Raw genomic sequence first — 1153433 nt, forward strand, 5'->3', positions numbered from 1 at the left:
GAGTTAGCGTAGGGACCCGTGTGGACCAGAGGACCTGCGCGGTGGTACACGGGGCAATATGGCTTGATCAATTCATATACAGACACTCTGGTGTTGATTTTTAATATAGGCCTAGCGGCATTAGTATCAGCCATAGATGGGATGTGCAGCGGTTCCATTCTCTCCAGTTTGTTTATTATAGTAGTTATATTCTTGTATATAGGGGGCAGTATTATAGTAGTTATATTCTTGTACATAGGAGGCAGTATTATAGTAGTTATATTCTTGTACATAGGAGGCAGTATTATAGTGAAAATTTGTTTACTCACCTGTAATTTTACTTTCCTCGAGGCATTAGGCAGCACATATGGGTCTTCAGTACCCACTGACCCCACTCCAGGACCGCCCACCTAGATCTTAAATTAGAATAAAAAAAGGTTAGAACCCATCCTATAGGCTGGAGACAGCCTGATTACCCTTAAGTATCCACACCTAAGGAACCACAATCGTGTAATAAAATAGACAACATCAATGCAAATAAAATTTATTGGGAGGGTTAGTGTGCTGCCTAATGCCTCGAGGAAAGTAAAATTACAGGTGAGTAAACAAATTTTCACTTTCCTCTTCGGCTACGGCAGCACATATGGGATATGCAATAGACACAAAAGGGGGGGTTATCAGGTAGACATACGAGCTGCTGACAGAACTCCCGTACTGAAGGCTGGGTCCCCTGCCTGAGTGTCAAGCCGGTAATGCCTTATGAACGTAGATGACGTAGTCCAGGATGCAGCATTACAGATGTCGATCAACTGTACTTGTTGCCTTTCCGCCCAGGAGGTGGCCGTCGCTCGGGTGGAATGTGCTTTCAGCGGATGAGGAGGATCCAATCCATCAGAGGCATAGGCTTCCAGTATGGTACACTTAATCCAGCGTGCCAGTGAATCTTTGGAGGCCTTTAACCCTTTCCTAGGACCAGCAAACAAAACCAATAGGTTCTCATCCCTGCGGAACTCCTGGACCCGGGATAGATAACACTTCAGGGCTCTCTTGACATCCAGAAGCTGCAGACGTTGTTCTTCCTCAGAGGCCGGATTGGCACAGAAATCAGGCAGAAACACTTCCTTGTTTATATTGGCAGACGACGCCACCTTAGGGATGAATGATGGCATAGTCCTGAGCCGGACCCCATCCGGCATGAATTTTAGATACGGATAACGGCAGGATAAGGCCTGAAGTTCTCCTAGGCGCTTAGCGGAGGTCACCGCTAGGAGAAACAAAACTTTAAAGGACAACCACTTCAAGTCTATGGATTCTAGTGGCTCAAATGGATGTCGGGTTAATTTGTTGAGGACCAGACATAAGTCCCACGTGGCAACAGGTGAACGGACTGAAGGTCTGAGGTTTTTTAGACCTTTAAAGAACCTGGTGATGAGAGGATTATTGGCATATTCTCCGTCTGTATGTGCATTTATAGCTGTCATGTGCACTCTAAGGGTGTTGGCCTTCAAACCCTTCTCGAAACCTTCCTGCAGGAACAGTAGAATAGATGGTACAGAGATTACATGACCAGTATCTTTAAGCCAGAAGGAGAATTTCTTCCATAGCTTTGTGTAGACAGCATTAGTGGATCTCTTTCTTGAAGAAAGGAGAGTGGTCACAACTTTGTCTGATAAGCCTAAATTCTTCAGTCGGAGCCCCTCAGGAACCAAGCTGTGAGATGTAATTTGCTGAGCTGCGGGTGATGGAAGCCCTTCTGGAGGAGCAGATCCGGATAGAGGGGAAACGTCCAGTACGTGCCCTGAGACAGCTGATACAGGGCTGAAAACCATGGTCTGCGTGGCCAGAAAGGAGTCACTATGATGGTGCGTGGTTTCTCCAACAGCAGTTTTGTTAGAACCCTGGGAATGACCGGAACCGGAGGGAATATGTAAATGAACTTGTTCTTCCAGGACATTGTGAAGGCATCTAAAATGTCCGGAGAGTCCCACCTCCTGAGCGAGCAAAACCTCTTCAGTTTGCAGTTGTCCTTTGTCGCCATTAAGTCCCATTGGGGAAGGCCCCACCTGTCTGTCAGCATGCTGAAATATTTCATATTCAACTCCCATTCTCCGGGGAGCAACTTCTGTCGACTCAGAAAGTCCGCTTGATAGTTTAAAGTGCCTTTGATGTGCACTGCTGACAGTGTCGTCACCACTGGTTCTGCCCACTGCATGATCTTTGCACAAAGAGACTGCAGAGATGAACTGCGTGTACCGCCTTGTTTGTTTATATAGTATTTCGCGGTTACATTGTCTGTCTGAATGAGGACGGACTTGTTCTCTAACATCGGCTGGAAGTGGACTAATGCCAGGTAGATGGCTAACATCTCCCTGTAGTTCGACGACATCCTGGTAATGGTTTTTGGCCAAACCCCTTGCGTCCAATGTCCCAGAAGATGGGCGCCCCAACCGGTCTGGGAGGCATCCGTGGTCAGGACAAGCTGTTTCTGCCAAACAAAGCTCTTGCCGGCCAACAGGTTCCTGTCCACCGTCCACCATAGAAGGTCCTTGCGAGCAGTAGTTGATATCTGGATTCTGTGATTCAGAGCAGACAGATCCCTGTTCCAGAAGCGCAATATTTCTTTCTGTAGACTCCTCATATGGCTCTTGGCCCAGGGGACCGCCTCTATAGAAGCCGTCAGAAGGCCCAGAACGCTCATAGCCGTTCTCACAGAAACCGAGGGAGACCGGACCAGATGGAGAATGGCTCCCTTGATGCGTTGCATCTTCTCCAGGGGAAGAAAAATCTTCATTACCCTCAGATCCACCATCAGTCCCAGAAAACGAATCCTGTTTGTGGGGAGAAGTTCCGATTTCTGGAAGTTTATTATAAACCCCACCTTCTGCAAAAGAGAGATGGCAACCTGAAGATGCGCCCGGAGAGCCTGATCCGATGCGGCTATCAGAAGCCAGTCGTCCAGATATTGTACCAGCTTGATGCCCTGGAGCCTCAGAGCTGCTACCAACACGACCGTCACCTTCGTGAAGATTCTTGGTGACGGGGATAACCCGAATGGTAGGGCTTTGAATTGATAATGGAGTACACGGCTGCCAACTGCTAGCGCAAGCCTGAGAAACCTTCTGGACTTCACCTGAATCGGGATATGGAGGTACGCATCTTTCAGGTCGAGCGATGCCATGAACTCCCCTTCCTGAGCCAGACTGTAAACTGACCTGATGGTGTCCATTCTGAACTTCGTTTTGACCAGGTGTTTGTTCAGATACCTTAGGTCTATGATTAGACGCCAAGTGCCGTCCGCCTTTGGAACTGGGAATACTCGAGAGTAGACCCCCTGGAACTCTTCTCCTGCAGGAACAGGCTCGATGGCGTCTTTCCGGACAAATTCCTGAAGAAGCGACGAGATTCGGGATTCCTGAATGTTGCAAATGAATCTCTCCCTGGGCAGGTGTTGAAACTCTAGGGCATAACCCTGCTTTATGACCTTGAGGACCCAAGGATCGCTGGTAACAGCCTGCCAGGCTGCAAAGTAACCCAGAAGCCTTGCCCCAACAGCCACAGGGGGCCTGGCGTCAGAACTCCTGCTTGGGATTATCGGGCTGCTTCCTTCGGGACTTATCCTGGAATCTGCCTCGAAATCTCCGATCCGATCTGTCCTGTCCCTGGCGCCTGCGAAAGGAACCTCGGCCTCTCTGATAACGGTAATTCCGATACCTTCTGTATCTGAAGGATGTGGGCAGGGACAGAGAATTATCCTTCTTATTCCGCTGCATCACTTTGTCGAGTTTTGACCCAAACAGTTTCCCGGGCTCAAAAGGCAACGCACAGAAGTTCGACTTGGAGGCCACATCTCCTGTCCAGGGCTTGATCCAGATCGCCCTTCTTGCCGCATTGGCCAGAGCCATATTCTTTGCAGCAATCTTGACCGCATCTAAGGAGAAATCGCATAAATATTCGGCCGCCATCTTTAATGTAGCTACCTGTTCAGACAGATCTTCCCGGTGAACTCCGTCTGTGATATCCGTGGCTAGGTGACTCAGCCACACTCTCACGGCTCTAGCAACAGGGACAGAGGCTAATGAGGCCTTGCTTAGGGAGGCCAGGTTGACATGGGACCTCTTTAGGAACGTGTCTGCCTTTCTGTCCATGGCATCCTTTAACATGGAGGAGTCATCACTGGGAAAATAAGACTTTTTCGACAGGTTAGCAATGGCGTCATCCACACTACTCGGCCCCTCCCAGGCCTCAGACATAGCCGGATCGAGCTTATACACCGCCTTAAACCTAGAACCAAGGTCCAGGCGCTTATCTGGCTTTTGCCATTGTTTCTCCATAATAGTGTTCAGCAGTTGGTGACCTGGTAACACAGAAGAGCGTTTCTTTGGGAAATAAAACAGGTTATTCTTATCTTGCTCCTGCCCTTCCAACTGCTTGGATTCCATACAACCCTTCACATGGTCAATTAACTTATCTGCCTTTTCTTTCCTAAACAGATAATAATCCTCCGAAATTTTGTCAGACCCTGAACTGACATCCGACTCATAGCTGTCATCAGAATCATCATAAATATGTCTGGACTGTATTCTGGGTCTCTTAGGGGAAGAGGACCCTGCTTCCCCCATATGAGATTTGAACCATTCAAAGAATCTCCTGGCCTCAGACACCAGATCAGAAGACTCCTTAGGAGGAGCACAGCCTTTACAGATATTGTCAGGATAATCAGCAGGCAGTGTACGGAGACACAGAGTACACCTGTGGCTGGCAGGATAGTGATCTGTATGTCTGGATGAGTGTCTAGAGGAGTGCCTGGAATGAGCAGACTCTGCATACTGAGCAGTACATGGGTCACAGATATTGCTGGGTGAATCATCTGGCAGTGGTTGCTTGCATATGGAACAGATTCTGTGCCTGGATTTAGAGGCTCTCTTCCTACTAGAATGGCTTGACATCTGCATATAAACATACAAAAAAACACTAACTAACCATGCCGTCCAATAAGCTTTAAATGAAGGAAAGGACCATATGATTACCTTACTGGCAGAAGCACCCGGCTGCCTAGTACATCAGAGACCTAGTGACCCATACCAGCCAAACTAAATAACTGCCCTGATGAAAGAAAAAACAAGATACTCCACCTCCCAAACCGGAAGCTGTCTGGACGCCAATCATGTAAGCCGTAGAGCCGGCACCCTTCCCGGTGCCTGAGGACCAGCAAAACCGGTCGGAAATGCGTCATGCCGCGGAGGACCCCGGACCGGAAGCGCGTCATGACGCAGAGGACGCTGGACCGGAAGTGCGTCATGACGCGGAGGACGCCAGACCGGAAGCGCGTCATGACGCGGAGGACGCCAGACCGGAAGCGCGTCATGACGCGGAGGACGCTCGCATCCTCCACCGGATCCGCGGCGACACGTAGTGCCGCCGACTCGGCAGGCACCGGACCGACAGACCACGTGACGCCACCAAGCAGCGAAGACAGCTGACGGACCAATGATAAGTACAGTGGCTCATGTAATAACTGGAAAATCACCCTGGCATACAGGCTAGTAGAAAACAGACCCTCTGGCTGCGATATAATGCATAGCAAGAATACATACTTGCATTTAGTCTACATATTTTCATCACTGGAATCCATATAGTAATAGTGGCTGGAAAAAAATAACATACACCGGGACACCGCACCGGTATCAGCCAAACATCAGTGACCGGAAACATGCATAACCGGGACCCCGCACCGGCATTAGCATAACGTCCATAATAATGCATGACCGGGACCCCGCACCGGCATTAGCATGGCATCCGTAATTGGAACATAACCGGGACACAGCACCGGTATACAGCATAGCAACAGCCACTGGTAAAATGCATCACCGGGACCCCGCACCGGTATTAGTATTGCATATGTAATAATGCATGACCGGGACCCCGCACCGGTATTAGCATAGCGTATGTAATAATGCATGACCGGGTCCCCGCACCGGTATCAGCATAACCTAAATAATATTTGGTGGAGTTATGCCCCGCACAACCTAGAATGACTTGTACCTAAAAAGAGAGAGATATAACTTACCTGAACGGTGGAGAGGTGGGCAGCCTGGAGGTGCATAGCACCAGAAGGATCAGAGGACTGAAAAAAACACGATTGTGGTTCCTTAGGTGTGGATACTTAAGGGTAATCAGGCTGTCTCCAGCCTATAGGATGGGTTCTAACCTTTTTTTATTCTAATTTAAGATCTAGGTGGGCGGTCCTGGAGTGGGGTCAGTGGGTACTGAAGACCCATATGTGCTGCCGTAGCCGAAGAGGAAAGTAGTTATATTCTTGTATATAGGAGCAATATTATAGTAGTCATATTCTTGTACATAGGAGGCCGTATTATAGTAGTTATATTCTTGTACATTAATGTAACACAGATACTTGCAAATGTAACTAGTCTTTACCCATACACATATACACTTGTACAGCAGGTATACAGCATTCCGGCTTTTATCACTTCAGCATTCAGGCCTTATACTTTACATTTCTCTATTCCTCTCTCCGGTTTCTTATATGTAGATCATTAAAATAGTTTCCGTCACCCGCCGGGGGTCGTTTTACAAAGTCATGGAGTTTACATTTGGGTATATGAAATGGAGAAGTCAATCATCTGCGATCATGCAGAACATACCAGTGCAGATTACAGATAGTCACTGTGCATATAACCCGCAGCACAGCCCACACACAGCACACGGACTGTGGTCAGGAATTACAGTACACCCCTGGATCATTATTATTATTCTTATACAAAAATGGTGTATAACCCACTGGGAGCCTAAACTTTAAAGGCTGGGTTAGAGGTGGCCATGGTTAATGACAGATATAGGGAATGTTCACAGGCTGTGTGGTGTATCCAGAGTTTCTTTCCGTGGCCATTTTATTACAACATGTTCTTCTGTCTGTCATTGTGTATGCTTTATTATGCCACACTCTGCCTGGCGCCATGCAATGGTCCTGTTTCCATTGCAAAACTATCTTTATTTAAAATTAATTTAAATTTTTTTTAAATAGGAAACATTTTGCATACTTTTGCTTCTATAGCACTGTACCCTGTAAACTACATTTTATATTCCCCTCTCTTTCTCCAACCTGGGTAAGCTTTCCTCTAGGTCTTCTCACCCTTCTGTTCATACTCTGAGCTGGTGTGTAACCCTCTCTGCTATTCAAGAGAACTTAAGGTATATTAGACAGGGTAAGCAAGCTCCAATCAACTAGATCGGCACTCGCTTATGAAGCCTATTACATGGCTCGACAGTTGTACTACAGATAAAATACTACAGTAGCGATGTTGGTGCAGCCCTTGCTTTAAAGGGGTACTCTGGCATCAGTATATAGAAAATAATAAAGATGCTTTATGTTCACTTGCAGAGATGGGTTTGTCTGTGGTGGCGGCAGCTGTGGTCAGAAGGAGACCCAGAAACCTGGCAGGACAACACCGGGGGAGCGTGGACAGGTATACATAACTACATTTTTATTATTTTCTATATACAGAGTGGCCGGAGTGCCCCTTAATAAGCAGTCAACTGCACATCGCCTATTATTATACAGAGCGATGGACGTCTGGCGGACCATGATTTTTATTATTTTGTTGAAGGACAGCGCTATGGTAAGGTCCTTCTGATGCACTTATCTCAATTTATCTGCAGCTAAATGGTAGGAAATTTCTTATCAGAATATTCAGAAAGTTGCGTCAATTTGTATTCAATAACAATACAAAAAAATATATACTGTGGATATATTTTGCCTTTACTTTATATTACTTATATGTCTACTAAATCTTCCCTACATTAACATGGCAGCTTTCCTCCAGGAAAAGCACCACACCTATCTACTGTTTGTGTCTAGTATTGCAGCTCAGCTTCATTAAAGGAATTGTCCCATCATGAAAACTTGTGCTACATATAGGAGATATGTACTTCTGTGACAAGTAGCCTATAGTGATAGTGGGCAAGTAGTCTAAAAGGTGAGTTTGTCCTGGTCAAACCTTGTATAATGTATGTCAGTGTTTCTCAACTTGCGCCTCCCAACATACCTTAAGGCAATCCAGCTGTTAGAAAATCAATTCCAATCCAATCAATTCCGATCTATGTCTCTCCAGCTATTGCAAAACTACTACTCCCATCATGCCCTAACAACCTGTTACACATCTGCTCATTATCAGGAAATCTCGACTATTACATCAGTAGGGCCCTGTCTGTTCTATGGAGAGGGGAGGGGGGAGGAGGGAGATTAGTCGTCAGCAGAGAACACACACAACGGGACCTGTGTGAAAGCCGCTATTCAGAGGTCAGAGAGGTCAGTGCTGACTTCAGAGGAGATAGCCTGGTAATGTAGCAGTAAACTCTTTGTTGTCCTGTTTTGGTGCCTCATCTACCTCAACCCCTCCCCTCTCTATAGAGAACATTGAAGACAGGAGGGAAAGCTTCAAACAGCTTTTTCGGCTAATAAACCCAATTACGTTTCTTAAAATTGCCTGTACTATTGTTTTCTGCAAAAATAAATTTAACCGACAGTGACACTTTAAGAACGAAATTTGAGTTTCCAGGGCAGTGGTCCCTTGCAAACACTACCGCTCCATTCACAGTCTATGAGACTTCAGAATACAGCGGATTACATTGCTTGGCTATCTTTGGCAGCCCCAGTAGACAAGGAATGGAGCAGGGGCATGTACATTAAAGTGAATGAGGATATGCTGCAATACCAGGCTCAACCTGTGCACAGGGGTGGCATTGTTTTTGGAAGAAAAGTTTTGTTTTCCTAATTCTGTATAACTTAAAGGTGCAGATAGACATACCCATCTTTCAGCGTCGCACCTACATCTTTGAGGGTTGTATCTACCTGGCCAGTCTGTTCTCTCGTATCCCATTTTCTACATGGATAGATGGATAGGCATATGGACCTCCATCCATAGCGTCTCTAATGCTTCTTCTTGTTTGGCGCAGTGAATTGTATACATTTCTATATTGGTGATGGTAATAAATTCTCACTTTCACTCTCATTGTTGTTCAGTAAAGGTTATGTTTTAGTTTTCCTATAAACAATGATTTACATATGAGATAGCCTTGCTTTATATAAGTCGGCAACTGTATATGCTGTACATGTATCGGCCTCATCCTTGTTGTCATCTTTTATCAGGCAGCCTGTATGTGAATACTGTCCAGACCAAACAATTCAGAATGAGCGTAAGAACCGCAGGAAACCTTCCTAACTAAATAGTGCGGAGCTGTACTCCTTGTGTATGTCATGTATCCTGGTGCAGCTGACACGTGGGCGTCCCTGCCGCCCCGCACATCGCGGGGGCCATATATAGCCAGGCCGTAAATTCCTTCTATAAACACAGACCGCTGTTTCCAGGGAACATCATAATATTGAAGTGTCAAAAGTGCAAAATAAACAGAGTTTTGGAAACTCCACTTAACCTGTGGCGGAGCCGCCGAATGACAAGCCGGGAAATTGATCTGGGCTTAGGAAATATTCTGGGAAAAACAAGAGATCTGACCCCATACCGTGATAGTGGGAAGACATTGTGGGATGGAGGGCCATCATATCAGAGCATCTGCATATAGGCTAAAAGGGAGCTGTTTGATGGAGAGGACATCCCCAACTCATGGTTTTCTAGCTGTTGCTAAACTACAACTCCCATCATACACATAACCAGTCTTTGGCTGTTGCAAAACTACATTACCTATCATGCCCTAACAACCTGTTACACATCTGCTGCAAAACTACAACCCCCATCATGCCCTAACAACCTGTGCAACTTCCATGATGCCCTTAAGGCCTCTGATTTTGCAGCTGTTATAAATCCAACTCCTATCCTGATGTGACAGGGCAAGCTGGGAATTGTAGTTTTGCAACAGCTGGAGAGGCATTGAACTCATGCGTTTCCTGTGTAACATATTCCAGGATGACAAAACAGCTGTGTATCACTGCAGGAGAAGTAAAGCGAGGTTTTGCAGTCACCACCTGGACTTCCGCTATGGCTTCTAAGCTAATGTAACCTGTGTGATGGGGAACGTAACGGAATTTCATTTAGCCTCTAAATATTGGATAAGAACCATCACTGCCTATTACGTCGTAACGTATAAATCATTCAGTGCTTCACATGGTGCGCGCCATGATACAATAAATGCCTTCTTATTATTCACCATATAGTATGAGGTAAACTTTACAGCAAACCCGGTGCCCCTCTCACCTCTGCTCTCTTTAGCATCTCCCACTTATTCAGTATCTTCATGGCGAACACCTTATCCGTATTTTTCAATTTCACCACGGCGACCTGTAAGAAAGACAACAAAAAGTTAGTGCAACCTTCTGCTACTAAAACAGCAGATAACAGAGACTAAAAGCTTACTTTTGCCTCCTGCATGGACATAAACATGTTAAAACTGAGGGTCCATAACTAATGCATTTAAAGGGAAACTCCACAATGGCAAGGAAAAGTGTTGGTAAGAGGTCGGTCAGCTGGTGATACCCCAACGTAGTTGGATAATGGGTCACGGTATTGCCTGAAAACAGTTCTATGGCCAGCTTTGGTCTAGGAAGAAAAGGTGTAATTCCCCTTTTAGAAGGAAAACTAAACCAGATAATGGGGGAGATTTATCAAACATGGTGTAAAGTGAAACTGGCTCAGTTGCCCCTAGCAACCAATCAGATTCCACCTTTCATTTTCAAAAGAATCTGTGAGGAATGAAAGGTGGAATCTAATTGGTTGCTAGGGGCAACTGAGCCAGTTTTACTTTCCACCATGTTTGATAAATCTCCCCAAATATATTTATTTCTGGGATCTCACACAGTCCTGTAAAAGTCTCTGCTGCCCCCACATTTTTGGGTCTTTCACGTTAATTTCCACTGGTAAATCATCTCCCCATCTGCGCTGTGAACTATAGGTGACAACATGGCGGTAATGTTATGGGTCGCCACATTCCAGGGCGCCGGGCTCTTCCTGGTGATATATTTTTAGTAGAAGGAAGTGGGTCGCTGAAACTATTTTCCATTAATAAAGTTCTCGCACAGATGTGAAACTCTCCAGGATTTTTCTCTTTTTATATATAGAGCATGTAATAAATGAATGTAGACAATCGGACCGCAAATAAAAATACAAATAAGAGCAGCAAGGGTCTCAGGATGGCCACCAGACACAATGTCAGCTTTAGGGTAAATTCACACGGGCGTCTCGCATAAAAAAAAACGCAGCTAATCCGCAATACATTTATTATTCTTATTATTATTAATACGTGTATTGCGGATTAGGTGCGGATTAGCTGCGTTTTTTTTATGCGAGACGCCCGTGTGAATTTACCCTTACAGAGTCCGCATCCGGCCCTCCGGCAGCTAGAGGGTTAACCTTGTCCTAATGAGGGGCCATACTACCAGTCACGAGACGCCAACAACCTCCTCATGTGCCTCATTCACTGGATTCCCTCTACAATCATGGCAGGAACAATCAGGAACACTCTCTCCTGAAATACTCTGTGCTCCTGGGGTCACTGTTCCATCCAAAATGTATCTCATAGTGTTTTACAAACAGGCCTGTCCTCGCTGACATCACATGAAGGGAAAGGTACTGACCCCACAAAATCAACACACTCCTCTCCTGAACTACTCTGTGCTGCTGGAGGTATCTCCAGGTATTTCTCAGTCTATGACGTGACTCCATCCCCCTCCTCACATCCTGACACTGCCTGTTACATCATGGCCCTGCTAGTCACATACAGCCCCATCCTCAATGGCATCATCGCATGAAGGAACAGATCACTGACCCCACAGGATCAGCACACCCCTCTCTTAAATACTCTGTGCTACTGGGGATCCTTGTACTTGTGCTCTTGACATGTATAATTTCTCCTTTTCTTATAATGATCAAACACATGACCCTATCCTCGCTAATATTGTCATATGAGGGCACAGGTTACTGCCTCCCTCTTCTGAAATACTCTGTCCTGCTGGGGATCCTTCTCATTCCCCCTCCTCGGCTCATCATGTCGTCTCTGTCACATTCAGCCCTGGACTCCAGGACTTTGACCATGAGTGAGCGGCCATGTATGTGACATTCGGGTTCCTCTGCAGACACTCCTGAAGGTGGAGTGCCCCTTTAAGTCAGGGAGCAGAGATGACTGAGCAGAGCCAAGCGGTGCGGAAGTGACTGGAAGATCACTCATCACCCACCATCTGGATGCTGCTCCCACCAGCAGATGCAGCCAAAGCTGCAACCCAGGAATACACCACGCGGCAAATGTCACATCACATAAGAATAACCTACTTCCATAGATACCGCGTACATTATCTGCGTCACTGCCAGGGCCATCCAGACAGCCATGGTTTAACCAGCTATCGAAGTTAACCAGCTATCACCATTCTGTGTGTGGGCCACCGTTGCAGTCTGCCAACCTTTTGTTAAAGTGTCACAGTTGTTTAATTTTTATTGCAGAAGGTCTTAAATTCACAGAAGCACAAAGTATTTCAGGAGATGATGCTATTGGGGACAGGGCTGTATGTGACGGGCAGTGCCATGATGTAAGGGAGGGAAGTGGAGACAAATGGGAAATCACAAGACTGATAATAACATAGTGGAACAATTGGGTTGCCAGAAGCAGCACAGTGTATTTCAGAAGAGGCGTGTACTGATCTTATGGGGGAAGAAGGTGGGGTGTGACCTGTCTTTCATGTGACGATGTTGGCAAGGGCAGGGCTGTAAGTAATGGGGTAGGGTTAGTTGTCCCACACTGTGGAAGGAGCAGAGCCCACAGCAGCACAGAGTATTTAGGTACAAGATGTTGCTAAGAAAGTGTTACTAGGTTTACGCATAGAACATATCCTCCCCCGACCTTCTCTTGCCACAGGCAGCTACAGAGTTAAGCACAAGTGCAGATCACATGATAGCGAGAATCTGCGGCTCGGAGTAAATAAATCTTAATGAGCCTGAGAACCGTAACCGGATCCAGAGGACACAATCGCTGAGTGTAACAAATATAGTTCCTATAATGACATGATGGGGTTTCCTCATTCATCACGCCCAGGGCCGCCACTGCTCACTACAGACTGCGGCTGTGCCAGAGGATGACGCCAGGCACTACAACTACACTGCTGGCCTTAAAGCTGTGTCCCCTACCCTGTGGCTCCCCAGCTGCTGCAAAACTACAAATCCCATCATGCCCAGTTGTAGTTTTGCAAAAGCTGGAGAGTCAAAGATTGATAAGGCATGCTAGGAGTTGTAGTTTTGCAAGAGCTGGAGAATAACAGGTTATAAGAGAATGCTGGAAGTTGTAGTTTTGCAACATTTGGAGAATCACAGGTTGGAGGAGGGGGGGAGGGGTGCAGAGCCTGCAGACCTCCAGCTGCTGCAAAACTACAATTCCCATCATGCCTGTAGAGCTGGAGGGCTGCAGGTTTGCAGCACTGATCTAAAGCTAATCCTTTACTTACTATAATATATGACCCCATCATTCTAAGGCTGCTTCTATGACAATCTACCATGCTTTACCCTGCTGCTCTGCAGGAACCTGATGCACGTAGATGTGACTGCAATAAAGGGAACCATTCACCCCGTGGCCCCGGCAGAAACTGACATACAGTGACATAAAGGTCCATATACGTACCACATCGCTCCCGGTCCCGTCCCGGATCCCGTTGTTGACACAGAGAAATCGCTGATTCTTCTTCTCGCGCCCATTATGGTAATGAGCGCCGCCGGGGCCGAAGTCCAGCCTTCTTCCCGCCCCCGACACTTCATTGACGCCGGGTCCTCTTCCTCCTCGTCTTCTTTCTTCTCGCCGGATCCCGCGCAGGCGCCGTGACAGTCGTTTTCGGCGCATGCGCAGTTCACAATTGAAGCCGCTCCGCAGCTTCACTGTTTATTGCGCGTGCGCCGATTGTCTCGAACACGTATCCTGTTTACCGAGCAGGCGCAGAAGAGGTGTCGAGACCATCGCCACGGCGCCTGCGCGGGAATTCGTCAGAAGACTGAAGACGTCAATCAAGTTCCAGGAGGCGTGGATGGGCAGCGACGAGAAGAGGACCTCATGAATAAGTTGGACTCGTCCGTCGTTTCCTATGGACGTTGGACTCATCTCAGCTCATTACCATAATGGGCGGGAGAAGAAGAATCGGCGATTTCTCCGTGTCAACAACGGGATCCGGGACGGGACCGGGAGCGATGTGGTAAGTATATTGACCTTTATGTCACTGTATGTCAGTTTCTGCCGGGGGCCACGGGGTGAATGGTTCCCTATAAGTAACTGAGCTGCCAGTGATAAAATGACAATTAATGCAGGTAGATTGAGGGAAGGGGCCATCATATGGGGGAGGGGTCATAAGGGGAGGAGCCTGGAGATTCCCATTCTTCCCATTTTCATATCCATGTTTCTAGAACAATCTGACCAGGAATCTACACTTCTATGGGATTTATCACAGTCTTCCTCACCTCCCCAAAAGCGCCTCTTCCGATGACTTTCAAAATCTCAAAGTCTTCCTTATGTAGCCGCAACTGCTTCACTTTTTCGGCAAATGGTTTGGCTGCAAAAGAAAAAAAAAAGAAAAAAATGTTATTATAAGCCGATACAAATGTTATAATAGAAGGACACAGCAGTACCATATATCGCTTTATGGTGCTACAATGTACCAGCCTGGAGAGCAGACGCTTTGGCTCACAGATGGACTTTATTGATACAATTGTAACAAAACCTCTTCTGTAGAGCCATCAGAGGTATAAAAAAAATGTGTATTAGAAAGTTAAAGTTACAAAATTTTTCATCATACACACAAATCCCGAAATTCCAATTTTATTTACATATTTTATTATTTAATAATTTTATTTATTTATTTTGTTATTAATTTATTATTACTTTTGCTATAAATTTGGAAGTTTAAAATAAATCCTTGGCTTAAGTGGTAAAGCTCTACAATAGGGGGGGCAGCTGGCGAGGGGTTCTACGCGGTGCTGCACGTGGGGCTTCCTACAGGAAACATTAAGGGAGCTTCCTATATTCACACAGATGCTTACAGTATTATGGACAGTGATGGAAAACAGAACTCAGGACCCTCATCTATTAGCCAGAAGAGGGTCCATTCTCTCTGGAAGACCCTGTGCATTGCTCACAGCCCACTGGTTTCAATTAGGACTGTGTAATGCTTCAGTTCTCCTGTGGTGGCGCTGTAGGTTAGCTCAGTACTTGCTAGATCACAGTGATCACTAGGGGGGCTTTCTAAAAAAAAAAAATAAATAAAAAAAATTCCAAAGTGGAGAACCCCTTTACACCTTCCCACAATAAAGCAAAAAGTTACATTTCTGTTTTTGTTTTTAGTTCATCTGGTAATTCTGCACTTAAAATCATATATTACAAATGAGAAAAATTTCCTAGAACTGACTCATAATAAGGAACTGCAGATTGTGGTAGAACCCTGTGTTCTCTGCTGCTACTACTACTGAGACCCTAGGGTGACCTGAAAGGGGAAGTCCACCGCAACACTGTACACAGAGAGAACATGCAAGGTGTGTGACAGTGTACATACATGATAAACTCACACAGACAGGCCTGTCGGCAGAAAAAGCCCCCCTGCTCCATCTAGTCTGCCCTATTAGTATTTCACTTATTATATTAGGGCAGATATACCGTATGTTTATCCCAGGCAGGTTTACATTCACTTACTGTAGATTTACCAACCACATCTGCTGGAAGTTTGTTCCAAGCATCTACTACTCTTTCAGTAAATAATATTTTCTCATGTTTTTTCTGATCTCTCCCCCCAATAACCTCAGAACGTGCCCTCTTGTTCTTGTGTTCATGTTTCTATTTAAAACACTTCCCTCCTGAACCTTATTCAGTCCTTTAACATAGTTAAAGCGACTCTGTACCCACAATCTGACCCCCCCCCCCCCCCCAAACCACTTGTACCTTCAGATAGCTGCTTTTAATACAAGATCTGTCCTGGGGTCTGTTCGGCAGGTGATGCAGTTATTGTCCTAAAAAACAACTTTTAAACTTGCAGCCCGTGCTAAAAGGTAGTATCTGTGCCCTAACTTTGCACTACCCCTCCGTCTCTCCTCATCTTTAGGAATGCTCCAGGCAGATTGCCCCCTATTCCCCACCTGTGGCAGCCCGGCACATGGGGTGGATCGTTTAGCAGCTGTGCAGTGTTCAGCATGGAGAAAATGTTTCAGTGGCATTCCTAATGATGAAGAGGGTGGGGAGGAGGGACGATGCAAAGTTAGGGCACAGATACTCCCGTTTGGCACAGGCTGCAAGTTTAAAAGTTGTTTTTTAGGACAATAACTGCATCACCTGCCGAACGGACCCCAGGACAGATCTTGGATTAAAAGCGGCTATCTGAAGGTACAAGGGGTTTGGAGGGGTCAGATTGTGGGTACAGAGTCGCTTTAAAGGTGTCGATCATATGCCCCCTTTCTCTTCTTTCCTCCACACTATACAAATTTAGTTGTTCCTGATATGAATTTATGTCTCACATCCTCCACCATTTTTGTACCCTGTCTTTGCCCCCATATTTATTGTATCATTTTGTAGGTGAGGTCTCCAGAGTGAAGGAGGAGGAACACGAGTGAAGGAGGGGCATGGTCAGCATAGCGGGGTCTACAGCCCTGTACTCAGGACCCAGGAAGTCTCCCTCACCTTCCAAATCATAGCAGATCCACTGCAGGCTGAGGCTTGCATCAGGGGACAGGACTGTGGAGGTAATCTCTTCATAGTTGTAACCCCTCTCTCCCTGGACAGAGAGTGCTGCATGTATGTGCCCACATCTGCCCTGCTCATTCCTTCATGCTCCCTGCAGTCTCTGTCAGTTCTTGTGTTTCCCATCCTCTCCATTACTCTACAGTAACTTATAATATCACATATTCTGCTGTTTCTGAATGTTTGTCTAATCTGTTTTACATGTTATTCAGAGTAATACATTTTTGGGATGTGGAACCAATCGTCTGCATATCAGTAATTTCTTATGGGAAGTTTTGCTTTGGTTTAAGAGTGGATTTGGATTACAAGCGCGGTCCCGTAACAAAATTATGCTCGTAATCCAAGGCTCCACTATATATATATATATATATATATATATATATATATATATATATATATCTATATATCTATATCTATCTATCTATCTATCTATACACATATACACACACAGCCCCGCACATCATTTTATATATAGCCCAACACAACCATTATATTATATATACAGACCGACACACCATTATATATACAGACCAGCATATGATTAGCTTTCCCTACCTCCTGGCTGTACTGGTGACTCATTTTACACCCTTCCCTTCTGAAGTCTTTGCCAACACAGAACTTCCAATATAATACTCAGACAAAGGATTCCTCCTTCCCAAGTGCAATATTTTACATTTGAAAACGTGCGTAACATGGCTGTATCCATCATTCCTAAGACTCTTTAGAGCTGCATCCAACTTCTCCAGACACCGGGTGCCAAATGCCAAGCATTCGGGTAAGAGATATTTGCTGAACCCAAACCGTTCAGCAAGTCTGCTCAACAATACTCTGGATCAGTACAGGATTAGTAATGTAATGTATGTACACAGTGACCCCACCAGCAGAAATGTAATGTATGTACACAGTGACCCCACCAGCAGAATAGTGAGTGTAGCTCAGGAGTATAATACAGGATGTAACTCAGGATTAGTACAGGATAAGGCCCCGTTCCCACTGAGCAAAGGTAGCGGAATTCCGCGACGGAATTGTCCGCCGCGGAATGCCGTTAGCCTCCCGCTCATAATGGGAGTCTATGGGAGGCGCGCGCTCCTGCTCTGTACGCGCTGAAGAATGAACATGTTCATTCTTCAGCGCGTACAGAGCAGAAGCGCGCGCCTCCCATAGACTCCCATTATGAGCGGGAGGCTAACGGCATTCCGCGGCGGACAATTCCGTCGCGGAATTCCGCTACCTTTGCTCAGTGGGAACGGGGCCTAAGTAATATATGTACACAGTGACCCCACCAGCAGAATAGTTAAGTGCAGCTCTGGAGTATAATACAGGATGTAACTCAGGATCAGTACAGGATTAATAATGTAATGTATATACATAGTGATCCTACCAGCAGAATAGTGAGTGCAGCTCTGGAGTAGAATACCCAGAGAAGGATGGATGCTGTAACGTTACATTCGATAAATTGTTTCCATGGGTTTAAAAAAAAAATGAAATGTTAATAATCAAATAAATATAAAACCAAGATTATCCACAAATTTATTTTTTCCTTCACATTTTTACCAATTTAGAAAGATAAACATCCCCGGCATTCCTGGTGGACGGACGTATATAAAGTAACTGTGGACGATATGCGGGAACATTCCATTGGCGCTATTCCCGGGGGGCAGCCGCACTCAGTAAACACATAAACAGTCATTAGTTTGCGGAAGGTTAAGATATCATCTCTATCTATTTACAGGGCCAGCTCCCAGGCGATGGAAGACGCTGGACGGCCATCGTGGGAAATCTCCTAAGCGTCTTATGAGAAGAAGGAGGGGGCTGGGGCGGAGTGTGTCGGGGTGACGTGAGCAGATGCTGCAGAGCATCGACGACTATGAATGGAACTGAGCAGACTCATTCACCTCCATGAATGCAATGAATGAATGAAGCCAGGTCCTTCCCCCGATCATGGGAGGGGGGCCTGACAGCCTCAATATAGGGCCAGGCGGCGAATGAAGAGACGCAGTCGGGAAGCCTTATCAAAACCGCCAGGCATTGGCCACAGACAGCGTAGCCGCAGGGATGAAACGACATCTCGACATCTCCATGGCAACGACAGCCATTTTGTGGACTCATCACTAGTGAATGGGGCCTGTGGGTACGTTAGAGGGCAGAGATCTAGCTAATGTTTTTCTTTGAAGCCATTTTTAAATGGTGACGGACGATTTTGGCTATCTGCCACTCAGGACTGAAAGAAAGCTGGGTACAATCCCTTCATGAGCTATAAATCCCCACAAACATCATCAATTGCCTTTGTGTTCTTATGACAACCCTTCTCATACTCTAGCCTTGTTCATCCTCGGATGCAGCGCCCACCCACATGATGTCCTGACACTTTTTGGTGTCTGATCTAGTATGGCGGCAGCACTCGGGAATAGAGACAATACACTGTAGGTGTCAGAGAACTTCAGACTCATCAGAACATCATCCCTGTATCCCCATAAATATCAGAGAGTCCTATATATAACATTATAAATGTAAAACCATTCTATATAATTAGTAGGATATATAGGCCCGAAGCCTGAGGCTGCACCACAGAGACATTATGATGACATAACATCCCATTCTTATTCCTGTCAGGTGTTGCCTGGTCAGGAAGGCTGTGTGGATCCAAATCACCATCTGCATCAATGTCCACATAAAAGGAACACATATTGAGGTGGATGCAGATGCTTATCTATACAGTCTCCATGACAACACAACACCTGACAGGAGGCAGAAGACTGTGTCGTCAAGGAGGCCATGAGAGTATTAAATCACTATCCATATCAATGTCCACATATAGTAAGGAGAATGGTGATATTTCTCTACAGTCAATATGACGTCATGAAAGCCTGACAAGAATCAGAAGGCTGTGTCACCATGGAGACACTGTGGTCCGAATCAACATCCGTATCAATGTCCACACAGATGGGATAGATACTGAGGCATATGGTGATGCTAATCCACACTGTCTCCATGACAACAAAGCACCTGACATGAATCAGAGGAAATGATGTCAGAATCAGTAGTGCAGCCTCAGGCTTTGGGCCTGTAACGTATAGTGATTGTATCTCAGCTTAAAAGTTGGATACGAATAATTAGTTATCGCATTTTTTAGTCAAAGGGAATTCTGCACTTAACTGATCAAATTATAAAGCAGGTTACTTAATGAGCACAGAAGAAAGCCCCATCAAGCGGAAAAAGAAAGGTATCGGAGACAAATACAAACCACGTCTGAACTGAAGACAATTGTCGTGATGTGTCTGAAAGAAAGTGGTCATGTTTTTCTAATGCTGGTTAACCCCTTTAAACCGGTGATGTCGGTTTAAAATGTGTCTGGAGTTGCCCTTTAAATTAAGCTGAGCACTGTATTGGCTTTATGTTATGGGACCCTGATTACCAAAACTGACCTAAGGGTATGTTCACACATCAATACTAGATAAGTCAAGGTATTCTCTAAAGTGGAGCTAGGCTTTAAAGGGGCAGTCTGATGAGAGGTTTATTCACACATGCTGGGACTTGTAGTGTCTCAATTTTAAAATCTCGAGTGAAACTAAACAGGCCCACGTCTGCAGAGCCTCACATGCCATGCAAACAGCAAGCATGAGGAAAGTCAATTAACCCACTTGGCTGGTGAGGACAGAAGTTCACACGGAGCCAGGCGACTCGGGTATTACAACACAGGGTGACGCCATCATGCACTTGGGTTACATGTGACAAGATGAAACAAGAGGCAGCAAAAGCCCCAAAATGCTGCAAAGACCAAACTGCACATGAAGGTTCCCAAATGTTATCAGAGCTCCTCCATCCCCACTCTCCATCCCAGTCTGCACTGCGGGTCTGGCATTCTATTCCTCAGGATGAACGAATATACTGGTACTGTATTATATCTTTACAATATGAGCATTTGTTATGGGAGGGGAACCTGTGGCCCTCCAGCTGTTGCAAAACTACAATTCCCATCACGCTTGGGCAGCAAACTGGTTGTTAAGGCATGATGGGAACTGTAGTTTTGCAACAGCTGGAGAACCAAAGGTTGCCCATCCTTGTCTTATAGGTTAATTTCTACTCCTAGTCATAAGTAAAGCCCTTAAAGGGATAGTAAATCTGCATGCTTCTATGTAATGCACATTAATTCACTCTGTTGTTCTCTGTTATCAGATAGTTATGGATGGGACTTAGGGTGCGTTTACACAGAAAACTTCAAAAGTCAAAAGTTTCAGACCCTATTACGTCTTCCTCAAAGTCCTTGTTTCTAGCCAATATAGTCTTGCTGACAAACATTTCCAAGTTTTTCTTTATTCAGATCATCATCAAGAGCTGAAAAGTAATGAGTTTAATAAAGACTTGTGTGCCTGCCAGCGACCATGGCCAACCAGAATATCACCCTGGCTAGTAATATGGCTAGCAAGCGCCAAATTCTCACAAACACAGACATCCGTTGTGTCTTACTACATCCTCTGCGGAGGATTAGGGTTCATAACCAGTCCACAGGGGGCAGCAGTACCACTACAAAACTACAACTCCCATCATGCCCTGATAGTACTGCCTTTGTCTAGTTAAAAGCTATTCACAGTCACTTTTCCCCTATAGACTCCAATATGAAACTCTCTGTAAGGGTACAAACCCACACACCGTATACACAGCAGATACGCAACAAATACGCAGCAAATACGCAGCAGATTTGTTGGTACAGATTTGATGCTGTGTTCAGTTATTTAGATATAATCTGCTGCGTTTTTGCTGCGTATTTGCTGCGTGTTTGCTGCGTATCGCAGCAGTAAATACGCTGCTTATACGGTGTGTGGGTTTATACCCTAAATAGGGGACTGCGGAGATCTTCAATTACACAAGACCCTTAATAAGACGTCAGAACCCCTGGCGCAGGGAGACCATGACCTGCGACAGCTGAAAAGGGGAGAAATTATGACCCCTGTGTTTTTAAGAGTATTCTGCTCACTCAATCACTATAAGGCCAAATTCACACCTTGCAGAAACGCTGCAAATTTTTTTTGTGCCTATGCCGATACATTGTAACAAACCAGTGATCAAATTTTGCCTGCCTGCAAACCCCTCTAGGGGGCAGCCTACAATGTATTTTATTATTTTATAATAGGTATGACCTGCAAGTAAGCTACTGTATTCCTCATAGAGGGCTGCAGGTACACATATATCAATGTTAAATTTAATGATTGTTATATTTGTTATTAGATGCATTTAAAGGGGAACTCTACCTTCAACTATAAACCTGTACAGTGGCTGTTATATTATATATGGGTCTTTTGCTGTCAGCACATGCGGCATTGGGTGACAGCAGCTGTGGTGCCCTCCATGTAACCTCCGGCAGCGCGGCCCCCGACTATTAATCTACACAAATTGAAGCTCATTATAAGGTGGTAACACCTCGGCTTCTCTTAGACACCCGATAGCGGTCATTCCTAACATTACTGACAGTCCTTACACTCATTCAGGACTGTGCAGCAGATAAACTTACAGGCCATGACTATTGTCCAGGGGCGGCCATGTTTCTGACACTGGTAGTAAGTATAATGCTCCAGTGCATCTACAATAGAACCCGAGCAAAAACCCTTAATTAAAAATAGTTAATCGTTTAGGGTATACAGCTGCTATGCATACTGGGAAAATACCCACAGTGTCCGATCCTGCAGTCATCTGCCCTCTAAACCCAATTCAGCCTATGCTAATATGATATAGGAGATCAGACTACACAAGAATTGTTTGTAGTCTGTTGCCATGGAGACATACAGATCTGCACAGCACCTTTATACACAAAAGAAGATTTGCAGAGCTGAAACTCTGATCTGTGGAGGTCCAAACCACACCAATCATCAGAACAAATAGCCCCAATGGTGCTGCTAACTTTGGTACAGCAGCTCTTTGTCAGTGCGGCTGTGCAAGGTACTGCATGGGCTACTGCACCACTTATACACTGTATACAATGTCACCAGCCTGGAAATATCAGCTCCAGCAACCTCTCTGCACCTTTAGGCTTCCTATATTTTATTTTCTTTCCTTTCTAGCAGCCACCATGCACCTCCATGTGATACACCTGCTGCTTCACTATATACCACAGTCTAAGCAAACAGATCAGAATAAACACACAAGAAGGTGCACTTCGGGGAACACCCCATAACCAGAGACAACACACACACTTTCTCCAAGGAATTTACTTTGCATTATATTTAACAACAGTAAAAGAAAGTAATCTGTCATACATTCCGAGGGATCAAATATTATTCTGAATTCTGAATTGAATTCCCTGCTTGTTCGGTGGTTGTTCTAGTGAGTGCAGCTCTGGAGCATAATAAAGAATGTAACTCAGGATAAGTACAGGATAAGTAATGTAATGTGTGTACACAGTGACCCCACTAGCAGAATAGTGAGCGCAGCTCTGGAGCATAATACAGGATGTAACTCAGGATCAGTACAGTCCTGTGCTGCATTCCCACCATTTTGCTGCTCATGCACAATTTCCTGTAATACCCAAATCTCCGGCTTATAATCTAGGCAGGAACACAGACTGTTCCATGTGTTCTCCATGTGCAGATCAACCCTCAGATCAGAGAACCGTGAGAATTCCCCATCTAGAGAGGCAGAAAACATACTTAGGTTCCTTTTACATGGCCTAAGAGGGGCAAGGATGAAAATGAGCACCGATCAGCCATTGTTTGCACAGAACAATTAATTGAGTGGCTGGGCAGCACAAACAATCCTTGCATTCTTCGTGTGCCCATGAAAGCGGACAGCACAGATATGCATACTGTATATCTGTGATCTGGAAACTGACAGCAGAAGCAGTACATACTTACCTTATGCACTGCTGTGTCATCTGGCATCCTGCTCCTCTGGCTGTCAATCATTCTGGAGGAGGCGGCGGCTCACACAGCAGAGCAGAAGTACGTGTGGACTGCTTGAGTGATCTGGAAACTTACAGCATGGATCTATTATATACATATCATTGCTGTCAGCTTCCCTTTGCTATCAGCCGCACATCATCTGTTTACACAGGAAGATATACGGCCACTAACAATAAATTTAGATGCAACAGCCAAGGATCGTGGGTTTTCCCACTCCTAAACTAGTCGCTGTCACTTAAAGTGCGTTTACACGTAACGATTATCGTGCGAATTTGCGCGATAATGATCGAATTTGAACGATAATCATACGTGTATACGCAGCGAACGATCAAACGACGAACCAGAAATCGTTCATTTTGATCTTTCAACATGTTATCAAATCGCCGTTCGCAAAAAATTTGCAGATCATTCCGTGTGAACAGTCGTTCTCCGATTTAACCAATGTGTGAGAAAGGCTTAAGGATCGCAAAACGAATTTTCCGTACGATATATCGCATCGTATAAACGCTGATCGTTATAAAAAAAATATTTACTGCGACAACGTTAATCGTACGATCGGCCAATTATAGTTTCGTGTAAACGCACCATTACACGGGCCGATTATCGCTAGAAGGAGCGTTTCTTACAATGCACCTGGCTGATAATCTGCCTGTGTAAAAGGCCCTTTAGACCTCATTATTCCAGCAGGTATTTTTGATCACCGTAATTTAAGTGCGTACTTTCCTGTCCGCAATCCACAAAAATTTGTTTGTAGTGTATCCGTATTTTTTGTGGATCCCTAAAAGTGGAAAGTACTTGTAAAACAAGAGGAATAGTGAAAGTGATCACAAAGAATAGTGGATCCGTATTTTTCCCTAACGTCTGCAAAAATTTTTTACTGGTGTGTCATGATTATCTATCTATCTATCTCCTACCTACCCATCCGGTCAGCCATCTCCATATCCATCTTTGCACCTGGTGCAGACATCACATATGGTCTGGTCCTATATCAGCCGGATGAGGCGCAGGCTGGCAGCCATTGTAGTAATGCACAAAGGGAAACAGCAGGTGAGACAATGTTTGAGGATTAGAACAAAGCCTATCCCTGGCTGAGACCTGTGTAAGACATTAACACTGTAGAGAGAGAGGGGCTTCATTATGGGGACCCCAGAGTGGACATGGGTCATCTGTCCTACAATCCATCAATGACACCAGCCCACCGCACAGCAAGGGTGGGGGGTCCTGCTGGGTCACAGGTGGCTGCAGACCCTGCCATAAAGACACAGAAGAGGGGAAGTGTATACGGGATATCCTTTCTGACAAGCTTCAACTCTGCATTATTCTGAATACCTCTGCTTGCTGTCATTGAATAGAATCAGCTCAAGGTTACATAGCTTCATACCTCTGAGGTATACAGATACATTTAACCTTCACTGATACATTGTTACAAACCCTCAGGACAGGAGGAAAGCTTTGCAAATGTTTTGCTGCCAATGTTACAGTGCACATCCAAAGTTCTGCTGGTTTTATGGCACCATAGGGCCGTGCAGTGTGGGTACACCCACCAACATTCTGTATGTAGCAGAGGCCAACACAGATCATCAGGTTACAGCTGCCCATAGAAGTCTATGGTGAGAGGAGGGGGAGAAGGGCACAGCTACAGTAAGTAAGGCACACGGTAACCCTGCTACTGCTTCTAGTAATGCTAGTAGTGCTAATGCTTCTTGTCTTAAAGAGTGCAGGATCCACAGGTGCTCTATAATGTCCTCTATGCTGCTTCTAGTAAGAGCTATATCTTACTTCAACCCTGAATTTACAGGTTATACAGCTTTATAACACCCTCTAAGCTGCTTCTTGTAAGTGTTATATGTTGCTCAGTGTTTGATTTATGGTTTAAACTGCTCAGCACTGCTCTATAATGTCCAACATACTGCTGCTTCTGGTAAGTGTTATATTCATCCCAGTGCTGGATCTACAACTAAGTATCTTAGTACCAATACAATGTTATCCATGATGCTACTGGTTCTAATAAGTGTTATATCACACCTGCCTGCAAGATCCATAACTAATACTGTGCCATGTCTTCTATGCTGCTTACCCAGTATTGCTTTATACTGTCCTTCATGCTGCTTCTAGTGTTTTACGGTCTCATCCCAGTGCTGGATCTCAGGCTACACTGTGCTGCTCTATAATGTCCTCCATGTTGCTGCTTCTTCTTCTTCTTCTAGTAAGTGTTATATCTCACCCCCTACTTGATTCACAGCGTACACTGCTTGGTACTATTCTATAACGTCCTCCATGTTGCTGTTGCTTCTACTAGTAAGTGTTATATCTCACACTGTTCTGAAGTCATAAAATACACTGCTTGGTACTGCTCTATAATGTCCTCCACGCTGTTGCTGCTTCTCTGGGTGTGCTACAGATGCATAAGGGAGCAGTATACAGTGTATAAAGACATCTTAGCAGCATCATAGCTTAGAAAAAAACTGAACAGAGATTGTGTCTGCAGAGAGCAAAACAGATAAAAAGTAACATACATAAGGTATATAAAGGGCCAGAAATAGCTCTCCGCCTCCATACACCTCAGATGTTACCTGATATGACAGGCACGCTTTACTAATCCAGCACTTGACATGTCGCCTTGACGCCCGATAAAAAGCAGTTTTATTACCTCTGATGCTTAGTGTACTTCAAGCACATAAACATCGGCTTTGATGACCCCCAGTTTAGGTGTGGATGTCATAACTTACTGATAATGCGCCATTAGTCTGGCCCTTTAAGGGCACTTAAAGCGATAGGACACTGAATGTCTGCAGAAAGTAAAGGGACACATGGAGTTATTGCAAGATACGCCTCTCTGATGCCAATGGCTGAACACAGGGAACAATAGAGAGCTTTAGTATGGGATGTTGCAAATGACTACGCCTCCCAGCATGTCACTGGCTATTAGGACATGCTGGGAGCTCTGGTGCCTCAACACATGGACAGCCGACCATACACATTTTATAAGCATTGATCCTGTGTAGGGGGAGGGGGCACCTTTGTAGTTCTGCACTAGTGTCTATGGCAGGTTTAGGGGTAAATCAAGCAGCTGTTCACCCCCCTCCACCAGCCGGAGGTCATTGGTTAAAAGGACCAAAGATGGACAGCTGCTCCTCCAACAAGATGGACGGAGTAACGCCTCTGGATGCCTCACACTGGTAGGAAATAGAAATGAAGGGGGAGGGGGATATAGAATTTGGAGGGTAGCAGCCATGAGTATTACACATAAGTGCTGATCATATCCCAGGCCTGGGAACCGAGGCTGCTGAGTATGTGAGCTATGTCTGCTGAGACGCCTCCTCCCTCCAACCACAAGGTCAATGACATCGGACAAATGTTCTGCTAAGACGCTGCTCTAAGGAGAAGGGGGCGCCGGCCATCCCGGCCTCCATGGCCCCCAATATGATGGCGGCAGCAATGTTAGGCCCTGTTCACACAGTGCTCACATCAACAGGCGCAAGTACAAGCAAAATAAGACTCCATTTTTAAAGTTTTCTTATTTTATTTTTTTTAAGTATTTTTATAGGTTTATTAGAGCTTTATTGGGCATTGACTCAGAGCGTACAACTGTTCATCCAGAGCTTCCTGGTTCATTAGGTAAGTCAAAAAAGGACATTTATCAAAACTGGTATGAGTGGAGCAGCTGCCCATAGCAACCAATCAGATTTCAGCTTTCATTTTGTCAACGACCCTGATAGGTTGCTATAGGCAACCGTACTAGAGTCCCTGGGAAAATATCTACTTGTAGCCAGGTGATCTCTCTAAGCCAATCAGCTGCCAGGAAGGCCTCTTTCCTTTATAACACAGATTTATTTTGAAGGTAAAACTTTATTTGCTTTAAGGACAAAGCATAAGGCCTCCTTGCTCTTCCTCTCTCGCCATCTTTGCGATGCCCGGCATCCGGTCATTCCTCTGCCTCCTGACCCTGCAGAGATAATATTCCAATTGTAGCACAAGTGCCTCATTGTCAGGATTCAGGAAGAGGAAGCAGCTGCTGTGGGAAATGGCTAAAATAATCCCATTTACTGTCCCCGCCGGCCTGCAGGATGCTCTATACCAACACCCTGGCACATCCTGACAGAGAGCGGGTCATATGTACTTATATGTATAGGAGTTATATTATCCTGCTTCTATCCTGTGTCAGTCTTCACTGCAGTGCTGGTATTCTATTCATGAAGCAGGAAGATTAGGATGAACAGGAAGAGAGGGTTTTTCATTCAATTTATCATGTGGCAACCAATCTAACAAAGTGGACAGTGAGTGTTCCCTAAACTTTAGCTCTCCAGCTGTTGCAGATCTACAGCTCCCATCATGCACCAACAACCTGAGCCATCCCAGCTATAGAAAAACTACAACTCCCATCATGCAATAGCAACCTGTAGTTCTTCAGATGCTGCTAAACACATCTCTCAACCTGCCCCAACAATCGGAAGCGCTGAAGCTGTTGCACTACGACAACTCTAATCAAGCCCGAACTTCTTGTGGCTCTCCAGCTGCAGCAAAACTACAACTCCCATCGTGCCTTAACAACAGTTGCAATACTACAGCTCTCATCATACCCTGACAGCCTGTAGGGACTGTAGTACTGCAACATCTAGGGAGCCATGTAGGGATGGTCCGAACCTGGTTCGGACGGGGTTCGTACGAACCCGAACCCTCCGCAATGATCACCGCTGTCTGCCCGCTCCGTGCAGCGGGCGGATCCAGCGGGAGGAACGCCTGGAAAACTGGGATATAGCCATAGCCATAGACTGTATCCCAGTTTTCCAGGCGGTCCTCCCGCTGTATCCGCCCGCTGCACGGAGCGGGCAGACAGCGGGAATCCGATGCAGAGCGTTCGGGTTCAGCCGAACCCGAACCTCGGCGGGTTCGGACCATCCCTAGAGCCATGGATTGGGGTTCATATGACCACCATTATGTATCAGATATTAGAAAGGGATCACAAGGCCCCAAACAATATTACTTGTTAATACGTATCTCCCAACATGGCCGCCTCCTTTGTATGAATGCAATGGCCGCTGCCAGCTGTGTAAAAGAGAAATTTCCTTTGTTGCCCATAGCAGCCAATCACAGAGCAGCTTTGTATTCTGCTCTTCAAAACTGTTATGTGATTGCTATGTGTTGCTATGGGCAACAATTTTTTTTTTCTTCTAAATCTCAGCCATTATGCTCCTAGCTTTGCCAGAGGCCCCGCCCATCTAAATACAGCATCCTGCCATAAAGCATCATGGTTTCTATTCTCAGCACCAAGAAAAACATGTTCAGGCACAACACATGACCCGGATCTATACTGGAAGCAAGTCCCTTTCATGTGCAGATGTCTATTAGGTGGAGACGCCCTTTAAGTGACACATCTTTAAAGGTTTCCAATCAATATAATTAAGTGCTAACACTTAGCGTAAGGACGCGCTTTATGGCATATTTATAGTCCGGGACTTGTCAACTCCCAGGTGGCTTATTAACCCCGCTCTAATAAAAAAAAAAAAAAATGGCTGCCATTTTGGTTGTCAACCAGCTATTTCAAATATCACAGCTTAAAGGAGAAGTCTGGTGAAAATTTTTATTAAAGTTTTGTATTGCCCCGTAAAACTTATACAAATCCCCAATATACACTTATTATGGGAAATGCTTATAAAGTGCTTTTTTCCCTGCACTTACTACTGCATCAAGGCTTCACTTCCTGGATAACATGGTGATGTCACTTCCTGGATAACATGGTGATCTCACGACGCGATTCCCAAAGCTATGCGGGCTGTGGCTGCCGGAGAGGATGATGGCAGGGGGACACTGAGGGACACAGGGCACTGGAGGGACACTGAGGGACACAGGGCACTGGAGGGACACTGAGCATCCCTCTGCCATTATCCTCTCCAGCAGCCACAGCCCACACAGCTCTGGGAGTCGGGTCGTGACATCATCATGTTATCCAGGAAGTGAAGCCTTGCTGCAGTAGTGCATGAGCATTATAAGCATTTCATTGATTTGCATAACTTTTGGGGGGCAATACAATACTTTTTATAAAAATTTTTTCTGGACTTCTGCATGGACGTTTGGCATCATATGGCGGGCTTACATCTCAATATATTGCCCCCCTACCTAGCGTCCTCTGTCGATCTTTTTTAACCCCGTGACTCTTTCTCATCTATTGCTCCCTATGTTGATACAGGAGGGCTCCTAACCTTGCCTTTTAAGGCTGAGCACCACGTATAGATGGAATCCTCTAGGTAAACCATGATCTGCGCATAGACTGTAACTGATGACCTGGCAGATGTAGCAGAGCTGAATCACAGGAGACACAGGAGAGCAGAGTTTATCATCTCGGACCTGGTGATTTTACATAGGATAGGCTCTGCTACATCTAAAAATAATTGTCTGGGGGAAAAAAAAAAAAAAAAAGACCGCACAGGACCATAGATGTTTCTGTCATGGCCGCTGACACATTGCAACAAAACGGCCTCCAGACAGGTCTGTCAGCAGAGGCCATCCCTGAGAGTAGAGAAGAGCAGCCATAGCGCTTGCAAGATCACCTACTATCCACCCACTACTACTACCACCCCCATCTAAACGAACAGATGTCACTATTCCTAGTCAACACTGTAACTCAGCTTTCCAGAGACCCTGAATGACATCACCTTCAAATGAAATAATAAGGGGAAAGCTGGCTGCATTTAGTAGTTGCTGCAGTCAACTTCTATTATAGTTTATAATAATACCCTTCCCCCACCCTGGAGTATAATCTGCTATCATGTAATACTGTATGAGGAAGGGACAGAGAAAATCTTAGATAATGGGAAGATCAGATCTCGCTGATTTTCCTGGCCCAGTCTGCTGGCTGCACTGGTTCCAGTCAGTAGCAGACAGATCGTTTCCTTGTACGCCGGGGGGTGGGGGGGGCGCGCTCAGCTGGCACAGTCCTGCCGGCCCGCCGAGGAAAATCGTCCTCCCTTTTATAGTCAAAAATGTGCTCACACTTGGCTGTAAGCTGCGGAGAACAGTCCCCAAACAGCCCCCTCCTCCCCCAGCAGCATCAGATAAGCGGGACCTCTGCTCAATTATTTACAAGGAAACATGGATCAAGCCAATAAACCCAAAACCTGACGGCCAATCGGAAAATCTGTAAATCTGTGGGGGAAGTCAGAATAGGACAGTGACAACGCGGCGAGGCAGGAAATCGTGTGCTGGAAATTCTGCAGACATCTCATCAAACCTCCCAAGTGTCCCAAAGAGTGCAAACCCCAAAGAGTGTGAACCCCAAAGTATATTGCTTCCCAAGCACAAGGCAAGGCCGTCGCAAGGCAAGCATTTTAAAATGTGTGGCTGACTTCTCCTAAAATGCATATTAAAAAAAAAAAAAAAACTAAATTTAACACCCTTCCCAGCGCAAGTGTCTAAAATTAGGGATGGTTCGAACCCGCCGAGGTACGGGTTCAGCTTAACCCGAACCCTCCGCAATGATTCCCGCTGTCTGCCCGCTCCGTGCAGCGGGCGGATACAGCGGGAGGAACGCCTGGAAAACTGGGATACAGCCTATGATACAACCAGGTTCGGACCATCCCTATCTAAAATGTGTTTAAGGGTGCGTTCACACCTACCGCATCCGCAGCTTATTTTTCCGCGGAAATCCGCAGGTCTGGTAGTGCAGATTTCAACCTGCGAGAAATCCACGTATGTGTGCGTTTTGCGGTTTTTCTGCAGCAAGTTTATCGCAACTGAAATGTCCGTTTAGAATGAGAGACATTTTAAACTGACATTTCAGTTGCGAAAAACGCACACATACGCGGGTTTCTCACAGGTTGAAATCTGCACTACCAGACCTGTGGATTTCCGCGGAAAAATAAGCTGCGGATGCGGTAGGTGTGAACGCACCCTAAGGGGTTATCCAGTGCTACAAAAACATGGTCACTTTCTTTCAGAGACAACACAACTCTTGTCTTCAGTTCAGTTCAGGTGTGGTTTGCAATTAAGCTCCATTCACTTCAATAGAACTGAGCAGCAAAACCTTGCCCAAGCTGAAGACAAGAGTGGGGCTGTCTCTGGAAGAAAGTGGCGCCGGATAACCCCTTTAAATTTCCAATAACACATGTATAAAAGCGCATGGGAAGCAGTCTAAAGAAAGTTTTCTACCTTTGTAGTCAATAATTCCAAAAACATGCTGCAAAACGCATATGAAAGCAGAGGTCTCTAAATGCGTGTGTTAACCCTCCCTAAATGAATGTTAACAAAATAAAGTTTTTTTTCAGCCTTCCCCATGCCTTAAAACGCATGTGAACTTGTGTGTAAACCCTCCCAATATTTGCACTAACCTTGCCATGTGCCAAAACGCGTGGTGAATGACTTCTGTAAAATGAATGCTAACTATCTCAACCATTTCCAAAAACATACTAAATGCTGAACTTAATATGAGTGGGCAAAATCCTTCCCAAAAGGCGAGGGTACCTATCCATACTTATATGGACACTTCCAAAGTGGATGTAAAATGTGGCAACCTGGCCAAAAGTCCCAAAACGCGGGCTACCCTTCCTAAATGGAATAAGAACCCTGCAAGAAGCGAGTCAATCAATCCACAGCCTACTTTCAGCCCAAGCACATACCCTAAAAAGCTGATCATCTGTCTCAAATCGCAAGTAAACGCTCCCAAAACGAGTCAGAATTGGCGTCCACCTTCCTGAAATGCGTGGGAATCTTCTCAAAGTGCATGAACTTCTCGCCAGACAGATAAACCAGATGAATGAATCAGCGTCTTAAAAGGAGGCATCTTGATAATGAAGTCTGTGAGCTTGGGAACAAGGACTCTCTACACTTGGCCAAAACGCGTGTAAATATTCCCAAAAATTATTTTCAATGTGGCCAAAATCTGTGCAAACCCCAAGCCAAACAGTGTCCTAAAATAAATGAACCTTCCCAAAATGTAAGCAAATCTCCCTAGAATATGTAAATCGACACAAAATGCGTGGTATCACCAACACTGGTACTGAGCAGCAGGCAAAACTCAAGGGGAACAGGAGGAATTGAAGTTAGTGGGAAGGTAGCAATTTGTTCCACTGTGTGCCTATGACTGGCCTGGATAACTATGAAGATCTGAGACCAAAACGAGTCAACCTTTCCAAAACCTGCGTAAGTCTTCCCAAAGATAGACAAAACAACTAAAGATAGAGAATAGGAAGATGGTGTTCAGAAGACCCCAGGGAGAGGTAGAAGTCTGCCGGACCGCCCACTTTGGCCTCTTCTTCTCGGCAGACTCCTCATACGAGGCTGCGGGATTACAGGCTGCCTGAACATTTCTTTCAACCACAGAATTTCCTGCAGTTATTTCAGTCAGCTCAACTATACGGCCAATAAAATCCAAATTTCCATGACATAACCCGATTATAAACTTTACACATCATCTGGTGGAAAATGCTGCTGTTCCCATAGACGACGCATTTCACATCCAGCCGCCTGCACTTTCATATATGATAACCTAAAGCCCGGAGATACTGTTTACATAGAGACTTGGAAGCTCCCTACTGATGCTGGGCTTACAGATTCCGTCAGTTTCCTGGAGACAGTCGGGATGGCCATACATGGCGCGTTTCACTGACCTGTTCTGACAATGGGGCAGAGGGGTAAACAGCTTCAGAGGATCCATATGTCACCAGGAGCAGAGACTAAGCTGTTGCATTTCGAGGTCAGGCAGACTACATAGATGTCAGGATATATCCGATCCTGGGAAAGCCGAGTGACAACCAATATAGTCCTCACCCAGCTTTCCTAGATTCCTGAATGGCTAATCTGCTCTATTCATTGCCAAGATCCCTTCCCATTTCGGTACTGCTACAAAGTAGGTAAACAGACGCCACTCAGGAGTTTTAGAAAGCTGGGTGACAGCACAAGTTTAAACTGTAATGATTAATCCATTAGCTCTCACTCAACTTTTCTAAGCTCCTGAGTCTACCTAGTTTGTAGAAGTACAAAAAAGGCAAGGGTTCTTCACACTAAATACAGCCATTCAGGGATCTGGGAAAGCTAGGTGATGACCAACATGTTGATCATTACAGCTCAGTCTTACATTATCACCAAGCTCATTCACCATTTTTTCAATGCTGTAAACTAGAAAGAGGAAAAATGCCCAGGACTCTGGAAAAGTTAATTGACCACCGATTTCCAGTTCTGGGAAAGCTGGGTAGCCATCAAAATGGTGTTTGGTTCTACAGGGCTAAACACTCCACTTTCTTTGTCTCCTGAATGAAAATGTGCCTGGTGTGATATATCTATATCTCTCTATCTATCTATCTATATATATATATCTCTGCATGAGAAAAAGATTTGCCATCTATCATTACCTCTTGGACAGATTTCCTGGATTCCTGAAGGGCAAATCTGTTCTATTCAATGCAAACCTCCTTTCCCAGTTTTACACTGCTGCTCACTAGAGCCTGGGAAAGCGGGTTGATCACCACACTGCCGGCTCTGTATCTGGGAAAGCTGGGTGATGACCAAACTACCAGTTCTGTATCTGTGAAAGCTGGGTGATGACCACACTACCGGTTCTGTATTTGGGAAAGCTAGGCGATGACTGCACTACCGGTTCTGTATTTGGGAAAGCTGGGTGATGACCAAACTACCAGTTCTGTATCTGGGAAAGCTGGGTGATGACCACACTACCGGTTCTGTATTTGGGAAAGCTAGGCGATGACTGCACTACCGGTTCTGTATTTGGGAAAGCTGGGTGATGACCACACTACCGGTCCTGTATTTGGGAAAGCTGGGTGATGACCACACTACCGGCTTTGTACCTGGAAAAGCTGGGTGATGACCACACTACCAGTTCTGTATCTGGTAAAGCTAAGTGATGACCACACTACTGGCTCTTTATCTGGGAAAAGCTGGGTGATGACCACACAGCCGGCTCTGTATTTGAGAAAGCTAGGCGATGATCACACTACCGGCTCTGTAGTTGGGAATGCTAGGTGATGACCACACTACCTGCTCTGTATCTGGAAAAGCTGGGTGATGACCATACTACCGTCTCTGTATCGGGAAAAGCTAGGTTATGACCACACTACCAGTTCTGTATCTGGGAATGCTGGGTGATGACCACACTACAGGCTCTGTATCTGGGAAAGTTGGGTGATGACCACACTACTGGTTCTGTATTTGGGAAAGCGGGGTGATGACTGCACTACCGGTTCTGTATTTGGGAAAGCAGGGTGATGACCACACTAACGGCTTTGTATCTGGAAAAGCTGGGTGATGACCACACTATCAGTTCTGTATCTGGGAAAGCTGGGTGATGACCACACTACTGGCTCTTTATCTGGGAAAGCTGGGTGATGACCATACTACCGGCTCTGTATCGGGAAAAGCTGGGTGATGACCACACTACCAGTTCTGTATCTGGGAAAGCTGGGTAGCATAAGATACAAAGATAGTGTGTACAAATATACATTTGCCATTCAGTAGTCTGGTAAAGTTGGGTATTCAACCACTGTTTGTTGTCTACCACACAACTTTCCCATATACTGCACATTCCACATTTTGACAGGAGGAGGATTTTCTTCCTTCCATTGGGCAGCACCAGGTCTGGGATGGCGCCGGGGACCGCGCTATCGTCAGTCGATGCGGCCTCATTCCAATTTCACAGATCATTGCAGCGTGGCGTCTCGGATACATTAACCCTGTCTCTCCCTGGGGCTACGGAACAGTCACTCAACAGCAACATCCCTGGCGGGTCAGAGGTAAAACGGGAGCGGTTGATACCAGAGAGACAGCACAATAATCCCGGCTTTGTGCGATTCCTTTCTATGTAATTATAGTGTATTATGAAACGCGTCGGAGGCGACAAGCAGGACGGCTGATCAGGCTAAGTGCACATTACCAGCCATGACTGCCAGACACCTGCCGGCCCGCCGGGCACTGCGACACCTCCTGTAGTCACCAACAGCGGGCATGATCACACTGCTATGTGCACACTGTAAATAAGCATGGCCCCTGGGAAAGCTGGGTGACCACTAATATTGTCACCATAATAGGGCCAGCACCCAGCTTTCCTAGGATCCTAAATGGCAACTAAATCTGCTCGGCAGCCGAGTGGCATCTCCTATGCGTTATCTGATTGTCACCCAGCTTTCCCTGACTCCTGAATGGTGGATATACCAGACAGTATCACATGACTGAATTATATACACGGCTCAACAGAAAGTATCACACATGACAGGCCTAGATACACCGTCCCAGCAGACATCACATGACAGGCCTAGATACACAGTCTCCCAAGACAGTATCACACATGACAGGCTTGGATACACAGTCCCAGCAGATAGTATCACACATGCCAGGCTTAGATACACAGTCCCAGCAGACAGTATCACACATGACAGGTTTGACAATGACTATATCCATAGTAAACAAGTTCAGTGTCTATTCCAGGAAAGCTCTCAGCAGATACAATGACTATATCCATAGGGCTCCATATACTCAGTGTACGCTGACAGGGTATATGTTACCAGTACAGGGGATGCGGTCTGCTGCACACTACAACTCATAGAGATATAATAAAGAGTATACAATAGGAGAGGTATCCTACTGTATGCCTATATAGGAACCCAGGTATCACTTAGATACCCTGGTATCACCTAAGATACGCTGTGCACACAGTATTGCATGGCATAGGCTTAGATACCCAGGATTAGGCTATGACAGTCACTTTCATGGTACGGTATACAGCATCCTATAGAACTGGGTCACACTGGGCCCCTGTGCTGTCTGCAGTGTATCACACACAGATCTGGCACTGGATGATGGGAGTGCTGGTGTGTACGCTGTGAGAGCAGACATGCCCAGAGCTCATCCCAGTATATGATATGATGGAACCAGTGACCATCTGCCAGATGAGACTCCAGCACCAGCCGCTGTCACATCACATCCATCCAGGTCGCTGCCTGCCCCGACCACATGGCTGCCATCCCAGGGGCTGTCACCTAGCTTTCCCAGATTCCTGACTGCCAAATCTGCTTAGCTACGCAGTGCTCCATCCTGAAATACACCTTTCAGGGCCTCAGTTAAGTGTCTCTACGTCAGGAGCTTCCGGAAGATGTGACACGCTGAGAGCGGAGGAGCCAGAGGGGTCACCTCTAAAACTGCAGACTCAGCAACATATACCCAGCGCAGCGAAAGATGAGAGGGAATGATCTATACATCCACCGCACGCCTAGACGCCTGGCTATTAAAGGGCCAGGATGCCACTCAGTCTGCCATCTAATGTTCCAGGCATGATGGGAGTTGTAGTTTTGCAACAGCTGGAAGGCTGCAGGTTAGACATTCCAGACTGATACACTGTAACAAACAGGGGTAAAATATATGGTGATGATCAATAGATCCAGCTCACAGAGCATTGCCTACACTGGATCCTACTGTAACAAAACCTCAGCTGTGAGAGGTATAAGCTCTCTACAGGACTGTAGCCTCTGGATGTAAATAAGATTCCCATTCACTGTCAGCAATAAGAGATCCGGAAAATTATTAGAAATATAAGGTATAGCGCCATTCCTACTGAAGTCAATGGACAGCCACCAATGGCTCCAATCCCATGGGGGGTCCTGTAGCCTCCTGGTGGAGGGTCTGCCGCCCCCAGCACCTCCCACCCCAGTGACGGATACAACACGTGTTCTTTATGGTCTACTGCACAGCGCTGTGTTTTTACAGTTGTTACTTTAAAAACTCCTCAGAGAGTCAATGACCGCAATTGATTGGGTCTGGACCCCAACACCATGAGTGGAACTAAGGGGCAAAGACAATGGTTGCCCCATGTGAAAGTCCCCGAATCATCTCCCCCCAGTGGCCCAAGAAACCTCCAGGATCAGGTCCATTTCTGGGCCCCAGTCCACAGAGCTCAGACCCGGCCCCCTGGCCCTCAGAGGCGTCTGGTGTCACACACAGCAAAGACTTCATGTGTGCCCGACAAATGTGACACCTGAGTGCGGCCTCCACAGGGGCCCCAACACCCCGAACAGCATGTGATGGCGGCATACACCAGGATCATCATATACTGAGAGAGAGGGAAGGGAACAGAGAGACAGAGAGACACACACAGAGGGGAAGGGGGGAAGGAAAGGATCTGAAAAAACACGACAGAGACACAGAGAGACGTGACAGACATGTAAGTGTAAGGCCTGAGAGTGCGCAGTAGTGATAGCACTGATCCCGGATCTGACCCTTTTTGTTCACTGATCCCGGATTCGACCCCTCTTGTTCCTCTGATCCCGGATCTGACCCCTCTTGTTCCTCTGATCCCAGGTCTGACCCCTCTTGTTCCTCTGATCCCAGATCTGACCCCTCTTGTTCACTGATCCCAGATCTGACCCCCTTGGTCACTGATCCCAGATCTGTCCCCTCTTGTCACTGACCCCAGACTGATCTGATCCCTCTTGTTCACTGATCCTGGATCTGATCCCAGATGTGATCCTTCTTATATACTGATCCCGGATTGTCATTGTGCTTGCTCCCGGACTTTTCCCAGACAGGCGGAGTGTGAGGACAGGAAGTGGCGGCAGGGTCGGGGTAAACTTTTGTAGTTCTCATCTGGTGGTAGGAACCTGATCCCTGAGTCCAGAGACGACTTCCTCTTATAGACCCGGGCAAAGGATTATTAAAAACAGGAAATAAAAGCGGAATGCGCGGCCCGGACCCGCACAGACTACAGGGGAGCCAGACAATGGCGGGAGCGGTGCAGAAACCTGTACACATCGTAAACATGAGGGTGACACTGGACCAGCGATGTGTGACCCCACGGAGGGGGAGCATGTCATCACTTCTACACTCCAGAATCTCTCCGCTCACCTCAATGGAAGTTATGTAACCAGCTAAGGGGGCTTACAACTCTAGGGGAGCTATCACTTTTATGGCCTCTCTTAAAGTGGGGTTGAGATGCCCCTTTAAGGCATTTTAGGATATATCTGAGCCAGGACAGCAAATGTATCCCTGTATAACCTAGATACATTATCTCATTCAGGTGTACGGGAAAGCTGGGTGAATGAAGTTCTGATGGCTGCCATATTGATTCTAAACTTCATGAGAACCACAAATCCTGATACATGAAACTGTGTTCCAGACAAGAAACAAGCGCTCTAGATCTCGGTTTACTGTACAGCCGGGATAGGGAACCTCTGGCTCTCCAGCGGTTGCAAAACTACAATTCCCGTCATGCCTGGACTAAAGCTTTGTCTGTCTAGACATGATAGGAGTTGTAGTTTTGCAACAGCTGGAGGGCCCGAGGTTCCCCCTCCCTGATTTACAGCAGTGTCCTGCAGCTCTTCAGATGTGGTACTACAATTCCCAGCATGCCTGATGGAGATCATGGGGGAGATTTATCAAACATGGTGTAAAGTGAAACTGGCTCAGTTGCCCCTAGCAACCAATCAGATTCCACCTTTCATTTTCCAAAGAGTCTGTGAGGAATGAAAGGTGGAATCTGATTGGTTGCTAGGGGCAACTGAGCCAGTTTCACTTTACACCATGTTTGATAATTCTCCCCCCTAGAGCGTTTGTTACATCTGTATCCAGTCCGGACAATCCCCCGATACATTGTAGTAAACTATGTTCTAGACTGGATACAACTGTATCAAACGCTCTGGATCTCAGTCTACTGGACAGCAGTGGTCTGCAGCCTGCGGCTCTCCAGCTGTAGTGTGAAACTACAACTCCCAGCATGTCTGACAGATCTACAGTGCTTGTTACAACTGTGTCCGCTCTAGAACAGGATTTAATACAAAGTATTAAACACTCTAGATCCCAGTCTACTTTATAGCATACTCAATAGGGATCTACTGTATTCGGTCTAGAACATTGTGTACTACAATGTATCAAATTCTCAGTCTACATTACAGTAGTGGTCTGCAGCTCTCCAACTGAGCATGCTGGGAGTTGTAGTTTCCCTGCTTTCCCTTTACTATATAACAGGAGCTGATCAGGTGCCAGGCTCCATTCCCCCGATTAGAATGGCGTGCGGCATTTCCTCTGTGTGGATGGCGGAGGTGCAGAGGGTGGAGACGAAGCCTTGGCACCTTCTACCAGCTCCAGAATAACACGGCTTTATTCCTGTTTGCCCTGGAGCCTTATCACCAGCAAGCAGAGCACGGCCGCTCACAATAGAGCTGGGCCGCCCGGCCAACGTTTTATCGCCAGCGGGAAAGAACTGCACAGTTCCTGTCACTGACATTTAGAAGCTGAAGCTGGCACAGGCATCCCAGGTGCATGCCCAGTAGCTGGGTACATCGCCTACACGTGCCACAAGCCCTGGCATCCGATCACTACCCAGGCAAGAGGCACCACGCGCCTCCTACCTCACACACTGGATTAGAAAAACATAACTAGAACAGCACCGCCCCTCAATGCAGGTCATGTGTGGTACTGCAGCTTCACTAAAGTGGGTGGGGCTGGGCTGCAATACCAAAAGTAACCTGTACACATGTGTGGTGCTGTTTTTGGAACCTAGAACAAAGCTTTTTTTTTTTTTTTTTTTTAGCAGGTAACGCAGCTAACATGAGCCCTAGGACTAGTGACATTATTGCACCTAGCATGATGTCATCACTTAAAGGGATTGACATTACCGCATCCTAGCGCCATGTCCACACTTAAAAGGTTTGTCCAGTTTCATGTGAAAAAAAGAAAATCATTTAGGGGGAGATTTATCAAACTGGTGTAAAGTAGAATTGTCTTAGTTGCCCCTAGCAACCAATCAGATCCCACCTTTCATTTTTCAAAGAATCTGTGAGGAATAAAAGGTGGAATCTGATTGGTTGCTAGGGGCAACTAAGACAATTCTACTTTACACCAGTTTGATAAATCTCCGCCTTAGTTTTTCAAACTTAAGAAAAAAATAGAACGACCACCAATGTGGGCCTGGGACCACGCCAGCATGATGTCATCACTTAAAGGGGCTATGTAATTAAAACAATCGGATGCTGAAAAGTATTGCAAGTCTTTCTAATCCTGGACAATACATAATTCTGGTCACTACTTGGAAAGTTGGGCTGACCTGATGTTAAAATCCCAGTGACCTCGCCATCACTGCATGATATCATCACTTAAAGGCACGGTCAAGTTTTATAGGAATACGTCAAAATCGTTACACAGTGAAAGGTTCTGCAACGTTCTAAAAGGCTGTGTGTATCAATTCCTAGATCTCAGCTTGCAAGTGGTCAATCCCTTTAAGTGAGGTCCCATTCTCCAGTCTCATCCTCTACTATGGAACATGTTGGTGACACGTAGAGCCATGAAGGGGTTAACAGGCACAGTGTGGTCAGATGGTGTGACGCCCTTATCTATATATACCCATAAGTGTGCACATATATAATGTAGATGTGCTGCTGAATTATTCATCTGCACTGTCAGCATGGAGGAAACATCGGCTGCGATCATCTGCGACCAGAGGGTCCAGCAACCTCCACGGTGCAGCCAGCACAATATAGTGATGACCTGCAGGGAGATGGGGACCTGAGTGTAACCCCCCCCCCCCCCAACCAGCCTCATCAGAGAGGCAGGGGATGACCGGTTCTCTTTGGTTTCTGCAGTCCTGAGACTCTCCTTACATGGAAGAAATGACCTGTAGAGGGCTGGGGGCACGCAGAGGCGGAAATGGGGGGCATGCTGACACTTGGGGGTGCAGGACTTTGAAAACCTGATCCTCAGGGGTGCAGGGGCTTGCCGCCTTGACCCTCAGAGGTTCAGGAGCATGTCGTAGTGACCCTCAGGGGTGCAGGGGCTTGCCGCCTTGACCCTCAGGGATTCAGGAGCATGTCGTAGTAACCCTCAGGGGTACAGGGGCATGTCGCCTTGACCCTCAGGGGTGCAGGACCAAGTCCTTCTGATAACCATATCCTGCTAATCTATGCGCCTCAGGTTTCTTCCATGGGTTTTCTTTGCCTTTTTCTGATGACGAATCTGTGGTGGTATTAGCGCAGCCAGGCCAGTGTCACGCTGCCAGCCATTCTGCCCCCACCACAATACACACAATACATGTGACATCCCTGGGCCCCTCTCTGCTCGCTGCAGCCGCCTGGCACGGAGCTCTCATGACCTCATCAGGCTGCAGAGGGGTTAAACGCGTTGGTTTGCGCTTTCATGATCTCTCCTCCCATCCCCCTCTGTTGACAGTGCAGATTCAGAGGCCTGACACAGCCGAGCGGCCCCTGGTCCACATCCTGCACTACAATCCCCAGCATCCTCTGCTCTTCTGTCTTCCTGCTATTCTACATCTAAAAGGTCACAGAGAAAACAATCCCAGGGCTATATATATATATATATACACATATAATGATCATTATTACTGCAGAGAAATGATCGTTCATACAGAATCATTATGGTTGTAATGGGATCGTCCATCACCAGTAAGGCCCAGTATAAGGACATCATGGCTCCCAGTATAATATTCTCTGTAACACCAATATACTTTGCAGCACACTAAAAACCTTCACAGACCGAATACTTGTCACAGCTGAGGGTTTGCGGCCATTGTGTGCAGTCTGAACTGATACATTGTAACAAACTATCAGCACAGGAGGGGGGGATTTGTGCTATACCTATTATATATACTATACCTATAAGCAAAGAAATGGTCTGTAGAGTCTCTCCAGCTGCTGGGAGTTGTAGTTTCACTGCAGCTGGAGAGACGCAGTTTGGGGGCTGTCCCACCAAAGCCAAGAGATATGCAGACCCCCCTTCCCCCCATATATCTGCAGGGGAACGGGAAAATTACCAGTTTCATTCATTCACTGACAGGGAGCAGAACCCCCCCCCCCCCCCATTTTCTAGTTCACGTTGATGTATAATGGTCTAGGTGGGTGGTCGGAGACGCCTGGTCATGTGATCACATCTCCAGCTGTAAAAGCAAGGACACCCCGGCCAGCAGCTGTCACCGAGGTGTGACCGTCCCCTGCGCTGTCACCTCACCGCTAACTAAACAAAGTTACAACAGTTTCCCTTTAAGAAATAAAAAGTGACTGCAAGCAGAGATCTGGAGGAAGCAGAAGCCAATGACCCCTGTGGAGAATGGATCCCCATTCCTTTCACTATGGGACTGCTGAGACTTGTAGTCCGCTACATCAGACAGTAAATGGCGCAGTATGTATACTGTCATTCACAGCGAATGAAGCTGACACACGGTGCCGGAGCTGCAGCTGCGTCCAGTAGTACTGATTGATATTAGACTATAATCATTCTGTCCTCGCTGTGATTCGGCTGGGCTGGTGCTAATACAAAACAGCCAATCAGAACAAGCAGAGCTGCAGTGCAAAGTATGGGGGAGGGCAGGATGTAATCTGACCCATCAGGAGAGCAGTGCAGATTATGGCAGCAGTCAGTGATTATGAGTGTAATATGGCCGCCACCAAAATCCCCTGTTTTACAGTTGTATCATTCTGGCTATTCAGGAGTCTAGGAAAGCTGAGTGAGCGGCCCCCCCAGCACGGCTATTGTATGGGGCTTTATTGCGTGAGTGGACAATGCGCTCAGTGTCACCATCAGGGCTGCAGGATCTGGAACATGTGAGAGGCGGACGACACTACAATGAGGATCAGCTGCTGTATACCCGGCCCCTAATCCGTACCCCCGGTTACTATGCATCCCTATAGAGTCCTGTGCAAAGAAACATCCACCATAACACTGCCTTCAGCTGTCAGGGCATCATAGGACTTGTAGTTCTGCACCTGTCAGTGGTTATAATAGTGATGGCTGATGATGTGACGTTAACCAGATAGATGCTGGAATATAGAAGATCTGATAATCCAGATGCCAACAAGTCACAGACACCGGGGAGAGGGCGGGCGCCCCCCATGTCTGCAGCTGGTATGGCTTGTCCCAGTATATATACCAGGGAATCCTGGGCTTCTCAGTCAGCTGTGTCCTCTGGTGACACCACATCTGCTGCCGCTGGTAATGGCCACAGCCTCCAAGGATCCGGTCAGCGCAGACCCTCCTGCTCACCCTCCTATAGCGCCATTTATAATTAATGGAAAATCTACAAGATACATGACAAGACCTTGAAGGGATTCTACATATTATCTATCTACAGAGCTCATATAGCGAAACATGTCACCTCCAAGTGTGGGATATAACTTATATGAAGACCCTGAGCCGGGGTGCTGATATATGAGACTGCAGGGAGAAGAGGCCACTATATACACGTGCAGGCTCCATTAGTCAGGTCTGCATGGACAGGACAACCATAGATCTATTCACTGTCTATACAACAGGCACAGCCAATCAATCCCAAAGAAGGGGGCAGGTATGGACACAATCCCATAACGGAAAACGCCATCAAGTAGGTCAGGTGATGCTGATGGATCCTAGCATGGGTTATATTCTCATTACGGTGCGTTGAACGGAGAACGTCCGTCAAGTCTACAGCGTATTGTGAGACTTATACACAAGAAATATCCGCAAAATCCCATCCGATAGCAGCAGAAATCACAACAAAACAGGGACTGTACATCCTTTCCTATCCATCCATCCTGTATATATGATGCTGATCTGACAGAATTAACAACACATTGCCAGGTAATAATATTGAAGGGTTAAAATTTAAAGGGCCCCTCCACCTACATCCTTCAGATAACACCGATATCTCCTTATATCAGCTGAGCCTTTTTCTTTTCTCTAAAGAAGAAGTTATAATCTTTCCTTTTGTTGATACTTAGAGTAAAGCAGTTCACAACCAATATGGCTGCCATCATGGCTCCTCTCGGGGCCGTCCTGTAAGTTACTGTACTGTAGAATGGCAGATCTGCCTGGTTAAGGGGGTCAGAGTCTATGGGGGCAGAAACAGCGGCCATACTAGCTGTCAAGATAATGATGACGACTCCCGGGCCCCTAGAGCTCGATCTGATGGCGAAATCCATGTGATCCAATCTGCAGGATACACCACAAGAACCCACCAGGGCGGCGCTGCTTATGACACAGGCTAACATTAAGAATGGAAAGACCATCATAGATCACTGGACCACAAAATGTGCCCCAAACACAGGGTACGGACCACCAACACAGGTCACAGAACCCCACCACCAAATGTGTCCTCAAGAGAAGGCATCCGACCCCCCACCACCTCAAACCAAGACGAGGCTCCTCTGGATCATCAAGACGATGCCATCCACTGGATGATCCAATGACCACAAGACAGAGGGGGATGGGAGGAAGAAGAGTACGGAAGGGCAGACGGATGAGAGGAAGAAGAGTACGGAAGGACGGACGGATGAGAGGAAGAAGAGTACGGAAGGACGGACGGATGAGAGGAAGAAGAGTACGGAAGGACGGACGGATGAGAGGAAGAAGAGTACGGAAGGGCAGACGGATGAGAGGAAGAAGAGTACGGAAGGACGGACGGATGAGAGGAAGAAGAGTACGGAAGGACGGACGGATGAGAGGAAGAAGAGTACGGAAGGACGGACGGATGAGAGGAAGAAGAGTACGGAAGGACGGACGGATGAGAGGAAGAAGAGTACGGAAGGACGGACGGATGAGAGGAAGAAGAGTACGGAAGGACGGACAAGAAGAAAAAAAAAAAAGAAGTATGGAAGGACGGAAGGACAGGAGGAAAGGGGCTGTAGGAAAAAGAGAGAATGGAGGACGGGAGGGAAGATGGAAGGATGGGAAATAGAAGACAAGAAGAAGAGAAGATAAAGAAAGTACCAAAGAGGGAAGGGGAAGGATGGAGGAGAGACACCAGGCCGGATCTCCTGCAGAAGCCGCGATCATGTGATCAAAAGTGACACTGACTAATAATAATACTACATCTCCCGCAGCATCATCAGGGGCCCCACACATTCCATCTGACATAGGGGTGCCCCTATGCCCTCCACCCCAGAAAGATGCCCCGGAACTTACTGATGCCCAAGTGACAGGAGAGACCAGACCAGCAATACACCAAGACCAATGACACCCCGGTCCAACCAATGACACCCCGGTCCAACCAATGACACCCCGGTCCAATCAATGTACAATCAATGACACCCCGGTATAAAATACATGGCACCATGATGCTGGTGCACAGATCAGAGATGACACCCCAGTAATCAGTGACCCCCCCAGTATAGACAGATGACACCCAGTAATCAGTGACCCCCCAGTATAGACAGATGACACCCAGTAATCAGTGACCCCCTAGTATAGACAGATGACACCCCAGTAATCAGTGACCCCCTAGTATAGACAGATGACACCCCAGTAATCAGTGACCCCCCCGTATAGACAGATGACACCCCAGTGCAGTCAGTGACCCCCCCCAGTATAGACAGATGACACCCCAGTGCAGTCAGTGACCCCCCCAGTATAGACAGATGACACCCCAGTGCAGTCAGTGACCCCCCCAGTATAGACAGATGACACCCCAGTGCAGTCAGTGACCCCCCCAGTATAGACAGATGACACCCCAGTGCAGTCAGTGACCACCCCAGTATAGACAGATGACACCCCAGTGCAGTCAGTGACCCCCCCAGTATAGACAGATGACACCCCAGTGCAGTCAGTGACCCCCCCAGTATAGACAGATGACACCTCAGTGCAGTCAGTGACCCCCCCAGTATAGACAGATGACACCCCAGTGCAGTCAGTGACCCCCCCAGTATAGACATGACACCCCAGTAATCAGTGACCCCCAGTGCAGCCAGTGGCCCCCAGTATAGACAGATGACACCCCAGTGCAGTCAGTGACCCCCCAGTATAGACAGACGACACCCCAGTAATCAGTGACCCCCCAGTATAGACAGATGACACCCAGTAATCAGTGACCCCCCAGTATAGACAGATGACACCCCAGTAATCAGTGACCCCCAGTGCAGTCAGTGACCCCCCAGTATAGACAGATGACACCCCAGTAATCAGTGACCCCCTAGTATAGACAGATGACACCCCAGTAATCAGTGACCCCCCCAGTATAGACAGATGACACCCCAGTGCAGTCAGTGACCCCCCCCCAGTATAGACAGATGACACCCCAGTAATCAGTGACCCCCAGTGCAGTCAGTGACCCCCCCAGTAATCAGTGACCCCCTAGTATAGACAGATGACACCCCAGTAATCAGTGACCCCCCCCAGTATAGACAGATGACACCCCAGTGCAGTCAGTGACCCCCCCCAGTATAGACAGATGACACCCCAGTAATCAGTGACCCCCAGTGCAGTCAGTGACCCCCCCCAGTAATCAGTGACCCCCTAGTATAGACAGATGACACCCCAGTAATCAGTGACCCCCCCCCCCAGTATAGACAGATGACACCCCAGTGCAGTCAGTGACCCCCTCAGTATAGACAGATGACACCCCAGTAATCAGTGACCCCCCCAGTATAGACAGATGACACCCCAGTAATCAGTGACCCCCAGTATAGACAGATGACACCCCAGTAATCAGTGACCCCCAGTATAGACAGATGACACCCCAGTAATCAGTGACCCCCAGTATAGACAGATGACACCCCAGTAATCAGTGACCCCCAGTATAGACAGATGACACCCCAGTAATCAGTGACCCCCAGTATAGACAGATGACACCCCAGTAATCAGTGACCCCCCAGTATAGACAGATGACACCTCCGTGCAGTCAGTGACCCCCAGTATAGACAGATGACACCCAGTAATCAGTGACCCCCCAGTATAGACAGATGACACCCCAGTATAGACAGATGACACCTCCGTGCAGTCAGTGACCCCCAGTATAGACAGATGACACCCCAGTGCAGTCAGTGACCCCCAGTATAGACAGATGTCCCATTGATGCCGGTGCACTACATGTACACATCCCCCCCGGGGCAGCAGTAACGTCAATGACACAGGGGGCAGCAGCCCTGACAGCCGGACACCGGGGGGGTCTCCAGGCCATGCGCCCCCCTCATGATATCACCGCCCCCAGCAGCGCCCCCTAGCCCCATCTCCCCGCCAGGTGACCCGGATCCGGGTGACTACTCACCCCACTCGATGTAGTCGCTGATGTTCTTGTCGCGGCGCAGCGGGGAGCCGCAGCACTCATCGTACAGGCAGAGCAGCGCGTCCAGCAGGCTCTCCACACTCATCCATCCCCCGCCGGCCCCCCGGAGCCCCGGCCCGTCCAGCATCAGCTGCTCCAGCCGCCGCAGCCGCACCTCCCCCGACATCTTCAGCCTCCGCCGGGCCACCTCACCGCGCAGCACACCCGGCGCCCGCCCGCCGGCTCACCCGCCGCCGCCCGGCCCCGCCCGCCATGTCCTGAGGGGAAGACGAGAGGATGAGAGGAGACCCGGGGACACACACTGAATCCTGCGGGCTCCGAGGGGAGGAGGAGGGAGAGGAGGAGGAGGGAGAGCCGGGAGAGGAGGGGGCGGAGGAGGAGGAGGAGGAGGAGGAGACAGCCCGGCCGGGAAGATGGAGGACGCCAGGGACCCCACACCCAGGACACAGACACCGGGGATGGGGGCAATACACCGAGGGAGACTGTCTAATAGAGAGAGGGGCTGTCTAATAGAGAGAGGGGCTGTCTAATAGAGAGGGAGAGACTGTCTAATAGAGAGAGGGGCTGTCTAATAGAGAGAGGGGCTGTCTAATAGAGAGAGGGGCTGTCTAATAGAGAGAGGGGCTGTCTAATAGTGAGAGGGTCTGTCTAATAGAGAGAGGGGCTGTCTAATAGTGAGAAAGGGCTAATAGAGAGGGAGAGACTGTCTAATAGAGAGAGGGTCTGTCTAATAGAGAGAGGGGCTGTCTAATAGTGAGAAAGGGCTAATAGAGAGGGAAAGACTGTCTAATAGAGAGAGGGACTGTCTAATAGAGAGAGGGACTGTCTAATAGTGAGAAATGGCTAATAGAGAGGGAGAGACTGTCTAATAGAGAGAGGGACTGTCTAATAGAGAGGGGGCTAATAGAGAGAGGGGCTGTCTAATAGAGGGACTGACTAATACAGGGAGGGGGCTAATAGACAGAGGGAGACACTGTCTAATAGAGGGGCTGTCTAGTAGAGAGAGGGACTAATAGAGAGGGACTGTAATAGAGAGAGGGGGCTAATAAAGAGAGGGACTGTCTAATAGAGAGAGGGGGACACTAATAGAGAGAGGGGGCTAATAAAGAGAGGGACTGTCTAATAGAGAGAGGGGGACACTAATAGAGAGAGGGGGCTAATAGAGAGAAGGACTGTCTAATAGAGAGAGGGACTGTCTAATACAGAGAGGGACTGTCTAATACAGAGAGAGAGAATACCTAGTAGAGAGAGGGACTGTCTAATAGAGTGACTGTCTAATACAGAGAGTGAGAGACTGTCTAATACAGAGAGTGTTGAACACAGAGAGGGAGAGACTGTCTAATAGAGAGAGCAGGCTTATACCGAGAGAGATGGTCTAGTAGAGAGACTGTTTAATAGAGAGGAAGAGATTCTTTAATACAAAGAAAGAGAGAGGGGACTAATACAAAGAGAGAATCTAATAGAGACTGTCTAATGCAGAGAGGGTCAGGCTGTCTACTACAGAGAGGGGGGCTAATAAAGAGACTGTCTAATACAAAGAGGGGACTATTAGAGACTAATACAGAGAGAGGGGTCTAATAGAGGGAGACTGACTAATAATAAGAGGGTCTAATAGAGAGAGTTCTAATACAGAGAGGGAGTCTAATAGAACCAGAGGGGGCATAGGTTGTGTTATAGATAGAGAAAGGTTATTAGAGAGACACATCAGTGACAGATAGAGAAAGGTTATTAGAGAGACACATCAGTGACAGAGACTGTCAGTATCTTATCTACAAAGAGACAACTCAATTGGCAGAGAGAGTCTAATATTAGGGAAATAGTGCAGAGTGATAGAGAGCAGGGATGGATAAATGGCAGATAGGGATAGACAGGGAGCAGTTAGCAATAGAGAGCAGGCAGTGGTAGGGACCAGCCAGGGATAGATAGACAGGGATAGAAGAGGCAGTGATAGGGACTATGCAGTGATAGGGACCAATCAAGGATAGATAGGAAAAAGCCATTAATAATAATAATAATAATTTTTATTTATATAGCGCCAACAGATTCCGCAGCACTTTACAATTCTGGAGGTACATACATAGACAAAAAAATCGACATTACATAGATACATATAATTATCCATACATGAGGAGTGAGGTCCCTGCTTGCATGCATGAGCTTACACACTATCAGGAGGGGGTGCGAGACAGAATGGCAGAGGGGCAAAGTGCATCGTTGTTCTTATGGTCCGGCCATCTATATAAATAAGGCAGTGCGGGTAAGGGGGGGTGAACCTGTCACCAGCCAATGCCTGCATGCACAGGTCTAAGTGCCATTACCAGAGATAGGGACCAGCCAGGGATAGATACAGGACAACCAAGGAGAAAACAGCAACAGGGTGCAACTAAGGACAGATAGGCAACAACCAGGGGTAGACAGAGAGCAGTTAATTATAGGGACCAACCAGGGATAGACAGAGAGCAGTCATTGATAGGGAGCAGTCAGGGATAGATAGAGCAGTTAGTGATAGGGACCAACCGGGGATAGATAGAGAGCAGTTAGTTATAAGGACCAGCAGCAAGGGTTAGATAGAAAGCAGTTATTGATAGGGACCAGCCGGGGATAGACAAAGAACAGTTTGTGATAGAGCCAACCAGGGATAGATAGAAAGCAGTTAGTTATAGGGACTAATCAGGAATAGATAGAAAGCAGTTAGTTATAGGGACCAGTCAGGGATAGATAGAAAGCAGTTAGTTATAGGGACCAGTCAGGGATAGACAGAGAGCAGTTAGTTATAGGGACCAGTCAGGGATAGATAGAGAGCAGTTAGTTATAGGGACCAATCAGGAATAGATAGAAAGCATTTAGTTATAGGGACCAGTCAGGGATAGACAGAGAGCAGTTAGTTATAGGGACCAGTCAGGGATAGATAGAGAGCAGTTAGTTATAGGGACCAGTCAGGGATAGATAGAGAGCAGTTAGTGATGGGGACCAGCCAGGGATAGATAGAGAGCAGTCATTGATAGGGACCAACCGGGGATAGACAGAGAGCAGTTAGTGATAGGGACCAGCCAGGGATAGCTAGGGAGCAGCCAGTAATAGAGAAGAACCAAAGATGGTGGCAACCAGGGATAGATACAGGACAAGCAGAAAACAGCTATAGGGAGCAACAAAGGACAGCTAGGAAGACGCCAGTAATAGAGAGCAGCCAGGGATGGATAGAGAGCAGCCCGTTATAGATAACATTCAGGGCACAGTCTTGTAAACAGGATAGAACCTGACAGTGCTATGAGGATAGTAAGGCTGGTGATTTGTGAGAGACACAGCGCCCCTAGTGGTGGAGGTGGGAACAGTTGGATTACTCCTATTACTGTAGTGCTGAGCTCTGACTGGTTGCATCATCTTCTCCATATAGTGTCCTATTAATAGTCAATATCCAGTACAAGACCTGTTGTATGCATCTTCCCTAAACTATATACACTCTTCTGCTATATACTGGGGATGAAAGACAGGGTCTGCTGAGCCTTGTAGTTCCATCTGGCTGTGTGTATGACAGAGTCTCAAGCATGGAGCGGAGCCCAGCAGTGACACTTCCAGTACAGTGAGCTGAGGAATCAGCCGTCTGGCACTGTGCACTCATCCTGTAATATTATGTAACCCTGCAGATTATATACAGAGCATTACAGGCTCCCTGGTGACAACACTGCCTTCAAGGGGACCTACAGTTAAAGCTTAAAAGGGTAGTTCATTAAAAAAAAATCTTTTAAATCAACTGGTGCCAGAGATTTGTAATTTACTTCTATTAAAAGTCTTCCAGTACTTATCAGCTGCTGTATGTCCTGCAGGAAGTGGTATTCTTTCCAGGCTGGAGAGCAGTAGAGGTTTTCTATGGGGATTTCCTACTGCTCTGGACAGTTTCTGACACGGACAGAGATGGCAGCAGAGAGCAGTGTGTCAGACTGGAAAGAATACATCACTTCCTGTAGGACATACAAGTCTAAAGCATAAAGTCTGATAATCTCTGACCATGTTTCGAGATGGCTGCAGGGTGTAGGTGCCCTTATTCTGTGCCCTCCCTTCCCACCTGTTGTGGATTAAGTCTGAAAGACGTATGATCTATCGTTCTAAGTCCCAGCATCAGATCTGTACATAGTCATTAAAATACTGTAACCAGAAGTGTTATGTGCCTCTGCCAGCCGCAGTACCACTTCTCACCACTTTGCTTTGTGATAGATACTAATGCAACAGCGCCACCAGCTGTGCGGACAGAAAGTGTACAGTTTGTGGCGCAATATCAGGGGGAGCAAGTCACAGAAATGTTTCCTAACTTCGCCATGTGATGTGTACAGCAGCTTGTTACCCTGGAGGGCAGGAACATTGATAGGTGAGACCGTGGACCACCCGTATAGCAACACACCTGTCTGGCGGGGCAGAGCTTTGTGTTAAAAGAATTCTGTGCCCTGAGGTCCTGTGGTGTCTGCTGTCATGTGAACCGAATGTTTTATACTGCAGGTGCCTGACACCTATAATTGTATATAGGAGATACCCAGGTTATACCAGCTGTACATATATAATTATATGTAGGAGATACCCAGGTTATGCCAGCTGTACATATATATTATATACAGGAGATACCCAGGTTCTACCAGCTGTACATATATAATTATATACAGGAGATACCCAGGTTCTACCAGCTGTACATATATATTATATACAGGTTATACTAGCTGTATAGGTATATATAGGTATATATATATATAGCTGTATATACTAGCTGTACATATATAATTATATACAGGAGATACCTAGGTTATACCAGCATGTTCCTATCACTATATACAGGAGATGTATAACTTATACCTGCTGTACATATATAAGTATATACAGGAGGCACCCAGGTTATACCAGCTGTACATATATAATTATATACAGGAGATGTATAACTTATACCAGCTGTACATATGTAATTATATACAGGAGGCACCCAGGTTATACCAGCTGTACATATATAATTATATACAGGAGATGTATAACTTATACCAGCTGTACATATGTAATTATATACAGGAGGCACCCAGGTTATACCAGCTGTACATATATAATTATATACAGGAGATACCCAGGTTATACCAGCTGTACATATATAATTATATACAGGAGATACCCAGGTTATACCAGCTGTACATATATAATTGTATACAGGAGATACCCAGGTTATACCAGCATGCTCCATATCACTATACACAGGAGATGCCCAGGTTATAGCAGCATGCTCTATGAATGATATTCTATGACTGTTATGGCACCTGTAGTTGATAATCTCACATAGGTGGATTGCAGCCACAGTTTCGGTATTGGGATCACCAGTACACAGCGCCACCTGCAGTACTCATGTGAGAACAGCACTGATCACATTACTGTTTGTCCCATGTTTCTGTTCTGCTGATAGGCTGAGCTGCTGAGTGCCTGGCTCTATACAAAATCAATCTTCTTCTGTAACTGAATGGAAACATTTTTCTTTAACCCTTAGGGGGCACAGACAGTTTTCATTTTTGTGCTTTCCTTTTTTCCTCCTTGTGTATATAAGGCCATAGTAGTTGCATGTTTCCACCTAGAGACCCAGATGAGCCCTTATTTTTTGCACCACTAATTGTACTTTGCAATGGCAGACGTAATTTTTGCCTAAAATATGTAGTGAAACCAGAAAAAAATTATATGTGTGGTCGAAACTGAAAAAAAAGTGTTTTTTTTTTATTTTTTATTTGGGGTTTTTTGTATTTATGCCGTTCGCCCTAGGACCTAGGGTAAAACTGACCTCATATATGTTCCTCAAGTCAGTACGATTATGACGATATGTAACTTGTGTGACTTTTATGTTATTTGATGGTTTTTTAAAAAAAAAGTTAATTTTCTAGATTTGATGCGACCAAAAATGCGCAATTTTGCACTTTGGATTTTTTTTCTGCTTACGTCATTTACCGTGCGAGATCACGAATGTGATAAATTAATAGTTCAGGTGATTATGCATGCGGCAATACCAAATACGTGTATTTATTAAAATGGGAAAAGGGGAGTGATTCAGACTTTTATAAGGGGAGGGGATTTTTATTAATAAAAAAACTTTTTTTTTTTTCCTTTTACTCACATATTAGAAGTCTCCCTGGGGTTATGGGTTATTCCCCTCAGGGACTTCTAGTATGACTACACTGATCTCTCATTGAGATCTGTGCAGTATAGATATAATATAGTTATACAGCATAGATCCATGAGATCAGTGTTCTATTGCTCTCAGCTGCTGCAGCCGAGAGTAATAGAATGCCGAGCCGGGATCAGCGCCATTACGGAGCAGACCCCGGTACAGATGCAGGGATCGCTCCTCTGCAATCGCGCCGCGGGGAAGGGGGAGGGAAATCGCACTAGACCACCAATGATGGGGGACATCAAGCACTTAGATGCTAAGCTGACAGGTTATCACTTGCTACCCCCGAGATGAAGTGCCACAGGTTGCCAGGGCATGATGGGAATTGTAGTTATGCAATAGTTGGAGGGCCATAGGTTGCCAGGACATGATGAGAGTTTTAGTTTTACAACAGCTACCAATCTTTATTTACAATATAAATGTATATTGTAATATAAAGAATTCTCTAGGTGTCCCAGCCCCTTCCTTACCATTAGAGATGAATACTACTGGATCATACTCGAGTCGGATCATTCGGCACTTGATTACCGGAGGCTGAACTACTTGAATGCAGCCCTCAGGAGACTGGAAAAACATGGATACAGCCATAAGTTGTACCCATGATTTACAGGACTCCCTAGAGCTGCATTCAACTTCATCAGCCTCCTATAATCAAATACCGAACAATCAGACCCAAGTACCATCCAGTTGCCCTCATCTCTACTTACCTTATGTTAAAACCTTGGCTCTGGCTCATCTCTGCATGTGAGGCACCCGGCTGCAGCCCGAGTCCTCCCCCAGAGCCTGCAGTAGATGACATGGAGGAGGTGAACTATGATCAGCCCTGGCGATACACCATAGAGATAGCAGCTTCATGCTGCAGGCACCCATACAATCCATTCCTATGGATAACCAGATATGTGCAGGGGAGTAGTACTATCATCCATTCCTATGACTAACCAGCTATGTGCAGGGGAGTAGTACTACCATCCATTCCTATGGATAACCAGCTTAGGGTACAAACACACACGGCTTATACGCTGCGTATTTACTGCTGCGATACGCAGCAGATTAGATCTAAATAACTGAACACAGTATCAAATCTGCTGCGTATCTGCTGCGTGTGTTTGTACCCTTAAGGAGAACCAGATATGTGCAGGGGAGTAGTAGTACTACCATCCATCCATTCCTATGGATAACCAGATATGTGTAGGGGAGTAGTAGTACTACCATCCATCCATTCCTATGGATAACCAGATATGTGTAGGGGAGTAGTACCATCCATTCATTCCTATGGATAACCAGCCATGTGCAGGGGAGTAGTAGTACTACCATCCATCTCTTCCTATGGATAACCAGATATGTATAGGGGAGTAGTACTACCATCCATTCCTATGGATAACCAGATATGTGTAGGGGAGTAGTACCATCCATTCATTCCTATGGATAACCAGCCATGTGCAGGGGAGTAGTAGTACTACCATCCATCTCTTCCTATGGATAACCAGCCATGTAATATGTTATGGATCTGCCAGAACCCTATTCACACACGACAGCTGTGCTAGGAAAGCAGCCAGCAGATGCACAATATATTTAGATGTGTTCTTGTGGACAAGAATTTCTAAGGGTACACGATTTTTCGACGATCATCGATAAACGATCTCAAACGACTGCTATGGCGAACAACCTGAAATTGTTCACCCAATTACACAGAATGATGACCGTTACTTACGATCGTTCTTGCGGTCGTCTTGTCATCACTATGGCGTTTGTCGCTATTGCGAACAACCGAACGACGTCCTATTCCATGCGAATGATTTGCAAACGATCAACGATAAAAATAGGTACTATCAAGCAACCAAGGATTTCTCGTTGGCCGTTTAATCATTGTCTGCTATTACACTTAACAATTCTTGTTCAAATCCGAACCATCTAAAGATTTTTCGACCGATAATAGGGCCCTTACTCCTCAACCTTGAAGTGACACCGAGAAGGACCAGCTGCGAGGTTACGCACATGGAGGAGGTAGCCGGTCTCACTAAGATTTGTGAATAACAAAAATAGTCATCAATAACACATTTGGTTGTCGGAAACTATTGTCTGATATCCTTGTCATGTCACACTACAGAGAGGAGATAGCCCTGAGAATGCGATACATCTTCCCCCTGGAGGGACTCCATAAAGGGACTGTACCACCAGGCCCAGGCTGAAGCACTGGAGGCGGGCTGACCCACCCTTAGTGGGAGGAAACCCCCTCCCCTCTATGATAGGGTTCCATTGATTCTAATAGAGTCACGTTATGGAGGGGCTGGAGTTTCTTCCCACTAAGGGTGGGTCGGCCGCCTCCAGTGCTTCAGCCTGGGCCTGGTGGTACAGTCACTTTAAGCCCGTTTGTTTCTCCAGAGTGGACTATATGACCTAATAGACTCTGTTACATCTTTTTACTGTTTTTATGGACTATTACTTATTTGAGATTGCACTGTTTCTCTTTTCTGTTTTGCTGGAACCTTATCGTTCAATAAAAATCCAGATTTAAAAAATAAATAAATAAAAAATAATAAAAAATAGCAATCACCAAAATCGCATGGATGGGATTCACTGGTGTAATGTCCCAGTTATGACAGAATCCTTCAGCGGACAGACCTTGGTTTATCACTAGGGATGAGCCCACCTCCAGCAGGCCTGAGTTAGCGCGTTCAGCATTTGATTACCAATGGCTGACATTGTTGGATGCAGCTCTAGAATGTTTTCCAGGCACTATCCAACTTCTTCAGGCCTGCTGGAGTTGTGCTCATCTCTAGTCTATAGTGATGAGTCCTGCTGAGGTCTCTGTTGTAGTAACTGCCAGAATCCTACATGGGGGATCACCACACCAGTCCTACTATCCCTTTCTGATTATTATGAATGGGATGACAAACATGCTAGAATCTCCCAACTTAATGCAATAGAAGGTCAATCCCTGGATCATGAAAAGTTCTTCAAAATTTCTAACATACTTTGTTTTATTCAAGAACTCTGCTTGCTGTTAGTGAATGCTCAATTTTCCACTATAAAAGATTATGCAATAATAATTTTTTTTTAAGCCCTTCTTCAGAATGTGAGTTTCTTCTCATCCTGGATAACCACTTTTAATAGTCAATCCTTAGTAATCCACACAAGGCTGCAGTACCTTGTATCTAGGAAAAAAGGACAAAGTTTGCAAGTACACAACAGCTTGCAGCAACATAACCAACGCATCCTCTTCAATCAGCTGAACAGGGAGAACATAATAATCTATCCAGATAATCAGTATTCCAACATGTGGCTTTCCAGTGGTTGCAAAACTAAAACTATGATTTTTTTTTTTTTGCAACTGCTAGATAGCCAGGTGTTAGGAATCAGGGCTACGGCCCTCCAGCTGTTGCAAAACTACAATTCTCATCCCGCATGGACAGCCAGAGTTTTGGGAACTGTAGTTTTACAACAGCTGGAGGACCACAGGCTCCCCTGCCTTGGTCTAAGTGGTCACATTAACAAAAAAAAGTGTAAAAAAAAAAAAAAAGCAAACAAAACATAACATTAAACGCCACATAATAAAAGCAGCAATCTCTTGTAAACAGCCAGGATCTGGAAGAGGTGGAGTCTAGGATCTCGCGGACAGGCACTGGTTCACAACTTCCAGCAAATGGGAATTCTCCAGGGCGGCCGCCACACGCTCCTTGTCCGCCAGCTGTTTATTTACTGGAGAAAGAAAAAAAAAATACATTCATATAACACAGAACTTTACACTCCAACTCTGCTCCAATCACATCCAAAGCTGCAGTGACAATCCTGACAACTGCTTGTTCCTTTGTGTCAGACACTTCCCAGCAAGATCCACTAATGTATTGTACTCTGCTGCATTTATCTGTATGCCCGGATACATTTGCTGAAAACACTACAAGTCCCACAATGCAAAAGCATATTCTGTAAAGTCATTAAAGGGGTTATCCAGCACTCCAAAAACATGGCCACTTTTCCCCCTCTCTTGTCTCCAGTTCAGGTGTGGTTTGCAATTAAGCTCCATTTACTTCAATGAAACTGAGTTCCAACCCCCCCCCCCCCTCCCCAAATCTGGAGACAACAGAGGGGAAAAAGTGGCCATGTTTCGTAGCGCTGGTTAACCCCTTTAAGGAGATGTGGCTTGCAGCAAAAGCTTTGGACAGGACTAGAGAAGTGTTGTGAGCAGGGCTGTGGAGTCGGTAAGCCGCAGTTCCGACTCCCGACTCCTGCTCCTTCATAAATGGCCGGTCATATACCAGGGGAGTTATTTATCACACTGGCTCAGCAGCTTCTCCCTAATGTCCTACATGATCCTGGGGCAACTTCTGAGGGAATACTGTATATAAAGCAGCTTCTCCTGTGTGTGCAGTGGATGCAGCAAGTCTCCAGCCTCCATGTCCTGAACAACTCACAACTAGACTAGATGGAGCAGGTGGTCTTTTCCTGCTGACAGTCTTCTATGTTTCTAACTAAATATTCTCCATACACAAAGAAACACTGCTAACAATGCCAGATACCTGTGATACAGAGGGGTCAGCCATAGTGATATAGAGGGGTCACGCATAGTGATGTTGAGGGGCACTGTGGGGGCACGCAATAGCGCACACACACACGGCCTGCTACAGCCATAGCATACACACACAGCCTGCTGCAGCCATAGCGCACACACACAGCCATAGAACACTAAAGAAAAACACACGATCTTCTCCCAGAGAGAAAACACCACAGGACAGAGGTTACTGCTACACTACTTATGTCTTCACCTCCTCCTCTATATTACACAGGATATCTTCATATTACACTGCTGCTCATATACAATCATCCAGCATCCAGGAAGAGAACAGCACAGATCCCCCCCACACAATGGACTCTTCCAGCTCAGAAACAATAGCTCAGTGACCTATTAGAATGTTGCTCATAAAATATATTGATGAGCAAAACTTATAAAATTTATATCAAAACTCAATTCTAAATTTTTTAAAGATTTTTTTAAAGCTGGAGTCTGAGTCGGTACATTTTTTTCCAACTCCAACTCAGACTCCAACCAAAACTAGCTCCGACTCCAACTCAGACTCCAGCCAAAACTAGCGTCAACTCCACAGCCCTGGTTGTGAGGCCCTTCAGCTGTTTCTAAACTACCATTCCATCATGCTTCACGATTAAGGCTGCATTCACATGTTGCGTGTTCTGTACGTGAAACATGGACAACACAGACGTCTAATGCTAATCCTGGAGAGGTTCCCCGGACGGCATGATATTGATACATTGTGCCGTCTGGGGAACCTCTCCAGGACTTGCATTAGAGGTCTGTGTTGTTCTAGTTTCACAGACAGAACACGGAACGTGTGAATGCAGCCTACAGGTTTATCTTCTGCAGCCCAGACATGATGGGAATTCTAGTTCTGCAGCAGCTGGAGGGTTCTGGGTTGGACATATATGATATATGCCAAACTCAAATACACAGTGGGCCGAAATACAAAAAAAAAAAATTGGAGAAAGTCGCGGGCCAACCTTAAAGTGAATGTACCATCAGGCCTGGGCTGAAGTACTGGAGGTGGGCCGACCCACTCTCAGTGGGAGGAAACCCCCGCCCCTCTATGATGCAGCTCCATTGATTCTAATGGAGCCTCGTCATAGAGAGGCGGAGGTTTCCTCCCACTGGGAGTGGGTTGGCCCACCTCCAGTGCTTCAGCCTAGGCCTGATGGTACATTCACTTTAAAATTTAATAAAGAGTGCATGCGGCGTTCCTGGCACTGCCTATCCTAAAGTAAATGTCCCAACATGGTAGTTACCCATTATATCCCTCAAGCAGTAGGTAATCCCATAATTGTGCCCCATGTAGTAGCCACCCCAAATGGTGCCCCACAAACTAGCCAGGCCTACTATTAGAGCCCCACATAGTAGCCAGGCCTCCCAATGGTGTCTTATATAGTAGCCAGCCCTTTCAATATTGCCGAATATATTAGCCAGCCCTGCCCAGTAGTCTCTTATATAGTAGCCAGCCCTCTAAATAGTCTCTTATATAGTAGCCAGCCTTTTCAATATTGCCCAATATATTAGCCAGCCCTCCCCAATAGTCTCTTATATAGTAGCCAGCCCTCTAAATAGTCTCTTATATAGCCGCCAGTCCGAGTGGCTGTCCAAACCACCCATATTATAATCTGCTGCAACGTCAGGCGGGCCAGATTTAATACAGCAATGGAAGAGGACGGCGGGCCAAAAACAACAACACTGCGGGCCAGACATTGACATGACTGATATAAAACATGATGTAACTTCAGATACATACGTTATATGAGAGAGCAATGTATAGTATGCTAGATATTTGCTTCCCATAAACCCATCTCTGGTACAGCAGCTGAGCTACACCGCAATACCAGACATAACCTGTCAACAGGGGTGGCGCCCTTTTCAAAAGAAAAGCCTTGTTTTTTCCTTTTCTGCACCAGCCCCTTAGGGCTGTAATCAGGTTTACAATTCCTCCTGTTTGCCCCTCTACTTAGTTCTTTTAGGCCTTATACACATGGTTTATGTTTTTTCTGATTTGCAAAATCCTTTCCTATTTTTACTCTGCAATCCGTGGTAACTGATCTGTAATTGCATCCGCGTCAATTGTTCTTCTTTTACTAATGTGATCACCCCAGCGTATTTTCCTGTGTTCCCACTATGAAGCAGAGACCACGGCACAGATTGCAGCATGAAACGTCTGAACAGACCCATAGAGTTCAATGGGCCCTAAAGTGGACTGTGAGCGAATCCGCAATCACAGACAACTTTACGGGAAGTGGGAATAAAGCCAAGGAGCATAACCCTGAATATTTACCTGCGTGTTCAGAGGCGTGTGTACCAGGGGTGATGTGAACATCCACCTAGAATTAGAAAAAGATTAAATGAAGAGGGGAAGAAAACAAAGGACAAGTCATAGCGCAAGTCACATGACAATAAGTATTTGTTTTAGACATTCAAGCCAACACAGCTAACTCCAGCTCCGCTACATCGTCTATTGCAGTGCTTCTCAATTCCAGTCCTCAGGCCTCACCAACAGGTCATGTTTTGAGGATTTCACAGGTGGTATAATTATACCCAGGTGTCTTTGTATGGGAAATCCTCAAAACATGACCTGTTGGTGAGGCCCGAGGACTGGAATTGAGAAGCACTGCTCTATTGATTCTGTGGTAGTCTGAACTCCAAATGCCAGATCTCTACACAGCTGCAGGAGACTAGGCCAATAGGGTTATAATGATCCCGAGAACCAGAACACACCGCTGCCTGCGCTCCCATAGAGAATGAATGAAACGCCGACAGGCATTACAGACAACAGCTAGAGAGCAGAAGGTTATGCCTCTACTGGAACACACCATGTGAGGAAATGAGGTGACGGCCGGGCACAGCACAACCCATCTGCCCCTGTGTGTAATGCATACACCACTGCTGCAATACCAGATGCTGCCACTGGTGGCACTGCTTCTCTTTACCTAGCACTAAGCTTCTCTTTAGGATAAGTGAGGGTCAGTCATTTATTTATGGCAAGTCCCAGGTATGTCACTGGAGCACCCAACAAGGGGATCATCCAGCAATAATCACTCACCTTAAACCTCTCCGGCAGGGAGCGCAGGAGCTTCACTTTAATGGACAGACCAATCAGGGTGGCCATACTGCAGTGAGGAATTGTGGGAGTGAACTCCACTGACACCATGCTTGCCCCATCATCAACCTGTAATATGACATATATGACAATCTACATTATAGGAGCATTATAAGAGTCTCCCCCGCTGTATCCCATTCAGAGCCGTGTGCTGGATTACTGTTAGTTATCAGCTACACACTGCTTCATATCTTCTGGTCTAGAACAGCATTCCCCAATCTGTGGCTCTCCAGCTGTTGCAAAACTACAACTCCCAGCATGCCATCGGTTGGAGAACACTAGTCTAGACACAGCAAGCTCAGCTGTACAGTATAATTTAATTAAAAACAAAACCACTGCATCTCCCACAATGTAATACACCAGACATACTGCATTATGGGGGCACTGCAGGAATGTGTAAGATACCTACTCATACACTGCATTGTGGGAGATGTGGCAAAAGAATAACAGCAGTTCTTGGTGCAACTAGAGAAGTGCTCCCCAACTACAACTCCCATCATGCCCTGACTGCCAAAGGCTCAAATACATGATGGGGGTGTAGTTGTGCAACAGCTGAAGAGCATAAGTATGAGGCAGTTCTGTTGTCAGGGAAGGGGAATCCTATGTCCCCCACACACACACCCCACCACCAGTGGAACATCCCTTTAACCCTTGATTCCCCCATCATACCTTCACCCTGATCTCCTCCACCACGTTCAGCTCCTCCAGGCTCAGCGGATGCTCCGGGTCATTGATAGAGCGGATGAGATGTAGGAAGTTAAGGAAATGTCAGTTCTGAGACAGTAAACACAAGCGTGGACTCTACTGTAACAAACCCTCAGCTGTGAAACATTATGTCTGAAAACAAAACAGGCTTCTATTCACTGACAGCAAGCAGAGATCCTATAAATAGCAAAGAAATTATATATATATATATATATATATATATATATATATATATATAGTGAGTAGCAGTGGTAGGGAACCTTGGCTCTCCAGCTCCTGCAAAACTACAACTCCCATCATGCCTGGACAGCCAAAGCTTTAGCTACAACTGCCCTAGGGTAAAACACCTCCATGTACATCTCCCAGCATGCTGCCCGCTGGAGGTTATAGTATGCAACAGGTGAACAGACACAGGTTGCAGACCACTGACCTAATTGCTGTAGGCTACAGGGCATGCTGGGAGTTGTAGTCAAAACACAGCTTGTAGATCACTGTTCTAGAGCAACAAGGACACACATCCTCATCATTCCCTTCTGCACAGTTATGGCAGGTGAGGTCTGTTCTCTTTGCCAGTTCTGGACTGGAGGTAACTCAGATTTCAGCCATTTAACCCATAGATGTCACAGTCTTTAGCAGCCATGGCATACAGGTGGTTAAGCAGCAATGTTCAGAGGCATTTAGGGGGCTAAGCTTCAGTCTTAGGCTGTTAGGGCATGCTGGGAGATTTCTTATAGGAATAACAGGTAGGACGCCACTGCCCTCTAGTGTTCTCTCCTCTAACTGCAATAAAAAGCACCACGATATATTAGCCAGGATATCAAATATTTCCCTGCCGTCTATCCTGTCGTGCTGCTCCTCGTTCTCGTCCTGAGCCGTCACCACCCGCTCCCCGCTGCGCTGGTAGATGAGCGGGTTCGCATTCTCCAGCTGACTGCTGCCCACCATGGTCCGGCCGCACCGCGCACCCAAACTCTGAAAAGGCCAGCACTCACACACGCGCTGTGGTCATGTGACAAGAACGCCGGCTCGTCATTGGACCATTAAACACGCTCGCTCTGCTCTCATTGGTCACACAGACGTTGAGAATTTCCACTGGATGCCGGAAAGACTGGGAAAGAGGAGGAGGGGCTACATTTGACTGACAAGCAAAGACGGCGTTTCATACGCTGCTGTCAACAGGGAAGCTCCGCCTCTTTGATGCTCCAGTATAGAGTGTAGCTCCATGGTACAGAAGACCGGTATAGGAAGGGCGGAAGTAGAATTCAGCCATTATTGATTCTGGAGTATTGATTTTTTTTTCTTTAAGAATAATTTGTAATTAGATTTTATACATATAGATGCTTATGATTATTTTATGCTGATAGACTGCATTTCATTTATTTTCAATTGTTAGCCAATGTACAGGGAATATAAATAAAAAAGTGAAAATTCAGCTCTGCAGTATAATACAGAATGTAACTCAGCATCAGTAATGTAATGTATGTACACAGAGACCCCACCAGCAGAATAGTGAGTGTAGCTCTGGAGTATAGGATGTAACTCAGGATCAGTACATGATCAGTAATGTAATGTATGTACACAGAGACCCTACCAGCAGAATAGTGAGTGCAGCTCTGGAGTATAATACAGGATGTAACTCAGGATCAGTACAGGATCAGTAATGTAATGTATGTACACAGAGACCCTACCAGCAGAATAGTGAGTGCAGCTCTGGAGTATAATACAGGATGTAACTCAGGATCAGTACAGGATCAGTAATGTAATGTATGTACACAGAGACCCTACCAGCAGAATAGTGAGTGCAGCTCTGCAGTATAATATAGGATGTAACTCCGGATCAGTAATGTAATGTATGTACACAGTGACCCCACCAGCAGAATAGTGAGTGCAGCTCTGGAGTAGACTGGTGGATTGGAGGGTGTGGTCACCAGGTGTTTCTGTGAGAAAGGCCAGACGCAGACGAAGTTGAAGGGAGGCCGGCATGACAGGGAAACTGTCGGGAAGGGGTTTAAGGAGCGGTGGTAGCGGTTAGCAAGGCGGGAAGAGGAGCTGGGGGGGGGGGGGGAATAGGGGAGGGGAATATAAAACCCCTCCTCTATCAAGCACGGGCAGCCACACGTGGAGCGGCAGCCAAAGAGTCCCACCCTCCCTCCCTAAGGTTTCTTACGGGATGTTCTTGTCACTCGTTTGGGGGGTTGGGCGGGTTGTTGTTTTTTCTGTTGTCATGGCAGCGGTAGGCAGGGTAGGGGGTCCTTGGGGTTGGTTGCTATTAATCGAGGGGGCACCTAATAAGAAATGCACCCCACTTTAACTGGTTGCTCATTGGAGAATGGTGAGGGGTATGGGCTCCTGTCTGGGTGGGGTCCCGGGGAGTAGTTGGTGGATTTGGGTAAGTAATCGGCCAGTGGTGATGGATGCACGGAGGGCTCCTGAGCCTGGGGTAACCGGCTGGGGGCAGGGAGCATAGGAATGGTAATATGGCCGGTTCTTACATTTGTTATTTTAGCCTCAAGGATAATGTTAGATAGCATATTTATGGCTATTTATTTTGATATGTTTTATATTGGAGTGTTTATATGTTTCATGTTATTTATGTTAATAAACGTTGGCTGCTGTGGCCATATATTTTCCAAAGAAACAGGTGTGAAGTGTATTTATTATGGGGGGGGGGGTATGTTTAAAGGTGGAGGGTGAAGGGGTGGAGGAGAAAAGGTTGGTGGGCCATAGCAGGGAGATCAGTTTTCCCCATGTCATGTGTGTTTGAGCTCCTGATACCTCCAGACTTCCAGCAAGAGAGAGGCTGAATTTCCATCTGCCTTTCCCAGGAGGGTGGCAGTCTCCTGGGCAGGGCTTTCAGCCTGGAGCCCCGGGAGTCCCGGGCTTCCACTTCCCGAACCAGGCCGACGGGGGGTGGACAGAAAAAGCTTCCGGCCAGCGCTCCTCCAAGCGGTGTGAGGAGATCCAGCAGGGTCCGCAGTGATGTGTCCCCAGCTCCCCCAGTGATGGCAGAGAGCCGCAAGGCTTAAAGTGGGAAAAAGGCCACAAGCAAGGCAGGAGGCAAGATGGCTCCAGCAGCATCCAGGAGCCAGCCAGCTGAGCTGTGGGGTGAGCGAGGACCCAAGGAGTCTGCAGCTACATACTGCTCAAGGATTACAGCAAAATTTGCGGATTATGAGCACCTTGGGAAGCAACTCAAGGTTCTACGTGAAGACCTGAAATTTGCCAAGTTCCAGGCTGATACGGCCTCCAAGAAGAAGAAGCCAGAGATCTCAGCCAAGGTAAAAACTCTGAAAGCTGAAATAGCAGTGATTGAGCTGGAGAGAATGGCTATCCTGGAGGGGAGTGATCTCTTCCGGGAGAAACTGCTGAACGATGATCGCTTTGCTAAAATGAAATCCCCTGCTGACAGCAGAGCAAAAGATGGGGGTGATAGTTCTGCGGATGGGGAGAGTTGTAGTGATGAAGAGGAGTTGGAGGCTATGGAGGCTGTGGAGGCTAAAGAAGTGGTGGAGAGTGTTAAAGAGGAGTGTGCGGTGATGTTAGATCCCCCAGATGTCACCCAAAGTGCACCCCAAAATGCCCAAACCACCCAGGAAAGTGACATTTTACAAGCAGCACAAGTAGCATTACCAGTGACTGATGATGATGATGATGGTGGTGGACTGTTAAAGGCCATAGAGATGCAGGAATCCCCTGTGAGGATGCAGCATTTTACCTTTGGTGATGACCTTGGAGATGATGTTCCTGTGAAAGAGAAAAAGGGGAAGACCCAAAAGAAGAAAGAAGAGCAAGTAAGCTTTGTCTTTACTTCATTCCAGCAGTCTGGGTCGGCTGAAAGGTCAGTCCAGGCTGCTACCCCCTCAGTACTGCCAGTCCCCGTTTCTGATGTGGAACGGGGCCAGCGAGGAGGGGAGAGTGTACGGGACAAGATGGCGGCAAATACCACTGCTGCTTGTGTCAGTAGCGGGAGTGGTGTCAGTAAAGAAGGAAAGTGGCCAGACAGTGTGAGCGTGAGTCCATCAGGTGCCTGCACTGCAGGGCGCTCCCCTGTGGACGGGGGGAGTGTCCGGGTGCAGAGTGGAGGTGACACGGGGTCGCTTCCAGTCACGGGTCTGTCACTGCCGGAGGCTGCGTCACACCTTGCTCGCCCTGCTGGGCTTGGTGATGTGGCTTCCGGTGGTAGAGCAAGACGTGCTCTATGCCAGGAAACACCGACACAAATGAATGGATCCAGCCATGTGGACAGTATAATAACAGATATGAGAACTGATGTTGGTGATGCTATTAATACTGTAATGATGGAGGCCATATGCGCAATAGAAGCTGAGGTTGAGGGTAATGCAAAAAATAGGTTGGATTCATCGCAGGCTCCTAAAGGTCTAGCTGCGCCAAAAAATTCACCTGTGCCCAATGATACCAATGATGCTGGCGCTAGGGTGAAAAAGGTCTCGTGATAAAACCTGCCTTGTTGAAATTTGGTATAGGCCAGTCCAGCTCAGAAGGGGTTAATGTTGTTCAGTCTGTACAACCTGTTGATATACCTGCTAACATTAATAAAAATGATAGTATTTGTAATGTTGAGCAAAGGGCAGGTGGTGGTCCGGCTGCCCCCCCCCCCAGTTTGACATCAGTTTCGTACGGCCAGAGGGTCTAGAACTCTTCTGGTCAAATTATGAGCTGGTGAAAGACGCGCCTGGCTGGTGGGGTTTTACCTTAAGGCGATATCCCGTCAGAGTGCGGTCAAGAAAGTGACAGTTCTAACCCGTAACGAATCGCTTTCTTGCTATGATATCATGACCTGGCTTGGTCGCTTTGGGGATGTGACAGACATGCTGTCATGATCATGCCTGAAAAGGCATCAGTGCCACCCTCTGCGGTGAAGATCCGACCGCTGCGCCAAAGATTGCGCTTTTGGCATTAAGTCCGTGCCTGGTTTTGTTATGTTCTTTGCTTGTCTTTTGTTATCCAGTCCATGTTTTCTCAGTTTTCCATGCACTTTCCTTGTTGTGGTCTGTTCACTAATTGAGGAAGGCTACTGTGTATAGCCGAAACGTCGCAACATTGAGGTGTGAATAAAGTCACTGTTTTTTCACGCTACAAAGTGCTGTCTCCTTCTAATACATTGTTCACTAATTGTGTCTGCTGTGGTGTGATTGACAGGTCTCTTCACCTCTGGATTTCTTGTGTGTTTCTCCTGCTCCACCTATCCGATTTCTTGTGTGTTTCTCCTGCTCCACCTATCCGCTTGGAGTCCGGGACTTCTGTTCCCTTATAAGCTTCTCCCTCCCTTCACTCAGGGCTCTTGATAGCTTTGTCCAGCTTATCTGTTTCTGCTAGATCCAGCCTCTTGCCTTATTGTCTGTTTTCCTGATCCCTTTGCTTGTTCCTTGCCTTGTCCTCTAGTTACCTGGTTATTGTCTCTGGTTTCTGTTTCTCCCTGTACCTTGTTTACTGTCTGTTATTGCGTTTAGTTCCTAGTACCTTTCCTTGTATCTCTGTTCCGTGTTTATTAGTGTTTCTGACCTGGATTTCGTGACCTCGACTTTGCTTGTGGATTCTGACTCTGTACTTCTGCTGCCCGTTTGTTGCCAACCTTGCCCGCCGACTATTCTTTATTGTGTTAGTTTGTCTTGTTTTGTTTAGTGTTTGCACTTACTGCAGCGTAGGGAACGCCGCCCAGTTGCGGACGGTCATTTAGGGCCTGCTCTGCAAGCAGGTAGGGACAGTGTGGGGGGTCTTAGCCATAGGGCCCACTTGTCCTGTGTCTCTGTGTTCCCAGGGGCCCTGACACATGCCCAAAAAGAATTTTGATGAACATGGTATCTGGTCTGGGGCCTGGACGTTTTCTGTCAAACTAAGACGTACAGGTAATACGGTTGCCCACATACCATCTGCTGCCTTCCTCGGACGCGATCACATCCAGATCTTTTACCAGGGACAGCCTAAGGTTTGCCACAGGTGCAGTGACCCCACACATTTTAGTGAAAATTGCACCAAACAGGTGTGTGCACTGTGTGGGGGGACAGATCATCTAGCCACATCCTGTGGGCGGATTAGGTGTCACCTGTGTGGTGACCTTGGTCACCCATTCAGCCGTTGTCCCCGCTCCTTTGCCAATGCAGCGGCCGCTCCAGCTAGGGAGAGCCATAAGGTTGCCTTGGCTGGGGAGGGTACAAGCAGAGGTGAAGGGGCAACAGGGCCAGTGAGGAAAGAAAAGAACAAAGGAAAGAGCCCCTCCAAGCTTAGGCGGGAGGAGAAACGCTGAAGGAGTAGGGAACTGGAGGATTCCCAGGTGGCAGGAATAGCACCTGGTCCTACTACTGAGGAAGGCTCTGATGTGGCTGAGGCCGTGGGGGAGGATGAGTTGAATGAAGAGGTTGTGAGGCTTCGTAGAGAGGAAGGCGAAGTAGCCACTTCTTCAGAATCTTCCCAATATGAAAGTTTTGGTGAGGAAGAAGAAAGGTGGCAAGATAAAAAATGTAGAAAGGGCAACCGGAGAAGAAGGAGTGGGAGGGTGAAGTCCTCCTCTTCTCGAGTTGTGGGCCAGGTACCAAAAGGAAGCCCGACCAACCACCCTCTGGTTGACCTGTCAAATCGATACCAATCCCTTGAAAACATCTCTCCCTCCTCTTCGGAGAGGGAGACCGAGGGTGAAGTATCACGGGCAAAGAAGCCTCCAGGGGGCACTGAGCCTCGTCCTGCTGAACCATGTACTTCAGGGGGTGGGGCAAACCTGGAGTCAGGTGGAGATGAGTGTGATATGGATTTGTCTACTTCTAAAAAAAGGTGTAAAGAAAGTAAGTCTTCCTCTTCAGAACATGAGGAAGGGAAGAAAAAGAAAGAGAAAAAGTAAAATGTTAAGTTGGCCGTCTAACTTTATCACCCATGATGGCGGCACTCACCCCATTGACGCTGGCATCCATTAACTGTGCCAGCATTAAGTCTGATACGGCTAGATTCGCAGCCTTTGATTTTCTCGGTCGTATTAACGCCGACATTTTGCTTTTGCAGGAGACCAGGTTGACAGATCTAGCCTCTCTAATAAAAGCCAAGAGAGAGTGGAGGCATGGGCCTTCACACTGATCTCTTGCGGCTGAGCCGTATAGTGGGGTGGCGGTCGTTTTTACCGCTCCTGTAGAATGCAGACGGGTTATTAAGTTGGAAATGGGGAGGTGCCTGATCTTGGATGTCCTCATGAAGGGGAGAGAGCTCAGGCTCATTAACATCTATGCCCCACAAACTAAGTGGGACCGTAAAAACCTCTTCATGAGGATTAAGCCCTTTCTTTTTACGAGTCTGCAGGTGATCTTTGGTGGAGACTTCAATACTATCACGAGGTCTCAGGACAGGAGAGGCGCCAAAGACAAGCTGGCTTATGATAGCATGGCACTGATTAGCATAGTTAGGGAAGCTCGCCTAGAGGATGCCCACATCCGGACCCCCTCGGGCCACGCGGGTTTCACCTATCATCGAGGTAGCTGCAGGTCTAGATTAGACAGGTTTTATTTAAAGGAGGAAGCCGCCGTCTCTTCCGCAGTGTCCGTGGTTGAGGTGGAGTTCTCCGACCACTGTCTAATTTTGTTTTCCCTGAATGTTTCAGAGACCCCCCGGATGGGTAGAGGCTACTGGAGGCTGAATTCGTCCCTCCTGGAAGAAGCTGATGTAAGACAATCCTTTGAGGATTTTCTTCAGAGTCAGGTACCTCTACTGGGCCTATGTAGTAGTAAGTCAGAGTGGTGGGAGATATTCAAGAAGCAGGTTGCGAGGTTCTTCCGCCAGCTCCCAAGCCTCAGGTCCCTGAATAGGTATCGTGTGTATCATGGCCTGAGGAGGAAACTCGAGCATCTCGTCTCGACTGGAGGTAGTAGAGAGGAGATCTCCAGAGTGAAAGCCTTACTCATGAGGTGTCAGTATGATAGGCACACATCTTTGGTTTTTGAGAGGGATTTCGGGAGGTACCGCTCGCCCGATCCCTACAGAAACTGTAAGACGTCAGTGAATAGTAAGATCGTGATTGGACTGGTTGATAGTACGGGATCTCTGAACCGGTCCAGATCAGGGATCCTGGAGGTCGTCAGATCCTTTTACTCACACCTCTTGGGGAGGAAGGATCTAGATCGGGATGTGATGTCGGGTTTCCTGGCTGACGCCATTCCTTAACCAGGGGTAGACCCCTCTCTTGATGTTTTGGCAGAAGAGATCAGGGAAGAGGAAGTTAGACTGGCGATTGAAGGGCTTGCCCTAAAGAAGTCGCCAGGTCCAGATGGCTTAACATCTGAGTGGTATAAGACCTTCAGGGACCTCTTGGTTCCCCTCTTGACCGAGGTCTTCAATGAGTGTCTTTCCTCGGGCACTCTGCCGAAGTCAATGAGGAGATCAGCCCTGATTCTTTTGTCAAAGGGTAAAGATTCGAGCCATATTGAGAATTGGAGACCCATAGCTCTTCTCAATACGGACAGGAAGATTCTGGCAAAGATACTGTTTAATCGGCTGGTGAAGTTTGCACCCCGGCTTCTTTTGGAGGCTCAGCACTGCTCTGTTCCAGGCCGAAGCACCTTAAGTGCTGTCCTTAGTGTCAGGGAGGCAGTGGAGCAGAGTAGTGCGGGTCTTTGGAAGGGGTACTTGCTGTCCCTGGATCAGGCCAAAGCATTTGATCGGGTGAACCATGAGTACCTCTGGTCCGTCCTTCTGAGATATGGCCTACCAGATACTTTTGTCAATTGGCTTAAGATCTTGTATGCAGGGGCAGAGAGTTTCCCGCTGGTGAACGGTTGGTCTGGCCGCTCTTTTGAGATTGGATCTGGTGTTCGCCAGGGCTGTCCTTTGAGCCCACTGTTGTATGTGTTCGCGATCGACCCTTTCCTTAGGAGGGTTGGTTGTGGACCATTGGCAGGGGTCGGGATGAGCCTGGAGGAGCCAGAAGCCACCCTGAGAGTGGTAGCGTACGCTGATGATGTCACTATCTTCGTGTCCTCGAGAGGGGAGGCAGATGTGGTGATGTCGGAGGTGGACCGCTACTCAGAGGCATCTGGGTCCAGCATCAACCCGGATAAGTGTGAAAGTCTCTGGCTGGGAGGGGGAGATCCCGAATTTGATCTTCCGGGCACCCTTCCAGGACCCCAAGACTCTGCAAAAATCCTAGGCATTACTTTCAGCCAGGGTGATTACCCCACTAAAAAACTGGGATGGTAGGCTCCAGAATGCCGCTCAGAAGGTGGACCAGTGGAAGGGTTGGTCTTTGACCCTCAGGGAAAGGGTACACCTGATGAAATTGTACCTGCTCCCTTTGTTCATCTATCTGGGCAGTGTATGTATCTTGACCTCCCATTATTTACACTAGAGCACCCAACCTTGGGATCCAGATAGCTCCCACCATTAAGAACCCCCAGCGGGATAGGCCTACTACTAACTGGCTGACTGTAAATGGATTCCACAAGTGTGGAACATGCAGTAACTGTAAGATCACTGCATCAAGAGGCAAAACCACTACTGTCTCGTCCACAGTTAATGAATTCAAATGGGAAATCACCGAATTCCTTACATGTGCAACAAAGGGAGTCATCTACCTAATAGAGTGTAGTTGTAAGAAGCAATATATAGGCAGGACCAAACGTCAAATGAAGATCAGAATAGCAGAACATCTGTATAACATCCGTAAACAAAATATGACTCATTATCAGCACACTTTGTAGAATGTCACTCTGGGGATCCAAAACAACTGACATACACAGCACTATTGAGTGTGAAACGAAATTGGAGAGGGGGGGACTTGATTGCCCAAATGTCTAGGGCAGAAAACGCGCAAAATATATGAATTCGAGTCCCTTCAACCAAAAGGACTAAACTCAGAATTGGAAATTTTTGGCTTCTTATAATGGGGGAAGTGTGTGGTTCCCATGGACATAGCAAGCAGGCTGTTTCATTACCAGCGTGTCTATGATCCCTGCGACCCACACCCTCCCTCCTTTTGCCTTTTGAATATGTATTTTTAAAAATATTTTAAATGTTTTTTGGAAATGTATTTTTAAATATGTATTATAGATGTTGGTGAAGAAAACACATAGGTTGTGAAATTCATGAAATTCACAAACTATAATTCATAATTCATAATTTATCAATCAGAGAATTTACTCTTTTGAATGAATTTTTATATATATATATATATATATATATATATATATATATATATACTATGTGCTTCATTTAATTTTATATTTCATTTACTATAATAATCTATGTGGTTTCTTATATACAAATATACAAAGATTTATTGTTCTGTTATACAATGTTGGTTCGGATTTTATATACAAACAATCATTGAGTTTATGTCATCATAGATACCCTTTTTGTCCATTTATGAGAATATAATAATATTTTTTAAATATCGTTATAAACATCAGTTCACATTACAGCAACTTGACACTGCGTTTTTTCTGAAACAGCTAGCAATGCATTTTTATAGAATTATATATCTAGGTAACATATACTGTAACCATATGAACTATATACATGATAACAAGATACACTATATTGGTTTTGGAGACATACATCCGACATTGAATCATCTATGATCTATGGGCTTTGAATGATACAGATGGACACAAAAATCCAAATGGGTCACTCCGTATTTTTGGAAGGACCTACTAAGCCCAACCCCGATCTTTTGAAACATGATAAAAGAACAACGTTGCACTACACATACCAGCTACTGAGGAAGAGGCCCTGGTTTTGCCTTGAAACGCGTTTAGCAAATCCACACATCGCTACAGTCAACTCATTGCATTGAGAATTGATATTGCAAGGTTGACAAACACTAACTACGAGAACGGCATGAATGATTGACAGGCCGATTCCCGCGCAATAACGAACCTGGTAGCGCTACTCTGCATATCCCAGTGTAATCCATAGTGGCCAGCAGGAGTCAAGACGCGGCACGCCAAACCGGCAGCCACACAACTGATGCCGATACGGACCTACTCTGATTCATCTACGGCAGCGGCCATCACTGCAGAGCGGAGGATCCTCCGGCGCACCACAAGCTACATACGACCCATGATACGGCTGATACAACAGCGATCTGGTGAGAGGCGTACTACGCCAACTCTTTTTTACAAATTTGCACTTTTTAAGGAGCTATCGATACCTCCAAATCTTATCAGTGATATACCATTCCAAACAGATACTGTGGAACAACACTAATGCACTGTGTGAATGCACGTTTACTGTTTGGGTTCAATTCAGATGCACACGAAGCGGTTTTAACATCGTATGAACTTTTTAAACTTTATGCTCTTAACCATATGCTTTTGCAGCTCGATCAAATTGATAATTACATTGATTATTGTTTTTGAGACTTATTGTTATTGTTTTTGAGACATATTACTTATATTATTTCTATATATATATATATATATATATATATATATATATATATTTTTATGGTGTCAATTAAAAATATATTCATTTAAGCAAGTACTTAGTTACCTTTTTTCCTTTCTATCAGTGTATGTATCTTGCCAGAGGCTTCCTATACTAGGATCTACAGCCTGTTCTTCCAGCTGTTATGGGGGAATAGGCTGAACCTGGTCAAGAGAGAGGTTACGTACCGCACGAGGAGACTTGGGGGTTTGTCTATGGTGAACCCTGTGGTGTTCTTAGTGAACACCTTCTTGAAAGCTAACATCGCAAACCTCTGGAAAGAGAGGGCTCCTCCGTGGGTACTCTCCTGTAGGGAATGGTTTCGGCCTTTCTTCCAGGAATGGGAGACAGGAGGGCGAGTGAAGGACCTTCGTACTCCCCATGGATATCTTCTGGCTTACGCTACCCCGACTTTGAAGATGATACACCGATGGGGTCTGGGAATGTGGGAGATCAGGACTCAGTCGAGGAAATTCCTTGACCAAAGGGTTCTGTTGACCCATTTCCAGAAGCCCTTGGCGCTCAGGGATTGCCCAGGCCAGGATCTAGAGGTTGGGCTTAGTCTTTTAAACTCGAAACGGATCCCTCAGAAGTTTGGGGATTTGGCCTGGCGCTGCTTCCAGGGGAAGCTATATGTAAGGGACAACTTGAAGTGCAGGAGCTCCGATGATCGGGGGTGTCCCCGAGAGGAGTGTGGGAATACGCTGGAAAGCATGGATCATTTCCTGCTTCATTGTCCCTTCAATATAGGGGTTTACACCAGGGTGGGTGCCGAACTTGGGTCATATTGTTATGTGTTGTGTTACACTATATGTTTAGGTAGTTTGGTGGAAAATGTGATACATTCTGGGGTATAGAATAGGTTGGGTGGGTGATGGGGGTTTGGATCGTGTGTTTTCCTGGCGTGAGCCAATGGAGCCGGAGCTATATCCGGACTAACTCTGCAGACTCCAAGAACTTGAAGGCTCATGCACAGGACGGTTACTTGATGGTTCTGACATGGGTCAATGGGGGACAGGAGTGAACGTACAGACCTAGACTTATGTCAAGATTTGGGGTGAGGGTGATGGGGCTTGTAGGTAGTGTGATAGACAGACTAATATTTCACATGGTCATTGCATTGTTATTATTATTTGCATCAATTTTGCTTTGCTTTCTCTTTGATTCTAAGATATAAGGCAGCCGGACCTGTTGTTCTTCAGTTGATTTGGGAGGTTTTTATCTCTTATTATTTCTATTAATGATGATGACGAAGGTAGTAGTACTGATGTTTTTTTTTTTTTTTTATGCTATCTTGTTTTCTTAGGTTAGTTTTAGTTAGGTGATTAGATTTATATCTGAAGTTATCTAGTGTGTGTGTTTGGTGGTGGTGTGGGGGGGTTTCTGGGTGAAACACGTTGGTGTGCATGTGTGTGTGGGAGGGTTGTTGGTGGGATTAGGGGTGAGCAGGCTAAGGTATATGTGTTATTTTTCTTTGGTTATATCCCAGCTGGGACAACTTTAAGTTCAGCTTTTTCATCGTATATATGGCATTTGGCCCTATGTGGCCTTTAATCTGTTTGCTATGAAGTGTTTTTTTTTTTTTTCGTTTTGGTTTTTTTTTCTCCTCCAGGGAAAGGGGAAAAAATGGCTATTTTAGCTATTTTTAAACATAAAGCTGGACTGGCCACGTGAGGCAGGTGTGTGCGATTATTTTGTTGTTTATTTCACAATTTTGAAACTTTGGATGTTTTTTTTTTTTTCATGACAAGACAAGTTTAGTATTGTATTTGTTTTTGTTATGGCTGGATACGCCTGATTTTGGTTTATGTATTTGTTACTTTTTCTATTTTTCTAATAAAAGAACTACAGGATGTAACTCAGGATCAGTAATGTATATATACAGTGACCCCACCAGCAGAATAGTCAGTGCAGCTCTGCAGTATAATACAAGATGTAACTCAGGATCAGTACAGGATCAGTAATGTAATGTATGTACACAGTGACCCCACCAGCAGAATAGTGAGTGCAGCTCTGGAGGGTGTGGTTACTGGGTGTGCCTGCGTTTGCTCCTGATTTCCACACATCCAGACTTCCAGGAGGAGAGAGGTTGATTCACCACCTGCTTCCCCAGGAAGGTGGCAGCTTCCTGGGAGAGTCTTCAGCATGGATCCCCTGACCTCCACCTCCCGGTCAAGGCCGGCGGGGGGTGTAGAGAGTAAGCTACCGGCCAGCGCTCCGGCTGGAGGGGTAAGAAGATCCAGTAGGGTTCGCAGCAATGTGGACCCAGCCCTTCCAGCGACGGGTGGAAGCCGCAAGGCTCCTAATGTGGAAGCAAGATCTACAAGCAAGGTGAGCGGAAGACGGGGTTCTGGTGCAGCTGCACGGAGGGGCTCCCAGGAGAGTCAGGTGGTGGAGCAGTGGGGTCTCAGGGGGCCCAAAGAGTCTGCAGCCACCTATGGCTCCAGAATAGCTGCAAAGCTTGCTGAGTATGAGCAGCTTGGAAAGAGACTGAAGGGGTTAAGAGACGACCTGAGTTTTGCTAAACACAGAGCCAGCTCAGCCCCAAAGAAACAGAAGCCTGGACTCACAGCTAAGGTGAAGTCTCTGCAGCAGGAGATCACAGATGTGGAGCTGCAGAGAATAGTTATCCTGGAGGGCAGCGATGTCTTCAGAGAGAAGCTCCTCAATGAAGACAGGTTTGCCAGGATGAAATCCCCAAAGAGGGAGGAGGAGGATGGGGGTGATTGTTCTGCGGATGGTGAGAGCAGTAGTGAGGATGAGGAAGGTGAAGATATGGAAGCTGGAGAGACCCCTGTGACAGCGAGTCTGGAGGACTTGGCTACAAAATCTTCCAGTGCACAAGGGGTGGATGAGTCCCAGCTGAGTCTACCTGCAGGACAAGTGGCCTTACCGACATCTTCAGGAGAAGGCTCTACAGAGGATGATGATGATGATGATGATGATGACGACTCTGGAGAAGCTCTGCTTGCACAAATAAAACAGATTGAATCCCCAGTGCACATGGAGAACTTCAGCTTTGGAGAGGACCTGGGGAAGGAGGAGTTAATTAAAAAGAAGAGGAAAGGCAGAAAAAAGAGGAAGAAGTTAGCAGAGCAGGTGAACCTCGTGTATGTTCCCTTTGTGCAGTCTGGGGCGGCTGGAAAGTCGTCTCAGGGTGCAGATACTGGTAATCTGACTGTCCCCGCTTCTGCTACTGTGGAGCGGGGCCAGAAAGCCAGTAAGAGTACAACCAAGATGGCGGAGAGTGCCGACCTCGCTGGTCAGGGTAGTGAGGTCGGTAATGGTGTAGGAGCGGCCAGGGGGCCGGACAGTTTGGTGGCTGAGGTGACGTGTGCAGGGCGCTCCTCTGCAGGTAAAGGGAGGAGTGTCCCAGTGCCAGCGGCTGGCACATTGCCCGGGCGGTCGGGCATCAAAACCAAGCTTGTGCGTGATCCTTTGAGTGGACCTGGAGCTGCAGGGCGCTCCTCTGCAGGCAAAGGGAGGAGTGTCCAGGCTTCGAGAGAAGGCATAAGTGCCAGCGATAAGACGGAGGTGGGCAGCGGTCGCTGTGCTGCAGGTCACTCCTCTGCAGGCAAGGGGAGGAGTGTCATTAAGTTGCCAGGAGGTGTTAGTGGTCCGATGAGTGTGTCTGCTGTAACGGGGCACTCCTATATAGGCGCAGGGGTCGTCTGTGCCCCCGGAAATGCAGAAACATCTCTGGTGGATCTTACTGCTGGGGAAGGAGCCAGCGATAAAGAGACTGTCACTAAGTCAGGTGCCTGTCTGGTGCCGCAGGTACACACCAATGGACATGACATTAAAGGGGTAGTCCACCAAAAAATTTTTTCTTTCATATCAACTGCTACCATGAAGTGCCAGAGATTTGTAATTTACTTCTATTAAAAAATCTCAAGCCTTCCAGTACTTATCAGCTGCTGTATGCCCAACAGGAAGTTGTATTATTTCCAGTCTGGAGAGCAGGAGAGGTTTTCTATGGGGATTTGCTCCTGCTTTGGACAGTTCCTGACATGGACAGAGGAGGCAACAGAGAGCACGGGGTCAGACAGGAAAGAAAACACCACTTCCTGCTGGACACACAGCAGCTAATAAGTACTGGAAGACTTAAGATTTTTTAATAGAAGTGAATTACAAATCTCTGGCACTTTATGGCACCAGTTGATTTGAAAGAAAATTTTTTTGGGTGGACTACCCCTTTAACCCTTTAAGGACATGGCCCATTTTCGTTTTTACGTTTTCGGTTTTTCCTCCTTGTGTTTAAAAGGTCATAGCACTTGCATTTTTCCACCTAGAAACCCACATGACCCCTTATTTTTTGCGTCACTAATTTTACTTTGCAATTACAGGCTGAATTTTTGCATAAAGTACACTGCGAAACCAGAAAAAAATTCGAAGTGTGGTGAAATTGAAAAAAAAAAACGCATTTCTTTTATTTGGGGGAAATGTGTTTTTACGCCATTCACCCTGGGGTAAAACTGACTTGTTATGCATGTTCCTCAAGTCGTTACGATTAAAACGATATATAACATGTATAACTTATATTGTATCTGATGGCCTGTAAAAAATTCAAACCGTTGTTAACCAATATACGTTCCTTAAAATCGCTCCATTCCCAGGCTTATAGCGCTTTTATCCTTTGGTCTATGGGGCTTTGCGAGGTGTCATTTTTTGCGCCATGATGTGATCTTTCTATCGGTACCTTGATTGCCCATATACGTCTTTTTGATTGCTTTTTATTACATTTTTTCTGGATTTGATGCGACCAAAAATGCGCAATTTTGCACTTTGGGATTTTTTTGCGCTGACGCCGTTTACCGTACGAGATCAGGAATGTGATTAATTAATAGTTCGGGCGATTACGCACGCGGCGATAGCAAACATGTTTATTTATTTATTTATTTGTTTACTTTTATTTAAAACCTGGGAAAAGGGGGGTGATTCAGACTTTTATTAGGGGAGGGGGCTTTTTACTATTAACAACACTTTTTTTTTTTTTTTTACACATATACTAGAAGCCCCCCTAGGGGACTTCTAGTATATACACTTGGATCTCTCATTGAGATCTCTGCAGCATAGATATGCTGCAGAGATCCATGAGATCTTGGACGCGTCCCCGGCCGGCATCAGTAACGGAGATCGCTCCTCCGGGACAAGGTCCCGGAGGAGCGATCTCCCCCACTAGACACCAGGGAAACGTTGCCTCCGGTAATCGGAGGCAGCTGTCAACTTTGACAGCTGCCTCCGATTAGCTAATTAGCGGGCACGGCGATCAGACCGTGCCCGCTAATAGCGGCGGTCCCGGGCTACACGCGGCACCCGGGATCGCGGCACTTCAAAGCGGGGCCGCCGCGCGGCCCCGCTTTGAAGTGCAAGTGAGGACATAGGACGTACCGGTACGTCCTATGTCCTTAAGAGGTTAATAAAGCCATGCTTCAGGCGGTGCAGGAGATTGAGGCAGAGGTGCTGGCTGAGGCTGAGGGCCGGACAGGTGGCAATGCTGCATCTCCCCAAGTTAAGGGGAAGACGGTTGCCCAGTCAAATGTGCCCAGGGATGCCAAGGATGCCACTGCTAATGCCAGATCTGCTATATCTCATGGTAATGTAATAAAGCCAGCCAGACTACAGGTAGGCCAGTCCAGCCCAGCTAGGCAGGGTATATTTGATGCTGATATTATTGTTTCTTCTGTGGTTGCTGGGGGGAGTGGGGATGGTCCGGCTGCCCCCCCCAGTGGTGGCTGCTCCAGTAAGGAGCTATGCCAATGTCACTGCTGGGGGAACTAGGGGATCCTCGTCTCCTAATCCAGGAGAAGGTAACTTGCAATGGCGCCTCCTGGAGGCGTTAAGGAGAGGAGACAGAACGCTCCAAGTAGAGGGCCGGGAGGTCGACCTGTCCTTCTACGTAGAAAGACATGGGCTTGGGGCATTCCGAGAGCATAATGGGGAAGTGGTCTGGTCCCTTCCGACATCCGGGCAGGAGGTTGGCCGTAGGAACGTGGCCCGTCTGGTATGGAGAGGCAGTGATGCATGCCCATCCAGGGCAAAGGTGGTGGAGCTTCTCTTCCAGATGAGTTTCAGGGCGAATGACATCTTTGCCCTGATCCACCCCTACGGTACCTCTGAATTCAACATCGGCTTTGTGAAACCAGAGGGACTTGAGCTCTTCTGGTCCAATCACGAGCTGGTGAAGGATGAGCCTGTGTGGCGGGATTTCGCTGTAAAGGCGGTATCCCGTCAGAGTTCAGTCAAGAAAGTGACCGTTCTGACACGCAACGAGTCACTTTCTTGCTATGACATCATGACCTGGCTAGGCAGGTATGGGGAGGTGACGGACATCCCCAAGAAAAATCTGGATGAGCATGGTATTTGGTCTGGAGCCTGGACGTTTTCCGTCCGCCTCCGTCGTTCAGGCAACACTGTCGCACACATTCCATCTGCTGCCTTCCTCGGACGCGATAGGATCCAAGTCTTTTACCAGGGGCAGCCGAAGCTGTGTCACAGGTGTGGTGATCCCACCCACTTTAGTGCAAACTGCACTAAGCTGATTTGTGCATTGTGCGGTGCGGAGGGTCATCTGGCTGCTGCCTGTGGCCGGATTCGCTGTCACCTGTGTGGTGACCTTGGTCACCCATTTAGCAGGTGTCCACGCTCATTCTCCAATGCTGCGGCCGCCCAAGATGGGGAGAGCCTTGTTGTTGCCTCACCTGGGGAGGGGACCAGCAGAGGAGAAGGGGCACTAGTGCCAGTGAAGAAGGTAAAAAGCAAGACCCCCTCTAAGCTAAGGCGAGAGGAGAAGCGCAGAAGGAGCAGGGACCTGGGAAGTTCCCTGGTGGCAGGAGTAGTCAGTGGTCCTGCTCCAGATGCCAGCTTAGAGGGAACAGCTGAGGCTCTAGAGGATATCGAGTTAGATGAAGAGATAAGGAGAATAGGTATCTGTCCAATAGGTATCAGGCCCTCGGCAAATCCGAGGTTGAGGGACTGATTTTGGAGACGGTGAGGTCTCCAGGAGGTGCCGAGCCTGTTCCTTCTGAGGCAGTTTCCTTGGGAGGCCAGGTGGCCCCTGGGTCAGGAGATGAGGATCTGGGTATGGATATGTCTGCATCTTTAAAGCGGGTTAAAGAGAAGGCAAAAGGATCGTCTTCTGATGGGGAAGGTGGTAAAAAGAAGGGTAGGAAATAAAGAGACAAGGCTGTCCAACTCGATCACCCATGATGGCGGCACTCACCCCATTGACGCTGGCATCCATTAACTGTGCCAGCATTAAGTCGGATACGGCTAGATTCGCAGCCTTTGATTTTCTCGGTCGTATTAACGCCGACATTTTGTTTTTGCAGGAGACCAGGTTGACAGACCAAGCCTTGCTAGTAAAAGCTAAGCGAGAGTGGAGGCATGGGCCTTCACACTGGTCTCTTGCGGCTGAGCTGTATAGTGGGATGGCGGTCCTTTTTACCGCTCCTGTAGAATGCAGACGGGTTATTGAGTTGGAAATGGGGAGGTGCCTGATCTTGGATGTCCTCATGAAGGGGCAAGAGCTCAGGCTCATTAACATCTATGCCCCACAGACTAAGTGGGACCGTAAAAGCCTTTTTATGAGGATTAAGCCCTTTCTTTTTACGAGTCGGCAGGTGGTCTTTGGTGGAGACTTCAATACTATCACGAGGTCTCAGGACAGGAGAGGCGCCAAAGACAAGCTGGCTTATGATAGCATGGCATTGATTAGTATAGTTAGGGAAGCTCGCCTAGAGGATGCCCACATCCGGACACCCTCGGGCCACGTGGGTTTCACCTATCATCGAGGTAGCTGCAGGTCTAGATTAGACAGGTTTTATTTAAAGGAGGAAGCCGTCTCTTCTGCAGTGTCCGTGGTTGAGGTGGAGTTCTCCGATCACTGTCTAATTTTGTTTTCCCTGAATGTTTCAGGGACCCCCCGGATGGGTAGAGGCTACTGGAGGCTGAATTCGTCCCTCCTGGAAGAAGCAGAGGTAAGACAATCCTTTGAGGATTTTCTTCAGAGTCAGGTACCTCTACTGGGCCTATGTAGAAGTAAGTCAGAGTGGTGGGAGATATTCAAGAAGCGGGTTGCGAGGTTCTTCCGCCAGCTCTCGAGCCTCAGGTCCCTGAATAGGTATCGTGTGTATCAGGGCCTGAGGAGGAAACTCGAGCATCTCGTCTCGACTGGAGGTAGTAGAGAGGAGATCTCCAGAGTGAAAGCCTTGCTCATGAGGTGTCAGTATGATAGGCACACATCTTTAGTTTTTGAGAGGGATTTCGGGAGGTACCGCTCGCCCGACCCCTACAGAAACTGTAAGATGTCAGTGAGTAGTAAGATAGTCACTGGACTGGTTGATAGTACGGGATCTCTGAACCGGTCCAGATCAGGGATCCTGGAGGTCGTCAGATCCTTTTACTCACACCTCTTGGGGAGGAAGGATCTAGATCGGGATGTGATGTCGGGTTTCCTGGCTGAAACCATTCCTTAACCAGGGGTAGACCCCTCTCTTGATGTTTTGGCAGAAGAGATCAGGGAAGAGGAAGTTAGACTGGCGATTGAAGGGCTTGCCCTGAAGAAGTCGCCAGGTCCAGATGGCTTAACATCTGAGTGGTATAAGACCTTCAGGGACCTCTTGGTTCCCCTCTTGGCCGAGGTCTTCAATGAGTGTCTTTCCTCGGGCACTCTGCCGAGGTCAATGAGGAGGTCAGCCCTGATTCTTCTGTCAAAAGGTAAAGATTCGAGCAGTATTGAGAATTGGAGGCCCATAGCTCTTCTCAATGCGGACAGAAAGATTCTGGCCAAGATACTGTTTAATCGGTTGGTGAAGTTTGCACCCCGGCTCCTTTCGGAGGCTCAGCACTGCTCTGTTCCAGGCCGAAGCACCTTAAGTGCTGTCCTTAGTGTCAGGGAGGCAGTGGAGCGGAGTAGTGCGGGTCTTTGGAAGGGGTACTTGCTGTCCCTGGATCAGGCCAAAGCATTTGATCGGGTGAACCACGAGTACCTCTGGTCTGTCCTTCTAAGATATGGCCTACCAGATACTTTTGTCAATTGGCTTAAGATCTTGTATGCAGGGGCAGAGAGTTTCCCGCTGGTGAACGGTTGGTCTGGCCGCTCTTTTGAGGTTGGGTCTGGTGTTCGCCAGGGCTGTCCCTTGAGCCCACTGTTGTATGTGTTCGCGATCGACCCTTTTCTTAGGAGGGTTGGTTGTGGACCATTGGCAGGGGTCGGGATGAGCCTGGGGGAGCCAGAAGCCACCCTGAGAGTGGTGGCGTACGCTGATGATGTCACTGTTTTTGTATCCTCAAGAGGGGAGGCGGATATGGTGATGTCGGAGGTGGACTGCTACTCAGAGGCATCTGGGTCCAGCATCAACCGGGACAAGTGTGAGAGTCTCTGGCTGGGAGGGGGAGATCCCAGGTTTGATCTCCCGGACACCCTTCCAGAGCCCCAAGAGTCAGCAAAAGTATTGGGCATCACATTTGGCCAGGGTGATTACCCCACTAAAAACTGGGATGGTAGGCTCCAGGATGCCACTCGGAAGGTGGACCAGTGGAAGGGTTGGTCTTTAACCTTAAGGGAAAGGGTGCACCTGATCAAATTGTACCTGCTCCCTTTGTTCATCTACCTGGGCAGTGTATGTATCTTGCCAGAGGCTTCCTATACTAGGATCTACAGCCTGTTCTTCCAGCTGTTATGGGGGAATAGGCTGAACCTGGTCAAGAGAGAGGTTACGTACCGCACGAGGAGACTAGGGGGTTTGTCTATGGTGAACCCTGTGGTGTTCTTAGTGAACACCTTCTTAAAAGCTAACATCGCAAACCTCTGGAAAGAGAGGGCTCCTCCGTGGGTACTCTCCTGCAGGGAATGGTTTCGGCCTTTCTTCCAGGAATGGGAGACAGGAGGGCGAGTGAAGGACCTTCGTACACCCCATGGATATCTTCCGGCTTACGCTACCCCGACTCTGAAGATGATACGTCGGTGGGGTCTGGGAATGTGGGAGATCAGGACTCAGTCAAGGAAATTCCTTGACCAAAGGGTTCTGTTGACCCATTTCCAGAAGCCCCTGGCGCTCAGGGATTGCCCAGGTCGGGATCTGAGGGTTGGGTTAAATCTTTTGAATTCAAAGAGGATCCCCCAGAAGTTTTGGGATTTGGCCTGGCGCTGCTTCCAGGGGAAGCTATATGTGAGGGACAATTTGAAGTGCAGGAGCTCCGATGATCGGGGGTGTCCCCGAGAGGAGTGTGGTAATACGCTGGAGAGCATGGATCATTTCCTGCTTCATTGTCCCTTCAATATAGGGGTTTACACCAGGGTGGGCGCCTCCATAGGTTGGAGTCAGTTAGTCAGTCTCACCTATCCGGAGTGGGCTTATGGAGTATTTAGGAACCTGGGTGGCCGTGATCGCTGCACGTTATTCTTAGTCAGCTTAGTGGTTAGGTACCACACATGGAACACACGGTGTCTAGTATCTACACAGCGTAGAGTCTTCTCCGAGGTGGAGGTTTGTAGGAACATCACTGGTGACCTTGGGAAGATCAGGTCTTTGGAGTATGGCAGGCTGGGTACAAGTAGGGCTTCTCTCCTGTGGAGAGGTTTTTCCTTTTCCTCGCCCTAGGTACTGAGCCCACTGGGTGAGGGACCATAATTCTGGTTAGGGACAGAGTAGGTAGGGACAGAGGTAGGGAGAGTGTGAGGGTTAGATTAATATTTAAGGATAGTAGTAGGGAGAGGGTAGGGAGAATAGTCAGGGATAGGTTATAAATTATTATGGTACCCGGTCTGCCATCCTCCGATCCCGGTGGGGGGCTGTGTATGACACTTTAGGTTTTTGTTTTAGTTTTCTATTCAGTTATAAATGGTAAAGGGCTTACAGGCTACCGAACTTGAGCCTTGTTGTTATGTGTTGTGGTGTTGGTGTTTTAGGTAGTTTGGTAAGTTGAGGGCTGGATAAGCCCTATCGACAGTTATAGTTATTGTATATGGTATGGGGTATAGGATAGGTTGGGAGGGGTGATGGGGGGGGGTACATCGTATGCTTTTCCCTGGACGGGTACTTGGGGTTCTGGCATGGGTCACGGAGGGACAAGAACTGAACTTATGGACCCAGACTCATGTCCAGATTTGGGGTGTGGGTGATGGGGTTTGTAGTTAGTGTATTAGATAGGTTTATGTAACATGGTTGTTATAATTTTAATATTATTTGCATTATTGTTTATTAGTATACTGTATTTGTATTATTATTATTATTATTATTTATATTATTATATATTTATTTATTTAGTAAATAAGGCAGCCGGACCTGGTATTCTTAAGTTAGTATTTTTGATACTATTTGTACTAACTTTGTTTTGTTAGGATAGTTTTAGTTGGGGATAGTTTCTTAACTGTTAAAGTTGTCTATTGTGTGTGTGTGTGGTTAGGTGGGAGTTATGTATATGGGGATGGGAGGTTTGGTTGGTGAATTGTGTGGGGGTGCTGTGTGTGTTTAAAATTAAAAAGAAAAAAAAAAAAAAAAAAGTGGAGTTAATACAGCAGGGACTGTATTAAGTTCGAGTCAAGAATGTCTCAAACCACGTTATAGCTTTTTGGCCTTTGGTCTAAAGTGTCTTTACTATATAATTTCTGTGTGCTGTGAGGTGTGAGTGTGGGGTAGGTAGTAGTGGTGGTGGTGGGGGTAGTAATAGTTGTAAGTTTGGGGTAAGTTTGGGGGGATTTTGGTAGTATCTTATAATGAAGCTGGACTGGACGGTGAGGCAGGTGTGAGGGATGATTTCCTTTCTGTAAAGATATTATTTAAGAATTTATTAATTTGTTGTTTTTGTTATAAGCAGAAAGCTTTGTATTTGTTTTTGTTATGGCTGATGGAGCCGCGTTTATGTTTATGTAGTTACACTTGTTAAGTTTTATATTTTTCTAATAAAAAGAATTACAGGATGTAACTCAGGATCAGTATAGGATCAGTAATGTAATGTATGTAAACAGTGACCTTACCAGCAGAATAGTGAGTGCAGCTCTGAGGTATAACTCAGGATCAGTACATAAGTACAGAATATTCCTTAGAAAGTTGGCTAGTATAGTGTGTAAATTCATTGTATATGTAGGCAGTAATCTGCTGAGCACCAGTTGTTTGACATAACATACATCTCTCCACTCTGTGTTCACAGACCCTGATGATACACAGATGTGACCTTTGCTTTGGCCATGAACTCCTATACATGGTTCTTTCTACTGTTGAACTTCCCAATCGATTTCTTTTTCCAGGGCGGGGGCAGGGATTCTCATGGAAAAATAAGAGCAATATCAATAAGTGGGTGAGAGATGTTGTATGTCAGCAACAGAAAGTTCCTGATCATCTTATGGCAGCACAACACATGGGTTATAGCTCCCCAGGTGCAATCAGAGACAACAAATGATGCACCTAATGGTGCGTTTACACAGACAGATTTATCTGACAGATTTTTAAAGCCAAAGCCAGGAATGGATCTGAAAAGAGGAGAACTCAGTCTTTCCTTTATGACCTGATCTCTGTTTATAGTCTGTGTAAACGCACCATTAGTATCCACCCTATAAAGCCGAGCACCAGACGCGGAATCAGTGTATTCTTATATTACATTACATTACCAAACTTGCCGAAAATTCAGATGTGTAAAAACCCCAACAATCTGCATTTTAATCCCACTGCCTGAAGAATTTGGATACAGCCTGAGGACTGCCTGGGAAACATTTCTTTACCACTTCTATTGGATTATATGATCTGTTTTCTCTATCACAACAGATGATGAACATGTTTCCAGGCTTTCTGATATTTTCCCATCAATTGTTCTATCTCAGACAGAAGTAAAATTCTTCTTTACTGTCACCAGGGCCGTCTTTGCCATGATGCCGGCATGTTTTATGGAGTGACCATATATTATACTGTCTGCTACACACTACTACACAACACTGACCCTATGACCTGCAAATGATAGATGGACACAGCCATAGAATGCAAGGAAGTCAGGACCGCAAACACTCTGCAGGTATTGTTATACGTGTCACACATCACTACACTACAAATGATCACTACCCCTTTATATGGAGCACAAGGTGTAATGGTTGTATGACCATGAATAAGATCACCAGGAGTAGTCACAATGCATTGTCTCCTGTATATGTCAGGGGCTTGTATTCTTGGAGAAGCAATAAAGATTGAAGAATTGTACACACTCATGGAACTGGAAACTTTGAAACTTTTTCTGTCTTGTCCTCACCAAGGAAGGTAGTGCTAGGACAGGGTGATGTATGGTGGAACTGGATTGTGTATGCACCTATTATTATAAGATGCAGGATTCTGCCTATACCCCTTACTTACTTATGATTTTTATTAGGCTTGGGGGGTGGGTGATGGGGCGATGTGGGCACTGGAGGGGCGCCATTTCAGGTTTTGCCTCAGGCAGCAGAAAACCTGTAGTCGGCCCTGGCTCTCACCAGGGTCCCTATCTAAGCTTCTAGGTCTCCTCCCATTCTCTGTAGTTGTGGAGCCAAACCCCTCATGCATAATCTTTAACATAGGCTTCAGTGAAGTACAAGTGCTGGCATACTTGGAGTTTTCTAGAGTCCTGGGAACAGGGCCGTATTAACAGTAGAGATGATCGAACAAGGCCGAGGTTCAGGTTTGTACGAACCCGAACCATTGGCATTTGACTCCCGCTGCTGTGGGGAAGGTGGAGACAGCCCGAGTACCACCTGGAAAATGGATACAGCCTATTACCTAGGCTGTATCCCTGTTTTCAAGGCGGTTCTCTGGCTGTCTCCACCTTCCCCACAGCAGCGGGAGTCAAATGCCGATGGTTCGGGTTCGTACAAACCTGAACCTCGGCCCTGTTCGTTCATCTCTAATTAACAGCTGCTGCTGCCCTAGGCACTAAACCTGAAGACGCCCCATCTTGGGGAGCGTGGGGGAGAGTGATTTCGGCCACATGCATTTCTCTACATGTGGAAACATTGTTTGAATCACGTTTTTCGCATGTTTTTTTTAACGGCTTAATAAATAAATTTCCACATTGAATCAATGATTAGAGCAGTCTGCATATTGTCTGACTTAAAGCAGAAGTCTGACGAAAATTTTTATTAAGGTATTGTATTGCCCCCCAAAAGTTATACAAATCACCAATATAAACTTATTAAGGGGAATGCTTATAAAGTGCTTTTTTCCCTGCGCTTACTACTGCATCAAGGATTCACTTCTTGGATAACATGGTGATGTCACGACCCGACTCCCAGAGCTGTGCGGGCTGTGGCTGCTGGAGAGGATGATGGTAGGAGGACACTGAGGGACACAGGAGGGACACTGAGCATCCCTCTGCCATCATCTTCTCCAGCAGCCACAGCCCGCACAGCTATGGGAGTCGGGTCGTGACATCACCATTTTATCCAGGAAATGAAGCCTTGATGCAGTAGTAAGTGCAGGGAAAAAAGCACTTTATGTGCATTTCCTGTAATATGTGTATATTGGGGATTTGTATAACTTTTGGGGGGCAAAACAATACTTTAATAAAAAACCACAGACCTAAACAATACCCCCCCCCCTCGAAAAGACACCAGATTTACTGGCAAGTCGGAACAGGAGGTGGAAGACTAAAAAAATAAAAACAAAAAAAAGTTGTTTCTTTCCCCCTACTCCCTGGTGCTGCCCCCCTGCAAGGTGCTGCCCTAGGCACCGGACCTCGGGTGCCTAGTGGTAAATACGGCCCTGCCTGGGAGACGGGTATTATTACAGTCTATGTCTGGTTTCCTTTCTGAAATGCCCTTTTCAAAGAAAAAATAAATCACAGTCAGGTGCATCAGGGACATATTAAAAAAAGGTAAAAATGTTACTCCCTTCATGCCCTACAGCCATCCCTACATATAAAAAGATCAAGAAGCAGAAAAGACACAAGAAGGAGTGCACCCCACAGACAATGAATTATTATACAAGAATTCTTTATTGACACATTACACATACACCAACAGTTTTTATATGCAGGGATGACTGTAGGGAATGAAGGGAGTAACATTTATACCATTCTCTATTATGTGTCTGATGCACCTGGCTGTGATTTATTTTTTCTTTATAAAGGGCATTTTAGAAAGGAAACCAGACAGGTAGACAGGTTGAGCCTCCATCTTGGTAAATTGATCCCGCATATAAAAGCTTGTTCTACTGCCACCTCCTATGCTTAGTTGGATGACGTTCCATTGGATGAATTTAAAGGGATACTCCGGCAAAAATCTTTTTCCCAGTAATTAAAACACATTAAAAAGTATATAACTTTGTAATATGCTTCAATCACCTATCTGCCCCCCTTCCCTATTTTCCCCCTTCAACCGTCCCACCAGGAAGTGAAGTAAACTCATTCTAACCTAATGACTGTTGACCCCAGGCTTTTCTGTGGCAGCCATTTTGTGACAATGACATCATCAAGAGGGAGGCCAGTTAGGCCAGCCTCTCTTTGTCAGATGACTCAGGTTGCTCAGCTCTCATTGGCTGAGTAAGCTGTAAGCCATCTAACAGTTCTATAGAGTCAGTTAGACATCACAGGAGACACAGTGCATCATGGGAAAGCCCAAACCAGGAAGTGAAGAAAAAATGAAGACACCAACTGGAGCTTCAGTTCAGGTTTTTTAAACAGCGCCAGAGTTGTCCTTTAACCCCTTAACGACGGCGGGCATATATTTACGCCCTGTGGTCGCCTCGGGGACAGCCACGGTCCCGGGCGCTGCATGTAACCTGTGACCGCAGCTATTAGCGGGCACGGTCCGATCGCCGTGCTCGCTAATCAGCATTTTAAATGCAGCTGTAAAAGTTGTCAGCTGCATTTAGAATGCTTGCTGTCCCACTCCCTGGTGTCTAGTGGGGGGGATCAACCCCCCCTCCCCCCCCCCCCCCCCCCCCCGCATGCGACGTCGTTGCGGAGAAGCGATCCCCGCGTCTGAGGCCGGCTGGGGTCTGTGTCGTAATGCCGCAGATCCCAGCTCGGCACTCTATTGCTTTTGGCTGCCGAAAGCAATTCAGTACCTATCTCATTGATCTATGCAGTATAACTATACTGCATAGATCTCAATGAGAGATCAGTGTGGCTATACTAGAAGTCTTCTAGTATGTGTTTATGTGTTAAAAAAAGGGTTATTATTAATAAAAAAAAAAAACTCCCCTAATAAAAGTTTGAATCACCCCCCTTTTTTCCCTTTTGGTGCCACCTTAAACACCAGTTTTTTTTCCCAATGCATCAACAAATTAACAAACATTTTCATTGCATGTCTACAGCTGCTGCACAGTTCTATGTGTCTCTGTGGTAACAGACTACAGCTAAACCCTGTGTAGTCTGATCCTGCTCTGTACTGATGAATGGCAAGATCCTCAGCACAGCCACTTGGAGAAGACCCAGATGGTTTGTTGAGCAGCAGACAAGGGGTCATAGCGTTCTTCATCGATATTTCCCTTCTGAATTGCAGGTTCCACTTTCATTGATACAGATGAATTTAAGAATTAATATTGATGGCAATGCAATATCAGGGCGTGCTGAACTAAGGTTAACCGTCGCCAAAACACACACGGACATTGACAGGAGATTTCGTAACAGAATAATTAGAGAAATTAAGGGCATGGCAGCCATAGTTGTCACTGCCCTTCCCTATGGTAATGTTCCCATCTCAGGTTGAGGAATGCTTACATACAGTCTGTGGCATTTCCAAGAAGTCGCTTCTTCTAAGAATCTCACGTAATCTTCTGATCTGATTTTAAGAAACAATAAAAACTATATATATCACGGAACATCAACTATTCCTGCTTCAGTATTTTTAACAACCTCGTCTAGAAAGTTATTGTGTTAGTGAACTTGCCGAGTAAGTGTCATTAAAAAAGCCTGAATTTCTGTACATCACTAGGCCACATTCACACAACGTAAATTTTCTATTTATCGTGGCCGTTGTTGCCCATTTGCAACAACGGCCATGATTAATAGAAAATTTACATTTTGCTCCAGTCTATGGAATGTATACAGACTGTATTGACTCCGGCCTAGATCCCTAGGGGCTGCAATAAAAACTGACAAGTCCGTTTTGTGCGGCCACTATTTATTGAATAGCGTCTGCACAAGCCTGACAAGTCACACAATGGAGAGCGCGGCTCTGGCCGCACTTTACATTGTGAGCAATGGTCAATAGGGATGCTGGCGCACACAGATGCACTGCATCCCAATTCAATAGTAAATGAAGTTTATCCCGGCTGGTACAGAAGTCCATGAAGACCATGTCACAGAACGGCCGGTGTCATACGTTGTGTGAACGTGGCCTTATAATGTGATGAAAAAACAGCCTTCATATGGCCAGGTCAAAAACTAAAGACGTTAAAGAAAACAAAATAAATAGCTGCAGTACAAAGGCCAAAACCTGCTGCAGCACAAGGGGTTAAAGATGTCAGTCCGGTCACAGGTTTTCTCGCCTTTTTCGCTTTCCTTCTAACATTAACAGGGAAATCAGTGAGACGGATTGTGATCTGCAGAGATAATGAAAGGATGATAATTCCACGTCTTATTCCTTCAAGTCATCACAGCCAAACAACCCAACCATTCAACATCATCATCATCTGCTAAATGTGCATAAAAATAGATAAAATATGATAAACTGGTCACATCTTATTGCAGAGGTTATGAAATACCAGGAAATGCTCCAGGCAGCCAAACATTCTAAAGAAATAGATTACAAAATCATCAGTTCACCTTAAGACACCTTAAGGCTATGTTCACACTACGTAAAACTACGACCGATGGCAACAACGGCCGTAGTTTTTGCGGGGTGGAACAATGCCTTAGTTTCAATGGGATCCCAGCCGGAGCGTATACATATGGTATACGCTCCGACCGGGATCCCGTGCGGCGCCGCAAATAACTGACATGTCAGTTTTCTGCGGCTGCAATTCAATGAATTGTGGCCGTAGGAAACCCTGTCAGTTCACACTATAAAGCAAGCGGCTCCGGCAGCTCGCTCCATAGTGTGCAGGGGGAAGCTCTGATGCGGACGCGTGCTGATGCGCCCCCATCAGAGCTCTGCGGCCGGACAGATCATCCGGCCGGTACTTAAGTACCGGCCGCGATGATCCGGGCAGAGACCAGCCGTTCCGTGACCTGGCCGGGGTCACGGAACGGCCGGTCTCTTAAGTAGTGGGAACATAGCCTAAGGCTGCGTTCCCACTACATGTAAACAACGGCCGTTATTTCGCACTCAAAACAATGGTCATTGTTTAAAATGAAAAATTGCTTTGAAGTCTATGGACAACTGGCAAAAATAATAGAGAGAAACATTATTTCAATGGCCGTATCCAACCAACGGTCGTTAACACATTGTGTGAAACAGCGGCTGTGGTTTGCATTGACTTCAGTGCAAATCATTGCATTATGAAAAGAACGGACATTCTTTTAATAAAAAGTATGGAGTGCGAAGATAGCCAAAAAGAGTATTCTCATCTCATCTGCAAAACTCTTTTTTATTGATACTGAATTTAGTATTCTGCTCATTGCCTAAGTTACCGACCAGTGACCGAGCTGCTGACATCCTAAGAACTTGGCTGCTGACATCCTTGACTGGAACTCTGGAGTGCGTAAGTATTATTTTTCATTTCATTATGTTCATTCTTCAGCGCGGACAGGGCAGGAGCGCGCGCCTCCCATAGACTCCCATTATGAGCGGGAGGCTAACGGCATTCCGCGGCGGACAATTCCGTTGCGGAATTCCGCTACCTTTCCTCAGTGGGAACGAGCCCTTACAGTTTATGTCTTTCTCTGTCGGATGATTAAGAGCTCCAGGGTTTGTGGATCATCGATGGAAGGATCTGTGCACCAAACCAGGAGGTGAGAGCAGGACACGGCAATGCCAAGCTGAATCGGACAGGTGAAAAAAAATCCCTTTAAGACAAAATTTTGCACATTCCATATAGAATACTGATGCTGATCCTTTACTATATCCTGTATTACACTCTAGGGCCGAGTTCACACGCTATAAGGCTATGTTCACACATATTTTTTCGTATTTCGACGACCGTTGTTGCCGAATGCAACAATGGCCGTAGTTCAAATTGCTGCAAACTTGTTATGTGTGAACGCACCTGAGTGTTATGGTTAAGGTCCAGAGTTTTGGGCTTTTTACTGCCCTGACACTTTTTTGTAATTTTGCATGTGTGGTGTTTTTATGGCCCTAATTTGTTATTTAGCAAATTGAAAAATATCTACAATGGGTTCCTTTGTTTTTGTTGATCATTTTGATATATCACGTTTGGGTGAATAGAGCAGCGATGGTGTTTTTTTTTTTTTTTGTATTTTATTGTATATTTATATTTTTTAACTGTTGTTTTGTACCTTTTTTTTTTACATAATTCACCCCACATATAGTCATACAAGAATTTTAATTTATTTCTTTTCTTCTATCCCCACCGTAACTGAGGCATCTATAGGAGCCAAAAGGGGAAACTGCTTCTTGATGTGACATTAGTCACTGGCAGAATAGACCTAGGTGTGCTAAGACCCAGCGTCTCTGCCATAGTGTGGGGGACCAAGCGGTCACATGACTAAATAAAGAAAACAGTATGAGATAAACATAGGTAGAAACAAACTGCTTCCTGTATATCAGTGTTTAAAGGACAACTCCGGCGATTTTTTTTTAAAGCTTATTTAACACACGTTACAACGTTATATAACTTTGTAATGTGTGTAAATAAGCGGTCTGGCCCCGTTCCCCCGCTTTCCGTCCCCCGACCCCCACCCCCCGGAATTTTAATAAAGCATACATACCCAATTACAGGCGCCTTCTCCCAGGCGCCATTTTGTGATGATGTCATCACAGCAGGGTGCGGGCCAGGTCTTCTTCCTCCTCGGCGTCTTCTGGTAAAGTGAATGGGACATGAAAAGGATGAGCTTGCTGGAAGCCATGTGATGTGCTCCATCCAATGAAAAGGCTGCCGGTGCGCATGTGCACCGGCAGCCTTTTCTCTCCCATTCACTTCACACGGACCTGGAAGTGAAGGAGTACCGAAGACCCGGGCCGGAGGTGACAGAGTCATGGCCGGCGGGATATAGTGGCGAATGTCACCGGAGGGATGGTGAGTATGGACTGTGTGTGTGTCGGTGTTTTGGTTTTTTTTTTAGGTCCCACCGGAGTTGTCCTTTAATCCAAGATTTCTGATTCTCTCTTACAGTGTCTGCAGCGCCTCTAGAGCCTGATTTGGGAACAGCAGTAGAATGCATAAAGAATCCCGTGTACTTAAGTACCGGCTGGATGATCTTTCCGGCCGAAGGGTTCTGATGCGGACGCATCAGTGCGCGCCCGCATCAGAACCTTCGACAGCACACAATGAAGCAAGCGGCCGGAGCCACTCGCTTCATTGTGTGAACTGACAGGGTTTCCTACGGCCGCAATTCACTGAATTGCGGCCGCAGAAAACTGACATGTCAGTTATTTGCGGCGCCGCACGGAATCCTGGCCGGAGCGTATACAATATGTATACGCTCCGGCCAGGATCCCATAGAAGATAGGCTATGTTACACACCGCACAAAGTACGGCCGTTGTTGACGATGACAACAACGACCATACTTTTACGTAGTGTGAACATAGCCTTAAACCAAAGCAAATTTTCCCATAAGAAATCATTGAAATGCAGACAATTGGGTCCACAACCCAAAAATTATGATTTTATATTCTGAAAAACATATAAAACAAATGAAACTAACATTTATAAACAGCTGAATATGTGATATTATAAGTTACTGTAGAGTACAGCAATCAGCATGTGGAGTATAATGTATAGTAACTGCATAAACCTGATAACACAGCAGCAGTTTGTAGATACAGGATGGAGCTGCAGATTCCCATAATGCAGTAGCGTAGTACAACAGACTAGAATAGAGAAGCAGGGCTGCTGTCAGAGGTCTATGTGGTCACATGACAGCAATGGGGAAGGGGGCAGTGTTCAGCCTGGACCAATCAGCACTGACAGAGACTGCAGGGAGCATGAAGGAATAATCAGGGCTGATGTGGGCACATACATGCAGCACTCTCTGTCCGGGGAGAGAGGGGTTACAGCTATGGAGAGATTACCTCCACAGTCCTGTCCCCTTGTGCAAGCCCCAGCCTGGAGTGGATCTGCTATGATTCGGAAGGTGAGGGAGACTTCCTGGGTCATAGTACAGGACTGTAAACTCCGCTATGCAGACCATGCCCCTCCTCCACTCGCGCTCCCACCCAGTACAGGGAGCTCCTAAACCAAAGCAATGCTCTTAAACCAAGTCACAATTTTGAAAAACTGTGAGCTCTTAAGCCAAAACGCTCTAAGGGTACAAACCCACTTGACGTATTTGCTCCGTGAATCAGTCTTAAAAATAAGCAGGCAAAACAAAGGTTGGCTTTATACGATTGTTCTGCCTTAAAATACGCAATTGCGTATTTTTGAAGCGTGAAGCTTGTTGTTAGCAAAGCATCAGTTGTTAACAACCTGTGCGAAAAACGCATGTAGCTTCACGCTTCAAAAATACGCAATTGCGTATTTTAACGCAGAACAATTGTATAAAGCCAACCTGCGTTTTGTATAAAGCCAACCTGCGTTATTTTTAAGACTGATTCACGCAGCAAATACGTCAAGTGGGTTTGTACCCTAACCAAGTTACTCTTAAAGCAAGGTACCACTGTATATTCTTTTCTTTTAGTTGTGTTTCTAGAGTTATGCAGTCTCTCAAGGTGGCTCATCACTTGACCTGGTAATTTCCTCTTTGAAGTTAAGCAGGTAATTAAGGGGTGTAGACAGGAGGATTGTGGCTTTTATTTGTAGGGGGGAGATGACCTTTGTGTTGTGGCGGAGGTTTCTGGAAGCATGCAGTGACGTCTGTCCCTAAGTTATGAGAAGTATTTGGTTAGGTCTGCCTTAATATCCACTTTCTGTAAGAGATGGGTTCAACAGGCAAGTTTAGTTACATTCTTGAGAAAATCAGACCAGTTCTGTATGAACGTTAGGATAAGGGCCAATTCTCTCCAGGACAGTAAAGCTGACTATGCTTCCAATCGCTGCGGGCTGATGGCTCAGCCATGTGTGCATATGTTATCAATGGAAAGATGAGAAACCAGACTCTTCTGGCAATAATGTATCCCTGTGAAAAACAAAAGATAAGGCAATATAATTCAACATAGCTGATCTTTCTTTTCCTGAAATCATTAGGAGGAGTTATCCCAAACTGAAAAATTACCAAATGTGTACCGAAACGGCAGCTGGTCACCAAAATGGACAACCCACACCTCAGCACTCCTTAGCATAGATGGGCCATAACAGATCCAATGCCATGGCAGAGACAGACTGGCGAGACTTCAGGTGGCAGAAGAGCCAAGATTGTATCACCGATCAGAGGGCAAACATGGTCGGTCAGATAGATCCAGATCTCTGTGGAAAAACATGGCCGGTCAGATGGATCCAGATCTCTGTGGAAAAACATGGCCGGTCAGATGGAACCAGATCTCTGTGGAGAAACATGGCCGGTCAGATGGATCCAGATCTCTGTGGAAAAACATGGCCGGTCAGATGGATCTAGATCTCTGTGGAAAAACATGGCCGGTCAGATGGATCTAGATCTCTGTGGAGAAACATGGCTGGTCAGATAGATCCAGATCTCTGTGGAAAAAACATGGCTGGTCAGATGGATCCAGATCTATGTGGAAAAACATGGCGTGTCAGATGAATTTAGATTTCTGTGGAAAAAACATGGCCGTTCAGATGGATCCAGATCTCTGTGGAAAAACATGGCCGGTTAGATGGATCCAGATTTCTGTGGAAAAACATGGCCTGGTCAGATGGATTCAGATTTTTGTGGAAAAACATGGCCTGTCAGATGAATTTAGATTTATGTGAAAAACATGTCCTGGTTAGATGGATCCAGATCTCTGTGGAAAAACATGGCCAGTCAGATGGATCCAGATCTCTGTGGAAAAACATGTCCTGGTCAGATGGATACAGATTTCTGTGGAAAAACATGGCCGGTCAGATGGATTCAGATTTCTGTGGAAAAACATGGCCGATCAGATAGATCCAGATCTCTGTGGAAAAACATGACCGGTCAGATGGATCGAGATCTCTGTGGAAAAACATGTCCTGGTCAAATGGATCCAGATTTCTGTGGAAAAACATGTCCTGGTCAGATGGATCCAGATCTCTCTGGAAAAACATGGCTGGTCAGATGTATACAGATCTCTGTGGAAAAACATGGCAGGTCAGATGGATCCAGATCTCTGTGGAAAAACATGGCCGGTCAGATGGACTATGTCAAGGCCTCAATCTGATGTGCAGCTGTTGCACAAAGTAATCTTGTCCACATGGCCACATACTGTATTCCTGCAGAGCATTGCATCATCTACTGAAATCTATGAATTGATGAATTGCTGTGGCACTAATAAAGTGGCCACTAACTGTATACTCACACAGAAACAAGGTATTATATACCTATAAGGAATTAAATAGAATTATACATAATTTCAGGGCCTCCCTGTTACATTTTTTAAAGAATGGTATGGTCCACTGCTGGGTCCCTATTATGTTTCTCGGTGGAATCACCAGGCCAGAGGGTTCTGTTTCCAGGTAGAATTTATCAGGGTGTCATCATGTGATTGGACCGTTGCTGTCAGTCACCGCGGATCATCTGGAGAAGAAGAAGGCGCACCCATCCTCCCTTTTTATGATGTTGATGTCTTTCGCTGCGGTCTTTAATAGTGGGCCTTAGTCATACAGGACTTGGGCTAATTGCAGTGTGGCTTAGCTTTTAGAATGGTTCAGGAAATGCTGATTTACGTTATTTGATTCATTGTCGCTACCTGTATAATTTCTGAATACCCATATGAAATGCACCACAGCTGGTTTAACCACAATTCTTGTCTTTACTTATTTGGGAGGTGGGTGGTGCAGTTCTATGATATTATCCATGTACAATATGGCAAAACCCAAGATAGAATACATAGGGGTGCATCCATCAGATGAGTAGCCATGTATAACGAGCTTTTATATTGGTATAGCATATACCGGTTTAGTGGTATAGTGTATAGCAGTATAGTGCTGTACTTTATAGCACTATGATGTATATTGTATAGTGGTGTGGATAGTGCTGAGATTGAAGGCACTACCCACTTCAGACATGAAAATAGTTTAAAGCAGCCCCCCCAACTACTAAAAAAAATTCCCACAAAAATAATGAGGCTCTTGGTTACCATTTGCAAACAGTGTAAACCACCCCACCACGATAAGGTAGCCTCTAGAGATGAGCGAACCGTGTTCGGGTTCGAGTCGATCCGAACCCAAACGTTCGGCATTTGATTAGTGGTGGCTGCTGAACTTGGATAAAGCTCTAAGGTTGTCTGGAAAACATGGATACAGCCAATGACTATATCCATGTTTTCCACATAGCCTTAGGGCTTTATCCAACTTCAGCAGCCACCGCTAATCAAATGCCGAACGTTCGGGTTCGGATCGACTCGAGCATGCTCAAGGTTCGCTCATCTCTAGTAGCCTCATATCACTATATACTATGACCTCTCCATGGTGTATAATACGCCTATGCTCAGGGCATGCAAGATCCGTTTTATAGTAAACCTGCAAAAATAATTGCACTACCTGGGTGAGATGGGTGGAGTGCACGACCAAGTAGAAGTGCAGTGTCCCAGAACATGCAGACTACTACTCCTATTATGGCCATTTCTCTTGCTGTGTCAATGCCTGTTCTGGTAAGTGTTTGCACTGCAACTGCTGCTGTTTTTCCCCTAGTATTCTCTAGTAATGTGCATTCTCATGTGTATTCTCATGTATTCCTGTGTATTATTGCATTGTACAGTGGTATGCAAGGCTGTTGATCACGTGACCTGTAACCATGGTTCCTCCAATGGCCGACTAGCTCTGGCCAGGAGCAACCATGTGACCTCCCACTTCCTGCTGACAAGTCAGTTCAGCCCCTGCTTTCAAGCAAGGAGGTTGTGTTGTTCTGTCCTCTCCCTCAGAAGAGTGACTGAGTCTGCTGCTGTATTCAAGTCTTCGGCTGTGTCTGCCTGCTCAAGTGTCCGGAGTCTTCTCTCTCATCTGGGTGTCATTCCGTTATCTCTCCTCATCGCTGCAAGGATTCACAGCAAGTATTATTCTCAAGCTAATCCACCCAGCAACGCTATTTCTCTCATACTCCTACTCCCATCATCCGGCACGTATTCTCACAGCCTATGCAGCACCACTCCTGCTTTATTTGTCAAAGCCTGCTATATACCCGGTTGCATCCGGACAGAACTGTTGCTACTAGTTACCTCATCTATAATAAAACTGCTGTTACTGAACCCTGGCATTGGTGTCCACTAACTGGTGCCCTGACTAAGTGCAGCGAAGAATCGCATGCCCGTCATCACCCGCAGATCCCACAGACCGGCCCTACAGCTGTGCTGCCCTCAGGCCTATACCGTGACAAGTATAACCCCCTGCAGCTGCCCCGGTCATTGCCCGCTCATAACACCAGCACTGCGGAAGTGGCCCCCAGATGAGAGAGAAGACTCCGGACACTTGAGCAGGCAGATACAGCCGAAGACTTGAATACAGCAGCAGACTCAGTCACTCTTCTGAGGGAGAGGACAGAACAACACAACCTCCTTGCTTGAAAGCAGGGGCTGAACTGACTTGTCAGCAGGAAGTGGGAGGTCACATGGTTGCTCCTGGCCAGAGCTAGTCGGCCATTGGAGGAACCATGGTTACAGGTCACGTGATCAACAGCCTTGCATACCACTGTACAATGCAATAATACACAGGAATACATGAGAATACACATGAGAATGCACATTACTAGAGAATACTAGGGGAAAAACAGCAGCAGTTGCAGTGCAAACACTTACCAGAACAGGCATTGACACAGCAAGAGAAATGGCCATAATAGGAGTAGTAGTCTGCATGTTCTGGGACACTGCATACCTCCCTAGCAAATTTGAGCCGACCTCGGCGAATCTAGAAGGCAGCAAACAGGAACAGACTGGACAATCAAACAGCAGGAATGAATGATGAGAGTGAGTGTGATGAGGTGTGTGTTTCCCACGCCCAAGGCACAGGTGAGAAGAGAGAGAGGATGAGAAACCCTAGTGGCAGGACTTCACCTAGGGGTGCCTAACGTACTCTGGCGACCAGGTAGCTAGTGCGTGAACCATCTGACGTGTAAGCCAGGACAACTTAACTGCTGGCGGGTGACCCTCAATATTCCAGCCAGTTAGACAGTAGGTTTTCTGTTAAATGTGTTACCCTACTGGAGGAGAACGTGAAGACCTGTGTACTACCTTGGCGTGTTTGTGAAATGTCTTGGATACCTGAAAGAGAAAGGAACAAAATAATAAAAGCAAGCATACATCTGGGCGCCCATGCATACGGGTCAATCATACAACACAATTACTCAATAGGCCAAACACACGAAAGGGTATCCAAGGTGCAATATGTATGGACCAGTGTGAAGGTTAGGTAAGACTATGTGTGATTACTACTGTGTTGGGACAAGACAGAGGTGAACAAATACTGGAAACAAAAGGAAGGGAAACACAAAAGACAACAAATACTGCGAGGTCTTGAGGAGAACTGGCTCACATGAATCTGAATGAAACCTGAGAAAAATCTGAATGAAAATCTGAGAAAAATCTGCATACGAACTGGCTCAACTAAATCTTTCCAGCTATAGATATGATAATAATACACAATAATGAGACTGGATGAGAAAATACACTCCTATATAAACTGGACTTTCTCTGAGGTATATGTAAACTGACTTCTCTTACTCAGAGGAGGAGCTATCTGTCTCTGACACTGGAAAATATACAGTTTTACAAAAGAGGCACTCTACTCTGAGGCAATCTATGTAACCTTGTGCTTACTCAGAGGAGGAAATACAAAGACTTTGATAACACTGGAATGCAATGGTAGAATAAGTGCAATAATGAAATAAGTGCAATAATACCCTGTGTGGAACACACAATCACAGGAAAGTGCATTAGGAAGGAATGGGTTAAGTGTCTCTGTTAGGTAGAGTCTCTTTTAGGCAATTAGACATCGTCCATGTAAAAGGCTCTGGGACAGGCACTAGAGAACCTGTTGTTATGGTAAGTGTCCATCAGCTCATGGCTGGTTAGTACAGGGAACTTGGTCAGGAGGACCAGGCACGAACCTTAAACGTTGCATAGCAGGAACCTGAAACAATTAAACAGTTAGACAACAGAAACAGTTTAAGGGCTCTGGTCTCTGTAAGGATACTTAGCAGAAATGTCCTGGAGGACCCTGAGTAGGCTTCTTCTTTTTCTTCTTCCACGGATAGCGATGGCGTGAAGGGCCTGGAGCAGAAGCATCACTGGATGCCGTAGCGACTACAATGCTGGGCGTCACCGTGGTGATAGGAGAGATGATGGGGGCCACATGATAGGTGACGGTCGTGGTAGAAGAGGCAGCCTTAGCCACAGCAGTGGGAGCAGTAGAGGGGACTGCGGTAGTAGACGGGCCCGCTGTAGTGGAAGCTGCAGGAGTAGCGCTAGGCATAGCAGTGGCAGCTGTAGTGGCAGGCGACAGGGCAGCAAGGGCCTGCTGAATGTCCTCGATCAGCTGCATAATCTTAGGCCCCGGCCCGAGCATCCATTGCGGCAGGGGCGGCGAATCACGCCCTGGAGGTTGCCACAGACCCGGGGATATGAAGGCCTTAGCAGAGTTCTCCCCTTTAGGGCCAGGGACTGAGGACAACAGAGTCGGTCCACTTACAATCTGTTCGCTGTCCGGTGATGAGGACCCTCCGGTACAAGAAGCGAGGTCAGCGGTGCTGGAGTGACCGGGTCCCGGAGAAATGCTGGTCTCAGGTATGGGCCCCTCATTCTGATCAGCAGAGGCCGGGATGAAGGCCCGGCGAAGACTTCCGTCGTCCGACGGGGCAGCGGTCCAGCTGGTGTCGCTGTAGGATGGGAGCGGTGCTAGCAGGCAGGCAGGATTGCTCTCTGGCAGCTCCGGCATCACTGGTGCTGCGGCTGCAGGCAAACGTTTCTCGGGGGCCGCCATCTTGTCACGCTCTGGCCGGAACTTGTAGCAGGAAGGGGAGGAGCGCCAGGCTTTAGGATCAGGTTCCAGAATCTGCCCAGCAACAGTGACGTCATCCGGCCCAGGCAGCCAATCAGGAGCAGCCAATGGAAAGTCTATGGCGCCGGACGATTCCCGCGCTTTGGCTGCATGGCTGTTAACCCCCTCCTCTCCGGGGTATGGCGCAGCCAGAAATTGAAGAAGACAGCGGCCATCTTGTGTACTGTTTAGGGCCCGGAAACACTTCAATCACCCCCATAGTAATCGGCAAAGTCTCTGGGGGGTTTTAGTACAGTTCTGGGGGCACTGACAGTTGGCACAACACAGTCTGTATCCTGTTCGTGACGCCAAATGCGATGCCCTGGCCCCTGGGGGCCACTTCCGCAGTGCTGGTGTTATGAGCGGGCAATGACCGGGGCAGCTGCAGGGGGTTATACTTGTCACGGTATAGGCCTGAGGGCAGCACAGCTGTAGGGCCGGTCTGTGGGATCTGCGGGTGATGACGGGCATGCGATTCTTCGCTGCACTTAGTCAGGGCACCAGTTAGTGGACATCAATGCCGGGGTTCAGTAACAGCGGTTTTATTATAGATGAGGTAACTAGTAGCAACAGTTCTGTCCGGATGCAACCGGGTATATAGCAGGCTTTGACAAATAAAGCAGGAGTGGTGCTGCATAGGCTGTGAGAATACGTGCCGGATGATGGGAGTAGGAGTATGAGAGAAATAGCGTTGCTGGGTGGATTAGCTTGAGAGTAATACTTGCTGTGAATCCTTGCAGCGATGAGGAGAGATAACGGAATGACACCCAGATGAGAGAGAAGACTCCGGACACTTGAGCAGGCAGATACAGCCGAAGACTTGAATACAGCAGCAGACTCAGTCACTCTTCTGAGGGAGAGGACAGAACCACACAACCTCCTTGCTTGAAAGCAGGGGCTGAACTGACTTGTCAGCAGGAAGTGGGAGGTCACATGGTTGCTCCTGGCCAGAGCTAGTCGGCCATTGGAGGAACCATGGTTACAGGTCACGTGATCAACAGCCTTGCATACCACTGTACAATGCAATAATACACAGGAATACATGAGAATACACATGAGAATGCACATTACTAGAGAATACTAGGGGAAAAACAGCAGCAGTTGCAGTGCAAACACTTACCAGAACAGGCATTGACACAGCAAGAGAAATGGCCATAATAGGAGTAGTAGTCTGCATGTTCTGGGACACTGCAGAAGCAGCTGCTCCCCATCTGGAACACAGAAAAAAAAGACAAACTACAAAGTATAATGCTGCGTTTACACAGAGAGATAATTCGCCCAATCGATCGTTTAACGATTTTGAAGCAACGATTTGGTTTTTATAACGATCAGCGCTTAGGGTGCGTTTACACAGAGATTTATCTGACAGATTTTGGAAGCCAAAGCCAGGAATGGGTTAGAAAAGAGGATAGACGCCATTCTTTCCTTTATGACCTGATCTCTGTTTATAGTCTGCTCCTGGCTTTGGCTTCAAAGATCTGTCAGATAAATCTGTCTGAGTAAACGCATGATTAGACGAAAAAATCGTTAGAAAATTCGTTATTGCGATCGTTTTTAAGATCGCTTCAGCACATGTTTTTACATAGGGTGAATCTTTGAAAGACTGTTTACACGAAGCGATCTGCGAATTTTTAGCTAACTACGAACAACGCTTTGAGAACATGTTGAAAGATCAAAATGAACGATTTCTCTCTCGTCGCTTGATCGTTTGCTGTGTTTACACAGAACAATTATCGCTCAAATGCGATCGTTATTGCAAAAATTTGAACAATAAACGCAGCATAAGCTTTGGCAATATACAATTAAAATCTAAGACACTGCCGCAGCACAACTAGTTTCACTCCATAAGGAGCATCCTCAGGTGTAAGTCAAATGGCGATGTCTCTCCGTTTGTTTGGTCTTTTATGAACTAGGTCTATAATGTCATCGCGGTCGGGCTAAGTTTAGACCAATAACAAATGCCTCAAGAAGAAAGTATATGTACACACTCCCCCAGACCTAACTGGCATCCCATCCAACCAATGAACGCTACAACATAGCTGCACTGGACTACTGACATTCTGGAGGTACGCCCCCTGACATGAGAGTAAGAGACCTCCAATGCACTCCCCCTATCATCAAACATATAATGCACTCACCAATCAGATCAATGTGCCGCCACACAAATGCGTCACAAAAAAACAACCAATAATAAACGACAAAACGAGTTTCACTGCGGGTGTGGATTAATCCGCTGTCACCACTCGCTCCGCTGGATGACGTAGCCACTCGCGTCACTCTCGCTGTCAAATGACGTGGCCAACTGCACATGCGCGAGAACTTCATCAGAAAACCAGGGCATTGTCTATGTGCAGTGGACATATAGCACCTGTTCAGTCTAGCTGTGGTATAAGAGTTTAAATTTTTCTGTGTCACATGATATTTTTTATTTTTTTTTTAAACGATATTTTATTAGTGGCTTATGTAATATTTGAACATACATATTGAAAATTCATTACATATTCAAAAAGAAAGTCGCTCACAGGCAACAAAGGATTGTATGTTTACAATATCATACAGATACAATGAGCCTTTGTAATAACCTTAAAAGATATATTATCATATACAATACAACGTAGTCTTACCAAAAACGTAAGTAGAAAAACAGTAATTTATAATATCACCTTAAAACATGATATAGATGTCAGATATTCAAATATGCTACCAATAGAATGGAGAGAATTGTCTTTAACAGAGAAAAGGAAAAGCTTAAGATATTTGGAGTGCTCCCAGAGTTCCCTTTTGGGCGGCCATGCAATACCAATCAGTGTCCTTAAATTGATCAATGACAGAGTCTCTCTCTTCTATAGTAAAATCATGAATTAGAAATTGTGTCCATTTGGACATAAATGTTTTTGTTGATTTTTCTTTGGTGCGCTAAAGTTCCCAATAAAAATCTCCTTCAGAGCAGAGATTACCTCAGAAATGTCTGGTAGAGTATCCAGTATCCAGTGTCTTAATAAACATTTCAGGGAAACTAATAGAGTTAAATGAATTCCTTTAGAAGTAAGTAATGTAGGAGAGGGAGTAGTAGAGTCTATATCAATAAAATGAAAAAGATAACTAAGCGGGAGAAGTGGTATGGCATGGCCCCAAGTGGCAAAAGATACAGCAGCACAGAGTCCCAAAATTCCTGCACTCGCGTGCAGGCCCAGGCACAATGGAACAAGTCTGCTTTAGGAAGTGAACATTTCGGGCAACTGTTTATGTGAGAAGAGTTGGAAAAAGGAATATTAAAGGCATATATAGCCTTGTGTATAAAGCGGAAATGTATTTCACGTAGAACCACATTGGGAGTGGCAGAATGCGCTAGTTGAGATCCTCTCAATATTTGTTGGGTCAGATCCTCTGAAAAAATTACGGAGGACCATTTTTGGAAAAAAATTTGTCTAGATAAATTCTTTTGAGAGCGTGATCTAAGTTCTCCATATGTATGTGATAAAGAATTATGAACCGGTGGTGTTGGGAATAGATGATCAAATTCCATATCACTTTCTGCTTCTGCTATGTCCCGTACTCTGGAAGTAAGAAATTCAATTATAGAATCGTATTGAGGTAAATTAAATGAAGACAATTTAAATCGTGTTCTGACGATATCCCATGATAAGAAAGTGCTGGAATTTGTATCCAGCAGATCCCCAACAGAAGAAACATGTGCACTCTGCCACTCTGAATAGTCCAATTTGTCTGAGTGAGGTGGGTAAAGGCCAAGGTGCTGCTAAAGCTTTCTCAATTAAAATATTGGAAAAATATGACGTGTCCATAATCCAATCTTTAGCATGGCGAAAGAGAGCGGCTAAATTATATAATCTAATATCTGGGCATTAAGCGCCACCTTTAGAAGTAGGGAGACAGAGAGTGGAATAGGCAATACGAGGTCTCTTTGATTGCCAAATAAATTTAGTGAAATATGATTGGAGTAGGGAAACGTCAGAATGTTTGAGTAAAAGGGCTATTGTTTGCATTGGATATAACAGTTTTCCAAAACACATCATTTTGATAAAGTGGGTACGTCCTAGAATTGACAATGGTAGAGATTCCCATCTCTGGAGATCTTGTTTTATTCTCTTAATTATAGGGCGATAGTTCAGGGAATATAGTGAGGAGGGAGTTCTGCCAATCTGGATTCCAAGATAAGTAATATAGGATTTAGCGATGGAGACCCCCGCAGGACCCGAAGTAGACCTCTTATGTGGAGTTAGGTAAAGAAGTTGACTTTTATGTATATTGATTCTATACCCAGAGAAGGAACCAAAAAATTTTAAGGCATCTAATACTGCCGGAACATGTAGATCTGGGTTATCTAAATATATTAAAGTATCATCAGCAAAGCATGTAACTTTGATGATTTGGGAACCAACCCGTATGCCTGAGAAAAAGTCAGAAGAAATAAGATATCTAGCCAGAGGCTCCATTGCCAAATTGAACAATAGAGGGGATAGGCGGCAACCCTGTCTGGTACCTTTTTGTAAGGGAAAGCTATCTGAAAGGAAACCCGGGGTATGAATTCTAGCTTTCGGAGATGTGTATATTGTGGAAATAAAATCTTTGAATTGACCTGTGATACCAAATTTTGTTAAGGTCATGTCCAGCCACTCCCAGCTGATATTATCAAAAGCCTTTTAGGCGTCAATTGCCAACAGACCTGGAGAGTGGCTGGAACGACCCCCAGATTGGACACCAGACTGGGCCGCTAGTACCGTTCTTATATTAGTGACACCAGAACGTCCTTTTATAAAGCCAACTTGATGGCTGCCTATTAGTGATGGTAGGATGTCTGCCAATCTATTGGTCATAATCTTTGCCAACAATTTTAGGTCTACATTTATTAAAGAGATTGGCCTGTACGAATTAGGAGATGTCGGATCCTTCCCCTGTTTGTGTAGTATTTTGATATATGCAGTATCTCCCGATGGGAGCATGTGATGGTCAGTCAGAATAGTTTGGAAAGTAGAAAGAAGGGTGGGGGAGATGACAGAAGACATATATACGCACTATAGCCGTCAGGGCCTGGAGCTTTGTTATTTTTAAGTGTAGAGATAGTGGCAGTAATTTCCTCCAATGTGACTGGGGCGTTGAGAGAATCAAGAGAAGGTGTATCAAGAGAAGGTAGAGTTAATGACTCTAGAAAGTTCTTACCAGCAGCCAGATCAAGCCTATCTTTGGAATATAGTGAGCGGTAAAATTGTTGTAAAAGTTGTGATATGACTTTAGGATCTTTTTGTATATTACCCGTTGTATCTTTGAGAGCAGGGATATGTGTAGTAGGTCTACGTCCTTTAGCAAGGTTAGCTAACATTTTCCCTGATTTATTACCATAGCGGAATAAACGGGATATGTATTGATCTCTATATACAGCATTGAGTTTTTCCTGTGCAATTTCGAAAGCTTGTCTAGCTGCTGTCCATTTAGATTTATTGTCATCTGTAGGGGAAGACAGGAAAAGAGTGTATGGAGAGCGAAGACCTTGGGAAAGTTGAAGATAGTTTTTACATGCTTCACGTTTCTGGGCAGCCACATAAGAAATGATTTGGCCCCTTAGAACTGCTTTTGCAGTCTCCCAGGAAAGTATTGGGGATTGTGTATGTTCAGCATTGTTAGAATAAAAGTCTGACCACCATTTTTTTAATAGTTTGATAAATGATTCATCATTAGCTAAATGAGAAGGAAATCTCCAAATAATATCGGATCCCTTCTGAAAAATATCTCTTAATTGTAAACTAACAGGGGAGTGATCCGAAATTACTATATCATGAATTTCAGAGTCTTCTACTCTGCCAAGAGAGTCCGTGACACTAAACAGTAGTCTATTCTTGACCAGGCAGTTTGGGAGTGAGAGTAAAAAGAGTATTCTCTACCATCTGGGTGTAGATGACGCCAAGAATCAGATAGGGAGGTAGAATTAAGGAAGTTGGATAAAATATTATCTGATGAAGTATATACAGTAGGGGTCTTAGTTCTTTTTCTATCTTCAGTTGTATTAAGAACAGTATTTAGGTCTCCACCAACTATTTTAAGATTATTGTCATCTTGCAGAATGAGCTTTTCCAATTTTTTAAAAAAATCAGGTCTCTGAGTGTTGGGACCATAAACGTTATATATGCTATATTTGCCCGCTGGAGTGTCAATAAGAAGATGACATATCCTGCCTTCATCATCTTGATATTGAGATAATACCATGATATATATTTTATGTATATGATTAGTAAAAGCTACGTTTTACCCTGAGTGGTTACACAGGGTTATCTGGGTTAATCTGGGCTCATGGCCCTTTGTGCCTTTTTGTGTGAATGTTACTGAGTGGCCAGTGTTTTCTGTGTTGAGCGTCTTATCCTAGACAATAATTTGCAGCTCTTTTCTGAGGAGATTAGTAATAACCTGTATGTTACATTGTGTCATGGACTTTACTGTGTGTTATTAACCTGCCGTTCAAGTGAACTAAGACCACAACAGAAAACTGAAGCTGTGAAGCAGAGGCTTAAAGTGTCACTGTCTGTCGTTATAACTTTCAAAATCTAAATCAACAGTAGATGTAAAATAAAGCAAGTTTGCAATATACATTAATTTTTTTTGTTGTTGCTGTTATCATGCTGTAAAACAAAGCTGTACTTACCAGAAATCCAGGTCCAGTCCCCTGATGGCAGATTTTCTGAAAAAAGAGACTAAGCACAGGAATTCCGGCCAGTACAGAGAGTCACGGTTCGATGTGTCTATCAATCACATGATTGCCTTCTCTCTGTGAGCGCTCAGATGGCCTGGGATACACAGGACTTCCTGTTTTCTGACTGTTTCCTATTTTGAGAAAAAAAAGAGTCAGAAAACAGGAAGTGCTGTGTTTTCCATGAAAACTAAAAAAAAAAATATTAATGAATGTAAATTGCAAACTTGCTTTACATCAAATCTACTGCTGATTTTGATTTTGAAAGTTATAACGACAGTTACAGTGAAAGTCGTTCCTGACACTCTCCACCATTTTTGTAGCCCGTCTTTGGACCTGTTCTATCTTATCAATATTTTTTTGTAGGTGAGGTCTTCAGAACTGGACACAGTATTCCAGATGTAATGTCACTGGAGATCTATACAGAGGGATCACAATCTCCCTCTTCCTGCTGTTTATACCACTTAGCTATACAGCCCCGGCACACCATTATATATACAGCCCAGCATACCTTTGTTTATATATATATATATAGCCCAGCATACACCTGGTACTCAGTTTAATCTCAGTCACATGATCTGTTCCATTAGTACTAGCAGTTGGTTTTCACTTCACATGCAGCAAGGGGGATTGTGGGAAAGTGTCTGTACTGTTGCAGTGGTCATTGTTCTGAGTGGAAACCAGGTCAGGGGGGTGAAAATCTAACATGCCTGATCCTTGTCTCTGGCATCATCATCTGTTGGTGGGAGTTGGGAGGCTTCCATTAACCATAGACAGCCAAACCTGCTGAAGGAGTTCAGGAGTTCAGCTGACCTTAGGCTTAGGTGTAAGGGCATATATACACAGGTGTAGCATAGTATCTGTGCTATGTACATGTACTGCATAGCAGCATAGCAGGGGCGATTGCCTCAGTCATGTTGTATATAAAAACCAAACAATATCTACTAGTCACAATTTAAATATTTCTGCTATGTAAACTAAAATGAAGAACGAATAGCACCCAAAGGGTATGTGTAAAATATCTCAGCCATTCCTGGGGTAGTAACCTGCTTATGTAAGTGGCCCTGTATGACTCTCAGCAACCCCTAGTGAAGTATGTGTGTTATAAAGAGAGTATATACATGCATGTATATAATGTAATGTAATATATGTGTTGTTACAATCTTACAAATAATAGAGATCAAAGGATATTTTGACGTCATATGCCCAAAGCTCAGGTGGTTAAAACACACCGCCTTGTAGCTAAAAGTGTCAAACCCCACAGACTTGAGGAAGAGGACATGTAAGACAGTGACAAGGAAAGTTATTAAAGCAGAAATGTCTCCCCTGGGCTCCTTCTATATTGGTTTCAAATGTCAGAAAGTCATACAGATCTGTAAATTACTTCTATTTAAAAATCTCCAGTCTTCCAGTACTTATCAGCTGCTGTATGTCCCGCAGGAAGTGGTGTATTCTTTCCGGTCTGACACAGTGCTCTCTGCTGCCACCTCTGTCCATGACAGGAACTGTCCGGAGCAGGAGAGGTTTTCTGTGGGGATTTGCCTCTGTAAGTTATACATTAGAACTGTTTCCACATCGTCCAGCACAGGTCTTCTGGTGTAAGGAAAAAGAGACCAAACCCCATGCTGCATTCCTACTAACAGGTACACCCTGTCTATAGGTAATATGTGACATAGAAGATGATTCCAATAGTATTAGAAGCTTCAGGTAATATAAGTGTCAAGAACTCTACAGTGATGGTGGGGTGGTGTCGGAGAGAATACAAAAATAAGTTGGTATTCTAGATTTGAACTAATATGGCTGTATAGCTTCATAACTATGTTTTGTATATTATGAACATTAAAGTGACTCTGTACCCACAATCTGCGCCCCCAAAACAGCTTGTACTGTCAGATAGCTGCTTTGATCTGTCCTGGGGTGCATTGGGGTGCAGGTGATGCAGTTATTTGTCTTAAAAAACAACTCTTATACTTGCAGCCCAGTGTCAAATTGGTGTGGCCTACAGTGTATATGCCCTAGGCTTCTCCATCCCTCCTCCCCGACTTCTTCACCATTAGGAATGCCCCAGGCAAATGTCCTGGATAGTTAAGGCACCTGGGCAGTGTCCAGACAAGTGATGATTAGGAAAAATCCTGCCTGGGGCAGGGCTGTATTAACAGCTGCTGCTGCCCTAGGCACTAAACCTGAAGACGCCCCATCTTCATGCACCTATTGGCGATACCAGACCTGACCAATACCCCCATACCCCCCCCCCCTGGAAAAGACACCAGTTTTACTGGCAAGTCTGAACGGGTGGAGGGAAACTTAAAAAAAAAAAAAATAAATAGTTTTTTTCCCCTGCTCCCTGGTGCTGCCCCCTGCAAGGTGCTGCCCTAGGCACCGGACCATGGGTGCCTAGTGGTAAATACGGCCCTGGCCTGGGGCGTTCCTAATGGCAGGGAGGAGGGACAGAGGGGCATTGCAGGCCTAGGGCACAGGCACTCTAGGCCACGCCAATTTGACACACACAGGGCTGCAAGTTTAAAAGTTGTTTTTTTTAGGACAATAACTGCATCATCTGCTGAACGGACCCCAGGACAGATATTGGATTTAAAGCAGCTTTCCGAAGGTACAAGTGGTTTGGGGGGGGGGGGGGGAGCAGATTGTGGGTACAGTCGGATCTGTCAACCAAAGTGCTCTCTGCTGCCACCTCTGTCCATATCAGGAACTGTCCAAAGCAGTAGCAGATCCTCAAGGAAAACCTATCCTGCTTTTCAGGATGAAAAGAGTACCCCTTCCTGCAGGACATACAGCAGCTAATTAGTACTGGAAGACTTGAGATTTTTTCATACAATCAAATTAAAAATCTCTGCCACTTTCTGGCACCTGTTGAAAGAAAAAAATGTTGGTGAACAACCCCATTGATGATATCAACCATGGGTGTCTCCTATGACAGTATCAGTCATTATGCACCCAGAACATTGCCTGGCACAGTGCCTCCATAGTGATGCAATGGCAGTCTCAGTACCTACTGTATTTTCCGGCTTATAAAACAAACCCCAACTTTTCCAGTTAAAATACTCTGGGATATTTTTCTGGGCACAACCACCCTACAGTATCTTTTTTTTCCATACCCCGTACGCCTGCATCTTGCTCTTCCCTTCATACGGTCGCCACGTACAGCGGGGATGTGGCCGTTTTTCAGCTCGCTCCACCGTATGCGGCGACAGCAGATTCTCCCGTCTGGTTCTGCAGTTTTTCAGCACCCGCCCTATAAGACGACTACTGACTTTTGTGAATATTTTTCTGGGTTAAAAAGTAGTCTTATACGCAAAGAAAATACTGTATATAACATAGCTGGCAATGGCCCCACAATACAACTCCAATATTATGTCTCAGCAAATGTAGGCAGTTATAACTCCCCACTGTGATACCAGCTACACTGCCCCCCTATTAGAGGCATGCTCCATGAAACTATACCAAGGTGTTACGGCTAACGCCACAGCCTATGTGTTACACAAGAATAATCCTACAATAGCTAAATGTGTCAATGATAGACACAGATCCTGAGACCACGCTGCCTAAACAGGAAGCCGCCGTAAAATCAGATGATGACCCCAGTGAGATGCATTATAAGAGAGGAGACCATGACGGAGGGTGAAATCCGAGCTGTGAAGCAGTGTGGAGACCTACGGCTGGAGATACGAATCATGCGAGGCAGCAAGACTTACGTAAGTGCCTAGAAACCATCACAAAGCCTCATCATTGTATAACAACATGGTCTACAACTTTCTAATATAGTTTGTGTCTCAATTACTATGCTTCTTCTCAGTAACCGAGAACATTCATAGATGTAATATACAAAGATGTCATAATAATAATAATGCTTTTATCTGTAGCGTGAATATGCAAAAGAAGAGCCTGTGGAGCCTCATCAAAGAGACTCGAAACACAGGACTAGCCAGATATCCCTCCGGTAAGGACCCTGCCCTCCCTGAGATCAGCGATCTGTTTCTCTTATGGTTCTACTAGGCATTGCTCCCACCTAGGCAGAATCCTGCTCCACACTGATGAGGGGCAACACCCCGAAACAGCTGTATGTGGATGGTTACCTGGCTTTGGTTTTTCTCTTGTCATTACATTGACTTATAGGGCCACTTAATATGGTGGTTTTGGTGGTTTCCCTACAGGAGCCACCCCCTTGGCAGGGTACTTCCCAGAGGGATATCTGGCTAGTCCTGTGTTTCGAGACTCTTTCATGAGGCTCCACAGGCTCTTCTTTTGCATATTCATGTTTCCCAGGGGGCTATGCACCTAGGACTTCACTGCATTGAGCGCTTTCACTAGCAGCCAGCAGTGTGATCTGTTTCTTTTATTTGTATAGCGCACACAGATTTCGCAGCACTTTACATAGTTTTGCCAATTATTTCTCCCTGTCCCCAATAGGGCTCACAATCTAAATTCACCTATCTGTATGTTTTGGGCAGCACGGTGGCTCAGTGGTTAGCAATGTAGCCTTACCCTGGGGTCCTGGGTTCAAATCCCACCAAGGGCAACATCTGCAAAGAGTTTGTATGTTCTCTCCGTGTTTGTGTGAGTTTCCTCCCACACCCAAAACATACAGATAGGTGAATTTAGATTGTGAGCCCTATTGAGGACAGGGAGGAATAATTGGCAAAACTATGTAAAGTGCTGCGAAATCTATGTGCGCTATACATACAAAACATTATTATTATTATTATTATTATTATTATTATTATTATTATTATTATTATTATTATCAAAACTTGTCCCGTAAAAAACAAGCCTTTATAAAGGTATGTGAACTAAAAAATGAAAAGGTTATGGCACTTGGAAGGCGACAATGAAAAAGGATAAGAAAATTGCTTGATTAATCACAAATCGCATACATTTTATTAACTGGGTTCTATTAAAAGCAGATGTAGTATTATGTGATTTTATGTAGAACTAATTGTGATTTTATGCAATGGGAAATGGTTGCAGCAAACTATCACATGTGATTGAGGTGTTATCTCCTAAGAGTACTGCACTCCAATACATCAAGCCAAAACTTATTTAGGGCCACAAATCAGGTTGTATAGCCGGGACAGGGCAGGGTATCCTGCAGTTGTCAACGCTCTGGAAACAAAAGCACCTGCAGGCTAGGTTCAGACTATGTAACTGTGCGGCTGTATTTGCGGCTGTAATTGTGCGGCGGTATTTTTTGTGGTTCATGCGTACGCTGGAAAGTATAGGATATACGGCTGCACAGTGCACACTATGTATGAATCTACGGCCCTATCGTAAACGGACCCGTAAAAAATTAACAAGACCATTGTTTGCGGCTGGAAATGCGGCCGAGGATTGACAGGCGGTCCGTACGGAGTACTTCAAAAATAGCCGGCAATGATGCCGAATGCCGATGCCTCTAATAGTTAATATATTAAATTAATAAAACAAATTTTCTTTGTAATAAAATCCCTTTCGTTGTTTAATAATTTAATTCTAACGAATCCATCATTTTGCAATTAAATATACTGTTAAAATAAATATATATATAAATAAATGTATATTTATATATATATTTATTTTTTGACAGTATATTTAATTGCACAATGATGGATTCGTTAGAATTAAATTATTGAACAACGAAACTGATTTTGTTTCAACGAAAATGTGTTTTATTAATTAAATATTAATTAGTACAGGAAGCTCCAGGAAGCCGTTAATTCATATGCCGGCAATAGAGCATTCTGTACTAATCATCACTTTACTTTAATTAAAACATCAAATGTTTCTTCTAATTATGTTATCACAAAAGCATTATTAGAAGAAACATTTAGAATTATATGTGCGCTCAGCTGATTGGCTGATCGGCTGAGCGCACATAGAATTAGCGGGTCCGCAGCACAGTGGCTTCATTGTGCTGCGGACCAGCGAAGAGGACACATCGGGGTGAGTATAGAGCTCTCCCCACCCCCTCCCCAGCACTGCACCCCTCCCAGCAAGGAAGGGGGGTCACTTAACCCCTTCCTTGCTGGGATGGGTGCAGTCTGACATCAGTCTGGCCCCCAAGGGGTTAAGGGGGATGCAATACATCCTCCCTTAACCCCTTGGGGGCCAGACTGTAAGCAGCGATCTGTAAAGATGCTGCATACTGTAAGGAGCACAACACCGCTCACAATGATGGGTGTTGTGCTCCTGTTTGTGTGTTTTTTGTGTGTTTCTCCCTTTTTGTTTTTCAGATATCGGTATCCTGGGGATTACGTCGGATTCCGTGGACTACGTCGATGACCAGCGGTTGTTTGTTGTTGTTTTTTTATAAAATGGTCAATGAGGGGTGTGGGGGTGTTTTTATTTGAATAAAAATTTTTTTTAACTTGTGTCTTGTCTTTATTTCTTTACTTTATAAACTTAGTAGTGGAAGCCGTCTAATAGACGGAATCCATTACTAAGTTGGGGCCTAGTGTTAGCCGGTATAAAATGGCTAACACTAACCCCCCCATTATTACCCCAGTACCCAATGCCACCAGGGGTACTGGGAAGAGCCGGGTGCCAGTGGTCCCGGAGCGTCAAAATTGGCGCTCCTGGACCGGGCGGCAGCAGGCTGGTAAGATTTAGGCTGGGGAGGGCCTAAACCAATGGCTCTTCCCACCCTGGTGTTACCAGGTTGCTGTCGTTTGGTTTTTTACCCGGCTGGTTATAAAAATAGGGGGGACCCTATGCTTTAAAAAAAATAAATAAAAAATAATTAAAAAAAAACGCATAGGGTCCCCCCTATTTTTATAACCAGCCGGGTTAAAAACCAAGCGACAGCAACCTGGTAACACCAGGGTGGGAAGAGCCATTGGTTTAGGCCCTCCCCAGCCTAAATCTTACCAGCCTGCTGCCGCCCGGCCCTGGAGCGCCAATTTTGACGCTCCGGGACCACTGGCACCCGGCTCTTCCCAGTACCCCTGGTGGCATTGGGTACTGGGGTAATAATAGGGGGTTAGTGTTAGCCATTTTATACCGGCTAACACTAGGCCCCAACTTAGTAATGGATTCCGTCTATTAGACGGCTTCCACTACTAAGTCTATAAAGTAAAGAAATAAAGAGAAGACACAAGTTAAAAAAAATTTTTATTCAAATAAAAACACCCCCACACCCCTTAACATAGGGGTTAAGTGACCCCCCTTCCTTGCTGGGAGGGGTGCAGTGCTGGGGAGGGGGTGGGGAGAGCTCTATACTCACCCCAATGTGTCCTCTTCGCTGGTCCGCAGCACAATGAAGTCACTGTACTGCGGACCCGCTAATTCTATGTGCGCTCAGCCGATCAGCCAATCAGCTGAGCGCACATATAATTCTAAATGTTTCTTCTAATAATGCTTTTGTGATAACATAATTAGAAGAAACATTTGATGTTTTAATTAAAGTAAAGTGATGATTAGTACAGAAAGCTCTTTTGCCGGCAATATGAATTAACGGCTTACTGGAGCTTCCTGTACTAATTAATATTTAATTAATAACACATTTTTGTTGAAATAAAATCAGTTTCGTTGTTCAATAATTTAATTCTAACAAATCCATCATTGTGCAATTAAATATACTGTCAAAAAATAAATATATATATAAATATACATTTATTTATATATATATTTATTTTAACAGTATATTTAATTGCAAAATGATGGATTCGTTAGAATTAAATTATTGAACAACGAAAGGGACTTTATTACAAAGAAAATGTGTTTTATTAATTCAATATATTAACCATGAGAGGCATCGGCATTAGTGCAGAGGATCGCAAACCCCGGTAATAGCAATTCATGTAAACTGTGTTCCCTGCTTTCCCAGATGCATCCAGAGGTGTTTGCATCACTTTCTTAAGATTTTATTTGTTATTTTTAGTTGAACCAGATTTCCAAGTAAATGACCGTATGTTTTCAGCCGCATGTCTATTTTTTCCCACGGCCGTAGTTTCATCCGCACATTTACAGCCGCATAAAAAATACAGTTACATAGTCTGAACCTAGCCTAAAAGTAAATAAAAATAATAAAAAATAATGAACGGATCTGTATCTGTGACCACAACTCCCTTGTGAATAACAATTTTTTCCTATAATTCTCAGAATGCCCTACACCTAGCTCTCAGGGTATGCTGGGAGTTGTAGGAGGTGGACAACCCTTGAGTTGTCTGTTCATTTGTACAACTTCCAGCATATCCTGAGGGCTGCGGACTGTTAGTAATGCTGGGAGTTGTGGTGTCTGCAGCTGTTTTACTTGGAGGATCTTAAATGCATTGTACACTGGATGCTTTGTGGAAGATCAGAATACATAGTTCTGTAGTGACTCCGTGTGTGGAAGTTACTCCAGAACAGATATATATACATAATATTGTCCGTCCCCATCCATATCACCATACTATCATACTGCTACTAACCACATCCAGTAAACCAGTATATAAGAAACAAACATCACCACAGTGTGACCACCACCATTACTACCACATAGTGACTAATAACACCAATATTATTTAACATCCACTATACATAGACCAGTATTCCCCATACACTGACCCATATAGAGATAGGTACACAAATACACAGGCTCTAAATATAAAATAAGTGATTACCTTGCAGTTACATACAGTGATACACATCTTCTCTGATCGGAACCACTCACTTTTTCTTTTCTTCTCCATCTCACCTGGAGATTGTGAAGACTTTTCCCAACCTTCTGCCAGACAAACATTTTAGATTGTTTGCTTTAGCACCATCCTCACTTCTATACAAAGCCTTCATCTGTATTTGTCCACACTGTAACAGTGTCCACTTTGTGCACCCTATGTAGTATTTAGGCACAATTTAGGCCCTCAAAGAGTATTTGGAGCCTCTCTGTATCCTCACATAGTAGAAGCCACCAATCTATGCCTTCATGTAGAAAAAAAGCCCCCTCTGTGTCCAGATATAGTAGCTAGGCCCCTCTGTGCCTCCAAATAGTAGTTACACTTTCTCTATGAATCCATATAGTAGTTAAGCCTTTTTTGGGCATCTGTATAGTAGTTAGGCCCCTTTGTCTCCATGTATTAGTTAGACCTTTTTGTGATCACCATATAGTAGTTAAGCCTCTTTGGGCATCTGTATAGTAGTTAGGCCCCTTTGTCTCCATGTACTAGTTAGACCTTTCTGTGCTCACTAATATAGTAGTTAAGACAAACAAAAAAATTGGCCAGCACAACCAGTACAACTATTTTCAGTATGCAGGTGTGTGCTTCCATGGCTGAAATACAGTTTCAGAACTGCTATAAAAAATAGAAAAAGATATGTTCTAGCATATCATTTGATAAAATAGTGTGTACCATCCCACCACAATAAGGTGTCCTCAGAGGCACAAACCCTAAACTATACACTGGCCTTACCTGGGCTAATACTGAGCCTATACATTCTGGGCATGTAGGATCCAGCTAATCTCTGCTTAAATCACCCATGGGGTGGGATGGGGGATTTAGGCCCAAATGCAAGAAGGTGGCAGCCACTCCCCCCACATGAAACACAGTCAAAAAAAAAAATAATGGCTAACACATCCAATACAACTGTTTTCATTAAACACGTGATTTAAGCAGATATTACCTGGATTCTGCATGCCCGGAATGTATAGGTTTAGCATTAGCCCACGAGAGGCCAGGGTTTGTCCGTCTGGGGTCACCTTATTGTGGTGGGTTGGTACACACATTTGATCAAGTGTTATGGCTAAAAACTACATTTTTTTCTGTAGCAGCTTTGCAGTTCAAAATATCTGTATTACCCTGTGTCTAAGAATTTGCAGTGTGCTGTTGCCTTTTTCTGTTTTTGTGTCCACATAGTAGTTTGGCCTCTCTGTGTCCTTTATATAGTAGTTAGGCCCCTATGTGCAGGTAGGCCCACCCAGTAAGTAGTATTCTCCATGTAACTAATCCCCCCCTAGGTAGTCTCCCTGGTGGCTAACCCCCTCATATGCAGTATTTCCCATGTAGGCATCCCCCCTGGTAGTGAGCTCTCCTAATAGACAGGAAATGTTTTCTTTCCAGTCTGACACAGTGCTCTCTGCTGCCACCTCTGTCCAGGTCAGGAACTGTCCAGAGCAAGAGAGGATTTCTATGGGGATTACTACTGCTCTGGACAGTACTTGTCTCGGACAGAGATATCAGCAGAGAGCACTGTGTCAGACTGAAAAGAAAACACCACTTCCTGTAAGACATACAGCAGCTGATAAGTACTGAAAGACTTGAGATTTTTAAATGGAAGTAAATTACAAATCTATATAACTTTCTGACAACAGTTCATTTGAAAGAAAAAGATTTTCGCTGGACAACCCTTTTGACATATGACGTAGCGGTACGTCATATGTCCCCAGGAGGTGTTAAGAGTGGGGCCGCGCAGCGACCCTGCTCTGAACCGCCGTGATCCCGGGTGCCACGTGTAGCCCGGGACCGCGGCTATTAGCGGGCGTGGTCTGATCGCCGTGCCCGCTAATCAAGTAATCGGAGGCAGCTGTCAAAGTTGACAGCTGCCTCCGATTACCGGACGCAGCCGTTCCCTGGTGTCTAGTTGGGGAGATCGCTCCTCCGGGACGTTGTCCCGGAGGAGCGATCTCCGTGTGTGGTGCCAGTCGGGGTCCGCTCCAAGATGGCGCCGGCCCCGACTCGGTACTCGTTTGTTTTCGGCTGCAGCAGCCGAAAGCAAACGAGTGCCGATCTCATTGATCTTTGCTGTATAACTATACAGCAAAGATCTCAATGAGAGATCAAAGTGTATATACTAGAAGTCCTCCAGGGGGAATAACCCTAACCCCAGGGGGAATAACCCTAACCCCAGGGGGAATAACCCTAACTCCAGGGGGGCTTCTAGTATAAGTGTAAAAAAAATAAATAAATAAATAAGTGTTATTAGTAAAAAGCCCCCTCCCCTAATAAAAGTTTAAATCACCCCCCTTTTCCCATGTTTTGAATAAAAGTAAACAAATAAATAAATAAATAAACATGTTTGGTATCGCCGCGTGCGTAATCGCCCGAACTATTAATTAATCACATTCCTGATCTCGTACAGTAAACGGCGTCAGCGCAAAAAAAATCCCAAAATGCTAAATTGCGCATTTTTGGTCGCATCAAATCCAGAAAAAATGTAATAAAAAGCGATCAAAAAGTCATATATGCGCAATCAAGGTACCGATAGAAAGAACACATCATGGCGCAAAAAATTACACCTAACACAGCCTCATAGACCAAAGGATAACAGCGCTATAAGCCTGGGAATGGAGCGATTTTAAGGAACGTATATTTGTTAACAATGGTTTGAATTTTTTACAGGCCATCAGATACAATAAGTTATACATGTTACATATCGTTGTAATCGTAACGACTTGAGGAACATGCATCACAAGTCAGTTTTACCCCAGGACGAATGTCGTAAAAACAAATGCCCCCAAATAAAATAATTCACCACACTTTGAATTTTTTTCTGGTTTCGCAGTGTACTTTATGAAAAAATTCAGCCTGTCATTGCAAATTACAATTAGTGACGCAAAAAATAAGGGCTCATCTGGGTTTCTAGGTGGAAAAATGCAAGTGCTATGGCCTTTTAAACACAAGGAGGAAAAACGCAAAAATGAAAATTGGCCCCGTCCTTAAAGGGTTAAGATATCCATTATGGTTACAGTCATTGAGCAATGCCCTAAGGCTACGCAAGACATAAAAATACATAATTTCAGATGTTATATAGACCAGAGGCATCGCTGCGTACAGATTTTTATCAGGGGAAAGAAGAATTATCATCCTAAAGGGAAAAAGGGACTTTCCCCTGTGTTTTTTCTTCTGTAATCTTTAGATAGGAGAAGTATTATAGGGAGGGAGGGGTATCCTGTGCTGGCCCAGTCAGTAGCAGGACATTGTGTGAATCTCATGTAAATAACCTTAGATCAGTAAAGTCCAGTAGGCTCCCCATTAATCATTAATCACATTCACAGCTTGTTTTCCCACAATCCCCCTGTGTTTTCTGAGAACTGGGGTTATGGGGAATGGACTCGGCTCCGGATGCTAAACAAAACAAAATGTGCCAGACAGATAGCGATGACACCTTACCATGCATGATTTCACCTTGGCAAAAGTGTAGACTGTTGTTTTTTTTAATATAGATGTAATATTAAAGTAAATAAAAGTTAAATATAACCCTTGCTGGGAAGGGTGGGGGGGTTAAAAGATTAACAACTGCCCTTTTACTCCTAGCGTGTTGACATTTATGCTGACTTTGCATTTAATGCTTTGCCTCTCTGATCAGCACCATAAAGAGATCAGTCACAGCGTTCTGCCACCTCAATCAGTACAGAATATACAGTATGTAGCCGAATGTCAGGATTTGCAACTTTTGCTTTGCATTTCAGTTCCTCACCGCATATATATATATATATACCTTCGTTTAAAAGTAACTTGGATTGAGAGGGTTTTGTAAGAAGAGCTCACAGTTTTTCAAAATTGTAACTTGGTTTAAGAGCATCGCCTTGGTTTAAGAGCTCCCGGTACTGGGTCGGAGGGTAAGTCGGGGAGGGGCAGGGTCTGCACAGGGTGGTATACAGCCCTGTACTCTGACCCAGAAAGTCTCCCTCTCCTTCAAAATTATAGCAGATCCACTTCAGGCCGGACAGCGCTGTGGAGGTAATCTCTTCATAGCTGTAACCCCTCTGTCCTGGTCAGAGTGTTGCATTTATATGCCCACATATGTCCTACTCATTCCTTCATGCTTCCTGCAATCTCTTTCAGCCCTGGTGTTTCCCATCCTCTCCATTCCTTCTATACTGTCCCTGCACTTACACTCAGCAATACACACTGCTAAAATGTGCCTGCACTTACACTCAGCTATGCACACTGTTGCTATACTGTGCCTGCACCTACACTCAGCTTTACACACACCTGCTATAATGTGCCTTCACTCACACTCAGCCATTCACACTGCTGTATATAAAGTTTCTGTCACTGTCCTCCTGCACAGCTCTGTGATTCTCACTTCCTGATTGGTCCATGCTGAACACACACCCCTTCCCCATTGCTGTCATGTGACCACACAGACCTCTGACAGCAGCCCTGCTTCTCTATTCTAGCCTGTTGTACTACGCTTCTGGAACCATTTGTCAGCATTTCAATGTTTCCTTATGATTATTTTTAATTTTATTATTCTCGTTATATTCTTGCTGTCACTGAATGGAAACATTCTTGGCTAATAGTTGAACACTACTCATCCACATGTATCTAAAGATTTATTTTATTCTTTCATTGTATCAACTGCCTCTCTTGTCTCATACTCCGGACTGATGATTATTACTTACACATTGTAACAAACTGCAGCTACAAATAGGTTTATAATGGCAACTTGCTTTTTTTGGGGGCACTAGACCTGAAACCTCAACCTTAGACAGAGGTAGGAAGATGGGAACAAGTACTTATTCTAGAATAGGCGGCAGATTTTTTCGGCTTTGTAAAATACCATTATTTACATTGTCCTGTACAACTAGGGAAACTCTTGTAAATTAGATATTTTGAAGAACTGCTTCCTATTGGAATAAAAAGTGAAAAAACAAGATTTTTTTTATCTGCCTAGAACCCAAATGATCATCTGTGCTTTGTCAGGGCACTGTGTTTTCTCTACAGCACTCCCGCAGGTCAAAATAAGTATTACACAGTTTTTTTTTATATCTGTGTCAAGGTAATGCATGGATGTGCTGGGTCCTCCAAAGAGAAATTTCTGTAAATTTGTTTGTAATTGCAGACCCGAAATTATGGACAAATTTAAGGCCCATTGATCGCCTCAAAAATTAGTGACAAGCTCTAGTATGAAATGTAATTGAGTCACAAATTGTCCCATAGAATTCTATAAAAGCATCTGTTAATTTTTGTGGATCTGTAATTTTTATGGAAGAAACGTCTGTAACATCCGCAAAAAATACGGATCACCCTAATTTAACTATTACCTGTGCTATTTTTGCAGATCTGCCAAAAAAAGTTTGGATTACAGATAAGTACCGATGAGCTACGGACTAATTTTTTGAGGATCATGGACGACAATTGTGGACATAATATATGGTCCTGAAAAACTACTGAACGTGGGAATGTAGCCTTACTTTCCCGACTTCCCAGTGAGGCATTGACTAATGTTTTTTCCCAGTGACTAGGACTGCTGATTCTTCATAATAATATCCATCAGCACTTCGGAAGAAAGATGAAGAAATTAGGGGTGGCACTGGAAGGAGTTTTTTTTTAAATTTCTTGCAACCCAACTATGATGCAAGTCAGACCTCCACAATCTTGCTATAAAATGACACAGATGGGTTCATCCGGATCATGCACCCACCATAGTGACCTCCTTGGCCAATCAGCTGATGACTTCCATTACCAGCAGACCCTAAAATCCATGAAGTAATGTATGGTCAGGGCAACCCTGTGAGTTCCTTTTGTTCCATTGAAAAAAACTAAAAAAAAGTCTTGATGTCTCAAAGTCTTGTAAGGAGAATTTCATGTAGAAAACTGATTCTCTGCAGTTTAGTTGAATGAATATGTAGCAGTAACCCGTGCTGCCATAGCATGGAGCATCGCGAATCATATGAGCTGACTGCCAGGGCTGGGGCTTCTACGAAAATCAGGTATGTCAGATCATTGGCTCCCAGTGTGGGCTGTACTGCTCCACCCTGACTAAATCCCATCTACAGTAGATACTACAAGGACTGGTATCTGGCAGCTCACTTATTGTGTACTGTCACTGCCTGAGGACTCACATGTCCTGCTGATTTCTAGGTGACATCTGCTGCAGACATGGTCAAGTTTCAACAGGAAACCCCAGATCTGCACAACCTGTCAGATGAGCTGATATTTTTTGTCAATGGGAAAAAGGTAAAAAAAAAAAAAAAAAATTAAACTGCATTTTCATTATTTTTTTTATTTTAATTTAATTGCATTTTTTAAGTATTTTATTTATTTTACTGCATAACATAATACTGCAAGTAACATGCAGATAAGACAGGCAGATCATTTTTGTGAATAGGAAAAAGGTAAAAAAAAAAGTTGCATTTAAACTTTTTTCCATTTCAATTGATTAGTTTTATTTTATTCCATTGTTAATGCATTAGGGCCATGACATTTATAACATCTTAATAATGTCCTATAACGTCTTAATTATTAAGAGAGATTTTATGTAATTTTCAGAGATAAAACACAAAATTGCATTTCCCTTCTATTTATTCATTCTTTTTCATTTTAATTGCAATTTTAATGTATTTTATTTATCATGTATTTGCCTGTTATTATAATGAGCCAGACACATAGACATCCCAATTTATAATTTGATATTTTTATAAATAGGAGGTAAACATTTTTAACAAATATTTCTATTATCTTTTGGTTTTTTTTATTTCCTTCTTAGTAAATTAATCACATGACTGCATTAAAAAAAATTTTTTATTTAAATATTAAACATACAACCATAGTTAAAAAATTTTATTTTTGCTGCATTGGAAAAAGTTGTTTTTTTTTTAATTAGAATTTTTTTTGCCAAACCTGCAACTTGACACTGCATTTAGTCTGCTTTGTATATGTCTGAAGAATTTCCTGATGTATCTCTGATCTCTATGCTATTTTTGACGCCACCCATAGGTACCCACAGTAAAAATATACACACTGCTGTATATTTATCTGTATGGAAATGTCAACTATGATATTCCATACAGTAGAAAAAAGTAGCATTTGGGGGAGGGGAGGGGTAAATGGGGAAGGGTTGTTCCCTTTCTATGTGATGTGACTTCAGGGTGCCGGTGTTTCCTCGAGGCCTAATGTAGGGGTCCCAGCCTGCCATGTTAGTACTCCTATTACACCTTGCCAGAACTGTAAAATCACAATATGCTATAATACAGAAGTATTGCAGTATAGTGTACTGGTGGTCACATGTTCAAGCTCCCTAGTGGGCCTTAAAAAAAGTTTAAAACCATTTTACTCCAGAATGATAGCTCACACCAACACAGATATATTGTCACAATAAATCATAAGGTCTCAGGTATTGACCCTTTAGACATGTCTGTCCTGCTGTAAGGAACTGACATGAACCTAGTGGCACTCCCAATAATAACAGAATTGGTAGAGTTCCCTCCCTGTACTAGACTCCATAGGATGCCAGACTAGTGGGAGGTGGCAATGTCTCCTTTGTTGGTGTTTTTCAGCTAAAATTGCTGGAACAGTGTGCCATGAAGTCTGGGCCAGAGCGCAGTTTCTCATTGGAACATAATTTTACCGTTTTACATTTACATATGATATTACATGACTTATCTTTAGCTATATCAGGTCCTATACTCCACTCACATCCGGAGCTGCAAGCAGAATTCTTGTTTGTCGTTGCTCACTGTTGCCCCCTGCTGGTCCAATACCGAAGGAAAACATATGATGTTATGTAAAATATCTAGAGTTACATCAGGTACCTTGGGTATAAGAGCTGCATTCAAAATTCAGCTGTTTTCCTGGTGTCTCTCATGATGCAGACTGTCCTAGCTCACTGCTGCCCCCTGTTGGTTCAGAATCTGTGTAAAACATGCTGTTTCATATATCCAGCTGTGCTTCCAGGATGAAGAAAAATGCTTCTATTCTCTGGTGCAAAGAGTCAAAAAGGCGTTCTCAGACCCCTGAAGTGCTGAGGGCTGTAACACTTCCTCGCTCCCCCTCTCATCCCTATCCTGGCTGGATTGACAGCTGAAAGTCCTGATTCCCAATCTCGCCCCTTGTATGTTTTGTATGTACAGTGCAGGAACAGGCAGAATGCAGGGCTCAGCTTCCATCTGACTGGCAATCACAACAGGGCCCGGAATGGGAGGGGGAGCGAGGAGGCATTACAGCCCCCAGCACTTCAGGGTCTTGGAAAAGCCTCTGTGACACTTGGTACCAGAGAAAAGAAGCATTTTTCTACATTATGGAAGCACAAGTAGATATATATAAGGTACAGTGAGCCAATTTATCTTTTTTTTTTGCAGGTTGTGGAGAAGAATGCTGATCCTAGGATGACTTTATTAACTTACCTTAGAAGAAAATGTATCCACGTTCTGTGTATATTCAGGAGTATACCTATATATGAAGCAATAAAGCTTCTATATAATTGTATATATATATATATATATATATATATATAAGTGTCCACATGACAGCCCACAAAGTACACGTCTAGTCCGCTTTTAATGGTTATTTCCATTGAATCAGGAGACATTAAAGGAGAAGTCCGGCGAAAATTTGTATTAAAGTATTGTATTGCCCCCCCCCCCCAAAAGTTATACAAATCACCAATATACACTTATTACGGGAAATGCTTATAAAGTGTTTTTTTCCCTGCACTTACTACTGCATCAAGGCTTCACTTCCTGGATAACATGGTGATGTCACTTCCTGAATAAAATGGTGATGTCACTTCCTGGATAACATGGTGATGTCACGACCCGACTCCCAGAGCTGTGCGGGCTGTGGCTGATGGAGAGGATGATGGCAGGGGGATGCTCAGTGTCCCTCCAGTGACCTGTGTCCCTCAGTGTCCCCCTGCCATCATCCTCTCCAGCAGTGGGTACCATGTAATGCTTTGTTTCTACTGTGGTGACGATGCAACTTTCTGAAATAAGAATTCCCAATTTCTCCTTTAGGGGGTATTCACACATGCAGGATCCTCAGCAGATTTGATGGCGCAGATTTGATGCTGTGTTTCATCATTCAGTTACATTGATATAGAATGTGATATTCAAACCTGCGCCATCAAATCTGCTGTGGATCCTGTACGTGTAAACGTCCCATCAGGGGCGGATTAACTTTACCATAGGCCCGGGGCTGTTCACCAAGCCTGGGCCCCCCACCCCACTGTAACTATGGCAGCACTAGCTAATGATAATGTCATGATGTCCTGATTTGTGCAAAATTGCCATAAAAAAACTGTGATTTTTGCAAATCATGGCGGAAGTGTAGCCAGGAGACAATACACCACTGAAAGTATAAGTCTTTTTGGGTGGTCATGGGCCCCCCAGGAGCTCAGGGCCCCGGGCTGCCGCCCGAAACGCCCCTATTATAATCCACTACTGCGTCCCATTGAGGCTGGGTTCACACTACGTATATTTCAGTCAGTATTGTGGTCCTCATATTGCAACCAAAACAGCCATTGTTTTAAAATAACAGCAAATATTTGCCATTATATGGCGGCCATCCACTTAATTTCAACATTGTGTGAACAGAGCCTTTCTGTGTTTTCAATCCACTCCTGGTTTTGTTTGCAATATGAGGACCACAATACTGACTGAAATATACGTAGTGTGAACATAGCCTAAAGGTATTTTCTTTCCAGTCTGACACGGTGCTCTCTGCTGCCACCACTGACCGTGACAGGAACTGTCCAGAGCTGTAGCAAATCTCCATAAAAAACCTCTCCTGCTTTTCAGACTGGAAAGAATACAAAGCTTTCTGCAGAACATACAGCAGCTAATAAGTACTGGAAAAGATTTATTTTTAATAGGAGTAAATTACAAATCTTTCTGTCACCAGCTGATTTGAAATATATATATATATATATATATTTTTTTTTTTTTTTTGCTGAACTACCCCTTTAAGGAGCACTGAACTGAGCTCTGGATGGTATTTATCTTCCCCTTGGCACATGTAAATGTATATCAGGGATATACATTTACATATAAGTCCTTGGCTATAGACTTTATGACTCGCATTTACATTAAGTAAATTATAAAGACCTGGGAGCTGTACCCATACCTCTAACATTGGGACCCGTTATATATGTTACAGACAGTACACCACAGGCATAATACATATCGAGTGGTCTATAGAATATAGGGTAATCACCTGTACATTATCATCACCTTAACGTTGCCTTCTCCAGTGGGGTTACCAGGGACCAAGCTGGGCTGTGGTGAAGGAGGCTGCGGAGCCTGCACCGTCATGATCTCCAGATATTGCATATTCCAGCAGAAGATCCTGTATCCTTTATCCCAAGGCTATGTTAATTTAATTTTACAATCGTGTTGCTAAAAATGGTTCATGTTCCTTTAAGGCAGACCTTCAGGCCCCTCCCCTTAGTGTAAATGTAGCAGTTCATGATGATCTCTCCATGTAGTTTATATTTAGTCTATGTTATAATGTATCAGTTGTTACAAAACTATAACTCCCAGCATGCCCACGTTGTGGTCCGCAGTGGTCATAGTGCCCTTAAATGAGATTTGATATAAGAAATGACATTGTGTCAGTTTTTACTATAATTTATTTTAAGAACCAGGTAGATCAGGCTGAACACTGTTCTGAATACCTTTGTGCAATTATTATAGTTGTACAATTGTTGTGGATCCTATACCCGACCCTTGTAGACATTATGCGGTGAACGCCTGCCTCGCTCCCGTCTGTTCTCTGAACTACACGTCTGTCACAACGGTGGAAGGGATCGGGAGCACAAAAACAAGACTTCACCCCATTCAGGTAGGTGCTAAAGGATTGGTGCATGGAGTTAGATTAGCAGACTCAGGATTGCTTGCTGTTATATATAGTTTAATTCAGTGCATCAGTGCAGGTGACCACGGAGGGATACAATGTATCCAATCTTCAGCCACAGTTAGGTCCAAGAACCTGGACACAAACAATGAAAACAAATTAAAATGTTCCTGTCACTTGAAAAAAAATTTCACGTGTCCCCGGCTTGCTGTGATCTCCTCCTTGCTGCAGGAGACAATAAACTGGTCATTCCCCTTCAAATAGTACCTCTGCCACTAGCAGGTAAACTAAAAAATAAGTTCTGGGAGACTTGAGATGGAAAGGCTTTACTTGACTTTAGGAAAATAGCAGTCTTTGGGTAGTAGACTTGTTGAAGGTGTCTTGAGCTGAGATATGTGCGACTACATAAGCAGTGCACAGTCCAATAAGAATTTGACTTGGATGCCTGCATTTGAGAGAATTATATCACATGACACAGCAGTGTATGCCGTCAAAGCCGATCAGCACCATCTGTGATCAAAGGCTGGAAGGAAGATGACAGAGCAAGGGGGTCCTTCGGCAAGAGGTAACTTCTCCAACCCCTGACGAAGACTTGAAACTTTTAGGGACAAAAGGACCACGCACTGTGGACTGGTGAAACATCATAGATAGTCTCACCTTAGGTGGTTAGCACCACATCTCTTGGGCTACAGGAATACAGAAACAATGCAACTGAGGAGCACTGGAACACAGGACAGGCAGGGCCACTTCTGTAATGAGGATTCCCCCTCAGGCGGCAGATTCTTGGGTCCCTGAGGATCCCTGGCCACTCTATGAAATCTGCTAGGATGCTGCTTGGCTCCTCCCCCTGCACAGTGTCTTCTTGGACAGGTTAAACTGCTGCTTGGCACTTCCCCCTGCACAGTGTCTTCTCGGGCAGGCTAAGCTGCTGCTTGGCTCCTCCCCTTGCACAGTGTCTTCTCGGACAGGCTAAGCTTCTGCCAGGCTCCTCCCTCTGCACAGTGGTAGATGAAGTGTCGGATCCTCGGGGTAGGCGGGGACCACAGGAGCCAGAATGACGGCGCTTCACGGCTTCAGGTTTAATGAAGTAAAACGATTAATTTTAATGGTCTCATAAACAACGCGTTTCGAGGCATAAATTGCCCCTTTGTCAAGTAGGAGAGACATGGCTCTCCTACTTGACAAAGGGGCAATTTATTCCTCGAAACGCGTTGTTTATGAGACCATTAAAATTCATCGTTTTACTTCATTAAACCTGAAGCCGTGAAGCGCCGTCATTCTGGCTCCTGTGGTCCCCGCCTACCCCGAGGATCCGACACTTCATCTACCATTCTCCATTCCCTGATCTCCTGGCTTGGGATCTCGGCATCTACCCTTGGAGCCTGGCTGCTACGGCTACTACCTCTCTCTTCACTGATAGTGCATACAGGTGTTGTGTTCTTAGCACAACACCATCAGGTGAGCAGTTTTATTATCAGCTTGTTCGACCTACAATTTGTTGTTTACGTTATCACCCTATGGCGCCCTTTCCACTTTTTTAGCCCTTTCTTCTCAGGCAGGCTAAGTTGCCGCCTGGCCCCCTCCCCCCTGCACAGTGTCTTCTCGGACAGGTTAAACTGCTGTTTGGCTCCTCCCCCTGCGCAGTGTCTCGGACAGGTAGAGCTGCTGCCTGGGACCTATTCCCTGATGAGCCCCTGACTTCCTGTGCTGTGCCATCTGCCTAAAACATCAGTCCACACTGCCCACACACTTTATACTGTACACACTTACCTACTAGCATCCTGTCACTGTGTGGGGGCGGCAGATGCAGGAGCCCCTCCTTTGCCTCTGTAAGCCCCTCCCCCTGATTCTAGCTTCTCACTACAGAAGTCCCAGCATGTCTTCAAGTGGAGGAATACAATATATTAGACAAGGTAAACTCTGGGTCTGCAGCATATATTATGACACTAGTGAAATATGAGGAATATCAGCTGGTCTCTCCCACCTACCAGCCTGCAGCTTCTTGGTAGTACTGTGAGTTTATATTGTATTCTGTATATGTAATGTGCATCCATGTGACCAAGTATATAATAATGTGCGCATACATAAACTAAACAAGAACATAAATAATCAGCCCTCTAGAGGGCCCCAGGAGAAGCGTACTGGGGAGTCTCACATACAGTGTTGCTGATAAGTTTACCATCTTTTTACCATCTCATTTTCCACTTCCAGGAACGAATAGCAAAGAGTCACGGGTCACAATGCGGGTTCTGCACACCCGGGATCGTCATGTCTCTGTACGCCTTACTGCGCAATACACTGCAGCCCAGCATGGAGGAAATAGAAAACGCTTTCCAAGGTGGTGTGAGTCTGTGCTTAAGATAACAGCAGCACAGAGGTTTTCAGGAGAGGAGTGGGCAGCTGTGGGACCTGTCCATTAGTGAGCACAGGGCTGTACTGGGTGTGATGGGCAGAGTCATAACATAAGAAGAAAGGGGGGGGTAACAGATCAGGAGGATTGAAGGAGGTTTGCAGCAGAACAGAGTATTTCAGGAAAGGACTGGCCTAATCCTGTGGGGGCAGTAATGATTGTGATAACTGGATAAGATCAGATATCATCTGGTCCGGGATTAGATACACATGACAGTTTTTTTTTTTCAAAGCAACGGTGCCACTTCTATCTACAGTTTGCGTGTGGTACTGCAGCTTAGCTGAACTGCAATACTTCACCCAACCAATGCAAAGGTGTGGCGCTAGTTCCGTTATGTTTTTATAATTCTGGACACATTACCTGAGCATTCTAGGACCAGATATAGTAATCATTAATCATTTACCATATAGTCATACCCCATGTCTGAGTCTAACCTCCACCTGCCCCCCCCACAGGGAACCTGTGCCGCTGTACGGGGTATCGGCCCATTTTGCAGGGCTTCAAGACATTTGCCAAAGTAAGTGCCCCATTGTCTGTCTGGGAGGCGTACTTGTGACTACTCTCATCATCCTTCATGCTTTTCTGCTTCAAGTTGCAATAAAAAAACTTTATTACTCCCTTCTCCCTACTGACGTTACACTATGTGACCAGTAGGGGGAAGTGTTGGCTTCTTTGCTATTGGCTGTAAGTAGTGTAAACCACCACCCATTTCTGCTCCTAGCCCCACCTCTTTAGTTAAGCTCCACCCATTTCTAACCTATGAGCCTGAAGAAGACCCTGCATGCTGATAGGTTCCTATATTTTTTTCCTGACCACAACATTGACTCCAGATTCTAGGGGGGCTCTTGTTTCCCATTGTTTCCACCCCTGTAAATCGTCTAATGACCGTCCAGTGTTCTGTATTGTCAGGACGGATGTTGTGGCAGAAAGACAGAGAACGGCTGCTGTATGGATACGAAAGAGGAAAATGAGGTGAGACGGCCGGTAATTGTATTATGTTATAGAGAACAACTAACATACCATATAGTGCTCTAGTGTGCCCTACTAACAGTGCCTTAAAGGGGTTGTCCAACGAAAATCTGTTTCTTTCAAATCAACTGGTGCCAGAAAGTTATATAGATTTGTAATTTACTTCTATTAAGAACTCTCCAGTCTTCCCATACTTATTAGCTGTTGTATGTCATGCAGGAAATGTTATTTTATTTTCAGTCTGAGACAGTGCTCTCTGCTGACATCTCTGGCCGAGACAGGAACTGTCCAGAGTAGGAGAGGTTTTCTATGGGGATTTATAGAAAAGCGAGACAGAGTTCCTTTCTTAGCCAGAGATGTCAGCAGAGAGCACTGTCTCAGACTGAAAATAAAATATTTCCTGCATGACATACAGCAGCTAATAAGTATAGGAAGACGTGAGATTTTTTTTAATAGAAGTAAATTACAAATCTATATAACTTTTTGATACAGGTTGATTTGAAATAAAAAGTTTTTCGCTGGACAACCCCTTTAATAAGAGTGTGTCCAAAGAACAGCATCAGGCTATGTTCCCACTACTATCAGGATCATTATTTGCAACTGTCAATATTAACAAATAAACGCCTTTTCCTGCTATGATCACATAGAGCACCCTAATAACAGTGCCATACAGTTCCCCAATAACAGTCCCATAGAGTGCTCTAATAATGCCATCAAATGCCCTAGTAATAATATAATAGAACAACACAATAATAATGCCATGAAATGCCCTAATAACAGTATCATAGAGTCCCCTAATAATAGTACAAGAGATGGCCCTAACCAGTGCCATAGAGTACCCTAATAACAATTCCATAAAATGCCCCAACAACAGTGCCATATAATGTCCTAATAACAGTATCATTGAGTGCCCTAATAACAGCAGCATAGTGTGCAGTACTAACAGCGCTGTATAGTGTGCAAATAAACCATACACTGTTCATATACTAACGCCCAAATAGTAATAGTGCTTTAAAGGGGTTGTTCACCAATTTTTTTTATCTACAATGAACTGGGGCCAGAAAGTGCCAGAGATTTGTAATTTACTTCTAAAAAAAAAAATCTCAAGTCTTCCAGTACTTATCAGCTTCTGTATGTCCTACAGGAAGTGGTGTATTTTTCCCAGGCTGGAGAGCAGGAGAGGTTTACTATGGGGATTTGCTACTGCTCTAGGCAGTTCTTTACATGGACAGAGGTGGCAGCAGAGAGCACGGTGTCAGACTGGAGAGAATACATCACTTCCTGCAAGTAAATTATAAATCTCTGGCATTTTCTGTCACCAGTTGATTAAAAAAAAAAAAAAAAGGTGAATAGCCCCTTTAATAACAGCCATAGCGTACACAAATAACAGTGTGGGCTGAGCATGGTACACATGATGTATATAATATAGAACACATCTTGTATTTCTTCTAGACGCCATCATCTTCAGCTTTGTTTGACCCATCAGACTTCAGACCTTTGGATCCAACACAGGAACCCATCTTTCCTCCAGAGTTACTGGTAGGCGCCACACAATTTGTACTATATGCCAAGATGTGTCTCACCATTAGTGGGCGCTCTAAGGCTACATTCACATGTCCGTTGTTCTGTCTGCAATTGCAGGCACGCAACATAGAACCAATGGTATGCAATGGCCCTGTTCAGGCTGGTTTCACACTATGTTTTTGCCATCTGTTTTTTTTTTGTATCTGTTTTTTGCATTTAATTCCATTATATAAAAAAAACAGATTAAAACGGTTCTTTGTTTTTCAACGGACACAAAAATGAGGTTGACTATGTTTTTGTGTACGTTACAAAAAACAAATCTGTTTTGATCTGTTTTTTTTTTTTATAATTGTATTCAATGGAAAAACTGATCAAAACGGATGCACACACATGCATCCATTTTTTGCAAAAAAATGGATGAAAAAAAGTATTTAAAAAACGTAGTGTGAACCCAGCCTCACACGTCCATACATGTGTACGGGGCTGCAATCCGTGCCGCACGGATCACTATGGTAATGAAGCGGAAATGTTGTGCTCCGGGAAGCACGGAGCACTACAGATGTGTGTATGTAGCCATCTAGAGAAGTTATCTAGACTAGAGAACAGACACTTCCATAGTGACTGCTTGTCTTTGCAGCAGCTGTCTGGCATTGTTTATGTACAGTCTGCTGATAGCTGTAAATCCTCTCGGTTTGGGTTGAGTACATTGTTACATAATTCATCCAGCCTTTCATAATCACTGTAAATTATAAGGGCTTGTTCTTATATCAGTACTGTACCTTACAGCTGCATAGGGACGCACCCCAAAAGCAGCTGGTTTATAGAGGGGACGGAGTCACCTGGTACCAGCCATCCAGCCTCAATGAGTTACTGCACCTGAAGGCTCAGCACCCCACTGCTAAACTGGTGGTGGGGAACACAGAAGTGGGTGAGTATAACATAGGATGTAACTCAGGATCAGTACAGGATAAGTAATGTAATGTATGTATACAGTGACCCCACCAGCAGAATAGTGAGTGCAGCTCCGGAGTATAATACAGGATGTAAATCAAGATCAGTACAGCATATGTTAGATAAGGTAATATGTTTTTGTAGTGATTGAACTACTTTATATCTATATTTAGGTGGGGATCCGCCTTAAAAGCTGTCAGCAGGTTGGCTGGTGCCCTAGGGATATCCTTGTATTTTGGTGTCGACATTGAGGCTTCCTTCTTGTTCCTTTCTAGGAATTGAGATAAAATTTAAGAACATGTTATACCCGGTGATCATTGCCCCGAGTGGGATCGCAGAATTAAATGTTGTTGAGGACACGGAGGAAGGTAAGATCAGGGCAGTGCTGTCGGCTGATCTTGCAATTGATTGCTGATTGATTGCTGATAATTATAAACATGCTCATTTATAGGGATCCGTATTGGAGCTGCCTGCAGTTTGTCCACACTCAGTGACGTCCTCCAGAAAGCTGTATCTGACCTTCCCTCATACAAGACTGAAGTGTTTCGGGCTGTTCTGGAGCAGCTGAGATGGTTTGCTGGACAACAGATTCGTAATGTGGCTGTAAGGAAGTTTCTGAGCTTAAATGATATATATAGAGGCCCTATTCAGACTCTTAGGTACTCAGTTGTGGGGGCTTAAAGAGACAGTACCTGTGCAAAACAGTATGAATCTTCTGCCTATTGCTGTCTGTGGGTACCGAGTGACACTAGATCAGAAACCTAGGTCCCACCTAGTGGGTAGAGTTAGCCGTCCGGAAGACCCCTAAGGAAACCTAACAAGAGCAGTGGAGTTTTTGACTGAATTGCCCTTATGTAGCCACTGACTGAATCCTGGCAAGTTATCAAGATAAGGAGAATAGCTGCCCAGTCTGGAGAGGCTTTTCCTGCTCTTTCTACCACAGCCTTTTCATGAGGTGCACTAGACTAGGATGAGGATACTTAGAATAAAGAATATAGTTCTGCACTGGGGACCTCTCTCTTAACCCTCTGACTAAAGACATGTGGAACATGCCCCAACTAGCTTCAACCCCACTGTATATACTTCCAGAGAGAACGCTATAAGACACATGGAAGCACACTAGGGAGTACCCAGCTCTGGGATTGGTTCATAGATAAACATCATACAGTGGTAATTACAGTAGAAAATACATAAAGCAATACATATTCCCAGTTAACCCTTAAGTTACTTATCCTTCAGCTGTGCCATACAGTGCAAAATACCTGGTGACACCTGGTGGTGGGAATGCAAACTACATAATATGCCTTAGAGCATACAAACACAACAGTACAGACCTACATATGCTACATAAACCAACAATGTGAACAGGATCCTATACACCACCTGGGTCTCCATATGTGTTCATTAAGGCCGCTCCTCAGCCCACATCAGTCAAAATATCTCGAAAGGAGCAGTTAAAAAAATCATTGTTGTGTGTGTTCCTTTCATGATATATCTACATATGCTGCATAAGGCCGTGCCACTGGGACACTGCACAATAACGGCCGTTATTATAAAAGATGGCCGTCATTTTTACATAGTGTAAACCTAGCCTTTAAGTATAATGCTACTCTGTATTATTTCACAAACTACAACAATAAGTAAATGGACTTCAGGGGTCAAAGCTGTAGTTAATTTTTATGATGTTTTTTTTTTTAAAGGCTATTGGTGGTAATATCATGACAGCCAGCCCCATATCTGACCTGAACCCAGTCTTCATGGCTAGTGGCAGCAAACTAGTCATCGTCTCTCAAGGTAATTAACTAGAATCAGTATGGTCATCAATGTGAAATCTATAAGCAGGGCCGGCGTTAGGGGGGGCAAGCAGGGCAAATGCCCAGGGCCCCCATTCCCCAGGGGCCCCCTACCGCAGTTCCAGTGGAGAGGAGAGCACAGACAGCGTCCTCCAGCGTCTGGGAGTGATCCCTGGCTGCTGCTATCAGGTGTCATGCAGAGGCTGCAGGACGCTGGGCTCTGTGTCTGCTCCCCCTCCCCCTCCCTCCAGCTCCTCTTACTGCACGTGACTTCCTGCTCTGGTCTGGAGCTGTCGGGACGATGGAGGAGAGGGCTGCCGGGTGAGGATGACAGCCTGCTGCTGCTGCTGCTAAGGAACATGAGGGGGATGCACCACTACACCCAGCATGCTAGAGGGAGTAAGTATACTGTATATGTAGTGTGTAATGTGTATGAATGTAAGTGTATAATGGATGAATGTAGTGTGTGTTACATGTCATGTGTGTAGTGTGTAGACTGGATGGTTTGTATCTGTATAATGTGTTTTCGTGTGTGAGTGTGTATATATATATATATATATATATATATATATATATATATATATAATGGTGTGTGTGTATTAGCACTGCTGACTCCAAGTGTTGAGGTGAATAGACTGTACATAGGAGCTGCAGCCATTCTCCGGCCTTATCAGTCCTATGTAATTGCTGCAGCTCCTATGTATAGTGTATGATGACATCACTAAGGCAATACGGTGTATTTTATTGAGAAAAAAATAAGGTGGTATTCAGTCCTTAGGTGGTGGTCACTGCATGGCGGTAATATTGGTCTGTATATAGTGTCATTATGCAGTGGTCACTCTTTGGCATTAATATTGGTCTGTATATAGTGTATATACTGTATATAGTCATTACTGCCATAGATTGACTACCACATAATGACACTATACAGACCAATATTACCGCCATACAGTGACCACCACATAATGACTCTATATACACACTATATACAGACCAATAGTACAACCATAGAGTGATCGCCACATAATGTTGGTCTGTATATAGTGTGTATATAGAGTCATTATACAGGGGTCAGTCTATGGCAGTAATTTTGGTCTGTATATAGAGTCATTATGCAGTGGTCACTCTATGGCGGTAATATTGGTCTGTATATAGAGTGTATATAGAGCCATTATACAGGGATCAGCCTATTTCAATAATATTGGTCTGTATATAGAGTCATTATGCAGTGGTCAATCTATGGCGGTAATATTGGTCTGTATATAGTGTGTATATAGAGTTATTATGTGGTGGTCAGTCTATGGCGGTAATATTGGTCTGTATATAGCGTATATATAGAGTTATTACTGCCATAGATTGACTGCTACATAATGACTCTATATATACACTATATACAGACCAATAGTACAGCCATAGGGTGACAGCCACATAATATTGGTCTGTATACAGTGTATATAGAGTCATTTATTATACAGTGGTCAGTCTATAGCGGTAATATTGGTCTGTATATAGTGTATATAGAGTCATTATGCGGTGGTCACTCTATGGCGGTAATATTGGTCTGTATATAGTGTATATAGAGTCATTATGGGGCGGTCACTTTATGGTGGTAATATTGGCCTATATATAGTGTGTGTTCTTCAATAACGGTATGGAGGTAATATTTGGTCCTGATTATAGTGATTTTTTTAAATTAATTTTTTTAAAGCAATTCATATAAATAGTTCTTGTGTTTACACCACTAGCGGCAGTCCTGACATGTAGGGGCAGTCCTGGCATTTAGTGGCAGTCCTGGCATGTAGCGGCAGTCCTGGCATGTAGCGGCAGTCCTGGCATTTAGCGGCAGTCCTGGCATGTAGCGGCAGTCCTGGCATGTAGCGGCAGTCCCAGAATGTAGCGGCAGTCCTGACATGTAGGGGCAGTCCCAGAATGTAGCGGCAGTCCTGGCATGTAGGGGCAGTCCTGGCATGTAGGGGCAGTCCTGGCATGTAGGGGCAGTCCTGGCATTTAGCGGCAGTCCTGGCATTTAGCGGCAGTCCTGGCATTTAGCGGCAGTCCTGGCATGTAGCGGCAGTCCTGACATGTAGCAGCAGTCCCAGAATGTAGCGGCGGTCCTGACATGTAGGGGCAGTCCCGACATGTAGGGGCAGTCCCGACATGTAGGGGCGGTCCCGACATGCAGGAGCAGTCCCAAAATGTAGCGGCGGTCCCGGCATGTAGCGGCAGTCCTGACATGTAGCGGCAGTCCCGACATGTAACCTTCTGAACTGAGTAAGGGCCCTAATACATGGAGCGAAAATTGTCCGAATCAGGATGCTATCGCTCTGTGAGGACACTGGGGAACATGATCAGGTAGTATAAATCACAGACACGGCCTGAGGACACCGGGGAACGTGATCAGGTAGTATATATCACAGACAAGGCCTGAGGGCACCGGGGAACATGATCAGGTAGTATATATCTTTATTGTTTACTATATACAGCAAGGATTGCACACACAACACTAATGATATACTGTATATATACACATAGGGGGAGATTTATCAAACATGGTGTAAAGTGAAACTGGCACAGTTGCCCCTAGCAACCAATCAGATTCCACCTTTCATTACTCAGATTCTAAGTAGGTGGAATCTGATTGGTTGCTAGCGGCAACTGAGCCAGTTCTTCTTTACACCAGTTTGATAAATCTCCTCCATAGCTTTTGCTGTAGTAGGCTCTCTAAGCGAGCTCCATTCTACCAGATTGGCGCTCACTTCTGCAGAATATCAGGCCGTGTAATACGGCCTTAAAAGTGGCCGTACGCTTCCAATAACTGCTGGCTGGACAATACTTCAGCTGACAATTATCTCTCCCATCCGGTCCCGTCCTCCCCATACACAGAAATTTGGTACATCTGAGTTTTCCTGTGTTTTCTATAAGAGGGGAAAGCCATAGCCATACAGATCTGATGGCGGCTTATCTCTCTTAGAACAAAGAGGTTGGGCATTGATTTTCCATCAAGCTCGACCCCCTATGTCCACTGATATCATCTGTCAGAGGACTGTCCAGAGAGCCCCATACACCTTACACTGATGGCCGAACCCACCACGAGCAACAGGTACCACCAACAAAAGAGTCAAATGCATGGGGACCTTAAATTGTTGCTAAAATATTTCAGCATTTGGGGCGCCACCTTTAACTTTGCCCAGGGCCACATTTAGTCTAAAACCGGCCCTGTCTATAAGCAATGCATAATGCAATGGTCAGCAACAACCATATATCCCACATGACCTGATAGCCACAGGCTGGGAGTTGTAGTATTGTGACAGCTAGAACACCACATGTTGCCGAGCACTGCTATAATACATGGTCAAACCATTAGAGAATGATCACACGACTCCGCTCCTGACCAACAATCCAAAACTCCATTTGCAGAGAAGCAAAGGACGGTCCAGATGGATGAGAATTTCTTCACGGGATACAGAAAAACAGTCTTACATCCTCATGAAATTCTCCTGTCTGTGGAGATCCCTTACTCCAAAAAGGTAAGGAACCTAAATGTATGTAACTTTTATAACTGTTAAACAAACAGCATCTCATATCTCAGCTTCCTGGACCAAGTGGGGCCAAGCAGGTATGTCTGAATATTTTTTTTTAAGTAAAGCAACAAACAATATATCAATTGCACAGACCTACAGACCTTAAAACAATGGTCAAATGCATAGTTATGATTTATTATATTATATGGTACCATTAAAGAATACAGCCTGTCCTGCAAAAAACAAACACTTATATGGCCTATGTATCAGTCTGGAGCATTGTCTAGACTGGATACAATTATATAACTTCTCAGCTGACAGCAGGACTAGCTATGCACAATGTATCAGTCTTTAGTCCAAGCTGTTTAGCTCACAGAGCATTGTCTACACTGGATACAACTGTATCACTTCTCAGCTGAGAGCAGGACTATCTATGTACAATGTATCAGTCTGGGGTCCTGGCTGTAGAGCTCACAGAGCATTGTCTACACTGGATAAAATTGTATCACTTTTTCTTTCAATGTTATAGGGGGAATATGTCTCCGCCTACAAACAAGCATCACGGCGGGAGGATGATATCGCCATTGTCACCAGTGGTATGAAGGTTGTTTTCCAGCCTGATAGTCATCAAGTAGAAGCCATAAAGCTGAGCTATGGAGGCATGGCACCAGTCACCGTCATGGCAAAGGAGACTTGTGCAGCATTAGTTGGGAGGTAACTTATGGGGTCTGGATTTTTGGCAGGAGGGTAATCTAAACTTACATTGTCTTCCTATATATTACTTTGCAGAATACCCAGATTAAGCTTGCCGTGGCATGTTGGGAATTGTAGTTTTGTAATAGCTGGAGAGTAACAGGATGTAGGTGCATTCTAGAGGTTTATAATTTGACAACAGCTGAAGAGACATAGGATGTTAATGCATGATGGGAGTTGTACTTTTGCATGTACTGTATATTCTTATTATGGAGAAACCAGCTCTGGATCAGAACAATGGAGGTAACCAGGGCTTGGACAGCTCTTCAGTTCCCAACACCAACATTGGAGGCAGCAGAAAGGCGTGTTTCGCCTGTTTCTTGTAAAAATGTATTAGGAGATGCAATTTTCACTTTGGCCACAAGATGTCAGCACAATACCCTTTACTGTTCTCTGGTTACAAGATGTAACTGTTCTTTTTCTCTCCCCACAGAGAATGGAACGAGCACTTACTGCAGGACGCTTGCCACCTTCTAGCCAAGGAGATGTCATTGTCTCCTGGGGCTCCTGGAGGAATGGTTGAATTCCGGCAGACCCTGACTCTCAGCTTCTTCTTTAAGTTTTATCTCACGGTTCTTAAGAAACTGGAAACAGATTTAGCTGCAAATGTAAGAACTTAGAATGTACATTCGGGTCATCTTGGACCTAATTGTAATGTTTTATCAACATAAGAGAATATAAGGTGAACCTACAGCCGCCATATTGTTTCTCGGACACACGTTTCCTGACTTGTTTCCTAATCATGTGCCACATTTCTGGACCAAAATCTGCATTAGAAAATCCTAACCAAATTGTGCAGAATTCGGTTCAGAAATTGTGGACTTTTTTAATGCAGATTATGGCACAAATTATGCAAATTACATTTTAGGAAATCTGCGCATTTAAAATCTGTACATGATGATGTTTCTGCAACTAAATTCTGCAGATTTTTTGCATATCTTAAAGAGGTTATACAACGCTACAAAAACATGGCCACTTTCTTCCAGAGACAGCACCACTCTCCAGTTCAGGTGTGGTTTGCAGTTATGCTCCATTCACTTCAATGGAACTGAAGACAAGAGTGGTGCTGTCTCCGGAAGAAAGTGGCCATGTTTTTGTAGCAATGCATAACCCCTTTCAGTTCTCCATTAAAACTATTGGAGGAAATCTGCAGAAAATATCTTCACAACTCTCTACATGGGACCCCATGGATCTCCTATACTAATTCACTGTAACAAACCCCCTGCTGGACCAGGTCAGGATAGTTATTACCTCTGTAATATGGCTTGTCACCAACAGCGAACAGAACTCTTAAAAATGCTGATGAAGGAAAACTAAATATATAACAGGGTTATAGAATGTTTTCTTATTAATTAATAATCTTACAATTAATAAGTCCTTTTTATATGTTGCTACATATCATTTTTTTCCCCCTTAAGAATGATTTTCATGATTCTGCCGTTCTTCCGGAATACGAGAGCGCCACCGAGCTGTTCCATAAGCTTCCTACGTCCGGAGTGCAGCTCTTCCAGGTAAGTCGCTTCAGTGTGTCCAGTCTCTTCTATTGCTAATTTATCCACTAGGTGGCAGCACTATAACAATAGTTACTACTGTATATTACTATTATGATAAGTGTACAGGTTTGCCTGGTGTAAAACAGGGGCTTTTGGGTCCCATTAGGAACCAGGGCCACCCCCTCTCTGCACCTCCTATAGCTACACCTCTACTGTCCAGATGGACAGGTCAGCATCCTCTTACTCCCAAGCTCTTGCCAGCAAAGAATAAGCTAATTGAAACCCCCACCCCTGCATCCAGGTACAGCACAGGGGGATGCTGCCCAGATTATAGTATGGTCATCTAAGCCACCATATTACAAGAAGATGGCAGAACTATAGTCAACACAGATATTTTACAATACTCAATACTTTAAAGGAGAAGTCCAGCTAAAATTATTTTTTAATATGTTATTACTTATGGAAAGTTAGACAAATTTCTAATGGACATTAATTATGGGAAATGCACATATACTGCTATTATCCTTAATTTATTAGATCATGGAGTGTTACAATTCTCTCAGAAACCGTGACGTCACAACGAAGGGTGTAATTCCTATGGAGTGTCCAGCAGGGGCGCACTACACATAGAAATCAACGAGTACCATTGATTTCTATATATAGTGCGCCCCTGCCGGACACTCTATTGAATCAATGGATGTGTATGTAAAAATGTTATGTACAGTACGTTTTGATTGAATACATTTATGGTATATTTTGGGGAGCAAGTGTCCTTACTCCCCAAAGTATCCCATAAATGTATTCAGTGAATACATTTAGAGGGCTCCGAGCAGAGAGGGAGAGAGGTGCCTGTGCATCTACCTCCCCCCTCCCTCCCTGCTCGGTGCTGGGCACATATACGAAGTACTACTCCTCTCCAGGGGCGGTCTTGGCATTTCTGGGGCCCCAAGCGAAGTTATGTCTGGGCCCCCCCCCCCCTCAACACGTGCTCCACAACAATAGACCGCTGTGTGCTGCCCCCAGTAGTATATACCCCTTGTGCACTACCGCCAGTAATATATACTCCTTGTGTGCTGCCCCCAATAGTATATACCCCTTATGTCCTGCCCCCCAGTAGTATATACCCTTTGTGTGCTTCCCTAGTAGTATATAGACCCCTGTGTGTTCCTCCAGTTATATATAGCCCCCCGTGTGCTCCCCCAGAAGTATATAGACCCCCTGTGTGCTGCCCCAGTTGTATATAGACCCCTGTGTGCTGCCCCCAGTCGTATATACCCACTGTGTGCTGCCCCCAGTTGTAAATACCCCCGGTGTGCTCCCCCACTAGTATATAGCCCCCCTGTGTGCTCCCTCAGGGGTATTTAGCCCCCCTGTGTGCTCCCCCACTTGGATATAGACCTCCTGTGTGCTCCTGCAGTTGTATATAAACCCTCTGTGTGGTTACCCCAGTAGTATATAGACCCCCTGTGTGCCCCACCAGTATTATATAGACCCCTTGTGTGTTGCCCCAGTAGTATACAGACCCCTGTGTGCTCCCCCAGTTATATATAGACCCCTGTGTGCTGCCCCCAGCAGTATATAGACCACCTGTGTGCCTCACCAGTAGTATATATACCCCCTGTTTGTTCCCCCAGTAGTATATAGACCCCCTGTGTGCCCCACCAGTAGTATATAGACCCCTGTGTGCTCCACTTGTAGTATATAGACCCCCTGTGTGCTCCCCAGTGGTATATAGCCCCCCGTGTGCTCCCCCACTTGGAAATAGACCTCCTGTGTGCTCTCCAAGTTGTATATAGACCCCATTCTGCTTCCCCAAGTAGTATATAGACCCCTCTGTGAAGCCCCAGTAGTCTATAGCCCCCCTGTGTGCTCCCCCAGTTATATATAGCCCCCCCGTGTGCTCCACCTGTTATATATCCCCCCTGTGTGCTCCCCCCATTTATATAGACCCCCGATGTACGCTCCCCCAGTTAAACAGACCCCTGTGTGCTCCCCCTCCCATATAGTATATAACTCAATAAAACAAACACTTATACTCACCTGGGTCCGGGCGTCTCCTCTTCTCTTCACTCTTGTGGCCGCAGGAAGGGTTTTCCCTGCGATCACAAGAGGCCGCACTCCCCTTGTCCTGACGCCGATGCTCCAGTGATGTCACTGGAGCGCCGGCACCACAAGGACAAAGCGGCCACTTGTGACCGCAGGAAACAGTTTCTGCAGCCACAAGAGTGACTGACAGGAAGGGAGCCAATGGCTCCCGCCCTGTCAGTGCTGCTGCATGTAACTATGAGCGCTCATTACGAGTGCTCATAGTTACAGTTCAGATGGCAGCAGTGAGCGGGGCAGCGGCCCTGTCCAGCCTTCTTGAGCACAAGAGCGGGCGTGGGGGCCCCCTTGGATGTTGGGGGCTTGGGGTGCTTGGTGCCAAAGACCGCCACTGCTCCTCCCATCCTCTGCTCATAGTATGAGCAGAGGATGGGGAAGTAGTACCTGTGCTATCCCCATTACGCCGCCACCGCACAGCTGCTCATCACAAGGGCTTCATCATGCCCCCTCCTCCACTAGTTAGATAATTAGAAATTGGAAGCTGGGAGGAGGGGGAGCGGTGGACGGGGCATAATACAGCCTTTGTGATGAGCAGCTGTGTGGCGGCGGCATATTGGGGATAGCACAGGTACTACTCCCCCATCCTCTGCCCATACTATGAGCAGAGAATGGGAGGAGTAGTACTGTGTACATGTGCCCAGCACCGAGCAGGGAGGGAGGGGGGAGGTAGATGCACAGGCACCTCTCTCCCTCTCTGCTAGGTGCCCTCCAAATGTATTCATTGAATAGATTTCTGGCAGTGGCGTCGCTAGGCGGTTTTATTCGGGGCTCATGCCCCGAATAAAATGCCTGCTGCCCCGGATTTCTTCAGCCCCGCTCTTGCGAGCCAGATGCGGCTCTTTTGATGGCCGCATCTGGCTCGCAGATCGCGGCTGCTGCCCGCCTCGCCAGCTGCTCATCTTATCTACTGCCCACCCGTAGCGCCCGCCGTGCATGCTGCTCCAATCCAGCGGAGACCGGAAGTGCGGGGCCGCTGCGGCGGGCCGTGGCGCACGCGCTGATTGGATGCGTACACCACGGCCCGCCGCAGCGCAGCACATCCGGCGGCCGCTACGAGCGGCCAGTAGGTGAAACTCGGTGGAGGTGAGGTGAGGTGGAGGTGACTGTGGAGGTGAGGAGGCATGGGGGAGAGAAGCATGGGGGAAGAGAGGTATGGGGGAGAGGACCACGGGGGAGAGAAGTATCTGGGGGAGAGGAGCAAGGGGGAAGAGAAGCAAGGGGGAAGAAAAGCATGGTGGAGAGAAGCATGGGGGGAGAAAAGCATGGGGGAGAGAAGCATGGGGGGAGAAAAGCATGGGGGAAGAGAAGCAAGGGGGAAGAAAAGCATGGTGTAGAGAAGCATATGGGGGAGAAAAGCATATGGGGGAGAGAAGCATGGTGGAGAGAAGCATATGTGGGAGAAAAGCATGGGGGAGAGAAGCATATGGGGGAGAAAAGCATGGGGGAGAGAAGCATATGGGGGAGAAAAGCATGGGGGAAGAAAAGCATGGTGGAGAGAAGCATATGGGGGAGAGAAGCATGGGGGAGAGAAGCATGGGGGAGAGAAGCATGGGGGAGAGAAGCATATGGGGGAGAAAAGCATGGGGGAGAGAAGCATGGGGGGAGAGAAGCAGGGTAGAGAAGCATGGGAGGAAAAGCAGGGGGGAGAGAAGCAGGGAAGAAGTATGGGGGAGAAATATGGGGGGAGAAGCATGGGAGAGAGAAGTGGGGGGAGAAGTATGGGGGAGAGAAGCAGGGGGGAGAATTATGGGGGGAAAAGCAGGGGAGAGAAGCACAGGGGAGAAGTATGGGGGATAGAAGCAGGGAAGAGAAGCACGGGGAAGAGATGTATGGGGGAGAGAAGCAGGGGTGAGAAGTATGGGGAGAGAAGCAAGGGGAAGAAGTATGGGGGAGAAAAGCAGGGGGGAGAAGTATTGGGGAGAGAAGCATAGGGGAGAGAAGCGGGGGGGGGGGGGGGGAGAAGCATGGGGAAAAGAGGGGGCCGGGTGGGGTAGTGTGTGTGGGTGGAGAAGGTGAGGTGGGGTAGTGTGTGTGGGTGGAAGGGGTCAGGTGGGGTAGTGTGTTTGGGGATGGCAGTCGGGTTAATTGCAGGCAGGATGGGAACTTTATTACTATGGTATGTACAGCAGGCGCATTATTACTATATAGGAGGCACAGCAGAGGGGGTATTACTATATGGAGGGTACAGCAGGAGGCATTATTACTACATAGGAGGCACAGCAGAGGGTGCATTATTACTATATGGAGGGTACAGCAGGGGGCATAATAACTATATAGGGCACAGCAGAGGGCATTATTACTATATAAGGGTACACAGCAGGGGGACATTTTACAATGTGGGGTAATACAGCAGGAGGCATTGTTACTATAGGGCACAACACTGGACATTATTACTATTTGGGGGCACAGCAGAGTATCCTACCTACAGGGGGCAACATACTTACCTACCTACTCACTGACACCAGGTAGTGGAATAACTACTGTATGGGAGCCTATAGGAGGGGAAAAGGGAAGGAAATTGAAGGAAAAGTGCAGAGCCTGAGATGTTTGTCTGGCAGGTTCTGAAGAGATGAATTGCAACTGAAAGAAATCATCATGGTGGTTTGGGCCGGATGGAGAGGAAAAGGGAAAGAGAACAACTCAGATCAAAGAAGACGTCACCTGTGAGTCACTGAATGAGGTTTTTGCATTTTGTAGAACGTTATCTGGTAGGAGTTCCCCGAGGTAGAAAAGGTTGGGAAACACTGGCCTAGAGGATAGGAGCTAGGGCAGACCTCCCAGAGGCTGTGTGTACAGGGGGAGCTGTGAAGGAGCTGTCTGTGCCTGCTTAGCCACAGTTATTAAGAGTGGAGGCAATAGAGCAGGACTAATTGAGCAGTCATTGGGGTTACTAGCTTCTGCATCGGGCTCCTTCGCTAAGCGCTTATGACGGCACTCAGAGGGCCCGGGCCCCGGATGTTTTAGGACCCTAGCAACGCCCCTGATTTCTGGGATACTTTGGGGAGCAAGGACACTTGCTCCCCAAGGTATTCCATAAATGTATTCAATCAAAACGTACTGTACATAATATTTTTAAATACACGTCCATTGATTCAATGGAGTGTCCAGCAGGGGCGCACTATATATAGAAATCAATGGTACTCATTGACTTCTATATATAGTGCACCCCCTGCTGGACACTCCATAGGAATTACACCCTTCGTTGTAACATCACGATTTCTGAGAGAATTCTAACACTCCAGGATCTAATAAACTAAGGCAAATAGCAGTATATGTGCATTTCCCATAATTAATGTACATTAGAAATTTGTCTAACTTTCCATAAGTAATAACATATTAAAAAATATTTTTGGCCGGACTTCTCCTTTAAAGGGATATTCTCATTTCCGCTAATATAGTTGTCAGGTTGAATACTTTTGCACATACGATTATTTACCAGACTTATGTCCTCCTCCTGATATGCTGCTCTTTTCCTCCTGATATGCAGCTCATTGTGTAGGTTACTGATCACCACTCTGCTCTAAAAGCAGTGGTCTGGCTGGTGTGTATATATATATATACATTATGTAGATGTATAGCAAGATATAGTGTAGATATACTGTATAATATATATAAATATGTATACTATCACTATACCGGTACATACAACAGCCAGACCACTGCTTTTATTGCAGAGTGGTGGTAGAAATATTTAAAATACTTCTACCTTTTCAGGAAGTTCCAGCTGGTCAGGACCCGGAGGACTATGTCGGTCGTCCCATCATGCACTTGTCAGCCATGAAGCAGGCCACTGGAGAAGCCATTTACTGTGATGATATTCCCCACTATGAGAATGAACTGTACTTGGCCTTAATAACCAGCACCAAGGCTCACGCTAAAATAGTGTAAGTGCAAGACATCTGGGGCCACTAGGTAATAAGATCTATTGTGTATTATAGAGGTGGCACCTGAGGCTTCTATAAGACCCCATCTAGGACCCATCTCATGCTGGTCAAAATATTCTTCCTTAGTGCGTATGAACTTGCAGATATACAAAAAGGACCCTGTGGAGCCTCATTTAAGAGTCTCAAAACACAGGACTAGCCAGATATCCCTTTGGGAAGGGCCCAGCCAAGGGGTGGCTCCTGTAGGGAAACCACTATATTAAGTGGCCCTATAAGTTAATTATGTAATGACAAGGGAAAAACCAAGGCTAGGTATCCATCCACAGACAGTTGTTTCAGGGTGTTGCCCCTCATCAGTGTGGAGCAGGATTCTGGCTAGGTGGGAGCAATGCCTAGTAGAGCCATAAGAGAAACAGATCACTGATCTCAGGGAGACCAGCCAGTCCTCCATATCCCGGAGGGATATCTGGCTAGTCCTATGTTTTGAGACTCTTAAATGAGGCTCCACAGACTCTTTTTTGTATATCTGTATTTTCCTTGGAGCAATGCACCTAGGATTTTACTGTATTGAGCACTTTAGTCTGCAGCTGACAGTGTTTTCTTTGGCTGGTCTCTCTGAGATCAGTGATCTGTTTCCCATATGAGCTTGCAAAAGACTCCTAATGTTAGTAAAATTTGTGTTAATCATTTTCATTTTTAAAAACGGCTCCTTACCCCCCAAAAAAATTCTCCAAAGTCTTGGCCACAAAGTGACTCGTTTCTATCTGCTATGCACTGCCTGTTGTGAAGTTCAAAATGTCTCTAGTATCAGTCACAGCGAAACATGATACATAGGGCGGGGCTTAGACACTGTGTCACATGTGTCATTTCCACAGATCCATCGATCAGTCCGAGGCTGAGGAGGCTCCAGGAGTCGTTAGTTTTCTTTCTGCTAAAGATGTTCCCGGAACTAATGTGACCGGGGTCCGAAAGGATGAGCAGATATTTGCAGATGATACGGTAAGTGCAGCCAGGGATCTCCCTATAGACTGACACTGTTAGCTGCCATGGAGCTCCTCACATTTACCCACCTGCCTATGGCGGAAAACAGGATGCCATGTCTAGACAGAACATATATACCCCACGTCCAGTGCGTTCAATTTCTGATTGTACCCTGCAGGTGACTTGTGTCGGACAGGTTATTGCTGCAGTTGTTGCAGACACTCAGGAACATGCACAACGTGCCGCCAAGGCTGTGAAGGTCACGTATAAGGAGTTGGAGCCCATTATTACAATCCAGGTACATGGATATGAAGTTATGCATTACAGGTACTGTCCATTAATAGTTACTTTGTTTTTGATACTCTTGGGTGGTAATGAGTTAATCTGTAATATCCCTGGAAGTCTGGTGTGGGTCAGCGGTAACATCATGGTGAAGGAGCCCATTATAAGTGGTGTTTTGTGACAGTAACGTTGGTGCTGGTTCATTTCCCATGTTGGTTTTCTCATACAGAGCTCCAAATCTTCTGCTTCTACAGATAAGAGATAAATGTTATAATTATTTCTGCCTGCAGTTACCACCAGGGGGAGCTCAATGTAGTTTACAGTTCCCATGTACCAGCTTTTAGTTCTGCTGTATTTTCTCAGGACGCTATTGACAAGCAGTCATTCTACCCTCCAATCAAGAAGATAGAGAGCGGCAACATAGAGAAAGGCTTCCAGGAGGCCGATCACATTGTGGAAGGTAACTACGGTGGCTAAAATTGCTAATGTACTATGGTAACCACATCCCATGTTACTCTATAGTGCACACATAGAGCATCCATACAGCACTCATAACACACCCATACAAAAATAATAACACGTCCATACAGCACTCATAACACACCCATACAGCACTCATAGAGCATCCACACTGCACTCATAACACACCCATACAGCAATCATAACACACCTATACAACACTCATAACACACCCATACAGCAATCATAACACACCCATACAACAATAATAACACACCCATACAGCACTCATAACACACCCATACAGCACTCATAACACACCCATACAGCACTCATAACACACCCATACAACAATAATAACACACCCATACAGCACTCATAACACACCCATACAGCACTCATAACACACCCATACAGCAATCATAACACACCTATACAACACTCATAACACACCCATACAGCAATCATAACACACCCATACAACAATAATAACACACCCATACAGCACTCCTAACACACCCATACAGCACTCATAACACACCCATACAGCAATCATAACACACCCATACAACAATAATAACACACCCATACAGCACTCCTAACACACCCATACAGCACTCATAATACACCCATACAGCAATCATAACACACCCATACAACAATAATAGCACACCCATACAGCACTCATAACACACCCATACAGCACTCATAACACACCCATACAGCACTCATAACACACCCATACAGCACTCCTAACACACCCATACAGCACTCATAATACACCCATACAGCAATCATAACACACCCATACAACAATAATAGCACACCCATACAGCACTCATAACACACCCATACAGCACTCATAACACACCCATACAGCACTCATAACACACCCATACAGCACTCATAACACACCCATACAGCACTCATAACACACCCATACAGCACTCATAACACACCCATACAACAATAATAACACACCCATACAGCACTCATAACACACCCATACAGCACTCATAACACACCCATACAACAATAATAACACACCCATACAGCACTCATAACACACCCATACAGCACTCATAACACACATACAGCACTCATAACACACCCATAAAGCACTCATAACACACCCATACAACAATAATAACACACCCATACAGCACTCATAACACACCCATACAGCACTCATAATACACCCATACAGCACTCATAACACACCTATACAACACTCATAACACACCCATACAGCACTCATAACACACCTATACAACATTTATAACACGCCCATACAGCACTCAAAACACACCCATACAGCACTCATAACACACCCATACAGCACTCATAACACACCTATACAACAATAACACACCCATACAACAATAATAACACGCCCATACCGCACTCATAACACACCCATACAGCACTCCTAACATACCTTTACAACAATAATAACACACCCATACAACAATAATAACATGCCCACACAGCACTCATAACGCAGCCATACAGCACTCATAACACACCCATACAGCACTCATAATACACCCATACAGCACTCATAACACACCTATACAACAATAATAGCACACCCATACAACAACAAAAATAACACACCCATACAGCACTCATAACACACATATACAACAATGATAACACACCCATACAACAATAATAACACGCCCATACAGCACTCATAACACACTCATACAGCACTCTTAACACACCCATACAGCACTCATAATACACCCGTACAGCAATCATAACACACCCGTACAGCACTCATAATACACCCATACAGCAATCATAACACACCCGTACAGCACTCAAAACACACATACAGCACTCATAACACACCCATACAGCACATGTATATCACACATAGAGCACACATACAGCACACATAGAGCACTGACAGAGCACATGTATATCACACATAGAGCACTCATAGAGCACACACTTAACATACATATAGAGGTCTACCCTCCCACTTAACATACACATACATATATCACACACAGAGCACCCATACACTCACACATCACATAGGCAGCACACATACATTAATACTAGTACAGTGATATACTACACGTAAACTGTAGTAATTTCTATGGCACGACATCTGTACAGTAAAACCCCGTTACACATATATCACACATACACTGCAGTAATTGCCATAGCATCATACAGCACACGGACCCCAGGAGAATAATTCCCTGTCCTAGCCACTTGTGTGGGGGAAGGAAAGTGACAACCTCTCTGATGGATAGACAGGACATATAATCCCTTCAGTTCTGTGATACTTACCTCTCTCCTCTCCCATATGGCTGGTAGTAAAGTCTGCGCTCCTGTCCTCCATCAGGGGAAATGTATATTGGCGGTCAGGAGCATTTCTACTTGGAGACGAATTGCTGCATTGCCGTACCCAAGGGTGAGGATGGAGAGATGGAGCTGTTCGCTTCCACACAGAATACCACAGAGACACAGGTAAGACCATATATATGAAGGGCAATGGTGGTGTCCACTTCAACCAATCAGATGATCATACATTTAAAACACCACCATTCCTCGGCACCAGCTAACGCCAGTGTCATCAGTTATTACACTGTATATTATATGATGCAAATGACAACCATCGCACTTCCCTGTTTTGATTTCAGCACTTTGCGGCCCACGCCCTGGGGGTTCCTGCTAACCGTATTGTGGTCCGTGTAAAGAGAATGGGGGGAGGCTTTGGTGGAAAAGAGTCCAGAAGCACCGTCCTGTCTACAACTGTGGCAGTGGCAGCATACAAGTAGGAATCCGTCCTTTTCACTTACCTGACATATTTCACTCTTTCACCCTGTACTCCTCATGCAACTTTAAAATAACACATTTAGTAGTATTTGCATAAAAATTATTTTAAAAGTGTCACTGTTGTTAAAACTTTCAAAATCTAAATCAACAGGGGATGGGATATAAAGCATGTCTCCAATGTACATTCATTTTTTTTAAATCATACTTCCTGGATAACATGGTGATGTCACCTCGTGGATAACATGGTGATGTCACCTCGTGGATTACATGGTGATGTCACCTCCTGGATAACATGGTGATGTCACTTCCTGGATAACATGGTGATGTCACCTCCTGGATAACATGGTGATGTGACTTCCTGGATAACATGGTGATGTCACCTCCTGGATAACATGGTGATGTCACTTCCTGGATAACATGGTGATGTGACTTTCTGTATAACATGGTGATGTCACCTCCTGGATAACATGGTGATGTCACTTCCTGGATAACATGGTGATGTCACCTCCTGGATAAAATGGTGATGTCACGACCCGACTCCCAGAGCTGTGCGGGCTGTGGCTGCTGGAGAGGATGATGGCAGGGGGACACTGAGGGACACAGGGAACTGGTGGGGACACTGAGCATCCCTCTGCCATCATCCTCTCCAGCAGCCACAGCCCGCACAGCTCTGGGAGTCGGGTTGTGACATCACTGTGTTATCCAGGAAGTGAAATCACCATGTTATCCAGGAAGTGACATCACCATTTTATCCAGGAAGTGACATCACCATTTTATCCAGGAAGTGACATCACCATGTTATCCAGGAAGTGACATCACCATGTTATCCAGGAAGTGACATCACCATGTTATCCAGGAAGTGAAGCATTAGTGATGCAGTAGTAAGTGCAGGGGAAAAAACACTTTATAAGCATTTCCCGTAATAAGTCTATATTGGGGATTTGTATAACTTTAGATGGGCAAAATAATACTTAAATAAAAATTTTTGCCGGACTTCTCATTTAAGGTTAATAAAACCCAGAACAAACAACCCCTAATGTTTGCTTCAATGTCTATATTAAAATTTTGGTTGTTTTGTGTAGGACGGGTCGTCCTGTCAGGTGCATGCTGGACAGAGATGAGGACATGCTTATAACTGGCGGCAGACATCCCTATTTGGGGCGTTATAAGGTATTTTTGCAGAATTTTGTAAAAAAGTACAAATCTCTATTTAGTGATAAAAGTACAAACATCTTCAGCACCGACCTTCAGTCCTGGACAAAAAAAAATTGTGTTTTTGTTCAGCTTCTTCAATACCTCATGACATCAGGTGCAAAGCAATAGCAATTCTTCCTTTTCTACAACTGTCAGTGATCAAAACCAAATTCCTCAGTGACCTTTAACCCCTATGCATGTATTATAATAACCCTATATGTTCTCAGGTTGGCGTTAAGAAAACAGGACAGGTCACTGCACTGGAGATTTCTTATTATGCAAATGCGGGCAACTCTTGTGACCTGTCACATGCAGTAAGTATCATCACATGACCTGCATGAGCGCCCTTTACTTAGAAAGTGTTCTGAGTTACATCCTGTATTATACTCCAGAGATATTGTCTTATACTCCAGAGCTGTAGTCACAATTTAACCATTTACTACAGGGCATAACTAGAAAAGGCAGAGCCCCAAAACAAATGTTTGCAATCTCACCCCATGTTCATTAGATGCAGTCACATAATAAACACATAACCCTCCTCTTGCACATATTCTACCACTTTTGGCTCCACCTCTCTCACAGACTGCTGCTCATACCTCTCCAGTCTCACATAGACTGCTGCTAATGCCCCACTCTCTTACATAGACTAGTGCTCATAGCTTCCACCACTCACATAAGCTGCTACTCATGGCCCCTTCTTATAGATTACTGCTTATAGCCCCCTACTCTTACACAGACTGCTGTTCATGGCTGCCTTCTCTCACACTAACTATTGCTTATGTCTGCCCTCTCTCACACAAACTGCTACTTGGGTCTGCCCTCTCTCACATAGGATGCTGCTTGGGTCGACCCTGTCTCACATAGACTGCTGCTTTGGTCTGCCCTCTCTCACATAGACTGCTGCTTGGGTCTGCCCTCTCTCACAGAGACTGCTGCTTGGGTCCACCCTCTCTCACATAAACTGCTGTTTGGGTCCGCCCTCTCTCACAGACTGCTGCTTGGGTCCACCCTCTCTCACATAGACTGCTGCTTGGGTCTGCCTCCTCTCACAGAGACTGCTGCTTGGGTCCGCCCTCTCTCACAGAGACTGCTGCTTGGGTCCGCCCTCTCTCACAGAGACTGCTGTTTGGGTCTGCCGTCTCTCACATAGACTGCTGCTTGGGTCCACCCTCTCTCACATAGACTGCTGCTTGGGTCCACCCTCTCTCACATAGACTGCTGCTTGGGTCCACCCTCTCTCACATAGACTGCTGCTTGGGTCTGCCTTCTCTTACATAGACTGCTGCTTGGGTCTGCCCTCTCTTACATAGACTGCTGCTTGGGTCCACCCTCTCTCACACAGACTGCTGCTTGGGTCCGCCCTCTCTTACATAGACTGCTGCTTGGGTCCACCCTCTCTCACACAGACTGCTGCTTGGGTCCGCCCTCTCTCACACAGACTGCTGCTTGGGTCCGCCCTCTCTCACACAGACTGCTGCTTGGGTCCGCCATCTCTCACATACTGTAGACTGCTGCTTGGGTCCACCCTCTCTCACATAGACTGCTGTGACCAGCTCCCTTATATAGAGGGATGATGATATGATATTTGTACAGTGAGCTAGATTACAACAGCCCATAGATTACAGCTGAGTCCTCAGGTTTGGGTCTGATGACAAGCTTGCTGACTGTTTCCAGCAGAAAACCAGCAAGGACTAATAGGAAAACTATATTAATGCATTTATTGATAGTTATGAAGAATTATGTCTTGATGATCCATTTTTTGACAGATCATTGACAGAACAATATTCCATATGGATAATGCTTACAAAATCCCTAACATTAAAGGCACTGGATACGTGTGTAAGACCAACCTACCCTCTAATACAGCTTTCCGAGGCTTTGGTGGCCCACAAGCAATGATGGTGGTGGAAGCCTGGATGAGCGACATAGTCGAGGTGTGCAGACTGCCGCCAGAGCATGTAAGTCCTAGTATGATATACAACAGATGCTCTGGATGATCCAACATTTTATTGGAAACTGTAATGCTTCATTTGTCCTGTGGTGGCGCTGCAGGTAAACTGAGCACCTGCTGCTGAGTTAACCATAGATTAGAGCTGATTGCTGGGGGTCACAGCATCAGGACACCTTGTAATCAATTCATTGTTGGAGGGCCCTTCTAACAAGAAAAGGATTAACCAAAGCAAAGACCTTCAATACATAGTGACTTGTAAGAAGGGGTGACCACATGGCACTTAAAGAGATTCTGTCAGCAGGTTTATGCTGTCTTAGCTAAGGGTAGCATAAACTAGGGATAGAGAAGCTGAACAGGATCATGTATCACTAACATTGTTCTGTGCAGCTGATCCAGAGATCTCCTTCTGAATAACATGGACAATAAGTAGTCCTCTCCATTATGTGCATGAGCCCAGTAGTCCTGAATATTCATGAGAAGCAGAAAACTCCACCCAATAGCTTCTGGTTGGCAGTTATCTATCCATGCTGTGTCAAATGTCAATCAGCAACTGGAGAGCGAGGAGAGGGGTGTGGCAAGAACCCTATTCTCCTACATATTAGGAGAACAGCTGAGCAGAATGATGTAAGAAATACACTAATCTGTTCAGCATTTCTGTCACTAGTTTATGCTGTACTCATTTAAGGTGGCATAAACCTAGTGACAGATTCCCTTTAGTAACTTCAAGATGGCAGCCATGTAGCTCATTATTACTCATACAGGTGATGACCATCATTAACCCCTAAATCTCATGCATATGGCATCTGGTGTCGCACTGCAGCCATTGGAAGTACAGACTTTTCACGGTTTATCCTTTATTCCATACACAGGTCAGGAAGCTGAACATGTATCAGGAGGGAGATCTCACCCATTTCGGTCAGAAGCTGGAGGTGTTCAATGTCCACCGCTGCTGGGACGAATGTCTCAAGAACTCGCATTACCACGAAAGAAAAATCGCCATCGCAAAGTTTAACAAGTAAGGGACAAAAACCTTTCCTGCTCCAATATAATACATATAGAAGGTGCAGAATGCATCATCATGGAGTCCCTATCCTTAAATATGTAGCCATGAGTAATCCCTATATGTGATGGCCGTGTCTTCTGCCCCCTCTACCCACAGGCGACATCGCTGGAAGAAGAGGGGCATCGCTATCATCCCCACAAAGTTTGGTATCAGCTACACCCTGTCCTTCCTTAATCAGGTTTATATAGCTTTATGTTGCATTATATGTTACTTGCTCTTGTTAAAGGGGTACTCCGGCCTGGGGGTATTTTTCTGCTCTGGCCGGGGAGGGGGTGGTTATGGACGGTTATCACTTACCTCCCCAGTTCCAGTGCCGGGTTGCGGATTGCACCGCCCGGTACACCCGTCTGGAGGCCGCTTCTTGATGTGACCTGCTGCACAAGACGTCTCAAGGCAGCTCAGCCATTCAGCGGTCGAGGTGGTAGCTCACACCAGCAAGTGGCCACGGGACGGGTGTACCGGGCGGCGTGATCCGGGACCCAGCGCTGGAATCAGGGAGGTAAGTGACCTCCGTTGTCCATAACCACCCCCTCCCCGGCCAGAGCAGAAAAATACCCCCGGGCTGGAGTACCCCTAAAATACTCCCCATAATTCTATGCATGTGTTCTAGGCTGGGGCCTTGGTTCATGTATACACAGATGGGTCAGTCCTCCTGACTCACGGAGGAACCGAAATGGGTCAAGGGCTTCATACCAAGATGATTCAGGTACATGGGGCAAATATGATATTCGGTATATTCAGTATTATAGCTTTGAAATGTTCTTTTGTTTTTATTCTAAGTTATCTAAAATATATTTTTTTAAATAACGTTACAAATAGACTTGATTCAAAATCTACCATTTTGTTTGTACAGTTTCTATGCAGATCTGTGAGTCTCCATGACAACAGACTTCAAACCAACACTGTGTAGTCAGAACCTGCATGTTGGTTTTTTATCTGTCCTATAGTAAGAAGTAGCCTTTACCTCTATGTCTAACCATGTAGCATGTGTCGCATAGACTGTTGCTTATGGTCCCCCTCTCTCATGTACACTGCTGATCATGGCCCATCCCCTCACATAGACTGCTACTCATAACCCTTCTCTCTCACAGAGACTGCTGTTCATGCACCCCTCACACAGACTGCTGTTCATGCACCCCTCACACAGACTGCTACTCATAACCCTTCTCTCTCACAGAGACTGCTGTTCATGCACTTCCCACATAGACTGCTGTCCATGCACCCCTCACACAGCCTGCTGTCCATGCACCCCTCACATAGACTGCTGTTCATTGCTTTCCCTCTCTCATATAGACTGCTATTCATTGTCTCGCCTCTCTCACACTGCTACTCCTTGCTCCTTTCTGTCACATAGACTGCTGTTTATGGCCATCTCTCTCATATAGATTATTGCTTGTACCCTCTGTTCTTATACTCCTTTAAGCCTGTCCTATGTCCTCCTCTCTCTTACTCACAGTCTCCTTATGCTGCACTTATTACTTCCTTCCTTCTCTTCCTGTAGAGGACCTTAAGCTTGTAGCTGTTTGGCTCTGTATAGCACCCCCCACTGTTTCAGTCTGAGCCTGGCTGGACATTGTATGCGCTGGGGGCCCCATATCAGCCACTTAGGTGTCTAGATCTGACAATTATTTTTATTTTATTTTTTTCATTTCGCAGGTTGCCAGCAAAGCTTTTGGAATAGCAACGTCAAAGATCCACATCAGCGAAACCAGCACCAACACAGTCCCCAACGCATCCCCGACCGCCGCATCAGTTAGCTCTGATCTAAATGGCATGGCCATCTATGTAAGAATCTCTTCATATGGTCTAGTTGAGGAACTCAGAACCACTGTCCACTATTCTGTTTTATCAAGATCAAGATTTTTAATCTCCGCCTCTAGGAATGCCCCCACGCAGCCTACTGCCATTTTCACAGTACCCTTATATTGTGGGCACCTTTTTGGTTTTGTTGGTTTCTTTGTGGAAGAAAGCAGCTCTGTTTTTCTTATCCTGGACAACCCCTCTAAGAGTTGAGTATAAGACCCATAGGATTCTGTTGGGCACAGACACCCTTCAGGATTTTTCACTGAAGGGTGCCAGTGCCGGAAAATAGGCTGTAAAAAGACCTGTTCTATAATTGTTCAGAATTCTGGCACAGATGTTCCATGGAACCCTATGGGGCATACGGAATTCTAGACAGCACCAGATGTGCATCCGGAAGGTGTCTGAAATTCTGAATGCATTGCTTGGCAGCCCAGACCAGCAACGGCACCCGGGCGAGTGCTGCTGGGTGCTGACCCTGGCCCTTTAACTGTACGCGCTTCTAATCAGGAATGCATATAGATAAATGCAGAGCTGTGTTTGACAGGGCCGGGAGCCATTGGCACCCCGTCCTGTCAATCACACTTCTGGCCAGAGACATTATTATGCCTTTGGCCACAAAAGACTATAGAAGTGTGAAGGGGGCCTAAGACAAATGAAGCCCTGAACCATGGCCCCCTCAAGTGCTCTGGGCCTGCAGGCTGTGCCTGATTCCCTGAATGGCTTATATGTATAGGATGTCAGATGTATTTAGCATTTATCCCTGATATTCTCATCCTTATCATTGTAGAATGCATGTCAGATATTACTGCAAAGGCTGGAACCTTACAAAAAATCTAACCCTAGTGGGACATGGGAGAACTGGGTATGTATTATTATCGGAGTATTATATTATCACTTATAAAGCACCAGCATACAACGTTGTAGTATATGGGTGAAAGAAAGGGGTCTTATATAGGAAGACTCCTATATGACCTCTATGAGCCTTAATAGGCCTTATAGACAAAGTTCCCCCTATTACTACATACATAGGAAATGCAGTCACAAAGATAATTGAATATATGAATATATGAAGTTTCACGTTCCTGTCTTCCAGATCAGATCGGCATATGAAGACAGAGTGAGCCTGTCTGCCACCGGGTTCTACAGGTGATCACCATAACGCTTTTCTATAATATCCAATCCAGAATTTGCTAAATGTGAATATGTATACAGATGTTTTCACTTGTATTCTGTAAAACTTGTACGTATTTCTTTCACTCTAGAATTGACGGCATTGGTTTCGACCCAGAAACTAACAAGGGGACACCCAGTTACTACTTCAGCTATGGGGTGGCCTGTTCTGAAGTAGAGATTGACTGTTTAACTGGTGACCACAAGGTAATATATATATATATATATATATATATATATATATATGTGTGTATATATATATATATATATATATATATATATATATATATATATATATTATTTATATGTTATAGGTTATAATACACTCATATACTAACAATTCTCCCTCTCCCCTGATATAATGCCATTCAGAATCTGAGAACAGATATAGTGATGGATGTTGGTACAAGTCTTAACCCAGCAATCGATATAGGACAGGTAAGTGATACAGAATTTATACAATCCATGTATAGTAAAGTTATACCTTCTTTTCTCCATAGGGGGTGGTTCAGAAACATAGTAATATACCTCTGTTTCTTAACTACATTATCATTAAACTTTCTAATTGCTTAATTTTGTGCTATATTGTATTATTTAGCTATTGTGCTTGCTCTGGGGTTACTATGGTTACATCAGCTCTTTTATGCATGGACTTCCTGTCATGTGATCTCTGTTCTTATCAATGTGTTCTTGTCACATGACAGGAAGTACAGGCACTAAATATTGCTGATTTAGGATTTCGGGATATCCTCGAAATAAGACCTGGACTGGAGTTGAGAAACACTGATCTAAAAGCACACTATGTAGTATCTTATATGGCATTATGCACTAACATAGCTCCGACTAACATTGTCGACTATAATGAATTGGAACACAGGTACACCCGTATGCCCCCGCATTTCAACTCAAAAGAAATGAAGTTCATCCGGCCAGTACTGACATACTGGCCGGGATGAACTTCACTGACATCAGCCGTTCTGTGACATGGCCGTAACACAGAACGGCCTGTGGCGTACTGTGTGTGAACCTGGCCCAAAAGTGTAAGCTGGCCATGATCACAATGACTAAGATGCCTTAATCAGGATTAGATCCATATTAATACGGTCTCCTGTTTTAAGGTTGAAGGAGCTTTTGTCCAAGGACTCGGCCTTTTCACATTGGAAGAGTTAAAGTATTCCCCGGATGGTAACCTGTATACTCGGGGCCCCGGAATGTACAAGATCCCAGCGTTTGGTGACATCCCAGCCGAGTTCAATGTGTCTCTCCTCCGGGACTGTCCGAATAGCAAAGCCATCTATTCATCCAAGGTAAGGCCGAAATTAGGAATTATATAACATCTGGGTGTATAGGTCCCCCCCCCCCATCACATGACATGGCTGATCTACATTCTCTTCCAGTATACTGATCACTTGTATTCCATATCCAGGCTGTTGGGGAGCCGCCACTCTTCTTGTCGGCCTCCATTTTTTATGCCATTAAAGATGCCATCATGTCAGCCAGAGCGGAGTCTGGCATCACCGGCATATTCAGACTGGATAGTCCGGCCACCCCGGAGAGGATCCGTAATGCCTGTGTGGATCAATTCACCAAACTGGTAGGAGGCTATGAGGGGCCAACGCTTTTCAGTTCCCAACATCTCTATGACCTAGTATTTAACAGCTTAAAAGGAACCATTCAGCATGATTGTGCTGATATAGCACCCTATAGATCTTCAATGCAGCTCTCCTATCATACCAGCCGTGTGTACAGCGTTATCATTATAACAGAGAAAAACGTGTTATATTCCTGTGCACGAGGCCGGGAGATGGGCGGCAACTAGTCATATGAGCGGGGAGCCACCCGTGAGCTCACTGCCTGTCAGCTCGCTCTACGGGGATGATTAGAGGTGGGAAGGCCAGTAACAGGTTTTCTCTGCCTGTCAATCATTCCAGCATTCCAGTTGACAGGCAGAGAGCTGTGACTGGTTTCTCTGTTCAGATGACTAGTTGCTGCCGCTCTCCCGGCCTCATGCGCAGGAATGAAACACGTTTTTTCCCGATATAACAATAATGCTGCACACATTATGCTCGGGGAGCTGCACAGTAGATCTATAGGGTGCAGCTGGGAGTTATATCAGTACATTTGTGCTGATTGGTTCCCTTTAAAGACCCCGTTCACACTGAGCAAGAACATCGGAATTCCGCGGCAGAGCTCTCCGCCACGGAATCCCACAGTGCTCAGTGTGCTGCTTGAGTGAATGAGAGGGCATGCGGTCCTCTGCTGCCTCCGCTCGAAGAAAGGACATGTCACTTCTTTAAGGGGAGAGCGGCGGCTGCGGAGGAGCGTGGGATTCCGACGTTCTTGCTCAGTGTGAACGGGGCCAAAGGGTTTTGGCATTTAGTAACATGTCCGTGTGCTGACGAATGGATTTACACCCAATGTTAGCTGTAAAATTGCATGCAGTAATACATGCTCCCTGTATTGTTCTTCTGCAGTGTCCTGTTCCTGAACCCGGAACATTTAAACCCTGGTCTATACGAGTCTAGAACCATAAAATTCTGAACCCAAGGAAAGTCCCAGAGAGACGCATGCAGCTGCTTCTGATGGATATTCTTACAGAACAATCCGGAGCCGAGAGGAGACAAATGATGCTATTAATATGCCCAATATCTACCTGTATATGTAATATGTGAGCAGACGTAATTTATTGGTGATTGTTATATAAATATTAAAATTCTATAATTAGCAGTTGCTGTCCCTTTAAGTCTCCAGTCATAGCTGTAGATCTTCACACTGTGTGTAGACATCTTGTCCCCACCAGGCTGCCATAGACTAGACCAGCGTTTCCCAACCGGGGTGCCGCGGCACATCGGTGTGCCGCGGGATCCCGGTGGGAAATGTGCGCTGTCACTTTAAGCATCCCGAGAATCTGCGGCCGCGCATCTTCTCTGGATGCACAGATCACTTTGATGTGTCAGCATCCTGCTCCTACATTCACTCCCATAGGCTGCCGGCACTTCATGCCAGCAGCCTATGGGAGGCCGGGACGTGACCTCTCCGGCAGGAGTGATGATGTGACGTCATCACGCCTGCCGGAGGTCCCGCCCCCGCGGCTCGCAAGATGGAGCCAGAAGAGGAGGAGAGTTTCTGCCTGCAGCCACAGCGCGGATTAGGTGAGTAGGATGTTTGGATTTTTTTAGAGGCAGAGCAGGGGGCATTATTAGTATATGGGGGCACCTCTGGGGGCATTATTAGTTCATGGGGGCACCTCTAAGGGCATTATTAGTATATGGGGGCATTATTAGTATATGGGGGCACCTCTGGGGGCATTTTAAGCTCATGGGGCACCTCTGGGGGCATTATTACTTCATAGGGGGCACCTCTGGGGACATTATTAGTATATGGGGGCACCTCTGGCGGCATTATTAGCTCATGGGGGCACCTCTGGGGGCATTATTAGTATATGGGGGCACCTCGGGGGGCATAATTAGTTCATGGGGGAACCTCTGGGGGCATTATTAGTTCATGGAGGGCACCTCTGGGGGCATTATTAGTATATGGGGGCACCTCTGGCGGCATTATTAGTATATGGGGGCACCTCTGGGGGCATTATTAGCTCATGGGGGCACCTCTGAGGGCATTATTAGTATATGGGGGCACCTCTGGGGGCATTATTAGTTCATGGGGGGCACCTCTGGGGGCATTATTGGCTCATGGGGGCACCTCTGGGGGCATAATTAGCTCATGGGGGCACCTCTGGGGGCATTATTAGCTCATGGGGGAATTATTAGTATATGGGGGCACCTCTGGGGGCATATTAGTATATGGGGGCACCTCTGGGGGCATTATTAGTTCATGGGGGTACCTCTGGGGGCATTATTAGTTCATGGGGGGCACCTCTGGGGGCATTATTAGTATATAGGGGCACCTCTGGGGGCATTATTAGTTCATGGGGGAACCTCTGGGGGCATTATTAGTTCATGGGGGGCACCTCTGGGGGCATTATTAGCTCATGGGGGCACTATTAGCTCATGGGGGCACCTCTGGGGCATTATTAGTTCATGTGGGCACCTTTGGGGGCATTATTAGCTCATGGGGGCACCTCTGGGGGCATTATTAGTATATGGGGGCACCTCTGGGGGCATTATTAGTTCATGGGGGAACCTCTGGGGGCATTATTAGTTCATGGGGGGGGAACCTCTGGGGGCATTATTAGTTCATGGGGGCACAGCAGGGGATCCTACATACAGGGGGCACAGCAGGGGATCCTACATACAGGGGGCACAGCAGGGGATCCTACATACAGGGGGCATCCCACATTCCTACTCGCTTTACTGCACATAACACCAAACAGCGCAGTTACTTTGGGAGCCTACAGGGGGCAGAAAGGGAAGGAAGTTGCTAGAAATGTGCGGAGCCTAAATTGTTTGTCTCGCAGGTTCTGAAGAGATGAAAAGTAGCTGGAAGAAATCATCATGGAGGACTGGGCTGGATGGAGAGGAAAAGGGAAAGTGACGCCTCAGATCAAAGAAGACGTCTCCTGTGAGTCACTGTATGACGCTTTTCTTATTTTGCAGAACATTATTTAGTAGGGGCGCCCCGAGGTGGAAAAGGTTCGGAAGCACTGGACTAGGCACTACACTTTTTTGCACAGAGATTCCTTTTATAGGAGCGGCCATCTGTTTACCCCGACTGCTGGTTATACTGTGAGTCCTGCAATATGTGTGATGTCAGGGGCCCCTCAGATGACTACAGGCTGTCATATAAAGCAGCTATACAAGCATAACCCTGTTATGATCAGGGTGTCTGATACCACATTGGACCGGCCAGATCATGCAATATCAATTTAACATCTACGGATTTAAAGGAGTAATGTTTCACCTTAGGGAGAGAGTCATAAAGAGGTGTGGAGACTTCAAATGGAATTCTGGGAAGAAGGATATGCAAAGTAGATCTCTGGCGCCACCTTTTGGAAATATTGTTCTCTGCAAGTGATTGTTTAGTTCTAATAAGAAGCCCAAGAAAACTCCCCAGAAAAAGAGGTTACCCTTGTGTTTTAGGGCTTCGTATTGGAGTCCAACACTGACATAAAAGGAAAACGACTGCCAAAAGGTGGCGTCAGAGAGCTGCTTTGCAATGTTTATGGGTAAAATATTTGCATTGAGCCTGCATAGATATTTTTTCAATCCCTTGTTTTCTCTCACCTCCTCCCTGTCTATTATATACAGTACTGTATTAAAATTAACCAATTTGTTGATAGCCACAGAAGTTTCTGGAAATTTCTAGATAAGGCAAATGGCTACAAGCTGCTAAGATAGATGCCACTCACCTGTGCAAAAGAGCAGCAAGGTCCTGAGAATCCTCTGCTCTCTATATGTTTGGTTTTCACTTAAAGAGGAGCACTTGGCATATGAACTTAAACACAGCAATGGTAAACATGGACTTACCTTAGAAACATGTTGTGATGGTGGCCACACCTCATCTGATGGTCTGGGCCTGCTCTAGGTGTGACACATATAGGGGGACATGTATCATCGTGCGGTCCGGGGGTTTTCGGCGGAAATTGACGATTTGCGTAATATTTTATTCGCAAATGGCCGATTTGCGAATAAAATATTCGCAAATCGGCACTTTCCGACGGGTACGCCAGGGGGCGGGGAGGGGGTGTGAAGGGGGCGGAACGGAGGGCGCGGACTCAAAGTCCGCGCGATTCACCATCCGTTCCGCAAAAAGATACGGCAAAAACCTACTCCAGTCCTCAGCTGGCGTAGGTTTTTGGCGGTGCGCACCAGAGCGCACGGGATTTATGTAGAGGCAGTCCGCCTCTACATAAATCCCCGTAGCGCCTGAGATGTGGGGACATTTATAAGTCCGGCGTAAAAAACGCTGGACTTATAAATGTCCCCTATAGAGTATGTTCATCCAGATTACTGCAGCCCCCTCAACCTCCTGGATCCTGTGCCCATGCCATTCCCACTGGAATAAGCCAGTTGTGCCACAGGATCAGCAAAGGTCTGAAGAATGGCAGATTTCTTAATATCCATGACATCTTAATCTGAAGTCTCAGCCATTATCAGTGTATTACATTACTTGATATGATGAATGTCATCTGTGTATCGCACACTGTATGATTTATAAGTAATCCTCGTAGTTAGATGTTTATGTATCAATCACACCCCGGTTGCGCCCTGATCTGACTCCTATACCTATTTATGCAGTAAGGGTAAAAAAAGGCTGACACAAGCACAGACACATCCCTAACCCTCATACTATGTACCGCACGTTCATATTACACAACCATTAAAATGTAGCTCCTACTATAGGGAGCACCTATAGAGCGCCTACATTGTAATGTTATTATAAATGTTTACATCAGTCTCGGTTGTATAAAACACAGCTCCAAGTTCCCCGCTACCATACATACAGCTAAATCATGCAATTCTTTCTGTCTGCAGCTACCTCTAGGGGGAGCTCACTGCATATAGATTTATTAATACGAGCACTATACAAACCATAATTGTATTGCTACAGTGTATCTCAAGTAAAAAAAGTGAAACAAGTTTGCAGCTAGTCAAGATTAAGAAGCATTCCAGTCCCCCCCCGAACTATTCCTACAGTGTCATCTGTTTTATTCAAGCTCTGCTGCATCCATATGTTTCATTATTGGAGCATGTGACCAGTATTTAGACCACCAAAAAAATGACGTGGCTATATGTATCTCAGAAAGTGGTCTGTCCTGGGTCAGCTATGCAGGATGACACCTGCTCAACACCAGGATCAACACCTATTAGATACCTTTAGACTTCTCCACCCCCAGCTCTATGTGAATGCTGCTATGGGATCAGGACATATAGCACTTATACATCCTCTGAGGCTGTGTTCACATGCTGCATTTTTGCTGTGATTTTCCAAAATCTCAAAATGATGCACTTTGAGAAAACTGCATCAAAACTGCATATACAGATGTTGCCAGGGTTAACATGATGCAACAATTGTGTCAGGGAGCTATGTTAAGTCAATTAGAACATTGAGTTAAATGTGTTAATACAGGCTACATCTGTAGTGTGAACTGACACCAACCCGCTTATGTCTCTGGTTGGACTTCAGTACCTGCAGCCTAAGGGCCCATTTACACTACGGAACCAGCACTGAAATTCCGTGCGGAATCCCCCGGTGTGGATTTGCACCAAATCGGCCCTTCTATCTGTTTGAATGGGAGGGCTCGTGTTCCTCGGCTCTCGTGCTAGCTCTCCCATTCAAAGAGATAGAAGGCGCTGATTCGACGCTGAGTCCGCGTGGATGGGTTCCACACGGAATTTTTGCTCCAATAGCATAGTGTGAACGGGCCGTAATAAGATGAATAAGATGTTATGGGACTCCGGCCCCTCTCTCTGCAAAGCCAGCAGCACCATGGGAGATGTAAGTAATTCTATATTAGATATTGTGTTGTTTTCCCTAGAAGAAACAGAACAGAATTGACTAAAAAACAACATTAAATTTACCAGGAGAGAATAAATAATCCAGATCACCACCTCAACACATTTCTGCCCACTGTCCTATTCCCAATTAAACTATTGTGGAATGGGAAGGCGGCAAAGTCCCATGAGTAGAGTTGAGAAATCTGCTTGAATTGTTCCTTGCTGAGTCCGCGGAATAAGTTTTCTAGGAGCCACCTTGATGTCGCTTTACCCTCGTGGTCTACAGATGGTGGCACACCCACCGATTCTGGCAGACCCATTCTCTTCAGTAAATGAGGCAGCTCAACCCTGAGGAAATCCAGCAATACTATGTAGTCATACTGGACAAAACAAGGAAAACACAAAGTAATGACGGAGCTGGAGGAGATGCCGCCCTCCCCAAGCTCCATCAACAGGATGTCTTCAATGAACTCCTCAAAGGTGACCTCCCCAGCATTGCCCTGCATGTAGAGGGATATAAGTCTTTCATATGGATCCCCTACAAAGAGGATCTTGGTGTAAGTTCGAAGGACTTGGGCAAACATGGTTGGGTTGTATTTGGCCAACGTGTCAATGGAAGCAGAGTCATCTACAGGTAGGGGGTTCCGTATGGTGACATCAGATCTTCTCTCTAGGGATTGTACGAGCTCCTCCCAGCCATCGATGGTCACGTCCTCTGGCTTGCAGTAAAGTGTCATGAGCTTATGGCTCAACGTCATGCTGGACAGAAGATGTTCTGCAGAGTCTGATGTGCTCACATTGCCAAATTGTGGAAACTTTTTGCAAAAATTTCTCAGCTGCTTCCTCCTAAGTTGTTGGACGTGAAGGAAAGAGTCTAAGGTGATGGACGTCCTCCTTGGTTTTTCTTTGCTTCCTGCTGAAAGGGAATATAAAGCTAGAAGGAGAAAGGGATATTAACATCATAAGACAGCTACATAAGAAGACAAAAGGAAACACACAATACACACATATACAATGCACTCAAAAATACACAAATACAGAAAGCAAATGCAAACATTACACACACATACAATGTACTGTATTCATATGTGCACAGTTACAGAAAGCAAATGCAAACTCTACACATATACCGTATATACATATACATAATTAGTGAAAAGTAATATATACACCACACACACACACACATATATAATGTATACATAAATGCACAATTACAGAGAGCAAATTCAAGCACAGTACACATACACAATGTATACATGAACAGACCTAAAGAGAGCCAATGCAAACACTACACACATATACAATGTAAACAGTATACACGTATTTACAAGGTATACCAAACTATTTTTCTCATTTTTCTTTTCAGTGTCGCATTCTAAGAGCAATAACTTTTTATTTTTTATTCACCATAGAGGGCTTGTTTTTTGTTGGACAACGTCTGCATTTTAATGGCGCAATGTTAGGGTGCATGTAACTTACACTGATTACATTTTCTTAACTTTTGGGGGGGGAGGGGTTAAAGAAAAAAAGATTTTTGTCTGGGTCAGTATGATTTTTCTCTGGGTCAGTATGATTTATGATTACAATGATACTAAATGCATATATATATATATATATATATATATATATATATATATATATATATATACATATACAGTGGTACCTTGGTTTAAGAGTAGCTTGGTTTAAGAGCTCACAGTTTTCCAAAATTAAATTGTGACTTGGTTTAAGAGCATTGCTTTGGTTTAAGAGCTCCCTGTACTGGGTGGGAGCATGAGTGGAGGAGGGGTATGGTCTGCATAGCGGGGTCTACAGCACTGTACTTTGACCATGGAAGTCTCCCTCACCTTCCAAATCACAGCAGATTCCTTTCAGGCTGGGGCTTACATCAGGGGACAGGACTGTGGAGGTAATCTCTCCATAGCTGTAACCCCTCTCTCCCCAGACAGAGTGCTGCATGTATGTGCCCATATCTGCCCTGCTCATTCCTTCATGCTCCCTGCAGTCTCTGTCCGCCCTTGTGTTTCCCATCCTCTCCATTACTGTACAGTAACTTATATTATCAACATATTCAGCTGTTTCTGAAAGTTTGTTTCATCTGTTTTACATGTTATTCAGAATAATAAATCATTGTTTTTGGGGGGTGTAACCAATTGTCTGCGTTTCTATGATTTCTTATGAGAAAATGTGCTTTGGTTTAAGAGTGGATTTGGATTACAAGCACGGACCTGGAACGCATTATGCTTGTAATCCAAGGCACCACAATATATATATATATTTTTAAAATTTTTATTTTTTTTATTTTATAGATGGGGGCTTGTTGTAATGGGGGGGGGGGGCGCGACTGATCAATACACAGAGAGGGAGATGGGAAAGGTAAAAAGTAAATAAATAAAAACAAAAGGGGGGATAGAAAGGTAGAAAACCACAGCGTGAGAAAGAGAAAGGAAAATGAAGTGCCTCAACCCAGCACCTAGATACATCTCCTGCTCCTGCGTCATCATTACCCTTAGAATAACACACAAGCAGTCTCATATATGTATTTTATTTGCTTGCTTTTATTGGTATAATTTTACAGTACTTGTTATATTTCATCTCACATTTCTTACATAAGTTGTGTTTTAATTCCTCAAAATCTCTGCTTGCTGTTAGTGAATGAGCTCATCGGCTGAAAACTGATACAGACCATTCATATCCATAGACATCTTACCCTGAGCTGATACATTCTACCTGCCCGGATACATTGTAACAAACATACCGGAATGTTAACAAGTGGTCATAAGGAAGCAAAATGAACTTTCCAGAGAACTCATTTCCCATCTGCCTTTTGATTTTCTAGGTGTGACCATTTCCTTATTTCCTGCACAAAAACAACTCCACGTGCGGGGATGACACAACAGAGACGGCGTGTCCCCAGGTAGAGTCCTGATGGTTAAGTCATGAGCGCTGCTCTTCCTACTGTACAGCAATTATCCTGCTATATGCTACACTATATGCCACCCCTGTGCTGAATACTCCTGAGCACAGTGTTACACTACATGCCACCCCTGTGCTGAATACTCCTGAGCACAGTGCTACACTATATGCCACCCCTGTGCTGAATACTCCTGAGCACAGTGTTACACTACATGCCACCCCTGTGCTGAATACTCCTGAGCACAGTGTTACACTACATGCCACCCCTGTGCTGAATACTCCTGAGCACAGTGTTACACTATATGCCACCCCTGTGCTGAATACTCCTAAGCACAGTGTTACACTACATGCCACCCCTGTGCTGAATACTCCTGAGCACAGTGTTACACTACATGCCACCCCTGTGCTGAATACTCCTAAGCACAGTGTTACACTACATGCCACCCCTGTGCTGAATACTCCTGAGCACAGTGTTACACTATATGCCACCCCTGTGCTGAATACTCCTGAGCACAGTGTTACACTACATGCCACCCCTGTGCTGAATACTCCTGAGCACAGTGTTACACTACATATCACCCCCTGCCTGACATGCATGTTGGCATATGAAATGAATCATTTATAATACTTGTCTCCTCATATGGGGCCAAGGGACCTGCTGGGCCCCTTTAGGCTCTAGGGCTGCGGTAAACCTGTTACCTCCACATAATTTTAGTCCTTTTGCACTTTCTGGTGTAAAACTATAAGTGGTGCAGAAGTTATGGTCACACCAGGTCTCCAACCTGCAGCCCTCTAGGAGTTGCAGATCTACAATTCCCATCACGGGGGTCAGCTGCAATTCACATTCCAAACTGCTGACATTATTAGATGCTGTTAGGTTAGGGAGACATGAATTAAAGCTTACAGATTCCCTTTAAAACGAATGTACCATCAGGTACAATACTTTAAGTTTTTTTTACATGAATAGACTAACGCCAGCACGGGGATGCCGGTGCTGCAGTCCTTTTTTTGAACTGTAGCCCAGTTCCCACACACGGTGCTGGTCTATAGCCAGGCACTGGCCCGAAGCACTGGAGGCAGGCCTGCTGGCCCCAGTGTGACGAAACCCCCTTCCCTCTGTGACGTGGCTCTGTTGATTCTAATAGACCAGTGCCGTGCACGGAACTGGCCTGGGGTTAAAAAAAAGGACAGCGGCACCAGCATCCCCACGCTGGTACATTCCCCTGATGGTACATTCGCTTTAAATATTTTGCAATTAAAAAAAAAACAATCCTCTTCTCCTGTATGTAGCGTCTGATTGTGCTGACACATTGTACACAATGCAGTGACTCCTCCTCACGTGCCTCCAGTTATATCACTGCCCTGAGGAACCGGTCTGCTGACATCTGCGCATCAGGACTATCTGTACATGACCCAGAAGAGGGAGGAGACGGCTCTGGAATAAGGTCATATGGGTCAGTAATACAGGAGGTGGCACCAATGAGGGCACAGACATGGTACTACAAACTCTGTGCCATCCATCATAGGGTCATGTGTAGTGCCAGGGTCATACTATTATTTGAAAGGCTGTTTACATTGTGTAATGTATGATAATGGAATAGTCCCTATCAAAGTGGCAGAGGTATAGGTTGTGCCAGGGTTCTTCTGCCACATAACAAGGAACCAGTGTTATTGCACATGGTAGGTGGCAACTCATGTTACAGATTTTGCAGGAGCTTGGAGTTACCCCCCCCCCCCCTGCAGAAGTTTCTTATTTTGTGTATACCACCTTGAAATTTCTTAAAGAGATTATCCAAGTTCGGAAAAGGAACAGCTATTAATGCAAAAACACAGCCACCCATTCAGTTGCAATACCACACACAACCTGAGGACAAGAGTGGTGCTGTTTCTGGAAGAAAGCTGCCATGTTTTTCTAAGCCTGGATAACCCCGTTAATTGTATATTTAGGGACAATTTGGTGCAGCTGGCTAGTTGTGTCAGACACTTTCCTTACGCCACCTTATAGCCGCTGTACATTTACACTTGTGTTTTTCACCTAGATATGGCACGACTCTATTTGTAGGCTTTTCAATTAGAAATTAAAAGAGATGCCAACTGCCCCCTACACAAAATGTGCCAGAAATTTGTATTGTGTTTATAGAATTTACATCAATATATTTATTATTATTTTTATTACATCAATATATTTAATATTATTATTTATATTTTTTATCTAAACATATAAAATATGTGGTCTGAGGTTATGTACATAAGATCTAATCTTTGTATAATAAAAGTTCTGGTCATTTTTAGTATACTTTTTTTTTTTTAATTCCTCATCATTATTAGGCTGGGTTCACACTACATTTTGCAATCCATTTTTTTCATCTGTTTTTGTTTTTGTATTTGTGTGCGTCCGTTTTGATCAGTTGATACATTGACTTCCATTATAAAAAAAAAGTGCATCCGTTTTTTTTAACGGACAGAAAAACATAGCCGACCTTATTTTTGTGTATGATAAAAAAACGCATGCGTTTTGATCCATTTTTTGTTTTTTACAAAGGAAGTTAATGGAAAAAACGGATCAAAACAGAGGCACACCAATGTGAAACGGATGAAAAAAACAGATTGCAAAAACGCAGTGTGAACCCAGCCTTACAATGAATGTACAGATACTGACAATTTGCTCTGCAGTACCTGCTAGGCACTGGAGCACATTGATCACGTTGCAGAGGTCCTTTTTTAAAAACCTACATGAAAGGGGGGGGGGGGCTAACAGATGAATGCCTACATGGAAGGGACTAACTACCATGGGGGTACGTACATGGAGAAGAGGGGGTCTACAGGAAGAATGCCTACACAGAGTATTCTATATACTGGTGGACATACTACTGGGGGCTTACTTACAGGGGGATGCCTACCTACCAGGGACACTACCTATGGGGGAAATAGCTAAGAGACAAACAACTAGGGGCTACTTGCACAAGGAGGCCTAACTACTATGCAGATGCCTGACTTTTATTTAGGGGCACAGAGAGACCTAACTACTATATGGGGGTCACAGAAGTCTAACCACTATATGGATACAGACTAACAACTATATGAGGGCACAGATTGGGCAATATGGATGGGGAGGAGGACGATGAGCGAGGAGCCTAAAATGTTTGTCTGGCAGATTCTACAGGAAGGACTTGTGCTCATGATGGCCTGGCCAGATGGAGAAGAAAAGGAAAAGTGAGCAACTCCGATTGGAGAAGAAGCCCCCTGTGAGTCTCTCAAAGAAGACGTCTCTTGTGATTTATTGGCTGCAACTGCACTATAATCACTTGGTTGGCTAGGATTACACACAGTATTTTTGCTCAGTATTTCGGTTCTCATATTGCAACCAAAACCAGGAGTGGATGAAAAACACAGAAAGGCTCTGATCACACACTGTTGAAATGAAGTGAATTGCCGTCATTATATAACAAATAATGACTGTTCTTTTGTAACAACGGCCAATGTTTTAAAATAACACAAATTATTTGCCATCAAATAAGGGCCTTCCACTGTTCACAACAGTATGTGAACATAACGTTTCTGTGTTTTCATTCCACTCCTGGTTTTTGGTTGCAATATGAGGACCAAAATACCGAGCAAAAATACTGTGTGTAAACATAGCCTTATGGTGCGCAGAGCCTGTGTAGAGCTGGTATGTGCTGCTATATGGTGCCTGCCAGAGTGGTGACATTAGTCAGTATGTTGTGGTATTATTTGTTCCTTGTAAACTGGTATGGTTTGTATTATTGGTCTTAATATACTGGATTTGGTCAGTAAGGTGGAAATATTAGTGGTCATGATGTGGCAGTAAAAGTAACCCCTTGTATACTGCTTCTATAGGTAATAACTGGTATACAGGATTTGGTCAGTAACATTGTGACAATGATATGTATGGGGGGGGGGGGGGGGGGTCAAAAGTTTGCTATGGGGCTCAGCCATTTCTAGTTACACCCCTGATTGTGGACACAGCTGGTTAATCATCTGTGATTATGTCATTGAGCTGAATGTGCTGATGTCAATAAGATGTGTGATGATGTCACAGTGTTCTCATATTAGATATCACAGAGCCGAAAGCTGTGATGTCATTGAGCTGGTTGTGATGCTATTACAGAGATTACTGTGGTGTTGTCACTGAGCTGAGTGCATCAATGTCACAAAACCAAAGGCAGTGATGTCACAGAAATTATTGTGTGTCACTAAAGTGTGATGTCACTGAGCTGAATGTGATGATGTCACGAAGGCCAGTGTTATGATAATGTGATGTCACATAGCTAAATGCTGAGGTCACTGAGCTGGGTGTAATGATGTCACTTGTCCCAGCTCAGGAGCCCAGACCAGTCTCATTGTATCACTGCATATACATAGTAGCAATGCCAGGAGCCATGCATTCTCACCTGTCTGCCCGGCCATCACTCTTTGGCGCGGTGTCGTCATCACAATTTTCATGCACAGGTAAAACATTCCCAATACAATCAGTAGTATTAAGAATCTGGTCAAAAACTTCATTGTCAGCTCCTGGAAGGGAAGAACCTGTAGCTGCAGAACCCGCTCTGCCCCATCCCCCGTCATCCAGAATGGAGGGTAAAGTACAATTCACTCAAACATATCCGGCAGGTGACACAATGTGACCTGTGACCTGTCATGAAGGGTCCTAGGTCCTCCCTGGACTGTGGTCAGCGGGGAGCGGTCTGCCATGAGGCTTCCATTTCAAAAAAAGCATTAAATGCCTATGTGAACATACCCTTAGACAGTGGAAGGAGCAGCACAGAGTATTTCAGGAGAGCAGAACAGTATGTGACAGGAGAGGTATCATGGTGTGAGGAGAGGAATAGTGAGACAAGTAGGAGGTCTGAGACTGAGAGTTACATAATGGACGGTGCAAGGGCCCACAGCAGCACCGAGTATTTCAGTAGAGGTGTGTGCTGATTAATATAGTGAACACAGGGCTGTATGTGACAGGGGCCGCGTCATGATGCAAAGACAAGGATGGAGACAAGGTGAAGGTCATAGTTACATGGCAGCCCAGAGCCCCTTCCAGCAGAAGAGACACAAACAAGCAAACTCTGCAGCTATAACATGGAGCGATTTTTAACGATTAACGACTAACGATAAACAATCGCAAATGTGATTGTTTATCGGTAACCTGAAATCGTTCACCATATTACACAGAACGATGGTTGTTAGTTACAATCATTATTGCGATCGTTACTACGATCGTTTATTCCTTCTGATCCCAGCAAAACAATGAACAATGTGCAATTACACTGACCGATTAGTGAACAAATGCGGAACTTGAGCAAACGAACGTGGAATTACAGCGAACGATTAACGATAAATTTAGGTTCAGATCTAAATAAACGATTAACGACATACAAACGATTTTTCGATCGTTGCCCGCAATTACACAGAGCGATTATCGTTTAAATTCGAACGATATAACGATTTTTCGCACGATAATGGTCCCGTCTAATAGGGCCCTAAGTTCTTTTATATGCATATTTGTGAGCGAGTTTTGGAGCGTGCAAGTTTTTGATGTGAAGTGTGTTTTTGTCTCAAGTGTGGGACTTTTATGTTCAAGGACTTTAGATTCGGGGAGTTTAGAGGAGAACAAATTGTTTGTTTGCTTTTGTTGTTAGTTTTTTATATATATATATTTTATATCCCCACAAAAATGATCTCTATGTTTTACAATGCAGCCAATCAACTGATCGAGGGTGCATACCATTGTGGGAGATGTGCGCATGTTGCTGGTTTGGAAGCCCAGATCCTGGATCTTAGTGAGCAGCTGCAAAGTGTGAGATGCATTAGCAAACTGGAAAGGGGTTTACTGCTCACTAAGCAAGCGCTCCAAGGGGTAGATGGGGGAGAGAGTGATAGCATGGAGGTGCAGGAGGAAGAGGCAGCTAGTGTGGTTAGAAAACGGGGTAGAGGTAAGAGTGTGAGGGAGGCCAGTCCTGATCTGGCACACCCCAACAAGTTTGCCAAATTGGCGGATGAGGGGGATGTTGATTAAGGAGTAATTTAGGGATTCCATTAAGGGAATGGGTGGGTTACAGTACCAGGACAGGTTATCAAGCTTGGGGTTATTTACACTAGAAAAAAGACGTCTTAGGGGCGATCTGATCACAATGTACAAATATATGAATGGACAGTACAGAGGTCTTTGTAGTGGTCTTTTTACTCCTAGGTCTGTAACCATGAAGATTTCACCATCAGCATAGACACGGGTTCTTTACTGTATGAGCGGTAAGACTGTGGAACTCTCTGCCATGTGTTGTCATGGCTAATTCATTAATTAAGTTCAAATGAGGTCTGTTCTTGAAAATTTTAATATTAAAAGTTATAGACATTAGATTTCCAGTGATAGGACGCTGATACAGGAATTATTCTGATTGCAACTGGAGTTGGGAAGGAGTTTTCTCCCTGTGATGGGGCAATTGTCATCTGCCTCATGGGGGTTTTCACCTTCCACTGGATCGGCACAGTAGAGTTTCTCTAGGTTGAACCTGATGGACTCTTGTCTTCTTTCAACCTTATTAACTATGTTCCTATTTTAGGAGAGGGGCCCTGTCCTGTGTCACGTAATGGGGTTTGTGAGGACAAGGCTATATATGAATAAATTAGGTGAGAGAGGATGGGCAGCAGGTTACAGGCTCTAAATGGATGTTACAGCATTCTTATTCAAGCAGCGATCAAGAATGGAATCATGTTATTTTATTTGCATAAAACTCATCCCAAGCTTTCTACATCACTTTCTTAGCAGGAATTCTACAACTGGACATTACTAAATGGAATTTTCCATTTTGGGCAATCCAGACTTCTATCTTGTTCTACTACCAATAGGGGGCAACTGCACTGCACGATGAGCAGCCAAATCTAGCTGGCATCTATAACTCTATAGACCAGGGGTCCTCAACTGGCGGACCGCGGAGGCCAGCTGTCCGGACTCCTGCAGCAGCTCTGCTCCCTGCACAGTAACCATGAGCACTCGTAACGAGCGCTCATAGTTACCATGCAGCAGCACTGGCAGAGAGGGAGCCATTGGCTCCCTCCCTGTCAGTCACTCTTGTGGCCGCAGCGCTATGCTTCCACAAGAGGAAAAGAGAAGAGGAGACGCCGGACCCTGGTGAGTATAAGTGTTTTTTTTTTTAATGTTATATGCTAGATGGGAGGGGGGAAGCGCACAGGGGGGCTATATACTACTGGGGGAAAGAGCACAGGGGGGCTATATGGGAGGGGAAGAGCGCACTGGGGGCTATATACTACTGAGGGAGCAACAGAGGGGCTATATACTACTGGGAGAGAGCGCACAAGGGGGCTATATACTACTGGGGGAGAGAGCACAGGGGGCTATATGAGAGGGGAAGAACGCACAGGGGGGCTATATACTACTGAGGGAGCAACAGAGGGGCTATATACTACTGGGGAGTCACCCCCTTTGTACCTAATTTCAAAGGGCTGGTGAGAGAGAAAAAATGCCAGTTTTTCCCCTAATAAGCATCAATTCTGTATGTAAATAGTTCAACAACCTTTGTGAAAAGTAACAAAACACGTTTAGTAATGATGTTCAGCTCGGACCTTCACCTGACAATAGACCCCGGTAAGCGGATCTTCACTAAAAGTTGTTGAGTACCCCTGCTATAGATATTCGCTGGGTGTGTAGATCCATGAGTGACCACTAGATGGTGCTAGATAACAGGGTGTACCCAGGCCTGCCACATTGTGATATTGCTGAATAAAGCTAATAACATTCTAGAAGCAGCAACAAGATGACACACGTCACTCCTCTACCTTACTGTATACAAAGCAGCAGTGTAATCCAATGCATTAGAAATGTACAGGCAGCTGTCAGGACAGAACTATGAAAGACAATGGTGAAGGGTGCTCCTTCCATTGAGTGCATTAGCCTCACTATATGGGCTAAGCTCTTAAAGGTCTTTTCCAGGGATAAAATAAAAATGAAAAATGTCTACATGTCTGGGGTCACTATACAAATAAATAAAAAGTCATACTATGTGTACTATCAGCACTGTGGGTACATGTGGAACTGTAGGCGTAATGTGGGCGCTGTGAGCAATACCTGGACATTAGCACTGTATGTGCTAATCACAAGTGGGCACTTTATGCTTCTATGTAGACACAGAATGGCACAATCTGAGACCTGTGTGACACCAGAGTGAATCATCCTTTACACACTGGCACCATGTGACCATTTTATGACTCTTTGTGGGCATTGTTTGGCAGTATAACAGCAAAGTATGGCACTTTCTGTGCACCATTTGGCACTATGTGATGGCTATATGTTTCCATGTGGGTAAAGCATTATCTTGTTGTGGAATATATACTACCGTGTTTCCCCGAAAATAAGACATCTTCCTATAAAAAGACACCCTCACTATCTTACCAACTAACCTAAAATATCCCCCCCCCCTCCAATGTGGTATCCTACTGCAAGTGCTTCCCTTGTACACCTGTCCTAAAGTTCGCACCCAAGTTAAGTGGTGGATGAAGTTTGTAGTTTCCCCACTATATTTATATATGTTTTTTTTTATATGTATTATTTCTATGCAGACAAACTTCCTGAAACAATAGGAGCTGATCCCAGTAGGACAAAGCTACAGTGTAAAAAAGGTCTAAGTATCCTACTGTGCAGTGCAGGTAACTGGGAAATCTTGGACACCTAGTTACACCCAGATAACCGATGATTGGGGCTCGTGCTACCCACCTGGGATGGGTTCTACGATACCAGGGGGCAGAAGGCGATCAGACTTAGTCTAAATGTGTATACGGGTATCACCTCACTACTTAGATATCTCCACTATAGTTCCGACCCAGCCCCCCTGCATCCGACTCACCTAATCCCCTCGTGGATCTTGACAGCAGGTGCCGCCGGCACAATGTTCCATGGCCCGCACGTCCATACCCACTTACCGCCGCACGTCCGCCGCAGGGAGAGAGCTGAGGGGGAGGCTGGAGGGAGAGATGAAAGGGGAGGACGGGGGGAGAGAGCCGAGGGGGGAGGCTGGGGGAAGAGAGGGACGAAGGGGGAGGCCAGGGGAAGAGAGAGCTGAGGGGGAGGCCGAAGGGCAGAGATACGAGGGGAGAGGCCGGGGGCAGAGATACGAGGGGGGAGGCCAGGGGCAGAGAGACGAGGACAGAGAGCCAAGTTGGGAGACTGGGGGACAAAAATAAGAAAGTTAATATAAGGAACTGTCTTATTTTGGGGGAAACACAGTATGTTTGTGACATTACGTACTATCTATGCACTGTATACACTCAGTGGGTGCAGTACAAGCAATGTGTCCTACATATACAGGTTATGTATTCACAAAATGGCAGAATATATTGGCAGAACCTCAGATGGTTGTGACTATGGTTCAAGTTACTGACAGCAAGCAGAGTATAATAGAAAGTTGCAGAACTTTTCTCATTGAAGCTTCACAGCTGAGATCCCTTTGTCCTGTTTTCTCATGATTACATTTTTTATTATTGAATTTCTCATCCTTTCAGGAAAATAATATTACGTTTTACAAGGGCATCAGGATGTGCGGCTTCATATACAGAGAATCCGGCCCCAGTCCAGATGACATCCCTCTGCTAAAAATATCATCTCCTAGTCTTATTTTATTTCTTATTTTAAGAATCTTAAATCAATTAACATGTGTCCATCTTCTGTCCTGGAACCTGACCAAGAGCGAATGGACATCAGCTCCATAGGACGCAAGATCCTGCTCCCTGCACTGCTGATATATACAGGATCCTGCTCCCCGCACTGCTGGAATATACAGGATCCTGCTCCCTGCACTGCTGGAATATACAGGATCCTGCTCCCCACACTGCTGGTATATACAGGATCCTGCTCCCTGCACTGCTGGTATATACAGGGTCCTGCTCCCTGCACTGCTGGTATATACAGGATCCTGCTCCCCGCACTGCTGGTATATACAGGATCCTGCTCCCTGCACTACTAATATTTACAGAATCCTATATGTTGCAGTCAACATAGGGATCACCTATAGAAGCTAGAACAGCTAATTTAACAAGAATATTTAAACTTTATGGGGCTTTAGGTCCATTTATTTTCCTTTTTTGTTTTTGTTTAAAGGGGTTGTCCAGCAAAAATCTTCTTCTTTTAAATCAACTGGTGTCAGAAAGTTATGTAGATTTGTAATTTACTTCTATTAAAAAATCTCAAGTCTTCCAGTACTTATTAGCTGGTGTGTGTCATGCAGGAAATGCTTTATTTTCAGTCTGACATAATGCTCTCTGCTGACATCTCTGGCTGAGACAGGAGCACATACAGCAGCTGATAAGTATGGGAAGACTTGAGATTTTTTAAGTAAATTACAAATCTATATAACTTACTGACACCAGTTGATTTGAAAGAAAATTATTTTCGCTGGATAACCCCTTTAAGTTCCCTCCTGTCTATATCAATATCCAAATCAGCCATCATAGTCCTGTGATATGGCCCCTCGGGGCCCAGACCCCATAGCCCTGTGTGGAGTGCAGCCTCCATGGATGGGGCTTATTTCTCCAGCATATCCCACAGATGATTGATTGAATTAAGATCGGGTGAGTCACCACTTTGATCGCTTTGTCATGTTCCTCATTCCTGCCTGCAGTGTGGCCCCTGGGACATTATCCTGCTAACCGCTGCCATTAGGGGGTCCAACTGCTGCCATGAAGGGGAGGACTTGATGTGTCTAATGCTTAGGTAGGTGTTACGTGTCACAGTAACATCCACATGATGCCAGGACACAAGGTCTTTAACAGAACATTGCCCATCACACTGTCCCCACCATCTTGTCTTCTTCCCATAGTGCATCCTTGTGCCATCTCTTCCCCAGGTAAGTGATGCCTTATGATAGAGAACGTGACCTATAAGACCAGATACAGAGAAAAAATGAGCAAGCTGGCTCACCTGGTCAGTGCATGTGTGCTGCCCTAGGCACCTATTGTATAGTTCTCTCTTCAGTTCAGTGGTGATGAAGGTAGTATTTTATAATTTCACCACTAGGTGTCTGTTAGGTAGGGGTCTGGGAAGACAACAGATGAGTGCAGCCCTAACACTGGCACCCGCCCCAGCCGTCCCTACCTACTTGCCACAACAGTACTAAAGATTACTGTGGACAACTGGGTGACGTTGCCTATGCTGTAAACAGTGAAACACAAAACAAGACAAGACAAGACAAACTCACACAATAATAGAATGGTCAGCAACAAACGGACAGCATCCGAATCCGAAAGGGAGGTCGAGGTAACTAAATCCAGAGGTCAGAATAACAATAGCACATGGTCAGAGAGTTGCTAGGTCAAGGCACAAGGCGCTATCACAGGCAATAGAATAGCACAGGGGCTATGCTGACAGCTAACTGGCTGTGTCAGCTGTCAGTCATAATCATTCTAATGGGGCACATCTAATGCTGATCTGGCCGTAGCTACATAAAAGAAAAGCACCGCAGCGCAAAACCAGCAGGCTGGTTGCCAGGGCGTTTGCGCGCCCCCAGCAACCAGCCCCGCAACAACCAGGGACGCCGTCAGCGTGCCCCGTGCCCTGGAACAGCAGGCCGGTCACTAGGGAAGCCATCGGTGCGCTCCCAGCAACCGGCCCTGCCTGTGACAAGGGCCGCCGCCGGCGTCTCTAACAGCTGGCCGCACGTCTCGAATCCTGACAGAACCCCCCCCCAGGACATCTTAGATACTGGATGACTGATTGGTTTGTGCGTTCTGTCTGACCATTAGTCTCCGAATGGAATGCCGACAAATAAGATAAAGAAGTTTCCAGGAGATCACAAAATGCCCTCCAAAATCTAGACACGAACTGTAAAGCTGTTCTATTTTTTTCACTGGGACTCAGTTATCCTTTCCTCCGCAACAGCACCTTCTCACATTCGCCGCATACCTTGGGTCATTCTTTCCCCTTTCTGTGGGTGGCGGTACCGAAAGTCTGGGTGGGTCAATCGCCACACCGGATTACTGTGACTGTCACCGACCATTTCATTTTCAGAGATGTATCATACCACTGGTAACATCACTCCCAGTGGTCACCACACATGACCCGACCTCTAATACCGCAGAGTAAACAATGAAGATAAATTCTTTTGTCATAAAATCCCCGAAAAATATAATTTTATTGTAGAAACATTAAAATCCAACTGTAAACATCCATAGAAAGCTTGACATGAGCACAAATCCAACGCGTTTCTGAGCCATTCAATAATAAAGAATGCACTAGTATGAAAGAAAGAAGGAGTGAGGAGACATTGCGGGATATCTGATGCTTCATTCATGACAGGAATCATCCCTGACTCTCCCATCATATTACACTGCTGGATGACTGACAAGTCTATTCTATATAACCTTTATAGTATACATGGATATTATAGTTTCTCTGTAGGCAGGGCTCCCTGTATGGGTTTATATATCACTGTATGTACATTGTGAGGTCAGAAAGAAATCTCCATCTTATGTGCCGACCGTCAGATACAATACACTTTATCTTCAGGTCTGATTTCCAGAATCTGTCCAAAGAAAATAAACGACTCTATAAATGTCGCAGTTTACACAAAAATATCCATCCTGGAAGGAGAAGAATTTGCCCCAATATGAAGCCTCCACCATCCATCAACATCAGCCAGGAGCAGGCAGAAACCATAACAGGAATATGTCCCCCGCAAGACAGGAAATTCTATTTATACTGAAGATTCCATCAGAATACACAGAATTCCTTCTATTATTAAGTTCACGGCTCGTCCCTTCAGGTCGGGGGGCTCGGAAGGCTAAACTTGGGCGGTATATAAAGAGTTATACACAGACTCTTTGTATCTGGGTGCTATCTTATCTGGCACCATGATGTGTATTATAGTCCATTATAGCACAGTGATCAGGCAATGTGAGTGACAGTGGCCTCCTTATGTTTTTGGCCTCCTTTTGGTACTTGCTTTTTGTATGGCCGTCTTGAATTCCCCAAAATGGTCGGTAACTTTCCGGGTTGTTAGGGGTCCCTTGAGCTCTTGTCATGGCAACCTGGAGTGGCAACTGACCCACCCGGGTTGTCGGTACCGCCACCCACAGGAGGGGGAAAAATAACCCAAGGTGTGCGGTGGTATGTATAGGTGCAAACAGAGATAAGCAGAGTCCTGTGCGTTTGATATAAAAAGAGAACAACTTTACTGAATAACTTGGGCAGGATAACAGTACAGGCTTCTCAGACAATAATAATCTTGATACACGCTTGAGTGCTTGGGGTAGGTGCTTGAGAAGAGTAGAAGTAGTAGTGCTTTGTAGAAGGTAGAGAGAAGAGGAGTTTGTCAAAGGAGCCCTATACCTAATGAAGCCTTGAACTCTGCCGGAACTTTAGTAGATATCTTTAGTAGTGAAGTGATCCTAGACTATTTCTGACCGCCTTCTGCTCCCTAGTGTCGTAGAACCCATCCTAGGTTGGTAGCAGGAGCCCCAGCCATGGTTATCTGAGTGTAGCTCCCAGTTACCTGCACTGCGCAGTAGGATTTGTAGACCTTTATATAATGGTAGCTTTGTCCTACTGGGATCAGCTCCTCTTCCTGTGTCCTGCACAGTTTATACACATTCCTGGCATGGGCTAGGGTGTTCCTGGGTGGCTGCTCTCCCTTACTGGTGCTTAGCACTGCACAGTGTAAGTAGTAGTTGCTTCAGAAGAACCCTTTGTCTTGAGCTGTATCTGTTCACACTGGAAGCTAGTCTGAACTGAACTGGTGTCTCTGACAGGGCTCCTGGCTTAACTACAGCAGGAACTGTCTTGTTTGTGTCCTCTCTCTGAAAATCAACTAAGACTGCACTGCACTTCCTCCACCAGTAACTCCTCCTACAGGGGACTTTGTGTACCTGCCTATGAGTGGTGGGGATGAGTGTGTGCAAGAGAAAGGCTAGAGAGGATAGGATAGAAAAAGGAAGCACCTTGGATAAGTCACCATATAACACATGGGACAAACAAACAGTTAGCCCATTACCTCCTTCAGCTGTGCAATAATCCATATATGAAATACTGACACCTAGTAGGGAAACTTTAAAATACCTCATCCTCCACTTGATGTTCCTTCTAATATAGTAAAGCTTAAACATGTTAACAACTTTACTTGCAGTTGTCTTAAAGGAAAAGTACAGTGCGTTTTAGCAACAAGTTCAATTACAGCATTTTGCGTTTAAGCGATGATTGCCAGCGCTTTCCCTTTGGATACTGGGGCGGTTTAGGTTTAGTTCTATAATTTACAGAAGTAGTTCTTGACTTGCAACATTTTTTAGTGATGTTGTAGCTGAATACTTGAAGTTAAACTGGAGGGGGGGGGGTAAAACAATGTTGGGGTGACTCTTACAACTTTTACATGGTTGCATGACTTAGATACGTGTAAATGGAAGAATATCTAATACTCATAGCAATGAGGATCTGCCTAATACTGGAAGAGATCACGGAGTGCCAGCTTCAGGAATGCTTGCCCCGGGAATATACATCTAGGTGGAGCTAATTCCTCGAGATTACTCAAGAAGATCGAGCAGGATTCAGTAGGGCACGTCGGCAGAAGAAGCAACTTCTCCAACCGCTGTAAGGTAGTCCTTGGTCAGAAGAAAGCACTTTGTAGACTTAGGACTTGACAACAATCACCATTGACGTAGACATGTTGGATTCTAGTAGCCTAGACTCCTAATTTGGGCCTAGCTGGAGTTTTTATCAGAGAAAGGGACTAGTTTCCCATTGGAGGAGAGCAGCCTGAAGTAACCTGATACCTCATAGGTTTGAACCTTACAAGTGTTACAAAATGCACAGAACAAATTAACCCCTGAGACCTTCAGTGTGCTGGCTGTTATAGGAGTAAAATACCAGTTAGTGACATCTTGTGGTCAAAAAATAATACTATATCGCTCATAGAGAAGTATTGAAGAACCCAGCAGCATATACCTCAGTGACTGACATACTTACAGAGAGAGAGGGGACACTAAACATTTCCCACACCTCCTCTGAATCATCCAGATGGTCATTGGCGGACTTTAAACGGACCTGGACTTGCGCTGGCGTGAGCAGGGGGACCTTGTTTGCCTGGTAGGATTTTCATTCATTACGGTGTAGCGTGTTACTAATGTTAATCTTTGAGAATGTGGTCCCAGTTCTCTTCAGGTCATTGACCAGGTCCATCTGTGTAGTTTAGGAAGTTCCCTGCCCTTCATTATGTCACTATCTCCAGTGCTGAGACCCTTCAGAGATATTTACATCCATATTTATTTAATTCAATTATATTATTTTGCCGGGACCATCCCTGATTTGACAGGGCAGACCCGGCAAATTAATGTCCTGGGTATGTCGCAGCAAGCCCCGCCCCTGTCACGTCACACCCCCGTTACGGCCTCCAATCTGCACCAGCTACCCCCAGTCTGTCCCAGTCACCCCAATCTGCTCCTGTCAACCCCAGTCTACTCCAGCTACCCCCTGTCTGCTTCAGTCACCGCCAGTCTGCCCCAGCTACCCCCAACTTCCCCTAGTCACCCCCCAGTCTTCTCCAGTCATTCCCAGTCTTCCTCAGTCTGCCCCAGCTACCCCCAGTCTGTCCCAGCTACCCCCAGTCATCCCCAGTCTGCCCCAGCTACCAAGTGTTCAAGGTTTCATGGGGCCCCATGACTCCTAGCTACACCCCTGCCCCTCGTCTGTTTCTGTACTACTACACCCCTCATCTATTCCTGTACTGCTACACCCCAGGGGAGTAGTACAGTATTTTTTGTACTACTACTACTACACCCCTCATCTATTCCTGTACTGCTATACCCCAGGGGAGTAGTACAGTATTTTCTGTACTACTACTACTACACCCCTCATCTATTCCTTTACTACTACGAAACCCTTATCTATTCCTGTACTACTACTACTACTACTCCCCTCATACTTTTGTGTTGTTGTGACTGTAAAGTTCTAACTGGAAAACCCACAATAAGCCACACCCCTTGTTGTCAACATTAAAGTGTCCCTGGAAAAAATTTTCAGATGGTGGCAACTATGCTTTCATATACTGCTGAATTATTATAAACCGCTGCACTATTATAAGCTGCTTTACTCTTATAAACAACTGCTTTAATTTAACCTGCTGCACTATTATAAGTACAGCTCACAGCTCACCGCGTGTTTCTTAGATATATTACATAAGCCCATTGCCGAATTTCCTTTGCCGACCTCTTGTGCCAGTGACAGGATGACGTGAGTCCCCACAGGGAGGATTTGGAGTGTGGCCCCCAGGATGGAGCGATCCTGTAGGGTACATCATACATCAGGCTGGTTCGGGGCCCAGCTTGTAGTACATAAAATAACAGGAACTCCTTATCAGATGCTCAGGAAGCCCAATTGCTAAGTGGAAGTGTTAGTTTAGAGTTCCTGATGCTGTCAGGAGCCGCACAACAATAATTCATGGGCTCTGGCGGGCGTCAGGCCCAGGGCTCGGGTCTGGGAGGGGTGAGCAACACGGGAAAAAACAAGCAGGGTCCGAATCCCTGCTATCTATGCCGCCCCTCCCGTGATAAGGATTTCTATGTACAATACGGAGAATGGCTCTGTGTTTCCTTTCCTTCATCAATTTACGCCCAAATGGTCTAAAAAAAGGACACGGCGACATCTTATCTCTACTCCAGGTGTCCTGACCTTCTTTTCTAGAATTTCCCATTGTAAAACACTGTATATCTGGTATATCTGTATGGGGGGTGCTGTTTTATAATTTGATAAATATTGTAATTCTCAATGAAGAAACACACCTAGCAGGCACCACAGATCCAAAAAGACATATAACGCTTGTGTGCAAGCCCCAAATATTGTAATTCTGGCTGCCTTCAGCCACCATTAGGGGGCTGCTCACTGCACATGGATTTAGGGTGGGTTCATACTGAGGAATTCTCGCAGATAATGTCGGCGGAATTCCACTGTCTGTCCGCGCGCACGGTCGCGTGCCTTTCCGCCGGCTCTATAGACATCATTCTATTGGCCGGTGTATTCCGCTATCCTCCAAAAGAAGTGACATGTCACTTCTGTTGGCGGATAGCGGAATACGTCGGACCATAGAATGGTGTCTATGGAGCCGGCGCAAAGGCGCGCGGCTATGCGTGCGGACAGACAGCGGAATTCCGCAGATATTATCCGCGAGAATTCCTCAGTATGAACCCACCCTTATACAGCTAGTACTGAACGCAATAGAAGCTGAATAAACTAATTGACCCCCTAGTGGTGAACAGAGGTAACTGCTAATCAGTTCGGTATTGGGCCCCTTTCCACCATGGGTCTCATTTGCCCTGAAGGTGAGTAAGCCCTGACCCCAGCATCCATCAGATACTAGTGAAAGTCTATGCCCAGGGGCGTAACTACCACTGTAGCAGCCATAGCAGCCGCTATGGGGCCCACTGCATCAGAGGACCCCCTGGCTTGCTCCTGTGATACACTGGGCCCCTTGAGCTGTCATCATTTGCAGCACAAGTTGGCCGAGTGGGCCTCCCGGGATCTGCAAATGTCCCTTTAACTGAAAGCACTGCAGTTATGACTACACTTCACGGCTTAGTGGTCAGTTAAAAGGGGGCCCAATCAAAAGTTTGCTATGGGGCCCAGCCATTTCTAGTTACGCCACTGTCTATGCCCACCTCTATATTTTAGAAGAATCTTAGGTCTCCTCAGATGCCAGATGCAATGGGGTAGAAGACGGCACTCTGCAGGTCTGGTCGTGCTTGTGGTAGGAATAATCCCAGAACAGTAGAAAGATGAATCCTACCACACACCAAGAAGTGAAATGCTAACTTTATTGGTGTAAGACAGACAGGAGGACGCATTTATTTCTATTCTGTATAGTACCGGTGTAATATCTATACAATCAGATGCTGGACCCAGATATGCACATCAATGAGAATGTTTCCATTCACTGACAGCAAGCGGAGATGTTGGAAATAGTGAGGAATTGAAGTTACTTGACCTAGCCTTATCTACATGACTCTGTACTTCGCCATTCTAATGAAGCAAAATCCTACAATTTGTCAGCATCTCCCAGCATGCATCACATGTCCCAACAGATCCCTTATCCTGCATAACGTAAACCTCGCTCCTGGAAATATCTTTCATCCTCGTCCAGAACTCTAACAACCTCATAGAGTCCTGGGTAGCGAAGGAGATGTTCTGCGCTCAGTTAAACAGGATTATTTTGCTTTTGGGAAAAACTCAGATCCATAAGCTCCGTACTGATCCTAACATCTTACAGCTGAGAAGCTCATATTTACCGATACAAAGCTCCAAACCCTCTACATAGACAAACAAGACACAGTTCTGGCAGCCTGCAACCACTACTAGAGGAGGTTATGAAGCCTACAGTATAGAGATTGCACATTGAGTTCATTGGGAGCTGTATACGTTTGTATGCTGTGAGCGCCCCCTTGTTGTGGCTACAATCAGTCAGAGTTTTCTTTATTATATAAGATAAATGTCTTTGTGGGGCACTATGGTTGGCATTGTGAGGCACACACTGTATTACATTAGGTAAGAATACAGTTTTGGACAATTAGAACACGTGATATGAATAATATGAGGGATTGGGAGGAGCCCAGTCTGAGCCTATAGAATCCCAATATCTTTGCCAGACCTGTTACCCCATTATCAGTTGCAAACCCATAATCCCAGTAGCAGTGTCAGCCCCATGTCGCTAATATCAGTGCCAGACCCATGTCACTAATATCAGTGCCAGACCCATAGTAACTGCAGGCCGCATAGTCCTAATATCAGTGTCATATACATAATTCCAACATTAGGGTCGGACACACTGCCCAATATCAGTTCCAGGCACATAGTCCCAGTTTCAGGGCGCAATTATTAAGACTGGCATACTCACATGCCAGTCTTAAAATAGGCCCCGTCCCCATCCAGCCCACTGAATTAACTGAGGCCTCTTAGGTAAATCCGTTAGGATGCCTGCCTGCTGCACAGCGAGCACAGAAATCAACACCTGCTCAGGAGGAGTAAATCATGGTAAATCAGGCACAGGAAGAGGCTACACCACCACTTATTTGCCTGATCGCAGCTGCCCATTGGACGAGCAGGGATAACAGTTGGCGTACGCCACATCTGCACTTTCTCCATGGCATACATGCCTGGGGCACAGGTTTCATAACCATCTCCCATAGTCCTTACATAATTGCTAGCCCCACAGTCCTTATATCAGTGCCAACCCCATAACCTAATATCACTGCAAGCCCCATAGTCCCCAAACCAGTGCCTGCCCCATAGCCTCAATATCAGTGTCAGACCCATAGTCTTAATATCATTGCCAGATACATAACATTAGTGCCAGACATATTGCCCCACCACCAGCCCTAATTTCAGTGCCAGACCTATCACCCCAATATCACTGTAGACTCATATCTCCAATATCAGCACGAAACACAGACTCCAGTATCAGTGCCAACTTCATAGCCCAATGTTCAGGGTCAGACCAATTGCCCCAATATAAGCTGTCATCAATGCTGCTCACATAGGCCCAACATCAGTGCCAGCCCAAATATCAATGTCAGCCACTTTGGTGTGCCAGTCAGTGTCATTTTAAGGTCCAGCCATGCTGCTTACTTTATACATTATTCCCAACAAATTCCCTTTAAGACAGCCATTCTATTTTAAGCTGCCATAACAGCACCTCCAAGAAATCTCTCGAAGGATCCTGGACTTTATTTATATAAGACGAAAAACTATTTGTGTGACATGTGCGTCCCTGGCAGCAGACCAAGGACAGAAGCGCTGCTCTGTATATATAAATAATGTATCAGGACGTCACTGGCGCTCCGAGTGACAGGGAGAGAAGCCGCAGGTTGAGCAGGGTTTAGTGCGGAGCTTCCTTAGGTCATTGCTCCCAACACATGAACATCCTACAGCGGAGGAACTGAAAGGATAGGCTGAGATATGTATATAGTAGACTCTGCGGGATACAGGATGTCACATAGTGATGGGCGAGATATGATAACACATGAATGTGACAAGAACATAAATACAATTGTGGTGTCCCACCACAGGTGTTGCTATTGGTTATACCCTTCGCAAAAGCCTGTACTTAAAAGTGTAAGTGGTAATGTAGCAGTACCAGAGTTTTACCACTAGATGTTGTTGTTATAAGTTTTTGTATCCAGATATTGCAGAGCTGTAGGAAATAAAGGGTTATCGTTTTGCTAATATACCACATGGGTCTGTACACCAATGAGAGTTCTTTCTTCTTCTAACCTATCATCTCTCTCTTTACTTGTTTACACGCACTCTTCACGCACTCACAGCACAGTTTACACAATCTGTAGGAAGGAAATCACATGGGTAGAGGAAGTGTCAGATCTTCTTGCCTTAGACATAGGACACTCCCTACAGTTTTCCCTCAAGAAACCTTACTACACACTATGCAGTGTTAAAGGGGTAGTGTGGCGGTAAAGAATTATTCACAGAATAATACACATTACAAAGTTATACAACTTTGTAATGTATGTTATGTCTGTGAATGGCCCCCTTCTCCGTGTCCCACTACCCCCACCCGTGTACCCGGAAGTGTGGTGCGCTATACATACCTGTCACGTGCCGACCCCCTGTCTCCGATCTTCAGTCAGTGACGTCTTCTTCGGACGGCCAGCGAACAGCTCTGACTGTCCCGAATGCCGGCCGCCCTCTGCAGCGTAATCCGATGCTCAGCCGCGATTGGCTGAGCATAACTGTGCTCAGCCAACCGTGGCTGAGCGGCTGATGACGCCGCCGCATCATCAGCTGCTCAGCCGTGATTAGCTGAGCATAACTGTGCTCAGCCAATTGCGGCTGAGCACAGTTATGACGCGGCAGAGGGGGGACGGCGTCAGCGATTCGGCCGGCCGAAGATGACGTTTGACACAAGATGGAGGACATGCGCGACACGGATCAGGTAATGTATAATGCACCAACACTTCCGGGTACACGGGTGGGGGTGGTGGGACATGGGGAAGGGGGCCATTCACAGACATAACATACATTACAAAGTTGTATAACTTTGTAATGAGTGTTATTCTGTGAATAATTCTTTACCGCCGCACTACCCCTTTAAGTCACTACCAGAGAGGACAAGTCAGGGATCATCCTAACCCATGCCATGGACAAGAGGAACACAGTGCAGGACAGTATCCACAAGAAGTAAAGGAACTGGTCCGGATAGAGCAAAGTTGCTAGAAGCCTATGCACTCTATCTCGCAGCGCGGGTGTAATTAGAGAACTCTGACCACTCTGCTCATCCCAGGTAACAGGGTCTGGGGCTTGTGTCACCCTCTAGGACGGGTAACCCGCCACTAGTGGGCAATATGTGGTGTAAAGACTAAAGAGTCAAAACACGGGCACAAGTATTCTCTCTACTTTCAAGTATTCTACTTATTCTACCTCTAAAGTTCTGGCAGAGCACAGTACTATTTGGGTCCTCGACATCCTCCTCTCTACTCCTCTGATTCTTTTCTACCTCTCAGCACGCAACCTAGCCAGCACGACTGTGTCACTCCATCTACTCTCAGTACAGATCTGGACTCTAAAGTATTAAGTAACTTATCAAGACGAAAGCATACTGTATTCTCCTGTATCAAGTATCTTCACAGTAAACAAGATTATATTTATTTTAATGGGACTCTGTGGTTCTTCACCAAGCACCTACACAGTAATTATCATTTCCTTAGGTTATCTCCCCTTTCTGTGGGTGGCAGTGCCAATAGTCCGGGTGGGTCACTACTCCACTCCGGACCACCGTGATAATTGCCCAAAGGACCCTCAAGCAGCCGGCAGGTCCCTGTCCACACAGGGGAAAAAGGTATAGCCAGCCAACTAAAAATAAAAGCAGGTGTGTGGGCGCATACCTGTGTGCGCAATCGACACTGGCGTCACGACAGAACACAGGGCAGGGCTATACCTCGGCCAACCCCTCCATCAGTGGAGTCACGCTGTTCCAGCTAACCTGTGTCCGGCCGTCTTTCACTGCTCACCAGCAGGGAAGTAACATCCACCGCGCCCACGCGGCGGTACGCCACACAATAAAATGTACTAATATATATAGTGATATGGTATGGTATGCTGCTATAACCTCGGTATCTTCTGTATATCATATATATGTATAGCCGGTATAAGTTATACATCTCCTGTATATAGTGATATGGAGCGTTCTGGTATATCCTGGGTATCTCCTGTGTATAATTATATATGTATAGCTGCTGTAACCTGGGTATCTTCTGTATATAATTATACATATGTACAGCTGGTATAACCTGGGTGTATCCTGTATATAATTATATATGTACAGCTGGTATAAGCTGGGTATCTCCTGTACTGTATATGATAATATATATGTACAGCTGGTATAGCCTAGGTATCTCCTGTATATAATTATTTATGCTCAGCTGCTACAACCTGGGTATCCCTTGTATATATCAGCAGGTTAGACAAATATAACCTGCTGATAAGACCCTATTGCGCAGGAGGCAACGGGGAGGAAGGTATTTCTCTTACCTTATCCTCAGCACCGTTCCTGCGGACTTAGTTGTTGGAGCAGTGGGGCACCATTAGGAGCACTGTCGTCCCCATAGTGCCCATCCGCCCATTCTAATGATTATTCATGGAATGGGCTGGCCGGGTTGCGGTGAAGGTAAGAGACATATCTTCATCCTTGGCGTCTCCTGCTCAATAGGACATATCAGTAGGTTAGAGTATTCTAAGCTGCTGATAGGTACCATTTAAATGTAATTGAAATTGGCTCGAATCGATCAGGAAGCAGTTCTCCCTTTTTCCATTATTATTTTTATTATTATTTATTTATTTTTAATGCACCCTTGATTCCAGAGCGCTATACAAGCAATAGGGGGTGACAAACAGGAACATAACAAGGTCAAAAACATATTACATGAATAAGATAAATGGCAGACTAATACATCGGGAGAGAGGACCCTGCCCACCAGGGCTTACAATCTATAAGGTATGATTAACAATCCTTAACAGTTAGTGGAAATCACTTTTAGGACCCTAGCAATACCCTTGGTATGTGGCCATTTACATAATGCTGGAATAACCTGGGTATTTTAGCATTATAGTGATAATATACATATCTACACCAATATATCACATATCTTCTGGTTCACTGACATTCCATGGCTTCTTATCAGGTCTCCATCACTCGTGTGTGAACAGGCCTCTGGGCATCGATTGCATTCAGTCATGGAAAAGTTGAACTATGTGCAGTTTTGGGACTGAACTCGCCTTGAACCCGCTCTCTTCTCCCGGACTCCTGCTATGTGGGCTGCGCTGTTACAGGGGAAGGGATAGAGAACCACGGAAGGAAAGACTTAAAATAACCTTCAGCAGTGTTTAGTGGTGACACATAGATGAAGAGGCAAGGGTACAAGTAGGTGAAAGGGACCATGAATTCTAGTCTAGTCTGACGGCAGTCACCCTCAGGAGGTAGATACAGTGATAAAGGAAAAAATTGGCAGCACATCTATGACTCTGTTCACACTGCAAGTTGCACACTACTTCAAAAAAACTGAATGTGGAACAGCAACCGACAGGTGCAGGGGCTCACCGTATATACTCCTCCCAGTGTACACACGGCAAACACCTGCTCTGATATTAAAAATTGAGGAACTTAGCAAACTATTTGATCAATCAGAGTGTACCATGTCGTCATGTTAAGGCGTCCTCGAGACATGCTCCCTACTCTAGCATTTTCACACTACCAATGGCCTCTCCTGGGCTGAATAAGCCTACAACTGGGCTGTACTTAAGCCACAAGCAGCGTGCAACCTGCAGTGTGAACAGAGTCATCTATGTGCTGCCAATTTTTCCTTTTTTTCTGTTGAATGTGCGGAGTGTGGCTACCTCCTGTTTGCTTGCACTCCACCCATGTCCCAAGGGTGCTATAAAAAGAGATCATTTGGCTCCTATCTGCCCAGTTGTAGGCTTATTCAGCCCAGGAGAAGCCATTGCTAGTGTGAAAATGCTAGAGTAGGGACTGTATCTCTGAGGACGCCTTAACGTGGCGACATGGTAAACTCTGTTTGATCAAATAGTTTGCTAAGATCCTCACTTTTTAATATCTACAGAGCAGGTGTTTACCGTGTGTACACTGGGAGGAGTACATATGTTGCACCTTCTGTTTTTTTGTAGATACAGTGATGTCACAAAAGGGGGTTCATTGCTTTGTGCTGATTCCTATACCTGAAGGCCTTTTGCAATGGGGATAATGCAATGGTGCAATAACATATCCAGCCTAGCACAATGATGTAGACATCTCCATAATGGTTTCTTGGGCCGCAGTTAAAAATATATAACAAGGGCCAAAGTGCCATTTATAATCAGTTATGCAAAAAAGAGCCCATGCAGCCTCATTTAAGAGTCTCAAAACACAGGACTAGCCAGATATCCCTCCCGGAAGAACCCAGCCAATGGGTGGCTCCTGTAGAGAAACCAATAAAACCACATACAGCTGTTTCGAAATGTTGCTCCTCATCAGTGTAGAGCAGGATTCTGGCTAGGTGGGAGCAATGCTTAGTAAAGCTATAAGAGAAACAGATAACTGATCTCAGGGAGACCAGAAAAAGATAACACAGCCAGCAGCTGACAGTGTTATCTTTGGCTGGTCTCCCTGAGATCAGTGATCTGTTTCCTGTATGGCTCCACTAGGCATTGCTCCCACCTAGCCAGAATCCTGCTTCACACTGATGAGGGGCAACACCCTGAAACAGCTGTCTGTGGATGGATACCTGGCCTTTCTTTTTCCCTTGTCAACACATTGACTTATAGGGCTATTTAAGATGGTGGTTATGGTAGTTTTCCTACAGGAGCCCCCCCTTGGCTGGGCCCTTCACAGAGGGAAATCTGGATAGTCCTGTGTTTTGAGACTCGGGCTCTTTTTTGCCTGGTCTTCTTTGCCTGGTCTCCCTGAGATCAGTGATCTGTTTCCCATTTATAATCAATGACCTATTTATCAGTTATCCTATACATAGGGGATAGGCTATAACCCTGTGCTATCACCTTGTGTTTTGCTTATACAGTGTAGCACAGGGTATGCCTTTTGTATACTGTACGTATTTTAGCTTTTTCTGCAGAAAGTGATAGCACTGTGTCAGTGAGAGATCAGTCTTCTAACTTATCCTGCGGAGTCTCAGTGTATTTGTATAGGATGCAGCTTAAGCTTTGTGAGGGGTTTCCTGTCAAGCACCATACATATGTTTAGGCTGCATCTCATAGGATCTGTACACAAAAGAGACAATGTGAGTCAGGGGAGCTGTATAACTGCACCAGTGACCTCAACAGCAGAATAGTGAGTACAGCTCTGGAGTATAATACAAGATGCAACTCAGGATCAGTACAGGATAAGTAATGTAATGTATGTACACAGTGACCCCACCAGCAGAATAGTGAGTGCAGCTCTGGGGTATAATACAGGATGTAACTCAGGATCAGTACAGGATAAGTAATGTATGTATGTACACAGTTACTCCACCAGCAAAATAGTGAGTTCAGCTCTGGAGAGAATAAAGGATGTAATTCAGGATCAGTACACGATAGGTAATGTATTTACAAAGTAGATTCATTTAACATTTTTTGACCTTAGATATATAGGACTATTTTGCAATTGTTTTAACCTCTTCCTGTAAACATAAATATTTATTCCAGACACTTTCATAAGGTTTTATTAGTTAATCTGAAGTTACAATTAATTACAAACACAAAAAAACACGAGTAATAGGAACAGAAATGTCAGGGAGCAGAGTAGTCAAAATATTCCTGTGAGGTCCTTACACAAAGCTGCCGGGGTTGTTATTCATATTATGCTTAGGTTGTGTCATGGTGAAATATTCACCAAAGCTATAAGGATGGTAAGGCGAAAGCTGTAACCCATGTATGCAGACATATCCAGGCAGACCCAGAGCTGCATTCAGGATTCTGCTGGCACTGCAGGATAAAGTATCGACACTGTGCCCCTCACAACATAGGTATGGACCCATTGCGGGAGTCTGATTATGTGAATGCTACCACAATGCACCACGGCTTATTGTCTATACACTGTGAGCAACACATAGCAGTTCAATCTGTGGTTTTGCAGTCTGGGTATGCAGGGAAGCAGCAGAATTGTGAATTCAGCTCTGAATGTGAATAGAGCATAGCAGGTAACTCAACCTGTAATGTGATGTCGTAAGACACAGGTGTTAAAACTGCAGCCCTCCAACTGCTGCACTTGGCAGTCCAGGCATGATGGGAATTGTAGTTCTGTAACAGCTGGTGGGCTACAGCTTTGACACCACTGTCCTAAGGTGTTAAATTACTTTGGAGAAATTCGATGTATTGGTAATGAATCTCTCTCTAACAGCCACAGCTAAATGTTGCCATGCAATATGTCCCTGTCCCAAGTGTAAAGGTCCTTTTACATTGCCAGACATGGGTTTGTGCTAGGATGCAAATCAGCAAGATTGCCGCTCATCTGCTGTGCCTTTAGGAGTCCTTTACATGGGCCGATTACTGCACGATAAATCGTTAAATCATTCGAATTTATGGGATAATCTTCTGGTGTAAACACGGGAATGATCAAACTATGAAGGAAAATTTGTTCTTAGGTCACTGATCACATCTTTTGAGCAAACCTCAAAATCATCGATGATTGTTTGCAAGTCTTTCAGTGTGAACACTCATCGTTCAGTTGTTCGCAAGGATCAGTATATATATTATGACGGTAATTATGATCTTATTTGTGCTCATAAATACAAACTTTTCATAGCAATTTATCTCTCCGTCTACACGCCTATCATTCAAAAGAGAAATTCATCGCTTGTCGGTTGCTAACCGAGTGCTTAAAGGGTACCTATCATCGCTAGAAGGAAGGGGCAGGCGTGCTTTGCAGCACACACTTTGCCCCTTCATCTCCGCTCTCACTGGTAAAGAAGTTGACAGAATTATAATGGAGCCTATGGAACTTCCAGCAAACATGTCTAACAGAAGTTCCATGGGTTCCATTGTAATTCCGTCTGCTGCTGCTTTAGCAGTGAGAGTAGAGATAAATGGGCAAAGTGTGCACTGCTGAACATGGCTGCCCCGTCATTCTGGGCATCGGCAGGGATCTCAGCAACCGGACCCCTACAGATACAAACATGTCAGAAGTTTGTTTAAATGATAGACACACTCTAAGCAATTTATCTGTATGTGTAAAAGGATCCTTACACAGCATAATTATTTAAGCCGGGCCACAGCAACCATTGTTAGTGTGGCCATGAAAACTGACAGCACAGATATGCATATATCTGAGCTGTTAGTTTCCAGATCACACATGCAGTGCATACTTACCTTCTGAACTGCTGTGTGATCTGGCAATCCTGCTCTCCGGCCCTGACGGCACAGTCTCCTGCAGCTGCCAACAACCCAGGAGGAACCAGCGGCCTGAAGATGCTCTGGGAGCCGGAGATCAGGATCACACATCAGAGCAGAAGGTAAGTGTGCACTGCATGTGCGATCTGGAAACTGACAGCAGAAATACTATATACATATCCTTGCTGTCAGTTTCCATTTGTTATCGGCTGTACATCTCCTTTTTACATAGGGAGAGGTGCGGCCGTTAGCGATAAATTTTAAAGCAGGCTCAAGAGATGTGATCAGTCAAGGATCGCTGTCACTTTTACACAGGGCGATTATCAGCCACAGGAGCTAGCAACACACTATGCCAATAATCGGCCCATGTAAAATGCCCTTTATACATGACTTAACTTACCAAATATCGACCACTGGAGAGCCTCTTTAAAGGCCTCTATACTGCATAGAAATATCACTACAGCTTCCTGTTCTTCAGGTCACTTGCTATACCATCTTAGATCAATTTTTATTCTTATCCCTGGACACATAGATAATTCAGGTGATCTGAGTAATGACAAAGCCCCCTGTATATGCCCACCACCCTGACAGACATAAGCTCCTACAATCCCCTGTTTATACAGCCGTTAACGAAAAAGCATTCCTAATATAGAATATATAGATCTCTGCTTGCTGTCAGTGAATAGGAGCACTCGTTTATGCTGAAAACCAATAACACCTGCTCTGCCCTCTCTGGCAAATACACTAAACCAACACATTTGCACCCGTCATTTCAGTGTTGACTAAGGAAGTACCCGAACAAGGTGATATCGGAATATATTAAGGATACTGAAACATTGTACGATCAATACAAAGAAATAGAGAGAAGCAGATTTTATTTCATTTATTTTTTACAGCGCCCACAAAGTGCCAAGGCAGCCGCATTACCCTGAAAGCCTAGTCAGTGTGCACCATGAAACGCACCTGGTCAGCAATAAGGTTCATTTACATAGCAGCCCCCTCCCTCAGAAATAGCGCCAATTAGCATTAAGTGAACGGGACTGAGCTGTAATACCAGAGACAACCACTGAAGGAGGTGGAGCTGTTTTTGCTTCTTTTTTTTTTTTTGCTTACAATACTTGGACAATCCCTTTAAATTGCTGCAGTTCTATATTTATGTATTACGTAAAAAGTAATTCATGCTCGGAATGGAAGTGGTGAGTAATATTACAAGATTTACAAGAAAAAACACAGAGAACATAGTCTGAAATCCTATGTATAAAATAAGTTATATACTCAGCAGATCAAAATAAGGTTTATTTCCCCCTTAAACTATGTCTACTACTAAAAATATCCTTTAATTTAAGACTAACCTCACAGCATTTTATTTATCACTTACACTTCACACACCAGAGGCAGCCATTTTTTTTGTGAGTATCAACCAACAATCCATAGAATATTAACTCACACTATAGCTGCCTCCATTCCTTATCTATCATCTCGATACACATCCCAAACTCATGGCCCTCTACCTCAGCCTGGTAAGACTTCATGGCGTATCTCTGTCCTCTCATCCTTCATCACCCAATTACAGTTGTCAATACTAAGGAGAAGGATAAACTAGTCACACCATGTGTTGGCAAAGAACGTTGATGCCCAATTACAATGAAGAATCTTAAAAAAATCTTCATCCTTGTGACCACCAAAGGTTAGAAACTACAGCAAAATTTTACCCAGTTTGGATTTTTTTATGGGGTAAAGACTCCATAAAAGTCAATAGAAGCTGGGCACCCCCACAACTACTGGTAAGGGGGGGGGGGGAAGGTGTCAAATTTGGTGGAAGTCACAGGATGTTGGACATCGAGTTCATGCTCCAGGCTTCATATAGCACTAGTAGCAGAATTTCTTTATCCTTAGACACAAGGATCTAAAATCGGTAAAAACAAAGTTCTCCACGGCTGTCACTTCCAGACACATGGTTGAAGTAAACAATAGTGTCAACAATAGACACGAGCCATCAGGTAGGTCTCTATATAATGAATATATCTTCTTTTGCCCAACAATTATTGTGAACTATAATTAGTCTGCATATGATTATGAGCTATCAGGTACATCTATAAATGATGAATGAACATGTTTCCGGTGTACAGTTGATATGAGCCATCAGGTAGGCCTGTATATGTTGAATTTATCTATGCTGTGTCTAAAATATACATAAACTATCAGGTATGACTTAATATGATGAATGAACGTGTATTGGGGCTACAATAGGCATAAACCATGTGGCAGGTCGGTATATGATGAATGTTTTTGTGCTATATCTACAATAAATATGAATCATCAGGTAGAACTGTACATGATGAACAAACGTGTATTGGGTCTACAATAGGGGTGAACCATCAGGTAGGTCTGTCTATGATGACTATAGGTACGTTGGGTCTACAATGGACATGAACCATCTGGTACAGTAGGTCTGTGTATGATGAATGTTTTTATGTTGGGTCTACAACAGACATGAACCATTAGGTAGGTCTGTATATGATGAATATATCTACGTTGGGTCTACAATGGTCATGAACCATCCAGTAGATCTGTATTTGATGAATGAATGTGTATTGGGTCTACAATAGACATGAACCATCAGGTAGGTGTGTATATGATAAATGTTTTTATGTTGGGTCTACAAGGATATGAGCAATCAGGTAGGTCTGTATATGATTAATATATGTATGTTGTGTCTACAATAGACATGAACCATCTTGTAGAACTGCATATGATAGATTTACCTATTTACGGCAATGGACACAGACTTTTAGTCAGTCCTGGATAAATGTTGGATCAATCTGAATGCCTTATGGCAAACTCCAACCTTTTGTGTGGAGAACAACCAATTGGGGAGAACCAGATTTCACGACAAAACATCACCATCAATAAAACAGACACATAAAAAACAATTAAAACCAACATACTGATTTGCATAACACATGGCAGGAGAACAATACAATGAGGTATCTGGGAAGCGTCAGAATAAAGGAAGCATATAACAACGCAACACAGATCCGAGAACGCGTTACGTCTTCAAAGTCTCTCTTCCCTTTATTTTTTGGAATATTTTTTCATCTTCGTTTAGTCGAGGTCAGCACAAAGGAGCGAGTATTAGCTTCTGGTTAACGGTTAATAAAAGCTCAGTGGTGAATAGCATCTTGAGATGGATATATTGTGTTAAATCAAAATGCCACAGCAGGCTCACTTCACATTAATCCTATCAACTCGGTTACTTCTTGGGTCTCCTCCCTTTATTCTAGCTTTGGCAATGTTCCCCCAGGGTTTACTCGGTCACCTTTCGCTTGGAGGGTGGGATTAGATGGCAGGGCAGGTCGTTGGGAAGCTCATGGCCTTCTAATTTCACCTTTATTAGGTGGTTGGCCAAGGCAAACTCCTCATCGTCCAGCAAACCATCTTTATCTATGTCAGCAAGCTTCCAAATCTTTCCAAGAACAGTATTAGGCAGCTTGGACTTTACCATCTCCTTCTTGGCATTGGCACCCGTGATTTTGCCATTGACGGGAGAGAGAGTGTAGAAGATCTCATCGTACATGGGCTTATCTCTGGCTACTACCCAGTCTGCATCGTCAATACCTTCACCTGCCCCTTCTCCATAACCATGTCCAAAGGGGCCATTCTGGGTGCCCTCAAAGGCACCTCCTTTCACCATCTGGACTGGTTTCTGTGTTTCTTCTTGTCTAACCAGTACCATCAAGTGGGCAATGTCATGAGCCAACATCTCATCTACTGTCTCCAGAAGCTTGCTCTTCAGAGGTTGAAATTTATTAAAATCTTGGGATTGCAGGAGATCCTAGGCAACAAAAATACAAAAAATGTAAGACAAATTTTCGGAAAGGTATGCAAACGCTTTAAATAATAATTGATCACTAGCAATAGCCCTAGGTTGTTAAAGAAGACTCTTGGCCTTAAAGAAGGCTCGGCAGTAAGAGGACAGATGACAATATGCCATATTACTATGCTCCTGTAACAATGCCGGCCTATCCTTACAATAGACCATGCACATCAGTGGTTGTGTTCCAGACTATACATCTAGACTATGTACTGATTGCCGGACAGTGAGGTCTACTGTACCTGCATCTTCTTCAGATTGGGGAAGTCTCCCGGAGAGATCTGATGTTCTCGCTCAATTCGACCATAAATCTCCCCCAAACTACCAATCAATTCTTTCTTTTTATTGTCTTTTCCAAAGACAGAAGGCATCTCCTTCTTTAAGGAACTGATGATGTAAGCGTGGACCTGAGGGTAAAGAAGGAGAAGAAACTTGTCATGTATAACTTTTCACCAAGTAGGGTCCTATTACAGAGGGCGATTATCTGCCCAATCAGGCAGAATGGGGCATATATTCCTCCATGTAATAAAGACAACGATCAGGCAAGGAGCTGATCATCTGCTGATCATTGTCTTTCAGCTAGTTTAAAAATCATCACCCTCCGACCATGCATTGCTCCGTGTAATGGGAGGTACGTGGTCGGCAGCTTATAAAGTAAGAAAAAATAAAGTTATTACTTACCTTTTCATGCTCCCCAGTGTTCTGTTCTCCTGCCTGTTCCCTGCTCACCACAGCTGTTGCTAAAGCTTCTGAAGCCGTCCTTAAAGGGACAGGCTGCTCAGCCAATCACTGGCCACAGCATTGTCCCACATTGGCTGAGCGGCCTGTCACTGCACAGATGGGTTTAGATGTTTCAGCAGGGTCTGCAGTGAGTAGGGAACAGGCAATAGAACATCGGGGAGCGTGGAGAGGTAAGTAAAAACTTATTTTTTCCCTATATAAGCAACAAGGGCTGCACAATAATTGAGCCGTGTAATAGGCTCAGTAGGCGCTTGCCATTCTAGTAGATCAGCGCTCGCTTACAGCAAATGTTGGGCCATTTTGTACAGCCCTAACTGCAGTGATTACTATAATTGTTCCCCAAATAATGAGTTTGTCTGATAGACTACTACTGTAGGTGGGCTCCAGGTTATACCGATAGACTGCTACTATAGGCGGCCCTCAAGATGACAAATCTAGATTGGTAATATAGAAAGAGGTCCAGATTACTAATCCTGCTTATCCTCCACTGCTACTTTAGGGGGCGCTCCAAACTATAAATCCAGACGGTTGCTATGGGGAGCTCTACAGGCTACACAGCTAGTCAACTACTACTATATGGGGCAATCCAGACTGTACAGCGACAATACATAGCCAAAATGCTACTATAGGGAGCCCTCCAGACTACATAGCTAGACAACTACTACTATATGGGGCAATCCAGACTGCTATTGTAGAAGACGCACCAAATTACACAGCTAGACTGCTATAATAGAGGGCACTCCAGATTACACAGCCAAACGGCTACTATATAGATCACACTAGGCTACACAGCTACTACTATATGGGGCAATCCAGGCAATTTTTCACGCAATAAAGTGTCACGCTATTTCCTCTGACTGTTTAACCCCAGGATAAGGTCACTGCGCAATAAGGGCAGAAATTCATAGCAAGCACAGGAAATACCAGACGTGAATTACATCTCAATAGACTCGGCTTTGAGTACACAAACTTGAGCGCTAAAATAGACAAGTTCCACTCTGTTACTATAAAAAGATGAAACACACTTTCTTGTAGGAAGAACAATAGAATGACATTAACCCTTTGTGTGTTTTATTTAGGACCACTTGAAGAATTGTACGAGACCAGGTCAGGATTAGAGATAAGTATATCTCCAGCATGCTCAGGTTTGTCCTAAACCAAGCCTATGCCATTTGAATACTGGCGGCTGAAATTGGGTGAAGCCCTAAGCAATCCTGAAAAACATGGAGATAGCCTATGGCCTATGACTGTATCCATATTTACCAGGCAGCCTTAGGGCTACATCCAACAGTAATCAAATACCCTACACTCAGGTTATGAAGAACCTGAGCGTGCTTGAGAACCTTAGGGGAGATTTATCAAACATGGTGTAAAGTGAAACTGACTAAGTTGTCCCTAGAAACCAATCAGACTCCACCTTTCATTCCTCACAGACTCTTTGGAAAATGAAAAGTGCCAGATTAACTTTACACCATGTTTGATAAATCTCCCTCCTTATAAATAGTTGTAAGTGAAAAACTGTCACTGTTTTCTTTAAACAACTACTCAGTAGACCTATGTGTCTCCATGGTTACAGACTACAAACAAACCTTCTGTAGTCAGATCCTGCAGTTAAGGTAGCCTGTCGTTCAGCTTACAGCTATCTCTCCTGGCCCGGTCCATGCACATGGCTCAGCCTGGCTGAGTGTTTGTGTGTTCTAAATGTGAAGGGGGAAGGGGACTTCTGCCAGACACCTCTCTGATCTGGCAATTGAAATTCAGCGGTATGGTGCACAGTAGTAGATGTAATGTTTATACCAGGCTGATTCCATGTGATAACCAGAAGATATCTGACTGCAGCTTTGGATATGACTAGAGTATAGGACATGATGTAACTCAAGAGAATATAATTACAAAAAAAGAATATATATTATAGCTCACCTTAGCCAGTCGCGCTCTTTTGATCAAGTCATTCAGTTTCCTAAGTGCAGCATTGCGTGGAAGGCTCTGAATGTCCCTGAACAGATCCTGCTCCTCGGCCTCAAACAGTTTACGGTTGTCAGGGATGAGGAGGGGGTGAGACCAGAAAGACCCGATGTAGACTCTGATCACCTCTGGGGTGTTGACAATTTTCCCCAAGGACCACATGAGGGCGCCGTACACCCTCATCAGCTGCTGGGTCTCGATTTGATCTGCCTTGTTCAGGACCACCCGCATTTTGTCCTCGTGATTCTTCAGGGCTTTGATGACTTCGGAGAACTCATCGGAAATGTCCAGTTTGTGAGCATCAAATAGCAGAATGATACGGTCCACTCTTTCGGCAAACCATTCCAACACTGCAGCGAAGTCATAGCCTGGTAAGACAAATGTAAATTATACTGTTATGATATACAGGATGGAGGTCAGTGGAGGGTTGTGATGTCATCTCTTAAAGAGAGACTCCACCTATATTAATACTGATTAATAAGGAAGGAATGGCTATAAGTAAGTGTGAGTACTTCCAATCCTTCTTACAGGTAGCTACCTATAGATGGCAGTAGAGACAGTGTTTATTTTCTCCCAAAGCAGAGCTAATTTGCATACTTTATTCCCAAGAAGCAATGCCTATAAGTCTTCCTACTCCAACTAGGTCTCTTTAATGTGAACCAGTGCCTTGCTTCCTCCTTCTGGAGAAGAGCTAATTTCCATATGTTTTTCCCATACAGCATTGCCTCTATACACCGCTGTGTTTCTTCAATGAGAAACAATACTTCCTTCCAATAATAATGGGTGTCCTTAAAACTTGTATTTTACTTTAATTGTCATCATTTTTGCTTACTATAGTGTCAGGGTGCACATGAGCTATGTGTTCCCTGGTGACCCTGCGGAGCCCTTAAATAACAGTTAGCAGTGATCTGTATGGAGTGACATACAAAGAAGATATAGATGGTGTCTTCTCTGATTGCCTCGGCACAGGGAACCCCTTGTAATGTCATTAATGATCTCCTGGGGTTACCTACAGTATAAATACAAGCATATACAAGCACCTACAAGCATATACATAGGACTGTTTAGTAGAAAATGCAGCTCGAGAACAACAGCATGAACTAAAGTCACAGAACAATTTACAGGCACATGAAAGTTCCACTGTTTGAGTGGAATGGCCCTTTAAATATTATTAAGCCATCGCTGTAATAAGGTTAGGAGTCCTGAGAGGTTTGGGCTGTGGCCAAGGCAGCACACTGTATGTTTCCGATGCAGCTGATCAGCAGGAATTAAGAATCTGATAACTTAAGTGTTTAGTTGGTGAGGAGCCCAGTGACTTCATTGTTTTTGCAGATATTGGAAATGAAAACTAAGAACAAAGATATCTACACAGAGGTCAGAAAAATCGGACTATATTCTACACTATACAGCATCTGTATATCCACAATGGTGTGCTGCTGGGGACAAAAGTACTAGGTTTTACAATGGAACATAGTACTGCAATTATGGATTGGAGTTCTGAGCGTCCTAAGGCTATTAAAGGGGTTATTCAGTAAAAATCATTTTCTTTAAAATCAACTGGTGTCAGAAAGTTATATAGATTTGTAATTTACTTCTATTTAAAAATCTCAAGTATTTTCATACTTATCAGCTGCTTTATGTTCTGCAGGAAGTGGTGTATTTTTTCCAGTCTTGCACAGTGCTCTCTGCTGACACCTCTGTCCGAGACAGGAACTGTCCAGATCAGTAGCAAATCCTCATAGAAATCCTCTTCTGCTCTGAACAGTTCCTGTCTCGGACAGGGGTGGCAGCAGAGGGAGCTGTGTCAGACTGAAAATAAAACCCTACTTCCTGCAGAACAAACAGCAGCTGATACTGGAAGAATTTTTTTCAAAGAAGCAAATTACAAATCTATATAACTTTTTTGAAACTAGTTGATTTAAAGGAAAAAGATTTTCGCTGGATACCCCCTTTAAGGGGTCATTTCTGCATGTTGCAGGGTGTCTTCCCGCCATCATGGTATGCGGAGACCTTTTGCTGTCACTGATACAGCAAGAAAACACTGAGATACAGTGCCATTCACATGACTCCCATTACAGTTCCAGCTAAAGAATCCCAAATATGTGCAAGCCTATAGACCCAATAAGGATGACAGCAAGAGAACGGACAAACACTATGCCTGTTACTGGGTCTTGTGGCTAGTACTGTATTTGGTAATTCTGCAGAAACTGTGTTTTGAAGTTCTGACATCCCACTTATTGGATCTTGTGACTAGCACAGTATTTTCGGGACCTTTTTCTGTTACTGTTATGGGGGTCATGTGAAAGTGATGGCTGAAGAATTCCAAATTCCAAATTGTGGCTGTCACAATTATTGGGGTCCGGTGACAACGCATTTCAGGGTACTCTAGCCATTACACTAAATGGTTCATGGGGCTAGTATAATATTTGGGGTCCATTTGCTGTTAGGCTGCATTCACACGTTCAGTATTTTTCCTCGTCCCTGATTCTGGTCTGCTAGCTGCCTCCTAGTCTGTGCAAAACCGTCCGTGTTGTCATCCGTTTTGCATCCGTCTCTGTGTTTTTTACGGATCTCTTTAAAGCATTTTAAATCACATTGATTACATCACGTTTGTGTTTTTCACAGATGAACACGGATGTCACATCCATGTACATCCGTGAAAAACACGGATCTCATTGATTTCTATGGGGAATCCTTTCCATGCATCTGTTCAGAGTAATGACATGTCCTATTTTTTAACGGCACAGATCACGGATCCATGCAATCACGGAACGTCTGCATAGCCCAATAGAAAGCAATGGGCTGTAAAATTGTCCGTGAGCACGGACAACTTCAAGGAACGTGTGAATGCAGCCTTACTGTTATGGGGATCTTCTGGTAGTAATGGGGGTCATGTGGCTCACCTAGGATATGGTCTTGGGACAGGCACTGTATTTCAGGGGTCCTTTAGCTGTCACTGTTATAGGAGTCATGAGAACTCCCAAATACACCGCCAGCTATTGCATCTTGCGGTTGTCACTGTTATGAGGGTCATGTGGCTAGTTTTTCTATGGGATCTTGTGGTTGTCACTAAATTTGGGAGTTCTCTCGCTGTCACTATTATAAGGATTATATGGATAAGTCGGGATGAAAAATCACAATAAAAGTGTTGCAAAACTGGAATTTTTGCACCTAGAGTTTTACTTCCCTTTACTGTAAATGCGCAGTCACAGCCTTACTGGTGACCTTGGCACCTAAGTGAATTTTCCACAATAAAACTGTGACAAATGATCAAATAAAAGCTATTATTATACTAGTGTTATTATATTTATAGCAAGCGACACAAAGTATAAAACAATAATAATAAAACCAAATAATTAAACAAAAAAACATGGGCGTCTATATTCCAGGCAGGAAGAATGAGCAACACAACGTTAATCGGAAGATAATGAACATCCTCCAGATTTTTCTATAAATATTTTAGAATTCTAAAGAAAAAAACTAATTTAAATAATGATAATTGTATTAATCAGCCTTTTCTGAGTAGCTTTAGTCACTTTGTGCTGATGCCGGAAGGTGTATTGTGTGAGTGCGCTTTATTTGTGTCTGGGATTACGGCTATAGTGGATGTGATTATCCACAGGGGATCCCGGGACAGATATGATCAGCCAGTGTTAACTACAAGAGTCAACACCAGGAGCTCATGAGCCGCGGCCGCTTCCTCAGGTGTCTCTGTTCTTTCCATCCAGCTTTGTTGTTTGCATGGGAAGTGTGAATAATGGGATTTCAAGGTGCTTTCCACTCTCTCTCCAGAGTGTGCACAATCGGCGGTATTCTGCTTAGAGGGTGATATAATCTGGCATCTGACTAGAGGGGAAGTTCATACAAAAAAAAAAAAAAAAGAGTAGAAGTACATAGTAGTTATATTGTATATAGGAGCAGTATTATAGCAGTTATATTCTTGTATATAGGAGCAGTATTATAGTAGTTATATTCTTGTATATAGGGGCAGTATTATAGTAGTTATATTCTTGTATATAGGGGGCAGTATTATAGTAGTTATGACACGAACTGGAGAGAATGGAACGGCTGCACATCCCATCTATGGCTGATACTAATGCCGATAGGCCTATATTAAAAATCAACACCAGAGTGTCTGTATATGAATTGATCAAGCCATATTGCCCCGTGTACCACCGCGCAGGTCCTCTGGTCCACACGGGTCCCTACGCTAACTCCACACCATGTCGGTCAGCGGGTTGGGTTGGCGGTCACTGACCGACACGGTGTGGAGTTAGCGTAGGGACCCGTGTGGACCAGAGGACCTGCGCGGTGGTACACGGGGCAATATGGCTTGATCAATTCATATACAGACACTCTGGTGTTGATTTTTAATATAGGCCTAGCGGCATTAGTATCAGCCATAGATGGGATGTGCAGCCGTTCCATTCTCTCCAGTTGGTGTATTATAGTAGTTATATTCTTGTATATAGGGGGCAGTATTATAGTAGTTATAGTCTTATACATAGGGAGCAGTATTATAGTAGTTATATTCTTGTATATAGGGGGCAGTATTATAGTAGTTATATTCTTGTATATAGGGGGCAGTATTATAATAGTTATATTCTTGTATACAGGAGCACTATTATAGTAGTTATATTCTTGTATATAGGAGCAGTTTTATAGTAGTTATATTCTTGTATATAGGGGGCAGTATTATAGTAGTTATAGTCTTATACATAGGGAGCAGTATTATAGTAGTTATATTCTTGTATATAGGGTGCAGTATTATAGTAGTTATATTCTTGTATATAGGGGGCAGTATTATAATAGTTATATTCTTGTATACAGGAGCACTATTATAGTAGTTATATTCTTGTATATAGGAGCAGTTTTATAGTAGTTATAGTCTTGTATATAGGAGGCAGTATTATAGTAGTTATATTCTTGTATATAGGAGCAATATTATAGTAGTTATATTCTTGTATATAGGAACAGTATTATAGTAGTTATATTCTTGTATAGGGGGCAGTATTATAGAAGTTATATTCCTGTATATAGGGGGCAGTATTATAGTAGTTATATTCTTGTATACAGGAGCACTTTTATAGTAGTTATATTCTTGTATATAGGAGCAGTTTTATAGTAGTTATATTCTTGTATATAGGAGCAGTATTATAGTAGTTATATTCTTGTACATCGGAGGCAGTATTATAGTAGTTATATTCTTGTATATATGGGGCAGTATTATAGTAGTTATATCCTTGTACATAGGAGGCAGTATTATAGTAGTCATAGCATAAGTAGAAACAGGTGACCGCACCAACTGCTCATGTACACACAATCTGTATACAGTTCAATAAGTGGACCAGGAACGATTGCTATAGGGTTGATGTCAGTGGTCTTAGACAGAGGGTAAGTTTGCAATATAGTCACGATAAGCAAAAAAAAAAAGTCTAGCACTCGGCAACCAGTATCTGTGAAGCAGTTTAATTTATTTTAGCATGGGCAGTTATCAGAAAGGAAGACATACAGGTGTAGGCGCATGTCCTGGGATGTCCATTTCAGACGCATGCCCTTCTTTCGGCGAGGAAGAAGAAGGTCATGCGCTTGAAGCATCAAACTGCTTCACGGATATGGGTGAGTGCTGCACTTTTTTCCTTATTATGTCTATTATAGTAGTTATATTCTGGTACACAGCGGCACCTGTTGTAATTATATCAGATGAGGCTGGCTTTGCAGGTTAGCTGGTTCAGGATATTCACAGACCACTCTTTTATGATTTAGCTGTATAAGCTTTCACTCTATGAGACCAGGTCAGAGGTAATAGAATCCGACTGTCACTACAACAATGGAATACACAGAGCACCGGATTTACAGCAGGACGAAGCAGGATTACCATCCTCATGCTTGGACTTTTCAGGCAGGATTAGGCCACTTTTCCATACATTGTGCGCAGTCACCGGACGCCGCTTCCTCTCCAGCAGCGCTCACCTCCTGCTGCACTGCGGCCTAATCCAATTAACCCCAGAGAGGGGAATCAGAACAGGGTTCAGTACATCACATTTATCACATTTAGGAAGTGTGTCCTACAGCAGATGATATCCTATGTGGAGCGGCCTCTGTTCCCAGGAAAGGCGTATCGATGCTTTGCATGCACGCTCCTCACACAAGTGACCCTTGTTAGAGATTTTGGAGCAAACTCTTGGAAAACACTTTTTAAAAAAAAAAAAACAGCTGGGATCAGGCGATGGGTAATGGGAATGTTTTGTGATTGAATCCTATGTCATGTGAATTTTTCGGCCTTTGTCTCTAGTAAAACAGCAAAATCACTAGCCACATCAATTTTGCTTCAAGTAATTTTCAGACTTAAAGGGATATTCCCTCAATTATTTTTTTTATTTCCAAATCAACTGGTACTACAAAGTTGCAGAGATTTGTAAATTACATCTATTTAAAAAATCTCAAGTCTTTCAGTACTTATCATCTGCTGTATGTCCTGCATGAAGTGATGTATTCTTGCTGCCACCTCTGTCCATGTCAGGAACTGCCCAGAGCAGAACAGGTTTTCCATGGGGATTCTATGGACAGAGGTGGCAGCAGAGAGCACTGTGTCAGACTGGACAGAATATACCACTTCCTCCAGGACGTACAGCTGATAAGTACTGGAAGACTGGAGATTTTTAAACAGAAGTAATTTACAAATCTGTATAACTTTCTGACACCAGTTGATTTGAAAATATAAATAAATATATTTTTGCTGCCATACCCCTTTAAAGGGGAACTCAACCTAAAAGGGATTCTGAGTCTTAAAGGGGTTGTCATCCACAAAAGCAGGAAGCAGACTTTCTAAAGTGATACTGTCACCCTCCCACTTACTCTATGTGTAGTTCTCCGTACTATTCACAAGGGTAGATGCTGTACATTCCATATATACCTGTATAAAACTTGTCTTCTTTCTGCTCTGAAATCACTTCATTTCTTTGGTGGACAGTGTCACCTAGGCGGGGTCACCATGGCAGTTGGGCCATTTCCTCAGCAGGGAGATGGGGTCCACCTGCCGTGATGGCCTGCCTAGGTGACACTGTCCACCAAAGAAATTAAGCGAAAGTAACACTTAAAAAATGGCGAGCCACTCAATACGTATACTGATCTATGTGGCCCATTGGCCAAGTAACCCAAAAGTATCAAAAGGTATGTCGCAGCTCATTCCCTGCCTTTACAGTGTTATCCTATTATTGATGCATTGCTATAGCTTTTATTTGTTTGCTATGATTTTCAGGTCAATTCTTTCACTTTAAATAAAGGTTTGTCGTAGTTTGTTGTAAGGGTCAAGTAAGGACAATCTGGCGGCAAAAAGTTACGATCCAAGAATAATAAATTTAAATAAATAATTCCCCTTGTAATATGTAAGTGGGATGGCGGAGTTGGCATTTCCTTCCTACTACTTTCGCGACAATAATAGGAGACAGTGACTTCCTGACGCACACACACAGTACGGGCTTTGATGTTCAGGATTACAGGTATCAGGGGGATTTTTCTATGGTTGGCATATTTACAGGGTCCAGAATAAGGTCAGGTCAATGAGGTTAAAATCTAAGGCCTTACTCCCACGTTCCTACGGATTGGACTTTAGAACTCCCAGCATTGCCATTCATTAGGCTACCATGAGCTGCAAAACAGTTTAAGGCTAGGTTCACACTATGTAACTGTGCGGCTGTATTTTTTATGCGGCTGTAAATGTGCGGATGAAACTCCGGCCGTGGGAAAAACATGCGGCTCAAAACATACGGTCCTTTACTTTGAAATCTGGTTCAACTAAAAATAACAAATAAAATCTTAAGAAAGTGATGCAAACACCTCTGGATGCATCTGGGAAAGCAGGGAACACAGTTTACATGAATTGCTATTACCGGGGTTTGCGATCCTCTGCAGTAATGCCGATGCCTCTCATGGTTAATCTATTAAAATAATAAAACACATTTTCGTTGTAATAAAGTCCCTTTCGTTGTTCAATAATTAAATTTAAACTAATCCATCATTTTGCAATTAAATATACTGTTAAAATAAATAGATATATAAATAAATGTATATTTATATATATATTTATTTTTTGACAGTATATTTAATTGCACAATGATGGATTCGTTAGAATTAAATTATTGACCAACGAAACTGAATTTATTTCAACGAAAATGTGTTTTATGAATTAAATATTAATTAGTACAGGAAGCTCCATAAGCCGTTAATTCATATTGCCGGCAATAGAGCTTTCTGTACTAATCATCACTTTACTTTAATGAAAACATCAAATGTTTCTTCTAATTATGTTATCACAATAGCATTATTAGAAGAAACATTTAGAATTATATGTGCGCTCAGCTGATTGGCTGATCGGCTCAGCGCACATATAATGAGCCGGTCCGCAGTACAGTGACTTCATTGTGCTGCGGACCAGCGAAGAGGACACATCGGGGTGAGTATAGAGCTCTCCCCACCCCCTCCCCAGCACTGCACCCCTCCCAGCAAGGAAGGGGGGGTCAGTTAACCCCTTCCTTGCTGGGATGGGTGCAGTCTGACATCAGTCTGGCCCCCAAGGGGTTAAGGGGGATGCAATACATCCTCCCTTAACCCCTTGGGGGCCAGACTGTAAGCAGCGATCTGTAAAGATGCTGCATACTGTAAGGAGCACAACACCGCTCACAATGATGGGTGTTGTACTCCTGTTTGTGTGTTTTTTGTGTGTTTCTCCCTTTTTGTTTTTCAGATATCGGTATCCTGTGGATTACGTCGGATTCCGTGGACTACGTCGATGACCAGCGTTTTTTTAATGTTTTTTTTAAATAAAATGGTCAATGAGGGGTGTGGGGGTGTTTTTATTTGAATAAAAAAAATTTTTCACTTGTGTCTTGTCTTTATTTCTTTACTTTATAGACTTAGTAGTGGAAGCCGTCTAATAGACGGAATCCATTACTAAGTTGGGGCCTAGTGTTAGCCGGTATAAAATGGCTAACACTAACCCCCTATTATTACCCCAGTACCCAATGCCACCAGGGGTACTGGGAAGAGCCGGGTGCCAGTGGACCCGGAGCGTCAAAATTGGCGCTCCTGGACCGGGCGGCAGCAGGCTGGTAAGATTTAGGCTGGGGAGGGCCTAAACCAATGGCTCTTCCCACCCTGGTGTTACCAGGCTGCTGTCGTTTGGTTTTTAACCCGGCTGGTTATAAAAATAGGGGGGACCCTATGCGTTTTTTTTAAATTATTTATTTATTTAAAAAAAAACGCATAGGGTCCCCCCTATTTTTATAACCAGCCGGGTTAAAAACCAAACGACAGCAGCCTGGTAACACCAGGGTGGGAAGAGCCATTGGTTTAGGCCCTCCCCAGCCTAAATCTTACCAGCCTGCTGCAGCCCGGTCCAGGAGCGCCAATTTTGACGCTCCTGGACCGCTGGCACCCGGCTCTTCCCAGTACCCCTGGTGGCATTGGGTACTGGGGTAATAATAGGGGGTTAGTGTTAGCCATTTTATACCGGCTAACACTAGGCCCCAACTTAGTAATGGATTCCTTCTATTAGACGGCTTCCACTACTAAGTCTATAAAGTAAAGAAATAAAGACAAGACACAAGTTAAAAAAAACTTTTATTCAAATAAAAACACCTCCACACCCCTCATTTACCATTTTATAAAAAAAAAAACATTAAAAAAACGCTGGTCATCGAAGTAGTCCACGGAATCCGACGTAATCCACAGGATACCGATATCTGAAAAACAAAAAGGGAGAAACACACAAAAAACACACAAACAGGAGCACAACACCCATCATTGTGAGCGGTGTTGTGCACCTTACAGTATGCAGCATCTTTACAGATCGCTGCTTACAGTCTGGCCCCCAAGGGGTTAAGGGAGGATGTATTGCATCCCCCTTAACCCCTTGGGGGCCAGACTGATGTCAGACTGCACCCATCCCAGCAAGGAAGGGGTTAACTGACCCCCCCTTCCTTGCTGGGAGGGGTGCAGTGCTGGGGAGGGGGTGGGGAGAGCTCTATACTCACCCCGATGTGTCCTCTTCGCTGGTCCGCAGCACAATGAAGTCACTGTGCTGCGGACCGGCTCATTATACGTGCGCTGAGCCGATCAGCCAATCAGCTGAGCGCACATATAATTCTAAATGTTTCTTCTAATAATGCTATTGTGATAACATAATTAGAAGAAACATTTGATGTTTTCATTAAAGTAAAGTGATGATTAGTACAGAAAGCTCTATTGCCGGCATATGAATTAACGGCTTATGGAGCTTCCTGTACTAATTAATATTTAATTAATAAAACACATTTTCGTTGAAATAAATTCAGTTTCGTTGGTCAATAATTTAATTCTAACGAATCCATCATTGTGCAATTAAATATACTGTCAAAAAATAAATATATAAATATACATTTATTTATATATCTATTTATTTTAACAGTATATTTAATTGCAAAATGATGGATTCGTTAGAATTAAATTATTGACCAACGAAAGGGACTTTATTACAAAGAGAATGTGTTTTATTAATTTAATATATTAACTATTAGAGGCATCGGCATTCGGCATCATTGCCGGCTATTTTTGAAGTACTCCGTACGGACCGCCTGTGAATCCACGGCCGCATTTCCAGCCGCAAACAATGGTCTTGTTCATTTTTTACGGGTCCGTTTACGATCGGGCCGTAGATTCATACATAGTGTGCACTGTGCAGCCGTATATCCTATACTTTCCAGCGTACGCATGAACCACCAAAAATACCGCCGCACAATTACAGCCGCAAATACAGCCGCACAGTTACATAGTCTGAACCTGGCCTAAATCTTTATGCTCCTGTATGACCATTATACTTATCAAAATACGCATCTTGAGCGAAGCCTGTGGCATGAAAATTGCAAAGGCCTGATATACATAAAACATATGGAGAATGCTGATAGCATATCCAAAAGAAGCTCTGTAGAGTAAAAATATGTCTAAAATTGCTAACTATTTTTTTTTTTTTTCTTGGAAAGAAGTTTTGAGCTTCAGAGTGAAATTTTCCAGGTTCTGATTGACATATTGGAAGGCTATTTAGTAGGTATGACAGTGTCTTCAAGTGTAGCCTAACAGCAAGATTTCATATATGTAAAGGAGCTGGCCCAGCTGGGTCACGGATGGCCGGTCTCAGAAAATATGATCTCGGCCAGAACTGCAGTACTGGCCAGATGATCTTTACCGCCGCTGAATTTAAATGCATCCGTGCGCGCCTGCATCAGAATTCCACACTGCACACAATGGAGTGTGCGGCCGGAGCTGCACACTTCATTGTGTGAACTTACAGGGTTTTCTGCGGCCGCTCTTGAATGAATAGCGGCAGCAGAAAACTGACATGTCAGTTTTTTGAGGGGCCGCTGGGGATCCCGGCTGGAGTGTATACTTTGTGTATATTCCCTCAGCCATCAGCACAACTTAAGTTCCGTACTAATCACGGCCGTTGCAACAACGGCCGGGATTACTACAGAACTTACATTGTGGGAACATAGCCTAAAAGGAATAAACTGTGTGAGTTACTATTTCAATGTAAAGAGCACCATGGCACTTTTACATTGCAGCAAATGCTCGGTAGTGGTTACAAAGCAGTTAATAGAATTAGATATTCATGCAGCAAAAAGCCGAATCCTTTGGTTTTTTTTTTAGTGCAAAAGCTCTTGTGCATTTCAATACCTCCGTAAAGGCATCTGCGCTGACCGCTATAACCACTGACATCTTGTGCTAGATGAGAGAATAAAACACACAAGAGAAAGACACATGAAACATGCAGGATAAAGGCAAACACACAGTCCCTGGAAAGGGAGAAGCTGAAAGGGAATCTGTCAGAAGGGATTCTCATTTCCCACTGCTGACAAAAGGAGACACATGGTACCTTTCATATATCTGTCTGTACTTCCAGAATGTAAAAAATACTTGTATTCCCTGTGCAAGTCAAAGAAGTGTTTCCAAGCCCTTAGGGTCTGTTCACACGTACAGACTCGCTGCGTATTTATCGCTGTGAGTTTCTCGCACATAAATTCACAGCGATACTGATTGCTATCAAGTCAATGTATGTGTATTCTTACTGCCTGTTTGGTGCGATTTTTGCGATTTTTACATGCGACTTTTGATTTTCACATCATTTATACAGGCAAGTTCAACACCACAAAAACGCAGCTACTTTTATGGGAGTTTGATGCGAGTTCTGTGCGAGTTTTACGCAGCGAGTCTGTACGTGTGAACAGACCGTTAAAGGGGTTATCCAGCACTACAAAAACATGGTCACTTTTGCACCACTCTTGTCTCCAGTTTGGTTGGGGTTTTAAAACTCAGTTCCTTTAAAGTAAATGGAGCTTAATTGCAAACCACACGAGTGATTGGTGCGTTTACACAGTGAGATTTATCTGACAGATTTTTGAAGCCAAAACCAGGAACAGACTATAAACAGAGATCAGATCATAAAGGAAAGACTGAGATTTCTTCTCTTCTCAAATCCATTACTGGCTTTGGCTTCCAAAATTTGTCAGATAAATCTGTCTGCAGGGGTGTAGCTAGAAATGGCTGGGCCCCATAGCAAACTTTTGATTGGGCGGGCCCCCCCCCCCCCCGACCACTAAACGGTCAAGTGAAGTCATAACTACATAACTGCTAGCTCTGGTCAGGAGTGCTTGCAGTTAAAGGGACATTTGCAAAACCCAGGAGACCAGCAGGGCCACCCGGTGCTGCAAATGATGACGGCTCAGGGGGCCCAGTGTATTGCAGGAGCAGGCCATGGGGCCCCCTGATGCGGCTATGGCTGCTATAGCGTAGTTACGCCCCTGTCTGTCTGTGTAAGCGCTCTATAAAGGAAAAGAGTAAGGGAAAAAGTGGCCATGTTTTTGTAGTGCTTGACAACCCCTCTAAAGTGCTCAGGGTTGTATCACCTACTTGCTCCACCTCCCATCCCTACTTGGGGCTCCAGCTGACTGTCAGTCAAGCAGTGATCGGGATAGGAAAGGGGAGCAAGTAGGTGTCACAATCTACAGCACTTAAAGGGGTAGTGCGGCGCTAAAAAGTTATTCACAGAATAACACACATTACAAAGTTATACAACTTTGTAATGTATGTTATGTCTGTGAATCGCCCCCTTCCCCGTGTCCCACCACCCCCGCCCGTGTACCCGGAAGTGTGTGGTGCATTATACATTACCTGATCCGTGTCGAGGCCATCCGCCATCTTGTGCCAAACGTCATCTTCGGACGGCTGAGGAGCTGATGACGCGGCTCAGTGATAGAAGCACAGTTGGATATATGGTATCACGGTACCATGTGTCTCCTTGTACTAATAGCTAACAGTGTCAGCAGTCTGGAACACCGCTGATAGAATCACTTTAAGGGTGGGTTCACATGTAGCGAATCACAGCAGAATTCACACAGCAGAGTTCCACAGCAAGTTCCGATGCAATTCCATGTACTGATATTTTGAATAGGTTTATATATTTGTTGCAGAATTTTCATTCTGCTGGGAGTATGTAAAGCGCCATCCCCCTTAACTCCCAGCAGCCTGGTGAATACTTTACCAGTCTGCATTCTGGCCTGCTCCTGTGGCTCCTGGCATCCTGCTCAGCCAATCAGTAGATGCGGCGGGACATCGCACGTAAGTGGGACGTCAGGGAGCCATGAGTCACAGAAGCAGGCCGGAGCACTGACCGGTAAAGTAGTCACCAGGCTGCAGTGGCTTAAAGTTTCACTGTCGTTTCATTTTTTTTTTTCCAGAAATTAATTAGCCAATTATTAGCCAAAAAAAATGCATTTTTATCATGAAAAAACTGTTTTCTTCATGACTTGCTTATGGAGAGGGGAGGGGTGAAAAGAGATGAGGCAAAACAGGACAAAAAAGAGCTAATCTACAGTTAATCATCCGGCTATCTCCTCTGACAGTCAGCACAGACCTCTGAACGCGCTGTCACCCACCTCTGCATTGTGTAATCCTTTGTACTCTGCTCTCTGCTGCCGACTAACTTCCTCCTTCCCCCCTCCCCTCTCTATAGATCAGACAGGGTTGTGTCTGATGCAACAAGTCACAATTTCCTGATATTTTGCAGTGAATGGAAAAGAGGAGGGGGGGGGGGGGCTGGGAAAAGGCTTTTTGAATGCAGATAATGGCATATTTGCCTAATAAACCAAACTACAAAGTTTCTTAAAATCACCTGGACTATTGATTTCTGCAAAAAAATAAAAATTTAATAAAAAATACGACAGTGACTCTTTAATGAGGCTTCACATACTCGCAGTGGAATGAAAATTCCGTTGTGAGTATGTAAACCTATTCAAAATGATAGCACCAGGAACCGGAGCTGATTCCGGTAGTGTGAACCCACCCTAAAGGCATGGGGCAGGTAAAAAAAAAATCCATTACAATTACAGATGAATGAACCTTTAAAATGTTGGTTTTCCGTTTATAATGGAATGGTAATTTTCTTGTAGCCTTGAGACTTATTCCCTTTTGTAAAGGAGAATGCGACTTTGTATTAGGAAATTCACACATATTTTCAAGGGTTCACTCATTGCCATAAAGCTCTGTTCACGCTGGCATTAAGGCTGCATGACACTGTGCCAGATACATATGATTAATGGCCCCCAGTGACTCATATTGGGGTGCGCAACAGTGGCCCAGAATTGCAACTGGTCAAAAATAAAGTATGAATTCGGTTAGTGCACAGGCGTCAATCCTGTAGTCTTCCAGCTGCTGCAGAACTACAATACCCATCATGTCTGAACAGCTAAAAGCTTTGGCATGATGGAAATTGTAATTTTGCAGCAGCTGGAGGCCACAGGTTTCACACCCCTGCATTAAAAGAAACTAGAAAAGTGCACACACCAACAATACAGGGAGGGATGGGGTGTATATAACAGAGATGCTGCAACATGTCAGACAATCTGTAAATGATTTGTGATTTATTCTTTGTTAAGACAAAAAAGGATCAAGGCAAGAAAATGGTGAGTTCAAGAAGAATACTTAAACTACATAAAGAGGTTGTCCAGGGTTATAAAAAACATATGGTTCTTTCAGATACAGCACCACTCTTGTCCTCAGTTTGGGTGTGGGTTTTGCAGCTCAGTTTCACTGAAATGAATGAAGCTGACCTGTAATACCACACACAACCTAATGGTACTTTTACACAGAGCGATAATTCGCCCGATCGCACGATTAACGATTTAGAATGAACAATGTTTTTTTCATAACAATCAGCGTTTACATAGAACGTTACACCGTACGGAAAAATCGTTTTGCGATCGCTTAAGCCTATCTCATACATAAGTGAAATCGTTGAAAGACTGTTTGCATGGAACGATCTGCAAATTTTTTGCGAACGATCAACGACGATTTGAGAAGTTGTTGAAAGATCAAAATAAACGATTTCAAACAAAAATAATCGCTCGTCGCTTGATCGTTTGCTGCGTTTACACGTACGATTATCGTTCGAATTTGACCGTTATCGTGCAAATTCGAACGATAAATAGTTCCGTGTAAAACCACCATAAGGCAGGGGTGGTGCTGTTTTTGCAAGAAAGCATCTGTGTTTTTTCTAATCTGGATAACTCCTTTTAAGGGAACCTATGATCATTTTATGCTCCATGTACCAGGTTGTCATATTGCACTGTGAGCAGAATGGCAACCATGTGAAGTAGTAGGAAGGTCCAGCACCGTTCTCCATAGTGGGCACAGTGCAACACTGGATGCCAAAGATCCAGCTTATTGCATCCAGTGTTCCCATCTGGGATGGCTCTGGATCACCAGACATAAGGGTGGGGGATCAGGGGATAGTGTATACCCTGGTACACTATATGGAAAGTACTGTCTAAACATGTACCTATGTATAAAGTACAGTATTTATATTTATACAGGACCCTTTAGGTACAAGTTTGAATCATTACACCCAGTATAAGACACTACGATTACAGGAGTAATATCAGTACTTTATAACTACCCTGTCAGTAGGGGGCACTATACCTAGCCAACATTTTCCCTTTACGCACAGCTTGCAGAATCAACAGGAGTTAAGACTTCAGAGGTAGCGGCCTGGTGACCCTGCAGTGCGGCTAGAGAAAGTAAACACAGCTGAATGCTCATCCATAATGCATCATGATCCGACTCCACTTCACGCTCCACGTCACGCCATCCAGTGCTAGGTCACCGGGAACCAGTGGAAAGTTACAGACTCCTGCCAATGCACTACAGTCCCCAGTCCAAAGAAAGCAGAACTCTGTCCAAAGATCACAAGGTCAAAAACAAAAGATCAAGAACGTTTTATTGTACTTTTCATAAAAGCAGAGCTCCACCTGTCCAGGATTCTTCACCACTGACATGAAAATACTAGAATTGTACTCAAGAGCTGCATTTAAAATTCTGCTGACACCATGTTATATCTCTGGCTGCATTACATTGCTTCTCACAGCTGGCCTCCATGGGTTCTTTCTACACAGCACTATGCTGTGCCTGGTATAATCACTACATCTACAATAATGCAATACAGCAGAGTGCAGCAAGACATGATAAGGTTCTCGAGGTTTCGAATTTTAAGTACGAAAATTCACATTGCAGAGTCACTACTGGAATCTCTGGATCCTATCAAACAATTCCCTTGATCTCAGCTTCCTGCACCTTTATTAGTAGGACATGATAGGTTAGAAGTAAAATATAGTCATGTTTTTCTTCCTCAACTTGTTACACTCCAGCTGTTGCAAAACTAAAACTGACAGCTTTTGCATGATGAGAGTTGTAGTTTCACAACATGGAAATGGTGTTAGATGCAGGATCTCACTCTACAGGTAGGGCACAATGGGTTCAGGTGCAGTACTAGAGCCTGTGGACAATGGGAGTTGTACATAGCTCCCAACTTTTTGGGCGGCCTAAGAGGGACACTTGTGGTTCACTCTAAGAAAATTTTACAGACATTTCTATAGTTTTTAATGCAAAGAGGCATTTACACATGCAGGATCTGCAGAAGACCCTGTATGACTGCATCCTTATGTCCCGTTCACACATCAGTAACCTTGTCTGTAATTGTAGATCTGTAACTGCGGAAACGATTATACATGTGTTTTTAGTAGCTGTCTGCATTTGCATGGACCACACCATGGGGACTGTCCCTCCAAATGAGGGACACTTGGGAGGTATGATTGTAGTCCTACAACAGCTGGGGACATCAGGTTAGGTGTAGTATCTCAGCTTAGAGGATTCTATAGGGCGGAAATCCACTACAATTACAGGCTCAGGGTTATAGCAATGATCCAGCTCCGACATGTAGTAACATAGATGAAGATTTCTTAATCACTGAGGTGTAACAGGAAAGTGATATTTCCAGAGACAAGGACTGTCCGGGGAATCCAACGCACAAGGGCGTTCTGATGGTGACCATGACTAATATCCTGGAGCCCAGAATTACCGAACTGCTAATATACTGTAATAAAGAAATTCCATAAAATCCCAGGTGCTATATATTATAATACTGTAATAGATCTGGATTATCAGTAACAAAAAGCACATAATACTCAGTGTATGAATATTATGAGGACACATTTAGTCATGCTGGTGAACACATACAGAACAGCAATGGTGAATGGTGTTCCTGTCCTATGACATGGTATTCTGGATAGTAGCCCACTATCAATTTTCACTGACCAAACACTACAGACGGGGCTTAATCAATATACAGCCATGGCAGGCCTTAGGGATATGGCTAGGCCTCTGGTTGTCATGGTAACCCATTAGCCCTCTATGATCACAAGTGCAAATAGGGGGAGGAAGACCTTCTTCCACCGACAAACCGCAGTCACTATTATCCTGGCATCTACAAGGATAAGCAGGATTCATGTCGTATCAAATCCCAGATGTTGTTGCTGCTGCTATCGTCTGTGTATTATGGACAACAGCAGCTGTTGATAGTGGGGTACAACGTCTGCTTCCACACTGCACATTTAGGGAATGGCTTGGGTTAGGTTCATACCACATCACTGATATACAAATTATGCAAACCATATACCATGGCATTCCTATTTAGGCTGGGTTCACATTGCATTTTTGCAGTTTAACGTATATGTTTAATGAAAAAAATAAATGCAACTGTGTGCAATCTGTTTTGATCCATTTTTTCCACTAACTTCCGTTATAAAAAAAAACAAAAAACAGATGACGATTTTTGTGTAAGTTCAAAGTAACTATTTAAAAATGGATAGGTTAAACAGATTGCAAATATGCAGTGTGAACCCTGCCTTACTTTAGTAGCCACACGTCCGACCGCAAAACAGACCAAACATAATCACTAGAACTACAAACAGCCCTTTGAATTAAATGGGCCCCCGATGTAGATGCACTCCAGTATACGTCACCTTATCTGTTTGTCAACCCAAAGGGAAACTATCAGCAGGTTAGACAAATCTAACCTGACAATATGTACTTATTGCACAGGAGACACCAAAGAGGAAGATATGTGTCTTACCTCTCTTCTCTGCGCCGTTCCCCTGTATTCCACCACACGATTATCGTTTGCATAATCGTTAACGATTAACGATCTCAAACGACCGCTATTGCGAAAGACCTGAAAATGTTACTTATGATTGTAATTGCGATCGTTTTTCTTCGCTATTTATTTTCGTATCTATTGCAAACGACCGAACGATGTCTTATTCAATGCGAACAATTTGCGAACGTTTTACGAACGTCTTTTGCTCCACAATCTGGTGAGACTGTTAGGAGCACTGGGCCACCTGTTAGGAGCCCCTATAGTGCCGATCCACCCCTAGCCGGCTGCCCCCCTTCTAATGATAATGAATGGACTGGGCCAGCCTAGGGTGGGCTAAATCAGTGCTTTGGGGGGTGGGCAGTGCTCCTACTGTCTCACCAGACTGTGGAGCAAAAAACGAACTGCGCCGGAATGGTGCTGAGGAGGAAGGTAAGAGACATACCTTCCGCTTTGGTGTCTCCTGTGCAGTAGGGACATATCAGCAGCTTACATGCATCTAACCTGCTGATAGTTCCCCTTTAGGGACCTATTATCAGTATAAACAGACTAATAATTGCCCTGTGTAATAGATATAGAGATCAGCACAAATAAAAAAAAAAAAAATCAGCGACATTTGATTAACGTAAAGTGATTTAAATAAGCACTGATCAATGAGATTGGCACTTGTTTACCAAGCTGCCCAGCCTGTCTAATACATCTCAGGTACACCAAGGGTACATTCACACGCACGGATCTGCAACGGATTCAAATAGATTGACAAACATGGTAGGGCACATCCACAGAAGGAAATCTGCAGCGGGTACAATAAAAGTAGGTATGAATTTACTCTTAATAACTGAAATTCCATAGCTCAGTCATATACTGTAATTTTAAACCGGAAACAGAATTATCAAATGTTCCATAAGGTTCTAGTTTCAGATAGAAAAAGAGTGGTTACACTATAAACTAAAAGATTACACTATAAGTCTCAGAATGGTGCACTCCTGGAAATATTTATCAGCCATACTCAAAAGTGATCGCATCGCCGAGCTAACCGCAGGGTCAGGGGTATGTATGACCAGGTCACATGGCGGAGAGGTATGAATGGAGAGTCATGGCTCCTACTTATCACACAGAGATGCTGAATGCCACTGCGGCTCTAATGAAAGTCCAAGGGCGGCCATAAAGTATACAGACCAGACTAGAAAAACTGTATCACTTCAGTGTTGCATATAGACTTGTTTATATGTAACATGTTACTGGAGGTCTGCAACTTTTCTATGTGTTTGTGCAAAAACTGCAAACATGGCACAAAAATGTGACTTTTTTGACACAAGCACTGATAAATTAGTGTTCGGAGTGAGCTCTTAGGCTTTGTTCCCCTCCACTCTAAACATATCTGCTGGTTGTGTATAGACCAATATGCGGTGGAGTACCCCTATATACAAACACATAAAGGACAATGCACATCTCTGTAGGCCGGATGTACAGAATTTTCCATGATCTCATTTTGCTTCTTGTTTTAGATAATTAAGTGTCATCAGATGACGGTAATAATGACCAGCAGGGTCAACACGAGCCTTGTCTGCCATGCAGGGGATCCGTCATCATGTGCTGATCCTTCCTGAAGCAGGAGACTATTTCTGTGTATAGTGGAGGCAGACCGCAGCTGGTGCTTCATATTTCTGTGCCATTTTTTCAGTATTTTACCAGCTGATGCCTGCTGTTATTATTGTGCCTTTTTTATTGCTGATCTTGGTACATGGTATGCAATAAATTGCTGTTTGGATACTTTGGATACTGCAGGACTTTGCATTGCAAGTGCATATTGCCCGCATTGGGGATTGAAGCAGTTCTGGCGTGCATCCATTTAATCTACTGTGGAGTACTGAGATATACTGTTGAGTACTGTTGGGCTTTGTTTTATTGGATTATATACAGTATCCAGTAAATAACAGGCTATACTAAAAAATATATAAAATATATAAAAATAAATAAATAAAATCTTCCACTCAGAGTAGCAATCCTTGAAGCACTGAATATTTTTTGCGCAGTCAGGACTTTTTCACACTTGATATACGGAAACAGGCAGTGACAATGATAGTGACCCCTATTACCCCTGGGGGCCCTTCACATCCTTTTAACAAGTCAATGTCGGTCAGGTCGGCCGTGTCTTCAGGAAGGGAGGATGGAGGTTGTAGTTTGTAGCTTCATGATAAATTAGCTGCTAGAACGTCGCCCGTTTTGTCCAAGACAAACAATTGGTCTTGTTAAGGCTTCAGTCCACCAGATAACACTTTGCATTGGTCATAGCTGTATGTGAGCCAATAAATATTGTCTGGTGATACTGACATTGTATTCCAACAATACCCCGGGTAAATCTGCCAGGTGCCCTGCATCATGACCCCACACTCACACATTTATTTAGCAGTCTGTATTTCTTTAGGTGGTCTGGGCTCTGTATTTCCGCTGGGGTCTGTGTGAGCTGGGGGGGGGGGCTCTGTCATTTAAATGTCATAGTTTGGGGCCATTCTTTATTTAAATACATAGTCAAACAAATAAACAAAGAAATAATAAGCGCAAATATAGTCCATTGGTCAGTAACCAGTCCCACGGCTTGGTGCTCAGGAACTTAAAGGGGTACAAAAACTTTTTTTTATATCAACTGGAAACTGTATTATACCAGTAGCTTTGGGGTAGTGAATATGAATGGTACATACTGATGGGCCTGGGCACTGAGTATAACACTGTTTTCCCATCAACTAGTGTCATAAAGTTATACAGATTTGTAAATTACTTCTATTTAAAAACCTATTTAAAAAGTGGTGTAATCTTTCCAGTCTGACACATCTGTCCATGACAGGAGAGGTTTTCTATGGGGATTTGCTACTGCTGTGGACAGAGGTGGCAGCAGAGAGGACTAAGACTGGAAAGAATACATCACTTACTTCAGGACATACAGCAGCTGATAAGTACTGGAAGACTTGAGATTTTTTAAATAGAGGTAATTTACAAATCTGTATAACCTTATGATACTAGCTGATCAGAAAACAGTGATATACACAGTGCCCAGGCCCAGCGTATGTACCATTCATATTCACTACCCCAAAGCTACTGGTATAATACAGTTTCCCAGTAGATGCCTATATTTGCTATGACTCTCAGTGATTTCAGCTGCTCTCACTGTGGTTACAGCAGTCAGGGCTGGAAGAATCCAGAATAAAAAGGAGGGATCATCATCATCAAATACCGCAGTGTATACGGTATACAGGAGCCCTGAATGGCAAAACTGAATGCGCTATCAGTCTCCACTGGCCAGATGTTGGGTCCTGGGGTTACTACAGGATACGAGTGTTGTTGCCAGGCCTGGTGCCAGCTCCTGCCGCCTGGATTACATCACAGTGGCCGTCTCCCTGTTTAATAACTGCAGCGCTGGCAGCTGCAGATAACATGAGCACAAAGTACAAAGTGCAGGAAACACCAGGGGGAGATCATGTGGATGGTATTGGAGCGTCAGAGGGAGCCCCAAAATTACAGGAGGCCCTTATGTGCATGAGGTGTAAAAGACATTGATTTGTCTACAGTTATCTTGTTTGGAAAAGACTTTTTAAAGAACAGTCACACCTCACGAGGACCAGAACAAATGTTTTTTTTTTTCCATTTTCCATTGTTTTTGTTTCACTTTACAGGTTGTACTTTATATAGGTGTCATATTATGGTATATACACATTAGTATTTCATTAATATAATTTCAAAGTTAGCTATATATGTATAAACCATATTATTTCTTGGTTTGGGATTTATAGTTAAATATGTATCTTTGCAGTAAATGCACTGTATTATGTTTTTAACATTGCTTTTTTTATTTTATTGTATTTTTTTATAACAAATTTTTGAATCACTTACATGAAGAGCCTATCGGTTCCATCAGGGCAAGACTGTCTCTTAGGGTCCTATTACACGAAGGGATAATTGGCCGATTGGCCTGATTCAGCGGATTATCGCTTTGTGTAATAGGGCCCTAAGAAATGATCAGCTGATTGTTTCTTTAGGTCCAGACCTAAAATCATCAGGCGCGCATCCCTGCGTGTAATAGTGATGTGCGGACGATGGCTAACAATTGAATAAACTGTTCATTCATTACATCTCCATGCTCCCAGTCTCCTCCTGCCCTCTGCTTGCTTCCGGGCACCACGTGTGGCAGCTTCTCTGAGCTGACAGGCCACTATGCCAATCACTGGCCAAGACCGACACAGCCTGTAATTGGCTGAGCAGCCTGTCAGCTCAAAGAAGCTGCAGCACACGGTGCCGGGAAGCAAGCAGGGGCAGGAAAAGACCTACTCTCTTCTATACAGATTACAGAGGGAATGTCAAGCATAGGACGCCCCTATAACGTCAATTTCCATGCTGCTTGCATGCTGCCATCAATTCTATTCTGCATGAACCACAAGTCATCTGGGTGGTCCCTGGTGACTTCTCCCCACCCCACCAGCCTTAATTGATAGCTCCTTCCCTATGCAGCAAGAAGAGATCACGTTATAGCATAGGCCCCGTGTACACACACACAGCACCAGACCCTCACCTCGACTGATCCTCTGCTTCTCTCCAGACAGGATCCCCGGGGTGTCGATGACGCTGATGCTCTCCAGGACAGGATTAGGTAACTGTGCACACACAAACCTGCAAAATACAGGATATAAATTTGTTTACTGTAATCTGAGAATCACTGCAGTGCAGAGTATTTCAGTAATGCAGTGTGATGGGATTGAAGGGGAGAGTAACACATGTCCATTAATGTGATCTTAGTGAGTGCAAAGCTGCATGTGAAAGGGCAGTGTATTATGTAATGGGAGAGGTTACATAATGAGCTATACTATAGAAGGAGCAGTCCCATAGGGGTGTGCTGATTGCAGAAGACTATTTTACTACTAAAAGTAACTGAATGGAAGGAGGAGCCCCCAGCAGAACAAAGTATTTAAGGAGTATATTGAGGGACAATGACCTGTCTATTCTTAAGAGGTTAGTTATGTTACATGCTGTATTGTATCCTATAATATTGTCAGGACAGTGCGTAATGCTCCAACAAACTAGAAATCTAGTGGTTGATTATGGATCTTGCTTGAACTTGCGGATTATGGATCTTGTTGGAACTTGCATGAATAGAATGATATGTTTATAATGGGAGAGTACTATTAGAAGAAGCCGCCATAGAACAAGTCACAGGTCGGCTCCTTGGCAGATACTGCGCTTTCCTGGGGCCGCTGTGTTTGTGAAAGATTTTCACTGCATCTCCAAGTGCAAGACTGTAACCTGTAAACTAAGGGCTCTATTTCACGGGACGATTATCGTTCGAATTATCGTTACATCGTTCGGATCTAAACAATAATCCTTCAGTTGAATAGCAGTCAACGATTAAACGACGAACGAGAAATTGTTGATCGTTTAATAAGCTGGACCTATTTTTATCGTTGTTCGTTCGCAAATCGATCGCATTAAATAAGACATCGTTCGGTCGTTCGCAGTAACAACAAACGCAATAGCAACGACAAGACGACCGCAAGAACGATCGCAAGTAACGATTATAGTTCCATGTAAATGGGTGAACGATTTTAGGCCGTTCACAATAAAGGTCGTTTGAAATCGTTTATCGTTAACGATTATGCAAACTATAATCGTCCCGTGGAATAGGGGCCTAACACTTGGAGTGCGATGTGGCCCTAAAGTGTCACTGTCGTTATAACTTTAAAAATCTAAATCAGCACTAGATGTGATATAAAGCAAGTTTGCAATTTACATTCATTATTTATTTTTTAGTTATTATGGAAAACACTGCACTTTCTGTTTTCTAACTTTTTTTATTCCCCAAAAACAGGAAACAGTCAGAAAACAGGAAGTCCTGTGTATCTCAGGCCATCTGAGCACTCACAGAGAAGGCAGTCATGTGACTGATGGACACATTGAGCCGTGACTTTCTGTACTGGCCGGAACTCCGGTGTTTAGTCTTTTTTTTTCAACCAGCACAAGTCAGAAAATCTGCCTTCTGGTAAGTTCAGCTTTGCTTTACAGCATGATAACAACAACGAATGTACATTGCAAACTTGCTTTATTTCACATCTATTGATTTAGATTTCTAAATTTATAACGACAGTGACACTTTAAAGGAGTTATCCAGGATTTAAAAAAAAAAAAAAAAACATAGAAGAGATTTTTTTAATAGAAGTAAATTACAAATCTGACACTTTCTGGCACCAGTTTATTCGAAAGATTTTTTTTGTGAACTACCCCTTTAAGAGCTGATTCATGAGGCAAAATGGATGACCCATCCTTAAATAACCACCCTGCTCATTCCACACGTTCCATCACCGCCATTACTGAAAATTTCATTAGAGCTTTCATCATAAACATTCCTGTCATGTCACCGAGATATGGGCTATATGTGCAGCCTTTAAACCTGACCTTACACCTCTCTGTATTATCCGTGACAATTCACACCTCAGTCTCTCCCCACATTCCTCATATTCCTACAGAGAGGTGCGCAGCATACTCCACAGACACATTACGCTAAAGAGGGTCTCTGGGTAACGTTATATATTACAAAAATGTGATTATTAAAGCCACTCAATGTCATAGAGGGACTGTTCCTATGAATACACTGCCTAGGAAAGCACAGTCTTGACAACCACAAGTTTCTAAAAGCAGAATTGTGGCACATAAGGGGCAAAAAGGCTTTGCAAGACTGTTTCTCTAACATTAACCCATAAAGACTTTATACAGAGCTCCCCTTTAAGAAAACATTTAAAGTGTCGCTGCCATTATAACTTTCTAAATAAATAGTGGAAGTGATATAAAGCAAGTTGCAATTTACATTCATAATTTTTTTTTATAGTTATCATGGAAAACACGGCACTTCCTGTTTTCTGACTTTTTTTTTCCCTCAAAAAACAGGAAACAGTCAGAAACCAGGAAGTGCTGTGTATCCCAGGCCATCTAAGCGCTCAAAGAGAGAAGGCAGTCACGTGACTGATGGAGACATTGAGCCCTGACTCTCTGTTCAGGCCGGAATTCCTGTCTAAAAAAATCTGCCTTCAGGAGACTGGACCTGGATTTCTGGTAAAGACAGCTTTGTTTTACAGCATGATAACAACAAAAATAATGAATGTATATTGCAAACTTGCAAGCTTTATTTATATGACATCTACTGTTGATTTAGATTGAAAGTTATAACGACAGTGACACTTTAAAGATGATTGGACAGTCTAGACAGTCTTATCGTGGCAACTTATTGCCCCCAGTATGGATTACCTATAGGAAAGTAATAAAATGGTTATTCCTTGTGCAGGGCTGTGGGGGCGGAGAAAGACACAGAGATCCTCTCATTGGTGTCATGCTCCGCCCCCTAGGAGCTGTGTGGGATAACAGTGTATGAGCGTTTTTTAAAATCTAGGAATGATGCAAAGTGAAGTGGTATGTGATATACATATAAATACAGACAGCCAAGGCTATAGGACTAGCTAGTATGAGGCAGTTTCTTACCTTCTAGAAAACTACTAATATGTATATTTATTGCTTAGAAATAAGTATTTTCAATTAGAGCCAGGGATTTTAAAGGAATATTTGAATGATTATATATAGGTCATGTATGGCGGCTCTGCTGCATGCCCAGGACGTGCCATGGCGGCTCTGCTGCATGCCCAGGACGTGCCATGGCGGCTCTGCTGCATGCCCAGGACGTGCCATGGCGGCTCTGCTGCATGCCCAGGACGTGCCATGGCGGCTCTGCTGCATGCCCAGGACGTGCCATGGCGGCTCTGCTGCATGCCCAGGACGTGCCATGGCGGCTCTGCTGCATGCCCAGGACGTGCCATGGCGGCTCTGCTGCATGCCCAGGACGTGCCATGGCGGCTCTGCTGCATGCCCAGGACGTGCCATGGCGACTCTGCTGTGTGCCACGCTCACTGAATGAGGATCTGCATATCTTCCTAGCAATATTTCCTTAAAACAAACAGGATAAGGAGGATCTGGTTTCTGCCTGCCATCCGCAGTCTCTGGAGCATTGCTTCCCTCACACTGTAATCTCAATGTTTTTTACAACATGTCTTAGAGGGCTCGGTTACAGTACAAGCAGCCCCCGGGGAACATAGATTTTGCTTTTAAGCTCTCAGCTAGTCATTGGGCACAGCGTGGAGTTTCTGGCAGCGCATTACTGCAGGGTGTGAACACTTTTGGATACAGAGAACAGATGCTGGTGGTTATCTGTAACTCTTGATAACTCTCGTCTGACAGATCGGACCATTAGTCTGAGAACTGTGTGAGTCCCTGTTAACACCTGTCAAACTGAACTTTTTTTTTTTTTGTGTGCAAATTCTGGGCTGAATTTTTCATCAATCCAACAAAGATTTACATAACATGCATGTGAGTTCTCAAAACCATATATAACGGTGTGTTTAACAGTGATCCATCTCCTGGCCTGGTTCATGGACTTCTGTTATCGTATACTGGGGGCATGGGGTGCGGGAACAGCTCAGGGCCAAAAAAAAAAAAAAATGGTTTGTTGTTTGGATTTATTTTATGTTAAATGCAACAGGACCGGGGGTTTACTATAGAGAATAGTTATGTTAGGTATTGTGCACAAGTTGTTCTGAGTTTTATTAGTGTTAATATTAAGTGTTTCATTAAAAAAAGTAAGTATGAAGCCAATATGGACATTATGGACTTATATATATTGTACAGATATGTTATTTATATTGCTGTAATGTTTTATATGTATAAAGAAAAGATCTACAGTGAGCCATCTCCAATTTCCCGTATCACAGAACAATTCAACAACTGGCTCAGCTCTGCTACATCGATAGAGCATTGCAGCTTAACACATACTTACCTGTTCAGGAAGGCATTTCCAAAGGCATTCAGTTTTCTGAAAGGTTTTTTGGGGTCCACCACTAGAGCATTGCCTGGAATAACGCCTTCTACGTCCCCCTGCATCACAGCAATGAAGGAATCTGTGGTGGGCTCCGGTCCGATCCTCATTCCAGGGAAATCCTGTTCCAGAAGATACCTGAGTGGGGAAAGAACAGCATCAGGGACATGTTCTGTCTAGTGTCCGCCATCATAGGTCACAAACACTGTCTATAGGTTCAATAAGGGCCTATGGAGGTTATACCATGCAAAAATGTTTGTATACAATGACAACAAGATGAGATCTTGAAAATATTGGAAAGTTACACAACTTATTAAAAGGATGATCAGCAGAACAGTCCTTAGAGGATGTCAGTCCATGGTGATATACAGGCACCGTGGGACCAGGTGCTGCCAGTGTAATACAGGCCCCAAAACGCCACTGTAAGCATTCTTATAAGGAAGTTGATACAGCGCCTAATTGACTGCAATTTTATTAACCTCTATTACGCCATTTGGCAACACTGACCCTTTCATACATGCACAATGACATACATTGACAATATTTTCTTCGTTGGGAATCATACCAAGCAAGGTCCTGGGATACAATACACCCCCACACATCAGGTAAACACTGAGCCAATTCACCTTCACTACCCATCCCCTACCCCTATAGACCCAAAATCTCAATTTCTATCATCTTCACTGGGAAAGAACAGAAAGCTTTTTTTTCTTTTTGCATCAGTCATCAAAAAAAACCAACCACTCATGATCGCTACTTGTATTACAAACGTCCAGAGACGTTTCCATTCACAACTTTCACAAATATCCTCTTCGCTTCTTATGGTGCGTTTACAAGAGATTTATCTGACAGATTTCTGAAGCCAAAGCCAGGAATAGATTTGAAAAGCGTATAGATCCCAGTCTTTCCATTTTGACCTGCTCCCTGTTTATAGTCTGTTCCTGGCTTTGGCTTCAAAGATCTGTCAGATATCTCTCTCTGTGTAAACGCACCATTACACGGGGCAATGGCTGTCAGCGCTCGTTTGCTCCTTGTTCCCCGCTCGCTGCCAGTGCTATTACATGCGTTGGCAGCGAGCAGGTAAGAGCCTGGGGCCGTAGGGACCTGCGGGGGCCTGCCGAGGTGATCGCTAGATCGTCCAGGCAGCCCATAAAAGATAGCGGCTCCTGTTACACCGAGTGACGGCAGCAGATTGTTGCTATCTAAGTCAGACAGACAACGTTCACGCAGACAACGATCAGACATCATTGTTCTATCACACAAGATCATTTTCGGCCGAATACGAATCGTGTAATAATAGGGCCTTTAGGATGCATGCTCTTTTTTTGTAAGTTTTGTAAAAACTGCAGTCAGACTATGATATGTGAATACACACTGATAAACCTATTGTATACTTGCCATCAGAGCAATAATGCAAACTTTCCTGCATAGGTTTATGAAAAATCCAAAATTGAAGGACTCTGATGACTCCATCTATTGTGTGCATGACCTGAATACTGTGCCAAATTTGCTCTTCCAAAAAGCTCCGTGCAGTGCCAAAGGGCCCATTCAGGTGGCGTCCAGGATTACAGTATATACTGAGCTCATATCGGATCATTTTCACAGGATCTCATACAGAGGTTTCTCAGACATGACTGGTAAAGGATTTACGTTCCTGCGGATCTCTTCTGTGGTAATATAATTATATACTCCAAGAAACAGAGAGAGATCACAGCGGAGTAGACGTTACTTCACGTCGGCAACGTGCAATTACATGACACGTGACATGTCTGAGAACGAAACCTGGGAAAACTGATCTAACAAGATGGGGATGAGGAGCTTTAACACTACAAAAACTGCAAAACTGGACAAAGAGTGACCACAGGGTCTGTATATTGATAATTAAATTATTTTGTTTGTGCCGTCCCTCTGTTATTCCTTTTAGAAACTGGGTGTTATCAGCTAGGTGTACATCCCTATAGAAAAGTACCCTTACAATGCGCCCTGAGTGTGTGGAGACGCGCCCCTTTGACAAGACGCGTCGGGCTTCCGACAAGGATATCTCCGTCCCGGGACCGGCTCCAGGAGCGGGACTTGCCAAGATGGGGTAAGTATCCGGGGCTCTAGCGGGGGTCGAGCGGCCTTCACCCTGGCACTGGGGGTGACAGGTTCCCTTTAATGGAACTAAGCTGCAAAACCCACACCCAAACTGAGGACAAGAGTGATGCTGTTTCTGGAAATAAAGGTTTTTCTAAAGGGAACCTGTCACCAAGACAATGCTATATAATCTATCAGCATCATGTAATAGAGCAGAAAGACATCTCTGGCCGAGACAGGAATGGTCCATAGCAGGGGAGGTTTTTCTATGGGGATTCATATAAAAGACACAAGAGTTCCTCACCCAGAGATATCAGCAGAGAGCACTGTGTCAGACTGAAAATAAAACATTTCCTGCATGACATACAGCAGCTAATACGTATGGGAAGACTTGAGATTTTTTTAATAGAAGTAAATTACAAATCTATATAACTTTCTAATATCAGTTTATTTGAAAGAAAAAGATTTTTACTGGACAACCCCTTTAAGGAGTCCAGTGGGCGGTGTCACTAAATGGACTGGACTCCATGGAAACATCAGAGATTTCAATCAATAAATTATAAGATATACTAAATCTTTCCCCATAAACATATATAGAAATCTGTTTAGCACCTTCTACTCTATAACATGATGCCGATAGCTTAGATAGCATTTTCATGGTGACAGGTTTCCTTTAAGGAGGGTTCTTGTTGTAGAAATTTCTATGATGGAAATTTTGATTCCATTTACCTGATGGGGATTATTATAACAAGAACACCCTGAAAAACAGGGCAGCTGCAAAAAATCCTGAAACACTTTTGTCACATGTGATTTCACACTATAAAATATGGCGTTCACAGTGTAAATCACAGAGGATTGTTTAGAGAACTAAAAACTGAACATCTTATACCCCTTAAAGGGGTCATCTACACTTAGGGGCTTCTTTCTACCATAAACACATTGTTACCCCCTGTCCTCCAGTTGTGTATGGTATTACAACCTGGCTCCATTCTCTCCATTGAAACTGAGTGGCAATACCGCATACAAACCAAGGACAAGAGAGGCGCTGTTTCTGGAAGAAAGCAGCTATAGTTTGCTAATACTGGATAATCGACAATTTGCATTAACCTGTATCACTGTAAGGGTACAAACACACACGGCTTATACGCTGCGTATTTACTGCTGCGATACGCAGCAGATACGCAGCAGATTAGATCTAAATAACTGAACACAGCATCAAATCTGCTGCGTATCTGCTGTGTGTGTTTGTACCCTTAAACTATGCAAAGTTTCATGATTCTGGTAAATCTGGGGACTGATCCCGGAGGGAGGCGGCCATATTAGTTGTCATCGCTTAGCTCTCTCAGTTGTGTAAACAGGACAGGTTAAGGTTACACATACAGCACTGCTGTATCCTAAGGCGTCATGTTTTTGGCACGCACTTTGTTTTACATTTTAGGCGGCCAATACCAGCCGCACCCTCCCCCGTTATTTATGAGACTTCACCAGGACTTTCCCTTACCAGGTGCTGCGTATCTACCTCCTCAGTACCAACATTTTCCACCACTCTACACAGTGTAGAACAAAAATATGCTACTTGGAAACAGTCAACAAGCTGCTGCTGATGGATCTGTGACTATGGCATAATGATCCTATTCAGTATTTTGAGCCCATAAGGCTGTATTTACATGTACTGGCCAATTCATCTTAATGGGGCCTGCAGAAACAACCCCATTCGGATGCATGGGATGGTTTTAGAGGCAAAAAAATTCTGCGATATGTGAACTGACCCTTACCCGGTGGCCAAAGTTCGGTGGTAACATATCACACGTGATGTGCTGGATACGAGATGCCAGTGCAATGCAATAGGCTGCCTGCAATAGCAGTAGGTGGGGGAGGGTATTGCGGTGGTGCAGAGTCATAATATTCTGAGTAGAAAGGGTTACCAGATGGTGAAGACAACAACTGTGTGACCTCTGTATCCCTGCTGTTTACTGCACTGAGAATTCCAGCACTGATAATAGGAACAGATTTCTGCTGAACATAACAGTCCTAACAATTTAAAGGGACAAACATTACAAAATCGTAATAGTATGCGGCCCTAAAATGACAGAGACCACACAGTGTGGCCCCTTAATGGCAGCGATAAGCCAGAGTGATCCCTTGAAGATACTTCATATAAGTATACATGTACGTACGTACAGTCATTAAGGGGTTAAAAGACTGCTTTACTTACATGACATCTCACCCTCATACCCTAAACCTCAACCTCAATAACTGGCCGTCACATCCTCTCACTATAGGCCTCAGCGGCTGGCCCTCACACCCCACTCACCATAAGCCCCCACCTCAACGGCTGGCCTTCACTCCCTCCCACCACAAGCCCCCGCCTCAATGGCTGGCCTTTATTCTCTTTTACCACTGGCCTCAGCGGCTGGCCCTCACATCCTCTCACCACTGGCCTCAGCGGCTGGCCCTCACATCCTCTCACCACTGGCCTCAGCGGCTGGCCCTCACATCCTCTCACCACTGGCCTCAGCGGCTGGCCCTCACATCCTCTCACCACTGGCCTCAGCGGCTGGCCCTCACATCCTCTCACCACTGGCCTCAGCGGCTGGCCCTCACATCCCCTCACCACAGTCCTCAGCGGCTGGCCCTCACATCCTCTCACCACAGTCCTCAGCGGCTGGCCCTTACATCCTCTCACCACTGGCCTCAAGAGACTGGCCCTAGCATCCTCTCACCATGGGCCTCAGCAGCTTGCCCTCCCACCACAGTCCTCAGCGGCTGGCCCTCACACCCCTCTCATCACAGGCCTCAGCAGCTAGCCCTCACATCCTCTCAGCACAGGCCTCAGCGGCTGGCCCTCACACCCCTCTCACCATCGCCCTAAGCGCCTGGCCCTCACACCCCTCTCACCATCGCCCTAAGCGGCTGGCCCTCACACCCCTCTCACCATAGAACCCAGCCTCACTGGCTGGCCTTCATGACCTCTCACCTGCTGGCCCTCACACCCTTTTCACCACAGACCTCTGCCTCATCGGATGGCCCTCATGCCTTCTCACTGTAGGCCTCCAAAGTCTCTACACTACAACTCCCATCAATAATTTAGGGGCTGAAAGTTTTTCCGCAGATCAGGACCCTATTAGCCCACATGTATAATTCACTGCTTCCCTCCCACATGTCTATAGGTACTTAATGGTCACATTAACCGCCTTAAAGGGGACAGAAACCCTAAAGTCAGCAGTTTATAATAGTGCAGGAACATTATAGGAGCGGCTGACCGCAGCCATACAAAATACATACATACAGAATACAGTAATGTCTATGGAGGGTCTCAGCACTGGAAATGAGGGCAAGGACTTAGAAATTATCCTACTAAGAAGCTTTACAGGCTGCCTGAAATGGTTGATAACACAAAGCAATAGACTGGACTCCACTGCACAGCACATGCAGAGAAATACTTTCCTATGGAACACGGCTCCAGATCTGAGAAAAAACCTTCAGAGATTGTAAATTAAATTAATATGATGGAACTAGAAAGTAATGATATGTAAGTACGCTGTCTGTCAGGATTTCCTTATGGAGACAAAATGAGGCCAAGATAGTATTATTAGGCAGAAACCAGAACTTAAAGGGGTAGTTTAGAAAAAAAATTTTTTCAAATCAACTGGTGCCAGAAAGTGCCAGAGATTTGTAGTTTACTTCTATAACCTCTCAAGTCTTCTAGTATTTATCAGTTGCTGTATGTCCTGCAGGAAGCGCTGTATTCTTTTCAGTCTGACACAGTGCTCTTTGCTGACACCTCTGTCCCTGTCATGAACTGTTGAGAGCAGTAGCAAATCCCAATAGAAAAAATTTCCTGCTTTTCCTGACATGGACAGAGGTGGCAGCAGAGAGCACTGTGTCAGACTGGAAAGAATAGAGTGAAGAGAAAACACCAAGGGGGCACATTGTGCTTGCTAGACATAAACATGAAAGTTGTGGCTAAGAAGCCGCTCACCTGGGGTGGTCGTGCTACGAGTGCAACACCACCAATCGCTTGACCAATAAAAACGCCACTTGCAGCCAGTCCACGGAGCCGGGGGAACCCGGTGTAGTCTCCGAAGCAGAAAATGCAAACTGGAGGCACAGTATTGCAGAGGTCCAGGACTTTTTAGGCGCTGTACGGCATCAGTGAAGATACACTACTTGGACCGATGAGAGTCGTAGTGGAAATCTATATTTTTATTGCAGTGATTACGTGTTTCGAGGCTCCGCCCTTTTCATCAGATCAATATCTTGATATATTGATCTGATGAAGAGGTGGAGCCTCGAAACTCTTAATCACTGCAAATATATCTTCACTGATGCCGTACATCGCCTAAAAAGTCCAGGACCTCTGCAATACTGTGCCTAAAGTTTGCATCTTCTGCTTCGGAGACTGGAAAGAATACACCACTTCCTGCAGGACATACAGCAGCTGATAAGTACTGGAAGAGTTGAGATTTTTTAATAGTAGTAAATTGCAAATCACTGGCACTTTCTAGCACCAGCTGATTGGAAACATTTTTATTTTTTTTGCTGAACTACCCCTTTAAAGTGATTATCCAGGCTTAGAAAAACATGGCTGATTTCTTCCACAAACAGCACTACTCTTGTCCTTAGCTTGGGTTTGGTTTCACATTTTAGTTCCATTTAAAGGGAATCAATCAGCACAAGCGTGCTGATGTTGCTCCCAGCTGCATCAAATACAGCTCCTACGCAGCTCCCCTACCATATCCCGCTGTCTTCCACAGTATCTGTTTATCTGGGAAAAACATCTTTTATTCCGATGCAGCGCAAGAAGAGAGACGGAAACTAGTCATCTGGGCGGATACCAGGCTGTAACTAGTCACAGCTCTCTCCCTGACGACGTTCTCTATGGGGATGACAGACAGGCAAAGATGCTACTAACGGGTCCCTCTGCCTGTCAATCATACCTGTGCTGCAGGGAGAGAGCTGTGACTAGTTACAGCCTGGTCTACACCCAGATGACTAGTTCTTGTACTGGGATAAAAGACGTTTTCCCATGATATACAGATACAGCTGAAGACAACACAGATATGGTATGGAGCTGCGCAGGAGTGCTGTTCGGTGCAGCTGGGAGCTATATCAGCATGATGATGCCGATTGTAAAAATCAGAAATCTGCTGAAAAACCCATGACATGTGGACCTGGTCCTACAGCACACACCTCACCAGTGTCAATCATTCAGCTCCTTGCATGACACGTAGCTTATCGTCACTGTATTTCCCCTTTGAGACATGCCAGCCACCATGCACCATGAGTCCAGGTGACTCTGAGTCGCACCAGTCGTCACCTTGAGCATATGCACACACAGCAGACTTATTGCACAGAATTTTTGTGTTGAAATTGCACAGAATTTACTGCAAAGTGGATGAGATTCCTAAAAATCTGGGGGCATCTTAAAAAAAAAAAAAAAATCATGAAATTAATGAAAGTTCTGAAACTTTCTCATATTCTGTGTATTTCAGTTGTTCTTTATTTTCAAGACCTCTGCTGCCGTCAATGAATGTAAAAATCTGGAGACTGAAAACCACTCCAGACCTAATGCCTCTAACAGCTGAGCTTTTTCTACACTTGTATCGAGTCTAGACAATGCTCTGTGAGCTAAACACACCAGAAGTACAAATCACTCTGCCCTAATGGTGTATTTACACAGACAGATTTAGCTGACAGATTTTTGAAGCCAAACCCAGGAACAGACTATGAATGGAGAACGGGACAGAAAGGAAAGACTGAGATTTCTCCTCTCTTGAAATCCATTCCTGGCTATGGCTTAAAAAAATCTGTCAGATAAATCAGTTTAGAGTCCAGGCTGTTTAGCTCACAGAGCATTGTCTACACTGGATACAATTGTATCACTTCTCAGCCGAGAGCAGGACTAGCTATGTACAATGTATCCGTCTGGCCTCCAGGCTGTTTAGCTCACAGAGCATTGTCTACACTGGATACAAGATCTATACAGATTTTAAGTCTCTGAATGTAAACAGAATTCCAGTTCAATGACAGTAAGCAGTGATCTTGAAAATGATCTTAAATGACACAGTACATTATACTAGAATGTTGCAGAAATGTTCACTATAATGACACACACCCCCTTTGGCGGGCAAAGAGGAATTCTTTACAATAGGGGGCTTCTCCTGTGGGGTACGTGGATTTGGACCTCCAATGTCCAGGCCATACAGAAATGACTGACACCTTATAGTGTTCTCCATCCTGCAGCTGCCTGCAAAACTACAACTCTCATCATACTGTGACACCCATTGTAGTAGCAGTTGTACAATTACTGGAGAGCTTGTTAGTACATGATGGGAGTTGTAGCTTTGCAGCGGCTGAAGAGACACCGTCAGGGCATGCTGGGAGTGGTAGTTCTGCAGAAGCAGATGTTGGGGGACACAGATGCGTACCTGATATTACTACAGTCAGAGCCCCCCTGCTCACATACCGGATGAAGGTGGTCTTCCCCGTGGAGTACTGTCCCACCAGCAGGATCATAGGTTTGTTATCAAAATCCGCATCTTCCAAAGCCGGCGAATGAAATTCATGGAATTTATAATATTCTTCCAGGGGCAGCAGCTTGGTCTTGTAGAGTTTCTTCAGCCCATCACTGACCGTCTGGAAAACTTCAGGATCCTTCTTCCTGCGGTCATCGTTCCCCAGCCAGCTGAACATCTCTGGAGGTAGAAGATCTCACAGTGTACGGAGGAGGCGACAATACTCTGCAATAGAGAAAATGTATGCAAAAGATTGTAGAAATGATTGGAAAATACTTCCAGCAATGTCTCTGTAGAATCCAGGGAGGCAGAGATGGAGCAGAGGCAGATGGGGCTAGAACAATGTGTCAGCTGTGCCCAGGTAAATGACACAATCAGGGACCACAGGGCAAAAATAACAAAAATAAAAAAAAAACCTGACTGCAATGTGCTGGATTGTGCAGGATGCCAGGGGACAGGACCCTCAGATGCACATCAGCCCCTTCCAGCTGGATTTAAATGCCAGCAGCCCAGGAAACTGGTGTACACCGGAAGTTCCCATCTCCGGGCAAGGCATCCCTGTGTACGGCAATGAGTGAAGCCGGAGTGGGCGGGGCCATGCTGGTGGGTGCGGCGCATGATCTCCGGAGCAATGCAGGGATCAGCCGCTGCGGGATCTGTCTGTGCTGCGGCGACACCTACAGGCGGGCAGCGGTAAGGCAGGTCACCTTTTGCCTTCTAAATTTAGCTCCGCGCTATAAATAAGAGATGACGTCATGACTGTTTTTCTCAGTTAACACTTTATGTCGCCGGTGAGAATAATGAAGGATGTGGTTATAAATATGGGGGATAATGATGTCCGCGTTATTAACCTTTGCTGCATATGATGCGGAGCTCATTTCCCTAAGTCTGATAACAGTGAGGGTGATAGCGCAGATATTTAAATGAGCCGCTCTATTTTTTCCCTTCTGCTGCTGCACAGAGTCGTGTAGATGTGGTGACACATTATTATTATTATATTGTGATTACAAGGTAGAAGGTTTTCTGCATCTCCACAGCGCACTCTAGCGGGGAATTACATTATTGCATGATGTAGGATGATGAGTCAGGAGAGAACTGGGGACAGAAAGATGAACATTACACAAACCAGTCAGAGAGGGGAACCACAGGCTATATGTATTATGTGTTATAGCCAGTGGGTCAGAGGGGCGGGGCCTGACACAAGAACCCACACCTGGTGTCCTGTAAATCACTGCGACATGCACAGATAGATAATAGGTAGATATGTTATAAATAGAAGTCAGTCTGTCTATCTATCTATCTATCTATCTATCTATCTATCTATCTATCTATCTCTCTATCTATCTATCTCCTATCTATTATCTATCTATCTATCTATCTCCTATCTATCTATCTATCTATCTATCTATCTATCTATCTCCTATCTATTATCTATCTATCTATCTCCTATCTATCTATCTATCTCCTATCTATTATCTATCTATCTATCTATCTATCTATCTATCTATCTATCTATCTATCTATCTATCTATCTATCTATCTATCTCCTATCTATTATCTATCTATCTATCTCCTATCTATCTATCTATCTATCTATCTATTATCTATCTATCGATCTCCTATCTATTATCTATCTATCTATCTATCTATCTACTATCTATTATCTATCTATCTACTATCTCCTATCTCTCTATCTATCTATCTATTATCTATCTATCTATCTATCTATCTATCTATCTCCTATCTATCTATCTATCTATCTATCTATCTATCTATCTCCTATCTATTATCTATCTATCTATCTATCTATCTATCTATCTATCTACTATCTATCTATCTACCTATCTATCTTCTTTCTATCTATCTATCTATCTATCTATCTATCTATCTATCTATCTATCTATTATCTATCTATCTATCTATCTATCTATCTATCTATCTCCTATGTACTATCTATCTATCTATCTCCTATCTATCTCTCCTATCTATATACTATCTATCTATTATCTATCTATCTTCTATCTATCTATCTCCTATCTATTATCTATCTATCTATCTATCTATCTATCTGTCTATCTGTCTATCTACCTATCTATCTTCTTTCTATCTATCTATTATCTATCTATCTATCTATCTATCTATCTATCTATCTATCTATCTATCTATCTATCTCCTATCTATCTCTCCTATCTATATACTATCTATCTATCTATTATCTATCTATCTCCTATCTATCTATCTATCTATCTTTTATCTATCTCTCCTATCTATATACTATCTATCTATCTATCTATCTATCTATCTATCTATCTATCTCCTATGTACTATCTATCTATCTATCGCTCCTATCTATATACTATCTATCTATCTATCTATCTATCTATCTATCTATCTATCTATCTATCTATCGCTCCTATCTATATACTATCTATCTATCTATCTATCTATCTATCTATCTATCTATCTATCTATCTATCTGTCTATACAAAACACAAAGTACGCAGCACTCGAGAAAAGAAGCTTTGCCCGGAGCCGTGGTTAACACCCTGATCCACAGGTGTCTATGTAGAAATCCAAAAAGTAACTGCAGCACACGGGACTTCGTGAAAAAATCAATCTGTATTGGTGATTATTCCATACAAAGCACATGGTGAACAGAAAAGCTGTCTATCTATCTGTCTGTCTCTATCTATTTATCTATCTATATCCTATCTATATCCTATCTCCTATCTATGTATCTCCTATCTATCTATCTATCTATCTATCTATCTATCTATCTATCTACCATCTCTCTATCTATCTATCTATCTATCTATCTATCTATCTATCTATCTATCTACCTATCTATCTATCTATCTATTTATCTATGCAAAGAAGGGTCCGTGGAGCCTCAGTTGCGAGTCTCAAAACACGGGAACAGCCAGATATCCCTCTCCAGAGAAGGAAGCCTTTGCCAAGGGGCGCCTCCTAGTGAGGAGAGCAACAAACAAACCACCCTGATACGTAGTCCCTCAGGTCCTCACTCTGTTGCAAGCTTTGGGACCTAAATAGGGAAACTATCTATCTATCTATCTATCATCTATTCAAATAGGCTTTATTTTCAGAAGCAAATACATTTTAGCATTGCCAAAGTAAGGCTAGGTTCACACTGTGTTTTTGCAATCCGTTTTTTAATCATAAAAAAATCGGACCAGAATGCATTTGTTTTTTTTAACATACATGAAAACTTGACCTTATTTTTGTGTACGTTAAAAAAATGGGTGAAAAAAATGGATTGCAAAAACGCAGTGTGTCAGCTATTAGCCCCTTCTGTGCCCCCATTAGTTATTAGCCCCTTCTGTGCCCCCATCAGCTATTAGCCCCTTCTGTGCCCCCATTAGTTATTAGCCCCTTCTGTGCCCCCATTAGTTATTAGCCCCTTCTGTGCCCCCATCAGTAATTAGCCCCTTCTGTGCCCCCACCAGCTATTAGCCCCTTCTGTGCCCCCATTAGTTATTAGGCCCCTTCTATGTCCCCCACACTATAATCAGACCCCCATACTCTGGTCATGGAGTGGTCGAGGGCAGTGGCGCACAGCACTGTGATGGCTTTAAAGTGAATCTGAATTCTGAACACTTAGAAGACCCTCTATGCTGGCCATGTCAGTTACACCCCCTGCAGCCATGATGGTTACACCTCTGATCATGTGAAACACCCAAAATGTCTGTAATGTATGAATCCAAAATGTTTTATGCTTGTGGTTTCCTCCTCTATGTAGCAGCCATAGCATGAGGATACACTGACACCTGATAGAGCACCTGTGTATATCTGTCCGTGGAGTGTGTATATAGACATAAGGATTGTGTAATAGTAATTAGAGGATGTTGTGGGTGTAATTATATATACACTATCATTATACATATTATAATGATATACTGTATGGTGACAGTGTATGTTATTATAGTTTGAGCCTTAAGGGAAATCTGTTACAATATATCAATTATCTTCTGTACAGCCTCAGTGCATTGCCACTCAGCACTCAGCACACAGGTGTGATGGTATACCTGCTTTTAGTGGTGGCTGGCTATTGTCAGGAACTGGACAGCCGGGACAAGACAAGTCATAATTGGAACATCCCCCTGAACTCCAAGCTAGACACCTGAGAACAAAACACATCCACTGGCAGGATGACCTGTCAGTCACAGCAGAACCAAAACACAGATTAACCATGACATGGCCAGACAGAAATCAGCAGGTGCAGTCGGGTGTGTCCACCAAACAAAGTGAGCAGATAAACCAGTGTTCAGACACTGCAAAACAAAACACAGAAACAGATCAGTACAAGAAATGAGCACCTTCTCGGCCTCACAGCACGAGCCGAGGGGCGCATCACACTCCGCAGAGGTACAGTCCCGACAGCTATACTGTTCCCCAATGGTCGGTGACCTGCTGGGTTGTGATGGGACCCTTGGGCTCTTGTTACAGTGGTCCAGAGTGGGGAGAAGACCCACCCGGACTGTCGATGCTGCCACCAACAGAAAGGGGAGAATAACACAAGGAATATGTAACTGGTATGTGTAGGTGCTGGTGCAATGATCACTGAATCCCAGTAGAAAAAATAAAATAGCTTTACTGATAGCCTCTTGTGATACAGGATACGTTAGTGACAGACAACTTCTTGTGTACAGACTTGTGTTCACTGGATCTGTGCTGGGAGATACTTCAAGTGCTGAGGTAGAGTAGCGGTGCTTGTGTAGCTTAGTGCTGAGCAGTGAAGAGAAGAGGAGAGAAGTTTGTCTGGAGAGCCCCAACCCAGGGTAGTAGTGTGCTCTGCCAAAACTTGAGAGAGAGAGATACTTGTGAGAAGAGAAGAATACTTGAGAGAAAAATACTTGTGCCCGTGTCTTACTAAACCACCTTCTGCCCTGCAGTGTCGGGGTACACCCGTCCTACTAGGGTGACACAAGCCCCAGGCTAGGTTACCTGGGCGAAGCTAAGTGTTTGAGGGTGTCCCGGTTTCACCTAGGCTGCAAGATAGAGTACGTAGACCTTAGTATGGTTGCTTTTCTCTATCTGGGCCAGTTCCTCTGACCTAGGAGACTGCCCTGCGCTTTTCAGGGAGGTTCACAGCGTGGGCTGGGGTGATCTCTGACTTATCCTCCTTTAGGGGTCTAGCACTGCTTAGTGTCTGTAGCTTTAGAAAGAAAAGTCTCTGGGTTCTCCATACACGTGTGTCTCTAGCCACTAACAGATCTCAACTTCCCTGTCTCCTCTGGGTCAACTTACTACTTCCCCAGGGGCTGTGTGTATGTGTGTAGAACAGGGATAGGCAGAGAAAGAGAGAATATCTTCTATTGGTCAACACAGACCAGGTGGTACAGTAAGGGCCCTATTCCACAGTGACGATAATCGGCCGGATCTGCCCCATTTGGCCCGATTCGGCCGATTATCGTTCGGTGAAATAGAGAGAACGATCAGCCGATGATCGTGTCATCGGCTGATCGTTCATTTAGGGCCAGACCTAAAATCATCGTTCCCCCACCGCGCATCGCTATGGTTGAATAGCGGTGCGCGGCGGGCGACCGCCGATTTGAGAAGCAGCAGCAGCATCATACATTACCTGTCCAGGCTTCTTCTCCGCGCTGTCTTCGTCGCCGGGTCCCGCGCGCTCTATCTTCAGAATGGCCGGTCAGCTGAGTGTGGCTGTGGAATAGTCCGAGTAAACGAGCGGCGATCTAGCAGATCCCCGCTTGTTTACATCGTTAATCGGACCCTCCTCGGCCTGTGGAACAGGACCCTTACCCTTTAGTACCTACAGCTGTGCAAGACATTACAGAGTTTAAACATAACACTGACACCTTGTGGTGAAACTAAAGAATGCACCTTTATCACCACTGAAGGGATAACTTTCTGACCGGTGCCTAAAGCACTTAACTGTGGGATACCACACATGCACTGCTATACAGTCTCAATGCACTGCCATACAGTCTCCATGCACTGCCTTACTGCTCCATGCATTGCCATCAGGGCCGGCTCCAGCTTTTTGTGGGCCCTTGGGCGACAGAGCCTCGGCGGGCCCCTTTGAGGAGCAAATCATGGAGAGACAGGCGAGGAAAGATTTGCAGCAGAAGAAACATGCGGCTGCTGCATATCTTTCTCCTCCTGTATCTCCTGATCTCTGCAGTAGTCAGGACTCTGGAGGAGTCAGACACAGTGACAGGAATATATATATATATCATGCTGGTGCTGCTAGTTCTCTAGTATACAGCTCCTTCTGTGTGTGTGTGTGTGTGTGTGTGTGTGTGTGTGTGTGTATATATACATACACACACACAGAGCAGGAGCTGTATACTAGAGAACTAGCAGCACCAGCATTATATATATATATATTTATTTATTTATAATATGAACATGGTGAGACCTCTAGTTCTCCTATATACAGGCCCTGCAGTGATATACAGTGTGTGTGTGTGTATATATATATATATATATATATATATATATATATATATACACACACACACACACACTGTATATCACTGCAGGGCCTGAATATAGGAGAACTAGAGGTCTTACCATGTTCATATGATAGATAGGAGATAGGGAAATAGATAGATAGATAGATAGATAGGAGATAGGGAAATAGATAGATAGATAGATAGATAGGAGATAGGGAAATAGATAGATAGATAGATAGATACAGATATCTACTTGTTTTGTGTATAGAGGTCCTGCTGTAATATATATATATATATATATATATATATATATATATATATATATATATACATATCCTGCTGTAATAGATATAGATATATTACAGCAGGACCTCTATACACAAAACAAGTAGAAGAACCAGCACATACAGGACACTTAGTTTGCAGAGCCTACCTGCTGCCCTCTATCAGGTCATGTGTCCGATCACATGACCCGTGACATCATCAAAGGTCCTTCAGACTCAAAGGTCCTCTTTCCTACTCGGCTGTAGGGAAGATTTGTGATGGAAGACAGGTGCTCGGGGGCCCCAGTATGGATCGGCGGGCCCCTAACTGTCACATGCGGCCTCTAGGGGCCCAGTCCCCTTTGTTACTACACTTTTTTTTCTTTTTTACTAACAAAAAAAATGTAGTAACAAACGGGAGTGGGCCCCTAGAGGAGCTGTGGGCCCCGGCATTTGCCCTACTTAGCCGGGTGCTGACGCCGGCCCTGATTGCCATACAGTCTCTATGCACTGCCATACAGCTCCATGCACTGCCCTACAACCTCCATGCAGTGCCATACAGTTCCATGAAATGCCCTACAGCTTCCATGCATTGCCATACAGCCCTCATGCACTGCCATACAGCTCCACGCATTGCCCTACAGATCCCATGCATTGCTCTACAGCCTCAATTCACTGCTATACAGCCCCCATGCACCTCTCTACAGCCTCCACACACTGACATACAGCCTTTATGCACTGCCATACAGCTCCACGCACTGCCATACTGCTCCATGCAGTGCCATACGCCCTACAGCCTCTATGCACTGCATATAGCTCCATGCACTTCCATACAGTCTCTATTCTCTGCCATACATCTTCAGTACTGTAACTGTACACATCTGTGTGACATCAGAGGTATACAGACGTACAGTTATTCATTTTTTGCTATGGCACTTGCTTCAGGTTAAAAATCATGTCCCAGTTTTTAATTGAAAAAAACTTTGGAATCTGTATGTCCCGGAGAGACGTCTACCAGTCATGGCCAGCGATATGAAATATACGCAAGCCTCCTGCTGTGGACTGGACGTTCCTGTTCTGGGAGTCAGGAGTTGTCATTACGTTACATAAGGCAGTAGCTCTGCTATCTGCGATCCGGGCCGGAACATCTTCACGTGGAGAACTATTGTATAAGGAGATGTGTAAGTGGCAGCTGCAGTATTCACAGTGTGGCCTGAAGCCATAGAAAGGCACCGCTAGATAAGGAACAGTGACATGTCATCCAAGAAAATTTATCCCATTCCTTGCCCGGGGGTAACCAGAAATTGTTACAGAGAGAGAATGAGCAGTTAGTAGAATTACAACTATTATACTTAAAGAGTACCTGTGTGGTGATGCCCCTCTGTGAGGCGCGACCAGTCACTTGCCAGGTGGTGAAGTGTGACGCCACTCCAGCTTAGCCAGGTGTTATGTTGTTGTGACGCCAGTGCCATTTGGGCACAAAGGTTTGCTGGCACACCTGCTTTAATTTTGAGTGGGCTGGCTATACCTTTTCCCCTGTGGACAGTGACCTGCCGGGCTGTTTGGGGGTCCCTTGGGCAATTGGTCACGGTGGTCCGGAGTGGAGTAGTGACCCACCCAGACTATTGGCACTGCCACCCACAGAAAGGGGAGATAACCCAAGGTAATTGTGATTACTGTGTCGGTGCTTGGTGAAGAACCACAGAGTCCTGTTAAAATAAATATACTCTCGCTTTTTCTTTGTATTTTGGCAGCACTGTGTTGCGATTATGTTTACTGTTTATATGTATATCTTTTATTGGAAAATTAATAAAAATACAATTATTTAAAAAAAATATATATACTCTTGTTTACTGTAAAGATACTTGATACAGAGAACATATAATACACTTTCGCCTTGATACCTTGCTTTATACTTTAGAGTCCAGATCTGTACCGAGAGTAAAAAAGTGACACAGCCGTGCTGGCTGGGATGTGTGCTGAGAGATGGAAGTTTAGAAGCGTAGAGAGCAGGATGTTGAGAGAGTCCCAACCCAAGTAGTACTGTGTTCTGTCGGAACTTTAAAGGGTAGAATAAGTAGAATACTTTAAAGTAGAGAGAATACTTGTGCCCGTGTTTTGACTCCTTGGTCTTTGCACCACCTATTGCCCACCAGTGTCGTTTGACCTGTCCTAGAGGGTGACACAAGCCTCAGACCTTGTTACCTGGGATGAGCAGAGTGGTCAGAGTTCTCTGATTGCACCCACGCTGCGAGATAGAGTGCTTAGGCTTCTAGCAACTTTGCTCTATCTTGGTCAGTTCCTTTACTTCTTATGGATACTGTCCTGCACTGTGTTACGATACCCACGGCATGGGTTGAGATGATCCCTGCCTTGTCCTCTCTAGTAGTGACTTAACACTGCATAGTGTGTAACAGGGTTGCTTGAGGGAAAACTGTGTCTAGGTCTTGCATTTACATGTGCTCTGCTCAACGTCTAGACTACACACTACCTGGCACTTCCTCTTCCCATGCGACTTCCTTCCTACAGCATATGTAAACTGTGCTGTGAGAGGGTGAGGAGTGCGTGTGTAAGATGTAAAGAGAAAGGTAATAGGTTAGAAGAAGAAAGAACTCTCATTGGCGTACAGATCCATGTGATACATAAGAAAACAATAACCCTTAAGTTCCTACAGCTGTGCAATATCTAGACAAAAATATTTGTAACAACGACATCTAGTGGTAAAACTTTGATACTGCTACATTACCACTTACTCTTACAGACTTTTGCGAAGGGTGTAACCAATAGCAACACCCATGGTGGGACACCACACCTGTCATAACTTCTGACATGTCATCAGGCATGTAAGTTATTGATCGAAGCTGGTCTCACTGTTTAGTCCCACTATGATCAGGAGATCTAGCCGGGGAGAGAGCTTGGTGGCAGTGTGATCCATTCTCTGCTGCTCTTTAATTCCAACAGTGTAGTCTTATAGACTTAAAGGGGTTATCCAGCATTAGAAAAACATGGCCGCTTTCTTCCAGAGACAGCACCACTCTTGTCTTGATTTTGGTTGTAAGTTTTCCCAGGGGACATATACCCAAAATGTGCAACTTTTCGACACCAGAAAACTGCCATCACGTGTTGATAAATTGTTTTGGAAAATAAAAACAAAATTGTGCAATTTTTCATGCAGTTATTGGCGGATCACTTAGGGTGCCTTTACACAGTGATTTGTCTAACAGATTTTTGAAGCCAAAGCCAGAAATAGATTTGAAAAGAGGATAAATCTAATTCTGTCCTTTATGACCTGTTCTCTGTTTATAATTTGTTCCTGGCTTTGGCTTCAAAAATCTGTCAGCCTAATCTCTCCATGTAAAGGCTTCCTTACACACATTTTGTTCTGACCCATCTTTGTGGCCCCATAGACACACCCGTATGTGTTACTGGTCCTGTTTGGGGCTGGGATCTGTGCCACAAGAGATACTGGAGAACATTCATGGTCCTATATTCTGAATGATTAGGTCCGTGCTAATAAGGGCAGCACTATGGATGTGTGAACGTGGCTTTTGGTGTTAAAATACTAAGAATTAAAGTCCTTTTCATTACAAAAACTAATGTAAAAATAATAATTTTCAAAAATTGCCTCATTTTGTTTTTAAATTTATCTATTTGATCGCAAAAATGGTCAAAGCCCAAAATTGAGTGCTAAAGGAGTTTCCAGAATTAAACCACAGGATAGGGAGTGACCAGCTAATTGGTGGTAGTCTGACTACTGGGACCCTCACTGATCATGAGAACAGAAGTGGCCGAGCATATGTGCTTCTGCTCCAATGGACTTGGGAGACATTTGACCTATAATCAGTGGGGGCGGTGGGGGGGGGGGTCTGGAAGGATGGGGTCATTGTCAGGTCACCACCGATCAGCTAGTTATGACCTCTCCTGTAGATAGGACAGGTTATTGCCTTTAAATTGTTCACAAGGCTCCTACATTTTCCACCATATTTGACTGTGCTTGTCGGCAGAGCCGCTATGAGGGCATGCTGGGAGTTGTAGTTGAAGAACATCTAGAAAAACACAGGTTGATGACCACTGCTCCTGACTTTGCTCCAGTGGCGGATTATATTAGGTCCGTTTTGGGTGGTATCCCGGGCCGTTAGCTCAAGGGGGGCCCATGGCCACCCAAACAGACTTATACTTGCCACGATTTGCAAACAATCTCTGCTCTTTTACCTCTTTTACCTTTATTTTGCACAGATCAGGGCATCATGACATTATCGATCAAGCTAGTGCTGCCATAGTTACAGTGGGGTAGGGGTGCCCAGGCTTAGTGAACAGCCCCGGGCCTATGGTAAAGTTAATCCGCCCCTGCTTTGTTCTTCCGTAATCTTTATGCACTTCATTCTTTATTACTTTAGGCAAGAGCGAGGACCCTATAGAACATCAGGCCCCCATTTCTGGTCACCAGAAAAAAAACGATCCACAAGGTTCTGGTGACAATGGCCGAAATGACAAACATGCCATTGATCTTTACTGTCAGAACTTGTTTTGATGGTCTAGCACTTGCAGAATGCATTTTTATAAACAAACAGGACCTGGACATGATGTAGCATCCATCCTCCCCAAACAGCGTACCACTTATACAGTTATTCTTGTACTTCATGCATAAATAATACCACCATTTAGTGCCAAGATGATACTACCGTATAGTGTAATTCCCAATTATAGCTTCTTTTAGGAGTTTCTGTCCTCAGGGGACCCCTAGGAAATGGAGGTCCTAGCCAAACATCCAATTTACTACCCCCATTAAACCATTCCGGACCCAATGTTTGGATACATGGAGTTATCCAAGTTCAGCGGTGAATACAATGTACCCATCTCCAGAGTCCGCAAACAATGGACATGTTATATCAGCTCTCTGGTCGTGATCCAAGGCAATTAATACAGATTAAGTTGTCACTTGACAATTCATTAAGACACGTCCGGGCTGTTTGGTTGGATTTCACTTTCTGTCATGTGATTAGTCACCCTTGACATATGAGGTTGTGAGTTATGGAGAACATATTCTTCTTCATGGCTTGTCCCTATGATCTTAGCATGAACACACGAGCGCTTAGCCATGTCACATGACACAAAGAGTCACCATAGGCTGAAAGGATCCGTCTACCCAGACTTCCGCTGGCCACAGACACAATGTTATTTCATGTAGTACATACTGAGGAGCGATGACAATACTGATAATAATAATAATCCTGGATAGAATTATTCACACCTTAGATAATAATTATAGATGATCTGACTGCAGCTATTATATCATTGTTGTTCTTGTATAGGAAGTGCAGGTACTAGCACCTTTGCTGCCATATTGATGTCTTTGTATTGGATATGTTGACCTGCTAGGAGGACCCCAGTTTTTTAATTTATGGGAAAAAAAGGTGTACTGACCCCCATTGTTTTATAACTAGTCAGGTACAAAACCAAGCAGCAGCCTAGTACTCCCCTCCCCCCATTGTGTTATAACTAGCCAGGTACAAAACCAAGCAGCAGCCTAGTACTCCCCTCCCCCCATTGTTTTATGACTAGCCATGTGCAAAACCAAGCAGCAGCAGCCTAGTACTTACCCCCTCTCCATTGTTTTATAACTAGCCAGGTGCAAAACCAAGCAGCAGCAGCCTAGTACTTACCCCCTCTCCATTGTTTTATAACTAGCCAGGTGCAAAACCAAGCAGAGGCAGCCTAGTGCTTACCCCCCCCCCCCCACCCCATTATTTTATAACTAGCCAGGTACAAAACCATACAGCAGCCTAGTATTCCCCTTCCCCCATTGTTTTATAACTAGCAAGGTACATAACCAAGCAGCAGCCTAGTACTTCCCCCCATTGTTTTATAACTAGCCAGGTACCAAATCAAGCAACAGTAGCCTAGTACTCCCTCCCCCCCATTGGCTTATAACTAGCCAGGTACAAAACAAAGCAGCAGCAGCCTAGTACTTTTCAGTTTCCCCCCTTGTTTTATAAATAGCCAGGTACAAAACCAAGCAGCAGCAGTCTAGTGCTCCCTCTCATTGTTTTATAACTAACCAGGTACAAAACCATGGAGCAGCAGCAGCCTAGTACTTACAAGCTTCCCCCATTGTTTTATAATTATCCAGGTACAAAAGCAAGCACCAGCAGCCTAGTAGTTACCAACTTCCCCCCATTGTTTTATAACAACATAAAACTGCATAAAACTGGGTTCTGAAACTAGTGGTAAAGATGTTGCACTGGAGTACGCAAAGATTGCACCAGTGTGACATTTTATTACTGGCTACATCTGTACTACGATCCATGCTTTTCCCTATTTGAGGTGGTATATGGCAGATACCCATGTGGACTTCATGACGTTGGTAAGAAATCCTGGAGGCTGGAGTGTAATAGAGCATATTATGCCAATAGTCTACGTAGGGGAACATGAAGCTTACAGTAGTCTAAGTGGCAAGGGCCATATGTGGTAATAGAGTTGGGATAGTAAATTATACATGTAACAACCAGGTAGTAGAAAGCCACAATAGTTTTTACCATGTAAATGTCAGGAACTTACCTCACCGGGTTCCTGCGGCGTCCTCTTCTTGCTCGGCCGGCTCGGGAGTGCCCGCCGGAGCGAGTGACGTCACGGAGACCCAACGGCGTCCCTGACAACCAGAGACGCCGCGGTCACGTGACTGTCAGTCGGCCGGCCGGCACATCAGCTAAACGGTGTTCTGGCAGGCTGAGTGACGGATCGCTCGGCCACTCGGCCTGCAGTAACGCAGCTGTGGCAGGGCTGGATTCAGGAGGCCGGACCAATCAGCTTTTGGTCCGGGCTCCTGATCCAGTATAAGTGTTAGTCAGAGCCAGCTGGTAATTGCTGGCTATTAGTTCACTCTGATCCCAGCTCCCCCTGTCCTATTCCTGTGAACCCCGTCCTAATTCCTTCTGCCTGACTTACTCGTGTTCTGACCTCCGCCTGACTATTGACTATCCCTTGTGTTACTGACTTTGTACTGCGTTGCCCGTGTGGTTTGACTCGGCTTGTTCCACTATTCTATATTGTGTTTTGTCTGTCCGTATTGTTCTGTGTTTCACTTACGCAGTGTAGGGAACGCCTTCATGGTTGTCCGCGACCGTTTAGGGTCGACCGAGGCAATTAGGTAGGGTCAGTGGGTGGGTTCAGATCCAGGGCCCACTGTCTCTGTCCTATCTGTGTCACCTGATCCTGACAGTAAATTTACTAAAGGAGTTGGCCACTTTAATATTAAAAACATGAAAATCCTCGTGTGTCTGTTCATCTTAAAGGGGGTCATCCATGTCTAAAAAAAACGTTAAAAAGGCCCCAAATAAAATATGAAAGAAGCAGTAACTCCCCTCACCGATATCACCACAGCAGCCTGAGGCCTTCTGAAAATCTATGTGACTGCCACGTAGACTCTGCTATTGGAGACTGTACTAGCGGTGCGCTGAGGTCACAGATCAATGCAATCAAGGTAAAAAATCCCCCAAATAAATGGTGAACAGTATATAAATGAAAACCCCTCAAATTGCTATATTTTTTTTACCCCACAAATAATTTTTGTTACAGTTTTGCAGTATTTTATGATAAATTGAAGGGTGTTACTACAAGAACATTTGGTCCCACAAAACACATGATGGAAAAATAAAAGAGCTATAATAACTCTTTATAGGGGAGGAGGTACCCCCCCACACACACACATACAATTTTCTTGGTCACTATAGGGTTCCACCAATGGTAGATATAATTCTGAATATTTGGATGATATTATTGTTCTTAGTGACAAATGAGAAAGTCATTTGTTAAAAGTAGAGATGAGCGAACCTTGAGCATGCTCGAGTCCATCCGAACCCGAACTTTCGGCATTTGATTAGCAGTGGCTGCTGAACTTGGATAAAGCCCTAAGGCTATGTGGAAAACATGGATATAGTCATTGGCTGTATCCATGTTTTCCAGACAACCTTAGAGCTTTATCCAAGTTCAGCAGCCACCGCTAATCAAATGCCGAACGATCGGGTTCGGATGGACTCGAACCCGAACCCGGTTCGCTCATCTCTAGTCAAAAGTGCAAGTGATGCTCAAACCCCTCAGGGGTTAGCAGCAAACTTTAAGAATAGTGCTTTGGGTGTTGAGGACACAAGTTATTTGGAGTATGTAATAGGAAGAGGTGTAATAATAAATAAAAGTAAATAATAAATAAAAGTAAATAAAGTAGAAGCCATGCCACAATTGGAAGTGAACGTTTTGGGGAATTGTACGGGTTCATATCAAATTGTGCTCTCATAGCAGTTCCCCTTACAGATGATACCGAGAAAAATAAATCTATCGGTGTCAAATTAACTGAGGGTGCTCTTCAGAAATTTAAAGGGATCCTGTCCCTACGACATTCTTTGTCTAATCTATCAGCACAGGGATTTCAGGCAAAATTTTGTCTGAACCCCCCCCCCCCCCCACCACCAGGTTGGTCACAGACTGATTTGCTCTTACCTGCATCAGACCAAGGGGCGAAATATTATCCAAAAATAACGAAATGGAGAGCAAAAGATTGGGGCACTCACGAAGTCTTCAAGCTTGACAGTCCTTTATTGCATGCGACTCAAATCCTAGCAAAGGGAGGACAGATGGATTTACGGGCGCTTACACCCCCGGAATGAAGTTTCATGCCCTCGCGGCGCTTCTTCCTGCCGGGGAAGCAGGGCTGTGGAGTCGGAGTCGTGGAGTCGAAGTCGGAGTTGGAGCTAGTTTTGGCTGGAGTCGGAGCTAGCTTTGGCTGGAGTCGGAGTCGGAGTCGGAAAAAATTGTACCGACTCCGACTCCAGCTTTAAAAAAATCTTTAAAAAATGTAGAATTGAATTTTGATATGAATTTTACAAGTTTTGCTCATGAATATATATTATGAGCAACATTCTAATAGGACACTGGCCCTATTACATAAGGGTGGTCATGGAAAAGTTGTCGGTCACTATTTGGCAGTTTGTTTCTGAGCTGTAAGAGTCCATTGTGTGGGGGGAGATCTGTGCTGTTCTCTTCCTGGATGCTGGATGATTGTATATGAGCAGCAGTGTAATATGAAGATATCCTGTGTAATATAGAGGAGGAGGAGAAGACATAAGTAGTGTAGCTGTAACCTCTGTCCTCAGTGTGGTGTTTTTTCTCTGGGAGAAGATTGTGTGTTTTTCTTCAGTGTGCTATGGCTGCAGGAGTGTGTGTGTGTGTGTGTGTGTGTGTGTGTGTGTGCTATGGCTGCAGCAGTGTGTGTGTTTGCTATGACTACAGCAGGCTGTGTGTGTGCTATGGCTGCAGCAAGCTGTGTGTGTGTGTGTGTGTGTGTGTGCACACTATGGCTGCAGCAGGCTGTGTGTATGTGTGCTATGACTGCAGCAGGCTGTGTGTGTGTTCTATGGCTGCAGCAGGCTGTGTGTGTGTGATAGCTGCAGCAGGCTGTGTGGGTGTATGTGTATGCTATGGCTGCAGCAGGCTGTGTGTGTGTGTGTGTGCATGCTATTGCGTGCCCCCACAGTGACCTTCTATATCACTGTGTGACCTCTATATCACTATGTGTGACCTCTCTATATCACTATGTGTGACCCCTCTCTATATCACTGTGAGATCTCTATATCACTATGTGTGACCCCCTGTATATCACTATGGCTGTGTTAGCAGTGTTTCTTTAAGTATGGTGAATATTTAGTTAGAAACATAGAAGACTGTCAGCAGGAAAAGACCACCTGCTCCATCTAGTCTAGTTCTGAGTTGTTCAGGACATGGAGGCTGGAGACTGGCTGCATCCACTGCACACACAGGAGAAGCTGCTTTATATCTTTCCTTATTTACTCAGAAGTCGCCCCAGGATCATGTCGGACATTAGAGAGGAGCTGCTGAGCCAGTGCGATAAATAACTCCCCTGGTATGTGACCGGCCATTTATGAAGGAGCAGGAGTCAGAGTCGGAATCGGGAGTCGGTCCTGATAAAATTCAGGAGTCGGAGTCGGAGTTGGAGTCAGTCCTGATAAAATTCAGGAGTTGGAGTCGGAGCTGCAGCTTACCGACTCCACAGCCCTGCGGGAAAGTCCGTGAGGGCGTAAAACGTCGTTCCGGGGGTGTACATGCCCCCCAGTATATCTGTCCTCCCTTACCTAGGATTTAAGTCGCATGCAATAAAGGACTGTCAAGCTTGAAGTCTTGGTGAGTGCCCCATTCTTTTGCTCTCCATTTCGTTATATGTGCACTCTTTTTTCTTTTGGGAGCACCCCATTTACAAGCGTCCTGAGTCTCGTCTTGCACCTTATACCCGTTTGTTCACGGTGCTGTCAGTACCGACTTCCATTATCCAAAAATATCTCTTTATTTAGAAGGCTTTATACAAACATAGTACACACGGACATGTTTCTGGTGTATCACATGCCCTGGGTTGCTTGAAACATGTTGGTCCAAAGGGGGGTGATATATGAGACAGTAGCGGGAATAGTGGTCGGGTTCACCATATTTCTCCACGATTCCTCTCCTAAATCTTTGAAACTTCAGGACATACATATCACATCCAAGGAAAGCTGGGGGTATAAGAAGTCTAGGGAGGCAAAAGACTTTTTAAGGATTTTTGCTACGTTTTTTTTAGTCAAGCACTGGATTTCTTATACGGTACACTGCAATACAGTATTGCATGTCATTTTTGCACTGTTAGTGCAGCTTGTCTTTGGCATACTGTACTAACAGATCTAACGTGGCAGCCATGGAGGTCTTCAGAAGGCTCCTTGCTTCCATTATTTCATCACAGGGATGCAGAATGGAAACCTGACAGAACTGGCATCTGTCAGATAATGCCCTGAATGCTATGGTTGCTATTGGCGAAGGCATCTATGCAGCAGCTGGCACCTACTGGGCATAGACCGGGCTCCATACTCCCTTCCCTACAGTCTGACGTAGCTATTTTTTTGAATGTCAGAAAGGGGATAACATCAGATACTGTTTCGTAGTTTTTTTTTGTTCTTTTCTTTTTTTATTTTCAGATAGTAGATTTATGTTTTCTATTTGCAGTACATGATTATAGGGGCAGCCATCTTGCCTGTTCTGCGGTTACCAGCATTAAGTGGTGACCACTGTGATCTGTGAAAAAGTTACTGTGTTGAGAAGGCCGGGGGAGCTGTGACATTGCCTATTAACTTCTAGTGTTGTGGGCATGCTCTGTAACCTTACAGAGGTAATTGGGGAAGAGGTGAACTGTGTCCATCACCTTTTAACTTTTAGTGTAGTGGGCATGCTCTGTGAGGAAGTGCACTGTGACCACCACCTATTGTTAATCTATTTATAGATGTAGTGGCGATTTAGTTGATTGACGGCATGCTACTCTGTTTCAGTGGCACCCTACACTATCTGTGTGCATACAGGAGCAGGGACTCGCGTCCTTCACTGCACTCCCTGCTGCTGATGGTAGGTCCTAAGCAGCAATGTGTAATAAACGTGGGTCTGCAAGACCAAGCAGGTGTTGCGGTACTGCGGCAGCACTTGTTACAGGGCCTGAGTGATAGCTAGCTTCCTAGATCCCCAATACACACGTCATGAAATGCACAGACACTGGCCAGAGGCCAGGCCTCTGGAGTACGACGCTGTTGCTTTGGATACAGCTGGTGCAGCATAGACAGGAACACTGGAACAGCTGAGCTGAAAGACCCCCCTCAGGCCTGCCCTAACCATCGTCTATTGGGGGAGAGAGACATGAGGTAACAGACAGATAATTGGTCAGGAGAGATAGGGAGACCACAAGCAGCTGGCAGACAAATTATGTGCAGAAACTCAGTACTGTACACAGCCGCTTCCTGGGCTGAACATACAGTGAATACATCTCTACTCACCTACATCTATTAGGGTCACACCCTGGTGGGCACCACTGCTGCAGTACCATGACGTAGCATCATTGCATAATTACAGTTGTATAGGTGTTACCCATCATTATATTACTGCCTGTGATGATAGCGAGGAGACTGCTGAGTTTTCTTTACTAACAGGAAGAGTCAGCTTATTATTAGGCCTATTATTGCCAGAGTAAAAAACTGCAAGATTTTTTTTTTTTAATTCCATGGTTATGTGTTAATTTTGATCCGTAATCCATACCGTAAAAAAAAAGGACATATCCTAGTGCGGATTGTGATTGCGGTACAGATTACCATTAGAAGTCTATAGGATCTGTAGTTTTTATGGATGTCACAGATGTCAGATCTGTGACATTCGCTAAAAACACAGATTAAGGCTATGTTCACCCTACGTATATTTTTGTAAAACAACGGCGGTTGATGCCGATTGATCCCCTATTTATTGAAAAGCAGCTGCAGAAAACCTTGTCAGCACTTACTGTAGAGCGATCGCCTCCGGCTGCATGCTCCATAGTGATGATCTTTTCTGAGAACGAAATGGCCGGTCTCTTACAAGATCTGAACATGGCCTAAGACAATGCACACTAGTACTATTCCCATTTTATGGAAACTGATACAGAAACAGAAATGGATGCAATAAGGCTACAGTCACATGTCCATTTGTTTTGGATAAAAATCTGGATCCTCTCATTTTTATCCACAATCCTCAAAAAATCGTCCGTATTGCATCCGTAGTGTCTTCCGTATTGGAACCCGTTTTGTGCGGATCCACAAAAAAGGTGTAGTGAAGAAAAAAATAAAAGGGGTTGTAATGGATTCCGTAGTAACTGGTCCCTAAAAACGGATGAAAAATACTGAAAGTGTTAATAAGGCCTTACGGAAGCAAAATGGATGATTTTCCACGGATCACCGAGAAAAAATAGCGCAAGTTTTTGTGGCCCAGAAAAATCAGTGAACGTCTGAACAAGGCCTTAGGCTACATTCCTACATGGTATAAGATTCCAAAACACCACAATACACGCTGCATTGTTTTCACTGGGAGTCCATGCTGCAATGTGAATTGTGACGTGTATTTTGTGAGCACAAAATATCCAGAATAAGTGACGTCCATTGCAGTGAATGGGGGATTATTTACCTTGAAGATAACTAGTAATATAGATGACAGAATTGTGAGGCCACCCTTGGAGTATCTGTCACATATCGCACAATGTATTCTCCACCGTGTGAACATACTGGGCAGGTCTGTGCAGGAGATCAGTTAATGTATCAGACTGAAGACGTCATCCTTATTGATATGTGTTTGAAATGGAGATCATAAAAACGAGTCAGACAAGAAAAGGAACCATCTCCTGCTTAGATCAGCTCTGCAGATCTGGAGTGCGGCCGCGTGCTAGTGTTAGCTCACTTTTCATGCATACAGTTGTGTTATCAGGGCTGTGTTCACACATTCACAGTTTTGTTGTGTTTCATTGTTTACATAATTAGAGCCTAATTGATCATGTTTACTCCATTGTCCACATTGTCTGTCTGGACTTTACCATATGATCAGCATTACCAGGCCTCATCATGTGCTCAGCATTACCAGGCTTCATTACGTGATCAGCATTACCAGGCTTTATCATGTGATCAGCATTACCGGGCTTTATCATGTGCTCAGCATTACCGGGCTTTATCATGTGATCGGCATTACCAGGCATCATCATGTGCTTGGTATTACCAGGCTTCATCGTGTGATCGGCATTACCAGGCATCATTACTTGATCAGTATTACCAGGCTTCTTCACATGATCAGCACTACCAGGCTTCATCTTGGGATCAGCATTACCAGGCTTCATCTTGGGATCAGCATTACCATACCTCCCAACTGTCCCGGATTCCCAACTGTCCCGGAACGGCCCCCTCGTGTCCCGCATTATATGTGGCCCCACCAAAAAAACAATAAACCAGTAACTCACCTGTCCGCCGGTCCCAGCAGCTCCTCTCCCGGCAGACAGGGCGGGCAGCGGGGTATACAGACACTGACTGTGCCGGAAGTGACCTGCAGCCTCTATCATGAATTACTTCCGGCACAGTCAGTGTCTCTGTACCCCGCTGCCCGCCCCGGAGGATGACGGGAGTGTGCGCTCTGCCGGGAGAGGAGCTGCTGGGACCGGAGGACAGGTCAGTTACTGGTTTATTGTTTTTCTGGTCGGGCCACACAAATGGGAGGATTTGCTACTATGTGGGGCGCTGTATGGGGCATTGGCTACTATGTGGCGGGATTGGCTACTATGTGGGACATTGGCTACTATGTGGGGCATATATGGGGCATTGGCTACTATGTGGGGCACTATATGGGGATTGGCTACTATGTTGGGCACTATATGGGGGCATTGGCTACTATGTGGGGCACTATATGGGGGCATTGGCTACTATGTGGGGCACTATATGGGGGATTGGCTACTATGTGAAATAAAAATAAAATAAACTCCAAACCCACAGGCCGTAGCCCGGGGTACAAAACCCCTTTAATTTATCACCCCCCTTAATAAAAATTAACTTTTATTACATGTATTAAAATATATATGTGAACTTGTTTAAAAAACACAACACACCCAGTACTCCTATCACTAGCCAATACTAGATGATATATAGGGATATAACTATCCTCCTAACTATCTCAATCACTATCACAGTCTGCAGTCCTGTATAGAATGTAACTAGGAGATACTGTATGTCTGCTATTTAAAACCACAAATAGTGCCCCCTCTCTACATGTTTCGTTGCCACAGCAACGTCTTCAGGAGAAAAATTAGGCAACACTTGCTACTGGTACTGACCGATATTTATATCCACATTCAATTAACTGATGTCATAGTCCCGCCCCAAACACTCCTTATAGTACACCAATGAGGTCTTTCTTTATTGTGGAGAAACTAACCCCCTCTGTCAGATTGGTAGGCCGCAAGTAAACTCACACGCCCACCTACTCACCCTCCTATCATTGTAATCACAGCATTCGAGATCTCCTCATGACGACACCATGCGTCATCCGTGTTCCAGCGTCACGTGATCAGTTCCGATCACATGACCGCTACTCTCGCGGGATCACTTCCGGGTTCGCAGTGTCATGTGATTACAGCGTGTCATCGCGCATGTCACTGCACTTAGCCTGTATCAATTCACTTTTACCCCAGTGCGCATGACAGCTGACTTAGTACTGACTTGGACTTCATAGTCAATGCGCATGACAACTGACTTAGACGCAGAATCAAGTGACCATCTCGTATTGTATATGTCAAAGCACATAGTGCCAAGCATGTATCACCATCTCATGATGCATATAATCTATTACCTACCTACCCCAATATTGGGCCAATAATGATTACAATGATAGTTAGGTCAACTATATTCAGAACCTGTGATACTAACAGAGTTAGGGGATTAGTATAGTATTATAAGAATGTGGTACACAAAATTAAATTACAGTAATCTACAACACTAATGATATCTGTGGATATGTGTATAAAAGGTAAGTATCAAATAATGAATACTCATTCTAGGGTCTGCAAAATCCATATATCTTAACCAACCAGTAATCACATTAATGTTCATCATTATTATTTAGAAATATTAGGTCTATCACACACTTAGAGGAAAGCAGCAAATGAAAAGCCCTCATTTAATCCAAGAGGTACTTGACTCTGGAGGCGAAAAATTGGTGGTCGTACTATTAATTTTTTAGATTTACAAATATATATTGATGATGACCTCCAGATCCAGACTGACATTTATCGTAAACCTACGTCGACGAATTCCCTGCTTCAGTGGCAAAGTTGGCACCGGAACTCCTTACGACGCAGTATTCCGATTGGACAGTATCTCAGGGCCCGTCGTAATTGTTCTGAGGAATCTAAATTCCAGTTGGAATGTAAGAATCTGTATAGGAGATTTAAAAATAGGGGTTACCCCAGCAAACATCTGCGAAGGGCATACCGTAGAGCATGTGACGGTGATAAGACCCATCTCCTACACAATACTCGACCTATGACCAACAAGAAAGTGATAAGATGTATTGGCAATTACGATGGACATACTGATCAAGTAATGGCAATTTTGAGACGTCACTGGCATTTATTGGAGGCAGATTCTGATTTGGCCCCAGTGATAAGTAGACATCCCAGTGTGACGTTTCGTAGGGGTCGTAGGGATATGTTGGTACACAGCCATCTGCAGATGCCACCTGTCCCTCGGACTTGGCTAACAAGTGAAGTAAAAGGCTTTTTTCCATGTGGCCATTGTGGTCTATGCAAATACATGACTAAGGTTAAAACATTTAAAAATCCAGTGGACCAGAAAGTTTATGAAGTTGGACAATTTTTGAACTGCAGTAGCAGTAATATTATTTACATAGCGCAGTGTACATTTCCACGATTGTATGTGGGCAAGACGACCCAGGAATTACGGTGTAGAGTTTCCAAACATATAAGTACCATCAGAACTGAATCGGACATGCCCTTGGCCAGACATATCCGCCACCGACACAGTGGGAGGATTGAGGACATTAAATTTTGGGGCCTATGCCAGTTAAAATTAGGACCGAGAAAAGGTGACATTGACAGATTACTGTTAAAAGAGGAGGCGAGATGGATTTTTCGCCTCCAGAGTCAAGTACCTCTTGGATAAAATGAGGGCTTTTCATTTGCTGCTTTCCTCTAAGTGTGTGATAGACCTAATATTTCTAAATAATAATGATGAACGTTAATGTGACTACTGGTTGGTTATGATATATGGATTTTGCAGACCCTAGAATGAGTATTCATTATTTGATACTTACCTTTTATACACATATCCACAGATATCATTAGTGTTGTAGATTACTGTAATTTAATTTTGTGTACCACATTCTTATAATACTATACGAATCCCCTAACTCTGTTAGTATCACAGGTTCTGAATATAGTTGACCTAACTATCATTGTAATCATTATTGGCCCAATATTGGGGTAGGTAGGTAATAGATTATATGCATCATGAGATGGTGATACATGCTTGGCACTATGTGCTTTGACATATACAATACGGGATGGTCACTTGTCATGCGCATTGACTATGAAGTCCAAGTCAGTACTAAGTCAGCTGTCATGCGCACTGGGGTAAAAGTGAATTGATACAGGCTAAGTGCAGTGACATGCACGATGACACGCTGTAATCACATGACACTGCGAACCCGGAAGTGATCCCGCGAGAGTAGCGGTCATGTGATCGGAACTGATCACGTGACGCTGGAACACGGATGACGCATGGTGTCGTCATGAGGAGATCTCGAATGCTGTGATTACAATGATAGGAGGGTGAGTAGGTGGGCGTGTGAGTTTACTTGCGGCCTACCAATCTGACAGAGGGGGTTAGTTTCTCCACAATAAAGAAAGACCTCATTGGTGTACTATAAGGAGTGTTTGGGGCGGGACTATGACATCAGTTAATTGAATGTGGATATAAATATCGGTCAGTACCAGTAGCAAGTGTTGCCTAATTTTTCTCCTGATGACGTTGCTGTGGCAACGAAACATGTAGAGAGGGGGCACTATTTGTGGTTTTAAAATAGCAGACACCCAGTATCTCCTAGTTATTATCTATACAGGACTGCAGACTGTGATAGTGATTGAGATAGTTAGGAGGATAGTTATATCCCTATATATCATCTAGTATTGGCTAGTGATAGGAGTACTGGGTGTGTTGTGTTTTTTAAACAAGTTCACATATATATTTTAATACATGTAATAAAAGTTAATTTTTATTAAGGGGGGTGATAAATTAAAGGGGTTTTGTACCCCGGGCTACGGCCTGTGGGTTTGGAGTTTATTTGAATTAAGGGACACCTGACCCTCCTGAGAGGGCTCAAGTGTGTGTATATAATGGCTACTATGTGGGCACTATATGGGGGCATTGGCTACTATGTGGGGCACTATATGGGGGCATAGGCTACTATGTGGAGCACTATATGAGGCATTGGATACTATGTGGGGCACTATATGGGGATTGGATACTATATGGGGGATTGGATACTATGTGGGGCACTATATGGGGGATTGGATACTATGTGGGGCACTATATGGGGGATTGGATACTATGTGGGGCACTATAATGGGGAATTAGATACTATATAGGGCATTTTTGGGGGGATTGGATACTATATCGGGCACTATTTAGTCAGCAGCATGTGGTGACTGTAGGGGTGTTGCTATGGAGGGTTGCTATGGGGGCGTGGCTATGAAGGGTCGTTATGGGGGCATGGCTATGGAGGGCAGCTATGGGGGCGTTGCTATGGGGACCGCGGCGCACATGTCCCTCTTTGCTCTTTGCAAAAGTTGGGAGGTATGGCATTACCAAGCTTCATCTTGGGATCAGCATTACCAGGCTTCATCTTGGGATCAGCATTACTAGACTTCATCACATGATCAGCATTACCAGGCTTCCTCATGTCATCAGCATTACCAGGCTTCCTCATGTCATCAGCATTACCAGGCTTCCTCATGTCATCAGCATTACCAGGCTTCCTCATGTCATCAGCATTACCAGGCTTCATCTTGTGATCAGCATTACCGGGCTTCATCTTGTGATCAGCATTACCAGGCTTCACCATGTGATCAGCATTACCCGGCTTCATCGTGTGATCAGCATTACCAGGCATCACCATGTGCTCAGTATAATCGGGCTTCACCATGTGCTCAGTATAATCGGGCTTCATCATGTGATCAGCATTACCAGGCTTCATCGTGTGATCAGCATTACCAGGCTTCACCATGTGCTCAGTATAATCGGGCTTCACCATGTGCTCAGTATAATCGGGCTTCATCATGTGATCAGCATTACCAGGCTTCATTGTGTGATTAGCATTACCAGGCTTCACCATGTGATCAGCATTACCAGGCTTCATTGTGTGATTAGCATTACCAGGCTTCATCATGTGATCAGCATTACCAGGCTTCATCATGTGATCAGCATTACCGGGCTTCATCATGTGATCAGCATTACCAGGCCTTACCATGTGCTTAGTATAACCGGGCTTCATCATGTGATCAGCATTACCAGGCTTCATCATATGATCAGCATTACCCGGCTTCATTGTGTGATTAGCATTACCAGGCTTCACCATGTGCTCAGTATAACCAGGTTTACCAGGATTAGAAGGACATAACTGATTTCTTCCAGAACCAGCGCCACTCTTGTCCTCAATTTCTGTGCAGTATTGCAGCTTAGTTCGTAAATGGGGCCAAGTTGTAATACCACACACAACCTGAGAAAAAGGGTGGCGCTGTTTTTAGAAAATTTGCTATAATGTTCTAATCCTGGAGAACCCCCATTTGTATCCACATCTCTGGACACCGAGCAGGAATTTGCACATAATACCTATTAGGGGGTCGGGTCCAGGACATGTGACCCTGAGAAATCCTTTATCTACATAATCCCAGAGATCACAGATTTATCTCTAATCCTTTCATCTTCCATTAAAAATGCAAATATTTGTCTGCAGGGAAGGTAAAGAGATTGTGCACAGATAGAGCTGGGAATGTGTTCAGCCTCTTCTGCTAATGTGACAATAGGATCATTACTAGGACACAGCACAATATTTCCTGCTGATACGGGAGGTTTATATAGAATTAGATTATGAATAAACAGCGCCACCCCTGTCCTGAGGTTGTATCTGGTATTGCAGCTCATACCTATTTGCTCCAGCAATATAAGACGTGTCCTATCATTAGAGAAGTTCTGCAGCTTTCTAATATATATAGTGTTTATGTGACTTACCACCTGTTCAGACCTCTGCTTGCTGTCAATGAATAGCAGCATTCTACAGAAGTAAGAATAGTGGCACATGTGATTACATCTCTCTCTGAGTGAACGTGGCTGACACCAATGATGAGTTGTACCAGAAAGAGCCAGAGATTTGTAATTTACTTCTATTCAAAAATATCAAGTCTTCCAGTACTTATCAGCTGCTGTATGTCCTGCAGGAAGTGGTGTGTTATTTCTAGTCTAGACACAGTGTTCTCTGCTGCCACCTTTGTCCATGTCAGGGCAGTAGCAAATCCCCATAGAAAACCTCTCCTGCTCTCCGGACCAGCAGTCTCTTCAGAATACACCACTTCCTGCATGACATACAGAAGCTGATAAGTATTGGAAATTGTTAATAGATGTAAATTGCAAATCTCCGGCACCAGCTGAAAGATTTTTTTTTTTTTTTGCTGAACTACCCCTTTAAGGGTGCGTAGTTGTCACCTGTAAGCTGCAGCACAGGTAAAGTGAAGATAGGACCAGTAATGTGGAGTGATGCATGATGGGAGGAGTTATTAATTCCTGATAACAATAATAATAAACACTAAATTTAGTTATCCTGTCAGTTTCCAAAAAGTCCCTGTAAGTCTCAGGTAAAGCAGGTGCACACAGTGTACTCTTCCCATCCAGAACTCGCTCAACCAGTCTTCTAAATTATACAGTGTTACATTCCTCATCAGAATCCACCGCCAGGTCACTGTCTCTTATACTGTATGTGCTGCGATCATCCAGATTTATTGTCATCTCCTATAACTGAGGCACAGCTCCAAAAAACCTGCCCCCCCCCCCCCCCCCCCAACACAGCCATAGCCCAAATCCACAAGAGTGCATGGCGGGTGTAAAACATTGCGACTGTATTATTAGTGTCCTAACCCAACCGCATCACAGCACCCTAGTATGTGCATGTATAGATCTATATATGTGGGAATATATAACTCTCTCTCTCTCTCTTTATATATATACAGTATATATATATATATATATATATATATATATATATATATATATATATATATATGGTTGTATATGATTTGTAGGCATTTATTTGGTGACACTGTGGCGGTATTTAGAGTACAGTATTTAAGTAATGTTTGAAATTTCAGTATGTCAGTATTTCTCTTATTCCATTTATATTATACGGTGGTCTCTAAATGTACAATATTTGGCAGCATTATTTATGTGTATAATGTATAATATAATGTATTATAGGTATAATATTTAGTGGTATTATTTATGTGTATAATGTATACTAATCTTATAGGTATAATATTTTGTGGTATTATTTATGTGTATAATGTATACTGGTCTTATAGGTATACTATTTAGTGGTATTGTTTATGTGTATAATGTATACTGGTCTTATAGGTATACTATTTAGTGGTATTATTTATGTGTATAATGTATACTGGTCTTATAGGTATACTATTTAGTGGTATTGTTTATGTGTATAATGTATACTGGTCTTATAGGTATACTATTTAGTGGTATTATTTATGTATATAATGTATACTGGTCTTATAGGTATACTATTTAGTGGTATTGTTTATGTATATAATGTATACTGGTCTTATAGGTATACTATTTAGTGGTATTGTTTATGTGTATAATGTATACTGGTCTTATAGGTATACTATTTAGTGGTATTATTTTTGTGTATAATGTATAGTTGTATTATAGGTATACTATTTAGTGGTATAATTTACTGTATGTGTACAGTATGTACTGATGTAATTTATGTACATAGTATTTAGCAGTATCATTTATGTGTACATTGAATAGAGGTATTATTTATTCTTTGTATGTAGTTTACATCGTAGAATTATTCAAGTGTACATAAGATAAAGGTATTATTTATATATAGGGTATATGGCGGAATTATTTATATGTATAGTATATGGGAGTATTATTTATGCGCACAGTATATGGTGGTACTATTTATATGTATAGTATGTGGTGATATTATGTATGTGTACAGTATTTGGTGGTATAATTTAACTGTACACTATGTGGTGATAACCGTATGCACAGTATGTAGCAGTATTAATGTGTACAGTAGTTATGGTATTTATTGTGTGGAATATTGTGTATATGTGGAATATATATATATATATATATATATATTTATCTATATATATCAAAAGTAAGGATGTAGACGGCACTGTGTGGCAACAGCTCAGGTGGGTGCACAGCCTCCACGAAGTCAGACCCAGACTCCACTTTGATCCAGAAAATTATGAGAACAAGGCGGCACTCCAAAAATATAGTGAATAAGATAGTGAGTTTATTCACTCATCATGTGCAATGCAACGTTTCAGTTTCTCGATGAAATCTTTTTCAAGAAACACATACACAAGTGTGGAAGAGGGCTGGTATTTAAATTCCATAAGCTCAGCCCATAATTAGTGACATCATAATTACATATAGGCTGGGTTCACACTATGTATATTTGAGGCTGTATTTGGTCCTCATGTCAGGTCTTCATAGCAACTAAAACCAGGAGTGGATTGAAAACACAGAAAGGATCTGTTCACACAATGTGGAAATTGAGTGCATGGCCGCCATATAACGGTAAATAACTTCCATTATTTCAATACAACAGCCGTTGTTTTAAAATAACAGCACATATTTGCCATCCACTCAATTACAACATTATGTGAACAGAGCCTTTCTGTGTTTTCAATCCACTCCTGGTTTTGGTTGCTATACAGCCTCAAACATACAGCCTCAAATATACGTAGTGTGAACATAAGTGTATACGTAAACAATACATAAAAATCAATATTATACAAACCTCAAAGATTTCTTAGTCTAGACAGCTACATACCAAGAAAAAGGCACAGAGTTCCTGTTAGGTCCTTTAAAAAATGGCTGTTATCCGTGTCGGAGGTGTGTGAACTGTAGACACATTGTTAAGTGCGATAAGTTCACACACCCCACATCAGGACAGGTCGTACAAATTAAGCAACATTTGACCTGTGAGAGTGATTGGGTGATCTATATCCTGATATGCCCCTGTAATTTACTTTACATAGGTGAGACGACACTGGATTTCAAGATCCGTCTTGTACAACACTGCTACAGTATACGCAAACAGAGAACTGACCTACCTGTCTCAAAACACTTTTTAGAAAAGGGACATAAAGAGGGTGATGTGAAAGCCATTGTACTCGAGCAAATACCAGTACCACGTAGAGGTGGCAATAGACAGGTATCATTAAAAAGAAGGGAACTATTTTGGATTGACAAATTTAATACGTTGAGACCGAATGGTCTCAATGTAGACTTTAAAATTCTACCGAGTTACTGCAAATAAATCCTATTTTTTTCTAACATTTTATATTATTAGTTCACCTCGTGGCTTTGACTCCAGTTATCTCTCCCCTTCCTTATCTCTGGTCCCAGTTGTACATGTGTAAAAATATTTTGATCATGATTAACAACATGCAATAATATGTTCATTATATATCTTTTATTTTTCATTGTAGTAACAAGCTGTTTTCTCAGTGAAGCAAAGTGGGACACTCACCTGATTGACGTCTAGGCCTGATCGCATTTTTTGGATTTCCATTTTTATATCGCCATTCACATGGTGCGGCTGTGACGGCGGCAATGAAGCGGTATCCTGGTACTGACGGGCCAGTGCGAGGTAATTGGCTATACTACAGTCCCTGGGATGAGGCCGACATAGGAATCGTGACAGCCCTGGATTGACTAGGGCTGACATTGGTCTGAGGGCGCAGCCCTATGCAGGAACCCGCCCGCTTACTGGACCATGTTTCCTTGGCTATTATGATTCCCGCTAGGTGACTGAAGAGATGCCGTCCACCAGCAATAGGTTAAACCCCTGTGAAGTCCGGCTACAGCGTCTGGTCTCCATGGTTACCTGCTAAGCTGCCCCTTTGATCTCCATATGGGTTACGTCACGCCACACGTCACGCTACACATGACGCCTCTGTGCCTATCCAACCTTGACACGTCATCCATTCTGGTCGGCTCCAACTGGCACATGCGCTGTAATCTTATTTACAAGCCGAGTCCACGAGTTTGTTCACATGTCTCGTGTTTATGCCTTCATCCCTGTTTGGCCGTCTGACGCGATCTGGTGAGCGATCATCCCACCTGTCTTCAATTGTGAATGTCTAAAGGACCTTTATTATTTATGGACACTATAGCACATTTTTTATATCTATACCTCATGATATGATAATCATGTCTTATTTCACGTTCATTAAGTTTTGTAAACTTGTAATTTTCAGATGCGATTTATGTCTTTTTCACTTTTTTTCACTGCTTTTTGTATTGATCATGTGATATGTGGGAGGAATCACTTTGTACCTATTTAAGGCTTGATGTTGCACATGTACATTGCACAGCTTGAGAAAAGCTCATAAGGATTTAGCTGAAACGTCGCTAATGCACTTTGTGGGAGAAATAAACCAAACTATTTGAACACGAGCTGTGTTGGAGTGCCGCAGTGATTTTCTTCTTTTGTATGCATTCATACCCACGGTCCTCAAGGGTATATGCTGCTGGCACCAACCGCACTATTTTTCTCGAGTGCTGCGTCCACCTTTTTACATATATATATGATGTAGACGGCACTGTGTGGCAACAGCTCAGGTGGGTGCACAGCCTCCACGAAGTCAGACCCAGACTCCACTTTGATCCAGAAAATTATGAGAACAAGGCGGCACTCCAAAAATATAGTGAATAAGATAGTGAGTTTACTCGGTATTTGGTTTATGACTTTTTTATTTAATTTGGATAATGGATGGATGGGTGCCACATCATGGGATCACTTTTAGTTACTATTCACATTGAAGACCAAGGGACGTCTACATGTGTTCGTTCAGCCTGGGAGATCCCCATCTAGGTTACTTCGCAGCACCAGAGTGATCGGGAGGCTACCAGTCCGATTGTCCAGTGCGCCATAAGGATTGAGGACAGAGACAGAGTTCGGATATGTAAGGCTTCATGACATGGCGACTCCCGGGTCATATGTGAGTAATTTATTTATGCGAAGAAAAGGGGCAAAGATCCCCACACTAGAAATGGCCTCTACAGCTTCCTGGTATCTAGGACGCATGCGTGGCCTCAGTATATGGATCAGGACCCATGCAGTGAAATACCACAGTTAAGATGGCTCCGATGAATTCCTGAGTGCCTGGTGCACATGCTCGGTCCCCCGACGCTGATCGGCTTTGATGACACCCATCCAGACGAATCCATTTGATTGCGCTCCTCCGCGCATGGGCAGTTCCACTGTTTACAAACAATTGGTAGCATGACATCGAGCATGGAGGAGCAGCGGTTTTCTCTGGCCCGGTGAGCTCTGGCCCCTTTCATTAACCTGCGATATACCAGCCTATGAACTTTAGTTGTGATTTATTTGTATTATCGCATTTGACAATAGATCGGACACATGTTTCACACTTATGGTGGTATGGATTATATAGAACCATAATGGACTAATAGATATATATTGTATAATATTGATTTTTATGTATTGTTTACACTTTATATGTAATTATGATGTCACTAATTATGGGCTGAGCTTATGGACTTTAAATACCAGCCCTCTTCCACACTTGTGTATGTGTTGCTTGAAAAAGGTTTCATCGAGAAACTGAAACGTTGTATTGCACATGATGGGTGAATAAACTCACTATCTTATTCACTATATTTTTGGAGTGCCGCCTTGTTCTCATCATATATATATATATATATATATATATATATATATATATATATATATATATTACTTCTGTGCAGTTCTTACTACAGTATATAATTGCATTATTTGTATTACAGTATTTAGTACTATTTTTTATGTGTGCATTATGTTGTGGTATTATCTGTGCAGCATGTAGTTGTATTTTTTGTGTAAGGTATGTGGTGGTATTATTTGTACAGTATGTGGTGGTGATATTTCTTTGTACAGTAGCTGGTGTGTTACTTATGTGTACAGGAGCTGGTGTGTTATTTATATGCACAGTATGGGGTGGTATTAGCTATGTGTACAGTATATAATCGTACTGTTTACAAGTACAGTATATGGTAACATTATTCATATGTACAGGATGGATATAATTATTTTTATGTGCAGTATGTGGTGGTATTTATGTGTACAGGATATGGTGATATTATTTACAATGTGAAGTATGTAGTGGTATTAGTTGTGTGTACAGTATACGGTGGTGTTATGTATATGTACACTATGTGGTGATATCTGTATTTAGTACAGTATATGGTAAGATTATTTATATGTAGTGATTATATTATTTTTATGTACAGTATATTGTACAGGATATTTATCTGTAGATAATATGGTCAAACTGTTTATGTATACAGTATATTGGGGTAGTATACACAATATCTGTTGATGTTATTTATGTGTATAATATATAATGGCATTGTTTATGGAACGTACAATGTTGTAATGTAAGTGAAAAGTGAATGGTCACAGTCAGTCCCTATGGTGGGGCAGGCATACTCCGGTGTGATTTCAGATTTGACACATACTTAACTTTCTTTTGATAATAGTAAATATTAAGGTTCCAGGAGAGGGCTGGATGAATAGAACCAATGCCCAGTTCACTTCTTTCTACATTGGCCTTTCCAGTAAGAGTGGCTCATCAGCACAATATCCCTCTGCTTCTTTATCTAGTTACATCATTACTATCAAAATAAGTGCATTGTATATGTGATGTCATCACACTTTATACAGGAGATCCGGTCCAACTTTTAAAGGGGAAGTTCCTTTATTTCACCCTGATGCATAATATTACAATGGAAAATGAATGTTGTGACCACACATCCTGTGATGAAATCCTCTGATCTTATTGTCTACACGGAGAGACTGTTCCTTCCAGTAAAGCACTGCTGTGTTGTGTAACCTGCCTGATAATGAGAATTATACTCATCTGCCTGGAGTTACTGTACTCGTGAATCAGTCTTCTCTCGTGAATCAGGCTGTCCCTTTTGTTTACTTCAGGTCGTAGTGAACTCAGGTGACTTGAGGAGTGTGAAACGTTTCAGCAGTATCGCAGCTTTCCGAGGGCATCTATTGTTACACTCTATAAGGTGTCTTAAAGGGGTACTCAAGAGATTTTTTTATGTATTTATTTTTTTTAATTCTAAGCCCTGTAGTTCCTGTTCCATTCCCTGTATATTGGTATACAAAGTAGAATAACTTTATTAAAGCAATGTATTAGCAAAAAACAACAACATAAAAAAAAAGTTTTAAAGGGGTTATCCACCTAAGAGCTAAAAAAAATGCTCCTAAACCTAGCTGGCCTTACCAAGTCCTTCTGAGTATTTTGAGCCATCTCCTGTTTTTTTAGCTGATGCAGTTCTTGAATTTTTTCTAAAAGCCAAGATGGCGCCGGCCAGGAAACTACATTTCCCATCATGCATCTCACCCTTAACTTTCTTTCCTGCCAACAGCTGTAATTACTATTTCACAGTAAACACAGGACTGATTTTTTTCACTGATTTTGAATCTAGGCCCGGATTAGCTTTACCATAGGCCCCGGGCTGTTCAGCAAGCCTGGGCCCCCCCACCCCACTGTAACTATGGTAGCACTAGTGTGGTGTCCATAGTACAGGATAGATAATATCATTATGCCCTGATTTGTTGCAAATCATGGCAGAACTGTAGCCAGGAGACAATATACCACTGAAAGCATAAGTCTTTTTGGGTGGCCATGGGCCCCCCAGTAGCTCAGGGCCCCAGGCTGCCACCTGAAAGGACCTATTGTAAACAGCTACTGTTTTCATCACATCACCCCAGTATGTATTCCATACGAGCTGATGATGTAGCAGAGCTATGCATGCATGGTGTAGCAGAGCTGATGTGCTGCATAACTGGGGTGGGGGGTGTACTGTAGGTTTTGATCTCTGCTTGTTGACTGTGAATGAAAACATTCTAGTTCCATCCAGACTCTAAGAACATCTATAACACTTACAATATACAGAGCTGAGACACAGACAGGTACATATGCCTGCATTCACTGACAGCAAGCAGAGATAAAACTATAACGTTTCATATTACAGAAAACCTAAGCTCAGGGACACATGTTAGTCTATGGATGCACCATGCACTTTGTCAGGCAGCATTCACATATTGCAGTTGTCTCCATTTTTTTTTTCCTGTGCTTTTTAGGAATAATAGTAAAACCACTGGCTGCATTATTGTCACAATTTTCAAAGACGCAGGGAAAAAAAGCAAAATACCACAACATGCAAAGGGTATATGTAGCGTCAGTGACAGTAAAGGTCACCGGGGTCAGTGTGTGCAGCAGTTGCGGTCATTTTATTGTTGATTCAGTCACTCCAGCAATGAACACCACGGCCCGGTCGATGAGGAGACAATAACACAGTGTCCCAGTTGTGATCTCCCCAGGGTTATTTCCTGGTGTGAATAGCAGACTAGATCCGGTGTTTTGTCACACTGGTTTCTTTAAGCCCGACAGGTTTTGTGTAACCTTCAGGACTTGTCATCAGGGGGACCTTACCCGGTGTTGTTCAAGCCACTGCCCTCCCCCCCATATCCTGGGGTCTGACTTTGTTTTGCTGTAGAATTTTCTTTGACGTTGACCACAATTTTAACCCTTTAACTGTATCTAAGGTTAGGTTTATTGCAAAACTTTATGACATTCGAGGAATGTGCTGTACGCCGAAGATTGACAGCGTGTCAATGAGATTTATGTAAAACCTATTAAGTTCTGTGGAATGAGTTACTGGCATGAAGACTTTCCCAAACAGTAATCAGTAAAATGGGTGGGAGGAGGTTGCACTGTTTCATGGCTTTCCCCAGGCGGTGTACACCCCTGGTTGCTCAGAACAGACCTCCATGCCTCAGGGTACCCAGCGCAGATGCTTTCATTGTTCATTTTCCCAAGAAATCAATGCTCGGCTTCTTCTTGTTTCTGACTTGGATTTGACATGTTTACGTTTCTCATGTGCCGGATGTAGCACAGAGATTACTACTGGTGAGTGACAACATACAATAACATCTACCTAGAAAGTACAATGCAAACTCTTCATCTATCAATGAACTTCACGGAGACAAACACCAGATGTCATGAACAGACAAATATAAGTGGTTTGCAAACAGTCCATTGAAATCATCCAAAAGTATCTGGACTCTGCATGAGATGCTTCCGGCAACAAGCCACGTATGGGATGTTTAGGGGTCCGTCTAGCAAGGCACAAAGTGTGTCTAAAAGCAGACCCCTCAATTCAATGCAGTTGAAGACTATGGTGGAGCAGAGAGCCCTTGGCTCCCTCTTCCTTCCTGTTATAAACCAAAGGCTGCGGTCCACAAGAGGTCCATGGTAGCGGGAGAAGCTGGCATCATGGTACAGGCAAGACATTAAAATAACTTCATGCCACCTGCACATCATGTCAAAGGTCAAGGACTGAGAGGCTCAGGGTGAGTATGGGGATAGGCGAGTTTCAGGTGTTTTTTATTTTATTTTTGTTGTTGCAATGGTAGGTACTAATAGGGAAGGGGGAACCTACCCAGCTACAAACTAGTCTACCTACTTAACCAACACATCTACCTACAGACCAGTCTACCAACCTACTGTACCTATCCAACCAACCTACCTACACATCTACCTATAGACCAATTTACTTATCTACCTACGTACCCACCCAACCAACCTACCTACGCTACATTTCTACCTACAGAACAGTTCTCCAACTTACCTACCAAAACAACCTACTTACACATCCTCGTACAGACCAGTCTACCTACCCAACCTACCTACCCACCTACCTACACATGTACCTACAGACCAGTTACCAACCAACCTATCTACACATCATCGTACAGACCAGTTACCAACCAATCTACCTACATATCCTCATACAGACCAGTCTACCTACCTACCCACCTACCCACACATCTTCCTACAGACCAGTCAACCAACCTTCTTTCCTATGGATCAGTCTACCTACCCAACCAACCTACCTACCCACCCACCTACCTACAGACTGGTGTACCAACCTTCCTATCCACCTTTCTACAGACTAAAGTCTAACAAACTACCTACCCAACTACAGACCTTAATCTGTGGGGGGGACTGTTGCTGTTGCTGTAGACCTCCGCACCTTTATTTATGCTGCGTTTACACGGAACGATTATCGGTCGAATTTTTGCTATAACGATCGCATTTGAGCGATAATCGTTCAGTGTAAACACAGCAAACGATCAAGCGACGAGCAAAAAATCGTACATTTTGATCTTTCAACATGTTCAAAAATCGTCGTTCATCGTTCGCTAAAAATTCACAGATTGCTTTGTGTAAACAGTCTTTCAAAGATTCACCCTGTGTAAAAGATGGGCTTAAGTGATCTTAAAAACGATCGCAATAACGATTTTTCTTACGAATTTTCTAACGATTTATTCGTCTAAACGCTGATTGTTATAAAAACCAAATCGTTGCTTCAAAATCATTAAACGATTGATTGGGTGAATTATCGCTTCGTGTAAACGCAGCATCACAGTGAACAATTCTGACAGGAGCATTAGGCCAATCAACCAACCTACCTACTTACCCACCTACTGAACATACCTTCCTACAGACCAGTCTACCTACCAAGTTTACCTACATTCTTTCCTACAGACCAGTCTTCCTACCCAGCCTACCTACATACCTCTTACAGACCACTCTACCTACCCAGCCTACCTACATACCTATATAGGATAATTTTGATATCTTTGATATTCTGTTTCAAATTACATCAATATTTCACAAAAAAAATCATTTCTATGAAGCTTTTTTTCCAATGGGGGAGATTTATCAAAGATGGTGTAAAGTGAAACTGGCTCAGTTGCCCCTAGCAACCAATCAGATTCCACCTTTCATTTTCCAAAGAGTCTGTGAGGAATGAAAGGTGGAATCTGATTGGTTGCTAGGGGCAACTGAGCCAGTTTCACTTTACATCATGTTTGATAAATGTCCCCCAATGTATCTATTGTTATGCACACTCATAAGAAGAGATACATTGCAAATAAAGCTTCATGGAAATAGTTTTTTTTTCAGTAAAGTACTGACACAAATACCTATCTACTGACTAACAGAACAAACACGGATAAAAGAGGCAGAGTGCCTCTTAGGGAGACACAGTATTTGTAGTGTGAATAGGACCCATGGTAAGGGCATAATGGGTGTTTCTGGGCATAATGGCCCTTCCCCAAACCACAAGCACAGCATGCATATGTATGGGATAACTCTTACCTACAGGCTAGTCATCAGTCTACATACAGATCAGTAAACCTATCTATCTAGAAGGTAGATAGATAGATAGATAGATAGATAGGGTCCATTTACACAGAAAGATTATCTGACAGATTATCTGCCAAAGATTTGAAGCCAAAGCCAGAAACAGACTATAAACAGAGATCAGGTCATAAAGGAAAGCCTGAAATTTCTCCTCTTTTCAAATCCATTCCTGGCTTTGGCTTCAAATCTTCAAATGTTCATTAAGCGATCTTAAAAACAATCTCAATAACGATTTTTCTTATGAATTTTCAAACGATTTATTCGTCTAAACGCTGATCGTTATGAAAACCAAATCGTTGCTTCAAAATCGTTAAACGATCAATTGGGCGAATTATCGTTTCATGTAAACGCAGCATTACACTGTGTAGTTTTGTTGTAGTTATTGAATCCATTCCGCACCTGCAGTGTAACTATTAGGATCAGCCTCTGTTCTTTATATCATCCGGTTCATTATAATTCACACCTGGTTTTGTCTAAAGAGCTGCTGCAGTAACTGCAACAAAACTGCACAGTGTGAGGGCAGCCTGATAGATGCGTTACCTTCATGAGACACAGGTTTAGAAATCTCCATTGATTGCCCTGGCCGTAGTGAGCGCTGCTGCCCTCTTGTGACGTCGGGTGATTATAGCAGCTGTGATGTGGGTTAAGAAAATATTATGCTCTATAAATGACCATATGAGACTGTAATGTACAGTAAGTGACTATAACACTATGGTATTAGTCATATCCTATACAAGAAATTATTAGCATAACAGTCTGAGCAACATGATTTTTGAACAACACTACGGGCTTTGTTTATTTTCAGAAACAGCGCCACTATAGGCTGAGTCTGGTATTGCGTGATGCGAAATGTTCATTGGATTCATTTTGAAAATCTTTCACTAAATCAGTGTTCGTATAAACAATAAGTATAATTATGGTATACTAACCATGTGTGTAACTCATATCCCAGGCTATTGAAGGAACAAAAAATTGAAAGGGGAAATAAGCTAAAAAGTAACTTTTATTGATATCAGGATAAGATATTTGCGGTATACAAACAAGTGCAAATAATACTATACAATATATACAATGTGCATGACGCACTGTCTCTCCAACCATGAACAATACCACAAGACCAGCAAGATCACAGTAGCTACGATGTACCACTATGTCCTATTATGTTGGTATCGTTTAAAAGCGGTCCATACCGGTCACTGTCTGTTTAAGGAACGTGTCAGTCCCAAGTATATCACAGCGTGTCTTAAGGTACGTATATATGTCATCCAGGTCACTTTCTATTAGGGATATAAAATCCCAAAAGTGTCACAGTGTGTCCTGTCACTAATAGTACCGTCACCTACAACCTACGCGTTTCTGTCACTCGTGTCTGTGACGTCATCAGGGGTCAGAGGTGCACTAAAGATGGTACATGAGGCGAACAATAATAAATATGAAGACCGTCAAAGCCCTTAAAACAATCCAGCCGTGATGGAGGCAGTGGAATATTGACGTCTGAGAATTGTTCCTCAACTTGTGACTGTCAAGCAGCTGTCAGGGCACCAAAAGACCAAAATGTCCATGCAGAATCACAATATATAGATTGCAGGCTACTTATTTCATATGCAATTTTTTTTTACAGCACATTTAAAATAAATAAATAAAACCTTTCCGCACCATGTGAACAGGTTGTATTCACATGCTTGGGATGCAGATTATAATAACATTTGAAGCAGTGTCCATTTAAGTCTGACACATGTGAATGGACCCTAAAATGGATCTCTGCCTGAAAGTGAAGGAATACGGTCCAGAATTGCTGAATAATACATCTTTAGTGGACAAGGAAGGGCACGGAGCGGGGGCGCAGACCTAGCGGAGGCCCAGCATGACTAGGTTAGCTGGGAGTGTAGTTTAAGGGGTTAAGTGGGGCAGTAAGGGGTTAAGTGTGAGCCAGTTGGGAGGGGGTAAGGGGTTTGAGGAGAAAAGTGCGGGAGTTGCTAGGTGAGTCACTTACCAACGGACGCGGTGTTATAAGAAGAGGAGGAAGAGGTGGAGCTACAGTTCTTGCCGGACCTGATTCAGCCCGCCCACCCGCCCTATTACAGGCTTTTGGTGTTCGGGTGTGGGCTTTGGTTGCTTTCCTTTGTCATGACAGCCTGCGGTAGGGAGGTCTTGCAGGGCACGTTAATGTAGTAATTCGGATGGGGACCCATAAGAGGGATGATACTCCCCGCTTGTTTTGGTGGATTGTGGAAAGAAAGTGGTGCAGTGCAGAGTCGGCGCGGTGCGGCTGGGGGGATAGCCAGTAATACTGGTGCTGCTGCAGGGTGCTCTGCCAGACCTCCCTAGACATAATGGGTTAACTGAATGTTATTGTTATTATTGTTATTTATTTTAATGTTTGTTAATTTTTGGAAGCACTTTTAATAAAGAGGATGTTATGGCCAATTTTTCCAACGTTAAAAGAGGTGTCCTCAGTTTCATGGGTTAAAGGGGGGAGGGGGTGTGTGGAGTAAGGGTGAAGTGGGGTGTAGTGTTCGATAGGGGATAGACGAAGGGACTCAGCAATACCTTGAGTCAAGGCTCTATTCTCCAGCACAATCAGCGAGTTACATGATCTGGTCCTTATACTGGACAGAGCCTGCTGTATACTGTGATATATTTGAGTTCAGTGTATACAGCTATCGCATTAAGCTCCCCCTGGTGGTGGCTGCAGGCAGACAAAATCTTAGCATTTGGCTCTTTGTTTATGGAGAAGATTTAAAACTTTGTTTCAGTATATTTGCTTTTTAATGTTGGTTCTATATGAGGTAAAAAATATATACTTTTATATTAATAAATAATAAATAAATAAGACTATGTCCACAGTATTTTTGCTTAGTATTTTCGTCAGTATTTTTAAACCAAAACCAGGAGTGGATTAAAAACAAAGAAAGGCTGTGTTCACACACAGTTTTTTTTTTTAAATATCGGAAATTATTCGTCATTAAATGACGGCCATCCGCTAAATTTCAACATTGTGTAAACATAGCCTTTCTGTCTTTTCAATCCACTCCTGATTTTGGTTGCAAAATACTGAGCAGAAATACTGTGTGGGAACACAGTCTAAAAGTGTTATCCAGAATTAGAAGATAACACAGCTACTTTCTTGCAGAAACAGCACCACCCCTGTCCTCAGGTTGTGTATGGTATTACGAGCTGCAATACCACACCCAAATTAAGGATAACAGTGACACTTTTTTTTTTAAAGAAAGCCGCCAAGTTTTTCAAATCCTGGATAACCCCTCTATGGTTATAAACCTGTTATATAGTGGGATGTTGCACCTTTCTTTGCTCATAGTGGTGGATTATGTCTTGTCATCCAGCTTTCCTGCACTCCTGAATGGCAGTTAGCAGTATGGTACACTATGTATCAATACATAACAAGGTTAATACCTGCATACTACAAGCTGTATTCATGTATACTGTCTAATCATATAGCTGGTATGTTCAATGAAAGTGATGCTGTGAGTACTGTGTGTCCCGCAGGTTACAGCATGCTACAGAACAGGGCAGCCTGTCAGCACCAGGGGGCGGGTGTATACCTGCCAGGAGGAAGCAGCATTCTGAGACAGTGACTGACAGCAGAGGTGGAGCTGCCACAAGTCACGGGACCGGCTCCTTATAAGCTGTGACTCAGGAATAGGGAGCAATTCACTGCAAGAGACACAAGGAACTAATAGAGCAACAGAGAGAGGACAACAACTTATTATACAGGTCTGTCGCTGCTTCTCATATCCTAGACCTAGAGCGGAGATTTTTTATATTATTATTCTTTTTTTTTTTATTTATATTGTTGTATGTTTTTTTTGTTGTTTTTTATTTTTATATAATATTTTATTGTATATATTATTTATATAATATAAATATTTATATTATACTTTAATATAGGTTTTATTTCATTTACTATATATATTATAATATATTATCATTACATATTTAAATTACTATATATATTTTAATATATAAAACTTTCTGTATTTTTATATTTTATTAATTTTATTATAGTTTTTTTCTTCATTTATTCATTTTATTATATTTCAGTCCCTTTTTATATATATATTTACTAAATCATTTTACTTACACCACGTGTGATTATTTTACTACTATATTTATATAAATATAGATAGTACTTCTACAATAGTTATATAACAATGCTTTTTTTTTATTATAATTATTTTATTATTTAGATATTTATTTATTTGTCTATTATATGTTAATATATATAATATATTTATTTATCTATTTATTAATTACGTTTATTTTAAAAATTATTTAATTTAGGCATTATTCTTGTCTTCTTTGCTATGTGTCCTATGATAGACGCTATTACACTATATCGTTTTTGGGATTGTTTTTGGTTCTCATAGAATTAAATACACCAGCGTTCCCCATCCTATATCTCATAAACTGTAGGGTAACTCCCATCAGGCTGTCGAGGTATGATGGGATTTGTAGTTTTACAACATCTGGAGATTCGCAGGTTGGGGACCAGTGTCCTTCTGAAGAGCTATAGACTCACTGACAGTGTAGCCAATGCAACAAAAGACGCCTAAGAGGTCATCAGTATAATAAACAGGATGAGGCCCTGTTGTAGATTTTGCATTGGAGCCTTCTGCTTAGACTATTGGTCTTCAGTAATGAGCGGCTAAGAAATTTCCCATGCTGAGATGGTTTTACTGCTTGTTTTTTACGATGTACAAAATTTTTTACTTATTTGGAAACCGTCAACAAGCAGGCTGTAGCCTGCTGACAGCTTTATTATCACAATAAAACCCCCAAATGCTAAAGATATGATACTTGATACTTGCTTTATGATGGGACCCAATAGAATAGTGACTGTACAGGCTGCAATTACCGCCATTGTGGCTAACAGCTCTATCATATGGGCCATCATTGCTGCTAATACTGCAGGGGGGTATTTAGTACGAGTCTCGGGCTACATGACGACTTTGACTGCAAAGCAGGTTACTTGGCCAAAGATCGCTGTCCTTTAAATCAGTTGAAATTAAGGTGTTGTGACCCACACCAAATGACCATGACAACAAACTGACAAGGACGGATATCTGGTCGCGGTCGTGGCCGTTTGTGGGTCGCAGCACAACCCCATTGACCTTGGATTCCTGCAGTGTGGCAGGAGTCAGTATATTTCTAAGTGTTAGAAATATTAAAGGGGTTATCCAGCGCTACAAAAACATGGCCACTTTTCCCCCTTTCTTGTCTCCAGATTGGGTGGGGTTTGGAACTCAGTACCATTGAAGTAAATGGAGCTTAAAGGGGTTATCCAGTGCTACAAAAACATGGCCACTTTTCCCCCTACTGTTGTCTCCAGTTCAGGTGCAGTTTGCAATTAAGCTCCATTTACTTCAATGGAACCGAGTTTCAAAACCCCACCTAAACTGGAGACAACAGTAGGGGGAGAGTGGCCATGTTTTTGTAGCGCTGGATAACCCCTTTAATTGCAAACCACACTTGAACTGGAGACAAGAGAGTGGGAAAAGAGGCCATGTTTTTGTAGCCTTGGATAACCCCTTTAACAGCAACTTGCTGATGGTCTCTATGTAGAAACGGAAAATGAATGTAGTACATTGTAGAGTAATTTTTAGAAGCTCATAAAATTACATTAAAATAGACGTTATAGCAATGTCCGACAAATTGTGGCTCTCCAGTAGATGTAAAACTACAACTCCCAGCAGGCTGCAAGTTGTCATTTTGCCATCTCTGGTTGGAGACTGCTGCCTCCTAGTAAGCAGTGAGGTATTCCAAAATCTGACGCTCTTTAATTGTTGCAGAAGTATAACTCTCATCATGCTATGATGATGATGATGATGATGATGCAATGACATGATGGGAGTTGTAGTTTTGCAATAGCTGAAGAACCACAGCTTGGAGCATATGACACCACAAATCCAATGCTTGATGGGAGTTGTAGTTTTGCAACAGCTGAAGAGCCAGAGGTTGGGGAACATAGTAGTGTATAAAACTATGGATCAAATCCAATGCATGATGGGAGTTGTAGTTTTGCAACAGCTGAAGAGCTAGAGGTTGGGGAACATAGTAGTGTATTATACTATGGATCAAATCCAATGCATGATGGGAGTTGAAGTTGTGGATGAGCTGGGGAGCCATAGGTTGGGGCACATAGTAGTGTATAATACTATGAACCAGATCCAATGCTTGATGGGAGTTGTAGTTGTGTATGAGCTGGAGAACCATAGGTTGGAAAACAATAACAAGAGAAGTTACAAGGCATCACAATATTGTGCAGAGATTCCAGACATTCCCACCTCTGAAATAACTGTTTTCTGTGGTTGTTGTTTTCGCAGACAGTTTATTAGTCATGGGAGGTCTAAGGGCTCCGAGCAAAACAAGATTCCAATTTATCCAATAAAAATAAAAATCCATGCTCAACAGCACTACTGCTGGCTGCAATATGGTACTGCATGCTCTGACCCCAAAAATATGCAACCTAGTTATCAAAATATGTGGAGTGTTCTGAGATGTCATCTGTAGAACTACAAGGCTCAGTGACCCCCAGCAATGCTCTCTGAGAACATTGGTGCATTATAATACCCTGGTTCTTTCTTTACTTCTTTACCTCTCATCCCGGCTCACATCATGCAGATGATTTGCTACAATTATCGGAGACTACGTTATAATTTATCCTCATCGCGCCACAGGGCAGCCGTCCAAGTAGTTCACACACGTGCACAGTGTTAGGCTGTCATTCACAAGGAGACTTGTTGTACATTGATTTGTTTATGTTGCCTTTTTGGTGTGTTTTATGGTAAATTTACATTGTTCCATTGGATTTGATACAATTCCGTTTTTTACTTATAAAATGTATTCTTTATAAGAGACTCATCTACCCCTATGGTCCATGCACAAAGAAACCTTACAGTAGATATTAGGTAGTAGTAAGACATGAGATGTGAGGCACTGTATACCGCCTGCCTCGCTCTGTGTATGGCGAAAGTAACCTGACACGTGAGGCTCATGTGAGTTTACAGTAAGATTAGAAAAATGCTATGACGATTATTTACTGGTGGAATTTACTATATTAAGCTTCATGTAAATCCACATTATTAATACATGTCTGATTTCCTGCCAAAGATGTATCAGGGTAAGGTAATGATGAAAGAAGGTGAGGGCGCAGGGCCAGACACCGGGGGCTACATCACCCCAAACATAGCCACAGGGAGAAAGAAAGAAATGCTGAAAATAGTAATTTAGGAGTAAATACTCAATTAATAGATGGCAGTATTATAGTAGTTATGCGGTTCAGGGAAGAATTATAGTAGTTATATTCTTGTATATAGGGGGGTATTGTAGTAGTTATATTCTTGTATATAGGAGGCAGTATTATAGTAGTTATATTCTTGCATATAGGAGCAGTATTATAGTAGTTATATTCTTGCATATAGGAGCAGTATTATAGTAGTTATATTCTTGTATATAGGAGGCAGTATTATAGTACTTATAATCTTGTATATAGGAGGCAGTATTATAGTAGTTATATTATTGTACATAGGAGCAGTATTATAGTACTTATATTCTTGTATATAGGAGGCAGTATTATAGTAGTTATATTCTTGTACATAGGAGCAGTATTATAGTAGTTATATTCTTGTATATAGGAGCAGTATTATAGTACTTTTATTCTTGTATATAGGGGGCAGTATAATAGTAGTTATATTCAAGTATATAGGAGCAGTATTATAGTAGTTATATTCTTGTATATAGGGGGCAGTATAATAGTAGTTATATTCTTGTATATAGGAGCAGGAACAATGTCACTGTACAAGTCACAAATCATTACTGTATCTAGTATGACATAAGTATGTGCCCCCTCTGACCTCGGTTGACACATGATGAATAATTTATTTTGAATAATTGAATTTACACTTACTTTCTGCTGGATTAGATGTGATGTCACATAGTGTATGGGTAAATCTGGGTAAATCTGTTGTGCCACCTCATGTGACCACACTGGCACTGGTACAGCTGCCTGGTACACGTGAGTGAACGCTGTGTATTAGGTATAATAGTGAGTAACAGGGCAGGAATCTATTGCCGTATCCCTGTGCCCTGACTCATCCCACGTAGTACCTGTCCTCAGCATTCCTCTCTGCTCTTCAGTAAAACCTTAGGATTTTTTGGCAGCTTCTAATACAGGATCATCATCCTACCTAGTAATGGAACCAACCACAACCTCATTGTATAGACCAGGAATGGAGCAGGTCTCCCTGTCACTCCCGGAGCAGGAAATCCTAGCGTCATCTAAAGCAGCAGTCACATGACTCTAGGGAAAAAAGTCAGACAATGCTTGGCTGTGTACAATCCCTTTAAATTTAAATTTTACAAGTATATTCATGTAATAGATCATAGTGACTGCGTGTTATGCGGTTTACAAGGTCCGGTAAGCTCAAGATGGTAACGGATAGGGATTTATTTGTGACATATTTTAAAACAATAGGATGATGTAAAAATAAATCACAAAAGTCATTAAAGTCTTTAGGAGAGATTTATCAAACATGGTGTAAAGTGAAACTGGCTCAGTTGCCCCTAGCAACCAATAAGATTCCACCTTTCATTTTCCAAACAGTCTGTGAGGATTGTAAGGTGGAATCTGATTGGTTGCTAGGGGCAACTGAGCCAGTTTCACTTTACACCATGTTTGATAAATCTCCCCCTTTATGCTTTATGCTGTGTTTTTAAATCAGCTGATGTGAGAAGATTATACAGATTTGTAAATTACTTCTATTTAAAAATTCTCCAGTCTTCAAGTACTTATTAGCTGCTGTATGTCCTGCAGGAATTGGTGTGTTCCCTCCAGTCTGACACAGTGCTCCCTGCTGCCACCTCTGTCCATGTCAGGAACTGTCCAGAGCAGTACCAAGTCCACATAGAATAACTGTGGCAGCATAGAGTACTGTGTCAGGCCATGTTCCCACTACGTAAGTTCCGTAGTAATCACGGCCATTGTAACATCGGCCGTGATTACTACAAAACTTATGTAGTGCTGCCTTCTAAGGTAAGAACTTACGTAGTGCTGTCTTCTAAGGTATCCCGGAGAGAGTGTATACACATGGTTTACAGTCCGGCAAGGATCCCTAGCGGCACCGTAAGACACTGACATGTCAGTTTTCTGCTGCCGCTATTCAATGAATAGCGACCGCATAGAACCCTCTCAGTTCACACAATGGAGTAGGTCACGGAACGGCCGGTGTTATACAAAGTGGGAACATAGCCTCAGGTTGGAAAGAATACACCACTTCCTACAGGACAAACAGTAGCTGATAAGTACTGGTAATTTAGAAATCTGTATAATGAGGTTATGTACTTTTTTGTGTACGTTAAAAAAACATCCATTTTGATCCATGTTTTTTTTTTATACCTAAGGCAATGAAAAACGGATCAAAATGGATGCACATAAATGAAACAGATTGAAAGAATGTAATGTGAACCCAGCCTAACTTTCTGACACCGATTTATGTAAAAATTATTATTATTATTTTTTTTTTTTGGGACTAGGCCCCTTAAGATTGCCTGTTACATCTCTATGATGGCTGCCATCATGCTAGTTTTAATAACATATTGTATGTGTGTTTGCAGGAGAACTGACCTGATCCTACAGATTATTGTCTCGGAGACTTAACTGGAGGGCTCCCCAGCCCATTGTTACTGACAGATCCCCATTCCATTCTGGTCAGTGAGGTACAAGACCTCGCCCATCCTCTTCACCATGCCTCGTCTTTCCTTCATCACCGGGGGGAAGAAGGCAAAGCGGATGCTACGTACAGGAACGTTACGGAAACCACGGCGGCTGCAGAGTCAGGACTACCAGACCTTGCTGGAGAAGTGTTTGAAGGGCAAGCAGCTGTTTGTAGACGAGGCCTTCCCGGCCGAGATCGGCTCCATCGGCTGTGGGGACCTATTACGGAAACTTCCCTCCTGTGTAGAATGGAGGAGGCCACAGGTGAGACACATTTTCTATGGCGGTAACATGACTTCCATTGCACTGACACACTGTAACAAAGCTGCACCTAGTTCACACACTGTGAGACATATAAGGTCTATAGAGGTTTTCAGCCTCTGGATATTAACCACAATGTTCTTATTCACTGACAGCAAGCAGTGACCATAAAACAGAGTAAGGGATTGATACGTAATGTATACTCTACTAGGATACAGCAAAACTTTATTCAATGACTAATATTAAAGGGGTAGTGCGGCGGTAAAGAATTATTCACAGAATAACACACATTACAAAGTTATACAACTTTGTAATGTATGTTATGTCTGTGAATCGCCCCGTTCCCCGTGTCCCACCACCCCCACCCGTGTACCCGGAAGTGTGGTGCGCTATACATACCTGTCACGTGCCGACACCCGGTCGCGTCATCAGCCGCTCAGCCGCGATTGGCTGAGCACAGTTATGCTCAGCCAATCGGGGCTGAGCATCGGATGACGCTGCAGAGGGCGGCCGGCATTCGGAACAGTCGGAGCTGTTCGCCGGCCAGCCGAAGAAGACGTCACTGACTCAAGATCGAAGACGGGGGTCGGCACGTGACAGGTAATGTATAGCGCACCACACTTCCGGGTACACGGGTGGGGGTGGGGGGACACGGGGAAGGGGGCCATTCACAGACATAACATACATTACAAAGTTGTATAACTTTGTAATGTGTGTTATTCTGTGAATAATTTTTTACCGCCGCACTACCCCTTTAACTTACATAGAAGCCATCCCTAATATTCTGTAGGCCAGTCCACCCTGCTTGCCCCATCATACAGAATGTGTGCCGCCTCTCATACCGAAATGGGTGGCAACAGTTCATTGATATTAGGCGCTTTTAAGGAGTACTCCAGCGAAAATCTTATATAGATTTGTAATTTACTTCTATTTAAAAATATCAAGTCTTCCAGTACTTATCAGCTGCTGTATGCCCTGCAGGAAGTGATGTATTCTTTCCAGTGCTCTCTGCTGACATCTCTGTCCATGTCAGGAACTGTCCAGGATTTCTGTGGGAATTTTCTACTGCTCTGGACAGTTCCTGTCTCAGACATAGATGGCAGCAGAGAGCACTGTGTCCGACTGAAAAGAAAACAACACTTCCTGCAGGACATACAGCAACTGATAAGTATGGGAAGACTTGACATTTTTAAATAGAAGTAAATTACAAGTCTATATAACTTTCTGGAACCAATTGATTTGAAAAAGATGTTCACTGGATAACTAGAGTAAAAGTTGCAGGAAGGCGCAAGACATTTCTGCAGCCCTCTGTGTGACATTGACTATAATTAACCGTAGTGACCTGGTGTTACCATCATATTTGAGGCACCAATGGTATATATGTAGGTTTGCCTTAGACAAAGCCTGGATTACGGCAGCCTGCAACTTTTACACACTGCTCCTTAGGCTGCTATAGGCAACAATTAATAATCTGCATACAAATCTGAAAATATAAGTATGAGAATATATATTAGGGATTAGCAATATAAGCAATTAACATATGGGTACAGTTGCTCCAATCGCCTGTGAGGCAGTTCCAGTAGGTGAGTGCAGGTGCACCTAAATGGCACAGTTCTTACCACAGGAAGACATTAGGGAATCCCTACTTGAGCGATTGTATATTTAAAGAAAGTTCCAACAACTTTTGCCTCCACTTATAATTGAATACTCTGCGATATTCAGTGTAATGTTCCGGCTGTGCTGCCTCGCAGGGAATAAGTCGGCGCCGTTTTTAATATTTACGGCTTTCATATTTATTTCCGCTCCGTACACCTCTATACTTAATTAAGGGAAGGGACTGGCTGTAATTATTGCCGCGAGGACAGGACTAACATTTATTATGTCAGACCGTAAAACTGTGCGGTATCTACACGAGGCGAAAAATATCCCAAAGATAATGAGAAAAATGAAAGACTGAGCCCTAATCTCCTCGTTTCCACAGGAGCTGGTGAAGAATCCGCAGTTCTTCGCTGAGAATGCCAGCCGCTTTGATTTGCACCAGGGACTCACAGGTAATTTTAGGCCGATGTGTTATCCGGATAAGTAAAGCCATCCATTGTCAGGTAATGGTTCGGGCTCCAGTTACATCCAAAGCTGCGTTTATAATTGTGCTGCCACTACGAATCAATCAGCCCTGGTGGCTATAGTGTGCATAGGGTCCCTGATCCTGAAAGAGAACAGAGCAGCAGAATTGTGAATGCAGCTTTGGATGTGACTAGAGTGAACGGCAAGGCCTGTAGAAAAGTCACTGAACCCTTGCTCAGTTTTAAATATATGTTTAATTGGCAATTGGTGTTTCAAAGGGGAGTTAAATTGAAATAAACCTAACTTGACCAGATTACTGTTCCTCGGGGGCGGGGCTTTGACAAGTACTCTGTGTGCTAAGTTCTCCCACCATTATTTGCCACTCTTTTAAACTGGGAGTCCTGCCTTATCTGTGCTCATTGGGGCTGGTGTATGACTATTCATAGAGTATGTTTAGGGTATTTAGGGTGTGGCTATGGCAGATGGGGTGTGATAGAGTTGTGTAACCTAATCACTTTTGCTCTCTTATAGAAAATTGCTGGTTCCTGGCCGCGCTCGCCTCTGTCACTTTCCACAAAAACCTGCTGAACATCGTGGCCCCTCGTAACCAGAGCTTTGACAAGAACTATGCCGGAATCTTCCACTTCCGAGTGAGTATCATCCCTATGAGTGTTTCATCCATGTGTTAAGGCTAGGGGGAGGGGCAGGACTAAAAATGCTAAATGATAGTAGAATTTTTGGGTGATTAATCAAAACAAGCAGATTTTAAAAATTGCATCTAAAAAATATTCGCCCGCTGAATACTGATTCATAAATAGAACTTAGAGCAAAAATGGGCAAAAAAAAACAATTATTCATCCAAAATAGGCGCCAAACCCTTGATAAATTTCCCCTTCAGGGTCCTATTAGATAAAGTGATTTTTAATTTTCTCTCCAATAAACAATAAACAATTGCAAATGAGCAATTAACGAACAACCTGAAATTATTCCCCATAACACACGGAACAATAGTCGTTAGTTAAGATGGTAATTATGATAATTTGTATATGAGTATACGAACAATCGTACAATATGTGCATGCACAGAAAGATTTGCGAACGATTGATGGCCGATTAATGGCGATGTTATGGTCAGCTAAAAAGATGCCATCAGCGACACACACATTTTTGTTAGTCGTTTGATCGTTTCCTCCTGCTTACACACCGAAATATTATCACTTAGATTCACACGATATATAACGAGTTTCCGCACGATAATCTTTCCATGTAATAAGCCCTTATTCGTCAGTAATAGCCCCTGTATCCATGCTCCCTTCTTGATCTTGCTTGTTGTCTTCATCACTAAGATCTATTAGCTGAGTAGGTCAGATCTAGAACAAGTCTATGTAGCACGGGGAGGCAGTACACCATACAGCAGATTCTAGATCTGAAGTAATATAGAATAATAGAATGTACAATCTTTCTTGTTACTTTATGTTTCCTCCTTTATCTCGCTTGTAGTCTTTGCCCCTCGCCTAGATCTTTTCTGTTACCTGAATGGAATGAATCTACGACAAGTCTGTGTAGCATAGAGAGGCAGTACACCATACAGCAGACACTAATACTATACCGTCCAAACTTTCTTGTTTCTTTATGTTTCCTCCTTTATGTTGCTTGTTGTCTTAGCCCCTCGCCTACATCTTTTCTATTGCCTAAATTTAATAAATCTACGACAAGTCTGTGTAGCATAGAGAGGCAGTACGCCATACAGCAGACACTAATACTATACCGTCCAAACTTTCTTGTTTTTTTATGGTCCCTTCTTTATCCTTCTAGTTCTTTTTCTTCTTGTTACTTATGTTATTGTAACTCCTCCCCCTAACCTACATATATCCTGTAACTCCAATAGAGGCAGTCTATTATATAGCATACTCTGAAACTAAACAAGTAGCAGTATCTTATGCCCTCTTGTCCTCTTTTACTTTGTGCATTTTTTTTAACCCTAAAGCTGCTGTTTTTTTCATGCTTTCAAAGCTTTAGTACAAGGGGCATAAAACAAGTCTGTATTAACCAAAGAGGCAGTCTCCTATACGGACATGTAAGCCAACATCTGTCAGGTTCCTGTTTAGTGGCCATTTGTTTCTAGGCATCCCTGCAGATCCTCCCGGTGACCGGGCAGAGAGATGCTTCTAATCTCCTTGTAGCCTTCTGCTTTATGGCGCTGTCATCTCATGGCCATCTCTTGGCGTGCAGCAATGTTAATATTTATTTACTGCTCCTCATTACTCGGTGTATTACTCAGCACCTGCTAATAGCCACAAGCAGACGGACTGTAAACTGTAATGAGCGTTCATTACCAGGGTTGTGCATGGCACTAATGGTGCTCTGTGGAGGTGCGAGGCTCTTCGGCGGCTCTGCTCCATTTACTCCCAGCTCTAGTTATACAAGGCTTCATTCACATAAATAACCAGAGAAAACGGAGGACGGAGAGCTCAGCAGCTTCTACATTACCCTCTCCCAGGACTGTCTGGGCAGGTGTAGGATTAGACATGTACACCTGGAACAAGGCTCTGGATGCCTCATGGATGGAATTCATTATATATATATAGATACCTATATAATTATAATAATGTCATAGGTGTGATAATGTATGATAATCTGCATTGTTAACCCCTGCAGTTCTGGCGATTCGGGGAGTGGGTGGACGTGGTCGTGGACGATCGCCTGCCCGTGGATAAAGATGGGAAGCCCCTGTTTGTCTCATCCGCAAGGAAGAATCTATTTTGGGGGGCACTTCTGGAGAAAGCTTATGCCAAGTAAGTATGGTGTACATGTAGCAGAGCTGAGTTTGTCATTGGGACTGCAGGGGGGGAAAAATTAAAGTTATCATTTGTCTATCCAGAAAAGGGTTGATATGCCAGTATCCTCCTTGCAACTTAAAGAGGGGTTGTCCAGGCTTAGAAAATCAAAGCCACTTTCTTCCAGAAACAGCGCCACTCTTGTCCTAAGTTTGGGGGTGGTATTGGAGCTCGGTTTCAGTGAAGTGAATGGAACATAGTTGTAATACCGCACACAGCCTGGGGACAGGGGTGGTGCAGTTTCTGCAAAAAAAAAAAAAAAAAGTAGCTTTGTTTTTCCTAACCCTGGATAAGCCCTTTAAGGCTATGTTCACACCGCGTAAACTTACGGTCGTATTTACAACCGCAAAAATACGAACGTAAGTTTGAGGTTCACTGATATGATTGTAATGCAATGGAACTACGGCCGGGAAGTGCACACTACGTACGAACTTACGGTCGGATTTTACACGGCCCCGTGAAAAATGAACAAGACCATTATTTGCGGCCCGAAATGCTGCACCTACGGCCGTGAGTTTCAATGCGGACGCGAACGTACATCTGATATCTGCCAAAGTAAACTTGATTTTGATATAAAATATATTCTGAGTGGTTTCTCGGGCTGGGCGCTATATTTAAAGTAAACGACCTGTGTCAGCCCGCTTGAAATCATGCTAGGAAGCCACATTAAACAACGGCCGTATGTTCACGGCTAGCACTTACGGTCAGAAGTGCGATCGGACATACGACCGTGTGTGCGAACGCAAATCCACGGCCGTGAAAAATTACAACCGTAAGTTTACGCAGTGTGAACATAGCCTAATAGAGGAAAGATGGCCACTGGTTCTCACAAGTTTTCACATTGTTAATACTAGATTTAGATTTAGAGAGAGACTAAAAGGACAGACCTTATCTTCTAGCCAGAGGGCTCTGTTAACTAACATACTAAGCTCTGCTACATCTGGATGTCAACATAATGCTAATGATAGATTTTCTATTAAATTCTCATTACTATATGGAATGGAGAGGCAGTCAGGCTAAGTAGGAATTGATAACCCTACTGACATACATGTCAGAGTACATGCATACTTGTCGTGCCTTTGAGGCATCATAAATCGGAGAACAAGTTCTGCAAGATGCTATTTTTGATAAAGGGTTTTGAGAAGATGCATTGTCACCGGTGCTGCGGACGGGGAATGAGAAGACAGGTTCATGTTTACTCTGTGTCTTTCCACAAGTACATTCACATTTTTCATCCAGAGCTTTGGGGTGCATGAATAGAATTTCAAAATGGCAGTAAAGACTGAAACTAACACAGTAAGAGTAAGAGAGTGGGTTGGAGGTAGTAACAGAACAACACAATATATATATATATATATATATATATATATATATATATATATATATAATGTGCAAGAGTTAGATAAGGTCTTTGAGAAAGAATGGACATTAAAAAGTTAATACCAAATTAGCTGCAGTTCCACTATTTGTCCACCAGATGTCAGTAGTGTAGTGTCTTTCCCATCTCTTCTGGATTTATATACCCAATGCTAAAGAAATTAATAGTTTTTATCGGTTAAATATTTTTTGTTTCACTGAAAGAGGATTTTAAGTCGACCCCTGTGATGCGTCTGCTTAATACAACAGGGAAGTTGTCTGACATGAAATCTTTGGTGGTATTCTATTAATCATGGCATTATTACCCCTTGCATTAGTAGGCTGAGTTCTTGTTGAGTTTTGTAGCATTAATAGACAACTCAAAGAGGTGACAGAAAAAACTTTTCAAAAGCTAAGGGACCCCTGGGCCATCAGTGCATAGTCCAGACTATTAGTTTTAATCTCTGTTGCTCTATGGTGACCCTTAGTGGCTGGATTTACATGACGTTCTTGTCTCCTAGGCTCTGTGGATCTTATGAGGACTTACAGATTGGACAGGTGTCTGAAGCTCTGGTGGATTTTACTGGCGGCGTCAACATGACCATCAAGTTAGAGCAGGCGCCTCCTGATCTATGGCAGATCATGATAAGAGCGGCGTACAGTGGCTGTCTAATGGGATGTCAGACCCGATCAGGGGTGAGTCCTAGCCCTTCTAATATACTGATATACTAAGTATTCAACTATTATGTTATGGGACCTGACTAGAGATAAGCGAACCTGGAGCATGCTCGAGTCCATCCGAACCTGATCGTTCGGCATTTGATTAGCGGTGGCTGCTGAAGTTGGATAAAGCCCTAAGGCTATCAAAAAAACATGGATATAGTCATTGGCTGTATCCATTTTTGAGCCGCTCTTAGGCATCTCAGTTTAGGCTTTTTAAATGTTGCTATTATTCTTGAGGCCTAATCAATATTCATAAAGCCTGATCAATATTCATGAGTCCTGACCAATATTCCTGGGGCCTAACTAATAATTATGATGATTGATTAGCATTCTTGCAGGACTGGAGTTGCAAAATGAGAAAAGCTTAGGAATGCTTAGTATTGAGGGCGTTCCTAGTCTTTTATTAGGCAGTTCCTTGGGGGCGGGGCTTAAATATGCAGATATTGCCTTTTTAATCTTGCTAAGTTTTCATTATATACTAAGCCTGATCAATATTCCTGAAGCCAAAGCGAAATTCCATGGGCCTCACCAATATTCATGAAGCTTAATGAAAGTTGTTAGCTGGGATTAGAAAAACTTGGTTGGTATCTTCCAGAAACAGCGCCACTCTTGTCCTCAGTTTGTCAGTAGTATTGCAACTCAGTTCCATTGAAGTGAAGGAAGCTGAATTGTAATACACAAACACACACAAAGTGAAGACAGTTATGGCATTGTTTAAGGAAGAAAGAAGACATGCTTTTAATATCATCCTTGCCAGTAGTCCCAATTTTGTCTAGGGAAGCTATTTTTGGTGGGTAATTTTTTGGATAGTTCCTCAGGGGTGGGGCTTAAACACCTTTATATTGTTTTCTCTAATCTTAGGAAGTTTGTAATAGGTGTAAAGCCTGATGGAGTCATGGGGTCGGAGCAAAATGACCAATATTCATGGAGAATAATAGATATAGTCCTAGGGCTTAACCAATTATGCCCTTTTAAAAAAAAATGTATATATATATTCATAAAGTTCAATTACTATTCATGAGGTTTAACAAATCTGACTGATATTTATAAAAATACATTATTTTTTTTTATATAAAATTATATATATTGCCTTTTTTAATGGTTTTAATGTTTTATAAACTAATCCTGGTATTTTGGGTGATTCTAATTATCTCTGATTTATGTTTTTAGCCCGAGCGTGTCCTGGAGAACGGATTAGTGGCGGGACACGCGTACACTGTGACCGGAATCAGAACGGTAAAATACTCTCTTATACCCACGTCCCTCTCTCTCTCTCTCTCCTCTATAAAGTGGCTTTCACTGTTTGTGTTGCATAAATGAGTAAATTCTTCCATCACTTCTCTCCAGGTGACCTGCAAATCTGGAACAGAAAATTTAGTCAGGCTGAGAAACCCATGGGGAAAGATTGAATGGAAAGGAAATTGGAGTGACAGGTAGGTTGTTACAATTCATGATACTCTGCTGCCCCCTAGAGGGCAGATGTAATACTACAGGATGACAAAAAAAATCTAATGAAAAAAAAACAAACAGTTAATTATAATCAAATTAAATTAGACATTTTTATTTGCGCAAAATAATAACATAAATATAAAAACATTACATCATTCCAAATAGTAAAAACATGAAAAAAATTCAATTATTCAGCATTTTTTTCTACTTATTTTGTGTATAGATTTATTACATTACCTCCTGCAGCTTAAATGCAGAAATCACTTTTTTTTCTGACTGTAAAAGAGAATCACAGCACGAAACTAATTTGTGGCAAGCGAAGCCCGGAATCCATTCTTCATGCTTATCCCGGCTGTAATCTGCATAATACATCTACATGCCTCTTGTCTTTTTTCATTGCCTTTACTTGATTTCTTGATTTCTTGTTTTTTTTCAACCAGTTCCTCAAAATGGGAACAACTAAGCCTCAAGGAAAGACTACTACTGCGGAAGACCCGAGAGGATGGAGAGTTCTGGTATGAAAAGAGCTAAAAGGATTTAACCTTTATAGTTTCTGAAACATTGTTCCATATCCTCTGCATATAATGATTCTGGTTTCCTGCAGTCACCTCTAGAAGGAGTTTAGGATCTTAAAGAGGTACTCTGGCCCTGATAAAAAAAAAAAAACAATCTATCAATCAAACATAGTTTTTACACTTACCATCCCTCCATGTCTCCATTTGAATTTCACGCTGTTTGCAGGTCCCTGAAGCTCCAGTTGGTCGCTTCATTTTTTCTTTACTTCCTGGTTTGGGCTTTCCCATGATGCACTTTGTCTCCTGTGTTGTCTAACTGACTCTGTAAACTGTTAGATGGCTTACATCTTGTTCAGCCAATCAAAGCTGAGCAACCTGAGTCATCTGACAAAGGGAGGCTGGCTTAGCAGGGCTTAGACCCGCCTCCCTCTTGATGATGTCATTGTCACAAAATGGCTGCCATAGAGCAGCCTGGAATCAACAGTCATTAGGTAAGAATGAGTTTACTTCACTTCCTGGTGGGGGCTTCAGGGGGGAAAAGATAGGGAAGGGGGTCAGATAGGTGATTGAAGCATATTACAAAGTTATATAACTTTGTAATGTGTTTCAATTACGGGGGAAAAGCTTTTAGCTGGAGTACCCCTTTAATGCATACAGAGCTCAATGTATACAGTGGGGGAGATTTATCAGACATGGTGTAAAGTGAAACTGGCTCAGTTGCCCCTAGCAACCAATCAGATTCCACCTTTCATTTTCCAAAGTGTCTGTGAGGAATAAAAGGTGGAATCTGATTAGTTGCTAGGGGCAACTGAGCCAGTTTTACTTTACACCATGTTTGATAAATCTCCCCTATTGTATCCAGTAAAATTTTATATAGATCGTTACTCCATTTAAAACTATTCATATTGATTCTCTAGCCTCTCATGATGTGAACAGTTAAGAAAGATGGCTGCCGCCAGAGATTCGGGGCTAAAGTCTTTTTCTTTTTGGGCCACAGGATGTCTATTGAAGATTTTGAGGCTCATTTTGTGGAATTGGTCATCTGCAAGCTGACCCCTGACCTGATGAGTCATGAGAACGGCAAGGAATGGACGCTGTCAATGCAGATGGGAAAGTGGGTGGAGGGCAGCACGGCGGGCGGCAGGATGACCTTTATAGGTAAGGTACCACCACTCTCATTAGGTGTGTGTGTGGGGGGGTCACTGTACCCCATTTACTGATATATAGTATCCTTATATATATATGCAGAATCCTACTGGAAAAACCCTCAGTACCGTCTGAAGATCCTGGTGGGAGACAACATGGAGAAGTATACCAATTCCTGCAATGTCCTGGTGTCGCTTCTTCAGAAGCAGAACCATAAGCACCGGAACCAGTCCCCGCCGTTCTACATTGGGATGTCAATCTTCAAGGTGAGGACATCATAGATCTATATACATTTTAATAAATTTTATGCAGCATTTATAATTCTTTATATAAGCTGCTGCATTGCATTCTGGGAGATGTAGTGTCCTCTGACAATGAATCTCAGCGTTAGAAACCTGTAGTGATTGGTGGCTGCAGAATTGTGAATGCAGCTCTGGATGGCGTATGTAGTGCAATGAAATTTATTTTAACAAGCAGTTGAGGGCAGAGATGTTCTCCTGTTTCTTAGCTCCAATGATCTGACTGAGATGCATTGCATTGTGGGAGATGTATGATGTCTGTATCTGATACAATTTTCTCTTTGTATCTTTCAGGTGCCACTTGAGGTGAGTTGCAGCGGTGTTTCCTGGAAGTGATACCATGTAGCCTGAGGTGCAGTATGCAGAGAGAAGGGGCAGTAAATCCTGCCTCTTATTAGTACATCGCCCCTTTAAATTGACAATATAATAAAGGCCATGAGTTTCCGTAATAAGCAAAGCCTGTCTGCGTGGTGGGCGGGAAGCTTTGTGGGAAGCGGCTCCTAATAGACGACGGTTTTTCTGCTTTGTCATAATTTAATAATAATAATAATAATAATTGTGTAATCTGTAATTTTGTGGCCAGCTGAGAGCGGAATGATGGGGGAGGGGAGGGGGAACAATAGAAATCATCGGGAGCCGGGAGGTCAAATGCAGGTTTTATTGAACGGGAAGATTAATGCTGCAGGTTGTGGAGCCGCCAGTGCCGGGAGGGATCATAAATCCTGATATTGACTGCAGCTACAGCCGGGGATTCATTTATTCTACAAGCCCAGGGCGCCAAACGCCAGCCGAGAGAGAATATAGACTGAGAAATAGTGGGGCTGGGTATGGAGTAGGAGAATGACGGGATAGATAGGAGATAGATAGATAGATAGATAGATAGATAGATAGATAGATAGATAGATAGGAGATAGAAAGATAGATAGATAGGAGATAGATAGATAGATAGATAGATAGATAGATAGATAGATAGATAGGAGAGATAGGAGATAGATAGATAGATAGATAGATAGATAGATAGATAGATAGATAGATAGATAGGAGATAGAAAGATAGATAGATAGGAGATAGATAGATAGATAGATAGATAGATAGATAGATAGATAGATCGGTGATAGATAGATAGGAGATAGATAGATAGATAGATAGATAGATAGATAGATAGAAAGGTGATAGATAGGTAGATAGATAGATACGATATGATATAGATATCGATATCTTTGGCAATGTTAATATGTATTTAATCCTGCCAATAAAGCTTCTTTGAAGTTGATAGAGTTATACTGACCGCCCTGTACATACCTCTCTCCCCTATGTAGTATCAGAGTGTGCGATGTCGGCTGCCAAAGGAATTCTTCTTGAACAACCGTCCAGTCAACAACAAGTGCGTGTTCATCAATGAGCGGGAGGTGACCCAGGACTTCCATCTGTCCCCCGGATCCTACGTCATCATTCCGTCCACCGCAGACCCTGGACAAGAGTGCGAGTTCATCCTCCGTGTCTTCTCCAGAAAACATGTCCTAGAGTGAGTGACAACTACTGGGTGCAAGTCCCAACATACAGAAATCATACATTTCCGACAGTGATACAGGAGAAGAGCGTGTACCCACAGTGTAATAACATTATTATATATTAATTTCAGGGTGCAAGGAGAGAGCTCAAACACAGTTATGTGCTGCAAGGTAAGGAAAGCTAAACCAAATATATAAGTATCCTTACACAGGGCAATTATAGTACTTATATTCTTGTATATAGGAGCAGTATTATAGTAGTTATATTCTTGTATATAGGGGCAGTATTATAGTAGTTATATTCCTGTATATAGGAGCAGTATTATAGTAGTTATATTCTTGTATATAAGAGCAGTATTATAGTAGTTATATTCTTGTATATAGGAGCAGTATTATAGTAGTTATATTCTTGTATATAGGGGCAGTATTATAGTAGTTATATTCTTGTATATATGAGCAGTATTATAGGAGTTATATTCTTGTATATAGGAGCAGTATTATAGGAGTTATATTCTTGTATATAGGAGCAGTATTATAGTAGTTATATTCTTGTATATAGGGAGCAGTATTATATGAATTATATTCTTGTATATAGGAGCAGTTTTATAGGAGATATTCTTGTATATAGGGGGCAGTATTATAGTAGTTATATTCTTGTATATAAGAGCAGTATTATAGTAGTTATATTCTTGTATATAGGAGCAGTTTTATAGTAGTTATATTCTTGTATATAGGGGCAGTATTATAGTAGTTATATTCTTGTATATAGGAGCAGTATTATAGTAGTTATATTCTTGTATATAGGAGCAGTATTATAGTAGTATATTCTTGTATATAGGAGCAGTATTATAGTAGTTATAGTCTTGTCTATAGGAGGCAGTATTATAGTAGTTATATTCTTGTACATAGGAAGCAGTATTATAGGAGTGGTTGAATTGATATCTTTGTATTAATATATCACTCTTTTTTTCTTTCAGAAAGTTTCTGATAAACAGGATGATCATGAAAATTTTATCATCAGATATTTTGAGAAGGTCAGTACACTGTTTATATTACCTACAATAGAACAAAAATGGCTATAGATTTATTCCCTTACATAATGCTATAGACATATACTTTGATATTAATCCCCAGAAATAGACTTATGATTTTAACAACAATAGCAATGGTAAATGACCAGTGTGCAGGTGTAAGTACCATTGAGCCCATGTGGTGGTTATGAGACCCCTGGAGAGAGAAGATATTTCTCATTTGTATATTATTTGGTAATATTAACCCTTCGTAATACACTGAATGTAATGAGATTAGGAAAGGCTCATGTGGTTCCTGAAATGTGCTCGATCGCTGTATATACCTTTTCTATATAGCACTAAATGTGTTAATTCTATATATTATATTGCAGCACCAGGAAATCAACGTTTCCCAGCTGCAGATGTTGCTGAATAAAGGATCGTGGCCAGGTAAGTCACATGTCCTGGAGATTCATATAGATGTAACTTTGTTAACTATGTTTCATAAAATCAGAAAGATTAAAGGGGGGATCCACATTTATGTTAATAATTCTTTACCATTGTTGCTGAGAGCAGGACTAGCTATGTACTATGTATCAGTTTGGAGTCCAGGCTGTAGAGCTCACAGAGCATTGTCTACAATTGATACAATTGTAGCAAATCTTGAGTTTGGATGATGGTGATGGTGGTCTGATTATCCAATTATCTAGATTTATTAACCCCTAGGGTACCATAGTCTCCGATGTCTCTTTAGATATGATTGCCTGCTGTCTCTGTGCACTGATAACACTGTCCTTCTCTCGCAGGTGTCAGGCACGCTCCAGTCAAGTTCAGCCTAGACGCCTGTAAAGTCATTATGGCTCAGTTGGACGTATCCTTTTCATATTGCAAAAAGTACTTTGATTTGTGAACTTCTCCCAATGCCCGGGGGCCCTCTCAGCCATTACCCTGAATCACAGGCGCTTTTACTTCCAGCAAATTGCACGCGGCTTTTCATTACGGCCAAGTATTCGCAGGGTATCGCCTCCGGAGTCATTCATCTGAGCTGAAACCCATAAAACCATCTCTACTGCAATCCATAGGCGGATACAATGGCATTAAATAGTGATTACCCATTATTCTGTGGGGGCGACCTATACCCCGATGCTGTACTCAAAATGCAGACTCTACTATACAGCCATATACATAATATCATAAGAACATTGAAGTGCCAGAGGGCCAAGCATTGGTAACAGGATAGATGAAGGAAGCCTTTAAAGCGGTTCTATGAGGTCTTCACACAGCTGAGGACTTGTTACAATGAGTCAGTCTATCTCCTATGCTGGACAAAGTGTCGACTGTGTGAGCAGAACCTGGTCTGTGTTTCCATTCATTGTCTAAAACCAGTGATCTTGAATAGGGTGAGGAATTAGAACACATTGTAATTACTTTTATCATGATGTAATGCATTGTGTAGTGTAGTGTTTTCTCCATCATTATATTGTATAGTATGTAACAGAGGCAAGGTTACACATTTGACATGTCCTCCCCTGGAAAGACTACATCTAGGGTGACAATAAATCAATCAATTTGAGAACTGAAGAATTTTGATTGCAGCTCTGGAGGTGACTACAGTAGATGATATGAGAGGATATCATTGCTCTTTTATATGTACAGTATATATATATTGTTGTTAGCCTTAACTCACAGCACAGGTCAGCGCATCGGGAACACTGAACATGATCGAGTTCTACAATCTATGGCAGCGACTTATATCCTACCAGGTAAGCAGAGCTATTTATCTACCTCCCTACCTCCTATCTATCTATCTATCTATCTATCTATCTATCTATCTATCTATCTATCTATCTATCTATCTATCTATCTATCTATCTATGTGTCTATCTATCTATCTGTCTGTCTGTCTATCTATCTATCTATCTATCTATCGTATCACTGGACTAATATAAGGTTATTACATAACAGCTAGGCCCTGACACATTGGTGTAATCTGAATGTAATTGCTCTCACCGGGCTGCACTCTCTCGGGCAGGATTTACCCTTGTATTACACAGAACCATTGAAAGGTCAATTCCCGCTAATCTTTCCCGGCGCATTATATGATGTTCCCTTCTCTCCGACTGAAATTGAGATTTATGTGAGCCGAGCGCAGACTCCAACATTTGGATTTCTTTTACGCCACGGAGGGAAATGTAACCTTGTAATCTCATTGTTTCTATAGGAAATCTTCCAGAAGAGAGACGCCGATAAATCGGGATATCTGGAGCTGAATGAACTGCAGGCCGCTGTGCAGGAGAAAGGTAAAGATGTCTCACCTTCACCAAAGTCAGGGAGCTGCCTCACCTCTGCCAGATCTCTGTGATGTAGCAGAGCTGAGCCTGTCCTGAAATCATTCCTGAACTGCATTGTGATGGTAACGTTTAGCTGCAGGCCTATGTAAAAAAAGAAAGAGATAGGGGACAGCTTGTACAGTATAGATCTATCTCCTCTGTGCCAAATATTTCACAGAGCTGTATGTGTATTGTGAAAATGTAAAAGACTATGTTAAGCCCTGTGTAAAGGGGTAGAGTTAGGAAATTGCTTGCATAGGAATTAAGAACCTGTGCAATATCTGCAATGATGCAGCAAAGCTGAGTTTGTTATTTATTTAGTTCTGTAGAACAGCAACCTGGGCTTGTGCATTGTTATAATATTGGTTACCCTGCAATTCTATGTGAACTGCAGATAACACATGACATGGGCTCGGCTCTACTGCATCTGTATGTACTGGCTGTATACAGGAGAGTATATACTGTGAGGGTAAGTGATGCTGTCGGTTCTGCTATCTCCCCAGCAGAACCCGCAAATCATCAGTTAGTGCCGTGGTCCGTCCTAATAGGAACAGCAGAGACATAGAGACAGGTGTGAACGCGTAGATACTGTAATATGTTACTCACCGGGTCCTCTCTCTCTACTTCTCTCTCATCTACCTGTGACCCTCTCTCTTTCTCTTTTTCCTTTCTTCCCTCTCTCCCTCCTCCTGACTGTCTCCTCTTTCCTCCCTCACTTTTGTCTATGACTGTCTATTGTTTCTGTCTCTCTCTCCCTCCTCCTTACTGTCTTTTCTTCTCTCTCCCTCCTCCTGACTGTCTCCTCTTTTCTCTCTCTCTTTTGTTCTCTCCCTCCTCCTGACTGTCTCCTCTTCTCTCTCTCCCTCCTCCTGATTGTCTTCCCTTCTTTCTCCCTCCTCCTGACTTTCTCCTCTCTTTCTTTCCCTCTCTATCTCCTCCTGCCTCCCTCGCCCTCTTCTCCTGACTGTCTCCATCTTTCTCTTCGTCGCTCTCTTCCTCACTCCATCCGGCAGGAATCACATTGAGCCGTCAGTTCTACAGTCTAATGGCACTGCGATATGGCAACTCATCTCTGAAAATCAATTTCGAGAATTTCGTTTGCCTCATGCTGAGGATGGAGATCAATGGAGGTACGTCACAGCGCCGAGCATCTCGCCCCCTGCTGGGCAGTCAGTATCTCATATATGTGTGTGTAATATATATATATATATATATATATATATATATATATATATAGTCCATCTGCATGATCTGTAATGGCGGCCATATTGCTTGTCACACCACTTTCAAAGAGAAAGAAAATGGAACGATTTCTATTTGTGACTTTTTTTTATTTTGATTGATTAACTCTTACTAACCTTATTCATGTTCCCTTTAAAGACACAGCTGCCTAATTAACTCTCTTCTAGTGTTCAGTTCTAGGTGTGCGCTCAGTATGACTGAAGCCAAGGGGTCACGATGAGCGATGACCCAATGGGAGTTTGCACCATGGCCGGCCCTGGAGGTCTCATAGAGGGGGGAAGGAGTCAATGGGGAGTCTGGCACTCCCTCTTGTTTGCAGTCCTGCATTGGCCACTAATGCGCACTGTGCTCCTCCTCCCTCTAGCAGCTCCTCCAAGGCTCCGCCGTGCAAAGTCACTGCCACCGACTCCACCAACTTCTTCCACTCCTGGTTCAACCCGTCCCTTCCCCATATTATACCATCGTCACCGCCAGTCAGCAGCGGTACAGGTAGGACGTGGGGAAGGGACAGTTATGGTACTGCTGGTGCATGCTTCATATGGGCACTGAGGGGTGGGGGGGCTGGCATTCTAAAGGCTGAGCAGAAGCAAGTGGACAGTGGCTGTATACTGATGCAGCAGAGCTGAATGTGATGTGCAGTACAGTAGGCCTATGATAATCAGCTTTATATGAATAACTCAGCTCTGCTACATCTGACATCTGTGTACAGTATGTTATACTAAAATACTAGACATAACATAAAGATGCCCGGCAGCTTCAATGCTTGGTTGCAACAAAGTCCTTGCAAGCAAAGAAGGATGTTCTGATCCTCCATGGTACATCATCATTGCTCCAGAGCCTTATGGCCATTGACCCCTCAGACCAGCCTTCTGTTCATTAAAAATCGAATATATATATATATATATATATATATATATATATATACACATATATGCTCATACATACATGTATATAGCCATACATATATGTGTGTATTGATGAATCATACATAATTTAAAGGGGCACTAACAAAAAAATACAAGAAGTAAAGATCTCACCATACAGCCTGTATCTGATTACTGACAACATACAATAGATGAAACTCTATTGCGAACTTCATTTCAATACATTGTAAGAGAGTCTAGAAAGTTTTGCCGCTATATATGCGAATGGTGTCAATCGCCCTCTTGTATTCTGACTCAGTGCCCCTTTAAGGGTTTATTCACATGTAACAGATTTTGTTGCAGAAACTTCTAGGACTGTCCTATTCCGTGCACTCCATATGCATGAAGGGAGACGATCTTTCTGAAATAAATCAGCCACATGTGAATCCATCCTTATACCAACAGGAATGAATGACGAGATTACATGGCATTGATGGCATCATGGGGGAACATAGTCCTGTACCCTGCATGTTAATGCTCCGATGCCCCGGTTGCTCATCAGTTCACGTGATTTGGCTGATGATAGCCGTATATTATAATCACTTGCTTTGTGCTTTCTTTTTTATTAATGCAAAATTTTTAAATTTTTGTAGCATTTTGCATCAATCTCCCAGCCCCTCTTCTTATCCAGGTGGCTCATATGAATTTTCCCAAGGGTTTCTCCCATAGGTGGTTCCAGGCGGTTGTCGGAATTTGGGATTCAGGTTGCCAGACCTTACGTTACCCTCACAGTTTAGAGCAGGACTTTTATCTATGTGGGGCTGGGAGAACAATGCAAACCTGAGCTGTCAATGGGAACAAAGCGGCCGCCTGTCTGGATTTAGAATGTTATCCTCTATTATTTTCTCATACAAACTTTTCTGTCTCTTGATTCCAGAGGTCTTTCAGAACCTGAGTAAAGATGGAAAAGGAATCTATTTAAATGAGGCAGAGGTAAGTCCTGAATAATAATGTACAAGTCTCCATTCCCCAAGGGATCTAATCGCAACTGCAAATGTAGATCTGCTTCACATAAATGGCTGTCACTGTATGGTAAACTACACCAGCTCCAACTACTAAAATATTGCTCCTATGAACAAGGATATTTCTACTATAATACTGCTCCTATATACAAAAATATAACTACTATAATACTTATCCTATATACAAAAATATAACTACTATAATACTGCTCCTACAGTATATACAAGAATATAACTACTATTATACTGCCTATGTATAAGTATACAACTACTATAGTACTGCTCCTATGTACAAGAATATAACTACTATAACACTGCTCCTATATACAAGAATACAACTACTATAATACTGCTCCTATATACAAGAATATAACTACTATAATACTGCTCCTATATAGAAGAATATAACTACTATAATACTGCTCATATATACAGGAATATAACTACTCTATTACTGCCCCTATATACAAGAATATAACTACTATAATACTGCTACTATATACAAGAATATAACTACTATAATACTGCTCCCTATATACAAGAATATAACTACTATAATACTGCTCCTATATACAAGAATATAACTAGTATAATACTGCTCCTATATACAAGAATATAACTACTATAATACGGCCCTCCCCCAGCAAAGCTTTGTCTGCCTCCATGCTAGCTATGGCTCACAGCACCCACTGGCAAGGCTCCCTCCCGCCAGTCTTTCCTGAGGCCAGAAGCAACATTGCACTTCCAGCCACAAGAGCGCCCCCTGATGCACATACTCACATGACCCGGCACAGTCCCTCAGCGTTCCATTCTTCCAGCTCCCCAGTGACATCACTTGTGTTCTGGGGATCTGAGAGAAAAGAACACACTGAGGCCCTGTACAGTTTCTTGCTATAGGGCCCCATGAATCCTAGCTACGCCCCTCACTATAATACTGTCCCCAATGTTATAAAAATATAACTAGCGACAATATTCATGATTCAGTCTATTATTTTAATGAGTAAAATAATGTGAGAATCTTTATAACTTACTTACCTAACACGGACCCTGTTTTTCTCTGCAGTGGATGATGCTGACTCTCTATGCCTGAGGACAAAAAATAAAAAAAACGCACCAAAAAACTGTGAAATTTTTTTTTTTATGGATATTTGCACTGCAGTTTATGCAATCATTTTTTTAAATTTCATTCAGATTTTTAATTTTTTTTTACAACAATCAAGATCAATTTTCTTCTACTCATAAAGTCCAGAGACATTTCTGCCACACGCCTCATTATTTTTCATATCACTTTCCAATTTTTTGGTGAATATTTATTTTTTTCTATAATCATTTTTGTTAATTGATCTATGACTGAGGAATCCCAGTGAATAGACAGGTAAGAATATTCCTTTTACTGAATGTCATTGTACTTTTTCTTCCCATCTTAACCAGCAGAGGTCACTGTTTGTTAACCTCTACAGGGCAAAAACGGTACTAAAAGTGTTCGAATTTGAATGAACACTCCAGGCAAAAATCATCTGTCTAGGGCAGGGCCTAAGGGGCGGGGAATGCTAAAGAGATTTTCTTATTGGTGCTTTATGAATCCTTCCCCAAAACTGTTAAAGAATGATGGGTCCAGTTCTGCGTTATGTAGATTTGAATGGGCAGTGTGAAATACTTAAACATTTTCTGTCAGTTTTCTCCAAGGATAATTGCTGATCTCTGGAGGTTACAGCAGGGGGTCACTCTATGATCAGCCTATTTTGAAGGGTCTCTTCTGTTTAATAGGGATAGTGGAGAATCCCCTTAAGTATTCAGACTTGAAGTGTCCAGTAAAGCAGTGGAGCTGTAATAGACCGCTGAGCCTTCAGCACTCTGAAATGCGTGGGCTGCTGCCGTTTAGCGAGTCGTGCGCCGCACTTTCCATTATATCCTACAATTAGCCTGACGCCGGTTCTGCTAATAACATCTGACTTGTTTATTGTTAATCAGCGCGGCGACGGCGTCATGTTTTCTATCAACAATCCTTTCAGCCTCTACCTGGGTGGAATTAACACATTAGCCGTGGACCTGGCTGAGGCTGTCACAGCAATAACATCTCGGTTATTATAGTCTTGTATCTGGGTTATTACTGGGGACTGGCAGAGAGGAGCACGCTTCATCATTCCTCTAATGTCAGGGCGCCGCTCATTGTGGAGGGAAGCGGGGGGACGCAATGCCATTTACATTGAAGCTTCATTAACTGTGCGCTACGTGTCTGTAATGAGCATCAACTGCAGGAGAACTGAGGAGCAAAGAGGGCAGGTAGCAGAACTATGGGGCTCCACTGGGACATATCAGTAATGGGGGCAGCGACAGCTCTGAGGGGACAGGACAGGGACATGGTGACACTTGGGGTACAGGATGATGACACTTGGGGTACAGGACAGTGACATTTGGGGTACAGGATAATGACACTCGGGGTGCAGGATGGTGACACTTGGGTTACATGATAATGACACTTGGGGTACGGGATATGACACTTGGGGTACAGGATAATGACACTTGGGGTTCAGGACAGTGACATTTGGGGTACAGGATAATGACAATTGGGGGTGCAGGATGGTGACACTTGGGTTACATGATAATGACACTTGGGGTACAGGATGGTGACACTTGGGGTACAGGATAATGACACTTGGGGTACAGGATAATGACATGCTGACACTTGGGTTACAGGATGATGGCACACTGACACTTGGGGTACAGGATAATGACGTTTGGGGTACAGGATAATGACACTTGGGGTTCAGGACAGTGACACTTGGGGTACAGGATGATGACACTCGGGGTACAAGGTAATGACACTTGGGGTACAGGGAAATGACACTTAAGGTACAGGATAATGACACTTGGGGTACATGATGATGACACTTGGGGTACAGGATAATGATATGCTGACACTTGGGGTACATGATTATGACACTTGGGGTACAAGATAATGACACTTGGGGTGCAGGATAATGACACTTGGGGTACAGGATAATGATATGCTGACACTTGGGGTACATGATTATGACACTTGGGGTACAAGATAATGACACTTGGGGTGCAGGATAATGACACTTGGGGTACATGATGATGACACTTGGGGTACAGGATAATGATATGCTGACACTTGGGGTACAGGATAATGATACTTGGGGTACAGGATAATGACACTTGGGGTACACAAAACAGTTTCTAATGTTCTTATGTTCCTCACAGCCACGTTAAGCAGAGTTGCTCCATGAACTGTGTGTGCTCTGTGTACAGGATGATGACACTTGGGTACAGGATAATGACACTTGGGGTACAGGATAATGACACTTGGGGTACAGGATGATGACACTTGGGGTACAGGATGATGATATGCTAACACTTGGGGTACAGGATAATGACACTTAGGGTACAGGATGATGACACTTGGGGTACAGGATAATGACACTTAGGGTACAGGATGATGACACTTGGGGTACAGGATAATGACACTTAGGGTACAGGATGATGACACTTGGGGTACAGGATAATGACACTTGGGGTACAGGATGATGACACTTGGGGTACAGAATAATGACACTTGGGGTGCAGGATGATGACACTGACTGTGTGTTCTGTGTACAGGATCAGTGGACTCGTTGATCATATCTCCAGCTGCTCTGAATCTTCATAGAAGCAAAGAGACAGAATCTCCTGGTACACATGAACAATCCAGCAGCTCCTCTGACGTCTCTGACCTCTGTCTATAAGAGCTGTGACTGACACAACATGGATGAGACGCCGCCGGTTGGTGTCGCTACCTCTATGGAACCGTTTACAGTGTTTTTATTGTTTTTATTGTTACATTTATTTACAATTCATTTGAATTCTTTTATGTTATTTATTTATTTATATTATATATTATTTATTTGTCACGTTTTCTATGTATTTTCTATGTGCTCTTTTTTACATTGTTCTGTTGTATAATGATGATTATCAAGATTTTTTTTAAATTAAATATATATTTTTTTAAAAAAGTACTGTTTCCTCTATAGTATGACTGTTCCTACCTCATCACGACACATTGCGCTCTTAGGTGACATCCATGTAACTTATCTCCAGTCCACCTCTCTCCTGAAATCCTATGTGCTGCTGGGCACTTTGATTTACTGTCTAGTCACATGATTGGACAGGATGTAGCCACCTTTTAAGATAGGCACATGTCTCTCCTGGAATACTCTGTGCTGCTTTGAACCCTACCAAAGCCACTCATCCTGTGATATTCCCTGCTTGAATGAATCGGCTCCTGCCTAGAGAGTCCTAGAAAACATGGACACAGCCATAGGCTGTGCTGTTAGCTTCCCTTTCAGGCATGATGGGAGTTGTAGTTTTGTAACAGCTGATGAGTCAAAGATTGTTAGTGCATAATGCCATATACAGGTATACGTGTTCTTAGGGCATGCTGGGGGTTGTAGCTTTACAGCAGCTAGATTGTTGTATCTGGTCTTGCAGTTCAGCTCCAATGAAGTGAATGTGGCTGAGCCGCAGTACTGAGCACAGCCTCTGGACAGGTAAAAAATAGTAGCCATGTCTATCTAACCCTCTACAACCCCTTTAAATTACTGGGATCTATTTCATTGAATGCAATTGACTTAATTCTGCCCTGACTGCGCTCTTTATTCTGGGAGCAAAGTGCAAGGGAGCGGCAAGGAGAGAGTTAATGAAACAACTGTATGGAAGGTAATGAAGCTTGAAGGAGCCTGTGGAGTCTCTGAGAGCATCTTGGTTTGAAGTGCACATCAGACTCTGTGCTTTGGTTTCCATTGTACAATGGTGAATGAGCGGCGTCTGATGTGCCTTCTATCAGCGGGGGGATCTGGGCTCCTCATGCAGAATAACACTATGACAATTCAATGGCTGGATGTTACAAATTGCTCATATTGCAGGACGGCGCCGCTTCTCCCTATTATTCCAGATATCATTGTGCTGCCATTTACCGCTTCTTACTTTGTAGTCGGATGTGCCAGTTCAAGATAATAAAAAAAAAATCTAAAATGCTGGAAATCTATTGTGAAAAGGATCAATTACCCAAATAATAGAGGGAAATGTTAAAAGTGGAGATCCCCTTTTAATGAATTGCATTGTATATTGGAAAGCTTTACACCGGACCTGCTATATACTGTACGCAGCAGGAGGGCTGGTGCTGATATATCTAATGCATTCCTATCCAACATCGGCTATTCATGTGTGGAAGATAGGGAAGCTGAGGAGCATAGCAATACTGTAAGAATCTACTTATATCCCATAATTCTCCAGGCTACGGGCACTAGACCCCACTATAGCCCACATTTACTTACCATTTACTGAGTGTTACTTACTTTCTGTCTTAGGTTATGTTCAGACGTCCTAAAAAGGAAAAAGGCTTCCACTTTTTGCGTTAAAAAAGACATCCGTTATTGGACGTCTTTTTCACACATTGCGACGTCTCAAAAGTGAAGCATGTTAAATTGATGCAATAACGGACGTTCCTGGCCGCTTTTCCGGGTGTCTGACGTGGGCCCGAGACGTGACGTCTCAGGTCCGCTCAGCCAGTCAGTGAAGGAGGAGGAATCCGTTTCAAGTCCGCTCAGATCCCGCCTCCTTCACTGACTGGCTGAGCGGACCTGAGACGTCACGTCTCGGGCCCGCATCAGACACCAGGAAGCGGCCGGGCACTGGAGCGCCGCAATGCGGGACTTGCCGCTGGAATCGGGGAGGTGAGTGGACGTCTTTTCCCTCAGCCACCTCGTCCCCGATCCCAGCGAAAAAGTGCCCCCCCCCCCGCTGGAGCACCCCTTTAAAATAATGTCAGTTTTTGTCGAGAGTTACCTGACTGCAATGCAATGTATTGAAGTCAATGGAAAGACGGACGTCCAACGCGCTCAATTTATTGAATAACGGACGTTTTTACCGCAGACGTCAAAATAATGAGCATGATAATAATTTTTGGCCGTCTTTTGCACACAGCGGACATTATTTATTAGTTGTTCGAACACAGTTTTTTTATGTCACCGTTCTTTCTCCGTTTTTACTATTAAATTCAATGGACTTTTCAATTAAGCCGCATCCAAAGGACAATTAGTAATCCCAAACTAGAACAATGTACAAACACCAGTCATTGCACTAAGGCAGTGCTTCTCAATTCCAGTCCTCCGGCCTCACCAACAGGTCATGTTTTGAGGATTTCCCATACAAAGCACACCTGTGATAACACCTGATGCACTGAGTATAATTATATCACCTGTGACATACTAAGGAAATCCTCAAAACATGACCTGTTGGTGAGGCCTGAGGATTGGAATTGAGAAGCACTGCTCTACAGAGGCCAGGCTGCTAAATGACATCCGTTATTTTAGCCTCAAAATAATGGACGTAATTTTAAATGAAGCTCAAAAGACGTTGTGTGAACATAGCCTAAAACCTAAAACTCAGTAAAGCTGGGTTCCCACTAACTTTTTGAAAGCTGTTTTTTTTCCGCCAATTTGTCCAAAAAACTGATGGAAAAAAACAAATGTATGGAATGGAAAAACGGATCACAACGAATGCACACAAATGCATCAGTTTTTCCATCCGTTTTTTGTAAAAACGGATGACAAAAATGGATTGCAAAAACATAGTGTGAACCCAGCCTAAAACTGTTAAAATTGAATACAGCTTTGGATGTGATTGTAGTATAACAATATGGTGCTAGGCTTCTGAGCAGTGAGGAAAGGGTTGGGTGCTTTAAGAAGCACACTGACCCCCCCTTTTCCAGGTGGTTTGTTCAGGTCAGTTAGGTCCGGATCTCTTTTTTCTAAAGCGTTGTCAGAGGAAATAATGAAAGTGTTGTGTTGTCTCGCGTACAACTCCATCATCTTCTATGCGAACAATCAGTCTCTGTTACAGGAGCTGTCTACATAAACTACAAGTGAAGGTGACACTGACCTCCCCAGCCATCTGTGAAGGTTTCTCCCCATAGAGAAGAATGGAAACACCTCACTTACATCTTATTCCTGTGCAGTCAGAAAGCAGCTTAGAAGTATCTGTCACTATACCAAGATGGATGACCAGGACAGAGAGTGAAGAGGGGGACGCACAGTGGTTGGTGTCAATTTTGGCCCAAGATATTGGAGGGGTAATGATTCAACCAGACACAGCAATGCGGAACAGTGTAATAATCCTCTAAGCGTAATAATAAAACATCCACAGCAATTTGGATGCACAATTTATACAGAGAAGTGTAATGCATCCCTTTAGTACATTGCAGTAGACAAGTAAGGGGTTTGGGGCAAATTACTCTGCTCGAAACTAGTATAAAAATAACTTCACTGAGGGGTTAATCACTGGTAATACCTGTAACAATAAGCTTCTCACAATACTGCTGCTTCAATGTCCAGTGTGGGATGCAGGTCTGGGAATGGGTGTACGAGGTCATAGCCAAGAGGAGTGTAGGCCTGGCCTGAAGCCCCCGTAGGCCTTAGACTTGCTATTAGATCCATGTACACCTTTACCTCAAAGCCTCTGAAATTCCTCCTACTGGCCATGTTTACACAATGTAAGTTCTGCAGTAATCACGGCCGTTGTTACAACGCCCGTGATTAGTACGAAACTTACGTTGTGCTGAAGGCTGAGGGAATCCCAGCAGGAGTGTATACACATAAGGGGAGATTTATCAAAGGGTGTAAAATTTAGACTGGTGCAAATTGCCCACAGCAACCAATCCCAGCTTAGCTTTCCTTTCAGCACTGCCTAAAGCTGAGCTGTGATTGGTTGCTGTGGGTAGTTTGCACCAGTCTAAATTTTACACCCTTTGATAAATCTCCCCCATAGTATACACTCCGGCCGGGATCCCATGCGGCACAGTGGGAAACTGACGTCAGTTTTCTGCAGCCGCTATTCAATTAAGTTTACACAATGGAGCGTGCAGCTCCGGCCACACACTCCATTGTGTTCAGTGGGGAGTTCTGATGCAGGCGCACACGGACTCACATGAACTCAGTGGCGCTAAAAGTCTCTTTTCTGAGACCGGCTGTTTCGTGACCCAGCCAGGTCACGGAACTGCGGCCTTTTACCAAGTGTGAACATAGCCTCTCTCTGTAAAATCCTCCAGTTAAAATTTTTTTTTCAAATCAATTGGTGTCATAAAATTAGATAGATTTGTGATTTATTTCTATTTAAAAATTTCAAGTCTTCCCATACTTTTCAGCTGCTGTATGTCCTGCAAGAAGAGGCGTTTTCTTTCCAGCCTGACACAGTGCTCTCTGCTGACACCTCTGTCCTTGTCAGGAACTGTCCAGAGCAGGAAATGTTTTCTATGGGGATTTGTTGCTGTTCTGCACAGTTCCTGACATGGACAGAGGTGGCAGCAGAGAGCACTGTGTCAGACTGGAAAGACTACATCACTTCCTGCAGAACATACAGCAGCTGATAAATACTGGAAGAACTGAGATTTTTAAATAGAAGTAAATTATAAATATATATAACTTTCTAAAAAAAAAAACTGTTGAACTAAAAGACATTTTTTTTTGCCAGCGTTCCCCTTTATTTCTCTTATATCCCCTCAGAACTAGGAGGTAATCTAAGATTTGTAGCCTCCTGACAGGAGTCCTGTAGTGATCTTAAGTGTTTCCAGGGAGTGTGAGGTCTAGCTAATGGACCTAAAGGAGAGGAAACCAGACACCTTACTCTGTGCTGGCATATGCTAGACTGGTCTAAATCTGGGCTCCTCCCACATACCAGAAGGTTCTATAACAGTGCTTCTATAATGTACTGCAATGTACTCTGTGCTTTGAATGAGGACTTCACTCATAGGAGGTTACAAAGACTTGCCACTAGGTGCAAGCATAATAGCACAGAATCCACCAAATGTGTATACCACAAACACATAGAAATACACAATGTAATGCAATAGCGATGACACATGATAGATATAGATAGATAATACATAGATAATACATAGATACATAGATAATAGATAGATAGACACATAGATAGATAGATAGATAGATAGATAGATAGATAGATAGATACAAACAGCACTACTCAGTTCTTCAATAGACCCCCAACCACGGTTTTCAGGATATCAAAAATCAAAATAGTCTGCAGCACACTTGAAAAAGATGACGACGAGGCCATGGAAACGTTGCGTTCTGTGCCGCACATAAGTTGTTTGCTGTTTTACAAGTTGATGGAATAAATTCACTAATTTGGGAGTGCTGCAGACTATTTTGATGATAGACAGATAATAGATAGATAGTATACAGCTGCTCCTCCCTGCATACACGTTAGTATTTGGCTTTTCCTCCCTATATACACCTACTAGTATACGGCTGCTCCTTCCCTGTATATACCTGTTTGTATACGGATGTTCCTTCCTTGTATACACCTGTTAGTATACGGCTGTTCCTTCCATGTATATACCTGTTAGTATACAGCTGCTCCTTCCCTGTATACGCCTGCTAGTATACGGCTGCTCCTTCTCTGTATATACCTGTTAGTATACGGCTGCTCCTTCCCTGTATATATCTGTTAGTATACAGCTGTTCCTTCCCTGTATACACCTGTCAGTATACGGCTGTTCCTTCCCTGTATACACCTGTTAGTATAGGCTGTTCCTTCCCTGTATACACCTGTTAGTAAAAGGCTGTTCCTTACCTGTATACACCTGTTAGTATACGGCTGCTCCTTCCCAGTATATACCTGTTAGTATACAGCTGTTCCTTCCCTGTATACGCCTGTTAGTATACAGCTGCTCCTTCCCTGTATACCCCTGTTAGTATAGGCTGTTCCTTCCCTGTATATACTTGTTAGTATACAGCTGTTCCTTCCCTGTAGACACCTGTTAGTATAGGCTATTCCTTCCCTGTAGACACCTGTTAGTATATAGCTGTTCCTTCCCTGTATACACCTGTTAGTATGTCAGTGGAGCCTCAGTTGGGAGTCTCAAAACATGGGAATAGCCAGAGATCCCTTTCTCCAGAGAAGGAAGCCCATTGCTTTTGAGACTCGTAACTGTTGGTCTATTTTTCATTGCCCCCGGTAGCCAGAATCCTGCTCCACACTGACGAGGGGCAAATACCCTGAAACAGCTGTCTGTGGATGGATGCCTAGCCTTGGTAACCCTTGTCTTACGTCGTTACACTCGCCACAGAATTCAACTTTGACAGGGGCCACCCTGGTGTTTCCCTATTTAGGTCCCAATGCTTGCAACAGAGTGAGGACCTGAGGGACTACGTATCAGGGTGGTTTGGTGCTCTCCCCACTAGGAGGCACCCCTTGGCAATGGGCTTCCTTCTCTGGAGAGAGGGATATCTGGCTATTCCCGTGTTTTGAGACTCGCAGCTGAGGCTCCACGGACCCCTTCTTTGCATATTCAAATTTTGTAGGGGACAATCAGCGGAGACTTGTAAATGAGTACTCCATTGGATTTTTTCGCTGTTCTCCCTGAGTTAAGTGATTGTTGTGTTTTGTATACCTGTTAGTATATAGCTGCTCCTTCCCTGTATACACCTGTTGATATGCAGCTGTTCCTTCCCTGTAGACACCTTTTAGTATACGGCTGTTCCTTCCCTATGTATACTTGTTAGTATACGGCTGTTCCTTCCCTGTATACACCTGTTACTATACAGCTGTTCCTTCCCTGTATACACCTGTTAGTATATGGCTGTTCCTTCCCTGTATACACCTGTTAGTATATGGCTGTTCCTTCCCTGTATACACCTGTTAGTATATGGCTGTTCCTTCCCTGTATACACCTGTTTGTATACGGCTGTTTCTTCCCTGTATATACCTGTTAGTATACGGCTGCTCCTTCCCTGTATACCCCTGTTAGAATAGGCTGCTCCTACCCTGTGTACCCCTGTTAGTATACAGCTGTTCCTTCCCTGTATACACCTGTTAGTATATGGCTGTTCCTTCCCTGTATACACCTGTTAGTATAGGTTTTTCCTTCCCTGTATACCCCTGTTAGTATACGGCTGTTCCTTCCCTGTATACACCTGTTAGTATAGGCTGCTCCTACCCTGTGTACCCCTGTTAGTATACAGCTGTTCCTTCCCTGTATATATCTGTTAGTATATGGCTGTTCCTTCCCTGTATACCCCTGTTAGTATACGGCTGCTCCTTCCCTGTATACCCCTGTTAGTATACGGCTGTTCCTTCCCTGTATACCCCTGTTAGTATAGGCTGCTCCTACCCTGTGTACCCCTGTTAGTATAGGCTGCTCCTACCCTGTGTACCCCTGTTAGTATACAGCTGTTCCTTCCCTGTATACATCTGTTAGTATATGGCTGTTCCTTCCCTGTATACCCCCTGTTAGAATACGGCTGCTCCTTCCCTGTATACCCCTGTTAGTATACGGATGCTCCATCCCTGTATACCCCTGTTAGTATACGGCTGCTCCTTCCCTGTATACCCCTGTTAGTATACGGCTGCTCCTTCCCTGTATACCCCTGTTAGTATAGGCTGTTCCTTCCCTGTATACACCTGTTAGTATACGGCCGGCAGGTTGCAGACATCGCATAGTCCCTGTACTTATTCTTTGGACTTTGACTTGATGTTCAGATGACTTTGTGTCTACGCTGCATTTCCGCAGTCCTTATACCTGGTGAAGGCCCGGGTTACCATGACAACCCTCCCTTCACCTTTGACTTGTACAATATCATATACCAACACAATGTGACAATGATGGGGGGGGGGGCTGCGGAGGCTCCGAATATCAGCATCCTCCACAGCAACGACTCCAGAGATGATCTGTAAGCAATAAATCCTGTAATAACCCTGTGTGTATATATGGGGGTGGGATGAGGGGGGATTCTTCAGCAGTGATGGGCTTCCATGGCTATCCTAGCAGGGTTTACATCCTTGCACCCTGCCAATCAGCTGAATAAGAGGAGCGGGGCCAGAGAACAACACTTCTCATCCCCATGGTCCCTGGGACAATTAAAATGTCACTGTCGTTTACATTTTTTTTTGCAGAAATCAATAGTACAGGCGATTTTATGAAACTTAGTAAGTGGGTTTATTAACCGAAAAATGCATTTTTATCATGAAAAAGCAGTTTTAAGCTCTCCCCCCTGCCTTCATTGTTCTCTATGAAAAGGGGAGGGGTGGAGAGGGATGAGGCATCAAAACAGGACAACAAAGAGTTAATTTACAGCTAAATCACCAGGCTATCTCCTCTGAAGTCAGCACTGACCTCTCTGACCTCTGAATAGCGTCTGTCATACAGGTCCTCACTGTGTAATCCTTTGTTCTTTGCTCTCTGCTGCCAACTAATCTCCCTCCTCCCCCTCCCCTCTCCATAGGATACACAGGGCCCGACTGATCAAAACCAGTGGAGATTTCTTGATAATGAGCAGTGGATGAGAGAGAGGAGGGGGGGGGGGGGGCGGACCCGGGAAAAGGCTTTTTGAATGCAGATAATGGCATATTTGCCTAATAAACCCAATTACAAAGTTTCTTAAAATTGCCTGTACTATTGATTTCTACAATAAAATAAAATGACAGTGACACTTTAAAGCTTGCCGCTAGGACCACCCATGAAGGCCCCTAAAACGCCAGCAGCACCAGGGCACGTCATCTTCTCTCTGCACCCTTCATAAATCTCTGAATAATTTCTAACTAGCCACAGCTTGGATAGGACTTAAAATTGGATTGAACTGTAGTACCAGGCACAGCCACAATCAGCTATATGGTGCTGTAGCTCCTAAGCAATTCCCCTTGTTCAGCTGTACAGCAGGGTTGTTGGGGGTCGGACCCTCAATGATCAGATATTGATGACCCATGTGTTCTCAGACCAGTCTTCTCTGACCTGTTGCTCCCCAATGGTTGTGACTACAACTCCCAGCATGCCTGGACTGACAATACTCTGTGGCTGAGAGCTCTTATATTAGACAATCCTGAAAAACACTGATATTTCATGACCTTTTATCTCCAGTCGTTCTCTCTGTCCCCTGTCCGTGGTGCTGAAATCCTCTTCTCTTTATACTATTTATTCTTCATCAATGTATATCACAATGTTATACATTTTTATGTCTTTTTTTACCATATATTTCTTCCTCATTTATTGAAAATTTACTTTTTATTCAAATTTAGACTTCTAAATTACCTCTGAGCCTTAGATATAGGATGCAGTTTCTAAACATTTAGGAGTCTCGAAACACGGGACTAGCCAAGGGGTGGCTGGGTCCTTCCCGGAGGGATATCTGGCTAGTCCTGTGTTTCGAGACTCTTAACTGAATGTCCACGGGCTCTTCTTTTGTATATTTATGTTTCCCAGGGAGCAATGCACCTAGGATTACACTGCATCGAGTGCTTTAACCGCCAGCCGGCAGTGTTATTGTTTGGCTGGTCTCCCCGAGATCTGCGATCTGTTTCTCTTAAAGTTTCTAACCATTAATATTCTGCCGTGGGCCCCCTGAAGAGTTATGGATATAGTCAATTTGTGCTCCACGTTCCTGACCTATAACCTTTTGCTTTCCAGACTGTGACCCATGTTGTTATTCCCTCAGTGATACCTATGACTGAGCCTTGTTAAATCCTCAATAAAGCTCGGTTCCAATATGACATCATGTTCGCCACTTCTTCTCAATAATCCCACGTACATGTCTAGCATCTAGACTGACCAGGCTCTCCATCTCTGATCATCTACCCCATTGTTTTAGGTTACCACTTGTTTTGGTGACTTTGCACTTGGGTCCAGCTACTCCCTTAATGTTCAGTCATTTTTGGTGACAGCTGTTTAGTGTCTTCTATAGCTGTATAAGGACTTATTTTTTACGGGATGATTTTCTATTTTTGTTTTTACCTATAATGCATTGAAAAACTTGTATTGGAACAGAAAAAAAACAGACCCCAAGAACTTTATAACTCTTCTCTCTATGGGGCTGTGTGGGGGTTCGTTTTTTGTGGGGTTGTTAATTTGATTGACATAGTTTTTAGTTTTACACATGCAATTATTTTGTTTTGTGGTTAATTGGTTTCGCAAAAGAAATAGTAACATTTTTCTGTATTTTTAATAGTTTTTTATATGTTTTTATAATCTTTAACTCTTTACTTTTACATTGATTTAGTCTCTCTTGGGATTAGCTGATTTCTTGTACATACATTGCAGCACTTCTGTATTCTGCACTAATAGGTCTCCTGGTACACCCATTATAGGAGTTCTATGAGGGTCAGCTAAGGGGTCTTCACTAGACCCTTGTTGCCATGTGAACTGATACTGTGGTTACTACTGTCCATGGCATCCAGGGAGTTCTACAGCTGGGATCTCTGGTCTATCAGTGCCTATACAGTAGTATGGATTATATACATTGGCATATACACATAGGGCACAACAATGCAGATAATTAAGAGCCTCTAAACTTTTTACTAACTAGGACTGGACTGAGAACAGGTGGTGAACTCATTCCTTTATATAGAATGTATGTAAATGTATGTAAATGTAAGTAAATATGCAAAGCATGCCTCATTGCAGAGAGCGGCTCTATTGCCGCGAGAACTTTAAACACTCCATTAGGAAATTACGTTAATAGAAAATTTAAAGGGAACATTCCCCTTTACACTAAGACGTATAGAGGAGCGGGTCTGACTCAGCATAGGGTGACGCAGCGTTAATGGGTGGAAGGTATCACAAGGTATCAAAGTGTATCACAATGTATGATATAAGATGGAGATGATTGAACCCCCCCCCCCCCCCAATTGTATCTGGGTGATGGGAGGGGAATGTAAATGACCAGAATCTTCTCCTAAGTGCAGATTGATGGCGGTTCATTTTCTCAGACGTGCCATCTATTTTATTACATATTTTAACAGAGCTTTTTATTTCCCACTGATCATGTTAATTGAATTTTATGTAAATTCATTCTGAGCGCTTATTTATACTAATGAGGAGCTCTGCCTGTGCCGAGCGCTGACAGCGGAGGGGTGACATATGCTGCATGCCATCCCCATCATGGCCGTCCCTTCATCTAACAAAGGATCAGACACTGCGCCAGTCTGAATGAGGGATTATACGGCTAATGTATCTAATGTATCTAAGTCTATCATGTGTCAGGTGTGATATTGTCTGATAACTTTGTGTATCTAAGTTTAATATGTTTGATACTGCTGAGCTTTATATCTAAGCCAGGTATGTATGGTATGTCCGCTAAGCCTGTGTATCTACGTTTATTATGTTTGATACTGTCGGCTGAGCCGTTTGATATGGTCTGCTGAGCTGTGTATCTAATCTCATTGAGTGCAGTTTTTTGTGTTTGATATGGTCTATGGAGCTGTGTATCTAAACCATTCAGGCATGAAATGTCAGCTGATTCTGTGTATCTAAGCATAGTATGTGACACTGCTGAGGTGTGTATCTAATCTCATTGAGTGCATACTGTCTATGGATCTGTGTATCTAAACCAGTCAGGCATGAAATGTCAGCTGATTCTGTGTATCGAAGCATAGTATGTGACACTGCTGAGGTGTGTATCTAAACCAGTCATTTGTGATATGTCAGTCGGGCCTGTGTATCTAAGTTTATTGTCAAACAGTCTGCTCAGCCTATATACCCAACAAGCATCATGTGCGATACAGTCTGCTGAGCTGTGTATCTAAGCCAATTATGTTTGATACTGTCTGCTGAGCATATGTGTCCATGCTTATCATGTGCAGAGCTTGTAAATCTAAGCTGATTGTATGTGATACTGTCTGCTGAGCTATGTATCCAAACCTAATGTGTGTGATACTACTGGCTGATCATCCTGTACATTTGAGCCCATCATGCTTCCTTTAAATGTGATAATGGCCGCTACGCCTGTGTATCTAAGCTTATTGTGTGTGATTCTGCTGAGAAACTGTATCCATATGAGACTATGGCCAGAAGGGGACTGGAAATAAACAGGGCACACAGACCTCAATGGCCTCATACATAATGGCCCTAGCCCACTGTATATTACATGAATATAGCAGAATTAAATGTGCACTCCCACTATACAAGCATCAATATAGCTACTAGTAATACCGCCATGTCGTGACCATAAAGTGGTCAGATACCAGGTCTACACAGACACTCAGCAGAGTATTACATATGGAAGTGCTGCTACAATGAACACCATGGGCAAACAATAGAGACTGGTAGAGGCCACCTCAGGCAGAAGAACTATATGGAGTACAAAGGGGCATTAAAGGGTTCCTGTACCAGAAATATTATAAGCATCATGTACAACAGAGTTTCCATTGGGGGAGCCATGGACAGAGGTGCTACAGGAAGAATCTTGGACAGTGATTCTATAGGGGTAATATTGGGAATGGGAACTATAGGGGAAACATGAATAGATGTGCTATGGATGGTAGCGGTGTGTGTGGGGGGGTTCCCTAAAATCTGGAGGCCGCTACAGGAGGTTTCTGGCAGTGAAGAGGTAACCCATGCAGTGAGACAGTGAGAGTTGTATTAGCATTATTCCCCAGTATTGGTCTGCTCTTAAGATAGTCACACCAATTGCCTTTCAGTAGGGTTCTTAGGCAGAAGCTATGGGGTCCTTGTGAAGCTTACCCCTCCATACTGAGTTAAACAAGTGGATCCTTTAGAGTGACAGTGGTAAGGTGGCTTCTTGGACTTTTCTTCTCATTGAAAAGAAACAACAGCCGCTGGACCTTTAGTCCTAAGCAGGCCTCTGTAACTAATTCTGGATACAGCAGGCACTGAAATGATTCTCCAGAAGGTTTCAGCTTCTGGAGAAGTTTTTTTTTTTATAGATAACTAGTTATACTAACTCTCACTGGTCAATATGTGTAGGATAAATCCAATAAATGATGAATAATTAAGAACAAAATTTTGAATCTTTTTATGGCAGGCAGCCTACTAAATGGTCCAGTTCACTAGGATCACCAGTCTGGGCCTGATACGTATACCTACTAAATGGTCCAGTTCACTAGGAACACCAGTCTGGGCCTGATACGTATACCTACTAAATGGTCCAGTTCACTAGGAACACCAGTCTGGGCCTGATACGTATACCTACTAAATGGTCCAGTTCACTAGGATCACTAGTCTGGGCCTGATACGTATACCTACTAAATGGTCCCGCTCACTAGGATCACCAGTCTGGCCTGATATGTATACCTACTAAATGGTCCCGCTCACTAGGATCACCAGTCTGGGCCTGGTTTGTTTGCCTACTGAATTGCCCAGCCTGGAAAAATCAAGACAGGTCCGGGCAATGCCACAGACAAAAAAACTTTTGGTCAGCTCTCAGAGGCATACTACTACTATGGCTAAAAATGCAGACACACAAAGACACAAAAAATCCAACAGTTCACTGCTAATAGCAAGATATAAAATCAATACAGATAAGAAAATCTCCATAAAATAAGGAGGCCCTTGGCATACCATTTGCAAACAATGTGCACCATCCCACTACAGTAAGGTGGTCCCATGCTTGTAAAAGGTGTTGCTAATGGTATACTAAGAGCCTGCTATTAGTGATTTCCATATGTGTATTGGGTTTATGTCTTGCCACTAGCAGTGAGCTATTGTATTTTGTGTGTCTCTGTGTGCCTGGCAATAACTCACTTTTGCATTATGAAAGTGTCAATAATTTTTCTATTTTTTTTATTGTTAGCAACTATTGCTCTTATGTTGTCTTTGCTTCTTGTCATTATGATGATTTTCTAAAGACACAATTGTGGAGACAGACAGATGCAGTAAATGAGACGTCCAGCGACCACAGATGAGAGCGTTTACCGGTGTAGATGTCTCCTCATGTGACAGAATAATTGATGCTGCAGATGAAGACACAAGGAAAAGAAAAAAAAAACATCTCACAAGAAAATGGAAACAAGAATTTTTTTTTTGTTGTCACTGTCAGGAATATGATAAGTGTCAGATGAGCAGAAATGTCTGCATATAAAGGATTGTTTATTGTCAGGTGAGGAAAATCAGAGAGAGGATTATGAAGCCCCGGTGATGAAAAAGCTAAAAACTGCTTAACAAGTAAATCAGTAACTTCTCACAAATACAGTGCTGATAACTGTACAGGACCTGTAGTAATCTACATAATAAGGCAGATCACTATGTACATACATTACATTACTTATCCTGTACCGATCCTGAGTTACATCCTGTATTATATATCAGAGCTGCACTCACTATTCTGCTGGTGGGGTCACTGTGTACATACATTACTTATCCTGTACCGATCCTGAGTTACATCCTGTATTATACCCCAGAGCTGCACTTGCTATTCTGCTGGTGGGGTCACTGTGTACATACATTACTTATCCTGTACCGATCCTGAGTTACATCCTGTAATTCTTTTTATTAGAAAAATATAAAACATAACAAGTATAACTACATAAACATAAACGCGGCTCCATCAGCCAGAACAAAAACAAATACAAAGCTTTTCTGCTTATAACAAAAACAACAAATTAATAAATTCTTAAACAATGTCTTTACGGAAAGGAAATCCTCCCTCACACCTGCCTCACTGGCCAGTCCAGCTTCATTATAAGATAGTACCAAAATCCCCCAAACTTACAACTATTACTACCCCCACCACCGCTACTACCTACCCCACACTCACACCTCACAGCACACAGAAATAATATAGTAAAGCCACTTTAGACCAAGGGCCAAAAAGCTATAACAAGGTTTGAGCCATTCTTGTCTCCAACTTAATACAGTCCCTGTTTGGACATAACTGAACAAAATAAGAGACCAAAACTACACAAAGCTTTTTTTTTTTTTCTTTTTTTTTTTTTTTCCTTCAACACACACACAGCACCCCCCACTCACACACACCCCAGCACAATTCACCAACCAAACCTCCCATCCCCATATACATAACTCCCACCTAACCCCCCCCACACACACACACACACACACACACACAATACACAACTTTAACAGTTAAGAAACTATCCTCAACTAAAACTAACCTAACAAAACAAAGTTAGTACAAATGGAAACATCAAATACTAACTTGAGAATACCAGGTCCGGCTGCCTTATATACTTAAAGATAAAATATGATAATAATAATAATAATAATAATAATAATAATAATAATAATAATAATAATAATAATAATAATGTATACTAATAAACAATAATGCAAATAATAATAAAATTATAGCAATCAAATTACATAAACCTATCTAATATTCTAACTACAAACCCCATCACCCACACCCCAAATCTGGACATGAGTCTGGGTCCATAAGTTCAGTTCTTGTCCCTCAGTGACCCATGCCAGAACCCCAAGTACTCATCCAGGAAAAAGCATGCGATGTAAACCCCCCATCACCCCTCCCAACCTATCCTATACCAATACCATATACAATAACTATAACCGTCCATAGGGCTTATCCAGCCCTCAACTTACCAAACTACCTAAAACACCAACACCACAACACATAACAACAAGGCTCAAGTTCGGTAGCCTGTAAGCCCTTTACTGTTTATAACTGAATAGAAAGTTAAAACAAAAAGCTAAAGTGTCATGCACAGCCCCCCACCGGGATCGGAGGATGGCAGACCGGGTACCATAATAATTTATAACCTATCCCTGACTATTCACCCTACCCTCTCCCTACTACTATCCCTAAATATTAATCTAACCCTCACACTCTCCCTACCTCTGTCCCTATCTACTCTGTCCCTAACCAGAATTATGGTCCCTCACCCAGTGGGCTCAGTACCTAGGGCACAGCAAAGGAAAACCCTCTCCACAGGAGAGAAGCCCTACTGGTACCCAGCCTGCCATACTCCAAAGACCTGATCTTCCCGAGGTCACCAGTGATGTTCCTACAGACCTCCACCTCGGAGAGGACTCTACGCTGTGTAGATACTAGACACCGTGCGTTCCACGTGTGGTACCTAACTACTAAGCTGACTAGAAATAACGTGCAGCGATCTCGGCCACCCAGGTTCCTGAATGCCCCATAAGCCCACTCCGGATAGGTGAGGCTGGCTAACTGACTCCAACCTATGGAGGCGCCCACCCTGGTGTAAACCCCTATATTGAAGGGACAATGAAGCAGGAAATGATCCATGCTCTCCAGCGTATTTCCACACTCCTCTCGGGGACACCCCCGATCATCGGAGCTCCTGCACTTCAAATTGTCCCTCACATATAGCTTCCCCTGGAAGCAGCGCCAGGCCAAGTCCCAAAACTTCTGGGGGATCCTCTTTGAGTTCAATAGACTTAACCCAACCCTCAGATCCTGACCTGGGCAATCCCTGAGCGCCAGGGGCTTCTGGAAATGGGTCAACAGAACCCTTTGGTCAAGGAATTTCCTTGACTGAGTCCTGATCTCCCACATTCCCAGACCCCACCGACGTATCATCTTCAGAGTCAGGGTAGCGTAAGCCGGAAGATATCCATGGGGTGTACGAAGGTCCTTCACTCGCCCTCCTGTCTCCCATTCCTGGAAGAAAGGCCGAAACCATTCCCTGCAGGAGAGTACCCACGGAGGAGCCCTCTCTTTCCAGAGGTTTGCGATGTTAGCTTTCAAGAAGGTGTTCACTAAGAACACCACAGGGTTCACCATAGACAAACCCCCTAGTCTCCTCGTGCGGTACGTAACCTCTCTCTTGACCAGGTTCAGCCTATTCCCCCATAACAGCTGGAAGAACAGGCTGTAGATCCTAGTATAGGAAGCCTCTGGCAAGATACATACACTGCCCAGGTAGATAAACAAAGGGAGCAGGTATGATTTGATCAGGTGCACCCTTTCCCTTAAGGTTAAAGACCAACCTTTCCACTGATCCACCTTCCGAGTGGCATCCAGGAGCCTACCATCCCAGTTTTTAGTGGGGTAATCACCCTGGCCAAATGTGATGCCCAATACTTTTGCTGACTCTTGGGGCTCTGGAAGGGTGCCCGGGAGATCAAACCTGGGATCCCCCCCTCCCAGCCAGAGACTCTCACACTTGTCCCGGTTGATCTTGGACCCGGATGCCTCCGAGTAGCGCTCCACTTCAGACATCACCATAACTGCCTCCCCTCTCGAGGATACAAAAACAGTGACATCATCAGCGTACGCTACCACTCTCAGGGTGGCTTCTGGCTCCTCCAGGCTCATCCCGACCCCTGCCAACGGTCCACAACCAACCCTCCTAAGGAAAGGGTCGATCGCGAACACATACAACAGTGGGCTCAAAGGACAGCCCTGGCGAACACCAGACCCAACCTCAAAAGAGCGGCCAGACCAACCGTTCACCAGCGGGAAACTCTCTGCCCCTGCATACAAGATCTTAAGCCAATTGACAAAAGTATCTGGTAGGCCATATCTCAGAAGGACGGACCAGAGGTACTCATGGTTCACCCGATCAAATGCTTTGGCCTGATCCAAGGACAGCAAGTACCCCTTCCAAAGACCCGCACTACTCCGCTCCACTGCCTCCCTGACACTAAGGACAGCACTTAAGGTGCTTCGGCCTGGAACAGAGCAGTGCTGAGCCCCCGAAAGGAGCCGGGGTGCAAACTTCACCAGCCGATTAAACAGTATCTTGGCCAGAATCTTCCTGTCCGCATTGAGAAGAGCTATGGGCCTCCAATTCTCAATACGGCTCGAATCTTTACCCTTTGACAGAAGAATCAGGGCTGACCTCCTCATTGACCTCGGCAGAGTGCCCGAGGAGAGACACTCATTGAAGACCTCGGTCAAGAGGGGAACCAAGAGGTCCCTGAAGGTCTTATACCACTCAGATGTTAAGCCATCTGGACCTGGCGACTTCTTCAGGGCAAGCCCTTCAATCGCCAGTCTAACTTCCTCTTCCCTGATCTCTTCTGCCAAAACATCAAGAGAGGGGTCTACCCCTGGCTCAGGAATGGTTTCAGCCAGGAAACCCGACATCACATCTCGATCTAGATCCTTCCTCCCCAAGAGGTGTGAGTAAAAGGATCTGATGACCTCCAGGATCCCTGATCTGGACCGGTTCAGAGATCCCGTACTATCAACCAGTCCAGTCACGATCTTACTATTCACTGACATCTTGCAGTTTCTGTAGGGGTCGGGCGAGCGGTACCTCCCGAAATCCCTCTCAAAAACTAAAGATGTGTGCCTATCATACTGACACCTCATGAGCAAGGCTTTCACTCTGGAGATCTCCTCTCTACTACCTCCAGTCGAGACGAGATGCTTGAGTTTCCTCCTCAGGCCCTGATACACACGATACCTATTCAGGGATCTGAGGCTCGAGAGCTGGCGGAAGAACCTCGCAACCCGCTTCTTGAATATCTCCCACCACTCTGACTTACTACTACATAGGCCCAGTAGAGGTACCTGACTCTGAAGAAAATCCTCAAAGGATTGTCTTACCTCTGCTTCTTCCAGGAGGGACGAATTCAGCCTCCAGTAGCCTCTACCCATCCGGGGGGTCTCTGAAACATTCAGGGAAAACAAAATTAGACAGTGGTCGGAGAACTCCACCTCAACCACGGACACTGCGGAAGAGACGGCTTCCTCCTTTAAATAAAACCTGTCTAATCTAGACCTGCAGCTACCTCGATGATAGGTGAAACCCGCGTGGCCCGAGGGTGTCCGGATGTGGGCATCCTCTAGGCGAGCTTCCCTAACTATGCTAATCAGGGCCATGCTATCATAAGCCAGCTTGTCTTTGGCGCCTCTCCTGTCCTGAGACCTCGTGATAGTGTTGAAGTCTCCACCAAAGATCACCTGCCGACTCGTAAAAAGAAAGGGCTTAATCCTCATGAAAAGGCTTTTACGGTCCCACTTAGTCTGTGGGGCATAGATGTTAATGAGCCTGAGCTCTTGCCCCCTCATGAGGACATCCAAGATCAGGCACCTCCCCATTTCCAACTCAATAACCCGTCTGCATTCTACAGGAGCGGTAAAAAGGACCGCCACCCCACTATACGGCTCAGCCGCAAGAGACCAGTGTGAAGGTCCATGCCTCCACTCTCGCTTGGCTTTTACTAGCAAGGCTTGATCTGTCAACCTGGTCTCCTGCAAAAACAAAATGTCGGCGTTAATACGACCGAGAAAATCAAAGGCTGCGAATCTAGCCGTATCCGACTTAATGCTGGCACAGTTAATGGATGCCAGCGTCAATGGGGTGAGTGCCGCCATCATGGGTGATTGAGTTGGACAGCCTTGTCTCTTTATTTCCTACCCTTCTTTTTACCACCTTCCCCATCAGAAGAAGATCCTTTTGCCTTTTCTTTAACCCGCTTTAAAGATGCAGACATATCCATACCCAGATCCTCATCTCCTGACCCAGGAGCCACCTGACCTCCCGAGGAAACAGCCTCAGAAGGAACAGGCTCGGCACCTCCTGGAGACCTCACCGTCTCCAAAATCAGTCCCTCAACCTCGGATTTGCCGAGGGCCTGGTACCTATTGGACAGAACGATCAGAGGGGGGTCAGTCAGGCTTTCCTTTGGCACTTGGCCCGCAACACCGGAGGACAAAGAAGAAGATGCCCTAGGTCCCTTCTGGCCTTGCCTCCTACTGTCGCACTTACGTTTTTCATTTTGCCCTTTCCCACCATCCTCATCCAAACTTTCATATTGGGAGGAACTGGAGGAAATGGCTCTCTTTGCCTCCTCTTTACGAAGTCTCCTTATCTCTTCATCTAACTCGATATCCTCTAGAGCCTCAGCTGTTCCCTCTAAGCCGGCATCTGGAGCAGGACCACTGACTACTCCTGCCACCAGGGAACTTCCCAGGTCCCTGCTCCTTCTGCGCTTCTCCTCTCGCCTGAGCTTAGAGGGGGTCTTGTTTTTCACCTTCTTCACTGGCACTAGTGCCCTTTCTCCTCTGCTGGTCCCCTCCCCAGGTGAGGCAACAACAAGGCTCTCCCCATCTTGGGCGGCCGCAGCATTGGAGAATGAGCGTGGACACCTGCTAAATGGGTGACCAAGGTCACCACACAGGTGACAGCGAATCCGGCCACAGGCGGCAGCCAGATGACCCTCCGCACCGCACAATGCACAAATCAGCTTAGTGCAGTTTGCACTAAAGTGGGTGGGATCCCCACACCTGTGACACAGCTTCGGCTGTCCCTGGTAAAAGACTTGGATCCTATCGCGTCCGAGGAAGGCAGCAGATGGAATGTGTGCGACAGTGTTGCCTGAACGACGGAGGCGAACGGAAAACGTCCAGGCTCCGGACCAAATACCATGCTCATCCAGATTTTTCTTGGGGATGTCCGTCACCTCCCCATACCTGCCTAGCCAGGTCATGATGTCATAGCAAGAAAGCGACTCGTTGCGCGTCAAAACGGTCACTTTCTTGACAGAACTCTGACGGGATACCGCCTTTACAGCGAAATCCCGCCACACAGGCTCATCCTTCACCAACTCGTGATTGGACCAGAAGAGCTCAAGTCCCTCTGGCTTCACAAAGCTGATGTCGAATTCAGAGGTACCGTAGGGGTGGATCAGGGCAAAGATGTCATTCGCCCTGAATCTCATCTGGAAGAGAAGCTCCACCACCTTTGCCCTGGATGGGCACGCATCACTGCCTCTCCATACCAGACGGGCCACGTTCCTACGGCCAACCTCCTGCCCGGGTGTCGGAAGGGACCAGACCACTTCCCCATTATGCTCTCGGAATGCCCCAAGCCCATGTCTTTCTACGTAGAAGGACAGGTCGACCTCCCGGCCCTCTACTTGGAGCGTTCTGTCTCCTCTCCTCAACGCCTCCAGGAGGCGTCGTTGCAAGTTACCTTCTCCTGGATTAAGAGATGAGGATCCCCTAGTTCCCCCAGCAGTGACGTTGGCATAGCTCCTTACTGGAGCGGCCACCACTGGGGGGGCAGCCGGACCATCCCCACTACCCCCAGCAACCACAGAAGAAACATTAACACCAGGATTAATCATTTCCTGCCTAGCTGGGCTGGACTGGCCTACCTGTAGTCTGGCTGGCTTTATTACATTACTACAGGATATATTAGTAGTAGCTCTGGCATTAGCAGTGGCATCCTTGGCATCCCCGGGCACATTTGACTGGGCAACCGTCTTCCCCTTAACATGGGGAGATGCAGCATTGCCACCTGTCCGGCCCTCAGCCTCAGCCAGCACCTCTGCCTCAATCTCCTGCACCGCCTGAAGCATGGCTTCATTAATGTTATGGCTGTCAGAAATCTGTCCATGTCCATTGGTGTGTACCTGCGGCACCAGACAGGCACCTGACATTACAGTCTCTTTACTGCTTGCTCTGTCCCCGGCAGTACGATTATCGCTGGCGCTTGTGGCTTCTCCTGAGGCCTGCACACTCCTCCCTTTGCCTGCAGAGGAGCATCCTGCAGCTCCAGGTCCACTCAAAGGATCGCCCACAAGCTTGGTTTTGATGCCCGACCGCCCGGGCAATGTGCCAGCCGCCGGCATTGGGACACTCCTCCCTTTACCTGCAGAGGAGCGCCCTGCACACGTCACCTCAGCCACCAAACTGTCCGGCCCCCCGGCCGCTCCTACACCGTTACCGACCTCACTACCCTGACCAGCGAGGCCGGCACTCTCCGCCATCTTGGTTGTACTCTTACTGGCTTTCTGGCCCCGCTCCACAGTAGCAGAAGCGGGGACAGTCAGATTACCAGTATCTGCACCCTGAGACGACTTTCCAGCCGCCCCAGACTGCACAAAGGGAACATACACGAGGTTCACCTGCTCTGCTGGCTTCTTCCTCTTTTTTCTGCCTTTCCTCTTCTTTTTAATTAAACTCTCCATCCCCAGGTCATCTCCAAAGCTGAAGTTCTCCATGTGCACTGGGGATTCAATTTGTTTTATCTGTGCAAGCAGAGCTCCTCCAGAGTCGTTGTCGTCATCATCATCATCATCATCATCACCACCATCATCATCCTCTGTAGAGCCTTCTCCTGAAGATGTTGGTAAGGCCACTTGTCCTGCAGGTAGACTCAGCTGGGACTCATCCACCACTTGTGCACTGGGGGATTTTGTAGCCAAGTCCTCCAGACTCGCTGTCACAGTGGTCTCTCCAGCTTCTATGTCTTCTCCTTCCTCTTCCTCACTACTGCTCTCACCATCTGCGGAACAATCACCCCCATCATCCTCCTCCTCCTCCTTCTTTGGGGATTTCATACTCGCAAATCTGTCCGCATTGAGGAGCTTCTCTCTGAAAATATCGCTGCCCTCCAGGATAACCATCCTCTGCAGCTCCAGCTCTCTCACCTCCTGCTGCAGAGACTTCACCTTTGCTGTGAGTCCAGGCTTCTGCTTCTTTGGGGCTGAGCTGGCTCTGTGCTTAGCAAAGCTCAGGTCTTCTCTTAACCCCTTCAGTATCTTTCCCAGCTGCTCATACTCAGTAAGCTTTGCAGCTATCCTGGTGCCATAGGTGGCTGCAGACTCCCTGGGCCCCCTGAGACCCCACTGCTCCACCACCTGACTCTCCTGGGAGCCCCTCCGTGCAGCTGCACCTGCACCCCGTCTTCCGCTCACCTTACTTGCAGGCTTTGTATCAACATCAGAAACCTTGCGGCTTCCACCCGTCGCTGGAAGGGCTGGGTCCACATTGCTGCGAACCCTACTCGATCTTCTTACCCCTCCAGCCGGAGCGCTGGCCGGTAGCTTACTCTCTACACCCCCCGCCGGCCTTGACCGGGAGGTGGAGGTCAGGGGATCCATGCTGAAGACTCTCCCAGGAAGCTGCCACCTTCCTGGGGAAGCAGGTGGTAAATCAGCCTCTCTCCTCCTGGAAGTCTGGATGTGTGGAACTCAGCAGCAAACACAGACACACCCAGTAACCACACCCTCCAGAGCTGCACTCAGTATTCTGCTGGTAGGGTCACTGTGTACATACATTCCATTACTTATCCTGTACTGATCCTGAGTTACATCCTGTATTATACTCCGGAGCTGCACTCACTATTCTGCTGATGGGATCACTATGTATATACATTACATTACTAATCCTGTACTGATCCTGAGTTACATCCTGTACTCCAGAGCTGCACTCACTATTCTGCTGGCGGAGTCACTGTGTATATACAATACATTACTTATCCTGTACTGATCCTGAGTTACATCCTGTATTTCTTTTATTAAATTTTAAACATAACAATAAATACAGAAATAACACACCATATCTGACCAGAACTAAACAGTAAACAGAAAAATGACAAAAACAGAATGAAACCATAACATAAAGCAGCGGTCCATCCCCACACTCATTCTTCCACACAAACAACCCATATACCTATATACAATATATACACCCATATACCTATATACAATATATACACAATATAAACTATTTAGCTAAACATATTAATAAACTATATACACTACTATATACAAACCTATATATACACTACTATATACTTGTAACGCCTGGAGTAGTGGATCCACTGGACCGGCACCAGCGATGGCACAAACCTCACCAGGGAGCGGAGTCTAAGGGGCCGCTGGTTTTCACCAGAGCCCGCCGCAAGGCGGGATGGACTTGCTGCGGCAGGCGACCCCCAGGTCGCTACCCCTGGCTTGGTTGCTGGTGTCGGCAGGCGAGGCGTGGCAGAAGATGGTACAGGCAATGATCTGCAGGTGAGAGCGCACGTGACAGGCTGGACACGGGAACAGGTGGAGTGACAGGGAAACAGGAACCAGGAACAGGGACTTGGGACCAGGTAACGGACAGGACTCAGGAACAGGGACTTGGGACCAGGTAACGGACAGGACACAGGAACAACAGGGAGCTGGGCCAAACGCTATGGGAAGCATGTAGAGGCTCCAACACAGGGGACAGGGCATGCTGGATTTATAGGGGAGTGATTAGGTGCAACTACCAATTAGGAGCGCACTGCCCCTTTAAATCTGAGACAGCCGGCGCGCGCGCGCCCTAGGAGGCGGGGACGCGCGCGCCGGCCGGCACAGCGGGAGACAGGAGCGTGGAGAGGTGAGGCGCCCCCCGGGGCCGAGGTGATAGCAGCGCCGGGTCCCCGACTATGGACACCGGCTGCTGCATGGGGCAGGAAGCGGTCGCGGCGGCGGCCCGGAACGCGGGACGCCGCCGCGGACGTGACAGTACCCCCCCCCCTTTGGCCTCCCCCTCTTTCTTGCCTGCAGATGGCACAGGAAGCCACAAAGTCTTTGACATCTTGAAACAGACTAGGCCACCAGTAGTGGCGAGAGATCCGTTGGCCGGTCTTACGGACTCCAGGGTGCCCGGCCTCCAACGAGGAATGACCCCACTTCAAAATACCTCTTCGAAGCGCAGGGTGAACATGAGTCTTTCCGGGGGGTACTCTCTGAAGCGAGGAGGTGACGACTGGTGCTAGGCGATCAGGCGGTAAAACATGGCAAGGGACTGTGGGTCTGTGGACGAGGACCTTCTGTAAGTTCTCCCGGTGGTGAGAGGACACGACCTTAGTCTTGGGTACGGAGAGAGGGTACACCTCGGCAGAGAAGGCATCCGCCGAGTCTTGGTCTTCTGCCGGTAGGTCGGGTAGAGGCTTGGCTGGGACAGGAAACGACATAGTACACTTGGTCTGAGGTGACCTGAGACACTGGTTGGAACAGTCCTGACCCCAACTGAGAATCTCCCCGGTTCTCCAGTCCAGTTGAGGGGCATGTTCTTGCAGCCACGGGAGTCCCAGGAGGACCGCGGGGGAAGAATGGGGCAGGACGTAGAAGGATATCTCTTCTTGATGTAAAGGACCCACCTGGAGGACTAAAGGTGCGGTCTGGTAGTACACACGGTCGGTAAGAATTTCGCCTGTGACCGAGGAGATAGACAGGGGCCTGGCTAGTCGGGTCACGGGTAGCCGCCATCTTTGGACCAATGTTGCCGCAATAAAACTGCCTGCTGACCCAGAATCGAGGAAGGCAGTAGTCTGATGATTTCGTCCTGAGAGAGTCCGGATGGAAACTGGCATAGACAGACTTGGAATGGTGGCATTCACACCTAGGGACACCTGTCCCACCGGACCTAGGTGCGAGCATTTTCCGGATGTTTGGGGACGTAGGGGACATCCCAGCCGGAAGTGATCGGAACCACCGCAATAGAGACAGAGATTCTGCTCCAGGCGCCGGATTCTTTCATCAGGCGTCAGGTGAGCCCGTTCCACCTGCATAGGAATCTCAGGAGAGGGTTGGGACATCGAAAGGTCAGGATTCTGGAAAACCGGCGCCAGCTGGGGATGGCGACGGGAACGGGTTAGTAAATGTTCATGCCGAACCTCCTCCTCCCTCTCCGAAAAACGAGTATCAACTCGGGTGGCCAGTAGAATGAGTTCGTTCAGGGAGGTAGGCAGGTCTCGGGCAGCGAGCACGTCTCTCACACGACTAGACAGGCCCTTCTTGAAGGTGGCCAATAGGGCGGCCTCGTTCCAGTCCAATTCGGCTGCCAGGGTGCGGAACTGGATGGCGTAGTCACCAACAGAGGAGCTGCCTTGAGAGAGGTTGAGGAGAGCAGTCTCGGCTGAAGAAGCACGGGCAGGTTCCTCAAAGACGGAGCGAAACTCGAATAGGAAGGCCCGGAGATTGGCAGCAACTGGATCATCACGGTCCCACAGTGGCGTGGCCCAGGCCAGGGCTCTACCTTCTAATAGGCTGATGATGAAAGCCACTTTAGAGCGCTCGGTGGAAAACTGACTACTCAAAAGTTCAATGTGCATGGTGCACTGAGTCAAGAATCCTCTGCACAACTTAGAGTCCCCAGAGTACTTGCTTGGGAGGGCCAGTCGGAGTGAAGAAGAAGCGTCAGGAGGTGGTGTGCGCTGGGCAGTAGTCTGCTGCTGTAAGGCGGCAGTGAGTTGCTGGATCTGCTGTGACTGCTTCTGGATTTGTTGCGCCTGCTGAGTGACCACTCTGGCGACATCACGGAGATCAGGCACCTCGCCGGGATCCATGGTTGGAGCCTACTGTAACGCCTGGAGTAGTGGATCCACTGGACCGGCACCAGCGATGGCACAAACCTCACCAGGGAGCGGAGTCTAAGGGGCCGCTGGTTTTCACCAGAGCCCGCCGCAAGGCGGGATGGACTTGCTGCGGCAGGCGACCCCCAGGTCGCTACCCCTGGCTTGGTTGCTGGTGTCGGCAGGCGAGGCGTGGCAGAAGATGGTACAGGCAATGATCTGCAGGTGAGAGCGCACGTGACAGGCTGGACACGGGAACAGGTGGAGTGACAGGGAAACAGGAACCAGGAACAGGGACTTGGGACCAGGTAACGGACAGGACTCAGGAACAGGGACTTGGGACCAGGTAACGGACAGGACACAGGAACAACAGGGAGCTGGGCCAAACGCTATGGGAAGCATGTAGAGGCTCCAACACAGGGGACAGGGCATGCTGGATTTATAGGGGAGTGATTAGGTGCAACTACCAATTAGGAGCGCACTGCCCCTTTAAATCTGAGACAGCCGGCGCGCGCGCGCCCTAGGAGGCGGGGACACGCGCGCCGGCCGGCACAGCGGGAGACAGGAGCGTGGAGAGGTGAGGCGCCCCCCGGGGCCGAGGTGATAGCAGCGCCGGGTCCCCGACTATGGACACCGGCTGCTGCATGGGGCAGGAAGCGGTCGCGGCGGCGGCCCGGAACGCGGGACGCCGCCGCGGACGTGACAATACTATACACCTATAAACACACCTATATACACTACTATATACACACCTATATACAATACACCACTATATACTATACACCTATATAAATAACTAAATGTGAACCCCCTGGCCCAGTTGCATTGTGCACAACCTAATACCACAGACACAATTCTATACAAACCAACACCAACTAAACAAGACATCATTACACAAATAAACTTAAACTAAACAAGACACAATACAAAATAATAACCTACAACTAAACTATACATATAATATTTTTTTAATAATTTTTTTTTTTTTTTTGGCCCTGAGCTGGTCCCGCATCCCATGCCCCCAGTACATGATCACGGACGTCCATGAACCAGCCCAGGATTTTATATATATATATATATATAAAAGTCCCAACAAAGTCCCACAGAAGCCCCCTCCCCCCTTTTACCCACCACCCAACCTATCACTAAACCCGAACCCCAGGTGCAAACACAACACATATAATATATACAGTATATACAATTTATACAAACATACAAAGACAATCACAATACACAAACTTTTGAAGAAAACAAAAACAAAAAAAAACAATAGGTGCCGCCATCATGGGTGTTTGAGTTAGACGGCTTTCTTTTTCCCACTATCCTTTGCATCCTGCCCGCCACTTTCCTCATCTGACGATGGTTTACCCCTCTTTAGTGAAACAGATGTATCCATTTCCCCTTTATTTACATTTTCCTCGTCCTCTGACCCTGGGCAGATCCTCCCCCCAAAGGAAATACGTTCCCCAGGGAGAGAGGATTCGACGTCCCCTGCAGGCCCCTCCTTCACCGCAACAACCAAAACCTCACCCTGTGCCTCCTGCACCTCTGAGGAGGAAATATCTTGGAGGGTTTGGAACCGGTTTGAGAGACCAATCAGAGGGAGGATGGTTGTACCTTCCTTTGGCATCTGGGGGGTGGGAGAAGATCTTACATCTCCCCTTTTCTTATTCTTTTTAGTACCCCGCTTGTGCTCCACCCATCTCCCACTATCCTCATCCGCGCTCTCACCATGGGAGGACAGTGAAGAGATGGCACCTTCTTCTTTCCGAATCCTCCAAATCTCCTCATCCAGATCACTGTCCCTCACAGCCTCAGCAGTAAGATTGGCCTCAGGGATGAGATCAGAGGTCACCACAGTTGCCCGAGGCTCCTGAGACTCCCCCATCTCCCTCTCCCCTTGGCGCTTATCCCGACGCCTCAGTTGGGCTGGCGTCTTTTGCTTACTTTTCTTCCCTGGCTCTTTTACTCCTTCACCTCCGTCAGCCGCCCCCCCAGTAGATTCCTCCTCACGACCTTTCTCCACCGGGGTAACAACTGCATTGGCAAAGGAACGAGGGCAGCGACTGAATGGGTGACCTAAGTCACCACACAGGTGACACCTAATCTCCACACAGGATGCAGCGAGATGGCCTATTTCCCCACACAATGAGCACTTCATCACTGTGCACCTAGCACTGAAATGTGTGGGGTCACCGCACCTGTGACAGAGCTTAGGCTGACCCTGGTAGAAGACCTGGATTCGATCCCTTCCTAGGAAGGTGGCAGATGGTATATGGGTAACGGTGTTTCCTGAATACCTAAGTTTGACCATAAAGGTCCAAGCCCCTGACCAGATGCCATATTCGTCCCTGTTCTTTTTTGGGACTTCCACCACCTCTCCATACCGGCCAAGCCACGTCATGATGTCAATACAAGAGAGTGATTCGTTACGGGTTAAAACGGTCACTCTCTTGACGTTATTTTGGCGAGACACCGCCTGAATGGCAAAGTCTCGCCAGCCGGGCTCATCCTTTACCAGCTCATAGTTCGACCAAAAAAGCTCAAGCCCCTCCGGCCGAACAAAGCTGATATCGAATTCAGGGGTACCAAAGGGATGTATCAAGGCAAAGATGTCGGCTGCCTTGAAGCTCATCCTCAGCAGGAGCTCAACAACTTTAGATCTTGGGGGACATGTATCACTGCCTCTCCACCTCAGACGGACCACATTCCTTCGGACACCGCCCGGCCCGGCTGTTGGGAGAGACCACACAGTTTCCCTACCCCTTTCCTCTCGGAAGGCTGCAAGGCCATGCCTTTCTATCAAGAAAGATAGATCAACCTCCCTACCCTCTACATTGATTGTTCTCTCCCCTCTCTTTAAGGCCTGCAGGACACGTCGATGCAAGTCACCATCCCCAGGGCCCGAGGACGAGGAAAGCACCCCACTTCCCCCAGCGGCAACATTTGCATAGCTGCGTACCACTGCTGCAGCCGCTGGGGGTGCAACTGGACCAGGCCCTATGCTCCCACCACTAATCTGTGCCCCTTCACCACCCTCCTCCACATAATCCATACCCACACCAATACCACATGTCACACTGCCCCGACCACCCTCCAAAGCCCCAGACAGATTCCTCCCCACATTCACTCCTCCCTTCCCCCCAACATTAATTCCCCCATTCACACTGGGTGGACCGGTGTGTTCTGGAACAGAAACAGATTTTGTACCGTCAGCGTCATTGGGTACCAGGACCGGAGCCACCTCCACAGGACAGGCCACCGGTCCCTTAAGAAAGGACCGAACAGCCTGCCTGGACTGTTTAGAGGCAGCCCCTGCCCTATTTCTGCTGGTACCCTCTGCCTCATCAGTACTAGACTCCTCAGCACGATCTGGTCCAGCAACTCCAATACAAAACAAAGGCTTAAGTCCAGTCTTTCTTTTGGGAGGGGAAGGCATCTTAGACCCAGCAGCATCCTGATGACGACACAAAGGAACAGCAGTGCCAGCGCCAAGAGCCACCGGAGCTCCCGCAGCTGACACCGGCAAACAGCCGCCTTTAACGTTACTGCCCACCGCTGGGCCACCTCTCCTGCCACTGCCCGCCGCTGGGCCAATATCACTGTCCGACCTTACGGCCGGTTCCTCACCTGCTCCACCTCTGCTACTGCAAACAGAGATGGAGCTTACCGCCATACTAGACTCCATACTCTCCCCATTCTCCTGCACTGAGTCCACAACAGAACTCAGGCTGGGCTGAGATATGGGGTTCACACAGTGAGCTGACCCTGAGGCCAGTCCGGGGGGCACAGGGAGGGGGGAATAAACAAATGTTACCTGCTCCTGAAGCTTGGTGGTCTTTACCTTAGTCTTTCTCCCAGGCGCCTCCTCTGGTAACTCCTCTCCGAATACGAAGTCCTGGAGGCGCCCTGGTGACTCCAGGAGCTGGATCTGGGCCATCAGCGCCCCTCCCTGGTAACTGGTGTTGCTTTCATCCCCTGAACAGCGGCTAGATGACAATGCCGCTTGCCCTGCAGGGAGCCCACTGTATGGGGTCTGTTGTTGCAGACCCCCGGGTGGATTCGGCTCAACATCACGTACCTCCGCAGCGTCTCCTTCCTCCTCCACCCGGCTCTCTGGCTGGAGCCCTCTCAGCCCTCTCTGCTTTTCTCTCTCCATTTCAGCAAATCTGTCGTCATTCTGTAGTTTCTCTTTAAATGGCCCACTGTTCTCCAGAATAAAAGTTCTTTTTCTCATTAGCTTTTTGATATCGGCTTTCAGATGCTTCATTTTCGCTGATAGCTCAGCCTTTTGCTACTTAGCAGCAGTGTCCATCAATGCTTTTACAGCACATACCTCCTCCTGGAGCTTGTACAGCTGGTTCCTGGTGTCCTCATACCCATGGAGGCTCGCAGCAATCCGGAGGCCATAGGTCTGCCCCGTCTCTTGGGACCGCGGCACCCCCCAATCTTCCTCCACACCTCCATGGGCAGACAGCCTTGCTCCAGGAGGAGTGTCACTGCTCACACTTTCATGGTTTGGTTCCACAGCCACTGTAGTGCTGCTGGTGCTTGCAGTTCCACAGCTAGTTGTAGCCTTGCGGCTACCCTTTGTCACCTCTGGTTCAGGGGCGACTGGAGAAGCATCGCTGCACCTCCTAGCAGACCTCCTCAGCCCTTGTACCTCTGATGGACCTCCTGATGGTATTCCCTCTGCCGTTGGTCGCTGGATTCCTCTGCCCCCCACGGACCTGGTTCGGGGAGCAGGAGTTGGGGCTCTCCTTGGCTCGCTCATGCCTGAAAACCTGCTCCCTCCCTGGGGAGGAGAGAGCAGGCTCAGGGGCAGATCTGGCTTGCCTGGAGCCCAGGAGCAGCAGACTCGCACAGCCTCACACAGCAGGACCACACCCAAAACTAATTGGATCACCACTCCAGAGCTGCACTCAGTATTCTGCTGGTGGGATCACTGTGTACATACATACATTACATTAATGATCCTGAGTTACATTCTGTAACTGAAAGTAAAATCTAGCTGCCTGGTTCCCCCCCAGCTTACAGCTGACTGCTCAGGGATACAACCCCTATCCCATTTTCTCCCCCCACCCCATAAGTGATGAATGTCTCAGCTCCTTCATTCTCGGTGTAATTAATGAAGACAATTTACATTTCTGGATTGTTCCATCACTTTGTGTCGTCCATCATCAGGTGAGTGATATCTGCTCCCAGCGGATGGAGATTAGGCTGATGCAGAATGGTTAAGTGACTGAGACATTGGGAAGAACAATGGATCCATCAGAGAACCCGGAGAGATCCCTGCTGGCGGAGACATTACACATTACAATAATGCAGACGTTTTATACTTCACAGAAACTTTCCCGGCAATTCACCTTGATGGAGCGGTTTAATATGAGCGACGCCATTAGTCTACTGAGGAAATGCAGGAACAATTTTAGAGCAATTTTTTATATGTAAATTCTGGAAATGTCGCCTTTTCTGCAATTTACAGGAGAGCTCCACTTATCACAACCGGGTATACAGTTACATTTTGTAGCAGAGTATATACAGGAGACTGTGTCCCTATGGGCATCAGGGGAGCTGCAACCTAGAACAGACACAATAGACTGAAGATTCCTGTTCTCTGCTGCTCACTTGTTGGCTTTGCTGTATAGACTGGGGCAGTATGAGCAGAGTCATGCAATTATTATTATCATTAATGACAGCTTTATACAGTGGTGCAGAGTCTTTTATAAGAGTCTCTGATGCTGCAAATTATACACAGTAGATGGGGGCCCATTACAGATATATTGGGGCCTAAGAGCTTCAGGTTATGGCGTAGGATCTCTTGTGCATTTGGAGACTTAAGGCGGCCATAAACTACCAATAACATTTATCCCTCCCGGCTTCCCTTCATGTGTTCCCTATGGGAAGGGCTAAGCCGCTACCAGACACTTCTGGTATTATGTTACTATTTTATGACATATTACTATTATTACTATATATAGTACATTACTATTATATTACATATTACTATGTATTTTGTTATATTACTATTATTACCTTATATATTACTATTATATTACTTTTATATATTATTTTACTATCATACATTATACTACAAACATAGACAGCCACTAATAATGATTATGAGACGGCCGTATTTGTCAGATATGTTCCTGAAGTGGGAACATAGCCTATATCATATTACTATTATATATTAAATTCCATATTAATGTCACTACATTATATATCACTATTTCTTATATATATTATTGTTACAACTGGATTCATGGATCCGCTGTACCACCGCTAGCTATGGCGTAAGCCATACCAGGAAGCATAGTAGGGTGTTTTATTTTTCCAAAGATGTAAATTTCATATGACTATGCTTATGCCCGGAGTCTCAGTGATGAAAAAGATATATGTGCCAAATTTCAAGAAAATTGGATATTATTTAGAGGTTGCACAAGTAAAAGTAGGCAAAAAATATGATTTTTCAATATTAATTACTTTTTTTTAAAACTAGAAATCACAAACTTAAAATATTAAAATTAGACACTAAGATTAATAGGTAGTATGATAGGTAAAATGTGTTATATTAATCAACTTTGAACGATGCAATCCATTCTTTTGTTTGCTTGGTGATGAATTTTCTGTGCTGGACGACCCTCAGCAAGAATTGTTTTTGTTGTTTGTTCCTGACCGATTTGTTGAACTTTTTATCAGTGCAAATCCTCTTTCTGGGGTATCCTAGTCCACCTGAACAGTGACCACCTGGCTTCTTAGAGAAGTACTGCAGTATTCTATCACATCATGGATTCCAAACAATTCATAGAACGTCTTTGTTTTATTAGTAATGTAATGGCTCAGGGCTTTTACTTCAAAAACTAGGATTTTACCCTTTTTGCAGGTTTCATTTCTAAACTATTAATCAGATTTTCCTTAACAGACGGGGTAATACAAAGTACAAGACAGGGTGATACGTTCATTCAAAAATAGATACCTAAGGTGTCTCTTAGCAGATGTGGGAGCACTTTTTTTGATGTCTACATCTGGATAAGTGCTCAAAAGCTGAGAACTATCCAAATCATTTTTTGGGGCCCGTCAACTTACAATTGCCTTGTGCTAAAAGTGAACATATATGAGGCTGACAAAATATATATAGATGATAAAATGTATAAAGATGAATAAAGATAAATATATACATAAAAGTGATCAAAGTGATCTAAATAATATCCAATCTTCTTGAAATTTGGCATATATAGCTTTTACATCAATGAGACTTGGAACGTAAGCAAAGTCTGCAAAAATTAGATTTTTTACCTTACAAAATGAAACACCCTAGACAGGGGCGTAGCTAGGATTCATGGGGCCCCATAGCAAAAAACTGTATGGGGCCCCATTAATCCTGTACGCTCCCCCCCACCCCCGCGCGCCAAACACAGACAATGACGCACATATACACACACAGAAGCACCATTAACATATATACAGATACGCCACTGACATACACGCATATATACGCTGTAATGTGATTACACTAGTGCTGATGTATACACCATGAATAGACTGTACACAGGGAAATCATCTCAGTGTAATATGAAATACTCAACGGAAATGAAAGAAAATGCAGCAGATATTAGTAGTGGGTTCTTTTATTAGAGCCCAGCATTAATAGAAGCTGCTGCAGAACATCTTTGGGAGCAAACCTGTCAATCACTTGAGACACTACTGACATACACAAACACACATATACACCAGTGTTACAGACTATATATATATATATATATATATATATATATATATATATATATATATATATATATAGCCACAGATACATACACACACATATATACCAGTGTTACAGACATTGCTGACATACACACACACATATAGCCACAGATACATACACATATTGACATATAAATATATACTCAGATACATATATACACACACTGACATATACATATACCCACAGATACATATATACACTCACTGACACACATACACAGCACTTACAGCTCCCAGGCTTCCCCCCTCCTCCTGTAGTCCGGGCTGATCTTCACATAGGTATTGAGGACCTTTGGGTCATGTGACCCAAAGGTCCTTCATCCCTCTCCTGTGCCGTCTGGCAGGTCCTGCTCCTCTGTTCAGCCCGCTCACCCGGCACTACAGTGAGGGGGCTGAACAGTGCAGTGGGGTCCCTCTTCCTCTCTGGACCCCTGGGGGAGCGGGGTACCTACCATGAAGGCAGGGCAGGCTTCCTCGGGCCCCCTTCCTGCAGGGGCCCCATAGCAGTCGCCTTCCCTGCCTTCATAGTAGCTACGCCACTGATGGAGTCTAAGGCTGCATTCACACGTTCTGTGTTCCGCACGGAACCCGGACGTGGAATGCCTGTATGATAAGATGCTGGGAGCGGGGGAACTGTACAGATATGCGCTGCGCTGTAATGAATCAGCCTTGCGGTGCTGCCATTACAGCACGGCGCATATCTGTACACTTCCCTCGCTCCCAGCATCTAATTACAGATGCTGCCCGGGCGGAGGAGAGTCCGTTACAGGCATTCCACATCCGGAACATGTGAATACACAGCAGGATGGACTTGCAGTGGCAGGCAACCCACCAGGTGGCTACCCCTGGCTTGGCTTGCTGGCGATGGCAGACAAGGTGCAGCTGGAGACACGTAGGCAGGACTCACAGCAGGAATTTATAGAGAGGTACTTGGCATATTAACCAATTAGGGATGCACCTTCCCTTTAAATTGAGGTGAGCCGCCATACACGCTCCCTAGGGGGCGGGGACATGCGTGCCAGACAGAACGGGAGCACAAAGTGGTAAGGCGATCATAGGGGCTGGAAAGGAGGTGGCTCCGGGCCCTAATACATGGGCTTCAGTGGCCGCCAGCACAGAGGAGCCGTAAGAAGCGGGCATGGCGGTGGCCCGGAGGACAGGACGCTGCCGCAGCTGTAGTATATTACTTGTATATATTCTATTACTTGTATATATTATATTACATATTATTATGATATATTATATAATTATTATATCTTTGCTGTAGAATAAAGTGCATAGATCTGAGATGAAAGTGTGCAATCTCCTGCAGGTACTCAGAGGGGTTCAGTACCATATGGTATGAGCGTTCTAAACTTGTGGGTGGAGTTTCCCTTTAAGACTTGTTCCTATTTCCCCTTTCAGGACTGCAGATGTGATTCCTAGTGAGCGCAATGTTTGGAAATGTTCTTTTCCTCGTCTCCTGTCATCCTCTCACAGCTATGTACAGTAGATTACAGCTTTGTTGCATCCTCCATCCGGTAACATATAATCATCTGCGGTGACACACTGTGACAGGACATTATTTTGGTTTTATCCCAGTCGATTTGTCCATGCTTGGGGGGAAATCCGACACATCAATCTTCCTGGTGGTGTCCTGTGTCACTCTGCAGAGCCGCCTGTAACTGACAGCTTATATTTTACTAGTAAGAAACTGATGGAAAGAAATCCGAGGATGTAGCAGAGCTGAGTTTGTCAGCGCAGTATTATGTGACATATCACAGTGCTAGTTTGTGACCTGAGTACATATAATGTTGTGTCATGGAATAAGGTACGGGTTTAATATCTTTCCATACATTTATTCCAGGTGCAACGTGTTCTCCACAATGTTCCATCTACAAACATCATCCAGCACAGAAACACCCGAATTATGTACCAGAAACCACAGGGCAACATAAGACCGCCAACATGACTCCGATATAGTGTGAGAGCTTTGGAAACGTTCACAATATACATTATAGTAATAGGATGCTAGAGAGGATTACCAGAGCTATGTAAGTGAAGTTTCATCAAAGTATTATAAGAAGTTCTGAACATTTCTAATATACATTGTGCTCCAAGTACCCAGTATTAGCCAGAGTTCTGCTTGTCGTCAGTGAATGGAGGTGTTCTAGTATCCACCAAGAGGATGAAAACCTGAACATATCTAATACTTATTACAGCCGAGAGGTGATTCAGTTGTATCCAGTGTAGACAATGCTCTGTGAGCTCTACAGCCTGGATTCCAGAACGATACTTTGTACATAGCTAGTCCTGCTCTCAGCTGAGAAGTGATACAATTGTATCCAGTGTAGACAATTCTCTTTGTCTTAAAGGAGAAAAGCAAACATTTTTATTAAAGTATTGTATTGTCCCACAAAAGTTATACAAATCCCCAATATACACTTATTACAGGAAATGCTTATAAAGTGGCTTTTTTCCCTGCACTTACTACTGCATCAAGGCTTCACTTCCTGGATAACATTGTGATGTCACTTCCTGAATAAAAAAAAGTGATGTCACCACCCAACTCCAGAGCTGTGCAGGCTGTGGCTGCTGTAGAGGATGATGGCAGAGGGATGCTCAGTGTCCCTCCAGTGCCCTGTGTCCCTCAGTGTCCCCCTGCCATCATCCTCTCCAGCAGCCACAGCCCGCACAGCTCTGGGAGTCGGGCCGTGACATCACCATTTTGTCCAGGAAGTGACATCACCATGTTATCCAGGAAGTGAAGACTTGATGCAGTAGTAAGTGCAGGGAAAAAAGCACTTTATAAGCATTTTCTGTAATAGGTGTATATTGGTGATTTGTATAACTTTTGGGGGGCAATATAATACTTTAATTAAAAAAAATTGCCGGACTTCTCCTTTAAACATCCTGGACTCCAGACTGATATATTGTACATAGCTAGTCCTGATATCAGCTGAGATGTAATACAATATCCAGACAATACTCTGTGAGCTCTACAGCCTGGACTCCAGACGGATACATTGCAGCATTTAGGATAGTTGAGAGACTTTTGTTGCTTATGTGTTTAGCTCACAAAGCATTATTTGGACTTGATATCATTGTAACAAATCAGCTCTGGGCCTCCTTAGGCCTCTGCAGGTTTTAAAGGACAACTCCGGCGGGACCTGCAAAAAAAAAACAAAAACAAAAAAATCCATAGACACACACACACACTCCATACTCACCATGCCTCCGGTGACGATCACCACTCAAATCACCCACCGTCCACGTCTCTGTCACCTCCGGGTTCATGGTAGAGAAAAGGCTTGCGCTTGCGTTCGTGTGAGTTGTCCTTTAAGCCTCTGGATGTATATAGGAATATTCCCATCACTCTGAGCAAACATTAACCAGTGCTGTCTAGCACTAGTTACTAGTTACATGTATCCTCCTCCCTCCATGGATTTCACCTGTTAATTATACAATGAACTATTTCCCATAACAAACTCGTCTCTGCTGCATCTGTATTATATATATAATGAAGTAAGCTAAGAGTCCAGTTCTCTGCGCACGGTTGATTATTCAGGGTCAGAGAGGTTAGGGCACAGAAAATATTGCTTGTCTCTTTCCGTTTTGCAGTTCACAGCCTTTAAGCGCAGTGGTAAAATATTTACAGACACCTGGGAGCGTCGTCCTCATAGATTGGGGAATTTTCTGGAACATGAGGGTTTAGGACACAGACTTCACTTATAATGAGGCCATTTATTTCTGCTGCCCTGAGCTATAAAATAATTGTGCACGGAAACTGCTGTATCTAATCCAGGGATGTGCGTCCGAGGGGATCGGAATAAGAAATCAGCATCTATGAATAAATGTAGCATTTGGGTGGTAGTATTAAAAACAGACACCACACAGTAGGCTAAGACCCCTGAAATTTCCTGTACTGTCCAGAGCAGGAGCAAATCCCCATAGAAAACCTCTCCTGCTCTGGACAGTTCCTGACATGGACAGAGGTGGCAGCAGAGAGCACTACATTGGACTGAAAAGAATACACCACTTCCGTCAGGACATACAGCAGCTGCCAAGTACTGGAAGACTTGAGATTTTTAAATAGAAGTAAATTAAAAATCAATATATAACTTTCTGATACCTGTTGATATCACAAATAAAAGGGGCAGGGTTATCTGTGGAGGATCAGTGATATCACAGAGACAAGGGGCAGGGTTATCTGTGGAGGATCAGTGATATCACAGAGATAAGGGGCAGGGTTATCTGTGTAGGATCAGTGATATCACAGAGATAAGGGGCAGGGTTATCTGTGGAGGATCAGTGATATCACAGAGATAAGGGGCAGGGTTATCTGTGGAGAATAAGTGATATCACAGAGATAAGGGGCAGGGTTATCTGTAGAGGATCAGTGATATCACAGAGATAAGGGGCAGGGTTATCTGTGTAGGATCAGTGATATCACAGAGATAAGGGACAGGGTTATCTGTAGAGGATCAGTGATATCACAGAGATAAGGGGCAGGGTTATCTGTGGAGAATAAGTGATATCACAGAGATAAGGGGCAGGGTTATCTGTGGAGGATCAGTGATATCACAGAGATAAGGGGCAGGGTTATCTGTGGAGGATCAGTGATATCACAGAGATAAGGGGCAGGGTTATATGTGGAGGATCAGTGATATTACAGAGATAAGGGGCAGGGTTATCTGTAGAGAATCAGTGATATCACAGAGATAAGGGGCAGGGTTATCTGTGGAGGATCAGTGATATCACAGAGATAAGGGGCAGGGTTATCTGTGTAGGATCAGTGATATCACAGAGATAAGGGACAGGGTTATCTGTAGAGGAGCAGTGATATCACAGAGATAAGGGGCAGGGTTATCTGTGTAGGATCAGTGATATCACAGAGATAAGGGACAGGGTTATCTGTAGAGGATCAGTGATATCACAGAGATAAGGGGCAGGGTTATCTGTGGAGAATAAGTGATATCACAGAGATAAGGGGCAGGGTTATCTGTGGAGGATCAGTAATATCAGAGAGATAAGGGGCAGGGTTATCTGGAGGATCAGTGATATCACAGAGATAAGGGGCAGGGTTATCTGTGGAGGATCAGTGATATCACAGAGATAAGGGGCAGGGTTATCTGTAGAGGATCAGTAATATCACAGAGATAAGGGGCAGGGTTATCTGGAGGATCAGTGATATCACAGAGATAAGGGGCAGGGTTATCTGTGGAGGATCAGTGATATCACAGAGATAAGGGACAGGGTTATCTGTAGAGGATCAGTGATATCACAGAGATAAGGGGCAGGGTTATCTGTGTAGGATCAGTGATATCACAGAGATAAGGGACAGGGTTATCTGTAGAGGATCAGTGATATCACAGAGATAAGGGGCAGGGTTATCTGTGGAGAATAAGTGATATCACAGAGATAAGGGGCAGGGTTATCTGTAGAGGATCAGTGATATCACAGAGATAAGGGGCAGGGTTATCTGGAGGATCAGTGATATCACAGAGATAAGGGGCAGGGTTATCTGTGGAGGAACAACAAACACCTATATTCCTAGAAAATTGCATAAATAAACAACCTATATTTTACTTATACTCAGTATCGATTCAAGCACCTAACACCAATAGATATACTGTGTATCCAATCCAGTAACTACAAAAGTCACTCACAAATGAGATTTTGCAAATAACACAATTTTATTTATTCCATCACAAAAAAGAACAACAATTAAAATACAAGACCTTGGAGGTGGGAGACCCCACTACTGGGACTATCGTAGCTATGTATAGATCCAAAGTGCATGTGCATATTTGTAAACATCATAACAAACCCATTCAGCATCAGTGCATGTTATAAATAAAGTGCCAGTGCTCTATTGCCTTGATATGCTGAACGAGGAAAAAATACACAATATGATATTGCACATGTCACCAAGTTACCCCAAACGTATACTGTCCCAGTCCGCTGGCCTCCCACCTCACTCCAACGTCGTTTCGCACCGCTTCTTCAGGGAGTAATGAGGGGGAGAGCCAGAGGACCTTATATATATGCTACATTGTCAGGGATTGGACAGCTGGACTCAACACACCTGTATGTGTCTGTATTACGATCAAGCCAAACGCCTCTGTAATTACCCACGAGCGGTGCCGCAATCCACAGAACCGGAAGTGGCGTCAGGCACGTAGTGCCGTCGGCCATCACCCGTTCGCGTCATTACGTCACCGCCCCAGGTGGCCCAACTATACCTGCTTGTGCTGTCTATTATGTGGCGGTCCGCCTCCGCAGTCGCCTGCCGGCGATAGCCCGATGCGCGAGACAGGAAGTGACGTCCGGCGCCAAGCGCCATCAGTCAGTCCCGGTGTCACGTCATCACGCCATCGCCGCAGGGTCATGCGCAGCAGACCGCACACAACACAGGCGCCATCTTGGAGAGGGGCAAAAGTACTGGAGGCTCAAATATAGGACTGCATCGCAAATTCATTCTACCAATGTTATTTTAATCACATGAAAACTATCATTAGCACTATATTATTCCAAACATGAATAGATTGTATAAAAAACATAATGTGAACTTGGAATATGCCCCTGATAGTGCATAAAATACGTGAAAATGTGCAAAAATAATCATGCAAAACTGAAGTGCCATAAATAAACAGTGCCAAAGTGTACAGTGCCAGTGCATATGAGAGTAGTGAAAAAAGTGAAAGTGAATATAGAGAGAAGTGAAAAATGAGTAAAGTGCAAGTGCTGTAAATAATTTGTTATACAAAATTGATAAACTACACTGAACAATTCAATAACTAAATGAAGGTGTAAAAGTAAATTAAGTGTACAAAGTATGAAGCAGTGAAATATATGAATATGAGAGTGTCAATAACCTAAACATGTTTGTGTATGTGTGTGTGTGTACATACGTTGCAAGTGTGCGCTGATGAAAGTGTGTGCTAGTGTTGTATATGCAAGTGATATATAAGTGATTTAAGACCTACAATTACTAATAGACTTAATGTGTGACTGTGCATGCCCTGAGTCCTCCTAAATTCATGACTATGTGTCTTCTCCTCTACTGTGGCTCTTATTTAATTCCCCTATACAATGGGTACCACAAGATATTTAATCGGTGTGCTTAGCATCGCTAGGTATATTGAAAGACCACAATGGCAATGTAGCGTCCTCCAGACCTCTATACCACCAGGTCAAAAGCAATTAGAAAATATAATGAACTATATTGTTAAAAACAGAGTCGGCAAGGGTGGGGCGGAAACAAAGTAAGACATTAACTCTTAAAAGAGTATAACAAGATATTCATCTAATCTGGTAGATATCTGTATGTTTAGGTGTCATGTGAAGCACAGGTGTGGCAAGGGGGAAAAGGTCATAAGTTGGATAGCTACCATTAATGTGAACAGTTGAAAACTGTCCCTGGACGGATGAAATAATATCTAAAATTCTACTATGGTAAAGAGGAATGGGAAACAGATCAGTTACCATTGTATCCTAGTCAGATGGAAAAAATGGCATAAAAATGTAGAAGCTTGTCAATATCTGTGGAGGATCAGTGATATCACAGAAATAAGGGGCAGGGTTATCTGTGGAGGATCAGTGATATCACAGAGATAAGGGGCAGGGTTATCTGTGGATGATCAGTGATATCACAGAGATAAGGTACAGGGTCATCTGTGGAGGATCAGTGATATCACAGAGATAAGGGGCAGGGTTATCTGTGGAGGATCAGTGATATCACAGAGATAAGGGGCAGAGTAATCTGTGACAGATCAGTGATATCACAGAGATAAGGGGCAGAGCTATCTGTGGAGGATCAGTGATATCATAGAGATAAGGGGCAGGGTTATCTGTGGAGGATCAGTGACATCACAGAGATAAGGTACAGGGTCATCTGTGGAGGATCAGTGATATCACAGACATAAGGGGCAGAGTAATCTGTGATGGATCAGTGATATCACAGACATAAGGGGCAGAGCTATCTGTAGAGGATCAGTGATATCACAGAGATAAGGGGCAGAGTCGTCTGTGACAGATCAGTGATATCGCAGAGATAAGGGACAGGGTTATCTGTAGAGGATCAGTGATATCACAGAGATAAGGGACAGAGTCATCTGTGACAGATCAGTGATATCACAGAGATAAGGGACAGGGTTATCTGTAGAGAATCAGTGATATCACAGAGATAAGGGGCAGGGTCATCTGTGGAGGATCAGTGATATCACAGAAATAAGGGGCAGGGTTATCAGTGGAGGATCAGTGATATCACAGAGATAAGGGGCAGGGTCATCTGTGGAGGATCAGAGATATCACAGAGATAAGGGGCAGGGTTATCTGTGGAGGATCAGTGATATCACAGAGATAAGGGGCAGAGTAATCTGTGACAGATCAGTGATATCACAGAGATAAGGGGCAGGGTTATCTGTGGAGGATCAGTGATATCACAGAGATAAGGGGCAGGGTTATCTGTGGAGGATCAGTGATATCACTGAGATAAGGTACAGGGTCATCTGTGGAGGATCAGTGATATCACAGACATAAGGGACAGAGTCATCTGTGACAGATCAGTGATATCACAGATAAGGGACAGGGTTATCTGTAGAGAATCAGTGATATCACAGAGATAAGGGGCAGGGTCATCTGTGGAGGATCAGTGATATCACAGAGATAAGGGGCAGAGTCATCTGTGACAGATCAGTGATATCGCAGAGATAAGGGACAAGGTTATCTGTAGAGGATCAGTGATATCACAGAGATAAGGGGCAGAGTCGTCTGTGACAGATCAGTGATATCGCAGAGATAAGGGACAAGGTTATCTGTAGAGGATCAGTGATATCACAGAGATAAGGGACAGAGTCATCTGTGACAGATCAGTGATATCACAGATAAGGGACAGGGTTATCTGTAGAGAATCAGTGATATCACAGAGATAAGGGGCAGGGTCATCTGTGGAGGATCAGTGATATCACAGAGATAAGGGGCAGAGTCATCTGTGGAGGATCAGTGATATCGCAGAGATAAGGGACAGGGTTCTTTGTGGAGGATCAGTGATATCACAGAGATAAGGGGCAGGGCTATCTGTGGAGGATCAGTGATATCACAGAGATAAGGGGCAGGGCTATCTGTGGAGGATCAGTGATATCACAGAGATAAGGGGCAGGGCTATCTGTGGAGGATCAGTGATATCACAGAGATAAGGGGCAGGGTCATCTGTGGAGGATCAGTGATATCAGAGAGATAAGGCGCAGAGCTATCTGTGGAGGATCAGTGATATCACAGAGATAAGGGGCAGAGTCATCTGTGACAGATCAGTGATATCATAGAGATAAGGGGCAGGGTTATCTGTAGAGGATCAGTGATATCATAGAGATAAGGGGCAGGGTTATCTGTAGAGGATCAGTGATATCATAGAGATAAGGGGCAGGGTTATCTGTAGAGGATCAGTGATATCACAGAGATAAGGGACAGGGTTATCTGTAGAGGATCAGTGATATCACAGAGATAAGGGGCAGAGTCATCTGTGGAGGATCAGTGATATCAGAGAGATAAGGGACAGGGTTATCTGTAGAGGATCACTGACATTACAGAGATAAGGGACAGGGTTATCTCTGACCGGTGATATTACAAAGTCAATGAAAAGTATTTTTCTAGAGAGAGCTGGTGATGTCACAGAGTTAGGCTATGTTCACACAACGTATCAGACCGGCCGTTCCTTGACCCCGGCCGGGTCACGGAATGGCGCGTCTGTGCCCGGATCATCGCGGCCGGTACTTAAGTACTTAACCTCTTAAGGACATATGACGTACCGGTACGTCATATGTCCTCATTAGCACTTCAAAGCGGGGCCGCGCGGCGGCCCCGCTTTGAAGCGCCGCGGTCCCGGGTGCCGTGTGTAGCCCGGGACCGCCGCTATTAGCGGGCACGGTCTGATCGCCGTGCCCGCTAATCGGAGGCAGCTTTCAAAGTTGACAGCTGCCTCCGATTACCGGAGGCAACCTTTCCCTGGTGTCTAGTGGGGGAGATCACTCCTCCGGGACGTTGTCCCGGAGGAGCGATCTCCGTTACTGATGCCAGCCGGGGACTCGTCCAAGATGGCGCCGTCCCCGGATCGGCACTCGTTTACTTCCGGCTGCAGCAGCCGGAAGTAAACGAATGCCTATCTCATTGATCTCTGCAGCATATCTATGCTGCAGAGATCTCAATGAGAGATCAAAGTATATATGCTAGAAGTCCCCCAGGTCCCCCCAATAAAAGTCTGAATCACCCCCCTTTTCCCAGGTTTTAAATAAAAGTAAACAAATAAATAAATAAATAAACATGTTTGCTATCACCGCGTGCGTAATCGCCCGAATTATTAATTAATCACATTCCTGATCTCGCACGGTAAACGGCGTCAGCGCAAAAAAATCCCAAAGTGCAAAATTGCGCATTTTTGGTCGCATCAAATCCAGAAAAAATCTAATAAAAAGCGATCAAAAAGTCGTATATGCGCAATCAAGGTACCGATAGAAAGAACACATCATGGCGCAAAAAATGACACCTCACACAGCCCCATAGACCAAAGGATAAAAGAGCTATAAGCCTGGGAATGGAGCGATTTTAAGGAACGTATATTTGTTAACAATGGTTTGAATTTTTTACAGGCCATCAGATACAATATAAGTTATACATGTTATATATCGTTTTAATCGTAACGACTTGAGAAACATGCATAACAAGTCAGTTTTACCCCAGGGCGAATGGCGTAAAAACACAGTTCCCCCAAATAAAAGAAATGCAGTTTTTTTTTTTCAATTTCACCACACTTTGAATTTTTTTCTGGTTTCGTAGTATACTTTATGCAAAAATTCAGTCTTTCATTGCAAAGTACAATTAGTGACGCAAAAAATAAGGGCTCATGTGGGTTTCTAGGGGGAAAAATGCAAGTGCTATGGCCTTTTAAACACAAGGAGGAAAAACCGAAAACACAAAAACGAAAATGGGCCCCGTCTTTAAGGGGTTAAGCATCAGCGCGCGCCCGCATCAGAGCTTCCCATAGCACACAGTGAAGCAAGCGGCCGGACCCGCTCGCTTCACTGTGTGAACTGACAGGTCTTTTTTCAGTGAATTCCGGCTGCAGAAAACTGACATGTCAGTTATTTGCGGCCCCGTATGGGATCCCGGCTGGAGCGTATATGATGTGTATACGCTCCAGCCGGGATCCCATTGAAAGTAAGGCATTGTTCCACCCCGCAAAAACTATGGCCGTTGTTGCCATCGGCAACAACGGCTGTAGTTTTACGTAGTGTGAACATAGCCTTAAAGAATAGGGTTATCTAACAAACACAGATGATGTCACAATAACAGTGCGGGGGTATCAGATGTGGTTAGGTGATGTCATAGAGATAGCGATATTAGGGGAGGACTGGTGATGTCACTGAGTGATTGGGCAGGTAGAGAATTAGGGCCTTATAACATGGGGTAATTATCTGACCAATCAAACAGAATCTTGCAGCTATCGCCCCATGTAATAAAGACAAAGATCAGCTGAGGAGCTAATTATTGACCGATCATTGTCTTTCATCTTGAAAATAATTGACTGCTTGCTGTGTATCGCTCTGTGTAACAGGTGATGCGTAACTAACGGTTAATGAAAGGATTTCCAGCAGTACTCACCATAAAAAAGAGGTATCTTTATTGTAGCATTCACTATCAGTGCATCACAGCAGAACACAGAGACATGCTACCTGGCCTATAGGTGTTTCATGCCCACTGGCTCTTTTTCAAGGCATGCCTCTGTGTCCTGCTGTGATGCACCGTCTGTGAATGCTACAATAATTATACATCTTTTTAGTGGTGAGTGCTGCTGGAAATCCTTTCTTTTTTTAATATGTTTACCAAGTGGACTATTCTTCTATCAGCTGAGCGTCACTGTGGATGTTTATGACAAAATGGACTAAGTCTCAGGAGGTCTCCTCAGTCTCTGCTGGGAGTTGTAGTGCCAGTGATTGGCTGAACAAGCTGTCACTGCAGAGACTGGTTTGGTGGCAGTTGTGGTCAGTGGGGAATGCAGAAACAAGCAAGGAGGACATTGGGGGAGTGTGGAGAGGTAAGTATAATCTTTGATATTCTAGTATATATAATAATACTTTAAATCAAGAGCTGTATGGACATTACTTGCCATGCGCTGGGGTAGCTGTCAGGTGGTGGTACAGCAAGGTGGGCTTGGGTTTACTTGGGGACTTGTCACAGTGGCCAGGAGTGGTGTTGGAACCCAGCCCCGGACCCATGGGTACTGCACTTGAAAAAGGGTAGTCCAAGTGTAAGGTGTAGGTGCCGGTGCGGTGCCACCAAAATAGGACAGAGTCCTGCACATAAATAAGGTGACTTGTTTACTTCAGTGCAATTCAATACAAAAATGGTGGAGACAACTTCAAGACCAGATGCAGATGACAGGAGTGAAGAATAAGAGAAGTAATTGAGGAAGCTTGGAGCAGGTGTAGGGACCGTCTTGGGGGCCTTGTTCAAGTAGTACAGTACCCTGCTGTGATAGTTTAGTTGTGTAGAAGAGTGTGAAGAATACTCGTACTCACTTTTAGATTGTTTCTATCTAACTGCCTTTTTCCTACACAGTGTCGGTGACCGCCCTCCGAGGTAGGCCCCAGACCTTTACAACTTGGCATAGCAGACTTTTTTTGAGGCTTCCCAGAAGAGCCGTGCATAGTCAGTAAGATACTTCAGCTTTCCTGCTCTTTGTCTTACTGGGGATCAGTTCCTTGCTTTGGTAACTGTCCTGAGAATATCCCTGGCGTGGACAAGGTGTACCCTAGAGGATAGTTACCCCACCTGAGGGTTTAGCACTGCATATATACAGTATACAGGCCTTACTGCATGATGTTCAAGCCGTGTTTAGGCTCAGTAAGATCAGCGCTCGCTTACATTGAGCATCAGGCCATGTAATAGGGCCCTTAGTGATATCACAGAAAGAAAAGGAAAAATTTTTTGGGTGAAGCCTGGAGGTGTCACAAAGTAAAGTTGCAATGATATCTGCAGAGAACTTGTAATGTCACATTATCCAGAGAGAGTTAGTGATGTCAGGACCAAGGGCTGAAGTTATCTGGACATGGCTTGTCATGTCATAAAGTAAAAGGGCGGAATGTAATAGGGAGAACTCATGATGTCACAGAGTGCAGATTAAAAAGAAGACTGGTGATGTCTCAAAGTGAAGGTACAGGACTATCTGGGGACAAGTGGTGATGTCACAGAGTGAAGGTACAAGACTGGTGATGTCATAGAGTATATATATATTGGGAGGTTTAAGAAGAGAACTGGTGATGTCACAGAGTGAAGGTGCAAGACTATCTGGGGAAGACTGGTGATGTCATAGAGTATATGGTGTGGGTCTATCTGGGGAGGACTGGTGAGTGTACAAATAGGGGTTTTCATGAAGAGAACTAGTGATGCCATAGAACACATAGGGAGTTTTTTAAGGAGAGGACTGGTAGTCACAGAGTGAAGGTGCAGGGATATTTAATAGAACTGATGATGTCACAGAATTCAGTGACTGGGATGAACACATGGGGGGGAGGGTTGTGAAGACCAGCGTACAAGTACGCCGGTCTTATATTGGGCCGCACCCCTTTTCCCCAGCAGGATTCACTAAGAGGCGAATACGGACGGCCGGGTGCCCGAACCTGCACCCGGCGTACTAAATCTACACCTGCTTCCAGGTGTAGATTTGGATCATGATTTTCGCCTGCAAGGCCACACCTCCTCCCGCCTTGTCACGCCCCCCTAAGCTCCCCCAGACCACCCATCAGGCGAACGGGGCATACGGCAGGCGTATGCTAGGGAGAAGGGGCAAATTTGCACCTTCTCCCTGGCGTACGCCTCGGGCGGATGTTTCATAAATGTCCCCCACAATGTCAAAGAGTAAGGGTCCAATTAGACGAAGCGATCGCAGATTAGAGATGCCTGAAATCGTTCACCATATTACACAGAACAATAGTCGTTAGTTACAATCATTACTACGATCGTTTAAGGCCCTATTACATAAAACGATTACCGGCCATATTCAGCCAATATCGGCCGTTACGGCCAAAAATCTTTCCGTGTTATAGAAGACAACGGCCACCCAACCTGAACGATGTCGGCTGATCATGTTGAAAGACAAACAACTAATATAGCAGCGATCCGCAGTCGGAGCGGCGGCAGCAGACCGGCGCTATTCCCTATGGGCTGACCGGACGATCTAGCGATCACCCGGGCAGCCCCCCCGCAGCTCCCCGCGGCCCCCGCTGTACTCAACCGCTCGCTGCTGCCACGTATAACAGCAGCGGTAGCGAGCGGGGAACGAGGAGCAAACGTGCGCTCATTTGCTCCTCTAGTCGCCCTGTGTAATAGGGGCTTAACGCCATAGGATCCCAGCATGTGAACGAATTAGGGATGGTCCGAACCCTCCGAGGTTCGGGTTCGTATGAACCCGAACGCTCGGCATCAGATTCCTGCTGTCTGGCCGCTTCGTGGAGCGGGTGGATACAGCGGGAGGACCGCCTGGAAAACTGGGATACAGCCTATGGCTGCGCGGAGCGGGCAGACAGCGGTAATCATTACCGAGAGTTCGGGTTCGTACGGTTCGGACCATCCCTAGAACGAATGATGTGGAATTACAGCGAACGATTGAGATTGATTTTAGGTTCAGCTCCAAAGATGCGATCAACGACACACAAATCATTGACACGAAAAGATTGTTTAATTTAAACGATATAACGATTTTTTGCACAGTAATCGTCCTGTGTAATAGGGCCCTATTAGGTTTTAAAGATTCCTCCCTTGCTGTATAATAAAGCTGCAGTTGCACTGACAACTGCTACAGGAAGGTGATGAAATGAGAAATAAATGTGTGTCAGAATTTAAAAAAAAAATTCAAAAGTATCACTTCTGTGTTTTTTGCACATAAAGTCCTATCAACATAAAACAAAAAAACCCTTTAAGAAATATAGCCTAAATAAAGGCGTCCTTACGATCAGAGAGAGACACCCAGTAGCTGTATCTGCCAACACGGTGTGCGGCTTACTCACATTTTTACTGCGTTCAGCATTTTGTAACAAAATCTATAATCACGACGGGGAAAAAGTTTCCGAGATGGATTAAAAGCTTCTTGGCATCTTAGAAATGAGATATTTTTCTCTTCTTTTTTTTTTTATAAGCAGAAAACAACATCGAAATCCCTTTTTGTGCCAACGTTTTATAGCCGTACGGCTGTTTTCTGGATGTAGATACTTCATGAATATTCATGAGATTGCATAATTATAATCTGTAAGACCCGGAAGATTTTTTTTATTTTTATTTTTTTATTTTTTGAGCTCTGCTGTAATTAACAGGCATAAAATCTTTCCTCAGGGTGTAGAAGTGTGTCAGGCCCACTCCCTCAATGACTGAGAGCGAGACGTCCTCCAGAAGATGGTAAGATCTGGTGCCAAGTCTTCTGCTATTTCACCCGCGTCGCCTTAGATGCCACCGCGTATACGGATCTGACGACTTTTCACATCTCCTCTTCCCGGCTGAATTACAAGGCTGTAAATATATACTGTAAACAGGATGTAATTAAGGAATATTATTGTCTATGGTACTGGAGACAACGAGGCTCATTTGCATATGAATTGAGGATTAGCTTTTGGAATGATCCAGAATATGTGTTTTTTTGTCTTGTCCTAAAATTTCAGTAATGTTTTTGTAATTCTGTAAAATATCCATTATTCAATTGCTTTCATTTGTATACAATTGTTTCGCGTAAATGTCCAGCCATTCGGTCTGACATTCTGTGCTGACTACTTTCTATGTTTCTGATTTCCTACATAGATATAAAACTAAACTAAATAATTCTAGCTGCCTGCAGCCACCACTAGGGGGAGCTTACAAGCTTAGTGTATTTTAAGTTCAATGTCCCTACTGTATCCACCAAACTTCTAAGCTCCCCCTAGTGGTGGCTAAAGGCAGTCAGATTTTATCATGTAACTGTATAGAGCAATTAGAGCTATGTGTCAAAAATACATTTGACATTTATTACCTGTATGTCATAATGTCTGAAAGGAAGTATGCAGCAGGCCAGGGAGGTAAGCTTGCTCCATATACATTGTGTGCTGGATGTGTTTTACAATTTACAGCTGACACCCAATGACTGCAGTTGGGACTAGAGATAACTGTGATCCCGACTGTTTGTCCCTGCTTGATTGCTCCCCCCATGACACAATGGCAGGATGTCTTTAAGTTGCCATGGAAGTTGGGTGTCTAGTGGAGACCTCCAGACTGGCTATGATAGTACTCCCCTCTATAATACCCTGAGAAAGGGCAGAGGTAGGATTTAATAGGAGACACGTAAAATGACAGTATACAGCAGTATATTAGTATACTGCAATTAGTATTGCAGTGTTTTGTATTAGCAATAAAGTGATCACATGTTCGATTCCCATAGAGGGACTTAATTGATAGTTCAAAACACCTTTTTCCAGTCTATCATTTAAAATAAAACAATAAAAATAACAAATTTATCTTTTTAATTTATCAAATTATTTTTTAGGGTTTTTTTTTCCCAATGCAAAAACTGTTGTTTGTGGTCACCTCACCTCCCCCAGAATACAAGGATTAGAAATTGAAGTCCCATCTACCCCAAAATATCAAGAAAAACTTCAGTTCATCCGCAAAAAACAAGCGCCCATTTAGCTCCATAGATGGGAAAATTAGAAAAAAAAGTAGAGGCGTTCAGAATATGGTGATGCACAGCAAAACAAAACAAATTCTGTTCAATTTTGCCATAGTTGTAGTCATACTGATCCACAGTATAAAGTTAACATGTAATTTTTACTGCATAGTAACCCCCTACAAATAATATTCTTGTATAGCAGTGTTATGGGGACACTTTGTGACTGGTGTTTATTGAACCTGTCAAAATGTTTGGGTTCGGCAACATTATCTGAACCTGAATGCTCTGCATTTGAGTCCCGCGGCTGTAGAAGTTGGAAGCCACCCTAGGAAAACATGGATACAGTCTGAGGCTGGGTTCACACTACGTATATTTTAGTCAATATTGTGGTCCTCATATTGCAACCAAAACCAGGAGTGGATTGAAAACACAGAAAGGCTCTGATCACACAATGTTGAAATTGAGTGGATGACCGCCGTTTAATGGCAAATATTTGCTGTTATTTTAAAACAACGGCTGTTATATTTAAATTCGGGATGGTCCGAACCGAGTTCGGTTCGGGTTCGTACGAACCCAAACCCTCGGTAATGATTCCCGCTGTCTGCCCACTCCGTGGAGCGGGCGGATCCAGCGGGAGGACCGCCTGGAAAACTGGGATCCAGCCATAGCCATAGGCTTTATCCTAGTTTTCCAGGCGTTCCTCCCGCTGTATCTGCCCGCTCCATGGAGCGGGCAGACAGCGAGAATCTACTGCCGAGCGTTCGGGTTCATACGAACCCGAACCTCGGCAGGTTCGGACCATCCCTAATTGAAATAATGGCAGTTATTTACTGTTATATAGCGGTCATCCACTCAATTTCAACATTGTGTGGACAGAGCCTTTCTGTGTTTTTAATCCACTCCTGGTTTTGGTTGCAATATGAGGACCACAATACTGACTGAAATATACGTAGTGTGAACCCAGCCACAGACTGTATCCATGTTTTCCTGGCTGCCCTTGGGCGGCATCCAACTTCTACAGTTCAGAGCATTCAGGTTCGGATAACGTTGCTGAACCTGAACATTTTGACAGGTTTGCTTTACACTATTTGTGACTATTTGTGTACGCTCTCGAAAGCAGGTCTCTAATTGTGTATTTTTAACTTTATCTTAAAGGGGTAGTGCAGCGGTAAAGAATTATTCACAGAATAACACACATTACAAAGTTATACAACTTTGTAATGTATGTTATGTCTGTGAATGGCCCCCTTCCCCGTGTACGCGGAAGTGTGGTGCGCTATACATACCTGTCATGTGCCGACTCGTCTCCGATTTTTAGTCATGGAAGTCATCTTTGGACGGCCGGGCCGAATCCCTCCGATCGTCCTGAGTGCCGGCCGCCCTCTGCCGCGTCATCGGCTGCTCAGCCGCGATTGGCTGAGCACAGTTTGGCTCAGCCAATCGCGGCTGAGCAGCTGATGACGCGGCAGAGGGCGTCCGGCACTCAGAACGGTCGCAGGGATTTGGCCCGGCCGTCCGAAGATGACTTCAATGACTGAAGATCAGAGACGAGTCGGCACGTGACAGGTATGTATAGCGCACCACACTTCCGGGTACACGGGGAAGGGGGCCATTCACAGACATAACATACATTACTGGCAAAGTTGTATAACTTTGTAATGTGTGTTATTCTGTGAATAATTACCCCTTTAATTTATTTATTGTATAATTTAAGTATAACCTGTAATATATATATATATATATATATATATATATATATATATATATAACCCCTTAGTGACCGCCACACGCATATTCACTGCGGCCATTAATGGGCTTTATTCCGATGCGTACGCCTTTTAACGGCGGGCGCATTGGAATAAATCACCGCCCGGCGGCGGCAGCAGGGCGGGTGATCAGCGGTGATCAGCTGACACCCTCCTGTAACTGCCCGGAGCGGAAGATTCTCCGCTCCGAGCAGTTTAACCCGTTAAATGCCGCTGTCAAACCATGACAGCGGCATCTAACGGGTCCCGGTGGATCCCGGACGGCGCCGTGGGTCACTTACGTGATCGCGATGTCCCGCGGCGCCATCCGGTCCTCTGATGTCTCCATGGTGATCCCGGGGTCCTAATAAAGGTCCCCGGGGTCACCATGGAGATGCCTAATGCTGACAGGGGTGGCTGTGGCTATTGCCTGTCAGCATGAGGCATGATACAATACATTGCAGTACATCAGGTACTGCAGTGTATTGTATCAGTGATCTAAGTATTTTACACTAGTGTACAGTAATGTACACTAGTGTAAAAGTAAAAAAAAAGTTAAAAAAGTGTGCACCAAACACAACACAGCCCCCCCCCCCCAATAATAAAGATGCATTACATTCCCCATACACAATAAAACGTGACATAAAAGTGATCAAAAACACAAATCCTATACATATTTGGTATCGTTACGTCCATACAACCCAATCTATAAAACTATATCAATAATTATATCGCACGACACACGCTGTAAAAATAAAATAAAAAAAACAGTACCAGAATAGCAGTATTTTATCAATCTGCTTTAGAAAATATGTTATAAAAGAGATTAAAAAGTCATATACATATAAAACTTGGTATCAATAGAAACTACAGATCTTCCCGCAAAAAATAAGCCCAAAACCAGCTCTGTCGCGCAAAAGATAAGAACGCTATGGATCTTGCAATGTGGCGACAGTTTTTGTGGGTTTTTGCTAGGAAGATGGTTTCTATTGCGCCAAAGTGGTAATAGTTAAAAAAAACTATACAAATGTGGTATCGCCGTAACCGTAGTGACCCAGAGAATATATGTATTAAGTTATTAGTGACCGCTGATACGGATTTTTATGGCGATCACTAATGGGCTCTATTCTGCTGCCATCAGCTCTTTATGGCGATGGTGCATAATAGTGCAGCGGCACCGGTAATGCCCGCAGCCCCCTCCTCTCAGCTTTCGGAGGTAGCTGAGGGGTTGGGGCAGAGTGTGGGGTCAGTCCCGGCCAGTCCCCTCACCGGCGATCGCCGTTATTACCAGTATAACGGCGGCCACCGGTAACAGACATTGCCAGCGCAGCTGAACGCTTTCATCTCTTCTCACAGTGAATCCACAGTGAGAGATGAAAACATGTCCCCCCCTGTCCCCAGAATTAACCCTAGTTACCTGGTCACTGACCTTCCCCTCCCTGGGCGGCCATCTGATCCAAGATGGCCGCCGCCATCACTGTGAACAGACTCTGTTCACAGTGATGAATTCCTAAAAATGATCAAAGCTCCATTCTCTCCACCACCGGAGGTGGCAGAGAGCATGGGGCAATGATCGGGGACCAGCCGGTGTGGTCCCAGTACAAGCGATCAGCGGTATATACTATATACCACTGATCGCTTGTTCCAAATGGTGGCGGCACTTTTTTACCCGTCACCAAAGTCAAAAGCCGCCCCGATAAGCTGTAACCACTCCAGATTACCCGTAACCACCCCAGATTGCCTGTAACCACCCCAGATTGCCTGTAACCACCCCAGATTGCCCGTCACCTCCCCAGATTGCCTATAACCACCCAGATTGCCCGTAACCCCCCCAGATTGCCCGTAATCCCCCCCCCCCCCCAGATTGGCCGTAACCAGGGCAGTTTCTAGGCCATTTTGGCAACAGAGCGAATCCTGATAAAAGCGCCCCCCTCCCCCCTTCCTGGACCTTAGTTCAGCGCAGGGAAAGGAACGGGGGCTTTTATCAAGATTCGGGTCCCTAGGAAGAAGCAGTGTGTACACACTGCACTGTCGGTACCGTGTGATAGGAGCCGACAGTGCTCTAACTGCTCAGCCCTGGCTTGATTTTTTAAAATTAAGGTCCTCTCCTTTTGGTCCCTGATGCCTCCTGCCGTACCCCCTCAACCTGCGTGGCGCAGATTGAGAAACCTGGCTGGTGATGATGCAATGGCTGGATGTCACGTGACTGTGCCCTGCTTCCATGGTAACTCCAATGGTCATCGAGCTTTTGGCTGGGGTTACCATGTGACTTCCTGTTCTACCTCAGTCTATCTCCTGCCCCATAGGGGATAGGTTGTGTGTTTGTCCTCTCTCCCTGCTAAGAGAGAGAGGCCTGCGTGTGCTCTGCTGCTCCAGTCCACTGGCTGTGTTCCTGTCTCAAGTCTCAAGATTCTCATCTGGGTGTCGATTCTTCAGTCATTCTTCAGTTCCTCTCATCATCATCTTCTCTAATCATCAACAGCAAGTATTTCTTTCAAGTCTCATTCCACCCAGCATCTCAACTTCAGTTTCACTACTACTCCCATCATTCAGCACGCTACTCTCACAGCCTATTGCAGCATCACCCATTACTTTGCTTTATTCAAGTTTGCCTTATTCCCGGTTGCATCCGGAGACTGTTGCTACTAGTTACCACCGTTACAATAAATATACAACTACCGTTGTTTCTGAACCTTGGCATTGGTGTGATAATTGGTGCCCTGACTAAGGACAACGAAGAATCGCATGCCCAGTATTCCCGCGTGGTCAGGAGCCCGGTTTCCAGCTGTATCACCCTCGTGCCTACACCGTGACCACATTATCCTACAGCTGCCCCGGTTCCTGCCCGTTAGCACCATCTATACTGCGGAGTGGCCCCTAGGGGCCAGGGCATCGCATTTGGCATCACGAACAGGATAACGATCGCATTGTGTGCCCCCAAGAGTGTGCCGCAACCCCAAAGAGACTTTGCCATATCACCATGGGTGTAATTAAAGTGCCTCAGGCCTTAGACTGTACACAAGATGGCCGCTGTCTTCTTCAATTTCTAACTGCGCCATACCCCGGAGAGGAGGGGGTTAACCGCCATGTTGCAAAAGCGCGGGAATCGCCCGGCGCCATAGACTTTGCATTGACTGCTTCTGATTGGCTGCCCGTGCCGAGTGATGTCATTGTTGCTGGGCAGACTACTGGGCCGGAACCTCAGCCTCTGCGTTCCGCCTTCTCCCAGGTCCTCAAGACTACGCCAGTGCGCAGCAAGATGGCGGCCCACGAGAAACGTTTGCCTGCAGCCGCAGCTCCTGTGATACCGGAGCTGCCAGAAAGCAATCCTGCCTGCCTGCTAGCACCACTCCCATCCTACAGCGACACCAGCTGGGGCGCTGCCCCGTCGGACGCCGAAAGTCACAGCTGGGCCTCCACTCCGCTAATCAAGATGGGGAATCCACGCCGGGTGCCTCCGACTCAGCCTTCTCTACCGGAGGATCCACGTCACCGGAGGGCGGTCTGTACGTAAGTGACCCAACTTTCTTGTCCGCCGTCCCGGGTCTCAAAGTAAAGGATTCGTCCACGGCTCCAGTGTCCCCGGGTCTGTGGCGGCCTCCAGGGCGTGATTCGCCGCCCCTGCTGCAATGGATGCTCGGGCGTGGGCCTAAGATTATGCAGCTGATCCAGGACATTCAGCAGGCCCTTGCTGCCCTGTCGCCTGCCACTACAGCTGCCACCGCTATGCCTAGCGCTGCTCCTGCAGCTTCCACTACAGCGGGCCCGTCTACTACAGCAGCCACCTCTACTGCTCCCACTGCCGTGGCTAAAGCTGCCTCCTCCACCACGTCAGTCACTTACCATGTGGCCCCCATCATCTCTCTTATCACCACGGTGGCGCCCAGCATTGTGGTCACCACTGCATCCAACGATGCTTCTGCTTCAGGCCCTCCACGCCTCTACTACCCGTGGCAAAAGAAGAAGAAGAAGCCTACTCAGGGTCCTCCTGCATCCTTTCATTAAGCTTCACTACAGAAAGCAAAGTACCTAACTGTTCATCTGACTGTTTTGTTTTAGGTTTGAAAAAGTTCTATGCAACGTTCAAGGTTCGTGCCTGGTCCTCCTGACCAAGTTTCCTTATTATCATCCAGCTATGTGCTGATGGACACTCATTGACCAAACTGTTCTCTAGTGCCTGTCCCAGAGCCTTTACATGGACGATGTTCTATATTGCCTAAAAAAAACTCTACCACACAGAGACACTTATCCAGTCCTTCCTAAAGCACTTTTCATGATTATGTGATTGTCAAAGGTTTATTATTGTATTTCATGATTGCACTTCAGCATTGCACTTCAGAAGTCAAAAGTCTATTTTCATGTCAGAGCCTTATATATTTTCCTACCTCTGAGTAAGCAGAAAAGTCATTTAGATAGTCTCAGAGTAAAGTGTGTCTTTTGAAAAAGTATTTTCTCACAGGGTATATTTTCATGTCAGAGTCAGATAGCTCCTCCTCTGAGTAAGGGAAGTTAGTTTATATATACCTCAGAGAAAGTCTAGTTTATACAGGAGTGTATTTTCTCATCCAGTCTCATATTTTCCTTATTGTCTATATTGTATCTATAGCTGGAAAGATTTAGTTGAGCCAGTTTGTATTCAGATTTCTCTCAGGTTTCCTTCAGATTCACTTGGGCCAGTTCTCATCAAAGACCTCGTTGTATATGTCGTCCTTTGTACTTCCCGTCCTTGTGTCTCTAGTGTTGGTCGCCCTGTTTTGTCTCCACACGTTAGTTACCACACATAGTCGTTTCTAACATTTACACTCGTCCATGCACTTTGCACCTTGGATATCTTTTCGTATGTCTGGCCTACGGAATGATTGTGTCGTGTGGTTGAGTGGTATGTATGGAGGCCTCAACTGTATGTTTGCTTTTATTGTTTTTCCTCTTTCTCTTCCAGGTGTCCAAGACACAACACAAACACGCCAAGGAAGTACACAGGTCTTCACGTTCTTTTTCCAGTAGAGTAACACATTTAACAGTCATGTGACTGTGCCCTGCTTCCATGGTAACTCCAATGGTCATTGAGCTTTTGGCTGGGGTTACCATGTGACTTCCTGTTCTACCTCAGTCTATCTCCTGCCCCATAGGGGATAGGTTGTGTGTTTGTCCTCTCTCCCTGCTAAGAGAGAGGCCTGCGTGTGCTCTGCTGCTCCAGTCCACTGGCTGTGTTCCTGTCTCAAGTCTCAAGATTCTCATCTGGGTGTCGATTCTTCAGTCATTCTTCAGTTCCTCTCATCATCATCTTCTCTAATCATCAACAGCAAGTATTTCTTTCAAGTCTCATTCCACCCAGCATCTCAACTTCAGTTTCACTACTACTCCCATCATTCAGCACACTACTCTCACAGCCTATTGCAGCATCACCCATTATTCTGCTTTATTCAAGTTTGCCTTATTCCCGGTTGCATCCGGAGAGACTGTTGCTACTAGTTACCACCGTTACAATAAATATACAACTACCGTTGTTTCTGAACCTTGGCATTGGTGTGATAATTGGTGCCCTGACTAAGGACAACGAAGAATCGCATGCCCAGTATTCCCGCATGGTCAGGAGCCCGGTTTCCAGCTGTATCACCCTCGTGCCTACACCGTGACCACATTATCCTACAGCTGCCCGTTAGCACCATCTATACTGCGGAGTGGCCCCTAGGGGCCAGGGCATCGCACTCACTCTTTGCTTTCCTCTCCATCTGGCGCAGCCATCATGAAGACTTCTCCGACCACAACTGGGGACTGGGGAGAAGCTGGGGTGACAGGGGACAGGGGAGCAGCTGGGGTGACAGCGGGAGGGGGAGAAGCTATGGATGCAGGGAAAGGGGGAGCAGCTGGGGGCAGAGACAAGGGGAGAAGCTAGGGGGGCAGGGGAAGCAGCTGAGGTGACTGGGGGAGGGGGAGCAGCTAGAGGGCAGGGACAGGGGGAGCCGCTGGGGTTAGAAGGGGAGCAGATGGGGTGACAGCGGGAGGGGCAGAAGCTATGGGAGCAGCTAGGGGGGCAGTGGGAGCAGCTGGGGTGACAGGGGGAGGGCAAGAAGCTGGAGTGACAGGGACAGGGTGCGTAGCTGGGGTGACAGGGACAGGGTGCGCAGCTGGGGTGACAGGAACAGGGCGAGAAGCTGGGGTGACAGGGACAGGGTGCGCAGCTGGGGTGACAGGGACAGGGCGCCCAGCTGGGGTGACAGGGCGAGAAGCTGGGGTGACAGGGACAGGGCGCGCAGCTGGGGTGACAGGGCGAGAAGCTGGGGTGACAGGGACAGGGCGCGCAGCTACGGTGAGAGGGGGAGAAGCTGGGGGGGAGCAGCCAGAGGGCAGAGAGGTGAGAGGGAGCGGCCGGGGGGCAGGGAGAGCAGATGGGCAGGGGGAGCAGCTAAGTTGGTAGTGGGGGCAGCTGGGAAGGCAGGGGGGAAGATGGGGGCAGCTGGGGTGGCGGGGAGAAGATGGGGGCAGCTGGGGTGACAGGCAGGGGGGCAGCTAAGGTGGCAGGGGGGAAGATGGGGGCAGCTTGGGTGACAGGCGGGGGGGCAGCTAAGGTGGCAGGGGGAGAAAATGGGGGCAGCTGGGGTGACAGGCGGGGGGGCAGCTAAGGTGGCAGGGGGAGAAGATGAGGGCAGCTGGGGTGACATGCAGGAGGGGGCAGCTAAGGTGGCAGGGGGAGAAGATGGGGGCAGCTGGGGTGACAGGCGGGGGGGCAGTCTGGGGGGAGCTGGGGGGCAGGCTGAGCAACAGGGGGGCAGGAGGAGTAGTGGGGGGGCAGGGGGAGCAGCCCGGGTCGCCTCTCTGATGCTGTTACAAGGCAGGGGTGAGCTGCTTCCGGCACAGACAGCCTCTGTCAGACAACCTGGAAGCTCACAGCTGCAGCCCCGCGGTCCCGGCATAAATGACGTCATCGAGCAGGAGAGAGGTTCGGGGCTGCAACTGTGAGCTTCCGGCTTGTCTGACAGAGGCTGTCTGTGCCGGAAGCTCACCTCGGCGGACCCATCGCACCTGCACCACCACCGTAAACACCCCCAGATTGCCCGTAACCACCCCAGATAGCCAGTAAACACCCCCAGATTGCCCGTACCCCCCCATATAGCCAGTAAACACCCCCAGATTGATCGTAACCACCCCAGGTTGCCCGTAACTACCACAGATTGCCCATAACCTACCCAGATTGGCACAGACTGCTCGTAACCACCCCAGATTGTCCATAACCACACCAGATTCCCTTTTGCAACCTCAGATAGCCAGTAAACACCCTGAGATTGTCCATTAACACCCCAGATAGCCAGTAAACACCCACATATTGCCTGTAACTAAAATGACACTCCTTCCCTTCTGAGCCCTGCTCTGTGCCCATACAGTGGTTTATGCCCACCTTTGGGGTACAGTTCTACTCAGGAGAACCTGCGTTACATATATTGGGGTGAGTTTTCTCCCCTGTTCCTCGTGAAATTGAGAAATTTCAAACTAAACAAACATGTTATTGGAAAAATTAAATTTTTTCATTTTTACAGGTTAAGTTTTGAATACTTTCCTCCAATACCTGTGGGGTTAAAATGGTCACCACACCTCAAGATGTATTCTTTGAGGGGTGTACTTTCCAAAATGGGGTGAGTTTTGGGGGGGTTCTATTCTGCTGACACTACAGGGGTACTGCAAACACACCTGGCGCTCAGAAACTTTTTCAGCAAAATCATGCACTGAAAATGCTCATTGGCGCTCCCTTCCTTCTGAGGCCTGCTGTGTGCCCATAAAGTGGTTTATGCCCACATATGGGGTACCGTTCTACTCAGGAGAACCTGCGTTACATATATTAGGGTGAGTTTTCTCACCTGTTCCTCGTGAAATTGAGAAATTTCAAACTAAAGGAACATATTATTGGGAAAATTCTATTTTTTTTTCATTTTTACTGTCTTCTTTTGAATACTTTCCTCCAATATCTGTGGGGTCAAAATGGTCACCACACCCCAAGATAAATTATTTGAGGGGTGTACTTTCCTAAATGGGGTGACTTTTGGGGGGGGGGTTATTCTGCTGACACTACAGGGGAGCTGTTTTTCTTTTTTTTTATTTTGAAGTTGTAGACCTTGTTATTCTGATATTTTACATACATTTATTCTTGTTCAATAAATCTAAAAAATAAATTTTTGTGGGTTTTCAAGGCCATTTGAAAAGCAGCATTGGAATCACATATAGTACATGTGACGCCTTCTGCATACTCCATCAGGACAACACACTATAAGGGCCCTTGCACAATATGGAGATTGTGCAGATTTCCCCGATCTCATATGCTACATTCTATGGTCAAGCTGATTCCTCCGCCTGCCCATAGAATTGACACGTCAATTCTTTGGGCGGATGGCAGAATTCGCTTGAGCCTAGAATGAAGTCTATGGGGCGTTCAGATGTTCGAGCGGGAGCACACATGGAATCCGTGGCAAGTTATCCGCTCAATTTCCGTAGTGTGCAAGGGCCCTATATCCTGAATAGAGATATAGCGGGAACATTATTCTTTTTGTTGTCCATAGCAACCAATCATAGCTCAGCTTTTATTCCTTATATCACTCTGGTAAAATGAAAGCTGAGCTGTGATTGGTTGCTATGGGCAACAATTAGAATCTAAAAAATCCATAGAGACAATGAGAATCCATAGAGCCTGGGCCACATTCTCTTGTATATAGAACCCAAACAAGCCTCCCTCTATATGCAGACCGCTTAAACATACTCCAGACTAGCCCCTTCTTCTACAAACAAATCCCCTAAAAATTACAGACCTCAGATCAGACCCCCTCCTAAACAATGGCAGGTTGTTGGGAAAAAAAAACCCTAAAATGTACAGACTCAGATCAGACCTTCTAGAAATGACAAACCCTGGATCAGACCCCCCTAAAAATTACAGACTGCAGATCAGACCCCCTAAAAATTACAGACTGCAGATCAGACCCCCTAAAAATTACAGACTGCAGATCAATCCCCCTAAAAATGACAGACTTCAGATCAGACCCCCCAAACAATGACAGGCTTTTGAAAAAAAATTACAGACTCTAGATCAAACCGGCTAAAAATTAAAGGCTCAGATCAGACCTACTAAAAGTTACAAACCCTGCATCCGACCCCCCTAAAAATTACAGACCCCAGATCGATCCCTATAAAAATGACAGATTTCAGATCAGACCCGCAGACCCCAGATCCTACACCCTTGTTTACATCCCCCATGACCATGTGATCTGTAATAGAGGAGGAGGAGCAGGATTACTAACGTTGGCGATGTCGGCAGTAATAGAACGTGGACAGTAGAGGCAGCGGCTGCAGGCAGGACAGGCACAAGCATATATTTTTTTAAGTTATTGTCAGGAAATGGCATTGATTTCTTCTTTTTTTGCCAGTCCAAATCCAAGACTCATATCCAAGATACCACATAAAAGCCCTAAGGAAATAATTAAAGAAGGGATTGTTCCAGAACAAAGACAATGAGGAGAATTAGCACACAGCACACACATCTGAAAGAATTAACGTCCTATTGACATAAAACCCTCCCTACGCCTGTGTCTACATGATGTCAAAAGGAAGCAAACCCCTCAAAGAAGACACGTTTTACCGATCGAAACAGTTTAAATGAAATCATTAAATGCGAAAGCCAAGTAATTGCATTTATTTATGTGTATATCGCCCCAATTTATTGAAAAGATTTGTAAGCCAATTCATCACCGGCAGAAGAAGGGATTTATGCTGAGGCGCACTGGCGATCTTAAGATTACAAGAACAAATAAACCAACGAATGGAAGACAATAAAGCTGCGGGAAGCCAAATGTGGTCCCAACGCGTTTCGCTCTCATAAAATTTATTACCCTGAGTAAAGGGTCAATAGATCAGCTTGGGTAATGCTTGCCCTCACTCCACATATGCTCCAGCAAGAGTCAGCCCAACGTATAATTCTTGCAGGGAAAATTAAACATAAAGGATCTGCGTGTAACCTGTGATTTACACAATATCAGGGTTTCGGTGCTATAAAATGACAGGATTCATTCTGGAGGCAGTAAAACGCAGCAATATCAGATATTTTTATGATCGTTTTCTATTCTTTCGCTTTTTTTTTTTAATAGCACGTCAGGTAATTTTGACCTAGAATTTCATCTAGATGATTGTTACTGCAAAACGTCTCCCTGATATATTACTTCTAGCTGGGGAAACCTGATCGAATGATGATGGCAAAAATGTGCGGTTAAAGGGGCTGTGTTCTCTCAGATGACTCTATGTAGGTGCTTATTTGTAACCTCGGGGGTGGGGTCCGATAATTCATAGGTGGAATTAGAGGAAACTAATAATAATTAGGTTGTTTTGTATGAAAAGAGAGAATTTCTAGGAGGAGTTATGCAAACAAAGTATGAATAATGGGTGGAGGTATGTAAACGAAGTAAAATTCGCAGTTGGAGTCATGTCAAGAAACAATTTACAGGTAAAGTTACGGAAACAAAGTATAATTTGTGGGTGGAATTAAGTGGAGACAAATTACTCATAGCTGAAGACAATTCATGGGTGGAGCTATGTGATACCAATGCTTTATTGGTGGAGCTATGTGAGTACCAATGCTTTATTGGTGGAGCTACGTGATACTAGTGATTTATTGGTGGAGCTATGTGAGTACTAATGCTTTATTAGTGAAGCTACGTGATACTAATGCTTTATTGGTGGAGCTATGTGATACTAATGCTTTATTGGTGGAGCTATGTGATACCAGTGATTTATTGGTGGAGCTATGTCAGTACTAATGCTTTATTGGTGGAGCTACGTGATACTAATGCTTTATTGGTGGAGCTATGTGATACCAATGCTTTATTGGTCAAGCTATGTGTTATTAGTAACTCATGGTTCAAATTATTTGAAGATAAATGATTCACAAAAAAAATGTTTTATTAAGATAAATCAGGGTTTGATTTATGAAAAATTAAAAATGTAGATTGAGTTATGTGTTATGGAGTTATGTAAATACAAGTAATTCATTTGTAGATGTAGAGGAGACAGATTATACATGGGTGGAGTTATGTGCAGACAAGTAATTAACAGATAAAATTATATGGAGAGAAACTATTCATGGGTGGAGTTACGTGAAGGAAAATTATTCATGGGTGGAGTTATGTGAAGGAAAATTATTCATGGGTGGAGTTATATGAAGGAAAATTATTCATGGGTGGAGTTATGTGAAGACAAGTTATTAACGGATAAAATTATATGAAGACAAATTATTCATGGGTGGAGTTATGTTAAAGCAACTAATTCGTGGGCAGAGCTATAAAGACAGGTTATTCATAGGTGGAGTTATTTAAAAAAAAAAACTGTTTTGTCCATAATGTCACATGTATTTATTAAAAGAGATGCCCCCCAACCTGGATTATATGTTAATATTGTGATAAGTTATTAAAAAAGGAGATAAATAAAATATCCCTATTACAGGATACCAAAAATACGATTGTATTAATATATTAATATAGTGTATGTGTGCCCCATTGCCCCCCTAATATAGTGTATGTGTTCACCAATCCCCCCTATCTGTTAGCAGTGGAATAGCCTCAATATTTATCCATCTATAGTAATGTGAAGGACACTACACATTAATTGTTGTTCATAGAGGTGTAACCTAACAGTGTCTCCATCTGCCATATGCAATTAACAATGCAGATGGATGCTAATGTAGAAGTGGTTAACCAGGATTAAAAAGTATAGCTGCTTTCTTCCAGAAGTAGCACCACCATTGTTCTCAGTTTATGTGTGGTACTACAGCTATGTTGCATGGAGCCAAGCTGTAATACCACAGGCAAACGGAATACAGGGGTGGCATTGTTTCTGGAAGAAAGCAGTTCTGTTTTTTGAATATTGGAATGCCCCAGGTGGTCACCTATTCCATCTATACCTATGTGAATGGATATCAATGTTGAGATTCTGGTCCCCCAACACTCAAAGCTCAAAATAGAGGTTTTATGAAAGGATTTCCCCTTTAAGCTTTGTAGCTAGATTCTTGGACTCATTGTATTTCTATATAAGCCACAGCTCTGACCCCAGCCGCTCCCTTTTTTACATGATGTACCACATATAATACAATAGCCCTCCTCCATGCTAGGTAACATTTTGTATAAATTACCGCGTTCTGCTTTTATAAACAATGGCGTATCCTGAATCTCCCACACTTTATTGTATCAGCCCTCTGTTCTCCGAGTATTGAAAAGCCTTGACACATTTTCAAACCTGTCTCCTATTCATTCATTGCATTCTGCTGTTCTCACACAAAATTATACAGAATAATATTCTTTCTTTAATTATTGATGTCTCTCCAGCGTGTAACAAATGTAGACTGCCTGCTTATAGCGGCGATGGAAAAACCTGACACGTGTGACTCATCCACTGTAACTGCGATGGCTCCAAACCGCTGAAGGAACTGTCTGTTAAAGAGTTAACGGAATACTCACCTTCTACAACCAATTTACATATGGAATAAATCTACATTGGAACAATCTCCACATTTTGTATTATAACCCAGAGCTGCACTCACTATTTTGCTGGTGGAGTCACTGTGTACATACATTACATTACTTATCCTGTACTGATCCTGAGTTATATCCTGTATTATATCCCAGAGCTGTGCTCACTATTCTGCTGGAGGGGTCACTGTGTACATACATTACATTACTTATCCTGTACTGATCCCCTGGTGTCCCCCTCCAGTTATAGGATAGAGGGCTGGAGGCTGCAGGGCTGAAATCAGCATCCAGCGTTTATACCCCGGGGTATATTCTGGCCTAGGCTATTTTATACCCCGGGGTATACTCTGGCCTAGGGTATTTTATACCCCGGGGTATACTCTGGCCTAGGCCATTTTATACCCGGGTATAATCTGGACGGGGGTTAAACTGGCCTGCTACAACGGTGAGCCCCCTGCTCCTGGGTGCCCACTTGGCCACTGGGGGCTGCACCTTCCCTTTTACTAAAAGCATTTGTAACAATAGCTTTCAGTTAAATGCAGCAGTTCTCTGATTAACAGAATGAGAAGCCATTGGCTCCCTGCCCTGTCAATCATTCTTGTGACTACAGGCAGTGTTATGTCTGTGGTCACAAGAGCCTGCTCGTGTGAGAGGGTAACTTGTGCACCACCGAAGCTCAATTGATGAGAGTGGAGCCAAGAACAGGAGGATACCTACACATGGAGGATACTGTGTACTGGGGGGCTCACTGCTAGGAGATTACCTGCATGGGAGAAACTGCCTTTCATACTGGGGGGTTGTTTACTACTAGGGGGTTACTTAAACGGGCATACTGTCTATTGCCTACATAAAAAGGTACTTATAAGAAGAATTCCACTTTCTGGGGGCTAACTAATGGAGGGATTACCTACAGGGGGATACTTACATGGGGGATACTACCTACAGCAGACCGACTACCACAAAGGCTCCTAATACTATTTAGGGGAGCGCCAAGTGGGCCTAACTACTATATGAAGGCACATAGATGCCTATTTACTTTATGGAGACACAGAGGGACCTAACTACTATATTGGTGATCAGTGAGACTTCTCTACTAAATGGAGGCACAGAGGGGCCAAACTTCCATATCAGAGAACAAAGGGTCTAACTATATGGATGCACATGGGGGACTAACTACTGTAGCACAGAGAGGCATATCTTCTAAATGGAGGCACAAAGGAACCTAACTACTATATAGGGGCAAAGAGATCCCTATCTACCATATGTGGAAACAGAGCATCCAAAAAACTGCTTAGGTGAACAGAGGGGCCTAACTACTGTATGGAGGCACAAATGGGCTTACTTAATTTAAGACAACAATTTGCACAAAGTGACCTAGTTACTATATTGGGGCTATACAGCTGGATCTAACTACTATATGGGGACACAGTGGGACCTAATTACTATAATGGGTCACAGAGGGGCATATCTACTATATGGAGGCACAGAGGTGCCATGTTACTATATTGGGGTTGCACAGAGGGTTCCTACTACTATACGGGGCACAGAGGGGCCTAATTATTATATGAAAGTTATAGAGGGTGCTTGTGTATTATATGAGGGCACAGAGGGGCCTAACTACTACATGGGGACACAAATTAGGCACTGTTACTGTGTGCACTGTGTGCAATGTACATAGGTTGTTTATATAGATGTGAGCATGATGCTAGAGCAAGGAGCCTAAAATCTTTGGTATAGACGAGTTGTGGCCAGGAGAGGTCTTTATGATGCCTGGGCCAGAGGGAGAAGAAAAAGAAAAGTAAAGAATGATTTGAGAAGATGTCCCCTGTGAGTCACTGGATGTAACTGCACTGTAATCCTTATATACTTTGCAGAGCCTGTGTTTCAAATATTATCTCTATAGGTCAGTGTATGGGGAAAAACTGTTTTTTTTTGTGTGATGGATTTTATTTAGTAATAGATTAGTGGTATTAATCACTATATGGTAGTAATGGTGATAATTTTTGTTTGTTACATAGTTACATAGTTAATACGGTTGAAAAAAGACACATGTCCATCAAGTTCAACCAAGAAGGGGATGGATACAGGGAAGGGGGAGGGGTGATAGGTTCTATACATATGCATTTATATTATTTTGGTCTAAGAACTTGTCTAGCCCTGTTTTGAAGCCCTCTACTGTTGTTGCTGAGACCAGATCCTGTGGTGACTGTTCCACAGATTCACAGTTCTCATGGTAAAGAAGGCTTGTCGCCTCCGGGGATTGAACCTTTTTTTTCTCCAGGCGGAGGCAGTGCCCTCTTGTCCTTTGAGGGGGTTTTACCTGGAACATCTTTTCCCCATATTTCTTGTAGGGGCCATTTATATATTTAAATAAATTAATCATATCTCCCCTTAAGTGTCTCTTCTCCAGACTAAACAAATGTAATTCTTTTAATCTCTCCTCAAACTAAGATGCTCTATTCCCCTTATTAGTTTAGTTGCCCGTCTTTGTACCCTCTCCAGCTCTAGAACATCCTTTTTATGAATCGGGTTCCAAAACTGGACGGCATACTCCAGATGGGGCCGCACCAAAGCTTTATAAAGCGGTAATATTATATCCCTGTCCCGTGAGTCCAGGCCTGTTTTAATGCATGACAATATCCTGCTGGCCTTAGAAGCAGCTGACTGACATTGTGTGCTGTTCTGTAGTCTATTATCTACAAGTACACCCAGATCCTTCTCTATCAGTGACTCTCCCAGAGTAACTCCCCCCAGGACATATGATGCATGTGGGTTATTAGTACCCAGGTGCATAACTTTACATTTATCCACATTGAACCTCATTTGCCAAGTGGACGCCCAAACACTCAGTGTGTCTAAGTCATCCTGTAACATCTGCACATCCTCCATAGACTGTACTGTACTACAAAGCTTGGTGTCATCTGCAAAGATAGAAACATTGCTGTTAATTCCATTCTCAATATCATTAATCCCTTAAAGAGAACCAATCACCTAAAATTTACTATCCCTATTATCAAAGATTCTCTCTCCCTAAGTCTATCTATGAAGATACAGACTGCCTTTGCAGTCTGTATCTTATTCTTTACCTAATTTCTCTTCCTCTGTGCAGTAATGCTGGGCGCCGCCATCTTGATGACGTCACGCTGGAACGCACCGCTGGAACGCACGTGACGTCATCAAGATGGCGGCGGCCGGCATTAATGCACAGAGGATTAGGTAAAGAATAAGATACAGACTGCAAAGGCAGTCTGTATCTTTATGAAGTCTATTTATGAAGATACAGACTACATTTGCAGTCTGTATCTTATACTTTACCTGCTCCTTTGTTCCGCTGCAGTAATGCTGGCCACCGCCATCTTGATGACGTCACGTGCGTTCCAGCGGTGCGTTACAGAGTGACGTCATCAAGATGGCGGTGCCCGGCATTACTGCACCGGAACAAAGGAGCAGGTAAAGTATAAGATACAGACTGCAAATGCAGTCTGTATCTTCATAAATAGACTTCGGAAAGATACAGACTGCCTTTACAGTCTGTATCTTATACTTTACCTGATCCTCTGGTCCGCTACAGCAAGGCCGGCGCCGCCATCTTGATTACGCTACTTGCGTTCCACAGATGGAACGCAAGTGACGTATTCAAGATGGCGGCGCGCGGCCTTCCTGCACCGAACAAGAGGATCAGGTAAAGTATAAGATACAGACTGCAAAGGCAGTCTGTATCTTAATAAATAGACAAAATGAAGATACAGACTGCCTTTGCAGTCTGTATCTTATACTTTACCTGATCCTCTGGACCGCTACTGCAAGGTCGGCGCCGCCATCTTGATTTAGTCTTTTGCGTTCCAGCGGTGGAACGCAAGTGACGTCATCAAGATGGCGGTGCCCGGCCTTGCCGCTTTGCATGACGGGAGCTTCCTGTCTCGCGCCGGCTCTTTTGAAAAGAGCAGGCGCGAGATAGGAAAGTAAAAAGTAAATATTTTAAAAACACAGCCAAAAAAGTAATGAATTATATTTAGAAATATTAATAAAATAAATAAATACATCTAATTAGGGAAAAAATTTTTTTTTATTTTCATCGATGATTGGTTCTCTTTAACCCTTTGAGGACCAGGCCCAAAATGACCCAGTGGACCGCGCAAATTTTGATCTTAGTGTTTCCGTTTTTCCCTCCTCCCCTTCTAAGAGCTCCAGCACTTTCAGTTTTTTATCTACAGGCCATGTAAGGGCCTTATTTGTTACAGGAGTAGTTGTACTTTGTAATGGTTTCTTTCATTTTACCATAACATGTATGATGGAATTCCAAATATATTATTTATGAAGATATAAATTGGTGAAATCGCAAAAAAGAATGCAATATGGTAACGTTTGGGGGGTTCCTGTGTCTACGTAATGCACTATATGGTAAAAGCGACATGATACCATTATTCTATAGGTCAGTCCGAACACAACCATATGCAGGTTTACACAGATTCTCTAATGTTATATATTTTTTTTAAATGAAATCCTTTTTTTTGGCAATTAATTATAAATAAAATGGGACTATTGTGACGCTTATAACGGTTTTATTTTTTCACCTATGGGGCTGTATTGGGTGTAATTTTTTCCGCCATGATCTCTCGTTTTTATTAATACCATATTTGTGAAGATCGGACGTTTTGATCACTTTTTATAAATTTTTTTATATATAATGTAACATAAAATCGGTAATCCGCGCACTTTTTTCCCTCTTTTCGTGTACGCCGTTTACCGTTCGCAATGACGCTTGTTATATTTTAATAGATCGGACAATTCCGCACGCTACGGTATATTATATGTTACTCTATTTATTTATTTTTATATGTTTTATTTATATAATGGGAAAGGGGGGTGATTTCAACTTTTATTGGGGGAGGGATTTTGGGGTAGTGTGTTAGTGATTTTAACTTTTTTTTTTTTACACATTTGAAGTCCCTTTGGGGGACTTTTACATTCACTACTTGGATTTTTACACTGATGAATGCTATGCCATAGGCATAGCATTGATCAGTGTTATCGGCGATCTGCTCATTGAGCCTGCCTGTGCAGGCTCAGTGACCAGAGCGCCGATCGGACCGCACGGAGGCAGGTGAGAGACCTCCGGCGGCCCGTTTTACCGATCGGGACCCCCGCAGTCACACTGCTGGGGTCCCGATCGGTAAGTGACAGGGCACTTCCCCTGTCACTTACACTTAAACGCCGCGGTCGCGCCGCGATCGCGGCGTTTAAGGAGTTAATGACACGCGGCAGCGCGATCGCTGCAGCGTGTCATTACCGGTGAGGTCCCGGCTGCTGATTGCAGCCAGCCCCCACCTGCTATGAAGCGCGCTCCGCTCCGGAGCACGCTTCATAGCGTGAGAAACACCCAGGGCGTACAGTTACGCCCTAGGTCGTCTGGGGACAGACTTCCATGGTGTAACTATACGCCCTGGGTCGTCTAGGGGTTAAGGATCGGGGCAATTTTGATTTTTGCGTTTTCGTTTTTTCCTCCTTGTGCATAAAAGGCCATAGCAGTTGCATTTTTTCACCTAGAAACCCAGATGAGCCCTTATTTTTTGCGTCAATAATTGTACTTTGCAATGACAGGCTGAATTTTTGCATAAAATACACTGCAAAAGCAGGAAAAATTTTTATGTGTGGTGAAATTGAAAAAAACCCACACATTTTGTGTATTTAGTGGATATGTGTTTTTACGCCGTTCGCCCTGGGGTAAAACTGACTTGTTATATATGTTCCACAAGTCGTTACAATTAAAACAATATATAACATGTATAACTTATTGTATCTGATGGCCTGTAAAAAATTAAAACCATTGTTTACAAATATATGTTTGTCACGGCCGCGGCGGCGTCCCGTGCTCCGGGCCGCCGCCGCGACTCCCCACTGCCCCATGCAGCAGCCGGTGTCCGTAGGCAGGGACCCGGCGCTGCTGTCACTTCGGCCCCGGGGGGCGCCTTACCTCTCCACGCTCCTGTCCGTCGCTGTGTCGGCCGGCGCGCGCGTCCCCGCCTCCTCGGGCGCGCGCGCGCCGGCTGTCTCAGATTTAAAGGGGCAGTGCTCTCCTAATTGGTCCATGTGCACAATCACTCCCTATAAATTCCAGCCCTGCCCCACTACAGGTGTTGGAGCCTCTACATGCTTCCCATAGCGTTTGGCCCAGCTCCCTGTTGTTCCTGATTCCTGTCCGCTACCTGGTCCCTAGTCCTTGTTCCTGATTCCTGTCCACTACCCGGTCCCTAGTCCTTGTTCCTGGTTCCTGCTTCCCCGTTACTCTATTGCTCCTGTCTTCAGCCTGTCTCCTGCGGTCACGACTACAGACCTCTGCCACTACCATCTCCTGCCTACTGCTCCTGCCACGCCTCGCCTGCCATCACCAGCAACCAAGCCAGGGGTAGCGACCTGGGGGTCGCCTGCCGCAGCAAGTCCATCCCGCCTTGCGGCGGGCTCTGGTGAAAACCAGCGGCCCCTTAGACTCCGCTCCCTGGTGAGGTTAGTGCCATCGCTGGTGACGGTCCAGTGGATCCACTACTCCAGGCGTTACAGTAGGCTCCAACCATGGATCCCGGCGAGGTGCCTGATCTCCGTGACGTCGCCAGAGTGGTCGCGCAACAGGCTCAACAAATCCAGCAACAGTCGCAGCAAATCCAGCAATTGACTGCCGCCCTACAGCAGCATGCTACAGCCCAGCGCTCACCACCACCAGCAGCCACCTCGAGACTTCGACTGGCCCTCCCGACTAAATATGGAGGCGATCCCAAGTTGTGCAGGGGATTTCTGGCTCAGTGCACCATGCATATTGAACTTTTAAGTAGTCAGTTTCCCACCGAGCGCTCTAAAGTGGCTTTCATCATCAGCCTATTGGAGGGTAGAGCTCTGGCCTGGGCTACGCCGCTGTGGGACCGAGATGACCCTGTTGCTGCCAATCTCCGAACCTTCCTGGCCGAGTTTCGCTCCGTCTTTGAGGAACCTGCCCGTGCTACTTCAGCTGAGACAGCTCTCCTCAACCTCTCTCAAGGGAGCTCCTCTGTTGGTGACTACGCCATCCAGTTCCGCACCCTGGCAGCTGAATTGGACTGGAACGAGGCCGCCCTATTAGCCACCTTCAAGAAGGGCCTTTCCACTCGAGTGAAAGATGTGCTCGCTGCCCGAGACCTTCCTACCTCCTTGAACGAACTCATTCTACTGGCTACCAGAGTCGACACCAGGTTTTCCGAGAGAGAGGAGGAGGTCCGACAAGAACGGCGTCTGAGTCTGCCCCGTCGCCATCCTCGGTTGGCACCGGTATTCCAAAATCCCGTTGCTCCTATGCCCCAGTCGTCTCCAGTAGTTCCTATGCAGGTGGATCGAGCTCGCTTGACGACTGAAGAAAGGGCCCGTCGACTAGAGCTGAATCTCTGCCTATACTGCGGTGGCGCTGATCACTTTCGGCAGAGATGTCCCCAACGTCCTCAGCGTCCGGGAAACGCTCGCACCTAGGTCCAGTGGGAGAGGTCTCCCTAGGTGTGAATGCCACCTCTCCAAGATTGACTATGCCAGTCTCCGTCCTGACACCCTCAGGGCAAGTTCTCCAGACTACGGCCCTCATCGACTCTGGCGCTGCTGGCAGTTTCATTTCTGCTTCGTTGGTCCAAAGATGGCGGCTACCCGTGATACAGCTAGCCCAACCCCGGTCTATCTCTTCGATCACGGGCGAGATTCTTACCGAAGCTGTGCACTGCCAGACTGAACCCCTAGTCCTCCAGGTGGGCGCCTTACATCAGGAGAGGATCTCCTTCTACGTCTTGCGCCATTCCTCCTCCGCCATCTTGCTGGGTCTTCCTTGGCTGCAATTACATACCCCTAAGCTGGACTGGAGAACTGGGGAGGTTCTCAGCTGGGGCCAGGACTGTCCTAATAGGTGTCTGAGACCTCCTCAACCCAAGTGCTCTACGAGGTCACCTGCTAATGCCAAGCCTTTGTCTGGTCTACCGCACGAATACCAAGACTTTACTGATGTCTTCTCGGCCAAGGAGGCAGACTCTCTACCACCTCATCGGTCCTATGATTGCCCTATAGACCTTCTTCCTGGAACTTCTCCCCCACGTGGTCGAGTATACCCTCTCTCTGTGCCTGAGACGGAAGCCATGTCCTCCTACATCCGGGAGAACTTACAGAAGGGCTTCATCCGTAAATCCACGTCTCCCGCTGGCGCTGGATTTTTCTTTGTGCAGAAGAAGGACGGTTCCCTCCGCCCATGCATAGACTACCGGGGCTTAAATAAGGTGACTGTCAAGAACCGCTATCCTCTTCCGCTAATCCCAGAACTATTCGACCGTCTCCGTGGAGCTAGGATCTTCTCCAAGTTGGATCTCAGGGGAGCGTATAACCTGATCCGTATTCGTGAAGGAGACGAATGGAAGACCGCTTTCAACACCAGAGATGGGCACTACGAATATCTGGTCATGCCATTCGGCCTATGCAACGCCCCAGCGGTCTTCCAGGAATTCGTGAATGATTTATTCCGCGATCTCCTCTACGTCTGCGTCATTGTCTATCTTGACGACATCCTGGTCTTCTCCCACGACCAGCAGACCCACGTGTCCCATGTACGACAGGTTCTACGGAGACTACGGGCCAACCGTTTGTATGCCAAGCTGGAGAAGTGCGTTTTCCATCAGCGCAGCCTGCCGTTTCTTGGATACATTGTCTCCAACCGGGGCCTACAGATGGATCCTGCCAAGCTCTCAGCTGTTCTCCAGTGGCCTCGTCCTGAGGGACTTAGAGCTATCCAACGATTCCTTGGATTTGCCAACTACTATCGGCAATTCATCCCTCACTTCTCTACCCTGGTTGCACCCATAGTGGCTCTCACAAAGAAGAAGGCGGATCCTAGACGCTGGCCTCCCGAGGCCGAACATGCCTTCAATAGCCTAAAGTCTGCCTTTGCCTCCGCTCCTGCTCTAGTCCGCCCGGATGTCTCCAAGCCGTTTTCTCTTGAAGTTGATGCTTCCTCGGTGGGCGCCGGAGCAGTCCTCTCGCAAAGGGACACATCAGGCAAGACCAGAACCTGCGGGTTCTTTTCTAAGACTTTTTCCCCTGCCGAGAGGAACTATACTATAGGAGATCGGGAACTCCTGGCTATTAAGCTGGCACTGGAGGAGTGGCGTCATCTCCTAGAGGGGGCTAAACATCCCGTTAACATCTACACGGACCACAAGAACCTCCTCTACCTCCAATCGGCTCAACGCCTCAATCCCCGGCAGGCCAGGTGGTCCCTCTTCTTCTCTCGGTTCAACTTCACCATTCATTTCCGTCCAGCCGAGAAGAATATCAAGGCCGATGCGTTATCCCGAGCATCCGATGTTATGGGGCAAGAGGAATCTCCTCGACACATAATACCTCCCGATCGCCTAGTACCAGTTGCCACTTCTACTCTGCAGCAGTTGCCTCCCGGTAAGACTTATGTGCGCCCCGCACTCCGTAAACGCATCTTGAAATGGGGTCATTCCTCTATGGTGGCCGGGCATCCGGGAGTTCTAAAGACCGGGCAACTGATCTCCCGCCACTACTGGTGGCCTAGCCTACTCCAGGATGTCAAAGACTTTGTGGCGTCCTGTACCATCTGTGCCAGAAACAAGTCCTCTCATCAAAGACCTGCCGGCCTACTTCAGCCCTTGCCAGTTCCAGACCGCCCCTGGTGTCATATAGGCATGGACTTTGTCACAGACTTACCTCCATCTGCGGGTAACACAGTCATCTGGGTTGTCACGGACCGCTTCTCCAAGATGTCCCACTTCGTGGCTCTTCCTGGATTACCATCATCCCCTCGCCTGGCCCAGCTGTTCTTTCAGCATATCTTCCGCCTCCATGGTCTTCCTCTTCATATAGTCTCTGACAGAGGCTCACAATTTGTCTCCAGATTCTGGCGTGCTCTCTGCTCTCTACTCCAAGTGAAGCTGGACTTCTCTTCGGCCTATCATCCCCAGACCAATGGGCAAGTGGAGAGGGTCAATCAGGTCCTTGGCAATTATCTTCGACATTTCGTCTCCGCTCGCCAGGACAACTGGTCCAGTCTGCTTCCTTGGGCAGAGTTTTCCTACAATCATCTGGACTCGAGCTCCACAGGCAAGTCACCCTTCTATGTGGTCTATGGACGTAACCCTCGTCCTCCTCTGCCTCTCTCTCCATCCTCTGAGGTCCCAGCCGTGGAGGAGTTGTTATCTGACCTGCAGTCAATCTGGGAACAGACTCGACAATCTCTGCTCAAGGCATCTGTCCGCATGAAGGACCAGGCGGATAAGAGAAGAAGACCCGCCATGAATTTTCTCCCTGGTGACAAAGTCTGGCTCTCGGCCAAATATGTCCGACTCAAGATTCCCAGCTACAAGTTGGGTCCTCGATTCCTCGGTCCTTTCTCGGTGCTAAAACGCCTCAACCCTGTCACCTACAAACTCCGCCTACCCCCTACGATGCGGATTCCAAACGCCTTCCATGTCTCCCTCTTAAAGCCAGTGGTCCTCAACCGGTTCTCCGATAAGGCTTCGCTCTCTGCTCCACAAGCCGTCTCTGATGACGTTTACATTGTCAAAGACATTCTGGCTATGAAAACTGTCAGAGGGAGACGATCCTTCCTAGTGGACTGGAAAGGATTTGGTCCTGAGGAGAGGTCCTGGGAACCCGAGGCTAACATCCTGGACCAAGACCTCATCAAGAGGTTCCTACAGGCCAGAAAGAGGGGGAGGCCAAAGGGGGGGGGTACTGTCACGGCCGCGGCGGCGTCCCGTGCTCCGGGCCGCCGCCGCGACTCCCCACTGCCCCATGCAGCAGCCGGTGTCCGTAGGCAGGGACCCGGCGCTGCTGTCACTTCGGCCCCGGGGGGCGCCTTACCTCTCCACGCTCCTGTCCGTCGCTGTGTCGGCCGGCGCGCGCGTCCCCGCCTCCTAGGGCGCGCGCGCGCCGGCTGTCTCAGATTTAAAGGGGCAGTGCTCTCCTAATTGGTCCATGTGCACAATCACTCCCTATAAATTCCAGCCCTGCCCCACTACAGGTGTTGGAGCCTCTACATGCTTCCCATAGCGTTTGGCCCAGCTCCCTGTTGTTCCTGATTCCTGTCCGCTACCTGGTCCCTAGTCCTTGTTCCTGATTCCTGTCCACTACCCGGTCCCTAGTCCTTGTTCCTGGTTCCTGCTTCCCCGTTACTCTATTGCTCCTGTCTTCAGCCTGTCTCCTGCGGTCACGACTACAGACCTCTGCCACTACCATCTCCTGCCTACTGCTCCTGCCACGCCTCGCCTGCCATCACCAGCAACCAAGCCAGGGGTAGCGACCTGGGGGTCGCCTGCCGCAGCAAGTCCATCCCGCCTTGCGGCGGGCTCTGGTGAAAACCAGCGGCCCCTTAGACTCCGCTCCCTGGTGAGGTTAGTGCCATCGCTGGTGACGGTCCAGTGGATCCACTACTCCAGGCGTTACAATGTTCCTTAAAATCGCTCCATTCCCAGGCTTATAGCACTTTTATCCTTTGGTCTATGGGGCTGAATGAGGTGTCATTTTTTGCGCCATGATGTTTACTGTCTATCGGTACCTTGATTGTGCATATAAGACTTTTTGATCGCTTTTTATTAACATTTTTCTGGATTTGATGCGACCAAAAATGCGCAATTTTGCACTTTGGGATTTTTTGCGCTTACGCCATTTACCGTGTGAGATCAGGAATGTGATTAATTAATAGTTCGGGCGATTACGCACGCGGCGATAGCAAATATGTCTATTTATTTATTTATTTACTTTTATTAATAACCTGGGAAAAGGGGGGTGATTCAGACTTTTATTAGGGGAGGGGGCTTTTTATTGATAACAACACTTTTTTTTAACTTTTACACTTATACTAGAAGCCCCCCTAGGGGACTTCTAGTATAAGTGCACTGATCTCTCATAGAGATCTCTGCAGCATAGATATGCTGCAGAGATCCATGAGATAGGCACTCGTTTAATTCCGGCTTCTGCAGCCTTAAGCAAACGAGTGCCGAGCAGGGGACGGCACCATCTTGGTGCGGTCCCCGGCCGGCTTCAGTAACGGAGATCGCTCCTCCGGGACAACGTCCCGGAGGAGCGATCTCCCCACTAGACACCAGGGATGACGCTGCAAACGGTAATCGGATGCAGCTGTCAACTTTGACAGCTGCATCTGATTACTGTATTAGCGGGCACGGCGATCGGCCCGTGCCCGCTAATACCTGCGGTCCCGGGCTACAAGGGGAACCCGGGACCGCCGCGGTTCAGAGCCTGGTCGCCGCACAACCCCGCTCTGAACGTCCTTAACGACCGCAGTGCGTAAATATACGCCCGCGGTCGTTAAGGGGTTAATAAGTTAAACAGAAGAGGGTCCAGTACTTACCCTTGGGGTACACCACTTAATACCGGGGACCATTCGGAGTAGGAATCATTGACCACTACTCTCTGGGTACGATTATTAAGCCAGTTTTCTATCCAGTTACACATTAAATTTTCCAAACCGATAGACTTTAACTTACCCATCAGACGTCCATGAGGAACTGTGTCAAACGCTTTAGCAAAATCCAGGTACACGATATCCACAGCCGCGCCGCCATCCAGGCTTCTACTTACCTCTTCGTAGAAACATATCAGGTTGGTTTGACAGCTTCTGTCCTTAGTAAAACCATGCTGGTTATCACTTATAATACTATTAGCCACTACATATTCCTGGATGTAGTCCCTTATAAGCCCCTCAAATAGTTTCCCCACAATGGACGTTAAGCTTACAGGTCTGTAGTTACCTGGGGAAGTTCGAGAGCCCTTTTTGAAAATAGGCATTGCATTTGCCTTACGCCAGTCCCTCGGCACAATACCAGTAAGCAAAGAATCACGGAATATTTCATACATGGGTAGAGAAATTACAGAACTGAGTTCCCTAAGAACTCTGGGGTGTAATCCATCAGGCCCTGGAGCTTTGGTTACATTGAGTTTATTTAATTTATTTTGGACCATATCTATAGTAAACCAGTTCAGTACATTACATGTGTTAGCAGCACTGGCCCCACCCACCTCAGTACTGGCCACACCCACCACAGCTCCATCCTCTTCTTTTGTATATACAGAACTGAAGAAGCCATTAAAGGGAACCAATCACGCCGAAAATCCATCTTAAGATAAGGAAACGTGCTGGCACATCACCCAGCATGTTTCCTAAACATCCCCCTGTAACCTCCGTGCCCCCTTCCATCAGTCAGTAATCTTACTTTGAAGAAGTCCCGCGCTGTATGTAAATTTCTGGCAAGTAGTCACGGTGGGCGGATTTAGTCAAGGTGGGCAGAATCAGTCACAGGTCCTGGGCGTCTGTAATGGCTGTAATCACGCCCAGAGGGGCGTGCTTGAGGTCTGCCTTCCATCCACGTGACCCGGCGGCTAGCGTTTCAGGTCGGCGGCGCGCTGACATCATCCGCACGCAGCGCAGACGCCTTCTGTAGTCCACACATGCGCAGTACGGCGGGAGACGATGACGACATACTGCGCATGCGCGGACTCCGGAAGACGACGGTGCTGCGTGCGGATGATGTCAGCGCGCTGCCGACGTGAAACGCAAGCCTCTGGGTCACGTAGATGGAAGGCAGACCTCAAGCACGCCCCTCTGGGCGTGATTACAGCCATTACAGACGCCCAGGACCTGGGACTGATTCTGCCCAACTTGACTAAATCCGCCCACCGTGACTACTTGCCAGAAATTTACATACAGCGCGGGACTTCTTCAAAGTAAGATTACTGACTGATGGAGGGGGGCACGGAGGTTACAGGGGGATGTTTAGGAAACGTGCTGGGTGATGTGCCAGCACGTTTCCTTATCTTAAGATGGATTTTCGGCGTGATTGGTTCCCTTTAAGTAACTCAGCTTTCTCCTGATGCCCAGTTATTAACTCCCCATCACCATTATTTAGGGGTCCTACATGCTCTGTCCTCTGTTTTTTTGCATTAATATATTTGAAGAATTTTGGGGGGTTTCTTTTGCTATGTATGGCTACCTGTCTTTCATTGTGAATTTTTGCTGCTGGTACTGGTATTATCAGTAATATCGGTCTACTGGATTTGTTCAGTAACAGTGTGACAGTGTGGTGATAATATATTGACTATATATATATATTTCTCCTATTAGTGGTGGTCGGGGGTCACTCCCACACACAGAGTAACTGCGGAATAATGTATTCTGATCTTCCACAAAGCACCCAGTGCATCCACTTAGCTGCAAACACTACAAGTCCCAACATTACTGACAGTCTGCAGCCCTCAGGATATGCTGGGTGTTGCAATACGTATGAACAGACATTCCCTGATAACCACTGGTGCTGTAGAAGGATTTATTGTTGGACCTTCAGGGTGGATAGTTGTAGTTTTCCTAAAAGCTTGTGACCCACATCTTGCAGCACTAGGAACCTCTGTGTCCCTCAGCTCCAGTCCTCACACCCCCTAATAGGCGATGTTTTTAAAATGTCACAGGTGATAGAATTATAGTCAGTACCAGATTTCACCCTCGCTGTTCTTTGGATGGGATATCCTCACATCATGACCTGTTGGGCGACTTGTGGACTGGAGTTAAGAAGTGCTGATCCACCCAACTTCACTTTGTTATATAATTGCCATTTATTAAAGGGTTATTCTCTCAGAAACTACAACTCCCAGCATCCCTAGAGAGCTTTTTAAGTTAGGGTCATTCTGAGAGTTGTAGTTCAGCTACAACCGGGCACAGATACAGTAAAATCCAGGAGAGGACATCATCAGCACGTCACTTCTCGCTGATTCCCTATTGATGGACCCCAAGGATCAGTTCCACTGGTGGATCCCAGGTACCCCAGTCCGACACTGTACTCTATACACCAGCACACTAATTTGCAGACTTCAGAGCTAAAATCTTGTTTCTTTGGGGATGGCACAGAGATTGTGCTGGTGAGCTGTGTTATAGTATGGTATTACCCCTAGGTATTACTGAGTAATAATAAAAACTCACCTTTGGTCATGACAGATTGTTTTCAACTATGATCAACAGAAATCTGCAGAATTGTGAATTCAGCTCTGAAGCACAATATAGGCTATACCACAGCTTTGGCTGTTCAGGCATGATTGGAACTGTAGTTTTGCAACAGCTGTGGACTCCATCGATTCCTGTGTCTGCTATACATTGAAGTTGTACCATACGGGGCCTAATCTTTATAAAATCAGTCATACTATACAGATGCTACAGCTTGGATTTGCCAAGAACCTTTAAAGAAAAGAAGCCCCTGTAATTCCCTTCGGCTCCTGATGTCATACGTCTCCTTATGCCCTTCAGCCACTTGAGCAATCACCGGCGTTCCTCATCCCTCCGGCTCGGCACAGTCCTAATCATGTCCCATTAATAGGGGATGAATCTCCCGTCTTGTTAGGAGCAGATATAAGGCGCTCATGTGTAATACTCCCAGTGACAGCCCGATACACTCACAGTCACAGACACTCCAATATATTACCCCGGGAAGAGATGACTTAAGCGTAATAAGATACAAGTAGCTTCTCTGCCTTGGGATAAATCAATGTCCACCCACAATGCATTGCAGTCCGGGTCGGTGTGATAACCGCTATGTGCCGACCATGGCCTGTCAATACTGCTTCTGCTGAGGCATGTTAACTAATAAACCAGTCAATGAACTTAAGTGCAGGGAGCGCTGGTCTCTAGCCGCCCGCTGCCCGCGCCCAGTAATCTCCCAGGTTCCTACAACGTATTTATTTTAACTCCCTGGAAAGAGCGGAATAAGCTTAATTCTGCAGGGCAGAGATCAATACCGGGAGCTGACGCTCGCCTATTTTCTCTGTAAAGTCAGCACAAATGCTCAAAATAAATTAATTCGCCTTCCAGCTTCTTCAGATCTCTCTTTCTTGAAAATTGCCAAAGCTTCTGGGAAAACAAATGTCAGCGGGGCTATGCTGCCAGGCCTTATGGGAATGCCAGTGGGTGATGGCTTCTGGGTGACTCAAGTGGTGGGCACTGTTACCTTACAGTATTGGGTAGGGATCCAACTATTTCTACCAATATGGTTTATGATGAAATAGACAGTTATCCCCCGAAACAGGACGACAGCATAACCCGAACCAAGCTGAGAAGTAAATCTCCGTACAGTCCCGCCCAGCATTCAGTGGGATTGTATAAAGAAAATGTTAAACTGTTTGAAAAAAGTTTGAAAAGTTTTGATTGGTTGGGATCAGAGTGATTGTTAGAAGCGAGGACAATCAGTCAGTCAAAAAAAGTAAAAACTTTTTTATATATTTAATGATAGGAAAACTAGTCATTGTATAATAAAAGAGTCTTTAAGGTTAGGGCAATTCTTGGACACATGACCAGAAACCAAGGTGTCGCACAACTCTGCATTTTATTCAAGTCAATAAGGTCACTTTGAAACCCACAAATAGACAAGTAGTTTGCACCTCCTGGAAAGCCACAAGTTGTTTATCATTAAAGGGTACCTGTCATTATAACTTTCAAAGTCAACAGTATATGTGATAAAAAGCAAGTTTGCAATATACATTTATTATTTTTTTTATTTTTTATCAAGCTATAATACAAAGCTATACTTACCTGTATCCAGGTCCGATCTCCTGAAGGCAGCTATATTGCAGCTATACTTACTGTATCCAGGTCCAGTCTTCTGAAGGCAGCTGTATAACAGCTATACTTACTGTATCCAGGTCCAGTCTCCTGAAGGCAGCTATATAACAGCTATACTTACTTGCTCCAAATCCTTGTAGAAACAGCGGAATTCCCTTTGTGACGCACAGTCCTCAATTAGGTTGGCTAACACCCAATACGTAATCCAGGAAAAAGAAGGTTTGGGAAGACAGCGTCTTTAAGTGGAAAAAAGTTTCTTTATTTTGCCATATGCACACACAAAAAATTACGACGTTTCGGCTCTTCTAGTACATCCTGAGCCTTCCTCAAGTATAGTGCTACTACACTCCTACACCATATTTAAATACATATAAACCAATCACCAGGTCGTGACAATAAAATCATTAGCCAATCACTAGATTCCATAGGCGGGGACAAAATCACAGGTTATTTTATATCCATTATATCCAGGTATACATCTTTATTTATACATTAGCTTTTTTCCAAAGCCTATTATCATTCCTACCCCCTCCTAAAGACACACGATCTCCTACTGATCCACGAGGGACTCCTCCGCACGGACAGACACATCGCCTCCTCGCCACCGCTTGTAAACAACGGAATTGCGGCTGCGCACACTCCAGATCCACATTGGCGAACACGTCGTCCTGGTGACTCGACACTATCCATATGATTGGTGCATTGTCCACAATACGTCAGCATATGCAAATCACACTCGCTTCACTTGGCGTTTGGCGTGGCCATGGTTACCAAAACGTGGTTTGTACCGATGCAATCGTTCTAGCCATACAGCAGGAAAACAGGAAGCCGACTCCACGGCTATATATACGAGAGCCGTAGTAGCCGTGGAGTCGGCTTCCTGTTTTCCTGCTGTATGGCTAGAACGATTGCATCGGTACAAACCACGTTTTGGTAACCATGGCCACGCCAAACGCCAAGTGAAGCGAGTGTGATTTGCATATGCTGACGTATTGTGGACAATGCACCAATCATATGGATAGTGTCGAGTCACCAGGACGACGTGTTCGCCAATGTGGATCTGGAGTGTGCGCAGCCGCAATTCCGTTGTTTACAAGCGGTGGCGAGGAGGCGATGTGTCTGTCCGTGCGGAGGAGTCCCTCGTGGATCAGTAGGAGATCGTGTGTCTTTAGGAGGGGGTAGGAATGATAATAGGCTTTGGAAAAAAGCTAATGTATAAATAAAGATGTATACCTGGATATAATGGATATAAAATAACCTGTGATTTTGTCCCCGCCTATGGAATCTAGTGATTGGCTAATGATTTTATTGTCACGACCTGGTGATTGGTTTATATGTATTTAAATATGGTGTAGGAGTGTAGTAGCACTATACTTGAGGAAGGCTCAGGATGTACTAGAAGAGCCGAAACGTCGTAATTTTTTGTGTGTGCATATGGCAAAATAAAGAAACTTTTTTCCACTTAAAGACGCTGTCTTCCCAAACCTTCTTTTTCCACAGCTATACTTACTGTATCCAGGTCCAGTCTCCTGAAGGCAGCTATATTGCAGCTATACTTACTGTATCCAGGTCCAGTCTCCTGAAGGCAGCTATATAACAGCTGTACTTACTGTATCCAGGTCCAGGCTCTTGAAGGCAGCTACATAACAGCTATACTTACTTGTATCCAGGTCCGGACTCCTGAAGGCAGCTATATAACAGCTATACTTACTGTATCCAAGGGTCCAGACAGCTGTATAGTAGGTAATAATCACTGACAGCAAGCAGAGATCATGAAAATAAGAGGAAACTGATAAAGCCACATTCATCAGTATAAACTTTAGAAACATTACGTATAATATTATGCTGCCATATAACATCATTTTATATTTACTAAGGGCGCTACTATAGGGAGCGATAATTGCTCGGTGTAATAGAGACAACGATCAGCCGATGAAACGATTGTCAGCTAATCGTTGCATTAGGCCCAAACCTAATTGGCCGCCAACCACACATCGCTACTAGTGATGAGTGAACATACCGATTTTTGCTTCGGATCCCAAACACAAACATAAAAAAAAATTATTGTGATCGGTTCGTGTTTGTGTTCACTGAACATTCATAAACATACAGTAGAAGCGTACATTTGGGTCTATGCACATGCGTACAGATTATCATGTGCAAAGCATAAATTATGCAGTTGGGTACGCATTTCATTTGCTTTAATTTGCGTACAGATTGTGTACGTTTCGGTCATGCGTATATATTATTACACAGTGGCGTACGTTCGCAAGTTCGAATATATTCGAAAATGATCGTTATAACCATTCCGATTATTGAACAAATTGTAAGTGATCGGCGATCAAGAACAATTAGGGCCATGTTTGTACAAATATACAAACATTTACGAAAACATGTTCGCTCATCACTAATCGCTACGTGTAATAGCGATGCACGTCCGGCAGCTGATGATTCTGCAAACAGTATACATTAACTATCCACACTCCAGGGCTCCTCCTGTGGTCTTTTTCTTCCTGGGTCCCGCACGCTGCAGCTACCGAACGACCTGTCTGAGCTGACAGACCAGTCAGCCAATCATTGGTCGCAGCAGTTCCGGCCTGTCGTTAGCTGAGTAGCCTGTCAGCTCAGACAGGCTGCTTTGTAGCTGCAGCGTGTGGGACCTGGGAAGAAGCAGACCACAAGATGAGCCCTGGAATGTGGATGGGTAATGTATACTGGTTGTGCAAGGGCTGCAAGGACATCGGTAATGATGTCTGAGCAGCCCTTGCTAAACGATTATCGGGTCGTGTAATAGGCCCTGTAAACAAGTGACAATCTCCCAAATCGGCGCTCATTTACAGTATTTATTGGGCCCCCATCTGTCCATGCAGTGGCTTAGCTAGTGTCCTTCTGCTCAGTGCTTCTCAAACTTTTTCTACTGGAGCCTCAACCAACAGACCAAGGCAATACCAGGGTCTCACCAGACTGACCAAGAGGGTGCCTGGGCCTCACTGCATGTGTGAAAGTCCATTTAAAATCTTAAAATAATGCTAGGGCCAGTCTCTCAAGCTCTTTATACCAATAAAGTAAGTACAAAATAAATTAATAATGTTGCTAATGTAGAGATTTTTGCAAACAGTAAAAGGACTGTGCAGATCATAGTTACTTTGTGAAAACTGGTTCCTCAGCTGGGCCTCACCAACAACTAGGGGGCGCCTCACTTGTGAGGCCCGGTTCACAGTTTGAGAAGCACTGCTTCTGCTTAACCACTTGCGTAATGCAGTGTGTAAGTGATCCAATGTTCATTACATAATGCAGCACAAAAAAGGGTTAAAAGCAGAAGACAAGGAGATCTCTGCTTCACTGCACCGTTAACCCCTTAACCCCATCAGAATTCTGTATGTGAATTGATCAAGCCACACTGCCCCATGTACCGCGTGCAGGTATCTGATACACATGGGTCCCTACACTAAGTCCACACTGTGCCGGTCAGTGACCACCACCCCAGCAGGCGTGCACAGTCAGGGAAGGGAGGCCATGGAACGGCCCTGTGACCCCCATATCACAGGACCAGACCCAAAAATGCCACACCAGAACCTGGCCAGCACCGCCCTCGGAGAAGGTCGCCCCCAAACAGCACGAGTCTGGATAAGGTATTGCACTCATGTGTATCAGATACTGTACCTGCACGATGGTACATGGGGCAGTGTGGCTTGATCAATTCATACACAAAATTCTGATGTGTTTTTTATTTAGCCTAGGGGCACCAGTATCAGCCATAGGTGTGAGGTGCAGCGCTCTTTTTCTTCCCTGAACTATATTGTTTCTCTCTTTTCTCAGTGTTTTTGCACTCCTCCTGGCAACCCACATGACCGCAATTAGCAGGCAGGGTCGTCTCCAGGTTTTTGTGGGCCCTTGGGCGAGAGAGCCTCAGCGGGCCCCTTTGTATAGCACACCTCGGGGCACACCTACCAAATAAAATTTGACAATATACCGAGAAAAAAAACGTAATTCAGTAACTCACAGGTGACGTCTTCTTTGATCTGAGGTGATCGCTCTGCGTTTCCTCTCCATCTTGCCCAGACCTCCATGATGATTTCTTACAGCTACAATTCATCTCTTCAGGACCTGTCAGACAAACATGTTAGGCTCCGCACATTTCCAGCAACTTCCTTCCCTTTTTCCCACCCATAGGCTCCCATACAGTAGTAACTGCACTGTTTGGTGTCATGTGCAGTAAAGTAAGGAGGTTTGTGGGTCCCGTGCTGTGCCCCCCCCATATAGTAATAATGTCCCCATGCTGTGCGCTCCATATAGTAATAATGCCCTCTGTCTCCATAGTAATGCCCCCTGCTCTGCCCCCATAGTAATGCCCCCTGCCCCCATAGTAATAACCCCTGCTCTGTGCCCATAGTAATGTCCCCTGCCCTGCCCTCATAGTAATGTCCCCTGCTCCCCATAGTAATGTCCCCTGCTCCCCATAGTAATGTCCCCTGCCCCCATAGTAATGTCCCTGCTCTGCCCCCATAGAAATGTCCCCTGCTCTCCCTCAGAACAAGAAAATAAAAAAATAAAATCATACTCACTAATCCGGGCGGGGACGGGTCCTCTTCTCACTTGTGTGCGCCTTGTGGATCCACCAGCAGGCGTGATGACGTCATCGCTCTGCGCCTGTTGGTGAGATCGGATCCATGCTAGAATGAACTAGAATGGAGTTGCTAGGAGATCGTCCCCCTGGAGTCTGTATTCTAGCTTGTTCACCATAGAGCAGGCTAGAATGGAGTTACAATCAGGAGGCATTACATGAGGTATACCAGGGGGAACTACAACTCCCAGCGTGTCCAGCCTGTTATTATGGGAGATCAGAGGACATTACAGGAGGAGATTTAAGAGGAGTACTACAACTTCCAGCATGGACAGCCTGTTATTTTGGGAGATCAGAGGACATTACAGGAGGAGATTTAAGAGGAGTACTACAACTCCCAGCATGGACAGCCTGTTATTATGGGAGATCAGAGGACATTACAGAAGGAGATATGAGGAGGACTAAAACTCACAGCATACAGAGGGAAGGTATAAGTGAGCCGCGCCCCCTGATGTCACATGACAATGATCACAGGTCCTTCATCCACTTGCATCCTCTCACGTTCTCAGCCCCACCCCCTTATGACGTCACCACAGGTCCTTCCCCAGTGCAGCAAACATGGCAGGTCCTTCCCCAGCCCCTCCAGTCCTCCCCCGGACTTGAGGTCGGCAGCACCCGCTCCCCCGGGTGTCCGGGGGTCGGTGATGCGGCGGGCTTCTGGCTCACTGCTCGGGCAAGTGTCGGGGGCCCCTTGGGCGGCCGTGGGCCCCGGCACTTGCCCGAGTATGCCGGGTGCTGACGCCGGCCCTGTTAGCAGGAGACACCTGAGTGCACATGGTTTTAATCCCTCCTGCTTTTCCAATTCTGTCTGTAGCAGCTATGGTGAGCGCAATACCTCATCCAGACTTGTGCTGTTTGGGGGCAACCTTCTCCGCCGGCGGTACTGGCCGGGTTCTGGTGTGGTGTTTTTGGGTCTGGTCCTGTGGCATGGGGGTTGCAGGGCCGTCCCATGGCCCCCGTTCCCTGACTGTGCAAGCCTGCAGGGTTGGTAGCCACAGATCGACACGGTGTGGACTTAGTGTAGGGACCCATGTGTATCAGATACCTGCACGATGGTACATGGGGCAGTGTGGCTTGATCAATTCATACACAAAATTCTGATGTGTTTTTTATTTAGCCTAGGGGCACTAGTATCAGCCATAGGTGTGAGGTGCAGCGCTCTTTTTCTTCCCGGAGCCTATGTATTTAACCATGAGAGCTCCTAATGGGTCCTTATAGAAAATACATTGGATTAACAGAGCAAGCAGCCATTGGCTGTCTGCTCTGCTACACTTGTTGATTCTGCGTCTGGCCACATCACTGAGCCCATATATATATATATATATATATATATATATATATATATACCATGCTTTGTGTTGTACATAGGGAAGGAGAGCCCCGTACAGTTTTTGCTATTCGGCCGCATGAATCCTTGCTATGCCCCTGTGCCCGTGTAATAGGACCCTAACTCCTAAAAAGTTGCATTATAGTAAAGAAGGTATATACCGCCGTACCTACTGTAGGTCTCCTGCAATTGTACCAAACTAATTGTAGATTATAGAGAGTCCTATAGGTGTGCAAATTTGGTTCAGTGCAGGATCCAGGTAATGCAATTCTAACACAGACGGTAAAAAGTTGATGTATCACAACCTTCCTGCATTGGCATTACATAAAACACATTGTTAGTTCCCTATGAGTGACAAACTCTACTCTGCTACATGAGATTATTTTTTGTCCGTTCTTCATACTGTGTTTAACTAGTTGGATGTTAAACTGGAATTTTCCAAATCTTCTGAAACACGTCGCTTAAAAATAAATCAGAGCGTGAGCGGACGCAGCTGTGCGGGATGGCCCTTTGTGCGATCGTTACCGTTTCAATCATACACCAATAAATTTAAATAAATTGAATTTGTGCTATCGGATTAAATTCTGAGCGCGCTGTGATATAGATCACTCACGGTTCTCATTCCTTATGCATTACTGACATAAAAGGGATTTTTTCCCCCCTCTCATTAATGAATCAGGGCCGGGGATAAACAATTCTCTTTTAAGTGCATCTTACAAGACTCTGCTTAATAAATCATAATTAGCTATGAAAGGAATGAAGAATCAGTTCTCTAAAGAAAAACAATGAATTCTGAAGGTTTAGCGCAAAAATTTGGAGAATCAAACATGTACTACATATAGAATATATCCGCTCATTGATCAAGGGGATTATTCACAACTGTAAGAAACATAAAAGATCTCTCCTCTGGTTCTACTACTTTATGAACTATAATACTGCTCCTATATACAAGAATATAACTACTATAATGCGGTTCAGGGAAGAAACAGAGTGCTGCACCTCACACCTATGGCTGATACTAGTGCGCTAGGCTAAATAAAAAACACATCAGAATTTTGTGTATGAATTGATCAAGCCATACTGCCCCATGTACCTCGTGCCGGTATCTGATACACATGGGTCCCTACACTAAGTCCACACCGTGCCAGTCAGTGGCCACCAACCCCGCAGGCGTGCACAGCCAGGGAACGGGGGCCATGGGACGGCCCTGCGACCCCCATGCCACAGGACCAGACCCAAAAACACCACACCAGAACCCGGCCAGCACCGCCGGCGGAGAAGGTCGCCCCCAAACAGCACAAGTCTGGATAAGGAATTACACTCACCATAGCTGCAGCAAACAGAATGGGAAAAAACAGGAGGGATTAAAACCATGTGCACTCAGGTGTCTCCTGCTAATTGCGGTCATGTGGGTCTCACCAGGAGGAGTGCAAAACACGGAGAAAAGAGAGAAACAAAATGCGGTTCAGGGAAGAAACAGAGTGCTGCACATCACACCTATGGCTGATACTAGTGCCGCTAGGCTAAATAAAAAACACATCAGAATTTTGTATATGAATTGATCAAGCCATACTGCCCCATGTACCTCGTGCCGGTATTTGATACACATGGGTCCCTACACTAAGTCCACACCGTGCCAGTCATATACAGACACTCTGGTGTTGATTTTTAATATAGGCCTAGCGGCATTAGTATCAGCCATAGATGGGATGTGCAGCGGTTCCATTCTCTCCAGTTCGTGTTTTACAATTCTCCCTCTCTGAACAGCTAGCACTCCTTTATAAGACCCACATGACCAAAATTGGCAGGATATGCCTGTGCTCACATGTCTGGACCCTATGTCTTCCCCATTCTGTGAGAGCAGCAATGGTAAGTGTAATACCATATCCATACTTGTGTCGTTTGGGGGCAGCCTTCCCCGCCGGTGGTGCTGGCTGGGTTTTGGTGGGGCTTTTTGGGTCTGGTCCTGTGACATTGGGGTTGCAGGGCCGTTCCATGGCCTCCCTTCCCTGCACGTGCACGCTTTGCGGGGTTGGCGGTCGCTGACCGACACGGTGTGGAGTTAGCGTAGGGACCCGTGTGAACCAGAGGACCTGCGCGGTGGTACACGGGGCAATATGGCTTGATCAATTCATATACAGACACTCTGGTGTTGATTTTTAATATAGGCCTAGCGGCATTAGTATCAGCCATAGATGGGATGTGCAGCAGTTCCATTCTCTCCAGTTCGTGTATAACTACTATAATACTGCTTCTATATACAAGAATATAACTACTATAATACTGCTCCTATATACAGGAATATAACTACTATAATACTGCTCCTATATACAAGAATATAACTACTATAATACTGCTCCTATATACAAGAATATAACTACTATAATGCGGTTCAGGGAAGAAACAGAGTGCTGCACCTCACACCTATGGCTGATACTAGTGCGCTAGGCTAAATAAAAAACACATCAGAATTTTGTGTATGAATTGATCAAGCCATACTGCCCCATGTACCTCGTGCCGGTATCTGATACACATGGGTCCCTACACTAAGTCCACACCGTGCCAGTCAGTGGCCGCCAACCCCGCAGGCGTGCACAGTCAGGGAACGGGGGCCATGACTGGCACGGTGTGGACTTAGTGTAGGGACCCATGTGTATCAGATACCTGCACGATGGTACATGGGGCAGTATGGCTTGATCAATTCATACACAAAATTCTGATGTGTTTTTTATTTAGCCTAGGGGCACTAGTATCAGCCATAGGTGTGAGGTGCAGCGCTCTTTTTCTTCCGTGAACCGCATTTTGTTTCTCTCTTTTCCCAGTGTTTTGCACTCCTCCTGGTGAGACCCACATGACCGCAATTAGCAGGAGACACCTGAGTGCACATGGTTTTAATCCCTCCTGTCTTTTCCCATTCTGTCTGCAGCAGCTATGGTGAGCGCAATACCTCATCCAGACTTGTGCTGTTTGGGGGCGACCTTCTCGGCCGGCGGTGCTGGCCGGGTTCTGGTGTGGTGTTTTTGGGTCTGGTCCTGTGGCATGGGGGTCGCAGGGCCGTCCCATGGCCCCCGTTCCCTGACTGTGCGCGCCTGCGGGGTTGGTGGCCACTGACTGGCACGGTGTGGACTTAGTGTAGGGACCCATGTGTATCAGATACCTGCACGATGGTACATGGGGCAGTATGGCTTGATCAATTCATACACAAAATTCTGATGTGTTTTTTATTTAGCCTAGGGGCACTAGTATCAGCCATAGGTGTGAGGTGCAGCGCTCTTTTTCTTCCGTGAACCGCATTTTGTTTCTCTCTTTTCCCAGTGTTTTGCACTCCTCCTGGTGAGACCCACATGACCGCAATTAGCAGGAGACACCTGAGTGCACATGGTTTTAATCCCTCCTGTCTTTTCCCATTCTGTCTGCAGCAGCTATGGTGAGCGCAATACCTCATCCAGACTTGTGCTGTTTGGGGGCGACCTTCTCCGCCGGCGGTGCTGGCCGGGTTCTGGTGTGGTGTTTTTGGGTCTGGTCCTGTGGCATGGGGGTCGCAGGGCCGTCCCATGGCCCCCGTTCCCTGACTGTGCGCGCCTGCGGGGTTGGTGGCCACTGACTGGCACGGTGTGGACTTAGTGTAGGGACCCATGTGTATCAGATACCTGCACGATGGTACATGGGGCAGTATGGCTTGATCAATTCATACACAAAATTCTGATGTGTTTTTTATTTAGCCTAGGGGCACTAGTATCAGCCATAGGTGTGAGGTGCAGCGCTCTTTTTCTTCCGTGAACCGCATTTTGTTTCTCTCTTTTCCCAGTGTTTTGCACTCCTCCTGGTGAGACCCACATGACCGCAATTAGCAGGAGACACCTGAGTGCACATGGTTTTAATCCCTCCTGTCTTTTCCCATTCTGTCTGCAGCAGCTATGGTGAGCGCAATACCTCATCCAGACTTGTGCTGTTTGGGGGCGACCTTCTCCGCCGACGGTGCTGGCCGGGTTCTGGTGTGGTGTTTTCGGGTCTGGTCCTGTGGCATGGGGGTCGCAGGGCCGTCCCATGGCCCCCGTTCCCTGACTGTGCGCGCCTGCGGGGTTGGTGGCCACTGACTGGCACGGTGTGGACTTAGTGTAGGGACCCATGTGTATCAGATACCTGCACGATGGTACATGGGGCAGTATGGCTTGATCAATTCTTACACAAAATTCTGATGTGTTTTTTATTTAGCCTAGGGGCACTAGTATCAGCCATAGGTGTGAGGTGCAGCGCTCTTTTTCTTCCGTGAACCGCATTTTGTTTCTCTCTTTTCCCAGTGTTTTGCACTCCTCCTGGTGAGACCCACATGACCGCAATTAGCAGGAGACACCTGAGTGCACATGGTTTTAATCCCTCCTGTCTTTTCCCATTCTGTCTGCAGCAGCTATGGTGAGCGCAATACCTCATCCAGACTTGTGCTGTTTGGGGGCGACCTTCTCGGCCGGCGGTGCTGGCCGGGTTCTGGTGTGGTGTTTTTGGGTCTGGTCCTGTGGCATGGGGGTCGCAGGGCCGTCCCATGGCCCCCGTTCCCTGACTGTGCGCGCCTGCGGGGTTGGTGGCCACTGACTGGCACGGTGTGGACTTAGTGTAGGGACCCATGTGTATCAGATACCTGCACGATGGTACATGGGGCAGTATGGCTTGATCAATTCATACACAAAATTCTGATGTGTTTTTTATTTAGCCTAGGGGCACTAGTATCAGCCATAGGTGTGAGGTGCAGCGCTCTTTTTCTTCCGTGAACCGCATTTTGTTTCTCTCTTTTCCCAGTGTTTTGCACTCCTCCTGGTGAGACCCACATGACCGCAATTAGCAGGAGACACCTGAGTGCACATGGTTTTAATCCCTCCTGTCTTTTCCCATTCTGTCTGCAGCAGCTATGGTGAGCGCAATACCTCATCCAGACTTGTGCTGTTTGGGGGCGACCTTCTCGGCCGGCGGTGCTGGCCGGGTTCTGGTGTGGTGTTTTTGGGTCTGGTCCTGTGGCATGGGGGTCGCAGGGCCGTCCCATGGCCCCCGTTCCCTGACTGTGCGCGCCTGCGGGGTTGGTGGCCACTGACTGGCACGGTGTGGACTTAGTGTAGGGACCCATGTGTATCAGATACCTGCACGATGGTACATGGGGCAGTATGGCTTGATCAATTCATACACAAAATTCTGATGTGTTTTTTATTTAGCCTAGGGGCACTAGTATCAGCCATAGGTGTGAGGTGCAGCGCTCTTTTTCTTCCGTGAACCGCATTTTGTTTCTCTCTTTTCCCAGTGTTTTGCACTCCTCCTGGTGAGACCCACATGACCGCAATTAGCAGGAGACACCTGAGTGCACATGGTTTTAATCCCTCCTGTCTTTTCCCATTCTGTCTGCAGCAGCTATGGTGAGCGCAATACCTCATCCAGACTTGTGCTGTTTGGGGGCGACCTTCTCCGCCGGCGGTGCTGGCCGGGTTCTGGTGTGGTGTTTTTGGGTCTGGTCCTGTGGCATGGGGGTCGCAGGGCCGTCCCATGGCCCCCGTTCCCTGACTGTGCGCGCCTGCGGGGTTGGTGGCCACTGACTGGCACGGTGTGGACTTAGTGTAGGGACCCATGTGTATCAGATACCTGCACGATGGTACATGGGGCAGTATGGCTTGATCAATTCATACACAAAATTCTGATGTGTTTTTTATTTAGCCTAGGGGCACTAGTATCAGCCATAGGTGTGAGGTGCAGCGCTCTTTTTCTTCCGTGAACCGCATAACTACTATAATACTGCTCCTATATACAAGAATATAACTACTATAATACTGCTTCTATATACAAGAATATAACTACTATAATACTGCTTCTATATACAAGAATATAACTACTATAATACTGCTCCTATATACAGGAATATAACTACTATAATACTACTCCTATGTACAAGAATATAACTACTATAATACTGCTCCTATATACAAGAATATAACTACTATAATACTGCTCCTATATACAAGAATATAACTACTATAATACTGCTCCTATATACAAGAATATAACTACTATAATACTGCTCCTATATACAAGAATATAACTACTCTAATACTGCCCCCTATATACAAGAATATAACTACTATAATACTGCTCCTATATACAGGAATATAACTACTGTAATTGCCTGCGCAGGGTGAATTCTACTGATGATTCTTTCAATAAACAGGCTGCCGAGATGGAGAGGAGATTTGCCGAAAGAAGATACCTTGATACCCTAGTTAGGGAAGCACGTCATAGGGCTAGTATACAAAATAGGAACACTCTTCTGTCATCCGCAGCTAAACACAAACCCCAAGACAGGAGGTTCAATTTCATATTTCAGAACTCCCCTAATAATTCAGCAGTACAGGAGGCCATCAAAAAACACTGGCATCTTTTAGAGTCAGACCCCGACCTCAGAGAGATTGCAGAGAGGAAACCATGTATCTCCTATAGGAAAAACAAAACAATAGCTGATCACTTAAACACTTCCAGTCCACTAACTAAAAATACTGATTGGTTGTTTCGGACACTGCCTCAAGGCAACAGAAAATGTGGCCAATGCAAGTATTGTACCCAACTGTTAAATGTCTCTTTCATTCGCTTAGGAGGACATGAATGTATGATTAGGGATTTTATTACTTGCAAATCTTCATTTGTAGTAGTATATGCATTAGTCTGCAGCTGTGGGGCGTTCTATGTGGGGAAAACAAAAAGACCACTGTGGGTAAGGTTTAAAGAGCATGCCTACTCTGTAAGGACAGGCAAAGGTGTCCCACGCCTTATAGAGCATATACGGACTGCCCATCAAGGCGATACAAGGAATCTGAAGTTCCTCGGACTGGAAAGAGTCAACTCTGTGCCAGAGGGAGTTGATAAACATCAAATACTTTTAAGAAAAGAGTCTCTCTGGATCTCCCGACTCAACGCTACTGGCCCGCTCGGCCTTAACGAGCGGAATGATCTCAGTGTATTTGTGTAAGAAATTTTATATATGTTGACATTTTTTCTTTTTGATCACGTGCATGTTACCTGTATATAGAGCACACCTCCTCTCACATGATGTCATTACCTGGTCGACAAAGGGGGCGTGTCCCCGAAACGGCCGTCCCAGTGCGCGTCCTTACCTCTCCCTCCCTGCTATCCGCGGTCTATGGAATAAAGTGAGCTGATTGAAGATACCGGGTGAGTGCTGTCTTTGTCTACCCTATACACATAACTACTGTAATGTTTTGGTCTCCCAGGATTTGCACTGTAAGTGGTTTCTTTGTACAGGTCACATGTCAGCCTAGTTACTAGTATGATGTGACATTTATTCCCTTTATGTTCTTAATAATTTCCTCTCTACATTGTATCAGGTATCTTGTATTATTAGAGATTTACTTAAACATCACTGGAGATTTTGTACAATACTTGGTAACAAGTAAACTTCCTACACACATAATAATATCATAGGAGAGCACAAAGCAGATCTTGAATATTTGTCATTGTAGAGCGAGCAGCAATAATAGCTGAGAAGCCGGGGAGACGTGACATTTATAAACAGAGACCCAATAATCATAACACCAAACAATGAGGGATCCTTAGCAACAAAACGTAAAGAGCAGCTATAGCTAAAACAAGTCAAGCGTATTATTCCCCAGCTGCCAAGGATAATAAGGTGCTCACTTACCTAATATCAGGGAATTATAACCGAACATGGCTGCTCAACTGTACTAACCCGGCTTCTATCTATCTATCTATCTATCTATCTATCTATCTATCTATCTATTATCTATCTATCTATCTATCTATCTATCTATCTATCTATCTATCTCCTATCTATCTATCTATCTATCTATCTATCTCCTATCTATCTATCTATCTATCTATCTATCTATCTATCTATCTATCTATCTCCTATCTCCTATCTATCTATCTATCTATCTATTATCTATCTATATATCTATTAATTAATAATCTATCTAATCTGTCTATCTGGGGGCGTTGCTTGGGTGCTAAAACATCCGGGCATGGGTCCCCTGAGTTGATACAAGTTACACACGTGTGTGTGTGTGTGTGTTTTTAACAGATGGTTATACAGGTATGTGAAACTTATGTGACTCACAGGTGATGTCTCCTCTTTTTTTCTTTTCTGTTCGGCCTGAGCCATGACTCTTCTCTTCAGAATCTGCAAGAGAAATATTTTAGGCTCATTGCTGCAGCACACAAAGTAGTTAGGTCCTCTCCCATATAGTATAGGCCTATACCCCCATGTAATATTAGCCCCCCTCCCTCTGTGCTTGCATAAAATATAGGCCTCCACTGTGCCCCTGTATAGTATATGCCCCCCTGTGCAGCAGACCCCATTTAGTATATGCCTCTACGTGCAGCAGACCACATATAGAATAGCCGCCCCGCCACACCCTGCAACCCCCCCCCCCCCCACACACACACACACGCAGTGCAGCATTTCCATATAGAACACCCTCTGCCGTGGAACATTTTCATATAGAATACCCCCCATATAGCATTCCATTATAGAACATGGATTTTAAAGGGGTAGAACGACCTTAAAGGCCGCAGCCCTTAGGTTTATGGGGACAGCAGGAAGCAGGGAAGTGAAGTACAGCATAGCACCCAGAAGAAGCAGGGGGCACCGCCAGAGCCGGTCCCGAAGTGTGCAGATGCTCCCCTTCGGTAGGTAAATCAAAAAAGTTTTAATGGCATGTCCAAATTACACATTAGCATTGCCAAAGCAGGTTGGAAATAGATGGTCAAAGAATGGGTATACGCCCAGGGTCGGTGTATAAGGGCTCATGGCATATCATGATGGCCGGGCGGGGGGCGGAATACACCCATGGTCTACCTATCTAACTAATTACTATGGTGTCATATATAGTCTCTCTGCTAGCTGTCTATCTACTGTATCTAATTCTTTTGGTCTTATATATAGACTGTTGGCCGCAGAGCTCTAGACATTCCTTGGAACAATCCTCAGAGAACATGTTGGTATTTTCTATGTGAATCACTTTAGCAGCGGACAGGTTGTGCAGCAGCCGCAGTCTTGTGTGAGACAGCAGACATGGACAGAGCGTGCGGAGGTCTGTGTTCAGTAGACAAGCCATGACAGCTCTGCACAGTCTCCTCAATGTCCTGTAGAAACAGAAGGAGGGCGGCCTCTATATAGCAAGTGTAGCCACAACTTAGGGAGTCTTACTTTAGATTCTGTAGAGGAAGGACGCAAACAAAATCGCTCCCTACAGCGGTCAAGCAGGGCCTATGCCAGGTCCCCTGTTACGGGACTCACACAACTAGTCCAGTGTAGTGTAGGCTGAGGTGTGGTAGTGGACGCACGCACATGGGACCAGTGATCACTTCTTTCTTGAAAGCAGCACTTCCATACACTATGCAGTGCTGAATGCACACTTAGGGCCACATGTATCATCCGGCAAACGGATGATTTTCGGCGGAAAGTGCCGATTTGCGTATTTTTTTTATTCGCAAATGGCCGATTTGCAAATAAAATATTTGCACTTTCCGCCGAGTACGCCAGGGGGGCAGAAAGGGGGCGTGTAGCAGGCAGAACGGAGGGGGCGGACTCAGAGTCCGCACGATTTACCATCCGTTCCGCCCAAATGTACGCCGAAAACCTACTCCAGTCCTCAGCTGGCGTAGGTTTTCGGCGGTGCGCACCGGCGCGCACGGGATTTATGTAGATGCAGTCCGCCTCTACATAAATCTCCGTAGCGCCGGAGCTGCGGGGGCATTTATAAGTCCGGCGTAAAAAACGCCGGACTTAATAAATGCCCCCCTAAGAGAGGACAAGTCAGGGATCATCCCAGCCCAAGCTGAGAACACATCTAAAAATGCAGGACAGTATCCTGAGGAAATGGGAACTGATCTGGATAGAGCAGGGTTGCTAGAAGCCTACGTACTCTATCTCGAAGCGTGGGTGTAACCAGAAATTTCTGACCACTCTGCTCATCCCTGGTAACAAGGTCTGGGGCTTGTGTCAACCGGGTCGCCCGACACTGGTGAGCAATAGGTGGTGCAAAGACCAAAGTGTCAAGTATTCTCTCTACTCTCAAGTATTCTACTTCTCAAGTCCCGGCAGAGCACAGTACTACTTTAGGTTGGGACTCTCTTGACATCTCTGAACTTCTTCTATCTCTCCGCACGCAACTCAGAACGGATGTACTCCTTCTCAGCTCTCAGCACAAAGTCGGACACTAAGGTCTAAAGCAACTTATCAAGCTGCAACTCACTGTGTATCACTCTATCACAGTATTCTGGCAGTAAAGAAGAGTTTATTTATTTTAGATCTGTAATCCTTATCCAAGCACCATTGCACCTTTCTTGGGTCATTATCCCTTTCTGTGGGTGGCGGTACCAATAGTCCGGGTGGGCCACAACTTCACTCCGGACCACCATGATAAGTACCCAAGGGACCCCCAAACAGCCCGGTAGGTTACTGACCACAGGGAAAGGGTATAGCCAGCCTCACTAAAATAAAAGCAGGTGTGCTATCATACCTGTGTGCCCAACCAGCACTGACGTCATGACAGCATAACACCTGGCTGAGCTATATCTCAACCACCCACTACACTAGTGGAGTCACACAGCACCATCTGGCAAGTGACCAGTTGCGCCTCCCAGCGGGGAGACACCACACACCGTCATGGATTAAAGGAATGCCTAAAGGAACGCCAGCACATGTTCAGGCCCATTTAAAGTTCACCAACTGGACGACCATCTGGATGATCAAGAGGAGCAATGGGAGAGGGTTATGTGGTCAGATGAGAGCAAAATAGAATTTTTAAGTATCAACTTTACTTGCCATGTGTTTGAAGGAAGAAGAAGGAAACAAGAAATGGTTTTTGCCAACCGTTAAGCATGGGGGTAGAAACATCATACTTAGGGGTTGCTTTTCTGCAAAGGGACAGGACGACAGAAGAAGAAGGTAGGATGGATGGGGCCATGTATTGAGTAGAGATGAGCGAACTGTTCGGACTTTTGGTCCGAAAGCAGTTCGCTCTCTCATCATGTCTTTGATCCCGGCCGCATAGTTGCGCTGATGGGAATATGCGGCCAGGATATTCCAGAGAATCGCTGTTGAATTCACTGGGATATACTGGCTGCATATTCGCGGGATCGCAACTATGCGGCTAGGATCAAAGGCAGCATAATAGAGCGCCAAAGCCGTCGGACCAAAAGTCCGACAGTCCGCTCATCCCTAGTATTGAGAGATTTTACCCAACAATCTCCTTCCCTCAGTAAGAGCATTGATGGGTCTGGTCTAATCTGTAAGCATCTGTACCTACTTACCATTACATACTTGGGTTATTTCCCCTTTCTAAGAGTGGCGGTACCAACAAACCGGACGGGTCTTCTACCACTCCAGGTTACCGTTACAAGTGCCCAAGTGACCCTAAACACTCCCGGAGCTTACCGACCATAGGGGGGAGGCCAAAGACCAACAACATCTGGTTCCAAAGGCAGATTGTAGTAAAACACAACCTGCCTAGTCGATTACACTACAAAATCCCACACTAGGATGTATAGTCCCTTGTGGTCTAGTGGTGCACTGTACATGAATGTGGACCAGCTCCTTCCTAGCAGCATTAGTGTCCAGTCCATAGGGACTCCCTTACCTCCTTTACTCATTAGGCTCTGAGTACAGTACCTATATCTGCATATCACCATGGTGATATCCCCAATTAGTAAAATGGAAACAAATTAGCTCACAAGTATCTCTTCTGTCAGCAGATTTATGTAGGTTACATGTAATCTCAGAATACTGATAGAGAACGCCAATCACCGCCGCTCGCCTATTATCTCGGCGTATTCTTTCTCGAAGATTTTATTTTGCATCTTTAATAAACAGCGAAGAAAATCCACAACTTTGATGTTAGAGCATCGGTTTTAATTAAAAATAATCTGAGGGATAAAGACGTTATCAAATGAGAATGTTAATTCCAGATGACATGAAATCTTCATTTCCTGTGAGTGACTCATTTCTGTTTCTGTTTTAATCCCATTTTATGTTTTCGATTGAGTCATTAATGTTTAATTAAAATATCTCATCAAATCGGAAACCAACAAACAGGATGGAGGTAAATATAGAATTATGTATAGAAGATGCCCAGGTTATACCACAGCATGCTACATGTCACTATATACAGGAGATGTATAACTTATACCAGCTGTACATATATGAGTATTTACAGGAGATACCCAGGTTATACCAGCTGTACATATATAATTATATACAGTGTATACCCAGGTTATACCCGCTGTACATATATAATTATATACAGGAGGCACCCAGGTTATACCAGCTGTACATATGTAATTATATACAGGAGATACCCAGGTTATTCCAGCTATACATATATAAGTATATACAGGAGATACCCAGGTTATACCAGCTGTACATATATAATTATATACAGGAAATACCCAGGTTATACCAGCTGTACATATATAATTATACACAGCAGATACCCAAGTTATACCAGCATCAACCGTATCACTATATACAGGAGATGTATAACTTATACCAGCTGTACATTTATATAATATACAGGAGATACCCAGGTTATAGCAGCATGCTCCATATAACTATTTGCAGGAGATGTAAAACTTATACTAGCTGTACACATGTAATTATATACAGGAGATACCCAGGTTATACCAGCTGTACATATATAACTATATACAGAAGATGCCCAGGTTATATCAGCTGTACAAATATAATTATATACAGGAGATACCCAGGTTATACAAGCATGCCCCATATCACTATATACAGGAGATGTATAACTTATACCAGCTGTACATATGTACTTATATACAGGAAATACCCAGGTTATAGCAGCTGTACATACATAATTATATAATTATATATAAGAGATGCCCAGGTTATACCAGCATGCTCCATATCACTATATACTTATTATTTCTACTGCCCAAGTGCATAACCTTACATTTATCCACATTAAACTTCATTTGCAATTTCTCTGCCCAAGCCTCCAGCTTTTCCAAATCCTTCAGTGAAATTATCTTCCACTGTGGTGATTACTTTATCCAGTTTAGTGTCATCTGCAAAAATGGAGATTCTATTCTGTAGCCCCTCAACAAGGTCATTAATAAAAATATAAAAAATAGGTGGACCCAATTTTGAACCCTGCGGTACCCCACTAGTAACTGTTACCTAATGAGAGTATATTCCATCGATGACCACGCTCCTTTTCCTATGACTGAGCCAGTTACTTACCCATTTATATATATTTTCCCGTAGTCCAAGCATCCTCATTTTGTAGATCAACCTTTCATGCTGCACAGTATCAAATGTCCAGAAAAGTCCAGATACACAACATCCTTAGCCTCCCCCAGGCCCAGTCTAAACTGACCTCCTTATACAAGCCGATCAGATTAGTCTGACAGGACCGATCCCTTATAAATCCATGTTGGGGCTGTGTTTTAAGATTATTTTCATTAAGATACTCCAGTGTAGCATCTCTTACAGACCCCTTAAATATTTTACCCACTATAGATGTTAGACTTACGGGCCTATAGTTTCCAGGATCACTTTTTGACCCCGTTCTGAATGTTGGTACCTCATTAGCTATGCGCCAATTTGGTGGAACAATCTCTGTAATTATGGAATCTTTAAATATTGGGTATAAGGGTCTGCCTAACACAGTACTTAATACCCGCAAAATTCTGGGATAGATGCCCTTTGGGCCCAGTAACTTATAGATTTTAATATTTCTTAGGTGGCACCGCGCTTCTTGTTGTGTCAGGCAGGTGAAATTTATTGGAGAATTTACATTGTCCGTACTCATGTCATCTGTCATAGAATATTTCTGTGTAAATACAGTAGAGAAGAATGTATTCAGTAGATTAGCCTTTTCCTCATCCCCTTCCACTCTTACACCCAGATTATTTTTAAAGTGTCACTGTCGTTTAATTTTTTTTGCAGAAATCAATAGTACAGGCGTCATCATTGTGTATGGAGAGGGGAGAGGTGGAGGGAGATGAGGCACCAAAATAGTACAACAAAGAGTTAATTTACAGCTACATCACCAGCTATCTCCTCTGACAGTCAGCACTGACCTCTCTGACCTCTGAATACAGCTTTAATAGAGCTCCCGGCTATATAATCCTTTGTTCTCTGCTCTTTGCTGCCGACTCATCTCCCTCCTCCCCCCTCCCCTCTCCATAGAACAGACAGGGTTGTGTCTGATGCAACAAGTCTCAATTTCCTGATATTTTGCAGTGAACGGAAAAGAGGAGGGAGGGGGGACCTGGGAAAAGTCTTTTTGAATGCAGATAATGGCATATTTGCCTAATAAACCCAACTACAAAGTTTCTTAAAATCTCCTGTACTATTGATTTCTGCAAAAAGAAAAATACGACAGTGACCAAAGGGTTGGCCAAAGGGTTTTAAGGAGTCCAAGATATGGACTTTACTGACAGGGGTCTTTACAGCTTTGTGGGGCTGCAGTGGGATAGAAAGGAAACCAGTACTCACAGAGTATCCAACCTTGCTGTTATATGACATCCATTGAGCGCATCCATACTTGGCACCAACCTGGAAGCTGGTTGGAGCCATCCTTGGTAATATCCAGAAACCAGGCTCCTGGACGAAGATTCTCTGGCTCTAGACCCACATACACTATAACAATGGAACTGACAGTAGGACAGACTGGAAACACACTAAACTCAGACACTAAGCTCCCTAGGCCTGCAACCCCCATGCTGCAGGGAGCATGCTCCCATTGGTGGAGAAAGACCTGAGGTAACTTGACAGGTGATTGCCTTAGGAGAATGGGGAGACTAAACTAAGGCCCTGATAGGCCTGAGAGGGAAGGATCCCTAGACAGACCGGTTCCAACAAACAGGTGTCAGACATGAAGGTGCAGAATACAGACTTCATTATTAACCCATTACAGTACTTCAGTATATGTTGGCCGTCAGTGAATAGAAACTTTGTGAAATACAAAGCAATTCAGTTTAAACATTCCACAGCACCCAGAATATCCCTTAGACTTGGAATACACTTTAGAACGTTGCCACCCTTGACATGAAGACATGAACAGCAACAACCAAATCAGGGTTCTGGGACACTACATTATAATGAATGGTGTCCCACCACAGGTGTTACTAATTTGAACACCCCTCGCAAAAGCCTTGTACTATAATAAACTATGTGGTAATGAAAGTGTTCATTTTAGTTTTACCACAAGAGGTCACTGTCTATATATTGGTAACTCATGCACAACTGTAGTGAAGTAAAGGTTATTGTTTTTGTTTGTGATTTGCACACCAATGAGAGCTACTCTTCTGTTCCACCTATCTCTATCCTTCTTTCTTCTTGCACTCTCTTCTCCACCACTCACAGGTGCTGTTACACACCCTGTAGGAAGTTGTCACATGGGGAGAGAAAGTGTAGACCCATACTTAGTCAGTTTTTTCTGTTTCTCAGAGGAGCAAGACACACAGATCAGGCATTCCTGCTGAGTTTAGCCAGGAGCCTGGTTCTGCCAGGTTCCCTGTCCGGCACAGACCAGCTGTAGTGTATCCTTATGGAAGACACAGAGACTTTTTTTCTCAAAGCAACATTTCTATCTGCAATGCAGTGCTAAACCACAACAGAAGGGACAAGTCAGAAATCACCCCAACCCATGCCGTGAAAACTTAAACACAATGCAAGACAGTATCCTAAAAGCTAGAGGAACTGATCCAGATAGAGCAAAGCAGCTAGGAGCCTACGTACTCTATCTCACAACGCAGGTGACGCCAAGAAACTCTTGGACATTTCGCTCAACTCAGGTAACTAGGACTGGGGCTTGTGTCAACCTGATAGGACGGGTAACTCGACATTGCAGGGCAAAAAGTGGTTATAGCGACAAAGGTCGAAACAAGCACACAAGTATTCTTGTTCTTTCAAGTATTCTTCTTTTTCTAAAGTTCCGGCAGAGCACAGTACTACATTGAGTTGGGACTCTCAGGACCTACTCCTTTTCACTACTCTGAACTCTCTCTACTCTTTTCAGAATGCAACCAAGTCAGCACTGCTACTCTTCTCGCTACCTCAACCAAGTCAAGATTGTATTATATGATTCACTTGTATCACGGAAGATCTACCAGGAAAGAACAAGTTTATTTATTCTAACAGGACTCAGTGGTTATTGCACCAGCACCTACACACAAGCTACACCGTCCTTGGTCATCTCCCTTTTCTGTGGGTGGCGGTACCGACAGTACAGGTGGGTCATAAGTCCACTCCGGACCACCATGATAAGCTCCTAAGGGACCCATCACAACCCAGCAGGAAAAGTATAGCCAGCCACAAAAAAACTAAAAGCAGGTGTGCCTCCATATCTGTGTGCTGAGTCAGCACTGGCGTTACGACCACTATACTCCACCAACCAACCACCACAGAAGTGGCGTCACCCGGAACAACCCTACAGGTGACCGGTCGAGCACACACCACATATACACACTGGGTCTCGGAGATCAGTGACTGCTAGATGTGACACTACAATGTACTCATTGTGCCCAGTTGACAGACTATGAGAGGGGGGCTTCATTAGACTGAGAGAAGCAATATGGTTGTTACTATGAATTGCTTCCATCTAGGCCATTATAACTAAGCTGTTAGATGTTAGGAGTAGTGGTTATGTAAGAGCACAAACAGGAAACAGGGTGCCGAAGAGCACCAGCAGCTCCAAAAGTTTCCTTGTCCCCAATCCTGACACAGACAGCCCCTCCATTACACCTCCTGTCTTTGCCCAAATCATTTCTAGGCACTTCGCAGGAGGAAATTTGGTCAACATGTCATGCCATTGCCATCAGCCCTGTCACATTCATGTGCTGTGGCGAAGTGGACTGTTGCGGACTGGAGCTGCATCGTCTATAATGATGAATCTGGGGTCTGTTTGGGATCTGATGGGGTTGGACTATGGATCCTCATGGTGAGCACTTCAATCCTGCCATACTGCCCTCTGCTGGTATGATGATGTGGAGAGTATACACTGCCCCCTGCTGGTGTTAAGATGTGGAGAACACACTGCCCCCTATTGGTGTGATGATATGGGGTGGACACATTGCCCCCTGCTGGTGTGATGATGCGTGAAGGATAAGCTGCCCTCTGCTGTTGTGATGATGTGGGGAGGACACGATTCCCCTCCCCCCGGTGGTGTGATGATGTGGAAGACACACTGCCTCTGCTGGTGTGATGATGTAAAGCAGACACAATGCCCCCTGCTGGTGTGATGATGTGATGGACACATTGCCCCCTGCTGGTGTGATGATGTGGCGGACACATTGCCTCCTGCTTGTGTGAGGATGTAGGGAGAGCACATGGCCCCCTGCTGGTGTGATGATGTTAAGCAGATGCACTGCCCCCTGCTGGTGTGATGATGTGGCGGACACATTGCCTCCTGCTTGTGTGAGGATGTAGGGAGAGCACATGGCCCCCTGCTGGTGTGATGATGTGGGGAGGACACACTGCCCCCTGATGGTGTGATAATGTGGTTAGACACATTGCCCCCTGCTGGTGTGATGTGGGGAAAACACACTGCCTCCTGCTGGTGTGATGATGTGGGGAGGACACACTGCCCCCTGATGGTGTGATAATGTGGTAGACACATTGCCCCCTGCTGGTGTGATGTGGGGAAAACACACTGCCTCCTGCTGGTGTGATGATGTGGGGAGGACACACTGCCCCCTGATGGAGTGATAATGTGGTAGACTCATTGCCCCCTGCTGGTGTGATGATGTGGGGAAGACACACTGCCTCTGCTGGTGTGATGATGTGGGAAGGACACACTGCCCCCTGATGGTGTGATAATGTGGTAGACACATTGCCCCCTGCTGGTGTGATGATGTGGGGAAGACAAACTGCCTCTGCTGGTGTGAGGATATAAAGCAGACCCACTGCCCCCTGCTGGTGTGATAATGTAGGGAGAGCACATGGCCCCCTGCTGGTGTGATGATATGGGGAGGACCCACTGCCTCCTGTTGGTGTGATGATATGGGGAGGACACACTGCCCCCTGATGGTGTGATAATGTGGTAGACACATTGCCCCCTGCTGGTGTGATGATGTGGAGAAGACACTTTGCCCCCCCTTACTGGTGTGATGATGTGGAAGACACACTACCTCTGCTGGTGTGATGATGTAAAGCAGACACAATGCCCCCTGCTGGTGTGATGATGTGATGGACACATTGCCCCCTGCTGGTGTTAATGATGTGGAGGACACACTGCCCCCTTCTGATGTGGTGATGTGGAGAACACACTGCCCCCTGCAGGTGTAATAATGTGGGGAGGACACACTGTCCCCTGCTGGTGTCATAATGAGGGGTGGACACACTGCACCCTGCAGGTGTGATGATGTGGGAAGGACACACTGCCCCCAGCTGGTGTGATGATGTGTGGGGAGGACCTACTTCCTCCTGCTGGTGTGATGATGTGGGGAGGACACATTGCCCCCTGATTGTGTGATAATGTGGTAGACACATTGCCCCCTGCTGTTGTGATGATGTGGGGAGGACACTTTGCCCCCCTTGCTGGTGTGATGATGTGGAAGGACACACTACCTCTGCTGGTGTGATGATGTAAAGCAGACACAATGCACCCTGCTGGTGTTATGATGTGTGGAGAATACACTGTCCTCTGCTGGTATGATGATGTGGGGAGAACACACTGCCCCCCTGCTGATTTAATGATGTGGAGGACACACTGCCCCCTTCTGATGTGGTGATGTGGAGGACACACTGCCCCCTGCAGGTGTAATAATGTGGGGAGGACACACTGCCCCCTGCAGGTATGATGATGTGGGAAGGACACACTGCTCCCTGCTGGTGTGATGATGTGGTAGACACACTGCTCCCTGCTGGTGTGATCATGTGGTGCACACACTGCCCCCTGCTGGTGTGATAATATGTGGAGAATACACTGCCCTCTGCTGGTGTGATGATGTGGGAGCAATCACATAGGACAGTAGTATGATATGTACTGTACATCCTGCAGCCACATGTGTTGTTTCTCATGGATTCCAGCTGCAGGATAATGGTTTCCCGGAGCAGATTGTAACACTTGCTTGTCTGCTCGGTTACCGGATTTATCACCAATTTAAATTCTTCATCATTGTACAGGATTCTTACTGGACAATAAAACACTGCACGCACCATACATATATTATTACATCACACAGAAAAAACGGAGAGGCACTCACCATGCATCTTGTAAACCTTCTATGTTTCCTCAAGGCACAGTCACTTCTTTAGCGCCCAAACAAACATGGACGGCGGAGCAGGAACAATGACAGCTGTTCTGTACTTGTGCTCCCTTCTCCGGACACAAGCTGCCTCCAGTGTATCAATGCTGCCATCCTGGAGGACAAGGACTCTGTTCACACATATAAAGTTTGATTCGATTCCAATAGCGCCTTCTAGTTATTTTGTCATCAAGTGTATATTACAGATCTCCACGGACCCTGATATGATACAATGATGAATGACTTCTTATGGTGTGTGCTGGGACAATCAACTGTGCCAAATCGCAAACTCAGCTCTGCTACATCTGCGCCTTATCTAGTTCTTTAGCACTTTTTTTTCCTGGCACAAGGATGGATTTTACTGGTTAAATGCAGAGAAATGCTGCGGATGTGTCAGCGCTTCAGATATAATCATCTCTGGCTTAAATATATTCTCGCTAATCCCAAGAATCACTGATGTGAGAGTTATAAATCCACGGGCAGAGTGCAGGCCTCAGACATGATTAAAGACATCAGTCACCTCTCTGGCAGCCTTGTGGGTGTCACCTACTGACCCCTCACCCCTCCCTGCTGCAGGCGGTGGTCTCCATAGTGGAGCTAGCACGTACAACACTGTCTATATTAACCCATGAGTAATGGATGAACAGGATGAGTTTCTTTCTTGTATTTTTTTTGTCATATGTATCTATCTAGCCCACTTGAGAAGTGTGGAAACCACTAATGGCTTGCTGTGCCTGGCCCTTTAACTGTAAGTGTTCTTGATGAACAGTACTGTAATTGACAGAGCGATGAACTACTGGCTCCCCGCACTGCCATTCAGTTTTGTGGCTGCAGGCAGCATGTTGCCTGTGGTCACAAGTGACCGGTCTTTCCCTTTGCACTCCAGCGAATGAGTGAAGGGAAGAGAGAGGAGATAACAGGAGACTGCAGGGATGCAGCAGGGTAAGTATAGCTTTTTACTATATGGATGTATAGAGCAGTGCTTCCCAACCTTTTCCACCTCGGGGCACACCTTGGAAAAAAAAAATTCCTCGGGGCGCCCCTACTAAATAATGTTCTACAAAATAAGAAAACCGTCATACAGGGACTCACAGGTGACGTCTTCTTTGATCTGAGGAGTCACTTTCCCTTTTCCTCTCCATCCAGTCCAGTCCTCCATGATGATTTCTTCCAGCTACTTTTCATCTCTTCAGAACCTGCGAGACAAACAATTTAGGCTCCGCACATTTCTAGCAACTTCCTTCCCTTCCTCCCTCCTGTCGGCTCCCATAGTAACTGCGCTGTTTGGTGTTATGTGCAGTAAAGCGAGTAGGAATGTGGGATGCCCCCTCTATGTAGGATCCCCTGCTGTGCCCCCTGTATGTAGGATCCCCTGCTGTGCCCCCTGTATGTAGGATCCCCTGCTGTGCCCCCATGAGCTAATAATGCCCCCAGAGGTTCCCCCATAAACTAATAATGCCCCCAGAGGTGCCCCCATGAACTAATAATGCCCCCAGAGGTGCCCCCATGAACTAATAATGCCCCTAGAGGTGCCCCCATATACTAATAATGCCCCAGGGGTGGCCTCCATATACTAATAATGCCCCCAGAGGTTCCCCCATGAGCTAATAATGCCCCCAGAGATGCCCCCATGAACTAATAATGCCCCCAGAGGTGCCCCCATGAACTAATAATGCCCCCAGAGGTGCCCCCATATACTAATAATGCCCCAGGGGTGGCCTCCATATACTAATAATGCCCCCAGAGGTGCCCCCATGAGCTAATAATGCCCCCAGAGGTGCCCCCATGAACTAATAATGCCCCCAGAGGTGCCCCCATATACTAATAATGCCCCCAGAGGTGCCCCCATGAACTAATAATGCCCCCAGAGGTGCCCCCATATACTAATAATGCCCCCAGAGGTGCCCCCATGAACTAATAATGCCCCCAGAGGTGCCCCCACCCCTCTTTGATGCTGATGTTTAATTGTAAGTTTATACCTTTTTTTGCCAATAACTTTGCCCCCCTCCCCCTGCAGCATGGTGTTTTTTTCTCTCATCTCCCCCCTAAGCAGCCACACACAGTACATGTATCCCACCTGTGCAGCCACATACAGTACAAGTATCCCACCTGTGCAGCCACATACAGTACATGTATCCCACCTGTGCAGCCACACACAGTACATGTATCCCACCTGTGCAGCCACATACAGTACATGTCTCCCACCTGGGCAGCCACATACAGTACATGTATCCCACCTGTGCAGCCACACACAGTACTTGTATCCCACCTGTGCAGCTACATACAGTACATGTATCCCACCTGTGCATCCACATACAGTACATGTATCCCACCTGTGCAGCCACATACAGTACATGTATCCACCAGAAGCAGCCACATACAGTACATGTATCCCACATGTGCAGCCACATACAGTACATGTATCCACCCGAAGCAGCCACATACAGTAAATGTATCCCACCTGTGCAGCCACATACAGTACATGTATCCACCCGAAGCAGCCACATACAGTACATGTATCCCACATGTGCAGCCACATACAGTACATGTATCCCACCTGTACAGCTACATACAGTACATGTATCCCACCTGTGCAGCCACATACAGTACATGTATCCCACTTGTGCAGCCACATACAGTACATGTATCCCACCTGTGCAGCCACATACAGTACATGTATCCCACATGTGCAGCCACATACAGTACATGTATCCCACCTGTACAGCTACATACAGTACATGTATCCCACCTGTGCAGCCACATACAGTACATGTATCCCACCTGTACAGCTACATACAGTACATGTATCCCACCTGTGCAGCCACATACAGTACATGTATCCCACTTGTGCAGCCACATACAGTACATGTATCCCACCTGTGCAGCCACATACAGTACATGTGTCCCACATGTGCAGCCACGTACAGTACATGTATCCCACCTGTGCAGCCACATACAGTACATGTCTCCCCCCCATGCCCGAACAGTGATTGGTTCTATCCCCTATTAGTGCTGTTCTGGGGTCACTTCCACACTCTGAGCTATGTACTGTCACCTCCACCCCCCCCCCCCCCCCCCCCCCAGAGCATCCAGTGTACAATGCACCCAGGACCCTCCAAGTACAACAGCTGTAAACACTACAACTCCCAGCATTTACTGCAGCCCTTAGGATGTGCTGGGATTTGAAGTACAAATAACTCAAGGGGTTGTCCCCTCTGAAACTACAATTCCCAGCATTCTCTGAGAGCTTCATAAGTGTAAGGCATTCTGAGAGTTGTAGTTATTGTTATTCAGGCAGCTGTGGTCACAGATACATCAGCACAGGATGGGACCAGGTCAGCATGTCGCTTCTGATAGGTTCTTTATTTGGGTGCCCCCCCCCATGATCATTTCTATTGGTGGGCCACAGGTACCCTAGTCCCACACTAAGGCACAGACTGCACAGACTGCAGTACAGTCCTCCAGTGGTCCCCTACATCTGTGCTGTAGGCCCCTCCCGAGAAACCAGGACACATGTACCGGATTCCCGGGTGTACATATGTGTATGACTTCAAGGCAGAAAGGTGGAGATACAAATAGGTTATGGGGGCCCAAACACATTTTTTGCACTGAGGCCCTCTGCAGTCTGTGTCCGCCCCTGTCCGGTGTATAATGCACCTAGGACCCTCCAAGTACAACAGCTGCAGGCATTACAACTCCCAGCATTTACTGACAGTCTACAGCCCTCAGGATATGCTGGGAGTTGTAGTACAAATGAACAGACAATCCCCTTATATCTGCCAATACTGTACAGAATGATAGTTGTGACCCACAGATTCCAGCCACTAGGAGCCTCTACATATCCATCACTTCCCCTTTACTTTATCACCACTTATAGAATGGTTATCCTCTCAGAAACTACAGTATTGTCATCTGCTATCTATCTATCTATCTATCTATCTATCTATCTATCTATCTATCTATCTCCTATCTATCTATCTATCTATCTATCTATCTATCTATCTATCTATCTATCTATCTCCTATCTATCTATCTATCTATCTATCTATCTATCTATCTATCTATCTATCTATCCCCTATCTATCTATCTATCTATCTATCTCCTATCTATCTATCTCCTATCTATCTATCTATCTTCTTTCTATCTAGATGAGCAAAAAATGACTGCGGCACTCCAGACTTGGTGAGAAAAAAGCCAGATGAAAAGGTTGAAAAGGGTCCGAATAGAAGGACTGAAACAGCGGCGCTGATTTTTCTATGTCTTTTTTGCATGAAAAAAAATCACCATTTGAATTTTTTCTCACCAAGTCTGGAGTGCCGCAGTCATTTTTTGCTCATCTAGACACCTGTGGATCAAGGTGGCACAGCAGGCACCCAGCATGTATCTATCTCCTATATCTATCTATCTATCTATCTATCTCCTATCTCCTATCTATCTATCTATCTATCTATCTATCTATCTATCTATCTATCTATCTATCTATCTATCTATCTATCTATCTATCTATCTATCTCCTATCTCTCTCTCTCTCTCTCTCTCTCTCCCTCTCTCTCTCCCATATGTCTCTCTCTCTATGGATTAGTCCCGCACACTGTTCCCCACCACGTCCCGCCCGTGTAGCCGCCCGGGCCCCGCGCTGTGGCCCCTCACCTGGGCAGGTGTGCGGTGGGCAGGGTCTGGTACACGAGGCAGCAGCAGCATCCCCTGCAGGTGCCGGTGTCAGGCAGCAGGGGGCGCTCGGCTCCCCTCCACACCGCGCTCCTCTCTCCGCCGCTATATACTTGTGTTGGGCAGCGGGATCGGAGCGCTGCCTGCTCCGGGGGTCTCCGGGCTCCGCCGGCTCCGCACATCCCCTCCCAGAGACCCTGAGAGAGAGCGGCCAGGCCGGGCAGCACCGGGGGACACATGCCGAGGACGGGCACACCGGAGGAGCGGCGGCAGCTCCCATGACCCCCCAGCTCCTCATGAGGACCCCCCAGACTATGAGGCGCATGGCGCGCAGGCTGGTCCTGTCCCTCATCGGGCTGGTGTGGATCGCCATCCTCATCTTCTTACTGGGGGGCAGGAGGAAGTTAGAAGCGGATGAAGAAGCGGAGGGAGAGCAGACAAAGGTAAGACTGACGGGGAGAAGTGCGGGGGGAAGAGCTGCTGTCCTGTAATAACCTTATAATGTCCCCTCCGCTGCCGCTACCGCCTGCCACCCGGCCACAAAGTTACAGGTGAACTCCACAGTGTGATGGTGGCGGCGTACAGGTGAGAGACAGGTGGGGAGGACCCCGGAGACACCCAGCCCCCCGGCTATGTGTGATGGATGGGGGAACCCCGAGTGTCTCTGCCCTGCACCTCAAGTGTCATCATCCTGCACCCCAAGTGTCACCATCCTGTACCCCAAGTGTCATCATCCTGCACCCCAAGTGTCATCATCCTGCACCCCTAGTGTCATCATCCTGCACCCCTAGTGTCATCATCCTGCACCCCAAGTGTCATCATCCTGCACCCCTAGTGTCATCATCCTGCACCCCTAGTGTCATCATCCGTCACCCCAAGTGTCATCATCCTGCACCCTAGTGTCATCATCCTGCACCCCAAGTGTCATCATCCTGCACCCCAAGTGTCATCATCCTGCACCCCAAGTGTCATCATCCTGCACCCCTAGTGTCATCATCCTGCACCCCTAGTGTCATCATCCTGCACCCCAAGTGTCATCATCCTGCACCCCTAGTGTCATTATCCTGCACCCCTAGTGTTATCATCCTGCACCCCTAGTGTTATCATCCTGCACCCCTAGTGTCATCATCCTGCACCCAAGTGTCATCATCCTGCACCCCTAGTGTCATCATCCTGCACCCCAAGTGTCATCATCCTGCACCCCTAGTGTCATCATCCTGCACCCCAAGTGTCATCATCCTGCACCCCTAGTGTCATCATCCTGCACCCCTAGTGTCATCATCCTGCACCCCAAGTGTCATCATCCTGCACCCCAAGTGTCATCATCCTGCACCCTAGTGTCATCATCCTGCACCCAAGTGTCATCATCCTGCACCCCTAGTGTCATCATCCTGCACCCAAGTGTCATCATCCTGCACCCCTAGTGTCATCATCCTGCACCCCAAGTGTCATCATCCTGCACCCCTAGTGTCATCATCCTGCACCCCAAGTGTCATCATCCTGCACCCCTAGTGTCATCATCCTGCACCCCTAGTGTCATCATCCTGCACCCCAAGTGTCATCATCCTGCACCCTAGTGTCATCATCCTGCACCCCAAGTGTCATCATCCTGCACCCCAAGTGTCATCATCCTGCACCCCAAGTGTCATCATCCTGCACCCCTAGTGTCATCATCCTGCACCCCTAGTGTCATCATCCTGCACCCCAAGTGTCATCATCCTGCACCCCAAGTGTCATCATCCTGCACCCCAAGTGTCATTATCCTGCACCCCTAGTGTCATCATCCTGTACCCCAAGTGTCAGTGTCTCATTATCCTGTACCCCAAGTCTCATTATCCTCTACCCCAAGTGACATCATTATGTACCCCAACTGTCATTATCCTGTACTCCATGAGTCATTATCCTGTACCCCAAGTGTCATTATCCTGTACCCCAAGTGTCATCATCCTGTACCCCAAGTGTCATCATCCTGTACCCCAAGTGTCATTATCCTGTACCCCAATTGTCATTATCCTGTACCCTAAGTGACATCATCATGTACCCCAAGTGTCATTATCCTGTACCCCAAGTGTCATTATCCTGTACCCCAAGTGACATCATCCTGTACCCCAAGTGTCATTACCCTGTACCCAAAGGTTGCTGAGTTGTTGTTGGATCCTGGTATGTAGTAAGTGATTATATGTATCCGGCTTCTATTATATTACATAGGGCTGGGGGTCCGGCATTTATGTACACTGAGAAGTCAGTGATGTGTGTGATGAGATGTGTATACACTTATGTGACTATGCTGGGGTCAGGGGTCCTGGACTATCGCTCAGACGCTCTGGATAGGGTCATGTGACCTAATTGTAGATTTCCTTATATCGTTGCAATTTATTTTCTGTGTCCCAAAAATCTTCGGCGACCATCTCTTCTGATCCACTGACACATAGTGCTATGTATGGAGGACATGCTCTCATGATATCAGTGAAACCCAGGGATTGTTGGGACACCCCTGCCCCCCATGCTGGCACCCCTATTTATATACCTACTTCCTGGGCTGATGTTATACTGTATGTGCACAACGTGTTTCGGCACTTGGTTCTCTCTGTATATGAGTTAAGCTTACTCAGTAAATTCTGTATCCCTGTACTTCATATATGTCTGGTGACTTCTCCCTATTCCAACGCTTAGGTTACTGTATGGCAGGGGTAGGGAACCTTGGCTCTCCAGCTGTTGCAAAACTACAACTCCCATCATGCCTGGACAGCCAAAGCTAAAGCTGGAGCGCCAAGGTTCCCTACTCCTGGTCTATAGAGGTTATATGGCTGTATACTTAACTTTATTCACCTTCTATCTATCAGTCAGGATAAAGGGGCTACAGGGGGGTGCACATACTTTTGCCTATGTCTTGCCCATTGATAACTTGTCACTTTTTAAGGACCATTTCCCCCCACCCCTACATATCCACATCCCCTCACACCCGCTTAGTGCCGAGCAGCAGTGAAGGAGTTAACCCCGTCAGATCTCGGCTCCAGATTCTGCGTTGATGAATAATGTATCTTTGGCTGGGTCCCCTGAAATTGCTCAAGGAAGCGGCTCCTTCTCAAGCACCGCTGTATAATTAGGAGTTTTATTAAACCAACACTAGACAATCTCGCTCGCTCCGTTAAAGTGTTTTGCACTTTGTCAGTGATCAGACCGCAGGCGGCGATAGGAAGGTAGGGGGAGGGGTAGTTGGGTTGAGGGGGGATCTGTGATCGGGGACGTTCTTTGCTCTCATTATCGGATGGCTTCCTGCCACTGATTCGGCTTCATCAGTGAGTCATGATTAGCAACCGCAGGCAGTTACTCAGCAGTAAGAGGACTAGGGGGATCGAACGCCAAGATGATGAGTGATGTAGTATCCCAGGCCAAAAACCTGAGGAATAGAATATCCAATCATAGTAATAATCGGCATATTATCATGTCTGCGGAACCTACATTGTAAGCTAGAAAGATGGCAGCACAAACGGGATACACCTGGGGGCCAAACCCACACGCCATTAGTCCCCCGGATCATTAGTCTCCTCGTCAATCCATAAATCATCTCGCCTCCATATACCCGGCTGTCCCTCCTACGACACCTGCTGAAAACACTCTCAGAATTTCCATGTTTAGATTACAGTTATAAAATTAAAGGGATTATCCGGCCCCTTAAAACTTTTGATGGTTGCCAGTGATTGGCTGAGCGGGCTGTCCCTGCCTAGACCGCTCCCTGTCAGATGTGGAGGTGGGATCGGTGAGGTGCCGTAGGGAGAGGTACAGCTAGAATATTTGTTACGTTCTCCGCTAGGGAAGAAACATTCTAAAAGTTTTACTGGGCCCCTTTAAATCATATCGAATTTTACCAATTTCAAATAAATGGGTGGACAGAATGGCTCCTATTCGTTCTTTCAGATTAGGGTTGTACCAGAGTCCTTTGGGATATTACGCCTTGACACCATATACTCTGCTTTCTTGGCCTGACAACAGGTTTCATCTTGAGATTACACCTGGTAGTAGATATGCGTCTCATATTAGATTGGGCAGAACATTCGGGTCTTCAAATTAGGCCTAACACCTCATATGGGGGAGATTTATCAAATATGGTTTAAAGTGAAACTGGCTCAGTTGCCCCTAGCAGCCAATCAGATTCCACCTTTCATTCCTCACAGACTCTTTGGAAAATGAAAGGTTGAATCTGATTGGTTGCTAGATGTTCATATTGGACTTGGTATTAGGTATGCACCTCAAATTAAAGGGGTATTCTGACGAAAATATTTTTGTTTCAAATCAACTGTTTTCAGAAAGTTATATACATTTGTAATTTGCTTCTATTTAAAAATATACAGTCTTCCGGTACTTCTCAGGCACTGACACAGTGCTTTCTGCTGTACATGTCAGGAACTGCCCAGAGCAGGAGAGGTTTCCTATGGGGATTTGCTGCTGCTCTGGACAGTTCCTGACAAGGACAGAGGTGGAAGCAGAGAGCAAGGTGTCAGACTGGAAAGAATGCACCACTTCCTGCAGGACATACAGCAGTCGATAAGTATGTGAAGAGTTGACTTTTAAATTGGCACCAAGTTTGGTTCTATAAATTAGGCCTGACACTAGATGTGATATTAAAATACTAGGTTTGGTTACATTAGAAGCATTGGCATCAGCTATGTTAGTAATGTATTATTAGGGTTGGCACCAGGTACAGAACTTCAGTCTAGACTTGGCACCAGATATGCAACATGTTTGATATTGGACTTAGCAGCACAGCTTGTTAGGCTTGGTACTAGATTCTGCTTTTTAGCTTAGTCTCAGTGTCAGACTTGGCAGCGTTATGTAAGGATTAGCACTAGATTTATAAACATGTAATGAATAGTCTTGGCACTAGATTGGTAAGGAGTGAAATAATAAGCCTGTCATTTGGCGGCATCGCGTATTTGGCTTTGAGCTTGATATATTTCTACTTTTTATGCTTGGTACCAGATATCTCTATATTAGATCTGACACCTTATTAGACTTGGCACCAGATTCGGAAGGACTTTATTATCAGACTTGGCACCAGTTCTGTAAGAATGTCGCTATGAAACATGTTCTATTATGTAACCAGCCATAGCACAGAACTAGTCATGGACTTCTTTATTACACTTGGTGTCAGGTATGGTTCGATGACGCACCAGAAAGAGGCCACATTGATACATTTTTTCTTTAAAGGGAACCAATCAGCCTGTTTGAGCTGATATGGTTCCCTGGATCATTGTATAAAGCACCTGGAGCGGCCCCAGGACGTACCGGCCACGGCCGCAGCAGGTGCTTTATAACGGAGAAAATTACTTTTATTCCCCGGCTCGTGACTAGATACGAGCGGGGAAGTAGTCATGGTGGGCGGCTCCCCGCTCGTATCTAGTCACAGCGCTCTGCCTGTCAGCGCGCTCGGCGGGATGATTGACAGGCAGAGAGGCCAGTAACGGACCTCTCTGCCTGTCAATCATCCCCTCTGAGCGCGCTGACAGGCAGAGCGCAGTGACTAGAGCCGCCCACCATGACTACTTCCCCGCTCGTATCTAGTCACGAGCCGGGGAATAAAAGTAATTTTCTCTGTTATAAAGCACCTGCTGCGGTCGTGGCCGGTACGTGCCGCGGCCGCTCCAGGTGCTTTATACAATGATCCAGGGAACCATATCAGCCCAAACGGGCTGATTGGTTCCCTTTAACTTTTCATTATACAGAGTCATTTACACTAATAAATTCTTGTTTTCCCATTTTAAAGGAAAGTATCAACAGTTTAGAACCATGTAACCTGCTGATATCTCGCTGTAGCACACGAGGCACTAAGGATGAAGGGAAAGTTCTCACCTTTATCCTCATCGCCGTTTCTGTGCTATCAGCAGTTTATGTCCTATGCTAATAAGTCATTTTGGTGCACTGGGGGTGGAGCTACTGCCCCATGCACTGATCCGCCTCTCCTAATGAATATCAATAGAGTGGGCCGGCCCAGGGTGGATCGGTGCACTGGGTAAAGTACTGGGTACAGCACCAAAACCACTTAATAGCATAGGGAATAAGCTGCTTATAGCACTAAAATGTCACTGAGGATAAAGATAAGAACCTCACCTTCATCCTCAGCGCCCTGTGCGCTATAGGGAGCTATCCGAAGGTTAGACACTTCTAACCTGCTGTTAGTTTCCCTTTAAATGCTTTATGCCTATATACTACTGTATATGAGACTTGGCACCAGATATATGAGGATTTTCCTATTAGACTCAGTACCAGATAGATGAGGGTTTCATTAATAGACTTGTTATTAGATACGTAAGTATTTTATTATAAGGCTATGTTCACACACAGTATTTTTGCTCAGTATTTTTCAACTAAAACCAGGAGTGGATTAAAAACACAGAAAGGCTATGCTCACACACTGCTGAAATTGAGTGGATGGCCGTGAACATAACCTTTCTGTGTCTTCAATCCACTCCTGGTTTTAGTTGAAAAATACTGACCAAAATACTGAGCAAAAATACTGTGTGTGAACATAGCCTCAGACTTAGTACCATATACATAACCTCTTTGTTTTAGCACCAGATGTTAATTTTGGTACCAGCTATAATTTCTATACCCCACCATTATCTTATTATATTAATGGGTTTTATTTTATTTTATTTTTTCAAAAAATTTCCAACATGATGTAATTAGTTTGCCGGTGTAACACAGAACGAACTGTATCCGTACATTTTACAGTATGTTTGTAAAATAAGTGAAAACACTGCTAAATAATTCATTCTATTTTCCCATTTATAGCAGCTTTTACGCAATGCAAATATTCTGTAGACGAAAAGAGAAAGTCATTAAGGGAAGAGTCGCGCTTTTAGCTAAACAATCTGCAAATTTTATTTTCTGCACTTAAAAAAAAAAAAAAAAAAGGGAAAAGGAAAACGAAAGCATCAATTCTCCATGTGATCTCTGGTCTCTTTCATGTTGTAGCTACCTGGAAATATCATCCATGCGGCATTTTATCTGGTATTCTGCAGACGTCTTATCACAGTTTACGTAATGTTCTGCCACTTTCTCCATAATTGCATCTCTCTAGTGCAATAAAATCAATAGGACATTAAAAAAAATCATGTTATAAATTTCAGCTGAAGCTACAAATGAGGAAGGGGAAAAGAGGTTCTTATACTGGGGTCCGAATAGGTAACACAAACAGCACTGGGTTTTCTTTAAGTGGCCGCCTTGTCAATTATTTATATATGTGTGTATGACCGTGTGTATGACCGTGTGTATACTTTTTGGGAATCCTCCAATTTCCTGGGTTATTGCAGTCTTCCATAGTTAAGTGTATAAGTGCCAACCAAAGATTTGGACAAAAATTTTATTCTTTTTATGCTGGTGACATCATACCAGGAGGCAATCTGATCTTTTTTTTTTTTTTTTTTAGTTGGCTGCCAATAAGACCATTTGAAGACAACAAGAAACACACTCCAAAAAGTTACAGACTTGTAGAAATATCTAGTCTCATTGGCTACCTGGCTTGTAGAGTTAGTCTGATCTTGATTGGTAGATGTATGGATTCATTCACACTCTTGGAGTCAGTTAGATTCCTGTGACTCTCATAGACAGTGACAGAAAAGTACTTAAAAAAATGTAACACATGGGCAGCAACTTTTTGGTCTCATTTACTACTTATCTGGTTGAATTACCGGATTCCAAGAACTAACTATATGGGATCAATTTTTATTATAGTGTAGACAGAGTTGGCTGAATTCCCGGCTATAGTGTTCTGTACACAGGAACAGGAAGTCCATTACAGCATGTATAGCAGAGGATGTTGGGCTGAGGACAACAGAGCAATTTGCATGATAAGCAGAAGGAATGCATAACAAACCATAGAAAGGTAGTAAAATATCCTTATTTTAATTGTCGGATAACTCTTTTATAACTAATACAGATTTCTACTACAGAGCCCAGTAGATGACTCCAAACCCAGCAATAGGAACTTAGACTGGAAAAGGAAAAACAAAAAGTCAGGCACTGAAATGAAACATTCCAGATTTATTGCCTACCCAGCTAGTTAAATAAGTCCAGTTCCAAGTGGAGAGAGGGGTGGAATTTTGGCATCAGTTAAACCACAATAGGCATGGCTATAGACTTATCTATAAACAGCAGCAAAGAACAACCCAAAACGGTAAATGGTCATTGTCGTTTCAAACATCTTTCCTTCCTTTTGATAGCCCAGGAGATTTCTAATGTATTATTAAAGCACCAGAAAAACAGTTCCAAAGTCTGGGCCTCTATGTGCTTCATTCTCTGCAATCTGTAGGCCGCTACCTATTGTTAGGGAAATTTTGTCTGTAGTAATAGGCAGACCAAGACAGAACACAGGAAATAAGAGATGTGGCTTAGTGCCTGCTGTGTGCAGGAGAGAGGGAGAGTGTGAGAAAGTCTGAGCTGTGTACCTCCAAGCTGTCTGCCAGTCTGCTGAAGATGGGCGCAGCTGTGCCCTGGTAAATACCCCCAAAATACCTTGTCACCATGCTGAAAAGAAAATGTAATGAAACTGTACAGATTTTAAAAATATATATTTTGAAACTACAAGAGCATTTTAAAGGGCTAGTCTCTCATGCTACCAATACAATTAGTGCAGGTACATGGGGTAATGTTTCAGTATAGACTTTTGGAGCCAGTTAGATCCCCCCAGGCCCTGCAATAGGATCTTCCATAGATAGCAATATAGAACAGCCCAACAAGTAAAAAAAAAAACATCCCTTTGCACTCTCTGATGGTGCAGTGCTACAAAACCTTCCCACAATCCCTCAGCGGTTGAGCCAATATTTCACAGATTTGCTTTAAAGTCGTGTATTTTTATCTCACTGTGAACGGCCGCGGATTTCAGCTGCGTGTTGCACTATTTTATTATAATTTTATTAAACACAAAGTTCATGTATAAGAGATGAATGAGGCAGCCAGAGACCCTCAGCTACTGCGAACACTATTATGTTGTCAAGTGCTATCCAAACATGTGCCGGAAAACACAAGAGTCTTCTTATCCCTTCCCGGCTTGTCTTCTACTTCATGCAAATTCAGCGAGGCTTCTGACACCTGAAGTGCAAGAAAACGCTGAGAACATCACTTTCCGATGACTAAAGGACAGGTTGTGTAGAAAAGAGGAGAAATTCATTGCTTCGGTTCAGAAATAGACTCATAATGTGCAAAGTAAAACTAACTGTGGTTCTCCGCTCTGGACAAGTCTCTATTTATAAGAAGAGTCCACTGACACTAAATTAATCACGTGTATATTGCTGCCGAGACCCCCAGTGATCAGATATAGTATGTGGGGAAGCCAGGCACAAAGTGATCACCATTGGTTATATGAAGCATTACACAGTTCCCACAAATACATAATCGGTTTGCTGTCCATACTAGGTATGGCTATACCAGATGCCTCCTAAGTACAAAAACATAATTGTTAGGCTGGGTTCACACTGGTTTTTGCAGTGTATTTAACAGATCAGTTTTTAAATGGTTACAACATACAATATACAATGGTTGTAACATACAGAAAAAAGGGGGTCAACCACGTGTGTACACTAAAAAAAAACTTATGTAGCGCTGCAGGCTAAGGGAATCCCAGCCGGAGTGTATACACCGGGATCCCTAGCGGAGCTGCAAAAAACTGACATGTCAGTTTTTTGTGGCCGGCATTCATTGAATAGTGGCTGCAGAAAATCTGTCAGTGCATACATACCTTCCATTCTGTGCAGCGGGGAATTCAAACGCGGGCGCGCACGGATGCGCTAGCATCCGAATTCAACAGCAGTGAAGATCATCCGGCGGGTACTGCAGTATCGGCTGGGATGATCTTCTCTGACACCGGCAGTTCTGTGACCCAGCAGGATCATGGAACGGCCAGTGTCTTACGCCATGTGAACATGGCCTTAGAATATAACTGCTATAAAACTGTTAAGATACTGCCTCCTATAAACAAAAATATAACTACTACATCCCACACATCGGAAGCATCAGGGCGTATTTTCGTTACATGGATGATGTCTTCGTTGTGTGGGTTGGAGAAGAAAGTAAATTTATTGATTTTGTCACCTACCTTAATGAAGTGAATAGTGTGAATATGGTCTTCACGCATAAGATAGGGAACCGATACCTTGAGTTTCTGGACGTTCAGGTGGACGTAGTGGATAACACACTGCACACCTCAGTGTTTAGAAAAGAAACCGCATGCAATTCCATCTTGCATTATTCTAGCTCTCACCCCACACGCATAAAAGATTCCATCCCATTCAGCCAGCTAGTGAGACTTAAACGTATCAATAGCAATGATCAATCATTTGCTGTACAGGCTGCAGACATGGAAAGAAGACTCTTAGCAAGGGGATATCCAGAACAGGTTATTAGTGAAGCTAGAACTAGGGCCAATATGCTGAACACATCAGATTTACTGAGATCCAAAACCACACAACAGAAAGGGTTAAACAGGTTTTCTTTTGTTTTTCAAAATTCACCGCTGAATCAGTGTATCACTAAAGCTATCTGGAAACATTGCCACATCCTGGAACAGGACGATGACCTGAAGGAGATTGCAGCTCAGGGACCCCTCATCACATACAGCAAAAACCGCACCATTGGAGATAAGCTCAATGTGAATACGTGCAAAAAGAAAAGAGCGGCAGATGAGTGGTTCACTAGAGCTCCTCTGACAGGAAATAAAAGATGTGGTAGCTGTAAGTACTGCCCGCAGCTTATTCCTACTGCTTATATTAATCTTAATGGAGTAGACTGCTATATCGATAGCCTCATCACCTGTAGAACCCCCTACACTGTCTATGCGCTTGTATGCTCATGTCACCCCTTCTACATTGGCAAAACTAAATGCCCGATGTGGACCAGGTACAAAGAGCATGCCTATTCAGTTGGACAGGGAAAGGCGTTCCCCGCCTTATTGAACATGTGAATTCTGTCCACTAAGGTGACACGAGCTCCCTGCGTTTTCTAGGCTTAGAGAAGGTGGATCAACCTGATAGGGGAGGAGACAGGCATCAGTACCTCCTCAGGAGAGAGGCAACATGGATTGCCACTCTAGATGCGACCGGTCCCAATGGCCTCAATGAGAGGAATGATTGGAGTGTTTTCTTGTGAGATAATTTGTACTTGTATTTAACATTTTTTGTTTTCACCTATTTTGAATATTATTTGCATATACATGATGTAACCTATTTAAACTACCCTCCCCCGGTAGTGATGTAAGACTTGACAAAGCGCTGAGGCGCGAAACAGTTGTCTGCTACACGCTCCCGCACCCTTGCCACCGCTCCCTCCCTGTGATGTCTGAATAAACGCACAAAGAGATCCCTTCATCCGGTGAGTGCTTGGACTTATTTTCTATTTTATACACCGTACTGCCCTTGTCTCTGTTCGAGACCCGCGGCTACTTACCAGTGCAGTTTATTAGCCCTTTATCCGACTCCAGCGCACAGCTACTGATTGAGCAGTATTCAGACAGTGCCGGCACCTGTATCTTCCTGAAGCATAAGTACTATAATACTGCCCCTATATACAGCAATATAACTACTATAATCCTGCTCCTATGTACAAGAATATAACTACTATAATACTGTTCTTATATACAAGAATATAACTACTATAATACTGCCTCCTATATACAAGAATATAACTACTATAATACTGCTCCTATATACAAGACTATAACTACTATAATACTGCTCCTATATACAAGAATATAACTACTATAATACTGCTCCTATATACAAGAATATAACTACTATAATACTGCTCCTATATACAAGAATATAACTACTATAATACTGCTCCTATATACAAAAATATAACTACTATAATACTGCTCCTATATACAAGAATATAACTACTATAATACTGCTCCTATATACGAGACTGTTTGAATACTATTAGTTTGTTTCGGCTTTGGTTTGACTCTTAGAATACACAGTAAATAGCTTTCCCTGCATTGCTTACTTTATAGCAATGTTTTATAGAAGAACTAATCATGTGACAGGCTCCATAGGAATCAATTATAGAACGTTCTGTCGGAATGCATCTACCTGACTGGAGCCAGTAATGGAGCAGTGTAGGGACTGTAGGGAGCGCTTAAATAAACATCTAACAAATGAATCGACAGAGGGTTAAGAGGATGTGGAGAGCAAAAGAGAATTCATTGTCCATTATGGGATTTTTTATGTTTCTGTTCTAATTTTGTTTTTCCAGCTATTTCGTTCCTTTTAAATAGGGAATTCTGTTATTTTTCTGCCAGATAGCACCCATATACCACCGTACTGCTGTGGAGCTGCTGGATGATTGGTGTCACATCACACTGGCTGTATTGGGTACATACGGCCAGTGGGGACTAAATTGGCTAAAATGCATCTCCTTCATGTGTCATCAAACATGCTTACATACAGGAATGTCTCCTCAGATGATGAGTTATCCTTGCAGATACCGTAAGTGCAGTGTCCTGGTACCCCGTCCCAGGTACTAAAAGTGTAAGCTTGTTGTCTGGATAAGGAATCTCTCTTATAGGCTACTTAATTTTTTAGCCATCATTGCTGACGGCATCAAAAAGACATCCAATATTTTCTAATGACAGCCGATCATTATAGACAGCTGTCATCTGCAAATATTGAATCTCTTGAGTCCATTATCTGAGGTATGGTAGATTTTCAGAGTTTAATACTACACTACTTGTGGATCACATGTGTTAAGGAAGTATAGAATCTTGGTCACATGACCTTTTCTCAGCTTCTACTTATAAGTATGTTCTGAGAGAGGAGAATCCCAGCTTCAGTTACATTTCCTGGGTACATATCAATGCAAACCTAAATCACCCCTTTTCTCTTCATAGGACTGGATCATTCCAGGTTACACATGTGAAACTATGGCCCTTCAACTGTTGCAAACCGTAAATTCCCATAATGCCTGCACAGCTAAAGCAAAGCTTTGGCTTTCCAGGAATGATGGGAGTAATAGTTTTGCATTAGCTTGAGGACTGCGAGTTTGACACTCCCTTTCTAGGTAGTCTGGCCCCGGAGGGGTTGGAACATACAGTCCAGTTTGCTAGGCCATGTGAGTGACCAGTTGCCTTGTAAAACCGTAAACAAGATAACTATGACTTGTCTGTACCAGGAGCTAAATCTTGTCAGATTTGGGTCAATATAGTTGTGATCAATGTGGTGCTTGTACTATGTGATTCTTCAGGAGATTTTACCCAAGACTGCCCCCACTCCACCCTAAGGGTATGTTCCCACTACAGAATATAGGCAGAGAATTCAAGTGGATTCCCGTTTGTGGCCTCCGCTTGAAGTTCCGCCCGTCCCATAGACTCAATGATATTCGCCAGCAAATTTTGCCATCTGCCCAAAGAATTAACATGTCAATTCTTTGGGCGGACGGCAGAATTCACCAGCAAATATGCGCACTTATTCCGTATTGGGAACATACCCTGAGAGGAAATTTACTTTAAAATCCTATTCCTGCTCCACGAGGGAGAATCGTCTAGACAGAAAAGGGGACAAAGCTGTGAAAGGACTCTTCTGCTAACACTAAGCTCTTTGTGGGCTCTTGGCTGGAGTTATTGTCGCTATTGTCTGGATTACAGGTAAAGAATACCTCTTTTTGCAGGTTACTGGTGTTGTATCGCACACAACAGGAGTACACCCCATAAACACCCTGGGGTCTAGAACTTCCTACCTTCTGTTGACCCCCATTGATAAAAAGTTGCATACTGTAGGTCTACTGGAAGATCTACAGAGTTTGCGGGCTACAAAGCCATATGTGACTACTAAATTAGGCTGCCCTGGACTATCCCACCTGTCTTTCCTATAGGCCATGTAGGACATGTAGGGTTGTGCTTGCCATTTTGGACCGTTTCTTAGATTTTAGTACACTAGAACATGTATTCCCCATCTACAATGGTAACTGTACTCTGCGGAGTCTTTATAACCTTATTTTGACGGCTCCTAATTCAGCATCACCGCCTTCTGTTCTCGTACGGTAAATGTGCTGGCTGGACGAACAGCTCCTGTGCCATAGCCCTTAGGCCAAGTACAGTCTGATGCTGTCAGATTTTTTTTCCCCAGAATATATCAGAATTCAATGCAGTCCGGACCCAATTGCATTATTATTATTTTCACTTAGATGTCAGATAAGTTCAGTGCACAAGGACGGCATTATAATAATCCCGGTCTGGGGGGTATTCAACCATCGCAATTCCAATAGGAAATGCTTTTAATGTTACCGCTGACACATTGATTATCTGTATTTACTCATGCGTTTGATGTCCATCAATGCACACAACCCATTATATGGTGATCTATAAGGAAACATACAAGATAAGGCTAATAGGATTCATGTTTCCACAGCCCCTTGTTTGGTTCGTGCCTTGGTTTTTGAGAACTTTAGTTCTTCACGTCTTCAATTTACATCAACTTAGTGTCTCTCCAGTGTCAGATCATAGCCATAGGTGCTGATTTAGTAGCAGTACAAGCTCAGATGTACCTGACCTCTAAGTCATCCAGCACGACCTCCATGTTACCTATGAGGATGCCAAAAGTCATCAACGTCTCGGTATACAATGAGACATCACTGGCAACGGCCTGGAAACAGGAGCTCAGATGAGGCTGGTGATAAGAATGACTTGTCCTAACGTACAGGTAGATGCTTGGAGGTCACGAGAAGTGCCAGCAAATGTTATAGGTTTCTATCGAGGCCTGGGGGAGGGGGGGGAGCAGGTTATTTTACTGGTCTTGCAGCAGAATGTCTTATTATTTCTGTTCTATTATGGCTGAACTTATTACCCCTATGCTTCTGTGATGGGTGGAATCCTTGGACCTTCCCTGCCCTCAGATCATCCTGAATCCTTAGTTGTTCTATCCTGGCCAATATTGACGTGATAACTTCACGTTTTCTGTAAATTTGTTGGCTTCATATTCAACCTAAAAGTTTCCAGTTCCGTCAGATCACAGAGGTTGTATGTTGGATGGCCATGTGGTGCAGGTTGCTGGGTTGAACCGAAATGATGACAAGATGGTGGGAATGAGATCAGAAGATATTCCTCCAGTCCATCTTATACACAGTGACGGCTGAGCTTCATTGTGTTCGGAGTGGGGACGGATATGTAAAACAGGTATGGAGGAAATAAATGGTGAAATAAATTTGTGAAATAAATTGGTGAAATAAATCTCACCAATCAGTTGGTTCACTCGGTCCGATAGAAACCTTCATGCTCCGAGGATCCAGAGCACAAAATACTCACAAATGCCTTCTTGACATATATTTCTTTTATTTTTCATGATACGTTATATGCTGAAGCTCACAGCTGATGCATTATCAGACACGGACGCCCAGGTATGTCCTTACCATGGACGTTTCGGAGGACATAAACTACTCCTTCCTCGTGCGAGTGGGGACGGATAGCATAAGGATTTGGTGTTTAAATTCAACAGGCCCAATCCTTCAGCAAATCCCCATACATAGGGCTGGGTGATACGGCCAAAAAATAAAATATTTAAAGAAAAATTATTCTCAATTTAAATCTTGACTTTTTTGCTAATTATGATGGGTGTAGAAGTAGAAACAGAGTGTATGAGTGGTGTAGTAGTAGATAAGGGGAGTAGTGGTAGCAGCAGTAGCAGCATTGGGAGTAGTAGTATAAGGAGTAGGAGTAGTAGTAGCAATAGTAGTGTGAGTAGCAGTAGTGGGAGTAGTAGTATCATGATGGGAGTATTAGTTGCAATAGTAGTGGGAGTAGTAGCAGTAGTGGGAGTAGTAGTCGCAATAGTAGTGAGAGTAGTAGTAGTGGAAGAAGTATTGGAAGTAGTAGTATTAGGCGTGGGAGTAGTAATAGCAATAGTAGTGGGAGTAGTTGTTTTAATAGTAGGAGGAGAAGTAGTAGTTGTGGGAGTAGTAGTATTAGTAACCAGGTAGGAGTGGTGGGAGAGTGACGTGGCGCCATGCCGAACCTGCTTTCCAATGATCTGGGTCTCTCCTGCCCTGGCATGCAAAAAAACACTGCAGAGACACCATCACATGTCTCGACGTCAGTGAACTAGCCAGACCTTCCCTCCGGGAAGGAACAACCGAGCCAAAGGCGTTCTCCAGTCAAGGAAACCACCTCAGCAAGGTATCCATCCACAGACAGCTGTTTCAGGGTTTTTGCCCCTCATCAGTGTGGAGTAGGTTTCTGGCTAGTGGGAGCAATGACTAGTAAGTGCATGCAAAAGGACGCTGGTTGACCTCAGGGAGATCAACCAAAACACTGCAGAGACACCATCACGTGTCTCAATGTCAGTGTATTCTAGAACATTGCCCCCTGGGAAATAAAATATGCAAAAAAACACTGCAGAGACACCATCACATGTCTCGACGTCAGTGAACTAGCTAGACCTTCTCTCCGGAAAGGAACAACCAAGCCAAAGGCGTTCTCCAGTCAAGGAAACCACCTCAGCAAGGTATCCATTCATCTCCTGCCCTGGCGGCTCCTCAGTGCTCGGCTGCTGCTGCTCCTCCTGGATCTCTTATGGGTGGGTGGTGGTGATCTCCTGGGTGTGAGCAGGCGGTGGCTGCAATCCCCTGGGTGCAGGCGGCTTTGCCGTTTTCATAGGTGTGAGTGGGGTGCGGCCCTGCCCACCACTGCTCCCCTGCAGGTCAGAGCTTACTTTTTTTTTTGTGAAATTTGAATTTGCGATTTTTAATGAAGATCAAATCGATTCCCAATATCTGTGTAAATTCATCAAATTATTTTGATTAATTGCCCAGCCCTACCCATACACATACTGTAAGATAGTTTGCAGATCCCAACAGTATCCGCCAGCTTCTATCTGGTGAGTACGGTCATGCTTGGTGATGGGTGGCAGCAGAAGGGATTTTCCTCTTTTACCCCCGTTCTCTCCGGATCAGACACAGGAATGGGCGATAGTTTTCTTTATTTTCCCAACATACAGCCTTAGATTTGGATTTGGCTTAGATTTGAACCCTTATTGATCAGTCATTGATTACGTATCCTAGAGACCATTTTTATCCACACAATATCTTACATTTTGCTGCTTGTAGTTTTGTTACATTTGAGTGTTTGCCGTCTTTCTTAAAGAGTGGCACCTTCTGCTGCTCGGCGATGGCGTCTCTCCCAGGTGTGACTGACTGCTGTAACCCTATCTGTAATTAGCCTTCATTATACTTTTCAGTTTATCCTTTGGCAAATCAGTTATTTATTAATGTGTGTATAACAAGCAAACAGATGCAGGCAGCGTTTCATTAAAGCGCCAATTAACAATTCCATCTCTTCCATTAACACCGCCATCATATCCTCTCCTGACTGTGAGAAATGCGCCGCTCCCTTCCCAGCCCCCAGCCCTGTCTGTCGCTGCCTGTAGGTCGTTCATTGGGTCGGTAATTATAATACCTGAATTTATGATGCCGCCGCTGCTGTCTTTGTGCTTTTTCGCAGCCTCTTTTTTTTTTTTTTTTTTTTTTGCTTTTCTGCCATCCCTTTTTTTTTCTTGTTAGGTGCTTTTATGGTCTGGATTTGACATTTATTATACTAGTCATTTTTTGTGTTCTCCTGTCTTAAATTATCCTTGAAAAAAAAAAAAATCGGATTGTGCTTGTGGAAAGAGCAACATTAAGTAGTCCTTTTTATTTGTTCCTTTGTTATAGGCGCTGAGGGGATGGGAAGAATCGGCGTCTGGAAGATTAAAACTTGTCTGTATAGAGAAATGTGATGGTTATGGGTCTCGGATACATGTTCTGTAATACTGTACGGAGTGTGGTCCCTGCAGGTTACTGTCATGGAAGATATGGTGGACATGGCAAAAACACTGCACTCTGATTGGCTGAGCCAGTGAGCGCCAGCTCTTACAGTCCCTAATATGAGAATGACCTGTGGTGGGGACTGGACACTGTGATACATTATATTATAATTATACTCTTGCATTTTGGCAAGTCTAAAGTTACCTTAGAGATTTGTAATTTAACTATTAACAAATCTCAAGTCTTCCAGTACTCAGCTGCTGTATGTTCTGCAGGAAGTGGAGCATTCTTTCCAGTCTGGAGAGCAGTAAAGGTTTTCTATGGGAATTTGCTACTGCTCTGGTCAGTTACTGACATTGACAGAGGTGGCAGCAGAGAGCATTTTGTCAGACTGGAAAGAATGCACCACTTCCTGCAGGACATACAGCAGCTGATAAGTACTGGAAGGCTGGAGCTTTTTTTTTTATAGAAGTAAATTAGAAAGCTCTGCCACTTTATGGCACCAGTTGATTTGAAAGAATTTTTTTGGTGAACTACCCCTTTAAAGGGTTATTCTGGGCAAGCGCTTGTTTGCTCCTCAACATCGCCCCGTGTAATAGGGGCTTTAGGCAGGAGGTAGCTGGCTTCTCTTCCAGGGTTATGGTTTGTATGGCTGATGATCTGAGTCATGGAAAACCTGACACATACACAGAACAGTTTTATTCTTCACCTTTAAACACTGACCCTGAATTGTTTGATGTAAATCCCTGCAAACACGCTGTAAGACACTGGGAACTGGACTTTGAGCTAAGTTTGCATTGCTAATACATGATCCATTGTACATTATTAAACTAAGCAATATAAGTGAATCATTGATGAGAGGTAGTACAGGGTATAAGCAAAAAGTTCTTTTTAACAACTTCCAAAAATCTTCCCATGCTCACTAGGTTATGGCCGTCCAAACTATGGGATCTGTATATAGTATCGTACAAGCTTGATAATACCCCAGGTGGACATGGGACAGACACCCCTTTCAGGTCCATCCTGTTCTGGCATTGCGGCGGTACCATGAATCATAGACAGGACTCCTGTGGTGTTTTGGCTACAAGGTGCCTTCTCAATCCACCCGTACTATGATGAGCCCAGCATCAAATGTCGATACTCTCCGATGTGCCGCCCCCATCTCAGCGGTTATGCAGATATCCATTGCAGTGTTGAAACAAAGGAACAAGTTATGGATTTTACTCGTGAAGGTCAGCAATATAGCGGCAATGGGTCGAGACGTTCCTCTTTTTATTCAGCTGGTAATACATATTTTTGGATTTGACTTAGTCAGAAATTCTCTCTTGTGATCCTCATTAAAAATTTCCAGTGGTTGCCTCCTGTATCCTTGAATAAACTCTGCAGGAATAGGCGGACATTATCTTGCTTCCCCACCACCAGCAGTATGTGGTCTAGGCACTCTAGGTGTGATAGTAACACTAGGTATGAGGAACACTAGGTATGATAGGTATGCTAGGTGTGATTGATACTCTAGGTGTGATAGGTACTCTAGGTGTGATAGATTCCATATGTGTGATAGATAGTCTAGGTGTGATAGGTACTCTAGGTGGGATAAGTACACTAGGTGTAATAGGTACACTAGGTGTGATTGATACTCTAGGTGTGATAGGTACTCTAGGTGTGATAGATTCCATATGTGTGATAGATAGTCTAGGTGTGATAGGTACTCTAGGTGGGATAGGTACACTAGGTGTGATAGGTACACTAGGTGTGATTGATACTCTAGGTGTGATAGGTACTCTAGGTGTGATAGATTCCATATGTGTGATAGATAGTCTAGGTGTGATAGGTACTCTAGGTGGGATAGGTACACTAGGTGTGATAGGTACCCTAGGTGTGATAAGTACACTAGGTGTAATAGATACTCTAGGTGTGATAGGTACACTATGTGTGATAGATACTCTAGGTGTGATAGGTACTCTAGGTGGGATAGGTACACTAGGTGTGATAGATACTCTAGGTGTGATAGATACACTAGGTGTGATAGATACTCTAGGTGTGATAGGTACACTAGGTGTTATAGGCAGGAGTATATGATTGGGGGAGGAGGAGGACCCACATAGTCACCAGACCATAGGTATACTTTGCACTTTTGCACTTTACTTTGCTGGAAGCTGGTCAGGCACTGGTGTGATTGATACTCTAGGTGTGATTGATACTCTAGGTGGGATAGGTACACTAGGTGTGATAGGTACTCTAGGTGTGATAGGTACTCTAGGTGTGATAGATACTCTAGGTGTGATAGGTACTCTAGGTGTGATTGATACTCTAGGTGTGATAGATACTCTAGGTGTGATAGATACTCTAGGTGTGATAGGTACACTAGGTGTGATAGATACTCTAGGTGTGATAGATACTCTAGGTGTGATAGGTACTCTAGGTGTGATTGATACTCTAGCTGTGATAGATACTCTAGGTGTGATAGATACTCTAGGTGTGATAGATATTCTAGGTGTGATAGGTACACTAGGTGTGATAGATACTCTAGGTGTGATAGGTACACTAGGTGTGATAGATACTCTAGGTGTGATAGATACTCTAGGTGTGATAGGTACACTAGGTGTGATAGATACTCTAGGTGTGATAGATATTCTAGGTGTGATAGATACACTAGGTGTGATAGATACTCTAGGTGTGATAGGTACACTAGGTGTGATAGGTACACTAGGTGTGATAGATACAGTAGGTGTGATAGATATTCTAGGTGTGATAGATACTCTAGGTGTGTTAGATATTCTAGGTGTGATAGGTACTCTAGGTGTGATAGATACTCTAGGTGTGATAGATACTCTAGGTGTGATAGATACTCTAGGTGTGATAGGTACTCTAGGTGTGATAGGTACTCTAGGTGTGATAGGTACACTAGGTGTGATAGATACTCTAGGTGTGTTAGATATTCTAGGTGTGATAGGTACTCTAGGTGTGATAGATATTCTAGGTGTGATAGGTACTCTAGGTGTGATAGATACTCTAGGTGTGATAGATATTCTAGGTGTGATAGGTACTCTAGGTGTGATAGGTACTCTAGGTGTGATAGATACACTAGGTGTGATAGATATTCTAGGTGTGATAGGTACTCTAGGTGTGATAGATACCTAGGTGTGATAGATACTCTAGGTGTGATAGATACTCTAGGTGTGATAGATACTCTAGGTGTGATAGATACTCTAGGTGTGATAGGTACACTAGGTGTGATAGATACTCTAGGTGTGATAGATACTCTAGGTGTGATAGGTACACTAGGTGTGATAGGTACTCTAGGTGTGATAGGTACTCTAGGTGTGATAGATATTCTAGGTGTGATAGGTACTCTAGGTGTGATAGGTACACTAGGTGTGATAGATACTCTAGGTGTGATAGATACTCTAGGTGTGATAGATATTCTAGGTGTGATAGGTACTCTAGGTGTGATAGAAACTCTAGGTGTGATAGATACTCTAGGTGTGATAGGTACACTAGGTGTGATAGATACTCTAGGTGTGATAGATACACTAGGTGTGATAGATACTCTAGGTGTGATAGGTACACTAGGTGTGATAGGTACACTAGGTGTGATAGATACAGTAGGTGTGATAGATATTCTAGGTGTGATAGGTACTCTAGGTGTGATAGATACTCTAGGTGTGATAGGTACACTAGGTGTGATAGATACTCTAGGTGTGATAGATACTCTAGGTGTGATAGGTACACTAGGTGTGATAGGTACTCTAGGTGTGATAGGTACTCTAGGTGTGATAGATATTCTAGGTGTGATAGGTACTCTAGGTGTGATAGGTACTCTAGGTGTGATAGATACTCTAGGTGTGATAGATACTCTAGGTGTGATAGATATTCTAGGTGTGATAGGTACTCTAGGTGTGATAGAAACTCTAGGTGTGATAGAAACTCTAGGTGTGATAGATACTCTAGGTGTGATAAGTACACTAGGTGTGATAGATACTCTAGGTGTGATAGATACACTAGGTGTGATAGATACTCTAGGTGTGATAGGTACACTAGGTGTGATAGGTACACTAGGTGTGATAGATACAGTAGGTGTGATAGATATTCTAGGTGTGATAGGTACTCTAGGTGTGATAGATACTCTAGGTGTGATAGGTACACTAGGTGTGATAGATACTCTAGGTGTGATAGGTACACTAGGTGTGATAGGTACACTAGGTGTGATAGATACAGTAGGTGTGATAGATATTCTAGGTGTGATAGGTACTCTAGGTGTGATAGATACTCTAGGTGTGATAGGTACACTAGGTGTGATAGATACTCTAGGTGTGATAGATACACTAGGTGTGATAGATACTCTAGGTGTGATAGGTACACTAGGTGTGATAGATAATCTAGGTATGATAGATACACTAGGTGTGATAGATACTCTAGGTGTGATAGGTACACTAGGGGCCACATGTATCATCCGGCGAACGGATGATTTTCGGCGGAAAGTGCCGATTTGCGTATTTTTTTATACGCAAATGGCCGATTTGCGAATAAAAGGGGGGGCGGAAAGTGGGCGGAACGGAGGGCGCGGACTCAGAGTCCGCGCGATTTATCATCCGTAGCGCCGGAGCTGCGGGGGCATTTTTACGTCCGGCGTAAAAAACGCCGGACTTAATAAATGCCTCCCTAGGTGTTATAGGCAGGAGTATATGATTCGGGGAGGAGGAGGACCCACATAGTCACCAGACCATAGGTATACTTTGCACTTTTGCACTTTACTTTGCTGGAAGCTGGTCAGGCACTGTTCCTATTCATTATTTAATGTTTACATATCTTGCTGTTGCCTCAATATAGCAGGTTCTGACTATTACATCCCTTAGCATTATGCACATTACTTATTGTTCCTAGGCTGCTATGCAAACATATCATGCTTCCCTATTAATCATGTTCTGGTGATTTCTGTGGCTCACCTATGTCATCTGTGCAAATCTGTGACCACATACATTTTTACTAATTTTTATTATCTGTCATTTGGTTTTTCAATAAAGGAAGAATTGTTTATTATATTTTTTGTGAGCTATCGTTTGTTCGGAGCTGGCGTAGGTTTCAGTATAATTTTTCCCCTGGAAAAATTATAAACGCGGCGCACGCAGAGGCCGCGCCCCCTCTATGTGCTGCCGCACACCCCGTAACGCCACCTCTCCGCCCCACTAGAGAAGGTGGCGCAAATGGGGCAGATGCAAAAAAAAAATATTTGCAAAAATACCATTTGCAAATATTTTTACACCGATCTGCCCCATCTGCGTCTAAAAAAGGCATTTACGCCTTTTCGTACATGTCCCCCTAGGTGTGATAAATACACTAGGTGTGACACATACACGAGATGTGATAGGTACTAAGTGGTACAGCATAGTGCATGGTTGTAGACATTATTGTGTGTATTTCAGTAGTCAGTACTTGGGATAAAAGCAGGGATCACTGGATTAATGATCTTTCTCATGCATAAGAATATTTTGCCCCTAAGGTGATATTATAAGTGTTGTCCAAAAGGATAACATCAGAAAAGCAGGGATGTGGGGTTAAAAGTTTCTGCTTTCCTCAATGATCCTTGGCCATTACTGTTCCTTCAGTTACTGGTCCCTGCTGATCTCCACTTCCTGGTCCTCATCTTCACACATGGAAATATTTGCTCAACCAATCACTGACTGTGACAGTCAGGGCCGGCTCCAGCTTTTTGTGGGCCCTTGGGCGACAGAGCCTCGGCGGGCCCCTTTGAGGAGCAAATCATGGAGAGACAGGCGAGGAAAGATTTGCAGCAGAAGAAACATGCGGCTGCTGCATATCTTTCTCCTCCTGTATCTCCTGATCTCTGCAGTAGTCAGGACTCTGGAGGAGTCAGACCCAGTCACAGGATTATATATATATATAATGCTGGTGCTGCTAGTTCTCTAGTATACAGCTCCTTCTGTGTGTGTGTGTGTGTGTGTGTATATACATACACACACACAGAGCAGGAGCTGTATACTAGAGAACTAGCAGCACCAGCATTATATATATATATATATATATATATATATATATATATATATATATATATATATATTTATTTATTTATTTATAATATGAACATGGTGAGACCTCTAGTTCTCCTATATACAGGCCCTGCAGTGATATACAGTGTGTGTATATATATATATATATATATATATATATATATATATATATACACACACACACACTGTATATCACTGCAGGGCCTGAATATAGGAGAACTAGAGGTCTCACCATGTTCATATGATAGATAGGAGATAGGGAAATAGATAGATAGATAGATAGATAGATAGATAGGAGATAGATAGATAGATAGATAGATAGATAGGAGATAGATAGATAGATAGGTAGATAGATAGATAGATAGATAGGAGATAGATAGATAGATAGATAGATAGATAGATAGATAGGAGATAGATAGATAGATAGATAGATAGATAGGAGATAGATAGATAGATAGATAGGAGATAGATAGATAGATAGGAGATAGATAGATAGATAGATAGATAGATAGATAGATAGATAGGTAGATAGGAGATAGATAGATAGATAGGTAGATAGATAGATACAGATATCTACTTGTTTTGTGTATAGAGGTCCTGCTGTAATATATATATAAATATATATATATATATATATATATATATATATATATATATATCCTGCTGTAATAGATATAGATATATTACAGCAGGACCTCTATACACAAAACAAGTAGAAGAACCAGCACATACAGGACACTTAGTTTGCAGAGCCTACCTGCTGCCCTCTATCAGGTCATGTGTCCGATCACATGACCCGTGACATCATCAAAGGTCCTTCAGACTCAAAGGTCCTTTCCTACTCGGCTGTAGGGAAGATTTGTGATGGAAGACAGGTGCTCGGGGGCCCCAGTATGTATCGACGTGGCCCCTAACTGTCACATGCGGCCTCTAGGGGCCCAGTCCCCTTTGTTACTACACTTTTTTTTCTTTTTTACTAACAAAAAAAATGTAGTAACAAACGGGAGTGGGCCCCTAGAGGAGCTGTGGGCCCCGGCATTTGCCCTACTTAGCCGGGTGCTGACGCCGGCCCTGGTGACAGTTCACAGCTGTTGGCAATGATTGGCTGTGCAAGCATGTCTTATGTGGTGAGAGTTTGTTTCTTTTGTTTTGTTGTGATGATTTAATAAAGAATCCTAATTTTAAGAAGCTGTGGATGCAGAACCTCCTTTTATTAGGGGTCGGGAACTGATGGAACAGTAGAGGCCAAGGATTATTAAGCCAAGTACTCATTTTTCCCCCCATGGGGGAGATTTATCAAACATGGTGTAAAGTGAAACTGGCTCAGTTGCCCCTAGCAACCAATCAGATTCCACCTTTCATTTTCCATAGCAGTCTGTGAGGAATGAAAGGTGGAGTCTGATTGGTTGCTAGGGGCAACTGAGCCAGTTTTACTTTACACCATGTTTAATAAATCTCCCCCAATGTTCCCATTTTCATTAAAAAAAAAAATCTTGATGAAAAGTCCTTAATTATTTATTGTCCATCAGGTCATTGAATATTTTACCCAACAATTTCTTAGCTATATCTGTTTTCTTAGGAATCATGGTGACATCCAATATGGCAGCTATTGTAGCTTCTAGGTTGTTACCTAGCTTCCCAGTCATCTCTAGCATATTTTACCTAGCCCTGACATTACCTTAAAGCAGGGGTGGGGAACCTCCGGCCCGCGGGCCGCATCCGGCCCCTGAGGCCTCCCGATGCGGCCCGCGGCCCGCAGCTCCCCTGTAATGCGCGCTGCTCTGGAGGAGGAAGGAGCCGGCGCACACAGCATCCTCCTGTGTCTATGCCGGCTTCTTTCCCAGCAGAGCAGCGCGTCTTCAGTCTCCTGCGGGCCGTGCGCGATGACGTCATTTCATCGCGCGCCGCCTGCAGGAGAAGACCGGCACAGAGGACCTGGGACATAAGAGGACGTGGGAGAGAAGAGGACCTGGACAGCGTGGGAACGGAGGTAAGGTGAGTGGGATGTTTATTTTTTTATTTGGGGGTTAAATAGGCTACCAGGGACATGACAGATGGGGGTTAACTAGTCCACCAGGGACATGACTGATGGGGGTTAACTAGTCCACCAGGGACATGACTGATGGGGGTTAACTAGTCCACCAGGGACATGACTGATGGGGGTTAACTAGTCCACCAGGGACATGACTTATGGGGGTTAACTAGTCCACCAGGGACATGACTGATGGGGGATAACTAGTCCACCAGGGACATGACTGATGGGGGATAACTAGTCCACCAGGGACATGACTGATGGGGGTTAACTAGTCCACCAGGGACATGACTGATGGGGGTTATTTAGGCTACCAGGGACATGACTGATAGGAGGTTATTTAGGCTACCAGGGACATGACTGATAGGGGGTTATTTAGGCTACCAGGGACATGACTTGGCTAGACTAGACTACAAGGGGCATCACTGGGGGTTAACTACAATAGCAGGGGCATCACTGGGGATTAACTACAATAGCAGGGGCATCACTGGGGATTAACTACAATAGCAGGGGCACTAGGGGAACAATACTTTGCCCTGGGTGCTGCAAACCCACGCTACTAATTGCCGCGCATGGTATGCGGCCCTCGAATGATTTTATTAATGCCCGACCGGCCCTCGACATGGAAAAGGTTCCCCACCCCTGCCTTAAAGGGACTGCCCATAATTGTGGTCTTTTTTTTAAGGAACAGTGCCACTCTCGCCCATGGCTGTTCCTGGTATTACACCCTTTCCCATTCTCTTTAGAGCAATCTTATACACAAATTGGCACTCTTTCAGGTTAGACCATTTCCTATTCAAGAAAGACTGGGTGACAACCTATGTGGGGCCTACAGTTCTGGCCATATTGGATATTACCAGAAAGCAGATATAGGAAATAACTATATAGAATTTAGCAAAACTCAGCAGAAGATGAAGTTTCGAAAGTACATGTTTAATGGGGGAATTTTACATTCTTGAAGGAAATGTTCTCTGGAGACACCCGGCCCTTCTCCCCGAAGGCCTGTAAGAATTTTTATTCAAATTGGATTTTTTAAATTTTTTTTTTTTAAGCCAGGAATGAAAGCTTTAATGCTGCTTTCAATGCGTCTGTGAAGATGATGGCATGCACGGAAATCATTAGGAGCTGTAGACGTCTCTTATCTTGACACCTTTATTGTTAAGAAGCCATTCACAAGTGTCGAGCTGGAGATCAAGTATGTACTGAATGCGAATCCTTCACTTTTCACGCTGTACTATTCAGCAGGAAGAAAGCGGTCATTGCAGGATTAAGTGCACTCTAGTCTGTAAGGTGCTAAACACTGCATAATACTCAATGTAGCCGAGGAACTTACACACATCGGGCACATGATGGCTGAAAGAGGCTATTATACCGTATAATTACCATAATGTGCGGGGAAAAACCCAGTCTTGAGGTCAGGGATGTATAGAAGCATAATACTAACAGAGGGAAATAGACTCTTTCTATAGTCTCTGCATTAGCAGCTTATGGCTCCACATCTGCTGAGGACAAGTAGTTATATTCTGGTATATAGAGAAAGTATTATAGTAGTTATATTCTGGTACATAGAGAACGTATTATAGTAGTTATATTCTGGTATATAGGAGCAGTATAAGGCTAAGTTCTCACAGCGTATCTTTTCGTAAAAGTACGTCCGTTGTAGCAATCGGCAACAACGGCCGTAGTTTGTAGGAAAGGACAGGCTGCCTTATCTTCTATGGGATCCCTGCCGGAGTGTATACACATATAATACGCTCCGGCCGGGATCTCTCGTGGCTCTGTAGAAAACAGACATGTCAGTTTTATGCGGCCGCTATAGCGGCCCTTTCAGTACACACTATGAAGTGAGCAGATGCGGCCGCACACTTCATAGTGTGCAGTGGGGAGTTCTGATGTCTCTGTGGCGTGAAAGATCATCCGGCCGTTACGTTACTCGGCCGGCTCACGGAACGGCCAGTCTATCACCATGTGTGACCATAGCCTTATAGAAGTTATATTCTTGTATATATGAGCAGTATTATAGTAGTTATTGAAGAGGGAGAGTAAATATATCCAGCACTCACCGGTTACTTGAACATAGGCTTGCTTCTTTATTTCACATAACAGTGCAGGCAGGGAGGAGGAGGGTGCGTGGCGTGTCTCTAATCGCCATTAGAGACACGCCATGCACCCTCCTCCTCCCTGCCTGCACTGTTATGTGAAATAAAGAAGCAAGCCTATGATCAAGTAACCGGTGAGTGCTGGATATATTTACTCTCCCTCTACATTGTACTATACTGCTATCGGCATCCGCGCACCGCTGTTAAAGGCTATCTTTATTGGGGGAACACTCCTACTGCTCGCACCTGTGCTCCATATCTGTTGGTTACGTCTGCTACCGTACGGTTGTGCTGAGGTCTCTAGCTCTCCACGTACTATTATAGTAGTTATATTCTTGTATATAGGAGCAGTGTGATAGTAGTTGTAATTCTTGTATATAGGAGACAGTATTATAGTAGTTATATTCCTGTATATAGAAGCAGTATTATAGTAGTTATATTCTTGTATATAGGGGGCAGTATTATAGTAGTTATATTCTTGTATATAGAAGCAGTATTATAGTAGTTATATTCTTGTATATAGGAGCAGTATTATAGTAGTTATATTCTTGTATATAGGAGCAGTATTATAGTAGGAATGTTCTTGTACATAGGAGCAGTGTGATAGTAGTTGTAATTCTTGTATATAGGAGACAGTATTATAGTAGTTATATTCCTGTATATAGAAGCAGTATTATAGTAGTTATATTCTTGTATATAGGGGGCAGTATTATAGTAGTTATATTCTTGTATATAGAAGCAGTATTATAGTAGTTATATTCTTGTATATAGGAGCAGTATTATAGTAGTTATATTCTTGTATATAGAGCAGTATTATAGTAGTTATATTCTTGTATATAGGAGGCAGTATTATAGTAGTTATCAAATTTTAGAGCAGGTCTGAGTTAGCACCAAAGTCCGTATAGTATCTGCTGTATACCCATGAGCTAGGATCATATACGTGAGGAATCTAGGCAATGGAGAGCAGCATGGAGGTGCAAAAAGCTTATAACAGAGTAAATGAAATCCAAACGAAGAGAAAAGAGCTTGCACTCACCAAAAAATCGCTGCAAATCGATCATTTATTCAGTCTTGACAGACATGTGTGGGGAGGGGGAGTGAAAGCAGGGGTGTCCTGATGGCTACAGACTGTTTCCCGTGGCTAACCACGTATCTTCCGGCCACGAGAAACAGTCTGTAGCCATCAGGACACCCCTGCTTTCACTCCCCCTCCCCACACATGTCTGTCAAGACTGAATAAATGGAGTGATTTGCAGCGATTTTTTGGTGAGTGCAAGCTCTTTTCTCTTTGTTTGGATTATAGTAGTTATATTCTTGTACATAGGAGCAGTATTATAGTAGTTATATTCTTGTATATGGGAGCAGTATTATAGTAGTTATATTCTTCTATATAGGAGCAGTATTATAGTAGTTATATTCTTGTATATAGGAGCAGTATTATAGTGGTTATATTTTTTATATAGGAAGCAGTATTATAGTAGTTATATTCTTATATATAGGAGCAGTATTATAGTAGTTATATTCTTGTATATAGGGTCAGTATTATAGTAGTTATATTCTTGTATATAGGAGCAGTATTATAGTAGTTATACACGAACTGGAGAGAATGGAACCGCTGCACATCCCGTCTATGGCTGATACTAATGCCGCTAGGCCTATATTAAAAATCAACACCAGAGTGTCTGTATATGAATTGATCAAGCCATATTGCCCCGTGTACCACCGCGCAGGTCCTCTGGTCAACACGGGTCCCTACGCTAACTCCACAACGTGTCGGTCAGCGACCGCCAACCCCGCAAAGCGTGCACGTGCAGGGAAGGGGGGCCATGGAACGGCCCTGCAACCCCAATGTCACAGGACCAGACCCAAAAAGCCCCACCAAAACCCAGCCAGCACCACCGGCGGGGAAGGCTGCCCCCAAACGACACAAGTATGGATATGGTATTACACTTACCATTACTGCTCTCACAGAATGGGGAAGACATAAGGTCCAGACATGTGAGCACAGGCATATCCCGCTAATTTTGGTCATGTGAGTCTTATAAAGGAGTGCTAGCTGTTCAGAGAGGGAGAACTGTAAAACACGAACTGGAGAGAATGGAACCGCTGCACATCCCATCTATGGCTGATACTAATGCCGCTAGGCCTATATTAAAAATCAACACCAGAGTGTCTGTATATGAATTGATCAAGCCATATTGCCCCGTGTACCACCGCGCAGGTCCTCTGGTCAACACGGGTCCCTACGCTAACTCCACAACGTGCCGGTCAGCGACCGCCAACCCCGGTGGTACACGGGGCAATATGGCTTGATCAATTCATATACAGACACTCTGGTGTTGATTTTTAATATAGGCCTAGTGGCATTAGTATCAGCCATAGATGGGATGTGCAGCCGTTCCACTCTCTCCAGTTCGTGTATTATAGTAGTTATATTCTTGTACATAGGAGCAGTGTTATGGTGTTTTAGTACTATCTAATCTTTGGTATGCAATGTTGTTATTTCCATAGGGGGCAGTATTATAGTACTTTCCATTTTATTTTGTACATTATTAATGTAAACGCTTTATTTATATAGAATAGGAAGCCCCTGTTACATACAGTTATAGCGCTGTTCACATTCCCATTGCTGAGCTGTCTTTTTTTTCTACAAGAAACTTTAAATACCAACATTTTAATTCTTCCTCTCCGGTTGCTGACTCTTTCTATTCTTTTATGTTGGGCTCTGCTGTAAAATGGAACATTTATTATTGGAGATGTTTGCCCCCTCCACATCGAGCCATTCTTCAATTTCTTCTTTGTTACAAAATGATTCTTTTCATGTTACGATTTTCCTGGTTTCTTTCTCATCCAGTAAATGACGGGTCCGGAGTAAAAGGATTTGTCGCCATTTTCTTGTTTTCTCTGTAAATAGAGCGGCTGAAGACAAAAAGTCAGCTGCAATTTATGTTTTGTGAAAATTGCTAAATAATGACTCTCTGAGAGCAGGCGAGGATTGCAGCAACTCTTAGTATATACAGCCCCATAGTATATATTACTGGCAGGTGCGGCGGGCTCTCTGCAGAAGGGCAGCAGTGGGTAGGTAATGTTTTTGTACTTTTCTGTCAGAAGAAGGTCTGAACATGTCTGTCATTGTCCATTTTCAATACCAATTGTTTACTAAGAACTGAGGACTTTTTTTTAGCTGCTATTCAGAATTATGCGCTGCCATGGCTACAGACTACAGGCAGAAACTCTGTAGTCAGATGCAGGTTTTAGAGAAGTCAGGCACACTTGCATGGAGGATGACTGCATAATCAGACTACACTGTGCTTGTTTGTGGTCTGTAACCATAGGAATTGTATTGACAGTAAGAATTTTGCATTCTAGTTTTAGTATGTGAGGGCACCAATGGTCTTACAGAGTGAGGGAGACCTTTCCAGTGTTAAGCAATGTTCACACAACGTACTGTACTGTTCCTGGAAAGAACGGCCATTGTTTTTCATTAAAACAATGGCTGTTCTTTTCACACTGCAATGATTTGCATTGAAGTCAATAGAGCAAGGGCTGTTGTTTTCACACAATGTGTTGAATAACGGCCATTGTTTTTAGTGTCAAACAAAAGCCGTTGTTCAGTGCATTGTGTGAAAATGTCTGTTGTTCTATTGACTTTTAATGGAAAACATCATCCATTCTTTCCAAAAATAGTATGTTGTGTTAACATAGCCTAGAACTACTTAAGTTACTGTGTTTGCTATTGAATGTGACATCCAAGGGGTTCGGCATCCAGTATCGGAGATTAAATTTTTCACCCATCCAAGGGGAATCAGTAATTTAACTTTTACTTCCAATCAGTTCAAAACAAGACAGATATACCATTCAGGAGCATGGGAAAGCAGAATGACAGACCATGTGACAGTCTTTATAGTTTTTTTATACTCTTAAACGGTGAAATTGCTTAATTGTGTTGTAAAACATCCCACAAGTCATTGCTAAAATGGACAAAATTGCCAATCAGGAGAATAGATAAGCTGGGTGAGAATTTATATGGCCGTCTCCACAGCTCATGCAATTTTCCTACACTACACTATGTTGTAATACATCCCACCAGTCACTGCAGACCTAGAGAAACATGTCCTCTCACTGCTCACCCAGCTTTCCTAGGCTACTAAATGTTGAGGGTCCTTAGCAGGAAACCTCTTTATGTAGCCTATAGACCAGATTGTTAGAGGTCAGTAATACTTACCTCCCAATTATAGCAAAACTATACTGATATACTCTTCAGGAGCATGGAAAAGCTGGATGAGAACTCATATGCCTTCCCTTACTGCTCCACAAGCTTTTCAAAAACATTTTGAGACTGATGACTTATGCTGTGATACATCTAATCAATGGAAAATTAGATAGACCTGCCATTCAAGGGCATAGGAAAGCTGGGTGATAACTTGAATGTCTGTCTTTGCAGCTTACCCAGCTTTTCAAGACCACTAATGGGGAGACTGCCTTTTTGCGTAGCAATACATTACACAAGTCATTGCTACTTTATACAGATGTGCCATTCACGTGCATAGGAGGGCTGCGTATGGCCTAACCCAGGGGTAGGGAACCTTGGCTCTCCAGCTGTTTCAAAACTACAACTCCCATCATGCATGGACAGCCAGGCATGATGGGAGTTGTAGTTTTGCAACAGCTGGAGAGCCAAGGTCTCCTCCCTCTGGCCTAACCTAGCTTTTGCAGACTAAGGCTAGGTTCAAACTATGTAGAAACAACGCCTGTATTTCATAACTGCCGTTTTTCTCGAATAACGTCCGTTGTTATGAAATACGGCCATTTTTTTGTTACATAGTGTGAACCTAGCCTAAATTGCGAGCCTGTCTAGTAATGGTGGTAATACATTCCACCAGCCATGCCAATCAGGATCATAGAATAGCTGGAAAAAATGTCAGCCATATTGTCCATCACCCAGCTTTCCCAGAATCTGGATAAAGCTGAATAGAAGTCGTCCTTCCAGAGGGTGTTCTGCTGTTTTAGGCAGGCGGCTCTATAATTAGGAATTATAATGATGATATAAAACATCTACAAAGTTACCGTATAAAGAATGGCCGTCCCCCGTACTGTGGGCGTCAGGTAACCAGCGCGACGGCTTTATTAGACAGCTGTGTTTATTACTGGTAATTAACGGCGGCCAAATGTCCCTGACAGCGGGAGACATTTATCCTCATAATGCTAATCCCTCAGGCACGTATGATGTTAACAAATCTATTTCTCCTTCTCTTTAGCGTCGCGTCTGCTGCCAGGTTCTTTTTTTTTTTTAATTCAGTTTTAATTTTCTCCACATCCGCGGATCTGCTCAGGGGCTTCATTTTTATTTTGTTTTTCTATCATAATGGGAAAAAAAACAAAAAAAACCCTGAGATGCGATTGGTATCCAACAGCCAGAACATGATGATAGTCAACTGCAGTAATAACGGAGATGTTATAGGGGAGGCCCGGCACCATGATGACCAGCAGGGTTTATGTAGGGCTAGGTTGTTGTCTGATCTTTTTTATGCTTTATACCTTTTCTGGAGCTGCAGGTTTAGAGTACAGTGAGTGTTCCCTGTAATGCTGCTTCTCTCTTTGCTCTAGTCTGTATCCCCTGATGTATACGGTACACTATTCAGCCGAGTCACCACCTTGATCTCTTTGTCATGTTTCTCATTCATGTCTGCAGTGTTACCCCGGTGCATTATCCTGCTGACCACTGCCATTAGGTCCCACCAGAGCCATCTTTCCCATTGGGCAGGGGCCTATAATTCATAGGGGGGCTCCTCTGTGATCTGATTTGACTAAAACATTAACTGTGACAGGCAAAGGAGCACATCGCTCCTCTGTCTGTCAATGTCTTTCCCTCTTATAAGATCAGGGCCACGGACCGCACCACAGGAAATTGTCTTCCCAAGTCGCTCCCCCTCCCACCAGCACTTACTTGAGGTTGCGCTTCACAAATCCCTGTGACAAGAGGCCGACGCACCCACTATCATCCTAATCATTGTACGTTCATGGCTAAGGGCGTTCTTGCGGAAAGGAGTAGGGTGATTTCGGATGTGGATAGAAAGGTTGTAGGGGTCACAAGGTTGGAAAGTTTGGTCAGTGAGGGAGGGCAATTCACAGCTCTGCCCAGGGACCCATAATGCTGTTAAGACGGCCCTTGGTCCCACTACCATGAAGAGGAGGACTTTGTGTGTATAATGGTTAGGTAGGTGGTATCACAGTAACAATCACATGATACCAGGACACAAGGTCTCCAGCAGAACATTCCCCATCACAGTGACCCCACCATCTTATCTTCTTTCCATAGTGCATACTGGTACCATCTCCTCCGCAGGTAAGTGATGCACACACACCCAGCTGTCCACATGATGAGAACATAATCCATCAGACCAGACTTCTTCTTTCATTGCTCTTCTTCCTCACTCTATCCCTGATGCTCATTGTAGACACTTTAGGGCATGGACAGGCATGGGGTCACAGGGGCGCTACACACCAGGAACACAACACAAGAACGGCTGCTCTGAAGATGATCTGACCCATTTGTACACATGTGATGACCCCAGATACTTCTACAACTTCTACAGTGCTCAGATGGAGATTAGTGGCAGTCATCTTTTCATGGCAGTCATCTTCTCTAGTTCATTCAGTCCATAGTTCTTAATCTTGTCACCTTCTGGCTCATACATAGTGAAGACAAGAAAACAGAGGCCCTGAAGATCATAGGTCCAGGTGAAAGGTCCTTCTTCTCTATCTCAGTCTTGCTCTATTACACAGGGACATCTACATGAGGTATCTTAAGGTTAAGTCGATTTTGGAGCGAAATCCACATGTGACTTTGGCACTGACAGAATGGCGTTCAGGGCTGGACATTAAAGCACCCAGCACACATAATGAATGACTCAATAAAGAAGATCAATATCCCAGACACCAGGTCAGACATCGCTGTTCTACCTGCGACTATTCATTATTTATTTACCCATGATCCTTTGCTCCCCACTAGAGAAAACGGTCTATCGGCGCCAGTCAATTTATCATTCTGATCTTGGAACGTGAACGCCCGTGTGTAAACAACATTAAGAAATATCTCTGGGTTTTCGTAGGCAGCTCTGCAGATAGCTGAGGCTGCAAAATCTGGCGACTCGGGAGACTCCAGTTTGTTTAAGTTATACAGAGAGTGTTAAAGGCGTGAAGAGAAATATACTGCGCTCCGCTGTTTTTTGCTGGGACGTGGTTATTGATGGCGTGACACCGGCTAGAATGGCGAATCTGAGAGAAATAGCAAACTGCTGAGGCTTCATCAATTCACCAAAACCTTATTTTTAGGTCCATTCACACTTCTTGTAGTAACTCTTTACATTATTATTGCTGGGCAAGTCAGGAATGACCTCCTACTGCATTAGTGCTTGGCTTGTGCTTATTAACAGTAGGCAAACAACAACAAAAAAGAGGTAAAATATAACACAGCTTCTGATAAGGCAAGAAGTATTTCAGGCCACCTTAGACTCTAAACAGTTTACACCCGTTTCCAATGAAGCGCTAAGACTTGATCCCTACATTGGCTTGTACAGTGATATGTCATCATCATGGCTGCCCGGGAACCCCGTCCTTGTGTCTCGCAGGCTGTAGGCCTCCATATTACAGTATGGAGGAACAGGGGGCACTGTTACATTATGGCAACATAAGGGAGTTATTACTGTATGGGCACACAGGGTCGATTTTACCATATGGGGGCACTATTACAGTATGGAGACACAGGGGCACTTTTACCATATGGAGCACTAATACAATATGGGGCACACAGGTATTATTTCAGTATGGGGAACAGGAACACTTTTACCATAAGGGGGCACTAATACAATATGGGGACACAGGAACACTTTTACTATATGGGGGCACAGTGGGGACTGTTATATTATGGGGGCACAAGGGTATTATTATATTATGGCGGTACAGGGACACTTTTACCATATGGTGGCACTAATACAATATGGGGCATACGGTTATTATTTCAGTATGGGGCACAGGAACAATTTTACCATAAGGGGGCACTGATACAATATGGGGGCACACGGTTATTATTTCAGTATGGGGCACAGGAACACTTTTACCATAAGGGGGCACTAATACAATATGGGGGCACAGTGGGGACTATTACATTATGGGGGCACAAGGGGATTATTATAGTATAGGGGTACAGAGACACTTTTACGATATGGGGGCCAGTGGGGACTATTACATTATAGGATTACAAGGGGATTATTATAGTATAGGGGTACAGGGACACTTTTACGATATGGGGCCAGTAAGGGACTATAACATTATAGGATTACAAGGGGATTATTATAGTATAGGGGTACAGGGACATTTTTACAATATGGGGGCCAGTGGGGAATATTACATTATAGGATTACAAGGGGATTATTATAGTATAGGGGTACAAGGACACTTTTACCATATGTGGGCACTAATACAATATGGGGACACAAGGGGCATTATTACCATATGGGGGCACTATTATAGTATGGAGGCACTGGGCACATTATTACTGTATGGAGGCTCATGGGACATTATTACTGTAACTAATTGATTAATAATAATTTTGTATTGCATTGAAATATATACATTCCATTTACTTGGCTTAGTTTGATCCATACCACAAACAACATGCAAGGAATGATAATACTCTGTGGATTTTTGACTTTGCTTAATTTTAGCTCTACTGCAACTTTTTGGCAACCAACACATGCACCATCTGCAAACCCCCATGTTACATCTTGCCATCACCAGCTGTACTCAATGTCATATATCTTTGAAGGAAATCATACATTCCCTTCTCTCTCCTCAACACGTTTCAGCAGCTCCATTTTAAGCATTTGCAAAATGTAATACCGGTGGCAGAATGACAACAATGAGTAATTGCCCGACTTGGTCGGATTACTACATTTTGGAAGGAATCTGTTTGATAAATCACCTCCATAGCCTTAATGATTTTGCTATAAAGTATCCCCATTCTGTGGTATTGGCTGTTTGGCTGCACCCGTCACTGAGTGCCAGGGCTCGATGCTATTTCATCCCAGGCTGTTAATTTTCTATGTACAGCTCAGTGAGAACACGCAGACCCACCAGGAGCTGATCAGAGCCGGTTCATTTTTTTCCCTTGTAATTACAATTAATGAATTTTACCCAATTATACTTCATTACAGCAATACATTGTTACAGAGAATGATACGTCCATTAATATTGATTGGACAAGCTCTTGTTTTGTAAAAAAATTTTATTCATTCTTGGCCAAATTGTAAATTTCTTCTGGATACACAGACAAGAGAAAATGTGCCAGTATCTGATCCGGGAAACATGGCGGGAAACATGGCGAAAGGAGATTACTCATGATGAAGGACTCAGCGTCGGGAGTTTTATTACAGGTTGTCCATTGTTTTAATTAATTTTCAATTTGCATCTCATTTCCTGTTAATTGATAAAATGAATATCCACTTATGTAACCTTCATTTACCAGGTCTGTCATTCAAGGTGGAGGGAAAGAGAAAGTCAGTCTGTGGATAAACCTCCATGACAACTGGGACCACCCTTACATTTTTATAACGTGTGTGCAACTTTCCTTTTGAGAGAAAAGTCATGACGCAATGACAAGAAGTCCAATGGTTGCCCCAAATGTTCAGCTCATAAGGAAAATATAACTCTGCAATATTACTGCTAATAATGAGCTAATCTTCATATGATAAAACATTACGTGTCCACAAAGTCTATACAATGCTTCACTATCCAGAGCAGCTGTTTGTTCTCCACTGGTGTTCCAGATAGTTGTTATCACACTCAGCCATTCTAGAGGATCTGTAGAGCTGTAGCTGAGTCATCCAGCTTAAGGGTGCCTTCACACCTACCGACTCGCAGCGTTAATAACATGGATATGGTATTACACTTACCACTGCTGCAGTCACAGAGTGGGGAAGACATAGGATACTGACATGTGAGCACAGACATATCCTGCTGATTTTGGTCATGTGGGTCTTATAAAGGAGTGCTAGCTGTTCAGAGAGGGAGAACTGTAAAACACAGAAACTGGAGAGAATGGAACGGCTGCACATCCCATCTATGGCTGATACTAATGCCGCTTGGCCTATATTTAAAAATCAACACCAGAGTGTCTGTATATGATTTGATCAAGCCATAATAGCCCCGTGTACCAATGTGCAGGTCCTCTGGTTCACACAGGTCCCTACGCTAATTCCACACCGTGTCGGTCAGTGACCGCCACCCCCACAAAGCGTTCACATGCAGGGAAGGGAGGCCATGGAATGCACACCTGCGGGGGTGGTGGTCACTGACCGGCACAGTGTGGACTTAGTGTAGGGACCCATGTGTATCAGATACCTGCACGCGGTACATGGGCCAGTGTGGCTTGATCAATTTATACACAAAATTCTGATGTTTTTTTTGCAGCCAAGAGGCACTAGTGTCAGCCATAGGTGTGAGGTGCAGCGCTCTTTCTCTTCCCTGAACCGTATTTTGTTTCTCTCTTTTCTCAGTGTTTTTGCACTCCTCCTGGAAGACCCACATGACCGCAATTAGCAGGAGACACCTGAGTGCATGTGCTTTTATCCCTCCTGTTTGTCCCATTCTATTTGCAGTACCAATGGTGAGCGCAATACCTTATCCAGACTTGTGCTGTTTGGGGGCAGCTTCCTCCTCCGGCGGTGCTGGCTGGGAGTTTTTTGGGGGGGCATTTTGGGTCTGGTCCTGTGGCATGGGGGTTGCAGGGCCATTCCATGGCCCCCCTTCCCTGCTCATGCACGCCTGGGGGGGTGGTGGTCACTGACCGGCACAGTGTGGACTGTGTTTTTTATGCAGCCGAGAGGCACTAGTGTCAGCCATAGGTGTGAGGTGGAGCGCTCTTTTTCTTCCCTGAACCATTATAGTAGGTATATTCTTGTATATAGAGGCAGTATTATAGTAGTTATATTCTTGTATATAGGAGGCAGTATTATATTAGTTATATTCTTGAGGCAGGGAGCGTCACTGGTGCAAAGAACGTTTTCGCCCTGTGTCGGGCTTCGTCTGGTTGGGAAGACGAAGCCCGACACTGTGCGAAAACGTTCGTTGCACCAGTGACGCTCCCTGCCTCTACCACCTTCCCCCTTCTCAGCTGAGTGTACCACGTTCCTCTAAATAAAGGATATTCACGACCCCAAGCGGTGAGTGCCAACTTCTGTCTCTCCTTATCAGTATTATAGTAGTTATATTCTTGTATATAGGAGCAGTATTATAGTAGTTATATTCTTGTATATAGGGGCAGTATTATAGTAGTAGTTATATTCTTGTATATAGGAGCAGTATTAGACTGGGTTCACACTACGTATATTTCAGTCAGTATTGTGGTCTTCATATTGCAACCAAAACCAGGAGTGGATTGAAAACACAGAAAGGCTCTGTTCACACAATGTTAAAATTGAGTGGATGGCTGCCATTTAATGGCAAATATTTGCTGTTATTTAAAAAGAAAAACAGCTGTTGTATTGAAATAATGGAAGTTATTTACCGTTATATGGCGGCCATCCACTCAATTTCAACATTGTGTGAACAGAGCCTTTCTGTGTTTTCAATCCACTCCTGGTTGAGGTTGCAAAATACTGACCAAATACTAAATGAAATATACTGTGTGTGAACCCAGCCTTATAGTAGTAATATTCTTGTGTATAGGAGCAGTATTAGGCCATGTTCACATGTTTATGAGACAGGCCGTTCTGTGACCCCATCATCAGGTTCCATCATTTAGAAGAGTTGGCCGTGGATTAGAGGGTATTAGGCGACATCCTTTTTTTTTTAGGATAACCTAACTATAGTTAAAGTTTTCATTTTCCTCTGCAGTAATAGCGGCTGAGTCGTCCTGGCACAGGGCTATTAAATTGGTGCATTTGCAGCCCAGAGTCCTTGTCAGGGACGACTTTAAGGCGTCTTCTCTTCATGCCCTACGACACAGCCGCCGAAACAACTTGTGTAATTCTCGGCACAATCTACTTTGCATAATAAAAGCCTTCACATATCACTCTTAATGAAAAATTAATTTTTCTACACAAACGCTTATCACGTTTTCTTAATAGCCTCCAGTTAAATTGAATTCCGTTCCCCAGCCAGAGCAGGAGTTAATGAAGAAAGGAGGAGGGAATCTTTAGATACTTATTAATATCGAAAGGTGCCAATAGGTCTCTCTGGCGAGCACAATGATACCGTAAAAGCGTGGAATAAGCATGATTTAGCTCTGAAGTTTTCAGGTTATGTCAAGCTAATTGGGTAGGAATAGTGAAGGGATTGATTTACCTGTCACTGGGATTTTTGCAAACATCAGCGTTCACAGAGACTTTTCGTGCTGCACTGTTCCCTTATATGTCATCTATCGACTGATGCCTCCAGAGCTCATTTGTTTGAAGAACATCTCAGCATCCCCTCTGTTCCCTCATGTTTTCTTTGCTCCATTCTTCTAATTTTCAGAAAAAAAAACGATTGGTTAAAGTTACCAGTGCAGGGGAGGAAGATACAAAAATTACCAAAAGATGGTAAAATTTGGGATTAAACCTTAAGGGTGCGTTCACACCTACAGGATCTGCAGCAGATCTGCAGCAGATCTGCAGCAGATTTGATGCTGTGTTCAGTTATTTAAATGAAATCTGCTGCAGAAAATCAGCTGCAGATCCTGTAGGTGTGAACGCACCATAATGGTGGAAAAAACAAACCTAGTTTATGGAGCCGATATGTGTATATATATCAGATAATCCACCACGCCTCCAACATCAGGTTCAAACAGTCAAACTGTATTTTATTGAAACACGGTGCATAACATCAAACGCGATGTTTCAGCGGCTTCACGCCACCATTTTTTAAAGCGTGTCTAAGTGACACAAACTGAAGGTATATATATATATATATATATATATATATATATATATATATATATATATACAATATACAACATTTCATTGGGGCAAAAAGTGATTATTCAGTTTAACACATGTTGAGATTAGGTCACATGGGTTTAGGTCTGTGAATTAACCCATTATGAGCAGTGCTAAATCGTGCATAGATTGTAAAAGAAGTGAAGGACAAGGTAGCGTTCCCCACTTATTTATTGTAGACATAATAAATTGATGTATACAGTTCAAACCAGTAGCGCATCATCTGATACAGCGGCCTCACCACTATCTCCTTATGCCGAGGTCCACAGGTAGCTCAGTAGATTGAATTGCCCATATAGATAATCACCCTGGTTGTATGCCCCTGCCCCATGTAGAGACTCTTCCTGGCTCCCGTACAGTCCACCAATGTCTCTTTTTCCTTCTCATCATTTTTGTGCTGGAGCTTCGGGGAGGCAAGTGGCCCCTTGTAACTGCTTAAATAATGCCTGCAGCCACCACGGTGTTTGGCAGAGCGGGGAGCTAATGGCTCTTCGCTCAGTCGTCGTGCAGCATTTTACTGTTAGCGCTTATTACGGGAAAAACATAACAACAACTATGGAGGCTTAATAGTATTCCATATTGATATAAACTACAAAGAAAAATGAAGACCGTCAGTAAGATTTGCAGGTTGTGTCTAAGAGAATGATGTCTCCCTCTCCGAATACAAAGAAGCCAAGAGGCCAATTCTTCACCAGGTAAGAAGCTGAAGTATTACTCACTAAAAATAATGGTTCACGGGACACTGAACATCCACGGAATGTTTGCTCTCAGGAGGAGAGCGCCCAGACGATTTAAAGGAAGAGCTGAGAAGAGAGGAAGCAAGATTACCATACTAGATAGAGTATAAAAAGAATAGAAAACAGGACCCAGTGGAACAGACATCTCAGGAGCACAGTGTATGCCCACAGTGCATTGATCTTGTAGGGAACATTGATCTGTTTTGACATAAGTGATGGTGAAGGCAGTATCATGATGGGAGACAAGTGATGATGTTGCAGATGGTCACAGTCTGAAAGTAATTTAATGGAAGAAGCTCAGCAGCACAGAGTATTCCAGGAGAGGGGCGAAGTAGTGACCTGTCTTGTGATTACATCAATGAGGACAGAGCAGTATGAGATGGGCAGTGTCAGGATGTGAGGAGGGGAAGAAAAGACAGTGGAAGAAGCAAACCCACAGCAGCACAGAGTATTTCAGGAGATGTGTGTGCTGATCCTGTGGGGTAGCGGGTCACAGGAACAAACCCAAAGTGCCCCCCCAAAACCGAGTTGGCATCATCGGCGTAGAAAGCTGCCGCCAAACAACACAAGTGTGAATATGCTCTTGTACTCATCATTACTGCTGCAGGTAGAATGGGAAAAATAGGAGGTACTGACATGTGAGCACAGGTGTATCCTGCTAATTTGGGTCATGTGGGTCTCACGAAGGGGAGTGCCAACTGCTCAGAAAAGGGAGAAAAATAAAATACGACATGGAGAGAAAGGAGCTGCTGCACATCACACTTATGGCTGACACTAATGCCACTCGGCTACATTTAAAAACCAACGACAGGATGTTGGTATATAATTTGATCAAACCATATTGCCCTATGTACCACGTGCAGGTCTCATGGTTCACATAGGTCCCTACACTAACCCTACACTGTGTCGGTCAGCGACTGCCAACCCTGCAAAATGAAAAGGTCTTTGGAAAATAAAAGGTGGAATCTGATTGGTTGCTAGGGGCAACTGAGCCAGTTTCACTTTACACCATGTTTGATAGATCTCCCGCATAGTATATAGCTGTATTTGACGGGCAGTGTCAGGATGTGAGGAGGGAAGTGTAAAAAAGTGGGACTAAAAGACAGTGGAAGAAACAAACCCACAGCAGCACAGAGTATTTCAGGATATATGTGTGTGTGTTGATCTTGTAGGGTAGTGACCTGTCCCCATGTGATCATTGATGTCAATGAGGATATATGACAGGCAGTTTCAGGATGTTAGGAAGGGAGTGAAGAAAGTCATAGGGATCTTATAGACTGAGAGATACATAGTAGAAGGATCTGGCTCCCCAAGCAGCACGGAGTATTATAGAAAGGGGGTGGCTGATCCTGTGGGGCAGTATCCTGTCTCTTTGCCTCTCTATAGTAGAGACTTGTGGGATGTTGGAATCCCTCACTACATTATTAACATTTTAATGGACCAGCGAATTCTTGAGTAACTTCACTGGTTTCATTGCATCTTCCTGGAAGGAATGGGCGCTCGCTGCTTCATTAGCTGGGGCCGGGGTGATATCATATTACTGTAACTGCTCTTATACTATTAACAGTGATATAATAGGTCCCTCCTCAGTACAGCCCTTGTTTGAGGTTAGTATCTATGTATATTAATGAGTCGCTGCGAGTAAGAGCTTTCGCTTTGATTTATAGTGTTTAGTCTTAGACTTTTTTTTGCCTAAAAGTAACAGCTCCTGCTGAAGGAGACGTAATACATCAAATGGGTTTGTATTGTCATGTCCCTTAAATGCTTCAGTCTTTCAATCCATTATTTATAGCCCTTGCAATGCATTAAAGTTTGTAGGAGGTGGGAGGATGTTGCCTCAGATGGTACAGCATTTCCCGTTTATTGCCTTACGGATTGTTGTCTTATGTACTGTAATTTTTTTTTTTTTAGCTCAAATAACATTATCTGGAACGGAAATATTAAGGACAAGGACAAGCGGATCACAACATTACTTGTATTCTGTTAGCTGGAAGAAGTATTGTGCATTAGTTTAGTACTTTAGTATAGTAAGAACTAAAAAATAAACCTTGAAAAATATCTAACAATATAATACCATCTTCTATACTATATGTTATATATAACTGCTCCTATGTACAAGAATATAACTACTATAATACTGCTCCTATATACAAGAATATAACTACTATAATACTGCCCCCTATATACAAGAATATAACTACTATAATACTGCCTCCTATATACAAGAATATAACTACTATAATACTGCCTCCTATATACAAGAATATAACTACTATAATACTGCCTCCTAAATACAAGAATATAACTACTATAGTACTGCCCCCTATATATAAGAATATAACTACTATAATACTGCCTCCTATATACAAGAATATAACTACTATAATACTGCTCCTATGTACAAGAATATAACTACTATAATACTGCTCATATATACAAGAATATAACTACTATAATACTGCCCCCTATATACAAGAATATAAGTATTATAATACTGCTCCTATATACAGGAATATAACTAATATAATACTGCTCCTATATACAGGAATATAACTACTATAATCCGGTTCAGGGAAGAAAGTGAGTGCAATACCTTATCCAGACTTGTGCTGTTTGGGGGCAGCTTCCCCCGCTGGTGGTGCTGGCTGGGTTTTGGTGTGGCATTTTTGGGTCTGGTCCTGTGGCATGGGGGTTGCAGGGCCGTTCCATGGCCTCCCTTCCCTGACTGTGCACGCATGCGGGGGTGGTGGTCGCTGACTGGCACAGTGTGGACGTAGTGTAGGGACCCATGTGTATCAGATACCTGCACACGGTACATGGGGCAGTGTGGCTTGATCAATTCACACACAGAATTCTGATGTTTTTTATGCAGCCGAGAGGCACTAGCATCAGCCATAGGTGTGAGGTGCAGCACTCTTTTTCTTCCCTGAACCATAACTACTATAATACTGCTCCTATATACATAAATATAACTACTATAATACTGCTCCTATATACAAGATTATAACTACTATAATACTGCTCCTATATACAAGAAAATAACTACTATAATACTGCCTCCTACCTGTGAGGAGGTGTGTTGGTAGCTCTCCTGCATTGCTCTCATGCCTGGAGAAAGCCCAGGGCGGGGCCACCCTGGGTGGGGAAGCTCCCCAAGCGAGGCCCAGGCTCCAAGGCCTACACTGGGAGACAACTCCCATCATTCTAAAGTGGATGAAAATCCACAAGTTTCCAGTATGAAAAGCAGTAATGGGAATGTAAGCCGCACAAGTACAAAGAAAGAAGACATGATGGAAGTCAGTAAGACTAAAGAGACAACAACAGCAGCAGGAAGCCCTAAGCCAAGCCAGCAAGGTGAACACATGGTGAGACAAGCAGCAGGTGCACAGCCCCCCACTCCTGCACCCAGACAGAAGAGGACATCTCTGGAGAGACAGACTCTGCAGGAGAACATCAGGCAGCAGGTGATGGTCTCCAGGATGGTGGGTCAAGGCAAGACAAGATCTGCAACAAAGCTGGAACCAGGTGACTGCAAACAGCCTGAAAGACCACAGAGGCCAACACCTGAGGAGAAGGAGCCAGAGAGACCAGCAGAGAAGGAGCCAGAGAGAGCACCTGAGCTGCAGATGGCCGAGGAGATCCCAGGTCTGGTAAGGAGAATGGGGGAGCTAAAACACCATAAACAAATGCTGCAAGTACAAATAGACTGTATATACAATCTAAAAACTGTCCACCCTGAGAGTAACACCCTGTATGATGCTAAGCTGCACTCCCTGAGTATTGAGCTGGCTGAGGTGGTGAGGGAGATGGACTGTGTCCTGGAGAGGATGGGGCCTCTGGCTGAGACTTACCACAACCAGGAACGCTTTGCTGCCCAAGCTCAGACTGTATCATCCCAGTCCAGACCCTCAGACGCTGCGTCTATGTCGCAGCGAGGGCCCCGTGTCATCCTGCAGGCCCCAAGCTTTGTGTTCCAGGAGGGGAAACATCAGCAGAGACAACAGCAGCCACAAACATCTCTGGCTGTCCCTGAGCAACAAACTATCTCTCAGACTGCACATGCACTACAAGTCCCAGCCAACACAGCACGGCAGCAGGACAGTGGAGAGTGTGGAGAGTCATCTGTGTGTGAGACTGTGGACAGTAACAATGATCCTGCTGTGTCTGACCCTCAGACAGCAGCACATGGACTACAAGTCCCAGGAGAAGCATCATCGGCACCACAAGTCCCAGCCAACACTGCACAGCAGCAGGACAGTGGACAGTCATCTAGGTGTCATACTGTGGACAGTAGTGGTGGTCATGGTGTACCTGAGGGGTCAGGGGTTGGAGGGGATACGCAGTCTGTGTGGGAGATGGAACCATCTGATGATGCCATGGTTGATGGGGTGGTGGAGATAGGAAATAATGTTGCATGTGATTTCCCCCCATTACCCCCACATGTTGAGGCTGCCCCCTCTAGTACAGATCCTCACCCTAAACCCCCTGAGAGTGCCCCCCGTCAGGAACCCCCCAAAAACGCCTGGAGTCGGGGTGCTCCATCATTCACCCCCAGTGCCCATTATACCGGCCAGGCGTTTAAGAGGAGGAACGTGGTGAGGTTCAAACATAAGGGCAACAAGGAAGACCTCCCTGCCAGGAGACTGGTGATCCGGGAGCTCCTGTGCCACCAGATGGGGTTCTCACCAGCCGACATCCTGGCCGTAATAAACCTTCCAGACAGACAGGGCTATGACGTTAGCTTTAAGCTCATGTCCAGTCTGGATCGGTTTTGGGCGCAGTTTCCCAGGTTTAGGGACACAGAGAGCTGGAATAAGTTCATCCTCATTCCCATTTCTAAGCCTGATACGGCCACTGTAAATATCATCTTCTGGAATGAGTCTGTTCCCCCCCAGGATATAGTGGTATGGCTCAGGAGACACTGTGACCTCATGTCTGACCTCACCAAAGCCCGAGACGATGATGGGATCTGGACTGGAGGGTGGCGGGCACTGGTGAAACTACGGCAGCACAATAACATCACGCTGCATCTCCCCAATTCCTTCTTTATTGGGAGAGAGAAGGGGGTCTGTTTCTATCCTGGGCAGCCCAGGAAATGCTTTAAGTGTGGTAAACTGGGTCATGTGGCGAGTGTGTGCACGGTGCTGAGGTGCAACCTGTGTGGGGAGGTCGGCCATGTCAGTTCCATCTGCAAGAACATCCGCTGTAACCTATGTGGTAGGATCGGCCACCCGCACAGGGAATGCCCAGATGCCTGGCACAATATATGTGGAGATCTCCCTGACCAGGACTTGCTGGCGGCGGCAGACGTCTTAGAGGAGGAGGCTTTAATATCAGGGACAATACTCACCAGACAGGAGGTCCAGCAGGGGTCAGATAATGTACATCCAGGTCCATCATCAGAGGGGGTGCAAGTACACACAGACGGGGTGCAGAGACGCACAGAGGGGGTGCAAGTACACACAGAGGGGGTGCAGGGACGCACAGAGGGGGTGCAAGTACACACACAGGCCACCTCAGACCAGCAGCAGACACAGACAGTCTCCTCTAGGTCACCATCTGTATCTGAGGAAATAAAGTGCAATAAAAGGAAGAAAAAAGACCCGTCCTCCCGCAAACCTGAGGAGAGTCCCAGCACAGGCCAGAGGGCCAAGAAACAGGTCACTAGCGGTGATGGAGTCATGGTCTTATCCAATAGATATGATGTCCTCTCGGAATCAGATGGTGACTACGAGAAAGAGCTAGAAAGGATTGATAAAGAGTGTGAAGAGGACACAGGGCTCCCCCGCACAAAAAAGAAAAACCCCTCTATAGAGACTCCGACACAGTCAGACATGGAGACTGGGGGTAGAGACAGCGACTCTGACATGTGATGATGGCAGTCACTAATATGGTCTTCTATTGTCTTCTTATGGCTGGGTTCTCATTAAACATCGTCTCCAGTAATGCCAACAGCATAAAAGTAAGAAGGACGAGACATGCAGTATACGACCATCTGAGACACCTGAATGCCGATGTCATCTTCTTGCAAGAGACACGTCTAACGTCATCTGGACTGTTGTCTGAGGCCCAGAGAGATTGGACGTCTGGTCCATCCTTCTGGTCACTGGCTGTAGAGCCTTATGCTGGAGTAGCCATATTGTTTACTACAACTGACGTGACTGTACATAGGATGACTGAGGTTGTTATGGGGAGGTGTCTGGTCCTTGAGGTTACTGTCCATAGCAGACGGCTCAGGCTTATTAACATCTATGGCCCACAGACAGTGACTGAAAGGATCCATGTCCTTAATGAGGTGAAGCCATACCTCTTTACCTCTATTCCCGTTGTACTAGCTGGAGACTTTAACGTTGCCCGGTCAGCAGGTGACAGGTCCTCCGGCAGAGCTGTGGTCAGGGACTCTACAGTCCTTAAAGGGGTAGTCCACCAAAAAAAAATTTCTTTCAAATCAACTGGTGCCATAAAGTGCCAGAGATTTGTAATTCACTTCTATTAAAAAATCTTAAGTCTTCCAGTACTTATTAGCTGCTGTGTGTCCAGCAGGAAGTGGTGTTTTCTTTCCTGTCTGACCCCGTGCTCTCTGTTGCCTCCTCTGTCCATGTCAGGAACTGTCCAAAGCAGGAGCAAATCCCCATAGAAAACCTCTCCTGCTCTCCAGACTGGAAATAATACAACTTCCTGTTGGGCATACAGCAGCTGATAAGTACTGGAAGGCTTGAGATTTTTTAATAGAAGTAAATTACAAATCTCTGGCACTTCATGGTAGCAGTTGATATGAAAGAAAAAATTTTTGGGTGGACTACCCCTTTAATAACATGATTTTGCAGGCTGGTCTGAGTGACGTCTTTACACAGGGTGGGAGGAGGCCGAAATTCACATACTGCTGTGGTGACAGGAGGAGTAGAATAGATCTGGCGTTTGTGAATCCCACAGAAACTGTTAGCGGGATAAATGAGAAAGCCGTCCCATACTCCGACCACCTGGCCTTGTGTTTCTGCCTGGGAGTCGCCAAACGTCCAGATCTTGGTAGGGGATTATGGAAACTTAATTCCAGCCTCCTGGATGACGTTTATGTCCAGCGTTGTGTTCACTCCCTCCTCCAGAACCAACTTGAGAGAGTGGATTTTTATGACAACATGGCTGACTGGTGGGAGGATGTCAGGGAGGAGATCCGCTCCCTCTTGAAGAAACTGTCTATTAGGAGAGGGAAGAGTAAGTATGGCCAGTATCTAAGACTGCGCAAAGAATTGGAGTCACTCTATTCGGTGGGTGGGGGTGACCAACAAAGGATTGACCGGCTGAAATCCGAGACGAGCCAGTATCAGTACAGTAGGTATACCTCCCTGGTGGTTGAACGGGATTATGGGTCCTTAGGGTCTCCTGATCCCTATGAGAATTGCCGGGAGCGTGTGGCAAAGAAATTAATCTCTGGTCTCACTGACTCCCAGGGTGTTTTGCAGGAATCTCGGGAGGGTATCCTGGGGGTCGTGAGATCTTACTATACTGACTTGTTTCGGAGGAAGGCTTTGGATAAGGAAAAAGTGACCCAATTCTTGGAGGCAACTCCAGTGCCTGATACTAATGATTTGGACTTTTCTCCTTTGACAGCAGAATTATCGGTGGAGGAGGTCAAAGAGGCCATTGATAAGTTACATCTGAAGAAGGCACCAGGTCCAGATGGTATTACAGCAGAATTTTATAAGAAATTCAGAGACCTCTTGGCTCCAATCCTCGTGGATGTATATAGGAATTGTCTAGAAAATCACCTGATGCCTCCATCCATGAGGGTTTCATCGCTAATTCTGCTGTCTAAAGGTAAAGACCCTAGCGACATCAAGAACTGGAGGCCAATTGCCCTCTTGAATGTCGACAGGAAAATTCTGGCAAAAATTCTGTTTTCTAGATTAGTTTGTTTGTCCCCGGCACTGTTGGCAGGCTGTCAGTATGGCACGGTACAAGGGCGGAACATCTCTGGAGCGGTGCTCTGCATCAGGGAGATGTTTGAGAGATGTAAAGCCCTTGGGTGTGGGAGATATGTTGTAGGTCTTGACCAGGCTAAAGCCTTTGACAGAGTAGATCATGCGTATCTATGGGCCACTTTATCAAAGTACGGTATTCCGGGACACTTCATAGATTGGCTGAGAACTTTGTACTGTGAGGCTGAGAGCTTTCCTCTGATCAATGGTTGGCAGGGTGGCACGTTCAGGGTTGAGGCAGGGGTGCGACAAGGTTGCCCACTGAGTCCACTGCTGTATGTGTTTGCTATCGATCCATTCCTGAGATCACTGCAGCGGTGTGGTTTTCAGGGGGTACCGGTCCCCCATTGCTTGCCCCTGGATGTTGTTGCCTACGCGGATGATGTGACTGTAGTGATATCTGAGCCTCGTGAGGTGGAGATGTTGTCTGCAGCCATCAGAAGCTACTCGGAGGCCTCAGGGTCTCTGGTCAACCTTGAGAAGAGTCAAGCTTTCTGGACATTGAATACAAACCCAGATTTTGATCTGCCGCAGTTTGCCAAGGCCTCCACCCATATTAAGATCCTTGGGGTTAAATTCGGGAGGGATGATAATTCCAGGTTAAATTGGGAAGAGAAGTTGGATGCCGGAAATGTAAAGGTTCAGCGGTGGAAGAACTGGAGGCTGACCTATAGAGAGCGGATCTCAATGCTGAAGACTTACCTGGTCCCCGTCTTCTTGTACGTCTCTGTCGTCTTTCCTTTGCCAGAATCTTTCTCGGCTAGGCTCTTTAGCCTGTTCTTCCAGCTCTTATGGGGGAACAGGTTGAACCCAGTAAAAAGAGGGATAACTTACCTGCAGAGGAGAGAGGGTGGGCTAGATATGTTAAATCCAAGGGTGTTCTTTGACTCCATGTTTCTTAAAGTTAATTTTGGTTGCCTGGACTCAAACAACAGTCCTCTGTGGGTAAATAGTATCAGGGACTGGATATTGCCTTTTGCAGAATCTTGGATGCGAGGCGGCAGTCTCAAGAGGGGGAGATTGACTCCTGGACACCTTCCCCAGTATCTGGAGTACGGTATACGATGTCTCAAGAAATGGAGTATTGATAAGTGTTTCATTGAGAGTAAAACCAGGAGAGATCTATACTCCAGAGTGTGCAAGACTTTCTACAACATACAACCTGCACTTAGGGACTGTCCATCCACAACCCTGCAGGATAGTCTGCGGCTTCTCAATGGTCCGCGGCTCCCCCCTAAGTTCTGGGATATCGCCTGGCTTTCATTACAGGGGAAGCTCTTTGTTAGGGGAAACCTGAAGTTCCTCAGTGTGTCAGATCGCATGTGTCCCTTGGGTTGTCAGCAGGAGGAGACTATGGATCACTTCATCTCAGAGTGTTGGGGTGGACGGAAAATCTGGTGTGACGTATCCACCAAGCTACAGATCCCCACATTACAGTCCCTGAAATACCCGGAAATCATCTATGGGGTCACATCTAATGGGTATAATATCAACCGGGGGACCCTGTATCTGATCATCTCTGTGATAAAGTACTATCACTGGCACACTAGAACGCGAGTCTCTGTCCATAGTGAGCCATTCAATCACAGCAAAGCCATATCCCTCATTCTGTCAGAGCTCAGGTGGATCCAGGCACTAGAGGTCAGGAAAAAAGGGGAGAACATCAGATTATGGAGGAACGTCCATCTGGACTAATGTATTGTATTGTATTGTATATTGTATATTGTCATGGAGGCTATTATTTATTTATTTACTTCTTTTTCTTTTCCCCTTTAGTTAAAATGGGCTTAAGTTACAATTAGTATAAATTTATTTTCCTTTGCACAAGTATAAGTTATACTGTAAGATCATTTATTTATTTATTCTGATGGAAAAGTATTTCTGTATTTCTGTTTGTTTTATACCAATAAAAATTGCCTCCTATATACAAGAAAATAACTACTATAATACTGCTCCTATATACAAGAATATAACTACTTAAATACTACCCCCTATACACAACAATATAACAACTATAATACTGCTCCTATGTACAAGAATATATCTACTATAATACTGCCCCCTATGTACAATCATATACCTACTATAATACTGCTCCTATGTACAAGAATATAACTACTATAATGTGTGTAAGGTAGATGAAGACAGCACTCACCCGGTCTGTATCAGCTCAGTTTATTCCATGCACCGCTGGTGGCAGGGAGGGAGAGGTGAGGACGCGCACTGGGACGGCCGTTTCGGGGACACGCCCCCTTTGTCGACCTGGTCGACAAAGGGGGCGTGTCCCCGAAACGGCCGTCCCAGTGCGCGTCCTCACCTCTCCCTCCCTGCCACCAGCGGTGCATGGAATAAACTGAGCTGATACAGACCGGGTGAGTGCTGTCTTCATCTACCTTACACACAGCGTATTACTCCCTCATCATCTTGCACCCCCGGCACCCAGCCGTTTTGCATCAAGGTGTATCCTGCAAATTTAGGTCCGTGGATCCATAGGCATTGGACTGTTGCGTGGTGGTGCGGGTCAGCTGTTTCTCCTCCTCGCATAACTACTATAATACTGCTCATATATACAAGAATATAACTACTATAATCTACAGGAGGAGAAAGGTGGACGGCACCACCCAGGTAGACTCCGGCTCCTGGAATAAGGACTATACAGGTGCAGCTGTATCCCGATGAGACAAAAACACTTCAGCGGTGCTCCGCTTAATAGCAGGTAACATATAGTGAAAAATAAGGAGACAGAAGCGGGCACTCACCGGTGATATGCGTCTTCAAACTCGGTTTATTGAGGGATCACTTCGGTATGCAGGGAGGGTGTGTGGAGAAAACACGTCTTAAGCAGGGGCGTAACTAGAAATGGCTGGGCCCCATAGCAAACTTTTGATTGGGCCCCCCCCCCCCGCCCGCCCCCTCTCGATCGACCACTACGCCATCAACACACTCAGCTCTACACAGGTCCTGTACACCATATAAATTACAGTACAGTTATATCAGGTGACTTACAGGGGACGTCTTCTCTGAGTTCTTCCCTTTTCATTTTCTTCTCCATCTCCTTCTCCGAGCCACAAATCCACAGAATCTGCCAGAAAAACATATTAGTCTCCTCACACTGGCACCATCCTCATCTCTCTATACTGCACATCTGCATTGGCCCCTTTACACCCTCATTTAGTGGGAAGGCTGACTCTATGTGATCCCATTTTATTATATGGCCCTCCTCTCTGTCGCCCCTCCTTATAAATAGCCCCCTTATCTTGCCCCCCTTATAGAAGCCCCCCATGCTGTCCCCCTTATAGATGCCCCCCATGTTGTCCCCTAATAGATGGTCCCCTATGTTGCCCCCCCCTATAGATGGCCCCTCCTATGTTGTCCTCTTATAGATGGCCCCCTCTCCCCCTATATTGTCCCTTTATAGATGTTCCCCTCTCCCCCAATGTTGTCCCTTTATAATATCCCTCTCCCCTATGTTGTGCTCCTCTCCCCTATGTTGTGCTCCTCTCCCCTATGTTGTGCTCCTCTCCCCTATGTTGTCCCCTTATAGATGGCCCCCTCTCCCCTATGTTGCCCCCCTTATAGATGTCCCTCTCCCCCCCTTCCTTATAGATGTCCCTCTCCCCCCTTCCTTATAGATGTCCCTCTCCCCCCCTTCCTTATAGATGTCCCTCTCTCCCCCCTTCCTTATAGATGCCCCCTTCTCCCTCCCTTATAAATGTCCCCCTCTCCCCACTTCCTTATAGATGTCTCCCTCTCCCCCCCTTCCTTATAGATGCCCTCCTCTCCCCCCCTTCCTTATAGATGCCCTCCTCTCCCCCCCTTCCTTATAGATGCCCTCCTCTCCCCCCCTTCCTTATAGATGTCCCCCTCTCCCCCCCTTCCTTATAGATGTCCCCCTCTTCTCCCCATCCCCCTTATAGATGCCCTCTTCTCCCCATCCCCCATATAGATGGCCCTCTCTCCCCCCTTCCTTATAGATGCCCCCTTCTCCCTCCCTTATAGATGTCCCCCTCTCCCCCCTTCCTTATAGATGTCTCCCTCTCCCCCCCTTCCTTATAGATGCCCTCTTCTCCCCCCCCCTTCCTTATAGATGTCTCCCTCTCCCCCCCTTCCTTATAGATGTCCCCCTCTCCCCCCCTTCCTTATAGATGTCCCCCTCTCCCCCCCTTCCTTATAGATGTCCCCCTCTCCCCCCCTTCCTTATAGATGTCCCCCTCTCCCCCCCTTCCTTATAGATGCCCCCTTCTCCCTCCCTTATAAATGTCCCCCTCTCCCCCCTTCCTTATAGATGTCTCCCTCTCCCCCCCTTCCTTATAGATGCCCTCCTCTCCCCCCCTTCCTTATAGATGTCCCCCTCTTCTCCCCATCCCCCTTATAGATGCCCTCTTCTCCCCATCCCCCTTATAGATGGCCCTCTCTCCCCCCTTCCTTATAGATGCCCCCTTCTCCCTCCCTTATAGTTGTCCCCCTCTCCCCCCCTCCCTTATAGATGCCCCCTCTCCCCCCTTCCTTATAGATGTCTCCCTCTCCCCCCCCTTCCTTATAGATGCCCTCTTCTCCCCCCCTTCCTTATAGATGTCCCCCTCTCCCCCCCTTCCTTATAGATGTCCCCCTCTCCCCCCCCCTTCCTTATAGATGTCCCCCTCTCCCCCCTTCCTTATAGATGTCCCCCTCTCCCCCCCCTTCCTTATAGATGTCCCCCTCTCCCCCCCTTCCTTATAGATGCCCCCTTCTCCCTCCCTTATAAATGTCCCCCTCTCCCCCCTTCCTTATAGATGTCCCCCTCTCCCCCCCTTCCTTATAAATGTCCCCCTCTCCCCCCTTCCTTATAGATGTCTCCCTCTCCCCCCCTTCCTTATAGATGCCCTCCTCTCCCCCCCCCTTCCTTATAGATGTCCCCCTCTTCTCCCCATCCCCCTTATAGATGGCCCTCTCTCCCCCCTCCCTTATAGATGCCCTCTTCTCCCCATCCCCCTTCTCTCCCCCCCCCCCCGGAAAGCAGGTTTAAAAAAAAAAAAACAAACTCACCTTACAACGCGCTCCCCCGTCGAGCCTTCTTCCTGTCAGTCCCCCGTCTGATGCGCGGCTGCCGGGGGTGTCGCGTCCTATCCCCAACAGCGCGCGTATCATAGAGCTCTCTGTGAGCTTGTGCTGCGGCCGCGACTTCCGGCACACAGAGAGCTCTATGATACGCGCGCTGCCGGGGATAGGACGCGACACCCCCGGCAGCCGCGCATCAGACGGGTGGACTGACAGGAGCGATGTCGGTCGATCACATGCTCCTCCTGGCCCAGTGACTACTTTTCCCTATGGTTGGGGAAAGGAGTCGCCGGGTCAGGAGGAGCACGGGACCCGCGTCACGGGCCCCCTGATGCGGCGGGGCCCCGTAGCAGCCACTATGGCTGCTACGGCGGTAGTTCCGCCAGTGGTCTTAAGATGTGTTTGCTCCACACACCCTCCCTGCATACCGAAGTGATCCCTCAATAAACCGAGTTTGAAGACGCATATCACCGGTGAGTGCCCGCTTCTGTCTCCTTACTTTTCACTATAACTACTATAATACTGCTCCTATATACAAGAATATACCTACTATAATACTGCTCCTATATACAAGAACATAACTACTATAATACTGCTCATATATACAAGAATATAACCACTATAATACTGCTCCTAAATACAAGAATATAACTACTATAATACTGCTCCTAAATACAAGAATATAACTACTATAATACTGCTCCTATATACAAGAATATAACTACTATAATACTACTCCTATATACAAGAATATAACTACTATAATACTGCTCCTAAATACAAGAATATAACTACTATAATGCGGTTCAGGGAAGAAAAAGAGCGCTGCACCTCACACCTATGGCTGATACTAGTGCCCCTAGGCTAAATAAAATTGTGTATGAATTGATCAAGCCACACTGCCCCATGTACCGCGTGCAGGTATCTGATACACATGGGTCCCTACACTAAGTCCACACTGTGCCAGTCAGTGGCCACCAACCCCGCAGGCGTGCACAGTCAGAGAACGGGGGCCATGGGACGGCCCTGCGACCCCCATGGCACAGGACCAGACCCAAAAACACCACACCAGAACCCGGCCAGCACCACCGGCGGAGAAGGTCGCCCCCAAACAGCACAAGTCTGAATAAGGTATTGCGCTCACCATAGCTGCTGCAGACAGAATGGGAAAAGACAAGAGGGATTTAAACCATGTGCACTCAGGTGTCTCCTGCTAATTGCGGTCATGTGGGTCTCACCAGGAGGAGTGCAAAACACGGAGAAAAGAGAGAAACAAAATACGGTTCAGGGAAGAAAAAGAGTGCTGCACCTCACACCTATGGCTGATACTAGTGCCCCTAGGCTTTTTGGTGGGGCTTTTTGGGTCTGGTCCTGTGACATTGGGGTTGCAGGGCCGTTCCACGGCCTCCCTTCCCTGCATCTGCACGCTTTGCGGGGTTGGCGGTCGCTGACCGACACGGTGTGGAGTTAGCGTAGGGACCCGTGTAGACCAGAGGACCTGCGCGGTGGTACACAGGGCAATATGGCTTGATCAATTCATATACAGACACTCTGGTGTTGATTTTTAATATAGGCCAAGCGGCATTAGTATCAGCCATAGATGGGATGTGCAGCCGTTCCATTCTCTCCAGTTCGTGTTTCACAGTTCTCCCTCTCTGAACAGCTCGCACTCCTTTATAAGACCCACATGACCAAAATTAGCAGGATATGCCTGTGCTCACATGTCCGGACCTTATGTCTTCCCCATTCTGTGAGAGCAGCAATGGTAAGTGTAATACCATATCCATGCTTGTGTCGTTTGGGGGCAGCCTTCCCCGCCGGTGGTGCTGGCCGGGTTTAGTGGGGCTTTTTGGGGCTGGTCCTGTGACATTAGGGTTGCAGGGCCGTTCCAGGACCTCCCTTCCCTGCACGTGCACGCTTTGCGGGGTTGGCGGTCGCTGACCGACACGATATGGAGTTAGTGTAGGGACCCGTGTGGACCAGAGGACCTGTGTGATGGTACACGGGGCAATATGGCTTGATCAATTCATGTATGGACACTCTGGTGTTGATTTTTAATATAGGCCAAGCGGCATTAGTATCAGCCATAGATGGGATGTGCAGCCGTTCCATTCTCTCCAGTTTGTATAACTACTATAATACTGCTCCTATATACAAGAATATAACCACTATAATACTGAATCCTATATACAAGACTATAACTACTATAATACTGCTCCTATGTACAAGAATATAACTACTATAATACTGCTCCTATGTACAGGAATATAACTATGTATGCTGCCACATGTAGATTGGTGTTTTGTACCAGTATGTTCTATTTTCCCTGTTTTTAGATCTAAGTACTGATTTTGTCTTTCTACGGTTGTCACTCTACATATGAGGCATCTATTATAAAAAAAGGAAGGGAAGATCAGAGCCTGACATGAAATACACTCTGATGTAAAGAAACCTTCAAAGGAACCCTGAAAGACAGGAATAGAGACGGTGTATGTCACAAGACGAATTTAGCAAACTTCTTATTAATGGACCCTGTTATAAATGGACTGCACAGTGAAGGTGCCTTTGTTGATGATGAATCAGCATTCACACCGTGTAGTACCAAATTTAAAAAAATAGTAAAATTCTCAGTCTTGAAAGGAAAGTTGGGAGATAGATTCCTCTTCTTTAGACACCGCTTCAGTCACATGGCAACAGATCAGGGTCTCCATCTAGTTGCGGGGCTTATTTCCATATTTCCAAATGTGAACATGAACTAAGGGTCTTCTCCTTTGTTTTACAATGCATAAATGTTGTGAGGTCCTACGCATATTTTGGCCGCTTGTTACCACACATGTGCAGGAAGCAGTCCGTAACAAGTGACCTAACTATACATGTATGAATATGGGCATGCTAGGCGTGCCCAGCAGATGCCCTGAACGGACAGGCAACGCCCAGAATGCTCCTAACCTGTGGATTAGCATACCCAAAATTATCAAAAAGCAGCACCTTACCGGAACAGGCAAAAATAAGAAGAGCAGCACATGAATCTTAAGGTATGGGCTGGGTGATATCAGTAGGTTCATTGGATCAAACCTACTGTGCCGCTTTAAAGGGAACCTGTCACCACAATAATATTATCTACAATGTGAATTTATACAGAAGGGAAAGCTGAGCAGATTGATAAGGATACATTTATGGGTTTAACTTATTGAATAAATCACCTGCCCATTCTAAGTTGCGTGATAGGCCCACCCATTGGACATAATGCTAATAGATTACATAACATTTTCATGGTGACAGGTTCCCTTTAAATTATAGGGGTTGTCTGGTTAGGCTGATCCTTGTTCTGAAAGCTGCTAAGTTCTTCTAATCAGAAGTCTCTCTTGGTAGGTTCTGTCCTCTTGTCATGTTCTCTTCCCTTAAAGGGATTTTTTCAACTTTACTCCAAGGGGGAGGACCGTACTATTCCCTTGGTTCATTGTTTGAAAAAAAACAAAAAACAACAAAAACATAAAACCTTTAAGTTCTCCTACAGTGGATCGTGACTTCTATCAGTCCTCCTAAAACCCCAAAGAACTCTTATATTTTTTTAATCTACTTTTTGCTGCCAGTACCTTCAGGCAACTGTTTTCTTCCCACTTTTTGCTTTGGGAGACTGTGTTTTTAAGTTAAAGAGAAAGGGAAACATCTTGGGAAGCTCTTCGGGGATTACCAATCTAGATGAAGAATTCATTTCCTATTAATTGTACGGTGGACTTTAAAAAACAAATACAAATTTTTATTTTATTTTTGACCCTGTAGTGCAGCAAGCAGCTTTCTCTTAAGCTTGGATTAGACCCAGAGAGCCCAAAGCCGAATACTCCAGCACTGCTAATAATACTATTAGGGATATTGAGGCAGCTGAAATAGACTGGTTATAAAGTACGGATAAAAGACCTTAATGTGACTTGCCGAGTTCAGCGCTAACACTTCCTCCAGGAACTTATCCAATTTCAACTTGAATTTCCTTAATGAAACTTCTATGGCAATTTCCTCCGGAGTCGGATTCCACAGACTGGAGGCTCCTTGGATGAGGACCAGGAGTAGCGATCTCTTGGCCGGCGTCTCGACATATTCGAGCAGTGCTCTAATGTGCTCTCCCTCATTACATTTGTGGTTCCTTTCCCGTATCGCTTTCCAAGAGCGGCTTCTCTGCCAGATTATGCAGGTCAATGAGAAAACTATTTGCATGACCCGGAGCACACTTGCCATTACTACCTAATTATAGAATTATTTTTGTATTTTTTTCCAGATTTCTTTGTTCCATGTGTCATTAGGTAAAATAGATAACTGGACATAAAATAGCTCTAAAAGCAAAAGAGAGAAATGGTGTGTCACTCAACAAGTTTGACTTAGGGCCTCACCAGGGAGGTCTTTACTCTTATCCTGCTCCAGGTTAAGGAAACTGGACTTCTGTGGCTAGAGGACACCAGGTCATCCACAAGTGTGGTCCCAGTGTGAGCAGCATGTGAGTTAGTGCAAGGCATTGGGGAACAGGTCGAGTACACATGGTCAGAAGTCCAGGAGAGTAAGTGCAGTACCAGGGATGAGATGGGTATTGTTATCAGACAGGATCAGGGTAGGCAGCTTCAGAAGCAGGTCAGACAGTCCAAGTTGGTAAAAAGAGAGGCAGTCTGTACAGACGGGTCAGGAAGAATGTGTAATTTGAAGAACAGGCACAGGCCAGAATTCACAGAGAGTCAGCAAAATAGCAGAAACACACTTACACTTGGAATGCAAAAAATAAGAAACGTTCAGGCAAGGGGGGTGGGTGTAGAGACTTAAAATAGGTGCAGATGGCATTTCATAGACAGAAGGCAGCAGCAGGCGGAGACAGACTGGTACTATAAATCCAGAGTATGTGGATGCATGTGTGACCTAGTGCCCACAGGTGTAATTACAACTTAGTTCAGCTGATGAAGACCTTCAGCCCCAAGACCAGCATGGAGGCGAGCAGGTGCGGAACCAGGACAGTGCCACCAGCGGAGAGTCTTGTCTGGTGGTGTTAGGGTATATTCACACAAACGGACTCGCAGCGAGATTCTCGCTGCGAGTCCGGCAGGTCCTGGCAGTTCCCACACACTATATACTCGCTGCGGTCTAAACGACCGCAGCGAGTATGTAATTCTACTGCCCTTAACGCCTTCTGCTCCCGCCCGACTCCCCCGCTTTAAGCATACATTACCTCTCTCCTCGCTGCACGGGTCCGGCGTCCTGCTCTTCCGTCCGGCCAATCAGTGTGTTGCCCAGCTGCAGCCACTGATTGGCCGGAATGGGAGAGCAGGACGCCGGACCCGTGCAGCGAGGAGAGATAATGTATGCTTACAGCGGGGGAGCCGGCCGGGAGCAGAAGGGGTTAAGGGCGGTAGAATTACATACTATACATAATATATAGTGTGTGGGAACTGCCAGGACATGCCGGACTCGTAGCGAGAATCTCGCTGCGAATCCGTTCGTGTGAATATACCCTTACAATAGGAAAACTTTATCCACACAATTATTTTCTCTGAGCAGGATATTTAAGAAGTGTGAGAATATAAGAAAAATTGTTGTCAGGCATTAGAAAAACATGGTTGCCAGAAACAGTGCTACACCTACTAGTGGGTGGTGTATGGAAGTGTAGCTTAGTTGAAATGCATATTAACACTGCCATATAGTGCAAATATAATATCCCAATGAACCGCTAAAGTAATACCACCATTCAGTGCCCATATTTTTGATTTATAGTGAATAAATAGTACTGGAATACAGTACATAATAACACTGTCTAAGGCTATGTTCACACAATGTAAGTAAAGTATTAATCACGGCCGTTGTTACCAATTTGCAACTCGGACGTGATTAATAGTTTACCTACAATGTGCTTCAGCTGAGGGAATCCACATAGTATACGCTCCAGCCGGGATCCCTATTGGTGCTGCAAAAAACTGACATGTCAGTTTTCTGCAGCCGCTATTGATTGAATAGCGGCCACAGAGGACCTTTCAGTCCACACAGTGGAGCGTGCGGCTTCAGCTGCATGCTCCTTTGTGTGCAGCGGGGAACTGGGATGCAGGCACGCACGGATGTGCCAGCATCCCAATTCATCAGAAGTGAAGATGATCTGGCCGGTACCGCAGTACCGGCCAGGATGATCTTCTCTGACCCGGCCACTATAAAAAAAAGAACTACCATACAGTACTATATTTTGCCATACAGTGTTCAAATAATACTACCATGTGTTATATCCATAATAATACCTTAACATTGCTAAAACCACCATTATGCAGTTGGCTTATACAACTGCTATAACATTACATAAATGATGATATTAGATGGGGCATATATATAATATGATGATTAGAGATGAGCGAACCTGGAGCATGCCCCAGTCCATCCGAACCCGAACTTTCGGCATTTGATTAGCGGTGGCTGCTGAACTTGGATAAAGCCCTAAGGCTATGTGAAAACATGGATATAGTCATTGGCTGTATCCATGTTTTCCAGACAACCTTAGAGCTTTATCCAACTTCAGCAGCCACCGCTAAACGAATATTGATCGTTCGGGTTCGGATGGACTCGAACCCGAACCCGGTTCGCTCATCTCTAATGATGATACATTTCTTGAAAAATATCACCAAGTAGCACACTAGATAATACTGCCCAATAATACCGCCACACAGAACTAACACCATTGTACAAAGGTCAAACAATAATGGCCATACAGGGCATAAATAATGGGTTAATGGAACAGATAAATGAATACAGCATATAACATAAGGATACATATATATATGTCTAGTGTGGATACTAACATTATAAACCATAACTGGAACGAGGTTTCAGGGCGACTCATTACTTTGATCTTCATTCTCCGTATTCCGCGTGTGCCCTTCATGCAGTATTTTAGCTACTTAGCAACAGCAGAAAAGGTGGAGCTGTGCGCCATCCGTGCGTCTGGTTTGGGTCGGCTGTGATGAGTCTTTTCTCTTACCTAATTTGATTGCACCTGCTGAGCCTTAGAATCACTGTCCTCTAAGATTCCTTTTCATGTCCATGCTATTGGCATAGTGACATAAATTAAGGATGTGCTTTCTGCAGAAGAATCCTTTGTACTTCCACGCTGCGTTCCTGCTCCGGTCTTTCTCTGCCTGTAACTTTGCAACTCAAAGAAATCTGGCCAGAAGGTAATAGAACTTTCTACAATTAACTGTTTTCAGTCCAATTAGCAAGAAGCATTAGATATGATGATGCAGATCTATACAGCTCCTATCTATCTATCTATCTATCTATCTATCTATCTATCTATCTATCTATCTATCTATTATCTATCATGGCCTGGTGCACAATACAATTGGGCTCTTTTGTATGCAGATCTGCTATTTTTTTTTTAGTTTCAACCTCAGAGGATTTCTGCTGCAGATCCTTTGAAAAATTCACAGCAGATTTGCCAGTGGCAGATGTGACACATGTAAACATTGCTTAAATGGCCACTGTGACTTCAAAGAACGTCCCTTCATGTGATTCCTAACATAGTTGTAATTGACTTCATTTATCAAAAACTACTCTTTTCTCCAGAAAAGCAGCTCTAAACTCTTGAGCACCAGGCATCTCACTTTCCTGCAATCGTCTGTCCGCTGCCTGCTGTTAAGGGAAATCTGATTTTCCTAACAGAACACAGGAGGTGGGGGTGGGGCTTAGCATGTACTATGTGCAAAATGGGTGAAAGGTAGAGACAAATGCTGGGCTGTCTACCTGCAAGTTAGGAGGCACTCTGTCTGTTCAAGAGGATCCACACTGTACCTGAAGGGTAAATCAAGGCTTCCCCTCACCTTTGTGCTCTGTGTGATTCTCTGTACCTAAACCCAGAGCGATACAGATTTGGCACAGAGAATCATACCCAGAGAGGCGTGTTTACAGACGTATGTTGGCACCATCGGTGACTACTTTATGCCGGAGGACCGTCCACATGACTAGATAGTGGTAGTTTTCATACAGCACGGAAAGTTTTTAAACTTAAATTTAGAGGGGTATGTGTAACGTGGAGACAGAGTATTCATATACCTGGGAACACTGCTACTGGCTGTATTTTGCTATATTCCTAGCTGCTGGCCCAATTTTGTGCTGAAAGTTTTCCTTTTAAGTTCTGCTCACATATCACCCTGTAAAGCCAGTGCATCAGTAACCCTTTACCCTCCATAGGTCATCTATAGTATTGTACTGTGTAGATCATCCCTCAGCACAATGCAGCCTGTTCTGGGAACTTTAACAGGCCTAGCACGGCCTAGCAGAGAGGAGTTTTATCCGTGTTGGTTTCTTATTTGCTTCTCAGGACCTGGTGGAGGGTGATAACATTTCCATCTATCCTGGATAAATTTGTCTCCAGTCACATGACCCTCGCTTCTCTTTGCAGAACATTGCGGCCACTCGTCAGAGATTGTGGTTTTTCGTATCAAGCACAAGTTTCATAGTCTCCTATTCTCCAGAGAGATCTGAGTCCTGTGTATTCTGCATTGTACAAACACTTTCTCGCTTTGTCTTGTAATATAAGATAGAGTTTTTAATTTGAGAAGTTTTTTTATAATTCATAAGCCAGGGATAGGGAAGTCAGGCAGAGGAAGAGATGGAGAATCGCCTCCGTATATACCTACACAACTTACACTCGGCTATGAAGTCTACCACAACACTTTATGCTGGTTAATGCAGATTTTAAAACTGCAGGATGCTGGAAAGCTGGATGACCCCCTTCATTCTGAGTATAAGATGCTGGGACTCCTCCCCCCCCTTCTCAAGACATTCCCCATTTTAGGCACCTCCCCTGTTAGTTAGCCCCCTTCCATGCCCCTTCCTGTAAAAGTAAAAACAAAATCTGTACTCACCTTACTGCAGGGCTGCAATCCTCGGCAACTCCTCTCCCTGCTCTGCAAGTGCATGAGTGACATCAGTTGTGCGTCGGGAGCTGAGAGGAGAGAGCACCCTCTTGTGGCCGGAGGCAGAGCATGAAGCACCCTCTTGTGGCCACAAGAGGGACTGGCAGAGCATGAAGCCAATGGACTGTTGGTGCGTTTCCTTCCTAGTGTTATTTCAATGTTAAAGATATTTATAAATATGGCTAAAAAAATATCTTGCCGACCAATGGTAAATCTTCTGCTGTATTATTCTGGTGCACCAAATCCCCTGCATAGATGTAGATTAGGCCATGTTCTCACAGTGTAAGACACCGGCCGTTCCGGGACCCCTCATTTCCGCTGCTGAATTCGGATGCGGGCGCATCAGAATTCCCCACTTCACACAATGGAGCCACACGCTTCACTGTGTGAACTAACATGGTTTTCTGCGGCCACTATTCAGTGAATAGCGGCTGCAGAAAACTGACTTGTCAGTTTTTTGCGGCACCGCTAGGGATCCCGGCTGGAGTGAATGCTATGTGTATACACTCCGACCAGGATTCCCTCAGGTGTAGCACTATGTAAGTACCATAGAAATACTTATGTAGTATGAACATGGCCTTAAGCTGTGTTCCCACACAGTATTTTTGCTCAGTATTTTGGTCAGTATTATGCCAGCAAAACCTGGAGTGGATTGAAAACACAGAAAGGCTCTGTTCACACACTGTTGAAATTGAATGGATGGGCAACATTTAATGGCAAATAATTTCTGTTCTTTTAAAACATTTGCCATTAAGTGGTGGCCATCCACTCAATTTCAACAGTGTGTGAACATAGCCTCTCTGTGTTTTCAGTCCACTCCTGGTTTTGGTGGCAAACTACTATTTTTTATAGAATTTATTTTTTCCATTTCACATATGACCTTTTTGTGACCCATAAGGTTCCTATAACGTACACATCACTTTGCAGAAGACGGTGCGTTCTCCAGAAGTTTCTCGTCTCTTTGAGATTTCCAGTCACACGGTGGCACGGCCGTAAATTTCTCTTCCATGGCACATGAAATGTGTTAGAGAGACAGGAGCCTAACAAAGGGCGGATCATAAAAGCGGTGTCAGCCGGGCGGCGTGTGCGCGAGCGAGACAAACATTCTGTGTAAACGACTTTCCAAACATATCTTTATTCACGCCATTATGAGATGAAGCAGCTTTTTCATCAGATCAGATGGTTTCATTACCGCCAGTTGGCAGAGCGGGGACCTCACTCAATTACAGATATTGAAACAAGCTTGTAGCAGAAGAGGTTGTGTTACCCTGGTGGAAATGAATTGGCTTATTGGGAAAGTCTGTATTCAGATCTATAGAAGCGAAAGAGAGAAAAAAGATGGAAAATGTCTATAGAAAAGGGCTTTTAGTCTGGGCGACGTGGCGGATGCCTGACACCGGGGTCACATGATTCATATGACAGGCTTAGTGCACATATTGAATTGCTCTATAAAAACATTCATGAGATGATGTCCATGTAACTACTGTGACCATTTCCATTTATTCTAGAAGAATTGGTGCCAGTCAGCTGCATGTAAATGATTAAAATCATTTCTAATCTATCTATTCCCAGAAGAGCCGGCAGTATATATAATTTCCAAGCCCTTATTTCCATAACACTCTTTATACAATGTCTGCCGCATATATATATATATATATATATATATATATATATATATATATATACCCGTGATGGCGAGCCTAGGACACGTGTGTCAGCACTGACACGCATAGCAATAGTCGCTGACACACGGCCACCATGCGGCCGCATACAGAGTAATATGCGGCCACATGCCAGCTCCAGAACAGCCCCAGGAGCGCCAGTGCGGCCTGACCCCACCCCATGTATTCCCCGCCCCATGAACCACCTGGATGCAGCTTTTGTGACGTCACCCGGCACGGTAGCTGTGTATGGCCAAATGCAGCGGCGCCACGCTCTAGCCCCACCTTGCTCCTGCCTCCAGTGTCGTCTCCCAGCGCCACAGCCCGCTGAGCTTTACCTCATAAAGGCATCCTGGATTGCTGCACATGTATTGTAGGTGTGTGGGGAGAGGTGGAGGTCAGGGGGGTAGTGTGTGTGTGTGTGTGTGTGTGTGTGTGTTTGTGTGTGTGTGTGTGTGGGGGATGGGTCAGGTGGGGTAGTGTGTATGTGGGGGGGTCAGGTAGGGTACTGTGTGTGTGGAAATGGGTATCAGGTGGGGTAGTGTGTGTGGGGGATGGGGGTCAGGTGGGGTAGTGTGTGAGCGGGGGGATGAGGGTCAGGGGGGTAATGTATTGGGAGGGATGGGGTCAGGTGGGGTAGTGTGTGTGTGGGAGGGGGATAGGGTAGTGTGTGTGTGTGTGTGTGTGTGTGTGTGTGTGGAAAGGCCAGGTGGGGTAGTGTGTGTGTGGGGATGGGGGTCAAGTGGGGTAATGTCTACTGTCCCTAATAGAGACAGTAGACTACTGGTTGGTAGTCAGTGACTCAATGTATAAGACTTTTTTTTGTAGTTTACTTCACACAATAATAATTTTTTGGTTTATTAAATACAGTTATATATTACAATTACTTATTTTTGTTATTTTAAGTATAAATATCATGAAATTATGGTGTTTTTTTTCTCAAAGTGACTCACCATCTGAGTTATACTCATTTTTTTTGCTGAATGTTGACACACCAAGCTCAAAAGGTTGCCCATCACTGATATATGCAGACACACCTATTACAGTAAACATGAGGTTAACAAAATTAAACTTCACCGACTCTAGGGGACATCTGCTTATACAAATGAGAAAAAAAGGAACAACAAGCAGTTCAGATTATGAACTCACTATTTATAAAATAAAAATTTTAGTATAAAAAGTCACCAATAGATGGCGCTGTAACTATGCATATCACACTACAAATGTTCACTATGTCCTCCTTGGTTTTCAACAACACTCTCCATTCACAAAACCATTGGCTGTAACGCTACAGCATGCTAGGTAATGCTATCCTTCACAACTGACACTGATCTTGGTCTGTCACAGTAGATCCTAAGCTTCAAGAAACCCCTATAGCCAGAAGTTATATGGGGTGCGATCAGGAGAGCAAGGTGGTCGCTCTGTTGGGAAATAATGGCTGATCACCCATGAATCTGTGAGAGTCTCAGTTTAAGCACATATAATATTGGTATCGCTGCAGCGCCTCCTATCTGTGACTTTTTGTACAAATTTTTTTATTTATTAAATGGTAAGCTCATCATCAGCAAAGTGTGCTTCCCGGGGAAAAGTGTCCCCAACCCTTGGAATAGCCTTTTGGACACAGTAATACGTTTATTTGGCTATGGCTTTCTCTTGTGATCAGCTTCATATAAGTTATGTTTATAATGTATACAATGTTCAGGCAGGGACCCACTTTTAGGGTATACAATATATATATATTTGTAATACCCTTGTAGTACACAGTGTGAACTTGTATACGCTAAAGCTCCACCTAGTGGTAAAAATGTGAGATTTATGTCTTTGCACTATATTTGTTGCAATGGCTGTGACCACCATTTCTTATTCAAGCCTAGATTGGAATGTTTTTTTGTTTTTTTTTTGTTTTTTTTTACTAGCCAGTCTTTGGAGAGCCAGTGGTATATACAATTTCCAAGCCTTTCTGTATCACTTACTGTCTAATGCTAAATTTAATGTCTGCTCCCTAATATCTATGGTATATATAGCCCCAGCATACATAGCTCATATTATATTGGGTATACTTGATATATAATATTATATAAAGCCTTCTTTGAAATAATTCATAATAATTTACTTGCTATACCTTTTGTGACCACATGGTGTGCACTTGATTCTGCTTCTATAATCTTAAGCTCCACCTAGTGGTAGAAATGAGAGCTTCATGTGATTTTCACTACATTTGTCATGGCAATGGGCAACGATTGTAAAAAAAAGCTAAAGCATAGTACAGCGAACAGACTCCACCTACCTGCCTGGCAAGCCTGTAATCTTAATTGCATTGTTTGCAGTTGTTTTTATACGCAGAACTGTGCGAAATGACAACACGGTTGTTTAAACTATAAGCTGTGCGGTAAATCAGACGGAGGATTTAGCTGTAAAGAGGTTTCGTTTTAGCAGCTTTTTCAATATAGAATATTAGGAAGATGAAGGATGGAAACATGAAGCGACGGGGAGTGTTTTACAATGCACAATAACGCTACGATTGTGCCATACAATGTAATTAAGTCTCTTCATTAAATAAACATCATGGCTGACGATTAATAATTCATCCTCAAAACTCCGATCTCGCCTCTGGATAATCTGGATCTCGCTGAAAATTGCCCACGAGTGTAGAGTAATATTTCTCATGGATTCCGAGGAAAGTTACTTTCTGGGTTCTAGCGGAGAATCCTATTACATTGGTTGTATAGCATAAAGGATATATAGTATATTACGGCATTGTGAAGTGCACAGCTGTGAGCTTCTCCTAGCTCGTACTAGTAATCACTGGGGGTCTGTATAACCAGACTCGACTGATCAACACCAAACATTTTCTTGAACAACAGTAACAGTTCAAGTGCCAGAGACTTTTTCATTGTTTGTGGGAGGGGGGGCATTTAAATCTCTTTTTGTCTATGTATGTCACAGCTGGTCTGCAAATTGCAAAAAAAAATTAAAAAAAATGTGCAATATTTTTTCCAAATGTGTATGGTTTGAGACTTTTTAACCCGCATTTACTAAAACTAAGTGCAAACTAGGATGCCCTTACACAGAGAGATTTATCTGACAGATTTTCGAAGCCAAAGCCAGGAACAGACTATAAACAGGGAACAGGTCATAAATGAAAGACTGAGATTTCTCCTCTTTTCAAATCTATTCCTGGCTTTGGTTTCAAAAATTTGTCAGATAAACCTCTCTGTGTAAAGGCACCCTTAGACTAGACCAGTGGTGTCAAACGCTTTAGAATGATGGGAATTGTAGTCTTGTAACTGCTGGAGGGCCTGAGTTTGACACTGATGGACTAGGCAATCTTTAACTCTGCCAGATATATCAGGCTGTATATATAAATCTGTCCCACTTAAAGACTGTCTAGTTTTTTCGTGCAACATTTACACCACCTATTACTTGGCTTAAAGTCTGCCAGAATTTTCAGCTAGATTCTAGTCAAATTTTTTGGTGCCACATAGGCCACTCACTCTTTTAACATAAACCTATAATGCATAATAAATGTGGAGAAGTAGAATTTTTTTCAGTAAAAATTCTGGTGGACATACATTCGTTTTTTGAGGCTCAAAAAGAATGTGTATGTACAAAAGCTTAAAGGATATTTCCTTAAAGGAGTCCTGACCAGACACCTAGGTTTTTCCCAGGCCAAACACTGATGAGCTATCCACAGGATCCCCAACATAGCTCATCACTCACTGATCATTGGGGTGCTGCCCCCCTGAAACTCTGCCAATTGGCTGTTCAACACTTGCACTACACAGTGAAGGGGCCCGGAAGTAGTAACCAGGTCCAGCTGCAGTAACCTAGAACGGCAACTACACAGTGGACAGAGCCAACTCCTTCCAGCCTAGTTCAGTCCTGTGCAGTGATGTTTTGCCCAGAAACCCCTTTTTATTACCACCTCCAAGGAGTCCCCCTACAGCTACCATGACAATTTCATACATATTACACTAGAACAGCAGATCATTGGCCACTATGCTTGTTAACATTTTTCCATGACATGCTATACTATGTGCCACAGAATGCACATACCCGAGCAGGGACACCTGTCTATAGCGGGACTCCTGCTCCTGTACATTACTGAGCAGCCATACATACACTGTACACTGTACACATCACAAGGCACTTTACACTGGATGCATCACCAGTCACTGTACACATTTGTCTGGATTGCACCACTGTAACCATAAACATTTATTTAGAATTGCAACATCAGAAACAGTGATCTTGAAAGGGTTAAATAAGATCTGCAGCTTTAATTTCCCATAACTCCACTGCATATTTATGGGCATATAAAAGTACATTGCTGTGTTTGAAATGAGTCATGCAAGTGATATTAAGATGCTTTTAAAATTACGTCTATGATGAAGTCTGTGTATGTTAAATTACAGAGATGCTATTTAAACCACTTAGTAGGTATCTGAGCATATGAGTAAGATGGTGAAGTCTCCAGAAACTGTCATGGTTCAGTAAGAAAGAAGCCCACTGATGCAATAAAGTAATATGGATATAAATGTTTGCATGGATAGAATTATGTTCCTGTGGCTTTACATACAGTGTGGTGAGGATAATACAAATGTGTCCATCCTCACTTTTTCATTAGTTAAGTATGGGAAATTATTAGCAGGTTAGAAGATTGTAACCTGCTAAAATCTCCCTATAGTGCATGGGGTGCTGAGGATTAGGGTAAGTTTCTTTCCTGTTTTGCCGTTTTTGTGATATTAGCAGTTTATTCCCTGTGCTATTGAGGTGTTTTGGTGCACTGTAAATGGGTCATGACCGCAAGTTATAGTGAATGTAATCCCACCACAACCATCACTGAAGAGATAAGATGAGGATGGACACTTCTGTATGTTTTGTCAATTGACCAGTAAGTGAGATGTTTCCTTCCTACCTAATTTTGTTTATATCATATTCTGTGAATTATAACTTTTTTTACTTTCTGGTTGATAGAACTCTTTGAAGTCTTGTTTTTTGGGATGAGTTGAAGAATTCTTATTTCTTCCAGTTGGAATACATAAAAAATAAAACCAAACATAAATTTGGACATAGATTTTGCACTGTGTTGCACTTTATTCAAGCAATATACACAATGGCAACATTTTTACCCTATTGGGTTTTTTAAAGCCTGAGAAAGACCCAGTGGTATCGAAATGTTGCCATTGTATATGTTTCTTGAATAAAGATCCACCGTATCTTCACTACTGGATGCTGTTGGACCAAGTTCTTCTGTGATGTCATAGAGACATGTCAATAGTTTTGATCGGTCCAGGTCCGAGTGTACAGATCCGTACTGATTGTGAGAAGGTAGAGGACCGCTCTGCAGCATGTCTGCTCCCCACTCTGTGTCATGTGATATCAGCCGGGCTCAACAGACTTACATAGAGCCCGACTGATCACGTGACACAGAGGTGGGAGAGGATCGCGCTTAGAGTGGTCTTCTCCCGATTTGTTCTCCAGATTGGTACGGGTCAAAACACTCAGAACCAGACCAATCAAAACTTTTGACATGTCTTTATAGCAGCCATGGGGAACCTTCAGCCCTCAAGCTGTTGCAAAACTACAATTCCTATCATGTCCAGACATTATGAGAACTGTAGTTTTGCAACAGCTGGAGGCCTGAAGGTTCCTCATCCATGCTCTATGACATGTCAAAAGTTTTTCAAAACAACAGTAATACTTCAACCTCTGACAATTGAGTGGACTTAGCTCAGAGTCTTCACCGTTCCACCACCATAGCTGTGCGGCATGTGCCATAACTTCATATGTAGAGTGTGTGCTCAGGAGGGCAGTGTGAGTGGTGATCGGGCAAGGATCTCCCTTCCCTGGTGTTTTGGATCCAATATCGCAAGCCAAATAGATTTGTGTAAATACGACATAGAACATTTTTATCGTTCACTTTGGATTTATTTGCCCCTGGCAAGTCGTGTATTGGCTCAGCTCTATAACGTTACCTCCGTCAGATGAGGAGAAATCTCTGTATGCCGCTATGTTCCTGTAGACATGCCAATCTGTCGTGTCTGTGATTTTATAATTCTTTGCAGGATTGGCCCTTACCCGACAGCTCACCTTCATTTTGTGTTTCTCTCAGCAAGTGCTTGGTGTTTACTGCCATATGGATGCTGGGTGTGAACTTAGGCATAAAAGCATACCGCCACCTACCAGTCTGCGCTGTGCAATTTGGCTCTCCGAATCGGAGCGATGAGGAGTAGCTGTTCCTAGCAGCAAGCATCTGTAGTGCGGCCTCTGTAGCTTGTTTGCCTCCAGTTCTGCATCAAATGTTTGTTTTATCTATTGCCGATGTAAGACACGCAAAACTCTGAACAATAATCCTGCTGAGTGATTCCAGAGCATCGCGAATGGCGCCGGCGCTTTACACAATCCTCTGCTGGAAGATTATTTTGGATTCAAAGGAGAAAACAGTCTTCAATGGGAATGAGAAATAGTTCCATTATAAGAGCCTATAATGATTATTTACCACAATCTGATTCTCCCAGGGGTAGCGCCGGAAACAAACACGCCGGATATTCTGCTAAAAAGTACAAAATGTATGCAGGAAAAAGAAATAAATAAAAGAAAACAATGAGATGCTAAATCCCAAGTCCTTTCATAAAAAGTGGGCCAGACTAAAGGTGGCCACCCGGGTAAGATGGCTGGCTGCCTGTTATATCAGCTATATCACCCAAATACACCTGAACACTTGGCTCAGCTGAGCATGCACGTTTTCAGTGTGGCTTTTCTCCCCAAGAACAAAAGGAATGGGCATTTAAAATCCAATGTACTAGACCCTCCTCTCCAATGACATCAGAAAATCAAAGACCACCAAAGATGGCAGACCTAATCGTATATGGTGGTTGTCCGACCCATACAAAATTAGTGGGCCCAAGTGACTTGTAACCAAAGTATATGGGTCCTTTTTTGTGCAGGGGTATAGTAGGGGACACTTTGAGATTTTGCTTTCTCAAACCCGTGAAATCAAGTGCCGAAACAACCTATCAGAGCTTGTTAAATTGATTGCCGAAAGTGTAAACTTTCTTTTAAAAACAGCGCCACAGGTAGTTTCAGGTATTGCAGCTCAGTTTTGATCCCATCAATGGAGCATAGCTGCAGTACCTGACACAGCCTGTGGACAGGTGAGGCACTGTCTTTGGAGGAAAGTAACCATGTTTTTCTAATCCCATGCAAGATTTTTTTTTTAAATTTGCCCTCTTAGCTAAGCAGTACCTGAATATTTTGAGGTCCACAAGCAAAAAAGGAAAGTAGTGACATCATGAAAATGACATCATCTCCTATGATCTCTGTGTCACATGTCAGTTTTAGAGGAGCTCGATACATTTATGGAAAGTGTAAGAGTGAAAGAACTTTTAAAGGTTTTTTTATGCCATCCTATAAAGGAGGTGCCTGATGAAAAACCAAGTGAGTCTTATAGCTGTAACCCAACCACTTTAATATAGTCTCTATAATCTGCAGACCCGATAGATCTGAGATCCTGGAAGAAGGTGTTTGATTACTCTACAGTGCCCCTACAGGAGAAATTAGGTATTACTTATTTAAATCAATGGGGTGTCCTTAGTTCATGTGCATAACTGGTCATCCAGATTGAGAGACACTCTTTTTAACCACACACAGGCTATACTGGTTGGTGTGAATGCCCTCCCCCCCCCAAAAAAAAAATCTTGTGACATATTAGAATGACTTATCAAAGGCTTTTTGGCAATACCCCTTTAAGTTCCTCCGTTTTTATAACTCCTCACAATCCATGTGGCCCTTGTCAGATGTGAGCACAGAACTGTGTATTTACAGCCAGTATATTATATCATTTCATATTAATGTTCCTTTGTAAAGCTATTTCCCAAACACTTTCCTATGGCGCTATAAATTCAGAGAAAAGAATTACTCCATCATTTCACAGCTCGTGTTTCTTGGCCCTTGTTGTAAATATGGGTATGATGATATTCCCTCTGCTGTAAATGATATATGTCCCCTGAGGGCCTCTTCTCTTACTAAGTATATTTAGACCCGCGCTGCATCAAGCAAATTATGGGTCTCCGAAGGAAAGCCGCACTTTGCCATGGTTTACCGTACTTTTTGATTTTGTTACATGGGGCTCATGGCTGAACTGAAATGCAATACACAGATCCTATTGGGTCTAATATTAAGTGTATGTCTTAAATGTAGTTTTAGCTAAATTTTTAAGTTTTTAGTTAACTCAGTTTCTGAACATAAGAATATTTCATACAAAATCATCTTAAAGACAACACCAGACACAAAGACGAGAGCTCCGCTGTCTCTAATAAAAGTAGTAGATTTATGCAATCACTGTTCACAATGAATAGTATAGGAGCTACACGGTACTAAAATCACATACAACTGTGAATCTGTGGAACAGTCTAACCCAGGATCTGGTCATAGCAAAAACTGTAAAGTGCTTCAAAACTGGCTTAGACAAGTTCTTAGACCAAAATAACATTAATGCATATGTATAGAACCTACCCATCATCCCTCCCCCTTCCCTGTATCCATCAACTCCTTGGTTGAACTTGATGGACATGTGTCTTTTTTCAACCGTACTAACTATGTAACTATGTAATACTTTTATAATACTGCCCCCTTGTACTAGAATATATCTACTATAATACTGCTTTCTATAAATAAGAATATAACTACTATAATAATGCCCCCATGTACTAGAATATATCTACTATAATACTGCTTCCTATAAATAAGAAAATAACTACTATAATACTGTTCCTATATACAAGAATATACCTACTATAACACTGCCCCTATATACAAGACTATAACTACTATAATACTGCTCCTAAATACAACAAAATAACTATTATAATACTGCCCCCTTTATACAAGAAAATAACTTCTATAATACTACTCCTATGTACAAGAATATAACTACTATAATACTGCTCCTATGTACAAGAATATAACTACTATTATACTGCTCCTTATATACAAGAATATAACTACTATAATACTGCTTCTATATACAAGAATATAACTACTATAATACTGCTCCTATGTACAAGAATATAACTACTATAATACTGCTCCTTATATACAAGAATATAACTACTATAATACTGCTGCTATATACAAGAATATAACTACTATAATACTGCCTCCTATATACAAGAATATAACTACTATAATACTGCCCCCTATATACAAGAATATAACTACTATAATACTGCTCCTATATACAAGAATATAACTACTATAATACTGCTCTTATATACAAGAATATAACCACTATAATACTGTTCCTATAAACAATAATATAACTACTATAATATTGCTCCTATATACAAGAATATAACTACTATAATACTGCGCCTATATAAAAGAATATAACTACTATAATACTGCCCCTATATACAAGAATATAACTACTATAACACTACCTCCTATGTACAGAAATATAACTACTATAATACTGCTCCTATATACAAGAATATAACTACTATAATACTGCGCCGTTGTACAAGAATATAACTACTATAATACTGCTCCTATATAAAAGAATATAACTTCTATAATACTGCTCCGATGTACAAGAATATAACTACTATAATACTGCTCTATATACAAGAATATAACTACTATAATACTGCTCCTATATACAAGAATATAACTACTATAATATTGCGCCTATAGGCTGGGTTCACACACAGTATATTTCAGGCAGTATTTGGTCCTCGTGTCAGGTGCTCATTGCAACCAAAACCAGGAGTGGATTGAAAACACAGAAAGACTCTTTTTACACAATGTTGTAATTGAGTGAATGGCCGCCATATAACAGTAAATAACTGCCATTATTTCAATATAACAGCCGTTGTTTTAAAATAACAGCAAATATTTGCCATGAAATGACGGCCGTCCACTCAATTTCAACAATGTGTGATCATAGCCTTTCTGTGTTCTCAGTCCACTCCTGGTTTTGGTTACAATGAGGACCTGACATGAGGACCAAATACTGCCTGAAATATACTGTGTGTGAACCAAGCCATATACAAGAATATAACTACTATAATACTGCCTCCTATATACAAGAATATAACCACTATAATGCGGTTCAGGGAAGAAACAGAGTGCTGCACCTCACACCTATGGCTGATACTAGTGCCGCTTGGCTAAATAAAAAACACATCAGAATTTTGTGTATGAATTGATCAAGCCATACTGCCCCATGTACCTCGTGCCGGTATCTGATACACATGGGTCCCTACACTAAGTCCACACCGTGCCAGTCAGTGGCCACCAACCCCGCAGGCGTGCACAGCCAGGGAACGGGGGCCATGGGACGGCCCTGTGACCCCCATGCCACAGGACCAGACCCAAAAACACCACACCAGAACCCGGCCAGCACCGCCGGCGGAGAAGGTCGCCCCCAAGCAGCACAAGTCTGGATAAGGTATTGCGCTCACCATAGCTGCAGCAAACAGAATGGGAAAAAACAGGAGGGATTAAAACCATGTGCACTCAGGTGTCTCCTGCTAATTGCGGTCATGTGGGTCTCACCAGGAGGAGTGCAATACACGGAGAAAAGAGAGAAACAAAATGCGGTTCAGGGAAGAAACAGAGTGCTGCACCTCACACCTATGGCTGATACTAGTGCCGCTTGGCTAAATAAAAAACACATCAGAATTTTGTGTATGAATTGATCAAGCCATACTGCCCCATGTACCTCGTGCCGGTATCTGATACACATGGGTCCCTACACTAAGTCCACACCGTGCCAGTCAGTGGCCACCAACCCCGCAGGCGTGCACAGCCAGGGAACGGGGGCCATGGGACGGCCCTGTGACCCCCATGCCACAGGACCAGACCCAAAAACACCACACCAGAACCCGGCCAGCACCGCCGGCGGAGAAGGTCGCCCCCAAGCAGCACAAGTCTGGATAAGGTATTGCGCTCACCATAGCTGCAGCAAACAGAATGGGAAAAAACAGGAGGGATTAAAACCATGTGCACTCAGGTGTCTCCTGCTAATTGCGGTCATGTGGGTCTCACCAGGAGGAGTGCAATACACGGAGAAAAGAGAGAAACAAAATGCGGTTCAGGGAAGAAACAGAGTGCTGCACCTCACACCTATGGCTGATACTAGTGCCGCTTGGCTAAATAAAAAACACATCAGAATTTTGTGTATGAATTGATCAAGCCATACTGCCCCATGTACCTCGTGCCGGTATCTGATACACATGGGTCCCTACACTAAGTCCACACCGTGCCAGTCAGTGGCCACCAACCCCGCAGGCGTGCACAGCCAGGGAACGGGGGCCATGGGACGGCCCTGTGACCCCCATGCCACAGGACCAGACCCAAAAACACCACACCAGAACCCGGCCAGCACCGCCGGCGGAGAAGGTCGCCCCCAAGCAGCACAAGTCTGGATGAGGTATTGCGCTCACCATAGCTGCAGCAAACAGAATGGGAAAAAACAGGAGGGATTAAAACCATGTGCACTCAGGTGTCTCCTGCTAATTGCGGTCATGTGGGTCTCACCAGGAGGAGTGCAATACACGGAGAAAAGAGAGAAACAAAATGCGGTTCAGGGAAGAAACAGAGTGCTGCACCTCACACCTATGGCTGATACTAGTGCCGCTTGGCTAAATAAAAAACACATCAGAATTTTGTGTATGAATTGATCAAGCCATACTGCCCCATGTACCTCGTGCCGGTATCTGATACACATGGGTCCCTACACTAAGTCCACACCGTGCCAGTCAGTGGCCACCAACCCCGCAGGCGTGCACAGCCAGGGAACGGGGGCCATGGGACGGCCCTGCGACCCCCATGCCACAGGACCAGACCCAAAAACACCACACCAGAACCCGGCCAGCACCGCCGGCGGAGAAGGTCGCCCCCAAGCAGCACAAGTCTGGATGAGGTATTGCGCTCACCATAGCTGCAGCAAACAGAATGGGAAAAAAACAGGAGGGATTAAAACCATGTGCACTCAGGTGTCTCCTGCTAATTGCGGTCATGTGGGTCTCACCAGGAGGAGTGCAAAAACACGGAGAAAAGAGAGAAGCAAAATGCGGTTCAGGGAAGAAACAGAGTGCTGCACCTCACACCTATGGGCACTAGTATCAGCCATAGGTGTGAGGTGCAGCACTCTGTTTCTTCCCTGAACCGCATTTTGCTTCTCTCTTTTCTCCGTGTTTTTGCACTCCTCCTGGTGAGACCCACATGACCGCAATTAGCAGGAGACACCTGAGTGCACATGGTTTTAATCCCTCCTGTTTTTTCCCATTCTGTTTGCTGCAGCTATGGTGAGCGCAATACCTCATCCAGACTTGTGCTGCTTGGGGGCGACCTTCTCCGCCGGCGGTGCTGGCCGGGTTCTGGTGTGGTGTTTTTGGGTCTGGTCCTGTGGCATGGGGGTCGCAGGGCCGTCCCATGGCCCCCGTTCCCTGGCTGTGCACGCCTGCGGGGTTGGTGGCCACTGACTGGCACGGTGTGGACTTAGTGTAGGGACCCATGTGTATCAGATACCGGCACGAGGTACATGGGGCAGTATGGCTTGATCAATTCATACACAAAATTCTGATGTGTTTTTTAATTTTGCCTAGGGGCACTAGTATCAGCCATAGGTGTGAGGTGCAGCACTCTGTTTCTTCCCTGAACCGCATTTTGCTTCTCTCTTTTCTCCGTGTTTTTGCACTCCTCCTGGTGAGACCCACATGACCGCAATTAGCAGGAGACACCTGAGTGCACATGGTTTTAATCCCTCCTGTTTTTTTCCCATTCTGTTTGCTGCAGCTATGGTGAGCGCAATACCTCATCCAGACTTGTGCTGTTTGGGGGCGACCTTCTCCGCCGGCGGTGCTGGCCGGGTTCTGGTGTGGTGTTTTTGGGTCTGGTCCTGTGGCATGGGGGTCGCAGGGCCGTCCCATGGCCCCCGTTCCCTGGCTGTGCACGCCTGCGGGGTTGGTGGCCACTGACTGGCACGGTGTGGACTTAGTGTAGGGACCCATGTGTATCAGATACCGGCACGAGGTACATGGGGCAGTATGGCTTGATCAATTCATACACAAAATTCTGATGTTTTTTAATTTTGCCTAGGGGCACTAGTATCAGCCATAGGTGTGAGGTGCAGCACTCTGTTTCTTCCCTGAACCGCATTTTGCTTCTCTCTTTTCTCCGTGTTTTTGCACTCCTCCTGGTGAGACCCACATGACCGCAATTAGCAGGAGACACCTGAGTGCACATGGTTTTAATCCCTCCTGTTTTTTTCCCATTCTGTTTGCTGCAGCTATGGTGAGCGCAATACCTCATCCAGACTTGTGCTGTTTGGGGGCCACCTTCTCCGCCGGCGGTGCTGGCCGGGTTCTGGTGTGGTGTTTTTGGGTCTGGTCCTGTGGCATGGGGGTCGCAGGGCCGTCCCATGGCCCCCGTTCCCTGGCTGTGCACGCCTGCGGGGTTGGTGGCCACTGACTGGCACGGTGTGGACTTAGTGTAGGGACCCATGTGCATCAGATACCGGCACGAGGTACATGGGGCAGTATGGCTTGATCAATTCATACACAAAATTCTGATGTGTTTTTTAATTTTGCCTAGGGGCACTAGTATCAGCCATAGGTGTGAGGTGCAGCACTCTGTTTCTTCCCTGAACCATAACTACTATAATACTGCCTCCTATATACAAGAATATAACTACTATAATACTGCCTCCTATATACAAGAATATAACTACTATAATACTGCTCCTATATACAAGAATATAACTACTATACTACTGCTCCTATATACAAGAATATAACTACTATAATACTGCTCCTATATACAGGAATATATTACTATAATACTGCTCCTATATACAAGAATATAACTACTATAATACTGCTCCTATATACAGGAATATATTACTATAATACTGTTCCTATATACAATAATATAACTACTATAATACTGCCTCCTATATACAGGAATATAACTACTATAATATTGCGCCTATATACAAGAATATACTGTAACTAGTATAATACTGCCCCTATATACAAGAATATAACTACTATAACACTACCTCCTATATACAAGAATATAACTACTATAATACTGCCTCCTATATACAAGAATATAACTACTATAATACTGCTCCTATATACAAGAATATAACTACTATAATACTGCCTCCTATATACAAGAATATAACTACTATAATACTGTTCCTATATACAAGAATATAACTACTATAATACTGCTCCTATGTACAACAATATAACTACTATAATACTGCTCCTATATACAAGAATATAACTACTATATACTGCTCCTATATACAAGAATATAACTACTATAATACGAACTGGAGAGAATGGAACCGCTGCACATCCCATCTATGGCTGATACCAATGCCGCTAGGCCTATATTAAAAATCAACACCAGAGTGTCTGTATATGAATTGATCAAGCCATATTGCCCCGTGTACCACCGCGCAGGTCCTCTGGTCCACACGGGTCCCTACGCTAACTCCACACCGTGTCGGTCAGCGACCGCCAACCCCGCAAAGCGTGCACATGCAGGAAAGGGAAGCCATGGAACGGCCCTGCAACCCCAATGTCACAGGACCAGACCCAAAAAGCCCCACCGAAACCCGGCCAGCACCACCGGCGGGGAAGGCTGCCCCCAAACGACACAAGTATGGATATGGTATTACACTTACCATTGCTGCTCTCACAGAATGGGGAAGACATAGGGTCCAGACATGTGAGCACAGACATATCCTGCTAATTTTGGTCATGTGGGTCTTATGAAGGAGTGCTAGCTGTTCAGAGAGGGAGAACTGTGAAACACGAACTGGAGAGAATGGAACGGCTGCACATCCCATCTATAACTACTATAATACTTCTCCTATATACAAGAATATAACTACTATAGAATCCCCCTATAGATAAGTATATCTCCTACTACACTACTCCCACTCCTATATACAGGTGTTAGTTACCTGTGTTATGATCCGCACTATAGTTCAGTAACTTAATAGGTTTATTACACTGGGACATTACTGATGCGTCGCTGACTGTCAGATATAATCTGTATAATTATCACATTTCTGCAGATTTTCCGTCGTCTGCTTTTTCTGCAGCTAGTCAGTTGTATAAACATCTATGTGTATCAATTAAATCCTCCGCCTGATGATCCCTTTGTAAAGCTAACAGTATCTCAAGCTGTTTGAATAAATCAAGCTGGCAAGAAATTACAAGTGTTAATATTAACACAATGTCGAGAAGTCGGAGGGTTAGCAGGGCTCTCCTACTGTATATATGGATAGAGGGGATTTTAAAGGGCACAGAGCTCTTATAGCAATCATATGGACCGTTCCTCGAAGGTGAAAATGTGACTAATATCACCTCTTTTTTTTGCAGTATACATGATTTTTTGGTCTTCTTTATCATGTTCAGGGCTGGTTTTAAAAACTGGAAAATGTTGGCCGAACCTACTGGTCGACTATCTAATGACTCAGAACACATTAAATGCTTAGCTTAGCTGATGCTGCTGAAATCAGCAAGTGTGGTTTACTTTGATGTAATGTATAGGGGCACCTTTAAGGGCTTGTCCAGTGAAAATCTTTTTCTTTCAAATCAACTGATATCATAAAGTTATAGAGATTTGTAATTTAATTCTATTAAAAAATCTCTTCCCATGTCTTCCCATACTTATTAGCTGCTTTATGTCCTGCAGGAAATGTTTTATTTTCAGTCTGATACAGTGCTCTCTGCTGACATCTCTTTCCGAGACTGGAATTCTGTGTTGGTTTTCTATGAATCCCTATAGAAAATCTCTCCTGCTCTGGATAGTTCCTGTCTTGGCCAGAGATGTCAGCAGAGAGCACTGTGTCATTCTGAAAATAAAACATTTCCTGCAGGACATACAGCAGCTAATAAGTTTGGGAAGACTTGAAATTTTTTTTAATAAAAGTAAATTACAAATCTATATAACTTTCTGACACCAGTTGATTTTTGCTGGCCAACCCCTTTATAGGGGTACTTAAACATCTTGTATATACATAGAAATGCTGCAGAAGTATATAGCATTGTTTACCACTTTGCCCCAGTTATGAAATTACCAATAATCCATTTGTTTCATATTAGTTTTGTATTTCCTGGTTGAGCAATGCCCAGTCCTACAATTCCCAGAATGCATTGCTTTCTCGCAGCTGTTCATCCCAGTCCTCCTCACCCGGTGAGTGCAGCAGGGTTTGGTTGCTCACTGATGATGGTTTTCCCATTGGTTGAGGCCACTCTACAAGCAGGGCCGGCTCCAGGTTTTTGAGGGGTCTTGGGTGACAGAGTCTCAGACCCTCATCCATCCACTATGCACAATCACTTGAGACACCACTAATATACACAAACACATCACTGACTGACCCACGCACACATTATTTACTGACTGACTGACACACACATTACTTACTGACTGACACACTCCCTCTTCCTCTCTGCTGGGCCAATCTCCACACTGTAGTATTAAGGACCTGCAGGTCATGTGATCAGGACCCTTATTCCTCTCTCTCTCTGCAGGAAGCTCACAGGTCCTGCTCTTTCTCTGTTTTCTGATGTTTAACCCTTCAACTTGCACTACAGTGAGCAGGCTGAAAATCAGAACCCCGGGCCCCTCTTCCTCTCTGGGCCCCTAGAGGAGCTAAGGGCCCCGGCACTTGCCCGGGTAAGCCCTGTGCTGACACCGCCATGTCTACAAGCATATAGCAGTTGCTTCTGGTCTTTGTGTCCTTACAGTTGCGGCCATATTTCTTTTGTCGCGAGGCTTTACAAGGTCCCTCCTGATGAGCTAGGGTTGATGCCTGAGCCTTGAGCCATCTGCACTTTGCACCCTGGGACATGCATGAGTGTCAGTCTAAGTTGATGACAGGGACCTGACAACCTTCCTAAAGTTCAGTAAATAATTTTGTCAGAACCTTCTCAGGACAATCTAACCATCTAACATGTACAGCGGCCTCCCAACTCTACTCCTATGGCTGATATCATGAAAGATGAGGATAAGATAGTTGAAATTTAACAGCTTGATCCATACTATCACTTATATCCAACATTGGAAAAAATCAGGATGGTCATTAGTTCGATAAGAATTCAACCATCTGATCATTTTGTTCCTGGAACGGTAGACTGCCATCGTATGAATTTGGCAGCAGCTATATGGGGTGGATGTGTTAGCTCTAAAACACGTGTCCAGCTTAAGCCTTGGCGAGAGGGGACTATTAGAGTTTTTGAGGCTTCTGTCAATGTACTTTGACAAGGGGTTTGAGCCATCCCATACCCCTGGAGTCTTTAGTTGACACCTAAGGGGGGATTCATCAAACTGGCGTAAAGTAGAATTGTCTTAGTTGCCCCTAGCAACCAATCAGATTCCAACTTTCATTTAAAAAAAAATCTGTGAGGAATGAAAGGTGGAATCTGATTGGTTGCTAGGGGCAACTAAGACAATTCTAGTTTACACCAGTTTGATAAATCTCCCCTCTAGTATTTCTGACTTGATGGGAATGCTATCCCATTTGGCCAAGCGACTATCCATCCGATACCACCAACCAACATGTAGAACTTCTTTGAATACAAAAATAAAACTTATCATAGGGCAACAAATTGGTTTCAGTGTCTGTGTACCCAAGGTGACGGCCTTCTTCCATTCCTACTTTCCAGTCCATTTCTCTGGTAGATCGGAGCCATTTCCTTTTCTACCCTGCAGGGTTTTATTTCTATACTGCGCTTTATATTGATTTTTGAGTGTTTTTCCACTCGGCCTTTCATCTTCCAACCACTGCATTGTTAAATATAGCCGCAGTATATAACTGGAGGAGCACGTCCTCTATGAACCGAGGGGCCTTCATTGTACCGCATCCTCTGTGTCATGTAATATGTTCTCAGGCCTCTCTGATGATTTTCTGTCACTTCGGGGGTTACCGGAGATTGAGTGGCAATTTTTTTCTCGGTTTATAATAGAGCCGGCTTGTTTACTTCATGAAAAAAAGAGAGGGAATTGAAAGGCTGAAATCCTCAGCAAGTAACAAGCTGCCCGGCCGCTGACTTCAAGGCCTCTCGGGAGCGTGGCGGCATAAATGCTTTCTCCTCTGACGGTTGTTGGATTTTGGTAAATGGCCTGCGATTGTTTAAGAACGAGCGTCTTTATTTCAGCACGCCGGTGCCGGGAAACTGATTTATTCCTTCTTCAATGTGTCTATGAGCTCTCTGCTTTTGTTTAATGAGATTAACTTGGCATTTAATACATTAGCTGAAGTGGAACTTCCTGCATCCAGCAGATACTAAGAGGCTCCATATTATTCCCTTTTATTTAATGAGATTGGGTTTTATTATATTTATATAGTATAGTTTATTATATACCATTACATTCAGTTTTCAGATTTTTTTTCACTTTAGGTAAAGCACGATTCCTTTCATTTAGCCCTTAATAGGATTGTGCATAGTTCATAGGACAGCAGGGCCTTTACTCCATTTGCCAAAGGGGCCACCATTAAAGCGATACTCCAGCGAGGGGAGGGGGGAGATCAAATCAACTGGTATCAGAAAGTTATATAGATTTGTTCATTACTTCTACTTAAAAGTTCAAAGTCTTCCAGTACTTATCAGCTGCTATATGTCCTGCAGGAAGTGGTGTATTCTTTCCAGTCTGACACAGTGCTCTCTGCTGCCACCTCTGTCCATGTCAGGAACTGTCCCGAGCAGTAGCAAATCCAAATAGAAAACCTTTACTGTTTTTGACAGTTTCTGACATGGACAGAGGTGGCAGCAGAGAGCAGAGTGTCAGACTGGAAAGAATATACCACTTGCAGAACATACAGCAGCAGATAAGTACTAAAAGACTAGAGGATCTAGAGGGGACCAGAGACCAGAATCTAGGGGGGTTTATTTTTTAGGTTGTGTCTGAAACATGGCTGCCATCTTAAAAATGTGACCTGCAACTCCATTCCTTCTCTATGGAGTCGCAGGAGGTAACCGACTACAGCACTCAGCTATCCATTAGCTCCATAGAGAATAAATGGAGCGGCAGGTCAAACGTCCTCCAACACAAAGGAGTGAGGGCGCCGATCTCATGCCTGTCCCCTTCTCCTGTGCATAGAGGACAATTGAAAATAACTTGACAAACCCCTTTAATCATTTCTGCAGTATGCTTGTTTCCTTGGTCCACTTTAAAGTAGCCTTAACCCCTTCTTGTTGCGCTCTTTGCTATCAGACCGTGCAGAACGTCTGCAATCTGAAGGCAGGCACAGGGGGTCTGGTACAACGCTCAGCAGATCACAGCGTATAAATCCCCATTTCCTTTCTCTCTGATTTCCTGACATGTTCGGGGCCCCGGACCAGCGGCTCTGCAGCGTTCAGCGGTATTTGATGATATAAATAATCTCATTATAATGTTTTTGCTTCACAGTGAATAATAATTTCTTTTTTTCAGTGTATAAAACGTGCGGAGAAACTTTACTCGTGAAAACCATTTGGATGTAATTACTTCTAAATAATGCGGCCTCCTTCTGTGAGCGCTTTTTGTTCTTAATTTGCATAGTTCCGAGCCAGCAATTATTACTAAAATTGACAAAACATTTGCCTGCGAGTGCCAGTCATCCTGTAGGCAAGTATCATGTCCATTATAATCGAGGCAGGACTGACACAAGGAAGGGCTCTGCACCCACTCCGACTTTATAACACGTTCATTGTCTCTTCTAGTATTTAGGTTCTTGTTGCGTTTTTGGAATACAGGTCTCTGTGGTCTTAAAGGGATACTTTGCCATCACTTTCTTATAGATGATGGCCGTATTGCAGGGACCCTCCACCAAACCTGAGGATGAAGATGACACAGTTCAGGGTTAGCATTGGATTACCTTCAAAGCTTCAGTGGTTATTGGTGGAACTGGGGAACATTTCAACTCCAGTTAATGGAGCCATGCATTACCTAGGAGAGACCCCCAGTCATAAGAAAATGGTGATGTCAGCAGCTGGGGCACATGGTCGGACTGATAGAAGCACCGACGTCCCTAGTGATCAGCCGGGCCGGTGGCTAGGGGCACGCCGACTGCATCCCTAGCTGCTAGCCTGCTGCTATAGCACTGTGGTGCTTTACTCTGATGTAGGTGCGGCGGAGGTTTCACCTCCCCTGCCAATCAGCATTAGAATGTAATTGGCCAGACCTGCAGTCTCAGCCCCAATCGCCTATGAGGCTGGGACTCCGAGTTCCATAAGTACCTTCTCTTGTCTCATGTTCCTTGCCTGCTATAGTGCCTAGTTTACTAGTCTATATTGACGTAGCAATTTCCTGTACTTGTATTCCGGTTACCTGACTTCTGCTATTAACCCTTTGACTACACCTTGGACGCGATTTTGAACTTCACTACTCGTTTGGTTTTTGACTTGGATTTCTGACTCTCCCTTTATTGTGTTGTGTATTGTCTTGTTTTGTTCTGTGTTGCACTTTGATAAGATCATCATCCTCTCAAAAGAAAAAAGGCATATGCACAAAAAATGGTAGCACATCACAAAACTCTTTATTATAACACTGACATAGTTACAAAAATACCACATAAATATATGAATGTACAGGAGTAGTAAAATGAGGGAGACAACACCCCAAATACTGCTCTACATTAAAAACACTAAAATGTCACCATAAGTCCTGCTGGTGTTCCAGCCAGGGCTAATCTACCACTCTGACTCTGGACCGTATGTACAATAACAAAAATCCAACATCTCTACCTCGACAGAGATCCAGTAAAACAAAATATAACCACAAATAATGGAGTATAGGAAAAAAAAAAGAAAATTGGAAAAGATCACCATATACAGTCCAACAGAATGAGAGTCAGATGGGATAAGAAATCACCCCACGCGTTCCGCCGTCTAGCAGCTTCCTCAGGGATGTGGCCACATCCCTGAGGAAGCCGCTAGACGGCGGAGTGCGTGAGGTGATTTCTGGGTCTCTGTCTAGGTAGAGATGTGAATGGTAGAGATGTGAGATTCCTCAACGCAGCGCGGAGAGAATGTTGCTCCCATTGTCACTCACCACCGTCCCAACTTTAAGATGGCGTGGAGTCAGCCACGAGAGGATTTCCGTCTCGAGCAGGCAGTGCAGCTCTTCCCGTTTGTCTCCTTTCACCCAGGCAGGCTAGATGCAGCACAGCGTGACACCTCCGTGCTACACCCAAGTGGTACAAAGGAGGAACACTGGCGGTTGAGGAGGTTTTGGACCTACTGGAGGAGGACCAATCAGGAGGGTCCAAGTATAGAAATTGTCTATATATATATATATATATATATATATATATATATATATAGCACTTTTTTAATGCTATACACCTGCACCAGGTATTTTTGTCTCTCAGGATAAGACGGATGTGATATACACACTATCAGAAGTATAGGACTTGTATATCTGCACAGCAAGTTTTTGTTCCGTGCACCCTTTGCTGTCCTATGCCTAATCTATCTTTTTCGCCCTCTCTATATTTCTCTCTCAATCACTAGATGTTTCTCCTCTCCGCTTTCCTAATCTTTCCTTTCCTTTCCCACAATATCTTCTCAGTAGTCTGTAGTACACAATAGAAGCAGCAGCAGCTTGCTTCCTCTCTCTCTCTACACACTGCATGGTGCGGTCATGTGACCACTCCTCTTAAAGCAATACCGACGTCACACAGGGGGTGGGCTAGTGGAAGATCCCTGCTGATTGGATGTGTTCCGGGCATCACGGGAAAGCGCTTTTCCTGCCCGGAACACTTCCTGCTTTCTAGAATGGCGGCTGCCATTTTATAAAGCAAGAAAAAAATAAATCGGAGCGGATGGTCCCACCATCGAAGGTTAGGATTAGAGATGAACAAACCGATTCGGCCGGTATCGGATCCGGTTCGGATTTTCCAAAAATCCGAGTCCGATCGGATTCGGATTTTCCAAAAATCCGAACCTGATCCCATACCGGCCGAACCGGTTTGTTCATCTCTAATCCTAACCTTCGATGGTGGGACCATCCAGCCAATGGCTTTTGTCTACGACCAAGCGTTCTCTCCATCCATTTACCCTCTGTCTTCTCAATATTAGACAGATGACTGCATCTCGTCACAATGTATAACCGACCTTTTTCTTTTTGGTACTGCACTGTGATAAGTAATTCTCGCTTTATGACCTTGTGCTGTGTTTACACATCAGCTTCTTATAAATTCTGATGTTTTTTTTGCTGAAGAGACATCTTTTACAGCCATCCAGAACATAAAGCGAGGTGCTGGCGGAATTTAGAGCGCGTCGTGAATTTGTGTTTGATTGTTTGTTATACTATGTGATAACGCATCGCTGTTCGGAAATGGGACTCGGTTTGGGCAACAGATTATGCAAGAGTAACTAAATTATGTTAAAGGTCTCCATTAGCATTTAAATTGGAAACACCAGATGAAATGCTTCCTCTTAGTATATTAATAATTTTCGCGGCTCCAGGTACATTGCGATATGTTATGACAGGGTCAGCGCCGAAATATTTAACCTTAAATGTCAGAGTAAATAAATAATAAAAAATGCCATTATAAATAATGAGAGTTGTAGAGTGTATACTAATGATAGAAAGGTAAGATACTGCTGCCCTGAATGTGAATGTGGGATGTGGCTGGTGTGCTATGAGCGCAGATGTAACTATGCTGAATTATACCGCCATACTGCTACTGAAGAGAACACACTATATAAAGACCAAACATTACCCCATACAGTAACAATATAAAGGTAGATACTGGCTCTACACAGGATCTGTAGACCATATAGGTCATTACAGTGTAGTTTTATCCACTGGTGACTTTTTTGATTTGCAGGACTCAGCAGGACTCCCAGACTTCCTCTTTAAATGGGCATGGCAAGGAGGACTCCCAGACTTCCTCTTTAAATGGGCATGGCAAGGAATACTCCCAGACTTCCTCTATAAGTCAAAATATGCAAAAATTGTCAGCACCCCAATGCCTCTGTTCACACTTTAGGTTGCACGCAGCATGTGGCTAAGGTACAGAATAAAGCAAAAATGCTACAGCAACCTGCAGGTACAAGTGCTTACCGTACCTACTCACCCCAGTGTACACGCGATAAACACCTGCTCTGTAGATGTTAAAAAGTTAGGATCTTAGCAAACAATTTGATCAGAGGGTACCATGTCACCACGTTAAGGTGTTCTCAGTGACCTGGTCCTACTCTGTTGTATGCTGGGGTGTGTGGCTACCTCCTGGTTGCTTGCACTCCACCCATGTCTTGTGGGTGCTCTAAATAGAGATGATTTAGCTCCTATCTGCCCAGTTGTAGGCTTATTCTTAGCGCAGGAGAGGCCATTGCTAGTGTGAGAATGCTAGAGTAGGACCATGTCTCTGAGGACACCTTAACATGGTTACATTGTACACTTTGAGCAAATAGTTTGCTAAGATCCTCATTTTTATTTTCTACAGAGCAGGTTTTTATTGTGTGTACACCAAGGGGAGTATGTACGGTAAGCACTTGCATCTGCAGGTTGCTGTTGCACTTTTTGCTTTTTCCTCTTTAAGTAGGCATGGCAAAGCAGGACTCCCAGACTTCCTTTTCAAGTAGGTGCAAGAGTTAGGGCTTACAGATATACAGATATATTTTTAAAAGCCCAGAGCATCTCAGAAAATCAGTAAATCTCCAGCTTTATAAAAAGTGAGCAACTCTTTAAATGCTCTTTCCTGGTTCTGCTGTGTGCTGTGGTTTTTGTATATTTACTTCGGCACTGAATGGGAAGTTAACATGAAAAAGACATTAAAATGAATGGTGATGCAGTTTTCATGAGATAAAAAAAAATGAAATTACAAGGAGGTCATGCAGAGTTCATGAAAAGCACATGAAAATGTAATTAGGGAGCGGCGCCCGTAACATTCTCCGAGCTCGACTACTGCACCTGTCTGTGTTTTGTTTATGTAATAGGAATCTGATGAAATGTGCTCTCTATATTTTCAGTGCCCCATTCTTACTAGCACCTCAGGGTCTGAAAGGTGCGCACGACGGCCAATATATCACTTAACCCAAATTTTGGGAAATATATTTGAAGCCGCAGATAAATAACATCAAAAACATTACAACAATTGAGAAACATAACTAAACTGTGACCCCTTAACCCTGACGGACAAGAGATCCTCTGCCTCAGGACACCCCATGTCTAGGATCACTGCCTCCCCCTTTTCCCTTGTATTAACCCCAGTGATCAGCTTTGATCTTTAGAAATGCTAAGTTTTCCTGCAGCACTCCCACAGGGGAAAAGAAGTATTACACAGAGTCCATTCATATCAATGTGTTGTCTGTGTAATACAGGACAGGCCAGTTCCTCAAAAAGGAAAGAGGCAGTGTTTGTAAAAAAAATCTTCACCATGGACAACAAAGGAATTCTTTTTATTAACTTTTAATTTCCTGGGCAATAGGTTTTTTGAATTTGGACCCCTTTAGGGTATATTCACACGGGCGGGCTCGCAGCGAGATTCTCGCTGCGAGCCCGGCAGGTCCTGGCAGTTCCCATAAACTGCATACTTGCTGCGGTCTAAACGACCGCAGCGAGTATGTAATTATACCGTGCTTAACCCCTTCTGCTCCCGCCCGGCTCCCCCGCTGTAAGCAGCATACATTACCTGTCCTTGCTGCACGGGTCCGGCGTCCTGCTCTCCCGCCCGGCCAATCAGTGGCTGCGGCTGGGCAACACACTAATTGGCCGGACGGGAGAGCAGGACGCCGGACCCGTGCAGCAAGGACAGGTAAAGTATGCTGCTTACAGCGGGGGAGCCGGCGGGAGTAGAAGGGGTTAAGGGCGGTATAATTACATACTCGCTGCGGTCGTTTAGACCGCAGCAAGTATGTAGTTTATGGGAACTGCCAGGACCTGCCGGGCTCGCAGCGAGAATCTCGCTGCGAGCCCGCCCGTGTGAATATACCCTTAAGCACTGATTTCCTGGAAGCACTGATGGATATATGAAAGGTACAATGTGTCAGCAGTCCTATCAGCATCAGTACCAGAGGTTTGGAATGTGAATTTTAGCTGGCAGATTTCCATTAAATCAGTGCATTGACATCTTGGGTCTGCTGGCTTGGGATTCCCCTTTTGTAGCTTTGCATGTTGGCTAATAGGGGGTTAACAATGGCGCCCATAAAGTTACTTGTTCCTAAATGGATTTTCTAAACCAGATATCCCTTTATGGCCAGATCAAGCACAGCATTTTAATTCAGATGGATGTATGAAAATGTTAATTTGTGGTATAAGAAGTAAAATCCCTTTAAGGGAGGCTGATCACATCCTAGTAGTGGCGGCCGCGCTCCTCTCATTCTCTATAACAAATGATGAGGCGTCCAGGTGCCGCACAGCCTCCGGGTCATCTCTGTGCCATCCGCACCTCACTGGTATTTTCATCACGTCTTGGCAGTAAACTGTTTGATTCTCAAGGAGACGATCATAAGGGTTATAGCGGCTCTTGGTGAAATAAAGAAATATTTATTAGACTTTATGCTGATGTAAAATTATTTATAAGTCTCCGGCTCTTATTGATTTTCTGGGAGTGTAATGTGGTGTCCTCCTCTGATCTCAGCCCAATGCACCAAGCAGGGAAGAAAAGCAGAAAGGAACCGTCTGCCGGCAGCCGGCACCAGGTTGTGTGTGACTTATAGCAGAGAGGAGGATGATGAAGGAAGAGTCTGCTGTACCAGTATAACATTACCCTGCAGAGAGCATATAAATGATGGGGAATCATCCAACTATCATCTATCTATCTATCTATCTATCTATCTATCTACACATATTTTTCCTTAAAGGGGTTTTCCAGGCTTAGAAAAACATGGCTGCTTTCTTACAGATATAGTACCACTCTTGTCCTCAGTTTGGGTGTCCTCAGTTTGGCTGAATTGTAATTCCACACACAACCTGAGGACAGGGATGGTGCTGTTTTTGTAAGAAAATAGCTGTGTTTTATCTAATCCTAGATAACCCCTTTAAACACATAAAGTCCCCCTTCTGACCCTAAATATATTCTTGTATCCATATGTTCCAGATAGCATACAATGAAGCCCCAGGTCACAGCACCACAGATGTGTTATAGGGAGCGCTCTTTCTCATGTTTCTTCTGTCTCCTATCCTGTGCTAGATGTGCGTTATATCAGAAAACCCCCCTGTCACATCCATAATCCCTACTATCTACAAGCCCTGAGGTGTAGAGCCTTGGCCATGCTGGAAAAGTCATATTACTGTATAGAACTGCATTACCTTATTACTTTCCCAGTCAGCATTCACCTGGGGCACAGTCTGTGACAGGCAGCCTCCACACAGGAGCTGGCACCTCCGGATTAGATGGCAGATACCTCCCCCCCAGTCCTTGGCTCAGGCACAGATTTGCATTAGTGATTGGAGTAATGGAGGCACCTGTGAATTTCATCACGTCGCCTCCTGATCTCTGATCCTCCAGAAGGTGAAGAGTCCTTATAAAATCATCTCATGTACCAGAGACACAGGGAGCCGTCTCCTCATCAGTATATTGCAGCTCATTGCATTAAACTTTAACATTGATGTCAAACTCACAGTCCTCCAGCTGTTGCAAAACTACAATTCCCAGGATGCCTTCACGGCTAAAGCTTTGGCTGTCCAAGTATGATGGGAATTGTAGTTTTGTAGGTTTGACACCTATGCAGTACAGTATTTTCTTCTAACAATGTATCTGATCCTTGAAAAGCTGGACTACAATGAGTATGATGGACATTGCAGATTGTACAGGGCCACTGACTCAGCTTTCCCTGATTCCTGACTAGTAAATCTTTCTTGTTATGTAGTGATAGGGAGATACACTAAAGCTAATGACAGTTCTAATACCAGTTGCAATTTTAAGAATATAAGTTGTTACAAAGTTTCCAGAAACAGATCAGTGTAACGCCTGGAGTAGTGGATCCACTGGACCGTCACCAGCGATGGCACTAACCTCACCAGGGAGCGGAGTCTAAGGGGCCGCTGGTTTTCACCAGAGCCCGCCGCAAGGCGGGATGGACTTGCTGCGGCAGGCGACCCCCAGGTCGCTACCCCTGGCTTGGTTGCTGGTGACGGCGGGCGAGGCGTGGCAGGAGCAGTAGGCAGGAGATGGTGCTAGCAGAGGCCTGTAGGTGTAACCGCAAGAGTCAGGCTGAACACAGGAGCAATGGTGAAACAGGGGAGCAGGAACCAGGAACAAGGACTAGGGACCAGGTAGCGGATAGGAATCAGGAACAACAGGAAGCTGGGCCAAACGCTACGGGAAGCATGTAGAGTCTCCAACACCTGGAAGGGGGCAGAGCTGGAACTTATAGGGGAGTGATTGACATGTGGACCAATTAGGAGCGCACTGCTCCTTTAAATCTGAGACAGCCGGCGCGCGCGCGCCCTAGGAGGCGGGGACGCGCGCGCCGGCCGGCACAGTGAGAGACAGGAGCGGAGGAGAGGTGAGGCGCCCCCAGGGGCCGAACTAGCAGCAGCGCCGGGTCCCTGCACAAGGACCCCGGCGGCTGCATGGGGCAGGAGGAGGTCGCGGCGGCGGCCCGGAACACGGGACCCCGCCCCGGCCGTGACAATCAGTAGTTAACAAAGGAGAATGCCTCAAAGTGTTTAATTTTCCCTAGAGGCCATATTAGGGTGCGTCCACACTGAGTAAAATTGGCAGGATTCCGATTGACATTTCATTTGTTTGAGTGGAGAGCGAGAGAGGCGTAGGCTCGGGAGCCCTCCCATAAAGATATTGTGAGACACACATAAAGCTCTCCCATAAAGATACTGTAAGAGGCAGGCAGGATTCCGCCGATTTTACTTAGTGTGAACATACCCTTACCCCTTAATATGGCATTTTATGGGGAGTCAATTATTTATGTGCTAGGACCCCCGCCAGTCCTGAGAATTGATTTGCAAGGCCCCCCTGTTTGCAATGGGTGGATCCCAAAAATGGAACTTTTATGTTTCATCATGTAAACTTGCTGTAAAGTCTATGATATGAAAGCCCTTCACGTGGATCCAACTTACGGTGCTACTTACCTGGGTTCTGATGACCACAGAGTACCCACCGCTGTCATGCAAAGTGCAAGATATAAATGTCCAGCTAAGCAGAACTGATGGTTTGTCTTGTTCTTAATAGAAGAGGGTCTTCCATTCTGTCCCCTTATCTAATAACTGCAAAGACTTGAAAACCCACCATATTCATGTAAACAAAATTGACTTCCCAACGATTTCATTTAAACTGTGTAATACTTCAATTTTCCTCTGAGGGAGCTGTAAAGAATTCAAACACCTACACTTGAATTCCTCAAAAGTGAGACACCTTGAAGTCATTTTCTTATCAGGGCACTATATATATATATTCACTACTCCTTTAAGATACAAGGCCATAAATGAAAATAAACTTAGAGCAAATGTTCAGTTTCCTCTTTTAGTTAAATCCTTCATTTACTTGCTTTCTTCCATATTAACCATCCAGACTAGATACTTTCGGCTATGAGAAAAACATTATAAAAATGGTGCCACTCTTCATAAACACAGTTATATTTCTGTACCCGGACACTGATAACTCAATTCTGTCTGTGAAAACCGAGATATAAGAGAACAACAGAAGACGCCTTATTTTCTGTCCATAAGATGTCCCTAAGGACCAGGACCTGGTGACCTTGATGACAATAAATTGCTTCCTTTTTATTTCATACAGTCACAATAATAAGAAAGAAATGTCTCCGGCTCTACGCTATATTACTGCCGATGCCTCCGGGAGGGTTATAAGATCTCTGTGACCTTTGCGGTACGAGGAACATTGCTGTCTGAAGTTTAGATTTTCCGTCTCGTGTAGAATTTATGACGAAATCAACATTGCCTTTAATTATGGTTCCCCTTGTGAGAAGTGTCTTTTTCTTGAGAGTTTTCCGGCTGATCGCTGAGCCATTTGAGGAACATTTAAGAGTGACTGTAAGGCTCCTTCTCCCGGCAGCTCCATGAAATGCTTTCTTAATAAAGCTTCCCGCTGAGCCAGAAGCTCTAAGTAAGACGCACTCTACCTTCTCTACCTTGCCGGGTCCATGAGAGAAGATAATCAACACAGCCATAAACAAGGCCGATTCTCCGCTGCTCCATCCATCTGCAGGAACTGGAGAAGCCGAGGATAAAAAAAAGTCTAATGGACACAAGTGAAGCAATAAACTATAGTAGTCTGTGATCTCAGGAGGAGGGCAGAGGTGATTGATGAGAACAGTGACCCTAATAACTGAATGTAAAAGGAGTACGGACATCAAAGGCTCAGAAACTATACTTAAACTATAATAAAATTGTCTTAAAACTGCTGACTATGCAGAAAATATGTGACTAGTATATACTGCCAATATGTGCAAGAATAAAAGTAATATAATACTAACACCTATGTATGGGAATATACCTACTATAGCACTGACCCTATGTACAAGAATATAACTACTATAATACTGCTCCTATTTACAAGAATGTAACTACTATAATACTGCCTCCTATATACAAGAATATAACTACTGTAATACTGCTCCTATATACAAGAATATAACTACTATAATACTGCCTCCTATATACAAGAATATAACTAGTATAATACTGCCCCCTATATACAAGAATATAACTACTATAATACTGCCCCCTATATACAAGAATATAACTACTATAATACTGCCCCCTATATACAAGAATATAACTACTATAATACTGCCCCCTATATACAAGAATATAACTACTATAATACTGCTCCTATATACAGGGATATAACTACTATAATACTGCCCCTATATACAAGAATATATCTACTATAATACTGCTCCTATATACAGGAATATAACTACTATAATACTGCTCCTATGTACAAGAATATAACTACTATAATACTGCTCCTATATACAAGAATTTAACTACTATAATACTGTCTCCTGTGTACAAGTGTTAGGAATCAGGGACAGGATGAGCCATGATGGTGGCACTGGCCCCGCTGTCCCTGCCTACTTGCTTCAGGAGCCCTAAGCGGCAACCGACAACGGGTTGAAAAACCCTGATCCTATCCAAGTGCAATGCAGAAGGAAACAAGACAAACACACACAATAAGGCAGAGTCAGAGGTCCTGGTCAATAACAAATGAGCGGCGCAGTACAATACAAAATCCAAGGGGGTTGTCAAATAGTCAAGAGCGAGAAGTCAAATAACCAGAAATACAATGCAGGAAATAAGGCTAGGTCAACATACATTAGTAAACTAGACACTACCGCAGGCAAGGAACACAAGGGGAGGATTCTTATGGAACCTGAAGTTCCCAGTCCCAGGCGTGATTGGGGCTGAGGCTCCAGGTCGGGGGCAATACTGACAGCCGCCAGTCACAATAATTTAATATATCAAACACCTTATGCCGATTGGCTAGGGGCGGTGGGACCCCGGCTACAACAAAGGAAAAGCGTCGCATCGCTTATAGAAACCAGGCCAGCTGCGTCGATGGTGTCACTGCAAGCTAGGCCGCGCTCCGACACATGACGCATGGCTCGGATACTGACAAAAAGAATAAAACTACTATAATAAAGCCCTCAGGAATATGCAGCTGGATTAGAAAGCCATTGTCCTTTATCTCAGCAGATTTATTACTTGGGACTCTATTAGAACATTCTCTGTCACATTTACATTGACTATCATGGCATATTTTTTCTTTTAACTCTTTCACTGCTTAGATAACAGCTATGAATAATGGAATGTGGTATGTAGAGTTGCCTCTTCTGCATTCTCATGTCTGTGACTACTCCCATCCTCCACAGATGCTGATAGTGACGTGAGGCTTCAGAACATGAAGGGGTTAACTCCGTCGCGTCTAGCGCTGGGTATAGTTTAAATACAGACGTGTAAACAAAGTCTTTAAGTAAGACGAGAGGCGCCTTAAATCCGCAGCCTTGGCAGAAGCATCTGAGTTATTAAGGAAGAAGAAAAGTATCAGTGATACGTCGCCTCGCCGCCGTTAATGTTGCAATCTAGGTCACACAGATGCGCCATTGTCTCCTGCCTTATCATCTCTCCGTGTCCCGCGAGCGCTTACAACAAGACAAAGTGAGGCCGAGCAGATTCCAAATGCAGAAATCTGGCGGAGAAGCCTTAAGCCTTGTTAGAAGATCCAGCGCCGCGCGCTCGCAGGGCTTTACTTGACTACCCAGCTGTACAAGCAAATGAGCTCCCAGGGGAGGCGGTGGAGATACACAAGAAGGTGCGGATGGACTCAGACTATTAAAAACAACTCTAAAAGGCCAATTTTTTTACAAAAACAAAAATCCACTCAGTTTGTTAAAGCGCTAAACCCACCCGGATTCTGCCACAAATGACAACTGCTGTAAAGTTGCCTCATAGGGAGGAATAGAAAGTTTGTTAGGGCAGTTTTTGTGTCCTAGTAATGAGTGTTCACAGTGCGCAGTTATCTGAAGTGTAAAAACATCATGGTAGATGATGAAGTTCACAAATGCAGGTGTGAGTGTATATATGTATCCTGCGCTGTGTAGCTGGGAGCTCAGCACTCACGGCCATCGACGCAGTGAATTTATCACTTTAACACATACACCTCCGCTTGTGCGTGGATGATCCCTGTGACTGGTCTATCTCCGGGTGGGAAGTAAGTGCAGAGAAGTGTTAAAGGGAATTTATCACCTACATTTTATTCGCTGGTAGAATAGAGTTGTTATTTTTTTAATCTTTTTCTATCTTCTGGTTGTAATTTTTCCTATCCATTTTTACGAACATTACCAGAGGGGTGGGCATCTTACCTGAGCATTGGAACAGGATTTAGTGATATGCTTTACAGAAAAAACCGTGGACATAGACATACAGAAGGTGTCCTTTAAGATGAATGGGAAACTTCATTGAGTGTCCTTTGAACTGGTAATTTCCTTGAGAGGGGAAGGGTGAGCTGTGAGCTTCATCTATTGTCATCTGTATTCATTGTGGCAAATGTGTATGAGTGTGTGATGTGTATGTATACCTGTGTAGTATATATGTGTGTGTGTTTAATGCATACTGTATGTGTCAGGAGCTGGCTATCAAGCTTGGCTCCCGGCACTGCCGACCTCTGACTACATCCTTGGCAATTTGCAGGGGACTTGACAACGGCGTCTCTGAAGACCGGCCCTGCCGGTTGCTATGGACATGTTGGCCATGTGTTTTTGGTTGTTGCAGCAGGCAGAGTTTTACCACCCCCGGCCATTCGGCTCAGGTGTGCTGAATATGTATTGATGACTGGCGGCTGGCACCATCAGTCAGCTCCATTGTATGTGATGGGGCCGGGGTCTCTGCTCCAATCACGCCTGGGGCTGGGACTCCGGCCTCCGTTTATCTTCCACCCCCATCATGCTTCCTTGCCTGCAATAGAGCCTTTTTAGAGTGTGACTAAGCTAGCGTTGTATCCTGATTTCGTATTCACCGGTTTTCTGAATTTGGCTTGACTCTTTGACTATTCTTGACTATTCTATTTGACTTCTGATTTTGTACTGCAACAACTGATCAACTAAACAACTGATAGTTACCGACCCGGCTTGTTTACCCTGAGAACATTGTGTTTGTTTGTTCTGACTTTGTCTCTGTGTTTCACCTATCCAGGTTAGGGACTGTAGCCCAGGTACCCGCTGCCGGGGGGATGAATGTGTGGCATATGCATGTGTCTTGTTTGTATGTATAGGTATGTACTGTATTTTTGTGTGCAATGTGTGTGTTTATGTATATATGTGTAATGTGTGTATGTATGTAAGTCCATGTATATTTGATATATGTATGTATCTTATTTGTATGTATAAGTGTGTAATGCTTGTGTTTACGTGGATGTGTATGTGTGGGTGTGCAGTGTGTTTTTATGTATAGGTGTGTGTATGTATGTGATTTTATGTATGTGTGATATGTGTATGTTAATATAATGTATGTTTATGTGTGTAATGTATGTAAGTTCATGTATGTGTTATATATGTATGTATCTTATTTGTATGAATAGGTATGTAGTGTGTGTGTATGAACAGTATGTGTGTAATGTGTATAGGTGTGGAATGTGTGTATGTACAGTATGCGTGTAATGTGTGTGTTTATGTATATGTGTGTATGCATGTGATTTTATGTACAGTATGTGTGATATGTGTAGATGTATGACGTGTGTAATGTGTGTAATGAGTTCATGTATATGTTATATATGTATGTATCTTATTTGTATGAATAGATATGTAGTGTGTGCGTACATACAGTATGTGTGTAATGTGTGTATGTACAGTATGTGTGTAATGTGTATATGTAGGTGTGTAATGTGTGTATGTGCAGTATGTGTAATATGTATATGCACAAGCCAAAAAGACAGAAATGGCTGCACATCGCACCCATGGCAGACACGAAAGCTTATTCTGATACATTTAAAACCAACATCAGAAGTTAGTATATAATTTGGCCAAACTATATTGCCTCATGTACCACGTGCAGGTCTTCTGATACACATGAGTCCCTAACCAAAAAACATCACTGTGTCGGTCAGTGACCACAATCCCCGAAAAACGTGCGCAAGCAGAGAAGGGGCGCCACGGAATGGCCCTGCAACCCCATCGTCACAGGACCAGACCCTAAAGGGCCCCCCTGGACCCCGCAGGCGCCACCGGCGGAAAAAGTGGATGCCAAGCAACACAAGTGTGAACAAGCTCTTACCTCTCTCTCCATTCCTCTGCAGGTAGAATGGGAGAATATTAGGAGATCCTCCTCTTATGTACACAGGTGCTTCCTGCTAATTTGGATCACATGGGTCTTACAAAGCACGAGTGCTAGCCACAATGAAAAAAGTGACAGAATACATAAAATATGCACAAGCCAAAAAGACAGAAATGGCTGCACATCACACCCATGGCTGACACGAAAGCTTATTCAGCTACATTTAAAACCAACATCAGAAGTTAGTATACAAACCATATTGCCTCATGTACCACGTGCAGGTCTTCTGATACACATGAGTCCCTAACCAAAAAACATCACTGTGCCGGTCAGTGACCACAATCCCCGGAAAACGTGCACAAGCAGAGAAGGGGGGCCACGGTATGGCCCTGCAACCCCATTGTCACAGGACCAGACCCTAAAGGGCCCCCCCGTGTAATATGTATATACTGTATAAGTGTGCAATGTGCATATATAACTGAATCACATGTATAAAGTTCACTGCGGAAGTTCTGATATTATATAACTATGCTCACACAATCACAGAACACAACCAGTGGGGTAAAGTGCAGCTAGGCCACAGAGTCCTCTCCCCTCTCATTGCACAGGGGGCAGTGAGATTGAATATATTCATAGTTGTCCTTTGTTCTCTGCTCCTCATTTCCCACATATAGTGTAGACATAGCGGGCGCTCCCTATAGGGACGGCGCAGACCTCAGAGCATCGCTCCCTTCTTTTTTATGTTCTTAGCAGGCAGTGCAGCCTGTTGACAAGAATATAGAAGCTGAATAACAATGCAGAGTTATTTCCTCTCCAATTTAAGGCAGCAAAGGATATCAAGCTGTCAGTCAGGGCTGGATTAGTGTCAGGGGGAGAGCCGGTTTGCATATATGAGAAAGCATGTTCCATTTAGATGGATTTAGAGAGAAAATAGCGTCTCCCCGCTCCAGCACCCCCTCAGCAAAGTGTCAGGTGTCTCAGGCTTGGCAGTGCGGATTCTGACAGGCTTACTGCATTTATCGGGGTCTGTGAAGGTCGTGGCGATGGCTTCTTGCAAAAAAATTGATGCCAGTTACTCAGTCCTGACATGTTCGGCAGGAAATTGTGCTATAAAACTGATGAGGAGGCTGGTGATCTCATATACTGGCATAGGGCACAGAACTTATAGAATAGTGAGTGCAGCTCTGAAGTATAATACAGGATGTAACTCAGGATCAGCACAGGAAAAGTAATGTATGTACACAGTGACCTTACCAGCAGTATAGTGAGTGCAGCTCTGGAGTATAATACAGGTTGTGATACAGAGGTGTACAACAGGGTGGGCGCTTCCATCAGGTGGTCCAGGTTGGCCCGGGGTCTCCCCTATGCGGAATGTGCCTATAGAGCATTCAGAAACCTTGGTGGCTGGGACCAGAGCACTTTATTCCTAGTCAGCATAGTGGTCAGGCACCACACGTGGAGGGCAGAATGTTTAGGCCGGATTCACACTATGAGGTAGATTAATCAAACTGGTGTAAAGTAGAATTGTCTTAGTTGCCCCTAGCAACCAATCAGATTCCACCTTTCATTTTTCAAAGAATCTGTGAGGAATGAAAAGTGGAATCTGATTGGTTGCTAGGGGCAACTAAGGCATTTCTACTTTACACCAGTTTGATGAATCTCCCCCTATGTTTTTGCTATCCCATTTTGCAAAAAACGGATGGAAAAACGGATGCATTTGTGTGCATCCGTTTTCATCCGTGTTTTTCCTTTGACTAAAGTTATAAAAAAAGGATCAAAACGCATCCGTACACAGTAAAAACGTAGCTGACCTTATTTTTGTGCATGTTATAAAAAACGGATGCGTTTTGATCCTTTTTTTTATAATGGAAGTCAGTGGAAAAACGGATCAAAATGCATCAGTTTTTCCACAAATTTTTTATCCTTTTTTGCAAAAACAGATAGTGTGAACCCAGCCTTAGTATCGACGCATCGTAATATCCTCCCTGTGGATGAGGTGGTTAGGGGCACACTTGGTGACCTGGTGAAGGTGCGCTCTCTGGAGTGCGAGATGCTGGGGGCTGGTCGGGCCTCTTGTCTTTGGAGGGGCTCTACCTTTAAAGTGCCTTAGCCTGCATCTCCACTCCTGGTGGTGGGCTGATGCTAACACCTTAGTCTTTTGTTTTCTGCGGTAGTTTTTTAGGAATATTGGTGCTGAACTTGGGTTTTCGGGCTGTGTGTGTGGTGCTGAGAAGCCCCACTATAGTTTGCTGTGTATGTTTATTATATTGTTTTGTATATATTATTAGTGTGTATTTATTTGTATATATTTAGTTTGCATTGTATTAGTGTTATTTTTGTGTTGGCGTTTAGGGTTAGGTTGGGTGGTGGGTTATATGGGGGGGAGGGGGTTTCTTTGGGACCTATATACAAAAAATCCTGGGCTGGTTCATGGACGTCTGTTATCATGTACGGGGGGCAAGGGGTATGGGACCCTTCCAAAAAAAATAAATAAATGGCTTTGGTGCTTGGTGTGGGGATTTAGTTATTTATTTATGTATATATTTATTTCATATGGAATGTAACCAGACCAGGGGTTTAGTATATATTTTAGTTTGTTATAATTATGTTAGTTATTGTGCACAAGTTGTTCTGAGTTATTAGTTGTTATTAGTGTTAATATTTGTCCAATTTGTAAAAATCTAGTTTGCACATGTGCGGGTTAAAACGGTGTGTTTAGTGAGTATAAGTGAGTATTGTTCTTATGTTTTATATTTTTAAATAAAAAAACTACAGGATGTAACTAAGGATCAGTAGATGATCAGTAATGTAAGTACACAGTGACCCCACCAGCAGAATAGTGAGTGCAGCTCTGAAGTATAATACAGGATGTAACTCAGGATCAGTACAGGATAAGTAATGTAATGTAATGTGTACACAGTGACCCCACCAGCAGAATAGTGACTGCAGCTTTGGAGTATATTACAAGATGTAACTCAGGATCAGTACAGGATAAGTAATGTAATGTATGTACACAGTGACCCCCACCAGCAGAATAGTGAGCGCAGCTCTGGGGTATAATACAGGATATAACTCAGGATCAGTACAGGATAAGTAATGTAATGTATGTACACAGTGACCCCACCAGCAGAATAGTGAGTGCAGCTCTGGAGTGTAATACAAGATGTAACTCAGGATCAGTACAGGATAAGTAATGCATGTATGCACACACACAGTGACCCCACCAGCAGAATAGTGAGTGCAGCTCTGGAGTATAATACAGGATGTAACTCAGGATCAGTACAGGATAAGTAATGTAGTGTATGTACATAGTGATCCCACCAGCAGAACAGTGAGTTAGTGAGTGAGTCTGGTATCCAAAAACTCTCTCTTTGTCAAAAATATTTTAATATTTGTCTTAGTAAAATGCTGCTTCAAGCATGGCACCTCCTGGGCTCAGATTGCTTTATGCGTTTCTTCCTCTTCTCCAGTAAAACACTTCAAAGTCAATACAGCAGATATATTGCACCTATTTATTATAGTGGGAAACTTTCATCTCCCCAAAAATTACAGCAGAAATTTCACTGAAAAATTACTCAATCTCAGACTTGGAGGAAACCATTTCTTTTGATGATGCTATTACTTTACAGTCAGTGTAATTTTGATTTCATGCCGGGAGAAAAGGATTTCTCATCCTGGAGAAGTCTTGTATACGGAGGATGAATAATATTTTATACTTAGGACTTACATTTTTGCTTGAGGAGATTTATTTACTGTTATTCATATTTAAAGTGAGTGTCCACATGAGTTACATCGTGTAGTATAATCCAGAGCAGAATTCACTGCTCTGCAGGATTCAGAGCTAAAATCTCCCAGCATTTACTGCTTGTTCAGTGTCAGCATAGAACTTCTATCTATCCTGGAAAGTCTTCACTATAGAGGTACTGTATGGGAATCTGATGGAGGAAAAAGGAACCCCTTGTTATATGCACAATAACCTTGTTGCAAAGGCCATGAATAGTGCGGTACTTACGTTGTACTGAAGGCTGAGGGAATCCCGGCCAGAGTGTATACACATAGTATACACTCCGGCAGTGATCCCTAGCGGGACCACGAGGAACTGACATGTCAGTTTTCTGCGTCCGCCATTCACTGAATAGTAAAACCCTGTCAGTGCACACAATGGAGCGTCCGACCTCTTGCTTCATTGTGTGCAGCGGAGAATTTGGATGCGGGCGCGCATGGATGCGCCCGCATCCGAATTCAGCGGCGCTAAAGATCATCCGGCCGGTACTGCAGTACCGGTCTTGATGATCTTTTCTGAGACCGGCGGTCTTATAAAAAGTGTGAACATTACCTAATACAGGATGTAACTCAGGATCAGTATAGGATCGGTAATGTAATGTATGTACACAGTGACCTCACCAGCAGAATAGTGAGTGCAGCTCTGGAGTATAATACAGGATGTAACTCAGGATCAGTACAGGATAAGTAATGTAATGTATTTACACAGTGACCGCACCATCAGAATAGTGAGTGCAGCTCTGGAGTATACAGGATGTAACACAGGATATGTAATGTATGTACACAGTGACTGCACCAGCAGAACGGTGAGTGCAGCTCTGGAGTATAATACAGGATGTAACTCAGGATCAGTAGAAGATAAGTAATGTAATATATGTACACAGTGACTGTACCAGCAGAATAGTGAATTCAGCTCTGAAGTATAATAGAGGATGTAACTCAGGATCAGTACAGGATAAGTAATGTAATGTATGTACACAGTGACTGTACCAGCAGAATAGTGAGTGCAGCTCTGAAGTTTAATACAGGATGTAACTCAGGATCAGTACAGGATAAGTAATGTATGTACACAGTGATCCCACCAGCAGAATAGTGAGTGCAACTCTAAAGTACTGTATGACACAGAATGTAATGAGTCATTATATAGATATACTTACAAAGTGTTTGTGTAAGTTATATCTATGATTACACTGGTTGGATTTGTAATCTAGCAGCGCATTTTTATAAAATCAGAAAATTGCGTGTGGTTTCCATAGGACGGCCATGTGCTGTATCAGTGTTACTCTATGATAACCTTGTCTCAGTGAGATACAACAATTATGCAGATGTGCTCTCATCCCCAATAATCGGTATTTGCTGTCAGGCGGTAGCAGAGGTTGACTCTCGGTGGTAACCCGCTCCTCCTGCAGTAATCCCACGTTACAGCCGCTGATCCAGTCCGAATTGTACGGGCAGCTCTCCAGCTCTCAGCAGACAATTACTCTGCTGACTCCTGACCTCTGTCCAAGGTCCTGAAGACATTAATTCTGGGACTGTGTTGGTCTATTGTTTATTCCAGTGGATGATGCATATTGAGCTGCCCTACAGCACCTGGCCAGGGAATTCAATTAAGTTCTGTCCCCTTATGACATTATCTTTTATTGCCGGAGCTGGGAGCACATCCATTATTATTGCTTCCATCAAATCCTCGGCAAACAGGTTCCTGCGCACGCCGCTGTAAATAGTTGGTTTTTCGTGATCTTTGAGGCTGCACATTGCTGCAGGTTTCTTAACTAGATGTATCATCGTGGAGGGTTTATATATTTAAAGGGCAAGTAGAAATATGACTTTGAAATATCAAGGTTACCCTTAAAGGGGCCCTTCTGAGAATTCCTGCTACAAGGGTATAGGCATGCGGTGGTTATACACGGTGGTATTATACTGGCATCAAAGGGTGAATTTTTTATGTTATTTAGGCATTATGCTTGATTGTTAACTTTATAGGGGCACTATATACTGTTGTTATAATTACTTGGTGCTGTAAGGTGGTATTTTTAGGCTCTTTATAATCTTTTTTTAGAGATGGTATAGTGATTATTTCACAGTGTATGGGGGCATTATGTAAGCACTGTAGACGGAAGTTGTTGGGGAGTTGATATTATTATTTAGATATATATACTGTTATATACTGCTGTTTTAGAGGAATCATATTGTAATTATTTGTTGTTATATGATGGTGTTATATAGACATTGTATGCTGATTTTATTTGGGAGTTTGGCCCCTTCATGCGCCCGTGGATGTTTTCATGGCCAGGAAACACTGATGAGAAAGACTTTCAGGAGGCTTCACAAAACCATCAGTGTTTCCTTGACATAAAAATGGAGGAGGGGGGGGAACATACTCACCTGCTGTGCTCCCCTCCAGCTCCGCTTTAACTTTTCTGTCTCTGTATGTGTGCAGGAGTAGCGGTCTCTTGTGGTCGGAAGTATAATCCTGCCTCCAGCCACAAGAGTGATTAACAGGGTTGGGAGCCAATAGAAATTAGTCAATTGGTTAATTACATCGCTGCATTTAACTATATGTGTTACTGATTAGGAGGGCAAACAGTTAGAGGGCCGGAGTCAGCACCCAGTGGCACTTGGCAAGGTGCTGGAGCTGGCCTGGGTTTCCATGCAATGCATCTGGATTTCTGGACACATTCTGGATGTACTTCTGAATCAGTCTGGAATTCTGGGTACCCCTGTAGGGTTCTATAGGGTATCTTCTATTTTCCTGCCCTTTTTTCAGGCAAGGAGACCCTTCTGGAAACATCTGGAACAGAACCCTACGAGTCTGGAAATTTGACTGGATTTCTTATCAGGAACTTACCAGCTTGTGAAGGGGCCTTAGTTTGATTATTTTGCAGTATATGCTTTTATTTTATAAGCTCTCTATACTCATGTTATTGGGGTAAATACTTTGCAGTATATAGTGGTATTATTTAGGCACTGTATAATGGCTGGTATTGGTAAGTTTTTGCAATCTCTGTCTCCGCTGCACCCCCCCCCCCCAAGCTCCCCCTGCCGACTCATAAGATGAGTGGGGCATACAGCAGGCGTACACCAGGGAGAAGATGCGTATCTGCCCCTTCTCCCTGGCGTACGCCACTGCCAGACCCTTTGTACATGTCCCCCTATATGTCGGTATTATTTGGACACTGTATACCACTATTGGTCAGTTATTTTGTGATTGTGGAAGTTATATGTGGCACTATATGGTGGTATTATTTAGGCCGCAATGAGCTATGAGTTATTAGGGAGTTATATAGTGGGTATTTGGCACTGTATGGTACTGTTATTGCAGAAGCTTTATGGCGTTATTTTGCACTATAGGCCGGTATTATTTATACACTATGCACTGCTGTTATTGGAAAAGTTATACAGTATATCATTATTTTGCATTATATGGTGGTGATAGTTAAGCCCTATATGGCACTGTTATTGGGGAAGTTTCATGGTGATTTTACATTCTGGCCCCTTATGAGATGCCTGCACATTTGGTAGACCTTGACCCTGGTTTAATACCTGAATTGTCTAGAGTTTTCCATTTACTACGGTACCTCTGAATTGATCATAGTTCATCCATAAGGATCTGAGCTGTCCACGTATTTCAGATCTGGCCACATACATAGAAACCCGCATAGACAGATGGGAGTGAGATGTATGCCCCTGACTATATGACGCTCTTCTCTTTCTCTGGGTTTAGGGATATCAGACAAATGTTTCATTGAAGCGTCAGTCGTGAGGACAAATCATTTTGCTTTTATTCCGCCAGAGCGGTTTGTAGTTTTGCTGCCAGAGCCGTCATTCTGTGTGAACTATGATGTCTAACCCGCTGCCGCCGTCTTGTTTTTGAGATGGTGCCCGTCCCCGGAGAATTGCACTTGAATTATAAAGTTGACACTTACACCGTGTCTTGGAAACATCTGTTTCTTTGAAGGAACCTCTTGATCCGGCTCTGTCCGTGGTGCTGAATCCTGAATCCTATTTACAAAGTAATGGAGCTGTTATAGAGCAGAACATAAGTAAATGTGTTTTATTAGAAGTCTGCTCCTCCAAGGACTAGTAATCCTGAAATAAGGACCTCATTGTATTTCTTAAAAAATGTGTCAGCTACTGAATAGGAGCAGAGCACCCAGTATAAAACAAGAAGAGTCAGCAGGGAAATGCACCACCAGTCTTACATACAGTGACCTCTACAGGAGGAATATAGTATTACATGATGATCACTCATGTTCATTCCTCTAATGCAATCTTCCCCAAACTGTGGCTGTTAAAGCATTTTACTCCATAGCAATCTAGATCCATCTGACTAGCCATGTTTCTCCATAGAGATCTAGATCCATGTGACCTGGCCTTGTTTCTCCATAGAGATCTAAATCCAGTCAACCAACTATATTACTACATAGAGATCTAGATCCATCTGACTGGTCATATTTCTCCATAGAGATTTAGATCCATGTGACATGGCCTTGTTTCTCCATAGAAATCTAAATCCAGTTACCCAACTATATTACTCCATAGAGATCCAGATCCATCTGACCAAGCCATGTTTTCCCATAGAGATCTGGATCCATGTTTCTGGCCCTGTTTCTTCACAGAGATCTGAGTCCATCTGACCGGCCATGTTTCTCCATAGAGATTTTGATCCATCTGATTGCCTAAGTTTCTTCACAGAGATCTGGATCTAGCTGATCTCATTATGTTTCTCTATAGGGATCTGGATCCATCTGACCAGGTAATGTTTCTACACAGAGATCTGGATCCATCTGACCGCCCATGTTTCTTTATAGGGATCTGGATCCATCTGACCAGCCATGTTTCTCTATAGGGATCTGGGTCCATCTGACCAGCAATGTTTCCCTATCTGGATCCATCTGAAATGGCATTATTTCTCTATAGGGATCTGGATCCATCTGACCAGGTAATGTTTCTACACAGAGATCTGGATCCATCTGACCGCCCATGTTTCTTTATAGGGATCTGGATCCATCTGACTGCCCATGTTTATCTATAGGGATCCGGGTCCATCTGACCAGCCATGTTTCCCTATCTGAATCCATCTGAAATGGCCATATTTCTCTATAGGGATCTGGATCCATCTGACCAGGTAATGTTTCTACACAGAGATCTGGATCCATCTGACCGCCCATGTTTCTACACAGGGATCTGGATCCATCTGACCGCCCATGTTTGTCTATAGGGATCTGGGTTCATCTGACCAGCCATGTTTCCCTATCTGGATCCATCTGAAATGGCCATGTTTCTTTATAGGGATTTGGATCCATCTGACCGCCCATGTTTCTTTATAGGGATCTGGATTCATCTGACCGCTCATGTTTCTTTATAGGGATCTGGAGCCATCTGACCGCCCATGTTTCTTTATAAGGATCTGGATCCACCTGACCAGCCAAGTTTCTCTACAGAGATCTGGATCCATCTGACCGCCCATGTTTCTCCATAAGGATCTGGGTCCATCTGACCAGCCATGTTTCCCTATCTAGATCCATATGAAGTGGCCATGTTTCTCTATAGAAATCTGGATCCATCTGATAGCTCATGTTTCTCCACATAGATCTAGATCCATCTGACAGCCACGTTTCTCTATAGGGATCTGAAATCAACTGACCCGTCCATGTTTCTTATCTGATGAGTGATACATTTTTTCTTCTTTTTCCACTGGTGTCTCCCATTTCTGTTTCCCTTAGACACAATGGATGAGGAGCTGGTTAGCTGCTGTTATAGCTCATGTATGCTAAGGAGCGGTGAGTTGTGGGATCGGCCACCAGCGTTGTACTCGGATGCAGTTTACTGCCTGTTCCTCAGAGTGATTCCTGACATCCTTCTAATAAAGGGGCCACTTTGTATATAATACAGTATAATAATATAGCACCTGATGTCAGAGAGGTTGGCAGGATGGGGGTTAATCCTCCCAGACAGGATAGCGGGGCTGTATGCTGACTTGGCGGTGACATATACCGAGCAGGCGTTTCTCCTTCTGCTGAGGGGATTATCTTTAATGGCATTTTAAATTACTTCGTTCTGCGTAAAACATTAAAGCTCTAAGTACGGCTCATTTATACTCCAGAAGAAAAAACAGCCTGGTAAAAACTTCCAAGTATTAATATGATGAGCCGGACGGCAGGGATGCCATTAGGGACCCAATAAATGTCATCCCTTATCCATCAAGCCTGATGCATCGTAATAAGAGGAAGGTGCTCTGCTCCTCTCTGTCCTGTCAATCAAGCAGTGCGATCATCTTACATGTGCGACCGAGACTGCAACACGCCATTCACTCTGCTTTAATAGTTAATCCACATACATCATATTATAGTCTACTATCTATCTTCTATCTATCTATCTATCTATCTATCTATCTATCTATCTATCTCTTTTTACAGTGGCTTGCAAAAGTTTTCACCCCCCTTGGCATTTTTCATCTCTGCTTCCCTACAACCTGGAATTAAAATGGATTTTTGAGGTTTTGCATCATTTGATGTAGAGAACATGGCGCCGCTGCTGCCGACAACTTTGATTTGTTTTCTTTTTATTGTGAGGCAAACAGCAAATAGGAGAAAATAAGAGAAATCTTCAGTGTGCAGAGCTGCTCCCCCCTATAGTCAGTACTTTGTAGACACCTTTTACGGCAATTACAGCTGCAAGCGGCTTTGGATAAGTCTCTTTGAGCTGTCACTTCTTGCCACTGGGATTTCTTAAGGAATGGTTTCCACCGGTGAACGGTAATCTTCACGTCTGACCACAGATTCTCAATTGGATTATGGTCTGGGCTGTGACTCCGCCATTCCAACTCATTTACACGTTTCCCATTAAACCACTGGAGTGCTGCTTTAGTAGGATGCTTTGGGTCACTGTCCCGATGGAAGGTGAAGCTCCGTCCCAGTTTCAGATGACTGACAGACCCAGAGAGGTACTCTCAAGAAGTATTTAGCACTGTCCATCTTCCCCTCTACTGCTGTGATATATAAAGTGCTCCATACTGCTGTGGTATATACAGTGCTCCATTCCACTGTGGTATATACAGTGCTTCATTCCCCTGTGGTATATACAGTACTCCATATCCCTGTGGTATATACAGTGAGGGCCAGCTTCAGCAAAGGGCTTACTTATGCAAGTGCCGGGGCCCAAAGTGGGAGAGGGGCCTGGTGTTCTGATGTTCAGCCAGTTCACTGTAGTGCAGGGTGAGCAGCCTAAACATCAGAAGACAGAGAAGGAGCAGGACCTGTCAGCGTCCTGCAGAGAGAGAGAGGGATGAGGGACCTGATCACATGACCTGCAGGTCCTCAGTACTACAGTGTGGAGATCGGCCCAACAGAAAGGAAGAGGGAGAAGACTGAGCTGTAAGTGCTGTCGCTCTGTTGCCCAAGGGCCCGCAAAAAGCTGGAGCTGGCCCTGTATACAGTGCTCCTTTCTGCTGTGGTATATATAGTGCTCCATTCCGCTGTGGTATATACAGTGCTTCATACCCCTGTGATATATACAGTGCTCTATTATGCTGTGGTATATACAGTGCTCCATAACGCTGTGGTATAAACAGTTCTCCATACCCCTGTGGTATATACAGCGCTCCATACCCCTGTGATATATACAGTGCTCCATTCCGCTGTGGTATATACAGAGCTCCATATCGCTGTGGTATATACAGTGCTCCATTCTGCTGTAGTATATACAGTGCTTCATGCTGCTGTGGTATATACAGTGCTCCATAATGCTGTGGTACATACAGTGCTCCATTCCGCTGTAGTATATACAGTGCTCCATTCTGCTGTAGTATATACAGTGCTTCATGCTGCTGTGGTATATACAGTGCTCCATGCTGCGGTGGTATATATAGTGCTCCATGCTGCCATGGTATATACAGTGCTCCATGCCCCTGTGGTATATACAGTGCTCCATGCTGCGGTGGTATACACAGTGCCCCATGCTGCGGTGGTATATACAGTGCCCCATGCTGCGGTGGTATATACAGTGCTCCATGCTGTGGTGGTATATACAGTTCTCCATACCCCTGTGGTATATACAGTGCTCCATGCCCCTGTGGTATATACAGTGCTCCATGCTGCGGTGGTATATACAGTGCCCCATGCTGCGGTGGTATGTACAGTGCTCCATGCTGCGGTGGTATATACAGTTCTCCATACCCCTGTGGTATATACAGTGCTCCATGCCCCTGTGATATATACAGTGCTCCATTCCTCTTTGGTATATACAGTGCTCCATATTGCTGTGGTATATACAGTGCTCCATTCCTCTTTGGTATATACAGTGCTCCATATTGCTGTGGTATATACAGTGCTCCATTGTGCTGTGGTATATACAGTGCTCCATTGTGCTGTGGTATATACAGTGCTCCATAACGCTGTGGTATAAACAGTTCTCCATACCCCTGTGGTATATACAGTGCTCCATACCCCTGAGATATATACAGTGCTCCATAACACTGTGGTATATACAGTGCTCCATTGTGCTGTGGTATATACAGTGCTCCATAACGCTGTGGTATAAACAGTTCTCCATACCCCTGTGGTATATACAGTGCTCCATACCCCTGTGATATATACAGTGCTCCATAACACTGTGGTATATACAGTGCTCCATACCCCTGTGATATATACAGTGCTCCATAACACTGTGGTATATACAGTGCTCCATACCCCTGTGATATATACAGTGCTCCATAACACTGTGGTATATACAGAGCTCCATACCCCTGTGATATATACAGTGCTCCATAACACTGTGGTATATACAGTGCTCCATACCCCTGTGATATATACAGTGCTCCATAACACTGTGGTATATACAGTGCTCCATACCCCTGTGATATATACAGTGCTCCATAACACTGTGGTATATACAGTGCTCCATTCCGCTGTAGTAAATACAGTGCTTCATGCTGATGTAGTATATACAGTGCTTCATGCTGATGTAGTATATACAGTGCTTCATGCTGATGTAGTATATACAGTGCTTCATGCTGATGTAGTATATATAGTGCTTCATGCTGATGAAGTATATACAGTGCTCCATGCCGATGTGGTATATACAGTGCTCCATGCCCCTGTGGTATATACAGTGCTCCATGCCGCTGTGGTATATACAGTGCTCCATGCCCCTGTGGTATATAGACTACTATACAACACAGAATACCTTTTGCACACTTGCCTTGAAGCTGCCACCATAGAGATTACTACAGAACAGACTACGCCTAACATTATGGAGGGGGGGGGATATGAAGTCGAGATTTACTCATTGTACAAAACAGAATATTTTTTGGCCGGCAAGTGATATAATCGGAGCTATTCATAGCAGGCAATGTGTCACCCCATAATACTGAGTCTGTTGTCCTGATCCGCCGCCACATTCACTCTAATAATCCCCGCACAACTTATCAGAGAGAAGAGAAGATAAGATGGGGTATTGGCGTCTGCACTGACACCGCTGTATAAGGTAACACATCGGTAGAATTACCGGGATCAGATCTCTGTGGATTCTGCAGTAATGGGGACTCTGCTCCGCAGCTTATAATATCTGATAGGAGACAAAAATATTAGAGAAAGGAAAATACATTGTGATCTGACGGCTCAGACATTGCAGACCTGCACAAAGCGGGATCCCTGGAGGGGAAAGATACCAGATCTGGCCCTGGAAAGACTGAATAGGAATATTTCTTAAATAGGAATAATCCTTCTTTCTTGAATAGGAATAATCCTTATTGTTCTGTGTATAAGGACAATAAGGGAGATAGAAGATGGAGGCCTGTCATATACTGTGTTATGGTATAGTCTGTCTTTGTTAGGAGTGAATCATACAGTCCTATGCTACAATATAAAGGTGAATATATAAAAAATTACAATGATGTTTTTAATGCTTCTTTTTTATACTTAATAAAAGGAATAGGGTAAATAGGGAGGTAAAGGAGGAGGGAAGAGAGAGAGACAAGGAGGTTACAGTGTCAGGAAAGGAGCAAAGGGGAACAGAGGATAGTAAAGATCAAAGGCGCAGTGAGGAGGAAGTGATGGAAGATGGATGGAAAAACAGATCTGGGAGGCAATAAGAACAGGACGGGGAGGGAACTGAGGCTAAATAAAAAGGGAGAGAGGCAGAATGAGAAGGAACTGAGACCAGACAACAGAAAGCATAGGGAAGGCAAAAGGAACAAAAGTGAGATTGGATGGAATGAAGGGCGGTCAGCAAGAGACAAAGGCAAGAAGGAACAGAGCGATAAGATGAGAACATAGTTTTGCCTTTTTATAAATCACTGGTCAAACCACATGAGGTATATACTGTGTACAGTTTTGGTCATCAGTAATAGAGATGAGTGAATTTACAGTAGGAACATTCTGCTCATCAGAGTTTGAAGTCTGCTCTGCTCCCTGCAGCTCCTCCCTGGGTGCTGGGAAAAGATGGATCCCATCCTGGGAAGATTCTCCCAGTTTCCCAGGACTGAATCCATCTTTTTTCCAGCTCCTGGGGAGGAGCGGCATGGAGCCTGCTGAGCGGAATACACATAGGAATGCATCGTTTTGTTTCGTTCCTACTGTAAATTCGCTCATCCCTAATCAGTATATAAAGACACAGCTGAACTGGAGCGAGTGCAGAGGGGGTAGACCAAGGTTATTAAGGGAATGCGTAGGTTACAGGACCAAGACAGGTTAACAAGCTTGGGGTTATTTAGTTTAGAAAAAAGACGTCTTAAGGCCCTATTACACAAAATTATTATCAGCCGTATTTGGCCGATATCGGCCTTTACGGCCAATAATCGTCTTGTGTAATAGAACACAACAATCAGCCAACATGAACGATGTCGGCTGATCGTTGCGGTCTTTTGTCTTTCAACATGTTGAAAGGCAAACAACTAATATAGCAGCGATCTGCTGCCATCACCCCGTGGAATAGGAGCGGCGGCAGCAGACCGCTGCTATGTGCTATGGGCTACCTGGACAATCTAGCCCCCCCGTGGCTCCCTCTGCACTCACCCTCATGGAATAGCAGTGGCAGCGAGCAGGTAATAAGGAGCAAGCGAGCGCTGACAGTGCTCGTTTGCTCCTCTCTGTCGCCTCGTGTAATAGGGGCTTTAAGGGCGATCTGATGACATCACGTCTGGAATACTGTGTCCAGGGCTTAAGAATTCATCTACATAAATTACTGATCAGATAGAACGGGTCCAAAGATGGGCTACAAAAATGGTGGAGGGTGTCAGGTATAAAACATATCAGGAAAGACTTAAATATTTAAATCTGTATAGTCTTGAGGAAAGAAGAGGAAGGGTGACATGATCAAAACTTTTAAATATGATAAAGGACTAAATAAGGTTCAGGAGGGAAGTGTTTTTAGAAAAAAAATGAAATGAAGAACAAGGGGACATAATCTGAGGTTAGATAGATCAGAAGCAACATAAGAAAATATTATTTACTGAAAGAGTAGTAGATGCTTGGAACACATTTCCAGCAGATGTGGTTGGTAAATGTACAATAATTGAATGTAAATCTGCCTGGGATAAACCTATCTCTATCCTAAGATAATAAGAAATACTGATAGGGCCGACTAGATACACCAGGTAGTCTTGTTCTGCTGACAATCTTCTATATTTCAAACAACACAAATTGGGAGATTCATCATCATTGCACCTGGGAAAAGTGCAGAAATCACTGGAGTTTCTCCCAGCAAATACCCTCCTGGTCTGATGGTTGGGCAGGGCGGGGGGCACAGCAAGGTGCAAACAGGCGTAAATCATGGCAGAAATTTATACACCTGCCCTGGAGCAGGTGTAGATTTCTGTGCCTGCCATCTGCTGGATATTCCGGATTTGCTTAGAGTCGATCTGGTGGGTTGCATGGGGTGGGGAATATGGGTATGCCAGTCTTTATAAATATCCCACCCCCAAGTCCTCATCCTTTCACCTTCTTCACCAGTGTCATAAAGCTGGCCCAGACATACATAGGATTCCAGAAGGTATAGCAATAATACTAATGCGTGTTTAAGATAAAAGTTCTGGGATGTTCTGAGATGCTAAGTCCTATCAGGGTTATGTGAGAATGATTTACTTGCCTATAATGATGGCCTGGTGAAAGATAATGTTGTGCTGGATAGCTGAATGTCTGCCAATGTTCTAATATTTGAGGCTTAAGATGAATAACCTAATGTGCACAGAATGAGCCCAAGGAATATCCTAGGGCCGACTGCAGAGGTGTAGCAACCAGAGGAGGGACAAGGGGTGAGTGCTCAGGGGATCCCGGGGGATGTGCTCTACGGAGGAGAGAAGGGCAAATATTATGTACAATCAGTTATATGGAACAATGTGTTATTTGGTTTATTGCCATGATCTGTAAAAAAAAGATTAAAATTAATTGTCAAAAAAGATATGCAATAGACTACGCTACACATATACACAAACAGACACTACATGTTAGATACAGATCCTATATGGCACACCAGGGCCGGCCATAGGGTAGATGAGAAAATTACTTCCTACCCAGATGAATCAATATCTGAATCACCGAATCAGCATGCGACCAGAATGTATACAGGTAGTGTGCTTACATACTGTGTACTGAGTGCTGGGGCCTCACCAACAAACATATACTACCGAATCCACTACATGACAAGGGGTACTGTGGGCAGGAGGGCTTCTTCCACTATGGCCGGGGAGGTGGTGGATGAAAGCAACAACGTTCACTTACCTCCCTTGTTCCTGCTCTGGTTGCCGCATTGCGCTGCTCTTGTCCCGGCCGCTTCCTGGTCTATGACACGGCTTGAGACGTAAAGTTTCAGGCCTGCTCAGCCAATCAGCGGCAGGGGCGGGAGGCTTCAGGGCCATTCATGACACCCAATGGCGGCAGCACCCAATGCTTTTGGCACACGGGGGGAGCAGGACATGTGGGGGCTTCCCCAGACGCTGTGACATCACCTTAGAATTGGGAATGTACCACTGGATCTAGGATGGTTGGGAGGTATGACTACACTATACATTACACTATATACTATATCCATAAAAAGGAACGAGAAGGTTGGGAGGGAACAGTACACAGGCAACCTGCCGTAAAATGACTGTTACCTGGGATCTATAGGGTAATGTAGAGAAGACACAGATCCTGCCGTCCCTGCTTCTCAGTTCTATAGATTACCATTGGAGAACTGGATGCGGCATTGATCTATTTTATCTCCAGGTTTAAGATCTGACCGACCATCAATCATCTGTAATTGAGTCTGAGAATACTGAGTGCTTCCTGTCAGGACAGACCTACAAGGTGAATGTGGCAACAATATAGGGTTTGGCCTTTAAGGTGATATTTGGATTTAGAATAACTGTAGCTGCTTTCTTCCAGAGACAATGTAATCCCTTACAAGAAGCGTCTTCATCCATCAGCTTTCCTGAACTCCTCCTCTGGCCTTAAGTTCAGCCGCTCTGCTAACTAACAAAAAGAAGTGGAGGCCATCAATAATACATGGAGCTCTGCCGAGGTTCCTTGTTAGTTGGCTCTGCTGTATTTAACCTGAAGCCTGGGCAGAGGGGACTCCTTTCTGTTTTGGAAAAACAATAAAAACACATTATTATTACTATTTTCTTCTTTCTGCACAGATCCTGCATATTCTAATTTATGGAAAAATTAGAAGTATCAGAGTTAGGTTACATAACTAATGCTGAATAACAAAAATCAAGAAGTACTCACCTCACCCGGTGCTGCTGCCCTGCCATCACTCACCAAGGCTGATCGGCACTTCCTGGTCCTGTCCTAACACACAGGAAATCTCTACTCAGCCACTGAGTTTCTGCAGTGGACACCTTCCTTAGCCAGTGAACACTGTTTAAAAACAGGACGGGCCACCAGATCGGGAGGTGACAGCCCCATTCCTCCCGTCACTTTTATTGAACAACTAAGATTTTGTTCACATTGTGTTATATGAATGCATTCTGACAGATATGCCATACATACCAGTAGGGCCCTATTCTTAAGCCTAGGCATCATTTATGCCACTATATGCATATATAGTAAGGACAAAAAGAGAACGGAGCTACTGTACCTCACACCTATGGCTGAAAGTAATGCCTCTCAGCTACATTTAAAAACCAACGCCAGTATGATGGTTTATAATTTGATCAAACCATATTGCCTCATGTACCACGTGCAGGTCCCCTGGTTTACATGGGTCCCTACACTGACTCAACACTGTATCGGTCAGCGACCGCAAACCCTGCAAAGCGAGCACAAACAGGGAAGGAAGGCCATAGAATGGTCCTGCAACCCCAATGTCACAGGACCAAACCCCAAAAGCCCCCCCAAACCCAGCAGGTGCCGCCGGCAGAGAAAGTTGCCACCAAGCAACACAAGTGTGAACAAGGTCTTACTACTCACCATTGCTCCTGCAGGTAGAATGGGAGAAATAGGAGGTACTTACCATGTATGCATAGGTACCTCCTGCTGATTGCGGTCGCGTTGGTCTTACAAGGAGGAGAAATAAAATACAGACAAAAAGAGAAAGGAGCTGCTACACCTCACACCTATGGCTGACACTAATGCCTCTCGGCTACATTTACAAACCAGGATGTTGGTATATGATTTGATCCAACCATATTGCCTCATGTACCACGTGCAGGTCCTTTGGTTCACATGAGTCCCTACACTAACTCAAAAATGGTGAGTAGTTAGATCTTGTTCACACTTGTGTTCCTTGGTGGCCCCTTTTCCCGCCGGCAGCGACTGCTAGGTTTGGGGGGGCCCTTAGGGTTTGGTCCTGTAACATTGGGGTTGCAGGGCCATTCTATGGCCACCCTTCTCTGTTTGCGCTCGCTCTGCGGGGTTGGTGGTCACTGACCGACTCAGTGTGGAGTTAGTGTAGGGACTCATGTGAACCAGGGGACCAGCACGTGGTACATGAGGCAATATGGTTTGAAAAATTATATATCAACATCCTGGCATTGGTTTTTAAATGTAGCCGAGAGGCATTAGTGTCAGCCATAGGCTTATATAGTAGGAAGCATCTTTTATCAGACATATACATTGGAAAATTCTCTAGATGCACTGCATACCTCCAGAGAAGGGGTTCTACATTTTTAAACAAGGGGGTTCTTTACAGTAAGAGCAGTGACTTTCTTCTGACCATGGCAAGGGCTCATCCTTTGTTTCTAAAGGCCGTTTTACATGGACTGATTATGGCTGACAGCATTCCTAGGAACACTTATTCCTACAATAATTGTCCCGTGTAAAAGTGTCAGTGATCAGCCGATGAGCAAGAAACGCAGGTTGTCAGCTGATTGGATCGTTTGTGCGGCCATAAAAATCATAGTTATCATCTGCTCATGTGTAAAGAGGAGATGTGCGGCCAATAACAGTTTATTTGAATGCCCATACAAATGATACAGTAATCGTTCATCCAGTGATTGATCATGCCTTCTAAGGGCACCGCTGATCAGCACTCTCTTGCATCCATAGATGGCCAAAAATCATGCCGTGTAATAGGAAGAGGGTTTCTCTATTATTAAGGATGGGTATTCTTTACTTTAAGAGCAGTGAGACTTTTTGCCAAAGCTTTCTGACAGAGGATTTAATGTAATAACCTACACAAGGTGGATTCTTCACTGTAAGAGCAGCAAGACTTGCTAGCACAGAAGTTATTGGTAAAGTGTAAAAACTATGACAAGGGCCATCCTCTAGGTCAGGGGTGTCAAACTCAAATACACAGTGGGCCGAAATTAAAATATAGGATAAAGTCGCGGGCCAACCTTGATAATTACTGAGGCTCGAGTGACGTGGGCCTGGCACTGTCAGAGAAGCATTCAGCATTCCTGGCACTGTCAGTGGTGTGCATCTCCCATCATTGTGCACTATGATAAATGACATGATATATTGCTATGCCATGATTAAACCCCAACCCATGTAATAGAAAACCCAACCAAAATTGCCCCACATATTAGCCAGCTCCCCCAAATAGTGCCCAAATATTATCTAGCCCCCCACATGTCCCATATAGTAGCCAGCCCTCCCCAATAGTCTCTTATATAATAGCCAGCCCTCCCCCATAGTCTCTTATATAGTAGCCAACCCTCCCCCATAGTCTCTTATATAGTAGCCAGCCCTCCCCCATAGTCTCTTATATAGTAGCCAACACTCCCCCATAGTCTCTTATATAGTAGCCAGCCCTCCCCAAAAGTCTCATATAGTAGTCAGCCCTCCCCCATAGTCTCTTTTATAGTAGCCAGCCCTCCCCAATAGTCTCATATAGTAGCCAGCCCTCCCCCATAGTCTCATATAGTAGCCAGCCCTCCCCATAGTCTCATATAGTAGTCAGCCCTCCTCCGTAGTCACATATAGTAGCCAGCCCTCCCTCATAGTCTCTTATATAGTAGCCAGCCCTCCCCAAAAGTCTCATATAGTAGTCAGCCCTCCCCCATAGTCTCTTTTATAGTAGCCAGCCCTCCCCAATAGTCTCATATAGTAGCCAGCCCTCCCCATAGTCTCATATAGTAGCCAGCCTTCCCCGATAGTCTCATATAGTAGCCAGCCCTCCCCAGTAGTCTCTTATATAGTAGCCAGCCCTCCCCAATAGTCTCATATAGTAGCCAGCCCTCCCCAGTAGTCTCATATAGTAGCCAGACCTCCCCCATAGTCTCATATAGTAGCCAGCCCTCCCCCATAGTCTCATATAGTAGCCAGCCCTCCCCCATAGTCTCTTATATAGTAACCAGCCCTCCCCTATTGTCTCATATAGTAGCCAGCCTTCCCCCATAGTCTCATATAGTAGCCAGCCTTGCCCGATAGTCTCATATAGTAGCCAGTCCTCCCCATAGTCTCATATATTAGCCAGACCCCCCCCAATAGTCTCATATAGTAGCCAGCCCTCCCCAGTAGTCTCATATAGTAGCCAGACCTCCCCCATAGTCTCATATAGTATCCAGCCCTCCCCCATAGTCTCATATAGTAGCCAGCTCTCCCCCATAGTCTCTTATATAGTAACCAGCCCTCCCCCATTGTCTCATATAGTAGCCAGCTCTCCCCCATAGTCTCTTATATAGTAACCAGCCCTCCCCCATTGTCTCATATAGTAGCCAGCCAACAAAACACAGTAATCACTGAACTCAAGGAGATCAGTGAAAAAATTCCAATGAAGTACTTAATCAATAGTCTTCACTGATGCCCCCAAAAATTTAATTATGCAAAACAAGAGTCCGTGGAGCCTCAGTTGCGAGTCTCAAAACACGAGATAGCCAGATATCTCTAGCCTGTTGCCACGGGGTGCCTCCATGATGGGGAGAGCACCACACCACCCTGATAGGTAGCCCCTTAAGTCCCACTCGGTTGCGAGTATTGGAACATAAATAGGGAAACAACAGAGTGGCCCCTTTTTGTCAACGTCTAACTCAAGGTGCAAGTATTGCGATCATGACAAGGGCTTGCCAAGGCAGGCATCCATCCACAGACAGACTTTACTTTAAGAGCAGTGAGAGTTTCTGAATTCTTTTTGCCTTCCGTCACCACTAGGGGAGCTAACTGCATACAGGATTATCATAGAGTTCACTAGGAGCTGTATAAATCCTGTATCCTTTGTATTACCATCCCTGGTGGCAATATTTCTTTATCCGTATACAGATATGACTGACGCATGGAGGATGGAAGGGTGAGTACTGTAAAATACTTAACTGATAAGCTGCTTAAAATCAGACCATATGCCAAGCTGTTCCCTGCAGCAGCCCAGTCCCCTGCACTTCCCATCAAATATCTGCAGAATGGCGTCCTCAGGGGTTCGCTTGTTATTTTCTCTCCTAATTGTATGCCATTTACCTTCTCAATGTGCCTGCGCTGAGTCTAGACAAGCGCTGATCAATGCTCTTACATATTCCCCAACATGTAATTAATCTGTCACTGGTATTTTGCTCCCTATGCAATATTGTTATTAAGGGTTATCAAACAATGAAGTGGTTAAACGGAAGCGCGGCCTGCTCTGGGGACTGCGCGCGGACGCCATGCAGAGTTAAAAGCTTTTCCTCGAAACGTGGGGGGATTTTTACTGGTTTAATTAGACCGCTCTATTAATATTTTATTTCTAAAGCCTTTTATTTTCCCATTGATTAGGAAAAGAAAGCCCCTTTTGTCAAAATACATTGAATGCTATAACAGGTGGAAAAGGAACATTTCTATGACAGCTTTCGTTGTTTTTTTTCCCCTAAGTTTTTTATTATAGAGATTTATATACAGTGTTCCTCAACCTGTGGCTCTCCTGCTGTGCAAGAACTACAAGTTCTATCAGGCCCTGATAGCAAGGCATGATGAAGGTTTTACTTTGCAACAGCTGGAAAGTGATAGGTTGGGGGGGAAAACTGCCCTGTAGGATAGGGTCAAACATGGCTATAATACGATTGTATTGAATCGGCTCCATTCATATACTGTACCTTATACATACACCATATAGATCGCCCCCTCCACCATCTGGAGCACTGTCCTATGCAGATACAGTAGTAAGATGGAATACTAGAGCAGGGATGAGGAACCTTCGGCCCTCCAGCTGTTGCAAAACTACAATTTCCATCATGCCTGAACCGTCAAAGCTTTAGCTGTCCAGGCATGATGGGAATTGTAGTTTTCCAACAGCTGGAGAGCCAAAGGTTCCCCATCCCTGCTATAGAGCGTTGTTCCCCGACAGGCTGTCAGAACATGATAGAAGGTTTTGTATTGCAACTGCTAAAGAGCGACATGTCGGGGAACACATGACCCTATAGGATTTTGGTATTAAATCATTACATGAAACCCTCTTTCATGTTGAACAAGGCGGCACTACAATAAACTATGATTTATTTATTTAATTACATAGAAATTACATATATTTTATTGTGGGCTTGTTAAACTTTTTTACTCCCCCCCCCCCCTTATTGCTTTTATTTTCAGATTCAATATCTTATTCTTATTTAATGCTCCTGCTTTATATCCATTGATACCTTTCAGAACAATTCCCATTTGGGTTGCCTTTTCTGTGTTGTCTTAAAGGGATTTTCCGGGATTAGAAAACATAGCTGCTTTTTTCTTGAAATAGCACTATTCTTTTTCTCAGTTAGTGCATGATATTACAGCCAAGTCCTATGTCAATAAAGGGAGACAAGTTGCAATACCACATACAACCTGAGAACATAGGTGGCACTATTTTTGTAAAAAAAAAAAAAAACACTTTAATACCAAACTGCAAAATAAAATTCAAGAGCTACTGGATGATGGACACTCATAAAGGCCAAAACTCAACACACCTTCAACATCATAGAAATCTGCATAGCTGTTCCAGCTTACCCGCCCCATTGCTTCCTCTCTTCTGCAGCTCTGCCTGTGTAAGTGTGATAGGATGCTACTATTCCTGCAATGTATGGGGCCTTCTCCAGAACCATAGACAGCAGCTCTATCCCATTAGCAGGAAGCAGGAACAGATCTGATGGAGATGGCAGGAGCTCTGCAGCGCTGGTTTACATATTCAATTGATAGAAGGCAAAGGATTTTCTAGGATAATTATTTGTACATAAATGGAAGAAGCCGTCTCTGCAGTTTATTCCCGGTGAGATGTGATTTACCGCTGAATGGGCTGCCCAGGAGTTGCATTAATGCTGCTACATTACAGATGTGGTTCTGAAGCGACAGCTTCACATGGGAATTCCCCACTAGGTTTGATGCCTTGAATTCTGAAGAGCAAATAAGTCACACATGATTTGTAGTGGGACATGTGACTCGTCCTTCCGAGTGGGCACAGGGGAGCGCTTGGGCTTTTAGAGAAAATATTCTAAGATTTCATGTGATTTTCCACTTACAATTCTACTAAATCTGCTCCTTTCCACTTCTCATACCTTTTTCTGGCATCTTTCCTGGCAGATGAAATTGTAATTATTCCTCTACAGTCACTTTATGGACAGTAATAGAGAAAATCTCCTGTCAGTCCTAAAACCCAGGATAAAATGCAATGCACAGCTCTGAATTATCAGGACACATAGCACATATAATATAATAATAAGCTCATATGTACAAGAATATAACTATTAGAAAACTATATACTATGTAACTACTATAATTCTGCTCCTATATACAAAAAATAACTACTATTATACTACCCCTATATAAAAGAATGTAGCTACTATATTACTGCTCCTATATACAAGAATATAGCTTCTATAATACTGCTCCTATATGCAGGAATATAACTACTATAATACTGCCTCCTATATACAAGAATATAACTACTATAATACTGCCCTCTATATACAGGAATATAACTTCTATAATACTGCCCCCTATACAAGAATATAACTACTATTATACTGCTCCTATGTACAAGAATATAACTGCTATAGTACTGCCTCCTATATACAGTAATATAACTACTATAATACTGTTCCTATATACAAGAATATAACTACAATAATACTGCCCTCTATATACAGGAATATAACTTCTATAATACTGCCCCCTATATACAAGAATATAACTACTATAGTACTGCCCTCTATATACAGGAATATAACTTCTATAATACTGCCCCCTATATACAAGAATATAACTACTATTATACTGCTCCTATGTACAAGAATATAACTTCTATAGTACTGCCTCCTATATACAGGAATATAACTACTATAATACTGCTCCTATATACAAGAATATAACTACTATTATACTGCTCCTATATACAAGAATATAACTACTATAATACTGTTCCTATATACAAGACTATAACTACTATAATACTGCTCCTATATACAGGAATATAACTACTATAATTTTGCTCCTATATACAAGAATATAACTAAAAACAAACAAAAAAACAGACCTGTCAGTGCATACAGTGGAGCATGCGGCTCCGGCCGAACATTCCATTGTGTGCATCAGCGAATTGGGATGCGGGCACGAACGGATGTGCCCGCATCCCAATTATTCAGAAGTGAGGATCATCCATCCGGTACTGCAGTACCGGCTGGGATGATCTTCTCTGACAATGGTCATTCTGTGACCCGGCCGTGTCACAGAACGGCCAGAGTCTTACGCCATGTGAACATGGCCTAATACAGCATGTGTGTACAAGAATATAACTACTATAATACTGCTTCTATGTATAATAATGTAACTAATACAGTGCTATTCTTGTGTATATTACTGGAGTCTCTTTCCTTGTCCTGTAATTCATAATATTGTCCAGACTTTTAAAATACTATTTATAATCTATTTGCCTAATAGCAGATACAGTTACAGACAGCGATCAATGCGGCAGCAGAGGTCTGACATTTATCATCTCTGACATGTAGATCCATTTACAAGAGCCTCATGGATTGTTTTGCCTACAGGTTAGGAAAAAATCCATAGTATTTGTTAGTAGTCGACAATGAGCACAGCCCCGTAGCATTGCCTCCAGCTGCATATAGTGCCAGTCTTAATGGAAATATGACATCACCCTGGCCACTTCCGGGAGAACCCTGTATATCGTGCGGATGGTCTATAAGGATGTATACAAAAAGCTCATCCAGTTTAGGAATTGCCTATTTCTATGGCTTGATATAGCAATGATTCATTGTGTTGCCTTTCCCTTTAAGAACGATGATACATGGAGGGGGTGTTCCAAGTTTATGTTCCCGGAGAACCCCCATAGTGTCTCCACTGTATGCACCATGTAAAGCTGAACGTCTCGAAATTACATGTGGGAATTGTGATTTATAAGGATTTCTAATGCCGCTATTTGCTGCCATATTACTTTATTAACTCTGTATCCCAGTGAGGAATTAACCCGGCTTAGAAGGATTCCGCGTAGGAAACGGCGTATGTCTATATGTTACCTCTGTGTATAAACGGAGAATTATCATATAAATGTAAGCGAGGGCGGAAGCCGTAATCTGGATAAACATCTCCGTATATTATGTAAAGTAGCAGAAGAAATTGGATTATCCCCTTTAGAATAGTGTAACTTGCAGGTAAGATTTTATATATATATATATATATATATATATATATATATATATCCCCGGTAATGCGCCAGCCAAGTCATCGGCACTCATGTTTTACAGTCTATCATTTGGTTTATAAAACGCCAATTTATTTGCTCTTTTTTATATGTAATTTTTATGGCTGCATTGAGGGCTGTGCCGGCAGCTCGCCTTAAGTGCTGTTAGTTGCTTATTTATGATGTTATCCACCAATTTTAGCATCATATACTAAATCTTTTTATAAGTTAGAGGGATAGCGGGTCACGTACTGGTTTTTACTGTAGGAGGAGACAATAAAGTGAAGTTTAGTGCTCAGTGTCAGGCGGCTGCCTGTAAAGCTAATAAAAATGGGATGCTTGAGAAGCAAAAAAAATAATAATTTTTTTTTTTTCACTTTATAAGTCATTCAGGAGACCACGTTGTAAATGTAGATATAGTTTTAATAGAAGACTCCAGGCATAACTGATACAGCGTATTGTGCATAGTGCAAGGACTAAGTATTTTTTGTGTTTTTTTCAGTCCCTGTATCACCCACCACCACCTTCTCTCCCAGAGTATCCGTTTGAACTGCATCATTTAAAGGGCAACTGCAATGTCATGGAACAGTAACGCTGAAGCATAGGGCATTACTTATGTGTCTGCCCCAGGTCTGGAAACACCAAAAATCTTTGTTTAGGTTTAGAAGTCTTGTAGGCAATAACCGAGTAGGCATCTCCCCCTGTAGCTAATATTCCTGTAGGCAGTCCCCCCCCCCCCCCATGTAAGCAGCATCTTCATCTGTAAGAAATAACCCACTAGGTAGCCCCCTCCCCATGAAGACATCTCCCCCTGTAGGCAGCCCTCTTCCCATGTAGACTTCCCCCTGTAGGTTGCCTCCTTCCAGTGTAGACCTATCGCCCTGTAGGTAGCCCCCTCTCCATGTAGACATCTCCCCCTGTAGGCAGCCCCCTCCTCATGTAGACATCTCCCCTGTAGGCAGCCCCCTCGTCATGTAGACATCTCCCCCTGTAGGCAGCCCCCTCCTCATGTAGACATCTCCCCTGTAGGCAGCCCCCTCCTCATGTAGACATCTCCCCCTGTAGGCAGCCCCCTCGTCATGTAGACATCTCCCCTGTAGGCAGCTCCCTCCTCATGTAGACATCTCCCCCTGTAGGCAGCCCCCTCCTCATGTAGACATCTTCCCTGTAGGCAGCCCCCTCCTCATGTAGACATCTCCCGTGTAGGCAGCCCCCTCCTCATGTAGACATCTCCCCTTTAGGCAGCCCCCTCTCCATGTAGACATCTCCCCCTGTAGGCAGCCCCCTCCTTATGTAGACATCTCCCCCTGTAGGCAGCCCCCTCCTTATGTAGACATCTCCCCCTGTAGGCACTCCCCTCTCCATGTAGACATCTCCCCTGTAGGCAGCCCTCTCCTCATGTAGACATCTCCCCTGTAGGCAGCCCCCTCCTCATGTAGACATCTCCCCTGTAGGCAGCCCCCTCCCCATGTAGACATCTCCCCCTGTAGGCAGTCCCCTAGTCATGTAGACATCTCCCCTGTAGGCAGCCCCCTCCCCATGTAGACATCTCCCCCTGTAGGCAGTCCCCTAGTCATGTAGACATCTCCCCTGTAGGCAGCCCCCTCCTCATGTAGACATCTCCCCCTGTAGTCAGCCCCCTCCTCATGTAGACATCTCCCCCTGTAGGCAGCCCCCTCGTCATGTAGACATCTCCCCCTGTAGGCAGCCCCCTCCTGATGTAGACATCTCCCCTGTAGGCAGCCCCCTCCTCATGTAGACATCTCCCCTGTAGGCAGCACCCTCCTCATGTAGACATCTCCCCCTGTAGGCAGCCCCCTCCTCATGTAGACATCTCCCCTGTAGGCAGGCCCCTCTCCATGTAGACATCTCCCCTGTAGGCAGCCCCCTCCTGATGTAGACATCTCCCCTGTAGGCAGCCCCCTCCCCATGTAGACATCTCCCCCTGTAGGCAGCCCCCTCCTCATGTAGACATCTTCCCTGTAGGCAGCCCCCTCCTCATGTAGACATCTCCCCCTGTAGGCAGCCCCCTCCTCATGTAGACATCTCCCCTGTAGGCAGCCCCCTCCTCATGTAGACATCTCCCCCTGTAGGCAGTCCCCTCCTCATGTAGACATCTCCCCTGTAGGCAGCCCCCTCCTCATGTAGACATCTCCCCCTGTAGGCAGCCCCCTCCTCATGTAGACATCTCCCCCTGTAGGCAGCCCCCTCCTCATGTAGACATCTCCCCTGTAGGCAGCTCCCTCCTCATGTAGACATCTCCCCCTGTAGGCAGCCCCCTCCTCATGTAGACATCTCCCCTGTAGGCAGCTCCCTCCTCATGTAGACATCTCCCCCTGTAGGCAGCCCCCTCCTCATGTAGACATCTTCCCTGTAGGCAGCCCCCTCGTCATGTAGACATCTCCCCCTGTAGGCAGCCCCCTCCTCATGTAGACATCTTCCCTGTAGGCAGCCCCCTCCTCATGTAGACATCTTCCCTGTAGGCAGCCCCCTCGTCATGTAGACATCTCCCCCTGTAGGCAGCCCCCTCCTCATGTAGACATCTCCCCTGTAGGCAGCCCCCTCCTCATGTAGACATCTCCCCCTGTAGGCAGTCCCCTCCTCATGTAGACATCTTCCCTGTAGGCAGCCCCCTCCTCATGTAGACATCTCCCCCTGTAGGCAGCCCCCTCCTCATGTAGACATCTCCCCCTGTAGGCAGCCCCCTCCTCATGTAGACATCTCCCCTGTAGGCAGCTCCCTCCTCATGTAGACATCTCCCCCTGTAGGCAGCCCCCTCCTCATGTAGACATCTCCCCTGTAGGCAGCTCCCTCCTCATGTAGACATCTCCCCCTGTAGGCAGCCCCCTCCTCATGTAGACATCTTCCCTGTAGGCAGCCCCCTCCTCATGTAGACATCTCCCCCTGTAGGCAGCCCCCTCCTCATGTAGACATCTTCCCTGTAGGCAGCCCCCTCCTCATGTAGACATCTTCCCTGTAGGCAGCCCCCTCGTCATGTAGACATCTCCCCCTGTAGGCAGCCCCCTCCTCATGTAGACATCTTCCCTGTAGGCAGCCCCCTCCTCATGTAGACATCTCCCCCTGTAGGCAGCCCCCTCCTCATGTAGACATCTCCCCCTGTAGGCAGCCCCCTCCTCATGTAGACATCTTCCCTGTAGGCAGCCCCCTCCTCATGTAGACATCTCCCCCTGTAGGCAGCCCCCTCCTCATGTAGACATCTCCCCCAGTAGGCAGCCCCCTCCTCATGTAGACATCTTCCCTGTAGGCAGCCCCCTCCTCATGTAGACATCTCCCCTGTAGGCAGCCCCCTCCTCATGTAGACATCTCCCCTGTAGGCAGCCCGCTCCCCATGTAGACATCTCCCCCTGTAGGCAGCCCCCTCCTCATGTAGACATCTTCCCTGTAGGCAGCCCCCTCGTCATGTAGACATCTCCCCCTGTAGGCAGCCCCCTCCTCATGTAGACATCTCCCCCTGTAGGCAGCCCCCTCGTCATGTAGACATCTCCCCTGTAGGCAGCTCCCTCCTCATGTAGACATCTCCCCCTGTAGGCAGCCCCCTCCTCATGTAGACATCTCCCCCAGTAGGCAGCCCCCTCCTCATGTAGACATCTTCCCTGTAGGCAGCCCCCTCCCCATATAGACATCTCCCCTGTAGGCAGCCCCCTCCTCATGTAGACATCTCCCCCTGTAGGCAGCCCCCTCCTCATGTAGACATCTCCCCCTGTAGGCACCCCCCTCCTCATGTAGACATCTTCCCTGTAGGCAGGCACCTCTCCATGTAGACATCTCCCCTGTAGGCAGCCCCCTCCTCATGTAGACATCTCCCCTGTAGGCAGGCCCCTCTCCATGTAGACATCTCCCCCTGAAGGCAGCCCCCTCCTCATGTAGACATCTCCCCCTGTAGGCAGCCCCCTCGTCATGTAGACATCTCCCCTGTAGGCAGCCCCCTCGTCATGTAGACATCTCCCCCTGTAGGCAGCCCCCTCGTCATGTAGACATCTCTCCTGTAGGCAGCCCCCTCCTCATGTAGACATCTCCCCCTGTAGGCAGCCCCCTCCTCATGTAGACATCTCCCCCTGTAGGCAGCCCCCTCCTCATGTAGACATCTCCCCTGTAGGCAGCCCCCTCCTGATGTAGACATCTCCCCTGTAGGCAGCCCCCTCCCCATGTAGACATCCCCCCCTGTAGGCAGCCCCCTCCTCATGTAGACATCTTCCCTGTAGGCAGCTCCCTCCTCATGTAGACATCTCCCCCTGTAGGCAGCCCCCTCCTCATGTAGACATCTCCCCCTGTAGGCACCCCCCTCTCCATGTAGACATCTCCCCTGTAGACAGCCCCCTCCTCATGTAGACATCTCCCCTGTAGGCAGCCCCCTCCTCATGTAGACATCTTCCCTGTAGGCAGCCCCCTCCTCATGTAGACATCTCCCGTGTAGGCAGCCCCCTCCTCATGTAGACATCTCCCCTTTAGGCAGCCCCCTCTCCATGTAGACATCTCCCCCTGTAGGCAGCCCCCTCCTCATGTAGACATCTCCCCCTGTAGGCAGCCCCCTCTCCATGTAGACATCTCCCCCTGTAGGCAGCCCCCTCCTTATGTAGACATCTCCCCCTGTAGGCACCCCCCTCTCCATGTAGACATCTCCCCTGTAGGCAGCACCCTCCTCATGTAGACATCTCCCCTGTAGGCAGCTCCCTCCTCATGTAGACATCTCCCCCTGTAGGCAGCTCCCTTCTTATGTAGACATCTCTCCTGTACGCCAATCACATTAATATCTTCTTAACATGTCATGAAATAAGAAGTAACGGGCAACACCAGACCATTATACTGCTGATCAATCAATAGTCCTATTACTCTTTGGATATGGAGGGATTATGGTATAGCTCCTAAAGGTTGATGTAAGACTTTTATAACACCCTTGAATTTAAGCTGTGCCCCCCTTCTATCACATCGGTGGCTTTCTTTGCCTTCTTCATGGACAGAGACAGAAATTGTGTCACTTTTTTTATACTTCTGTATATACATAGACATACAGCGCAGAAATAGATTAACACCTCTGGTCCCCAGCTTGGTCGATTTCTGCACCTCGGTGTCTTGTGAACAGTCACCCTTAGGACAAGATATTTTTTATGTTATTTGGTTTTCACACATCGAAGGTGTTCAATATTTTTAGTGATAAAGACACTGGGGAGAATGCTGATGGATTTCTGAAGAAATCACTAAAAGTAATAGAGAGTAATATCACTAGTACTCCTAATACCTGCTCTCTATGGTTGCTCTCCCTCCTCTCTCACAGCGTGGACTCCCATAGACAGAGAAAGAGATACAAGAGGTCCTGTGTAATATGACCAGTGATATCAGCCATTCGTTGGCTGATCGGGCCGTATTGACATGATGAAAAATCAGCCATTGGCAGCACATCATCCCGTGCAATGGGGTATGTGAACTGGCCTACAGCAATGCTGATTTGTGAAATCAACGCTCACTTACAGATGGGCTGGGGTCTAATTGGGCACTAAGTCAATTTTTTAACCCCTTAAAGGAATTTTAATTGCTATTATCGAAGAAATCTGAATCCCCTCTAAAAGTAAGTTACTCATCTGTGGGCGGCTGTTTTGGGGGTGCTTTAGTACAAATTTAGTGATGGTTGGCAGGGAGAGATGCCTTTGATATGGGTTTGAGGGGGTAAAGTATCTCACTAGGGAGACCCCCCTCTTGCTGTAGGGACTCCTAGTGTTCTCTGGGAAAAAAAGGATTCAAAGTAGCTCTAACTCAGAAAGAAAAGAGCTTGCTCTCTAGTGCCACCTATTGGAGATGACTTGCAAGCCATTCTTTAAAGTATTTATCCAGAATCAGAAAAGCATATGTTTCTTCTTTCAAAAACAGCACCACCCCTGTCCTCGGGTTGTGTGCAGTATTACAACTTCTCCATTCACTTCAGTGGAAATGAGTTGCAATACTACACCTAAACTGAGGACAAGAGTGGCACTGTTACTGTTTTTCTAACCCTGGATAACCTTTTTAAAGAGTCTAGACAAATCACTAAGAATTTTTTTTTAAATTTAATCTATAATTTCCTTTAGGGCGCCTTAGGCAGCTGTCTACTCTGCCCACCCCTCATCCTGACTGTTCGAGGGGGTAGAGGTCTGTGATCCAAAACTTCCAATAGTTACTAGAATAAAGAGGAACCATTGCTTGATAGGGTCTCAGCATAGACCCCAATAATGAGTAGATGTATTTACTGCAAGTAACCTGATGGTGTATGTCCCTTTAAATAATATATTTCTATCATTTTAATGAAAGGAACGTGAGGTAGCAAATTAGTTCTGCTTTGTTTGTCCTTACCAGTGAAAGTCAATTACGGACTGACCCGAGACAACAAGTGACAATGTAGTTTGAGATCTTTAGCAAACAATCTCGCCGAGTGACCTGGCGCCGCCATCCCCACTATAATGCAGCCGCAGTGATCACCATTGTTTGCAGAAGCTTTAATTAGTTTTCTGTAGGAAAATTTGCTTGGAACAGAAATCGTCCCACTGGGCGTGCGGGTACAATGATGAAGTCTGTAACATCCTGCTTACTCAGGGCTGGAGGTGGAAACTTCTGCAGGGAAATTGTTCCAATGTATTAACCTCGCAAAACTGCACGGAGAGAAGAACTTCATCCGCACCACAGCCTCCCTGCCATTAATGACCAGACGCAGCAATTTTTAGTAAGTATCTGTTTAATGGATTCAACTCATTTAATTTCTGCACTTTTTATGTGTCTATTTCCAGTGGCCCCCACAGTATTATACACAGGCATGTTACAGTAGTGGAATAATGTGCACAGTGATGTAACAGGGACTATACACACAGTGATGTCATAGTAACAGGGATTATACACACAATGATGTCATAGTAACAGATTATACACACAGTGATGTCATAGTACAGGGACTATACACACAGTGATGTCATAGTAACAGGGACTATACACACAGTGATGTCATAGTAACAGGGATTATACACACAGTGATGTCATAGTAACAGGGACTATACACACAGTGATGTCATAGTAACAGGGATTATACACACAGTGATGTCATAGTAACAGATTATAGACACAGTGATGTCATAGTACAGGGATAATACACAGTGATATAGTAACAGAGATTATACACACAGTGATATCATAGTAACAGAGATTATACACACAGTGATGTCATAGTAACAGAGATTATACACAAAGTGATGTCATAGTAACAGATATTATACACACAGTGATGTCATAGTTACAGAGATTATACACACAGTGATGTCATAGTAACAGGTATTATATACACAGTGATGTCATAGTAACTGGGATTATACACACAGTGATGTCATAGTAACAGGTATTATATACACAGTGATGTCATAGTAACAGGTATTATATACACAGTGATGTCATATTAACACTATACACACAGTGATGTCATAGTAACAGAGATTTTACACACAGTGATATCATAGTGACAGATTATATACACAGTGATGTCATAGTAATAGATATTTTTTCCTGACCGACCAACTTTTTCCCGACCACCCTTATCTAATATGACCAGTGCTGTATTGCTAATATATCGGGAAAATGCTTCAACTTTTCTAACTGTGTTTTTCCTTTTATCATTAAAAATAAAATGTCCTTAGATTGACAGAACATAAAACATATTAATGAGGAACATTGGATTCCAACCAAAACAAGCTCTGACTCCGACACAGCCCCGGATGTCACAGTACAGGTTCATGCCCACAGAGAGGTCACACCATAGACATACTCCCTCCGTTTGGTGTGCATATACGTGTATTTCTGTGAATTCTATCCGTCAGTCACCTCTTTGCTTGAGTGTGGGCCCCTGTTAGTGTATCTGTCATGATGGACGGCTCCCGGACCAGCAGCAGGATCCTCTGTTAATTCGGAAGTTCAGGTTGTAGCAGACTGGAGTGAGGGGAGATCAGGAATTAGAGGGAATCGCTGACTGACTAAATAAATAAATAAATAAATTTCCTTGTCACAGGTCAAGGGTAAGCAATCCTCCCTCTCCTGAGGTAAAACTGCCACAGAGGTTAAAGAGAGGGACTGCACCCTGGTGTTATGGTTGGTGATGGTGAAACCCCATGTGCTTCTTTGTTACTGCTGCCTGAGGTGTTGGTGACGACGCCCTTGATGTTGGTGAGGTGCAGAATAAAACAGACAACAGCGAGTCGAGGTCTTGAGGTGCAGCAGTGACTTTACTTGAACTTGAGGTACATAATATATACAGTCTCTATCTGCAGAGTACCTTCCAAGATGGCTGTCAGCAAGGGATAGGTCACTTGTGCGTGTATGGGGATTTGTGATGTGAAATGGAGTCGCCCTTTTGCTACTGGTAGTAAACCGCAAACCCAGTGGGATGAGAGTCTTTTTAGGGTTTTGGATCCCAGAAAGTTGTACGGGTATGTTGAAGAATTGCCCCTCAGTGTACAATGCCTTGAAAAGTAAAGATGATTAGACTTTCTCTCTTGGCAGAAATAACAACAAATAAGCTCATTGGCTCTACAACAAAATCTGTCACACTGAAGGCCCTATTACACGAAGCGAATATCGGCCGTATTCAGCCTATATCGGCCTATAATCATTTAGTGTAATAGAAGACAACGATCAGCCGGCGTGCACAATGTGGGATGATTGTTGTCTTTCAACAGGCTGAAACCGCAACGATCACCCTGACAAAAATCTGCTGTCATCGATCCGTGTAATAGGAGAAGCGGCAGCAACAGTCCGCCGCAGTCTCCCTCCCACAACTTCCGCGTATAGCGCTGGCAGCGGGCGGTGGAACGGGAAGCAAGCAAGCGCTGACCTGACAGGTCGGCGCTCACTTCCTCTCCATGTCGCCCTGTGGAATAGGGGCTTAACTCAGTTCATGAGCTGATTCCTGATAATCCTCTCAGTCTTCTTACAGCTTGTGGTCCCCTCTTAGATGATGTTATCATTACCACAGCTACACTCAACTACTCCTGTCCCAACTGCCTTTTATGTGGAGCTTTATGTGGAGATGTTTCTGCTAGCTGGTGTTATACACTAAGGAGGCAGTTGGTGGTGCCAGGGCCAGATTAAAGGGAGCGCAACCGGGGCACGTGCCCCGGGGCCTCCACCACTTGGGGGCCCCCACCAGCCTGAACCCGGAAGCAGGGTTACGAGTTCAGGCTGGTCGATCTGTAGTGATCTACAGCAACCCTCAGCGGAGCCCAACTGGTGGGGGGTGCATGGGGGCCATGGGGCTGGTGGGGGTCGCCTGGGGGGATAAGTGCCCCGCATCCATGTCCCTGGCAGAGCGTGCAGATATTCTCCTCCAGGCTGCGCACGATGAAATGTTCTCATCGTGCGGCCAGCAGGAGAAGATGTGCGCCGCTCTGCCACACAGGAGAGCCCCAGAGTTTAGAGCTCCCTCACCTGCTTCTCCTAGATGTGGCTGAACCCGTCCCCCTCCAGAAGCATTAGAGCAGGTTTCTTCTGGAGAGGGACGGTTCAGCCACATCCAGGAGAAGCAGGTGAGGGAGCTCTGATCTCTGGGGCTCTCCTGTGTGGCAGAGCGGCGCACATCTTCTCCTGAAATGACATCAGCCTGCAGGAGAAGACCTGCCCGCTCCACCAGGGACTGCAAGAAGATGAAGAGATATTGCAGCGTTGGAACGGAGGACAGGTAAGAGGGACATCTATTATTTTTTAAACTTAGCACAGACTAGGGGGCTCCCCTAGTGGCATCCTTGGGGGGGGGTAACTACCATACTAGGGGCATCCTGGGTGGGGGATAACTACCTTACTAGGGGCATCCTGGGGGGGATAACTACCATACTAGGGGCATCCTGGGGGGTCTGGATAACTACAATACTAGGGGCATCCTGACAGTGGAGTGGGATACCTCCCCAGGATGCGCCTAGTATTGTAGTTAGCCCCTCCACTGCCAGAATGCCCCCTAGTATTGTAGTTGACACCTTCTTCTGCCAGAATTAACCCCTGCAGCATTATCCTGGCAGTAGAGGGGTTAACTACAGAACTAGGTGCATCCTGGCAGTGTAGGGGTTAGCTACAATATTAGGTGCTTAACTGCAACAGATATTTTTAGGCATTATTACCATATGGGGGCACAGCAGGGGGCATTATTACTATATGAAGGACAAAGCAGGGGACATTATTACTATATGGAGGACACAGCAGGGGACATTATTACTATATGGAGGACACAGCAGGAGACATTGTTACTACATGGATGGCACAGAAGGGACATTATTACTATATAGGGGCAGAGCAGGGGACATTATTACTATATGGAGGACACAGCAGGAGACATTGTTACTATATGGATGGCACAGAAGAGACATTATTACTATATGGGGGCACAGCAGGGGACATTATTACTATGCGGGGCACAGCATGGGACATTATTATTATTATTTGGGGACACAGCAGGGGACCCTACATACAAGGAACAGCCCACATACCTACAGACTTTACTAAACATGACACCAAAAAGCGGAATTACTACTGTTTGGAACCTTATGGGTGGGGAAAAGGGGAAGAAAGTTGCTGGAAAAGTGCGACGCCTAAGATGTTTGTCTGGCAGGTTCTGAAGAGATTAATTGTTAGTTGCAAGAAATCACCATGGTGATCCAGGACAGATGGAGAGAAAAAGGAAGGCGAACGCCTCTGATCTAAGAAGACATCATCTGTGAGTCACTGTATGAAGTTTTTTTTTTTTGTATTTTGTAGAGCTTTATTCGGTAGGGGTGCCCCGAGGTTAAAAAAAAATGGTTGGGCAATACTGCTCTCAGCCATAACACAGACACTGCTTCTTCCTAGCAAATCCCCCCACCACCACCCCAAGGGATGCACAGGCTGAGTTAGGGTCCTATTAGATGGGCCGATCTGCTAGATGCGCACTCGTTTACTTAGCCTTTTACACAACTCGATAATTGTTAAGCAGGGGCTGCACGGATGGATTTTACACAGTCTTTAAGTACTTTGTGGGTGCTCTTTACTGCTTCAGCTAGTGTATATGATTGGGAACTGCAGATGGGACCTAGACTTCCAAGTCCTAATTCTGCCCGTGATTCACAACTGCATATGCTAGCTGTAGTGGATAAGAGCAGATTCTCACATTGCATTATTAACACAATAACAATGTAAGAACACACCTTGGCACTCACCCCTCCCCACTCCTGTCTCTAGGCCTGGCATCTTGCTAAGTCCCCAACAGTAAGCAGCCATCTGTATAGATCACTAAATTGTTTTTTTTTTGGGGGGGGGGGATGAGGGGCCCACAACAAAATTGTCGCCTGGGGCCCCCACCAACCTTAATCCGGCCCTGGGTGGTGCCGTTACCTAACTCCTTGTATGTGTAAATGGTAACCCATCCCTACCTCAGCTCAATTCTATAATATGCATTAAGATGAATACATCCTAATATACTATTATAATTCAGGCTCCATTCTCCCGCCAACCTTAGGGAAACTCAACTTCAGCAGGGTCTCCATGAATACAGATATGCAATGAGAGCATAATACGCACAACCTCCTAGGCTGTCGTTTCTGATACACTTTAATGATAATTATTTTGTGTACCCCTTTAGTAGCCTTAGCTCTATCACTATGCATACAGAGAGCTGTCAGTCCCTGAGTACCGGCCACTGGACCTAGGTTGAGCAGATGATCAGATAAATAAATTATGATTTGCACTGAATTTTTCCCCACAAACAACACACCGATCTGTTCATCTTCACCTGCTGCCCATAGACTGGACTGTATTTATTATGTATTATTAAAATAGTAATTCTGCAGAAAGGAAATCATCCAGTGACCTTCCTCATAAAGGATCCAAAGGCCATAAAATTATTACTTGGTTGTAGAATCCTCATACTGTACATTGAATACTAAGAGATGCACATTGGCTCTGCTGCCTCCAGGCTTAAAGTGACTCTGTACCCACAATCTGACCCCCCCAAACCACTTGTACCTTCAGATAGCTGCTTTTAATCCAAGATCTGTCCTTGGGTCTGTTCGGCAGGTGATGCAGTTATTGTCCTAAAAACAAACGGGAGTATCTGTGCCCTAACTTTGCACCACCCCTCCGTCCCTCCTCCCCACCCTCTTCATCATTAGGAATGCCACTGAAACATTTTCTCCATGCTGAACATTGCACAGGTGGCCTAACGATTCAGCCCATGTGCCGGGCTGACACAGATGGGGAATAGGAGACAATCTGCCTGGAGCATTCCTAATGATGAGGAGGGTGGGGAGGAGGGACATAGAGGGTGTGCCAGCCTAATGCATAAACAATCTAGGCCACGCCCATAGGGCACGGGGCTGCCAGTTTTTTTAGGACAATAGCAGCTATCTGATGGTACAAGCGGTTTGTGGGGGTCAGATTGTGGGTACAGAGTCGCCTTAATATAGCATTCAAGCCAAAGTGATAAGTCTCAAGTGACCAACATTTTAATAAACTTGTTCTGTTCTGGAAGCAGAGACAGATATATGAAAGGAACCATGTGTTTGCTTGTCCTTACAGCATCTTAGAATATATGTTGCAACTGACAAGTTCCTCTTAAAGTATTATATGTGCCTTCATTTGTAGGTAAGGAAAGACACAGAAACAGTTCTATCTGTTCCTACATAAGCTACATGGGAACAGTACTATCTGTGCCTTTGCTATAAACAAAGGCATGGAGACAGTATTGCCTGTGCCTGTGATGGAAGCAGTACTATCTGTACCTACACCATCTACAAGGAGGCAGTACTATCTGTACCTACACCATCTACAGGGAGGCAGTACTATCTGTACCTATACCATCTACAAGGAGGCAGTACTATCTGTACCTACACCATCTACAGGAAGGCAGTATTATCTGTACCTGCACCATCTACAGGGAGGCAGTACTATCTGTACCTACACCATCTACAGGAAGGCAGTATTATCTGTACCTGCACCATCTACAGGGAGGCAGTACTATCTGTACCTACACCATCTACAGGAAGGCAGTATTATCTGTACCTGCACCATCTACAGGGAGGCAGTACTATCTGTACCTACACCATCTACAGGAAGGCAGTATTATCTGTACCTGCACCATCTACAGGGAGGCAGTACTATCTGTACCTACACCATCTACAGGAAGGCAGTACTATCTGTACCTGCACCATCTACAGGAAGGCAGTACTATCTGTACCTGCACCATCTACAGGAAGGCAGTACTATCTGTACCTGCACCATCTACAGGGAGGCAGTACTATCTGTACCTTCGCCATCTACAGGGAGGCAGTACTATCTGTATATATTTAATCTATGCACAGTACTATTTGGGTGATTATTATTAGTAAATCCCCTATTACATGCGTTGGCAGCAAGCGTGTGAGAGCCGGGGGGGGGGGGGGTTGGGGGGTCTGAGGAGCTGTGGGGGGCCTGCCCGGGTGATTGCTAGATCATCCAGGCAGCCCATAGATGAGAGTGGCGGTCTGCTGCCTCCGCTCCTATTCTACAGAGTGACGGCAGCGGATTGTTGTTATCCTGGTAATTTTTCCTTCAACATGTTGAAAGACAAACGACAGCAACGATCAGCCATCATCATTCATGTCAGCTTATCATTGTCTTCTATTACACCAGACAATTACAGCCCGTAATGGCTGATATCGGCCAAATACGGCCAATATTCGTTTAGTGTAATAGGGCCTTAAGGAAAGACAAAGACAGCACTATCTGTTCCGTAATCTTATACAGGGATGCAGTATTATCTGTGCCTTTATTATTAATAAGCAATATGATGAGACAGTACTATCTGTGCCTACATAATTTACAGAAAGAGAAACTGAAGTACTGTAGTACTATCTGTACCTACCTCATCTAATAGGAGCCAGTACTTGTGTCTTTACCAGGGATTATCAGGGAAAGACACAGAGATAGTACTATCTGTTCCCACATCATACTCTGGGAGAAACCAGGAGAAAGTACTGCATTGGTTTCTCAAGTTACATTGACCTCGAGTTACAATGTTTTTTTATAAACAATAGCCTTGTAAACCGGGGTGGAAAGAAGTAGATAATATTGGCAAACAATGCTAAAGTATCTGGGAGTCACCTCTTCATTGACCTGAGGAGCTTTCACACAGATGCCCAGGATCCAGCTCCAGGCTACTCCTTACTTATGTATACCGCTACTGGGGAATATTCTATGTTTTCTTTCTCCCAGTATTTTTATTCTTTTATTTTTAGTCTTTTTCTTGCACCGGGAAGTTCCTCAGCAGAAATGTCAGCTCTGAATATATCACAAGTTATAATTACGCAGGTCAGAATAGTCACTGGATCGCACCTGACATTTACGGGACTTCATATTGTATGGTAATTTTTAATGGCAATGACTGGTTCATTCATGCGATGTGCGCTCAGCCGAGTGTTTGCCTCTAATTACACAAATGTTACATCAAACAAGTCATTATGTTCACTTGGGTTTTTTTTTTTTCTCTTTCTTTGTGTCGAGAAGTAAAAACACACTGACTAATTTATCAGCATGTCTGGAAACCATCGACAATGAATTACCGTGTTTAACTAAATGTCGTATGATCCGGGATCTCTGTTTTTATAATGTCATGTATCGCTTGATTCATTACAGAGTTTATAGAATTATTAAGCTGTTACAAAAGTGACATTCCGGATGAAATATGGAACTTCTGTGTGAATGTTGAGGGTCCCTGTCCATGGACTATGGGGATGGAACCACATAAAATGTTCTTAGAAGATGTAAAGATGCCAACTGATCACAAGATGGCAGAACTGGGCCTAATCTATAGATGTCACCTTTCCTGGATCCTAATTCTGGCTCCCAATACTCCTCTTCTCCCAATGATAGGGTTGAACTGTGTAACAACCAGACAAACGCTTGAAAATATGAAGACATATAAGATATATAAAAGTAATGAAAAACCAAGTGGGAACTGTTGATGGCACAAATGATTATAGCAGTCAGGAGTGAAAATTAAACTAGCTATCCCTGAACTAGCTATCCCTACATCTAGCCCTGAAATTGACCCTAACACCAGACACCAGACTGTCCCTGAAAATATCCCTAATGAAAACCCTGATGACACAAACAGGAGGACACTAGGACCCAGAGACAAAAGCACAAAGTTAAAGGAGAAGTCCGGGGATTTCGAAAATCCGGCAGCTGTAAGAGGCAGGGGGAAACGTGATGACAAGTATCAAATTACTTACCTCTGCCCATGGTGAGCAGCGGAACTGGCCTCAGGACCCCTGAGAAGGCATTTCCCCCCGAGTTGTCATGATGTCATGACATGGGGGAAAAGGCCTGTCTTGGCTAATGTACTGACCGCTCAGCCAATCAGTGACTAGAACAGTGTCCCGCCCCAATCACTGACTGGCTAAGCGGCCATTCCACCAGCTGGGTCGTGACATGTACACCCTTGAGATCTCGGGGGTCCCGAGGCCGGTCGCACTCCTCACCGCCTGCATGAGACAACTGGCAAGTGAGGCAGTTATTGACCTAAAAACAACTTTTAAACTTGCAGCCCTGTGTCAAATAGGCGTGGCCTATTTTGTCTATGCCCCACATCTGCACCACCTCTACGTCCTTCCTCCCTGCCCTCCTAGGAATGCCCCAGGCAAGTTTTCTCGTAATCACTTTTCTGAACACTGCACATGTGCTGGATCGTCAAGGCACCTGTACACTGTTCAGGCAAGTGAAATCCTGCCAAGGGGCATTCCTAATAAAGAAGAGGGTAGGGAGGAGGGACAGAGAGGCGGTGCAGACCTGGGGCATAGACACTGTAGGCCACGCCAATTTGGCACAGGGCTGCAAGTTTAAAAGTTGTTTTGTAGGACAATAACTGCATCACCTGCCAAACGGATACCAGGACAGATTTTGGATTAAAAGCAGCTATCCGATGGTACAAGGGGGGGCAAATTGTGGAGACAGTTGCTTAAAGTAATACTGAACTAAGGAGCAAACGCAATAAGAGCAAATTGTGAAAAATTAGAGCAACTACGAGTTAATGAGAGCTTTACAAGAAAAATGCAACAACCAATTGGACTATGGACGCAACTAAGCTGAACCAAGGAACTAGAGAAATGCAGGGAATACTGGGTGATGATGCTTACTATTCATAACAAAAAACACAGCCATGATAAATGGAACCCCTGTGTGAAGACCTTCCCCCTCCAGAGAACGCCAAAACAGTTGGGAAATCATTGCATTTTTGCTGTCCGTTTGACTGATCTTTTTTTAAATGGAGTCAATGAAAAAATGGATCCAAGCAAATGCACACAAATACATCTATTTTTGCATCCATTTTTTTCCATTAAACAAATATGTTAAATGGACTACAAAAACGCAGTGTGAACCCAGCCTTAGCAATACTAGACAACCATCTAATGTGTAGGGGGGCATTTGGGTATATGGCTTTTAGAGAGGGAGGATTTCCTGCCCCAGACCCCTCTCTACATGTCAGAGATGACAACTGTTAATAAGCCGCTCCTTTATCGCCCTTAAAGGTAACTTGTCACCCCGGCTGCTGGGGTGAAGCCCGCCCAACCCCCCGCAGGATCCCCCTATACTTAGCCCCCTCTCAAAGTCCCAGTCCCGGAGCAGTCATTCTCTATGGGCGCCAGACTCATCTCCAGTGAGCGCACACACGGCTTCCAACGGGCATTACTCTGCGGCGGGCCGGGGTCCGGGACGGGAACTTCGAGGAAGGGGTAAGTATAAGGGTCTCCACCGGGGGGTCGGGCGGGCTTTACCCCGGCAGCCGGGGTGACAGGCTTCTTTTAATTCTCAGTGACCCACCATAAGGAATTCAATCTATTCAGCATCCCCCCGACAATAACCTCGCTATTTGCCACTCATAATGAGCAGGTAATAGAATCCTTCATTAGTTCCATATAGAGAAGATAAAGCGTGCATGCGCGCGAAATCGCCATCATGACCACGCTGTAACTTGGATGGCGTCTGCCCTGACCAGTATGCAATTTGGAAATTTTATTTGACTATGAAATAAAGATTCTTCACTACTGACGGGTGAGTGCCCTTGGCTTTTCTTCTCTATATGGAACTGTGCAATGATGTGTAAGTGCATTTATGAGGAGCACCCCCGTCCTGAATCGGCATTAGTCCACAATACGTCCAGCGGCATAATCATTATTACATGTTAAGGAGTAGTGCCGGTGATATCTCTCCAAACACTACTTAGAATCCTTCATTACCTTATTGCGTTTTTCACCTTATCTAAAACACATAGGAAACAATAGATTCAGTACAATCCGAGACGCTAACACAATAATGAAATACAATGTTTGACTTAATTGAGTCCAAGCTGAAGAATTACCACACTAAAGAGTCCAAACTGAATAATTACTCCGATAATGTGATAAACGGCGCGGCGATCAACAACTGATCGTGCTTCATCCTAGAACGTTTTTGGCAGCTTGCTAGATGAACAGTCTCATAGTCCCCGAGAGTTATTACAGTTATAAAGTTTGGCCGATATTTCATAAGGGAAATTCTCGTGGCAGAACTGTTTCCCTTAAAAAGTTAAATTACAGCCGTCCTTAGCGCTCAGTGTACTCCATTAACTCTCCCTGGATAACGCGCCAAATGCCATCATTTTCTTTTATGATGTGGGCCCGAGTTTATTTTGCATGAGGTTCAATCCACTACGGTCCTTCACTTGGCTGAGTGAAATATTAAAAATGTTGGTAGCATTGAAAATATTCTGCTTATATACCTATAATTCAATGACCCATCTTCCTACTATATCCAAAGGCCCCTTGGGAACATAAATTGGCCCCTTTGAAACATAGGCAAAGTTAGAAAATGCTGTGTCCTTTAAAAGGATGATGTCAGTGGAGATAGGGGTCAGGTGTAATGGAAAATTATAACCTGACTGCTTTGTTCTGGGAGAGATAAACCGCAGTGAGACCTCTCTGGCTTCGGCTTAACCCTCCCTTCTCCATAGAGAACACTGGAACACTGCACCGAACGTTCCTGTGTATGTGGAGGACGGGAGAGACAACTGTTGGCTGAATGATTGTTTGGCCATCAGTTATTCAAGGTGTATGGGGACCTTAAAGAGGCACTGGCATTTTTTTTAAAGAATATACTCTATTTTTTTAAAAAAAATTCTATTTTTAAATCAACATTATACATATGGCCACTAGGTGTCTCCCTTCCTGTCAGACTCCAGTCTGTGCTCCCTCCGTGCTGATATTTGGTCTTTGCTCTGTTCAGAAAAAAAGAGAGGCCAAACACAGGAAATCCCTGTTCTTTGCGTGCTTACAGACATCCACTCATGAGTGAGCGCAAAGTGGGACAAGTCTTCACTGCTCCGTGTCCACACTCATTTGCAGAGAATCCTGGAGATGCTCGCATTGTATGGTCAGCTCTCCTGTAACACGGCACCAAAAGCTCAGTAACCGCACAGCGACATTATACTTACTAAGCTGTTGCATAACAAAGAGCATTGTCTCCTGTTTAGTATGCATAGGTGATATAAATAGCCTAAGTTAAAGAACAGGTTTCTTTCATTGTGTGAGCGTGCAAAGGACTGGGATTTCCTGTGTTTGGTCTCATTCTTTGAACAGAGAAAAGACCAAATATCAGCACGTACCGAGCATGAACCAGGAGTTTATCCGTACATAATTCTTTAATGCAAACATAGAAATCTATGGAGAAATAAAGCAAGCATATTGCAGGACTGCCTGCAGTTACAACCCCTGTTTATTTCCTTGAAAAAAAAATCACATTATTGTTCCTGATAGCGTGTATGCCTGGGGGAAGTATGGTAAGTTGTCAGGATCCATAGTGAAGTTGTGGCCTGTCAGGTATGACTGTTTATACATCACTGAGGTACAGAGGTATCTCGGTTCTCGAACTTAATTGGTTCCAGAAGGCAGTCTGAAAACTGAGCAGTGTCTTCCCATAGGAAATAATGTAAGAGTGTTTAATTGGTTCCAGCACCCACCAATAATTACCAACAGTACCCATATATATTACATTGATAAGTGCCCAGTGTAATCTATACAGTACATTACAGAGCAGCACTATATACTGTATGGGACATTACAGAACGGCACTATATGCTGTACATTACAGAGCAGCACATTACTGTACATTGCATTACAGAGCAGCACTATATACTGTACAGTACATTACAGAGCAGCACTATATACTGTACAGGACATTACAGAGCAGCACTATATACTGTACAGTACATTACAGAGCAGCACTATATACTGTACAGGACATTACAGAGCAGCACTATATACTGTACAGGACATTACAGAGCAGCACTATATACTGTACAGGACATTATAAACAGGAAACATCCAACAAAACCAGCAATTACAGTACAGTAGTCACTATCTCCTCACTCATCCTTTACTGTTTAGAGTCCCCTCCGCCCCCCATATCCCAGCACTGTAACGGATGGGAGATGGTGGTGCACTGACTGTACTACTACTGTACTGTATATGCACCCCAGGAGTCTTATACAGTACAGGATGGGAGATGGTGGTGCACTGACTGTACTACTACTGCACTGTATATGCACTCCAGCAGTCTTATACAGTACTGTATGGTATGTGAAGCCTCACCAGTGCTAAACTCACCAGGTACAATCCACCAACCACGCTCACAAAAATGTTCAGAAACCGAGTACTTCAAGACTGGGGGCCCGAAAAGTGTTTGAGAACCGAGCAAGAGTTTGAGAACCAAAGCAAAGTTTCATTGAAAATACACTTTGAGTTCCAAGCAGTTTGAGAACCGAGATACCACTGTGTATTGTGGCTGATATATTGGGAAAGAGATGGCCACCACTGACTAGTCATTTAAAGTTGTTAACAATCTGCACTGTGTAGTGATATTGTTGTTATAGTCATGACTGTGCTTTGCAAAAAGTTTGGTTCGGTACCAACAGATAAACTGTATTTGGAACAATTTTGTAAAAATGGTGGCTCCTATGGGTCTTCAGTGTCTGCAACCCCCTTAAACCTGCTCAGCCAATCACTGACTGAGATGGGACAGTACAGCAGCTGTCGCTCCATAGACGGGATGGCAGCCTGCTCAGCCAATCACTGGCTGCAGCCCTGTCCTGTCTCAGTCAGTGATTGGCTAAGCGGGCTGAAGGCTGCTGCGGGGTATACCAGAGACCGGAGACGGACACCAAGGGAGCGACAGTTGCGCCTGCAATCGTTTAGCTGTTTTATTGTGGTTCATCTAAGATTCGGTTTGAGCGAACCTGGACCTTGCCTCCAACCTGCTGTACTGAACTTCTGAAAAGTTTGCTCATCTCTACCATTGATGTTAATTGATTTAGCCCCGGAATCCAAGTCCTGTTCTGATACCCTGATAAGCTTCTATCGAGAAATACACACACACACATGGACTATACATCTCATCACGGAGACTGCCGTTCACTTAACCATTTTCATACATACCGACCACGGTGCCGGCTCGTAAAATGTAACAATTAGAAGGAGAGTTGAACATGAAGAGTTTTTCGGCATCTGTCCCATAAATCAGCGGGAGATGCACAGGAGTGTTGTGACTGAGATGAAACATAGTTTATGGGCTGTAATCCAGCCTGAAGTAAATGATGGTGGGGATAATAAGAGCACAGCTGGCAGGCGCTCCCAGCCCTGGCATAGACTACAATCACCAGCTTGCATAGACTTGGGCTCAAACATCTGCTATGGGAGCTTACTGGCTTCACAACGCCGGCTACTTCAAATGTTACATTATGGTAAATTTATATCTTGTCAGGCCGTTCTTCACGCTGATCTCCGTATCAACAAGCTGCCGCTATCTTGGATTTCTGCTGAATATCGAAAAATATGTAAAAGCCATAAAATGCAATGGAGGCCACATTACACTGCGCTCTATACATCAATATCCTGTATATGCCTCAGAGACAGCAGGACAGCTGGCCAAACATGATCACCCCTGGAATGGCCGCAATAAGCTCTCTAGGTGATATCTATGAACACATCTGCCCACAGTGACCCCATGCCAGCATACAGCCACTCATCCCTGTCCAAAGCCAACTCATTGCTAATGTTAATATTGTAAATATAATATAAATGTAATACAAGAAATTATAATGATTACAAAATATTATAGGAGTTATATTCTTGTATATAGGGGCGGTATTAAATTAGTAATATTCTTGTATATAGGAGGCAGTATTATAGTAGTTATATTCTTGTATATAGGAGCAGTATTATAGTAGTTATATTCTTGTATACAGGAGCAGTATTATAGTAGTTATATTCTTGTATATAGGAGCAGTATTATAGTAGTTATAGACAAGGGTCAAGAAACAGAGTCTCGCACTCACCGGACTGTAGCTGCAAATGGTTTATTTCCGATACATCAGAGTAGGCTAGGCGGGGAGAGGGGAGATGGCAGAGCAGGTGTGTTCAGCAGGAGCAACAAAATGTTTCACGCCTACAGAGGCGCTTCGTCGGGCTAGGAACGCCTTGTACGTGAAGGGGAGGTGCTTAAGTAACAATGCAGTTAACAATAAAGTTGTTGAAAAACAATCAATAAAGTTGTTACAATAGACAAAAGTAAAAAAACATTTGCAGCTACAGTCCGGTGAGTGCGAGACTCTGTTTCTTGACCCTTGTCTATAAATCCTGCTTTATTTTGCCTCTGCACCGCGGCCCCACGGTTCGGATACAGTTTGTGTGCTCTAGACTCCTGTCCCGGGTCTTCCTACATTGGGTATACTTTGCAGTTAGTGCCGGCCGGATCTCTCACCACGCCAATTATAGTAGTTATATTCTTGTATATAGGAGCAGTATTATAGTAGTTATATTCTTGTACATAGGAGCAATATTATAGTAGTTATATTCTTGTATACAGGAGCAGTATTATAGTAGTTAAATTCTTGTATATAGGAGCAGTATTATAGTAGTTATATTCTTGTACATAGGAGCAGTATTATAGTAGTTATATTCTTGTACATAGGAGCAGTATTATAGTAGTTATATTCTTGTATATAGGAGCAGTATTATAGTAGTTATATTCTTGTATATAGGGGCAATATTATAGTAGTTATAATCTTGTATATGGGAGGGATATTATAGTAGTTATATTCTTGTATATAGGGAGCAGTATTATAGTAGTTATATACTTGTATATAGGAGGCAGTATTATAGTAGATATATTCTTGTATATAGGAGCAGTATTACAGTAGTTATATTCTTGTATATAGGAGCAGTATTATAGTAGTTATATTCTTGTATACAGGAGCAGTATTATAGTAGTTATATTCTTGTATATAGGAGCAGTATTATAGTAGTTATATTCTTGTATATAGGAGCAGTATTATAGTAGTTATATTCTTGTATATAGGAGCAGTGTTATAGTAGTTATATTCTTGTATATAGGAGCAGGGCCGGATTAAGGTTGGTGGAGGCCCCGGTCGACAATCCCCCACCCCCCAAAAAAAATAAGTGAACTATACCGCGATCTATACAGATGGCTGCTTACTGTAGGTGAATTAGCACAGACCCCTCGCTCCTGGCTGTATGGGTCAGCATCCTCTTCTGTTATGCACGTGGTCACTAGAGGCTGCAGTACAGGGGTAGATGCCAGGCCCTAGAGACAGGAGCAGGGGGCGGGGGGGGGGGGGTGTGGACTAAGTATCAGAGTGTATTCCCACATTGTGTTTGTGTTAATAACGCAATGTGAGAACACAGCACTTTCTGCGCACTGTTGCCCACTGTGTTAGGGCCCTATTACATGGCCTGATATCCTGGGTAAGCAGCACCGTTCTGCTAGGGTTTGAGCTAGTGGGGGACCCTAAGTGGTGGAGGCCCCGGGGCACGTGCCCCTGGTGCCCTCCCTTTAATCCGGCCCTGTATAGGAGCAGTGTTATAGTATTTATATTCTTGTATATAGGGGCAGTATTATAGTAGTTATATTCAATGCAGGTAATACGAGAAAGAGAGACCTACTTAAATGCAATTATGACAAGGTCCCTTGGGTTACTTTTCTTAAAGTAATACTAACTAAATTCTTCCTGTGGAGTAGAGGAATAATCAATATTCTTCACCACCTCATTCATCATATGTTCATTGAGTAACCACTGACCTCATTGTCTCATTTTACAACTCATCTACATTGTCTGACAAGTTCTCAAATGGCGCCTCTCCCTTCTCGGTGTATGGAGGGTGTTATCTCGTCGGTGCAGCGGGCCGGTGATGCGGCTCATGAAAGACCTTGAATCTCAGTCTAATTCTTCACGGCTGAGGTGATCGGGTGATAATTAGAGGCTGTAAGTGTTTTTTAATGTGTACATTTCATAACAATGAAGTGAAGGTTTTATCGCGGCGCGGGCCGTACAGTACATATCCTACCGTAGATGACATTTTGTCATAGTCCCTATCAGACCGTGCAAACCTTCAGCAAGACGAGTGTTATAATTAATATCAGACGCTGCTACAACATGGAGGACGGTGCTGGAAATAAATCAATGTTAACTCTATTACGTCTTATATAATGTTCTTACTTATCGACTCTGCAAAGAATTATCACTATTATTCTATCTATTGCCTTGTTTCCTATGAGGTCTCTACAGACAGGAACTCTAGGAGCATTCTAAATTAGATGGTATTTCTTAAAGGGTCCCTACCTCAGGGTCCTGTGCCTCCATTCATTCAGTTGTTCACTTACCTGGTTAGCTGTTCTTATAGCTTCACTGGAAGTGAATGGAGAGAACAGCTGACAGAGGCAACGAGGGGGGGGGGGATTTATTTAAATATGGACTCTTTGAATTTGCAGCACTAAGATATTTGAATAAATTCACCCTTCGTTTTTTAAGATTTGCGTGCCGTGGATTTTCTGCAAATCTATCGATCTCCTATCTATCTTTCTATTAATCTATCTATCTATCTATCTATCTATTAATCTATCTCTCTATCTCCTATTTATCTATCTATTATCTATCTATCTATCTATCTCAGATTTATGTTTATTCGTACAGTTTGTATATTTAGGCCATGTTCACACAACATATAACACCGGCCGTTCTGTGACTGCAGTACAGGCCGGATGATCTTCACTTCTGCTGAATTTCGATGCAGGCGCATCAGTATGCGTCTGCATCCGAATTCCCCGCTGCACACAATGGAGCTTGCGGCCAGAGCCGCACGCTCCATTGTGTGAACTGACAGGTTCTCTGTGGCCGCTATTCACTTAATATCTGTCACATAAAACTGACATGTCAGTTTTTTGAGGGGTCGTTAGCGATTCCGGCCAGATTGTATACTATGTGTATACAATCCGTCCGGGATTCCCTCTAGCTGTAGCACAATTTAAGTAACGTATTAATCACGGCCGTGCTGCAAATCGGCAACAACGGCCGTGATTAATACATTACTTACGTTGTGCCAATATGGCCTTATATAGAAATAGATCCATGCATATGAATGTGTGTATACACACACACACACACACACACACATATACTGTATATATATATAGATATATAATTTTGTATGGAAATGTTTGTATGTCTCTATGTAATTCTGTGTTTTGCTAGGTGAATACATTTATTTCTGTGTGTATATATGTATATGTGACATTATAAATCCGGCCGGCCCCCACCTGATCACAAGGCCCAACAAGCCTTTCCAATTAAAAGTAGATTTATTAGGGGACGATCTGGCTGGGTGTTATCTGGCGTTCTCCTTCATAAACCTATAAATAAATCGGATCGCAGAATGGTATTACTGTGATAAATGTCGTCTCACTAAGGGAATAAAAGTCAATTATTGGATAAATATCTCATTCCTCCAAATCTCCTGTTTTGTGCATTTTGCTAAGAGAACATAATAGATAGTGAGAGATGGATTACAGGGTGGGGTGTTGGTTTCATTAACTGCAGTAGAGCTGTGTACTTATATCTTGAAGATTTGTATATTGCTCTAGTCAGATATATACATAATATTTGAGTGCTGCAATGTTATATATATACGGTAACTGGTAACATATGCTGATGTAACAGAGCGGAATGGGTCATTTTTAAAGAGGTTGTTCATTCTATCATATTAACTGGTGCCAGAAATTGTAATTAACTTCTATAAAAAAATTTCAAAACTTCCAGAACGTATCATCTGCTGTATGTCCTGCAGGAAGTGGTGTAATCTCTCCAGTCTGACACAGTGCTCTCTGCTGCCACCTCTGTCAATGTCAGGAACTGTCCAGAGCACCAGCAAATCCCCACAGAAAACCTTTCCTCCTCTCCTGACTAGAAAGTATACCACTTCCTACAGGACTTACAGTAGCTGATAAGTACTGAAAGACTTGAGACTTTTTAATAGAAATCAATAACAAATCTCTGGCACAAGTTAATTTGAAAGAAAATTTTTGTTTATTGAACTACACCTTTAAGGATTGTGCCAGCGTACACTTTGGCAGCAGATCACTAGAATATGGCACCAATGATCAGTCGGTGATGGGTCGGCTGTTGCCCCCTGGTAATAAGAGTAGGTAATACACATTTTAAATGGCACAAAATACTTTTAATGCTTTTCATTGCTATATGCGGCTTTACATATTAACATATGACAGCTGAGCTCCTTCTCTTCCTATGTACAGGACACAGATGTGGACTGGGATGATCTATGGGACCAGTTTGATGAGCGCAGATACCTGAATGCTCAAAGATGGAAACCTGGGGAGGACCCCTACAGGCTGTACGCCTTCAACCAGAGAGAAAGTGAGCGCATCCCCAGTGACCGCGCCATTAAGGACACCAGACATTTCAGGTAGGGTCACTGATTTCTACAGAGCCACAATATACATTGACCCTTTGTAATTACACACATCATGTAAGGGCCTTTTATGTGGGCCGAATATCATATATTATCATATCATATATATGTGCTTATCATTTATGATCTATCTTTTCATCAAAAAAACTGAATGTGAGACCGCACAATCTTTCAGGACTGCCATAGTTATTTACCTCTTATCCCAGAAACAAACCCACAATGTCTTGGCCTCCAGTTTTCTAACTTCCCTACAAATTGCTGTTCCCTCAATGTTGTTAGTTTCAGTCAGTCTCCAGTAACAGAAAGGCCAAGGCAGAACACAAGGAGTGGAGGAGGGGCTTAGCTTGTGCTATGTGCAGGAGAGAGTAAAAAGTTTAGTCTACTGCACTTTCGCCAGCACTATGTTATTTCATAAGAACTAAGTGCTAGGTTCTGATTGACCAGACATTTAAGGGAAAGGAAGTCCAATGTGAGCACTACTGGCAAACAGCCCAGGCCTGGTCCTGCCCCTTGAAATGGAGAGAATAAGAAATATCTGTGCACCAAGGAGGGGGCTTAAAAGGCCTCAGCAACAACAGAGCACCAACATGACATGTCACCATTCTAAAGGGTTAATCTATCAAAACAGGCAGATTAAAGAAAAAAAAGTATTATTTTAGTATTAGGCTGGGTTCACACTACGTTTTTGCAATCTTTTTTTTGCAAACGGACCATGTTTTTCTGTTTTTTTTTATGGAAGTTAATGAAAAAAATGGATGCACACAGCTGCATCCATTTTTCCATCCGTTTTTTGCAAAAAAAGGATTGATAAAAGAAAAACGGATTGCAAAAATGTAGTGTGAACCCAGCCTTACAGTCCTTGCATTACATTCACTTATTGATTTTTAATTGACAGCATGTCATACTTTACTTCTCCTGGGAGGGCGCTGTTGCAAAAAAGTGAACATTTTCTACATTATAAAATATGACCAATAGAGGTTCCAACATAGATTCTTCTAACAAATACAGACATAGCCTACTGTTTTCTTATAGTAAAACTCGCCCTTATGTGCACCTTACATATAAAGTGCTAGTGGTCATACAGTGTTGTGGTCATACATTAATCTATATGTATGTTTTTGCATTCATGCAGGCATAGCTGTATCTTTACCCTCCTCTTCATATGCCCTTATGGTAAAACTTATACATGAAGAGTCTTATACATGGAAAGTCATTAAGCAGAGTATATGGCGGGGTTCATACCCTCCCAGCGAAGCGTCTGCTCCTTGATTTATCTGCAGGGTTTTATCAGCTGCCTGCCAGCCCCTGAATGAATTACCATTGGCAATGTCTGGCCCAGCAGAGCACATGTGGCACGCCGGGCGCAGGTGCATGTAATGAAATATACACTACAGCCTAGGCGGATAAACAGGCTGCTGTCATGTTTGGTTATGGTGGCGGCAATAAAAGGAATGCAATTATTAGTACAGTATATCAAAATGGTTATCACAGGCTTTACCAGACACGACGGGATTGCATGTAGACAAGCAAATGGGACTTTTCCTGCTTCAATTTAATTAAATGTTATTAATGGGAAGTCGTTCATCAGACGGATTGTGTGGATTTTATTTACTGGAAATGTCCTTGGGGGCGAATGAAGAAGGACTAGGCCAAAAATAGACAGATTTATAGGGTTAAACCAGTGGCCTTTAACCTGAGAGCTGTTGCAAAACTACAATTCTCAGCATGCTAGAGAGCCATGATATGGAGACCACTGATCTAAGGCCATCAGGACATGCTGGGAGTTGTAGGTTTTTTATTAGCTGTAAACCAATAGATGGGAGACCAATGACCAAAGGCTGTCAAGGCATGGGGAGAGTTGTGGTCTTTGCATATTAAATGGCCAAGCTTCAGCAACCCTGTTGTAGGCCCCTGATGCTGCAAACAATCTAAAGGCCGCACAGTCACCATTGTCACAAGATTTGAAGGAGTTTTATGACTATTGTGGTCTCTTCTTTGTTCCCACTGATTTCCCCTTTTCCTTCCAGTCTGTCAGGCCATGCTGGGGGTTGTAGTGTGATCGTAGTTGCTGTGGATGATTGCACAGAAGCAGCTATGAGGACCTTGCGTCTGTGAAGTTTTCTTCTTTTCCAGAAGTTTCTTTGCCGCAGCTCTTATGTGTTATTACGTCCTCATTTATCTTGTCTTCTAAAGAGCAACTTATTGAATTTCTCTGCCGGCACCCGGAGATTGCTTCAACTCTTGTCACTTCTTTAAACTACTTTTCTCATCAGATATTTTCTTACCTTATTGTTTTTTGCTGCATTCTCTTATCCTCCCTCTTATCTGTTTTCCTTAGATTGTTTTTTTTTCTTTTTCTTTGTAAAGAAGCAAAATATTTCAAGAAAACAGCTCAGGTGGAGAAAGAAATAAAGGTATTCATATTTATAAGGTCTACAGATTCAGCGATCAGTACATTGCTTCATTGACTTGGCCGGGTCCTTCAAAATAGTAACAACTGGTAATAACAATTGGATAATACAACAACACCAACTAAAATAAGGATAATAATAGAATAGTACAACAACACCACCAACAACAACTATAGTACAGATGATAATAATAGAACAGTACAACACCAACAACCACAACTACAGTACGGATGATAATAATAGAACAGTACAACAACAACAACCACAACTACAGTACGGATGATAATAATAGAACAGTACAAGAACAACAACTACAGTACGGATGATAATAATAGAACAGTACAACAACAACAACTACTACAGTACGGATGATAATAATAGAACAGTACAACAACCACAACTACTACAGTACGGATGATAATAATAGAACAGTACAACAACCACAACTACTACAGTACGGATGATAATAATAGAACAGTACAACAACAACAACTACTACAGTATGGATGATAATAATAGAACAGTACAACAACCACAACTACTACAGTACGGATGATAATAATAGAACAGTACAACAACAACAACTACTACAGTATGGATGATAATAATAGAACAGTACACACAACAGCAACAATGATAATACAACAACTACAAAAATAATGACAATAATAGGATAATACAACAACAAGAAGGATAATAAAACAGCAACAGAAAGGACAATAATAGGATAATACAACAACAATATGGATACTAATAGGGTAATACAACAACAACAATATGGATAATAATAGGGTAATACAACAACAACAACAATAAAACAATATGGATAATAATAGGGTAATACAACAACAACAACAACAAAACAATCTGGATAATAATAGGGTAATACAACAACAACAACAATATTACAGTAATATTAACAATAATAAAAATGATAATTTTGATAAAATTAAAGAATACTGCCGTTATAATACTAATATACCGTACAACTAAAGAATATAATAATAATAATAATAATAGTGATAATAATAGGTTTTAAAATGAGATGCTATATTATAATAATCACAGTAAAAGAATATTAACAGTACTACTGATATTTATTATATAAAACAAGAATAATGCTGTTACAATGGTGGTAATAAAATAATAATAATATTAATAATAATATAAAATAATATTATAATAGTAATATTCATAATACAAAAGGAAGTAATAATAATAGCAATAACAATAATAGTAAAGTAAAAAGTAAAATAATATCAATAATACTATAAAAATAGTAATACTACTACTGCTACTTATATGAAATATGAAATAAAACAAGACTATAATCGTAATAATAATAATAAAAAATAATACTATAGTTAAAGTAATAATTATACCAGAATAATATAGTAATAGTAACAATTCTTTTGTAATTACTTTTATTATATATATTATTATTACTATCTCTTTCTGGTCTGTGTTGTAGTTTTTAGTTCTATCTTGTACTTCTATAAAGCTGTGATCACACAATCAGCCAGATGTGCCATTGATTTAAAGTGCAAGCCAATCTCTAGCTTTCTGGTTTGGACACCCCAGATGCCTGGTAGCTGGGTGGCGGTGGGCTACCACACTCCTTCTCTCCCCTCTTAACCCCCCTTCCTCTCTCTCTTCTCCCTTCTCTCCCTCTCTTCTCACTTTCTCATTGGACTCCTAAATATCGCACTAGCAGACAGCACTACAGCTCTTCCCTTCTCTCCCCCTTCCCTTGGTACTCCAATTTCTCTTTCCCCCACACTTTACCCCCTCTTACGTGTTCAGTGTTTGTCGGTGTGCACCTGTTTGGCTACCCCTTTTTGTTGTTGCTTTGTATATACAAAAACAATGTCAAGCCACCAATTGCCTAAGAGGGTCTCCTACGTTGTAGACAATTTCTTGTTGATGTAGTTGGAGTGATTTGACCCCTTCTATCCGGACCTGCATTGATTAATATGTTATTTTACTGAATTTTGATTTTTTTGGCTATTGTATCATTCTGTCAGAATTTCCTACCTAGCCGCAATTATTTTCTGGATGCATACCCTTTGTACGTACAGTATGTCTATTCTGTAAAGTCTTTAATAAAAAATATATTGAACCATAAAGTGCAAGCCAAAAGCAACACCCTAGATTTGAGAAAACTCTTCTCCCCTGAGAAGTCACAATCAGTAGAGAGCACAGGACGCACGCCAAAACTGCAGTGTGTGTGGTAGAACTGTGCTGTACTCCGTTTAGTCCATCTTTGCAGCATTATAAGTCTATGAGGCCACAGGACGAAGATGATGGACAACAAGCAAGTACAAATTGCTGTTACCTCCTCGCTCTCCTGATTGGTGAGACCATGAAAAAAAAGTTTTTAGTTTTTTTTTTAAATGAAAAAAAAAAGTTTATTTTTTTAATGACGGATACCCTTTAAATATACTATATTCTGCATATTGGTTAGGGATATAAGTATAAGGCTATGCTCACACAGCGCAAAAGTACAGCCTTTGTCGCCAAGACACCTTGCATGTTCTTTTATGGGATTCCAGCCGGAGTGTATACACATAGTATACCCTCCGGCCGGGATCCCAAGAGACGCCGCACGCAACGCACATGTCAGTTTTCTGCGCCCGCAATCCAGTGAATAGCAGCCATAGGAAACTCTGTCGGTGCACACTATGAAGTGTGCTATGGGGAGTTTTGATGTGGGCGCGTGCTGATGCGCCCGCATCAGAACACTGCAGCCGGAAAGATCATCCAGCCGGTACTGCAGTACTGGCCGGGATGATCTTTGCAGAGACCGGCCGTTCCGTGACCTGGCTGGGTCACAGAACGGCCGGTCTCATACGCCATGTGAACATGAATGCAGATTGCTAACAAAGAAATAACTTACTGCCCTTCACAGTTCCCCGCCCCCGCTCTATTGCTCTCCTCCCTCTCGGAGCTCTTTTCATCCTGTTCTGTAGCAGCTGTCATACAGTACTCACGTCTTGCTAACTTTGTGTTGGGCTTGTGCTCATACTCAGCAACCATAATGAAAAAACAAAGCTTCAGGCATTGATATAAAAAGTGACAGAGAAGCAGGCCGAGCCTCTGGTGAAATGGAGGGAGGAGTTCAGACTACCATAGACTCCAATAGACACTGCAGATAAGCTCAGTCACAAAACTGTGTCCAAGAACATCCAGGGGATAATAGATAGTTACAGTGGTCAGAGTCAGGGGCTCAAGATTGCATTTACAATGGCTGAGAAAGTGGCCGCATGCAGGTTTCTAAGTCAGATCTCATTTAGCAACGTCTCAGCATCCTAAGCTCCTCCATGACAACATATATCTATCAGCCCATATTAATATTTTATAATAAAGGAGCAGCCTCGGAAAATCCTCAATAAATCAGTCTCTGAGCTGGACGGATTTATGGCCTGACTGATGGAGTAACATGAATAATTCACCCGGTGCATGTGCCAGTAGAATTCTGCTGGCCCCCTCGAAAGAGATGTATACTACATGCACATTATACACAATTATCAGCCGCATTGGTGTATATACACTCACCGGCCACTTTATTAGGTACACCATGCTAGTAATGGGTTGGACCCCCTTTTGCCTTCAGAACTGCCTCAATTCTTGGTGGCATAGATACAACAAGGTGCTGGAAGCATTCCTCAGAGATTTTGGTCCATATTGACATGATGGCATCACACAGTTGCCGCAGATTTGTCGGCTGCACATCCATGATGCGAATCTCCCGTTCCACTACATCCCAAAGATGCTCTATTGGACTGAGATCTGGTGACTGTGGAGGCCATTTGAGTACAGTGAACTCATTGTCATGTTCAAGAAAACAGTCTGAGATGATTCTAGCTTTATGACATGGCGCATTATCCTGCTGAAAGTAGCCATCAGATGGTGGGTACATTGTGGTCATAAAGGGATGGACATGGTCAGCAACAATACTCAGGTAGGCTGTGGTGTTGCAACGATGCTCAATTGGTACCAAGGGGCCCAAAGAGTGTCAAGAAAATATTCCCCACACCATGACACCACCACCACCAGCCTGAACCGTTGATACAAGGCAGGATGGATCCATGCTTTCATGTTGTTGACGCCAAATTCTGACCCTACCATCTGAATGTCACAGCAGAAATCGAGACTCATCAGACCAGGCAACGTTTTTCCGATCTTCTACTGTCCAATTTCGATGAGCTTGTGCAAATTGTAGCCTCCGTTTCCTGTTCTTAGCTGAAAGGAGTGGCACCGGTGTGGTCTTCTGCTGCTGTAGCCCATCTGCCTTAAAGTTCGACGTACTGTGCGTTCAGAGATGCTCTTCTGCCTACCTTGGTTGTAACGGTTGGCTATTTGAGTCACTGTTGCCTTTCTATCAGCTGGAACCAGTCTGCCCATTCTCCTCTGACCTCTGGCATCAACAAGGCATTTCCGCCCACAGAACTGCGGCTCACTGGATGTTTTTTTCTTTTTCGGACCATTCTCTGTAAACCCTAGAGATGGTTGTGCGTGAAAATCCCAGTAGATCAGCAGTTTCTGAAATACTCAGACCAGCCCTTCTGGCACCAACAACCATGCCACGTTCAAAGGCACTCAAATCACCTTTCTTCCCAATACTGATGCTCGGTTTGAACTGCAGGAGATTGTCTTGACCATGTCTACATGCCTAAATGCACTGAGTTGCCGCCATGTGATTGGCTGATTAGAAATTAAGTGGTAACGTGCAGTTGGACAGGTGTACCTAATAAAGTGGCCGGTGAGTGTATATATATATATATATATATATATATATATATATATATATATGTGTGTGTATGTATGTATTCATAGAGCCAGATTTCGGATAATACAGCAGTGAAGGGTTAAAGGACAACTCCGGCCAAAACATATTTTTTAATATGTTATTACTAATGGAAAGTTAAAAAATTCCTAATGTACATTCTTTATGGAAAATGCACTTATACTGCTATTTTCCTAAATTTAGTAGATCGGGGAGGCTTCAGATTCTGTAAAAAAAAAAAAAAAAAAGGTGACGTCAGGAATCAGTTGATGAGCAGGGAGAGAGAGAGGTGCCTGTGCATCAAACTACCTCCCCCCTCCCTCCCTGCTCGGTACCCTCCAAATGTATTGATTGAATGCATTCATGGAATACTTTGGGGAGCAAGGACACTTGCTCCCCAAAGTATTCCATAAATGTATTCAATTAATAAAGCATACTGTACATTACATTCCATTACTTTACATAGACATCCTTAGAAACAATACAGTGCCATAGGCTTCTACATATAGTGCACCTCCTGCTGGACAATCCATAGGAATTACAATTGATTTGTGACGTCACTTTTTTTACAGAATCTGAAGTCTGCCTGATGTACTAAATTAAGGGAAATAGCATTATATGTGCATTTCCCATAACTAATGTACATTAGGAATTTGTCTAACTTTCCATAAATCTAACTTTCCATAAGTAATAACATATTAAAAAATAGTTTTGGCCGAACTTCTCCTTTAATTCGCATATTGTACACGTATGGTTATAGGGGTTGTGCAGTTTAGATGTGAATGACCACTGTAATACTTCATTTCTCCTGTGGGGGTGCTGCAGGGAACCTGAACACTTGTTGCCAGGTCTCCTTATAGATTACAGATGGTCCCTGGGGATCCCAATAGGAGGACACTTTTTGATTAGAGTTTCCTCCATCAAGTTGGGATTGTCCAAACCGGAGATCCCCATTAGTGTGTATTCAGGTCTGGTCTTACAAAATTATGTTAGTCCCCTCCTTGGGTAGGTGGTAGCTGCTTTTTAGATGTCTGCAGTAGGACACAGCCATGGCCAGTGACAGTCTGTTGGAGTCTGAAGTTGCCTAAAAAACGTAGACTCTAAATTCACATCTTTCCGGCTATCTATGGTAGTCTTGGTCTTAAATCCTCATGCACCAGGGCCTTGGCCAGAAGGGGGCAGGCTGGTGGGCAGCATGGCCAGAAGGAGGCAGAATGGTAGACATTAGGGTTCTGACCAGAAGGGGGCAGACTTGTAGACATTAAGGTTCTGACCAGAAGGGGGCAGACTTATAGACATTAGAGTTCTGACCAGAAGGGAGCAGACTTGTAGGCACCAGGGTCATTTAAAGAATTTCCATAATCAACTTTTATACCAAAACCTTAATTCTTTATTAGTTCATAAATCCCAAAGTAATCCCATAAAAACAACATGGACACAATGGACAATTAAAAACAATGGGTGCAGGGGATCATAACAACATACAATTTTAATCAAAATAAATTATGCAAGACAAGGGGGAGACAACAGATGGTAAAAATATAGGATTCTAAAAGGTTCAATTCATATGCCATAAAGTGCGGTGTGCCTATTTTGTAAACCAATGCTCCTGAGTCTAGGTACTGAGAGTAAAAAAAGTGGCTAAATTGCCAAGGAACAATCCTGTACTCAGACCATTTCACCTATGGAAAGCACCATCCCCCATAACTGCATCCCCTGCACCTCACCCTCCAACGCGTTTCGTCAACCTTTCTCAAGGAGTGGTGAGGAATGCAGGGCTGGGCAGGTTTAAATACCTAGTGTTGCTTACCTTGGCCAATAACAAATCGTGATTTTAATTATCGGGTGCTCCGATGTAATGTAGCCCACTACACCCCTGACCGCGCCAGTCGTCAGTCCACATCACCGAGGGCGCCGGAACTGCGCCATCAGCGATACGGACGTCAGACCAGAGGCACCCACGGGAGCAGGGGCGCATGCGCATCAGAGCGCTCAATCCCGGTGGCCATTTTGGAAAAGGGCAAACACTAGATTAAGCCCGAAATATCATAACTAAGGGCCAGGGAATAGTCTAATGAAGTAGACCATGTTTAAGTTTAATTCCCTGGTCAAAAATAGATAGATACCCCAGCAACTCTATATGTGATAAAGAATGAATAATATATTATACCTATAATATACCCAAAATTGTATATACACATAAAGTATTATGTAAATGATCAGTAAGATTAATTAAAATAAGTACATAATAAAGTCAATAAAGTGCATGTGTGTATATTATCATAATTGATGACTGTGTTGGTATATGTGTACCAATATTGACCCAAAAATGAAAAAAAAAATTTATGCAAAAAATAAGGTATGCAAACAATAGGAGCTGTGCATGATGTGTTGATAAAAAGTGATGAAAAGTGTGTGAGTAAATATAAATGAAATTAAATAATGTGAAAACATGAATGGGATGTGAAATAGAAGGTATGAATTAGTATGAATTAAGTGTGAAAAACAAGAAAAAATAAATCAAAAATGATGGAGCACTTCACATCCATCTATGTGACTAAGCATGAACATCAAAGTGCCAAAATGCAATATGTTGGTGTGATGGAAAAAGAATTTTGTGAAGTGAAAAAAAGTGAACAAAACCAAAATACAAAAAGAAAACCGTGAACAATATTGAATAATAGATCCTTGCTGGAAGAAAATATATTAAGTTGCAGGGGATTTTTTAGTAAAAAGGGTGTCATTCTAGCGTATGATATATTCATTGATCACAAGTCATAAAGAATGATCTCTCATGATCACATAAAAAGTCTTGAACTACCCAGCCTAAGTAACGCACAAAAGAACAGTTAAAAAACAGATCCATAAAATCAATACTCCCTCATATGACCCTGAGATATATTTTATATGTAACCAAAGATTCACAAGTGTTGGCTTACAAAAAACTCGAAAATGTCCATTGTTCATTCAGACCATCTGGTGAGGTTGTTTTTAGTTTGGTGATCCATTTGCATTCACGTTGCGCCAACATTTTGGCCATGTCTCCTCCTCTGGATCCAAGTCGTACATGATCAATTCCTCGTACTTTCAATTCTTTCTATTTACCACTATGTTTGCTCCGAAAGTGTCGTGCCAGTGGTTTTAATTGTCGGATGGCGAGGGTATCTTCCAAGGGGATGTTCATAGCCGCCTTAATGTCCCGTATATGTTCCTGTATTCTGACTCTCAAGTCTCTGGATGTAAGTCCAATATAAATCAGGTCACAGGGACATGTAGCATAGTATATAACGCCAGTAGTCCGACAATCAATGTGATGTACAATGCAAAATTCCCGTCCCTGAGTGGAGTCACAGAATCGATCCGTTCTAACAATGTGTGGACAGATAGAACATCTGCCACATGGAAATGATCCCCATTTTGGGCCGCGTGCCTAGTATGATATCTTGTGATCAGTCGAATCTGCTCCTTGTTCGTCTGTTTTGATGTGGCATCAACAATTCGCGGCATTGTGCTGCACTGGCTCTCACAATTCCCGCATCACTATCCCTGGATTTATATCCTCTTTGTTGGAATCTCCGCTCCATCTCCCTGGATTCTTTTTCAAATTCCTCATCCAGGTCACATATCCTACGCGCCCGCAAGAACTGGCCAGTTGGTATGGCTTTCACAATATGTCTAGGATGTGATGAGTTTGCATGAAGAAGAGAATTGGTGCTAGTACTTTTTCGGGGTAATTTTTGTGTGAAGTAGGCCCCCATTATCTGGCCATACGATGAAGTGTCAAAGGTTAGTACGTTTTCTTTTTCTTTAGTAGTATATATATGATTTGAATTCTTACAAGTTGATTTTTGGTCAGTGGACTTAATATAGGTTTTTGTAGGCACCAGGGTCCTAACCAGAAGGGAGCAGACTTGTAGGCACCAGGGTCCTGACAGGAAGGGGGCAGACTTGTAGGCACCAGGGTCCTGACCAGAAGGGAGCAGACTTGTAGGCACCAGGGTCCTGACCAGAAGGGGGGAGACTTGTAGGCACTAGGATCCTGACCAGAAGGGGGGAGACTTGTAGGCACCAGGGTCCTGACCAGAAGGGGGGAGACTTGTAGGCATCAGGGTCCTGACCAGAAGGGGGGAGACTTGTAGGCACCAGGGTCCTGACCAGAAGGGGGGAGACTTGTAGGCATCAGGGTCCTGACCAGAAGGGGGGAGACTTGTAGGCACCAGGGTCCTGACCAGAAGGGGGGAGACTTGTAGGCACCAGGGTCCTGACCAGAAATTCGGACTTATAGGCATTGGAGCTCTTACCAGAAGGGGGCAGACTTTTAGGCACCAGGGTCCTGACCAGAAGGGGGGAGACTTGTATGCACCAGGGTCCTGACTAGTGATGCACGATGCACCGAAATATCGATACTACTATCGATATTTCTGGCATAAAAACGGTTCGGTACCAGGATTTCCTGGTATCGATACTTTATGTTAAGCTGCATAATAGAGCAGCTTAATATAAAGTATAGAGCAGAGAACACGGGCAGCGGCTAGTTGAGCGCCGGACGTGTTCTCTGTGTGCCACCCCCGGCCCCCTGGTGTCCCCTCCTCCGCCCACGTGGTCTCCGCTCCCGGCGGCGGCAAATTCAAATAGCCGGCACATAGCGAGCGCTAGTGCTGGCTATTCAGGGTAAATGCCGCTGTCACAACTGACAGCAGCATTTAACCCTTCCCGAGCCGCTCCATATGCAGCAGGAGTCTGCTGCATATGGAGCGGCCCCCACTGCTAATGACTGCGGCCCGCGAGCGTGTTCGGGCGGCAGTCATTTAACTATTCCATTCCCACCCAGCAGTTCCCCACCATCCAGCACCTGCCAGTTCCGCCCCCGCCCCGAGCAGCATGGTCCCCCGCACCCGCCCGTGCAGCATGGTCCCCCGCACCTGCCCGATCCCCCACCACCACCCTTCCCCCGGGTACAGTGACACAACAACTCGCAGCATACCTTCTTGTGGGGAGTTGTTGTGCACAAGGAGGTATGCTGGGAGTTGTTGTGTCAGTAGGCTGCTAACGCACTACAACTCCCAGCAGCATACCTCCTTGTTCACTACAACCCCCCAGCATACCTCTTTGTGCACAGGGAGGTATGTTGGGAGTTGTAGTGCACAAGAAGGCATGCTGCTGAGAGTTGTGTCAGGAGGCTGCTAACGCACTACAACTCCCAGCAGCATACCTTCTTGTGCACTACAACCCCCAGCATACCTTTTTGTGCATAAAGAGGTATGCTGGGGGTTGTAGTGCACAAGGAGGTATGCTGGGAGTTTCAGTTTTGCATTAGCAGCCTCCTGATACAACAAATCACGGCATACCTTCTTGTGCACTACAACTCCCAGCATACCTCAGTGTCCACTACAACTCCCAGCATACCTTCTTATGGTGATTTGTAGTGCACAAAGGGGGTATTCTGGGAGTTGTAGTGCACAAGAAGGTATGCTGAGAGTTGCAGTTGTGCAGCAGAAGCCTCCCGACACAACATCCCAGCATGCCTCCTTGGGCACTACAACTCCCAGCATGCCTCCTTGGGCACTACAACTCCCAGCATATCTTCTTATGCACTACAACTCCCAGCATATCTTCTTATGCACTACTACTCCCAGCATACCTCCGTGTGCACTACAAATCCCCATAAGAAGGTATGATGGGAGTTGTAGTGCATAAGAAGTTATGATGGGAGTTGTAGTGCATAAGAAGGTATGATGGGAGTTGTAGTGCACAAGGAGGTATGCTGTTGTGCACAGGGAGTTATGCTGCAGGGTAGAGGGGAATTAAAAAGTGTTATTAAAATTTTTTAAAAATCACAATAAAAGGTTCTAATAATCCCTTTTGCTTTAAAAAAAAAAAAAAAAAAGTGGAAGAAAAGGAACATACATGTTTGACATCCATTGCATGCGTAATTGTCCGAACTATAAAATGTAACAAAGTTATCAAAAATCACATAAATAAGTATATCGCTTATATTTGTATTGTTACTTATTTTTTTAAAACTTTATTTAGTATCGAATTGGTATTGAGTATCGAAATAAAAAAGCTGGTATCGGTATCGAACTCAAAATTCTGGTATCGTGACATCCCTAGTCCTGACCAGAAGAGGGCAGACTTGTAGGCACCAGGGTCCTGACCAGAAATTCGGACTTATAGGCATTGGAGCTCTTACCAGAAGGGGGCAGACTTTTAGGCACCAGGGTCCTGACCAGAAGAGGGAAGACTTGTGGACTCCAGGGTTCGGACTGGATGGAGCAGACTGGTAAATTTAAGGTTCCTGCCCAGAGGAGGGAAAACTGGTCGACAGTAGGGTTCAGGCCAAAAGGGACAGATTGCGGGGCACTAGGTTTCTTTCTTTTTTTGTCATGTCCCATGATGCATCACTTCCTATTGCTTATTCTTAAAATTGGCCCCATCCTGGATGGAGCTTGGTAGGCAGAAGACTATGGGTCTGAGATGTAATACTAGGGGCGTCCTGGTGTGCAATCACATATGAAGAGAATAACAGACGCAGAGTACATGCCAATTCTGTGCACTTGTATCAATGTTACCATAATTTTCCATGAGTGGATTTTTTTCCGGGAGACACTTGGACATCCTGGTTATATACTCAGATTATAGCAGAGTTATCCGGGTTACACATCGGCAGAGTCTGACCTGTAACATTGCACAGAGATGTTCAGCCGCCTCCTGGGGGCAGAGTGAGGAGGAAATGTTACCGACCCTCGGTATCACCCCCACCATCCGCCATCCAGAACTGTCTGATTCGGCTCCATGTAGAGGCGACATCTGTGTCCTATTTATCTTGTCACTGGTTAAACCTTGTGGAACATTTCTTTAAGTATTGATGGATTTCTTCATTTAGCAGAAGCTGTAACCAGCCTGGTGTAGAAAGGGTCTGCCGATCCCTAACATCCTGAAACGAAACACTGTAACGACAGACTGCACTGAATGTCTTCTCTTACACTCCTCTTGTATCAGAACAAGTCAGTGGTCACTGTTGTTTCAAACATCTTCCATTTATCTGACTCCTCCTAACATATCTGTAAATCACTTTCTTAACCTTAAAGTGTCACTTTCGTATCAGGAAATCTCGACTCTTTTACACCTATAGAGGGGGGAGGGGGGAGATTAGTTGCCAGCAGAGAGCAGAGAACAAAGGATTACACAGCAGGACATGTGTGAAAACCGGTATTCAGAGGTCAGAGAGGTCAGTGCTGACTTCAGAGGAAATAGTCCTGTGATGTAGCCGTAAATTAACTCTTTGTTGTCCTGTTTTGGTGCCTCGTGCCTTTTTCATTATAAAAATGCATTTTTCAGCTACTAAACCCAGTTACAAAATTTCTTAAAATCTCCTGTGCTATTGATTTCTGCAAAAAAAAAATTAAATGACAGTGACCCTTTAAAGGGGTAGTGCAGCGCTAAACAATTATTCACTAAATAACACACATTACAAAGTTATACAACTTTGTAATGTATGTTATGTTAGTGAATGTCCCCTTTCCCCTTGTTTCCCCCCACCCATGTGTAGTGCCCTATACGCACCTGATTCCTGTCGACCCCTGTCCGCCATCTTGTGACAATCATGGCATCTTCGGGAGGCCGGACGGACCACACCAGCCCTCCTTCATGCCGGCCACCCTCTGCGGCGTCATCAGCTGCTCAGCCGCGATTGGCTAAGCACAGTTATGCTCAGCCAATCGCGGCTGAGCAGCTGCTGATGAGGGACGGTCGGAGCGGTTTGGCTGGCCTCCCGAAGATGACATCATTGTCCCAAGATGGCGGACGGGGGGTGGGGGGAAACACGGGAAATGGGCCATTCACTCACATAACATACATTACAAAGTTGTATAACTTTGTAATGTTTATTTAGTGAATAATTGTTTAGCGCCACACTACCCCTTTAACTCCTTACCCCAGAAAAAAACTGTTCTAAAATATTGGCCACTAGGTGTCCCACTTCACATTGCTGCTGTCCGCTTGAAAATGGCGGCATGAAGCCGCAGAAACGTCGCGTATACCTCTTGTTTCCTGTGCTGCACCTGTTTTATGGAATAAACACATTGCTGTGTTTGTCTCCTATAACAGCTAAATCAGTACAGAACACAGGAAGCATGTCAGGATGAGTACAGGATGTATATACACAGTGACCCCACCAGTAGAATAGTGAGTGCAGCTCTGGAGTATAATACAAGAGGTAACTCAGGATTTGTACAGGATAAGTAATGTATGTACACAGTGACCCCACCAGCAGAATAGTGAGTGCAGCTCTGGATCAGTTCAGGATAAGTTAATATTTTTAGGAATGTGAGAAATGTATTCTGACATAATAATAGCAATATCCATTTTATCTTTTCTCAGAACTTTGGTAGTTGAGGTTTTCTTGCACTTGGGGTTCACCTGGTCCCTCCAGTATGAGCTAGATGTGATGTGGTAGTGGGCGGGCTCGGTGGCGGTCTGTGCTGCTGTCGGAGGTGGCGGCTGTAATTTGTTTCTGCTAGTTGGCTTCAGGAACAGTTTGTCAATAACAATCACAGAGAACGTTCAATAATGTCTCCATTCTGCGGCCGTCCCTCACTGGTGCGCGCTGCATTGTTTGTACTGAGCACCATAGTAAAGGCCACGTTCCCAGGAGCGCCAAGTCTACAATGTCCTGATTTATGTTTTATATGTGACATCTGTAAATGCGTATGTAACCATTCACACAGGACACAGTCATCTAAGCAGGAGGAGGAGATATTATTGTATTTACATGAGTTATTAACCTACAACCTGCAAGTCCATGGGATGGATCTGTTATATAGTATACAGCAGTATTGTGTGTACACTGTATGACACTGGTATATAGTATACAGCAGTATAATGTGCACACTGTATGACACTGTTATATAGTATACAGCAGTATTGTGTGTACACTGTATGACACTGGTATATACTATACAGCAGTATTATGTGTACACTGTATGACACTGTTATGTAGTATACAGCAGTATTGTGTGTACACTGTATGACACTGGTACATAGTATACAGCAGTATTATGTACACACTGTATGACACTGTTATGTAGTATACAGCAGTATTGTGTGTACACTGTATGACACTGGTACATAGTATACAGCAGTATTATGTACACACTGTATGACACTAGTATATACAGTAGTATGCAGCAGTATTGTGTGTACACTGTATGACACTGGTATATAGTATACAGCAGTATTATGTGTACACTGTATGACACTGGTATATAGTATACAGCAGTGTTATGTGTACACTGTATGGCATTGGTATATAGTATACAGCAGTATTATGTGTACACTGTATGACACTTATATAGTATACAGCAGTATTATGTACACACTGTATGACACTTATATAGTATACAGCAGTATTATGTGTACACTGTATGACACTGGTATATAGTATACAGCAGTGTTATGTGTACACTGTGTGACACTGGTATATATATTATACAGCAGTCATGTGTGCACACTGTATGACACTGTTGTGTAATATATAACAGTATTGTATATACACTAAATGACCCTGTTGTGTAGTACAGTATATAGCAGTATTTGCATTTGTATTCTGGGAAGTGTAGTGTTTACATCAACCACTAAGTAAGTGCCCCCCCATTATTATAGGAGGTCAGCTGAGTTGTCTTCGGTCAAGCTTGCTGATTATTTCCATTACAAAGCCAGCAGAGTTATGAATGCAGCTCTGCAGTATAATGCTGCGTTCACACTATGTATATTTCAGTCAGTATATGTATATTTCAGTCAGTATATTTCCGTCAGTATTGCAACCAAAACCAGGAGTGGATTAAAAACACAGAACGGCTCTGTTCACACAATGTTGAAATTGAGTGGATGGCCGCCATTTAATGGCAAATATTTGCTGTTATTTTAAAACAACGGCTGTTATATTGAAATAATGGCCGTTATTTACTGTTATATGACGGCCATCCACTCAATTTCAACATTGTGTGAACAGATCCTTTCTGTGTTTTTAATCCACTCCTGGTTTTGGTTGCAATACTGACTGAAATATACGTAGTGTGAACCCAGCCTAAAACACATTTCAGGACCCCAGTATTGGGCGAGTGGAAATATAAGTTTCACCTTCTTGATGATTATTTGCATGTGCTTTACCATTTTTTTCGGCATCAGCCTCCTTGGCCTCACTACATAACTAGAGGCCAAGTAGATTGACTCTGCTGCTCATGTGAATACACCCGTAAAGATATAAGAAACCAACGCGTGTTCTTTATGTGATCGATAGGATCCTTATAATGAGTTGTCACCATCGTTCCCCCCATAAATAATCCTGGATAACCTCTACAGAATGTGATAGGCAGATTAAGAAGGTCCTCCCCCCGGGGAGCGGTGTACAATGTGAATGAAGACAAACACCATTTAAGATTTCTCTTTAAATAACTGCGCTCATCCATCACAGACTTCTATGGAGAATGCAGGAAGGAGCCGGGTCTATGGAGGGCCCAGTGCGGAGGAAAGAGCCGGGTCTATGGAGGGACCAGTGCAGAGGAAAGAGCCGGGTCTATGGAGGGACCAGTGCGGAGGAAAGAGCCGGGTCTATGGAGGGACCAGTGCGGAGGAAATAGCCGGGTCTTTGGAGGGACCAGTGCGGAGGAAAGTGCCGGGTCTATGGAGGGACCAGTGCGGAGGAAAGTGCCGGGTCTATGGAGGGACCAGTGCGGAGGGAGGAGCCGTGTCTATGAAGGGACCAGTGCAGAGGAAAGAGCCGGGTCTATGGAGGGACCAGTGCGGAGGGAGGAGACGTGTCTATGGAGGGACCAGTGCAGAGGTAAGAGCCGGGTCTATGGAGGGACCAGTGCGGAGGGAGGAGCCGTGTCTATGGAGGGACCAGTGCGGAGGGAGGAGCCGTGTCTATGGAGGGACCAGTGCAGAGGAAAGAGCCGGGTCTATGGAGGGACCAGTGCAGAGGAAAGAGTGGGGCTATGGAGGGACCAGTACGGAGTGAGGAGCCGTGTCTATGGAGGGACCAGTGCAGAGGAAAGAGCTGGGTCTATGGAGGGACCAGTGCAGAGGAAAGAGCCGAGTCTATGGGGGGACCAGTGCAGAGGAAAGAGCCGGGTCTATGGAGGGACCAGTGCGGAGGGAGGAGCCGTGTCTATGGAGGGACCAGTGCAGAGGAAAGAGCCGGGTCTATGGAGGGACCGGTGCAGAGGAAAGAGCCGAGTCTATGGGAGGACCAGTGCAGAGGAAAGAGCCGGGTCTATGGAGGGACCAGTGCAGAGGAAAGAGCCGGGTCTATGGAGGGACCAGTGCGGATGGAGGAGCCATGTCTATGGAGGGACCAGTGCAGAGGAAAGAGCCGGGTCTATGGAGGGACCAGTGCAGAGGAAAGAGCCGTGTCTATGGAGCGACCAGTGCGGAGGAAAGAGCCGAGTCTATGGGGGGACCAGTGCAGAGGAAAGAGCCAGGTCTATGGAGGGACCAGTGCGGAGGAAAGAGCCGGGTCTATGGAGGGACCAGTGCGGAGGAAAGAGCCGGGTCTATGGAGGGACCAGTGCAGAGGAAAGAGCCGGGTCTATGGAGGGACCAGTGCAGAGGAAAGAGCCGGGTCTATGGAGGGACCAGTGCAGAGGAAAGAGCCGGGTCTATGGAGGGACCAGTGCAGAGGAAAGAGCCGGGTCTATGGAGGGACCAGTGCAGAGGAAAGAGCCGGGTCTATGGAGGGACCAGTGCAGAGGAAAGAGCCGGGTCTATGGAGGGACCAGTGCGGAGGAAAGAGCCGGGTCTATGGAGGGACCAGTGCGGAGGAAATAGCCGGGTCTTTGGAGGGACCAGTGCGGAGGAAAGTGCCGGATCTATGGAGGGACCAGTGCGGAGGAAAGTGCCGGGTCTATGGAGGGACCAGTGCGGAGGGAGGAGCCGTGTCTATGAAGGGACCAGTGCAGAGGAAAGAGCCGGCTCTATGGAGGGACCAGTGCGGAGGGAGGAGACGTGTCTATGGAGGGACCAGTGCAGAGGTAAGAGCCGGGTCTATGGAGGGACCAGTGCGGAGGGAGGAGCCGTGTCTATGGAGGGACCAGTGCGGAGGGAGGAGCCGTGTCTATGGAGGGACCAGTGCAGAGGAAAGAGCCGGGTCTATGGAGGGACCAGTGCAGAGGAAAGAGTGGGGCTATGGAGGGACCAGTACGGAGTGAGGAGCCGTGTTTATGGGGGGGCCAGTGCAGAGGAAAGAGCTGGGTCTATGGAGGGACCAGTGCAGAGGAAAGAGCCGAGTCTATGGGGGGACCAGTGCAGAGGAAAGAGCTGGGTCTATGGAGGGACCAGTGCGGAGGGAGGAGCCGTGTCTATGGAGGGACCAGTGCAGAGGAAAGAGCCGGGTCTATGGAGGGACCAGTGCGGAGGAAATAGCCGGGTCTTTGGAGGGACCAGTGCGGAGGAAAGTGCCGGATCTATGGAGGGACCAGTGCGGAGGAAAGTGCCGGGTCTATGGAGGGACCAGTGCGGAGGGAGGAGCCGTGTCTATGAAGGGACCAGTGCAGAGGAAAGAGCCGGGTCTATGGAGGGACCAGTGCGGAGGGAGGAGACGTGTCTATGGAGGGACCAGTGCAGAGGTAAGAGCCGGGTCTATGGAGGGACCAGTGCGGAGGGAGGAGCCGTGTTTATGGAGGGACCAGTGCGGAGGGAGGAGCCGTGTCTATGGAGGGACCAGTGCAGAGGAAAGAGTCGGGTCTATGGAGGGACCAGTGCAGAGGAAAGAGTGGGGCTATGGAGGGACCAGTACGGAGTGAGGAGCCGTGTTTATGGAGGGACCAGTGCAGAGGAAAGAGCTGGGTCTATGGAGGGACCAGTGCAGAGGAAAGAGCCGAGTCTATGGGGGGACCAGTGCAGAGGAAAGAGCCGGGTCTATGGAGGGACCAGTGCGGAGGGAGGAGCCGTGTCTATGGAGGGACCAGTGCAGAGGAAAGAGCCGGGTCTATGGAGGGACCGGTGCAGAGGAAAGAGCCGAGTCTATGGGAGGACCAGTGCAGAGGAAAGAGCCGGGTCTATGGAGGGACCAGTGCAGAGGGAGGAGCCGTGTCTATGGAGGGACCAGTGCGGATGGAGGAGCCATGTCTATGGAGGGACCAGTGCAGAGGAAAGAGCCGGGTCTATGGAGGGACCAGTGCAGAGGAAAGAGCCGTGTCTATGGAGCGACCAGTGCGGAGGAAAGAGCCGAGTCTATGGGGGGACCAGTGCAGAGGAAAGAGCCAGGTCTATGGAGGGACCAGTGCAGAGGAAAGAGCCGGGTCTATGGAGGGACCAGTGCGGAGGAAAGAGCCGGGTCTATAGAGGGACCAGTGCGGAGGGAGGAGCCGGGTCTATAGAGGGACCAGTGCGGAGGGAGGAGCCGGGTCTATAGAGGGACCAGTGCGGAGGAAAGAGCCGGGTCTATGGAGGGACCAGTGCGGAGGAAAGAGCCGGGTCTATAGAGGGACCAGTGCGGAGGGAGGAGCCGGGTCTATGGAGGGACCAGTGCAGAGGAAAGAGCCGGGTCTATGGAGGGACCAGTGCAGAGGAAAGAGCCGGGTCTATAGAGGGACCAGTGCGGAGGGAGGAGCCGGGTCTATGGAGGGACCAGTGCGGAGGAAGGAGGGAGGTCCATGACATCCACTACTGCATGTTCTCTCTGGCTGGGGGGGTGTGGGTGTGGGATATCGATGCGATGGTTTTGCAAAGTACTACGTAGGCAGAAAGGAAACTAGCAACAGCATTTCTGCTGATGATGATGACACACTGAAAGTTGTTGTTTTTTTTTTTTTTTTTTTAAGAAATCACAGGAGTTGTGATCACAGGCAGTTTTGCAATATACAAACTTTATTTTTTTTTTTTTTAATTTTTCTATGTTTAAAACAACTTCATGCATATGGCCATTAGGTGTCTCCCTGTCTGTCAAACTGTGGTCCATGCTCACACTGTGCCAATATTTTGTCTTTTCTCTATTCAAAAAAAGACATATGGCTTGGTGTGGATTGACAGTTATTCCTAAGCACATAGTGGGACAAGTCTTCATTGTGCATGTGTATAGCTGCTACACATCCAAATTCTGTAGCAGGGAAATCTTGGGGTGCTCGCATTGTATGGTCAGCTCTCCTGTCACACAGCATCAAAACCACACAGTGACATTATACTGACTGGATTGTTGCATAACATAATAAAGAGCATTGTCTCCTGGTAAGCATACATAGTTGAAAATATATAGGTTAATATAATTTGCCTACATTAATTGCCCTCAGCTGATATACAGCCTGCATAATAAACAGGTGTCTTACCTTGCATGAGTGCACAAAGGACTGGGGCTTATGGTGTTTGGTCTCCTTTTTTGAACAGAGAAAAAAACCCCCAAATATTGGCATGAAGGGAGCATAGACAATAGTTTGGCCGTATGTATAACGCTAATTTAAGCACAGAGAATTTAAAACCACATAAAGCGAGTATATTGCAGAACTGCTTATGATCACAACACCTGTTAATTTTTTAAAAGAATGAAATAAATTGTGACAGGTACACTTTAAGAAAGAGGAGAGACAGGATTATAGCAAGGAAGGGATTCGCATCACAAAAGTAGCCCTGGTCTAAGCAATGAACTGCCAATAATGATGACAAGCTATATCGCTGTCTAGAAGTTTTCATGTGGTAAGGAGATGAAAGCTTTGATTTACCTTTCAGACACAGTGTGGAGGAACAAGACAAATTCCCAGATTGTAGGTACACAGCCCAGGCTCTCTCTCTATCCTGCATATAGGACTAGCTAGGCCACTCCCTCTCTTCCTTTGTTCCGTCTTGGTGTTTCTGTTACTACAGATAGACTGAGCTTAACAATGGGGAAATGCATTGCAAATTTAATATAAAAAGATCCCTCTAGTGGCTGAAACTTTAGAAAAAAAATTTAGCGAGTAGGAAAGCAAAATCTTGAAAGACAATAAGATTTTCTTGTAAGCACTCCCGGTATCAGACGAGCACAAGCTGTGTAAAATGTAAAAGCATTCACTATATCACTAAAATCGGTATTAATTAAAAAAAATCCCCCAGCATTTTAAGTACAATGTAGGTTGGACGCAACATAGATTATGTATGTGTGACTGGTACCTAATTATGTGGCAGACGTCCACTACTACTGCTGCTAGTACGTCCTTGGTGGGGCACTGCGGAACGACACCTTAAAGGGGCAGGCACATTTCAGCTGATTATATAAACCTGATCAGACGTCCCACACCTGGCCAGAGGTCTATGTTGAGTGTTGGGCATTTTGTCTTTGGCACAGTAGCCTTATCATTATTTCGCATGTGTACTGGAAAGGAACTGGGAAATTCTGGCACCAAAAGCAAAGAAAACAAAGGTTGGATGGTCTGATGGATCAGTAACTCTGTATAATACAGCGCCAGGATCAGCCGCCCATGAATGTGTGTTCCATTCAGATAATAGTCAACATCATAGCATCATATACAGACAATTAAACAGTATCTGTGACTTCCTCAATCCCAATTAGATGTGTATTATAATGGTGTTAAAAGCTGTCGGAATAAAGTAAAAAATAGTATTTTCCATTTTCTGCTATTTTCTGTATCATTTAATAATCCAAAATGAATCTTTGTTATGTGGGAAATGTCAAGACTGGAGAATGCTGCTGATTACTGAGGGACTGTGCAAAGAGTACAGAAGGCAATGGGTATACATAGCTGGGAGCCCCATAGCACAGATCAAATAGGTCCCCATTATGGGACCAGCTTATGTCTTCCAGGACACAAGGGTCTGGTATTTGTTTCTATTCAGTTTCAAGGGCCTTTGGACTTTTCACCCCCCTTGTATGCTAACCTTACATTTCCTCTAAAAAGGGGAGTCCTGCACATTCTCTTACCTACTGATGACAAAGTGGATGGGACCTCCCAAGGCTAAGGCCCCTCCCAGCAGGAGCCTCATAGTAGCCTCATCCTCCAGCTCTTTGCTATGCTCGCTCTAAAGAGAAGCTTAGAGTTATCTCAGTGAAGTGTTCTAGCTTCTTTAAGGGGTATTCCTATGAATTTTTGTTCTGGTATCAAAGTACAGATTTGTAATTTACTTTTATTAAAAAAGGGGGCTGCCCGGGTGATCGATAGATTGTCCGGGCAGCCCATAGAAGATAGCTGGATAGCTGCCATAGACTGTACTGCTAGTCAGATTTGCAGTGGATTTCCCAGTGAAACTCGCAGTGTGAACTCCCCTACGTGTGAATAGACCGTTAATCATCAAACCATGTCTCTTTGGGTTTTACATAAGTCTTGGATTCACTTAAAGTGACACTGTCACCTCCTTTGTGCATTCTGACTTCTCTACACAGGTGTAAAGGGTAAATTTAGCGTTTTTCATACCTTATTTCAGATCATACGTCATGGTGTTTGTTCAAGTAAAAAATGTCCTTTTATCAACTGCAGATTGTATTAAGTGGGCGGCCATTGGTTGTCTGACGAAAAGGGGGTGGGGTCTAGACCAACCTGTTCCAATGGCCGGCGAGGGGCGGGCCAAAGATGCAGTTGTGGGCGGGGCTAATTAGCGCTACTGTCGTAAGACCACGCCCACTTAATACAATCTGCAGTTGATAAAAGGACACTTTTTACTTGAACAAACACTGTGACGTATGATCTGAAATAAGGTATGAAAAACGCTAAATTTACCCTTTACACCTGTGTAGAGATGTCAGAATGTACAAAGGAGGTGACAGTGTCACTTTAAAGTAAACTTCAAGCAAGTTCAATATATTTTAAAGAAATTCTTGATCTCCAATGTAAATGTGGTGGATAAGTAGAAAGTTTCCACCTTTTGATCTTTAGGCTTGATGGTTGTTACACCAGATTCTCTCACCCAAAGCTGCTATGAAAACAAGTTATCAGCCTTCTGCTATGAGTCTACAGGTAAAATCTCTTCAAGTTCTTAAAGAAAAAACTCAGTTTCGCCAGTTATCTTTTTGTCATTCTTACAGATTGGGAAGTTGTTACCTTTCGATCTTTGGGCTTGATGGTTGTTTCACCAGGATCTCAGGCTGTGTTCTCACTAAAGGCAAGAAAGATTCCTGCTTTCTGCTGTGTTTATAGGGATAATTAAAGGTGTATCGCAAAGAAAAACTCCATTGTAATCTTCCTTATTGTCTTCTGTGATTCTCCCGGGTCAGATGACCTCCGAGGATCTCATCCTAAACAAGGTGGAAAGTTATCTTCTGCTTTAGAGCTAGGAATGTTGGTTGTAATACTTCCAATGGATGACGCTCTGGTGAAAATCAAGATTTACAGAATAATTATAATTTCTGAAATTCATGCTTGTCTGCCCTCCGCATTGCAGAAGTCATTATTAGAAACACTTAACTCCATCAAATTTTTTTTGCAGCCTAAACATTTCCAAGTGGTCTCAATCATGACACATTCTAATTATAGAAAGCAAGCGATGACTAATTACCTTCTCAGCGTTTAATTCTAGCAGATCATCATCCACGTACATTCTGGGAGAAGACAATATTCCAATGATGTCTGCACTTATATAGGGCGGATTATTGGTGCGTTTACACGTAACGATTATTGGGTGAATTTGCGCGATAACGATCGAAATCGAACGATAATCGTACGTGTAAACGCAGCGAACGATCAAACGACGAACGAGCAATCGTCCGTTTTGATCTTTCAACATGTCATCAATTCGTTGTTCGTCGTTCGCAAAAAATTCGCCGATCGTTCCGTGTAAATAGTCGCCGTGCGATAGTCCGGCCGGCCACCCGCCCGCAGCCCCGCCCGCCGCCCGCCCCCCCATTCGCAGCCCCCCCCCCCCCCCCCCCCCGCTCATCCGCAGCCCCCCGCGCCGGCTCGATCGCCACCCCCACCGCTCTCATCGCCGCCGCCGCTCTGATCACCACCCGCCGCTCCGGTCACCCCCCGCCGCTCCGATCGCTACCCCCGCCGCTCCGATCGCAACCCCCGCCGCTCTGATCGCCACCCGCCGCTCTGATCGCTACCCCCGCCGCTCTGATCGCCACCCGCCGCTCTGGTCGCTACCCCCGCCGCTCTGATCGCCACCCGCCGCTCCACGGTCATACGTTACCTGCGACCAGAGCGGCGGCAGGGGGGTTGTGATCGGAGCGGCGGGGGGGAGCGACCGAAGCGGCGGGGGGGGGGGTGGCGATCGGAGCGGTGGGGGGCGACCGCAGCGGCGGCGGGTGGCTATGAGAGCGGCGGCGGCGATGAGAGCAGCGGCGGTGATGGGGGCGACGATGAGAGCGGCGGGGGCGGCGATGAGAGCGGCGGGGGTGGCTATCAAGCCGGCGCAGGGGGCTGCAGATGAGCGGGAGGCCGGGCTGCGATTTTTCCGTACGATGTATCGTACCGTCTAAACGCTGATCGTTATGAAAAAAAATCGTTACTCCGACATCGTTAATCGTACAATCGGGCCAATTATCGCTTCGTGTAAACGCACCATATGTCTATGAAATTATCTTCTTCCACACAAGTCATGTCTTATGGTGCGTTTACACAGGCAGATTTATCTGACCAATTTTGGAAGCCAAAGTCAGGAATGGACTTGAAAAGACAAGGAATCTCAGTCTTTTATTTATGACCTGCACCTTGTTTATAGTCTGTTCCTGGCTTTGGCTTCAAAAATCTGTCAGATAAATCTCTCTGTGTAAACGCACCATTAGCTTTGGGGAATTAACCAGACGTAAACATGTGGAGAAGGTATCAGAATTCAGAATCTTCTTTAGGTGAATCACCACCTAGTTACCTAGCCTGATCCCTCACAGCTCCTGCTCATCTCCTACTTATTACACTAAGGGTCACGATTACACTATTACATTGAGCGATTTTTAACGATTATCGACTAACGATAAACGATCACAAACGAGATTGTTTATCGTTAACCTGAAATCATTCACCATATTACACAGGACGATAATCATTAGTTACGATTGTTACTATGATCGTTACTCCTTCTGATCCCAGAAAAACAATGACAATGTGCCATTACACTGAACGATTAGTGAAAAAACGCAGAACTTGAGTGAACAAACGTGGAAATACAGCGAACTATTAGCAAACGATTAGCGAACGATTAACGATAATTTTTGGTTCAGATCTAAATCAACGGTCAATGACATACGAACGATTTTTCGATCATTGCCTGCAATTACACAGAAAAATTATCGTTTAAATTCAAACGATTTAACGATTTTTCGCACAATAATCGTCCTGTGTAATAGGGTCCTAGGAACCGTTACGGCCGATTATCGTTTTGTGTAATAGAAGACAACAGTCAGCCGACATGCACGATGTCGGCTGATCGTTGTCTTTCAACATTTTGTAATACACAATCAGGATAGTGTTCCCTTTGCTCCGTTGAAAAGGATCGCTGCTATCTTCTATAGGCTGCCCCCCCACCTCTGACCTGCTCGCTGCCGACGTGTGACCTGGTGCCTCAGCCAGTTACTGACTGAGACGGGACACCACTGCGGGCAGTGATTGGCTGATGTGAAAGGAGTCTTCTTTAGATAAATCACTACCTACCTACCTAGCCTCAGTCTCCCACAGCTCCTGTTCACCACCTTTCAAGATGAGTGCTCAAGGGAAGAGACTTACTGCCTCACCCAATTACTAACTAAGTTGGGACACCTTCTCAGCGATCAGCGTTCATCTGTGGAGCCTACACAAGGCTTGATCATTTTTGCAATCAGCTGTCAGCTGCACATCCCTTATTACACAGGGCTGATGTGCAGCTGACAGCTGATGATTTTTCTGCATTGTAAAGCTAGGTTCACACTGCGTTTTCAGCATCCGTTTAACGGATCCGTTTTTTTTAACGTCCAGAAAAATAGGGTCAGCAACGTTTTTTGGTCCGTTTTGGTCCGCCAAAAAAAACGGATCCGTTTTTTTTTATAATGGAAGTCAATGGAAAAACGGATGCACACAAATGAATCCGTTTTTTGCAATCCGTTTTTCATGCGTTTTTTTCAAAAAACGGATGCGTTAAACGGATGCTGAAAACGCAGTGTGAACCTAGCCTAAGAGGGGCCTGATTGGCTGATCACTAACCTACTACACAGCGTGATATCTAAATTGGGGTGCCCTCACAAACACTTTTTGTCTGGTGTTTTTCAGGCCAAAAAAAGCCTGAAAAAATGTGTGACGTTTTTTTCCCCCATGCAATTGTTTTTTTTTTTTCTGGTATTTTTTTTCTAAAGTTTTTGACTTTATGTGTGAATGATCTTTTTCTGTGGTTGAGGTGTTTTTGTGTGCTGATTTTTTTTTCTCTCTGCCATTACATAACCTAGTTGCTGGACCACAAAAGGTGGCAAAATTGGCAGGGAAAAGAAAAAAAAAAGAAAAGAAACGCCATATACACATCAATGGTGTTTTTGAGGCAACACACCACACCCTCAGCATGCTGCATTTTGGAAAAACTGCCACAGAACCTTAAAAGTGCCATAGAGAAGAGAAAAACGTCACAGCAAAAAAAAAAAAAACGCTATGTATGTAAGGGAGATCATAAACTTCCATTGACCAGCTAACATGTGGCCGCTGGCGTTTTTGCAAATTGCTCTTTTTGCGAAATTTGAAGGCAGTGTGAATTTTAAGGCCGGGTTCACGAAGCATATGACCCCGGCTTTTCTGTTATAGAACGGCCGGTGTCAGTGAAGTTCATCCCGGCCGGTACCGATAAACTTCATCTCTTTTAATTTGGAATGTAGGCATGTTCGGGTGTGTCTGCATTCCAAATCACCATAGCCAACAATGTAAAGTGCGGCCGGAGCAAGACTTTACATTGTCTGCTCTGTCAGTCATGTGCAGCCAATATTCATGTCAGTTTTTTGCGATGTCAGTTTTTTGTGCGGTCGCAAGGAATCCCGGACGGGGTGTATATACTCCGGCCGGGATTCCATAGACTTCAATGTAATGTATATTTTCAATTAATTACGGCCGGTGAACTTAGCCTAATAGTGTGTTTACACAGAAAGATTTATCTGACAGATTTTTGAAGCCAAAGCCAGGAACAGACTATGAACAGGGAACAGGTCCTAAAGGAAAGACTAAGATTTCTCCTTGTCTCAAATCCATTCCTGGCTTTGGCTTCAAAAATCTGTCAGATAAATCTGTGTGTATAAATAGATAATAGCCAGAACCCTAAAACAACTGTCCACAGATGGATAACTCTTCCTTTTGAGGGAAACTGGTTTGGTCAGTATGAAAAGAAAACTGATTTGCATATTTTTTTTCCTATGATGCATTGCCTGGAAATAAGTCTCTATACATACAGGTCTCTTCAATAAGAAGCAGTACTATCTCTGAGCCCTGTAAAAATACAAAACCAATCATTCTAGATGTCTTCTGATATGTCACACACATACTTCCAAGGTTTATAAAAAAAAAGTAATTTTCTGCACTTTATAGTTTTTTTTTTTAAAGAAATATATAGAAAAAGATTGCTCTTTTTTCACTTTGTACTTTTTCCCCTAATCCTTGGAGCAGTGGGAAACTGTAAGAGAGCAATATTGTATCCTGCCTCCCACATATACGTCAGCTGTCACCTTCAATGCCGAGCATTCGCTGATCTCCTCAGATGTGTGATATCTCTGGTTTACAGGTCTTTAAAACCCCCGCTTCCTAGATTAAAGGGGCATTCCTTCAGATTAGATTTATACACAGCCAGATAACATTTGCCTCCGTTATCCTCCAGACAGGCGGTATTATTCATGGCTCGCAGCGAAGTCGGCATCATTTAGAAGTGATGACACCCTTTCCTGTGCACATTATGCAGATGAATGATGAGCAAATGTGAATTTTTCAGCAAATTGACGTTTGGATCAAACTGAGGATTTTATTTTTGGCTTACGAGGATGACAAAATCTTCCAAGGAGCTCAGTGTAATACAGTGAGAGGAAAAGCAGGCTCCTTGAATGATCGTTTCTAATGGAGAACATAGGACACATGCTCAATGAAAGTTTTTAGGACTGTGGCTTAAAAGTGGGGGGTGCAGGAGCCTGTTGACATGAGACAGGGCCATAGTTAAAGGAGTACTCCAGTGAAAAGCTTTTTCCCAGTAATTGAAACACATTACAAAGTTATATAACTTTGAAAGATGCTTCGATCACCTATCTGCCCCCCTTCCCTATTTTTTCCCCCTCAATCCCCCACCAGGAAGTGAAGTTAACTCATTCTTACCTAATGACTGTTGACCCCAGGCTGCTCTTTTGCAGCCATTTTGTGACAGTGACATAATCAAGAGGGAGGCGGGTCTAAACCCTGTTAAACCAGCCTCTATTTGTCAGATGACTCAGGTTGCTCAACTCTGATAGGCTGAACAAGCTGTACGCCATCTAACAGTTTTACAGAATCAGATAGACATCAAAGGAGACAAAGTGCATTATGGGAAAGCTCAAACCAGGAAGTAGACAAAAAATGAAGCCACCACCTGGAGCTTCAGGGACCTGCAAACAGCGGGAAATTCAAATGGAGACAGACTCAGTAGGGATGGTAAATGTAAAAACTATGTTTATGATTGATTGATTGATTGTTTTTTTTTTTTATCAGCGCCGGAGTACCCCTTTAAGGTTTCTTCTATCTATGGTAAAGTGGGTTGTTGGTACCTCCCCTGGCACCCATCATCCTTGCTAGCCATGCCCACCACCAAGAGATACAGATGGTCTTTTGTCTAGTTGACAATTAAAGGGGTATTCCACTCATACATGACTTTTGATATGTTGCTGCTCATGGTGAGACTTAAAATTCCTTCTATACTTGTTTAATATCTATTCATTTTCTTTCCCCCCAGTTCTCAGTTGCTGCTTTCTGTTGAAAACACAAAAATCTTGTTTTTTTCTGTCTCCCTCTCCTCCTGCCTCCCTTTTGAGTCCCTGACTGGTGTGGTGACCACTGGGAGGGAGATGTTATCAGTGGTATGAAACAGCTCAGCCAGTGATGGTAGTGTCGTGATGCCAGTGCTAGTCCAGCACACAGGTGTGATGTTGGTACCTGTTTTGTATAGAGGCTGACTGTATTCCCCTAAAATGATCGGTGACCTGCCAGGTTGTGATCAGTCCCTTGGGCTCTTGTCACGGTAGTCCTGAGGGGCAATCGACCCACCCGGATTATAGGTACCGCCATCCACAGAAAGGGGTAAACTAACCCAAGGTGTATGGTTAGTGTGTATATAAGTGCTGGTGTGTAGGAAAAGATGATGTCCCAGTGATGGAAAAATAGAACAGCTTTACTGTCCACTTTTGCAGGAATACATAATCTTTGTACAGACTTCAGTGCTTAAACTTGGTTGTGCTGCAGAGATACTTAAAGGAGTAGAAGATAGTAGAGGTAGATGTAGTAGTGCTTGATGAGTTCAGATTAGAGTGGAGCAGCATAGAGGAGAAGAGTTTGTCAAGGGAGTCCTAACCCAATGTAGTACTGTGCTCTGCCAGAACTTGAGAGATACTTGAGAGTGAGAGAAACTTGTACCCGTGTTTAGACTATGGTCTGACCAGAATAGTACTCGTCCTTCTAGGGTGATACAAGCCCCAGCATTGGTTACCTGGGTGAAGCTAAGTTGCCGAGGGTGTCCCGGTTAACCTGCACTGGTAGATAGAATACCTAGACTTTCTGGTAGCTTTGTTCTATCCAGGCGAGTTCCTCTTGTGTTGTAGGATACTGCCCTGCACTTTGTAGAGTGGTTCTCGGTGTGGGCTTGGGTTATTCCTAACTCTTCTCCCTTTGTAGTGTTTAGCACTGCATATTGGATATTGTAGATAGTCTAGAAGAACTGAGTGTCTCTGGGTGCTTTATACACATGTCTTAACCAACTCACTTCACACACTAAACTTAACTAGACCTGTCCTGGACAAGGGTCCTGACAGAGCCAGGCCCTTGCTTGGCTACAGCAGGGATGTCTGCTCTGTGTGTCCTCCTCCCACGAGAATCTGAGTCAGACTGAAGCTACACATCCTCCCACCAAGTAACTTCCTATAGGATATGCAAGAGACCCTGGGAGTTGGGGAAAGAAATGTGTACAAAGAAAAAGAAGAAAAGTGATAGGAAGAAAGAGCATCTCCATTGGACAAAAAAAGCACATGACACATAGGAAACAGTAACAAGGCTGTATAGTGTCCTGTATTACACAGAGAACTCATTGATATAAATGGACATTATGTTATACAATATTTTGCAAGTGGTGGTGCTGCAGGGAAACCAAACACTTACTACTAGGTTTTCCCACAGATTACAGCTGATCACTGGTGGTCCCAGCAGGGAGGAGGCTTTGCCATCAGCATAGGGCCATAATAATCGAGTACCGGTCTGCTAGATCAGCGCTCATTTACTGAGACTATTACATGGTTCGATTATTGTGCAGTCCTTGCTGTATATAGTAAATAATAAACTGTATACATTATCTTTACACAGCGTCCTCCTGGCTTCTCCACACTCTCTGCAGACACTGGTACTACTTCAGAGCTGGTCTCTGAAGTGACAGACTGCTCAACCAATCACTGGCCGCGGCTCTGTGTTGTCCAGGCAGTGATTGGCTGAGCAGCCTGTCACTTCAGAGACCGGGTTTAAAGTTGTACCGGCAGCTGCGGAGAGCATGGAGAAGTCAGGAAGGCACCAGGGAGCCTGAAGAGGTAATGTAGAAAGATTATTATTTTCTTTACAGATTCATCAGCCATTGGACGCACATTGCTATTACACATAGCGATGACGCTGCCAGCGGGTGATAATTTTAGGTCAGGACCAAAAGACACTATCAACAGATGATCATTGCCCTTGGCTGATCGTTGTCTTTATTACACGAAGCGATGATCTGCCCAATCGGCCTGATTCGGCAGATTATGGCTCAGTGTAATAGGGCCCTGACTGTGTAACATGTAAGGATTGCTCAAAGCGGAAAATCACTTTAAGGAAAATAAGTTGTACACTGATGAGCGTAAAAAAAGCCAACAAAATAATGTATTTATAGTCTATAACAGCATATACTGTAAAGCTCATTATAACGCCAGCGCCTGGAACATTGAGGGAAATGCGTCTCAGATTGTGCAGGCAATTATACGTCATAAAGTTTCTATTAAATCCTCATCTTTTTAGAAGGGAATTAACAGAGTATTTTTATTATAATCGCTTCCGCGCACAATGAAAATGTGAGCACCATCCGCGCGGCACCGCAACAGCGGAATGGAAACAATTCCTTTTACGACGCGCATCACTATTCATGTTTACGATTCTCGTTGCCATCCAAACATGTTTCTATGAAACGCGAAACAGTCAAATGAGAACGTGAAGTAAAAATATCACCCATCGAAAATCACAGGTACGCAGAGTTAGTATCTCAAAAAAGTTACAGGTACACATATGACGCCGGATATTATGCTGCTCAGTCTGGAACCGTCCAGTCATATAAGTGAAGATTATTTACTAAGAAATTAAAAATCTGCAACTATTTAAAATGTAATGTGAGTTTTTCTCCATTTTCAAGAGTTCTGCTTGCTGTCAGTGAATGGGTTCATCCAGGCACTTCTGTGGACACCTTGTAATAATTAATTTCTCCAGTGGTGGTGCTGCCGAAATTTTGAATAGGTTGTATCCATCCTATAACCTTTCTAGGACCAGTCCCGCAGCTGTACTGGTGGACGTCAGCACCAAGAGTAGGAGAGGTATGTGTAGATATGTAATCAACCGATTACAGGACCAGGAATGGAGTCCACACCATTAGCACAGAAGTACTAAGGTTTGCACTCTTAATTGCAAGGCGTTTCGGCCTTAAAACATCTAGTATAGGCCTTTTTCAAGCATCATGCTTAAAAAAGACCTATATTTGATGTTATAAGGCCGAAACGCATTGCAATAAAGAGTATTTGTTTACTATATCATCTGCCACTGGATGATCCTTGGCTGCACTGCCGTGTGCAAACCTTGGTACTTCTGTGCTAATGGTGTGGACTCCATTCCTGGTCCTGTAATCGGTTACATATCTACACATACTTTCTTGTGAATTGTCCTTGCCCTGTGTGTAAATGAATGACTCTAGAGAACCTTTAAGGAATTGTCCATCTTCCAAACACAGGGTGACATGATGCACAGGTTAGATTGCAGCTCATAGTGTGATTGATGAGACAAGATCAGAAAGGATTGGTGATTGATCAGACACAATGAGACCAAACTACTGAGTGATCAAACACAATAAGACATGACCAGCAATTGATCAGACATTATCAGAGATAACCAGTGATCAAACAGACACAGTCAGACATGACCAGTGTTTGATCAGACACAATCAGACATAAGCACTGACTGATCAGACACAATCAGACTAGACTGGTGATTGATCACACACAATCAGACATGGCCAGTGATCGATCAGACAAAACCAGACATGGCCATTGATCGATCACACACAATCAGACATGGCCATTGATCGATCACACACAATCAGACATGGCCATTGATCGATCATACACAATCAGACATGATCAGTAATCGATAAGACACAGACTTGACCAGTAATCAATCATACACAATCAGACATGACCAGTGATTGATCATACACAGTCACACATGACCAGTAATCAAACACAGTCAGACATGACCAGTGATTGATCAGACACAATCAGACATGACCAGTGATCGATCAGACATGACCAGTGATCAGACACAATCAGACATAACTTGCCAATTAACTATTTATCTGTCCGCAGATCGCTGTGCACTTACGATGACCTTATGTGCAGTCATCGTCTCATCTGGGAACGGTCAGAACATTACGACTGCCCTCACACCACTGAACCACTTCCCGGAGTGCTTCTTAAGGGAATATAATGGAAACTAGCAATGAGCAGAACATAAAAGAAAGGACATCCTGTCACTGGGTATACTGAAAGTAATAGACAAGCCTACCCACACTGCTGTACGCTATCACTCCCTATACAGAACTGATACTAATGGTCCTTTTAGATGAAGCGATAATTCGTCCAATCAAACGGTTAACGATTTCGTAGTAATGTGTTTTTTATAACGATCAGTATTTAGACAGAACAATATATCGTTTGAAAAAATCGTTATTGCAATCTTTTTAAGATCACTTAAGCCCATCTCACACACAGGGTAAATCGTTGAAAGACTGTTTAGGCGAAGCGATCTGCGAATTTTCAGTGAACGACCAACGATGATTTAAGAACTTGTTGAAAGATAACAATTAACGATTTATTGTTCGCCGTTTGATCGTTCGCTGTGTTTACATGAGCTGATTATCGCTCAAATGCGATCGTTATCGTGAAAATTCGAATGATAATCGTTCCGTGTAAAAGGACCATTAGAAGAACAACCTAAATCTTCAATTATCGAGATTATCGGTATATAATCTGTAGATTATTCGATTAACACAATATCTAACCTTCCAGATGCTCAAGGATTAGTAGATCAGACACAATCAGACTAGCAAGCACCTGATTATGGAGGCTGCTCACAGACTGCCTGTGGCATCCTCCATAATATGCTCCCTTTCTCTTTGGTTTCCTTATGGCCACCAGGAAATGGTTAATGGAGGAACTGTTCCCTCCCCCCTCCCCTCTGTATTAGTGTTATCCCTCTTCCCTCCCATATGTGTGCAAATGGCCAATTAGGAGAATTCCCGGGCTGAAGAGCCTATCAGAGACCAGTAGGAAGTGGCCCCAGACCTCATTTATAGGGGTCAGCGCAGCCCGCGCCATCAGTTCACTGCTTGCAGGATCGGTTTCCCCCCCTCCCCCCCTTGTGCAATTGTTTGTTTATGTGTTGTTACTGTGATTCTGTCAGGAACTTACCCTTCCGGGCTCCAGCGACGTCTTTGTCCAGCTCGGCTCCTGTGGCTGTCTCAGGAGCGTGCCGTTGCTCCGCCCGCCGGAGACGAATTACGCCACGGAGACCCGACGGCGTCCCTGACAACCAGGGATGCTGTGGTCATGTGACTGCCAGCACTCAGCTGAGCAGCTTCTATGCAGGCTGAATGACGGATCGCTCTGCCACTCAGCCTGCAGTGCTGCAGCTGAATTGTGTCTGGATTCAGGAGGCCGGACCAATCAGCCTTTGGTCCGGGCTCCTGATCCAGTATAAAAGTAAGTCAGAGCCAGCCTCTAATCACTGGCTATTAGTTTCTTCTGATCCCAGCTCCCCTTGTCCTATTCCTGCGAACCCCATCCTAATTCCTTTCTGCCTGACTTACTCGTTGTTCTGACCTCCGCCTAACTCTTGACTACCCCTTGTGTTACTGATTTTGTACTGCGTTGCCCGTGTGGTTTGACCCGGCTTGTTCCACCATTCTATATTGTGTTTTGTATGTCCGTATTGTTCTGTGTTTCACTTACGCAGCCTAGGGAACGCCTTCGTGGTTGTCCGCGACTAGGGCCCACTGTCTCTGTCCTGCCTGTGCTTGCCGGGCCTGACAGATGCGTAAAAAAAAATATATATATAAGTTGTGAAGACTTGGATGATGTTCGTTATTTGTGTGTGGGTTCAAAAGTCACAGCTGGCTGAGGACACCTGCCTAGCAGGTTAAGGTGTTAATCGGACGTTCGTGTACGGCAGGAATTCGCCTGAGGGAAAGTACGATCCTCTCAAAGGGGCTCATATGCTTGCGTGTAATCAGGTACAGCACCAATCACCACTACAGGCCGACAAACCTTGGCATATAAAATTTAATGTGCATAAGAAATATAAAAATCTGGGCTCATTCTGAGCTAAGTAGTCATGTGAGCAATCCTTTTCACTGTCTGACCTCTGTATACACACTTATATACAGTTTGGGGTCAATTACTAAGTAGGACCGCCCACTTGACTAGTTAGCCCAAATTGAACACAGATTTACACACATATATGTTAAGCTTTCTGTAACTTTTCCCACTAAACCATATATCAATGTGCTCAGCTCCTCCCAGTCTGTAACATAGTGTGAGCAGGTTGAATAAATTTGTTTCCTGTTGAAAGTGTCCTGATTGCCCTGAAAAGCAGTAGCGCTCTTTTATGAGTGCATCCAACTGTGTACTAGCTCTTTATAACCAACAGTAGTAGAGGTTAGGGTCTCTAACTTTGACTTACAGCAACCCCCTAGGCTGGGTTCACATCACATGTTGTGCCTACAAGGTATGGATATGTCAACAAAGTCTGAAGATCTCCTGTGTGGATCAGCATGGAACTAATTCAATGACCAGAATGTAGTTGGTTAGTGATTATTTGGGTACTTTTTAAAGGATATACAAGTTTTGGCTTGGACTGATAAGCATGCTTTGCAGCACCTTCCATTCAAAACTAAAAATTGTATACACCTCAGAAATTCCACAAATGTAGTGACAACAAGCTGATTACAGTCAGGTCATTGAATCGAGTCCATGCCAATCCGAACAGAGCTACATCGGCAGCCAGTTTTCAAATTTTGCAAATGGATCCAAGTCTTAAAGGCATAAAACGTGATTTCAACTCTAATCATTAAAATGGTACCACCATTTTAAGCTGTTTGGCCAAAATGTAGATGTCCAGATTTTTTCATGTCTAAACTTCAGCACTTAGTTGTTCTTAGAGCAGGAAAGAATGGAGATCTGTAAACCCCCCCTATAATGCAGTAATGCCAAAACATGTTGATGCATATTGGAGACCCTCATCACTTGTGGTCAAGGGATGGTTGTTAAAGGCAAACCCATTGTTAGTGGTTGTCCCACACATTTCTCCTCAGGACAGTCTTATGACATGGTGCCCATTTATTGGAGTTGGCCAGAGTGTGATGTGCTTTTTCTATGTTCTCTTGCTAATGGAGAGGCATCCCAACAAGAGAACCAATCTCCTACACCAGTGATTTTCAACCAGTGTGCAGCGGCACACTAGTGTGCCGCGACACATGGTCTGGTGTGCCACAGGGAAAGTTCCCCAAACTATGGAGCCCCTGCAGATCGCCCCGCTGCTGCTGTCCGCCTCACCTACTGGCCGCCTGTAGCGCCCGGACGTGCTCCTCCTATCCAATCAGCGGAGAATGGGAGCGTGGTGCGTGGAGCACGTCCGGGCCTTACGGGCGGCCAGTAGGTGAGGCGGACAGCAGCGGCGACCATCTCGGAGGAGGTGAAGAGGAAGGGGGGGAGAGAAGCCTGGGGATGGGGGAGAGAAACAGGAGAAAACAATGGGGGAGAGAAACATGGGGATGGGGGAGAGAAGCTTGGGGGAGTAACAGGGGGGGGGAGAGACAGGGAGAGAAGCATGGGGGAGAGAAACCTGGGGATGGGGAAGAGAAACATGGGGATGGGGGAGAAACAGGGGAGAGAGAAACATGGGGATGGGGGAGAGAAGCAGGGGGAGAGAAGTTTGGTGGAGAGAAGCAGGGGGGAGAGAAGTATGGTGGAGAGAAGCACAGGAGAGAAGCATGGGGGAGAGAAGCACAGGAGAGAAGCATGGGGGAGAGAAGCACAGGAGAGAAGCAGGGGGGAGAAGTATGGTGGAGAGAAGCACAGGAGAGAAGTAGGGGGGAGAAGTATGGTGGAGAGAAGCATAGGGGGGAGAAGTATGGTGGAGAGAAGCACAGGAGAGAAGCAGGGGGGAGAAGTATGGTGGAGAGAAGCACAGGAGAGAAGTAGGGGGGAGAAGTATGGTGGAGAGAAGCACAGGAGAGAAGCACAGGGGGGAAAAGAAAACAGGCCCAGGTTTCACACTGAGTGAGTATAAATACATTTAGAATCTATATTATTAACTATATGTATAATATGTACTGTTTTAGTGTCATTTTGTGCCATTTTGGTTGGTGGTGTGCCCTGGTATTTTTTAAGTATAAAAAGTGTGCCGCGGCTCAAAAAAGGTTGAAAATCACTGTCCTACACTATGATGTTCATAAGCCCTAACCAGACATGTGGATACCAGCTGTCCTGCTGGTGTGACCCTTGGAAGAAAAAATAGGCAAAGCATCTCTTTGATCAAATCATTGTTTCACTCCAACTAGAAGCCTCAGAACTAGAGATGAGCAAGTTGGACAAGGATCCGGTTCACCTGAACCTTTTGCCTGTCCGCTCCGTAGAGAAGGTGTATACAGCCTGAGGACCGCCTGGAAAACTACAGCTTATGACTTTTATCCCGGCTGCATACTTGCACTCCCGCGAATATGCGGCCAGGATATTCCAGGGAATTCAACAGGAATTCCCTGGAATATCCTGGTCGCATATTCCCGTGAGCGCAAGTATGCGTCAGGGATCAAAGGCATGATGAGAGAGCGAACTGCTTTCGAACCAAAAGTCTGAGCAGTTTGCTCATCTCTACTTATGACCTATGGCTGTATCCCAGTTTTCCAGGTAGTCCTTAGGCTGTATCCACCCTTTCCAAAAAGAGGGCAGCAAGCAGGAATCAGAAGCCGACAGTTCAGGTTTGTAGGAACCTAATCATCGGCTCGTTCATCTCTACTCATACCATTACTGGGGATATAAGCCAAGCCAGAAATCTCTCCAAAAGAAGAGGTTACCCATCTTTAGCTGGCTGTTTTGGGGTTACTGCTGCAAAGAGACCTATCCTTGTGGGACCATTGTGGTAATGTCTCTCCTTGAGGAACAATCCATTCAAGTAGTTGTGCATGTGGTTGTATAGTGTGCGTAAATAATAACACCTCTCTATAACAAGCACAACCATACGTTCAGCACTTTATCCTATGGGAGATGTCATGTGCTGACCCCTTGTCGATGTGATAAGTTAGCAGCCATGCCTCGCATTATATACACATTTATGAACACCAGCAGTCGGAGTTCTCTCTTCAGAGTTCTCCAGTGTTCGAGGATTATTTTTCACGCCCTCTTAAAGATGAGAAGGCAAAATAATCCAGCGAGCGGTGATTACGGGCCATTATAATTGCGGAATACTTGACCTCGCATGAATACACTGGGATTTTCAGTGAGAGGACCAAAATCCTGTGCAGAACTGGCTTATGAAAGTCAAGTCAGCGCTGGGGAATAATGAGAGGCGGCGTACGATGACAGAAGCTTCTGAGCTGCCATCACTTTGTGAGAACACAAGAAAACAACCAGAGAGGCAGACAGGCTGCAAATGGAGAAAAATTCTCTTCTTAACTCGCCATCATGTGCTCATTTTGGTGTCTTATGGGTTGTGAAGGATAGAGCATAACCGTAGTGATATGGGTGATGTCCTTGGGAACTTAAAGGGGTGCAGCACTATTGAGTAAAAAAATAAAAATGCTGCAGTAGCATATGGCATTGCTTACCTGCCCCAATTCCAAAACCACCAAAGTGCATTTGTTTTCTGGGTCTTTAATCCTATTTGCCGATATCATTGTGCTTCCTGGTTGAGCAGTTGCTCAGTACTACAATTCCCAGAATGCATTTTTTCCCTCAGCCCTTTCACAGCACTCCTGCCAGTTCTCCTCCCATAACTATTGCTGAACATTTCAGTACAAAGCAGATTACTGCTCTGCAGACAATGGATCTGCAGCACCTGCTGTATTCCTTTCCTGTCTGCCCCTGTAGCATCATTCATTACAAGGCAGCATGTTGTAATCACACCTAATTCTTTCATAAATGTTCCAATATATATATATATATATATATATATATATATATATATGTGTGTATATGACAGGGAGACGGTGATGGAGGCTGTAAAGGTTAATCAGGGGTAGTGATATCACTCAGGAGGCTTGAGCTCAAACACATGAGTCTTTAGATGATGATGTGTTGTCTCCTGAAAGAGGGAGGAGCTGGGGAGCTGGAGACAACACCACACTGACAGTGAGAAAAACACACAACTTCCTTTCAGGGGTAAATCAAGCAAAAAGTCAGTAGAGTTAGTAATAACACCATATTAGCAAATATATCTTGCAGTGATAGTGCCATCTGAATCCAATGTTGTGATCAGAATACCCCTTTAAGGGTTTCTCTTTCTGTGTATATTTTTTTACATTTATCTTAAATTTCCATATTAGTAAATACTAGAATTCCCAAGCACCATGATCTATTCCTGCCAGTAAGAGAACCATGCTGCCATGTTGTCCTGGTAGATATATCGGGAATCCTGATCACAAGGGCTATGTTCAGGCGATGGATTTTGCTTCTGTCATTGTCAACGGCCGTCAAAAAGACATCCGCTATTTGCCGATGACAGCTGTCTATTATGATCATGATGACTGTTAGATGACCATCAGTGGCAAATAAAGGACGTGACAAAATCCGCCATGTTAACATAGCCATGGAGTGTATTTTGTGCTTTGTCCCCCACCTTGTAATTTCCCTGCCACAACGTGTAATCCCTTCGCCGTTGATTGTATACTGCCACAATGGCCATTGTCGCTTTTGAAATAAATGATCATTTTCACAATGTGCCTGCCCGCGAGACATTGCGATTATACTCTGTCTGCGCGCGGCCCCTTTTAATATTGCTTTTCAGCCGTAACGGTTGTGCGTTCTCGTCGGTGAGAGTGCCTCTATTTACACATGAAAGCAGCTTTATTTTATCAGAAGCTATAATTGCAAATAGCTCAGGACATCTGGAGCAGTACAAGCACTTAGACAGCTTGGCAAAACAATTGTTTCCCTCAGTACTCCATGTTGACTGCTTGGAAAGCCTCGGCACTAGACTTAATCTTCCTCGCTTGCTAATTACAAATGCAGACTCGGTTTTGTTATTTAGACAAAATCTCCAAGTCATGCTCTTGTCTATTAGAGAAAGGTGCCCTTGGGGGTAGGACGCCACATGGCAGCACTTCAGTAGTGCAGAATATTTCCAGGAATGACTTGCAGTTGCAAAAAAAAAAAAATATATAAAAATTGGAAAAAAAATAAAAATAATCCGGCGCTCTGTGCTTCCTTCATTATTCCTTGGGTCTTTGTTGCTGATATAAAGCTGGTAGCGCACATGTTAAATGCATTGTCTGACAATAGAGTCCCACAGTGCGGAAAGCAATCTGCTCTCTTTTGTGTGCGGTTTGTATAGATATAGAGACACCAAACGCAGAACGGTCTCGGCAAAAGAGGGTGAATTTCAGATGGAATTAATAGAGATGTTCTTCAATTTAGAACAATTTATATGGTGACATAGGGGCTAGCATGGCGGGAGTGCTGCCAAGTGCCTGTAAAGCTTTTAGTCTTCTGAGACAGACTGGTTGCTATGGATCTGCTGCCTAACAACCATGGTCTATGATGATGGCATCAGACAGCTGGTCCCTAGCATCCTGTTCACTGCCATGACCTTGTATCTAAAAACCATGGCCAGAACAAAGCAGCTTGATGGCATTCCCCTCTGGTGTCCATCTACAGTATACAATCACAATGTCTCCAACCTTCATGTCAATCAGTTTTTGATGCATGTATGGCCGCAGGATGGGATCAACAGAATAAGTAGCAGAATGGTGGGGACCTGACCTCTGGGGCCCTTGCTGATAAAATACAGTATGGAAAAATTGTGCCCTAGAATAAACAAAACATTTGGGTAGGTGTAAAGTAGAATTGTCTTAGTTGCCCCTAGCAACCAATCAGAATCCACCTTTCATTCCTCACAGATTCTTTGAAAAATGAAAGGTGGAATCTTATTAGTTGCTAGGGGCAACTAAAACAATTCTACTTTACACCAGTTTGATAAATCTTCCCCATTGTGTATATTCATCCTGTATGGGGTTTCCATACACTGCTGAGTATGTTAACAATGCCCAGCATGTTCCAAAGACCCATTGAGATCAATGGAGTGGCCCAGAGGTTAGAGCCACAATGATCCTAGTTATGCCCTATCCTGCAGATAATAAATAACTTTGTAAAATGAGTATACATTTTTACCGTTACCCCAAAAGTAGCCCCCCCCCCCCCCATAATAGCCATTTGCTGGCATACTTTGCCTAAACCCCACCTCTTTTTCAGTCTGATGTGTGGGACTGGTGCGGCATTAGGAGGACTATTGGTGAGTATGCTAAAGGGGTTGTCCGATGGTAGAAATAATTTTTGAAAGTAGATAGACCAATCCCGAAAGGAGTTGTGGTGTGTATGGGCAACTCACTGCGCCATTCCAAGGTGAGACTTGGAGACCCATTCTCGAGGTTACAGTGATCCAAGTGGCTGGGCCACCCGCAATCATATACACTGAGTGTTGTAAGTTACCTCTTTTATTGTTAGTTCCTGATTAGGGATGGTCCGAACCTGCCGAGGTTCGGGTTCGGATAAACGCGAACGCTCGGCATGGGATTCCCGCTGTCTGCCTGCTCCGTGTAGCGGGCGGATCCAGCGGGAAGACCGCCTGGAAAAATGGGATACAGCCTATGGCTATGGCTGTATCCCATTTTTCCAGGCGTTCCTCCCGTTGGATCCGCCCGCTGCACGGAGCGGGCAGACAGCGGGAATCATTACCGAGGGTTCGGGTTCGTACAAACCCGATCCGAACTCGGTTTGGACCATCCCTATTCCTGATGGCTTAAGGCTTTTGTGGGGTCAGTTTTGCTTTTATTGGCGACCTAAGACAGTAAAGAGATCAGAGCAATAAGGAGGACACCACATCACCCCCGACCACCCAACCACAATAAATTGGTACAAACGTGTTAAAAACCCCACAACATTGTTCTCCTAAAAATATTCATCCTAATAGACATGTAAAATACCGACAACTGACTTTGGTTGTTTCCTCCTTCAGTCAATACTTAGTCTTGTAAATATTTACATTGGAATTAGATATTGATTGAGTCCACAATAGTCACATGTGTGACAGAACGTGACATCCAAAATCATTACCCGCCATCGATTTACTTGTAGAGAAGAGTTATAGCGAAATGCAACTGGAGAGACCTATTATTATTGGTGAAGTCACATGGGACGGTCATCTCTCCCAAGACAATTATAGATTGCTCTATTAGGGAGTAAATTAGAATTTCATGTGTATCATTTGTAATATGGTGACTGCAATCTATTGTTAATGGTAAATGTTAATGTTTTCTACCTACGACATACCAGACAAGTACAAAAATATAACTACTATAATACTGCTCCTATATACAAGAATATAACTACTATAATACTGCTCCTATATACAAGAATATAACTACTATAATACTGCTCCTATATACAGGAATATAACTACTATAATACTGCTCCTATATACAAGAATATAACTACTATAATACTGCTCCTATGTACAAGAATATAACTACTATAAAACTGCTCCTATATACAAGAATATAACTACTATAATACTGCCTCCTATATACAAGTTTATAACTACTATAATACTGCTATATACAAGAATATAACTACTATAATACTGCTCCTATATACAAGAATATACCTACTACTGTATAATACTGCTCCGATATACAAGAATATAACTACTATAATACTGCTATATACAAGAATATAACTACTATAATACTGCTCCTATATACAAGAATATACCTACCATAATACTGCTCCTATATACAAGAATATAACTACTATAATACTGCCTCCTATATACAAGACTATAACTACTATAATAATGCTATATACAAGAATAAAACTACTATACTACTGCTCCTATATACACGACTATAACTACTATAATACTGCCTCCTATATACAAGAATATAACTACTATAATACTGCTCCTATATACAAGAATATAACTACTATAATACTGCTCCTATATACAGGAATATAACTACTATAATACTGCTCCTATATACAAGAATATAACCTCTGTACCGCAATACTGACCTCTGTGAGAAGACTTGCGTGTAAAGACTATTCCGAATATGATATTATATTAGAATTGTTTCTTTTGAATATAATAAGTCGGGTTATTACGTTTGTTGTCAGCCGCAGCTTAGGTCGGGCAGTAAATTTTATGTACCATGAAGTTGAGTTTCATTGAGTTAAAAACTTGTGGTGAAGAAGGAAACCGCAGATTACTTTTCACATATAAAGTTGCTGGAGGGCTCTTCCACTGTTTGGGGGGGGGGGGGGGGGCACCTTAAATTCTAAGTGTTTATTGGGAATAGTAAGTGTCTGAGAAGAAGGCGTTTGTCAGACCCGGGCCGGGGAGCTAAGTACGCTTGCTGAGAGTTATACATTTTTATTACAAATTATCTGTAAAAGTCGTAATAGCAGAAACACGCAATAATATCAGCTCCATTGATTTTTCTGCGTGGGGAGGAATTTTGGTGGTTATCTGATTTTTAATGGCTTTGTTTTATTCTTGCTGTTAAAGCCATCTGTCGATATTTGTTTTTTGTTTTTTTTTGCAGATCAGATAATGTTTCTCTGAGAGAGGATTATGGGTAGTGATAGAAAAGTAACAGTGAAGCGTCAACAGTCAGTCAGAAGAACAATGTGTGTTATAGTTCTCTAACTTTTTGATATTCTCTTTTCTATTCTTGCTGTAAGCAGAGAGTTATCTACAATGGTCAGCGATGAGATTAACGATCTGTTTCTCTTATTGCTCTACTAGGCATTGCTTCCACCTAGCCAGAATCATGCTCGACACTGATGAGGGGCATCACCCCGAAACAGCGGTATTTGGATGGATACCTGGTCTTAGTTTTTCCCTTGTCATTATATTGACTTATAGGGCCACTTATTATGGTGGTTTTGGTGGTTTCCTTACAGGAGCCACCCCTTGGCTGGGTCCTTCCTGGAGGGATATCTGGCTAGTCCTGTGTTTTGAGACTCTTCAATGAGGCCCCACGGGCTCTTCTTTTGCATATTCTTATCTACAATGGTGTCCAGTCTAGATAATGCTCTGTGAGCTAAATAGCCTGGATTCCACACTGATACGTTCTCCAGTACATAGCTAGTCCTGCTCTCAGCTGAGAAACAATGCAATTGTTCAAAACCACACAGAAAACAAAGAACTTGACATTGCCGGCTATTTCTCATGAAGTAGGTGCGCTCCACAATTGGCCCATTCATGGGAATCCGATGAGAAACTGATGGTCCTCAGCTGGTGTACAGTTCAGTAGACAAACAGTTCACAAAAAGAGACGAAAAATAGATGAGCGGCACTCACCAAATAGCTTCTCTTCTTACTTTATTGTACTCATAAAACCACACAAAGTATCAGATATGGTGCAGGTGAGGGAGGATGATACCAAAACATGCATATCAGCGACAGCTGATGACGTCTGACGGCGACCACAATAAAGTGAGAAGAGAAGCTATCCGGTGAGTGCCGCTCATCTATTTTTTTGTCTCTTGTTGGGAAGTGATGCAATTGTGTTCAGTCTAGACAATGCTCTGAGCTAAACCACCTAAACTCCAGACTGATACATTATACATAGCTAGTTCTGCTCTCAACTGAGAAGTGATACAGTTGTTTCCAGTCTAGACAATGGACTCTAGACTGATACATTGTACACAGCTAGTCCTGCTCTCAGCTGAGAAGTTATACAATTGTATACCATCTAGACAGTGCTCTGTGAGCTAAACAGCCTGGACTCCAGACTGATGCATTGTATAGAGGTAACCCATCTTTTATTTGAGTGGGGGGTGAGAACATGTGCAGGTATTAACCCATAGAAACCTGGATAATTCATGTATGACAACTAAGCTCCATAGCATCCAAACACTGGGGGTTAGGCTCTCAGAGGTCTCTTCATCACAGTCATCCTCCACTTGAGGCTGGAGTTAGTTTTTTTTTTTTTTTTTTAATTTAAATAAAAAATTAGCAAAATCATCAAATGCAATTTCCATGTCACTGTGTCTCCAGGATAAGACGACTTCCAGGCCATTTGTTAACTTGGCTGCTCCATATTGCAGGACTCATTTACTTCTCCAATCTGTGTATGTTTTCTGCATACGAGGGAAGCCGAGCCGTTAAGTGTTGCAATTACTCAAACTATTTTACCAGATTGTATTTTACTTGAAAGCTTTGAGCTTGGGAATTCATGTTAATCGAGAGACAGACAAGACAGATTGGAGCGCAGTCAGCCCAGCGCCGGCTCACGGGCACAAAGATTAAGGATGAGGGATTAAAGTAGGATCCTCGTATATTTAGAAGGGAATGTAACACCTATGTCTATTTTTTTTTTTTGTTAGAAAAAATGTAATAAAAAATAATTTTATATATATATATATATATATATATACATTTTAACTGTATTTTCTGTCCATAAGTATGAGGGCAGTCATCTTACCAGAGTTGCAAGAAGACGGATAAGGATATCTATGTCCATCATTTACTGGCTTTCATAAAAGTGTAGTTGGGACATGTCCTGTAACCTGTGCAGAGATTAGTGTTCAACAAGAAAATCGGTATCATCCAGTACTTCAATTTTTTTCCCATATTCTAATAAAACAAGACACTATACCATAGTACAATCCATCTCACAGAATCTTATTAAGTGTTTCGAGTGCATTTGCTTTTTTGTTCACAGATGCTCCATAGTTTAAATAACAGGTAAGTGTGCAGGGAGAAGGAAATGAGCTGCGCCCACCAGTTATTGACTTCTGCGCAAGAGTGTTGTGGGCATGCTCCATGACCTGTGCTATGGTCATTGTGCAGGAAGGTGGAAACAGCGTTGTAAACATGGTCTGTGTCCTCTGTGAAAGTTAATATGCAGGAAGTAGGTGGTAGGGATCAGGAAAATGGGACAAACACAGAACTTTCTAAAAAAAATTCAATTTACAGAATATTCTAGAACTTTTTAAAGTCAGTCTTCAAGAATGATGATTCACAAAGTTACAATTTCCAACCGAGAAACCTCTATAAATCCTGTTTGATGCCCTTTTGCTATCAGTCGATCAATGGCGGGAGGATTACTCTGTATATACCGTATCCATTATATCCTGATAGAGATTTAAACTATCACTGACCTTGAATCAGGGGAAAAGAAAGATTATTATAGAGTGAGGTAGAACGGAACGGAGACACTTTGTATCCGAGCTGTCACTGTAGACTTCCTATCGCTCACACAGACTGATGGAGATTGACTTCCGCGAGAATTGATTTTTACCAGAGGCTATTGAGCGGTTGGGCTGGATGTATTCTGCACATGCAGAAGGTGCCATCTAAAGTGGGGAAATAGAAGCCAGACCTGGATAAACAATTCTACCTCTCCTTACCGGAGCCCTGCCACATTCTATAGCAGTCATTTCTGTCTTGCTTGTGGACCTGTCACTATTAATTCAGGTGACATTCTAAAATTACCTGTAAAAAATGTTGTGTTCAGAAATGTTCAGGTTTTGGAAGTAATATTATTTTTTTTTACATCTTTCTTTACAGTATATAATAAATCTGTAGTTTGGGGTATTGGTTATAGGTATGCTTTGTAATCCTTCAAATGGTGATTGTTTGTTCTGACACAATAACAGGCCCCAGGGATCTAATGAAAGACCTGTATGGAGTTGAGCAACAGGGGTGGACTGTAGAGGGCCTCTATACAAAGAATGTGCCTGGGCCCACACATAACCATCCTCCACCATATAAGTGATTACGGTATAGTACAGTATATTGTTGTACTGTATATTAGACCTATTCCTAACCCTCATTTAGTTTTAGAACCCCTCTTTGTCCCTCTAAGGGTAGCTTCACACGTACCGCATCGCTGCGTATTTAACGTTGCGTTTTTATCGCTGTGTGTTTGGTGCGATTTTTACATGCGAGTTTTGATTTTCACATGATTTTCATGTGAAAATAAAAACTCACATGTAAAAATCGCACCAAACACGCAGCGATAAAAACGCAGCAATACGGTACGTGTGAAGCTACCCTAAAGAAGTTAAACTAGTCTTCTCTGGGTCCTAATATAGTAGTTAGGCCCCTCTATGTCCCTATGTAGTTTTAGGCCCCTTCTGTGCCCCCATATAACATATAACATTTACTAGTTTTCTCTGGGCCTTAATATAGTAGTTAGGTCCCTCTATGTTCCTATGTAGTTTTAGGCCCCTTCTGTGCCCATATATAACATAGTTCCCCTCTGTGCCTCTGTATAGTATAAGCCCCCCACTGTGCCTTCATATAATATAGTATTAGGCCCCCTCAATATAATAGTTAGGCCCCTTTTTCCCCTGTGTAGTTTTAGGTCCCCTATATAGTGTTAGCCCCCCTCTATGCACTGTTTAGGGGTCCTTCTCTCTCAACTTCTAGTGCAGGCAGCCTGATACAGAGATATGCCTGTGCCAGAAGTTCCCAGCAGCTTCTGTTCTGCTTTGCTCTTTTAATAGTTTGTATCTTAACGGTGCACACACAGTTGAAAGCTATAGGCTATGTATAAACTACTCTGGCACCAGCTATATGTCAGCTGGCCAAACAAGTAGTTGACTAACAGCTATATTAAAAATATGTCTAACTTAAAGCGTAAACCTGTCACTACAAATATCTTTTGACACGTCCTGTGTTTCGAGACTCTTAAATTTGGATCACATGGGTCTTAGAAGGGAGGAGTCCTAGTCAAAAAATTTTATCCCCTGGGGTTCAGACCTTGACCGCTCAGGAGAGCAAATAGGGGAGACACATGCATATTTCTTTCCATTCTGTGTCTATGTGAGCAAGACAGCTCTATAGATTCTTGGTCACATGACAAAGAGCTCGGACAGAATGTGCTAAGTGTCTTTGTCCCAGCTTATTCTCCTGATCGTTGGTGTTCTAAGCACTCACTCAGACCCTGACAGTTTAGTAGAACCTTTTTGCATAGTAGATTTTTCTTATTAAGGACACAAATGGTTGACTTTCTTCTGTATTACTTGAGTTTAGTGGGAGCTGTATGCACAAAGCTCCCCCTAGAGGTGGATGCAGTCAGCTAGAATTTTACTGTGTGAAGGAAAGCAGAAGATTAGTTGCTGTGTAACATTAAAGTACAACCTTAACCTCCAGAAAGGTAAATTATAAAAGAAATAGACGCAGCGTTTCGCTCCTACATCCAGATGGTGTAAAGGGTGAGGTTCAGAGCAATCTTTTCTAGTGTTCTGTAATTTTATGACCATCGTGAGGCGATGAGGCAGCTGAGTTTTTACGAGCGATGTACCTGACAGATTTTTATCACCAGTTTCTGACTTCTAAATGACTTTTTAGATCTCCAGAAAAGAAGCTGGACCGAGCGAAACTCAGACCCCGTCATGCGCGGCTCTGGGGTTTGGCAAGATAATTATGTACAAATGACGAACACATCAGCCGTCACACAGCGTGAATCAGCGCAGTTTTATGGAGTGTTTAAGATTCTTTTATGTCATGCCTAATAAAGTAGAACTTCAAGATGAGAAAGATCCCATGGAGAGAGCAGGATTCATGGGGACAGCCTCTATTTCCTGCATTATAAACGACTTTCTCCTACGAGCGCAAAATATAAGAACTGTCCTGCCAGGTGCATGGAGAAGTCATGGAGGTTTGAACTTTCTGCTCTGGAGTACAACAAAAAGCTGTAACAGTGGGGATAGCAGGCATCATTTACAGCTGGATGGATGGATAGATAGATAGATAGATAGATAGATAAATAGGAGATAGAGATAGATAGGAGATAGATAAATAGGCAATAGATGTAACAGTAGGAGTCATGGATCCGTTGAGCCACTGCTAGCGATGAGGAAAGCCACACCAGGGACTGGGGTCTAAGGGGCAGCTGGTTTTCACCAAAGCCCAGTGCAAGGTGGGTTGGACTTGCTGAGGCAGGCGACTCCCAGTTCGATACCCCTGGCTTGGCTTGCTAGCCAAGTTGGGCGAGGTGCAGCTGGACACATAGGCAGGACAGCAGGCAGGAACACAGAAGGACAGTAGCCATGAAAAGCAGTAATGGACAGGAATCACAGTCAAGAGAACTGGGACTGCAAGCTAAGGGTTAGCGTGCAGAGGCTCCAACAGGGTGGTCAGGGCAGGGAATGGTTTATATAGGGAAGTGCTTGTATGCAATAACCAATTAAGGGTGTACTACCCCTTTAAATCTCACTGATCCGGCGTGTGCGCACCTGAGGGCGCATGTGCGCACCGATAGGTAAGGCACTCCGAAGAGGCTAAGGAGATAAGGCACTGGGTCCCAGCTCATGGACTCCAGCATCCGCTTAGCGCAGGGAACTTTACTTGTGCCCTTGGGTTAGTCCAGATGTTCTTCTTGGAGTTTGAAGAGACTAAAGACTTTCAATGTTTAATATGAGCCTTAAGGTGACCATACACCTTCTGCTGGGTTCACACTACATATATTTCAGTCAGTATTGTGATCCTCATATTGCAACCAAAACCAGGAGTGGATTAAAAACACAGAAAGGCTCTGTTCACACAATGTTGAAATTGAGTGGATGGCCGCCTTATAACAGTAAATAACTGCCATTATTTCAATATAACAGCCGTTGTTTTAAAATAACAGCAAATATTTGCCATTAAATGGTGGCCATCCACTCAATTTCTACATTGTGTGAACAGATTCTTTCTGTGTTTTTAATCCACTCCTGGTTTTGGTTGCAATATGAGGACCACAATACTGACTGAAATATACGTAGTGTGAACCCAGCCTCTATATGTGTTCTTCCCATACACATGAGCAGTCGTCATGTCCAAACATTCACGTGTGGGAAGGGAAAGTCACAGCCAGACAGCTCTGGTGCCGGATTATCGCTCAAGTAAGAAATGAATCAGGCAGTAACAATCCATAATGCTGGAGTCTACATGCTTTCATTGCACATCTTCAAAGCCAACTTAGTAGGTTATAGTTTCTTACTACTGGTATATATCAGTATGAGTTACAGCACTTTACATCACTCAATGACAAATTTTTATTTATCTTAAAGGGATTTTCCTATATTTATCATGACATATTGTTAGGATCTATCATCACAGTAGGATTTGTAGGGTCAAAAATCTGTGACTCCCGTTGATCCTGAGAATATTAGAGTCACAGTGCTGGTTCAGTGCTTATGTCTGTAAGCCATTACTGATCTTGTAATCAGCAATAATTTACTAGGCTCGATCAGTTGTGGAGCCTTCACAAGCAGGTCAGAACGGCCCCATCGGCCTCCATGTAATAGGGCCCTTTATTTTCCTTGCACATTCGGTGGCTGGAGCAAGTTGTGCAAGGGAAAACTAATGAAGAAGAAACACTAAACCCAACCTGCAGCCCCTTTTTTCTCAGGACTGGTGGGGCTCCCAGAGGTCCAACCCTTATGATTATTTAGTGATGACAAATCTTAGCGATATGCTGTCATTTTATAGGATCGGAACCCATTTAACCCCCCCCCTCCCCCGCCCCCAGCTAGAGTCGCAGAACTATAAAAATCTATGTAACTCACCCCGGGTCCCAGATTGTGCTGACAGCGGGATTGACGCTTCTCCGTTTCTGCTTTCTACCCTTCACCCAGAAGTTTTATTATAGGATTGCGGAACTGTGGAGATTGGACAGCGTGGTCTATGAATAGTGTCATTACAGGAGTGCTGCCAGGCTTTCTTTAAGGGTAAGGAATGAAACAAAATGAGTTCAATTCCACGGCCGGTTACCAGAGGCACAAGGAAGAGATTTATGTGCCGCGATCCAAGCGGCGTCCGGTGTCAGTTCAATTTACGAAAAGGATGGGTGGATCGGAATTAAACTGCAAAAATAAACACACGGACGATCACCGCGAGGATGCGCAATTCATCTCAGGTGGCCCGTGTTGTCTGTCACTGTAATTCCGGCTATCTGCTGCTCATCACTATCTGTAAATCCTGACAACTGAGCAGATAATAATGTCCGAAAATTATAGAAATCTCCAAAATTCTAATTTCCTGCTTAGAAATCTCAGAAACAGAGGTACTAGAGCAATGCGGCCCTCCAGCTGTTCCAAAAAGAACTCTTTGCCCAAGTTGGATCCATATCATTTAAAATTTTTGCTTTTGCCTTTCATCTTACATTATCATTTAAAATTTTTGCTTTTGTTTTCACTCTATGACAAAAAAACAACATAACAAGCGTGTACTATAGATAGCCGGATCCTTCATGTGCAGACGCACAGTAAAAGAAATTATCCTCTGGGCCAAAGGAGATGTTCAGCTTTGTTTTCTGCTGGATGTGTATTGATTCTGGTTTTATTGGTTTTATCCAATTTCCAGTTTAATTTTGCTTGTTTTTCAGGCATTTTGTTGTAAAGATCTCGCTAAGAGAGAAAAATGGGAATGTCACAAATCATCGATTCAGCAGAATGATTCCGGTTATAAAAGTGGATCATAGCACCGTTATGCGAACAGCAAAAAGAGGGGGTTCAGCCCCAGTTGGTTTCATCTCCTTTTCCAAAGGTTGGAAAGAATCATTTGCTTTATAGAGAAAGTTTCTTAGCACATTATGCAGTATTGAAATGAAAGTCACCGGCAGAAGGGTTCATTGTTGAAGAAATACCCAAACCTAGCTGGTCTTACTCACCACCTGAGTATTTTGAGCCCCATCTTTCTAGTTGCCATTTTCCATAGCATTAAAAATTAAAAACATTTTCTCAAAAAGTGAATTGCAAAAAAGTAAACATCTTGGTAAACAGCTTTTGCCTCAATATTTGGTCACTAGTTGTAAATTTTCCCTAATGTGCTTGTTGCTCGGAGCTTATCGGGGGTTTAATGCACTGTCATTCAGAGATCTTATAATGGTCATAATCATTTATATTTTTCAGAACTTTGATGTATAAATCATAGAGTACACCCTGGACCACAAGATTCAAGCATTCTGAGCATTAGAACATTGTTATTGTTGCATCTTGAATAAAAAGAAAAATAAATTTAGCAAAAAGCCATGTGAGAATAATGACGTCATCAGGTCCATTAATGTCACTTCATTGTAATAACCTCGAAGAAAAGGCAAAGACATTATGTTCTACTGACAACTTTAAAATTCACCTTTGGGTCGTGTGATCTGTAAAGACCAAAAGGGGCAGAGTCCAAATCAGTTTGGTTTTAGGTTTTAATACCATTCAATTTTATCGTCATTTATTCCTCCTCGCTGTCTAAAGCCTTTTTTCATAGCTATATGAGGGCTTGTTTTTTGCTGGGACCAGTTGTACTTCCTTTGGACACCTTTCATCTTACATTAAAATGTATGGCAAAGCAGAAAATAAAATTGGAGGGGGAAGAGTGACATTTAAAAAACAAGTACACCCCTGTTTAAAGTTTGAGGGCTGGGTGGTTGCACCTGATGTGGTTGTTTTCGCATTTACAGAAATATTGGGCGAAGGTGATAAAAGAAATAGAAGAGAGTACTGGGATAAAAGGGGGGCCCTTCCCTTCTGCGGTACGAAGATACGAAATATACAGGTGTTAAGAAAAGGAATAAAATAAACTCATGTTTTTTGTAGCAAGACTACAAATTGTAAAAAAAAAAGGAAAGGGTGGTATGAGAATAGAGGAAGAAGTTTTATAGGCGCTTCAGTGAGCGACCGGAGACTGGAGGGGCTGCCCCATCGAGGAAATAAACATAACGTGTTGTAGGAACAGTGGAGGATGTTTACATATTGTCTGCTCAATGCCAATGCTACTGAGGGGTATATCGCTGTTGTATTTGGGGAGATAAGGAACGTAATGTTTTTTTCCTCTTGGTTTTTTAAAAAAGGGAAAAAAAGATATTTTTAAAAGAATTTTTTTTTTATGAAGTTATATTACAAAGTAATATAATTTTGTTAAAGCAATGTATAAGCAGACAAAAAAATAATAATTTGATTGTCTGGGGTACCCCTTTAAGATATTTACTAGTAAAATGATTTTGAAAGTGTAATTTATTTCTAGTAAAAAAAAAAATCTTGTCTTCCGGGATTTATGTGCTGCTGTATGTCATGCAGGAAGTGGTGTATTCTCTTCAGTCTGACACAGTGGTCTCTGCTGCCATCTCTGTCCATGTCAGGAAGTGTCCAGAGTAGGAGCAAATCCACTTAGAAAATCTCTCCTGTTCTCTGGACTGGAATAAATACCACTTTCCACAGGACATACAGCAGCTGATGAGTACAGTAAGACTTCAGATTTTTTTGATAGAAGTAAATTACAACTACTAATTACTTTGGTGAACTACCCCTTTAATGTGTCTTGGTAAATCATGCCTCCAAAGTGCCAAAATGAATCCATTTAGTAGTCACACTGGCCATATACAGTACAGTAATGCTGTAGAGTAAAATATAACATCAAATCTGAGAATACGCATAAGAAAGTTTTGACATTTTATATGACAGTGTAGTCAAAACCAGCTAAAACGACACAACTATGTGACAGTTATTGTGAAAGCTATAAAATTATAAAAAAAATTATACATTTCCTTCCACATCAGAGATTCAGAAGCAAGAGCAAAAAAAAAAAAAAAAAAAAAAACTAAAAAAACTATTTCCATCACGACATGAAGAGAACAGTATAGTGAACGGCGTAAGAGACGGGGCTAATTACAGGGTCTCCTAGTGGCACAACGGATGTGTTGGCGCTAATTAGAAAATTACATTTTATCAGGATAAACATTATAGGAGAGAGAAGAAAAAATTGTAGCTCCTGCCTGTACGCGACAAGAGGTCAACGTGTCAACAGCAGAAAGAAATTATAATTTACTGGATAATTATTAGGCAAATATGGCAGAAAGAGGGGGAGGAAAGAATCACTCAAAAGAGCAAAAGGTTAATAAAAAATCGAAATCAATGAATAGAAAAAATTGACACAAACATTCAAAAAATTAACATTGCGTCAATTAGACGTTCAAAAATGTTTTCAGCTTTGGAAAGACTTGTTTGAAAACCATGTATAGGCGTTATGCAAGTAGAACCTTGTTTCAAAGTAATCAAGGCTCTTGAAGTGTTTAAAATGGATTCAGTAGAATCCGGTCCCAATTTTTTTTTTTAGGAAATTTACTTATCTCTGCTTGTAGTCATTGGTTCTAACCTCAAAAGAGGTTGAACTCTTCTCCCTCAAAGCTCACTTCAGATTGAAGCTGCCCATGGGAAGGTCATGTGACCAACCTCCTTACATTCTTGGCATGTGACCACTGAGTTTATACTGACATTATACCTCAGTGTATGCAGTTTTAGCAGTGTGACAAGCAAAATTACCTTAACCTAAAGGTGTTATTTAGTATTAGAAAGTCACAGCTACTTTCTTGTTAAAACAGCGCCACCCCTGTCCTGTGTGGTTGTGTGTGGTTTTACAAATCATCTCAGTAGAAATGAGCTGCAAAACTTACACCCAAACCGAGGAGAAGAGTGATGCTGTTTTTAGAAGAAAGTGGCCAAGCTTGGACAACCGCTTCAAGATATATTAAAGATTCCGGCAACATTAGACTTTAGTAGCTGAGAAACAGGTACCAGGACACTGCACACTTGTAAGGAAGAACACATCTTAATTTTTTTTAATTTTCAAGTAGACTATCAATGTCTTTACATACAAATGTACATAATACCCTATCAGGCAACAAGGTGTGCTATTAAGGGCCCTTTATTCAGGTAGCTCAATAATATACAGCGCCACCTAATGGTAGAAACATTTACTATAGTTATTTTCATTTTCTGCACTGTGTGTTACCTTAATGTGTCATAATGCAGAAAATAAAGGAAACATCTTATCCTAGATGAGAATTTTACGCCTGCTACATCTGCACAGATTAACTAAAGACTCCTTTTGGCTGTTTTGTATAGATTTTTCTACACAGCGAGGGCCGTTTTTCATCCTCGGAGGAAACCTGAGGATAATTGGAGGATGGAGGAACAGCTCCCCCCTTCTGGTCGCACCTGTCTGGTGGAGTCTAATTACTCAGGAGAGACTTGGCGCTCTACAATTAGTAACTAAGAAGTTCACACGATACAAGAATGATAAAAGAGCAAAAAATTTCTGCTTACACAAGCCAAGTGTCTGAAATGGTTAATGAGAAATTTCCAACATTTACGGCAAATTCAGATCATAGAAGTCACACACGCAAGCTGTTGTACGTGGCTTGGATTAGTTTGAGAAGCAGCCCCACACTTGCCAATGGGCAATTCCTGGAATTACAGATTAGCTTCATTCCAGAGGACCTACAGTAGCTGCATTACCATGTATTGCCTATGGACAAAAGTGGCGCTGTTTCTGCAAAAACAAAAAAAGAAGATTGAATCTCTAATGTTCTGCATTTGTCTGTTTTGATCTGATATTGGCCGATTACACCACCTGTCTGACTCCTCTGTACCTGACCCCTACTGAATTATCAGCCACTAGATTTATTGACCGATGAACATTTTGGGGGACATTTACCCCTGTTGCGCCCCTGGCATACGCCAGGGAGAAGGTGGGGATTTGCCATTTCCCCCTGCTTGCCCGATGAGCAGGCGGTTGGTGGGGGGGGCGCAGCAAGGTGCACCAGTGGAGCGTTGTGCCTCTCATTCATATGAATGCACGCTTCCTTGTACGTCATGGAGAGCTGCCTTCATTTTCACACTGCAAAATATGCGCAGAGACTTCAAGCAGATTCTGTTGCGGGGCCTCTGCTTGAAGTTCAGTCCGTCCCATAGACGCAGTGATATTTTCCAGCTAATTCCGCCATCTGCCCAAACAATTACCATGTCAATTCTTTGGGCGGAGGGCGAAATTCGCCTGCAAATATCGAGTCTATGGTCCAGGTACAACTTCAAGCAGAGGCCCCGCGATGGAATCCGCTTGAAGTTTTTGTTCGTATTCCACAATGTGAAGATACCCTTACACCAGGGGTGTAACTACCACTGTAACAGCCATTGTGGCTGCTACGGGGCCCACGGCACCAGGGGGACCCATGGCCTGCTTCTGCAATACACTGGGCCCCCTGAGCTGTCATCATTTGCAGCACCAGGAGGCTGAGCAGGTTTTGCAAATGTCCCTTTAACTGAAAGCTCTTCGGACCACCGCTTTCAGTTATGCAGTTATGGCGGCTTAGTTGTCAGTCAGCAGTCGTGGGGGGGGGGGGGGGGTTGCGGCAATCAAAAGTTTGCTATGGGGCCCAGCCATTTCTAGTTACACCCCTGCTTTACACCTGATCATTTTTACACCATTCAGAAGATGAGAACGAGTTGAATTAACCCCAGGTTATTCTCACACTAAGAATATAATGATGCTGAGCAATAACCACGGGTAACCATGAACAATTACAGTTTCTATTTGGATTGTCAGCTCTCTGGTCTTTGGCTCTGGGCATCACCACTTGGGCTTCACCTGAGCCGTATATATATGTGCTTATCAGTCCTGTCAGTCAAAACCAAATCCGGTACAAATCAGGAGATACTATCTTTTTGTGACTCTTCGAAATCTTCACACTACACGATCCTTGTTCTGCCTAATTTTTTGACTGATCTTTCATCTCTTCTACATTAAAAATAACCTGATTTTGCTTGACCTCCATTACTTGACCTCTGTGCTCTCGTATCCAAGCTCCTTGTTCTACCCAGACTGGTATCTTTGCTCTTGACCCTTCATATCCTCTGCTTTCTGTCTCACCATCGTGTTTCGTCTGCATTTCGCTTTCACCTCCGCTAGACACTGACGTCCTTGAGCGACTTCATTGCTTGGACTCTTTAAGGAAGGCCTATGGGTCAGTCCTGCCATCAGGTTGGTTTGTTCCTTGGGTATCAGAGGTTCCTTAGCATTGTGGTTATCATTGTCACTGTGACCTATTGCATCCTCCTCAGTTTTTGACCCATCACACTGTTTGGCAGCGGTATTTTCTGCCTGTTCTGTTTAGTAGGCAGTTACTGTTCTCCTTAATTGTTCAGCAGCCGCTTGGCCTTTCCAATTGCACTTAGTGCAAAGTCAGCCATTTAGGCGGCAGTATCCCGAGGTACTAAGAACTCATCACTTCGGGGATTTTGTTCATTATTATAGCACTTTTCCAGCTAAAAGCTGCAATTTTCACTTGTAGAGAGGTATTAAATTGCAATTACTCTCGATGTAATTGTCACGCACAATAATTATGAACATGCTGAATGAAATGCTCATTGAAGCTGAAGTTTTATCAGTAAAACAAAACTGGAAGAGGCTTTTGAGCGGCCGAACGTGAAGGATTTTGTGTTAAGAGCCAATTTTTATTACTTTTTACAGGTATGGGTTTCGGAGTAGAAAATGCTGATGCAGAGCCGCACGCTGTTAGATGGAATAATGAGACTTTTTCGTTTTGCGGAGGATCTTTTATATTATGTTTATGAGGAGTCTTTGAAGTGTGCCTGTCGTTTTAAAAGGTTTTTAAAATCCTGCATGGTTTTGTTAGATTAACACTTAATAGTGAGGACAACGCAGCTAGATTTATGGTCTCCATTTCAGGAGGCACTGGGATGTTTGCCAGTAGTACACACACAGGATTTTCTTTGCCTTACTTGTTTGGCAGTTACAGCACATACTCCTCTCTGCTATCCCATTATATAGGGCTGGTAAAAGTAAACTGAACAGGATGGCATTGTGCTGAGCTGATGACTTATATAATACACTATAATAGATGGCTTGTGGAGGGAGAAGAGGTTACTGATGCACTGGCTAAAGATTAAAGAGACTGAGGAGGTAGATATTTAATACAAAGTGCAGCACACTGTACAGACAAACAGAAGCAAAGCAAGAAAAGGGTTTCACAAGGCATTAAAGCCGCTGCTAAGATGGGATAGAATCCTCGATTTACCTATGGAGACACTGATTGTACATGCACACTCTCTCTCTCTTTCTCTTTTAGTTCTGTAGCATTAGTAAAACCCCACTCCCAATTCCTTTGTTTTGTCTTGACAGAATCCCCCTAACAGCAGGCAGTGGGCAGCATATTCAGGGAAGTGAGACACCTAGTGGCCAAGATGTCAGAGCTATCATTTTCAGTAAATATAGTGATTTACAGAAATATTAAGAATTACCAAGGCTAGTAAAGGGAGGGAGAAAAAAAAGTGACCATTTAACTTCTAGAAGTGTGATTGGGCAGCTTATTGGTTAGCACTGGCTCCATAGAACACGGGGGTGAAGGCAGAGCTCCCTGCAGTGGTCTCATTACAGATTGGTAGCCTCTCTACTTTAATGGGTGGTCTTTGAGTATGTAATGCTACAAAACAAAAGAAAATGGTTAATGTGCCTAAGTCATGAAAAAGCGATAGGGGTATTACGACCTGCAGTCATTGGGATATGGAAGGGTTCTGGTACCACTCCTTTCTTATCTTGCCTCTATATACTGTATGCCTCAGGCCCTTATCACAAATAGGCTCCAAATAGGTGTCCATTCTCATCTTATTTCTATACATTTAGTGATAAATCTTGTCAGATTACTAGCTTTTCACAGCAACTTAAGGTCATGACTGTCTCACATTTAGTATACACATTGTAAGTCTATTAATGGAAACACGGAGATTATCCAAATGAGGCCTTCTGATAGTGATATCATGTCAGAATATTCTAAAAAGCTGTCAAGAAAATTCCTTTCCTCAAAGACTACCTGTCATTAAAAAACTACCTGTCATTAAAGAAGTTTTGACCTGTCAGAGAGACAAAAAAATGAATCTAACATCATCTAATTGTTCGCAAAACGTCCCAAGCTTTTATCACTGCATTGCCGAGAATACCACAGCAACGTTTTAAAAACAAAGGTTTTAGTCAAGCGTGCTTTAAAACTCCTATCCATTGTGCTGTTGGACCCTTCTTTCTTCTGGCATGTCAGAGACACATGTCTAGAATTTTTATCAGACCCTGACTGATCAGTAGAATCAGCTAGAAATGACTGCCGCATGCTCTTCTTCACATAGACCCGCACTGAAAGTCTGTTTAGGTGATGTGACACGGAGCAGGGAGTGAACATGTGGCACAGACTTCTCCCGCCTCTTTCTCCTGATTGGTCACAGTCTGAACCCTCAGATCCCGACCAGTCAAAACCTTTGACATGTTTCTCTTTAACTTATCTGAGGTAAAGGTAAGACTGGACACATCTGTATCCATGGTCACTTCCAACAGCCATGAATATTATGTATGATATTAATAATATATCTAGAACCTTCTCGGATCTCTTCTTGTTTGTAGTGCTCCTCCCTGTATGCTTTTAGTGCCCTATACACCCGTTCCTTCAGTCTTTTCTCTTCCTTGACTCTCAACCCTTCCTTTCTCAAGAGCCCTTCAGCAATTGTTTACTGTCATTCAGCTTTGAGGGTCCTATAAAGGGGCCATATACCTTCAGTAGCTGTCAGCCAAATGATTGATCAGCAGACAGCTACTACTCCTGATTCCCTCCATACACATGCATGAAGAGTAAACAGCTGCCAGACTCCTTTGTGCCCTTCAGATTGCTCAGAAATGGATTGAATTTGAAATTCAGCATGCCCACTTGTTCTTTCCCTGACATCATTTGAGCCTAGCAGGCCATAGATAGTTACATAAGTGATAAGGTTGGACAAAAGTCCATCAAATTTGACATATAACCCTACTGTGTTGATCCAGAGGAAGGCAAAAACCCCTATGAGGCAGATGCCAAGTGCCCCATCACAGGGATAAAATTCCTTCCAAACTCCAATATGACAGAATAATCCCTGAATCAGTGTCCTATCACATAGTCAATAGTCAGTTTTTTAGTATTTTCTATTTTTCTATACCTAGTATCTAATGGATGGTAATGCATATAACTCATGTAATAACTGTGTAATTGGACAGGAGAAACGCGTTGGAACTAGCTGTATATAGATTACTGTATATAGGGTGATGGTGGGGCACGTTTTGTAGCCTCAGGTAATTCACGTGTTTTGTTTTCACTTGGTTTGTTATTTTTTTCCCTGCACTTAGTGTTGAGGGAGGGACTGACACCGTGGTTGGGGCCACCCTATTAAGGAGGTGGGTCACCCCAAAAGGCAGGGCGAGTATATACAATTTATCGTAGCTGTGAGAGAGCACTTTTTCCTCCCCTTGGCCATTTATACGTGAATCCTTCTAAAAAACCTCCCTATTTATATATCTTAACCACTGAGTACAGGGGCTCACAAACACGTTTTTTGATCACTAAGTGTTGTTTTTATATGATGAGTTTTTAGCAAATTTTCAATAAAGGTTATATTTTATATTTTTTGCCCTAGGGTGTGAAATAAGTGTCCTTAAGTAAAAGGTTGTAATAGTGTGTCATACCATCGGGCGTTTTTTTGTACATTCAGGTTTGCGGTGGCCTTGTACATTGTACATCCGCAGTGAAAATTGCATATAATTAATCAGCCATAACAACATGTGTCAGAAAGTTTCCTAGTCTTACTGCTCTTACAGTAGAGTATTCCCCCCCCGCCAGCTGATGGTGAAATCTTCTCTCCTCTAGACGTAGAGGATGACAATTTTGCAGGGCATTACAGGGTATTAAAGGGTCGGTGCTTCTCCTGGTTTTGTGTTTGTAGAGGAGAAAGTTAACCTGGACTTTTGACCAGTTGTAACTGCTTATTCCCCAGTCCCTCAGTACTCATTGAGCAGGGAAGCTGTTGTAAGGAAGCCAAAACCAGGTGGCATGGTGGCTCGGTGGTGAGCATTGTTGTCTTGCAACATCAGAGTTCAGGGTTCCAATACAACTTCTGCAGTGAGTCTATATGTTCTTTATGCTTACTTGTGTTTCTTAGGGGTACCCCAGTTTCCTCCAACACATAGTGGAATTTTTTTGGATGATAGGAGTCGATAAGTTCTGAACCCTCTATACAAGTGCTGGGGAATATGTTGCTACATAAATAACAGTGCCATTGCTGTGTGACTCAAGTTCAGTGCCTTAACCAGAATAACGTGGTTTACTTGTAGAAACTTCAGTGCAATACAGGATAAATACACTTTTGGTAACTGCAGGTGCAGGCAGGAGGTAGTAAAGAGAAGTTGTGACAGCAAGGTAGAGTTGAGGGCTCTGTCTAATGTAGCAATGTACTCTGCCAGGATAGCATGTATAGATTTGCTAATCTAACCACCTTTTGCCCTATAGTTTTGGGTTACCCGTTCTGCTAGGGTAGTATTAGGTCCCAGGTCCCTGCGCTGGGTTGAGCTGACTTTCCAAGACTTTCCAAGACTTCCCAGAACAGCCGTGCATTACAGAAGGATACGTTGGCATATACGCTCTTTGTCCTACTGGGGCCCGTACCTAACTCCAGGTGACTGCTCTGTGTGTTGCAGAAGGTATCCTTGGCGTCGACAAGGTTTTCCTCAGAGAATGTCACTCCCTCCTTAGGTGTCTAGCAGTGCATGCCAGTGGTAGAAAGCGGGAGAAATCTCTCTGGCTCTGTGGTGTCTCAGTCCACTCCCCCCTCTACTGACAAAAGACCCTCCCACCAAGAACTTTCTCCTAAGCTAACATGTGATTGGTGGGGCTGTGTGTGTGGGTAAGAGAGAATAAAGAGGATAGGAGGAAAAGTGAGGGAAACAAGCCTGAACCTGTGATAGGAGGAAACACAACATGTGACAAATAGTAGTTAACCCATGAACCTTCAGCTGTGCATAGTACAGTATACATATAATAGGTACAACAGTGACACCTAGTGGGGATAAATACATAATACAATCTCCTTCATCCCCTTTTGTGTTAACCTGAGAGAGTTACTTAACCCAGGTGTATAGAACTTAGTGGCACACCTGTGCTGGGACACTACACCATGGCCCTCCTCTTGTTCACATATGTCCACATTACTGAGCACATCTGGAGGGAATATTGGCCATTTTTCAGAAATCTGTATTCCGGTAACTTCCACGCCTGAATAGTTCCCAATAGATCTAATTAATAAATATTGCATCAATTAAAACAATCACTTTTCTAATATGTGACCTGCAAATTGAACGCATCGGGAAAAGCCAATTTAGACTTAAACACTTCAGTTGGCGGCGCTTCCCCCGTCCCATGAGAAATTATAGTGGAATTTAAAATGTGCCATTAACCAAGAGAGCAAAAAAGAAAAAAAATCAAATTCACTGAAACAGCATTTTACTCCACAAGGTACATCTCGTATTGAGGATATTGGTACACGCTGTGACCTAGTTTAATATCATCCGCTATTCACCAGCCATGCGGCTCCTCCGACCAGGTGCTGCCCATTAATATTAAATGCTATAAATAACTTTAACTTAGGGGTAATGTTATAAAGTAACAAAAATACACTTTAAGGCCATGTTTACATTCCATGACCCGGCCGGTGTCAGAGAAGATCATCCCGGCCGGTACTGCAGTACCAGCCGGATGATCTTCATTTCTGCTGAATTTGGATGCGGGCAGACGCGTGCGCCTGCATCTGGATCCCCTTCTGCAAGCCGCACGCTCTATTGTGTGAACTGACAGGTTCTCTGTCTGACCCCCCAAACCCCTTGTACTTTTGGATCGGGAGCCTGTCACCCCGGCACGGGGGGTGACAGGTTCCCTTTAAAAACAACTTTTAAACTTGCAGCCCTGTGCCAAACTGGCGTGGCCTAGAGTGTCCATACATTAGGCTGGCACAACCCCTCCGTCCCTCCTCCCCACCCTCTTCATCATAAGGAATGCTTCAGGCAGGTATTTTCCTATTCATCAGCTGTGAGAACACTGCACATGGGCTGGAACCTTAAGGCACCTGTGCAGTTTTCACTGCAGAGGAATAGGAAAAATCCTGCCAGTGGCGTTCCTAATGAGGAGGGTGGGGAGGAGGGACGGAGGGGTGGTGCAAAGTTAGGGCACAAATACTCTAGGCCATGCCAGCTTGGCACAGGGCTTCAAGTTTAAAAGTTGTTTTTAGGACAATAACTGCATCACCTGCTGAACGGACCCCAGGACAGATCTTGGATTAAAAGCAACTATTCAAAGTGTTGCAAATCGGCAACAACGGCCATGATTAATACTTTACTTACGTTGTGTGAACATAGCCTAAAAGTAAAGTTTCTCACACAAGATGCATCAGATGCTCCTGCTGCAGGGGGGCACTACTGATAACTACTGATTATAGTAATTGTGTATCAGATATATTGTTTTACTATTAGATTACTATGTGTGGCGGTGTTATTTGCTTATTGTATGGATGTTGAGGATATTTGAGCACTTTATGGTGGTGTTTACAGGTGTTGTGTGCCAATTGTCTTAAAGACTAGAAATGAGCGAAGCTGTAGAGCCTGGGGTCAGTACTAAAAGTTTGTGTTGTTGTGTTGTGTAGTCGAACCTTGGAGGGTTAGTTTTGGCTAAGCCTGCTAAAATAGAGTCAGCTATATGGCAGAAATGAGAAGGACTTTACAGCAGCCCAGATTGTCTTGCAAACAGCTGTCCCAGCCAATAGGAGGCAGTATAGGTGTGATGTCACAGCTAGAGATGAGCGAACCTCGAGCATGCTCGAGTCCATCCGAACCCAAACTTTTGGCATTTGATTAGCGGTGGCTGCTGAAGTTGGATAAAGCCCTAAGGCTATGTGGAAAACATGAAAATAGTCATTGGCTGTATCCATGTTTTCCAGACAACGTTAGAGCTTTATCCAAGTTCAGCAGCCACCGCTAATCATATGCCGATCGTTTGGGTTCGAATGAACTCGAACCCGGTTCGCTCATCTCTAGGCACAGCCACTATAAAAGACCATGCACATACTTCAGCAGCCTTTTTAGGGGTAGCATATTAATTGTAGTTAAAGTAGCATGCAGAAAGCATTCTGCATCTGTTCTGTCACTGCAACATCAGTTTCATATATTTTAATGGTACACTGATTGTTGTAAAAAAAAGGTAGTGAATAGAGGATTTGGGTCACTTTTGCACACAGTCTGTTTTATTGCATATTTAAGTGTGCAATATTTATGTCAGAACATATGCCCTAAGGCTGAATACCGGCTTGCCCCAAGGTAAAACGTAACTTTTATTTAATTGCTGATAAAAATGCAAACGTGAGTGGTAGTGTATAATACAGTGTTTTTACTAAAATAGACTTATGCTGATATACACATATATTGTTAAGCAATGAGATTTAGAACCATGTGATGTACCCAGGTAATATTTTACTGCTGGGAAAGCTGTATCCAGCTCTATGAAGTTCGCTGAATGCTGGTAATGCTAACAGCACTGTAGACTATCGATATTATAGCGCTCCGCTTTGTATGAAAGCACTAGAGGCCAGTTATACCGATTGATATGCTGTCTATATCGTGGAGACTCCGCTCCGTACTGTATAAGGACACTAATAGTGCTGTAGGTCAGTTGCTGTCTGTATCGCGGAGACTACGCTCCGTACTGTATAGAGTTACTATCAGTGCTGCAGACCAGTTGCTGCACTGTCTGTGCTATGACAACTATTGGAGTCTGCGATCACGTAAGTAATGATCAGCGCTAGAATTCAGTTAGAGCTGATAGCGTAAGGGAGCGCTTTACACTGGCCGTGATATGTCGCAGTAGGCACAACTGTGCCAGCGTAGGCTGCGACAATATCACGCTCGTGAGCCCAAGGTAAGGTACTCCGGGTGTACTACTCGCTCCCCCCCTATTCACATTACATTTGCTAAGTGTATAAGATTAAGCATAAGTCTAATTTAAAATAGCCATAGCCTCCTTGCTGACTAGTTTCGTCGGCAATACTCCGACTTTATCAAAGTTGGAGCGAGTAGTACACCCGGAGTACCTTACCTTGGGCTCACGAGCGTGATATTGTCGCAGCCTACGCTGGCACAGTTGTGCCTACTGCGACATATCACGGCCAGTGTAAAGCGCTCCCTTACGCTATCAGCTCTAACTGAATTCTAGCGCTGATCATTACTTACGTGATCGCAGACTCCAATAGTTGTCATAGCACAGACAGTGCAGCAACTGGTCTGCAGCACTGATAGTAACTCTATACAGTACGGAGCGTAGTCTCCGCGATACAGACAGCAACTGACCTACAGCACTATTAGTGTCCTTATACAGTACGGAGCGGAGTCTCCACGATATAGACAGCATATCAATCGGTATAACTGGCCTCTAGTGCTTTCATACAAAGCGGAGCGCTATAATATCGATAGTCTACAGTGCTGTTAGCATTACCAGCATTCAGCGAACTTCATAGAGCTGGATACAGCTTTCCCAGCAGTAAAATATTACCTGGGTACATCACATGGTTCTAAATCTCATTGCTTAACAATATATGTGTATATCAGCATAAGTCTATTTTAGTAAAAACACTGTATTATACACTACCACTCACGTTTGCATTTTTATCAGCAATTAAATAAAAGTTACGTTTTACCTTGGGGCAAGCCGGTATTCAGCCTTAGGGCATATGTTTTGATTATAACCAATACCTCCCACAAGGTTGGGATCGCATAACCCCAATCAATATTTATGTCAGGGCTGTGCCTCGGCGCTCCTCGGTTCAGACTGTGCAGCCAAGAAGGCGCTGAGTTTGTGTTTTTGTTCAGTGTTCTATACTGTACCTTGTCTGAACACAGGGGTATATTGGGTTTTTTCAGCCCCACCCATCTTGCTTGCTATGCCTTGGCAGCTTTAGGGTTAACCTGTTGCTGTGCAGGTGAGCTGTGTTGAGGATTATGGTCCGGTCCAATCAGCTGCTAGACTGAGTGCCTGATCGTTCATAAATAGTAGTGAGTTCCAGCAGTCCTTGCTGGTTATTGTAATTCTATCACTCTTGCTCAGCTTTGTATTGAATCTCTCTGTGTTTGACCTTTGGCTTACTCTGTTTTGTCTATCCTTGTTTGCTGCCTGCCCTGAACCTCGTGTCTATATCTGAACCTTCCTCTTGCCTGTTGCTTTGTACTTCGCTGCCCGCTGTTGCCAACACGGACTGTTGACTTTGATTGCATTGTGTTTGTTTGTCTGTCCTGTTACGTGTTATCCACCTATTTCAGTGCAGGGATCGGCACCGTGGTTGCCCGCAGTCGCTTAGGACTGTCTTGTGGAAAGTGGGCAGGGACAGTGTGCGGGCTCAGCTTAGGGCTCACTGCTAACAATTTATTTGTGGTATACTAATTGCTGTAAAAAAGCAGGGCATTGAGGGTTCTGTGTCACTTTGGTGCATTTTCTGGGTCATCATTTCTGTTTCTTGAAAAAAGCCATTGCTTCTTATAATAGGTCAGTGTTGAAATAACCATTGTAAGGCATTTTCCTCCAAATAGGATAGTTATTGGATCTTTCTTAATTAAAAAATAATAACTTTTTGCTTAAATTTGGCAAACAAGGCAAAATGGACTTTGGTAAAGTGTGCTCATCTCTACATAGGACAGCAGCGTCTATCAGAGACCTTATGCCTCTCCCAATTCAGAACACATGCACAAGTCTAGCATATGTGTGTGGGGAGGTGGAGGGGTAGGGGCAATCTCATGGGGGTGGTGAATAATGCAGAAATGATTGAACTTTGCTTGAGATGATAAAGCACCATCATAGAATGTGATGACACCAGTCACAACAGTTCTTGTTATAATCCTTCACTCCTGTCAGTGCCTTCCTGTTATGGACCATGGTCGAGAAGTGCTAAAATGGTTGAGGGCCCCCACAGAACTCTGGGCCCTTTCATTCTGGCCACTGGCCGGTTCTATTATACAGCTTTTCTGTAACTTTTTTACTTCTAAACCTTTCACATTTTCTCATGAATTCCTTCATCGTTTACCCATCCACTATAACCTGTTGTATTTGTTTCATGGAAGAATGTGTGTCCGCTGAAGAACATCCTGCAAATGCACTTGTGTTTGCTTTGCCAAATTGCACACAATAGGTCCCTGTGCTCGCTTTATACCTGGTTTTCCTAGGAGTCTTGTGCCAATGCCACCTGCCAACTAAATGGAACATCTCTGATGTTTAACACTAGCAGGGCCTAAGAGTGTTGATTTGGGGGGAAGGGGACACATTTATAGGGGCACACCCAGAATATTAACTGGTTGGTGTCACCACACACACTATCAGCCACAAAGGTAGAAAACGTGGTATTGGGCAGTAGAGGCATCAAACTCTGAATCAGATTCCAGATGATATCACACAACATAAATTAACACCCCAGACCAGACCCGACCTCCAGTGTCCCGGTCCACCACTCTAAAATGAAGCCATGTTCCGATCAAACAAGGGTGTTTTTTTCCCTGAATATCTGTTACATTATCGTGGCTGTAATCTCAGTAAACCTCAGACTATAAAATTAATTCAGATTCCAGACTATGGCCAAATGAGAGCTCAGACCAGGCCTTAAAAAATGAAGCCCTTAACCATAGGACATCATGGCACTAGGTCTTACTAGTCAGCATAATGGATTTGATAAAATTTTCATGATTTTCAATGACTAAATTGTGGTATATTCCTTAAAGGAGAAGTCCGGCGAAAATTATTTTTTTATATGTTATTACTTATGGAAAGTTATACAATTTTCTAATGTACATTAATTATGGGAAATGCTTATATACTGCTATTTCCCTTAATTTAGTGTATCAGGAAGTGTTAGAATTATCTCTGAAGCAGTGACGTCACGACCAACGGTGTAATTCCTATGGAGTGTCCAGCAGGGGGCGCTCTATATATAGAAGTCAATGAGTACCATTGACTTCTATATATAGTGCGCCCCTGCTGGACACTCCATAGGAATTACAGTGTATGTAATGTAATGCACTGTACTGTTGTGACTTTATGAATACATTTATGGAATACTTTGGGGAGCAAGTGTCCTTGCTCCCCAAAGTATCCCATAAATGTATTCAATGAATACATTTGCTGGGCACCGAGCAGGGAGGGAGAGAGGTGCCATCTACCTCCCCCCTCCCTGCTCGGTGCTGGGAACATATACAAAGCACTACTCCCCCATTATCTGCAGATAATGGGGGAGTAGTACCTGTGCTATCCCTATCACCGCCCGCGCCGCCGCCGCTCACACATGGGCTGCTATTCATGCCCCCGCCGCTCCCCCTCCTCCTCCTCCCGGCATCAAACTTACGATCGCGCCGCTGATTCCCCGCCGCCCACGCCGCTCCTAACTACCCGCCGCTCTCTGCTCATGCCGGCCGCGTCAGCCCGCCCCCACCCCGGCCGGGGACACCAGGAAGCGCCGTGCTCCCGGCCGGGGTGGGGGTGGGCTGACGCGGCCGGCATGAGCAGTGAGCGGCGGCCAGGAACGGGGCGGGCGAGCGGGCGGGTAGTTAGGAGCGGCGCGGGTGGCGGGGAATCAGCGGCGCCATGAATAGCAGCCCCTGTGTGAGCGGCGGCGGCGGCGCGGGCGGTGATGGGGATAGCACAGGTACTACTCCCCCATTATCTGTAGATAATGGGGGAGTAGTGCTTTGTATATGTTCCCAGCACCGAGCAGGGAGGGGGGAGGTAGATGGCACCTCTCTCCCTCCCTGCTCGGTGCCCAGCAAATGTATTCATTGAATACATTTATGGGATACTTTGGGGAGCAAGGACACTTGCTCCCCAAAGTATTCCATAAATGTATTCATAAAGTCACAACAGTACAGTGCATTACATTACATTACATACACTGTAATTCCTATGGAGTGTCCAGCAGGGGCGCACTATATATAGAAGTCAATGGTACTCATTGACTTCTATATATAGAGCGCCCCCTGCTGGACACACCATAGGAATTACACCGTTGGTCGTGACGTCACTGCTTCAGAGATAATTCTAACACTTCCTGATACACTAAATTAAGGGAAATAGCAGTATATGAGCATTTCCCATAATTAATGTACATTAGAAAATTGTATAACTTTCCATAAGTAATAACATATAAAAAAATAATTTTCGCCGGACTTCTCCTTTAAGGGCATCAATGGTTTGCCCAGCTTCTTGGAATACACTCCACCTACACTCCTGTAGTTGCTGTTCCACCAAAGACTTGGTTCCTTAAGGGAGCCCAAAGGCACATAAGAAGATACCAGCATAATACAACTGATGCTCGTTGTCGTAGTCAGACAGACCTGTATGTGTAAAATAAATTAATGCATTTGTTTGTTCCCTGGAATTAACTATTTCAGGCTTCCAGGAGTATTTACATGTATTACTGACATTCTTTTTTAACCCTTGAATGGCTTAATCCCCAGTTTAACACTTAGTTGGGGCCTATGTAACATGTTTTGTGTAAAGTATTGAACAGTAAAATACTATCTATTTATTCACCACCCATAAATCTGATAATGATGTCACCCTCTTAAATATTCCCCTGACACATTACCTATCCGTAATGTTGTCTTTGTCGGCTGCGCTTCAGCGTCGCCCCCTGTATTTAATGCTTGCAATTTGGAGACTGAACTTTTTAAAAAAACTCCTGCCAGGATCCACTCCATCTTCATTACCCAGCCCATAAAATGAGCGTAATAGACAGCGGTGTCACACTACGAGAAACGCTAAAGAAATTTGCCATATCATCAGCTAAACATGGAACGGCTGCCATTATTCATGCTCAGGTGGAGCCGTCCCTGCCAGTGATTAGGAAACATGACATTATAATGCACAGTGATCATTTATCAGCGACATGTGGTAATGTATGGGTAATACCAGAATAGGAAATGCACAAAGCCGGAGGACGGCGGCAGCCACAACGCACCGCAATCCCACAAAATGGAGGCAATAAAATAATAATAATGAGGAGCTGTCACTTAGCAAATTATAAGTCAATGTCCTGAGACGCTTATCAGCGAGAAATCATCGTAAAGTGATCAGCGGGGAAGAGTGCCGTCCGGGAACTACGACTCCATCAGGAATGTGGTGGGTGTATATATATAAGAAGAGTAAGGATTAAAGGAGGAAAAATGGGGGTTATACTTCACAAACTACCTATATGTGGGGGTAACCATATCAAGGAATAACAGTATAAGGAATGTGTGTGGGGGAGGGGGGTGCTAAAACAATTAAGCTGCTGCAGAACCTCATAATATAAATCTCAGCTATTCTTACTTCTAATGGTAGCAGAAATGTCAGCTTATTATCCTGCACCCCGTGTCATTATGCTGTACCCCAAGTGTCATTATCCTGTACCCCAATTATCAGCATGTCATTATCCTGTACCCCAAGTGTCAGCATCCTGTACCCCAAGTGTCAGTGTGTCATTATCCTGTACCCCAAATGTCATTATCCTGTACCCCAATTATCAGCATGCCATTATCCTGTACCCCAAGTGTCAGCATCCTGTACCCCAAGTGTCAGTGTGTCATTATCCTGTACCCCAAATGTCATTATCCTACACCCCAATTGTCATTATCCTGTACCCCAAGTGTCATTATCCTGTACCCCAAGTGTAATTATCCTGTACCCCAAGTGTCATGATCCTGTACCTCAAGTGTCATTATCCTGTACCCCGTGTCAGCGTGTCATTACCCTAAATATCACTATTCTATACCCCAAGTTTTAGTGTGTCATTATCCTGTACCCCAAGTGTCATTATCCTGTACCCCAAGTTTCAGTGTGTCATTATCCTGTACCCCAAGTGTTATTATCCTGTACCCTACGTATCAGCATTTTATTATCCTGTACCCCAAGTTTAATTATCCTGTACCCTAAGTGTCAGTGTGTCATTATTCTTTTCCCCAAGTGTCATTATCCTGTACCCCAAGTGTCATTATCCTGTACCCCAAGTGTCATTATCCTGTACCCCAAGTTTAATTATCCTGTACCCTAAGTGTCAGTTTGTCATTATCCTGTACCCCAAGTGTCATTATCCTGTACCCCAAGTGTCATTATCCTGTACCCATATCCTATATCCTGTAAGGATTCTGGCACTGTTTGAGTCTATGTGTATAACACTGTGTAGACTATCACATATTAGGCACACTATGGCAGTGTCTGGCAGCACTGTATGTTGTGCACCATATACAGTGGGTAATATATGACACTTGGCCCCCCCTAAACATCTCCTGCTGGATAAGGGCCTTAGATTTCCCACTTCATACTGACATGTGCCTCTGTCTATCATGTAATAAATCTGCATACATGATTCCTTCATTATATCCCAGACACTGATGAGATTTCTCCAGACGCCGGTCTTAATGCCAATGACATTTACCGGTGGTTTTGCAGCATTTATTAAAGCGACGGTTCCCATAATTAATAAGCCGCTGTTTTTGAGAAGCGGCCAACGTTCTGAGCATAAAATGAGGACAGAATTTGGCTTTGTAAGAAAAGATTAATTTCGCTGCCGCATAAAACGTCTTTGATGTGAAGGGAGGAATTTTATGAGCTGAAACTACAAAGGTCTGAAAGAAAAAAACTTTGATGGTTTATACAAGAGATAGGATCATGAGCCGGGGACGACATCTACCCTGTGAATCTGGGGGAATTGTCTTACAACCGTTCACTTGTCATTAGGGGTTTTGCATTTCGCGTCTTTACATAAAAGCCTTGAGGGAGCAGTGTCTCGTATCACAGCTGGAGAAGAGGGCGCGAATACAGCTCCTCACCTGCCCGCCAGAGACAGACCACTATTCACTATGTCAGTCATTGGTACCATGTATACTACAAAAGGAATAACATATTTTACAAAATGTATGTTAATTGCTGATCCTGAGTTACACACTGTATTACACTCCAGAGCTGCACTCACTATTCTGCTGGTGGGGTCCCTGTGTACATACATACATTACTTATCCTGTACTGATCCTGAGTTACATCCTGTATTATACTCCAGAGCTGCACTCACTATTCTGCTAGTGGGGTCACTGTGTACATACATTACATTACTTATCCTGTACTGATCCTGAGTTACATCCTGTATTATACCCCAGAGCTGCACTCACTATTCTGCTAGTGGGGTCACTGTGTACATACATTACATTACTTATCCTGTACTGATCCTGAGTTACATCCTGTATTACACTCCAGAGCTGAACTCACTATTCTGCTGGTGCACATTTATCAATTGCATCTCTGGTGTATACCACGAAAAAGGCACACATTTTTGCAAAACCCACTCAGTTTGTGCGAAAATCTGAAAATTTTCCATGGCATAAGCAGACCCACATGCTGACACCCACACTGTGAGATAGAGTTCATAGGCTTTGCGCAACTTTGCTCTATCTAGATCAGTTTCTAGCTCTTTGGCTTTAGTGGATACTGTCCTGCTCTGTTACGTCTCCTTGTCCTCGGCGTGGGTTGAGGTTGTCTCTGGCTTGTCCTCTTCTAAAAGGGGTTTAACAGTGCATAGTGCTGTGTAGCGTTACTTGTAGGAAAGTTGTTATCAGTGTACTGTCTTGCGTCCTTCCCATGCGGGTATCTGGCTTGTGTCCTTCCTCCACAATGTCCACACGAAAAAGACCTTGCTCCTCCTCCACTCATGTGACCCACTTCCTCCCAACATGTAAGGTGCGCTGTGAGTGGGTAAAGAGTGCAACAGAAGAAGAAAGGAGGCAAATGATAGGAAGAACTAGACACCTACTGGTCTACAGGATCAGGTGACAAATAGAAAACAATAACCCTCCTTCATCCTTCAGCTGTGCGGCTTTCAAATACATATAAATAATACAGTGACATCTAGTGGCAAACTTTAGTACTACTTTCATCACCACAATAGTACAATAAGTACAGACTTTTGTGAGGGGTGTATGTATGCGTAACACCCGTGGTAGGACACCACAAGTGCAACTCTGGGGTATAATGCAAGATGTAACGCAGGATTAGTACAGGATAAGTAATGTAATGTATGTACACAGTGACTTAACTTTTTATATAAACTATAAAATATTGGGTATGTGCTAAAAGGAATTGATGTGAAGCAATGCTTCTGAGTGTTGGATAAATGGAGCTGCCACTAGTCGTGAATGTAGATTTTTTTTTCTTCTATTTTGATGGATCTACTTATTTGGTAATTGCTCTGTTTTTCAGATGTACCGAGCTGCACTACCCATCAAACCTTCCACCTACGAGTATCATTATTACCTTTCACAACGAGGCTCGATCCACACTCCTGAGAACGATTAGGAGGTAAGATAAATCCTGTGACAGGAATGTGTCGCTCGTTCACACATGGCGGTACACGCTGTAAATTCCCATCACATTGTTTCTCAGCAAAGTGACATCGCAGGTTATCATCTGAAATGCCACTAATTAAAACACGCACCGCAACAGCCAAAAAGCTGCACCGAGATGACAGTCGGGTTGAAGGTTGTGGGGATTCATGAAAGGAGTCGCTGACATTTCCTATTGAGCTGTCTCATTTCATATGAAGGAATTTTTCAACAATTAGCCAAAGATGAGAACAAAAATCAATATAAATAGAAACGTCTCCAGAGATAAATACCAGGCGCTCAGAATCTCCAAGAAGTAAACAAGATTTGAGTTTTAATGGAGGATTTACTCTTCTTATTCAAAATGTAGGATTGTATTATTTTTCTTATTATCTTTCTTGAAATAAGACATTTGACTTTCAAATTGTGCAGTGAGCAGAATTAAACTGCAGGGTTCATGTTAAAGCCATCCCGGACGATCCCCCAAAGAAGCTGAAAACCAATAGTAGATATCTCTTTTACATTAGTATGCAACGCTTTCTGTCTTCTGTCCTGATCTAAATGTTATTAGAGACAGATTTCTCCTAACAACAGGCAGTAGAGAGCAAATTGCAGGCTATTGAGATGCCAGGACTTAGGGTACTATTACACCAACAGATCTGACGAAAGATTATCTGCCAAAGATTTGAAGCCAAACCCAGGAACAAACAATAAACAGAGAACAGGTCATAAAGGAAAGACTGGATTTCTCCTCTTTTCAAATCCACTCCTGGGTTTGGCTTCAAATCTTTGGCAGATAATCTTTCGTCAGATCTGTTGGTGTAATAGTACCCTTAGGGTAGGTTCACACACAACAGATCCGCAGCAGATTTCACAATGTGAATTTGAAGTGAAATCTGCTGCTGATCTTTAATAGAGATGAGGGAATCGGGTTCGGGTTCGAGTCCATCCGAACCCGAACATTCGGCATTTGATTAGCGGGAGCTGCTCAAGTTGGATAAAGCTCTAAAGTTGTCTGGAAAACATGGATACAGCCAATGACTATATCCATGTTTTCCACATAGCCTTAGGGCTTTATCCAACTTCAGCAGCCACCGCTAATCAAATGCCGAAAGTTCGGGTTCGGATGGACTCGAGCATGCTCCAGGTTCGCTCATCTCTAATCCTTAACTGTCTTTTTCAATGGGAATCCTTACCTGCATCAGGATTGTCATCCTGCTGCGAGTATGTAAAAGCTAGCCCCCTTAACCCCCTGCGGCCCGGTACATACATTACTGGGTCCGGGATCTGGGTTGCTTCGGGGTTCCCAGTGCTCAGCCAAATCAGTGGGCTGCTGCGGGGCAATGCACTGATTGGCTGAGTGCCAGAATCAGATGTTAGGAATCAGATTAGCTATTAGGGTATGTTCACACTTAGTAAATCAGGCAGAATTCCGCAGCGGAACCTTCCACCTGTCTCAGTGTGCCATAGCCTGTGTATGGGAGAGCGCGCGCTCCTCCTCTGCTGCCGCTTTCCGCTCAAAGAAATGACGTCACTCTTTCAAGCGGAGAGTGGCGACAGCGGAGGAGCGCGCACTCTCCCATATACTGTACAAGCTATGGCACACTCAGACAGATGGGATTCCGCAGCAGGATCCCGCCTGGTTTACTCAGTGTGAATGTGAACTTATTTGAAACAGTGATCATGTATTGTGTCAGTGCAGCAGAGCTGGATTTTGTAATTTCACTAAAAGCATCATGATATGAATGATTTATCTATGGTTTCTAGTGGAACTGGCTATCATCTTTATATACCTGTGTACCACATTGCAATAATATCTATGTACAGTGGGAAAAATAAATATTTGATACACTGCCGATTTTTCTGAAGTTTTCCTACCTACAAAGAATGAAGAGATGTGTAATTTTTAACATAGGTACACTTATACAGTGATAGACAGAATCTTTTAAAATATTCCAGAAAATGACATTGTGTGCTTTTAAATAATAATTTTACATTTTATAGCATAAAATAAGGATTTGTTACAATAGAAAAATAGAACTAAATATTTGGTGCAGAAACCTTTGTTTGCAATTACAGAGGTCGGACGTTTCTTGTAGTTCTTGACCAGGTTTGAAGACACTGCAGCAGGGATTGTGTCCCACTACTCCATACTGATCTTCTCCAGATCTTTCTGGTTTGCCACTGGGGATCATTGAGTTTCGGCTCCCTCCAAAGATTTTCTATTTTGTTCAGGCCAGGACCTTGAAATGCTTCATAGAGAGCTACAGCTTAGTGTAGTGTAGTGCCCCACAAACAGTAATTCCCCTAGAAGTGCCTCAGTAACAGTATTTCCCCCAGTAGTGCCCCACAAACAGTTACTCCCCCAGAAGTGGCCCACAAACAGTAATTCCCCCAGTAGTGCCCCACAAACAGTTACTCTCCCAGTAGTGCCCCACCAACAGTAATTCCCCCAGTAGTGCCCCACAAGCAGTTATTATCCCAGTAGTGCCCCACAAGCAGTTATTCTCCCAGTAGTGCCCCACAAACAGTAGTTCCCCTAGAAGTGCCCCACAAACAATATTTCCCCCAGTAGTGCCCCATAAACAGTAATTCCCTTTAGAAGTGCCCCACAAACAGTATTTCCTCCAGTAGTGCCCCACAAACAGTAATTCCCCCAGAAGTGCCCCAGTAGCAGTAATTCCCCCAGTGGTGCCCCACAAACAGTTACTCCCCCAGTAGTGCCCAACAAACAGTTATTCTCCTAGTAGTGCCCTACAAACAGTAGTTCTCCCAGAAGTGCCCCACAAACAGTTACTCCCCCAGTAGTGCCCCACAAACAGTAATTCCCCCAGTAGTGCCCAACAAACAGTAATTCCCCCAGTAGTGCCCCACAGTTACTCTCTAAGTAGTGCCCCACCAACAGTAATTCTCCCAGTAGTGCCCCACAAACAGTTACTCTCCCAGTAGTGCCCCACAAACAGTTACTCTCCCAGTAGCACCTCACCAACAGTTACTCTCCCAGTAGCACCTCACCAACAGTAATTCCCCCAGTAGTGCCCCACAAACAGTTATTCTCCCAGTAGTTCCCCACAAACAGTTACTCTCCCAGTAGTGCCCCACAAACTGTAATTCCCTCAGAAGTGCCCCACAAACAGTAACTCTCCCAGTGGTACCCCACCAACAGTAATGCCCCCAGTAGTGCCCCACAAACAGTTACTCTCCCAGTAGTGCCCCACAAACAGTTACTCTCCCAGTAGTGCCCCACAAACAGTTACTCTCCCAGTAGTGCCCCACAAACAATAATTCCCCCAGTAGTGCCCCACAAACAGTTACTCTCCCAGTGGTACCCCACCAACAGTAATGCCCCCAGTAGTGCCCCACCAACAGTAATGCCCCCAGTAGTACCCCACCAACAGTAATGCCCCCAGTAGTGCCCCACAAACAGTTACTCTCCCAGTAGTGCCCCATAAAAAGTTATTCCCCCAGTAGTGCCCCACAAAGTTACTCTCCCAGTGGTACCCCACCAACAGTAATGTCCCCAGTAGTGCCCCACCAACAGTAATGCCCACAGTAGTGCCCCACCAACAGTAATGCCCCCAGTAGTGCCCCACAAACAGTTACTCTCCCAGTAGTGCCCCACAAACAGTAATTCCCCCAGTAGTGCCCCACAAACAGTTACTCTCCCAGTAGTGCCCCACAAACAGTAATTCCCCCAGTAGTGCCCCACAAACAGTTACTCTCCCAGTGGTACCCCACCAACAGTAATGCCCCTAGTAGTGCCCCACCAACAGTAATGCCCCCAGTAGTGCCCCACAAACAGTTACTCTCCCAGTAGTGTCCCACAAGCAGTATTTCCCCCAGTGGTGCCCAACAAACAGTTACTCCCCCAGTAGTGCCAAATAGTTTCACAATCACCTGCACAAGTAATCCCCAACAAACGCCCTAAGAAACCAACCCGCCACCCCCTCCAGTTGTGAGACAGAGCTAGACACCTGCTTTTCCTGTCTCTCATGCTCTGTGGCTCCCCCATCTGCTGGACACGTGTAATGATGTCACCATGCTTCACCAATGGTGCACCTCACAGTTTGAAGATCTGACTGAGGCCTCAGGTATTATAATAAGATGATTCAGGTCACTGGACTGAAGACGGACGGGGAGGAGGGCGACCAGCAATAAGATCAGGGGTGACAATGGTTGGCGTTCTAAATATTTTTGAGAAGCTTGAAAACCTAAATAGTAGATTAGGCCTCACACCAAGGTCACCCATGGGGGTTAGTTGTAATGATCTTATTAGTATCCTATATGTAACCAGATGTGGTTTATTGCCAATAACAGAAACAAATATGTTGAAAAAACTCTTTTCCTGAGTGTAACAACCAGACAGATTGTGGCACCACCGGGTAGGATGTCAGCAGACAAGTCCTGTAGTGCTCCGGCTCTTTTCTTTCCCTGTACAGACAGATGTGATGGAGTCTCTTGTCTTGGATCTCAGCAGGCCCGGCCCGGCAGGAGTTGCACGCGTACACATTGCGCTTTTAGTCGTCCAGCTGCTGATATTGTAACCTTACACATATACTAGAGACACTTCCCATCTATTATTGAGGATAAGATTGTCAGATTATTTGTGAGATTTACAGCGCTCAATTAAGCTTTTATTTAACTTTGTCACTTTGGTCAGTAAATGTCCAGTCCGGCATCCTTGTAATATTTGCTATTTTACCTATTTTCACTTACAGTAACCTTTTAGTTGATATTCACTCTACACATTACAGGGAGAGATAACGTCTTCTCACCTGGAAATAGTCGGCAAGCTTCTGTGGACAGATCCTGAATACTTTGATTAGTACAATGAGTGCACAGGGGTGTTCTACAGTCACTAGTAATAACCTTTTCCTTTTAACCCTTTAAGACTGCAGCTGTTGTGGGCCTTGAGGACACAGAAACTCCCCACACATCATTGACCCTTGGCCCCCATGATTATCTCCCTGGTTATACTTCATTGACCATTTTTTTGACCACTACATATAGGGACTCCGCACAAGACTGGCCACTCGGGAGATGTTCTGACCACAGCATCTATACATCACTATCCATCCCTGGTCACAGTCGCACAGATCCTTAAACTTGACTGTTTTTCTGGCTTCTACATCAACTTAAAGACCTGACCAGTCACTTATACATCCTATATCCCCCCCAACAGATGCCATTGTCACCAGATCATCCATATTATCTCTTCACCCGTCAGTGGTATTAATGTTATGGCCGATCCGTGTGTAGATTTTACCACTAAATAACACCTCTTATAATACATTTCCCGCACGGCGCTTTCTATTCTCGGAATTCACATCAGTTCTGTGATTAAGTGAAGGTTGAAATCAAATTAGGGTTAAAGGAAAAAGTAATTCACTTCTTATGGATGACTGAACTATGATTAGATTTCACTTAACAGTCATATATTATTTTTCTAAGCTGCGTACATTTTCTATTATAAAAATGCAGATTTCAGAAAAAAGAACTTTACCAGGGATTTTTTTTTTGTTCTTTTTTGTGCATTCATTTATTGCACTATGGAGGACAGTCACACCCAATATTATCAATGTGTGATTGGTAGATCATATGGCCAGGATAACAAAAAAATTGGGATTTCCTACCCACAAGTAGCATACACAAACCTCCTGGGTGACCCAGTTTCAGCAACCCCATTTTAGCTATTCTAGGCCACCATACTCTAGAAAACACAAACAACCTACCTCTCCCAGGTATTTCCTTCCATATGATAATTCCCCTTTGTTCTCAAACAAGACCTCTTTCTCTCCCAACACCTTTCTCTCACCATCGGCCATATTTGCCCACCCCTTGCCTGCAGACTATTTTCCCATACTACACTAATGCCCACTTCATACCTTAATGCCAAAAAAAAATTCCCCACAACTGCTTAGTTGTGGTCACATGTAGCCCCAGTAGATAGTAAGGAGTCGCGTCAGCAGGGTCACCATTATCGGCTTCCTGTTGAGTGCCCGCTCCTGTACAAATCTGAATCTAATTCATTATCCGAGTAATTCCTCCTGTTTGCTCATCTCTAGTAATAAGTACACAGTAAGGATTATGAGGAAAAGGCCGAAAGCACGTGTATTATAGCTCCGTAAAACCACTGAACTGCATGGGGCATCCATTGGGATGTAGCTGTGAGGGTGCAGAAGTCGGAGGTGCACCTGGGTCCTGGTTCCTTTGCAAAAAGAGAGGATATCAGTAATATAAATAGTATTGGGGCACCGGATCTACTTTTTTGTCACCTCTATGGGATTTTATTATACTCCCATATGACACCCATAGAAAATGAACAGAAGAAGACATGTTGTAGTTTCACAATCTCCTTCCCGCCTGTAGAGAAGAATAATTCTGAAATCTGATATTACACATAGCACTGCATTGGGGCACAGCTATTCCTTGCTGCTTTGTAGTATGGAAGCAAAGAGAAGCCCATATGCCACCATACTGCCTTCTTTCCTCAGGTGTAGTGGTTGGAGTACATGTGGGCAAGAACCACCCAGTATTGTGTTCCATTGACTGATGGTTTCGAGTGTTGGCTCTGGGAGGGCTTGCTACATTTGAAGCCTTCGGTCTTGATGCTGAACTGTAATATTTTACAGCACTTTTCATTTGCGGCTCCCTATAACCGGTGTCCTTGAGCAGTGATTTTCTGCCGGTCTTTATGCACAGTTTGGGCTGTAACTCTTCCGTCCGCGCAGATCGCTGTCAGCCAGTAATGACTCTTCCTCTCTTGCCCTTGAGAAGGTGCATTTTCCTCGGCTTTAATAACATTATTTGTATAGTTTTATGTTTTTTTTCCCCGTTTTACTGGCTGCAGTTTCATGAAGATTTTACTATTGTGCAATTTCTATTATTTCTAGATGGCGGCTGCCCACTGACATTTAATCAGTGGATATAAACTACCCCTTATTTCTATCACCAGACCTTGGTTTCTGTCTCATATTTCGATTGATAATATTATTTTGGAGAATATTACAACTTATAAACATTTCCTACATGTTTGCTCTTTTGTACTTTCTGTATGCAAGATCTTAACTAAATGACCTCATTACTAGACCCCATCTATTAGCACGATGGATCCAATTTAGCCTTCAAGACTGCAGTTATTTGCTATGGCATAGATTTCACTAGGAGATGATAATGTTCTGCATATAGACCCATGTGTAACTAATACATTTTAAAGGTTTTTTTTTCCATAATTCAAGTGGGGGTCCCAGTATATCATAATCCTTTACCAGTATAACGTAATCCATTAAAAGTATACCGTGATCCGTTAGAAGAACAGGATTTAGATGTGTAGGCATCCTCGTCTGCAAGAGCCATTGATCGTAATATAGGCCATATAATGGCTTACCAGTACTATTTTATGGCATGGACTTCAGCCCTTTTATGAATCCGGGATGTGTAAAACGGTCCATCCAAATGAATGGGTACTATACCGTCAAAAATTACAGATCCATAATTGCAGACAGTATAATACTGATGTGTAAAGGGGCCTTACGTTACTTACAGAAGTGACAGCTCCAGGTTATTGTTCAGTTTACAAGAAAAGTCCAACTGTATGGCATAGGTTTCTTGGGTGTATAAAAGCCAATGTTCTGCTCAGGAATTACTCTACATAAATAGACCCAGACAGGAACAACACCTCCCTCCTTCCCTGACTTGAGGAGCTGTACAACCCAGTCATGTGACCAAGGGACCTTCAATTTATAGGTTTCAGGCAAACAAAATAGTTCTTTCTTAGAATCTACCAGAAGAGCTTTGACATATGACCATGGTGGTCTGTGTTCCATGTATTACCCTGCATTGTGTCTGCGTGTCACCATATAGGCAGTCATGGTTCCACCCTACAGCCTCCTATACACAGATCTGCCATCTACAATGTGGCCTCATGTCTCGTGTCTTGAGTGAGTAAACGCCCTTTAAGTTTGTTTTACTCACTTTTACTTTGCAAACTTATGATGTATAAATCAAGTACATTGGCGCAGAGGACGTTACGTGATGCATTCTGGAAGGAATACAATGGAACAATTAATATTCACAAATCCCTGATGAAGAGGAGAGATGGGAGATACATATTTATCAGCAACAAGTAAATTAACTTCTCACTGCTGAAGACGGGAGCGGTCCTAATATTGTCTCACTATTGTCTCATCAAGGAAATTGTAATTCTCCGATTGATATTGTTATTAACACGGAACATTAGCATAAGCAGCATCTGCTCCACATGTGACTCTGACGGTATTTTATACCCGTAAATCACTCGGAAAATATGTGGGAGGACAAATTACCCGTCTCAATTTGGATTACAATATGTGCCGCTGCATAAACTTATCTTATGCTTTTCTCCAAATTGTCAGTTTATATTTCCATTTATCTGACAGCTTTTCTGATAACAGAGAGAACAAATAATTAACCATTGCATTATTCCCTGCTGAAGACAAACAAGGAGGAACGCGGCCAAACATTAACTACCAACAAATCACTCAAAGTTTTATTATTATAGTAAAGGCTACAGCTCTGCATCCCTAATACACAGCACTAAATCCTCTGCATTAAGATCAATGCTTCCTCCAATGCACCCTATGGACTTGTGTCTCCCTGTCCCAAGCCCTTCTGTACCATGATATCAGGAATAAAGACTACTACTTTATAAGATTGGTGAGTGCCACTGGTTCTTTATTTTTCAATGGCTTGTGCCTTATATAATTACTATAATACTGCTCCTATATACAAGAATATAACTACTATAATATGCACAAGCCAAAAAGACAGAAATGGCTGCACATCGCACTCATGGCTGACACGAAAGCTTATTCAGCTACATTTAAAACCAACATCAGAAGTTAGTATATAATTTGGCCAAACCATATTGCCTCATGTACCACGTGCAGGTCTTCTGATACACATGAGTCCCTAACCAAAAAACATCACTGTGCCGGTCAGCGACCACAATCCCCGCAAAACGTGCGCAAGCAGAAGGGGGGCCACGGAATGGCCCTGCAACCCCATTGTCACAGGACCAGACCCTAAAGGGCCCCCCTGCACGTGCTACATGAGGCAATATGGTTTGGCCAATTTATATACTAACTTCTGATGTTGGTTTTAAATGTAGCTGAATAAACTTTCGTGTCGGCCATGGGTGCGATGTGCAGCCATTTCTGTCTTTTTGGCTTGTGCATATAACTACTATAATACTGCTCCTATATACAAGAATATAACTACTATAATACTGCTCCTATATATAAGAATATAACTACTATAATCGTTTCGTTGTCGTTTGGGGGCAGCCTTCCCCGCTGGTGGTGCTGGCCGGGTTTTGGTGGGGCTTTTTGGGTCTGGTCCTGTGACATTGGGGTTACAGGGCCATTCCATGGCCTCCCTTCCCTGCACGTGCACGCTTTGCGGGGTTGGCGGTCGCTGACCGACACGGTGTGGAGTTAGGGTAGGGACCCGTGTGGACCAGAGGACCTGCGCGGTGGTACACGGGGCAATATGGCTTGATCAATTCATATACAGACACTCTGGTGTTGATTTTTAATGTAGGCCTAGCGGCATTAGTATCAGCCATAGATGGGATGTGCAGCGGTTCCATTCTCTCCAGTTCGTGCATAACTACTATAATACTGCTCCTATATACAAGAATATAACTACTAAAATACTGCTCCTATATACAAGACTATAACTACTATAATACTGCACCTATGTACACTATAGTATACTATAAGGCCATGTTCACATGGCGTAGAACACCAGCCGTTCTTTGATCTGGACTGGTCACAGAACGACCGGTGTTACAGAAGATCATCCCGGCCGGTACTGCAGTACAGGCCGGATTATCTTCACTTCTGCTCACCCGTGTGGGCCCGCATCCGAATTCACACGTACGGCCAGAGCCACATGCTCCATTGTGTGAACTGACAGGTTCTCTGCGACTGCTATCCAGTGACATGTCAGTTTTTTGCATGGCCGTTAGCGATCCCAGCCGGAGTGTATACTGTGTGTATACACTCCAGCTGGGATTCCCTCTAGCTGCAGCACATCACGGCCGTGTTGCAAATCGGCAACAACGGCCTTGATTAATACTTAACTTACGTTGTGTGAACATGGCCTAATACTGCATGTGAGGCAGAATGATTGTCATAGCTTTGGTAGGAGCCTAAGATCCTCGTAGTCTGTGTTATGAATTCAGCTCTTAGAGATGACAAATGCCATTTATCCTTGTTTTTTTTTTGTACTTTTTGACTCTCTCACCGCCTCGCTTGCTCCGTATACCAGAGTCATATCACAAAGAGCCGTTAATCGCTTGCTCGCTATTGTGTATCCATTCCATTTCATGTTAGATTTCTGGTCAGCAATTTGCCCCGCTACTTTCAACTTTAATCAATCCAATTATCCAAAACTGCAAATTAACTATGGAGTGATGTATCATTTGTGGCTCTCGGGAGCCGCTTGCTTAATGTTAATAGCAGGATGTAGCCGCGTACCGCTGAGTTATGGCTCCGAGTTATAGACACCAGATATTTTATGCTTCAGGTTTTAAACTAAAAGAAAAGATAAATTTCGAAATAAAATCACCAATTTATGAAAAATGCGAATATTTCAAGCCCTGAGAAACGGCTCCACGTCGCCCGCGCAGTTTATAAACCAGAGGAAATATATGAAGTTCTGTCGGGGAAATTATATGATATTTACATTCGAGAGGGAAAAAATAGAATAAAGCGAAGTCATGTTTATCCGTCCCCGAAGCCCCATAAATCCTCGCCTCCTCTATTAATGGAATGGTGCGGTGTTGTTTTTGCTTGTTACATTCGTCAGTAAGTAATCAAAGCAATTACACATGATGCAAGTTCTGTAGCGCCGGCTCATAAATAATCGCCGTTTAGCGAGGATTCCGCCCAATGGAGTGACTGCTCCTCTGTTATAACCAGCCTAATGCTTGCTTATAACCAAGCCCGTTGTGTTACAGTGAGGGCCCTGTGGATTGACTTCGAAATGGGGGAACATTTAAAGGGGCATTCTACCTATACTTGTCATGGAGTGAGACGCACGCCCGGCCCGCGGCACTGCGGCCAGCCCCTTACCAACGTCAAAAGCATCCCTGGCAACCGGCCCAGCTGGGTGGCTAGGGGCGTGTTGGCTCCTGTCTTCTGTTCTTGGGATTCCCGCTGCCGGCTGAGTGGCTCAGGTGAATACCCCTTAAATACGTACAGACCTCGGTCTAAACCCCTTTAAATTTAGGCCTCATCCCAGACTTGTTAATCAAACAGACCAGTCCACTGAATAAATACAGACCCCCTAAACAAATCTATACCCCAAACAACCTAAATACAAACCTGAGACTATATCCTCTACATAATGCGCGAGAATACTTCGTACAATAGCTAATAGCAGACTGTAGACGTGACAAAACAGAATCTGTGCTTAGATCCTCTAGGGTAGAAGAGCTGAGAGTAGTAGAGCGAAGTTTGTGCTGAGAGTCCAGAGTTGTAGAGAGAAGTTTGTACTGCAGGTTCAGAGCAGTAGAGAGGAGTAGGTCGTGAGAGTCCCAACCCAAGTAGTAATGTGCTCTGCTAGAACTTCAGTAGTAGAATACTTGTGAATATTTGTGAAGTAAAGAAAACCTGTGCCCTTGTTGCGACCTTAACTGTTGTTATTCCACCTGTTGTCCTACAGTGTCGCGTGACCCATCCTATTAGGGTGACACAAGCCCCAGACCTTGTTACCTGAGTTGCCAAGAGTGGCCAAGTTTACACGGTTACACCTGCGATGCAAGATAGAGTACGTAGGCTTATAGCAACTTTGCTCTATCCGGATCAGTTCCTCTTGTTATTAGGATACTGTCCTGCACTGTTAGAGAAGTTCGCAGCGTGGGTTGGGGTGATCTCTGACTTGTCCTCTCCTTTAGTGGCTTAACACTGCATAGTGAGTAGAAGTGCTGCTTTCAAGAAACTGGTGTCTGCGTCTCCCATTTGCATCTATCCACTACCACCAACTAGACTACACTGGACACGGACTAGAGTGGGGAACTTGTAAAGCTAAGACCCAACTGGACTACAGCAGGGACCGCCCTAGCTTGCGTCCTCTCTCCATCCAGACTTATGCTGCGTTTACACGAAACGATAATTGGCCCTATCGTACGATTAACAATGTCGGAGTAACGATTTTGTTTTCATAACGATCAGCGTTTAGACGGTACGATATATCGTACGGAAAATTCGTTTCGCGATCGCTTAAGCCTATCTCATACATTGGTTAAATCGGCGAACGACTGTTTACACAGAACGATCTGCAAATTTTTTGCGAACGATCAACAACAATTTGAGAACATGTTCAAAGATCAAAATGAACGATTTCTCGCTCGTCGTTTGATTGTTCGCTGCGTTTACATGTACGATTATCGTTCGAATTCGATCATTATCGCGCAAATTCGCACGATAATCGTTACGTGTAAACGCAGCATTAGGTAAGACTCCCTAAGTGTGGACGTGTACTTCTTAAGGAGGTGTAATGTCCCCTGTGAGTGGTGGACAAGAAAAGTGCAAAGGAAAAGGAACATAGAGATAGGTGAAGAGAAAAGAGGGCTCTCATTGGTGCGCAGATTACAACAAACAATAACCCCTTAGTTACTACAGCTGTGCAATATACAAGTACATATAGTAGCGACATCTAGTGGCAAAACTTACGTACTACTTCATTATCACTTTTACTTGAAGTACAGACTTTTGCGAGGGGTGTAAAATGCTAGGGGGGGGGAGAAGCCGCACACTGACAGCTACTGCTGCAGGGGAAGAGGAGTCACTGTAACCATCCTGAACACCCCTGAGCTTCCCTATATAACTTAAGTGTACTTGTGTGTTTATATATGTACGTGTGTATATAGTGTGCCTATCTGTGTGAATGTACTGTATATGTGCATGTGTGTATCTACTGTAGGTAGCGTTCCCATCTGTGTGTATGTAGATGTGACTGTCTGTATCAACTGTATGTAATGTGCCTCTCTGTGTGTATGTACATGTGTATACCTACAGTAAATAGTGTGCCTATTTGTGTGGTGTGTATGTACATATGCATGTGTGTATCTACTGTATGCAGTGTGCCTATTTGTGTGTATGTACATGTACATGTGTGTATCTACAGTATATAGTGTGCGTATTTGGGTTTATGTACATGTGTGAATCTACTGTGTATAGTGTGTATATTTGGGTGTGTATTTTGGGGGGGGGGGGGGGTGGCAATCAAAAGTTTACTATGGGGCCCAGTCATTTCTAGTTACGCTCCTGGATATCATAATTTTGTTGTAACATCAGGGCCCGGAAGCTTGATATCTCACCCTTTGATGAGACCCCTTAGATAAATACAGAACATCTTGTCTTTTAGGGAGTCTCCAGATAGTCCAGGAGCACAGGGCAATGTCTACAGTGTTTACTTACATCATTATCCTCTAATTACATTCAGAGCTGCATTCAGAATTCTGCCAGCTTCTTGTCACTTGCAGGCAGTGGGTGCTACAGTGACAATTACATATATATATATATATATATATATATATATATATATATATATATATATATATATATATAGTGTATAGGCTTTTTAGTGTTTTTTGTCTTTTGACACATTTTTACATTACAGTATTGATGGACATGTTTATATTTTTTGTGTCTTGAGATTATTTCCTTACATGTAAATCTTTATTCCTTTGAGAACTGAATATTTCCCAGAAGAATAAGACGCCAGTTATCTAAATTCCCCCATATTGTCACATTCACCCGCATGACGTCACTGAGCGGCAAGTGATGCGGCAGAGCAGATGGTGGATCTCAGCACTGTCACTCTGCTGGGTCCTACAGGACGGTAAACATGAAGCCATCTGATATGGTCTAAAAATAATCTCATCACTAAGACACACAAAGGATGCAACCAAGTTTTCAGCTTGAATAAATGCTATTAATACGGAGCCATGCATCTTTCCTGAGATCCTGAAAGGCATATACAGAGTTCTGCAGCCTGTTGTACTGTAATATTCTGTTTATGAATCAGAAAGCTCTGGATGAACTTAACTATGAGACATTAAGTTGTAAAGGTTTGTAGTTTACGTCTATTTAAAAATCAAAAGTCTTCCAGTAGTTATCAGCTGCTGTATGTCATGACGGAATCTGTGTATTCTCTCCAGTCTGACACAGTGCTCTCTGTTGCCACCTCTGTCCAGGAACTGAGATCCTGAGAGCTACATAGAGAATGCCACTTGTTTACTCCCATAACTTTAGGTTAAGTGTCAGTCTTTTCTGTAGTTATAAAACTTTATTTATAAGATTAGATTCATTGGTGGGTGTAAGCCCTAGGGTCATAGTGACCCCCTATTAACGGACCCCTGAGGAGCCTAGACTCTCTTTACTCAAGTCTCCACTGGGTTCCCCAAGTCCAAGGGCCCTGGCAGTGCCAAACTTTGCAGATATCAGTCAATATTTGGGCAAAATGTATCAAAAATGGGCAATCCCTCAACTATGGATCCATAGAGTTTTCCTCCACTGTGGGTTTTTCCCCTCTCCTTAATGCTTGAGGATAACTATTTAGGAAATGAATATTAGGTCATCCAGGAACAGGCACAGTGGTTAAGCAGAAGAGTCAGGATCTCCAATAGAGTCACTGTTGTTCTAAAAAATATACTGTCTGTCCTAGAATGGCAGCAGAGCATTCTGCCCCTTTGTCCCCTTTATTGCTATCTGGCTGGGTACTGTATGTCAAACAGCTGGGGATTGCACAGTATCCATAAATTCGAGTGACTGAGCACTTTATGTGACTCCTGTGATTATTTTTTATCTTGTAATTAAAATTATTACTTTAGAAAATGTTTTATGCATTTATTTCATAGTGTGCTTATTGTTGTATCTTCCAGTACTTTTCATATGCTCTATGTCTTGCAGGAAGTGGTGTATTCAAGTCTGACACAGTGTTCTCTGCTGACACCTCTGTCCATGACAGGAACTGTACAGAGCAGGACAAGTCCCCATAGAACACCTCTCCTGCTCTGTACAGTTCCTGACATGGACAGAGGTGGCAGCAGAGAGCACTGTGTCAGACTAATTAGAATGCACCACTTCCTGCAGGACATACAGCAGCTGATAAATATTGGAAGACTAGAGATTTTTATACAGAATTTTATTTACAAATCTGTACAACTTTCTGACACCAGTTGATTTGAAAAAATAATGCTTCGCTGGAGTACCCTTTAAAGGGAGGGTCCATCCCGTATCCAGAAGTCATGATAAATCACGTTCCCTTTTCCTGTATTTTCTATTGTCCTCTGTGATCTACTGATTTTTCTCTTGTGTTGTAAACTTCTTCCTATTGGTCACGGTTCGCACCGTTATCTTCACCTGACTCCATTAGACATTCTCAGTCATTTAAATGCTGGGCACAATAGCTTTCCTTATCTGACATAATTGTACGTTATTATTCTCGTGCACCGAAGTTAAAGACGTCTCGCTATTTGTCTTATCTCCGCGCTGTTCTAGGGGAAACGGATAAGGGAAATAGACTATTTTACCAGCGCCCAGGTCTTTGTTACCCGGCACAATTAATGTTTCAGTGTGCTGTTCTATCATTTGTGCAGATGTAGCAGAGCTCAGTGTGTGTGTACATGCTTTTCTAGTGCAGGAGATATCATTATACAGTAATTTAACACATAAGTTATTGGCATCCCTATGTCAAAGCATATTGTGATATCCTGAACTGTGCCGTATAGGCCAATCAGCTCTGCTACATACTGTATGACTAATTCAGTACTGCTCAACCAAAAAAGTGAGATCATTGCACCAGATCAACTCAGCTTTACCATCCCAGCTCTGCTTTACTTGACAACATTGTCTCAGCTCTGCTACATCTGACTATGAGACATTGTTGAAGAACTGTCAGAAAATCTGCTGACCCCCCCCCCCCCCCCCTTCCTTAGTTTGTGATAAGTATGTGAAAATTCTGTCGGGTGATAATTAAATGATAACACATCCTGTCACTGTACTGTAAGTGTTATCAGAGGGCTGCTGGGCTTCCTGCGAACCATTACATCACTGTACAGAGGGAGTGGACTGTAGTGTACACCATTACATCACCATACCTCCCGACTTTGGCTGAGAGGAAAGAGGGACATGGACACGCCCCTAACCCCACCGAAAGACACACCCCTAAACCCCAAGACACGCCCCTAAATCAGTAATAAACGCGATGTTTTGGTGAGTCGATCGCCATTTTCAAAAATGGTGATTGGTGTTGGTGATTGACTCGCCGAAACGTCACGTTTGTGACTGTTTGCTGTGCTGCACTATTTGTTAATGCTTTGCACGTTCATGGAATAAACACTTCTTTTGCTACATAGAAGTTGGAGTGCCGTGAAGTATCTGTATGGTATAGACATCTATCTCTGGTCAAGATTTAATTTGCTGGCACCAACATCATGGCTTGTGCTGCTGACATTTGTTATCTATCTATCTATCAGGGGCGGATAAACTTTACCATAGGCCCCGGGCTGTTCACCAACCCTGGGCCCCCCCACCCCACTGTAACTATGGCAGCACTAGCCTGGCGTTCATAGTACAGGACAGATAATGTCATGATGTCCTGATTTGTGCAAAATTGCCATAAAAAAACTGTGATTTTTGCAAATCATGGCGGAAGTGTAGCCAGGAGACAGTACACCATTGAAAGTATAAGTCTTTTTGGGTGGTCATGGGCCCCCAGGAGCTCAGGGCCCCGGGCTGCCGCCCGGAACGCCCCTGTTATACTCCACTACTGCTATCTATCTATCTCCTATCTATCTATCTATCGTATCTCCTATCTATCTATTTATCTATCATCTATCTCCTAGATAAATAGATAGATAATAATTGGTAGATAGATAGATAGATAGATAGATAGATAGATAGATAGATAGAAGATAGATAGATAGATAGATAGATAGATAGATAGATAATAAATGGTAGATAGATAGATAGGAGATAGATAGATAGATAGGAGATAGATAGATAGATAGATAGGAGATAGATAGATAGATAGATAGATAGGAGATAGATAGATAGATAGATAGATAGATAGATAGATAGATAGATAGGAGATAGATAGATAGATAGATAGATAGATAGATAGATAGATAGATAGATAGAAAGGAGATAGATAGATAGATAGATAGATAGATAGATAGATAGGAGATAGATAGATAGGAGATAGATAGATAGATAGATAGATAGATAGATAGATAGATAGATGGGATAGAGAGAGAGAGAGGGAGAGAGAGCAGCAGGTTCAGGGGAACAAGCCCAGGGGCACTGAGTGCTGGGGAAGGAGGGGGGATAAGCACCATGTACAGCTGAGGGACACCTGACAGAACCCCCAGACACCCCCTCCCCGGAGCACTCACCACTGCTCTTCTCTCCCTGGTGATGCAGGTCATGTGTTCTGCCCCCTTCCTGGACCCCGGCAGCCTCCTCCTCCGGCACCAGCTCTCACTGCCAGGTATTGATACTGTATAGGGGGCGCACCACAGAGCTGTGATAATCCGGCCCTGGCAGGAGCTATGGGGGAGAGAGCGGCCTCTTGTGGCCCGAGGCAGAATGACGCCTTCGGCCACAAGAGTCTTTGCAGAGCAGGAAGCCGATGTCTCCTGCTCTGCCAGTGTAAGTGAGGTGCGGGGGGCGGCGGGACACATGGGGGCTGTACCGGGACGGAGGGACATGACCCCAAAATCGGGACTGTCCCTCCAGATCCGGGACAGTTGGGAGGTATGCGTCACTGTACAGGGGGATTGGGCTGTAGTGCCCACCATTACATCACTGTACAGGGGAGTGGACTGTAGTGTACACCATTACATCACTGTACAGGGGGAGTGGACTGTAGTGTACACCATTACATCACTGTACAGGGGGAGTGGACTGTAGTGTACACCATTACATCACTGTACAGGGGGAGTGGACTGTAGTGTACCCCATTACATCACTGTACAGGGGGAGTGGACTGTAGTGTACACCATTACATCACTGTACAGGGGGAGTGGACTGTAGTGCACACCATTACATCACTGTACAGGGGGATTGGGCTGTAGTATACACAATTACATCTCTGTACAGGGGGAGTGGACTGTAGTGTAAACCGTTACATCACTATACAGGGGGAGTGGGCTGTAGTGCACACCATTACATCACTGTACAGGGGGAGTGGGCTGTAGTGCACACCATTACATACAGGGGCGTAGCTAATGTCTCTTGGGCCCTGGTGCGAGAGGTCAACTTGGGCCCCCCCCCCCCCCCTTTCATGACCAAGTGATGCTACTGGTAGGTGTATGTGTGTGTATGTAAATATATATATATATATATATATATATATATATATATATACACACTCCAAGACAGATATTACCAATAACACCAGCATATAGGAAGTGAAAATATTATCACCATATATATTACCGCCATACTTTTACTGTATACTGAGACCAATATTGCCAATAATACAAGTATACAAGGGGCAAATATTAACGCCACACCACAACCATCACCACCATATTGTTACTGACCAGAACCAGTATACTGAGACCAATAAAACACAGAACCAGATAACAAGTAACAAATATTACCACCACATACTGACTAACACCACCACTGCTGCTACTGAATAACATCCACTGTACACAGATCACTATCACCTAATACAGTCATATAGAGGTGGAAGCAGCTCCACACAGGTTGTATACACCATATACATTACAGTGCAGTTATATCAGGTGACTCACAGGGGACGTCTTCTCTGATCGGAGTTCTTTCCTTTTCATCTTCTTCTCCATCTGCCCTGTGCCGTTATAAGAATTTCTCCGAGCCACGAATCCACAGAATCTGCCAGACAGACATATTAGTCTCCTCACACTGACACCATCCTCATCTCTCTACACACTGCACATCTGTACTGTCCCCTTTACACCCTCATTTAGTAGGTATAGTATATATAGATGGCCCCCACTGCATGTTGCACCCCCCTTCCCTTATAGATGGCCCCCTCTCCCCCCATTATAGATGCCCCCTCTTCTCTTCCCCCCTTATAGATGCCCCCCTCTCCCCCATTATAGATGCCCCCCCTCCCATTATAGATGCCCCCCTGTTCTCTTTCCCCCTTATAGATGCCCCCCTCTCCCCCATTATAGATGCCCCCCCTCTCCCCCATTATAGATGCCCCCCTCTCCCCCATTATAGATGCCCCCCCTCTCCCCCCATTATAGATGCCCCCCTGTTCTCTTTCCCCCTTATAGATGCCCCCCTCTCCCCCATTATAGATGCCCCCCTCTCCCCCATTATAGATGCCCCCCCCTCTCCCCCCATTATACATGCCCCTGTTCTCTTTCCCCCCTTATAGATGCCCCCCTCTCCCCCCATTATAGATGCCCCCTGTTCTCTTCCCCCATTATAGATGCCCCCCTTCTCTTCCCCCCATTATAGATGCCCCCCCTTCTCTTCCCCCCATTATAGATGCCCCCCCCCTCTCCCCCCATTATAGATGCCTCCCCTTCTCTTCCCCCCATTATAGATGCCCCCCCTCTCCCCCCATTATAGATGCCCCCCTGTTCTCTTCCCCCCATTATAAATGCCCCCCCCCCCCTCTCCTCTATGCTAAGCAGTATTTAAAAAAAAACAAACACACAAACTCACCTGACAACCCGCTCCCCCGGCGATCCTCTTCTTCTTCAGGCGCTGTCCCCGGCTGATGCGCGGCTGCCGGGGGTGTCCCGTCCTATCCCCGGCAGCGCGGCGCATCAATGAGCTCCCTGTACGCCGGGGCTGTGACTTCTGACACAGGAAGCGTCTCTGACGTGCGCTTCCTGTGCCGGAAGTCAGGGCCCCAGGCAGCTCACCGGGGGCCCTGACGAGCACGCTCTTGTGACCGCAAGCAAATCAATGCTTGCGGTCACAAGAGTAATTTAAGGGGTGAGCAGTGCATTGGCAAGGGGGGGCCCTCGGGGGCCCCCCCTCGTAGCGGGCCGGGTCGCAGCGGCGACCGCTGCGACCCTGGTAGCTACGCCACTGATTACATAACTGTACAGAGGGAGTGGGCTGTAGTGCACACCATTGCATCACTGTACAGGAAGAGTGGGCTGTAGTGTAAACCATTGCATCACTGTTTACATGTACCTTTATGTTAATGGAAGTGTGTGACATTTATAAATCATGTGATCAGAGAGGTCCTGTAAATGTTACACTAAAGGCTTCTTCACCTGTACAGATTGTCCGTCTATTCGTAGCTACATCTTGTCTATATCTCTATGTCTGTGAGAGACCAGAACTTCAAAGATTCATGTTATTTCTCCTTCTTTTACAGTGTATTGAATCGGACGCCTATGCATCTCATTCGTGAAATCATATTAGTCGACGACTACAGCGATAACTGTGAGTAAGTCAAAGGGGGCCGTGTGCTTTAGAAATCGTTATTTCAGATCCCCTATTTGGGAATTTGGGGGTTAATAGTCAGGGAGTCCCATCCAGGAGCCAACTATTAGAGGAGATCAGGTGTAGAAAGCGTCCCTTACTCTGGAGGACTCAGGGAATATGTGGGACGGTGGCAGTGTGTGACTGTGCTCGCTGTCTGCAGTGTAAGATGGTGGTAGTGTGTGACTCTGCTCGCTGGCTGGGGTGTGAGATGGTGGCAGTGTGTGACTCTGCTCGCTGTCTGGGGTGTGAGATGGTGGCAGTGTGTGACTCTGCTCGCTGTCTGCAGTGTAAGATGGTGGCAGTGTGTGACTCTGCTCGCTGTCTGCAGTGTAAGATGGTGGTAGTGTGTGACTCTGCTCGCAGTCTGGGGTGTGAGATGGTGGCAGTGTGTGACTCTGCTCGCAGTCTGGGGTGTGAGATGGTGGCAGTGTGTGACTCTGCTCGCTGTCTGGGGTGTGGGATGGTGGCAGTGTGTGACTCTGCTCGCTGTCTGGGGTGTGGGATGGTGGCAGTGTGTGACTCTGCTCGCTGTCTGGAGTGTGGGATGGTGGCAGTGTGTGACTCTGCTCGCTGTCTGGGGTGTGAGATGGTGGCAGTGTGTGACTCTGCTCGCAGTCTGGGGTGTGAGATGGTGGCAGTGTGTGACTCTGCTCGCAGTCTGGGGTGTGAGATGGTGGTAGTGTGTGACTCTGCTCGCTGTCTGGGGTGTGGGATGGTGGCAGTGTGTGACTGCTCGCTGTCTGGGGTGTGGGATGGTGGTAGTGTGTGACTCTGCTCGCTGTCTGGGGTGTGAGATGGTGGTAGTGTATGACTCTGCTCGCTGTCTGGGGTGTGGGATGGTGGCAGTGTGTGACTCTGCTCGCTGTCTGGGGTGTGGGATGGTGGTAGTGTGTGACTGCTCGCTGTCTGGGGTGTGGGATGGTGGTAGTGTGTGACTCTGCTCGCTGTCTGGGGTGTGGGATGGTGGTAGTGTGTGACTCTGCTCGCTGTCTGGGGTGTGGGATGGTGGCAGTGTGTGACTCTGCTCGCTGTCTGGGGTGTGGGATGGTGGCAGTGTGTGACTCTGCTCGCTGTCTGGGGTGTGGGATGGTGGCAGTGTGTGACTGCTCGCTGTCTGGGGTGTGGGATGGTGACAGTGTGTACTCTGCTCGCAGTCTGGGGTGTGAGATGGTGGCAGTGTGTGACTCTGCTCGCTGTCTGGGGTGTGAGATGGTGGCAGTGTGTGACTCTGCTCGCTGTCTGGGGTGTGGGATGGTGGCAGTGTGTGACTCTGCTCGCAGTCTGGGGTGTGAGATGGTGGCAGTGTGTGACTCTGCTCGCTGTCTGGGGTGTGAGATGGGAGCAGTGTGTGACTCTGCTCGCTGTCTGGGGTGTGGGATGGTGACAGTGTGTGACTCTGCACGCAGTCTGGGGTGTGAGATGGTGGCAGTGTGTGACTCTGCTCGCTGTCTGGGGTGTGAGATGGTGGCAGTGTGTGACTCTGCTCGCTGTCTGGGGTGTGGGATGGTGGCAGTGTGTGACTGCTCGCTGTCTGGGGTGTGGGATGGTGGTAGTGTGTGACTCTGCTCGCTGTCTGGGGTGTGAGATGGTGGTAGTGTATGACTCTGCTCGCTGTCTGGGGTGTGGGATGGTGGTAGTGTGTGACTCTGCTCGCTGTCTGGGGTGTGGGATGGTGGTAGTGTGTGACTCTGCTCGCTGTCTGGGGTGTGGGATGGTGGCAGTGTGTGACTCTGCTCGCTGTCTGGGGTGTGGGATGGTGGCAGTGTGTGACTGCTCGCTGTCTGGGGTGTGAGATGGTTGTAGTGTGTGACTCTGCTCGCTGTCTGGGGTGTGAGATGGTGGCAGTGTGTGACTCTGCTCGCTGTCTGGGGTGTGAGATGGTGGTAGTGTGTGACTCTGCTCGCTGTCTGCAGTGTAAGATAGTGGCAGTGTGTGACTCTGCTCGCAGTCTGGGGTGTGGGATGGTGGTAGTGTGTGACTCTGCTCGCTGTCTGGGGTGTGAGATGGTGGTAGTGTGTGACTCTGCTCGCTGTCTGGGGTGTGGGATGGTGGCAGTGTGTGACTCTGCTCGCAGTCTGGGGTGTGAGATGGTGGCAGTGTGTGACTGCTCGCTGTCTGGGGTGTGGGATGGTGGCAGTGTGTGACTGTTCGCTGTCTGGGGTGTGAGATGGTTGTAGTGTGTGACTGCTCGCTGTCTGGGGTGTGGGATGGTGGCAGTGTGTGACTCTGCTCGCTGTCTAGGGTGTGAGATGGTTGTAGTGTGTGACTCTGCTCGCTGTCTGGGGTGTGAGATGGTGGCAGTGTGTGACTCTGCTCGCTGTCTGGGGTGTGGGATGGTGGTAGTGTGTGACTCTGCTCGCTGTCTGGGATGTGAGATGGTGGCAGTGTGTGACTCTGCTCGCAGTCTGGGGTGTGAGATGGTGGCAGTGTGTGACTCTGCTCGCTGTCTGGGGTGTGGGATGGTGGCAGTGTGTGACTCTGCTCGCTGTCTGGGGTGTGAGATGGTGGTAGTGTGTGACTCTGCTCGCTGTCTGGGGTGGGGGATGGTGGCAGTGTGTGACTCTGCTCGCAGTCTGGGGTGTGGGATGGTGGCAGTGTGTGACTGTGCTCGCTGTCTGCAGTGTAAGATGGTGGCAGTGTGTGACTCTGCTCGCAGTCTGGGGTGTGGAATGGTGGTAGTGTGTGACTCTGCTCGCTGTCTGCAGTGTAAGATGGTAGCAGTGTGTGACTCTGCTCGCTGTCTGCAGTGTAAGATGGTGGCAGTGTGTGACTCTGCTCACAGTCTAGGGTGTGAGATGGTGGTAGTGTGTGACTCTGCTCGCAGTCTGGGGTGTGGGATGGTGGTAGTGTGTGACTGCTCGCTGTCTGGGGTGTGGGATGGTGGCAGTGTGTGACTCTGCTCGCAGTCTGGGGTGTGGGATGGTGGTAGTGTGTGACTCTGCTCGCAGTCTGGGGTGTGAGATGGTGGTAGTGTGTGACTCTGCTCGCTGTCTGGGGTGTGGGATGGTGGTAGTGTGTGACTCTGCTCGCTGTCTGGGGTGTGGGATGGTGGTAGTGTGTGACTGCTCGCTGTCTGGGGTGTGAGATGGTGGCAGTGTGTGACTCTGCTCGCAGTCTGGGGTGTGGGATGGTGGCAGTGTGTGACTCTGCTCGCAGTCTGGGGTGTGGGATGGTGGTAGTGTGTGACTCTGCTCGCAGTCTGGGGTGTGAGATGGTGGTAGTGTGTGACTCTGCTCGCTGTCTGGGGTGTGGGATGGTGGTAGTGTGTGACTCTGCTCGCTGTCTGGGGTGTGGGATGGTGGTAGTGTGTGACTGCTCGCTGTCTGGGGTGTGAGATGGTGGCAGTGTGTGACTCTGCTCGCAGTCTGGGGTGTGGGATGGTGGCAGTGTGTGACTCTGCTCGCAGTCTGGGGTGTGGGATGGTGGCAGTGTGTGACTCTGCTCGCAGTCTGGGGTGTGGGATGTTGGTAGTGTGTGACTGCTCGCTGTCTGGGGTGTGGGATGGTGGTAGTGTGTGACTCTGCTCGCTGTCTGGGGTGTGGGATGGTGGTAGTGTGTGACTGCTCGCTGTCTGGGGTGTGGGATGGTGGCAGTGTGTGACTCTGCTCGCAGTCTGGGGTGTGGGATGGTGGTAGTGTGTGACTGCTCGCTGTCTGGGGTGTGGGATGGTGGCAGTGTGTGACTCTGCTCGCTGTCTGGGGTGTGGGATGGTGGTAGTGTGTGACTCTGCTCGCTGTCTGGGGTGTGGGATGGTGGCAGTGTGTGACTCTGCTCGCTGTCTGGGGTGTGGGATGGTGGCAGTGTGTGACTCTGCTCGCTGTCTGGGGTGTGGGATGGTGGTAGTGTGTGACTCTGCTCGCTGTCTGGGGTGTGGGATGGTGGTAGTGTGTGACTGCTCGCAGTCTGGGGTGTGAGATGGTGGTAGTGTGTGACTCTGCTCGCTGTCTGGGGTGTGGGATGGTGGTAGTGTGTGACTGCTCGCAGTCTGGGGTGTGGGATGGTGGTAGTGTGTGACTCTGTGATCAGTAGCTAGTACAATGGAGCAGACCACCCAACAGCCTGACACTGTATATCTGGCACACTTAAAGATTGTCTAGTCTATGTTTGTACTTGGACAGTTGTAGTAATGTGGCCCAATGAGTAATAGTGACCATTCACCTGGCTCGCTAAACGGGAAGCTGAGATGTGGGCTGCTGTTTGCACCTTCCTTGTAGTGAGGGACAAGCCTGGCTAAAGTAGAATCAGTGAAGACAACAATCTTAATGCACAATATAGGATATTTACAAAAATTGGTGAAAATTTGCCGTTGACCTGTTCATAGCGCTGCGTTTGTTAGAGATATTTAGCTAAATTTTTGGTCTTCCAGCTCCCCTTACACCATTATGCTAGGTTAAAGAGTTCTTACAGAGATTTTTTTTCTTTCAAATGAACTGGTGTCACAAGTTCCAGAAGTTTGTAATTTACTAAAATTCTCACGTCTTCCAGTACTTATCAGCTGCTGTATGTCCTACAGGAAGTGGAGTATTCTTTCCAGTCTGACACAGTGCTCTCTGCTGACACCTCTGTCCGTGTCAGGAACTGTCCATAACAGGTAAGGTTTTCTCTGGGGATTTGCTACTGCTCCGGACGGTTCCTGACACAGACAAAGGTGGCAACAGAGAGCACTGTGTCAGACTGGAAAATATACACCACTTCCCGCAGGACATACAGCAGCTGATAAGTACTGGAAGACTTGAGATTTATAAACCGTAAAATACAAATCTGTATAATTTTTTCACACCGCTTCAAATAAAAAACTTTTCGCTAAAGTACCCCTTAAACATTTTCTTTTGGGTGATAAAGTAAAATGAAAGAGCAAATATCAGGAGGTCTAGCAGTCCTACAGGGGAAAAGGTGGCATTACATGCCCCCTAATAATTGGCCTTCTATGTAACCTATGGGTGACCCCAACTGTCTAGAGGGCAGGGAAGTTGTCACTCTTACAATACATGCCAGCTCTCTCTCCATTACATCTACATGCCCAGTGTTGGGCCACACCAGCCCTAAGAAGAAGCAATATGTGGAACATAAGATCTTTTTGCATCAATGGGGCCCCAGGTAACTCTGCCGTCAGGTAAATGCCAGTACTGAAATCCCCTAATAAAGCGGCCATTACTCCATCTCCAGTCACCAAAGTGAAGCGTAATTTATAAACCAAAAGCTTTAATAAACAGGAATGAAGACAGCGCCGTAAGTGATGGCCCCCAAGGGACCTGGCAAGGAAATCCTGGAGACCATTAGGAGCCTTAACTACATTTAGACTGTAACGGATTGAGAGCGGATGAGACACCCGGTGACTGATGTCCCCCGGAGATTCCTCCCTGTAGAAATAGATGAGTTTAATAAGTTTTAATGGATTCTTTAACTCCCTTTAATTCTGTATTCAAAAGTCATGAAAGTAAATGAACTATTATGGCAATGATCAGGGGAGAATGGGAGGCTTTTCCAGTTCTTTTTCCTGCCTTGTGATGGAGCTGAAGCTGCTGAAATATCCGTGAAATGGAACAGAAATTAAAGGGATATTGTAGTATTGTATTCAAGAGATACTGGGTACTGCACTGATCACAAGAAGAAAGGGGCTGATATAGTCCCTGTACAGCACCGCTTTCTGTTCTAGGTAGAGAACTAGGTAGAGAATAGAGATGAGTGAACCGGGTTCGGGTTCGAGTCGATCCGAACCCGAACGTTCAGTATTTGATTAGCGGGGGCTGCTGAACTTGGATAAAGCTCTAAGGTTGTCTGGAAAACATGGATACAGCCAATGACTATATCCATGATTTCCACATAACCTTAGGGCTTTATCCAAGTTCAGCAGCCACCGCTAATCAAATGCCGAAAGTTCGGGTTCGGATGGACTCCAGCATGCTCCAGGTTCCCTCATCTCTAGTAGAGAACAATCTTTTCAGCTGACACTGTCAGATGCCGTTAGGTTACAAAGATACATTGTACTTTTCATATATCCGTCTGTGGTTCCAGGACATAGGAAAATGATTTTATTATATAGAAAGAACAGTCAAAGAGGCTTTCCTGAGCTCCTGAGGTGCAGCAAGCTGTAACACCTCCTTACTCCCCCTCCCATACCTGACTTTACTGGGGATGTCAAGCAGGGAGGGGGAGAGAGGAGACATTGCAGCTTACAGCTATTCAGGAGCTTGGAAAAGCCTCTTTGACTCTTTGAACCAGAGAATAAAAGCATTTCTCTACATCCTGGAAGTACAGCTGGTTATAGGAAAGGTACAATGTGTCTCCTTCATCTAACAGTGTCAGCAGTTTGGAACTAGTCTCTTCTAACCCTAACCTTTGCCTTACCCTATTCTATCCTTAAAAGAGTTGTCCGAGATAAATGTGACATGTGGGGGACATGTCAGTGATGAATACTTACTTGTAATACCCCCCACTCACCCCCTCAGCTGCCGGATCCTGAGCCGCCCACACTCTCTGCATCATGTCAGTGTTTTAAAAATATCTGGTAATGTGCCGCTTCCTCTGAAAATGGCTGATAAGCATAGGTAGGATAGGATCTCTGGTGAGCGCCACATCAACGGATGTTTTCAAAATGTTAACGGGGAGTGGGCAGCTGTGGCAGAGCGGGACAGGTAAGTACACATCACTGAAGTTTACCAGCAGAATACCCAATTATCATTTTATCTGGGACAACCCCTTTAACCCTGTATTAAGCCTAGTCTATTCTAACCTTAGCCCTAACCTAACCCTAACCTGTTAAACCCCTATTCTAACTCTAACCTATTCTTACCCAAACCGTAAACCTAGGCTAACCATATTCATTTGGCTGCGGGCCTCCTCCACCTGCACTATTGTTATAGATATATTCTGGTATGTTGTATTTTTTTCCACATCCATGTCCCGTATAAGTATAGCAGATAGTGGCTATTCACCTTAGCCGCACCCGTTGTTAAATACTATTTGGACTGAACTCTGCATGCTCCTCAGTCCAGAACTTTTTTAAGATACATACTATCGCCATCTGATACATTACTGTGACAAACAGCGGCACATCATTGCTTTGCACAGCCGTCTATAGAACCTATTGCAACGCTCCTTTTACTTACTTACATTCATTGGGCTACTATATACATCAGTGACATTCACTGCAGGCACTTTTACTAACCATTACCAACAGCACCATAGCTAGCTGTAGTGCTCTAGGTGTATATATTGTCTTCTTATAACAACAATCTCAAAAATGGTGACTGTCATTTTAAGTGATTAGCTCAAAATCAACCTAAAGGGATTAAAATCATTGTATTTTTAGAGCTTTGAAATGTCTGATCTCTTCCAGATTGATTCATTCTTGTCTAGTCCTCCATCTTCCCTAGACAAGTGTGAGCCTACATTCTTGTAATATACACCATGGAGGTGGACAAGGCTGAGGCGCTGAGTGTCCTGTGGGCCCTCGAGTGGCCGATATTCAGCTCTGCTTCACCTGTACACAGTCCTCCCATACAGAAAGCCTCCTCACAGTGTACAGCATGTCAGATCTTCCTCCCCATCCATCGGCCTTCCATGGGCAGGTCACAGCCATCAGCATTCATGTGCTGCTTGGTGGCTGTTGACGGAGCTTTAGCTCTAATGAAATTCCCCTTATGCTGGGAAGTGGCAGGACATGTGTGTTGCATTTATTTCCAGTGTCATGTTCTGCGGTCACACGCTGAGACTAGGCACGCTGACATCTGCCTCAATCATTTTCTCCGTCTAAGAAGCAGATGGAGATGTGCATTGTGTGATGCGCCTGTCATCGGCTGACCCGGCACAGACGCTTTACTGTCAAAAGTTTCATTACTTGTAAAAGCCTGTTCAGTGTAATTCCAGCTCCTCTCGAGATGCCCTGTGATTATTCCAGAAAATGAGCTGAAGTAGCGTTTACAGAGGAGCCATTATAGGTAGTGCAAAGATGTAGCAGAGCTGGATTTGTCATTGATAATATGGGCAGTGTCGGACTGGATCCTCCGTTGGGCCCCCAGTCTTAGAACCTGCACAAACACTGAGTGACATGTTGTTTCTCACTGGTTCTTCATTGGTGGGGCCCCAGGATCATTTCCTCTGGTGGGCCCCAAATACCCCAGTCCGACACTGAATATGGGGCTGCACCATTTGTGCACCTTGTTAAAGTTTTATCGGTAAAGTGTTCCAATTCTTCACCAATTTCCAGATCTCTGCTTGTTGTTTGTCCACACTCAATCACATCCACCACAGCTACAATCGTATCCAGTCCCAACAACCTTCTTTGAGCTAACACAGACGTATCTACTACTTTAAAAGGGGCTTTTCATGATTAGAATAACTCTCCCCCCCTAAAAACAGAGCCCACCAGTCCTCAGGGTGTCTGTGGTATTACAACTTGGCTCCACATTCCATTTAAATTGGTGCGCAATACTGCACACAAACTGAAGACAAGGGTGGCGCTGTTTGTAAAAGGAAGCAGCTATGTTTTTCTTATCATAGATGACACCTTTGGAGGTTATCAGACTGTGGTGGAAAGATATTTAATATTCAGTTTATTAAATTACCCATTGAAATAGAACAATGACATGTAAGGGCCCTGATTTATTCCTGGACTACCAGATGCCTGATTATAGCAATTGTTCTGTGTGTCATATCACTTAGCAAAAGAAGATCTCAATGCATTAGATTCTTATGATCCTATGTTTTTATATGACTTAGAAGGGTTTCCAGGCCTAGAAAAACTTGCCTGCTTTCTTCCAGAAACAGCACCTCTCAGTCATCAGTTTGGTTGTGGTTTTGCAGGTCAGTTCCATTGAAGTGAAAAGAGCTGAATTATAATGCAACACACCACCTAAGGACAGCTGAGGTTAGCTGTGTTTTTCTTATCCTGGATAACCCCTCTATACGACTGTGGACCCCCATACTATCAGGACTTCTAAGACCCCTATAGCTGATCCCATTTCTAAATCCCCATGTACCTATGGATCTTGTAATATTATATGACATTTTCTTCCCCAGGGGAGTAATGCCGGGGGGATATGGTGGGGGATATGATTTATAGGCGATATGGAATATTCCTTCATATAGAGTAATCAATCATACAGGGAGCGGAATGTGAATAATGATCTGTAATGCTCTCATATAGGAAACATCAGTTCTGATATCGACACAAGTTCTCAGAAATGATATCACAGGCTAAAAGGAGAATGTAACTGTAAAAGTAGATTAGTTTTTACTCATTTTTTTTCTTAAAGAGATTTTGAAATAGAAGTAAATTACTAATCTGTATAACCATATAACGACTTTAAATGGCATTAAAGACATTAAAAAGATACCATAAAATAAATGCATGAAAAAAATTTCTAGTGTCAAATTTTTTATTGTAGGATTAAAATAAACACAGGAATCAGATAAAGTGCTTAACCACTGGAATATACACATACCGTGGAATTCCCAGCTGTCTGACATACAGTACCCAGCTAGCAATAAAGAAGACAGAACGCTCTGGCTGCCATTCTAGGCGAGTCACTATACTTAAGAGCAACAATGAAACTACTTGAAGTCCCACTATCCACTGTGCCTTTCCCTGGATGACCTATTCTCCAACTCACAAAGAGTATTCTTCCAGCATATTGTAAGGAAAAACCCACTGTGGAGGAAACCCTCTAAGAATCCATGGCTGAAGTATCAACCCTTAGAGGGTTAATGCCACCTGGTCTAGATAAATCCTCCCATTTTGGATCTGAATTTGTAAGGGGATGAACCTCCCACAAACCCCAAATATATAATGTGGCTCACCACAATCTTAATCAATTTAATCAATTTGTATATGTTTGCACTGTTTTTAAATCAGCTGTTGTCAGTAAATTTTGTAGATTACTCCCATTTTAGAAAATCTCCAGTCTGTGTCAGACTGAGCACTATGTCATACTGGAAAGAATATACTACTTCCTGCAGGACATACAACATCTGATAAGTACTGGAAGGCTTGAGATTTTTAAATAGAAAAAATTGACAAACCCGTGTAACTTTCTGGCATCGGTTGATTTGAATTTTTTTTCCTTTCGGAGTACTGCTATAATTAATTTTTCATACATCTTTTAGCAGTCGAAACTCTGCATACATTTATACATTGAACAAACATTATGCAGAAAACGTGGAGGCTGCAGGCATCCAGGGTATCAACATGTTATGACTTTGTGTTTTTACGGTTATGCAGGGAATTCTATAGTGGCACCATTTATCATGTATTAGAAAACCTAAAAGTAATTTTTGGCTGGGACAAAAAAAAGATGCCTTAATTTTTTTATTTTTTTGCATTTTGGGTCCTCATGATTACACTGATAATAATTTATATAGTTTTGATAACGTTTTACTACTTTTGAATTTTAAAATAATTTCTTTGCATCACCATATACTGAAAGCCATACCATCTATAGATTTGTATAGGAGCTCCTTTTTTGTGGGAAATGTTGATTATACTTTTCTCTTTTTTTGTAATTATTTTAAGTGCTAGTCCTGTGGGGGCCTGATCACCTCAATCTCATAATTGAGGCCTCAGTCCTCTATTAGAATGAAGCAGTGGGTCAAGAATGCTACTGACTGAGGCATATAGGGGTCACACAGCAAGGGCTGGATTTACAGATCTCACAGCTTCCGCCACGTATGGAGCAGGTTCAGCTGCTGAGCCTGCTCCATACTCCCCACCTGATATTGTCACATATGTTAAAGAGTCACTGTTGTATTTTTATTTTATTTTTTTTGCAGAAATCAATAGTCCAGGCAATTTTAAGAAACTTTGTATTTGGGTTTATTAGCCAAATATGTCATTATCTGCATTTAAAAAGCCTTTTCCTAGGTCCCCCCCTCCCTCCTCTTTTCCATCCACTGCAAAAAATCAGGAAATTGTGACTTGTTGCATCAGACGTACCCAGTCTGATCTATAGAGAGGGGAGCAGGGAGGAGGGAGTTAGCCGACAGCAGAAAGCAGATAACAGAGGATTACAGGCACAGAGCTGGGTGACAGCTGTAATCAGAGCTCAGAGAGGTCATTGCTGACTGTCAGAGGAGATAAAGGGTGAGGTATTTGTAGATTAACTCTTTGTTGTCCAGTTTTGGTCTTTTATTTAGCTCTCTCCATAGGAGAACAATGAAGACAGGGGGAGAGCTTCAAACTGCTTTTTCATGATAAAAATGCATTTTTCGGCTAATAAACCCAATGACAACGTTTCTTAAAATCGCCTGGACTATTGATTTCTGCAAAAAAAAAAAAAATCACAACAGTGACACTTTAACTATCTGAATGGGGTTAAAGAGCCTGTTCCATTAGGATGATACCTGCCCATATGCCCTCTTAGATAGGAACGGCCCATACTGAGTCTTGCTGTGGGATTTTAATATACCCCTGCAGTGACTTCAACTGTTAGGGCTCCAGTTGCTGCAAGACAACCACTCCTAGCACAAGAAAAAACATATATATATAGGATCTGTAGCCTAATTTTTCCCTCAGCTCTGACCTAAATCTTTCTGCCTTCTACTTCTCATAACCCAGAGCTTTTCTATTAACAGAGTTTTTTTTTTCTGCCTTGACAGCTGATGACTGCCGGCTTCTCTGCAAGTTACCGAAAGTGAAGTGCTTACGCAACGACCAGAGGGAAGGTACGGGGCCTATCGGGGGACCCATCTGCAGACATTGCCTTAACATTAATGGACAGGAGCTGGGAGCAGAAGGAAGTTGTACTGGGAGCAGCTGATAAGCTCAGAGCGGCAAAGCGCGGAACAACCTGATGATTTTTTTATAGGAACAGATCAAATATTTATTCATCAAAAGGGCATTCACCCATAAATGTCCTATGTCTGTTAGTGCGCAAGCTGGGCGACAGTCAGGATGGCGGTCAGTATAGCTGCCACAAGGTTCGGCATCTAATTTTGACTTCTGAGTGAAAGACAAATAAATACAGTACTTCTTTGAAAATACTTTAAATGGGTGTACAGCTCCTATTCAGATCTATAAGCCTCCATGGTAACAGACTACAAACAAATTCTGTGTAGTCTAGGGGCTGTATTACATGGCTCGATCACCACTGTTAACAAGCGCCAATCTGCTAAATGGACGCTCGTTTATGGAGCCAATTACATTATATATCCTTAGTCTTGTCTGTGCCTTTTTTTTTAAATAATAAAGTATATACATACCTCTCCACGCTTCTGCCCCCTCCCTGGTGTCTTCCTGGCTTCTACCCAGTCCCTGCAGCTGCCGTAAGAACTGGCAAAGCTGCTCTCTGAAGTGACAGGACGCTCAGCCAATCACTGCTCGCGGCTCTGTCCCGTCTCAGCCGGTGATTGGCTAAGCATCCTGCCACTTCAGATACCAGCTCTGAAGTTCCACCGACGGCTGCGGGCAGAAGCCAGGACAACACCAGGGAGGGGGCAGAAGCTCCGGGGAGCGTGGACAGGTACGTAGATACTTTATTCTTTTCTGTACTCGTCCATCAGCTGGCAGACAGTGATTTTAGGTCAGGACCAAAAGACACGATTAGGAGATGATCATTGCCAGCGGCCGATCTTTGTCTTTATTACACAGAGCGATAATCTGCCAAATTGCCCTGATTCGACAGATTATCGCTCCATGTAATAGGGCCCTAAGACATTAGCAGTAGCGGTCTCTGGCACCAAGCACCCCAAGCAATCGCTTGGGGCCTCCAACATCCAGGGGGGCCCCCACACCCCGCTCTTGTGCTTAAGACCGCTGGACAGGGCCGCTGCCCCGCTCTCTGCTGCGATCTGGACTGTAACTATGAGCACTCGTAATGAGCGCTCATAGTTACATGCAGCAGCACTGACAGGGCTCCCGTCCTGTCAGTCACTCTTGTGGCCGCAGAAAGTGTTTTCCCTGCGGTCACAAGTGGCCGCTTTGTCCTTGAGGTGCCGGTGCTCCAGTGACATCACTGGAGCATCGGCGCCAGGACAAGGGGAGTGCGGCCACAAGAGTGAAGAGAAGAGGAGACGCCCAGACCCAGGTGAGTATAAATGTTTGTTTTATTGTTTTATATACTATATGGGAGGGAGAGCACACAGGGGTCTGTTTAACTGGGGGAGCGCACAGCGGGGGTCTATATAAATGGGGGAGCACACAGGGGGGTCTATATAAAAGGGGGAGCACACAGGGGGACTATATATAACTGGGGGAGCACACAGGGGGGCTATAGACTACTGGGGCAGCACACAGGGGGTCTATATACTACTTGGGGCAGCAGAATGGGGTCTATATACAACTGGGGGAGAACACAGGAGGTCTATATCGAAGTGAGGGAGCAAACATGGGAGCCATATACTACTGGGGGAGCACACGGGGGTCTATATACTAGTGGTAGGGCACACAAGGGTCTATATACTACTGGTTAGGCACACAGGGGTCTATATACTACTGGGGGAACATACAGGGGGTCTATATACTACTGGTGAGGCACACAGGGGGTCTATATACTGCTGGGGGCAGCACACAAGGGGTCTATATACTGTTGGAGGAGCACACATGGGGTCTATATACTACTGGGAGAGTACACAGGGGTCTATATAATACTGGTGGGGCACACAGGGGGTCTATATACTACTGGGGGAACCACACAGGGGGTTTTCATACTACTGAAGGAACACACAGGGGTCTATATTTAAGTGGGGGAGCACACAGGAGGTCTATATCCAAGTGGGGGAGCACACAGGGGGGCTAAATACCACTGAGGGAGCACACAGGGGGGCTATATACAAGTGGGGAGCACACAGGGGGTCTATATACTAGTGGGGGAGCACACAGGGGGTATATACAGCTGGGGGCAGCACTCAGTGGGTATATATGACTGGGGGCAACACACAGTGGGTCTATATACAACTGGGGCAGCACACAGGGAGTCTACTTCTGGGGGAGCACACAGAGGTCTATATACTACTGGGGGAAGCACACAAGGGGTATATACTACTGGGGGCAGCACTCAAGGGGTATATACTACTGGGGGCAGCACACAGTGGTCTATTGTTGTGGAGCGCATGTCGAGGGGTGGGGGCCCCAGACATAACTTCGTTGGGGCCCCAGAAATGCCAAGACCGCCCCTAGACATTAGTCATGTGTTATTTTACTCCCTCTGCAAGAGGATTAGAGGAGTAACAAAAGACTGCATAGCCCTGTAGTCTGCATGGGTACGGTATATACAAAATGATAGGATTACAGTGTGAGGACTTCATCTTAGTGGGACTGTTCATTAAAAGAGATTCTAGACATTTTTAAAAGCAGGCAGGGGGGAATTTGACCATGAGTAGGAACTTACCTCTCCCCATGACCATGCTGAGCTGTGGGGCCGAGCTCTGACATGCCTGACACTTCACAACCCTGCTGGTGGACTGGCTGCTCAGCTAGTCAGTGACTTGGGCTGGATGCTGTTCCAGTCACTGATTGGCTGAGCTGCCAGTCCATCAGTCAGGACAGGTCTTTTGCCCCCCGAGTTGTGATAACGTCACAACTTGGGGTAAAGTTCCTTCTGGTGGGTGCACAGGGAGAGGTAAATTTGTACTTTTAATCAATTTACCCACTGCTGGCTGAAAGATTTTATAAATTACCTGACTTCTCCTTTAAATACTTATGCAAACATTTCTGTTTATTATTCCATATATTATAAAATATATGTTTCTAATTTTTCTGATCACTGACCATGGTAACAGACTACAAACAAACCATGTAGTTATGTGTTAATTTACTCCCTTTGCCAAACACTAGAAGAAAGGGAAAAAATAATACTTGCCTATATAATATAAAAATATGCAGTGTTGCAAATTACTTCTATTGAAAAACAATTCATGTTTGGTCCTATGTGTCTCCACGGTAACAGACTACAAATATACCTTATGTAGTCTGCTCCTGTAGTCATACAGTTAGATACACTTTCTAAAACACCAGAAGAAAGGGAGAAGAGTAGAGATGAGCAAACCGAGTTCGGGTTCGAGTCGATCCGAACGTTCGGTATTTGATTAGCTGGGGCTGCTGAACTTGGATAAAGCTCTAAGGTTGTCTGGAAAACATGGATACAGCCAATGACTATATCCATGATTTCCACATAGCCTAAGGGCTTTATCCAAGTTCAGCAGCCACCGCTAATCAAATGCCGAAAGTTCGGGTTCGGATCGACTCGAGCATGCTCGAGGTTCGCTCATCTCTAGAGAAGAGTAATACAAGGCTGCAAGAGCAGTCTATTTAGGATAGCAGGATCTGTAACCATAGGTCTGCATAGGAGCTGTATACACAAAACGATTCTGATGAAAACAGCGCCACATCTATCCATAGGTTACGTGTTGTATTGCAGCTTGACTCTATAGAAGTAAATAGAGCTGAGTAGCGATATCACACACAGTGTAAGGGACAAGCTTTCCTAATTCCGGAGGAACCCTTAAAGGAGAAGTCCAGTGAAAGTTTTTATTAAAGTATCGCATTGTCCCCCAAAAGTTATACAAATCACCAATATACACCTATTACAGTAAATGCTTATAAAGTGTTTTTTCCCTGTACTTACTACTGCATCAAGGCTTCACTTCCTGGATAAAATGGTGATGTCACGACCCGACTCCCAGAGCTGTGCGGGCTGTGGCTGCTGGAGAGGATGATGGCAGAGGGATGCTCAGTGTCCTTCCAGTGCCCTGTGTCCCTCAGTTTCCCCCTGCCATCATCCTCTCCAGCAGCCACAGCCCGCACAGCTCTGGGAGTCGGGTCGTGACATCACCATTTTATCCAGGAAGTGAAGCCTTGATGCAGTAGTAAGTGCAGGGAAAAAAGCACTTTATAAGCATTTCCCATAATAAGTGTATATTGGGGATTTGTATAACTTCTTCCTTTAAAGGTCTCTATTTCTATACAGGTTTCCCCCTAGTAGTCACATGAGTAGATGTGTATTAGAGGAACAGAGCTCTATATAAACAGAACACCGGAGCTTGATCAGGTCTAATAGGAAAATGCCTAATAAATTTGTAACTTTATGTTTATTTTAAACAAAGCTTTATTTGTTACAATGCAGCGTTATTTATACGCTTTACCCGCGTCAGGAATGAGTCCTTATATCTTCTATCTTACTCCTGTTATATATTGGTGAATAGGAACTATTAGGATTTTATAGGCACATAAAATCTGATTTGCGCTGCACGCCTCTCCTTGCATTAAACCACGCCGTAAAATCCGCCGCCTTATTCCTCTTACAGTTTTAGGATAATCAATCAGTATCCGGCTCCTGATATAAAATCAATTCCTTTGTGTTGGAGAATAAATCGCATCTAACAAGCTACATTGACTCTAATAGAGCAATGCCACCTCCCCAGCAGCCGTTGTGATATTATCCAAGCACTTTACCCCCCTCCCACCCTGTAATATTTCTATAACACATCTGTCTGTCCGTCAGCAATCCCAGATGATTCATGTACGGATCAGATCAAATGAAAGTAGTAATTATGCATGTAAACAGAGGGGGCACATGTTTATATATCATCTGGCTGATCATGCTGCCTTTATATTACCCAGGAGATATATAGTGCTGCTGCGTGTTAACTGCTTAGTGCCATGGCTGCAATCAACCAGATTTAGATTTCGTTTTACCACTAGGAGGCAGTATACAATCATATACTACTTTAATATGTTGGTATGATTTGCCTTGCTCAATGTGAACCCAGCCTTGTAGGGAACATAAAGGCCCCATCCAATACAGAGCCACTTCTTATACGGCAATAAATACATGTAGCCCATTGCCCCCAAGTGGGGTCAACAGCTTTTTCAGTACAGTAGGAAACTCTTTTGCTTAATGGAGAAATCTGGCGAAAATGTTTATTAAAGTATTGTATTGCCCCCCCAAAACTTTTGCAAATCACCAATATACACTTATTTTCGGAATAAAGTGCTTTTTTCCCTGCACTTACTACTGCATCAAGGCTTCACTTCCTGGATAACATGGTGATGTCACTTCCTGGATAACATGGTGATGTCACTTCCTGGATAAAATGGTGATATCACGACCCGACTCCCAGAGCTGTGCGGGCTGTGGCTGCTGGAGAGGATGATGGCAGAGGGATGCTCAGTGTCCCTCCAGTGCCCTGTGTCCCTCAGTGTCCCCCTGCCATCATCCTCTCCAGCAGCCACAGCCCGCACAGCTCTGGGAGTCAGTTCGTGACATCACCATTTTATCCAGGAAGTGAAGCCTTGATGCAGTAGTAGATGCAGGGGAAAAAACACTTTATAGGCATTTCCCGTAATAAGTGTATATTGGTGATTTGAATAACTTTTGCGGGGCAATACAATACACACCCAAAATTCTAGCAAAAAAACCTTCCATTGTGAAATAGTTAATAAAACAAATCGAATTGCATAACCTACATAATGATTAAGATACATAATAATGATATCTTTATTTATAAATCAAATTTGTTAATAAAATCCATAAAATTACACAGTACACTAGGACATGCACAGACACACAGAAAAATAGCCAGGGGCACACACCTGGTTGCAGGGGCTGAGCATTAATGTTAACACTAATATACATAAGGTGCATATAAAGATATATATATATACACACACACAGACATATTTTATTATATCAATGTAAAAGTAGGCGACCGGTAGTCATAGAGGTAAACTGGTCATACATAGAATAATCCTAAAATAGAGTATGCAGTACAAGCCCTATAAAAGGAAAAATGCAGTAATCCACACACATATATGATAATACCAAAGAATAGGGGGCTTACTGATAGTTAACAGAAGCAGACCAGAATCCAAAAAATATATATATATATGAAGAATGACAATTACAAAGACAAAGGCCTCTGATGACTCACTCCATTGCAACCATTTGGCCCCCGGTCCGTCACGTATTTTGCTACCCAAAGCCTTGCCAGGAGCTGATGTTTCTACCATACAAGCCCACCTATATACCCCTCATATCTCATTCCAACCAATAGATTCCACCCCCTCATTAAAGGGGTTATCCAGCTCTACAAAAACATGGCTAATTTTGCACCACTCTTGTCTCCAAATTGGTTGGGGTTGGGTTTGAAACTCAGTTCCATTGAATTAAATGGAGCTTAAAGGGGTTATCCAGCGCTACAAAAATATGGCCATTTTTACCCCTACTGTTGTCTCCAGTTCAGGTGCAGTTTGCAATTAAGCTCAGTTTACTTCAATGGAACGGAGTTTCAAAACCCCACCCAAACTGGAGACAACAGGATAACCCCTTTAATTGCAAACCACACCTGAACTGGAGACAAGAGTGTGGGAAAAGTGGCCATGTTTTTGTAGCACCCGATGACACCTTTAACACATCTGATTGTCTTCACTAATCCTGCTGCATTCGCAGTCTATCTGCCCTTACATCATCTCCTCCATTAGTATGTGGCGCCACACATTCACGTGGAATGCCGCAGATGCATACGGACTGCTTCAACCTACCTCACATCTGTAACATCCGGTCCTAAAGCAATCCCTATGTTACTGACCATATCCCTTTGTTCCCTAGCCGCATCAGATCAGATGATGGCCTCCATAATGCACTCTTCAGTGTACTGTGAGGCCACACCAAAATGGCACCAATCATAGTAGTGGCTGTGAGAAGCCTGGTTGTTTGTTCATTTATTCATACTACGCGTGCCATTTTGGTGTGGCCCTGGATAAAGTATAACTCTATGACCCACACATCCACGTGGATGTGTGGTGCCACATACTATTGGTTGGAATGAGATATGAGGGGTATATAGGTGGGCTTATATGATAGTAACATCAGCCCCTAAGAAAGCTTTGGGTAGCGAAACACGTGTCGGGCACTCAGGGGGTTTCAGCGGTTATGGTGGAGTGAGGCACCGGAGGTTTGGTTTGCCTTTCTAATTGTTATTCTTTATACATATACTGTATATATATTTTGAATTCTGGTCTGCTTCTGTTAACCATCAGTAAGCCCCGTATTCTTAAGTATTATCATATATGTGTGGGTTTCTGCATTTTTCCCTTTATAAGGCTTGTATTGCATACCCTATTGTGACTAAGGATTATTCTATATATGACCAGTTTACCTCTATGACTACCGGTCAGCTCCTTTTACATATATATATATATATATATATATATATATATATATATATATAATCTTTATATGCACCTTATGTATATTAGTGTTAACATTGCATCCAGGTGTGTGCCCCTGGCTATTTTTCTGTGTGTCTGTGCATGTCTTAGTGAATTGTATAGTGTAATTTTATGGATTTTATGAACAAATTTGATTTATAAATAAAGATATACTTCAGTATAATGTTGTCTTGTTAATCATTATGTAGGTTATGGGGCAATACAAAACAAAAAATACAAAAAATAAAATCTTTAATAAAACCTATTACGGAGTTTCTTAAAATCACTTGCACTATTGATATTTATTGATTTAAAAAAAAAATACATTTAAATTACAGGTATGCTTTAACCCATGCAGTAGCCAAGATCACCAGCTGTCGTGAATTTTTTTTTGCAGAAATCAATAGTCCAGGCGATTTTAAGAAACTTTGTAATTAGGTTTATTAGCCGAAAAATGCATTTTTATCATGAAAAAGCAGTTTGAAGCTCTCCCCCCTGTCTTCATTGTTCTCCTATGGAGAGAGCTAAATAAAAGACCAAAACAGGACAACAAAGAGTTAATCTACAAATACCTCACCCTTTATCTCCTCTGACAGTCACCACTGACCTTTCTGACCTCTGATTACAGTGTTCACCCAGCTCCATGCCTGTAATCTCTTTGTTCTCAGCTTTCTGCTGTCGGCTAACTCCCTCCTCCCTTCTCCCTAGAACAGACTGGGTACGTCTGATGCAACAAGTCACAATTTCCAGATTTTTTGCAGTGGATGGAAAAGAGGAGGGAGGGGAGACCTGGGAAAAGGCTTTTTAAATGCAGATAATGGCATATTTGGCTAATAAACCCAATTACAAAGTTTCTTAAAATCGCCTGGACTATTGATTTCTGCAAAAAAAAATAAAAAAAAATACGACAGTGACTCTTTAACCCCTTAAGGACGGAGCCACTTTTCATTTTTGCGTTTTAGTTTTTTCCTCCTTGTGTTTAAAAGGCCATAGCACCTGCATTTTTACACCTAGAAACCCACATGAGCCCTGTTTTTTTTGCGTCACTAATTGTACTTTGCAATGAGAGGCTGAATTTTTTGCATAAAGTACACTGCGAAACCAGGAAAAAATTCAAAGTGTGGTATTTGGGTGGTATTTGTTTGTACGCCATTCGCCGTGGGGTAAAATTGACTTGTTATTTATGTTCCTCAAGTCGTTACGATTACAACGATATATAACATGTATAACATGTATAATTCAGACCATTGTTAACAAATATACGTTCCTTTAAATCGCTCCATTCCCAGGCTTATAGCACTTTTATCCTTTGGTCTATGGGGCTGTGTGAGGTGTCATTTTTTGCGCCTTGATGTTTACTTTTTATCGGTACCTTGATTGCGCATATACGACTTTTTGATCGCTTTTTATTAAAATTTTTCTGGATTTGATGCGACCAAAAATGCACAATTTTGCACTTTGGGATTTTTTGGCGCTTACGCTGTTTACCATGCGAGATCAGGAATGTGATTAATTAATAGTCCGGGCGATTACGCACGCGGCGATAGCAAACATGTTTATTTATTTATTTATTTTTATTAACAACATGGGAAAAGGGAGATGATTCTGACTTTTATTAGGGGAGGGGGCTTTTTACTAATAATACTAGAAGCCCCCCTGGGGTTAGGGTTATTCCCCCTGGGGTTAGGGTTATTCCCCCATGGGGGACTTCTATAAGTGCATTGATCTCTCATTGAGATCTTTGCTGTATAGTAATACAGCAAAGATCAATGAGATCGGCACTCGGATGCTTTCGGCTGCTGCAGCCGAAAGCATCCGAGTGCCGAGCCGGGATCAGCGCCATTTTGGCGGAGACCCCGGCCGGCACAAGTCACGGAGATCTGCATCTGATTACAGTATAAGCGGGCATGGCGATCTGACCGTGCCTGCTAATACCCACGGTCCCGGGCTCCTGTGAACTCCTCTTGCGGACGCATGACGTACGGGTACATCATGCATCCTTAAGAGTTTAACCTCTTTTCTATCATAGACAACTAAAAAAACAGACATGCACTAATCCCTCCAACACTCCAGAGCATGAAGAAAAACATTATGGGGGAGATTTATCAAACTGGTGTAAAGTAGAATTGTCTTAGTTGCCCCTAGCAACCAATCAGATCCCACCTTTCATTTTTAAAAGAATCTGTGAGGAATGAGAAGTGGAATCTGATTGGTTGCTAGGGGCAACTGAGACAATTCTACTTTACACCAGTTTGAGAAATCTCCCCCTATGTCCTGGGCTGGGCATCCATGGACTGGGCATCCATTCACTACTGTAGACCTATAAGGACGCTGGCATTAACTTTTCTAACACCCTAGTTAGTACACCAGGGAAGTGCGGGTTAACCCATAGAACACCATGAAATTTAGCCTGAACAGCTTTACTACTATAGACTACATGCAGGAATGGTCTGGACTAGAAACCTGCTCCCTAGAGGAAGGTGTGTCTTGTAGAATGCATAGCTACATACATCCCAGTGCTCCCAACTGGGGTTATCACGATCCAACCCTGAGCCTGCATAGAAGAATACTGTCTCTTATATGCAGACTACAGAGACTGTGAACAGGTTTGGATTCAATGTTAAACATTTAACTTTTTGATTCAGCACTTCATCCCGTCCATAGCTATACCTTAGCATGAAAATTATAGCTACGTGCTGTCACCACTAGATGGAGTGAAGGAGTTTACTGCATACAGTAAAAGTTCTCCAATTGGTGGCTGCAGACAGAATCTTATAATATAACTTAGTGTCTTTACAAGTGATGCTCCATAGCAGAACACGCTCTTAACCACTAGAATATACTGTATGTGGCTGCCTGGAGTGAAGTGGGGGCAGTGATCAGAGGCACAGTCACTAGTTCTTTGTCTTTCTCCTATGAGCAGGTGGTAACTGTGTCCTGACAAAGCTGGTGCCAACCGATAGCCACTTGTCTCCCCAGTTAATTTTTCTTCCAATAATGGGTGCAAATCTCCAGCCCACTGGAGACTGGAAAGCGAGAGAGACTGCACTATGCTATACTGTTACACTTTGTGTGGATACTTTGTGGAAGCCTATGGCTGGTAGGGGTGTACACAGCAGACAACAGTCACAGTAAGTATATGCAGACTCACGTTTTGTTGCAGCAGCGCTGGATGATGTCCGGCAGGTGAGCAGAGTGTGGTTCAGCAGAGCTGGAGTTGGTAAGCGGCTGTTCCACTAACAGATCTGTAGGAAGATAGCACACAGCAGGAGCGGGTCCTGGGTAGGTGAGCGGCAGCGCCGCTGACAGACAGCAGGCAGGATGTGTAGCACTAGGTAAACCTTGCTGAGGAGTTTAAACAGCAGAGTGATCCCATGTGCAGCAGTAGTAATAATCAGGAGGTCTAGTAGCAGGACTCTGGAATAAGAGGACCGCAGCAATATACAAACAGGAGAGTCTGTAAGCTAGAGGCAGACAGAAGCTAAGTTCTAACTGATACTCAGGCAGGGAGGGGCACAGGTGCACACATTATTATAGCCTCAGAGAGCAGGTAAGATGGCCACTGAAGCTGCGGTGGCCATCTTGCAAAGAGGCAGACATGCCCAAAATCACAGCAAAACATAAAACCAGGACTGGATCCTAACACTACCCCCACCTCAGGAGCGGCCTCCGGACGCCCTCTGGCCAGGCTTTCCGGGCTGTCTTCGGTGGAACTCTGACACCAAACGGGGAGCATTAATATTGTTCACAGGTTCCCAAGAATTTTCTTCGGTTGGATACCCTTCCCACTTGACTAAATATTGTAGCCGGTTCCTATGGATCCTAGAGTCGAGAATTTCTTCCACCACAAATTGTTCCTCACCATCAATCAAAACCGGATCGGGTGGTTGGGCAGAGCGACCCGGGAACGGATTAGGGACAGCAGCCTTCAGTAGAGAGACATGGAATACTGGATGGACCTTCATGGTCTTGGGGAGCTTTAGCCGAACAGCCACTGCATTTATAATGGCACTTATTTTGAATGGACCCACAAACTTCTGTCCGAGCTTTGGAGAGGGTACTCTCAGTTTTAAATTTTTAGTGGAGAGCCAGACAGAATCTCCTACTTTGAACCTGGGTGCTGGTCTACGATACTGATCAGCTGATCTTTTATATCTCTCCTGGGCTGAGGTCAAAGTTTCCTTCAGCACATCCAAGTTTCGCTGAAGAGTTGCCACACGTTCTGCAACTGCTGGCATGGCGACATCAACTGGGAGCCTTGGCAGAATCTTGGGATGGAACCCCAGATTGGCATAGAAGGGTGACATCTTTGTGGAGGCACTCTGGGAGTTGTTGTAAGAGAACTCCGCCAGAGGGAGAAGATCCAGCCAATCATCCTGCAAATGACTGATGAAACAACGCAGGTACTGTTCTAAGGTCTGATTAGTCCGTTCAGTCTGGCCATTTGACTGTGGATGATAAGCAGATGACAAGCAGACCTTGATGTCCAATGCCGAGCAAAATCCTTGCCAGAATCTTGCCATAAATTGGGCTCCTCGGTCTGAAATGACCTCATCGGGGACCCCGTGTAGCCGAAAGACATTTTGAATAATTAACTCCACGGTGTCCTTCGCAGATGGTAGTCCAGAACAGGGTATGAAATGAGCAGCCTTGGTTAATCGGTCAACCACTACTAGAATGGTGTTCATTCCTTTAGAGGTGGGCAATTCGACAATGAAGTCCATAGAGATGGAGCCCCACGGACGAGAAGGCACCGGCAATGGTTGTAGTAGTCCAGTCGGAGCAGACCTGGGTGTCTTACACCTGGCACAGACATCACAGGAGCGGACATAACTCTTAACATCCCCCTGATAGCCAGGCCACCAGAAGAATCGCGAAAGAAACTCCTGAGTCTTCTGTACCCCTTTATGACCTGCCACCTTTGAGTCATGCATCAGTTTCAGCACTCTTAATCTAGCAGTCTTAGGCACGTAAAGGCATTGGCCATGGAACCACACTCCATTTTTGAAAGTTAAGTGCACGTCATCAGCTGGCCGTGACAAAAGAGGGTCATTGGCATAGGCTTCCTTAAAGATATTGATTAGGTCTTGATTCTGTATCACTCCTACCACATTAGCATCTGGTATTATGGTCTTAGATGATGGTGTAGAATCTAATTCAGTAGAGAACATCCGGGAAAGAGCATCAGCTTTGCTGTTACGCGAACCTGGTCGGTAGGAGATGATGAAATTGAATTGGTTTAGGAATAGGCTCCAGCGAACTTGTCGGGGAGAAAGACATCTTGCCGATCGAACAAATTCTAAATTACGGTGATCAGTGAGTACAACAATTTGCTGAGAAGCTCCCTGCAAGTGATGCCTCCATTCCTTGAACGCAGAGATGATCGCCAATAGTTCCTTGTTTCCAACATCATAGTTCCTCTCAGCAGATGATAACTTTCGAGAGAAGAATGCACAGGGGTGCAACAGACCTTTTTCTCCTGTTCTCTGGGATAAGACAGCCCCCACGGCACAATCTGAGGCGTCCACCTCAATTATGAATGCCAACTCTGGATCAGGATGTATTAATACTGGGGCAGTTGTGAATTTTGATTTAAGACGGGTGAAAGCCTCCTGGGCCTGAGGTGTCCAATGAAATACTGTCCCCTTCTTGGTAAGTTGGGTGATAGGACTGACGATCTCTGAAAAGTGCTTGATGAAGCGCCGGTAAAAGTTGGCAAAGCCTATAAAACGTTGTACCTCCCGGATGTTTTTTGGGACTGGCCAATCAATAATTGCTTGGATCTTGCTTGTATCCATATGCAACCCTTGTGGCGAGATGACATAGCCCAGAAACTGGATCTCAGTCTGGTGGAACTCACATTTTTCGAGTTTGATGTAAAGATGGTTTACTCGAAGACGGTCCAGAACAGTTCTCACATGTTCCTGATGCTCTTGCAGGGAATTGGAGAAGATAAGTATATCATCTAGGTAGACCACCATGAACTGATCCAAGAGATCCCGGAAGATGTCATTAGCCAGGTGCTGGAAAGTAGCTGGGGCATTGCAAAGCCCAAATGGCATCACGAGGTACTCAAAATGTCCATAGCGACACCGAAAGGCAGTCTTCCACTCGTCTCCAGGTCTAATCCGCACCAAATTGTAAGCTCCACGGAGATCTAATTTGGAGAAAATTTTGGCATGGCGAACTCTTTCCAGAAGTTCAGGAATCAGAGGAAGCGGATAGCGATTTCGGACTGTAACTTTATTCAGCTCCCGATAATCAATGCAGGGTCTAAGAGACCCATCTTTCTTTTTTACAAAGAAAATCGGAGCGCCCGCAGGGGATGAAGAAGGACGGATAAATCCCTTCGCCAGGTTCTCCTCAATGTACTCCTTGAGGGCCTTTAACTCTGGTCCGGCTAGGGGATAGATGTGACCAAAGGGTATCGCTGCACCGGGCAAAAGCTCAATCGGACAGTCATATGGCCGGTGTGGAGGAAGCTTATCCGCATTTTTCTTGTCGCATACATCCAAGAAGTCATGATAGACTGATGGAAAATTGTTAGAGATACTTTCAGGACCGGATTTGGCTAGGCAAATGGCTGAGGTTTTACTTGCTGGGAAGCGTATCTCCCTAGTTTCCCAATTGATAACTGGGTTCTGCTTCCTCAACCATGGGAGGCCTAAGATGATTGGAAAATGAGGAGAGGAGATGAGCATGAAAGAGAGTGTCTCTTGATGGTCGGGTGGCATGGAGACCCTCACGGGTTTAGTTTCCCGATCTATCGGCCCCGAGGTCAGGGGGGAACCATCCACGGTCTCCATAAGCACAGGTGAAGCTTTTAGTTGTGTAGCGATACCATGTTCTTTAGCAAAGGCAAGATCCATGAAGTTGCCACTGGCTCCGGAATCCACCATAGCTGAGGTGGGGACCCAGCAAGTGCTGGTCCAAATCTGAATAGGCAGGAAGCAGTGGGTCTCTTTCTTCTTCTTTTCAAGGTGTGGGGCCACAGAAGACAGGGTCTGAATTACTGCATTCAACTGCTGTGATGCTTCTGAGAGCTCTGATTCAGAGTCAGACAGGTCACCTTCGGCCACGGCTGCAGCTGTTCTGCGAGGCCGATTAGGGCAATTTATAAGAAAGTGGCCAGACTCTCCACAATAAAGACATAAACCTTCCCGCAGCCTGCGCTCTCTGCGAGCATTACTCTCTGATCTCTGTACTGCATCTAATTGCATCGGCTCGATCTCCTGTGGGGATCTATTGGAAGGTTCCCTGGGATATGCAGATGGGGAAGCTGATGGACTGTCCCTTCGATTCAGTGCTGCCCACTTCTCTTGTCTCCGTTCAGATAAGCGGATATCTATCCGAATGCAATGATGCACAAAATCTCCAAATTCTGAGGGAGCCTCACTGCGGGCCAGCTCATCCTTGATGGCGCTAGATAATCCCTTTCTAAACAGAGGGAGTTGTGCCTCAGAATTCCAAGCTGTATCAATGGCCCATCTCTTAAATTCCATGGCGTATTCCGTGACGGAACGTCGGCCCTGTCGGAGTGCCAATAAGTTGGTCTCTGCGGTGATGCAACGATTTGGATCATCAAACATTAGTCTCATGCCAGCAAGGAACTGAGTCAGACTGTTCAAACAGGGATCACCGGTCTCAATTAGCGGATTCGCCCATGCTAGCGCCTTGTGTGTCAAAAGCATGATGATACAGAGTACTTTGGCGCGATCATTCGGAAATTGGCTGGCGTGTGCATCAAAGTATAGCTGACACTGATTTACAAAGCCACGGAACTTGTCACGATCTCCACCAAACCTGAACGGTGGCAATTTCGGAGGACCCAGTACTGCAGCAGGGTGAGCTGGCATCTGCGCCTCAACAGAGGTGGTCCGAGCGCGCAAATCCTGGATTGCTATGTTAAGTTCATGCGCATTTTCATTTGCTTGTGTCTCCAGAGCAATTATTTTAGTCTTTAGCGACTGCACTTCAGTATGTATAGAAGATGTGATTTGATGAAGTCTCTTAATACGGGCTTCCAAATCCCCAGACCCAGCGGCCTCCATCTTTGCGGCCTGAGTATCCTGTTACACTTTGTGTGGATACTTTGTGGAAGCCTATGGCTGGTAGGGGTGTACACAGCAGACAACAGTCACAGTAAGTATATGCAGACTCACGTTTTGTTGCAGCAGCGCTGGATGATGTCCGGCAGGTGAGCAGAGTGTGGTTCAGCAGAGCTGGAGTTGGTAAGCGGCTGTTCCACTAACAGATCTGTAGGAAGATAGCACACAGCAGGAGCGGGTCCTGGGTAGGTGAGCGGCAGCGCCGCTGACAGACAGCAGGCAGGATGTGTAGCACTAGGTAAACCTTGCTGAGGAGTTTAAACAGCAGAGTGATCCCATGTGCAGCAGTAGTAATAATCAGGAGGTCTAGTAGCAGGACTCTGGAATAAGAGGACCGCAGCAATATACAAACAGGAGAGTCTGTAAGCTAGAGGCAGACAGAAGCTAAGTTCTAACTGATACTCAGGCAGGGAGGGGCACAGGTGCACACATTATTATAGCCTCAGAGAGCAGGTAAGATGGCCACTGAAGCTGCGGTGGCCATCTTGCAAAGAGGCAGACATGCCCAAAATCACAGCAAAACATAAAACCAGGACTGGATCCTAACATATACTTTCCCTCACTACAGCAATGGCATCTGAGTAAGTGCTACCCTTCCCTCTGGAAGGTTCCTATCTAAGCGTGTTTTTATGTGTTAACCCTTCTACTATCAGTCGTACCTAGTACAATATGGTTACAGTGTTAGACCATGACAGCACATAACTGGAAATTTAGAATAGGTGATGCAGGGATTTATTTAACAAATGTGGAGTTTCCTTTTTAAGAAAATAAGAAAAAAAAAGATACGAAATGTAAATGTGTTAATTCTGGGAAAGAGGACAATCTCTACATCTGCATAATTTATTCATAATTATATGCAGAATATTCATGAGACTTCACAGCGATCGCTTCTCTTGTGTACATCCTCCCACATACAGGAGACAAAGACACCAGGCATTAACATGAGCCCTGACAATGCTGAACACTGAGCGCTGGAAGTGCGGCTGGTGTGTATGAGAAGGTAGCGCCAGGGAGCTGACATTAACCTTTACAGTAACCCCTCTAATACCCTAGACTACCTGGGAAATGTGTGTTAACCTCTGCACTACCCAAGACCACCAGGGAAGTAGAAAACACACACTAACCCCAGCTCTACTGTAGAGCACCAGGAAGATTAGACATTATGTTGCTGCCCATGGTGAGACTAACAATTAATTCCATGCTTGTTATTATCTAGTCACTCTCCTTCCCCCAGTTCTGAGCTGCTGCTTTGTGCTGAAGACACAAAAATCTGGGTGTGAGCTTTTCTCTTTGTCTCCGCCTCCTCTCCCTCCCTTCCCTAATGTAAACAAGTACCTGACTGGCATTATCTGCAACATTGTAGCTTCTTTGTAATGCTGGGAGAGTAAATCACAGTGAGTTCATCAGCAACTTGACCTCAGATTTACCCTCCCAGCATTACAAATAAGTTACAAAGTTGCAGATAAAGCCTGACAGGGACTTCTTTACATCTTCTGTCTCAGAAGGGAAAATAAGGAGGGGGAGATGGAGAAAAAAAACTCACAAACAGTTCTTCAGCTGAAAGCATCAGCTCAAAACTGGGGGAAGGAGTCTGAACAGATAATGACAAGTATGGAAGGAATTGTTGGTCTCACCATGGGCAGCATGGAATACCTTTTTAACTTCTCCACTACCCTAGTCCCTAATGCGAATGGAAATGAACGTTGTAGGGCCATGTGTCCAGAATCCCAGGTGCTGATCCTCCTTATGGAGATATTGATGATGGGGAACCTTTAAGGCAAAGTTTGTGATGCAGCCAATCAGAAGTCTACTCCGAAACAGTGCCGCCTATAGAGGGGTGATACAAGTATGGCTGATAGAGTCATGTTTGTACCCTCTATAAAGGGTTAGCTTACAGGACAGCGGCAGTGAGGACATCCTTACATCAGCCTTACATCTGTTATATATAGTCACATACTGGATTCCAGTTGGGAGGAAGAGGAGTAGTCACCATATTAGATATGAGTAGACCTTACTGTGCCATCCGTTGATGGGTGGTCTTTACTTTCACAATCATGTGATCACGCCAGCTCTTTACCCCCTTGTCTAGCGCTATTGATAAACACCAGTGGATGAGACATATTGTGAGCAGCGTTTAATCTCGTGATCTGCCGTTTTCTCATTCAGTCTTTGCTGATTCAGTCAGTGTTTTGAGGGAAGAAAGTTTGAAGGGAACTTCCTGTGTCGTCCAGAGATGCCTGAGATGTGCAGCAAAGCGAAGCGAAACCTTGTTAAAATTCATAGTCTGATTCTTCTCTGTGGAACAAGCTAAATTAGTTATCACAATGATGGAGGCCTCTCCAGGTCTTTCATTTTCCCTGCCAAGTGTCACTTTTATGGCCGCTGCTTTATTGAATGAGCGTTTGTTTCAGGCTCCTGTGGTTTCCAGATTTACTGAATATTTTTGTTGTTTTTTTTTTTCCGTTCTGGTAAAATACTACAATTATTGTGCAAATGAATCGACTTCAGGCCAATGATCTCTCCTTGTGGCGCATATTGGGAGGTTTGCTGCCTAGAAGTCATATCCTTTCAGGCCGGGGACTCTATGGAGCAAGTAACATACCTGCGCTTACATGTTTGACTCCTTATCACTCCTTACATCATGACGCTGTCCTTATCCCTTCTCCCTATCAAAATCAGGTCACTGCCCCCCCCCACAAGATCAATATACTCTTCTCCTGAAATAGTCTGTGCTGCTCAGCTCCCTCTACTATACAATGTAGTCTGTCACACACCCCGCCACACACTTTTTCCTTTTTTACACCCCCCCCCCACACACACACAAATACTTGCCTCCTTTTATCATGACACTGCCCCTGTCACCCACACCCCTATCTTCACCAACCTATCTTCCTGATATACTCTGTGCTGCTTTAACATCTTCTCCTTCCACTATGTAATTCTCACTCTCACAATTATATGATCTCACCTAAAATACTCTGTGCTGCTGGAGAACCCTCCTACTATGTATTTTTCAATCTACCTCCCACTTGTTTCCACTATCCTTCCTCACATCCCGACACTGTCACATACAGCTCTGTCTTCACTGACAACAGCACATGAAGGGACAGGTCATGGACCCCCCCCCCCCCACAAGATCAGCACACTGCTCTCCTGAAATACTTTGTGCTGCTAAGGGCTCTGCTTCTTCCACTATACAATGTGGTCTGTGAACACCCCCCCCCACACACACACACGCGCGCGCGCACACACACACACTTCATTGTCCTCCTTTAATCATGACGCTGCCCCTGCCCCTGTACACCCCTATGTTCACCAATATGATCCTGTCACTGCCCCCACAAAATCAACACGCTCCTGTCCTGACATTCTCTGTGCTGCTGGAAGCTTTTCTCCTTCCCCTATGTAATCCTCACACTCTCACTTTTGTGTGATCTCTCACTTTTCTCTATTGCCCTTCTCTAATTATAAACATGTTTCCTAAAATACTCTGTGCTGCTGGAGGACCCCCCCCCCCCTCTACTATGTATTTCTCAGTCTACCTCCCACTTGTTACCACTATCCTTCCTCACAACCTGACACTGGACCTGTCACATACAGCTCTGCTATACTGACATCATCACATGAAGGGGCAAGATCAGCATACTCCTCTCCTAAAATGCTCTGTGCTGCTGGGGGCTCTACGTCTTACTCTATGTAACCCTCAGTTCCTGACTCTTCATTTGTCTCCATTCCCTTGCATCATGACCTTGACCCCATCACCTCTCCTAACATGATTACACGGCACTGCCCCCTACAAAATCAGGACACTCCTTTCCTGAAATACTCTGTGCCCCCGGAGATTCTGCTCCTTTCACTATCTAAATCAGAGTCTTGCCTCTCTTCTAGTGTGTCATGACATTAGCGGAGTCCCCTCCACCCCTATTCTTACTAAGGCTGGGTTCACACTGCGTTTTTGCAATCCGTTTTTTGCAAAAAAACGGATGTTAAAAAAACAGATGTTTTTCCATTGACTTCCATTGTAAAAAAAAACGGATCAAACGGATCAGTTTTTTTACGGACACAAAAACGTAGCTGACACTACTTTTGTGTCTGTTAAAAAAATCGGTTCCGTTTTGTTCCGTTTTTTTTACAATGGAAGTCAATGGAAAAACGGATCAAAACGGATGCAAACTAATGCATCCGTTTTTTTCATCCATTTTTCATCCGTTTTTTGCAAAAAACGGATGAAAAAACGGATTGCAAAAACGCAGTGTGAACCTAGCCTTACATGATTGCAGACTGTTCTGTCTCCGCCCACTGAAATAAAAAGTTCAAATAATTGGTACAAAAAGAAGTAAAAGGCTTCTTGGAAATGATCAGGCGCCTCTGAGCTCCTTTGTTTAGGGTAAAATTCAATCTGTGCCAGTTCCCTTAAGCTAAACGTGTCGGGGCCATATGCCAATTTTGCAGAGAGTTTATTAGTGAGTAATAAAGTCATACTGTGCCTATAAAATACCGCCAAACAACGTCCACCTAATAGTTCTGCTGGAGACATAGGATTTCAAGAGGTTTCCTGCAGGGAATTAGAGAGCTTCCCGAATGGGCGATTACCCGGTCACCCCTGATAAAACCCAGACCGGGGTGAGACAAGCCACAGTCCATAGCCGGAGACTCCAGTGAGTCCGTATGAATATTTACGCCTCACCAATAACACTGTTTGAGGTTTTATGTACTCGTCGCACGCTGGATATGTGGAGTATGGAGCTGTATTTTTTAGCATTAGGCCGTTTACATAGTAAATCTCCATTACAAATGGTTTGGCTGAGAGCGCTGAATCTCGTCTTCGGTGAATCCTGCTGAGACCCCGGAGAACATCGGAGAAGTGTTCTGCCTGTGAACTCTCCAAGTTCTGAATTTTAAATTTACTTTTATGATCTTGCGCACGTTATGTTTCATCGTTCCCCAGTCATGTCTTCAGGAGACGGCACAACGCATACAAAGCAGGAAGACGCCGGCACTATATACACGGTCAGCACCAGGGTGTTCAGGAGAGCCTGTAAAACACTGCAAACATTACAAGACCCCTAGGCCAACATGAGTTCCTAAAGGGAATGTGCCATAAGAAAAGTTGTTTGTTATACATATTTTTATTATATATTTTTTAAATTTTACATACAATTATACAATAGTCTTGAGATCTTGCAGTTTTCATTGTTACCACAAGGGCCTAAAACTAAGCTGAGGCTTCCTCTTGTGTCTGTGATGATAAAGAGGAGAGGTGAGCTGTACAGTATTAGGCTATGTTCACACAACGTGAACAACCGTCCGTTCGGTGACCCCAGCCGGGTCACGGAACGGCCGGTCTCTGCCCGGATCATCTTTCCGCCCCGTGATCTTTTCGGCTGCAGAGCTCTGATGTGGGCACATCAGCGCGCGCCCGCATCAGAGCTTCTCATAGCACACAGTGAAGTGAGCTGCCAGAGTTGCTCGCTTAATTGTGTGTACTGACAGGGTTTCCTACGGCCGCAATTCATTGAATTGCGGCCGCAGAAAACTGACATGTCAGTTATTTGCGGCCCTGCACGGGATCCCGGCCGGCGCGTGTACGATGTGTATACGCTTCGGCCGGGATCCCATTGAAAATAATGCATTGCCGATGGCAATAACGGCCGTACTTTAACGTAATGTGAACATAGCCTTACAGTGAAAGGCCAGTAGATAGAGGAGACAATAGATGAAGCTCACAGCTCAGCCTCCCCCTCCTGTGGAATTGCCATGTCAATTCTTTCAGCGGACGGCGGAATCGGCCCGGCTATGGAATGGTGTCTATGACACGGGGGAAGATGCGCGTTCCTGCAAGCGGGTACAGTCAGTTTCGGACTGAGCTATCTGGGGCCCACCAGATGAAATGATCCTGGGGGCCCATCAATGAAGAACCAGTGAGAAACGAAATGTCAGTCAATGTTAGTGCAGGTTCTAAAGTTGGGGGCCCACCAGAGGATCCTCTTGTCCCCTTGTGGACCAGTCCGACACTGACTGTACAGTACAGTGGCTGGGACATTTAAGAGAAGTCCCTGTCCATCTAAATAGTTTGGGTAATGCTCTATACTGATAGCATAGGACAGTTTTTCCGATTCTATGGCTATCCAGTTGATGGCATAATACGATTCCAATCAGTGTCGGACTGGGGTATCTGGGGCCCACCAATGAAGAACCAATGAGTAAAAAACATATCAGTCAGTGTTAGTGCAGGTTCTAAAGCTGGGGGCCCACTGGAGGATCCACTGGGTACAGTGACGGATTCCACCTGAACGTCTCCACGCAGATTCCGTAGTGTGAACCCACCCTTAAGACCCTTAAAGATCACAGAGTGTGATCAGTCATGTTACCAGCTCCTGTCCATTGTGGTCTGTGTTCATGGGGCTTGCTGTAAAGCATATCAAAAACAGCTCAGACAAGATGAAGTTTAAAAAATTGCAATAAATAAATAGAAACAGATTGGAAAAAAGAACATGCTCCAGGATCTGCCTCTAATCAGTAAAAAATCTTGGTAATACATGCCCTTTCAGGCTGGTGTTAAGGCCCTATTCCACGGGCTGACTGAGAGGAGCAAACAAGCGCTATTAGCACTTGTTTGATCCTCGTTCCCCGCTCACCGCCGCCGCTATAACACGTGGCAGCAGCGAGCAGGTGAGTGCGGGAGGGGCCACGGGGAGCTGCGAGGGGGCTGCCCGGGTGATCGCTAGATCGTCCGGGCAGCCCATAGCATACAGCAGCAGTCTGCTACCGCCGCTCCTATTCCGCGGAACATGTTTAAAAGACAACGCAACGATCAGATGACATGAACGATGTCGGCTGATCGTAGCTTTCTATTCCACAGGACGATTATCATCCGAGTACGGACGATAATCGTTCCGTGGAATAGGGCCTTTAGTGATGTCATCAGATCCAATGAGGTGGTGTAATTTCAGGGTGACTACATAATGTGCGCTCTATATAAGAATATCTTGTGGCTTATCTGAAGGAAGCAAAGGTATATTGAGCCCAGGCTGCCATACAGTCTATATAGGAGCCATTTATAAGTATATATAATAGAATACAAATAGGGGAGATTTATCAGACCTTGGAGCAGTTGTCCATATCAACCAGCTTCCAGCTTTCATTTTCACTGGCATTTTTAAAATGTAAGAAGCAATCTGATTGGTTGATATAGGCAACTGCTACCCCGTTCCATTTCACAAAGTTTGATAAAGCTCCCCAATATATTGTTGGCTTTTGCTGCAGCAGACGGGCACTGAGTTCTATAATCTAAAGGGGTACTCTGGCGAAAAATTTTTTCTTTTAAACTTGTTTTAGAAAATTATATAGATTTGTAATTTACTTCTATTTAAAAATATCACATCTTCCAGAACTTATCAGCTGCTGTATGTCCTGCAGGAAGTGGTGTATTATTTTCAGTCTGAAACATTGCTGTCTGCTGCCACCTCTGTCAGTGTCAGGAACTGTCCAGAGCTGTATCAAATCTTCATAGAAAACCTCTCCAGCTCTGGATATTTCCTGACATTGACAGAGGTGGCAGCAGAAAGCACTGTGTCAGACAAGAAAGAATACACCACTTCCTGCAGGACGTACAGCAGTTATAAGTAATGGAAGACTTGAAAGTTTTTTACAGAAGTAAATTACAAATCTATATAACTTTCTTTAACCTGTTATTAGAAGATTATGCTCAGCTCTTTCTCCATAGTAGACTCACTTAACAGTGGTTCTTTCATGATATACATAGGATGTTTATGAATTGAATATTTGGATACCCTTAGCCATTAGCTATAGCCATTGATATCTTTACATTACTTTTTTTTCATCCTCAGAAAACAGATGGAAAAATTAATGCATCCATATTAATCCGTTCTTCCATTGTAAAAAGAAAATGGATCAAAATTAATCTGTTTTTTTTTTTTAACATACACAAAAATAGGCTCAGCTAAGATTTTGTGTACCATAAAAAATGGATGTGTTTTGATCTGCTTTTTTATAATAGAAGTCAATGGTAAAACGGATCAAAACGGATGCACATAAATGCATTAATTTTTCCATCAGTTTTTTTTTTTGCAAGAACCGATTGCAAAAACGTAGTATGGACCCAGCCTTAAATGTAACGGTTAGCAGCTATTTAAGACAGGGAAGATGCTGTGTTGTTCCTTAATATCGTATCATGTTTTTATAGGACTCACTTTTATTACTTGCAGGTTTGATTCGGTCTCGAGTGAGAGGGGCAGATCTGGCCAAGGCCGGAGTCCTCACCTTCCTAGACAGTCACTGTGAGGTCAATAAGGACTGGCTGCCCCCCCTGCTGAAGAGAGTGAAGGAGGTCAGACATTTCCCAAAATTCACTGCAATAAAACAAAAGAAAAAAATGTAAAAACAAAACAAAAAAATAAAATTTTCAGAATAGATGAATTCACTATATATGTACTTATGCCTTTGTAGGAGCCGACCCGTGTGGTGAGTCCTGTCATAGATATCATCAACCTGGACACATTTGCTTATATTGCTGCATCTTCAGATCTCAGAGGAGGTGAGAGATAAGGTCCTATACAATCCTTTATATATACCTCATACTGCTAACACTGCTCACATTTACTTCTTCAGTATTATAGCGGTTATATTCTTGTATTTACGGAGCAGTATTATAGTAGTTATATTCTTGTATATAGGAGCAGTATTATAGTAGTTATATTCTTGTATATAGGAGCAGTATTATAGTAGTTATATTCTTGTATATAGGAGCAGTATTATAGTAGTTATATTCTTGTATATAGGAGCAGTATTATAGTAGTTATATTCTTGTATATACGAGCAGTATTATAGTAGTTATATTCTTGTATATAGGAGCAGTATTATAGTAGTTATATTCTTGTATATACGAGCAGTATTATAGTAGTTATATTCTTGTATGTAGGAGCAGTATTATAGTAGTTATATTCTTGTATATAGGGGGCAGTATTATAGTAGTTATATTCTTGTATATAGGAGCAGTATTATAGTAGTTATACACGAACTACGGAGAATGGAACGGCTGCACATCCCATCTATGGCTGATACTAATGCCGCTAGGCCTATATTAAAAATCAACACCAGAGTGTCTGTATATGAATTGATCAAGCCATATTGCCCCGTGTACCACCGCGCAGGTCCTCTGGTCCACACGGGTCCCTACGCTAACTCCACACCGTGTCGGTCAGCGACCGCCAACCCCGCAAAGCGTGCACATGCAGGGAAGGGAGGCCATGGAACGGCCCTGCAACCCCAATGTCACAGGACCAGACCCAAAAAGCCCCACCAAAACCCAGCCAGCACCACCGGCGGGGAAGGCTGCCCCCAAACGACACAAGTATGGATGTGGTATTACACTTACCATTGCTGCTCTCACAGAATGGGGAATACATAGGGTCCAGACATGTGAGCACAGACATATCCTGCTAATTTTGGTCATGTGGGTCTTATAAAGGAGTGCTAGCTGTTCAGAGAGGGAGAACTGTGAAACACGCTGACCGACACGGTGTGGAGTTAGCGTAGGGACCCGTGTGGACCAGAGGACCTGCGCGGTGGTACACAGGGCAATATGGCTTGATCAATTCACATACAGACACTCTGGTGTTGATTTTTAATATAGGCCTAGCGGCATTAGTATCAGCCATAGATGGGATGTGCAGCCGTTCCACTCTCTCCAGTTCGTGATTATAGTAGTTATATTCTTGTGTATAGGAGCAGTATTATAGTAGTTATGGCACAAGCAGGGAGATGCAAGAAATCCGAAGCACTCACCGGGTTGTAGTAGTCCTCAGCAGTTTATTACATAGATCATCACAGGGAGGGGGGAAGATGAAGGAGGTGCGGGAGCGTCTCTGCAAACAACCGTTTCACGCCGAAGCACTTTGTCAAGTTCAGAGTACCTGAACTTAACAAAGCGCTTCGGCGTGAAACGGTTGTTTGCAGAGACGCTCCCGCACCTCCTCCGTCTTCCCCCCTCCCTGTGATGATCTATGTAATAAACTGCTGAGGACTACTACAACCCGGTTAGTGCTTCGGATTTCTGGCATCTCCCTGCTTGTGCCATTTTACACTGTGCTTTCTGCCGTTGCACCCCGGACTCAGTCTGATACACTGATAGTGTACGTCTATCCATATACGCCTCGCTTGCATTTACTAGCCCTATACACCGATGTGGGCACTCTCTTCTTTTGTTTGATTATAGTAGTTATATTCTTGTGTATAGGAGCAGTATTATAGTAGTTATAGTCTTGTATATACAGTAGAAGCAGTATTATAATAGTTGTGAAATAGAGAGAAGAGTGCAGCTGCACCTCACACCCATGGCTGATACTAAAGCCGCTAAGCTACTTTAAAAACAAACACCAGGAATTTGGTATACAATTTGATCAAACCACTACGCCCCGTGTACCACGTGCAGGTATCCTGGTTCACACGGGTCCCTACGCTAACTCTGTACCGTGTCAGTCAGCGACTGCCTCCCCCGCAAAGCGTGCACATGCAGGGAAGGGAGGCCATGGAGTGGCCCTGCAACCCCACTGTTACAGGACCAAACCCAAAATGCCCCACACAGGCCCTGCCGGCACCGCCGACGGAGAAGGCTGCCCCCAAATAACACAAGTATGAATATACTAGTTGTATTCCTGTATATGGGGAGCAGTATTATAGTAGCTATACTCTTGTATATAGGGCAGGGCTCCAGACTAAAAAATTTACCTAGGAGCCATTGGCTCCTAACCTGAAAAATTTAGGCGCCAAATAGAATATTTGGTCGCCAACATTTTAAACCATGTAAAATTAATGTTATGTTAAATGGGACTTACTGTGTGCAGAGGCCGCGGCAGCCTCCTCCTCCTTTAGATTCTTTCTTTTCTTAGTTTGAAAACGTTCAACATGGAAACTTGCAACTTGACAACCATATACAGTCTGACTCAGTACTTCAGCTTCACTTGGCTAGCCTTTTAATGAGGCTTACTCTTCTGAACTTGAACTTAAAGGGAACCTGTCGACCCCCGTGCCGGGGTGACAGGCTCCCAACCCCCCGTTAGAGACCCCTATACTCACCTCATCTTCACCCCGCTTCTGAAGATGGTCCGGTCACGGAGATCTCAGCCGCTGCAGCCCGGCGTGCGCTGAGAGATGAGTCCAACGCTCATAGAGAATGACGGGAGAGTCCAGTGCTCCGTCATTCTCTATGAGTGTTGGACTCATCTCTCAGTGTGCGCGCCGGGCTGCAGCGGCTTAGATCTCCGTGACCTGACCACCTCCAGAAGCGGGACCCGGCGCGATGAGGTGAGTATAGGGGGTTCTAACGGGGGGTTGGGAGCCTGTCACCCCGGCATCGGGGGTGACAGGTTCCCTTTAAAAGCTTGCAACAGTCTATACATACTGAGCTAGACTTCTGACTGCAGCCATAGTGACCCCCCACAAGATGTGTATATAGATAGATATATCTCTCACCTAGTGACTAATGCAAGTGACCCCCTACAATACAGACACCTGAGGGGCCCTGATAATAATAATTGTGCATATATCTATCTCCCAGTGTCTGCAGCCAGTTTGCCCTACACTTATAGATGGCCCCCTCCCCTTATAGATGACCCCCTCTACCCCCATTATAGATGCCCCCTCCTCCCCCCATTATAGATGCCCCCTCCTCCCCCCCATTATAGATGCCCCCTCCTCCCCCCCATTATAGATGCCCCCTCTTCTCCCCCCCATTATAGATGCCCCCTCTTCTCCCCCCCTTATAGATACCCCCTCCCCTTATAGATGACCCTCTCTACCCCCATTATAGATGCCCCCTCCTCCCCCCCCATTATAGATGCCCCCTCTTCTCCCCCCCTTATAGATACCCCCTCCCCTTATAGATGCCCCCTCTCCCCCCCATTATAGATGCCCCCTCTTCTCCCCCCCTTATAGATACCCCCTCCCCTTATAGATGCCCCCTCTCCCCCCCATTATAGATGCCCCCTCTTCTCCCCCCCTTATAGATACCCCCTCCCCTTATAGATGGCCCCCTCTCCCCCCCTTGAAGATGGCCCCTCTTCTCCCCCCATTATAGATGCCCCCCCCCCTTTCCTCTATGCTAAGCAATATTTAAAAAAAACAAACACACAAACTCACCTGACAACCCGCTCCCCCGGCGATCCTCTTCTTCTTCGGACGCTGTCCCCGGCTGATGCGCGGCTGCCGGGGGTGTCCCGTCCTATCCCCGGCAGCGCGGCGCGTCAGTGAGCTCCCTGTACGCCGGGGCTGGGACTTCTGACACAGGAAGCATCTCTGACGCGCGCTTCCTGTGCCGGAAGTCAGGGCCCCAGGCAGCTCACTGATGCGCCGCGCTGCCGGGGATAGGACGGGACACCCCCGGCAGCCGCGCATCAGCCGGGGCCAGTCGCAAATGGCGCCCAGATTAATAAATCTGGGCGCCATTTGCAAAACGTCAGTCGCATTGGCGACCATTTTGGTCGCCATCTGGAGCCCTGTAGGGGGCAGTATTATACGAGTTATATTCTTGTATATAGGAGCAGTATTATAGTAGTTATATTCTTGTATATAGGAGCAGTATTATAGTAGTTATCAACTAGTGGAGCAGGTCTAAGTTAGCACCAAAGTCCGTGTAGTGTCAGCTGTATACCCATGAGCAAGGATCATATGCGTGAGGAATCTAGGCAATGGAGGGCAGCATGGGGGTGCAAAAAGCTTATAGCAGGGTAAATATATTCCAAACGAAGAAAAAAGAGCTTGCACTCACCCAAAAAGTTGCTTCAAATCAATCCATTTATTCAGTCTTGGCAGACATGTGTGGGGAGGGGAAGTAAAAACAGAGGCGTCCTGATGGCTACAGACTGTTTCCCGTGGCTAACCACGCATCTTCCGGCCTGAGGATTATAGTAGTTATATTCTTGTATATAGAAGCAGTATTATAGTAGTTATATTCTTGTATATAGGAGCAGTATTATAGTAGTTATATTCTTGTACATAGGAGCAGTATTATAGTAGTTATATTCTTGCACATAGGAGCAGTATTATAGTAAGTATATTCTTGTACATAGGAGGCAGTATTATAGTAGATATATTCTTGTACATAGGAGCAGTATTATAGCAGTTATACGGTTCAGGGAAGAAAAAGAGTGCTGCACCTCACGCCTATGGCTGATACTAGTACCTCTCGGCTGCATAAAAAACATCAGAATTCTGTATGTGAATTGATCAAGCCACACTGCCCCATGTACCGCGTGCAGGTATCTGATACACATGGGTCCCTACACTAAGTCCACACTGTGCCAGTCAGCGACCACCACCCCCGCAGGCGTGCACAGTCAGGGAAGGGAGGCCATGGAACAGCCCTGCAACCCCCATGCCACAGGACCATAGTACTTATATTCTTGTTTATAGGAGGCCGTATTATAGTAGTTATATTCTTGTATATAGGGGGCAGTATTATAGTAGTTATATTCTTGTATATAGGAGTAGTATTGTAGTAGTTATTTTCTTGTATATAGGAGCAGTATTATAGTACTTATATATTATTGTACATTTTCTCACTTATAATATTGTACGTCTGTCCTGTAGGTTGGTATTTAGGGTTAGGATATAAGAAAACTATATTTGGCTAGGTTCACACAACGTTTAATAGCATCCGTTGCATAGCAAAGGACGCTGGACAGTCAGCCAACTGGCTGCACTCAGCCCGTTCCTGTAGCCGATACCTCCATATCGGCTACAGGCACGTTCTTTTTTCACAATTGATTTGCGGGCACCGGCGGCTGTGCCCGCAAATTAATTAGCCATTCACTCCAATGCAATGTGTGGCCTCGCTGCACATTGCGTTGTGTAAACAGCTGATGTTTCCGGAAGCTGTTCAGTGAACAGCGTCCAGAAATAATTGACAGGCACATTATTCTAATGCCCGTTCTAAAGATCGGGCGTTAGAATAACAATGTGAGAACACTTCGGGCGACATTGCACTGACTTCAATGCAATGCCGCCTCTGCAGTAAAGAACGGACGCTGAGGCAATTGCAATCAGCGTCCGTTCTTTACTTAAAAAGAACGTTGTGTGAACATAGCCTTTCATTGTAATTAAAACTTCCATAAAAAACGTGGAGGGATTAGTATCTTTAGCTTTGGTGGTAGTGCCCTCTTCCTTGGAGGTCTAGGATGATAGAGAAAGGCATATTTATTCCCTGGTGGTCTAGTATATAATAGGGAGTTACTGTCAGGTTTTCCGGTATTATATTTTCCCTAGCGATGTGTCTTGCCGTTATCCTACATTTGCATGTTTTCCTTACTGCAGACTAAGTAAGATTTTTTTTTTCTTGCTAAGAGTGCAGTCTATAGTCTGGGAAATAAAGTGGTTATTTTTACATTTTATTTTATCACACGCTTCATTTGCGTCTGGTAGCTCATGGAGAATATGTGCACCTGGTCTCCGTACCGAGCAGTAAATGGAGTAAGTGCAGGGAGATTACAGAACACACGGTCTTACCTTACACCACAGCAGATGTTTCTTCTTCCAGCGCGGGACTCAGGAAAGCTGCATCTAATGTGGAGACCAAGCTGCAGGCAGATTACTATTAACTTCAGTAGCAGAGCAGAGTCTCCAATATAGGGCATGCTAATAATACCTATAGGGCCCCTATACTATTATATCAACCATACGCTACGAACATCCAACGTACATATTGGGTACCCCCAAAAAGGTCACACCGTATAACCAGTAAAGGATATTGGATTCCACAGAAGAGCCCCAAGCCATAGATCTCCATTATTATTCGCATTATAAGAAGGGGGGGGGGGGGGCACTGAATTACTTGCTGCTTATATATATATATTACTCTTATTCCAATATCAATCCTGATGTGACTCAAAGGAAGTGATTGATGATTATACATTAAATAATTCATCATCTGACATCATCCCTCAGATGCTATATTACATGCTGCCAAAGCCGAACCATCAATACTTTTCACATTATAATAGAATTGTGACACTTGTAATATGGATGTTCACCTCCAGGCCAAGAGTACGCAGAGTGCTCAACATCAACGCCATCTGTTCTCATTGTAAAGCCATGGATATCAAGGGATTTAGCCCCCAAAACTAAAGTGCAAAGGCTCTAGGGTCGGAGGTAGCATAGGTGGATATAACAATGTAGCAGGACTAACAGTATAAACATCAATAGCAGTGTAGCAGGACTAACAGTATAGACATTGATAGCAGTGTAGCAGAACTGACAACGTAGGAGGGGATAGCAGTGTAGACAGAGAAAGCAATGTAGGCAGGACTAACAGTATAGACATCAATAGCAGTGTTGCATGGCTAACAGTATAGACATTGATAGCAGTGTAGCCGGACTAACAGTAAATACAACAATGGCAGTGCAGCAGGACTAACAGTATATACATTAATACATGTGTAGCAGGACTAACAACATAGGCATTGATAGCAGTGTAGCAGGATTAAATGTATAGGCATTAATAGCAGTGTAGCAGGGCTAACAACATAGGAGGTGATAGCAGTGTTGACGGTACTAACCCTAGGTAGGAGGGGAAAGCAGTGTAGCACAGGAAGAGATGGCAGTGTAGGCACAGGACTAACAGCATAGATGGTGATAGCAGTGTAGGCACAGGACTAACAATGTAGGTGGGCATAGCAGTGTAGGCACAAGACTAACAATGTAAGTGGGCATAGCAGTGTAGGCAGGTTTTTGAGCATAGGAGGAGACAGCAGTGAAGACAGGACCAATAGCGTAGATGGGGAAAGGAGTGTAGGCAGGACTAATAGCATAGATGGGGATAGGAGTGTAGGCAGGACTAATAGCATAGATGGGGATAGGAGTGTAGGCAGGACTAATAGCATAGATGGGGATAGGAGTGTAGGCAGGACTAATAGTATAGATGGGGATAGGAGTGTAGGCAGGACTAATAGCGTAGATGGGGATAGGAGTGTAGGCAGGACTAATAGCGTAGATGGGGATAGGAGTGTAGGCAGGACTAATAGCATAGATGGGGGTAGGAGTGTAGGCAGGACTAATAGCATAGTTGGGGATAGGAGTGTAGGCAGGACTAATAGCATAGATGGGGATAGGAGTGTAGGCAGGACTAATAGCGTAGATGGGGATAGGAGTGTAGGCAGGACTAATAGCGTAGATGGGGATAGGAGTGTAGGCAGGACTAATAGCATAGATGGGGATAGGAGTGTAGGCAGGACTAATAGCGTAGATGGGGATAGGAGTGTAGGCAGGACTAACAGCATAGATGGGGATAGGAGTGTAGGCAGGACTAACAGCATAGATGGGGATAGGAGTGTAGGCAGGACCAATAGCATAGATGGGGATAGGAGTGTAGGCAGGACTAATAGCGTAGATGGGGATAGGAGTGTAGGCAGGACTAATAGCGTAGATGGGGATAGGAGTGTAGGCAGGACTAATAGCATAGATGGGGATAGGAGTGTAGGCAGGACTAATAGCGTAGATGGGGATAGGAGTGTAGGCAGGACTAATAGCATAGATGGGGATACGAGTGTAGGCAGGACTAATAGCGTAGATGGGGATAGGAGTGTAGGCAGGACTAATAGCATAGATGGGGATAGGAGTGTAGGCAGGACTAATAGCGTAGATGGGGATAGGAGTGTAGGCAGGACTAATAGCATAGATGGGGATAGGAGTGTAGGCAGGACTAATAGCATAGATGGGGATAGGAGTGTAGGCAGGACTAATAGCATAGATGGGGATAGGAGTGTAGGCAGGACTAATAGCGTAGATGGGGATAGGAGTGTAGGCAGGACTAACAGCGTAGATGGGGATAGGAGTGTAGGCAGGACTAACAGCATAGATGGGGATAGGAGTGTAGGCAGGACCAATAGCATAGATGGGGATAGGAGTGTAGGCAGGACTAATAGCGTAGATGGGGATAGGAGTGTAGGCAGGACTAATAGCGTAGATGGGGATAGGAGTGTAGGCAGGACTAATAGCATAGATGGGGATAGGAGTGTAGGCAGGACTAATAGCGTAGATGGGGATAGGAGTGTAGGCAGGACTAATAATATAGATGGGGATAGGAGTGTAGGCAGGACTAATAGTGTAGATGGGGATAGGAGTGTAGGCAGGACTAATAGCATAGATGGGGATAGGAGTGTAGGCAGGACTAATAGCGTAGATGGGGATAGGAGTGTAGGCAGGACTAATAGCGTAGATGGGGATAGGAGTGTAGGCAGGACCAATAGCATAGATGGGGATAGGAGTGTAGGCAGGACTAATAGCATAGATGGGGATAGGAGTGTAGGCAGGACTAATAGCGTAGATGGGGATAGGAGTGTAGGCAGGACTAATAGCGTAGATGGGGATAGGAGTGTAGGCAGGACTAATAGCATAGATGGGGATAGGAGTGTAGGCAGGACTAATAGCGTAGATGGGGATAGGAGTGTAGGCAGGACTAATAGTATAGATGGGGATAGGAGTGTAGGCAGGACTAATAGCATAGATGGGGATAGGAGTGTAGGCAGGACTAATAGCGTAGATGGGGATAGGAGTGTAGGCAGGACTAATAGCATAGATGGGGATAGGAGTGTAGGCAGGACTAATAGCGTAGATGGGGATAGGAGTGTAGGCAGGACTAATAGCGTAGATGGGGATAGGAGTGTAGGCAGGACTAATAGCATAGATGGGGATAGGAGTGTAGGCAGGACTAATAGCATAGATGGGGAAAGGAGTGTAGGCAGGACTAATAGCGTAGATGGGGATAGGAGTGTAGGCAGGACTAATAGCGTAGATGGGGATAGGAGTGTAGGCAGGACTAATAGCATAGATGGGGATAGGAGTGTAGGCAGGACTAATAGCGTAGATGGGGATAGGAGTGTAGGCAGGACTAATAGTATAGATGGGGATAGGAGTGTAGGCAGGACTAATAGCGTAGATGGGGATAGGAGTGTAGGCAGGACTAATAGCGTAGATGGGGATAGGAGTGTAGGCAGGACTAATAGCGTAGATGGGGATAGGAGTGTAGGCAGGACTAATAGCGTAGATGGGGATAGGAGTGTAGGCAGGACTAATAGCAGAGGCCTAGCTGGTGATGGCTGCAGATGAAGTGGTCATTTTAAATAACTATTCACATACTTTTATCCATGAGGAGATTATCTTTATGTAGAAATGTATTTGCATTTAGATACATTTTTTGTATATATATTATTTGTATATATATGTTTTATTGCCTCCTCCTCAGGCTTTGACTGGAGTTTGCACTTTAAGTGGGAACAGCTCTCGGCAGAACAAAAAGCTAAAAGATTGGACCCCACCGAACCAATAAAGTAAGTGTAATACCCGAGTACTCCATGTCCGTGCTGGTTTCATACTAAGATGACAAAACCTCAGCCCTGCCCCCAGAGTATAGTTATATATTCTATTTTCATATAACTTGGCACTATGTAATACTACATTGCGTCCTCCTGCAACTTATCACCAATAGTTACAGCTGATTGATGGTTTAGCAGTGTTTAGATCTGAAGGGTGAATACGATTGCAGGGCATGATAATGATATATATCTATATATAAAATGTTCACTGCTCATTCACAGGACGCCTGTCATAGCCGGGGGTCTCTTTGTGATAGACAAGTCTTGGTTCATTCACTTGGGCAAGTATGACACAGCCATGGACATCTGGGGCGGAGAGAATTTTGGTAAGTGGTTTAAATTCCTAATACTGTTATGTTATATACTATACAGATGTAGCAGAGCTGGGAAAAATTATGAAAAACATGAGGCCGATTCCCAGGGGAAAAAAAAAGTGAAAAGGTCCATCTGCCCCGAAGGGTCACAGTAATGCAGACAGTTCTGGTTACTTGGTGACTTGTGTCTCGTATACTCGGGAACATGTATCGTACTGTGTCTCCTCGGGTCACTTGACAGTGAAAGTTACTCAGTTCCCTAAATCTTTGTAAATTTTAACTGTTCTGGAGTTTATGCCATCATTTCTGTAAGGATCTAGTAAACAGTGAATGATATTTGTGTTGGGAACAACCAGGTTTGGTTTTGCTTGAATGTTCCTAATGCAAATGATGTCCAGTTACGGGAGGAGGACCAAGAGCTTTAAGGGTACGTTCACACTGGATCCGCAGCTTATTTTCTGCTGCTGATCCGGAGTGGATCCGCAGCAGATCAGCAGCAGATTTCATGTAAATGACTGAACACAGTATCTAATCTGTACCATCAAATCTGCTGCAGATCTGCTGCGGATCCTGTAGGTGTGAGCGCACCCTTAAGGGGTATTCCAGTGACATTTTTTTTCTTTCAAATAAACAGGGGTCAGAAAGTTAAATAGATTTGAAATTTGCTTCTATCTAAAAATATCAAGTCTTCAAGTACTTATCAGTTGCTGTATATCCTGCAGGAAGTGGTGTTTTCTTTCCAGTCGGACACAGTGCTCTCTGCTGCCTCCTCTGTCCATGTCAGTAACTGTCCAGAGCAGTAACAAATCCCCTTAGAAAATGTTTCTTGCTTTTCACGGACTGGCAGCAGAGAGCAATGTGTCAGACTGGAAAGAATACAGCAGCTGAAGATACTGGAATTACTGGAAGATTGGAAATTTTTAAATAGAAGTCAATGACAAATCTGTATAACTTTCTGACACCAGCTGATTTGGGACATGTTTCTTTTTATGTTATACCTCAAACGATCTCAGGAATACTTGTTATACCTCACAACGTGAATATTTTATCACGTGTTTCTAAGTTTGTAATATCTTTATATCACTTAAAAAATTTTCAATAAAATTATTAAACAGGAAAGAAAAAAACTTTTTCTGGAGTACCTCTTTAAGGACCATGTATAAAGTGGCTACAGTGACCCACAAAAAGTGATGGTGTAGATTGCTGATATAACAGCATCATATAGGGGGACAGGCTTTTGTGCCTACTTTTAGGTGTATATACAGCGTCTGTGCCGATGTTTCAGACATAGCGGCATTTACCAATTAGTATTCACCGGTCAAATATATATTTATAAATATATTATTATATATATTATCAGGACCATATGATGTTCAGGAAAAACTGTCATCTTATTATATATATTATATTGCCCAAATAACATACAGTGCCCAGATAGTACAACCATATTGTGCTCAAGTATCAGCAGGGTATAGTTCTTAAGATACTGTATCATATGCAGATTATAGTACCTTATAGTACCCACATAACAGCTATATACTGTAGACCCCAATATCATGCCACTCAGCATCCATATAACAGCTATGTACTATATACCTGATGATATCTGATGGCACTGTTGGGATATTTAGCTATTTTACCCTTAGGCTGGGGTCACACTGCGTTTTTGCAGTCTGTTTTCTTTGTTTTATGCAAAAACAAAAATAAAAAAAACCAGATCAAAACATCCCTTTTTTTAGCGTACACCAAAACGTGGTCGACATAAAACGAATGAAAAAAAGTGAACTCAGCCTTATACTTACAGTCTATGTACAGCAATGTTGGGGCTATACAGGCAGTGGAATAGATAACATTTATATAGACACCTGTTGGTGTTACTTGTGGTGGTGGGGGAGATAGATGAGATAGCTTTGGGCAGGCAATCATTTGGCTAGAAGCTATTAGACCTAGCTATTACATGAGGCTAAAGAGTTAATAAAACTGTAAATGAAGCAAGTTTTGGCCTTCCTCTGTAGTAAGTTAAAAAGGAAAATTTCAGGAAGCGTCAAAAAAACATTGCTGAGGCACAGCATGCATGCCTCCTCCTTCCCCCACCCTCCCTACCTTGCATGATTGTGGTACGGGGATCAGACTCCAGCACTGAGCTCTCTACATCATTCAGTCATGCTGAGAGGGGTGGGGGAGGGAGGAGGCATGCATGTTGTGTCTCAACCACCCCATTCTTGACACTTTAGCTCTGAGTATGATATAGAGCTGACAGATTATTTTTAAGTATAATCAAGCACTTCCACTTAAAGGGCAACAATAGGCTACATGGCTGCCATTTTGGAATTTCAACTTCACTCCTTCTACGACACCATAGATACCCTGTGACATCGCACTGTGACATAGGTACCCTTGTGACATCACACTGGTAATAAAACCTTAACAGGACACTATGCTGGTTAGTGGGACACAGTCAGGTACATCCCTTGCAGAATCTGTTGACGCTAAACAAATAAATGTTATTATTATCCCCTTTAAAGGTTAGTTCCACTTTTAGTCCTTAGTCTGTATCGAAGAAAAAGTTCTGTAAACTTTTTGCTATTTTTGTAACAATTTTGACTTGTTTTTACTTATTCACACCAGGAGCTAAATTCAAAATTCTGCTGGTTGCAACATATTGTTTAACTGCACCCCACCATACGACATGTGACCTGACAGCTTCGCTCTGTGAAACAAATCTAATTCTATTGGCCACTATTGGCCTCGCTTCACCCCACCATCAGACATGTGACCTCACAGCTTTATGCTGCTGGTGACATGTTCCTTAGCTCCTCCCCTCTGACATGTGACCTCACAACTTAGCTCTGTGTATTAAACATGATTCTGGATGTAACTTTTCATGTGAATAAGAGGAAAACCTGATGTAATTCAGCAACAGTGCAAGAAATGTAAAGCAAAGTATATACAAAGTTGCTGCTGATGTCTTTTAACCGCGGGATACTGCAAACTGTTGTTTGAAAATGGAGTTTTCCTTTAAGCGCAGGTTGAATTTGCCCCGGCGTGGCCCCGCCATGACTGTTCCGCTCCGTTGCAGAGCAAATTGTACTTCAAGCACAGTAATCACAGACGTGAAGACGTAAATAGGAAGAACATAATACACAGTTATTCCAAACTCCCATAAAAATGAATTATTAAACCCTCATTTTCCAACCTATAAAATGCCATTAAATAGATGAGTATTTACCTAGTGAGATCCTGGAATTTTCACAAGAATAGAAAATGCATAAATCAGGCTGCGGATGGGATGAAAAGGGGAAATCAATTCTAATGACTTCATATTTTTGTTTTCCATTCATCAATATCCTCCCCGGGGGGCTGCGAGGACCCAGCGTGCTGATCTCACTGCTATAGGAAATCATAGAGATGCAGATTTACTGCAAGTAAAAAGACAATTATAAGAACAGCTTTCACATTGTACAGGATACAATCATTAGTTAAGGAATATATATTTTGCCCCTCTTCAGTCCATGGTAGTGCCACAGTTGCTGACTACTTACTGGTACAAGGAACGTAGTTTGGTACAAGGGATAGAACACCTAATGACAACTTATGCATTTTTGCCATTAATTGTTGCATCAGTTGTCATCAAAAGAAGGATGCCAGAATGCCAACTATATGTAAACCCAACCTTATCTGGACATTTTGCTTGAGTAGCTTATCTGGATTTTTTTATTTTAGCTGCTTATTTACACTTTTAATGGAGCTGCTTATCTGGACACTGCTGGAGCTGCTTACCTGGGCACTGTACTGAAGCAGCTCATATGGATACTGCTTGAGCAGCTTATCTGGACACTTTACTGAAGCAGCTTATCTGGACTCTTCACTGGAGCTGCTTATCTGGACAACATTTTTCCAGAGCAACTTACACAAAAACTTTGTTGTAACTAATATTACCAGTCTGCTGAAAAATGTTTTTTTTTTGTTTTTTTTTTTTTTGGGGGGGGGGGGGGGGGGGAATAATTTGCAGGTACTTTTTTTTTTTTTATAAGAGGCACACTGCTGGCATCTACTAATGAGGGTCACTTATTGCATTGACAATAAAGGCACTTTGGCTGTTGTTGTGAGGGAAACAGCAGCACAAAGGGATCATATAATTTGAGGCAAGGCTCAAAGATATCTAATGGAAAAGAGCAGAATAAATCAAATACCTATCTATGTAATAAATGGTGTTACACCCAGTAGAGCAGTGAGGGATGGGGCATGAATCTCAGGTGCCAGATGTCAAAGGTGGTACTATCATACCTCTATGACATTGTGGATGGTGCCAGCATCACATTTTATATTATTATTAATAGTTTTTTATTTGTTGAAATCTCTGCTCATTCTGAACTTAGGAGTCCAGTACTGTAGGTGGTCTTAATCAGTGACTGTAACGATGTCCATGCAGCCCTTGTTAAATGATTATCGGACCATGTAATAGGCCCAGTAAACGAGGGCCGATTTAGCAGATCGGCGCTCGTTTACAGGTATTATCAGGCCCCAATCAGCCCGTGTAATAGGACCCTAAGGGAAGGACCCACAGAAAGATTATCTGACAGATTATCTGCCAAAGATTTGAAGCCAAAGCCAGGAATAGACTATAAACAGAGATTAAGTACTAAGGGAAAGCCTGAGATTTCTCCTCTTTTTAAATCCATTCCTGGCTTTGGCTTCAAATCTTTGGCAGATAATCTGTCAGATAATCTTTCTGTGTAAATGGACCCTAAGGCTTCCCCAACAGAGATAGCTATCAATCATTGATTGGGCCCTCCCACTGGACTCCTAGTACAAGAATGAGCTGAGATTATAATGAATAAATTACTGAATATTATACTGTACTGGCAATTTTTAAATTGAGCGAATCTCAATAAAACACCAGACACCATTTACAGAACAATAAAGGCTGCGGCATTTACAATGGCGGTAAACATAAATAATTACAGTTTCGCAATAATATCATAAAATTTAGCTCTCAAAGTATATCAGTTCTAAGGCCAAACTGTCCATTAAAACAAAGTCTGTCCAGCCTAAGCCGAGCGACTATCCCCCCACTATAAAATATCTTGGGTAGCTTCACACGTACCGTATCGCAGTGGATTTTCTGCTGCAGATCCTCAGCAGATTTGACTAAATGAATGAACACAGTATCAAATCTGCACCATCAAATCCGCAGCAGATTTTACACTGCGGATTTGATGCTGTGTTCATTCATTTAGTCAAATCTGCTGCGGATCTGCAGCAGAAAATCCACTGCGATACGGTACGTGTGAAGCTACCCTGACAGTCAATTAAAGATGAACCAATAGGGGAGGGAGGCAGGGTGCTTCTTTCTTCCTCTAGTATACTGACAGACTTTAGACTGAAACATGACAATATATAGACAACTCATTCTCCCGCTCATACAGAGGCTTCATCCAATCATGAGCCGGTTGCTTCCCAAATCAGCTCCCCCCAGTGATCCAGATGTTCCAACTCTGCCCAACAACAGAAACATCTGGACTGGTAAATCCATCTGAAAGAAAAATCAGGGGAGGAGGGAAAGCAGCAGAGAGGATTATACCATAACAGAACTATATTAAATATAATTAAAATAAAAGGGTAAAGATGGGGCCGCAATTCCACGTTTCGAGGGGGGTTCTTACATCAAGCTGACAGATCCGACACCATGTACAATAGGGTCCCTTTTTATGTGTTTATTGGGAGCTCTGTCTGTCTGTTTGCTATTGGATTTGGACTGGAACCCCAGCAGGAAAGTCTGTATAATGATAAATGTATAGTGGTAACAAGATGGTAGAATTACCTAACTACCTGAGATTATAAAATCTGGAGAAGAAAATAGGGGATAGGGTTCTACTACCAGCATCACCCCTTGTTGTCTGCTTCGGGGATCTGAATAACACCCTGAATAACACCCAATATAAACTTATTTCTTATATCTGCAAAATAGCCAACCCCTAATTCTTCCCAGGCCTCCCATTCCCAAGGACATGACTTAGTTTTGAGTCTTCTCCTCCGTCTTGTCTTCCCTTTCTGATCTCTTCCGTATAACAGGTGAGATGCCTCCTCTCATCTGTCACAGCAGATAACTCTCTCTCTAATCCACTAGTTGTGAATAGTGCCGGGTCCCGTTATCTGCTCCCTCCGCTTCCCATCTTTCTGCTTTACAATCTGCACTAAACTCCATGTCCATAATTCTAAAACTAGGTTGACGTCCTGTCCCGGCGTCTCATATCAAATCTCCCGCTACGTTTTTCATTTAATTCTGTATTGCTTACAGAGTTCTCTATTTCTCCTTTGAACATTTTTTCAGTTTTTTTTTCTGTTCTTGAAGGAATTTTCCAGACAAGAAAAATATTTGTAAGGGTGCCTTCACACACACACACACCGGATCCGCAGTGGATTTCACGCTGCGGATCCAGTGCCTGTTCATCCCAATGAGAATACATACTCGCAGCGGGATTGAGATCCCGCTGCGTGTATGTAAGTTAACCACCGCCGGCTGGAGCATACATTACCTGCTCCACGATTCCGGCGTCCCCGGCGTCTGCTCGTCTTGCCCAGCCAATCAGTGCGCTGCCCCGCGGTAGCCACTGATTGACTGAGCAGGACGTCCAGCCGGGAACCCCCCAAGCGGCGGGGCAGCGCACTGATTGGCTGGGCGAGACGAGCAGACTCCGGGGACGCCGGAATCACGGAGCAGGTAATGTATGTTCAAGCTGGCGGGGGTTAACTTACATACACGCATCCCGCTGCAAGTATGTATTCTCATTCGCAGCCGCTGCGAATCCGGTGTGTGTGAAGGCACCATAGAAAAGTAGATTAATAAAGGATTACTCACCTGATCCCCCAACACCTCTGTTCTGAGTTTGACCTCCACTTTCTGCTCTCGTTTTGCCAGACAGGAAATGCTAATTCAACCAATCAGTGGCCTCAGTGGTGACCCGTTTTAGGGTCCATTTACACAGAAAGATTATCTGACAGATTATCTGCCAAAGATTTGAAGCGAAAGCCAGGAATGGACTATAAACAGAGATCAGGTCATAAAGGGAAGCCTGAGATTTCTCCTCTTTCCAAATCCATTCCTGGCTTTGGCTTCAAATCTTTGGCAGATAATCTTTCTGTGTAAATGGACCCTAAACCTTTGATTGGTTGAGTGGTAATTTTCTGTTTGTCAAGATTAGAACAAGAAGTAGAGATCAGGGAACCAAGGAAATTGCAAGATGAGTATTTTTTTTTAACCCCTATTCTTAGGGCCTTATTACATGGACCGAAAATCAGGCCGATTATTGCTCCATGTAATAGAGACAATGATCAGGCAATAACAAAGATCATCAGCTGATGCATGGCCGACGGCTAATGATTGAATAAACTGTTCATAGATTAGCTCTACACGCTCCCGGTCTTCTCCTCCCCTCTGCATGGTTCCTGGCGATTTCATCTGCTTCTGTAATAGAACCCTTCGAGTTTAAACAATTCCAGCCACAAAACTACTGTACTTTGAAGGGTCTTCCTTTTTGATCAAGCATGTTCATTAGATGTTCCCCCCACATTTTGCCTTCCTCTGGATCAACACAGTAGATTTATAGGTTTAACTTTTTCAACCTTATTAACTATGTAACTATGTAATAAAATAAGCTGACCCCACTGACCTTTAGAACCATCAATTAGCAGCCCAAGGGTCAATGCTGTTTCTCTCAGCTGTCTCACACTCGCATAAGACACGCTCAATAGAAAGTCTATGTAACTCATCTTTAATGACCATGTGACAGGCGAGCCAGGCGCTTCTCTCCACTGATTCTACCAAGACTGCCACAAATGAAAACTTTTGAACTGTCGAATGTTTTCTGAAATCACAGGTACACTTTATCTCTGATCCTGGCCTATGCTAGTTGGTATCACCTGAAATTCTCGACTGATACCCACTGCATATGGAGCAGGCTCAGCTCAGAACTATCACCAGGAAGGTATGCCTTTTACCTACTACTCAGCGCCTTTCTGGTGCAGTTAGTCATGTGCTTCATGGTCCAGCGAGACTGTAAGGAGCACTGGGGTACCCGTTAGGAGCACTGCCCACCCCAACCCGTCGATACGCCACTGTCCAGCTTGCCCCTTTCTAATGATAATGAATGGAGTAGGCCGGCAGCGGGACAGATCAGTGCTATGGGAGCAGGAAGTGCTCCTAATGATTGCCCTAGTGCTCCTAATGGTCTCAGGGACTATAGAACACACAACTAACTCCAGTGGAAGGGCAAAGAGGAGGAAGGTAAGAGCCATACCTTCCTCCTTGGTGTCTCCTGTGCAATAGGGACATATCAGCAGGATAGATTCGTCTAACCTGCTGATAATTACACTTTAAAGGGGTTGTACACTAAAAAAATTTTCTTTCAAATCAACTGCTGCCATAAAGTGCCAGAGATTTGTAATTTACTTCTATTAAAAAATCTCATGCCTTCCAGTACTTATCAGCTGCTGTATGCCCAAAAGGAAGTTGTATTATTTCCAGTTTGGAGAGCAGGAGAGGTTTTCTATGGGGATTTGCTGCTGCTCTGGACAGTTCCTGACATGGACAGAGGAGGCAACAGAGAGCACTGTGTCAGACAGGAAAGAAAACACCACTTCCTGCAGGACACACAGCAGCTGATAAGTACTGGAAGACTTAAGATTTTTTAATAGAAGTGAATTACAAATCTCTGGCACTTTATGGCACCAGTTGATTTGAAAGAAAAAAAAAATGGTGAACAACCCCTTTAAGAATTGAATCAGTGAGGATTTTTGTCTCTATTCATAAAAATAAAGGAAAACTATAGCAATAGTTTTCACTTTAAAGGGCCAGTCCTAGGCTACTCTTTAGAGGTAGGCTGTTAGCTTAAGGACATGGCTGATCTCTCCAGCCTATTAATAGGGCACATCTTTGATTGAGTTCACCTTAAATGTGAGTTTCCTCTGAAAAATGGCCGACGCCTGCCATATTAAGTAGCCTATTTGTGTATCACATTTTACCGAGGTTTACAGATTTAATGAGATGGAGCTGAAGGAAAACTCAATACCTGTCTGTATCTGTCTCAGGAATGTGACAAGAGCACAAATACAAATGGAATTACTTAGAAACAGAACCGTGTCTGGTGTCAGGAGGAGAGGACTTGCATGACTGAGCCAGAACAAGCCTGCAGTTTAGAAGCTGACACTTTCTATTATACAACACAATCTATGGGAAGACAGTAGCGCTCCAGCTGGTAACATCACCGCCAATGCATTGTGAGAGCCATGATAGATGCCGCTGTATTCTTTCCCCCAAATGATTGCACTCCATCAGTTTCATCTGAGAAATGCATTAATAATGGTGAGAATGGCAAAAAAGACCCAAGTTAATGCTCCATAAATACACAGACTTCACAGTTCAGCTATAAAAATGCTAATCTAGACCGACCGGGTACTCATTTATATAAGGAAGGCATTAGGAGTCAGTTCTGGGGAGAAAATAAGTATTGCTAATTGGTAAATCATGCAAATGTACTCTCCATATTTTGGGTTGTCACCTTGCATCATAGCGTGAGAACTTTTATGTTGCGGTTTTCTGTTAATCCCACATGTAATACCAAGCGTGACCACTTGGTTTGCTGTTCCAAAATCTATCACACTATTTATTCTATCCCCCTCTTTTTGCTATTACTCTTTCTCACATTATAAGGCTATGTTCACACAGCATGTGTTTTGTGTAAATCACAGCCGTTGTTGCAATTTACAACAACGGCCGTGATTTATACAAAACACACATTCTATTGAAATGAATGGAATCCCGGCCAGAGCGTATACACATAATATACACTCCGACCGGGATTCAATCCAGCCACGCGAAAAACTGACATGCCAGTTTTCTGTGGCCACTATTCATTGAATAGCGGCCGCAGAGAACCTGTCAGTTTACACAATGGAGCCGCACGCTCACGGATCACGGATTGGCAGAGTGGTGTAGTGACCCTCCCGGACTATCGGATCTGCCACCCACAGAAAGGGGAAATGTCCCAAGGCTGTAGTATACACTGTGTCGGTGTGAGGCGAAGGATCACAGAGTCTCTTTACCATAAATAAGCTTGTTTTTACTAGAAAAGTATGTGCTTGCAGCAAGTTACACAATCATGATGTTTCTCATCATAAAGCACTTGATAATACACTTGACAACACTCATAGACAAATACTTAGCGATACAGAAACCAAATCTGCCATAGGAATGCAGTGTAGAGTCCAGTCGTGCCGACTGAGTAGCGTGCTGGGTGATTCAAAGAAGCAGAGTAGCAGACAGAAGGATGTCATGAGAGCCCCAACCCAAGTAGTACTGTGCTGTGCCGGGATGTTGGAGGATGAGGTAGAAGAATACTTAGAAAAAGATGAAGAATACTTGTTCCCGTGTATTAACCTTTTGTTAGTTTCACACCACACCTTCACACCACCTTATGCCCACTAGATTTGGCTGAGCTGTCCTAGGGGGTGACACAAGGCCCAGACCTTGTTACCTGGAGTGAGCAGAATGCTGAGGGTTCCCTGCTGACAACCATGCTGCGAGATAGAGTTCCTAGGCTTATTGCAAATTTGCAACTTCGCTGTGTCCTGTCTTGCGTCCTACCCATACGGGGCCCTGACTAAGACTGAACTAGAGTAGGGGACCTCGCAGAGGGCCAGGGCCCAGAGAAGACCACTTTAGAGAGCTATCTAGCTTGCGTCCTTCCTCTACAATGTGCAACACGAAAGACCTTCACACTGTGAGCTGGCTGGGTCACAGAACGGCCAGTGTTATACGTAGTGTGAACCCGGCCTTACATTGTTGCTGTCACGTAAGGTCTGTCCTCGCTTACATCCTAACACTGCTCCTTACAAAATCCACATACTCCTCCTTAAATACTCTGTTCTTCTAAGGGAAACTTATTCCTCACCTTTCAATCTGTGATCTCCCTTGTGTCTCCTTTACCATCCTCATATGATCATATTGCTCATGCCCCTAAATTCACTTTCCCCTGCAAGATCAGCACAGTCCTCTCTGTAAAAGCAAAGTTATTAAAATCAGATATGTACAGTATCACATATACAGTATACATATACAATACCAACTGTCAGTACTTTCTTGAGGTTGCAGTTGAACTGAGCATGCCTGACCACCTTAGTGTAACCAAGGGCAGCAGGTTATTAAACCAATGCAGACACAGGGGGAAGTAATAAGTCTATATCTCTCAAACAGGACATATTCAGAAATCCCTGTACCTTGCATATATGTTTTAAAAACAATCCCTTAAAATATTCTGGGCTTCTGGGAGATCCTGATGCTTTTACTATATAACTCTCGGGGTGTGACTTCCTATTTGTCTGCATTTCCTTCCTCAGTTTATGACAATGCTACTAGTATATATATGGGTCACTGTCTGCCACAAGGGCAGCTCACTCTTCTCCTACTGCTTACATCATTCCATTATTTGCTTGACAGCTGTTATGGGGCCCATGGCCAAACTCTGGCCTGAGGCCTCTGGACTCCACTTACCCCTTGAATAATGCTGTAGTAACAATAGATATCATGGCACCCAACAGACTCCGGTGATTTGGGGCATGTGTTGAGTTCCCCCGAGGTGTATAGCATTTTCCAATAAAGAAGCAATGGATATTGTGAAAACTCTCCCCTGGGAGCCTCTGACTTAGAAGAAACACTTAATACCCATCTAGCGTGTGACTCGGCAGGTTACGTTATTATTCTTGTGGGCCACCTGTCACCTGCTATGAGCGGGACGCTATATTTCAGTAGGGTGATAGGGCGAGCGGCTTCTTTATTGAAAACTTGATAAATAATATATGTCTTGCCGTCACAGATATTTATACATCTCCCTTCCGTGATGCTTGGTCCCTGACTAATGAAAACAGGCCACTCTCCCTGTCACAGCCGGCAGACATATTGAGAGTGACAAATTGGTTTATACCGGGCAGAATATATGAAAATCTCAATCGGTCTAATCAGTTTTTCCCTTCCATATGTTTTTTTTCCCTTGGAATTTATTGACTCATCAAGTGAAAGTGTCCTCCTCTGGGATCCCGAAAGCTATTATGTATGTGTTATCTGGTGCTATGCATCCACGCAGTCAATATTCTGATTGAATTCCCGGCCTGTGGCAGGCGCGCTGCAGCTTTCACCACCTTTGTTTTTCATTTTTCTTTACAGAAGTGCAGCGCGCGCTCTACACCTCCTCTGTTGTGTCACTTATTATCACATTGAAATAAGAAAGTTTCTTCTTGAAATAAGAAAGTTACTTTTTTGCAGCTCCGAGCATTATTCTAAGCTACAACATATCGCTTACCTAGAAGACGACAGCTCGGGTAAAACTCAGCAGGGCAAGAGAACACAAGGCTAAGGCATCCATTTTGTAAATCAAAAACAGGCACAGGTGATAAGGGAAAGGGATCCAAAGCTATTGGACTTTCCCGTAAAGAAATCGGTCTGAACGGATGACTCGGATCTGATGCTGAAATGTATTAGGTTTAGTTCACACCACTGGTCATTGACTTATAATTTTGTCCATTGAGTTTCAGCATCTGTCGATGCATGCTGGGCTATTCTTCCCGTAAAATCTGATAGAAGTATCAAAGGAGGATTAACGTAGTGTGAACATACACTAGGCACACATACAGTAAGCCCCACCGTCCTTATAGTAATACACTAGGCACATATATATACCTCACCTTCCTCATAATAATAGACTTGGCACACATATACCCCACCCTCCTCATAGTAATACACTAGGCACATATATATACCTCACTCTCCTCATAATAATACACTAGACACATATACCCCACCCTCCATGTAGTAATACACTAGACACACACACACATATATATATATATATATATATATATTTACCTCACCCTCCTCATAGTAATACACTAGACACATATACCCCACCCTCCATGTAGTAATACACTAGACACACATACACCCCACCCTCATAGTAATACGCTAGGCACATATATACCTTACCCTTCTCAGCTTTGCCTTAATACTTTACACTTGATAAGTTCCTTAGTACTTTAGAGTCCAGATCTGTACTGAGAGTAGAAGGAGTGATACAGTCGTGCTGACTGAGTTGCATGATGAGAGGTAGAAGAGAGGATCAGAAGAGTAGAGATGAGGATGTAGAGAGAGTCCCAACCCAAGTAGTACTGTGCTCTGACGGAACTTCAGAGGTAGAAATAAAAGAATACTTGAAAATAGAGAGAATACTTGTGCCTGTTTTGACTCTTTGGTCTTTGCACCACCTATTGCCCACCAGTGTCGAGTGACCTGTCCTAGAGGGTGACACAAGCCCCAGACCATGTTACCTGGGATGAGCTGTATGCTGAGGGTTCCCTGCTTACACCCACGCTACGAGATAGAGTTCATAGGCTTCTAGCAACTTTGCTCTATCCGGATCAGTTCCTTACTTCTTTATGGATACTGTCCTGCACTGTGTTCCTCCTTGTCCATGCCGTGGGTTAGGATGATCCCTGACTTGTCCTCTCTAGTGGAAGCTTAACACTGCATAGTGTAGAATATGGTTGCTTGAAAGAGAACTGTGTCTAGCTGCATGTGCTGTCCGTCTAGACCACAAGTTAGACTGGGGACCTGGCAGGAGCCAGGGCCCAACTTGACTGCTGTAGAAAGCGTTCTAGCTTACATTCTTCCTCTACAGAATCTAAAAGTAAAAGACCCTATACTTCCTCTACCCATGTGACTTCCTTCCTACAGCCCCTGTAAGGTGTGCTGTGTGTGGGTGAGGAGTGCGTGTGTGAGAAGTAAAGAGAGAGATGATAGGTGAGAAGAAGAAAGAACTCTCATTGGTGTACAGACCATTGTAGTACATAAACAAAACAATAACCCTTTGAGTACTACAGCTGTGCAATATCTGGGTATACATACTCGCAACAACGACATCTTGTGGCAAAATTCTGGTACTACTACATTACCACTTACTCTGAAAAGTACAGGCTTTTAAGAAGGATGTAATCAATAGCAACACCCGTGGTTGGAAACCACATATACTCCACCATCCATATAGTATTATACACTAGGCATACATTTACCCCACCCTCCTCATTATAATACACTAAGCACACATATACCCCACCCTCCTCATTATAATACACTAGGCACACATATACCCCACCCTCCTCGTTCTAATACACTAGGCACCCATATACCCCACCCTCCTCATTATAATACACTAGGCACCCATATACCCCACCGTCCTCGTTATAATACACTAGGCACCCATATACCCCACTGTTCTCGTTATAATACACTAGGCACACATATACCCCACCCTCCTCATTAATACACTAGGCACCCATGTACCCCACCCTCCTCGTTATAATACACTAGGCACCCATATACCCCACCCTCCTCATTATAATACACTAGGCACACTTATACACCACCCTCCTCGTTATAATACACTAGGCACACATATACCCCACCCTCCTCGTTATAATACACTAGGCATACATTTACCCCACCCTCCTCATTATAATACACTAAGCACACATATACCCCACCCTCCTCGTTATAATACACTAGGCACCCATATACCCCACCCTCCTCATTATAATACACTAGGCACACTTATACACCACCCTCCTCGTTATAATACACTAGGCACACATATACCCCACCCTCCTCATTAATACACTAGGCACCCATGTACCCCACCCTCCTCGTTATAATACACTAGGCACCCATATACCCCACCCTCCTCATTATAATACACTTGGCACACTTATACACCACCCTCCTCGTTATAATACACTAGGCACACATATACCCCACCCTCCTCATTATAATACACTAGGCACACTTATACACCACCCTCCTCGTTATAATACACTAGGCACACATGTACTCCTCTTAAAGCATAACCACCTGTTTTTAAATGTGTACCACTATACAGGCAGAACTACGAGGGCTGTAGGTCTCCCTGTCCCAAAGTCATGTCTGCCTATATATAGGGCACAGAATACTCACCTCGCCATTACCTGCCTTCTGCACTATCATCATCGCTGCCCATTTATAAGTAAAACAGGTAGGGGGGGGACAAAAAATAATACTGATCAGGTTATTTATGGTCTGCGCTGGCCTGGTTTCCTAGAAGATCATGATTGCTATAATTCAGGCCACAAATAAGGACAGGAAACACAAGGTTCAGGCTATGCTTACATTCTCTTATTAAGAAAAATGGGCGCAGGTGACAATAAACGTGGAGTGAGTGGAGCGAATGCCTTTCATCATCTTATTATAGAAAGCAGATTAGCCTCCTGAACTCTCACTTCTAATATCCATCCTCTGTGGTGTCGTCTCAGCTTATTTTCACAAGACTATAGGTTAATAATAAGAAAGCAAAAAGGCTCAGGTTATAGTAACATATTATTTGTATTGTTAGTACTAAAAATGGGCAGGGGTGACGGGAGCATGGATGAGCATTTCTAGCCATCTTATCACTGCTATAGCACAGTTTACGGCAGTATTTTACATAATGAGAACATTAAATGATTGTTCTTATAGCCTCTTATTTACACTGACACCCATCTCTCATAGCCACCGCACCCCGCCATGTTCATCCTTGTATGACATCTGTGCCCATTTTAGATACAATGGGCACAGAAAAAAAATAAAGAGCGGATCACATTTACCTTCAAATCTACACATATGATACAATTTAGATGAGAAATAAGAGAAGAAATCATAAGACTCTTCTTAAAGGGGGTTGTTCACCAAAATATTTGTTTTCTTTTATATCAACTGGTGGCAGAAAGTGCCAGAGATTTGTAATTTACTTCTATTAAAAATTTAGTCTTCCAGTACTTACCAGCTGCTATATGTCCTGCAGGAAGTAAGGAACAGTACAGAGCAGTAGCAAATTCCAATAGAAAACCTCTCCTGCTTTCCAGACGGGAAAGAATACACCACTTCCTGCAGGACATACAGCGGTTGATAAGTACTGAAAGACTTAAGGTTTCTTAAATTGAAGTAAGTTGCAAATCTCTGGCACTTTTCCGCACCAGTTGATTTGAAAGCCACTAATCAGCCATTCATCCGGGGCCGTTTCTAAGTAATTTAAACTACAGGGTTAATCTTGCTAAAAAAAAAAACCTCCCCCCCCCTCAAGTGATGTTGGGGGGGGGGGGAGGAGGGGCAGCGGTAGTTGTTACTAGGGAGAAGCAGTGTGGGCATCACGGTTTAGTGCAGTGTTATTCAACCCTTTTCAACTTGGGACAAAAAAAAGTCAATCAGTGACAGGTGAAGTCTTCTTTGTTCTGAGGCGTCCTTCTGGCCTGGACCACCATGATGATTTCTTACAGCTACAATTCGTCTCTTCTGAACCTTCCAGACAAACATTTTAGGCTCCGCACTTTTACAACTTCCACTTTTTTGTATCATGTGCAGTAAAGTCAGTAGGTATGTGGGTTGCCTCCTGTATGTAGGATCCACTGCTGTGCCCCTATACAGTAATAATACCCCCTGTGCTGTATCCGGAATAGTAATAATCCCCCCCGTGCTGTCCCCATAGTAATAATCCTTCCTGTGCTGTCCCCATAGTAATAATCTCCCCTGTGCTGTCCCCATAGTAATAATCCCTCCTGTGCTGTCCCTATAGTAATAATCCCCCCTGTGCTGTCCACATAGTAATAATCCCCCTGCACCATCCCTATAGTAACAATCCCCCTGTGCTGTCCCCATAGTAATAATCCCCCTATGCTCCCCTTATAGTAAAAATCCCCACTGTGCTGTCCCCATAGTAACAATCCCCCCGTGCTGTCCCCATAGTAACAATCCCCCCGTGCTGTCCCCATAGTAACAATCCCCCCGTGCTGTCCCCATAGTAATAATCCCCCCGTGCTGTCCCCATAGTAATAATCCTCCCTGTGCTATCTCCATAGTAATAATCCCCCTGTGCTGTCCCCATAGTAATAATTTCCCCTGTGCTGTCTCTATAGTAATAACCCCCCTGTGCTCCCCCCATAGTAATAATCCCCCTGTGCTATCCCCATAGTAATAATCCCCCTGTGCTGTCCCCATAGTAATAATCCCCCCTGTGCTGTCCCCATAGTAATAATCCTCCCTGTGCTATCTCCATAGTAATAATCCCCCTGTGCTGTCCCCATAGTAATATTTCCCCCCTGTGCTGTCCCTATAGTAATAACCCCCCTGTGCTGTCCCTATAGTAATACCCCCCCTGTGCTCCCCCCATAGTAATAATCCCCCTGTGCTGTCGCCATAGTAATAATCCCCCTGTGCTGTTCCCATAGTAATAATCCCCCTGTGCTCCCCCCATAGTAATAATCCCCCTCCCCCCCCAGTCTGCCCCATAGTGATAATCCCCCCTATGCTGTCCCCATATTAATAATCCCCCTGTGCTCTGCCCCTTAGTAATATCCCCCCCATCCCCCCCCCCCCCCCTGTGCTCTGCCCCTTAGTAATATCCCCGGTGTCCCCCCCCCATAGTAATAATCCCCCTGTGCTCTGCCCCTTAGTTATACCCCCCCTTTGCTCCCCCCCCCACATAGTCCCTTTCTCATGTTCAGCCTGCGAGGAGCAGGCCGCCCCCGCCGTCGCCCCTGCACACATCTTCTCCACACATCTTCTCCAGGGAGAGGATGTGTAACGGGGTGGCGGTGTCCTGACAGGTGCTGAGCGTGGTCCGTGAGGGGGGAGCTGTGATCAGGGCGGCTGATGGGGCGATCGGGGCAAGTGATGAGGCAAGCAGCCGGAATAGGTGATCAGGCGGGCGTCCATGGCAGGTGATCAGGCGGGCGGACGGGGCAGGTGATGAGGCTGGCTGCTGGGGCAGGTGATGCCACCAGCGCCCCCAAGCTGTCGTGCCCTGTGCGGTCGCCTGGCCCACCCGGCTTTAGAAACGGCCATGCATTCATCCATAGGGCTCATAGATAAATGGATGACAGGGTAAGAAGGTAAATATTTTATACCCACCCGTCTTTATGGCAATAAGCCAAGGTATTGTCCTGCCTGAAAGGGGACTCAGTTACAGATCTCCTCATTGTCTCCTACATAGAATCATCACACCCTGTACGAATAGACAGATAACACGGGCTCCTTCTATAGTATACCTCACATTGACAAGGAGATGAGAAATCGCAGGGCTGCTAATGTGTGATCCTCCTATCATGTTTGTAAGAAGAATTGGGCATAGAAGACAAAGAATGGAAAAGCAGATAAAAAGTACTTAGTATGCTAGTAGTTAGCATACCATTAGGCTGTGTTCACATGGAGCAGTTTGGTCGCAGTTTTGCCATGTTTAGCCGCAATTTGGAAATTCTAAAAAGATGAAAAGAACACAGAGGTTTTACTATAATTTGCACAAAAACCATGAAAAAACAATAAACCCACAAGAAAAAATAAATAAATAAATAAATACCTTGGTTCACTATGTTTTTGTAAACCGTTTTTGCAAAAAAAAACAATTAAAAAAATGGATGGAGAACAAATGCACGTGTGTACATCTATTTTCATCTGTTTTTCCACTGACTTGCATTATAAAAAAATAAAGATCAAAATGCATCCGATTTTTTTAACATACACAAAAATTCGGTTGATCACATTTTTGTGGACAGTAAAAAAAAAAGGGATGCGTTTTCATCCATTTTTTTTTTATAATGGAAGACAATGGAAAAACAGTTAAAAATGGATGCATAAACATGCATCCGTATTTCTATCTAAAAACGGATTGCCCAAGACCGCTGCGGCTAACTATGTGCGCTCGTAACGAGCGCACATAGTTACAGGCAGCGGCGGCACTGACAGGGCAGGAGCCATTGGCTCCCTCCCTGTCAGTCACTCTTGTGGCCGCAGGAAGTGTTTTCCCTGTGGTCACAAGAGGCCGCTCTGTGTCTCTGGTGCCGGCGCTCGACGCGTCACTGGAGCGCCGGTGCCATGACAACGGGAGAGCGGCCTCTTGTGACCGCAGGGGAAACACTTCCCGCGGCCACAAGAGAGAAGAGAAGAGGAGACGCTGGACCCAGGTGAGTAAAAATGTTTGCTTTTTTTTGTGTTATATACTATATAGGAGGTAGAGCACACAGTGGGGGCCTATATAAAACGGGAGGAGCGCACAGGGGGGCTATATAAACGGGGGGAGTGCACAGGGGGCTATATAAACGGGGGGAGTGCACATGGGGGCTATATAAACGGCGGAAGCGCACAGGGGGGCTATATAAACGGGGGGATCGCACAGGGGGGGCTATATAAATGGGGGAGCGCACAGGGGGGCTATATAAATGAGGGAGCGCACAGGGGGCTATATAAACGGGGGGAGCACACAGTGGGGGGTCTATATAAACGGGGGAGTGCACAGGGGGGCTATATAAACAGGGGAGCACACAGGGAGGCTCTATACAAGTGGGGGAGCGCACAGGGGGGCTATATAAATGGGGGGAGCGCACAGGGGGGCTATATAAATGGGAGCACACAGGGGGCTATATACAAGTGGGGGAGCTCACAGGGGGCTATGTTCAAGTGGGGGAGCTCACAGGGGGCTATATACAAGTGGGGGAGCTCACAGGGGGCTATATAAGGGGGAGCACACAGGGGGGCTATATACAAGTGGGGGAGCTCACAGGGAGGCTATATACAAGTGGGGGAGCACACAGGGGGTATATAAAACTGGGGGCAGCACACAGGGGGTATATACAACTGGGAGCAGCACACAGGGGGCTATATACTAGTGAGGGAGCACACAGTGGGTATATACAACTGGGGGGAGCACACAGGGGGTATATACAACTGGGGGGAGCACACGGGGTATATACGACTGGGAGCAGCACACAGGGGGTCTATATAGTATACTGGGGGAGCACACAGGGGGTCTATATAGTATACTGGGGGAGCACACGGGGGCTATGTATAACTGGGGGATGACACGGGTCTATATATAACTGGGAGAGCACACAGGGGGGGTCTATATACCACTGGGGACAGCACACAAGAGGTATATACCACTGGGGACAGCACACAAGAGGTATATACTACTGGGGGCAGCACACAAGTGGTATTTACTACTGTCGGCAGCGCACAAGGGGTCTATATAACTGGGGGCAGCACACAGCGGTCTTTATTACATTGGGACTGCACAGAAGTGCCTATATGCCTTACTACTATACTGGGGCACAGAACATACCTAATTATTAAGTGGGGGCACAGGGACACCTTTAAACTGTGGGGGCACAGAGGGGCGTAACTACTTTATGTGTTGGAGCCTAAAATATTTCTCTGACAGATTCTGGAGGGAAGATTACCAGCCGGGAGAAGACTTCAAGGTGGCCCACGCTGGATGGAGAGAGAAAGAAAAAGAAGTAAAAGACACTGATCAGAGAAGACTCCTCCTGTAAGTCACTGGATGTAACTGCACTCTGTTATAGGGTCTGTAGTGATAGGGGTCATGGTGTGGCAGTATTATGTTATGGCATCATTGGTAATATCTTCCTGTTTTGTTCAGAGCAGTTTTGAGGTGATATGTAATCTCTGTATGGTGGTAGGAGGGTTATAAGAGGACTACTGGGGGGGGGGGGTAGCGCATGTCGAGGGGGGGGCACGGGGGGGGGCCCAGACATGACTTCGCTTGGGGCCCCAAAAAAAGACGGAAGCAAAAAAGGAAAAAAGACGGAAAAAAAATCCCAGTGCTAGTCACACTAGCCATACAATGTCCTGTTGTATGAGCATTCTGAACGATATTAATACCTAATGTGGAATATTTTTATTTCAAACTCTACAATTTATATACTATAAATATAATATTCTATTCTATATGTTACATGTTAGCTCAGTGTAATCCTAATTGGTGTTAATAAACACTTATTTTTGTCCACCATACTCTACTTGTGGATAGCCTTCTCTGTGACAGTGCCGATTCTGGGGTCAGTTTTTTACCTCTTCTTCTGCAATATTATTTAGGCACTCTATAGCACTGCTATATGGACAGTATATGACAGTATTATTTGAGCACTTTATAGTACTGCTATATGGACCGTAAGTGTATGCAGTGTCAGACTGGGGTACTTGGGGCCCACCAAAGGAAATGATTCTTGGGGCCCACCAATGAACAACCAGTAAGACACAACAGGCTGACCTCCACTCCGCTCGAAATCCCGCCAGCCTCACTGTCTCAATGTCTTGCACGTCTCTGCTCTCAGCTCAAAAATTTGACATGTCACTTTTTTAGGCGGAGGTGCATGAGACATCACATTGAGACAGTAAGGCTGGCAGGGGAAAGGAGCAGTAATCGCGTCTGTGCAGGGGGCCCTGGCACATACTGACATCTGACTGGGTGAGAGTCCCATGGGCCCAGTCAGATGACAGCATGTGCCTGACTCTTACTGTTCTCTACTATGGGGGCCCGGGACACTCAGATCCAGTGTGAGTGTGTCTGCAGGTGCTGGGGGCCCAGTCCGACACTGAGTGTATGACAGTATTATTTGAGCACTTTATAGTACTGCTACTGTATATGGACAGTAAGGGGGACATGTATCAACACAAAAAGGAGTACTTTTTTGCAGAAAGGGGCGATTTGCAAATATTTTATTCACAAATGGCCGTTTTGCGAATAAAATATTCGCAAATCGCCCCTTTCCGCCGGGTACGCCAGGGGGGCAGGGAGGGGGTGTGGAGGGGGCGGAACGGGGGGCGCCGACTCAGAGTCCACGCGATTTATCATTATTTAAACAAAAAGATTTATAAGTCCGGCGTAAAAAATGTCGGACTTAATAAATGTCCCCCTAAGTGCATGACAGTATTATTTGGGCACTACATAGTGCTGCTACATGAACAGTATATAACAATATTACTTAGGCCCTTGATAGTGTTGCTATATAGACAGTATTAAACAGTATTATTTGGGCACTGTAGTAGTACTGCTATAAGGACAGTATATAACAATATTACTTATGCACTTTATAGTAGTAAATTTTGGCACTGTACAGTGCTGTTATATGGACATTAAAAGGTAGTAATATTTGGGCACTGTAGTAGTACAGCTATATGGACAGTATATAATAATATTATTTGAGAACCTTATAGTTTTGCTATTTAGACAGGATATGACAGTATTATTTGGGCACTGTATAATGCTGTTATATCGACAATATAAGATTATTTTAGGCACTGTGAACCGTATAGTGCTGCTATATAGACAGAATAGGGCAGTATTATTTGGGCACTGTATAATGCTGTTATATGGACAATATAAAATTATTTCTTTGGACACTGTGAACTGTATAATGCTGCTATATAGACAGGATAAGGCAGTATTATTTGGACACTGTTTAGTACTATTGTGTGGACATTATATTACTTGGGCGATGTATGGTATATGACAGTATTATTTTGATAATGTATAGTACTGTTAATATATATATATATATATATATATATATATAACAGTGTATGTATAGTACTATGTATGCAGTATAGAACAGGGTTATTCAGGGACTGCATTGTACTATATAGGCAGTATAGGATTGCAACATTCAGGCACTGCATCACTGCTGTATGGACAGTAAATAACAATATTTAGGCACTGTATAGTGCTGCTATAGTATCAGTTGTACACTACTATATGGACAGTATATGACAGCCATGCTTTTTTAAGCTGGGGTGTTTGGGCACAAGCTCACCAGGTCAGTACATCCAAAGTGAATCCAAGAACAGAATAGATATAAACTACAATAAAGTACTGCACTGCAGTGAGCGTCGTGACCCCTATATTCTTATTATTGAGGGTCCTTGGAGATAGATGTCACACCGATGATACAATGATGGTCTAGAATATTGTTCTCTAGTCTGTGGCTCGCCAGTTGTTGCAAAACTACGCCTCCCAGCATGGCTGTCAGGGCATGCTGGGAGGTGTAGTTTTGCAACAGCATGTTGGAGAACACTGGCCTAGACCATGATCAAAGTCCCTCACAGCCTTCTCAATGAATTCTTTTCTTTATGGTGGATATTCCTTGTCAGTGTTGGATCTAATATTTGAGTGTGGGAAGCAGATAACCATGGCTGCAGTCAGGAGGGGATCCTCTACAATGGACTCTGAACCTGTATAATCCGCAGTAAACACGGATCTGATATCAGCCCAATGTAATGTTTTTCAGAAATCTCATTCCGCGTCTGGATGTGCGGAGGGAGCCTGGAAATTATACCCTGTAGCCGAGTGGGACATGTATTTCGGAAGAAGCATCCTTATGTCTTTCCAGAGGGGAACGCCAACACTTATATAAAGTAGGTAGAGTGTTTTCTCTGCGGATAATGAAGGAACTGCCTGGGGAGGCGGCTGTAGATTATTCGCTCTCGCAGGCGTACGGCGTATCTCCGTGTAGCATCGAGGCAGAAATTGATTTTTTACACACTGTGACACTGTTAATTAAGAAATAGCAACATCTAGAAGGCAATCTCTCCTTGTCTCATCCAGGAAAATGACTAGGCTACAAGGTGAGAATCGATGCTTTCACAAGCCCATTTGACAAGGGTTAAATATGTTGTATCACATCATATCTGCCTCTGCATGCAAATGACGACAGGGGATTTAAAGGCTCCTCGACCTTATTTTATCACGTCTGGATGTGTCTAACAAATTATCCTGTTAGAATGAACATGTGGCCCAGGGTCTGATTCAGCCCCTTAGTCTTCGGCCAAGGGTATAGTTATATTGTTCCTGTGCTTTGTAGGACCTTAACCCCCTTTACCCCATGGGGTGGTGAGATTAGAGATGAGTGTGGGTAAAAAGCAGAGAGAAAGATCACAAGAGTAACATTAATCTACGTACGTGTACTGGTCTATAAGGAACAAGAGAATCCTGAGGAAGGAAATATTATAAATTATACAGCTATAAAACTCTACGTCTAATCTCAGAACAAGGACAAGAACACGCTAACACTAGGGTTACAGGATAATGACACTTGGGGTACAGGATAATGATATGCTGACACTTGGGGTACAGGATAATGATATGCTGAAACTTGGGGTACAGGATAATGACACTTGGGGTACAGGATAATGACACTTGGGGTACAGGATAATGATATGCTGACACTTGGGGTACAGGATAATGACATGCTGACACTTGGTGTACAGGATAATGACACTTGGGGTACATGATGATGACACTTGGGGTACAGGATAATGACACTTGGGGTACATGATGATGACACACTGACACTTGGGGTACAGGATAATGAGACTTGGGGTACATGATGATGACACTTGGGGTATAGGATAATGACACTTGGAGTACAGGATAATGACACTTGGGGTACAGGATAATGACAATTGGGGTACAGGATAATGACAATTGGGGTACAGGATAATGACAGTTGGGGTACATGATGATGATACTTGGGGTACAGGATAATCACACTTGGGGTACAGGATAATGACAATTGAGGTACATGATGATGATACTTTGGGTACAGGATAATAACACTTGGGGAACAGGATAATGACACTGACACTTGGGGTACAGGATAATGACACTGACACTTGGGGTACAGGATAATGACACAGAACAGATGTGGCCACAAAGGGTGTTTGCAGCTTGGCAGACTGGGGAGCCTATAGCTCCTCGCTCAGTCAGTGACACTGCATTTATCTGCGAGCACTCATCACAAGATCTCCTAGTTATAAGGCCACTTGCAGCACAGGGTGCTGGCACAAGCCTGGGGAGACATATGGAGGCCATCCCAGGACATTTTGGGGTGATGTCCCACTGAATCGAGGATAGATGGGAGGTATGAGTAAAGTGAGATAACTTTGCAACCCTGCCCCAGAATCTCGAGCACCACAATACTACTACTACTACAGTACAACTACACTAAGAAGTGTTGGTGACAAATAACTTTTCTATGACTCCGGTTCATTCATCCACCACAACGATGTCCTGGGCCCCCTGCAGTGTTTTCTAGTGTAGGGATTGCACATTATTAATGGTGAAGTAGACAGGTGTTAGTGTGACACAGCAGAGCCGGCGTTCCTCGGCTTTACTGCATCCACTGATAATTAATTTCTGAGAAGCGAACAGCAGGTGCATGTGTAATGAAGAAATCCTCATTTACATTCCTGCCCCCATATTTCTCCAAAGATCTCCTGGGTGTCAGTGCCGCACTGATCAGCATATGCTGCGGAAAACCAGACCTGAGAGGAGTATAATCCTCAGCATCTAGCTCACCTAGTACATGGGGGCAGTAAGATATATGGACATAAAGAGCAGTATTATAGGAATTATATTATTGTACCGTGTTACTCCAAAAATAAGAAAGGGTCTTATATTTTTTTTTTCTTTGAAAAAGGGCTAGGGCTTATTTTCAGGTAGGTTTCATTTTCGGAGAAAGACAGTATGCCCCTACACTGTAGCCCCACTCTATACAGTAGTTAGCCGACGTATACTCCACTGTTGTTAGGCTCCTATACTATAAGTTTCCCTGTAGTATACTGTATACCTCTTCCCCCTTCTGCAGGTAGTCCCCAAACTCTATACCTCCTTCCCCCTTCGGTAGTTCTTCCCCCATACTGTATACCTTCCTCCCCCCTCTGTAGTTGTTCCCCCATACTTTATGCCTCCCTCCCCCTTTGTAATCGATCCCCCATGCTGTATACATCATCCCTCTGCTGGTAGTCCCCATACTCTATACCTCCCTCCTCCCTTGTAGTTGGATACGTACCCTCTTTCCCCCATATTTAATTTACCTTACTGTACATTTAAAGTTTTATATTATAGTATTATAGGAGTTATATTCTTGTATATAGGAGCAGTATTATAGTAGTTATATTCTTGTATATAGGAGGCCGTATTATAGTAGTTATATTCTTGTATATAGGAGCCGTAGTATAGTAGTTATATTCTTGTATATAGGAGCAGTATTATAGTAGTTATATTCTTGTATATAGGTGCAGTATTATAGTAGTTATATTCTTGTATATAGGTGCAGTATTATAGTAGTTATATTCTTGTATATAGGGGCCAGTATTATAGTAGTTATATTCTTGTATATAGGAGCAGTATTATAGTAGCTATATTCTTGTATATAGGAGCAGTATTATAGTAGTTATATTCTTGTATATAGGAGCAGTATTATAGTAGTTATATTCTTGTATATAGGAGCAGTATTATAGTAGTTATATTCTTGTACAGTATATGGCTGCGTTCACACTACGTATATTTCAGCCAGTATATGTATATTTCAGTCAGTATTGCAACCAAAACCAGGAGTGGATTAAAAACACAGAAAGGCTCTGTTCACATAATGTTGTAATTGAGTGGATGGCCGCCATATAATGGCAAATATTTGCTGTTATTTTAAAACAACGGCTGTTATATTGAAATAATGTCAGTTATTTACTGTTATATGGCGGCCATCCACTCAGTTTCAACATTGTGTGAACAGAGCCTTTCTGTGTTTTTAATCCACTCCTGGTTTTGGTTGCAATACTGACTGAAATATACTGACTTAAATATATACGTAGTGTGAACATAGCCTATAGGAGCAGTATTATAGTAGTTATATTCTTGTATATAGGAGCAGTACTATAGTAGTTATATTCTTATATATAGGAGCAGTATTATAGTAGTTATATTCTTGTATATAGGAGCAGTATTATAGTAGTTATATTCCTGTATATAGGAGCAGTATTATGGAATAGTCTTGTACAAAGAGGGCAGTATTATAGTTTACCTATCATTACTGTTCATGCTGTTTGTGACTTGCATTACCCTTTAAGATATAATGCACACTAATCTGCCCATGAAACCTTCCAGAACATATGGCAATGCTGCAGAAGGGGGAGGGGTATTTTCTGCCTGCACACACATTGCTATCTGCTAAGAAGCAAACACACGGTAAACACAACTCGATAACTTCTTGCTTTTCCCTGTCACCCTTCAGAAACACCAAGCGCACAGCTGAAGTATGGATGGATGAATACAAAAACCATTACTATGCAGCAAGGCCGGCTGCTCAAGGAAGACCATACGGCGAGTACGTCTCTCCTCCAGAGGATTGAATAGAAATGGGAAAAAAGTACAAAAAAAAAGTCAGACTCGTAATGTGTATTCATGGAGATATTGAGCTGTATGGAAACTTTGAACTGCATTATTCCACAGTGATTTACACCATTATTCCATTTTATACCCACTACACAACCCGCGGCGCATAGCTGTATGTTATCTGCCTGCGGCTCCTCGCGCTCAGCGGCGGTGGAGGATGAGCAGGTCGGGTCTGGAGACAAACACATTTACCGCATTATACGATTTAATTGTGCAGATTGGTTACAGGTGATAATATACGACAATGTCAGAGAGATGATCTGTGAATTACAGGATTTCCGAATATTCCAGATCCTTCCCAGGTTGTATTAACCATGACCACATTGTAAGGGTGACCACATCCCTAACCCAAACACACCAACTAGAGATTACTGCAATACAGGGAGATCTCCTAGGTGCCAACCCAAATTAAAATGTACTCACCACTCCCCATTCTCCTCCTTACCCCAGGCACCACTGTAGACAACACCCAAAACCTGGAACAGGCATCAAGACATTGTTTGTGGTAGTGCCTGAAGTAAGGAGGACTGTAGGATCAGGGCAAGGTGAGGATCTGTATATCTAGTCTAAGATCTGCAATTTGGGGTTGGTCTGGTCTTATGCTTGTATTATGGGAGTAATATAGTACGACATCTGTAAAGTACCTCCTGGGGTCTGGTTTTTGTTATTAGTGAAGAAGAGTCCCAAAACAAGCAGGTACTAAGAGGACGCGTTTTGGCTACATTGTCCACATCAGCTGACGAAGGCAATGTAGCCGAAACGCGTCCTCTTTGTACCTGCTTGTTTTTGCATAAAGAAACTCTGGTGAGTGCCGAGATGTTTCTTCACTATTGTCTGGATACCATCCATACCTCATGCACCACCTCTACACAGAGTGACGTCCCCACTTCTATATAATGTATTTTGTTATTGTCTTGACTTGGCTTTCTATATTGAGGATAGTCTCTTCTGGTCTAGCTTGGAATTTTTTATCAGAAGAGTCTTCTTTCTGGGATCCCATGACACACCAGGGACACGCCCACTTGGCAGGTTTTTGGACAAAAATGATGAGTTTTTCTGGTTTTTGGTCAAATTGTATTGCACACCTTTAGTAAATGTGTCGATACACTAAAAATTTACAAAAATTTACAAGAACCTGACAATTTGCTGCCGGGAATACCTTAGTAAATCAGCCCAAATGTCTCTAATCATGAATCAAACCCCAGTGATACAAGGCCTGGATCTACATTTGTCTTCATTCCCAGTAAATATTCTCTAGTTTACTAAAAATAAGAATCTGAATAGACTTCATCTCCCATTTAATTGTACCGCGGTCTCAAATGTATTCTTCGCACTACAAGTGATTCCCGCTTCCCCCATCCGCTCTGCTTTTAACAATCTGAATATTTTTAATTAAAATACATGCCGGCAATAAATACATAATTCAGGATCCGCTGTTTGCGTCCTCTCGAGGCTCCGTCACATTTAGCTGTAGTAATATTATTATGCATTTCTCCCAATTAAGTTGTCTTCAGAGCAACATGTAACGCTCGACGCATTCCCATATTTTTCATCACAAGTCAATTACCTTGATAACAATCAGCAAACAAACTTAATTTTACCGAGACAACTATGATTGCTGCCTTATTTACCTGCTCAAAAGTCTACAAGAGCAGCGCTCCCACCCTGATGAGTGTTACATCCTCCTGGTGTCAGGCAGCAGCCAGTAAAGCATTTAGTGCTGTCAGGCTGTCATGTCAGGGCAACAAATGTATAGACTTATTTACATGATTCAGGTGCATTCATCAATAGTTTCCAAGTTTATATCACTAAGATGCAATATTGAAGGTGTATTCTGTCGAATATAACATATCAAAATAAAATATATTAATGAGGGACATTTATAAAATTCATATGAAAATTCAATTATAAAATGTTTTAAGCTGGAGTCGACACATTTTATCCAACTGCCAAAACTAGCTCAGACTCCACAGCCCTGGGATTCAGAGAGAAAGTACCTGCATTTATGGGTCCTGGCCTTCAGGCCAGGCCCTGGAAGATACTGCAGCAGGAACACACACTTTCTGTTCTTTCTCTGACCCACTACTGCACGCTGTATGACACCGGCCGTTCTGTGACCCGGCCGTGTCACAGAACGGCCTGTGTAATGGAAGATCATCCGGTACTGCATCCGATACTGCATCCCGATAAACTTCATTTGTGCTGAATTGGGATGAATGAATAGCGGCCGCAAAAAATTGAGGTGAGTTTTTTGTGTGGCCACTAGGACTAGTATACTACACTCCAGCCAGGATTGCCTGCAGTGCAACATAAATTTTTGATTAATCACGTCAGTTGTTGCAAATCAGCAACAACGGCAGTGATTAATAGAAAATTTACATTGTGTGAACTTTGCCTATGACTGGCCCAAACCTACTCTCCCCCACGTTATATTACTTTCAGGGAGCTGTCTGAATAGGCAGGAAGACATCAGGACATACTAAACTCTAGCCTGTAATAGGCTAGATAATAGAGGAGGGACTAGTGTGAGACGTCTAGCTCAGGGAGTGGTTCTCATTGTGCAACAAATACAGTATTCACAGTCATTGCATTCACAGTAAAAACACATGATAAAAATCAGGACACCTTTTGTAAACTTTCCTTTCATTGTGCTGGATAGAGTAAAGTTTAAAGTGACACCTAGTGGTGGAAGTGCATACCATGGCCTTCATCCTGAGAATATATACACATAAGAATACCAACCTACACATGCTATGAACAGCATTGTCCTGCCCTGCTTTGGGACACTGCATTGGCATTAGAATAGACATTATACTGGGGGAGCTGTCTGTGTCAGTAGTGCTGCAGCCAGGGCACCATGTATAAGAGTTAGCAGGACTGTCAATTACTGCTCACTCTGCTACACTGTGCTTCCATACAGAACATTACATTGAGAGACTGAGGCAGGCGGGATTCCGCTTGTTTTACTCAGTGTGAACGAGCCCTTAGTGTTGCATACTCCTTGTGTCAGGCAGCTGCAGGTAAAGACTTTACTGTATTAGGTCAGTGAAATTCAGCAGGCATACAAAAATGTACACTATTACAGGTTTATCCACTTTGAGTGCCACATCCAGAGCTGCACTCAGCACTTTAAGTTTCATTACTGTAGAGTAGTGCCTTATGGGTACTTTTTTGCTAAGGTCTTATTTATGTTTTCTCCCTGTGTGGTGCTTTGGCTGTGAGCGGACTACAGAATACATTATCACCTGCATGGGTGTCTCTTGGCTCTCTGCATCCGCTCTGTATTCCTCAGATGTTTATAGACGTCCTGCGCTGAATTACCATTAGATTAATGAATTTCCTCTCTCTCCGCAGCATCCAGAAGAGATTGTCACTGCGAAAGAGTTTAAAATGCCGACCATTTAAGTGGTATTTGGAGAATGTTTATCCTGAACTCCAGTAAGTTCCTTTGATTAAATTCACATTGATTTTTATATTTGGCTGCTGATTTCTGATAAAGCTCGGCCACCATCACTATAGGGCGTCATTGGTATCATGCATACATCCTGTATTCACGTGTGTCATCAGCTATATTAGTGCAGGAGTGGACCCTGGTAGTAGAATGCCCCCTGTGCCCCGTTTTGTCTCTAACAATTCAGCAGCAGTATAAAAAATTCATTGTCTCTGACCCTTACATACATCTATTAGGCAGTAGGAAGCTGCTTCTAATGAAAGTTGTGAAAAAAAAAATCCATATGCGACCTAAACTGCAAAAAAATCCATATGCAAACTGCAAATTACTTTGTTTCCACAACTTCCATTTACTTCTGTGGCACTTACATTAACAAGGTTTTCTAATGTTTTCAAAAGAAGCTGAGTCCATGGAAATGGAAATAAGAATATACTTACCTACCCTAAACTCCATAGGCCGAGCTGCAGCTCCTATTCACCTTCTTCTGGTCCCCTTGTCTCTTATTGCTTCCAAGATGAGGGCTTCGAAGCAGTATCTGGTCCCCCAGTCAGTCACTACGACAGCAGTGTCCCGATCTGCTCTCAGCTCATCTTTAAAGCAAGAAGAGGAAATTAGCAGTGGAGGACTGGAAGGAGCTGGATAGGAGCTGCAGTGGGAACTGCAGAGGTAGGTAAGTATAGCATCTTTTCTATTTTCTTCTTCTTGGGCCCAGCAACATATTAAAGTGATACTGTCACCACTCCAACCTCTGAATGTTCCAGTACTATAGCATAGTTTATAATAAACTATATTCAGAAATACCTCTTATTATGGCCTCTGTGTGTTTCTTTTCCAAAAATATACTTTAATTTCTGATAGACAGTGTCATGGAGGCAAGGAGTATTGTCTGTTGTGCCCTCTGTCCCACCTTGGTCCAGTGTTGTAAATGCGCCTTCTGGTGACACTGGGCTTAGTCATCCAAGCCTAGAAAGAAATTCTGCCCGCATCACCGGGAGGCAGGTTTACAGTACTGGACCCAAGCTGAGGGGGGGGGGGTACAATAGACAAAACACCCCACCTTCATTTTAGTTTCCATTTTTATTGTTGACACCAAAAATTGCCATTGATCATATAAGTTTTGGTCCTGAATCATCTCTACTATGATGGAATCAATTATAGGTGAAAACATTCCCTCTTATAGACCAATGTGACCTTACATTATATGGATGTTCTTTCATTGTCCAAAGACCATTCATGAGGTTGTACGTATTTTTATTTTTTTTACAGAATCCCAGTGGAATCCTTATCAAAATCAGGAATAATCCGACAGAGACAGCGATGCGTTGAGTCCCAGAAGACTGGAGGACAGGATGCACCTACCCTAAACCTAGTACCTTGTAGCAGCCTTAAAGGAGAGACAGAAAAATCTCAGGTACTTTGTCTATTTTGGTCTAGACCAGGCATGTCCAAAGTCCGGCCGAAGGGCCATTTGCGGCCCGCGTTCCGAACTTTTACGGCCCCCCAGGTATCCAGCTTGCTATTATCTGCCTGTGTTATAAAGCATATAGCATGTAGCATGTAAAATGGTCGGCCCTCGCACATGTTCACTTCATCAAATTTGGCACTCTTCGAAAAAAGTTTGGACATGCCTGGTCTAGACTATCCACTTCCATACATTGTATCAGGGATACCTCAACTAATAGAAGGAGAACTCCAATTCTGGATCTCCAACTTCATTCCATGTAGAGACCTTGGTAATATTAGGTCACTTCTTCAGCTCATTACTCCTCTGCCCAGTAACGTGATCACAGTTGCTGTTCAGTTGTCATGGCTAAGGGACCAGTAAAGGCTTCCATGCCTGCCATGATGGTGCTATTATTACACCCTGCCAGAGGAAGGGTTACCTCACTAAAATGACGGTACACTGCAATACACTGGCATTAGTATATTTACAGTGTACAGTGCAAGCAATGCCATAGTCAAATCCCCTAGGAGGAACCAAAAGTGTAACTAAAAACAGTTAAATAAATAGTTTAAAGATTTTAAGTAAAAAATTCAAACATTAAAAATTCATCTTAATTGATTTTGCTTATATATGTAAACTATATATAAAACAAAACCCCAGAAAATGTAACCTCACCGCTCAAACGCCATTATTATTGCTATTTTACAAAAACAAAAAGAGCATAAATTTGATATCCCGGAAATTGACCCACGTTACGTACTTTTAAAAAAAAACAAAAGGTAGGGTTGCTTTTTTTTCTCACCTTTCTTTTTTTTGGTTTTATAATAAAATAATGGGTGCCTTCATGAAGTAGGACCTAGCCAAACAACAAGAAAAAATAAAGGTTAGAGAGCGAAGAAAAAAAACGAAAAACGTAAAACTAAAATTTACTGCATATATAAGGCGTCATTCACATGTTTAGTGATTTTTCTGGGCCGCAAAACCTCCCGCTATTTTTTCCCTGTGGAAAATCATCCAGATTTGCATCCGCAATTGCATCAGTTGCCAAATCCGTTTTCATAAAATGTAAATAGTACTAGCTTGCATAAATTTGATCTATGTCTTTTGTGGACATCATGGATGTGACATCCGTGACGTCCGTAAAAAATCCGAATCAAATAGACTACTATTAGTAATCTATAACGCAATCAAAATCCGCGCTAGGCTACGGGACAGATTACAGATCAAAATTAACACGGACTGAACAGCCTAATATAAATCAATGTGCTCTAAGTGGAACCATGATTATGAATCCGCAGTTACAGACAACGTTACTGCACATGTGAATAAGGCCTAAAGGGTTAATGAAAACCACGTTGGTTGGTGGTAATATGCCTTCACTTGCAATGACTGGAGTTCCCCTTTAAGCTGAACCTCCAATGACCTGCAATAGTAGATGAACTGCAAACCTCCCGAGGAAGAAGGCAGGTAGATTAGAAATGGCACAATCCCTTCCTACAGTGCGGTGCATCTGAGGATAGATAAACCATAGAGATAAAGAAAGTCTATTGCTCCTTTACACCGACAGATAAACTGCTGATATTTCTTTATTTTCTGAACTCTGGGTTCTATGTTGCTGAGTAAATGTAGAATTATATGGTGCACTTATCAAAATCCATTACCTTACGTTTCGGAGCTTGTCTTCCTGACACATAAAGTGAATCCACAGCCCAGTCTGACCTCCAATTATATCATAAAGCAGAAGATTCATTGTGTCAGCTCTTCCGCCGCAGCAGACTCTGTTTACAAAGCTCCATCACATCCGATTGTTACTGCCATGTTTCTAATTCCAGTTTCCCATTACCAGCAGATTAATAGATTGCCCGGCTCACTTCTGTAACAAACGCTAGGTCAGCACCATGCGCAGGGGGGACTTTTCGATAAACGTCCATGACGCTGTCGGCTGCAGCCCCAGTGATTTTCCTATGTGATAAGCGACATATCGGTCCTGTAACAATGCAACACATGGCGGTGGCTGCAAAAACAAATTTTACCCAGATATAATGTTATGGAATTTGGTTCCAGTGATTTTGTTTACTGTAAAGAAGATGTGAGATGAAGTACTAAAATAATATATATTTAACAGAGTTTCCCTTCAAGATAGTTTAGGGCTTGGATGTTAAGGCTATATTCACACTACGTAAAAGTACTTTGTATGGTGTGGAACACTGCCTATTCTTTTATGGGATCCCGGCCGGAGCGTATACACATCGTATACGCTCCGGCTGGGATCCCATGCGCCGCCACAAAGAACTGACATGTCAGTTTTCTGCGGCCGCAATTCAGTGAATTGTGGCCGCAGAAAGACCTGTCAGTTCACACAATGAAGCGAGCGGCTCCGGACGCTTGCTTCGTTGTGTGCTATGGGGAGTTCTGATGCCGACGCACGCTGATGCACCAGCATCAGAACTCTGCGGCGGGAAAGATCATCCGGCCGGTACTGCAGTACCGGCCGTGATGATCTTTGCAGAGACTGGCCGTTCCGTGACCTGGCAGGGTCATGGAACGGCCGGTCTCTCACGTAGTGTGAACATAGCCTTAGAATACATTCAATATATGCACACAACCATATTCATATAAACACTGTGCACAGCTCCTCCCCTCAGTACCATCCAGATTTCCACCTCTACCCCACCAACAGCAGCATTGTCTCCATTACCACCCCACACTACTAACAGCAGTACTGTCCCCATTCCCTCACCAAAAATAGTATTGACCCCCTAACCACCCATTGTTATGGCAGCTGATACCTCCCTTTTCTCCCTTTCCCCTATTCGCAGCAGTAAATGCATTTTACCTCTCAATTCCCCTCTGACAATATTCTTCAATCTTTTTCTACCCCTTTCCCACTGGCAGCAGTATTTTCCCCATTTCTTTCCCTTTATTCTCACCCCTCCACACAGGCAGCAGTATTGTCTCCATTCCTACTCTTACCCAGCTGGCAGGAGTGTTATTCCCTTTTTTAACCCCTCCCCCACTGGCAGCAGTACTGTCCCTATTCCTACCACTTTCCCTAAGTACTGGTGCAATACCCTTTCTGGTGGTGAGGGCATGGAATAGATTTTTTATTGGAAAAGTAAACTAGGTGTCTAGGTGAACATCCAATTTGAGGTGTGTCCATGTGTGTTTGTCTCAGTATACATTGTACTGAGTATTTATGTTGACTGGAAAGAAATTTCAGCAACTCCCGGCCCCTCATATTTTTTTCAAATAAGTTTTGCAAATGGCAAAGTTAGCGTATAGCACTACTCTTCCACCTCTTTCCATGGCACAGACAGAAGGACATTCATGGAGGATAGAGGAAACACACTAGATCCAAGCATAGGAGGGGAACTTACCCACTTAAGGTATCAGAGCAAAATACAGTGGTGCCTTGGATTACGAGCATAATTTGTTCCAGGACCGTGCTTGTAATCCAAATCACTCCTAAACCAAACCATTTTCCCATAAGAAATCATTGATATGCAGAGAATTGGTTCCACACCCCAAAATAATGTTTTTCTAAATAACATGTACAACAGATGAAACAAACATTTAGAAACTGCTGATTATGTCATATTATAAATTACTGTACAGTATAGCAATCAGCATGTGTAGTATAATGTATACTATGTGCACTATACAGGATGCACATACAGTGTGTAGATACAAGATCTGCGGATCCCCATAATGCAGTACAACAGGCTATAATAGAGAAGCAGGGCCGCTGTCAGAAGTCTGTGTGGTCACATGACAGCAATGGGGAAGGGGTGTGTGTAAGTGCAGACACAGTATAACAGCAGTGTGTATAGCTGAGTGTAAGTGCAGGCACAGTATGGCAGCAGTGTGTATATAAGCAAAGAAATTGCACAAATATATAGAAATATAACAGAATCCTTTATTTCAATATACATGATACATAAAAATTTGTAAAAAAAACAGAAAATGTAATGGGAAACACACAGAAATCTTGTAATTTCTGTGTCTTTCCCATGAAATTTTCTGCTTTTTACAAATTTTTATGTATCATGTATATTGAAATAAAGGATGTTGTTATATGTCTATATATTTGTGCAATTTCTTTGGTTATTTACATGGTTTTTGTTGCACTGTAAATTTGATTTGTGGCCGGATTTTTCTTTGGGTTGCCAGCAGTGTGTATAGCTGAGTGTAAGTGCAGTCACAGTAGCAGGAATGAAGAGGATGGTAAACACAATGGCTGATAGAGACTGCATGCAGCATGAAGAACTGAGCAGCGAAGGTGTGGGCACATAAATGCAGCATTCTCTGGCCAGAGAGAGCGGGGGTTACAGCTTTGAAGACATTACTTCCACATGCAATGATTTGGAAGGTGAGGGAGACTTCCTGGGTCAGAATACAGTGCTGTAGACCCGGCTATGCAGACCATGCCCCCCCCCACTCCCCCTCCCACCCAGTACAGGGAGCTCTTAAACCAAAGCAATGCTCTTAAACCAAGTTACCACTGTATCGGCTCCCAACATAAGAGGGTGCATAGGTAAAGCATTACAACTTCAAGCAAGAAGTAAACCTAATTCCATGGTAGTGTGCCCCCCCTGGTTAAACCTCGCTCCTAATTTCGAATTCTCAAACTATGCCAATATTTATTCATCAGCATCCAGAAGAAGAGGCCTAATCTAGAGCTGCCTATAGAGATGATTTATGGGCGATCCCATACGGCTCTGACATGTAATCTAATATACAATAGGTTTATTTATTTGCCATGGTTTCTGCGGCTATCCTCTTGACCTGCAGCTGGGAGCATGTGACGGAGCGGCTTATATCGTACTTTACCTCCATGGTCACCAGCGTCTCATTTAATTCCTTCCACATAAATGTAAATGGGTTCGGCAGGAATCCGCTGCTCAGCCTGATATCATTGTGAAGAATTCATTTCTCTAAATGCTTGTTCATTGACCATTTATCACAGCTATTTCCAGGAAGGCTGTCACATTTATTACAAGATAGTGAAAGTCATTGTAAGAGCCAGAAGACAACGCGGTGCGCCGAACAGTCCATGGCCTGGGTGAAACACAGAACAATAGGGGTGGTGGAACATTAACCTGCTGCATTGTCTTGTGTATCTGCTTAATATTATATTACATCTGCAGAGGAATGGCTTATGTAATGGATATGTAACCTAGCATTGGAATTAGGAGGAAGTATGAGGTGCTTCATGCCTCTCTCATCCTTACAAATTGATAGAAGTAATGACAGGGGCCATAAAGAAGCTATAAAAGAGGTGGTGGATTCATGGTGTAGTCTAGAAACTCATTTATTATGAAAAGTTTAAAGGATAAGTCCGGCCAAAATAATTTTTTTATATGTTATTACTGATGGAAAGTTATACAATTTTCTAATGTACATTAATTATGGGAAATGCTCATATACTGCTATTTCCCTTAATTTAGTGTATCAGGAAGTGTTAGAATTCTCTCAGAAGCAGTGACGTCACGACGAATGCTGTAATTCCTATGGAGTGTCCAGCAGGGGCGCACTATATATAGTGCACCCCTGCTGGACACTCTATAGAATCAATGGATGTGTGTATGTAATGTAATGTTATGTACTCTACTTTGTGATTGAATACATTTATGGAATACTTTGGGGAGCAAGTGTCCTTGCTCCCCAAAGTATCCCATAAATGTATTCAATGAATACGTTTGCAGGGCACCGAGCAGCAAGGGAGAGAGGGGCCCGTGCATCTACCTCCCCCTCCCTCCCTGCTCGGTGCTGGGCACATATACACAGTACTACTCCCCCATTATCTGCAGATAGTGGGGGAGTAGTACCTGTGCTATCTATCCCCATCACATCGCCGCCGCCACTGCTCACACAGGGGCTGCTCTTCATGCCCCCTCCTCCGGTTAAAACAAACTATTGCGCTGCTGACTCGCAGGCCCATGCCCGTGCATCTACCTCCCCCTTCCCTCCCTGCTCGGTGCTGGGCACATATACACAGTACTACTCCCCCATTATCTGCAGATAATGGGGGAGTAGTACCTGTGCTATCTATCCCCATCATATCGCCGCCGGTAATCACACTACCCCGCCGCTGACTCCCCGCGCCGCTCCTCACACTTCACAAGGACACTTCAATCACAAAGTACAGTACATAACATTACATTACATACACACATCCATTGATTCTATAGAGTGTCCAGCAGGGGCGCACTATATATAGAAGTCAATGATACTCATTGACTTCTATGTGTAGTGCGCCCCTGCTGGATACTCCATAGGAATTACACCGTTCGACGTGACGTCACTGCTTCTGAGAGAATTCTAACACTTCCTGATACACTAAATTAAGGGAAATAGCAGTATATCAGCATTCCCCATAATTAATGTACATTAGAAAATTGTATAACTTTCCATCAGTAATAATATATAAAAAAATAATTTTGGCCGGATGTATTAGGAGGGAACATATCTTAAAGCACAGTTCTGGCCATGATGACCATTAACATTTGTAGTGCAGTATAGTATTACTAAAGATATTCATCAAATAGGCTTCACTGAACACATTCTTTATAAGAAATGTCCCTACCAATATTTCTCCTGTACTAAATGTCACCAGCTTTGTACATAAGTATAACTACTATAATACTGCCCCTATGTACAATTATACAACTACTATAATACTGCTCCTAAATACAAGAATATAACTACTATAATACTGCTCCTACAGGAATATAACTACTATAATACTGTTTCTATGTACAAGAATATAGCTACTATAATACTGTTCCTATATACAAGAATATAACTACAGTGGTGCCTTGGATTACGAGTATAATTCGTTCTGGGACCGTGCTTGTAATCCAAATCCACTCTTAAACCAAAGCAAATTTTCCCATAAGAAATCATAGAAATGCAGACAATTGGTTCCACACCCCAAAATAATGATTTATTATTCTAAATAACATGTAAAACAGATGAAACAAACATTCAGAAACAGCAGAATATGTGATATTATAAGTTACTGTACAGTAATGGAGATGAAGGGAAACACAAGGGCGGACAGAGACTGCAGGGAGTATGAAGGAATTAGCATGACATATGTGGGCACATACATGCAGCACTCTCTGTCTGGGGAGAGAGGGGTTACAGCTATGGAGAGATTACCTCCACAGTCCTGTCCCCTGATGTAAGTCCCAGCCTGAAGTGGATCTGCTATGATTTGGATCAGACTCTGGGTCAGAGTACAGGGCTGTAGACCACGCTATACAGACCATGTCCCTCCTCCACTCGTGCTCCCACCCAGTTCAGGGAGCTCTTAAACCAAAGAAATGCTCTTAAACCAAGTCACAATTTTGAAAAACTGTGAGCTCTTAAACCAAATCGTTCTTAAACCAAGTTACTCTTAAACCAAGGTACCACTGTACTATAATACTGCTCCTATATACAAGAATATAACTACTATAATACTGCTCCTGCGGGGCGGCTCTGGCCCTGGGGGCTTAGTTATGCAACAATGGGGTCGCTGAACCGCTGCACTGCTCCATTCTCCATTAAACGAAGTAACAAGGAATGCCATAAACCAACACCGGTTTTTGCTCGAAAATGACCCTGATTTACATGAGATTGCTAGTCGCAAGCCTTGCATAACACATAGAAGGAACAAAACGATAGGAGACATGCTTAGCGGCAACGCAGACCAGACTAGAAAATGTAACTGGCTGAATATGTCCCTACCGCAGGGGAACCGCAAGTGCGGTCAATGTAATTACCCAAATGTTATGCACTGCATATATACACCTAGGAGGTAAGGATTGTTTTATTAAGGACTTCATCACCTGCAAATCCACATATACAGTATACGCAATAGTGTGTCCTTGCAGGAGATATTACATCGGAAAGACGAAGCGCCCCCTATGGACCAGATATAAGGAGCATATGTACTCCATACGCACTGGCAAGGGGGTGCCCCGTCTTATCGATCACATCCGAAAGGAACATGGGGGTAATACAAAATGTATTAAATTCCTTGGGCTGGAAAGAGTTAACTCCGGCAGAAATGGCGGAGACCAGCACCAAACCCTACTTAGGAGAGAATCCCTGTGGATTACAGCTTTGGAGGCTACGGGCCCCTTAAGCCTAAATGAAAGAAACAATTTAACCGTGTTCTTATGATACTTTGTTGCTATATGTATATGGTTTTAAATTTCACTAGTCACGTTACTCTACCTGTACCTATTTCACTCCCCTTCCTGTTGCACGGCGCATGCTCTCGGCTAGACGACAGGCCCCAGTGGCCAGAAACGTCCGTCGCCAATAGAGACATGTCACGCACCCTCCCCCTCCCTGCCGCTTCACATTAATGAAATAAAGATGAAATAGATCTGCTATCAAGCAACCGGTGAGTGCTGGACATTCTTCTTTTTCTTCCTTACATCATCACAACTACTATAATACTGCCCCCTATATACAAGAATATAACTACTATAATACTGCCCCTATATACAAGAATATAACTACTATAATACTGCTCCTATATACAAGAATATAACTACTATAATACTGCCCCTATATACAAGAATACAACTACTATAATACTGCTCCTATATACAAGAATACAACTACTATAATACTGCTCCTATATACAAGAATATAACTACTATAATACTGCTCCTATATACAAGAATATACCTACTATAATACTACTCCTATATACAAGAATATAACTACTATAATACTGCCCCTAAATACAAGAATATAACTACTATAATACTGCCCCCTATATACAAGACTATAACTACTATAATACTGCTCCTATATACAAGACTATAACTACTATAATACTGCTCCTATATACAAGACTATAACTACTATAATACTGCTCCTATGTACAAGAATATAACTACTAAAATACTGCTCCTATATACAAGAATATAACTACTATAATACTGTTCCTATATACAAGAATATAACTACTATAATACTGCCCCTATATACAAGAATATAACTACTATAATACTGCCCCTATATACAAGAATATAACTACTATAATACTGCTCCTATATACAGGAATATAACTACTATAATACTGCTCCTATATACAAGAATATAACTACTATAATACTGCTCCTATATACAAGACTATAACTACTATAATACTGCTCCTATATACAAGACTATAACTACTATAATACTGCTCCTATGTACAAGAATATAACTACTAAAATACTGCTCCTATATACAAGAATATAACTACTATAATACTGTTCCTATATACAAGAATATAACTACTATAATACTGCCCCTATATACAAGAATATAACTACTATAATACTGCTCCTATGTACAAGAATATAACTACTAAAATACTGCTCCTATATACAAGAATATAACTACTATAATACTGTTCCTATATACAAGAATATAACTACTATAATACTGCCCCTATATACAAGAATATAACTACTATAATACTGCTCCAATATACAAGAATATAACTACTATAATACTGCTCCTATATACAAGAATATAACTACTATAATACTGCTCCTATATACAAGAATATAACTACTATAATACTGCTCCTATATACAGGAATATAACTACTATAATACTGCTCCTATATACAAGAATATAACTACTATAATGCAAGGGGAAGGTACAGCTGACCCGCACCACCAGTCAATAATCCAGTGTCTATGGATCCACGGGTATGAGAATGCAGGATACACCGCGGTATGTTCGGCTGAACACCGGGGGTGCAAGACGATAAAGCAGGGGTACACTCTGTAATGGGTAGACAAAGACAGCACTCACCCGGTATCTTCAATCAGCTCACTTTATTCCATTAACCGCGGATAGCAGGGAGGGAGAGGTAAGGACGCGCACTGGGACGGCCGTTTCGGGGACACACCCCCTTTGTTGACCAGGTGGAATAATGGAATAAAGTGAGCTGATTGAAGATACCGGGTGAGTGCTGTCTTTGTCTACCCATTACATAACTACTATAATACTGCTCCTATATACAAGAATATAACTACTATAAAATACTGCCCCCTATATACAAGAATATAACTACTATAATACTGCTCCTATATACAAGAATAAAACTACTATAATACTGCTCCTATATACAAGAATATAACTACTATAATGATATGAAGAGAAGAAACATTTCCAGCACTCACCAGGTACTTGATAGCAGACTTTTATTCCATCTTTATTTCATAGACATGAAGCTGCAGGGAGGGGGTAGGTGCGTGGCGTGTCTCTAATGGCGACGGCCGTTTCTGGCCACTGGGACCTGTCGTCTAGCCGAATACTGCTCCTATATACAAAAATATAACTACTATAAGGGTATTTTCATACTGAGCAAATACGGCGGAATTCCGCGGCGGAGAAGTCCCGCGACCGCCAACCCTGCACGTGGTACATGAGGCAATATGATGTCTTATCCACCGTATCCACAGTATAGGGCATTACTAAAAGATCGCATGGGGTCCGATGCTGGGGCCCCTCACAATCTCAAGAATGGGGACCCCAAAAATCCCATTTGAATGGAGCTGTGGGTCGTGCATGCTGTCTCTGCATATTCTTTATGGAGGCAGCTCTACAGAGAATGAATGGAGCTTCAGCACGCATGCATGGCCACAGCATCATTCAGCACATATTTTGGGGTCAGGGATCTAAATATTTTGGGGGCCCCAGCGATCTCTCAATAATGCCCCATCCTGCGGATACTGTGGATGAAGCATAACAGATGAAGTAACAGGCTTGTGCCGTACAATTCTTGCACATTGTTATTCCCTTCCATAGTTGCTGCTGTTAGACAGGGTTGTCCTGGCTTTTCTATGTTTATATCCTTGGGTTGTGGTGTCATATGTTGCAGTATATGGCTGTAGATTATGCAGCAGATGCCTTACTGTTCCCTGTAGATATACTGTATTGTTATACTGTATATATAAGGATAGGTGAGAACATCTGATTCATGTCTCTTTTTCTCTGTGTGATGATACTTGCAGACAGTAATAAATCCCTCTTAAGGTTTAGTTTATTCCCCTCCCCTACATCATTCTGACATCTTAGTTTTAATTAAAGTGCATAGCAGCTGAGTAAGTGTGACATGATTCATATGCCACCTCTCAAATCAATTAGAAAATAGTTCTGCAATTAAAAGTGTCATAATAATATTGATCTAAGAGAGACAAGACTGATTGTAAATCCTTAATAACAATGCACGCAGTCACGTTTGGCATCTACCGAAGGTTAATGCAATATTGAGCTTTGCCATAGAGAAAGACAGATGGGAACATTATGGGGGCTGTCTGTGTCAGAAAATACCAAAGTCTGAGGTAATGATGGGGAGTCCTCTATTTAAGATTATTATTATCTATAGATTATTATCTATTAGCAGCTCCAAAGAAGGTGTCTGTCTGTGGAGGACTTGGCACATGTAATGCCTCATTTCTCCTGTGGGGGTGCTGCAGGAGTATTGAGCACTTTCTGTTGGCCTTCTCAATAGATGAGGATGCCAACAGTAAGACATGCAATCAGTTTCTTATTGCTAGTAAAGCCTTTCTAACTAAATTCAGGGGGATGTCTTGTGATAGTAAGCTGTGTCCTTACTGAGGCAGGCAGCTGAGCAATGCTATATGCTTCTGAATGTTGGGAGTATCCCTTTAGGGTGCAGCTTTCACTGGGATTTATGAGTTATCTTTTTTTTTAGGAATGGATTTACACTCAGGTTCAGCAGATCAGCCAGCAGGATCTATGTCTGTCGGTGCACACCTTATTTCCAGGGACCCAGGTGGTTCTCTTACCCTGTAAAGATGGAGATGGCAGGCAGGTAAGTCCACAGTTTGATTGTGTTGTTTGCATATAGCTGTTCATACAATCCTCACCTGATGGTTTCAAACATGGCAGGCCACAAGTGGATCCAACAGGAAAGGGAAGTACTAGTCCTCCCTTTATATATTTCCCATCCCAATTGACTCCACTTTTGGCTTTGACATAAAAACTGCAGTGGCAGTTCTCCAAAAAAACTGCAATGTGTCAAACCAGCAAAAGTAAAGTTATTAAAGAGGATGTACCATCAGGTACATCCTCTTTAATTTGACCCACCGATAGAACGGCGCCGTCACAGGGAAGCCGGTGCCGCGACGGCGCCGTTTCCCGTGTACGGTGCCGTTCTATGCATGGGTACCGGGCCGGTGCTCAAGCACTGGAGGCCGGCCGGCCGGCCCCCGGTGGGAGGGAATTCCCTCCCCTCTATGACGAGGCACCATTGATTCTAAATGAGCCGCGTCATAGAGGGGAGGGAGTTTCCTCCCACCGGGGGCAGGCCGGCCCGCCTCCATGGCTTGAGCACCGTCCTGGTACCCATGCATAGAACGGCACCGTACACAGGAACCGGCCCGCGGATCCAAAAACGGACCACGGCATCGGCTCCCCCGTGACGGCGCCGTTCTATTGGTGGGTCAAATGAAAGAGGATGATGGTACATTCTTTTTTAAAGCCAATGTACCACTAGGTTCATCGCTTTGGGATTTTTACATGAACAGACTGGCACTGGCGAGGGGATGCCGGTGGCGCGGTCCTTTTTTGAAGTGCCGCCCGATTCCCGCGCATAGTGCCAGTCTGTTCCTGAACATTGACCTGCCCCGGAGCACTGGGGTAAGCCCATCGGCCCCCAGTGTAACTAAACCCTCTCCCATCTGTGACGCTGCTCCGGGCCAGTGCTTGGGAATAGACCGGCGCCGTGTGCAGGAAACAGGTGGCAGTTAAAAAAAGGATTGTGTCACCGGCATCCTTTTTAAGAATTTTGATATGATTTTTGCAACATGGTGGCATATCAGTTTCCTGCAACTCATATATCTTTATAGGATGCTAAACATCTATATACAAAGCTGCTATCTTGTACTATGGTCGACTATTTTTTGCAAGGCCTTATCTATCGATAACAATTACAGCTCTGCCTAACCATTTTTTTCCCTTTTTTTTCCCTTAGAGGTGGAGCAAAGTGGGCTCTCATATTGAACACATGGCATCTCGCTTCTGCCTGGATACGGAAATCATCGGCGACACAGACGAAAACAACAGAGAGATTGTAATCAACCCATGCGAGACTACAGCTATCAGTCAACGCTGGGAAATGGTCCTTCATGACTTCCACTGAGGGCAATGAAACCATCCCACTAGAAAATTGAAAAGGCTTGTGGCAAACTCTGTAGCGTGCCATTGCTTAGAGTGAAGTCAACGCTGCACTGATGCAATACGTAATACAGGCTCAAGATTGAGGAGCAAGATCAGCAGACGAGGGAAGGACAATGGAGGCGCGGAAGGTGACGGGTGGAAATCAAGAATGTCAAAAACATGATGCAACTTTTGGGGTTTCCAGGGATCACTATATGGATTGGAAGAAAGATTTGCCCGTGAAGGGTTTACACAATCATCATTTATCAAGAGAAAAGCACACAAAAAAAAATCCTGTGAGGTGGAGGGGGATCAACACTTTACCTTAAAGTGCAGGTTCACAATTTTTATTTTACTCTATGCATTTTTTTGCACATTTTTAATACTTTATTAGAATGCACATATGCTCCATCCACACCTAGAGTTGTGTCCTAAAATCTTGTAGTAGGTCTAAAAGTAATTTAAGACTTTCTGCTTTGTCTGTGATGATAACGAGGAGGAAAGTGATCTGTACAGCATTGCAGCGACAGGTGACACAAGTAGATAGACAAAAGATAAAGCTCACAGCTCAGCCTACCCCTTCCTTTGTTATGGTAAAGGTCCCAGAGTATGCTCAGTAATGTTCCCCATGTATCTCAACAAGGGAGGCCCTGTCTATAATTATTATGTCCATGGAGTTTGCTGTAAAGCATATCACTAAATGCTGTTATAAACAACTCAGCCAAGAGAGCTGCCTCCATAATAACATATAAAAATTAAATAAAAAAAAAATTACATCTAACTAATCAGTAAAAAAAAAATCTTAGTGATACAGCAGGTACTGATGGGTGTGAGAAGAGACGGTGAAGCTGGATGCAGCTGTGGATGTGACTGGAGTATAATGCATAATAATAATGGGGTCCTGAAGGTGAACCTGCCCTTTGGGGTCTTCTGTCCAGTTTGTATCCTTGCGGCAGGAGGGAGCAGAGCTCCTGACCTCACACATAATATAAAGATAGATTTTATTTGTATATTTATGACACAGATTAATTTATGATGAATTCTACTGGGGATTTAGATTGGCACAAACAAACAAAGGCAAAAACAAATCAAACCGGTTGGCGTTTTGATATCTCTGCGTCTGGTTGGAATATTGACATGATTGCTTGGAAATAAAAAAAAAAAATTACCAAAGTTTTACACAGTTTTTGAAGCGTCTTTAAAGGCGAATTGGTCTCTGTGAAACGGACCGTCTTTCAGAAATAAAAATCATTTTTTCACAAGGGTGCTTTCATGTTTCTTACATTTATCTGGGAAGGTGGATCGTGCCATTTATGCTGCCAAACTCCAGTCATGTGCGAATGGCACTTTGGCTCCTGGTGAGTAGGGGTTGGGTGGTAAATGTAACTTGCCAATTTGAAAGGTCACTTAAAGAGATTGTCCAGTTATAGAAAAACGTGGGCACTTTCTTCCAGGACCTGAGCCTCTCGTCTCCAGTTTGGGTGCAGTATTTGCAAGTCAGTTCCATTGAAGTGAATGGAGCGAATTTATAATATCACACACAAACTGAGGATAGGGGTAGCACTGTGTTTGCACAAAGTGAGCTGTGTTTTTTCTAAGCTGGGATATCCCCTTTATACTGGTTGTAAAGACGGTGCTGGGTAACTGCAGAGCAGCTCCCATTCACTTTAGTGGAAGTTTTATTTGGGCTGTGGATGGCAGAACTGTTACGGTAGTAAATGTTAGTATTATAACATTTAGGCACTGTATAGCATTATTACGTGTGCTATGTATGGTAGCATTATATGGACAGTGTATGATCACTTTACAATATCTAAGCACTATGGGGAGATTTATCAAACATGGTGTAAAGTGAAACTGTCTCAGTTGCCCCTAGCAACCAATCAGATTCCACCTTTCATTCCTAACAGACTCAAAAGTGAAATCTGATTGGTTGTTAGGGGCAACTGAGCCAGTTTTACTTTACACGATGTTTGATAAATCTCCCCCTATATGGGTTATTTTTTGTTAAAAGTGACTGTACCACCAGGCCCAGGCAGAAGCACTGGAGGCGGGCCGACCCACCCTTAGTGGGAGGAAACCCCAGCCCCTCTATGATAGGATTCCATTGATTCTAATGGAGTTGCAGTGTCCCAGAACAGCCCTTCTTATGCTCATATTTTTATTGTAACTGGTTCTGTTCTGGAGGGCTGTGGTCCACTGCGAGCTGCGTTTGTTGCGTTGCCCTTCTCGGTGTTCGGGTCTGCTATTTCATTCATTTGTTGCATGTGTGTTCGGGTGTCGGTGTCTGGAGGTGTTGTGTCGCCTCCTGGTGTTCAGGGGTGGTGCTTCTCATGTATATTTCTCTGTGTGTGCCTGGTGGCGTGGTGGTGCGATGGCTGGATGTCACGTGACTGTGCCCTGCTTCCATGGTCATCGAGCTTTTGGCTGGGGTTACCATGTGACTTCCTGTGCTACCTCAGTCTATCTCCTGTCCCAGAGGGGATAGGGTGTGTTGCTCTGCTGTTCCTGTTCAGTCGAGTCTTGTCCTCCACCTTCAGGAGACAAGTTGTGGTGTAGTCTATCTCCTGCCCCACAGGAGACCAGTTCTGTATCCTTCCTCTCTCCCTGCTAAGAGAGAGACCTGCGTGTGCTCTGCTGCTCCAGTCCACTGGCTGTGTTCCTGTCTCAAGCCTCAAGATTCTCATCTGGGTGTCGATTCTTCAGTCATTCCTCAGTTCATCTCCTCTCATCTTCTCAAATCATCAACAGCAAGTATTTCATTCAAGTCTCATTCCAACCAGCATCTCAACTTCAATTTCACTACTGCTCCCATCATTCAGCACGCTACTCTCACAGCCTATTGCAGCATCACCCATTACTCTGCTTTATTCAAGATTGCCTTATTCCAGGTTGCATCCGGAGAGACTGTTGCTACTAGTTACCACCGTTACAATAAATATACAACTACCGTTGTTTCTGAACCTTGGCATTGGTGTGATAATTGGTGCCCTGACTAAGGACAACGAAGAATCGCATGCCCAGTATTCCCGCATGGTCAGGAGCCCGGTTTCCAGCTGTATCACCCTCTTGCCTGCACCGTGACCAAATTATCCTACAGCTGCCCCGGTTCCTGCCTATTAGCACCATCTATACTGCGGAGTGGCCCCTAGGGGCCAGGGCATCGCAGAGTCACGTCATGGAGGGGCTCCTGCATAGAGAGAGAGGGATGAAGGACCTGATCACATGACCTGCAGGTCCTCAATACTACAGCGTGAAGATCAGCAGGGCAGAGAGGAAGAGGGAGAAGACTGAGCTGTAAGTGTTGTGTGTATGTGTTAGTCAGTAAGGCTGGGTTCACACTAAGTTTCTGCAATCTGTTTTTTGCAAAAAAAAAACTGATTAATGTGGGTGCATCCGTTTTGATCCGTTTTTCTATTGGATTCCATTATAAAAAAAAAAAAAACAGATCAAAACGGATTCCTTTTTTTAACGGACAAAAAATAAGGTCAATTTGATCCGTTTTTTTTGGAATTCAATCGAAAAACAGATCAAAACGGATGCACACACATGCATCAGTTTTTTCCATCAGTTTTTTTTGCAAAAAAAAAACAGATGAAAAAAACGTAGTGTGAACCCAGCCTAAGCATGTGTCAGTCAGGAATGTCTCCATTGCTTCCAACTGTCCCGGATCATGATTTTGGGGTGCTGTCCCACCATCCTGGAACGGCATCCACAGTGTCCCGCTTCACTGCTTCATTTAGTAGCGGCAAGGAAGAAGAAAAGCTCCTGTGGCCGCATCAGACTGACCCAGGACCAGGTGGGTCAACCTGCTGCCTATACTTTTAATTAACATCACTGCAGCCAATTCTGCAGTGAAAATAATTAAATGTCTCTGTCATCCGTGCAGGGCCGTTTCTAGGACGACGGCGCCAGTGCCAAAACCTCCCCCGGACCTCACTGAGCAGCGCCCGACATCGACCTCCCCCCCTTCCGCAGCAGCCTGCGCACTCGGTTAAGGTCAGGGCACCATCGGCAACCCCCGGACCCAATGGGCGTCAGCACCTGGCAAGTTCAGGCCGCGATATGGGGGGGAATGTATGTTGGTGTCACTTAGTGAAAGTAGTGCCCTGGACTGGGCACTACTTTCATTATTTGCTGTGCCAGCTAACTTGAATAAGCGCAGTCACCAATGAAGCAGGGAGCTTTGGGGACCGCCCACTACCTGCCTTCTAGGGCAGGTGGCAACAGTAAGGTGGTCACCCAGCTTTCCCAACAGGAAGGTGGTCACCCAGCTTTCCCGCATCTTGTACTCAGTATAATGGAGGTCACCCTGCTTTCCCGCATCTTGTACTCAGTATAATGGAGGTCACCCAGCTTTCCCGCATCTTGTACTCAGTATAATGGAGGTCACCCAGCTTTCCCGCATCTTGTACTCAGTATAATGGAGGTCACCCAGCTTTCCTGCTTCTTGTACTCAGTAAAATGGAGGTCACCCAGCTTTCCTGCATCTTGTACTCAGTATAATGGAGGTCACCCAGCTTTCCCGCATCTTGTACTCAGTATAATGGAGGTCACCCAGCTTTCCTGCATCTTGTACTCAGTATAATGGAGGTCACCCAGCTTTCCCGCATCTTGTACTCAGTATAATGGAGGTCACCCAGCTTTCCCGCATTTTGTACTCAGTATAATGGAGGTCACCCAGCTTTCCCGCATCTTGTACTCAGTATAATGGAGGTCACCCAGCTTTCCCGCATCTTGTACTTAGTATAATGGAGGTCACCCAGCTTTCCCGCATCTTGTACTCAGTATAATTGAGGTCACCCAGCTTTCCCGCACCTTGTACTCAGTATAATGGAGGTCACCCAGCTTTCCCGCACCTTGTACTCAGTATAATGGAGGTCACCCAGCTTTCCAGCATCTTATACTCCCAGTGGTCAGTGATAGCCAGAGGCCCGCCGCAACGCGTCAGCATTGGAGCAATGTTCAGGTGCTGACAATTAACCCTATAAATGCTGCAATCAGCACGACCACATGATCTATATGGCTACAGAGAGAAAATTCTCCCCCTGTCCACCATCGGGGCTCTGCGATGTGATCGCAGAGCCCCGATGGAAGCCATGGACACTGGAGGCCTCAGGTATCCTGGCTGCTTATGGAGGTCAATGGGGAGAGAGGGGAGGGCAATAGTCTTGTCTGTCAGTGATACCTGGGCACCCGCAGCATCTGCCACAACCCGCACCGAACGCAGATCATGGCAGTTAACACTATAAGTGCTGCGATCAGGCCGATCGCAGCATCTATAGTGGGGAATAGAGGGAGAATCTTCCCTCTATGCCCATCTGGACCATTTAGAAGCGATCCCACGGCCCTGATGGTTGCTATGGCACCAGGAGGCTTCCCTGAAGCCTCCTGTGTCATAGCTACGGTGGCTGGACAGGCTCAGCCTAAAGCTGAGCCTGTTCAGGTTTGCCTGTTTTATAGGCCCATTACATTGCAATGCAGATCTGCATTGCAATGTAATGTGCCTGTAATCAGGCAATCAGATAGTAATGTCCCCATGGTGGGACAGTAAACTAAAGTAAAAAAAAAAGTAAATACAACACACACAGAAATTAATAAATAAATAAAGTAAACAACACATAAAATCCCAATAGCCCCCAATGCAATAATAAATGTAAAAAAAAAGTTAAAAGTAAAATTATAAAAATCCCTAATTTTGTCCTTTTTCAAAGAAATGTGGGCATTTTTCACACCGAAATGGTACGGATATCGGGTCAGATTGTGGGTACAGAGTCGCTTTTAAGTGTGTGTCAGTAATGTGTGTTTGTGTATGTTATTGGTGTCTCAAATGATTATGCATAGTGGGTGGATGGATGTGGGGCCCGCTGAGGTTCACTCGCCCAAGGGCCCGCAATAACCTGGAAACGTCCCTGAAAGGTGGTGTTTTTGCAAGAATATAGCTGTGGTTTTTTTTTCTAATCCAGGATATCCCCTTTAAATGGATATGCAAACTTAGAAAATTGATAGACTATTGGTGTATACCGATCAGATATATGCTGATCCTGAGGATGCTTTTAAAGCTTGGATAATGCCTTTAGAGTTATATCCATAAACTAAAAGCTGTAAGAAGGGAATTTTACATAGCAAAAAGTTAAATAAAAAAAAATAAAAAAAAAGAATAGGAAAAGAAACAGTTCTTCTGTTGTGTAGGTTACTTTGAGCCCAGATCAGAGCTACTTCTGTGCTCTGGAATAATTCTGGGTATCATTGTCTTTATCGCGGCTTCATCTCACAGAGCACAGATAGTAAAACTCAAAGAGAAGGAAATTAAATCTGCAGAAATTCCCTTCAGCGACGCAGAGTGTAAAGTTGTCAGCGGCTAATTGTGTCGCCTTTAATTTATGTATTATCTTTATATATCACAATCTCACATCCAACAAATCCAAACATTCCCGAGATGCAAGATTAATGTCTGCAGCGCATATAATAAAAAGACATCTTTATTTCTTATATAGACTTATAACATTAGTATCGTTCCTCTTATGCTGCTCGCTTATATGTAAGGGTTGTATTATAGTAGATACATTCTAGATATATACACAGGGCAATATTATAGTTATTTTCTTGTATATAGAATCAGTAATACACACACACACACACACACACACACATACTCAGTGATGTGGCCTAAGAATAAAGTCTCTTGTGGCAGAGCAGAGAGCCAATCGTCTCTTAGTCCACTGCATTTAACTATAAGGGCCCATTAGGAGCGGTTATGGTTAAATACATAGGTGCCTGACTACCTTCTGCTTAACCCCTTATGTACTAAAGTGTGTAAGTGACATAAACCTCACCTACATGCTGCAGCACAAAAAAGGGTTATAAGCAGAAGAGAGGGGGATGGCTCGTGCACTGATAACCCCTGACCTCTGCAAGGCACAGGAGAACAGAGGTCAGGGGTTATCAGAGCAGTGAAGCAGAGATCGCCTTGTCTTCTGCTTACTAACCTATTTTTATGTTGCATCATGTCAATGTCAGTGAACATCAGGTCACTTACACACAGCAGTACATAAGGGGTTAAGCAGAAGGACACAGGTTGGCTCATATCTTCCCTGTGCATCCCCGGGCCCCCCTCCACAACGGGCCCTATAACAGCTGCCTACCCTGCCTCTATGGTAGCTACGCCTATGATTATAGTGGTTGAAGCGACTCTGTACCCACAATCTGACCCCCCAAAACCACTTGTACCTTCCGATAGCTGCTTTTAATCCAAGATCTGTCCTGGGGTCCGTTCGGCAGGGGATGCAGTTATTGTCCTAAAAACAACTTTTAATCTGGCAGCGATGTGTCTAACGGCCGGGGCTTACATTTGTGTATGCATTAGGCTGGCACCACCTCTCCTTCCCTCCTCCCCGCCGAGAACCGAGGTATCACTGTAGTTATATTCTTGTATATGGGAGCAGTGTTATAGTAGTTATATTCTTGTGGTGACCACCAGGTGTGATGGAGGTACTGGTGTGGTGTCACAACACCACATAGGTGCTGCCCTGCCCGTTGGTGTTTTGTTGTGACGCCAGTGGCGGTTAGGCACATAGGTATGGTGGCACACCTGCTTTTATTTTGAGTGGGCTGGCTATACCTTTTTCCCTGTGGTCAGTAACCTGCCGGGCTGTTTGGGGGTCCCTTGGGCAATTATCACGGTGGTCCAGAGTGGAGTAGTGACCCACCCAGACTATTGGCACTGCCACACACAGAAAGGGGAGATAACCGAAGAAAGCTGTGATTGCTGTGTAGGTGCTTGGGGAAAAACCAGAGTCCTGTTAAAATAAATATACTCTTGTTTACTGTGAAGATACTTGATACAGGAGAATACAGTAGACTTTTGTCTTGATAAGTTACTTTATACTTAAAACAAGGAACAGATCTGTACTGAGAGTCGAAAGAGTGATACAGCCATGCTGGCTGGGTTGTGTGCTAAGATCTAGAAAAGAGTCCCAACAAAAGTAGTACTGTGCTCTGCCAGAACTTTAGAGGTAGAATAAGTAGAATACTTGAAAGTAGAGAGAATACTTGTACCCGTGTTTTCACTCCTTGGTCTTTGCACCACCTATTGCCCACCAGTGTCGGCTGACCCGTCCTAGAGGGTGACACAAGCCCCAGACCTTGTTACCTGGGAGTAGAGTGGTCAGTGTTCTTTGATTACACCCACGCTGCGAGATAGAGTGCTTAGGCTTCTAGCTACTTTGCTCTATCCAGATCAGTTCCTTTACTTCTTGTGGATACTGTCCTGCACTGTGTTCCTCTTGTCTACGGCGTGGGTTAGGATGATCCCTGCCTTGTCCTCTCTAGTAGGGACTTAACACTGAAAAGTGCATAATAAGGTTGCTTGAGGGAAAACACTAGGTCTCGCATATACATGTGCTCTGCTCAACGTCTAGACTACACACTGGACTGGGGACCTGGCAGGAGCCAGGGCCCAACCTGACTGCTGTAGGGAGCGTCCTATATTGCGTCCTTCCATGGCAGAATCCAAGGCAAAACGACCTCACACTTCCTCTACCCATGTGACTTCCTTCCTAAAGAATGTGTAAAGTATGCTGTGAGTGGGTAAGGAGTGCATGTGTAAGAAGTAAAGAGAAAGATAAAAGATTAAAAAAAGAAAGAGCTCTCATTGGTGTACAGATCCATGTGGTACATAAGAAAACAATAACCCTTTAGTTCCTACAGCTCTGCAATATCTGGACATAAATACTTATAACAACGACATCTAGTGGCAAACCTTTAGTACTGCTACATTACCACTTACACTTTTAAGTGCAGACTTTTGCGAAGGGTGTTACCAATAGAAACACCCATGGTGGGACATCAAACTGGTTTTAATCAGCTCAGCCAAAGGTGTTAGTGTCCTGACACCAGTGCTAGTCCAGCACACAGGTGTGAAGTTGATATCTGCTTTTTATATGGCTGGCTGTGTTCCCCAAATGGTCAGTGGTGGGCGGGTTGTTGTGGGTCCCTTGGGCTCTTGTCACTGCAGTCCTAAGTGGCAACTGACCCACCCGGACTGTATACCGCCACCCACAGAAAGGGGAAAAATAACCCAAGCTGTGTGGTTGTGTGTATAGGTGCCAGTGCGTATAGAAAATGACAGATTCCGAGCAGTATAAAAATAGAACAGCTTTACTGTCAGGCTTTTTAATATAACAGTACACGTTTTCACAAATAGATAAATCTTTACACACTGGAGTGCTTGACCTTTGTGCTGGAGGAGGTGCTAGAGAGTAGCAAAAGAGAGAGGTAGTTGTAGCTATGTACTCTGCCGAAATATCTTCAATCGTTAAGTGTTACTTGTACTTGTGTATAGACTTGGTCTGACCATCTTCTGCCCCCTGGTATCGTCGAACCCGTCCCAATAGGGTAGTACAAGCCCTAGCTGTGATTATCTGGGTGTAGCTAGGTGTCCGAGGTCTCCCAGTTACCTGAACTGCGTCACAGGATATGTAGACCTTCTTTACAGTAACTTTGTCCTATTGAGGCTAGTTCCTCTATAGTCAGTATACTGCCCTGTTCCTTCTAGAGGTGTTCCTGGCCTGGGTTAAGGTGTTCCTTGATTACCTCTCGCTTGGGTATGCTTAGCACTCCATAATAGATAAAGTAGTAGTAGTGAAAGAACTGTTGGTCTCTTGAGGCATCCGTACACTAAGGTGATTAGACTCAACTGTTACGTATCCCTGACAGGGGTCCTGGCATAAGCCAGGCCCTGGCTTAACTTCAGCATGGACTGTTTCCTTTTTTTTGTCCTCTCTCTGAGAATCTCACTAGAACTGACCTGCACTTCCTACAGCAGTGAAACTCCTCCTACAGGGGCCCTCTGTATGCCTGCCTGTGAGTGGTGGGGATAAGTGTACCCAGAAGAAAGTAGATAGTTTAGAATAAAAGGGCACCTCTTATAGGTTAGCATGAAACACATGGTACAAAATCTTTAACCCTTTGGCTTCCTTCAGCTGTGCAATACATAGGAATACATATACATATAGATTACTGACACCTAGTGGGGAAACCTATACAAGGCAAAACGACCTCACACTTCCTCTACCCATGTGACTTCCTTCCTAAAGAATGTGTAAAGTATGCTGTGAGTGGGTAAGGAGTGCATGTGTAAGAAGTAAAGAGAAAGATAAAAGATTAAAAAAAGAAAGAGCTCTCATTGGTGTACAGATCCATGTGGTACATAAGAAAACAATAACCCTTTAGTTCCTACAGCTCTGCAATATCTGGACATAAATACTTATAACAACGACATCTAGTGGCAAACCTTTAGTACTGCTACATTACCACTTACACTTTTAAGTGCAGACTTTTGCGAAGGGTGTTACCAATAGAAACACCCATGGTGGGACATCAAACTGGTTTTAATCAGCTCAGCCAAAGGTGTTAGTGTCCTGACACCAGTGCTAGTCCAGCACACAGGTGTGAAGTTGATATCTGCTTTTTATATGGCTGGCTGTGTTCCCCAAATGGTCAGTGGTGGGCGGGTTGTTGTGGGTCCCTTGGGCTCTTGTCACTGCAGTCCTAAGTGGCAACTGACCCACCCGGACTGTATACCGCCACCCACAGAAAGGGGAAAAATAACCCAAGCTGTGTGGTTGTGTGTATAGGTGCCAGTGCGTATAGAAAATGACAGATTCCGAGCAGTATAAAAATAGAACAGCTTTACTGTCAGGCTTTTTAATATAACAGTACACGTTTTCACAAATAGATAAATCTTTACACACTGGAGTGCTTGACCTTTGTGCTGGAGGAGGTGCTAGAGAGTAGCAAAAGAGAGAGGTAGTTGTAGCTATGTACTCTGCCGAAATATCTTCAATCGTTAAGTGTTACTTGTACTTGTGTATAGACTTGGTCTGACCATCTTCTGCCCCCTGGTATCGTCGAACCCGTCCCAATAGGGTAGTACAAGCCCTAGCTGTGATTATCTGGGTGTAGCTAGGTGTCCGAGGTCTCCCAGTTACCTGAACTGCGTCACAGGATATGTAGACCTTCTTTACAGTAACTTTGTCCTATTGAGGCTAGTTCCTCTATAGTCAGTATACTGCCCTGTTCCTTCTAGAGGTGTTCCTGGCCTGGGTTAAGGTGTTCCTTGATTACCTCTCGCTTGGGTATGCTTAGCACTCCATAATAGATAAAGTAGTAGTAGTGAAAGAACTGTTGGTCTCTTGAGGCATCCGTACACTAAGGTGATTAGACTCAACTGTTACGTATCCCTGACAGGGGTCCTGGCATAAGCCAGGCCCTGGCTTAACTTCAGCATGGACTGTTTCCTTTTTTTTGTCCTCTCTCTGAGAATCTCACTAGAACTGACCTGCACTTCCTACAGCAGTGAAACTCCTCCTACAGGGGCCCTCTGTATGCCTGCCTGTGAGTGGTGGGGATAAGTGTACCCAGAAGAAAGTAGATAGTTTAGAATAAAAGGGCACCTCTTATAGGTTAGCATGAAACACATGGTACAAAATCTTTAACCCTTTGGCTTCCTTCAGCTGTGCAATACATAGGAATACATATACATATAGATTACTGACACCTAGTGGGGAAACCTATACAAGGCAAAACGACCTCACACTTGCTCTACCCATGTGACTTCCTTCCTAAAGAATGTGTAAAGTATGCTGTGAGTGGGTAAGGAGTGCATGTGTAAGAAGTAAAGAGAAAGATAAAAGATTAAAAAAAGAAAGAGCTCTCATTGGTGTACAGATCCATGTGGTACATAAGAAAACAATAACCCTTTAGTTCCTACAGCTCTGCAATATCTGGACATAAATACTTATAACAACGACATCTAGTGGCAAACCTTTAGTACTGCTACATTACCACTTACACTTTTAAGTGCAGACTTTTGCGAAGGGTGTTACCAATAGAAACACCCATGGTGGGACATCAAACTGGTTTTAATCAGCTCAGCCAAAGGTGTTAGTGTCCTGACACCAGTGCTAGTCCAGCACACAGGTGTGAAGTTGATATCTGCTTTTTATATGGCTGGCTGTGTTCCCCAAATGGTCAGTGGTGGGCGGGTTGTTGTGGGTCCCTTGGGCTCTTGTCACTGCAGTCCTAAGTGGCAACTGACCCACCCGGACTGTATACCGCCACCCACAGAAAGGGGAAAAATAACCCAAGCTGTGTGGTTGTGTGTATAGGTGCCAGTGCGTATAGAAAATGACAGATTCCGAGCAGTATAAAAATAGAACAGCTTTACTGTCAGGCTTTTTAATATAACAGTACACGTTTTCACAAATAGATAAATCTTTACACACTGGAGTGCTTGACCTTTGTGCTGGAGGAGGTGCTAGAGAGTAGCAAAAGAGAAAGGTAGTTGTAGCTATGTACTCTGCCGAAATATCTTCAATCGTTAAGTGTTACTTGTACTTGTGTATAGACTTGGTCTGACCATCTTCTGCCCCCTGGTATCGTCGAACCCGTCCCAATAGGGTAGTACAAGCCCTAGCTGTGATTATCTGGGTGTAGCTAGGTGTCCGAGGTCTCCCAGTTACCTGAACTGCGTCACAGGATATGTAGACCTTCTTTACAGTAACTTTGTCCTATTGAGGCTAGTTCCTCTATAGTCAGTATACTGCCCTGTTCCTTCTAGAGGTGTTCCTGGCCTGGGTTAAGGTATTCCTTGATTACCTCTCGCTTGGGTATGCTTAGCACTCCATAATAGATAAAGTAGTAGTAGTGAAAGAACTGTTGGTCTCTTGAGGCATCCGTACACTAAGGTGATTAGACTCAACTGTTACGTATCCCTGACAGGGGTCCTGGCATAAGCCAGGCCCTGGCTTAACTTCAGCATGGACTGTTTCCTTTTTTTTGTCCTCTCTCTGAGAATCTCACTAGAACTGACCTGCACTTCCTACAGCAGTGAAACTCCTCCTACAGGGGCCCTCTGTATGCCTGCCTGTGAGTGGTGGGGATAAGTGTACCCAGAAGAAAGTAGATAGTTTAGAATAAAAGGGCACCTCTTATAGGTTAGCATGAAACACATGGTACAAAATCTTTAACCCTTTGGCTTCCTTCAGCTGTGCAATACATAGGAATACATATACATATAGATTACTGACACCTAGTGGGGAAACCTATACACTTCATGCACCACTTAATCTGGAAAAAAAGGCTTTATGACAGGTGCATAAGAAAGCGAAAAAATACTCATGGTGGGAAACCACATTCTTGTATATAGGGGCAATATTAGTATTATAGTAATTATTACTAAAGGTAAACACAGCTAGCCAGCACCAGCTGCCAAAATCAGCTCATAATAAAGGATATATGCAGGACGCTAGAGGACAGTCTCTGAAAACAAAGCCGCCAACCGGGGTGCTAGATGCACATAGTGTGGTGTCCCACTGTGGGTGTTGCTATTCTTTACACCCCACGTAAAAGTTTGTACTTGTCTGTGATTTTTCTGTATCTGTTGTGTTACTGAAGATGACCACTAGATGTCGCTATAGTTTGTAACTAAGGTCTAGAAGCTGCATGGCTGAAGTAAACTAAAGGGTTATTGTTTGTGTATATACAAGATTCTGTTGTCCAGTAGGATTTCTCCTTTCTTCTGCCCTATTCTCTCTTTTCTATCCCGTTTCCCTATTGCACTCTTTCCACCCAACCACAACACAGCACACGGGCTGGTTAGGAAGCTAGTCCCTTGGGTTCTACCTGGGCCCTTGCCCTCTGCCAGGTCCCCTCTACAGGTTAGTTCTTAGTCAGTGCCCCACATGGGTAAGACAGACAGCTTACACAACCCTTTTTCTTGAAGCACCAAACATGCTGTATGATGCGCTGCTAAGCCTTTCAGGAGAGAATTAGCCTACAGATAACCTTAACCCACGCCGCGGGCAAGGAGTCAGTACAGTGCAGGACAGTCTCTGCAGAAAAGCCAAAGAGCTAGGAACTGATCAGGGTGGAACAAAGTTACTAGAAAGCCGATGAACTCCATCTTGCAGCGCTGGTGTACTTAGGAACTCTAACCATTCCGCTCATCCCAGATAACAGGGTCTGGGGCCTGTGTCACCCATCAGTACGGTTCAGCCAAAGCTAGTGGGCAGAAGGTGGTGTGAAGACTATAGGAAAGGTCAAAACGCAGGCACAGGGTATTTCTTCTCCTTATCCTACAAGTATTCTTCTAAGCACTCCAACCTCCCGGCAGAGCACATTACTAATTGGGTTGAGACTCTCACAGCATCATCCTCTCTACTACCTCAGTACAACCTTATCAACTCTACTACATCCTACTCCGCACTTATCCCACAGATCTGGTGGTTCTATGTGTGTGTTTATTGGAACTGTATCAAGTGTACCTGGAGATTCATTGTATTACCTGCTGCACATTTTCAAAGAGTAAAGCAAGTCAACATTATCACCTGAGTCTGAGATTACTGGCTACCACCTGCACAGCACTTACACTGCAACCTTGGGACATTTCCTCTTTCTGTGGGTGGCGGGTCCTACCACCATTCGGGAGGGTTACTACACCACTCTGGCCATCCGTGACATAATCACAAGGGACCCTGCATCAACCCGACAGGACACCGACCACGGGGGAGAAGGGTACAACCGGCCTTACACTATAAAAGCAGGCGTGCCATCACACTTGTGTGCCCACCAGGCACTGGCATCACGTGACAAAACCCTTAGGTCCGGCTGTATCTCGGCCATCCACCACAGTAGTGACGTCACATTTTCATCTAGCAAGTGACCGGCCGTCCCACCGAAATAACATCATCCGGGGGCTCACCACAATAGCAAAAGTTCATGTGAATATGAGTGTGTAGAACAACAAGCTCCAGCACTCACCGGGACTTTAAAACTTGGCTTTAGGCTTTTTTCCAACTTAGGACAGATGCAGGGAGGGAGGTGTAGGGTGCAGGGTGTATCTCCTTCAAGCATTACCACTTGTCTTTTGGCCACTCTTCCTGCACAGCCCAACACTGTGCAGGACGCTTGGCATTTGCCAGAGAATACCAGGATTGGAAAATTCGCCACTGGCGCCCTGTGCTCTTCACAGATGAAAACAGGTTCATACTGACCACATGACAGAGTGTGGAGACGCCGCAATCTGCTGCCTGCAACATCCTCCAGCATGACCAGTTTGGCAGCCCTCCATGTACTGCCATTAGGTACCGAGGTGAGACCCTCAGACCCCTTGTTAGACCATATGCTGGTGCGGTTGGCCCTGAGTTTGTCCTAATACAAGACAATGCTAGACCTCATGTGGCTGGAGTGTGTCAGCAGTTCCTGAAAGTTAAAGGCATTGAAGCTATGGACTGGCCCACCTGCTCCCCAGACCTGAATCCGATCACGCAATCTAGGACATCATGTCTCGCTCCATCCACCAACGTCACGTTGCACCACAGAGTATCCAGGAGTTGGCGGCTGCTTTAGTCCAGGCCTGGGAGGAGATCCCTCAGGAGACCATCCGCCACCTCATCAGGAGAATTCCCATGCATTGTAGGGAGGTCATACAGGCACGTGGAGGCCGCACACAATACTCAGCCTCATTGTGACTTGTTTTAAGGACATTACATCAAAGTTGGATCAGCCTGGCGTGTGTTTTTCCACTTTAAGGCCATGGTTACACTGCGTACTTTTACGTAGTGTGAACATAGCCTAATTCTGTGTGTGACTCCAAATCCAGGCCTGCATTGGTAAATACATTTGTTTCCATTGATGATTTGTGTGTGATATTGTTCTCAGCACATTCAACTTTGTACAGAACAAAGTATTCAATAAGAATATTTTTATTATTTCAGATCTAGGATGTGTTTTTTCAAGGAAACTTTGCTTTGGTTCTCAAACTCTTGCTCGGTTCTCACTTTTTGGGCCCCCAGTCTTGAAGTACTCGGTATCTGAACGTTTCTGCGAGCGTGGTTGGTGGGTTGTACCTGGTGAGTTGAGCACTGGTGAGGCCTCACATACCATACAGTACTGTATAAGATTGCTGGAGTGCTTATACAGTACAGCAGTGGTACAGTCAGTGCACCACCATCTCATCTCCCATCCTGTACTGTATAAGACTGCTGCAGTGCATATAGAGTACAGTAGTAGTACAGTCAGTGCACCAGCATCTCCCATACTTTACAGTGCTAGGATGGGGGGGGGATTCTATACAGTAAAGGATGAGTGAGAAGTTGGTGACTACTGTACAGTAATTGCTGGTTTTGTTGAATGTTTCTTGTATATAATGTCCCGTACAGTATATAGTGCTGCTCTGTAATGTAGTGTACAGTATATCGTGCTGCTCTGTAATGTAGTGTACAGTATATAGTGCTGCTCTGTAATATAGTGTACAGTATATAGTGCTGCTCTGTAATGTCCTGTACAGTATATAGTGCTGCTCTGTAATGTCCTGTACGGTATATAGTGCTGCTCTGTAATGTCCTGTACAGTATATAGTGCTGCTCTGTAATGTAGTGTACAGTATATAGTGCTGCTCTGTAATATACTGTACAGTATATAGTGCTGCTCTGTAATGTCCTGTACAGTATATAGTGCTGCTCTGTAATGTAGTGTACAGTATATCGTGCTGCTCTGTAATGTAGTGTACAGTATATAGTGCTGCTCTGTAATATAGTGTACAGTATATAGTGCTGCTCTGTAATGTCCTGTACGGTATATAGTGCTGCTCTGTAATGTCCTGTACAGTATATAGTGCTGCTCTGTAATGTCCTGTACGGTATATAGTGCTGCTCTGTAATGTCCTGTACAGTATATAGTGCCATTCTGTAATATACTGTACAGTATATAGTGCCATTCTGTAATATACTGGAGAGATTAAACTGGGCACTTTTCAAAGTTATATATGGGTACTGTAGGTAATTATTGGTGGGTGCTGGAACCAATTAAACAAATTTACATTATTTCCTATAGGAAGACACTGCTCAGTTCTCCAACTGCCTTCCGGAACCAATACGAGTACGAGAACTGAGATACCACTGTATTTAAAATGTTAAAAAAAAAGTCCCCTTATATGCAGCATAAGTGATTACCACTAGATGGCAATGTAAGGTCAGTTCTGCAGCACTAACTATCTAGCAGCGCTGGGCATGCTGATGTAGGTGTATGGCCAGAATATTTTCACCAGAGAGACACAAACTATGGGAGTGATGATAATAAGAGGAAGAAAAAATATATCAATTCAGCAAACAAATCATTTTATCAAAAAGAAATCACAGGAATCTCCTGGCACATAGCTAATGTCTTCACTGTGAGGAACAATATATAGTAAAAAGAAAAATCAGTTTTACAATAGAATCCATGTCTTTATCTACCGTACTAAGTAATACAGAGGAAAGCTGACAAGATTCTCCATACTACACCACACAGGACACATCCTCTATACTACACCACACAGGGGGGACACATCCTCTATACTACACCACACAGGACACATCCTCTATACTACACCACACAGGACACATCCACTATACTACACCACACAGGGGGACACATCCTCTATACTACACCACACAGGGGGACACATCCTCTATACTACACCACACGGGACACATCCTCTATACTACACCACACAGGAGGACACATCCCCTATACTACACCACACAGGACACATCCTCTATACTACACCACACAGGGGGACACATCCCCTATACTACACCACACAGGAGGACACATCCCCTATACTACACCACACAGGACACATCCTCTATACTACACCACACAGGGGGACACATCCTCTATACTACACCACACAGGGGGACACATCCTCTATACTACACCACACAGGAGGACACATCCTCTATACTACACCACACAGGGGGACACATCCTCTATACTACACCACACGGGACACATCCTCTATACTACACCACACAGGACACATCCTCTATACTACACCACACAGGACACATCCACTATACTACACCACACAGGGGGACACATCCTCTATACTACACCACACAGGACACATCCTCTATACTACACCACACAGGGGGGACACATCCTCTATACTACACCACACAGGGGGACACATCCTCTATACTACACCACACAGGGGGACACATCCTCTATACTACACCACACAGTACACATCCTCTATACTACACCACACAGGGGGACACCACATCCCCTATACTACATCACACAGGGGGACACATCCTCTATATACTACACCACACAGGGGGATATATCCTCTATACTACACCACACAGGGGGACACATCCTCTATACTACACCACACAGGGGGACACATCCTCTATACTACACCAAACAGGGGGACACATCCTCTATACTACACCACACAGGACACATCCTCTATACTACACCACACAGGGGGACACATCCTCTATACTACACCACACAGGGGGACACATCCTCTATACTACACCACACAGGGGGACACATCCTCTATACTACACCACACAGGGGGACACATCCTCTATACTACACCACACAGGGGGACACATCCTCTATACTACACCACACAGGGGGACACATCCTCTATACTACACCACACAGGAGGACACATTCTCTATACTACACCACACAGGGGGACACATCCTCTATACTACACCACACAGGAGGACACATCCTCTATACTACACCACACAGGGGGACACATCCTCTATACTACACCAAACGGGACACATCCTCTATACTACACCACACAGGACACATCCTCTATACTACACCACACAGGACACATCCACTATACTACACCACACAGGGGGACACATCCTCTATACTACACCACACAGGACACATCCTCTATACTACACCACACATCCTCTATACTACACCACACAGGAGGACACATCCTCTATACTACACCACACAGGGGGACACATCCTCTATACTACACCACACAGGGGGACACATCCTCTATACTACACCACACAGGGGGACACATCCTCTATACTACACCACACAGGAGGACACATTCTCTATACTACACCACACAGGGGGGACACATCCTCTATACTACACCACACAGGGGGACACATCCTCTATACTACACCACACAGGAGGACACATCCTCTATACTACACCACACAGGGGGACACATCCTCTATACTACACCAAATAGGGGGACACATCCTCTATACTACACCACACAGGGGGACACCTCCTCTATACTACACCACACAGGGGGGACACATCCTCTATAATACACCACACAGGGGGACACATCCTCTATACTACACCACACAGGGGGACACATCCTCTATACTACACCAAACAGGGGGACACATCCTCTATACTACACCACACAGGGGGACACCTCCTCTATACTACACCACACAGGGGGATACATCCTCTATACTACACCACACAGGGGGGACACATCCTCTATACTACACCACAGAGGGGGACACATCCTCTATACTACACCACACAGGGGGACACATCCTCTATACTACACCACACAGGGGGACACATCCTCTATACTACACCACACAGGGGGGCACATCCTCTATACTACACCACACAGGACACATCCTCTATACTACACCACACAGGGGGACACATCCTCTATACTACACCACACAGGGGGACACATCCTCTATATACTACACCACACAGGGGGATACATCCTCCATACTACACCAAACAGGGGGACACATCCTCTATACTACACCACATAGGGGGGACACATCCTCTATACTACACCACACAGGAGGGGACACATCCTCTATACTACACCACACAGGACACATCCTCTATACTACACCTTACAGGGGGACACATCCTCTATACTACACCACACAGGGGGGCACATCCTCTATACTACACCACACAGGGGGAAACATCCTCTATACTTCACCACACAGGGGGACACATCCTCTATACTACACCACACAGGACACATCCTCTATACTACACCACACAGGGGGACACATCCTCTATACTACACCACACAGGGGGACACATCCTCTATACTACACCACACAGGGGGGACACATCCTCTATACTACACCACACAGGACACATCCTCTATACTACACCACACAGGGGGGACACATCTTCTATACTACACCGCACAGGGGGGGGGGGGGGGGGGGGACACATCCTCTTTGCTACACCACACAGGGGGGACACATCCTCTATACTACACCACACAGGGGGACACATCCTCTATACTACACCACACAGGACACATCCTCTATATACTACACCACACAGGGGGGACACATCCTCTATATACTACACCACACAGGGGGATACATCCTCTATACTACATCACACAGGACACATCCTCTATACTACACCACACAGGGGGACACATCCTCTATACTACACCACACAGGGGGACACATCCTCTATACTACAACACACAGGGGGACACATCCTCTATACTACACCACACAGGAGGACACATCCTCTATACTACACCACACAGGGGGACACATCCTCTATACTACACCACACAGGGGGACACATCCTCTATACTACACCACACAGGGGGACACATCCTCTATACTACACCACACAGGAGGACACATCCTCTATACTACACCACACAGGGGGACACATCCTCTATACTACACCACACAGGACACATCCTCTATAATACACCACACAGGGGGACACATCCTCTATACTACACCACACAGGGGGGGACACATCCTCCATACTACACCACACAGGGGGACACATCCTCTATACTACACCACACAGGGGGACACATCCTCTATACTACACCACACAGGGGGACACATCCTCTATACTAAACCGAACAGGGGGGACACATCCTCTATACTACACCACACAGGGGGACACATCCTCCATACTACACCAAACAGGGGGACACATCCTCTATACTACACCACACAGGGGGACACATCCTCTATACTACACCACACAGGGGGACACATCCTCTATACTACACCACACAGGGGGACACATCCTCTATACTACACCACACAGGACACATCCTCTATACTACACCACACAGGAGGAGACACATCCTCTATACTACACCACACAGGGGTGCAGTGTCCCAGAACATGCAGACTACAACTCCTATTATGCCCATTTCTATTTCTGTGTCAATGCCTGTTCTGGTAAGTGTTTGCACTGCAACTGCTGCTGGTTTTCCCCTAGTATTCTCTGGTGGTGTGCATTTTCATGTGTATTCTCATGTGTTCCTGTGTATTACAGTGTACAGTGGTATGCAAGGCTGTTGATCACGTGACCTGTAACCATGGTTCCTCCAATGGCCGACTAGCTCTGGCCAGGAGCAACCATGTGACCTCCCACTTCCTGCTGACAAGGGAGTTGAGCCCCGGCTTCCAAGCAAGGAGGTTGTGTGGTTCTATCCTCTCCCACAGAAGAGTGACTAAGTCTGCTGCTATATTCAAGTCTTCGGCTGTATCTGCCTGCTCAAGTGACCGGATTCTTTTCTCTCATCTGGGTGTCATTCCGTTATCTCTCCTCATCGCTGCAAGGATTCACAGCAAGTATTATTCTCAAGCTAATCCACCCAGCAACGCTATTCCTCTCATACTCCTACTCCCATCATCCGGCACGTATTCTCACAGCCTATGCAGCACCACTCCTGCCTTATTTGTCAAAGCCTGCTATATACCCGGTTGCATCCGGACAGAACTGTTGCTACTAGTTACTTCATCTATAATAAAACCGCTGTTACTGAACCCTGGCATTGGTGTCCACTAACTGGTGCCCTGACTAAGTGCAGCGAAGAATCGCATGCCCATCATCACCCGCAGATTCCTCAGACCGGCCCTACAGCTGTGCTGCCCTCAGGCCTATACCGTGACAAGTATACACCCTGCAGCTGCCCCGGTCATTGCCCGCTCATAACACCAGCACTGCGGAAGTGGCCCCCAGGGGCCAGGGCATCGCATTTTTGGCGTCACGAACAGGATTGAATGACTGTGTTGTGCCAACTGTCAGTGTCCCCAGAACTGTACTGTTACCCCCCAGAGACTTTGCCGATTACTATGGGGGTGATTAAAGTGTTTCGGGCCTTAAACAGCACCCAAGATGGCCGCCGTCTTCTCCAATTTCTGGCTGCGCCATACCCCGGAGAGGAGGGGGTTAACAGCCATGCTGCCAAAGCGCGGGAATCGCCCGGCGCCATAGACTTTCCATTGGCTGCTCCTGATTGGCTGCCTGGGCCGGATGACGTCACTGTTGCTGGGCAGATTCTGGAACCTGATCCTCCAGCCTGGCGCTCCTCCCCTTCCTGCTACAAGTTCCGGCCAGAGCGTGACAAGATGGCGGCCCCCGAGAAACGTTTGCCTGCAGCCGCAGCACCAGTGATGCCGGAGCTGCCGGAGAGCAATCCTGCCTGCCTGCTAGCACCGCTCCCATCCTACAGCGACACCAGCTGGGCCGCTGCCCCGTCGGACGACGGAAGTCTTCGCCGGGCCTTCATCTCGGCCTCTGCTGATCAGAATGAGGGGCCCATACCTGAGACCAGCATTTCTCCGGGACCCGGTCACTCCAGCACCGCTGACCCAGCTTCTTGTACCGGAGGGTTCACATCACCGGAGGGTGACCTGATCGTAAGTGGACCGACTCCTCTGTCCTCAGTCCCTGGCCCTAAAGGGGAGAACTCTGCTAAGGCCTTCATATCCCCGGGTCTGTGGCAACCTCCAGGGCGTGATTCGCCGCCCCTGCCGCAATGGATGCTCGGGCCGGGGCCTAAGATTATGCAGCTGATCGAGGACATTCAGCAGGCCCTCGCTGCCCTGTCGCCTGCCACTACAGCTGCCACCGCTATGCCTAGCGCTGCTCCTGCAGCTTCCACTACAGCGGGCCAGTCTACTACCGCAGTCCCCTCTACTGCTCCAACTGCTGTGGCTAAGGCTGCCTCTTCTACCACGACTGTCACCTATCATGTGGCCCCCATCATCTCTCCTATCACCACAGTGACGCCCAGCATTGTAGTCACTACGGCATCCAGTGATGCTTCTGCTCCAGGCCCTTCACGCCATCGCTATCCGTGGAAGAAGAAAAAGAAGAAGCCTACTCGGGGTCCTCCAGGACATTTCTGCTAAGTATCCTTAGGCTACGTTCACACAGAGCAAAAGGAGCGGATTACGCAAGGAAATATTTCCGCCTGAAATCAACTGACGCTGAATTCCGAGCAGAATATAAGCAGAATGCAAGCAGAATCCCTGCGTATTCTGCTAGGAAAGTGTTCAGCTCGTAATCAGCTCTTGACAAATTCAGCGCGGAATACTCGAGGAATCCGCGCTGAATCCGCATGCATTCAGCGCTGAAATTCAGCGAGTATTTGGTGAGTAAACTAGACTATACCAGAACATATACTAGAATCCTCCTCCCCCCCCTTTTCCCCATTTCCGCGCTGATTCAGCGAGTAATTTCCGCTTGTATTACGCTTGTATTCCGCGCTGAATCCGCGCTGAAACAGAAAATCAGAGCCCCATTGATTTGTATAGGCTTCCGCTAGCGGAAGAATGAACATGTTCATTCTTCTGGCGGAAAGCGGATTAGTTCAGTGCGGAAATTCCACTGTGTGAACTGCAGAGCAGAATTTCCATTCAACACAATGGAAATGAGCTCTGCACCTATTTTAACGGCTGAAATTTCAGCGCTGATTCAGCGCAGAAATTCAGCTGCTTTTGCTCAGTGGGAACGAGCCCTTACAGAGAACAGAGGCCTTAAACTGTTTTTGTTGTCTAACTGTTTTGTTCCAGTTCCTGCAACGTTCAAGGTTCGTGCCTGGTCCTCCTGACCAAGTTCCCTGTACTAACCAGCCATGAGCTGATGGACACTTACAGTAACAAAAGGTTCTCTAGTGCCTGTCCCAGAGCCTTTTACATGGACGATGTCTAATTGCCTAAAAGAGACTCTACCTAACAGAGACACTTAACCCATTCCTTCCTAATGCACTTTCCTGTGATTGTGTTTTCCACACAGGGTATTATTGCACTTATTTCCTTATTGCACTTTTTTCTACTATTGCATTCCAGTGTTATCGAAGTCTTTGTATTTCCTCCTCTGAGTAAGCACAAGGTTACATAGATTGCCTCAGAGTAGAGTGCCTTTTTTGTAAAACAGTATATTTTCCAGTGTCAAAGTCAGATAGCTCCTCCTCTGAGTAAGAGAAGTCAGTTTATATATACCTCAGAGAAAGTCCAGTTTATGTAGGAGTGTATTTTCTCATCCAGTCTCAGTATTGTGTATTATTATCATATCTATAGCTGGAAAGATTTAGTTGAGCCAGTTCGTATGCAGATTTTTCTCAGATTTTCATTCAGATTTTTCTCAGATTTTCATTCAGATTTCTCTCAGGTTTCATTCAGATTCATGTGAGCCAGTTCTCCTCAAGACCTCGCAGTATTTGTTGTCTTTTGTGTTTCCCTTCCTTTTGTTTCCAGTATTTGTTCGCCTCTGTCTTGTCCCAACACAGTAGTTATCACACATAGTCATACCTAACCTTCACACTTGTCCATACATATCGCACCTTGGATACCCTTTTCGTGTGTTTGGCCTGTGGAGTGCTTGTGTGTGTGATTGAGTGGTATGAAAGGGAGCTCCCCATGTATGTTTGCTTTTATTATTTTGTTCTTTTCTCTTCCAGGTATCCAAGACACTACTCAGACATGCCAAGGTAGTACACAGGTCTTCACAGTTCTTTTCCAGTAGGGTAACACATTTAACAGAAAACCTACTGTCTAACTGGCTGGAATATGGAGGGTCACCCGCCAGCAGTTAAGTTGTCCTGGCTTACACGTCAGATGGTTCATGCACTAGCTACCTGGTCGCCAGAGTACGTTAGGCACCCCTAGGTGAAGTCCTGCCACTAGGGTTTCTCATTCTCTCTCTCTTCTCACCTGTGCCTTGGGCGTGGGAAACACACACCTCATCACACTCACTCTCATCATTCATTCCTGTTGTTTGATTGTCCAGTCTATTCATGTTTGCTGCCTTCTAGATTCGCCGAGGTCGGCTCAAATTTGCTAGGGAGGTATGCAGTGTCCCAGAACATGCAGACTACAACTCCTATTATGCCCATTTCTATTTCTGTGTCAATGCCTGTTCTGGTAAGTGTTTGCACTGCAACTGCTGCTGGTTTTCCCCTAGTATTCTCTGGTGGTGTGCATTTTCATGTGTATTCTCATGTGTTCCTGTGTATTACAGTGTACAGTGGTATGCAAGGCTGTTGATCACGTGACCTGTAACCATGGTTCCTCCAATGGCCGACTAGCTCTGGCCAGGAGCAACCATGTGACCTCCCACTTCCTGCTGACAAGGGAGTTGAGCCCCGGCTTCCAAGCAAGGAGGTTGTGTGGTTCTATCCTCTCCCACAGAAGAGTGACTAAGTCTGCTGCTATACTCCAGTCTTCGGCTGTTTCTGCCTGCTCAAGTGACCGGATTCTTTTCTCTCATCTGGGTGTCATTCCGTTATTTCTCCTCATCGCTGCAAGGATTCACAGCAAGTATTATTCTCAAGCTAATCCACCCAGCCCCGCTATTTCTCTCATACTCCTACTCCCATCATCCGGCACGTATTCTCACAGCCTATGCAGCACCACTCCTGCCTTATTTGTCAAAGCCTGCTATATACCCGGTTGCATCCGGACAGAACTGTTGCTACTAGTTACTTCATCTATAATAAAACCGCTGTTACTGAACCCTGGCATTGGTGTCCACTAACTGGTGCCCTGACTAAGTGCAGCGAAGAATCGCATGCCCATCATCACCCGCAGATTCCTCAGACCGGCCCTACAGCTGTGCTGCCCTCAGGCCTATACCGTGACAAGTATACACCCTGCAGCTGCCCCGGTCATTGCCCGCTCATAACACCAGCACTGCGGAAGTGGCCCCCAGGGGCCAGGGCATCGCAGGGGGACACATCCTCTATACTACACCACACAGGGGGACACATCCTCTATACTACACCACACAGGGGGACACATCCTCTATACTACACCACACAGGGGGGACACATCCTCTATACTACACCACACAGGAGGACACATCCGCTATACTACACCACACAGGGGGACACATCCTCTATACTACACCACACAGGGGGACACATTCTCTATACTACAGCACATAGGGGGACACATCCTCTATACTACACCACACAGGACACATCCTCTATACTACACCACACAGGAGGACACATCCTCTATACTACACCACACAGGACACATCCTCTATACTGCACCACACAGGAGGACACATCCTCTATACTACACCACACAGTACACATCCTCTATACTACACCACACAGGAGGACACATCCTCTATATTACACCACACAGGAGGACACATCCTCTATACTACACCACACAGGACACATCCACTATACTACAGCACACAGGGGGGCACATCCTCTATACTACACCACAAAAGGGGACACATCCTCTATACTACACCACACAGGGGGACACATCCTCTATACTACACCACACAAGGGGACACATCCTCTATACTACACCACACAGGGGGACACATCCTCTATACTACACCACACAGGAGGACACATCCTCTATACTACACCACACAGGGGGACACATCCTCTATACTACACCACACAGGGGGACACATCCTCTATACTACACCACGCAGGAGGACACATCCTCTATACTACACCACACAGGGGGACACACCCTCTATACTACACCACACAGGGGGGACACCTCCTCTATACTACACCACACAGGAGGACACATCCTCTATACTACACCACACAGGGGGACACATCCTCTATACTACACCACACAGGAGGACACATCCTCTATACTACACCACACAGGGGGACACATCCTCTATAATACACCACACAGGAGGGACACATCCTCTATACTACACCACACAGGGGGACACATCCTCTATACTACACCACACAGGGGGACACATCCTCTATACTACACCACACAGGGGGACACATCCTCTATACTACACCACACAGGAGGACACATCCCCTATACTACACCACACAGGACACATCCTGTATACTACACCACACAGGAGGACACATCCTCTATACTACACCACACAGGACACATCCTCTATACTACACCACACAGGAGGACACATCCTCTATACTACACCACACAGGGGGACACATCCTCTATACTACACCACACCACACAGGGGGACACATCCTCTATACTACACCACACAGGGGGACACATCCCCTATACTACACCACACAGGAGGACACATCCTCTATACTACACCACACAGGGGGACACATCCCCTATACTACACCACACAGGGGGACACATCCTCTATACTACACCACACAGGGGGACACATCCTCTATACTACACCACACAGGGGGGACACATCCTCTATACTACACCACACAGGGGGGACACATCCTCTATACTACACCACACAGGACACATCCTCTATACTACACCACACAGGGGGATATATCCTCTATACTACACCACACAGGGGGACACATCCTCTATACTACACCACACAGGACACATCCTCTATACTACACCACACAGGGGGACACATCCTCTATACTACACCACACAGGGGGACACATCCCCTATACTACACCACACAGGAGGACACATCCCCTATACTACACCACACAGGGGGACACATCCCCTATACTACACCACACAGGGGGACACATCCTCTATACTACACCACACAGGGGGACACATCCTCTATACTACACCACACAGGAGGACACATCCTCTATACTACACCACACAGGACACATCCTCTATACTACACCACACAGGAGGACACATCCTCTATACTACACCACACAGGACACATCCTCTATACTACACCACACAGGGGGACACATCCTCTATACTACACCACACAGGAGGACACATCCCCTATACTACACCACACAGGGGGGACACATCCTCTATACTACACCACACAGGGGGACACATCCTCTATACTACACCGCACAGGGGGGACACATCCTCTATACTACACCACACAGGGGGACACATCCTCTATACTACACCACACAGGGGGACACATTCTCTATACTACACCACACAGGAGGACACATCCCCTATACTACACCACACAGGGGGGACACATCCTCTATACTACACCACACAGGGGGACACATCCTCTATACTACACCACACAGGGGGGACACATCCTCTATACTACACCACACAGGGGGACACATCCTCTATACTACACCACACAGGGGGACACATCCTCTATACTACACCACACAGGACACATCCTCTATACTACACCACACAGGAGGACACATCCTCTATACTACACCACACAGGGGGACACATCCTCTATACTACACCACACAGGAGGACACATCCTCTATACTACACCACACAGGAGGACACATCCTCTATACTACACCACACAGGGGGACACATCCTCTATACTACACCACACAGGACACATCCTCTATACTACACCACACAGGACACATCCTCTATACTACACCACACAGGGGGACACATCCTCTATACTACACCAAACAGGGGGACACATCCTGTATACTACACCACACAGGAGGACACATCCTCTATACTACACCACACAGGGGGACACATCCTCTATACTACACCACACAGGGGGACACATCCTCTATACTACACCACACAGGACACATCCTCTATACTACACCACACAGGGGGGACACATCCTCTATACTACACCACACAGGGGGACACATCCTCTATACTACACCACACAGGGGGACACATCCTCTATACTACACCACACAGGGGGACACATCCTCTATACTACACCACACAGGGGGACACATCCTCTATACTACACCACACAGGGGGACACATCCTCTATACTACACCACACAGGGGGCACATCCTCTATACTACACCACACAGGAGGACACATCCTCTATACTACACCACACAGGACACATCCTCTATACTGCACCACACAGGACACATCCTCTATACTGCACCACACAGGACACATCCTCTATACTACACCACACAGGAGGACACATCCCCTATACTACACCACACAGGGGGACACATCCTCTATACTACACCACACAGGACACATCCTCTATACTACACCACACAGGGGGACACATCCTCTATACTACACCACACAGGGGGACACATCCTCTATACTACACCACACAGGGGGATACATCCTCTATACTACACCACACAGGGGGACACATCCTCTATACTACACCACACAGGGGGGACACATCCTCTATACTACACCACACAGGAGGACACATCCTCTATACTACACCACACAGGGGGGACACATCCTCTATACTACACCACACAGGAGGACACATCCTCTATACTACACCACACAGGGGGACACATCCTCTATACTACACCACACAGGGGGACACATCCTCTATACTACACCACACAGGGGGACACATCCTCTATACTACACCACACAGGGGGACACATCCTCTATACTACACCACACAGGAGGACACATCCTCTATACTACACCACACAGGGGGACACATTCTCTATACTACAGCACATAGGGGGACACATCCTCTATACTACACCACACAGGGGGGGACACATCCTCTATACTACACCACACAGGGGGGACACATCCTCTATACTACACCACACAGGGGGACACATTCTCTATACTACAGCACATAGGGGGACACATCCTCTATACTACACCACACAGGGGGGGACACATCCTCTATACTACACCACACAGGAGGACACATCCTCTATACTACACCACACAGGGGAACACATCCTCTATACTACACCACACAGGAGGACACATTCTCTATACTACACCACACCACACAGGACACATCCTCTATACTACACCACACAGGGGGGGACACATCCTCTATACTACACCACACAGGGGGACACATCCTGTATACTACAACACACAGGGGGACACATCCTCTATACTACACCACACAGGAGGACACATCCTCTATACTACACCACACAGGAGGACACATCCTCTATACTACACCACACAGGGGGACACATCCTCTATACTACACCACACAGGGGAACACATCCTCTATACTACACCACACAGGGGGACACATCCTCTATACTACACCACACAGGAGGACACATCCTCTATACTACACCGCACAGGGGGACACATCCTCTATACTACACCACACAGGGGGACACATCCTCTATACAACACCACACAGGGGGACACATCCTCTATACTACACCACACAGGGGGATACATCCTCTATACTACACCACACAGGAAGACACATCCTCTATACTACACCACACAGGGGGACACATCCTCTATACTACACCACACAGGACACATCCTCTATAATACACCACACAGGGGGACACATCCTCTATACTACACCACACAGGGGGACACATCCTCTATAATACACCACACAGGGGGACACATCCTCTATACTACACCGCTCAGGGGGACACATCCTCTATACTACACCACACAGGGGGACATATCCTCTATACTACACCACACAGGGGGACACATCCTCTATACTACACCACACAGGGGGGACACATCCTCTATACTACACCACACAGGGGGACACATCCTCTATACTACACCACACAGGGGGGAACACATCCTCTATACTACACCACACAGGGGGACACATCCTCTATACTACACCACACAGGGGGACACATCCTCTATACTACACCACACAGGAGGACACATCCTCTATACTACACCACACAGGGGACACATCCTCTATACTACACCACACAGGGACACATCCTCTATACTACACCACACAGGGGGACACATCCTCTATACTACACCACACAGGGGGGGACACATCCTCTATACTACACCACACAGGGGGACACATCCTCTATACTACACCACACAGGGGGACACATCCTCTATACTACACCACACAGGGGGACACATCCTCTATACTAAACCGAACAGGGGGGGACACATCCTCTATACTACACCACACAGGGGGACACATCCTCCATACTACACCACACAGGGGGACACATCCTCTATACTACACCACACAGGGGGACACATCCTCTATACTACACCACACAGGGGGACACATCCTCTATACTACACCACACAGGGGGACACATCCTCTATACTACACCACACAGGACACATCCTCTATACTACACCACACAGGAGGAGACACATCCTCTATACTACACCACACAGGGGTGCAGTGTCCCAGAACATGCAGACTACAACTCCTATTATGCCCATTTCTATTCTGTGTCAATGCCTGTTCTGGTAAGTGTTTGCACTGCAACTGCTGCTGGTTTTCCCCTAGTATTCTGTTCCTGTGTATTACAGTGTACAGTGGTATGCAAGGCTGTTGATCACGTGACCTGTAACCATGGTTCCTCCAATGGCCGACTAGCTCTGGCCAGGAGCAACCATGTGACCTCCCACTTCCTGCTGACAAGGGAGTTTGAGCCCCGGCTTCCAAGCAAGGAGGTTGTGTGGTTCTATCCTCTCCCACAGAAGAGTGACTAAGTCTGCTGCTATATTCAAGTCTTCGGCTGTATCTGCCTGCTCAAGTGACCGATTCTTTTCTCTCATCTGGGTGTCATTCCGTTATCTCTCCTCATCGCTGCAAGGATTCACAGCAAGTATTATTCTCAAGCTAATCCACCCAGCAACGCTATTCCTCTCATACTCCTACTCCCATCATCCGGCACGTATTCTCACAGCCTATGCAGCACCACTCCTGCCTTATTTGTCAAAGCCTGCTATATACCCGGTTGCATCCGGACAGAACTGTTGCTACTAGTTACTTCATCTATAATAAAACCGCTGTTACTGAACCCTGGCATTGGTGTCCACTAACTGGTGCCCTGACTAAGTGCAGCGAAGAATCGCATGCCCATCATCACCCGCAGATTCCTCAGACCGGCCCTACAGCTGTGCTGCCCTCAGGCCTATACCGTGACAAGTATACACCCTGCAGCTGCCCCGGTCATTGCCCGCTCATAACACCAGCACTGCGGAAGTGGCCCCCAGGGGCCAGGGCATCGCATTTTTGGCGTCACGAACAGGATTGAATGACTGTGTTGTGCCAACTGTCAGTGTCCCCAGAACTGTACTGTTACCCCCCAGAGACTTTGCCGATTACTATGGGGGTGATTAAAGTGTTTCGGGCCTTAAACAGCACCCAAGATGGCCGCCGTCTTCTCCAATTTCTGGCTGCGCCATACCCCGGAGAGGAGGGGGTTAACAGCCATGCTGCCAAAGCGCGGGAATCGCCCGGCGCCATAGACTTTCCATTGGCTGCTCCTGATTGGCTGCCTGGGCCGGATGACGTCACTGTTGCTGGGCAGATTCTGGAACCTGATCCTCCAGCCTGGCGCTCCTCCCCTTCCTGCTACAAGTTCCGGCCAGAGCGTGACAAGATGGCGGCCCCCGAGAAACGTTTGCCTGCAGCCGCAGCACCAGTGATGCCGGAGCTGCCGGAGAGCAATCCTGCCTGCCTGCTAGCACCGCTCCCATCCTACAGCGACACCAGCTGGGCCGCTGCCCCGTCGGACGACGGAAGTCTTCGCCGGGCCTTCATCTCGGCCTCTGCTGATCAGAATGAGGGGCCCATACCTGAGACCAGCATTTCTCCGGGACCCGGTCACTCCAGCACCGCTGACCCAGCTTCTTGTACCGGAGGGTTCACATCACCGGAGGGGTGACCTGATCGTAAGTGGACCGACTCCTCTGTCCTCAGTCCCTGGCCCTAAAGGGGAGAACTCTGCTAAGGCCTTCATATCCCCGGGTCTGTGGCAACCTCCAGGGCGTGATTCGCCGCCCCTGCCGCAATGGATGCTCGGGCCGGGGCCTAAGATTATGCAGCTGATCGAGGACATTCAGCAGGCCCTCGCTGCCCTGTCGCCTGCCACTACAGCTGCCACCGCTATGCCTAGCGCTGCTCCTGCAGCTTCCACTACAGCGGGCCAGTCTACTACCGCAGTCCCCTCTACTGCTCCAACTGCTGTGGCTAAGGCTGCCTCTTCTACCACGACTGTCACCTATCATGTGGCCCCCATCATCTCTCCTATCACCACGGTGACGCCCAGCATTGTAGTCACTACGGCATCCAGTGATGCTTCTGCTCCAGGCCCTTCACGCCATCGCTATCCGTGGAAGAAGAAAAAAGAAGAAGCCTACTCGGGGTCCTCCAGGACATTTCTGCTAAGTATCCTTACAGAGAACAGAGGCCTTAAACTGTTTTTGTTGTCTAACTGTTTTGTTCCAGTTCCTGCAACGTTCAAGGTTCGTGCCTGGTCCTCCTGACCAAGTTCCCTGTACTAACCAGCCATGAGCTGATGGACACTTACAGTAACAAAAGGTTCTCTAGTGCCTGTCCCAGAGCCTTTTACATGGACGATGTCTAATTGCCTAAAAGAGACTCTACCTAACAGAGACACTTAACCCATTCCTTCCTAATGCACTTTCCTGTGATTGTGTTTTCCACACAGGGTATTATTGCACTTATTTCCTTATTGCACTTTTTTCTACTATTGCATTCCAGTGTTATCGAAGTCTTTGTATTTCCTCCTCTGAGTAAGCACAAGGTTACATAGATTGCCTCAGAGTAGAGTGCCTTTTTTGTAAAACAGTATATTTTCCAGTGTCAAAGTCAGATAGCTCCTCCTCTGAGTAAGAGAAGTCAGTTTATATATACCTCAGAGAAAGTCCAGTTTATGTAGGAGTGTATTTTCTCATCCAGTCTCAGTATTGTGTATTATTATCATATCTATAGCTGGAAAGATTTAGTTGAGCCAGTTCGTATGCAGATTTTTCTCAGATTTTCATTCAGATTTTTCTCAGATTTTCATTCAGATTTCTCTCAGGTTTCATTCAGATTCATGTGAGCCAGTTCTCCTCAAGACCTCGCAGTATTGTTGTCTTTTGTGTTTCCCTTCCTTTTGTTTCCAGTATTTGTTCGCCTCTGTCTTGTCCCAACACAGTAGTTATCACACATAGTCATACCTAACCTTCACACTTGTCCATACATATCGCACCTTGGATACCCTTTTCGTGTGTTTGGCCTGTGGAGTGCTTGTGTGTGTGATTGAGTGGTATGAAAGGGAGCTCCCCATGTATGTTTGCTTTTATTATTTTGTTCTTTTCTCTTCCAGGTATCCAAGACACTACTCAGACATGCCAAGGTAGTACACAGGTCTTCACAGTTCTTTTCCAGTAGGGTAACACATTTAACAGAAAAACCTACTGTCTAACTGGCTGGAATATGGAGGGTCACCCGCCAGCAGTTAAGTTGTCCTGGCTTACACGTCAGATGGTTCATGCACTAGCTACCTGGTCGCCAGAGTACGTTAGGCACCCCTAGGTGAAGTCCTGCCACTAGGGTTTCTCATTCTCTCTCTCTTCTCACCTGTGCCTTGGGCGTGGGAACACACACCTCATCACACTCACTCTCATCATTCATTCCTGTTGTTTGATTGTCCAGTCTATTCATGTTTGCTGCCTTCTAGATTCGCCGAGGTCGGCTCAAATTTGCTAGGGAGGTATGCAGTGTCCCAGAACATGCAGACTACAACTCCTATTATGCCCATTTCTATTTCTGTGTCAATGCCTGTTCTGGTAAGTGTTTGCACTGCAACTGCTGCTGGTTTTCCCCTAGTATTCTCTGGTGGTGTGCATTTTCATGTGTATTCTCATGTGTTCCTGTGTATTACAGTGTACAGTGGTATGCAAGGCTGTTGATCACGTGACCTGTAACCATGGTTCCTCCAATGGCCGACTAGCTCTGGCCAGGAGCAACCATGTGACCTCCCACTTCCTGCTGACAAGGGAGTTGAGCCCCGGCTTCCAAGCAAGGAGGTTGTGTGGTTCTATCCTCTCCCACAGAAGAGTGACTAAGTCTGCTGCTATACTCCAGTCTTCGGCTGTTTCTGCCTGCTCAAGTGACCGGATTCTTTTCTCTCATCTGGGTGTCATTCCGTTATTTCTCCTCATCGCTGCAAGGATTCACAGCAAGTATTATTCTCAAGCTAATCCACCCAGCCCCGCTATTTCTCTCATACTCCTACTCCCATCATCCGGCACGTATTCTCACAGCCTATGCAGCACCACTCCTGCCTTATTTGTCAAAGCCTGCTATATACCCGGTTGCATCCGGACAGAACTGTTGCTACTAGTTACTTCATCTATAATAAAACCGCTGTTACTGAACCCTGGCATTGGTGTCCACTAACTGGTGCCCTGACTAAGTGCAGCGAAGAATCGCATGCCCATCATCACCCGCAGATTCCTCAGACCGGCCCTACAGCTGTGCTGCCCTCAGGCCTATACCGTGACAAGTATACACCCTGCAGCTGCCCCGGTCATTGCCCGCTCATAACACCAGCACTGCGGAAGTGGCCCCCAGGGGCCAGGGCATCGCAGGGGGACACATCCTCTATACTACACCACACAGGGGGACACATCCTCTATACTACACCACACAGGGGGACACATCCTCTATACTACACCACACAGGGGGGACACATCCTCTATACTACACCACACAGGAGGACACATCCGCTATACTACACCACACAGGGGGACACATCCTCTATACTACACCACACAGGGGGACACATTCTCTATACTACAGCACATAGGGGGACACATCCTCTATACTACACCACACAGGACACATCCTCCATACTACACCACACAGGAGGACACATCCTCTATACTACACCACACAGGACACATCCTCTATACTGCACCACACAGGAGGACACATCCTCTATATTACACCACACAGTACACATCCTCTATACTACACCACACAGGAGGACACATCCTCTATATTACACCACACAGGAGGACACATCCTCTATACTACACCACACAGGACACATCCACTATACTACAGCACACAGGGGGGCACATCCTCTATACTACACCACAAAAGGGGACACATCCTCTATACTACACCACACAGGGGGACACATCCTCTATACTACACCACACAAGGGGACACATCCTCTATACTACACCACACAGGGGGACACATCCTCTATACTACACCACACAGGAGGACACATCCTCTATACTACACCACACAGGGGGACACATCCTCTATACTACACCACACAGGGGGACACATCCTCTATACTACACCACGCAGGAGGACACATCCTCTATACTACACCACACAGGGGGACACACCCTCTATACTACACCACACAGGGGGGACACCTCCTCTATACTACACCACACAGGAGGACACATCCTCTATACTACACCACACAGGGGGACACATCCTCTATACTACACCACACAGGAGGACACATCCTCTATACTACACCACACAGGGGGACACATCCTCTATAATACACCACACAGGAGGGACACATCCTCTATACTACACCACACAGGGGGACACATCCTCTATACTACACCACACAGGGGGACACATCCTCTATACTACACCACACAGGGGGACACATCCTCTATACTACACCACACAGGAGGACACATCCCCTATACTACACCACACAGGACACATCCTGTATACTACACCACACAGGAGGACACATCCTCTATACTACACCACACAGGACACATCCTCTATACTACACCACACAGGAGGACACATCGTCTATACTACACCACACAGGGGGACACATCCTCTATACTACACCACACCACACAGGGGGACACATCCTCTATACTACACCACACAGGGGGACACATCCCCTATACTACACCACACAGGAGGACACATCCCCTATACTACACCACACAGGGGGACACATCCTCTATACTACACCACACAGGGGGACACATCCTCTATACTACACCACACAGGGGGACACATCCTCTATACTACACCACACAGGGGGGACACATCCTCTATACTACACCACACAGGGGGGACACATCCTCTATACTACACCACACAGGACACATCCTCTATACTACACCACACAGGGGGATATATCCTCTATACTACACCACACAGGGGGACACATCCCCTATACTACACCACACAGGACACATCCTCTATACTACACCACACAGGGGGACACATCCTCTATACTACACCACACAGGGGGACACATCCCCTATACTACACCACACAGGAGGACACATCCCCTATACTACACCACACAGGGGGACACATCCCCTATACTACACCACACAGGGGGACACATCCTCTATACTACACCACACAGGGGGGACACATCCTCTATACTACACCACACAGGAGGACACATCCTCTATACTACACCACACAGGACACATCCTCTATACTACACCACACAGGAGGACACATTCTCTATACTACACCACACAGGACACATCCTCTATACTACACCACACAGGGGGACACATCCCCTATACTACACCACACAGGAGGACACATCCCCTATACTACACCACACAGGGGGGACACATCCTCTATACTACACCACACAGGGGGACACATCCTCTATACTACACCGCACAGGGGGGACACATCCTCTATACTACACCACACAGGGGGACACATCCTCTATACTACACCACACAGGGGGACACATTCTCTATACTACACCACACAGGAGGACACATCCCCTATACTACACCACACAGGGGGGGACACATCCTCTATACTACACCACACAGGGGGACACATCCTCTATACTACACCGCACAGGGGGGACACATCCTCTATACTACACCACACAGGGGGACACATCCTCTATACTACACCACACAGGGGGACACATCCTCTATACTACACCACACAGGACACATCCTCTATACTACACCACACAGGAGGACACATCCTCTATACTACACCACACAGGGGGACACATCCTCTATACTACACCACACAGGAGGACACATCCTCTAAACTACACCACACAGGAGGACACATCCTCTATACTACACCACACAGGGGGACACATCCTCTATACTACACCACACAGGACACATCCTCTATACTACACCACACAGGACACATCCTCTATACTACACCACACAGGGGGACACATCCTCTATACTACACCAAACAGGGGGACACATCCTGTATACTACACCACACAGGAGGACACATCCTCTATACTACACCACACAGGGGGACACATCCTCTATACTACACCACACAGGGGGACACATCCTCTATACTACACCACACAGGACACATCCTCTATACTACACCACACAGGGGGGACACATCCTCTATACTACACCACACAGGGGGACACATCCTCTATACTACACCACACAGGGGGACACATCCTCTATACTACACCACACAGGGGGACACATCCTCTATACTACACCACACAGGGGGACACATCCTCTATACTACACCACACAGGGGGACACATCCTCTATACTACACCACACAGGGGGGCACATCCTCTATACTACACCACACAGGAGGACACATCCTCTATACTACACCACACAGGACACATCCTCTATACTGCACCACACAGGACACATCCTCTATACTGCACCACACAGGACACATCCTCTATACTACACCACACAGGAGGACACATCCCCTATACTACACCACACAGGGGGACACATCCTCTATACTACACCACACAGGACACATCCTCTATACTACACCACACAGGGGGACACATCCTCTATACTACACCACACAGGGGGACACATCCTCTATACTACACCACACAGGGGGATACATCCTCTATACTACACCACACAGGGGGACACATTCTCTATACTACACCACACAGGGGGGACACATCCTCTATACTACACCACACAGGAGGACACATCCTCTATACTACACCACACAGGGGGACACATCCTCTATACTACACCACACAGGAGGACACATCCTCTATACTACACCACACAGGGGGACACATCCTCTATACTACACCACACAGGGGGACACATCCTCTATACTACACCACACAGGGGGACACATCCTCTATACTACACCACACAGGGGGACACATCCTCTATACTACACCACACAGGAGGACACATCCTCTATACTACACCACACAGGGGGACACATTCTCTATACTACAGCACATAGGGGGACACATCCTCTATACTACACCACACAGGGGGGGACACATCCTCTATACTACACCACACAGGGGGGACACATCCTCTATACTACACCACACAGGGGGACACATTCTCTATACTACAGCACATAGGGGGACACATCCTCTATACTACACCACACAGGGGGGGACACATCCTCTATACTACACCACACAGGAGGACACATTCTCTATACTACACCACACAGGACACATCCTCTATACTACACCACACAGGAGGACACATCCTCTATACTACACCACACAGGGGAACACATCCTCTATACTACACCACACAGGAGGACACATTCTCTATACTACACCACACCACACAGGACACATCCTCTATACTACACCACACAGGGGGGGACACATCCTCTATACTACACCACACAGGGGGACACATCCTGTATACTACAACACACAGGGGGACACATCCTCTATACTACACCACACAGGAGGACACATCCTCTATACTACACCACACAGGAGGACACATCCTCTATACTACACTACACAGGGGGACACATCCTCTATACTACACCACACAGGGGAACACATCCTCTATACTACACCACACAGGGGGACACATCCTCTATACTACACCACACAGGAGGACACATCCTCTATACTACACCGCACAGGGGGGACACATCCTCTATACTACACCACACAGGGGGACACATCCTCTATACAACACCACACAGGGGGACACATCCTCTATACTACACCACACAGGGGGATACATCCTCTATACTACACCACACAGGAAGACACATCCTCTATACTACACCACACAGGGGGACACATCCTCTATACTACACCACACAGGACACATCCTCTATAATACACCACACAGGGGGACACATCCTCTATACTACACCACACAGGGGGACACATCCTCTATAATACACCACACAGGGGGACACATCCTCTATACTACACCGCTCAGGGGGGACACATCCTCTATACTACACCACACAGGGGGACATATCCTCTATACTACACCACACAGGGGGACACATCCTCTATACTACACCACACAGGGGGGACACATCCTCTATACTACACCACACAGGGGGACACATCCTCTATACTACACCACACAGGGGGGACACATCCTCTATACTACACCACACAGGGGGACACATCCTCTATACTACACCACACAGGGGGACACATCCTCTATACTACACCACACAGGAGGACACATCCTCTATACTACACCACACAGGGGGACACATCCTCTATACTACACCACACAGGACACATCCTCTATAATACACCACACAGGGGGACACATCCTCTATACTACACCACACAGGGGGGGACACATCCTCCATACTACACCACACAGGGGGACACATCCTCTATACTACACCACACAGGGGGACACATCCTCTATACTACACCACACAGGGGGACACATCCTCTATACTAAACCGAACAGGGGGGACACATCCTCTATACTACACCACACAGGGGGACACATCCTCCATACTACACCAAACAGGGGGACACATCCTCTATACTACACCACACAGGGGGACACATCCTCTATACTACACCACACAGGGGGACACATCCTCTATACTACACCACACAGGGGGACACATCCTCTATACTACACCACACAGGACACATCCTCTATACTACACCACACAGGAGGAGACACATCCTCTATACTACACCACACAGGGGTGCAGTGTCCCAGAACATGCAGACTACAACTCCTATTATGCCCATTTCTATTTCTGTGTCAATGCCTGTTCTGGTAAGTGTTTGCACTGCAACTGCTGCTGGTTTTCCCCTAGTATTCTCTGGTGGTGTGCATTTTCATGTGTATTCTCATGTGTTCCTGTGTATTACAGTGTACAGTGGTATGCAAGGCTGTTGATCACGTGACCTGTAACCATGGTTCCTCCAATGGCCGACTAGCTCTGGCCAGGAGCAACCATGTGACCTCCCACTTCCTGCTGACAAGGGAGTTGAGCCCCGGCTTCCAAGCAAGGAGGTTGTGTGGTTCTATCCTCTCCCACAGAAGAGTGACTAAGTCTGCTGCTATATTCAAGTCTTCGGCTGTATCTGCCTGCTCAAGTGACCGGATTCTTTTCTCTCATCTGGGTGTCATTCCGTTATCTCTCCTCATCGCTGCAAGGATTCACAGCAAGTATTATTCTCAAGCTAATCCACCCAGCAACGCTATTCCTCTCATACTCCTACTCCCATCATCCGGCACGTATTCTCACAGCCTATGCAGCACCACTCCTGCCTTATTTGTCAAAGCCTGCTATATACCCGGTTGCATCCGGACAGAACTGTTGCTACTAGTTACTTCATCTATAATAAAACCGCTGTTACTGAACCCTGGCATTGGTGTCCACTAACTGGTGCCCTGACTAAGTGCAGCGAAGAATCGCATGCCCATCATCACCCGCAGATTCCTCAGACCGGCCCTACAGCTGTGCTGCCCTCAGGCCTATACCGTGACAAGTATACACCCTGCAGCTGCCCCGGTCATTGCCCGCTCATAACACCAGCACTGCGGAAGTGGCCCCCAGGGGCCAGGGCATCGCATTTTTGGCGTCACGAACAGGATTGAATGACTGTGTTGTGCCAACTGTCAGTGTCCCCAGAACTGTACTGTTACCCCCCAGAGACTTTGCCGATTACTATGGGGGTGATTAAAGTGTTTCGGGCCTTAAACAGCACCCAAGATGGCCGCCGTCTTCTCCAATTTCTGGCTGCGCCATACCCCGGAGAGGAGGGGGTTAACAGCCATGCTGCCAAAGCGCGGGAATCGCCCGGCGCCATAGACTTTCCATTGGCTGCTCCTGATTGGCTGCCTGGGCCGGATGACGTCACTGTTGCTGGGCAGATTCTGGAACCTGATCCTCCAGCCTGGCGCTCCTCCCCTTCCTGCTACAAGTTCCGGCCAGAGCGTGACAAGATGGCGGCCCCCGAGAAACGTTTGCCTGCAGCCGCAGCACCAGTGATGCCGGAGCTGCCGGAGAGCAATCCTGCCTGCCTGCTAGCACCGCTCCCATCCTACAGCGACACCAGCTGGGCCGCTGCCCCGTCGGACGACGGAAGTCTTCGCCGGGCCTTCATCTCGGCCTCTGCTGATCAGAATGAGGGGCCCATACCTGAGACCAGCATTTCTCCGGGACCCGGTCACTCCAGCACCGCTGACCCAGCTTCTTGTACCGGAGGGTTCACATCACCGGAGGGTGACCTGATCGTAAGTGGACCGACTCCTCTGTCCTCAGTCCCTGGCCCTAAAGGGGAGAACTCTGCTAAGGCCTTCATATCCCCGGGTCTGTGGCAACCTCCAGGGCGTGATTCGCCGCCCCTGCCGCAATGGATGCTCGGGCCGGGGCCTAAGATTATGCAGCTGATCGAGGACATTCAGCAGGCCCTCGCTGCCCTGTCGCCTGCCACTACAGCTGCCACCGCTATGCCTAGCGCTGCTCCTGCAGCTTCCACTACAGCGGGCCAGTCTACTACCGCAGTCCCCTCTACTGCTCCAACTGCTGTGGCTAAGGCTGCCTCTTCTACCACGACTGTCACCTATCATGTGGCCCCCATCATCTCTCCTATCACCACGGTGACGCCCAGCATTGTAGTCACTACGGCATCCAGTGATGCTTCTGCTCCAGGCCCTTCACGCCATCGCTATCCGTGGAAGAAGAAAAAGAAGAAGCCTACTCGGGGTCCTCCAGGACATTTCTGCTAAGTATCCTTACAGAGAACAGAGGCCTTAAACTGTTTTTGTTGTCTAACTGTTTTGTTCCAGTTCCTGCAACGTTCAAGGTTCGTGCCTGGTCCTCCTGACCAAGTTCCCTGTACTAACCAGCCATGAGCTGATGGACACTTACAGTAACAAAAGGTTCTCTAGTGCCTGTCCCAGAGCCTTTTACATGGACGATGTCTAATTGCCTAAAAGAGACTCTACCTAACAGAGACACTTAACCCATTCCTTCCTAATGCACTTTCCTGTGATTGTGTTTTCCACACAGGGTATTATTGCACTTATTTCCTTATTGCACTTTTTTCTACTATTGCATTCCAGTGTTATCGAAGTCTTTGTATTTCCTCCTCTGAGTAAGCACAAGGTTACATAGATTGCCTCAGAGTAGAGTGCCTTTTTTGTAAAACAGTATATTTTCCAGTGTCAAAGTCAGATAGCTCCTCCTCTGAGTAAGAGAAGTCAGTTTATATATACCTCAGAGAAAGTCCAGTTTATGTAGGAGTGTATTTTCTCATCCAGTCTCAGTATTGTGTATTATTATCATATCTATAGCTGGAAAGATTTAGTTGAGCCAGTTCGTATGCAGATTTTTCTCAGATTTTCATTCAGATTTTTCTCAGATTTTCATTCAGATTTCTCTCAGGTTTCATTCAGATTCATGTGAGCCAGTTCTCCTCAAGACCTCGCAGTATTTGTTGTCTTTTGTGTTTCCCTTCCTTTTGTTTCCAGTATTTGTTCGCCTCTGTCTTGTCCCAACACAGTAGTTATCACACATAGTCATACCTAACCTTCACACTTGTCCATACATATCGCACCTTGGATACCCTTTTCGTGTGTTTGGCCTGTGGAGTGCTTGTGTGTGTGATTGAGTGGTATGAAAGGGAGCTCCCCATGTATGTTTGCTTTTATTATTTTGTTCTTTTCTCTTCCAGGTATCCAAGACACTACTCAGACATGCCAAGGTAGTACACAGGTCTTCACAGTTCTTTTCCAGTAGGGTAACACATTTAACAGAAAACCTACTGTCTAACTGGCTGGAATATGGAGGGTCACCCGCCAGCAGTTAAGTTGTCCTGGCTTACACGTCAGATGGTTCATGCACTAGCTACCTGGTCGCCAGAGTACGTTAGGCACCCCTAGGTGAAGTCCTGCCACTAGGGTTTCTCATTCTCTCTCTCTTCTCACCTGTGCCTTGGGCGTGGGAAACACACACCTCATCACACTCACTCTCATCATTCATTCCTGTTGTTTGATTGTCCAGTCTATTCATGTTTGCTGCCTTCTAGATTCGCCGAGGTCGGCTCAAATTTGCTAGGGAGGTATGCAGTGTCCCAGAACATGCAGACTACAACTCCTATTATGCCCATTTCTATTTCTGTGTCAATGCCTGTTCTGGTAAGTGTTTGCACTGCAACTGCTGCTGGTTTTCCCCTAGTATTCTCTGGTGGTGTGCATTTTCATGTGTATTCTCATGTGTTCCTGTGTATTACAGTGTACAGTGGTATGCAAGGCTGTTGATCACGTGACCTGTAACCATGGTTCCTCCAATGGCCGACTAGCTCTGGCCAGGAGCAACCATGTGACCTCCCACTTCCTGCTGACAAGGGAGTTGAGCCCCGGCTTCCAAGCAAGGAGGTTGTGTGGTTCTATCCTCTCCCACAGAAGAGTGACTAAGTCTGCTGCTATACTCCAGTCTTCGGCTGTTTCTGCCTGCTCAAGTGACCGGATTCTTTTCTCTCATCTGGGTGTCATTCCGTTATTTCTCCTCATCGCTGCAAGGATTCACAGCAAGTATTATTCTCAAGCTAATCCACCCAGCCCCGCTATTTCTCTCATACTCCTACTCCCATCATCCGGCACGTATTCTCACAGCCTATGCAGCACCACTCCTGCCTTATTTGTCAAAGCCTGCTATATACCCGGTTGCATCCGGACAGAACTGTTGCTACTAGTTACTTCATCTATAATAAAACCGCTGTTACTGAACCCTGGCATTGGTGTCCACTAACTGGTGCCCTGACTAAGTGCAGCGAAGAATCGCATGCCCATCATCACCCGCAGATTCCTCAGACCGGCCCTACAGCTGTGCTGCCCTCAGGCCTATACCGTGACAAGTATACACCCTGCAGCTGCCCCGGTCATTGCCCGCTCATAACACCAGCACTGCGGAAGTGGCCCCCAGGGGCCAGGGCATCGCAGGGGGACACATCCTCTATACTACACCACACAGGGGGACACATCCTCTATACTACACCACACAGGGGGACACATCCTCTATACTACACCACACAGGGGGGACACATCCTCTATACTACACCACACAGGAGGACACATCCGCTATACTACACCACACAGGGGGACACATCCTCTATACTACACCACACAGGGGGACACATTCTCTATACTACAGCACATAGGGGGACACATCCTCTATACTACACCACACAGGACACATCCTCCATACTACACCACACAGGAGGACACATCCTCTATACTACACCACACAGGACACATCCTCTATACTGCACCACACAGGAGGACACATCCTCTATATTACACCACACAGTACACATCCTCTATACTACACCACACAGGAGGACACATCCTCTATATTACACCACACAGGAGGACACATCCTCTATACTACACCACACAGGACACATCCACTATACTACAGCACACAGGGGGGCACATCCTCTATACTACACCACAAAAGGGGACACATCCTCTATACTACACCACACAGGGGGACACATCCTCTATACTACACCACACAGGGGGACACATCCTCTATACTACACCACACAGGGGGACACATCCTCTATACTACACCACACAGGAGGACACATCCTCTATACTACACCACACAGGGGGACACATCCTCTATACTACACCACACAGGGGGACACATCCTCTATACTACACCACGCAGGAGGACACATCCTCTATACTACACCACACAGGGGGACACACCCTCTATACTACACCACACAGGGGGGACACCTCCTCTATACTACACCACACAGGAGGACACATCCTCTATACTACACCACACAGGGGGACACATCCTCTATACTACACCACACAGGAGGACACATCCTCTATACTACACCACACAGGGGGACACATCCTCTATAATACACCACACAGGAGGGACACATCCTCTATACTACACCACACAGGGGGACACATCCTCTATACTACACCACACAGGGGGACACATCCTCTATACTACACCACACAGGGGGACACATCCTCTATACTACACCACACAGGAGGACACATCCCCTATACTACACCACACAGGACACATCCTGTATACTACACCACACAGGAGGACACATCCTCTATACTACACCACACAGGACACATCCTCTATACTACACCACACAGGAGGACACATCGTCTATACTACACCACACAGGGGGACACATCCTCTATACTACACCACACCACACAGGGGGACACATCCTCTATACTACACCACACAGGGGGACACATCCCCTATACTACACCACACAGGAGGACACATCCCCTATACTACACCACACAGGGGGACACATCCTCTATACTACACCACACAGGGGGACACATCCTCTATACTACACCACACAGGGGGACACATCCTCTATACTACACCACACAGGGGGGACACATCCTCTATACTACACCACACAGGGGGGACACATCCTCTATACTACACCACACAGGACACATCCTCTATACTACACCACACAGGGGGATATATCCTCTATACTACACCACACAGGGGGACACATCCCCTATACTACACCACACAGGACACATCCTCTATACTACACCACACAGGGGGACACATCCTCTATACTACACCACACAGGGGGACACATCCCCTATACTACACCACACAGGAGGACACATCCCCTATACTACACCACACAGGGGGACACATCCCCTATACTACACCACACAGGGGGACACATCCTCTATACTACACCACACAGGGGGACACATCCTCTATACTACACCACACAGGAGGACACATCCTCTATACTACACCACACAGGACACATCCTCTATACTACACCACACAGGAGGACACATTCTCTATACTACACCACACAGGACACATCCTCTATACTACACCACACAGGGGGACACATCCCCTATACTACACCACACAGGAGGACACATCCCCTATACTACACCACACAGGGGGGACACATCCTCTATACTACACCACACAGGGGGACACATCCTCTATACTACACCGCACAGGGGGGACACATCCTCTATACTACACCACACAGGGGGACACATCCTCTATACTACACCACACAGGGGGACACATTCTCTATACTACACCACACAGGAGGACACATCCCCTATACTACACCACACAGGGGGGACACATCCTCTATACTACACCACACAGGGGGACACATCCTCTATACTACACCGCACAGGGGGGACACATCCTCTATACTACACCACACAGGGGGACACATCCTCTATACTACACCACACAGGGGGACACATCCTCTATACTACACCACACAGGACACATCCTCTATACTACACCACACAGGAGGACACATCCTCTATACTACACCACACAGGGGGACACATCCTCTATACTACACCACACAGGAGGACACATCCTCTATACTACACCACACAGGGGGACACATCCTCTATACTACACCACACAGGAGGACACATCCTCTAAACTACACCACACAGGAGGACACATCCTCTATACTACACCACACAGGGGGACACATCCTCTATACTACACCACACAGGACACATCCTCTATACTACACCACACAGGACACATCCTCTATACTACACCACACAGGGGGACACATCCTCTATACTACACCAAACAGGGGGACACATCCTGTATACTACACCACACAGGAGGACACATCCTCTATACTACACCACACAGGGGGACACATCCTCTATACTACACCACACAGGGGGACACATCCTCTATACTACACCACACAGGACACATCCTCTATACTACACCACACAGGGGGGACACATCCTCTATACTACACCACACAGGGGGACACATCCTCTATACTACACCACACAGGGGGACACATCCTCTATACTACACCACACAGGGGGACACATCCTCTATAATACACCACACAGGGGGACACATCCTCTATACTACACCACACAGGGGGACACATCCTCTATACTACACCACACAGGGGGGCACATCCTCTATACTACACCACACAGGAGGACACATCCTCTATACTACACCACACAGGACACATCCTCTATACTGCACCACACAGGACACATCCTCTATACTGCACCACACAGGACACATCCTCTATACTACACCACACAGGAGGACACATCCCCTATACTACACCACACAGGGGGACACATCCTCTATACTACACCACACAGGACACATCCTCTATACTACACCACACAGGGGGACACATCCTCTATACTACACCACACAGGGGGACACATCCTCTATACTACACCACACAGGGGGATACATCCTCTATACTACACCACACAGGGGGACACATTCTCTATACTACACCACACAGGGGGGACACATCCTCTATACTACACCACACAGGAGGACACATCCTCTATACTACACCACACAGGGGGACACATCCTCTATACTACACCACACAGGAGGACACATCCTCTATACTACACCACACAGGGGGACACATCCTCTATACTACACCACACAGGGGGACACATCCTCTATACTACACCACACAGGGGGACACATCCTCTATACTACACCACACAGGGGGACACATCCTCTATACTACACCACACAGGAGGACACATCCTCTATACTACACCACACAGGGGGACACATTCTCTATACTACAGCACATAGGGGGACACATCCTCTATACTACACCACACAGGGGGGGACACATCCTCTATACTACACCACACAGGAGGACACATCCTCTATACTACACCACACAGGGGGACACATTCTCTATACTACAGCACATAGGGGGACACATCCTCTATACTACACCACACAGGGGGGACACATCCTCTATACTACACCACACAGGAGGACACATTCTCTATACTACACCACACAGGACACATCCTCTATACTACACCACACAGGAGGACACATCCTCTATACTACACCACACAGGGGAACACATCCTCTATACTACACCACACAGGAGGACACATTCTCTATACTACACCACACCACACAGGACACATCCTCTATACTACACCACACAGGGGGGGACACATCCTCTATACTACACCACACAGGGGGACACATCCTGTATACTACAACACACAGGGGGACACATCCTCTATACTACACCACACAGGAGGACACATCCTCTATACTACACCACACAGGAGGACACATCCTCTATACTACACTACACAGGGGGACACATCCTCTATACTACACCACACAGGGGAACACATCCTCTATACTACACCACACAGGGGGACACATCCTCTATACTACACCACACAGGAGGACACATCCTCTATACTACACCGCACAGGGGGGACACATCCTCTATACTACACCACACAGGGGGACACATCCTCTATACAACACCACACAGGGGGACACATCCTCTATACTACACCACACAGGGGGATACATCCTCTATACTACACCACACAGGAAGACACATCCTCTATACTACACCACACAGGGGGACACATCCTCTATACTACACCACACAGGACACATCCTCTATAATACACCACACAGGGGGACACATCCTCTATACTACACCACACAGGGGGACACATCCTCTATAATACACCACACAGGGGGACACATCCTCTATACTACACCGCTCAGGGGGGACACATCCTCTATACTACACCACACAGGGGGACATATCCTCTATACTACACCACACAGGGGGACACATCCTCTATACTACACCACACAGGGGGGACACATCCTCTATACTACACCACACAGGGGGACACATCCTCTATACTACACCACACAGGGGGGACACATCCTCTATACTACACCACACAGGGGGGGACACATCCTCTATACTACACCACACAGGGGGACACATCCTCTATACTACACCACACAGGGGAACACATCCTCTATACTACACCACACAGGAGGACACATCCTCTATACTACACCACACAGGGGGACACATCCTCTATACTACACCACACAGGGGAACACATCCTCTATACTACACCACACAGGGGGACACATCCTCTATACTACACCACACAGGGGGACACATCCTCTATACTACACCACACAGGGGGACACATCCTCTATACTACACCACACAGGGGAACACATCCTCTATACTACACCACACAGGACACATCCTCTATACTACACCACACAGGGGGACACATCCTCTATACTACACCACGCAGGACACATCCTCTATACTACACCACACAGGGGGACACATCCTCTATACTACACCACACAGGAGGACACATCCTCTATACTACACCACACAGGGGGACACATCCTCTATACTACACCACACAGGAGGGACACATCCTCTATACTACACCACACAGGGGGACACATCCTCTATACTACACCACACAGGAGGGACACATCCTCTATACTACACCACACAGGGGGACACATCCTCTATACTACACCACACAGGAGGGACACATCCTCTATACTACACCACACAGGACACATCCTCTATACTACACCACACAGGAGGGACACATCCTCTATACTACACCACACAGGACACATCCTCTATACTACACCACACAGGGGGACACCACATCCCCTATACTACATCACACAGGGGGGACACATCCTCTATACTACACCACACAGGACACATCCTCTATACTACACCACACAGGGGGACACCACATCCCCTATACTACATCACACAGGGGGGACACATCCTCTATACTACACCACACAGGACACATCCTCTATACTACACCACACAGGACACATCCTCTATACTACACCACACAGGAGGGACACATCCTCTATACTACACCACACAGGACACATCCTTTATACTACACCACACAGGGGGACACATCCTCTATACTACACCACACAGGAGGACACATCCTCTATACTACACCACACAGGGGGACACATCCTCTATACTACACCACACAGGAGGGACACATCCTCTATACTACACCACACAGGGGGACACATCCTCTATACTACACCACACAGGAGGGACACATCCTCTATACTACACCACACAGGGGGACACATCCTCTATACTACACCACACAGGAGGGACACATCCTCTATACTACACCACACAGGACACATCCTCTATACTACACCACACAGGAGGGACACATCCTCTATACTACACCACACAGGACACATCCTCTATACTACACCACACAGGGGGACACCACATCCCCTATACTACATCACACAGGGGGGACACATCCTCTATACTACACCACACAGGGGGGACACATCCTCTATAATACACCACACAGGAGGATACATCCTCTATACTACACCACACAGGAGGACACATCCTCTATACTACACCACACAGGGGGACACATCCTCTATACTACACCACACAGGGGGGACACATCCTCTATACTACACCACACAGGGGGGGACACATCCTCTATACTACACCACACAGGGGGACACATCCTCTATACTACACCACACAGGGGAACACATCCTCTATACTACACCACACAGGAGGACACATCCTCTATACTACACCACACAGGGGGACACATCCTCTATACTACACCACACAGGGGAACACATCCTCTATACTACACCACACAGGGGGACACATCCTCTATACTACACCACACAGGGGGACACATCCTCTATACTACACCACACAGGGGGACACATCCTCTATACTACACCACACAGAGGAACACATCCTCTATACTACACCACACAGGACACATCCTCTATACTACACCACACAGGGGGACACATCCTCTATACTACACCACGCAGGACACATCCTCTATACTACACCACACAGGGGGACACATCCTCTATACTACACCACACAGGGGGACACATCCTCTATACTACACCAAACAGGAGGGACACATCCTCTATACTACACCACACAGGACACATCCTTTATACTACACCACACAGGGGGACACATCCTCTATACTACACCACACAGGAGGACACATCCTCTATACTACACCACACAGGGGGACACATCCTCTATACTACACCACACAGGAGGGACACATCCTCTATACTACACCACACAGGGGGACACATCCTCTATACTACACCACACAGGAGGGACACATCCTCTATACTACACCACACAGGGGGACACATCCTCTATACTACACCACACAGGAGGGACACATCCTCTATACTACACCACACAGGACACATCCTCTATACCAGTGATTTTCAACCTTTTTTGAGCCGCGGCACACTTTTTATACTTAAAAAATCCCGGGGCACACCACCAACCAAAATGGCACAAAATGACACTAAAACAGTACATATTATACATATAGTTAATAATATAGATTCTAAATGTATTTATACTCACTCAGTGTGAAACCTGGGCATGTTTTCTTCTCCTCCCTGTGCTTCTCTCCACGATACTTCTCCCCCCTACTTCTCTCCTGTGCTTCTCTCCACCATACTTCTCCCCCCTGCTTCTCTCCTGTGCTTCTCTCCACCATACTTCTCCCCCCTACTTCTCTCCTGTGCTTCTCTCCACCATACTTCTCCCCCCTGCTTCTCTCCTGTGCTTCTCTCCCCCATGCTTCTCTCCTGTGCTTCTCTCCCCCATGCTTCTCTCCACCATACTTCTCTCCCCCCTGCTTCTCTCCACCAAACTTCTCTCCCCCCTACTTCTCTCCTGTGCTTCTCTCCACCATACTTCTCCCCCTGCTTCTCTCCTGTGCTTCTCTCCCCCATGCTTCTCTCCTGTGCTTCTCTCCACCATACTTCTCTCCCCCCTGCTTCTCTCCACCATACTTCTCTCCCCCCTGCTTCTCTCCGCTGTTTCTCTCCCCCATCCCCATGTTTCTCTCCCCCCTGCTTCTCTCCCCTGTTTCTCCCCCATCCCCAGGTTTCTCTCCCCAATTGTTTTCTCCTGTTTCACAGGGGCACCATAGTTTGGGGAACTTTCCCCGCGGCACACCCGACCATGTGTCGCGGCACACTAGTGTGCCACGGCACACTGGTTGAAAATCACTGCTCTATACTACACCACACAGGAGGGACACATCCTCTATACTACACCACACAGGACACATCCTCTATACTACACCACACAGGGGGACACCACATCCCCTATACTACATCACACAGGGGGGACACATCCTCTATAATACACCACACAGGAGGGACACATCCTCTATAATACACCACACAGGAGGATACATCCTCTATACTACACCACACAGGAGGACACATCCTCTATACTACACCACACAGGAGGACACATCCTCTAAACTACACCACACAGGGGGACACATCCTCTATACTTCACAACACAGGGGGACACATCCTCTATACTACACCACACAGGGGGGACACCTCCTCTATACTACACCACACAGGGGGACACATCCTCTATACTACACCACACAGGAGGACACATCCTCTATACTACACCACACAGGAGGACACATCCTCTATACTACACCACACAGGGCACATCCTCTATACTACACCACACAGGAGGACACATCCTCTATATACTACACCACACAGGAGGACACATCCTCTATACTACACCACACAGGAGGACACATCCTCTATACTACACCACACAGGGGGACACATTCTCTATACTACACCACACAGGACACATCTTCTATACTACACCACACAGGGGGGACACATCCTCTATACTACACCACACAGGGGGGGACACATCCTCTATACTACACCACACAGGGGGACACATCCTCTATACTACACCGCACAGGGGGGATACATCCTCTATACTACACCACACAGGGGGACACATCCTCTATACTACACCACACAGGAGGACACATCCTCTATACTACACCGCACAGGGGGACACATCCTCTATACTACACCACACAGGGGGGCACATCCTCTATACTGCACCACACAGGGGGACCCATCCTCTATACTGCACCACACAGGGGGACACATCCTCTATACTACACCACACAGGGGGGACACATCCTCTATACTACACCACACAGGGGGATACATCCTCTATACTACACCACACACGACACATCCTCTATACTACACCACACAGGGGGATACATCCTCTATACTACACCACACAGGGGGACACATCCTCTATACTACACCACACAGGGGGACACATCCTCTATACACCACACAGGGGGACACATCCTCTATACTACACCACACAGGGGGATACATCCTCTACACTACACCACACAGGAAGACACATCCTCTATACTACACCACACAGGGGGACACATCCTCTATACTACACCACACAGAGGGACACATCCTCTATACTACACCACACAGGGGGGACACATCCTCTATACTACACCACACAGGGGGGACACATCCTCTATACTACAACACACAGGGGGGACACATCCTCTATACTACACCACACAGGGGGACACATCCTCTATACTACACCACACAGGGGGGGGACACATCCTCTATACTACACCACACAGGAGGACACATCCTCTATATTACACCACACAGGGGGACACATCCTCTATACTACACCACACAGGGGGGGACACATCCTCTATACTACACCACACAGGGGGACACATCCTCTATACTACACCACACAGGGGGGGACACATCCTCTATACTACACCACACAGGGGGACACATCCTGTATACTACAACACACAGGGGGACACATCCTCTATACTACACCGCACAGGGGGACACATCCTCTATACTACACCACACAGGGGGGGACACATCCTCTATACTACACCACACAGGGGGATACATCCTCTATACTACACCACACAGGGGGACACATCCTCTATACAACACCACACAGGGGGACACATCCTCTATACTACACCACACAGGGGGATACATCCTCTATACTACACCACACAGGAGGACACATCCCCTATACTACACCACACAGGGGGACACATCCTTTACTACACCACACAGGGGGACACATCCTCTATACTACACCACACAGGGCACATCCTCTATACTACACCACACAGGAAGACACATCCTCTATACTACACCACACAGGGGGACACATCCTCTATACTACACCACACAGGGGGACACATCCTCTATACTACACCACACAGGGGGACACATCCTCTATACTACACCACACAGGAGGACACATCCTCTATACTACACCACACAGGACACATCCTCTATACTACACCACACAGGGGGACACATCCTCTATACTACACCACACAGGGGGACACATCTTCTATACTACACCACACAGGTGGACACATCCTCTATACAACACCACACAGGGGGACACATCCTCTATACTGCACCACACAGGGGGACACGACCTCTATACTACACCACACAGGGGGACACATCCTCTATACTACACCACACAGGGGGACACATCCTCTATACTACACCACACAGGACACATCCTCTATACTACACCACACAGGGGGACACATCCTCTATACTACACCACACAGGGGGACACATCCTTTACTACACCACACAGGGGGACACATCCTCTATACTACACCACACAGGACACATCCGCTATACTACACCACACAGGGGGACACATCCTCTATACTACACCACACAGGGGGACACATCCTCTATACTACACCACACAGGGGGACACATCCTCTATACTACACCACACAGGAGGACACATCCTCTATACTACACCACACAGGACACATACTCTATACTACACCACACAGGGGGACACATCCTCTATACTACACCACACAGGACACATCCTCTACACAGGGACACATCCTCTATACTACACCACACAGAGGGACACATCCTCTATACTACACCACACAGGGGGGACACATCCTCTATACTACACCACACAGGTGGGACACATCCTCTATACTACACCACACAGGGGGTTACATCCTCTACACTACACCACACAGGGGGACACATCCTCTATACTACACCACACAGGGGGACACATCCTCTATTCTACACCACACAGGAGGACACATCCTCTATACTACACCACACAGGGGAACACATCCTCTATACTACAGCACACAGGGGGACACATCCTCTATACTACACCACACAGGAGGACACATCCTCTATACTACACCACACAGGGGGACACATCCTCTATACTACAGCACACAGGAGGACACATTCTCTATACTTCACCACACAGGAGTTGTCAGTGTTTTGTATGTGAGCTCTTATCTACTGCACACGTGAAGTAAGCAAAGGGTTACTGTTTCTTATGTATACTGTGTACTTTTATTGACCAATAGATATACTCCTCTTTTCTAACCTATCTTTTCTTTCCTTTCCTTTGCACACATTCTTCTCCACCACTCACAAGGTCTTTTACACATCCCTGTAGGAAGTAGTCACTTGGTGGGGGGAAGTATAGCATCAGTCTTACACAGATTCTCGTGGAAGGAGGACACACAGAGCAGACGTCCCTGCTGTAGCCAAGCCAGGGCCTGGCTCTGCCAGGACCCATGTCCGGGACAGTCTATTTCAGACAGTGTGCTAGTAAGTCATGACACATGTATGAAGCAGCCAGAGATACTCAGTTTCTCCAGCCTACCCACTATTTCCCTTATGCAGTGCTAGATACTACAAGGAGGACAAGTCGGGGATAAACCCAGCCCATGCTGAGAACCACTCTACAAAGTGCAGGGCAGTATTCTACAACACAAAGGAACTAGCCTGAATAGGACAAAGCTACCAGAGGGTTAGTTTACTATCTTGCAGTGCAGGTGACACGCTCGGACACTTAGCTTCACCCAGGTACTGGGGCTTGGGACAACCTATTGGTAACTCAACCTTGTAGGGTAGAAGGTGGTCAGACTATAGTCTAAACACAGGCACAAGTTAACTTCTTATTCTCAAGTATCTCTTAAGTATTCTTCTCTCTAAAGTTCCGGCAGAGCACATTACTACTTTGGGTTGGGACTCCTTTGAAAAACTCCTCTCCTCTATGCTGCTACATTCCACTCTACTCTAAACTCTCTGCTATACAAGCACCCCTACAACTACCTCTATTATATTGTGCACTTCCAAGTATCTCTACAGCACAGATTCTGTGAAGCACTTAATTCTGTATCAAGATAAGCTATTCACTGCCAAAACGTTTATATTGTTCAGAAACTGTACAGTAAAGCTGTTCTATTTGTTCCACTGGGACTCCTGCACCTATACACCTCTGCTACACACCGTTGGTTAACTTTCCCCTGTGTGTGGGTGGCAGTCTGGGTGGGTCAATTGCCACTCATGACTACCATGACAAGAGCCCAAGGGACCCATCACAACCCGGCAGGTTTATAAAGCAGGTACTAACATCACAACTGTGTGCTGGACTAGCACTGGTGTCACAACATTACCACCTTTGGCTGAGCTGTATCATACCACTGATAACACCCCACTCCCAATGGTCACCACAAATTGACATAAAACTTTTATTTAAATTTAAAATTATAGATTAAAATAACACCCACTACTATCGCTTCTACCGACCAGATTTGTCCTTTCTGCGAAACAGTGACTTCTTCCACCTAAAGGCAGAAGGCATAAAAATAATTACTCCGGACCCAGAGGAGGAGTGACAAAAAAAAGGTATGGCAGATCTGGCAAACCGGGTGTCTTTCATTTTTGGAAGCAAGTTTTAAAATGGTTTGAGATGGACAATACTCTGATGCTCTTGAAACATCAAGATTCTAGTCCAAAGGTTAAAAGGGAACATTTTGCCCCACACCCTGATGCAGATGTGCATGAGAGCCTAGTAGTGTCCCTTACAAAAATTCTTGGAGGTAGTGGTGTAATAACAATACAGTCTTCATAAGAGGCCCTGGAATCTGAATGTTCCTTTAAATAGTATGTAAGAGAGGCCAAGTGTGGTTGCCCTGGCAAACCAGGGTGTGTAGGCATTTAATTGATGTCTTAGCCAATGTATTAAAATTAGCGAAGCAGCTCATTTTCCACCGAGGATAATTCCATCATACTTCTGTTGGAACCAGCGCATGCAGGGGCGTAGCTAATATCTCCTGCTACTGACTAACACCACTGCTGCTACTGAATAATCCATTGTACACAGATCAATATCACCTGATTCAGTCATATAGAGGTACCCAGCTCTGCACAGGTTGTGTACACTATATACATTACAGTGCAGTTATATCAGGTGACTCACAGGGGACGTCTTCTCTGATCGGAGTTCTTCCCTTTTCATTTTCTTCTCCATCTGCCCTGGGCCATTATGAGAACGTCTACGAGCCACGAATGCACAGAATCTGCCAGACAGACATATTAGGCTCCTCACTCTGGCACCATCCTCATCTCTCTACTAACTGCACATCTGTACTGGTCCCTTTACACCCTCATTTAGTGAGTAGGCTGACACTATGTGATCCCCTTGTAGTATATGCCCCCTCTGTGTGGTTAACTATAGTACATGCCCTATTGCATATACCCCCCCATGTAGTCCCCTTTATAGATGCCCCCTGCATGTTATCCCCCTTATAGATGGCCCCCGTGTAATCCCCCTTATAGATGGCCCCCATGTTATCCCCCTTATAGATGGCCCCCATGCTATCCCTAATGTTCCCCCCTTATAGATGGGCCTCATGTATCCCCCTTATAGATAGCCCCCATGAATCCCCCCCTTATAGATGGGCCCATGTATCCCCCCTTATAGATGGGCCTCATGTATCCCCCTTATAGATAGCCCCCATGAATCCCCCCCTTATAGATGGGCCCATGTATCCCCCCTTATAGATGGCCACCATTTATCCCCCTTATAGATAGCCCCCATGTATCCCCCTTACAGATATCCCCCATGTATCCCCCCTTAGTAGATGCCCCCATGTATCCCCCCTTATAGATGCCACCATGTATCCCCCCTTATAGATGCCCCCCATGCATTCCCCTTATAGATGCCCCCCATGCATCCCCCTTATAGATGCCCCCAGTCTGTGCAAAAAAAAACAAACAAAAAAAACTCACCTGACAACTCTCTCCCCCGCCGTGTCTCTCTCCTCCTGTCCCCCGGTCTGACTAACGGCTGACGTGCGGCTCCCAGCTGTGTCCCGCCCCTGGCAGCACACACCAGTGAGCTCAGTGTGCGCTGGAGATGTTACTTCCGGCACACCGTGCGTTTGTTATAGACGCTCGCTGTGCCGGAAGTACTTCCCTGGCGCACACAGAGGTCACTGGTGTGTGCTGCCGGGGACGGGACCGGACAGATTCGGGAGCCGGGGAGCCGAGCGTCAGCCGGGGGCCCGTCCCTGCCTCCCTCTTGTGATCGCAAGCAAAACCCTGCTTACAGTGACAAGAGGGAATGGGAGGGGGCAGTGCGGTGGCAAGGGGTAGCTTCGCGGGCCCCCCCTTGGTAGCGGCCCGGTCGCGGCGCATGGATTCTTTTTTAACAATTTTGTGCTTTGCAGCAATTGTGCCAGCTTTAGGCATCTTGTCAGTAATACTGAATCCAGGTCGCCCAAGAACCGCATTGAAATACAGCCCATAAATTTCTATGCTTGGATGACCACCCAAAAAGACTTATACTTTCAGTGGTGTACTGTCTCCTGGCTGCACTTCTGCCATGAATTGAAAAAAATCACAGTTTTTTTTATGGCAATTTTGCACAAATCAGGACATCATGACATTATCTGTCCTGTACTATGAACGCCAGGCTAGTGCTGCCATAGTTACAGTGGGGTGGGGGGGCCGAGGCCTGGTGAACAGCCCGGGGCCTATGGTAAAGTTAATCCCCCCCTGATGGGAATAATAATATTTGTATAGAACCAACAGATTCCACAGTCAGTGATTGGAATTGACTCCCTGGGAGTGATGCCAGTTGAACACAAATAGTCTGTAAGATTTCAGTTGCTCTTAGGGCCAGTTCACGCGGAGAAAAAGAGGTGGAACTCTCCACCACAGAATCCTGCCAGACTGTGTCATAAAGGCAGTCTATGGGAGGGCTTGACATGTCCTCCCATAGACAGCCTGTATGACATTGAGTCGGGCAGGATTCCGCGGCGGAGAATTCCGTCATGGAATTCCGCCTTTTTCTCTGTGTGAACTGGCCCTTAGGCCATAAGGTTTTATGTAGGTAAGTATTAGTAATTCCATAAGGCAACAGATTGGCAATTCATGAGAGTTTTACATGTATATATTCATTTATTTTGGAAGTATACCATTATTCGGACATTTCGGTACTTAGATCTTTATCTGCAGGTATATGATCAATATATACACGTGAAACTGTCACGAATTGCCGATCCTTTCTGTTATGGAATTGCTAATACTTACCTACAAAAAACCTTATATCCTAAAAGCATCTGAAAATTTTGAGTGTGGTTGATATTTCTTCTTATAGGGTATTCAATATGTGATAGATAGCTAGATAGATAGACACATAGGGGGAGATTTATCAAACATGGTGTAAAGTGAAACTGGCTGGTAAAGTGAAGCTGCTGTATGTAGCAACCAATCAGATTCCACTTTTTATTCCTCACAGACTCTGTGGAAAATAAAAGGTGGAATCTGATTGGTTGCTAGGGGCAACTGAGCCAGTTTCACTTTACACCATGTTTGATAAATCTCCTCCAAAGATGATAGATAGATAGACAGACACACAGTTGATCAAGCCCTATCTTTTTAAAGGGTGCAGAGCAGTGAGACCAAATACAGCAAAATTTGCTGTACTGCATTGTTCTCTTTTTTTTTTTTCAATTATGGGGGGAGTCGTTGGTGGTCTGGAAGGGTGCTTTATGTGAATGGGCTTCTTTTTAGTCCCTGCCTTTGACCCACCAGCTGTGGTGACTAGAACCCGAGCATGCGCCATTTGATTACCAGGGGCTGAACAAGTTGGATGTAGCCCTAGGGAGTCCTGGCAAACATGGATACAACCTATGACCTATGGCTATATTCATGTTTTTCAGGCAGTTTCGGGGCTGCATCCAACTCCTGTGTGCAAATAGGTTAGACATGCAGAGCCTCAATAATAATAGTAAATTGGTTGCACAATGCAGACATACAAAAATAGAACTATATAAAACAAAACAAATAGAAAAAGGTGTATGTCATACAGACAAAGACCTGCACTCCAAAAATACAATAAATAATCTCAGCTTTTTTCAAAATCACACAAATAAACAAAACATAACAATCCCAAACTGATAAAAATCACTTAAAACCACGACTCCATGAGAAAATGAGAAATAACAATTCCCAGGAAGGCCCCACTATGCAGGTAAATATCATCTCCCGGTATGTAAACATACAGTTTATCAGCTGCTCCCTCTTAATGGGAAAACATGATGAAAATAAAGTGATCATGAGCAAAATTATGTACTAAAGAAAAAAAAATTAAATAGTTATTTATGTCAACTTAAAGTGTCTTGTGGGGGTCTATACCATATGGAAGCACAAAGAGGGTCTATATTATATGGGGCATAGAGGAGAACTATACTATATGGAGGCACAGAGGGGATCTGTAATATATAGGGCATGGAGGGGACCTATACTATATGGAAACACAGAGAGGGCCTGTGTTATATGGGGCACAGAGGGAGGCTTGTTTACCATAAAGGGAAACAGAGTGGCCTGACTACGATTTTAAGGCACATATTGGGAATAACTGCTTATATGGGGGCACTATTACTGTGTGGAGCAATACAGATGGGGCCTTTGTATAGAGCTGATGAGGATGATGCTAGAGTGAGGAGACTAAAATGTTTGTCTGGCAGATTCTGCAGCCACCACATCTGAACCACATTCAATGGCAACCTAAATTTTTGGGCCCCCAAATAAATGGCTGTTACATGGGTGTAGGAAGTGGTAGGGGACTGAAAATGGATGGAACATGAAGGGAAAAAGAGTACAATAGCCCTGCAATAAAGATAGGAAAAGTATTTAAAATAATTACATAAAGAGGCAGAGAAGGAGGTAGCCAACACTGTACATTTGTATATTGGCTCCTCAATCAGGACCGACAAGGAGGGAGACTAATGAAGGGATCACTTGGGCACTTGTCACTTTGGCCAGGAGTGATGTTAATACCCACCCCCTAATGCATTGGGAACTGTAGAAAGAACCTCAGAGTGAAAGCATACTATGTTGATTTATTTCTGACAATAACTAAAATCTGTATTCATAAACCTCATCTATAAAAATAAATATCGATATAAAATATAATATAAATACAGATATACAAACAATATAAAAATATTGCATCCGATGAACCATTTTGCTACTGATGAGGGAAAGAGCCTTTCCGAAACGCGTCTAGATAGCACCCCAAGAAATATCAAGCACTTTATAATTTTTTCTAGGACTACTATACCTTTTATCCATTTAGTTCCAGTGTTCACTTTTTCCTGCTGCTCACAGCTTGTTCTGATTGCCGGATCTCCTCTCCTCTTTCACCTGTGATTCTACGAGCCGTAGCCACGGCACGCCGATGTGCATGTGCAAGTGAGATCCATTGGGAGCCTGACTGCTAGAGACCCCGCAGCACGTCCCGGAGCGCTCCGAGCATCAGTAACTTGCCCACGAACTATTACATCGGACCGGTAAGATTACATTATCGCCAGCAAATTGCTTACGAACTGCTGCATCGGACCGGTAAGATTACAAGATATACAGCAAGCATTACGGATACTGTGAGACATACGGACATAACAGACTTTTAGCTATTGGTACATTGCCATGGACATCTCCTTATTGCCTATATAAGATCGGATGCAATATTTTTATATTATTTGTATATCTGTATTTATTTTATATTTCATATCGATATCTATTTTTAGACATGAGGTTTATGAATACAGATTTTAGTTATTGTCAGAAATAAATCAACATAGTATGCTTTCACTCTGAGGTTCTCTCTCCATTTCCTTATCTGTTTCTTTCCATTACCTGGTGTGAACAGGGACACACCGCTAAGAGTTACCCAGTGACTGCAGCAGTAATTCTGTGGTGGTACCTACCTACCTATCTATTTTTCTGATGCATTGGGAACTGTGCTTGAAAAAGAGTGTAACCCAAATGTAGGTGCCGCAACACAGAAATAGGACAGAGTCCAGCACTTAGTCAGGTTGACGGTTTACTTATAATCTTCAGCGCAATACAAGTTAGGAATAGTAACACTGGCAATGATTTCTGAGAGCAGGCGTAGGTGACAGAAAGTGGAGAATAGCAGAGTGGAAATTGAGGTAGCTGTAGACAACGGTGGGCTTGGGGTTGTGGGGCCCTGTCTAGACTTCTTCAGCTGGGGCGTTAAGTAAACTCATGGTTCTGCAGTACCTCCTGCAGACTCTGTGCAGTGCTTTCTTGAGTACCTCCTGCAGACTCTGTGCAGTGCTTTCTTGAGTAGAAGTAGTCCTCAGCATAGACAGCATGAGACTTGTAAGGGAAAGACCCCACACCCTCAGGCCAGGCCTGGGTGGAAACTGCTGCAGCAACTCTCTTGTGGCTGTGTCTTAGTCCCTCCACACCTCTACACCTGTGCCAGTCACTACACTGGCTCCCTAATTAACACAGGATGCAATACAAAGTCCTCCTGCTCACCCACAAGGCTCTCCACAGTGCTACACCTCCCTATATCTCCTCCCTCATCTCTGTCTACTGTCCTACCCATGCCTTACGCTCCTCTAATGACTTACGACTAACATCCACCTTAATCCGCACCTCTCACTCCCGTCTCCAGGACTTCACCCGAGCTGCACCAGTTCTATGGAATGCATTACCCAAGACTGTCAGACTCAGTTCCAATACCTAAAGCTTCAAACGTGCCCTCAAAACACATCTGTTCAAGCAGGCTTACCAGGTTCCCTAATTTTGACTGCTACCCTCAACCAACACCAATCCCCCCCCCCCCACACACACACACACAGACACATACATACACACACGGCAAGCATTTAAGCACTTAGACCTGTGCATGCAGGCATTGGCTGGTGACAGGCTCACCCACCCGTACCTACACTGCCTTATTTATAAAGATGGCCACACCATAAGAACAATTATGCATGACATGGGAAAACTGATCTCGTTTCACCCACTTGACCCCTCCCCTTTAGTACCACTAACTACCGAGCCACCTTTTCCCCGTAAATAAAGGACACCTACAACTGTTTCTTTGGAAAATGATGGCCACAGCAGCCAAGTATTTATTTAAACACACAAAACATAAATAACATATAACATTGTCAAACCAAACAGTGTATAAATAACATTAACCTGAGAATTTTCCTAACTGGGAAAGGGGGTCCTTGAAGCTAAAAAACCTAAGGAGAAAAACGGCCACCAGAATTCCTCAACCAATACCCGTATAGACATCACATTCCCGCCCCCAGCCGGTTACCCCAGGCTCAGGAGCCCCCGTACATTCCAACCCCACTGGCCGGTTTTCAATTACTAATTCCAACTACTCCCAGGGACACCACCCAGACAGGAGCCCATACTCTCTTCCATTATCGGATGATCCACCAGTTAAAGTGGGGTGCATCTCTCATTATGTACCCCGTCCATTCCTTTTAAACCAACCCCAAGGACCCCCTAACCCGCCACCGCGAGCACACTTGACCCCTTAAGTGTGCGAGTTCCTCCACAGCCCAAGAGCTCTCTCAACACCCTCCTGTAGAGCCAAAGCCCACAGGTCCATCCCAATATCGTTGAGGTGAACCCCATCCTCCAACCAATAGTTCCCGGAACCAACCTCCAGGTCCCAATGCCGAACAGCCACCTCGCCATTCCTGGCCACAAAAGATGCCACTGCCCTATTCACCTTTACCCTAGCCCGATTCAATTTCTCAACTGAGCGAGCTACCCGCCAAGTCCGCCGGGGAACGATGTCGGACCACACCACCACCACATTTGGAAACGACCTCCACAAACGCAAGAGGTCATAACGAATGTCCCTTATAAGCTCCCGAAACGGACGAACACCCAAATCATGTAACACTAACACGTCAGGGGGCCGGTCCAGTCTGGCAAACTGATGAAAATCGGGAAGGATCCTATTCCATGTCAAACCGCCGACACCGAGCCATCTCAGCACTGCCACCTCCCTGGAGAAGACCAGCTGACGCCCATCCGGACGAACCGCCGCCAACACTGCCATAACCCGATCCTGATCCGAACGAACCCCACCCCAGGCACTCTCCCACGCCTCCCACTCAACCCAAGCTCAGGAGTATGCCTTCCACGTGCTTCTGGACAACGAAGACTGCACCAGCTCCCCCGCCGTCCTCAGACCAGCTGCCATAGATGTGGAGGGCAGGCTATGCCCACCGCGGATGCCTCCGGGACCAATGACTGAAAACGCTCCCACTGCTGGCGAGAAAGAGAATCGGCCACTGAGTTGTGAACACCCGGCACATGAACCGCCACCACCCACGAATTCAGAGAGAGACAGCGCAACACCAAGTGCCTAAGAAGCCAACCACCGGAGGAGAAGAGGCAGAACCCTGATTAATGGCTGTCACCACCGCCTGATTATCACAATGGAAACAAACTTTTTTATCCCGAAACCTGTCCCCCCAAACCTCCACCGCCACCACTATGGGGAAAAGCTCCAGGAGAGCCAAGTTTCGCACCAAACCCGCCTCCTGCCACTCCCTCGGCCACGTCCCCGCGCACCACTTGCCTTGGCAGAACGCCCCAAACCCGACGCCCCCGCCGCATCCGTGAACCTCGACGAACAAGAAGTCGTCGAGGTAATGTATCACCGACTTCACGCCCGCCAGGTCACGAACCACCCATTCTAAAAAGGAGCTGAAGGCTTCAAAATACGCACAGGACAGGGAGCAGCCCATGGGCAGGCACCTGTCAACAAAAAAGGAGCCCTCCCAGTGACATCCCAGCAACCGCATGCTGGCCGGGTGGACCGGAAGAAGCCGGAAAGCGGACTCGATGTCCGTCTTTGCCATCAACGAACCCTGACCATACGACCGCACCCAGTCGACCGCCGCTTCAAATGAGGTGTACACGACCGAACAGAGCTCGGGTTCAATGCCGGCGTTGACCGACAGACCCTGCGGATAAGAAAGGTGGTGAATGAGCCGAAATTTGTTCGGCTCCTTCTTCGGGACGACACCTAACGGGGACACCACTAGATCAGGCAGAGGGGGGGACGGATAGGGGCCCGCCATCCTGCCCAAGGATACCTCCTTGGCCAACTTTTCGGAAACGACCGCCGGATACTGATAGGCCGACCGCAGATTCCGAAGAGAAAAAGGAACAACGTGGGGAGGGGAAGGGATGATAAAACCTGAAGAAAAACCCTCAATGAGCAGGGCCGCCTTGGCCCTGTCCCAGGGGCGTAACTAGAAATGGCTGGGCCCCATAGCAAACTTTTGATTGGGGCCCCCCCCCACCTGCCCCCTCTCGATCGACCACTACGCCATCAACACACTCAGCTCTACACAGGTCCTGTACACCATATAAATTACAGTACAGTTATATCAGATGACTTACAGGGGACGTCTTCTCTGATCGGAGTTCTTCCCTTTTCATTTTCTTCTCCATCTCCTTCTCCGAGCCACAAATCCACAGAATCTGCCAGAAAAACATATTAGTCTCCTCACACTGGCACCATCCTCATCTCTCTATACTGCACATCTGCATTGGCCCCTTTACACCCTCATTTAGTGGGAAGGCTAACTCTATGTGATCCCATTTTATTATATGGCCCTCCTCTCTGTCGCCCCTCCGTATAAATAGCCCCCTTATGTTGCCCCCCTTATAGAAGCCCCCCATGCTGTCCCCCTTATAGATGCCCCCCATGTTGTCCCCTAATAGATGGTCCCCTGTGTTGCCCCCCCCTATAGATGGCCCCTCCTATGTTGTCCTCTTATAGATGGCCCCCTCTCCCCTTATATTGTCCCTTTATAGATGTTCCCCTCTCCCCCAATGTTGTCCCTTTATAATATCCCTCTCCCCTATGTTGTGCTCCTCTCCCCTATGTTGTCCCCTTATAGATGGCCCCCTCTCCCCCTATGTTGCCCCCCCCCTTATAGATGTCCCTCTCCCCCCCTTCCTTATAGATGTCCCCCTCTCCCCCCTTCCTTATAGATGGCCCTCTCTCCCCCCTCCCTTATAGATGTCCCCCTCTCCCCCCTTTCTTATAGATGGCCCTCTCTCCCCCCTCCCTTATAGATGCCCTCCTCTACCCCCTCCCTTATAGATGCCCCCCTCTCCCCCCTTCCTTATAGATGGCCCTCTCTCCCCCCTCCCTTATAGATGCCCTCCTCTCCCCCCTCCCTTATAGATGTCCCCCTCTCCCCCCTTTCTTATAGATGGCCCTCTCTCCCCCCTCCCTTATAGATGCCCCCCTCTCCCCCCTCCCTTATAGATGCCCCCTTCTCCCTCCCTTATAGATGTCCCCCTCTCCCCCCCTTCCTTATAGATGTCCCCCTATCCCCCCCTTCCTTATAGATGCCCTCCTCTCCCCCCCTTCCTTATAGATGTCCCCCTTTCCCCCCCTTCCTTATAGATGCCCTCTTCTCCCCATCCCCCTTATAGATGCCCCCTTCTCTCCCCCCCCCCCCCCCGGAAAGCAGGTTTAAAAAAAACAAACAAACTCACCTTACAACGCGCTCCCCCGTCGAGCATTTTTCCTGTCAGTCCCCCGTCTGATGCGCGGCTGCCGGGGGTGTCGCGTCCTATCCCCGACAGCGCGCATATCATAAAGCTCTCTGTGGGCTTGTGCTGCGGCCGCGACTTCCGGCACACAGAGAGCTCTATGATACGCGCGCTGCCGGGGATAGGACGCGACACCCCCGCCAGCCGCGCATCAGAGGGGGGACTGACAGGAGCGCTGTCGGTCGGTCCCGTGCTCCTCCTGGCCCAGTGACTCCTTTTCCCTATGGTTGGGGAAAGTAGTCGCCGGGTCAGGAGGAGCACGGGACCCGCGTCACGGGCCCCCTGATGCAGTCGTTCCGCCAGTGCCCTGTCCGGATAACGGTCTAGAAAGGGGCGCATCGCACCCACCTTCACCGGAGTCACCCCCGAACCAAAACCGCCGGAACCTCGCCCCTTCCCCCTTCTGAAACACCGAGCGGAGCCATGGGAGGTCCCACCACAGGACCCACACGCATGCCGAAATTTACAAGCGGTCCCGTATTTGCACTGGCCGTCGTTGAACTGCCAGCACAAACCCGCCTTACCCCCACCTGACTGAGATCCTTGACTCACGGAGGCGGATTGGCCGGACGACCCGGCCCCGCCCAGAAAGGGCTGCCCAAATTTTGAGGGACCCATGACCCTCAGCCACAACCCGATGTCCTTCTGGTCCCATTTTATCGAAGGCCGCACCGCTTTCCGCTACCTGAATTGTTCATCATACCGAAGCCACGACTGACCGCCGTAGACCCGGTATGCCTCCCCGATGGAATCCATGTAACAGAAAAGGCCCGAACAATTTTCGGGCGCCTTTTCCCCCACCACACTAGCCAGGATGGCAAACGCCTGCAGCCAATTTGAGAAGGTCTGAGGAATGAGCCGCCAGCGACGCTTCTCTTCCTCCTCCTTTTTTAGCTCGAACCTCTTCCCCTTGTCCAAATTAAACTTTTCCAATGGGAGAAGGGAGAAAATCTCCACATACTCATCCCGCCAGATTTTTTCCCTCACCTCCGTCTTCAAATGAGCCCCCAGTGGCCCCTCAAAGCAGACGTAAACCTCCCCTCTAGCCCGATCGTCCAAAAGCACCCAGTCGACTTCCTTGTCTTTGTCGGTCTGCACCGACGCCATCACCTTGCCGGTATCCTGTTGTCCCCCAACACCCGTCGAGCCGACCACCGTAGGTGTCCCCACCCATGCAGACATCGGGGACTGCACCGCCCCTGACCCCGCAGCCCCTGCACTAACATCCTGAGGCCGGTCAACAAATCCTGCCAGCCTGGGCCAGGGTTCCCAGCCCCACCCTCTGACCCCACCCCTGTAGCCCCCCCACTAACCCCGGACCCCCCAACCCCCCCAAGGCACCCCTAGGCACAGAAGAAAAAGAAGACAAGAGGGGTAGCAACTCACCAGGCTGGCCGGGTGCTGTGGGCCCGGCAGCCGGAAGATCCTGATCCATATGCTGCGGCGGGTCCTCGATGTCGTCATCGGACACCTCGGGGGAAGGATGCTGGTGCACTCGCTGGATCACCGAGACAGGAGGCGGGCCTGAATACGCTGCCACCGGATCTGCCCGCCTCCCTCTCGCTGCAGCACCGCCAGTAGTCCGGACCATTGAAGGCAGCTGACGTACCTGCCGCCGACCGTCGCTGGTGACGTCATCATCTCTGCACCCGGCCGACGACTGCGGCCTGCGCGCGACTCCTCGTTTCCTCATGGAATGGCAGTCAGCACTGGCGGGCGCCCCTGCCGGCTCTTCACCGGGAGAACCCGCCGCCGCAGGAAACAGCTGCTGGCCGGACAGAAGGAGGGGGCCCAAGGCACCGGACCGACGCCTCCCCCGTTCCGCCGAGCCCGGTCTTGGATTCCTCTCAGACCAGGGGGCCCGCCCAGAGGAGAAAGGGAGAGGAGCCCGGCCTGGAGGGTCCCCGGAGGGGCTCCCGCACCTGCGCCGGGCCCGAGGAGGTGAGCTGGGGCTCAGTCTTGGCGGCGGCCGAGACCGCCGGGAACTGCGCTGCCGTGAGGGGGCTGGGGAAGAGCCGGGACCCACCGGGGCCTCCACTGCGGGCGACTCTACCTCAGCCGGGAAGGACGTCTCCCCCGACTGGCCGGGGGCATCCGACATAGGGGATTGTGGAGCTGCAGCCGGAAGGTCCAGGATGGCTTGGACTTGCGTGTCCAGCCAGGCCCGATCGTCCACCGTCTCCGCTGCCTCCCTCAGCTGCCGCAGGAGCTCCGGAACCGACAGCACCATCAGGTAACAGGTCACACCGGCTTGTCCCACAGCTCTTTACTCTCCGGCTGCCGCTCCACGTGTGGCTGCCCGTGCTTCTCCCGGAAGAGGTTTTATCACCTCCCCCAGTTGTCCCCGCCTCTTGCTCCCCCTCCCAATCCCGGACCAACTGCCCTATGTTAACCCCTTCCCCGCCAGTTTCCCTGTCATGCCGGCCTCCCTCCAACTCCGTTTCGTCCGGCCTTTCTCTTTGCCCCTCTGCCATTTTGTCTCAAACCCCCTCCTGATAGTATGTAAGCTCATGCATGCGAGCAGGGCCCTCTCTACTCATGTATGGATAATTATATGTATATCTCTGTAATGTCTATTTTTTGTCTATGTATGTACCCCCAGAATTGTATAGTGCTGCGGAATCTGTTGGCGCTATATAAATAAAAATTATTATTATTATTATTATTATTACTGACAAAAGACCTCCCTACATGAACTAACCTTCCTTTTATAGAGGTTACTGTAGCTTACTGTGATAGGTGGGGATGTACTGGACAGGAGAGAGAAGACGTGTAATAGGTTGGAAAGTGAGGGAAAGACACCTGCACCTGTGATTGGACAACATAAGTACACATGACAACCAACTGTTAACCCATTACCTTCAGCTGTGCTCATACAAAATACCTTAAAGGGGTTGGCCACTTTATAGTAAAATTGCTTAGTGTACAGTATTAGTAAGTGTGCTCACTGTATATACTGACAGCCGCTCCCTGTGTACCTCATAGAGATAATATCAGACTCCCCTCTTCCAGGCTGGGCTGCCCTGCTCTGTGGTGTTTTGGTCCATAAGATTCCTTACATGGAGGAGCATGTGACCAGGCCCCGCCCCCAGTGTCCACCACACAGCCTGTATATGTCTATGGAGAACACAGTGGACAGGGCATGGTCACATGCTCCTCCATGTCAGCCATTTTGTGGACTGAAACAAAACAGAGCAGGGCAACCCAGCCTGGTGAAGAGGAGTCTGATTTTAGCTCTATGAGGTAAACAGGGAGCTGCTGTCAGTATATACATTGAATACACTTACTGATCCTTTGTACTGACCTATTTTACTATAAAGTGGCCAACCCCTTTAACATAAGACAGATTGGGACACCTAGTGGGGAAATAGAAATAAGCATCTTTATCCCCTTGTAGTGTGATACCTGACAGAGGCACTTTACCCATGTGGAATTAGACTTAGTGGACCACCTGTACTGGGGAAACTACACTAAGAGGAAGCGGGCCATTGTGCATGCAAAGTGATCGTCGCTTCCTACATTTGTACACTGACCATATGATTTAGGAATGAAGGGGGAGATTTATCAAACAGGGTTTGAAGTGAAACTGGCTTAGTTGCCCCTAGCAACCAATCAGATTCCACTTTTCATTCCACACAGACTCTTTGGAAAATGAAAGGTGGAATCTGATTGGTTTCTAGGGGCAACTGAGGCAGTTTCATTTTACACCATGTTTGATAAATCTCTATAAGTCTCTATGTGCATTAAGCATTGGTGAGTGCTGCATTTTTACTCTTGCTGGACATTTGTTACATGGACACCTGTCATGCTGAGCACCCCAGTAAGCTTGAACGGATCCCAAGGCACAGTTCACACAGCATGTTTGTGGCTGCTACAAGGTTTAGTAGTTTATGCAAGAAAGGGGTTGGTGGAGCCTTGGTTGCGAATCTCAAGACACGGGAATAGCCAAATATCCCTCCAGGGAAGGAAACCTGTTGCCAAGGGGTGCCTCCTGGTGTGGAGATCACCAAACCAACCTGACACATAACCTCGCGTTTCGAGGGACATGCCCTGTTCATTAGGTCCATAACATAAATATATGTATTTATAACATTTATATATGTATAAAATCAATTAGTGACCTGTAAGTAAAGGTCCGCCATTACTGATTTGTGGGTCACATAGTATTTCCACCATACAAAAAAAATCACAGATTTCATTTAAATAAACATTCCCCATAATAGGAGCTGTAGCCTCATGGCTAAAGGCCCCAACTCCCAACATACAGTGGAAGGCTCAAATCTCCGCTGTGATAAGAAGATATAGCCGGGGAGAATGTGCGGCAGCAGCGCAATCCTTTCTCCGGCTGTATCTCCGTAATGGCTAACTCTGACAATGTAATTCTATGAGGCTACATTGCCAGAATTAGTGGCTGGCTAGGAGTGGAGGAAGGAGACAGAATAGATAATAACATGTAATGAATTGTTAGTCTCACCATGGGCAGTAACATATAAAAAGTTTTGTTTGAGTGGAATATTCCTTTAAATCTCAATAATAAATATCTAAATTATAAGGCTGCGTTCACACTACGTATATTTCAGTCAGTATTGCAACCAGAACCAGGAGGGGATTAAAAACACAGAAAGGCTCTGTTCACACAATGTTGAAACTGAGTGGATGGCCGCCATTTAATGGCAAATATTTGCTGTTATTTTAGAACAAAGGCTGTTATATTGAAATAATGGCCGTTATTTACTGTTATATGGCGGCCATCCGCTCAATTTCAACATTGTGTGAACAGAGCCTTTCTGTGTTTTTAATCCACTCCTGGTTTTGGTTGCAATACTGACTGAAATATACTGACTGAAATATATGTAGTGTGAACGCAGCCGGGGCCCAGATGTTCTATTAAAATACAATATTTCAAGCAGAATAATTTGCTACAAAAGATTATTAGAGTCTCAGTGTTTCTAGGCGGATGGGACTTTGTTGTACTGATATTCTCATAAGTCACTAATGGGGGGAACATATTAAATCATCCCCCACCCCTCCCCCATGTAACATTATCCATGGAAGTGTAATGGAATGAGCTGTCTGTGATCTGCCGCTAATAGCAGCCAGGACTGGCGGCCATTAAATAAAGCGGCATCATCAGCGCTGGCACAGACAGACGGCACATTAACAATGTTACACTTGTAAAGCTCCGTCCCGGCTGATGTTAATGTGACAATGATGGCCGCTGTCATTGTGTTTGCTGATAACAATGGCCGTTTGCTTTATAAACTACAGCTGTGACAGCGTTATTATCACTGTTTATTCTCATCTAACCATGAGCCGCGATTTGTCAGATGACTAAATAATAGACTGAGGACGGCGAGAAAATGAGTCCCTGAGAATAAAGTGTCTATTGTGTTCAGCTATAAAGAGGAAACTAATCTGAGATAGATAGATAGATAGATAATAGATGATAGATAGGTAGATAGATAGATAGATAATAGATGATAGATACATAGATAGATAGATAGATAGATAGATAGATAGATAGATAGATAATAGATGATAGATACATAGATAGATACATAGATAGATAGATAGATAGATAGATAGATAGATAGATAGATAGATAGATAGATTTTATTGCAAAATCAAGCGGACACATACTTACGTTTCGGCTACACAATGAGCCTTTGTCAAGCATACAGACACAACACACTAGTGCAGGTATAAATGTGCAAGTCCAGGATAATCCACCAATCAACAAGTGGTGGGAGGATTATTGGATTACAATATAGTGATACAGAGGCATCTAAAACGTGGTCTGGATGTTCAAGTTGTACATTAATATATCATGAAGTATCAATCATAAATCACTTGATCAGTGTTTCGACATACCTCAATAATTTAAGTATTAGTAGCTTACATACATAGTAATATATATATTATGTGCACAGTTAGGTACTACCTAATGTCTACTGAGAAAATCCATGCTCTCATTCGAGTCAGGATTTGCAGACCTCCCGGGTCCGGGGGCTGGCAGTCAGTGTAGCAGAGTGTCGGAGGTGATGTCACGCGGGAACTCCTGCACATGTGTGGAGTTCCGGAACTGACGTCTGTATAAAGGAGAGGGCCTGCTCGTTGCCAGGGAGATCAGGACGCTAATGATCCCGTAGTTGAGCTGATTTTGCAATAAAGCTTTAAAGATTGTCACACTTGGATGCTGTTGGGACTCCTGGTCTACAAGTTTTCAACTGAAAAAAAAATGCCCAAATAGTTCAGTCCTGAACGCACATAGAAATATATATTACACCAAAACAAAGATCCACAGGGGATCAAAAAAAGTGCAGGACAATCACATATAAATTTAATTGTATTCTTTATTTAGGTAATTTTAATTTAAAATACATAATGAATGAAAAAATGAAAAAAGGTAAGGGGAATGAAACAGAACCAAATACATAAATTGGTGAGGGGACATAGAATAATGTTTTATGAGGTCATATATTGCACATGCATGAGAATTAATGAAGACTAAAGTAACTGTGGCAATACAGGCACCCTCCACTGGGTATTGAATAATATAAACAGTAGTAAATAGCAGCAAAAGATAAAGTGTAAACAGTAAAAAACCTATTTAAAGCTGCAGTTGCTCTGATTAGAAAGTTCCTCAAATTCAGGGAAGTTAATATTATTCCACAGCTCCGTACATGCCAAGCTCCCTCTAACCCTACAAACCTTCTTAATTTCCTGCCAAATCTTGTGAGTTAATGTGCCAAAAAAATCTACACCCAGAAGTTTTGGAAGGAGTTTGGACATAGTAAAGTACAGTTTTTCTTTGAGGGAGGTCTTCTCAGGAAATGGGAAGATCTCTTTATAGGTTATGTAGATACCTGGCAAAATAGATTTTTTTATGCACAATTAAAACACGCGGTTAATAGAACACGTAATAAAGAGAGTTTTTTTATTTTCTGTAATGAAGGAATGGAAAAAGTTATGGCTTTGACAAAAGGGAAGGGGCTTCCTTCACGGGTGTACACAATATTATTGGAAGAAAGATATGAATTAAGGGTGCCCGCCCTTAAGGCTAAATGGGAGAGGGTGTGTGGATCACTTTCAGAATCTAGATGGAAGGGTATGCTTAAGAGTGTTAATAGAGTATCACAGAATCCTGAATATAAACTTATACAATTTAAAATACTGCACAGAGTTCATTATTCACCATTGTTTTTGCACAAGGTGGGAGTCCGGGAGAGCTCATGCTGTGATAGATGTGGAGAGGGGGAGGCAGATCTGACCCATATGTTCTGGTTATGTTCTAAGATTAAAGAATACTGGATAGGAGTAATGGAAGTCCTGGATAATAAAGGTATCTGTAAAGGGCAACTCACATTAGAGGTGGCAGTTTTGGGGGAAAAACCGGAATTACAGTTAGAGGGAAATCTTTTGGTCAAAGTACTGTTCTTGGCAAGATTGGTAATCTTGAGAAACTGGATAGGGAAGACGGGACCTTCAATAGAGGAGTGGATAAGTCAAGTGAATGTGATCAAAAGGTATGATTGGTGGGAGGCTAGGGGTATTAGGAGTAGAGAGGATAAGTGTAAGCGGTTGTGGGGGAAGTGGTGATTTTTTTTTTTTTTTTTTTTCTCTTCCTTTGTCTCTCTCGTTCTGTGGCTGGTAGGGGGGGGGGGTTATGGGGGAGGGGAGGGTTTGTTTCTATGATATTACAATTATTTCTGATGATGTATTGGGGGAAATAAGATTTGTATATGTGCGATTGTCCTGATTTTGGGACGAGAGCTAGGTGGTTTGTATTGTGAATTCTATTTATGTCAAATAAACTTTATAAAGAAGGAAAAAAAAAAAAAAAAAAAAAAAGCTGCAGTTGCTCAATGAGCAACACACATAGGTGAAATCACCAAAAAGTATATACAAATACAAACTAGGAGGATGCGTGTATTGCAACAAGTCCCACACACCTACTCACCCTACGCACGTTTCGCGTGGCTCGCTTTAGTGTAGAGTAGGTGTGTGGGACTTGTTGCAATACACGCATCCTCCTAGTTTGTATTTGTATATACTTTTTGGTGATTTCACCTATGTGTGTTGCTCATTGAGCAACTGCAGCTTTAAATAGGTTTTTTACTGTTTACACTTTATCTTTTGCTGCTATTTACTACTGTTTATATTATTCAATACCCAGTGGAGGGTGCCTGTATTGCCACAGTTACTTTAGTCTTCATTAATTCTCATGCATGTGCAATATATGACCTCATAAAACATTATTCTATGTCCCCTCACCAATTTATGTATTTGGTTCTGTTTCATTCCCCTTACCTTTTTTCATTTTTTCATTCATTTTGTATGTATTTTAAATTAAAATTACCTAAATAAAGAATACAATTATATTTATTTGTGATTGTCCTGCACTTTTTTGATCCCCTGTGGATCTTTGTTTTAGTGTAATAAGTTTTCAACTGAGTATCGTAGACTTTTCGAGACTTCCCAGAAGAGTCGTGCGTTGTCCGCAAGATGCCTCAGTGGGTGGCTATTTGTCTTGCTGGCGGTCAGTTCCTAGATATGGTAACTGCCCTGAGAACTCAGGAGATGGGTTCCCGGCATGGACAAAGGTTTCCTCAGAAGACAGCTACCCCTTCTGAGGGTTTAGCACTGCATATTGGTGTAACTGAACTTGGCTGTGATTGCAGGGGATGCTAGAGACAGGAGAGAGAAGAGGTCTAATACATGTTAAAAGGAGAAAAAAACATTTCCACCTGTAATAGGACAAGGCCGAACATGTGACTTACAACAGTTAAAGGGGTAGTGCGGCGGTAAAAAAATATTCACAGAATAACACAGATTACAAAGTTATACAACTTTGTAATGTATGTTATGTCTGTGAATGGCCCCCTTCCCGTGTCCCACCACCCCCACCCATGTACCCGGAAGTGTGGTGCGCTATACATACCTCCGACTGTCCCGAATGCCGGCCGCCCTCTGCAGCGTAATCCGATGCTCAGCCGCGATTGGCATAGGATGACGCTGCAAAGGGCGGCCGGCATTCGGGACAGTCGGAGCTGTTCGCCGTCTGTCCGAAGAAGACGTCACTGACTGTAGATCGGAGACGGGGGTCGGCACGTGACAGGTATGTATAGCTTACCACACTTCCGGGTACACGGGTGGGGGTGGTGGGACACGGGGAAGGGGGCCATTCACAGACATAACATACATTACAAAGTTGTATAACTTTGTAATGTGTGTTTTTCTGTGAATAATTCTTTACCGCCGCACTACCCCTTTAACCCATAAACTCCTTACGCTGTGTTCATATAAAAGACTTGAACAAAGGCAGAGAGTGACACCGAATGGGGAGAAACACAACAACACCTTCATCCCCCTCTAGTGCGATACCTGACAGGTACTTTACCCAGGCGGAATAAAGACTTAGTGGACCACCTGTACTGGGACACTACAGATAGATAGATAGATAGATAGATAGATAGATAGATAGATAGATAGATAGATAGATAGATAGATAGATAGATATAGATAGATAAATAAATAAATAGAATAACTCTGCTGCTACATTAGCAGTATAATTAGTAAGGTGCACTCAGCCTTGTAGTCACCTGTCTGGTATATGGCAGTAATAACTGGTCTTGTATGGCAATATTATTCATATACTATGAGATAAATGTGATATTGTAGAAGTCTAGGGGTTACAGGTCACAGTTACAGAGAAACATAATGCATTTCATCCGCAGCAGGTGTTCTAACATAGAAACATAGAAGATTGTCGGGAGAAAAAGACCACTGGGTCCATCTAGTCTGTCCTTTTAGTATTTTCTTTCTTATTATCTTAGGATAGATGTATGTTTATCCCAGGCGTGTTTAAATTCTGTTATTGTAGATTTACCAACCACCTCTGCTGGAAGTTTGTTCCAAGTATCTACTACTCTTTCAGTAAAATAATATTTTCTCACATTGCTTCTTTCCCCCAACTAACCTCTCACTGTGTCCTCTTGTCCTTGAGCTCAGTTTTTTTAACTAAAAACACTCCCCTCTTGAACCTTATTTAGTCCTGTAACATACTTAAAGGTTTCAATCATGTCCCCCCTTTCCCTTCTTTCTTCCAGACTATACAGATTCAAATCCTTAAGTCTTTCCTGATATGGTTTATGCCTCACACCCTCCACCATTTTTGTAGCCCGTCTTTGGACATTATTGTATGGGGGCACATCTGAGGGCATAATTATTGTATGGGGCACCTCTGGGGGCATTATCATTGTATGGGGGCACATCTGGGGGCTTTATTATTGTATGGGGGGAAATCTGGGGGCAATATTATTGTATGGGGCACATCTGAGGGCATAATTATTGTATGGGGCACATCTGGGGGCATTATTATTGTATGGGGGCACATCTGGGGGTTTTATTATTGTATGGGGGAAATCTGGGGGCAATATTATTGTATAGGGGTTCACAGCATAGGGCATTATTAGTATATGAGGGCATAACAGAGGGCATTATTATTGTATGGCGGTTCACAGCAGGGGGCATTATTATTGTATGGGGGTACACAGCAGGGGCCATTATTAGTATAAGGGGGCACATCAGGGGGCATTATTAGTATATGAGGACACAGCAGGGGATCCTACATACAGGGGGCATCCCACATTCCTACTCACTTTACTGCACATAACACAAAACAGAGCAGTTACTTTGGGAGGCTGTAGGAGGGAGAAAGGAAAGGAAGTTGCTAGAAATGTGTGGAGCCTAAGATATTTGTCTCGCAGGTTCTGAAGAGATGAAACGTAGCTGGAAGAAATCATCGCGGTGGTCCGGGCGGTATAGAGAGGAAAAGGGAAAGTGACGCCTTAGATCAAAGAATACGTCACCTGTGAGTCACTGAATGACGGTTTTCTTATTTTGTAGAACATTATTTAGTAGGGATGCCCCAAGCTAATTTTTTTCCCAAAGGGGTGCCCTGAGGTGGAAAAGGTTGGAAAGCACTGCACTACAGACTTGGGACACTTCCCCTTTCTGTGGGTGACAGTTCTGACAATCCGGGAGAGTCACTACCCCACTCTGGCCATCCGTGACTACACAAACCCAAGGGACTCCGTAGCAGCCCGGCAGGACACTGACCACAGGGAAAAGGGTACAACTGGCCTTCTAAAATAAAAGCAGGCGTGCCATCACACCTGTGTGCCCAACCGGCACTGGCGTCACAACATAACATCTTAAGGCCCGGCTGTATCTCAGCCAACCACCACTGGAGTGGCGTCACACCTCACCATCTAGCAAGTGACCGGCCAATCCTCCGACATACCACCACCGGGGGTTACCACATCTCCTCTTCTGGGTCCGTTCTCATACATACTTCTCCTTATTGTGTTTGCAGTGTAATTCTTGAATAATGTCATCATGATTGGAAACCAACCCCTCCAGGGAATCTGTCATGTGTCCCATCATCTTGTGTCAACTTTGTCTTGTTTGCTTGTTGTCCCCAGTCACATTATGGACTTTCCCACCTCCTGTATAAAGCTGCCAATGTTTTACACAGAACTATCAGAGAAAGAGAGAAAGACTTTTCTTTGAAGAACAGATCACAGGAGAAGAGAAGCAGTAAGTTGTCTGCAGTGATATATATAGTATTCTCTATGCAATTTAATTTTTGCATTCTTTAAAAAATTGCAATAAGTCTTTATGCATTTATGTGCTGCTGTATGATATCACTGCAGGATGCTGTATATTCAGAGCAATTGTTCCCTAAAAATAATGCGTCTAGAGGAGAAATGTTCTGTAACACAGAGGTATGGTAGGAAACCATAGAACGTTATGGGTGCTGTATTATTATTCACAGCTGTAGTCCAGTTATGTGCATGATGCCTTAGAAATAACTCTCCAATTACTGTTAATTATTATGCTGGGGCTGGGTTAAAATAGAAAATAAACCTATACTTACCTAGTCCTAGTTCCGTACTGGTCTCCCGTAGCCCCCTTAGCTGATCACTCGCCTCAGCCAGTGTCTTGTACTGGCCAGTGATTGGCTGCAGATTCTGCTCCCAAACTCTTGTCTCAGCAGCAGGAAGACGATCTGAGGTCTGGTCAGAGCCAACTGGAGGCTGCAGGGGATTGGGGCTAGGTAAGTATAGGTTTATTTTCTATTTCAACCCAATTCCAACAATATATAAAAAATAAAAAAAAAGCTGCATAAATCACCGAGTGTAATAAACACAATGATCAGCTGAGGAGCCAATCATCGGCTGATCATTGTCTTTCAACAGGTTTAAAAATCCTTATCCACCAACAGCCCATCGCTCAGTGCAATAGCAGGCACACGGTCGGCGACCAATGAAATTATACAGTAAATAATAAACACACGCTCCCCAATGTCCTACTGCCTTCTCCCAACTGATGGAGTCGCCACTGAAGCTTCTACACCCGTCTTTGAAGTGACAGGCCATTCAGCCAATCACTGGCCACAGCACTGTCCCGTCTCGGTCAGTAATTGGCTGAGAGGCCTGTCACTTCAGGGATGGGTGTAGAAGCTTCAGCAGTCACTCCGGTCAGCTGAATGGAGGCAAGAGGACACTGGGGAGCGTGGGCAGGTAAGTATGTATGTTTATTATTTACTATGTAAAGCAAGGGCTGCACCAAAATCACTAATGATGTCCATGCAGCCCTTGCTGCATGTTATTTGAGCCATATAATAGGCTTTGTAAGCAGGCGCCGATCTAGCAGATTGGTGCTCACTTATTTGTCAAATCAGGCCATGTAATACACCCTTTACTGTTATGTCTCACAAACACGTCAAAAGGTTTGATCACCTGGGGTCTCAGTGTTGGAATCTCTAAACACTCTCTGGCTTGGTGGTCTGGTTTCTTAAGCAAGATCTCTCAATCCCTTTCTTACCTTTACATATCTATAGAGTTAAAATTCTAGCTGGTAAGGAAGGATATGTATATATCTCTTCCTGAATTTGTGCATAGACTTATGTTGGGTTTGCTCCAAGGAGTTTCTCACTATAGCATTGTATGGTGCACTGTTAGGTTAAAACCTCACACAGTAAACAATAAAGGACCAACTGTTTGGACATATCTTTTTTTGCATATGGCATTTCTGTCATTGTCTACCTGTGCTACACTGGGCAACATGTATACATTGTTTCACTGCACGGCCTGTAGGGTGGAGCATGATACAGGAAGCCCACCCGTTTGTCCACCTGTTAGTTGCTGTTCTGGGCATAACATAGTGTGTCGGAATTAAACAAAACAAACAAAAATAATTTGAAAACATTGGAGAAAACATTGTTAGGACTATGGGTGATTGTGTGAGCCGGCTATGCTACCCTAATCTGGTTTACTAGACAGTAATCCAGGTTTAGAAAGAGCCCCAGAGCAAAAAAAATCTAGAAAGAATTGTGGTCACGGAATGGCCAGTGTCAGAAAAGGTCATCCCGGCCGGTACTGCAGTACTGGCCGGATGATCTTTACTGCCGTTGAATTGGGATGCGGGCGCATCTGGCGCCCGTATCCGAATTCCCCCCTGCACACAATGGAGCACACATACAATTGTGCACAAGGCAGAAGCTCCAGTCTTTGGTTTCTAGAACCAGTCTCACCTGTCTCAAAAAACAGTCCACATAAATCATATTCAACAATAACTTTATAGATTTAAAAGCTCCACTTGTGCTAATGGATATGACCAATACAGTTTAGCCTGAGTTGAGAGCATGTGGACCATGTGGGCTCTGTCCTTGTATCTCAGCCATCATGCACATCATGCACAGCCAGGACCCTGCTGCAACTGCCGAGAATGGAGAGGAGCCATTTCCTGGCAATTTAACTCCTTATCTACTGCGGTAAATAGCACCTGTGTCACTTAATAGATTTGACAGGGGGAGATGGCTGTTTCTGTGTGCTGATGGTTCATATAGCAGCCAGGAGCCTTATAAAACGATTACAATGATGGATATCTTTCTATCATTTTAGAGCCAGAAATGGACATCTATTGGTAATGACGGATGTAAACAATGATCATAAACATTATTTGTGGCCATCTTTTGATGCTGTCATAATGACGGACATCATTTTCCCATAATGGGAACATAGCCTAAGGGAATAAACCCACACACCGTATATGCAGCGTATTTACTGCTGCGATACGCAGCAAACTCGCAGCAAACTCGCAGCAGATTAGATCTAAATAATTGAACACAGCATCAAATCTGTACCAACAAATCTGCTGTGTATTTGTTGCATATCTGCTGCGTATACGGTGTGTGGGTTTATACCCTCATACTGTATAGTACATTGCCTGAAAAGGTGAGGCCTTGGGCACACATAAGCGTGGTGCACACAGACCACAAAATGCATGGACGGTCCACAGAGTATTATCTAATGGCCAGGGGCGTAACTAGAAATGGCTGGGCCCCATAGCAACCTTTTAAGTGGCCTCCCACCCCTCCCTTCCAGACTGACCACTAAGCCATCAAATCAAGTCAAAAATGCATAACTGCTAGCAATCGTCAGAGACATTTGCAGAACCTGGGAGACCCGCTTGGCCACCTGGTGCTGCAAATGATGACAGCTTAGAAGGCCCAGTGCAGGGGCAGGCAATGGAGGCCCCTGATGCGGTGGCCCCATAGCAGCCGCTATGGCTGCTACAGTGGTAGTTACGCCCCTGCCAATGGCAATGATGTACACGGAATCCATGCTTGTGTACATGAGCTAAAGACTAGAATGGGTCCACAATTGCAGACAGCATGAGGAAAGAAAATGTATGTGTGCAAGGGCCTGACACTAACAAGCAATAATAATGCGTTAACATACTGAGTTATCAACAAATGAGACGTAAATGAAAAATAAATTTAAAAAAGTAAAAAATAAAAATACACAGAATAATATGACCATATTTTCTGAAAAGTGAATTTATTGTGTAAGAAAAGAAAAATTGCACACGCATGTTATCGACTGTTCTAATATCTCCACGTATTGTCTCCATTTTCAGAGTGACCATGAGCTTCATACAAAACGCCTGCCCATGCTCATACATCTCTCCAAAGCTGGGCACCCTGGAGAATCCACGGAAGTTTCGCAATCAGGACTATGACATGTTAAGAAAACGACACCTGAAGAGGGGCGACCTGTTCTCGGATGAATCTTTTACAGCAAATAAGAAAAGTATTGGATGGCGGCAAAGAACTGACTTCCATTTGGACGCAGTAATATGGAAAAGACCAAAGGTCAGTCATACCTGTGCATAATATGCAGTAAAAACTTGGGTTTTTTATGCCGATTTTCAATAAAAAGTTCTGCTGACTCCTTCACTGCTGGATTGCTTACTTTTTAATTTCCCATGCAGCTGGTGTAGCGGAATCCTGTTTCTACTTTTGCAACCAAGTTATAATTATTGTTCTTTTATGCAGGATGTATGTGACAACCCGCAATTCATCGTGGATGGGACCAGCCCGCTTGACATTTTACAAAATCAACTTGGTATGAATAGTATTCAGTACAGTCTTAATGTTTGGAGAGCTGGTGTGCAGCAGCACTGGCAATATGTACCCGTCACGCCCAGGGCTTGAGCAGCCCTGCAGTTCTTAACACAGCCACTGAAAGCAGCAGTGGGGCCATGTTAGCCCTTACTGATGCCACTCAATGTAAAAATGGTGAAAAGATATAAATATATTTCATTTTCTTTATTGAAGTTTTTATAAAAGGTTATGCAACTTTATTAACTCCATCTTGAATGCCCCAGATATGGTCGCTGCATATGGTGGGGGAGCTCACAAACAGCCGCATCCCCGCCGTATGCGGTGACTGCTATAAAGAAACAAACCATCCAACTCATCTGTCAACCATTCCCGGAAGTGCTTCCCTCCAGGCAGCCGCACGTCTCCTCTGATGATCTCATCCGCACGTCTCCTCTCATGATCCCTACACAGGCAGTGTGGTACAGAGACACTGCCTGTGGCATAAGTCCCTGAAGCCTCTGTCATTCTCCCAAAGCTCTCCCAGCATCTGAGCATCTCCCGGGTGCCTGCACCAGGAACATGACAGAGGGGACACGGGGCTGCCAGGGGATAGGAGCTGCCGGGAACGGGTGACAGGTGAGTTGGATTGTTTTTTGTTTTTTTTTAATGGGGGGAGTTGGGCGGGGGGGGGGATGGGTTCAGGGGACTACACTGCAAGCTCTCCTGGACCCCCAGCACCTCTGCCTTCTGCTTTGATTAACCCCTGCCTGAATGCAGTAGGGCTCCTCAGCTGCAACTAGTCACCCATTCCTAAAATATTGTCTGCATAGATCATGGGCCTCCAAACTGCGGCCTCCAGCTGTTGTGACACCACAACTCCCATCATGCTAAAGCTTTGGATTTGGCTGTCCAGGCATGATGGGAAACGTAGTTTTGCAACAGCTGGAGGGCCGCAGTTTGGAGACCCATGGTATAGATAATAATTGGGTGAGTGGGTGACTGGCTGCAGCTGGTAAACCCTGCTGCGGTTAAGCAGGGGTTAACATTTTCCGGTGTATAAGACGACTTTTAAACCCCTGAAAAACTTCTTAGAAGTTGGGGGTCACCTTATACGCCGGAAAATACGGTACCTAAATGGTAAAGATATAAACTACACATCATGGTGCGAAAAATTGTAAACACAGCTGTGTAGGCATAAAAGTAAAAGCAATTTTTAAAACGTTTTTAATTTCTTTAAATAAAAATCATTACAACTCAACCCCTATATTTTTGAAATTGCTGTCTTTTTCTTTTTGCTGTATAATATACAGTAAAAAGTGAGGTGTCATTTCCAAGTATGGTCAGTACCGCAAGAAACAAGCCCACCATGTTTTATTGCTCTGTAGATGGAAAGATGAAAGAGTTATGGATCTAAAGGTGCCTTTACACAGAGAGATTTATCTGAGATTTTTGAAGCCAAAGTCAGGAATGGATTTGAGAAGAGGATAAACCTCAGTCTTTCCTTCATGACCTGTTTTCTGTTATTGTCTGTTCCTGGCTTTGTCTTCAAAAATCTGTCAGATAAATCTCTCTGTGTAAAGGCACTCTTATAATTAGAATGTAAGGAGAAAAAAAAACAAAAATGCAAAAATAAACATTTGTTGTGTCCTAAAGGGGTTAAAAAAGGTATTATTTATAATCAGCAGATTCCACTCAAATATAACTTTTTATATGTTGCTGCCCATGGTGAGACTAACAATTCAATCCATACTTGTTATCTACTCAGTCTCTTTCCCCTAGTTCTCAGCTGCTGCTTTCTGCTGAAGACACAAAAAACTGTGTGTGAGCTTTTCTCTCCATCTCCCCTGCGATCTGAAATGGCTGAGGTAAACAAGTCCCTGACGGGTTTTATCTGCAACTTTGTCGCTTTATGGTAATGCTGGGAGGATTAATCTGAGGCCATGTTGCTAATGTATTCACTGTAACTATCCCTCCCCTACAATGTAATGTGGAAAGGACCAGGAGCACACCTAGTCAGCCAGTAGATTCCCCTCTAGGTGGAGAGCGCAGGTGGAAGCAAGACGTCCGGTCGAGGTGTCTCATATGATAAAGAGATACAGGCCCCGCATTATAGGAAAACAGGGGTTTATTTGCAACGCGTTTCGGCCCATCGGGATAAATACAGGGGCCTTTATCAAGCATAAACAACATACTGAACAACAGTGCTTTAAATACAAGGGAGGAGGTTTGGCCACATTTGCCTCACTTCCGGTTTGTAAACGATACACAATAAATAATACACAATGAATGTCACAATATACATGAACAAAAGATAAAACAATTAAAAGTAGGTGAGACATAACTTACAGTGAGTACTCCGTACCGGACCTCATGGGCGGCGCCATCTTGGATTAGCGCCATCCAGTCCCATGGGAGGTCACGTGAGGACTAGGGCTCTGACGCTGTATACGTCAGCAAAGACTCTAACGTCAGTTGCTCAATGTGCTATTCCAGGACTGAACTTACGTTCAGAAGTTGCGTAATGAGCGTAGCTGTGATGAGTTACGCAGTATAAGGTTATTCACAACTGAATATACGTAAATAAACTGGGTGTAAGAGCAAGAAGTGTTACTTAAGTGAATGAAGTGCTGAAATGGAGAGGAGAACTTTAGAAGCCAGGTAAAGATGAGTAAAAGATGAAAAGGTGTTAGTGTGATAAGAGCAGGATACTGTAACACAAGAAGACTAGGAGTGGATAGTGCATGTTGGCGGTGAGTGTGACAATAATGGGGGGAAGAAAGAGATATATATTCAGGACATACAGGAATCATGTCATACCACACAGATATATCATTCAATACTATTAAGTATGAAACATCCATAATGAATATTTTCCTATAATTCTTTAATTCCTAAAATTTAAAACATGTTAATATATACTAAAATATCATATACAGTAATAAATAATCATTCTGAGAATTAAAAAGAGAGTTATTACGAAGGGAACTATAACTATTATGGACAGAGACTACACATCAAAGGAATTTATGTTGTGCGAGAGAAAAAAAAAAGCCCCAGACACGCTTCATAGAGTTGTGCCTATACTTTTGCACAACTCCACCAGGTGAGTGGTGACATTCCCACACCACACTTGAGTTTAGCGTTGGTCTACAATACTACACCAGAAAGCGGCCCTGTCTTCCCTTTTTGAATCCCCTACAATGTTGCAGATAGGGACTTGGGAAGGATAGGGAAGGATATGGAAGGGGAGATGGAGTTTCTCACACACAGTTTTTTTGTGTCTTTAGCAGAAAGTACCAGCTCAGAACTGGGGGAAGTAGACTGAATAAATAATAACAAGAATAGAAGGAATTGTTAGTCTCACCATGGGCAGCAACATATGAAAAGTTAAGTTTGAGTGGGATACCCCTTTAAGTATGGGTTAAACGTTCACCTTGATCTTTAAATATTAGTTGTCTATATACCTAATAGGTGCATAATTCTCTCGGCTTGAAAAAGAGGCGATTAAATATTTTTTAAATATCTACGTGTCCTGAGACCTCCCTGCGCCACGAATACTCCATTTTGGAAGTGTGTACCCTCGGCGTCACACTCCCTTCTCTGCACGGCTTACTACTACTATATACCTAATAGGGTCACTCTTGACTCTTGTTGATCTTAGTCAGGACAGGATGGGTAACTGGATCATTGATCATGTATTTTAGGCGATTGCTGGTTTTTATGCAGTATTGCAACAGTTACCACGAAACCTGAAGTACTGGACAACATTGTACCACGAGATCAAGGATTCAATGAAAACTATGCTGGGATTTTCCGTTTCAGGGTAAGGATTATTTGTCAGGCACTAGCATGGGCCAGTTGAAATACAAGGCAAATTTACCAGCATTCAGTCATTTTGAAAGCCACCATCTATATAATAAAAATGAATGTCTGTCCACCTGTCATCTATAGACTTCTGAACGCCTGACCCATTTGCCCCCAATTTGGCAGGCAGAGATATTGGGTAACCGGGAAGGTTAGAGTGAAGGCTCCGTCCTTTCCAGATGTACATGAGGGGGATGGGGAAGACCGCCCCTAGAAATGAATGGTAGAATCCCCACACTGCACACACAGGTGACATCATTAGAGCTGTGTGTCTCCCCAGCAATGCACAGATAAGGGAATTAGCCTCAGCTAGAGCCATAGAGACATTATTGTGCAGATCCATAGAATCACAGACATGACAGCCAGCCCTGTGGGAGCTCACAAGGAGAGGGATGGGGAAAACAGACCCATAGAAATAAATGGTAGAATGTTCTGGAGATCAGATTTTACCTCACAAAGATGATGTCAGTGTCTAACCCCCTCCCCCCCCCCCCTCACACACTCACAAACACATACACACTCACACACACCCCACTGCTCACACACACCCAACAATACAAGATCACTGCCCCCCCAACTTTACACTACATTATACAGGACCCCACATCCAACTATACACTACAGGTATACAGGACCCCAAGCCCCCCCCCACACACACACGCAACTATATACTGCAGGTATACAATGAACACCTATACTCCTAGGGATCTAATATAGATAACCTCAATAAATGGCTCAGATAGCCCTCAAAAATAAATAGCATACACCTATCGGACCACTTGAACCCAAAAAATGAGAACATATGATATCAACAATTTAGAAAATATAACAAACTTTATTGAATCTACCACACAAACAAAAAAAAAAAAATAATAAAAAAATAAAAATAAAGACCTGGGAGGTGGGAGACCCCACTACTGGGACATAACATATAAAAAGTGCATGGGCATATAATGAATAGCCCTTATGTAAACCCATCAGCATAAATGCATCATAAATGTCAAAGTGCAAGTGCCACAAATGCTCACATATTCCATACAGCGTAGTATGGAATATGTGCAAAAATTGCAATCCAATAATCACATGCAGAAAAAAGTGTGTCCCAGTCCGCTGGCCTCCCACCTCACTCCTCAGGACTCCGCACTCCTCACTGCAGGTGGCGGCATACATCTGGATTCCGCATGGAAAATTGTAGGTTGCTGCTCCAGAGTTAGATCAGGTTAGATCTGTCTATGCAACTGGCAATAACACTGCCAATGTTGTATATAACCAGGCTCTGAATAACACTGTCAGTGTTGTATATAACCAAGCTTTGTATAACACTGGCAATGTTGTATATAACCAGGCTGTATATTGCACTGCCAATGTTGTATATAACCAAGCTCAGTATAAAGTCTTATGACATGACATCTGTTTGGCTATTAGGTATTTAGGATGCTTAAAGTTTTTAGTTTGTTTCTAATCTGTATAAGTTACAAATTACATAAACAGTGCAGAACTGTCAGGGTATATAGGGATATATAGGGCTCCTGGCGATTTTCTTATAAACAAAAAATAAGAGGGCATAGATTGGCCTCCTGGGCACCTGGCACTTTATACCCAGGCAGCGCTGGGTACATTTTCTAGTATTTCATATATATATATATATATATATATATATATATATTTATATATTAAAGAAAATGAGTATTTGATACACTGCCGATTTTGCAAGTTTTCCCACCTACAAAGAATGGACAAATGTGTAATTTTATTGTAGGTGCACTCCATCTGTGCGAGACAGAATCTATGAAAAAAAATCTATAAAATCACATTGTATGATTTATAAATTATTATTTAGCATTTTATTACATGAAATAAGGATTTGATACAATAAAAAAACAGAACTTAACATTCATCCAGAAATCCTTGTTTGCAGTTACAGAGGTCAGATGTTTCCTGCAGTTCCTAACCAGGTTTGCAGACACTGCAGCAGGGATTATGTCCCCCTCCTCCATACACATCTTCTCCAGTTTCGGGGGTTGCCTCTGAGCAACATTGAGTTTCAGCTCCCTCCAAACATTTTCTATTAGGTTCAGGTGTGGCCACTCCAGGCCCTTGAAATGCTTCTTACTGAGCTGCTCCTTAGTTGCCCTGGCTGTGTTTGGGTTATTGTCATGTTGGAAGACCCAACCACCACCCATATTTGATTAAAATTACATAATTCTCCGTTCTTTGTAGGTGGGAAAACTTGCAAAATCAGCAGTGTTGCATACGGTGGGAGAGCTCAAAAACGCGGCCGCATCCCATGGCTGCAGGTGGTAAACCCTGCTGCGGTCAGGTAGGGGTTAACATTTTCTGGCGTATAAGACAACATTTGAACCCTTGAAAATCTTTTTAAAAGTCGGGGGTCGTCTTATTCACTGGAAAAATATATAAATATATTGTAGATTTTATTTGTTTACCCTAGCAATAAGAGGACACATTTAATTTGCATTTTATAGACTTTGATTAGAAGATATTTATTGTAATTTTTGCGGTGTATTCTGTTTTTCAGTTCTGGCAACTTGGGGAGTGGTTTGAAGTTGTGGTAGATGACCAGCTGCCTTTTCTAGATGATGGTGGTAATTGTAACTTTTTGTCTGCAATACCACCCAATGGAAATGAGTTCTGGCCTTGTCTCCTGGAGAAAGCTTATGCAAAGTAAGTATTCATCATCTTAGGGCCCTTATACACCAAACGATTACACCGCCCAACAATGATTTTACTACTGAAAGAAAATCATATGATTTGTACTAAAACGAGCGCCCTAAATTTTCCTGACACGTCTAGATTTTAAGTTATACATGCACAATGTTGGCCGATTTTTGTCTTTCAACATTTTCAATCAAAACTATAGCAACAATCTGCAGCCCGTCCCTCCATGTAAGAGGAGCGGTGGCTGCAGACCACCCGAACAGCCACTCTCGCAGGTCATCGCGCCCCACCTCCTCCTGCTCCCTGTTTGTGCGTGTAATAGCACAGACAGCAAGCAGGGAATGAAGAAGAAGCAAACGCTGATCTGAAAGATCGGCACTCACATCCTCCTATAGATCACTATGTGCAATAATGGCCCTCAGTATCCTGACCAATAAAGGTCACTCAGGAATAGAGAAATACCACAATAACCATGACCCCCTTCCCCCCCCCCCCCCATGTGGGACACTTTCAAAATTAACATATCTCCCTGTCATTCAGGGAGACACATCCAATGTTGGGGCCATTGGAGAACTTATGCAGCTTGATGCTCTTTGGGAATCCATTGGACATGGATCATTGTAAGACCTGATGCACGTAGCATACACAGTGACAGAGAAAATGCCTTCAGATCCTTATTAACATTGTCCAGGTCTTTGTATCTATTGCAGCTCAACTAAAAAAAATGGCAAAAATGAAAAAAATGAATATAAACCTATTTGCTTTACTCCTGCTTCTTTAGATTAGTGGGTTCATATGAAAGTTTAGATGGTGGATATTCTGCTGACGCCTTCAGGAACCTGACCGGTGCCCTGTCCATATCATCTGATCTAAAGGACCAGGGGGCTCCTAATTGGGACATGATCTGCTGGGCAAGCCGTAACTCAGTGATGGCCTGTAACACTAATGATGAGGTAATAAATAATATGTATATGCACCATGTATAATATGGGTGTTTTCTTATGTGGCAAATGGCCCTCTGGGCCACTTTATGTAACAGGTATTATTGCTACCTCTGTTACGTCTGCAGTTGTGCCTGTTCATTAGAGATGAGTGAATCTAAACAAAGCGAAGAGCTTCATTTAATCTGTGCTCCACTCATCAAGTCGTCTGCCTTTTAGCCCTGCTCCGCTCCCTGCCACTCCTCCCAGGATGCAGGAAGAAGCTGGATCCAATCCTGGAAAACTCATCACAGTTTCCCAGGATTTGATCCAGCTTTTCTCCGGCATCTGGGGTGGAGCAGCAGAGAACGGAGGAGCGCTGACAGACAGCCGACTTGATAAGCGGAGGACAGATCAGTCGAATCGCTTTGCTTCGTTTAGATGAGGGATTCGCTCATCTCTACTGTTCATCTTTCTATAGATATTTTGCTCCAGTTCCAATTTACACAAGCCCTTTCAACCAATGGAACACCCACTGATTCCAAGAACGGTGATGTAGTTGTCCTTAAAGCGGTAGTCCACCCAAAAAAAATTTCTTTCAAATCAACTGCTGCCATGAAGTGCCAGAGATTTGTAATTTACTTCTATTAAAAAATCTCAAGCTTTCCAGTACTTATCAGCTGCTGTATGCCCACCAGGAAGTTGTATTATTTCCAGTCTGGAGAGCAGGAGAGGTTTTCTATGGGGATTCGCTCCTGCTTTGGACAGTTCCTGACATGGACAGAGGAGGCAACAGAGAGCACTGGGTCAGACGTGAAAGAAAACACCACTGTCTGCTGGACACACAGCAGCTGATAAGTACTGGAAGACTTAAGATTTTTTTTATAAAAGTGAATTACAAATCTCTGGCACTTTATGGCACCAGTTGATTTGAAAGAAATTTTTTTTGGGTGGACTACCCCTTTAAATGGACAATCACTGTGCCTTGCTTGGCCTAAAGGCAGGATTTTCCAAGACATAAAAATTAGGACAGTTCCATCAAAACCAGGACTGTTGCCAACTATGATAGTGAAACGTTCAGCTTTCTATCCCCCAAACAATAAAGCAGACATACCCCCATTTACACGCCCTGGTTCTGAATGGGAAAGATGTCCCTTAGTACTAAAAGTACTACTTTTTACTCGTATAGCACCAACATATTCCACAGAACTTTTCTAGGTGTGCCATCCCTACCTGGTATAAACAGGTTGGGGAGAAAATAATGTGTGCTCTGTGCAACATCAGTAGCAAAGTAGACATAACCACCAATACGTGGACCAGTAAGCCTGGCAGGGACGTTACATCTCCCTATTTATCAACTGGGTTCAGATACTGGAGGCTGGGCCCCATGTGTGTAGCATTTTGGTGCTTGTCCTACCACCACCTTGCATTGTTAGACGTCAGTTCTTGTCTCCTGTTGCTTCCTCCTCCTACCAATCTTCCTCCTCTGCCACCTCCTCATACTCTCAGTATAGCTGATGCACCACCAACTTCAGCACAGTCATAGATGAGCGACAGCAGGTTGTTTTTAAGCTCATCTGTCTGGGAGACGAACCCCACACCTTGAGGGAACCACACAGACAAGCAGTTGCTGTGGCTCAACCTCAATCGAGGCCAGGTGCTGTGCCATGATGGGTGAGACTTTAGACCAGCAGTGGGCCGAGCCTGTTTGATGCACATCCCTTGCCTGCCACATATGAAGAACCTGTTGGTGCAAATCTGCTCGACAGTTCCTGACATGGACAGAGGAGGCAACAGAGAGCACTGGGTCAGACAGGAAAGAAAACACCACTTCCTGCTGGACACACAGCAGCTGATAAGTACTGGAAGACTTAAGATTTTTTTAATAGAAGTGAATTACAAATCTCTGGCACTTTATGGCACCAGTTGATTTGAAAGATTCAACTACCCCTTTAAATGGACAATCACTGTGCCTGCATGGTCACAGCACCCCATGCTCTATTCATTCTTGAAGGGGCTGCCAAATGTTTCCGAATTCAGCACCCAGAAACATTTGATGGCCCAGTTGAGGGTAAAGGGAGCAAGGGTACAGTGAGTGCTCCAATATCTGTGTCTCTAGTCTTGGGAACGGTGGGGGTCCCAGCAGTCATAACCCCAACAGTCAGCATCAGTCAGTGTGACAGAATACCCCTTTATTAAACCTGGAGCATGTTGACATGAGTTCACTAAAGCCCAATAGTCCCTGGCATGTGCTCAGATTTTCTTGATGCTGCTGCTTGCCGTGGTAATGCCAAAAACCTGAATAGAACAACTAAACAGAAATTTTCAACAAAATCAATGCTATCCCCTTTTGTAACCATTCTGTGTTCTCAACAGGCAAATGAGTCGAAAAACCTCATAAGCGATCATGCCTATTCCATAACAAGCTATGCAACGGTAATAATGAAGATATAGTAATGACTAGCGATGTGTGAACTGAACTTCCTGAACCGAGATTTGTTATGAACTTTGTGAAAAGTTTGGTTTGTGAATTAACCTAATTTTATTGAAGTGTTTGTATGAATCTGGTCCAAAATGGCAACCTTACAATGTACATCACATTAGATCTAAAGCCCGGGTGCAAGGGGTTATCCAATGGACTGAATGCAACCACCTTATGATGTCACACTTTCAGGTTATAAAAGGTTTATTAGGTATCATTTACACAGAGAAGATAATGTGAGAATAATAGGCTGTGTAGCTGTAAAATGGCTCCTGCCCTATCAATTTGTGTGCAAGTACACCCTGTCCACAGTTCTCCAGGGTGAAGTTAACACAGCGAGTTACCTGTCAGATTATATCGGGTAGCTTGTTCTAAAAACGTGTCTGGCAGCAGAATAACTGTCAATGGCACTTATTCTGCTGCCAGACACAGTTTTTAAACAGGCCACCTAAAGTAACCTGTTGGTTGACTGACAGATTTAACTTCACCCAGGAGAGCTGTGGATATTGGTGGATCACTGATGTACAATGAGTCATTGTACACCAATCCACAGTCTCTAAGTCCACAGCTCTTTTTGGGTCAAGTTAACCGAGTGAGTCAGCTGTCAGGTGATCACAGGGATGCCCTCTGTGTTGGTGAAGTGCAGTAGAAAACAGCCAACAGAGAGACAAAGACAAATGGAAAACACTTAAAGTGCTTGTAAAAAGCACTTGTAGTCAGCGTCCATTATGGTTCAGGGTACCCCTTTAACATTTATGAGTCACTTGACACATTTGACACAATTAGGTCTCCCCTGTGCCCTATATGCCCTTTGCTCACATAGTATAGGCCTTCTCTCTACCACCACATAGTTGTAGCCCCCCTGCCCTGTGTCTGCATAAATTATAGGCCTTAACTGTGCCTTCAAATAGTATAGGTCCCCATTCAGCAGTCCTCATGTAGTATGTGGCCCCCTGTGCAACACACTATAAAGTATATGCCCCCTCATGCATCAGCCCCCATATAGTATATATGCTGTGCAGCATCCCCATATGGAATATCCCCCCCTGCTGTGCAGCATCCCCATATGGAATATCCCCCCTGCTGTGCATTATTCCCGTAAAGAATATCCCCTGCTGTGCACCCAAATATAGTAATAATGCTCCCTGCTGTGCTATCCAACATTGTTAAATGCCCCTACTGTGCCCCCATATAGTAATAATGCTCCCTGTGCCCCCATATAGTAATAATGTCTCCTGCTGTGCCTCCATATAGTAATAATGTTTCCTGCTGTGCCTCCATACAGTAATAATACCCCTGCTGTGCCTCCATATAGTAATAATGCCTCCTGCTGTGCCTCCATATAGTAATAATACCCCTGTTGTGCCCTGCATATAGTAATAATGTCTCCTGCTGTGCCTCCATATAGTAATAATGTCCATGCTGTGCCCTCTATATAGTAATAATGTATCCTGCTGTGCCTCTATATAGTAATAATGTCCATGCTGACAGCATGATGCTGTGCCCCTATATAGCAATAATGTCTCCTGCTGTGCCTCCATATAGTAATAATGTTCATGCTGTACCCCTATATAGCAATAATGTCTCCTGCTGTGCCTCCATATAGTAATAATGTCCATGCTGTGCCCCTATATAGCAATAATGTCTCCTGCTGTGCCTCCATAAAGTAATAATGTCCCTGATGTGCACCCAAATATAATATTAATGCCCCCTGTCCCCCTTAGTAAAAATACTCCCACTGCTGTGCCCACTATATAATATAGCGTCTACTGTAGCCACCATAGTAATAAAGTCCCCCCCCTCTGCCTACAATAAACCTGACCCCCCTACACACACTACCCCCACCTGACCCCCCCTACACACACTACCCCCACCTGACCCCCAGGGCCGTATTTACCATTAGGCATCCGTGGTCCGGTGCCTAGGGCAGCACCTTGCAGGGGGGCAGCACCAGGGAGCAGGGGGACAAAAAAAACACAACTTTTTTTGTTTTTATTTTTTTAGTTTCCCTTCTCTTGTTCAGACTTGCCAGTAAATCTGGTGTTTTTTCCAGGGGCTTCGGGGGTATGGTGGGATTGGTCGGGTCTGGTATCGCCAATAGGTGCGATACCTTCCCACCCACCTTCCCCCCCCCCCTACACACACACTACCCCCACCTGACCCCCCCTACACACACACTACCCCCACCTGACCCTCCCTACACACACACTACCCCACCTGACCCCCCCTACACACACAGTACCTCTGCCTGACCCCCCTACACACACTACCTCAATCTTACCCCCCCACACACTACCCCCACCTGACCCCCCCTACACACACTACCCCCACCTGACCCCCCCTACACACACTACCCCCACCTGACCCCCCCTACACACACACACACACACTATGTCACCTGACCCAAACAGATAATCCAACCTGGTGACCACACACACAGACGACCGCCAATACCAATCCCCACTATCCTAGAAGACCGCCTTCCCCCCAGGGGTTTAAATACTCACAGCAGCCTGAGGCGGAGGAGCACGGCGGGGGTGAAGCTCGGCACCGCTACGGCCGGCTGTGGAGCGCTATAGGACGCAGGGCGACGTCTCTGTAGCGCAGAAGAGGAGGAGGGGTCCACTGCAGCCCTCCGTCTAATGTGGGGTGACGTCACTAGCAGCGTACGGACGTACATTGGGCACTAAATGGTGCCGGCTGAAGTAACAGCAGCCTGGGGCCTCTCATAATGATCTATCACAGGCCCCGACTTCTGTTATTTCGGCGCTGGCGGGATCTAAAAAGCTTTCGGGGCTAGGCTGAAATCTGTCTGTCCCTGGAGCCACTGCTCCAGGGACAGACAGCGCACACCACAGCAGGCGCAGCACATCACTCAGGGGCCCGCGGCATGGGCCCCCCCGGAGCCTCGGGCCCTGGGCGGCCGCCCACATTATAATCCGCCACTGATGGGGTGTGTGTCTGTGCAAAAGTTCAGGTAAAAGTCCAGGTCACCAAACCAGTCGAACCCGAATATCCATGGGTCTGTTCATCACTACTAATGAGCCATGTGTACATGTATACATTAATCTCCCCATAGTGGTGGCTGAAAGTATAAATAATCATCATTTACTTATCATCATTAGTAGGAGAGCAGAGGGTTTGGAGTTTTGCATCAGAAAACACAAGATAACTATCTATGTATGTAAAATGCACAAAATTCCCATTAAAATGTAATTTAAAGCAACTCTGTACCCCCTTTGTTCCCCCCACAACTACTTATACCTTCCTGTAGCTTATGATAAGTCCTTGCTGGTGGTATGTTTCTCCATGCTGGTGTCTCTTTCCAGTGCCCGAAATTAATACTTTATTGCAGCTGGAGCCTTGCCTTAGAGGCGTGGCCTAGAGCGATGGTGCCCTAGACCAGCGCCGCCTGTGTGGTAGTCTTCTCTGTCTCCCCCTGCCTCCCGTTCCGCCCCCTGTCCACCCTCTGTCCACCGGCAAGCTATCGCAGTGACTGCGCATGCGCCGCCTCCTAACTCCCCCCGACGCTGCTGAAATGACGTGTCTGGGTCAGCGCCGCCTCTCTGGTGTGTCTGCTCAGCACAAACCCCGCCCTGTGTTTCTGACATTGCCGGCCTTTCCTTGCCTCTCCTGCCTCGTGCCCTAGACTACCACACAGGCGGCGCTGGTCTAGGGCACGATCGCTCTAGGCCACGCCTCTAAGGCACGGCTCCAGCTGTAATAAAGTATGAATTTCGGGCACTGGAAAGCGACACCATCGTGGAGAAACATACCACCAGCAAGGACTTATCATCAGATACAGGAAGGTATGAGTCGCTAAGGGGGGCACAAAGTGGGTACAGAGTCGCTTAAAAAAAAAAAAATAATTATATTCCTATCTTTCATAGGTTCCCTTTAGGGATGAATATGTGAGACTCATTCAAGTGAGAAATCCATGGGGGCAGACAGAATGGACAGGGGACTGGAGTGACAGGTAACTTACAACAGAGGAATATACCAACACAAAACACACCGTGAGGTGGGAGACTAACAACACTGTTATAAAAGACATGCAAAAAGTGTGCAAATTTACCTAAATTCATCATAACTAAATGTAAAAAATTAATAAAAAATGTATGAGGTTTAATAAGATTTGTATAGTGTATGGATTTATGTAAAAGGTACAAAACGTATTAGGATTATTCAACAGCAATAATCATTTTCTGTTATTGCTCTTAGCTCCCCATTGTGGAATGAACTGATACAGGAAGACAGAGAAAGACTGCAGAAAGTCCAGGAAGATGGACAATTCTGGTAGGTATACTTTATTGGAAGGTTACTGCCATTGTTTGGTGAGCCTGAGCTGAGCTGCAATACCCCACACAACCTGTGGACAAGTGTGTTGCCATTCTTTAAATAAGATAGTCAAGTCTTTCTATTCCTGGAAACATGTTTTAATATGTACAAATGAAAGTTTTAAGTTTTGTAAAAATTTCTCTTTCTGTCATGCCCGTGCCTGTATAAACTTTGGTGTGGACCTTGGCTTGGGGTATATGGCGGAGACTGCGCTCTTAGACATTATTCAGTATTTGAAATCTAGGTTTCAGTTGCACCAGTCTGAACATTGTCTGAACAGAGCTCAATTCCTTCTGCTTTAGTAATTGATTCTCCACCACACCCATCTCTTTCCTGCTAAGTTACCTCTGGTCATTTTACAGTTACCCTTTGTTTTACCCGTGATTGACACCCTGCCTTTAAAAGGGGTCATTTTTTTTAATCTGCTGGTACCACAAAGATATACAGATTTGTAAATGATCTGTATTTGAAAATCTCAAGTTCTCCAGTACTTATCAGCTGCTGTTTTCTCTACAGAAAGTGGTGTTTTCTTTCTAATCTGACACAGTTCTCTCTGCTGCCACCTCTGTCTGTGTCAGGCACTGTCAACAGCAGAAGAGATTTTCTATGGGTATTTGCTGCCGCTCTGGACAGTTCCCGTAATAGACATAGGTGGCAGCAGAGAGCACTGTGTTAGACTTTACTTTCTGCAGGATATATAGCAGCTGATAAATAAGAGAAGACTTGACATTTTTAAATAGAAATAATTTAAAAACCTGTATAACTTTCTGGTATTAGTTGTTTTAAAAAAAAATAAAGAGTACCCCCTTAAGATATGAAAGTTTAGCTGTGATTGGTTTCTATGGGCAAAGAGAGTTTTGGTTTCATGCTGATTTATAAATGTGTCAATGAGTACATAGCGCTATGAACATCATGATTTAAATTGTCATTAGAACACAGACTGAAGTATAAGGATATAGAAAGGATTAATGTACCAATTAGCTGTATGCTAAACAGTGACTGAAGTTAGCTCCAAGATTAGTATTAGGCTGGGTTTACATCTGTGTTTCACTCTCTTCCTTGGTTCTGTTTCTGTGTTCTGTTTGAACAACAGAGAAACAGAAACAAACTGGATCAGGTTAGGTTCCCATTCACATATTGATGTAAAAGAAAAATTGAGATATATAATATTAAAAAATCTGCAATTCTGGTATTTTTCCTTCTTTTCGTTTAATCTGTTCACCTTGCAGTAAAACACATTGTGATATTTTAATAGATCAGACAATTCCACACGCTGAGATATATAATTAAAAAAAAATATATATATATATATATTATATTTTTATAATGGGCAAGGAGGTCATCTAAACTTTTATTGGGGGGTCATTTTATAAAGGGTTTTTAAAAAATATTTTTAAAAATTTGTATTAATTTTTTTCTACACTTTTTTTTTTTACACTTTTTTTTAACAGTTAAAAGAGAAGTCCGGCCAAAACTATTTTTTAATATGTTATTACTAATGGAAAGTTAGACTAATTTCTAATGTACATTAATTATGGGAAATGCACATATAGGGCTATTTCCCTTAATTTAGTAGATCAGGGAGACTTCAGATTTTCTAAAAAAAAGGTGACGTCACGAACTGGGGTTGTTATTACAATGGAGTGTCAAGCAGGGGCGCACTATATATAGAAGTCAATGAGTACCATTGACTTCTATATATAGTGCGCCCCTGCTGGACACTCCATTGGAATTACAATGGATGTGTATGTAAGTGTACTATACAGTATGTTTTTGATTAAATACATTTATGGAATACTTTGGGGAGCTCGTGTCCTTGCTCCCCAAAGTAATCCATAAATGTATTTAACCAGTACGTTTGGAGGGCAATCGATCATAGTTGCTGGGGTCCCAATCAGTCAGTGAGGTGTCACTGACTTCCTCAATTGTCGCAATCACCATAGATTGCAGTGCAATAGGTAACTGAATGACTGCACAATAGGAGCATATATATATGTATGGCTGACGAGAAAGGGGTTAAATTAGAAAGGCAGATTTTTTTGTTATTAAAAAAAAAAGTAATAGCAATAGTCTGTTTTTTCTTAATGAACAAAGAACTTATGCTTACACAAATTTTCAGTCTGGACAAAAGAAATCAATGATGGACATAAACTGAATGGCTTTCAGGTTATGTCAGTATGTAAGTCGTCCGTTTATATCTGTTTCTCTCTCACCTAATTGGAACAGAGAAATAGAATTGAAACAGAGTCAAACACAGATATGAGCCCAGCCTTATTTATAATGGTTATATTATAATAGTTGCCTGTATTTTCTCTATCCTATCTCTATCCCAAACAACAGCAGGATTGCCTGGTTGGGATGTTTTTAAGTGGCTATAACTTATTCGATGACTTATACCTTTAGTCTTCATGGTTTGCCTACCTGCAAGGTATTATTTGTTTTTTTTGTTTTTTTTAAAGAAATTAGGGACACTGTTTATTTGCGTTCGGTCATTTTGCTTATCTCTTGATTTTCTTATTTTAAGAGTCCTAGGGTCACTTTTTTTTCCCTAATATAGAGTAATTGGTTGAACTGAATAGACTCTTATCCTCTTTCCGCATTATTAAATGTGTAACTTTATAACAAGCAACACATTGTAGATCCCTATAAATCCAAAACATAAGGTGGTCTCATTAACTATAATGTGTAATATTCTGCATTATTTTCAGTCTAAATACAGAGAATCTTGCATACTTGGGACCAGAGAATTGTCAGACTATTAGAAATTTTATATACTTTTATTATACTTTGTATTTTTCCAGGATTCGCTGGGAGGATTTCATTACCGAATTTTCCAATATCACTATCTGCAGTCAAGTTCCTGATTTTTTAGATGGGGGAAATGATCCCAACAGATGGCAAAGACTTATGTTCCCAGGCCGATGGACAAAAGACAACATTACTTGGACTATTACATTTGAAGGTAATTCTGTCTACATTCGGTGTACTCTATGCTGGGTACATTACAGGTACTGCTGTTTTACGTACAAAAAAATCAGAGACAGCCCCATTGAGGATGTGGCTGCAGTGACCATCTGCGATCATCTGATTAAGGGAGGACCCTTCAGTATACAATATATAAAGTTATAAACATTACTTTCTCCTTAGAGTTGCTTATGAAGAATCCCTCATATGAAATAACAGTGACCGGATCTGAAGCAAAGGGCAGACTAAATGTGGTTATATCTCTCATACAAAACATCAGGAACCGGCACAAGTTTGGTGACTGGCTGCCCATTGGCTTTATGCTGTATAAGGTATGTGGCAATGAGGCCGGTGATAAGTTATGGATGAGATTGAGGTGACAGGAGATAAATGAAATTGATTCTGTAATCTGTTAGGGCCCATTCACACTACGGAAAACAGGTGGAGGTTCCAAGCAGAACCCCCACTTGAAGACTCCGCTCGGAATGCTGACTGCTGTCCGTTTCAATGGAATGACTCGTGCACCTCTGCTGTGGAGAGCGGAAGCGGAATCCCATTGAAACAGATAGCAGAGGAGATTCCAAGCGAGTTCACGGGCGGTGGGACCTCCACCTGTTTTCCATAGTGTGAACGGGCCCCTAATTGTCAGAAATCAGAATATGATGTGTTCCAGTGTTTAGCTATGTTGATTATATTGATCGTGCTTATTGCTTACACCTCATAAATTTATAGTCAGAGGGTCGGCTGGGGTTTTTCCTCGCTCTTGTGTTTGCACAACAGAAATCCGAGGATGAATTAAACATTTTATATGAGAACTCTAGTGGCCAGAGGTGTCATCGCAGTAGAAGGAGGGAGAAGACCCACCGAAAACCCGAGCAGCCCCAACGAGCATTGAACACAGCAGAGGAGCAGACAGGATGGTCTCGTCCATCAGTATTACAGCACTGCCCCCTCCACATCCCCTTCTCTTGGAGCTGAGGTTGGTAAGAACTTTCTTCAGAAGAGTTGGGGCATAAAGGTTTTCTTCAGGTTCTAAAGATCTTTCTTCAAGTCCATAATGCTTCCAATCCATCAAACATATCCAGGATGTCCTTTACCTCAAACTTCAACTCAGCATCCATGGAGACAGATGTGAATGAAGCTGGCTTGGAGTATTTGTTAAGAACCAGGGGTTTAATGCACATGAAAGGCATTAGGGATCCGGAGAGAAGGGGGAGTTCAAGTTTGTAAGCTCTGTGGTTGATCTTCTTTAGGATATCAAAGGGGCCAAACAACTGTGGAGCAAACTGGGCACTTTCATTTAAAAGTTCCCAGAAGACAGACAGACACTGTTACCTAAAAATAACTGCAGAGGAGACCTTCGCCTGACATCTTCATCTTAATCTTTCCTTCTCATGCGGGCCACCGCTTTCTGTTGAAACATCTTGGTCTGCTGCCAAATTTATAGAAAGCCCCTGAATAAAGAATTGGCTGCTGGAACCTCAGCGAACTCAGGAGGAGAGGAAGCAGGAAACTCAGATGTTGCCCAAACATGAGGTAAAAAGGCGACGCTCCAGAGGATTCTGCTGAAGGATGTAAAGATAGAAATCATCATGATGTAAAGAAAGAAATTGACATAAGTAATTCTGGTTCACCCTTTCGACTTGGCTTTGGTTTGCAGGTGGTAACCAGAGGAGTAGTTCAGCTAATTCTTTAGCAGTAAACAGAGCACCCTCCAGAACAAGGACTTGAACCCTACTCCACAATCTCAAACAATGTGGGAAGGCAGACCATGTACTCAATAAAAAGGTGGGCCAGAGGGGTGGCAGATGGTAGTCCAGAGGAATGAACGAAGTTGGCCGTCTTGGAAAAATGGTCCATGACAGTCTAGATGATTGTGCAGCCAGCAAAGCAATGTGCTGCCAGGGAGATTTTGGGATTGGTAATGGCTGCATGAGGCTGATGGGACTGCTCCTAGGGACCATGTTCTGGGCACAGCTGGCACAGGCAGACACATAGTCCCAGACATGCTTGGTCACCAATAATATCAGTTTACCAGGTCCAATGTGACCTGTCTAATTGGAGCAGTGCTCTTAGGCAAGGACACATCTACACTTGGCAGAAGTTATAAAAGTCTTCCCAGATAAGATAATTTTAACGGGGTGGGCTGCTGACATTCAGTGGGATATCCATCCCGCTGCGAGTTTCTCTGCCCATAGAGTGTACTGGCCAGGGATCCGCAGCAGATCTCGCTGCAATTTTGCAGCAAGAAATCCGCTGTGGATCCGTTACGTGTAAAGGCACCCTTATACAAGCTGTGTCTCCTGGACTAGTTATGTCATACATTGTAACCCCTTCATTATTTTAATACTTTGAAATCCCCGCCTCTCATCAGAATAACAGTTCATCACGTTTCCCCATGCCATTTCTCTCAGATTGCAATCTGGTTTCAACTAAAAGGCACTGACAGCTCTTACGGGAGCATTGGGCAATCTATTCTTCATCTATTATTATGAATACTCTTCTTCTTTTTGTCACTTCTACGTTTAGATGCAATTATGATGATGCTAATTTTATTCTTTACATTTCACAGCTGGAAGACTATTTGAACAAAGCAACAGATCAATGGATGAGTTCAGTGTTTCGCAGTAAGCCATGTGTCAATGAAAAGTACAGCCTGGAGCCAGGAAAATACTGCATTATACCCGCCACCTCACAGGGGCACCACAAGTCTACATTCCTCCTACAAGCTTTCGTGAAGAGTTTACCATAAGACTGCACACAGTGAGTAACTTACTATTAGGGTAGGTTCACACTACGGAACCCGAGTGGAGAATTTCCAACGGATTCCCTAGCTCGTACCCGTTCACGGCCTCTCCGCCTGTGCCATAGACACTATTCTATGCATGGGCAGATTCCGCATTCCGCCGAAAGAATTGACATGTCAATTCCTTCAGTGGATAGCGGAATCGGGCCACCCATAGAATGGTGTCTATGGAGCCGGCGGAAAGGCACGTGGCCGTGAACGGGTACGAGCTGCGGAATCCATCAGAAATTCTCCACTCGGGTTCCGTAGTATGAACATACTCTGAAAGGGAATAATCCACAGCAAATCCCCATCAAAATCTTTGTGAATTCTCTGCAGTTGTATTAAAACTGGGGCCTTAACAAAACATCTCTTGAGTTTTTCAAATGCCTGTTCGGCTTCTGGGGTCCAGCTAGTCAGATCAGTACTGCAACATTTACAACACGTCTGCTGTATGGTGACGTCATTTGGTGAACGTCCTTTTACTTGTTGGGATGTTAGAGGACTTCAAAATTTTCCAGCGATTTTTCAAATTTTCATGAAAATTTCAATTCTGATTTTATTAGGGACCAGTCCAGTTTTGAAGTGGATTTGTGGGGCCTGTATGTTAGTTATCCCCATAAATCCCTCCACTGTAAAAACTGCACCCCTCAAAGTATTCAAAGTAACATTTCACCCTTTAGGTGTTTCGCAGAAATTTAAGCAAGTGGAAATTTTAAATTTAAATTTTTTGGCAGATATTCTATTTTAATAAATTTTTCCCTCTAACACAGCAAATACTAACTGAGAAATTCCACTCACTATTAATTCCCCTTTTTCCAATGTTTCTAGAAATCCCCCATACGTAGCCGCAGTGGGTCACCAGCCACAGGCCACAGACATGACAGAGACCTGGTGAATTTTGGGGCCTTTTTTTTTTTTTTAGCCAGTATACCATGTCACAGAGGCCTTGCGGTGCCAAAATATTTGTGTAAGACAAGTTGACTTTTCCATCGGTACCATTCTGAGGGACATGTGGCACTCTAATCATTTTTTATACATTTTTTTATGAGGTGGTATGAATAAAAAACACAATTTAGCAGCTGTTTTTCACCATTTTTTTGTATGCCGTTTACTGTACGTTACATATGACATGTTATCGTTATTTGTCAGGTCGGTATGATTACATCGATATCCATTTTATATAGCTTTTGTTATAGTTTATGGCATTTATGAAATAAAAACTGTTTGTGTCTGGCATATTGTAAGGGCAGTAATATTTTTATTTTTTCACTAATGGAGTTATGTGAGGGCTTTTTTTTTGCTTCATAAGCTGACGTTTTTAGTGGGCACATGTGACGTTTTGATAGCTTTTATCTATATTTTTTAGGGGATGGGATTAACAAAAAAATTGTCATTTTGATTATTTTTTTTTATTTGTTTTTTTGCGGCGCTAATCGGGCGGGAAAATTAATGTAACGGGTTAATAGACGGAATCATTATGGACGCGGTGACCAAATACATGTATCTCATTTATAGGGGATCATTTATAAAGGGGGATGGGGACAGATACCCCAGTCCGACAATGATCCTGGCGGCCCACCAATGAAGAACCAGTAAGAAATAACATGTCAGTCAGTGGTTGTGCAGGTTCTAAAGCTGGGGGCCCACCGAAGGATCCTCTGGTCCTCTGGTGGGCCAGTCCAACACTGGATGGGGAATGTGTATATTTATTTATTTATATTTATTTATTTAATTAATTAATTTTTATTTATTTATATGTGTATTTATTTATGTATGTACGTATGTGTGTGTTTTAACTTTTTCAGGTACATCTATAATACATTACAGCACATGATCTATGCTGTAATGTATTATAGAACGAATGAGCTGTCAGAACGCTCACAACTAATTCATACGATCAGGTTCCTTGCCTCAGTGCAGGGCCCGATCATCATATACCATAGAAGCCCAGATGCATTAAGCAGCGTCTGGGTAGCTATGGCAACCCCCGGAGACACGTGAATGCTCGCGCGGCTCCTGGGTGACGAAAGGTCGGAGGGAGCAGATCTCCCTCCGGCTGCCCCATAGACACTGCGGTCCCATGGACCGCGGTGCCTATGGGATTAACTGCCCGGGGGGGAGCATGGCTTTCCCTTGGGCAGGGGCAGCGGGAGGAGGCTGTGTGAGACAGCCTCCTCCTGCTGCCCGATCGCTGTTAGGGACGGCGGGGGGAGGCAGGGAAAGCATGACGTTTGGTAAATGTCATGTAGCAGGAACTACCTGCTTTACATGAAGTTTCCCAAACGTCATTTTGTGGCAAGGGGTTAAACTGATAGGATACTTCCAGTTTTCAATAGCAAGGACCTTGAGTGGAACCATACAAAATGAATCAGGAATAATTACGTAACCCAAGAAAGGGTTCGTTTGAACTCTGAACAGGCACTTGGATAGTTTGGCAATGAGGAAATTCTGGCACAGGAGAGACATGACTTGCCTTACATGATCAGGTCATGTTCCCACTGCGTATAACACCAGCCGTTCTGTGACCAGGCCAGGTGCCGCCTGGAAAACTGGGATACAGCCTATGGCTATGGCTGTATCCCAGTTTTTCAGGCGTTCCTCCCACTGGATCCGCCCACTGCACGGAGCGGGCAGACAGCGGTAATCATTGGGGAGGGTTCGGGATCGTACGAACCCCGTCCGAATCAGGTTCGGACTGTCAAGGTGATGAGTCTACTTTTAGTCACCTTGCATCAATCAACTGTCTCTGTTCTAATTAACTAGCCCGTGCCCACATAGCCCGTATTAGAAGCTACAATACAGAACACATGGAGACAGGACACAGATGTGTGCACACAACTTCCTCTTTATTAAAAACTGTTTCATTTTATAATCGCGGAATACAGGAGTGGTTACATAGTCACATGTATATATTAGGTATAGCATGATTGGATAACTTGATTTTCAGATATAAATAGTATATAAAAGTGCGCAACGAATGGTTATATTATTGCATTTGTATGGTATATAGCAAGTTCAGGCTTGTCTGCCTAGCAATTGGCAAGCTGTCAAGATTCTCCTTTAGTCATCCAGAAAGAGGAAGTTTTGGAGGTCCGGTCTTGCAGTTTTAGCATAAGCTGGCTGTCTGGAGCTGAAACATATCTGAATTAACTATTAAGACTCATAACAAATTGAAATGTTTCTCTATAATCATAATCTATCATCTATGATCAATAATCAATAATCAATACCGACCCTGACAGTCCCCCCTAGAAACATTGAAAATTACCTTAAGCATTTAATGATTATGTTAGACAATTAAAATAATTGGACAATAAGAACTTCTTATTAGGACAACTGGATTGACATTTATCCTCATCCTCTTCCTGATTTAATCTTACACATCACTGTCTGCATCAGCAGATACATTCCTAAAATCTGTCCCTTTGCCATGAGAGGGAAAGGAAAGGGGAATTGGATTGGATTCTTCGGCCACAGATTGTTTTGAACAATCACCCTTCTCGGATGAGACAGGTTATCCCTTCTAGATAACCTCCCTTTGTAGTGGACTTCTGCAAAGGAAATCAGATTCTATTCTTTTCCTATTATGTCCCTAAATTTTTACCCTAAAGGAGTCTACTATTTGGGTGGTTAAGGTTATCGTTGTCCTTTATATGTGTAATTGTGTTTTACTTATTGGTCAGTTCATAACCCTCAATATGAACCATAGTTTTCAATGGGGGAATATCCTCAGCAGTGTCTTTTTCCAAACCATCCTCCTCTAAGTAGGCCAGAGTCGGTGTGGCTTCATCTATACCTTTGGATATCAGCTTCTTAATGCAAGGGATAATACAAACCACAGCAATCAGTAAAGTTAGCAAAACAATTCCTAATACCATCCCTGCCTGTGCCAACCACTTCTGCCACCCACTGATCTAAGAAAAATATTTGTCCCAAGGATCATTTACTTCTGAGTTTTTGTTCATCTCAGCAGACAGGTCATCTAATTTCTCTATTGCCAGAGTCACTTTCCCATTTGGCCCAGTATTGTCTGGTATATAGGTACAGCAGACACCTTGTATCATCTTACAGACTCCTCCTTTCTCTGCTAACACCATGTCTAGGGCCATCCTGTTTTGGAAAGTCATTATGGAGGTTGGGCCTACTTGCTCTGACAAACCTTGAAGTGCATCTTGGGTATGGTTAATGATCCTCTGTTGTTTGTAATACACATAGTTTATCCAAGCCGTTTTTGTTTATAGTCACCCAGGGAAGTATTGATTCAAAGCCTGCTTTCACTTCATGCCTGGCCTTGAACTCATCTGGCACCCCCCTTGGGACCCGATTACATCCAAATACCCATGTGGGTCAAAATTTCCTTTGGGGTGTGGATCAGCAGACCTTTTGCGTCTTAGGTGATGAGGGGAGACTTGTTCTAGTTTGCTCTCTTCCAGGGGCAATATATGAAGAGGCATTATGGCTTTAGCCAAAGCACATTCCCCAGTCCAATTGCCTGCAAGTCTAGATCTAATCTTCATGTCCCCACATATCCAGAATACATCGGCTACAGATTGTACCTGGTTGATAAGTTCCTTACTGTTGGCATTGCTATATCTACCACAAAAGCCTGGTTTAAACTTGCCTAAATTCCTACCACCCCATTCACTAGTAAAGCATGTATAATTCCCAGGGTATATAGTGATTCCCTGACTCGGGGTAGGTGTTTTGGTGGCTATGGGATATTTTCCTTTCCATGTCTCACAGTCTGGGTTTGAAGTGGGGCGATTAGTAAACAGGCTAAGGAAACACTGTTTCAAGGCAGGGTTTAAATGTAATCATCATTACCAGTGTTCCATCCTACAGATCCCTCCCCAATAATCACACTCAGATCCCCACAGGCAGCAACATCACAGAACTCAAATTTAAAAGTTGCCCCTTGGGCACTTGATGAATTATACCAAAATGTAGTTACTCCTCGACTTTGTGTGATTGCTACTTCCTGTGTCCTCACCCCCACCCAAACCAGACACAATTTAAAAAGGATATAGGCGTTTTTCATGGTGAAGGACAGGCGGCAGACACTTTCTTGCAGTGTGAAGCGTGGACCCAGGTAGATTTTACCTCAAGTTTCACAGAGGTTGGGGACACCAGGAACACTTGAAATGGGCCTTCAAATCGGGGTTCTAGAGCGTCTCTGATGTGCTTCTTTACAACCACAAAATTGTCTGGCTGAAGTGAGTGAGTACTTTGGTAAGCTTCAGGGTCTGGAATAGAGAAAAAGACTGCAGCATGTGTTATTTTCAGCTCATTACACAGATTCACAACATACTTAACAAGACTATCATTTCCTGCTGTCAATTGTTGGGGATGGTAACTTCCAAGCCTAGGGGACCACCAAACAGGATTTCATTTGGGGTGAGGCCAGTGGGTTGCCTAGGGGTGTTCCTAACAGAATATAGAGCAATAGGTAGGATGTCAGGCCAGGGAAGGGACAGTTCCTTGCTGGCTTTCAGGATTTTATTTTTCAGAGTGGCATTCATCCTCTCTACTTTCCCACTACTTTGGGGGTGATAGGGAGTGTGTAGGCATGGATCTGCCCCTACCATTTTCCAAATCTCCCTGGTTACATCTGTGATGAAGGCTGGGCCTTGGTCACTTTCAATGACCTCTGGGACTCCAAATCTACAGACTAGCTCGGTCAAGAGTTTTTTAACTGTAAGTTTGGCTGTCATATTGGTGACTGGGTAGGCCTCTGTCCATCCTGAGAACATGTCCACCACTACTAAAATGTATTTGTACTTCCCACTTTTTGGCCGTTCCATGTGATCAATTTGGATTCTCTGAAATGGGTAGAGTGGCTTGGCCAGGTGTTTCTTCTGGGTAGGTATTGTGCCTCCTGGATTACAAGTGTTACAGATGTCACAACTTTTAGCATAATTGGCTGCTGTAGTGGAGATCCCAGGGGCTAGATATAACTTAGCAATTGCAGAGATCATCTGATTCTTTCCTCGATGGGTAACTCCATGGGCCCATTGTACCACTGCGGGATACAAGGCTCTTCGTAGGCAAAGTCTCTTTCTTTTTCTCCAGAATCCATCTTGTTGAATCTCAGCTCCTTGTTTTTCCCATTCCTTCTTTTCTTCTGGGCCTGTTTGAGTCTGAAATTGCTTAAATAGAGTAATGCCTGAATTTGATATTCCTTGTTGTTTGTTTTCTCCCTCTTCTTCTTTCTTCTTTTTTCCTGCTCTTGTCAATACATGTATGCCAATGCCAGCCTCTGCTTCCTCTCGAACCTGTGGAAGACGTGCGGCAGCTTTTGCTGCCAAATCTGCCCTGTGATTGCCTCTGGCTTCTTCTGTCTCTGTTCTGCCATGAGCTTTTATCTTCAAAATGGCTACTTGAGTTAGTAGATGGAGAGCTTCCATCAAAGTCTTGACGGCTTCATGGTTCTTGATGGGCGTTCCACTAGCTGTCTGGAAACCTTGCAGGGCCCACTTCAGGCCAAAATCATGCGCTATTCCATGCGCATAGGCTGAGTCCGTGTAAATATTGGCAGGCTTCAGTCAAGGCCCTGAGTTCAGCTTCCTGAGCCGACATCCTAAAAGGTAAGGGAGCTGCCTTCACGGTTTCTAATGAGGTAACCACAGCAAAACAAGTATGGAATTGTCCCTTTTCATCCGCGTATCTTAAACCGTCAGTGAAGAAAATGTAATCAGGATTGTGCAGTTTAGAAGCAGAGACAGTGGAGGGTTGTGAAGTTTCTGCCTCCATTTATTTAAAGCGATCATGATAGTCATCATCAGGACTTCCCTCGTGGGGTGTTTGGTTAGGGAGTATGTCTTCATAATCTGACTGATAGTCCCCCTTGAGAGAGGAAGCAGAGTAGCAGGATTTAAAAGAGTACATCTCTGCAAGGTAACATATTCAGGCATAAGCAAGGAACATTGGAGACACATGTTGCGCTGCATAGAAAGATGAGGTTGTTGAGACTGTTTAAGAATTGCTTGAAGATCGTGAGGAGCAAGAATAATGAGTGGATGACCTAGAACAATGTCTTCAATCTTGTCAAGGAGGGCCTGTGCCGCTAGAGGAGCTTTGAGGCATGTAGGCACTGAGCGAGCCACTGGGTCTAGTCTGCATGAGTAATAGCCAAGAAGCCTCATCCGATGGCCATGTTTCTGAGCTAAGACTCCAGAAGCATGGCCTTGATCTTCTGAGATGAATAGGCAGAAAGGCTAATTGTAATCAGGTATCCCTAGGGCAGGGGCTTCCAAGATCAGTTGTTTAAGTTTCCAGAAACAGTCTTCAGCGTCAGGGGCATATCTTCTTGTTTCCACAATGTCTTTGAAGGAGTCATAAAGAGGTTGCATAAGGGTGGAGGCATTGGGTATCCACTGACGACAATAGGTGATCAGACCAAGGAAAGCTTGGAGCTGTGTTAAGGTGGTAGGTAGAGGGATTGCTTGGACAGCTGTTTTGTGTTCTGCAGTGAGGTGTTTGGCACCTTCTGACATGCAATGACCAAGGAAGACAACTTTCTTGAGGCACCACTGAAGCTTGGACTTAGAAACTTTACAATTTATGGACGCCAAATGTTGTAGAAGACTGATGGAGTGTTCCTGGCAGGCAGATTTATCTGGAGCACAGAGGGGTAGGTCATCCACATATTGTAGTAGGGTTATCTCCGGGTGAGCCAAGATCCATGGTTGTAGACAAATCTGAAGAGCCTGAGTGAATTGATTGGGAGAGTTTTGGGCTCCTTGGGGCAATCTGGTCCAGGTGTATTGGGCCCCTCGATATGTGAAAGAAAGTAGGTATCTGCTGTCCTCCCTCTGAAATATCTGCTGAAATACGCGTTGGCCAAATCTATGACTGTGAAACAAGCCGCAGTAGGAGGGATTTGGCTAAGAAGGGTGTGGGGATTTGGTACCACAGGGGTCTCCAAAACAGTAACAGCGTTCACAGCTCTGAGATCTTGAACCAAACGGTATTTGGTAGGTTCACCTGGTGCAGTTCTTTTCTTGACGGGAAACAGAGGAGTGTTTGCTGGATATATACATCGGATGAGTACTCCTTTAGCCAAAAAGGTATTTATTTGCTCTTCCAGAGATTTCTCTTGTCCAGCCTTCAAAGGATACTGTGGTAATCGGGGTGGAGATGCTCCTTGCTTGAGGAGAACACCAACAGGTGCCACAGGGAGCAAACCAATGTCATCAGGACCTGTGGACCAAAGACTTTCAGGAATCAAGGGTATTACTTCAGGAGGAATGGACATCTCCAGGCTTGGGAGGATCACAAGAGTATTCACCGCTTGAAGGGCACACAATTCTTCAGGTGAGGGAGTATTCTCCAAGTCCAGGTACATTCCAGAAGAGTCATATCTGATAGTAGCCCCCATTTTTTGTAGGAGGTCTGCACCCAATAGATTGGTTGGTTAGGAGGGAGAGACAAGAAGTCTGGATAGTATATTTTGATGACCAACAGGTACCGGATAGGCAAGACGTGTCTTGGTAGGATTTCCATCTACTCCAAAACAGGGAATAAAATCAGGAGAGAGAATGACCCCAGGTGAAATATCAGAAGTCTTTAGTACAGATCTGGCTGCACCTGTGTCCACTAAAAAAGGAAGTTCATGACCATTCACTGGGAGTTTAACTGTTAGAACAGGGCCAGATTGGTAATTGGGGTCATTGGTGAGATTGGTGAAAACAGCAGATGCAGGCTTGCCAAAATCCTATAGTTGTCCAGGATAGAATTGGTCTTGAAGAGGAGGACCCTGTTGGTTGTAGCCTTGTGGAGGAGGAGGAGGAAAGGCTTCCTGATCTGGAGCTTGGTAACGTCCTTGGTTAGGTGCCTGGTAACGTCCTTGATTATGTGCTTGGTAACGTCCTTGATTATAATCCTGATAGTTTCGTCGTGATTGCATGTTGAAATTTTGGACATTCTGAGTCCCTCGATGGAAAGAGCGACAATTCCTCTGTAAATGTCCGTGCTTTCCACAAAAATGGCAGGTGATGTTTGGGTGTCATGTGTCTGGTATATGGTGCTTGTAGGAGCTGAGATTGCTGTGGTCCATGGTATTGGTTCCCAGGATAAAGTTGTACAGGTTGATTAATCATTATTGTCTCAGTCTGGGAAGCTCCTGAGGCATCAACAACTTCTTGCAGGACAGCCACTTTGGTTTCAGCTTTGTTTTTTTGTTTTTTGGTGGAGCAGTTTTAATTCTTTGCTTCTCAATGGCTTTGGTAATGAGCAAAACTTCATTCTCAGGTAGGTCCACATATTCTGACCTGGATTCTTCTAGTTTCTTCCGGATGGGGTCTAAAAGGCCTTTCACAAAGGATTCCACAAAAAGAGTGCGTTGATGTTTAATTTTCATATCAAATCCTTGGTTTGTAAAGAGTGCCAGCATTCTTACATAGTACTTTTCCACTTACTCGGATTCTTCTTGAGAAGAGTCAGTAAGAGTAACTGAGGAGTCAGCCAGTCGATCTTTTGCCCATACCAGCAGTCTGTGGCAGAATTCCTCACCTGAGGAATAGCTAAGAGTATTTATAGTACCATCTTCTTTCAGAGCTGACTTAATAATAGGCCAAAATGAATCACCGGCCTTAGTGCCGACAACATTACTGAGATCCTGCCAAGGGGCAGAATAGGTCTTCTGCACCTCATTTAGTCTCCGATAAAAACGCATGGGGTGCTTTTCAGGATCAGGCAACTGACTTATTAATTCGTTTACCTGAGTTGGAGTGAAAGGCACATATCGCGGACGCTCTTGTTCAATAGAGTAGGGTCAGGTGGTGGCCATGATGCTGGTGGTGGTGGCTGTGGTAGTAGTATCTCTGTTTGTGGTGGTGGCGGTGGTAGTAGCTGCATTTCGATCAAAGGTAATGGTGACTGTAGTTGAGGTTGTGGTGGCGGTGGTGTTGGTGTCTTTGGCAGACCTGGAATTAATTCCTCTTTTATCGGGTTGTGAGAGGGAGCCATCACATTCTGCAAAGCAATTTTTGAAGGCCAAAAGGGGGTCTTGGACAAAGTAATATCTTTCCAGGTCTCCACCAGTAGATCTGCCGTTTTAGGTAAGGGCACAACAATCCGGACTTCCCCCCAATGTGGGAATAGGGTTATGTTTAAGTATTGCAGAAAGAATTGTGAAGGCACAGGATAACATAGGAAAGCAAAATAATCCAGCAGAAATGAGAGGTAAAGAGACAGATTTAAATCTCTTAATTTTAACCACATCAAGGATGTTGTGTATGGCTTGTTTCAATAAATGGACAGACACATCATGACATTGGGCATCATATATGGGTCCCACAGCATGGATGATGCAGAGACAAGATAGTTTGTTTGGTCCAGTTAAAGCAGTCTCAGAAACTGGTAGGGTGTGTCCCCCTTTTTCCATGATATAATCGTCACTTTCTGCCTGTATCTGTGTGCCCCCTAGCTGCACAATATGTTTTGCTACTCCCCCTAAGTGTTTCAGTCCACCATTAGCAGGGTTTACAATGGCTGTAGTACCTTGACGTGCAATGTCTCCTACACCTATATTAAGGGTAGTTCCTGTGTTCCATAAAGGTGCTGTATAAATTGGAGTAAAAAGAGCAGACATGTTGTCAAAATCACAGATGTCAAAGCTGACTCTGGCAGGTTTTGGGGGCCCCCTAGTAGTAACATCTCACGGGATGATAGGTCGATATGAGTCAGAGGGGGATATAAACTGCCTATCAGCTTCTTGTGCTAAATCTCCTGGTTCTGAAGCTATTTCAGGGGTAGTGGAGAAAGCATATCTCTCAGCTTGTGTTAGCTCAAGCTGGGCTTGCGCTGAGATCTCAGTTCCCTCTTCTAACTGCTGAGGAGTGACCAAATTATTTCCTGGGGTTTCAGTTTCCTTTTTCAATTGCTGCGGAGTCAGCAGAGTATGTTCATATTGGTGTTGCGTTATCATGAGAGGGGCCAGGTTTGTGGCAGGTACAAAGTAAGCTCCGTAGGCAGTTAATAATGGGTATAATGGATCTGGAGTAGGCCCCTTGGGTGTCCCAAAATGGCCACTGGCACTGGAAGTTCCTGTATTGGAAGTTCCGACAAAAGAGGAAGTGGAAGAGGGTGTACTGGGCTGGGATGTGTCAAGATGGCTACTGAATACAGGAAGCTCATCTTGGACAGGGGCGGATGGCGTAGGTTGGCATGACGGGGCAAGATTGGGGCGTCCCCTTCCACAGCTACAACAACACTCAGCAGAGGGTGGATTCTGTTGGTGACAATTCGGACACTCCCAACATTGAGGCTCGCCGCCATTATAAGGTGGTGGCCCATCTTTCTTAATGTGATACATATATGCATTAACACTTCCCCTTTTGTCCTGAAACTCTACTTCAATATAGCTCTGTTTTGCGATTTCAATCGCTCTTCGTTTCCAAGCTAGAGCAGCTGGGAGTAGTGCATTGTCTTCTAACACCCCTTTATTCTCTTTTACAGCCTTAGCCCATTGGTTCACCTGCAGCCTTCCTTTTCTATGCATATCACAGAATCCCATCAATTTTTTTACATTAGTCACGTGTCTCTTTTCCTCTCTTTTGGCCACCAATTCGACCGTGCTCTCAGTTTCAACAGTTTGCTTACTCTTGGGAGCAAGCAAGGACTGCAAGCTTTCCATCGCGTTGCGGGTTTCCACCTCCCCTACAGCACGGGTGACTGGTTTCCCTATTTTGCGCCCACTCTGGCACGCGACTGCGGATCCGATAGAGATCTGACCTTTCCTTTCCGGAACAATCTGGGCTAATCCCTAGACTTTGACCGGCGGAGTATCAACTACATCAAGGGAAAAGGGGAAGTGGAGCCAGTCTCAAAAACAAACATTTCACAAGACCTACTTAACCTTAACTTAACTTATCCAGTGACCCCACAACCAGGGCTAATCCACTGGTTGGAGCCAAGGACGGAAGACAATTATTACAGTCACAATTTCGATCTCTGCAGTGAAAGAAATATTTTGTGCTGTCACCACTATATCACTATAACTATGCAATTATCAGTTCTGGTAAACTAGAAAGACAGAGCTAAAGCAGTAAAAGAAAGCACTATACTATCCAGTCACCACGTGCTGCTACGGTCTCACTCAAGTTATCAGACGACAGTTAATTGGTAACGACAAGTTGTACATGTATATAAATACACATACGGGTTCTTGGACAGTACCACAGGCAGGAGGGACACCTCGTCGTTAATAAAGGCAACCACTGGGGGTCGATCGGGTCATCCAGACTCACACAAGGGTGTCTGATCTGATACGGATAAGTTACAGATTCATAAAATCAGCAAACTTACCGTTTTCAGTGGAGGTGATCAGGCTCTGAGTTTAAGACAGTCTAGGATTATCCAGGACACCAGGGCGTCGGCCACCAGAAGCTAGAGTACCTCCTGTCAAAATTTGAGGTACCGCTGTGTTCGGGCGCCATTGTCAAGGTGATGAGTCTACTTTTAGTCACCTTGCATCAATTAACTGTCTCTGTTCTAATTAATTAGCCCGTGCCCACATAGCCCGTATTAGAAGCTACAATACAGAACACATGGAGACAGGACACAGATGTGTGCACACAACTTCCTCTTTATTAAAAACTGTTTCATTTTATAATCGCGGAATACAGGAGTGGTTACATAGTATAATATACACATGTATATATTAGGTATAGCATGATTGGATAACTTGATTTTCAGATATAAATAGTATATAAAAGTGCGCAACGAATGGTTATATTATTGCATTTGTATGGTATATAGCAAGTTCAGGCTTGTCTGCCTAGCAATTGGCAAGCTGTCAAGATTCTCCTTTAGTCACCCAGAAAGAGGAAGTTCTGGAGGTCTGGTCTTGCAGTTTTAGCATAAGCTGGCTGTCTGGAGCTGAAACATATCTGAATTAACTATTAAGACTCATAACAAATTGAAATGTTTCTCTATAATCATAATCTATAATCTATGATCAATAATCAATAATCAATACCGACCCTGACAGGACCATCCCTAATTTTAAACCATTCCCACTTATTTAACAATCCCCTTTCCCTTTTTTGCTGATCCGCAAAAAAATATGCAATTAATTTTTTTGCAGATTGCTGACGAGGATTGCGGATGATTGCAGACATCATATACAGTCCTGAAAAACTACTGAACGTGTGAATGTAGCCTTAGATTGATTTTGCTTTTTGTCCATTCAGGTCTGCAAAATAGGCAGAACTTGTAATGAAGCTCTCTGAGCGGAGCCCCAGTGGACGTGTGAACCTAACTTAAAGGGGTATTCCCCCCAAGACCTAAAAAAAAAAATGCTCCCACACCTAGCTGGTCTTACCAAGTCCCCCTGGGAATTTTGAGTCATCTCCTGTCTTTCTAGCTGCTTCTGTTCCATAGTTACAAGTTTTTTAAAAAGCCGAACTATATCCAACAGCACCGGCCAGAAAACTACATCTCCCATCATGCAATGCGTATGTCTGATTGGTACATGATGTAGTAAAGTTGAGTGAGTTGCATAGCATAGTGAGTTAGTTGAGTGGGAGGGGGCCCGAATGTGCAGCCGTGGACACCGCACACCTTCACTGTGCAGGCAAGATGACGGCTCCCGTGAAGCAGAAGGAAAGGTGCGGTGTCGTGAGTTGTGCGGAGCCGGAGCTGTGTGGGTGCCGCCGGTGAGAGTCCCGGGGGGAAGTGCGGGGCGACGAGTTCTGTTGGGTTTCTTGCGGTGCCGGTGAGTTCCGGGGGGCAGGGGGTTTCAGGTCTGCTGGTGCCGCCATTGAGTTTCGGGGGGGGGGGGGGAGGAGGCAGGTGGTGCGGTGTGGCTGCCGCTGCTGAGTTCCCGGGGGTGGGGGGTGCCGCCAATGAGTTCTGGTGAAGTTTTTGCGGTGCTGGTGATTTCTGGGGGGGGGGGCATCTGCCACTGGGGGTGTGTGTGGAGGTGCCAGTGAGTTCTGGTGGGTGTCTTGCGGTGAGGGGGCCCACAAGTGACCTGGGGGGAGGGAGTTGGGAGATAAAGATCAGCAGCAGCTGTCAGTGTCCTCCCTCACTTCAATGGGCAGGATTAGAATCGCTAACCCAGCCCATTGAAGAGACTGAGGACACATGATCCCATCTCGGAGAGTGGGGGCCAGGAGCAGGGAACGTGTCGGGTTGGACTGAGATTTGATGATTCTATGCATTTGGTGGAGTTGGATCTAGATAACAGCAAAACTGTGCAGAATCCATAATTAATTGATATTGGAAAGATGGAAAGCTACGGGTGGGCAATGTATTAATGCAAAAAAATGTTTTGGGGGGAATACCCCTTTAAATTGTATAATCTAGGCCTCTTACTTTTTTTTTTTTTTTTTTTTTTTTGCAGGCACTCATCTCTACTGACCAGAAATACAAGGATCTTTGATTTAATGAAATATTATTATAACTTTCAAGAGGATATATTCCATATATAAAAAAGTGCATTATTGAAATAAAAATGAATATCTAAGCATTATACCTTGGTGTGCTGTTGATTTCCTTTTCTATGACAAGGGGGCATCCTGTAAAGGTTTCACCACCAGCACAGACTGGGATTCTTTGCTGTAAGAGCAGTGAGGCTATGGAACTCTCTGCCACATGATGTTGTCATGGCTAATTCATTATATAAGTACTACAGATGAGCGAGTAGTGAAATATTCAAAAGTTAAAAATTCGATTCGAGCAGACCTGAAGTTTGACTATTCAATCGAATATCGAATCCCAATATAGTCTATAGGAAAAAATGCTCGTGACTTGGCGAACTCCAAGTCCACAATGACACCTCAGAAAATGATGCAAACACTTCTGGAATGCAACTGGGACAGCAAGGAAAACATGCCTGTGTGCATCTAACACTCCCAAGTCGCAGCATTACACCACTATCACAGCCTGTCTACAATACACTCTAAACACATTATAACCTCTGTGCAAAGTGGGAAGAAACACCAGGAAACTTTCTTTCCTCTACATTAGCATGGACCGAAAACCAAATTGTAAGCTAAAGAAACATTTTCCTGCACCACTTTAGGCCATGTTCAGACATCTTATAACACTGGCCGTTCTGTGATCCAGCCGGTGTTACTGAAAATCATCCCTGCAGTACCGAATGATCTTGTAACGCCTGGAGAAGTGGATCCACTGGACCATCACTAGCGATGGCACTAACCTCACCAGGGAGCGGAGTCTAAGGGGCCGCTGGTTTTCACCAGAGCCCGCCGCAAGGCGGGATGGACTCGCTGCGGCAGGCGACCCCCAGGTCGCTACCCCTGGCTTGGTTGCTAGTGACAGCAGGCGAGGCGTGGCAGGAGCAGTAGGCAGGAGATGGTGCTGGCAGAGGTCTGTAGGCGTAACCGCAGGTGACAGGCTGAACACAGGAGCAATAGTGTAACAGAGGAGCAGGAACCAGGAACGAGGACTAGGGACCAGGTAGCGGACAGGAATCAGGAACAAGGACTAGGGACCAGGTAGCGGACAGGAATCAGGAACAAGGACTAGGGACCAGGTAGCGGACAGGAATCAGGAACAACAGGGAGCTGGGCCAAACACTATGGGAAGCATGTAGAGGCTCCAACACCTGGAAGGGGGCAGGGCTGGAACTTATAGGGGAGTGATTGACATACAGGCCAATTAGGAGCGCACTGCCCCTTTAAATGTGAGACCGCCGGCCGGCACAGCGACGGACAGGAGCGCGGTGAGGTGAGGCACCCCCCGGGGCCGAAGCAACAGCAGCGCCGGGTCCCTGCCTAAGGACACCGGCTGCTGCAGATGCGGGAGAGAGGGTGCGGCGGTGGTCCGGAGCACGGGACGCCGCCGTGGCCCTAACAGATCTTCATTTCTACTGAATTCGGATGCTGGTGCACCCGTGTGCGCCCGCATCTGAATTCACCGCTGCACGCAATGACGTGTGCTCCATTATGTGCACTGACAGGTTCTCTGCGGATGCAGAAAACTGACATTCCAGTTTCTTGCGCAGCCGGATGGAATCTTGGCTGGAGTGTATACTATGTGTATATGCTCCGGCCGAGATTCCATTCATTCACAGATAACATATGGTTTGTATAAATCACGTCCATTGTTGCAAATTGCAACAACGGCCGTGATTTATACAAAACATACATTGTATGAACATAGCCTAAAATTCCGCTGCCTATGACAGCCACAGATGGCACAGGCAAAGGGGAAATCAAACAACACACACCGCTAACTGTCATTGTGTGTGTGTGTGTGATGTGGTCAGACACTTCCATGCGCTTTTCATTACACATAAAGGTGTGTGGGTCTCATGGGAACCCTCCAGAAATGGAGTTTGAGTACCATTACGCGAGCCCTTGAAAAATGGAGTTACAGGCCCTTGAGGTGAGCTTTCTGAAAATTGATTTAGACAACTAAGAGGTGAGCCCTCCAACAATAGACAAGTCAAAGTTACGAACAGCAAAAAAAATGATTTTGAGAAGTTGAAGTTCAGACCAACAAAACATTGATTTGCATGAAATTGAGGTGAGCCCCACAAGCATAACATTTTTAGGCCCTTGAGGTGAGCCCCACAAAAATAATATTTTAAGGCATTGGGAGTGAGCCCCACAAAAATTTAATTTATAGTACCTAGGAGTGTGCTCCACAAAAATTCAATTTATAGGCCCTGGAAGTGTGCCCCACAAAAATTCAGTTTTTAGGCCCTAGAAGTGTGCCCCACCAAAATTTTATTCATAGGCCTTGGAGGTGAGCCCCACAAAAATTGTGTGCAAGAATCTTGTGGTGTCCTAGCTTCAAAAATTGTTTGGAATGGCCCGTTAGTTTGGTGGTTGAGGAGGAGATGGAAGAAAAGAGCGAAAACATGCACTTCATAGACTTGTTTGGGTGATAGGGGTGCATGTAAATTTTCTGACAGAGCTTTGAAACACACATGGCACTTCATGTTTAGCTGCTTTCCACCGTTAGAGAAGCAAAGTCTGGGTCAATCCAGTGGCTGTTCATCCTGTTAAGTGTCAGCCTGTCAGCTTATCTGTTATAATGCCACCAGCTGCGCTGAATACCCTCTCTGTATTAGAACGCTGGTGGCAGAGCAGACCAGCACCTCCAAGGCATAGAGGGACAGTTCCAGCAACATGTCTAGCTTGGAAACCCACAAAGTGTAGGTTGCAGAGGGATCAGGGAGGACAAGGTTACGGTCGGTCAGGTACTCCCGCAACATCCGCCAATACTTGTCCTTCCTGCTCACTACAGGCCCTGTGGTGGTGAAAGTTTCCCGAGGGGGTGCCATGAAAATGTCCCACACCTTGGAGAGTGTTCCCCTGATGGCTGCGGGCCTGCTGGATATTCTCAGACTCTGGGAGGAAATCTCCTCTCTGCTGCCGGCGATGTTCCGTGGAAACATCCCCATTATGTTCTGCAGCAGTTCCCTTTGGTATTCCGCCAACCTATTGCTTTTCTCCTCTCTCCTTTAGCGGAAGTGGAGACGTTATCCTTATACCGGGGGTTGAGGATTGCAAAGATCCAGTATATTTTGTTCTCCATTATGTGGGCAATGCGTTTCTCCTGGAAAAAGTAGCCTAACATGAAGCCTGACATAATTGCCAGACTCTGAATAGGCATCACTTAGCTGCCCCCACCGGTAGAATGACTCTTCATCTCCTCCTCTTCCTCCTCCACCTCCTTTTCACCCCATACATGCTGAACCAATGGAACGGACCCAACAAGAGTGCTACTATCTCCTGTATAGGTGACAGCCTCCCCCTCGTCCTCTTCTCCTCCTATGATTGCAGATGAGAAGCCGATACGAGTGTGGTCTGAGTGTCGGGCTCCATTACACATCCTCCTATCCCAGCCTCCTCTGTACGCACCGCACCGAGGGATTCTCTCAGCACGCAGAGGAGTGGGATTGTTAGTCATCGCAGCTGATCCTCTTGGTGGACCCCTCAAATATGTGTAACACCTCGCATATGTCAACCATCCATGGCCACTCATGGTTAGCGAACTGCGGAAAGTGAATGGGAGGCACACGGGAGTTTTGGAGCTGGTACTCCATCAACGCCCTCTGCTGCACACAAACCCTGGACAACATAAAGCACGTTGAATTGCACCGCATGCTGACATCGCACAGCAGCCGGTGACATGGTAAATGTAAGCGCTGCTGCAGTTTTTGGAGGCTAGCACCGGCTACAATTTAACAACAAACAAAAAACCCTTATTTTGACCATAAATGAATACCAAAAATTTATATATGGAAAACAACTACGCTTTATAAGTTCATAATACCCAACTATCCCATAAAATCAACATGTACACAAAAGACATTTAAAACCAGGTAGAGGGGACCATAGCTCAGGGAGATTGGGGTACTTTTTGTACCCCCAAATTAAAAATGTGTGCCAGGCATGGTACGTGTGGGAGTTCACCAAGCTCCAGAGCCGCTACCAAGTTACAGCCATTGTTACACACACCCATGCCTGGTTTTAGCTGCAATGGAGAGAGCCACGTTTCCGTCTGCTGAGGCTCTGTGTTTTTTCTCACCCAAGTTGATGAGCTTTGGCGCGACCTGTTGATGTCTCCCCATTCCAGTCCCAGCAGGGATGCACATCCCACTGCGAGTTTGTCAGCAGCCCGCCCCGTTAACCCCCTCTGGCCAAAGCTTATACGTCACCTGATCCCGACTCCGGCTTCCTCCGACTTGCTTCGGGGCTCCTGACGTCTTCACAGCCTGCTCAGCCAATCAGTGCGCTGCGGCGGGGCAGGGCACTGATTGACCGAGCAGGAAGTGCTGAGAATCAGCGAAGCAAGCCGGAGGAAGCCGGAGCCGGGATCAGGTGACGTATAAGCTCCGGCCGGCAAGGGGTTAACAGGGCAGGCAGCGGACAAACTCGCAGCGGGATGTGCATGCCTGCTGCGAGTCTGTCTGCCATTGAGTACACAGGGCCGTGATCCGCAGCGAGTCTTGCTGCGAATTTGCAGCGAGAAACTCTCTGCGGATCCGGCAAGTGTGTTTGTACCCTAAAGGTTTTTTCTCAGGTTTACCAAGTGGGAGATGTTAAATAGAAGTCTATTCTATGTTTTCCCCATTATTATCTTTCCCAGTTGTAGGTGCAAACCTTTTCCACTCCTTTTTCTATACTATCCCTCTAGAAAAGGAGTCTAGTTCCTGGAGGAAGAAGTTCAGTTCAGTTTAGTCTAGTCAAAGAGAGAGCAAGACAGACACAGAGAGTTGTAAGAAAGCAACCACTAGCAGGCAGTGCTAGACCCACTCTGGAGGAAAAAGACATCCTCTGAAGAACACCTTGCCCACACCAGGGATACTAGCCACACAGTGCAGGGAAGTGACCTGGACCTAGTTAGGCACTGACCCCAATGGAACAAAGCTGCAGTTAGCCTACGTATTCCACTGCGTAATGCACAGCTATCCTGGAAAGTTTCAGGAAGTCTGCTAGACCTAGTGCAAGGACCTGGGGCCTCATACTACCCTCACAGGACAGGTACCTTGACACTGTAGGGCATTAGGCAGCTCAGTAAACATGAGTACGAGGATCTTCTCTTTTTCTTCTCTATGTTACCCAGCTATGCTATGCCAAGCACTACATTATGCAGGGCCCTAAAGACACTCCACTTCTCCACTCTCTTCCATTCACAGCTTAAAACTTTTTCGCTCTCCTGTCTGCACCTATTATTGTTACTAAAGTGGAAGCCTATTTTTATGTATTGCACTTAAGCTCTAAGTAAATGGAGGTTATTCTGGTTATAGGGGTTATCGAGCGCTACAAAAACATGGCCACTTTCTCCCTACTGTTGTCTCCGGTTTGGGTGGGGTTTTGAAAGTTAGTTCCATTGAAGTAAATGGAGCTTAATTGCAAACCGCATCTGAACTGGAGACAACAGTAGGGGAAAAGTGGCCATGTTTTTGTAGCACTGGATAACCCCTTTAAGTCATTGGACTTTATTGTCTATTCATTTGCACAAACACACTAGCATATACTCAGGCTACCTAAACCTGTGGAAGCGGAGCCCATCTGACCGGGGTTGGGTAACAAAGCCACTCCAGGCTACCATGAAAAGTGCCCAAGTGACCCTCACCCACCTAGCTGCCACAACATTGCCAGGGATACCCTGGTATCCAACGTGCCACACGTGCCAAACTAAACAATGTTGATTCTTTCTACCTATTCTTTCGTTGACCCTTTAAGATTAAAAATGACGCCACCCGGGACCCTACCTCCCTTATTTTCCAGTTAGTTCCCTAATGTGCTGAAATGCTGCTCATTCCACATGTAGGATCCTTCCCTCCTAGCGTGCCCCCGATTGCCACCTATAGACGATTATCGAAAAGAAAGTCAACAACACTTGGGTGCAATGCTTAGATATTGAGTTTTATTTGCATAATGCACTTATGGAAGAATTTTTTTTCATTGGTAATTTTCCAGACATTTTGCATTAAACCATATTGATTTAAAAACTATTAGTATGATTTATTAGTAGCAGAACATTAGTACCACAAATAGGGACGTTTCAGTCACCATTGTGGAAGCTACAATGTCGGGAAGATCAGTTAGTCAGGTTGGTATGCTGAATAAAAGTATAAAAGAAATAAAATATAAGAACAAATCAGTGTTTATGTGATAAAATAATCTCCTATTAATGCAGTTTAGACATAGTGTGCAGAGACAAGGGTGATGAATTGTCATATGGGCAGCCTTAAAGTGGACCTGTCTTTTGACATGTCATAGAGACATCACAGTAGAGGGACAAAGTCCATGTGGGTCGAAACATTGCTGCTTGCTAGGTGATAGAATAAACTTTGAAATTCATTGTATGCTGTTTGATTCCTCTCTACTGTGATATGTTCTGGTGAGTACTGGGATAGTTGACCTTCCAGCATGCATTGCCACCACTATTTGTGCAACGTATTGGACCTGGTTCCATTGTGCTGTTGGAATCTTTGCCTTTTGATATGTCGTAGAGACATGTCAAAAGTTTTGATTTATCTGAGTGTTCAGACACGTACGATCGGAATAAATAGGGAGGAGAGAATCGCGCTGCAGCCTGTCCTCTCCCAGCTCTGTGTAAGAAAAATGAGTTGGGCTCCATAGACTTACATTATGAGGCTGCAGCATGTCCTCTCCCACTCATTCTCCTGAACACTCAGACCCAGACCAATCAAAACTTTTGACATGTCTCTATGACACTGATCAATCATTTATATGATTTTTGTGTTATTGTTGGTCTCATAAGGGCACAGTTTTAGTTGTATTTATTTAAGGACACTTGGACAAAAAAAAATGTTTGATTTGGTTTAGAGATTCTAATTATTGGTTTTGGACTTACATTATGAGCCTGGCTCTTTTTTTTCTAACACAGAGCGTACGAGCTGCAGCATGTCCTCTCCCACTCATTCTCCTGATTGTATTGGTCAGACTCGGACCGATCAATATTTTTAAAATGTCTCTATGACATGTCAAAGGTTTTTACAAATGACAGGTACACGTTAATGGGGAATTTTTTCTAGCCTGCTCATAGCCCCCTATCCCGCCAGGGACGCTGAGGGGGAAGGTAAGTGTCTTACCGTCCTCCTCAGCGCCCATCATATGCTGTTAGTCGGGGTAAATTCTGCTCCAGAGCACCCTTAGGAGCACTGCTGCACCATCCAGCCTGTCCCCTCCACTGATTATCTTAGAAGGGGCAGGCCGGATGATGCGGCAGTGCTCCTAACGGTGCTAACAACGCAGGAATGAGGAGGGGGAAGGTAAGACACATACCCTCCTCCTCAGCGTCCCTGGCGCTATAGGTGGCTTTCAGCAGGTTAGATTTGTCTAACCTGCTGATATTCCCCTATAGGGCTATTCCACAGGCCGCTTATCTGACCAGTCAGGTACAGTAGATATCGCCCCACGTAATAGGGCTCATTTATCGGATGATCACATGTTAACAAATACTCTGATGTCGGCTGCACATCTCCCAGTGTAATAGGAAATGTGCCGCTGATGGCTGATTAATGCTAGGGCAATAATCTATATGATCCAGAGGTGGAGGTATTATTTATAACTAGTTTGGCAGTATTATATAGGCACTGCAGTAATAATATATGGTCGTAGTGTGGAGGTATTATTTATTATATATAATAATATAATATATATATATATATATATATATATATATATATATATATAAGCCTGGTGTGATGGTATTATTTAGTATGGCATGTTATTTAGTCACTATGTGGTGTAAAAATATACATATAGGCTATGTTCACACTACATAAGTACTGTAGTAATCACTGCCGTTGTTGCCGATTTGCAACAACTGCCTTGATTACTACGGTAATTACAAAGTGCTGCACCTGAGGGGATCCCGGCCGGAGTGTATACACATAGTTTACACTCTGGCCGGGATCCCTAGTGGTGCCATAGAAACTGACATGTCAGTTTTCTGCGACCGCTATTCATTGAATAGCAGCTGCAGAAAACCTGTCAGAAAACCTGGCTCAGGCCGCACACTCCATTGTGAGCAGCGGGGAATTCAGATGCGGGCGCGCACTGATGCGCCCGCATTCCAAGTCAGCAGCAGTGAAGATCGGGATCATCTTCTCTGACACCGCCCGTTCCGTGACCCGGCCGTGTCACGGAACGGCCGGTGTCTTACTATGTCAGAACATGGCCACATACTGTATGTATATATTAAACCCACCTCCTCCCCCACCCTTCAGAAAATCCTGCGTATAACCCATATCTTATGTAACACAAATCAGTCTCTGCAAGGAGAAGACCAAGAAATGATTATTATATGGATATATAAAAGATAGTGAAAAAGACAGGCCAGAACAAAGTCTCTTATTGAAAGCTATAATAATATCCCAGAACAGTGAGGACCAAAGGACCAAATCTTATTCATATGCCCTTACAAGATCCCCCAGGAATTCAGTCTGCACCATTATTGGCATCCATTCTGGGAAAAGAAAAATTAAAATATTAATAATCGTACATCTATAAAAAAAATATAAATATATATTTGTTTGTTTGGTTTTTTTTTAGGTAGAAGAGGGCCCTGAAATATAAAGTTTACCCAGTAGACACTAAACATAGTATAATAATAATGATGACAACAATAATAATAATAATAATAATAATGAGAAATAATCATCCCAATTTTGAATATTTTGCTAATAAAGTACAAATACAACATAATAACATTTAATGCAATGTCTCCTTACATATATCTTAAGCGTTTCACATGTTTTGCTTGTTTCCGAAAACATACTTTGATAATTTCCAGCACCATATGCTAATTACCCATTGAAGGGAATGTGTCTCCTAGGTTTTCTTTTACTGATTAGAGTCAGATACTAGAAATTGTGACCCATATGTGACCAATTAGCGTTAAGTGATGTGCATGGTAAGTACCTCCTTGTCTAGCTGGGAGTACATGGAGTGGGCTTTTAGATCTGTTAACACTAGGTGTTGGCTGGCGGCCATTGCCTCTGCTTGCCGTGTCTGCAGCTCTGGCCCTGGGGGCTTAATTTTTCGGCACTTGGCGTCGCTGAACCACTGGCCTGCTCCCCCCTGAGGGCACTGGCTTTGCGGTGGTGGTGGTGGCTGATCGACACTGCACCAAGGCTAGAGTAGGGACTCGAGTATCAGAAGACCTGCACGTGGTACATGAGGCAATATGGTTTGATCAAATTATATACTAACTTTTGATGTTGGTTTTTAATGTAGCTGAATAAGCTTTAGTAACAACCATGGGTGCGATGTGCAGCCATTTTCTTGTTCTCTAGGCTTGTACACTAAAAATTGTTCTTTTATTCCAATAACTTTCTATTTTCTATGGGTCCTATTAGACGAAGTGATTCTTAACAATTGACGATCACAAATTAAATTATCGCTAACAGAATGAACGATAGTCGTTAGTTCCGATTGTTACAACAATCGTTACTACGATCGTTTACTCCATCTGATCCCAGCAAAAGAACAAATGATGTGAAATTAGGGTCCTTTTACACACACAGATTATCTGACAGATATCTGGCAGATTTTTGCAGCCAAATCCAGGAACAGACTATAAACAGGAAACAGGTCATAAAGATTTCTGAGATTTCTCTTCTTTTCAAATCCATTCCTGGTTTTGGCTGCAAAAATCTGCCAGATATCTGTAAGATAATCTGTGTGTGTAAAGGGACCCTAATGCTGCGATTACACGGAACGATTATCGTACGTGTAAACGCAGCGAACGATCAAACAACAAAATCGTTCATATTGATCTTTGAACATGTTCTCAAATCGTCGATGATCGTTCGCAAAAAATTTGCAGATTGTTCCGTGTGAACAGTTGTTCCCCGATTTAACCAATGTGTGAGATAGGCTTAAGCGATCGCAAAACGAATATTCTGTACGATATATCGTACTGTCTAAAGGCTGATCGCTATGTAAAAAAAAGCGTTACTCCGACGTCGTTAATCGTGCGATCGGGCCAATTATCGTTCTGTGTAAACGTAGCATAACACTAAACGATTAGTGAACAAATGCGGAATTACAGCGAATGAATATGAATTTACAGGGAACGATTAACAATGATTTTAGGGTCAGATCTAAATATATGATCAACGACACATGAATGATTTTTCGCGTGATAATCATCCCGTGTAATAGGGCCCTAGCTGTAATTTTTTTATTATTAGTTTTTTTGTACATTGTAATAGGGGCTGCCATCTAAAAATATTATTTAAACAATGAGGTAATTTTCTGAAGACACATTCCCTTTAAGTAGGACTCAGGGTGTTTTTTCCATCCCAACTAGTCATGGCTGGTGGGAAATCATTTGTAATCACGCCTGCATCGTCACCAAGGGGCCGTCCCATATTTTCCTCTGTGATGCCGCAGGCTCCTGCATTAGTTATCACGCCCAGTGAGGCCAGATTACAGTGGATTTCCCACCAGCCATGATTAGTTTACCAGCAAATTAACAGCAACATGCTGATTGCAGCATGTGGGATCACCCTAATGGGGTGTACTGTGTCCAAGTGCCCATAGCAGCACTAATGCTAGGTCTTCATGGTGACAAGGCAAGTGACTCCTGCCCCACCTTAATGTGTCTCTATGGCCATGATTCCTTTCTGCGATGGGGAAAAATTCCATTCTATTGTGATTCACAGTAATGCTGTAATGTTACTATGCCATGTGAACGACTCAGTGAACTCTGTGGACCTGGAACCTGACACAACTAAATTAATTAATTTATTCATTGATTTAAAAAATTCCAGGCCTTTTATTGGTACCATAATAGGGTAGATGGGACTCTTTGATATACTTTTTTTTCTGTGTTCTTTAGGATGCAAGGTGACCAATTTTGGCATTGGAAACCTATTAGTTTACGACATTCACAGTGTGGAATAAATAAATTTAAATTTTATGAAATTAAATATATATTTATTTATGCTCCACTACATTTCGGTCCCCTAGAGGACTTTTCTTATACTAATATATTGTAATTTACCTTCAAACTGTTCTCCTGTTACATCTGGCCTCTAGTCTATGGCAGGGTATAATAGCAGCACAAACATGGTTGACCTGGCCAGGAGGTCTTCACAAAGGTGGGGCCAATTGGACACCACATATGTCCAGCATGCAGCTTTTAACCACCTAGATGCCTCGATTACTATGGACTGTTGTATAGGGTCACAGTTATTTCCTGACATTTTGGGTACATGGACATCACAAGTCAGTTTAGGGTTAAGGGTTAAGTGACTTTAATTGTTTCTAGATGTCATGCAGCAATGGGGGTCTCCCCGCCAAATGGCAGGAAATTTGGGATAATTTTCCTCAAACACTGAATGACCTTAGGAGCAGTTTACCCATAATCCGTATCAGAATTCACATGAGTATCATACAGATTTTGAAGCAGATTTGCTGTGGATTTTACTCACTGTGCACAATCTTCTGGAAAACTCTTCAGGAAAACCTGTAGGAGGAAGGAAGACTCGTGCACTTCCTGCGTGGTGAAAGGAACAATGCCGTATCTCCCTGGTGGCAGGTTATACGGCGTGGTGATATCCAGTGTTTTTTGAGACAATGGTTTTTGAAGACCGTCCAAAGAGTTTGTTAGCTTTGAGGTATAAAGACAATGGAAGTCAGCATCGCTATAATATCATATAAAGATCATAAGAATAAAAAGAGATTTAATATGTGATATAATACTGGAGACAATTATAACAACGCTATTTCTTTTTCCAATGTATATATGTCATAAGTTAACCTTAAATTTAATAATATACCGGTAATATAATAATCAGACAATAACATACTACTAATAATCATCATCATAATCATTCTCTATAATGATTGAGGGTACAAACACACTGGGCGTATCCGCAGAGGATTTCTCGCTGCGGATCCCTGCCCTGTACACTCATGGGCAGACAAACTCACAGCAGGATGGACATCCTGCTGTGAGTATGTCAGCAGCACGCCACGTTAACCACCCACCACTCCGGCTTGCTTCGGGGCTCCTGGCGTCTTCACGACACGCTCAGCCAATCAGTGCGCTACAGTATTTACATCAACCTGCTATACTAATGGGTAAATAGAGAATTGGTAGAGAAGACCCCAGACCTGGCAGTATGACCCTTAATGGTGCATTTACACAGACAGATTTATCTGACAGATTTCTGAAGCCAAAGCCAGGAACAGAATATAAACAGAGAACAAGTCATAAAGGAAAGACTGATTTCTCCTCTTTTCAGATCCATTCCTTTGGCTTCAAGAATCTGTCAGATAAATCTGTATGTGTTAGGGCCCTATTCTACCGGACGATTATCGTTCAGATTATTGTTAAATCGTTCAAATCTAAACAATAATCGTTCGGTTGAAATGCAGTTAAAGATTAATGACCGAATGAGAAATCGTTGATCGCTTTATAAGACCTGGACCTATTTTTATCGTTGCTAGTTCGCAAAACGTTCGCATTGAATAAGACGTCTTTCGGTCGTTCGCAGTAGATACGAACGCAATAGTGAAGATATAGCGAAGAAAAAACTATCGCAAGTACGATCATAAGTAACGATTATCGTTCCATGGAAATGAGTGAACGTTTTCAGGTCTTTTGAGATTGTTAATCGTTAACGATTATGCGACCGATAATCGTCCGGTGGAATAGGGTCCGAAACGCCCCATTAGATGACACAATCATTACTGACCCATGTAAATCTTAATTTTGGCATAAAATATTGGCACATTTTCAGTGATATCAATTATACGTTTATTATATTTTTTTTCACATTTTATTATTTAAAGTTGTATAACGTAATAACATAATATAATTTATATATAACATTGAATGGTAGCAGTAAGGGGCAGCACGACTCCTTTGATGCCACCATTGTCTGTGTTAGGAACTGAAGGACTATTTTTGGCATAGTGTATTGTTTGTATTTTTTTGTTCCATGGCATTCTTCCTAAGTTCATACTTACCTGCATGATCTGATGTGCTGTGCTCTTGCTCAGCTTGTTTATGCTGTTATTATAGAAATTAAGTCTGCAACGCTGCTTCATGTACAGTATATAGTTTGTTCTATTTATTAATGAAATCTAAAAAAGAAAGTATTCACCACAATACCCCTTTCATTCATCAATATACAAAACTAGAAAATGTACCCGGCGCTGCCCGGGTAATAAAGTGTCAGTGTGTTAATTAGATTTGTTCTAAGGTGCCCAGGAGGCCAAGCTAAAGGTATTGTTTCATCTGAGTTAATCAGTGAAATTAGTGTATACCTGTAGTGCAGGGGTCCTCAACTGGCGGACCGCGGTCCGAACCCGGACCGCGGAGGCCAGCTGTCCGGACCCCTGGTCAGACCCCTGGTCGGACCCCTGGTCAGTCCCGCTCCCCACCGCACTGCCTCCCGCCCCATAGGCGTACTGTCCTTAGATGTCAGTACGCCTGTGGGGCTGGGGGCAGTGTCGGTCCGGCCCCCGGCTGATACGCGCTCTCTGGGGATGTCCCGGGGATTCCCCAGCAGAGCGCGCACCACAGACCTCAGTGTACGCTGCCGGCCTGTCCTTCCCGGAAGTGCAGGCCGGCGGCGTACGCTGAGGTCACTGATGCGCGCTCTGCTGGGGAATCCCCGGGACATCCCTACAGAGCGCGTATCAGCCGGGGGCCGGACCGACGGGAAGAGAAGAAGACAGCCGCAGCGGGGAACGAGGTGCTAGGTGAGTTGTTTTTGTTATTTTTTTTTTTTCTGTCTGGGGGGCATCTACAAGGGGAGAGCGCACAGGTGGACTATATACTACAGGGGGGACCTCACAGGGGGCTATATACTACTGAGGGGGCTATATACTACTGGGGGGAGCGCACAGGGGGTTATATACTACAGGGGGACCTCACAGGGGCTATATACTACAGGGGGAAAGCACAAGGGGGGCTATATACTACTGGGGGGGACCTCACAGGGGGCTATATACTACTGGGGGGAGAGCACAGGGGCGCTTTATACTACTGGGGGGAGCTCACAGGGGGCTATATACTACAGGGGGACAGCGCACGGGGGGGGCTATATATTACAGGGGGAGCTCACAGTGGGGCTATATACTACTTGGGGTGAGCTCACGGGGGCTATATACTACTGGGGGGAGCTCACAGGGGGCTATATACTACAGGGGGAGAACACAGGGGGTTATATACTACTGGGGGGAGCTCACAGGGGGCTATATACTACTGGGGGACAGCGCACAGGGGGCTATATACTACAGGGGGAGAGCGCACAGGGGGGCTATATACTACTGGGGGGAGCTCACAGGGGGCTATATTCTACAGGGGAAGAGCGCATGGGGAGGCTATATACTACTGGGGGGAGCTCACAGGGGGCTATATACTACAGGGGGAGAGCGCACAGGGGGGCTATATACTACTGGGGGAGCAACAGGGGGCTATATACTACTGAGGGAGAGCGCACAGGGGGGGCTATACACTACTGGGGGAGCAACAGGGGGGCTATATACTACCAGGGCAGTCACCCCCTTTGTACCTAATATCAAAGGCCTGGTGAGAGAGAAAAAAACGCCAGTTTTCCCGCTAATAAGCAGCAATTCTGTATATAAATAGTTGAACGTTTGTGACAAAGTAACAAAACACGTTTCCTACTGATGTTCAGCTCGGACCTTCACCTGACAATAGACCCCGGTAAGTGGCCCCTCACTAAAAGTTGTTGAGTACCCCTGCTGTAGTGCATAGTTGGAGGGGTTCTGTATACCCACAGTGTATAGTTTTTAGGGGTCTTGCATATCTGTAGTGCATAGTTGGGGGGCTGTATACCTATAGTGTATAGTTGGGGGGGTCCTGTATACCTGTAGTGTGTAGTTGGGGGGGGGCTGTATACCTGTAGTGTATAGTTGAGGGAGGTCCTGTATACCTGCAGTGTATAGTTGGTGAAGGTCCTGTATACCTGTACTGTATAGTTCGGGGGTCCTGTATACCTGTAGTATATAGTTGGTGTTGTATACCTGTAATGTTTAGTTAGTGGAGGTCTTGTATACCTGTAGTTTATAGTTGGAGGGCCCTGGATACCTGTAGTGTATAATTGGTGGAGGTCTTGTATACCTGTAGTATATAGTTTGGGGGTCCTGTATACCTGTAGTGCATAGTTTGAGGGTCCTGTATACCTGTAGTATAGATTTGGTGGAGGCCCTGTATACCTGTAGTGTATAGTTTTGGGGTCCTGTATACCTGTAGTGTATAGTTTGGGGTCCTATATACCTGTAGTATATAGTTGGTGGAGTTCCTGTATACCTGTAGTGTATAGCTTTGGGGTCCTGTATACCTGTAGTATAGAGTTGGTGGGGGTGCTGTATACCTGTATTATATAGTTGGTGGAGGTCTTGTATACCTGTACTGTATAGTTTTGGGTTCCTGTAAACCTGTAGTGTATAGTTTGGGGTCCTGTATACCTGTAGTATATAGTTGGTGAAGGTCCTAAATACCTGTAGTGTAAAGTTTGGGGGTCCTGTATACCTGTAGTATAGAGTTGGTGAAGGTGCTTTATACCTGTAGTATAGAGTTGGTGGAGGTCCTGTATAGCTGTAGTGTATAGTTTTGAAGTCCTGTATACCTGTAGTGTATAGTTTGGGGTCCTATATACCTGTAGTTTATTGTTGGTGGAGTTCCTGTATACCTGTAGTGTATAGTTTTGGGGTTCTGTATACCTGTAGTGTATAGTTTGGGGTCCTGTATACCTGTAGTATATAGTTGGTGGAGGTCCTGTATACCTGAAGTATATAGTTGATGGAGGACCTGTATACCTGTAGTGTATAGTTTTGGGGTCCTGTATACCTGTAGTGTATAGTTTGGGGTCCTGTATACCTGTAGTATATAGTTGGTGGAGGTCCTGTATACCTGAAGTATATTGTTGGTGGAGGTCCTGTATACCTGTAGTGTATAGTTTTGGGGTCCTGTATACCTCTAGTATAAAGTTTAGGGTCTTGTATACCTGTAGTATATATAGTTGGTGGAGGTCCCGTGCACATGTAGTGTATAGTTTTGGGGTCCTGTATACCTGTAGTGTCCTGTATACCTGCAGGGTCGTATTTACCATTAGGCACCCATAGTCTGGTGCGTAGGGTAGCACCTTGCAGAGGGGCAGTACCCTCCCGTTCAGACTTTGCAGAAAATCTGGTGTCTTTTCGAGGGGGGTATGGTGGTATTGGTCAGGTCTGGTATAGAGGTGTTATCCAGTTACAGTATGGCGGTATTGGTCAGGTCGGGTATGGTAATGTTATTCAGTCACAGTGTGTTGGTATTGGTCAGGTCTGGTATGGCGGTGTTATCCAGTCACAGTATGGCGGTATTGGTCAGGTCTGGTGTGGCGGTGTTCTCCAGTCACAGTGTGGCGGTATTGGCTAGGTCTGGTATAGTGGTGTTATCCAGTCACAGTATGGCGGTATTGGTCAGGTCTGGTATGGCAGTGTTACCCAGTCACAGTATGGCGGTATTGGTCATTTCTGGTATGGCAGTGTTATCCAGTCACAGTATGGCGGTATTGAACAGGTCTGGTATGGCAGTGTTATCCAGTCACAGTATGGTGGTATTGGTCAGGTCTGGTATGGCAGTGTCATCAAGTCATAGTATGGCGGTATTGGTCAGGTCTGGTATGACGGTGTTATCCAGTCACAGTATGGTGGTATTGGTCAAGCCTGGTGTGGCGGTGTTATCCAGTTACAGTATGGCGGTATTGGTCAGGTCTGGTATGACAGTGTTATCCAGTCACAGTATAGCGGTATTGGTCAGGTCTGGTGTGGCGGTGCTCTCCAGTCACAGTGTGGCGGTATTGGTCAGGTCTGGTATAGTGGTGTTATCCAGTCACAGTATGGCAGTATTGGTCAGGTCTGGTATGGCAGTGTTACCCAGTCACAGTATGGCGGTATTGGTCATTTCTGGTATGGCAGTGTTATCCAGTCACAGTATGGCGGTATTGAACAGGTCTGGTATGGCAGTGTTATCCAGTCACAGTATGGTGGTATTGGTCAGGTCTGGTATGGCAGTGTCATCAAGTCATAGTATGGCGGTATAGGTCAGGTCTGGTATGACGGTGTTATCCAGTCACCGTATGGTGGTATTGGTCAAGCCTGGTGTGGCGGTGTTATCCAGTTACAGTATGGCGGTATTGGTCAGGTCTGGTATGACAGTGTTATCCAGTCACAGTAAGGTGGTATTGGTAAAGCCTGGTGTGGCGGTGTTATCCAGTTACAGTATGGCGGTATTGGTCAGGTCTGGTATGACAGTGTTATCCAGTCACAGTATGGCGGTATTGGTCAGGTGTGTTATGACAGTGTTACCCAGTCACAGTATGGCGGTATTGGTCAGGTCTGGTGTGGCAGTGTTATCCAGTCACAGTAAGGCGGTATTGGTCAGGCTTGGTGCGGCGGTGTTAAATGCGACGTCTAGAGCTATTACCTACCAATCCTGATGCTAATTGGTGAGTGAGGATGGGGCGTCTTCAGTTTTAGTGCTTAGGGCAGCAGCAGCTGGTAATACTGTCCTGTATACATGTACTGTATAGATGGAGTATGGGGCCCTGTATACATGTACTGTATAGATGGAGTAGGGGGCCCTGTATACATGTACTGTATAGATGGAGTAGGGGCTCCTGTATACATGTACTGTATAGATGGAGTAGGGGGCCCTGTATACATGTGCTGTATAGATGGAGTAGGGGGTCCTGTATACATGTACTGTATAGATGCAGTAGGGGGCCCTGTATACATGTACTGTATAGATGGAGTAGGGGGCCCTGTGTACATGTACTGTATAGATGGAGTAGGGGGCCCTGTATACATGTACTGTATAGATGGAGTAGAGGGCCCTGTATACATGGAGTTGGAGTAGGGGGTCTACCAGTTATTTCTGTGGATGTTGTGAGGCAGCCTCCCTAGCAACCATTAAGATTCCAGCTCCCTGGGAAAATGAAAGCAGTAATCCTATTGGTTGCTAAGGCTCCCAACTGGCAACTGCTGGAGACATGCAGCTAATTATATCACCTGTGTTTGCAGTGTGGAGATTTTCCCATTCATCTCTATGGGGCGCCGCTCTTCCCCCCCTCCCCCTCCCCTCCTGTACATCTGGCGGGGACGGGACCTTCGCAATAACCTTCCCGGGTACCCAATGTATCTATGTGCCAAATTTGGGGTCAAACGGTTCAGGCGTTTGGAAGTCTATACGGGACAGACAGAAAGACTTTCATTTTTATGATATAGATGTAGGCATAGATTATTTGGTGCAAAGTGAGCCAATCTCTAGCCGGATCCGCAGCGGATTTCACGCTGCGAGTTAGCAGTGAAATCTGCTGCAGATCCAGTATTGTGAAGCTGAATAAGTCCCTTACACACAGCAGATCCGTTGGGGACCCCCCTGCTACCATACTGCCCGTGCAGCTAGAGGGCACACAGAGACAGGGCTGTCCATCACTGAACTAGGGAAAGGGGGCCTGAGGAGGCAGAGGGGCCTGAGGAGACAGGGGTGCCTTGTGCTGTGCCTGCAGGAGACCAGATGCAAATGGTAAGATAACTGGACATCTTGCCACTTGCAGACCCTAGGTCAGTCAGCTACAAAGACACAGTGAGAGAGTGTGTATGTGTGAGGGGATGGGGGGTGCAGGTGGTGGGTGTAGTGCCCTGGGCTCCTGGAACACGCGGGGCTTCCTGGAGCTTTAGGGGTTAAAAGCCGGCTGCTGTTATTTTAGCTAAATCAACCCTAGCTAAAATGACAGCGACATTGTGCCGCCCCTTAATGGAGCAGAGAATCTGAGGTGAAATGCTCATTCCGCCTCATGCCAGAAGCGGCCCTGATAGTAGTACCTACCTACTCGACTTATATGGAGCACCTATCTTATTACAAGCTGATAGGAGGACCAAACTTATATTGGGGCTCAACCTACCTTAGTACCTCAGCCTTATTATAGCACATTTTTGCTGTTTGCTACTGTGTGGAGTGGTTGGTGATCTAATTTAAAGAGTCACTGTTGTTTCCCCCCCCCCCCCCAGAAATTAATAGTCCAGGCGATTTTAAGATACTTTGTAATTGGGTTTATTAGCCAAATATGCCATTATCTGCATTTAAAAAGGCTTTTCCCAGGTCCCCCCTCCCTCCTTTTTTCCATCCACTGCAAAAAATCAGGAAATTGTGACTTGTTGCATCAGACGGACCCAGTCTGTTCTAGGGAGAGGGGAAGGGGGAGGAGGGAGCCGACAGCAGAAAGCTGATAACAGAGGATTACAGGCACAGAGCTGGGTGACAGCTGTAATCAGAGCTCAGAGAGGTCACTGGTGACTGTCAGAGGAGATAAAAAGTGAGGTATTTGTAGATTAACTCTTTGTTGTCCTGTTGTGGTGTTTTATTTAGCTCTCTCCATAGGAGAACAATGAAGACAGGGGGGAGAGCTTCAAACTGCTTTTTCATGATAAAAATGCATTTTTCGGCTAATAAACCCAATTACAAAGTTTCTTAAAATCGCCTGGACTATTGATTGACTATTTAAGAGCTGGCAGGATTTGTATGCCAGGGCTGCTTTAAAGTCAGGGTCTAAAAGCCCTCACCGGACTGAGGGGGCCGCCCACTGCCACACACTTTGTGATTATTAGTGACTTGCCACCATCATAGGAAACAGGCAGGCAGCACTACTAATCAGCTTTCCCCGCCACCGGACTGAGGCCCCTGCACTGTGACATGTCAAAGTCGGCTATGGTCACTGGAGGCTGCACTCCGCACTGACAGTCTCTTTCCCCACTAGAGGAGCAGACAGCCTCCAATGAGGAAGGGGAACAGCTCCTTATTCCGCCCACCAGAAGAGGATGAAAAAGGATGCCCACCCAGACAAGAGGAGCGTTTCAAGCCCATGGGGGAGGGGGAGATTTTACTCAAGCTAAGCAATTTACAAGAAAGGGGTTAAGTTGGGATGCAGTGCATCTCTACTTAAAGGACAACTCCAACGGGACCCCCCCCCCCCAAAAAAAAACAGACACCATACTCACCATCCCTTCGGTAACGATCACCACTTGATTCGCCTGCCGTCCGCGTCTCCATCACGTCTTGCCACCGTCCAGCGATGTCTCTCACTTCCGGGTCCATGGGACAAAAAAGGCTGCCAGTGCGCTTGCGCACCGTCAGCCTTTTCATTGGCTGGAGCACATCACATGGCTTCCAGCAAGCTCAGCCAATCATGTGCACCAGCAGCCTTTTCTCTCCCATTCACTTTCTATGAAGACGCCGAGGAGGAAGAAGACCCGGACCGCCCCCCTGCTCTGACGACGTCGTCGTCACAAGATGGCGCCTGGGAGAAGAAGACGGTGACGACAGTAATAGGTAATATATACTTTCTTTAACTTCCGGGAGTGGGGTCGGGGGTCCGAAAGTGGGAGAAGGGGGCCAGGTATTTAACCACATTACAAAGTTATATATGGGAGTTGGCCTTTAACCCCTTTGAAGCCAGAGTCCCTACCTGCTGTGCTGAGTGCACAGTGTCCAGCCCAGCAAGGAAGGGGTTCAATGACTGGATGCAGTGTGCTCATTACAACAGGTGGGGAGCACTACACTTGGCCCAGCAACAAAGGGTTAAAGTGACTGCACCACCAGGCCCAGGCTGAAGCACTGGAGGCGGGCCGACCCACCCTTAGCGGGAGGAAACCCTAGCCCCTCTATGATAGGGTTCCATTGATTCTAATGGAGTCACGTCATAGAGGGGCTAGGGTTTCCTCCCACTAAGGGTGGGTCGGCCGCCTCCAGTGCTTCAGCCTGGGCCTGGTGGTACAGTCACTTTAAGTCATTTGACCTCTTTCCTCTCTGAGCCGTGTACAGTGCCGCCCATCTATACCGGAGAGACAATCTGACAGTGAGCAGAGGGCAGAAGACTATGCAGCACTGCTGTGGTTGCCCAACATAGTGTTACATTACCAGTGTCCAGTGGAGCTCACACAGTAATACTAACAGCACCAGAGTGTGAGCAGGAGCTCCTGGGACCAGTCTGCAGGCAGCACTGCAGCACATCGCACCCAGAACAAGCTCTGATAGTTACTGTAGTGCTCCTGTGCTGACCTGGCTGCAGCCTCCTCCTGACCACATGAGCTCTCCTCTATCCCTCATGAAGTGTACCAGCAGGAGCAGGGTGCTGGAAGGTGAGGGGGAGGGTGGCTGTATGCTGAAGAGAGGGGAGGGGATGGAGGTAATTACATGGGACTGTATGCTGAAGAGAGGGGAGGGAGGTATTTACATGGGACTGTATGCTGAGGAGAGGGGAGGGAGGTATTTACATGGGACTGTATGCTGAAGAGAGGGGAGGGAGGTATTTACATGGGACTGTATGCTGAGGAGAGGGGAGGGAGGTATTTACATGGGACTGTATGCTGAAGAGAGGGGAGGGAGGTACTTACATGGGACTGTATGCTGAAGAGAGGGGAAGGAGGTATTTACATGGGACTGTATGCTGAAGAGAGGGGAGGGAGGTATTTACATGGGACTGTGTGCTGAAGAGAGGGGAGGGAGGTATTTACATGGCACTGTATGCTGAAGAGAGGGGAGGGAGGTATTTACATGGCACTGTATGCTGAAGAGAGGGGAGGGAGGTATTTACATGGGACTGTGTGCTGAACAGAGGGGTGGGAGGTATTTACATGGGACTGTGTGCTGAACAGAGGGGTGGGAGGCATTTACTTGGGACTGTATGCTGAAGGAAGAGAGCATATATCTGGGTCCGAATGATGAAGTGAGTGATAGTAATTACATCGGACTGTATGCTGAACAGAGGGAGTTGTATACCTGGGACTGTATATTGAAGAGAGAGAGAGATGTTCTTTACACGTGACTGTATGATAAATGGAGAGACGTTATTATCATAAGACTGTAATGAAGCTGAAGAGAGGGGATTGCAGAATTTATTTGGCCTCCCCCTTTAAGGTTGAGCACCTTCAGGCCATGTTCGCATGGCGTAACCCGGCCAGATCACAGAACGGCCGATGTCAGAGAAGATCATCCTGGCCGGTACTGCAGTAACGGCTGGATGATCTTCACTTCAGCTGAATTCGAATTCCCTGTTGCACACAATGGTACCGACAGGTCCTCTGTGGCCGAAAAACTGACATATCAGCGATCCCGGACGGAGTGTATACTATGTGTTAGCTGCAAGACAATGTAAGTGAAGTATTAATCACGGCCATATTGGCCTTATTCACGCTGTAGGTGCCTATCCTCACAAGTGCAGGCCTGGGGGCATAGTGTGTAGCACTATTATGTCCTGGTGATACACTGTGTGGGGGTATTATGTCCTGGTGTGGTGGTATTACATCCTGGGGGCACAGCCTGTGGTGGTATTACATCCTGGGGGCACAGTGCGTGGTGGTATTACATCCTGGGGGCACAGTGTGTGGTGGTATTACATCCTGGGGGCACAGCCCGTGGTGGTATTATATCCTGGGGGCACAGTGCGTGGTGGTATTACATCCTGGGGGCACAGTGCATGGTGGTATTACATCCTGGGGGCACAGTGTGTGGTGGTATTACATCCTGGGGGCACAGTGTGTGGTGGTATTACATCCTGGGGGCACAGTGTTTGGTGGTATTACATCCTGGGGGCACAGCCTGTGGTGGTATTACATCCTGGGGGCACAGTGCGTGGTGGTATTACATCCTGGGGGCACAGTGTGTGGTGGTATTACATCCTGGGGGCACAGTGTGTGGCAGTATGATATACATGGGGTACAGTATGTGCCCTGTTGACACACTGTATGCATTATATTGAGCGGAAGGGATGTGCTGCAAAAGTGAGGAAAGAGAACCACTTGGTCAAGAGAAAATACTGTTATACAGTATACTATGTGGGCTGGAGGGGTTAATGTGCCAGGGCTGCTTTTAAGTCCCAGTCCGGCCCTGTATGGGATGTGCGTCTGTGGCTTTCATATGTATATATGAGACAGTGAACCTCCCGTAAATGTGGGCATTAAAGAATCAGTTCAGCCATGCTGAAATCAGCCTCGGATTTTGACGGCATTGTATTCTGTGGCTGACTGCTGCCACAATTATTAGACTATAGAATCAGCATTATGAATCTCCTGTCATCCCTGTCCCATTCATAACTTATCATCGTTCTTATCCACACACCCATCCTCTCAATTGTCCAGTGGGTTCCACCTACCTCATACAGCACAAAGCCAATCGGCAGCCAGTGACCAAATTTCTGCCGGTTCCTGCTGCTTTGCATAAGGGATATAACCACGTTTGCTTCACCCTCCTCTTCTAATTCAGTCACTGTTATATCATACTGGGGATTCTTCACAATAATATCTAAAGTGAAAATAATATTTGGTTTATGTCTTTATATATGCTATGTGTACAAAAAAAACCAAAAACATAATTTTTTGGGGTTGTGGCAGGTAAGTTACAAGGGTCTATTATTTTTCCCCAGAAGCACTTTTTGAAGGCTGCTGAAGATAACCCAAGTGCATATAGATGTCATGTAATAGTACATGGGTGACTGCAGCTTCTGGGTTGCTGCTGGAGGCACCTTCCTCAATCACATGATCACCACTGCAGACGTATACTGAACAGGGCTGTCTCTTATGATACATACAGCCTATTTAAATCTAACCACAGGATAGCATAGAGGATCCTGACTCTTGACAGAATTACCTTCAGCTGAAAAATCCCAAGAAATGTTGTATGTGGTCCATTCACCAGGGACCATAATTCTCTGCCATTTCTTGTCTTGATCTCGCCAATCTAAAAAATCAGGAACCTGACTGCAGATAGTGATAATGGAAAATTCTCTCATGAAATCCTCCCAGCAAATCCTGAAAAAAATACAAAATATAATTTAACTTCTAATAGTCCAACAACTCTCTGGTCCCAAACGTGCTGAAGTTTTCATATTTGAATATTACACATTACTGTTAATAAGACCACCTTATAATTGGGGCCCAGCATTATATTGTGTAAATTGTTCAATGTTTCTAATAGTGAAATCGGGATTTCAAGTATTTTGCAGGATGTCGACCACTTGTATTGATGTCTGAAAGGAGGTACATCATAGTATAAAAGTCTTATCTCCAAATCTCTGATCCAGACCCCAGCTGGCTTTCGGCTCCATGCAGGCAAGTGCCATAGAGTGCTCTCTGGAACCTCGTTTCCTATGGCAGCCACATGGACCTGTGACCCAGATGGCTTTTATCATGTGGATGGTGGAAGTAAAAGAGTCACATTGAGTCCCCTGTCCATCATATTTTTGGGTTCACCAGTGTGGAACATGGCTACAAAATTCACCAGGGGTCCTTGGAAAGGCAAACCTGGCATCTACAGTACCTTGGTTTTCCTAATGCCAACACTGTTGCCCTGAAGATGATGTCATCTATAAGTTTTTGTGTACTGTACTCAGTTCAGCTCTTTCCTTTTCACTAAAACTAGATTCCAACTAGAGTTCAGATTCCAATATCTAAACATTTTGGTATTTTAGGTTCCCTCCTCAAAATGGTTGCCACATTTTAGATATAGTACGGTGAAGAATGATCACCTGATCTTGGGTGGGCAGTCCTCCTTCTAGCAGATCCTCAAGTCATAAAAACTATCGACTATAAGGGCGGGTTCACACTACGGAATTCTCGCGGACAATTTCCACGGAATTCCATCAGCTGTCCGCCCGCACATCTGGGCGCCTTTCCGTGACACCATTCTATGGGCCGGCGTATTCCGCTATACGCTGAAAGAAGTGTCATGTCATACGCCAGCCCATAGAATGGTGTCTATGGAGCCGGCGGAAAAGCGCGTGCCCGTGCGGGCGGACAGCTGACGGAATTCCGCGGACATTGTCCGTGAGAATTCCATAGTGTGAACCCGCCCTAACACAGCCCAACCAGGAAATCCATGTTCAAGTGTTACTTATAGGGAGGGGAGGGGTATGCTGCAGCCATACAGCTCTGATGTCGGCTTATCTCTCTAAGAAGATAGGAGTTGCGTAGTAAAATTCCATCAAATGATGTCGATGGAGACTTGGGAGGCCCCCATACACTGCCATCAGTTCAGCCAACTTCAGTATAAAGTGTATGGGGGCTTTAAGCCAACAATGGAATGGGAGACAATGGCTATTGATATGAGACGTTACATAACCAAGACAACTAATATGACAAGACTGAAAATTCAGAAAAGGAAACCACAAATTATTACGGATCTTATTTCTGTGTGTACAAATTAAAGGGAATTTGCAGGATAAGAAAAACTTCTTCCAAAAACAGTGCCACACCTGTCCACAGGTCGTGTGTGGTGTTGCAGATCAGCTTAGCCTCTCCAAATAATGAAGACAACAGAATTGAAGAGGAAGAATAAATTAGATAAACGGTCAGAACAGAGCACAATCCAATACAATATACAGGAAAAACATAAAAACCTACCAGAATTGTCCATCATCACCAATTTTCTGCAGTCTTTCCCTGTCCTCCTCTTCCAGTTCATTCCACAATGAGGATCTAAGAGAAATACCATAAAGTGAGGAATCTTTCTCAAGTTGAGTCCTACTAAGATGTCCTCCTGCAGTTTGTACCATGTCCATAAATTCACACAGCCCCCCAAGGCCTAGTCTATCCCACTGAATTGTATTGGTGCGTTCCCCTATGGTAAGTTACCTGTCACTCCAGGCATTGCTCCATTCTCCTTTTTTAACCCCCCATGGATTTCTCACTTGAAGGAGTCTCACAGTTCCGCTCTTACCACCCTTATAAGGAACCTATGAAAAGGCAGAAACATGGCTGTAATATTCCTCATCCTCACTTTGTGATAATATCACACTTTGTACAGCTCATTGTAGGTTAAAAAAAGCTTTCTTTTCTGACTACAGAGCTCCAAATCCTCTGCTTTCCTTTACACAAGTACTGTGCATATATAATGTTTATTGAATTTTATCCAAATATAAAAATGTTAAAGGGGAACTCCAATGATCGATCTATCTATCCATCTATACAGATAGATTAGAGAGAAAGATAGATTAGAGAGAAAGAGAGATGAAACAACAGTGTCTCCTTTCCCCTATACTACTCAGGGAAGGCAGTTATTTCCGCACCCTTGGACAGGACATCACTGTGTAATGTCAGTGGTGGTCGGGGTTACAGATAAGATGTTAGAGGTTGCCTAGAGCTTGCAACAGAAGAGACAGATCATGTGACCTCTGTCTCAGAAGGCAGGGGGAGGACAGAGGAGTGGAGACAGACTGGACCACAAAGGGAGTATTTTCAGAAGCTTTCAGCAGTGAGTATTTTCAGCAGCTTCAGCAGGGTACGTTCACATGTACAGGATCTGCAGCAGATTTGATGGCGCAGATTTTAAGCTGCAGATTCAAAGCTATTCAATTCTGGGCCATCAAATCTGCTGCAGATCCTGTACGTGTGAACGCACCCTTAGGCTGGGTTCACACTACGTATATTTGAGGCTGTATGTTTGAGGCTGTATAGCAACCAAAACCAGGAGTGGATTAAAAACACAGAAAGGCTATGTTCACATAATGTTGTAATTGAGTGGATGGCCGTCATTTAATGGCAAATATTTGCTGTTATTTTAAAACAACGGCTGTTATATTGAAATAATGGCCGTTATTTACTGTTATATGGCGGCCATCCACTCAATTTCAACATTGTGTGAACAGATCCTTTCTGGGTTTTCAATCCACTCCTGGTTTTGGTTGCTATGAGGACCTGACATGAGGACCAAATACAGCCTGAAATATACATAGTGTGAACCCAGCCCCCGAGTGTTAGTCAGGATGGGCTGCAGACAAACAGACAAATTTATGTAATAGAAACTTATTACAAGCTCAGATTATGGGAGGGGATTAAACAGAGTTGACTCTTTCTTAAATTAGAGATCCCTTTAAGCTCTCGCACCACACAGTGAATGATTCTAAAGCAGTTGTCTCCATTGACTGTATAGTGGTCAGGCCTGGTTACTGCAGCTCAGCTGCCATTCACTTGAATTGGCCTTTTCACCACTACACAGGGAATGGAGCCAACTGCCTCTGGGTCCTATTTACTATGTAGTGTGATCGCTGAATAGCTGATTAACAGGGTATTGATCCTGAGTACTGTAATTGGTTCTGTGATTTAAATAAAGCTGTGGCCTAAGTGTTTTGTTCGTTAATGTCATACTCTGTGTTTTGTGTAGTTGGAGTTATCGGAAGTGAGGGTCAATCCCAGCTCTAAATGCCCTGTCATATGTTTTACAATAAATCAACAAAAAAAGCATGTACTATAATGGCAAAACTGGCACACCAAGTAGTAGGGCTCTTTGGTCGGCCCCCAAGTTCATCCCTGTCAGTACTATCTGGCGATACACAGCTTTGGTAATTCTCTTTCATTTACATATGCATCTTTATATTGTTTATTTTGATTACATTACTCATTCTGTGTACTCCATATATATTTCTTATCTATTGGCTCAGCCTTGCATCTATAGATTTTTTACATAGCTGGGAGAGCTATATACCTATGGGGTAGCTTGTCCTGGATCGCATTATACCATATGCCTTCCCTAGAGTTTGCGATTTTTTTTAAGTGTTTTTAGCTGGGATCTTTTTTGTACTTGTATTGGAAATGTGTACCTGAATTAAAAGGGTACTCCGACCTGGGGGTATTTTTTAGCTCTGGCCAGGGAGAAGGTGGTTATGGATGGCGGAGGTCACTTACCTCCCAGGTTCCAAAGCCGGGTCCCAGATCACACCGCCCGGTACACCCGTCCCGAGGCCGCTTTCTGGTGTTAGCTGCCGCATGAGACATGACGTCTGAAAGCAGCTCAGCCATTCGGTTGCCGTAGTGGAGTCCGCGGGACGGGTGTACCGGGCGGCGCGATCCGGGACCCGGCGCTGGAACCTGGGAGGTAAGTGACCATCCATAACCACCTTATCCCCAGCCAGAGCTAAAAAATACCCCTGGGCCGGAGTACCCCTTTAATGAACTTTGAAACTTTTATTTACTACTACTTGGTGTGCCAGTTTTGCCATTTCTTGTTGATTTATGTCTGGCTCTCTTATGTACTAGCACTGTGCACCCTCTTTCCTATTTATTGAGAGTTGTGCATGTCCTCTCTCTTTGGTTTGATATGTTTTACAATATTACCATGTCTTCATTATTTACCTCTGTGTGGTTTGTTATGGAATAGGCATGACCGGCCCCGAGGCCTGTCCTCTTCGTAAATCGTTCACTTGCAAACATTTCCTGGTAGAAATAGACAGAACACGTTGGTATAGCAGCACCTACATAAAATATTAATTTTTAACCCCTATTTTCATTCGAGAAGTCAGCATTACAAGGCGGCAATAGCACCAGGAAAACTTGGCCACATGCCAGGGCTCTTTGGATTACAGTGGCCCACGTCTATGTGCTGAATGTATATTAGACACCATACAGGGGGCTCACTGTGACTCTATTGCCCCAAGTGCTTACATAGACTTGAACCCTGGGACTAGTGGTCCACCTCTATTGATCTTAGGGCCCTATTCCACAGTAACGATAATCGGCCGGATCGGCCCCATTTGGCCCGATTCGGCCGATTATCGTTCGGTGAAATAGAGAGAACGATCAGCCGATCCTCTACATAAATCCTGTGCGCGCCGTGCCCACCGCCGAAAACCTACGCCAGCTGAGGACTGGAGTAGGTTTTCGGCGTACATTTGGGCGGAACGGATGGTAAATCGCGCGGACTCTGAGTCCGCGCCCTCTGTTCCGCCCACTACACGCCCCCTTTCCGCCCCCCTGGCGTACTCGGCGGAAAGTTCCGATTTGCGAATATTTTATTCGCAGATCGGCCATTTGCGTATAAATAAATACGCAAATCGGCACTTTCCGCCGAAAATCATCCGTTCGCCGGATGATACATGTGGCCTTTAGTGTCCAAGACCGTGCACCCCAGTGCTGATGTCTAGTCCTTTAATTATGGGCAAGGGCAGTACATGTCTATTGCTGCCCATTCGGTCAACATTCCCCCAGAAGACCACGAGAAAGTTAGCCCATTCTTGCCACTGTCACCTCCCCGGTGCTTTAGGGGGCCAGTTCTGCAAAAGTTCTGCCTCCACCAGCTTGCAACCATAAACCGCTTTGACTGCAGTCCAACTTGCCCCGGCGTCTTACCAACAATGTCAGGCCCGGCGCTCTCAGGCTGTCCTCCATTTTGTGAGCCTGGATGAATGGAGCCACAGTGGGCAGGAGCTCCTCCGGACCATCAGGGAGGAGATAAATGAATGGCTGAGCCAAGGTCAACTAACGGTGGGAAGTTTTGTAGCCAACAATGGGAGAAACCTTTTTCTCTGCAGTGCAGCAGGGAGGGCTGAGTCAGTGAGGTAGATGGCCAGTGAGGAGGTAGATGGCCAGTTGAATAGACAAATAGAGCGGGCTGCCCGGGAGGGGACAGTAGTGGTAATGGGGGACCTCAACTACCCAGATATAGATTGGGGTCACGGTTCAGCTAAAACCACAAAGGGGAGGGAATTTCTTAACCTCCTGCAGGATAATTTTCTGGGCCAGTTTGTGGAGGAGCCAACTAGAAGTGATGCCTTGTTGGATCTGGTTATTTCTAACAACGCTGAGCTGGTTGGGGATGTCACTGTCCATGAACACCTGGGTAATAGTGACCACAATATAGTGACTTTTAGCTTAAAGTGTAGAAAAGAAAAACGTGTTGGGAGGGCAAAAACTCTTAATTTTAAAAGGGCCAATTTTCTTGGGTTAAGGGCAGAACTTCAGGGCATAGACTGAGAGCGGCTGCTGTCACATACTGATACAGCTAATAAATGGGAAATCTTCAAATCCACATTAAATAACTGTACTGCCACATATATTCCTATGGGTAACAAATATAAAAGGTTAAAATCCAATCCCACATGGCTTACAACCGAGGTTAGAAGGGCTATAAATGAGAAAAAAGGGGCATTCAAAAAATATAAATCAGAGGGGTCAGCTGTAGCATTTAAACATTACAAAGAAGTCAACAAAACCTGTAAAAATGTAATAAAAGCAGCAAAAATTCACAATGAAAGGCAGGTAGCTATAGAAAGCAAAAGAAACCCCAAAAAATTCTTCAAATATATTAATGCAAAAAAACCAAGGTCAGAGCATGTAGGACCCCTAAATAATGGTGACGGGGAATTAATAACTGGGGATCAGGAGAAAGCTGAGTTACTTAATGGGTTCTTCAGTTCTGTATATACAAAAGAGGATGGAGCTGTGGTGGGTGGGGTCAGTACTGAGGTGGGTGGGGCCAGTGCAGCTAACACATGTAATGTACTGAACTGGTTTACTATAGATATGGTCCAAGATAAAGTAAACAAACTCAATGTAACCAAAGCTCCAGGGCCTGATAGATTGCACCCCAGAGTTCTTAGGGAACTCAGTTCTGTAATTTCTCTACCCTTGTATGAAATATTCCGTGATTCTTTGCTTACTGGTATTGTGCCGAGGGACTGGCGTAAGGCAAATGTAATACCGATCTTCAAAAAGGGCTCTTGAACTTCCCCAGGTAACTATAGACACGTAAGCTTAACGTCCATTGTGGGGAAACTATTTGAGGGGCTTATAAGGGACTACATCCAGGAATATGTAGTGGCTAATAGTATTATAAGTGGTAACCAGCATGGTTTTACTAAGGACAGAAGCTGTCAAACCAACCGGATATGTTTCTATGAAGAGGTAAGTAGAAGCCTGGATGGCGGCGCGGCTGTGGATATAGTGTACCTGGATTTTGCAAAAGCGTTTGACACAGTTCCTCATGGACATCTGATGGGTAAGTTAAAGTCTATCGGTTTGGAAAATTTAATGTGTAACTGGATTGAAAACTGGCTTAATAATCGTACCCAGAGAGTGGTGGTCAATGATTCCTACTCCGAATGGTCCCCGGTAATAAGTGGTGTACCCCAAGGGTCAGTACTGGGCCCTCTTCTGTTTAACTTGTTTATTAATGATATTGAGAATGGAATTAACAGCAATGTTTCTAACTTTGCAGATGACACCAAGCTTTGTAGTACAGTACAGTCTATGGAGGATGTGCAGATGTTACAGGATGACTTAGACACACTGAGTGTTTGGGCGTCCACTTGGCAAATGAGGTTCAATGTGGATAAATGTAAAGTTATGCACCTGGGTACTAATAACCCACATGCATCATATGTCCTGGGGGGAGTTACTCTGGGAGAGTCGCTGATGGAGAAGGATCTGGGTGTACTTGTAGATAATAGACTACAGAACAGCACACAATGTCAGTCAGCTGCTTCTAAGGCCAGTAGGATATTGTCATGTATATAACAGGCATGGACTCTCGGGACAGGGATATAATATTACCGCTTTATAAATCTTTGGTGCGGCCTCATCTGGAGTATGCTGTCCAGCTTTGGTACCCGATTCATAAAAAGGATGTTCTAGAGCTGGAGAGGGTACAAAGACGGGCAACTAAACTAATAAGGGGAATGGAGCATCTTAGTTATGAGGAGAGATTAAAAGAATTACATTTGTTTAGTCTGGAGAAGAGACGTTTAAGGGGAGATATGATTAACTTATTTAAATATATAAATGGCCCCTACAAGAGATATGGGGAAAGATGTTCCAGGTAAAACCCCCTCAAAGGACAAGAGGGCACTGCCTCCGCCTGGAGAAAAAAAAGGTTCAATGTCTGGAGGCGACAAGTCTTCTTTACCATGAGAACTGTGAATCTGTGGAACAGTCTACCACAGGATCTGGTCACAGCAACAACAGTAGAGGGCTTCAAAACCGGCCTAGACAAGTTCTTAGAGCAAAATAATATAAATGCATATGTATAGAACCTATCACCCCTCCCCCTTCCCTGTATCCATCCCCTCCTTGGTTGAACTTGATGGACATGTGTCTTTTTTCAACCGTATTAACTATGTAACTATGTAACTATGTAACTATATACACCTTGCCAATTGTTGATCCTTTTTGAGGACGCGACTCTGTGAGCAGGCATCAACGACATCATCCCACTCATCCGCGTTCTTAAAAGTGTGGTGAACAACATCATCAGTGAGGGCTGGGTGCAATCATGTGGTGCCGCCTCCTCCAATAGTCTCTTTTCAACCATACTGGGCTGGGTGCAATCAAGTGTAATCACTTACACCTTGGCTAATTTTTTTCACAATTTTTTCACTTTGATTTTTTCCACTTTTTTCATTGTAATAGCAACTTCAACTAAATGAAACTATACCCTATCAGACTCCCACTATTGTAGCTGCAATTATTCAGCCGTTATACTGTACCTAGGTTCGTTTTAGGTTTGTACGAATCCGAACTTCACAAAAGTTCGCTGGATCGAACCAAACTTTTCCAAAGTTCGCTCATCCCTAGTGCTGAGCATGGGGGGGAGATTACTTCCTACAGATATTAGTGACGGTGTGCACACAGTTATGATGATGATGAGAGTATTACTTTCTACAGATAGAGGTGGCAGTGTGCACACAGTGATGATGATGATGATGATGATGATGAGGGGATTACTTCCTACAGATAGAGGTGGGGGTGTGCACAAAGTGATGATGATGATGATAGGGGGATTCCTTCCTACAGGTATCAGTGGCGGTGTGCACACTGATGATGATGGGGAGATGAAACAGGTAATAGATTTTTTCCACTTTTTTCATTGTAATAGCAACTGCAACTACACGAAACTATACCCTATCACACTCCCACTATTGTAGCTGCAATTATTCAGCTGTTATTGCAAGGTTCGTTTTAGGTTCGGTTCGTACGAATCCGAACTTCACAAAAGTTTGCCGGATCGAACCGAACTTTTCAAAAGTTTGCTCATCCCTAGTGCTGAGCATGGGGGACATCACAGCCTCTTACATTTTGTAGGTGCTATAATGGAGCTGAGCTGCAGTGTAAATCATAGAAAGGGACAGCAGCAGAGTGAGCCTCAGAGCATCGCTCCTGCATCCTGATACATTATTACAGATGATGCAAAAAGTGATGATGATGGGAAGATTACTTCCTACAGATAGAGGTGGCGGTGTGCACACAGTGATGATGATAATGATGCTCGGGGTATTACTTCCTACAGATATCAGTGACGGTGTGCACAGTGATGATGATGGGAGGGTTACTTCCTACAGATATCAGTGACGGTGTGCACAGTGATAGATGATGATGAGGGGATTACTTCCTACAGATATCAGTAGCGGTGTGCACACAGTGATGATGATGATGATGGGAGGGTTACTTCCTACAGATATCAGTGGCAGTGTGCACAAAGTGATGATGATGAGGGGATTACTTCCTACAGATATCAGTAGCGGTGTGCACACAGTGAACACAGTCCTGTGTTTTGAGACTCTTCAATGAGGCTCCACGGACTCCTCTTTTGCATACTCATGTTTCCCAGGGGGCAATGCACCTAGGACTTCACTGCATTGAGCGCTTTCATTAGCAGCCGGCAGTGTTGTCATTTGGCTGTTCAGCAATCTGTTTCTCTTATGGCTCTACTAGGCATTGCTCCCACCTAGCCAGAATCCTGCTCCACACTGATGAGGGGCAACACCCCGAAACAGCTGTCTGTGGATGGTTACCTAGCCTTGGTTTATCCCTTGTCATTACACTGACTTATAGGGCCACTTAATATGGTGGATTTGGTGGTTTCCTAATAGGAGCTGCCACTTGGCTGGGTCCTTCCCGGAGGGATATCTGGCTAGTCCTGTGTTTTGAGACTCTTCAATGAGGCTCCACGGACTCCTCTTTTACAGATATCAGTGGCAGTGTGCACAAAGTGATGATGATGAGGGGATTACTTCCTACAGATATCAGTAGCGGTGTGCACACAGTGATGATGATGATGATGAGGGGATTACTTCCTACAGACATCAGTGGCGGTGTGCACAGTGATGATGATAGTGATGATGATGGGAGGGTTACTTCCTACAGATATCAGTGGCGGTGTGCACAAAGTGATGATGATGATGATGAGGGGATTACTTCCTACAGATATCAGTAGCGGTGTGCACACAGTGATGATGATGATGATGAGGGGATTACTTCCTACAGATATCAGTGGCAGTGTGCACACAGTGATGATGATGATGAAGATGGGAGTATTACTTTCTACAGATAGAAGTGGCACACAGTGATGATGATGATGATGGGGGGATTACTTTTTACAGATAGAGGTGGCGGTATGCACACAGTGATAATGGGAGGATTACTACCTAAAGATAGAGGTGGCGGTGTGCAGCTGCATCATATGGTCACAAACTACCAGCATATACAGTCAGTCAGTAGAGTGCTATCTTTGGGCCACAGCCAGTATGCTGTGGGGTCTGTAATATACTGGGGACCTGATACTGGGGTGTGTAATGTACATGGGGACCTGATACTGGGGTGTGTAATATACTGGGGACCTGATATTGGGGTGTGTAATGTACTGGGGACCTAACACTGGGATGTGTAATATACTGGGGACCTGACATTGGGGAGTGTAATGGTCCTTTTGTGTTGTTCTGACTGTAAAATTATAACTGGAAAAGTCTGAAAAAAAACCCCACTGGTAACAAGCCACACCCCGCAAACAACACCCATGATAGGCCACACCCCACAGAGACCACACAATAAGCCACACCCCTTGCGGTCATCGCTAAAGTGTCCCTGGAAAAAAAATTTCAAATGTTGGCAACTATGGGTTTACCAGAATAGATCACACAACTAGTGATGAGCGAACCGTCAGACTTTTGGTCTGACGGCATCTGCACTCGATCGTGATGCTTGTGATCCCGGCCGCATAATTGCCATCCCTCGAATATGCGGCCAGGATATTCCAGGGATCTGGAATATCCTGGCCACATATTCCCGGGAGCGCAACTATCCAGCCAGGATCACAGGAATGCCGAAAGATGCCGACCAAAAGTCCGAAAGATTCGCTCATCTCTATACACAACTGAGGCATATCATATAACTCTAACTTATTGTTACTAATGCAAAGAAACATATCCAGTGTCATGTATGATATCTATACTGTATAGATAACATTCTGTTGTAAATGAGGAAACAGCATTATTGAATATAATTCAGTGCTTACAGGGTGTGTCTGACTGCCCCAAGTGTCCAGAATTTCTGTCCCCTACGGCTTCTTGCCCCTTTCTCTTGCAATTGATTGACAACCGTGCAGTGAACTCTAGGGACTGCACAGCTACAGTTCACCGAAATGTTAAACCTTAACTCTATGGCTGTGTGAAATGGGTATTCTTATTTTGCTAAAAGGAATTTTCAGCCTTGCAGCTGCCAGAAGGAAGCAGAAAAGAGCTTTGATAAAGGGAGTTGTGTAAACAGCATAGCACCACAAGTTAAAACTTTTACATAACTTTACGAGATGGGATTAGCCGTATTTGGTGACCAATCTTGGTGATCTTCCTTACTATGATTAATTACCTTTTTGTAAATGCCACAGGCCATCACTGCGTCCTCACTTGCCGAGCTGATCATGTTCCAGTAGGTAGGGGCCTTAGGGTGCTGTAGGTCAAATGTCATTGGCAGCCCGCCAGTCAGGTTCATGAAAGCGTAAGCAGGAAATCCCCCAATTAAAACTTCATATGTGCCCAATAATCTGGAAATAAAATACATGAATAAATAAAGAATTGATATTTATTTTTACATTTTTGGGGGGATTTATGAAGACCGGCGTACAAGTACGTCAGTCTTATATTAGGCCCCGCCCCCTGTCCCCGGCAGGATTCACTAAGAGGCGCACGCCTCTTAGTGAATCTGGCTGGGCGCCCGAACCTGCGCCTGGTGTACTAAATGTACACCTGCTTCCAGCAGGTGTAGATTTAGATCATGATAAATGAGGCATGGGAGGAGGCCACGCCTCCTCCCCGCCTTGTCACGCCCCTCCAAGCTCCCCCATCCTGCCCATCGGGCGATCGGGGTATTCGGCAGGCATAAACCAGGGAGAAGTAGCGAATCTGCACCTTCTCCCTGGCGCACGCCTTGGGCAGACATTTCATAAATGTCCTTCTTTATGTATTGGTTTAATTGCAATAGATGTGAAAACTTAAAGCTAAAAATCTGTGGCAAATCCATCCCATGTGGTCATACCTTTATGGATCTCTTCTCTCCAATAAGCATTGCATCTAAGACAAAAAAATTGTAGAAGCACTAGATGGTGGCACATAAAGTGCCCTTCAGTAAATAATACGAATCTGTGGGCAGTCTATACATTATTGAACATGTCATCTACTTTGGGCCTTACTTGAATCAACGTCCTTAAGTGTTAAGCGAGCATACTCGGTCAAGCATAGTGCATGATCGAGCATTGGGGTACTTGATCAAGCTTGATGCTCGACCGAGCACCTTGTGGTGGCCATACACCTATAATAACTGACAGCTGAACTATTGTGCATTTTTTCATTCTAAGTTTTGTATATTCTGTTCCTCGAAAGGATATTTAAACTCAATATACAAAAATTTAGATGAAAAAAATGCAATAGGTTAACCAGGCAATCCTCAGCTCTGCCGAGCAGTGGGTACATGGTTAAATGCTTGAGTCTTCCATTGATTTCAGTGGAGTTCGTTATGCAAGTCAAGCACTTGAACATTGAAAAATTCTTGACTCGAGTAAAAAGCACTCAAACATTTTAGTGCTCGCTCCACATTAATGTCTATACATGGATTATAGGACATTCCTGGTCTTACACGGCTTCAACATTGGATCCATGGATGGAATGTTGAGTTTAAAAAAACTCAAATGGCCAATGATATCCCCAAGTATCTCTCATAAGGAGGCTTGTGGTTAGTGAGACGTTTCTCAATTTACTTCTAATCAACATCCTAAAGAAGCTGAATACTTACTTTGCATATGCTTTCTCCAAAAGACAAGGCCAGAATTCATTCCCGCCGGGGGGCTGTGTGGACATATATTTTCCTTTTAGGAATGGCAACTTGTCATCAATCACAACATCATGCCACTGCCCAAGGTGCCAAAGCTGAAAACCGAAAGCAAATATTAAAAGAAACTTGTCATGTCTAGTAGGGGAACAGTGAGCCTCCTAGGCATCAGCTCCCAACTGGATGACCTTTCCTACTCTGTGCAGGGCCCATCAGGAGTACAGAATGGTCACACAGCCCATACCAAGGCCAGCCAGGTACGGATAAGCCACAAAATGTAAACCAAGGAAATTCCAATAACAGATAAGTACGAGCCTGGTAGGGGGTGGCTGTGGATATAGTGTACCTGGATTTTGCAAAAACCTTTGACACAGTCCTTCATGGGCGTCTGGTAAATAAAGGTCTATTGGTTTAGGTTTAGTCTGTAAGTGGATTGAAAACTGGCTTAAAGGGTTTATCCAGCGCTACAAAAACATGGCCACTTTCTTCCAGAGACAGCACCACTCTTGTCTCCAGCTTGGGCGGGGTTTCGCTTCTCAGTTCTATTGAAGTGAATAGAGCTTAATTGCAAACCACACCTGAACTGGAGACGAGTTGTGTTGTCTCTGAAAGAAAGTGGTCATGTTTTTGTAGCACTGGATAACCCCTTTAATGACCGTACCCAGAGAGTGGTGGTCAATGATTCCTACTCTGAATCCCGGTAATAAGTGGTGTACCCCAAGGGTCAGTACTGGGCCCTGTTTTGTTTAACTTGTTTATTAAAGGGGAAATCCAGGCAAAATAATTTTAGCATATGTTATTGCCCAACAAAAGTTATGAAAATTACTAATAGACACCTATTATGGGAAACGCACTATAGTTCTTTTTCCCTGCACTTACTACAGCATGGTGGGTTCAGGTCCCTGTAAAAATAATAATAATTTTTATTTATATAGCGCCAACAGATTCTGCAGCACTTTACAATTCTGGGGGTACATGCATAGACAAAAAGACGTTACAGAGATATACACATAATTATCCATACATGAGGAGTGAGGGCCCTGCTCGCATGCATGAGCGTACAGACTGTAAAGTTGGTGATGTCACGTCACAGACGTGGGACAGACTGGAGCAGCAGGTGCCGGCAGTTTATGTGACGTGACATCACCAACTTTACATAGACCTGAACAGGCCATGCTGTAGTGCAGTGGAGGACTTCAAAACAGGCTTAGACAAGTTCATAAATCAAAATAACATAAATGCATATGTATAGAATCTGAGCCTGCTGCTTTCTGCTAAAGACATAGAAAACTGTATCTAAGCTGTTCAGTCCATCTCTTTCCCCTCCCTTCCAAGACAGCTGATGCAAACAACATCCCTGGCCAGTTGTTTATACACTGTGTGAAGCCAGGAGGGTAATCTGAGGTCAAGTTACTTGTGACCTTACTGTGCACTCCTGGTTTTGTATGCAAAATACTGACCAAAATGCTAAGCAAAACTACTGTGTGGGAACATAGCCTAAATGTTTAAATTTAAGCAAATATGGCAGCTTTCAAAATGACAGAGCAATTTGGTAATATATTTCCTTGGTATACTGATTGGTCCATGCACGTGTCCAATGTGTATGTTTGTAGTATCCAAGTCTTTGTATCTTCACATTCCTATTAAATCAGTCAGCAAAATAAATGATCATTTGCATCTTACTCTGAAATGAAATATTCCAGCATAGTCTTTTGAGAACCCTTGATCCAGCGGCATGATGTTTTTCAATACTCCAGGTTTCACTGTGACGGCTGCAATTGCGGATAACAGCCAACAATCACCTGTAAAATCGTCAATAATCCGGTTACCCATCCTGTCCTAAGATCAACAAGAGTCAATGGGACACAAGGGTGACCCTGGTAGATATGAGGCCAACTAATATTAAAAGATCAAGGCACATATGTGTTCAGAGTCAAGAGGGGCATCACCAGTCTTAGTAGTGGCAAGTTATTGGCTTCAAATAGAATTGTCTTCTGCTGGACCTTTTGAGACCATTGTAGTGCCAGACACAGAAAACTGTGCTTATAATTATTTTTTTTACCCTAAAAGGCAAAGAAAAAAAAACTACTTTTTTTGTGATTCTGGATGATTTTCTGTAATTTGACACTAGACATGTATGTATGGGTTACTGTCTTCATGATGATTCAAGAGCAACATCTTTACAGTCTTTACTGTAAGAAAGGAAACCTTGAAGAACACTGACAGACCCCAATATGTCATTTATGCCCATTGGGCACCATTTGGATCCATCCAATTCAATCTGGCACAACTTTATGGATTCCATTCTGAACAGAAGCCTCAATGCAGATGTGGACAGAGACGACAAAGTCGTACATTATTTGTATTAAATGTAACTCTGGATTCAAATAAATATAAGACTTTGGAAATCTACAGCAAAGTTTGGGTGAAAAACCTTGTTAGTGATTCCCAACTGGGGTGCCGAGGCTCTCTGGTTACCAAGCTGAATCTTTTTGTAAAAAATGTCCTGTTCTCCAAGCCTATGTAGTGGGAAGCATCTGGAGTATATGGATGGGAATAGCAGAGGGCATTATTACTATACAGTATGGAAGGAAACAGCAGGGGGCATTATTACTATATGGAGGGGAACAGCAGGGGGCATTATTACTATATGGAGGTAACAGCAGGAGACATTACTATATGGAGGGGAACAGCAAAGGGCATTATAAGTATATGGAGGGAAACAGCAGGGGGCATTATTACTATATGGTGAAGAGCAGCAAATGGCATTATTACTTTATGGCGGGCACAGCAGAGGGCATTATTACTGTAAGGGGAACAGCAGAAGTAATATTACCATGTAGGGGTGCACAGTAGGGGGTAATATAACTATGGGCACAGCAGTGGGCATACATACAGGGGGGAACCCACATACTCACTCACTTTACTACACATGACAACCAACAGCAGTATCACTACTGTTTGGGACCCTAAGAAGGAAAAGGAAAGGAAGTTGCTGGAAAAGTGTGTAGCCTACAATGCTTGTTTGGTAGTTTCTGAAGAGATGAATAGAAGAAATTGTCATGGTGGTCTGGGCCGGATGGAGAGGAAAAAAAAAAGGGAAAACCTCAGATCAAAGAAGACATCACCTGTGGGTCACTGAATGATGTTTTTTGAATTTTGTAGAATGTTATTTGGTATGGGTGCCCCGAAGTGGAAAGGGTAGGGAAACTCTGCCCCAAGTGAACTAAAGTCAACTCTCCCAAAATTCAAGACCTTACCAAATCCTTTCAAATTTGCAACAGAACTTGTAAACACTCACATCTCCACTTTCTTAAAGGGAATATGTTGTGAAAAAATTACTTATCGTATAAATAATGGGGGAGATTTATCAAACATGGTGTAAAGTGAAACTGGCTCAGTTGCCCCTAGCAACCAATCAGATTCCACCTTTCATTTTCCAAAGAGTCTGTGAGGAATGAAAGGTGGAATCTGATTGGTTGCTAGGGGCAACTGAGCCAGTTTCACTTTACACCATGTTTGATAAATCTCCCCCAATGTTTTTAGGTTAAAAACTTTTTAAAGAAGTTTTGGTGACGTTTTTCTTATTTTCTATTTTTCTATCAATGTTCTAAAATCATCCTAAAATCCTTTCATTTTCACCACTGGGGCTAAAACTAAGCTGAGACTTTCTGTTGTTTCTGTGGTGATCAGGGGAGGCTGCTGTAAAGTGATTTGTACAGCACTGCAGCGACATGTGACACCAGTTGATAGGGTAGACAATAGCAGCTCCCTGTGGAATGACCTAAAGGTCACAGAGAATGCTCAGTAATGTTTTACATTCATCACAAGGGGACAGAGTCTGTCTACTATACCTATGTCCGTGAGGCTTGCTGTAAATGCTGTTAAGAACAACCCAGGCATGATGTCAGCCCCCATAACAATAAACAAAAAGTAAAATAAAAAAAAAAATGAGTCAGAAAATAGAAACAAATTATTATGAAAGAATACGTTTTTTTAATCTGACTCTAATCAGTAAAGAAATTTTAGGTGATGCATCCACTTTAAAGCCCCTGCTGTAGCAGGGGCATCCCAGTGGAAGACTGGTGGATAATGTATGCAAGGTCCTGGATTATAGGAAGGTACCAACAAACCACCCTGCCCTGGCAGGGACAGACACAGGGCTAGGGCAGCAGACTGAACATCTGCACCAAATTGGTAGTACCGATAACTTATCTTACCGAGGTCCGTTTGTATAATGTCAAACTGGCTGGTTCCATCCACAATGAGCTGCGGGTTGTTACATGTTTCCTGCATAAAAAAACAATAATTATAGCTACATCCAGACCTTGAAAACAATGAGTACTCATAAACACCAATTTATATAGCACTGAAAAATCCTGGACAGTAAGAAGGTTAATTAATAAAAAGCTTCAGCCACTACTAACAGAATTTTATTATTAAAGTGCGGCAAACTCATAAAAAATAAAATGCACAAATAGCGTATAGGTGCACTCACCGATCCCCTACCGATTGTTTGACATCTTTCCTGCTTGTCTACGCTGCCCTTATACTCAAACTTTGACAAATGATCCCAATTTGGCATCATGACACCAGCCGGGAAATTACATCTCCCAACATGCACTGCACCTCAGCAGAAGCGGACACAGACAGCAGATGGCCACCATCCTGCCTTAAAGGCACACATACAGATTAATGATATGTTTGCCCAGGAATCTGGGACGTGTGTTCCGGATTCCTGGGAGGGCCCCACATCCCAACATAGACATTGAGGCTCACTAGATGATTTTCTGTTGGGCCCAATGTCTGTGCTGTACTGCAGTCTGAGTTGGCCCCAATGTTAGATCGGGGTACCTTTGGCCACCAGTGGAACTGATGCTGGGGCCACCAGTGAAGAACCAGTGAGAGGCAACAAGCTGACTGAGTGCCATCCTGGACTGACCTGTATCTGTGACCACAACGTCCTTGTAAATGACAACAAAGACAACTGATGAGCGTTGTTTCTCAAAGGACAACCCACTGAGTTGTCTGCTCATTTGTACTTCAAATCCCAGCATATTCTGAGGGCTGCAGTCTGTCAGTAATGCTGGTAGTTGTAGTTGTATTGTTTGCAGCTGTTGTAGTTAGAGGGTCCTAGATATATTGGATGCTTTGTGGTAGATTGGAATACATAGTTCTGTGGACCCCAGAATAGCACTAACAAGGATATAACAAATATATATTATATAATGTTACCATATCATCACCACATATATCACTATACTGTCACACTGGTATTGACCAAATCCAGTAAACAAAGACAAGAATTGACAATAATCCCAGAATATAAGGAAAGTTATCACCACACTATGAACACAACTGTTACCCCCAAATAGTGACTAATACCACCATACCATTAATAAATAAATATCCCCCCATACACTGACTCATATAGAGGTAGATAACAATGGTACTCAGGCTCTGCACACCATATAAGTGATCACAGTGCAGTTACATCCAGTGACTCACAGGCGGTGTCTTCTCTGAGTTGCCCACTTTTTCCCTTTCTTCTTCATCTGGCCCAGCCACCATGAAGACTTCTCCTGGTGATGCCTTGTCTCTGAAGAATTTGCCAATAATTTTAAGCTCTTCATTTATGCACCATCCTCCCCTCTATATAAAGTCCCCATCTGTGTTGTTCCACACTGTAACAGTGTCCACTTTGTTGCCACTTATAGTATATAAAGCCAATGTGGGCCCTTGATACTTAGGCCCCCTCTTTGCTCTTACATTGATGAACAGTCCCATCAGTGTCTTTATAAAGTAGATAAAACCCTCTATCCCTCCATATAGAAGATAGGTCCCTTTGTCTCCATGAAGTAGTCGAGCCCCTCTGTGCACCCACATAGCAGTGAGGTTTCCCTGTGCAGGTAGGCCCCTGGTAGGTAGGCATTCTCCTGTAGGTAACTCCCCAGCAGTAACCCCCCCTCCTCCCAGTATGTAGAATTCTCCTGTAGGTAACCCCCCCTGGTAGCACCCCCCCCTCCTCCAGTAGGCATCCCCTGTAGGTGAACATACGTTAGCCCCCCCCCCCCCCCCACTAGGTAGTATCTCCCAATATAGTAGGGACCCCATTGTAGGTAAACCCCTTTTTAGTCCCCAATGTTAGGCATCTGTCCTAATAGTTAGACCTCTCCCCCCCATGTTAGGCACTCCCTTTAATAGTTTGGCAACCCCACCCCCCCATAGGCATACCTCTTTCATGTTGGCATCTTCCCCCCTGAGTAAAAGTATAAACTTACCAAGCTGAAGCTCTGCCGTTTTCCAGCTTTTTCTCTCCCTGCTCTATGTGCATGAATGACGTCACTAGTGCACTGATGGCGTGCTGGGGGAGGAAGCAGCCTCTTGTGGCCTGAGGTATAATGCTACCTTTGGCCACAAGAGTATTTGGCAAGGTGGGGAGCCAATAGCTCCTTGCACTGTCAATCATCGCTATGCTTTTAACTGCGAGCACTCATGAGAAGCGCTTGCAGTTAAAGGGTCACTTGTAGCCCCTGACTTCTGGAAATGCTGGGCACTGCGAGTTATGCCAGTGAAGGGGGCCCATGGGAGTCTAAGACTGGCAGGCCCCTCCACTGCCCTGGGTCCCTGTGCAGTAGAACCAGAGCCAACTGCCTGGTACCCAACCACCACTGGTTTATTCTGCTTCTGCTTTGCACACCAATGTGACTCAGTGATGCGCAGGGGTTACAGAAGACGTGCTAAAGCTTGCCTGGCCCACAGAATGGAGATGGTGATCACATGTACTTAGAGGTGCGTCTGTGACATTGTCAGCACCCAGCCCACACAGTCGCTGCCCGCCCCGCTCTCCAGCCGATGTAGTATCTTCAGGCCGCTGCCCACATCCTCCACAAAGATTTACAGACAGGCGGCCTAAAGATACCCCAGGCCGGGCAGCGGCTGTGCGGGGAGGGCACTGACAGCGTCACAGACACACACCTCTGTGACATTGTCAGGCTGGGGATGATGGATCACAGAGCAGGGTGGAAGGTATGTATGTACTGTTCATGTCAGTTTCTCCTTAAAACAAGCAGGTTTGAATAGAAACAGGCACTTTGTTCAGCTAAGCGTTTTTGTCTTTTCATTCAAGCAGTCTTTTGGGGTCTCAGCACCTGAACCCCTGTGACATGATATTTACTCTATAACTCACTGTTCTCTTATTGACATCAATGAGACGGTAATATGGCATTATTGTGTGCATTACAGTTCTGTCGGTTTCCATAGAGCAGGCAATTTAGGAGATCGCATGGATTGCGACCTCTGTACCCGCGGCTCTATTCATTCCTATGGAGCCGACTGAAAGAGCCGAGTACTGCACTCTTCCGGTGTACTTGTCTCTTTCCGTCACTCCATAGGAATGAATAGATGTGTTGTATCCGTGGTTCTATTCATAATATAAAAGCTTGGAATACTCCTTTAACTTTTATCCCCATTTCCAATAATATTATACTATATAGTACACACATATGACTAACCGTTGGTCTTTTCCATTCTATGCTGTTAATATTTTTCATACTGCAACCAATGCTTTTCTTGTTTGCTGGGAATAATTCATCATTAAACCGCTCGCCCCTCCTCAAGTGATATTGTCTTAACTTTTTAAAGTCCTGGTTCAAAAACTTCCGTGGATTCTCCAGGGTGCCCACGTTGTTTGTTATGAGGCTCATCATTGCTCTGTAAATAGAGATAATGCATGGAGATATTAAACATGGACAGGAACAGCAGATACCACAGCACCAATTGGGGTCTAGTTTTCCCTGTGTTAAATACTGAGCCCTTTGATGATGAGAAGTCAATAGTTATGACACAGACCACCATGGGACTAGCTGAGTAGAGGAGGCGCCGGGTCATAGGAAGTTTACTTAGTTTAGAGATAATGGTATTATCTGTGTACTGCACTTTAACCCTTTGAGGACCAGGCCCAAAATGACCCAGTGGACCGCGCAAATTTTGATCTTTGCGTTTTCATTTTTCCCTCCTCCCCTTTTAAGAGCTCCAGCACTTTCCGTTTTCTATCTACAGGGCCATGTAATGGCTTGTTTGTTACAGCCATAACAAGGAATAGTTTGTACTTTGTAATGGCGTCTTTCATTTTACCATAACATGTATGATGGAATCCCAAATATAGCATTTATTAAAGATATAAATAGGTAAAAAAGAATGCAATATGGTAACGTTTTTGGGGGGGGGGGGGGGGGGGGGGGGGTTCCTGTGTCTACGTAATGCACTATATGGTAAAAGCGACATGATATCATTATTCTATAGGTCAGTCTGAACACAACCATATGCAGGTTTACACAGATTTTCTAATGTTTTATATATTTTTTTTTTATAAAATCCTTTTTTTTGGCAATTACTTATTAATAAAATGGGCCTATTGTGACGCTTATAACGGTTTTATTTTTTCACCTATGGGGCTGTATGCGGTGTAATTTTTTCCGCCACGATCTCTAGCTTTTATTAATACCATATTTGTGAAGATCGGACGTTTTGATCACTTTTTATAAATTTTATTTTATATATAATGTAACATAAAATCGGTAATCGACGCACTTTTTTCCCTCTTTTCGTCTACGCCGTTTGCTATGACGCTTGTTATATTTTAATAGATCGGACAATTACGCACGCTACGGTATATTATATGTTTATTTATTTATTTTTTGTATATGTTTTATTTATATAATGGGAAAGGGGGGGTGCTTTAAACTTTTATTGGGGGAGGGGCTTTGGGGTAGTGTATTGGTGATTTTAACTTTTTTTTTTTATACATTTTAAGTCCCTTTGGGGGACTTGTACATAAATTAGTGTGATTATTCACACTGATCACTGCTATGGCATAGCATTGATCAGTGTTATCGGCGATCTGCTCATTGAGCCTGGGAGCCTCATTGATCCTGCCTGTGCTGGCTCAGTGAACAGATCGCTGATCGGACCGCACGGAGGAAGGTAAGAGACCTCCGGCGGTCCGATACAGCGCTCGGGACCTGCGGGGGTCCCAATTGCTAAGTGACAGGGAACTCCCCTGTCACTTACACTTAAACGCCGTGTCGTTTAAGAAGTTAATGTCACACTGCAGCGCGATTACTGCAGCGTGTCATTAACGGTGAGGTGCCGGCTGCTGACTGTTGCCGACCCCCACCTGCTTTGAGCACGCTTCATAGCTCAGGACGTACCGGTACGTCCTAGGTCGTCTAGGGTTAAGGCAGGAGCGTAGCTAGGATTCATGGGGCCCCATAGCAAAAAACTGTCCGGGCCTCCACCATGCACAACACAAAGCACTGCATATAATATATATATATATATATATATATATATATATATATATATATATATATAGGCTTGGTGATGTGGCCAAAAATAAAATCTCTTCTGGACAGGGGCAGAATCCTGCCTGCAGCCACAGGAGTGACTGGCAGAGCAGAGAGCCAATGGCTGCTTACTCTGTCAGTCCACTGTATTTAACTTGCGTTGGCAACAGGCTAGAGATATGTGGCTATCCCGTGTTTTGAGACTCGTAACTGAGGCTCCACGGACTCTTGTTTTGCATATTTCACTGTATTTAACTGTAAGGGCCCATTAGAAGCCCTTCTGGTTAAATACATAGGTACAGGAGCACACTACCTTCTGCTTAACCCCTTATGTACTGCAGTGTGTAAGTGACCCAAAGATCAGAAGACAAGGAGATCTTTGCTTTGATGCTGGTGCACTGATAACCCCTGACTTCTGTGCATTTTCCTACTTGATTGCAGCAGGCAGAGAACAGAGGTTATCAGTGCAGTTAAGCACAGATCTCTTTGTCTTCTGCCTATTAAAGGGGTAGTGCAGTGCTAAACAATTATTCACAAAATAAGGGTATAAACACACACACCGTATACGTAGCATATTTACTGCTGCGATACGCAACAAATACGCAACAAAAACGCAACAAATACGCAGCAGATTAGATCTAAATAACTGAAAACAGCATCAAATCTGCACCATCAAATCTGCTGCAGATCTGCTGCGTATTTGCTGCGTATACGGTGTGTGTGTTTGTACCCTTACACACATTACGTCATTGTGACGTCATTGTCACAAGATGGCGGACGGGGGTCGACACGAATGCGATAAGTTTAATGCACCAACACTTCCAGGTCTAGCGTGGGTGGGGGGGGAACACGGGGGGGGGGGGGGGCATTCACATACATAACACACATTACAAAGTTGTATAACTTTGCAATGTGTGTTATTTTGTGAATAATTGATTAGCACCGCACTACCCCTCTAACCCCTTTTTTGTGTTGCAGCATGTAAGTAAACATTGGGTCACACGGCAGTACATAGGGGTTAAGCAGGAGGACACAGGACACTCTTACCTTCTCCAGCCCCCCCCCCCCGGGCCCCCCTCCGACACGGGTCCTATAGCAGCTGCCTACCCTGCCTCTTTAGTAGCTACGCCGCTGCTTTAAGGCTATGTTCACACTACATAAGTTCCGTATTTATTAATCACGACCGTAATCACATAGTCACGTAGTGCTGCCATTTGAGGAATCCCAGCCGGAGTGTATACGCTCCGGCTGGATCCCTAGCGCCGCTGAGAGAAACTGACATGTCAGTTTTCTGCGGCCGCTATTCAATGAATAGCGTCCGCAGAAAACCCTGTTAGTTCATACTGCAGTACCGGTCGGGATGATGTTTTCTGAGCCCCTCAGTTTCGTGACCAGGCCGGGTCACGGAACAGCTGGTCTCTTATCAAGTGTGAAAAGTGCCTAATGTTAAAAATGCTTTATGCGTCCTGCTTCTTTATTAGGCCCAGGGCCGTCTTACCCATTGGGCATGGTAGGCGGCTGCCCGGGGCCCTTGCGTCCTAGGGGGCCCCTGCTGAGGGACGCAATTGTCCCCGGGCAGCCGCCTCCCATGCCCAATGGGTAAGACGGCCCTGCATGCTCCCCCTTCACCTTCTCTTGCGACCGCAAGCACTTTCTTGCTTGCGGTTGCAAGAGGAAATCCGGCCCCGGCTGATGCGTCGCTCCCAGGGGGATTCTCCGGGAGCGCACGCATCAGGAACCTAAGTGCGCGTCGCTGGGGCTTCCTGTACCGGAAGTCCCGGCCTGGGCGCACACTGAGCTTCCGGATGTGTGCGCTCCCTGAGAATCCCCCAGGGAGCGACGCATCAGCCGGGGGCAGAAGAGGAGAGGAAGCAGCGACGGGGGAGCGCTGGTAGGTGAGTTGGGTGTTTGTTTTTTTTATCTGCTGTGCAGGGGGCAAACTGTAAGGGGGGAATACAGGGGAGGGGAGCCATCTATAAGGGGGGGATACTGTACAGGGGGAGCCATCTATACGAGAGGGGGGGGGGATACAGGAGGGAGCCATCTATAAGGGGGGATACAGGGGGGGAGCCATCTATAAGGGGGGAATACGGGGGAGCCATCTATAAGGGGGACACAGGTGGGAGCCATCTATAGGGGGGATACAGGGGGGAGCCATCTATGGGGGGATACAGGGGGGAGCCATCTATAGGGGGGATACAGGGGGAGCCATCTAAAGGGGGGATACAGGGGGGAGCCATCTATAGGGGGGGATACAGGGGGGAGCCATCTATAAGGGGGGATACAGGGAGGAGCCATCTATAGGGGGGGATACAGGGGGGAGCTATCTATAGGGGGGATACAGGGGGGAGCCATCTTTTGGGGGGATACAGGGGGAGCCATCTATATGGGGGGGTACAGGGGGGAGCCATCTATAAGGGGGGAATACGGGGGAGCCATCTATAAGGGGGGATACAGGGAGGAGCCATCTATAGGGGGGGATACAGGGGGGAGCCATCTATAGGGGGGATACAGGGGGGAGCCATCTTTTGGGGGGGATACAGGGGGAGCCATCTATAGGGGGGGGTACAGGGGGGAGCCATCTATAGGGGGGGATACAGGGGGGAGCCATCTATAGGGGGCGATACAGGGGGGAGCCATCTATAGGGGGGATACAGGGGGAGCCATCTATAGGGGGGATACAGGGGGGAGCTATCTATAGGGGGATACAGGGGGGAGCCATCTATAGGGTGGGATACAGGGGGAGCCATCTATAGGAAGGGATACAGGGGGGAGCCATCTATACGAGGGGGGGGATACAGGGGGAGCCATCTATAGGGGGGATACAGGGGGGAGCCATCTATAGGGGGGATACAGGGGGGAGCCATCTATACGTGAGGGGGGGATAGAGGGGGGAGCCATCTATAGGGGGGATACAGGGGGGAGCCATCTATACGAGGGGGGGATACAGGGGGGAGCAATCTATAGGGGGGGATACAGGTGGGAGCCATCTATATGAGGGGGGGATACAGGGGGGAGCCATCTATAGGGGGGGATACAGGGGGGAGCCATCTATACGAGGGGGGGGATACAGGGGGGAGCCATCTATACGAGGGGGGGGATACAGGGGGGGCCATCTATAAGGGGGGAATACGGGGGAGCCATCTATAAGGGGGGAATACGGGGGAGCCATCTATAGGGGGGGATACAGGGGGGAGCCATCTATAAGGGGGGGAATATGGGGGAGCCATCTATACGGGGGAGATACAGGGGGGAGCCATCTATACGGGGGGGGGATACAGGGGGGAGCCATCTATAAGGGGGTAATACAGGGGGGAGCCATCTGTAGGGGGGGATACAGGGGGAGCCATCTATAAGGGGGGAATACAGGGGAGAGATCTATAAGGGGGTAATACAGGGGGGAGCCATCTATAAGGGGGTAATACAGGGGGGAGCCATCTATAAGGGGGTAATACAGGGGGGAGCTATCTATAAGGGGGTAATACAGGGGGAGCCATCTATAAGGGGGTAATACGGGGGGAGCCATCTATACGGGGGGGTACAGGGGGGAGCCATCTATACGAGGGGGGGATACAGGGGGGAGCAATCTATAGGGGGGGATACAGGTGGGAGCCATCTATATGAGGGGGGGATACAGGGGGGAGCCATCTATAGGGGGGGATACAGGGGGGAGCCATCTATACGTGAGGGGGGGATAGAGGGGGGAGCCATCTATAGGGGGGATACAGGGGGGAGCCATCTATACGAGGGGGGGATAGAGGGGGGAGCCATCTATAGGGGGGATACAGGGGGGAGCCATCTATACGAGGGGGGGATACAGGGGGGAGCAATCTATAGGGGGGGATACAGGTGGGAGCCATCTATATGAGGGGGGGATACAGGGGGGAGCCATCTATAGGGGGGGATACAGGGGGGAGCCATCTATACGTGAGGGGGGGATAGAGGGGGGAGCCATCTATAGGGGGGATACAGGGGGGAGCCATCTATACGTGAGGGGGGGATAGAGGGGGGAGCCATCTATAGGGGGGATACAGGGGGGAGCCATCTATACGAGGGGGGGATACAGGGGGGAGCAATCTATAGGGGGGGATACAGGTGGGAGCCATCTATATGAGGGGGGGATACAGGGGGGAGCCATCTATAGGGGGGGATACAGGGGGGAGCCATCTATACGAGGGGGGGGATACAGGGGGGAGCCATCTATACGAGGGGGGGGATACAGGGGGGGCCATCTATAAGGGGGGAATACGGGGGAGCCATCTATAAGGGGGGAATACGGGGGAGCCATCTATAGGGGGGGATACAGGGGGGAGCCATCTATAAGGGGGGGAATATGGGGGAGCCATCTATACGGGGGAGATACAGGGGGGAGCCATCTATACGAGGGGGGGATACAGGGGGGAGCCATCTATAAGGGGGTAATACAGGGGGGAGCCATCTGTAGGGGGGGATACAGGGGGAGCCATCTATAAGGGGGGAATACAGGGGAGAGATCTATAAGGGGGTAATACAGGGGGGAGCCATCTATAAGGGGGTAATACAGGGGGGAGCCATCTATAAGGGGGTAATACAGGGGGGAGCTATCTATAAGGGGGTAATACAGGGGGAGCCATCTATAAGGGGGTAATACGGGGGGAGCCATCTATACGGGGGGGTACAGGGGGAGCCATCTATAAGGGGGGGGGGATACAGGGGGAGCCATCTATAAGGGGGGGATACAGGGGGGAGACATCTATAAGGGGGTAATACAGGGGGAGCCATCTATAGGGGGGATACAGGGGGAGCTATCTATAAGGGGCCAATACAGATGTGCAGTGTCTAGAGAGATGAGGATGGTGACAGAGTGAGGAGCCTAATATGTCTGTCTGGCAGATTCCGTGGATTTGTGGCTCGGAGAAGTTCTCATAACGGCCCAGGGCAAATGGAAAAGAAGATGAAAAGGGAAGAACTCCGATCAGAGAAGACGTCCCATGTGAGTCACTTGATGTATCTGCAGTGTAATGTATATGGTGTACAGAACCTGTGTAGAGCTGGGTACCTCTATATGACTGGATGAGGTGATAGTGATCTGTGTACAGTGGATTAGTCAGTAGCAGCGGTGGTGTTAGTCAGTATGTGGTGGTAATATTTGTTGCTTGTTATCTGGCATATATATGGAGAAGGGCAAAACAACATGTCTCATATAGACAGAGGAGCAACAACATGACTATTATATTATATATGAACCATGTTGTTTCCCTGTATTCTGTATACAGGGAAACAACATGGTTCATATATAATATAATAGTCATGTTGTTGCCCCTCTGTATATATGAGACATGTTGTTTTGCCCTTCTCTATATATAAGCCGTGTTGTTTCCCTGTATATTGTATTATACAGTATACATACAGGGAGACAACATGGTTCTCATATATAATAGTCATGTTGTTGTCTCTCTGTATATATGAGACATGTTGCACTGGTGTGACAATAAACCCTGCAGATGGCTGTTGGAAGTGCTGTCTCCATTGCGTTTTTTGGATACTTTGAAGCCAAACCCGGTCTGGTTAGGTGAGGCACGCACGGTTATTTTTTGTTTTTGCGCTGCTGAAAGACTGTGTTGTGAATTAAAGTTTATGTTAACAATAATTTGTATTTTTTATTGTACGTAATTGTACTGGCTAGGGGCGGGGTTGCAAAGATGGGGGGTTTTCATGGCGGCGGCCGCGGGGGGTGGGGCCCAATTCGCACCTCTGCCCAGGGGCCCATAATTCTGTTAAGACGGCCCTGATTAGGCCAGTAGCTGCTGGAAGGTGTCTGAAGCCAGGCACTTGGCTTCTTGGGCTTCTGTATTGAGATAACCCGTCCACTGTCCAATATGACTCCTACTCTTAACACAGGAGGTCACGGCTGACTTATGTAGTTGTGGAGGTCTATGGAGGATGATCACTTAACTGGGACAGGAAACACAGTTCAGCATACCTGAGGGGCAGACAAGGGGATTACTCCTGTCATATTGTATGGATCCCTGTATCATGCTTCAATCCCAAGGTTCCTGTACTAGCAATAATGCATACATTTTGCCCAGAGTGTTATTTTTTTAAAGGAATAATAGACAAGGACAAGCGGCCAGTATGTTTAGAAAAAATGTTATCCAAAACAGCTTGTGAGAACCCCTATAGGCCTTCACTAGCAAGGGGAAAGTATTAAAGGGGCTAGAAAAAATTGGCACTTCTTCCAGAAACAGCACCACTCCTGTGCTCAGTTTGGGTGTGGGTTTTGCAGCTCTGTTCCATTGAAGTGAACGGAGGTGAATTGTAATACCACACACAGCCTCAGGAGTGGTGTTGTTTTTGCAAGTAGCTGTGCTTTTCCTAATCCTGGATATCTGCTTTAATTTTTATTTTACTTAAATGCTATTATATATCCAAAAACTCTCCTAGGCATAAAGCAAAAATACATCTGATAGTACTAAACTAGTACTGCCTTTCAATCAGTATACAATGCTATATCTCCTTATGGGGTTTAGCCAGACATTACCAAATGTATGGTATAGACTAGGGGCAAATGGTATTGTCTGTGTGTTCACCAAAAATGATCCCGGTCTCCTGAAGACACTTCTTAATATGTGAAACATGTTGGGCGAACATTGATAGTTAGTTGTTACTATATTAACATCCAGGTGTATTTCTCTGCAGGATGACTAATAGCTGATACGTGTGTATATGGACACAACCAGTGGTTTATTACCCATAAAATCCAGCTTCTAAAAAGTTCTACATAAAGGACATAACAACAGTTTTGGTGAACACACCATCTTATCAACTAGTTCTGATATACAGTGGTACTTAAAAGTTTGTGAACCCTCCAGAACTTTTCTTAAAAAGGAACGTAAGAGTAAACTTACATTTAAGATTAACCCCTTAAGGATACAGGCATTTTACTTTTTCTCTTCCCCTTTTAAGAGCCATAACTTTTTATTGTTTTTCAGAGTCATATGAGGGCAGGTATTGTTTAATACTTTTCATTGTAAAACACTCGTTATAACAACTTCAACAATGACACCTAATTTGGATTCCTGGACTCTTTTATCATGTTTGACTAATTGAACATAATAAAAATCTTTTTTTTTTTCTTTTGTCTGGAGGCTTGTTTTTTCTGTGTGTTTTTTTTTTGGCCTACATTTTTTCTTTTGTAGCATCCACGATACTAGATATATAATTATTTAAATAATTTAATTTTTAGGCTATGTTCACACGTCGTATGAAACTGGCCATTCCATGACCCTGGCCAGAGGGTTCTGACGCGGGCGCATCAGCACGCTCCTGCATCAGAACCTCCCATAGCACACAGTGAAGCGAGCGGCCGGAGCCGCTCGCTTCACTATGTGAACTGACAGGGTTTCCTACGGCCGCAATTCATTGAATTGCGGACACAGAAAACTGACAGGTCAGTTATTTGCAGGGCAGCACGGGATCCCGGCCGAAGCGTATACGATGTGTATACGCTCCGGCCGGGATCCCATAGATCAATAGGCTACTTTGCACTCCGCAGAAAGTACGGCCGTTGTTGCCATTGGCAACAACGGCCGTACTTTTACGTTGTGTAAACATAGCCTTATAGTTTAGTTTATTTCTTTTTACATGTGACTAATGACAAATGAGGCTAAATACTTAAATTAGGGAATATTTATAGCATTTATTTATTTATTTTACTACAAGCTTAATGTGTGGCCAAATGTCAGAACACTGCAACATTAGTATTGCAGTGCACTGTACAGTCTCCTATTACACTAGTCTAGGTGTTCAGCTGCCATACAACCCAATGGCACCTTGTGAATGGACAGTTGGGTAATGGATGGCACCACCCCTCTATCTAACCATCTAGGTTCACTATTGACCACAGCAACCTACTCTTATCCCAGCTACTGCTCATTGGTGTCAGTCATATAACACAGCTATAGGCAGGACCAGCACTTTGATATGACTTTGTTACTAGAAACTGTTCAGATGTGTCATCGTGTTTCTAATGGGCAGGGGCTATATATCTTACCTAACCCCAAAGCATTCAAATTATTGCCTTCACACATGGTCCATACACAGACATAACCAAGGGAACGGTAAGCTGCCTTATATAACGTGAGCTCCGCTCCTGGACCTGCTTTTATTCCAACTGCTGACAGAAAAAATTTAGACAGTTCTCTCTAAGGCTAGGTTTACACTTCGTTTTTGCAATCCGTTTTTTTTTCCCCCCGACGGATGGAAGAAACAGATGCATTTATGTACATCCGTTTTGATCCATTTTTTCATTAACTTACATTATAAAAAAATGGTTTAAAACGCATCCCTTTTTTTAAACGTACACCAAAATAAGGTCTAGTACGTTTCTGTGTATGTTGAAAAAAAATCGGATGCTTTATTTTTTTAATGAAAGTCAATGGAAAAAAGGGATCTAAACGGATGCACACAATTGAATCCCTTTTTTCCATCCGTTGTTTGCAAAAACAGATGAAAAAAAATGGATTGCAAAAACATAGTGTGAACCCAGCCTTAGGCTATGTTCCCACACAGTAGTTATGCTCACTATTTTGGTCAGTATTTTTAAACCAGAACCAGGAGTGGATTGAAAACACAAAAAAGGCTATGTTCTCACACTGATGAAATGTAGTCAATGGCTGCCATTTAATGACAAATAATTACAGTTTCTTTAAAGCAACGGCCATTGTTTTGAAATATCAACCGTTATGTGCTGTTAAAAGACAGCCATCCACTTAATTTCAGCAGTGTGTGAACATAGCCTTTTTGTGATTTCAATAAACTTTTTGCTCAGTATTTTGGTCAGTATTTTTCAACCAAACCCATAAAGTGCATTGAAAACACAGAAAGGCTATGTTCACACACTGTTAAAATTGAGTGGATGGACGCCATTTTGCAGCTTAGAATTACTGTTACATTAAAACAATGGCCATTATTTACCATTAAATGCTGTCCATCAACTCAACTTCAACAGTGTGTGAACATAGCCTTTCTGTGTTTTCAATACACTCCTAGACATAAGTCTAGGAGTATGTTCACACAGTGTATCGTGATTGTTGGCGATTAAAACAACTGCTGTTCTTGCCTTGCATTGAAGTCTATAAGGAACAATGGCTGTTGTTTCCCATATACGTCAATCTATTACATTATCTTAAGACAAGAACAACTGTTGTTTTAATTGCCAACAACGGCCGCTCATGTCTTAAAAAATACACTATGCGAACATACCCTTAGGGTACGTTCACACTTACGTTAGCACTAGAGATGAGTAAATCGCTCATCTAAACGAAGCTGCGCTCCCTGCAACTCCTCCTAGGATGCCGGGAAAAGCTGATTCCAATCCTGGGAAACTTCTTCCAGTTTCCCAGGATTGGATCCATTTTTTCCCTGGCACCAGGGTGGAGCGGCAGGGAGCGGGGCAGCGCTGACAGGCTTAGTTTAAATGAGCACTTCGCTCATTTCTATACGACTCCCATTAAGTCTTATGGTTTCCTACCATATCCCTGTGTGGGATTCCATATTGCAGAGCATTGTTCTCAGGGAAGAATAGCGCTGAACATACAGAATCCTATAGTGGTACCATATAGCATCACATAAAATACATGAAGACAAAAAAAAAAAATCTAAGAAATTAAGAACAAGTAAAACAAAAGCTAACATATATGTTTCAGTAGTTCGGATAAGATTGTATAAATTACTGCAACATCTTACTGCTTCTCTTATCCTGTGATCTGTTCTTCAAAGGAAGGTCTCTCTGTCTCTCTCTGATAGTTCTCTGTAAGACATCGGAAGCTTTATATAGGAGGTGGAAAGGTCCATTTTGGAAATGTGGACAATAAGCAAACAAAACAAAGTTGACAGAAGATTATGGAACACTGACAGATGCCCTGGAGGGATTGGTTTCTAGTACTATTGATCTGACCCAAAATGCAATGAGGAGGAAAGTATGTGGGAGAACAGGCCCAGGCAGGAGGGTATACTATGTCTAGAGAATAGGGATCTTGTTAGTCTTGAGAACACTTGATGCACATTGGGGATAACATTGGGGTCAGCCGGAGATGAGGTGATGGATAGTATGCAGTATGGTTCTCTGTAATCGTGTCATACTTTAGCTAAACCCCCTAGGATTTTTCTCTCTAATAGTCACATATATCATAAGGCTAAAAACACAGCTGTAACAGCACCAATTCTTACCGCCGCACACTAGATGATGACTAAACTGATAGGCTTCATTTGGAGAACAAACAGCAATTCCAGTAAATCCAATGGGTCACAGACAACATCTCTGATTGCAGTCATACAGTTTCCCCTATACACTTTTTAATTTGCCCCTATAGTCTTGAATGCCCCTATGCCAACCACAATGTCCTCATAACAGCCATAAGGATAGCAGTGCCCCCATGATAGCCACAATGACATCAACTCCCCTATGATAGTCAAAGGGGGTCATTCTTGAAGGTGTTTTTTACGCCGGGCTTACAAATGTCCCCGCAGCTCCGGAGCTCAGGGGATTTATGTAGAGGCGCATGGGCGTGGAACCCATCCATGCAAAATTTTTAAACCTACGCCAGATGGCATAGGTTTCAGTATAATTTTTCATCTGGAAATATGATAAATGCGGCGCACGCAGAAGCTGCACCCCCGTAACACCCCCTCTCCACCCCACTGGCGAAGGTGGCGCAGATGGGGCAGATGCAAAAAAAAATTCCGCAAAAATACCATTTGCGAATATTTTTATGCCGATCATTTAGGCCTTTTCATACATGTCCCCCAAAGTGTTTATGTAACAACCTTGAGGCTGGGTTCACACTACGTATATTTCAGTCAGTATTGTGGTCCTCATATTGCAACCAAAACCAGGAGTGGATTAAAAACACAGAAAGGCTCTGTTCACACAATGTTGAAATTGAGTGGATGGCCGCCATATAACAGTAAATAACTGCCATTATTTCAATACAACAGCTGTTGTTCTAAAATAAGAGCAAATATTTGCCATTAAATGGCTGCCATTCACTCAATTTCAACATTGTGTGAACAGATCCTTTCTGTGTTTTTAATCCACTCCTGGTTTTGGTTGCAATACTGACTGAAATATACATAGTGTCAACCCAGCCTCAAGGGGTATTCCATTCAAACATAACTTTTCATATGTTGCTGCCCATGGTGAGACTAACTAACTAATTCCTTCCATACTTGTTATTATTTTTTCAGTCTCCTTCTCCCAGTTCCGATCATGCTGCTTTGTGCTCAAGAAAAATTCTGGAATTATCTTTAACTTTACATCTGAGCAAACAGATGACACATCTTGTTATAAAAGTCAACAATAACCCATACTCCAGTTTTACCCTTGGAGAAAGATCTCTTATGAAGTCTATAGACAAATGAGGCCAAGGTCTACTTGGTAGAGGCAGTGGGCACAACAGCCCCTCAGGTAGAGACTGTGGAGTTTTTGCACTGGCACAAAACTCACAAGACCAAAAAAATTTTGCCATGTTGGCCACAGAATCCTCGATGGGTGATCCGCCAGAAATTTGTAATGTGGAGCGAGTCAGCAAGTACCCAGCGTCCGCAACACCAGGATGACCGGACAGTTTTGACGAATGGACCTCCTTTTATACCTCCAATCTTAAGTGTATGGGTACAAACAGTTTATCAGTAGATACATTTGCAGGCACAATGTTTTGACATTCTAAAATAGCAGTTTTTAAATCAGCAGACAGACTGGCAAGCACTATACCCGGACTGAGGATACTTTACCTCTGGAGCTTCCCTGACACCAAAGCTCTGGACAAGGCATCAGCCTTGACATTTTTGGCTCCTAGGTAACCCTAAAATTGAACCTAGCAAACAGCAAAGCCCAGCGTGCCTTACGTGGGTTCAATCTCTTTGCCTTGTCCAGATACAGAAGATTCTAATGGTCTGTAAGAACCGTTAGAGTATGTCCAGACAATGGAATCCTGGTCGATCACCCGCGGCGGATTCCGCAGCTTAACCCCGCTCGCAACTTTGCTCTCCTCTGGTCCCATAGGCTTCATTCTATGGTTTGGCAGATTCCTCCGTCCGACCGAAGAATGAGCCGGTTCATTCTTCAGGCAGACAGCGGAATCTGCCAAACCATGGGACCAGTGGAGATGCACACGGTTGTGAGTGGGGGCGAGCCTCGGAATCCTTGACCGGTGATCCGTCGGGAATCCGTAGTGTGGATATACCCTCACTTGGTGTTGAGCTCCCTCCAGAAGTTCCTCCACTTCTCGAATGCTCACTTGATGGCCAACAACTTCCGATTCCTTATATCATAATTGACCTCAGAAGTAGAGAACTTCCTGGAGAAGAATGCCACAGGTGGTAAGTTTGTGCCCCTGCCCCTACACCAGACTAAAAGGAGTCTACTTCTACCACAAATGGCATTTCCAGGTCAGGGTGTACCAGCACTAGGGCTGAAGATAAACTTTTTTTTTTTCTTAAATCTCAAAGGATTGTCCAGTCAAGAGGAGGGGTCAGCCCCATTTTTGTTAACTCAGTAAGGGGTTTTACTATCAGAGAGAAATTTCAAATGAATTTTCTGTAAAAGTTGGCAAAACCTAGAAATCTCTGGATTTCTTTCAGGGTATTGGATCTTGCCCACTCTACTACTGCCGAGACCTCTTTATGGTCCATTTGTACAGAATCGGGGGTTAAGATGTAACCGACAAACCCCACCTCTTGGACACCAAACAAAATTTTGCACATAAAGAATTTTTGCATAACCTAGACAACGCTTCACTCAAATGTTCTTAATGTGACCTGAAATCAGGAGAGAAGATAAGTATGTCATCGAGGTAAATGGCTACGTAACGACCAAAAAATGCGGGCATTACTCAATTCAAAAGGCATCACCAAGTACTCAAAATGTTAAAGGCCATTTTCCATTCGTCACCCTCCTGGATCAAATTTTAGGCACCTCGAAGGTCAATCTTGGAAAACCAACAAGCACCTATCACTTGGTTCAGGAGATCCAGAATCAGGGGGAGCAGATGCTGGTCTTTTAAAACTGACATATTATGCATGATCCTCAAGTCGTTACAATTACAACGATATGTAACATGTATAACTTTTATTTTATTTGATGGCTTTTAAAAAATTCAAACCATTGTTAACAAATATATGTTCCTTAAAATCGCTCTATTCCCAGGCTTATAGCGCTTTTATCCTTTGGTCAATGGGGCTGAGTGAGGTGTCATTTTTTGCAACATGATGTGTTCTTTCTATCGGTACCTTGATTGCGCATATGCAACTTTTTGATCACTTTTTATTAAATTTTTTTATGGATTTAATGCAAAAATACGCAATTTTGCACTTTGTAATTTTTTTGCGCTGACACCGTTTACCGTGCGAGATCAGGCATGTAATAATTTAATAGTTCTGGCGATTATGCGCACGGCGATACCAAATATGTTTATTTATTTGTTTATTTATTTATTAATTTATATTTATCAACTAGAAGTCCCCCTGGGGGACTTGTATATACACAGCACTGATCTCTCATAGAGATCAATGCTGTGTATATACACAGCAAAGATCCATTTGATCGGTGATAGATTGGTTTGGGCTGCTGCAGGCCACATCAATCTATTGCCGAGCCGGGATCAGCGTCATTGCGACGCTGAGGCCCAGCACGGGCAGAAGAATGAATCCAACCCACTAGACACCAGGGATATCAAGTATAAAGCCCTTCAATGCAGCTGTCAGGTTTGACAGCTGCATTGAAGTGCTTAATTAGCCAGCGCGGCAACGGGACCCGCGCCGGCTAATAAAGGCGCTCCCCGGCTGCAGATCACAGCCGGGAGCGGTGCCGTTCAGAGCGGGACCCCTCAATGAACTCCACCTGCGGCACCATGACGTACCAGGTACGTCATGGGTCGCTAAGGGGTTAAGCACTATTATTATTATTATTACTATTATTATTATTATTATTATTAATAATATTATTATTAATAGTAGTAATAGTAGTAGTAAGATTTTGTATTTTTTTTAACTTCTTAAATCAGATTTCAGGAATGGGGAGACCCCCCTCCCCCCGATATGTCGACATAGAAAGACCTATAGACAAGTTTTATTCCTATAATGCAGAGGGGGTAATAATATTGAGTTTTATATTATACAGATTGTTCCTTTGTATCTTTATAACCTCTTACCCATAATGCACTGTGTCATGTACCTTGTTCTCTGTAGTCAGGATATTCCAATCTTATTTGCACATTCATTTCTTCCACTTCAATGATAAATCCTGACAACTGACACCATCTACATTTTTTTGACAGTTCTGTGGAAATTCTCTTTCAAGAGTAATGTAAACGTTCTTACATTAGGTGTTTATGTTCTAGATGTGATATGCTGCAGCCATAAGTCATTAGTCATCATATTATAAGGTAACATAAAGATGGTATCACCTGAACCTGTGGGAGAGAAAATGTGGCCCTTATGTCAACTCCTGTGTTTTAAACATACTGTACAATGGCCTGGGGAAACTGTAATGCAGCTGAGTTATTACAACTAAAGACATTTCTGGAAAGTGCAAAAGGTGCAAAACTGCCATGGGTAACCAAGATAAAAGGAGGGAGTCATGGGCATGAGGGGCTGCAGCAGGTGGTGTACAGCAGGGCTAGCTGGGTGCAGTAGTTGTCATATGGCATAGTGGCGATGCTAGTGCCCCCTGCGTACTACACTCCTTTATTAAGCTGTTTCAGTCGTACAAAATGCAGGTGAATAACACTATTATTCCTTGAAACAACTTCAAACTTTATTAAGCAGTTTTTGTGCAAGAATCCATGAAAAAATGGGGGAAGGGAGGAAAAGGATTTTTAAATGTTTTTTTAAATTCTTTATTTTGTGTCACACAGAAGAAGGAACAGTCAATATCCCCTAGCTCCTTCCAACCAACATATGAAACATGTCAATAAACATAATCAAAAGCAATGTTCAAGAAAGAAGCGGTTAGTGTCAGATACAAAAAAAAAAAAAAAAAAGTATAACAGATCAGGAACATATTAAACCCAAGACAACAAAGGGCAAGGATTTATCATTGTTTGCCTTTTCACAAAGAAAAGTCACACACTTTTGCGCAATCGCTTCCTTGTTAGTTGTATAAGAGAAACAGATCGCTGATCTCACCAGGGTGACACAAGCCCCAGACATTGTTACCTAAGGTGAGCTAAGTGCCTGAAGTTATCAGGTTTCACCTGCTCTGCGAGATAGAGTACGTAGGCTCTTGGCTGCTTTGCTCTATCTGGATTAGTTCCTCTGCTTTAGGATACTGGCCTGCACTTTTAGAGATGTTCACGGCGTGGGTTCGGGTGACCCCTGACTTGTCCTCTCTTTAGTGTTTAGCACTGCATTGTAGATAGAAGTGTTGCTTTAAGAAGGAAAGTCTCTGTGTCTTCCATAAGTGTCTGTCTACTGCCAGACTCCAGACTAGACTAGACTGGACTGACTAGGTGCGAGTGGAGGTGAAAGGTGGAGAAGAGAGTGCAAGATGAAAGAAAGATACAGATAGGTAGAAGAGAAGAGCAGCTCTTATTAGTGTCACATATAAACCAATAACCCTTAGTTCACTACAGCTGTGCAACATACATACATGAATATACATACTACTGACATCTAGTAGCAAAATTATACATAACTTCATTACCACATCACTTTTGAGTTACAGGCTTTTGTGAGGGGTGTTCATATTTAGTAAATTGTACAATTTAGTAAAAAAAAACTAGAGATGAGCGAATTTACATTATAAACAAAGTGAATCAGTTGTTTTGCTTGGCACTCGGCTTGTACACAGGCTGCCTTTGATCTCCGAGCCACTCCCTGCCACTACACCCCAGGTGCCTGGAAAAGCTGTATCCTGTCGCGGGAAACTCAGCATATAAACCCAGTGCTGAGCAAACAAAAGCAATTTGCTTCATTTGTATTGTAAATTCGCTCTAGTTACTGCTATACTTAAAAGGATCACAGTCCAGTTAAACTATACTCTACTGTTGAACATATTCACAGATCGGCTGCTGTGGTTTGAGAAGAAAAAGAGAACAAGGAGAGGGATTTTTTAGCACATTACCCAACCAGAGAACAGGAGAGTTTTCTTTAGCAAATTCTCCAACATGGAAGCCAATTAGCATCGTCTCCAACCAGGGGCCTAATAGAGGATAGCAACGCCAGGGCAACCTAGAGCAATTTCTCCAACCCTGGTCTAGAAAAGAAGAATAATTACTTAGATGAATCCTCGCAGCGAGGACTGGGACATCTGTGACTTGCTTCACATGACTCTGGAGAGAACTTGGGTGAATTTAGGGGCTCTCAAATTCAGCCTTCTGGAATCTGCATGCAGTGTCTTCTACTCACATACACTTCTGGGGATTTTTTTTTTATTTATTTAAATTTTTGGGGGCATCGGTGGAGACTCTTGATTGAGTACTTCATTGGAATTTTTTTCACTGTTCTCCTTGAGTTCAGTGATAACTGTGTTTTGTTGGTCGATTTGCTATTGCCCCAACTAGCCAGAATCCTACTCCACACTGACGAGGGGCAAAAACCCCGAAAGGGCTGTCTGTGGATGGAAGCCTGCCTTGGCAAGCACTTGTCATGATCGGAATACTCGCACCTTGAGTTAGACATTGACAAAAAGGGGCCACCCTGGTATTTTCCTGTTTATGTTCCAATACTCGCAACCGAGTGGGACTTGGGGGGCTATTTATCAGGGTGGTGTGGTGCTCTCCCCATCATGGAGGCACCCCGTGGCAACAGGCTAGAGATATCTGGCTATCCCGTGTTTTGAGACTCGCAACCGAGGCTCCACTGACTCCTGTTTTGCATATTTAAATTTTGGGGGGCATCGGTGGAGACTCTTGATTGAGTATTTCATTGGAATTTCTTTCACTGTTCTCCTTGAGTTCAGTGATAACTGTGTTTTGTTGGTCGATTTGCTATTGCCCCAACTAGCCAGAATCCTACTCCACACTGACGAGGGGCAAAACCCCCGAAACGGCTGTCTGTTGATGGAAGCCTGCCTTGGCAAGCCCTTGTCATGATCGCAATACTCGCACCTTGAGTTAGACATTGACAAAAAGGGGCCACCCTGGTATTTTCCTGTTTATGTTCCAATACTCGCAACCGAGTGGGACTTGGGGGGCTATTTATCAGGGTGGTGTGGTGCTCTCCCCATCATGGAGGCACCCCGTGGCAACAGGCTAGAGATATCTGGCTATCCCGTGTTTTGAGACTCGCAACCGAGGCTCCACGGACTCCTGTTTTGCATATTTAAATTTTTGGGGGCATCGGTGGAGACTCTTGATTGAGTACTTCATTGGAATTTTTTTCACTGTTCTCCTTGAGTTCAGTGATAACTGTGTTTTGTTGGGGATTCTTGACTTAAAGTAGGCCTCCTTCAGATTTAGAAAAGCTTTAGAGACAATACAGTCACATGGCTGGCATGAACTGAACCAAATAACAGAAGGGTGGTGACCAGCTGACCTTATTTCCATACATGTGACAGGGAAATTGTGTAATGACTATGAAGGCAGCCATGTTTGCAGGGTTCATATCAGTAATGGCATGTTTTACTACACTACTACATACTTGAACTTATATTGTAGTTAGAGATGAGTTTTCAGTATTAACCCCTTCATGACTGAAGGTCATTGTTGCACGGATGTCCAGGTCAAATTAAAGCAATGTTCCTCCTCGTCTTCTAAGAACTATAGCACTTTTATTTTTTCACCTACAAGGCTGGTTGGAGTGTCATATTTTTTCACCATGATCTCTAGTTTATATTGGTATCATGTTGGTGTAAGAGTTAGTAGTAGTTAGTTTTTCAAATTTTGTTTTATTTTTAAAAACAGTAGTCCTGGTGTTTTTTTCCCCCGCTTTTCATTTACGTTGTTCACCGCGCAGGAACAATATCGTTATATATCAAAATAGATTGGACAATTCCACACAATATGTAGTATGTATAATTTGTAAATGTTTTAAATATTTTTATTTGTATAATGGAAAAGGGGGTAATATTAATGTTTATTGGGGCATTTTTATTACTTTTTTGAAAAATATGTTTTACTTTTTTTTTAATATTTTATATTGCATATATAAGTCCCTTAGGAGACATATATATGCAATGCTCTGATTGCATATACTGATGAATGCTATGACATAGTGTGGTGTCCCACCACGGGTGTTGTTTACGTGCACTACAATAAGTCATGCACTCAGGTAAAGTGGTGGATGTAGTATTCAGTTTCCCCACTGGGTGTCACTGTTATTTATATATATACAGTATATATATATATATATATATATATATATATATATATATATATATTTTATATACAATAGTTCCAATGGACACACACTATCAGCATTGGTCTCTGCCCCACAGAGTTAATTAACCATACCGTAACAAGTCCAACGTAATTAGTTAGCTTTTTAAGAATAACAATTATACCACACAAAGCTGAATTTGAAATATGTTAATTTTTATTGACATGATTAAAAATCAATTTAAAAATTCTTTTTTTAGTGCAAAAGGGAATCCAGCAGTAATTGATAACCAGAACACCTCAGTCTAATAAAATCCTATCATATACCACTATACCATGTAAACGTCTAAATCAATACACGCCTAACCATGCAGTGTATCCACACAGCCTCGGATGGCTGAAAACAATGTCAGCCTATACCCGCAAGTACTAAAAATGGTCAAATGAGACGCTTACCCATCGTGGTGTCTGGCATCCGTAACCCCCTTTTACACTAAAAAAAGAATTTTTACATTGATTTTTAATCATGTCAATAAAAATTAACATATCTAAAATTTATTTATATATATATACACTCACCGCCCACTTTATTAGGTACACCAGGCTAGTAACGGGTTGGACCCCCTTTTGCCTTCAGAACTGCCTCAACTGCTGAAGGCCAAGTCACAAGGAAACTACTCCTTGCTGATTCTCCTGGATCTCTCAGCAGCATTTGACACTGTGGACCACCAGCTTCTCCTCTCCATGCTCAGCTCTCTTGGTCTTAAAGGAAACCAATCACCCAGAAAATCAATGTAAAGACAAGGATATGTGCTGATAGATCACCCAGCACACTTCCCAAATATGCCCCTGTAACCTCTGTGCCCCCCTCAATTAGACAGTAATCTTACTTTGTTCAGGTCACGCGCTGTATGTAAATTTTTGCTAAGTAGTCCTGGTGGGCGTATGTAGTCCTGGTGGGCGTATGTAGTCACGGTCCGGGGGCGTATCTAGTCACGGTCCGGGGGCGTATGTAGTCACGGTCTGGGGCTGTAATCACGCCCAGAGGGGCGTGATTCGGAGGCTTGCGGTCCAGTGACGTCATCCGGTGGCTTGCGTTCCGCGTCGCGGCCGCGCCGACGTGTTCGTGAACCCGCGCATGCGCAGTACGTCAGCGTCGTCTCCCGCCGTACTGCGCATGCGCGGGTTCCCGAACACGTCGGCGCGGCCGCGACGCGGAACGCAAGCCGCCGGATGACGTCACTGGACCGCAAGCCTCCGAATCACGCCCCTCTGGGCGTGATTACAGCCCCAGACCGTGACTACATACGCCCCCGGACCGTGACTAGATACGCCCCCGGACCGTGACTACATACGCCCACCAGGACTACATACGCCCACCAGGACTACTTAGCAAAAATTTACATACAGCGCGTGACCTGAACAAAGTAAGATTACTGTCTAATTGAGGGGGGCACAGAGGTTACAGGGGCATATTTGGGAAGTGTGCTGGGTGATCTATCAGCACATATCCTTGTCTTTACATTGATTTTCTGGGTGATTGGTTCCCTTTAAGGACTCTGTTCTCTCCTGGTTCTCTTCCTACCTCTCTGACCGCTCCTTCAGTGTATCCTTCTCGGGCTCTACTTCTTCTCCCTTACCTCTTACTGTTGGGGTTCCCCAGGGATCAGTCCTGGGTCCCCTCTTCTTCTCCCTCTATACAGCCCCCATCGGACAGACCATCAGCAGGTTTGGTTTCCAATACCATCTTTATGCTGATGATACCCAGTTATACACCTCTTCCCACGACATCTCCCCTGCCTTCCTGCAAAATACAAGTGACTGCCTATCTGCTCTCTCTAACACTATGACCTCTCTGTTCCTCAAACTTAATCTCTCTAAAACTGAACTTCTTGTATTTCCTCCCTCTAACAAACCTAAACCCGACATTTCCCTCTCAGTCTGTGGTACTAGCATAACTCCTGTGCATCAGGCTCGATCTCTGGGGGTCATGCTAGACTCTGATCTATCCTTCACTCCCTATATCCAAGCTCTTACACGCTCCTGTCATCTCCATCTCAAAAACATCTCCAGAATCCGTCCATTTCTCACCACTGACACTGCTCAGACTCTGACTGTCGCCTTGATCCATTCCCGTCTTGACTACTGTAACTCCCTACTAATCGGTCTTCCTTTCTCTAAGCTCTCCCCTCTCCAGTCTATCCTGAACGCAGCAGCCAGGCTCATCTTCCTCTCCAGCCGCTATACCGACGTCTCCTTTCTGTGCCAGTCACTGCACTGGTTACCCATTAAATATAGAACACAGTTCAAACTCCTCACCCTCACCCATAAAGCTCTCCACAACTCTGCCCCTCCATACATCTCCTCCCTCATCTCCACCTACCATCCTTCCCGTGCTCTGCGCTCTGCAAATGACCTCACACTAACCGCTTCTTTAATCCGAACTTCTCATTCCCGCCTCCAAGACTTCTCTCGTGCTGCACCAGTTCTCTGGAACTCTTTACCCAAAGACCTCAGACTTATATCCAACATCCCCAGTTTTAAGCGTGCCCTAAAGACCCATCTCTTCAGGCGTGCTTATAACATTTCGTAATCTCGTCTCCCTTTGCTATCCCTTCTCCATCCTCTCTATAACTTCTTCGGTGCTAGGTACACTGTCCTTGTCATCTGAGCTTAGAAAATGGCTTGTGACTGGCTTGCCCAGCCGCCTATAGGCACTTAGAGAATCCATGTACAATGACTGGAACATTGACAAATAAAGCACTTGTTGCCTCTCGTGTTACTCCCAGTCATCCTAGCCTGTAAGCTCTTGAGAGCAGGTCTCTAATTTGTTGTTGTAATTTATTCATTGTATAATTTAATATATAACCTGTAACGTATTTATATATATTTAAATAAGCGCTGCGGAATCTGTTGGCGCTATACAAATAAATATTATTATTATTATTAATTCTTCGTGGCATAGATTCAACAAGGTGCTGGAAGCATTCCTCAGAGATTTTGGTCCATATTGACATGATGGCATCCCACAGTTGCCGCAGATTTGTCGGCTGCACATCCATGATGCGAATCTCCCGTTCCACCACATCCCAAAGATGCTCTATTGGATTGAGATCTGGTGACTGTGGAGGCCATTTGAGTACAGTGAACTCATTGTCATGTTCAAGAAAACAGTCTGAGATGATTCTAGCTTTATGACATGGCGCATTATCCTGCTGAAAGTAGCCATCAGATGTTGGGTACATTGTGGTCATAAAGGGATGGACATGGTCAGCAACAATACTCAGGTAGGCTGTGGCGTTGCAACGATGCTCAATTGGTACCAAGGGGCCCAAAGAGTGCCAAGAAAATATTCCCCACACCATGACACCACCACCACCAGCCTGAACAGTTGATACAAGGCAGGATGGATCCATGCTTTCATGTTGTTGACGCCAAATTCTGACCCTACCATCCGAATGTCGCAGCAGAAATCGAGACTCATCAGACCAGGCAACGTTTTTCCAATCTTCTACTGTCCAATTTCGATGAGCTTGTGCAAATTGTAGCCTCAGTTTCCTGTTCTTAGCTGAAAGGAGTGGCACCCGCTGTGGTCTTCTGCTGCTGTAGCCCATCTGCCTTAAAGTTTGACGTACTGTGCGTTCAGAGATGCTCTTCTGCCTACCTTGGTTGTAACAGTTGGCTATTTGAGTCACTGTTGCCTTTCTATCAGCTCGAACCAGTCTGCCCATTCTCCTCTGATCTCTGCTCTGGCATCAACAAGGCATTTCCACCCACAGAACTGCCGCTCACTGCATGTTTTTTCTTTTTCGGACCATTCTCTGTAAACCCTAGAGATGGTTGTGCATGAAAATCCCAGTAGATCAGCAGTTTCTGAAATACTCAGACCAGCCCTTCTGGCACCAACAACCATGCCACGTTCAAAGGCACTCAAATCACCTTTCTTCCCCATACTGATGCTCGGTTTGAACTGCAGGAGATTGTCTTGACCATGTCTACATGCCTAAATGCACTGAGTTGCCGCCATGTGATTGGCTGATTAGAAAATAAGTGGTAACGTGCAGTTGGACAGGTGTACCTAATAAAGTGGCCGGTGAGTGTATATGTCTCTATTGCATAGCTGAGGAAGGTTATAGGTTAATGTCTTTGTGTTATATGCTGACCACTAGGAGGTGCTCTTTCTCCTTTGTCCTATCCTCTTTTTCTCTCTCTGCACACACTCATCCCCACCACTCACAGGAGGGTTTAGATTTAGTGGATGGGTTGGAAAAGAGGAGAAATTTCAGTCTTTCCTTTATGACCGGTTCCCTGTTTATAGTCCATTACTGGCTTTGGCTGAAAAAATCTGTCAGATATCTGTTGGTGTAATAGGGCCCTTAGTTCCACTTAGTTTTCTAGTGAGAAAGGACACACAAAACCAAATTCTTGCTGTAGTTAAGCCAGGGCCCGGCTTTTGTCAGGACCCCTGACAGGAACCAAGTACAGATGGAGAAAAAGACTATTTTTCAGACAAGCAACTATGTTTACTATGCAGTGCTAAGCTAAAGTAAGGGAGAGCAGCCACCAAGAAATACCCTAGCCCATGCCAGGAACTCCTCAAAAAAGTGCAGGACAGTCTCCTGAAACAATAGAAGCTGATCCCAGTAGGACTAACTACCGTATGAAGAAGGAAAAAAGAGAGAGAAACACAGAGAGAAAAAAGGTTGATGGACCTGATCACATGACCCAAAGGTCCTCAACTTTACAGTGTGGAGGTGAAATCAGCCCAACTGAGAAGAAGAAGATTGAGATGTAAGTACCTGTATGGTGGCACACCTGCTTTTATTTTTAAAGGGCTGGTTATACCTTGTTCCCCTGTGGTCAGTGACCTGCCGGGCTGTTGCAGGGTCCCTTGGGTAGTAGTCACGTTGGCCCGGAGAGGAGTGATGACCCACCCACACTATTGGCACTATTGGAATCCTGAGGATTCCCTGCTGACACCCACGCTGCGAGATAGAGTTCATAGGCTTCTAGCAACTTTGCTCTATCCGGATCAGTTCCTAGCCTTTTGCTTTGTGGATACTGTCCTGCACTGTGACTCTCCTAGTCCGTGGCGTGGGTTGAGATGATCTCTGACTTGTCCTCTCTAAGGAAGGGTTTAACACTGCATAGTGTCGAGTGGAGTTACTTGAGGAGAAAAAGTTAACTGCATGTGCCTGAGTCTGCTTCTGGACTGCACACTGAGACTGGGGACCTGGCAGAGGGCCAGGGCCCAAATAGACTGCTGTAGGGAGCGTCATGGCTTGTGTCCTTCCACTACAGAGCCCAGTGACAAAAGACCACTACCCTTTCTCTACCCATGTCACTTCCTAGCTATAGCCCCCTATAGGGTGTGCTGTGAATGTGTGAAGAGTGCATACAGAAGAAGTAAAGAGAGAAGGGATGACAGAAGAAGAGAATACGCTCATTGGTCTACAGATCCATGTGACATATCAACAAACAATAACCCTTACAGTCCTGCAGCTGTGCATCGACTAAGTATATACACTTGCAATAGAGGCACCTTGTGGTTAAACTTTAATACTACTTCATCACCACTTACCTACAATAAGTACAGGCTTTTCCGAAGGGTGTAACTACAAGCCACACCTGCGGTGGGACAGAGTAGATGGAGAAGGGATAGCAGAAAGGGAGACGAGTGTAGGAGAAAGTAATAAGCGTCCCTGAAAAGATCAGTCTTTAGGGCATGCCTAAAACTGTGGGTGCTGGAAATAAGTCTGAGGTCTTTTGGTAAAGCATGTCAGAGAACTGGTGCTGCACGAGAGAAGTCCAGGATGCGGGAGTGAGAGGTTCTGATTATGGAAGATGTTAGTGTTAGATCATTCGAAGAACGTAGAGCATGGGAAGGATGGTAGGTGGAAGTGCGGGAGGAGATGTATAGAGGGGCAGAGTTGTGGGGAGCTTTATGGGTGAGAGTGAGGAATTTGAACTGAATTCTGGATTTAATAGGTAACCAGTGCAGTGACTGGCTGGAGAGGAAGATGAGTCTGGCTGCTGCATTCAGGATAGAATGGAGAGGGGAGAGCTTAGAGAGAGGAAGACCGATTAGTAGGGAGTTACAATCGTCAAGACGTGAATGGATCAGGGCGACTGTAAGAGTATGAGCTGTGTCAGTGGTGAGAAATGGGTGGATTCTGGAGATGTTTTTGAGATGTAGATGACAGAAGCGTGTAAGAGCTTGGATACAGGGAAGTAATGATAAATCAGAGTCTAGCATAACTACTAGAGATGAGCGAATCGGGTTTGGGTTCAAGTCGATCCGAACCCGAACATTCGGTATTTGATTAGCTGGGGCTGCTGAACTTGGATAAAGCTCTAAGGTTGTCTGGAAAACATGGATACAGCCAATGACTATATCCATGATTTCCACACAGCCTTAGGGCTTTATCCAAGTTCAGCAGCCACTGCTAATCAAATGCCGAAAGTTCGGGTTCGGATCGACTCGAGCATGCTCGAGGTTCGCTCATCTCTAATACCTACCAGACATCGAGCTTGATGCACAGGAGGGATGCTAGTAGCACAGACTGAGTGAAATGTTGGGTTTAGGTTGGTTGGAGGGAGGGAATACAAGAAGTTCAGTTTTAGGGAGATTACATTTGAGAAAGAGAGAGGTCATAGTGTTAGAGAAAGCGGATAGACAGTCACTAGTATTTTGTAGGGGTGATGTCACGGGAGGAGGTATATAAAGATGGACATCAGAATAAAGATGGTACTGATGGTACTGATCCCTGGGGAACTCCAACAGAGAGAGGTAAGGGAGAAGTAGAGCCAGAGAAGTATACACTGAAGGAGTGGTCAGAGAGGTAGGAGTCCTTGGGGCCAAGAGAGCGGACCATGGAGAGGAGGAGCTGGTGATCTACTGTGTTAAATGCTGCTGAGAGATCCAGGAGAATCAGCAAGGAGTAATCTCCTTGTGATTTGGCCTTCAGGAGATCGTTTGTCACTAGGGATGAGCGAACCGTCGGACTTTTGTTCCGACGGCATCTTCGCTCAATTAGTATGCCTGCGATGCCTGCGATCCCGGGTGCATAGTTGCGCTCCCGGGAATCTGCGGCCGGGATCTTCCAGGGAATTCAAGATACATTCCCTGCAGGGAATGTATCTTGAATTCCCTGGAAGATCCCGGCCTCAGATTCCCGGTAGCGCAACTATGCACCCGGGATCGCAGGCATCGCACCTTAGTGAGCGGCTTTTGGACCGAAAGTCTGAAAGTTCCGCTCATCTCTATTTGTCACCTTGGTGAAAGCAGTTTAGGTGGAGTGAAGGGATCGGAAGCCAGACTTTAGAGGGTCAAGAAGAGAGTTATTGGAGCTATAGCGGGTAAGGTGAGAATAGACCAGACGTTCCAGGAGTTTAGAGGTGAAGGGGAGGTTGGAGACAGGTCGATAGTTGGCAGGACAGGATGGATCTAGAGAAGGTTTTTTCAGTAGTGGGGTTATAATGGAGAGTTTGAATGAAAAGGGAAAAATACCAGAGCAGAGAGAGAGGTTGAATATTTTAGTGAGGTGAGCAGTGAGAGCAGGAGAGAGGGACTGGAGGAGGTGTGAGGAAAGAGGGTCACTAGGGCAGGTAGTAGAACGAGTGGAGCAGAGCTTGGAGACTTCTTCCTCTGTCACAGGATCAAAAGCAGAGAGTGGAGAGAAGATGGGAAAGGGAATGGGACCTATGGGGCTTTGGGCAGTGGCGGACTTATCACTTGTGCAGCCTGTTCAGCTGCACAGGGGCCCAGGCCAATAGTGGGCCCGTCAGGCTCAGGCTCTAAAGTGTCAGCTCAGCATGGCACATGTTTGTAGTGGGCCCCCCAGGCGGTATCAGCACCAGGTAGTGCGGGCCCCCTGCTCCTGGGGGGCCCACTTAGTCACTGGATGCTGTGCCCACCCGGGGCTCGTGCTTCTCTCTTTTCCTGCACGCTGCTGCTGACAGCCCCTCCACCTCCTGTGCTCCACTGTCCAGCATACATTGAGTGAGGAGGAAAGGACAGAGTGGATGTGATGACAGGGCTGGAGGAATCCTGCAGAGTTAAGGCTGCCAGGGACCGGACTGTGAAGAGGAGTAGCAGCCGCAGCAGCTCTGACAGTAAGTGATTATTGTCAGTGTGTCTGTCAGGCTGCTGGAAGTTGTAAGGTAGAGGGTGGACTGTGTAACAGAATGCACATAGCCCCCCATCCTCTGATGCTGATCTTTGATTGTAAGTTTATGCCTTTTTTTTTTGCCAATAACTGTGCCCCCCCTCTCCTCTGCACCATGGTTGTTTTTTTCTTTCATATCCCCCTTAAGCAGCCACATACAGTACATGTACCCCACATGTGTAGCCACATACAGTATTTGTATCCCACCCGTGCCCCAAAAAGGGGGGTGGGGGTAAAGATGGGGCCATTTATAAGGTGGGGCATCTACAAGGGGCGGGGAGAGGGGACCATCTACAAGGGGGGGGAGGGGGCCATCTACAAGGGGTGGAGAGAGGGGGCCATCAACAAGGGGGGGGAGAGACAGGGCTATCTACAAGGGGGGAGGGGGCCTGCTATAATGGGAAGAGGGGGCCACTCTATAAGGGGGAGAGAGGGGGGCATCTATAAGGGGGAGAGGGGGGCCATCTATAAGGGGGAGAGGGGGGCATCTATAAGGGGTGGCAACATAGGGGGAGAGGGGGGCCATCTATAAGGGGGAGAGGGGGGCATCTATAAGGGGTGGCAACATAGGGGGAGAGGGGGCCATCTATAAGGGGGACAACACAGGGGGCCACCTTCAAGGAGGCTACATAGAGGCGGTGGCATATATTATTAGGGGGTCACATAGAGTCAACCTACCCACTAAATAAGAGTGTAAAGGGGCCAATACAGATGTGCAGTTTGTAGAGATGAGGATGGTGCCAGAGTGAGAAGCCTAATATGTCTGTCTGGCAGATTCTGTGAATTCATGGCTCGGAGAAGTTCTTATATCGGCCTAGGGCAGATGAAGAAGATGAAAATAGAAGAACTCTAATCAGAGAAGATGTCCCCTGTGAGTCACCTGATGTAACTGCACTGTAATGTATATGAAGTATAGAACATGTGTACAACAGGGTCAGCCTTTATATGACTTATGAGGTGATCTGTGTACAGTGGATTCTATTCAGTAGCAGTGGTGGTGTTAGTATGTGGTGGTATTAGTCAGTAGAAGCAGTGGTGTTAGTCAGTATGTGGTGGTATTAGTCAGTATGTGGTGTGTTAGTCAATATGTGGTGGTGTTAATCAGTATGCAATGGTATTAGTTAGTATGCGGTGGTATTAGTCACTATGTGGTGGTGTTAGTCAGTATGTGGTGGAATTATTTGTTACTTTTTTTCTGGTACTGTGTTTTATTGGTCTTAGTATAATGGATTTGATCAGTAACAATATGATGGAGATGATAGTGGTTGTGGTGTGGCAGTAATATTTCCTTCCTATATACTGGTATTATTAGTAATATTGGTCTCAGCATACAGGATTTGGTCAGTAACAGTATGGCGGTAATATGAATGGTGATAATATTTTCTCTTCCTATACGCTGCTGACATTGGTAATCGTGAGATAATGGATTGTTCACCGCTCCAGTTGAATAAAAAATGAACTTTATTTCACATCTTTAAAATGAATAACAAAACAATAAAAACAAGCTCTGACGCGTTTCAGGACGTGGTCCCTTGTTTGGGCAGGTGAGGGATGAGATTGGGGGTAGAAAGGATTGTAGGGAGCCTATGAGTTGTTAAGTGTTGGTACCATGCAGATTTCTGTATATGTATGGGGAAGGATTGTCAAGATAGAAGGAGATGTTTGTAATTGCGAAAGAGAGAAGGTTGTGGTCGGATAACTCTGATGGATCAATTATGAAGTTGGAAACTGAACAGTGGGGGAAGAAGATCAGGTCCAGAGAATTCCCACCTTTGTGTGTGGGACAGTTGGTTAGTTGTGAGAGGCCAAAGGAGGAGGTAAGGGACAGAAGCTGAGAGGCGGTAGAGGAGATAGGCATATCGATGGGCATGTTGAAGTCGCCCAGGATTAGTGTACGAACTTCTGTGGATAAGTAATGAGGGAGACAGGTGACAAAGTGGTTGAGGAATTGTCGAGGAGAGCAAGAGGGACGGAAGATGACAGCAACTCTGAGGGGAAGTGGGCGGAAGAGTTTGAGGGTGTGAACCTCAAAGGAGGAGGATGAGAGTGAGGGTTCAGGGGGAATAATCTGGAAAGTGCTCTGAGGGGAGAGAAGAACACCAACTCCTCCACTGTGCCTACTCTCAGGTCTGAGGGTGTGGAAGAGATGAAAACCACCATAGAACAGAGAAACAGGGGAAGCAGTTTCAGATGGTTGTAACCAGGTTTCAGTGAGAGCCAGAAGAGTGGAAGATTTGTTGATGAAAAGATAATGAATGTCCGTGAGTTTGTTTTGCACACGGAGTCAGAGTTCAGGAAAGTGCAAGTAAATGATACACAAGAGTAGACATAAGGGCCATATTGTCTTGCTTACAGGTTCAGGTGATACCATCTCTAAGTTACTATACCCTATAATCTGATGACTGATGACTCATGCACTTTGTATTGGTGCAACATATAACGTCTAGTACATACACGCTCAGTGTGAGAACATTTACATTATTGTCCAATTTCCATGTTAAAGAGAATTTCCACAGAACTGTCAAAATAAATTTAGATGGTCTTATTGGTCAGGATTTATTATTAGCGCGGAAGAAATGATTGTACAGGTAAGTTTGAAATATCCTGACTATGGAGAACAAGGTTCATGACTAAGTGTATTATGAGTAAGAGGTTAAAAAAATACAAAAAACAATGTGTATAATATTAAACCCAACAGTTCCATCGCCCTCTACATTAGTGATAACCCCTGTAAAGTGAATAGTGATAAGCCCTGTACATAGTTTTTTGGGAAAACATTGACAACATATGGGGGGTCTCCCCGTTGCTGCCAACTGAATGTTGCAAAACAGTTAAAAAAATACAAAATATTACTACTACTAATACTAATAATAAAGTTTAATGGACTTTTTAGCGAATAATTTTATTTTAAATAAAATCTTCCTTGAGGTAGGTCCCTTACTAGTCCATGTTATATATCAGAACAAACAGGTAATAATGATGGACAGGAATATAAGACCATATTAGACGGACAGGGTAAGTGAGCGACGATCTGCTTTATTATTACACAGCGCAATAATTGCAGGGCTGTATGGATACTGTTAGTGATATCTGTGAAGCCTTTGCTTTCATTAACCGTCCACGGCGCATCAGCTATTACATTGAATAATTGTCAGGACAGTTCAGGGCACACAAAGGAAACGCTCACACAGCCCTGACACTGTCCCACTCCTGCTGTCCCTGCCTTCTTGCCACCAAACCACCCTAAAATGGGTTAGAACCAGGAGAATCAAAATATAGATCAGAATCACAGAGTCAAAGAATAATCAGAAGCAAGCCGAGGTCAGATTCAGAATACACAGAAATAGAAAGCCAGAAACAGGTACAACAAGTGTAAACCTATAGCAGGCATCAGGCCTAGGAAATGACTGAGCTTTATGTGAAACCAGGTGCCAGTCTTAGAGAAGATTGGAGCAAAGAAACAAGAGATTACACAGGAGGACCAGGCTGTCATTCATTATCCAAGGCAAGGTGTTAACTGTATTCCTGCTGGAAGAAATCTTCCCAGACAATGAGTAAGGAGTTAACCTAAATCAATAGCAATGCCAGAGCAGAATAAAATTGTGTTCACACTAATAAAATGATACAAGAAAATAAGTAGCGCGTGGGTAAATTTGCCGCCATTATCGTAGCCGGCGGCCAGAGCTTGAGAACGTGGTTTTACCAGGTACAATTCTGACAGTGATGCGCAGCCGTGTGCAGCACCACTTAGCCCCGCCCACAGTGCCACCGTAAGCCCCACCCTGTGACATCACCGCTGCATAGGCCCCTCCCCCTTGGTGGCCATTGGAACAGGCCAGTCTAAAGGTCTAGGCCCCACTCCTTCTAGGTCATCCCATACCAATGGCCATTAAGAGGGGCCTATGCGCCAATGATGTCACGGTGAAGCCCCACCCTGTACCTCCCAACTTTGACAGCGCAAAGAGGGACATAGACACGCCCCAACCAAACAAAAAACGCCCCTAACCACATCCATGCCCCAGGACATGCCCCCTAACCACGCCCAAACATTTATTCCACAATCACAGGGTAGCGCAACACGGATTTTCTTATGCCACTGTACAAGGATCAATATCACCTCATACAGTCATATAGAGGTAGAGCCAGCCCTACACAGGTTCTGTACGCCATATACATTACAGTGCAGTTATATCCAGTGACTCATAGGGGACGTCTTCTCTGATTAAGAGTTGTTCCCCTTTCATTTTCTTGTTTTCTTCTTTCTTCTTCTGTCCTGGGCCTTCATGAGAACTTCTTCAAGCCACAAATCCACAGAATCTGCCAGACAGACATATTAGGCTCCTCACTTTGGCACCATCCTCATCTCTTTACAAACTGCACATCTGTATTGGCCCCTTTACACCCTCATTTAGTGGGCAGGCTGACTCCCCTTATGCCACCCCTGTTTTATCCCACTTATAGATTCCCCCAGTTTTGTCCATCTCCCTTATAGATGGCCCCTCATACATGTCCCCCCCTTATAGATTGACCCCTTATACTTATACATGCCCCCCCCTTATAGATTGCCCCCTTATAGATGCCCCCTTGTACATGTCCCCCTTATAGATTGCCCACATATTGATGCCCCTTGTACATGTCCCTCTTATAGATTGCACCCTAATACATATCCCCCATATAGATTGCTCCCTAATACATATCCCCCTTATAGATTGCCCCCTTTAACATGTTCGCCTTATAGATTGCCCCCTAATACATATCCCCCTTATAGATTGCCCCCTAATACATGTCCCCCTTATAGATGCCCCCCTTATACATGGCCCCCTTTTAGATTGCATCCTAATACATGTCCCCCTTATAGATGCTCCCTTGGACATGCCCCCTTATAGATTGCCCCCTTATGTTTTTCCCCAGACAAAAAGAAAAAAAAAACACAACTCACCTAACACCTCGCTCCACCGCTGCGGCTGTCTTCTTCTCTTCCCCTGTCGGCCTGGCCCCCAGCTGAGCACTCTCTGGGGGTGTCCCAGGGATTCCCCAGCAAAGCACGCACCAGTGACCTCAGTGTGCGCAGTGGCTGGTATCTCCGGTAGAGGGAGCGTCTGTAACAAGAGCTCCCTCAATTGGAAGTACAGGCCGGCGGTGCACACTGAGGTCACTGGTGCGTGCTCTGCTGGGGAATCCCTGGGACAGCCCCAGAGAGTGTGCATCATCCGGGGGCCAGGACGACACTGCCCCTAGCCCCACAGGCGTACTGTGCTATCTGTCTTAGGACAGTACGCCTACGGGGGGGGGGGGGGCAGTGCAGCGGGGAGTGGGAGACATGGGGCCGTCCCAAGACAGTGGGACATTACCCCAAATTAGGACTTTCCTGCCGGATTCCGGACGGTTGGGAGCTATGTCCTACCCACGTAGCACAATCCATAGATAATAAGAGATCACTTTTTACTGGTCCAAGCACAATGATTTATTATATATAATAAGGTATAAAAACTGCAAAATTTACCCTTTACACCTGTGTAGAGAAGTCATAATGCAAAAAGGGGGAGACAGTGTCACTTTAACATACCACGTGCAAAGAAACTGGGATCAGTCACCCATAGAAACCAATCAGAGGCATAGGGAAGGCGGACAGAAGAGCTTGATGTAGGCATCGGAAGTTGGGGTGGGGGTACTAGCCTTCCCAGATACACAGCTGCTGTCAGGCGCTGTGTGTTAGGAGTCACTGGTGTAAGGGCCTCCACCTCCCCTGCACCGTGGCTCGGTGCTCCTAGTGTGAGATGGAGGCCGTGTAATCGATTTATCCCTCCTAGGAGCCAGACCTTGCCAGCAACAGCTGCCCATAGCAACAAATCAGATTGCTACTTTTGTTTTTGAAGGTGGAATATGGTTGCTATGGGTGACTGCTCCCTAGTTACTTTGCACAAGGTATGTTATATTCCCTTTAGTAACAAACTAAAATGTAACTTATTTTCCTGTCTGTCATTATCAACTGATTATTCTCATGTATAACTTGGACAAGGGAGGGGAACTTCCTAAGGGCTATGGCTTCACATGCACAAGGAAAATAGAAAAAAAATTATAAAAATTCTCCTCTAAAAAGTCCATTGAGCATTGTATTTTTTAAGCATTTAGCAACTTCTTGCCAGATTCTTGGTAGCAGTTGTCTACAGCATTTAGATTTAAGCAATGGGGAGCCCCTGATATGTCAACATTTCCTAAAAACAGCTATGTACAGGGTTTCTCAGTATAATGTAGAGGCGATGATAATGTTGGGTTTTATATTACACAGATTGTTCTTATGTATCTCTATATCATCTTGCCCATAATGCAATGTGTCATGTACCTTGTTCTCTATAGTCAGGATATTTCAATCTTATCTGCACAATCATTTCTTCCGCTCCAATGGTAAATCCTAGCGACTGACACCATCTACATTCTTTTTGACAGTTCTTTGAAAATTTTCTTTCACATGAGAATTGAAGAATAATGTAAATGTTCCTACATTGAGCGTGTACGTACTTGACATGATATGCGGCACCAATAGAAAGTGGACGGGTCATCAGTCATAATATTATAAATTGAGGTATGGTATCACCTGAGCCTGTAGAAGAGAGAATATGTGCACCTCTTGTATTTTATACAGTATATACAATGGCCTGGGACCAGATTGATGCTGTAGATTTTTGATTAAACAAAGATTATCCTTAAGAGGTTAAGTGAGGATGCAGTAGCATCACCACTTACCTCATGGGGCCTTACAGTAAAGAGCAGTACATAAAACACCAATCCTTAATGTTTTACCATTAAACACAAATTCTTCTGCTTTTAATTGAGCTCTTTCTGTGGTGTGCTTCTGTTGTTTAAACTACTCAACCGGTGATGGTATTGTCGTGACACCAGTGCTAGTTCAGCATACAGGTGTGATGTTGATACCTGCTTTAGTGTGGCCGGTTTGTAGTGTACCGACCAAATGTTTGGTAACCTGCCGGGTTGTTATAGTCCTGAGTGACAATTGACCCACCCGGACTATTGGTACCGCCACCCACAGAAAGGAGAAAAATAACCCAAGGTGTGTGGCTAGTGTGTATAGGTGCTGGTGTGGAGGAAAGGATGACTGAATCCCAGTGATATAAAAATATTGCTTTACTGTGCAGTCTCTTAGTAGTACATTACACTTTTGTAGAAAATAGATAAATCTTTCACGCATGCTTTAGTGCTTGAACTTGTTTGTGTTGAGGAGATGCTTGAAGTAGTAGAGCAGAGTAGAGGTAGTTGTAGCAGTGCTTGAAGGTATAAGGTTGAGTTGAAGGTAGAGTAGAGTAGCGTAGAGAAGAGAAGAAGAGTTTGTCGAAGGAGTCCCAATCCAATATAGCAATGTACTCTGCTGGAACTTGAGAGAATACTTTAGAGTGAAAGTTACTTGTACCTGTGTATAGACTTTAGTCTTACCACCTTTTGCCCTGCAGTGTTAAGTGACTTGTCCTCTTAGGATGATACAAGCCCCAGTTGTGGTAACATGGGGGAAGCTAAGCTCCCGGGGGTGTCCCAGTTACCTGCACTGAGAGATAGGATACATAGACCTTCTGGTAGCTTTGTCCTATCCAGGCTAGTTCCTCTTTTGTATCAGGATAGAGAGCATGTCCTATAGGTCAGCAAGAGCACATGGTACACATAAAACAGTAACCTATTCCTAACTTCAGGTTGAAGAGAGAGCTGCCAGCAGCAGTGCATACACCCATCAGCCCAGACAGAGTGCTAAGTAACTGCAGGCCCAGGACAGCAGGAGATGAAAACAGGCATACTGAGAAAGTGAGAGCAGGTTCAATATATGTGCTTGCTGTCATCTTATGCCCCCCAGCCATCCTGCTGTATTTCAATGCCCCCCTTTCCCCTATACAATAGCTACACCCCCCAAACAATTTAGAGATGCCCCTTTCCCCAGACACTATGAGGGAGATTTATCAAATTGGTGTAAAGTAGAATTGGCTTAGTTGCCCCTAGTAACCAATCAGATTCCACCTTTCATTTTTTAAAGACACTTTGAGGAATGAAAAGTGGAATCTGATTGGTTGCTAGGGGCAACTAAGACCATTCTACTTTACACCAGTTTGATAAAGAGGCGTGCACCTCTTAGTGAATTCGGCCGGGGAAAGGGGGCAGGCCTAATTTAAGAGCGGCGGATGAGTACACCGATCTTCACAATTCTCCCCCCTAGGAGTCTGTACAGAGTAGTATTACAGAGAAGTTCCAGTGAGTGAGGTTTTCTTATAAAAGAGTTCCAGAACTAGCCATGCTAGGCAAGTAATACCTAGTAAGGCTACAATAGACAGGGGAAAAACTTACCCACACTGAGGGGTTATCATCTCATCTTTTTTTGAACACTGCAAGGAGTCTTCAGGAGTACTTTAAAAGACAGCAGTTAGATATGAGCAGTTAAAAGTCAAGAACTCTATTGCTATGCACTAGGATTCCTAATGTGTCACCCCAACGACTAGCTTTACCCAAAAGTGTGGCCTGTGTTCCTGGACTTGTGTCACCTCTAGTTAAGAACTCAAGGGTCTGGATAGATCCCTTTTCCCTCAAGTAGCCCACTGTCACCTAAGTCCAAAGTCTATCCCAAATATCTTCAAGTAACCAGAGACTTTATCCTAAGGTACTGTATTCTCAAGTATACCTGCATACAGCAGTGATTTTTCTAAAGCCTTCCAAACAGTATAGCAGGGGCCGAGGTATGTGGAACCAGTCAGCACCATCTCTGACCAGAGACCTAATAGAGGATGGCGGTGCCAAGGGGACCGTAAGCAATTTCTTCAACCCTGGTCTAGATGAAGAATGTGGGGCTCACAGTGGGGGCTGGAACAACAGTGACTTGCTTCATGTGACTTTGGAAAGTGTTGGACTCGACTCGTGTCAAGTTCAGAAGGCCCTCAAAAGCTGTATACTGGAATCTGCCTGTAGCATGTTCTTTTCACAGACACTTTCTGAAATGCTTGACTTAAAATAGGCCTCAGAAGACTTAGGAAAGCTTTGTAACCTCATGTTCTACTACCATGTGCAACCCACTCCCCCCTAGACCATTAACTTACAACACACTGCACCCTCTTAATGCACAGTGTCTTCTTCTAAATGTATAATGCACTCTGCCCCCTTAATAAATTGTGCCCCCCTTAATAAGATATAATGCACTGTGGCCGCTGAGCAGAATTTCATACTCACCTAGCCTAGCTCCCACGATGTTCAGAGACCCTCTGCGCCCGCATCAGAACTCCCCACTGCCCACTATGGAGCGTGCATTGCCTCTACATTAAACCCAAATTTTGAAACCTACACCAACTCAGACCTGGCGTAGGTTTAATATAGTTATTCCACCGGAAAAATGATAAATGCGGTGCACACAGAGGCCACACCCTCTATGCGTGCAACCAAACCCCCCTTAACGCCCCCTTTCCGCCCCACTGGGAAAGGTGGTGCAGATGGGGAAGATGCGAAAAAAATATTCGCAAAAATACCATTTGCAAATACTTTTATGCCGATTTGCCCCATCTGTGCCTAAAAAAGGCATTTACACCTTTTCATACATGTCCTCCTATGTGTATACACTCCAGTCGGGATTTCATAGACGGTAATGTAACGGATTTATTCGTATTAATCACGGTCGTTGCTGCAATCGGCAACAACGGCCATAGTTTTACCAAAATATATGTAGTGTGAACATAGCCTTAGACAACATGGCCACTTTCTTTCAGAGACAGCAAGGGACATATTTTCTATAGAAGTAAGTGATACTATCTGAAGTAGGATTTACAATCTTAGGCTAGGTTCACACTGCGTTTTTTGCATACGTTTAACGGATACCTTTTTTAATGCGTAAAAACGTATGTGTTTTTTTCAAACAAAACAGATGCCAAAATGTGTTTAGAAAAATATATCCGTTTTTTATTCTCTCCTGAAAAACGAATGGAAGTCAAACGTTAGCTTCTGTTGTCATCCGTTTTGTGTGCGTAAAAAACGTGTGCATTTCTTGGTTGCTAGGCAGATGGAAAAATCATATAGTCTTGAAAAATCTAAAGCCAACCTATTGTAATTTGCATATCAAATGAGATGAGACCTATATCAAATATGATCCATTGTAAAAGCAGTATCACCTCACATATGCTTTCATCAAGGAAGATGTATCCCTCCCTGCACTTTAATCTTGCAATGTGGGGTCTTCTAAACACACAGCCAACCAGGCAAACGTTCTTTAGCAGTAAAAGGCCAAATCACCACAGAATTACAAGGTCTTGTCCAACTTGAGCAGCAAAAAAAGACAGGATCCTTTGCAGAGATCTACAGTGAAAAAATACCCCCCAAAATCAGATCTTCACCAGCAGTAAGCTCCAATAAAGGTGCAATCCAGCAGCATGTATGGCAGTATCCTCCATGAAGCAAGGTTCATGCACACTGACTATAGAACTCCTTTTATACCCTATAGGTGGCCTCTGTTTTCCTTCTCTGGCGCCTCTATGGCTGGCCAGAGTCTATGGCAGGTGTCTCTGTGCTCTATTTCTAAAAGGTCAAACCAATTATGTGAAATTAACCATCGGTTAACTGATGCACTACAGACATGAATCCGTCACAGTCCGTTCTCCATAGACAGTCATATGCATAAATAACGTATCATAACGCTTACGTTATTTTTAACGTGCCCTAAAGTAGTGTCGCTGACATTCTTCGATTTGCGAAATTAACGGATAGACGACGAATGATTATAAAACGGATGCGTACCATGCGTTAGTATACGTTTCTGTATACTACAGAATGGCTACATTAACGCATTCATTACCATATGTTTTACCACCAAAAAACTTATCCGTACGCAAAAAACGCAGTGTGAACCTAGCCTTTCAATGTCATGACCTGTGCACTTTCTAGCAGTGCACATATCACATCATATCATATCATATCTCATCTTTTCTTGCTCAATCTAGAATCAATATTTACATTCCATTACAAATTTGATGTAAAAGAATTTACGAAATCATAAAAATTCTGAAATTGGCTGAATAGTTCACAGGGAACAATAGAGTGAAGAGTGAAGTGAAGAGTTCTGGTGCAAAAGTTTATATACTGACAATAGGGAACAAGGTACACAACACAATGCACTATGGGAAACAGGAAGGAAAAATTCATAAAAACAATATTGTGATATAAAACACATTTCTATCAACCTCTCATCTCTGGGAGAAAGAAATGTCCCACTGATCAGACAGCAAACAAGAAATCTTTAGCTCATCGACTGATGGCATCTTTTGTGCGGGCATTTACAGTAAATCATTGCTAGTCTTCTATTGCAAAGGAGAATGTTCAGGTGACTGTTATGTCGGCTGATCGTGGTCTTTCAACTTTTGAAAAATCATGATCATGATGGTCTGCTGCCTGTTGCCCCGTGTAACAGGAGTGGGGCAGCACCGTCTTGAATGGGCAGGCCCTCATCCTGGCAGCCTCTTCTTCCCGCAGCTCCCGGTGCCCCCACCCCCGCGCTGACTGTCTGTGCGTGTAATAGCACAGGCAGCGAGCGAGGAACAAGGAGGAAACGGACGCTGTTGCGGCAGGTATTATGGCATTATGTTTGCTGAATATGCAAATTTTTGCACTGGTTCTTTTGATTTCCTGAAGAATTCATCTGCTTTCCTTATTTATTCTGTTTAAGCTGTTGATTTTTTTAAAAGTTTATTTATATTTTATTGTAGGCCCTATCTTTATATTTAGACTAAAATATGTCTTGGACCAAATTTGTGTGCTTGTATTTTAAACACAGACTTGTATAGGTGCAAATTAATATTTTTTGCATCCATTATACCCACTATTACATTTCTGTTGTTAAAGTGTTTTACACATTCTTTATCTGTTTTTCTTTTTTGGTATTTCTTGCCTTCAGGCTCATAGAGTTTTATTAGGGAGTTATTGGCCTGTTGGTTTAGAGGTGAGAAGTAGAGATGAGCGAATTTGCCAAAGTTCGGGTTTGTATGAACCTGAACTATCGGCTTCTGATTCCCGCTGTCTGCAGCCTCCATGAACAGGGTGGATACAGCCTAAGGACCGCCTGGAAAACTGGGATACAGCCTATGCCAATGTCTGTATCCCAGTTTTCCAGGTGGTCCTCAGGCTTTATCCACCCTGTTCATGGAGGCTGCAGATAGCGGGAATCAGAAGCCGATAGTTCAGGTTCATACAAACCCGAACTTCGGCAAATTCACTTATCTCTAGTGAGGAGGAAAACTGTGATTCCACTATAGAGAGACATAGTGTAATAAAGTTACCCTCCTGAGATGGAGGTGGGAGGTTGTTGTCACGGCTGCCTCTCCGACTGACATCGTGGCCACAAAGTCAGTAAGCTGTCAGGTCATTGGGTCTCTTGTCTGCCCCAGTGTCACTAGGGCTGGACAGCCAATCAGAGTTGCAGGAGCATCACAAGCTGCCCGCTGGAGTAAAATGGAAACAGGAGCCTGCTCTCAGCAGACGCTTGTGATTGTGGTTTCTCCCATCACTGGCATTACGCTGCAGATTACATACTCTAGGTTATTCACTGATCCTGCCTTTTGTACTTTTGGTTTCTGTGCTACTTCTGCGCTAAGTGTTAGAGATAATAGTGAGACCTTGAGGGTTATACACCAGATAGATGGGAGATGACTTGACACAGGTATTGGACTAATGCAGAAACGTGTTGAGTGAATAAAAGATTTGCTAATTTTCACGGTTACAGCACTGTGGGCACATTCAAGACTATTTTGCTAACACTTCTTGGATTATTTTTGCACACAGCCCTGTGGAAAACTGATGATACTTCAGCCAATTGCCATGTGCAACAGTTACTGGGGTATACTTGGTGTTATCTGGTATCCAGCTTACAGTAGTGTTGTGCCTATATTGTAGCACAGTATTTTTAGGTCAGTGGTTATTTGTGAGTGATACACTAGGGGGCGCCCCTTTGTTTTTCTGTTTCTTTTCCTCTTTCCTAGACAGGGAAGAGAGAATCAGTTTTTACAGGTTAGAGGGAGAAGAGAGCAGATACAAGGATGTCTGCAGGGAACAATCATATACTGTAGGCTGTGTACAAGCATTAAGTGGGAAAAAAAAAAACTTTGTCCATAGATGTCTATAGCCTTTAGCCTTTAGGGTGCCCTCATACACTTTGTATGGCGTTTTCCAGCCCCCCCCCCCCCCCCCCCAAAAAAAAAAAAAACAAAAAACAAAAACAAAAAAACACAAGAAAAAAAAGTGTCAATGCAGGGCATGGCATTTTTTTCATGCATTCACGTTTTTTCTGGCATTTTTTCTAAGACAGATCCTAAACTTCCACTGAGTTTCAGCTAATATCTGGCAGCTGTAGTTTTTGCCAAAAAAACAAACAAACAAACACCATGGCGATTTAATTGGCGTTTTCCCAGGATTTTAACCCTTTAAAGACCGGAATTAGATTTTAGCGTTTTTCGTTTTTCCTCCTTGTGCTTAAAAGGCCATAGCAGAAACCCACATGAGCCCTTAATTTTTGCGCCACTAATTGTACTTTGCAATGACAGGCTGTATTTTTTCATAAAGTACACTGCAAAACCAGAAAAAAATTAAATGTGTTGTGAAATTGAAAAAAAAGCACAAATTTTTTTTAGTTGGGGGGGGGGGGGGGGTGTTTTTATGCTGTTTGCCCTAGGGTAAAACTGACTTGTTATATATGGTCCTCAAGACGTTACGATTACAACGATATGTAACTTGTGTAACTTTTATTTTATTTGATGGCTTGTAAAAAATTCTTTGCGCCATGGTATGTACTTTCTTTCGGTACCTTGATTGCGCATATGCGACTTTTTGATCGCTTTTTATTACAATTTATCTGGATTTGATGTGACCAAAAATCATCAATTTTGCACAATTTTGGTGGGTTTTTACACTTACGCCGTTTACCATGCGAGATCAGGAATGTGATCATTTAATAGTTCAGGCGATTATGCAAATACCAAATATTAATGTTTGTTTATTTATTTATTTTTATTTATAAAATATGAAAAGGGGGTGATTCAGACTTTTATTAGGGGAGGGGATTTCTTATTGATGAAAAACCTTTTTTTTTTTTTTTTAACTGTAACTTTTAGTCCCCCTAGAGGACTTTTATTATTACTGCAGTGATCTCTCATAGAGATCACTGCAATGTACTTACAATACACTGATCAATGAGACCAGTGTTAGATTGCTTAGGGCTGCTGCAGCCAAAAGCAATCTATGGCCGAGCTGGGATCAGCGTCATACAGACGCTGAGGCCATCCCGGGTAGGAAGAAGGGATCCCCCCTCCGTGATCGCATTGCAGGGGGGGGCATCTCCCCCACTAGACACCAGGGATGGGGCTGTAACGTTAGTTAGATGGAGTTGTCAGCTTTGACAGCTGCATCTAACCAGCTAATTAGCCTGCCACAGCGATTGGCAGCGGCAGCTAATGCGTGCGGTCCCTGGCTGTACAAAACAGAGAGGGACGTGGCAGAGAGGGACGGTGCCGGGAGCTCTCTCTGAATCTCCTTAACGGTGGCATGACGGGTATACCCGTCATGCGTGGTTAAGGGGTTAAGGCAGTGTAAAGCCAGCCGAAAAGAATTATGGGGAAGATTTATCAAACGTGGTGTAAAGTGAAACTAGTTCGGTTGCCCCTAGCAACCAATCAGATTCCATCGTCTGTGAGGAATGAAAAGTGGAATCTGATTGGTAGCTAGGGGCAACTGAGCCAGTTTCACTTTACACCATGTTTAATAAATCTCCCCCTATATCTGTCTGGAGGATAGAAAGATGGAAATGATTGAAAAGTTTTGATATGTAAAGGGCTGAATACAGTTAAGGAGAAGTGTTTAAATGGGAAACTGAACACAGGAACAACGGGGGACAATATAAGGTTATTGGGGGATGATCAGAAGCAACATGAGAAAATATTACTTTACTGGAAGAATAGTAGATGCTTGAAGGAAACTTCCAGCAAATGTGGTTGGTAAATCCACAGTAAAGGTATGGGAATGTAAGGCCTTATTCACACGATCCGTGCTGCGATCCAGAGTAGATTCGCGTCACGGATCCCCTAGCCTGAGCGAACTCTGCCCCCGCCGCCCGACACGGACACCACCCACCCCCAACAGCAGAAATGACAGGAGCGCATGATGTGCGCTCCTGTCATTGCATCCACTACTCACCTATTCCCCCGTGCTGACCGGCTACACAGGCTCACCAGAAGTGGTCTGGACTACACTGCCAGGAGAAGAGGGCAGCATAGTCCAGGCCACTTCTGGTGAACATGAAGCCGTTCGGTCCTGGGAAGTAGGTGAATAGTAGATGCAATGAGAGGAGAGCACATTGTGCGCTCCTGTCATCTCTGCTGCTGGGCGTCGGGGGGTAATCTGTGCCATGATCCGCACTAGGACATGTCCTATTTTTTCGCTGTGTGGGTCGCGGCACAGATCGTGTGAATGGCTTCATGCACTTCAATGGTCCCTAAAATTGTCCATGACATTTTTACTGGACTTGTGAATGCAGCCTCAGCCTGCCTGCAATCAAGCAAGAGATTGATTTGTCTTTGTCTAAATCGTGATTTAAATGTGATTTTGTATCTTTCTGGAATTCTGTTAAACAAAAACTTGGTAACATTTCGGCCTCGGGCTATTGCACTAATCAAACTAAAGATACCATCTCTAGCAGGAATGAATTTATGGTCTGATAAGATCTACGCTTTGTATAGGTGCAGTATATCACATATCGCACACCGAGCGTAACAATAACACTCACATTCCATTTCTCTTTACATTAATTTGCTTAGGAATAAAAGAAATGTTTCAGTAGCAAAGGTTCAGCTATGCTGACAATGGACACAGTGTATTAAGGATAGAGGAGATTGAAGCAGCATAAAGTTTGATTGTGATTCGTATGCCAAATCAAGATGGCCAAAACGGCTGGAAAGGTGGAGGCGGCCAGAGTCCCAATTGCCACAGCCGCCTTCTGCTTGTTCCATTGACTATTAGTTAATTATTATTATTATTATTATTAATAATAATTAATTAATCATTTTTCCCACTGAGAGCACCCCTTGAACTGGCAAAGGGCAAGAGGATTTACACAACGACATGGCAAGGATTGCAATGCCAGAAACTTTCCCAGGTATTAGTGGCGTTTTAATACCACCTGCTGGGTAGATGAGTACTGTTACTGCCTGGAACAATGGTTACAATGGCAATGGTGGGCACAATGAATGTGTTCAACTACAGGATGCCATTCAGTAGTATTTTGAAAACTGATGACTGATGCTGTCCAGATGAGGGGTTACATACAGTCTTAGGAGAATGTTATACACAAAATTTCTGGGCATTTCCAAATCTGAAACAAACTTTTAATCTGAATCACTTCTGGCAAGGCTCCAAGCCAAAACTCAGTTCTAAAGATTCGCTCATCACTACCTTGGTTCTCTCTTATCATGCCATTTCTAATATGGTATCTGTTCCTTTTAGCACAGCATGATATAGGTGTTTACCGTCACATCTTATTGGTCTGTTTTTATATGAATACCTTGGTGGCAGTGGTGGGGTACTGTGGTGTAATGTATTAATTTATACATTATTGTCTGCCTTATGTATACACGTTTTGCACTTTAGATTTTCTTAGGAATGCAACACATCTCCTTTTTATTTTCTTTTGAGCTGTGGGTGTTTGTAGCTTTACTTATAAATACAAAATGGAAGAAGTAAATGGTCTTTATTATAAATGTCCTACCATTTGGCTGCTACTTTGAATACATAAATCATTTACTATGCTTGTACTCAGATCAATTCTTTAAAACTGTGAGCTACAGTCTTTTCTTGTAGATTGACTTTCTACCGTATATATATTTAAACTGGTTTTAGCATCACAGGTAGTTTCATGATATACAGTAGTAGCAGATTGCATGGACACCATAAAATATAAATGAACTTGAATTGTAAGTTAGGGACGGTTTCCAATTTTTTGCCTTATTGATATGGAGAACCAGTCACCTCCCTAGTGGAACATGACTTGGTCCCAGTACCCTACAGCTATGGGGTACAGATCTCTAATGCTGTGCCTAGCAGAGCCTCTATTATTAAAAAAATCTTTATTCCTTTGCCCCAAAGCCTAGATAATAGGAACCAGGACTGAGGATTGAAAATGATTTTATTTTTAAATTGCGCAAATAGTTGCATGGCAGTACTCCAGTCAGAGTAACATAGTTTAATAAGGTTGAAAGAAGACAAGCGTCCATCAGGTTCAACCTAGGGGAATCCGACTGTGTTAATCCAGGGGAAGGCAAAAAAACGACACATAATAAATCTAGCTTAGAAAGCAGCTAACATAAAATCTAAAGCAAAAAATTCAAAATTGCGCTACCAGCCTAAACAGCTCAAAAATAATGCTGATCTACGATTCCCCTAATCAGTAATGATTGACATTATGGGTAAAATTAAAAGGTAATTGTGGAGTTTGTCCCTTACAAGCATCACCCTAGTATCCAGGAACTGGACTGACTTCCTGGTATGAACTAAAGTGAAATTAATACCATCATCCATACATCATACATACATAGATACATCATCATCCATCTATGTATCACAACCATGACCGCACCTAATGTATGGATAAATCTTTCTCCAACCCAAAACTGTTAGTATACATAGGCATAACACAAGAGCCCATAGAGGTGCCCAATAATTGTAAACTGATGGGATTTTTAAATATTATGGGATATTCTTATACAAAAAATAATTGCATGTTAGCACAGGAATTAGAAAGATACCATTCCATATGTAATGTTGTTTATCGAACTGTTATGTTTTTACTTCTTATACAACACTTAATCTCATATGACGATTGTAAAGTTTCAAATGTTATTAATATGTATCCCGATACGATGTTTATATTGTTTCTGCATTAAGCATCTAAAGAGGAAAGGTGATATGTAGGCATGGAAAGTGTCAGAGTCATCAGGTTATAAGTTTAGAGTTGGTATCACCAGAATCTATAGAATTCTTATCACTAAATACATCTTCTGTTTGGTTCATTGAAGTCAAAATGATAAAGAAGAATCCCATAAAGAGCACAAGAGTGCAAGAATGCCTTTAAAGGCAAATAGGTCACAGTTTGGCAAGTACAAATTAATGTATTATATCTATCTTTTAGAGACGAGCAAACTTTTCATGCATGCGCTTCAGAGGCAGCAAACGCCGAAAATTTAAAGCGACAGGGACCAATTTGGTCCCTGTCATTGAACTATGATTACTGTGATAGAAATATCACAGTGATCATAGTAATATAGTAAAAATAAATGTGATAGTGAAAAATATACAAAAAAATAAATCCACTTTTATTACAGCAATAATTGCAGTTCACCACCCGTAACCACCCCCAGATTACACGTAACCCCCTAGATTACACATAACCACCGCACATTGCCCGTAACCACCGTATGTTGCCCGTAACCACCGCATGTTGCCTGTAACCACCGCACGTTGCCCATACCCCCCCTAGATTGTCTGTACCCACTCCAGATTGCCTGTAATCAGATTACACGTAAATACGCCAGATTATTCATAAGCACCACATTTTACCCATAACTGCCCCAGATTAACCATAACTGCCCTAGATTACCCGTAACTGCCCTAGATTACCCGTTACCGCCCCAGATAGCCATAACCACCACAGGTTGCTCGTAACCACCCCAGATAGCCCGTAACCATCTCAGATTGTCCATAACCATCGCAAGTTTCCTGTAACCATCGCATGTTGTTCCTAACCACCACATGTTGCCCATAACCACCCCATATAGCCTGTAACCTCCCCAGATAGCCATAACCACCACAGCTTGCTCGTAACCACCCTAGATAGCCTGTAACCACCTTAGATTGTCCGTAACCACCGCAGGTTGACTGTGAGCACCGCAAGTTGCCCATAACCACTGCAGGTTGCTCGTAACCACCGCAGGTTGCTCGTAACCACCGCAGGTTGCCTGTAACCACCGCAGATTGCTTGTAACCACAGCAGGCTGCTCGTAACCACTGCAGGTTGCCCGTAACCACCGCATATTGCTTGTAACCACAGCAGGTTGCCATTAACCACCGCAGGTTGCCCATAACCACTGCAGGTTGCCCATAACCACCGCAGGTTGCCTGTAACCACCCCAGGTTGTCCATAACCACCGCAGGTTGCCCGTAACCACTGCAGGTTGCCCCTAACCACCGTAGGTCAGGACCATCTTTCCCATTGGGCAGGGTAGGCGGCTGCCTGGGGGCCTTTAACTCATGGGGGGCCCCAGTGGCAGTCGCCTACCCTGCAGAAAGGGAAAGACCCCCCAAACACACACTTATGGGCCGCGACCGGACCGCTACCAAGAAGGGCCCGCAGGACCCCCCTTGCAACCGCACTGCCCCCCTCCCATTCCCCCTTGTGACCGCAAGCAGTTTTGCTTGCGATCACAAGAGTGTTGTAATTTTGGGCTGCAATTCCTCTCCTGTTCCTCGTGAAATTGAGAAATTTCAAACTAAACAAACATATTATTGGAAAAATTCTAGTTTTTGACCTTTACTGTCTAGTTTTGAATACCTTCCTCTAATGCCTGTGGGGTCAAAATGATCACCGCACACCAAGATGTATTCTTTGACGGGTCTACTTTCCAAAATGGGATGACTTGTGGGGATTTCCCCTCTATTGGCACAACAGGCGGAACTGCAAACGCACCTGGCACTTGGAAACTTCTTCAGCAAAATCTGTACTGAAAATGCTAATTGGCGCTCCTTCAGTTCTGAGCCCTGCTGTGTGCCCATACTACTCGAGAGAACCTGCGATACAAATTTGGGGATTTTTCTCTCATGTTCTTTGTGATAATGAAAAACTGTAATCTGAAAAGATATATTATTGGAAAATGTAAATTTTCCATTTTTTTACGGCCTAATGGCGAATACTTTCCTCAAGCCCCTGTAGGGTCAAAATGCTTAGTATACCCCTAGATTAATTCTTTAAAGTGTGTAGTTTCCAAAATGGGGTCACTTATGGGGATATCCAGTATACAAGCCCCCTAAATCAATTTAAAAAATGAACTGGTCCCTAATAAAATCAGTTTTAAAAACTTTCATGAAATTTTGATAATTTGCTGATACATTTCTAAGCCCTGTAACACCTTAAAAAAGGAAAATATGTTTATGAAATGAAGCCACAATAAATAAAACATATAGTTAATGTGACTTAATAACTAATTTATGTGCTATGACTCTTTTTTTAAAGGCAGAGAATTTCAAAGTTTGTAAAATGCAATTTTCTCAATTTTTTATATTTTGTATTTTTCACACAAAAAAACTAAAATCTAGTGATCAAATTTTGCCAGTAACATTAAGTACTACATGTTACGAAAAAACAATCTCAGAATCCCTAGCATACATTAAAGTATCACTAAACTATAGGCGCATAAAGTGAGACAGGTCAGATTTAAAAAATAAAAATGAGCCTGATCATTAAGGACCAAACTAGCTGCAGCACTAAGGGGTTAAGGTTGTTATTGAAACACTTTGACTATCAAAGGGAGTTGTTGTCATTGTGGCTATCATGGGCGTACCGCTATCTTTATGGCTGTTAGGAGGACATTGTGGTTGACATAGGGGCATTCAAGCCTATCGGGGCAAATGAAAAAAAGCGTATAGGGGAAACTGTATGACTCCAATCAGAGGAGATGTTGCCTGTGGAATTGCTGTTTATTCTCCAAATGAAGCCTATCAGTTTAGTCATCCATCTAGTGTGCGGCGGTATGAATTGGTGCTGTTACAGCTGTGTTTTTAGCCTTATGATATATGTGACTATTAGAGAGAAAAATCCTAGGGGGTTTAGCTAAAGTATGACACGATTACAGAGAACCATACTGCATACTATCCATCACCTCATCTCCGGCTGACCCCAATGTTATCCCCAATGTGCATCAAGTGTTCTCAAGACTAACAAGATCCCTATTCTCTAGTCATAGTATACCCTCCTGTCTGAGCCTGTTCTCCCACATATTTTCCTCCTCATTGCATTTCTAGTGTAAATCTTGGGTCAGGTCAATAGTACTGGAAACCAATCCCTCCAGGGCATCTGTCAGTGTTCCATAATCTTCTATCAACTTTGTCTTGTTTGCTATTTGTCCACATTAACCTTATGTACATTCCCACCTCCTATATAAAGCTGCCGATATCCTACAGAGAACTATCAGAGAGAGACAGAGACCTTCCTTTAAAGAACAGATCACAGGAGAAGAGAAGCAGTAAGATGTTCTAGTAACTTATACAATCTTATCCGAACTTTGTTAGCTTTTGTTTTACTATATTTCTTTGCACTTTTTTGCATATTGCAATAAGTCTTCATGTATTTTATGTAATGCTATATAGTACCACTATAGGATTCTGTATGTTCAGAGCTATTTTTCCCTGAAAACAATGCTCTGCAACATTGAATCCTATGGAGCAGGCTATGAATTTGGAAGCACACAGGGATATGGTAGGAAACCATAGAATTTTATGGGAGCTGTATTATTATTTCACAGCCACAAAACAGTTTTAGGCTATGTTCACACACAGTATTTTTGCTCAGTATTTTGGTCAGTATATTTCAACCAAAACCATTTAATGACAAATGATTATCGTTATTTTAAAACAATAGACGTTATTTGCTGTTAGATGGGGGTCATTCACTCAATTTCAACAGTGTGTGAACATAGCCTTTTGTTTTCAATCCACTCCTGGTTTTGGTTGAAAAATACTGAATAAAATACTGAGCAAAAATACTGTGTGGAAATATAGCCTTAGAGAGAACTTAGAGAGAATCTAAATTAGGTGTTGTTGTCATTGTTGCCGCTGTTATAACTAGTGTTCTACAGTAAAAAGTATTAAACAATACCCACACTCATATGGCTCCGATCATAGAAAAACAATCAAAAGTTACGGCTTTTAAAAGGGAAAGAAAAATGCCTGTATCCTTAAGGGATTAATCTTAAATGTAAATTTACTCTTTACATTGCTTTTTAAGAAAAATTCTGAAGGGTTCACTGTATATCGCTGTACTGTATATCAGAACTAGTTGATAAGATGGTGTGTTCACCAAAACTGTTATGTCCTTTATGCAGAACTTTTTAGACGATGGATTTTATGGGTAATAAACCAATAGTTGTGTCCATATAAACACATGTATCAGCTATTAGTCATCCTGCAGAGAAATACTGCAGCACATGGATGTTAATCTAGCAAAAGCAAAAGCTTTTTTCCGTGCACCTACTACTGCTCCCTTCTGCGTCTCTGACAGGGTGCTTTACTGTCAGTGGCGTAGCTACCATGAAGACAGGGGAGACAGGTCAGGCGGGGCCCGGGCCCCCTTCAGCGCGGGGCCCCATAGCAACTGCCTTTCCTGCCTTCATGGTAGCTACGCCACTGGCTGCTGGAGAGGATGATGGCAGAGGGATGCTCAGTGTCCCTCCAGTGCCCTTTGTCCCTCAGTGTTCCCCTGCCATCATTAAAGGAGTTATCCAGGATACAGAAAAGCACAGCTACTTTCTTGCCAAAACCGCTTCACTCCTGAAGCTGTGTGTGGTATTACAATTAACCTCCATTCACTTCAATGGAACTGAGCTGCAAACCCACACACAAACTGAGGACAGGAGTGGTGCTGTTTTTGGAAGAAAGTGCCCATTTTGTCTAAGCCAGGATATCCCCTTTAATTCTTTCCCTTGCTAGAAAAGGGCTGGGCCTCTATAGGGGTTCACACAAGCTCTTTGTTGTAAACATACTGGCCACTTGTCCAAAGGTTTTGGGGCTCTTCTGCTGTCTTTGTCTATTATTCCTTTAAAAAAAAAACACTCTGGAAAAATGTATGCATTATTGCTAGTGCAGGAACCTTGGGATTGAAGCATGATACAGGGGTACATACATACAATAAGACAGGAGTAATCCCCTTGTCTGCCCCTCAGGTATGCTGAACTGTGTGCCCTGTCCCAGTTAAGTGATCATCCTCCATAGACCTCCACAACTACATAAGCCAGCTGTGACCATCTGTGACAACAGTAGGAGTCTGGCTTCAGAAACCTTCCAGCAGCTACTGGTCTGTTAAGGCTATGTTCACACAACGTATCTATTCAATTAATAATGGCCGTTGTTGCAGATTGCTACACCAGACGTTATTATTGAATAAATACATTGCATTGATTTCTATGGAATCCCGGACGGAGTGTGCACACATAGGGAGAGATCTATCAAACATGGTGCAAAGTGGCTCAGTTTCCCCTAGCAACCAATCAGACGCCACCTTTCCTTTTCCAAAGAATGTGTGAGGAATGAAAGATGAAATCTGATTGGTTGCTAGGGGCAACTGAGCCAGTTTCACTTTACACCATGTTTGATAAATCTCCCCCATAGTATACACTCTGGCTGGGATTCCTTGTCATGTCAGTTTTGTGTGGCCGCTATTCACTGAAGCCCTGGCCGCACTTTACATTGTCTGCTATGGGTAATTGAGATACGGGCACACCCGAATGCGCCTGCATCCCAATTAAAAAGAAATGAAGTTAATCTGGCCAGTACTGCAGTATCGGCCGGGATGAACTTCACTGACACCGGCCGTTTTGTGACACGACCGTGTCACAGAATGGCCAGTGTCATACATAGTGTGAACCCGACACATAAAGCATTTTCAATATTAACCCCTTAGCGACCCATGACGTACCTGGTACATCATGGTGCTGCGGGGGGTGTTCAGAGCGGGGTCCCGCCGGGCAATCTGCAGCCGGGCAGTGCCTCTATTAGCCGGCGCGGGTCCCATTGCCGCGCCGGCTAATTAAGCCCTTCAATGCAGCTGTCAAACCTGACAGCTGCATTGAAGTGCTTTATGCACAACATCCCTGGTGTCTAGTGGGACGGATCTCCCCCCCGCGATGCGATCGCGGGGGGGAGATCCGTTCTTCTGGCCGGCCCGGGCCTCAGCGTCGCACTGACGCTGATCCCGGCTCAGCAATAGATTGCTATGGCCTGCAGCAGGCCATATCAATCTATCACCGATATGATGGATCATTGCTGTGTATATACACAGCATTGATCTCTATGAGAGATCAGTGCCTTGTATTTACAAGTCCCCCAGGGGGGCTTCTAGTTTATGTAAAAAAAAAAAAGTTAAAAAGTGTTTTTATTAATAAAAAATCCCCTCCCCTAATAAAAGTCCAAATCACCCCCCTTTTCCCATTTTATAAATATAAATTAATAAATAAACAAATAAATTAACATATTTGCTATCGCCGTAATCGCCCGAACTATTAATTAATCACATTCCTGATCTCGCACGGTAAACGGCGTCAGCGCAAAAAAAATTCCAAAGTGCAAAATTGCGCATTTTTGGTCGCATCAAATCCAGAAAAAATGTAATAAAAAGTGATCAAAAAGTCGTATATGCGCAATAAAGGTACCGATAGAAAGAACGCATCATGGCGCAAAAAATGACACATAGACCCATAGACCAAAGGATAAAAGCGTTATAAGCCTGGGAATAGAGCGATTTTAAGGAACATATATTTGTTAACAATGGTTTTAATTTTTTAAAAGCCATCAGATACAATAAAAGTTATACATGTTACATATCGTTGTAATCGTAACAACTTGAGGAACATATATAACAAGTCAGTTTTACCATAGGGCGAACGGTGTAAATGCAAAATTCCCCGAAATTAAAACAAATTCTTTTTTTTTTCAATTTGACAGCGCAAATGATTTTTTTCCGGTTTTGCTGCATATTTTATGGAAAAATAATGCCTGTCATTGCAAAGTACAATTGGTTTTGCAAAAAATAAGTGCTCATATAAGTCTCTAGGTGAAAAAATGCAAGCGCTATGGACTTTTAAACATAAAATGGAAAAAGCAAAAGAGCAAAACCGAAAATTGGCTTTGACCTTAAGGGGTTTAAGTGCAGTACACAAATAATACCACTATCTCTAAACTAAGGAAACTTCCTATAACCCAGCACCTCCTCTACTCTGCTAGTCCCATGGTGGTCTGTGTCATAACTATTGACTTCTCATCATCAAAGGGCTCAGTATTTAACACAGGGAAAACTAGACCCCAATTGGTGCTGTGGTATCTGCTGTTCCTGTCCATGTTTAATATCTCCATGCATTATCTCTATTTACAGAGCAATGATGAGCCTCATAACAAACAACGTGGGCACCCTGGAGAATCCACGGAAGTTTTTGAACCAGGACTTTAAAAAGTTAAGACAATATCACTTGACGAGGGGCGAGCGGTTTACCGATGAATCTTTCCCAGCAAACAAGAAAAGTATTGGTTGGCGTTTGAAAAAAGACTTTAATGTTAACAGCATAGAATGGAAAAGACCAACGGTCAGTCCTATGTGTGTACTATACGGTATAATATTATTGGAAATTGGTTAAAGGGTTATTTTAAGGAAATCAACTTTTGCCTTATTCACAGGATAGGGGAAAAGCAGGAGATTGTGGGGGTCTGCCCTCTGTACCCCCCAACAATCTCCGTATCGGGCATCGTACTTCTATATTATCAATAGAGCTGCAGCTCAATGTATTTCTATAGAGCGACGGAATGAGGCAATTACGCCAGAAGAGTTCTGTACTCAGCTCTTTCCGTCGCTTCCATTCTTTATCCCTGGCCTGACAGTGTCACAGAGGTATGTGTCTGTGACACTGTCAGTGCCCTCGCCGCACAGCCTCTGCCCGGCCTGCTCTCTAGCCCGTCTCCTCCGGCTGTAAATCATTCTGGAAGATGTGGGCAGCGGCCTGAAGATACTGCATCGGCTATAGAGTGGTACATGCGATCACCATCTCCATTCTGTGGGCCAGGCAAGCTTTAACCCCTTCTGTAACCCCTGCGCATCACTGAGTCACACCAGTGTTTACTGTGCAAAGCAGAAGCAGAATGATCCAGTGGTGGTTTGGTACCAGGCAGTTGGCTGTGAGGTGCAGGGGCAGACATAGCTGGTTCTGCTGCACAGGGGCCCAGGGCAGTGGAGGGGTCTGCTAGGAGTCATGGGCACCCTTTGCCGGCATGACTTGCAGTAGCCGGCATTTATGGGCTATTACGTCGGTTTTAACATTTTTTGTGCTTAACCATGCAGCTTCCTCTTACTGCTGCTGTTGTCTGTTTCTTTTCCATAATCACTAATCATTGTATGTGTTTTTACTTAAAGGGGAAGTCTAGTGAAAATTGTTATTAAAGAATTGTATTGCCACCCCCAGAAGTTATACAAATTACCAATATACACTTATTATGGGCAAAAAATTTTATAAAGTACTTTTTTCCCTGCACTTACTACTGCATCAAGGCTTCACTTCCTGGATAACATGGTGATGTCATTTCCTGGATAAAATGGTGATGTCTCGACCCGACTCCCAGAGCTGTGCGGGCTGTGGCTGCTGAAGAGGATGATGGCAGAGGGACACTGAGGAACACAGGGCACTGGAGGGACACTGAGCATCCCACTGCCATCATCCTCTCCAGCAGCCAGTGGCGTAGCTACCATGAAGGCAGGAAAGGCAGTTGCTATGGGGCCCTGTGCTGAAGGGGGCCCGGGCCCCGCCTGACCTGTCTCCCCTGTCTTCATGATAGCTACGCCACTGACAGTAAAGCACCCTGTCAGAGATGTAGAAGGGAGCGTCTGCAATCCCCTCTCAAGCACCTCCGCACCTCCCCCTGACACAGACTCAAAGTGTCCTGTACCAGTGTCCCCCTCTCCATAAGTGGCAACAGTCCCGGGTAGGTTCCGCTAAGCCCCACCCCCATCGCGGCAAGCCTCGCCCTCAGTGCCTACCACGGGTGGGATATTAGCTCATGGCAGAGTGCGCAGGGCCTGAGGAGGAAAGAAACAGCAGGAAGGATGGTAACTATCACTGCCAGCTGAAAGTCACCAGCTTCCCTAGCATCCTGTATAATGAGGTCACCCAGCTTCCCTAGCATCTTATATAATGGGGTCACCAGTTTCCCTTGCATCCTGTATAATGAGGTCACTCAGCTTCCCTGGTATCCTGTATAATGGGGTAACTCAGCTTTCCCAGCATCCTGTATAATGGGGTCACTCAGCTTCCCTGGCATCCTGTATAATGGGGTCACTCAGCTTTCCTAGCATCCTGTATAATGGGGTCACTCAGCTTTCCCAGCATCCTGTATAATGGAGTCACTCAGCTTCCCTAGCATCTTATATAATGGGGTCATCCAGCTTTCCCAGCATCTTGTATAGTAATCAGTATAATGACGGTCACCCAGCTTTCCCAGCATCTTGTATAGTAGTCAGTATAATGGAGGTCACCCAGCTTTCCCAGCATCTAGTATATTAGTCAGTATAATGGTGGTCACCTAGCTTTCCCAGTATCTTGTATCATAGTCAGTATATAGAGGTCGACCGGCTTTCCCAGCATCTTGTAGAGTAGTCAGTATATAGAGGTCACCCAGCTTTCCCTAGCATCTTGTATAGTAGTCAGTATCATGGAGGTCACCCAGATTTCCCAACATCTAGTATAGTAGTCAGTATAATGGAGGTCACCCAGCTTTCCCAGCATCTTGTATAATGGGGTCAACCAGCTTCCCTAGCATCTTGTATAATGGGGTCATCCAGCTTCCCTAGCATCTTGTATAGTAGTCAGTATAATAGAGGTCACCTCCCTCCCCACCCCCCTGGACTCAGAGCACCCCCAGACCTGCAGGGACTCAGAGCGGCCTCTAAACAAACCCGTCCCCCACACATACACTGTCTTAAAGCAGCCCGCTCCCCGCAGATGTCTCAGAGCTGCCCCAACCAGCAGCGACTCCGAACGGCCTGCTACCCCTCACCCCCCCCACCCCCACCCCAGGGCACAGCGTCTCAGAGCTGCCGAAGGCGGGGGGACAGCTCCATATCGCCGGGACAGGTTATACAGTATGTTGGGGGGGGGGGGCATACACGTTTTTGCTATGGGGCCCCATGAATGCTACTTATGCCCCTACCAGCAGCCACAGCCCGCACAGTTCTGGGAGTCGGGTCGTGACATCACCATTTTATCAGGGAAGTGAAATCACCATTTTATCCAGGAAGTGACATCACCATGTTATCCAGAAAGTGAAGCCTTGATGCAGTAGTAAGTGCAGGGAAAAAAGCACTTTATAAGCATTTCCTGTAATAAGTATATTGGTGATTTGTACAACTTTTGGGGGGCAATACAATACTTTCATTAAAAATTTTGCTGGACTTCTACTTTAATGTTTCTAAAATAAATAAAATCATGTATTAACATTTTTTCAGACTCATGTTTGTTTGTTTAACCACTCAACAACCGCGGGCGGATATTTACCCCGCTCTGAACCGCCGCGGTCCCGTGTGCCACATGTAGCCCGGGACCACGGCTATTAACGGGCACGGTCCGATTCAGATGTAGGTATCAAAGTTGACAGCTGCATCTGAATCCTTTATGCAGCCGATTCTCTGGTGTCTAGTGGGGTGGATCGATCCACACATCGAGCTCGGGACGGAGTCTGCGCCATAATTGCCCTGATCCCGGCTCAGCTCTCGATTGCTTCCGGCTGCAGCAGCATCTCATTGACCATTGATCTATGCTGTATACCAGGGGGGCTTCTAGTATAAGTGTAAAAAAAAAAAAAGTGTTATCATTAATAAAAAGCCCCCTCCCCTAATAAAAGTTTGAATCACCCCCCTTTTCCCATGTTATGAATAAAAATAAATCAATAAATAAACATGTTTGCTATCGCCGCGTGCGTAATCGCCCGAACTATAAATTAATCACATTCCTGATCTCGCACGGTAAATGGTGTAAGCTTAAAAAAAAATCCCAAAGTGGAAAATTGAGCATTTTTGGTCGCATCAAATCCAGAAAAATTGTAATAAAAAGCGATCAAAAAGTTGCATGTGTGCAATCAAGATACACATAGTAAGAACACATCATGGCGCAAAAAATGACACAGCCCCATAGACCAAAGGATAAAAGCGCTATAAGCCTGGGAATAGATAATACAAGCCATCGCATAAAAGAAAACTTATACATGTTCGATATTGTTGTAATCGTAACGACTTGAGGAACATGTATAACAAGTCAGTTTTACCCCAGGGCGATTGGCGTAAAAACAAATACCCCCCAAATAAACAGAATGCTTTTTTTTTTTCAATTTCACCACACATTAAATTTTTTTCTAGTTTCGCAGTGTACTTTATGTGTATAATTAGTGGCGCAAAAAATAAGGGCACTTGTGGGTTTCTAGGTGAAAAAATGCAACTGCTATGGCCTTCTAAGCACAAGGAGGAAAAAAAAACGGAAGTGCAAAAAACGAAATTGGCCTGGTCCTTAAGGGGTTAAAGGTGGATTTTATTATTGAATGCTGTAAATATACAGTAAGTATACAGTAGGCTCGCAAGCTATCTATGGTAGTGGCTGAAGCTTTTCATTAATTAACCTTATTAGGGTATATTCACACCGAGTAAATCTGGCGGAATTCGCCTGCCTCAGTGTGCCATAACCCATCTATGTGGGAGAGCGTGCTCCTCCGCTGCCGCCGCTCTCCGCTCCAGGAAGTGATATGTTACTTCTCAGAGTGGGGAGCGGTGGCAGCAGCGGAGGAGCGCGCGCTCTCCCATAGAGAAGCAGTGTGGCACTGAGACAGGCGGGATTCTACGACGGAATTCCGCATAATTTATTCAGTGTGAACATACCCTTACTGTACAGGATTTTTCAGTGCTATATAAATTGGTATTTATGAGTCTTTATGAGTTTTAAGGTCTGTATGTACAGTAGTTATAATCATTGTTCTTTTATGCAGGAAAAATGTAACAACCCGCAGCTCATTGTGGATGGAACCAGCCAGTTTGACATTATACAAAACAACCTCGGTAAGAATAGTTATCGGTACTGCCAATTTGGTGCAGATGTTCAGTCTGCTGCCCAAACCCTGTGTCTGTCCCTACCAGGGCAGGGTGGTTGGTTGGTACCTTCCTATAATACATTATCCACCAGTCTTCCACTGCGGATGCCCCTGTTACAGCTGGGACTTTAAAGTGGATGTGTCACCTAAAATTTCTTTACTGATTAAAGTCAGATACAAAAAGTTATTCTTTTATTCTAATCTGTTTCTATTTTCTGACTGTAATTTTTTATTTTATTTCACTTTTTGTTAATTGTTATGGGGGCTGCAATCTTACCTGGGCTGTTCATAACAGCATTTACAGCAAGCCTCATGGACATAGGGGACAATAGACAGACTCTGTCCTCCTCCTCGCCTTCTAAGAGCTATAACGCTTTTATTTTTCCAACTACAGGGCCATGTAAGGGCTTGTTTTTTTGGGAAACAGGTGTACTTTGTAATAGTGTCTTTCAATCCACCATAACATGTATGAGCGAACCCAAAAATATCATTTATGGGGTGAAATTGGGCAAAAAACACAATTGCACATTTTTGGGGGGTTCCGTGTTTACGGTAAAACTAAATACAGCAATATGCAGTTTATATATCTTTTCTAATGTTTTACAAACAGTAAAACTTTTTTTTTGCAAATAGGTGTGATTACAATGGCCCTATTGCGACTCTTATAGCGCTGTATAATTTTTTGCACCATGATTTCAAGTTTATATTAGTTTTATTAGTACCATATTTGTGTAGATGAAGTATTGGGGTCTGCCAGTGCTCTTCAAGGTTTGCTTTCTTACAGTAAAGACAGTAAAGATATTGCTCTTGAATTATCATGAAGACAGTAATCCATACATACAGTACATGTCTAGTGTCAAATTACAGAAAATCATCCAGAATCACAAAAAAAGCAACAACAAAAAAGCACTGTTTTCTGTGTCTGGCACAACAATGGGTCCACAACGTCCAGCAGAAGACAATCCTACTTGAAGCCAATAACTTGCCACTACTTAGACTGGTGATGCCCCTCTTGACTCTTAACATATATGTGCCTTAAACCTTAAATATTAGTTGGCCTCATATCTACCAGGGTCACCCTTGTGTCCCATTGACTTTTGTTGATCTTAGTCAGGACAGGACAGGTAACCAGATTATTGACAATTTATTTTACAGGTGATTGTTGGCTGTTATCTGCAATTGCAGCCGTCACTGTGAATCCTGAAGTATTGAAAAACCTCATGCCGCCGGATCAAGGGTTCTCAAAAGACTATGCTGGAATTTTCCATTTCAGAGTAAGATCCAAATGATCATTTATTTTACTGGCTGATTTAGGGCATGTGAAGTCTTAGTACAAAAAATTGGACAAGATACTACAAACAATTACCCAATTACTCTGCCATTTTGAAAGCTGCCATAATTGCTAAAATTTAAACAACCAAAACCAAGAGTGGATTGATAACACAGAAAGGCTATGTTCACATACAGTTAAAATTTAGTGGATGGCCGTTATTTAACAGTAAATAACCCCACCCCAAATTACAACTAACACAACTACTACAGCTGGCTCTGGAAAATGTCAGTAAGGGGGATGTGTGACTATATGAATAAGTGCACTCACTATTGGCAATAAAAGGACATTTCGTGTACATTTATAGACTTTCATTAGAAAATTATATATTATGTCAGAAACCTAGCTCCCGCACCAATCAGTTTCTCAAGTGCGAGGCCTAGCAGCCAGTTACTACTCAGGGTCATGTTTGGTTGGGCAGCAGCCTGGCAGCCTATCAGGGACGCTGGAGCGCCCTTCCAATCTCGAGCGTTCCAGTGCTCGAGACTGACAGCTAGAGAGAAATTTTAAAAGGCAGCTTATTCCAGAACCTGTTGGTTATTATTTGTGCAATGCCTTTCATTGCCAGCATCCTCCAGAATATTGACTGTTTTCCTGACTACGGACCTGATCCTAATTTTATACTATACTACTATCTGTGATTGACCTCAGCTCTGTTAACTGGCATTGTCTATGTCAGTGCTTCCCAACCTTTTCCACCTCGGGGCACACCTTGGAAAAAAAAATTTCCTTGCGGCACTAAATAATGTTCTACAAAATAAGAAAACCGTCATACAGTGACTCACAGGTGACGTCTTATTTGATCTGAGGAGTCACTTTCCCTTTTCCTCTCCATCCGCCATGATGATTTCTTTCAGCTACTTTTCATCTCTTCAGAACCTGCGAGACAAACAATTTAGGCTCCGCACATTTCTAGCAACTTCCTTCCCTTTCTCCCTCCTGTCGGCTCCCAAAGTAACTGCGCTGTTTGGTGTTATGTGCAGTAAAGCGAGTAGGAATGTGGGATGCCCCCTGTATGTAGGATACCCTGCTGTGCCCCCATGAGCTAATAATGCCCCCAGAGGTGCCCCCATGAGCTAATAATGCCCCCAGAGTTGCCCTCATGAACTAATAATGCCCCCAGAGTTGCCCCCATGAACTAATAATGCCCCCAGAGGTGCCCCCATGAACTAATAATGCCCCCAGAGGTGCCCCCATGAACTAATAATGCCCCCAGAGGTGCCCCCATATACTAATAATGTCCCAGGGGTGGACTCCATATACTAATAATGCCCCCAGAGGTTCCCCCATGAGCTAATGCCCCCTGCTGTGCCCCCATGAACTAATAATGCCCCCAGAGGTGCCCCCATATACTAATAATGCCCCCAGAGGTGCCCCCATGAGCTAATAATGCCCCCAGAGGTGCCCCCATATACTAATAATGCCCCCAGAGGTGCCCCCATATACTAATAATGCCCCCTGCTGTGCCCCCATATACTGATAATGCCCCCAGAGGTGCCCCCATATACTAATAATGTCCCCAGAGGTGCCTCCATATACTAATAATGCCCCCAGAGGTGCCCCCATATATTAATAATGCCCCCGAGGTGCCCCCCATGAACTAATAATGCCCCCAGAGGTGCCCCCATATACTAATGCCCCCTGCTGTGCCCCCATATACTAATAATGCCCCCATATACTAATAATGCCCCCAGAGGTGCCCCCATATACTAATAATGCCCCCAGAGGTGCCCCCATATACTAATAATGCCCCCAGAGGTGCCCCCCATTAACTAATAATGCATCCTGCTCTGCCCCTTAAAAAAAAAAAACATCCTACTCACCTAATCGGCGCTGTGTAGCTGCAGGCAGCAGCTCTCCTCCTCCTCTTCGGGCTCCATCTTGCGAGCCGCGGGGTCGGGACGTCCGTCAGGCGTGATGACGTCACATCATCACGCCTGCCGGAGAGGTCACGTCCCGGCCTCCCATAGGCTGCTGGCATGAAGTGCCGGCGGCCTATGGGAGTGAATATAGGAGCAGGATGCCGACACTTCCTGCTCCTATATTCTGCTTACTTTAATGTTCCGCCCGCTCATAGTGCGGGCGGAACATGAAAGTGATCCGTGCATCCCGAGAAGCTGCGCGGCCGCAGCTTCTCGGGATGTTAAAGAGACAGCGCTTATTTCCCACCGGGATCCCGCGGCACCTCTGGCGGGTTCTCCCGGCACACCAGTGTGCCGCGGCACCCCGGTTGGGAAACGCTGGTTTATGTAACCGATGCTCTACTTGTTTTCACCTCCGGTGTAGCAGGCCAGGTTAACCCCTGTCTAGATTATTCCCAGGTATAGTTTGGCTTAGGCCACAGTATACCCCGGGGTATAAAATAGCCTAGTCCAAACTATACCCCACTGTGTAAAATTGCCTAGGCCAAACTATACTCATCCAGGCCATAACGTTATCACCTCACTAGTTTTCTCACCCCTGGCCCAGGCCACATTATATCCCAGGGGAAATATTTTCATACCCAGGGGTATAATCTAGCCCAGGCCACAGTGTACTCTAGGGGATAAACTCTATATTTGGGGGTGTAAAACAGTCTAGGCCAGATTATATCCCTCCAAGTTATCATGTCACTGTCACAGTATACCCCTGTGGATATATTCTATACCGGGGGATGTAAAATAGCTTAGGTCAGACCATATCCCTCCAGGTCATAATATTATTATTATAATAATAATATATAATTAACCCTTTGAGGACCAGGCCCAAAATGACCCAGTGGACCGCGCAAATTTTGATCTTAGTGTTTTCGTTTTTCCCTCCTCCCCTTCTGAGAGTTCTAGCACTTTCAGTTTTCTATCTATAACCCATGTAAGGTCTTGTTTTTTACAGGAATAGTTGTACTGTGTAATGGCGTCTTTCATTCTACCATAACATATATGATGGAATTCCAAAATTATTATTTATGAAGATATAAATAGGTGAAATCGTAAAAAGAAAGCAATATGGTAACGTTTGGGGGTTCCTGTGTCTACATAAGTATATGGTAAAAACGACATGATACTATTACTCTATAGGTCAGTCCGAACACAACCATATGCAGGTTTACACAGATTCTCTAATGTTATATATATTTTTTAAATGAAATACTTTTTTTTGGCAATTAATTATAAATAAAATGGGACTATTGTGATTGTTATAACAGTTTTATTTTTTCACCTACGGGGCTGTATGGGGTGTCATTTTTTCCGCCATGATCTCTAGTTTTTATTAATACCATATTTGTGAAGATCGGACGTTTTGATCACTTTTTATAAAAAAAATTTTAATGTATAATGTAACATAAAATCGGTAATCCGCGCACTTTTTTCCCTCTTTTCGTGTACGCCGTTTACCGTTCGCAATGACGCTTGTTATATTTTAATAGATTGGACAATTACGCACGCTACAGTATATTATATGTTTAGTTATTTATTTATTTTTATATGTTTTATTTATATAATGGGAAAGGGGTGATTTCAACTTTTATTGGGGGAGGGGTTTTGGGGTAGTGTGTTAGTGTTTTTAACTTTTTTTTTTTTTTACACATTTGAAGTCCCTTTGAGGGACTTTTACATCCAGTACTTTGATTTCTACACTGATGAATGCTATGCCATAGGCATAGCATTGATCAGTGTTATCGGCGATCTGCTCATTGAGCCTGCCTGTGCAGGCTTAGTGCAGCAGATCACCGATCGGACCGCACGGAGGCAGGTGAGAGACCTCCGGCGGCCCGTTTTACCGATCGGGACCCCCACAGTCACACTGCGGGGGTCCCGATCGGTAAGTGGCAGGGTACTCCCCCTGTCACTTACACTTAAACGCCGCGTTTAAGAAGTTAATGACACGCGGCAGCGCGATCGCTGCAGCGTTTCATTACCGGTGAGGTCCCGGCTACAGATTGCAGCCGGCTCCCACCTGCTATGAAGCACGCTCTGCTTAGGAGCACGCTTCATAGCGGGAGAAACACCCAGGGCGTACAGTTACGCCCTAGGTCGTCTGGGGACAGACTTCCATGGCGTAACTATACGCCCTGGGTCGTCTAAGGGTTAATCTTATCATGAGTGGTATAAAATGGCCTGGGGAGGGGGGGGGGGGGTATGAATTGGCCTAGACCAAAATATAACCCAGGGTATAATCTAGCCTAGGCCATTTTAACCCTGAGTATAGTCTGGACTGGGGGTATAGTCTGGCCTGTTATATCGGCTTACAACATAGTTACATAGAACGGTTTAAAAAAGACATATGTCCATCAAGTTCAACCAAGGAGGGGATGGATGAGGCAAAGGGGGACAGATAATGGGTAGATTCTATACATATGCAATTATGTTATTTTGGTTTAAGAACTTGTCTAGGCCGCTTTTGAAGCCCTCTACTGTTTTTGCTGTGACCAGATCTTGTGGTAGACTGTTCCACAGATTCATTGTTCTTATTGTAAAGAAGGTTTGTAGCCCCCAGAGATTAAACCTTTTTTTCTCCAGGCGGAAACAATGCCCCCTTGTCCTTTGAGAGGGAGTTTGACCTGGAACATCTTTTCCCCATATTTCTTGTAGGGGCCATTTATATATTTAAATAAATTAATCATATCTCCCCCTAAATGTCTCTTCTCCAGACTAAACAAATGTAATTCTTTTAATCTCTCCTCATAACTAAGATGCTCCATTCCCCTTATTAGTTTAGTTGCCGGCTTTGTACCCTCTCCAGCTCTAGGACATCCTTCGGGTTCCAAAACTGGACAGCATACTCCAGATGAGGCTGCAGCAAAGCTTTATAAAATGGTAATATTATATCTCTGTACCCACAATCTGCCCCCCCCCCCCCAAACAGCTTGTATCGTCAGATAGCTACTTTTAATCCAAGATCTGCCCTGGGGTCCGTTCTGCAGGTGATGCAGTTATTGTCCTAAAAACAACTTTTAAACTTGCAGCCCTGTGCCAAACTGGCGTGGCCTAGAGTGTCTGTGCATTAGGCTTGCACTGCCTCTTCGTCCCTCATCCCCACCCTCTTCGTGATTAGGAATGCTACAGGCAGGTTTTGTACTATTCATCACCTGTGTGAACACTGCATGTAGGCTGAATCTTTAAGGCATCTGTGCAGTGTTCAGACAAGTGAGGAATAGCAGAAATGCTGCCGGGGTGTTCCTAATGGTAAAGAGGGTGAGGAGGAGGGACGAAGAGGCGGTGCAAGGTTAGGTCATAGACACTCGAGACCACACCAATTTGACACAGGGCTGCAAGTTTAAAAGTTGTTTTTAGAAAAATAACTGCATCACCTGCTAAACAGACCACAGGACAGATCTTGGATTAAAAGCAGTTATCTGAATATAAAATCAGTTTTGGGAAGGAAGATTGTGGGTACAGAGTTGCTTTAATGCATGACAATATCCTGCTGGCCTTAGAAGCTGCTGACTGACACTGTGCGCTGTTCTGTAGTCTATTATCTACAAGTACACCCAGATCCTTCTCCATCAGTGACTCTCCCAGAGTAACTCCCCCTAGGACATATGATGCATGTGGGTTATAAGTACCCAGGTGCATAACTTTATATTTATTCACATTGAACGTCATTTTCCAAGTCGACGCCCAAACTCAATAGGGGAGATTTATCAAAGGGTGTAAAATTTAGACTGGTGCAAACTGCTCACAGCAACCATTTACAGCTCCTCTTTTATTTTACCAGAGCTGAAAGCTGAGCTGTGATTGGTTGCTGGGGTAGTTTGCACCAATCTAAATTTCACACCCTTTGATAAATCTCCCCTAATGTGTCTAAGTCATCCTGTAACATCTGCACATCCTCCATAGACTGTACTGTACTACAAAGCTTGGTGTCATCTGCAAAGATAGAAACATTGCTGTTAATTCCATCTTCAATATCATTAAGAAACAAGTTAAACAGAAGGGGGCCAGTACTGACCCTTGGGGTACACCACTTATAACCAAGGACCATTTAGAATAGCAATTATTGACCACCACTCTCTGTGTCATTAAGCCAGTTTTCAATCCAGTTACAGACTAAACTTGCTAAACCCATAGACCTTAATTCAAATGCTTTTGCAAAATCCAGGTATACTTTATACACACCCGCCTCCTTACCAGGCTCCTACTCACCTGTTATTGGAATTTACTTGGTTTACATTTTGTGGCTTATCTGTACCTGGCTGGCCTTGGTATGGGCTGTGTGACCATTCTGTACTCCTGATGGGCCCTGCACAGAGTAGGAAAGGTCATCCAGTTGGGAGCTGATGCCTAGGATTTAGTACAGGGCTCACTGTTCCCCTACTAGACATGACAAGTTTCTTTTAATATTTGCTTTCGGTTTTCAGCTTTGGCACCTTGGGCAGTGGCATGATGTTGTGATTGATGACAAGCTGCCATTCCTAAAAGGAGAATATATGTCCACACAGCCTCCCGGCGGGAATGAATTCTGGCCTTGTCTTTTGGAGAAAGCATATGCAAAGTAAGTATTCAGCTTCTTTAGGATGTTGATTAGAAGTAAATTGAGAAATGTCTCACTGACCATAAGCCTCCTTATGAGAGATACTTGGGGATATCATTGGTCATTTGGGGTTTTTTAAACTCAAGATTACATCCATGGATCCAATGTTGAAGCTGCGTGAGGCCAGGAATGTCCTATAATCCAGTATTCAGATTTTCATTGCAAATGTGTTTATTGTGGGGAGAACTTATGTTTTCTTGATTGATGCTCTTGGGGATTCCATTGTATGGACATTAGTGTGGAGCGAGCACTAAAATACTTGAGTGCTCTTAACTCGAGTCAAGGATTTTTCAATGCTCGAGTGCTCGACTTGCGTAACGAACTCCATTGAAATCAATGGAAGACTCAAGCATTTAACCAGGTACCCCCGTTTGGCAGAGCTGAGGATTGCCTGGTTAACTTGTTGCATTTTTTCGTTCAAATTTTTGTATAATTACTTAAAACATCCCTTCGAGGGTCAAAATATTCAAAAATTAGAATGAAAAAATGCAGTAAGTTACTGTGGAGGTCGGGAGACGTAAAATGACAGTCGCACAATTGTTCAGCTGTCAGTTATTGTAGATGTATGGCCACCACGAGGTGCTCAGTCGATGCTTCATCGAGCACTATGCTTGACCGCGCATGCTCGCTCAACACTAAAGGACATTGATTCAAAATTAGGCCTAAATCAGATGCCATGTTCAATAAAGTGCCCACAGATTGCTATAGTCCACTAAAGGGCACTCTATGTGCCACCATCTAGTGCTTTTCTGTCTTAGACGCAATGCTTATTGGAGAGAATTTGCCACAGATTTTTAGATTCAAGTTTTCACATCTATTGCAATGAAACCAATCCATAAAATGTAAAAGTAAATATCAATTCTTTATTTATTCATGTAATTTTTTTTTCAGATTACTGGGCTCATATGAAGCTTTAGATGGGGGACTTACTGGTGACGCTTTCATGAACCTGACTGGCGGGCTGCCAATGACATTTGAACTACAGAGCCCTGAGGCCCCTACCTACTGGAACATGATCAGCTCGGCAAGTGAGGACGCAGTGATGGCTTGTAGCATTTTCAGTAAGGTAATTAAAATATTTGGGACTAGTAAGGAAGATCACCAAGAATGGTCTCCAAATACAACTATAAAGATAGGGAGGGCGCCACCTAAATAGGGATAGTGCATGAAAATAGTACATCCAAAAAAGAAAAAGACAAGCACTAAAGTACAGCACACCTTGTAATCAACAAACATCAAAAAATCTTTAGTAGAGCACAGACAAACGTGTTAAAAACAGTTAAAAACAAAAACAACCATGTAGCGTCCATCACCCCAATACGGTGTGCTATCCTTCCCTGTCTTGGTGGCTACTAATGACCACCTAGGTCCCTAATAGGGGAGTAAAAAGATATATGGTTATAAGATCATATACAACCTGCAAAGCATAAATACACAGCAGAAAGAGAAGAACAACTGTCCCAATGTGTTATGTTGCTCAATGCAACTTCGTCATGAGAGCAAAAAAAGGTATGTTGTAGGTGTATTGTGCATCCCGCTCTTTGACTTACTCATTGCATTACAATCAGTGAGGCCCATACACCCACCACTACTACCTCCATCATCCATCCCATCTCCCTGTGACCACATTTTCCAAATACCTACTACTACTACTCTCCTCTTCTATCCCACCTCCCTGTGTACTGTTAATTCTCTTGATTGCTGCATTATTTGGTGCAAACCTTTTCAGTAAGTACTGGTAATTGTAAGTAAACTGTAACTTAGTGCTTGTCAGGTAGTCACCAGTATAATTCTTTTAGGAGCTTCTGGTAAATGATTTTTCTGTGAGCATTAGGGAGTCCCAATACACTGTGAGTGTCTGATATTCCCCAGTACACTGTCATTTTGGCTTGCAGAACATTTTCTGCAGAGAGGGTTTTAGCCATTCTTGTCTCTTCGGGTCCTTTTTCACACAAAGATTATCTGACAGATTTTTGAAGCCAAAGCCAGGAACAGACTATAAACAGGAAACAGGTCATAAAGGAAAGACTGAGATTTCTCCTTTTTTCCAATTTGTTCCTGGCTTTGGCTGCACAAATCTGTCAAATAATAGGTCAGGGATCTGTGTGTGTAAAAAGACCGAGTGTGGATGACAGCCCCTTCTACTTTTCATCTCCTGCACTCCCGAGGCGCCTTAGAGCCTCCACTTCCACTAAAGCCAGCCACTACATCCACTTCAACCAGGGCAGAATTCCTTCAGTCCTATGACCCCATATGGCCAATTCCCAAGGGCCCAAGGGTATAGTACTGAGTATAAGGTTAGTGAAAAGGCCCAGAATCAGAGACCCATCAAGCACTAATGCCATATTTGTCTACTGTTTAAAATTTTTATCATTCTTATCATTCTCTGCACTTTAAATTCTGACAAACACCATTGGGTTCAAAATACTCACTACACCCCTTGATAAATTCGTTTTTAAGAATAATTTGCAAAATGGGGTCATTTCTTGCAGTGGATTTTCTGCTGCGGATCCACAGCTGATTTGATCTAAATAACTGAACACAGCATCAAATCTGCATCATCAAATCTGCTGTGGATCTGCTGCGGATCTTCTGCAGATCCGGTGTGTGTGAAGGCACCCTATATATATATATATTTATATATATATATACATTCCTACTGCACATGCCCCTGCAGCAGCAACGTATACTGTATATACATTCCTGAAGTGAAGGGGCTGTAGATGGTCTGCCTGTCATTTACTCCTTAAATGCCGCGATCTATAGTGATCACAACGTTTACAGTAGTCAGTGACAGGACAAGCCCCTGTCACTGACTGATCGGGACCCCCGGATAGCTTGTTCCAGCGGGCGGGGGTAAATCTGCTCTCAGGCAGGCTCTATGCACAGATCGCCGATAACACTTATCTATGCTATGCTATGCTAATGATTTGGAAGGAGGCTATGCCCCTCCACCTCCCACCCAGTACAGGGAGCTCTAAAACCAAAGCAATGCTCTTCAACCAAGTTATAATTTTGAAAAAATGTGAGCTCTTCATGCAAAACGCTCTCAATCCAAGTTACTCTTAAACCAAGGTACCACTGTATTTTATGTAGGTGCTGTTATACCAATGTGTTTTGTCTATTCCCACCAGGACAAACGATTTAAGGAGAGGACAGGCCTCGGGCATGGTCATGCCTATTCCATAACAAACCACACAGAGGTAAATAATGAAGATATGGTAATATAGGCTATTGTAAAACATATGACGTGAGTCACGTGACATTTGAATCTGGGATCGACAGAGTATGACATAAAGGAACAAAACACTTAGGCCACAGCTTTTTTAAAATAACAGAACCAATTACAGTACTCAGGATCACTACCCTGTTGATCAGCTATTCAGTGTCCAGACTACACTCCCTTCCCTGTGTAGTGGTGATAAGGCATAATCCAATTCAAGTGAATGGCAGCTGAGCAGCAGTAACCAGGCCTGACCAGTACGCAGTGAATGGAGACAACTGATTCTGAACCATTCACTGTGTGGTGTGAGAGCTTAAAGGGGAACTGGTTAACAAAGATATGATCCTGTTTTATCCCCACCCATAATCTGAGCTTGTAATAAATTTCTACTACATGAATTGGTCCGTTTATCTGCAGCCCATCCTGACTCACGCCCTGAAGCTGCTGTAAATCCTCACTTCGTGGTTCACTCTGTCTCCACTATTCTGTCCCTCCCCTCCCTTCTGAGACAGAGGTCACTTTATCTCTGTCTCTTCTGTTGCCAGGCAACCTCTAACATCTTATCTGTAACCCCGACCACCACTGACATTACGCAACGATCACCTGGCCAAGGGCGAGGAAACAACTGCCTTCCCTGAGTAGTATAGGGGAAAGGAGACACTGTTGTTTCATCTCTCTTTCTGTCTAATATATCTGTGTAGATGGATAGAAAGATAGATAGATATGTAACAGAAAATCTAAGCAGCACTGCTCAAAAATATTTGGGTGCCAGTGGTCCTGGATCCTGACCACAGATCGTTCCCAAATAGCAATAGATAATCCACGGCACTCACGGGGTTAAACGGTGAAAAAAGTAAGTGTTTTATTGGAGCATTCCAAAACAAGACACGACGTTTCAGTAACCTCACGTTACCATCCTCAAGTGTCTTGAGGATGGTAACGTGAGGTTACCGAAACGTTGTGTCTTGTTTTGGAATGCTGCAATAAAACACTTACTTTTTTCACCGTTTAACCCCGTGAGTGCCGTGGATTATCTATTGCTAGATAGATAGAGTGATAGATAGATAGATAGATAGATAGATAGATAGATAGATAGATAGATAGATAGATAGATAGATAGATAGATAGATAGAAGCATATCAAGCCAGTGGTGGGCGGATACTACAAGACAGAGGCGGGTACCCAGTTGGCTCTGAGATGCAATGCATGCTGGGAGATGTAGTTTCTCAGGTGGTGCCATAATATAAAACTGGGATCACTTGTATCTGGGGTTAGGAGCAGCGTAGACAAGTGGGAAAGGTGTCACACAATCGGTGGGGATTGGTGATTGCACCTGTATACTTCTTGTGCATTAATTTTTTTTTTTAATGGGATCAGTGGAGTTCCCCTTTAACAGTTTTATATTTGGATAAAATTCAATAAACATTATATATGCACAGTATAGTAGTTATAATTGTGTAAAGGAAAGCAGAGGATTTGGAGCTCTGTAGTCAGAAAAGAAAGCTTTTTTTTTAACCTACAATGATCTATACAAAGTGTGATATTATCACAAAGTGAGGATGAGGAATATTACAGCCATGTTTCTGCCTTTTCATAGGTTCCTTATAAGGGTGGTAAGAGCGGAACTGTGAGACTCCTTCAAGTGAGAAATCCATGGGGAGATAAAGATGGAGAATGGATCAATGCCTGGAGTGACAGGTAACTTACCATAAGGGAACGCACTAACACAATTCAGTGGGATAGACTAGACATTTGCGGGATTTTTCAATAAACTACCATTGCACTAACCTCTGTGGGTGTTGTATGTTCTACATACACTTCTATTTTTTATTTAGAGGCTCAGTCACATGACTACTCTGACTGTGTTTTCTTTACTTCCTGTGATGTCACGTTCCCTTTCTGTTTCCTGTTCCTGCCAGTGAGTCATCAAGTGGGTGGGGTTATGCATCCACATTTATTTAGCCCCACCCCTGTAGGAGGAGCTTACATCTGAGCCCAGTTGAAACTGCAGCAGTAGTGGCAGCATGACATGGAGGAAACCAGGAGCTAATAACTATGTTGTGGGGGGCACAGGGGTTAGCCATGTTGTGGGGTGTACACAGGTTAGCCATGTTGTTTTGTAATGCTGGAGTCCTGGGATAACAGCTACATGTATGCCCCCCAATGTCTGCATGGATTTTATCACACTCTCCAAAACATTGTGAGCCCCATTGGGGGCAGGGACCAAGATGAGAGACTACAATCTCTGTACAGCATTGCAGATTGGAGCTATATACATAAAAGAACTATGGGGGTGATTTATTAAAACTTGTGCAGAGAAACAGGGAAACAGTCGCCCATAGCAACCAGTCAGATTCTAGAGACCTTTTTAAAAATAAAAGAAGCAAACTGATTGGTTGCTATGGGCAACTGCTCCTCTGCACAGGGTTCGATAAATCTCCCCCTAAATTATTATTATTATTATTATTATACCGTAAAGATCTACATTGTTAGGGCAGTATAATCTGAAGAGGAGAGATAACACTTCACCTCATGTCAGTCACCATTTTACCTATTGCTGAGGTAAACTTGCACCAGAATCCTGGCTCATAGAACCCCCCCCCACACACACACACACCTGTAAGATGGCTACTGTAGTGTATATGTAATTCAGGACGACTACAACTCCTAACATGTACATGTGTGCTGGTGTTTGTAGTCCTACAACCTATAAAAGATTCAGAAATCTAGTTTATTGGATAATATAAAAATTGGCAGATGCTGAGCCACCATGCTGTTCAAAGACACTTGTAGTAATACAGACATTCCCCTGCCTATGGGTAGAAGAGACAAAGCTAGATTCAGAGAGGAGGGGGTGGAGCTTTAGGCTTGCAGAGCTGTGATGTCACTGCTGACCCCTGTGACCTGGAAGTTCTCTATGTAAACGAACAAACACAAATCCAAAAAGCAGCAACAGAGGCTGACCAGGGACATAGAGGAGAAAAAAGGTTAGAGGAAACAACTAAGGGAAAGGGACAGATTACAAATTATTCCCATTTCCAATAAGAAAAAAAATGTTGGACAACCTCTTTAAAGGGGTAGTGCGGCGCTAAACAATTATTCACAAAATAACACACATTACAAAGTTATACAACTTTGTAATGTATGTTATGTATGTGAATGACCCCCTTCCCCGTGTTACCTCCCACCCACCCTAGACTCGGAAGTGTGGTGCATTATACTCACCGCATCTCGTGTCGACCCCCGTCTGTCATCTTGTGACAATGACGTGGTCTATGGGAGGCCGCCCGAACCGCTCCATCCGTCCCTCATGCCGGCCCCCCTCTGCCGCGTCATCAGCAGCTCAGCTGCGATTGGCTGAGCATAACTGTGGTGAGTATAATGCACCACACTTCTGGGTCTAGGGTGGGGGGGGGACGACGACACGGGGAAGGGGGCCATTCACATACATAACATACATTACAAAGTTGTATAACTTTGTAATGTGTGCTATTTTGTGAATAATTGTTTAGCGCGCACTACCCCTTTAAGGTTTATTAACCCCTTAACGACATCGGGCGTAAATTTACGCCCTGATGCCGGAAAGGGAGTTCAGAGCGGGGCCGCGCGGCGACCCCGCTCTGAACCGCGGCGGTCCCGGGTGCCGCGTGTAGCCCGGGACCGCAGGTATTAGCGGGCACAGTCCGATCGCCGTGCCCGCTAATACAGTAATCAGATGCAGCTGTCAAACATGACAGCTGCATCCGATTACCGGATCCAGCGTCTCCCTGGTGTCTAGTGGAGGAGATCGCTCCTCCGGGATGTTATCCCGGAGGAGCGATCTCCGTTTCTGAAGCCGGCCGGGGACGCGTGCAAGATGGCGCCGTCCCCGGCTCGGCACTCGTTTACTTCCGGCTGCAGCAGCCGAAAGCAAACGAGTGCCTATCTCATGGATCTCTGCAGCATAGATATGCTGCAGAGATCCATGAGATAGGCACTCGTTTGCTTTCGGCTGCTGCAGCCGGAAGTAAACGAGATCAAAGCACTTATACTAGAAGTCCCCTAAGGGGGCTTCTAGTATAAGTGTTAAAGTAAAAAAAAAAGTGTTGTTAACAGTAAAAAGCCCCCTCCCCTAATAAAAGTCTGAATCACCCCCCTTTTCCCAGGTTATAAGTAAAAGTAAATAAATAAATAAATAAATAAACATGTTTGCTATCGCCGCATGCGTAATCGCCCAAACTATTAATTAATCACATTCCTGATCTCGTACGGTAAACGACGTGAGCGCAAAAAAATCCCAAAGTGCAAAATTGCGCATTTTTGGTCGCATCAAATCCAGAAAAATTGTAATAAAAAGCGATCAAAAAGTCGTATATGCGCAATCAAGGTACCGATAGAAAGATCACATCATGGCGCAAAAAATGACACCTCACACAGCCCCATAGACCAAAGGATAAAAGCGTTATAAGCCTGGGAATGGAGCGATTTTAAGTGACGTATATTTGTTGACAATGGTTTAATTTTTTTACAGGCCATCCGATACAATATAAGTTATACATGTTACATATCGTTTTAATCGTAACGACTTGAGGAACATATATAACAAGTCAGTTTTACCCCAGGGTGAATGGCGTAAAAACACATTTCCCCCAAATAAACAAAATGCTTTTTTTTTTTCAATTTCACCACACTTTGAATTTTTTTCTGGTTTCGCAGTGTACTTTATGCAAAAATTCAGCATGTCATTGCAAAGTACAATTAGTGACGCAAAAAATAAGGGCTCATGTGGGTTTCTAGGTGGAAAAATGCAAGTGCTATGGCCTTTTAAGCACAAGGAGGAAAAAACTAAAACGCAAAAATCGAAATTGGCTCTGTCCTTAAAGGGTTAAGCTTGTAGTGTATAGCTGTGTGAATTTTTGCAAATAGTACAAACTGCAGGAGGACATCGTAGTAGGACTCAATTTGAGAAAGAATCCTCACTTTATGCTCTTAGATCCTTATTGTGGAATGAACTGGAAGAGGAGGACAGGGAAAGACTGCAGAAAATTGGTGATGATGGACAGTTCTGGTAGGTTTCATGATTTTCCTGTATATTATATTGGATTTTGCTCTGTTCTGACAATTTATCTAATTTATCCTTTTCTTCCTTCCTGTCGTCTTCAATTTTTGGAGAGGCTAAGCTGATCTGCAATACCACACATGACCTGTGGACAGGTGTGGCACTGTTTTGGGAAGAAGTTTTTCTTATCCGGCAAACCCCCATTAATTTGTACACACAGCAATTAAGATTCATAATAATTTGTGGTTTCCTTTTCTCAATTTTCAGTTTTGCCATATTAGCTGTCCTAGTTATATAACATCTCATATCAATAGCCATTGTCTCTCATTCCATTGTTGGCTTAAGGCCCCTTTAAAGTCACTTTATACTGAAGTTGAACTGATGGCAGTGCATGGGGGCCTCCCAAGTCTCCATCGACATCATTTGATGGAATTTTACTACGTGACTCCTTTCTTCTTAGAGAGATAAGCCGACATCAGAGCTGTATGGCTGCAGCATACCCCTCCCCTCCCTATAAGTAACACTTCCAGATGGATTTCCTGGTTGAGCTGTGTTATAGTGGATAGTGTTTATGAATTGAGGATGTGCTTATGGATCTGCTAGAGGGAGGACTGTGCAAAGCATTGCGGAAAAGCCCACCCAAGATCACCATAATGTATCTAAACTGTGGCAACGATTTTGAGAGTTAACCTAAAATACCAAAATGTTTGGATATTGGAATCGGAACTCTAGTTGGAATCTAGTTATAGCAAAGAGGAAAGAGCTGAACTGAACACAGTACACAAAAACTTATAAATGTCATCATCTTCAGGGCAACAGTGTTGGCACTGAAGATGGCAGATGGCAGGTTGGCCTTTCCAAGGACCCATGGTGAATTTTGTAGACATCCACACTTCCACACTTGTGAACCCATGACTATGATGGAAAGGGGGCTCAATGTGACTCTTTTACTTCCACCATCCACATACCTAATAAAAGCCATCTGGGTCACAGGTCCATGTGGCTGCCATAGGGAACGAGGTTCCAGAGAGCACTCTATGGCACTTGCCTGCATGGAGCCAAAAACCAATTGGATCAGGGATTTGGAGACAAGACTTCTATACTATGATGTACATCCTTTCAGGCATCTGAATAGCTACAGGCATGGGCAGCCAGAAGGGCCATTACTCATAGGTCATCAGTACAAGTGGTCGACATCCTGCGAAATACTTAAAGCCCCCATTTTACTAATAGAAACATTGAACCATTTACACAATATAATGCTGGGCCCCAATCATAAGGTGGTCCTATAAACAATAATGTGTAATTTTCAAATATGAATACTTCAGCACGTTTGGGACTAGAGAGTTGTTGTACTATTAGAAGTTTAATTATACTTTGTATTTTCCCAGGATTTGCTGGGAGGATTTCATGAGAGAATTTTCCAACATCACTATCTGCAATCAGGTTCCTGATTTTTTAGATTGGAGAGATCAAAACAAGAAATGGCAGAGAATTATGGTCCCCGGTGAATGGACCACATACAACATTGCTTGGGATTTTTCCGTTGAAGGTAATTCTGTCAAGACTCGGGATCCTCTTTGCTATCCTCTATACTATATATAAAGACATAAACCAAATATTACTCTCTCTTTAGATATTATTGTGAAGAATCCCCAGTACGATATAACAGTGACTGAATCTGGAGACGAGGGCAGAACAAACGTGGTTATATCCCTTATGCAAAGCAGCAGGAACCGGCAGAAATTTGGTCACTGGCTGCCGATTAGCTTTGTGCTGTATGAGGTAGGTGGAGCCCACTGGACAATTGAGAGGATGGGTGTGTGGATAAGAACGATGATAAGTTATGAATGGGACAGGGATGACAGGAGATTCATAATGCTGATTCTATAGTTTAATAATTGTCGCAGCAGTCAGCCACAGAATACAATGTATCCCGGTATTTAGTTATATTGATTATGTTGATTGCGTTCATTGCGTGCGGCTTGCATTTAATACCCAGAGGGATGCTGGGATTTGTTTCTCACTTAGCATGGCTGAATTGCTTCTTTAATACCCACATTTATGGGAGGTACACTGTCTCATATTCACATATACAGCAACAGACACACATCCCATACATACAGTACATAGAAGGCCCCATACAACGGTACAGTTATAGGGCTGCCACGGTAGTAGCTGCACCTGGACCTTGCAGCAAATTTTGCATTGTAGGTAGGTAGGTAGCCCCCCTCCCCCTTATTAACTGGGCTTTTAAGTACCATCACATTTGCAAGGTACTGTATGCAAGCCCCCACCCCCATTTCAGCTAGGTAGGTAGACTGCCCCCATAATAGCTAGGTAGGTTGAGCCCCCATATTAGGTAGGCTCTCATTAGCTTGTAATAAGATGGAAGCTCCATATAAGTCGGGTAGATGGGCCCTTTATATAAGCTAGGTAGGTATCCTCAAGTTAGCTAGGTAGATGGGCAGAAGCTCCTCTCTCCTAAAGCAGTGTATGGATTCACAGAACTCCATAGAGTGATGACTAGCAGTGGGCACAGTGCTCAGCTGATCAATTGGTAGGGTCTCCACATCCATGCACCCCTGCAGATCAAATCTTTGCTATGATATTTAAGATGTTATTTAGGCTATGTTCACACTACGTAAAACTACGGCCGTAGTTCTCGCCGCAGAAGTACGGCCATAGTTTTGCGGTGTGTGACATAGCTTGATGTTGAATGGGATCCCGGCCGGAGCGTACACACATCATATGCGCTGCGGCCGGGATCCCATGCGGCGCCGGAAAAAACTGACAGGTCAGTTTTCTGCGGCCAGAATTCACTGAATTATCCTATTGTAAAAGAATAATAGCTTTCTTAGACCGAAAATTTGCTTTATTAATTAAATATTACGTATTACATGGAGCTGTATTAATGCTGGGGATCGCTAATGCCGATAATACAGCTTAAGGTAATACTTTAGATTTAATTAAAACAGCAAATGTTTCTTCTAGTTATGCTATTTTTTGATCACAATAGCAACATTAGAAGAAACATTGTTTTATATGTCCGCCCAGCTGATTGGCTGGGTGGACATATAAGGAGCCGGAGCCGACACACTGAACTCATTGTGCCGGGCTCTGGCAAAGATAGAAGACCTCGGAGGGCGAGTATAAAGCTCTCCCCCTTCACCTGCACGGCACCCATCCCAGCAAGGAAGGAGGGTAACTTAACCCCTTATTTGCTGGTATGGGTGCAGTCTGACATCAGATTGTTCAGTATGGCACCCAAAGGGTTAAGGGGGATGCAATGCATCCTCCTTTAATCCCTTGGGTGCCACACTGTAGTCAGCAATCTTTAAAGATGCTGCATACTGTAAGGGCAACAACACCGCTCACAATGATGGGTGTTGTGCTCCTGTTTGCGTGTTTTTTTGTGTATTTCTCCCTTTTTGTTTTTCAGATATCGGTATTCTGTGGATTATGGCAGATTCGGTGGACTACGTTGATGACCAGTGGTTGTTGGGATTTTTTTTTATAAAATGGTCAACAAGGGGTGTCTACTGTAAATAAATATATACTGTATATATATATATATATATATATATATATATATTTATAATTTACTTTTTAATTAACAGTATTTTAACAGATTTTACCCATTCGTATAGCAGGTTGATGTAAATACTGTATATCATTATAGAGTGGGATTATGATGATGTTTATTATTAATATGTTGCATGATTATTATATTATACAGTGATGCCTTGGATTACAAGCATAATTCATTCCGGGACCGTGTTTGTAATCCAAATCCACTCTTAAACCAAAGCAAATTTTCCCATAAGTAATCATTGAAATGTAGACAATTGGTTCCACACCCCAAAAAAACAATGAGAAACAGCTAAATATGTCATATTATAAGTTACTGTAGAGTATAGCAATCAGCATGTGGAGTATAATGAATAGTAAGTGCAAAACCCTGAAAATACAGCAGCAATTTGTAGATACAGGAAGAAGCTGTAGATACCCATAATGCAGTAGCGTAGTACAACAGGCTAGAATAGAGAAGCAGGGCGGCTGTCAGAGGTCTATGTGGTCACATGACAGCAATGCAGAAGGGGTGTGTGTTCAGCCTGGACCAATTAGGAAGTCACAGAGATGTGCAGGAGGACAGTGAATTCCTGGGTCAGAGTATAGTGCTGTAGACCACACTATGCAGACCATGCCCCTCCCCCGCTTCCCCTTCAACCCAGTACAGGGAACTCTTAAACCAAAGCAATGCTCTTAAACCAAGTTACAATTTTGAAAAACTGTGAGCTCTTCTTGCAAAACGCTCTTAATCCAAGTTACTCTTAAACCAAGGTATCACTGTATTATTATATTTAAGGTCATGACATATACACATTGGAAAAAGAAATGGAGTTGTTATTATTATCTCCAGTATTATACCACATATTGTATCTCTGCTGATCTTTTTATTCTTATGCTCTTTATATGATATTATAGCGATGCTGACTTCCATTCTCTTTATATCTTACAGCTCCCAGACACTTCAACATATATTTCAAAACCACCGTCTGAATATACATTGGACATCACCGAGAAATATAACCTGCCACCAGGGAGATACGGCATTGTTCCTTTCACCGAGCAGGAAGAGCACGAGTCTTCCTTCCTCCTACAGGTTTTCCTTAAGAGTTTTCCAGAAGACTCTGCACAGTGAGTAAAATCCACAGCAAATCTGCTTCAAAATCTGTATGATACTCATGTGGATTCTGATACGAATTATGGGTAAACTGCTCCTAAGGTCATTCAGTGTTTGAGTAAAATGATCCCAAATCTCCTGTCATTTGGCAGGGAGTCCCCCATTGCTTCATGACATCTACAGACAAAGTCACTGAACCCTTTAACCACTTCCTGTTTTGTGATGTCCAGTTACCCCAAACGTCAGGAGATAACTGTGATCCCATATCTGGTGTCCAATTGGCCCCACCTGTGTGAAGACCTCCTGGTCAGGTCAGCCATGTTTATGTTCCTCTTATACCCTGCCATAGACTAGAGACCAGATGTAACAGCGAAATGTGACACCAGTAGATAGAGGAGACAATAGCAGCTCCCTGTGGAATAACCTCTTCTAAGGTTGCAGAGTGCACTCAAGTAGTGTTCTACATTAATCTCAAAGGGACAGAGGCTATCGTCCTCTATGTCAGTGTTTCTCAACCTTTTCAAGCCAAGTACCCCTATGCGACAAGATGCTCCAGCCAAGTACCCCGAAGGATGCCATCCATTAATAACATTGCCTCAGGGTAGATTTAGGGTATGTTTCGCAGCAAAATCGACTGCAATACTCTGTACTGTTATGGCCTATGGCTCTGTATTCTCACAGAGGATTTTCATTCTGCTGCGAGAATGTAGCCGCTGCCTATTTACCTAATTAGCTGTAAGATCATACTTACCTGCCTGTACTTCCACCTGCTTCTCTGGCTCCTGGCTCACTGACAGCCTGCTCATCCAATCAGTGGTTACGGTGGGACTGTGCACCAATTGGCTGAGCAGGCCGTCAGTAAACCGGGTGCAAGAGAAGCAGATGGGATATATCCCACAGAGCTGGATATGTCCCTCTGCAGCCAGATACCTCCCCCATGTAGTCAAGAGGCCTCCTATGTAGCCAGATATCTCCCCTATGTAGCCAGATACCTTCTACCCATGTAGCCAGATACCTCCTCCCCATGTAGTCAAAATACCTTCTTATATGTAGCAAGATATCTCCCCATGTAGTCAGATACCTCCTTCTATGTAGCCAGATACCTCCCCCCCCAATGTAGCCAGATACCTCTCCCCAATGTAGCCAGATACCTCCCCCAATGTAGCCAGATACCTCCATCTATGAAGCCAGATTCCTCCCCCATGTGGCCAGATACTTCCCCCTATGAAGCCAGATACCTCCCCCATATAGTCAGATACCATCCCATGTAGTTAGATACCTCCCCATGTAGTTAGATACCTCCCCATGTAGTCAGATACCTCCCCATGTAGTCAGATACCTCCCCCTATGAAGCCAGATACTTCCCCCTCTGAAGCCAGATACCTCCCCATGTAGCCAGATACCTCCCCCCATGTAGCCAGATACCTCCCCCATGTAGCCAGATACCTCCCCCTTGTAGCCAGATACCTCCCCCTATGAAGCCAGATACCTCCCCCTATGAAGCCAGATACCTCCCCCTATGAAGCCAGATACCTCCCCCATGTAGCCATATACCTACCCCCCTTGCAGCCAGACATCTCCCCATGTAGGTAAGATACCTCCTTCTATAGCCAGATATCTCCCCATGTAGCCAGATATCACTTTTCCTTTTCTTCTCCATCTGGCCCAGACCAGCTACAGCTACAATTTATCAGCTACAATTTATCTCTTGCTACAATATCAGCTACAATTTATCTCTTGCCAGAGAACCTGCCAAACATCTTTGGCGCCACTGTTTTCCTTTAACTTCCCTCCCTTTTTCCTACCTATAGGCTCCCATACAGTAATAATTCTGCTGTTTGGTGTCATGCGCTGTAAAGTGAGTAGGTGTGTGGGTTGTCCCTGTATTTAGGATCCCTCATTAAAAAAAAATATCCCCTTCTATGACCCTCCATATAGTAATAATGCCCCCTGCCCTAGGGCTGGGCGATATGGGCCAAAATCAATATCGCGATTAATCGCACATGTAGCCGCGGTAACGATAACTGAACGATAATGATGACACGCCCCTTTTTGCAAACCACACCCACTTGCTATGAAAAACTGTCAATATCAAAAAAGTAAAAAACTCACTGAGCATGACTATACAGGGGTGGCGGACAGGGGTGTATAACTATACAGGGGTGGCGGACAGGGGTGTATAACTATACAGGGGTGGCGGACAGGGGTGTATAACTATACAGGGGTGGCGGACAGGGGTGTATAACTATACAGGGGTGGCGGACAGGGGTGTATAACTATACGGGGGGGGTGGACAGGGGTGTATGACTATACAGGCGGGGGGTGGACAGGGGTGTATGACTATACAGGAGGGATAGGGGTATATGACTATACAGGGGGGATAGGGGTGTATGACTATACAGTGGGGGGGGGGGATGGGGGTGTATGACTATACAGGGGGGGTAGGGGTGTATGACTATACAGGGGGGACGGACAGGGGTGTATGACTATACAGGGGGGATAGGGATGTATGACTATACTGGCGGGGTGGGCGGACAGGGGTGTATGACTATACAGGCGGGGTGGGCGGGCAGGGGTGTATGACTATACAGGGGGGACGGACAGGGGTGTATGACTATACAGGGGGGGGGGACAGGGGTGTATGACTATACAGGGGGGGGACAGGGGTGTATGACTATACAGGGGGGGGGACAGGGGTGTATGACTATACAGGGGGGGGGGGCAGACAGGGGTATATGACTATACAAGGCGGCGGATAGGGGTGTATTACTATACAGGGAAATGTAGTTCCCTTAGTAACAGTACAGGGCTGTAGCATAGGAGGAATGAATGGGCTGCAGCAGGATGTCTCCTATAACTTATCCTGCCTGCTGCAGCCCATTCATTCCTCCTATGCTACACTCCTGTACTGTTACTTAGGGAAGTACAGGACAGCCGCCCCAAAATGCTGCTCCTCCAGCTCTGACACGCCGGCGTCCCTGCACACACAGGAAACATGGGCAGTGTTCGCCGGCCGGGTGTGTGGGGGAGGAGCCTCGGAGGGGAGAGGTGGGGGGCATCGGACGGGACTGGACCGCTGGGGGTGGGGTGGTATCGGACAGGTGAGGAGCCTCAGACGGGACCGGACGGGTAAGGAGGGCGGGCGCTTGGACGGGACTTGCGGGGGGCGGGGCCTTCTTACACTGCTGCTCCTCCACCACCTCCCGCTCTGATATTAGCGCCCCTGCACATAATGTACAGCGCTAATGCCAGGCGGCGTGCGTGTGTGCGGGGGGGCGCTCTCACAGGATGGGCGCAGTGAGGGGGCACTCTGACAGGGAGATAGAAAAGCAAAAATACCGCAGATACCGTCCTGGCTAAGTTGAGGTCGGTTAACCGACGCCAGTGACGGTATCGGTATTTTTGCGGTATACCGCCCAGCCCTACCCTGCCCCCATAGTAATGCCCACCATTTCACTCCCTCCCCACCTGCCCCAACACACACAAAAAATATTCATACTCACATAATCCGGGCATGGAGAGGGTCTTCCTCTATTCTCCAGTCTCTGAGCCACAAGGAGATCAAGGGGAGAGTAAGGTCTGAGGGGGAAAAGAAGGGGAGAGGAAGAGAGAGGAGGTGAAGGGGAGAGGAAGAGAGAGGAGATGAAGTGGAAGAGGAAGAGAGAGGAGATGAAGTGGAAGAGGAAGAGAGAGGAGGTGAAGGGGGAGAGAAAGAGAGAGGAGGTGAAGGGGGAGAGAAAGAGAGAAGAGGAAGGGGGAGAGAAAAACAGAGGAGGTGAAGGAGGAGAGGAAGGGAGAGGAGGTGAAGGGGAGAGGAAGAAAAAAGAGGTGAAGGAGGAGAGGAAGAGAGAGGAGGTGAAGGGGGGAAAGAGGAGGTGAAGGAGAGAAGAGATGTTGGGGGTGAGAGGAGGTAGTGGGGCAGAGAGGAGATGATGGGATGAGAGGAAGTGATAATGGGGGTGAGAGGAGGTGATTGGGGGCAGAGAGGAGATGATGGGGGGGTGAGAGGAGGAGGTGATGGGCGTGAGAGGAGTTGGTGATGGGTGTGAGAGGAGGTGATGGGGCAGAGAGGAGATGATGATGGGGGCAGAGAGGAGATGATGGGGGTGAGAGGAGGTGATGGGGCAGAGAGGAGATGATGATGGGGCAGAGAGGAGATGATGGGGGTGAGAGGAGGTGATGATGGGGCGAGATGATGAGGGGTGAGAAGAGATGATGGGGGTGAGAGGAGGTGATGATGGGGCAGATAGGAGGTGATGGGGCAGAGAGGAGATGATGGGGTGAGAGGAGATGATGGGGTGAGAGGAGGTGATGGGGTGAGAGGAGATGATGGGGATGAGAGGAGGTGATGGGGTGAAAGGAGGTGATGGGGGTGAGAGGAGGAGATGATGGGGGTGAGAGAGGAGATGATGGGGGTGAGAGGAGGAGATGATGGGGGATGAGAGGAGGAGATGATGGGGGAAGAGAGGAGGAGATGATTGGGCGGGGAGAGGAGGAGATGATGGGTTAGAGAGGAGATGATGGGCTGAGAGGAGGTTATGGGGGTGAGAGGAGGTTATGGGGTGAAAGGAGGTGATGGGGTGAGAGGAAGAGATGATGGGGGTGAGAGGAGGAGATGATGGGTGATGAGAGGAGGAGATGATGGGGGGTGAGAGGAGGAGATGATGGGGGTGAGAGGAGGAGATGATGGGGGGTGAGAGGAGGTGATGATGGGGGTGGATTTAGAATCAGGGATATAATCAGGGCGGTAGGATCCTATTCCCACATGAGAGGGGTCTGGCCAGCTGCCAGCTGGGTTCTGACAGAAGTTGAATGTGGACCGGAAGATGGGACAACCCCGGCGTCCACCGGCTGCCGCTGCTGCTTCAACCTGGTGGCCCTGGGGCTGCCCCATCTTCCGGTCCACATTCCACTACTGTCAGAGCCCGGGGCGGGGTAGCCCCGCGCCACGACTCATTGCCGGTGACTGGTGTTGGGACATTGCTGGGTGATAGAAGTGTCCCGGCATCTAAAACCAACGTTTATTTATTTTTCCCCACCTCCCGTGTACCCCCTCAACCGCAGGTTGCGAAACACTGCTCTATGTCCATGAATCTTGCTTTAAAGCATGTCACTAAATGCTGTTAAAAACTGCACAGGCAAGGTGGCAGCCCCCATAACGATGTACAAAAAATAAAAAAAAATTACAGTTAGAAAATAATTGGCCTAAAGAACAATTGTTAGTATTTGACTCTAATCAGTAAAAGAAAATCTAGGTGACACATTCCCTTTAACAGGTAATTAGAATATGGTGCTGGAAATTATTAAAGTATGTTTTTGGAAAAAAGCAAAACATATGAAACGTTTAAGACATATGTAAGGAGACATTGCATTAAATGTTATTATGTTGTATTTGTACTTTATTAGCAAAATATTTAAAATAGTCATACCCTGTTTAGTGTCTACTAGGTAAACTTTATATTTCAGGGTCTCTTCTTTCTATCTAAAAAAAACAAACAAAAAAAAAAAAACATATAAAGAAGATTCTTTTTATAGATGTATGGTTATTAATATTAATAAATTTTTCTTTTCCCAGAATGGATGCCAATAATGGTGCAGACTAAATTACTGGAGGATTCTGTAAATCTCTGCGTATATTAAGGACGTATGAATAAGATTTGGTCCTTTGGTCCTCACTGTTCTGGATACTATTAAAGCTTTCAATAAGAGACTTTGTTCTGGCCTGTCTTTTAAACTATATTTTATATATCCATATAATAATCATTTCTTGGTCTTCTCCTTGCAGAGACTGATTTGTGTTACATAAGATACGGTGTATATGCAGGATTTTTTGAGGGTAGGGGAGGAGGTGGGTTTAACATATACATACAGTATATATGTTACAACCACATAGTAACTAAATAACATACCATACTAAATAATACCACCACATCAGGATTATATATAATCACTGCAGTGACTTAGACTACCACCATACTAATAAATAATACCTCGACACGAGGACCATATATTATTACTGCAGTGTCTATATAATACCGCCATACTAATAATAAATAATACCTCCACTTCAGGATCATAATGGCTCATATTGTAAGTCTATGGAGCCCGACTCTTTTTTCTTACACAGAGCAGGGAGAAGACATTCTGTAGCGTGGTCCTCTCCCTACTAGTTCTTCCAATCACTACGTGTCTGAACACTCAGACCCGGACGAATCAAAACTTTTGACATTTCTCTATGACATATCAAAAGGTAAAGAATCCAACAGCACAATGGAACCAGGGCCAATACGTCGCAATAGTGGTGGGGATGCACACTGGAAGGTCAGCTGTCCCAATACTCACCAGAAGATATCACAGTAGAGAGGAGTCAAACAGCATCAGATAAATTTCAAAGTTTATTCCATCACCTAGCAAACAGCAACGTTTAGACCCATTGTGACTTTGTCCCTCTACTGTGATGTCTCTATGTCATATCAAAAGTTTTTACAAATGAAAGTTCATCACCCTTGTCTCTGCACACCATGGTTTTGTCTAAACTGCATTAACAGGAGATTATTTTATCACATTTTTCCTAATTTCCTAATTTTTTCCTAATATTTTTATTTCTTTTAAACTTTTCTCCAGCATACCAACCTGACTAACTGATCTTGAGGACATTGTAGTTTCCACATAGGTGACTGAAATGTCCCTATATGTGGTGCTAATGTTCTGCTACTAATAAATCATACTAATAGTTTTTGAATTAATATGGTTTAATGCAAAATGTCAGAAAAATTACCAACAGAAAAATTCTTCCATAAGTGCATTATGCAAATAAAAATGAGTATCTAAGCATTGTGCCTAAGAGTGCTGTTGACTTTTTTTTCGAAAAATTGTCCACAGGTGGCAATTGGGGGCATGCCAGGAGGGAAGGATCATACATGTGAAATGAGTCGCATCTCAGCACAGTAGGGAACTAACAGGAAAATAAGGGAGCTAGGGCCCTGGGTGGCGTCATGTTTGATCTTAAAGGGTCATTAATAGAGATGAGCAAACCTCGACCATGCTCGAGTCGATCCGAACCCGAGCTTTCAGCATTTGATTTGCGGTGGCTGCTGAACTTGAATAAAGCCCTAAGGCTATGTGGAAAACATGGATATAGTCATTGGCTGTATCCATGTTTTTCAGACAACCTTAGAACTTTATCCAAATTCAGCAGCCCCCGCTAATCAAATGCCGGACGTTCGAGTTCGGACGGACTCGAACCTGAACCCGGCTCGCTCATCTCTAGTCATCAAAAACCCTCATCCCCCACCTGTAAACTAAAGTCATGTGTAATAGGATAAAATGTTGAGGTATTGAGAAGGTTACTAAGCTAAAGAAAATAATGGAGAGGATTGCTTAGACTCCTACATTTCTGGGCTTATAGCAAAAGGCTCTTAAGAATTCACAGAATAGGGATAGGTTCAATAATCTTTCAGGACCAGAAAGATCAGCCCTCAGAGAATTACGCAACAACAGGTCCATCACCATCAAGCCCGCCGACAAAGGTGGGGCCTTGGTGGTGATGGACACCAAGGATTACATGGACGAGATTTTTTCACAGTTGGCTGACAGTGAAGTATATGTTGAGTTAGATGGGGACCCTAAATTTAGGATCATGAAACACCTAGATAACATCATTGAGGAGGCATACTCACTAAATGTCATTGATGAGAACCTCAGGGACTTCCTCAAGGTAGCACATCCTATAACACCCATATTGTACTGTCTACCAAAGATACATAAACGCCTCACTAGACCACCAGGGCGTCCAATTGTATCAGGACGGGGTTCAGTGTTTGGACCTACAGCCATATATTTGGACAAGGTCCTGAGGGGTTTTGCAACTTCTGCCCGTTCCTACATCAAGGATACACAGGACTTCCTTGACAAGTTGAAAGATGTGGAGGTCAGGGACACTGATTTCCTGGTCTCCTTCGATGTAGCGTCCCTGTATACATCCATAGATCATGACAAGGGGGTGGGGGTGGTCAGAGAGGCTTTGGAGTACTCGGACATTTCCCCACATGCAGTCACATTCTTATTAGACCTTCTCAAAACTATACTGACAGAAAACTACTTCCTGTTTCAGGACAAATTCTATGCCCAACGCTGTGGGACCGCGATGGGAAGTAACGTGGCACCTACGTATGCCAATATGTATATGGCAGACTTCGAGAGTAGGTACGTCTATGTGTCCCACCACTTCAGGCTAGTCCTGAGGTGGTGGAGATACATAGACGACATTTTCCTGATCTGGCGGGGTTCGGAGACAGCACTTGACGAGTTTTTCATACATCTTAACTCAGTGGACCCCAACATTAAGTTTACAGTAGTCAAATCTCTGGAGGGCATCCAATTCTTAGACACATGGGTCTACAAGGAAGGAAACAGATTGACGACCGATCTGTTTGTAAAACCAACAGATAGGAATAACCTCCTGCTTTACAGTAGCCACCATCCCAGACCAATGGTAAGGTCACTACCCTATAGTCAACTAATAAGGGTGGGGAGGATTGTACAGGACCCTAAGAGACTCCCTGGGAGGATGGACGAGATGTGTAGGAAATTTGCAGACAGAAAGCATCCACACAGATTAATTACTCAACAACGAGAAAAAGCCCTATCACCGACACATATTAGATCCAGTGAAGGGGGTCCCCGGTTAACAATGGTAACTACATATTTCGAATACAGCAACCGAATAGCAAGAATCATAAGAAAAGAGTGGCAGATTCTTGGTAGAGCATATCCCAATATTGCTGAGTTTTCCAACAATCCTAGAATGGCATACAGACGCACGACAAATCTGAAAGATACACTGGTGAAAACTGATGTAGGCCCAAGCAGTTCAAGTGTTCAAACACATATTGGTAAACCTAGGACAGGATGTTTTCCCTGTTTGGGATGTAACAACTGCCCATTACTGATAAAGGGGTCTTCCTTCAAACATCCACGCACCAATAAGGAATATAAAATACATGATTATTTGACATGTGCATCCGATTTTGTAGTATATGTACTGACCTGTCCGTGTGGTATGCTATATGTTGGGGAAACCACGATGCAATGTAAGGCCAGAATTAATAAACACAGATCCACTATCCGTACAGGTCGAATGGATCTACCAGTCTCGAGACACTTTCTGGAAGCATCACACCGGATAAATGACCTCAAATTCGCTATTATTGATAGAATTCCACGCAGCAGAAGGGGTGGTGATCGGGAGGGTTCCCTAAAGAGAAGGGAGCTGAAATGGATATATACCCTGGGGAGCTTAGCACCACAGGGCATTAATTTGGACTTTAGAGTATAATCCCCCTGCTGACTTGTTTATGTGTAGGTGCTCGAAATGAACATCACCACAGGACCTAGACATCCCATTGAGTGGACATATCTACATGGTGTCATTCTATGACCTGTATACTTTTATGTATATACATGTACTTACCTTTCTTTTTTTCTGTTTCTGCTTTTGTAGAAATTATGTGAACAACATTCCCAACAATGCTTTGAAGATTTACTGGATACCAACAACATGACCCTGGACAAGACATGGCTTTGAGTTCTACATAGCATTATATTTACATTTATAATAATATATATAATATATATTTATTTATAAATATTTTTACACTTTATTTGTATAATGGGAAAGGGGGTCATTTAAACTTTTATTGGGGAAAAGCTGGTATATTTAAAAAATGGTAGACTTGTCCTTTACAGGAGAAGTTCGTCCTTTTTTGAAAAACAAGAAGCTGGCAGGGGTAGGGGGAAATTTGATAACAAATACGAACTTACCTCTCCTAGTGCCTGCAGTGAGCATCGGGACCGGCCTCGGGACCCCCGCCGAAGGCACTTTCCCCTGAGTTGTGATGACATCATGACTTGGGAAAAAAGCCTGTCCCAGCTGATTGACTGGTTGCTCAGCCAATCAGTGACTAGAGTGGTGTCCCGCCCGAGTCACTGAATGGCTGAGTGGCCAGTCTATCAGCAAGGCCGTGACATGTGCAGAACTGGATATTCCGGAGCCGGCTAGAGTCCCTAGGCCGGTCGCGCCGCTCACTGGGGAGAAGTAAGTTCATACTTGTTGTCAAATTTCCCCCTGCCGGCTGCTGGATTTTAAAAATGGCTGGAATTCTCCCTGCTGTCCTACTGGGGGTCTATTATATGCAATCATTGGATTGCATATGCTGTTCAATGCTATGCCATTGCATAGCATTGATCAGAAAAAAAGGAAAAATCGGCAGCACATCTAGGACTCTGTTCACACTGCAGGTTGCACACTGCTTGTGGCTTAAGTACAGACAAAAAAACAGAAGGTTATACAGCCAGGGCCGGATTAAGGAATGGGCACCAGGGGCACGTGCCTCGGGGCCCCCACCACAAAAGGGCCCCCACCAACCCGAACCCGGAAGCAGGGTTCCGGGTTCTGGCTGGTGCATTTTTATTATTTTTTTCTTCAACCCCCCTCTGCCGCCCCCCACCCGTAATGTCCGTGCCCAGGGGGGTTGCGTGGTGTCAGCCGGATGAGCTTCCGACAGACAGCCTGTTACACACAGGCACGGAAGCTCACAGCAGCAGCCCGCGGTGCCGCGACTTCCTGCTCGGCAAAGCTGCACAGTGACGTCATCGCGCCGAGCAGGAAGTCCGGGCATGCTGCTGCTGTGAGCTTCCGTGCCTGTGTGTAACAGGCTGTCTGCCGGAAGCTCACCTGGCCAGCCTGCCTACCCTGCCCCTCCAGCCCCTCGGACGATCCACCTGCCTCCCAGCTTCTCTCCCTGCCCCTCCAGCCCCTCGGCCGATCCCCCTGCCCCCCAGATTCTCTCCCTGCCCCTCCAGCCCCTCGCCAGATCCCTCTGCCCCCCAGCTTCTCTCCCTGTACCTCCAGCCCCTCGGCCGATCCCCCTACCCCCAGCTTCTCTCCCTGCTCCTCCAGCCCCTCGGCCGATCCCCCTGCCCCCCAGCTTCTCTCCCTGTACCTCCAGCCCCTTGGCCGATCCCCCCCCCTACCCCCAGATTCTCTCTCTGCCCCCCCCCAGCTTCTCTACCTGCCCCTCCAGCCCCTTGGCCGATCTCCCTGCCCCCCAGCTTCTCTCCCTGTACCTTTAGCCCCTCAATCCCCCTGCCCCCTACCTTCAATCCCTGCCCCCCCAGCTTCTCACTCTGTCCCCCCAGCCTCTCTCTCTGCCCCCAGCTTCTTTCCCTGCCCCCAGCTTCTTTCCCTGCCCCCCAGCTTCTCTCCCTGCCCCCCCAGATTCTCTCCCTGCCCCAAGCTGCTCACCCTGCCCTCTGCTTCTCCCCCTGCCCCTATCACCCCAGCTGACCCAACTTCTCTCCCTGCCCCCCAACTTCTCCTGTCACCCTAGCTGCTCCCCCTGCCCCTATCACCCCAGATGCCCCCCATCTTCTCCCCCTGCCCCCCAACTTCTCCCCTGTCATCACAGCTGCTCCCCCTCTGTCACTTCAGCTGCTCTCCCTGTCCCCCCGCTTCTCCCCCTCCCCCTGTCACCCCAGCTGCCCCTCTGCAGATGAGTTGTGCTCGAAGAAGTCTTCATGATGGCTGCGCCTGTGAGTCATCAGTAACTGCACTGTAATCACTTCTATAGTGTGCAGAGCCTGGGTACCATTGGGGTCTAAATAGGTCAGTGTATTGTTTGCGGTAGTGTACTGACACAGCCCCGCGGTCATTACAGTACACTAGCGCAAACTTTTAAACTAGAATCCAACTACTACAACTCCCAGCATATCCTGAGGGCTGCAGACTGTCAGTAAATGCTGGGAGTTGTAGTGCCTGCAGCTGTTGTAGTTGGGTCCTAGGTGCATTATACACTGGGTGCTTTGTGGGAGATCAGAATACATAGATCTGTGGCGGCTCAGTGTAGGGAAGTGACCCCAGAACAGCACTAATAGGGGAAACACTAATAGGGGAAACAAAAACATCTACCCCTATCCCCTATTAGTGATGTTCTGGGGTCACTTCCCTACACTGAGCCCCCACAGATCTATGTATTCTTATATACCACAAAGCATCCAGTGTATAATGCACCTAGGACCAAACTACAACAGCTGCAGGCACTACAACTCCCAGCATGTAGTGACAGTTTGCAGCCCTCAGGATATGCTAGGAGTTGTAATACACTATAGACAGATATATTGCTGGACCTTCAGAGCTGATGGTTGTCACCCACAGATTGCAGCCACCAGTGATTTATTAAAGGGTTGTCCTCTCAGCATACCCTGAGAGCTGTATAAATGTAGGGGGTTCTGAGAGTTTTAGTTCGACTGAAAATGTTTTTAAGGAAGGATTTGTCACAGATACATATGAATCCAGAAAAGGACGGGGTCAGCATGTCGTGTCTCACTGGTTCTATATTGGTGGCCCCAAGGATCATTTCCTCTGGTGGGCCCCAGGTACCCCAGTCCGACACTGGACAGAAGCGGTCCCCAAACTAAGATGTTCTCGGCCTCCTTCCTTTCTCGTTTGCATCTGTTTGATGAAAAGAGCGGGCATCAAGCAGAGCATCAGGCACCCCAGTACCCAGCACCCAGTACTACTGACAGCCGGGGGGTGCCGCTCAGTAGTACTGGGTGCTGAGTATTCGGTGCTGGGGCGCCAGCCTGCCAGCAATGCCAAGGTATTCGCCATGCCACGCTGGGGCCGCGGGGGGGGGGGGGGGGGTGGAGTGCTCAGCATGCAAAGTGCCTAAAGTGCCTAAGTGCCTGCATCTATAGCAGGGTCCCGCAGAGAACTACAGCTACCAGGACACCACTGGGGATTGGGGGGGGGGGGGGGGGGGGGAGAGAACTACAGCATCGCTATGTATAATAGTGATGTGGGACTGATGGCTGATTGAGCCTTATCATAGGCTCTATAAGCAAGCGCCAATCTAGCAAAACGGCGCTACTTACCCAGGAGATCAGGCTATGTAATATGGCACTAACACAGTGGCTAAGAGCACACAGAAAGTGCTGGGTTCTCACATTGCGTTATTAACACAAACACAATGTGAGAACCCACCCTGATACTCACCCCCTTCCTGCACCTGTCTCTAGGGCCTGGCATCTTCCTCTGCACTGCAGCCTTTAGTGACCATTCACGTGCACAACAGAGGAGGATGCTGAGTCACACAGCCAGGAGCGAGGAGGGGTCTGTGCTAAGTCGCCTACAGTAAGCTGACATCTGTATAGATCATGATATTGTTGTTGTTTTTTTTTTTTTAGGGGGGGGGAGTGGGGGGCCTATACCAAAATTGTCGCCCGGGGCCTCCACCAACCTTAATCCGGCCCTGGATACAGCAACCGACAGGTGCAGGGGATCACCGTATATACTTCTCCCAGCGTACACACGGTAAACACCTGCTCTGTAGGTATTAAAAAGTGAGGATCTTAGCAAACTATTTAATCAGAGTGTACCATGTCGCCATGTTTAGGCGTCCTCGAGACATGGTCCCTACTCTAGCATTTTCCCACTAGCAATGGCCTCTCTTACGCTGAATAAGCCTACAACTGGCCAGATAGGAACCAAATGATCTCTTTTTTTGTCTGTACTTAAGCCACAAGCAGCGTGCAACCTGCAGTGTGAACAGAGTCATAGATGTGCTGCCAATTTTTCCTTTTTTTCTGTTGAATGTGCAGTGTGTGGCTACCTCCTGTTGGCTTGCACTCCACCCATGTCCCAAGGGTGCTATAAAAAGAGATCATTTGGCTCCTATCTGCCCAGTTGTAGGCTTATTCAGCCCAGGAGAGGCCATTGCTAGTGTGAAAATGCTAGAGTAGGGACCATGTCTCGAGGATGCCTTAACGTGGCGACATGGTACACTCTGCTTGATTAAATAGTTTGCTAAGATCCTCACTTTTTAATATCTACAGAGCAGGTGTTTACCATGTGTACGCTGGGAGGAGTATATACGGTGAGCCCCTGCACCTGTCGGTTGCTGTTGCACCTTCTGTTTTTTTGATTGCATAGAAATGATAAGTATTATCAGCACCCTTCTCGTAAGTATAATTCCTCTGGCAGTTAGGTAGTCACCAGCTATGAAGCAAGCTCAGCTCCTGAGTTTGTTTTAGAGCTACCCAGCAGATAACGGCAAAGGGTACAGCATGAGTCGTCTGGTCACAAGTGGCCATGCTGTACCCGTTTGGCTTGGGTTATCTAGGGGTTAAGGCCCTTTTACACAGCCCCGCAAGGAGGCAAGCAAACTCCAATTAGCTCATCTGCAGTGCCTTCACTTTATAGTTTGTGCAGTCAGTTAATGTAAGGCTGTTTTTAAAGGAAGATGTGTGGCTGATAGCAGTAGATTTTACTGCCTGCAGAAGAGATGCGATCAGTCATTGAGCAAGTGTTTTCGCACTTCTTGGCTGATCGCTGACAAAGAAGCATTTCTAGCAAAACTTCTTAACAATAATTAGCCCATGTAAAAGGGGCTTCAGTTCAAACTGCCAAGTAGTTCAAGAAAATTTTGGCTGACTCTGGCTGCCACTAGAGGGAGCCATACTGCATCCAAATGTATCATTATATGGCACCTCCATATAGAGCTGTATTACTCCATAACTATATTAAGAAGGTATAAGAAGTTCAGGGTGGCCTATAGAATGCTCACACACTATTACCACTCTGAATCGCTTACAATCATTCACCTGTATGCAACTCTCCCTCAACTGATCTATATTCAACAAGTGGGGCCATATACAATGAATATGAATATGGATATTTGCTCTGGGAATTCAAGGTAAGAACACTAATCTTCTGTAATAAAGAATCCTAATCCAAAATTCTTAAAAAATGTGATGAAAATAGAGGGACCCCTTAAGCAATCATTTTAAAACAATAGGAATTATAATAGAGGTCCTATACAAACATTTTTGGATTTCTTATAAATGTTGTTGCTCTTAAAAAATAACCAATTTTCCATTTGCTTTATTTTAGTGAGAATAGAGACCCGCAAAGCCTAAGGTACGTATGACTGCGCAATATCCTAGTGACACTCATAGGGTCTGATATTTAAGGCGGTGAAAGATAATTTAGTACTATCAAGCACAGCCCATTAGTAACAAAAAGGTAGTTTTCTCTTATTTCAAGTTACACTTCTGAACACTACATTGGTTTTTTTTTATCTAAACAAGTACAAAGTTTTGTACTAATCCATTCCTTTAAGAGGATACCCAAAGGTCAATGATTCAATGTAGTGACAGCACACATGTTGACACACAGCTTCAGTTACTCACTATGGGACTTACCAAGATAGTCATGCACTGTTCTTGTTTACCTTTAGCAGTCTTATAGCAAATGAATGGAGTGGTGGCCAAATATGCAAGCTGCTACTCTTATCAGGGGGATAAGAGGCCCTCACCTCATCCTTGTGTTTTGGTCCCAACAGTCAGACACCCACCAAACAGATAATTATCACTCATACTTTGGTTTGCAAGCAATAGAAAAAATAGGTTCATACTGCTGAATAAATATTTTAATAAGCTAATGTTGAACCTTAAAATTACAATGTAGAAGATGTTGTACATAAAAAGAAAAAAAAGGAAACACAGTGGCGCTGCATGTGCAGGCGGATTAACCCTGTGAGATGTGTATGTGTAAATTCACACAAATGCACACTCACCTGGTTAGGTCGTACGTATTAGGCACGACTCTAATGTAGGCTAGTAGGTGTATAAGGAGGGCTGCTGCCTTCCACCTTCCGATATCCCTGGATGTGGGATCAGGACTGAAATCCAAATGACCTTGCAACAATGGTGGATTCCTTGGCGCTCAAACCTCCAGGCACAGTCACTCCACTTTAATCAAGATGCAGAGATTTCCAGTATTTTTGCCAACCAGATGTGTTCTTTATTGCTACGCGTTTCAAGGGTTAACCACCCTCTTCATCAGGCATGGATCACAAGATATTGAAACAAAATATACACCAATCCCGATTAGAATAGTCACAAAAATTAGACTCCTTGGTAATTGCTCCCCATAATTCAACTGAGTGCGCATGTTTTTAATAAAAGAGGGAAGTAAACCACTATCAGATATTTACCCCCTTCATCCAAAATACTATGGAAGCAGTTTATATACCCTGAGAGCAAAAGTATCTTGAAATCCAACTACCCAATCCTTCCGCTTAATATATACATTGAATGGTTGGCCTTTCCTGTGAAAATTGTTGATTTTGGATGACAATAATCTGATGTGTATGACCTTAATAGATACATATTTATATGAAAATTGCTAAATAAATAGACTACAACTAAAAAAAAAGCAGATTGAGTAGTTTTGTATGAATACTCTGGAAATGTCGCCCCTTTTAAAGCTGAGACACTTTTCACAATAATGACGATTTTAAACAAAACCTGAATTATAAAATAAACACAATTATAAAAACCTCTATACCCATATATTTTCTAAAAATAGACACCTGGCAGATTAGCAAAATGCTACTCAGCACTTTCTACAAAAAGGCACCTTCATGCAATCTTGCATCAAAGTCATTTTTTGAGAAATATTTGAGCCAAGCAAAACTTTAATCCAATCCACAATTAAAGGACAACTCTGGCGAAAGTTTTTTTTCCAGTAATTGAGGCACATTAAAAAGTTATATAACTTTGTAATGTGCATTAATCACCTGTCTGCCCCCCTTCCCCTTTTATCTTTTCCCCCCTTAACCCCCCACCAGGAAGTGTAGGAAACTCATACATGCCTAATTACTGTCGACCCCAGCTCCATCTCTCAGCTCCATCTTGTGACGATGTCGTCATCAAGAGGGAGGCTAGTCTAGGTCCCGTTAGTCCAGCCTCCCTCTCCTGCCTTGTCAGATGCCACAGCTTGCTCAGCTGTGATTGGCTGAACAAGCGGCAAGCCATCTGACAGTCTACAATTCTATAATAAAAAAAATGCTTTTCTGCCATTTTAATTTGGTGGGTATCAGTACAATATGGTGTGGTAACTAGTGTTGATCGAACTGTTCCAGAAAAGTTAGGTTTGAGTCAAGCATCTCGATTTTCCCGAACTCGAAACGAACCGAACATTTTACTGTTCGTTCGAGTTAGCGTTCAAGTTCGAGCATCTTTCTGCCAGCCAATCAGTGCAGATCACATAGAAGTGTCAGAAACGTCATTGCTGAGGTGTAGGGGTCTGATTGGCTGCTAAAATCACATGAGCATCTCATATAAAAGTCAGTGTGATGTGTTCTGGACGCCATTTTCAGCTCACTCACTGTGCTCTATAGACTGCTCTGTGACTGCTTGTTTGCATGCATGCTGCCATTTAGATTAGTGAGATAGGTTGTGAGATTAGTGGGGTGTTAAGCAACAAGCATTTTCCTGCCCATAGACAGCATTCTTGTCACAGCAATAGTTAGGTTTGGCATTGAAGGCTGCATCTTGGATGTATTTCTTTCAGTGATTACAGCTGTATTTCTGTCAGCTCACAGAGCATAGCTTTACAGCGATTTACAAAAAAAGTTGTTCACATCTGGTATACCCAGTAATTAACCGTGCATAGGATTAGTATACGCACAAGTATTTTTTCAGTGATTACAGCTGTATTTCTATCAGCTCACATAGCTTCACAGCGTTAAAAAAAAAAGAAATTGTTCAAATCTGTTATACCCAGTAATTAATCGTACATAGGATTTGTGTACGTGGATTTAGAGTGGGTAGATCTGTTTTTTCTTTTTTGTTGTATCTTGAATCATAGATATCATATCTATCTTCTGAACATGGTGAGAACCAGAGGTGGTAAGCGAGCAATGTCAGGCGTAGGAAGGGGAAATAGAGGTAGTAGACAAGGCACTCCTTCCAGTGCTCCAGCGAACATACAGTACAAGCATCGTCAGGCCTGTCCTCCGTTGCTTGGTTTCCTGTGCCCCTCATTACTGTAGAGCGTCAGCAATCTGTTCTTCAGTGGTTATCGACCCTAAATCAAGCGGTTTGACCGCCTCTTTCTCTAAGTCATGGCCACCAATGTCATCATCATCGTCAGTCGAAGTGGAAGCAAACATGGGTAGAATGTCCCTACCCAATATACAGACCGTTGTGAATAATCCAGAATCTGAAGAGCTCTTTGACCACACAATGCAGTTGGGGTCACATTGCTGATTCAAAAGAGCCAAAGAGGATGATTTTGTCTGCTCTGACGCCCAATTGCTAATGCCCTCGGAGGAGGATCAGGAAGCTGGTGCGTCTTCAGAAATACCGAGCAATGCCTGAAAGTGCCTGTGGTTTCTAGCCCGCAGCTTGACTCATGAGGCTGGGTTTACACTATGTATATTTGAGGCTGTATTTGTGAGGCTGTATAGCAATTGTGAGGCTGTATAGCAAGGATTGAAAACACAGAAAGGCTATGTTAAAGGACAACTCCCGCGGGACCCCAAAAAAAAAAAAAACACAGACACACACAGACACCATACTCACCATCTCTCCGGTGACGATCGCCACTCGATTCGCCCGCCGTCCGCCTCTCCGTCGCCGCCGTCCGCCATCCAGCGATGTCTCCGACTTCCAGGTCCAGGGGATGGAAAAGGCTGCCAGTGCGCTTGCGCACCGGCAGCCTTTTCATTGGCTGGAGAGCATCACATGGCTTCCAGCAAGCTCAGCCAATCAGGGCTGAGCAAGCTGGAAGCCATGTGATGCGCTCCAGCCAATGAAAAGGCTGCTGGTGCGCATGTGCACCAGCAGCCTTTTCATCCCCATTCACTTTGCATGAAGACGCCGAGGAGGAAGAAGACCCGGACCGCCCCTCGGCTCTGACGTCGTCGTCACCAGATGCCGCCCCGGAGAAGAGGACCGTGACGATCGTAATAGGTAATGTATACATTCTTTAACTTCTGGGGTGGGGGGTCGGGGGTCCGAAAGTGGGGGAAGGGGGCCAGACCGGGTATTTAACCACATTACAAAGTTATATAACTTTGTAATGTGTGTTAAATGAGCAAAAAAAAATTTTTGTGGGAGTTGTCCTTTAACATAATGTTGTAATTGAGTGGATGGCCGCCATTTAATGGCAAATATTTGCTGTTATTTTAAAACAACGGCTGTTATATTGAAATAATGGTAGTTATTTACCGTTATATGACGGCCATCCACTCAATTTCAACATTTTGTGAACAGAGCCTTTCTGTGTTTTCAATCCACTTCTGGTTTTGGTTGCTATGAGGACCTGACTTGAGGACCAAATACTGCCTGAAATATACGTAGTGTGAACCCAGTGAGGGTGTAGACTATCAGATAGAAGAAGTCACTTGTGATGATGATGATCTGTGTATTCTAGGCCTTTTACTTTTTTTTTTTTTTTTTTGCAGGCAGCTAATGATACAGACTGAATTCCTGGACCCACACCAAATCGGAGGGAACTGACCATGGCTAGCCAGAAATACAAGAATACTGAATGTTCTAGAACACCACAATAACTTTCAAAAGGAGACTTTATGTCTATCCTCTTTTTGTTACAATCCTATAAGATTGACCTCTCATGTCTTTTGTGCTATGAAATTTATTTGTACTACATAAAATCTGGGGTGTACACAAGATTTTGTAAAAGTGGGAGTTAAAAAATAATACTAATATTCTCACACTATCTAAGGCTGCCCATATGACTATTACCCTTGTCCTTGTCCCTGTACTCCATGGTTAGGTTACATTGCATTAAAGGAGGTCTGGCCTTTTAAAAAATGTAACAGGCGGCAGGGGCAGGGGAAAAAATAAGCAAGCATTGCTTACCTCTCCTCGTGCCCAGGATACGGCACGTGAACGACCCCAGGACCCCCGCCAGAAAGCATTTTCCTAAGTTTTGATTACATCACGACTTGGGGCAAAATTCCTGTCCCAGCTGATGGACAGCCCAATCAGCCAGTCCATGACTGCAGCGGCACCCCACTGCGGGTCATGATGTCAGCTCTGCTGGAGATCCCAAAGCCCGGCGGGGGTCCTGGAGCGGTAATCCAGCGATGAAGAGGCCTGGAGAGAGGAGAGTTGGTGTAGCTTTTTTTTTATGTCCCCCCCTCTAATGTTTGAAATTTTTATTTCCCTCGGCCAAACTTCTTTAACAGAAGTTTATTTTTTTTCACATAAAGACTTATTTGGAATATTTTTATGTATTCATATCTTTTAGTTTCAATCTTTTATTTTGGGATTTTTCTTTTCCCCACTCCTCTTATAGTTTTCTTTAGTACACTTACCATTTACCATTTTATGTGTTACTATTAGGGCTAGGCAATATGGCAAAAAATAAAAATCTAGATTTTTTTTTTAACATTATGGAAGATTCTCGCTTTAAAACTCGATTTTTGTTGTTGTTAAATCCCCCATTTTCCTATGCTGACTCTTCCCACTGTACATAAATAGTGTACATAGAGGAGACTGCAGATACAACTATATACTGTGGCAATGCAACATCTGTATATACTGTGGCAGTCTCCTCCATGCACACAGTGCCAGCCTCTGTGCTGTGTATAGCCCTGCTGCACTCTTGCCCTGTACCCCCACCCCACTGTCACCTGTTAGGCCTCCACCTTTCCGTGGCCCTGTCGCCTCTGCAAATCCTAAGCGGCAGGGAGCAGCCCCTAACCCTATCCCTGTGCTGCTATTGGTGGTGGTGGTCTATCCTTTGCAGTGAATTCTGTGCTGCTCCTGGCTTTGTGCTCCAGAGCTCAGGCCACTGACGGTTAGTTCCCCCTGCAGAACAGAGCACAACATTTTTATATATATGTATTTATTTATTTTTTTTATAAAATTTGATATTTTCCAAAAAAATCATGAATCCTCCTAAGGGCAAATTAATGGAATTACATAGGTACTATATATACTACTAACAACTGATACTATTCTTTTCTGAAGTGTATGCCATGTCGGTGAAATTCCCCTTCACATCTGAAAAGTTTATTAAAATAAAAATAAAAATGAATATCCAAGCATTGTACCATGGAGCGCTGTTGACTTTCTTTCCAATTAAGTCGTCCATACACTTTGGACAGGTGTAAGCCAAGCCCTTGTAGGCTGGCAGCTATCTCTCCACATATGTTCAACTGGTTCAGCCAAGGATGCATGGGTTGTTGACTGGAACAAGGAAGGAAATAAGGCGGCTGCAAGATACCTGATCAGCAGGTTAGATGAATCTAGTAGGGCACTGAGGATGAAGGTACATCTCTTACCTTTATCCTCAGCATATATAATGTAACAAAGAAAAATGGTGCTTCTTTCCATCCTTTTGTTCACAGTTTGCCGTATGGGATCACTATTGTTGTATTTTAATAAATCGGACAATTACACACACCATGGTATATAATTTATTTATACTTATCAGCTGCTGTATGTCCTGCAGAAAGTGGTGGGGTTTTGTCCCCAGCCTGACACAGTGCTGTCTGCTGCCACCTCTGTCTGAGACAGGAATTGTCCAGAGCAGAAGAGGATTTCTATGGGGATTTGCTACTACTCTGGACAGTTCCTGTCTTGGACAGAGGTGGCAGCAGAGAGCGCTGTGTTAGACTTAAAAGAAAACACCACTTCCTGCAGGACATAAAGCAGCTGACAAGTACTGGAAGACTGGAGATTTTTTATTAGAAGTAAATTACAAATCTATATAACTTTCTAAAACCTGTTGATTTGAAAGAAAAAGATTTTCCCAGGAGTACCCCTTTAATAATAAATTGGTAGGTAAATTGGTAGGTAGGATAAAAAGAGAACACTCCCTTCTAATTTTCTAACCTCAGTGAATTTGACTTCACTTACTTTATTAGTTCACGGTCCTTGAAACTGGGTTTTGCTTTATGTTTTGTGTTGTACTGTACTTGACAGACTGATCCAGATATACCTAACGAGAAGCAAGAACTCCCTGCTATGTATTGAGGTCCTACAATGAATATATGTATTTAATGAGACTTGACATTTGCTAGTGTCAGGGATTAGGCTACATTTGTTAGTTTTTAGTCCACATGCTTTATAAGTGATTGCCACTAGATGGCGATGTAAGGTTATAGCAGCACTACTAAACAGGAGATTTAGCAGAGCCCTGAACCCTGCGTGGTCAGTGGCGTAGCTACCATAGGGGCAGGCCAGGCAGTTGCCTGTCTCCCCTGTCTACATGGTGCTACAGCACTGACAGCAAAACACACTGTCAGAGAGCTGAAGGGAGCCGCCTGAAACCCCTTTTCAAGCACCTCAGCACCTCCCCCTGACACAGACTCAGGGTGTCCTGCATCAGTGTCCCCCTCTCCACAAGTGATAATAGTTCCCGGTAGGTTCCGATAAGCTCCGCCCCCATCACGGCAAACCCCACCCCCGGCGCCCACCGCGGGTGGGATATTAACCCACCGGCACAGGATCTGAGCAGAAGAGACAGCCTGAAGGATGGTAACTATCACTGCTAGCTTCCCAGCATCCTGTATAATGGGGGTCACTCAGCTTCCCTGGCATCCTGTATAATGGGGTCACTCAGCTTCCCTGGCATTTTGTATAATGGGGTCACTCAGCCTCCCTGGCATCCTGTAAAATGGGGTCACTCAGCCTCTCTGGCATCCTGTATAATGGGGTCACTGAGCTTCCCTGGCATCCTGTATAATGGGGTCAGTCAGCCTCCCTGGCATCCTGTACAATGGGGTCACTCAGCTTCCCTGGTATCCTGTATAATGGGGTCACTCATCCTCCCTGGCATCCTGTATAATGGGGTCAGTCAGCCTCCCTGGCATCCTGTATAATGGGGTCAGTCAGCCTCCCTGGCATTCTGTATAATGGGGTCACTCAGCCTCCCTAGCATCCTGTATAATGGGGTCACTCAGATTTCAAGCATCCTGTATAATGGGGTCACTCAGCTTCCCTGGCATCCTGTATAATGGGGTTACTCAGCTTCCCTGGCATCCTGTATAATGGGGTCACTCAGCTTCCCTGGCATCCTGTATAATGGGGTCACTCAGCCTCCCTAGCATCCTGTATAATGGGGTCACTCATCTTCCCTGGCATCCTGTGTAATGGGGGTCACTCAGCTTCCCTGGCATCCTGTATAATGGGGTCACTCAGCTTCCCTGACATCCTGTATAATGGGGTCACTCAGCCTCCCTAGCATCCTGTATAATGGGGTCACTCAGCTTCCCTGGCATCCTTTATAATGGGGGTCACTCAGCTTCCCTGGCATCCTGTATAAGGGGGTCACTCAGCTTCCCTGACATCCTGTATAATGGGGTCACTCAGCCTCCCTAGCATACTGTATAATGGGGTCACTCAGCGTCCCTGGCGTCCTCTATAATTGGGTCTCTTAGCTTCCCTCAGCATCTTAAAGCAGGTGTCTCAGAGCCGCCCCAACCAGCAGAGACTCCGCGCGGCCTGCATACTGTATAATGGGGTCACTCAGCTTCCCTGGCATCCTGTATAATGGGGTCACTCAGCCTCCCTAGCATCCTGTATAATGGGGTCACTCATCTTCCCTGGCATCCTGTATAATGGGGGTCACTCAGCTTCCCTGGCATCCTGTATAATGTGGTCACTCAGCTTCCCTGACATCCTTTATAATGGGGATTACTCAGCTTCCCTGGCATCCTGTATAATGGGGTCACTCAGCTTCCCTGACATCCTGTATAATGGGGTCACTCAGCCTCCCTAGCATACTGTATAATTGGGTCTCTCTGCTTCCCTCAGCATCTTAAAGCAGGTGTCTCAGAGCCGCCCCAACCAGCAGAGACTCCGAGCGGCCTGCATACTGTATAATGGGGTCACTCAGCTTCCCTGGCATCCTCTATAATTGGGTCTCTCAGCTTCCCTCAGCATCTTAAAGCAGGTGTCTCAGAGCCGCCCCAACCAGCAGAGACTCGGAGCGGCCTGCTACCCCTCAGCCCCACCCCAGGGCACAGCGTCTCAAAGCTACCGAAGGGGGGACAGCACCATATCGTCGGAACAGGTGAGTATGTTGGGGGGTCCTATACACTTTTTTTGCTATGGGGCCCCATGAATCCTAGTTACGCACCTGTGCGTGGTGTCTATACTACACCACACAGGACACATCCTCTATACTACACCACACAGGACACATTCTCTATATTACACCACACAGGACACCTCCTCTATACTACACCACACAGGGGGACACATCCCCTATACTACACCACACAGGAGGGACACATTCTCTATACTACACCACACAGGGGGACACATCCTCTATACTACACCACACAGGAGGGACACATTCTCTATACTACACCACACAGGGGGACACATTCTCTATACTACACCACACAGGGGGACACATCCTCTATAATACACCACACAGGGGGACACATCCTCTATACTACACCACACAGGACACATCCTCTATACTACACCACACAGGAGGACACATCCTCTATACTACACCACACAGGACACATCCTCTATACTACACCACACATCCTCTATACTACACCACACAGGAGGACACACATCCTCTATATTACACCACACAGGGGGACACATCCTCTATACTACACCACACAGGACACATCCTCTATACTACACCACACAGGGGGACACATCCTCTATATACTACACCACACAGGAGGACACATCCTCTATACTACACCACACAGGACATATCCTCTATACTACACCACACAGGGGGACACATCCTCTATACTACACCACACAGGACACATCTATACTACACCACACAGGAGGACACATCCTCTATACTACACCACACAGGGGGACACATCCTCTATACTACACCACACAGGGGGACACATCCTCTATACTACACCACACAGGGGGACACATCCTCTATATTACACCACACAGGGGGACACATCCTCTATACTACACCACACAGGACACATCCTCTATACTACACCACACAGGAGGACACATCCTCTATACTACACCACACAGGACACATCCTCTATACTACACCACACAGGGGGACACATCCTCTATACTACACCACACAGGACACATCCTCTATAATACACCACACAGGGGGACACATCCTCTATACTACAGCACACAGGGGGGACACATTCTCTATACTACACCACACAGGAGGACACATCCTCTATACTACACCACACAGGGGGACACATCCTCTATACTACACCACACAGGGGGACATATCCTCTATACTACACCACACAGGACACATCCTCTATACTACACCACACATGGGGACACATCCTCTATACTACAGCACACAGGGGGACACATCCTCTATACTACACCACAGAGGGGGACACATCCTCTATACTACACCACACAGGGGGACACATCCCCTATACTACACCACACAGGGGGACACATCCCCTATACTACACCACACAGGGGGACACATCCCCTATACTACACCACAAATGACACATCCCCTACACTACACCACACAGGGGGACACATCCTCTATACTACACCGCACAGGACACATCCTCTATACTACACCACACAGGGGGACATATCCTCTATACTACACCACACAGGACACATCCCCTTTACTACACCACACAGGGGGACACCTCCTCTATATACTACACCGCACAGGGGGACACCTCCCTTTATATACTACACCGCACAGGGGGGCACCTCCTCTATATACTACACCGCACAGGGGGACACCTCCTCTATATACTACACCACACAGGGGGACACATCCTCTACAGGGGCGTAACTACCACTATAGCAGCCATAGCGCCTGCTATGGGGCCCGCGGCATCAGGGGGCCTCATGGCCTGCTCCTGCAATACACTGGGCCCCCTGAGCCGTCATCATTTGCAGCACCGGGTGGCCCTGCTGGTTTCCTGGGTTTTGCAAATGTCCCTTTAACTGCAAGCACTCCTGACCAGAGCTAGCAGTTATGTAGTTATGACTTCACTTGACCGTTTAGTGGTCAGTCGGGGGGGGGGGGGGGGGGGCAATCAAAAGTTTGCTATGGGGCCCAGCCATTTCTAGTTACGCCCCTGATCCTCTATATATTACACCGCACAGGGGGACACCTCCTCTATATACTACACCACACAGGAGAGATCCTCTGTACTAGACATGTGGTGTAGTGGTATATACCGCTATTTTGTCTGTCAAATTAATGGTGTAAATTAATGATTGATATGTTTGATTCTGTTTGGCTGCCTTCCATCCATGGTGCCAGGTTCCGCTGTGGGATTTCATCTATCAGTATCCTTCTCCCCAGGGACGTATATATCCTTTTGTATTGACCTCCTGATGAACTCCTAGAGACTTTTACTGCTTAGGAGGGAAACGCGTAGAGGTATTTAGAGGTATTCTATATGGGGTCTGAACAGGATTGCATCAGAGTGTAACATTATATTGCGATCTCTGTCTTTATGAGACCCCGTAGGATTTTTTTCAATGGCCTTGTGTCTTGGGACAGGGACAGACTAGGGAGAGCCTTGACTATCGAGGGCTGTTTAGGGCATTTTCCCAGCTATCAAGGTCCTTTTAATTTTTGAGGTACAGTAATCATTGTGACTCACTGTGGGATTTTTTGTTTCCCAGACCATCACGGAGCTTGGGGTCGACTGACCCTGAATAACATCATAACCGTAAGTGTTACTGTCCTCTGTCCCCACTCTGCAATATAGATCAATTGTGGCTATTGATTTTGTTGTGGCAGAGTTCTTTGATTTATTCTTTGTTGTGAGTCCGTATATTTTAATAGTAGTATTAAACGTTATGTTTTAGACTGACACATACCACATGTTTTTGCAGTTTATTTCTGTTTGGTTAAAGAAACATCCACTGACTGTTTCCATTGCAGGCATAAACCAAAAAAATGACAGAGACATAGGGGAAGATTAATCAAACATGTTTTATAGAGGTTATGGGGGAGATTTATCAAACACCATGTAAAGTGAAACTGGCTCAGTTGCCCCTAGCAACCAATCAGATTCCACCTTTCATTTTCCAGAGAGTCTGTGAGGGATGAAAGGTGAAATCTGATTGGTTGCTAGGGGCAACTGAGCCAGTTTCACTTTACATGGTGTTTGATAAATCTCCCCATAATCTCTATAAAGGCAGGTGACACCATTTCTCGTAGGTGTCGACTTTTAACATAATCATTTCTATACTTAATATTTCCTTCCATTGTCGGTGCAGAGTATGGTGTTGCACCCTTTCACGCTCATTGCAAAACCATTATTTACATTTCACTTGCTAAAAAGTTATTTCCACCGACATCAACAATAATTTCAGGGTTCGGCTGTCAGGATTTATTACCGGGAACAAAAGAGTAAACAAACTGGTTCTTCAACAAAGGTTTTATACTGACATAGGAGACCATGGTGCGTGATACAGTACATTACGGGTATGAGCATACAGAAATACATACAATACAAACAGTCTTTGTAATTTAAAACACAACATTATAATTTTCGCACACCAGTCATCTGTCTGGTTAGTCAAAAGGGTTTCTAAATGACAGTGCCCATTTAACCCTTTTCTTCTGTGTACTTAGGGATCTCTCTTGTTTTGTAATATGCAGTGCTACTAGAACAACAGCTGCACACTAGTCACCACTAAAAAATATCTGATTTTATTAGTTTTTTTTTTTTTAATTTACAGAACGAGCTCTTCGAATTAGCATTGACACAACCCACTAAAGTGAACATTGTTAGTGATTGGGGTTTTACATGCATGCAATCACTAACAATGCCTCGTACTATTAGCAAAGACACTCTGCTGGGATCGCCGCTATGTAGGAGGAAGGACCTGGCAGTGATGTCACTGCACCACGTGGGCTCCGTCTCGCTAGTGGGCATTATAGGTTATAACCTGTCCCACTGCTCAGGATCACGTGGGCCCCAATCTCGGAAGTGGCCTGGCTTGTAACTAGCTAATTCAGCCCACTGCACAGACAGAGGACACGTGATCCACATCTCGGATGGGAGAGGGGAACGAAATACGAGGGAGACGGAGTGGAAGCAAGGCCAATGATTTATAGCATCCTGATGGGGTGATTTAGCTTTCTAAGTGCCAGAAAGAAACCATAGTACTTCCAGTTGAAAGTTTATAAAGCTTGCACGGAACTATTTAAGGCTGGATTCACACTACGTATAACACTGGCAGTTATGTGACCCAGCCAGGTCACACAATGGCCCTTGTTACTGAAGATCATCCCGGCCGGTACTGCAGTACAAGCTGGATGATCTTTATTTCTGATGAATTGGGATGCATCCCAATTCACCGCTGTACGCAATTGTTGCAAATTGCAAAGCATACGTTGTGTAAAAGCCTAATACTGAAATAACCATTTTGTGTGGAGTATCCCTTAAACTCCACAGCGTTTTTTGGTGTTAACGACCAAGGCCAATTTTTCAAATCTGACCGGTCTCGTTTCATGTGCTAATAGCTTTGTGAAACTTTAACTTATGCAAGTGATTCTGAGCTGAAAGACAATCACATAACACAAATAAGATAATAATTTACACTATGTCTACTCTATGTCAGCATTATTTAACAAAGGTCTTTTAACTTTTTAAGATGTTATAGGAATTAGAAGCTTAGCAGCAATTGTTTTCAGATACAGTAACAGAAGACAGGGATGACAATCTGGTACAGCAATAGGAGAAAGAGTGATGGTTAGGTGCAGCAACAGGGGACAGGATAGGAAGGGGATAATTTACGTATGTGTATGTTTTACGCCATGTTCACAGGGCGTAAGACACTGGCATAAGAGACGGGTCACGGAGCAGTACTGCAGTACCGGCCGGATGATCTTTCCTGGCGCATCAGCGCGCCCGCATCAGAACTCCCCATAGCACACTATGAAGAAAGCGGCCGGAGCATTGACATGGTTACCTACAGCCACTATTCACTGAATAGCGGCCACAGAAAACTGACATGTCAGTTGTTTGCAGCGCCGCTAGGGGTCCCGGCCAGGGCATATACTATGTGTATAAAAAATGCCAGTATACTGATTTTTTGTTACATTATATATAATAAAAAATTAATAAAAAGTGATCAAAATGGCCGATCTTCACAAATATGGTATTAATAAAAACTAGAGATCATGGCGGAAAAAAATTACACCTCATACAGCCCCATAGGTGAAAAAATAAAACCGCTACAAGCGTCACAATAGGCCCATTTTATTAATAATTAATTGCAAAAAAAAGGAGGATTACATTTTAAAAAATATATAAAATTAGAAAGTATGTGTAAACCTGCATGTGGTTGTGTTCAGACTAACCTATAGAATAATGGTATCATGTCGCTTTTACCATATAGTGCATTACGTAGAGACAGGAACCCTCCAAACGTCACCATATTGCATTCTTTTTTTACGATTTCACCAATTTATACCTTCATAAATAATAATTTTGGGGTTCCATGATACATGTTATGGTAAAATGAAAGACACCATTACAAAGTACAATTACAAGGCCTCACATGGCCCTGTAGATAGAAAACTGAAAGTGCTGGAGCTCTTAGAAGGGGAGGAGGAAAAAACGAAAATGAAAATTTGTGCGGTCCATTTTGGGCTTGGTCCTCAAAGGGTTAAAGAAGTCCAGCTAAAATTTTTATTTAAGTATTATATTGCTCCCCAAAAGTTATACAAATCACCAATATACACTTATAACAGGAAATGCTTATAAAGTGTTTTTTTACCCTGCACTTACTACTGCATCAAGGCTTCACTTCCTGGATAACATTGTGATGTCACTTCCTGGCTAAAATGGTGATGTAACTTCCTGGATAACATGGTGATGTCACTTCCTGGATAACATGGTGATGTCACGACCCGACTCCCAGAGCTGTGCGGGCTGTGGCTGCAGGAGAGGATGATGGCAGGGGGACATTGAGGGACACAGGGCACTGGAGGGACACTGAGCATCCCTCTGCCATCATCCTCTCCAGCACCCACAGCCCGCACAGCTCTGGGAGTCAGGTCGTGACATCACCATGTTATCCAGGAAGTGTCATCACCATTTTATCCAGGAAGTGACATCACCATTTTATCCAGGAAGTGTCATCACCATTTTTATCCAGGAAGTGCGATGCCCTGGCCCCTGGGGGCCACTTCCGCAGTGCTGGTGTTATGAGCGGGCAATGACCGGGGCAGCTGCAGGGGTTATACTTGTCACGGTATAGGCCTGAGGGCAGCACAGCTGTAAGGCCAGTCTGTGGAATCTGCGGGTGATGATGGGCATGCGATTCTTCGCTGCACCTAGTCAGGGCACCAGTTAGTGGACACCAATGCCAGGGTTCAGTAACAGCGGTTTTATTATAGATGAGGTAACCAGTAGCAACAGTTCTGTCCGGATGCAACCGGGTATATAGCAGGCTTTGACAAATAAGGCAGGAGTGGTGCTGCATAGGCTGTGAGAATACGTGCCGGATGATGGGAGTAGGAGTATGAGAGAAATAGCGTTGCTGGGTGGATTAGCTTGAGAATAATACTTGCTGTGAATCCTTGCAGCGATGAGGAGAGATAACGGAATGACACCCAGATGAGAGAGAAGAATCCGGTCACTTGAGCAGGCAGATACAGCCGAAGACTTTAATACAGCAGAGCACTCGATCCACAACTCCTCTGAGGAAGGAGAGGGACGACACACACAACCTCCTTGCTCAGCAGCAAGGGGAAGACTAACTTGTTAGGAGGAAGTGGGAGGTCACATGGTTGCTCCTAGCCAGAGCTAGTCGGCCATTGGAGGAACCATGGTTACAGGTCACGTGATCAACAGCCTTGCATACCACTGTACAATGCAATAATACACAGGAATACATGAGAATACACATGAGAATGCACATTACTAGAGAATACTAGGGGAAAACCAGCAGCAGTTGCAGTGCAAACACTTACCAGAACAGGCATTGACACAGCAAGAGAAATGGCCATAATAGGAGTAGTAGTCTGCATGTTCTGGGACACGGCAGAAGTGAAGCCTTAATGTGGTAGTAAGTGCAGGGAAAAAGCAATTTAAAAGCATTTCCCATAATAAGTGTACATTGGTGATTTGTATAACTTATGGGGGGCAATACAATACTTTAATAAAAAATTTTGCCGGACTTCTCCGTTACTGAAGCCGGCCGGGGACCGCTCCAAGGTGGCGCCGTCCCCGGCTCGGCACTCGTTTGTTTTCGGCTGCAGCAGCCGAAAGCAAACGAGTGCCGATCTCATTGATCTTTGTTGTATAACTATATAGCAAAGAACACAATGAGAGATCAAAGTGTATATACTAGAAGTCCCCTAGGGGGGCTTCTAGTATATGTGTAAAAAAAAAAAGTATTGTTATTAGTAAAAAGCCCCCTCCCCTAATAAAAGTCTGAATAAATAAATAAATGAAATAAATAAACATGTTTGCTATCGCCGCGTGTGTAATCGCCCGAACTATTAATTTATCACATTCCGGTAAACGGCGTAAGCGCAAAAATCCCAAAGTGCAAAATTGCGCATTTTTGGTCGCATCAAATCCAGAAAAATGTAATAAAAAGTGATCAAAAAGTCATATGTGCGCAATCAAGGTACCGATAGAAAGAACACATCATGGCACAAAAAATGACACCTCACACAGCCCCATAGACCAAAGGATAAAAGTGTTATAAGCCTGGGAATGGAGCGATTTTAAGGAACGTATATTTGTTAACAATGGTTTGAATTTTTTACAGGCCATCAGATACAAGAAAAGTTATACATGTTATATATCGTTTTAATCGTAACGACTTGAGGAACATGAATAATTTGTCAGTTTTACCCAGGGCGAATGGCGTAAAAACACAATCCCCCCAAATAAAAGAAATGCGTTTTTTTTTTTTTTTTCAATTTCACCACACTTTGAATTTTTTTCTGGTTTCGCAGTATACTTTATGCAAAAATTCTGCCTGTCATTGCAAAGTACAATTAGTGACGCAAAAAATAAGGGCTCATGTGGGTTTCTAGGTGGAAAAATGCAAGTGCTATGGCCTTTTAAAAACCAGGAGGAAAAAACAAAAACGCAAAAACGAAAAGTGGCCCCGTCCTTAAAGGGTTAAGAGGCATCCTCAGTAGGCAGGGAGGTTTTCTTTACAACTTTACCAACCTGGACATTGATTTTTGAAGCCTTCCCCAAGCGCTTAGTATTATTATTGTCAAAAGGAACCTTTGGGTGGGTTCATACGTAACAGAATCTCAGTGGATTTCTCTACAAATTTGCAGCGAAATCCGCTGCAATTCCCCTCCTGTCACTTTCATTAGGATTATATACTCGCAGCAGGCTGTAGTGGGGCGGCGCACTGATTGTCCGAGCAGGACGTCCAGACGTAATCCTTTTGAAAGTGACAGGAGAGGAAATTATGTACTTGACATTAGGTAACCTCTTTTCTGGATCACACTACTAATCAAGGATAAGGTTTTTAATGTACTTGGAAAACACACTTATTTTTTGGGCTTAAAGGGGTTGTTCACCAATTTTTTTTCTTTCAAATCAACTGGTGCCATAAAGTGCCAAAGATTTGTAATTCACTTCTATTAAAAAATCTTAAGTATTCCAGTACTTATCAGCTGCTGTGTGTCCTGCAGGAAGTTTTGTTTTCTTTCCTGTCTCACACAGTGCTCTCTGTTGCCCTCTGTCCATGTCAGGAACTGTCCAGAGGAGCAGCAAATCCCCATAGAAAACCTCTCCTGCTTTTCAGACTGGAAATAATACAACTTCCTGCTGGGCATACAGCAGCTGATAAGTACTGAAAGGCTTGAGATTTTTTAATAGAAGTAAATTACAAATCTCTGACACTTTATGGCAGCAGTTGATTTGAAAGAATTTTTTTTTTGTGTACAACCCCTTTAAGGCCAGCAAACATTTGATTTGGCTCCCATACTTCTGTAATGCCCATGGTGCTCCTAACAGGATATCAATGTCTTCAGAAGAAAAATCATAATTCTTATTTTCTTCTTCTTATTGCATGAGAACTTTTGCAGTTTTCTCCAACTTTATCAGAATCGTCAGATGATTACACATTCTCATCAGAATCCAAAATAATAGCTATTGTAGCTCTTTTAGGAGGGGGCTCAGAAGTATGAGACCTTGGACAAGGCTGCAGACACCAAACCTTGCACTTCTTGATTGACCTTTTCTTTAAGTCAAGCTGGAGATTCCTGCTGGACTATATTACCAGTATCCCTCAGGCAGTCTGTGTCTACAGACACTGTAATGATAGACCAACAGCACTCAATATTGAAAAACAAGCAATGTAGAAGATGCACGCCTCACCAGACTGGATCAAGTCCGACAAAAGTCCATAATGATGAGGTATGGAGACAGCATCCAAAAATAGTGGAAAAAGTGTAGCTTTATTCACCAAGCCATGCAACGTTTCGGCTGTATATCAGAAAGGCTGATATACAGCCGAAACGTTGCATGGCTTGGTGAATAAAGCTACACTTTTTCCACTATTTTTGGATGCTGTCTCCATAACTCCTCATTGTGTCTACAGACAGTCTACATATGCTAAATGTTTTGGTTTTTAGTTTGACCTTTCTCTGGGCTTTCTTGCCTCCCTAGATCTCTTGCTGATCTCCCTGAGCTCGGTGATTGCTGTAATTTGCTCCCTAAAAGGAAAGAAAGAAGACACAAAAATATCAAATAGGAAAGTAATAGCAATTGAAAAAACTTATAAAACGGGTTCATGGTGAGAACTGTGAGATTAGAGCTCGCCTGCTTCTCGCTCCCTGCTTACATTATTATTACAGGTGTCCCGATCAGTAAGTTACAGGTGCTTAACCCGTCACTGACTTCCTTAAACGCCGCGATCACTATTGATTGCGATCGCAGATGCCTGTCATTATCTCCGGCCCTGGCCGACTAATGTGTGCTGGACCACGCTCACTGCAGCAGTACCGAACACATCAAAAGCCCCTGACGTCAGGAACATTTATATACACTCCTGCTGCACGGGGCATGTGCAGCAGGAACGTATATACATATTGTGGACGTGAAGGGGTTAACAAAAAAAAGCTTTAACCTTTGAAGTTGAAAGTGCACAAAAGATAATCACCAGAATACAATTATCTTGATGGACAACACAGCACGTTCAGCTTGGGTGCTTGTAGTGTCGCGTAGGAAGTTACTGGAGTTGCATAGGTTAAGAAGTGTAGCTTGAATAAAATAGGTTGAGGGACCATATTGGGGGTCTTGCCTATGTAGTAAAGTACTCTGCCAAGATGACTTGTATTGTGACTTTGTGTAGAAGAGGAAGACTTTTGTACTCACAGTTAAGAAGCAGAAGATAAGAGAAAGACCGTCTTTAACCAGAAGAGCCTGCCTACTGTCAGAGCTGGTAGTACGTGTCCCAGGTTTGAATGACTGGGCATAGCTAACACCTTAAGGTTTCCTGAGTAGGCCAAGCAAGTTCCAATGGAGTACTTCAGCTTAAGCCCCTTGCTCCACTGCTGACTAATTCTGTCCTTGGATAGTCCTGACTGAATCCGACTTGGCTATCCCTGGCATAGGCGAGCTTGATCCTAGGTGACAGTTACCCCACCTTTGGGTTTAGCATTGCATAGTTGATTTCTCAAAATCACTCTCTCTTTAGTTCCTGTCAAAGGCTCTGGCCTGGTGGGAAAAGTGACTAAACTAGAATAAGGGAGAATGAGACAGAAGTGGTGATTGTGCAAACAACACCCATCATCCCATAGTGTGACACCTGACAGAGGTACCTGAAACACCTGTACTGGGACACTACACTTGATCAGTCCCTCTAGACGTTGGCAGGAGTAATCCCCTGTCCTGGTAGTTGCTCCTGCTAAAGACTCTGAGACTGTGAAACTTGTACAAATGGTTTCTGTAAGGATCAGGCACCTGGCCACATGGGGCAGGCCTTGAGGAAAACTATATGCAGCTCTCTGATCAGGAACATGTTTATTGACTTACTGACTACCCCTAATACTGAACTTCACCCATCTATATGGGTTAAATCAGGGCTAGTCCCCTATTGGTGGGGGAAAACTGAGCTAGTATGACATCCCATTGGTGGGAACCTTTTAGAAATCACCAGATTGAGGCGTGGACTTCAATGTGCTGAAATAAATACAATAAAACTCAGTGGCGGCATCTTGTGGCCAAAAGTAAATACTACGGCTTTGAAAAGTTTACATAGAAAATTCCAGTGCAATAGTGTTAAGGAACCTCCTATAAACTACCTTCAGTGCCAACTGGACAAAACTAAGACATCTTATTGGCACATTGGTTCTTGGACACTACAAGTGAACCCTTTAAAGGGCCATAAATGTTCTTGGCTTAAAGTAGAACCTTGCTCTGCAGATTCAGAGCGGGTGGTAGGTGTACCTTCAATCATGAAAAAGAAAGGGAGAAATTTAAGGTTTCTTACCTATGTACCTCAGGTCAGACATTTGATAAAAGTTTCTGGACGAATGTCAGCCCTCCCTCCTTGCCCACCCATTTGTTAAGCGGAAGACCGGCATATCAAGCAGATCGTCAGGCACAGATCATAGTCGCACAACCCAATGCTGGGAGAAGAGGAGGGGTCCACTTGCAGAACTGACCTCACACTCATGGTTGAAGAGGCAAAATCCTAAACCAGATGCCAGCCTCTGGACCAGGAGAGGTAATCACCTCCATGCTTGCCCCTAATAGTAACAGGAAAAAACTGAGGGTTTTTTGGGGAAGGGCTTTTTTAACCTCTCTGTGCTTACTGTTCCCATGGGGGCAATGTTCCTGATCAAGGGGGCAATCTCTCCAGGTGTGCTGTCTTGTGGACGACCTGAAATGGGAGGTATATAAATCTTGGTGTAACAGAAGGGGCTAATTACTTTTTGCATTTTTAATAGGGGAAACTATTCATGATTGGGACACTATGGGTGGGAAATTTCAACAGGGGTGAGGTAGGTGCTGGAAAAGATTAAAATGTTTGTCCATTAGTTGCTGCAAGGAAAAGCCATGGCTAAACAAAGTCCTCATGATGCCCCAAACCAAATGGAGAGGAAGAGAAAAAGTGAACAACTCTGATTAGAGAAGATGCCCCATGTAAGTCACTGGATGTAACTGCGCCCTGGTCACTATACTGTCACTACGTGGACTTGTGCAGTGTCTTTAATTCAGTAGGTAGCAGTACTGGTGGTATTTTTCAGTCATTAGGCAGTGGTAACATTGTCAGGATTTGTCAGTATTATTTTTCCTTGTGTAGTGGTAATATTGGTGATATTTAGTCACTGTGTGGGAATAGTGTGTGTTTTTTGTGTGGCAGTATTATTTGGCATTTATATGATGATGTCAGTACAGTGGGTTTTGTTCAGTAGAAGTATGATGGTAATATGTATGGTGATAATATTTATTTCTTGTACAGTGGTATTATTTTGTAACCGTATGAATATTATATAGAGGTATACAGTCAGCTGTGCATATACTGTTGTATTCTGAATATTTTCTGCACATAAAATTTTCTTGCCTTTGATTTTCGCCTCAGGCAGCAAAGAAGCTAGAATCGGTCCTGAGTGGCTAACCTGGCTAAACCTGTAAATATTACATCTGGCTGAGATATAATTGCAGGACAAGTTTTGCAGCAATCCAACATTTCTATCTTGGTGCCTTTTTTTTTTTTTTTTTTTTTACAATAAGAATGTATATATATATTTTTTTCCACACAAAAATTTAAAACACTTCTCCTCACTTTGCGACCGGTCCTGATTAAATATATCTCCTAACACAGTGATGGGCAACCTTTTGAGGTTGGTGTGCAGTGTCCCAGAACGCAAGGACTACTACTCCTATTACGGCCATTTCTATTACTGTGTCCATGCCTGTTCTGGTAAGTGTTTGCACAGCAACTGCTGCTGGTTTTCCCCTAGTATTCTCTGGTAATGTGCATTCTTATGTGTATTGTCATGTATTCCTGTGTATTATTACAGTGTACAGTGGTATGCAAGGCTGTTGATCACGTGACTGTGCCAGTGCCCTGTAACCATGGTTCCTCCAATGGCCGACTAGCTCTGGCCAGGAGCAACCATGTGACCTCCCACTTCCTCCTGACAAGTTGGTCTTCCCCCTGCTTCCAAGCAAGGAGGGTGTGTGTCGTCTCTCTCCTACCTCAGAGGAGTTGGACTTCTTCTTTCTAGCTCCCATTTCACCACTAGAAGTGTGGATCGAGTGCTCTGCTGTGTTCAAGTCTTCGGCTGTATCTGCCTGCTCAAGTGTCCGGAGTCTTTTCTCTCATCTGGGTGTCATTCCGTTATCTCTCATCATCGCTACAAGGATTCACAGCAAGTATTATTCTCAAGCTAATCCACCCAGCAACGCTATTTCTCTCATACTCCTACTCCCATCATCCGGCACGTATTCTCACAGCCTATGCAGCACCACTCCTGCTTTATTTGTCAAAGCCTGCTATATACCCGGTTGCATCCGGACAGAACTGTTGCTACTAGTTACCTCATCTATAATAAAACCGCTGTTACTGAACCCTGGCATTGGTGTCCAATAACTGGTGCCCTGACTAAGTGCAGCGAAGAATCGCATGCCCATCATCACCCGCAGATTCCACAGACCGGCCCTACAGGCCTATACCGTGACAAGTATAACCATTGCAGCTGCCTTCCGGCCTGTCCACTTCCGGTCCGGGACACCCTGTCTGTCGGTGTCTGCTGATTTTGCGGCCTCTCGCTATCTCTGCTCTCTCCCCGACACAGTACCCCAGAACTCCTCAGCATGTCCACCGGCCACCATAGCGACTCCGACGGGTCCGGCAGTCCGCCCATGGCCCGGGCTGCGCCTGCGGCTCCCGTTGCTATGGCTACCGCAGCGGTTCCATTCTTCATTGGGCCCGCCAATCTCCCCAGCTATAAAGGGGAACCCCACACGCTGGCTGCATTTAAAGAAAAAATCTCCCGCACCCTTGAACTAGTCTCACTCTCACCCCCTCAGCAGGTGCAGTTGCGGCTAGGACAACTTAAAGGACCAGCTGCAGAGGAGGTGCGGTCATGGCCCGCTACGGAGAAGGCTGATGTACAACAGATCCTGGCCCGGCTGAGTAAGGAGTTTGATGTACAGTCCCCTACGGAGGTCCGTCTTAAATTCTACGACCGACGACAGAGGCCAGGTGAGACTCTCAGAGACTATGCACTAGCCCTACAATCTGCCTACAGGGCTTTGAGACAAGTGGACACCATAGACCCCTCGGCTGTGGAGAGCATAATCACTGACCGCTTCATAGAGGGGGTGGACTCCAGACTCATCCAGAGCCAACTGCGTATGCTAGCTGCCCAAAACCCTACCATTCCTTTCCTGGACTTCAAGACTCTGGCTCTACGGGTGGTTGGCATTGACTCCCCCTGTGCTGGTTGCACCACGGGTCCAAGTCCTCCCGAGCCCGTGGGACCTACCCCCTCACCTCCTGTGTCAGTTGTGGCCCCAGCTGTTTCCGCTATACAGGCCACACAACAGTCTATCTCGGCTAACTCCTCAGTGTCTCCCGACCTCCTTACTCAAGTGGTTGACTCTCTCTGTCAAGCCCTAAGGGGGCTACACGGGGCCTATCCTACACCTCCACCGCAGGACTCGTGCTCAGAGTACTCGGGCCCCGATCGGCCTCCTCCACCAAGACCTAGATCCCCTGAGCGCCCTTATTGCAAACATTGTAGGCGACATGGACACTACCGCTCCCAGTGCTACCAGTTAAATGGGCTACCCCTGGGTCCGAGGGCCAACACCCAGGAGGTCGAGTTCCAGGCCCGCAGGAAGCACAGTGGTTCTCAAGGTTCCTCTTGCAATGCCCGCATGTGACTCTCTGGGTGGACGGAGTCCCCCTGGAAGCTTTGATAGATACAGGTTCCCAGGTTACCACTATTCCCAGACATGTGTTTGAAGAACATTGGGACCTGAGGGCCTTAGGGCCAGTTGAGAGATACCGTCTGCAACTTATTGCTAGTAATGGTCGTCCTATTGTGCAACTAGGTTACTGGGAACCCACTGTCTGTATAGGTAATCGAGAGCTAGCACGTCAGGGTATTATTGTTACTGAGGCTCAGGGAGATAGTGGGACCGTGGTATTAGGCATGAATATTATCCGTCATGTATTCACTGAAGTGTTGGATGCCTTGAATGCTTCTGTCTCGTGCTTCCCCTCAGTACAGGCAAGCCGTCCAGAAGACCATTAAGGTGCTCACCGCTCAGCGGAAGTTTGCCAACCCTCGAGGGGAAATCTGCCGTGTCCGCACTAGAGATGCTCGTCCGATCCCCATCCCAGCTAACAGTGAGTTCCTCATCTGGTGCAGGGTCCGTCCGGGCCTCAACAATGCTGACTATGTGGCCCTTCTGGATGCTATTGAAATTGAGGGGCAACCTCTTGTCAGGGCCGCTAGAAGCCTCGTGACCGTCTCCAATGGTCAGGTCCCTGTCCGTCTGGTGAACCTTGGAGACTCCCCAGCTGACCTACCCAAGTTCACCACCGTGGCCATGCTATACCAACTCGATCCTGAGGACATCGCCTATCAGAGATCCATCCATGGCATTTAAAGGGACTCAAACAGGGCTCCCGCCCCTTGGTGGGACGAACTCCATATTGGCGATGCCAATACCCCACTTGAATGCCTCCACGGCATCCGCAAGGTGGCCAAAAGGTATCACGAGGCCTTCAGCAAACACTCCCTCGATTTTGGGAAGACCAATCTGGTCCAGCATCGGATCAACACTGGGGACCATTTGCCTATCAAAGAGAAGCATTGGCCAATCCCTCCTGCCAGCTATCAGCAGGTCAAGAAACTGCTCAAGGAGATGAAAGACTCTAACGTTATCCAAGAAAGTCAGAGTCCGTGGGCTGCCCCTATTGTCCTCGTGAAAAAGAAAGACGGTAACATCCGGTTCTGCGTGGATTATAGGAAGATAAACACAATCACCCACAAGGAAGCCTATCCTTTGCCCCGGATCAAAGAGTCTATTGCTGCTTTGGGGTCAGCCGCCTACTTCTCCACCTTGGACCTCACCAGTGGGTACTGGCAGGTGCCCATGGCACCCGAAGACCGTGAGAAGACGGCCTTCACCACCCCCATGGGGCTCTTTGAATTCACCAGCATGCCCTTCGGTCTGTGCAACGCCCCCGCTACCTTCCAGCGGTTGATGGAAAGGTGTCTCGGCCATCTCAACTTTCAGAGTGTCCTGCTATACCTAGATGATGTGATTGTCTATTCACGTACCTACGAAGATCACGTCCATCATCTGGCTGAAGTGTTCAAGGTCCTAATCGATCACGGCCTGAAAATCAAGCCTTCCAAGTGCCACCTTCTCAAACCCCAAGTGAACTATCTGGGGCATGTTGTGAGTGCTGAGGGGATACAACCCGATCCAGAGAAGATCTTGGCTGTGGAACACTGGGATACCCCTAAGACCGTCAAGGAGGTGAGAAGCTTTCTGGGATTTGCCGGCTATTACCGCCGATTCATTCCCCACTTTGCCCAAGTGGCCGAGCCCCTCAATGAGTTACTCTGGGGTTGCCCTCGAGAAAGCTACAACCGACGACTCCCCGTCGAGTGGTCCGAACGGCAGGAGGTTGCCTTTCAAACCCTGAAACGCCTGTTGACCACGCCTCCTATCCTGGCCTACCCGGACTATAACCTTCCTTTCCCGCTCTACACGGACGCCAGCTTCCAAAGCCTGGGAGCTGTGCTGTCCCAGGTTCAAGATGGCCAAGAGAGAGTTGTAGCTTATGCCAGCCGGAGTCTTCGGGGCGCTGAAAAGAACGACAACAATTATAGCTCCTTCAAGTTGGAGTTACTAGCCCTAGTGTGGGCCGTCACTGAAAAGTTTAAGGACTACCTGGCTGCCACCCCTGTTACCATCTATACGGATAACAACCCGTTGGCGCATCTCAACACTGCTCGGCTGCGTGCCCTGGAACAGCGGTGGGCTTCTTGACTGGCCAATTTCCAGTTTGAAATTAAGTACCGCAGTGGCAAGGCTAACGTCAATGCAGACCTCCTGTCCCGACTACCCAAGGGCGATGAGGCCCCAGAGGACAGCGATTGGGAAGATGTAGAAATGCCTCCCTTCTATCAAAGGTTCGCTACCTAGAGTGCTATTGATGCAGCTAGGCCTGAAACGCCTTCGCCTCCACCTAGGGCCCCGCAAGACTTGGGCAGGTGGCAGACCATCCAGGAAGAGTCCCGTGTCCTGGGGGAGATCTATGACTACCTCTCTACTGGTCGGGTCCCCATGCGGATAAAGAGGCCCTATCCTGATGTCGAACTAAGGCGACTCTGGAGGCAAAGAAAGAGGCTCTTCCTACAGAAGGGACTGATCCTGCGGAACTCTCTTGACCCGGTCTCTGGGGAGAGGTGCCACCAGATCCTCATTCCACGACGAGACGCTAAGATGGTGCTAGATGCCTACCATGACCGGTCCGGTCATTTCGGGGTACACAAGACAGAGGCCACTATCCGACAGCGGTTCTACTGGATCGGGATGAGGGCTAACATCGAGAACTGGTGTGCTGATTGCCCTGCCTGTAATATCTCCAAAGCTGGGGGAAGAGAAGTCAGGGCCCCTTTGCACCCAATCACCTCCCACCGGCCGAATCAGCTAGTCGCCCTGGACCATGTGAAGCTGGCCCCTACAAGATGCGGGTATACCTACGCCCTCACCATGGTCGACCATTACTCCAAGTGGGTAGTCGTGGAACCTGTCAGAGACTTGACCGCCAAGACCACCGCTCTTACTTTTTACAAGGAGTATGTAAAGCACTATGGGTGCCCAGAGTCTCTGCTGACGGACCGGGGTCCGGCCTTCGAGTCGCATCTTTTCCAGGAGCTGTGTGCCTACCACGAATGTAAGAAGCTCCGTACCACGGCCTATCACCCTCAAGGGAATGGTCTGTGTATAAAAGTTAACCAGGTCTTTATCAACATGCTCCGAACGGCTTCAGTGACGAAGAGAGTAGAGTGGCCCCACTTGTTGGATGAACTGGTGGAGATCTATAACAATACCACTCATTGTTCCACTGGCCACTCCCCGTTCTACCTGATGTTCGGCCGCCAAGGCCAACTTCCTCAGGACCGTGCTCTTGGAGTCCAAGCTCTTGACACCTTCAACCCCCTACCTGAAACTGACTGGGTTCGGGAGCATCAGAGGAGAATCCAGGATGCCCGGGAAATTGTTGACCGGAGGATGGGGGAAGCTCAGCAGCGCCAAGAGGATGCCTACAACCAAAGGGCGAATGCCACACCACTACAAGTGGGAGATAAAGTTTGGCTAAAGAAATATCATCGCTCTCACAAACTTGAAAGCCTTTGGGAGCCTGAGCCCTATGTCATCTCTTCTATCCCTTACCCAGAGACTGATGTGTATGAGGTCAAAAAGCCAGGGCTAGCCCCACAGACGGTGCACCGAAATAGGATAAAACGTTGCACTAAGGAGGACCTCCAGGGCCTTACAGCACCGTATCCGGTACCTGCATCCACGCCTCCGGCTTCCCCAGCAGCTCCAGCTAAACCTCTCTCTCTGGAAGAAATGTTCCAAGTTGAACCGTTCCTCATGCCCATAGGCTATCCAGCGTTCCCTGTTCACATTCCAGTGGCCCCTCCACTTCTAATTGTGCCTCCAACAACTCCATCTCTACAACCAGACACTGGGGGTGATCTTCGACCTGTACCTGCACCAATCACTGTTGAAGAGGATCCTCCACTGAGACGGTCTGAGCGCTCTCCGCTACAGAGACCAGAGCCCTTACACTGTTTTGTTGTTTAACTGTTTTGTTCCAGTTCCTGCAACGTTTAAGGTTCGTGCCTGGTCCTCCTGACCAAGTTCCCTGTACTAACCAGCCATGAGCTGATAAGACACTTACAATAACAAAAGGTTCTCTAGTGCCTGTCCCAGAGCCTTTTACATGGACGATGTCTAATTGCCTAAAAGAGACTCTACCTAACAGAGACACTTAACCCATTCCTTCCTAATGCACTTTCCTGTGATTGTGTGTTCCACACAGGGTATTATTGCACTTATTTCATTATTGCACTTTTTCTACTATTGTATTCCAGTGTTATCAAAGTCTTTGTATTTCCTCCTCTGAGTAAGCAAAAGGTTACATAGATTGCCTCAGAGTAGAGTGCCTCTTTTGTAAAACAGTATATTTTTCCAGTGTCTAAGTCAGATAGCTCCTCCTCTGAGTAAGAGAAGTCAGTTTACATATACCTCAGAGAAAGCCTAGTTTATGTAGGAGTGTATTTTCTCATCCAGTCTCATTATTGTGTATAATTATCATATCTATAGCTGGAAAGATGCAGATTTTTCTCAGATTTTCATTCAGATTTCTCTCAGGTTTCATTCAGATTCATGTGAGCCAGTTCTCCTCAAGACCTCACAGTATTTGTTGTCTTTTGTGTTTCCCTTCCTTTTGTTTCCAGTATTTGTTCACCTCTGTCTTGTGCCAACACAGTAGTTATCACACATAGTCATACCTAACATTCACACTGGTTCATACATATTGCACCTTGGATATCTTTTCGTGTGTTTGGCCTATTGGATAATTGTGTTGTATGATTGACCGGTATGTAAGGGGCCCCCATGTGTGTTTGCTTTTATTATTTTGTTCTTTTCTCTTCCAGGTATCCAAGACACTATTCAGACACGCCAAGGTAGTACACAGGTCTTCACGTTCTCCTCCAGTAGGGTAACACATTTAACAGGAAACCTACTGTCTAACTGGCTGGAATATGGAGGGTCACCCGCCAGCAGTTAAGTTGTCCTGGCTTACACGTCAGATGGTTCACGCACTAGCTACCTGGTTGCCAGAGTACGTTAGGCACCCCTAGGTGAAGTCCTGCCACTAGGGTTTCTTATTCTCTCTCTCTTCTCACCTGTGCCTTGGGCGTGGGAAACACACACCTCATCACACTCATTCTCGTCATTCATTCCTGTTGTTTGATTGTCCAGTCTATTCATGTCTGCTGCCTTCTAGATTCGCCGAGGTCGGCTCAAACTTGCTAGGGAGGTATGCAGTGTTCCAGAACGCAAGGACTACTACTCCTATTATGGCCATTTCTATTACTGTGTCCATGCCTGTTCTGGTAAGTGTTTGCACTGCAACTGCTGCTGGTTTCCCCCTAGTATTCTCTAGTAATGTGCATTCTCATGTGTATTGTCATGTATTCCTGTGTATTATTACAGTGTACAGTGGTATGCAAGGCTGTTGATCACGTGACTGTGCCAGTGCCCTGTAACCATGGTTCCTCCAATGGCCGACTAGCTCTGGCCAGGAGCAACCATGTGACCTCCCACTTCCTCCTAACAAGTTAGTCTTCCCCCTGCTTCCAAGCAAGGAGGGTGTGTGTCGTCCCTCTCCTGCCTCAGAGGAGTTGGACTTCTTCTTTGCAGCTCCCATTTCACCACTAGAAGTGTGGATCGAGTGCTCTGCTGTGTTCAAGTCTTCGGCTGTATCTGCCTGCTCAAGTGTCCGGAGTCTTCTCTCTCATCTGGGTGTCATTCCGTTATCTCTCATCATCGCTACAAGGATTCACAGCAAGTATTATTCTCAAGCTAATCCACCCAGCAACGCTATTTCTCTCATACTCCTACTCCCATCATCCGGCACGTATTCTCACAGCCTATGCAGCACCACTCCTGCTTTATTTGTCAAAGCCTGCTATATACCCGGTTGCATCCGGACAGAACTGTTGCTACTAGTTACCTCATCTATAATAAAACCGTTGTTACTGAACCCTGGCATTGGTGTCCACTAACTGGTGCCCTAACTAAGTGCAGCGAAGAATCGCATGCCCATCATCACCCGCAGATTCCACAGACCGGCCCTACAGCTGTGCTGCCCTCAGGCCTATACCGTGACAAGTATAACCCCTGCAGCTGCCCCGGTCATTGCCCGCTCATAACATCAGCGCTGCGGAAGTGGCCCCCAGGGGCCAGGGCATCGCAGGTGTGTCAACATTCTGCAAAAAAATGGGTATAACTCGAATGTGTCACTTCGAAAAAAAAAAACACTATAATTTGTAACATTTATAGTTTAAATAACAAAAATGTGTAATTCTAATATATAACTGTATTTAGTAAACCAAAAAATTATTATTTAACTTACCCGCTTAGTGACTTTGTTCATCTGTCAGGTGGTTTCCACCTGACCCCCATCCCCACACCTGCCCAGGTTTACAATTCAATACCAACCTGCAGCGGTCATTAGGATGCCCACCCCCCCACACACTACCCCCCATCCCTCCCTACACACACACTAGTCCACCTGACCCCCACACACACTAGCCCACTTGACTCCCATCCCCACACACACACTTGCCCACCTGACCCCCATCCCTCCCCACACCAGTGGCGGATTAAATGTACCCTGGGCCCCGGGCTGTCCACCCAACCTGCCCCCTCCCGGTCAATCCGCCCAAACCGGCCACATTATAATCCGCTACTGCCACTCCCCCTCCCCCCCCACGCTGTCCCCAATAAACACTGCCTGCCTCCCCTCCTTGCTGGTCCCAATAAACATAATGTTTGGTCCCTTGCTGCTACTCCCAGTAAGCATTGTCCACCCCACCTTGGCTGCCCCCAATAAACATATTGCCACTTGTTCACCGATTGTGCCCCCAATAAACACATTGCCACCTGCTTTCCTGCTGTTGCCCCCCCCCCTCCCCAAAGGTCATAACTGCACAGAGGTTTTTAGGAGAGGAGGGGGCTGATCTTATAGGGGAGGTCACAGGGTCACAGCAGCACAGAGGATTTTAGGAGAGGAGGGTGCTGATCTTATAGGGGAGGTCACAGCAGCACAGAGGATGTCAGGAGAGGAGGGTGCTAATCCTATAGGAGAGGTCCCAGCAGCACAGAGGATGTCAGGAGAGGAGGGTGCTGATCTATAGGGGAGGTCACAGCAGCACAGAGGATGTCAAGGAGAGGAGGGTGCTGATCTTTAGGAGAGGTCAGAGCAGCACAGAGGATGTCAGGAGAGGAGGGTGCTGATCTTATAGGGGAAGTCACAGGGTCCCAGCAGCACAAAGGATGTCATGAGAGGAGGGTGCTGATCTTAAAGGGGAGGTTGCAGGGTCCCAGCAGCACAGAGGATGTCAGGAGAGGAGGGTGCTGAGCTATAGGGGAGGGCACAGCAGCACAGAGGATGTCAGCTGGCCCCCTCTATAGCTGGTCCGCTCTTCCCCCTTTATAGATGGTCTCACTCTTCCCCCCTTATAGATGATCCCCCTCTCCCCCCCCTCATAGATGGTCCCCCTCTTCCCTCTTCCCTCTCCCCCCCTTATAGATGGTCCCCCTCTTCCCTCATCCCTCATCCCCCTTATAGATGTTCCCCCTCTTCCTCCCCCCCCTTATAGATGTTCCCCCTCTTTCCTCCCCCCCCTTATAGATGGTCCCCCTCTTCCCTCCCCCCCCTTATAGATGGTCCCCCTCTTCCCTCTCCCCCCCTTATAGATGGTCCCCCTCTTCCCCCCTGTGCACAGCAAATAACACACACAAAAAAAAAAAAAAACACAACACAACTCACCTGCCATCCATTCCCCCGTCGAGCCTCTCACCCCCTGGTCTGTCCCCAGCTGATGAGCGGCTGCCGGGGGTGTCCCGTCTTATCCCCAGCAGCGCGTGTATCAGAGAGCTCCCCGTGCGACGGAAGTCACAGCCACAGGCGCACAGAGAGCTCTCTTATGCGCGCGCTGCTGGGGATAGGACGGGACACCCCAGGCAGCCGCGCATGAGCCGATTTTTGTCACCGCAAGCAAAACAATGCTTGCGGTCACAAGAGAGTGCAGTGGCGGATTATAATGTGGGCGGCGTGGCGTGGCATGGCCCCCCCCCGGAGCCTCGGGCTCTGGGCGGCCGCCCAAACCGCCCACATTATAATCCGCCACTGCCCCACTAACCCACCTGACCCCCATCCCGACACACACTAGCCCACCTGACCCCCATCCCCACACACTCTAGTCCACCTGACCCCATACCTCCCCCCTACACACACTAGCCCACCTGACCCCCATCCCCCACACACACTAGCCCACCTGACCCACATCCCCACTCTAGCCCACCTAACCCCCATCCCCTCCCCACACACACTAGCCCACCTGACCCCCATACCTCTCCACACACACTGCTCCCCAGGTTTACAAGTCAATACCAACATGCAGCGGTCATTAGGATGCCCATATGATTAATTTACCCCCACACACACTACCCCTCCATCCCTCCCCACACACTACCCCATCCCTCCCCACACACTGCTCCCCAGGGCTACAATTCAGTCATTAGGATGCCTTTGTGAGGGTGACAGCGGAGCACGCAAGGAGCAAGGCAGGGCTGAAGTGTGGTGCCACTGCGGCCAGCTGTGGCGTCCGCATCCAATGGAAGTGTGCGAGGCGACGTCACCGCAGCAGCGTTCGGCCCATACATGGAACTGGCAACACGGCGTGGGGTCAGGCCAGAGTGCTTTCTGCCTTCTGAAGTTTTGGTGCCGCCAGGGCTGTGATGGAGTCAGCATGCGGCAGCATACTTTTTTGTATGCGGCCCCGTGTCAGCGAACATGGCTACGACTGGCTAGGACTGACAAGCGTGTCATAGGTTCGCCATCAGGGTGCTAACATTTTATGTATACAGATTATATGATTAAGGCTAGGGATGAGCGAAGCAAATTTATCCCCGGATTTAATCCCCGGGGATAAATTTGCTTCAAATTTGCAAAATGAATTGGCTTAAAAGATTTGCCAAACATGGCGGCCGCGATAGCGGCTGTCCGTGTTGGCATACAGTTATATGGTTACTCTATGGGAGAAAGGGATTAATAATCCCTTTTCTCCATAGAATAAGGTACAGTGGTGCATTGGATTGCGAGCATTATTCTTACCGTGCTTGTAATCCAAATCTACTCTTAAACCAAAGCAAATTTTCCCATAAGAAATCATAGAAATGCAGAAAATTGGTTCCACAACCCAAACATAATGATTTATTACTCTGAATAACATGTAAAACAAAGAAAACAAACATTCAGAAACAGCAGAATATGTGATATTATAAGTTACTGTACAGTAATGGAGAGGATGGGAAACACAAGGGCTGACAGAGACTGCAGGGAGTATGAAGGAATGAGCAGGACATATGTGGGCACAGTATAGCAGCGCTCTCTGTCCGGGGAGAGAGGGGTTACAGCTATGGAGAGATTACCTCCACAGTCCTGTCCCCTGATGTAAGCCCCAGCCTGAAGTGGATCTGCTATGATTTGGAAGGTGAGGGAGACTTCCTGGGTCAAAGTACAGTGCTGTAGACCTCGCAATGCAGACCATGCTCCTCCCCCACTCCCCCTCCCACCCAGTACAGGGAGCTCTTAAACCAAAGCAATGCTCTTAAACCAAGTCACAATTTTAAAAAACTGTGAGCTCTTAAACCAAAACGCTCTTAAACCAAGTTACTCTTAAACCAAGGTACCACTGTAAATATCTCTGTGTAGTCCCCGCCTCTTCCTCTCTACACAGTGCCCGCCTGTTGAAGCAGACAGCACTCTGGCTGTAGATAGCGAGGAGAGAGGAGCAGGGAGAGTGAGCTCAGAGAAGATATAGGGAAAGGATAGGAAAGGGCAGTTTAGGTAGTTGCGTTGGGGATAGTACATGTCTATGGGTGTTTTTGGAAGCTACTATTCACTGTGTATCTCAAGAAACAGTGTTTAAAGAGAATCCAATGTGTGGCTATTAAAAAAAAAAGGTGTCTACTGTCAAAGTAATTGAGTGAAGCTAACTCATTGGCGTAAGAGTGTTTGGGTGCAGGAAAAGCCATTGCACATAGAATCCAGTGTGTGGCTATATCTAAATAAAAGGTGTACTGGGAAAGAGTCAGTTGCTTCATTTATATTGTCAATATATCCAAGCGTTTCAAGAAAACTGGGCCTCCAGAGGGTATGTCAGGTGCCAGCGGCAGAGGTGGCCCCAGTGGAGCGCTAAGTTGTGGAAGTGGAGGAAGGTTGCAGCTACCTGTGAGACAAACTGGGCAGGTGAACACTAGCCAACCTGGGATCATGGACCGGCTACTGAAAAGTTCCAGTTTCACGTCAGGCAGTACCCAAACAAGGAGAGCAGCCAACGGAAGGGTCATCCCAGAGTAGTGCCACGACAATTCCCTGGCAAGGCCAGTATGTTTTTTTTTAATCAGCCCCATCTCCTGTTGTATTCCGCACACAATCACACATGCCAGGCCGTCAGCGAGAGAGCTATTGGCGAGCCTAACACTCCCCCCCCCCCCCCCCCGCACTCTCAGACCCTCTATTCAGAGTATCTATTACAGGAATTGCCTGACAGGCAAGACCTTGAAGAAGGCCTTGAGACTCTTGAAGTGGACAGGCTCCAAAGGAGTCAAGAGAGCCAGGCAGCTTCAGGCCAATGTGTGGTATCCTCCCATATAACTACAGAGGAGAGCTTAGAAGAGGAGACATTCATCCCGGACTATGAAGACGATAATGTCCCAGACTTGACATGGAATATGGTCCAACAGATGCCATCCTCGGCATCTTTGCATCATCGCCAGGGGATGACGATGCTGTATTTGTTCCACAGACCCAGCGTCAGCCCCGATCTGCAGTTTGTGGCTCCGGAGGAAAAAGAGGGAGGCAGACAATGTCAGATAGTTCATGTCAGCAGAGCCCAGGCAGTGAACCAGCACCTGAAGGCAGCGGCAGCACTCCACAACAGGCTGTTAGTGAGCCTGCTCCCAAGAAACACCCACTTACATCACCGGTGTGGCAGTTTTTAATTGCCGGAGGCAAAGACAATGCAGCCGTGTGCCGCCTTTGTGAGCATAAAGTTGGTCGTGGTTTGGGTTCAAACCCAGGGACCACTTCTATGTGACAGAACATGGAGCGACACCACCCCACTACCTGGAAAAACCATGACCAGCAATCCACATCTTGCCCGTAACAGAAAATGGTAGCCGCAGCCAGTAGCAGAAAGCCAGGATTTTCCAGAATCGTTTGCCAGTAGTAGGTCCCTCACATTGACCTCTGCCTCCTCCGTCAGCCACAGTAGGCAAACACTGCCACTGATGAGACAGCAGTTACTGTCGGAAGCGTTGACCAGGAGACAGCAATACTCCTACAACCACCCGACAGCACAGACGCTAAACGCACACCTGGCGAAATGCCCAATCCCTCCCATTCCAACTTGTGGAATCAAAGCCATTTAGAGACCTGATGGCTTGTGCACATCCGAGATGGAGAGTGCCTGGTCGGCACTTTATTTCAAACAAGGCAATTCCATAAATGCACCTATATCTGCAAAAACTCTTTGGGCCTCTCTGTGTCTAATCGGGTTCACCTAAGTGCAGACGTGTGGAGTTTAAGATATGGCCAGGGGCAGTATATGTCAGTGACTGCCCACTGGATTAATGTAGTCCTTGGAGAGCTACAGCGGCAACAGGGAGCAAAGGAGGTCATACCTCTGTCTCCTTCAAGAATTGTGCGAGGACATCATCCGGACAGCTCAACATCTGCTTCCACCACCTCATCTGGTCATCACGCCACTGCACACCCAGTCAGAGTGGCGTACCAACACTGCCGGTCAGTGACAGAGGCGGGATCCGTTTCAAGTCCGCTCAGATCCCGCCTCTGTCACTGATTGGCTGAGCGAACTTCACGAATCGAATTTCCGAGTGATTCGCTCATCTCTAATTAAGGCATATACAGGCCTATGTGTCTTCATGGCTAAAGACTATACATAATTGCTGAGTAGTCTGATTCTGCAGTCACAGTCTCATCCATTTCTGCTCAACTTTTTTTTTTTTTTCCAATCAAATTTTTATTGAAGAAGATGAAACATAGAACAACAGAGAACGGGTTGCAACATAAAGGTCTCGCAGGACCTTGCAAGTGAAAATGGCATAATAACAAGCTCTATGAGTCATATAGATTTTTTAACAAATTTTGTGCAGATAACTGCTAGAGAAGACAATTGCTCAGTATGAGGTACAGTAGGAACTATACATTATAGTAAATTCCTATAACAATAACATCATATTGTAAAACGAAAACAATATGTAGAACATAGTAAAACTGAACACAATAAAAAGGAACAAAATAACACTGTAGATTAATAAAAAGCTATTGTGGTATGTTGCTAAGAGTTGCCGAACAAGGTTGTAGACGTATTTGTGATATGCTTGTATTAGGGTTATGGCAACTTCTAGGATACGGTAGAGGGAGAGGCCAGATAACCGTTATAGAAGGTAAGCCAAGGGGTCCAAATGGAAAGGAATTTATCATGGGTACCATTTTCCCAACTGCATGGCTCCTCTAAGTGAGCTATTTGTTGAGTCTTTTCAATCCATTCTTTAAGTATTGGAGGTGATTCATCTCTCCAATGGAGAGGGATTAGCAATTTAGCTGCTGTTAGTAAAAATGTAGGGAGGTGGTTACGGGCTGGAGTAAATGTAGGTGATGGAACCCATAAGAGTATAAGGGTAGGATCTAAGGGAATATCACAACCACATATGTTGCGTATATGTTGAGTAACTATAGACCAATAATTTTTTAATTTAGGACAAGTGAGCCAAATATGAGAAAGTGTCCCTGTATGGGTTTTGCATCTCCAACAATGGTCATTATCTAAAATGTTAATTTTTCTCAAGAGATGGGGTGTTCTATACCATCTAGTGGTCAATTTGTACGAATTTTCTTGTATTTTCACACATCTTGAAAAGCCATGTGAGTTTTAATAAATCTGTAATACTGTAGATTTAGAGAAGGAAAGGTCTAGTTCCTTTTCCCAGGCAGCTATAAAAGAAGGTTTACATGTTGCTTCAAGAGTCAGTAGGCCTTTATACACCCTCGAAATCAAGCCTTTGGGAAGTTGTTTATATGACCTTAATTTTAAACCTTTTCTGTCAAAAATCTGTAAACAATTAGACGAACTGGCAATTCCATATGTTTCCTGGTTAGGCAGAAAAAATATTATTAAAAAGTATATTCTGCCGCAGGCCCTCTATTTGCTCCAATCCGTCCCAATTAAAATCCCTGCTGCATTTTTCTCCAAGTGGAGATTAATATGTTCCAAATTCATCTGGAAACATTCCAGACCTAAAGTATATATGACACAACAGAAAAATTCAGAAGGACGTGGTCTTCCTGATCTGAAGTTATATTATTGTGCAATTCATCTAACTCAATGGATATCACTTGCTAATGTGAAATCATCTCCATTGTACATCCGCTTGGAGAATCATATACTGGGAAAACAACACTTCCTATGCTTATGAACTAACTGTAAATATTCAGGCAAATGGGTGGGACCTTTATTGAAGGGCACTTTGGATGTTTGGCAAAACTACTTTCTTAAGACCCTAGAGACTAAAGATCCCCCGCCACACATGCCAATAGGTCTTATTCCTACATTTTCAAATAATTCTCCAACACTTTTGGAGCCACCCTGGGATAACCTTCTTCACCTATCCTCTTATCCACATATAAAATCTATTGATGTCCCAGCTTTGGAAACATTACAAGGGAAAACGCTACCTGGAGGTTCACATACTCTATATGCAGAAATGTTCAAGAGTTTTCTCACTACCTTCCCAAAATACAGAGAAGCCTCTTGGCTAGAGTGTTACTTAAATATGGAACAACATTTCTGCTCAACTTCTTACTGATCTATCAGGTTAATAGTAGGGTAGAACGCATGATTGGGTCGCATACACTTGTCGCCTGTAGCCATAAAGAAGAACAGATGTTTGGACTTAGGGGGAATGGAGACAGTTTATGGGGGTGCACTACCTTTTGGAGAGGGCCTGAGATCTGCCACAGAGGTTGAAGAGCGGCTTCACTTAGCTGTTGGTGATATTGATGGATCTTGTTATTTCCCCCTGGGGCCTGCTCCCTACTACTGTTTTCTGAAGTAATTACAGGGATGACCTTGGTGTTGGTGACGTGCAGTAGAAATTAGCCAACAGGGAGATTATGGTTCAAAAGTGACTTTACTGGAACATCAAGTACAACGGGTTACAGTCTTATCTGAGGAGTACCTTCAAACTGGCCGCCGGCCAGGGATGGGCCACTTAAGATGGGTCAATAAGTGGAAATTTCTGTATCTCAAATACAAGACATATACTGTACCTCATCTGCAATAGAATAGCGGCAATTAAATGTTGCATCAAAACTAAACTTAAGATTTATTTTTCTTGGTGCGAAAACCAGAAACATTTATTTAATGTTATATGGCACAAGTACAAAACTTACAAAAAACCTACATAACATAAGAACTGCACAAAGATTATATACAACAGAGGCCGTAGAACTGTCCCTACTTAGCAAGTCTTTAATGCATGTCTTTAAGCTTGACCTCTGGCCTCTGAGATATCTATGGTTCTCTCACTCCTGAGGCAGTTGGGAGCCTGTAGATGTACAAGTGGCAGCCATTATGGGGGAAGACACTCCTTCTGTTTCAGGGGGAACAACTGTCACTGCAGGAGAAAGTGAGATGGTGTCTGCTGACGCCACTACAGGAGAAGGACACATGTATGTAAGTGGTGCTTCCATTAACCCCCCGCCGTTGGGAAGATACTTTACCCGCTCCACGATCCGGCCACATCTGAGGCTTCCGGCTCCCGGAGGTCAGTGACTGCGGTGGGGCCGTACAGTGATTGTCTGCGCAGGACCTACCGGGACCGGGAGTCTCAGATGCGGCCGGCACTTACATACTCGCAGCGGGATGACAATCCCCCTACCAGTATGTGATCATATTGGAAGTCACAAGAGAGGTATCCGCAGTGGATATTTTACGTGTGAATCTAGCCTTAGAGAGATTTTAAGTGTACTATACACGCTAAGTGGTTTTCATGGTAAATTGTGATGGCGATGGATATCGTGGGGGTCTTGACAGAATTTTGACATTGTGACCCTCACGATGGGGTTACAGTTCTTATGGGAGTATTGTCTTAGAGGCATTGATGTCTTTGTGGCCATTGGGAAGTACAGTGTCTTCCTATGAAGCACAGGGTTATTGTGGCTGTCATGGAAGGTATGTAATATTAAAGCGAGAATACTGGGCAGTCTTCTAGTCACCTGTCTAGTGTATGACCATAATAGCTGGTCATGTTATGGCAATATTACACTTATGTTACGTGCCGCATGGAGTAACATATGGCACAACTCCCACCACCTCATCTCCATTGAACCTCAATGCTCTCTAGGTGCTCTGAGTCTGGCATCGCGCCTGTTAAAAAGACAAAGTTAGGGTGGTATTACACGGGCCGATGGGGGCCCGATAATACCAGTAAACTACAGCTGGTCTGCTAGATCGGCGCTCGTTTACTGGGCCTATAACACGGCCCGATAATCGTTTAACAAGGGATGCAAGGATATTGTTACCGATGTCCTTGCAGCCCTTGCTTAAACTATATACTTTACCTGTCCACGCTCCAGGGCTGCTTCTGCGGTCCACCGCAGCCTGTGATTGGCTGAGCGGCCTGTCAGCTGACAGGCCACTCTGAAGCTAGAGCGCGTGGGACCCGGAGAGAAGCGGACTGCAGGAGCAGCCCTGGAGCATGCATAGGTAATGTATAGTGTCAGTTGCCGGCCACGCACCGCTATTACACGTAGCGATGCGCGGTCGGCCCCCAACAAATATAGGTTGTAACCTATATCAACGATCAGCCGATTCGGCGATTATCGTTCCGTGTAATAGTACCCTTAGTCCTCCTGCCTTTACATCCCTACCTGGTCTCATGTATTTATTGTCTTCTTACTGTGTTTCTAGAGTTAAACTTCAGAAACATCAATGTTACCTCCAGGGCATCTGTGATGTGTTCTAGCTCGTTCTGTCAGATTTGCCTTCTATTGTGTCTTATGTATATTCAGATTCTGGACCTTCCCACCCCTATATATAGCTGCCGTCATCTTACAGACAACAATCAGAGAGCGAGACCTTTCCTTGAAGAAAACATCTTAGAAGAGGAGCAGTAAGTTTATGCAGCAATCTATCTATATACTGAAGTGCAGTAAGGTCCAAAGTACTTGTTAGTTTTTAGTTTTTTTAACTCAGCGGTACCATAGGGAACCATTGAGTTTTATAAGTCCTGTATTATTATTCAAAGCCATAATATGGTACATGAAGCCTTAGAGAGAACGCTATAAATATTTTATTTTTTACTAGCTAGCATAAACTTTTATTTTCATTATTGTAGGTATCTGTTTATTACATTGTATTTTTTTTATACGTATCATTTATTTACTATGTATAGGTATTGATTTTGTTTAATAGAAAGTAGATTGTTTATAGACTATTATACATTCATTATATTGTTTTTGTTTTATTGACATTATTTATGCTAAAATTAAAAAAAAAATAACTTTTCAAGTGAAATCTACAGCTTGTTCCACAAAAAACAAGCCCTCAAACATTAGTACTAAGAAAAAGTGATAAAAGCGGTGGCTTCCTTGGCGCATTCCGTCTGGACCAGGAGTCTGATGTCTGGATCACTGGGTTTCCTCAATGTTACCAGACACTGACTCAACGTTCTGGTGAAAAGAAGTTCTTTATTTGCATTCAGCTATGCGTTTCGAGGAGACCAGCCTCCTCTTTTTCAGGCATGCCTGATGAAGAGGAGGGTGACTACCCTGGCGCATTTCGTCTGGACCAGGAGGAGGGTAGCTGAATGCAAATAAAGAACACTTTTCACCAGAACGTGGAGTAAGTGTCCGGTAACATTGAGGAAACCCAGTGATTCAGACATCAGACTCCTCGTCCAGACGGAACGCGCCAGGGAAGCCACTGCTTTTATCACTTTTTCTTTGTGCTAATCTTGCTGAAGGAAGTCCTGGATGAGTTACCGGAAGGTGGAGGGCTGCAATCCCACTGAAATTTTAAGCTTTGAATAGTGTCGTGCCTAATTCAATATGACCACATCAGGTGAACGTGCATACTGTACATGTTTTTGGGGCTCCCTCAGAGTTAAAGGAATTATCCAGCACTACAAAAACATGGCCACTTACATCCAGAGACAGCTCCACTCTTGTCCCCAACTTGGACAAGGTTTTGCTGCTCAGTTCCATTGAAGTGAATGGAGCTTAATTGCAAACCGCACCTGAAAAGTCGTGTTGTCTGAAAGAAAGTGGCCATGTTTTTGTAGCACTGGATAACCCCTTTAACTTTCCTGCACATGCAGCTCTTATTGCTTTTTTCTTTCATATATTCAAGCCCTCAACCATCTCTGATGGCAAAAGAAATAGTGCCACTGAAAAACACAATGTATCCTACATATATCAACTCTCACATGACTGCATCACTGAAGGAAAAAAAAAAAAGTTACAGCATGTCTCTCAGAAGGTGGAGATGAAAGGATAAATGTTCTGTCCCCTCAGGCTCCATACTAGACATAACAGTGAGTCAGCCTTGTCCAGTTTAACATAAGGGAAAACAGCAGCATAGGTCAAAAATAATACAAAAATGTGACCTAGAGAAGATACATCCATGTATTACCTGTATTTTCAGAGCAAGAAAATACGTCATAAGAACTGATACCAGCCTCAAGGATGGGCACGCTGGAGAATCCACAGAAAATGTACAACCAGGATTTTCAAGCGTTAAGAGAATACCACCTGAGGAAGGGCGTCCTGTTTGTTGATGAAACCTTCCCAGCAAACATTAACAGTATTGGTTTACGCCTGAAAAACGAGTTTGATACTAAGAAAATTGTATGGAGAAGACCATCGGTTAGTAATATGTCTGTGTATTATACAGTAAAATATATTGTATTATACTGCAGAGCTTCAATCACTATTCTGCTGGTGGGGTCACTGTACAAACATTACATTACTAACCCTGTACTGATCCTGAATTACATCCTGTATTAAACTCCAGAGCTGCACTCACTATTCTGCTGGTGGGGTCACTGTGTACATACATTACTTATTCTGTACTGATCCTGTATACTGTATTATATTCCAGAGCTGCAATCACTATTCTGCTGGAGGGGTCACTGTGTACATACATTACATTACTGATTCTTTACTGATCCTGAGTTACATCCTGTATAATACTTCACAGCTTCACTCACTATTCTGCTGGTTGCCATTAAATAGGTTGTTCGCCAAAAAAAGTTTTGTTACAAATCAGCTGGTGCCAGTCTTAAGTCTGACACATTGCTCTGTGCTGCCACCTCTGTCCATGTCAGGAAGTGACCAGAGCAGTAGAAATCCCTAAGATCCAGACTGAAAAGAATACATCACTTCCTGCAGGACATGCAGAAGCTGATAAGTACTGGAAGACTTTAGATTTTTTTTTTTAGAAGAAGTAAATTACAAATCTCTGGCACTCTCTGGCACTAGTTGATTTGAGATATTTCTTTGTGTGTGTGAACTACCCCTTTAAATCTCATCAAAGTAAGTACACAGGTACTCCCCTGCCACATCCAAACCAAGCCTCTGTAATGCAATGCTTAAAATTGCAAAGAATTATGGGAGATATAATGCTTTTCCATGGTACTTTTTATAACTGAAATAATCAGGACACGCAGATACTGTACCAGCAGGAAGGTAAAATCAGAATTCAGAATGCAGCTCTGGATACTGGCATCCGTCATTAGAGGAGTCTACTGTATACAGTTATTATTTATTTCAGGATATACACAATATACAGCTCCTTGTACTACAGTCAGAAGTATATAATTTAAAGCGACTCTGTACCCTCAATCTAACCCCCCCAAACCACTTGTACCTTCAGATAGCTGCTTTTACTCCAAGATCTGTCCTGCGATTTTGAAAAATGAGCCTGGTCATTAAGGCCCAAACAGGCTTGGTCCCTAAGGGGTTAAGTTACTTAAAGTGTCACTGTCATTAAATTTTTTTTTGCAGAAATCAATAGTCCAGGCGATTTTAAGAAACTTTGTAATTGGGTTTATTAGCCAAATCTGCCATTATCTGCATGTAAAAAGCCTTTTCCCAGGTCCTCCCCTCCTCTCCTTTCTGCCATCCACTCCTCAGAATCAGGAAATCTTGACTGTTTTTTCATCTCTTTCATCAGTTGGATCCTGTCTGGTCTATGAAGAGGGGAGGGAGACTAGCGGGCAGCTGAGAGCTGAGAACAAAGGATTGCACAGCAGGGGAGCTATTTACAGCCCTAATTAGTGGTCAGATAGCTCCTGTCAGAGAGCCCATGATGTGAATGTAAATTAACTCTTTGTTGTCCTGTTTTTGCTGCCTTTACTTTCTCTCTCCATAGGAAAACCATGAAGACAGGGGGGAGAGCTTCAAACTGCTTTTTCATGATAAAAATGCATTTTTCAGCTAATAAACCCAATTACAAAGTTTCTTAAAATCACCTGGACTATTGATTTCTGCAATAAAAAATTTAATGACAGTGACACTTCAAAATTTAGTTTTAACCTCTTAAGGACATAGGACGTACCGGTACGTCCTATGTCCTCACTTGCACTTCAAAGCGGGGCCGCGCGGCGGCCCCGCTTTGAAGTGCCGCGATCCCGGGTGCCGCGTGTAGCCCGGGACCGCCGCTATTAGCGGGCACGGTCTGATCGCCGTGCCCGCTAATTAGCTAATCGGAGGCAGCTGTCAAAGTTGACAGCTGCCTCCTATTACCGGAGGCAACGTTTCCCTGGTGTCTAGTGGGGGAGATCGCTCCTCCGGGACCTTGTCCCGGAGGAGCGATCTCCGTTACTGATGCCGGCCGGGGACGCGTCCAAGATGGCGCCGTCCTCGGCTCGGCACTCGTTTACTTCCGGCTGCAGCAGCCGAAAGCAAACGAGTGCCGATCTCATGGATCTCTGCAGCATATCTATGCTGCAGAGATCTCAATGAGAGATCACAGTGTATATACTAGAAGTCCCCCAGGGGGGCTTCTAGTATATGTGTAAAAAAAAAAAAAAAAGTGTTGTTAATAGTAAAAAGCCCCCTCCCCTAATAAAAGTCTGAATCACCCCCCTTTTCCCAGGTTTTAAATAAAAGTAAACAAATAAATAAATAAATAAACATGTTTGCTATCGCCGCGTGCGTAATCGCCCGAACTATTAATTAATCACATTCCTGATCTCGTACGGTAAACGGCGTCAGCGCAAAAAAATCCCAAAGTGCAAAATTGCGCATTTTTGGTCGCATCAAATCCAGAAAAAATGTAATAAAAAGCGATCAAAAAGACGTATATGGGCAATCAAGGTACCGATAGAAAGATCACATCATGGCGCAAAAAATGACACCTCGCACAGCCCCATAGACCAAAGGATAAAAGCGCTATAAGCCTGGGAATGGAGCGATTTTAAGGAACGTATATTGGTTAACAACGGTTTGAATTTTTTACAGGCTATCAGATACAATATAAGTTATACATGTTATATATCGTTTTAATCGTAACGACTTGAGGAACATGCATAACAAGTCAGTTTTACCCCAGGGTGAATGGCGTAAAAACACATTTCCCCCAAATAAAAGAAATGCGTTTTTTTTTTCAATTTTACCACACTTCGAATTTTTTTCTGGTTTCGCAGTGTACTTTATGCAAAAATTCAGCCTGTAATTGCAAAGTACAATTAGTGACGCAAAAAATAAGGGGTCATGTGGGTTTCTAGGTGGAAAAATGCAAGTGCTATGACCTTTTAAACACAAGGAGGAAAAACCGAAAACGTAAAAACGAAAATGGGCCATGTCCTTAAAGGGTTAAACTAGCAGCCCTGTGCCAAACGGGAGTGGCCTGGATTGTGTATGCATTAAGGCCCTATTCCACCAACAGATCTGACGCCAGATTATCTGCCAAAGATTTGAAGCCAAACCCAGGAACAGACTATAAACAGAAAACAGGTCAGAAAGGAAAGACTGGATTTCTCCTCTTTTCAAATCCACTCCTGGGTTTGGCTTTAAATCTTTGGCAGATAATCTGGCGTCAGATCTGTTGGTGGAATAGGGCCTTTAGGCTGGCACAACCTCTTCGTCCCTCCTCCCCACCCTCCTCATCATTAGGAATGCTCCAGGCAGATTGCCTCCTATTCCCCACCTGTGGCAACCTGGCACATGGGCTGGATTATTAAAGCGTAACTGTCATATTTTTTTTATTGCAGAAATCAGTAGTATAAGCGATTTTAAGAAATTCTGTGATAGGTTTCATCAGCCAAAAAAGCCTCCTTCTGTACTCAAGAAGCAATCTCCCAGCCTCCCCCCCCTGACTTCTTATCTGTGCATTATCAGGCAAACACGTCTTCATTACAGAGAAGCCAGTGAAGACGGGCTCTGCTCTCTCCATTCTATCCTTATGGAGGGGGGAGGGGCCGAAGGAGATAAGGGAGCAGGAAGAGGTAACATGAAGGTCAGCTGTTTCTAGACTGTCTGGGCACCTAAAACGCAGGGTTCTGGGGTCAGAAAGGTCAGTGCTTATCTACGAACTTACTGAGAGAAGATTGCAGGGTGTTGTGCTTTGCAAGACTTCTCCGTGCTCAGTCACTCCTAACAGCCCCTCCCCTCTCCATAGCCACATAATGGAGACAGAAATCCTGCTGCTTCTGCAGTGAGGGGGGAGGCTAGGAGATTGCTTTTTCAGTCCAGAAGGAAACTGTTTTGGTACATAAAACCTATTACAGAGTTTCTTAAAATCACTTGTACTGTTGATATTTAATGTCTTCAGAAAAATGGCCCTGAAATGACAGTTACGCTTTAAGCATCTGTGCAGTGTTCAGCATCGAGAAAATGTTCCAGTGGCATTCCTAATGATAAAGAGGGTGGGGAGCAGGGACGGAGGGGTGGTGCAAAGTTAGGGCACAGATACTCCCGTAGGCCATGGGGTTGTAAGTTTAAAAGTTGTTTTTTGGACAATACTTGCATCACCTGCCGAACGGACCCCAGGACAGATCTTGGATTAAAAGCAGCTATCCGAAGGTACAAGTGGTTTGGGGGGGGGGGGGGGTCAGATTGTGGGTACAGAGTCACTTTAAAGCGAATGTTCAATCAGGTACATTTGCTTTAAATGGGTAGTGTGGCGTTCAGAAATTATTCACAGAATAACACACATTACAAAGTTATACAACTTTGTAATGTATGTTATGTCTGTGAATCGCCCCGTTCCCCGTTTCCCCCCCCCCCCCACCCGTGTACCCGGAAGTGTTGGTGCATTATACATTACCTGATCCGTGTCGAGGGCCGTCCGCCATCTTGTGCCAAACGTCATCTTCGGACGAACGGCCGAGTCGCTGTTGCCCGTCCCCCCTCCGCCACGTCACAACTGTGCTCAGCCGCGATTGGCTGAGCACAGTTATGCTCAGCCAATCGCGGCTGAGCATCGGATGACGCTGCAGAGGGCGGCCGGCATTCGGGACAGTCAGAGCTGTTCGCCCTCCGCCCGAAGAAGATGTCACTCGCTGAAGATAGAAGACTGGTGTCGGCACGTGACAGGTGAGTATAGCGCACCACACTTCTGGGTACACAGGTGGGGGTGGTGGGACACGGGGAAGGGGGCCGTTCACAGACATAACATACATTACAAAGTTGTATAACTTTGTAATGTGTGTTAGTCTGTGAATAATTTTTTACCACCGCACTACCCCTTTAAGTATTGCCCATGTATAGAAAGGCGCCAGCATGGGTGAGCCGGTACCCCAGTAATTTTTTTTTCTTATTCACAGGCACCCGGTCGGGGGTGAAGCACTGGATGCGGGCAGGGACGACTCGCTCCCAGTGGGAGGAAACCCCCGCCCCTCTATGACGTGGCTCCATTGATTCTAATGGAGCCATGTCATAAAGGGACGGGGTTTTCCTCCCACTGGGGTCGAGCCATCCCTGCCCGCATCCAGTGCTTCACCCCTGACCCCGATGCCTGTGAATAGAACAACACCGTACATGGGAACCGGTGCAAGGTTCAAAAAAAAGGTCAGTGGTACCGGCTTCCCGGTGCCATTCTATGCATGGGCACTACTTAAAGTGAATGTACCTGATGGAACTTTCGCTTTAACCCCTTCTCTTCACAGGAGATATTCAGCTCTATATGCATTGGTCTTTATGTATACTCATCCTTATTATGGTCTGTATTTAGTTATCATCATCATCCTTATTATGGTCTGTATTTAGTTATCATCTTCATCCTTATTATGGTCTGTATTTAGTTATCATCTTCATCCTTATTATGGTCTGTATTTAGTTATCATCATCATCATCCTTATTATGGTCTGTATTTAGTTATCATCATCATCCTTATTATGGTCTGTATTTAGTTATCATCTTCATCCTTATTATGGTCTGCATTTAGTTATCATCATCATCCTTATTATGGTCTGTATTTAGTTATCATCTTCATCCTTATTATGGTCTGTATTTAGTTATCATCTTCATCCTTATTATGGTCTGTATTTAGTTATCATCATCATCCTTATTATGGTCTGTATTTAGTTATCATCATCATCCTTATTATGGTCTGTATTTAGTTATCATCTTCATCCTTATTATGGTCTGCATTTAGTTATCATCATCATCCTTATTATGGTCTGTATTTAGTTATCATCTTCATCCTTATTATGGTCTGTATTTAGTTATCATCTTCATCCTTATTATGGTCTGTATTTAGTTATCATCATCATCCTTATTATGGTCTGTATTTAGTTATCATCATCATCCTTATTATGGTCTGTATTTAGTTATCATCATCATCCTTATTATGGTCTGCATTTAGTTATCATCATCATTCTTTTACACAGGAAAAATGTGAGGATCCACACCTTATTGTGAATGGGACCAACTTATTTGACCTTGTGCAAAGCAGTCTTGGTAAGAATAGTCTCCTCATAGACAACTTGGTGCAAATGTTTGGTTAGCTGACCTAGCTCTTCAAGTACCTCGGCCTGGGCAGAGTTGCCCCTTGGCTATGTCCATTTTCTACAGCCGTTATTTTACACTTGAAACAACGTCTGTCACTCACCATACTTTGGTGCCCGTTATTGCAGTGATGGCTGTTTGTTTATTATGTATGTTCATGCTCCAGATGGATGCTTTTTAACACCCTTTTGGGTGTGGCTATTTTTTAAGTTACTCTGAATGTTGTAAAGATGGTGAAAGGATGGTCAAAAAATAAATCTGTGTGTGAGCAACTTAAAATAACGTCCGTTGTTTGCTAAATAATGGGAGCAAATAAATGTCCTGAACTAATTTGACCGCCGATGCAAACAACGGCAATTATTGAATACAGCCACTGCATCCAACAAGTTAGACATTTAAAATAAAAAAATATTTTTTTTTCCCAACTAAAAAAAAAAGTGTACAACAATAAATAAATAATGTATCACCATGAGCTAAAATATCCAAACTGTTCAAATAAGTTATTTATCCTGCACAGAGAATTTCATAAAAATAGATAAATACATAATAAAAAATAATACCTGGAAACAAAATTGTTATTTTTATGATCCCCTCACCTCCCCCCAAAAAAACACTGATTAAAAAGTGATCTACTGTACTTCTTCAATACTGTGCTACTGTATTTCCTCTAATTTGTAGATCACCTGCAAGAATTTAGCTCTGACAAAGCAGAAGTTTCTGTATAAGTAGAGATCAGCAGATCATTAAAGTAAAAAACAAATTCTCTAATTTTCCCATAAAATTTGGATGATTCAGAATTAGAATAAGGACTCCTGTCAACAAAGAGGAATCCCTGCTCCTGTGCACTGAGAAGTGAGGCAAACACTTTATGCTTTCAGGTGTTTTGCACCAGCTCAGCAAATGTTAACAGAGTGTAAGGGAATACAATGTATGCATGGATGCTAAGTGTACAGGAGCAGGGACCCAAGAGCAGGGTCTCACATCTTTTGACAGGTGTCCCTGCTCCTGTACTAATCTGAACTGGTCATCAAATCTAAATTAATTCTAATTCAAGTGAATCCTCCCAAAAGGAATACTCCAAGCTTCTCACTACTACAAGCTTCTCCTGATCTGAGCAGTGAGACTGCCACTTTTCTCTGTGATATGTCAAAAGTTCTTAATGACAATGCCCATTGAACAAAAAATCAGAGACAGAGGAAATTGTGTATACAATTTAGAAAACCAAACATTAGCTGATACAGCTGATAAGTAACAGAAGAAATGGCTTCAAATTGGCTTGTGTTCTGCTGATCTCTTGGGTCCATTATTGTGGTCCTGCCCAACTCCGCCATTCTGGCTGTGCCTTAATTATTAGTTGTCCTCATACCCATCAGGGTGACCCATAAATTCAATTAAATCTTGCTGATCTAAGCGTCCATTTACACAGAAAGATTATCTGACAGATTATCTGCCAAAGATTTGAAGCCAAAGCCAGGAACAGACAATAAACAGAGATCAGGTCATAAGGAAAGCCTGAGATTTCTCCTCTTCTAACATTCATTCCTGGCTTTGGCTTAAAATCTGGCAGATAATCTGTCAGATAATCTTTCTGTATAAATGGACCCTTATGCTGGGTTTACACGGAACGATTATCGCGCGAATTTGCACGATAACGATCGAATTCGAACGATAATCGTACGTGTAAACGCGGCGAACGATCAAACGACGAGCGAGAAATCGTTAATTTTGATCTTTTAACAGGTTCTTAAATCGTTGTTCGCAAAAATTTCGCCGATCGTTCCGTGTAAACCGTCGTCCGCACGATAGTCCGGCCGCCCGCTGCCCCGTCCGCCCCTTCCGCTCGCAGCCCGGCCCCCCGCTTATCCGCAGCCCCCTGCGCCGGCTCGATCGCCACCCCCGCCGCCGCTCTGATCACCGCCGCCGCTCCGATCACCACCCCCGCCACTCCGATCGCCCCCGCCGGCCCGGCCGCGACCATACTTTACCTGCTCCGCGTAGCAGGTCTTCCACATCCCGGGAGCCGGGAATTTCAAACGGCTCCTCTTGAGCCAATCAGTGCTGCCGTGCATTGATTGGCTGAAGAGGGGAGCCGAGAATTTCAAACGGCTCCCCTTCAGCCAATCAGTGCTGAAGAGGAACACTGATTGGCTGAAGAGGAGCCGTTTGAAATTCCCGGCTCATCTCTTCAGCCAATCAATGCGCTGAAGAGGGGAGCCGGGGATTTGAAGACCTGCTACGCGGCGCAGGTAACGTATGCTCGTGGCCGAGGCGGCGGGGACGATCGGAGCAGGGGCGGCGATGGGAGCGGGGGGGCGATCGGAGCGGCAGCGGGGGGGGCGCCTGGAGCAGCGGCGGCGGGGGTGTCGATCGGAGTGGCGGGGGTGGCGATCGCAGTGGCGGGGGTGTCGATGGGAGCGGCGGGGATGGCGATCGGAGCGGCAGCGGGGGGGCGATCCGAGCGGCGGGGGTGGTGATCAGGGCGGTGCAGGGGGCTGCGGCTGAGCGGGGGGCGGGCTGCGAGCGGGCCGGGCTGCGGGTGCGCGATCGCAAAATGATCTCCAAACGATTTTTCCATACGATATATCGTACCGTCTAAACGCTGATCGTTATAAAAAAAAAATCGGTACTTCGAAATCGTTAATCATACGATCGGGCAAATTATCGCTCCGTGTAAATTTAGCATTATGGTGCGTTTACACAGAAAGATTTATCTGACAGATTAAAGCCAGGAATGGATTTAAAATAGGATAGATCCCAGTCTTTGCTTTATGACCTGATCCCAGCGGCGGGGGCGATCGGAGCGGTGGCGGCGGGGGTGGCGATCGGAGCGACGGCGGCGGAAGGGGTGATCGGAGCGGCGGCGGGGATGGTGATCGGAGCGGCGGCGGTGATCAGAGCGGCGACGGTGGGAGTGGCGATCGGAGCGGCGGCGGGGGTGGCGATCGGAGCAGCGCAGGGGGCTACGGATGAGCGGGGGGCCGGGCTGCGGATGAGCGGGGGGCCGGGCGGCGGGCGGGGCTGCGGGCGGCCGGACTATCGCAAACTATTTTAGCAAACGACGAACGACGATTTAAGAACCTGTTAAAAGATCAAAATGAACGATTTCGTGTAAACCCAACATTAGTCAGGACTGGAAAGTTAACAGAATCATTGACGATATATTTCACAGGTGATTGCTGGGTAATATCTGCAATTGGATCCATTACCTTTAAACCCAGACTACTGGAAAACATCATGCCACAAGATCAAGGATTCAGCAGATACTATGCTGGAATCTTCCATTTTAGGGTAAGAAACAAGGGATTTTTTTAACCTATTTTTATTTAATTTATGTAACTCTTTTTTGGACACTTACTTGGACCAGTAAACATACCATGGAAATCTGCTCAATTATCTTGGCAGCTGCGATAGTCGGCACAAGTTAAACACTACAAAGGGGAATTGCACCACTAATGCCTGGAATACGTATGTTGGTCTGTTTCAGACTCTTTTCCAGGACAGCGCTGTGGAAGATATTGCTCTATTGTTTCAGGTTATACAAGACATAAGTACAGTGATTCCTCGGTTCTCAAACTGTATTTTCAAGGAAAGTTTGCATTGGTTCTCAAACACTTTTCGGGCCCCCAGTCATAAAGTAGTCAGTATCTGAACGTTTCTGCGAGCGTGGATGGTGGGTTGTACCAGGCTTCACATACAGTACAGTGTTGTATAAGACTCCTGGAGTGCATATACAGTACAGTAGTGGTACAGTCAGTGCACCACCATCTCCCATCCTTTACAGTGTTGGGATTTGGAGGGGGGGGGGGGATTCTGTACAGTAAAAGATGAGTGAGGAGTCGGTGACTACTGTACTGTAATTGCTGGTTTTGTTTAATGTTTCTTGTATATAATGTCCTGTACAGTATATATTGCTGTTCTGTAATGTCCTGTACAGTATATAGTGCTGCTCTGTAATGTCCTGTACAGTATATAGTGCTGCTCTGTAATCTACTGTACAGTATATAGTGCTGCTTTGTAATGTCCTGTACAGTATATGGTGCTGCTCTGTAATGTACTGTACAGTATAGTGATGCTCTGTAATATACTGTACAGTATAATGCTGCTCTGTGATGTACTGTACAGTATATAGCGCTGTTCTGTAATGTCCTGTACAGTATAGGGCTGCTCTGTAATGTCCTGTACAGTATATAGTGCTGCTCTGTAATGTACTGTACAGTATATAGTGCTGCTCTGTAATGTCCTGTACAGTATATAGTGCTGCTCTGTAATGTACTGTGCAGTATATTGTGCTGCTCTGTAATGTCCTGTACAGTATATAGTGGTGCTCTGTAATGTCCTGTACAGTATATATTGCTGCTCTGTAATGTACTGTGCAGTATATAGTCCTGCTCTGTAATGTACTGTACAGTATATAGTGCTGCTCTGTAATGTCCTGTACAGTATATAGTGCTGCTCTGTAATATACTGTACAGTATATAGTGCTGCTCTGTAATGTAATGTACAGTATTGTACTGCTCTGTAATGTCCTGTACAGTATATAGTGCTGCTCTGTAATGTACTGTACAGTAATGTGTTGCTCTGTAATGTACTGTACAGTATATAGTGCTGCTCTGTAATGTCCTGTACAGTATATAGTGCTGCTCTGTAATGTCCTGTACAGTATATAGTGCTGCTCTGTAATGTACTGTACAGTATATAGTGCTGCTCTGTAATGTCCCGTACAGTATATAGTGCTGCTCTGTAATGTACTGTACAGTATATAGTGCTGCTCTGTAATGTCCTGTACAGTATATAGTGCTGCTCTGTAATGTACTGTACAGTATATAGTGCTGCTCTGTAATGTACTGTATAGATTACACTGGGCACTTATCAATGTAATATATGGGTACTGTAGGTAATTATTGGTGGGTGCTGGAACCAATTAAACACAATTACAATATTACTTATAGGAAGACACTGCTCTGGTCTCAAACTGCCCCCCGGAACCAATTAAGTTCGAGAACCAGGTACCACTGTATTTCAATTCAAATGTCAAAGTTATTTAATGACATTGCCCACTATGTTACCTGCCTAAATTCAATACATTCCAGCTGTCTGTATTGTACTTATAACCTACCAATAGGCTCCCTATAAATATTCAGAAAAATCTGCAGTCCCTAAATATACAGTAACAGAAGTCAAGGAGAACAGATGGAGGGGGGTGAAGCTGAATTCAACCTTAGGGCTCTATTACACAGTGCAATAATTAGCCGAACCAAGCCTATTCGGACTATTATCGCTCTGTGTCGCTCTGTCTATGTAAACAGACACATTGGCCTTCAAGTACCCACAAATTTCCTTTATTTATTTATTTTTTTTAACAATGTTACAAAAGGACTTAATACTACTTACATTGTATAGACTTAGTTAAGAAACTCTTCATTGTAATTTTTTTTATGTTTTTTGGTGTTCAGCTCTGGCACCTTGGGGAATGGATCGATATTGTGATAGATGACCAGCTGCCGTTCCTAGACGGGAAGTATTTGTCCTTGCAGCCATCCTGCGAGAATGAATTCTGGCCTTGCCTTCTGGAAAAAGCGTATGCAAAGTAAATATTCCTCGTCTCAGTATCCTGGTGATTACGAATAAGGAAACACCTAGATACTCATGAGCCCCACTTGAAGGTATCATGGGCCATCTGGGGGTTTTCTAGGTCAACTCATTATCTAGGGAGCTCTATGAGGACGTGAGGTTCTGTAGGTCCATGAAAGTCTGTAATCTTTAAGTGACACAACCATTACTGAGCTGCCAGTGGGTCAGACATGGGCTCTTAGGGATTGTGAATATATAAACCATAACCTCTGTAAGTTGTAAGTCAACAGGTGGAAGACCAATTTACAATACCAAAGTCATGAGCAGAAAGCAAGGTCAGAGGGGCATGGGTCTAGACAGGAGGAATTCAGTCAAAAGCGAGAAGTAGTTAAAGATCACCATAGACAGTAGTCAATTGACCTGGTCAAATAACTAGCTGGGTGCTGAGTGCTGAGTGTAACAAAACACAATACACAAAAGTAGAGCTGAGTGCAACAAAACACAATATACAAAAGTAGAGCTGAGTGCAACAAAACACAATATACAAAAGTAGAGCTGAGTGCAACAAAACACAATATACAGAAGTAGAGCTGAGTGCAACAAAACACAATATACAGAAGTAGAGCTGAGTGCAACAAAACACAATATACAGAAGTAGAGCTCTGGAACTGTTTTGTTTTTTTAAGAGGTGAGCAAAGACATGCTGAAGTACCTGGGGTGGGAGAGGTGTGACTGCTAAGAACAAGTGGAGATCGAGAGAGGACATTTTGTGGCATTAAATTTACTGTGGGGGTACCTCCAGCTTCATATTAGAGATCGGAAGGGATTTAATGTAAAAAAATATGTATTAACGTTATTTTTTTTTTAGACTTCTGGGGACATATGAAAATTTACACTGGGGAAATCCCTCTGAGGCCTTTATAAACCTGACCGGTGGGGTGCCCCTAACATTTGACCTAAACAGCACTGAAGCCCATACTTATTGGAGCATGATGAGCTCGGCAAGTCAGGACACAATAATGGCCTGTATCAGCAGCAAGCAGGTAATCAGCTTTTTAGGACTAGTAAATACACCTTACCTCCATAGGTCCTGTATTTTAAGATGATATTTTTAATTTTGGCTACAATATATTTTAATAGTCATCTTCATATTTATCTGCATAGTCATTTTCATCAGTTATAGTCATCAGTTTTGTAGGATCCTACATCCAATAATCAAAATATAGGGCACATAGTTTCTTTTTTTCTAGGGTGCAATGCATCATATCTCCTGTGGGAGTGCTGCAGGAAACCTAAACACTTGCTTAACCAGTCCAGTATAGCTGATCAATGGGGTTCTAGCAACAGAACTCCCCCCCCCCCTTTTTTTAAGGAACCCAAGAAAAAAGGGTCTGCCCACAGCTAACTAGGAAACCTCTTTAAAGGGGTTGTCCAGCAAACAGAGTATGGCTGAAGCTTTCTACTCACCAGCACTCACATTTTTAGATCCTACATCTCAGAAGTAAGGCTTCTGAGTCATGGTGGGCAGAGCTAAACTGTGAACATGTTGTGTTTTGTCAAATAACTTAAAAGTATCTCCAATATGGCAGAGACAATGTGTAGCTATTAGTGATTGTGACTTAGCTCTGCCCCCTCCCTACATCTCAAGAGTGGGAGTGGAAATTTTTTTGTGGTGGCGAGCGGCAGGTTTAGTCATCTTCTGCTCGTCGGACAACCTCTTTTATTTAGATTTTTCTCTTTCCTTAAAATAATCCTAGCAGTACCTCTTCTATAGTTGACTTTATTTCAGCCATACTAATGATGTAACTTTGTACTTTGCAGAGTACATATTTTGGCAAGCGGAGGGGCAGTGGCCTCAACAATGTAAGTTGAAAACCTATGAATATGAGTTATAACTTGAAGCTGGGCCCCAATGGAAAAACCTGTCCCCCCCACCCCCGCCACACACACACACACACACACACACACCATGAACCAATTAATTATCCTAGTGTCCTCTGTGACAGAGTGACAGATGGGGTCATTGGACACCCTCAGTCACCAGAGCTTAGGTAGAAATTCACATTCTATAACTACACCCCAATGACACTGATATATAAAGAACACTACAAATTGGTCATCATCCAAAAGAAAAATGGATTTAGCAAGAATACATGTTTGGCTTAATTTTAGGATAGGTCTTCAATGTGTGATTGTAGCTGGGTTTACTCTTTGATACCACTACAGTTTTTTTAAGCCTATTACAAATAAATGAGAAGGAGGTATATCAGACTACATAGAGTTTGATAGTAGTCTGTTACCATGGAGACATATAGCCTCACATCTGTGCCGTAAAATCAATTTTCAAAACCACATGCCTTTGTTTCAATGTCAAGAAACAATACAGTAAATGCAACAATGTTGCTAAATTCTGTATACTCTTTAAGTTTCTGCTTTTAATTGCTACTGATATGTTATTGTCTTCTGCATCACTTCCAGAATAACCCAGAATTCTTAGACAACGCCCCTGAGGGACTCAATAGGTATAATGTTAGAGAGAATGGGCCGGTAAGTGATGTATTATGATGACATACAGTATGTTGATAGGCACAGTAACACAGCTTAGCAAATGCAAGGCTCATTTTCTAAAATACTCTGTGCTGCTGGGAAACTTAGCACTACGCAATGGGTCTCTAGGTGACCCAACATTAGACCAATACAAAGGTTTATGCAACTGGAGAAGACACCTGAAGAATTATGTAAGTAACACAGCAGGAGATAGAAATCCAACAGTACTGTGCCAGCATTTAGGTCACACATGACAGTCACAGGATATCTTTCCTCGAAGGCGCGTGTAATAGGTCATGTTTTAAATCAACGATCAGCCGTCAGTGTGCATTGATTTAAAACGTGACGTAAAATCCTGAGATATGGTCTTCTGGACGTTGCTCTGTGTAAAAGGAGCAGACCGCCACTCTCTCCTATGGGCCAACCGGACTATCTAGATTGTCCAGGCAGCCCCTTCCATGATGCCACTTCCATGGTGGTTGGCCGTTTGGGCACACAGGTATGGTGGCACACCTGCTTTTATTTTAAAGGGTCAGTTACACCTTGTTTCCCTGTGGACAGTGTCCTGCCAGGTTGCTACGGGGCCCCTTGGGATGATATCACAGTGTGCCGGAGTGGTGTAGTGACCCTCCCGGACTATCGGAACTGCCACCCACAGAAAGGGTAAATGTCCCAAGGCTGTAGTATACACAGTGTCGGTGTGAGGTGATGAATCACAGAGTCTCTTTATCATAAATAATCTTGCTTTTACTTGGAAAGTACGTGTGTGCAGCAAGTTATAAAGCTTTCCCTTGAAAGGGTACGATACACTTGATAATCCCCATGATAAAGCACTTGATAAGACACTTGATAACATGGAAACCAGATCTGTGGTAGGGACACAGTGAGGACTACAGTCCTGCTGACTGTGTAGCGTGTTGAGAGATACAAAGAATCAGAGGAGCAGAGGGGAGGATGTCGTGAGAGTCCCAACCCAAGTAGTACTGTGCTCTGCCGGGATTATGGAGGATGAGTTAGAAGAATATTTAGAAGAAGAGAATACTTGTGCCCGTATATAAACCCTTGAGTCTTCACACCACCTAATGCCGACCAATGTCGTCTTAACCCTCCTATGATTGTGACACAAGGCCCCAGACCTTGTTACCTGGCATGAGCGGAATGCTGAGGATTTCCTGCTGACAACCACGCTGTGACATAGAGTTCCTAGGCTCATAGCAACTTTGCTCTATCCGGATCGGTTCCTAGCTTTCTGCTGTCTGTGGAAACTGTCCTGCTCTGTGACTCTCCTAGTCCACGGTGTAAGTTGGAGTTGTCTCTGACTTGTCTTCTCCTGTGAGGGTTTAACACTGCATAGTGCTATGTAGCGTTACTGAGAAGAAACTGTGTGCTGTGTCTTGTCTGGCTTCCTACCCATATGGGGACCTGACTAAGACTACCCTCTTCAGAGTAGGGGGACCTGACAGAGGGCCAGGGCCCAAGCAGACCACTGAAGAGAGCTTTCTAGCTTGTGTCCTTCCTCTACAATGTCCAACACGAAAGACCCATGCACTTCCTCTATCCATGTGACTTCCTTTCTCAGCATATATAAAGTGTGCTGTGAGTGGCTGAAGAGTGCAGTAGAAGAAGTAAAGAGAGAGATGATAGGATAGGAAAAGAAAAGATTTTCATAGGTCCACAGATCCCTGTGACACACAATTAAACAATAACCCTTTACACACTTCAGCTGTGCAGCATCTAAGTACATACACCTAATACAGTGACATCTAGTGGCGAAACTTTAGCATTACTTTCATCACCACATGTATACAATAAGTACAGGCTTTTACGAAGGGTGTAAGGGACAACACAACTATAGGGACACATGGGTGTGCATAGGAGCTGTAAACACTAAATGGTAGAAGGGTTTTATTGAACACCAAGTGGACGAATGAGATATCAGTTGCTAAGGTTCAATTACCAGTCATCATTTTTGACTTGAAAACGTAAATAAAAAAATATTCTTTTTGTTTTTTGTTGACTGACATAAAATAGAGTAAAATGAAGCCCATGATTCAGAGAATACAGGGAACCTAACTTGTGGTATTTATACTAGTGATTACTTTATGTTAAAGAGGTACTTTGAGCACCCTCAGGCACCAGATGTTATGTCCGCTATAGTCTTCCCCTAAAGCATTTAGAAGCTATCCCAATGTGTAATCATTCTGTCTGTTCCCACCAGAAACTCGCAGAAAATCAGGTCCTGGATACAGGCCTCGTGGCACGCCATGCCTATTCTATCACAGACTATGCCAAGGTAAGTAATAAAGATGTGGAAAATTATATAGATCCTATAGGTTATTATAAATGATATAGATGATTTGAAGTGTCACTGTTGTTTCAGGTTTTTTTTTTAGTCCAGGCAATTTTAAGAAACTTTGTAATTGGGTTTATTAGGCAAATATGCCATTATCTGCATTCAAAAAGACTTTCCCCAGGTCCCCCCCCCTCTTCTCTCTCATCCACTGCTCATTATCAGGAAATCTCGACTCTTTTACATCAGTCAAGCCCTGTCTGTTCTATGGAGAAGGGAGGGGGAGGAGGGAGATTAGTCGTCAGCAGAGAGTCTCATGGTGCCTCATCTCCCTCAACCGCTACCCTCTCAATAGACAACCATGAAGACAAGGGGGAGAGCTCAAACTGCTTTCTCATTATAAAAATGCATTTTTCGGCTAATAAACCCAATCACAACGTTTCTTAAAAATGCCTGGACTAATGATTTATGCAAAAAAAAAAAAATTAAACAACAGTGACACTTTAAGGACACTTTATAGGTCATATACAGCATCGTCATGTGGCAGGGATTGGAGACATTTTTTCCATACATTTTACTTGTAGCTAAACATAAAAAAATTTGGTACATGGAAACTATCTGCAAGCATTCTGCCCTTTACATTACATTGTGATTATTTTCTGGCCTATTAAATTCCTATGCTAACTGGAGGTCTCCTCAAGGAGAACTGCTACCCTCTTAAGCAAACTTTTAATCCCTATTGGGAACAAAAATCCATTTCTTCTCAAGAGCGTTGAAGACGACTTAATGTCCCTGTCTAGGGGTGATTGTGTAGGGAAGGGTCAGGACAGGTGCTACTAGAGCACAAGCCCTCCCTCCACAGAGGAGCTATTGACGTACTTTATTCCCAGGGAGCACTGCCTGGCCTATAAGACTGCCTATGCCAGCTGGTAATCTTCTCAAGGGGAAACATTATCCCTACTGTAATCTACTCTATGCCCCTGCATCACTGTTGGGATAAAAAAAAACTGTGATTGGTTGCTGTGGGCAGCTTACACTAGTGTATATTTACACCATTTCATAAATAATTAAAGGATTAAGAAAAAGCACAGCTAGGTTCGTGCAAAAACAGCACCAACTCTTTCCTCAGGTTGTGTGTGGAATTGCAATTCAGCTTCATCTGCTTTAATGGAACAGAGCTGCAAAACCCACACCCAAACTAGGGACAAAAGTGGTTCTAGAAGCAAGTGGCTATGTTTTTCTCATCCCGGATAACTCCTATAAAGGCTCATGTTTTGGGGAAAACCTGTAGGACGAAGCGTTTGGTCACAAGGTCCATGACAAGATTATAGTTAATTTAAATGTAACGCCCCCTAATGGAGCTTCCAGTGTAAGGAGGAGGGTTTGGTATGTTTCACCTTCTCACTCAGCACAGTACCTCCACCTGAGTCTTGACAAGAGCTTGCTTGGTATGCAGGAGGTTGTCACTCTTCTGCCAGGGGCTGACTCAGGAAACCCCCACCTAGCTCGGTACACACTCAATACACTATAAGTGATATACTCACAGAGAGAAGTAACATGGAACCAGGAACCAATTTAATGCTTGGTAAAAATTAATACTGGGCTTGACAATGGGGTATGAAGAAACAGGGAATGGATATGACATAAACATAAATGTGGCAACACAGAACTCTCCCCCTGAAAGGAAGGGGGGTTGTTTGGTAAAAAGGGTGACTAGTATGAGCACTCTAACAATTTAGAATCTAGGAGGTGACTCTCATCACACACAGTCACTGCACACCAAGCCTGCCAACACATACATCCACACTGACTATATGTAATAAGTGAGGCTGCAGCCATATAGTAAGATAAATGTCTATACGTTGGGGCCCAGTTGCCGTGGATGTTGGCGCGCTTTAGAAGTTGTTGGTGCACTTAATAACAAAGCTCTTGAAGCTGGAACAATCCACCAGGTCACAGCTCTTGTTAACATGATTATGACTCTTTATTTGTCACTGTCCAGCCACAGCTTCACCAGCCAGGATACAAAGGGTTACTCACTCTTTTGCTGCTGATCTACACACCAGGCTCAGTCCAGGTTTCCAACATGGAGCAGCAGCATTTAGGAAGGATCTCACAGAGGGAGTGGGTGGCAGGATTCTCCTCACTGGACACACAGGAGCTGGGGGGTCCTGTCTGGGCTCAGTCCTTCCTCTCTCAGCTGTCAGGTCTCTCTCTGTTACCCCTGACACAGCCAGCACAGGAGGTGGTCTCCTCTCCTCAGACCATGCTGCTCACCATGCACTGTCTCTCTCTGGCTTTCTTCCTCCCAGCGCAGCATCACTTCCTGCTCCCCTCAGCTCACTGTCCCAGGGAGAGATGGGAAATGTAGTTTGGGTGCCTCTCTCATAAGCTGCACCTGTTGTTCTCCCTAAATCCTCTCCAGGGGTTACATCAGGAACATTAGCTTTTAGTAGTCTTGCTGCTAATACAGACAAAGATCCACTGACAGCAACATGGTGATAGTTTCTAGAGCTGAGCGAGCATGCTCATCCGAGCTTGGTACTCATTTGAGTATTAGGGTACTCGATGGTGCTCTTTACTCGGACGAGCATCTCGCGATACTTGAGATAATGGCATCTTCCTCTTCCTGCATGTTTGGCAGCTTTGTTTCAGACAATCATCATGCAAGATAGTTGATAGGACTCGAGCCGTGCATTGAGCTCCTGGCATCGCCGATGTGTGCGGCCAAAGCGTTCATAACAACTGCTCAGGCCGGTTGCTGGGGGCGCGACGACGGCGTCCATAGCAGCCGGACTGCTTCTCCTGTTTTTCACCTACTCTGCTCTGCTATTCCATGTTGTAGCAGAGGCCAGGGTTTCACTCCCCTGGCTGATCAACTTAGGTGTAGTGTGTGCTCACTGATTGTTGACTGACAGCTGACTCACCAGTAAGCTGTCAGTATCTGTGCAGGACCTAGAGCCTCAGCCCCAATCAAGCCTGAGGCTGGGACTACAGGTTGCATAAGTACCAGCATTTGTATCATGTTCCTGCCTGTGATAGTATCTAGCTCCTAGTTTACTTAACCTAGAGCTTTCCTGCATTTATTCTCTGGTTACCTGACTTCGGCTATTAACCCTTTATCTACCCCTCTGGACACGATTTTGTACTTTGCTGCTCGGTTGGTTTTGACTTGGACTCCTGACTTTCTCTTTATTGTGTTGTGTATTGTCTTGTTTTGTTCTGTGTTCCACTCAATTAGATCAGGGACTGCCGTCCAGTTGTCCGTTGCTATTAGAGCTTCTGAGGCAAGCAGGTAGGGACAGTGGGGCGGGTGCCAGCTTCAGGGCTCACCTGTCCTTGTGTTTCCCTGTCCCTATCCTAACATTATCGCAGGCCCTTACTCTCGTCAGCGATCCCAGTGGTTCACAATGTCCGTTGAACCGTCTGTCGCTGACCACCTGAATGAGTTAGCCACGCAGATGAAGGGACTGGCGGGTGTGTTGACCCACCTGTCCCAACGAGTGGATTCCCTGACCCAGACTGCAACCCAGACGACTCCAGCTCCTGCCCCAGTGACTGTACCTGTGCAGACTACTAGGTCCAAGATGCTTGTGCCAGACTGATTTGATGGTAATCCCGATAGATTTAGGTCTTTTAGGGAGTCTTGCCTCCTGTATTTCCGCTTTAACCCTTTCTCTGGTGATGCAGAGAGGGTAGCCATGATTATTTCCCTTCTCCAGGGTGCTCCCCAGGATTGGGCCTTGTCGTTACCAGTTGCGGCTCCAGAGTGGAGTTCGGTCCAGTCTTTCTTTTATTCTTTAGGTCAGATCTATGATGACTTAAACTGCGCTGCCCTGGCACAGTCTCACTTGTTGTCTTTCCAGCAAAGTCACCGTACTGCTGAAGACTATTCTGCTGAGTTTAGGCAGTGGAGTGCGGTTACTTTGTGGGCAGATGCGCCATTAAAAACCCTTTACCGCCAGGGATTATCCGATAGTGTCAAGGACGCAATGGTCAGCCATCCCCCTCCTGACTCCCTAGGTGACCTTATGACAATAGCCGTCTCCATTGACAGAAGGCTTAGGGAGAGGAAACGGGAGAAGCAAGGGGTGACAACTATGGTTCCTTGTCATGGTCAGTTAGCCGGTCCTAAGGTAACCTCTCTCAGGAATGCTGCAGTCTCATCCCCTACTCCACCAAAGGAGGAACCTATGATACTGGGGTCCACCACCGCTGCCGCTTGCAGGAAACATCGCCTGGACAATTCCCTGTGTCTGTATTGTGGAAAACCGGGGCACTTCATCAGAGAATGTCCGTCCAGGCCTAACCAGCATCCAAGAAAACACCAGTGCCTGAGTGATGATCTGGAGGGTCACTCAGGCACACAGGTACCCCCTAAGGTTTTTGACAAATTCTTGTTACCTGTTACATTGTCTTCTGGTGAGGTAATTTTTTCGTGTCAGGCCATGGTGGACTCGGGTGCAGTCCTGATGTTTATCCGCACATCTGTTGCCTTGTCCTTGGGGTTAAAGTTAATTCCTCTATGTTATCCATTTTCTGTTTCAGGTGCCAACTCTGCCCCTTTAAGTGGGGGTAACATCAGGTTTCGTACCCCAGAGGTCTCCATGGGGGTTGGCTGTCTCCACCATGAACTGATATCTTTTTTTGTTATAGACAAACTAGCCGCAGATGTAATCCTTGGGTTGCCACAATCCTGTGTTTAGTTGGAGAACCTCTGAACTTATCAAGTGGGGTAGCTCTTGCGATTCACATTTAACTCAAGTTTATCCGTCTTTGTGTTCTGTTTCTGACATGTTGGTTCTTCCAGAATGTATTTTAGATTTTGGTGATGTATTCGATGAGGCGGTTGCTGATGCCTTGCCTCCTCACCGTCCGTATGATTGTGCCATTGACCTAGTGCCCGAGGCCAGGTTCCCCAAGGGGAGGATTTTTAACCTGTCCCCCCCGGAGCGAGAGTCAATGCGGCAATACATACAGGACAGTTTGAGGAAGGGTCACATCTGCCCATCTGTGTCTCCTATGGGTGCTGGATTCTTCTTTGTAGAAAAGAAAGATGGTGGGCTACGCCCTTGTATTGACTACAGAGAACTTAATGAAATAACTGTCAAGGACCAGCATCCACTTCCCCTGATCCCGGATCTGTTAAGTCAGGTAGTTGGGGCTCGTTGGTTCTCGAAAATTGATCTTAAGGGAGCCTATAATCTGATCCGGATCAAGGAAGGTGATGAGTGGAAAACGGCATTTAAAACGCCGGAAGGTCATTTTGAGTATCTGGTGATGCCCTTTGGGCTCAGTAATGCTCCTGCTATTTTTCAAAGATTTGTCAATGACATATTTCGCGATTTATTTGAACAATTTGTTGTTATATATCTTGATGACATCCTCATCTATTCTCCTGACTTGCCCTCTCATCAGAGACATGTGCGTGAGGTGCTAACCAGACTAAGAAAAAATTCCCTATGTGCGAAATATTCCAAGTGTTTATTTGGAGTTAAAGAGGTTGGTATCTTGGGCTATATTCTTACCCTGGATTCAGTGCAGATGGACCCTAGTAAGGTGTCAGCAATGCTCGAGTGGGCTAGGCCCACTACCCTGAAGGAAGTCCACAGATTTCTGGGCTTTGCAAATTTCTATAGGAAGTTCATTTGTAATTTTTCCTTGGTTGCCAAGCCACTGACTGAACTTTCTAAGAAAGGAGCAGACCCAGCCTCTTGGTCACCAGAAGCCGAACAGGCTTTCACTCAGTTAAAGAAAAGTTTTTCTTCTGTCCCTGTCTTGGTGCATCCTAATTTAGAGCTTCCATTCGTGGTTGAGGTTGATGCCTCAGAATCTGGTGTAGGGGCGGTACTTTCCCAAGGTCGGGAACCCTATACTAATCTGAGGCCTGTTGCATATTTCTCCAGGAGATTCTCCACTTCTGAGGCCAACTATGATGTTTGCAACCGGCAGCTGCTGGCTATTAAGTGGGCTTTTGAGGAGTGGAGACATTTCCTGGAGGGAGCTAGACACCAGATTACAGTCTTAACCGATCACAAAAATCTCCAGTATCTGGATAAGGCTAAAAGGTTAAACCTACGTCAAGCTCGTTGGGCTCTGTTTTTTATCCGTTTTAATTTCATTGTTACGTACCTTCCTGGCTCTAAGAACATAAAAGCAGATGCTTTATCCAGGAGTTTTGGTGTCTCTGAGGTAGAACCCGTTAACATTCTACCTCAAGGCATTGTGTTGGCTGGTATGTCTGTTGACCTTAAAACAGAAATTTTGAGGTCTCAAGATAACGCGCCGGCTAATGTACCTTCCGATAAGTTGTTTGTTCCTGTTAATCTGAGATTAGCAGTACTTAAAGAGATTCATGCGTCCACTCTAGCCGGTCATCCTGGCATTGCTGGGACAGGTTATTTGTTGTCCCGCTCATGCTGGTGGCCTTCCTGGCAGAGGGATGTCCGGGAATATGTTAAGTCCTGTAAGACGTGTGCCCGGGCAAAAACCCCAAGGTGTCTGCCTGAAGGTTTGCTCCAACCTCTTTCGTTGCCTGGTTGTCCATGGTCCCATCTTTCCATGGACTTTGTCACAGATCTTCCTGCATCGCAGGGCAAAACTGTGATCTGGGTAGTAGTGGACAGATTTAGTAAGATGAGTCATCTAATTGCATTAAAGAAATTGCCTAACGCAAAGACCCTTGCCAAACTATTCATACGCCATGTCCTCAGACTACACGGTATACCCTCTAATATTGTCTCTGACCGGGGGTTGCAGTTTGTGTCTAAGTTTTGGAGGGCGTTCTGTGGGTTGTTGAACATCTCCCTGTCATTTTCTTCGGCGTTTCACCCAGAAACAAATGGGCAAACAGAACATACCAACCAGTCCCTCGAACAGTATTTAAGGTGCTATGTGTCTGATAACCAAAATACATGGTCGGAATATCTGCCCATGGCGGAATTTGCCCTGAACAACCACGTCAATGCATCTACTCAGCAAACCCCCTTCTATTGCAATTATGGTTATCACCTCAGATTCTCAGCAGTGCCTAACCAAGAGTCACATTTCACTTCAGTTAACCCCTAGCCGCACCAGGACGTTATTGTACGTCCTGGCAGGAGGTTACTTTCCGCATCACGACGTACAATAACTTCCCGGCTCCCGGTGCTCACTGTGAGCCGAAACTAAACTGTCAGCTGATAGCTGACAGTTTAGTGTAGCTGTGTAGTTTAGTGTAGCTGCTGCTGGACCCCCTGAAGGGGTCCAGCACAGGCGATCACCGGCATCAGTGGATCGGTAACGATCCACTGTTGCCGGTGAAGCAAGCGGTAAATCCCTGGTCCCGGCCATCTCCCTCCCCTGATGGTGTGTCCTCTGTTTCCCCTCCCCTGATGGCGTGTCCTCCGTTCCCCCTCCCCTGATGGCGTGTCCTCCGTCCTCCATCCCCCTCTGATGCGGTATCCTCCGTCTGCCCCCCCTCTGATGCCGCGTCCTCCGTCTGCCCCCCCCCTCTGATGCCGTGTCCTCCGTCCCCCCCTCCTCTGATGCCGTGTCCTCCCCCGATCCTCCCCCTGCTGCTGTGCCATCTCTCCCCCCGATCGCCGCCGCCGCTCCTCTGCCGGTACTCACCGGAGGGCCACAGTCAAGGTCGCTCCTTCCCCCTCCTCCTGGCAGCAGCACTGGCTCGCCGGATCCCGGAGATCAGAGTGAGTTCCGGACCGGGGAGCCAGTGCTGCGAGGAGGTGGGGGAAGGAGCGATCTCTGCTGTGACCCCCTCCTGCTGCAGCAGCATGTACCAGTGCCTGTGTAATGACGCTGGTACATGCTGCTATATACTGTGATTGGCAGCTCTGTGATCAGAGCTGTCAATCACAGTATCTGATCATGGATGCAGGTTCTGATCCCTGACTTTGTGAGGGATCAGAGCCTGCATCCATATAGTGTAAAACACACACACACACACACTAAAAAGTGCCCCCTCCCCTGTGATCTCCCAGTAATAAGGGAGATCTTACTTAGTGTCCGTCAGTCAGCGTCCGTTAGTATGCGTCAGTCAGCGTCCGTTAGTATGCGTCAGTCAGCGTCCGTTAGTAAGCGTCAGTGTCAGTCAGTGTCCGTCAGTATCAGTCAACGTCCGTTAGTAAGCATCGGTGTCAGTCAGTGTCCGTTAGTAAGCGTCAGCATCAGTCAATGTCCATTAGTAAGAGTCAGTCAGCGTCCATTAGCAGGTGTCAGCAAGCGTCAGTCACCTTCCGTAAGTAAGTGTCAGCCAGCATCAGTCAGCGTCCGTTAGTAAGAGTCGGTCAGTGTCCGTTATTGAGCATCAATCAGCCTCCGTTAGTAATCGTCAGTCAGCATCTGTAGGTAAGCTTCAGTCAGCGTCCATTAGTAAGTGTACGTAAGCGTGAAGAGTTCAAAATGGGGTGAATTATGGGGGTTTCTTGTATACAGGCCTCTAGAATATGCTTCAAAACTGAACTGGACCCTAAAAAATTCTGAGTTTAAATTTACACAAAAATTTAGAAAATTGCTACTAAACAATAACGGCCTTTAAAATCCTAAAAAAGTTAAAACATATTCACCAAATGCTGCCAACATAAAGTAGACATGTTCTAGATATGAATTAATCAATATCCTTTGTGGTAGAACTATCTTCCTTAATGGCAGAGACTTTCAAATTTAGAGAAATGCAATTTTTTTCAATTTTTCACAACATTTTAGAGTTTTTCACAAAAAAAGTTAAAGGTATCGGCCCAAATGTACCACTAACATAAAGTAGAACATGTCACGAAAAAACAATCTTGGAACCACAAGGATCAGTAAAAGCATTCCAGAGTTATTAATATATAAAGTGACACATGTCATATTTGGAAAATTTGGCCGTGTCATAAACACCAAAACTGGCGGTGTCCCCTAAGGGTTAAAGAACTCACACAAAAACTGTGCACAGTTTGGGCAGAGAGTCTTGCGACTCTAACCGTATCCCAACAAAAACATAACCAATGTGCCAACCGTAGACGTCGTTCTGGTCCTCAGTATGAAGTGGGGGAGAAAGTGTGGTTGTCCACTAAGAACCTCCGACTTCATGTGCCTTCAGCTAAATTTGCTCCCAGGTACATAGGCCCGTTCCCCATTGCAGAAATTATTAACCCTGTGTCATTTAAGTTACAGTTACCCCGATCATTAAAAATCCATCCTGTATTCCACAAGAGCCTCCTTAAGAAGTACACTCCTCCAGCAGTTGCTTGTCCTCCTCCCCTTCCAGCTGTGGTCCAGGGTGAATTGGAGTACGAGATTGAAAGGATTCTCAACTCAAGAAGAATTCGTAGGACCATACAGTAACTGGTACATTGGAAGGGGTATGGCCCGGAGGAGCGTACATGGGTAACGGCACGAGATCTTCATGCCCCTGATTTAAAAAAGAAATTTCATCTGTCGTACCCTGATAAGCCTGGAGGTCCTTCTCAGGGTCCTCGGGGGGGGGGGGGGGGGGGGGGTGTTCTGTTAGGACTCGAGCCGTGCGTTCAGCTCCTGGCATCGCAGATGTGTGCGGCCAAAGCATTCATAAAGCATTCAGACCATGCTGCCCACCATGCACTGTCTCTCTCTGGCTTTTTTCCTCTTCCTCCCAGCGCAGCATCACTTCCTGCTCCCCTCAGCTCACTGTCCCAGGGAGAGATGGGAAATGTAGTTTGGGTGCCTCTCTCATAAGCTGCACCTGTTGTTCTCCCTAAATTCTCTCCATTGGTTACATCAGGAACATTAGCTTTTAGTAGTCTTGCTGCTAATACAGACCAAGATCCACTGACAGCAACATGGTGATAGTTTCTAGAGCTGAGCGAGCATGCTCGTCCGAGCTTGGTACTCATTTGAGTATTAGGTACTCGATGGTGCTCTTTACTCGGACGAGCATCTCGCGATACTCGAGATAATGGCGGCTTTGTTTCAGACAATCATCATGCAGGATAGTTGTTAGGACTCGAGCCGTGCGTTCAGCTCCTGGCATCGCAGATGTGTGCGGCCAAAGCATTCATAACAACTGCTCAGGCCGGTTGCTGGGGGCGCGACGACGGCGTCCATAGCAGCCGGACTGCTTCTCATGTTTTTCACCTACTCTGCTCTGCTATTCCATGTTGTAGCAGAGGCCAGGGTTTCACTCCCCTGGCTGATCAACTTAGGTGTAGTGTGTGCTCACTGATTGTTGACTGACAGCTGACTCACCAGTGCAGGACCTAGAGCCTCAGCCCCAATCAAGCCTGAGGCTGGGACTACAGGTTGCATAAGTACCAGCATTTGTATCAGGTTCCTGCCTGCAATAGTATCTAGCTCCTAGTTTACTTGACCTAGTGCTTTCCTGCATTTATTCTCTGGTTACCTGACTTCGGCTATTAACCCTTTGACTTGGACTCCTGACTTTCCCTTTATTGTGTTGTGTATTGTCTTGTTTTGTTCTGTGTTCCACTCGGTTAGATCAGGGACTGCCGTCCAGTTGTCCGTTGCTATTAGAGCTTCTGAGGCAAGCAGGTAGGGACAGTGGGGCGGGTGCCAGCTTCAGGGCTCACCTGTCCTTGTGTTTCCCTGTCCCTATCCTAACAATAGTCTTTGGGAGCTCGTAGCATCACATGGGAACCTTACATGTTGATAGCAGCGATTGGCTGGCCAGATCAGATGACCTGGGCATATAAGAATCAGTTCCCGCGATGATAGCTTCAGACGCATAGGGAGAGAGCTGCTGTCTGTCAGGGAGAGTGTTAGGCGGGGAATTAGCGTGCGGTTAGGCAGGAATGTGACACAAAGAACCCAACAGTCCTTCTAAGGGCTTAACATTTTCAAAACATATATATAATTTTTTTTTGCTACTCTTGGCGGCTGGCTTGGACTTGTAGTGTAGCTGTCAGTAGTCAATTTGTCCTGTTGCTGACATTACCTTGGCTGGCTGGTAATTCAGCTATACCTATCCTCGCTGTGCAGTGTCCTGTGCAACAGGTAAAAAAAGAACCAGCACCAGTTACACATATACTCTATAAGTCTACCCCCAAAACTGCTGTCAGTAAACAATTTGTCCTGTTGCTGACATTCTCTTGGCTGGCTGGGATCTGTAGTTCAGCTATACCTATCCTCACTGTGCTGTGTCCTGTGCATGTAGTGAGAGAGACAGGGATCAGTGAAGTACAGCTACTGCATCAGTGTGTTCAAGGCTGTACTTTGACCCCTCATAGACATCACTCAGCTCAGGAGATTACTGGCCCGACAGTGAACAGAAGTTGGAACGAGGGAGGAGGTACAGGAACATGGGGGAAGGAGCCGGGAGCACATAATTTGGCGTAATGTTGTGATTAGCCAGCCCCAGAGGCCTCCATGCATGCTGCCCCTGGTATTTCCTGTCCATTTACTTGTTGTTCCATCATTTTCTGAGGTTTCCAGGTTTTCACGCAACCTTCCCTGTGCAGAGCTTTGGTCCCCTGCAAAGATGCTCGAGTTTCCCATTGACTTCAATGGGGTTCATTACTCAAAACGAGCACCTGAGCATCTGGAAATATTCGTGTCGAGTATCGAGCACCCAAGCATTTTAGTACTCGCTCATCTCTAATAGTTTCCAATTTTTTAGTCCATACAGACTAGACAGGGCGAAAACTTATCCCTGATCCAAAAGTTGTCATAGGCTAATGACTGGTTATATGGGATTCCTAATACGTTAATACCAGGATATCATAAACTACCCCTCAAAGGCCATACTGGCCCCAAAAGGGCATTACTGACCCATCAATGACCATAATGACTAAAACTGAACTTCTTGTATTCCCTCCCTCTAACCAACACAAACCCGGCATCTTACTATCAGTCTGTGGTACTAGCATAACTCCTGTGCATTAAGCTCAATGTCTGGGGGTTATGCTAGACTCGGATCTATCTTTTACTCCCTATATCCAATATCTTGCATGCTCCTGTCACCTACATCTCAAAAACATCTCCACAATCCGCCCATTTCTCATCACTGACACAGCTCAGACTCTTACAGTCGCCCTGATCCATTCCCATCTTGACTACTGTAACTCCCTACTAATCGGTCTTCCTTTCTCTAAGCTCTCCCCTCTCCAGTCTATCCTAAATGCTGCAGCCAGACATATCTTCATCTCCAGCCGTGACACTGACGTCTTCCCCTGTGCCAGTAACTGCACTGGTTACCCATTGAAGGAAACCTATCACCCCCCGTGCCGGGGCAGAGCCCGGCCAACCCCCCGCTAGAGACCCTTATACTAACCCTGGAGAACAAAGTCCCACTCCTGGAGCCGCTCCCGCTACCAAAATATCACTGTCGGAAGCCCGACTCGCGGCCATCAGAGATAAGTCCGTTGCCCATAGAGAATGACGGCTCCATTCATTCTCTATGGGCATCGGACTCCTCTCTGATGCGCACGCGCCGGGCTTCCCGATGGTGATATCTCGGCAGCCGGAGCGGCTCCAGGAGCAGGACTTCGTTCTCCGGGGTAAGTATAAGGGTCTCTAGTGGGGGGGTCGGCCGGGCTCTGCCCCGGCACGGGGGTGACAGTTTCCTTTTAAGTCCAGAGTTCAGTTGAAACTCTTCACCCTCACCCATAAAGCTCTCCACAACTCTGCCCCTCCATACATCTCCTCCCTCATCTTCATCTATCATCCTTCCCATGCTCTGCATTCTGTTAATGATCTTACACTAACCTCTTCTATAATCAGAACTTCTCACTCCCGCCTCCTGAACTTCTCTCGTGCAGCACCAGTTCTCTGGAACGCCCGACCCAAAGACCTCCGACACATACCTAACACTTACAGTTTCAAGCGTGCCCTAAAGACTCATCTTTTCAGGCTTGCTTATAACATCCCCTAATCTTGTTCACTCTTTTGTTGTTTCCTCTCTTTCAACTAATCTTTGACGGTTCCATGCACTTTATACATTTTACCTGTAACAAGACATTGGCGTGAAACTGGCTTGTCCAGCTCCTTCTATGTACAATGGCTGGACATGGGGCAAATAAAGCACTTGTGCCTCGTGTCACCCCTAGTTCGTAGTCTGTTTGCTCTTGCGAGCATGCCTAGTATTTATGATGTTTTTTTATTTATTCCAATTTAATTTGATCATATGTAATTGTAACCTCTTTACTGTGTTTAAAAAAAAAAAGTGCTGCGGAATCTGTTGGCGCTATACTTTATTAGGTACACCATGCTAGTAACGGGTGGTCTTCTGCTGCTGTAGCCCATCTGCCTCAAAGTTCGAGGTACTGTGCGTTCAGAGATGCTCTTCTGCCTACCTTGGTTGTAACGGTTGGCTATTTGAGTCACTGTTGCCTTTCTATCAGCTCGAACCAGTCTGCCCATTCTCCTCTGACCTCTGGCATCAACAAGGCATTTCCGCCCACAGAACTGCCGCTCACTGGATGTTTTTTCTTTTTCGGACCGTTCTCTGTAAACCCTAGAGATGGTTGTGCATGAAAATCCCAGTAGATCAGCAGTTTCTGAAATACTCAGACCAGCCCTTCTTGCACCAACAACCATGCCACGTTCAAAGGCCCTCAAATCACCTTTCTTCCCCATACTGATGCTCGGTTTGAACTGCAGGAGATTGTCTTGACCATGTCTACATGCCTAAATGCACTGAGTTGCCGCCATGTGATTGGCTGATTAGAAATTAACGTGCAGTTGGACTGGTGTACCTAATAAAGTGGCCGGTGAGTGTATATGCCCCACAAAGGCTTTACTGACCCCTCAAGGACCATATTGCCCCATAAAGGCCTTACCGACTCCTCAGGAACCATACTAGTCCCACAAAGGCTTTACTTACTCCTCAAGGACCAAACCGGACCCACAAAGGCTTTACTGACCCCTTAAGGACCAAACCGGACCCACAAAGGCTTTACTGACTCCTCAAGGACCAAACCGGACCCACAAAGGCTTTACTGACCCCTCAAGGACCAAACCGGACCCACAAAGGCTTTACTGACTCCTCAAGAACTATACTAGCCCCACAAAGGCTTTACTGACACCTCAAGGACCATATTGCCCCACAAAGATTTAACTGTCCCATGAAGGGCCATACCAGCCTTACAAAGGTTTTACTGACCCCTCAATGACCTCCCCCACAGAGGCTTTACTGAGCCCCCAAGGGCACTGCCATACTGCCTCTCTAAAGGCTTTACTGAGCAGTGTCGAATACACTGCAATTATAGCCGGATAAGAATTGTAAAATCCAGCTTAAAAAAAAAAAAAAAAGCAAACTTTCAATTTCTGAAATGATTTTCTTCTGTCGAGCTCAGCACAAAACACCAATTAAAATGTTTTCACTTTTTTCAGAACCTCGTTTAAAAAGTAAATGTTAAGTACGATAAAGCGGCGGCAAACGCTCTGTAACAACACATTCTCCCGTTCTCTCTGCCAGACGACTACAAAGCAGCTTAAAATAATCTACATTTGTTTTAGACCTTGTGCACACACATAGCTGATCTCTGTGGGGGAGGCTGTAATAAGGGAACGTGCAGTCCCTACTGTGGAGCTGTTAGACTCCTTGTGCTGCCATATGGTGCCTCTATGCTCCATCATATTGCAGGATTATTCTACCCTAGAAGCAATGCTGAGAATACCTGCAGCACCTGAGAGAATATTCCAACTTTTATCTGCCTGATTTATACAGAATCCAACAGAAAAGGAAAGTGTCTGCCTTCATACTGTATATGTATATATATTATCAAACTGGTTGCCTCTAGAAAATTGCCTCAAAATTTTCAGGCAATTGGGAATTACCGGCCAGTTGGGCTCAGGTTCACAGGTACAATGTGGGGGTCCCAGGTGTTGGGGCCTGGTGGTCACCACTCCTCCCCCACTGGCGACTAGGTTGTGACAGTAGAACTTGTGGCCAGGGGGTGGTGGCAGAAGGGAAACTGTGTCTAACTTCATTTTTGAGGAGATTAGGTATTTATTACTACTTAATTAAATAAGTACCTCTCCACATAGTTTCCCTTCAGCCGCCGCCCTCGGCCTCTGTCACAAATTCTACTGTCACAACAGAGCCGCCAGCAAGGGAGGAGTGGTGGCCATCAGGCCCCAACATTTGTGAGCTCCGTACTGCACTTGGGAGCCCAATTTGGCACATAATTGTTCTATGCAATAGGGCCCTAAGAGTTCTGGCACTGTACATCTGTATAATGTCCTTTGAATTTGAAGTCCACTTTTTGTAGATAGAGGTCCTCAAGCACATAGCAAGTGGTGTCCATTAGAGTCTCCACATAAAATAACTAAACTTCATTCTTTATTAAAGACAGTAGTAGCAATCACGGTAGTAGTGTGTTTTAAACACACTAAACCCAACAAAACTAAACCTTACCCCATAACAATAGACAGTTTTCCTGCCACATACGTGGTGTAATGACCACTTCTCTTAAACATAACATATCCCCAACATGGCACAACACTTCAGGGCCGTGCAAATTTTCGTTTTTGTGCTTTTGTTTTTTCCTCCTCGCGTTTAAAAAGCCGTAGCACTTTTTTTCACCTACAGGCCCCCCAAACCCTTTTTTTTTGCGCCACTATATGTACTTTGCAATGACAGACTTAATTTTTCCATAAAATATGCTGCGAAACCGGGAAAAAATATCTGCGCAGTGAAATAAAAAATAGAACGCAATTTACTTTATTTGAGGGGGGGGGGGGGTTCTGCTTCTGCAACGGGATCCGCGCCGGCTAATAGAGGCGCTCCCCGGCTATACATATCAGCCGGGAGCGGCGCCGTTCAGAGCAGGGTCCCGGCGGGACCCCTCTCTGAACCCCCCCTGCGGCACCATGACGTATCGGATACGTCATGGGTCGCTAAGGTGTTAAAATCACTCTATTCCCAGGCTTATAACATTTTTATCCTTTGGTCTATGAAGCTGGTTGAGGTGTCATTTTTTTGTGCCATGATCTGTACTTTCTATCGGTACCTTGATTGCGCATATGCAACTTTTTGATCGCTTTTAAAAGATTAAGACCTTTTTAAAATTCTAAATGCTCCTTAACCCCTTAAGGTCAAAGCCAATTTTCATTTTTGCACTTTTGCTTTTTCCACTTTATGTTTAAAAGGCCATAGCGCTTGCATTTTTTCACCTAGAGACCCATATGAGCCCTTATTTTTTGCAAAACCAATTGTAATTTGCAATGACAGGCATTATTTTCCCATAAAATATGCTGCGAAACCGTAAAAAAATCATTTGCGCTGTCAAATTGAAATAAAAAAGGAATTTGTTTTTATTTCGCTGAGTTTTGCATTTAGGCCGTTCGCCCTATGGTAAAACTGACTTGTTATGCGTGTTCCTCAAGTCGTTACGATTACAACGATATGTAACATGTACACTCACCGGCCACTTTATTAGGTACACCATGCTAGTAACGGGTGGTCTTCTGCTGCTGTAGCCCATCTGCCTCAAAGTTGGACGTACTGTGCGTTCAGAGACGCTCTTCTGCCTACCTTGGTTGTAACTTTTGGCTATTTGAGTCACTGTTGCCTTTCTATCAGCTCGAACCAGTCTGCCCATTCTCCTCTGACCTCTGGCATCAACAAGGCATTTCTGCCCACAGGACTGCCGCTCACTGGATGTTTTTTCTTTTTCGGACCATTCTCTGTAAACCCTAGAGATGGTTGTGCGTGAAAATCCCAGTAGATCAGCAGTTTCTGAAATACTCAGACCAGCCCTTCTTGCACCAACAACCATGCCACGTTCAAAGGCACTCAAATCACCTTTCTTCCTGTCACGGCCGCGGCGGCGTCCCATGCTCCGGGCCGCCGCCGCGACCTCCCCCCATCTCATGCAGCTGCCGGGGTCCCGGTGCAGGGACCCGGCGCTGCTACACGTTCGGCCCCGGGGGGCGCCTCACCTCTCCACGCTCCTGTCTCTCGCTGTGCCGGCCGGCGCGCGCGTCCCCGCCTCCTAGGGCGCGCGCGCGCCGGCTGTCTCAGATTTAAAGGGGCAGTGCGCTCCTAATTGGTAGTTGCACCAATCACTCCCCTATAAATCCCAGCATGCCCTGTCCCCTGTGTTGGAGCCTCTACATGCTTCCCATAGCGTTTGGCCCAGCTCCCTGTTGTTCCTGTGTCCTGTCCGTTACCTGGTCCCTAGTCCCTGTTCCTGAGTCCTGTCCGTTACCTGGTCCCTTGTCCCTGTTCCTGGTTCCTGTTCCCCTGTCACTCCACCTGTTCCTGTGTCCAGCCAGTCACGTGCTCTCTCATCTGCAGACTATTGCCTGTACCATCTCCTGCCACGCCTCGCCTGCCGACACCAGCAACCAAGCCAGGAGTAGCGACCTGGGGGTCGCCTGCCGCAGCAAGTCCATCCCGCCTTGCGGCGGGCTCTGGTGAAAACCAGCGGCCCCTTAGACTCCGCTCCCTGGTGAGGTTTGTGCCATCGCTGGTGCCGGTCCAGTGGATCCACTACTCCGGGCGTTACAGTAGGCTCCAACCATGGATCCCGGCGAGGTGCCTGATATCCGCGAGGTAGCCCGAGTGGTCGCCCTACAAGCTCAACAGATTCAGCAACAGTCACAGCTGATTCAACAACTGACTGCAGCCGTTCAACAGCATACCACAGCTCAGCAGTCATCACCTCCGGCAGCCTCTTCAAAACTACGACTGGCTCTCCCAAGTAAATATGGAGGTGACCCCAAGTTGTGCAGAGGGTTCCTGACCCAATGCACTATGTACATCGAACTTTTAAGCAGTCAGTTTGCCACCGAGCGCTCTAAAGTGGCTTTCATTATCAGCCTATTGGAGGGAAGAGCTCTGGCCTGGGCCACGCCACTATGGGACCGTAATGATCCGGTTGCTGCCAATTTTCGAATCTTCCTGGACGAGTTCCGCTCTGTCTTTGAGGAACCTGCCCGTGCATCTTCGGCTGAGACTGCTCTCCTCAATTTATCCCAAGGGACTTCCTCCGTTGGTGACTACGCCATCCAGTTCCGCACCCTGGCTGCGGAACTAGACTGGAATGAGGCCGCGCTGATTGCCACCTTTAAAAAGGGCCTGTCCAGCCAAGTGAAGGAGGTGCTCGCTGCTCGGGATCTGCCTACCTCCTTGAACGATCTTATTCTACTGGCTACCAGAGTCTACGCCAGGTTTTCCGAGAGAGAGGAGGAGGTCCGGCAAGGACGGCGTCTGAGTCTGCCCCGTCGCCATCCTCGGCTGGCACCGGTGTTCCAGAATCCTGTTGCTCCTATGTCCCAGTCGCTTCCAGAGGTTCCTATGCAGGTGGAACGTGTTCGCCTGACGACTGATGAGAGGAACCGTCGACTGGACCAGAATCTCTGCCTCTATTGCGGTGGCGCGGATCACTATCGGCAGAGATGTCCCCAACGCCCTCAGCGTCCGGGAAACGCCCGCACCTAGGTCCGGTGGGAGAGGCCTCCCTAGGTGTGAATGCCACCTCTCCAAGGTTGACTATGCCCGTCTCCATCCAGACACCCTCTGGGCAAGTTTTCCAGACTACTGCCCTCATCGACTCTGGCTCTGCTGGCAGTTTCATCTCTGCTTCGTTGGTCCAAAGATGGCGGCTACCCGTGATCCAGCTAGCCCAACCCCGGTCTATCTCTTCGGTTACGGGGGAGGTTCTTACCGAAGCGGTGTACAGCCAGACGGCACCCCTAGTCCTCCAGGTGGGAGCCTTACATCAGGAGAAGATCTCCTTCTATGTCTTGCGCCATTCCTCTTCCAACCTCCTGCTGGGGCTTCCTTGGCTGCAAATCCATACCCCTAAGCTGGACTGGAGAACTGGGGAGGTTCTCAGCTGGGGTCAGGACTGTCATAACCGGTGTCTGAGATCTCCTCAACCCCAGTGCTCTACAAGGTCACCTGCTTGTGTCAAGCCTCTATCCGGGCTACCGGAGGACTACCAAGACTTTGTCGATGTTTTCTCGGCCAAGGAGGCGGACTCACTACCACCTCATCGGGCCTATGATTGCCCTATAGACCTCCTTCCTGGGGCTTCTCCTCCACGTGGTCGAGTATACCCTCTCTCTGTGCCCGAGACTGAGGCCATGTCCTCCTACATCCAGGAGAACTTACAAAAGGGCTTCATCCGCAAATCCACGTCTCCAGCTGGCGCCGGATTTTTCTTTGTTCAGAAGAAGGACGGTTCCCTCCGCCCATGCATAGACTATCGGGGTTTAAATAAGGTGACCGTTAAGAACCGCTATCCTCTTCCGCTTATTCCGGAACTATTCGACCGTCTTCGTGGAGCAAAGATCTTCTCCAAGCTGGATCTCAGGGGAGCGTATAACTTGGTCCGAATTCGTAAGGGAGACGAATGGAAGACCGCTTTCAACACCAGGGATGGGCACTACGAATATCTGGTCATGCCATTCGGCCTATGCAATGCCCCAGCGGTCTTCCAGGAATTCGTGAACGATATCTTCCGAGACCTCCTCTATGTCTGCGTCATTGTTTATTTGGACGACATTTTGGTCTTCTCCCCGGACCAGCGGACTCATGTGGCACAAGTGCGTCAGGTTCTACGAAGACTACGGGCCAATCATCTATACGCCAAGCTTGAGAAGTGTGTTTTCCATCAGCGCAGTCTTCCATTTCTTGGCTATATCGTCTCCGATCAGGGCCTACAAATGGATCCAGCCAAGCTCGCAGCTGTCCTTCAATGGCCACGCCCGGTGGGACTTAGAGCTATCCAACGTTTCCTGGGCTTCGCCAACTATTACCGGCAATTCATCCCTCACTTCTCTACCCTGGTCGCACCCATTGTGGCTCTCACTAAAAAGAAGGCGGACCCCAGACGTTGGCCTCCAGAGGCCGAACAAGCCTTCAATAGCCTCAAGTCTGCCTTTGCCTCCGCTCCTGCCCTAGTCCGCCCGGATGTCTCCAGGCCGTTTTCTCTCGAGGTCGATGCTTCCTCTGTGGGCGCAGGAGCCGTTCTCTCGCAAAGGGACACATCAGGCAAGACCAGAACCTGTGGGTTCTTCTCTAAGACTTTCTCCCCTGCCGAGAGGAACTATACCATTGGGGACCGTGAACTCCTGGCCATTAAGTTGGCACTGGAGGAGTGGCGTCATCTATTAGAGGGGGCTAAACACCCGGTTAACATCTACACGGACCACAAGAACCTCCTCTACCTCCAATCGGCTCAACGCCTCAATCCCAGGCAGGCTCGGTGGTCCCTCTTCTTCTCTCGGTTCAACTATACCATCCACTTCCGTCCAGCCGAGAAGAATCTAAAGGCCGATGCATTATCCCGAGCATCCGATGTCATGGGGCAAGAGGAATCTCCTCGTCACATAATACCTCCCGACCGCCTAGTACCAGTTGCCACTTCTGCTCTGCAGAGTCTGCCTCCCGGGAAGACTTATGTGCGCCCCGCACTCCGTAAACGCATCTTGAAGTGGGGGCATTCCTCTTTGGTAGCCGGGCATCCAGGAGCCCAAAAGACCGGGCAATTGATCTCCCGTCACTACTGGTGGCCCAATCTACTCCAGGATGTCAAGGATTTTGTGGCTTCCTGTGCAGTCTGTGCCAGGAATAAATCTCCCCGTCTAAGACCTGCCGGCCTACTATTGCCCTTGCCAGTCCCGGATCATCCCTGGCACCACATTGGGATGGATTTCATCACTGACCTACCTCCATCTGCGGGCAATACAGTTATTTGGGTGGTGACGGACCGCTTTTCTAAAATGGCTCACTTCGTGGCCCTTCCTGGTCTGCCCTCTGCTCCTCGTCTGGCTCAGTTGTTCTTCCGACACATCTTTCGCCTGCATGGACTTCCTCTTCACATTGTGTCCGACCGAGGCTCTCAATTTGTCTCTAAATTTTGGCGTGCCCTATGCTCGCAACTCCAAGTGAAGCTGGACTTCTCATCGGCCTATCATCCTCAAACCAACGGGCAAGTGGAGAGAGTCAATCAGATTCTGGGCAACTACCTACGCCATTTTGTTTCAAGCCGCCAAGACAACTGGTCCGATCTACTCCCATGGGCAGAATTCTCTTATAACCACTTGGACTCGACTTCCACAGGCAAGTCCCCTTTCTATGTGGTCTACGGGCATCATCCTCGTCCTCCTCTGCCTCTCTCTCCATCCTCTGAAGTCCCAGCCGTGGAGGAGTTGTTATCTGACCTGCAATCGATCTGGGAACAAACTCGACAGTCCTTACTCAAAGCCTCTGAACGCATGAAGGACCAGGCTGATAAGAAGAGGAGACCTGCCACGAATTTTCTCCCAGGTGACAAAGTCTGGCTCTCGGCCAAATATGTCAGACTCAAGATCCCCAGCTACAAGTTGGGCCCTCGATTCCTTGGTCCTTTCTCGGTGCTAAGACGCATCAACCCTGTCACCTACAAACTCCGCCTACCCCCCACTATGCGGATTCCGAACTCCTTCCATGTTTCCCTCTTAAAACCAGTGGTCCTGAACCGGTTCTCCGATAGATCTTCGTTCTCTGCTCCTCAAGCCGTCTCTGACGACGTCTACGCTGTTAAGGACATTCTGGCCATGAAGACTGTCAGAGGGAGAAGGTTCTTCCTGGTGGACTGGAAAGGATTTGGTCCTGAGGAGAGGTCCTGGGAACCCGAGGCTAACATCCTGGACCAAGATCTCATCAAAGGGTTCCTGCAGGTTAGAAAGAGGGGGAGGCCAAAGGGGGGGGGTACTGTCACGGCCGCGGCGGCGTCCCATGCTCCGGGCCGCCGCCGCGACCTCCCCCCATCTCATGCAGCTGCCGGGGTCCCGGTGCAGGGACCCGGCGCTGCTACACGTTCGGCCCCGGGGGGCGCCTCACCTCTCCACGCTCCTGTCTCTCGCTGTGCCGGCCGGCGCGCGCGTCCCCGCCTCCTAGGGCGCGCGCGCGCCGGCTGTCTCAGATTTAAAGGGGCAGTGCGCTCCTAATTGGTAGTTGCACCAATCACTCCCCTATAAATCCCAGCATGCCCTGTCCCCTGTGTTGGAGCCTCTACATGCTTCCCATAGCGTTTGGCCCAGCTCCCTGTTGTTCCTGTGTCCTGTCCGTTACCTGGTCCCTAGTCCCTGTTCCTGAGTCCTGTCCGTTACCTGGTCCCTTGTCCCTGTTCCTGGTTCCTGTTCCCCTGTCACTCCACCTGTTCCTGTGTCCAGCCAGTCACGTGCTCTCTCATCTGCAGACTATTGCCTGTACCATCTCCTGCCACGCCTCGCCTGCCGACACCAGCAACCAAGCCAGGGGTAGCGACCTGGGGGTCGCCTGCCGCAGCAAGTCCATCCCGCCTTGCGGCGGGCTCTGGTGAAAACCAGCGGCCCCTTAGACTCCGCTCCCTGGTGAGGTTTGTGCCATCGCTGGTGCCGGTCCAGTGGATCCACTACTCCGGGCGTTACACTTCCCCATACTGATGCTCGGTTTGAACTGCAGGAGATTGTCTTGACCATGTCTACATGCCTAAATGCACTGAGTAGCCATGTGATGCAGGTTTGACAGCTGCATTTAGAGGCTTAATTAGCCGGCACGTCAACGGGACCCGCGCTGGCTAATAAAGGCGCTCCCCGGCTATACATATCAGTCGGGAGCGGCGCCGTTCAGAGCAGGGTCCCGGAGGGACCCATCTCTAAACACCCCCTGCGGCACCATGACGTTTCAGATACGTCATGGGTCGCTAAGGGGTTAAAATCAATCTATTCCCAGGCTTATAACATTTTTATCCTTTGGTCTATGAAGCTGTTTGAGGTGTCATTTTTTTTGTGCCATGATCTGTACTTTCTATCGGTACCTTGATTGCGCATATGCGACTTTTTGATCGCTTTTTATTACAATTTTTCTGGATTTGATGCGACCAAAAATCCGCAATTTTGCACTTTGGCAGATCTTTGCGCTTAGGAATATGAGCCAGGATCAGCGTCATTTCAACGCTGAGGCCCGGCTGGGTAAGTTAAATGGATCGTTCCTCCGAGATCGCATCTGCACACTAGACACAAGGGATCGGGCATAAAGAGCAGCTTAGATGCAGCTGTCAGCCATGACAGCTGCATCTTAACAGCTCATTAGTGGGCACAGCGATCAGACAGCGCCTGCTAATAGCCTATTAAGAACACCCAGGATAGCAGCGGTTCAGAGCGGGGTTGCAGCACGGCCCCGCTCTGGACACCCCTACCCGACCGACGTATAGTTACGTTCTTGGTTGGGAAGGGGTAAAACAATTTGACCAACTGGGCATACATAACATAAAGAAAGAATAACTGCCCAAATGATGTATACCAAAGACTAACTGGCCCGACCTCTGGCCCCTGAGATTTCTGTGCATCTTCTCACCCCTGATGGAACACACAGCTGGGCGTATATAGGTGGATTCCAGGGGAAGGACTGCTACTTTGGGTGAAGGTAAGATGGTGTTGACAGCTTGTGGGACTCTTATGACTTGTAGAAGGAGCTGGTGAGGTGGAACTGCCTGCTGCAGGGATGCATGCTCAGGAAAGCCGGATGTCGTCAGTGGGACTGCTGCATGCTCGGGAAAAGCCAAACAGCCCCAGTGGGACTGCTGCACCCTGGTTCTATGGAGCATCAATTACATTAGTGTCCGTGCTCCACAGTATGATGGTGGTGGGTTGTGTGGAACTGCCTTCTCATTCCAGCCTCAGTAGCTTCCTAGTAGTTATTCAGTGTTAAAAAGGGCCATGGTGGCATATCCTCCTCAGGCCAACCCATAAGTCCTTGTGGGTGGCCTAACTACGGGTAAGCACCTTGCTCAGGAGCACTTGAACCACACTGCCAACCTTCCATACTTTGTTCTACTCTAGTTCCACGTTCCTTGACGGGCTGAAACACAGCTCCCTAGAGGCAGAAACACAGGAGCGTAGATGCAGCTTTCTGTTTAGCAGGCTTTTCATATGCCAGTTTGATGCGTTTTTAGAGGGGGGGGGTACATGCTTCATAAGCGCTAGAACATTGCAAAGAGCTACTTTTCCCATTGTGATCAACACACACCAGAACACTTACTCTCATTGCACGGAAGCCCCAGGGGGGGGGGGGGGGCATGTCCTGCAGTCCTAAGCTTTAGTTCTCCTCATCACAACCGGCACTACTATATATATATATATATATATATATATATAAAATATAGGCTGTATCACAGTGCAATTACTGTATCATCAGTCTCTGTATTCAACTACAGTTTTGCCCTTATGTCTTAAAGTGAACACTGAATTGCACATTTTTTACACGTCATCATGTTGATCTGGGTCATTTCAGTTTTTATAGCTTTATCTGATTTTTCTTTCCTGGTTTTGAAAAAAGGGAGGCCCTTGGACTATTCTGCTGAAAAACTACCTTGAAGAGGATGTACCACCGGCCGGCCTGCCCCCAGTGGGAGGGAATTCCCTCCCCTGTATGACGCGGCTCCGTTCATTCCAAGTGAGCCGAGTCATACAGGGGAGGGAATTCTCTCCCACTTGGGGCGGGCCGGCCGGCCTCCAGCGCTTGAGCACAGGCCGATTCCAGTGCATAGAACGGCGCAGTGCACGGAAACCGGCTTCCCCGTGCCAGCGCCGTTCGATCAGTGGGTTCAGATTAAAGAGGATGTACCTGGTGGTACATCCTCTTTAAGTTGTCTTCTACTTGTCTATTGATCATTCAGTTGCAGGGCCGATTCTAGCCTTTCTGCTGCCTGAGGCGAAAATTAAAATGGCGCCCTCCCCCAATAATTAGTGATCAACTGCACACATACATATATATATATATATATATATATATATATATATATACTAGCAGAAATTATACCACACATATAGGTATATATTAGCTATAAATATACCACACACATAAAAATATACCTGCCGGCAGTGTATGTACTGCATAGTAGGTACCAGCAGTGCGTATACTGCATGCAAACACATGTACCAGCTGTGTGACCAGTTACCATCACTCCCCCTGTCTCTGTGCCTTAGGCCATGTGCACACTATGTATAACACCGGCCGTTCTGTGACCCAGCCGGATCACAGAGCGGCTGGTTTTACTGAAGATCATCAAGTCACCACAGTACCGGATGGATGATGTTCATTCTTTCTGAATTTGGGTACGGGCGCACTCATGTGCGCCCACATCCGGATTCACCGCTGCACACAATGGAGCGTACGGCCGGAGCCACACACTCCATTGCAAGAACTAACAGGTTCTCTGCGGCCGGTATTCAATGAATGAGATGGAGAGATAATGATGAACTATAAAGCATGGGATCCGCATAATCGCTGTACCCTCACCATGCTGTATAAGTCACCTCCCTTGATGCAGTAATCCTCCAGAGTGCCCAGTAGAGGATTACAGCATATGATCAGGGTAGGTGACCTATAAAGCATGGTGCCCCTGTAATGGTGGATATCACCTAATACCCCCAAACAGCATCTTCGTTGGTGATACTGACCTCCTAATAGAAAATACCCATACCCTTCCCTCAGCAAAGACCCCTAATACCAGTCACCCCCACAGTAAGCACCTAGAAACACTGCATACCCACTTCAGCATATATCTACTGTATAAAACCCACATGCACATTCACACACACACAAACACACTTATGCAATTCACACCATACCTTCTGTTTCTGATCTGTCTCCTGGCTACACAGGTCCTGGGAGGCTGTGGAGAGTCAGGACCTCAGAAGACAGAGCTCATGGTGCAGAGGAGGGGGACAACACACACAGAGGAGGGGGGACAGGGCACTCAGAGGAGGGGGGCACAGGACAGGCAGCACACACAGAGGAGGGGGACAGGAAGCACACACAGAGGGGAGGGGGGCACAGGACAGGCAGCACACACAGAGGAGGGGGACAGGAAGCACACACAGAAGGGAGGGGGGCACAGGACAGGCAGCACAAACAGAGGAGGGGGACAGGAAGCACACACAGAGGGGAGGGGGGCACAGGACAGGCAGCACACACAGAGGAGGGTGGACAGGAAGCACACACAGAAGGGAGGGGGGCACAGGACAGGCAGCACACACAGAGGAGGGGGACAGGAAGCACACACAGAAGGGAGAGGGGCACTGGACAGGCAGCACACACAGAGGAGGGGGACAGGAAGCACACACAGAAGGGAGGGGGGCACAGGACAGGAAGCACACACAGAGGAGGGTGGACAGGAGACAGAGCTCTGCAGGGTCAGTTTCCTGGTCTTCTCACTGTTATGACCCCTGCAGGCTGCCGTGCTAAGTCCCCTCCTCCTCCTGCTTCCAGTCCCGACACTCAGGCAGCACACAGTGGAGGAAGCACCGGGATCACAGGGAAACTTTGTAGTATTGTGCATCCTCCACTGTTTGCTTTGCAGATAAGGCAGCCGGGACCCAGATAAGGCAGCAGGAGATAAGGTAACACTGCTGGGCGGCTGCTGTCATCTAGTTAAGTCAGAAATGACTTAACTACAATGACAGGGCAGGATTGTGCCGCCCCCTCAGGGACCTCAGAAGCTGCCGCCTGAGGCAGAATTCTCACTCTGCCTCATGGTAGGAACGGGCCTGTTCAGTTGTCTTCTACCTGTTTCTCGAGAATAAAAATCTTATGAATCTATACCTGCACCATCAAGTCACTCCTCGGCAGGGCCGGGACAAGGAGTTTTGGTGCCCTAGGCAAAGAAGGCAAATGGCGCCCCCACCTCGTGTATAGCCCCCACATACAATATAGCCTCCCGGCTGCCCCCACATAGAGTATAGCAGGGGTCCCCAAACTTTTTAAACCGGGGGCCAGTTCACCGTCCCTCAGAGCGGTGTAGTACCGGACAATATGCTGCTGCTATATCTAGTCTGCGGGGAGCTGTTACCGCTGGAGGATGACACTGTTTCTGCCCATGAGGAGGTGGAGTGGAGGATCATACTGCTCATCTGTCTCTGGTCCTGGGGAGGAGCATTGGGGGTGGCTTAGGATGATGGAGTTGTAGTTCTACCACAGCCACACAGGAGCATGCTGGGAGTTGCAGTTCTACAGCCACACAGGAGCATGCTGAGAGCCGTTGTTTTACCACAACCACACAGGATCATGCTGGGAGTTTTAGTTATACCTCAGTCACACAGGTGCATGCTGATAGTTGTAGTTCTACCACAACCACATAGGATCATGCTGAGAGTCGTAGTTCTACCACAGCCACACAGGAGCATGCTGAGAGGAGTTGTTCTACCTCAGCCAAACAGGTACATGCTGGGAGTTGTAGTTCTACCACAACCACATAGGATCATGCTGGGAGTCGTAGTTCTACCACAGCCACACAGGAGCATGCTGAGAGGAGTTTTTCTACCTCAGCCAAACAGGTGCATGCTGGGAGTTGTAGTTCTACCACAGCCACACAGGATCATGCTGGAAGCTGTAGTTCTACTTCTGCCACACATGAGCATGCTGGGAGTTGTTCTACCTCTGCCACACAGGAGCATGCTGGGAGCTGTAGTTCTACCTCTGCCAAACAGGAGCCTGCTGGGAGCTGTAGTTCTACCTCTGCCACACAGGAGCATGCTGGGAGCTGTATTTCTACCACATACACACAGAAGCATGCTGGGAGCTGTAGTATTGCCTCAGCCACACATGGGCACTAACAAACACACACTCCACTAGCACACACATACCACTAACACACGCATACACTCACACCCACACACTCCATTAGCATACACACAGATACATACATATACTTATATACATATATCGCTAGATCGTCCGGGCAGCCCATGGCATACAGCAGTGGTCTGCTGCCACCGCTCCTATTCCACGGGGCGACGGCAGCATATCGTTGCTGTATGAGTCGTTTGTTTTTCAACATTTGAAAAACAAACGATTGCAACGATCAGCCAACATGATCGATGTCGGCTGATCATTGCCTTCTATTCAACGGGACGATTATCATCCGTAACGGCCGATAATTGTTTGTGTAATAGGGCCTTAAGGCATTTTCTGTGTTACCCCCAGCAGATAGAAAAAACTTTTGTGTATCATAGAGAATTTGAGATTTGACTCAAACTGACTAGTTCCTGTCACAATGTTTCGACTTCATCCAAACAGAGACTCTCCAAACCTCTTGTCCCTTGGATTATCCTTGGATAAAGGATTTACCCTATATCATGTCGAACTATTGGGGGCTTCCTCTTGAGAACATCTCTGGTGCTGACCAAAGGGATGATGTGTCATAGGTGGATTGGCAAACTACAGTAGAAACACAGGCATAGAACCTGGGTAAAATGGCAACGCTCTCCATGTGGACAGCATGAGGAACCTTTCCTGAAGCTCCCATTGACTTTGATGGGAGCTTTTAAGCTGAAGTGCCTGGTACACAGTAAAGCGCTATAGCCCCTTGGTTTAGCTGATTATTTGGGGTGATGGTAGTTGCACTAACACCTATTAGATATCAAAATTTTGTTAAAAATAAATAAAAATAAAACCAAAACACTTAATAGAAAATTTTCAAACTATCGTTTTTTTTTTTTTTTGTTTTTTTTTTAATGCTGGGATGTGGTAGTAACTGAGCAGTTTTGGGACTTCCAAAATAGACCAGTGAATTATAGCCTTCATTCATAATCTCGTGATCTCTGTATTGATGATGTAGAATGATGACATTTCATTGTGCTACAATATGGAAGTACTGTTTACGTCTTCTCATAGGTTCCCTTTAGGGATGGATACGTGAGGCTCATCCGGATATGGAATCCATGGGGACGTGGAGAATGGGAAGGGAACTGGAGTGACAGGTAACTTACATTGGGGAGGGGGGGGGGGGGAATTTACCAATATAGTCCAGTAGGATAGACGTGGGAGGGATCAATAGAGTGATGAAGGGAAGACAAAAAAGAAGCTAAAAGAAAGTCAAAGTTGAGGATGTAGTGTTGTATACATGGCACAGGGGCACATGACATGGGTTAGTTGACAGGCTGCATTCCTTGTAAATTTGATACAATGAAAAAATATTGTTAATCAAAATATTTATAGTAATAATGCCCCCTGGCCCTTCATAAAATAATATTACTCTCCTGTGCCTCCATACAGTAATAATGGCTGTACGGATACTGTAATAATGCCTTCTGTGCCCCCATATAATAATGTCCCACCCCCTACAGTAAAAATGCCCCTGTGCCCTCATACAGTAATGACACCCCCCCTTTACCTTCATACAGATGTCCCCACCAAAATACAGTACAAAAGCCCCTGTGTTCTCATACAATAATTTTACCCCACTGTTCCGCCATATAGTCATAATGCCCTCCACTGTGCCCTCATACAATTTTACCCCCTGTGCCTCAATACAGTAATATTGGCTTCTGTGCCCCCTACTAATAGTGACTTAAGAGCCCAATATACTAATAGTGCCCCCTGCGCCCCCATTCATTAATGGCCCCCTGGCCTTTATACTGTAATAGTTCTTCCTGTAATAGTGCACCATGTGACCCATACAATAATGGTGCCTTCTGTGTCCCCAAACTATAATACTGCCCCATTCCTGTATCCTGTAATAATGCCTGATAGCCCCCAAAATACTCACCTAGGTTTCCACAATTTTGAGTGCAGCTCCTGTTCCTTCCTTCAGACTATGATCTGCAGGGGTGGAATTCCCAGTGATGATGTAAGAACTGCAGTAAAACAAGAAAAAGTTAAATGTAATGTTTTGCTCCTCAGATGCCCTTTATGGAGGGAGCTAAAAGAGGAGGATCGAATGAGAATGCTGAGAATCAGTAATGACGGGCAGTTCTGGTAAGATTGGTTTTATTTCTAGGACTCCTACAACACATGGGGCTATGCTTAGCTCTGACCACTCATCTCATTGTCTTTTTTTTCTTCTGCTGACCCATCCCTTCCAATTCTGTTACTGCCAGATTTAGTATGAACCTTTAGCCCTAGTGAAAGTAAGCCTCGCTATTGTTCTGAATGGAAACCGTCTGGATGGCATAAGGCCATGCAACGCTTCTAAGTCTTCTTTAAGGACTTGGTGATCTTGGTAGACATGGTTTAAAGGGGTCGTCCAGCGCTACAAAAACATGGCCACTTTCTTCCAAAGATAGCCCCACTCTTGTCTCCAGCTTGGGCAAATTTTTGCTGCTCAGTTTCATTGAAGTGAAAGGAGCTTAATTGCAAACCGCACCTGAACTGGAGACAAGAGTCGAGTTGTCTCTGAAAGAAAGTGGCCATGCTTTTGTAGCACTGGATAAACCCTTTAAGCTTGTAAAGCCAAAGACTTTGGTAAACTAATGCAACTTTGTCCTCCACTTTCACTTTTAACTTTCCTTGCCATAAACTTCCTGGGGCACAGGTCAACACAGCCGTGGCAGGTAGTCAGGTTGGGTCCAGGGAATCATATTCATTCCAGAAGTCCTCATCCAGAAGTCCTCATCCATTTTTTTATTGTTTGTGAAACAACTGCTTAAAATGGCAGACACTATCTTAAAGCCCTTATACACAAAGCCATTATCGGTCGTACTCAGCCAATACCGACCATTATGGGAGATAATTGCTTTGTGTAATAGAAGACAATGATCAGCCAACATGCACAATGTCTTTCAACATGATCAAAATCAACGATTACGATAGCAGCGATCTGCTGCCGTCACTCCGTGGAACAGGAGCGGCGGCGGCAGACAACCGCTATCTTCTATGGGCTGCCCAGTTGATAGCACCAGCAGCGAGTGAGGAACAGGGAGCAAGCAAGCGCTGACCTTACAGGTTGGCACTCGCTTGCTCCCTCTCGTCACCCTGTGTAATATGGGCTTTAGAGATCATTTGACGGTTCCTACTAACCATACCAATTACTTATGGTTGGGGCTAAGGTTATGCTGTCTTGATGTTGAAAAGAATTGGATAGAGAATTAGATGCATGGAGTCACAAACCAACTGACCAACCAATGTGATTGTGATAGAAGGTCGGGTGGGGTACAGAGGGGATGGCGGGTGTAAAAGTGATGACACAAGTTGAGTTTCTGTAAAGCAGCCATGAAACTTCAGAGTAAGATTTTTGTTGTCCAGTCACAACTGCTTCCAGACATCAGAAGAGCTACAGCCATTGGCTACCAAGATTTCTTGTATTTATGTATTTCATCATTGTCTATGAATCATTAACCTGACATTTAGCAAAATTGTCACCATCCCGATTCCATAAATGAAAACATTGAATGACGCACTAAATAACCAAAGCAGGACTCTATCACAAGTCATAGTGAGACCCCCAATGGTTGACTATAATGTGGTCTCTATAACTATGATATGTAATATTCTCGTCCCAATCCTAAACAGCTGGTGCTGGAGACTTGATTCTTTTTATTTTTCCAGGATGAGCTGGGAGGATTTTGTTCAAGAATTTTCCAGTCTCATTATCTGCAATCAAGTTCCTGATTATTTGAACGGGGGAGATCAACATAAGAAATGGTCCATGACTATGTTCCGAGGCCGATGGACAAAAGACAACATTTCTTGGAATAATTTAGATATAGGTAAGTTCAGGTGCCATTGTAGTGGGTGCAGAAAGGGGACTACTGTATGATTTAAAGGAGTTATGTGGGTGCAGTGTTGATCACCTGAACGCCAATCATGTGATTGCCATAGGTCTCTCCCCCAGCAACCCTGGCAAACAACTAATTTACTTGGGAGGTTACCCTGTATTACATGTAGTATGTATGAGTGAGCTCACCAGAAGGAGAGTCACTCTTATAGACTGTTTCTCCATTATGGAGCAGTTCACACTGAGTAAATTCAGAGGAATTCTGCCGGCCTCAGTGTCCTGTGATGTCTGTATGGAAGGGCATGCGCGCCTCTGCTTCCTCCCCTCTCCGCTCAAAGAATTGACATGTCAATTCTTTGAGCGGAGAGCGGAGGGGAGTGGAGGCACGGGAGCTATCCCATAGAGACGCCATGTGACACTGAGGCAGGCGGGATTCTGCGGTGGAGAGGTCCGCTGCGGAATTCTGCCGAATTTACTCAGTGCGAACTGGCCCTATGGCTGTTGGGGATAAGACAACCATATATCCTGATCCTGATCTCTTAGGCTGGGTTCACACTACATTTTTGCAATCCATTTTTTTTAAGGGTATATTCACACGAACGGGCTCGCAGCGAGATTCTCGCTGCGAGCCCGGCAGGTCCTGGCAGTTCCCATACACTACATACTTGCTGCGGTCTAAACGACCGCAGCGAGTATGTAATTCTGCCGCCCTTAACCCCTTCTGCTCCCGCCCGGCTCCCCCGCTGTAAGCATACATTACTTGTCCTTGCTGCACGGGTCCGGCGTCCCGCTCTCCCGTTCGGCCAATCAGTGGCTGCAGCTGGGCAACACACTGATTGGCCGGACGGGAGAGCAGGACGCCGGACCCGTGCAGCAAGGACAGGTAAAGTATGCTTACAGCGGGGGAGCCGGCCGGGAGCAGAAGGGGTTAAGGGCGGCAGAATTACATACTCGCTGCGGTCGTTTAGACCGCAGCAAGTATGTAGTGTATGGGAACTGCCAGGACCTGCCGGGCTCGCAGCGAGTATCTCGCTGCGAGCCCGTTCGTGTGAATATACCCTAAATCAGTTTTTGAAAAAAATCGATGCATTTGTGGGCATCCATTTTGATCAGTTTTTCTATTGACTTCCATTATTTTAAAAAACGTGTCAAAATGCATCCTTTTTTAACATACACAAAAACCTACCTGACCTTATTTTTGTGTAAAAATGGATGCGTTATGATCCTTTTTTATGATGGAAGTCAATGGAAAAAACAGGATACACACAAATGCATCTGTTTTTCCATCCGTTTTTCCATAAGTTTTTTTGCAAAAACGGATTGCAAAAATGTAGTGTGAACCCAGCCTCACCCGTTTATTAAAGGGGTTATTCAGCGCTACAAAAACATGGCCACTTTTCCCCCTACTGTTGTCTCCAGTTCAGGTGCGGTTTGCAATTAAGCTTCATTTACTTCAATAGAACTGAGTTTCAAAACCCCACCCAAGCTGGAGACAACAGTAGGGGGAAAGTGGCCATGTTTTTGTAGCGCTGGATAACCCCTTTAAGAACAAATAGGACAGCGCTCCATAGCATAATACAGGCAGTTTAACAGGTGGGAGCGCTAACTCAAAATGCTCTCACCTGATCGTGAACCCAGAAGCACAACACTCAAATAGCATGAATAATGAACCACAGCCAGTCCTCGAGTTCCACAATGGGATAGATACAAACAATGAACACCTCTTCTACACGTCGAGGTTGTGTAGGGTGCAGAACCAAAGAGAACACCAATAGCTGTGTAGAGTAAAAAAGTAAATTTTATTGAAAACAGTGATAAAATGTGACACAACGTGTTGTGTTGCATTTTATCATTGGTTTTAATAAACTTTACTTTTTTACACTACACACCTATTGGTGTTCTCTTTGGTTCTGCACCCTACACAACCTAGAAGTGGAGTGGAGGTGTTCATTTTCTCTGCTACAACTTTTTGGCAAATTTTTTAACACATTCTTTAAACAAAGTCATAAATTCGTTACATTCACTTTAGATTTCTTGAACAAGAATCCACTGTACGAAATAAAGGTCGACAGATCTGATGACGCCAAGAGCGGAGTAAACGTGGTTATATGTCTCATGCAAAGCAGCAGAAACAAACATAAATATGGCGATTTCCTGCCCATCGGCTTCATTCTCTTTGGGGTACGTGAAGCCCACTGGACGATTGAGATGATGGGTGTGTGGCTGAGGGCGATGATAAGTTACAAATGGGCCGGGAATGATGGAAGATACATAATGCTGATAGTACAGTCTGATAATTGTCGCAGCAGTCAGCCGCAGAATACAATATATCCCGGTGTTTAGCTAAATGTTACATTGATTATATTGATTGCGCTCATTGCTCACGGCTGGTAAATGTATATCTAGAGGGTCAGCTAGGAATTGTTTCTTGCTTCTGCTAATGTGTTTGCACACAGGAATAAACTGAGGCTGAATTCAGAATATCCATAAAACATGGCCGTATAACATCAGAGGATTGATTCTCACTTAAGGCTGGGTTCACACACAGTATATTTCAGGCAGTATTTGGTCCTCATTGCAACCAAAACCAGGAGTGGATTGAAAACACAAAAAGGCTCTGTTCACACAATGGTGAAATTGAGTGGATGGCCGCCATATAACGGTAAATAACTGCCATTATTTTAATACAACAGCCGCTATTTTAAAATAACAGCAAATATTTGCCATTATATGGCGGCCATCCACTCAATTACAACATTATGTGAACAGATCCTTTCTGTGTTTTTAATCCACTCCTTGTTTTGGTTGCCATGAGGACCCGACATGAAGACCAAATACTGCCTGAAATATACTGTGTGTGAACCCAGCCTAATAGTGTCTACCCTGTGCTGATCGTTAATATACAAGGCAAATGTAAGGTTTACGGCTATGTTCACACTACGTATATTTGAGGCTTTATATTTGAGGCTGTATAGCAACCAAAACAAGGAGTGGATTGAAAACACAAAAATGCTCTGTTCACATAATGTTGTAATTGAGTGGATGGCCGTCATTTAATGGCAAATATTTGCTGTTATTTTAAAACAACGGCTGTTGTATTGAAATAATGGAAGTTATTTACCGTTGTATGGCGGCCATCCACTCAATTACAACATTATGTGAACAGATCCTTTCTGTGTTTTCAATCCACTCCTGGTTTTGGTTGCTATGAGGACCTGACATGAGGACCAAATACAGCCTCAAATATAAATAGTGTGAATCCAGCCTAAGGCATCAGATATGTGTTCTCACTTATATACATAAACACAAGCCCACAGACACCTAAACCCACAATGATTATATCCACACAGTGGTGCAAGTATATGGTAGTATCAATCACCCCCCCCCCCCCCCCCCCCCCGATAAGTAAGAAGCACCAAGAAGGTAGGTAGGTTCAACCTGTTGTTATTTAAGTACCCTTAGTAGTCCTCAAGTAAGTAGGTTGTTTTTCTCAGTAGTTAGGTCTCCTCAGTGGGTAGGTAGGACCCCAAATAAGTATGTTGTTTTCCCCGTTAAGTAGGTCTTCTCCGTTGGTAGGTAGATCCCTTCAGTAGATAGGCAGGTCCCCAAAAGGTAGGTAGTTTCATTCATTAGGTAGACAGTTTCTCCCATGAAATACATACTTTCCACCAGTAGGCAGATCATTTTCATCTTAAATTGATAGGTTCCCTGAGTGGGTAAACACATTTTGTTAAGTAGGTAGGTTCCCCCTTAGAAATGTTTCCCAGTAGGTAGACAAGTCACCATGATGTAGTTAGTTACCCCTATCAGGCATGATGCCCCCCAAGTAGATAGGCAGTTTTCCCTATTAGGTAGTTTCTTTCATTAGGTAAGTGCCCCCCCCCCACCACCACCGTAAAAGTAAAACACATAGCACAAACTTATCATCTTCCCACTCCCAAGCAGAGAGGCAGGGCTGTCTTACACCTCCTCTCTGGTGCGATATGAGTGACATCCGCACACACCTGCTCCAGGATGCAGAAGTCCTAAAATGCTTCTGGATTTCTAAAGGAAGTGACGGGAAAGAGCTAATGGCACTATTTTTGTTATATTATACCTGATATTATTATACATTATCTGATATTATAATGATGTAGACTTCCATTTTCTTTCTCTTTCCCAGATCCCCGACTCTCAGGACAGACCTCCAAGGTCATATTTGAATCCAGAGAAAATCTCCAGTATAAAGTCTGCAAAGTCCCTGAATGTCACTCAGACGTTAACCCTTCCACCAGGGAGATACGGCATTATTCCTTACACCACCCAGAGAGAGTACGAGTCTTCATTCCTATGTCAAGTTTTCTTGAGGAGTACAGACAGCACTCAGTGAGTAACTGTGTATAAGAAAGAACAAAAGCCACAGAAAATCCAGTGAAACTCTATATCCAAATCCACATTAATAGGGAGCCACCACTAGGGGGTGCTAAATGCTGGATACAAAGGTATCACTGAGATCAATAGGGGGGTTTTAGGTGGTTGTATAAAGGCACCATGTAGAAGCCTGTGTATGGACCCTGTATGACAGCACACAATGACTATATGGCAGCACGTGAAGCCTGTATGACAGTACACAATGACTATATGGCAGCACATGGAGCCTATATGGCTCATAGACTGCTAGAAATGCCCTATTACAGTCCTGTACCACTTGTACAGAAGTATAAGCCAAGTGCCATGAGACATTCATCTATATACAGTGAGGGTGCCTTACTATTAGTTGCATTCTATGTCTTGTTGGTATATTTTGGCCAATACGGTCATTTAAATATCCAACAACCATGCGCGTAACTTGCAGTTTTTCTTATTAATCTGCCTTTTGTTGCTCTTCATTATAAATAATCTGTTTTCCATTGTTATATTTTAGGGACGTTGTTCCTCCGCAGAACCTGAAAGTACGTATGACTGAGCGAAGTCCAGCTGACATGACGTCCGGAAGGCTAGAAGTAGAGGTGACCAATCCTTCTCTCCCCTCATCATCATCATTAAAGAGGTACTCTGGGCAGGGGTTATTTTTAGGGTGTGGCCGTGGAAGGGCTGGAAATAGAGGCCGCCAGTCACTTACATCCCCGGTTCCAGCGCCGGATCCAGAGACGGGACTCCGCTACGAACGCTGAATGGCTGAGCTGCCTAGAGACGCCACGTCTGAAGCCGCAGCTCAGACCAGGAAGCGGCGGCCGGGCGGGAGAACGGGGCGGCGTGATCCGGGACCCGGCGCTGGAACTGGGGAGGTAAGTGACCGGCGGCCTCTATTTCCACCCCTTCCCCTGCCATACCCTAAAAATAACCCCCGCCCGGAGTACCCGTTTAAATGGTTGGCTGATGGTTGGTTTAAAAGGAGCTATCCCAAGATTAAAAGTTATGTCCTTCATGGAGTGAATGTAGCTTTAGGACGCATACATGATCAGCCTTGAGTTTTAGTCCCATAGTCTCATAGACGATAGTCTCATAGTCACATACACGCTGCCAATCCATTCACTTGTGGGACGGTTGACCTTCGATCTTTTGCAAACAGAAACAATTTTCAAATTATTGATATATACAAAGAAACCAAATGATAAAACTCAAAAAAAATTTAACATATTATATTTTCATCTTATATTTTCAAAAAAGTAGACACCTGACAGATCACTAAAATGCCACTAAGCACTTATTATACATTTGCATTAAAGTTAGTTTTTGTAAAAAAAAAATTAAAAAATTTAATCTAATTTGTGGTCAAATCTAAGCTAAGGAGAAATGTCAACCCATCTCTATTTAAGTCTGGCAATCATGTCTTTGATGCCGTATAGAACTTATACTTAGTAAGGGAAGTCCCATCCTCATGGATACAGAAAGAACCCCGACCCTGCAGCCTAACCTTTAACAATTGACTTAGTTGGATGCTGGACAGAACTTATTATCTTGCAAACTTTTGATCTTCACCTAAATCCCCTTCTAAACTAAACATCTGGTGCAACAAAGTCGATAAATTTGACCTATTTTCTGACACCATCGCACTGATCCATAAATCTACCAACAAAGAAAATATGAAAAAGTGGAGTCTCATAGAGAGAAGAACCTAACCTCAAAGATAAATGAATGGTAGTCGGCCTCCTGCCTTCCGCGTCCCTGTGACCTCTTCTGTGTCGCCTGAAAAAAAACAATCACTAGACTAAGATTAAATCACTGTGAGAATAAAGACACCAGCAAAGATCATAGAAATATAACTAAAGAAAAAAATATTGCTTCCATACCCCTCACAATCTTCCTGTTTCATTTTTTAATTAGATTTTTGTTTTGTGACAACTTATTTTTTGTTGTATTTTTATTTGTGCTATTTTAGAATAGATGGAAATTGTTTTATTGCTTTTTATTGGGGTACTCCTATTACTTCCTTTTAGAAATCTTACGTCTTCCACTTATCAGCTGCTGTATGTCCTGCAGGAAGCGGTGTATTCTTTCCAGTCTAGCATGGTGCTCTATGCTGTTACCTCTGCAGATGTCAGGAGCTGTCTAGAGCAGGAATGGTTTTACAGTTCCTGACATAGACAGAGGTGGCAGCAGAGATCACTGTGTCAGACTGGAAAGAATACACCACTTCCTGCAGGACAAACAGCAGCTAATAAGTACTGGAAGGCTTGAGATTTTTAAATAGAAGTAATTTACAAATCTTTATAACTTTCTGACACCAGTTGATTATAAAACACATTTTTTTGCTGGAGTATCCCTTTAATCTATTGCAAAGTAGTGTCGTCTAATTGCTCTTATTATTACTTTCAGCCTTTGGAAGGGTAAACTAGGAGTACTAAGAGGCCTTAAGGTCTTTAGTAAGCCTTTGGCTACCATTTTTACTAGGGGAGTTGATCAAAGGATGGACAGGGCCACCACCCAATCTTTAACCACCTAGATGCTGCCGTCTCACTGACTGTGGCATCTGGGGGGTTAACCAGTCAAGATCGCTTCTCAGAAGGATTGGTTCTTGATTGAAGAAACTGAACACAAGAAGATCGGGACACAATCCAAGGTTATTATGGACAGATCAGAAGCAACACAAGAAGGTATTATTCACTGAAAGAGTAGTAGATGCTTGGAGGAAACTCCCAGCAGATGTGGTAGATAATAAATGAATGTAAACTTGCCTGGGATAAACATATATCCTAATAATAAGAAAGGAAATACTGAAAAGGCGGACTAGATGGAGCAGAGGGCTTTTTGTGCCAGATGTCTTCAATGTTTCTAACTAGAGCCATTTAAATTTAGAGCTTCATATCCCTGGGGCTTGATGGAAGCAGTTTAATAGAATTTCACCAGCTTCGTCGCCTGCTGGTTCAGTGTTTCCCATGAACATACTATAATTTGCATTGAAGGCAGTAATGTCTTTACATTGGGCTCTGGACAAGAGTGGAAAATATGGGAATCAAATGTAGAAAAGTGCAGCCAAAGTGATGTGTCTGTCATAACGCAGGAGGCTGGTGACTTATTTCTTATAGTGATGTGCAGAATTGTGAGTGCAGCTCTGGATATAATTAGAATATAAGACATGGTGTAAAATGTTAACTTTCTTTTTTCTTCTTCTTTTTGGAAGCCGGGAACGGAGGTTCCTAAACAAGAAAACATCTTCAGACTCTATGCCACCCAGGTAATGTTCACTCCAACCAAGGATTTCTGATATAATCCTGGGTACATCTGCAGGAGAGTCAAAACAGTTAGATAGTTTGTGTAAGGGGGGGATTGCGTATATATATATATATATATATATATATATATATATATATATATATAATATATATATGGCATTAATGGGGTATTCATGCCCATGGGCTTGAGCGGAGATCCTATATCACGAAAATGTAAATGTCTCCAGAGGAGCAGAGGCTAGGATAGCATTATATAGGGAATAGCTCCATATAGTCCATGGTTCTGGGCCAAGATGGTAAATAACTCAGTAACATGGTTCTGTGTGATATTCATATCTATGTAAGGTCAGTCATGTAGAGTCCTAGAAGGATCATAGTAAAGAGGATGATTATAGGTTTCCATGTGAGGTAATCCAGAATATACATTGATTTATTCTGTAACAGGGATCAAATCTCTACGTTTGGGATCTGAACAGGCTTCTGAATGACATGGTTAAAAAAGGTGAGACTGATCAATGTAATATGAGTAACAAGACTCCAGATTATCTACCTGTAAAAGCCCTATTCCACGGAACGATGATCGTTATGGCCGATAATTGTCCTGAGGAATAGAAGGCAACGATCAGCCGACATCGTTCATGTTGGCTGATCGTTGCGTTGTTTAATGTCTTTTAAACATGTTGAAAAACAAACGACTGTGAGAGCAGGGATTTGCTGCTGTCGTTCCGTGGAATAGGAGTGGCAGCAGCAGACCGCCACTATCCTCTATGGGCTGCCCGGACGATCAGCGATCACCCAGTGATCACTCATTTGCTCCTCACAGTTGTCCCGTGGAATAGGGGCTTAAGGCTTCTGTGTTTTACCCTAGGCGGTGTTAATATAGGTACAAAGTGTGTACATGACATTTTATATCAACATTTCACATACACTGTAATGTGTCCACTTACTGGCTCCCTATTATCATCATACAAAGTGTGTCAATGCTGCTGCGCCCTCTGGTGGCAAATAGTGTAATTATCAGCAAAAATATTTTCAGAATCACTGTAAGCAATACTACAGGACGTGCATATACTAAATGACTACATTTTCTTTTCTAGAATATCCGTATCCATATGGAGCAAAATTCACCACTGATGGCTGTCGAGAAATACTGGCATCAGTAGATGTATCCTTAGAATTGTTACAGGGGGTATAATTTATAGCCTCAAGAAGATACCTACTAAAACCCCCATCCTTTGGCACTTGCTGGGGGTCCTTAATCTAATCCCACCCTTGCACACATTTCCTTTTCTTTAGCACACATGCAGATTTCCAGGAGGAGAAAACTTGACGCAGAAACATTTGCATCCTTATGGAAAACCATAACCCAGTATAAGGTAATTCTGGAGAGAGGAGACGACTGCTGCTTATCTGCCGCATATATAGAGAGATCACAATGCCAGAATCTATTTGCTTCAGTCATTATGATGAGTATTATGACATCTTCAGCTCATGGTCCCTGGTAACCAGTGTGCAGTATATACACAGTCTATGGGGTCAGTATTATATACTGGTCAGAGGTAGAGCAACATCCAGCTGCCAGAAGGCAGTGCATGATTCAGACTACACACAAGGAGGGGGCTACAATAAAAATCTCATCCCCTGATTTGGCTTCTTTGTAGATGATTCAGGGAAGTTAGTCACAGAACCCACCAGGGTTTTTACTTGGACACAATAGCGGCTAGATGGTATGGTCCAAACGTTTTAGATATAAATGACGTGACTGGGGTATGATGTAGGCATGGTCCCTGGTGGTCTGTGGTATATACAGGACACTATAACCTGGGATGTGCACCATGCAGCCCCTGATGTCAGTGGTGCATGAGCATGATGTCTATTGTATTGTATAAGGATACAGAAGGATGTAGGACATTCAGCTGCTTCTCCAGTTTTTTTTTCCCCATAGAAGTCATTGGAACATTTCCCTACAATGTTGCATCTCACATGTCATCAGCATCATAATATTTAAGGGATCTTCCCGTTTCAGGAATTAAACGTTATCCATCGCATAATAGAAATTTGGATATGAACGCTTCTTATTATATAATAGCAAACCAGGATGTTTTCAAGAAATGTAAATTTTAATAAAAATTTTTACCCACTGTAGTAACTGTACATATCTGTATTTATTTCTATTGTGTTGTGAATACTAATAATGTTATGTGTCCCTTTAAGGATCTCTTTTCTAACATGGATAGCAATCGCTGTGGATACCTCAGTTTGAAAGAATTCGGCGAGATAATGAACCTAGCAGGTGCGGAGCCGATCAGTATTTAACCTTTGTTCCTAAATATCTGTATCATTGTTCCTCACCCTGTGCAAAACTCCCATCATGCCCTAACAACATTTGGCTCCCTTGCTGGGGGTTGTAGTTTTACAATAGCTCAACAGCTAGGGATTCACAGGTTGGGGAACACCAGTCGGTATAAAAACCTTCTCTTCCTGCAGGAAAACTCCAGGCAAGGCTAGTACCTAGAGAAGGTCCTGGGTGGGAGTATAATACATGAATTCAAAACACACCAATGAGAAAATCTCTGTTACATACCCCACCCCTGCAGTCCTGCACTGGATTTAACAATATACCAGTTTTGTCAACTTTCTTAATTCTTAAATCCAATGCATACAGAGAATATTCAGTATATAACTGAGTTTCAGTTTTGCAACTGTAGCAGATAAGAAATATGTAATACAGCAACTAAAAAACACAATAAAAAGATGCTTTATTGGAAAACTTGGCAGGGCATACAAGTGTGTTTCAAAGATAATGAGCAACGGCTGTTTCACACGTGGAATGCTTCTTCCGACTCTTGAGCCCAATGAAGCATTCTACACGTGAAACGGCTGTTGCTCATCTTTCTAATCTGCCACAATGCGCACTGCTACAGAGCACCACCAAGGAATTGTGTTTTCAGGCTATGTACACAAGCCATATGTGCTTCAGTCAAGTTCAGTTTTGCAACTGTTTTGGAAAGCAACAGGTTGGGAATTTCAATCTTTATTAACAGCTTATCTTACTATTGAATATTCCAGGCAAAACTGGAAATGTGTTTTTCCTAGTGAAGGACCTGGGGGTGGAGCATAACACAGAAATTCAAAGAATGTCTATAAGAAATTCCCTATGTCATGCTCCACCCCTGAGGTAGATATAACAATGTATCAATTTAGCATTTTGTGTTCCTTTTAATCCTAACTCCACTGCATACAAAGTGACAGGCTGTGTATTTTACTCACTGTGTCTTGTTGCTCGGTCCAATGGAGTCTATTGACAACCCTCCTTATGTCGTATCATACGGTGGTCCCTTCGACTACGTGCATAATTCGTACTGGGACTGTGCTTGTAATCCAAATCACTCTTAAACCAAAGCAAATTTTCCCATAAGGAATCATTGAAATGCAGACAAATGGTTCCACACCCCAAAAATAATATTTTTTTATTCTGAATAACAGGTAAAACAAACATTTAGAAAGCTGGATATTTCATAAGTAATGTATATGTATAAGTTACTGTACAGTATAGCGATCAGCATGTGGTGTATAATGTATAGTAAGTGTATAAGAATGAAAAAACAGCAGCAGTTTGTAGATACAGAATGGACCTGCAGATCCCCATAATACAGTAATGTAGTACAACAGGCTAGAATAGAGAAACAGGGCTGCTGTCAGAGGTCTGTGTAGTCACATCACAATGGGGAAGGAGGCGGTGTTCAGCATGGACCAATCAAGAAGTGACAATCACAGAGCTGTGCAGGAGGACAGTGACAGAGTGTGAGTGCAGGCACATTATAGCAGTAGTGTTAAAGCTGAGTTTAAGTGCAGGCAGATTATAGCAGGAATGGAGAGGATGGGAAACACAAGGACTGACAGCAAGACTGCAGCAAGCATGAAGGGTCAGAGTACAGTGCTGTAGACCCCACTATGCAGACCATGCCCCTCCCAGACGTTCGCTCCCACCCAGTACAGGGAGCTTTTAAACCAAAGCAATGCTTTTAAACCAAGTTACAATTTTGAAAAACTGTGAGCTCTTTATGCAAAACGCTCTTAATCCAAGTTACTCTTAAACCAAGGTACCACTTTATATTGTAATGTACAAGCACACACCCTCATCGATGACATCAGTTTTGTTCTAAATTTTTTGTTCTGACTTTTGTGGAAGCTGGTTTCCATGTATAGCCATCTAGATATCTTATGGTCCCTGGTGACCTGGTGCCACAAAAGGGCTGTTAAGAAATTCTGCACCAAATCTATTGTGTGATCGTCATTTTTGCAGTCAGTTTGGTGCAGTTTGTTTCATTCCTAGCAAGAAAGAAAAACTCTGTCATTACAATATGGTGGCTGCACGGTCGGTATTGAGTATTTGACCATTTGATTCTTTTATCATCCAGGGTTCAAAGTTCACAGTGATCTTGTCTATCAGCTTTTTGCACGATATTCAGACGCTGAAGGGAAATTGAGCTTTGTTGACTTCCTGATCTGTGTGGTGCGGCTAAAAGGCGTTCTACGTAAGTGTGTACATATGACGGTAATGTCACATGAAATTAGAGTGAAAATTCATTGCACAATCATGTTCTAGGATTACTAAGCAGTGACATGTACAGTAGCATGCGCTATGTGTTGGAGAAAGAGCTTGAGTTACATACTCTTTCTAAAAGGTAAATCAAGGCTTCCTTCCCATCTCTGGCTTCCCATAAAGCCCAAGGCAGCTGTTCTTTGTATAGATACTAGCATACCCACTACTGTATATCCACAATACTGCTCCCCACTCCAGTGTTCAATGTATAGTTCCTTGCTGAGCTGCTGATGCCTCTTATATTTTGTCTCCCATTGCACTTTACAAACCTAATTCATCAGTAACCCTTTCTTCTCCCACATGTCATCTATAGTAGTGTACAGTGTAAATCATACCCACCACACAGTGTAGCCTGTTCAATGCTCTTTCTATAGCACTATATCATGGCATGACAAAGAGGAGTATATGTTGTGCCATGATTGGACAGAGAAGTAAGGGAAAGGAAGGGACTGTGTACGCACTGTTGAAAAACAGCCCAGCTTTGGTCCTGCCCTGTAAAATGTAGAGAATGAGAAACCGCTGTGCACCATGGAGGTCAATAGCCCTAACATCGCCTCGCCACCAATGCACTTAGAATCCTAAAGTATATAAAGTATTGAATATGCAATGACTTATAGTTAGGTGTCAGCTCATCTTGCACATACTTACCTAGGACCCATACAGCAATACTTACCTGTTTCTTTTCCTTCATTTTAGAATCCTTTTACACATTGTCATCTGATGGTAAAGGGGCCTATGTAAATTGCGAGATGGTAAGTGTTGAATATGGAAGATATGTGATCCACAGAATAGATATGGTGGCTATATATATGAAGCCATATTGAGGAGTGAATGCAAAGAATAGAGGTCATATAAGGTGAAAAGAAGGATCAGGTTATTGGATTTCACCATGACACATCCTTTTGTTGTCTGGGGAGATAAGCCACCCTCAGAGGTGTTTGCAGCTGCTTTCTCCATCTAGAACACATGTACGCCTGGCTTAGCTATGCTGACATGTGTATGGGTGTTGGAAAGAATAGCTGTCAATCATCAGATTAGTGTTTGGCCATTCAGCTCTAGAGATAACCCATTTACCAACAGCACTTACTGCTTATCCACAATGATTGTGGGTCCTGAGTCTTTTATTAGAATAAAGTGTTGGTCACATGTTCACACTGCTGCTTTTTTTTTTATTGTCTATGGATCTACTGAGTACTGACTCCATTGCTGGGCTATCTCCAAAAGAAGCCCATAAAGCACAGGTGTCAAACGCACAGCCCTCCAGCTGTTGCAAAACTACAATTACTATCATGCCCGGACAGCTAAAGCTTTGGTTGTCCAGGCATGATGGGAGATGTGGTTTTTACACAAGTTGACACCTCTGCCATAGACAATGAATGAAGCACAAATGATTGCTACTTCATTCACCTGGGAGATCTGGGAGCCCATTACTTAGATTGCAGGGGGTTCCATGATACCTCTATACAATTGCAAAATTACTTCAACTTGGGAAAACTGGCAATGTGAAGTGTTACTAATAAATAATATGTAGTTATATGCTAACCAGCCTACACCCTGTTCTGTACTGAAAAGGGGAAAGAACAATAAAAGAAATGGGTACCTCTTCCTTGTGGAAAAGATTCTAACCTGGATAATAATCCCTAGTTGTGTTTCAAGACTCTTAGAGGGATAAAGCACTGACAAGAATGTTACCTCCACCAGGTGGCACTAGAGAGCAGAGCTACATTACATATTTATTTTTCCAGAGGAGCATGGTATGACTTATAAGACTCTACACACTTATTGTCTCTCTCCTCAAGAAGAAACAAAACCTTAATTTATCCCATCCCCTTATAATTTTTTTAATTGCCATACTAATTTATATAATAATAATAATAATAATAATAATAATAATAATAATAATATAATAATACAATTTGTCTTTACAGTGGATACAACTAATGATGTAGAATACATTTCTGGAGCCTTGTGGACGCCTCATTGTAGGCTGAATGCATAAGACTTTGGTCACGGGCCCTTCTGGCCGAAGGAAGTGACCACCACTGGTCAGAAGAACAAGAATCCTCAATGATATGTAATATTGGTCTTTTTTCTTTTCTTTTTTTTTTTAAAGAAAAACTTTCACTAAGAGACTTCAGTTTTTTTTATACACTTTTTGTTATGTGGACTTATATGTCACCCATTGGGTGAAGTTTTGCAAAAAATTTTAATACTTTTGAAGACATTGTCCACTAAATGTTTGAGAGTCCTCTATAGGGAGGCACATCTGGGATGTTTTGTCGAGACTAAGTATAATTGACAAAGAAATATTTTTTTTCTTATGTCTATGGGCCAATGTGCTGAGATTTAGTGCTCATAGTCTACAGTCATAGCAATGCTTTGTTTCTATAAAGCCCAAATAGCTCAATCCTCTGGTGTGGTTTGAGCCATATGGCCTTGTGGCTTGACTACAGGGACTGCAATATAAGTAAACTAAGGGGGCTAGAAACATTTATTCCAGTGGGGTGTGAAAAGCAGATGAAATATGGGCCCATCTGATAAGGGAAGTCATTCATACTCTGGGAGCAAACACCTCCATGTACACGTCTGTACATGTACACGTCTGTACATGTCTGTTTGTCTATGTGTAATACATCTAAATATGTCAATAAAGCTGTGATTGGAGCTTGTGTGTGAATACCGTCACTGTGGGCCCAATGCGACGTCCATAACTTAATGTCATTGCCACCACTGCCATTATATCCAGTCTTTAGAATCCTAATACACCTACATATTTTTCCCACTGTATACATTCTGGTCATGACCAACGTGGATGCCATTATGGTTCCCACAAGGTTTGTCAGTAGAGATAAGAAAATTGATCTAGAACCTGACCCTGCTTAATTGATGGTCAGCTGGACGATGACCCAAGTAGATATAGGGATGGGAAGAGGAGCGAGGAGACTTAAAGGGGTTTTCCAATGTATAATTACTTGCCCCATATCCATAGGACAAGTATGAGATTGCAGGGGATCTGACCTCTGAGACGTCGATCTAGAGTTCCTCAGGGGGCCCAGGCGTCAGATCCTCCGCATACTTGGCCCCTTTAATCCTAAGCACTTCAGGAGCATGGGAACCCCTCTTAGACACGTTGCACTTTTCTGCATTCTGGAAGCACAGACATATATGAGAGTCGCCATGTGTCTGTTTGACCTTATAGCTATCTAACAGTGTCAGCAGTCTAGATCCTGAAATGTAGCTGTCAGATTACCTTTAACCCTTTATATCCACAGGTTATGGGAAGAGAACCTTCTGTGTTGTTTTGCCCACGCCTCTACTAACATCCAGCAATCTCTGGGTGAAATGGACTCAGTTTCTAATCCATTTATGAAGGACAATATTTTTTTTGGGTCGCTGCCACGATAAGCTGCCTAAGAGAGAGTAAACAGCGGCTTGTATGGGTAAGGCCTGCATACAGATCAGCGAGTACCAGGGAAAACTGAAGAGGAAAAGATGTAAAAAAAAAATCTATAAATATACCCCATGGATCCAACCTCACCTCTATCTATCATCAGGTAATACAGAAACTCCCGGACTACTACAGTAACTGAAGAGAAACATAAAAATAATCCTTCAGAAACCTCTGTGCAAAATTATTACTATTATAGGTTAATCTATGTTCAGCTTTCTATTATACATTGTGTATCTGTGCTGAGGATGGTGGAGGTAGTAGTTGTATGTCTGTGGGCGGCTAGGCCTCCCAGCGTGTGTAACGCTGAGCTCTGAAATGAGGGGATGTACTGAGAGCTGTAGAGTGAGTGTAGTGCTGTTACCTGCAGGATGTCTGGGTCTTGTGGTGCACCGCAGCTTCACGCACAGACTTGTCATGGTCTCAGGTGGGCATGAGGGCTTCCACAGAAGCAGATTGCTCTCCCCTGTGATCTCTCTCTTTTCTGGGGGCAGCTGTAGAGGCTTTAGGGGGGCTGCACCAATGTGTAAGGTGGTTGGTGGTGTGAACCTGTAGTTCCCCTGGGGCCAACCCCAAATATTACTGTCCTGTATGAGGGCTCTTGGTGATGGTGTGATGCAGGTAGACCAGACAACAGGGAGACAAGGAGGGGGGCAGTGTAGCAATAACTTCTTTGCTGAAAGCTTAAATGCACTTGTACGATCCAGTGTAGTGAGATGGTGTGCCTCAGACCTTGGCTTGTTGCTATGTGTGGGAGACTGGTGGGCCCTGTCATCATTTTCCCCAATAGAGCATGAGTCCTTCCCCTCCCTGTCAGCTAATGAGCTTTCTGCTTAGTATCTAGGCCGAGCAGAAAGCCCCTTGCAGTTCCTAGTAGTATTTAGGGGTCCTTGTACATCTGGATAGTGCAGAGACCTATGTTATCTCTGCTACCCAGTGTACTGAAGTACATCCACTTGGCCTCCTGAATTGATGATTCCCACTGTCTGTAGGAAGTGCACCTGACAAACTTTCTCCCACAGTCTCTCTTAAGCCCCTATTCCACAGGCCGACTGCAGGAGCAAACCAGCGCTATCAGCGCTCGTTTGCTCCTCATTCCCCTCTCGCTGCCGCCGCTATTCCACATGGCAGCAGCGATCGGGTGAGTCCAGGGGGGCCGTGGGGAGCTGCGGGGGGAGGGGGGGCTGCCCGGGTGATCGCTAGATTGTCTGGGCATTCCATAGCATACAGCAGCAGTTTGCTGCCGACACTCCTATTTCACGGAGCGACTGCAGCAGATCACTGCTATATGAGTCTTTAGTTTTTCAACATGAACGATGTCGGCTGATCGTGGCCTTCTATTCCACGGGATGATTATCGACCGTTCCGTGGAATAGGGCCTTTTGTCTCACCTCCAGCTGTCCTCCTCCCTGCTTATAGTCGATCTGTAACTCCTTGATCCCCTTTTTCAGCAGCTTTCTCTCCTCTGGTGTTCTAGCAGTTTCTATACTTGTTCTTGTCTCCTGGACAGCTACTCAATTTGACTCAACTACAGGCCTTTTATGGGGACATATTAGCATGTTTCACCCACCTTCTAGCAAGTTCTAGAATACACAGGAAAGAGCTGAAAAATCTACACTACCTAGAGCAGTACCCACTAAAGACTGCAGGTGTCACTGTTGCCTAACAGTGTGTGTAGTGTGTGTAGTAAGGCATGTAACTAGAGATGAGCGAACCGGGTTCGGGTTTGAGTCGATCCGAACCCGAACGTTCGGCATTTGATGAGCGGGGGCTGCTGAAGTTGGATAAAGCTCTCAAGTTGTCTGGAAAACATGGATACAGCCAATGACTATATCCATGTTTTCCACATAGCCTTAGGGCTTTATCCAAGTTCCGCAGCCACCGCTAATCAAATGCCGAAAGTTCGGGTTCGGATCGACTCGAGCATGCTCCAGGTTTGCTCATCTCTACATGTAACTCATTCTCTGCTACACTGGTGCAGAGAATACAAAGAATAACTTTTCATAAAAACATGTTACCTTATAAAACATATAAAATACCACTTCGGGAACAGATACCATCCTAGGCCCAGCCACAGGAATTGCACTCTGGTAAACTTAATCAGTTCCCCAACATTATCAGAATACTTAGGCTGGACTCACATCATGTTTGGTGCACAGGACCCATCGATTTTAATTATCCAGACATATTCAACTAGTTGCGGAACTTTCCTGTCTGAGCCAAAACTCAGATATGTTTAGAAAATGACCCAAAAATATCACTAGTTTTCTATGTTCGGGCCATTAACGGTTCAATATGTGTTTATTGAATTTTTTCCAAAGTTTTACACAGCAGGCAGACAGAAAGTAGCATATCAAGTACAATGCTATACAAAAGGCATAAGAATGCGAGATAAATGTCTGAGTTATGCAAGTAATAGTACAAACAAACACACAAACAAAAAAAAACACAAATAGATGACAAGTGTACGCTGGAAAGTCCGCAGTAAGAGACGCACATATAGCAACGGAGAACGTACATAGTGTAATTAAGGTGGACGAAGTATGTGTAATGGCTATAATAGGTACAAAAACTACTAAGCAAGGAAGCGTACAAAAAATTCTATGAGGTGTTACCTAGAATGTTGTGGATAGAGAGCATGATATAGCGCTGTGTAATGATGCAACAGGACTTAGATATGAAAGAACGTTATCTTGCTAAACTGTAAATGGCCAAACATAGGATACCAAATATACTATCATATACATCACACATACATATATAAGAAGATCTCGGCGCAGACAACAAATGTGTGGTCAATTACGCCGAAAAGGAAGGGGAATTAGAGGGCAAATAGTCCAGCCCAGACCGCATGTATGAAGAGGGTCCTTAAGCGTTGCTTCAGGTAGGCTTAAGCAGAGCTCCAACTGTCCAATAGACGCTGTCCTTCATCCAGACTAGTAACATAGTGCTTTGCGTTCTGGTAGGGGACCAGCAGGTGAACAGAATTAACCCATCTGTATGGAATTTGTTTCTCCCTGAAAGATTTGGTGACACTGGAGAGGGCTCGACGGCCTTGTAAAGTCTCTGGTGAGAGATCGGAAAACACTTCAATTGTCTTATATGCCTCTGGGAGATGTGCCTTACACCTCACCGCTGCCATGAACTGCGATTTGACCTGGGGATAATGAATTCTTGCGATCCCATCTCTGGGAATATCAGAAGTCAGGTGACTGGGTCTCGGGAGTCGCTTAACCCAATCAAGAGTAATGTCCTGAGTAGGGCAGTCAGGCAGCATTTTGGCCAGAAAAGTCCAGAGAAAAGCTGGCAGCTCGGTAGGGGTAATGGACTCGGGCACATTACGGTGTTTGACATTATTACGCCTATGTTGATCCTCTGACACCATAAGCTTGTGGCGTAGAAGTTGAGATTCCTCTTCTAGCCTCCTGCACGTGTCCATCAAAGAATTGTGTGCACCAAGGACCTCCCCAAGTTTGGATTCGGCTAGTAAAGCCCTATCCTCCATCGCTCTCACCGAGAAGGAGAGGGAGGAAAAGATGTGATCAACTCTACACAAGAGCGAGTCTCTTAGGGCTATAATCATATCCTTAACTGCATCTACAGACAATTGAGCAGTGTGCAAAAGAAGGTGATGCAGACGATCGTCAGGATCTCTGTTTACATCAGTCAGTGCGGAAGGAGATGAGGCATAAGTAGTATTGCATTCAGGCAAATATGGTCCCAGACGGTGTGGAGATGGCAAGGAGGTATCACAGTCAGGGAGAGAACAAGATATGGGAGCCGCTTTGCACATCACCTGTTGGCAGCAGGCACTACTGATAAACACCGGGGCTGCAGGGGAGAGATTGCTAATCACAGGGCAAGCAGGAGGAGCAGTGAGGACACCCTGTGCAGCCGCCGGCTTGTTGATGCAGCTAGTGTCCGTAGAATTCACAGCAGCAACCGGAACATCTGTAGCAAACAGCGCAGGAAGGCAGAGATCCGAGCAAGATCGGGAACATGGCAGCTGATTCTCATCTCCCTCCTGACGCTCTTTATCTGCTTTAGCCTCCGCTAACCTGAGTTTCCTCCGTCGCCGTTTAGCCGCTTTAGAGGAGAGCGGTACGGCTAAGCTCACTTCCCGGAGTGGGTCCAGGAGTTCGGATGCCGAAGGAGCCTCCCACGCTGCCTCAGCATCTGCATTGAGAGCGCGGAGAAGGAAGTCCGGGAGGGAGTCGGCGCCATCTTTGATCAACGAAGCAGCAGGGAGATATGACTGTGCTTTCTTTCGAGCAGCCGCTGATGCCTTTCTTGATGTGTGCCACATCTCAGAGGGGTCCAGAGAGGTTCCGAAAGTCTTTGGGTCTGAAATCGTTGAGGGTACAGCTAGGTAAAATGCTTATAAAGGGCTATGTGAACGGAGCTCCGCTACTGTGCGTCCGGTCTCCTCGGCTGCAGGCCACGCCCCCATGTTCGGGCCATTAAAATCAATAGGTTCTATGACAGTCCGAGCACCGACATGTTTGTAGCTAATTTCCAGATTCTACCAAAGTATCCATGTATCCATGCTGCTGAGGAACAAAATGTGGTGTGACCCCGGTCTTACCTGTCAGTAAACAAGAACATAAATATATTCATATGATACAAACCTTTTACAAGTCCTGACCTCAGCTGAGAAAGGATACAATTGTATCCAATCTAGACAGTGTATCGGTCTGGGGTCCAGGATGTTGAGCTCACAGATCATTGTCTACACTGGATACAATTGTATCACTTCTTAGCTGGGAGCAGGACTAGCCATGTACAATGTATTAGTCTGGAGTCCAGGCTGTAGAGCTCAAAGAGCATTGTCTACACTGGATACAATTGTATCACATCTCAGCTGAGAGCAGGACTAGCTATGTACAATGCTTATGAGTATTTTTTTTTTCTGTTCTGTAGTTATAGGATAACAGTGTTTCTCATGGACTTCCTGCTTTACCCACCCCTGAGGATCTGTTGCATCAGTATAAGGGGAGGACACGGACAGCAGAGGGTCCTTGTGCAGTACCAGTATAAGGGCCCCATCATGGACCCCCTCCTTTTATATCTATAATAATACAAGCCACTTTATAGATGATAGGAACCTGTTCCCAGCAGAATTCCAGATACTTTCAGGCGTCCGTTCTATTTAGCGGCTGTCATTGTCCTCGCTAATTGTAAAAAATATTGGACATTTTTTCATCTTTTTTTTCATCTTTTTTATTTATTAGAAATCTGCAGGACGCCTGAATCACTTTTTAAATTAAAGTTTAAAAAAAGACACAACATTTCCCGCGATCACAACCGGTTTATCTCCAGCGTCAGACACAAAGATTGTGTAACCTGAAATAATGAGATTAGGTTTTGGGATGAGGATTGTAAATCATCAGCCCGCTGCAATGAATAGCATTCTTATTCTAATCATGCAAATGCAATTTTACAGAATCCAAGGGGACATTAACTTTCACAACTTGATGATAATTGTAAAATGCCTAAAACTACACCCTGCTGTTTGCACAATTCTCATTAAGTTTGGAAACACTGACTGCTTGGCATGTATCTGAATACTAATCCTGTGTCGTGAAGCGCGGCGTGAATTACAAGGGCAATAGAAGCGTCATTCCCATTAGATGTCTGTGGACAAAGGACTTGTGTAATTAGGCTTCATCATAACATCATTATTTGCCTTAGACAATAGAACGATGCTACTGTGTATACAGAACATGCATATAGATGGCCAATAAAATAAAACAAAAGACAATAGTAATGGAATTATTTACATGACGTCTAATGTTGCATTGCTGCAGTAACCATTTCTGCCACTAGAGAGCGGTACTTTGTTGTACCACCTGAATAGATTTGGTTTTAGGACAATAACTGCTTGACCAAAGTACAATGGTCTGCTGGCAGTAGGGACCAATCACTATGAAATTATCTGTTACAGTGTACCAGCTTTTGGCTTACCTACATCATTCTGGGGCATCCGGGGTCCTAGTGCACATGACCGATCTAGGCAGCATACAGAAGCTGAGCATGTTTTCATTTATGGCTGACTGCAGCAATCATGTCCGTGTCCTTTTAAAACCTATAAAGGTGCAGAGACACAGCAGAGTCTTCTGGACTCTGTCTATCATTCTACACCTACACACCAGGTTACACTTGGGTTCTCTAAACATGCGAAAGCAGTCTGTCCGGAGGTGGGTAACAATGCCACTCCAGCCTACCGTGACAACTGCCCAAGTGACCCACAACCACCTAGCAGCCACAACACCACCACAGTTACCCCGGCCAACAGCACCCTAGACTGCTTCGCCGCACAAGAATCCAGGGAGAATCACTCATGCACCTTCATAATATAATCCATAACAGAGAAGGTGGTGCTACACTTACCTTTATACCTCTCTAGCTTATGTTTCATATCTCAACAAAATGTCTCCACCCAAAGCTTGGTGGGAGCTCTGCAGCAATGAGGGAGGGTCTTCCTCTTCTGTCTGTGGTTGTCTTGGGAAATCCCTGCCTAAGCTCAGTACACACTTACAATGGGTTAATTTAGGTTTCTTTTTAGGGGGTTAAATGATGATCACGACCATTATATAAAAAAGGAAATATAATAAGTGTAACATCCCAACAAGTGTGGACCTGCGGTGCTATTATACTGGCTGGGCTTTGAACCAAACTCGGGAGCAGAATATAAATACCCTCTAAGTTTTCATCCTTAATCCCCCCTATGATGCATAACCTGAACTTCTGCAGCTAGAGAGGCACCTGTCACAAAAGCCTTGTACTCAAGCGTAAGGTGGTGATGAAGGTATTTGTGAGTTTCGCCACCAGATGCCTATGGTGACCAATAGGAGATACTCTTTCTTTTCTACCTATCTCTGCTCTATATACTTACACACACACAGCCCCTATGGAACAGTTCAAGTTGAGTTGTGTCAGTGAGTTGGTCAGAGACACATGTGTATGGAGAACTCAGAGACTTTCACTTCTAAGACTTTAGTTACAGACACTATGCAGTGTTAAACCCCTACAGGAGGACAAGTCAGAGATCACCCCAGCCCACGTCGTGAACCTCTCATAAAAGTGCAGGGCGGTATCCTAAGACAGAGGAACTGACCCGGATAGAGCAAAACAACCTTACGAAGGTCTACGCACTCTATCTCGCAGCACAGGTGAAACCGGGACACCCTCAGACACTTAGCTTTGCCCAGGTAACCTAGTCTGGGGCTTGTGTCACCCTAGTAGGACAGGTACCCCAACACTGCAGCAGGGCGGTCTTAATAGCATTATGGGCCCCTGGGCATAGGTGTGAATTGGGCCCCACCCCCCGCTGCCGCCGCAATCAACCCCCCCCCATCTTTGCAACCCCGCCCATAGCCAGTACAATTAGGTACAATAAAAAATACAAATTATTGTTAACATAAACTTTAATTCACAACACAGTCTCTCAGCAGCACAAAAACAAAAAATAACCATGCGTGCATGCCTCACCAAACCAGACCAGGTTGGCCTCAAAGTATCTAAAAAACGCAATGGAGACAGCACTTCCAACAGTAATCTGCAGGGTTTATTGTCACACCAGTGCAACATATCTCATATATTCAGAGGGGCAACATATTATTACCGCATACTGACTAACCCCCACTGCTGCTACTGACTAATCCACTGTACACAGATCACTATCACCTCATCCAGTCATATAGAGGTAGCCCCAGCTCTACACAGGTTCTGTACACCATATACATTACAGTGCAGTTATATCAGGTGACTCACAGGGGACGTCTTCTCTGATCGGAGTTCTTCCCTTTTCATCTTCTTTTCCATCTGCCCTGGGCTGTTATGAGAACTTCTCCAAGCCACGAATCCACAGAATCTGCCAGACAGACATATTAGGCTCCACACTCTGTCACCATCCTCATCTCTATACACACTGCACATCTGTATTGGCCCCTTATAGATGGCTTCCCCCTGTATTCCCCCCTTATAGATGGCTCCCCCCTGTATCCCCCCCTATAGATGGCTCCCCCGTATTCCCCCCTTATAGATCACTCCCCCCTGTATCCCCCCCCCCCGTATAGATGGCTCCCCCGTATTCCCCCCTTATAGATGTCTCCCCCCTGTATCCACCCCTATAGATGGCTCCCCCGTATTCCCCCCTTATAGATGGATCCCCCCTGTATCCCCCCCTTGTATAGATGGTTCCCCCTGTATCCCCCCCTCGTATAGACGGCTCCCCCCTGTATCCCCCCCTCGTATAGATGGCTCCACCCTGTATCCCCCTCATAGATGGCTCCCCCGTATTCCCCCCTTATAGATGGCTCCCCCTGTCCCCCCCCCCCCCCCCTCGTATAGATGGCTCCCCCCTGTATCCCCCCCATAGATCGCTCCCCCGTATTCCCCCCATAGATGGCTCCCCCGTATTCCCCCCTTATAGATGGCTCCCCCCTGTATGCCCCCCTCGTATAAATGGCTCCCCCGTATTCCCCCCTTATAGATGGCTCCCCCCTGTATCCCCCCCCTCGTATAGATGGATCCCCCCTGTATCCCCCCCTATAGATGGCTCCCCCGTATTCCCCTTATAGATGGCTCCCCCCTGTATCCCCCTCGTATAGATGGCTCCCCCCTGTATCCCCCCCTATAGATGGCTCCCCCGTATTCCCCTTATAGATGGCTCCCCCTTCCCCCCCCCTCGTATAGATGGCTCCCCCGTATTCCCCCCTTATAGATGGCTCCCCCCTGTACCCCCCCCCTCGTATAGATGGCCCCCCCTGTATCCCCCCCTATTGATGGCTCCCCCGTATTCCCCCCTTATAGATGGCTCCCCTGTACCCCCCCCCTATAGATAGCTCCCCTGTATCCCCCCTATAGATGGCTCCCCCCTCTATCCCCCCCCCCCCGTATAGATGGCTCCCCGTATTCCCCCCTTATTGATCGCTCCCCCCTGCACAGCAGATAAAAACAAACAAACACCCAACTCACCTACCAGCGCTCCCCCGTCGCTGCTTCCTCTCCTCTTCTGCCCCCGGCTGATGCGTCGCTCCCTGGGGGATTCTCAGGGAGCGCACACATCCGGAAGCTCAGTGTGCGCCCGGGCCACGACTTCCGGTACAGGAAGTCCCAGCGACGCGCACTGAGGTTCCTGATGCATGCGCTCCCTGAGAATCCCCCAGGGAGCGACGCATCAGTCGGGGCCGGATTTCCTCTTGCGACCGCAAGCAAGAAAGTGCTTGCGGTCGCAAGAGAAGGGGAAGGGGGGGCGCGCAGGGCCGTCTTACCCATTGGGCATGGTAGGTGGCTGCCCGGGGACCCTTGCATCCTAGGGGGCCTCTGCTCGCTGCGACAGCGGGCAGGGGCCCCCTAGGACGCAAGGGCCTCCGGGCAGCCGCCTACCATGCCCAATGTGTAAGACGGCCCTGCACAGCAGGACAGAAGGTGGGTAGTGAAACACGGGCACAAGTATTCTTCTCTCAAATATTCTTCTCTTCTCACAAGTATCTCTCTCTCTCAAGTTTTGGCAGAGCACACTACTACCCTGGGTTGGGGCTCTCCAGACAAACTTCTCTACTCTTCTCTTCACTGCTCAGCACTAAGCTACACAAGCGCCGCTACTCTACCAGTTATATCAGGTGACTCACAGGGGACGTCTTCTCTGATCGGAGTTCTTCCCTTTTCATCTTCTTTTCCATCTGCCCTGGGCTGTTATGAGAACTTCTCCAAGCCACGAATCCACAGAATCTGCCAGACAGACATATTAGGCTCCACACTCTGTCACCATCCTCATCTCTATACACACTGCACATCTGTATTGGCCCCTTATAGATGGCTTCCCCCTGTATTCCCCCCTTATAGATGGCTCCCCCCTGTATCCCCCCCTATAGATGGCTCCCCCGTATTCCCCCCTTATAGATCACTCCCCCCTGTATCCCCCCCCCCGTATAGATGGCTCCCCCGTATTCCCCCCTTATAGATGTCTCCCCCCTGTATCCCCCCCTTGTATAGATGGTTCCCCCTGTATCCCCCCCTCGTATAGACGGCTCCCCCCTGTATCCCCCCCTCGTATAGATGGCTCCACCCTGTATCCCCCTCATAGATGGCTCCCCCGTATTCCCCCCTTATAGATGGCTCCCCCTGTACCCCCCCCCCTCGTATAGATGGCTCCCCCCTGTATCCCCCCCATAGATCGCTCCCCCGTATTCCCCCCATAGATGGCTCCCCCGTATTCCCCCCTTATAGATGGCTCCCCCCTGTATGCCCCCCTCGTATAAATGGCTCCCCCGTATTCCCCCCTTATAGATGGCTCCCCCCTGTATCCCCCCCCTCGTATAGATGGATCCCCCCTGTATCCCCCCCCTATAGATGGCTCCCCCGTATTCCCCTTATAGATGGCTCCCCCCTGTATCCCCCTCGTATAGATGGCTCCCCCCTGTATCCCTCCCATATAGATGGCTCCCCCGTATTCCCCTTATAGATGGCTCCCCCTTTCCCCCCCCTCGTATAGATGGCTCCCCCGTATTCCCCCCTTATAGATGGCTCCCCCCTGTATCCCCCCCCTCGTATAGATGGCCCCCCCTGTATCCCCCCCTATTGATGGCTCCCCCGTATTCCCCCCTTATAGATGGCTCCCCTGTACCCCCCCCCTATAGATAGCTCCCCCCTCTATCCCCCCCCCCCCCGTATAGATGGCTCCCCGTATTCCCCCCTTATTGATCGCTCCCCCCTGCACAGCAGATAAAAACAAACAAACACCCAACTCACCTACCAGCGCTCCCCCGTCGCTGCTTCCTCTCCTCTTCTGCCCCCGGCTGATGCGTCGCTCCCTGGGGGATTCTCAGGGAGCGCACACATCCGGAAGCTCAGTGTGCGCCCGGGCCACGACTTCCGGTACAGGAAGTCCCAGCGACGCGCACTGAGGTTCCTGATGCATGCGCTCCCTGAGAATCCCCCAGGGAGCGACGCATCAGTCGGGGCCGGATTTCCTCTTGCGACCGCAAGCAAGAAAGTGCTTGCGGTCGCAAGAGAAGGGGAAGGGGGGGCGCGCAGGGCCGTCTTACCCATTGGGCATGGTAGGTGGCTGCCCGGGGACCCTTGCGTCCTAGGGGGCCTCTGCTCGCTGCGACAGCGGGCAGGGGCCCCCTAGGACGCAAGGGCCTCCGGGCAGCCGCCTACCATGCCCAATGTGTAAGACGGCCCTGCACAGCAGGACAGAAGGTGGGTAGTGAAACACGGGCACAAGTATTCTTCTCTCAAATATTCTTCTCTTCTCACAAGTATCTCTCTCTCTCAAGTTTTGGCAGAGCACACTACTACCCTGGGTTGGGGCTCTCCAGACAAACTTCTCTACTCTTCTCTTCACTGCTCAGCACTAAGCTACACAAGCGCCGCTACTCTACCTCAGCACTTAAAGTATCTCCCAGCACAGATCCAGTGGACACAAGTCTGTACACAAGAAGTTATCTGTTACCAGCGTATCCTGTATCACAAGAGACTATCAGTAAAGCCATTTTGTTTATTCTACTGGGATTCAATGATCATTGCACCAGCACCTACACATACCACTTACATATTCCTTGTGTTACTCTCCCCTGTCTGTGGGTGGGGGTACCGACAGTCCGGGTGGGTCATCTCCCCACTCTAGACCATTGTGACAAGAGCCCAAGGGACCCATCACAACCGTTCTTCTGCCCGTGCCGGGCCTCAGCGTCGGAATGACGCTGATCCCTGCTCGGCAATAGATTGCTGTGGCCTGCAGCAAGCCATAGCAATCTATGACCAATCTGATGGATCTTTGCTGTGTATGTACACAGCATTGATCTCTATGAGAGATCAGTGCTGTTTATATACAAGTCCCCCAGGGGGGCTTCTAGTTAAAGTAAAAATAAAAGTAAAAATGTTTTTTTATTAATAAAAAATCCCCTCCCCCATTAAAAGTCCAAATCACCCCCCTTTTCCCATTTTATAAATATAAATAAATAAAAAAACAAATAAATAAACATATTTAGTATCGCGGCGCGCATAATCGCCCAAACTATTAATTTATCACATTACTCATCTTGCACGGTAAACGGCGTCAGTGCAAAAAAATTCCAAAGTGCAAAATTGCGCATTTTTGGTCGCATCAAATCCAGAAAAAATGTAATAAAAAGTGATCAAAAAGTCTTATGTGCGCAATCAAGGTACCGATAGAAAGTAAACATCATGGCGCAAAAAATGACACCTCACACAGACCCATAGACCAAAGGATAAAAGCGTTATAAGCCTGGGAATGGAGCAATTTTAAGGAACATATATTTGTTAACAACATTTTTTACAGGCCATCAGATACAAGAAAAGTTATACATGTTATATATCGTTGTAATCGTAACGACTTGAAGAACATGAATAATAAGTCAGTTTTACCATAGGGCGAACGGCGTAAATGCAAAACTCCCCGAAATCAAAACAAATTCCTTTTTTTTTCAATTTGACAGTGCAAATTATTTTTTTCCAGTTTCGCAGCATATGTTATGGAAAAATAATGCCTGTCATTGCAAAGTACAATTAGTATTGCAAAGAATAAGGGCTCATGTGGGTCTCTAGGTGAAAAAATGCAAGCGCTATGGCCTTTTAAACATAAAGTGGAAAAAGCAAAAGTGCAAAAACGAAAATTGGCTTTGACCTTAAGGGGTTAAATTCTGAGTGGAGGTTATCTGTGTGGACTGTGTGGAAGCTGCAGGTAAAGAACTTCTTGAACAGGGACGGCTGTCATGGTTATTTAGAAGTGTCTCGCTGCAAGGAATAATTGTAATATTACTCCTTGAACTTATATCCTGGGGGTTGGTAGTCATGGTACCCGAGGTTCATGACCGATTCCTGTAACTGCCTGCAGCCTGGGCGGTGATCACTGGGAGGATGTAATGATGAATAAAAGACCAAACATGTATGAGAAGTGTGGAAATTACTGCAACCATTGTGATAGTAGTGTTAGTAGAGCAGTGGGTGAGCCACAGGGGGCTAATATTGATCTTTAATCCTCGGTCCTGGTGTCGAGTAATTAGACATGAGGGCGGAGCTGCAGTGGCATGTAGTTGTGCTACCTCCACCATCCTCCCAGTAGCTCATGCACCATTGGCAGCTGGAGCACCAAGCTTTGCATTAAGTCCCCAGCACTCAGTCTGCCAATCAAGAGTAACTGTCTAGGAAGACGGCAGAGGCAGCATGACTACATGCCCCTGTGGCTCCACCCTCATGCCTAGTTACTGTCAGGACAGAGGATTAAATATCAATATTCTCATATTGCTGCCCTGCTGGAGACTGTCAAGCACAGCGTCAGAGGGCAGCTATAAGGTACTCGACCAGGAAGGTGATTGGTTCCCTTTAAAGGAGAAGTCCGGCAAAATGTTTTATTAAAGTATTGTATTGCCCCCCCCCCCCCCAAAGTTAAACAAATCACCAATATACACTTATTATGGGAAATGCTTATGAAGTGTTTTTTTTCTTGCACTTACTACTGCATCAAGGCTTCACTTACATGGATAACATGGTGATGTCACTTACTGGATAACATGGTGATGTCACTTCCTGGATAACATGGTGATGTCATGACCCGACTCCCAGAGCTGTGGCTGCTGGAGAGGATGATGGCAGGGGGATGCTCAGTGTCCCTCCAGTGCCCTGTGTCCCTCAGTGTCCCCCGGCCTTCATCCTCTCCAGCAGCCACAGCCCGCACAGCTCTGGGAGTCGGGTCATGACATCACCATGTTATCCAGGAAGTGACATCATCATGTTATCCAGGAGGTGAAGCCTTGATGCAGTAGTAAGTGCAGAGAAAAAAGCACTTTATGTGCATTCCCGTAATACAAAACTTAAATAAAAATTTTCACCCGACTTTTCCTTTAAGAAATATCTGTGCGCCATGGAGGGGGCTCTCAGGGGCTCTATTAATAGCAGAAGTGACAGCACTGACATCACCTTTCCATCACTTTAAAGGGTTAACAAATAGAGGCAGATTTATAATAATCTTTTGATATGACATGTACTCTTTAAGAAACATTTTGCAATAATCCAGGAGCAATGCATTGTGGGAGCTCACATGACAAATACACTGTGAGCGCTCAATAAAATACACTTTAATTAAATAAAAGAACAAGATAAGAAGAACAAACTGTATACAAAGTGACTTCATTCCTTCTACAGAATGAAACCTGAAGGATTGCGAAATGTTTCTTAAAGTGTCATATCATGAGAGCCAAACCAAAACTGAAAGCTCAGAAAAGGATTTATAAATTTATAACTTTTTATTGATATGACGTCTGTTTTTGGCCGTATTTTTAAACAGAAGTAATTATGAGAAGATACATCCTTCATACATCTGTAAATACGTCGAAACTACGGACGTATTTTCTCCTCAAAATGACGGCTGTCCAAAAATTCGGCCAAAAGTAGACATTGTGTGAACATAGCTCGAAAACCGGATGTCAACACTCTGCCGATCAGTGACTGAGTAGCTTTCCTGTGGATTGCTCATTAGTCTATTTTAGATGGAAACCCCTTTAAGTAAGTAAGGATTGAAAGTGACATTATAGGTAAAAACACAGTGTTAAGGGATTCTAGAAACACAAAACATAAAGAACCTGTAGATCTGTTTTTTTCCAGATCTTTCTAGTAAGCAAAATTTGTATTGTCAGTGATATAAGGGTTAATAAAAAAAGAGAAGCTCAATTAGTTTATCAAAGAAGATCACAGAAAGCCTCAGGAGCCCCTTCCAGGAAATCAGGTGAACTAGACCCATCCAGCTGGAGAGAGACTGGCTGAACCGAGAATGCTTGTCAAGGTTGAACTGACGATGAACCTGGGGCCCCGATGGGGCAAACCCAAAAGGTTCCCGAATGTTGAATCGGATTTAAAGTGTCACTGTCATTTAATTTTTTTTTGCAGAAATCAATAGTACAGGCGATTTTAAAAAACTTTGAATTGGGTTTATTAGCTAAAAAAATAATTTTTATCATGACAAGGTAATTTAAAGCTCTTCCCCCTGTCTTCATGGTTTTCTATGGAGAGGGGAGGGATGGAGGGAGATGAGGCACCAAAACAGGACAACAAAGAGTTAATTTACAGCTACATCACCGGCTATCTCCTCTGAAGTCAGCACTGACCTCTAAATACTGGCTTTCAAGCAGCTCCCACTGTATAATCCTTTGTTTTCTGCTCTCTGCTGGCAACTAATCTCCCTCCTCCCCCCTCCCCTCTCCATACATTACACAGGGCTCGACTGATGTAAAAGAGTCGAAATTTCCTAATAATACGCAGTGGATAAGAGAAGGGGGGGGGGGACCTGGGGAAAGGCTTTTTAAATGAAGATAATGGCATATTTGCCTAATAAACCCAATTACAAAGTTTCTTAAAATCGCCTGGACTAAAAAAAAAAAAAAAAAAAGATAGTGACACTTTAACCCCTTAACCTCTTAAGGACACATGACATACCGGTACGTCATGGATCACTGTCACTTAAGGACCCATGACGTACCTGTACGCGGGTCCTTTAAGAGGGCGCCACGGACTGGCCGCATGCGATCGGGAGAGATGGCCTGCAGAAATACACTGCAGGCCATCTCTCCCTGTCGGCATGGGGGGTTGTTAACCCCCCCATGCCGACAATCGCCGCTATTGGCTTATCAGTTCAGATCAGCCAATAGCGGCGATCGGAACCTTTCCGGGCCATCGGTGACCCGATGACCCGGAAAAAATGGCGGTCGGTGCTGTCTGAGGACGGCACCGACCGCCATTACTCTAAAAAGTAATGGTGGTCACGGTGCCACCGGCCCGATCGCCCTAAACGGCCGGCCAGTGCCGGTCGGCCGTTCACGGCGAACAAAGTCCCCAAAAGTTATAAATACCTAGCTGAGGGGTCCAGAGCAGGTATTTGTACATTACTCATCTGTCCAGGGGTCCTGATCGGCGTTTTGCGGGTTTGCGGCGTCCTTGTCTTCTCGTCGGGTCTTCGGCTTCTTCCGTGCGTCCCCTTCGGCTTTTTTCGGCTCCAGCGTCGTCTTTTTTCGGATTTTGCGCTCTGCTGCCCTCTAGCGGCTGATAAGTGTAATACACTTATCAGCAGCTATAGGGATGTTCATTTTTTAAAAAAAAAAAAATTCTATTTTCCGCACCCTATTGCCGCTGAGTGTTAATGAGCATCGCACAAAAGTGCGCTGCTAATCAGCATCTCCTCCTTTTTGGCGTAGGGTGTTTTTTTTCTATATCCTACTGCCACGGTTTGCTGATAAGTGCCGCACATAAGTGCGGCATTTATCAGCAACACCATTTTTGGCGTAGTTTTTTTTTTTTATACTTAGTGTAAAAAACACTACATTACACCACACTACACTACATTGAATAAAGTTTGACACTACACCACTACATACCCCATATATCAATCCCTATATAAAGTGGCCCCCAGCGTGTTTTCGTTATCGGACGCATACGCTATTATTGCCTCCGACACCGAAACAGCCAGTCAGGATGAATGGGGGGATCCTTCTTTTCTCCATTCATCCTCATCCTCCAATGACGTATCTGGGGGTAGCGTAGCGTATGCTGCCTCCCAGACACGTCTTTTCCGCCAGTACCGTCCCAATAAGAGATGACGGTATGGCGTGAAATTCTACTAACTCTGTGAGAGTACCTCAGGGTACACTTACAGATTTAGGGTACGTGCACACTGCGCAATGGCGAAGGATAACCCTTTGTGCATTCCGCAGCTGGCACCCGCCGGCGGACTGATGCAGGTGCGTGTCTCCACCCGTGTCATAGACTCCATTCTATGCATGGGCGGATTCCATCGTCCGTCCAAAGAATGAATACGTTGGACGGAGAGTGGAATCCGCCCGTGCATAGAATGGAGTCTATGACACGGACGGAGACGCGCGCCCGCATCAGTCCGCCGGTGGGTGCCAGCTGCGGAATGCACAAAGGGTTATCCTTTGCCATTCTGCAGTGTGCATGTACCCTTAGAGTGTATGAAGGAAGGGACACCCAAATCCAGCCCCCAGATGCCCCCCCATCCTCCGAGATAGTGGGAAGATCGTTTGGGAACTGATCTTCCCACTGCTGGATAAAGGTTACCACCTGTACGGGGATAACTTTTATACCAGCACCCCCTCTTCCGGTCATTCGCTGCCCGAGCTACTGTAGCTTGCGGCACGATCCGAAAATATCAGAAGCAGTAATAGAGCCCTAATATTTAGCAGCCATGGAGCGGACCCAGCGCTTCTGGATATGAAGGACCCCGGATTGCCCCCGGGCAACATTTTCCAGGTGACGTCCCGCACACAGGAGAACGGGAGACCCCAGAAGAAGTGCAGAGTGTGGCGTAACAGGGGGATCAGGAAGGACACCATTTTCCAGTGTGACACCTGTCCTGATCCCCCCGGCCTCTGCATACTGGATCGCTTCAAGGCGTACTACACGTCATTGGGGTTCTACATTATCTAAATTCTGTCCCTTATTCCTATTTCAGGGGTCACGTTGATCCAGGGATTATTCTGATCGCCATTATGGAGTCAGGAAGGCATTTTTCCCCTGTGATGAGGCTACTGTCGTCTGCCTTACACCTGTCATTTTCAACCTTATAAACTAATAATTGGCCTAATACCCCAAAATAAATTAGAATTGTCCCTTTTCCCCAGCTAAATAGGTATGGCCGCCATTCCCATTAGAGGATGCCATGATGCAATTATAAACCCTCTGGGCTGCCAGGGCAGTAGAAACCCCCCACAAGTGACCCCATTCTGGAAACTACACCCCATAAGGAATCTAACAAGGGGGGCAGTGGGTATATGGCCCCCGGGTGACGGACACATTTGGGACGTGGGTATTTTTTATTTTCATGGCACATGTTCTACACATGTGCCCGTCACCAGTGGGGTCCATATGCTCACTGCACCCCTCGTTAGATTCCTTATGGGGTGTAATTTTCAGAATGGGGTCACTTATGGGGGGTTTCTACTGTCCTGGCAGCACAGGAGCTTTGTAATTGCGACATGGCCTCCATCCTCCATTTCAGCCTCTAAATGGCGCTCTGTCCCTTTGGTGGCTTGCCCTGTGCCCATATTGCACATTATGTCCACATGTGGGGTATTTTCGTACTCAGGGGAAATTACCCTACACGTTTTGCATTTATTTTCTTTTTTAACCCCTTTTGGAAATGGAAAAAAATCAAGGCTAGACCAACATTTAGTGTAATTTTCTAAATCATTGATCTTGTCATGATTTTTTCATTTTCACAAGGGGCTAAAAGATAAAAAAAAAAAAAAAAAAAATGTGTAGAGCAATTTCCCCTGAGTACGGAAATACCCCACATGTGGACATAAAGCACCATGCGGGTGCAGGGTAAGCCTCCAAAGGGTAGGAGCGCCATTTAGCTTTTTGGGGCTGGATTTCGGTAGAATGGATTTCGAGGACCATGTTGCATATAAAAAGTCCCCTGTGTTGCCAAGACAGTTGAAACCCCCCACAAGTGACCCCATTATGGAAACTACACCCCTCAAGGAATGTAACAATGGATGTAGTGAGCATATGGACCCCACTGGTGACGGGCACAAATGTGGAACAATGTGGCGTGAAAATGAAATATTACATTTTTTACACTATAATGTTGGTCTAGCCTTAAATTTTTCATTTTCACAAGGGGTTAAAAGAGAAAAAAGCCACAAAATATGTAGAGCAATTTCCCCCGAATCCGTAAATACCCCACATGTGGACATAAAGCCCCATGTGGGCGCAGGGCAAGCCTCCGAAGGGAAGGAGCACCATTTGGATTTTGGAGGTTGCATTTGGCTGGAATGGATGATGAACGCCATGTCGCATTTACAGAGCCCTCGTGCTGCCAAAACACTGGAAACCCCCCACAAGTGACCCCATTCTGGAAACTACACCCCTCAAGGAATCTAACAAGGGGTGCAATGAGGATATGGACCCCTGGATGATGGGCACATATGTGCCGTGAAAGTGAAAAAATGAAAATTTTCACTTTCACGTCACATTTTTCTACATTTGTGCCTGTCACCAGTGGGGTCCATATGCTCACTGCCCCCCTTGTTAGATTCCTTGAGGGGTGTAGTTTCCAGAATGGGGTCACATGTGGGGGGTTTCCAGTGTCTTGGCAGCACGAGGGCTCTGTAAATGTGACATGGCCCTTGAAATCCATTCCAGTGAAATCCAGCTTCCAAAAGCCAAATGGCGCTCCTTCCCTTTGGAGGCTTACCCTGCACCCAAATTGCGCTTTATGTCCACATGTTGGGTATTTCCGTACTCGGGAGAAACTGCGCTACACATTTAGTGTTTTTTTTTTCTTCCTTTCGTCCCTTTGTGAAAATGAAAAATTGAAGGCTAGAACAACGTTTTAGTGTAAAAAATAAACTTTTCTTTTTTCATGCCATATTGTTAGGAAAATCTGTGAAGCACCTGTGGGGTCCAAATGCTCACCGCACCCCTTGTTATATTCCTTGAGGGGGCTAGTTTTCTAAATGGTGTCCCTTTAGGGGTGTTTTTTAGGTTTTGGCACCCCAGAGCCTCTGCCAACCTGAAGTGGTACAGTCAGAAATAACCAAATATAACAGAGCCATTGAAATTCACTAGGCGCTCCTTTGTATCTGAGGCTTGTGGTTCCGTCAAACAATGCATTAGGGCCACATATGGGGTATTTCTATAAACTGCAGAAACGGGGCAATCAATATTGGGGTGAATTTCTCTGGTAATAAGTTTATAAATATGAAAAATATTGGATTACAATAAAATCTCTGCACAGAAAATTAAAATTTTTAAATTTCTTACACACTTAGCTTTTATTTCTGTGACTCTCCTAAAGGGTTAAAACACTTTCTGGATGTGCTTTTGCAGAGTGTGGGGGGTGCAGTTTCTGAAATGGGGTGCTTTGTGGGGCTAACATACAGGCCCCTCAAATACACTTTAAACCTGAACAGGACCCTAAAAATATCTGATTTTGAAATTTTACTGAAAATTTGGAAATTTGCTGCTAATGTTTTAAGCTTTCTATTGTCTAAAAAAATGAAAGATCATTTAATAAATGCCGCCATCATAAAGTAGACATGTTGCTAATGCTATTTAATATATAATTTATGTGGTATAACCACTTTCTGTATATGCAAAGAAGTTTCAAAGTTGGAAAAATGAATTTTTTTCACAATTTTTCACGTTATTTGGTTTTTTTTCATAAATATTCGTTATAAATATCGACTCCAATTTACCAGAAATGTAAAGTACAATATGTCACGAGAAAACAGTCTCAGAATCAGCCGGATAGGTAAAAGCATCCCGAAGTTATTAATGACTAAAGTGACACAGGTCATTTTCATAAAATTTGTCTCTGTCATTAAGGCCATTTCAGGCTCTGTCCTTAAGGGGTTAAAGAAGGAACCTGCATATAATGATATGGAGATTTGCTACTACTCTAGACAGTTCCTGACACAGAAAGAGGTGGCAGCAGAGAGCACTGTGTCAGACTGGAAAGAATACATCACTTCCTGCAGGACATACAGCAACCCTATGGAAGACTTATGAAGTATTGCATGGTCCCCTGGCCCCAGGAAAAGATTTGTCAAAAAAGTGAAATGTTTGATTAGATTATGCAATCACCAAGCCTATTGTGCTACTTTGTATGTCCATAACCATCAAGCGTTTGAGCCACTCTTGTGCAATTTGTTCTGCAATCCACTAACGCCCTCCTCCTTACATTCTGTAATTGCTTTCTATGGAACACAAATCCATCATTTTCGATAAGTGGTGATTTACAGTGTGACTGAATCAATAAGATCAATTGTATGTGTTACACGTAAAGCACATAGTAAATAAAACCACACCCGAAATTAGAAAGCTGTCCTAAAGGTATTTCTGTATAATGTGAGATCTATCAATAGTTCAGTAAGGGTGTGTCCCATTGGTAGCTGGGACCATCCTGACCCAAAGCTGTGCTACCGGCAAGTTTATCGAAAATTCTGTAGCCTGAGTCTGCTTCATGCTACCGGTGGTAAACAGGTTAACTATAAATACAGTCTGCAAACAGGTGAACTAAAGCTTCCAGAATATAGTGCAATACTCTACATAGTGTTCGTAGCTGCATGGTCAGTTCTCCAGGAGCCCACTGGTTTTAGTGCAGTCCCTCCAATCTCCACTTTTTCCATTGGACTAAAGTTTGGGTCCCTCCTTAATACTCAGGGCAGCCAGTCTCTCATCATCCTCTGGTCTCTGGACTGTCTATCCCTCTAGGGATTATATGGGCTTGTAAAATTGATTATGATTACCCATCCTCTGACTACTGACAGACCTACAGCAGGGTCCTTACACACCACATGCAGTTGCATCTCACACTCTGTCCAAAAGTTTTAGGGGGGGGGGGGGTACTCCGGTTCAAGAAAGTTATACAGATTTGTAAATTCAAGAAACTTTGTATTTGGGTTTATTAGCCACATCTGCCATTATCTGCATGTAAAAAGCCTTTTCCCAGGTCCCCCCCTCCCTCCTTTCTGTCATCCACTCCTCAGAATCAGGAAATCTCAACTGTTTTTCCATCAGTCAGATCTGTCTGGTCTATGAAGAGGGGAGGGGGAAGGAGGGGGATTAGTGGGCAGCTGAGAGCCAAGAACAAAGGATTACACATCGGGAGGGGGGGGGGGGAGACAGGGGGAGAGCTTCAAACTGCTTTTTCATGACACTGTTTGTGCTTTCTGCTGCCACCTCTGTCCATGTCAGGAACTGTCCAGGGCATAAGAGTTTTTCTATAGGGATTTGCTACTGCTCTGGACAGTTCCTGACACAGACAAAGTTGGCAGCACTGTGTCAGACTGGAAAGAATACACCCCTTCTTGCAGAACATACAGCAGCTGATAAGCACTGAAATACTTGAGATTTTTTACAAATAACTTTTTGAAACCTGTTGATTTAAAAAAAAAAAATGACCCCTTATATATTTTACATATATAGTTCTGTGCATCATTCTTGCACTGGGATCGTCTTCTATATGTTAGCACGCTGACATCTTTTGAGACACTAAAGAAAGCTTTGGCATCACGCAGCATGCTGGAAATTGTATGCCTGTTTTTTTTTATAGCAGACAGCAAAGTTGATATTAACCTAGATGTTAAACATCTGGCTGACATCGGGATTGTAGTTTTCTCGTGTCACTGCAGTAGAGAAACACTGCAGAATCTGTTCAAAGTGCTGAGGAATCTATTAAAGGGGCAACTCTGCCCAATGAACCTGCTGATGTGCCCCAGAAGCTCTTTACCTTATACGTGCCCTTGCACACTGAGGAAATCACGTGGATAACTTGCTGCGGATTCCAACGCTCGCCCCTCGGGCTCCCGCTTGTTCCGCCGATCCCATAGGCTCCATTATATGGTCCGGTGGATTCCATCATCCGCCCAAAGAAGTAACAGTGACCGGGGCAGATTAACTTTACCATAGGCCCCGGGCTGTTCACCAAGCCTTGGCCCCCCAACCCCACTGTAACTATGGCAGCACCAGGTTGTGCCACACGTGTACATGTGTGTGATAACATCTGTTAGAATAATTGTTGGCCAAACAAGATTTCAGCCGATGACCAACCCAATAGTGTACACTATGCGGCCATGTTCACATGGCGTAAGACCCGGCCGGTCATAGGATGGTCGGTGTCAGAGAAGATCATCCCGGTTGGTACTGCAGTGTGCGTCTGCATCCCAATTCGCCACTGCACACAATGGAGCTTGCGGCCGGAGCTGCACGCTCCATTGTGTGAACTAACAGGTTCTCTGCAGCCAATATTCAATGCAATATAACGTATGTTGTGTATAAATCACAAATTGCAACAACGGTCGTGATTTATATGGCGTGCAACTGTATTTCAAGCTGCTTATAGACCTGTTATAGATACTTGAACATATAAAGGTTTTCCACTATTAAAAAACAACATAGCTGCCTTCTTCTAAAAACAGCACCGCCCCTGTCCTCAGTTTGTGTGTGGTATTACCACTTGTCTCCGTTTCAGGACAAGAATGGCGCTGTTTCTGGGAAAAAAAAGATACTAGATTAGAAAGTGGTTTAGAGGCCATTGCTATTTTCGTGTCAAAATGACGGCTGTCCAAAAATTCAGCCAAAAGTAGACATTGTGTGAACATAGCTCGAAAAGCTGATCGGTGCAGGTGCCGGATGTCAACACTCTGCCGATCAGTGACTGAGTAGCTTTCCTGTGGATTGCTCATTGGTCTATTTTGGACGGAAACCCCTTTAAGTAAATAAGGATTGAAAGTGCATTATAGTAAAAACACAGTGAAAAGGGATCCTAGAAACACAAAACATAAAGAACCTGTAGATCTGGTTTTTCCAGATCTTTCTAGTAAGCAAAATTTGTATTGTAAGTGATATAAGGGTTAATAAAAAAGAGAAGCTCAATTAGTTTATCAAAGAAGATCACAGAAAGCCTCAGGAGCCCCTTCCAGGAAATCAGGTGAACTAGACCCATCCAGCTGGAGAGAGACTGGCTGAACCGAGAATGCTTGAACTGATGATGAACCTGGGGCTGTGGCGGATTAAATGTACCCTGGGCCCCGGGCTGTCCACCCAACCTGCCCCCCCCCCAGTCAATTCGCCCACATTATAATCCGCTACTGCGCCCCCCTCCCCCCCTGTCCCCAATAAACACTGCCTGCCTCCGCCCCCCCCCCCCCCGCTGTCCCCAATAAACACTGCCTGCCTCCCCTCCTTGCTGGCCCCAATAAACATAATGTTCGGTCCCTTGCTGCTACCCCCAGTAAGCATTGCCCACCCCACCTCCGCTGCCCCCAATAAGCATATTGCCACCTCACCTAGTCCCCTGATGTTGCCTTCCCCCCCCCCAAGGCCACAGCAGCACAGAGGATGTCAGGAGAGGAGGGTGCTGATCTTATAGGGGAGGTCGCGGGTTCCCACAGCACAGAGGATGTCAGGAGAGGAGGGTGCTGATCTTTTAGGAGAGGTCACAGCAGCACAGAGGATGTCAGGAGAGGAGGGTGCTGGTCTATAGGGGAGGTCACAGCATCATAGAGGATGTCAGGAGAGGAGGGTGCTGATCTATAGGAGAGGTCCGTGCAGCACAGAGGATGTCATGTAAGAAGGGTGCTGATCTATAGGGGAGGTCCGAGCAGCACAGAGGATGTCAGGAAAGGAGGGTACTGGTCTTATAGGGGAGGTCGCAGAGCCCAGCAGCACAGAGGATGTCAGGAGAGGAGGGTGCTGATCTATAGGGGAGGTCCCAGCAGCACAGAGGATGTCAGGAGAGGAGGCTGCTAATCCTATAGGAGATGGTCCCCCTTTATAGATGGTCCCCCTCTTTCCCCCCTTATAGATGGTCCCCCTCTTTCCCCCTGTATAGATGGTCCCCCTCTTTCCCCCCTTATAGATGGTCCCCCTCTATAGATGGTCCCCCTCTTTCCCCTCTATAGATGGTCCCCTTCTTTCCCCCTCTATAGATTGTCCACCTCTTTCCCCCTCTATAGATTGTCCCCCTCTTTCCCCCCTTATAGATGGTCCCCCTCTTTCCCCCTCTATAGATGGTCCCCCTCTTTCCCCCTTTATAGATAATCCCCCTCTATAGATGGTCCCCCTCTATAGATTGTCCCCCTCTTTCCCCCTCTATAGATGGTCCCCCTCTTTCCCCCCTTATAGATAATCCCCCTCTTTCCCCCTCTATAGATTGTCCCCCTCTTTTCCCCCTCATAGATGGTCCCCCTCTTTCCCCCTCTATAGATTGTCCCCCTCTTTCCCCCTCTATAGATGGTCCCCCTCTTTCCCCCCTTATAGATAATCCCCCTCTATAGATGGTCCCCCTCTTTCCCCCTCTATAGATTGTCCCCCTCTTTCTTCCCTTATAGATGGTCCCCCTCTTTCCCCCTTTATAGATGGCCCCCCTCTTTCCCCCTCTATAGATGGCCCCCCTCTTCCCCCCTTATAGATGGTCTCCCTCTTTCCCCCCTTTATAGATGATCCCCCAGTCAGTAAATAACACAAAAATAACAAAATACAACTCACCTACCCTGCGTTCCCCCGTCGATCCTCTCTCCTTCTGCAGTCTCCGGCTGATGCGCGGCTGCCGGGGGTGTCCCGTCCTCTCCCCGGCAGCGCGCGCATCACACAGCTCCTAGTGCCGCCTGGGCCGTGACTTCCGGTACACAGAGCGTCTCTAACGTGCGCTCCCAGTACCGGAAGTCAGGGCCCCAGGTGTACAGGGAGCAGTGTGATGCGCGCGCTGCCGGGGAGAGGATGGGACACCCCCGGCAGCCGCACATCAGCCGGAGGCAGCTGGAGACTCTTGTGACTGCAAACGAAACAATGCTTGCGGTCACAAGAGTGCAGTGGCGAGGGGAAGGGGGCCTCCCAGGCGGCATTATAATGTGGGCGGCGTGGCATGGGCCCCCCCGGAGCCTCGGGCCCCGGGCGGCCGCCCAAACCGCCCACATTATAATCCGCCACTGACCTGGGGCACCGATGGGGCAAACCCAAAACCCAAAATGTTGAATCAAATTTAAAGTGTCACTGTTGTTGAAATTTTTTGCAGAAATCAATAGTACAGGCGATTTTAAGAAACTTTGTAATTGGGTTTATTAGCTAAAAAAATCATTTTTATCATGACAAGGTAGTTTGAAGCTCTCCCCCCTGTCTTCATGGTTTTCTATGGAGAGGGGAGGCGTGGAGGAAGATGAGGCAGTGACAGTAGCCCTTTAAGAAGAGTTTATACTTGGCAATGGTAGGATCTGCCTTTATGGGTGGTTGCTCTGGTTTGGAATCTTAAGCAATTCATTTATTTTCCTTGAAGATAATTGAAGATAAGATTATTACCGCTTCTGGGAATATCGGCGTGATACAGAAAGTGCTGAAATGATCGATCACAGGTCAGCTCTGAAGTGATGGAAATTGCTAAAGGAACATTGTGTAATCAATACAACTCATAGACGTACAGTATTATGCCATTGAATTTAGTTTCATCCAAGATAACAACATAAATAGTCCTACTTTATTCCCCACATATATAGTACATGCACATATATACACATAAACCCATATACTGTACATACACATACCTATACACATGGTAACCCAGGGGTGCAAAGTGTTATATGCAGACTTGGGGATGGAGGTACCGCTGTGGCTCAGAGTGGTAGTGTCTCTCTCTGGATACCAGCACACAGGGATTAAAGGTGTTCCAACCAGGGCTGGCCTTAGGGGTGTGCGACCTGTGTGACCGCACAGATCACCCCATCAATCAAAGTGACGTCAGCACCTGGTAAACCTTGACAAAGCCAGTTAACTATAAGCACATCTAATGACATGCTTATAGTTACGTAGGGCAGCCTGATTGACAGCATGATAATCCATTGGCTCCTCGCACTGCCAATCACTCCTGTGGTCACAAGAGGCCGCTCAGCTCTGGCGCGACATCACTGCATGTTGGAGTAGCAGGAAGAAGACACCAGAGGAGCCAACATCAAGCTTAAGCTAGGCGAGTATGAGTGTGTGTGTGTGTGTGTGGGGGGGGGGGGGGATTGTGTAGTGGGGGAACTGATGGCTAAATGATGGCTGCAGGGGACTGATTAAATGGGGGGACTGATACTATATGGGGGCTGCAATGGGAAAGTGATACTAAATGGTGACTGCAGGGGACTGATTAAATGGGGGGACTGATACAATATGTGGGCTGCAGAGCGGAAGTGATACTAAATGGTGACTGCAGGGGGGAGTGGATACTATATTAAGACTTCAGGAGGGTAATGGGGGCACTGATACTATATGGGGGCTTCAGGGGGGATCCGATACTATGTGGGTTGTGCAGGGGGGTTAGCTGATATTATATGTGGCCTGCAGAGAATGGGGAACTGATACCATATGGGAGCTGCGGGGGGAGGGGGGGGGGCTATTTTATATGGGGGCTAAAGGGTGGCAATGGATCTGCAAGAGGTGAAAAGATATTGTATGGGGTTTGAGCAAAGGGGATTGCCAAGGGAGTCTACACTGTTTGGGGGCTGCAGAGAGGGGTCTTATACTATAGGGGGTGAATAGAGATGCCTGATACTATATGGGGACTGCACAGAGAGGCCTGACACTAAGAAGAGGCTGCTCAGAGAGACCTATACTAGTTAGAGACCTTATTACTATGTAGGGGCACAGAGCATTACAAAATATTATGTGGGCACAAAGGGGGCCTTAAAACTATATGGAGGCACAGAGAGGCCTAACTACTATGTAGGGGCACAGGGGACCTAACTACTATATGTACCAAGAGCCTAAAATGTTTCTCTGGAAGATTCTAGAGAGAGAATTTACGGCCAGTCCATAAGCAGCTTGTAAGGTATTTTTGGCTGATCATTTTTGCAGTGGATTCTCCCCAGATTAGTTCTGTCTCCCCTTTATAGTAATACACAACATGTTTCTGAAATTCATTATATTACACAGGATCTTTGTAGGAGAGCTATAGGTGGAGTAACGGGCATAGATATCATGGAGGCAGACCACGCAGCTACTATGGGGCCTGGGCCCCCGCTTGGCAAATCATGGCCTGCCTCCATGGTAGTAATAACAGCAGCAACACACAGCCATTCGGACAGCTCACCAACAGCACAGCCCCCCCCCCCCCCCCAAACCTGGGACAGTGTCTCAGGCAGCACGGTCCGCAGCCACTGCAAGTACTCTCTGCCTCTTCCCCCCGGACAGAGACAGGGGTCGCTGGCACGCTGCTCCGCCCACAAAGACCCCTCCACCCATGACAGACACAGTGTCTAAGCATTGCTGGCATGATCTTGCCCATCCTCCTGCCCAGAGGATTGTGCTACACCTGATGCCACTGGGAGGCCCTCGCCCCCACTCCCCACTGCCCCACCTCTTGTAGCTGCATCCTCCATGACCTGCTGCCTGCTGTGATGTTATGGGACCTGCTGGGAAGACCTGTAATATTGAGGAGCTGCAGGTACTTGCACAAAAATTGCAGAAATGTTGCTAATTATATGTTGTTTTTGTGTTAAAGTGTACCTGTTTTTTTATATTTTCAAAGAACTTTTGACATGTCATAGAGACATGTCAAAAGTTTTGATCAGTCACGGTCTGAGAATTCAGACCTGTACTGATCGGGAGAAAGAGCGGGGAGGGGGCTGCACTTCAGCGCATCCGCTCTCTGCTCTGTGTTAGAAAAAAAGAGTTGGGCTCATAATATAAGTCTATGGAGCCTGACTCTTTTTTCCCCACACAGAGCAGGGAGAGGATGCACTGCACAGCAGCCCTCTCCCCGCTCGTTCTACCGATCGCTATGGGCGTGAACACTCAGACACAGACAGATCAAAACTTTAGACGTCTCTCTATGACATGTGAAAAGTTTTTGAAAGGACAATGACACTTTACCAGCTATGTGCCCTATGACCCAGGCCAGCTGTTGGGCCACATACAAGGACCGGGACACACCACTGAGGTTCCCCATCTCCTGCACCCAAAGAGGGATAGTGTCTTAGTTACATATATACCCCTTTATATAATAGCCTTATACCCCTCTAATATGTATGAAATATCCTCATATATACCCCTCTCATATATATATATATAATACCCTCATATATATACCCCTCTAATTGTGTTATGATGTTCAGCCTGCTCACTGTAGTGTAGGACCTGTGAGCATCCTGCAGAGAGAGGGGGATGAAGGACCTGATCACATGACCTGCAGGTCCTCAATTCTACAGTGTGAAGATCAGCCAGGCAGACAGGAAGAGAGAGAAGACTGAGCTGTAAGTGCTGTGTGTATGTGTGTCAGTGAGTAATGTGTTTCATTCAGTGAGTAATGTGTGTGTGTCAGTGAGTAATGTGTGTGTATGTGCGTGTGTCAGTCAGTCAGTGAGTAATGTGTGCATGTGTGTGTCAGTTAATCAGTAATATGTCTCAGTGAGTAATGTGTGTGTCAGTCAGTAAAGTGTGTCAGTCAGTATCTGTATGTCAGTCAGTCAGTGTGTGTCAGTCAGTAATGTGTGTGTGTGTGTGCTAGTCAGTAATATGTGTCAGTCAGTGAGTAATGTGTGTGTCAGTAAAGTGTGTCAGTCAGTATCTGTGTGTCAGTCAGTGTGTCAGTGAGTAATGTGTGTCAGTCAGTAAATAATGTGTGTCAGTCAGTAAGTGTGTGTCAGTCAGTAATGTTAGTCAATAATGTGTGTCAGTCTGTAATGTGTGTCAGTCAGTAAGTGTGTGTCAGTCAGTAATGTTAGTCAATAATGTGTGTCAGTCATTAATGTGTGTCAGTCAGTAAGTGTGTGTCAGTCAGCAATGTTAGTCAATAATGTGTGTCAGTCTGTAATGTGTGTCAGTCAGTAAGTGTGAGTGTGTGTCAGTGAGTCACTAATTTGTGTCAGTCAATTAGTGTGTGTGTCATTAAGTGTCTGTGTCAGTGATGTGTGTTTGTGTATGTTAGTGGTGTCTCAAGTGATTGTGTAAGTGGATTGATGGATGAGGGGCCAGCTGAGGCTCTGTCGCTCAAGGGCCCACAAAACTCGGGAGCCGGACCCTGGGAGCAGACCACCATAAAGTTCTTTGCTATGGGACCCCATGAATCCTAGCTATGCCCCTGGTAGGAGTCTACAGGGTTGCTTCTACATCCCAGCCGATCAGTCTGCAGCCCCCCCATGCTATGCCACTGTTTTTAAGAGTATATACATATAGATACACATAGATACCATATACAATAACAGATACATATACACATAGATACCATCCACATATACACATAGATACCATATACATCTGACATTGATGAAGTAACCTTTATTCAGATGTAATCGAGCTTAAAGGTAGATGGGGTCAATGGAGCAACCAGAGAACAATACAGCAGCGTAAAATCCAGTTCAACAGCTTATCGACAATGCAGACCTCTCCATGCTCTGTGTATTGTATCTATAGGGATATCCACAGTGATAACCATCTATGGCCTCAGGCAGGACACCAGAAAGAGACAGCAACATTCAATATATTACTTGGAAACTGGTCTATTCATTGATGTATATTGTAATACCTGAGATATATATTCTATATACTGTATTATGAGGTATGGAAAGAAGCTCACTTTTCAGAGTACACTATGTGTCACCTGATATGTGACCAGATACTAGGATCCCCTAACCACCTAAAAGAGAGGAACCAATGGGGGGATCTCATATGTATTGCCAAAGGTTGGTAGTTCCATAGAGTACAGTATATATTGTATGGAGCAGTAGTGTGGGCACTTGGGACCCCCCCTTTGACATTTATTATGGATCCTATGGAAAGATGAGTTGAGTAATCAGCTTGGGGGAAAAAATTAAAGGGAATTTATCACCAAATTTCTTTTTAATCTTATTTATGTTTGCAACAGCATTTAGTGGTATGCTTTACGGCATAGATGGCTTTAGCTTTGGCTGTCCAGGCAAGATGGGAATTGTAGTTTTGGAACAGCTGGAGGACTAAAGGTTCCCCATCTTTACAGCAAGCCCCTTGGACACAGATAAGAAAAGACAGGACCTGTTCTATAGAAATAAATGAGAAACATTACTGGGCATGCTCTGTGACCTTTAAATAGGTCATTGCAATAGGAAGGGGATTCTAAGCTGTGAGCTTTATCTAATGGTGTCACCTTTCGCTGTAATGCTGTACTTATTACTTTTCACCCGCCTCCTACTTATCATCACAGACAGAACAGGAAGTCTCAGCTCAGTTTTAAAGCGACTCTGTACCCACAATCTGACCCCCCCCCCCCAAAAAAAAAGCACTTGTACCTTAGGATAGCTACTTTTAATCCAAGATCCGTCCTGCGGTCCGTTCGGAAGGTGATGCAGTTATTGTCCTAAAAAACAACTTTTAAACTTGCAGCACGTGCTAAACGGGAGTATTTGTGCCCTAACTTTGCACTACCCCTCCTTTCCTCCTCCCCACCCTCATCATTAGAAATGCTCCCGGCAGATTGTCTCCTAGTCCGCACCTGTGTCAGCCCAGCACATGGGCTGCATCGTTAAAGGGGTAGTGCGGCGCTAAACAATTACTCACTGAATAACACACATTACAAAGTTATAAAAGTTTGATAAATCTCCCCCAATAGGTCATTTTCTTATGAGACATACCCTTTAAGGAAAAAGAGAATTATCCTATGGACTAGTGATCAGTTTCCAGTTGGAAGAGAGAAGAAGATTATAGTAATGGCTCCCCCTCTCCCATGGAAAAAAAACTTCTGGGATCCACAAGAAGACCAGACAAGTCTATTACTGTCCTATATGACAACAGTCAATTTAGCCAATCTCTCCCGCACATGACCAAATTTAGGTGTATAATAAGGAGACAATTATAATGACAATTCATCCCATATACTTTACTGATACGTTAGAAACAGGTAAATCAGGTTATTCCAGCTCTTTGCAGACATTGCCCATGCCTAAGGTTATTATAATGGGAAACTGTAAAGGCTCCTTGTGTCCCCTGAGGGTGTGTAAACAGACAACATGGTGTGAACAGCATAGACACATACAGTAGTCCTTGTTTCTGGTGGGGTTCACTGACCAGATACTGGAGGACCATTCCATATGAGTGGTAAATATACCAACACCATTGTCAGTATGTCTATATACCTTAACTACAGAGAACAAGTGAATTCTATACATTACACAGATAAAATTAGATATGTTTGGAAAAACATCTGATCGATCATACCTAGAACAAGTGGACGCCAAGCAACACAAGTGTGAACAGGCTCTTACCTCTCACCAATTCTCCTGCAGGTAGAATGGGAGAATACTAGGAGATCCTCCCCTTATGTACACAGGTGCTTCCTGCTAATTTGGATCACATGGGTCTTACAAAGCACGAGTGCTAGCCACAATGAAAAAAGGGACAGAATACATAAAATATGCACAAGCCAAAAAGACAGAAATGGCTGCACATCACACCCATGGCTGACACGAAAGCTTATTCAGCTACATTTAAAACCAACATCAGAAGTTAGTATACAAACCATATTGCCTCATGTACCACGTGCAGGTCTTCTGATACACATGAGTCCCTAACCAAAAGAAATCACTGTGCCGGTCAGCGACCACAATCCCCGCAAAACGTGCGCAAGGAGAAGACCTGCAGCATGGTTAGGTAAAGTATGCTTTTTGTGAAATCGCTGGCCGTGCACCGCTATTCCACGCAGTGATGTGCAGACAGTGCCCGATGATTTTAGGTTTGCACCTAAAGAAACGATCACACAGTCGTCGGCTGATCGTTGTCTCTATTCTAGGGAGTGATAATCATCGCTCCGTGGAATAGGCCCCTAAGGCTGCCTGGAAAATATGGATGCGGTGATACACTGTATCCATGTATTGCAGGATTTCCTAGGGCTGCATTCAACTTCAGAAGCCACCACTAATCCAATGCCGCACGCTGGGGTTCGAAGGCGAGCATGGTTAACGTTTTTTCAGCTCTACTTGTTACCTTTTAATAACTTTATGGCGATGGAAGCCACTGCTACAAAGTAGATGTCTACAGAGGATGAAACCCCTCGAACAGTTGTCCTTATTCCAGCATGATTTCACTAGTTTCTCTCCCAGTCGGTATAAGGTAGCACATCCATAACACTAGCTGTTTGAACTCTCAAAGAAGGTTTGACCTTCAGTGGAAGACTGTATGTAAAGATAGATTGTGTTCTGAGGAGACAGGTGTCCACACCATTATTCAGCCTTCCAGCTGAGGTGGACCTGCCAGGGAACTGTGCATCATGGAAATGGGACTGCCTCCGCATGACAGGTGCTCCCGGCAGAAGTTGTCTGGCAGGTTGATTTGTACTTATTTATTACAAATACGAGGCAGATGTGGACTCCTAGTGGATTGCTGACATGGATGGTAGAAGTTTATGTAGTTTGGTTGAAAAGGAGGGCCGGAGCAGGGCCGTAGGCATGTGAGGAGGCCCGCATGACTGGGGTTTGAAGGAGGTGTACGTAAGGATGTTAGGAGGGGTAGAGCTTAGTTTATAAGAGTACCTGGGGTCTGGGCGCCAACTCAGTCAGTGGGAAGAATCGGTAGCAGTCCCACCCTCCCTCCCCTTTTTTCTGTATGTGTAGTACTTGCAGTTATGGGGGGGTCACGGCAGATCAAGGGGTTGTTTTGGTGTGGTGCAGGTGTCCCTGCAGCCAGGCGGGGGGGTTCTTGTAGTTCGAGGTAAATTGGCGTGGGGATGGGGGGATTATCCTGGGTATGACTCTCCTCCTCATTTCTGGAAGTTAATTTAAATGGCGGTTTGGCGCATGTGGACTCTCAAGTAAGGTGTATCACCGGAGAGTTGGTGGTTGGCATGGTAGCCATAATTGGCTTGGTGTCTCCGAGTCTGGCAGGGCGGCTGGGGGCAAACATAGTTAACATAGTTTATTGATGGTTTTAGTGTGGGCGTCAGATCTAGGTAGCTACAAGGACCTCCCTCGATGGTTATGTTAGTCCATTATAACCTTTAATAGTAATTTAATAGTAATTTAATCCGGTTTATATTGTTGATAACTTGTATGTTCATCTTTGTTAATAAATATTGGCTGCTGTGGCCATTATTAGCCAAACGGTGGTTGTGTGTCATTCTTTAAGGTGGTGGAGTGAGGGGGTGGGGGTGGTGAAGGTCAAGGGGTGGTGGGAAGGAGACGGGGCTGTCATAGAAGGGGAAAAAAGGGTTTGACATTGGGATTGTGGTGTATGGTAGCTGTACTCTGCAATACCAAATTCATGAAGGTTATACCTATTATTAAAGGGGTTATCCAGTGCTACAAAAACATGGCCACTTTCTTTCAGAGATAACACGACTCTTGTCTCCAGTTCAGGTGCGGTTTGCAATTAACCTCCATTCACTTCAATGGAACTGAGCAACAACCCGCCCCCCCCCCCCCCCCCAAGCTGGAGACAAGAGTGGGGCTATCTTTAACATGTTTTTGTAGCGCTGGATAACCCCTTTAATGGCTTCCTACCTCTTCAAAAGATTGAATTGGGTTATCATCAAAGGGTTTATCTAGGCTGCCAAAACCATGGCAGCTTTGTTCTAGAATACAGGTGTCAAACTCAGGCCCTCCACCTGTCACATAACTACAATTGCCATCATGCCTGGACAGCCAAAGCTAAAGCCCGTCCCATTTGTTTGACATGGTAACTCTTTGAGCAGAGAACGGAGGTGCACGGGATACCCTATTGAAACAATAGTAGAATTTCAAGCAGCGTCCACAGTGCTGGCTCCACTTGAAACTGCTCAGTGTGAACAGGCCCTAAATGTTCCTGTTAAAAAAAAAGTTAAACTTGTCACACAGATATGTCACTTTTATCAGTCGGGATCTCCATGCCAACACCACTACTGAGCGCTAGATATAGCTGAGAGAAGAGTGCAGCTGTGTGCTTCACTCCTCGACTTGCCCGACTAGAATGAGAGGGGCTCCATTGTAAGTCTATGTAATCAGATTACATTATGCTTACCGCTCCCAGTGCCCGAGCTGTGCCGCATCATAGAGCTCCTGGACCCCACCTGTTGTCATCTGCTCTCGGGTGGATTTAGCCTGCTCAGCCTCAGAAGATGGCCGGTGGGGTCCAGGAGTGGGACGGGGCTCTACACAGGTAACGGGACAGGAGATTATAACTTCTTTCTTATTTTCCCCCACCCTCTGCCTGTCATGATTTTTTACTTCTGCGCCAAATTCTGTTATTTTTTTCATGCTTTGTTTTTACTTTATAAATTTTTTTGTATCAACTTTTGTTATTTATTCCTATAAAAGATGACTATTTAATAACTTTATTTATATAGTTATAATGTACTAGCATACTCCTGTATGCTAATATGGTATTTTCTCATTATGCACTCCCTTAATGGGGTATTCCGCTGAAACATAAATTTTGATAAGTTGCTGCCCATAGTTGGAGTACCAATTTATTCCATACTTGTTGTTATCTGCTCAGTCTCCTTCCCCCAGTTCTGAGCTGCCCCATACACATCAAAATGAAAATTCCGCTGCGGGTATGTAACCCCATTGACGTGACAGTACCAAGATTCGAGTATCGCGAATTCACATCCAGTACGCGTGAAGCTACCCTAAGGCATTTTTGTTAAATATGGACTGTACAGGGTTAGTAGAATTATACCTCCCGAACTGCCCTAAATTATAATTTCCCCTATTAAAGGGGTTGTTCACCAAAAAATGTTTTCTTTTAAAGCAACTGGTGCCAGAGATTTGTAATTTACTTCTATTAAAAAATTCTTCAGTTTTCCAGTAGTTATCAGCTGCTGTATGTCCTGCAGAAAGTGATATTCTTTCCAGTCTGGAGAGCAGGAGAGGTTTTCTATTGAGTTTTGTTACTGCTCTGGACAGTTCCTGACATGGACAAAGGTGGCAGCAGAGAGCACTGTGTCAGACTGGAAAGAATACACCACTTCCTGCAGCACATACAGCAGGTGATAAGTACTGGAAGACTTGAGATTTTTCAATAAAAGTAAATTATAAACCTATATAATTATCTGACATCAGTTAATATGAAAGAAAAGCAGATCTAGATGACTAGTTACAGACCCCCACCCCTGGTCTGTGTGTCCAGAGCACAGAACCAGCAGGGACATTACTGGATATTTCATTGTCTTTGACAATTATTCTGTTGATTCTGTTTGCATTTCCAATTGTTCTCAAAGTGCATTTAACACCTTAAGGCCAGGTTCAGACTATGTAACTGTGCGGCTGTATTTGCGGCTGTAATTGTGCGGCAGTATTTTTGGTGGTTCATGCGTACGCTGGAAAGTATAGGATATACGGCTGCACAGTGCACACTATGTATGTATCTACGGCCCGATCGTAAACGGACCCGTAAAAAATGAACAAGACCATTGTTTGCGGCTGGACATGCGGACGAGGATTGACAGGCCGTCCGTACGGAGTACTTCAAAAATAGCCGGCAATGATGCCGAATGCCGATGCCTCTAATAGTTAAT

General features: G+C 44.9%; 11 protein-coding genes across 27 annotated transcripts in view; 6 read left to right on the forward strand and 5 right to left on the reverse strand.

Moving 5' to 3' along the window:
* Positions 1-47883, reverse strand: part of CDC42BPA (CDC42 binding protein kinase alpha) — a 128314-nt gene extending 80431 nt beyond the window's left edge. For both annotated transcript variants that reach the window (XM_069955101.1, XM_069955100.1), the window contains exons 1-3: positions 47542-47883; positions 14433-14524; positions 10206-10289 (exon numbers count right to left, since the gene is read on the reverse strand). In XM_069955101.1, coding sequence (XP_069811202.1) covers positions 10206-10289; positions 14433-14524; positions 47542-47725 — 360 coding nt within the window. In that variant the 5' untranslated portion in view covers positions 47726-47883. The remainder of the gene's footprint in view (positions 1-10205; positions 10290-14432; positions 14525-47541) is intronic.
* An 8817-nt stretch (positions 47884-56700) lies between these two features.
* Positions 56701-63102, reverse strand: CIAO2B (cytosolic iron-sulfur assembly component 2B). Its single transcript, XM_069954428.1, has 5 exons — positions 62905-63102; positions 62053-62130; positions 61327-61452; positions 60562-60607; positions 56701-57436 (listed from the first exon to the last, which is right to left on the reverse strand). Exons 1-5 carry the CDS (start codon positions 63031-63033, stop codon positions 57339-57341), a joined length of 477 nt encoding a protein of 158 aa, XP_069810529.1. The 5' UTR covers positions 63034-63102; the 3' UTR covers positions 56701-57338.
* A 59954-nt stretch (positions 63103-123056) lies between these two features.
* Positions 123057-161639, forward strand: XDH (xanthine dehydrogenase). 3 transcript variants are annotated; one of them, XM_069954193.1, is made up of 36 exons: positions 123057-123201; positions 125322-125379; positions 127211-127307; positions 127692-127800; positions 130024-130150; positions 130678-130739; positions 131132-131194; positions 132644-132730; positions 133502-133643; positions 133942-134034; positions 134118-134269; positions 135367-135460; positions 138877-138986; positions 139510-139694; positions 140167-140341; positions 141152-141244; positions 147044-147213; positions 148089-148212; positions 148373-148492; positions 148840-148936; positions 151298-151422; positions 151596-151729; positions 152814-152901; positions 153153-153239; positions 154692-154883; positions 155746-155891; positions 156036-156117; positions 156550-156645; positions 157596-157724; positions 158530-158604; positions 158836-158888; positions 159005-159119; positions 159285-159350; positions 160031-160219; positions 160339-160506; positions 161387-161639. In XM_069954193.1, the coding sequence occupies exons 1-36, from the start codon at positions 123124-123126 to the stop codon at positions 161435-161437; spliced, it is 4032 nt and encodes a 1343-aa protein (XP_069810294.1). In that variant the 5' UTR covers positions 123057-123123; the 3' UTR covers positions 161438-161639. The 3 variants fall into 3 exon arrangements, with proteins under 3 accessions (XP_069810294.1, XP_069810295.1, XP_069810296.1); XM_069954194.1 differs by lacking the exons at positions 130024-130150; positions 130678-130739; XM_069954195.1 differs by lacking the exons at positions 123057-123201; positions 127211-127307.
* A 3759-nt stretch (positions 161640-165398) lies between these two features.
* Positions 165399-173805, reverse strand: LOC138773972 (carbohydrate sulfotransferase 11-like). The gene is made up of 2 exons (XM_069954494.1): positions 173641-173805; positions 165399-167243 (listed from the first exon to the last, which is right to left on the reverse strand). The coding sequence occupies exons 1-2, from the start codon at positions 173750-173752 to the stop codon at positions 166417-166419; spliced, it is 939 nt and encodes a 312-aa protein (XP_069810595.1). The 5' UTR covers positions 173753-173805; the 3' UTR covers positions 165399-166416.
* A 21123-nt stretch (positions 173806-194928) lies between these two features.
* Positions 194929-239747, reverse strand: EHD3 (EH domain containing 3). Its single transcript, XM_069955590.1, has 7 exons — positions 239622-239747; positions 239152-239425; positions 230568-230744; positions 226272-226369; positions 203146-203558; positions 200727-200891; positions 194929-200445 (listed from the first exon to the last, which is right to left on the reverse strand). Exons 2-7 carry the CDS (start codon positions 239376-239378, stop codon positions 199918-199920), a joined length of 1608 nt encoding a protein of 535 aa, XP_069811691.1. The 5' UTR covers positions 239379-239425; positions 239622-239747; the 3' UTR covers positions 194929-199917.
* A 20146-nt stretch (positions 239748-259893) lies between these two features.
* Positions 259894-873873, forward strand: LOC138773987 (calpain-8-like). 3 transcript variants are annotated; one of them, XM_069954529.1, is made up of 15 exons: positions 827047-827152; positions 834679-834782; positions 835396-835510; positions 838898-839132; positions 839316-839385; positions 843068-843186; positions 845764-845909; positions 846685-846856; positions 849200-849259; positions 853196-853281; positions 853527-853601; positions 856445-856605; positions 856791-856939; positions 859180-859370; positions 873743-873873. In XM_069954529.1, exons 4-14 carry the CDS (start codon positions 838905-838907, stop codon positions 859357-859359), a joined length of 1446 nt encoding a protein of 481 aa, XP_069810630.1. In that variant the 5' UTR covers positions 827047-827152; positions 834679-834782; positions 835396-835510; positions 838898-838904; the 3' UTR covers positions 859360-859370; positions 873743-873873. The 3 variants fall into 3 exon arrangements, with proteins under 3 accessions (XP_069810631.1, XP_069810630.1, XP_069810629.1); XM_069954530.1 differs by lacking the exons at positions 827047-827152; positions 834679-834782 and adding an exon at positions 259894-259933; XM_069954528.1 differs by lacking the exon at positions 834679-834782.
* Positions 269275-309176, forward strand: LOC138773919 (calpain-14-like). 5 transcript variants are annotated; one of them, XM_069954404.1, is made up of 23 exons: positions 269275-269693; positions 286519-286882; positions 288861-288930; positions 289475-289593; positions 291601-291737; positions 293657-293831; positions 295029-295094; positions 295206-295291; positions 295748-295822; positions 296820-296980; positions 297071-297234; positions 297562-297573; positions 298587-298792; positions 298910-298949; positions 299756-299812; positions 300181-300238; positions 300595-300659; positions 301483-301551; positions 302010-302088; positions 303132-303248; positions 305161-305216; positions 306309-306620; positions 308867-309176. In XM_069954404.1, the coding sequence occupies exons 2-22, from the start codon at positions 286649-286651 to the stop codon at positions 306333-306335; spliced, it is 2073 nt and encodes a 690-aa protein (XP_069810505.1). In that variant the 5' UTR covers positions 269275-269693; positions 286519-286648; the 3' UTR covers positions 306336-306620; positions 308867-309176. The 5 variants fall into 5 exon arrangements, with proteins under 5 accessions (XP_069810505.1, XP_069810503.1, XP_069810507.1 ...); XM_069954402.1 differs by lacking the exon at positions 269275-269693 and adding an exon at positions 280421-280620; XM_069954405.1 differs by lacking the exon at positions 269275-269693 and adding an exon at positions 285612-285631.
* Positions 420385-757631, forward strand: GALNT14 (polypeptide N-acetylgalactosaminyltransferase 14). The gene is made up of 15 exons (XM_069955032.1): positions 420385-420714; positions 570680-570849; positions 644623-644721; positions 665133-665200; positions 676838-676903; positions 700723-700844; positions 700964-701051; positions 710751-710835; positions 711103-711206; positions 734382-734508; positions 738165-738257; positions 741680-741763; positions 743043-743187; positions 754943-755062; positions 756224-757631. The coding sequence occupies exons 1-15, from the start codon at positions 420550-420552 to the stop codon at positions 756389-756391; spliced, it is 1704 nt and encodes a 567-aa protein (XP_069811133.1). The 5' UTR covers positions 420385-420549; the 3' UTR covers positions 756392-757631.
* Positions 873874-882093: 8220 nt separating the features above from the next.
* LOC138774368 (calpain-8-like) lies at positions 882094-929884 on the reverse strand. 4 transcript variants are annotated; one of them, XM_069955154.1, is made up of 13 exons: positions 929819-929884; positions 918260-918458; positions 914966-915035; positions 912429-912547; positions 910710-910843; positions 909291-909465; positions 902010-902090; positions 899514-899614; positions 899283-899357; positions 897532-897692; positions 897038-897186; positions 885296-885474; positions 882094-882321 (listed from the first exon to the last, which is right to left on the reverse strand). In XM_069955154.1, exons 2-13 carry the CDS (start codon positions 918452-918454, stop codon positions 882294-882296), a joined length of 1467 nt encoding a protein of 488 aa, XP_069811255.1. In that variant the 5' UTR covers positions 918455-918458; positions 929819-929884; the 3' UTR covers positions 882094-882293. The 4 variants fall into 4 exon arrangements, with proteins under 4 accessions (XP_069811255.1, XP_069811257.1, XP_069811256.1 ...); XM_069955156.1 differs by lacking the exons at positions 914966-915035; positions 918260-918458; positions 929819-929884 and adding an exon at positions 914047-914091; XM_069955155.1 differs by lacking the exons at positions 914966-915035; positions 918260-918458; positions 929819-929884 and adding an exon at positions 914006-914085.
* A 29149-nt stretch (positions 929885-959033) lies between these two features.
* On the forward strand, positions 959034-1002997 carry LOC138774209 (calpain-8-like). Of its 4 annotated transcripts, XM_069954896.1 has the most exons (14): positions 962670-962721; positions 967777-967855; positions 971755-971962; positions 976395-976464; positions 977652-977770; positions 984167-984300; positions 985231-985405; positions 987474-987542; positions 989160-989260; positions 992535-992609; positions 993992-994152; positions 994237-994385; positions 997123-997301; positions 1002863-1002997. In XM_069954896.1, the coding sequence occupies exons 1-14, from the start codon at positions 962688-962690 to the stop codon at positions 1002888-1002890; spliced, it is 1581 nt and encodes a 526-aa protein (XP_069810997.1). In that variant the 5' UTR covers positions 962670-962687; the 3' UTR covers positions 1002891-1002997. The 4 variants fall into 4 exon arrangements, with proteins under 4 accessions (XP_069810998.1, XP_069810999.1, XP_069810997.1 ...); XM_069954897.1 differs by lacking the exons at positions 962670-962721; positions 967777-967855 and adding an exon at positions 959034-959116; XM_069954898.1 differs by lacking the exons at positions 962670-962721; positions 967777-967855 and adding an exon at positions 959131-959238.
* Positions 1002998-1052056: 49059 nt separating this feature from the next.
* On the forward strand, positions 1052057-1116569 carry LOC138774396 (calpain-13-like). 2 transcript variants are annotated; one of them, XM_069955203.1, is made up of 23 exons: positions 1052057-1052114; positions 1053647-1053867; positions 1059837-1059906; positions 1063124-1063242; positions 1065408-1065541; positions 1066394-1066568; positions 1067347-1067388; positions 1068004-1068072; positions 1070291-1070365; positions 1098930-1099015; positions 1099938-1100012; positions 1101582-1101742; positions 1103780-1103931; positions 1105913-1106115; positions 1106654-1106738; positions 1109354-1109407; positions 1109850-1109907; positions 1110503-1110570; positions 1110713-1110781; positions 1111620-1111698; positions 1113827-1113943; positions 1114708-1114763; positions 1115940-1116569. In XM_069955203.1, the coding sequence occupies exons 2-23, from the start codon at positions 1053688-1053690 to the stop codon at positions 1115958-1115960; spliced, it is 2148 nt and encodes a 715-aa protein (XP_069811304.1). In that variant the 5' UTR covers positions 1052057-1052114; positions 1053647-1053687; the 3' UTR covers positions 1115961-1116569. The 2 variants fall into 2 exon arrangements, with proteins under 2 accessions (XP_069811304.1, XP_069811305.1); XM_069955204.1 differs by lacking the exons at positions 1052057-1052114; positions 1053647-1053867; positions 1063124-1063242 and having other exon boundaries at positions 1059836-1059906.
* Positions 1116570-1153433: the final 36864 nt, after the last annotated feature.

The sequence above is a fragment of the Dendropsophus ebraccatus genome, chromosome 15, assembly GCF_027789765.1.
Source record: "Dendropsophus ebraccatus isolate aDenEbr1 chromosome 15, aDenEbr1.pat, whole genome shotgun sequence".
NCBI classification, from domain to species: Eukaryota; Metazoa; Chordata; class Amphibia; order Anura; family Hylidae; genus Dendropsophus; species Dendropsophus ebraccatus.

Excerpts from the sequence above, each read along its gene's own strand:
- CIAO2B (XM_069954428.1), bottom strand. The coding sequence starts at position 63,033 with ATGGTGGGCAGCAGTCAGCTGGAGAATGCGAACCCGCTCATCTACCAG. Across the intron at positions 60,608-61,326 it reads CCCTGCCGGAGAGGTTTAAG|GTGGATGTTCACATCACCCC; the intron begins GTGAGTGATTAT and ends TTCTAATTCTAG. Across the intron at positions 57,437-60,561 it reads ACACGCCTCTGAACACGCAG|TAAATAAACAGCTGGCGGAC; the intron begins GTAAATATTCAG and ends TTCTTTCTCCAG.
- LOC138773987 (XM_069954530.1), top strand. The coding sequence starts at position 838,905 with ATGAGCTTCATACAAAACGCCTGCCCATGCTCATACATCTCTCCAAAG. Across the intron at positions 839,133-839,315 it reads TAATATGGAAAAGACCAAAG|GATGTATGTGACAACCCGCA; the intron begins GTCAGTCATACC and ends TCTTTTATGCAG. Across the intron at positions 856,940-859,179 it reads TTGGCTTTATGCTGTATAAG|CTGGAAGACTATTTGAACAA; the intron begins GTATGTGGCAAT and ends TACATTTCACAG.
- LOC138773919 (XM_069954404.1), top strand. The coding sequence starts at position 286,649 with ATGCCTCGTCTTTCCTTCATCACCGGGGGGAAGAAGGCAAAGCGGATG. Across the intron at positions 288,931-289,474 it reads TTTGCACCAGGGACTCACAG|AAAATTGCTGGTTCCTGGCC; the intron begins GTAATTTTAGGC and ends GCTCTCTTATAG. Across the intron at positions 300,660-301,482 it reads TCATTATGGCTCAGTTGGAC|GTCAGCGCATCGGGAACACT; the intron begins GTATCCTTTTCA and ends CTCACAGCACAG.
- GALNT14 (XM_069955032.1), top strand. The coding sequence starts at position 420,550 with ATGACCCCCCAGCTCCTCATGAGGACCCCCCAGACTATGAGGCGCATG. Across the intron at positions 420,715-570,679 it reads CGGAGGGAGAGCAGACAAAG|GACACAGATGTGGACTGGGA; the intron begins GTAAGACTGACG and ends TCCTATGTACAG. Across the intron at positions 570,850-644,622 it reads AAGGACACCAGACATTTCAG|ATGTACCGAGCTGCACTACC; the intron begins GTAGGGTCACTG and ends TCTGTTTTTCAG.
- EHD3 (XM_069955590.1), bottom strand. The coding sequence starts at position 239,378 with ATGTTCAGCTGGCTGGGGAACGATGACCGCAGGAAGAAGGATCCTGAA. Across the intron at positions 230,745-239,151 it reads GGGAAGACCACCTTCATCCG|GTATCTTCTGGAACAGGATT; the intron begins GTATGTGAGCAG and ends TTCCCCACTCAG. Across the intron at positions 200,892-203,145 it reads AAAGAGCGCGACTGGCTAAG|GTCCACGCTTACATCATCAG; the intron begins GTGAGCTATAAT and ends CTTTACCCTCAG.
- LOC138773972 (XM_069954494.1), bottom strand. The coding sequence starts at position 173,752 with ATGAAGTTTTTGACCAGATTCTTAATACTACTGATTGTATTGGGAATG. Across the intron at positions 167,244-173,640 it reads AGTGATGGCCGGGCAGACAG|CTTTATATTCCCTTTCAGCA; the intron begins GTGAGAATGCAT and ends TTCTCCTTCTAG.
- XDH (XM_069954193.1), top strand. The coding sequence starts at position 123,124 with ATGGTCAAGTTTCAACAGGAAACCCCAGATCTGCACAACCTGTCAGAT. Across the intron at positions 133,644-133,941 it reads GGTGGGGAACACAGAAGTGG|GAATTGAGATAAAATTTAAG; the intron begins GTGAGTATAACA and ends GTTCCTTTCTAG. Across the intron at positions 157,725-158,529 it reads TAAATGGCATGGCCATCTAT|AATGCATGTCAGATATTACT; the intron begins GTAAGAATCTCT and ends TTATCATTGTAG.
- LOC138774368 (XM_069955154.1), bottom strand. The coding sequence starts at position 918,454 with ATGATGAGCCTCATAACAAACAACGTGGGCACCCTGGAGAATCCACGG. Across the intron at positions 910,844-912,428 it reads CTGGAATATTTCATTTCAGA|CTTTGGCACCTTGGGCAGTG; the intron begins GTAAGATGCAAA and ends TTCGGTTTTCAG. Across the intron at positions 885,475-897,037 it reads TTGGCTTTGTGCTGTATGAG|CTAACAAACTCTTTGGACGG; the intron begins GTAGGTGGAACC and ends TATACCTCAAAG.
- LOC138774396 (XM_069955203.1), top strand. The coding sequence starts at position 1,053,688 with ATGGGCACGCTGGAGAATCCACAGAAAATGTACAACCAGGATTTTCAA. Across the intron at positions 1,053,868-1,059,836 it reads TTGTATGGAGAAGACCATCG|GAAAAATGTGAGGATCCACA; the intron begins GTTAGTAATATG and ends TCTTTTACACAG. Across the intron at positions 1,063,243-1,065,407 it reads CTGGAATCTTCCATTTTAGG|CTCTGGCACCTTGGGGAATG; the intron begins GTAAGAAACAAG and ends TTTGGTGTTCAG.
- LOC138774209 (XM_069954896.1), top strand. The coding sequence starts at position 962,688 with ATGGCAAGGATTGCAATGCCAGAAACTTTCCCAG. Across the intron at positions 984,301-985,230 it reads TTGGAGAAAGCATATGCAAA|ATTACTGGGCTCATATGAAG; the intron begins GTAAGTATTCAG and ends TTTTTTTTTCAG. Across the intron at positions 989,261-992,534 it reads ATCAATGCCTGGAGTGACAG|ATCCTTATTGTGGAATGAAC; the intron begins GTAACTTACCAT and ends TTATGCTCTTAG.